The sequence below is a fragment of the Pleurodeles waltl genome, chromosome 10 (genome assembly GCF_031143425.1).
Source record: "Pleurodeles waltl isolate 20211129_DDA chromosome 10, aPleWal1.hap1.20221129, whole genome shotgun sequence".
Taxonomy (NCBI): domain Eukaryota; kingdom Metazoa; phylum Chordata; class Amphibia; order Caudata; family Salamandridae; genus Pleurodeles; species Pleurodeles waltl.
The window spans coordinates 26,209,360-27,259,903 of NC_090449.1; the positions used below are offsets into that span (position 1 = coordinate 26,209,360).

The 1,050,544-nt window shown below is 47.6% G+C and overlaps 2 protein-coding genes across 3 annotated transcripts; one reads left to right on the forward strand and one right to left on the reverse strand.

The window, feature by feature from the left end:
• Positions 1-470,298: 470,298 nt before the first annotated feature.
• Positions 470,299-955,843, reverse strand: GRIPAP1 (GRIP1 associated protein 1). Of its 2 annotated transcripts, XM_069209507.1 has the most exons (28): positions 955,466-955,843; positions 922,214-922,280; positions 918,999-919,060; positions 891,653-891,679; positions 888,072-888,179; positions 886,797-886,947; positions 880,154-880,338; positions 878,848-878,896; positions 864,013-864,083; positions 846,052-846,099; positions 845,518-845,549; positions 843,153-843,200; positions 840,138-840,237; positions 831,849-831,926; positions 831,312-831,404; positions 821,099-821,233; positions 818,669-818,764; positions 769,950-770,162; positions 766,780-766,893; positions 760,068-760,145; positions 759,042-759,137; positions 758,406-758,462; positions 716,602-716,701; positions 652,740-652,867; positions 644,981-645,103; positions 607,768-607,861; positions 515,170-515,324; positions 470,299-472,719 (listed from the first exon to the last, which is right to left on the reverse strand). In XM_069209507.1, exons 1-28 carry the CDS (start codon positions 955,505-955,507, stop codon positions 472,627-472,629), a joined length of 2,643 nt encoding a protein of 880 aa, XP_069065608.1. In that variant the 5' UTR covers positions 955,508-955,843; the 3' UTR covers positions 470,299-472,626. The 2 variants fall into 2 exon arrangements, with proteins under 2 accessions (XP_069065608.1, XP_069065610.1); XM_069209509.1 differs by lacking the exon at positions 831,312-831,404 and having other exon boundaries at positions 955,466-955,635.
• Positions 955,844-1,024,110: 68,267 nt separating this feature from the next.
• Positions 1,024,111-1,025,992, forward strand: LOC138262298 (fibrous sheath CABYR-binding protein-like). The gene is made up of 2 exons (XM_069212198.1): positions 1,024,111-1,024,123; positions 1,025,109-1,025,992. The coding sequence occupies exons 1-2, from the start codon at positions 1,024,111-1,024,113 to the stop codon at positions 1,025,990-1,025,992; spliced, it is 897 nt and encodes a 298-aa protein (XP_069068299.1).
• Positions 1,025,993-1,050,544: the final 24,552 nt, after the last annotated feature.

Here is a 1,050,544-nt window from a genome sequence, read left to right on the forward strand (position 1 = left end):
TTACTGGGGTCAGTAGCCATGAGAGGTTGGGGTAACCAGAGTCACCTGCAAATATCGAGGGACAACTGTTAGACACACACTAACCCTTAGGGACAACCCCATACCCAGACACCTCCTTATACTGGGTGGGGACCTTGGGCACACCTAGTAGCCACACCGGGTGCCTCTGGAGTTGGCCCATCACATATGGGATGCTGCTATTCCTCAAGATAGAGGCGCCATGCACAGAGCCAGGATGCTTGGCATTCACATGGGAGATGTACTGGTCTGCCAAACACAACATCTGTACATTCATAGAGTGATACCTTTTCTATTCCTGAAAACGTGTTCATTTCTCCGCGGGGGACAAATGCCACATGTGTACCATCAATGGCACCAATGATGTTGGGGATATGTCCCAGGGCATAAAAGTCAGCTTTCACTGAGGCCAAATCCTCCACCTTGGGGAATACGATGTAGCTGCGCATGTGTTTCAGCAGGGCTGACAACACTGTGGTCAACACGTTGGAGAACATTGGCTGAGACATCCATGATGCCATGGCTACTGTAGTTTGGAGGGAACCACTTGCCAGGAAATGGAGCACTGACAGGACCTGCACTAGAGGGGGGATACCTGTGGGCTGGCGGATAGCCGACATCTGGTCTGGCTCCAATTGGGCACACAGTTCTTGGATTGTGGCCCGATCAAGTCTGTATGTTATGATAATGTGTCTGTCCTCCATTGTCGCTAGGTTCACCAGGGGTCTGTAGACCAATGGATGTCGCCATCTCATATTCAGCCGCAGCGGTTGAAGTCTATGGAAGAAAACGGTGATCAGAGGGTCATTTTCACACATCGATTGCACTAATGATGCATATTTTCCTTTAAAGATCCAGTATGTGAATTCGAGAGTCAGTTGCTGTGCCAATGTCTGCGGTGACGCAGTTAGGTGCCATGCCTTGTGCCCCCCTGAAATGGCGGCAGCCTAACCTGTGAGGAGGGACAAGTGGAAATGAGGTAATTCCGCTGGCGTTGTGTGCTGATACGGTAAGCGGTCGATGACCACCACGCAACTTCGCATTGGTTATCATTAGGCCTATGGGTTCCAGGAGCCAATGGCGATGCATGCCGGCGGAGACAGTACGCACTGCCGCAGACGTGACCGCCATTTTCTATCTGTTCACCCACTTGCTACCTGACCTTCAACAGGAGAGGAACTACACTGCAAGTGCTCCTGTGACCTGTGCCTGGAAGCGACAATGGCTCAAGTGTCTGGGGAAAGGGCCCCTGCCTTCACTGCGGAGGAGATGGAGAAACTGGTGGATGGGGTCCTACCCTAGTACACGTTACTCTGCGGTCCTCCAGACAAACAGGTGAGTACACTGTGAGCATGATGTGTGGGCCATGAATGTATGGAGTGCTGTGTGTGTAAGCCACATGTAGGGGGGGCTGAGGTGTCCTTGCATGAGTGCTGCATGTATGGGGGTCAATGTATGTGCGTCAGGGGATGGGAGGGATCTGATGGGTCATGATTGTGACAGTCCTGGACGTTTGACTAATTCCCTTTTCTGCTGTCTTTTCCATGCAGGTCAGCGCGACCATAAAAAGGGTATTTGGCGTGCCATCACCAAGGAGGTGTTGACCCTGGGGGTCTTTGACAGGCGGAGCACCCACTGCCGCAAATGGTGGAAGGACCTGCGCCTCTGGGCAAAGAAGACGGTGGAGGCCCAGCTAGGGCTGGCCTCCCAACGAGGAAGGGGTGCCCATCGTACCCTGACCCCCCGATGTTCTGCATCCTTGCGGTGGCCTATCCAGAGTTGGATGGGCGCTTGAAGGCATCACAGCAGCCACAAGGGGGTGAGTACAGATTCAGAATCATGACTGTGCATGCGTTAAGGTTTACCTGGATGGGGGATGTGGGCTGTGGGTGCCCCTAGGCCAGGGCGAACATGGCAGGGTAGGTTCTTTTTGGGCAGGCTCTGAAGCACTCCTATCCCAATAGTGTTAGTGGGCATCTACTACTGGGCACGGTCCTGTGTGTTTCAGGTGCGCAGCTAATGGCGGTAGGCATTGTACTCCATGGGCTGGTGACTATCTTAGTAACTGGTAGAGCATGACCTAGGGCATAGGGCTGCTCCCTGTGTGTTGTGTATGCCAATGGTGGTGGTGTTGCTGGCATTGACCAAGTGTATCCTCTGTCTTTCCCCCCCTTTTTGTTTTGTCACCTTGTCCTTGTGTGCATTAGCATCATCTGGCGGAAGAGAAGAGGCACCGGCGACGGAGGGGGCTGCATCCCACATGGGCCTGGAGGCCGAATCCACTGACAGTGAGGGCACCAGTGGGACGGAGGGGAGCACCACGACGGGGACAGGAGGGGAGACCACATACAGCGACTCCTCCTCCGATGGAAACTCCCTGGCGGTGGCAGACACCTCTGTGCCCACCCCAACAACAGGTACAGCCGCCACCCCCCCTACCAGCACCGCCCTCCTAGCAGCTCCTCAGCGTGTTTCCCGGGCCCGCTCACCCAGGAGGGTGGGCATCTCCTTCGCCCCAGGCACCTCAGGCCCTGCCCCAGTCAGCCCTGCTGCCCTCAGTGAGGAGGCTATTGACCTCCTGAGATCCCTCACTGTTGGGCAGTCAACCATTCTGAATGCCATCCAGGGTGTCGAGAGGCATTTGCAACAAACACATGCATACCTGGAGGGCATTCACTCTGGAGTGGCGGCCCAATAGAGAGCATTTCAGGCTCTGGCCTCTTCCCTGATGGCAGCCCTTGTCCCTGTCTCAAGCCTCCCCCCTCCAACCTCCTCTACCCAATCCCCTCAACCCCAGCCTATCCCAAGCACACCTTCAGACCAGCATTCACCCAAATCAACACACAAAAGTGGTTACCTTCAGACCAGCATTCACCCAAATCAACACACAAAAGTGGTTCAGGCAAACACAAGCACCAGACTTCATCTCACAGGCAGTCACACAAGCACCATCCCCATGCAGACACACCAACATCCACTGCCTCCACTGTGTCCCCCTCCTCCTCGTCATCCACCTCCCTCCCAGTAGCGTCTCCACTCACACCTGCACGCACTACATCCTCATCCACTACCTCCATCACCAGTACGCCCATCACAACACAACCTTCACTGGCAGTCACCACCCCCACATCCATGCACACGTCCCCTGTGTCCCCTCCCAGCAAGCTACCACCCACCCAACAGCCATCCACCTCCCAACAGCATCCAGCCCATGCACCTACACCCAAACTCAGCAGACAGACACCTCCTACAACCACTCCCTCTTCCTCCACTCCCAACCCCTCTCCCTCTTCCCGCCCCAGTGTCTCTAAGAAGCTTTTCCTGGCAAACATTGACCTCTTCCCTACCCCTCCACCCCCCGTCCTTCCCTCGTGCCAGGGTGGCCAGACCCCAGGCCAGCACCTCAGCCACCAAGTCGATGTCCGCTGTGGTTCCTGTAGCTAAAAGAGGCTCAAAGGGGGCATCTGTAAGCCCAGCCAGTGATCCACCAACCCCTGCCAAGTACAAAACCATTCCGCCACCTGCCAAGGTGAAGAGGGGGATAGCATGCAGCAAGGGGAAGGAGCACCAATCACCCAGCAAGGCCACCTCAAAGACTCCAGCTGCCAGACCCAAGGTCACACCACCATCTGCCCAGATGAGGAAGAGGCACAAAACACCAGCCTGGTGGCTACCAGCACAACCGCCAGCATCGCCACCTGCACAGCGGGCAGCAGTGAAAGCAGCCCCGCCGCTAGCACCGCCGCAAGCACCACTACTGTCAGCAGCAGCCACCCCAGTGGGCAGCCGTCCGAGGCTGCAGGAGAAGGGCTGGGGCCTCCCCCCACCACTGCCAGCACTGCACCGCCGCTAGCACCGCCGCAGGACCTGCCGCAAGCACCGCCACCTGCACCGCTAACAGTAGTACCACTACCAGCAGCTGCAGCCCCAGTGGGCAGCTGGCCAAGGCTGCAGGAGAAGGGCTGGAGCCTCCCAGGGCCACTGGCAGCACCCCCACCAGCACCGGCACTACCACCATTTTGCAGCCTCAGCCGCCACAGGATGAAGTCTAGCCCTGCCTCCATGGACTATCATGCAACCTGGTCCCTGCAACCCTCGTGCCTCAGACACCCAGGTGAGGGACTGTGAACTGCCACACCCCAAGTGTCGCATCACTGGGCACAAGGCCCCCACCAGAGCCAGTGGAGAAAGGCATCCACTCACCCCATCCTTGGCAGGATGAAGCACACTGGGCACAAAGCCCCATCCAGAACCAGTGGAGAAAGGCATCCCCTCACCCTATCCTTGGCAGGATGAAGCAGACTGGGCACAAAGCCCCCTCCAGAACCAGTGGAGAAAGGCATCCCCTCATCCTATCCTTGGCAGGATGAAGCAGACTGGACAAAAAGCCCCCTCCCGAAGCAGTGGAGAAAGGCATCCCCTCACCCTATCCTTGGCAGGATGAAGCAGACTGGGCACAAAGCCCCGTCCAGAACCAGTGGAGAAAGGCATCCCCTCACCCTATCCTTGGCAGAATGAAGCAGACTGGGCACAAAGCCTCCTCCAGAACCAGTGGAGAAAGGAATCCACTCAACCCCTCTATGGCAGGATGAAGCAGACTGGGCACAAAGCCCTCTCCAGAACCAGAGGAGAAAGGCATCCACTCACCCTATCCTTGGCAGAATGAAGCACACTGGGTACAAAGCCTCCTCCAGAACCAGTGGAAGAAGGCATCCACTAGAGAGACTGTGGCTTTGCACTCCCCAGGACCAAGCAGTGGGCAAACCACCCACTTGAGAGACTGTGGCCTTGCACTCCCCAGGACCAAGCAGTGGGCAAACCACCCAATTGAGAGACTTGAGAGACTGTGGCTTTGCACTCCCCTGGACCAAGCAGTGGAGAAGCCACCCACTTGAGATACTTGAGAGAATGCGGCCTTGCACTCCCCAGGACATCGCTGTGGGCATGGAGCCCCCTCGAGGAGCAGTGGCATAGTCCCATCTTCCGGCTGAGGTGCCCCCCCTTCCCCGTCCCCCTGAGGTGCCTGTGTGTTTTCGACCTGATGCCCCTGCAGTGTTCTCTCCGTATTGAGGCAGGATTCAAGTGTGGGCTTGGCCCATGATTTTTGGCCCAGTGGCTCACGAACATTTTGAATGGACAATGCACTGCCTTATGTACATATTGTATATTTTTGTAAATACTGTTATTCTATTTATTACGTACATCTGCCTATTTCTAAAATATCACCGATTTAACTCTATTCCTTTTGTCCTTGCGTTCTTCCAGTGGGTTACGGGGTGTAAATGTAATGTTGATGCATGTGTTTGTGTGGATGGTGTTGTGGGTGAGGGTGGGGGTGGGGGTGTTGCGTGTTGCATGTGTGTGTCACTCTCTTTTTCCTCCCTCCCTCTCCTGTGTACTAGGTGCAGTACTCACCGTGGTCGTCGCCGCCACCTTTTGTATTCCTGGTAGATGAGGAGGTAGACCAGGATGGGCAGGACCTGCAGCTCGGGCTCCATGGCGTCCTGGTTCTTCGTTTGTGTCGAGCAGTGAGTGGTTTCCCTTCCAAGTCCTGTTTCTGCTGTGCTTTTGATGGCTTTGGTACTGCTCTGGAAAAGCTGGCAGATAGGCGGGTTGTGATGGGGTGGGCGGTACATTGTCTTCCGCATGTCTGTTGGCGGTTACTGCTGCGGTGTTTGTTGCTACCGCCGTGGCGGTCGGAGTGTTATAGTGGCTGGCTGTGTTGGCGGTTTCCGCCGTGGTCATGATCCCATTTTTTTTACCGCCGGCCTGTTGACGGTATTACCGCCGCTTTAACACCGACCGCCAGGGTTGTAATGAGGGCCATAGTGTGCACAGAGTCCAGGGGTTCCACAAGATGCTTGATAGAGGCAATAATAGATAATACTAATGCTCTATTTGTGGTGGTGTGGTCGAGCAGTTAGGCTTATCAGTGGGTAGTGTTAAGCATTTGTTGTACACATACAAGCAATAAGTGAAAACACACACTCAATGACTTAACTCCAGACCAATAGGTTTTTATATAGAAAAATATACTTTTGTTAGTTTATTTCTAGAACCACAAGATTCATTTAGCAGGTAAGTATATTAAATGAAAGGTACTTTGCACAGTAATACTTAGAACTTTGAATGGAATCAAGAATGTACACAGTTTTCTGTAACATGGCAAAAAGCTATTTTAAAATTGGACACTACAATTTTCAACAGTTCCTGGGGGAGGTAAGTAAAGTATAGTTTTGAGGTAAATAACAAACTTACGGGTTCAATCTCCGGGGCATAGGTAGCCCACCGTTGGGGGCTCAAGATAACCCCAAACTCCATGCACCAGCAAAACAGTGCCGGTTAGGTGCAGAGGTCAAACAGGAGCCAAAATAACGTGGGCCCCTATGGAGACAGGGGATACTCCAGTTCTGGTCTGCTTGCAGGTAAGTACCTGCGTCATCGGAGGGCAGACCAGGGGGGTTTGGAGGAGTACTGGAGGGGCCCCAAGTAGGCACAAAAACCACACCCTCAGTGGCACTGGGGCGGCCAGGTGCAGTGTGCAAACAGTGCGTCGGGTTCTTAATAGAACTCTATGGAGGGACCTGGGGGTCACTTAGGCGCTGCAGGCAGGGCACAGAGGGGCCTCTCAGGCAAGCCACCGACTGGGCAAGGGCAAGGGCCGCCTGCTGGTCGTTGCTGCACCAGTGGTCAGTTTCTCTCGGGCCTGGGGGCTGCGGGTGAAGTGCTTCTCCAAGCGACTAATCTCTTCGTCCCAGGCAGTCGCGGTCAGGGGGGTCCTTGGGATTCCCCCTGCAGGCGTCATCGTGGTGGTGTAGAGAGTTCAGCCCAGGGTGGACATGTAGTCAGAGTCTCTTGGGGATCCTCTCTGGCTAGTTGGTTTCTCTGGACACGGTCTGGGGGCGTTGGGTGCAGAGTAGTTGGACTCACGCTTCTGGAGTGAGGTGAGAGTCCCTTTAAAGATGGTTTCTTTGTCTTCTTTTTGGACAGGTCCGCTGTCCACAGGAGTTTCTTGGTCCTCGGTTGTGCAGGCAGTCCCCTGGAAGCTTGTCAGTGGTCGCCGGTCCTGCAGAACCCGTTGCTTAATTTCTTGCAGCTTTTTGAAGCAGTAGGGCTAGGGCCAAGTCACTTGTTGTCTCCTTTTCTTCTCTGCGGGATTTTCAGCTCAGCAGTCCTTCTTCTTTCTTGAAGCTGAGGTTGTCAGGAATCTGAAGAGCTGGGTTCAGGGTCGCCCCTAAATACTAAATTTAGGGGTGTGTTAGGGTCAGAGGGCAGTAGCCAATGGCTACTGTCCCTAAGGGTGGCTACACCCTCTTTGTGCCCACTCCCTCTGGGAGGGGGCACATCCCTATCCCTATTGGTCCTAATCCTCCAAAGCAAGATGGAGGATTTCTCAAGGAGGGGGTCACTTCAGTTCTGGACACCTTAGGGGTGGTCCTGGCTGAGAGGGTGACTCCTCCTTGTTTTTCTCATTATCCCTCTGGACTTGCTGGCAAAAGGGGGGGCTTGTCCGGGGGCGGGCATTTCCACTGGCTAGAGTGCCCTGGGGCACTGTAAAACCAGGCTTGAGCCTCTGAGGCTCACCCCCAGGTGTTACTGTTCCTGCAGGGGTAGGTGTGAAGCACCTCCACCCAGGACAGGCTTTGTTTCTGACCACAGGGTGCCCAAAGGCACTCACCCATGTTGTCAGAAACGCGTCTGGAAGTGGCAGGCTGGCATAAACCGGTCAGCCTTACACTAGCAGGTGGATTAACATACAGGGGGCATCTCTAAGATGCCCTCAGTGTGCATTTTTCAATAAATCCCACACTGGTATCAGTGTGGGTTTATTGTGCTGAGAAGTTTGATACCAAACTTCCCAGTAATCACTGTAGCCATTATGGTGATGTAGAGTTCGTAATGACAAACCCCCGGACCATATACTCAGTATTTCTACCCTGCACTTACAATGCCTAAGAATTGACTTAGACACTGTAGGGGATAGTGCTCATGCAACTATACCCTCATCTGTGGTATTGTGCACCCTGCCTAAGGGCTGTAAGGCCTCCTAGAGGGGGTGACTTACCTATGCCACAGGCAGTGGTTGGCGAGCATGGCACTTTGAGGGGAGGGCCATGTCAACTTTGTCTTTTCTCCCCACTAGTACACACAAGCTGCAAAGCAGTGTGCATGTACTGAGTGAGGGGTCCCTGAGGGTAGAATAATACATGCTGCAGCCCTTGGGGACCTTCCCTGGCCACAGGGCCCTTGGTACCAGGGGTACCTTTTACAAGGGACTTAACTGTGTGCCAGTGCTGTGCCAAATGTGGAAACAAAGGTACAGGTTTATGGAAAGAACACTGGTTCGCAGAGTTCTCAGACCTGGTTAGCAGGGTCCCAGCACACTTCCAATCAAAGCTGGCATCAGCACTAGGCAAAAAGTGGGGGGTGACCATGCCAACAGTGGCATTTTCCTACAATGTAATTCGGCCTATATCAGAAAGAGGGTTAACTGCAGAAGCAGATCCATAACTACAAGCAGGCCAGAGAGTAGTACATGTATCAAACTTGCATTTAGATAGGAGGTACATCCTAGGCATTACCAAAAAGTATAACCATGATGAGAGAGTATTAAGTATAAACATTACAAACCAGGAATAAAGAAAACATAGGGTATTAACAAGAAAACTGCACGTTTGGGCTTTAAGCAGTCTAATGGTGAAAAGAAGGTGTAGTTGGACGGTGCGTGAGGGGTGTCTCAACTGAACAACTCAGAGTGCTAAGGCTGGCACCTCAGGATGCTCTCATATTTGACAGAGGTGAAGAGCTCTCGTTCGGGTGGGGCAGGAGAAAAGGGGAGTCCTCTCGACAAATACTGTACCAAGGGTCCCCATACCTGGTGACAGTCCCACAAGTCACCCCATTCTGAATTCCCCTAGGTGATTAGTTTAAAAAAATAAATAGGTTTGCTAGGTTTCCCTAGGAACCAGGTGAGCAAGAGGCCAAAGACCACAGCTAGGCTCTTTGCAAAAAACAGGTTAGTTTTCTTTGGGAAAATGTGATGTGTCCATGTTGTGTTTTGGGGCACTTCCTGTTGCAGGCAATAGGCCTACCCACACAAATGAGGTACCATTTTTATCAGGAGACTTGTGGGAATGCTGGGTGGAAGGAAGTTTCTGGCTCCTCTCAGATTCCAGATCTTTGCAGCACCGAAATCTGAGGGAATAGTGTTTTTTTGCCAAATTTGGCGGTTTGCAAAGGATTCTGGGTAACAGAACCTGGTGAGAGCCCCACAAGTCATCCCATCCTGGATTCCCCTAGGTGTATAGTTTTCAAACACGCACAGGTCTGGTAGGTTTCCCTAGGTGCCGGCTGAGCTAGAGGCCAAAATCCACAGCTAGGCACTTTTAAAAAAACACAGCAGACTTCAATGTAAAAATGTGATGTGTCCATGTTGCGTTTCCTGTTGCGGGCATTAGGCCTACCCATACAAGTGAGGTACCATTTTTATCGGAAGACTTGGGGGAACACAGAATAGCAGAACAAGTGTTACTACCCCTTGTCTTTCTCTACAGTTTCTCCTTCCAAATGTAAGACAGTCTGTAAAAAAGACATCTATTTGAGAAATGCCCTGTAATTCACATGCTGGTATGGGTACCCCAGAATTCAGGGATGTGCAAATATTCACTGCTTCTCAACACCTTATCTTGTGCCCATTGTGGAAATACAATGGTTTCCCTGATACCTATTTTTTACTCTTTATATTTCACCAAATAAATTGCTGTACACCTGGTATACAATGAAAATCCATTGCAAGGTGCAGCTCCTTTATTGGCTCTGGGTAGCTAGGGTTCTTAATGAACCTACAAGCCCTATATACACCCGCAACCAGAAGAGTCCAGCAGAGGCAACGGTATATTGCCTTTGAAAATATTACATTGCAGGAAAAAGTTACAGAGTAAAACGTGGTGAAAAATGGATGCTTTTTTCACCTCAATTTCAATATTTGTTTTATTTCAGCTGTTATTTTCTATAGGAAACTCTTGTAGGATCTACACAAATGACCCCTTGCTGAATTCAGAATGTTGTCTACTTTTCAGAAATGTTTAGCTGTCCTGGATCCAGCATTGCTTTTACACCCATTTCTGTCACTAACTGGAAGGAAGCTAAAAAAGGGGCATGTCCCAGTAAAATGCCAAAACTGTGTTGAAAAATGTGGTTTTCTGATTTAAGTCTGCCTGTTCCTGAAACCACGGAAGATGGTGATTCTAGCACCACAAACCCTTTGTTGATGCCATTTTCAGGGAAAAAAACACACGTTTTCTTCTGCAGCCCTTTTTTTCCCATTTTCCTAAAAAAAAAAAAAAAAAAATCCTGTATTTTGACTAGGTTCTTGGTCTCCTCCAGGGGAACCCACAAATTCTGGGTACCTTTAAATTCCCTAGGATGTTGTAAAAAAATGATGCTAATTTGGCATGGATAGCTTATGTGGACAAAAAGTTATGAAAGCCTAAGAGCGAACTACCCCAAATATCCAAAAAAATGCCCCAGCAGCTAAGGGGTTAATCGATGAAAATTGCAAACCTGCTTTTTGCGAGGTGAAGGAGGTAGGGTAGTATGACATCCTCCTGACCCAGAATTGGATTGGAGCCATTCTGGATACACCACATGTAGAATCTTTTTCCACTTGAATGAATAAGAATGCCGTGTTGAAGGCCTTTTGGACTCCTTTAGAATGTTCATGCATTCCTGCGAGAGACCTAGATGACCATATTGCAGGAATTTAGGAGCCATGCTGTCAAACTCAGAGAGGGAATGTTGGAAGAAATACCTTCCCCTCTAGTTTGTGGAGAAGATCCGGTCTGCACGGAAGCCTCCTGTGAGGCTTTTCTGATAGGTGGAGGAGATCCATGTACCACCACTGGCGAGGCCATTCTGGGGCTATTAGTGTCATCCTGGTTTTGGCCCTGTAGAATTTGTTGATAACTGTGGGAATTAGGGGAATGGGTGGAAAAGCATAGAGAAACGTCTCTGACCAGTCTATCAACAAGGCATTCCCTTTTATCCCTGGTCGGTAAAATTTGGATGCAAAGCTTTGGCATTTTTAGTTGTTTTCGTCGGCAAACAGGTCCATTTGAGGATACCCCATTGTTGAAAAATGTCTCTTACAACGTGATTGTGAAGCTCTTAGTCATGTGAGTCTGAGAAACTCCGGATAGGGAGTCCACTTGTGTGTTCTGGACTCCTGGGAGGTGAACCGCTGTGATTGACAACCTCCTTGCTAGCAGCCAATGCCAGATGGTCTGCAACTCTTGAGATACAGGGCGAGAGCGTGTGCCCTCCTGCTTGTTCATATAGTACATTGTGGTCATGTTGTCTGTTTGGACTAAGATGGAGTTGTCCTTGATGGATGGGCCAAAGGACTTGAGGGCTAGATGAACTGCCCTCAATGTGGTATTGCTGCACTTTGCCCCACCATAGGCCTTGAACTTGGAGAGAGCCCATGTTAGCACCCCAGCCCTGAAGCGGTGCATCTGTTACAAACATTTGAGTAGGAGTGCTCTGCTGAAACGGGACTCCTAGTAACAGATGCTGTCGGTGAGTCCACCATCGTAGTGAGATTTTCGCCGCTGGTGACAGAATTACTCTGTCATCCCATTAGTCAGCAAACTGACTCCACTGACCCTCCAGATTCTCTTGGAGAGGTCTCATGTGTAACCTGGTATTCGGAACAAAATCCAGGAGGCCATGGAACCTATGATGCTACTTGTCTGGCCGTTGGTCGTAGAGTGTGAAGGATGCTGTGACACTTCTGCACTATTGATAATAGTCTCTCCTCTGAAGGATACACTTTTGCAAGGTTTGTATCCAGTGTTGCTCCTATTAGTAGAGCCTCTGGTTGGAGTCTCTATAGACTTTTATAGATTTACTTGAAGACTGAGATTCTTGAAGGTATTTAAGCTGATCTTGAGATGGTGCATCGTCTGAATTGAAGTGCTGCTTTCCAGTAGCCAATCATTGAGGTATGAGGAAATAAATACCTTTTTCTTCCTCAGGTGTGCTGCTGCTACTGCTACACACTTCGAAAATGTGCGGGAGGCTGACTTTAGACCAAAGGATAGTACCCTGTATTGATAGTGGTGGGATGCAACTACAAAGTGTAGAAATTTGCAGTGTTTCACTGCCACTGAGATGTGAAACTATGCATCCAGTAGATCTATGGAACACATCAAGTACCCTTGATGGAGTTGGGGGAAGATTTGATGAAGGGCAAGCATTTTGAATTTTTCTTTGCGAATGTACTTGTTGAGATGTCTCAGATCTAAATTGGGTCTGAAGTTTCTGTTTGGGCCTTTTTTCTGTACCAGGAAATAGCAGGAGTACTCCTCTTTTCCTTCTTCAATAGCTCTTATTCGTAGCAGAGTGAGAACCTCGTTTTGCAGGAGAGGTTGTTCATGACAAGCTGTTTTTGTTGGTTGTACTGGAGGAGGAGGTGATTTAAAACGTAGAGAATACCCATTTTCGACAATATTTAGAACCCATTTGTCTTTGGTTATGGAGCGCCACTCACTTATATAATTTGTAATACTTCCCCCCACTGGAAAGGGTGACAGGACCAGGGGAAGCAATTCCTCATTGTTTCCCTGATGTTTTAGCTGCAGACTTATTTTGTCTGTTTGCCCCTCGTTTCCTTGTTTGTTTTTGAGACTGGTAGAAAGGTCTTCCTTGCCTTGGGGTGCAGTGAGACGGTTTGAACCCTCTGCCGGTATGGACGTCTGTCGTAAGGTCTGTATCTTCTGCTGTATTCTTGTGCTTTTCTAGGCCCACGGCTTTGAGTGTGTCCAGTTCAAACTTCATTTTGGCCATTTCTTTATCTGTGTGGGAGCCAAATATAGAATTTCCAGTGAATGTGAGCTTCATGATGCAATGCTGTGCCTCTGGCTTGAGGTCTGTTAGGTGAAGCCAACAGGATCGTCTTGCACCTATACCATGAGCATACCCATATGCAGCTAGATCTGAGCTGTATACAGCTGCACTAATTACTTGATTGGCTACTAGATCTCCTTCCTGTAGGATTTCTTGGAAATCCTGTCTGTCTTCTCTACCACAGTTAGTCAACACATCTGGTTAGCGAATCCCAGAGAGATCGGTTGTATCTTCCTAAAAGTGCAGATGCACTAGGTACCTTCATAAAGGAAGCAGAGGTACCACACATTTTTCTCCACAATGTGTCCAGATATTTGCTATCCTTATCTGGAGAAACTGTTGATGAGGAAGTCACTGAATGGGTTTTCCTGGCTGCAACTAGAATGACAGAGTCTGGCGGAGGATCGATCTGAGAAATAATGGGTCCTGATATGGGGCCTTATATTTCTTTAAAATTCTTGCCGGTGCTGCATGTAGGCTTGCTAGTGTGAGGAATGTATCCATTACTGGCTGTAGTCCTAGAACCTGTCTTGAAGAAGAGCGATGGTGCAATGTTTCAAATATTACAGATGATGATGCTGCAGGTTCAGGGAGGTCTATATTAAGCTTATGAGCTCCTCTGACCAACACTTCATTGAAGGTGCTTATGTCATCCACTGGAGAGACCCTCGCCGGAGGAGTGTTTGTTAACATGGGTGAATAGTTTTTAATAGAAGACGTAGATGCAGTAGACCAGGAAGGTAATCTGCGTCTTTGGTGATGGGATCGAGAGCTTCGAGATCTCCTGGAAAACGAAGGTGATCTTGGTCTGGATGTTTGAGGCGATCTACTCCTTGTGCATGACCGAGGAGTCCTGTGTCTTTTTTGCAGTGTGGGGTGACTTACAGAAGATGATGCTGTCGCCCGCTTGCTTGGAGGCATTGGTGATGACATCCTTGGAATGGATCTTGAGGGAGAATACATCCAAGAGTATTGTGATTCCGGAGATTGATGGACCAGGTCCTTGTTAAGACTCTCCAAACATCTTGGTGACAGATTTCTAGGTGATGCCAGAGATGACCTGCTTGGTATGGTTGTTGTAGGGTCATGTATTTGAGGCACCGATGTCGTTAAAGAACCAGTAGGTGAAGTTGTCTTTGCCGGTGGATGATATACAGCCGTTGATCGATGGTGTGGAGAACGTGAATGGTCTCGTTTTGACGTCAAAGTTTGTTTCGACGTTGACCTAATAGGTGACGTGTGTCTTGATGTCAAACGACGGTGCACTGTCGTCGGCGGAGAACGCTTACACCTCAACGTCGAATGCCTTGACGCCGACTGTTGTCTTGACGATGAGTGTGATGCCACCAGTGGGGTGTGTCTAAGCTTTGAGCGGCGCTTCGTTACCACAAACGGAGAAACAGATCTTTGCCTTGATGTCGATTTGTGTGAATGTTGTGGCCTTCGATGTTGACTGTTTCGATGTCAATGGGTCATGGTGTGCCCTCGACGGAGTATCAGGACTCCGGTGATGGCTCGACGTCGAGCGGTGGGTGACCGCCGACAGAGACTTATCTTTTGAAGGCGATTGTGTGGTTTTTGACATCATGTCCCTTGACGTCGCGTGTTTTGCCGTTGACGGAGGAGTACTCCTCAACATCAGTGGGCACCCTTGATGCGACGACAACGGAACTGTGTTGACTCTGACGGCTAACAAACAAGTATTTTCCTACCTGCTGAGGTAGATCTTTCTCCCCATTTTTCCGTTGCACTTTTTTCTCTGGAGACTTTCTTATGAAGAGAGATGGATGTTGCCTTCTCCCTCTCTTGTAGGCCATGAAGCTGAATCCTTTCTCTGTCTTTCAATGTTCTTGTTGAAAGATTCTGGCAGTGATTGCAGGTTTCTGGGACAGTGACTTTGAGGCAGGCACACTACGCAGACTGAGTGTGGACCAGTCTGAGCCTTCTTTTTGCCACAAGCAGGGCATTTGACAAAAGGGGATGGTATTTTGTGATGGTATTTTACTCAGATAATGAAAAAGACGTTGAGTCAAATGTAGAAAGATGAGTATGAGCAGAATTTCTCAGGTAAAAAAGCTCAAACCTCCAGGATCCTAACAGAAGGAGCCAGAGAAAAGAACTGGCCTAACTGTAGCCCAACTGTTCCCTCACTCTCATCTCTGAGGCATGGTAGGATACTGGTGGTTCTCAGGGCCTTAAAGGCACGGTGAAAGTTTTTTGGTTCTGCTATGTTAATTTGCATCAAGCCTATTGGCTAATAATGTCTTTGTATTTTCACTGCAGTTTTCCTCTCTATAAGAGATTGATAATACTTTCTATGCTCGCTTCTCTGATTATAGAAATGTTTTATCTCTAGTTGAAGAGTTTTATTTAAAAAAGCTTTACAAAAATAGGGCATTTTTAGCCTGTTTGTCAACATAAACTGCATGATTGCTTACACATGTGTAGGATATATATGTACTAAAATTCTATACACAATTTTTACTCTTACATATACATTTAAGGCATATACATATGTGTTTATATGTGCTCTGGGGTCCCTGCATGTGGGCAGAAATATTCAGTGCTTTTGTTTATTGATGACGATCCCTTGGAAGAAAACTCAGTGTTTCAATTGGGCATAGTGATAAGCCTCTGAGGCAGGTCGGTTGAAATCACGGCAGCAATTCTTGAATGTTAAGATGTCCCATCCATAGAACAGGTCTGAGATGGTAAGGCATCCCCTTTGCCGCCATCTGTTTAAAGGGCCGGGGTCCAGCGCAGGTATAAAAACTGGAATGAAGTGTATGGGCATGAAGGGGAGGGGAAGATTGCTAACTCATTTGTCTTAGTGATAATGTTCCAGATCTTCAGTGTTGTGGCTCTTGGAGTGCTTAAGCAGGCACCCCGTGGGCGGTCGGCTTTAGGTTTCCACGGGACATCCCAGATACCCAATGCCACTCAGTCCATATGAAGCCAATGTTTGTCTGACTCTGTCACTGACCATTCAGATATAACTCAAAGCTGGGCTGCTATATAGTAAGTCAAAACTTCTGGCAGTCACAGATCTCTTGCTTCTCTAGGAAGTGTTAGGAGGCGGTAGCTCAATCGGGCCTTTTTGTTGTGCCAAAAAATGTTTGTAATCATGGAGTGGATAGTGATAAAGAATTCCCTGTCAATTCTTAATTGGGAGCCCCTGAAACAAGTAGACTACACGGGGAGCACTGTCATTCTACTTGCGTTTAAGCAACCCAACCAGGTTAAATACAAAAGAGCACATTGTTTCAGATCAATTTAATGTTGTCTCAATATAGGAGGTTAATTTGCTTTGTACAGGTCAGTGACTATGGATGTGAGTTTTATCCCTAAATATGTGATATCCTTCTTAGTTAGATAGAAGGAGAAGGCAGATGTCAGGTCCGCTGTTTCTGCAGGGGGACAGTTAAATTGAGCATAAAGGATTTATGAAGGTTAATGTGGAATCCTGCCACCGCTTCATATATTTGAAGTTCAATTTGTAATGCCTGGAGGGAGGACCGGGGGTAGGTAAGGGAGAGCATTATGTCATCACCCAAAAGCGAGAGTTTATGTTAGTCTTTGCCAAGGGGGATCCCTTGAATAGAGGACATAGGCCTTATCTTTGCAGCCAAAGGTTCAATGCTGAGGGAAAAAAGTAAAGGGGAGATGGGGCACCCTTGTTGCGTGCCTTGAGTAAGAGTAAAGAAGTCAGAGGCTGCCCCATTTACCAGAAATCTAGAGCGAGGGCAGCTATAGTTAGCTTGTATTATAGCGATAAAGCAGTCATGGAACCCCAACTGATGGAGCGTGCGGGATAGGAAGGTCCAGTTTACCTTATCGAAAGCCTTCTTGGCATCCAACATTAGTATGATGGCTGGGATGGATCTCTTCGTAAATGTTTCTACCAAATGAATGTCTTGCCATAAGTTGTCATGGGTTGGGCATCCAGCGATAAAGCCGGACTGGTCCGAGTGGATCAATTCTGGCATTATTTAAACCGCAAGAGGGAGAGTTCAGCTCTGTTGGCATAAATATCTATAATTTTCACCTGGAGGGCCGTGACTGTCCTCTGTAGCTTTAAGGTGAGTGTGGCCTTTTGTGCTTTTTCAGCAGTCAAGAGCTCGGTTTCAAGCATTTTCATGTCCCCGCCCTCTGCTTAGTCAGTGTAGACCAAAGAGATATACATTTCCCCCGAAGGACGGCTTAAAAGGAATCCCAGAAAAGGGAAGGGGCAGTGTCTTGAGTCTTGTTTAGCTGAAAATATTCTCTAATCAATTTGCAGATCTCCGTACAAGGAGGGGATCTCTCAAAAGTATGTTGGGAAAGTACCATCTATGGAAGGATTTTCTCAGAGTGCTCCAACCTAGAACAGTTTCCAGCAGGGCATGGCCCGAGATGGTAACAGGATGGATGGTGGTGACCAAGATAGAGTGCTCTAAGTGTTGTCTTATGAACTTGTGGTCTAACTATGAGTGGGTTCTGTGGGAGGAGAAGGTGCAATCGCACGAGGTGGGATTCACTGCTCTCCAGGCATCTACCAGCCCTAACTGGTGTAGATTTGTTTTAATGGCTTTAGTGAAGAGCCCAGCATGGGACCTTTGTGGGTGTGTACTGTCCAGATTGGGATCCCATATTAAGTTGAAGCTTCCCAGTAATATCATATCCACTTCCACAAAGCCTCCGAGCATGGTAAGGGAGAAGCGAAGGAACTCCTACTGACCGGAGTTAGGAGCATAGATTGTAGCAATGGTACAGCCCTCAACGGGCCCTTTAAGCATCAATAGCCTTCCTTCTTTATCTGATTTACTACTTGTACGTTTGAAGCTGACCTTGGAATGGAAAAGGATTGCAACCCCATTATGTTTAGTATTAGCAGAGGAGGTGTAAATAAGGTGATAGGATCTATGTTGTAGTCTATATGCTTTCATCAGTCCAAGATGGGTTTCCTGGAGTGCAGTAATTTCAAGGTGTCTATCAAGGATACATTTCCTTAGTTGGGAACGCTTTTTGGGGGAGATTAGCCCCTTAACATTCCATGTTAGAACATTTAACACCATCTAGATATATCAGATTTTGGACATCCAGCCATATACCCTTGAGAAGTTCGAATCTTGTTCTTAAAGCCAATAGCTATGGCCCTTGCGCCACATCCTCTCCCTACCTATCCTACCATAGGCTGGCTTTTATTTGCTTACTTCATATTCATGTCCAAGCTTGTCAATCTTGTGTTTGTCTCTCCCATAGAGCAGCGCCTCTTTACCATGTGTGTTTTTGACCAGTGTCTGGTCTCAAAGTTAGGGAACTACTGTTTTTCTTTTTGTGTAGCACTCGCAGAGTTTGCAAGTCTTTCCGAACCGTCACCCTTGTCTACTTGGCTTCCCCACGTACTGCTCCCTGTCATTATGCGCTTCTACCCTTCCCCTCCTGTTGTACTCACCCATGCTCTTCTTCAGGGTTGTTGTGCAGCGTGGTTAACAACTATCTGTCAACAGATCACAAAGGCAGAATCTTTTGACTTTGCCAATGCTTGTTGATTCTCTAAGCCAAAAACGTAAAGCTGCAGCAGAAGGAGTGATGTAGCCAGGGGAGGAGCTGGTAATGAAGAGGACAGGTTGCACCAGCATCCCAAAGTTCAGTACACTTACTGCAGCAGCCTGTTCATTCTGACAGGCTTGACAGCAGGAGAGAGTGCAATCATTATTTGAGAATAAACCACGTAAGATACCTTTGTGAATAGCAAACAATTGTAAACTTACACAAAAGTGTAAGTTTACATTTGTGAATTGGGCCCTATACCTGTATGTGATGAGCAGGATCTCACCACAAGCCCATGAAAACATTATTTTGAGGAAAAAAGAAAATAGTTTAAAATCAACTTTGCTATTAGTAGGTTGCTGCTTAAATAATGACATCTGTATTACAACAAACAGGAGCAACTCGTATGCTAGTGGGGAATTGGGTATATAATTATGTAAGAACAGTGGTTCACCTGAAAGTCCTTTAAAAATAACTCATATTTGGCATGAAAATGACTGCGTGTATTCAGTGTCTAGGAAGGATTAATCTGTATAGCCTTTGAGATGGAAATGAATTTATTCAACAAGCAGGAATAACAGATCATAGCCATAAACTACTGACCAGTTTACAGGTGAAAATAGATATAAGGAGAAAACACAACAGACGAGTGCATCGTGTCCCACTGAAAGCATATGAAGAGGAAGGTGGCGAACATGTACTGAAAGCTTAGTATGTGTTCATATAGAGCACACAACTTTATCTTAATGGTTCATATATGATTAAATTCTTTAAATACAACCAATCGATAAGTTTGGGTGCAGCATTTTGTCATCAGTATTTCAACCTCATTTGCTGTAGAGATCTCATTAGGACAGGTGATAATGGGACACCTAGATTTAGGTATCACAGGGACACTAATGTTAGTGAAAAATGTCAGTGAAAAAGGAATATGTCTTACCTGTAACTCCAGGTCTCTCGTAGGGGTATTTCCATGATAGTCTAGATCCTTGACAATGTGCAGGAGAACAGGTGGCTGCAGGAGGGACAGTATCAAGGGATCAGAGAGGACTTGCAGGCCATTAACACCACACTGATCTCCATAGCAGGGGTGCTGGCAGACATGGCCAACATCATGAGGGAGGCAACAGCACACCAGCGGGTCCCTACCACTAGCCAGTCCATTGACCAGCCCTCCACTTCCGCTGCAGCTAGTGGGCAGGAGGCCCCACCACAGGACTCACAGGCCACCAGCACACCTTCCCCTGAAGAAGGTGAACCACCCCGCAAACGTTCCCTGCGACCCAGACAATAGCCAGAGACACTTGCCAAGACCCCCACCAGGAAATTAAACTCTCCTGATTGTCCCCCTTGTGTCCCACTCAGTCACCCTGTCCATTTTGAACTTGCAGTTGCTCACCTTCTAATGGCCCCTTGGACACTGGACCTGTGCTACAAACAGACTGGAACAATACCCTGGACTTTCCTCCATCATCACCCCATTCCATTGCACATTCCCCTCAAATTATTACCACTACAATAAACACCCTTGAACACAACTTGCCTACTAGTATTTTATGTTTTGAAAATGTGTATTTATGGAAACAGTCACATCCATTGCAAATGAACTGAACACTGTGAGAACATAGAAATAATGACGTGTAGCTGGCTGTAGTCAGTACATCAGTACACAGTTGTTATATCATCAACATCTGTAAAATGACAAACCATAGGTGACAGTAAGTTGAGATAAAAGGAAGTTAATGCCATCATGCTACAGCAACACAGAATACACAGCATACACCAATAGCTATAGAAATGTGCAGTTGCACTGTCTCACCTGTGTGTCATTGGGAGTACTGACGGATAACTGATGTTCTGTTGTCCTCATCCTCTGCCTCTTCATCCTCACTGTCATCAGGGTCTACTGCTGCCACTAGGGCATCTCTAGTCTCCTCCTCCTGCAGAAAAGGTACATGGCATCTGAGGGCCAGGAGTGAAACATGCAGCATGCCACTACTGTCTGGCAGACCTTCTCGGTGAGTAGCACAGGGACCTGTCAGATGGAGGCACCTGAACCTGGCCTTCAGGAGGCCGAAGGTCCTGTCGATGATCTGTCTTGTTCACCAATGTGTGTCATTGTAACGTTCCTCAGACCCTGTTCTTGCAGTCCTCACAGGGGTTAGCAGCCACAAAAGGTTTGGGTAGCCAGAGTCACCTGCAAGTATTGAGGGAGCACATTTAGCCTCACACAATCCTATGGGGTTAACACCAGAAGGCATACACTAACATACAGTGGGTGGGGACCAAGGCCCACCTATTACCCACACCCTGTGCCTCTGTAGTTGGGCCATCACATTTGGGATGCTGCTATTCCTCAGAACAAAGGCATCATGCACCGACCCAGGATACTTAGCATTGACGTGGGAGATGTACTGGTCCACCAGGCACACCATCTGCACATTCAGTGAGTGGAAACCCTTAAGATTCTGGAACACCGGTTCCTTCTTGCAGGGTGGGAGGGAGGTGGGGGGGGACAAATAAATATGTGTCCCGTCAACCGCCCCAATAATATTGGGGATATGTCCCATTGCATAGAACTAAGCCTTCACTGTGGCCAAATCTTCCACCTGGGTTAAAGAAATGTAGCTGCACATGTGTTTTACCAGGGCCGACAAGACTCTTGCCAGCACGACTGAGAACATTGGCTGTGACATTCCTGATGCCAAGCCCACTGTCACTTGGAAAAAACCAGTTGTGGTGGTGTACATGGTGTGCACTGGGTGATGTGTCTGTCAATGGAGATGGAAATGGGTATGGTGAGCCATTTGTGTGACAGGCTAGACTGTTTGTTTAATGGTGTCCGCCTGTCTGTATTGCCTCTGCAGGTCAGCACCCATCAAAAGAAGGGAATATGGCGTGCCATTGCCAAGGTTGTGCAGATCCTGGGGGTCTATGGCAGGCGGAGCACCCAACGAGGCAGGTGTGCCCGTCGCACCATGACCCCCATAATGTCCCGCATTCTGGCAGTGGCCTACCCTGCGCTTGATGGGCGCTTCAGGGAATCACAGCAGCTACAAGGGGGTGAGTACAGTGGGTATCACTACATATTTTGGCAGGTGAGGTGGGATCCGGGTGATGGATCTGTGTTAGTGGGTGCCCCTGAGGCCAAGCTAGACATTGCAACGTGGGTCATCTCAAGGGTAATGGGTGTATGGCAAATACAGGTAACCTAGCTTCTTAGCAGTCCATTTCAGACAGGGCATTGTGGGTCCTAGGAGTGCTGCAGTTGGCGGTGTGTGGCCCTCATCTTGCCTTAGTAACTAGCCATATCACTGGTAGTGCAAGCATAGTGCTTAAGCCTGTTCCCTATGTGTGACGGTGATGTGTATGTCAATAGTGGTGTTGGTGCAGTCATTGACCCAGTGTATCCTTTGTCTCTCTCCCCCCTTTCTTGTTTTGTCATCCTGTTCTTGTGTGCATTAGCATCATCTGGCGAAGGGATCTGCATCCCACAGGGCCCAGAAGGCAGAGTCCCCTGATGCCGAGGGAACCAGTGGGACGGAGGGCGAGGGGAGCACCACGGCGGAGACTAGAGGTGACAACACAGACTCAGATACCTCCTCTAATGGGTGCTCCCTGGTGATGGCGGACACCTCTGTGACTACCTCCGCTGCAGGTACAGCTGCCACCCCCGTACCAGCACCGCCCTCCTAGCAGCCCCTCAGCGAGTTGTCCGTGCCCGCTCACCCAGGAGAGTGGGCATCTCCTTTGCCCCAAGCACCTCAGGCCCTGCACCAGTGAGCCCTGCTGCCCTGAGTGAGGAGGCTAATGACCTCCTGAGATCCATCTCTGTAGGGCAATCAACCATTGTGAATGCCATCCGGGGGCTGGCATCCCAGATGCAGCAATGCATTCCTGGGGGCATTCACGGTGGATTGGCGGCCCAACACAGATCAATTCAGGCTCTGGCCTCCTCTCTGATGGCAGCCATTGTCCCTGTTTCTACTGTCCCCCCTCCAACTACCACTTCCCAGTCCCATTCTCCTCAACCCCAACCCATCCCAGGCACACATACAGACGAACATGCACACAAGACAACACCCAAGAGTGGCACAGGCAAACACAAGCATCACACTTCATCACACGAACACCATACAGTTGCAGACACAATAACATCCACTGCCTTCACAGTCTCCCCCATCCTCTTCCTCCTCCAACTCCCTCCCAGTCATGTCCACACTGACACCTGCATGCACTGCATCAACATCCACCACCAGCATCACCACACCAAGCAGCACACACACCTCACTAGTAAACACCTCCACAACAGCCAGGCACCAGTCCCCTATGTCCTCTCCGACGCTGTCTGTCCCCCCCCTTCTAAAGGACACAAACGCAAGCACTCACACACCCAACAGCCATCCACCTCGCATCAGCATACAGCCCATACACCTGCACCCAAATCCAGCAGACATACACCTCCTACAACCTCTCCCTCTACCTCCACTCACATCACTCCTCCCTCCTCCCGCCCCACAGTCCCTAAAAAGCTTTTCCTTGCCCAACTTGACCTCTTCCCTCCCCATTCCCCTCCCCCCCGTCCTGCCCATCAGAGAAGGGTACCAAAGAATCAGCCCAGCACCTCAGCCAAACAGTCCACGGGGACAGTGGTGGCACCACCTACTCGGGGTTGGAAGGATACCACACCTAAGGGCAAGAAGGGAAGGAGCCTGCACCTCCATCCAAGAAGGGGAAGGAGCCTGCACCTCCATCCAAGAAGGGTAAGGAGCCTGCACCTCCATCCAACAAAGGGAAGGAGCCTGCACCTCCATCCAAGAAGGGGAAGAAGCCATCCACCCCTGCCAGGAAAGGTAAGGAATCCACGCCCCATGTAATGGAGGAGACAAAGCCCTCTACTCCAGTGGAGGCTGTCAGGGTGACACCTCCACCACCACCAGTGGTCACAGGGCCCCCAATGCCAGCTGAGGAAGTGCAGCCATCACCACCTGCAGAGGCTGCCCAAGAGGCACCTACATACACCCCCACACTGCAGCCATCACCACCTGCAGAGGCTGCCCAGGAGGCACCTCCATCCACCACCACACTGCAGCCATCACCACCTGCAGAGGCTGCCCAGGAGGCACCTCCATCCACCACCACACTGCAGCCATCACCACCTGCAGAGGCTGCCTAGGAGGCACCTTCATCCGCCACTATAATGCAGCCATCACCACCAGTGGACGCCATGTAGGCCACTCTCCAGGGACTGCTGTACGAAATGCCCCCTCCAGAACCAGTGGGGAAGTACCACCTGACAGACTATGGCCTTGCACTCCCCAGGACAGAGCAATGGGCATGCTCCCCCCTCCAGAACCAGTGGGAAGTCACCCACCTGAGAGACTGTGGCCTTGCACTCCCCAGGACAGAGCAATGGGCATGTTGCCCCCCCCCCAAGAACCAGTGGGCAAGTCAGCTACTTGAGTGGGCTTGTTCCTGCATCAGGCTGAGGGCCCCCCTATCCCCCTTAGGTGCCTGCCCACTTGCAAACTGATGCCCCTGCAGAGTTCTATCCGGATGAAGTCAGGATTCGAGTTCGGCCGTAGACTGTGCCCTGTGGCCATGTGGGCCCTTTGAACATTGGACTGGGCAGTGTCCCTTTGTGTACATGTGCACATATCTGTTTCATTGGAAAATCAATAATTTTTTAGATGTTGATTTGAATACAATCGCTTTTGTGCATTCCTGTTGTCCTTGCATTATTCTGCTGTGTATCGGGTGCAAATTGTTTTTCGTGTGCAGCTGGTTGTGTGTATGGTGTGTTTATGTCGGATGTGTGTTGTGCTTGTGTGTGTGTCCCTCTCCTTTTCCTCCCTCTATCCATTGTGTGCTAGGTGGCTGTACTCACCGTCGTCGTCTTTGTCGGCGTTGGTGTTCCAGGTGGAGCATAACGTAGAAGATCATCAGGAAAACTTGCAGTTCGGGTTCCATGGCGGTGTGGTTCTTCCCTGTGTCTCCAATGGTGAGTTCTTTCCCTTTTGTGCTCTGTGTCTGCCAGGCTTTTGCTGGCGTTGGTACCACCCTGGAAAAGGTGGCGGTTTGTTGGGTCTTAATATGGTGGGCGGAACTTTGTCTCCCGCCTGGCTGTTGGCGGCAACCGTCGTGGTGAGTGTTCTTTCCCCCCTGGGGGTTGGTGTGGTACATTGGCTTTCTATGGGAGTAATCACCGCCATGGTCATAATTTGGCGGTAATTACCACCAGCCTGTTGGTGGTATTACCACCTCCTTGTCACTCACCGCCAGGGTCGTAATGAGGGCCTTAGTTTTGTCTAAGTAAAATTTTAAAACCCTCTTCACATATAAAGAGTGAAGTGTTCTCTCTGCAGGAGTAGATGGGTTTTGAAAGAAAGTTGGTAAAGAAATAGTCTGGTTTACATGAAAGTCAGAGATAACTTTGGGTGGGAACTTTGGATGTGTTCTCATTACAACCTTGGAGGAATGGAAAACCGTTCCTGGGCCTAGATCTCACTAACCTTGCAAGCTGATGTATTTGCTACAAGGAAGGCAGTTTTCCAAGTGAGGTGTTGGAGAGATGCCTATTGTATGGGCTCAAAAGGATGCTGCATTAGACGTGAAAGAACTACATTAAGCTCCTATAGTGGAGATGGATGCCTAGTAGGAGGAGAAGCTTTCTTTAGCACTTCTAGGAAGTCTTTAATGACTGGAATTTTAAAGAAAGAGGTTTGTGAAGGACTTTTCCTGTATGCAGTAAGGGCTGCCAGGTGTACTTTGATGGACGAGAATTGCTAGCCAGATTTTGCTAGCTGCAATAGGTATGGAAGAATAACATCTTCTCCGCATGCTGTGGGATCTATGTTCTTATTCAAACATCAAATGCAGAATCTTTTCCATTTTAAGGCATATGCTGATCTGGTAGATGGTCACTTTGCCTCTCTTAGAACGTCCATGCAGTCTTGTGGAAGGTTAAGGTGCCCATACTGCAACCATGCTACCAAATTCAACGACAAGAGGTTGGGATATCTCATCTGACCTGCGAATTTCATCAGATGGTCTGGCCTGCATGGCAGCCTGAGATGTGGATGGAGTGATCAGTGAAGAAGGTCCGGAAACCACCATTGCTGCGGCCATTCCGTAGCGATGAGGATCACCCTCATTTTGGAGCTGGACAGTTTGATCAGGACTGCCGTGATCAGGAAAAGTGGCAGAAAGAAATTTGCCTGACCAGTCAATCCATAGGGCATTCCCCAATGTCCCTTGATGGTAATACCTGGAGGCGAAGTTTAGGCATTTTTTGTTGTCTGCTGTTGCGAACAGATCTATAGAAGGGGTGCCCCACATGGAGAAGATGCATTGTACGACGTCGTTGTGTGGCACCCACTTGTGGTTTTCGTCTAGCGCTCTGCTGAGAGTGTCTACCTGAACGTTCGCTATGCCAGGAAGGTGAGTCGCTGTTATTGTTAGGTTCCTGGCCAGAAGCCAGTTCCAGATTGTCTGTGCCTCCAGAGATAGAGTTCTGGATCTGGTGCCTCCCTGCTTGTTTAGGTGGTACATGGTGGCTGTGTTGTCTGTCTCAACAAGTAGAGTATTCGTGGTGAATGCAGGGAAAAAGGCTTTGAGTGCCAGATAAACATCACATAGCTCTGGAAGACTGATGTGATACGATCTCTCCTTCTGAGACCAAGAGTCTTGAATCTGTAGTTGATCCATATGGGCACCCCATCCCAGCAACGATGAATCCATGACTATCGTCTGCATGGGGACTTTCTGGTGGAAAGGCCACCCTTTCAGAAGATTGTTCAGAGAACACCACCACTTGAAGGATCGTGTTGCATGTGGGGAGAGAGTAATCCTGTCCTCCCAATTTTTTATCAGCTGATTCTATTGATTTTCTAGACACTCCTGCAAGCGTCTCATGTGGAGGCGAGATTGGGAGTGAGGTATATGCAAGAAGCCATGGATCCTAGGAGAGATGAGACTATTCTTGCCATTGAATGAGGTGCTTTCTTGAGAGCTTGACATTTAAGAAGGATCAATAAACGTTGCTCCTCTGAAGGAAACACCTTTGCTTGAATGGTGTCGATGGTGGCACTTAAGTAGTGCAACCTCTGGACAGGTGATAACGATGACTTGATGGGGTTGACCTGGAGGCCTAATTGTTGAAGAAGTTGGTAAGCCCAATTGAAATGTAGTTGAGACTCTTGAGATGTGGATGCCTTTATGAGCCAATCGTCTGGATGAGGATAGACAAAGGTTCGGTGCTTTCTTAGATGGGCTGCCACCACATCCATGCATTTGGAGAACGTTCTGGGTGCTGATTTGAGGCCGGATGGGAGCACTGCAAATTCGTAATGGTCTTGTCCCACAAGAAACCTTAGAAACTTCCGATGCTTCCTGGCAATGGGAATGTGGAAGTATGCATTGTGAAGAGCGATGGAACAGAGCCAATCTCCCTGATGAAACTGGGGATATATCTGATGTAAAGCCAGCATTCTGAACTTTTCCTTTCAAACCCATTTGTTGGCTATTCTTAGATCAAGAATAGGTCTGAATTTGTGCTTGTCATTCTTTGGTACTAGGAACTACCTTGAGTAAATCCCTTTTCCATGTTGATCGGTGGGAACTTGTTCTATCGCCTTCTTTTGTAATAGGGTGTTGACCTCTGCCCTAAGAGAATTGAGATGGGACATGGAGGGCTTCGGTGGAATAAAAGGCGGAGGGTTTGTAAACCTCAGACAATAACCATTTTGCACAATATTCAGAACCCAGGCGTCTGATGTGATGCGTTGCCACTCTGTCAGGTAATGCGAGATTCTACCCCCTACCGGAGTGGGTAACGGAAGAGGGGGAAGGAAGGGCTCAGTGCTTAGAAGCAGATGGTTGTTGTTCTCCTTGGGCAGTTTGCTGAGTGGAAAGACCTTACATTTGCTTGCGCTGAGGTTGGTATGATCTCTGGTGTTGTTGCTGTTGATGAGATCTAGGTGGCACCCATTGCGGAGTTTGAACTCTGTGAGAAAAACCTGCGGTGGTAAGGACGGAACAACTTACGCTGCTGTCTAGGTTTTTCAATGCCTACAGCTTTAAGAGTGTCTAGTTCTTATTTCATTCTAGACATCTCATCATCAGCATGAGAACCAGACAGAGTAGAACCTGTAAATGGAAGGTTCTGTATTCTTTGCTGTGCTTCCGGATTCAGAGAAGTAAGACCGAGCCATGAGTGCCTTCTCAGGGATATTCCATGGCAATATCCATGCACCGCTAATATAGACGAATCCACAGTTGCGCTTATAATCTGGTTAGAAACCATAGCACCTTTGTTAATGATTTCAAATAAATCTTCTTTTATATCTTTGGGAAGATGATCGGCAAATTGGAGGATGGAGTCCCAAAGAGCACGGTCATATCCGCCCAAGAGGGCCGTGGCACTGGCTGTCTTCATCAAAATGGCAGATGTTGAGCAAACTTTGCAACCTGCCATGTCTAGCATTTTGCTCTCCTTGGAGAGGAGGATGGAGTAGAAGTAAAATGTAATTTCTTAGCAGATACAATAACCACAGAATCTGGTGCTGGGTCTGCCCTTAGAAATAAAAGGTCCTGCTGTGGAGGACAATATTTCTTTTGGAGCCTAGAAGGTGCAAGTCTGGCTATGGCTGGTGTCAGGAATAAGTCGATCGGCGGTTCTAGGACACCTGGGACAAGCGGAAGCAAGGGCCTTGCAGAAGAACATTGGTGTAAGGTCTCAAAAATTACTGATGTTGACGGCATAGGTACCGCCATAGGAATAATAAGTTTTGCAGCACCTCGGACAAGGACTTCTTGAAAGGTGTTTACGTCGCCATTCGGAGGGACTCAAGGTGTTGGACAGTCAGACAGAGATGGAGAATAGTCTCTGGTAAATGACGAGGAATGGCATTGATGGGACCGAGATCTTGATCTATTGTTAGAATCATGACGGTGGGGATATCTGGATCTAGAAAAGTGTTTAGATGATTGATGGTGCAAATGTCTTGAGAAGGGTACAGGAGCTGTAGGAGCCAGTTCAGAAGGTTGTACCAGAGGAGGTGCTACAGGAGCAAGAGGAGCTGGTGGAGGCAGTGAAAGCGGTGAAGGCATTGTCGTATGTGGAGGAGGAGATGGTTGAGGAGAATTTGATGGTATGTAAGCTCTTCACATCGAAGAGTGACGAGATGTCGAGCGATGTTGCTTCCTCACAGTCGAACTTGTTCTCAATGGTGAACATGTAGGTGCTGTTTCTTGCCTCAACGTCGATGTCCTCGACATTGACCGGGACCTGGGTCGTTTCTGTCCAGAACTGTGCTTCTGGGACGTTCCACGTCCTCGGGCCGATGAGTGAAAGCGTTGGTGGAACAGTGACCTTCTCCTCGTTCTAAGGTACTACCGGTAGGCTGCTTTCTACTTCTGCTGTCCTCTCAGGCCTGGCGGCGAATTTTCTCTCTGTCACGCAGAGTGCACCTGGAGACGTTTTTACATATGTCACAGGCATCAGGTACATGTGAAGACGGATGGCAGATAATACAGAACTCGTGTGGGTCTGTTTTGGCCTTCTTCCTGCCACAGCAAGGACACTTGTCAAAAAGGTAAGGCATCTGGATGGAAAAATACTTTAACCTTCTGTCAGAATTTTTCATAAAATGCCAGAAATAGTCAGGCAAGATGAAAAACGTAGAGTGAAAGTGTAATCAAAAGTATTTGACTAGAATTTTTTGTGAAAAAACCTCTAAATCGGTGGAGCTCAATGCTTCAGGGTCCTGTCAGCAGGAGCCTGAAAAAAGAACTGAGGTAACTGCCTCTTGCTAAGCATGATGGGATATGGGGGGAACCATCTGCTCTTAAAGGCACAACTTTATTTTTTATTCTGTATAACGGCAGCCTATGGGTTACACTGCCCTGCATTCCTTCATCCTTATGTAACATTAGAAAAAGGTTTGTGAAAGTTTTTTTCTGTGAAATCTTCAAAATATTCATGCGTTTGAATGATATCTACCTCAAAGGACCCTTTTTCAACCAAACAGGATGACAAATTTAGGCCTCTGTAGCCTTTAGGCTGCATAATAACATTCTTAAGTGACTTTGCAGGCCTTCATGAAGCAAGGCATACATCAACACTTAAGAAGACATTTTCAGAAAAGTGCTCCACGGTCCCCGCAGGCAGGCGGAACTCTTCAGCGCATATGACTATACATGGAAATCAAAAACAACAAGTGATGGACGGAATGCTGAACATTGTCAAACATTCACCCCCAGTACAGTGATCTGGGCCTAAATCCATCGTTTTTTTGCTGCCCATGCCATTCCAGTTTGGACCCAGCCATATGCAAATCAGTCTTGACCCTGTTCCCCATGGGAACAGTCCAGCCCGAACTGCTAGGCCAGGTCTTCCCTGGACTGGAAACAAGCATCCTGGGACCGGTTTCGGGGTTTCACCCCTCATCAGCCAGGCTAGATTGAATCCAGTGGCATGGGAAGCACGGGACCCACGTCTGGGCATACCCTTCCCACTTAGGGTGACAAAGCAAAAACAACAAGTGATGGACGGAATGCTGAACATTGTCAAACATTCACCCCCAGTACAGTGATCTGGGCCTAAATCCATAGTTTTTTTGCTGCCCATGCCATTCCAGTTTGAACCCAGCCATATGCAAATCAGTCTTGACCCTGTTCCCCATGGGAACAGTCCAGCCCGAACTGCTAGGCCAGGTCTTCCCTGGACTGGAAACAAGCATCCTGGGACCGGTTTCGGGGTTTCACCCCTCATCAGCCAGGCTAGCTTGAATCCAGTGGCATGGGAAGCACGGGACCCACGTCTGAGCATACCCTTCCCACTTAGGGCGACAAAGCAAAAACAACAAGTGATGGACGGAATGCTGAACATTGTCAAACATTCACCCCCAGTACAGTGATCTGGGCCTAAATCCATCGTTTTTTTGCTGCCCATGCCATTCCAGTTTGGACCCAGCCATATGCAAATCAGTCTTGACCCTGTTCCCCATGGGAACAGTCCAGCACGAACTGCTAGGCCAGGTCTTCCCTGGACTGGAAACAAGCATCCTGGGACTGGTTTCGGGGTTTCACCCCTCATCAGCCAGGCTAGCTTGAATCCAGTGGCATGGGAAGCACGGGACCCACGTCTGGGCATACCCTTCCCACTTAGGGCGACAAAGCAAAAACAACAAGTGATGGACGGAATGCATCAACAAAACATTGCTTGACGGCAGCACCTTGAATGCAAATTTGAATTTAACTGCTGAAACGGCCCGTGTACTACTTACACCTAAATGTCTATTTATGAACATGTGGTCTTTCTTCAAACTCCACTATCTATTTTTTTCTGTGTGAGCTCTTTCATTCTTAATTCTGAGACAATTAGGCCCTCATTACAACCCTGGCGGTCAGTGATAAAGTGGCGGTAATACCGCCAACAGGCCGGCGGTAAATACCACCAAATTATGAGTACGGTGGAAACAGCTCAGACACAGTCACTTTAACACACCGATCACCAGGGCGGAAACAACAGGCACCATGGCGGTAACCGCCTACAGCCAGGCGGAAGACAATGTTCCGCCCACTGTTTTAAGACATGCAATCCGCCACCTTTTCCAGGGCGGTACCAACGACATCAAAAGCCTGGCGGAAGCACTGCACAGAAGGGAAACGACTCACCTGTGGAGACTCAGGGAAGAACCACGCCGCCATGGAGCCTGAGTTGCATGTCTTCTCCATGCTCTTCTATGCGCTGCTCTACTACGAACACCAACAACGGCGAAGACAACCACGGTGAGTACAGCCTCCTAGCACACAGGGCGGGGGAGGAAAAAGAAAGTGACACACACATGCAACATGCAACACCCCCACACCCAACACCATACACACAAGCAGATGCAGTAACATGACATATTGACCCCGTACCCCTCAGGAATAATGCAAGGACAACACCAATAGATTAAAGGGAGTGTAATAAGATAAATATAGTAGGAATACGTGCATCCAAATAAAAAAGTATATACATATTTACATATCAAGGGACACTGCCCAGTCCTCAATGTTCGTCGGCCACCTCAGCCGGAAGATGGTACAACGCCACTGGTCCTGGAGGGGGCAACATGCCCATTGCTATGTCCTGGGGAGTGCAAGGCCACAGTCTCTCAATTGGGTCACTTGCCCACTGGCTCTGGAGGGGGCAACATGACCATTGCTCTGTCCTGGGGAGTGCAAGGCCACAGTCTCTCAAGTGGATGGTTTCTCCACTGGTTCTGGAAGGGCCATCGTGCCCAGTGAGCTTCATCCTAGGGAGGATGGGATGAGTGGATGGCTTCTCCACTGGTTCTGGAGGGGGCATCATGCCCAGTGATGCAGATCTTGGGAAGTGCAAGGTCATAGTCTTTCAGCTGGGTGTCATAACCCCCAGGATTTGCAGGGGCCAGGCCTCACAATAGTCCATGGACGCAGGACTACACACTGTCCGCCGGCGGAGACGGCTGTTCAGTGGTGGCAGTGGTGGGGCTGCTAGTGCTGCTGGTAGTGGTGGGGGGAGGCTACAGCCCATCACCTGACACTGCCCATTGGGGCTGCTGGTGGTGGTGCTGGTGGCGGTGCTGGTGGCAGTGCTGGTGGTGGTGGTGGGGGGAGGCTCCAGCCCATCCTCTGCAGCCTCAGACGGCTGCCCACTGTGGCTGGTGGTGGTGGCGGTGCTGCTTGGTGGTGGTGGGGGGAGGCTCCAGCCCATCTCCTGCAGCCTCCGACAGCTGCACCACCATGGTTGGTGGTGTGGGCTCTGACTGAGTCCCAGTACCAGGCCCCTTGTCCTTACTGACTGCTGGTGCAGGCCCCTTTCCCTTCCTGCCAGCAGCTGGGGATGGCTACTTGCCCTTCCTTCCTGCAGCTCGGGCTGGCTCCTTGCCCTTCCTTCCTGCAGGTGGGGCTGGCTGCTTGCCCTTCCTTGAAGCTCTTGGGGCAGGCACCCTTTCTGTCTTGCTGACTGGTGGCCGGGATCCTTTCCCACCTAGAGTTGCTAGGGACACTACTGTGCTCGTGGACTGGGTTTTGAACACCCTGGCCTGACGTGATGGACAGGGGGGAGGGGTAGGGAAGAGGTCAATGGTGGAGAGGAAAAGCTTCTTACTGACATTAGTGCGGGAAGAGGAAGATGGTTTGGGAGTGGTTGTAGGAGGTGTCAGTCTGCCGTATTTGGGTGCAGGTGCATGGGCTGGATGCTGTTGTCAGGTGGATGGCTGTTGGGTGTATGAGTGTTTGCATTTGTGTACTTTGGGAGGAGGGGCACAGCCACAGTGGGAGAGGACACAGGGGACGTGTGCATGGATGTGGGGGTGGTGACTGCCACTGAGGGGGGTGTACTGATAGGTGTGCTGGTGATGGCGGTAATGGATGAGGATGTAGTGCGTGCAGGTGTGAGTGGAGACGCTACTGGGAGGGTGGTGGACGAGAAGGATGAGGGGGCCACAGTGGAAGCAATGGATGTTGGTATGTCTGCATCTGGATGGTGTTTGTGTGAGTGCCTGTGGGATGAAGTGTGGTGCTTGTGTTTGCCGTGTCCACTCTTGTGTGTTGTCCTGGGTGCCTGCTCGTCTGCCTGTGTGCTTGGGATGGGTTGGGGTTGAGGGGAATGGAATTGGGTGGAGTAAGTTGGAGGGGGAGGGTGGAAACAGGGACAATGGCTGCCATCAGAGAAGAGGCCAGAACCTGGATTGATCTCTGTTGGGCCGCCAAGCCAGTGTGAATGCCCTCCAGAAATGCATTGGTCTGTTGCATTTGGGCTGCCAGCCCCTGGATGGCATTCACAATGGCTGACTGCCCAACAGAGATGGATTGCAGGAGGTCAATATCCTCCTCACTCAGGGCAGCAGGGCTGACTGGGGCAGGGCCTACGGTGCCTGGGGCGAAGGAGATGCCCACCCTCCTGGGTGAGCGGGCACGGGAAACTCGGTGAGGGGCTGCTGGGAGGGCGGTGATGGTACGGGGGTGGCGGCTGTACCTGTAGCTGGGGTGGGCACTGAGGTGTCTGCCACCACCAGGGAGCTTCCATCAGAGGAGGTATCCGTGTCCAAACTGTCCACTCCAGTCTCCGCCGTGTTGCTCCCCTCGCCCTCTGTCCCACTGGTGCCCTCACCGTTGGTGGATTCGGCCTCCTGGGTCCTGTGGGATGCAGCTCCCTCCGTCGCCGGTGCCTCTGGTCCTCCACCAGATGATGCTAATGCACATAAGGGCAGGGCGTCAAAACAAAAAGGTTGGGGAAGAGACAAAGGATACACTTGGTCAATGGCGGCACCAACACCACTGTTGGCATAAACAACACACAGGGAACAGCCCTACGCTCTAGGAAATGTACTACCAGTCACAATGCTATGCACATGGATAGGGACACCTAATGCCAATTGCAACACACCTGAGAACCACAGACCCCTGCCCAGTGGTGGATGCCTACTAGCTTGGTTGAGGACCTTCATATCAGAACACTTCCCAACATGGGACCTATTCTGCAATGTCAGCCTGGCCTGGGGGCACCCACAAGAACCACCCCCCATCCAGATACCATCCCACCAGGCGTAATTTGTAATGAAGGGCACTGTACTCACCCCCTTGTTGCTCCTGTGATGCCCCCAAGCACCCATCTAGCTCCGGATAGGCCATCGGCAGTATGCAGGCCGTCAGGGTGGGTCAGAGTTCGACCGACACGCCTTCCTCGTTGGGAGGCCATCCCCAGCTGGGCCTCCGCCATCTTCCGTGCCCAGCGTCTCAGGTCCTCCCACCTTTTCTGACAGTGGGTGCTCCGTCTGTCGTAGACCCCCAGGGTCCGCACGTCCTTGAAGATGGCACGCCATATATCCTTCTTTTGATGGGCACTGACCTGCAGGGAAATACACACAGGGAAAGGTATTAGTCCGACCGTCCTGGCTGTTAAATTTATGACCCACCATGCCCCTTCCCATCCCCATTAGCACAGTCATGGCCCAGCATACATGCTGCACGCTGCCCATGACCCATCCACCAACCCCCCCCCTACACGAGGCCTTCACACACAGCACTCAATGCATTAATGGCCCATGCATCGTACTCACGGTGTACTCGCCTGTTGGTCTGGAGGTCCATACAGCAATCGGTACTGGGGTAGGACCGCATCCACCAGTAGGGCAGGGGCCCTTTCCCCAGTTACACGAGCCATGGTCGGTTCCAGACACAGGTCACAGCAGCACATGCAGTGTGGGTCCTCTCCTGTTGAAGGTCAGGTAGTAAGTGAGTGAACAGATAGAAAATGGCGGTCACTTCCCCGGCGGTGTGTACCGTCACCACCGGCGTACATCACCATTGCCCACTGTACCCCATAGGGCCCAATGACAACCAATGAGGAGTTGCACGGTGGTTCTCAACCGCCTCCCGCAACGGCGCACGTCAGCGGAATGACCTCACTTCCACCTGTCCTCCATACTGGGTAGGCAGACGCCATTTCAGGGGTGGGTGCAGGCCATGGATCCTAACTGCGTCACAGTACACAAATTCACATTTTGGACCTATCACGCCTAAATAATGTAACAATCACAATATGCATAGAACTGTAGTGGTTGCAATGTACAGATAATGACCAGCTGCTTACTCTTTTGCCACATAGATTGCAACCGCTGCAGATGAATAGGAGATGGAGACATCCCCCGTGTACAGACCCCTGGTGGACTTGGCAACAACGGAGGACAGGCACATTATCCTCACCTATAGACTTGACAGGGCCGCAATCACGGAGCTGTGTGCCCAACTAGAGCCTGACCTAATATCTGCTATCTGTCACCCCACTGGGATCCCCCCTTTTGTGCAAGTGCTATCTGTGCTCCATTTCCTGGCAACTGGCTCTTTCCAAGTGACAGTGGGCTTGGCAGCAGGAATGTCACAGCCAATGTTCTCGATAGTGCTCACCAGAATGTTGGCTGCCCTGATTAAACACATGTGCAGCTACATTGTTTTCCCCCAGGTGTTGTAGTTTAGCAGCGATTAGATTAAGCATTAGCAGAAGACATCTTGTATTTAGTAACTATTGTGAACATTTCGCGGAATCCATTTTGTATTCATGGCAGCCATTTTCTCTGCCACATGCTGCCATGTGCTCACCATGTGCTCTGTCCTACCTTTCTGTTAACTACTCTTGAAATCTGCCTAGTGACAAGTTATATTTAGCATCTCCCACTTTCGCACATGCTCAGTAAGGTCTGCAGCTGTTAGTCCATGAAAACTGTTAGCTCCTCCTACCTGTCGACTGTGCATTTTCCACATGACCTTACATGTATGCAAGTCTTGCTTCTATAATTGTACCACCTCCTTTTAGCCCCTGCGTGGGTATAAAAGGACCATGCTCTCTCAGTTCAGTGTGCTACTTCAGACATTACCTAAGGGTGCTGTTTGAACTGTAGTACCACCTCATGAGGTTAATAAACTTTTGTCTTTTATTTCAGTTTCTGTGCCAACTTCTTCCTACATGGTCTGAGGACTTTGTGCAGAGAAAGGTGAACCCTTTGCACTAGTAGGCTTTGCTGAGGCTTACTTCAACACAGGTGGAGGATTTGGCCATAGTGAAAGCTGACTTCTATGCAATGGGACATATCCCCAACATCATTGGGGCAATTGATGGAACACATATTGCATTTGTCCCTCCCCAGCAGAATGAACAGGTGTTCAGAAATCAAAAGAGTTTTCACTCCATGAATGTCCAGATAGTGTGCCTGGCGGACCAGTACATCTCCCACGTCAATGCAAAGTATCCTGGGTGTGTGCATGATGCCTCTATCCTGAGGAACAGCAGCATCCCAAATGTGATTGCCCAACTACAGAGGCACAGGGTGTGGCTAATAGGTGAGCCCTGGTTCCAATCCAGTGGATGTTGGTGTATGGGTATGTTTTGGGCCCTAAGGGTGAGTGTATGACTAACAGTTGCCCCTCAATATTTGCAGGTGGCTCGTTACCCCAACCTCTCATGGCTACTGACCCCTGTGAGGAATCCCAGGACAAGGGCAGAGAAACGTTACAATGAGGCAAATGGGCGAACAAGAAGGATAATAGAAAGGACAGTCGGACTCCTGAAGGCCAGGTTTTGTTGCCTCCATCTAACTGGTGGATCCCTGTGCTACTCACCCAAGAAGGTCTGCCAGATCATTGTGGCATGTTGTATGCTGCACAATCTTGCCTTGCGCCGCCACGTGCCTTTTCTGTAGGAGGAAGAGGCTGGAGATGGCCCTGTGGCAGTAGATGACCCTGTGGACAGTGACGATGAGGAGGCAGAGGATGAGGATGATGACAACAGAAGTGCAGCCATTCGTTAATACTTCTAATGAAACACAGGTAAGACAGTGTTATTTCACATTTCAATTACAGTTTGATGTGTAACATTGTCACTGGCAGGCTGTGAATTCCTACTTCTATGCCCACTCACTGTGCCCTTTGGCATCTCTGTTTACAGATGTTGGTGCCCCACTATTGCTTCTAGTGTGTTCAGTGCAGCCAATTACAAGTCTTTCCTATGTAAACATTACTGTACAGTTGAATTGCACTGTTTGAACCTTGTTAAACGTATACATTTTGAAATCATTTGACATACACCATACTTGTATTTTTTCTAAGTGTGTTTATTGCAGTGCTCTGAAGAAGAGGGGGTAGTGCAATGGGCTGGGTTGATGATCGAGGAAAGTCCAGGGTAGAGTCCATTCTATTTGTATCACAGGTGCAGTGTCCAAGGGGACATAGGAAGGGGAGCAATGGCAGTTCAAGGTGGACAGGGTGACAGAGTGGGACACAAGGGTGACAATCAGGAGACTCTTATTTCCTGGCGGGGTCTCGGCAATAGTCTCTGGCTTCTGCCTGGATCGCATGGAACGTTTGCGGGGTAGTTCACCTTCTTCAGCGGGCGGAGTGCTGGTGGCCTGTTGGTCCTGTGGCGGGGCTTCCTGTCCACTAGTGGCAGCGGAGGTGGAGGGCTGTTCAGTAGTCAGGCTAGCGTCAGTGGCCCGGTGGTGTGCCACTGCCTCCCTCATACTGTAGGCCATGTCTGCCAGCACTCCTGCAACGGAGACCAGGGTGGTGTTAATGGACTTCAAGTCCTCCCTGATCCCCAGGTATTGTCCCTCCTGCATTCGCTTGTTCTCCTGCATCTTGTCCAGAATCTGGCTTAGCGTTTCCTGGGAATGTTGGTAGGCTTCCAGGATTGCAGTGAGTGCCTCCTGGAGTGTCGGTTCCCTTGGCCTGTCCTCCCCCTGTCGCACAGCAGTCCTACCAGCTTCCCTGTTGTCCTGTGCCTCTGTCCCCTAAACTGGGTGACCACTGCCACTGACCCCAGGTCCCTGATTGTCCTGGGTTTGTGGTGTGCCCTCGGGTCCCTGTAGTGGTGGACACACTGCTGACTGACGTGTCCTGGGGACAGAGGGCTGCTGGGTGGGTGCTGTGGTGGTGTTTCCTGAGGGGGCAGGCTCTGTGGTGGTGTGAGGCTGTGCCTGGGTAATCGACTGTCCGGAGGTCCCTGATGGGCCATGTTGGTCATCCAGATCCGGGCGAGCAGAGCTGCTGTTATCACTGTGGGCCTCTTCTGTGGGGGGGACTGGATGTTGCTGGCACCTCTTCTCCGGTGACATCGGCTGGGATACCTGTGGGGATGTAAATGCAGTGTTATTGTTTCTGTGTGTGACATCTTGTGCATGGGTGGGTTGCCCTCTTTGGTTGTTATTGCCCTTGCAGCTTTGCCTTGTTTAAGTTGTTATTTGGTGGGCTAGCTGATTCTCTCTAGTGTGCATGCTTTAGTGGCAGGTGTCCATGCAGGGCTGTGTGTGATGTCCATGTATTGGTACAGCATGCTGGGCTTGGCACTGGAATAAGTGAGATGTGATGGTGGGGTGTGTGGGAAGTGGTGGAGTGATGGGAGTGGGGGTGAGGGTGGGGGTATGTGATGGCATGAAGGTGGGGGGTAGTAGTAGTAGTATAGAGTTGACTTACCATAGTCCAGTCCTCCTGCTACTCCTGCCAGGCCCTCAGGATGCATGATTGCCAAGACTTGCTCCTCCCATGTTGTTAATTGTGGGGGTGGGGGTCCACTGCCAGTCCTCTGTACAGCGAGTTGGTGTCTTGCTGCAATGGAACGTACCTTCCCCCGTAGGTCGTTCAACCTCTTCCTGATATAGGGGGTCATTCTGAACCTGGCGGTCGGCGGTGAAGCGGCGGTAAGACCGCCAACAGGCTGGCGGTCTTTTTTCATGTATTCTGACCATGGCGGTTACCGCCATGGTCAGCCGCCGCTTCACCGTTCCGACCGCCACGGCGGTAACGACCGCCGGGCTGGAGACCTGGGTCTCCAGGCCGGCGGTCGTCACATACCGCCGGCGGTATTCCAACCCGCCTGACCCCGGCTTACCGCCATGGATTTCATGCGGTTGGGGACCGCCATGCAATCCATGGCGGTAAGCACTATCAGTGCCAGGGAATCCCTTCCCTGGCACTGATAGGGGTCTCCCCCACCCCCAACCCCCACCCCGACTCCCTCCCCTACCCCCCCACCACCCCTGCCACCCCCAAAAGGTTGCAGGACCCCCCTCCCCCACCCCGATCCCCAACATATACACACACATACACACACCCCCCCGCATTCATGCACGCATCCATGCACATACACACACCCCCCCGCATTCATGCACGCATCCATGCACATACACACCCCCCGCATTCATGCACGCATTCACACGCCCCCTCAATATACACACACCCCCATGCACGCACACAACTCACAACACCCCCCCACCCCCCTTCCCTAGCGGACGATCACCTTACCTGTTCCTGGTGATCCTCCGGGAGGGAACGGGCAGCTCCGCCGACACCGACACGCCAACAGAACACCGCCACAGTGAATCACAGGTCGTGATTCGCTGGGCGATGTTCTGTTGGCGTGGAGGTGCAGCTACCTCCACTTCCCCGCCTGCCGCCAGTATGGCTGTTGGCGGCTCTTCGTCCGGAAACGGGCAGAGCGCTGCCAACAGTCAGAATGGCCCATGCGGAAGACCGCCAGCACTGGCAGTCTTCCGTACGGCGGTCCCTCGGCGGTCTATTGAAAAGACCGCTGAGGTCGGAATGACCCCCAAAATCCCTTGTTCTGGGGTGCTGTCCCACGGCGTTGACCCTGTCCACGATTCTCCGCCATAGCTCTATCTTCCTAGCAATGGATATCTGCAGCACCTGTGATCCAAATAGCTGTGGCTCTGCCCGTATGATTTCCTTCACCATGACCCTTAGCTCCTCCTCAGAGAATATGGGGTGTTGTTGTGGTGCCATGAGTGTAGTGTGAGTGGTGTGTGTGAGGATGTGTAGGGTGGTGTGCTGGGGTGTGTGTTGTAAGGTGTGTGGGTGGTGTAAAGGTGATGGTGGTGTGAGGGTCTGGTCTTGTCTGTAGTCGTGATGTCAGTCTGTTGGCAATGCTTTGTAGTCGTAAAGGGTTGTGGGTAATGTGGGTATGTGTTTTATAGTGGTTTGGGTGTGTGGGTGTGGTGTGTGTATGGGTGTCAGGTGTGTGTAGTTTGAATTGCCCAATGTGGTGCTGTATTAGTTGTGTGTGTATTTTGAGCGCAGCAGTATGTACCACCAATGGTTTACCGCCACTGATTGTCCGCCCTGGTGATTCGTGGATCATAATGTGATGGGCGTTGTTCTGTTGGCATAATGGTGTTGGTTTTGCTACCACCACTTTATCACTGACCTTTGGGCTGGCGGATTTGTGTGTGTGTCTGCATAGTGACACATTGGTGTGTGTGTGTCATATTATGGTTAGCAGATATCCGCCGCAGCTGCGGTATGTTGGCGGCAGTTGGCATGGCGGTAAGTGGAATTTACCGCCAATGTCATAATGAGGGCCTTAGTCTGTAATAACTCTTCAGCCTTAATTGGTATTTAAAATGTATTTGAATTGGGTTACCCATGTATGTGATTCCTATGTGAATGTGCATGCATTCAAAGCCTCTTTCTCAGAGGCAGCCATTTTTTCTGTCTTCCCAAACACAGACACTCAGGATTCATACCGAGAGATAGTTACATTTGCAATGTTCTCCTATGTGTTCTGCAAGAGAAGTAGCATGCTTGTCTACACATTTAATGCTCTAGCTACCTGCATCACCCTGAACTGATGGGTTACTGTGAGACAATGCTGGTCCACTGTCACTTTTTCTTAATAGATTGAAGGTTTCATCCAAATAGGTGCCAGTGGCTTCGAACTCTCCAACTCCAGTGCAACGATACATTACTTGACATACTAAGGTTTGATCACTTAATGGATGAGTAGCATTAACAGTTAATAAAGTGTCACAATCGTTACTGGCACTGCCAATATAATAATTTCAATACTTTACTGAAAGGTCATTCATGACTCATTGAAGTAAGTAATATTTTTCCTTCTTTCCACCTAGACACACGAAAAAATTAGCTTGAATGATGTACAGTGATTCATGCAACACATGCTTAAAAGCCCTGTAGCGGGTTCTTTATCTCTGAGTATGAAAGATATTGGAATAATTTGATAGGCGCAGTTTGAGGGGGATGAATGATTTATTTATTCGTTATCAAGGTTGGGTTTTCTTTTATCTCTGTTTGTTCCGCAGGTTAACTTCCTGTTATGTTCAACCAGTATCCCTTTCTCCTTCTCAGGCTCCGTTCGTGGTCCCGCTGTGGTCCGGTCCTGATTTGAAGGGATTCCTGTCTGGTCTCGAGTGGAAGTAGCAGAGTGTCTCCCAAAATAAAAACAGAATGGAAAATAGGTAAGTGTAGAGGTAAGTATGGTCTATAGCGGGTTAGTAGGGGTGAGGGTAGGTACATGTGGGTTGGGGTGAGGTAACTTTCATTCACTCGTGTGCATCACCTTCCCGTGAGGTGCCTAGGTTTCTCTCTCCTTTCGAGCGGTGTCTTCTCTGCTCTCTCTCTTTTCTCTTTTCGGGCTTTTTTGTGAGGTTAAGTGGGGTGGGGGGTTACTGCGGCTGTCCCCGGATCACAGGGTTTCCCCTTCCTTACAGGACTTTCCTTCTACCCTCCCGGTATTCCCCCTTTTAGCCCCTGTCCCCCGTAACCACTGAGGCAGGAATTCCCAGTTTTGGTACGAACTTACCTGTAGGGGCCACGTCCCTCCGGGGACGTGGCCGGCTGTCTCGCGGTCTCCCGACTTTGCTTCGACAGGGGAGGGAGGCGCCCTGGGGGTTTTCTCCGTCCCTCGCGGTTCTCCTTCCGTGTCGGACTTCGTTTCCGTGTTCGTCGGCTCTTGGCTTTTTCTTTCTCTCCGTCCGGTTCCCTCTAGTTCCTCCGTCTCTTGACTTCCTGCTCTTCTTAGTCCGTCATTCCTTTCTAGTTTTTCAATACGGCTTCCACCGTCTGATGTCACGCCTCCGAGGCATTCGCTCGTGCCCCGGGGTATGGCCATTCGATCCCTGTAGCCGTACTGGGACCTGCGTCGGCGGACGCCCGGCTACACATCCCCTCCCTTGAATGGGGCTGTTCGAGACCTAGAGGGCCCGGGAACCTGGACAAATAATCCGCCTGATCCATAAAATCCCCAGGGAGATGGCAAACCTGAAAGGAGAAAGGTTGAAGCTCCATGAACCATCTCAGAATTTGAACGTTGGTATCTTTATACCTCGAGAGCCAGGTAAGAGGAGCGTGGTCCGTATATAACAAAAAAGATCTTCCTAGGAGGTAGTATTGTAAGCTTTCGATCGCCCACTTGATGGCGAGACACTCACGTTCAATTATGGGATATTTCTGTTCTCGGGGAAAAAGCTTTCGACTAATAAAGACTATCGGGTGACTTACGCCGTCCTTATCTTTCTGGAAAAGTACAGCCCCCAGTCCCACGTCCGAGGCATCCGTTTGTAGATGAAACGGGAGATCAAATTTAGGACACTTTAAAACAGGTTGGGTAGTAAGACACCGTTGTAGGGTATGGTAACTATGGGACTGCGCTGGGTTGAGACCCGCGATGTTTTTAGGCTGCCCTTTCTTCAATAGGTCTGTCAGGTTAGCTGCTAAGGTGGAGTAGTGTGGTATAAATCTCCGATAGTACCCCACTAGGCCTAGGAACGAACGGATCTCTTTCTTTGTAGTGGGGGTGTTTATGCGTAAGATGGCCTCTATTTTATTCATTTGTGGTTTAATGATACCTCTCCCTATATGATATCCCAGGTAGGAGATCTCATTAAACGCCAGCCGGCTTTTGGATGGGTTGGCTGTCAGTCCTGCTTTCTGTAGGGCTGTAAGTATTTTATCGAAATGCGACAAATGGTCACTCCAAGTTTCGCTATAAATGACGATGTCATCCAGATAGGTGGCTGCATATCCGGTATGAGGTCATAAGATGGTATCTATGAGTCGCTGGAAGGTGGCGGGCGCCCCATGTAACCCGAAAGGGAGAACATTAAAATGATACAGGCCTGAGGAGATAGAGAAGGCCGTTTTTTCTTTATCTGCCTGTGCTAAAGGAATTTGCCAGTAGCCTTTAGTCAAATCAAGGGTAGACATGTATTAGGCCTTCCCTAATTTCTCTAGGAGTTCGTCTACCCTTGGAAGGGGATACGTGTCGAATTGAGATACTGCATTGACTTGTCTGAAATCAATACAAAAGCGTATAGATCCGTCCGGTTTCGGCACTAACACCACCGGAGAACACCAGAGACTTTGGGAAGGCTCGATAATACCCAGATCTAACATCTTCTCTATTTCCTTCTCTACCAGAACCTTTCTAGCTTCGGGGATACGATAGGGCGGCAACCGAACTACCTTCCCAGGTTGAGTTATAATTTGATGTTGTACTAGGGTGGTTTTACCCGGGGTCGGTGAAAACAAATGACTGTTGAGGAGTAGGGTTAATTGTCTGTTCTGTTGAGACATGATTTCTGTATTCCTATGGGGTTCCTCGGTCTCAGAGGGCCGGTCAGTGGGACACCATCCTATTTCTAGTTCCTTGACCGTATTAACTAAACATCCTGTGATCTGGCCTACTATAGGTTCCTCCCATTTTTTCAGCAGATTGACATGAAAGATATGTGACCTTTTGGGATTGGTCGAGAGTTGGACATTGTAGGTAACAGGAGTTACCACTCCTATCACCTGATAGGGCCCCTGCCATTTTGCCAACAGTTTGTTATCTAAACTGGGGAGAAGTACCAATACTCTGTCTCCTTCGTTAAAGGTTCGCAATTGCGTGTTTCTATCGTAATATCGCTTTTGTTTAACCTGGGCCCTCTCCATATGTTCCCTAAAGTTTTCCCATACGGTTTGTAATCGGGATTTTAAGTCGCTGGTGTATTCTAAAAGGGCTTTTTCCCCGTCCTCTTCCTCCTCCCACTGCTCTGCTGCCATGTCCAATAACGTCCTAGGTTGTCGCCCGAACAACAATTCGAACGGACTATGTCCCGTAGAGGCTTGTTCATGTGTCCTGATGGCGTACAATACTAACGGGAGCTTCCTATCCCAATCTTTACCTGATTCTGAAATTGATTTCTTTAGGAGAGTTTTCAAGGTGCGGTTATATCTCTCGACCAACCCGTCCGTTTGCGGATGATAAACCGCCGTCCTCAACTGTTTAATCCCCAGCAGTTGACAAACCTGTGCCATTAAATTGGACATGGACTGGGTACCTTGGTCGGTTACAATTTCTCGGGGAAATCCTATACGGGAAAAGAATCCTATCATGGCATTAGTAACACTCTTGGTGTTAATACTGGTGATGGGGATGGCCTCGGGGTATCTGGTGGCGTAGTCTACCAATACTAGTATATAACGGTATCCTTTAGAAGAAGGGAGAAGAGGACCTACGATGTCCATTCCTATTCTTGAAAAGGGCACGTCAATAATGGGAAGGGGTTGCAACGGGGCTCTTCTCTTTGGGCCGGGATCGACCAATTGACATTTAGGGCACTGTTGACAGAATTTTCTGATCTGAGAGAAGACCCCAGGCCAGTAGAACCTTCTTAACAGGTATTCTTCTGTCTTTTCCCTCCCATAGTGACCACCCCCTGGTTGACAGTGGGCCAGGTGTAGTATCTGCAGCCTATAAGGTTCGGGTACTAGTAGCTGTTTCTTTTCCCGCCTGTTAGGGCCAGTGATTCGATATAACAGATTTTTATCTATTGTAAAAGATGGACCCTTATCGTTGGGACTTCTGGGTCTGGCAGTTTTCCAGGCATTGATCAAACTCGGATCTTCCCTTTGACAACTACGGAAGGAGGGAAGACCGGTAAGGGTATGGACCCGTGTAATTACCCCATCGTGGCTCGAATCCCCTTGCGCATAGGATTTCCTTGTTTCTCGTTTTTCTCTTCTCGTGGGTTTGTATCGTACAACCGGAGGTTGAATTGGTAGGTTAAAGAAGGGAGCGTTCCTCCACCAGGTACTCATGTCTTCTTTATTCCGTGTACTGTCCAAAAGTATTGAGAAGTCGTTAAAATCTGTTCCTATGATGGCTTCTTCAACCAGTCGTTCAACCACACCCATCCGTATGGGGGTCTCTTTTTCTTCCCATGAAAGGGTGGCCCAGACTAGCGGATATTCTCTTGTTTCCCCATATATGCAACAAATGGATACAGTGAGTCCCGGAGTGAAGGCATGACTGTCTATTAAATCGGCTCTAATTACGGACTGACTGCAGCCTGAGTCGATGAGGGCCACTGTTAACCTCCCATTGATTAATAATTCTTTCTTGTACTGGGTTTCTTTTCCCCCTGTGAAGAAGACCCTTCCTCTGGTAACCCCTATCTCCATAGGTTCAGGTTTTTCAGTTTTTAGAGGACAAACCTGGGCGATATGACCCCACTCTCCGCAACTAAAACATTGAGGTTGCTGTATGTACGGTCTCTCAGTCGCTCAAGGTTTTCCTAGGTCTTCTACCGATCTTCGCCCTAGGGACGAGGTTTGTCCAGGATTCTGTCGGATGGGAGTGGGTGGTGTACGCGGGAGGGGCGTCTTGAACTCGAGGGAGCGGTGGAAGGCACAGGCTAACTCAATGGTAGTGTTCGTATCAGGGCTCGGGTGTTGCTTGATCCAGTTGTGGGTATTGGTGGGGAGGGCATCTAGATATTGCTCTAAAAGGACAACCTCAATGATATCTTCCCTATTAGTCCCAATGGGTCCTAACCATTTGAGACCCAAATCCTTAATCCGAAAGTATAATGCCCTGGGATTCTCGGAGGGTCCCCACTTGGCTTTCCTAAACCTGACCCGGTAATGTTCTGTGTCAAAGCCCACCCGCTCCAGGATACCCTTTTTAATGTCCTGATAGGGTGTTGTGCCACCCGGGTTTACCGCTTGGTACGCGGCTTGGAGTGTCCCCGTCAGTAAAGGAGCGATGTACTGTCCCCATCGATCCTGAGGCCAGGTGGCGGAAGTGGCAACGCGTTCAAAGTTGGTAAAGAAGGCGTCCGGGTCTTCGCCTTCCTGATACCTCTGTAAGACTGAGCTGGGTACGTTCGGATGTACTCGAGTGGCCACAATGGTATCCGTGAGGCTTTTTAGTGCATTCTCATGTACCAACTGGTTGTTGGCCATGATTGTGGCCTGACTTTTAAGGGCGTTTTGTAGGGCTTCTCGTTCCACTTTCGCTTCTTTCTGCTGCTCCTCCCACACGATTTGCAGGTGTCTTTGTCCCTCAGCTAATTGCTGCATCATGTCGGCTATTGTAGGGGTACCCTCCATGGTCTCTATCGATTCTTTCGCCTATTCCAATATCCCACTTCTGACACCACTGTAGCGGGTTCTTTATCTCCGAGTATGAAAGATATTGGAATAATTCGATAGGCGCAGTTTGAGGGGGATGAATGATTTATTTATTCGTTATCAAGGTTGGGTTTTCTTTTATCTCTGTTTGTTCCGCAGGTTAACTTCCTGTTATGTTCACCCAGTATCCCTTTCTCCTTCTCAGGCTCCGTTCGTGGTCCCGCTGTGGTCCGGTCCTGATTTGAAGGGATTCCTGTCTGGTCTCGAGTGGAAGTAGCAGAGTGTCTCCCAAAATAAAAACAGAACGGAAAATAGGTAAGTGATGAGGTAAGTATGGTCTATAGCGGGTTAGTAGGGGTGAGGGTAGGTACATGTGGGTTGGGGTGAGGTAACTTTCATTCACTCGGTGTGCATTACCTTCCCGTGAGGTGCCTAGGTTTCTTCTCCTTTCGAGCGGTGTCTTCTCTGCTCTCTCTCTTTTCTCTTTTTGGGCTTTTTTGTGAGGTTAAGAGGGGGGGGTTACTGCGGCTGTCCCCGGATCACAGGGTTTCCCCTTCCTTACAGGACCTTCCTTCTACCCTCCCGGTATTCCCCTTTTTAGCCCCTGTCCCCCGTAACCACTGAGGCAGGAATTCCCAGTTTTGGTACGAACGTACCTGTAGGGACCACGTCCCCGGCTGTCTCGCGGTCTCCCGACTTTGCTTCGGCAGGGGAGGGAGGCGCCCTGGGGGTTTTCTCCGTCCCTCGCGGTTCTCCTTCCGTGTCAGACTTCGTTTCCGTGTTCGTCGGCTCTCGGCTTTTTCTTTCTCTCTGTCCCGTTCCTTCTAGTTCCTCCGTCTCTTGACTTCCTGCTCTTCTTAGTCCGTCATTCCTTTCTAGTTTTTCAATACGGCTTCCTCCGTCTGATGTCACGCCCCCGAGGCTTTCGCTCGTGCCCCGGGGGTATGGCCATTCGATCCCTGTAGCCGTACTGGGACCTGCGTCGGCAGACGCCCGGCTACAAGCCCTAAACTGATGATACATCCAAACGACTATCCATAAGACTGTAAAGGTCCACATGAATCTCAGGCTACTAGACAAGTTTGGATACTATATATTGCCAATTGTAATTCAACATACTGTGCGTACCTCATGTGTTTGTTCCAAACAATACATTAGATCCTCTGTTATGAAAGCAAGTGGAGATAGTAGGAATATCTTAGAATGATTAGGTATAGACAGAAGATACCCCTTGGCTGCCCATTTAAATTCCACACAGAAAATGAATAGCTTAAGGAATATTGGGTTGCCAGATATCCGTCAAATTAAAAGCATGAGAAGATGTGTCAATAGAGAGCAAGTATTAGGAACTAGGGAGCTCTGGTGGATTGAGACAATGGGGAGCATGAAAGAGGGCATACATCACAACAGTGAATTTCATGCTTTGCTTTAACAGTCCACCTTTAATAATATTTTAATTATGCTGTCCATCGTTCACTGTTATGACCAACCCTTGAATTATGCACATGCAGGGGCCCACAACTTGCAGTCTGACATTCTCCTTTTTTGCTTGTGATGTAATAAATGCAGCACAGTATACTTCTATCAAGCGTGGTGCTTGCTTGATACGACAGGTAACCCTGATGGCTAATAGGATGACTAGTGGCTTATGGCTTTCTTATAGTGCATAGCTCTATTTGGTTAGCTCTTTAACCATACTGACCATATTCGCTGACCAGGTCATCAGGCAGATTAAAATTTGGTGGACAAAGGACTTCTCATATCACTTCAAACATGTGATGATTATAGCATTGGCACATTCAGAGGTAGCTATAATTTTATGAAGATTCTTTATAGAAGCATGATCAGGGCTTTTTTTTCTAAAGTGTGAAGTAATATATCAGTGGCATTGATGTAGGTTATGATGCTTTGGAATCAGATAATGTAGTATTTAAACTGGCATCCGGGTTCTGTGAATATTGTTTTTTTGTTAGATTAATTTCTTTGAATATTAGTTTTTAAAAATAAACTCTTGACTATATTAGGCTTAATTGTACCTATTTGACACTGCACTGGTGTTATGTCTCTGATAAGTATCTCATGCTAAAGGTCAGATTATGAACGAAATAGCTAACCAGAGCCCTTGATGCTTAGATAACATGTAACAGTTTCAATGAACCTAATGGAGCTATGGTGGTTAATGCTTATGCTTACTTTCTGAACAAAGAATAGAATGAGGAGTCAAAAATGGGACCAGAAAGATAGGTTTTTATGCTTTTTTTCTTTGCATCCCCTTTACTTTAAGTAAATGTGCTTTTTTATTTAGAAATGGAAGGCATCACACAACTTAGTGTAGCTGAGTACTTCCTTCTTGTGTTTTTATTTTCAGTGTATCTTTCTGCATTTTTTTTAACTAGGCAATAGTTCTTTTCTGATGCTGTTAAGAGTTGGCATTGAGAAAGAGTGGTAAAAGGTACACGTTTTTGAACTCAGTGACATCAGAATCCATTCAAATAAAGCATTATATTTATAAACTGTCATTTTAAAATGCCATCCGTTATAGTTTTGAATGTCATATATACAGGACAAGCGCTCCTGGTTACCTCTTAGAATGAGGGTTAGTATACTGAGGTACTCCTCTAGATTTTCGATACAAGGTTAAAAATCAGTTGATGGTGTTTTGGTAACAGAAGTTACTGCAACTTCAATGCATTGGGCATTTTACGTACTTTTAGTGAGAGTTTGTGGGCTACAACCCTCCAAACAATGGTGGCTTCTGACCCATTATGGCCTAATAATATGGTGTTTGCATTTCATGACCTTTTAAGATTGTAATTTCAATTTGTTTACTTTTTTGTCCGTCATACACACCACGTTTTGAGTAATAGGATCATATTGATTTCAATGGATGTCTGATGTTGATATGTATTTCATAGGTGTATGCTAAAGGTGAACTCTATCACAGACCATGAAATGACATGTGAATGTTTTAAGAGAATCTACCACATATATCTGCTATAGCATTTCATAAGCGATATGGATTATAAGAGCTATTACTTCCTTCTAAAGGTTTCAGAGTGGGAAGACTGTACACACCGGTTTCAAAAAGTCGCTTGTCACTTTTTGATATGTTCTTATAGCGCACTTTGTCTCCCATTTTTATACAGTGACTGAATCATGTGCCGTTCTACTGTAGCCCTAGGATGGAGTGACAATACATAAGTTAGAAAACTTCCACAGTGAAGGTATCTTGATTTTCTTATGATGGAAATGTTCTTGTTAGAATCCTTGTTCTTTTATGTGAACAGTTACTAACTAAGTTTTCAATCATTAGTATGTATGCCAAGACTATATTTTCCATGGGCTGAAAAGATAGGCCTCTAGTGTTATAATTTACTATGCACTATCTATGACCTAAGATATTCATAATTCCAACAGCATACCTTAGGGCTGACAAGCTTGCTGCAAACTGTAACTCCCACCTCGCCAGATGTACAGATGAAGCACAATGTAGATATGTATTGACTATTACTTATACTGGATTATTTGTATATGTGTGTTTTCATGAATATAGAATACTGGGGTCATTCTGACCCCGGCGGTCATGGACCGCCGGGGCCAGGGTTGGCGGGTGCACCGCCAACAGGCTGGTGGTGCCCCGCAGGGCATTCTGACCGCGGCGGTTTGGCCGCGGTCAGAAGAGGAAAACCGGCGGTCTCCCGCCGGTTTTCCACTGCTCAAAAGAATCCTCCATGGCGGCGCAGCTCGCTGCGCCGCCATGGGGATTCTGACACCCCATACCGCCATCCTGTTCCTGGCGGCTCTGCCGCCAGGAACAGGATGGCGGTATGGGGTGTCGTGGGGCCCCTGGGGGCCCCTGCAGTGCCCATGCCAATGGCATGGGCACTGCAGGGGCCCCCGTAAGAGGGCCCCACTTTGAATTTCATTGTCTGCATTGCAGACAGTGAAATTCGCGACGGGTGCAACTGCACCCGTCGCACCTTCCCACTCCGCCGGCTCCATTCAGAGCCGGCGTCCTCGTGGGAAGGTTGTTTTCCACTGGGCTGGCGGGCGGTCGCCCGCCAGCCCAGTGGAAAACCCAGAATCACCGCAGCGGTCTTACAACCGCGGTGTGGTATTCTGGAGGGGGGAACTCTGGCGGGCGGCCTCCGCAGCCCGCCAGAGTTAGAATGACCCCCACTGTGTATGCTTTTTCTTTTGTTCCTGAATGTATACCTACTACTTATAATGGACTATTTGTATATGTGCGTTTTCATGAATGTAGGATACTGTGCATGTTTTTTTTCCTTTTTTTCTCAATGTATACCTTCTGCTTATAATGGACTATCTGTATATGTGCGTTTTCATGAATGTGGAATACTGTGTATGTTTTTCTTTTTTTCTCAATGTATACCTACTACTTATAATGGACTATTTGTATATGTGCGTTTTCATGAATGTAGAATACTGTGTATGTTTTTTCTTTTTTTCTCAATGTATACCTACTACTTACAAAGGACTATTTGTTTATGTGCGTTTTCATGAATGTAGAATACTGTGTATGTTTTTTCTTTTTTTCTCAATGTATAACTTTATTGATGATTGAACGTGTGCCTTAATGTAGTTTTGCCCGGATTGTGTAAGTATGTATGACCCTGAAGAAGTGTTATCTCAGGAACGGTGAAACATGTCTTGGATATTTTGTTTGGAAAACGTTTCCTTTACGGTGAATCAGAACCCGGAAACAGTGATGGACTGTCAAAATAAACACAGCAATTTTGGATGCAGCATCAGTTAAGGATACAAGCATGTGGTGTTGCGTGTATCATTCTTGCTGGTTCGTGCTGAAAATAGCAATGATGTCATTTGTGATATTTTATTTTTGTCAATCCCATCGACATGAGTGAAAATTAAGCTCTCCACAAATCTATAGGCTGATACCTACCTGTACTTGTGTTATAACCACCAGAATATTCTCAAGGTATGTAGGTGCAAAAATAATGTCTACAATACACATAAGCAGGCACAAAGATATAGAGAGAGATAAGGGAAGTGGTAAGCCAAGTGTTGCCTTCAAAATCTGGTCGTATGCGGAAAGACCTAATCGTTTTTCCCATGAACAGGAAAGGTCCCCAATCAATACTTAGGATAAGACCATGTTGATTTATCATACAAAGTCTGCAAACAAAACGAAACCACACCGAAGCACTCAAATGATTTATCAGGGAACAGTAAGACAAAAGGATGCCATCCACTTACGACCCAGAAAGAAATGAAGAAACTGGAGGCTAAAAGTGGTCAGGTGTCTGCTTTACTGTTAAGAGATATAAAGCACACTATCTTTTCAAAGATATCCTGTAACAACCACTGGGATTACTGGCTGCAGGAGATGGCAGAAAGTCCAGTTAATTTAGTACCTTTCACATCCCTTTTATCAGAAAATAAGTAGAGGTGAGGGAGCATCTTCATTCAACCCACCTGCACCCTAGACTTTAACATGTAAAATATTGGAGCTAGCTTCTCTTGAACATCTACACATAAAAAGTTTAGTTTAGGTATAAATTAAACTCCGGCAAACACACTCACAAGTATTCAGGAAAATACTCACATTGAGACTGACATATATTAACTCCATCCATACCGAGATGACTTTTACATCTGTGTCGAGAAATGTCCAGTGGTGTCATCTGTGCCAAGAGCTTACCAGACTTTATAAACACCGAGAAGAATGAGGGCTCCTTGCGATCTCACAGCATAATTTTGGGCATCATACCAAGCATGTAGTTAAGCGTCCAAGCCCAGTAGAACGCACTGGTGCTTCAGCGCTCATGGTCACCCAGAGGGAGTTCCACAAGCTGCATTGAGCAATGACATGAAGTGGTGGCAGGACTGCAGAATTCAGTGTTGGCTAAAGGATGTCAAACTTGGCTACATCCTGTGCCCAATGGACGTCGTAAATTTCAGGAAAGGGTCCTATTTGAGCCATATAATCTGCTGTTTACAAGATGATGGTCAAGCCATAAAATGCTACTTTAAGATCAGAATCCAAAATGAAGTAGAACCTTTTCCTGGGATATCAGTTTGAATTACAGATAATGCATGCATTTACAAGTTATGATGCATTCCAATGCATTTGTTCCAATATTTTTTGGGGGACAGTGTTTGTGGTAAAGAACATTGCCCTTGCCCATGAAACAGGGAGTTCAGTGGCACTACTTCAGTAGCTCTTGCAGTATAGCCCTGTCAGACCGAATGTGGCGGTATTCAAGCAAGTAGCGGCTGGGCCTCAGCTGTGGAAGCTGGGGTCAGTTGCTTCCAGTGCTTTAAATGGAAAAACAGAAGTGCAGGTACTCTGTAATAGAGTACCTGCTTGTTTATGAGAAGTGCTGGTACTCTCCAATTAAAAGTATAACGTTTTTCTTGAGATGTGCCGGTACTCTCCCTCTCAAAATAAAAAAGTGCCGGTACTCAGTACCGGAGAGTACCGGCCCATTTAAAGCACTGGTTGCTTCTGATGTGTTGAATCCATCTAAGTATAACTCTGCAAGCTGGACCAAGTACAAACACTTCAATACTTGACTCTTGGTGGTAACAATGGAGAGGGCTGTCTTCTCAGTGAGGTAGTGTGGAGGTGCATCACGCTCAGAACTCAATAATCACCCAGCAGCGTAACAAATGATTGGCAAATGTAGTACATGTCTTACATGAAAAAGAAAGTACTTTAATACACTCAAAACGAAGTAATACGCACTGCAACATTTAAGCATGAAATCCACTGGTGTGTGACCATTGTAGCCAGGGATCTCTTTCTCCCACTTTCAGCCTTCTGCCTTATACACGGTATGGAATGTGGTATGGCAGGTTTCAGGAACAGGTGCAATGTTTGATCCCCTTGATTAAAGTCTGTGCACTCAGTTACCAGTCTTAGTACCACTGGTCAAATTTCACCAGCGTAAATCCTTCTGCACCAGTGGTCCTCGTCGGGACCCACATCACACATCTGATTTTCTTTCCCTCTTCTGTGAGATGTGCCGGCTGCAAGCGCAATAGAAGAAAATGATGATCAAGATGATCAGGAGCAAGATGATCAGCAACGAGCTCACCACAATTTTCAGCACATCCATCACCACCGCCAGCTTCCCCTAAGAATGGAAACACGCTAAAGTCAAATCCCTTCTCAAGAAACGGTCCGCCGACCCCAGCGTACTCAAGAACTACTGTCCCATCTCGCTGCTCCCCTTTCCCACCAAAGTTGTTGAGAAGGCCATCAACAGCATCCTCATGGAACACCTGGAGAACAACACTCTTCTGGACTCCTCAAAATCCAGATTCCACCAAGTCAAAGTACTGAAACCACCCTGAATGCTGCTACCGATGACATCAGAGCCCTCCTTGACTGGGGAGAAATGGCAGCCCTGATCCTCCTCACCCTCTCAGCAGCATTCAGCACCATATCCCACACCATTATCAAGAGGCTTCATTACATTGGGATACAAGCAGACACCCTCAAATGGAATGCTTCTTTCCTCACCAAAAAACCCCATAGAATCCGCCTTCCACCATTCACCTTGGAACCCAAGAACATCATCTGCGGTGTCCCTAAGGCTCATCCCTAAACTGTTCAACAACTACAAGACCCCCTTGGCCAACATCGTCAGAATCCATGGACAAAACATCATATCCTACACAGAAGACACACAGCTCATCCTTTTGCTACCAAAAGACCCCATCCACCACAATGGGCAACTTCTACAGATGCATGACTAGCATCACTGACTGGATTAAAAACTCAACACAACACAGACAAAACAGAGGTGCTGTGAAACCATTTATGGTGGCCTTCTGAACTAGGACCCTCCCCACTCCGACGGACCATGCCTGCAACCTTGCTATTGTCTTGGACAGCAAGCTCACCAATAAGAGCCACAGCAAAACAGTAGCTTCCGCCTGCTTCCTCCCTCTTCACATGCTCCGTAAGATCTTCAAATGCCTCCCAGTCAGCACCAGATGAACCATTAGTCAAGCGCCAGTCATCAGCCGGCTGGACTACAGCAATGCACTCTACATAGGAATCACCACGCTCCTGCTGATGACACCGCAGACCAAACAGAACTCAGTGGCCTGACTCACCTTCGATCTTCCCAAACTGATCTACATCACCCCACACCTCAAGAAGCTACACTGGCTCCCCATTCAGACAAGATGTCGATTCAAAATGTTGATCAACACTTACAAAGCCGTCCACAAGCAAGAACCAGCAAATATCAACCACTGCCTCTATCTCCCTCTCACACCCCCATGCATCCACCGAAGCAACAGTGGAGGAAGCTCCTTATTCTACCTCACTGTGAAGTGCTGGAACGATCTCCCCTTCACCTCTGGACTTCACCCTCTCGTCTGGAATTTAGGAAGGGACTCAAGACCTGGCTGTTCAATTGAACCCTTACAACGCAGCAAGTATCCCAATGCCTGGAAACCCTTGCAAGTGATTAGCTGTGCTCTACAAATCCTGCTTGGCTGGCTGATTCAAATCCAGCCCTCTGAAGCAGCAATGGAGGACGCTACCCATTGTCTGTACTGGGGGAGGCTCCAGAAGTCATTGAGGGTCACTGGCTCACTCCAGGGTGATAAGTTGTGTGGGGGAGGGGGATCGAAAGGACACAGGAGCTGTCACAGGCACTTCTTAGCAGCAATGAAGCTCTGGCACAGCTAATGCTGATGAGACAGCAGCATAATCCATACAGGTCTGGTAACTCGTTGCGGTGGAGCAGTCAGTTTCAGCCACAGCTTCCACACTTGCAGCTGTACAGTCCACTGGGGCACAACCTTCAAATTCACAGTGGGGCAGTCTGATTGGACATACTTGTGCAAGAGATTCTGTACTCCATTTTTGGGAGTCCACAGGTCACTCTGACTAGAGTCTGTCTGGATGGATGGACCCTCAGTTCCAGGATCAGCTGCTTCAGTGGACCCTGCTTAATAACCTTTCCTGGAGGGCTGGCACACTCCTTCCTTTTTCTCAGGCAGAACAGCCTCCAGGCACTTAAGATAGGAGAACATCTCTTCCTGCCAGGTCAGACTGTCAAGAATGTCCCCTCACCGCTGGCAAACTGGCTGTCAGGCAGGCACCATCTCTAGTTGCACATCAGTCTACTGAGTACTCCTTGGAGCACTCCCTTCTTTGGTCAAAAAGAGCCTGGAGCTGGAACAACCACTTAATACATATAAAGCAGACATAGGATGTGGATACTCTATCTGCACTCTTGGAACAGGTATGGGTCCGTTCTTCTTTCAGGTGTTCTTTCAAAGCTGTCTTCACTAAGATTGATGCTCCTCACAGCAGGGGCATACCCAGTTTGGACCTCTCACAACCAAGGCACAATGAGATGTGATCATTCTGCAACTAAAGGCTGGCTTCTCCTAAATCACTCATCGTCTGAACAACAAAGGCTGCTGATGCTCCCTTCACCCCCACCGCCTACCAAAAGGCAGTGCTGTGGAAGGCGGGGATCCTGAATATAAACTTCTGAATATCATGGGACACTAATATCGTATACAGAATGTTGAGGGACAAAATATTGAAAGGTAAGTATGTACAGATGTACTATACTTAACTCCACATCTATGTACCTTGACAATATATATGTATCATCAGGGTACCATAAATATGGAATTAGGAAAGGTAAATCTATACTTCTCTACATGCACCTATCTTTAGATATTTTGTCCCTCAATATTTTGTCCACGATAATAGTTCTACGATATTCCTCCACTCCAGAGTACAATCACACAGGACGACTAATTAGCAGCTTCTTCCAGAAAAAGAACCAAATCAATTTCCTAAAAGGAGGCTTTTTTCTTATTCCATACTTTGGTGTCTTTGGGCCTGATCTGGAGTTTTGCTGAAGGGGTTACTCAGTCAAAAATTTTGAGGAAATCCTGTTCGCCGTAATACAATTCCATTTTATCCTTACGGCAGACATGATATCCGTCACGTTTGTGAGGGAGTAACCCCTCCGCCAAACTCTAAATCAGGCCCTAAGTCTCCTCCCTCCAGTCCCAGGAACAAAAGTAATCCAGTTTGATTGGCTAGAAAACCAACCTCCATTTCATCTTGCACACATGAACACGCTTCGGGCTTCCAAGGAGGAACCCACATGCCACCATTACTCTGGTTTACATGTACACACCATGCATGCACAAGATAGTCTGCACACATACATATGTGCATAACATGTACTGGGATGGTAGTGCTAGGATCTGGGTTACTGTACCAAAGCAGGAGTTTACACAAGTGGGCCTGTAAAGTTTCGCTCCTGTGACACAGACAAAAAGGTCGGTCACAACTACTGACTCACAAACACATTGCCACCATCGCTCTACACACTAAAATTATGCCAGGGACGATAGTTCACTGCCAAACAAATGAGGTCAGGCTAGTTTGCCCCTCCAGGTCCAGGACCTCACTTGAGTCAAGGGACAGGCCTAGGCCTTTTGTACTCACACTAGATTAAGGTGAGACTGGGGCCAAAATCCAAAACCAGTATGCCCCATACTCACAGTTAGGCCCAGGGCAGGGGGACATGACTAGACTATGCAGGGACATTCCCATACCAAGAAGCTTACTCAAAAGATGCGTTTAAGTCCCTCAACTAGGTTTGTCCCTTTTCTCCTTTTTGAAATGCTGGCTACAGTACCAATCTGTTCTTGGTGCAAAGTTCATGAAGTCCCTTTGGGTAGGCAGCACCTGCGGGCATCACTGATTAGTGGGGACAGCAGGCCAACTAGTGGTGTGCATGCGACATGGCTCACTGATTAGGGATACTGCATTCCGGGGCACAGCCAACAGGGTCATGAAGAAAGCATTAGCATCTGCAACCTCAGGTAAGTTGTGCCAGCACCAGTCAAAAGGTGGTTGCACTGGGGTTGTGTTGCTCATGGCCCTGGGATCTTGCTGGGTGGGTTTTACTGGGGCCCAATCACAATGCCTGCCACTCAAACAAGCTTGAGGCTTGAGGAGGCTGGCCTGGTGTGTGGTGGATGCCAAAGGTACTTACACCTTATACCAGGTCCAGGTATCCCTTATTAGTATAGTGTAGTCAGTATCTAGAAGCCAGGATCTCTAGAGGTAGCTGTGGCTGTAGCCAAGGCTTATCTAGGAGGCATGCAAAGTTCATGCAATACCACTGTAGTCACACACAGTACTTACACACATGAAAGAAAACACTCAGTGTTACAAAAGTAAAGGTACTTTATTTTGGTGACATAAACACCAAAAATACCATACAGGCTATACTCCCTTAGGAGGTAAGCAATACACAAATTATATACACTAGTATGCAGAAATAGGCATAAAAACAGTAAGAAAACAGTGCAATATAGTGAAAATCACAATAGAGAATAATGGCCCTAAGGGGAGCACAAACCATATACTAAAAAATGGAATGCGAGAGCCGGTCCCCCACCTAGGTAAGTGGAGTCTGTAGAAGGTAGCTGGCTGTACTAGGAAAGCTCAAAGGTAAGTACCACAACACCCCCCAGCGACCAGGAAAGCAGGAGTAAATCACTGTACATTCCCCAGAACACCCATTTAGAAGAGAAGAAGAATAATGCAAAGCCAAGAAGAGACTGCAAAACACCAACAGTGGATTCCTTGACAGGAGGACCTGTGGAAGAAGGGGACCAAGTCCAACAAACACAGCAGATTCCAGGAAGGGCAGGAGCCCCTATTCACCAGACTAAAAGTGCAAGAGATGACTCGACGGTGAGGAAGGAGAGTCAGCACTGCATCCTAGAAGATGGAGTTGAGTTCTTGCAGGATGTAGGTGATGTCCCAAGCCGGAAGGAGGATTGCAGTTGGGTTTGCATCTTCGGATTCCACCAACAGGCCTTGGCACACACCAAACTCGCAGCTGGCAGAAAGTGGTGTTGCCTGGGACCAGGAAAGACCAGGTGGACTCCACCCGGGAGGGGGAGTCAGAGGGGACCCTTTGCGACACAGAAAGTGCACAGAAGCACAAGCAGCACTCACAGGATAGGGGACACAAAAGTCGAAGGAGCCCACGCAGCACTTCGAAAAGGAGTCCCACGCTGCCAGAGAACCACTCAGGGAGCTGTGCATCGCAGGATAGAGTGCTGGGGGCTGGAGCTTCAAGATGCCTGAAAATCCCTTGGAGAGGATGCCAACAAGCCTTGCCAGCTGCAAATGACGAGGTGCACGGGGGTACTGTCCTGGGTGGGAAGGCAAGGGCTTATCTCCACCCAAGTTGGACAGCTGGAAGAGAGGACCGTCAGGACCACTTCAGCCCACCACCTGTGTTGCAGGATCCACGCGGCTCAGCAGGAGAGGGGATCAACGCAGCCAGTCGTTATTGCAGTTGGTGCCTGCAGATGCAGAGGAGTAACTCCTTCACTCCAAGGGAAATTCCTTCTTATTTCTTGTGCAGGCTGAAGAGGGGCTGTCCTCAGAGGATGCACAACCGGGGAAATGTTGCAGTTGCTGCAAGGAGCCGTGGATACAATGATGCACGCAGATTCTTGCTTCTTTGTTGCAGTTTGTCGGGTCCTGGAGAGTCCAGATGCAGTTTCTTCGGTCAGAAGTCGAAGTGGAGGTTGCAGAGGAATCCTGCTGCAGTCTTGCAAGCCGAATCTCCAAGAGAGAGACGAAATAGCCCAGAAAGGGGAATTGGTCACCGAGCTGGGTAACCACCTATCAGGATGGGGCTCTGATGCCACCTGCCTGCACTGGCCACTCAGATGCTCCCAGAGTTCCCTGCCAACCTTGAATCCAAGATGGCAAAACCCAGGGACCCTCTGGAGGAGCTCTGATCACCACCCCAAGGGTGGAGATGAACAGGGGAGTGGTCACTCCCCTTTATTTTGTCCACTTTCACGTCAGAGCAGGGACTGGGGGCCCATGAAAGGGTGTACACTGGTTTATGCAAGGAGGGCACCAAATTTGCCCTTCAAAGCATTATCAGCGGCTTGGGGAGGCTACCCCTCCCAAGCCTGTTACACCTATTTCCAAAGGGAGAGGGTGTAACACCCCCTCCCAAAGGAAATCCTTTGTTCTGCCTTCCTGGGCTTGAGCTGCTCAAGCAACAGGAGGGCAGAAACCTGTCTGTGAGGTGGCAGCAGCTTGGGCTGCCCGGAAAACCTCAGAAGGCTGCAGGAGCAATGCTGGGGGTCCTCTAAGGAGCCCCCAGAGTGCATGGAATCATACAATCAATGCTTGCAAAAGCATTGGGGTATGATTCCAACATGTTTGATACCAAACATGCCTATGTTAGGAGCTACCATTATGTAGCTGCACATAGGTATTGAGCTATGTCCAGTAACGCGTAAAATGGTGTCTCCACACTCATGAAGTCTGGGAAAATGGGCCTGGTGTTCGTGGGGGCACCTCTGCTAGTGCCGGGGTGCCCTCACACTCAGGTATTTGCACCTTGCCCTCTGGGCTAGACGGCTTGCCATAGGGGTGACTTGTAAGTGACCTTGTGAAATGAGAAGTGGCCGTGAAAGGGTGCTTGCACCTTTTCACGCAGGCTGCAAAGGCAGTCCTGCAGAACCCTTTGCTTGTGCCCCCTATGGGTGGCAAAATATATGCTGCAGCCCTTAGGGATCCCCTAGAACTTCAACACCCTGGGTAACTAGATATCATATACTAGGGACTTACAGTGGGGGACCAGTTTGCCAGTTGTGGGATGAAATAGGTTCCAGCAACCAAGCTTTAAAGGACAGAGCAAAATCACTGGGGTCCTGGTTAGGAGGACCCCAGTAAACACAGTCAAACACAATGACAAACAGGCCAAACGTGGGGGTAACCAAGCTAAAAAGAAGCTACTTTCCTACAGGTACCCATTGGGGGTTCACACAGATGAACACGTTGTGTAGGTGCAGTCTCCTTTGTTGCTGTCAATCTTCTTTTGCCACTTGTAAGATCTTTGTGAACTGCCCTGGGAAGTAAACTAAATTTCTGTAGTATTTTAGATGCTTCTTGGCACTAGATGACTGAGGGGAACTCACGCCCTGTCAAGTTAGACAACACCCTCAGTGCCACATGTAAGTGAAACTGTCATTGTTGTGGGGACACTCCTCCTTTAGAGAAGCATAGTTTTCGTACAAGGCACCAATGCTCCTTGAAGGACCAGCAGTCAGCTCTCTTCCTCAATGCAGGTTCCGAGTAGCCACTCCTGGAAGACTAGTCAAGTTTTATCTAAGGAGAGTTGGCAGTAGTAACACCAACCCTGGTGCTCAAAGGAATCTCCATGTTGTCACTGGTGTAGGACACCCGCCTTATGGTCAGGAGATTTTGGCACATTACCTGGGAGTTTCTGCTGCCTGTTTATACCAAGTTGCAGACAGTCTACGTGTATTTCAGCAGTTCAGTTATTCAACAGTTCTGCACACGTCTGCTATTGTGCTTTTTCCATGAGGACTGGCCTAGCCATGATCTTTGTTACCAGTAAATGGGAAGGCAGGGGACATGGATGTCTCTACTCAGAAGCAAACCTAAATGAGAGCAAAAAAGTATGGCATACTGACCGACTAAACAACCTGTTAGCCTGTGTGTGCAAACCATTCCAAAGAGCAATGTGCCATGAAAAAGAAGGAAGGAAGCCGCAGGGAACTCTTAGCTTTAAATAGTCCTTCTGTCTTCCTTCATTAGCATTTCCTTGTCTGACACACTACAAGGATCCATGCAAATTTCAGCAAAGTCCTCCAATTCTTATCTGCTGGCTGGGATCTCTTTAACCCTCCATCTAGCAGCACAAAATGGACCTAAGTCAATCAATCAAATATGATTTGCAAAAGGGGACTATCACCCTCGAGGGTATCCAAGCGCTTGAAGTTCTCAGCAGCTAATTCAAATTGCCAGATCTTGAGGGCTCTACGGAATTCCGGATGAGAGGTGATGGTCTGGAGATGCATGGGGAGCCTGTTCCAGGTTTTTGCTACTATGTGGGAGAAGTCATGTCCTCCACTTCTACTTCGGTAGATGCTTGGACTGTGGGCAAGCGACAGGGAGGTGTCTTCTTGACAGTTTGTGGAAATTCAGGTGGTGGTTAATGTAGGTGGGTCCTTGGTTGTGTAGAGCTTTATGTGTGTAGTCAGCAGCCTGAATATGCACCTCTTCTGTATGGGGAGACAGTGGAATTAAGTGAGGTGTGCTGTGATGTGGGATCGTTGGGTAAGGTGGAGGATGAGTCTGATTGCAGCGTTCTATATGGTCTGAAGTCTTTGTAGGAGTTGCGAGGCAATTCCTACAATGAGGGCATTGCCACAGTCTAGTCGACTGGTGATGAGGGCCTGTGTCATGGTGCATCTTATGTGCAGCGGTAGCCACTTGAAGATCTTACATAGCATGCACTCAGTGATGAAGCAGAAGAAAGAGACACTGTTGATCTGTGATTCCATGATGAACCTGTTGTCAATGATGGTTCTGAGGTTATGGCATGTTTGGAGGGAGTGGGTGCAGGTCCTAGTTCAGAAGGCCACCAGGAGTTGTTCCATGTGTTGCTGCTCTTGCTGAAGATCAGAACTGTAGTCTTGTCTGTATTTAGCTGCAGGCAGTTTTCCTTCATACAGTCAGCGACACTTGCCAAGCATCTGTGCAAGATGGTTTTTGGTGGTGTCGTCTGTGAGCTAGAGGATGAGTTAGGTGTCGTCTGGATAGGAGATTATGTTGAGGCTGTGAGAGCTCACAATTTTGGCTAGCCGGGTCATTTAAGTATTAAAAAGTGTGGGGCTGAGGGATGATCCTTGGGGAACCCGCAGGTGATGTCTTTTGGTTTGGAGGTGAAAGGAGGTAGTTGAATCTCTGGGTTCCTCCAGTGAGGAAGGAGGTGATCCATCTGAGTGTGTCCCCTTAGATGCCGATGTGGTGGTGTCTTTTGATCAGCATGTGGTGGGATATGGTATCGAAGGCTGCCAAGAGGTCAAGGAGGATCAGAGTTGCTGTTTCTCCTCGGTTAAGGAGGGTACGGATGTCGTCCGTTGCTTCGATCTGGGCAGTCTTGGTGCTGTGATTGCTGCAGAAGCTGGATTGGGAGGCGTTGAGTAGCTGGTCTACTCCAGGTAGGTCATGAGATGCTTGTTGATGATGTTTGTCCTGTACCTTAGCTTGGAAAGGGAGCAGGGACATTGGTTGGTAGTTTTTGAGTATGCTCGGGTCTGCACTGGATTATTTGAGTAGTGGATTGACTTTTGGCGTGCTTCCAAGAATCGGGGAAGGGTGCAGTGGTGATAGAGGTGTTAAGTAAGGTAGTGAGTTCTTGGCCGATCCTTTGGGTTCTGAGATTGAAGACATGGCGCGGGCAGGGATCTGTTGGGACTCCTGAGTGGATGAATTTCATGGTGGAGGTGGTGTCCTCGGGGGAGAGAAGGTTCCAGGTGGTTAGTCTGTGGTTGGTGTTGGTTGTGGTGGTGGCGACTGTCAAAGTCCGTAGGTTAGGTTGGGGTTCAAAGTTCCTGTACATAATGCAGTCTTGTTGTAAAAGAAATCCAGCAAAGTTGTTGCACAGCTCCCGGAGGTTGTGATGTTTTCACTAGCCGCCAGGTTGGAGAATTCCTTAACGATGTTAAAGAATTCCTTGGTGTTGTTGCTGCTGGTTTCAATATGAGTGGGGTCGGTATGCTAGGATACCTCTTGTCATCCGTGCAGTGCTTGAAGTTAAGATGATCCATGGGGGTGGAAGCGTTGTTGGGGGAGGTGGTGCACTGTATGATTTCTTTGTGGACTATGGCTGTTTTTTCTCCCTGGCTTGCGGGTGCAGTCTTTGTGAGTGATTTTACATCCATCAGGGATTGCTGTTACAATGTCTGAGGTGCACATGGGTTTGAGCCACGTTTCAGTGAGGGACGAGGATGTCGGGTGTGAGGGTAGTGATGAGGTCCCATAGTTTGGTGGAGTGTTTGCACTTCGAGTGTGTGTTGAGGATCAGGGGGTGGAGTTGGTGTGTTGCTTCTGGAGTGTTTTGTTGAGAGTTCGACATAGTGCTGTGTGGCGTGACAGTGGTTGTGCAGTAGAAGGTGCATCTGGTGCCGGGGAACGCTCCTATTGTTGAATGCAGTGTGGCATTGCAGCAGAGTTCACTGGGTTATCCGGAGTTTAGGACATGGAGAGTTACGGCATCGTACCTGTGAGTGGGCCTAAAGTACAAACACAGCTTGCCCCTTGTTGGTTGGTTAAGGACTCCGTTGCAGGTGGTAGGCAGACAAAAAAAAAACACAGTGGAAACTGGTAGCCCCCCTTCCTAGCAGGGGGCATGTAAAAAGGCCTGTTCAGCTACTAAATTCGAGACTGGGATTACTGTTTGTCAGTACTCTACAGCCCACTCGGCTGACAGTAGTCAAAGTCCTGCAAAGGAAGGTTCACAGGATCTGTGTGCGCACACATTGATCCTCATGAGTGTAGAGGCAGAGGTCAAAAACCTGGAGCTTGCTATGGCAAATCTAGAGCGGGGTGGGGTGGGGAAGGCTCTTCAGAGTAATGCCACTAGCTTTTCTCCATCCAACACCCTTGTTTAGTTATTTTCTATTACCTGATGGAGAGGTGTCTTGCTAATAACTACAGTATTCATCTTCATCTTCAACAAAGAGATACAAGATTGGCAAGGTGATTTTTGACACCTGTCTTCTTTTTTACGTTCTCTGGGGCTCTCGTAAGGTAATATATTTGTATGTACTATGTAGTGCAGGGTGGAACTGTGGCTACTGGGAGGAGTTGTATTTTCCTCTGCAATCAAGAAGGTAACTCAACAGCCTTCTCAACATCCACTCCTTGCAGACTGTGATGCTATTGACTCCTTAGGTTTGATTATGTTGTGGACCCTTCCCAGGACCTAGCACAGTAGTTAAAACAATTATGTTATGAGAATTTGCTCTTAAATGAAGAACTTGGTATTATGGTAGGGTGACCAGATGTTGGCGGGACAGTCCCGGTTTTTGAGCATCTGTCCCGGCAGATTTCACCACACACACACAGGAGTTACATAATCCAATTACAGGGAGATGCTGCCCCACCTCTGCCACCATTGTGCTTGAGCCCGCTGCCTATGCTCTCGAGTCTTGTGTCTTGTGTGGTGAACTGGAGCTCATGTGGGAGTCGGATCCATGTTACTGTGCTTTGGGTATGGCGAGTGTTGCTGCAAAGCGGAGCCACAGTTATTGCAGGAGGAGCTGGAGCAACCGGAGTGGAAACTGCTGCCATTATTAGTGTTGCCTGGTGAGTCGTGGAGACCGGCGGCAGGGGGAAGAGAGGGGGGAACGCGTGGCCCCGATTGAACTGAACTCTTGGATCTTGTGTTCATGCGGGCAGACACAGGGAGTGGCGAGGAGGTTGGCACGCAGATCTGCAGTTGGCCTGAGAGTGGTCTTTATGGACCGGGGCCGTGCTCTGCGATTACATTCTCAAAACTGATTACAACAGATTGCAAAAATCGGCAAGGCCAATGAGATTCTCATCTGCCGGCTTGGAGACGGAGCAATAAACTTATGAAATCAATGGAACTCACGAAACACATGACATAAAATTCAATATTTTGGTGCCCTAACTTGCTGCCCATGCAGATAGGATCCATATGTGTGCACCCTGTGGGTTTAGGAGTCTTGGGAACGCTGGAGTAAGTGTGCTCCTGTTACTACACCTCCCCTGGTGTGCTCCTGGGGCACTCGCTGTCGGACGTTACCATGCTCAGTCCCCATGGGGAGCTGTGGGTGTTAGGGGGAGAGGTACAGCAGTGCGAGGGCGTAGGAGTCACGGGGGTGTAGAAGAAGAATTAAGGAGAAGCACTAACGAGCATTAGTACCCATTTACACAACGTTATTGCCTCTGAGGCCATATAGATACACTATGCCCCTGTGTAAAGCATGGGCAAGTTGGGGCAGGGGGAGAGGGTGAAGAAGGGATTAAAAGACTTTGCACGAAAAAGGGCAATTCCAGGGAATGTCAATGCATCTGGAACATCACTACCAGCTCAGAAGATAACAGGACTCTAGGCTTGCAGTGCACGGATGTTCCAGTGGTTATTAGGGATGAAGTGGGTGCAACGCCGCTGGGTCAATCAATTAAAGAATTTGTGGGGAAGTATTTTAAAAGGAATGTTGATGTATCCCAGGACAAGGTAATGGAAAAGCCCTTGAGCGTCAGGCAGAGGGAGGAAGAAAGGACTGGAAAGACTGGAAAAAGTGATTCTATCATTTTGGAGATTCTGCAGAATGGGCACCTATCTTCCGGGGATGTGATGGATAGGAACATGGGTGGGTGGGGTGACGGTCCTTACCAGAACCTAGGCTTTCTTAATCTCCCCGCCTCTTCCTCCTCACAGTGAATAATCTTACGGGTGGACGGATCACATTTTGTGCAACAACTGAGAGGGACAGGTTAAGAGAGGAAGGTAGGGATGTCCCCACTTTGCATGCCTCCCCTCCTGTTGCCTTGCTGTCTTCATTAGGCATAGAAAGCACCACAACCCCTGCAGCCTCTTTATTAGAGGTAATGTTTTAAGGCAATTTTGGAAGCACTGACTGTGAGTAATGGGTTGGGTAAGTCTCATGAAATTACATTTGAAGGGATAATGGAAGTGCTAAAACAATTTAACAGCTTAGCTGTATGCTAGGCATAGTGCGGCCAGTGCCAGAGAAAAAGGACCAGGGCGTGGGCATGCCTGGAGGAAGTGGAGAAGGAGGGGCTATAGAAACATAAAATTTGCCACCAGTATATATTCCAAAAGCAACCTATGCAGGTGATAAAAAGGGGCACCATAGGAGAACAAGGGGCTATATATCCTATCAGAATTTAGTAGGAAGAAAACAGAGGAAATCCAAAAAGAAAAGGCCTATGAAAAGAGCAGGGAGGACAGGTCAGCATATGACCCTAGGAGTAGACCTCCCCGTTAGAGGTATGAAAAGAGCATCAGTGAGAGAGAGTGTGACCCTGAGGGGGCGGGGGCATAGAGTGTTAGATAAAGGGGACAGGCGGTTAGTGAAGGACTATAGGTACCCCCGAGTGGTTGTAATGGAGGAGAGTAAGAAAGCTGTTAGTACAAAAAAGAAGGATTGAAGCCAAAAGGGTATGATAATTGGTTCAAAATAAAGGGTGGAGGTGGGCACTGAACAGCTGGGGAAGGGTGATTCTTCATTCCTGGTTAGAGACTACAGAAGTATGAGGAATGTAAAAGGCCATATGGAAGGGAGAGTCAGTTGGTATATTTGGAACTCTGGGGAAGGAAGATTGGTAGGAAGCTTCAGAAGAAGCTTAACCCGTTGAATCGTTCGCACCTATTACAAACTATGAGTAAATGTCCTAGTTTGTGTAAGAGTGGTTCAAGTGATATAAGGCAAACAGGATTTACAATAAACCTCAAAGGGAAGGAGGTGACAAAAGCCCTTTTTTATTCAGGATGTGTAAAACAAATGGTGCTGAGGGACGAGAAGGAATTAGAGAAAGAGGGCTTAAGACTGGTTTAGTTGAGTGAGTTGGGAAAAGATGGGAGAAGTCATTAAGTCATAAATTGTCATGCAGGACTGCTCCCAGATCAAGTACAATACAGCCTATCAAGTGTCCAAAACAGACGTACATGTCTTGATAGAAGTAAGGCTAGCCTAGGTATAACAATGGAAACTCAGTTTAGAGGCCCGACGCTGAGGAATCGTTTTGAGCCCTTGTGAAATTCCTATGAGGTTTATAGTGGGGGGCAACTGAGTGATCTGGACTAGGGATCAAAGTCTTCGCATAGCCTCTTGGCTTTTTCATGGAACTTAAGAGAATATAAGAAGCATCTAAATCAAGATAAATTCAATGAGATGCTAGGAAGATATGATACTGTCTGTTTTAAGGAAACTTGGCTGTGTGAATAACCTGAACCCGTAGATGGGTTTCCAAAGGCTTTTTAAGGATGCTGGGCTCCTTCAGGTGGTTTAATCCCCCTAGTCTCTACAACAATAGCTGACAGATTTACTAAGACAATGATAAAAGGCTATTGGCTGGCCTGGTAGACCTTTACAATGGCAGGAGAGGAACAAGACAAATTATTGTTATTAGTATTTATATCCGTCCAGGGAAGATAACAGATTATGAGACATAGTTGGGTTGGTTAGAGGAGGATCTGGAGACAAAATGTATGAATAAAGCAGATCAGTTGGTATTGATATTAGGAGATTTTAATCATAAAGTAGACCCAGTGTATAAATAGTTGCTGCCTGCTGCGCAAGTACCACAGGCCATTTTTCTAAGATTGGAGGTTACAGCACATGGCAGGACCTTAGTAAAAATCTTAGGCTGTGTAGGTCTGTTTTGTGTTGTTAGACGGGCAGATACAGATCGCCCTGCAAGGCGGACATTACGCATAGGTAATCAGGTCTGTCCAATTGACTATGCCTTTGCAAAGTTATGGCACTTTGAGAAGGTGGAGAAGTATGAAGTATTGCATTTAGAGAGCACTCACCACTGGTCCCTACAGTTAAGACTTAGGGCAGCGAATCAAAATCTAAGAATGGTTTCCCAACAGGTTGAGTTCCCGTGCCGTATATCCACCTGTATAACAGAGGACAGTTTAAAGGTGCTTAATGACCCAATGATAAATTACAGGTTGTTTAGGTTGGCTGAGGATCAGAATAATGCGTTTCTGAGATATGAAATAGTAATCAAACAGGTGGTAGATTGTCTGAAAGGAAAGCTCAAACAACTGCCAGTAAATAAAGAAGACACGCTACAGGAGACTATAGGAATAATTGGTTGAATCATGAATGTAGGGTCTTGAAATTAAAGGTAAGGAAACAGGAAGGGGAGTTTAGGAAAGAGTGTGATATGGGTACCAAACAGAAGCTTCAATTCACTAAACAAGAATATAAAAATATGTGGAGTTAAAGTTAAATGGAGTATATAAATATGATTGGAAAACTATGCTAGATGTGATAGAAACCAATAATGTTACAAAGTTCTGGCAGTTGGTGAGAGAGGGGAGGACTCCTAGGGATATGCGGTGTTTAGTTGGGGAAGATGAATGAATTAAGCATTTGGGCAATCTATACAGGGCAAAGGATGAAGAGACAAACTTGAAGAATAAGATTGAGATAAGTACTGATATATGGTCACATTTTTATCTACAGAAGATATAGGAAATAATGATGGTTCTTAAGTTAACTAAAGCAGCCGGCCTGATAACCTTCTGGCGGTTATAATAAAAAATTATGTTTATTGGTGGGCAAGTCTTTTTTATAATACCTTCCATAAAATTCTGGAGTCAGGCAGAGTTCCCGAGAGTTGGAAAGATGCAATAGTCTGGCCAATTTATAAGAAGGATGATGCTATGAAACCAAAAAAGTATTGCTTAATTAGCCTAATGGATGTGGGGGAGAAAGTATTTGCCAAAGTATTATTGGGGCCAATGAAGTCCTGGGTGGAATCAAATAATCTAATTTCAATACTGCAGGGTAGCTTTAAGGAAGGCCATTCGACGATAGACCATTGTTTCAGTCTATGGACAATGGCAAGGAAGTCAATATAGATAAACGGTCACACATTTTGTTGCTTTGTGGATTCTCAGGCCACTTTGACCTGGTGGACTGGAGTCTGTTGTTGGATATGCTGAGGTGGCTCTGCCTCAACAGAGTATTACTTTCACTCTCCATGTATTATACTTGGAAAATTGGGCTCGAGTGATTTTGGACACCCACTGGACCTTATCAAAGAGAATCCCAATAATGAATGGCCTGGGGTAGGGTTGTGTTTCAGCTTCCTATTGTTTGCTATATTCCTGTCTGACCTGCACAATATATTAAATGGGGTTGTGGGGTTATGCCTAAAAATGGATGGAATCCGTATTTCCTGCCTATTAGACACTGATGATTTAGTGATAGTCAATATGACAGAGCTGGGGTTTCAAAGGAAATTAAATGTCTTTCATGATTATTGTTTAAAGAAAAAGCGTATGGTTAATTTGGATAAAACAAAAATAATGGTACTGGGGAAAAGGAATAGGGCATTTACGTGGCACTAGAGAGGGGAAAGAGTAGAAATAGTGGATAAGAAATAAGTTACTTACCTGTAACTGAAGTTCTCCAGTATTGGAAACTTTCATAGATTCACATGCTTGAATCCTTCCCCGTCGTCAAGATGGGAATCCCCGGTGTAATACAAAAGCTATGCCCAATGGAATATAAACATTACATGCATTAGGCCTCTAACTTAGAAACATATGACAGTCATTTTGTAAAAACGGACCAAACCCTAAAGACAACCAATCAGATTACACCATACTCTAGAACCCTCCTGTGAGGAGCTGCCTTCCCTCAGATTTTCCAAACATTAATGCTGTAATATAGTTATTACTTAGAGAATTAAGGTGAGCACCCCGGGGGAGGCAGGTGGGTCGCATGTGAATCTATTAAAGTTTCCAATACTGGAGAACTACAGTTACAGGTAAGTAACTTATGTCTTGCTGGTTGTCTTTAAAGTTTGGTCCTTTTTTGAATCAGAATAGCAAGCAGTGAGTAGCACATTTTCTACGTGTACAATATCCACATACTGTTATATATGAGACAGCGTGAAAAGTTCTTACAGCTTTTGTTTGTAGTTTAGAGTCTGGAGAACGGAAAGTTATTACGCTATAGAAAATGTGACATGAAACAGTGCAAGTGGACAGAGGGAACAACAAATGGCTCACCTTTATTGGAACAGATGGCTAAGGACTGCTTGTCCAACCGCTGCATCTTGGAGCATCTGTGTCCAGGAAATAGTGCTGTGTGAAAGTATGTGCTGTCTTCCACGTTGTAGCACAACAGATGTCTGGTATCGATAGACTTGAGAACAATGCACAGGGCATGGATACAGCTCTGGTGGAATGTGCACACACCCTTGTATCCAATGGTCGACCAGCTTTCTGGTGGCAAAAGAGAATTGCATTTTTAATCAATCGATAAATAATCTGTTTAGTTACAGGGTATCCTTTGCTAGGGGCACTAAAGGCTATGAACAGCTCGTTTGTTCTTCTAACGGATTTCGTCCTGTCCAAATAAAACTTGATGCATCTCTTTAGATGAACTGAATGCAGAGATCTCTTTGCAGCAGTCTGGGGGTTTGGGAAGAATGACTTCAGTACTACAGGTTGATTTATTAAAGTCCGAAGGCACCTTCGGGATGAATTTAGGATTGGTGCGTAGAATAACTCTGTCATTTTTTAATTGTAAGAAGGCTTCCTGTATTGTAAAAGCCTGTATTTCGCTGACCTTATGTGCGGAAGAGCGAGGAGGAGCGCCACCTTCCAGGTGAGGTTCTTGATGTCCGCCCTATGTATGGATTCGAAGGGCTCCTTCACCAGCTAGCCTAGGAGACTGTATTAAGTTGCCATGCTGGGGGAGGGGCTTTCACCGGATGAAAGGATCTGAAAAGACCTTTCAAGAATTGTTTATCAGCCTTTGAGAACATAGAGAGGGGTTCCCAGACATTCTCCTATATCGAGAAATAGCTTCCAGATGATGGGCAAGCCCTGACCATGCCAGCTGTAAGAAGTATGGTAAGATTTTTTCCGGGGCGGAGGAGAGAGGGTGTATATCCATGGACTCGCACCACAAACAAAATCGTTTACACTCTAGGCGGTATGTTATATTTGTGCTTTTTCACCCATGCTTAGTGCCTCAGTGTCCATGTTTTCTAAGTGGGTGAGCGCTACCTTCTAGGTCATTCTGGCCCCCTCGGTCAATGTCATTCTGACCCCTAGGTTACAGTCCAACTTCTATTTTTTTTTAATATCCTTGTTTTTGGATTTACAAATATGGTCACCCTAAATTATGGTCTACAGATATCCCAATAGTTCATTCAAGTGTTCACATTTTTCTAGGGGAATCATAGACGCTAAGTGAATTTCTAGATTCTTTTGAAGTGCATTGTACCTTTTGCGTAGCATAGTGTATTTGAGCTTGAGTAAAAGTTGGCCACCTGACTGGTTGCATTAGTGGATCAGCATTGGTTTGGCACACCTTACTACATTTGAATTCAGATGCCTGTTTGTAGACATATATTGCTTTTTTCCTAGCATGTAAGCAGATGTTTTGAACATCCTGATTTTGAGTTTTTTGCTAAAGAAGCATTGTGTGATTTTCAACAAAATGGAACTGATGTACTGACTTATGTGATGACAAGTCACAGCCAAAACTACTTATGTTGAAATAACTCAAATGAGTCTTTTCAGATGTAGTTTGAAAAAAGAAATTAAGGAAAGATTGGTCTGTTCGCAACGTCCTTCTTCATTTTTCTAACTTATTGAATGAGTGGCGCCTCAGGAATATATATTGATAAGGATCAGGACACTAAAAATAGAATACCTAAGAAAATTAAGAAGACTCCTGAAGTGATTTGAACTGATGATGAATCACCATGAGCTTTAAATCAGATACAAGAGGCTTTTTCTCCATTTCAAGCCTCATGTGGGGATTGTACAGAAGTGTTATCTTTGAGCTTGAATGCCTCCCCCACCCCCTATTATGATGTATGTCTTTGAATTCCTTGGTGAAAGGGGTATAATCCATTCAGCAACTAGTGTACTCAAACAATATGTCACCACAGTTTTGTCATGATCATTGTTGTGCTTCAGGAAGTTACTGGTCACCAAGTAACAACATAAAAAAACTCTACATCTAAATTATCAGTGGATAATCTTTCTACAGGGGCACTTCACTGCCATGCTTTTTACTCCTGTTTTTGCTAAGCCTAAATGTCGTTGACTTACACCTCATAGGTAATAGGGAATAAGATTGTGCCACACACTGGGACACCTGGGGACAGGGACTACACGTCTTAGACTTCGGCTGCCGGTCTGGGAGGCGGGGCCAGGAGCACTGAGCTGGCAGACATATTCAGCTCTTCAAACCTGCAGCGTGGAAGATGCAAAAAGACACCTGGGGGGCAGGGACTACACGTCCCAGACTTCTGCTGCTGGCTCAGGAGGCAGGGCATGGAGAGCTGAGCGAATGCATATGTCCCTTCAAGCCCACAGTGCGGGAGACTCACAGAGACACCTGGAGAAGGGACAACACATCCCAGACTTCTTCTGCTGGCCCAGTAGGAAGGGTCTGGAGTGCAGAGTGGGCACATAAATTCAGCCCTAAAAGCCCACAGCATGGGACGCGCCGGAGCGTGTGCCCGGGAGCAGACCAGGCTAAGAGCAGGCCTGTATGCACCCGTCAGAGCCCAGAAAAGACTGGGTCATCCCTCTTGGCCTTGATATTTACATCTACAGTGGGAAAAGAAAGGCCATATCTTTAAATAAGAGAAAAGGAGATTCACCTGTTCAAAACACCTCTATCTCTAATAATTACTCTACTACCGTAATGGAGGTGATATAGTTCTGAACTTGAAAATTTGGAGGAAAGGATTGACGATGCACAGTAGCAATCCCAGAACCTCCCTTTGGAACCAAAGACCACTCTACTTAATAGTGAGGAGAACTTTCAGAATCCCTAGAAAAGTGCTGAGAGTGCTGTTCTTGGGGCAAAGTTGGGGACAAAATGTTTAAAGAGTCTAGACCCTCTACCTCATGTATTACACTGGAAAATGAGGATGATCCTGGGGACAGTATTTCAATCCTAGCAAGCCCATCTCTTTTAAAAAAGGATAGAAGGGAGGATAATGCAGGAGTGCCCATAAAGTCAGCACCCATAAAATGCCTGCTTTTTATGGCTGCAATGAATCCAAGCCTTTATGGAAAAATAATCGAGTGAATGCAGGGTTCTTTCCGCAGTAGTTTGGGGGTTTGGGAAGAATGACTTCAGTACTACTGGCTTTTTAATATGAAAATTCAAAGGCACCTTAGGGATGAATTTAGGATTGGTGTGCAGAATAACTCTATCATTTTTTAATTGTAAGAAAGGTTCCTGTATTGTGAAAGCCTGGATTTCACTTACCCTTCCTGCAGAAGTAAAGGCGAGGAGGAGAGCCACCTTCCATGTGAGGTACCTGATGTCTGCCCTGTGAATGGGTTCAAAGGGCTCCTTCATGAGCTGGCCGAGGACAATGTTAAGTTGCCATGCTGGAGGTGGGGGTTTCACCCGAGGAAAGGATCTGAAGAGACCTTTCAAGAATTGCTTTATTAACTTCAGCAAACAGAAAGATGGTTTGCCTGGTATTCTCCTATTTTGAGAAATAGCTGCCAGATGGACGCTGATAGACGCATGGGCAAGCCCTGAGCGTGCCAGCTTTAAGAAAGAAGTATGGTAAAACTCTTGCTGGGGCGGAGGAGAGAGGGTGTATATTCATGGCTTCGCACCACAAACAAAATTGCTTCCACTTCAGGCGGTATGTTTTATTTGTGCTATCTGCCTGTGCTTTAGATAGTATGTCCTTGCAATCACTTGGTATGTCTAAGCGAATTTGTTGAATTCAGGAGCCATACCGATAAGCTCTAAGACTGGGGATCTGGGTTTCTTACTTGCCCCTGATTGATGGTGAGCAGCTCCGGAATTGGTTTCATCCTGATGGGTAGACATGAGGATATTAGAAGTAACTCTGTGTACCAAGGTTGATGTGGCCACGCTGGAGCTATCAGAATTATCTGGCAGGGTTCTGACTCCCACTCGTGAGGAGACATTGTCAACCTGCTCAATGAATCCGCAATGGTATTTTGAAGGCCTGGGACGTGCTCCGCTGTTCTGTGCACTGAGTGTTGAATACATGAACTCCAAATGGTCTGCGCTTCTTGAAATAGTAGGTGGGAACACGTTCCTCTTTGTTTGTTGAGATAGTGCATTGTGGTGGTATTGTCCGTCCTGACAAGTTCTGTCAATCCTCGAATTCTTGGGAGGAAGGCTTGCAAAGCATAATACACTGCTCTCAGCTCAAGAAGGTTGATGTGAAAGAGATGGTGAGAGGGGGGCCATTTGCTGCTCACCCGAAGGTCCTGCGGGCATGCACCCCATCCAGTCATTGACGCGTCCGTTGGTACAGTTAGTTGAGGGATCTGTGGTAAGAAGTGCAGACCTTGTGAAATGTTTTCGGGAACCGTCCACCAATCGAAAGAAGCTATCATGAGCGGAGTGATGCTGATCCTCAAAGGATCCTTGTGTCTGCTTCCATTGCTTGTCTAGTTCCTCTTGAATCGGACGCATGTGAAGTCGACGGTGGGGAATGAGGCTTATACAAGATAACATCATCCCTAGTAAGGATTTGTACTGCCGAACTGAAAGAGACTTTTTTCTGTGGATTTGCTTTGCTAGGGAGATTAGCTTGTTCTGCCTGTCCAGTGTTGGGTAGGCTTTGGTTTGTTGCGTGTCCAATATAGCCCCCAGCAAGGCTATCCGAGTCGAAGGTTGGAGTAGTGATTTTTCCCGGTTGAGAGCGAGGCCCAAGTCCTCGTAAAGGTGTAGGGTCGCCTTGACAGACTTGCGCGCTGACTGGACGTCAGGAGCTTTCACTAGCCAGTCGTCTAGATAAGGAAAAATCTGGTGTTTCTTTCTTCTCAGGTAGGCTGCGACTGGAGCCAAACATTTGGCGATGATTCGTGGTGCCGATCGTAGTCCAAAGGGAAGGACCTTGAATTGAAAGTCGCAAATCTTAAGAACTTTCTGTGTAGTGGGTGAATGGGAATATGGAAGTACACATCTTGAAGGTCCAAGGAAGCCATATAGTCTGCTCTGTTTAGAAGTTGCAGGACGTCTTGTAAGGTGACCATCCAGAATGTTTGTTTTTTGAGGTATTTGTTTAGCTCTCGCAAGTCTAGGAATGGCCTCCATAAGAAAGATTTTTTTTCGAATGAGAAAGAAGCGGGAGTAGAAACCTTTCCCACTCTGTAAATATGGTACAACTTCTATGGCTCCTTTGCACAACATGGTTTCCAATTCTAAGCTGAGCAGAAAAAGATGTCTTTGTCGAACCTGGGGTGGAGGGGTTAGTGGGGGGAATCTGAATGAACTCTAAGAGGTGTCCAAATTGAATTACATCTAGCACCTATTTGTCTTTGGTTATTTGCTGCCAGCGCTGAATATGATGTTTTCATATTCTGTGAAAGACTGTAGGGGAAGAGTGGGAGAGAACCGACTGAAGGTAGTCATTGTATACGGGCAGTTTCCTTGGATTGTCGTTGAGGCATGCCTTTGTGATAGGGTTTGGCTTAAGCTGCTGGGAGCAGCTGTCTCTGCTGATACAGGAGTCTAAAAGTGTGGAAAGTAGTGGAGTACGATGGAAAGCTGTAGTGCTGATATCCTCCTCGAAATGAAGGTTGTTTCCTGCCCCTTCCACGACAAGGCACTTTCCTATACTGCAGAGTGCCTAACAATCTGGCTGTCTCAGTGTCTGACTTTATAGCCTGACATGCGTCATCGACATGCTTCCCAAAGAGCGCCTTTCCGACGTAGGGAAGATCTAAACTTTTCGTCTGAACTTCAGGTAAAAAATTAGTGGCTTTGAGCCACCCCTGACGTCTTAAAACAGCCGATCCAGCAAGCAGCTTAAAGCCCATGGCGGCGATGTCAAGTGCGCAGTAGATGATTTCCGCCGAAGAACGTTGTCCCTCCATGAGCACCTGTTTTGACTCCATCTTGGAACCCTCTGAGAGTTCTTCCAAACAGTGAGACATGTCTGACCAGAGTTGTCTGTCATATCTGCCATGGAGCGCTAGAGAATTGGCAGCCCGTACCAAAATGGCAGACATTGAAGAATAACACTTTCCAATGTTATCCAGACGTCTCCCCTCTTTATCTGGCCGTGTGGTTAATGGTGTAGAAGAATTCCTGGAATGCTGTTGCACTGCCTGTGAGATGACAGAGTCCAGTTTTAGGTGGCCTGTGAGGTAAGCAGGAGCATCATCTGTGGACTTATATTTTTTGTCTAACCTAGGCAGCACTGCAGGTACCGTTGCAGGGTTCTGCATTATCTTCAAACCCTGGCTCCAAACATGGTCAATTACTGGGATAGCCCTCAACATTTTTCTCTGAGGTTCCTTGAAATCGTACAGGAAACAATCCTGCTGAGTCGCAGGCATCGGTAGATCAAATTGTGTGGCTGCTCTTTCTAGCAGGTTGTGAAAGCCACCGATGTCCTCCGGAGGAGATTCCACAATAGGTGTCGCAGGAGAGGCAGGTGCTAGAATTATATAGTCATCCCATTCACCATTTAGTGTATGGATCTCTCCTTCCTCACCATCTTCATCCGAAGAGGCTTGCTCCTGCACAGGTATAGATTGAGGAGAAGCTTGAGGCCTAGGAGGAGTTATAACCTGTGGTTGTTGAAACTGCTGAGGGGTTGGTGGTATAGCGGGAATCGTCGGCTGATGCACCGATGTAGGCATTGGCAGAAAATGCTCCCTATAATCCGCTAACATTGCTTGCAAGTCCGACACCAAGCCGGGAGAGAGACGTACCAGCCCCTGTTGTTGCTGTTTGTAATATTGCTGGTCATAGTAAGAGTCATCATCATCCAAATACTCCTGACATTTGACCCATAATTTAGAGAGACTGCTGGCAACACCATGGAGGCCATCCTCCTCTGAGTTGTCTTCATCCAAAAGGTGCGAAGGTAGTAGGCTCGACACCTTACCAGGAGATGTAGTTGAGGGGGTCAAGTGATGCTTTTAGACCTTTCTTTGACTAACCTGCTCCATTGACGAGAACAGAGCTAAGGTCTCTGTCTGTTTGCTGTTATCTTGATCGTCAACAAGAGGTGAGATGTCGTCGACAGTGGCGGTGTCGACAAAGTGATCGTCAAAGGAGGCATCGTCGACGAGAGTGTCGTCGACATAAGCGCCCTCAACGGTGGGAGCATCGATGGTTGAAGCGTCGCCGATGAGACCGTCGTCGGTAAGGTCACAGTCGTCGGTGGAGGCACCGGAAGCGTCGACAGGAGGATCGTTGACAAGACGAGCAGTGTCGACGAAGACTGCAGTGATGGTGAGGAAATGGGGCGCGCCGTCGACGAGGATGATCAGACTGTAGACGAGGGTTCAGAGGTAGCTGCCGTCGACAGACATTGTGACGACGGTAGATGTCGTCGTTGAGGCATGGGCCTTCGATGGAGATACTGACGATGATCGTCCCGTCGACAGTGCAGAAGCTGGCTTTTTGAAGGTATGTTTTATTCTGAAAGGTGGCGTTGGGGGCTCAGATATGGTTTTCTTTCCAGATTTTATGTAATCTGAACCCTTTGAGTTCCCCTTCTTTGATGGCCTACCTATTTTTGAGGAAGTCTTGGATGACTTTTTTGAAGCTTTTTTAGGTGGTTCGTGAGTGGCTGACATTTTCTCAGCATGTCTTTTCATGGGTGTCTTGACGACAGACACAGAAGAGGGGGCACTGTCCTCATCAGATACCGGATTGTCTCTGGATTTTAATTTTTGTAGCCAAATGAGAAGACAACCCTCTCTGTCCTTTAGGGTCTTAGTTGAGAATGTCCTACATACCTTGCAGTCTCTGGTTTTATGGTTAGAATAGAGACAGTATATGCAGTCCTTATGCTGGTCATCCACATGCAGCCTCTTCCTCATGCAGGTAGCACAGACTCTAAAAAGCTCTTTCTTAGGCGTCTCTGACATGGTTGTCAGTTTGAAGCATTCAAATGTAAGAATTTCTGAAGAGAAAAGATAATCCAAATTTCCTCAGAAAAGAATATCTGGGAGAAAAACTGAGCAGAGCTTAGAGGAGACTCCTAAGCACGATGTGCGGTGGAAAATCTGAGGGAACTCATAGGAGGGTTCTAGAGGGTGGTGTGACCTGATTGGTTAACATTAGAGTTTGGTCCTTTTTTACAAAACGACTGTGATATGTTTCTAATTTTATGGCCTAATGCACTTAATCTTTATATGCACTTGAGCATAACTTCTGTACTACACCAGGGTCTCCCATCTCGACGACGGGGAATGTTTCAAGTATGTGAATCTATGAAAGTTCCAATACTGGAATACATTTTATTTATAGAGAAGGCCCTTAAAATTTGGGGTGAAATTCGCAGAGTTGTTAGACAGTGTGTTTTTCATGAGACTGTTTAGTTGAAAGATTACAAGAAGCATATCTGTTGGGAGTTTATAGTGATAAAGCATTTTTGTCCCACTGATTTGCTTTTAGTGAACACCTAGATTTTAGAACACAAAAAGAAGCATATAGAAAGGACGAAAGACGATTTTAATTATAATAGAAACCGTTTTTTGGTGATATGATACTAAATTTAGAAATTATGGGGAGTTCTAGAGTGATGTAAACCTGTGAAAAATGCTGATCCTTTGCTAAGATTTGAGAGAAAAAGTATTTTCTCTCATGAAAATTATGGAAGGTTCTCTAGAAAGCCAAAATGAAGACATACTTTCTATGAATTCAGAAATATCTTCTTCTGTCATATCAGATAATACCTCTGATATGCTGAGTAAACAGGTACTTAGAAAAGCAGCAGCAGGCTGTCAATTGATTTCTCTGTAGCCTACTATGGCTTCAACACAGAGCTCCAATTAGTATAGAATAGAATGTTAACATTCTATATTAATGAAAATGTGAGGCACACTTAAACATCATGGTATAGGAACAGGAGCTGTAGAACTGAAATCTAGCCTCCAGTAATTGAACAAAATGAGGGGTTTCATTTTGTCAAGGAGATTATAGCCAGTGATCTAGGCAGCTTAAGATGGACACATTTTCTATTAATTCTCAAATATCTTCCTCATCTATGTCTGAAATAAAGTCAGGCATGCTGAGTGAAGCATGGAATTTCAAAAGCAGCATCAGCCTGTCACTTCCCAGTGGTCTACTATGACTTCACCATGGAGTTTTAATGAAGAACTAGAGTGCTAACACGTAATATTCAAGATAGTGAGGCACTCTTAAATGCAATTTCGCTGGAACAGGAGCTGTTGAATGTAAAGCTTTAATGGGCAGGCTGAAGTAAATGAGCACCTATGTTCTAATGCAGATATGAAACCAGATGGCTAAAAAATGTGAGTGGAAATATGGATTATGAGTCATTATGGCATAATATATTTAAAGACAGCTAAAAGGAGTTAATGAGAGAGATGCCTACCTAAGTCCAGCAACCCCTTTCAACATCTGTTTACTCAAACTATCCATCCACTTTGTTGCATTATATATCCCCATATTCAAAACAGTTACATTTTGGTAGCTATCAAAGATTTGTTAACATTTTTCATTTTGATGTATGGAAATAGAGTTTTTAAAGTTACATGAAGCTATTTGAAATTATTACATCTGTGTTCCAGCGGGTAGTGATACCCTCTGAAGGAGTTGCTATTTTGACCTTTACGTTTCTCCTTTTAGGTTTTTCCCATTTCCCCTGCCTGTAGTTGCCTCTGCCTGCACAACTGTGCACTGATTCAAAACAGTTTTGATTCTGAACTAACTATAAGGAAGGGTAAAAATATAGAATCAGTGTCTATAACATATGTTGCTTTGTGTAACTCATAAATGGCAATTCAAGGTTGATCAAAACATTTTAAAACAAGTAACATTGTTTAATCAGATAAGAAAATAAGGCTTCTAGTCTAAAATACATAGAATAATGTTATGAATTGTAAAATTTTCACAGACATGGAACAATTTAAATATGTAATACAAACAAATAAAAAGGAATGTTTTCAGGGGCACGTTTATTCAGTAACTTATAGTAGCAGAGATAAGACACACTTCTATATTTTCAGGTTTCTGCATTCCACAGTAAATGATTCAAAAGCTGTCTTCTCCAGCAGCATGTCCCACTGTGTAGGCACTTTCTGTAAGCTAGGTGAACATTCTATTTCCATAATAGAACTGTGATGTTCACATGCAGCTCTTAGGGGAAGAAGGTGTAGTGATATGTGGGTTGCATCTGTAATGAGGTTTGTCCCAGGTACCATCTTTGAACCTCCTGAGTAGGTATGACCAGCTAAGAGTCAGACAAAATGCAGCATATTTGGTAGTGTACAGCTGCCTGATTACCAATTATGCATAACTGCTTCATTTAAGGGAGCATTTTCACGCATGCTTGTTCTTCTTCTGCTATCATCGTTTGTGTTTCAGCACTTCAAAGTGACTTCTGGGCACGATTAGGGACACATGGATCTTTCCTAAACACTCACTACATTTTCCATCTCTTCTGGTCTAGTGGTGTCTTGTTTGGCTCATGGTGCCGTTGTTAATGTCCACATTGTAGAGTTACTTCTACCTTTTGTTCTTACATTGGCTTTGGTACTTTCCTGGGTACTATTCATTTAGGTGTGGTCCTACTGACCTTCTGAGACTGGGGTTTTGCCTTGCCAGAGGTGTATAAAGGTGATATCAGATATTCTGCCATTTCTACAGCACATTGCAGCCATACTCCATTGTTTGCTGGGTAGGATCTTACTTTGTTCCTTTGTCACTTGCTAGTGAATGCTGGACTTGCTGTATGGTGTGTTTGCTTCTCTTCTTCTGGGTCCTGAACATGATACTGTTGGTCCATGTAACTCATGTCTTGCTTTGGAATTGGTGCCACAGCCATGTTTTGTTTTGTTTCTTTGGTACATGCTTACTTTGAAAGGAATCAAATGAGGATTAAGAGACGTTTCAGTATTGTCTGGATTACCTCAGCTAATGTTCATTTTGCCATACTTTCTTCTTCCACTCTGGGCTTCCCACTTTCCCTTCAGGAGAGTGGAGTTATTCATAGGTCTACTAGTATTAAAATACATACTGTTTTAAAAACAAAAATGACTGAAATTTACCAGTTATATGTAACTGATTTAAGTATAATTTGAACTACCAAAGATTTCATGTAATCAGTGATGATATAGGATTAGCTAGTACCAACCACACTGAGATGAAAAATAACAAAAGCTTTTACCACTACAGGCACAATATCACAGCTTTGGATTTGGTAAAATAAAATGTAGGCCAACCTGGCATGAATAACAGCAACCCCTCATGAGTGTTTTAATCTAAAAAGAGAGAATCAGAGAAGTATAGCTTTGCCCAAACACAAGGAAGCACCCAGTATAAGTCAAGACATTACGCTTTCAGGCTTAGAGTACTGCATGAATTATGCAAAGAAAGAAAGCAGGAACCTCTGGGTAGCTTGTGGGTTAAGGTGGAGGGCAGCTCATTTATATGGTGGCATAGCATGGCCAGCAGCCAGGCCCTGCGTCCAACTCTTCCCCACCCCCCCAGACAGCTAACCCCATGCTGCACCCGGTCTTTGGCTGTGAACAGTATGGGCTTGGCCACAGGGTCCGTCGTGCAGCCAAATCCTGAGGCCAATCCCCAACATGCTGCCAACCCCAGGCCGAGCATTGTCTTTGGTGTACCCGGTGTAGGGTTGACCTTCAGCCCACGGGGACCCCATCCCCAGGGGCACTTTTTGTTTAAAGGGGAGGGAGCGTTTGGAAGTAGGTGTGGGTGCACGCCCCTCTTCCTTGAGCCAACAGTAGCACAGGGATCTTGTTCCCTCGGACCAAAACGTAAACATTAAGGGAAGGGGGCATGCAAGGGGCCTTAAAATGACCCAGGAATCCCATCCACCTGGGGTGAATTCCACGCAGCCCTCCTCCCTTTTGCAGTTTACTTCAGCTCTGGTTGCTGGGGTCTTCTGGGGCCTTTTAAATCTTGGGGCGGGGAGGCCGCATGGCCTGGCTCGGGGAAGGAGGGCCACGAACTCCCCTCGACCACAATAAATATTCATCGTCCACCCCCACGAACCCTCTCTCCCCGGCTCTGGCTTGCCCCAGGGGGCGTTGTAAAAACAATTTTGGGAGACCACACTTTTTAAAAATGTTGCTGCTGATTTTCTGCAAAATTGGAAAAATGTAAAAATAAATGTTTTTGGTCCCAGGCAGGTTCCCTCTGGGACCTCACCACCATGCCTAGGGGATTAGCTAACCTGCCCGCTCTGTCTTTTTTTTTTCCTTTTAGGACTCAGAACTGAGTCCCAAGTTCTAAGATGGCTGCCACCATTTCCATTTTGATGTGGTGGCAACCAATCAGATCTCTCCAGAAGATCGGTCGTTAAGTGAATCCTCTGTGGTGTGAAATATACAATTTTCTAAGTATTAATTGCTCAAAAACTATAGAACAGATTTACACCAAATCACAAAATGCACTCTTTCTTGACCAAGGTCTACCTTTCTGCCAAATCTGGAGTAAATCTGTTCAGCCGTTTGGGCTGTAGCTGTACCCACATTTCCTATGAGATGAGAAAATTAATGGGGAAACAGGTTTTGGGACCCCCCCTCATTTATCTCAGGCCCAGCTTGACACATTATCCCAAAAATTTCCATGAGCAAACTATTCAGAAAGTCACAGTTTTTTGGAAAGTTTTGTGGAGATTCGGCAAACTAGGGCAATGATATAAGCAAACCAAAAATGCATTTCTATGGGATCACAATCCTAACTGTACCTACCCAGTGGCCGTCTACACCCAATTATGCATTTATGCTATGGGAGTGAAAATAAATGTAGCCAAATAACAAGTTGTCACCACAATGCAGCAAAGGGCCAGAAAACACTTTTTTATTTCCTTATAGATTACATGTAACAATTAATTTATACACAGAAAGAACTCTGCAAAAAGTGTTAAGGGGTATTCAGTATGATTTTACCTTATTGCACAAATTGAACCCCTTGCATTCTTGCTTTTATTTAATACATTTTGTTGAATCAAATGCAAACGGAAAATTACATGGCATCTACTATGGGCCTCATTATGACTTTGGCTGTCTTTTTGGAAGCCCGCTGCAGTGGCGGCTGCCAACAGACCGCCATGTTGGTGGTAATCCGACCGCGGTATTATGACTCACACGTGAAGACTGCCAAAAACAGCCACAAATCTGACACAGCCACAAGACAGGAGGGTGGGAAAGAGGCAGTCCTACCAACAACAACGCCAGCCCGACACAATTCCACCCACCATATTACAAGCCACAAATCACCACAGCGGTTCTTTCATGGCAGAAAACCATTGGCGGTGCGAACCGCAGGGCTCAGAACCCACCACTGTCAGAACACAACACCACATAACCCACACCTGGCACACATACACACACCAGACACACCTGCAGTCACTACACCAACATTCACTGATCCAGCCACAACTCCTATCTTACTCACAGTCCGCACAATATCAGACCCGCAGACATCCACCCCAGTCACCACATCCGCAGACACCACAACCACCGACACACTCACATGCACCACAACTTCCATACCTGCAGACACCACCCCAAAAGTCACCCATCTAGCATGGCATCTCCCTGCACCTCCTCCCCACTCCTCCTAACACACATAAACTCCTGCACTCACCCACCCAACAGACACCCAGCAACCACAAGCATTCCTCACATGCACATGCACTCAAGACATCCACCAAGACACCTCCTACAATCACTCCCTCTACCTCCACTCCCAAACCTTTTTGCCATGACCACCCCGTGTGTCTAAGAAGGTGTTTCTCTCTGAGTTTTTCCTGTTCCAAGTCCAAGCCCAAAGTCCCCCCTCCCAAGCCCAAGCCCAGAGACCCCCCCTCCTAACCCACCCCCTCCGCCCCCCCCACCAAAATCCCTGAGGTGCCTGCCCCCTTGATGCCCCTACCCTGTGGAGTTATCTAGCAGTCAGGAGTCATGTGGGGGCACACAGAAGTGCTGTTTGTGCCTTGTGCACTTTGAACTGGCCAATGGCCTTCTGTTTGTACATAGTTATTTATTTATTGCCATTTATGTATATTTCTATTAATTATATCTGGGCCAACCATTTGCTGGTTCGACAGTAACATACTGGTCCTGTCTTTCTTTCCACATGGCTGTTTTGGTCTTGACTGCTTTGGTTTGTTTGTGAGTGACATGGGTGTGTGTGTTGGTTGTGCTAGTTGTAGTGGCTAGGCAGCATGTGTGGGTGTGGCCCTGCCATGTGTCCCACTGTGATGGCTGTGTGTTGTGTGTGGGATATGTTTGTGTTTGGAACATGCATGTATGTTGATATATTGTGTATTGTTTGTGTTGACATGTGTAATGGTAGTGCTATGTGCCCTTATGTGGTTTTTGTGTGTGAATGGGTGTGTGTGGTGATGGGTATGTCAGAAGCGTTGTGTGTTGTGTTAGTGTGGTATGACGTATGCCTCACTGTATGGCTGTGTGATAGTGTATATTGGTTGTCATGTGTTTCAACGTGTTGCTGTATGTATGTAGTGTCAGGTGGAGGTGTGTAATGTGTTAGCTTGCCATACCGTTTGTGTTGTTGCGGCAGTGGTGTTAGTTGTGTGAATCGGTGGTGTTGTGTACTGTTGTGTTGGACTGTGCCGGTGCTGTGTGTGCGCGCAGGGTGGTGTGTGTATTATACGTATGTTGTGTAGTATTGGTGTGCATGTGTGTATGTTAGTGTGTGGTTATGTGTGCCGTCCCGGATGAGTATGTTGTGTGTGCGTGTGCGTGTGTACTTTAGGTTTTCCCTATAGTGTCAGGTAGGTGTTGTCGTCGTCGCTGGTTCCGGAGTCGCTGTGCGAGCAGGAGCAGTGGGAGGAAATGCAGTTCAGGTTCTATGGTGGCTCCACACAGGTATCTGTTGCAGAAGGTGAGTGTCTCATTTTATAGTGTTGGTTTCCACCAGGGTTTTCGTGGTGGTGCGACTGCGGCAGAAACCTTTGCGGTGTGCAGCTTCATAATCTGTCCGGCGGGAACATGGTGTCCCCTGACCTGAAGGTGGCTTCTGCCGTCCGTGGAAGCATGACCACACTGGCGGCACAGGCGGTGGTTTGGATGTCTTCTGTTGGGAAGACCACCAAGGGCATAATTTGGCGGTCTTTTCTGCTGGCCTGTCGGCAGTGCAGCTGCCGCCAACATAGCAGTCCTGGTACCGTCAAACTCGTAATGACACCCTATATCTGCAATGGCATATCTGATTTACTAATAAGCCCTTAGTATAGTGCAGCAGGTGCACTGTAAATCAAATGCTACTAGTGGGCCTGCAACCCTGATTGTTCCACCTATTCAGTAGCCCTTTAACCATGGCTCAGGCCTGCCATTGCAGTGTTTGTGAGTGCAGTTGTAAACTGCAATTTGGACCTGGCAAGTGCACCCACTTGCCAGGCCCACATCTTCCCTTTCATTACATGTAAGGCACTCCTAAAGTAAGTCCAAGGCAGACCTATGAGCAGGATGCAGCATATTTAAAAGGTTGGACATGTACTGGTGTGTTTACATGTCCTGATAGTGAACTACTACTAAATTAGTTTTTCACTATTTCAAGGACTACCTCTCCCATAGGACAACACGGGGAAATTATCTTGAAGTATCGTTTAAGTGTAATTTCCCATTGGAAGCTGATAGAGATATGGAGTTTGAGGTCTCCGAACTCACAATTTAAAAATACATCCTTTGGTGTCATTGGTTTTGGAATTGTGAGTTTGAAAATGTCACTTTTAGAAAGTGTGCATTTTCTTGCTTAACTATTCTGTGCCTCTGCCTGTCTGCTGCATACTCATGTAGGTCAGGATAACAGTTGGGTTATTTGTGCATTCACTTTAGACAGTCACACAAAGGGAGCTGAGGTGTGCCCTGCATATCCTAATGGGTCTTCCTGGGCTAGAGTGGTGGGAGACCTGACACTTGCAGCTGAATAGGGCTGTGCCTGTCCTCACACAAAGCAGTCTCCAACCCCCTGGAGTGTGTCTGGGGCTAGGGCAGGGAAAGGCAGGATCTTGTGCACTACAAAGATCTCTCTGGAAATTCGTCCAGCAAGTAGAGCTGCATGCTGTAGTGTCCCTCTGCCTGTTGCTTTGTTGTATTGGTCTGCTGCTTGCTGCTTCTATCCTGGGAGGGAAATGACTCGACTTGGCTTTCTACATACTGCTTCCAAAGATTCTCCAAGGGCTTGGACTGAGCTTGCCTCCTGTTAAGAAGACTCAGGGACATAAAAGAATTCACCTGCCAGCACTTGGGTTCCCTTTCTGAGAGTCCTGACTTGCCAAATGGTGCCAAATCCAGTCCCTGGGCCCTCGGGAGTGAGTTCTAGTGCAACAAGGAAGAAACTAGTCCATCGACTTCCAGAACGACTTTGGAACCAACGCCGCTCTCTGATCCCACACTGCTGCCTGCTCCGGAGCAGTGGTCCCCACTGAGTGCAACGACCATGACCCACAATGCAGGCCCGATGCCAACAGAGCACCGCCGAAGTTCCGCCTCAGCGTGACTCCAGAGTGCTGTGTCACTGAAGTCAGTAGAACCCGAGTCCGCCACAGCACCCATGGCCCTGTGGTGTGATCACGACACCGCGAAGACAACGCCTTGCGTCTTGACCTGCTGGATTCATCGACCTCACCTTGTTGTAAGGAACAGAAGCCTCGCTGCCAACGCCGCATCACCTCCTCTGCAACCGCAAGGAACCAACGCCTCATCTCCCCTGTCTAGCCATATGGAACCGATGCCGCACTGGCTCCAGTTACGCCTCATCTCCCCGACTCTGTGCATCATCTTTATTTCTTCCAAGGTACAGTAACCAGGGTCTACACGCCTCTGTGGCTGGCCGCTAATTACCCCACAAAATTATGGCACTCATAAGATCAATGCAATATTTGCAGTAAAATTTCCAATGAAAAAACTGTGCATGGTGGGGGCGCGAGTTATAGTTACTTTAGGGTACGAGTTATAGTTACTTGAGGTAATTCTAACTATAACTGGTGAATTTAAATGGTCTTGCACATTTAAAATGTGAGCCTAACTAACGGTCTCTGTAACCTTTGGTTTTTAAGGGAACTTCTGAAATTCACCAGCTATAGTTAACTGAAGCGAATATAACTTGTGACTCCGCCATGAACAGTGTTGTCATCAATGATGCCATTTCAGATGTCACCAGTGCTGTTATCAATGATGTTGTTTGACATGTCATAAGTGATGTAATACATGATTCATAAGTAGTGCATGGCGAGGGCTCAAGTTAAATTACTTTAGTTACCTATATCTAGTGAATTTTAGTGGTTTACGTACTTAAATGTTATATTTAAACTGAGATTTTCACCTAACTATAATGTCACTTTCAACTTTGTTTTTTTCAGTAACTTTCTGAGGCTGTTTTTAATGTAAAGTGAGTTATTATTACCATACCTAACTATAACACCACTTTAACCTTTGTTTATTTTTTCAGTGAATTTCTGAGGTGTTTTAACTTAAAGTAACAATGAGAAGGATGTCATTTTAAAAGAGACTGACCTAATACCTTTGACAAAGGATCAGAAGAACTAAATAAAAAAGTCAGGCCTATTAGCTTTATCAGAAGGTCAGCATATCAACATATATAAAGAATACCTATTGGTTTTGTAAATAAAGAACCAAAATAATTTAGCAATAACTATAATCCAATGTATTGTATGGGGTAATGACTTTTAATAATTACTGTCACAAAAATATTTTAAATAAAGCATCTTTATTTGAAAAAAAAACTCCATTAAATTATCGTTGAATCTTTCTTTAATATTCTTCAGGCCACAAAGTGCAGGCACAGGACCAGCCACAAGAGGTCCCCACACACCAGCGAAAGAGCATGCAGCTTCAGCTTGTAGTACTTTGAAAATGTTGGTAAGTTCTCCTGAGGTAGTGTATTGTATGATTCTGGAGAAGTATAACAAGTTTTTGTTAAATAAAAACATTTTGGGGGGATTGCTGTGCTCCCTGCAGCCCCCCCCACCAACTTAAATTATTTGCTCTGCCCTTGCCCTTCCTTGGGGCACAACAAGGATTTGAAAATACAATCAGTAGGCCCTCGCAGGGCAGTGTGTGGCGCTCTTCTATGAAGAAGTGAATATTTAATGAGGGACGGCTTAGCCCCTCTCCTGTATTATTTGGGTCATGCATTTGTTTAATGTCTTCCTACTTTGCATTTTAATATTGTAGGTGCCCCAGTCCCATGCACTGCTACCACACCTATTGCTTGGGCCATGGGGAGGGGTGAACACCCAAGGCCGCTATGGCCCCACCAGCTCCCTTTCCCTTGTCGGTAGGGAAGTCGATTACACTTTTTTGCTGAATTTTTTTTTTTTTGAGTGGGTGCCCAGCTCTCACCTGTGGCATACACAATATTGGCATACATTGTGGCCCATGAGGGTGTGTGGGGGAGGAACATCCCCCCCTCCCCTTGGCTGCCCCACTGGCTCCATGTACGGGAGCCAGATACTGTATTTCTGTTTTTTTGGTTGCTGCCCCAGACCCACCACAACACTGGAGGTATCCACATAACTGCGGCCTGAGTGGGAGGCCGAAGGTCCCCGTGACCCCATTGGTTCTACAGCAAGCACCCATCATTGATGCTAGTCACAGCCAGCCACAGTGAATATGCTCCCTCAGCTGAAGCAGCCTTAATTTCTGCTCCAGTAAAGGAAGCCATTCACAGCAAAAATGCAGGCAGGGGCATAATTTACTTATCCTGCCCTGGGCGGAAACAATCATTGGTGCTTCTACACTGGGGGTGCTGGGGGGGGGGATCCCCGGGGGCAACATCTGACTCAGGGAGGCGGCTCACCAAACACACCCTCACCATATTTAAAAACATAATGAATAAAGAGACCCACTGGGCACTGACCCACATTTATTAGCATTACCACAAGGCCAAACTATTATTTTTTTTACTTTGGGCCTGTGGGTCTTTCTGGGATCGCTTACAAGGCATAGGAGGTCAGAGTATCCCCACCATGCCCTCATGTATGCTATTTGTATTTCAGGATACGGGGACTGACTCCCCAAGCCTTAAAATGGCTGCCACAACATCTTTGTTGATGTTGGTGGCAGTCAATCATATCTTATCTTTTGACCTGCTGGCCCTGTGGTCCTACCTCCACCTGCAATATCAATACATTGTTAACCTTCATTTCTTAAAAAGAAAGGATTTACACCATAAGCTCACTTTCTGGGTGATGATCGAGCTTTATGCTAAATTTAGTGTAATTCCGTTCATCAGTTTTTTTCTGTAGCACTGTGCCTTCAGCACAACAGTTTGGTGGTTGCCCTGAAAGCAGAATAGTATGCCAAACAAGCACCATGTTTGTTTGGCCCCGCTTAGCATACTTTATTGCTTTTCTAAAACAATCTCCCGAATAGATAAGTTCACAAACAAAGCTACAGCCCTAATGCACTGAGATTTTCTTCCCTGGATGTCAAAGCCATTGATTGGTTTCCCTTCCCAGAACATCATGGTTAGCACAGATTTCTGTTTCACTGGATACCTTAAAGTACTTGGTGTTTCATATGTGCCTTCATTAATCTAAGCAAAAGAAGCACACACCTGAATGAGAGCTCTGTCCCTTTAGCAGAGTGTTCACTTCTGAATAAGACAACAACTGATGGATGGAATGCTTGAATTACTCTCTGCCACTGGCCATTGCTTGGGCCATACTCCAGGCAATTGGTCTTAACCCAACATATCACCTCAGTTTGGACCTAGCCATATGCAAATCAGCCTAGGTCATCCTCCAACAGGAACACCCGATCCAAAACTGCCAGACAGGGTCCTCCCTGATTCATAACACAAGAAACCCAAGACTGGATCCACCCTGATTGGGACTCTTCAGTTGGTGTAGCTTGAGTTCAGTGGCATAATGAGCACGGGATCCACGCCTAGGCATACCTGTCACACTTATGGTGACAACTGCAAAACGGTAATGGATGGAATACTTGAATAATCTCAGCCACTGGCAATCATTCAGGCCGCACTTTAGTCCATCTTTTTTTGCCCACCATAGCACCTCAGTTTAGACCCAGCCAAATGCAAATCAATCTTGAGCAAGCCAAATGCAAATCAATCTTGACCCTGTCCCAATAGGAACAGTCCAGCTCAAACTGGCTTCTGAATGAGAATGCAGGCTGGTCAAAAGGAGGGTACACATCTGGATAGAAGCACAAGCTACTCTAAGTGAGTGCTAGCTGCTCAAAGAGAGTGAAGACAACATAAAGTGATCGGCTTCAGAGAGAGAAAGCACATACTTCTGGATGAGTGAACAAGGTGCTCAACGATAGCACATACTTCTGGAGAAAACTGCAGGCTGCCTAAGGGAGTGCACACATCAGGATGAGATGGTAGTTTAATCAAAGAGAGCGCAAGCCGCTTAATGACAGTTCTGGCTACTTGAAGAGAGTGCATACATTTGGATGAGAGCACGTGCTGGTCAGAGACCGTGCAGGTTCATCAGAGCGCATCTGTCTCAATGAGTCACATGTTGCTCAAAGAAAACACACACTTACAGACGAGAGTGCAGACTACTCGAAAAGAGTGGACGCTGCTCAAAGCATAGGCAAAGAGTGACCAGAGACAGCATGTGCTGCTCTAAGAGTATATGCACTCCTATTATAATTAGTAACCGGTGTCTGTGAAGCTCTAAGCAATCTAAACCAGAATGCTCACATGTGTATTATAACCTGTAGACGGTCATTTTATAGTGTTGGTGCAGCAAGACAGTCTTAAATTGCTGAGGGCCTCATTATGACTAACATAATCTAAATTGGGTAACGGTACAAGTTAGAGGTGAATTGTGATTACCAGATCTAGGATTACACCTGATGAAATGAGGAAAACATGATAACTTACTGCAAAAGTCCAGACTGGAGTTACCAATGTCACTGGTACTCGTGATTTCTCGGAGGATCCTTAGAGTGCCAATTGCAATGCTTTGTAACTATATCCTGGGTTACCTCAAAGTTACCAATCAATCAATCAATCAATTTGTAAAGCGCGCTACATACCCGTGAGGGTTTCAAGGCGCTGGGGGGGGGAGGGGTGCTGCTACTGCTCGAAGAGCCAAGTCTTGAGGAGTTTTCTGAAGGAAAGAAGGTCCTGGGTCTGTCGTAGATCCGGAGGGAGAGTGTTCCAGGTCTTGGCGGCGAGGTACGAGAATGATCTGCCGCCGGAAGATTTGCGTCGGATGCGGGGGATGGAGGCAAGGGCGAGGTTAGCGGAGCGGAGATGCCAGCTGGGGGTGTAGAAGCTGAGTCTGTTGTTCAGGTATGATGGTCCGGTATTGTGGAGTGCCTTGTGTGCGTGGGTGAGGAGCTTGAAGGTGATCCTCTTGTTGATGGGGAGCCAGTGAAGGTCTCTTAGGTGGGGGGTGATGTGGCAGTGGCGAGGGATGTTGAGGATGAGTCGGGCGGAGGTGTTTTGGATGCGTTGGAGGCGTTGGAGGAGTTTGGATGAGATACCGGTGTAGAGGGCATTGCCGTAGTCGAGTCTGCTGCTGACGAGGGCCTGGGTTACTGTTTTTCTTGTTTCTGTTGGGATCCATTTTAAACTCTGCGAAGCATGGGAGGGTGTTGTAGCAGGAGGAGGAGATGGCGCAGACCTGCTTTGACATGGAGAGTGAGGAGTCGAGGGTGAAACCAAGGTTTTGTGTGCTGTCGGTGGGTGTCGGTGGGGGACCCAGCGTGGACGGCCACCATGAGTTGCCCCAGGTGGAGGGGGTGCGCCCAAGGATGAGGACCTCTGTTTTGTCCGAGTTCAGTTTTAGGCGTCTGTCTCTCATCCAGTCGGCAATGCCTTTTAGTCCCTCGTGGAGGTTGGTTTTGGCGGTGTGCGGGTCCTTGGTGAAGGAGAGGATGAGTTGGGTGTCGTCGGAGTAGGAGATGATGTTGAGGTTGTGCTGGCGGGCCACTTGTGCGAGGGGGGCCATGTAGATGTTGAACAGCGTCGGTCTGAGGGATGAGCCCTGGGGTACGCCGCATATGATGTTGAAGGCTTTGGATTGGTACGGGGGAGGGGGACTCTTTAGGTTCTGCCGGCGACAAAGGATGCGGTCCATTCGAGGGCCTGGTCCTGGATTCCTGCTGCGTGGAGCTGGGATTTTAGGGTGTGGTGACAGACGGTGTCAAAGGCGGCTGATAGGTCTAGGAGGATGCGGGCTGATGTTTCTCCATTGTCGTGGTGGCTTCTGATGTCGTCTGTGGCGGCGAGGAGGGCGGTTTCGGTGCTGTGGTTGCGTCTGAAGCCGGACTGGGAGGGGTCGAGGATATTGTTGTCTTCGAGGTACAGAGTGAGCTGAGTGTTGACGATTTTCTCGATGACCTTTGCCGGGAAAGGGAGCAAGGAGATGGGCCGGAAGTTTTTCAGGGGCCTTTGGTTTCTTGAGAAGGGCATTGATTTCGGCGTGTTTCCAGCTTTCCGGGAATCTTGCAGTTTCAAAGGAGATGTTGATGGCTTTCCGTAGGTGTGGTGCGATGGCTGTGTCTGCTTTGTTGAAGATGTGGTGTGGGCAGGGGTCTGATGGTGATCCGGAGTGGATGGAGTTCATGGTCTTGCGGGTTTCGTCGTCGCTGATGTTGGTCCAGGAGGTCAGTCGGCTGGAGCGGGTGGAGTTTGTGGTGGGTGGGGTAGGAGCGTCCGGAGTGTGAGGGGAGTTGAAGCTGTCGTGGATGTCTGTGATTTTTTGGTGGAAGGCGGTTGCTAGGGCGTCGCATAGTTCTTGGGAGGGGGTGATGTCGTTGACAGTGGCGTTTGGGTTGGAGAGTTCTTTTACGATGCTGAAAAGTTCTTTGCAGTCGTGGGAGTTGTTTTCTAGGCGGGTTTTGAAGGAGGATCTTTTAGCTAGCCTGATGAGTTGATGGTGTTTGCGTGTGGCATCCTTGAGTGCCGTGTGGTTGTCTAGAGTGCGTTCGAGTGGCATATTTGCTTGAGTTTTCGGCAGTGGCGTTTGGAGGCTTGGAGGTCGTCGGTGAACCAGGTGGATTTTTTGTTGATGTGGTTGTTGGAGGGTTTTCTGAGTGGAGCAAGGCGGTCGGCCCAGTCGTTGATCCATATCTTGAGGTTGTGTGCCGCGATGTCGGGGTCGGTGGGGTTGACGGGTGGTTTCTGGGCTAGGGCGTTGGTTAGTTGAAATTCGGTGACTTTGCCCCATCGACGGCGTGGTGGTTGTTCGGTGAGGTGGTGTTCTGTCTGTTTCTTGAAGGTGAAGTGGATGCAGTGGTGGTCGGTCCAGTAGAGTTCGGTGGTATGGTTGAAGGTGACGTGGTTGCTTGTGAAGAAGATGGGGTCAAGGGTGTGACCGGCTGTGTGGGTGGGTGTGTTGACGAGCTGTGTGAAGCCGAGGTTGGCGAGGTTTTCGGTCACGGTGGTGGAGTTGGTGTCATTGTTGTTTTCGAGGTGAAAGTTCAGGTCCCCGAGGAGGATGTAGTCCATGGAGGCGAGTGCGTGGGTGCTGGCCAGGTCGGCGATGGTGTTGCTGAAAGGTGCCCTGGGGGTCTATAGAGGAGTGTTCCTCTGAGCGTGGTGTTGGGGTCGGTGCGGACTTGGAAGTGAAGGAGTTTGGCGGCGCTGAAGGAGTCGTCCAGGGTGGTTTTGACTTCGAGGGTGGCTTTGTGGACGATGGCTATGCCTCCTCCGGTTCTGTTGGTGCGGTCTCGGCACACGATTTTGTATCCGTTCGGGATGGCTATGGCGATGCCGGGTGCTGAGGAGTCGTTCCACCAAGTTTCGGTTAGACAGGCCACGTCCGGGGAGGTGGAGTCGAGCAGGTCCCAGACTTCGATGGTGTGCTTGCGTGCTGAGCGGGTGTTGAGGAGTATGCAACAGAGGTGGTTGGTCTTGATCCTAGGAGGTATGTGGGCTCTGTTGCAGGTGAAGCTGCAGTTGTGGCAGGAGAAGGGTTTGTGCGTGCTCTTTGGAGAGGCCTGGAAGCAGGTGGTGTCTCAGGTGGTGTTGAGTGTGCGGAGGGTGTCGGCGTTGTAGCGAATGCTGACGGGCTGGCTGTTGCCAGGGCCAGGGGTTCTGGCACTGGGCGCGGTCCAGGCGCGGACGGGCGCAGACGGGCTTGCTTTTGGCACGCCGCGGCTGCCATAAGAGGAGGGGAGGGTGGGAGTGGCAGCTGGGAGGCGGGAGGGCCTGGCGAATGAGAGGGCTGGGGGTGGGGCCTCAGGGGACACAGCGGCGGGAAAAAGGAAAAAGGAGGCAGCAAGGAACAGTGAGAAGGAGGGGGAAGGTGGGAGGGGCCGCAGGGGACGCAGTGGCGGGAAAAAGGAAAAAAGGAGGCAGCAAGGAACGGTGAGGAGGAGGGGGAGGCGGGAGGGGCCGCAGGGGACGCAGCAGCGGGATAAAGGAGGCAACAAAGGAAACGGGATGGGGGTGGCGCGGAAGGCGGAGCGGGGAGCAACCTGCCTGCAGAAGCAGGGTCAAAGGTTGCTCCTGCATCCTGTTATTGTTAACTCCAGGAAGCAGAATTGTCGATAGAGATAAAGGTGTCCTACTAATAATAGCTTAGAAATGCTGCTAACTACACCAGGTAGTATAAATTGGCACAAATAATACCCACCAAATTGAGCTATTAATGTAGCACACAGTGTGAGATGGAACGCCTCTAGGTTTTTGTCCATTAGTGCCTTTTAAAGGCTGCAGCTTGAGGATGAGGGAGGTTGCTTTCATGAGCAGGAATGGAGCTGAGGCTCTATTTGAAAAGTATTGTACTTATAATTCAATTGAAAAAATAGAAGCATTTTTGGCTTAAAATTACTGTGTGGCACTGATTGCTCGTGGAAGATGCCAGAAAGCACTTTACAGTAAACACCTTTCTGGCTGACTCTGCATTTAAAGCAATTTGACAGGCAAGCTCCTGTCTCAAAACGTTAATATTAGTCACCAGCAAAGGCACCACAGTGCAAGCTTCCTCCCACACTGAACAGGCACAGCAAGTTCAGTGGCAATGCAGACATTCTGTCACGTAAATGAATAGCAGGTATAGCAGAGGTCCGCCCAATGTGAAGGTATCAGCTGTGTAGACTTAACACAGACACACAACAGTAAGTACTTTATGCGTAGCTGCGGGGATCAACTGTAATGTCGTGAGACTATGGCCCTAATTATGACATTGGCGGTAAATCCACTTACTGCCACGCTGACAGCCGCCAACATACCGCCGCCGCGGCGGATATCCGTTCACCATATTATGACACACAAACACCAATCCGTCACTATTCAGCCACATACATAACTCCGCCACACCAAAGGTCAGTGATAAACTGGAGGTATCCAAACCCACACTGTTACGCCAACAGAACAATGCCCATCACATTATGACCCACGAATCACCACAGCAGACTTTCAATGGCGGTAAATCATTGGCGGTACATACCGCCACGCTCAAAATACACACACTCAAACAAAACAACACCACATTGGACAATTCAAACTACACACACCTGACACACATACACACACCACACCCACACCACTATAAAACACACACACACATTACCCACAAACCTTTACGATTACAAACCATTGGCACGAGACAGACACCTCAACCACAGACAAGACCAGAGCCACACACCACCATCACCTATATACCACCCACGCACCCCACATCACACACCCCAACACATCACCCTACACACCGTCACCCACACAACTCACACAACACCCATGGCACCACAAAGACACCCCTGATTCTCAGAGGAGGAGCTAATGGCCATGGTGGAGGAAATCATCAGGGTAGAGCCACAGTTATTTGGAGCACAGGTGCAGCAGATATCCATTGCAAGGAAGATGGAGCTATGGCGGAGGATCGTGGACAGGGTCAACTCCGTGGGACAGCACCCAAGAACCAGGGATGACATCAGAAAGAGGTGGAACGACCTACGGGGGAAGGTACGTTCCACTGCAGCAAGACACCAACTCGCTGTACAGAGGACTGGCGGTGGACCCCCACCTCCTCCCCTACAACTAACAACATGGGAGGAGCAAGTCTTGGCAATCATGCATCCTGAGGGCCTGGCCGGAGTAGCAGGTGGACTGGACTCTGGTAAGTCAACTCTATACTACTATAACCCCCTACCTGCATGCCATTACATACCCTCACCCTCACTCCCATCACTCCACCACTTCCCACACCCCCCACCATCACATTCCACTCATCCCAAGCCCTGTATGCCATACCAATGCATGGACAACACTCACAGCCTGCATGTACACCTATCACCAAAGCATGCACACTAGAGAGAATCAGCCAGCCCACCACATACCAACTTACACAAGTGAAAGCTGCCAGGGCAAATCCAACCAAAGAGGGCAAGCCACTGATGCACAATATGTCACATACAGAAACAATAACACTGCATTTACATCCCCAGAGGTACCATAGCCCATGTCAGCGGCGAAGAGGTGCCAGCACTATCCAGTCCCCTAACAGAAGAGGCCCACAGTGATGACAGCAACTCTGGTCGCCTGGATCTGGATGATCAACCTGGCCCATCAGGGACCTCTGGACAGTCAGTTACCCAGGCACAGTCAAACACCACCACAGAGCCTCCCCCCTCAGGAAACACCACCACAGCACCCACCCACCGCACCCATACCTCTGTCCCCAGGACATGTCAATCAGCAGTGTGTCCACCACTACAGGGACCCCACTGCACACCTCGCCCCCAAGACAATCAGGGACCTGGGCTCAGTGGCAGTGGGCACACAGTTCAGGGGACAGAGGCACAGGACAACAAGGAAACTGGGAGGAGTGCTGTGCGCCAGGGGGAGGACAGGCCCAGGGAACCGACCCTCCAGGAGGCACTCACTGAGATCCTGGGAGCATACCAGCATTCCCAGGATACGCTGGGCCAGATCCTGGTGAACGTGCAGGAGAACAGGTGGCTGAAGGAGGGACAGTACCAGGGGTTCAGGGAGGACTTGCGGGCCATTAAAACCATCCTGGTCTTCATAGCACGGGTGCTGGCAGACACGGCCAACATTATGAGGAAGGCAGCCTCACAACAGCAGCCCCTGCCACTAGCCAGACATCTGAACTGCCTTCCACCTCCGCTGCCGAAAGTGGACAGGAGGCCCTGCCACAGGACCAACAGGCCACCAGCACCCCTCCTGCAGAAGGAGAACCACTCCGCAAACGTTCCCTGTGAACCAGGCAGAAGCCAGAGACTATTGCGTAAGACCCCCACCAGGAAATGAGACTCTCTTGATTGTCACCCTGTCCACCTTGAACTGCCATTGCTCCCCTTCCTATGTCCCCTTGGACAATGCACCTGTGCAACAAATAGACTGGAACAATACCCTGGACTTTCCTCCATCATCACCCCATCCCAATGCACTGGCCCCTCTACTTCTTAGCACTTAAATAAACACCCTTGAAAAAATAGGAGTATGTCAAACCTATTTAAGTATGTATTCGTTTAACCATGTGCAAACATTGCAACTCAAATATACAGTAATGTTCAAATCGGAAAGACCTGCAGTTGGCTGCAGTGATCACATCAGGAGTGATAGTGGGGCACAAACACCTGCAAAATGAGTTGCCAAAGGGTACAGTAAGTGGGCATAGAAGTGGGAAATAACAGCATGCCAGTGTCAAAGGTATACAAATAATTGCCAATAAAATGTGAAGTAACACTGTCTTACCTGTGTGTCATTGGAAGTATTGTCGAATCACTGCAGTTCTGTTGTCCTCATCCTCTGCCTCCTCATCCTCACTATCCACAGGGTCCACTGCTGCCACACGGCCATCTCCAGCCTCCTCCTCCTGCAGAAAAGGCACATGGCGTCTCAGGGCCAGGTTGTGCAACATGCAGCATGCCACGATTATCAGGCAGACCTTCTTGGGTGAGTAGCACAGGGATCCACCTGTTAGATGGAGGCACCAGAACCCGGCCTTCAGGAGGCCAAAGGTACGTTCGATAATCCTTCTTGTTCGCCCATGTGCCTCATTGTAACGTTCTTCTGCCCTTATCCTGGGATTCCTCACAGGGGTCAGTAGCCATGATATGTTTGGGTAACTAGAGTCACCTGCAAATATCGAGGGACAACATTTAGCCACACACTATCCCAAAAGGCCCACACCATATCCATACACCAACATCTATTGGGTGGGAACCAGGGCTCACCTACTAGCCACACCCTGTGCCTCTGTAGTTGGGCCATCACATTTGGGATGCTGCTATTCCTCAGGATAAAGGTATCATGCACCGACCCAGGATACTTAGCATTGACATGGGAGATGTACTGGTCCGCAAAGCACACCATCTGGACATTCAATGAGTGAATACTCTTTCGATTTCTGAACACCTGTTCATTTTGCCAGGGGAGGGGGGGAACAAATGCAATATGTGTACCATCAATTGCCCCAATGATGTTGGGGATATGTCCCACTGCATAGAAGTCAGCTTTCACTGTGGCCAAATCCTCCACCTGGGGGAAAACAATGTGGTGGCACATGTGTTTAATCAGGGCAGACAACACTCTGGTCAGCACTATTGAGAACATTGGCTGTGACATTCCTGCTGCCAAGCCCACTGTCACTTGGAAAGAATCTGTTGCCAAGAAATGGAGCACAGATAGGACTTGCACAAGAGGGGGGATCCCAGTAGGGTGATGGATTGCAGATATTAGGTCAGGCTCCAATTGGGCACACAGCTCTGTGATTGTGGCCCTGTAAAGTCTATAGGTGAGGATTATGTGCCTGTCCTCCATTGTTGCCAAGTCCACCTGGGGTCTGTACATGGAGGTATGTCTCCATCTCCTATTCATCTGCAGCGGTACCAATATGGGGCAAAAGAGTGAAGGGGCCGTTCACAAACTGCACATCATAACCACAACAGTACAATGCATGTTGTTAAATTTTAATGCATAAGTGGCATTTATCCTTTATGTCCAATTTTTAACTGTGACGCAGTTATTATCCAGTCCCCCCCCCCCTGAAATGGCGTCCACCTGTCTTGTGTGCAGGGACAGGTGGAAGTGAGGTAATTCCGCTGATGTTGTGTGCCGTTGCGGTAGGCGGTCGGGATACACTGTGAAATTTCTCATTGGTTATTATTGGTCCATATGTGGTACAGTGGCCAATGGTGATGTACGCCGGCGGTGACGGTATGCACCGCCGCGGGCGTAACCGCCATTTTCTATCTGATCACTCACTTGCTACCTTACCTTCAAAAGGAGAGGACCTACACAACATGTGCTGATGTGACCTGTGTCTGGAACCTACCATGGCTCGTGTGACTGTGGAAAGGGCCCCTGCCTTCACCTCAGTTGAGTTGGAGCGACTGGTGGATGGGGTCCTACCCCAGTACGGACTGCTGTATGGGCCTCCAGACCAACAGGTGAGTACACTGTGAGCACGATGCATGGGGCATGAATGCATGGAGTGGTGTGTGTGAAGGCCTCGTGTGGGGGGGGGTTGGTGGATGTCCCCTGGGCGGCATACAGGTTGTGTGCTGGGCCCTGTGTGTGCAAATGGTGATGTGAAGGGGTATGGTGGACCATAAGTGTAACAGGCAGGACGGTCTGGCTTATACCTTTTCCTGTGTGTATTTCTCTGCAGGTCAGCGCCCATCAAAAAAAGGGTATATGGCGTGCCATTGCCAAGGACGTGCGGACCCTGGGGGTCTATGGCAGGCGGAGCACCTACTGTCAGAAACAGTGGGAGGACCTGAGACGCTGGGCACAGAAGATGACGGAGGCACAGCTGGGGATGGCCTCCCAACGAGGAAGGGGTGCCCGTCGAACCCTGACCCCCGATGGCCCACATACTGGTGGTGGCCTACCTGGAGCTGGATGGGCGCTTGAGGGAATCACAGCAGCCACAAGGGGGTGAGTACAGTGCCCATCATTACAACTTACGCATGGTAGGGGGGTTCCCTGGTGGGGTATGTGTGTCAGTGGGTGTCCCCAGGCCAGGCCTGACATTGCAGAGTAGGTCCCATGCTGGGCAGGGTTCTGAAGTGATAATCCTGCTACCTAGCTTGTAGGCATCCACTACTGGTCAGGGCTGTGTGGGTCTGCAGGTCTGCTGCAGTTGGCGGTATATGCTCCTCCCCATGCCCTGGTGGCTAGCATTATTACTGGTGGTGCATTGCATAGTGCATAGGGCTGTTCCTCGTGTGTGGCGGTGGTGTGTACGCCAACGGTGGTGCTGGTGCAGCCATTGACCCAGTGTATCCTTTGTCTCTCTCCCCACCCTTTTTGTTTTGTCATCCTGTCCTTATGTGCATTAGCTTCATCTGGCAGAGGCGCAGAGGCACCGGCGACGGAGGGAGCTGCATCCCACAGGACCTAAGACCAACGACGGAGAGGGCACCAGTGCGATGGAGGGTGAGGGGAGCACCACGGTGGAGACTGGAGGGGACAGTTCGGACACAGATACCTCCTCCGATGGAAGCTCCCTGGTGGTGGCAGACACTTCTGTGACCATCCCAGCTACAGGTACAGCTGCTACCCTCCGTACCAGCACCGCCATCTTAGCAGCCCCTCATCGAGTTGCCCATGCCCGCTCACCCAGGAGGGTAGGCATCTACTTCGCCCCAGGCACCTCAGGCCCTGCCCCAGTGAGCCCTTCTGCCCTGAGTGAGGAGGCTATTGACCTCCTGAGATCCATCTCTGTTGGGCAGTCAACCATTGAGAATGCCATGCACGGGCTGGCAGCCCAAATGTAACAGACAAATGCATTCCTGGAGGGCATTCACACTGGCTTGGAGGCCCAACAGAGATCAATCCAGGCTCTGGCCTCCTCTCTCATGGCAGTCATTGTCCCTGTTTCCCCCCTCCCCCCCTCCAACTTCCTCTTCCCAATCCCATTCCTCTCAACTCCAACCAATTCCAAGCACACAAGCAGACAAGCATGCACACAGGACAACACACAAAAGTGGCACAAGCAAACACAAGCACCACACATCATCCCACAAGCACTCACACAAACACCATCCCGAAGTAGACATACCAACATCCACTGCCTTCACTGTGTCCCCCTCTTCCTCCTCCTCCACCTTCCTCCCAGTTGCGTCTACACTCACACCTGCATGCACTACATCCTCATCCACTACCACCATCACCACCACACCTATCAGAACACACACCTCACTGGCGGACACCACCACAACAGCCATGCACACATCCCATGCGTCCTCTCCCACTGTGTCTGCCCCCACTCCCAAGGTACACAACGCAAGCACTCAGACACCCAACAGCCATCCACCTCACAACAGCATCCAGCCCATGCACCTGCACCCAAACACAGCAGACAGCCACCTCCCACAACCACTCCCTCTTCCTCGACTCCCAAACCTTCTCCCTCTTCCTGCCCCAATGTCCCTAAGAAGCTTTTCCTCTCCACCATTGACCTCTTCCCTACTCCTACCCCCGTCCTTCACGTCTGGCCAGGGTGCCAAAAACCCAGGCAAGCACCTCAGCCACCCAGTCCACGGGACCAGTAGTCTCCACACCCACTCGTGGTGGGAAAGGATCCAGGGCACCAGGCAGTCTCAAGGAAAGGGTGCCTTCCCCTATTGCTGCCAGGAAGGCAAGGAGCCTGCCCTTAGTGCTGCCAGAAAGGGCAAGGAGCCTGCCCCTAGTGCTGCCAGGAAAGGCAAGGAGCCTGCCCCTAGTGCTTCCAGGAAGACAGGAAGGACAAGGGGCCTGGTGCAGGACCTCAGTCGGAGCCCCCACCACCAACCATGGTTGTGCAGCCGAACGAGGCTGCAGGGGATGGGCTGGAGCTTCTCCCCACAACCACCAGCAGCTGCACCACCACCACCAGCAGTGGGCAGATGTCCGAGGCTGTAGGGGATGGGCTGGAGCTTCCCCCCACAACCACCAGCCGCATCAGCAGCACCACCACTGAGCAGCCGTCACCGCCGGTGGACGGTCTGTAGTCCTGCCTCCATGGGCTGCTGTGCGGCCTGCCCCCTGCAAATCCTGTGGGAATGACACCCAGGTGAGAGACTGTGACCTTGCACTCCCCAGGATCCGAAGCATAGGGCACAATGCCCCCTCCAGAACCATTGGGTATGACACCAACTCACCCCTTCCTCCCCAGGATCAGAAGCACAGGGAATGATGCCCCCTCCAGAATCAGTGGTTATCACACCCACTCACCCCATCCTCCCCAGGATCCAAAGCACAGGGACGATGTCCCCTCCAGAACCAGTGGGTATGACACCCACTCACCCCATCCTCCCCAGAATCAGAAGCACAGGGCATGTTGGCCCCTCCAGAGCCAGTGGGCAAGTCACCTACTTGAGAGACTGTGGTCTTGCACTCCCCAGGACCAAGCACAGGGCATGTTGTCCCACTCCAGAGCGAGTGAGCACGTCACCCACTTAACAGACTGTGGCTTTGCACTCCCCAGGACCAAGCACAGGGCATGCTGGCCCCTCCAGAGCCAGTGGGCAAGTCACCCACTTGAGAGACTGTGGCCTTGCACTCCCAAGGACCAAGCACAGGGCATGTTGCCCCCTCCTGGACCAGTGGTGCTGTTCCATCTGCCGGCTGAGGTGCCCCCCCATTCCCCGTCCCCCTGAGGTGCCTGCCTATTTTCCAACTGATGCCCCTGCAGTGTGCTCTCCGTGTTGCTGCAGGTGACAAGTGGGGCCTTGGGCCTTGGACTTTGGCCTGTGGCCCACACACATTGAGGACTGGGCTGTGTCCCTTGAACTGTACATATGTATATACCATTAGACTGACTTTTTGTATTTCTACTATATTTATATTATTACACTCACTTCCATTGATTCCTGTTGTCCTTGCATTATTCCTGAGAGGTACAGGATAAAAATGTTTTATTACTGCATCTGATTATGTGTATGGTGTTGGGGGTGGGGGTGTGTGTTGTGCATGTGTGTATCCCCCTCTTTTTCCTCCCCCCTTCCCTTGTGTGCTAGGCGACTGTGTTCACTGTGGCCGTCTTCGCTGTCGTTGGTGTTCGTGGTGGAGCAGGACGTGGAAAATCATTGGGAAGATCTGAAGTTCAGGCTCCATTGTGGGGTGGTTGTTCCCTGTGTCTCCAAAGGTGAGTCCTTTCCCTTCTGTGTTCTGCTTCCGCCAAGCTTTTGATGTCGTTGGTACCGCCCCGGAAAAGGTGGCAGATTCGTGTCTCTTAAAATGGTGGACGGAACATTGACTGTGGCTGTTGTTTCCGCCCTGGCGGTCGGTGTGGTAAAGTGGCTGTCTATCTGAGTTCTCACCACCATGGTCATAATTTGGCAGTAGTTACCGCCAGCCTGTTATCCGTATTACCGCCACTTTATCACTGACCGCCAGGGTTGTAATGAGGGTCTATGTACGCTAGGACCCTTGCGGTTCTGGGCGGACTCAACAGAAGAATTACGTGACCTGCTGGGAGGTGTTAAGGTGCGGTTATTTGATTATGACATAATCAGAGGAGAGTGTGTGATCGTATGCTGAGAAATAAAGATGTCTGTTACAGAGGTCCGTGTGTGATGTGTTCATTTGCATGCTCCCAAGCTAGGGAGGACGCTACAACTGGCGATGAGTTGGGGATATATGCCTTGAAGAAACAAGACTGCTCGCCCTGAGAATTTGCAATGATACAACAAACTGCTGATGCATCCCACATGCACCCAAATCAATGAGAAGCAGCTCGAAGTTGGTGTGTCTGTGGAGACGGAGCCCCGCTGTAGCCCATAAACGGCCCTAGCAGGAGTTGAAGGCCCTGCGGAGGAGTGCATTCAAAAACCCCACCAGAATCTGTTGGTAAGGCTGAAAGAAGAAATGCTGCAGAGCGCCATAACGCAGAGCCATCATCCATGCAAAACAAAATGATAAAGGCATTGATAACCAAGTACGAAAGTACAAACATACTTACCAACACAATCAAGGGAGTGTGTCACGACCTCAAATCGGGTGTAATAACCCAGGCCCAGTTGGGGGACTGATGCGTGCACAGGAGAGAGTGGGATCCAGTGAAACGAAAGCCATTGGAACAGTGAATATTTTCAAAGGCTGCAGAACAAAGCACAAAGTACAATGAAGTTATGTTTGTGAAACCATCGCCATCATTTGACACCCCCAAGAACAAAATAATGGCACCAGGTGGACTGCATGGATCGAGTCATTCAGTGCCTTCACAGATGCCCTCAACGAAGTAGATGATAAGAAAATCATTAAGTATTTAAGGAACCTTGAAGTTGATGGAATAAAAGAAGTGCAGAACAAAATCATGCAGACTGATGCAATATCGTACCATCAGATCAAAGAAGTATTGGGTACCAAGTTCAATCCGATTCCGAATGTCGACTATGTAAGGTACATTTTCAATCAAGCAAGACAGCAAGCAGGTGAAACTTGATGAGCTTATCAAACACTGCAAGTTTGGTGAATTTAATGAAGAAGAAGCCATATGACTCAGAGTCATCAATGGCTGTCTTTTAGACTCTTTCAGAAGACGCATGTTGAGAGAGACGCTCAATTTAGAGAAAATAATAATGGCTGCAAAGGCTGATGGAAGAGTAGATCGACAAGCTCCTGATACTGATGCTGGAACAGAGAAAAATGAATCAGTGTTGGTCATGAAAAGCAAGCAAAATTACAAGGTAGATGCACGCAAGTCGACATCTTCAAAGAAGAAACGGTTGTGTTTCTAATGTGAGTTTTCATTTCCCCATGAAGGTAAATGTCCAGCCAAAGGACAGACATGCAAAGATTGTGGGAAAGGAAACCACTTAATACCGGTTTGCGAAGTGAAAGAGAAACCAAATACATCATAGCAAGAAGAGAAAATGGACGCCAGAAGGTTACAGAAGCATTCTCGTCACGCCCACAAAGCCACAAAGCAACATCATTTTTGACAAGTAGAAACCAGACAAAGTGAAGCGTCATCAAGCTCATCCTGCAAAGACTCTTCAACGTTATTATCAAGTGCCAGTGAAGAAGATGAATGTGCTTTGATGGTATCGACCAAGGAACAACAGGCGCATGTCGGTTTGGCTGCTTGCAAGAAAGTACAAAAGGCAAAAGCAAACCATCAAACAAAACAATCAAATTCATTTGGATACTGCCCCAACATTACAATAAAGTTCAACGGTTGCCCCATAACCTTTATCATAGACCGTGGTGCATTGATTAACATTATGCCAGCCAAGAAGTTCAATAGCTTGTTTCCTGTGCCACGCCTCAACCTGTCAACATGAAGGTATACATGTGGGCTGCTTCAAAATCCTTGTAGGGTCAAGGGTCATTCAGAATGACAATGCAACATAATTCAGTATCAGTGTAAGTACCAATTCACGTTCTTCAAGGAACTTCATCCAGTGCATGCCTACTCGGTTTTGCCACTGCTGCTGACTTGGGACTGATAGCTCCTAATTACAACCTCTACACTGAATCTGAAATTGTGAGTCAGTTTCCATTTTCGTTTCATGGCCTAGGAAGGCTCAAGATAATGAAACTGCAACTTTACATTAATGAGGACATTCGCCTGTTGCCCACTGGCACCACAGAGTCGCTTTTCACTTGCAAGAAGCCGTTGAGAAAGAACCAGAAACGCTGTTGAAGCATGACATAATTGAACGCTCTACCGGTCCTATGCCGTGGGTTTCGCCCATAGTGATAGTGCCAAAAAAGGACAGTGGTGGTGCAAAGCGCATTTGGTATGTGCAAGGCCAACAAAACAAGAGAGAAAGACATCCTGGTCCACACAGCAGACATGATGTGCAACTGAACGGTGCCAAAATCTTCTCCCGTATTGATCTCAACAAGAGATGCCTTCAACTCGAGTTGGAAGAGAACTGTAGGTACATCACTACTTGTCTGACTCACGTTGGTTTGTTTAGATACAAAAGGTTGAGTTTTGGAATGTCATCAGCTGCAGAAATATTTCAGGATGTTATACATTGAATAATTCAGCCTGTGTTAATTACAGTGATTACATTTTTGGAGCAACGCAAATGGAACATGGCAAGGCTGCCGGTTACTTGCTGATGCAGGTCTCACTCTGAATGCAGCGAAGTGTGAGTTTAACAACACCAAACTTAAATTCTTTGAGCACATATTCTTTGATGGAGGAATGATTTCTGACCCAGATAAAGTGCAAGCACTTTCAGCTACTTTCCCTCCCACAAGATGTCTCCATGCTGTGATCCTTCTTAGGCATGGGCAGTTATTGCTCAAGGTACATTTGTGATTTTGCTACAGTAAGTGCCCCACTGAGAGACGTGACAAAAGGAAATGTCCCTTTCCAGTAGTCTGCTGAATGTGATCAAAACTTCAAAAGAATAAAACAGGCGATGGAGAATGCAACTGATATGGCCTATTTTGACACCTAGTTACATACTGAGATCAAAGTAGATGCAAGCCCGGTAGGGCTGGGGGCAATTCTCGCTCAACATAATGGTCATAAGAATGCTCAGAGACACATTACAATACGAAAAACATTTAACTTTTATTACAGACCACCAAGCGCTCACTATTTTTGAAAACCCAAAATCTAAGATGCCTGCTCGCACTGAGAGGTAAAGGGTTGCGACTGCAAAAGTACAACTGTGTAATTGTACACAAGCCGGGTAAAGATCCGAACCTTGTTGATTACTTTTCATGAGGACCATTACATCGTCACAGTGCAACATCCTAAACGGTTGAGAAGTACATTTATTTCACTGTGAGGTCCAGCATGCCAGCAACACTATCCATTGAACAGATTATTGCTGTTACTAATGCTGATAAGAACATGGTTATCCTTAAAGGCATCATTTCAATTCAATTGTGGAAGAGGAGCACTCAACCTTTTGCTGATGATGTTGAATTTCGAAAATGCTAAAATGTACAGGATGAACTGTCCATGACCAGGGAAGGTATTGTATTGAGAGGCCTGAGACTCATCATACCTGAGAGCCTAAGACAGTAAGTCATTGAACTAGCCCCAGAAGGACTTTATGGTATTGTAGGCACCAAAACAGCCATAAGCGACTGAGTGTAGTTCCCGCTCTTAAATGACTGAGTTGAGAGGGAACTAAAAGAGTGCGGTCTTTGCAACTGCCTTTCACCCAAAGTGACACAGCATCCATTGACAGTGTCTGACTTTCCTGCACAGGTTTGGTAAATTGTTGATTTCTTTGGGCCCTTAGGAAACCAACATCATCTCATGGTAGTCACTGATGAGTATTCACACTTTCCTTTAGTAGAGGAGCTATTATCAACAAACCATTACAAGGTCATCAAGTGGCTGGATGACATCTTTGCAGCGTGGGGTATCTCCCCATTCTCAAATCTGACAATGATCCACCATTCAATAGCAAAGAATTCAATGAGTTTCTAGTCAGACAAGCATCAAAAGAATAAACGTCTGCGGCCCCAAGCCAATGGTGTTCTGGAACAATTCATGGGTACCCTCAAAAGGGTAATTCAACGAGCATCGACAGAGGGAGGAGAATTAAACCAAGCTCTGTGTCAAGCCCTCCGTGCTTATAGTTCAACTCCTCACTCCACAACTGGTAGGAGTCCTGCCACCTTGCTATTAGGGAGAGCCATCAAAACCAAACTGACACAGTGGACCAATCCTTGAATGCTGATAAGGTTTGTGTCTTGAAAGTACAAAATGAAAACATATGCCGATCGGCGTCAACGAGCTCAGAAAACAGTCTTCGATGAAAGTGATTGGTTCCTGGTGAAGCAGAAATGAAAGCGGAAAACAGACACTGTTTGATGGTAATCCTCTGAGAGCTATGATGTGCAAAGGACACATGGTGACGGCGCAAATTCCCAGAAAGTCCATCACACGGGACTCATCACACTTTAAGCACCTACCTCGGCACTCAATCAATCAATCAATCAATAATTTATAAAGCGCGCTATGTACCCGTTGCCAGCTCCTGCAATTATGAATGAGCCGATCCCGCCTAACAGTCCAGATCAAGCATCAGAACCTGTGCCATCAGTGTACAACCAGAGTGCATCTCCACCACCTCATACCACTCGATCTGAACGACTAGTGCGAGCGCATCGATGACTTATTGAAGAAATATAATGAGACTGTTGTTTATACTTTTTATTTAACAAAGGGGGATAGGTAGATGTCGTGAGACTAGGTGCCCGAGTCACAAAGGTAAACTTACACCAAAAGCCTAAGTTTAGACCTAAAGAACAAGTTACTTACCTTCGGTAGCGCTTTTTCTGGTGGATACAATAGCTGCCTGTGGATTCCTCACCTTATGAATTCACCATTGCGCCAGCATCCGATGGAAAATCTTCTTCCCAGCTCTCCACGGCAACGAGGACGTCACAATTGCACGGCTCCACGCGACTCCGTCTGACGTCACCGTGCCAATAAGAGGTCCTCGCCGGTGTGCTGACGTCAGTTTCACCAATTTTTTACGTGCCTTTGAGGCGAACAGGTGAGAACCGACTCCACAATGACTCCAGTAAATACATATATACATAAAGCCTTCATGATGCAACATAATCAAAACCATCATTTATATATATATATACACGAAAAGTATCAATATATACAAACATTTATACAACCACAAATCGAAGTGCAATCAGACAGGCAACGGGGAGGCGGGTGGGACTTTGAGGAATCCACAGGTAGCTTTTGTATCCACCAGAAAAAACGCTACAGAAGGTAAGTAACTTGTTCTTCTGATACAAACTACCTGTGGACTCCTCACCTTATGAATAGAGTCCCAAAGCAGTACCGCACTCGGAGGTGGGTGCCTGTCTGATTACACCAAGAAATCCTGCAAAACAGATCGTGCAAAATGGCCGTCCCTCCGAACCTCAGAGTCCAAGCAGTAATGCTTTGCAAAGGTATGGAGGGGCGCCCAAGTTGCCGCCTTGCAAATATCGACCACCGGAAACCCCCTTGTCAGGGCCGAAGTATCAGACTCAGCCCTGGTGGAGTGGGCTCTGATACCTTCAGGGGGAACCTTTTTTGCCAATGAGTAGCAGATCTTGATACAAAGGATAACCCACCTGGAGATAGTTCTTTTATGGACTGCTCTGCCCTTCCTCTGTCCAACGTACCCCACGAACAGCTGATCTTCCAGGCGAAAGTCCTTCGTCCTTTCAATGTAAAAACTAAGCGCCCTTCTAGGGTCCAACCGGTGAAGCCTTTCTTCCTCCTTCGAGGGGTGAGGAGGAGGGTAGAAAGATGGAACGGTAATAGTCTGCCCTATATGAAAAGGAGTGACAACTTTTGGCAGGAAAGCCGCCCTGGTTTTCAACACCACTTTATCTGGGAAAAACAAGGTAAAGGGGGGTTTAACAGAAAGAGCTTGGAGCTCACTAACCCGCCTAGCTGAGGTTATGGCAACAAGAAAAACTGTCTTAAGCACTAAAAACCTTAATGGGAAAGAGTGCATGGGCTCAAAAGGTGACCCCATTAAAAAGGTCAAAACAAGATTTAGGTCCCACTGAAGCACATGAAAAGGAGTGGGAGGAAATGTATTAAGTAAACCCTTAAGAAACCTAACTACAATAGGTGATTTAAACAATGAGGGCTGATCCGGGAGGCAAACAAAGGCTGACAGAGCACCTAAATAACTCTTAACCGTAGCCACTGTACAACCCTTCTTTGCTAAGTCAAAAGCAAATAATAAAATATCAGAAAGGTGGGCCTTCAAAGGGTCAATTTGCTTTTCTCCACACCAAGCCACGAATTTTGCCCACCTACCCGCATATACGGTTTTAGTGGAGTGTCGCCTGGCCGATAAAATAACATCCACTACATCTGGTGGGAGAGAAAAGGAACTCAGGTTGTCCCGTTCAATCTCCAGGCATGAAGGTGCAGGCGCTGGAGGTGGGGGTGTAGAACCTGCCCCTGCGACTGCGAGAGGAGGTCTGCCCTGAGAGGGAGACGGAGCGGAGGGCACAGCGAGAGTTGGAGAAGGTCTGTGTACCACACCCTTCTTGGCCAATCCGGGGCTATTAAAATGACCTGAACCCGATCTTGGCGAATCTTCCTCAGAACTCGAGGAATCAAGGGTATGGGGGGAAACGCGTAAAGCAACTGGTTGCACCAAGAGATCTGAAACGCATCCCCCAAAGCTCCTTGCACTGGATACTGGAGGCTGCAGAATGACGGGCAGTGCGCGTTCTCCCGAGTGGCAAACAGATCTATCACCGGAGTACCCCACATCTGAAAAATGTGCAGGACCAGATCCGGATGGAGATGCCACTCGTGATCGGCCGAATGGAGCCGACTGAGAGAGTCCGCATGCACGTTAAGCACCCCGGCCAGATGATTTGCTATCAATCAAATCTGATGATCCTGAAGCCAGGACCAGAGACGCAGAGCTTCTCTGCAGAGAAGATACGACCCTACTCCTCCCTGCTTGTTTGTATACTGCCGCGTTGGCTCTCATTATCCTAAATGAGACTACTGGATTTCTAGGTAGCAGGATCATTCACGGTGTGGGGGACTGAGTCTGACCCACTTGGAAGGACCTCTGTCACCCTAAACCCGGTTTTGCTCCGGCTAACTAGCAGTGCCTCATCTCTCCCAAGGGGAAGGGATGATTGGGCAGCCGAGCGCATGACATCTTTGGAACTTCTCAGGGAAGTCGTGGTCACTCAGATCCAAACCAGCTCTCTCATTTACAGTATGATCTCATATACAAATGACAAAGGCAGTTGAAGTTTTATATATTGTTTTAATAAAACAACTGCATTTTAGATATTAAGGCGTGAGCCGCAATAACCAGAACCATACAACACAGTAGGATTGAAATAGTCACGAGGAGAGTGAAACATAAGAATAACGCTATCATGGTGTTAACAATTTCTACTCTCTCTCTCAGCTAGTTCTATTTCGAGCACAGCATGTTAAACTTCTAACTTGCCTTTCAGATTCCCTGGGAAGCCATCAACCCTCATACCTGAGCAAAGGCCTGTGATCTGGTTCAGCATCTGCAACGAGGCAGTCAGCGTCTAGTTGTGGTTCCCTGGTCGGAATCTCCCTCTTGCGTGTATTGGGACAAGGAAGTGTTTTTATAACTAACATGTCAGCGTGATCACAAAATGTCCCTACGCAAGAACACCAAAGACTAAACTCCTACCACGTCTATCGGCAATGTACCAGACTGTGGGCCTCATTACGACCCTGGCGGTCATAGACCGCCAGGGTGGAGGCCGGAGGTAGCACCGCAAACAGGCTGGCGGTGCTACATCACAGCCGCGGTCGCCCAGCCGGGTCCGGCGGTTTTCCGCCGGATTTCCCCCGGCTGGGGGAATCCTCCATGGCGGCGCTGCATGCAGCGCCGCCATGGGGATTCCGACCCCCTTCCCGCAAGCCTGTTCCTGGCGGTTTACACCGCCAGGAAGAGGCTGGCGGGAACGGGTGTCGTGGGGCCCCCTAACAGGGCCCCATTAAGATTTTCAGTGTCTGCTTAGCAGACACTGAAAATCACGACGGGTGCAACTGCACCCGTCGCACCCCAGCAAATCCGCCGGCTCCATTCGGAGCCGGCTTCATCTTTGCTGGGGCTTTCCCGTTGGGCCGGCGGGCGATCTTTTGAAGATCGCCCGCCGGCCCAGCGGGAATGTTAGAATGGTCCCCGCGGTCATTTGACCGCGGGGCGGTGTTTGGGCGGTTTCCGCCCGGCGGGCGGCGCCCGCCGGGGTCGGAATGACCCCCTGTATCCTTGACTGAAGCACAGAGTGAACAGAAATGTGTTATTGAGAACTCCAGTGCTGAAGTAGGCTAAACAGTGTGATATAAAAAATAAAACAAGACCGTAGAACTGGTTATTTGAAAAATAACAGTACGAAGCCGAATAAAAAGCATTTAGAGCAAAGTGCACAGAGGCTCTAAGCTGCGAGCAAAGGAATAAAATACATCCAGGGTAAAGTGCACAAAGGCCTAAAGCCTGAAACTAATGCGCAAAGGATACATAAAACTGACCACACTACACCCTCCCCTTGTCGGTAACAAGTGGTTCTAATAATATAAAAATATGCCCCAAATACAAAAAATACATCAAATATATTTCGACAAGGTCAGAGGACAGCAAAGCAGAAAACTAATTTTAAATTGGGAAGCATGTGACGGTAAAGCCAAATTCGATATAATGTCAATTTAACGGAAAAAAAAAAAAATCCAATTCTTAGAGAGAAACCACGGAAAGCAGGAAATCCTCCACTTCGACAGATGTCAACATCGGAAAATCCACGCCAAAAACTATCATGGAGCAGGTGTGTTCCAAAGCCCCAGAACCATCGAGGGCGGCACCCCGTGCAGGGCCTATGAATGAGACAATACCATCTTCCTCCAGGAAGGGAATCTCATAAACTGCTTCACGAATCAAACGCAACCGTAGTGCACAAGTCTCGGAATGAGCCCTAATCGGGAACATCAACAGATCAGTATCGACCACTGGGGGGCGCTGCAGTGAGAGACAGAGAGCCAGTGCATGTTCAAACGAGCACCAGAGGCATCGAAACACGGGTTGCACACAATCCAAAACGGGTCGAAATGACAGAGACCAGTCACACTCCAACTGTCCCAGGAGTGTTGCTCCAAAATGCTGCATCATGCGTTCATGACACAGCTGCGCTGACGGGAGCACTAATATGGGATCTCGTCGCAGTGGGACAGCCATTGCGGAAGAACAGCAGCAACAGCAAAACCCCAGCCAACAAAGCCAAAGTAATCGGAAATCCCCCAAAAATGCTTCCGAAAATAGAATGAATAGCCGAAGGTATTAAACCGAATATGGAAGAGAAGGTATGAGCAAAACCAACACCAACGGTTTTGAAAAAATGTGCAATTCCAGCAGTGCTGGACGCATTAAATATACGTCCCACGAGTTCACCAAAGTGACTCAGAAAGTTAGTATTTAAAAGGGACTATATTTCCGCTGATGACCTCACCACCTGAAGTGCGTAGGTCTCGCTAGCAGATGTAAGGGCCACATGCTTTTGAAACAATAGAGCTTTCAGTCGACTCAACTTGTCGAAATTCACCTTGGAAGTAGCAATATGAGGCCAGATGTCCGCTACCTCCCTAATTTTAGTGGGGGGAAACAACACATTCCCGCAGCACGTAACGGCCTTGGTGACAATGACTACGTAAACTATTCCGGCACGCATGCCACAACAGGGTTCACTGTTAAGAAGGACGTAACTGCCGTTTGAAAGCACCTGGAAAGTGTTTTTAATTACCGTGACTGGAACTCCCTTAAGATAACAAGCTAAGTTAGCAATCGAGGCATTACACGCCCCGTGCAAAGACAGCTGTTTACAAACCATTGAATGGCTGACAGAAGTTTCGCATTCGCTACCGCTAAGAAAAACCTCCCTCAAACCATTAATACATCTGTATAGAAAGGGAAGCTCCCACACCTTGTGTATGTAACTGTCTCCCAACCGTTCATATCTACCCACCGGAATGTGCTTTAAACAAGAAGTAAATTGCAGAGTGGAGATAGGCAAATTAATAACCCCGTGAATCAACCACTCAGCTGACGGAATCTCAGCCACAGTAAAAGGCAATTTCCCCAACTTTTCAATATTTAACATAACATATGTCGCTTCCTTCTTAGCCATCAGCTGTTGTTGACGAGTCAAATTAAAGGAAATAAATATCTCCCTGGCACGAATGTGCTGCCACGGAACGCGACCTGCCTTCAAGGTCTGTAGAGTCCAACCCAACTACATGACGGACCGCGTTTGACTCTGCCCATGATATAAAGAAGACATATCAGATTTAATAATGTCTATAGCAGAGGAAACAATGTTGTCAATTGTGTATACACGGTCTGAAAGGGTATGCACCCCATTATCCACAACAGACAAGGCCTGTATCAAATTTTCCTGATCAATTTGCCTCAACCGGGCCACTGCCTCTTGTTGTGAAAGCTTCCAAATCTCATTATATACTTCATACAAAAAACGTTTCTTCCGCGGTATTCTTGGTCCTGACAAAAAATCTTGCAAGTCAGTATCATTAGACAGTAACGTAAGATGTGTCTTAACTGCATCCAGCGTGGATGACTTCAACCATTGTTGACAAAGTTTCCCCACGCTGTATGTAGTAATGACATCAGCATGTTCTGGTGATATGTAGCGAGGGTCTGCCCTACTAGTCCTGAACCCCCCGAAGAGGTGACAAAACGCTGATGACACCCATTAGTGTCTATGGGCCACAATAACCACCCGCCCGGACGTATCAATGAAGTATTAAGCGTACCATTCTGGACCCAGTCTGTAAGCTCACTAAACGTGGCATTAATATATTGCTGCCAATTGTTCAATTTGGAAGGGACAGGTATGCTAGGCAAATTCAAATCTCTAATCGTTGCTAAGCCCAAACAACTAATCTGTTGTAGAGTGTCATTTAGGAAAATCATTTGAACAGGAATAATACATGCCCTAAACAATGTGTCCGTACCCCGCATTTGCCAATTTTTTGTTCCCCAGACACTTTTCAAATCAACAGTTTTGGACCAGTATTCATACCCCTCAACTGAAAGTTTGGATACAAACAAATTTGAATACAGTAATTTAGTATCAGTCAATAACATTTGCTTATTAGCATGCAGAGTAACCTTAAAGTAGTAAGACTTAGCACTCTGTTGATTATGCCCAGAAAAATAAGCAAATTTATCAGAATACATTTTAGAGCTCCCCTGTGGAGGAGTCGGGCAATGTTCCCATTGCATATATTCAAATATCGAATTAGGGCTATTAGCTTTATGAATAAAGTGGTGTCCATAATAATTGTAGCAAAACATGTCACCATAATTATCTCTAAATAGGTAAGCATCTTCATTTTCATAGACAGTATAATATTGCAATTCCGTCAACATAGAATCCACTGTCTTTACATCCCAATCATCAGAAACAATGCCTGGTATAACAATATCATTAATTGATAATTTGAGAACATACGGTATTTGAATTATTTCAGTGGGACCATATATATCAAACATCACTCTATCCCACACAATCCCATCCGGAATCGGCACTGCAGAAATGTTCACAAAGGACAAGTCCCTTCGAACCATATGTGACGAAAAATGTGGTTTCAACACCGTCTCCACATGCTCAATGTCAGATCGTTCAGGAAGAAAATGACCATGTATCACCAGAAAAAAGGTAACCACAAACCCCAGCCATAAGAAAAGAGTCATCACAGTCATAAAAAGCCACAGATAGTTCCAAGGAACAACAAAATATGTGTTTTTGAGCCAACACAGCAGCCTACGTGGACCCCGGGCTGGTGTTGAAGAGGACGAGGAGTCCGACACGGTATCATCAGTGGTGTTGAAGCAGCCAGAGGCAGTTCTCGCAAAAGGTGCAATCGTAAACAAAGAAGCAGATGGTGTCTCTTGCCTTGGCACGCTATAAACCACATGTTCAGCAATATCAGTAGAACGTACAGCAACTTGATCAAAAGATTCCAAATTATTCGCCGTCTGTGGAACAATCGCAAGATCAGCTTCCACCCTCCCCAAGCTCGGAGAGGAAATAGCGTCGGTGCAAATCACCTGCAGCGGAACATCTTCCCCAGTAGTGAGAGGGATTCCAGAACTACTGGGTGTCCCTCTTGGTCTGCTGTGCAGAATCGGCCACATGTTATAACTTGACATTGTCAATAAAAACAAAGCGATTTCCTTTGGCCCCTTGCAACGGTGGCAAAGTTACAGTTCTTGTGCCTTGGATCCCTAGCACAGGGACAGGCACCCGATAGGAAGGACCAAACTCTTTTTTCACTGCGACCTTTTCACGCACAAGATCCCCAATCCTGGGAATCCAACCAGTAGGCGTTACTGGTTCATCCTTAATTCCTGTGGAGGCAGCACTGTCAGAAGAGTTATCTTGACAGAATTGTTGTCTATCCTGCAAAACAGTGACACGATCATTTATGTCAAAGGGCGTATCTGCCGTCTCCACACCAGGACCATCTAGATCAGGAACATACATTCGTGTTCCAAACAGGCACTCATATGAAGTACGACCCCTCAGGGATCTTCTAGGCAAGTTATTAAGTGCTCTCTGTACTCCATATAGGTGGGCTAGCCAACTACGACCCGTACCTATAACTCTGGCCGTTAAGGATTGCTTTAAATCGCAATTTAAACGCTCCACAACAGAATTTCCCTCAGGATGAAATGGAGACGAGAACTGGAGCTGGACCCCCAACGAAGCCATGGTGTCCCTGAATGCCTTAGAGGCAAAAGCAGGGCCCTGGTCCGAATGAAAAGCCACAACTGCATATGTATCGACAAAGATGTGCAAATCTTTAATAACAGTTTGAGCGTCAGCCGAGCGCTGTGGCCAGGCCCACACAAATCTGGAGCACGAATCTACAGCAACCAATATATATTTGTATGCACTATCAGGTGTCAGCGGACCACAATGATCCAAATACACACACTGCAAAGGTTTATTTGATATTAGAAGGGGCGTCTGCTGCGGGCGTCTAGCCGTGGAAACTTTAATTTGTTGGCAGACATCACAACAAAGGACATACTGCTTCGTCTCTTTATAGAGACCAGGACACCAATAACGAGCCTGCAACAGTGAAATGGTGGCAGCCACGCCAGCATGTGCAGATGCAGCCCCCTCATGTGCTGCAGAAATCAATCGAGGTCGCTCATTTTTATTGGGCATTTCACGTACACCAACGCCTGGTATTTTAACTACAGCGTTTAGCATACCACCCATGCAATAACTATATTTAGAAGGGAATCCTTTCGGAAATGGCGTGCCATCAGCCGTAGCCTTTATGGCAGCCAAAATCTCTGTGTCTGGTTTGGAACTCGAACAAGTTACTGCGGCCACAGTGGCAACTGCCACTGCCGATTTCGCGGCTTCATCAGCCAAAGTGTTACCAGCAACGTGTATTCCAACGCGCTGGTGTCCAAGTGTATGCACAACATGGACTTTAGAAAGCGTTTCCTTCAGATCCGCAACCTTCCCCCACAGCAATTTGTGTTTAATGGTGTTACCTTTGGAATCTCTGAACCCATTCAACCTCCAGTAGTGTAAATATTCATTGAAAGACTGAACACAGTAATAGGAATCACAAACCAGCAATGTAAATATTGCCGGATCCGCATGTTCCAAGGCTAACAACAGAGCTTTCAGCTCAGCCAACTGTGCCGTACAGTCTCCCAAGCTCTGTGTATAAGTATGTTGGGGGCAGAACTCTTTCCCCTCCATATAGCCGCTCACCACCGCACATGCAGCAGAATACTGTTGTTTAGTCCCAACCGCTGGTTGCGCAGAGCCATCGGTATACATGACCACCTGATATTGGTCAATAGGCAATGTGCCAGCGGGCACTGGGTACTCCATTTCATATTGAAGAAATTCTTGAGTCTGCAGTTTAGGGTCAAATATGTAATCTACATCAGTGGCTGTCAAAGACGTTGCCCATTGTATCCATTCCATCGCGGGTGTAAAGCTTTCGAATTAGGAACACTTGCTTTTGTAACAGCCTCTAAGGCTGGAATCGGGGAAACTACAATGATGCGTTGGCCCTGGGCAAGAGGTCGTTCTTTAATCACAGCCATCTGTACAGCAGTGAGAATTTTCTCAGTTTGTGCAAAACGTTGTTCTGCAGCAGAATACAAGTGCGACTTGTATGCTATCGGGACTGTCTCACACTCATTAAAGGTGACATATGTAAACCCAATGGCACCAGGTATAACCCTGATGACCAGATGCGTTTTATTGTCCCGAGTGTGTAAATGCTTTACTGCTAAGAGATCAGTTTGCAAATCTCGAAGAATATGTGTATGCTCATTCGTCCAAAATTTACTCGAAAAATTTGGGCGAATCAACTCGTATAATGGTTTTATATGTGTAGCGTAATCAGGAATGTAAGTTCTGCCAAAATTTAGAAACCCCAATAACGACTGGAGTTTCCAAACCGTATTAGGAGGTTGCAACTGAGCACATTTCTCCAAAAACTGTGGCGCTAAGCTCTTGCCCTCATTCGACAACTCATATCCCAGGAAAATGACTCTGAGGAAGGCAATCTTTGATTTTTTTAAATTAAATTTGTAGCCAATTTCAGCAAATCCCACAACAATGTGTGCTACCCGCCTTAGATGTTGCAGTAACTCATCGTCCGTCAGATATATATCATCAACATATGGTAAAGCTTCAGTGTCCAACTCGTGCAGAATTTCAGTTACACGAGCCGAAAATAGTCCTGGGCTATTCTTATACCACTGAGACAGACAACAAAACTTTTTTTGAGAGCCAAACGCACTAAAGCTCGTATAGTCCCTACTTTCGGGCGCTATATTTTGGCAGAAGAATCCATTCGAGATATCTAATGTGGTTTTGTATTTCTTACGCACTATATTATTCATGAGCGCTGCGCTGTGTGAATTTTGTATTGCATACGTGCGTGTATGTCCATTTAAATGTCTGTAATCCACTACTATCCTATAAGAATGGTCTGGTTTAGCTACTGGAAATAAGGGATTATTCATCTGCGAGACAAAGGATTCAATTACTCCCTGGTACTCCAATTGTGTAAGTATTTTCCTTACCAATGCCCTCGCTTCAAATTTTATAGGATATTGCGGTTGCAGCTGGGGTTCGCCCTTTATCGGAATTACATGATAAGGTGAATCCCTATCCCACCCCACATTATTTCTATATAAGGCGGAAGCCTGTGCCAGAGCCCATGTTTTACTATAGGACTCTGCTAGTTCTCCCGGAACAAGTGGTGAGAATGAAGGTGTAATAACCTCCTCCCCAACTGGACAGTCACGAACAAAGGGGGCCAATCCTGTTCGGCCAGCAGAATGTCATACAATTTGACCACACTGTCCCAAAAGATGGTGTGATAGTGCGCTCAATGTCCCCTTCTAATTGTAAAGTTACTGTATAAACTCTATCAGGATCAGAGACACGCATATCTGCTGTTTCGACTTGTATGAAGTCATCAGTTGCTTTCACCTCCAGATGCTCTAGAAGATTCCGGCGAACTATTGTGACCTCTGCCGCGCTGTCTAACAGTGCTAACGCCCATGTCTTGTTCTTCAAGAGAACTCTCTTCTTGAGTGGCATGTCTAACTGAGACTGCCGCCACCTTCTTTTTTTTAAATTGCTGCTTTTGTTGGATCGGTTTCTCTTCTTTCTTGACAGAAACCTCCGTTGAGCGTTGTGATTCCTGTCTCGGTTTCACGTACTCTGTTCTCCGCTCTGACCGCCCACCTCTCTCATTTCTCTTTTCCGATGAGTCCTGAAAGGAACGAGATTGGCGTGTATCAGTATATTGATATCTATCAGGCGTCTTCAAATTATCCCTATTTCTGAGATTATACCTAGTCTGCGGGGTCTCCGGTTGCGGAGATTCTCCCCTTTCTTTTTTAGGTGTTTGTTGTTTTTTCTCCCAGCGCTTTTTAGTACCCTCAGGTTGCTGCTGTTTAGTAGTAGTATCCTTACTATTCTTACTCTGAAACTGAGGTTTCTGTGGTCTAGCCCCTAGGCTATCACGACCGATACTCGAATATGTTTCCGCTATTATTCTCGGCAGCTCCCGCTCCTGATCGAGTTGCGGGACGTCACGAAGACGCATACGCACCGCTAGTGCCACCGCCTCCCCTTTTAGATTACTCAGTATGATGGAAGAAACCGTGGCAAAATTGCCAATCAGTTGCATCCCTAGATCTAAGGCTGGGGCAGCCCCATATTCATCTTGAATTTGTTTAAGCACTTCCGGTAAATTAGCCAATGTCGGTGTACCGTGTGCTGTAGTGTAGAGTGCGGCAAACACTGTGCCCCATGTATTACAATGGTCCACCGTAGGAACCATACCAAACGGTAAACACATCGTCAATATTCTATGTTTATCCTGAGGTCCCGTATGGGGAAATACTGCTTCCAGCGTATAAATTTTTTGCGCCAGACAAAATTTAGTTTCCTCTCGTTTTGCCGGTACTTTACCCATAACTGAGTGTACAGTGGCCGGATTGATACCCGGAACCACTGCATGTAGTTGCGCCGGAGCAGCACGCACTGGGTTTGTGTTCAGTGCCTGCATCACAAATTGAACTAAACGTCTATATGTAGCCGTTAATTCCGTATATAAGCGACAAACTTCAACCACTGCCAATTGAGCAACCGCAGGATGTGGTGTATATGTAGCCAATAAAGGCCAGGTAGGACCATCATTACTCAGTGGACCTAACCTAACTTGTGCTATGGTGTGTGGGAGGGCGCCATCAAGCCAATTATGGGTTCTTGATAAGATATAGGTATCTCTTAGTATGCATATGCCCTGTATTGTCCAGGGACATTTGCAAGAGTGTAATCGTGAAATGTGTGTGCATTCCCATCAACTGCCGGAAATACTACCCAAGAATAAAAAAGTTCTGTTCTATAGGCTGCATGGGCGTCCACCACAAATGTGACTGGACCCCCCTGGTTCGTTAGACTATGTGCTAACAGGTGCCCCATGAGCGGTTGTCGCACATTAACTGCAATGTTCATTACTTGGGGATTCGCCATTATGAAAACAGCGCTGGGTCAGAGAAGACACACCAATATCGGGGTTTTCCTTTCAAAGTTCAAGCTTGAACAACCGACCACTAAGTAATAGGATGCACCTATCTCGTGGTGGCGGAAATCCTCAGCCCCACGGACGTCTCCGTTAACGGAACCGAGTAGTCAATATATATATGAGACCGAGAGAGTCAGCCGGACCCGAAAATTAAAGCCAGACCAATCGTTGGCGGCACAATGTCGCGTTGGCTCTCATTATCCTAAATGAGACTACTGGATTTCTAGGTAGCAGGATCGTTCACGGTGTGGGGGACTGAGTCTGACCCACTTGGAAGGACCTCTGTCACCCTAAACCCGGTTTTGCTCCGGCTAACTAGCAGTGCCTCATCTCTCCCAAGGGGAAGGGATGATTGGGCAGCCAAGCGCATTACATCTTTGGAACTTCTCAAGGAAGTCGTGGTCACTCAGATCCAAACCAGCTCTCTCATTTACAGTATGATCTCATATACAAATGACAAAGGCAGATGAAGTTTTATATATTGTTTTAATAAAACAACTGCATTTTAGATATTAAGGCGTGAGCCGCAATAACCAGAACCATACAACACAGTAGGATTGAAATAGTCACGAGGAGAGTGAAACATAAGAATAACGCTATCATGGTGTTAACAATTTCTACTCTCTCTTAGCTAGTTCTATTTCGAGCACAGCATGTTAAACTTCTAACTTGCCTTTCAGATTCCCTGGGAAGCCATCAACCCTCATACCTGAGCAAAGGCCTGTGATCTGGTTCAGCATCTGCAACGAGGCAGTCAGCGTCTAGTTGTGGTTCCCTGGTCGGAATCTCCCTCTTACCTGTATTGGGCCAAGGAAGTGTTTTTATAACTAACATGTCAGCGTGATCACAAAATGTCCCTACGCAAGAACGCCAAAGACTAAACTCCTACCATGTCTATCGGCAATGTACCAGACTGTATCCTTGACTGAAGCACAGAGTGAACAGGAATGTGTTATTGAGAACTCCAGTGCTGAAGTAGGCTAAACAGTGTGATATAAAAAATAAAACAAGACCGTAGAACTGGTTATTTGAAAAATAACAGTACGAAGCCGAATAAAAAGCATTTAGAGCAAAGTTCACAGAGGCTCTAAGCTGCGAGCAAAGGAATAAAATACATCCAGGGCAAAGTGCACAAAGGCCTAAAGCCTGAAGCTAATGCGCAAAGGATACATAAAAGTGACCACACTACAATACCACATCGCAGTAGTGTTGTCCGTCAAGACCTGAACTGACAGACAGCGAAGGGACGGGAGGAAGGCCTTGAGAGCCAAGCGTATCGCCAGCAATTCCAACAAATTGATATGAAAAGTCTGTTCCAGTGGAGACCAATGACCTTTGATCTCCAGGTCCCCCAGATGAGCTGCCCACCCTAGAGTGGAAGCATCTGTCATGACCGTGACAATGGCAGTGAAAATGGCCTTCCTTGCGAAAGGTTGCCGTCCACAGCCCACCATCGCAAATCCGCTGCAGCGTCTCTGGAGACCGTTATCGTCTCCTGGAGATCCCCTTTGTGTTGAAACCACTGCCTACGGAGGCACCATTGGAGAGCCCTCATGTGCCAATGTGCATGAGTGACCAACAGAATGCAAGAAGCGAACAGACCGAGCAGGCGTAAGACCTTGAGGACTGGGACAACCGCTCTGTTTTGAAACATTGGAATCAACCCCTGAATATCCTGGAGCTGCTGAGGCGGCGGATAGGCCCGATTCAATGTTGTGTCCAGCACTGCCCCTATGAACAGGAGGCGTTGAGAGGGCTCCAGGTGAGATTTGGGTACATTGATGGAAAAACACAGTCTGAACAACAACTGACTTGTCATCCGCAAGTGACTTAACACAAGCTCTGGAGACTTGGCTTTTGTCCAGGTAAGGGACTACCGATATAACTTCTCTTCTGAGACTTGCTGCCACCACTGCCATCGCTTTGTGAAGACTCGAGGTGCTGAAGTAAGACCAAACGGGAGAACCGCAAACTGGTAGTGTTGCAACCCCACCACAAACCGGAGATACTTCCTGTGTGACTTGAGTTATGAATATGAAAGTACGCATCCTGCAAGTCGACAGACACCATCCAATCCTCTTTGTTCAACGGCAGAAGTACCTGCGCTAGAGTCAGCATCTTGAATTCCTCCTGTTTAAGGAACCAATTCAAAATCCTCAGGTCTAGAATTGGTCTCAAACGACCGTCCTTCTTGGGGATGAGGAAGTATCTTGAATAACAACCTTGACCACTTTCCTGCTCTGGAACCAACTCCGCCGCACCTTTTGACAACAGGGTCTGAACTTCCTGTTGCAACAACAGGAGATGGTCTTCTGAACAAAACGAGGGATGGGGAGGGATGGGAGGATGAAACTCCTGAAAAGGGAGAGCTTATCCTTTTCTCACAATGTTTAGCACCCATGAGTCTGATGTAACTAACTCCCACTTGTGGAGAAAAAGACGTAATCTTCCCCCTACAGGAGAAGTATGGTCAACAAAGGGGAGAAAACTAGGGCTGCTTCCCTTGCTGTTGTCCTCAAGAGGAAGAGGATGACGTAGGGTGCTGCTGGGTGGCCCCTCTCGTTCTAACCCCACCCGCCCTCTAAAGGACCGATATGGGAGGCTGGTAGGCTACCCAGCCCACAGGTAGCATTTGCAGCCTTGAGAGCCATGCTGCAACAAGAAAAAGTCTTCTTTGCGGATTGCTCCATCCGCTTGGATTCCCTGTCAGATGGAATCACAGGGAAAGAGCCAGGAGCAGACCTTGTAGAGCAAGAGGCCTGGACCACCAAACTCTCCGGGGTAGGATGTTGCGATAAAAACCCCAGATCACCAGGCGCCACTCTATATTTTCTTGCCTACAGCTCTATTCACCGCAGGCGACGAAACCGGCTTCCTCCAAAGTTCTAAAATGGGTTCACTAAGAGCCTCATTGAAAGAAAGCAAAGGGTCTGCAGAAGCCGAAGAAGGATGCAGCACTTCCCTTAATATGTTCGTTTTAACTTCCGCAGCAGGCAATGGAAGTTCTAAAAAGTTCGCTGCCTTCCTGATTACCGTGTGAAATGAAGCTGCCCCCTCTGTAAAGTCCCCCGGTGAAGACAAGTCCTATTCTAGGGAAGTATCCAGCCCACTGGCCGACTCCAAGCCCTGATACTCTCCCAAGGGCTCAACAATCTCTCCTTCCTCCAACTGCCTTTGATATTCTTCCTCTTCCAAGAGACTCAAGGCCTTCCTGCGTGACCTCAATCAAGCCTTCAACCTCGGCATCGACATGGAATTTACTGACATCGAAGACACCGGCTTCAACAACTGACGAGGCACCGGAGAAGAGGGTTGAGTCTGCTGGAATCCATCTCCCGGGTCCGGCGCCAGCACGGATCCTAATGGCGCCGAAGATGCATGTGACTCCACCATCGGTGCTGGCTGATGGGGTGATGATATCGGCACCATAGATCTAGAGGGCGACGTCATGGGATTCACAGGACCTCAAAGCAATGATTTTGGCGCCGGGCCGGTACCCTCAGCCGGATAGAATGTCATAAACTGCGCCACCTTGTACGGAGCCAGGGAGCCCAATGAAAATGCCAATGGACCCGTGGGACCAGCTGGTGCACCAGCAGGGGCCATGGCGTTGGACATAGTAAACATGGCATTAAAGAATTCTGCCGGATCCCCTCCTGGAGCCGGTAAGGCAGGATACGGCTGGTCTCCCTGTTGCACCTGTGCTTGCTGACCATCTGACTCCTGAGCAGCAGGCAAAAATTGAGGACTGTCCTGAGGTGCCACAACTTCAAAGACGGACGGCGCCGGAGAAGCCTCAGGACTCTGGGGTTGCGGAGTCACCATCGGACTCACCTCCCACATCGATCTTGATCGGCTACGAGCCGAACGTCGCTGAGAGTCATGACGGCACCGTTTCTTGTGCTTCTTCGAAGAAGTGTGGGAAGAGGATCTTCTAAGGCTCCTATGACCCTTCTTCGCCTTGGCCAAAAAGAGTTTGGCCTCCCTTTCCTTTAAAGCCTTAGGATTCATGCTCTGGCAAGACGCACACTCCTTGACGTCATGCTCAGATAAGGCAGCAAAGACAATCGTCATGAGGGTCAGTGACCGACATGCGACCGCCACACTCTCTGCAAGGCTTGAAACCGGACTTCCTCGGGGAAGACATTGTAATTACAAAGAACAACAAGATGAAACCTCCAACAGAAGCGAGGGCTAGGAGAAAACCGTTAACGTCGAAGGCACGGAAAAAAGGGAACTGACGTCAGCACGCAGACGAGGACCTCTTATTGGCACGTTGACGTCAGACGGAGTCACGTGGAGCCGTGCAATTGTGACGTCCTCATCGAAGTGGAGAGCTGGGAAGAAGATTTTCCGTTGGATGCTGGCGCAAGGGTGAATTCATAAGGTGAGGAATCCACAGGTAGTTTGTATCCATCAGAAATCTAACTTTAATCATAGTAAAGTTAGACTTTTAGTCTAAGATTAGACGCTTGGTCTAAACTTAGACCAAAAGTCTAACTTTACTACGACTAAAGTTCGACTTTAGGTCTAAACTTAGACTTTTGGTCTAAGTTTACCTTGTGAATCGGGCCCCATGTGTGCTAGGACCCATGCAGTTCTGGGCGTTCTCAACAGAGTAATTACATAACCTGCTGGGAGGTGTTACGGCATGGTTATTAACAGTTACAACATTATCAGAGTGGCGTGTGTGATTGTATGCTGAGGAATAAAGAGGTCTGTTGCAGCGCTCCATGTGTGGCTTTCATTTGGATGCTCCTGGGCTAGAGAGGACACTACAACAATGTTTATCACAAATACGTCATTGCTCACTGCCGTTTGTTCATGCCCTGAACATGAGGTGCTTGTAGCTCAAGCCAGGCTTTTTTTTTTATTGAAAATTGCGTTTTAGTTGTTTTCTATGTTTTCTTGTAGAGACAAATGGGTGCTTGGCTCTTTGCTTTTATTTATCATTTTAATAAATGTTATTTGGCACTTGTATTCCTTTTAGACAATTTTGAATTGCTTGACGTGCATAGAGGAAGGCAGGCATTTTCTCTCCTCACAACTGGGCCCAGAGCATGATTTGCAACTAGAAAAGGTAATCTTTTGTTAGACACGTAGTGGAAGCGTGCAGCAAATGCACCACTGGTACACCTAGGGCAAGCCCTTATGTATTTGCTCGGGGCATGCCGCCCTGCTGGTTCTATATCACACTGACTTTATTCAGGGGCGTTATTAATTACCTTATTTTTTTATCTAAGAATTCAAATACTTCATAATCAACAATGAGGGTAGAAAACCTAGTTTATTCTATTCTGCTATGTAAAGTCTTCTTCTGATGCCATCCATTTAAATCCAACAGCTATACTTAGTTGCACTGTCTTTCAACTGGGCTAATTAATACATGCTTAGCAGAAAATAATGACATTCCGATAAAGAATGATCCATGGAACATCATCTGCATGCCTTATTCGTTTACTGAAAACCAGGGTTCGGGGGATTGCGCCTCCATTTCAGGATATGTTACCTTGAGATTTTCAAATCATACAAGATCATCATTTTAATAAAAAGAGAAAGAAGTTTTGCAGTACATTTTATGATTAATAATTTTCTATTTTGCACTGATAAAAAAAAGAAATCTTGATAGTTTCCTTGTAGCAGAACAATTCTTTTAAAATTGGCATTGTTCTTCCTTACCACCCATCCTCTCTTCTTAGATGTTCTTACCATGCCACTTGATTGGGGAAATTGATGTCACTTGGTTATTTCCTTTAATGGACCAAGAATAGATTTAATGAAACAGTCTCTGGACTTGTTGGCAATTAGGAATCATAATCATATCCAAGCTGCTATCAGCCCTTCCAAAATGCAGGCCACAAATCTGACCTTCTATTTAGCACCTTTGTCACTCACAGGTAATATCATCATCTGATCATTTTTAAAATGATCGAGTATCAGGAAAAGAAAAAGGTGAACGAGTCATCTTCTTGAAGTAAAATTCGATCATGGAACAAGATTCCAAGCCCAGACTTTGTAGTCTGTTTCGAAAATTAGACATGACAATTATGTGCCAACAGTGGCCCAGCCATTCAAGGACAACTACTATTTGTATGTACTTGTCTTCACTATGGACATTCAAGAGCAGGAGGAAGGGACCAAAGCATGAGCAAACATGTTGCACAAGTCCAACAAAAATGCTTCCTCTTAATTCCCCTGCCTGTAAAGCCTGCTGGTAAAGATGTGGCATTTTTTGTTCTCCCATGTCATAGATAGATGCAGCTGGGACTGACCACATTTGCGAAATAGTTGAGGAACTTTGGTGTCACATAGTTCCCACTACTGACATTCTGAGAGGGTTCAACTGAGAACATCTGCCTGGACATTGTGAAGCCCAGCAATTGTTTCTGCTGTCAGCTCGATGTTGTGGGGCAGCTGTTGGACTTCTGAAAGAATGTGTGCCCTCCTTCTGCCTTGTTTGACCATGTAATATATTAATGTTGTATTGCCCAACCAAAACAGAACTTAAGTGTTGTGCAGGCATGGAAGGAAAGTTTGTAAACCCAAATAAATAGCACAAGCTCTAAGATGCTTTAAATCAATTGCCTTTTGTCATAGGTTCCTGCAAGCAAACTCCACATTCATCCACTGGTTGATGTGTCAGTTGTCATTCGAAATTGAGGATGCTGAAAGTGAGGATGCTGAAAGAGAAGAGAAGGCCTTTCAAAAGATTGTTACATTCTCCACCGCAACATTGGATGGACATTGGATGTTTTAGCCACTGGGTAATATTCATCTGGTCTTCCCATGAATTCTCTGCCAACCACCATTGATGTAAGTAGTATCTTAATCCTGGATGACTCACTTCAGAAGCCTGCAAAGAGGGCATCAGTGGAACAAATGATGACATTATTGCTAGCAGCCACTCGTGCTGCCTGACTGGAATCAAGCTGTGGCTGAAAATGGTTGTGGGTGGCTCTGGCTGTCAATTTCACCACGTGCACTGGGAAAGCAGGGCCAGGGTATGCTCCGATGAAGGCAAGGATAGTGTTCGATGATACACAGGATTTTGGCTCAGTTCAGAGTGACCACTAAACAATGGAAGACTGCCAGATAGGTGTTTTTTGAGTCTTGTGTTTTCTTTGCTGTCAAACCTTTTATCAGCCAATCATCAAAGTATGACATGCTCTTTTACGCCACACTTTACATACCCTAGCATTCGCTCAGAGACAACCCATGGAAGGATATGACAAGGGGAGCCTTGTAGTCATACACCGTAGTAAGCCAAAAGTTTTCTGAGAAAGAAATATGCCACAAAAAATGGTGGAGAAACTGCACTGCTATGGTATGCACTTACTTCATCCAAGGTCTCACCCTGCCACCTCACCTAGACCTCATGCCGCATCACACCGCTCTTACCTTCCAGTATCAAAAAAAGTAGTTAAACATACTGTACGATGGATGTAACTTGCTCTGGTCTCGGCGGTCACCGATAAAAACAAACCCTACATCGCTGATTTTAAAGGTGCGCCTGAAAGGGTAACCTTAAAGCACGTTTGACTACTACGGCATGATGGTGATTCTATTGTTTATTCCCAAATACTTTTGTGGCTTTGGTGTTCCCTGGATATTTGATATTACTTTGGCAGCATGCTTCCTGCCTCCTAGTTATACCACCACACCTGCTTCCCTTTAACTTTTAATGCGCTCTTTGTTTTAAAGATAGAGGCAATGAAGAGCTGTGGGCATGCTTCTCACCTCCCTGTCACAGGACCTCAACTGTTTCTCCTTACCTTAACCACTTGTAATTTTCACGTGTTTCATTATTGATTTAAATATTAGAGGCACCTACTCTCTTTTCAGCATCTATGTCCTCCCACAACTACACCAGCCCACATTTCAAGACCTGGCCCAATTGATAGCAACACTACCACACTGTACACTGATCTTCGGAGGCAACTTCAATGCAGTGGCTGATCTGGTCTCCGATGTTTCCAACCTAGTTACTCGCAATCGCCATACCCACTCCCGTTCCTTTTCTCACTGGCTGTCCTCACTCGGGCTGTGCGATGCCTGGAGAGTCTGGAATCCCCAAACCACTGCTTACACGCACACTTCAGCATGGACACGCTCTATGTCCCGTACTGACTTCATTCTTCTTCCAGCTACTGACCTTCCAGCTATATCTAGGTCCTCCATGCTTCTTTGCAGCATATTGGATTACTCCCCACAAACTCTCTGTCTGCGTCTTTAGATGCACCCCTTACAAATGAGGAAATTCAAGCAGTTATTCAGGACTTAAAACCTGGTAAGACCCCATGCCCGGACGGATTTCCACTTGAATATTACTACAGCTTTTGTGACATCTTATCCCCACACCTACCCCAGCTCTATAATGAGGCTATACAAACTGGGTCCTTGGGCTTAGCGACCATAGTTGTTATCCCTAAGAAAGATCAGCCGTCAACTGATTGTGGAGCATATCGCCCCCATCTCTCTCTTATGTTAAGATTTATGCTAAAGTCCTGGCAACCCAGCTCTATGCGGTTGTGGATTCCCTAGTCCACCTGGACCAATGTGGCTTTATGCCAAACAGTAGTACAAGGCACTGTATTCAGAGCTTATAGGTTGCCCTTGTCCACACAGACGACCTTCTTGTATGAATGGCCCTCCTACTGGTTGATTTTGAAAAATCATTTGACACGGTTGACTGGGGCTACCTAAAAATTGAGTTAACCCAGATGGGATTTGGTGGCCAATTTTGAACCACAGTGTCCCTTCTTTATTCCCACCCAATGTGCAGGTTATGAGCAACAGGGTGCTATACGACACGTTTCCGATTGAACAGGACACTCATCAGAGATGCACCCTCTCCCTACTTCTCTTTGCTCTTGTCATTGAGCCTTCGGCTCGATTAATCAGATATGATTTGCAGATGTGGGGTTAGCAGTGAATGGAGGCCCTGAGGATAGAACTGCGTTATATGTGGATGATGTCCATATCTGTCTTGCAGACCCCAGTACCCCTTGGAACATGCACCCTTGAACTCCTCCACCTCTTAGAGGAAGCCTCTGGCCTCTTCCTTAACAAGGAGAAGTCCTTACATGTCCCGTTGTGGGGGGACAATGCCTCACATGCTTAGCGAGACAGTATCCCCATTCATCATCTTAGTATCAAATACCTAGGGATCCACATTGCAACAATACATGAACTCCCCATACAATCAATCTGACACCTCTCATTAAAACCACTAGAAAAAGCCTCTCAGCATGGCAAAATCTTCCTCAAAATCTTTTAGGCAGAGTAGCTTTCATCAAAATGAAAAATTTGCATACTCTGCAGAATTTCCTGCTTCGTATTGCTTATAATGGTTCAGTGATGTGGCGGCACTGCTGCGTTCTTTTCTTTGGCGTGGTTGACCTCCTTGAATCTTGCATGCCAAATTTCGAAGCTCAGCTGATGACGACAGTATTGCAGCTGTGGACATCCATCTATATCACTGGGCATCACATCTCCTGGTGATAAATGAGTGGCTGACAGTGGCTGGGACAGCCCGACATACCACCGGGAACTCAACGGAACAGGGTCGAGACAGGGCGATTGACTTCCTCTATGGTAGACTAATACCCCTTACAATCTCGGAGGTCACTAGAATGATATTCCTGGTATGGAGAAGAGCTATTTACTTAGACTGGGATAGACGCCTGACCCGCCAAGACCCCCCCTTGAAGGGGACAGTGGTTAGAGCAGAGGTTGCACCTGGAGAGTTTTAGTAAAAAGGGACTTGTTGGAGAACACTACATTAGCATATATTTGGCACGGCTCCACCATATTTTCATTTGCCAACCTCCAGACTCATTTCTCCCTCTCTCACACTCAATTTCATAAGTATCTCCAAATACGTCATGCCGTCGGAGGATACCATGAGCATCTCTAAGACCTCCCACAGTTTGATCTGCTTCAAGCGAAGCTGTTGATGGGAAAGATGGGGTGTTGTGGTAACTCTCAACTTCATCACACTTTAGAGAATGGAGACTCTGGAATGACTTCATCAGAGATGGAAGGAGTGGGTTGGGTTTAGCGCTCTTGTATGGACTGGTGTGCAGGAGAAGAGGAAACAATCTATAGGGCCCTCAAAAATTCCTGAAGAGTTGGGGTAAATGGTGGGAATACTACAGTTTATCTGCCAAATTGGATCATGTACCTGCTAATGATGATTGATGTAATGGAGTTGGAGGGCGTGGGAACGGACACGGGAATTTACTGCAAACCATCCTCTCTTTTTGTACTTTCTTCAGTATGGTATCATGCCTTCTTTGTTTCAGTCTTGAAAATCTGGATAAAATTTGTTTAGCAAAAAAAAAGTTAGAGACAATGAAGTACTTCTAGCAAGAATTACTCTGCGGGGCCCCACATGTGGGAGCTTTTGTCTAACATCCTATGCCTTTGTGTTTCTTCTCCTGCACAGACTAAAGATTCTACCTAATAATGCTGGGGGTAGGCATAAAGCTTGAATTCCTTAAACGCAATATATATTTATCAATAATATCCTTTTCTGTAACTTTCCCTCTGCCCTACTATTGGCTCATTGGTGATATCTAGCCTCACAATGGGCTCCTTGGTGATATGGTGTTCTTTTCTCACAACTACCACACTCTCCTTACAAAACTTCTGAGCTGTAATAAAAAATCAACCACTTTTTCATGCTGGTGGGCTATGGCGTAATAAGTTTAACAAAATGCATACACTAAAGGTGAATACTACTATGGATATATTATATAACTTCGTACTTACCTGCTCATAATTTGATATGAATGACATGATTGATCTTACGTCTAAAGATATCTAATTTAAAATATGTTTGTTGTTCTCTTTTTATCTTGTCTGTGTGAAACATCTGTCTTTTTTGCGTTGTTTAATTTTGTGTTGATTTTCTAATTTTGACACCACATGAGTGTTTTTGGTTATAATAAATATGTTCGTATTATTTGTGATGTCTCAATGTTACGGAATATATCAGCGTTGACAAAACCGCAAGTGTGCCTGGCACAAGTAACCTTGACGATTAAAATAAAATATCACATCTAACAGGAGGACGCTTGGACGTTAAAGTTCAATTTCTATTTCGGAATTAAAAATTCATTGTATAAGGGCACAACCTATTTCCAACTACTTTATCTTTATGGCATTGTGCATGTTCGGGGTTAATCCCAATAGGTTAATGCGTCTGGAATACATAAATTGGGTGTTGTCATAGTTGGTGTAAACCCCTGGAACTACACCCCTATTTTCTAAAGGACACTTTAAAAAGCATGACAGACCAGCATATGATAACAACACGTGTAATTATATTTAAAGCAAACAATGAAAATGAATGAATATGAAATTGTCAATAAGAAACATGTTTTGTCTACAAAATGTATGTTTATAGATGGTGGATGCCCATTTTTACCTAGCTTGTACGCGGCTGTAGAGAGCAGTTTAATAACATTCTTGCAACACAAACTGTACCAAGGTGTGAACTTCGCAAACAGAGTAAATCACTTGAAATCAGCTAAAGAATAAGTTATATTCTCAACATCATCAAGATCAAATGTATCTTTTAAAATCCCTTTAAATTTTCCATCGACTCGTCCTTGTTTGCATTTCTTACTTTTTAAAGCTGCCAAGTGGTCTGCTTTATGCACTACACCTTCAGCCCCTTAAACCAGCATACCTGCTTTCCGTGGCTTGCAATCCAGCTTTGAGAGTACAAGTTTGGGTTTAGAAATGTCAGCATGCCACGGACTGGACACATGGCAGCTGTAGGTGTACACCTATGTCCTGTGTGTTTGTATGTGTGCGCCCATGTGCTGTAAGTGTACTTGGGTGCTTGTAACGAGAATTCCTCAAGCGAGTTCAATGTTCTGTACGAATCACAAGAAAACAGTTTTTGGTGCACAAACCCAAAATTAATAAATAAGTGTGTGGAGGAGGACATGTATGTTTGTGCTTTTGTGTACGTGTATCTGTACCTATTTTGGTGTCTGTGGTCATAGAAACGTGTAACTGTCTTGCACTATTTGCATAAAGGCATGTGAAAGTGCCTATGCCCCTTTTTCCCGTATCTCTTTGTAAATGCACTATATAAAGCCCAAACTTACTGTCCTAACCAGTGCTACTTGCCTGTAGACCAGCTGATCCTCTTAGAGTTTGCTAAGTTTATATACAATGTCACCTTCATCTCAACGCACAGAAGATTTTCACTGAAAAACGCAAAACTGGGCCTTTTGGTTCTGTCAAGACTTATTTCTCAGGGTGTTTTTTGCGTGTGCTGAGACACTGTGCCCAAATGAATATATCTAACAACACCACAGCAATTCCACACTTCGCTGTCCTACCAAAATGAACATAAGATTTAATAACAAAACCGACGTGGTCCGTGAAAAAGAGAGGGTATGAAAAGTAGGCACAGGAAAAAATGGAGCGAAATGCTTTTTTTCTCTCAGCTCAGACAGCCTCGCTGTTACTTGCACTTCTACTTAGGAAACAAGAATTTATGGAAGCAATCTATCTTTGACATATGTGAGAACACGGGAAATAAAACAATTTTTGCCAGCACATTCCATTACTTTTATGTCTCTCAGCTCCTTTAGCTGAAACAAAAAGAAAGTGAGGGAGCTGCCCCCGCCTTTGCCAATCTTGCCTTTTATTATTATTTTGTGTCTAAATTACAGTCTTGAAGGTGACAAATCGATTATAGGTTTTGTAAGCATCTTACAGACGTCTGACAAGGCCACAAGAGAGAAAGATAAAAAAAGAAATGGACTAATATAACATTAATTATCATAATAATGAAATCGTTTTTTTCTTGAGGCTGGGCATTTTCTTCACGAGCGTGGTTATGCTATAACCATACCTCCTCGGCCTATGTGCAGATTCCCAGAACACACGTTCAATAGAGATAAATCTCTCCTTCATACATGTCGTAAGAAAGCTATTGGAATGAGTCTCTTTTTTCTGTAAAAGGCATTTCGTAGTTTATATAAATCTACAAACATACTGCAGTTTCAAATGCTTCTACCAACCCTATTTTAAAAGTAATAAAATAGTGAGAATGAAACTAGTTCGTTGAAAAACCTAAAATAAGAAAAACGAAGGTGCAACTTCAAAGCATCCAGTCATCCTCTGTAACCCACGAGATGCAACTGGCTGTCAATTAGGAGATTAGCTTGAGGAATAACTCTCATGTATTCCCCTAGAAAACAGTTCCTGGTTTCTAAGGGGAGGGAGAAGGATTAGCATGAATTCGATGTCGAGTCTCACAATGGAGAAATAAGATTATGTAACTTTTCTTTGACACCTTAAAACGATCAATATTGGCGAGTGCGGAAAAGAAGCCTTAAAAAGAACGGTAAACAAGAAATGTCAAAACAGAAGACAAGCAAAAAAACATAGAGAGAACTATGCAAAAAGGTACATCTCACAACCTACAGCAGACTTCTCTGCCACAGGTCCATAGGTTTTGGTCACCCGCATCCAATTTTACAAATCACCACTGAATACATAAATAACTCTTCTCAGATTAATTCCTAGTATTACCTAACATGAATATCCGGAAACTATGGAATGGGCCTAGACCTTCTAAGACTACATCGGACACCCTGGGACTAAAGCCTCTTCTCTAGAATCAAAATCAAAGCAGTCGTGGTGCTCCAGTTCGGAGAGGCCGATGCCGCATCTTATCCACATGGTCTGGGAGTGACCTACACTAGGCCTTTCTGATTTCGTTTGTTTTTTAGGTAATAGCATAACGCCTGTGGGCGGCATCTTCGCAACGGTGGCGGAGTGTTTTCCCCTTGGCTAAGAGCCAGGAACTGTAAAATAAAACAATATTTTATTATCGTTTTATTTTACAGCTGCTGGCTCAGCCATCAGCAGTGCAGGAAGGGGCAGGTCTGGGCCACAGGAGGGGAGAGCAGGGGGAGGGGGAGGAGAGAGTGCATCTAAGTGTGCATTTGTGTTTGGCGGGCCATGTTAGGCCTGCCAAACACACATGCGCATTTAGGTTTCTCCAACCCAGCTGTGTTGCACAGCAGGGCTGGAGAAACTGCACAGACCCCAGGACAGTATCTGAGCAGCAGTACAAGCCACTCAGACCGATCCTGACTCAGCTTTCATGCTAGGTGTAGCATTAAAGCAGCACCAGGATTGCTGGGGAGTCTGTGCTGGTGTCCCAGTGAATGCTGGGACACCAGAAGAGAAGATGAGCGCAAGGTGTCCGGAGGCGACCGTGAATGCAAGTTTTTTTAATATTATTTTTCCCCCTCTGTCCCCATCCACTACTCCTCCCCTTGGGATTACAGCCGCCACCACTCACAACACCCACATTGTATTTGACACGTGATGAGATTCTCAAGAAAAGGAAAAAAAAGAAAACAAGTTACTTACCTGTAATTACAGTTATCCAGTATTGGTATCTTTCATAAATTCACATCCTTGAATCATCCACGTCGTCAAAGTGGGAGTCCCATGGTACCTTAGAAAAGCAGTATGTAAGAATATCCATAGATACAATGCTAGCAATCTTAAACATATAGCCTATCCATGTCCTTGGGAAAAAAAGAACCAAACTTGACCTATGACCTATAACCAATCTGGCGTCAGCACCCTCTAGAATATTCCCAAGAGAGGCCCCTTCCCTCAGATTTTCTAGCAAAAGAGTGAAGAATATAATACTGAAAAAAGGAAGGTGAGCCTCACAGGGGAGGAGGGTGGGTCGCACGTGTATTTGTGAAAGATACCAATACTGGATAACTGTAGTTACAGGTAAGTAACTTGTTTTCTTATCCAGTATTGGATCTTTCATAAATTCACATGCTTGAATCTGAATAGCCAGCAGTACTCACTGTTATGCCCATAGTGGATGGATGGTGGGTGTGAGCATTTCAATATATATATATATATATATATATATATACAGTGGTTCCCAACCTTTTGACTTCTGTGGACCCCTACTTTATGATTACTGGAACCCCCCCAATGACTCGTTCTTGGAGTCCGGGGACCCCCCACTAAGTCATTACTGAAAGCTGGGGACCTAATCTTTTAATATTTTTTAATTATCTAAGGAGTCGCGGACCCCCTGAGGAGGCTTTGCGGACCCCCAGGGGTCCCCGGACCACAGGTTGGGAACCAAAAATACACAGGCAATAATTGCGTAGTGATTAGAAGGAATTGTATATTAAATTAAACACACACATATATATATATATATATACACATAAATATATATATATATAAATATTATTATACAAGCCAGAAGTCATGGTAAGTTAAATTCAAATGAGGCTCACCTTAATGAGATAGATGCCGTAGAACAGCCTGTCCCACAACAGAATTGCTTTATTGTGCCGATTCCAAACAGTTATGCTACGCAAAAGATTGTGTAGTCTTCTATGTTGCAGCTCTGCATACCTTGTCTAAGATGATGCCTTGAAACAGAGCAACTGATGTTGAGATTGCTCTTGTGGAGTGTGCTTTAGGCTGGTTGGTTAGTGGTTTCCCAGCCTTTGTATGACAAAACTGAATGGTGGATGCAATCCATCGGTCTATCTTTGCTTTAGTGACCCCTGTACCCTGACGACCTTGGCCATAAGACACTAGTAGTTGGTCTGTCTTACGTAACTGTTTGGTACACTGAAGGTAGAATTTCAAACATTGTTTAATATCCAGCGTGTGGAGAGTTCTTTCAGCCACAGCTAATGATTGGTTAGGGAAGAAAGTTCTCAATATCACCGGTTCGTTTAGGTGAAAAGATGAAGGCATCTTAGGAATGGATCTTGGGTTTGTTCTGAGGAGAACAAAGTCATTTGAGGAAGTGAGAAATGGCTCCTTGGTGGTAAATGCCTGTATGTCACTGACTCCCCCAGTGGAAGTAAGTGAAAGGAGAGTTACCACCTTCCATATGAGATACTTCAGATTCGCTCTATGTATGGGCTAGAACGGCGCTTTCATTAATTGCAAAAGGACTATGTTTAGATGCCATTGAGTAGGGGGTGGTCGCACCGGAGGAAAAGTGCAAAACAAACCTTTCATAAGTTGTTTTATGAGCCTGGATAAACATAGCGAGGGTGCATTTGTACAACGTCTCTATGAGGATATTGCTGCCAGGTGAACCTTAACTGAGGCATGTCGGAGCCCCGTCTTGGATAGAGCAAGGAGGTATGATATAATTTGCTCTTGTAGAGCCTCCAACGGATGCACATTGTTTTGCTGGCACCAAATAAGTCTTGTTTGAAAATGCACATAAATCTGTTGGAACTCTCAGATCGTGCCCTAGAAAGAATTACTCTGCATTCTTGATCAATGTTCATGCCCTGGAACTCATGGAACTCAGGAGCCTTGCGTGCAATTGGAGGGAGGCTGGTTCTGGATGAATTATCTGCCCTTGGTTCCTCGTTAGTATGTTGTGTTTGCTGGGAAGACGTATGGGATTGGTCACCAACAGGAGAATGAGTTCCGTGTACCAATATTGTCTGGGCCACCTGGGTGCTATGAGTATGAGCCTGCAGCCCTCTGATTTCATCTTCTTGAGAAGTCTGGGGATCAATGGGAAGGAGGGAAAAGCGTATGCAAAGATCCTGTACCATCGCATCGAAAGAGCATTCCCCCACAATTCCAGGAGTAGTAATCGGCTGGTGTGAAACTGGCATTTGGTGTTCTCGTTGGTGGCAAAGAGATCCAAGGTTGGCCGTCCCCAGCACTGAAAGATCTTGTCTACTTCTTTCTGACTGAGCTCCCATTCATGGCAACTGTTGTTCGTTCTGCTGAGAGAGTCTAAAAGGGCATTGTTGATACCCCATATGTGCTCTGCTCTCAGAGAAATTTTGTGGAGAGTGAGCCATTCCCAGAGAGCTTGCACTTCTTTTGAGAGGGATAGAGATCGCGTTCCTCCCTGTTTGTTGACATAATGCATGCTTTTTGTGTTATCTGTACGGGTCAACACTGAGGATCCTGAAATCTGAGGAAGGATCGCTTTCAGAGTAAGAGATATCGCTTTTAACTCCAACAGATTTATGTGCTTTTTTTTCTGAGAATCGACCATTTCCCCTGAATGCACATCTTGCAAATGACCTCCCCAGCCTTCCAGAGAAGCGTCCGTTGTTATTATGAAATCTGGAATTGTAGTTAGGAAACACAACCCCTGAGGGATATGACTGGTTTGAGACCACCACCGCAGTGTCTCCACCATTTTTGGTGTGATTTTGATTAAGTCTTCGAAGGACCCTTGAGACTGGATCCATTGCAGTTGCAATTCCTCTTGTAATGGCCTCATTTTTAGTCTTGCCAGACAGACTGAGTTGATTGATGAGGAAACATTCCTAGAAGCGACTTGAATGTTCTCACTGAAACTGACATTATTTTTGAGATGGAGAGAGCCATGTTGGACAGCTTTTGTTGTCTTCCTATTAAAAGGTAAGCCTTGCTTTTGTCTGTGTCAAGTTTTGCACCCAAAAAGACCATCTTGCGCATTGGAAGAGTAGATGATTTTTGGTGATTTACAGTCAGACCGAGAATGTGAAATAAGGCTAGACAGGCGTGGTGGCCTTGGAGGCCTGCTGCGGAGTTGGGGCCTTTATTAACCAATTGTCTAAATACAAGAAAATTTGAAAGCCTTCCTTGTGGAGGATAGCCGCCACAGGCGCGTGACACTTCGTGAAAATTCTTGGCGCTGGCTTTAATCCAAACAGGAGAACCTTGAATTGATAATGGGTACCAGCTATGGTGAAGCAGAGGTTTTTGTGATGCCTGGAGTGTATGGGGATGTGGAAGTAGGCATCCTGGAGATCCAACGATGTAATGTAATCTCCACTGTTGAGAAGATGGAGGATATCCAACAGGGTGATCATACAGAAGGATTGTTTCCTCAGAAATGTGTTTAGCCGTCTGAGGTCTAGGATTGGTCTCCATTCTCCTGTCTTCTTTCTTATGAGAAAGAACCAAGAATAAATACCCTGGCCCCTCTGATGAATAAGGACCTCTTCTATCGCACCCTTGGAGAGCATTTGGAACACTTCTCGCTTTAGTAAGTGAAGATGAAGTGAATGCGCTTTCACAGGAGGGTGGTTTGGTGGTTTCTGTACGAATTCTAACGTATGACCGTGAGTCACTATATCCAACCCCCATTTGTCTGATGTTATCCTTTCCCAAATTTGTCGATAATTTGAGATGTTTGCGCCCACTGGATTGATTTGTGGAAAGCACTGAACTGCAGCCGGCACCCGATGAGGATCATTGTTTATGGCTTTGTTTCCAAGCTTGTGGGGCCTGTTTTCTTTTCCGCCTTGTCTGATGTGGGCTGCTGTAGATGGCTGCTGATAAGACTGCTGATATGTTGGCCTGTACTGGGACTGTTGTTACTATGGTAGGTACCCCAAAAAGACGAGAAACCTCTACCTCTGACTCCCCGAAAGGGCTGCTTTTTGTATTGTATGGTACCCAGAGAATGAGCAGTCTCTACATCCGTCTTGATGGCTACTAAGGCGTCATCTATGTGTTTCCCAAAAAGGGTCTCGCCATCATAGGCCGTGTCTAGTATTCTGGATTGGACCTCAGGTCTGAATGAGGTCGCCTCTAACCATCCTAGGCGGCACAAAACTGCTGCTTCTGCTAATAGTTGGAAGTTTGTGGAGGCTGTGTCCAGAGCACAATTGATCACTTCTGCAATTGTGCGCTCCCCTACCTGCATAGCGACCTAAAATAGCCAGGGAGTTGGCAGCACACACAGTAATGGCTGTCATTGATAAAAACCTCTTGCCCATGTTATTCAAACGTCTGTCCTCCTTATCTAGTGGGGCTGAAATGGGAAAACGTCTTTGGGCAGCCTGAGATCTGACAGAATCTGGTTTTGGGTGCCCTGTTAAACAGGCTGGAGAGTCGTTCATAGCCTTATATTTTTTGTCCGGTTTAGGTGGCACTGGCAGGGCTGTGGCTGGATTTTTCATAATCTTTAAGCCTTCCCTCCAGATGAAATCTATGATGGGGATTGCCCTCACCGATTTGCTTGCCTGCATCTTAAAATCATGGAGGAAACATTCTGAATGCCAGACAGATGCTGGTAAGTGGGAACGTGTAGCAGCTCTATCCATTAGAATATGAAAACCTTCTATATCCTCCGGAGGAGAATCTGATGGATGGGGAGGTGGCGGTGATGGTGTAGGGGCTAAATAATCATCCCATTCATCGCTAGGATGTTGAGGAGTAAGAATCTCTCCTTCTTCCCTTTCATCTACTGAGGAGGAGATGTTCTCTGGGGGGAGCAACTATTGCAGACACAGGTATGAACCTGGGTGTTGCTAAAGGTGGAGGTATTTTCCTCGGTGTAGCCAGGGAGGAAGGTTGTTGCGGCTGAAGCAGGCATTTGCACTGTGCCGTTGAAGGTCTCATCTACAGTGTTGTCATCGATGGTGTCTTCATCAATTGAATTGCTTTCGTCGACGATGTCCTCGTCAACAAGGCCTTTGTTGATGAAGGCTTTTCTGATACTGTCTTTGTCGACGATTGGGTCATTGGCGGTGCAGGAGATCTCGCCGATGGCTCTGTCAATGAATGTTTTTCCTCACTCACCCGTGCTGATGAGAATGGAGCTTTCAGAACCGACGTAGACGTTGTGATAGTCAATAGAGGTCTAGTCCACGAGACGGTGGCAACGGTAACTGTGGTAGTTGTCGTTGTTACGACCCTCAACAGTATTGTCGTCGTTGACTTCCATTTAAGTGTACCTTTTTAGACATTGATGGCTCTGAGGAAGGAGAACGGGGATGGGGCTCCTTCTTGCAACATGGAGAGGATGGCTGGGAGAAAGGCTGACCCTGATAAGGTTTTATAGGAATCTTTATGGTGTGCTTTGTGGTGTTTCCTGCCTTCCTCACCCTGTCAGAAGATCTAGACCTGTTTTGAGGCTTCGGATCTAAGTCACTCTCCTCACCTGAAGTACAGGATTTTGCCTGTAACCATATTGGATGTCTTCCTTCTCTGTCTCTCAGAGTTTTAGCAGAAAAGTTGCAGCATATTTTGCAGTCTTTTACCTGATGTTTGGGATACAGGCAGTACAGACCGTCTTTATGTGGCTCATCCACATGGAGCCTTTTCTTGCCACAGGTTTTACAAGGGTGAAAAGGGCTTTTCTTGGCAGTATCAGACAACTTCTGAGACAGAAAGTTGTTCTGACAGGAAAAAATCGAGCAGAGCCCAGGGAGACTGTCTTCACACGACGCACAGTAGAAAATCTCAGTAGAAAATCTGAGGGAAGGAGTCTCTCTTGGGAATATTTTAGAGGGTGGTGGCGCCTGATTAGTCATAGGTCAAGTTTGGTTCTTTTTTCAAAAGGCCATCGATAGGCTATATGGTTAAGTTTGCTAGCATTATAGCCTATGGATATTCTTACTTACTGATTTTCTAAGGTACCGTGGGACTCCCACCTCGACGACGGGGATGATTCAAGCATGTGAATTTATGAAAGATCCAATAGTGGATAAAGAAATCTTCTAAATCAAACAAAATTCTGTAATAAACTTAGGATGCAGTGTAAGCGCTGAGAGACTTTGTTGTTTTGGAAAACTGTGTAACACTCTGCTAAGACTTGCACATTGCATAGGCACAGGATTACACATAGAGGTCAAATCTCTTGGAAACTTCGGGAAATGGGGTGATGGAAACTGGAAATGCACAGAAACTAGACCTCACAAGACAGCATTACCTTAATAGACTCACATCAAGGAAAAACAGTGTGCTTCTAGGTAAGATTAGGCAGAGAAAGTGATTAAGGCCAAAGCAAAATTTAGCAGATTTCTGGCAATCTGTTGTTTGTTTGTTGTGCCTTTTCGCTTAGCCCAGTTTGCACCAAACCATTACATTCCCCAACTTTGTTATTTTTTCCTTTCCAGGTTCCCTCAAGGTTGGGGCTTTCCTTGAGTCCCCTCACCATGTTTGTGTTTATTATGTATATGTGTCTATCTTTTGCCTTCTCAGCTGTGGTCCGGCTGGTATGCAGGTTTGTAGACTGCTCAAGATAGCGACTCCAGCTGGTAAGACTGGTAAGTTTGATTCAACATATTACACAATACTGTACTCACTCTGGTGGGTAGATGGCATTTGGTTTATGTGCAACTATTTCTTTTACTTCTTGTAGGTCATCCTACCAGTGTTATCCACCAGTGCCCTAGTCAAATCCATGGTCAGTGAAGCTCAATTACGTATCCTGGCGTGTGACAAATTAACTGGAGCAAGATTTCTGTCTAGTGCTTCTCTCTTACTTTTTTCTATGTCTTACACTGGGTCGTATGGTGCACAAATTGCTACATTGAAAGAGCTCCCTAGGTATTCTGGGATGACACTGGTGTTCAATGGGCCCCTCCACTTGGAACCTATTAGTTTGCCAGATCTGTCTGAAGGCTCCTCTTAGGTGATGGCACAAGTAATACCAAAATACAACACAACCCACCTGAAGAAATATGGAGGTGATTGTTTCAGTCATTTACAGCTAAATGTCACTTACATTTTCTGAGTAAGGTGCATCATTTTGCGCAAGATACAACAACAATAGCTTTTGACTTTCACCAAACTAAAGATGGCCTATCTGGGCTACAACCTTTATTGTGAATGGAAGCCCTTCACTTTGTTTTGGGACCAATTTCTTAACCAGTTCTGTGCTATTGTTTTTTTTAGAAGTCATTCCACACATACTAGATTATTGACTCATAAACTGTGAAACAAGGCATTGGTTAGCCATAGCAGTCCTTTCCAACAAAGATGCATTATGCTTGGTTGCAAACAACCCCACTTACTCCATTGGTCTTAATTCATTTAGATTGGCAAATTGATGCACACAACAGAAAGAATGTCCTTGGATCCCTAATGACCCCAAATGAATGGCATCAACTCTGTGCTCCTATTTCCCAGAATAAAATAATTTACTTACCTATAACTGCAGTTCTCCAGTATTGGTATCTTTCATAAACTCACATGCTTGAATAATTCCCCGTTGTTGAAGTGGGAGTCACACGGTACCATGATAAAGCAGTATATATCACTACCATAGGGTATAATGGCAATGAAAAAGTCAGTTTAATAGCTTATCTATATCCTTTTTTTAAAATTACCAGACTAGAGCTATAACCAATCAGGCAACAGCACCCTCTAGAATACTCCCAACAGAGGCTGAGTCCCTCAGATTTTCTACTGCACATTGTGTGAAGGGAGTTTCCTTAAGCTCTGTTCAGTTTCTTCAGCTATTACTTCTTTTGGTCATCCGAGATTATATTTCATGTTTCATTTCTCTGACCCTGGGACTAATATGTCAGACTAGCAGAAAATAATGTAAAGGCCTACAAAATATGTCTAGCCTTTTCCTCAAAAACTCTCATGATCTGAGAGATGAGACTTTTATTGGGACTACAGTAACTTAAATCTGTCACTTATGATGAGTATAGTGAGGGTTTCTTCTCCTCACAGGAGAGGTCAAAGGGGAAGTCACACTAAGGCTCCCTAGAAGGCACACAGAAAAGCCATAAAAAAGACTTACCATGAGTCTTCATAGAAACTCCTTACAGAGAGACAAAATTAGTAAAAACGTCCTCAGAGGCAGACCCTCAACTCCCTCTTCAACCCAGACCCTACACCAGGGAGATACTCATAATCTGACAATGAGGTGTTTATGGCAAAACCGCTGTCAAAATCATCGTTAAAAACAATTACAATTACAATGTCGATGACCACAACCGTGTCAACTATTATTGCCTCACCTATGACAGCCTTGTCTATGATGGCGTCGTCTACAACAACCATGTTTACAACAGTCTTGTCTACGATGGCTCTGTCTACGATGGCTCATCTACAATGGCTTGGCCTCTTCTGCGACGGGCCCCATCCACAATGGCCTCATTTACGGAGGACTTTGTCAAAGAATGGCCTCATCTACAAATGGCCTCATCAACGATGGCACTGTCTATGACGGCCTCTTCTATAGAGGACATCGTCTACGACGTCATTGTCTATGACCGGGAAAGATGGCATTTTAGATCTGGCACTCTCTTTGTGGACCTTTCACATCCCTCAGAAGCAGATGAAAGAACCCTAGTAGAGGAGTGGCCCTCTCCTCACTTTGAGGTCTCACCTTGAGACTGGACTTGTTGTCGGCGTCGTTCTTCCATGCCATGAAGGCGAATATTTTCTCTTGGCGTGAAAACTTCTTGCAGTGTTGACACAGCTCTGGAAGATGATTAAGGGGAAGACAAATAACACAGACAGCGTGAGTGTCTAATTTAGCTTTCTCCCACAGGTAGTGTACTTTAACAGAGAAGGCATTATAAATGAAAAAAATGCCTCATTTTTCAGTCAGAAAAGGCCTTTAAAGGTGAACGAGTGATGTAAAACATCGAATAAAACATATTGAAACAAAATTCCCAGGTGAATTTTGAAGAATAAAAGCCTAAAAGGCAGACTTCAGTGCTCCAGGATCCTGTCACCAGATACCTGAAAAAAGAACTGAAGCAACTGCCACCTGCCAAGTATGATGGGATACTGGTGGTCTCTACATATTTAACATGGGGGCTACCTTTAAATCTGATTAAAGTGTAGATTCCCTTTGGGAGCGGATAGACATGTGGAGTTTAGGGTCTCTGAGCTCACAATTTAAAAATACATCTTTTAGTAAAGTTGATTTTAAGATTGTATGTTTGAAAGTGAGCATTTTCTTGCTTAAACCATTTCTGTGACTCTGCCTGTTTGTGGATTCCCTGTGTGGGTCAGTTTGACAGTTGGGCTGGTTGCACCTCTCACTAGACAGTGACACAAAGGGAGCTAGGGTGTAGTCTGCATTTCCTGATGAGCCATCTGTGCTGGGAGGGAGGGGGGGAGTGGAAGCTGTGCCTGCCCTCACACAATGCAGTCTCCAACCCCCTGGTGTGTGTCTGGGGCTTGGCCTGGGCAAGGCAGGATTTCACAAACAAGAGAGACTTTTCTTTGAAGTAAGCTTGCTTCAAAGGGCAAAATGGATATAAGAAGGGCACCCAAAACCACAGACTTTAGAACACTTCTGGAAGCCAAGAGGAACCTCTGCCTGGAGAAGAGCTGAAGAGCTGAGGAAGAAGAGCTACCCTGTCTGCGTCTGTGCTTTGTGGAGCCCTCCTGCAGTTGCTGCTTCTGCCTGTGCTAGAGGACAAAGAATGGACTTTGTGTTGCCTTCCTTCTTGAGAAAAACTCTCCAAGGGCTTGATTTAGAGCTTGCCTCCTGTTATTGACGTCTCAGGGACAGCAAAGACTTCTTTCTGCCAGCACCTGAAGCCTCTGCTGAGACTCCTACTCTGCCAAGTGGTGCCCATCCAGTTCCTAGGACCCTGAAAGGAGAAGCTGGCAGGACAAGAGGGAGAAATCCACGCACAGACCACCGTGCGGGCGAAAGATTGATGCAACTCCGATCTGCGCCTGAAAAATCAATGTGCTGCTGGCTGCGCAGCAGAAAATTGACGCACGCCTGCAACGCGGCCGGAAGATTGACGCCCACAGCTGGAGAAACGATGCGCAGCATCGCTGACGTAGACTGGTGAGATCGCAACCCGCGCTGCGTGGTTTTCAGATCAATGTACGGCTGGATTTCCAACGCAACCACCGCTGGGCGTGTAAAAACTATGCTATGCCTGCCCGGACCTGAGAGTGCTGACCGGATCGACGCATCGCTCTCCTGCTGTGAGAAAAAACGGCACACGCCGACCCGACTAAAGGGGAAATGACGCAAGGTCTCGCTCGTGAGTGATAGCAACGCATTGCAAGCCCTTTTTGACCCACAGTTGCCCGTGCAGGGTTATTTTTGACGTACCCAAGATACATTTTCACGCTAACAGCGTTGGCGTTCTGTTTAAAATTACATGAAGACTCTTTTTGCATTTTTAGTGATAACTTGACTTGTGTATTGTGGATTTTTGTCGTTTTGGTCTTGTTTTGTTTATATAAATATTTTCTATTTTCCTAAACCTGTGTTGTGTCACTTTGTAGTGTTTTCATTAGGTTACTGTGTGTGTTGGTACAAATACTTTACACCTAGCACTCTGAAGTTAAGCCGGGGTTACCTGAGGGTGATTCTCTTTTACCCTGACTAGAGTGAGGGTCCTTGCTTGGATAGGGGGTAACCTGACTGCCCACCAAAGACCCCATTACTAACATTGGTGATCAGCAGATGGGATTGGACGTGTATTTGTACTTGACATACAGTATTTAAGTGTACACTACTGTTTTGAGTTCAGACCACTACGTGACCACATACTACTTGACTTGTGATTTTTGCTTTTCTCTCTGGGACTTCTTTTTGTTCTATTTCTCGCTGATCCCTTGACTGACTTTTTTTAAACTTCATTTGGGAACTTGTTTTTCTGCCTTTGCACTTGTTTTTGACTCTTCATCATGTCGCAATCTGGAGATGCATCAGCTAGAGCTGCTTTTGACAGAGAAATTGGACACAGTAGCTCAGTTGAAGCAGCTCTGTAAGGATTTGGCCTGCCCCATTAACAGCTCATCCAAGAAGGAGGAACTGCAAAAGGTGCTGATGGCCTGGGTGGCAGCCAAAGAAGTTGAGGGGCACACAGAGGAGGAAGAGGAGGAGGAGGAGGAGGTGCAATCCACCCATAATGGTATAGTGGGTGGGCCTGTTATGTCCAAGGAGAGAGTCTCCAGGGCAGGTAGCAGTGTGTCATCCAAGGGTCTGACTCCTGAAGAGTTACAGGACAGACAGGAAGAGAGAGAGTATTAATTGGAGCTGGAGAAGCTCAAGATGGAGAGTGGAAAGGGAGGACAGGAGAATGGCCATTGAGGAAAGGAAGATACTACTGGGTCATGAACTTGGCTTAAAGGAGTTAGATCAGAGGAGCCAGTCTAGTAGACATGGTAGTAGCAACAGCACAGTGCAGCCTGAAAGAAGGGTACACATCATAAAAGACCTAGTAAAGGATTACAAAAAGGAGGATGACATATACTTGTGGTTTAAGGGGTATGAGTCTGCTCTCCACATGAATCTAGTCCCTGAAGCTCATTGGGGGCCGGTCTGTGGAAGCATTTTGAGGTAGAGGGGAGGGATTCACTGACAGCCTTAGGGGATGCTCAGAATCTCACCTACACTATCATGAAGGATGCCCTACTCAGAAGATATGGTCTCACCCCTGAGCAGTATAAGGACAAGTTTAGGTCCTATAAGAAGAAGGAATCCCAAACATGGTTGGAATGTGTTGATTCTTATTGCATGTTACTGGATGGTTGGGTGAAGGGCAGTAAGGTAACTACATATTGAGGGGCTTTACAATCTGATTGCTTGGGAGCACTTGTACAGTTTATGTTTTCCAGAGCTGCACCAGCACCTGATTGACAGCAAGCTGACTGATCCCAGGAAACTTGAGCAGGAAGCGGACCGCTGTGAAAGCACCGAGGTCCAAAAGAGGTATGGGGGAGACCACGCCAAGGGTGGGCACGGTCCCTCTCAGAAGAAAGGGGGGGTAAGGGTAAATAGGGGGAGTTCTCTAAAGGGCCCCAAACTGATTCCCAGGGTAAGGATTCTCAACCCCCCAGTGAGAATAAGCCATGGTCCTCCAAAGGGAAGCCAGCGGCAGGGGGACCCCCAAGTAAGTGTTATGCATGTGACCTAGTGAGTCATGTGAGGGGGGGACCCCAAATGTCCCAAGAGTACACCAGCACTCACTGGTGCGCCATCCCAGGGTTTGGCTAGTGTAGCGTTTGGAGAGGAGTTGGTTCCAGGTGGGTGGGAGCCAGCTGAAATGACACTTGTCTCACTAGGGGACAGTGAGATGGTCCAGGGAATCCTTGTGCCTGAGAACACTAAAAAGTACAGGCAGTGGGTGACCTTCAATGGACAGAGGGTGGAGGCTCTGAGAGACACAGGAGCCAGTGTGACTACAGTGAGGAGTCAGCTGGTGTCTGAAGAGCAGATTGATCCCGGTACTTCACCAAGTAGTTGCAGTGGACAACTCAGAGTGCCTGTGCAGAGTGGCGCAGGTTCCCTTTCGAATTGGGTGGGGGGGGGCTCAGGTTCCTTGAAGGTAGCTTTAAGTCCAACCATGCCTGTAGATTGTTTGCTAGGCAATGACCTGGAGGATTCCCCTTGGAAGGAGGTAGAATACAGGTCTCACTTAGAGATGTTGGGTGTGCCTGGGTGGGTATGCGTATCCACCCGGTCAATGGCAGCCCGTCAGGGTGGTCAAGAGCCCCTGGAGACTGAAAGAAGAGAAGAGAAAGGGCAGGGGGCATGGGAAACCGGCCTCAGAAGTTCCAACGATCCAGGAGGAGGCGGAGCCTGAGTGTGGCGCCTCGTAGCCTACAAGGGAACAGGTGGCTGAACTGGGTGAAGTCCCTGAGCTGTTGCAGTGGCAGCAGGAAGGGAAGCCCACCAGGGAAGCATTCTCTGCAGCACAGAAGACATGCCCTACTCTGGAGGGTTTGCGGCAGCAGGCTGCAGACCAGGCGGCTGGCAAGGAGCCAGGATCGCACCTGATCTATTGGGAGGATTACCTCCTGTAGAGTTAGCCTACGGTTCCTGAGCCTGGGTCAGCCCTTGTTCTGGTGGTACCCCAGTGCTTCAGGGCCTTCCTACTGGGGTTGGCTCATGGTGGGCCTTTAGTTGGACACTTGGGGCAGGACAAGACCTTTGAGAGGTCTGTCACCCACTTTTACTGGCCCCTAATGCGCAGGCACTCAGATGCACATTGTAGGTCTTGCCAAAATTGTCAGGCAAGTGACAAGAGTAGGGGGTAATGTAAGGCTCCCCTCCAACCTTTACCTATTGTTAGTACTCCCTTTGAGATGGTAGGTATTGACATTGTGGGGCCTCTGGATCCCAAGACAGCCATTGGCACCAGGTTCATCCTGGTCTTGGTGGACCATGCCACCCTGTACCCAGAAGCCATTCCTCTGAGATCAATCACTTCCCCTTGTCGCGTAGGCTCTCATTATTCTAATGAGACTACTGGATTTTGAGTGGCAGAATCGCCTGCGGTGTGGGAGACTGAGTCTGACCCACTACGGGTGACACCTGTCGCTCAACTTCGGGTTTTGCTCCGGCTAACTAGCAGTGCCTCATCTCTACCCAAGGATAGGGATGACTGGGCAGCCGAGCGCATGACATACTTGGTTTCTCAGGGAAGTCATGGTCACTCAGGTCTCATCCGTTTCTCTCATTTACAATTCAGTCTCATATATGACAAATAGAAGCAGTATATGTTTTAATAATGAGTTTAATAAGAGACTGCATCGTAGATAGCAAAGCGTGAGCTGCAATAACCAGGACGACACATGACAGTATTAAAATTGCGACGAGAAGAGTGAAGCATAAAAACAACGCTTTCATGTTGTCACTATAATCAATGGACTAGCTCCTACCTAGGCTATGATAGAGCACAGCATGTTAAGCTCTAATTCTGCCCTTCAGGTTCCCCTGGGAAGACATCAACCCCATACCTGAGCAGAGGCCTGCGGTCTGCGTTAGCATCTGCAGCGAAGCATTCAGCAATCAGCATACAGTCGTGGTTCCCTGACTGGAATCTCCCTCTAACGTGTAAGGGACAAGGAAGCGTTTTTATAATAACACAGCTGATGTTCTGAGAAAATGTCCCTACGTAAGGATGTGTGTTTTCTATGAATATTGGAGACTACACTTCTACCACGTTCACCGGCAATGTACCGGGGTGTAGGCTTGGAAGAAGAACTGGGTGCTGGCCTAGGCCAGGGTTCTGCAAAGTCGGTCCTGGAGAGCCGGGTCCATGCCAGGTTTTTAGCATATCCGCATTTAGAAAAAAGATGTTTCAGAAATCTACTTTTTTCTAAATGTGGATATGCTAAAAATCTGGCATGGACCCGGCTCTCCAGGACCAACTTTGCAGAACCCTGGCCTAGGCAAAAGCAGTTAGATAAACGGGAAATAAAACAAGACCATAAAAATGGTGGCTGAACTGGGTGAAGTCCCTGAGCTGTTGCAGTGGCAGCAGGAAGGGGAGCCCACCAGGGGAGCATTCTCTGCAGCACAGAAGACATGCCCTACTCTGGAGGGTTTGCGGCAGCAGGCTGCAGACCAGGTGGCTGGCAAGGAGCCAGGATCGCACCTGATCTATTGGGAGGATTACCTCCTGTAGAGTTAGCCTAAGGTTCCTGAGCCTGGGTCAGCCCTTGTTCTGGTGGTACCCCAGTGCTTCAGGGCCTTCCTACCGGGGTTGGCTCATGGTGGGCCTTTAGCTGGACACTTGGGGCAGGACAAGACCTTTGAGAGGTCTGTCACCCACTTTTACTGGCCCCTAATGCGCAGGCACTCAGATGCACATTGTAGGTCTTGCCAAAATTGTCAGGCAAGTGGCAAGAGTAGGGGGTAATGTAAGGCTCCCCTCCAACCTTTACCTATTGTTAGTACTCCCTTTGAGAGGGTAGGTATTGACATTGTGGGGCCTCTGGATCCCAAGACAGCCATTGGCACCAGGTTCATCCTGGTCTTGGTGGACCATGCCACCCTGTACCCAGAAGCCATTCCTCTGAGATCAATCACTTCCCCTTGTCGCGTAGGCTCTCATTATTCTAATGAGACTACTGGATTTTGAGTGGCAGAATCGCCTGCGGTGTGGGAGACTGAGTCTGACCCACTACGGGTGACACCTGTCGCTCAACTCCGGGTTTTGCTCCGGCTAACTAGCAGTGCCTCATCTCTACCCAAGGATAGGGATGACTGGGCAGCCGAGCGCATGACATACTTGGTTTCTCAGGGAAGTCATGGTCACTCAGGTCTCATCCGTTTCTCTCATTTACAATTCAGTCTCATATATGACAAATAGAAGCAGTATATGTTTTAATAATGAGTTTAATAAGAGACTGCATCTTAGATAGCAAAGCGTGAGCTGCAATAACCAGGACGACACAACATGACAGTATTAAAATTGCGACGAGAAGAGTGAAGCATAAAAACAACGCTTTCATGTTGTCACTATAATCAATGGACTAGCTCCTACCTAGGCTATGATAGAGCACAGCATGTTAAGCTCTAATTCTGCCCTTCAGGTTCCCCTGGGAAGACATCAACCCCATACCTGAGCAGAGGCCTGCGGTCTGCATTAGCATCTGCAGCGAAGCATTCAGCAATCAGCATACAGTCGTGGTTCCCTGACTGGAATCTCCCTCTAACGTGTAAGGGACAAGGAAGCGTTTTTATAATAACACAGCTGATGTTCTGAGAAAATGTCCCTACGTAAGGATGTGTGTTTTCTATGAATATTGGAGACTACACTTCTACCACGTTCACCGGCAATGTACCGGGGTGTAGGCTTGGAAGAAGAACTGGGTGCTGGTCTAGGCCAGGGTTCTGCAAAGTCGGTCCTGGAGAGCCGGGTCCATGCCAGGTTTTTAGCATATCCGCATTTAGAAAAAAGATGTTTCAGAAATCTACTTTTTTCTAAATGTGGATATGCTAAAAATCTGGCATGGACCCGGCTCTCCAGGACCAACTTTGCAGAACCCTGGCCTAGGCAAAAGCAGTTAGATAAACGGGAAATAAAACAAGACCATAAAAATGGTGGCTGAACTGGGTGAAGTCCCTGAGCTGTTGCAGTGGCAGCAGGAAGGGGAGCCCACCAGGGGAGCATTCTCTGCAGCACAGAAGACATGCCCTACTCTGGAGGGTTTGCGGCAGCAGGCTGCAGACCAGGTGGCTGGCAAGGAGCCAGGATCGCACCTGATCTATTGGGAGGATTACCTCCTGTAGAGTTAGCCTAAGGTTCCTGAGCCTGGGTCAGCCCTTGTTCTGGTGGTACCCCAGTGCTTCAGGGCCTTCCTACTGGGGTTGGCTCATGGTGGGCCTTTAGCTGGACACTTGGGGCAGGACAAGACCTTTGAGAGGTCAGTCACCCACTTTTACTGGCCCCTAATGCGCAGGCACTCAGATGCACATTGTAGGTCTTGCCAAAATTGTCAGGCAAGTGGCAAGAGTAGGGGGTAATGTAAGGCTCCCCTCCAACCTTTACCTATTGTTAGTACTCCCTTTGAGAGGGTAGGTATTGACATTGTGGGGCCTCTGGATCCCAAGACAGCCATTGGCACCAGGTTCATCCTGGTCTTGGTGGACCATGCCACCCTGTACCCAGAAGCCATTCCTCTGAGATCAATCACTTCCCCTTGTCGCGTAGGCTCTCATTATTCTAATGAGACTACTGGATTTTGAGTGGCAGAATCGCCTGCGGTGTGGGAGACTGAGTCTGACCCACTACGGGTGACACCTGTCGCTCAACTCCGGGTTTTGCTCCGGCTAACTAGCAGTGCCTCATCTCTACCCAAGGATAGGGATGACTGGGCAGCCGAGCGCATGACATACTTGGTTTCTCAGGGAAGTCATGGTCACTCAGGTCTCATCCGTTTCTCTCATTTACAATTCAGTCTCATATATGACAAATAGAAGCAGTATATGTTTTAATAATGAGTTTAATAAGAGACTGCATCTTAGATAGCAAAGCGTGAGCTGCAATAACCAGGACGACACAACATGACAGTATTAAAATTGCGACGAGAAGAGTGAAGCATAAAAACAACGCTTTCATGTTGTCACTATAATCAATGGACTAGCTCCTACCTAGGCTATGATAGAGCACAGCATGTTAAGCTCTAATTCTGCCCTTCAGGTTCCCCTGGGAAGACATCAACCCCATACCTGAGCAGAGGCCTGCGGTCTGCATTAGCATCTGCAGCGAAGCATTCAGCAATCAGCATACAGTCGTGGTTCCCTGACTGGAATCTCCCTCTAACGTGTAAGGGACAAGGAAGCGTTTTTATAATAACACAGCTGATGTTCTGAGAAAATGTCCCTACGTAAGGATGTGTGTTTTCTATGAATATTGGAGACTACACTTCTACCACGTTCACCGGCAATGTACCGGGGTGTAGGCTTGGAAGAAGAACTGGGTGCTGGCCTAGGCCAGGGTTCTGCCAAGTCGGTCCTGGAGAGCCGGGTCCTTGCCAGGTTTTTAGCATATCCGCATTTAGAAAAAAGATGTTTCAGAAATCTACTTTTTTCTAAATGTGGATATGCTAAAAATCTGGCATGGACCCGGCTCTCCAGGACCAACTTTGCAGAACCCTGGCCTAGGCAAAAGCAGTTAGATAAACGGGAAATAAAACAAGACCATAAAAATGGTTATTGTAACAATAATAAGATGAAGCTGAATAAAATATATCTAGGTTAAAGTGGACAGCGGCCTAGTGTGTTAAAATAACGTGCATGGAGCTATAACTAAAATGGCTACAAAACACCCTGTGGTGGGTCGTGCTTTGATGGTGGTTTTTACCCGCATGGGGTTCCCCAAGGAAGTGGTATCTGATAGGGGTACCAACTTCATATTCACATATATGAAGTCTCTGTGGAAGGAGTGTGGGGTAACCTACAAGTTCATCACCTCTTACCACCCTAAGTAATGGTCTGGTTGAGAGATTCTACCGCACCTTGAAAAGCATGATCATGGGTCTGTCAGAGCCCTTGAGGCGGAAGTGGGATGTCCTCTTGCCATGCCTTCTGTTCGCTTACAGGGAGCTGCCTCAAAAGGGACTTGGGTTTAGTCCCTTTGAGCTCATCTATGGCCACCCTGTGAGAGGACCTCTGAGTCTGGTGAAGGAAGCTTTGGAGAAAGCTCCTAGTAAACCCCCCACGATGTATATAGCTACATGCTGGCTTTGAGAAACCAGACTGCCCGCTTCAGGAGTCTCGCACAGGAGAACATAGAAGCAAGCCACGAAGACATGAAACGCTGGTATGACTAGAATGCCACTCTGGTCGAGTTTCAACCTGGTCAGAAAGTGTGGGTGATGGCGCCAGTGGAGCCTAGGGCACTCCAGTATAAGTGGACTGGGCCATTAGAGGTGGTGGAGCGCAAGAGTGAAGTCACCTACCTGGTGGACTTACAGTCTCCAAAGAACCCTTTAATGGTCCTGCATGTCAACCGCCTCAAGCCACACTTTGAGCGGACTGAACTGTCCATGCTCCTTGCAACAGATGATGGGGTGGAGGAGGAGGGTGAGCCTCTTCCTGACCTCCTGTCTGCAGGAGAGAAAGATGGGTCTGTGGAGGGAGTGAGACTCGTCCCCTCCCTGACTGAAGAGCAGCAGAGTGACTGTTGCCACGTGTTGGGACAGTTCGCCTCACTGTTTTCCCTGATCCCAGGGGTCACACACTTGTGCACACATGATGTGGACACTGGAGACAGTCCACCCATTAAACAGAAAGTTTACAGGGTGACTGACATGGTCAGGGCTAGCACTAAGAATGAGGTATCCAAAAGGTTAACCCTAGGGGTTATTGAGCACTCCAGCAGTCCTTGGGCCAGCCTAGTGGTATTGGTCCCAAAGGCTGCTGCACCTGGTGCCACTCCAGAATTCCGGTTCTGTGTGGACTACCGGGGACTCAATGCAGTCAGTAAGAATGACGAACACCCCATCCCTTGAGCTGATGAGCTCATTGGCCGGTTGGGAGCTGCCCAGTACCTTAGTACGTTTGACTTAACGTCTGGTTACTGGCAGATTGCCTTAACTGAGAGGGCCAAGGAGAGGTCAGCATTTTCTACCCCCGATGGACACTTTCAATTTAAAGTGATGACATTTGGGATGAAAAATGCCCCTGCCACCTTTCAGAGGTTGGTCAACCAGGTGTTGGCTGGGCTGGATGAGTTCAGTGCTGCCTACCTGGATGACATTGCTGTGTTTAGCTCCACATGGGAGGAACACCTGCAACACCTCTGGAGAGTGTTTGAGGCCCTGCAGAAGGCAGGCCTCACTATTAAGGCGAGCGAGTGCCAAATAGGGCAGTGTTCTGTGGTGTACTTGGGACACCAGGTAGGGAGTGACCGGGTGGCACCTCTACAGCCGAAAATTGACACCAGTCTGGCTTGGGAGCCTCCCAAAACCCAGACTGAGGTGAGAGCCTTTTTAGGTCTCACTGGCTACTACAGGAGGTTTGTCAAGGGATATGGTACCACTGTTACTCCCTTGACTGAGTTGACTTCTAAGAAGCAACCCAAAAAGGTGATCTGTACAGAGGCTTGCCAGAACACTTTTGGTGCCCTGAAGGCTGCCATGTACACAGCACCTGTGCTGAAGGCACCTGACTACTCCAAGGAGTTTGTTGTGCAAACAGACGCCTCAGAGCAGGGTTTGGAGAATTACTCTCACAGCTTAATGAAGAGGGCCTAGATCAACCCGTAGCCTTCATTAGCAGGAGGTTACTTCCCAGGGAACGTAGGTGGAGTGCCATAGACAGTGAAGCGTTTGCTGTGGTCTGGCCGCTGAAGAAGCTAAGGCCCTACTTGTTTGGGACTCACTTCTGGGTTCAGACCGACCACAGGCCCCTCAGATGGTTAATGCAGATGAGGGGTGAGAATCCAAAACTGTTAAGGTGTTCTATTTCCCAGGGAATGGACGTTACGGTGGAACACCGCCCTGGTACAGAACACACCAAAGCTGTTGGTCTGTCCAGGTTCTTTCACCTTAGTGATGAGAACTCCCATGAGGTTGGGTAGTTGCTCCCCACTTTCGGATTGGGGGGACGCATGTTAGACTTTTCATCATTGGTGTGGTTTCCCCTAACTTTGTGCCTCTGTTTCCCAGGTTGTTGATGTGTGCTGGACTCTGTTTTTGCGGTTTTTATTACTCTGGGCACTTTACCACTGCTAACCAGTGCTAAAGTGTAGGTGCTCCTATACAAGATATGTATTGATTTGGTGTATTGATGATTGGCATATTTGATTTACTAGTAAGTCCCTAGTAAAGTGCACTAGAGGTGCTCAGGGCCTGTAAATCAATTACTACTAGTGGGTCTGCAGCACTGGTTGTGCCACTCACATAAGTAGTTCTGAATTCATGTCTCAGACCTGCCACTGCAGTGTCTGTGTGTGCAGTTTTAACAGTAAATTCGACTTGCCAAGTGTACCCACTTGCCAGGCCTAAACCTTCCCTTTTCTTACATACAAGACACCCCTAAGGTGGGCCCTAGTTAGCCCCAAGGGCAGGGTGAAGTGTATGGTTAAGGTAGGACATATAGGTGGTCATTCTGACCTCGGCGGTAAAAGGCGCCTACCGCCGGTCAGAAATCCTCCATAATTCCGCCGCGGTCGCGGTAACCCGCCACGGTCATTCTGACCCGCAGCAGCCAAACCTCCGAAAATCCGACAGCCACAACAGACCGCCAGACCAGCGGTCGGCGGAAAAGTGGAGGTGACCAAACCTCCACCGTCACGCCAACAGAAATACGCCCATGCCATTACGACCCACGAATCCACGCGGCGGTCATTCAAACGCGGTTTTCCATTGGCGGTACACACCGCCGCGGTCAGAATACACACAAACGAACAAAACTCAGCCACATTGGCCGATTTGAATTCCACACACCTGATACACATACACACACCACTCCCACACACACAATACAATATAAAACACACACCCACATCACCCACAAAACCCTACGACAAAAAATTCCGAAAGAAGCACTGAGAGACACATCAGCGATCACAGAATACCATCACACAGAGGCACACTACACCATCACCCACACAATATCCACACACAAAACAACACACACCACCACACTCAACACACTTAACTACACATACTCCACCCCACACATCATACACACCACTCCATGGCACCCCAAAGACAGCCCCGCTTCTCAGACGAAGAACTCAGGGTCATGGTGGAGGAAATCGTTCGGGTAGAGCCCCAGCTCTTCGGCACACAGGTCCAATACACCAGCATTGCCCGGAGGACGGAGCTATGGCAGAGGATTGTCGACAGGGTCAACGCTGTGGGACAGCACCCCAGAAATCGGGAAGACATCAGGAAGCGATGGAACGACCTACGGGGGAAGGTGCGTTCCATGGTATCCAGGCACAACATCGCCGTGCAGAAGACTGGCGGAGGACCCCCACCTCAACCCCCACAATTTACAACATGGGAGGAGGAAGTCTTGAACATCCTGCATCCTGACGGCCTCGCAGGAGTCGGCGGAGGAATGGACACTGGTAAGTTGAAGCTTCACTACTGCTTCCCCCCCACCTGCATGCCAAATCATACCCCAACCCTCACCCCCATCCTCGAACCCCACCCTCACCCCCACCCCCATCCTCACCCCCACCCTCACCCCCACCACCATCCTCACCCCCACCACCATCCTCACCCCCACCACCATCCTCACCCCCACCCCCAGCACACCTATTCCCTGCCAATGTCTCACCATCACAACCCACACATCCCAAAACCTAGGCCTGCATGCGTCCACTAAGCATGGACACCCATCACCAAAGCATGCCCAATGCATATACACATCCCCCCCACAAGCCACCCTCACCAAAGCCCCCCACACACGAATGCCAGCACTTGGGGACACGGGAACCCACAGATACACCCATATGGCACACATTGAAACTATAACCATACCTCTATACCCCTGCAGGACCCGACCGCCAACACACCGCCACGGAGGGCCCAGAATTCTCCACACCCCCCACCCAAGAGGCCGTCAGCGATGACAGCAGCTCTGTCGACCTGGACACCGATGACCAGCCCGGACCATCGGGGACCTCTGGACAGTCGGTTCCCCTCAGACAGCCACAGGCCACTACAGACCCAAACCCCTCTGGGAACACCAGCACAGCTCCCACCCAGCGGGCCCATGCCTCTGTCTCCAGGGCGCGTCAATCTGCGGTGTGTCTACCACTACAGGGCACCCAGGATAACCCACCACCCCAACAACAACAGGGACCTGGGGGCAGTGGTAGTGGGCACACCGGCCAGGGGGCAGAGGCCCAGGGAAACAGGGCAACTCGGAGGGCAGCTGTGCGACAGGGGGGGGACGGGCCCAGGGAACCCACTCTCCACGAGGTCCTCACCACCATCATGGGAGCATACAACCGCTCCCAGGAGACGATGGCGACGGTATTGGCCCGGTTCCAGGAGATCCAGGTACTGCAGGAGGAACACTATCGGGGGTACAGGGAGGACATCAGAGCCCTCACCTCCACCCTGGTTACCATGGTTGGGCTGCTGCAGGACCTCATCAACACCAGGACGGACACTCAACAACAACAAAGGGCCCCTGCCACTAGCCTGGACCAAGAACAGCCAACCACCTCCGCCGGCGCTAGTGGTCAGGAGGCCCCCGCACAACAGCAGCCCACCAGACCCCCACCTCCTGCAGGAGAAGAACCACCCCGCAAGAGGGCCCTGAGATCTCGCAAGAAGACAGAGTAGGATGTCAAGACCCCCGCCAGCAAAGGATACCACCTGATGTCATCCCACTGTCCCACATTGTCACCCTGTCCATCCTTGAACTGCCCATGCTCCATCTCTCCACAGGCCTCTGGACAATGCACCTGTGTGACTGTTACTCTGGACTCTGCCATGGACATTCCTTCACCATAGCCCCCACCCACTTGAAACCACCCATCCCATTTTGAGCACTGAAATAAACACCCATTTAGCACAAAACTATCTGGAGTCTGGCTGTGATTTCAAAATATTGTAATTGACATGACAGTGCAAATATGTCCTTTTACATAGTGAAGTCAACAAACAGCTGCCACAAAGCTGTAGTCCATGGGGAAACGAAGCACAGGACTCGTAGTGGGGACCCCAGATCTGAAATAGGGAGGGAAAAGCCACAACTCAGTCATCATACACTGGGGCAAATAGACAGGCAGCAGAGATGCAGGAGAGTAGTTCACATTCACTAAATTATGTTTGAATTGTTACCTGTGTCCTATTGGAAGTACTGTTCAATGATTCTGTCCCTGTTGTCTGTTTCAGCCCCGTCGTCTTCCTCCTCGTCACTCTCCACAGGTTCCACAGCTGCCACTACACCACCGTCTCGACCATCCTCCTGCAGGAAAGGCACCTGGCGGCGCAATGCCAGGTTGTGAAGCATGCAGCAGGCCACGATGATGTGACACACCTTCTTAGGTCAGTACATTAGGGATCCACCTGTCATATGCAGGCACCTAAACCTGGCCTTTAGGAGGCCAAAGGTGCGTTCGATCACCCTCCTAGTACGCCCATGGGCCTCATTGTACCGTTCCTCTGCCCTGGTCCGGGGATTCCTTACTGGGGTCAGTAGCCACGACAGGTTGGGGTACCCAGAGTCCCCCAATAGCCATACACGGTGTCTCTCTAGCTGTTCCATCACGTAAGGGATGCTGCTATTCCTCAGGATGTAGGCGTCATGCACTGACCCAGGGAACTTGGCATTTACATGCGAGATGTACTGGTCAGCCAAACACACCACCTGGATGTTCATGGAATGGTAACTTTTTCTGTTCCTGTACACCTGCTCCCTGTCTCTTGGGGGAACCAAAGCCACATGGGTCCCATCAATGGCACCAATGACGTTGGGAATATGTCCAAGGGCGTAGAAATCACCCTTCACTGTAGCCAATTCGCCCACCTCAGGGAAAATGATGTAGCTCCTCACGTATTTCATCAGGGCAGACAACACTCTGGATAACACCTTCGAAAACATGGGCTGAGACATCCCAGAAGCAATTCCCACTGTTGTCTGAAATGACCCACTTGCCAGGAAATGGAGTACTGACAGGACCTGCACCAGAGGGGGAATCCCTGTGGGTTGGCGGATGGGGGACATCAGGTCGGGCTCCAGCTGGGCACACAGTTCATGTATAGTGGCACGGTCAAGCCGGTAGGTCAGGATAATGTGGCGTTCTTCCATTGTCGACAGGTCCACCAGCGGTCGGTACACGCGAGGATTCATCCGTCTCCTTGCCAAACCCAGCGGACGGTGCCTAGGAAGGACAACATGGAGCACAGAGTCAAGCAACCCACAGGTACGTACTCACAGCTTGCACAGTAAACGATTCTCTATGCAGTGAATGGCGTGTCTGAGTGGCTATGCAAGGCCTAGGCCTGTGTGACGCAGTTGAAATTGAGCCATGTGGACCCTCGAAATGGCGGCTGCCTGACCTGTGAAGTGTGACAATGGGATGTGAGGTCAATGCGCTGGCGTGGCACACCGCGGCGGTCGGCGGGCGAAGACCGCGGCGCGAAGCCGCATTGGTTAACATTGAAGCCTATGGGTTTCAGGAGCCAATGGCGAAGGGCGCCGGCGGTGGCGGTACGCCCCGCCGCAGACGTGACCGCCATTTCCTATCTACTTATCCACTTGCGACTTGAACTTTCACAGGAGAGGACCTATACTGCAAGTGTTGCTGTGACCTCGGTCTGGAAGGGACAATGGCTGCTGCGACTGGGGAAAGGGCCCCTGCCTTCACTGGAGAGGAGTTGGAGAAACTTGTGGATGGGGTCCTCCCCCAGTATGCGCTACTCTATGGTCCTCCAGACCAACAAGTGAGTTTAATTCAATATGGATTTGGGGCCACTGGCTGGCTTGGGGGCCTGGCGGGGGGCCTGGAGGGGATGGGGGGCATGTTGGGCCTGGCGGGGGGCCTGGCGGGGGGCCTGGCGGGGATGGGGGGCATGTTGGGCCTGGCGGGGGGCCTGGCGGGGATGGGGGGCATGTTGGGCCTGGCGGGGGGCCTGGCGGGGATGGGGGGCATGTTGGGCCTGGCGGGGGGCCTGGCGGGGATGGGGGGCGTTGGGCCACTGGCAACGAAAATGTAGACAAACTTGAACGTGGTATTTCTCCCTCCCTGTACGTGTCACATAGGTCCGCGCCCATGAGAAGATCGGGATTTGGCGTGCCATCGCCAAGGAAGTCCGGACCCTGGGGGTCCACCATCGACGGGGCACCCACTGCCGCAAGAGGTGGGAGGACATCCGCCGCGGGACCAAGAAGACCGCTGAGTCAACTGACCCCCCTGATGTTCCGGATCCTGGCGGTGGCCTACCCTGATTTGGATGGGCGCGTGAGGGCAGCACAGCAGACACAAGGGGGTGAGTACAAGCATCATCTACTCTGTTGTCGCGCAGTGGAGGTGTCTGGGTGGGGGAGGAGGGCTGTGGGTCCCCCTAGGCCAGGGCGATATCTGTAGGCTGGGCACCCCCGTAAGCCCCTGTGTCCCCAGCCACCACCCTCAGTAGTGTGTCAGTACAGCCATCCCTGGGCCGTGTCATCCATGGGTGCAGTTGTCAACTCTAGGCGTGTAGGGCATGTTCCACGGAATGCGTAGTGGACCCCAAGTGCGCAACTTAGCGCAGGGGGCATCTGTGTCTGTCATGTCCGCTAACTGTACCGGTGATCCATGTACTCAAAATCTCTTTATTTCTCTCTCCCCCCCCCCTTTTTGTTTGTCTTTCTGTGCTTGTGTGCATCAGCATCATCAGGCGGAGGAGAAGTGGCATCGGGGCAGGAGGGAGCTGCCTCTCACATGGCCCAGGAGGGCCATGCCACAGAGTCTGACTGGACCAGTGAGACGGAGGGCGAGGGGAGCTCCACAACGGGGACGACTGGACCCTGCAGCGACACGGACACGTCCTCGGAAGGGAGCTCCCTTGCGGGGGTGGCACCATCCGTGCCCCCCGCAATTACAGGTACAGCCGCCACCCAGCGCACCATCTCCGCCCTCCCAGCAGCCCCTCAGCGTTCGCCCCGTGCCCGCTCTGCCAGGAAGCCGGGCATCTCCTTCGCCCCAGGCACCTCAGGCCCTGCCCCTGTTACCCCCGCTGCCCTCAGTGAGGAGGTCATTGACCTCCTCCGAACGCTCATTGTTGGGCAGACTACCCTTTTGAATGCCATCCAGGGGGTGGAGAGGGAGGTTCATCGCAGCAATGCGTACCTGGAGGGCATTCATTCGGGTCAGGCTGCCCATCAGCGATCGTTCCAGGCTCTGGCCTCAGCACTGACGGCAGCCATTGTCCCTGTCTCCTGCCTCCCTCTACTAACTCCCTCCTCCCAGTCTCCTGTTCCTCTGCCTGTCCCACCCACACCATCAGACCAGCCTGCACACACCTCAACACCCAAGAGCAGCTCATCCAAACATAAGCACCACAGATCACGCAGACATTCACACAAGCAACATTCCGATGCAGACATGCCAACAGTCACTACCACCTCTGTGACCCCCACCTCCTCGTCTCCCTCCTCCCTCCCTGTGACGTCTACACTCACACCTTCATTCACCTCACCATCAGCCAGTGTTTCCATCACCAGCATACCCTCCACTCCAGTCCGCACACGTGCAGTCACCACCCCCACTGCCATTTACACGTCCCCTGTGTCCTCTCCCACTGTGTCTGTCACCCCCTCTTCCACACCACACAAACGCAGCCACCCACCCACCCAACAGCCATCCACCTCACGACAGCCTCCCGCTCCTGCACCTGCACCCAAAGACAGCAAACTTGTCTCGCCTACAACCACATCCTCTCCCTCCACTCCCATACCCACTGTACCTACCACTCTCCATTGTCCCAAGAAAATCTATCTCTCTACTGCTACCTTCTTTCCTGACCCTGAGCCCCCCCCTCCTTCTCGTCGGGGTAAAAAGAGCACCTCAGCCACCACCAGCCCTGCAGCCCCCTTGACAAGGGTGCAGGGGTATTGGAGCCCACCAGCCCGCAGGTCTGGATCTTCGCCCAGCAGCAAGGGGACAGCCAGCCCACCCCCTGGGAAGAGGAGCAGAAGGCGGAAGGGCCGCCGCCGGAGCCCGGATTCGATATCCCCCCAGGACACTAGCCAGCCACCGTCAACAGCCACAACTCCAAAGGGAGGAAAGGGCCACAGACTCCCGACTAAGGAGGGCAAGGGCAGCAAGGCGGAGAAGTCAGGCAGCAGGCCTGCTGCCCATGGAGGACCCGTCACAGCTGCCCAGGAGGAGCCCGCAACCCCCATAGCCGCTGCCCCGGGAGGAACCGGCACAGCTGCCCCGGGAGAGCCCACCACCCCCATAGCCGCTGCCCAGGGAGGACCCAGCCCAGCTGGCCAGGAGGGCCCCACCACCCACAGCCCAGGTGGGCATTGAAGGAGCACCATCCCCGCTGCCCAGGAGGGCACCACCAGGCAATGAGCAGTTGGCCATAGAATGGCCGCCGTCTCCAGCACCGCTCCGCTGGGGACCGCCGTCTCAAGAACCGCTGAACTTGGCCCTTCAAGGCAAGAACCGCTGAACTGGGCCCTTCAAGGCAAGAACCACTGAACTGGGCCCTTCAAGGCAAGAACCGCTGAACTGGGCCCTTCAAGGCAAGAACCACTGAACTGGGCCCTTCAAGGCAAGAACCGCTGAACTGGGCCCTTCAAGGCAAGAACCGCTGAACTGGGCCCTTCAAGGCAAGAACCGCTGAACTGGGCCCGCCGTCTCCAGCACCGCTCCGCTGGGGACCGCCGTCTCAAGAACCGCTGAACTGGGCCCTTCAAGGCAAGAACCGCTGAACTGGGCCCTTCAAGGCAAGAACCACTGAACTGGGCCCTTCAAGGCAAGAACCGCTGAACTGGGCCCTTCAAGGCAAGAACCGCTGAACTGGGCCCTTCAAGGCAAGAACCACTGAACTGGGCCCTTCAAGGCAAGAACCGCTGAACTGGGCCCTTCAAGGCAAGAACCGCTGAACTGGGCCCCGCCGTCTCCAGCACCGCTCCGCTGGGGACCGCCTTCTCAAGAACCGCTGAACTGGGCCCTTCAAGGCAAGAACCGCTGAACTGGGCCCTTCAAGGCAAGAACCGCTGAACTGGGCCCTTTAAGGCAAGAACCGCTGAACTGGGCCCCGCCGTCTCCAGCACCGCTCCGCTGGGGACCGCCGTCTCAAGAACCGCTGAACTGGGCCCTTCAAGGCAAGAACCGCTGAACTGGGCCCTTCAAGGCAAGAACCGCTGAACTGGGCCCCGCCGTCTCCAGCACCGCTCTGCTGGGGACCGCCTTCTCAAGAACCGCTGAACTGGGCCCTTCAAGGCAAGAACCGCTGAACTGGGCCCTTCAAGGCAAGAACCGCTGAACTGGGCCCTTCAAGGCAAGAACCGCTGAACTGGGCCCCGCCGTCTCCAGCACCGCTCCGCTGGGGACCGCCGTCTCAAGAACCGCTGAACTGGGCCCTTCAAGGCAAGAACCGCTGAACTGGGCCCTTCCAGGCAGGAACCGCTGGCCCTTTGGCAGACGTGGCAGGGCAGGATCTGTCTCGGGCAGGGCTGCAGGATGTCCTCTGGCCAACATGCCTCCTCCAGTGGCAGTGGAGTCTGTTATGGACTGTTTGGACTGTGGCTTTGCTCTCCCCAGGATGGCCCAGTGGGCAGGCCACCCACTGTATGGACTGTTTGGACTGTGGCTTTGCTCTCCCCAGGATGGCCCAGTGGGCAGGCCACCCACTGTATGGACTGTTTGGACTGTGGCTTGGCTCTCCCCAGGATGGCCCAGTGGGCAGGCCACCCACTGTATGGACTGTTTGGACTGTGGCTTGGCTCTCCCCAGGATGGCCCAGTGGGCAGGCCACCCACTGTATGGACTGTTTGGACTGTGGCTTGGCTCTCCCCAGGATGGCCCAGTGGGCAGGCCACCCACTGTATGGACTGTTTGGACTGTGGCTTTGCTCTCCCCAGGATGGGCCAGTGGTCATGGAGTCCCCTCGTGGATCTGGCGTCGTGTACTCAAGTGGCTGAGGTGCCCCACCTTCCCTTCCCCCTGAGGTGCCTGTCCTTTTTTCTTTCTGATGCCCCTGCAGTGTTCTCTCCGTGGAGTTCTTGTCGTGGGACTGGGCCTTGCCCCTTTGCTCAGGACCCCTGTGGTCCACGGACAGTGGTTGGACTACATTTAGTAGCTGTATATATTTTGTACATAGTTTATTTATTTATTTGGATTACTGCTGTCCATTTTTCAATATATCTGCCCGTTTGAGATCTCTTCTTTTGGTCTTTGCATTATTTCGGAAGGGGGGGGTTTGTGGGTTGTGACAGTGATCTGTGGGAATGCATTGATGTGTGTGTTGTAGTGGGTGTGGGTGGGTGGGTGTGTGCCGGTAATCTTTTCCCTCCCCTGTGTCGTAGGTGCAGTACTCACCGATGTCTTCCGCGCCGCCGGGCGTGCTCCTGGTACAGGAGCAGGTATAGGAGTGCGGGGATGACCTGCAACTCGGGTTCCATAATGCCGGAATCTCGCGTGGTGTATGTGGAGGTGAGCGTTTTCCCGTTCGTAGTCTGTTTCCGCCGTGTTTTTATCGGCGGTGCTCCCGCCCCGGAAAAGGTGGCGGATTGGTGGGTCGTGATAGGGTGGGCGGTACATTGTCTGCCGCCTGGCTGTTGGCGGGGACCGCCGCGCTGTTTGTTTGTTCCGCCGTGGCGGGCGGAGTGTTAATGCGGCGGGCTGTGTTGGCGGTTCCCGCCAGGGTCAGAATTGCATATTTGGGACCACCGGCCTGTTGGCGGGTTGGCCGCCGCTTTATCACCGACCGCCAGGGTCAGAATGAGGGCCATAGTAATGTGTTTTATATGTCCTTACAGTGAAATATTACTAAATTAGTTGTTCACTGTTGCAAGGCCTGTCCCTCTCATAGGTTAACATGGGGACTACCTTTAAATCTGATTCAAGTGTAGATTCCCTTTGGGAGCAGATAGACAAGTAGAGTTTGGGGTCTCTGAGCTCACAATTTAAAAATACATCTTTTAGTAAAGTTGATTTTAAGATTGTATGTTTGAAAATGCCACTTTTAGAAAGTGAGCATTTTCTTGCTTAAACCATTTCTGTGACTCTGCCTGTTTGTGGATTCCCTGTCTGTGTCAGTTTGACAGTTGGGCTGGCTGCACCTCTCACTAGACAGTGAGACAAAGGGAGCTGGGATGTAGTCTGCATTTCCTGATGAGCCATCTGTGCTAGGAGGGAGGGGAGGAGTGGTCACTCACACCTAAAAGGGCTGTGTCTGCCCTCACACAATGCAGTCTCCAACCCCCTCGTGTGTGTCCAGGGCAAGGCAGGATTTCACAAACAAGAGAGACTTTTCTTTGAAGTAAGCCTACTTCAAAGGGCAAAATGGGTATAAGAAGGGCACCCAAAACCACAGACTTTAGAACACTTCTGGAAACCAAGAGGAACCTGTGCCTGGAGAAGGGCTGAGGAAGAAGAGCTGCCCTGCCTGTGACTGTGCTTTGTGGAGTCCTCCTGCAGTTGCTTCTTCTGCCTGTGCTAGAGGACAAAGACTGGACTTTGTGTTGCCTTTCTTCTTGAGAAGAACTCTCCAAGGGCTTGATTTAGAGCTTGCCTCTTGTTATTGAAGTCTCAGGGACAGCAAAAACTTCTCTCTGCCAGCACCTGGAGCCTCTGCTGAGACTCCTACTCTGCCAAGTGGTGCCAATCCAGTTCCTGGGACCCTAAAAGAAGAAGCTGGCAGGACAAGAGTGAGAAATCCATGCACAGTCCACCGTGTGGGGAAAAGATTGACGAAACTCAGATCTGCAGCTGGAGAAACGACGCGCAGCATCGCTGACGGTGGCTGGTGAGATCGCAACCCGCGCTGCGTGGTTTTCGGATCATCGTGCGTCTGGATTTCCGACGCAACCACCGCTGGGTGTGGAAAAACGACGCAAGGCCTGCCCGGATCGAAGAGTGCTGACCAGATCGATGCATCGCTCTCCTGCGGAGAGACAAAACTACACACGCCGACCCGATTAAAGGGGAAATGACACAAGGTCTCACTCGTGAGTAATATTGACACATCGCAAGCCCTTTTTGACGCACACTCACTCATGCAGGGTAATTTTTGATGCACCCAAGGTACATTTTCACGCTAACAGCGTTAGCGCTGTGTTTAAAATTACATGAAGACTCTTTTTGCAGTTTTAGTGATAACTTGACTTATGTATTGTGGATTTTCGTCGTTTTGGTCTGGTTTTGTTTAGATAAATGGTTTCTATTTTTCTAAACCTGTGTTGTGTCACTTTGTAGTGTTTTCATTAAGTTTCTGTGTGTGTTGGTACAAATACTTTACACCTAGCGCTCTGAAGTTAAGCCTACTGCTCGTGCCAAGCTACCAAGGGGGTAAGCAGGGGTTAGCTGAGGATGATTGTCTTTTACCCTGACTAAAGTGAGGGTCCTTGCTTGGACAGGAGGTAACCTGACTGCCAACCAAAGACCCCATTTCTAACAAGGATGAAGAAAGCAAAGACTAGTCATTTCACTCCCTGGACAGAAGCAGCAAGCAGCAGGCCAGCACTGCATCAGGCAGAGTGGCAGTCCCTCCTGCAACATTCAGCTCTTTCTCAGTCTAGAAGGATTCTAACTTTGTGGTCTCAGAGGTCCAGTACTTATACCCATTTCTTTCTTTGAAGTAGGCATACTTCAAAGAGAAGTCTTTCTAGTGCACAAGACCCTGTCTTTTCCTGCCCTGGCTCCAGACACACTCAGGGGGGTAGGAGACTGCTTTGTGTAAGGACAGGCACAGCCCTATTCAGGTGCAAGTGTCAGCTCCTCCTACCACTCTAGCTCATGAAGACCCATCAGGAAATGCAGGGCACTCATTAGCTCCCTTTGTGTAACTGTCTAGCGTGAATTCAGAAGCAGACCAACTGTCTTTCTGACCCAGACATGTATTTCACAGACAGGCAGAGGCACAGAATGGTTACGCGAGAAAATGCCCACTTTCTAAACGTGGCATTTTCAAAATTACAATTCAAAAACGCAACTTCATCAAAAGCTGTATTTTTAATTTTTGAGCACAGAGACCCCAAACTCCACATGCCTATCTGCTCTCAATGGAAAATTACACATAATAGTTATTTCAAGGCAATCCCCATATTACCCTATGGGAGAGACAGTCCTTGCAATAGTGAAAACCAAAATTAGTAGTATTTCACTACCAAGACATGTAAACCACACCAGTACATGTCCTACCTTTCAAATACACTGCACTTTTCTCATGGGGTTGCTTTGGGAGTACCTTAGTGGGGACTTACATGTAGTAAAAGGGAAGGTTTAGGCCTGGCAAGTGGGGCACTTGCCAGGTCGAAATGGCAATTTAAAACTGCCCACACAAACATTGCAATGATAGGTCTAAGACATGTTTACAGGGCTACTCATGTGGGGGCACAATCAGTGCTTAAGGCCCACTAGTAGCATTTGATTTACAGGCCCTGAGCACACATGATGCACTAGTCTAGGGACTTACTAGTAAATCAAATATGGCAATCATGGATAAGCCAATCACCAATACATTTGTGACACAGTATATGCACTTTAGCACTGGTTAGCAGTGGCAAAGTGCCTAGAGACTTAAAGCTAGCACAAACGGGTCAGATAAAATAGGAGGAAGAAGGCAAAATGTTTGGGGCTAACCCTGCAAAAAGGGCCAGGTCCCACAACCTTCTGGACAGTCCAAGGCAGCAGAGCCATTGGACAACCACTTTACAACTATGCACTGAGTCAAGTGAGGTACTGGAGTGTAGGATGAAGACCAGCCACTGGATAATCCAAGCTGAAAAGAGTGATTCTGGTGTCACTAGACAGATTGCACTAAAAGGTGTACATATAGAAACAAATTTCACAGTTCTTCAAGGTACACTGAGAATTATGTCAGCAAAGAGGCCACTATTTGGTCCCCAGAAAAGACGTTTCATCAGTTAAAACGTTTGTTGCTTGCAATTAAGAGACATATGTGAACGCAGCTAAATTTCAGAACTATGCTGACATTCATCTCTTTGATAGAGGAAAGACTTGAGAGACTCGAAAACAGCATGTGAGCTGCCAATCTCAGAGTCATCATGAGGATAGGGTCAGAGAGTAAATCTGACTTGATAGTAGCCTTTTTAAGTATGTTATCCACCTGAAACGGTCACCATTGCTTTGTTCAACAAAAAAGTTATAAGATGGCCAGTGAGAAGTGATTGTGAAACCAAAGGGTGACCAAATACAGTGTTTGTGACTAACATGAATTGGTTTTGAGGTGAGAAACAAAGGAAAGAGAAGTCTTCAGGGACCAGTGAATCTTTTTCTTTCCCAATGTACAACTCAATGGCTGTTGTAAAGGGGAAGACCCAGCAGAGCTTAAATAAGATTTTGTTGGAACTGGTACCCTAGCCCTTGTGTCAAACAGCAAGTGACTATGAGCAACAAAATCTTCCTATTCAAGCAGCCAAAATGTGCCTCCGCATATCTGGAAAGCCTGAGCGATCGATTTAAGGAGTTGGATTCTTAAGAGGGATATAATGAGTTTTCTTTCCTTTTCATTTTATTCTGCTTCTTTGTTCCTGCTGTTACTACCCATTTCTGTTTCATATTACTAAATGGCCTGTGCTTTTTATGTGGCATCTTTACACTTAGGGGGTCATTACAACATTGGCGGTAAAAGCCGCTTACCGCCGTGCAGAAGACCACCAACATACCGCCCGGCCGCGGAATTCCGCCACAGCTATTATGACCCACATCTCGAAATCCGACAAAATTCAGACACCCACACAAGTCCGCCACACCAAAGGTCAGTGACAAACTGGCAAAAACAAAACCACCACCGTCACGCCAACAGAAATACGCCCACGCTATCACGACACACGAATCCACGCAGCGGTCTTTCAACCGCGGTATTCCATTGGCGGTATACACCGCAGCGCTCAAAATACACACACATTTACAAAACACAACCACATTGGACAGTTCGAAATACACACACCTGATACACATACACACACCACTCCCACACACCCAATACAATATAAAACACACACCCACATCACCCACAAACCCCTACGACAACAAATCTTGAAAGAAGGCTTGAGAGAGTCACCACCATCCACAAACTAGCATCCACAGGCACTCAACACCATCACCCACACAACTTCCATGCACAAAACACCACACACCACTACATATCACCCCACTTATCACCACACACACCAACCCACACATCACCTACACCACCCCATGGCACGGCAAAGACACCCCAGGTTGTCGGAGGAGGAGCTCAGGGTCATGGTGGAGGAAATCGTCCGGGTAGAGCCACAGCTATTTGGATCCCAGGTGCAGCACACCTCAATTGCAAGGAAGATGGAGCTATGGAGAAGAATAGTCGACAGGGTCAATGCAGTGGGACAGCACCCAAGAAATCGGGACGACATCAGGAAGAGGTGGAACGACCTATGGGGGAAGGTGCGTTCCGTGGTCTCAAGACACCACCTGGCGGTTCAGCGGACTGGCGGCGGACCCCCACCTCCTCACCCACAACTAACAACATGGGAGGAGAAGGTCTTGGCGATTCTGCATCCTGAGGGCCTCGCAGGAGTCGGTGGAGGAATGGACTCTGGTAAGTCAAATCTTTACTACTATATCCCCCACCCTTCCTGCATGCCATCACAAACTCCTACCCGTACCCTCACCCTCATCACTCCACCACCACACATATACCCCACTATCACAAACCACCCATCCCAACACCACGCCCTGCATGCAACACCAACGCATGGACACCCATCACTAAAGCATGCCCACTGCACATACCCATACACCCCCCTAAACCATCATCACACAAGTTCCCACATAGGAATGCAAGCACTGTGGTACACGGTCACCCACCCATTGCACACCATGACACACACAGATGCAATAATTAAGCTTTTACACCCCTGCAGGACCACTACCCAACATCACCAGACAGGAGGGTCCAGACATCTCCACCCCACCCGCAGAAGAGGCCCACAGTGATGACAGCAGCTCAGTCCAACTGGATCCAGATGACCAGCCCGGACCATCGTGGGCCTCGGGACAGTTGGTTCCCCTCACACAGGCACAGGCCACCACAGACCTTCCACCCTCTGGTAACACCAGCACAGCACCCACCCAGCGGGCCATACCTCCGTCCCCAGGACACTTCAATCAGCTGTGAGTCCACCACTACAGGGAAACCCAGGATAACCCACCACCCCAACAACAACAGGGACCTGGGGCAGTGGCAGTGGGCACACGGTCCAGGGGACGGAGGCACAGGAACACAGGGGAACTGAGAGGGCTGCTGTGTGACAGGGGGCGGACAGGCCAAGGGAACCCACTCTCCACGAGGCCCTCTCCTCCATCATGGGAGCATACCACAACTCACAGGAGACGATGGCAACGGTACTGGCCAAGTTTCAGGAGACCCAGCGCATGCAGGAGGAACAGTATTTGGGCTTCAGGGAGGAACTCAGAACCATCAGCTCCGCCCTGGGCACCATCGTAGGGGTGCTGAAGGAAATACTCAACACCAGGAAGGACACTGTGGCACTCCAAGGGGCCCCTGACACTAGCATGGACGATGAACTGCCCACCACCTCCGCCGGCGCTAGTGGACAGGAGGCACCGCCACAGGACCACCACACCAGCACCCCACCCCCTGCAGATGGAGAACCACCCCGCAAGCGGTCCCTGAGATCCAGGAACAAGACAGAGCACTATGCCAAGACCCCCGCCAAGAAATGAGACCACCCTGATTGTCAACCCACTGTCCCACTTTGTCACCCTGTCCATATTGGAACTGCCCCAGCTCCACTTCCTATGCCCATATGGGCAATGCACCTATGAGACAAATAGACTGGACTCTGGCATGGACACTCCTCCGCCATCACCCCTCCCCATTTAACTTCCCCTTCAAATAATTAGTATGTAAATAAACACACCTAAAGCACCAAAATATCTGGAGTCTGTCTGTGATTTTGAAATAGTGTATTTACAATTACAGTGACAAAATTTCCAGGAAATGGTAATGTCAAAATACGTATGTCACACAGCTCTAGTCCATGAGGAATCTAAGCAAATGACACACGTTGGAACCCACACCTGTGAAACCGTAAGGGAAAGTGACAACTCAGTGACCATACACTGGGTGAAATCGACAGACAGGATAGAGGTAGAAGTGAAAAAGTACCTGTAGTAGGCAGGAATGTATTCTCACCTGTGTTTCACTGGAAATATTGCTGGATGACTGAATCCCTGTTGTCAATGTCTTCTTCCTCTGCTTCCTCCTCATCACTGTCCACAGGCTCCACAGCTGCCACAACACCGCCATCTGGACTATCCTCCTGCAGAAAAGGCACCTGTCGTTGCAAAGCCAAATTATGAACCATGCAGCAGGCCACAATGATCTGACACACCTTCTTTGGTGAGTAGAATAGGGATCCACCTGTCATATGGAGGCACCTAAACCTGGCCTTCAGGAGGCCGAAGGTGCGTTCGATCACCCTCCTAGTCCTCCTGTGGGCCTGATTGTAGCGTTCCTTTGCCCTGGTCCTGGGATTCCTCACTGGGGTCAGTAGCCATGACAGGTTGGGGTAACCAGAGTCCCCTAATAGCCACACCCGGTGCCTCTGTAGTTGACCCATCACATACGGGATGCTGCTATTCCGCATGATGTAGGCGTCATGCACTGAGCCAGGGAACATGGCATTCACATGGGAGATGTACTGGTCTGCCAAACATACCATCTGCACATTCATGGAATGATAACTCTTTCGGTTCCTGTACACCTGTTCACTCATGTGGGGGGGGGGGGGACCAAAGCCACATGGGTCTCATCAATGGCACCTATGATGTTGGGGATATGTCCAAGGGCATAGAAGTCACCTTTCACTGTAGGCAAATCCTCCACCTGAGGGAAAACGATGTAGCTCCGCATGTGTTTCAGCAGGGCAGACAAGACTCTGGACAACACGTTGGAAAACATAGGCTGGGACATCCCTGATGCCATGGCCACAGTTGTTTGAAAAGACCCACTTGCAAGGAAATGGAGCACTGATGGCACCTGCACCTGAGGGGGGATTCCAGTGGGATGGTGGATTGCAGACATCAGGTCTGGCTCCAACTCGGTACATAGTTCCTGGATTGTGGCACGGTCAAACCTGTAGGTGATGATCAAATGTCTTTCCTCCATTGTCGACAGGTCCACCAGCGGTCGGTACACCGGAGGATTCCGCCATCTCCTCACATGTCCCAGCGGACGGTGCCTAGGAAGGACAACAGCGAGCACAGAGTCAAACAACTCAGAGGTATGTACCCACAGTCTACACAGAACATCATACACAAAATCTGGCCTGTATGTGTGTTGAGAGTAGGCCTAGGTATGTGTGACGCAGTTGGTAATTAGGCCATGTGGGCCCCTAAAATGGCGGCTGCCTGACCTCTAAAGCGGGACAATGGGATGTGAGGTAACTGCGCTGGCGTTGTACACCGTCGCGGTAGGCGGTCGAAGACCGCGGCGCAATGCTGCATTGGTTAACATGGGACCCTATGGGTCCCAGGAGCCAATGACGATGTACGCCGGCGGTGATGGTACGCACCGAAGCGGATGTGACCGCCATTTTCTAACTGTTTAATCACTCGATACCTGATCTTCCACAGGAGAGGACCTACACTGCAAGTGTTGCAGTGACCTCGGTCTGGAAGAGACAATTGCTCGTGCGTCTGGGGAAAGGGCCCCTGCCTTCACTGCAGAGGAGTTGGAGAAGCTCGTCGACGGGGTCCTCCCCCAGTACACGCTACTCTACGGTCCTCCAGACCAACAGGTAACTACACAGGGAGCATGTTGTATGGGCTATGTCTGTGTGGAGAGGGCTGGTTGTAAGAAGGAAGGGGGCAGAGTTCTGCGTGCATGAAAGACGGTGAATGCATGTGCCACATGGCAAGGGTAGGGATGTGGGCCACTCACTTTGACGGTGCAGTTGGTAATTACTTCTCTTCTTCCCCTGTACATTTCATGTAGGTCAGCGCCCACCATAAGAAGGATATTTGGCATGCCATCGCCAAGGACGTCTGGACCGTGGGGGTCCACCACAGACGGTGCACCCACTGCCGGAAGAGATGGGAGGACATTCGCCGCTGGAGCAAGAATACGGCGGAGGCTCAGCTGGGGGTGGCCTCCCAACGTGGGAGGGGTGCCCGTTGAACCATGACCCCCTTGATGTTCCGGATCCTGGCGGTGGCCTACCCTGAGTTGGATGGGCGCTTGAGGGCATCACAGCAGACACAAGGGGGTGAGTACACTATCATTCAGCTGACTTTGCGCACAGTTAAGGTGTCTGGGTGGGGGAGGAGGACTGTGGGTTCCCCTAGGCCAGAGCGAGTTCCGTAGGCTAGGCCCATTCGTAAGGCATGGCCCTGTGGCCCCCCACCCCACCTCTGTAGAGTGCCAAGTACAGCAATTCATGCCCCAGGGTCATCTATGTGTGCAGATGTCGTCCATAGCCTTGTAGGCCATTTCCCAGGAATTGCACTGTAGAGCCCAACAGCGCGACGTAGTGCAGGGGGCTGCTGTGTCTGTATTGTCCGCCAACGGTAGCGGTAAGCCATGCACTCAACCTGTCTTTCTTCTGTTCCCCCCCCCCTTTTTTGCGGTCTCCCTGTTCTTGTGTGCATTAGCATCATCAGGCGGCGATACAGTGGCACCAGAGCACGAGGGAGCTGCATCCCACATGGGCATGGAGGCCCACACTACGGACTCTGAATACACCAGTGGGACGGAGGGCGAGGGGAGCACCATGGCGGTCACAGGATCTGCAACCAGCGACACAGACTCGTCCTCCGATGGGAGCTCCCTTGTGGTGGCGGCAACATCTGTGCCCCTCACTTCAACAGGTACAGCCGCCACCCCCCCTACCAGCACCGCCCTCCCAGCAGCTCCTCAGCCTTTGCCCCGTGCCCGGTCACCCAGGAGGGTGGGCATCACCTTTGCCCAGGCACCTCAGCCCCTGCCCGTGTCACCTCTGCTGCCCTCAGTGAGGAGGCCATTGACCTCCTCAGGTCCCTCACTGTTGGGCAGTCTACCATTTTGAATGCCATCCAGGGTGTAGAAAGGGAGTTGCACCACACAAATGCATTCCTGGAGGGCATTAATTCTGGTTAGGCTGCCCTTCATCGAACCCTTCAAACTCTGGCCTCAGCACTGATGGCAGCCATTGTCCATGTGTCTAGCCTCCCCCCTCCAACTTCCTCCACCCAGACCCAATCCCTGTACCTCTGCCTATCCCGAGCACACCTACAGACCAGCCTGCACACACCTCACCACACAAGGGATGCTCAGGCAAACATAAGCACCACACATCCCACAGGCACTCACGCAAGCATCACACACATACAGACACACCAACATCCACTGCCTCCACTGTGTCCCCCTCCTCGTCGTCTCCCTCCTCCCTCCCAGTCTCGTCTACACTCACACCTGCATGAACTACCACTACAGCCACTACGTCCCGCACCAGCACACCTACCACCACACCCCGCTCACGTGCAGTCACCACCCCCACTACCATTTGCACGTCCCCTGTGTCCTCTCCCAGTTTGTCTGTGACGCCCCCTCCGAAGATACACAAACGCAGGCACACACCCACCAAACAGCCATCCACCTCACAACAGCCTCCAGCGCATGCACCTGCACCCAAATCCACAAAAGTTACACCTCCTACAACCACCACCTCTTCCTCCACTCCCAAACCCCCTCCAGCTACCCGTCCCAGTGTGTCCAAACAACTTTTCCTGTCCACCCTTAACCTATTTCCCACCACCCCCCCCCTCCAACCCATAGGTCCCGTACTAGCACCTCAGCCAAAAAATCTCCGGGACCAATGGTGCCTGTTGTTACAGGTATGTGGAGTGCACCGGCCACCAGGCCAACCAGTCTGTCACGGAGCCACAGCACAGCCAGTCCCCCCCCCCCCCTGTGAAGCACCAGAAGTTGGACAGTGCCCAGCGGGAGAGGGGGAAGACTCCAGACAGCCAAGCCGCTCACAGGGGTCCCAGGGGGAGTGTGGACTCAGCTGTGACTCCTCCCAAGGCGGGGAAGGGGCAGAAGAAACCTGCTAAGTCAGTGAGGAGCAGCACGGCGGAGAAGACCGCCATCATCCCCGCTGGCCAGGAGGCCATCGCCAGCCCCAAAGTCACTGCCCAGGAGGCCACCGCCAGCCACATCGTCGCTGCCCAGGAGGGCCCCACAAGCCACAGTCCAGCTGCCCAGGAGGGCCCCACAAGCCACAGCCCAGCTCCCCAGGAGGGCCCCACAAGCCACAGCCCAGCTGCCCAGGAGGGCCCCGCAAGACACAGCCCAGCTGTCCAGGAGGGCCCGCAAGACACAGCCCAGCTGTCCAGGAGGGCCCACAAGACACAGTCCAGCTGCCCAGGAGGGCCCCACAAGACACAGCCCAGCTGCTCAGGAGGGCCCCGCAAGACACAGACCAGCTGTCCAGGAGGGCCCCGCAAGACACAGCCCAGCTGACCCATGAAGGACTGCCAGCCACAGCCCAGCTGGGCAATGACGGACCGCCAGGGCAAGGACCGCTGAACAGAGCAAGCACCGCAATGGCAAGCACCGCTGAACAGGGCAAGCACCGCTGAACAGGGCAAAGTCTGGCATGGCAAGCACCGCTGAACAGGGCAAGCACCGCTGAACAGGTCAGAGACTGCCAACTCATCACCGCTGAACAGGGCAAGCACCGCTGAACAGGGCAAGCACCGCCATGGCAAGCACAGCTGAATAGGGCAAGCACCGCTGAACAGGGGAAAGACCGCCATGGCAAGCACCGCTGAACAGGGCAAGCACCACTGAACAGGTCAGAGACTGCCAACTCAAGCACCGCTCATCAGGGCAAGGACCGCTGAACAGGGCAAGCACCGCCATGGCAAGCACCACTGAACAGAGCAAGCACTGCTGAACAGGGCAAAGACCACCATGGCAAGCACCGCTGAAAAGGTCAGAGACTGCCAACTCAAGCATCAATGAAAAGGCCAAGGACCGCTGAACAGGGCAAGCGCCGCCATGGCAAGCACCGCTGAACAGGGCAAGCACCACTGAACAGGGCAAAGACCTCCATGGCAAGCACCGCTGAACAGGGCAAGCACCGCTGAACAGGTCAGAGACTGCCAACTCAAGCACCGCTGAACAGGGCAAGGACCGCTGAACAGGGCAAGCACCGCCATGGCAAGCACAGCTGAACAGGGCAAGCACCGCTGAACAGGGCAAAGACCACCATTGCAAGCACCGCTGAACAGGGCAAACACCGCTGAACAGATCAAAGACTGCCAACTCAAGCACCGCTGAACAGGGCAAGGACTGCTTAAAAGGGCAAAGACCGCCATGGCAAGAACCGCTGAACAGGGCAAGCACAGCTGAACAGGTCAGAGACTGCCAACTCAAGCACCGCTGAAGAGGGCAAGCACCGCTGAACATGGCAAGCACCGCTAGCCCTTTTGCGGCAGGGGCAGTGAAGCAACTGGGACCGTCACGGGGTTAGTGCTGCACTTTGGGCACCAGTCCTCCTCCAGAACCAGTGGAGACTGTTATCCACTTGAGAGACTGTGGATTTGCACTCCCCAGGATGATACTGTGGGCAACCCACCCACTGTAGAGACTTGAGAGACTGTGGCTTTGCACTCCCCAGGATGGTACAGTGGGCAACCCACCCACTGTAGAGACTTGAGAGACTGTGGCTTTGCACTACCCAGGATTGGTCAGTGGGCATGGAACCCCCTGGTGGATCTGGCGTTGTGCACTCATCCGGCTGAGGTGCCCCCCCTTCCCTTCTCCCTGAGGTGCCTGTTGTATTTCTATCTGATGCCCCTGCAGTGTTCTCTCTGTCATGTTCGGGTATCTTGTGTGGGCCTCGCCCATGCATTTTGGGCCCAGTGGTCCACGGACTATGAATGATGCAAAACCTGGACTACTAATCGTGGTATATATTTTGTTTATAGTGTGTGTATATATATATATATATATATATATATATATATATATATATATATATATATATATATTTGCATACTGATTTTTGATATATTACAATAGTTACACTCATTTCCTTTTGTCTTTGCATTCTTCCGGGGGGGTTGGGGGGTGTTACTGTAATGTATAGATATGCATTGGTGTGTGTCTGTGTTGTAGTGGGTGAGGGTCGGGGTGGGGGTTGGGGTGTTGAGTGTGTGTGTCCCTGTTTTTTGGCTCCCCCCTCCCCTATGTCGTAGGTGCAGAACTCACCGTGGTCTTCGCCGCCGGCGTTGGTGCTCCTCGTAGAAGAGCAGGAAGACTAGCGCTGGGAGAATAAGAAGTTCCGGCTCCATGCTGTCCTCCTTCCTCGTGGAGTGTGTAGAGGTGAGCGTTTTTCATTCAAAATGCCTGTTTCCGCTGTGTTTTTATCCGCGGTGAATCCGCCCCGGAAAAGGTGGCGGATTGGCCTGTCATAATAGTGTGGGCGGTACATTGTCTCCCGCCTGTCTGTTGGCGGTGACCGCCGCGCTGTTTGTCTGTACCGCCGTGGCGGTCGGAGTGTTAAAGTGGCTGTCTTTGTTGGCGGTTTCCGCCACGGTCTTAATTGAATTTTTTTTTACTGCCTGCCTGTTGGCGGTCCTACCGCCACTTTAACACCGTCCGCCAGGGCTGTAATGACCCCCTTAGTGTGTTAGCTAGTGACATTGGTGCTCACGCCTAACTATCTATATCCTGCCTGTGGTGTCTATGTTCTGTAGTATTTAATGTTCTGTTCTTGTTGTTCTTTTTAAATTATATCTCTGGCCCAGCTCTCTGGTTAATGGTTTATTGGTATATCAACATGTTGGGGCATATACCCTTGTTATTTAAGATACCTCCTATTTGAACAACCCACTAAAATTTATATAAAATTATAAAAGGTAAACTATGACCTCAGCAGTCTCTGACTGGTCTCAAACTCCTGTTTTGTGACAAACAGTAAGAAGAACTTTATAGACATCAAATGTAAACCCATCTATCGAAACCCTACTGAGTGCTCATCAATCTGGCTACAGACTGATGTGCAGTACTGAGAATATAAATCTATAGGTGCTAGATGAGACCCTCTGGGTTTGTTCACAAAGGTAAACTTAGACTTGTAGTGTAAGTTTAGACCTCAAGTCTAAAATTAGCCTTCAAGTCTAAACTTAGACGTCAGGTATAACTTACACGTCAGGTCTACAGTTAGACTTCAGGCGTAACTTAGGCTTCAGGTCTAAAATTTTATTTCAGGTCTAATCTTAGACTTCAGGTGTAACTTAGACTTTGGGGGTCATTCCGACCCCGGCGGGCGGCGGGCGCCGCCCACTGGGCAGAGACCGCCAAAAGACCGTACCGCGGCACCCGTCGCGATTTTCAGTGTCTGCTTTGCAGACACTGAAAATCTTAATGGGGCCCTGTTAGGGGGCCCCACGACACCCGTTCCCGCCAGCCTCTTCCTGGCGGTGTAAACCGCCAGGAACAGGCTGGCGGGAAGGGGGTCGGAATCCCCATGGCGGCGCTGCTTGCAGCTCCGCCGTGGAGGATTCCCTGGGGCAGGGGAAAACCGGCGGGAATCCGCTGGTTTCCCTTTTCTGACCGCGGCTTTACCGCCGCGGTCAGAATTGCCCCTGAAGCACCGCCAGCCTGTTGGCGGTGCTTCCTCCGTCCCGGGCCCTGGCGGTCATGCGGAATGACCCCCTATATGTCTAAAGTTAGACTTCAGGTCTTAACATAGACTTCAGGTCTATAGTTAGACTACAAGTCTAACGTTAGACTTCAAGTGGAGAGTTAGACTCCAGGTGGAAAGTTAAACTTTGGATCTAAAGTTAGACACCAGGGCGGTCATTACAACATTGGCGGTAAAAGCCGCTTACCGCCGTGCAGAAGACCGCCAACACACCGCCGCGGCTGCGGAATTCCGCCACAGCTATTATGACCCAGATCTCAGAATCCGACAAAATTCAGACACCCACACAAGTCCGCCACACCAAAGGTCAGTGATAAACTGGCGAAAACAAATCCTCCACCGTCACGCCAACAGAAATACGCCCACCCTATCACGACCCACGAATCCACGCAGCGGTCTTTCAACCGCAGTATTCCATTGGCGGTACACACCGCTGCGCTCAAAATACACACACATATACAAAACACCGCCACATTGGACAATTCAAAATACACACACCTGATACACATACACACACCACTCCCACACACCCAATACAATATAAAACACACACCACATCACCCACAAACCCCTACGACCGCCATTACAGAGAGAAGGCCAGAGAGAGACATCACCATCCACAAACTAGCATCCACAGGCACACAACACCATCACCCATACAACTTCCACTCACAAAAGACCACACACCACTACATATCACCACACACACCACCCCACACATCACCTACACCACCCCATGGCACGGCAAAGACACCCCAGGTTCTCTGAGGAGGAGCTCAGGGTCATGGTGGAGGAAATCGTCCGGGTAGAGCCACAGCTATTTGGATCACAGGTGCAGTACACCTGAATTGCAAGGAAGATGGAGCTATGGCGAAGAATAGTCGACAGGGTCAACGCAGTGGGACAACACCCAAGAAATCGGGAGGACATCAGGAAGAGGTGGAATGACCTACGGGGGAAGGTACGTTCCGTGGTCTCAAGACACCACCAGGCGGTTCAGCGGACTGGCGGTGGACCCCCACCTCCTCACCCACAACTAACAACATGGGAGGAGCAGGTCTTTGCGATTCTGCATCCTGAGGGCCTTGCAGGAGTCGGTGGAGCATTGGACTTTGGTAAGTCAAACCTTTACCATATCCCCCACCCTACCTGCATGCTATCACATACCCCCATCCTCGCCCCCACCCCTATCAATCCAACTCCTCACAAATGTACCAATATCACAAACCACCCATCCCAACACCAAGCCCTGCATGCAACACCAACGCATGGACACCCATCACTAAAGCATGCCCACTGCACATACCCATAAACCCCCCTAAACCATCATCACACAAGCCCCCACACAGGAATACCAGCACTGGGGTACACGGTCACCCACCCATTGCACACCATTACACACACAGATGCAATAATCATACCTTTCCACCCCAGCAGGACCAGTACCTAACGTCACCAGACAGGAGGGTCCAGACATCTCCACTCCACCCACAGAAGAGGCCCACAGTGATGACAGAACCTCTGTCCACCTGGATCTAGATGACCAGCCCGGTCCATCGTGGGCCTCGGGACAGTCGGTTCCCCTCACACAGGCACAGGCCACCACAGACCTTCCCCCCTCTGGAAACACCAGCACAGCACCCACCCAGCGGGCCCATACCTCCGTCCCCAGGACACGTCAATCAGCTGTGTGTCCACCACTACAGGGAACCCAGGAAAACCCACCACCCCAACAACAGGGAACTGGGGGAAGTGGCAGTGGGCACACGGTCCAGGGGACGGAGGCCCAAGAACACAGGGGAACCGGGAGGGCTGCTGTGCGACAGGGGGCAGACAGGCCAAGGGAACCCACTCTCCACGAGGCCCTCTCCTCCATCATGGGAGCATACCACCACTCCCAGGCGACAATGGCAATGGTCCTGGCCAAGTTTTAGGAGACCCAGCGCATGCAGGAGGAACAGTATTTGGGGTTCAGGGAGGAACTCAGAACCATCAGCTCCACCCTGGGCACCATCGTAGGGGTGCTGAAGGAAGTACTCAACACCAGGAGGGACACTGTGGCACTACAAGGGGCCCCTGACATTAGCATGGACGATGAACTGCCCACCACCTCTGCCGGCACTGGTGGACAGGAGGCCCCGCCACAGGACCACCACACCAGCACCCCACCCCCGGCAGACGGAGAACCACCTCGCAAACGGTCCCTGAGATCCAGGAACAAGACAGAGCACGATGCCAAGACCCCCGCCAAGAAATGAGACCACCCTGATTGTCATCCCACTGTCCCACTTTGTCACCCTGTCCATATTGAAACTGCCCCAGCTCCACTTCCTATGCCCATATGGGCAATGCACCTGTGAGACTAACAGACTGGACTCTGCCATGGACACTCCTTCGCCATCACCCCTCACCATTTAACTTCCCCCTCCAATATTTTGTATTTAAATAAACACACCTAAACCACCAAAAGATCTGGAGTCCGTCTGTGATTTCGAAATAGTGTATTTGCAATTACAGTGACAAAATGTTCAGGAAATAGTAATGTCAAAATACTTATGTCACACAGCTCTAGTCCCTGAGGAATCTAAGCAGATGACACACGTTGGGACCCACACCTGTGAAACCGTAAGGGAAAAAGACAACTCAGTGACCATACACTGGGTGAAATCGACAGACAGGATAGAGGTAGAAGTGTAAAAGTACATGTAGTAGGCAGGAATGTATTCTCACCTGTGTTTCACTGGAAATATTGCTGGATGACTGAGTACCTGTTCTGCATGTCTTCTTCCTCTGCTTCCTCCTCATCACTGTCCACAGGCTCCACAGCTGCCACAACACCGCCATGTGGACCATCCTCCTGCAGAAAAGGCACCTGGCATCGCAAAACCAAGTTGTGAAGCATACAGCAGGCCACGATGATCTGGCACACCTTCTTTGGTGAGTAGAATAGAGATCCACCTGTCATAAGGAGGCACCTGAACCTGGCCTTCAGGAGGCCGAAGGTCCGCTCGATCACCCTCCTAGTTCACCCATGGGCATCATTGTAGCGTTCCTCTGCCCTTGTCCTAGGATTCCTCACTGGGGTCAGTAGCCATGACAGGTTGGGGTAACCAGAGTCACCTAATAGCCACACACGGGTGCCTCTGGAGTTGACCCATCACATAAGGGATGCTGCTATTCCGCAGGATGTAGGTGTCATGCACTAAGCCAGGGAACATGGCATTCACATGGGAGATGTACTGGTCTGCCAAACATACCATCTGTACATTCATGGAATGATAACTCTTCCGGTTCCTGTACACCTGTCCACTCCTGTGGGGGGGGGCCAAAGCCACATGGGTCCCATCAATGGCACCTATGATGTTGGGGATATGTCCAAGGGCATAGAAGTCACCTTTTACTGTAGGCAAATCCTCCACCTGAGGGAAAACTATGTAGCTCTGCATGTGTTTCAGCAGGGCAGACAACACTCTGGACAATACGTTGGAAAACATAGGCTGGGACATCCCTGATGCCATGGCCACAGTTGTTTGAAAAGACCCACCTGAAAGGAAATGGAGCACTGATAGCACCTGCACTTGAGGGGGGATTCCTGTGGGATGGCGGATTGCTGACATCAGGTCAGGCTCCAACTGTGTACACAGTTCCTGGATTGTGGCACGGTCAAACCTGTAGATGATAATCAAATTTCTTTCCTCCATTGTCGAGAGGTCCACCAGCGGTCGGTTCACCAGAGGATTCCGCCATCTCCTCACATGTCCCAGCAGACGGTGCCTATGAAGGACAACAGCGAGCACAGAGTCAAACAACTCAGAGGTATGTACCCACAGTCTACACGGAACACCATTCATACACAAAATGTGGCCTGTATGTGTGTTGAGAGTAGGCCTAGGTATGTGTGACGCAGTTGGTAATTAGGCCATGTGGGCCCCTGAAATGGCGGCTGCCTGACCTGTAAAGTGGGACAATGGGATGTGAGGTAACTGCGCTGGCGTTGTACACCGTTGCGGTAGGCGGTCGAAGACCGCGGCGCAATGCTGCATTGGTTAACATTGGACCCTATGGGTCCCAGGAGCCAATGACGATGTACGCCGGCGGTGATGGTACGCACCGCCGCGGACGTGACCGCCATTTTCTATCTGTTGAATCACTCGATACCTGATCTTCGACAGGAGAGGACCTACACTGCAAGTGCTGCTCTGACCTCGGTCTGGAAGGGAAAATGGCTTGTGCGTCTGGGGAAAGGGCACCTGCCTTCACATCGGAGGAGTTGGAGAAGCTCGACGATGGGGTCCTCCCCCAGTACACGCTACTCTACGGTCCTCCAGACCAACAGGTAAGTACACATGGAGCATGTTGTATGGGCTATGCCTGTGTGGAGAGGGCTGGTTGTAAGAGGGAAGGGGGGAGAGTTCTGAGTGCATGAAAGACGGTGGGTGCATGTGCCACATGGCAAGGGTAGGGATGGGGGCCACTCACTTTGACGGCGCAGTTGGTAATGACTTCTCTTCTTCTCCTGTACATTTCATGTAGGTCAGCGCCCACCAGAAGAAGGATATTTGGCGTGCCATCGCCAAGGACGTCCGGACCCTGGGGGTCCACCACAGACGGAGCACCCACTGCCGGAAAAGATGGGAGGACATTCGCCGCTGGAGCAAGAAGACGGCAGAGGCTCAGCTGGGGATGGCCTCCCAAGGTGGGAGGGTTGCCCGTCGAACCATGACCCCCCTGATATTCCGGATCCTGGTGGTGGCCTACCCGGAGTTGGATGGGTGCTTGAGGGCATCACAGCAGACACAAGGGGGTGAGTACACTCTCATTCAGCTGACTTTGTGCGCAGTGGAGGGGTCTGGGTGGGGAGGAGGGCTGTGGGTTTCCCTAGGCCAGGGCGAGTTCCGTAGGCTAGGCCCCTTCGGAATGCATGGCCCTGTGGCCTCACACCCCACCTCTGTAGAGTGCCAAGTACAGCTATTCATGCACCTGTGTCATCTATGTGTACATATGTCATCCATAGCCTTGTAGGCTATTTCCCAGGAATTGCACTGTAGAGCCCAACAGCGCGACGTAGTGCAGGGGGCTTCTGTGTCTGTCTTGTCTGCCAACGATAGCGGTAAGCCATGCACTCAACATGTCTTTCTTCTGTTTCCCCCCCCCCTTTTTTGCGGTCTCCCTGTTCTTGTGTGCATTAGCATTATCAGGCGGAGGAGCAGTGGCACCGGAGCACGAGGGAGCTGCATCCCACATGGCCATGGAGGGTCACACTACGGACTCTGAATACACCAGTGGGACGGAGGGCGAGGGGAGCACCACGGCGGTGACAGGAGCTGAAACTAGCGACACGGACTCATCCTCCGATGGGAGCTCCCTTGTGGTGGCGGCAACATCTGTGCCCCCCACTACTACAGGTACAGCCGCCACCCCCCCACCAGCCCGCCCTCCCAGCAGCCCCTCAGCCTTCGCCCTGTGCCCGCTTACCCAGGAGGGTGGGCATCACCTTCGCCCCAGGCACCTCAGCCCCTGCCCCTGTCACCTCTGCTGCCCTCAGTGAGGAGGCCATTGACCTCCTCAGGTCCCTCACTGTTAGACAGTCTACCATTTTGAATGCCATCCAGGGTGTAGAAAGGGAGTTGCACCACACAAATGTATTCCTGGAGGGCATTCATTCTGGTCAGGCGGCCCTTCACCAAACCTTTCAAACTCTGGCCTCAGCACTGATGCAGCCATTGTCCCTGTGTCTAGCCTCCCCCCTCCAACTTCCTCCACCCAGACCCAATCCCCTGTACCTCTGCCTATCCCAAGCACACCATCAGACCAGCCTGCACACACCTCACCACACAAGGGAAGCTCAGGCAAACATAAGCACCACACATCCCACAGGCACTCACACAAGCATCACACACATACAGACACACCAACATCCACTGCCTCCACTGTGTCCCCCTCCTCGTCGTCTCCCTCCTCCCTCCCAGTCTCGTCTACACTCACACCTGCATGCACTACCTCTACAGCCACTACCTCCCGCACCAGCACACCCACCGCCACACCCCGCTCACGTGCACTCACCACCCCCACTACCATTCACACGTCCCCTGTGTCCTCTCCCAGTGTGTCTGTGACGCCCCCTCCGAAGATACACAAATGCAGGCACACACCCACCCAACATAGATCCACCTCACAACAGCCTCCAGCGCATGCACCTGCACCCAAAGCCACAAAACTTACACCTCCTACAACCACCACCTCTTCCTCCACTCCCAAACCCCCTCCAGCTACCCGTCCCAGTGTCTCCAAACAACTTTTCCTGTCCACTCTTAACCTATTTCCCACCACCCCCATCCAACTCATAGGTCCCGAACTAGCACCTCAGCCACAAAATCTCTGGGACCAGTGGCGCCTGTTGTCACAGGTATGTGGAGTGCACCGGCCACCAGGACAGCCAGTGTGTCACGGAGCCACAGCACAGCCAGTCCACCCCCTGTGAAGCACCAGAAGTTGGCCAGTGCCAGGCGGGAGAGGGGGAAGACTCCAGCCACCCAAGCTGCTCCCAGGGATCCCGGGGGGAGTGTGGACTCAGCTGTGACTCCTCCCAAGGTGGGGAAGGGCCAGAAGAAACCCGGCAAGTCTGGGAGGAGCAGCACGGCGGAGAAGACCGCCATCATCCCCGCTGGCCAGGAGGGCCCCGCCAGCCCCATCGTCGCTGCCCAGGAGGCCACCGCCAGCCCCATCGTCACTGCCCAGGAGGCCACCGCCAGCCTCATCGTCACTGCCCAGGAGGACACCGCCAGCCCCATTATCACTGCCCAGGAGGACACTGCCAGCCCCATCGTCGCTGCACAGGAGGATCCCGCCAGCCACAGCCCAGCTGCCCAGGAGGGCCCCGCCAGCCACAGCCCAGCTGCCCAGGAGGGCCCCGCCAGCCACAGCCCAGCTGACCAATGAAGGACCGCCAGCCCCAGCCTAGCTGGGCAATGAAGGACCGCCAAGTCAAGCACCGCTGAACAGGGCAAGCACTGCTGAACAGGGCAAGGACCGCCAAGTCAAGCACAGCTGAACAGGGCAAGGACCGCCAAGGCAAGCACCGCTGAACAGGGCAAGCACTGCTGAACAGGGCAAGCACCGCCAAGTCAAGCACCGCTGAACAGGGCAAGTACCGCTGAACAGGGCAAGGACCGCCAAGTCAAGCACCGTTGAACAGGGCAAGCACCGCTGAACAGGGCAAGGACCGCCAAGTCAAGCACTGCTGAACAGGGCAAGCACCGCCAAGTCAAGCACCGCTGAACATGGCAAGCACCTCTGAACAGGGCAAGCACCGCCTAGTCAAGCACCGCTGAACAGGGCAAGGTCCGCCAAGTCAAGCACCGCTAGCCCATGAGCAGCAGGGGCACTGACGCAACAGGGACTGTCACGGGGTGAGTGATGCACTCTGGGCACCAGTCCCCCTCCAGCACCGCTGAACAGGGCAAGGACCGCCAAGTCAAGCACCGCTGAACAGGGCAAGCACCGCTGAACAGGGCAAGGACCGCCAAGTCAAGCACCGCTGAACAGGGCAAGGGCAAGCACCGCTGAACAGGGCAAGGACCGCCAAGTCAAGCACCGCTGAACAGGGCAAGCACCGCCAAGTCAAGCACCGCTGAACATGGCAAGCACCGCTGAACAGGGCAAGCACCGCCAAGTCAAGCACCGCTGAACAGGGCAAGCACCGCTGAACAGGGCAAGGACCGCCAAGGCAAGCACCGCTGAACAGGGCAAGGACCGCCAAGTCAAGCACCAGTAGCCCATGAGCAGCAGGGGCACTGACGCAACAGGGACTGTCAATGGGTGAGTGATGCACTCTGGGCACCAGTCCCCCTCCAGAACCAGTGGAGACATGCATCCACTCCGTCTGTCCTTGGCAGGATGAAGCACTCTGGGCACTAGTCCCCCTGCAGAACCAGTGGAGATATGCATCCACTACATCTGTCCTTCACAGGATGAAGCACTCTGGGCACCAGTCCCCCTCCAGAACCAGTGGAGACATGCATCCACTCCGTCTGTCCTTCACAGGATGAAGCACTCTGGGCACCACTCCCCCTCCAGAACCAGTGGAGACATGCATCCACTCCGTCTGTCCTTGGCTGGATGAAGCACTCTGGGCACCAAGCCCCCCCCCCAGAACCAGTGGAGACTGTTATCCACTTGAGAGACTGTGGCTTTGCACTCCCCAGGATATGGCAGTGGGCAACCCACCCACTGTAGAGACTTGAGAGACTGTGGCTCTGCACTCCCCAGGATATGGCAGTGGGCAAACCACCCACTGGAGAGACTTGAGAGACTGTGGCTTTGCACTCCCCAGGATATGGCTGTGGGCAACCCACCCACCGGAGAGACTTGAGAGACTGTGGCTTTGCACTACCCAGGATATGGCAGTGGGCAAACCACCCACTGCAGAGACTTGAGAGACTGTGGCTTTGCACTCCCCAGGATAGCGCAGTGGGCAAACCACCCTCTGGAGAGACTTGAGAGACTGTGGCTTTGCACTCCCCAGGATGCAGCAGTGGGCAAAGCACCCACTGTAGAGACTTGAGAGACTGTGGCTTTGCACTCCCCAGGATATGGCAGTGGGCAAACCACCCACTGTAGAGACTTGAGAGACTGTGGCTTTGCACTCCCCAGGATGCAGCAGTGGGCAACCCACCCACTGTAGAGACTTGAGAGACTGTGGCTTTGCACTCCCCAGGATACATCAATGAGCATGGAGCCCCCTTGTGGATCTGGCGTCGTGCACTCATCCGGCTGAGGTGCCCCCCTTCCCTTCCCCCTGAGGTGCCTGTTGTATTTCTATCTGATGCCCCTGCATTGTTCTCTCTGTTTTGATCTGGTATCGTGTGTGGGCCTCACCCATGCATTTTAGGCCCAATGGTCCACGGACTATGAATTGTGCAATACCTGGACTACTAATCTTGGTGTATATTTTGTTAATAGTGTATATATGTATATATTTGCTTACTGAATTTTGATATATTACAATGGTTACACTCATTTCCTTTTGTCTTTGCATTCTTCCGTGGGGGTTGGGGGGGTGTAACTGTAATGTTTAGATATGCATTGGTGTGTGTGTTGTAGTGGGTGAGGGTGGGGGTGGGGGTGTTGCGTGTGTGTCCCTGTTTTTTGCCTCCCCCCTCCCCTGTGTCGTAGGTGCAGAACTCACCGTGGTCTTTGCCGCCGGCGTTGGTGCTCCTGGTACAGGAGCAGGAAGACTATCGCAGGGAGAATATGGAGTTCCGGCTCCATGGTGTCCTCCTTCCTCGTGGAGTGTGTAGAGGTGAGCGTTTTTCCTTTGAAATTCCTGTTTCCGCCGTGTTTTTATCCGTGGTGAATCCGCCCCGGAAAAGGTGGCGGATTGGCCTGTCATTATAGTGTGGGCGGTACATTGTTCTCCGCCTGTCTGTTGGCGGTGACTGCCAAGCTGTTTGTTTGTACCGCCTTGGCGGTCGGAGTGTTAAAGTGGCTGTCTTTGTTTGGCGGTTTCCGCCACGGTCGTAATTCCAATATTTTTACCGCCCGCCTGTTGGCGGTCTTACCGCCGCTTTAACACCGTCCGCCATGGTTGTAATGACCCCCCAGGTCTAAAGTTAGATTTCAGGTCTAAACTTAGACTTTGGATCTAAGTTTATCTTTGTGCATCAGTCCCTTTGAGTCTTGGATCCTGGTGAAGCAGTGTTTATTTTGAGCCAATGGTTGCCGGTGGGGTGCACCAGCACTTATTTTTAGGGACCAGCACTTTTTTTCTGCATTAGATATTTCCGAAGCCCAAGAAAGGGAAAAATGCACCCATCAGAAAGAAAAAGAAAGTGAATGACAGCAAACCCGCTCAAAGGGAGAAATCAGGAAAATGCAAGAGTGAGAAAAAGGAGCAGAGGGTGTCTGTAGTGGATTAAAGAAGCAGGAGGTGGATTAAAGACTACCAGCCTTGGTATGCAGTGTGCCAACATTAAATTGTACGGTACGATGGCTTCTGAGCAGAGCTTCGGACACCAGCACACTTTGTTTCACAAATTAAGCACTGTGGTGAAGTATGCCTGGTTGTCCTGTTTGATCTCTCAGCAGTAATTCATACCAGTGTAGACCATGGGGTCTTGCTCTCTACTTTCTCAGCCAGAATGTGATGCTGTGCGTTCTTTCTGAGTTAGTTTTCTACACTCCTAAGTAATAGATCCCCATTTGAGAATGTAGAATTCTCCAATGACTCACTGACTCCTCTCCAGCAGAGCAGTAGAGGACCCTGCTTTGTATCCATTGGCTGTAGCAAAACATGGAGATGATTGTGGTCCCGCCTGATGAATCGGAAAATCACCAATATGGCCACAAAACAGCTGTATTTTAAAGTTTTGTTGGATGACTGAAGTTTGAAAATACAAGCCCTGCTTGACAACTTGGAATGTGTCTGAAATTAAAAACACAACAGGTTTTTCCTCTTGCGCTGCTGTGCAACATGGCCTCAAATGGAGTGGGGGAGTGCTCAATAGACCATCCAAAATAAACAGCGAAGCCTTGTTATTTGGACTGAGCACTCACCATAGACAAGACAAAGAAAAACTTCAAATGGATGGTTAAAGCAGTGCCATATGCAGTGATGGCAACATGGTTAACAGAACGACATCAGCCTCCGAATACACTTCGACTGAATTCAATCAACGTTTTTTCCAAAAAATATGTGATCATTATCCTATCTACCATCCTGCAATCTCACAGAAAGAAGAGGGGGCTTTGAGGAAAATTCAATCTTTGATTCTACAATAAGCTCTAAATTTAGAGGTTCCCCCCAAAGTACCTGTTAAAGAATTCCCTGCACAACCACATGCCACATGCCAATCTTAAAGCACATGAGACAATATTAGGAAACTCCAGTGGAATCATCCAACGACTCTCACCACGAAAAAACAAGTCTGAAATGTGTCAGGGGCAGACTGTGAACAATGGTGACATTGTGGCTTGATACACAGATATTTCAGCAGCGCTTCAAGAAGCCCAAGAGAAAAAAAATTCCGAAGCCACAATCTTGTCATTAATACAAACTAAGATAGACAATATCTGCAACCAAACAGAAATCTACTTCAGGGGTGAGTCACATCTCTATCAAATGAAAGACAGTCAAGCTCTATCTCAAACTCAAACTTGTTTACTTACAAATGAGGAATCCAGTGTTAGATTAACACTGGAAGACCTTGAAAATTAAAGATTTGTACCATCAGGGCACCTAAGGGGACAGAAGATGGGCAGAATGACTGCTTTTGTCACAAATCTCATCACAAAGCGTGCAATTTCTGATGCTCCTGAAGCCACAATTATAACAAGGGCCATTGGTTTTCTTTCTTTTCAGTCCAAAAACAGACACTCAACCATGCACCATCAGGGATGTGGAATTCCTATTGCCTGATGCCCATATTGTTTGGGATCAAGTGTAACAAGTTTTCATGTTTATTTTGTCCTGGGGACAAGTAGGCCCAGCCCCCTGCAGCACAAACCCTTTGGCTGCCAGTTTACAAAGAAGGGATCTGTCTACAGTGGAGGTAATGTGTGTCCATATGCTAATGCTGTTCAAACTTATATTTATGGTTCATTAATTAAAAGGCTTCATTATTAGGGTGAGCGCCGTAAATAAATGTTTTAAGGTCACACTGCACTACTGACAGTAGTTCCAGTAAAAAAAAAAAAGTGTACAAACGTTTGAAAAGTTTAACAATATGACGCTAAGTATAGTACTCCCAAAAAGCTGTCTGATTTATATGCAAATGTTTACAGAAACTTGTAAGCAAGAGTGATGATTCTTTGCTTTCAAAATAAAAGGTTAAGAAAAAAATGCAAGTAGGAAAAAAAGCGCTTCGCTACAATGAAATTTTAGGTGCTATTTCTTTGAAGCGTCATTTATTAAACTGTGTAGATGCGCTCTAGTATTTTAACAAAATATTCCTAATGGGAATTCAATGTAACCATTTTCAACAAGATTATGGCAGGCATGAAAATAAACAGGCACTGGCAAAGCCAACCGATCTGACATTTTTTGTGAGTCTTTTGGTTTCGTCAATGCGTGTCTTGTTTCGACACGGCTTTTGTAACACTTTGTTGTTGTGAGAGCTGCCAGGCCCTCACCATTGTATCAAACACTGGCAAAAAGAGAAAAAAAAACGTTTTTGGCCTAAAAAAAAGCACACAATGCAACCAGTAGTGTAACAAAGGCCCGCAGCCCCCTCCAGGGGGCCCTTTCAGCACAGCACCTGCCCTAAGTGAGTCTGGAGGGCGGAAGGCCTCTGTGTTCTTTGCAGGGAGGCCCCTCCAGTTTCATTACCCCACAGTAGTTGCGGGCACTGAACAAAACTACTTTGTGTGCCAATATTCTTTTGGTGGAAGAGCAGAATGCGATCACTAACAGTAAAGCCAGCCGATAGAGAAATAAAAGTTTAATTAAAAAAATAAATCTTTGTAAACGCCAGACCTAATTATGGACCCAATTCTTAAAGAAAGTCACAAAAGGGCACCCATGGTATAAGTCTTTGAATTAGTGGCTTTCATGAATTCAAAAGAGCTTACAGAAGTAGACCAGGAAATAAAACTCCTAGAAAATATTTGTGAACTGTATTTTAGCACGAACAAATATACATGTGTAGATTTGCTCACATGAAAAACAATTGAGCGCTTACAAGTTCACTTTCCCTCCATCCACTTTTTTCCCACCCTGGAAGAACTTCTACTTCTACCATTGTCAGGAGTACATTTCAAACCTTTCTCATTATGGGAAAAAATCAGAGAAGAGCTGGTGAAAACCCTTAAAACATGCAGGTTAGTAGGTTTGCAGACTCAAAGGCAATCCAGCCCTGGAACTATTGCTTACTGCTTCCTCCAGCCCCAGTATATAGATCTGCGGAAAGGTGGCAAAATAAGGAAAGCGCTATAGTAGGGATTGAAACTGCAAGTATGCAAGTCCTACTATAAAAGTAGCTGTGGCATAACCAGAGTATTATCAGAGCTCTTGCACAAGGAGATTGCTGCCATAATTTGTTGACGTAAGGCATGGCACCAAAGGGGCAAGTAGATTTGTTTACAAGACAAGTAGATTTAAGAAGCAAACTGTCCCATGCACAAGTAGATGTTTTATTAAATTCCACATCCCTGACCATTCTTATTACCTTCAAAGCTTCTACGATTAAAAAATCAATCTTCATTAAAGCCATTTGGGAAAAAAATGATTCAGGTTGACGATGAGTACTGTTCCACAGTCTATTACTATACTTCCTACGAAACAATACATCCAGAAGAAAATGGGTGCCCAATTAGAAGGATCAAGGCAGACAGACACTTCTTCTGCAACCAGCCAAACTTAAGGTAGTATACGCAAATCGGTTTCATAACTTTCCTCTACCCAAAACGTGCTTGCTGAAATTGAACAGGTCAATGCTTCATTTAGGAAGCATCAAAAGTACTAACATACACTCACAGATAGGCAAGCTTTTTATATGCATGCGCTTTTTTTGTTTTTTTTTATGTCTGTCGAACAATATTAGGTGGATCTGCCTCTTGGTAGGGCTTGGTCCCTTGCATAGGTGCAACATTAGAGCACCTAAAGGTGATATGGTGGAGTGGCATTTGGATCACAGGAATTGTCGCATAGCCTGAGCAGTAGAATTGTCTCTTTTCTTTTGGGATATAAGTGGTGGATGTTTGGACTCAAGTGGGGTGGGTGGTTTCCCCACAACTAAGGGGTGTTAGTGGGGTTAAAAAAGAGGAAAAATGTGAGCTCAGAACTTTCTTATACATTTCATATGGTTGTACTGCTTGTTTTTTTTTCTTCTCCAATCAGATAATTTGGGGTACTCCAAATTGATAGACTCAATGTGAAAGGCCTAAATAATAAGGACAAGAGCACAGCAATTTCTGAATGGATAAACATTTGCATACCCGCCTTGATAGACCTCTCAAATACTCACTTAGGGGGTCATTCTGACCCCGGCGGGCGGCGGGAGCCGCCCGCCTGGAGGGAACCGCCAGAATACCGCTGCGCGGTCAAAAGACCGCCGCGGGTATTCTGGGTTTCCCACTGGGCTGGCGGGCGACCGCCAAAAGGCCGCCCGCCAGCCCAGTGGGAAACACCCCTCCATGAGGATGCCGGCTCCGAATGGAGCCGGCGGAGTGGAGGATGTGCGACGGGTGCAGTGGCACCCGTCGCGTATTTCAGTGTCTGCAAAGCAGACACTGAAATACAAAGTGGGGCCCTCTTACGGGGGCCCCTGCAGTGCCCATGCCATTGGCATGGGCACTGCAGGGGCCCCCAGGGGCCCCACGACACCCCTCACCGCCATCCTGTTCCTGGCGGGCGGAACCGCCAGGAACAGGATGGCGGTGAGGGGGTCGGAATCCCCATGGCGGCGCAGCAAGCTGCGCCGCCATGGCGGATTCCCATGGGCAGCGGAAAGTCTGCGGTACACCGCCGGCTTTCCGCTTCTGGCCGCGGCTGTACCGCCGCGGTCAGAATGCCCGGCGGAGCACCGCCAGCCTGTTGGCGGTGCTACCGCCGACCCCGGCCCCGGCGGTTTTTACCGCCGGGGTCAGAATGACCCCCACTGTGTCTTATTTTGGTCTTGCATCTGATGAACTTCTCTCTAAGGGGGTTAGGTTTGACAACTAGCACAGCTACCTGGCTGGGTTTGTATAGTAGGAGTATTAAACCTGTGAGCCTCAGGGTGCCTAACTCTTCATTTTTACGGATCCCGCTTTTGTTTGCCCTCGGACTCTGTGCACTTTGCCACTGTTAACCAGCAGTGAAGTGCAATTATTCCCTCCCTAAAACGTGGTAACATTGGCTTACTCCCAATTGGCACATTTAATAAACGTATAAGTCCCCGGTACAGTGGAACTACCTGTACCCAAGGCTTGTAGAAATACTACTAGTAGGCCTGAAGCAGTGACTGTGCCACCCATTAGAGTAGCCTATCAAACTTGTCTCTGGCCTGCCATTGCAGCCTGTGTGTGCAGTTTTAAATGACCATTTCAACGTGGCAAAATAAACATTTTTCCAGGCCTAAACCTTCCTTTTGGTACATGTAAGTCACCCCCAAGATAGCCTTTACACTCTCCAGAGGGTTGGGTGCAGTGTATTTAAGAAGTTGGTCATGTACGCTTATGTTTTACATGTCCTTGAAGTGAGAAACTCCTCAAATTCTTTTTCAATACTGCAAGGCCTACCTCTTTGATGGGATGACACTGACTTACCTTATTACAATTAATAAGAGATAACTTTGAATTGGGAGAAGGTACCAATTTTGGGTTTGGTATCCAAATAATTGGAATTTAAAACCCTCTTTACTGGTAAAGTTAGATTTTAAGTCAGAATTCTGAAAATACCACGTTTAGAAAGTTGCAATTTTCTTGTCCCAGTCATGTGGTGCCTGAAGCATATATCCTGGGTCACATGACTAGGAGTAGCTGGCAGTTGACCTTTGGGTATTGCTCCCAGACAGGGAGACAAAATGGGGATAGTTGTTGGCAGGATGGTCCATCTCTGACTTTGACAGGGAAGAGGAACTGTCACCTACCACACTTGCATAAACATCACAAAGGCTCTGACTCAGCACACTCATAACAGGTTCCACACTAGTCTTCTGTGCCCCCAGACAAACTGGGGCCAATGTAGGGAGGCATACAAATCCAAACACCTCTGGGGTGGAAACCTCAAGAACCTTCTCCTATTTCAAAACTTGCACCAAGTATAAATATTGGACCCTCAGACCTAACTCTTCAGTACACCTCTGGACCTGTGAAAGGCTAGAAGGAGGGCTGCTCTGCTGCAGGAGAGAATTCTACTCTGCTGCCCTCCTACTCTGAAGCCCTGCTGCCTGGGAAGGGCTAGACCTGCATCTTCAACCCAGGACCACCAGAGTAACTCCAAGGACTATTGGACTGGCCTCCTGAGGAGAGCCTTCAACTGCCCTGAATCCCGCTCCTGGACTATGTCTGCTGTGCGCCTTGCACCCCCCCAAGTGGTGCCAACCCAGTCCTGGACCCTTGGAAGTGGGCCTGGCGGTGACAGCCCAGCTGTGGTCTTGAGCAGAACCAGTGCAGCACAACAAATCTCCTTGCAGCTTTGCTTCCAAACCGCAGCTGCACTAAACATCCCTGACACTTGCAGCTCTTCTGAACAGCAGTTGTGCAACGCATTCTCGACGTCGGACCTCGCCATGCAGCCCTGCAGCTCCTTGGAACAGCCGATGTATGACGTATCATTGATGCAGGACCTTGCATCACAGAGCTGAAGCTCCTCAGAACTGCCACTGAGCAACACTTCCTCAAAGCAGGAGTCAGCATCGCACTGCGCAGTTCCTAGGAACACGGCTGCGCAACACATCTTCAACATGGGACCTTGCAATGCTCTGCAACCAGGATTTAAGGTACTTTGTATAGGGGTCCAATTTTGGTCCCTGAATCCATCTCACACTCCACCACAGTCAGCCTGAACTTGTGACTTTGTCTCAGTCCAGCATGATCAGATTACCACAGTTGGCGCTTTGTGTTTTTAACCACTAGTTTTATCTAAATCTTTAAAATTGCATATCTCGAGTTCTACTGACTGGATTTTTGTCGTTTTGGTGTCAAATAATTTATTACACTTTACTGTATTTACTAAATTGATGTGTGATTTTTCTTGTTCTATGTTTTCATTTTATTTCTGTTGATGGGCTGCATAAACACTTTACATTTTGCCGCTTAGTTAAACCTGACTGCTTTTGTCCAAAGCTAACAAAGGGTTAAGCAGAGGTTAATTTGTGTTTTGCTCGTGTTCTACCCTGACAAGAATTGTGGTTGCTGCTTTAGTAGGGTTTCACCCCCTCAACCAGTAACCCAATTTCTTACAAGGGGGCTTTAATTTACTTCCAAATATTGTACCTGATTCTGCTAGTCCTGGGCATGTTTGATCTAAAGGTAAGACTACAGATGCTACAGATCTTTATGATTTTTCTGGGCATGTTGGGACCCTGGAGTAGAGACCACCTTAACAAGCGGTTTTATTCCAGTTTTTCCATTAGGTTTAAAGCTGCCTTCCACACTGACCATATTTTAGTTTCTTCGTTACAACCTGGAGCTCTCCTACTGCCTTTTCTGACCACTCTCTTGTATCACTCCAATTCGAACATTATTCCAGCACATTTAGTTACTTGAGAAGTCCTTTGTCTTAAACCTGAAAAGCAAGATTATGACATAAGATAATAACAACACAACTGATCCCCTCTATCCTGCGGGATGCATTCAAAGCAACAATGCTGGTGCATTTAATTGCACAAAAAGCATCTGATATTCTGGATATCCTGTCTGTACATCAAGAGAATCAAAGCTTCCTCTGCCACTCCCCTGGCTGAACTAGATTCTATTATGACATCTTTAAAAGAATATTTAATTCAAAAAGACCTAATAAATAATCAAATATTTAATAACAAAAAGCACAAGTCTAACTAACAGCCAGTAAAAACACAGTAACATCAGTTTAACCAACAAGATACTAAGACTATGACCCATGATCAAGAAACATTTTATTTCTTCATTTTTTATTCACTACCAGTCAATTTATGAAAAGGACTAACCCCTGCTCAAAGAGGGGTATAATTCATTTTTATCTCATTTCCCATTACCAATACTTTCCTCCTCCAGCCCTACACAATTGCACTAATCCTACAAGGGAAGATGAGGACCGCTATACATTGCAATTGGTTAGCAAAAAAAAGCCCCTGGGGAAGACAGTTTAGTATTAAGTGTGATAAAATGTTTGCTTCTGAGCTTATCCCTTCTCTTACAACCCTTACAAATCGTTTATTCTTTGGTGGCAATGGTGCTGATTATATAATTCTGGCTTAAGTCATCACTAATCGATTACTACAGTTAGCCCCCTACTTCAATCCACAGTGATTAAAGTGGTTTCCTGCCTAGACACAATATTGCAGCAAAAAAACATACCTTTCTGCTGAAGCTTTAGATCTCTTCCACCCCAACTGTGGTTGTTCTGCTACATTCAGAGTAGCCTTTTGACCCGGTAAGCTGGGAATTTTTATTTCTAATTCTTTTGACATCCAAATTTCCTGTGTGCCAAATTATATTGTTTTTCAAACCCTTGGCATTCAGTATATCCACCACATTCTGACCTTTCATGAGGCAGCAGGACCTGACAAAATTGGTCCACATTGTCTTCAGACAGTATACTAGGTTTGGGGGTTGAAGGGTGAGGGGTGGAGTACTGCCTTAATGAGTCCAAAACTGAAGTACTATTATTTAATTAATACTTCAACAAAACAGACTCCTTCTGTAACACGGAATCATTGTAATTCTGGCCCTAAGGTATACAAGGGAATATTATCTGGAAGATCTCCAAGACTTTTATGATAATATTTATGTCCCACTCACGGTTAAGACAAAAAGGCTGTTGAAATGCTATTTTTAAATGGTACAGGCTTCCATTGTCTATAATTGGCTGCATCTCCTTGACTAAAATGTCAGTCTTACCACAGATTTTGTTTTTATTTTTTACTTTTACTTGTTATTAAACAAATATGTTGTTTACCAAAATTTACAGTCTTTTTAAAGTTTTATTTGGGCCAACAAAAAACAAAAATTTCAATGAAAATTCTCAAACTTACTAAAGATCATAGGGCCTCCCTTATGTTTGTTTATATTAACAGGCTTCTGTGGCAATCCAAATCAGGTTTCAGATGAATGCTGACCTCAATGGCAGTGTCACTATATCACATACATTTAAAAAAAATTGTATATTCAATCTTTGTTCAACCAGTTAGGGAAAGTACCCAAAAGGTATGTAATAGGGCTCCTAACATTTTCAGTGAGAATAAAATTCAGCTCAACACAGCGCTCCACATTCCTAATATTTATGCAAGACTCCCCTAAATGTATATTGATTTAATTCTAGCTGGTAGCAATACCCAAGTCAGTTCAATGCTGGGCCCCTTTGGGTGTTGGGAAAATAGGAAACCTGTTTTTCAACAATTCCGTGAGTCATTTTGGTTTTCCAACAACTTGAGACATTGGAGGCTTCATTTTTAGCCTTAGTTAAACACCTTTCATTTCCCCAGGTTATACAAACTACGATCCGACTCGCTAGTTATGGGATATTGGTACAAAAACTGTCAGCTGATCTCATTTCTGAAGTTACCACATTCAGATAAAATGGTTCAATTCAATGGGAAAAATCCTTAAAGATGCTGATTGGCCTAAAATAACGCATTTACTTACATTACACTTTAAAGTCCTAATTTCCCTTGAATGGTATTTGTTAACAAATTGATGCTGTATCACTGGTCTCTGAAACTTAATAAATTCTCTTCCCAGCGTTCTTTAGTCTCCCTGAAATGTTAATAATTCCATAGGGAATTGGAAGCACATTCTGTGCGAATGCCCAAATTATGGGATATCATTTTCTGTTTCTTAAGTATGAAACTTGAAGTTCATAATACACTGTCTTCAAAGCAATTTTTCATTGTCTTGCAAAAGAAGAAAATATGCTAACAACATGGACAAATTATGTTTTATTACTTATTATGTATTGTGGCAAATTATGTTTTATTAATGCACCTTTGCTTGCCAGCTCTTTAACAACCACCCAATGGAAATTCCGTACACTGTCCACTTTTGGACAATGACAAATAAAATGGCTAAGATTAGTAAATTAGGGTTGTGGTCGACAAGTTGGCAGGCTAGTCGTGCCTGAGCTGAGCTCCTGTCTCAATTCTGACCCTTAGTCCCATCACCCCACAATTTCTGTCTATTTTACTCCAGAAAGGTAACCAACCCCACAGGGGGAAGACTCTGAGGCCCTACAGAGGCGAAAATCAGTCTGAAGCATCGCGGATTGATAAAGATGGCACTTGCCTGAGCCGGCGCCCATCTATAAGCTACTGAGCTGGCGTCAGCTAGCCTGGGGTCGGCAGAAAACTGAGCAAAACTGGTGGATTGAGGACTGCGCGCCCTATGTTCCTCCGGCCCAAACTGGAGCAGAGGCACAGTTACACAGCCAACCAACGCCCACCTGTGTGGAGACACGGCGGGGAAGAACACATCAGAGTGCAGAGAGTGCTGACCTGGTGGCTCCTGAACCACACCATATGATAGAAGGCTTGTGCATGGTCAGACACAGTCACAGCAGGACTTGGTGAGCGGAGGGACTGGTTAAGACCCCTAAATAATGCGGTGAGTTCTGGGGCATCTCAGGACGGTGCAGGGCCTAAGCGGCTGATCTGACCAAGACCGCTGGGACACACAGCAGATACTCTGAGACATCTTTGGGGGGGCAATTCAACCAGTGTCAAACCCCTGCCCCTTTCTCACCCCTGTTTACTGCTTGGGACCTGCTGCGATGCGCAGTGACACGCCAGAGCCCGGACTGCCTGGGAGGAGTACCCCTGCATGTTGAGGCTTGCACTGAACATTGAGGGCAATCGAAACTGAACGGTCAGTGCACAAAGGATATGAACATATCAAAACCAGCAGGCAACATCTCCCGTGGAGGATTTGTTGGGTGGGAGGTTATATATTGCTGATGGCAGGACCGCAGTAGGCGTTTCCATCCGGTGGACCCCTCTCTCCTGCCATCTCACCATCACGGACCTAAGTAACCTGGTGCTGGGATCCTGGGCTGATGCCCAAGCCTACCACGTCATCGAGTACGGGTGGTGGTGGGCGAAGGGGCAGGGGGATCGCCATAGCTGCCACCTACACCATGGCCAAGGATAAGGACCCCAAATCCCCCAGACAGGGTAAGACTGTTAGATAAACCAAGGCTATAGAGGTCCCCACCTCAGAAGACACAGAAGACGCAGGAGATGCATCGTCAGACAATACAGCATTACTGGCAGCAATCCAGGATAGCCCTAGAAACTAAAGAGAGGGAAGTAGCAGCAGAAATCTAATTGTTGAGACAAGATCTCCAGACTGTAGAGGACAGAGTGACGGCAACAGAAGATAGGATCTCGGAACTAGAGGACACCACTCACTCACAGGGGAAAGACTTGACAACCATAAGATCAATTACTAAACATCTACTTTGGAGGATAGATGACACTGAAAATTGTGCAAGGCGCAACAACATACGATTCGTAGGCTTCCCTGAAGGAGTGGAGGCATCCAGTACACCTGAAATCCTAGACAAATAGCTCCGTGACCACTTTATCGCTATTAACTTTTCCACCTGCTTTGTAATATGGGGCCCATAGGGCATTAACAACAAACTACCTCCGGGCGCTCCCCGAGAGCCTTCATTGCACAATTTCTAAACTTTCATGATTGCAATGGGATTCTTAAAAAAGCTGGCCAACTTGACACGCTTAAGTATGACTCCTCATCTATTATGCTCTGCCCTGACTATTTCCGAGAGATACACAAGCAGCGCCGCACTTTTGATGCTGCCAAGGTAACACTCCAGGCACTGCAGCTCCAATATATGCTTCTCTTTCCTGCCAAATAGAAGGCGATCTTCCAGAACAAAACCTATTTCTTCGAAACAGAATATAGATAACTGGCGACTAATGAAGCATGCACCCTTCTTTTGGTCACGCATCACCTTTATGATACAGGTGATAAGGGAGGTAAGTTGTTAGCATGGTTGAGCCGACAAGAGAGGAAGCGTCATAGATGCACCAAATAAAAGGGCGGGATGGAAATATTTATACAACACATAAAGAGATAACAGAGGAATTTGCATGTTTCTGTGAGGCCCTTTATACAGACCACTCACTTGGCAGGTCAACACCAAATTGAGGGATACTTGAGTGCAATAGTCCTGCCAACCATCTCTGCTGCAGACAGACTGACCCTGAAAGATGAGATCTCTCTCACTGAAGTGCGGGCGGCAATGGCCAAATTGAACCCAGACAAGACCACCTGCCCTTTAGTCTCCAAAATGAATGTTTAAAAAAAAACAGATAGACTTGTTGGCGCCCTATATGCATAAACTCTACGTGACAACCCTACAAGAAGGCACCCTTCCACCTGATCTGCATAAACCACAACAGTGGTGATAAATAAAGCAGGAAAACTACCCACCAGTGCAGATCTTACTGTCCAATCTCACTCCTTAATATTGAAACCCAGGTCTTGGCCACTGTTCTTGCCACCAGACTCACCGGAGTCATTTCCCCCCCATCCATAATGATCAGTCTGGTTTTGTGCTAAAGCACTCTACTAGGGGTAATCTCTGCAGACTTAATAATTGGATAACAGAGGTCGAGTTCCATCCAGACCTTACATGTTTGTCTACCTAGATGTAGAAAAGGCCTTTGATGCTGTTCATTGGCCTTTTATGATGCAAGCCCTGAGGAAGACGGGCTTTGGGCAGAGGTTTCTGGCTTTGGTAGAGTTGCTATACTAAGACCCCACTGCGGCAATACAAGTTAATGGGGTGCAATTAGCAGAGGTTCTCATTATGAGGGGAACCCGATAAGGTTACCCACACTTGCCCCTCCTGTTTGCCCTAATATTAGAACCCCTACTATGTCTAGTCCGTGCCCATCCGGTCAAAGTAGGATTTGAGAAGGTGGGTCCAAGATTGCAGAAGAAATAATGTCACTATATGCAGACAACATCCTCCTATATCTTGCCCACTCATGGGACTCCATTCCTGCAAAGCTTCGGACATTTAAAAGCTATAGTGCTCATTCTGGGCATGCCATTAACTGGGACAAATTGGTCCTGCTCAAAAGCTAACCACACTGATATGATGGGACTTGCTCTGAGGCTAAGAATGACTGGAGAGGGCTTCTGGTCATTAGTTATCAGTGCAACATCAGACCCTGGAAGAAGCATAGAACTAAATGCTGACAGTTTCATGCAGATACTACTCGATGGAGAGCCTTACCCCTCACAATACTTTGTAGGGCAGCTATGTTTAAGATGGTTACCCTACAGATTTTGAAATATGCCCTTCAGAATTCTTACTATAGAGTACAGCATGAGGTTTTCTCCAAAATTGACAGTGAACTCCGGAAAAAGTTATGGAATGAGGCACACCCTAGAATAGTCCTATGCAACAAAACATCAATAATAGAGGAATAGTGCTTCTGGATGTTTAGGGTCTATTACTGTGCCTCCCATTTGATTGCAATGAATGATTGGAGACATGCAGAGAGGGATCACCTGACCTATGCTTTGGAGAGAACACAGTTCTTGAATCAAACTTATCTCCGCTATCTTTATGGTGGTAAGGGAAGGATAAGTTACTTACCTGTAAATCCTAGTTCTCTTCCAGGGGTATCCTCATCAAAGTCATAAACATTGAATATTCCCGCCCTTGTGCGGGGACCCCGGAGCATATATAAAATACACACATATTATACATGTGTAAAACAGCAATGCAGGCTATAATGTTAAAACAGGCTAAAATGCTTTATTTCTATGAAGTTTTTTTTTTTTTTTTTTTTTTTTTATATTATAAAACTACCATAGAGAATAAATATCTACGCAAGCCCCCAAAACTGGGCTTAGGGAAGCAAGCAGCAGTAAACTCTAGAGAAAAAGAGAAAAAACTGCATTGAAAAACAATGGAGCATTCTTAGCCAATAGGCTGCATGCAGGTTAACACAGGAGAACCATAAAAACTTTGGCACCGTGCCTTTAAGACCCTGAGCACCTCCAGTATCCCACCATGCCTCAGGGGTGAAGGAAAGGTGACAGTTGGTTCACAGTTAGGTCAGTTCTTTTTACGGTGACAATCTGTGTAACTGATTCAAAATACAGTCTGTCCTGCACTTCTAGGAGACGTGCGTCCGGGGAGGAGGGTGGGTTGTTTATGACTTTGATGAGGATACCCCTGGAAGAGAACTAGGATTTACAGGTAAGTAACTTATCCTTCTCTTCCAGGGGATCCTCATCAATAGTCATAAACATTGAATAGATTAGCAAGCCTATCCCTAAATCCAGCGGACTGTCCGATAGAAGTGCAGGAATAGATAGGTATTACGCAAATAGATTTCTTAGAGAGGCCTGCCCCACTTGGGCATCCGCTCTTGCATCTGAGTCTAAACAGTAATGTCTAGTAAACGTATGGACAGACTTCCATGTAGCAGCCTTACAAATCTCAGATATCGGAACATTGTTAAGGAGGGCAGTAGTAGCCGCTTTTCCCCTTGTGGAATGCGCTCTAGGCCGCGCTAGTAATTGTTTATTAGCTAGCTGGTAAGTATTAACAATACAAGAAACTATCCATCTTGATATTGTTCGTTTAGATGCTGCCTCTTCTGTCCTCAAATGACCATAGTTTATAAACAAGCGGTTAGAGTGTCTAATCGATTTTGTCTTATCCAGATAAAATTTCAGCACTCTTTTCAAGTCTAAGGAGTGCAATGCTTTCTCTGCCGGAGTCTCCGGATTGGGAAAGAAAGTCGGTAAAGATATGGTCTGATTGATATGGAATTCTGACACCACCTTCGGAAGGAAAGATGGGTGAGTTCGTAGAACCACTCTATTGTCATGAAAAACCGTGTACGGTTCTTTGGAAGACAAGGCCTGGATTTCACTGACCCTCCTCGCTGAAGTAATGGCCACTAGAAAAGCCGTCTTCCATGTAAGGTGTTGTAAAGAGGCCTTATGTATAGGCTCAAAAGGAGGGCCCATAAGTTTTGCCAAGACTATGTTCAGTTCCCATGGAGGAGAAGGTCTCCGAATGGGCGGAAAAACTTTCTTCAAACCTTCTAAGAAATCCTTGACTACAGGTTTCGTAAAGAAGGATTCCTGAGAAGGTGACTTGCGATAGGCTGTAATAGCAGACAAATGTACCTTAATAGATGATACCTGCAGACCGGACTTCGCTAGATGAAGCAAATAGGACAGTATGACATCCTCCTGAGCCCGTATGGGATTATGACCTTGCTGACAGCACCATATGTAGAATCTCTTCCACTTAAAAGCGTAAGAACGCCGCGTGGAAGGCCGTTTGGACTCTTTCAAGATGTTCATGCACTCCTGTGAGAGCCCTAGGTGCCCATACTGCAGGAATTCAGGAGCCATGCTGTTAAGCTCAGAGAGGGTAGGTTGGGATGTAGAATTCTGCCCTCTATTCTGCTCAGAAGATCCGGTCTGCACGGCAGCCTCCTGTGAGGTTTTTCCGACAGGTTGAGGAGATCTGTGTACCAGAATTGACGGGGCCATTGTGGCGCTATAAGAATCATTCTGGTCCTGGATCTGTAAAGTTTGCTGATCACTGCCGGAATGAGGGGAATCGGCGGAAAAGCGTAGAGAAATATCCCTGACCAGTCGATCAACAGGGCATTCCTTCGAGATCCCGGACGGTAGAACCTGGATGCGAAGTCTGGGCATTTCTTGTTTACTTCGTCTGCGAAGAGATCCAGTTGAGGCCGACCCCATTGCGCGAAGATGTATTCTGCGACTTCGCCGTGTAGGACCCAATCGTGAGCGTCCTCTAGGTGTCTGCTCAGAAAATCTGCTTCCACGTTCTGCTGACCTGGCAGGTGCACCGCTGTAATTGACATTCCTCTGGCCAGGACCCAATGCCATATCGCTTGGGACTCTCGCGATAGGGGTAGGGATCTCGTTCCCCCTTGTTTATTCAAGTAATACATCGTGGTTGTATTGTCCGTCTGTATTAAGAGCGTTTTCCCCTGAAATAGTGGTATGAAAGACTTGAGAGCCAGATGGACCGCTCTGAGTTCCAGCAGATTGATGTGGTAATGCTTTTCCTTGTCTGACCACAGACCCTGCGCTTGAAAAGGACCCAGATGAGCCCCCCATCCCTGAAGAGACGCATCCGTTACTAGGGTGTCGGATGGAAACACCTGGTGAAACGGAGCACCCACTGACAGGTGAGGTTTGTGCATCCACCATCTCAATGACTGAAGTGCTACCGCCGGTAACTGCACCGTGTCCTCCCAGCGACCTGTCCTTTGGCTCCAGTTGGTCTCCAATGCCTCTTGGAGGGGTCTCATGTGGAGTCTGGCATTTGGGACAATAAAAATGCATGATGCCATGGAGCCCAGCAGCGATGTCACCTGACGTGCCGTAGGTGCGTTGGCTCTCAACAGGTCCTGACACTTCCTGCCTATTGAGGATAGTCGTTCCTCCGAAGGATACACTTTTTGGAGTTCTGTGTTTATGATAGCTCCCAGGTAGTGAAGATTCTGTGTTGGAATCAAGGTTGACTTTTGGTAATTGACCTGAAGACCTAGAGCTTCGCAAACTCCGAGTACAATGTCCCGATGGCTTCTCGCCTGCTCCGGAGAAGAAGCCTTCAGTAGCCAGTCGTCTAGGTATGGATATATGTATATCCTTTGTTTTCGAAGATGCGCCGCCACCACTGCCATACATTTCGAGAAAACTCTTGGGGCAGATTTCAGGCCAAAGGGTAGAACTCTGAACTGGTAATGCTGTAACGCTACTCGGAAGCGCAGGAATTTTCGATGTTTGGGAGCTATTGGGATGTGAAAGTAAGCATCCTGCAGGTCGATGGAGCACATCCAGTCTCCCTGATGTAGTTGAGAGAAAATCTGGTGAAGCGCTAGCATCCTGAACTTCTGTTTCCTTATGTATTTGTTCAGCAGCCGTAGGTCCAGAATTGGCCTGAAAACGCCCTCTCGACCCTTCTTCGCCACCAGAAAGTAACGGGAGTAGACCCCCTGTCCTCTGCGTGCAGGTGGAACCTTTTCTATGGCATTCTTTTTTAGGAGGGCGAGAGCCTCCTTGCGTAGCAAGCTGAGATGAGATGGATTGTCTTTGGTTGGTGGCAAGTGTGGTGGAGGCTGTTTGAAAAGAAGAGAATAGCCATGTTCGACAATATTGAGCACCCATTTGTCTCTTGTGATAGAGTGCCACTCGTGAAGATAAGCTGTAATACTTCCCCCCACCGGAGTGGTGTACAGTGTCGAGGGAAGCGAGATTTCATTGCTTGGTGGGTGCTTTCGGAGTGGACTGTTGAGGTCTACTTGACCCTCGCTCCCTTGTGTTTCTCCGTTGAAAAAGAGGGCGTCCCTGTCGTTGCTGTGACCTTTGAGACAAATGAGGGGTTTGAACCCTCTGCTGGAAAGGGCGCCTGTCATACGGCCTGTACCTCCGCCTGAAATCTTTCTTTCTTTCCAGGCCCACTGCCCTCATGGTATCCACCTCGGTCTTCATGCGGGCCATTTCTTCGTCTGCATGGGCACCGAATAGAGAGTTCCCGGCGAATGGGAGATTCAGGATGTGTTGTTGTGCTTCCTGTTTCAAACCAGTGAGTCTCAGCCAGGAAGATCTCCTTGCACAGATTCCATGTGCGTACCCATGAGCAGCTAAATCCGCCCCATCTGCTGCCGCGCTGATAACCTGGTTGGATACCAGGCATCCTTCTTGCAGTATCTCCTGGAAATCTTGTCTGACCTCTCTGGGCAATTTTTCTGTGAATCTACTGAGAGAGTCCCACAGAGAACGATCATACCTGCCCAGGAGCGCAGAAGCACTGGAGACTTTCATTGCCGAAGCCGCCGTCCCGCATATCTTTCTCCCCAGAGAGTCTAGATGCCTGCTCTCTTTATCCGGGGGTACCGTGGATGAAGATGCCACCGAGTGGGTCTTTCGGGCGGCAGCTATTATAACCGAGTCCGGTGGCGGATCCTTCCTGAGGAACAAAGGGTCCTGTTCGGGAGCCTTGTATTTTTTGAGAATCCTAGCCGGGGCAGATTTAAGCGAGGCTGGGGCCAGAAAAGTGTCCATGGTTGGCTGCAACAAACCAGGCACTAGAGGCAGCAGCTTTTTTGATGCTGATCTCTGTTGTAGAGTCTCAAAGATGACTGATGAGGAGGTAGATGGCTCTGGAACCTCTATGTTGAGTTTCTGCGCTCCTCTTAGCAGCACCTCGTTAAACGTGGTAATGTCATCCACCGGTGAGACTCTAGCAGGTGGTGAATCTGTTAGGGTGGGTGAGTAACGCCCCACAGATGAACCTGATGAAGACCAAGAGGGTGATCTTCTTCTTGAACGAGACCTGGATCTTCGTTGAGAACGAGACCTGCTGCGAGACGCTGTAGCAGAGCGCCTAGGCCTCGCGGCCGGTTGGCGAGGAGCAGAACGAGTCCGTCCTGCCCTGGCTGTCGGTGATGGCGTTCTTGGCAGGGAGGCAGTAGGTGAATACATTCGCAATATTGCGAATCTGGGGAGGCCGCTGGTCTGTTAAGGCTCTCCAGCCATCTCGGAGATAGATTGATGGGCGAGACATGCCCAGATGATGCCCCTCTTGACCGAGAAGAGTCGCTCGGTATGGAGACCACTGGAGATGGCGCGGCCTTGTCTGGCGTGGGGCGATGTTCTGCTCCCTGTGGGACAGGTAAAACCTGTGTCGACGTCGATGGCTGTGTCGACGTCGAAGGGCGCCCAGCCGGTTGCTCTTGTCTCGACGTTGAGTGCCTCGACGCAGAGTGCCTTGACGTCGAACGGCGATCCTTGGACCTCGACCTGCTCGCCGTCGTGTGCCTCGACGTGGAGCGGTGGGAGGTCGACGGCGGATGTCTCTCATGCCATCGTGGTGATTTCGACGTCGTGTGTCCTGACGTCGGGGGGCGCACAGCCTTTGGCGGCGACCGGGCACGCCGGCGATGGCTCGACGTCGATCGGCGGGCTGCCGTCGACGGAGACCTGCCCCTGCGATGATGTTCCCTCGACGCCGTTTCCTTCGACGTCGGATGTGTCGCCGTCTACGGCGATCTATGCCGGTGAGACGGTGGTAGCGACGACGTCGACGGGGAACAAACAGGTACTTTCCTACCTGCTGACGTCGACCGAGCCATTCTCTCCTGAGAATGGCCTGCTGGTTGTCTGGGAAGTGAGGAGGACGAAGTTCTTTGCCTCTCCTGAAGCCCATGTAGCCGGATCTTCTCTCTGTCTTTCAGAGTCCTCTTAGACATATTCTTGCAGTACTTACAAGTGTCAGGGCAGTGACTCTGAGGCAGGCACACTATACACAGAGAGTGGGGATCTGACTGGGCCTTCTTCTTCCCACAAGCAGGGCATTTGACAAAAAGTGAAGGCATTTTTCTGTCAGGAAAAAACTGCCTAGCTCAGACAAAGATGTTATTTGTCGAATGAAAAGTGAAAAAACGCTTTTTTAAAGAATTTTTCTGAGAAAAACTCAGAAAAACTGAGAGCTCAATGCTCCAGGATCCTCTCAGAAGAAGCCGGAAAAAAGAACTGACCTAACTGTGAACCAACTGTCACCTTTCCTTCACCCCTGAGGCATGGTGGGATACTGGAGGTGCTCAGGGTCTTAAAGGCACGGTGCCAACGTTTTTATGGTTCTCCTGTGTTAACCTGCATGCAGCCTATTGGCTAAGAATGCTCCATTGTTTTTCAATGCAGTTTTTTCTCTTTTTCTCTAGAGTTTACTGCTGCTTGCTTCCCTAAGCCCAGTTTTGGGGGCTTGCGTAGATATTTATTCTCTATGGTAGTTTTATAATATAAAAAAAAAACAACAAAAAAAACTTCATAGAAATAAAGCATTTTAGCCTGTTTTAACATTATAGCCTGCATTGCTGTTTTACACCTGTATAATATGTGTGTATTTTATATATGCTCCGGGGTCCCCGCACAAGGGCGGGAATATTCAATGTTTATGACTATTGATGAGGATCCCCTGGAAGAGAAAGGGGAGTTTCCTGCCTGCAACCTACGTGAATGATGAATAAATGCCTAGGATGGGCGAAGAAAATCACCCAAGAAACTCCACTCTGGATAGGGAACAGCCTCAAGGAGATTGGAAAGTTGAAGAGGTTTACTGAGTGGGACCGCATTGGTATCTCTAAGCTGTGTGGTTTACTGTAAGGGGGTTCCCTCATGTTGTTTGCCTCCCTCCAGAGTGAACATTAACTTCAATAAACACAATATTTTAAATACCTTCAATTTAAACATGCCTGTAAAGCGGAGTCGATAGCCACAGACCTCCCAGAGTATGCACCTCTGGAGGTTAAACTCTTGATGGGGAGATAACAGAGAAAGCGGGCTTGTGTGTAGAACCGTAAATAATAATATGCCTGAAACTCTAAAGAAAATAGGACTCACGTGGGAGGCTGAAATAGGTGAACTGGAAGACACAGACTGGGAGGCCACCTTAATGTTCCCCAGGGAAGTAGTGATTAAGTCTAGACTGAGACTTATTCAACTCAAGGTCCTTCACCGGATCCTTTACGACACAGCATGCTTGTATTTGATGGGGAAAGCGGCGTCTTATGATTGCCTGAAATTCAGGAGACAACGGGGAGATTTCTTTCATACAATTTGGACCTGCTTGGTCATACACTCCATTTGGCAAAAATTATTAACCGAACTGGGCAAGAGAGAAGAAGCAACACTACCGGAAGATCCCAAATACAGGGAGTGCAGAATTATTAGGCAAGTTGTATTTTTGAGGATTAATTTTATTATTGAACAACAACCATGTTCTCAATGAACCCAAAAAACTCATTAATATCAAAGCTGAATATTTTTGGAAGTAGTTTTTAGTTTGTTTTTAGTTTTAGCTATGTTAGGGGGATATCTGTGTGTGCAGGTGACTATTACTGTGCATAATTATTAGGCAACTTAACAAAAAAAAATATATACCCATTTCAATGATTTATTATTACCAGTGAAACCAATATAACATCTCAACATTCACAAATATACATTTCTGACATTCAAAAACAAAACAAAAACAAATCAGTGACCAATATAGCCACCTTTCTTTGCAAGGACACTCAAAAGCCTGCCATCCATGGATTCTGTCAGTGTTTTGATCTGTTCACCATCAACATTGCGTGCAGCAGCAACCACAGCCTCCCAGACACTGTTCAGAGAGGTGTACTGTTTTCCCTCCTTGTAAATCTCACATTTGATGATGGACCACAGGTTCTCAATGGGGTTCAGATCAGGTGAACAAGGAGGCCATGTCATTAGATTTCCTTCTTTTATACCCTTTCTTGCCAGCCACGCTGTGGAGTACTTGGACGCGTGTGATGGAGCATTATCCTGCATGAAAATCATGTTTTTCTTGAAGGATGCAGACTTCTTCCTGTACCACTGCTTGAAGAAGGTGTCTTTCAGGAACTGGCAGTAGGACTGGGAGTTGAGCTTGACTCCATCCTCAACCCGAAAAGGCCCAACAAGCTCATCTTTGATGATACCAGCCCAAACCAGTACTCCACCTCCACCTTGCTGGCGTCTGAGTCGGACTGGAGCTCTTTGCCCTTTACCAATCCAGCCACGGGCCCATCCATCTGGCCCATCAAGACTCACTCTCATTTCATCAGTCCATAAAACCTTAGAAAAATCAGTCTTGAGATATTTCTTGGCCCAGTCTTGACGTTTCAGCTTGTGTGTCTTGTTCAGTGGTGGTCGTCTTTCAGCCTTTCTTACCTTGGCCATGTCTCTGAGTATTGCACACCTTGTGCTTTTGGGCACTCCAGTGACATTGCAGCTCTGAAATATGGCCAAACTGGTGGCAAGTGGCATCGTGGCAGCTGCACGCTTGACTTTTCTCAGTTCATGGGCAGTTATTTTGCGCCTTGGTTTTTCCACACGCTTCTTGCGACCCTGTTGACTATTTTGAATGAAACGCTTGATTGTTCGATGATCACGCTTCAGAAGCTTTGCAATTTTAAGAGTGCTGCATCCCCCTGCAAGATATCTCACTATTTTTGACTTTTCTGAGCCTGTCAAGTCCTTCTTTTGACCCATTTTGCCAAAGGAAAGGAAGTTGCCTAATAATTATGCACACCTGATATAGGGTGTTGATGTCATTAGACCACACCCCTTCTCATTACAGAGATGCACATCACCTAATATGCTTAATTGGTAGTAGGCTTTCGAGCCTATACAGCTTGGAGTCAGACAACATGCATAAAGAGGATGATGTGGTCAAAATACTCATTTGCCTAATAATTCTGCACTCCCTGTATATCCTTTTGGATATCCCCAGAGATGTGGATCGCCCCAAAGCAAAACTGTTGTTTTGTAATCTGGGCTTGATGATTGCAAAAAAAGGATCTGGCCAAGTACTGGGGAGCCTTCTGAGTCACCAACTATAAGATAATGGAAGATGGTGATGGACATGTACATGGCAGCAGAACTGGTCACGTATAAAACAAAGTAGAGGTTGTTTGTGTAAATTTCAAAAGATATGGGTGCCTGGATTGCATACCCCAAACTAGATACTAAAGATGATGCAACTGCAGTGCTGCCCGCTCAGAACTAATACGCCTAAATATGTAACTGACTGTGCTTGCCCAGTTGCTTTTAATTCTCAATGTACATTCAGATCGGCATTATTGTATTCTGTGCTGATAACTGGTGAATTGATCCCCTTCTGCACTGTCTTCTGTTATGTTATAGACTTTTACTTATGTCAGCTGGGTACTGAATTTCAAAAACCAATGAAAATATTAGAGAAAAAAAAGATTTGTAAATTAGAATATGCTTTGTTTTGCCATAATCATTAGGAGTATTTATGCAACAGAATACGGAGTATTCATTATTAAGATGTTTTGTTTCTGTCTCTTGTTTCTAAAAGTATTACAATAGCTTTTCATTTGATTAGGTCGGTGCAACTCCATAAACGTTCCTTAACTTTACCCTCAAAATCGTCCCTACTGCCAGGTCCTTTGATTTCTTTCTAGAGTCGCACCCACACCTTCATATTGTTAAAATAATGAAAGCTGTTTTCCAATGCAAAGCAAAATTACTGATACAAACTAAAAAGGTTAAAATGTGGTGCAACCCTTAGTTCTATCTCATACACGGAGTGACAAAACCCTTAAAAGCAGACCTAATTTGCCCCCACTAAATTTATATTCCAAACAGAAGTATAACTAGAGCAAAAAAATAAAAGCTGACCACATAACTCCTATCCTCAAGGGTCTTCATCCAGTCTCACTAGATAATTGGGTAACTTTCTGGAGAAATGTTTAAACTTTCAAAGCCTTCAGCCAAGAACAACTTACTTGTCTCTACACTAATCTCAGTATCGTCGGAGTTCTCACTCTGGAGTTCTTCATAAGTAAAAAGAGGAAAACATTAAATACTCATGCTCTGCTTTTATCCTAAGACTCTGGGAGTCTCTCACAGAATACATCTGAAAAGAACAGAAGCCAAGCACATGACACAAATCTAAGATGACCTGCCCCTTCAGTTCTCGTTTTCAATGCTACCCTTCTTTGATTTATGTTTAGACTTGTAAGTCTCACTGGTTCATCTCAACCTTTACCCAGTTAGCCCCAATGTTATTACTGTGATTTAATATATTAAAGTTATCTGGAAGGGGCTGCCCTGCCACTATACCTAGATCTATCCTACAAAATACTTGTATAAATGAATAATCACCTAGTGGGTGGTTACTGCAAGCATCAGTGTGATGCTGATCTGGAAGCAGACCTCTTGAAGGTCTATGAAGCATAGCCAGCCTTCTCCTTCCTTTGACCCCAAAAGAGGTGTAGGGCGAGCAGCCAAACTCCTTTTTACTAATTTGTACTGTTGACTGTGTCCGTTCTTTTTCAGCCGGACGTAGCACAAGCAGAGTTGCTTACTTCTGTGATGCTTTGTATCAGGACGTACAAGTGGTGGTGCCTCTTTCAACCTAGCTTGGTTTGAGTGCAATGAAATAATACCTTGAGGCCATCCACACTGAATGCCTTTCAGCAAAGAAAAGGCTGGTTGTCATTTTGGAGTGAGAAGGTTGCCTGGATTCAGGCAGTGCATGCATTAGGTACGCGTCATGAAGAACAGAACCAGCAGTGAACTATGTTTCCCACTGGAGCACGGATGCAAGCGCACCTATAGAGGTGATGGCACCTTGGAAATTCAACAAAATCTTTCATTATGATGCTTGACATTCTTGTTATGAGTTGTGCTACAATGTTTCTGCAGCAAGACCTCACTACACAGATGATAGTTTTACAGAGGATTCTGAAGTTGTTCTTTATGCAAAGGGTAGAAATCTAAAGACTTGAGTTCTGTGCTCTGTAAAGAGATTCTGTGACAGGACAGCACAGATTCTTAGGAAGACATTTCAAACGTACATAGTGTATAATATTCGTACATAGTGTATAATATTATATTTCCAATCTGAGCATTTATCACAAAGAGCCTCATTACGAGTCTGGCAGTCTACTGACCGCCAGACATGTGGTGGCGGTCCGAACGCCAACGGGCCGGCGGTGGAACTGCCATATTACGACCATGGCGGAGCCGCCACGGTTGGACCTCTGACACCACCAGGTTGGTCCCGGGGGTTTATCTGCAAGGGCAGAACTGCAAGCAGCGATGCCCTGGGGATTACGAGTCCCCATACCAACAGGCTTTCCATGGTGGTTACACTGGCATGGAAAGGCTGGTGGAATGTGGGTGTCGGGGGGTCCCTGGACTGCCCATGCACTTGGCATGGGCAGTGAAGGGGCCCCCATGTGCAGCCCAGTCACGCATTCCACTGCCCGAATTACGGGCAATGGAATGCACAACGGGTGCTACTGCACCTGCCACATTGCCGCCGGCTCGATTACGAGCCAGCTGCAATGTGAAAGCCCTGTTCACTGCAGGGCAGGTGAACCTGTAATAGGGCCGGCGGTGTTCTGCTCACACCAAGGCCGCCCGCCAAACCCGTAATGAGGGCCTATCTGTGTGGAATGACATGCTGGAAATGATGTTCCTTATTTTGCAGATCTACAGAAGTAGATACTATACTAAACTTCCACAAAAAAAGTTGTATAGTGACACAGCTTGAGGCAGTTATACAAAAATTGGGGGAATTTGTAAGTATATCTGTATTTAACAAGACATGTATGTTTAACATTTTAGGAAAATCCAGTTACCTGTCTAACCATTTACAGTTGCTTGCAGAGAGATTTGTCTAAGTTATACCACTTCTCAATTAAAAGTAATATTCAGAGTTACAAGGATAGGTTACTTAAGGCATATCTGTGTCTTGTAGAGACCCACAACAACATGCACACCTTCTTGACCCTTAGTGAGGCAGAGTGTGGATTCCTGTGTGTCTTTTCTGTTGTATTTCATTCCCATTTCCCCACTCTACCACTGGCTCTGTTGTCTTAGTGCATGTAGCCATTAGTGGGTATGATGAGAGATGGAAAAGAACATTGCTTCTAATAATGGTGCACACTAGGTTAGTGCTAGCCTGATAGTTTTGTATACTTGGCCACTTTGTCTTGAAACACACACGCCGTTTGTTCCAGGTGAAGAGATTACAGCATGCTTGCAAAGAAATGTATGAGGAGAACTCTTAAATTTACTTGAAAGCAGAACTGGTTGTGAGATATTGCGCATTTAGTTGTTTCTTCTAGTTTCTCTCTGTTGCAAATGGAGTGAAATATTACTCCACCGTGGTGCTCTTCCGAAAGGAGAATAGGATGTATGTCACTGTTTTAAACTTAAATGGACAGTCCCTACCAATACCTTTCTTCGGAAAGGGGGACCTTTCTGGAATATGAGGTTCTGGTTTTTCCTAAGTACGAATAGGGTTTGAACTTGTAGGCTTAGAAACCTGCTAAAACAAATCATGACAAGCGGTGCAGATTCATTATTTTCTGCTCTCTGCTCAGACTTGGTATCCGTACAGCCTGTTTACCACCAACATGTGACCCTGACAGCAAGAAGTCTGTGCAAGACAGATACAGAATGTTTAATTCAGGTTTGTCATAAAGTTAAGAGGATGTTCAAATCATGTGATAGCTGTTTGTATTTGTAGGCACAGAAAAAGAAGTGCCACGTTTCCCTCTTGACCTCAGAAATAATGAGCATATTGAAGGGTATTTGTGTAATAACAGAGAGTCACAGGCGCTGCATTTCTTCTCTTGGATGTCCCTAAGTGGTTTTGCAGGTGCTGGTTTACAAGGCTGCCTTTAGTTAGCAGTCTCACGTCCAGAGGCACCAAAGGTAATGGACTATCTCTGGCCTAAAGAGTCTAAAAAAATCATGTGCATCTCTTATTGCTGAAAGATCGCGGTAAGGCAAAGCATAAGAATAAGAAAGGGTCCAGAGAGCTGATATACACAAAATAAACCAGTGAAGTATTTATTTCGGGTGACTGTGTGAGACATGGGAAAAGAGTATCTCGGTTTGAAAAAGGTTTTTAAAATTAAGTGATTCATTGGCATGGTCTGTGAGAGCTAGAGCCTCAGTCAACAATTTTAACATCGAAACCCTTGTCAGAGCAGTTGACGGTGAAAGATACTCCAATATACTTCACAGTGTCAACCCCTTCAATATTGAGAAGCATCTCAAGACACATCAGAACTAAGTATGGAGCAGAATGTCTGATAATCATTGATGTTAAAGTGCTAGCGATCCAAAGTCAATTGGTGACAGATAGAAATTCCTTTTCGGAGAGTCCCATTTGGGTACCTGAAGGCATTTCCCCCCTGGGCATTTTGGACACCTGAGTCTCAGCATGTGAAGGGCCTGGCCATCTTAATGTGCATGTCAGCTTCCATAGGCGTCATGTTTACCATAAATACCAGCAGGAGGACATGAAAAAGAAAAAAAATGAAAAACAAACAGGGAATGAAAAAAGAGAAAAACACTTTCTTTAAGTAGAAACTTCGAGTGGACAGATAATCCTTTAAAGGATGTCAAATGAGGAACACGTACTTTCTAAATAGAAATTACAAGCCCAAGAAGCCTACAGGCAAAGAAAAGAGTTGAAAGATCACTTATTTAGAGAGCAGAAAAATAAAGTGAGGTGTTAAATGACACTGCAATCTAGGATCCAGAGGAACGCTGGCTTTTTTAAAGTTGTAGCTCGAAGACACCTTATTTTATGCTAACGTGACCTATATAACTATTCTCGATTTTATTTCCTTTCTTATTAAAATAGGGTTAGTGACTTGTTTTTAAACTGCAGCATAGGTTTTCTAAACGATTATAAAATAATTATTGACCATTATAAAAGGCAATTAGTGCCTTATAGGCTACTTGTATTAGGTTTGAAATTAGATTCTTCTTTATTGAAAAGTGGCCAGAGTTCTTGTGCAAAGGCGAAAAGGCGGAGATATTAAGTGCTCTTGAAAATCAATAACGATTGCCCTCATATAAAATAGAAGTGACCAATGCCTGGTTTGTTCATTTCTGTCACAGAGGCGGTCCATTCTCCTCACCTATTTTTTTCGTGATGGGCAAGTGCACTGCAAGCATCTATGATGATGGGTCGGGGAACTCAGTCCCATCCTGAATTCATAGAGCTCGGCTCTGTGAGGGCCTGTACTAAGCAGCACAGTCCACTGTGCTGTATTGGCTGTGTGACATCATAAACACACTAGCCGGTGTGCGCTTGTCACATTTTCTTCCTTTGAGTGATACCGGTGACCAAACTCTGCTAGCTCCATATTTTAGGTGCTAAGTAAAAATATCTCAGAGCTCTTGCCTTGTCAAAGAGCAAGTTAGAAAAAGTACTTTATTAGGATTAATCGGTCATCCAGAGGTAAATCCTTTCATTCAATACTACAAACGGGGCTTTAATTGGTCTCTCTAGCGGTTATTTGTTAATACCTGGGATACATACAGAAGTCTAGAGTACAGTAAGAAATACTCGAATGCACGGGGTGAGGGAGAGGGGGAGTGGCCCAACACTGCTATAGCTATGGATGATCTCACAGAAGAGAGCAAAACACTTTTCCAAGTCTTCTTCATTAACCTATAAGCAGTGTGGGGTGGTGTCAAAATGTATTCAGATGGAGGAGCTGGGTTGTGCAAAGAGAAGAAAACCACAAAAAACAATGTGAAAATAATGAAGTCTGCAAGCTAAAAAAAAAAGTTTAATAAAAAGTAACATTATTCGCTAATCCCCACAAAACAAAATGGGAAAGTGAAACTGTTGAAAAATAGGTTTAACTGTTGAAATGGTAGATATCTTTAAAATACAAGCCTATGGGAGTCAGTGTTATCAAATCAGAAAAAGACTGAATGCAAGTGTCCGAAGAGTTGGAGTTTGCAGCAAACATCTCCAGGTAAGATGGTGCCTTTCCGCCATGGATGCTCGATGCAAGGTCATTGGACCCTACTGCAGCCTCCATCTTCTTGTGTCAGTTTTCTAAAGCACACTCAGGGTGACCGAGTGATGATGGAGGGATAGAACCAAATGGCTTCATCCCTCCAGATGTGACTGGAGAACTTGCACTGGAGGGACTTTTCAGACTTTAAATTTTAGCAGCACAAGTCAGGTTGGTCAGCTAGGCTATGTTTTTGCAGAGATTAGCTGGAGTTCAAGTGCTCCCATCGTCCTTCAGACTTCTTATGGCAAGTTCAGATATTTCTCATATGAGGTTTTGTCAACCTTGTGTCCTCAAATTACAGAGGACTTGTCAGGTCAAACATTTACACACACTTCGAGCATAGGGAGCAGACGGGATGTTTTCCTGTGCTGGCAAGGACCAGCAAAATGACAGGAATGAAGAAATGAGTCGTCTACTCTTGCAGTAGCATCATTTTGTGCAAGAGTTCTGGCTCTTATGCCGAAGCGAAAATCATTATGCACACTTTTGAGCTAAGCAGTGTTACTACACAGAGACCTGCAGACTTGTGTAGCAACACTATTGGTGTCAGTTATCCCTACCCTTGCAGAGAGAGTGGGAAGAACGTCACCATGAGGCAGTCCAGTACTCAATAGAGGTTATGAGGGGACTGATACATGAATACATAAAATCCTTACAAATGCTGTCCCTGCACTATGTTTGGATCACCACGGAATTAAAAAAAAAAACTTCAAGGTTTATATTATTAGTGAGTATGTTCTTGTAATCCAAGTCCTTCATTTTGTTCCCCACCCAAATTCTCCCCGTATAATCAGTCCCTTGGAAGGGGAAGGATCGGAATCCTGACATATAAACTGTTCACTCTTCAAGATACCAAGTCACTCCCATAAGAATTAGAAAGACACCACTCTAGATGTCATCAAGTGACTCCCTGAAATGTGTGGACATGCATCTTTGTTTCAGCCAGTCTCTCTCGCGCGCATGCCATCAAGCCTGTCCATACAGGACACTAGGCCAATCCCCCTACCTAGAGCACACCTTTCCCAAGGTGTACGTGTGCAAGCCACATTCCCTCCTTGGATTTCAACAAGTTACATATGTCATCATATGTAACATTTACCTTCTGCAAAAAGAGGAATGCCCTACTGACATGAAAGGAAAGTGGTCAAATGCCTGCTGACATTCTGGGAGAATGGCCTGTTGATATAAGAGAGTAGTCGTGGGTGCTAGAGGAATAGGCTACTGGCGTGCAGAAAGCCGGACCCACTGATATGCCAGTGAAGAAACCTTCTGGAATACAGCAAGGAAATGTTGCTTTCTGAGATCTGAGGATTTGATTGTGAGTTATCAGCTGAAAGGCCTGGTTGAATGCAGGGAGATATGCTGTTCCTAATAACATGCAGCAGGCCTCTAAAGAAAGGGCTTGCTCATATAGCATTCCGCTTACATGCACTGATAGAATCTGCCTGCTGACATATTGGGATAGAGGATGTCAGAAATGCAGGTACCGTGCCCTGCTGACATGCTGGGAAACGAGCTTTCTGATGTGCCTGGAGAAGAGCCTGGTGATAAGCAGGAAGATGAATCTGCTGATATGCAGGGAAAGGAGTCTGCTGACATGCAGGGAGAGAGAGGTGTCTGCTGACATGCAGGGAGAGAGAGGTGTCTGCTGACATGCAGGGAGAGAGAGGTGTCTGCTGACATGCAGGCATAGTGTCCTGCCGATATTCTGGTAGAGGGAGCCTGCTGATATTTTGTGAGTGTGGTGTGCTGACATGCCAGTACCGAGGGGTCTGCTGACATGCTTGGTGAATGATATTTGTCTACAAAGGCAAAGTGGCCTGCTGACATCCACGACGAGCCGTCGGCAAACATGGAGGCAGAACGCCCGGCTGATAGCCTGAGACAGTGGCCCTTGGTTGACAGGCAGCGAACGTGACTGGCAGGTGAGTCGTCTGCATGGGTGCAGGTAAATATGTCTGCGGATGTGCAGCGGGGACAGTGGTCCGCTGACACGCGGAGAGTGTCTTGTCCTCGTGCAGGGAGTGTTTCTTAGTTGTACAGCTGTCGCCTGTAGCACATAGCCCCTTCTGGTTCAACTTCACCATAGCACCCACCAGTGCTTTCGTCCCTAGGCAACACCTCCTGCCCGTTTTCTATTGCTCGATTTAGATATGGGCTGCGCCCACGGAAAGGTCCCCGCACAAAGGGTTGAGGACTTCGAAGGCTTGTGCTGTGAGTCAGCGCGGGGATAGCCGTGATTATAAAAAGAAACAGGGCGCGCCCCGATCCACGTACTGCGCACAACGCTGGGCGGCGTTCCTGTAACCCGAAACCCAGTGCATAATGCCCGGTCTGGTCAGAGGGGCCAAGATTTTCCATCTTCTTATTCAGCAGCTGGTGCTGCTGACGGCCCTGCATTAATGACGAGGATGCATAAATGAAGCGCGCAGCATTCCTCCCTGTGCCAGGCACTCTGAACTGGCACCGCTGCATTTCCGTGCCAGGGCATTCTGAACTGGCAGCTCTCAGCACATCAACCATAAACACGCTGTCAGAGCCGGGAAATCCCCTGAGTATCCGAAGCTGCTTCACCTTTTCAAGATGCAGCAAATGCCGAGGCTCTGAAAAAAAATCAAATAAGGGCTCCCAAAAGGAGGAGCACAAACAAAGTCGATTGGATTTGATTGTTTGAAGAAGATGAAGGCTACTAGCAGTGATTTTGGTGAACTTTCTAAAGGGTGTACTGCTTCGAATTAGAGAGCAAGTTCAACGTCCTCCATGATCAGAAGAGTTGGGGGAAAGTGGGTGGAGAGGCCATTTAGCCTATCTGGAATTTCCCTTAGAGGTTGTTTTTGAAGGTCCAGGCCCATTGTCTGTGTAATTCTCGCTTGCAGTTCCCTCTACTCTAAATCACATGCATGTTTGCCTTAATTTATATTACTGTACATCATTTCAAAAGCACACAATAGTTCCCTTCACTTCAAAGGACCCCTTCGGCAATATGTGTTTTTGAGACCAAAACATATTTTTGCTTTCAGACTCCTGAGGGCCCAGCAGCTCCCCCAACAAATAAAAATGTGCCCAAACCATGAATTTATGGGATTTGAAGCAGATGGGTGTGTGGGATGATTGGCTGGGGGGCATAATTCGTTTTCAACATTTTCCTTTCAAAGGGGTGCCGACTGGGCAGTAGGAGAGTAAAGTAAAATGTGTAATTGTGTTGTAGTTTGCCTTATTGTGTTTGCTGAAAGGTAACATATTTTTTTGTCTTGAAGGTTATTTTGCCCATGGTGGGGTTCGGAGATTTGGGACAGCTAAGATGTGATTCCTTTATTGATTCAACTGTTTTCGGTGCTACTGTTGGGCTACGCTCTTGACCTGTACAGTACTGCACTGCATTCTCACTCCTAACTCCTAACACCCACAGAATCCTCGGTGCATTAGCATGTCTACAAGTATCTCTGCATTCTTCCTAGGATAGAGTATTTAAGGAAGAACGTATGGCATCCCTATGGATGACTGTTGCAGGGCCTTAACTAAAATAATGGAGGAGAGTTGAAGCAGATTCTGATCCTGAGGGATAGGATCATGGATCAGAATCTGGAAGTGATTTTTCAGATGGACTTGCATGCATGTGACGATGACTCGTCTTCCGATGATTTAGAAGAAAATTGCCATGGCAGCTGTGATCGCCCCTCTCAACCACAAACTGCACAGCTGACAGATACTGGCAGTGTACTTCAATCTGCAGTGAAGGCAGGTACCACCACATAGTGCACAGGGAGAGTGCTAATTTGGCAGCTATCTAACAGATTTCCTGCACATACTGAAAGTAAAGTGAATACAACATATCTTTTGCCCGTTGACTACTTTCATCGTTTTGTGGACCATGTGTTTTTTGAGGAAATTGTACCCAAAAACAAATAAGAATACGAAACAATTTCTGAGACAGCATGAAGGCACTCTCATTCCAGAGCACAACTGTGGGCTGTCACTTCAAGTGGGGAGATGAAAAAAAGTTCTGGGCTTTACACACCTCATGGGAGTAATGCACAAACCAACAGTACAGTCTTACTGGTATAGCTGCATGGTTTTGACAACACCTACCTTCTAGTTGGTCATGACCATAGATTATACTTTGATTCTGCAGTGTAGTCTGCATTTCAATGATGACTCTGCTGTAGTACCTGGGACCAGCTTAACCATGCTGTTAAAAATTTGGCCTGCCGCAGAACATTTGTCTGCCAAGTTTCCACAAGTATACTACTGGGAAGAATATAGCAGTCGATGAGTCACTGGTCCTATAAAAAAGGGCAGCTGTGTTTGGGCTGTACATATCAAGCAAAATACCTCTTTACAGCATTAAGATGTGCATTATGTGTGAGACCTCCAGTTGGTATGTGTACCTTCTGAGAGTATATACTGGGAAGGGAGCCATACAATGATGGCACTGTGACTTGTGGTACAATTTTGAGTCACTGTAAAACTGCAAATGTTCTCTCAGACCCTTCTTTCAGGAAGCTCCAAAAAGGCCATATGAGTGCGTCTGAACGAACTGCTAACTATTAAATTCCCAGATAGGTGGCAAGTATATATGCTAATTACAATGATGGAGCATTTCTCTGGTCACAGGCGGGTGTCAGGTGGCAGAAGTACACAAGCCCCACTGTACACTTCAGTACAAGTACATGGGTTGACTGAATAAAAATGATCAGATATTTCAACCATATAATGGGAGTTGTAAAACTCACACAGGTTGTCTGTCCATCTGATCCAGTTGACAACATACAAGGCATAAAGGGGGTGATTCAGACCTTGGCGGACGGCGGAGGCCGTCCGCCAAGGTTCCGCCGCCGAATGACCGCACCGCGGTCAAAAGACCGCGGCGGCCATTCAGACATTTCCGCTGGGCCGGCGGGCGCTCTCCAAAAGAGCGCCCGCCGGCCCAGCAGAAATGCCCCTGCAACGAGGACGCCGGCTCAGAATTGAGCCGGCGTAGTTGCAGGGGTGCGACGGGTGCAGTTGCACCCGTCGCGTATTTCAGTGTCTGCAAAGCAGACACTGAAATACTTTGCGGGCCCTCTTACGGGGGCCCCTGCAGTGCCCATGCCATTGGCATGGGCACTGCAGGGGCCCCCAGGGGCCCCGCGGCACCCCCTACCGCCATCCTGTTCATGGCGGGTTTCCCGCCATGAACAGGATGGCGATAGGGGGTGTCTAAATCCCCATGGCGGCGGAGCGCGCTCCGCCGCCATGGAGGATTCATTGGGGCAGCGGTAAACCGGCGGGAGACCGCCGGTTTACCCTTTCTGACCACGGCTGAACCGCCGCGGTCAGAATGCCCTCGGGAGCACCGCCAGCCTGTTGGCGGTGCTCCCGTGGTCGGTGACCCTGGCGGTCACCGGCCGCCAGGGTCAGAATGACCCCCAAATTGTCTATTGTCAGATTACCATGGGAAGACTAATGTGCTTCCTTGACTTTCAGTTGCCCGTTATTGATGGTCTTACTGATGTAGAAGCAGCAGGCTCTACTTCAACTGTTGTGAAGGATGTTGCAAGGCAGCAAGAACAGCGTTTTGCAACAGAGAAAAAGAGTAAACAATATTTCTGATGCAGAGTATCGGATGGGCAAGGAAAGCGGCAGAAATGTTGTCATTACTGTTCCAATCTCAGCCAGGCTTGTCATTTCCAAATTGCTCCACACAAACGTGAAGTTCTGGGAAAGTGACTAAAGGGGAAAAATCAGATAAATAGTTAGTATGTACCTTTAAATTAAATGGCTGCACATGAATCCATACCTTCTATGGCCTATTTAATTGACTGGCTATGCAGCCTTTTAAATTGTTTCGTATAACCTGGAAAATCTTTCTATTAGATATCAACCTAACAAGTACTATAGTCTAAGACTGTTTTTCTTCCTATTTAGATTTAAGACACTGTAGCTTTACTAACTTCAGTAAGCAGATATACATTGGTCATACTGTAGCCTGCTTCCTACCTTCAGCCTGCATCAAAACATGGTAGATGTTCATATTACAAGTGTACTACAGACAATGCACTGCTTGCAATGGTGGATCAGGCATCCGTCAAGTTTTGAAAGAGTACCTTGTCCACTAAACCCTAAGGTCCGTAGTCTTTCTGAAATTGCTCCTTAGAGAAACTACGAGTGTCTGCCTCAGAATATTTACCTCCGTTTAAAATGTACATCACGAAGACTATCAATAACGAGCAACTGTAACTCATATGCGTACACAGTCAGGGAAGAGGGTGGGTTGTTTATAACTTATCTTAAAGCAGTAGTGAGCATGCTAAAAACTTCAACTTTCATTTGCCTTAGAAAAAATGGCTACAAATTAATCTGGTGCAAATTTAAAGTTATACAAGGTTTCACGAGGTATTATGCTCTTGGCAGGTTTTACCAACCCTATAAATTATGATTGATATAATGTAATACTATTCAATAAGGATTAGGTGAAGGACCTTCAACTGTATCCAGGGATTTGTTTATTCCAATATTTGAGTACAGCGCTCTTACTTTTAAAATCCATTTATAGCCCTGTAAACCAAGCAGAGTTCTAATAGAGTATAAGAGGTCATAAGATGAGGCAGACAGTAATGACATTTAAGTGTAATACACAGACTTTCTATGACTAAAACAGTGTAATGTAAGTCCATTGGACAAACTAGCAATGGGAAGACACTACATACTCCTCATTACTTCACCTTTATATTAAATATGTGCCTTATAACAATCACTGCAAAAATAAAGTGTGCTTTATAAACACTGGGAAAAATAAAGCAGTTTTTGTCTATTTTGAAGGTTAGGGAGCAGAATAAACACTGATAAGCACTGATTTTTAAATGTTTGAAAAACGCTGAGAAAACACAAATGAAATCCACAAAAAAACACTGAAAACAGTGCAGTCTATATATTCACCAATGTGCGGGAGGACCTAAGGACCACTGCGTTTCTGCTTTGTGGCAGGCCACTGCATTGCATGTTAACAGGCCACTCTCCTGCATGTCAGCAGGTCAATTCAATGCATGCCAGCAGATAACTCTCGGTGTGTTAGCAGATCTCAATGGATACCACCAGAATACCCCCTTTCGGACTTTGTGTTTCAGCCACCCTCTCTTGCATGTCCGGGGGCTATCTGTTGCATATCAGCAGATTATTACAGGTGTGTCAGCAGATCTTTACTGGGTGACAGCATAACTGTTGAATTCATTCTACTGTGTTTCACCAGGCCGTCTTTTGCATGTCAGCTGTTCAATCTATAGAATGTCACTCCCAGTGTGTAAGGAAATCTCTACTGGGTGCCAGAAGAATCCTTCCCTTCAGTTTCCTGTGTTTAACTGGTTGTATCTTGTCATGTCAGCAGATCACTCCTAGTGTATCACAAGAGCTCTAACGGGTACCACCAAAACCCCCCTTTTAGTCTCCTGTGTTTCAGCATGTCTCTCTCCTGCACGTCAGCAGATCACTCCCAAGGAGTCAGCAGATCTCTGTTGGGTGCCAGCAAAACCATTCCTTTCATGTTACCCCATCGGTCTTCTGTGTTCCAGTCTCTTGCATGTGGGCAGGTCAATCTATCGAATCTCAGCAGATCACTTCAGATATGTCAGCAGATCTTGTGTCAGCACATTAGTAGCCTGTATTTCGGAACGCCCTCTCTTACCTGCCACTAGATAACTCCCCATGCATCAGCAGATCTGTACTGGCTGCCTGCAGAACCTTTCCTTCCAGTCATCTGAGTTCCAGCAGGCCTGCTCTTGTATGTCAGCAGGTCGATCTATTGCACGTCAGCAGATTACTCCTGGTGTATCAGTAGATGCCCTTTGGCTACTACCAAAAAGGATATGTTACTTACCTGTAATCCTAGTTTTCTTCCAGGGGAATCCTCATCAAAGTCATAAGCACTGCATACTCACGCTCACGTGTGGGGATCCCAGAGCACATACAAAACACACATGTATATACATTATTATTATATGTATATGTAAGCATAAAATTCTATCTAGAATTTTAATACAAATATCCATTATAAACACGTGTCTACACATCTATGTAACCTATTTTGAAAATAGGCTAAAATGCCTCACTTTAGTAAAGGTTTTCTCTAATAAACATGAAAACCAGAGTTAAGAATTTCTGTAAAGCAGAAAAGAGAGGCATAAAATGCAAAAGCAATATTTTATTAGAGAGGAAAACTCTAATGAAATGTAAAGGCATTGTTAGCCAATAGGCTGCATCTAAATCAACATAGCAGAACAAATAAACTGGCACAGTGCCTGTAAGGCCTCCAGAACCTCAATATCCCACCATGCCCCAGAGTACTTTTTTACGGTGATAAGAAGAGTAGAAAACCAACAAGTATAAATTGCTGTGTATCAAATTTGTCCGGGGAGGTGGGCGGGCTGTTTATGACTCTGATGAGGATTCTCCTGGAAGAGAACTAGGATTACAGGTAACAAAGTTATCCTTCTCTTTCAGGGAATCCTCATCAATAATCATAACCACTGAATAGATTATTAAGCCCATACCACACCCAGGTAAACAAAACCAGTTGACCAGTTTATTTAAATACATTTCTTAAGGAGGTGTGACCCACTTGAGTGTCGGTCTTAGTATCGAAATCTAGACAATAATGCCTTGTGAAAGTATGCACCGATCTCCATGTTGCGGCTTTGCAGATTTTGGAGATGGGAACATTTTTCACAAGGGCTGTTGTCGCCGCCTTGCCCGTTTTAGAGTGGGTTTTAGGCTTGGCGGACGATTGTTTGTTAGCCAAATGGAGGATAAATACAATACATAAGACTATCCACCTGAAAATGGTTTGTTTTGAGGCAGCTATGCCTGTTCTCATAGGGTCATGGTACACAAACAAAAGATCAGGCTATCTGATATCTTTAGTCTTATTGAGATAAAATGTTAGTACTCTTTTCGGATCTAAAGAATGTAAAGTTCTTTCTGCTGGTGTAGTTGGTTTACGAAAGAGTGTTGGAAGTGAGATAGTCTGGTTAATGTGAAAATCAGATACCACTTTAGGGAGGAAACCAGAGTAGGTCCTCATTACCACCCTATTATCATGGAATACTGTGCAGGGTTCTTTTGCACAGAGAGCCTGAATTTTGTTGACTCTGCATGCTGAGGTGATAGCAACAAGAAAGATGTCTTCCATGTAAGATGTTGCAAAGAGGCCTTATCTGTAGGTTCAAAGGGAGGACCCATGACTTTTGACAAAACCACATTCAATTTCCAAGGAGGGAAAGGTGTACAAACAGGGGAGAAAACTTTTCTTAAGCCCTCTAGAAAATCTTTAAACACAGGCATTCTAAAGAATGATGTCTGAGAGGGTGAATTTCGATAGCTGCAAGATGTACCTTAATCAACAAAAACTGCAAACCTGATTTTGCTAAGTGAAGGAGGTAGGGTAGTATGACATCCTCCTGCCCCAGAATTTGATGCAAGTCATTCCGGATACGCCACATGTAAAATCTTTTACACTTGAATGAATAGGAACGTCATGTTGAAGGTCCTTTAGACTCCTTGAGAATGTTCAAGCATTTCTGTGAGAGATCTAGATGACCATATTGCAGAAATTCAGGAGTCATGCTGTCAAGCTATGTGAGGGAAGGTTGGGATGGAATATCTTCCCGTCAAGCTTGTGAAGAAGATTTGGCCTGCAAGGCAGTCTCCTGTGTGGCTTTTCTGATAGATGGAAAAGATCTGTGTACCACCCTTGACAGGGCCCTTCTGGGGCTATTAGTGTTATTCTGGTACCGGCTCTGTCAGGGGAATGGATGGAAAAGCGTATAGAAATGTCCCTGACAAGTCTAGCAACAGGGCATTCCCCTTTGTTCCTGGACGGCAGGACCTGGATGCAAAGTTTGAGCATTTTTGTTGTCTTCGTTTGGAAACAGGTCTATTTGAGGATACCCCCATTCTTGAAAAATTTCTTGCACAATGTCGTTGTGAAGTACCCAGTGGTGCAAGTTGGAAAATCTTCAGCTGAAAGAGTCCGCTTGTGTGTTCTAGACTCCTGGGAGGTAAATAGCTGTGATTGACAACTCCCTTGCTATTAGACAATGCCAAATGGTCTGTGCTTCCTGAGATAGGGGGCGAGATCGAGTGGGCCCCCTGCTTCTTCAGATAGTACATTGTGGTCATGTTGTCAGTTTGGACCAGGAGAGAGCTGTTCTGTATAGATGAGTAAAAGGACTTGAGGGCTAGATGAACTGCCCGCAGCTCTGGCAAGTTGATGTGGTATTGCTACTCTTTGTCCGACCACAATCCCTGAGTGTAGAGGGAGCCCATTTGAGCCCCCCAGCCCTGAAGAGATGCATCTGTTACAAGAGTGTGAGTATGAATGCCCTGGTGAAAACTGACTCCTATTAACAGATGCTGTTGATGAGCCACCACAGTATTGAGTTCCTTGCTGCTGGTGACCGAGTCAATCTGTCGTCCTACTTGTCTGTGAATTGACTCCATTGATTCTTCAGATTCTCTTAGTGTTCTTATGTGTAATCTGGCACTGGGAACAATGAAGATGCAGGAGGGCATGGAACCCAGAAGTGAGGCTATTTGTCTGGCCGTTGGTTGCAGAGTGTGAAGGATGTCATGAGACTTATGTGCTATAAAAGTCTCTCCTCCGAAGGGTATACTTTTGCGAGATTTGTATCCAATGTTGCTCCTAAGAAATAGAACCAGACTGTATGGACTTTTCTAGATTGACTTGAAGACCGAGATTTTTGAAGGTATTCAGACTGATTTGGGAATTTTGCATTGTCTGAGTTGGCGAGCTGCTTTTCAGTAGTCAATCGTCGAGGTACAGGTAAATGAAGTTCTTTTTCCTCCGCAGGTGTGCTGCCACTACTGCTAGGCACTTGGAGAACATGCAAGAGGCTGACTTCAGACCAAAGGGTACTACTTTGTACTGGTAGTGTTTGGATCAGACCATAAAGAGCAGGAATTTCCGGTGTTTCTCTGCTACTGGGGTGTGAAAGCAGGCATCCTGCAGATCGATGGAACACATAGAGCCCTCTCCGATGGAGCTGGGGTTAGATCTGATGGGAGGGCAAGAATTCTGAATTTTTCCTTGCAAATGTATTTTTCAACGAATTTGGATAGAGAATCTCAGAGATATCTATCTTATCTCCCTAAAAGCACAGATGCGCTAGATATCTTCATGAAGGAAGCTGCAGATGCGCTTGATACCTTCATGAAGGAAGCTGAAGTGCTGCACATTTTTCTCCCCAATGAGTCCAGGTGTTTGCTTTTTTTATCTGGTGGTACCGTTTATGAGGAAGCAACTGAATGAGTCTTCCTGGCGGCAGCTAGGATGACAGAGTCAGGAGGTGGATCGGTTCTTAGAAATTATAGGTTTTGATATGGGGCATTATATTTTTTCAGGATTCTTGTCGGAGCTGCACATATAGATGCTGGTATGAGGAAAGTGTCTATTACTGGTTGTAGGAGTCCTGCAACCAAAGGGAGGAGCTGTCTCGAAGATGACCGATGGTGCAGAGTTAAAAAAATTACAGGTGACGATGTGGGTTCAGGAATGTCAATATTTAAAATGAGCTCCTCTGACCATCTCGTCATTAAAGGTGTTAATGTCATCCACCGAGGACACTCTCGCCGGGGGAGTGTCTATTAGAGTGGACAAATAGTTGTTTATAGATGGCGTAGTATTGGAAGACCAGGAAGATGATCTGCATCTTCAATTACGTAATTGAGAGCTCTAAAATCTCCTGGTAGGAGAGTGTGATCTTGCTCTAGATCTTTGAGGTGTTCTGCTCCTTGTGCGTGACTGAGGAGTCCTGTCTGTTCTTTGTAGTCCAGAATGAACTGTAGAGTCAGGTGTTGTTGTACAACCAGTCTTATGTGTCTGAGGCATTGGGGACAGTGTCCTTGGGGGCGAATGTGTTGGTGAATACATTTGTGAATATTGTGAGTCCAGAATGAGTGGGTCTGGGCCCTTACGAAGGCTTTCTAGCCACCTTGGTGACAGATTAACTGGAGATAACTGTCCTCCTGTGGCTGAATGGGAGGAAGCTCTTGAGGATGCCAGAGAAGATCTACTTTCTATAGTTTTGGGTGCAGGTGAATCATGCCTGGTCGTAGTTTGGGTTACTGACGTCGATAGAGGTCTAGTAGGTGAGTAAGTCCTTGCCGGTGAGCGGTCTCTTGACATCGAACGATGTTGTATTGTCCTTGGCGGAGAATATGAACATCCTTGTCTCCACGTCCAGTGATACCTTGATGTCGAGTGTGATGGCACAGGTGAAGTGTGTCTCGACACTGAACGGCACCTCGTTGCCGTCGACTGAGAAATAGATTTTTGCCTTGATGTCGATGATCGTTGAACCGTGGTTGAAGACGCGGTATTCGTCGCTGAGTGTTGCCTCAACGACAATGGGCAGTGATGCACCCTCGAAGGAGTCTCAGCATGATGGTGCTGTCTCGACATCGAGCGGTGAGTGACTGCCGACGGAGACTTTTCTTGACGTTGATGAACAGCAATGTGCACTCTCTTTTGGCGTTATGTCCCTCTATGTAATGTGTGTCGCCGTTGATGGAGGTGTGTTACTCGACGTCGGCTGATGCGACAATGATGAAACTGTTAAAGTTGATGCTGCTGCAGATGGTGAACAAAGAGATATTTTCCTTCCTGCAGAGGGAGATCTCGTTGACATTTTTCAATTTTGTCTGCGTTTTTATCCTTAAGACATTCTTATGAAGAGAGGTAGATCTGGATACGCCTGATGTTTTTCCCTCTCTTGCAAGCCATGAAGATAAATCCTTTCTATGTCTTTCAAGGTTCGTCTTGAAAGGTTCTGGCAATGTGTGCAGGTCTTAGGACAGTAGCTTTCAGGCAGACACACAATTCAAACTGAGTGAGGGTCACCCTGAGCTTTCTTTTTGTCACAGGCACGGCAGTTGACAAAAAGGGCTGGCATTTTTTTACAGGAATATAATAAAATTCCTGTCAGGAAAATGTCTAATTGTATTCAGAAAGTAGAAAGATGCTGAGTAAAGTCTTGAAAATGTGGTTTAAATTGAGTCTTTCTTGTAAAAAGACCAGAAAATGAGAGCTCAACTAACTGAAGGAGCCGGAAAAAAGGACTGACCTAACTATAACCCAACTATCACCTCACTCTCACCTCTGGTTCACGGTGGGATACTGGAGGTCCTGGAGGCCTTAAAGGCACAGTACCAGTTTATTTGTTCTGCTATGTTAATTTAGATGCAGCCTATTGGCTAACAAAGCCTTCGCATTTCATTACAGTTTTTCTCTCTAATAAAAGATTGCTTTTGCACTTTATGCCTCTCTTTTCTGGTTTACCAGTTTATTAAAGAAAAACGTTACTAAAATAGGGCGTTTTCGCTTATTTTCAACACAGACTGCATAGATGTGTAGACACTTGTATATGATGGATATATGTATTAAAATTCTATATAGAATTGTATGCTTACATATACATATAATAATGTACATGTGTGTTTTGCATGTGCTCCGGAGTCCCCGCACGTGGGCGGGAATATTCAGTGCTTATGACTATTGATGAGGATCCCCTGGAAGAGAACTTCCCTTTCTATTGTGTTTTGGAAGACCCTCTCTTGCACATCAGCAAATCAATTAATTGCATGTCTGCAGATCACTCCTGGAAATTTAGCACATATCTACTGAGTACCACCAGAACCTTCCCTTTCAGTCACCGGTGTTTCGCCAGGATCTTTTGCATGTCTGTCAGTAACTCCTTGTGTGGTAGCAGACCTCTAATTGGTGTCAGCAGAACCTTCACTTCCATGTCAGCATATGGGTCTCCTATATCTCAACAGGTCCTCTCTTCCATGTCACCGAAGTATACAAAAAAGTGATGGATGGAATGCTTGGATGTCCCTAAGGCCTAGCCTGGCAGTTTGGGCTAGACTGTTGCTACTGGAGCAGGGCCAAGGCTGATTTGAGTCCAAAACTAAGGTGGCAAAGAATACAAAATAAGGATGTTCTGAGAAGCGGCCACGACTAATTAGTGGCTGAGATTAATTCAAGCATTCCATTCACCAGTTTTTGTATAATTCAGTGCGACTTGCTGGCATGGCAAGAGTTTTAAACGAGATGTATTAGAGTGGTTTTCACAGAGTTCAGTGTTATGGCCTCTAGGAAACTGGCCTGCTTGGAAAGATTGTGCGGCTGGTTTCGGGGCAAGGAGAACCTATCCGTGAAAAGACAACACTCTACGTCCTTTGTGAGAACTATGTAATACTGTTTCCTAAGGTGCTGACAAGATGCGAGCTCAAGGCACCTTGCGGAGGCAGATGCTTGATTTATACACAATAGATCCCAAGTGCTCTTCCTGCGTCGGCAAAACTCTCTTTTTGTAACCTACAGATAAAAGGAAACGGCCTTCTTCTGCAAACAGTAGTTTAACTCAAAAGTACTGGAACACGAAGAGGTTGCCTAACGTGCACTTCTTGGCTGCAGATAAACAAAGAGTGCTAAACGGAGCTGAAAATAATTTCCATCATCTGAAACCCACACTGGGGAGACGTCGCTGACGGTTGAACTGAAAACACAGGCCTGCAGGTATACAGATTTGTGTTTAACACAGGCATGGTTCTAGCGGGCGGGCCAGGCCCACACAAATATGACCTTTGGCCCTCCCAATTGGCAGAAGTGGACATGGAGAACGCACCTGAGAAATGCTTCCTCCATGTGGACGGCCAAATCCTGTAATACTTTTTCATTTATTTTACGTTAATTATCAGTCATAGCTAGGGCTGACACATTTCCCCCCATAAAAACAGCCATTGTTGTAGTTTTAAGAGTATGCAAAGGCTTGTACATGATACTAAATAGGACTACGAATAAAATAGAATGTACTCATTTGTAACATGATTTTTCTGTCTGTATTTACATTATTTGTCAGGAATATTTGCAGCACTCGAATAATTTTAAAAGTGTTTTACATTTATATTTGCTGTTTAAAGTATGTACAGATAAGGGCTAAAAATGCCATTGTTAGGTGATTTTGCACCATTTGGGTTATTTATTTAAATATTAGTGGTGCCGGAAAAAAACCTGCCAGGTGGCAACCGTAGTCGGTGGTCATTGAGGAACCTCTAGAACACATTTTAAAGTGCCTTGTTATTCTAAATACTTTTTAAGTATATACTGAATAGGGGATAAATGTCTGCTTTAAGTGACTAATTATATTTTGTACTGGTTGAGACATTGAATTAATCATGTTGGAAGAAAGTTGCCTTGTGGCAACTCTAGTTTGTGTCAGAGGCAAGCTACAGTTGTGGGGTGTATAATAGGGGCGTTGTGACAGGGTGTTACCTGCCAAAGGTGCAGTGGCATCAGAGTCCAGGGCTGTGAGGGTCCTTCTGAACCTCAATTATGCCTGTTTCTGTGTGGGATTCTGACAATGTATTTCAAGACTTTGCGCCAGTGAAAAGGCATGTAAAGTGATTCAAACTGCTACAAAGTCTTGATAACCTATATGCCTTCCAGTGCAAAACGTTCTTTACATTACAAAATAACCTCAGTGTAGCACAAATAATCCTTTGTGATGCGTTGTGCTACTTTGTACCAGGTGAGAATGACATGGGTGCTATACGGGCATTCCCACTTTACAGCCTAGGGTTTTTGATGCAAGGTCCTGTCCATAGACAGGGCTTTGCCCCAAAAAATTAACACCTTCTTGAAGCAGGTCTTAGTTTGGAGAAATGTTCTAATTCATTTTAACGTTTTACATGCTGCATGCGTGCTGCACTATACAGCAAACATCCAGGGTGTTAAAAGTTTTAAAGTTACAGACACAGTATTTTGTACTTTGTACTGGAAGGTTAACCATCAAGTGCAAAAGTTATGCTAGGCATCATGCACATACCCTTGCATCACTGTGGAAAGGAATGTGTGCATGCTGCTAGGCAGTCTGTGCAAGAGTGCTAAAGAAAAGAGCATTGTTGGCATATCTTAGTAGATATGGCGCTACAATGCTGTGTTCCCTTTGTGCAGCATTGCAGCTTTGGTTGCTGTGCTGCATGTTGCTATTTTGTTTAGTCAATGTGCCACTAAGTGTCAGCTAGTATGCATTAGTCAATGTAAGGAAATGCCAGCTTGGCATGGTTACCCCCTGACTTTTTGCCTTTGCTGATGCCAAGTTATGATTTGAAAGTGTGCTGGGACCCTGCTAACCAGGCCGCAGCACCAGTGTTCTTTCCCTAAACTGTACCTTTGTCTCCACAATTGGCACAACCATGGCACCCAGGTAAGTCCCTTGTAACTGGTACCCCTGGTACCAAGGGCCCTGATGCCAGGGAAGGTCTCTAAGAGCTGCAGCATGTCTTATGCCACCCTAGGGACCCCTCACTCAGCACATACACACTGCTTCTCAGCTTGTGTGTGCTGGTGGGGAGAAAATGACTAAGTCGACATGGCACTCCCCTCAGATTACCATGCCAACCTCGCACTGCCTGTGGCATAGGTAAGTCACCCCTCTAGCAGGCCTTACAGCCCTAAGGCAGGGTGCACTATACCACAGGTGAGGGAATATGTGCATGAGCACTATGCCCCTACAGTGTCTAAGAAAAACCTTAGACATTGTAAGTGCAGGGTAGCCATAAGAGTATATGGTCTGGGAGTCTGTCAAACACAAACTCCACAGCACCATAATGGCTACAGTGAAAACTGGGAAGTTTGGTATCAAACTTCTCAGCACAATAAATGCACAGTGATGCCAGTGTGCAATGTATTGTAAAATACACCCAGAGGGCATCTTAGAGATGCCTCCTAAAAACATACCTGACTTCCAGTGTGGGCTGACTAGTTTCTGCCAGCCTGCCACACACCAGACATGTTGCTGGCCACATGGGAAGAGTGCCTTTGTCACTCTGTGGCCAGGAACAAAGCCTGTACTGGGTGGAGGTGCTTCTCACCTCCCCCTGCAGGAACTGTAACACCTGGCGGTGAGCCTCAAAGGCTCACCCCCTTTGTTACAGCGCCACAGGGCATCCCAGCTAGTGGAGATGCCTGCCCCTCCGACCCCCTTTGTTACAGCGCCACAGGGCATCCCAGCTAGTGGAGATGCCCACCCCTCCGGCCAGTGCCCCCACTTTTGGCAGCAAGGCTGGAGGAGATAATGAGGAAAACAAGGAGGAGTCACCCCCCAGTCAGGACAGCCCCTAAGGTGTCCTGAGCTGAGGTGACTCTTACCTTTAGAAATCCTCCATCTTGCAGAAGGAGGATTCCCCCAATAGGATTAGGGATGTGCCCCCCTCCCCACAGGGAGGAGGCACAAAAGGGTGTAGCCACCCTCAAGGATAGTAGCCATTGCCTACTGCCCTTCCAGACCTCAACACACCCCTAAATTCAGTATTTAGGCCCCCCCCAGAGCCGAGGAAGACAGATTCCTGCAACCTAACGAAGAAGAAGGACTGCTGACCTGAAGCCCTGCAGTGAAGACGGAGACGACAACTGATTTGGCCCCAGCCCCACCGGCCTGTCTCCCTACTTCGAAGAAAACTGCAACAGCGACACATCCAACACGGCCCTGTTCAAGAAACTGCAACTTTCTGCAACAAAGAAGCAACATTTTGTTGCAGAAAGTTGCAATTTCTTGAACAGGGCTGCTGTTCTCGGGAGCTTCTTGGTCCTTTAGATGCAGGGTAGTCCTCTGAGGCTTCAGAGGTCGCTGGACCCTGTTGGATGCGTCACTGTTGCAGTTTTCTTCGAAGTAGGGAGACTGGCCGGTGGGGCTGGCGCCAAATCAGTTGTTGTCTCCGTCTTCACTGCAGGGCTTCAGGTCAGCAGTCCTTCTTCCTCTTTAAGTTGCAGGAATCTGTCTTCCTTGGTTCTGGGGGCACCTAAATACTGAATTTAGGGGTGTGTTGAGGTCTGGGAGGGCAGTAGCCAATGGCTACTGGCCCTGAGGGTGGCTACACCCTCTTTGTGCCTCCTCCCTATGGGGAGGGGGGCACATCCCTTATCCTATTGGGGGAATCCTCCTTCTGCAAGATGGAGGATTTCTAAAGGTAAGAGTCACCTCAGCTCAGGACACCTTAGGGGCTGTCCTGACAGGGGGGTGACTCCTCCTTGTTTTCCTCATTATCTCCTCCAGCCTTGCTGCCAAAAGTGGGGGCACTGGCCGGAGGGGCGGGCATCTCCACTAGCTGGGATGCCTTGTGGCGCTGTAACAAAGGGGGTGAGCCTTTGAGGCTCACCGCCAGGTGTTACAGTTCCTGCAGGGGGAGGTGAGAAGCACTCCACCCGGTACAGGCTTTGTTCCTGGCCACAGAGTGACAAAGGCACTCTCCCCATGTGGCCAGCAACATGTCTGGTGTGTGGCTGGCTGGCAAAAACTAGTCAGCCCACACTGGATGTCGGGTATGTTTTCAGGGGGTATCTCTAAGATGCCCTCTGGGTGTATTTTACAATAAATTGCACACTGGCATCACTGTGCATTTATTGTGCTGAGAAGTTTGATACCAAACTTCCCAGTTTTCCGTGTAGCCATAATGGTGCTGTGGAGTACGTGTCTGACAGACTCCCAGACCATATACTCTTATGGCTACCCTGCACTTACAATGTCTACGGTTTTGCTTAGACACTGTAGGGGCATAGTGCTCATGCACTTATGCCCTCACCTGTGGTATAGTGCACCCTGCCTTAGGGCTGTAAGGCCTGCTAGAGGGGTGACTTACCTATGCCACAGGCAGTGTGAGGTTGGTATGGCACTCTGAGGGGATTGCCATGCCGATTTAGTCATTTTCTCCGCACCACCACAGACAAGCTGAGAAGCAGTGTGTATGTGCTGAGTGAGGGTCCCTAGGATGGCATAAGACATGCTGCAGCCCTTAGAGACCTTCCCTGGCATCAGGGACCTTGGTACCAGGGGTACCAGTTACAAGGGACTTACCTGGGTGCCAGGGTTTGCCAATTGTGGAGACAAAGGTACAGTTTAGGGAAAGAGCACTGGTGCTGGGGCCTGGTTAGCAGGGTCCCAGCACACTTTCAAATCATAACTTGGCATCAGCAAAGGCAAAAAGTCAGGGGGTAACCATGCCAAGGAGGCATTTCCTTACAGTCAGTGAATGAATATATGAGTGAGAAAGAGTAACTGTGAAAAGTGAAAGTATGCGGGGTGAGAATGAATGAGTACGAGTATGAACTAGAATGAGTGAGAGCGAGTGGCAGAGAGCAGACACAACTTTGAGAATGAATGAGTGCAAGTTAGTGAGAATGACTGAGAGTATGATTGTGAATGAGAGAATATAAAGTGAGCATGAGTTCAAATGTTGTGTTATGCTCCTAAGTTTGCCCTTGACCCTGGCATACTGAAGGTAATTTTTGATTTAGAGTCACCCATGGAAATATTCTGGCGCTGGCATACTGGAGGCAGTTCTTTGTATGACAAGCACCTGTGAAGAAATGCTAGCAAACAAGGGCACACTGGACGTTATATTTAGCATCTGAGGACACCTATGACAAAATGCTGGCATTGGCATACTGGATGTAATTTGTAGCGTTGGTGTAATGTTGGAAAATTGTTGGCATACTGAGGACAATTCTTTGCATAGGGGCCATCTATGTCAAAATGCTGGCACTTTGAAAGTAATTTTTGGCATAAAGGAGGACAACCATGGTATATAGGAAGGGGCAATTATGACAAAGTGCTGGCTCTGACATACTCAAGATCATTTTTGACAACAGGATCACACACAGTTTATGGGTGGCACTAATGGCAAAATTCTGGCAGTGGGATATTGTATGTAATTTGTAAGGGTCACTTATGGCGTATGTGGAGCACTCCTGACAATATGCCGTATCTGGCACAATAGAGGCACTTTTTGTCATATGGGAGCACCTCTACCACATTTTGGAAAAATGGGGTGAATTCTTGGGAGCATCAGGTTAAATTGACCTGGCACATCATGAAAGACTTGAATATTTAACAAGTGCAGACCCTACAGAGTTTTAGCAGATACACCTGAAAACCCTGTTTTAAAATGTAATATCGGTAACATGTTCTCAAAATGTTGATCAGGATAGATCCGTGGAAACCTACCTAGAAGATGTCAGGCTCACTCACTTCACTCTCTACAATTCAGGGCAAGTACTAGGGCTTGGGCTCACCACTTTAAAAAATCACCAGCCATGACCACAAGAACAGCAGGCAAACAGTGTCTTTATAAGCACAGTTTACTCTTTGCAGCTTCCACTGAGACTGTTATTTTACATGTTAGATTTTGTTAATTAATAAATTCAGCAGTGTAGTATGCACTCTTCCTAGTAAATAAATAAAATCTAAAGAATAAACGTTTTAAACAATTTGTTGTGTGGTTTCATTATGTGAATACATGAAAACGTGGGTGTCTGAATAAAACGTTCATCTCTGTGCTTTACATGAGTGATAGAACCTTGCAGGTGATTTTAAATAAAAATGTATTAAGAGTAAAGAATAATTTTGGCCAATTATATAGTTCATATTCAATACATGGTCAAATTTTCATCAATTAAAACACGTGCACAAAACTACTATTGTTTTATTTAAATCAATCTTTTCTCTCCATATGATTTAGCAATACATTTCTCATTGCAGTATACAGTAGGAATACTATCAAATAATTACCGTTTGTGGTATAAAACATGGTTAAGGTCATATGACCTTACTCTGCGTGAAGATTGATGGTCAAAGGTCCGATGTTGTCACTGCCTGTGATGTAATTAAAGTCAAGGATGTGTGACGTCCTTTCCTCTACCCCTGACATTTTGCTGAATCGACATCAAAGTGCTATTCAAAGGATTTTAGGCTACCTCCAGAACTTACATGAATTGGACCGCATTGGCCCACCCAAAGGCACCTTCGGCCCATCCAGATACAAATTCCTAGAACCAGGCCCGGTTTACCATGCCAGAGTTCACCGGTATTTAATGACAGCCATATTTCAAACTATTTTAACTGCCAAGCAAGTGGATTTATAGGTGAGAGAGGTTCCATATATCGGATGGAGAGGGTGGCAATACATCATAATGAGCAGAAAACATCTCACTCGGAGGGAAATGGAGGAGACATTCGGTAAGGGACAGTAGTTCGCACAATTTCACAGGCGAAAGCAACAGAACACTGCCTTCTTCTCGAGCACCATGCCCCGCAACTGTTTTTCTGCATAAACTGGGCAGCGATATCGTGTACAGAAGCATGCAGGACTTAACTTGTGCTGGTGGTTGCAGGTGGGGGGTCACCGGCACTTATTTTTTTGCATCGGGGATTTACAGTGAGTAAAAGACACATATTGGAAAGACTGAATAAGAGAAAGACAGACAAGCGTCACAAATGGAGAAAGCAGAAAGCTGCAAGAGCGAGCTGAAGTTGCAGGGGGTGGCCGTAAATGGATTAAAGAGGCCCGAGGTGGCTTTAGCGTTCCATCGCCTCAGTATTCTGTGCAGCACATTTCATTGAAGCAGCCGCGTGTTTCAACGGAGAGCTTTGGGCACCGGCACCTATTTATTTACAAACTAAGCACTGCAAGCACGGTATAAATCTGAGCTATCTGGTACGATGCCTGGGCCTTTCGTCGGGGTGGTGTCAAACAGAGGTTACAGGGAAGTGTGGGTGGTGTCTTAGGACTCAGGCACCATCGTGCTCCCGAAGGATAATCAAGTACTTTTAATCTCCAAGGGCTCTTCAAGACTTACTGTAGGCGGCGGTAGGAGGGTTGGAGCTGAGTCTGACACAGTAATCACACAGAATAAAATAAAACCAACGGCCAGCCAGAGTTATTCTTCTGAAAAGAAAGGGTCTTTATTTACAGCTAGGAAATGTAGGGCAGATAAAATTAGGCGCGTCAGAGAAACCCAGATGGTCTTAGCACCTGTTCTAGCCCATACCCCACCACAGAAATAAAACCCGTGTACTAACAGTAACATTAGAACCAATTCTACAGGCCATACTGATGCTGATTATTGAAGGATCTTAGCAGTTCATTTTTTGTAATTTTATTGAAACGCTCATACTTGGCATTGTGCAGTCGATGCAATAGCTTGAAGCAACCATGACAATAATCAACGAGACGCAGCCTTAAAGGCGTCGACCACTTGGTCAGCACTAGGAAATCACAAGCGACAGTGTCAAGTGAAAGGGAGTTTTGAGGATAACTATCATAAACTCGAGATTAACACGTGATGAGCCTAGGATTCTGCACCGCGAGAAGGTAGCTGATGCGTGTTCCATGCCAGAAAGTTCCCGCGGTGAAATGCTCGCCAGTCCCTGTATTTACATTTTATGGGGTCCCCCCTCCACCCCCATTGGTCCCCTCAACCACTGTCACTTCATTTTTTTATTTGCCCATCCACCTTTTTAGATCGAAGCCTACCACACAGCACAGCTGTCTAGTTGCAAAGACATTGGGGGGACATGCTGAAAGCTTCCGTAGGAAGGCATTTCGCCCACTGCTAAACATTGGTGTATCAGTAAACTGTATGTCTGTGCAAATATGAAGGGAATTTCAGTTGAAAATGCATCGCTTGTAATGGCAGTGCACTACCACACCATGAGTATGTCCACTCTACATGACTCCACTCTACGACACTCCATGAAATTTTATTCCACTCTATGCAACTCCACTCTACGCCACTCCACTCTATGACACTCTACGCCATTCCAGCCTAAAACACACTACTCCACACTGCGCCACTCCACTCTACGCCACTTTACTCCACTCTATGCCACTCCACTTTACTCCAGTGTTCGCCACTTCACTATGACACTTAACGCCACTCCTCAACACACTACTCCACTCTGCGCCACTCATCCCTTCGCCACGCCACTGTATGACATTACTTCATTCTATGCCACTCCACTCTACTCCTCTCTAAGCAACCCGACTCTACTTCACTCTACAACACTGTACTCCACTTTACGCCACTCCACTCTATCCTTTCTACGACACTCCACAACACTTTATGCCACTCCACTCTACAACACTTTAATCCACTCCACTCTATACCACTCTACTCCATGACACCCTATGCCACTCAACTCTACAAAAATACTAGGTAATGGACTTTGGGAAACACCACTGGCTGCTGCAGCGACATGCTGGTAACTACTTGTGGGCAGGAGGAGAAGTGAGCATAGTACCTGAACATGAATAGGTATTGCCTGGCTTTGTAAAATGTCTTCTTCTTTGGGAGTAGTTCATTAATGAGGTCCATATTTACCAGGCTACCAATTCTATACTCAGCATAAATCTCCTTCTCTGTCTTTTGAGAGTGTAATTTCAACAATAAAATCATTTCCTATCTCTTTTTCCTCTTCTGCAGTCCAACCTCTACCTGCATCCCCCTTTGTCAACATATACAAAGTTGCCATTGTGGGGTACTCAGATGATTTCTAGAGCAATTTACCACTTGGTGATGAGCTGCATGTGTTAAATGGCCACCTGCAACAGGTCACTGTTAGAATTTCGGCGAAGGCTTCCCTATCAACTAAATAAACTAACTCTGGTAAGGTCAAAACACACTTCTGAGAGAATTTTTGTTCAACCTCTTGTAGTACTGCACAAGCAGAATGTAGTCCCTAGAGAACTGCATGCTAAGTTCCGGCACTATCAGCAATTTTAAAGTACAAAACACAACAAAATAAAATTATCAAAGCAATTTAAATAAATAGAATAAAGACACCAAGATCATCAAAATAGCTTTATGACCAAAAGTGCCAAGAAAAAGTAATGCGCCAATCAAAAATCTCAGTTCATGGATGACCGGGACCTAGGCACAACTAAGTCACTTTTTTAAAGTCAAAATACTCCAGCAAGGTAAGGCTGTAACCTGTAGCATGGCAGGGCTCCATGACGCCAAATACCTATGCAGCAAGTTCTTGATGAACCAATTGTCAGATTGGCAGAAGTTCTGAGCGAATAAACCTGGATTTCTTGTTTACTGGGGTACATTTCAGCACCTCATCCCAGTCCTCCGGAGGTAAGAAAAAAAAATGACTGAGGAACTTATTACTAGTTTAGGTGTTATATATTGTCCCTGATAAATAACAATACCATGGGGTATGTTATTTATCGGGTGCAATAAATAACATCTATTAAGAGTTACAGGGGGATAATGTATGAATTTTGGTGTTTTATGGACTAAAATCTGCATGATACAGTAAATACAAAAATTGATAATTATTGGCTGTTAAATACCTTCAAACATGTAATTCTGACCCATGAATAAACAGGGGATTACGCACAGGTTGCAATATAACAAGCAACTCGTAATCAGGGTCTAAGGGGGTCATTCTGACCCCGGCAGTCATGGACCGCCGCGGCCAGGGTTGGCGGGAGCACCGCCAACAGGCTGGCGGTGCCCCGCAGGGCATTCTGACCGCGGCGGTTTGGCCGCGGTCAGAAGTGGAAAACCGGCGGTCTCCCGCCGGTTTTCCGCTGCCCAAAAGAATTCGCCATGGCGGCGCAGCTCGCTGCGCCGCCATGGGGATTCTGACACCCCATTACGCCATCCTGTTCCTGGCGGCTCTGCCGCCAGGAACAGGATGGCGGTATGGGGTGTCGTGGGGCCCCTGGGGGCCCCTGCTGTGCCCATGCCAATGGCATGGGCACTGCAGGGGCCCCCGTAAGAGGGCCCCACTTTGAATTTCACTGTCTGCATTGCAGACAGTGAAATTCGCGACGGGTGCAACTGCACCCGTCGCACCTTCCCACTCCGCCGGCTCCATTCAGAGCCGGCGTCCTCGTGGGAAGGTTGTTTTCCACTGGGCTGGCGGGTGGCCTTTTGGCGGTCGCCCGCCAGCCCAGTGGAAAACCCAGAATCACCGCAGCGGTCTGACGACCGCGGTGCGGTGTTCTGGCGGGGGTACTTTGGCGGGCGGCCTCCGCCACCCGCCAAGGTAAGAATCACCCCCTAAGTGTCTTATTTAGCAGTATGGTGGTTGGGATACCTAATCAAAATGTGGCGGATATCTTGTTCACCATGTTATAACTAGCACAGACTATAATGCGCTTGTAGAACAGTAGATGGGACATGTGCCTATTTGTGACAGAGGTGGTCATTACAACCCTGGCGGTCGGTGTTAAAGCGGCGGTAAGACCGCCAACAGGCCGGTGGTAACAATTTTGCAATTACGACCGTGGAGGAAACCGCCAACAAAGACAGCCACTTTAACACTCTGGCCGCCACGGCGGTACAAACAAACAGCGCGGCGGTCACCGCCAACAGACAGGTGGGAGACTAAGTACCATCCACAGTATCACAACCTACCAATCCGCCACCTTTTCCGGGGCGGATTCACCGCGGATAAAACCACGGCGGAAACAAGATTCCGAAGGGAAAACGCTCACCTCTACACACCCCACGAGGAACGAGGACACCATGGATCCGGAACTCCAAATTCTCTCTGCGATAGTCTTCCTGCTCCTCTACTAGGAGCACGAACGCCGGCGGTGAAGACCACGGTGAGTACTGCACCTACGACACAGGGGAGGGAAAAAACAGGGACACACACACGCAACACCCCCACCCCCTCCCTCACCCACTACAACACACACTCTAATACAGCATGATACATCACAGTTACACCCCCAACCACCCCGGAAGAATGCAAAGACCAAAGGAAATGAGTGTAACCATTGTAATATATTAAAAGCAAGTACACAAAAATATATATATACACCATTAACAAAATATACACCAAGCATAGTAGTCCAGGTAGTGCTCCAATTAAGTCCGTGGAACACTGGGCCCACACGGTATGGGCGAGGCCCACACAAGATCCCCGACCATGACGGAGAGAACACTGCAGGGGCATCAGAGAGCAACAAAACAGGCACCTCAGGGGGAGGGAAAGGGGGGGCACCTCAGCCGCTTGAGTGCACGACGCCAAATCCACGAGGGGGCCACATGCCCACTGTTCAATCCTGGGGAGTGCAAAGCCACAGTCTTCCAAGTCTCTACAGTGGGTAGGTTGCCCACTGTTCCATCCTGGGGAGTGCAAAGCCACAGTCTCTCAAGTCTCTACAGTGGGTGGGTTGCCCACTGCCATATCCTGGGGAGTGAAAAGCCACAGTCTCTCATGTCTCTACAGTGGGTGGGTTGCCCACTGTTCAATCCTGGGGAGTGCAAAGCCACAGTCTCTCAAGTCTATACAGTGGGTGGGTTGCCCACTGCTTTATCCTGGGGAGTGCAAAGCCACAGTCTATCAAGTGGATGTATCTCTCCACTGGTTCTGGAGGGGGCCTTGTGCCCAGAGTGCTTCATCCTCCTAAGGACAGAGGTAGTGGATGGATCTCTCCACTGGTTCTGGAGGGGGCATTGTGCCCAGAGTGCTTCATCCTGCTAAGGACAAAGGTAGTGGATGGATCTCACCACTGGTTCTGGAGGGGGCATGGTGCCCAGAGTGCTTCATCCTGCTAAGGACAGAGGTAGTGGATGGATCTCTCCACTGGTTCTGGAGGGGGCATGGTGCCCAGAGTGCTTCATCATGCCCGTGACGGACTCAGTAGCGTCAGTGCCCTTGGCGCTCATGGGCCAGCGTTGCTTGAGACGGCAGTGGCCAGTTCAGCGGTGCTTGAGACGGTAGTGCCCAGTTCAGCGGTGCTTGAGACGGCGGTGCCCAGTTCAGCGGTGCTTGAGACGGCGGTGCCCAGTTCGGCGGTGCCCTGTTCAGCGGTGCTTGAGACGGCGATGCCCTGTTCAGTGGTGCTTGAGATGGCGGTGCCCTGTTCAGCGGTGCTTGAGACGGCAGTGCCCAGTTCAGCGGTGCTTGAGACGGCGGTGCCCTGTTCAGCGGTGCTTGAGACGGCGGTGCCCTGTTCAGCGGTGCTTGGAGCGGCGGGCTCCTTTGCAGTGACTCAGCTGCTGGCGGGCCTTCCTGGCCCAGCGGGGCTTGTGCTGGCGGTTCTCTCTGGCCCAGCACGGCTTGTGCTGGCGATCCTCTCTGGCCTAGCGGGGCTTGTGCTGGCGGTCCTTCATGGCCCAGTGGGGCTTGTGCTGGCGGTCCTCTCTGGCCCAGCGGGGATGATGGCGGTCACCTCCTGGGCAGCAGGGCTGGTGGCGGTGGCCTCCTGGGCAGCAGGGCTGGTGCTGGCGATGGCCTCCTGGGCAGCAGGGCTGGTGCTGGCGGTGGCCTCCTGGGCAGCTGTGCTGGTGGCCTCCTGGGAAGCAGGGCTGGTGCTGGCGGTGGCCTCCTGGGAAGCAGGGCTGGTGCTGGCGGTGGCCTCCTGGGCAGCTGGGCTGGTGGCGGTGGCCTCCTGGGCAGCAGGGCTGGTGCTGGTGGTGGCCTCCTGGGCAGCAGGGCTGGTGGCGGTGGGCTCCTGGGCAGTGGGGATGATGGTGGTCTTCTCCGCCGTGCTGCTCTTCCCAGACTTGCTGAGTTTCTTGTGCCCCTTCCCCACCTTGGAAGGTGTCGCAGCTGACTCCACACTCCCACCTGGACCCCTGGGAGCGGCTTTGGTGGCTGGAGTCTTCCCCCTCTCCCGCCGGGCACTGGCCAACTTCTGATGCCTCACAGGTGGGGGACTGTCTGTGCTGTGGCTCCGTGCCACACTGGCTGCCCTGGTGGCCGGTGCACTCCAGATTCCGGTGACTACAGGCACCACTGGTCCCGGAGATGTTGTGGCTGAGGTGCTAGTTCAGGACCTAGGAGACGGACGGGGTGTGGGAGGTGTGGGAAAGAGGTCAAGGTTAGACAGGAAAAGTTTCTTGGAGACACTGGGACGGGTAGCTGGAGGGGGTTTGGGAGTGGAGGAAGAGGTTGTGGTTGTAGGAGGTATTCGTTTGCTGACTTTGGGTGAAGGTGCATGCCCTGGAGGCTGTCGTGAGGTGGATGGCTGTTGGGTGGGTGGGTGCCTGCGTTTGTGAATCTTGGGAGGGGGCGTCACAGACACACTGGGAGAGGACACAGGGGACGTGTGAATGGTAGTGGGGGTGGTGACTGCACGTGAGCGGGGTGTGGTGGTGGGTGTGCTGGTGATGGTAGTAGTGGCTGTAGAGGTAGTGCATGCAGGTGTGAGTGTAGACGAGACTGGGAGGGAGGAGAGAGACGAGGAGGAGGGGGACACAGTGGAGGCAGTGGATGTTGGTGTGTCTGCATGTGTCTAATGCTTGCGTGAGTGCCTGTGGGATGTGTGGTGCTTCTGTTTGCCAGAGCTTCCCTTGTGTGTTGACGTGTGTGCATGCTGGTCTAGAGGTGTGCTTGGGATAGGCTGGGGTACAGGGGATTGGGTCTGGGTGGAGGAAGTTGGAGGGGGGAGGCTAGAGACAGGGACAATTGCTGCCATCAGTGCTGAGGCCAGAGTCTGAAAAGCTCGCTGAAGGGCACCCTGACCAGAATGAATGCCCTCCAGGAATGCATTTGTTTGTTGCAACTGCCTTTCTACACCCTGGATGGCATTCAAAATGGTAGACTGCCCAACAGTGAGGGACCTGAGGAGGTCAATGGCCTCCTCACTGAGGGCAGCAGGGGTGACTGAGGCAGGGCCTGAGGTGCCTGGGGCGAAGGTGATGCCCACCCTCCCGGGTGAGCGGGCATGGGGCAAAGGCTGAGGGGCTGCTGGGAGGGCGGTGCTGGAAGGGGGGGTGGCGGCTGTACCTGTAGATGGGGGGGGGGGGCACAGATGTTGCCGCCACCACAAGGGAGCTCCCATCAGAGGACGAGTCCGTGTCACTGGTCTCAGCTCCTGTCCCCGCCGTGGAGCTCCCCTCGCCCTCCGTCCCACTGGTGAAGTCCGATTCCGTAGTGTGGCCCTCCATGGCCATGTGGGATGCAGCCCCCTCGTGCTCCAGTGCCACTGCTCCTCCGCCTCAGGGAGACCACAAAAAGGGGGGGGACGACAGAAGAAAGACATGTTGAGTGCAATCATTACCGCTACCGTTGGCGGACACTACAGACACAGAAGCCCCCTGCACTGCGCCGCACTCTTGGGCTCTACTGTTCAATTCCTGGGAAATGGCCTACTAGGCTATGGACGACATCTGCACACATGGATGACACAGGGGCATGACTAGGTGTACTTGGCACTCTACAGAGGTGCGGTGGGGTGCCACATGGACTGCCTTACGGAGGGACCTTGCCTACGGAACTCGCCCTGGCCTAGGGAAACCCACAGCCCACCTCCCCCACCCAGACCCCTCCACTGCGAGCAAATTCAGCTGAATGAGAGTGTACTCACCCCCTTGTGGCTGCTGTTATGCCCTCAAGTGCCCATCCAACTCCGGGTACGCCACCGCCAGGATCCTGAACATCAGGGGGGTCATGGTGCGACGGGCACACCTCCCACGTTGGGAGGCCATCTCCAGCTGAGCCTCCGCCGTCTTCTTGCTCCAGCGGCGAATGTCCTCCCATCTTTTCCGGCAGTGGGTGCTCCGTCTGTGGTAGATCCCCAGGGTCCGGACGTCCTTGGCGATGGCACGCCAAATATATTTTTTCTGGTGGGCGCTGACGTACATGAGTTGTACAGGGGGAAGAGAAACTTATTACCAACTGCACAGTGAAAGTGATTGGCCCCCATCCCTACCCTTGCCATGTGGCACTTGCACTCACCGTCGTTTCATGCATGCCGCACTCTCCCCCCTTCCTTCTTACATCCACCCCTCTCCACACAGGCATAGCCCATACAGCATGCTCCCAGTGTACTTACCTGTTTGTCTGGAGGACCGTAGAGTAGCGTGTACTGGGGGAGGACCCCATCCACGAGTTTCTCCAACTCCTCCGATGTGAAGGCAGGGGCCCTTTCCCCAGTCGCACGAGCCATTGTCTCTTCCAGACCGAGGTTACAGCAGCACATGCAGTGTAGGTCCTCTCCTGTCGAAGATCAGGTATCGAGTGATTGAACAGATAGAGAATGGCGGTCACGTCCGCGGCGGTGCGTACCATCACCGCTGGCGTACATCGTCATTGGCTCCTGGGACCCATAGGGTCCAATGTTAACCAATGCAGCATTGCGCCGCGGTCTTCGACCGCCTACCGCAATGGTGTACAACGCCAGCGCAGTTACCTCACATCCCATTGTCCCACTTTAGAGGTCAGGCAGCCGCCATTTCAGGGACCCACATGGCTTCATTTTTTACTACGTCACACATACCTAGGCCTAGACTCAACACACATACAGGCCACTTTTTAGATTATGATTGGTGTTCTGTGTAAGCTGTGGGTATGTACCTCTGAGTTGTTTGACTCTGTGCTCGTTGTTGTCCTTCATAGGCACTGTCCGCTGGGACATGTGAGGAGATGGCAGCATCCTCCGGTGTACCGACCGTTGGTGGACCTGTCGACAATGGAGGAAAGACGTGATCATCACATACAGGCTTGACCGTGCCACAATCAAGGAACTGTGTACCCAGTTGGAGCCAGACCTGATGTCAGCTATCCGCCATCCCACAGGAATCCCCCCTCAAGTGCAGGTGCTGTTAGTACTCCATTTCCTTGCAAGTGGGTCATTTCAAACAACAGTGGCCATAGCATCAGGGATGTCCCTGCCCATGTTTTCCAACGTGTTGTCCAGAGTGTTGTCTGCCCTGCTGAAACACATGCGCAGCTACATCGTTTTCCCTCAGGTGGAGGATTTGCCTACAGCGAAAGGTGATTTCTATGCCCTGGGACATATCCCCAACATCATAGGTGCCATTGATGGGACCCATGTGGCTTTGGACCCCCCCCACAGGAGTGAACAGGTGTACAGAAACCGGAAGAGTTATCATTCGATGAATATACAGATGGTATTGTTTGGCCGACCAGTACATCTCCCATGTGAATGCCAAGTTCCCTGGCTCAGTGCATGACGCCTACATCCTGCGGAATAGCAGCATCCCTTATGTGAGGGGTCAACTCCAGAGGCACCTTGTGTGGCTATTAGGTGAGCACCTGGAAGCTAGTCAGTGGGAATGGTTGTCTGGGTCTGGGGATATCCCTCCAGGTTAGTGTGTGTCTAACAGTTGTCCCTCGCCATTTGCAGGTGACTATGGTTACCCCAACCTGTCATGGCTACTGACCCCAGTGAGGAATCCCAGGACAAGGGCAGAGGAACGCTACAATGAGGCCCATGGGCGAACTAGGAGGGTGATCAAGCGGACCTTCGGCCTCCTGAAGGCCAGGTTCAGGTGCCTCCATATGACAGGTGGATCCCTATTCTACTCACCAAAGAAGGTGTGCCAGATAATCGTGGCCTGCTGTATGCTTCACAACTTGGCTTTGCGACGACAGGTGCCTTTTCTGCAGGAGGATGGTCCAGATGGCGGTGTTGTTGCAGCTGTGGAGCCTGTGGACAGTGAAGACGAGGAAGCAGAAGAAGAAGACATGGACAACAGGGACTCAGTGATCCAGCAATATTTCCAGTGAAACACAGGTAAGAATACAAACCTGCCTACTACATGTACTTAAACACTACTACCTCTCTACTGTCTGTCGTTTTCACCCAGTGTATGGTCACTGAGTTGTCACTTTCCCTTACGATTTCACAGATCTGGGTCCCACAGTGTGACATCTGCTTTGATTCCTCATGGACTAGAGCTGTGTGACATAGGTATGTTGACATTACAAGTGAAAGAGCTTTTTGCCACAGTAATTGCTAATACAGTATTCCGAAATCACAGACTGACTCCAGATTGTTTTGTGCTTTAAGAGTGTTTATTTTAGTGCTCAAAATTGGAGGGGGTAGCAACATGGTGAGGGGTAATGGCGGAGGAATGTCCATAGCAGAGTCCAGTCTATTAGTCTCACAGGTGCATTGCCCAAATTGGCATAGGAAGTGGAGCTGGGGCAGTTTAAGTATGGACAGGGTGACAAAGTGGGACAGTAGGATGACAATCAGGGTGGTCTCATTTCTTGGCGGGGGTCTTGGCATCGTTCTCTGTCTTGTTCCTGGATCTCAGGGACCGTTTGCGAGGTGGTTCTCCCTCTGCAGGGGGTGGGGTGCTGGTGTGGTGGTCCTGTGGCGGTGCCTCCTGTCCACTAGCACCGGCGGAGGTGGTGGGCAGTTCATCGTCCATGCTAGTGTCAGGGGCCCCTTGTAGTGATACAGTGTCCCTCCTGGTGTTGAGTACTTCCTCCAGCACCCCTACGATGATGCCCAGGGTGGAATTGATGGTTCTGAGTTCCTCCCTGAAGCCCATATACTGTTCCTCCTGCAGGCGCTGGGTCTCCTGAAACTTGGCCAGTTCCGTTGCCATCGTCTCCTGGGAGTGGTGGTAGGCTCCCATGATGGAGGAGAGGGCCTCGTGGAGAGTGGGTTCCCTGGGCCTGTCCGCCCCCTGTCACACAGCAGCCATCCCAGTTCCCCTGTGTTCCTGGGCCTCCGTCCCCTGGACCGTGTGCCCACTACCACTGCCCCCAGGTCCCTGTTGTTGTTGGGGTGGTGGGTTAGCCTGGGTTCCCTGTAGTGGTGGACACACTGCTGATCGACGAGTCCTGGGGACGTAGGTATAGGCCCGCTGGGTGGGTTCTGTGCTGGTGTTTCCAGAGGGGGGAAGCTCTGTGGTGGCCTGTGACTGTCCAGATGTCCCCGATGGGCCGGGCTGTCATCTAGATCCAGTTGGACAGAGGTGCTGTCATCACTGTGGGCCTCTTTGTTGGTGGTGTGGACATGTGTGGACCCTCCTGTCCGGTGACGTTGGGTAGGGGTCCTGCAGGGGTATAAAAGGATGTTTATTGCATCTGTGTGTGCCATGGTGTGCAATGGGTGGGTGACCGTGTACCCCAGTGCTTGCATTCCTGTGTGGGACCTTGTGTGATGATGGTTTAGGGGGGTGTACAGGGAGTGCAGAATTATTAGGTAAATGAGTATTTTGACCACATCATCCTCTTTATGCATGTTGTCTTACTCCAAGCTGTATAGGCTCGAAAGCCTACTACCAATTAAGCATATTAGGTGATGTGCATCTCTGTAATGAGAAGGGGTGTGGTCTAATGACATCAACACCCTATATCAGGTGTGCATAATTATTAGGCAACTTCCTTTCCTTTGGCAAAATGGGTCAAAAGAAGGACTTGACAGGCTCAGAAAAGTCAAAAATAGTGAGATATCTTGCAGAGGGATGCAGCACTCTTAAAATTGCAAAGCTTCTGAAGCGTGATCATTGAACAATCAAGCGTTTCATTCAAAATAGTCAACAGGGTCGCAAGAAGCGTGTGAAAAAACCAAGGCGCAAAATAACTGCCCATGAACTGAGAAAAGTCAAGCGTGCAGCTGCCACGATGCCACTTGCCACCAGTTTGGCCATATTTCAGAGCTGCAACATCACTGGAGTGCCCAAAAGCACAAGGTGTGCAATACTCAGAGACATGGCCAAGGTAAGAAAGGCTGAAAGACGACCACCACTGAACAAGACACACAAGCTGAAACGTCAAGACTGGGCCAAGAAATATCTCAAGACTGATTTTTCTAAGGTTTTATGGACTGATGAAATGAGAGTGAGTCTTGATGGGCCAGATGGATGGGCCCGTGGCTGGATTGGTAAAGGGCAGAGAGCTCCAGTCCGACTCAGACGCCAGCAAGGTGGAGGTGGAGTACTGGTTTGGGCTGGTATCATCAAAGATGAGCTTGTGGGGCCTTTTCGGGTTGAGGATGGAGTCAAGCCCAACTCCCAGTCCTTCTGCCAGTTCCTGGAAGACACCTTCTTCAAGCAGTGGTACAGGAAGAAGTCTGCATCCTTCAAGAAAAACATGATTTTCATGCAGGACAATGCTCCATCACACGCGTCCAAGTACTCCACAGCGTGGCTGGCAAGAAAGGGTATAAAAGAAGGAAATCTAATGACATGGCCTCCTTGTTCACCTGATCTGAACCCCATTGAGAACCTGTGGTCCATCATCAAATGTGAGATTTACAAGGAGGGAAAACAGTACACCTCTCTGAACAGTGTCTGGGAGGCTGTGGTTGCTGCTGCACGCAATGTTGATGGTGAACAGATCAAAACACTGACAGAATCCATGGATGGCAGGCTTTTGAGTGTCCTTGCAAAGAAAGGTGGCTATATTGGTCACTGATTTGTTTTTGTTTTGTTTTTGAATGTCAGAAATGTATATTTCTGAATGTTGAGATGTTATATTGGTTTCACTGGTAATAATAAATAATTGAAATGGGTATATATTTTTTTTTGTTAAGTTGCCTAATAATTATGCACAGTAATAGTCACCTGCACACACAGATATCCCCCTAACATAGCTAAAACTAAAAACAAACTAAAAACTACTTCCAAATATATTCAGCTTTGATATTAATGAGTTTTTTGGGTTCATTGAGAACATGGTTGTTGTTCAATAATAAAATTAATCCTCAAAAATACAACTTGCCTAATAATTCTGCACTCCCTGTATGGGTATGTGCAGTGGCCATGCTTTAGTGATGTGTGTCCATGCGTTGTTGTTGCATGCAGGGCTTGGTGTTGGGATGGGTGGGTTGTGATGTAGGGACTGTGTATGTGCTGGCATGCAGGTAGGGTGGGGGATGTAATAGTTAAGATTTGACTTACCAGAGTCCATTCCTCCACCTACTCCTGCGAGGACCTCAGGATGCAGAATCGCCAAGACCTGCTCCTCCCATGTTGTTAGTTGTGGGGGAGGAGGTGGGGGTCCGCCGCCAGTCTGCTGAACCGCAAGGTGGTGTCTTGAGACCACGGAACGCACCTTCCCCCGTAGGTCGTTCCACCTCTTCCTGACGTCCTCCCAATTTTTCTTGGGTGCTGTCCCACTGCGTTGACCCTATCCACTATTCTTCGCCATAGCTCCATCTTCCTAGCAATTGAGGTGTGCTGCACCTGTGATCCGAATAGCTGTGGCTCTACCCGGACGATTTCCTCCACCATGACCTTGAGCTCCTCCTCCGAGAACCTGGGGTGTCTTTGCCGTGCCATGAGGTGATGTAGGTGATGTGTGGGGCGATAAGTGTGCTGATATGTAGTGGTGTGTAGTGTGAGGTGCGTGGAAGTTATGTGGGTGATGGTGTTGTGTGCCTGTGGATGCTAGTCTTGTTAATGGTGGTGTCTCTCTCTGGCCTTCGTTCGTGAATTTTGGTCGTAGGGGTTTGTGGGTGATGTGGGTGTGTGTTATATATTGTAATGGGTGTGTGGGAGTGGTGTGTGTATGTGTATCAGGTGTGTGTATTTCGAATTGTCCAATGTGGCTGTGTTTTGTAAGAGTGTGTGTATTTTGAGCGCGGCGGTGTGTACCGCAAAGTGGATTCGTGGGTCGTGATAGTGTGGGCGTATTTCTGTTGGCGTGACGGATGGAGGTTTTGTTTTCGCCAGTTTATCACTGACCTTTGGTGTGGCGGACTTGTGTGGGTGTCTGAATTTTGGCGGATTCCGTGCTGTGGGTCATAATAGCTGTGGCGGTTTTCCGCGGCGGTGTGTTGGCGGTCTTCTGCACGGCGGTAAGCGGCTTTTACCGCCAATGTTGTAATGACCGCCAGAGTATCTTATCTTCTAAATCCTAATCACAACTTTTTCAGAGTTCTGGGAAAGTTCCTCCTAATCAGTGTGCAGCACTAGAACCCCAGGGCAGGCTTCAAGACACAAAGGCCCTCATTACAACCCTGGTGGTAAATGCCGCCGACCACTGTGCTGACGGCCGCCAACATACCTTGACTGTGGCGGTATACCGTTACGGGTATTATGACCCACACGGTGAAATCCACCACTGTACAGACACCCTCACAAGTCCGCCAGACCAAAGGTCAGTGATAAACTGGCGGTACCAAAACTCACACCGTTACGCCAACAGAAATATGCCCACAGCATCATGGCCCACGAATCACCGCCGTGGCCATTCAACTGCGATAAACCGTTGGCGGCACACACCGCCACACTCAAAATACACACACACTAACAAAACTACACCACATTGGACAATCCAAGCCATACACACCTGACACACATACACACACCACACCTACACACCGAATCCAATATAAAACACACACCCACATTACCCACAACCCCTTACAATTAAAAAAATATTGCCAACTGAGAGAGAGACAAACCAGGAGCACCCCCTAAATCAGAGCCACATAACACCATCACCCATACACCATCCACGCACCTCACACCACACACCCCAACACATCACCCCACACACCCTCACACATACCACTCACACTACACCCATGGCACCACAAAGACACCCCAGGTTCTCAGAGGAGTAGCTAAGGGTCATGGTGGAGGAAATCATCCGGGTAGAGCCACAGCTATTCGGATCACAGGTGCAACAGACATCCATTGCAAGGAAGATGGAGATATGGCGAGAGTCGTGGACAGGGTCAACACCGTGGGACAGCACCCCAGAACAAGGGATGACATCAGGAAGAGGTGGACCGACCTACGGGAGAAGGTGCGTTCCGTGGTTGCAAGACACCAGGTAGCCGTACAGAGGACTGGTGGTGGACCCCCACCTCCTCCCCAACAACTAACAACATGTAAGTCAAATCTTTACTACTGTATCTCCCACCATACGTGCATGCAATCACAAACTCCTACCCCTAACCTCACGCCCATCACTCCACCACCTCACATATACCCCACTATCACAACCCACCCATCGCAATACCAAGCCCTGCATGCAACACCAATGCATAGACACCCATCACAGACCTGCATGGACACCCATCACCACAGCATGCACACTAGTGACAATCACTTAGCCAAACCAATAACATCTCACACAACCCAAACATGCCTTGCTAATAACAACCATAGAGGGAAACATATCCACGCACAAGATGGCATACGCAGATACAATAACACTGCATTTACATCCCCACAGGACCCCCACTCAACGTCACCGTGGAGGAGGTGCCACCAACATCCAGCCCCCCCCCCAGAAGAGGCCCACAGTGATGACAGCAGCTCTGCACGCCTGGATCACGATGACCAACCTGGCCCACCAAGGACCTCTGGACAGTCGGTTACCCTGCCACAGCCCCAACCCACCACAGAGCCTCCCCCCTCAGGAAACACCAGCACAGCACCCACCCAGCGGGCCCATCCCTCTGTTCCCAGGACACGTCAATCAGCAGTGTGTCCACCACTACAGGGACCCCAGGCAACCCCACAAACCCAAGACAATCAGACACCTGGGGTCAGTGGCAGGGGGCACACGGTTCAGGGGACAGAGGCACAGGACAACGGGGAAGCTGGGAGGACTGCTGTGCGACAGGGGGAGGAAAGGCCCAGGGAACCCACTCTCCACGAGGCACTTGCAGGGATCCTGGGAGCATACCACCATTCCCAGAAGACCTTGGGCCAGATACTGTACAAGTTGCAGGAGACCCAGCGGCTGCAGGAGGGACAGTACCTGGGGATCAGGGAGGACCTCAAACACATCCACACCATCCTGGTCACATTGCAGGGGTGCTGGCTGATATGGCCAACACCATGAGGGAGGCAGTGGCACACCAACGGCCTCTGACACTAGCCACACTGAAGAACAGCCCTCCACCAGCGCTAGTGGACAGGAGGCCCCACCACAGGACCAACAGGCCACCAGCACACCACCCCCTGCAGAAGGAGAACCACCCCGCAAACGGTCCCTGCGATCCAGGCAGAAGCCATAGAACATTGCCAAGACCCCCGCCAGGAATTAAGACTCACCTGAATGTCACCCTTATGTCCCACCGTCACCCTGTCCACCTTGAACTGCCATTGCTCCACTTCCTATGCCCCCTTGGACATTGCACCTGTGATACAAATAGAGTGGACTCTACCCTGGACATTCCTCCACCATCACCCCAGCCCATTGCACACCCCCAACTACTTATTACCATTTAAATAAACACCCTTGGAACAAAAACAAGTATGGAGTCTGTCAAATGATTGAAATATGTATTAGTATAACAAGCTGTAGACTTTGCAATTCATATGTACAGTTATATATACATAGGTATGACCTGTAGTGGGCAGCAATAAACACACCAAGAGCCAGAGGGGGGAACAGAGATCTGAAAATAGAGATGCCAAAGGGTAAAGTAAGTGGCCATACACATAGGGAAATCAGGCTGCCATGTCCAATGTGTAACACAAAACTGCAATGGAAAGTGGAGTTACAGTGTCTTGCCTGTGTGTCACTGGAAGTACTGTTGAATGAGTGAACTTCTGTTGTCCACATCTTATTCCTCTGCCTCCTCTTCCTCACTGTCCACAGGCTCCACTGCTGCCACAAGACCATCTCCAGGCTCATCCTCCTGTAGAAAAGGCACCTGGCGTCTTAAGGCCAGGTTACGCAACATGCAACATGCAACGATGATCTGGCACACCTTCATGGGTGAGTAGTACAGGGATCCACCTGTCAGATGGAGGCACCAGAATCTGGCCTTCAGGAGGCCAAAGGTTCTTTCAATTATCCTCCTTGTTCTCCCATGTGCCTCATTGTAACGTTCCTCTGCCCTTGTCCTGGCATTCCTCACTGGGGTCAGTAGCCATGCGAGGTTGGGGTAACCAGAGTCACCTGCAAATATCGAGGGGTACCTGTTAGACACACACTCACCCTTAGGGACAACCCCACACCCATATACCTAAATCAACTGGGTGGGGACCACGGGCTCACCTATTAGCCACACCCGGTGCCTTTGGAGTTGAGACATCACATATGGAATGCTGCTATTCCTCAAGATAAAGGCATCATGCACAGAGTCAGGATACTTGGCATTCACATGGGAGATGTACTGGTCCGCCGAACACACCATCTGCACATTCAGAGAGTGAAAGCTTTTTCTATTCCTGAACACTTGTTCATTTTTTCAAGGGGGGGGGGGCAAATGCTACATGTGTACCATTAATGGCACCAATGATGTTGGGGATATGTCCCAGGGCATAAAAGTCAGACTTCACTGTAGCCAAATCCTCCACCTGGGGAAATACAATGTAGCTACACATGTGTTTCAGCAGGCAAGACAACACTCTGGTCAACAGGTTGGAGAACATTGACTGAGACATCCCTAATGCCATGGCCACTGTTGCTTGAAAGGAACCACTTGGCAGGAAATGGAGCACTGACAGGACCTGCACTGGAGGGGGGATACGTGTGGGCTGGCAGGCAGCCGAAATCAGGCCTGGCTCCAATTGGGCACACAGTTCTTGGATTGTGGCCCTATCAAGTCTGTAGGTAAGGATAATGTGCCTGTCCTCCCTTGTCGTCAGGTCCACCAGGGGTCTGTACACGGGGGGATGTCGCCATCTCCTATTCATCCTCAGCAGTTGAACTCTAGGGTGGAAAACAGTGAGCAGAGGGTCATATTCACACATATGTGAAAATAAAAATGCATTTCTTCATTTACAGAAACAGTATAAGAATACGAAAGTCAGTTGATGTGCCAATGTCTGCTGTGAGGCAGTTAGGTGCCATGGCCTGTGCCCCCCTGAAATGGCGGCTGCCTGACCTGTGAGGAGAGACAAGTGGAAATTAGGTAATTCCGCTGGCGTTGTGTGCCGTTGCTGTCGGCGGTTGACGGCCACTGCGCAACTTCGCATTGGTTATCATTGGGCCCTATCGGTTCCAGGAGCCAATGCCGATGTACGCCGGCGGTGACGGTACGCACCGCCGCAGACGTGACTGCCATTTTCTATCTGTTCACTCACTTGCTACCTGACCTTCAACAGGAGAGGACCTACACTGCAAGTGCTGCTATGACCTGTGTCTGGAAGTGACAATGGATCAAGTGTCTGGGGAAAGGGTCCCCGCCTTCACTTCGTAGGAGTTCGAGAGACTGGTGGATGAGGTCCTACCCCAGTACACTTTACTCTATGGTCCTCCAGACAAACAGGTGAGTACACTGTGAGCATGATGCGTGGGCCTTGAATGTATGGATTGCTTTTTGTGTAAGCCTCGTGTAGGGGGGTTGAGGGGTGCTGGGCAGAGTGCTGCATGTCTGGTGGTCAATGTCTGTGCGTAAGGGGATGGGAGGGATATTGTTGGCCATGAGTGTAACAGTCCGGACGGTATGACTAATCCCTTTTTTCTATGCATATTTTCCTGCAGGTCAGCTCCCATCAGAAAAAGGGTATTTGGCGTACCATCACCAAGGAGGTGCGAACCCTGGGGGTCTTGGACAGGCGGAACACCCACTGCCACAAACGGTGGGAGGACCTGCGCTGCTGGGCAAGGAAGACGGCGGAGGCCCAGCTGGGGCTGGCCTCCCAACGAGGAAGGGGTGCCCGTCGTACCTTGACCCCCCTGATGTTCCGCATCCTGGCGGTTGCCTATCCGGAGTTGGATGGGCGCTTGAAGGCATCACAGCAGCCACAAGGAGGTGAGTACAGATACTGAATCATGACTTTGCACGCGTTAAGGTTGTACCTGGGTGGGGGATGTGGGCTGTGGGTGCCCCTAGGCCAGGGCGAACTGGCAGGGTAGGTCCCTTCTTGGGCAGGCTCTGAAGCACTCCAACCCCAATAGTGTTAGTGAGCATCTACTACTGGGCAGGGTCCTGTTGGTTTCAGGTGTGCAGCCAATGGCATTGGGCAATGTACCCCATGGGCTGGTGGCTAGCTTTGTAACTGGTAGTGCTTGGCCTAGTGCATAGGGCTGATCCCTGTGTGTTGTGTACCCCAACAGTAGTGTTGTTGCTGGCATTGGCCAAGTGTATCCTCTGTCTCTCCTCCCTTTTCTTGTTTTGTCACCCTGCCCTTGTGTGCATTAGCATCATCTGGCGGAGGAGCAGAGACACCAGTGACGGAGGGAGCTGCATCCCACATAGGCCTGGAGGCCGAATCCACCAACGGTGAGGGCACCAGTGGGACGGAGGGCGAGGGGCGCACCACGACAGAGGGGACACTACAGAGCGTGACTCCTCTGATGGAAGCTCCTGGCGATAGCGGACAACTCTGTGCCCACCCCAGCAATAGGTACAGCCACCACCCACGTACCAGCACCACCCTCCCAGCAGCCCCTCAGTTTCCCATGCCCGCTCACCCAGGTGGGTGGCATCTCCTTTGCTCCACGCACCTCAGGCCCTGCCCCAGTCAGCCCTGCTGCCCTCAGTGAGGAGGCTATTGACCTCCTGAGATCCCTCACTGTTGTGCAGTCAACCATACTGAATGCCATCCAGGGTGTCGAAAGGCATTTGCAGCAAACAAATGCATACCTGGAGGGCATTCACTCTGGCGTGGTGGCCCAACAGAGAGCATTTCAGGCTCTGGACTTCGCACTGATGGCAGCCATTGTCCCTGAATCCAGCCTCCCCCCTCCAACTTCCTCTACCCAGTCTCAATCCCCTCAATCCCAACCTATCCCAAGCACACCTTCAGACCAGCATTCACCCAAATCAACACACAGAGGTGGCTCAGGCAAACACAAGCACCACACTTCATCTCACAGGCACTCACACAAGCACCATCCCCATGCAGACACACCAACATCCACTGCCTCTACTGTGTCCCTCTCCTCCTCCTCGTCCACCTCCCCTCCACTCACACCTGCATGCACTACATCCTCATTCACTACCTCCATCACCAGCACGCCTATCACTACACACCCCTCACTGGCAGTCACCACCCCCACATCCATGCACATGTCCCCTGTGTCCTCTCCCACTGTGTCTGTGACCCCTCCTCCCAAAGTACACAAATGCAAGCACACACCCACCCAACAGCCATCCATCTCACAACAGCATCCAGCTCATGCACCGGCACCCAAACACAGCAAACTGACACCTCCTACAACCACTCCCTCTTCCTCCACTCCCAAACCTTCACCCTCTTCCCACCCCAATGTCACTAAAAAGCTTTTCCTAGCCAACATTGACCTCTTCCCTACCCCTCCCCCCCGTCCTTCACCTCAGGCTAGGGTGGCCAGAACCCAGCCCAGCACCTCAGCCACCAAGTCCACGTCCGCTGTGGTTTCTGCAGCTCTAAGAGGCTCTAAGGAGGCACCTGTCAGCCCAGCCAGTGTGCCACCAACACCTGCCAAGGCCAAGAAGGTTCCGCCACCTGGCAAGGGCAAAAAGGGGACAGCATCCAGCAAGGAGAAGGAGGCACAACCAGCCAGCAAGGCCAAGGCAAAGACGCCAGCTGGCAGAAGCAAGGAGGCATCACGATCTGCCAAGGGCAGGAAGGGGCACAGAACACCAGCCAGGGCACTTCAGCCGTCCGAGGCTGCAGGGGAAGGGCTGGAGCCTCCCCCCACCACTGGCAGCACCGACACCTGCCCAGCGCCCAGCACCACCACCTGCACCGCCGCAAGCAGCACCACTGCCAGCAGCAGCAGCCCCAGTGGGCAGCCGTCCGAGGCTGCAAGGGAAGGGCTGGAGCCTCCCCCACCACTGGCAGCACCGACACCTGCAACGCGGGCAGCACCGCCACCTTTACCGCCGCAAGCACCGCCACCTGCACCGCCGCAAGCAGCACCACTGCCAGCAGCAGCAGCCCCAGTGGGCAGCCATCCAAGGCTGCAGGGGAAGGGCTGGAGCCTCCCCCCACCACTGATGCCTCTACAGTGTTCTCTCCGTATTGAGGCAGGAGTAAAGTGTGGGCTTGGCCTATGTGTTTTGGCCCAGTGGGCCACGGACATTTTGAGTGGTCATTGTCCTGCCTTTTGTATATATTGTATATATTAGAAATACGTTCACAAATCAAAAACAGTATTTACAACTATTTCTAATATTACACTCATTTGACTCTATTCCTTTTGTCCATGCGTTATTCCTGAGGGTTACGGGGTGTATATGTAATGTTGCATGTGTTTGTGTGTATGGTGTTGGGGGTGAGGGTGGGGTGGGGGTGTTGTATGTTGCATGTGTGTGTGTCACTCTCTTTTCCTCCCCCCATCCCCTGTGTGCTAGGTGCAGTGCTCACCGTGGTAGTCGTCGCCGGCATTGGTGCTCCTGGTGTATGAGCAGATACACCAGCATGGGGAAGACCTGCAGCTCGGGCTCCATGGCATCCTGGTTCTTCCTTGAGTGTCGAGAGGTGAGTTGGAAAACTGTGGCTTTGCACTCACCAGGACCAAGCAGTGGGCAAACCACCCACTAGAGAGACTTGTGAGATAGTGGCTTTGCACTCCCCAGGACCAAGCAGTGGGCAAACCACCCACTAGAGAGACTTGTGAGACTGTGGCTTTGCACTCCCCAGGACCAAGCAGTGGGAAATGCACCCACTTGAGAGACTTGTGAGACTGTGGCTTTGCACTCCCCAGGACCAAGCAGTGCGCATGGATCCCCCTCGAGGAGCAGTGGCGTTATTTCATCTTCCAGCACCACCCTCCCAGCAGCCCCTCAGCCTGTTTCCCATGCCCGCTCACCCAGGTGGGTGGGCATCTCCTTTGCTCCAGGCACCTCAGGCCCTGCCCCAGTCAGCCCTGCTGCCCTCAGTGAGGAGGCTATTGAGATCCCTCACTGTTGGGCAGTCAACCATACTGAATGCCATCCAGGGTGTCGAAAGGCATTTGCAACAAATAAATGCATACCTGGAGGGCATTCACTCTGGCGTGGTGGCCCAACAGAGAGCATTTCAGGCTCTGGCCTTCGCACTGATGGCAGCCATTGTCCCTGTATCCAGCCTCCCCCCTCCAACGTCCTCTACCCAGTCCCAATCCCCTCAACCCCAACCTATCCCAAGCACACCTTCAGACCAGCATTCACCCAAATCAACACACAGAAGTGGCTCAGGCAAACACAAGCACCACACTTCATCTCACAGGCACTCACACAAGCACCATCCCAATGCAGACACACCAACATCCACTGCCTCTACTGTGTCCCTCTCCTCCTTGTCATCCACATCCCTTCCACTCACACCTGCATACACTACATCCTCATTCACTACCTCCATCACCAGCACGCCTATCACTACACGCCCCTCACTGTCAGTCACCACCCCCATATCCATGAACATGTCCCCTCTTTCCTCTCCCACTGTGTCTGTGACCCCTCCTCCCAAAGTACACAAACGCAAGCACACACCCACACAACGGCCATCCACCTCACAACAGCATCCAGCTCATGCACCTGCACCCAAACACAGCAGACTGACACCTCCTACAACCACTCCCTCTTCCTCCACTCCCAAACCTTCACCCTCTTCCCACCCCAATGTCACTAAAAAGCTTTTCCTAGCCAACATTGACCTCTTCCCTACTCACCCCCGTCCTTCACCTCTGGCTAGGGTGGCCAGAACCTAGCCCAGCACCTCAGCCACCAAGTCCACGTCCGCTGTGGTTTCTGCAGCTCTGAGATGCTCTAAGGAGGCACCCGGCAGCCCAGCCAGTGTGCCTCCAACACCTGCCAAGGCCAAGAAGGTTCCGCCACCTGGCAAGGGCAAAAAGGGGACAGCATCCAGCAAGGAGAAGGAGGCACAACCAGCCAGCAAGGCCAAGGCAAAGACGCCAGCTGGCAGAAGCAAAGAGGCACCACAATCTGCCAAGGGCAGGAAGAGGCACAGAACACCAGCCAGGGCACTTCAGCCATCCAGGGCGGCAGGGGAAGGGCTGGAGCCTCCCCCCACCACTGGCAGCACCGATACCTGCACCGCACCCAGCACTGCCACCTGCACCGCCACAAGCACCACCACCTGCACCGCCGCAAGCAGCACCACTGCCAGCAGCAGTAGCCCCAGTGGGCAGCCGTCCGAGGCTGCAGGGGAAGGGCTGGAGCCTCCCCCCACCACTGGCAGCAACAACACCTGCACCGAGGCCAGCACCGACTCCTGTACCGCTGCAAGCACCGCCACCTGCACCGCCGCAAGCTAAACCACTGCCAGCAGCAGCAACCCCAGCGGGCAGCCATCCGAGGCTGAAGGGGAAGGGCTGGCGCCTCCCCCCACCACTGGCAGCACCGACACCTGCACAGCAGCCAGCACCGCCATTTGCATCACCGCAAGCACCGCCACCTGCACCGCCGCAAGCAGCACCACTGCCAGCAGCAGCAGCCCCAGTGGGCAGCCGTCCGAGGCTGCAGGGGAAGGGCTGGAGCCTCCCCCCACCACTGGCAGCACCGACAACTGCACCGGCACTGCAACCACTATCCAGCCGTCCCCGCCGGCGGATGGACTATAGTCCTGCCTCCATGGTGTGTCATGCATCCTGCCCACAGAAAATCGTGTGGGTCTGACACCCTTGCACCCCCCATGTGCTGCATCAATGGGCACAAAGCCCCCTTCAGAACCAGTGGAAGAAGGCATGCACTCATCCTATCCTTGGCTGGATGAAGCACACTGGGCACAAAGCCCCCTCCAGAACCAGTTGAAGAAGGCATCCACTCACCCTATCCTTGGCAGGATGAAGCACACTGGGCACAAAGCCCCCTCCAGAACCAGTGGAAGAAGGAATCCACTTGAGAGACTGTGGCCTTGCACTCCCCAGGACAAAAGCAGTGGGCAACCACCCACTTCAGAGACTGTGGCTTTGCACTCCCCAGGACCAAGCAGTGGGCAAAGCACCCACTTGAGAGACTGTGGCCTTGCACTCCCCAGGACCAAGCAGTCGGCATGGAGCCCCCTCCAGGAGCAGTGGCGTTGTACCATCTTCCGGCTGAGGTGCTCCCCCCTTCCCTGTCCCCCTGAGGTGCCTGTGTGTTTTCGACCTGATGCCCCTACAGTGTCCTCTCTGTATTGGGGCAGGAGTAAAGTGTGGGCTTGGCCTATGTGTTCTGGCCCAGTGTGCCACGGACATTTTGAGTGGGCATTGTCCCGCCTTTTGTATATATTGTAAATACCGTTTTTGATTTGTGAATGTATTTCTAACTATTTCTAATATTACACTAATTTGACTCTATTCCTTTTGTTCATGCATTATTCCTGAGGGTTACGGAGTGTATATGTAATGTTGTTGCATGTGTTTGTGTGTATGGTGTTGGGGGTGAGGGTGGGGGTTGGGGTGTTGTATGTTGCGTGTGTGTGTCACTCTCTTTTCCTCCCCCCCCTCCCCTGTGTGCTAGGTGCAGTACTCACTGTGGTGGTCGTCGCCGGCGTTGGTGCTCCTGGTGTATGAGCAGATACACCAGCATGGGGAAGACCTGCATCTCGGGCTCCATGGCATCCTGGTTCTTCCTTGAGTATCGAGAGGTGAGTTGGAAAACTGTGGCTTTGCACTCCCCAGGACCAAGCAGTGGGCAACCCACCCGCTAGAGAGACTTGTGAGACTGTGGATTTGCTCTCCCCAGGACCAAGCAGTGGGCAAACCACCCACTAGAGAGACTTTTGAGACTGTGGCTTTGCACTCCCCAGGACCAAGCAGTGGGCAATGCACCCACTTGAGAGACTGGTGAGACTGTGGCTTTGCACTCCCCAGGACCAAGCAGTGCACATGGATCCCCCTCGAGGAGCAGTGGCGTTATTCCATCTTCCGGCTGAGGTGCCCCCCCTTCCCCATCCCCCCGAGGTGCCTGTGTGTTTTAGACCTGATGCCCCTGCAGTGTTCTCTCCGTATTGAGGCAGGAGTCAAGTGTGGGCTTGGCCCCTGATTTTTGGCCCAGTGGCCCACGGACATTTAGAATGGACAATGTACCGTCTTATGTACATATTATATATTTTTGTAAATTCTGCTTTTCTATTTATTACGTATATCTGCCTATTTAAAAAATATCACTGTTTAAATCAATTCCTTTTGTTCTTGCGTTCTTCCAGGGGGTTACGGGGTGTAAATGTAATTTTGATGCATGTGTTTGTGTGTATGGTGTTGTGGGTAAGGGTGGGGGTGGGGGGGTGGGGTGTTGCGTGTGTGTGTCACTCTCTTTTTCCTCCCCCCCTCCCCTGTGTACTAGGTGCAGTACTCACCGTGGTCGTCACCGCGCCTTCCGTATTCCTGGTAGATGAGGACGTAGACCAGCATGGGCAGGACCTACAGCTCTGGCTCCATAGCGTCCTGGTTCTTCGTTGAGTGTCGAGAGGTGAGTGGTTTCCCTTCCAAGTCCCGTTTCTGCCGTGCTTTTGATGGCGTTGGTACTGCCCCGGAAAAGCTGGCGGATTGGCGGGTTGCGCTGGGCGGTACATTGTCTTCTGCCTAGCTGTTGGCGGTTACCGCTGCGGTGTTTGTTGCTACCGCCGTGGCGGTCGGAGTGTTAAAGTGGCTGTTTGTGTTGGCGGTCTCAGCCGTGGTCATGATTCCCTTTTTGTTTACCGCCGGCCTGTTGACGGTGTTACCGCCGCTTTAACACCGACCGCCAGGGTTCTAATGAGGGCCAAAGTCTACTGAAGGGTCCAGTCCTCAGTGGTCAGCGGTACCTTCGTGAGATCAGTTGTCTTTCTAAAGTTCATGTGCCTGAAGCAGGAAAACAGAACACAATCCACTTGACCATTAAAGTGCAATTCCATCCCTGTGCATCAGCAGGAGTTACGGGTCCTTGAGTCCTCTTTTTTCCAGGAGTCGGTGCCACCTTCCAACAGTGCCACCTTCTTCAGATGTAGTCTTCCCAGGTCCAGGACTATTTTGAGTAGGTTTTGGTGGAAATGTCATATTTATCCTTTGCACTAGCTAGGGACTGGAGAAGTCTCCACCAAATCGTATTTTCTCGCAGCCCACCTAGTTCCTTTTGCAGGATTTTCTCTCTGCCTCACTAAAATACTCTGGGGCCACTGTTTCAAGATGGAGACACACAGTTTCCAGTATACAGGCATGTTCAGCTCGTAAGAAAGTCCCCATTTTAGGTGAGACCTCCTCCCACCTACAGAGGCAAAACCTGTTTTCCCTCCTACTTTGACTGGGGCCTTGCTGCCTAGATGTGGCCTGGGAATGAACAGGACAAACCATCCTTGGCAGCCCCATGCCAGCGGAGGAAATTCTAAAGATGTTCTTTGTTCTGCCACCTGTCCTTGTCCAATCCCAAATAGCTAATTCCTTCTAAGTGGTCAGCAGGTAACATCCACTGGCCCCTCTGGGGCTCAGAGGCAGGCCACAGTTGTCTGATCCAGGGTCATCAATTCTTTCAGCCAATGATGTATATTCCAGTTCTGGAAGAGTGATGAGTGGTAAAACTGGTCTATGCCAGTTCTGGCTTATGCACACTAAAGAACATTTTTATAAAGTTACTTTTCTGCTTACATTATCAAAAATCTGGTTTCACTATTAAATCAAATTTTGAAAATTAAGCAGGAAATATCTCAGTGATGCTCCTGAGAGACATGTTGTGCCATATATGAAAGTGGTGTAAATGCAGCCTACATATGACATTTAACTCTGCATACAATAGGTGCACTTTAGGATTGATTACAATGGACTTATAGGGAAGTAAAGAGGTAAAACAGAGACTTTCAATGTGCAGCACATATTTTAGAGGGAAAGCACAGGCATTTTACTACTGTTTAGTTGTGGTAGCGTGTACACAGTCCTAGGGCTAGCAAAAAGAGGGTCCAGAAAAAGGTCAACATTCTTTGGTGACCATGCAGTAAAGGCTGATTTGCTACACAGGCCATTTCCAGATGAGAACTAGGGTAGACTAATAAAATGATTGATTACCCTGCTCATGTGATAGAAAAAGGTCAATATGCAACCTCTGCAGCGGTACTTCTCTATTCCATGAACCTCAGGACCCACTAGTACCACTCTGTCAAAATCTACCATAGCAACTAATCTTATCCAAGGGAACACTTCTCCTTACTTGCAGCCCCGCCTGTAATATGACTAACCATAGTCTACTAATTGAGACATCCCAGTATGCTAGCCCATTCTGCATCCTGGGTCAGATCTTTATCCCCAACCAATGGTCAGCTCAGCCCACTAAGACAGTCAACAGGCAGAAACAACTAACACCTATAATGTTATCAGCCACTCCACCGGATCACTGGCCATTCACTCCGATCACACCCTTTCATCACACTCATGATGAACCATACGTCCGCGTGCCAAGCCCTCCAGGCCAAAGTTAGGCAGAGGACCTAAGATGCCCTGTTGACCTGTCACCACCTGGCCCACACAAGGGTCCTTGGCAGTTTCTGGGGAGGGCATTGTAGGCAACCTCTGACATTGTTCTTGTTTGGCAAACACTTCCACTCATAAGTCACTGGCACATGAACTTCCCTGAAGAATCTCAGACCTCCTACAGCTTTCAGAGCGAGGGTTACAACTTCAGGCTGCAGGCACCATCCTACAACTCTCACAGCCACAATCTGAGACTAGCCCTTCAGGTCAGTGTCTGTACCCTGCGATGGCACACTTACCTGGCAGTCCATGACGTGTAGTGCAGACACCCAGATCACATCAATGGTGACACACTGTTTTTGCCACACGCATGTCTAATCCGTCCAGGCTTCCTATCGCCTGTCTCAGTGACAGTACATGCAGCACCTTCAGGCAGAAGTGGCCTCACAAGACCAGTCTTCGGGTCCTCTCCTGGGAAATAACAACTGACTCACTGGTCATCCCACTGTGGATGGCACTTGCCGCCTTTCTTTTACTTTCTTCTTGGTTCTCTGTACCCTAAAACTAGTGCCACTAGGGTCTGACAATTACTTGTATCACGTAGAACAGCAACAGCAACACCATTCTTTGTGAGCCAGTGGAATTAAGTCCTAGAACTTTCTGACATTAAAACGTAATCTTTTGGGTTCACCTCACAACAAAAGGACACCAGGGCTTGCTTTATCTTCTACTGGAAATTCACCTCTCCTTAGTGTTACACTAGCTGCCTTCTGAAGAGTTCCCATTAGTAAATGCCTCCTATAGCATGAGAAATCTACCTTCTTGTGTCCTGACTAATGTCTCTCAAAGGACATCATTTTCCCGGGGTTCCCGCCTTACTGCTTACCTGAATTAGGTAGCGACTCTTTTCCCTTGTCGGAAGTTTGGGGCCCTACAGTATTCCCATTTTTAACCTTTTGCAAACGATATTACTTGGAAGTGAGACCAAAGATGAGAATAAGAGCAGCCTTCATGGTTTGGTATCAAACCTGCTCTGCTGCCTCTAGGGCCAACCATGTGCCCTAACTATGAGGGCTTCTGCTGCTTGTTTCTCCTCCGCAGCCAAGGGAGCAGCTGACATCTTGGTCTCAGGTGCCAGCCACAGCAATCACTGTCTTCCTCTCCTCAACAGTCAGGTCATCTAGGCTTTTTTTCTCCTGAAGTGCACAATTATCCTTCTTCACATTAGTAGGCAAAGTAGCTTCCACCCTTTTCTCCTCTACGTCCAAGGCAGCCCTTTTCTTATATGCGGCAAGGATGGGCAATTTAGATTTTAAAATCCTTTTAGCATTCCTGTCCTCAAGCTCTGATGGGAACAAACTGCAAGAGGACACACTACTCCAAGTGCTCGACAACACAGGTGATGATGCTCCTTCAGGAATGGTCTGTTCTGTTTAGGTGGTGGTGAAAGTGCCATATTTATCCTGTGCACAAGCCAGTGATTGGAGAAATTCTACTAACCATCCAAACGATATTCTTGCATTCACCCACTCTAGTTTTGCAGCACTTTGCCTTTCTATAAGAATACTGAGAAGCCCATGTTGAAGATAGCGACACCCAGCTGACATCAGGTAGGCATGTCTTCAGTTCCTAAGCCATTACCCTAGTTAGGTGAGCTCTCCTCCCAACATAGAGAGGGGAAACTGTCTTCCCTCCTACTGTGACTGGGGTTCGCTGTCTGGAGGGTTCCTGGGAATGAACAGGAAAAGCCACATTGGCATCTTCAAGTAAAAGAGGTAAAGCTTTGCTTTGTTCTGCCACCCGTGCTTGTAGGTAGTCAGCAATTAACACCTATTAGCTTTTCAGGAGCTCAGGAGGAAGGCGACTGTTGTCTGATCCAGGGTATTCAACTTGTCAAGCCAAGGATGTATATTCATGCTCTAGAAGTGTGATAAGGTTTCAAATTAGTTCTGGCTCAGGGAGCATAAAGTATATTTTCTAAAGTTACTTTTCTGCATAAGGTTCTGCTGAAGGTATAAAAAATCTGATTTCACTATTAAATCAGATTTTTAAATCTAAGCAGGCAATAACTTTGAAACATTTTTGTAGTTTTTTAAAGGCAGAGATAAGACAATTTAGGACCTGGTTTAGATGCTGGTGGAATCAGTCCCTCCATCAGTTTTCAGTTGAGAAATCTGTCCGCCGCCTTGCCGGTCCACCCGCTCTATTTAGATGTCAGCGGGACCATAGACGAAATACCGCCTCAGTCCCACTGACTCCACCAGGAATCTAAACCCACGTTGACGGCACCACTGGAAATAGCGGCTGGCGGCAGGATTTCAACCAGTCGTCCTGCCAAGCCAATCGCAACGTGCCTTCCCACCAAGGCAACTGTGGCAGGGAAACCGCCACACCTGAATTGGCAGATTGGTAGGGAAATAAGGTAAAAACCTATCTTTTATCCTGTTTCCACTCGAACCTGACAGAATAAGTCCTGCCGTTGCTGCTTTCACTTGCCCACAAAGAAAAACAACCCCATCATCGCCAGACTCTAAGGTAAGCAGTCCATAGTACCAGTTAGAATTGACTTGTCACTAAAACAGTAGTTTGAGACCCGTGCATTGACATACATACGTCTTACAACAAAAATTAAAAAGACTTGTGTACTGCATATGTGTTTGCACTAGATGTGTCAGTAAGTTATTGTCACACAGCTGTGCAAATACCTATTGTTGATCCATTTTTTTGGAGGGGGAGTGTAAGTATTCACAACTGTCAGCAATGTCAACGTCTTTACTTTGCAATGCGACATGTCAGTGAGATGTTGTATTTCCAATAAAGGATGTCAGTCAGAATATGTCTCTCACTGTTGCATTACTTACAATCCATTGACACATTAAACTGTACAGGAATGAGCAATGTAGAACAAACTTTGTGAAAGTTGCACTCAAGTATCCCTCCATGTACTACTTCTCTCAATGTACACTATTCTGGCAATGTGTGACATATGTGTCAGTGAACAATGTTGTGTAGATACACTTTCTCCTGCATTTAATGCCCTTCACATATCTCCTGCCTATTGTCCTGTGGTAGCTTCCTCCTGAGGAAGGGGACTCTATTGGGCACAGCTCAGGCACCTGATGGCTTTTAATTGGGAGGAGTGGGAGCACGTGTGGAAGGAGTGAAGGCAAGCTAGCCTTAGAATTGGATAGGTGAAGTAAGGGTAAGAGGGGTGTGAGTGGATTTGGTGGTTGAGGCAGAGGGAGCTTGAGGGGGTGATGTGTTTGTGTCTGTATGCGTGCCACTTGTATGTGGGTCTGGTGGTTGTTGTGTATGTTTGGGTGTGTGATGTGCTGTGTGCAACATTCAGGCGGGTGTGGTTGTTTAGTTCTGGTTGTTGTGATGTGTGTAGGTGTGCTTTTGTGCATGTTTGTGTAGATGAGTGGGCAATTGTGTTGGTAGTTATGGTTATGTTGTATGAGGGTGTAGTATCAATAGTGTATGTTGTATTTAGGATGTATGGCATTGTACGATTTCTGCATGTAAATGCTGTGTTGTGGTGGAATGGCAAAGGTTCATAGTGTGTATGTAGTGTGTAGTGTGTTTTCTACAGTCTCATATTGCAAATCCTTAGTACGTTTAAATAGCAATGCCTTATTTGGAAATATAAAATAAAGAATTACTATTCTGAGCTGGTAAATTATGGATTCAGTATTTATGTGTATCACAAAAAGACTTCCACATGGACTTTTGTACATAGATAAAGGCATTTTAGCAGTTTTCAACTAGAATGCAACTGTTTATAGATTCACTAATCTTTCTAGCTTGAGGGCCTCATTGGTTCATTGGGTAAAATGGCATGGGTCTCATCTGTTTATTAAAAAAATTACAACAAAGGCTGTAGGCCTGACATGTTTTTCAGAATAAATATTTTAAAGAAAATAGGTCTTAAACCTCTATACTACAGAGGAAAGTGGGAATGAAAGCCCACCATACTACCAGGGATAAAAAGTGAGGAAAAAGAAAAAGAAATGGAGGTGGGGGTACTAGACGAGCTTGTCATCGGTCTCCAGCACCAGGTACCAGACAATATTTCTGCTCCTAACCCCCCTAGAACTGCATCTGAAATCATTCCAATTTCCTCTCACTAGTCATGGTGAATGACTACACTAATTGGGCTATGTGTCAGCTGGCCACCACTGAACCTTTCCAACCCTGGGGATTTCTGAAACCTAGGAGAATCCAGGGTGGTGAGGCTTTAGTGGATTTCAGAAAGCTGTCTTATGTCTTATCCAGAATGCTCTGCAAACATCAAAGTAAGGGCAAACAAATGGCTATTTTTCCCATGTAATGTCACTAAAAACTCAAATACTTCCACACAATGGCCGAAATTTTAAGTCTTGGCATTCCCAGACTTCTCTCAATTAAATTGGTACCCTCTTGTGTGGGTAGACCTAACACATCATTGGACTATATCACAACTATATCCATGTGAAGACCTCACTGACACCACATTGACATTGCATGGTCCAAGCTTTGACCAGTTGCAGTCATGGGCAATAACCCCAGCCACACTACAGGGGTACCATTTTTATCAGGAAAGGTGTGGATATGCTAAATGGTAGGAATTGTGTGTCTCCTCACAGATTCGGGAACCTTCTCTCACAGAAATGTGAGGAAAAGCCATGATTTTAGCCAATTTTTTGACGTCTGCAGATCATTTTGGATAAGGGAACATAGCAGATTCTAAGGAAGTCACAACACACTGGACCCCCATGTGTGCTTATTTTTCAGAAATGTCTGGGGTTGGTATGTTTCCCAGGGTGACGCCCAAGCCCAGACACAAATACCCCAGGTACCCACATCAACAGAATGGGTCAATTTGAAAGGCAGGTATGGGATGATTTCCTCGTTGCGTTGTGGGGCCTTCCCTACAGTAGGCACTAGCCCTAGTCACACAAGTGGGAGACTATTTTAATCGGGAGAAGTGTGAAAACCCATAATGATAGAACTATTTTTATCTATTATATTGCTCTCCAGTTTTATCTTCCAAATATAAGACAGTATACAATAAAGAACACATTTTTTGCAAAATGACCTCTGAATTACGATTGTGTGGGTAACACCAAATTGAGAGTTGAGCGAATAAGCATTATTCTAAACTGATTACTTTGGGCACATTTAAAAAATGCAAAAGTTTCCTTCATACTCATTTTTCATTCACTAGATTTTACCATATGAATGGATGCATAGTCGGTACACAATAAAAAAATTAACTTTGTAAGTTGCAGCTCAATTGTTGGCTCTGGGTGTTGCTTATCTTTGGATAAACCACAATACTACACAACCCATCAAGCAGAACAGTCTGACCGATGCAACCATAAAATGGGAGTTTGATGTTTTGGGACCCCAATTTTTCTTGGTCCTCACTGGGTGGGCAGAGACCTCAGTATGGTAGTGAAAAGGAGACCTCCGCATGGAAGTAAACAGGAAACTTACATACATCTGAAAACAATTTGACACAGCAGGCACACATTCCCTTACAACCACATAAATACTGCCCACACCGAACGATCTGCTTATGCCTCTTTGTTGTCATCTGAATCCTCCAGCCCACCACCTTCAGGCAGTACCATGCAGACCATCAGTCACTACAACATACAAATCAACATTTTAGAACAGGAAAGTGGGAGATTTTGTAAAAAATAAAAAAGGGTGAACGTACTTTTCACATTCACTTGTTCTGAAGCAGGGGCAATTTTAGACAGAGAATAGCTAAAATAAAGCCATTTTGTCTTAAAAAACTGTGAATCTTCCTGAATCGGGTCTGTTGGCATTCAGGCCACAAGAGAAAGAGAAATGTTACTGAGAAGGAGACAGCCCTTGTAGTATGTGTTGTGGTAAAATACTACAAACAACTACATGGTCTGCCTCCATTCACCCTCAGTGGAACTCAGAAGGCAGCCTTATGGAAGGAGGTCAGAGATTTAGTGAATGCATTGTGGGATATCAAAAGAAATGACGGGGCAAGGGAAGGCATGTGATAGAGAATTTCTACAAGATGCAACTGGGTGAAGTTATTCCTGCAGGTCTATTTGGATTGCCCCCCCCCCAACAAGGCTTTCATCTCAACAATCCATCCCTCCTGCTATATGGGCTATCTCTTCCAGACAACACGAATGTGAAGCCAGGTAACAATATTATCTTCCTCAATAATCTCTATCGCTCTAAACCCAGACTTGAAAGCACTTATCTATAACTTTCCTTCACCCATGATGGATTCTTTGAACGTCAGATATACACACCTCCTAAACGAACATGTTACTTACCTTCGGTAACGCTTTCTTCTGGTGGATACACTAGCTAGCTACCTGAGGATTCCTCACCTTATGAATTCTCCCAATGCGCCAGAATTCGACAGAATTTTTTTCTTCCCAGCTCTCTATGTCGACGAGGACGTCACAATTCCCGACTCCCACGCTACTCTGTCTGATGTCATTGTGGCAATAAGAGGTCCTCGTCGGCGTACTGACGGCAGTTTTCAAACAAATTTACGTGCCTTTGAGGCGAACAGGTGATTACTGACATCACATACTCAACATAAATACATTAATCAAATATATTACATAATATTTATTCAAATATAAATAGTAAAAACAAATATATATCATATATATAATAATAATAATATATACATATTCACCCAAAGAAAACTTGGTATGACCAGACAGGGAACGGGGAGGCGGGTGGGACCTTGAGGAATCCACAGTTAGTTAGTATATCCACCAGAAAAAGCATTACTGAAGGTAAGTAACCTGTTCTTCTGATGGATACAACTACCTGTGGATTCCTCACCTTATGGATAGAGTCCCAAAGCAGTACCGCACTCGGAGGTGGGTGCCTGAGTGGTCACACCAAGAAAACCTGCAGCACCGACCGTGCAAAATGGCCACCCCCCAACCTCCACATCCAAGCAATAATGCTTAGCGAAAGTATGGAGGGAAGCCCAAGTTGCGGCCTTACAAATGTCAGCCACTGGAACACCCCTGGCCAAGGCTGAAGTGGCAGACTTAGCCCTGGTGGAATGGGTCCTGATTCCAACAGGAGGATCCTTGTTTGCCAAAGAATAACATATTTTAATACAAAGAATGACCCACCTGGAGAGCGTTCTTTCATGGACGGCCTTGCCTTTCCTCTTCCCCACATAGCCAATGAAGAGTTCATCGTCCACTCGAAATTCTCTGGTCCTTTCAATATAAAAGCTTAAAGCCCTCCTTGGGTGAGGCCGATGCAGTCTCTCCTCCTTTTTCGATGGATGGGGACGAGGGTAAAAGGACGAGAGTGTGATGGATTGCCCCATATGAAAGGGAGTAACTACCTTTGGTAGGAGAGCCGCCCTGGTTCTCAGCACCACCTTGTCTGCATGAAAAGATGTGAAAGGGGGTTTAACACTAACAGCCTGAAGCTCACTCACACGCCTAGCAGACGTGATGGCTGTGAGGAACACTGTCTTTAAAACCAAAAGACTGTAAAGGTTCAAACAGTGAAAACATCAGAAAAGTGAGAACCAAATTCAAATCCACTGAGGCATAACAAAAGGAGTGGGAGAAACCTATTAGTCAGTCCTTTTAAGAACCTTACAACTATAGTGGACGTAAACAAGGAAGGTTGGTCAGGAAGGCACAGAAAGGGCCGACAGTGTAGATAAATAGCCCGGTCTTTGTGAATCTTCCTCAGAAACTGAGGAATCAAGGGTATGGGGGGAAACGAGTAAAGCAACTGGCCGTTCCAGGACATCTGAAACGCGCTCCCCAAATCTCCTTGCACCAGATACTGGAGGCTGCAGAACGACAGCCAGTGCACGTTCTCCCGAGTGGCAAACAGGTCTACCTGAGGAAACCCTCACATCTGAAAGATGTAACGGATCAGGTCTGGATGGAGCCGCCACCCGTGATCGGCCGAGAAACGCCGACTGAGACTGTCCGCGCGCACGTTCAGAACTCCGGCCAGATGGTTTGCTACTAAGCAAATCCGATGGTCCTGAGCCCAGGACCAGAGCAACAAAGCCTCTCTGCAGAGAAGGCACGACCCTACTCCTCCCTGCTTGTTTATATACCACATCACGGTAGTGTTGTTGGTCAGGACTTGGACCGACTGACCACGAAGGGAAGGGAGGAAGGCCTTGAGAGCCAGATATATCGCCCGCAATTCCAAGAGATTGATATGAAACATCTGTTCCAATGTAGACCAACGACCTTTGACCTCCAGGTCCCCCAGATGAGCTCCCCACCCCAGAGTGGAGGCATCTGTTATAACCGTGGCCTCTGGAGGCGGTAGTGAAAACGGCCTTCCTTGGAAAAGGTTGCCGTTCACAGCCCACCATTGCAGGTCTGCTGCATTGTCTCTGGAGATCGTTATCGACTCCTCGAGATCCCCTTTGTGCTGAAACCACTGCCTGCGGAGGCACCACTGAAGAGCCCTCATATGCCAGCGTGCATGAGTGACCAACAGAATGCAAGAAGCGAACAGACCAAGCAGATGTAGGACCTTGAGGACTGGAACAACCGCTCCATTTCGAAACATTGGAATCAATGCCTGAATGTCCTGAATACGCTGAGGCGGAGGAAAGGCCCGATCCAACGTTGTGTCCAGTACTCCCCCTATGAACAAGAGGCGCTGAGAGGGCTCCAGGTGAGATTTGGGCACATTTACGAAAAGCCCATATCAAACAACAACTGGGTTGTCATCCGCAGGTGATGCAACACGAGCTCTGGAGACTTGGCTTTGATCAACCAATCGTCCAGGTAAGGGAATACAGCTATTGCCTTCCTCCTGAGACTTGCTGCAACCACCGCCATCACCTTTGTGAAGACTTGAGGTGCTGAAGTAAGACCAAATGGAAGGACTGCAAACTGGTAGTGTTGCGACCCCACCACAAACCGGAGATACTCCCTGTGCGACTTGAGAATAGGGATATGAAAGTAAGCATCCTGCAAGTCGACCGACACCATCCAATCCTCTTTGTTCAACGCCTGAAGCACCTGCGCTAGGGTCAACATTTTGAATTTCTCCTGTTTGAGGAACCAATTCAAAACCCTCAGGTCCAGGATAGGCCTCAAACAGCCATCCTTCTTGGGGTTCAGGAAATATTTTGAATAACAACCCTGACCCCTTTCCTGCTCTGGAACCAACTCCACTGTACCTTTTGGTAAAAGGACTAGAACTTCCTGCTGTAACAAAACAGGAGATGATCTTCTGTGCAAAAGGATGGTCAGGGAGGGATGGGAGGGGGAAACTCCCGAAAAGGAAGGGCATAGCCTTTCCCCACACTACTGAGGACCCAGGAGTCCGATGTGATTAACGCCCACGTGCGGAGAAAATGAAATAACCTTCCCCCTACAGGAGAAACATGAGACGTAATGGGCGGAGAACTAAGGCTGCTTTCCTTGCTGCACCCCCTACCCCCCCTGGAGGAAGAGGATGAGGCGAAGTGCTGCTGGGTGACCCCTCTTGTTCTGACTCTAACCAGCCCTCTATAGGATCTATAGGGCAGACTTGAAGGTTGCTGGCCTGCCGGTTGGGGTCTCCCAGGAAAGGAAGCTCCTCATCTGAACCCCCTAAACCTCCTAAAGGCTCTGAATAGGGTGGCAGTGGAAGCCTGCAGGCCAGAGGACTTGGCAGTAGCCCTACTCTCTTTAAAGCGCTCTAATGCAGAGTCAGCTTTAGCCCCAAACAATTTGTCCCCATCAAAGGGCAGGTCCAAGAGGGTCCTCTGGACATCCGTCGAGAACCCAGACGACCTCAACCAAGCATGTCTTCTGGTGACAATGGAAGTGCCCATCGCTCTGGCCACAGAGTCTGTGGTGTCCAGATCCGACTGAATAACTTGCGTAGCAGCAGCCTGAGCATGCAACAGGAGTCCCTGCATCTCCAAAGGCAGATCAGGCAGCACAGCCTTGGCCGCGTCCATCAGAGCATGTATGTATCTGCCCAAAACACAAGTCGCATTGGCAGATTTGAGGGCCATGCTACATGAAGAAAAGGTCTTTTTGCAGACTGTTCCATCCTCTTGGATTCCCTGTCTGAAGGCGTGCCAGGGAAGGAACCAGGAGCCGAATGAGACGAGCATGAAGCCTGTACCACCAAACTCTCCGGATCTAGTCCACTTGCAGAGTCCAAACCCTGATAGTCCCCCAGGGGCTCAGCAATTTCTCCTTCCTCCAGGAGTTGCCTCTGATACTCTTGCTCCTCTAAAAGTCTGAGAGCTTTTTTTCTTGACCTTAACCAGGCCTCTATTCTCGGCATCGACATGGAATTCACCAACGTCGAAGATCTCAGCTGACGTGGACCAGGAGACATACCCCGCTCTACGGATCCATCCGATGCCGGAACCGAATCCATCGGCACCAAGGGCACACGGGCCCGCTACACCGGCGTCGAATGAGTATGGGGCGACATCATCGGCACCATTGGTCTCGCAGGTGATGTCACCGGCGTCAAAGGTCTTCCGGTCGACACCAACGGTATCGTCGCTGGACCAACACCCTCCGCAGGGCAAAAGGGCATAAACGGTGCCGGTCCATATGGAGCCAAGCGCCTACTGAAAAGGCCAAAGGACCTGTGGGACCAGCCGGTGCACCACCAGGGGCCACAGAATTGAAGGCGTTGATCATGGCATTTAAAAATGCCGCCGTGTCTGCGCCCTGAGCCGGGAAGGCTGGATACCCCTGTTCCTCCTATGGCGCCGGAGCCGGATCCGGACCGCCCGACTGCGCTCCAGGCGAAAAGCGAGGACTCTCCTGAGGCTCAACCACCTCGAAGACTGAAGGCGCCAGAGAAGCTTGAGGACTCTGAGGGGACACTTTGGGGGTGATTCTAAGTCTGGCGGGCGGCGGAGGCCACCCGCCAGACTTCCCCCTCCAAAATACCGCTCTGCGGTCGGAAGACCGCTGAGGGTATTCTGGGTTTTGCACTGGGCTGGCGGGCGACTGCCAAAAGGCCGCCCGCCAGCCCAGTGCAAAACTACCTTCGCACGAGGACGCCGGCTCCGAATGGAGCCGGCGGAGTGAGAAGGTGCGACGGGTGCAGTGGCACCCGTCGCGAATTTCACTGTCTGCAATGCAGACAGTGAAATTCTTTGTGGGGCCCCCAGGGGCCCCACGACAACCCATACCGCCATCCTGTTCCTGGCGGACGAACCGCCAGGAACAGGATGGCGGTATGGGCTGTCAGAATCCCCATGGCGGTGCAGCGAGCTACGCCGCCATGGAGGATTCAAATGGGCAGCGGAAAACCGGCGGGAGACCGCCGGTTTTCCACTTCTGACTGCGGTCAAACCGCCGCGGTCAGAATGCCCAGCGGGGCACCGCCAGCCTGTTGGCGGTGCCCCCGTCATTTTAGCCCTGGCGTTCTTGGACCGCCAGGGTTAGAATGACCCCCTTTATTTGTGGATTTTGGTCCTGCTAGGAAAGGGGAAAAGCCTTTTACTGCTGCCTTCAAATCCAATGTAAAACTCCTGATTTGATGTGTTGTCAGACTAGTACACATTCACTACTTATTCACCAGATTTATTTACTTATTTTAATTTCAATAATACTGTGGCAGTCACACTTCAATTATCTGAAACTCAACAGCACTGCACACAATACACCTAAATGGAGCAAATGTTTAGTGAAACCAATTCTTATATTTCTCTTCAGAAAGAGAAAAAATAGCTCGCCTTCTGAAAAGGAGACGAATTAGACCAAACATCTCTCTTAAAATGTTTCAGTCAACCCATAAATGGATTGAACTTTGGAAGGCTACTATTACAAAAAATGCTAGAAGGTGCAGAAATACCAATGCAGAATTGTGTGTTAAAAGTGTTGAATCAATCACAAACCAAAGTAGCAATTGAGAGCAAGTTGAATATCTCTTTGAGTTTTGTGCTCCTAATTCTATTGATACAGCCTGTTTTACTCTTTTTGAGTATTTCCTTCCAGAGACAGACAGCATTTATTGTACTACCACAACTGAACAGATGAAGGGCTTTATTCTTGGAGTCAGATCATCAGGAGCAATGGGAACAAATAAAATTCCTATTTCTGGTATAAAAAGAGAAACGTCGCTCTGGTCCACATTTTTATGTCCCCTGTTTAAATATTGCTATGTAAAAGGAGTATTTACAAATCTTCGACCAAGAGCATTGTCGTTCTAATGCATAAAAGGGCTCTTGAAGTCTTCCAAAAATTACAGACAGATAACCTTACTGGGCTTCAGTTAGGACAGTGTTTGCTAAAAGTATCTCGGAGCAGCTCTGAAGCTGGGTAGTTTACAAATGAGATAATTCCTAATAACCAAACAGGTTTTAAGGTCAATAGCTCAACATTGGAATACATTGCCATGCTTCAAATAACTTTGAAAAAATAAGTTTCCATCTATAAAAAATTGGATTATGCAGCTTTTAGTAGTCAGATCAACATGATCGAACAAAAATGCAAAGCTTAGGAATGCTTTATAACTTATTCCAGTAAGTTGCACTCTTCAACCTGGTGTCATGTCCTTTTAGCCAGATAAATTAGACTTTCAACCAGAATTCCTGCTAAAAATGAAAGCAAGGGTGCTTGATTGCTCCTCTATTGTTTTCATTATATCCATAATTTGCCATTGGCTTTTCTACATAAGAGGGCAATGCTCCAAGAATATGGTGTCAAAATATTGCTTTTCTGGTATACACAGACAATCTTGTAATTTTAGATCTCACATTAAAGGGCCAACAAAAACATCTGAAAAGCTTTCAAAAATATGCAGAAAGGCATTTCTTAAAGATAAACATGAGAAAAACTAAAGTCTTGATGTTTACGGGCACAAGATTTAAAAAAAATATATGTATTTGTATTTTGTATTTGTATTTGGTATGCATAAAGCGCATTCCGGCCGTGGCACCGAAGCGCTAAGTACGAGAAGAGTAAGTGACTGAGAGCCAAAAAGAAACTCAAGAAAAAAGAAGCTTGGTGAGGGAAGAGACAAGGTTTTACTAACCCCCTGAAGGTCAAAAAATGTTGTTCCTTCTTTATGGACACAGGTCAGCCGGATACCGGGAAAGGTAATCAGCATTGCCAAGAAGAGAGCCAAGCGAGTGCCAAACCTGAAAGGAAAAGGATTGCATGGATAAAAACTAATGGAGAACCCGAGCATTAGAGTCTTTATGTCTCACCAACCAGGTCAAGGGAGAATGGTCGGTAAACAAGGTAAAGGTCCGACCCGCCAAATAGTAAAGCAAGGACTCAATGGCCCACTTAATCGCTAAGCATTCCTTTTCCAAGGTAGGGTAATGCTGCTCCCGGGGCAAGAGTTTACGGCTCAGGAATACTATAGTGTGGAGGAGCCCATGGTCATCAGCTTGGGAAAGAACAGCCCGAGGCCTTGGTCCGAGGCATCAGTCTGTACCTGGAAAGGCTGCTGAAAATCAGGACACCTGAACACAGGCTTGATAGTGAGGAGATGTTTCAAGAGCTCGAAGCGGGCTTTCTCTATCTCAGGCAGATGAGTGATTTGGTTGGGTTTGTTTTTCGCTAACAGCGCGGTGAGGGGAGCTGAAATTTGGAAAAATGAGGGATGAACCTTCGGTAGTATCCAACCATCCCCAAGAAGGCCCTGACATCCTTTTTTTTCTGGGAAATGGAATCTGGGTGATGGCCTGCACTTTTTCCAGCTGGGCTTTAACTGTTCCTTGACCTATTACATAGCCCAGGTAATTAATGGAGTCATATCCAAGTTTACATTTATCTGGGTGCGCCGTAAGGCCTGCATCTCTAAGGGCAGATAAGATATTGGTCAAGTGGGATATGTGTTCTTTCCATGATCCATGATTCACTATAGATGATGATGTCATCTAAGTAGGCTGCATATGTTTGAAAGGGTCGAAGTACCAAATCTATCAACAGTTGGAAGGTTGCTGGGGCGCCATGGAGACCAAAAGGAAGGACTTTAAAGTGATAAAGACCTGAGGTGGGTGGAAAATGCTTTTTTTCTTTGTCTTCTTCTTTTAAGGGTATTTGCCAAAACCCTTTTGTAAGGTCCAATGTGGTCATGTACTTGGCTTTCCCTAGGCGTTCTAACAAATCATCAATTCTGGGCATTGGGTAAGTGTCGAAGTGAGAAAGAGCATTTACTTGGTGAAAGTCAATGCAGAATCTAACCGTACCATCTGGTTTTGGCACTAGTACAATGGGAGAGCACCAAGGACTGGAGGATCGCTCAATGATAACTGCCTGCAACATCTCTTCTACTTCTTGTTCTATGTTCCGTCCAGCCTCAGGTATCCGATACGGCTTTGTCTAGCTATCTTGTCCCCTATTGTTCGTATGTGGTGATATATTAAATGGGTTTTCCCTGGGATTTTTGAAAAAACGTCTAAGTTGTTATCTACTAACTTTGTTAAGTGTGTTCTCTGCAGAAGGGAAAGACATGTACCTATTTGGGGTCTTCCTTTTGTTTTTTCTTGTGTTCCCAAGGGGTACAGGCGTAGATCGTCTACAGATCCGGTACTGACTAAGAATATACGGCAGGTATCATCTGCTTCATGCCACAGTTTAAGGAGGTTAAGGTGGTATATCTGCTCTCTCCCATTGGGAATTTCTAGCTTATAAGTAACAGGAGTGACCTGTTCCAGGACCGTAAAGGGACCTTGCCACTGGGCTAGTAGCTTATTCTCTGTGCTTGGTAATAATACCAAGACCTTCTGCCCTACATCTAGGGTTCTGGATCGACAGGTTTTGTCAAAATACCTCTTTTGGGTTTCTTGAGCATTTTTTAGACATGTGTGAGCAGCTTCCCATACATTGTGTAGTGTTTCTTTTAATTCTTTCGCATAACTGAGCACATCCTTGCTTTCTTCGTCTACTTCTTCCCACTGCTCCATAAGCATATCTATCAAGGTGCGCGGTTGACGTCCAAAGAGGAGCTCAAATGGACTATGCCCTGTGGACGACTGGATATGGGTACGGAGGGCATAGAGAACGAAGGGCAATTTTTTCTCCCAGTTCTTCCCTGACTCATTAATGGACTTCCGTAGGAGGTTTTTAATTGTTTAGTTATACCGCTCTACTAAACCATCAGTCTGGGGATGATATACAGATGTTCGAATCTGCTAGATTCCCAATATCTGACATACCTCTGCCATTAAGTGGGACATAAACGGGGTCCCTTGATCTGTCAATATTTCTTTTGGAAACCCCACTCTAGAGAAGAATTCTATCGTAGCCTGGGCTATTGTTTTGGTGGTCATACAAGCAATGGGAATAGCCTTAGGATAACAGGTGGCATAATCAACCAAAACAAGTAAGTACTGATGGTCATTTACTGAGGGGGTTAAGGGACCTACTAGGTCCACACCAACTCGTGTAAACGGTACCTCGATAATCGGCAAAGGATGGAGGGGGGCCTTATAATCGTAGGATGGATTAATGAGTTGGCATCGGGGACAGGCCTAGCAATGTTTCCTAATATCCCCATATATCCCCAGCCAATAGAATCTTTTTGTGATAGATTCTTCAGTTTTTTCTCTCCCTAGATGTCCCTCACCGTTATCCCCATGTGCTAATGCAATACCTGATCCCGAAATGGCTGATGGACCACCTACTGGGCATCGGAGTTCAGACATTGTCTACACAGCAAGTCGTTTTTAAGTTGGAATGTAGGACCTACTGACTGGTTTGCAGGAGTTAGGGCTACCTTCCAGGCGTTTCTCAGAGTTGGGTCTTCTTTTTGAGATTGTCGAAACTGACTGGTCACAGATAGGACGGATTTCGGGGATTCAGCAGGAGAGGATGTCATCATGTATCGTTTACTAATCTCTCTTTTTTGTGATTTTGTGAGCTTTTCTCTGGGCTGAGTCCCTTTTATTCTGTCTGATACGAAGGGTGCTTCTTTCCAACAGTTCTCTGTGGGGTTCTGTGGCTTGAGGCTTTCTAAGAGCTCTGGGAAAGCTACATAATCTGTCCCAATGATCAGATCTTCTCCTAAATCGGGTATTACCCCTACAGTGAGGTGCTCCTCTTGGCCTCTCCAATTAATATTTACAATAGCTACTGGATAAAGCTTTTCATCTCCGTGGACGCAAGTTATTAAGACAATCGCTCCTTTGTCCCACTGTTCAGGTTGGATGTATGTTTTGTTGACTACACTCTGATTACATCCTGAATCCACAAGTATGACCCTTCTTTCATTATAAACTCTTATGGGTATAGTATATTTCACTTTTCCTGAGCCAGCCCATAGGACTCGTCCCTTTGCCAGACCTATTTCCATCGACTCTTCTGGTTCTTTCTTAAGGGTGCAGTGTCTGGCTATATGGCCCCACTCAGCGCAGTGAAAGCATTGGGGTCCCGCACTAAAGTCTCTTGGTGGGCCACGGAAACCACTAGGTCTTTCCGAGCTAGGGCTTGGGTTTTACGAACAGTGGTTTAGGGTTGGAACCCTTGCTGGCGGGAGGAGTAAACTTGGTGGTAGTACTCCTGAATTCTGGGGCTCGATCAAAATCGCATGCTAACTCAACAGCAGTTGTGTTAGTGAGATTTGGATGCTGTCAAATCCAGTTTCTAGTGGATGGAGGAAGGGCACCTAAATACTGTTCTAACACTACGGTATCAAACATAGGCAGTCATTATGAACATAGCGGGAAAGACTGCCGTGGCGGCAGCGAATGGAAACCTGCCATATAATGATCGAAAAACCCAACCGCGCCAAAAATTCCCAGACCACCATTCCCCGCCAGAAGCCTGTCGGCGGGAATCGTCCCCCCCCCCCACCAAGCACACCCACATCCCGCCCTCCAAATAATGATGCACAAATCACCTTGGCGGACAGTGGAGGCCGGACAACCATTGGTGGCTGCGCCCGCCACGGGCGGCAAGTGGGCCCAGCAGCAACCAGTGCACACATTGGCTAGGCTTAGCACCCACACACCTGACACACATCCAGAACACTATAAAACACCCCCAGACACACCCCACAATCCCTTGCAACAAAACCAGGACCAGAAGACGGAGAGCACCAGAGCCAGACAGAGAACGCCAGCAGACAGGACACGCATAGCGACCCACACAGGAGCACCCAAACCCCATCCCCAGTCCAGACGTCATCCATCACCCTCACCATGTCCCCCTTAAAAAATCCACACTTCACCGAAAGGGAGCTAAGGACCATGATGGACGAGATCCTAAAAGTGGAGCCACAAATATTCGGGTCCGAGGTGCAGCACACACCCATCGCCCGGAAAATGGAGCTGTGGCAGACCATTGTGAACAGGGTGAATGCAGTGGGACACAATCCATGCACCAGGGACGACATCCGTAAGAGATGGAACGACCTGCGGGGGAAGGTCCGGGCCATGGTATCCAGGCACCACATCGCAGTGCAGAAGACTGGGGGAGGACTGCCACCCACACCACCCGACTACACCAACTGGGAGGAGAAGGTACTCGCCATCCTGCACCCAGAGGGACTCACTGGAGGAATGGACTCGGGTAAGTCATCTACAATTACCCTATATACACCATACCTGTAATACATGCACCACCCCACCCCACCCACACCCCATCCAGCCATTACCCACCACATCCACCACCCTGCATCCCCCACAACTCACTACCAGGCCCACATCACTCCCGCTGTGCACAGCCAGCCACCCACCCCTGCAAGTACCCACAATGGAATAATAACCCCCACCACAATATAACCCCACCACTGCCACTAAATGCAATGTCCACGTCACAAAGGCACCCCGGAAGGCCAATGAAAGGCACACCAGCACAAAATTGCACAGTTCAGTACACCTCAAACCCTCATGCCTATGTAACATACATTTCTATGTCCCCCAACAGACACCACCACCCATGCAACCCTAAGGAGGGGACAAGGAGTGCCACAGCACTCCAGTGAGACAGAGGCACATTACTGGACACTGGTGAAGGATACCTGGACACTGATGAGCAGGCTGGCCCCTCACACAGCCCTGGGTGCTCACCATGCAGCAGCCCCACCCAGGAAAGCACTGTCACCCCTAACACCCAGTCAAGACCAGCAGGCCAAGGGAGGCGTACCCACACCAGTAGACCTAGGGCACAAACAGGTGGAACACAGCTACAGAGGCCACAGTCTCCCACCCCCAACATGCAGGAAGATGAGGGCCCCAGTACTAGTGGCACGTCTAGACCTGCGCAGGGGACACATGCACAGGGGCCCAGGGCAAGGTCAAGGGCCCCAGTGGGTCAGGGGGTAGGGCACCGGATAGATGCAGCAGCCCAGGACGTCATTGCAGAGGTATTGGGGGCCTACCAACATACCCAAGACAGGTTGGCTCAGATTGTATCCACCCTGGAGCAAAGTCAGAGGATGCAGCTGGAACAACACCAACAGGCCATGGAGCAGTGGAAAGAACACAATGCCACAATGGCCATCATTGCTGGAGCACTGCTGCAGTTGGTCAACAAACACTCAGACACCCACACCGGGCAAGAGGCCCCCACAACAGCCCTGGACAACCAGCAACAGATGACCCAAGCAGCTGAAACAGCACAGGAAATACCCTCCAAGGAATCACAAGGCCCAACCATGCCACTCCAAGAGCTCCACAGCAGGCACCCAAACGTAGTCTCAGGCCAAGATATAGCACTGGAAACCCAGCTAAGAACAAGCCCCCCTCCAACAATTGACACTGCTACTACTGCCAAGCAACCATCCCACCCATTCACCAACTGCACTTAGCTGAGGGCTAAAGTACTAAACTACAAATAGGACCCACCTATGACATCAAACAGGCCTGCCACCAAGTCGGTTTGGAGAACACCCAACCATTACGACTTCCATCACTGTACATAGCACATTTCACTGTATTCCACCAATAAACAACATATCTCACCTGTAACACTGTCCCGTCTTCAATGTTGAACAAAGTGGAGTATGGATGCAACAGGCAGGGATCAATTTTATTGTCAATTTGTGCATGGTGGTGGTAATGTGTGTTTGAAATTAGTCAAGAAGGGAATGCATATATTGTATGTCAGTACCATGCTGAAGAGGTCCGTGTCTTGCCTATCATGACCAATTCCTCCTACATGACATGGCACACTTACAGTATCAGTCACTAACCACATTTACAGGCTGAAGTCCTACACAGTTATTGGAAGTAGAGTTGTATCAGTTGGTTCCTGGAATTGACAGCTTCCCCTTCCTCATCTTCATCATCACTCTCCTCACCTCTCTGAGGTAACTGATCAGGACCTGGAGCACCCTCCACCTCCAAAAGGGGGACTGAATGTCTCACGGCCACGTTGTGCAGCATGCAGCAGGCCACGACTACTCTACACACCTTATCAGGCCCATAGGCCAGGGAACCCCCAGAGATATATAGGCACCGGAATCTAGCCTTCAGGAGACCTATAGTACGCTCTATCACCCTCCTAGTACGTCCATGAGCCTCATTGTATTTCCTCTCTTCATCCGTCCTGGGATTCCTCACTGGTGTCAGGAGCCAACGCAAGTTTGGATTGCCAGAATCACCTAGAGAAATGGTCAATACAGATTCGTCATTGTAATGTCCTTAGTCAGACAGGCTGGTTTTCTGCAATGTGTCAGTTAGTGACAGGCAAACTTACCTATGATCCACCCTCTGTCCTCTTGTAGTTGTTCCATCTTCTGTGGCACACTACTGTTCCTCAAAACAAATGAATCACGGACAGAACCCGGAAACATGGCATTCACATGGGATATGTACTGGTCTGCAATACATACCAATTGGATGTTCATGGAGTGAAAGTTCTTCCTGTTTCTGTACACCTCTTCACTCACTCTTGGGGGCATGATGGGTATGTGGGTGCCATCGATGGCACCAATAACATAGTGAATGTTTGCAAAGGCATAGAAGTCAGACTTGATGGCAGGTAGGTCAGCACTTTGGGGGAATCGCACATAGGATTGCAGATGTTGTACAAATGCATTCAGAAATCTTGTCAGTACTTGACTGAACATTGGCTGTGAGAAACCAGCACCCATGCCCACTGTCACTTGAAAAGAGCCTGTGGCCAGGAAATGGAGTGCGGAGAGCACCTGCACCTCAGTTGGAATGGCATGCTGATTACGATTTCCGGGAGTCAGTGCAGGATACAGTAATACACATAGGTCCTGAATAGTTGCAAATGTGAGTCTGTAGGTGATTATGATCTGACGCTCCACCATGGTCCCCATATCCACAAGTGGTCTGTACACTGATAGTGCCCTTCCTCGCCACAAGGGTCGGTACCTGTGAGGGGTAAGAAAAAGGAGTCATGTGCACACATACACAGTCATATTTGCTACATACATTCACTGCATTCTTCAAAGTAGTGTCTGTACAATAACTGCAACCTGATAGATGTATATGTACATCACTAAGAGGGAACGGAGTAAATCATGTGTGATTATATACTCAATGGATAGAGCCCTAGGTGCTTCATATGGCTAGTAGGCCCAGCATTGTGAGTATTATGAATTTCAAGATGCGTAGGTGATGGCAAAATGTCTGCTCAATGTAGTTCTGCCCTTTCGTTGTGGAAGGGACCAACGCTAGCGGTTGACGTCACAGCGTACGGCGGTGTTGACCGCTGTTCGCACCCTCATTGGATAACATGGATGCCAATGGGGAATCCTGGCATATCATGATCCCCGCCGGCGGTGACGGTGCATACCGCTGCGGAATGTATGCGCGTTTGTCATCGTTTATCACTTGACTCCCTGATCCTGTGCAGACAAGTACTCCACTCTGTGTACTTCTGTGGCCTGCCTCTGGCTATGGATGTTCCACGTGGTGCAGGGGAAAGGGCCCCGGCCTTCACCCAGGAAGAACTGGAGAAACTGGTGGAAGGGGTCCTGCCCCTGTACGGCAGACTCTACGGCCGGCCAGAGGTACAGGTGAGTCCGGATTTGGGGGGCACTGTGTGAGTGATGGATGGAGTGGATTGCTCAGATGTGGGCTCCTGTGAGCCAGGATGGGGCTTGGTGTATGGAATGCTGCGTGCCACTGTCCTGCATGTCTGGGAGTACTGTCTGTCCCATGTCTGACAATCTGCCAGCTGTTGCCATTGTGCAGGTGCCTGACCTCTGTGTTCCATTTCTGTGTCTCCCTACTAGGTCAACACCCATCAGAAGAGGGCACATTGGCATGCCATCGCCAAGGAGGTACGGACCCTGGTGGTCTACAACCGGCGGAGCACCCACTGTCGAAAGAGGTGGGAGGACCTGCGGCGCTGGGCGCGGAAGGTCACTGAGGCCCAGCTGGGGAAGCCCTCCCAACGTGGAGGGGGTGCCCGCAGGCACTGACCCCCCTCATGCGAAGGATCCTGGTGGCGGCGTACCCAGACCAGGATGGGCGCTTGAAGGCTGCACAGCAGTCACAAGGGGGTGAGTACTCACAGCCCATACTTCAGCCTGGAAGGATGAGTGTGTGTGCGATAGGGCTCAGGGTGCTTAGAGCAGGGATTTTGACTGTTGTCCAGCTACTGTCACCTCCCCAAAGAGTGTAGGGGTGTCCCTGTCAGGTTTCACCTACCTCAGCTCCAATACAATTACAGGATATGAGTGTAGGTCAGTATACTGCTCAGTAGTCAGGGACATGGTCATGGGCCTAGTGCACAGTGCTGCCTGTTGGGTGTGTCTGCTGGGTAGGTGTATGTCTGGGCATTGTGTATCAGCATTCAGCTACTTACAAGTGTCTCTCCTGTTTTGTCTCCCCATCCCTGTTCTCTTGTGTTTGTCTGCTACAGCATCAACATCAGGCGAGGGAGCTGAGGCACCGGCAAGTGCGGAGGCAGTGGCCCACGACTCCTCCGAGGCAGAGACAACGGACGCCCAGGGGACCAGTGGGTGGGAGGGCGAGGGGACTTCCACCGAGGAGACTACTACCACAGGAAGTAGGGACTCTGAAACCTCCTCCGATGGGGGTCCTCCGGCGGTGGCGGACACTAGTGTACAAACCACGACCGTGAGATCTTCCGCCACCCCCCATACCATCAGCGCCCTCCCTTCTGCTCCCCACCGAGTTGCCCGTGCCAGCCCACCCAGAAAGGTGGGAGTCTCCTTCGCCCCCGGCACCTCCTCCCCTGCCCTAGTCAGCCCTGCTGAGGAGGCTATTGACCTCCTGAGAACCATCTCTGTAGGGCAGACAACCATTGCCAATGCCATCCAGGGGCTAGCATCAGAGGTGAAGCAGACAAATGCCTATTTGGATGGCATTCACAGTGCCGTGTCTGCCCTACAGAGATCTTTTCAGGCTCTGGCCTCCTCTTTGACAGCAGCCAGTTTCCCTGGCCATTCCGTCCCACCTCCAACCTCCTCTACCCCTTCCAGCACCCCACTCCCTTCACCCATCCAAAGCACACAATCAGACCCGCTTACAGGCACATCAACACACAAGAAGCACACTTCCAAACACAAGCACCACACATCATACCACAAGCATTCACACAGCCAACAGACACCTGCACACACAACAACGCCCACTTCCCCCAGTGTTCCTGCCTCTTCTGCCTCCGTCTGTCCCCTCTACATCCACACCCTCATGCACTGCACCTTCACTCACTGTTACTGCTCCTCTTCCTGCACTCACCACAATAGCAGACAGCCATATATGCACCCCATACACCACACCACCTCCACTGTAGTTGACACATGCAGCACACTCACCCGACTTGCAGACACCCACCCAACATACATCCACACTAGCTGTCTGTCTTCTCCCACTGTGTCCACCTCCCAAAACACTCAAATGCAACAAGACACCCACCCATCAGACATCCACCACACCACAGCATACTGATCAGTCACCGGCACCCACTACATGCACACCTACACCCCATACATCAACTCCCTCTGCCTCCACTCCCATGCCCTCATCCACGGCCACCCCAATTGCTCCCAAGAAACTTTTCCTCTCCCGTGCAGACCTGTTCGAACCCACTGGCCCACCCCGTCTTGTCCCGAAACGTGCCCACCTCCTTGCCCTTTCCGCTCCTTCAACATCGCAGCCCACCCCGGTCCAGCCTTCCCATTCCCGTGCCCCTTCTCTAGTGAGGAAGAAGGCCCGCTCAGAGCCTAAGGCATCCTGCTCCGCCTGAGCCAAATACCCCCCACCCCCTTCAAAGGAGAAGCCCGCCCATCCTCCAACCTCCTCACGCAAGTCTAAGTCCCACCCAGTCGTAAATCCCCACCCCCCCCTTCCGTGAGGTGCCTGGATCCCTATATGGTGCCCTGTTCAGTGGAGTACCCAGCACTTGTGGGAGTCAGGTGTGGCCAGTTGTGGCCAAGGACAATTGACTTTTTATAGACTGGCCATTGGCCATTGACCCTGTTGGCATCATTTAGCTCACTGAGCTATATAATAAAGTTTCAGTGTGGCCTGTGTTTGGGCTGCACGCAGTTCCACCCTGGTGTTTGTTTAAATATTTTATGGGCATGGGGCTATTGTATATACTATGGCCAAGTTGCAGTGGCCTCGGTCGGGTACGTCCCTCTTGGTGTGGGGTGTCTGACTTGTGCTGCTAGGAAGGGTTGGGGGGCTTTGCGGGGTGGGTGGAGTGGGTGGGTGTGTAAGTTTGCTCTTTCCTCCATTGTGTCGTAGGTTGCGGTACTTACCGTCGTCGTCTTCGTCGGCAGTCTCGGTCGTGTAGATATATGGCAAGGAGCAAATCTGGCATGATTTGCAACTGTCTGTCCATGGCTGCTGCTGCACGTTTTGTGGAACTCTGGTGAGTGTTTCCTTCTATTTGTTTCTTTTCCGCCTGGCTTTGGGTGGCGGTGGTTCATAATTTGATGGGTGGGTTGGGTCTTTCCAACGGCCTATGGGCGGACTCTGCCGTCGTCAGCGGGACTTCTTTCCTGGCAGTGGGTGGTGCGCGGGATGCGTGAGTTTCGTTTGATTCATTATTTGGCGGTCCGGACCGCTCCTCTGTTGGCGGTTCCTACCGCCACCGCCAGAGGTGCGGAACGGACCGCCATGTTCATAACGAGGGCCATAGTGTCTTTAGATGTTTCTGTTGGATTGAGCCATTTTCCCGCTGCATGTTGTACTCTGTAGTACAATGTACGAGGGTTCTCTTGAGAGGCCCACTTGATTTGTCTGAACCGAACCCGATAGCTTTCTTGATCTAATTCAATTCTTTCCAGGATGGTATTTTTGATTTTTGAATTATTCTCGTATTTTTAACTATTTCTAATAAAACATTTGACTCAGTTACTTTTGCCCTTGCGTTATTCCTGAGGGTTACGGGGTGTATATGTAATGTTGTTGCATGTGTTTGTGTGTATGGTGTTGGGGGAGGGGGTGTTGCGTGTGTGTGTCACTCTCTTTTTTCTCCACCCCTCCGCTATGTGCTAGGTGCAGTACTCACTGTGTCCGTCATCGCTGCCTTGGTACTCCTGGTATATGAGCAGATACATCAGCATGGGGAGGACCTGCAGCTCGGGTTCCATGGCGTCCTGCTTCTTCATTGAGTGTCGAGAGGTGAGTGGTTTCCCTTCAAAGTACGGTTTCCGCCGTGCTTTTGATAGCGTTGGTACCGCCCCGGAAAAGCTGGCAGATGGGCAGGTTGTAATGGGGTTGGCGGTACATTGTCTTCCGCCTGGCTGTTGGCGGTTACCGCTGCGGTGTTTGTTGCTACCGCCGTGGTGGTCGGAGTGTTAAAGTGGCTGTATCTGTTGGCGGTTTCCGCCGTGGTCATGATTCCATTTTTGTTACCGCTGGCCTGTTGGTGGTATAACTGCCGCTTTAACACCGACCGCCAGGGTTGTAATGAGGGCCTAAATATCTTTACAAATCTTGACACAGGCAACAAAGCATTAATAGGATGCCTTGCTCCTCTTAACAACCCAGAATGATGCAGTCTGTGAGCAGATGTGATAACAATTTAGCTTGTAATACACATGAGCTCTTTACATAAAACCACTGTGTGAATAACAAGCATTTTACAGACTTCATTCTCTTCTCCCTTACATCATAACTATTGTTTTAATTTTAATGTCTTTATTACTTGTAAAGCACATAGGTGCTTCTCTTTAGATACCACAATCAGCCTGGCCTATGTTTGGAGTGTGGCTATTAGAAGGATTCTCGTTCTCCAACAAGAGCTGACAAATGACATTGACAAAAATGTAAACCTGTTTTAGGAACAAAGAAAATGATGCCGTTGGTGTGTACACTGACACCCTCTGGACATTACAGTCTACAATCCAGTCACAGCCTGGGGCAGGTGGAAAGGCAGGTTTCTTCTCTTTCCCCAAGATGTTACAATAGACTTTAGGATTGTTTCTCAGGAGACATGATTGCAAAATGAGAAATGTTTAATTCTACTGACAACATTATATGTTTTGTGCTTGTCAGGCCAGACAGAAGTTAACAACTTGAAAAAATAGTGATCTTTAAAAAATGCCTTTATCGCAAGGTCTAAACCCCCCACTCCATCAAATTACATTTCAATCTTGTCCAGATGTTTCTAAATTCACCTTTATTTTTTTACAGGAGCCACAGAAAGATATGCAGCAAGCTGGGCAAGAGAACAGTGTTCTAATTCATCACAATGCCCAGCCATGATGCAGCAGTGACAGGGAGATAGCAGAGGCAAAGGATCTCTTTGAGGTCATCTACATGAACTGCATGACAAATGGCAAAAGGATAACAGAACATCAGGTCAAATGTGACTGCCAGTGAATGTCTGCAGGCAAATTTGAAACAAATGTTTTTTTTCTTTATGTTAATGCAGATCATTAATAGGGGCTGAGCATCCTCGTTTCCAATGACCTATTAAGCTGAATTGGTACACAAAGAGTAATTCAAGTGTAACATATTTTCTCAAATGCAGAACTCCGCTATCCGGTTGCTGCCGTTCACGCATGATGCTCCCTGCCAGTTGCAGCTGTCTTCTTCTGAGCACTTGCAATCTCTGGTAAGCTTTCACTGTGGATGTGATAACTATCTTTGGTACCCTAAACTCCTCTCCAAGTTCTGTTTAGCACCAGTTCATTCAGCGGTATCTCAAGCCTCAGAATCCCATTTTTAAGGATCAGCAGTTCCAAACATTCAACATATACATGTTATACAGATTTGTAGAGTTCACTATTACTCGGTACGGTATCTTGGTGCAGAGCAAGTGCGAGTCTAGACCCAACTAGGGCCTACTGGGACTACAAGAAAAGCCAGGAGGTCTTCAGCTTCTTGTGGAATTCAAGAAGTGAGGAGGAGGCTCATGGGTAGAGGCAGGTTGATCCATGCTTTAGGAGAGATGTAGGAGAAGGCTCAACTGCTGGATCTGGTTTTCTGTAAATGTGGGATTTGCGCAAGTAGGAATACAGATGAGTGGAGGTGTCTGGAAGGTTTGTTAAAGTAGATGCAATTGTTGAAGTATGCTGGGCCAGTGTTATGTAGTACCTTAAATGTGTGGGTGAGGAGTTTGAATTGTGCTCATTTGTGATTTTTTTTTCCATGTGCTGGTTGAAAGCTGTTTGAAAATCTTCCTCAGCATCTTCAGGGTATGGAATCATGAGGCAGTGATGACATTGATTTGGGAGGTCATATTAAGTTTCCTATTGATGATGGTCCAAGGGTTTTGGGCACTGTCAGCCCTAGCTCTGTTGGCCAACAACGGGAGTCCCACTGAGATATGATCTTCATGAAGCTCAAGATTTTGATCTTGTTGACGTTCAGCTTTAGACAGCTGGTCTTCGTCCAGTGGGTTGTTTCAGTCATGCATGCATTAAACTTGATCTGGGTACAGGGTGTCTTGTTTGTGTGGTAGAGAATGAGTAGTGTCTCACTGGTGGTTTCTTCCAGGGTGATGACGGGCCAAATGGTTAATACTGGTTCTTTGGATGAAATTGGTTGGGTCCAGATGCAAGCTGAAGTTGATGTAAACATCGGTGATTTTGTTGCTGAAGAATTGAGATTGTTGCAGAGGCCCTGCAACAAGGTAAAGGCAGCTGACGGTGAGGTGAAATCTTTCACAATGGCTTTGGGCATCATGGACAACTATTTTCCACATGTACAGTGGTGAAGTATTCCTCAGAAAATAATTCTCATCACTGGTATCTAATTATATAACCAATAACTAAAATTACTTTTTAACAAGAGACACAGAATTTCCAACTAGTGTTTGTTAATTTGAACTCATCCTGCTCAAGTTCTAGCTCCCAATTCAAAATACTGGTATCAGTGTTACCAAACCTATGAATTTTGTTGACAATAAAATGGTGAAGGGCCAACTTGGTCCAGCAGGGATGCAAACCCATACTTGACATCTTATACATAGATGTGTGCAGACAAGCTAAGCTGTTGAGAATTTAAACAGGACAGGAACTTGTTACTTGCAGTCTACAAGTGGAACTCTTGTAGATGTCACATGAGCCACAATGGGAAGGGTAAACTGGATTGTGAAGGCATAGTAACATGTTGAGCTATCTGTGCTGGCACAACATTTGCAGATCCCACAAAGACACCTCTGATCAGCCAGCATTGGGATTGGAACTGGCCGCAGATATATAAGATCACATATCTCACTTACTGGTGTAGCAAAGTGCACCATATAGGCTGCACACATATGTGCATCAAGTGGAGAAGACTGGCTTAATTTCATATCGTGAAAGAAACATGTAACCTTCTAGTTATCATTTCTGCAACAGGTGTATAAACACAAAAGCAATGATAACTGAAACATTAACTAGCGTGTTACAAAGTTTTCAGCAGAGGCTCAATCCTCCTGAGCTATCTAATTGTGCATGAAGCATGTTACAGTTTTCAGGAGCATATGACAAACTTGTTGATGTTATATAACTAAATTAAAATACCCTCTTTGTACAATAAAAAAGAGTGAGATAGGTTTACATAGCTTACAAGGCTGTTTGCCCTTTTATGAACACATTCTCAACTGCTTGAAAAAGAACATGAGGTATAATTGAGAAACAATATTTATACCTTATTGTATGTGTACTGCCGTTAGAGGTCTTAATAGTAGGCATTATTACTACTATTCTACATTAAGGTACTAATTTAGATCTCATAATAATGAAAGGATGGAGGGGGTGGCAGACAGACGTGGTGGACCTTTCTGTATTATACATTTATATCTGTGAACCATTTTTAGGAGGATTGTATGTATACTCATGTATGTGTAATATTTATGTGTGATGTGCTTTTATTATCTCAGAGATCGAAAAATAAAGTCGGGCCAACGTTTTTAGTCAAAATGTTGGCCTTGGCTCATAAAACATACCAGAGACACTCTTAGGCCCTAGCCCTCAGTATATGGATTGTGCTGCATGTCCTTCAGAAGACTGGTGTGGAGATGTGTAGGCCTTTTTCCAGAGGTGTGCTATAAGGCCTATGAACAATGTGCGAGGATTCATTGAATTGGGGGGGGGGGGTGAGAGGGACCAAGAGTCTGTGGTGTAATGCAGTGAACATGGGTCCTTCTTCAAAATTAAATGAGGGGACACAGAATGCACACTTAGGATGGCAGCAAAATCACACATGGTTTCCGCTGGGACTGCCCAGGCTCTCTACCATGGACTTCATTTAAGGGTCGCTACAGGTCACAGTTGCACCCCTGCATTGCATGTGACTAAAATGAGCGCCAGGTACACAGGGGAAGCTAGTCCTTATGAACGTCTGTGTGGCTCCACTGTCCTCATTGTCTATTGATTTTGTTATTACCTAAATAGTGAATAACTGTATTCAATATTTGTGTAATTAAAAAATGAGTGCAATTAAATGTAATATGACCCCATCTGGCAACTAAGTTAAGTAAAAATGGCTTTAAACGTTGGTTGTACGCATGCTTGCCGGTAAGAGTTTGTTTAAGAGAGAGATTGGGAATGCTATGTGTAAGCGTGTGCGTGAGTCAAAGTAAAATGGCGTGTGATGTCACTTCCGCTTCCCCTGGCATTCTAGTGAACTGACGCACATGCCCTCCACTGGAACACCAAAACCAAAGGCTCCCTTAATGACTGCGCTGGGTCCACACGGAGGGCCCGGCTGCGAGGGGCCTTCCCGGCGCAGAATGACCTGGAGTTTTCCCCTAAGCGCCATCGTCCGTGTCAGCCGCACTTCCAGGATCCCCTGTGGCACAGAAGTGAGGTTCACGGGCCTCGACAGGTGTAGTACGCGCTATAGACATTAACTTTACATTTTGCACAGTGCCCCTACCTTCCGTCCTGCGTCCACGGACGCGCCTGAAGTGTCGACACTCCTCGCACGATCCGCCCCCTCGCCGACCTAGGCAGCGTTCTATTGGTGGATCGGCCCGTGAATGACAGGCGGAAAGTCCAAACCGGCCTCTGTGGGGTGCCACGCGCGGGCTCGGGTTCCCAACTCCGCCCCTTGCGCATGTGCAGTAAAAATGGCGGCAATCTGACGGCGTTTTTTTTTTTCACCGTGTGGTAATTCTGTGTGGAGAAGCGGTTTTGTTCAACAAACTGTCCGGATCAGCTGGTGGGCACATACGCAACATTTATAAATTACCCATGGCACTAAAAGACTCAATATGCAGTTCATGGTTCACATTGCATGTACCGTGGCTCCCCAAAGGTCAGACCTCGGCCACAGCAGGCCTCTGGCAAAAGATGACCAATAGCTCTTGTGCTGGGGAAAGAGAACACAAAGGGCGAGCAAAGACAATTGATAAGAAAAATGACGAAAGACAAGATTAGTAGAGGCTTTGGAAAAGATAATAGGAAAGTAAATTGAGCAAAGGAGGGGGAAAATAAACATGAAGGAAGAACAGGAAAGGAGGAGAGGATGAATCAGCGAAGGCAAAAGTAATTAAACGAAAAGCAAAAAAGGGAGGTAAGGAAGCATGAGGATAGAGGTGAAAGAAACCAAGAAAGAAGGAAGAAACTGTATAAGTAGAAGAATTCAGTTATGAGTAGGATTGCCACCTTTCAAGGCAAACAATACCGGCTGTTTGTTGTTCTTTTAAGAGCTTGCAGAGGTTCGAAGGTGATACTAAATAGGACTGTAAACAAAATTTTGTGTATTCATCTGTGACATGACCTTTCTTTCTTTACTTTAATTGTTAGTCATGGATTATTAACACAGATCTAAAACACAATTAAAAGCACTTCCTATGTATATCTGCTTATGTCCTATTTCTATTTATATCTACTGCTTGAAGTGTGGAAAGATAAAAGGTAAAACTACCGGCTGTAGATGATTTTGCTTATTTTTGTACCAGCCGGGACATCAAAATACCACTGGTGCCACTGGAAAACCGGTAATATGGCAACCCTAGTTATGACACAGGTAAAGATGACATGAAAAAAGACAAACAGCATTGACAAAGCCAGTAGTCCTTGCCTTTTGTGTAGTAAAATATTTCCCCAAGCTGCGCTAACACACACAGTGCCACAGCATGGGCAGTTTCAGGTTACCCTTCTTTACACACACAACAGGTACATCACGTGCAGCAGAAGGTGTGCAGGATTCCACTGTACTCACAGAAGAGGGACAGATCATGAGCCGCTGTGCATCATTGAATTTAATTTTCTTATTAAAAAATGGCCTCCCAGTGGATCAATAGCCTGGAAGATTTCTTGGAGTGCAAGCAGAATTTTGAGAGGAGAAGGAATAGATATAACTTGCAACAAAAGAAGGTCACTGTACAGTATAAACATCACTGACAAGGCATTATCTGGCATATTGTCTCCAGTTCCCAAGGCTGTATCTGAAGGGCGCTAGCCAGTTGTGAAGGCTGTCTTTAATATTTTCTGAAGACTGCTTTGTTAAGTACTTTATGCTGCATTTAGTGTGTTCAATCCACAGCCCTTCTCTTGTGTGTTGAGTCTGTTTTTATATGCATTATCTGGAAAATTGTGTCCCTATCTGGAGGCCGCATCTGGTGTATTGTGTTCATTTCTGGAGACCACATCTGGAGCATAGTGTGTAATTCTGGAGGCTACGTCCGGAGTATTGTGTCCATTTATGATGGTCCCATCTAAAGTACTGTACCCAGTTATGGTGGCCCTTGTGGATTATTGTGCCCATTTTTCAAAGACTCATGAGAATGATTGTGCCCAGTTCTGTTGATCTTTGGCAATTTCTAGAGGCCTTATCTGGATAGTTATGCTAAGTACCAGAAGTCCCATCAAGAGTATTGTTTCTGTTTGCCATTTTCTCACTTATAGTATTGCTGCTACTTTTAAAGGTTACTTATGGCATATTGTGTCCTGTGTTAGAGGTCATTGATTGATTATTGTGTACAGCTCTGAGGTGTTCTCTAGAGTTTTTGTTTAAAAACCCAATCCAAAGCACCCTAGACATATGACTAAATTATAGGGACTTCAAACTGAGGTTCATTTAAATATATTAGGAAGTCTCTAAATTCTACAGGCTCTGTGAGCTGCGCTCTCGTGGCCTGTTGGAAATGGCCCTTTTTGCAGGGTTATCCGCAAACTTTTTGCCTTCTTCCTCCTATTTTTTCAGGTCTGTTTTTGCTGGTTTATTGTGTCTGCACACTTTACCACTGCTAATCAGTGCTAAAGTGCAACTGCTCCCTATAGAAATTGTACTGTTGATTGATTTATCCATGATTGGTATATTTGATTTACTGGTAAGCCCCTAGTAAAGTGCACTAGAGGTGCCTAGGGCCTGTAAATCAAATGCTACTAGTGGGCCTGCAGCACTGGTTGTGCCACCCACATAAGTAGCTCTGTAATCATATCTCAGATCTGCCACTGCAGTGTCTGTGTGTGCAGTTTTGACTGTAACTTCGACTTGGCAAGTGTACCCACTTGCCAGGCCTAAACCTTACCTTTTCTTACATGTAAGGCACCCCTAAGGTAGGCCCTAGGAAGCCCCAAGGGCAGGGTGCAGTGTATGGTTAAGGTAGGACATATAGTAATGTGTTTTATATGTCATGACAGTGAAATATTGCTAAATTCGTTTTTCACTGTTGCAAGGCCTGTCCCTCTCATAGATTAACATGGGGGCAACCTTTTAAATCTGATTAAAGTGTAGATTCCCTTTGGGAGCGGATGGACATGTGGGAGTTTGGGGTCTCTGAGCTCACAATTTAAAAATACATCTTTTAGTAAAGTTGATTTTAAGATTGTGCATTTGAAAATGGCACTTTTAGAAAGTAGGCATTTTCTTGCTTAATCCATTCTGTGACTCTGCCTGTTTGTGGATTCCCTGTATGGGTCAGTTTGACAGTTGGGCTGTTCACACCTCTCCTCTAGACAGTGACACAAAGGGGGCTGGGGTGTAGCCTGCATATCTTGATTAGCCATCTGTGCTGGAGGAGAGGGGAAGAGTGGTCACTCACACCTGAAAGGACTGTGCCTGCCCTCACACAGTGCTGTCTCCGACCCCCTGGTGAGTGTCAGGGGCCTGGCCTGGACAAGGAAGGATTTTGAAAACACTTGAGACTTTGCTTTGAAGTTTGGAAACTTCAAATGCAGTACTGGGTATAAGAAGCAGACCCAAAACCCCAGACTTTTAGAATCTTTCTGGAATCAAGAGGAACCTCTGCCCAAGAGAAGAGCTGAAGACCTGAAGGAGGAATACTGTTCCTTTGCTGTGTTGCTTTGTGGACTGGCATGCAGTTGCTGCTTCTGCCTGAAAAGAGTGCAAAGGGTGAACTTTGCTGTGTGTCCGGCTTGAGAAAATTCTCCAAGGGCTTGGAGTAGAGCTTACCTCCTATTGGAAGTCTCCGGGACACTAAAGACTTTAGTTTCCTCGACCTGCAGCACTGGGAACAGTGTGTTTTGTGCTGTTCAAGAGGAGAAAGCACTGTGACGCCACCAACGACACCGCTGGCCTGCACCGTGACCTGCCGACGCCACACGGAGTCGCATTGTCTTGCTTCGCACCGCAACCCTGGTCTCCCCGACGCCATCATTGGACGACTTCACGGAGCCGCTGCTCGCACCGCGACCTGTGGGCCCCGCACTCCGGCATCGCCTGATCATACCGCAGCCTGGGCATCCCCGACGACGCCGCTCCTGCTGACACCAGCGCCGCTGCCTGCACCGTGGCCTGTGGACACCACTCGTGAGGTACACAAAGCACCGTCCCGCGCCGCAGCCCCGGTCCACCGACGCCAGCACCATCGGCTACAGTGTCGTCACCAGGCATCCTTGCCCGCACCATGGCCTGTGGACACCGCTCGTGAGGGTCACGAAGCACCGTCCTGTCCCGCACCGCTGGGTTGGGCTTACCGATGACAGCGATTCTGCAATGACAACGCCGCTGCCTGCACCGTGACCTGTGGACACCGCAATTGCACCACCCTGCTTCACACCGCAGCCCTGGTCTCACTGACGCCGCTGGATGCCGTCACCGAGCCGCTGCTTGCACCGTGACCAGTGGGCACCGCACTTCGCATCGTCCCGCTTCGCACCACAGCCCTGACGCCATCCACGCCAGCGCACCTGATTTCATCAGCCCGGAGTTCGATCCCCGAGGTGCGTGACTTCAAGGGCCCGACGACTCCTGCACCGACTCCGGAACCGACACCAGCGACGCCGCTCTCCGGAGCTCACCGCGAGGATCACGACGCCCTGCGAATCCAAGGTACTGTTTGTGGGTCTTCCCGACACCGCAGCTGGCCCGCGACGCCGAGGCAAGCCTGAACTTTTGGTTTTGTTGTTCACGACGCCATGATAGCCCCAGGTGGAGTTATCGACTTCAAGGAACTGTATTAAGTACATCTTGCAGCATTCATATTTTTATTACTGTATGTTGGATTTATTTTATCGTATTTGGTCTTGTTTTCTATAGATAAATATTGGCTATTTTTCTAAAACTGGTGTGGTGTCCTTTTGTAGTGTTTTTACTTATTACTGTGTGTTATGTGCGAATGCTTTACACATTGCTTCTGAGATAAGCCTGACTGCTTGTTCCAAGCTACCAAGGGGGTGAGCAGGGGTTATCTGAGAGGGTATCTCCCTTATCCTGATTAGAGTGAGGGTCCCTACTTGGACAGGGTGCAAACCGACTGCCAACTAGAGACCCCATTTTTAACATGGCCAAATAGTCTATTGGTTAATTTCGAGTGAACTCAACATCAACTGTCTGATTTATCAAGAGAAAAGTCATGTTTGAGACTGTTTTCCAATACATTTGATTTTTTTTAAGGAAGTTGTGTTTACAGACACCATTAATTAAGCCATGTTTTGTTTTTATAAACCACAGTAGCCAGCTCAGAACCCCAAACTGTACTTCTTTCACTATTCATGTTAGACTGTACTGAGGTAGTAAAATGGCTGCAGGCTCAACATTTAAAGTCTGGTGCACTTTTTGTCTCTAAAGTTGAAATTGAAATTCACTCTAAAGTGAAATCATTAGGACAATAGACACACTATATTTTCCTTAAGAAATCCAAAATGGAGTGACCTTTAATATAATGGACATATTTTTCTTTACATAGTTTATTTTAGGCTTCATCGAACTACTAAAATGTGGCAAGTTACTTTCAGCTGGCTCTGATGAATTTCTGGTTTAACATCCTAATCCAATACTTATATCAGCATCTTTTGACCGGTACCACGCACCACTGTATGATGGCTTTGTGAAAAAAATACATGCTCTTAACTGAACAAACAAAAGATAAACTTGTGTTTCTGCGAGACTAGGCACTACAATATCTTGATATAATTTAACATGATTAAATCCATCCTAATGGGTATTCAATATGATCCTTTCTGCCTGCAATAAGATACATATACATCTTATCATGGCCGGTGGCCGATATTGATGTTATATGCCTTTTTAAGTATACATTTTGCAATTTCAAGGTAATATAAAACATTTATATTTTACACTAATAAGAGAATTGGTTCTCCGTATTTCTGCACTGGCTACCTAATCACAAGTTTATTATCCAGACCTAAGAGCATTATAATGGTACACTTTCCATAGTTCTCGACCCATCGAAATAGTTAGATTATACCTAAGATAACTCCTCATGCAATTGTGCATTTTTAAACGTTCATAAACACAAAACAGATCCTGAATATGAATATTAATTAGATGACCCATGATTTGATACCTACTCTGGCCTTCATGTATGACTTTTAGCATATTCATTTTAAATGGTACCTTAAAAATGTATTGATTGGGTCAACTACTCGAGACAGAAAATAATATGATGTGACATATTCTTGTGATTGTAAATTATGAATGTATATTGCTGACAGGTTAGTGAAAGATAATAGAACTATTTCAACAACCATTAGAAGTGTCATTCATGATGGCCTTGCATAGCCCAGAAAAAGGGAGTAACACCTTCAAACGTGTTGGATGTGCTCTATGTAAAATATAACTGATTTGAAAGAAACATTTTGACTCCATATAAAAAAAAAAATTAAGGAAAGGACAGAGGAATTAAAATAATCTTAAAAGAACAAAAGCTTAAGCAAATAGATTAAACTATAAATCTTGCTAAATCCTTTCTTCTTGAAGAATTCTTGCAACAGCCACTATTGGAAACATGTAAGTGCCACACAGACTTGTGGCCTCATTCAGAGTTGTTCAAAATGTCCCTCAAATTATGTTGCTTCATTCAGATACATATATTCAGATGGTTGAGTCGTTGTAGGCTCTGCCATTGTGAAAACCTTTATGCAGCCTCAATGAACATGTTAATGGCATCAAAGTGACCACCTTTCTTTGGGTTATCTGCCACGCCCTTCGACACTATAAGTTCTAGTGTTGTTTCTGTCCCAATCCCCATCACGATCCTGGCCATCCTAAAAAGAAAAAGTATACAAATATTCCCTACATGCTTGAGAAAAAACACTACTGATACATAAGGGTCATTTGTTATATTTTCAGAAGAGGCACCCGCGCTTCGGGAGTCTAGCTTAAAAAAAAAAAAAAAAAACAGCAGACCTTGGTGGTCAGCCAACGTATTGTTATTCCTCCCTCGCCTATCGTCTCAGGGCATGGAAACCAGAGTCCAATGGTGGGAGGAGTGTAGGCCACAACTTAGCAGGAAAATGTAAAGTTAGCATCCCAGCACTAAAATGGGGATGCACAAAACTGGAAATTATGCTCTTTAAGGGATTAAGAGTTGCGTATGGAGGGGGCTTTATTCCCCACCCCACCCTGTTGTCACCTTAACCCATTTCACACAAGTCGTTTTGAAGTTCTCAAATGAGTTATTGTGAGTATGAATTGTATTCAAGTGCTACCGTGTGGTAAATGGAAACATAGCGTGGGCAGAGCCAATGAAATCAGGATCAAGATTGACATGTGACCGACTCATCACCACTCCTACATGTCTTTGGTGACACTAGTTTGTGCAGACGTTTTCAGATTTCCTTTTAGGGCTGCACGCCTCAATCAAAATTTTACCATCAGCTTGTTGGATCTTTAGAGATGTGCATAAGTTTAACTAAGACTCAAAAGACTCCATAAAAGAAAATGCACTCCGAAATATCTCATACTGAAATCCTTTAGGAATTAAATCTGCACTGTTATTTATTAATTTAGCAGACTGCAAAACTGTCCAGAAAGAGCATCTCTGCAAATTCAGAGATTATAAAAAGGCATTCTTAGGGACAGAGTTCATTTTTGACAACAACAAGGCTCGTTTTGTTTTAGGGGGTGTGGGGTCTATCAGTTGTTCCTAATGAAAAATATTCCTACTGCCCCTTATTGGCTTGGCAGCGTCCCCAGTGGCAGAATTCATTGATTAAATAACAATATTACTATGGATCTTTTCTAAAACAGCGCGTACTAAAATGTCCCCTGGCTCGCTTAGGTAATATATGATTTTATCACTCAACAATATTCACTTTAGTGAACTTGGAGAAAAGAAGACTGCGTCGGCTCTGCCTGCCCTCAAACCCGTGATCTGCGGATTCGGCGCACATCTTTCCTGCAGGCCCTCCGCTCACCGAGCTATTTAATCAGTTCGCTGCTCTATAAATGACTTTTTTTGCATGATTTATATTGGCTTAATAAAGAATATCTCAATTTAACATCCGGCAGAATTCTCACTAGGCTAAACTCGGCGGCCAGCGCCCCCCTTCCGCCAGAAACCCTCTGCATGATGAATTCCTGCAGCACATCTGAGGGATGCGCAGTGCTCCGCCGTACCAGGCAGGCATGCAATTTATCCGCTTAACCTCGATGAAATCCTAGGCAGCCTTGTTCCGGAAAGTCTGCTGGTGGTGTATCTTGCTGCTAATTTAAGAACACGATTATCAATCAGTAAACACGGGATAAAAATACCCCGTGGCTAACCTGGATCTGTTTCACAGTGGCAGGGAGCATCACTTCATCTTCCAAGTCCCACGGCTGGGGGAGGTGAAAGGATCGATACTCGCCATTCCCTTTCGCCTTGGTCATTTGTTCCCGTTTTCCGTGGCCATAAAATCACCTGAGAAATGATGACATTGGAAGTGCTTCAGGCAGTTATAAAAGCGGAGAAGGAGGAAACCATGCTTGTCCGTACACAGAACCTGCTTAGGGAGCTAGGTTCTGTGGGAGAACGCATTCTAAGGATAGCAGGGAGGGCTTTTCTGAGGGAGGAAGTATATGCTTCATAATGGTGGCGGTAGTAGTGAAATTAGCACCACTCAGAGACTTGTTATATTATAATTGCCTAAAAACGGCCCCTGAAGTCCCCATTTGACATCCTTATTTAGGGTCCCCAGGTCCCCTGCTGGTCTGGCTCCCGGTGGCACTGCACCTGGTGCACCGTGGACAGGTACACCAATTTGCGGCCAAATAGCCAAGTCTTAAGGAGTTTCCTTGAACTGGACAAAGAGGTATCAGTGAACAGTGACGGGGCAGCCTCTCAGGAGCCTGCTGAACTATGGAGATAAGGGTGCTGGCCCTGGGTGCTTTAAGTAGAGTTCTATAAACGGGGCAGTTCATCCCTCCTGTTGTAAGCCGTCCAGATTCACAAACCTTGGATAGGCAGAGAGGTTTTGAGGCAACAGGCAAAGTGGACCCTGGCCTAGGGCTCCAGTCTTTCTGGAGGCCCCTGATAGAGCCAGATCTATTCTGCAGTCTTAAGCTGATGACCTTCAATAATTCTTAACAAATTGTTTTAAATACCATTTCCTTTAACTTATTTTTAATGTCGTTGATGTATGAGAGCCTTATACAGACATCTTGCAGATACTTTTTTTACGCACAATACAACATACATGAAGTTTTATTAGATGGAACCCAGGCCTCACAAATGAGAAATGGTAAGGTGTCAAGGATTACGTGCAATCATATCAGCGAGCTGCTGCTGTTACAGTATTGAAAATACAAGTCACTATCCCTGAATATTAGATGTAAATGCATTTAGAATTTAGCCAAGCGTGCCTGTGCACTGTCAGTTTCCTGCCCAATGAGGGCATGAAAGAGCTGAAACTGGCTCATAATTAATTCAAAGCAGCGCTGAACAGGGCTCCCAAATTACGTTTGCCCCAGGGCCCCTGAAAACCTTAAGATGTCCCTGTCGATAGGCGGCCCTCCCAGTGACATTGACACCCTTAATAAACCAGAACCAGTGTGCAGCCATAGATGTACGTTCTCAAGTTGCTGAGTCCTATACCAGCTGTGATCTGTGTAAAAGTTTGACCAGAGCCGCCCAGTGTGCGGTGGTCATCCAGGGGATTGAAGCATCTGCTCCTAGATCTGTGCTGGACGAGCTCCTGTCAACAGGGTAAATTCAAGCACGGCCTTTCTGATGGCAGATGTTGGCCAAGGACCTCGTCTAATAAAATAATAATGAGAGCTATTAAGATTGTAAATTCCTAACAGGACTTTTCTTGCCACATAGTTTGAAATGAAAAGTAAAACAGTTGACATAAGCAAGCCGATTCAAAGCGCCATGGCTGCCATGAGCATGAGTGCAAAGGAGAGACACAAAAGGAAAAAGAAGTTCGCTCTCAGTCTTACCAATTGGCAAACGTGCAAGTATCCATGAAACAGGGTTGGTGTCCAAGGCAGTAACAAAATTGCCCTAAGGAGGGACAAATGTAAATCATTTACCAATTATAACAAAGGATTTTTGAAAGGCAAGCCCACGAACAAGTGAAAGTGGTGGGTGTGGTTAAAAGCCCACACAGATACCAACAAGTCGGAAAAGCAGCGCTTACACGCTGCTATACTCAACCTAAAAAAAGGCCTTACATGGCCTGACTTTAATGTGCTCTTGCAGGCAAACATCTCTTGTATACGTCTTTGTTTGTGTGACCACGTTAAAGCCAACACAGACATGCACAAATTATGCATGCATGCAATCTTACATTAAAGCCAGTCCTTCCGGTTTTGCCACAACCTTCAATTGCAAAGCATGCTACAACAGGATGGATTCTCCTCGCCTATGAAGCTGACTGAGGTACCACTCTTGAGTGCCATTGCTTACAAACACAAGGGAGATGAGTTAACAGCTTGCAGAGACTGCTGGATTTAGAACTGGGAAGCCTTGGTACCTTTAGTACTGGGACACTCCATACACCTGCCCACAATTCTGAGATGTCAGAAATTGATATTGCATCATTTGTATAGTGCTTACTAATGCAGTGTGGGGCATCGTAGTGCTTACCCACACGCATCTCAAGCTACACTGTGTAGGGTGCGTGGCAGGAAGGGTGTAATTTTGGTTTGAGCCTATGTGGGAAATGTTGATATGCCCTGCGTTAACACCACTTGGGTGCTATTCATGATATGAGATGCATACCTTGCGGTGTGATGTGTGAGGCTGTGCACAAACTATAATTGCAGTAAGGATTTTTCGACAATGAGGCTGGCATATAATGTTAGAATACATTATATGACAAGCAGGGTGCATGGTTGGGGAGAGGAATGCCGATTAGTTGGAGTACTAACAGAGAAAACACAATGGCCCTCATCACGACTTTGGCGGTCTTTTCCAATGACCCCTGAAGCCGCCAGCACCAAAATACCGCCAGTGCTGGCAGTCTTAAGACCGCCCTAATACGACTGATTTCCAAATTCCACCCAAAATCAGGTGGAATTCCGAGACCAGTCGTGTTGGCAGTCGGCGGTGCAGAGGCGGTACCGCCACCGGTACTGCCACACCAAAAAGAGACCGCACACCGTATTACAACCCGTAATACGGTGTGGCAGAGTCCAGGTGACTTGGCACTGCCAGTGGTGGAAGCGCCAGGATCCATCCCCTCTCGGACGATCTCCTCGACAGACGAGGTAAGTGGCTCGTCCGACAGGGGTGTGTGCGTGTGTGAGTGCGTGTGTGAATGTCAAGAATGCAGGGGAGGAGGGGTGTTTGTCGGTGCATGTCTGTGTGTGTGAGTGATTGTGGACGGGGAGGGATGTGTGTGAGTGTTTGTGGCTGGGGAGGGGGGTGAGTGCATGAGTGCGTGTGTGGGTGTGAGCGATTGAGGGCGATTGAGCAGATGGAAGGGGTGAGTGCGTGTATGCGTGTGCATGTGTATGTAAGTGAATTGGGAGGGGGTGCGTGTTTGTGTTAGTGAACGGAGGACGGGGGAGCGTGTCTGTGTGAGTGAATGGGGAGGTGGGTACCTGATTGTGTGAGTGAACGGGGAGAGCGGGCTCATGTGTGTCAGTGGACGGGGAGAGCGGGTAAGCCTATGTATGCGGTGTAGGGGTGTGTTTGTGTGTGAATGTATGCCCATGGGGGAGTGAATGCGTGCATGTAGGTGGTGTTTGTGTTTGTCAGTGTGAATGGGTGTATGTCGCGTTTGCATGGGTGAGTGGGGGTGTGTTTGAATGTAGAAGTGTGTGAGTGCATGTGTGTGGGTATGTAGATGTGTGTGCAAGACCGCCAGCTTTTTCTGGCGGTGTGACAGGCGGAAAAATTATTGCGGTCTCCTGCCTTGTGATACCACTAGCGGTATCACGCCTTTCGCCGTGCTGGAGGTGCTCATGTGGCAGTGCAGGCTCAGCGGTTTGGCTATGGCCAAACTGCCAAACTCCAAATTTGGCAGTATTCACTGCTGGCCTGTCGGCGGTGACACCGCCACACCCGTGATGAGGACTAATATTTTGTAAAATAACCAATATTTTTTGAGGACTTTCAAAACAGAGGGATAATGTGTGTGTTTCTGTCTGTGTGTATGTAAAAATTCCTGGTGACATCAGACTGACATCTCACTGTTGATCAGAAAACACATTTATTAGGGCGTGTAACACTCTCCCCCACAGCCTGCAGCTATGCCCCTGAATGGTGTTTGTGTGCGCAACAAAAAATGCGAGTAATTGAACAAGGCCCATCTCAAGCTCCCATGAGCACGAGTGGTGCACCTTAGTCCGATCGTGGGCCCGGCCACAAGAGACTGAGGTGAAAAAGAGAGAGAGAGAGAATGACAACGGACGGCCTGGTGAAATGTATTTTACCATGTTCACAGTGTTAGAGTTAATCTATTTGGATGCAAAGAGACCCACTGCAAGCACTTAAGTGTAAGGTGCCCCAAGCTTATACAATACCCCCGTGGTTGATAGTCACTACCCCCTTAGTCTACCTCGTGTATTTTCAACCCTTACCGACAGGAAACCGTTTAGAATAATTGTGAGTATATTGTGCAGCCATAATTCTTATAAAAATGATTTCACCTATTCAACAGATCATGAATAACAAATTCTGATCATTCTTTTCAGAATCGTGAAGGCCAAAGCGCTCTCCTTCACAGCCCTGATTCAAAGCCACAAGTGTTAGTTACGTTTTGACAGATGATCAATTCTTTGTGAGTTTATGCTTTGTAATTTCATGTGCTTCTGTGACATTCAGTTCAGTTCCCTTACTAATGCGAAAATTACATCTTAAACCTGGGAATGAAAAGTGTTTTCTTCGAAGTGCCAATATGTATCAGCCATAAAGATGGTCTTTAGACTAGGTGAGGTTTATTTTGAGTAATTAATGCCTAAACATTGACATAATTTGTGTTCCACAGCAAGTAGCGACCCCTTTGAAGGAATTTAGTGGCCAATTACGCCTTTGGCGGACACACCGCCAGCCCGCAGCAGCCGGGAGCATGGCACCAAGCTGGAAGCATCCCAACCACCACATTACAACATTCCCTCGGAGCTGACGGTGTGTCGGCGGCGCAGTCAAGGCGGCTGCATGTTTCGGCTCTAGGAGAGAGCCTGAAGCCAATGCCGGCTACACTGCTGCGCCTCCAGAACAGTAGGGTGCACTGTTTCCATGCACCATGTCATGCATGGCAAACAGTGCGCACACCAACATTGCAGGCATAGGCAAGAACAACATGGGCCCTGGCCACAATTCACCTGAGATTTTTCACCCTGAGGCCCTTTTTGTGGCCCTTTCCTGTCTTTCCCCCGACCTTTTCATGGCAGTCTCCCCGCCATTAAAAGGTTAGCGGAAAGGCAGGTCATAATACACACAGCGGTGCCAATGCTGGCACAGCCGCCATTGACTGCAGCTTTCCCTACCGCAGCGGCAGCTCCAATGTCGGCTATGGCAGTGGTCTTGTGCCGGTCTGACTACACAGATCATAATTGGGTGGTCAGACCACCGAGGAGGCGGCGATCGGACTACCAAAGACGGTATGATGGTCCCAAGACTGCCGAAGCCGTAATCAGGCCATAATTGTGTGGTCATTTAGCAGGAAGCTCTGGTCTTCCTCAGCTAGCAGAGGTGTCAATCAGCGAAGGGTGACTCTCAGACAGAAAAGTCTAAAGCACTCTTTTTCAAGGAGTAGCTCGTGAGCTACTGGTAACTCTCCAGCTACCTATAAGTAGCTCTCCGGTGTGCAGCACAGCATGCTAAATTAGAAGCCTTTTTTGTCTGAATTAATATATATGTATATCAAATCTGAAAAGTGTGCATTTGAGATGAAAATATGTGTGTTTTCATAATTTATAAGCTGATATTTGAGAAAACATGAATACATTTCACAAATATACTTAACTTTGATTTTTGAATGATAACTCATTTGGTGTTGAAGAGACTTATTACTAATATTATTACTTTGGTTTCAGGGGTACTGTTATCTATTAGAGGCATTCTGCATTGACAAAGCCTTTTTTTAATATTATGGCTAGCAACCAGGCCTTTTGAGTAGCTGATAATCATGCACATGGTTGCCACTAAATGTACTCTTGTCTGTTGTGGTCACTAATACAACACTAATATTATTAGTAACCTAGGATCATTTTTATTCAACATAAGTAGCTCGTCCTACAGAAAAGGTTGGGGACCCCTGGTCTAAAGTATTGGGTGCTCCCTATTTCCATACATGTTTCTATGTTTTTCTTGAACCGATTTACCCAGTTTCTGACTTTATGGGTCCAAATAGGTATTTGTGAGCCAGGAGCTGAAAGTCGCTTATTGGTGTCAGGATTTTTTCACGGACCAGTGGCTGCCCAATTTGACTAAAGAGTTATCAAGTGCTCAAATTGAAGTCTCATTATTCTGTTGCAAAGCGTTGCACATTTAAATAGATACAAAGTGTTGGATTTCCTTGGGACTGATGTCTGGTCCTGCCCTTTCCCCATTCACTGGTGTCAACCATTCACTGTGTTGCATTGTCTTTGCTGTTCTGTAAAGGTTACAGAGATGACGTTTATCAGATGACAGACTGCCATAGCTATCTTCTTTTACACCTCTTACCTCCTAATCTTTATTCGTTCCTATGTTATGTCCACTCTTTTCTCTGTTCCTTATTTATTCTGTTGTCTGTCACGCTCTTTTACTTTCTGGATTTCTGACATAAGTTACACGGAGTGTGTTTTTATCTTTTCAACGTTTTGCTCACTAGCGCTCCTCTTCCAAACTGTGCCCCATGCCCCATGTGTTGTTAATTAATTCGTGGCCTTAGAAAATCTTAAACGTCTTTTTCTTCTTCTAACTTTCTCCGATTAGATTTTCCCAAAATGTTTTGGAACAAATGCCACCTCTTTAGTCGAATATATTTTCTTTCTTTCTCTCTTCTGTCAAGGGGTGGACGTGGAGGATTCTCTGCCGTGCTAAGGCGGGCTGTATTGAAGAAAAAGAAGTGAAGGTAGCAAAAATGTAGTTTCAGACCGGAGGTGACAATGCGTGGACCTCCCGAGCTTACCCAAGTAGCCCTACTTCTTTGTTTATTACCTGGGAGGAACCCCTGTAGGACAACATACGCAGTGCACTTCCTGCAGAAGCCAATTATACCCATCCTCTCTCTCTTTCAACCAATTAGACGAGGGAGGGAGGGTAGGCAAAGAATAGGAAGAATAAAAAATGGAGGAAAAGTAATCAGGATTACTAAAAGTAATCCACACATTACCTCTACTTTCTTTCCTTTTTCCTCGTACTATTCCTTAACCCCTCGACTACAAAGGGAATCCCCCATGGTGCTGACCTATTTTTTTGTTGTGCTTAGGCATTTATAATGTTTTTCCACAAAAAGGTGTCCATGCGAAATCTGTCTCCTTTTTTGTCCACATCTCCAGGATTCTAAAGTGACTTGGGGTTTGTGATTTCCTCAGGAAGAAACCAAGAAAATAGACAAACTAAAGAAAAATCGTATTTTTGTGTCAGAAATATGAAAAAAAAATGCAACACAAGAAAGCATATTTGTTTTCTAAAAATGGTATCAACAAAATTTTTGCTATGCAAAGATCACCATCTTACCTGCTTTCAGGAACAAGCAGAGTTGTAAAAGAAAACCACTTTTTTATCACATTTTTTGTATTTTTCTAACTAGTAGTCTATTTTTCTTATTATTTTGTGGTTTCCACCTACTTGCAATTTGTGATGGAAACAGGTGGGAAACCCACGGGTGAACCTGCAAAGCTGTGAATTTCTGAAAAGTAGACAAGTCTGCATGTGTTAATTTGTGTAGATCACTCAAGACTTCCCAAAGAAACGAATTGGCAGCATAAAAAAATTATTACTATCAGTGGGAAAAAAATAGCAATTGGTAATCATTTTTCATTTGTAATTTTTTGCCCCGGTTGCCAATTTACAAAAGTTTTATACAGCTACACCCAGGAAACCTTTCTAGTGGCAGGGACACACAATGTTTGCTGATTTTCCAAAAACACGCAATACCCAGACCTAAAAACTGTGCTGCATCTTGTGCGCTAAACATGCAGCTAATCATATGGTAAAATACAATCAGTCAAAATGGGCATGAAAGGAACCTACATATTTTTTAAACGCTCACAAGATACTAAGTTTAGAAATAGTGGGGATTTGTACAGCTCTGAATTTGGAGTTACCAATAACATCGTGATTCAGAAAGCAATATGCAGAATGTGTTGCTTCTTGCACACTGCCTTAAATTTGGAAACCAAAAATGGGGAAATATCCATTGGTAATAATAAATGTTCTACTATTCTGTGTTCCCACACTTCTCCCATTAAAAATTGTACCACATTTGTGTAGATGGGCCTGTCGTCCACAACAGGAAAGGCCCCAAAGCACAACTTGACGATTTAACATTTTAGACATAAAAAAACGAACTATTCTTGGCAATGTAGGTAGCTGTGGAATTTAGGTTTGGGTGTCACAGGGGGAATCCTTCTAAACCCAGATGTTTCTGGAAACTAGACACCCAGAGGAGTCCAGTGTGATGTGACTTGGATGGATACAACTACATTTTTTATCCAAACAAACTTTGGCTAAAATCACACATTTCCTCATAAACAGAAAGTTCTGGAATCTAAGGAGATCCACAAAATTCCTACCATCCAGCATTCTCACATGTCTCTTGATGAAAACAGTACCCCACTTGTATAACTGGGCCTAGTGTCCGCAACAGGAAAGCCTCCAAAAAGCAACATGGAGGCATTCATTGTTTGACATGAAAAACATCCAGTTTTGGTGATGTGGGTAGCTATGAAATTTAGGCCTGGGTTCAACCGCTAACCAGGGAAGCCTACCAACCCCAAACACTTCTGAACAATAGGTACCCAGGGAGGTCCAGGGTGGTGTGACTTAGGTGGATCCCACTACATTTTTGTACCCATAATTCTCTGCAAACCTCAAATTTTGGCTAAAATCACACTCAGGGAAATCTCTTCCTCAGCAGCCTGAACTGAAGAAGTAAAAAAGGGAGTGTAGGAAAGTACCATCTTGCCTGGCATGTTACCCCCATTTTTCACTGTATATATGTTGTTTTAGTTGTATGTGTCACTGGGACCCTGCTAGTCAGGGCCCCAGTGCTCATAAGTGTGCCTGAATGTGTTACCTGTGTTATGACTAACTGTCTCACTGAGGCTCTGCTAATCAGAACCTCAGTGGTTATGCTCTGTCATTTCTTTCAAATTGTTACTAACAGGCTAGTGACCAATTTTACCAATTTACATTGGCTTACTGGAACACCCTTATAATTCCCTAGTATATGGTACTGAGGTACCCAGGGTATTGGGGTTCCAGGAGATCCCTATGGGCTGCAGCATTTCTTTTGCCACCCATAGGGAGCTCTGACAATTCTTACACAGGCCTGCCACTGCAGCCTGAGTGAAATAACGTCCACGTTATTTCACAGCCATTTTACACTGCACTTAAGTAACTTATAAGTCACCTATATGTCTAACCTTTACCTGGTAAAGGTTGGGTGCTAAGTTACTTAGTGTGAGGGCACCCTGGCACTAGCCAAGGTGCCCCCACATTGTTCAGGGCCAATTCCCCGGACTTTGTGAGTGCGGGGACACCATTACACGCGTGCACTACATATAGGTCACTACCTATATGTAGCTTCACAATGGTAACTCCGAATATGGCCATGTAATATGTCTATGATCATGGAATTGCCCCCTCTATACCATCCTGGCATAGTTGGCACAATACCATGATCCCAGTGGTCTGTAGCACAGACCCTGGTACTGCCAAACTGCCTTTCCCGGGGTTTCACTGCAGCTGCTGCTGCTGCCAACCCCTCAGACAGGCATCTGCCCTCCTGGGGTCCAGCCAGGCCTGGCCCAGGATGGCAGAACAAAGGACTTCCTGTGAGAGAGGGTGTTACATCCTCTCCCTTTGGAAAATGGTGTGAAGGCAGGGGAGGAGTAGCCTCCCCCAGCCTCTGGAAATGCTTTCATGGGCACATTTGGTGCCCATTTCTGCATAAGCCAGTCTACACCGGTTCAGGGACCCCTTAGCCCTGCTCTGGCGCGAAACTGGACAAAGGAAAGGGGAGTGACCACTCCCCTGACCTGTACCTCCCCTGGGAGGTGCCCAGAGCTCCTCCAGTGTGCTCCAGACCTCTGCCATCTTGGAAACAGAGGTGCTGCTGGCACACTGGACTGCTCTGAGTGGCCAGTGCCACCAGGTGACGTCAGAGACTCCTTGTGATAGGCTCCTTCAGGTGTTGCTAGCCTATCCTCTCTCCTAGGTAGCCAAACCCTCTTTTCTGGCTATTTAGGGTCTCTGTCTCTTGGGATTCCTTAGATAACGAATGCAAGAGCTCATCCGAGTTCCTCTGCATCTCTCTCTTCACCTTCTGCCAAGGAATCGACTGCTGACCGCGCTGGAAGCCTGCAAAACTGCAACATAGTAGCAAAGACGACTACTGCAACTCTGTAACGCTGATCCTGCCGCCTTCTCGACTGTTTTCCTGGTGGTGCATGCTGTGGGGGTAGTCTGCCTCCTCTCTGCACTAGAAGCTCCGAAGAAATCTCCAGTGGGTCGACGGAATCGTCCCCCTGCAACCGCAGGCACCAAAGAACTGCATCACCAGTACCTTGGGTCTCCTCTCAGCACGACGAGCGAGGTCCCTTGAATCCAGCAACTCTGTCCAAGTGACTCCCACAGTCCAGTGACTCTTCAGTCCAAGATTGGTGGAGGTAAGTCCTTGCCTCCCCACGCCAGACTGCATTGCTGGAAACCGCGACTTTTGCAGCTACTCCGGCCTCCGTGCACTTCCGGCGGAAATCCTTTGTGCACAGTCCAGCCTGGGTCCACGGCACTCTAACCTGCATTGCACGACCTCCTAAGTTGTTCTCCGGCGACGTGGGACTCCTTTGTGCGACTTCGGGTGAGCACCGTTTCATGCATCCTCGTAGTGCCTGTTTCTGGCACTTCTGCGGGTGCTGCCTGCTGCTGAGAGGGCTCCTTGTCTTGCTCGACGTCCCCTCTGTCCCCTGACGCAATTTGCGACATCCTGGTCCCTCCTGGACCACAGCAGCATCCAAAAACCCTTACCGCACGATTTGCAGCTAGCAAGGCTTGTTGGCGGTCTTTTGGCGGGAAAATACTTCTGCACGACTCTCCACAGCGTGAGGGATCCGTCTTCCAAAGGGGAAGTCTCTAGCCCTTGTCGTTCTTGCAGAAACCTACGCTTCTACTGTCCAGTAGCAGCATCTTTGCACCCACAGCTGGCATTTCCTGGGCATCTGCCCATCTCCGACTTGCTTGTGACTTTTGGACTTGGTCCCCTTGTTCCACAGGTACCCTCAACTGGAAATCCATCGTTGTTGCATTGTTGGTTTGTGTCTTTCCTGCAGAATTCCCCTATCACGACTTCTAAGTCCTTTGGGGAACTTTAGTGCACTTTGCACTCACTTTTCAGGGTCTTGGGGTGGGCTACTTTTCTAACCCTACTATTTTCTAATAGTCCCAGCGACCCTCTACAAGGTCACATAGGTTTGGGGTCCATTCGTGGTTCGCATTCCACTTTTGGAGTATATGGTTTGTGTTGCCCCTATCCCTATGTGTCTCCATTGCATCCTATTGTAACTATACATTGTTTGCACTGTTTTCTAATACTATTACTGCATATTTTGGTATTGTGTACATATATCTTGTGTATATTTGCTATCCTCATACTGAGGGTACTCACTGAGATACTTTTGGCATATTGTCATAAAAATAAAGTACCTTTATTTTTAGTATATCTGTGTATTGTGTTTTCTTATGATATTGTGCATATGACACTAAGTGGTACTGTAGGAGCTTCACTAGTCTCCTAGTTCAGCCTAAGCTGCTCTGCTAAGCTACCTTTATCTATCAGCCTATGCTGCTAGACACCCTATACACTAATAAGGGATAACTGGGCCTGGTGCAAGGTGCAAGTACCCCTAGGTACTCACTACAAGCCAGTCCAGCATCCTACAGGGAGTCCCTGTAGTGGGATGACCTCAATATCCACAGTGCCCAATGTATTTTGTTGTGGACGTGGAGCTCACATCAGTAGCGGTGGAGAGGTTAATATTGAGCACATATCCTAGCTCACAAGTTGAAGAAGCAAATACAGAAGTGCAGTGCAAACCCAGGGTATATCACTAAAGACTCAGCAATGAAAAATCTTATGATAATGAATGAGAAATGTAAAAGAAGAGGGCCAAGTTGCCACTCTAAAAAGATCTAGGAAAGGAATCCAAGGGCCTGTGGCCCATGAAGTAGCCTCCCCATGTGGCTTCACCTTGCTCAAATGGAGGTAAAGGAATTTTTGAGATCTATTAAGCCTGAATGATCAATGAGTGTGTCTGTCTGCTAAGAGAAGCTGTAGCTAGCTTCATTGGTGTTTTCCTTGTTCCAAAAGTGAAAAAGAAGGAATCACATTTCCAAAACACAGCAGTTAATTTTAAATTTTACAGAGCACTATTACATACACCTAAAGTATGCAAACATATATACTAATTTCCTTTATTTGAATATCCAGAATAACTACTTTCTGTCCCAATTGGCAAAATACAATATTTGTGGAAGTAAATTAGGGCCAGATTAAACAATTAAAGATGTAGGTAGAATTCTGACATAAATGTGGGAGAATAACTAGGGATCCCAAAAACCCTAACCATCATAAAGATTTGATGGCCACCAGAAATAAAACTTCCAAGGTCTATTGATAAAGATGAAAGGGCTTCAAATGGTAGATTCTGCAGAACCCTCAACATGAGAGGCAAATCCTGTGGAGAAAAGAAAGCTCTCTGAGGTGGATTTAACAAAATGGTAGCTTTCAAAACCATATAAGCCAAAAGAACAAGTTATTTACCTTTAGTAATACCCTTTATGATAGAGACCCTATCTGGCCGCAGATTCTTCACATTTTGAATATTAACCAGGCATCAGACTAGACCTGGAAACTTTCAGGAGCACCTCTGCGTACTGCAAGGTGGAGCCTTGCAGCTCCACACTGGCACAGTTCCCCTCCAAATATGAGATTCGGTGTCTATATAGGTAGCACTGCCACATGCTGACATCAGTTGCTTTCAGGACTATCTACGCCCCCAGATGCAGAGCCTCAAATGCAAATTTGTAAGATTCCTGGACTTGGGATCTTGTTAGGGGATAAAGTCTAGCCACAGAACGGGAAAGATGGGAGGGTCGGTGAGGAATCTGAAGCTAGACAGAGTCTCTACCAGAAAGAGCAGTACCCAGTTTAAGGAACTTGTTCTTATGCTAGAGACTTCTAGCTGCAGATTCCTCACCTTTTGAATAAATACCAAAGCAATACTCTTTTGGAGTTGGGTCTCTGGATAGACTCAAACCAGAAAGTCCTGCAGGACGAAGCTGGCGAAATTCCCTACTTGGTTAACTTGACTATCCAGGCAAAAATGCATCTTGAACATATGGAGGGATGCCCATGTAGCTACCTGTCAAATTTCTCGGACAGGGACTCTGAGTGTCAATGCAGTGGTAGCAACTTTGCCCTTGGTAAAATGAGCATGGGGGGCTGCTTCTTTGCCATTGTGTAGCAGTTCGTAATACAGAGCACGATTCAGAAGGAGATTGTTATCTTCGGAAGTGCCTTGCCTTTTATTCACATCAATGAACCCCATAAAAAGCTGATGGTCTTCCCAGTGGTCTTTGGTACGATCTATGTAGAAGCTCAACACTCTCTTAGGTTTCAACGGATGAAGACTCTCCTTCTTCTTAGAGTGGTGAGGTGGAGCATAGAAAGCCAGCAGAGTGATGGTTTGACCGACATAGAATGGCATAATTACTTTTGTCAGGAAGGACGCTGGGGTCCGCAGAACCAGTTTGTCTGGAAAGAAGGAAATATATGGCAGATTGACCCAAAGAGCCTGAAGCTCACTCTCAGGCTCTTCTGAGGTGATGGCAATAAGGGGCACAGTCTTGACAGTAAGGAGCTGTAAAAGACAGCTGTTAATTTACTCAAACAGAGCACAGTCAGATAAGCCAGGACCAGATGATGGTCATGACAAAGGGGGAAGAGGGAAATGTGTTGCCACCCTCTTAAAAATCGCATCACAACTTGAGACCTAAAGGACAAGGGCTGATTTGGCAATCTTAAGATGGCCAAAAGTGCAGAAACAAAACCATTAACGATGCCGAAAGCAACTCCTTGCTTTGCAAGATCCAGATCAAATAACACTATGTCAGATAACTTGGCCTTGAGAGTGGTCAATCTGTCATGTGCTTCACAGAGCCACAACTTTGTCCCACTGACAGAAGTGTATTCTTTTTGTTGAGGGATGCCTCGCTGCCAAGGTGACATCAACCAACTCTGGAGGTGTTCAGCTGTTGGTGCTCAATCTCCATGCATGAAGGTGGAGATTGTGAAGGCCCAGATGCAAAACCCTGCCCTGTTGCTGCAACAGCAGGTCCTCCCAGAGAGGCAGCCTGTTCGGAGGACATATGCTCAAGCCTAGGATTTCTGAATACCACACTCTCCTTGCCCAATCCAGAGTGAATAGGATGACTTGGGTCCAGTCTGTCCTGATCTTCTTGAGGACACCAGGCAGGAGTGGTATTGGAGGAAAGGTTTCACTTGAGGCAGAACTCGTTTTTGAGAGAGAAAGAGAGAGAGAGAAAGAGAGAGAGAGAGAGAGAGAGAGAAGCCTTGGAAACTCCAACATGCACAACTGCTGGTATTGCGAATTCTCTGTGGTGGCGAACAGACTGAGCCAAGGTTCTCCCCTCCCCCATTCACAGAATCAACCTTGTGCCACCTCTGGGTAGAGGTGCCATTCTTGATCCGCTAGGCATCAAAGGCTGAGCTTGTCTTCCCTGGAATTCAATTATCCTGTCAACGGCTCCCAGCACAGGATCCGTGATTCCACGCCATTCTGTTTGGTGCAATACCACATGGAGGTAGTGTTGCTTGTAAACACCTGTACCAGCCTTCCCTTGATGGACTGCAGGAAGGCTTTCAATGCCAAGTGGATAGGCCTGTGCTCCAAAAGGTTGACGTGGAGCTGGGTCTCTGCCAGAGATCAAAGGACTCTGACCTCAACCTCCCCAAGATGGTCACCCAAACCCAGAAGCGATGCATCATTCACCAATGTCATCTCTGGGTAGGGAGGTTGAGGGGTCTGCAACTGACCCAATCACAGTCCCATAACCACCTCTGCAGGATTTTTGTGGTTTGTTCCAAAATCTGAATGTGGTCAGAGAGGTTCCCCTGATGTTAAGCCCACTGGGACATCAGACACCACTGCAGAGCCTGCATATGCTACCTAGTGTGCTCGACCTGCAGGATGCAGGAGGCCATCAGCTGAGCAGCCTCAGAGTCTACCTCACTGAACTCCAGGCCCAAGGATGAAAGATCGTGAGCACAGCCTTAATGTCTTTGACTCTCTTTCTTAGGTGAAAGGCACAAAACCGAACTGTGTCCAGAATGGCTGTGAATAAGGAGAGCATCTGAAAAGGAGTCTCAGCATGTTGATGGGGAACACCAAAGATGACAGGAGTCTTGCTTAGGGGTGAGTTTGAATTCAACAACCAATCATCGAGGTAGGGAAAGACAGGCACATGACCTCTGAAGGTGTTCTGCCGCCATAGCCATCATTTTCTTGAGCACCCAAGGTGCACTACTCAGACCAAAGGGAAGCACAGCAAACTGAAACTGTTCATCCCTCACCACGAATGGCAGGTAGTGCCAATGAGCCAGCAGAATGGGAATATGGAAATAAGCATCCCGCAGGTTCAACACTATCATCCACTGTCCAGCGTCAAGGGCAGCAGAGACCTGGGCAGGGTAAGCATTTCAAATTTCTCCTTCCAGGGGAAGGCATTCAGAAGTTGCAGCTCTAAAATAAGCCAACGGGCTCTGTCCTTCCTGGGCTCCTGGGAGTAGCAACCACATCCTACTTCTGGCATTGGTACCCACTTGTCAACTCCTTTGGCAAAAAGGGCTTACACTTGCTGCCGCAATATGGACAGGTACTTCTCCATCAATCACTAAAGGGACGGTGGAAAATGCAGTGCAGAAGAAAGAAAGATCAAGGCATATCCGTTGCAAACTATCTGTACGACCCACCTTTATGACGTGATCACTTGCCAGCCTGGTAAGAATCAGTGGATACTGCCTCCTACTGGGTTGCTATGCCCCTGCAAAAGCACGCTAAGGAGGTTCGGCAGGTGGGGGTCAGTGGAGGCAGTATTCTAGGCAGCATGCTGACATATGCCATGGTGGCAGTGCAAAGCTGCTGGGTTCCCTTTTGGGGTGGGATGGGTTGTTGGGAGTAAGAGATGCTTTGGCTAAAGCTGAGAAAGGAGCGGTGGAACAGTTGTGGTTGGGGAGGTTCAGCAGAAAGGCCCAGGTAGCGAGCGGTAGCCCTGGTCTGCAGAAAGTGCTCATGAGTGGAATCAGCTTTTTCCTTTGACAGGTGAGACCCCTCAAAAGGCCTGTCCATCAGGGAGGACTGGGCATTGCTGGAGAACGCAGTCAACTGCAGCCACGCATGGTGGTCAATAGCCAGCTCAAAGCAATCAGTGGTGTCCATGCCCAATAAATCGTGAACTTGGCAGCATCACAACTATTCTGAATTGCCTGAGATAGTCCATGGCAAAGTCTTCGGCACACCAGTTAGGGCTTGTGCAACAGAATCCCAAAGGACGTGTGAGCAGCGTCTCAACAAACAGCTGGTACTAATCTATCGGAGGGCCGATCTGGTGAAGAAAAAATACGTTTGGTGAATGTTTCCACTCTCCTAGAGAGGGGGGTGGTGGGAAATATGTTTGGATTAGAGCAGCTGGTGGAAGCTTGCACCAATAGGCTTTTTTGCCGAGGGGTGTTGCAAGAGAAAAGCCAAGTCGCCAGGGGCCGGGGCGGTGGCACCTGGCAATTTGTTTAATGACTGGGAGGCCAGAGCAAGATTTGGCCCAAGCCCACAATAAGGCCCCATTAAAGGGAAGAAGGAGCTCAGAAGGCGTTTGCCTGGGTTGGAGGACTTGTGTCAGAACTTTGGCAGCCCTACTCATTACCATGGCATTAGAAGTGGATTCTTCTGTGGCTGGTTAAGGGGTAAAAAAAACTTTTTCCGGGGAGGTATTGAGTCCACTAACCTCCTGTAAGTCATGGTATCAGCTGCCATCTAAATAGGGCTGAGCAAACTCATCACACAATCATTATCTGAATCAGTCCCAAAAAGGAAATGAGAAGACTGTTGTCGAGCCTGTTGAAATTCAGGTGGGGAAAGCGTCCCCTTGGGTGGATTTGCATGTGATGTTGGGCGAGGTCGGACAGTATTGGAGAGGACAATCTGAGATGCTTCTTCAGATGGTGAATTCTGCATTGGCGTTGATGTGCCTAGTGGTGCCATGCGTTATGATGATGGCAATGGAGTCAGAGAAAAGTCAAGTGCAGAGGGTCCAACTGGTGCTGAGGTCAAACCACAGGTTGTATCCCAAGTAGAAACTTCTTGGCTTCTTTGGGGCCCAAATGCACCCCTGAGGGAGTCAGTAGGGATCTAAAAAGCCAGAGCATGGCTGGGTGTAATTCTTTGATCTGATGTGGTGTTGCTGAATGCCCCAGAAAACTCGGGTTGTACGAGAACTAGTTGCAGGATCAGCTCAACTCAGCCAGCTTATGAACGAGGTTGAGAAAGGTGGCACCACCCCGTCTTGCTCATGCGAATGTGAGTGGCGAGAAAGAGCGGAATACTGTTTTGAGTTCTAGAGTTTCTTACACTTACTTGAGGACTTGGAGTGTGATGAATACTAACAACTGGTGCGGCTTTATCGACTCCAGGAAGGAGACTGAGAGCAGAGCAGGTCTTGGGCGCAGAGTGGGACTCGAAATAGTCCTGGCATGGAGTCTTCTTATGCTTGCAACTTAAAATGTTGCCTTGTGTTCCCTGACGGCCTTCGGGTTTATCAACATGCAGTCCTTGGAGTCGTGACTCAATTCCACACACTACAGGCACACCTGATGAGGATCTGTTAGAGACATTTGTTTGCGACAGTCCCTGCAGGGCTTGAAACCTATTGTTTTAGGTGGTGACGTCCCTTGCACACTGTAGAAATTTCATGTTAAGTATTGAGGTAAATGTCTCATAGAGAAGAGAGGGAGGTCTGGATCTGCCTCTTGGGGTGCAGAAAGGAAGGAGTAGTGGAAGTAGCACCTATCTAGGACCCACAGATCATTTCCAGAGCGGAAGTGAGTCAGTGAGGAGCTGCAATGCACCACCTATCATTTACGCAGAAGTACTGCTGAATAGTTTCCAGATCCAGTCTGACGCCTGGGAAATATACAATAGATGGGAATTTGCGGCTAGAAGTCTCTATCAGAAAGGAATTGTTATTCAAATTTCCACCAGGCTCTCTGAATGGTGTAATTGCAGACTACTGTACCTTTAAAGTGTCCTCTGATAAACCTAAACCAAAACTGTACCTTTAAAGTGTCCTCTGATAAACCTAAACCAAAACCCTCCAAAAGTAACCCTAGGACCTTTAGAGGAGGGCAAGATAAAGGATGTAGTCCATGAGAGGAATTCTAGGATGGAAGAGAACACCATTAAAGAATAAATCCTCTCCAAGTAGAAGTCCTTTTAAACTAGTGGATTGTCTCAGGAACTTCTGAAGTTCGACCAAATTCTTGTAGGTGTGACCGTTCAGTTACCAAACCACTAAGAGGGGACGTGACAATGTCAGATAAGAAAACAAATGACTGCAACGGGAAGGATCTAGAGGAAACATCCACGGTGTGCTTACAGATAAGTCCATCAAAGTAGGAAGCATACGTGATGAGGCAATTAAGGCGCCACAAGAAGAACCTTTGCCTTTTCAAGTCCAATCTTGAGAACTACTTTTGGTAGTGCAGAAGTTGAAAAAGACCACAGAAAACCTCTGGGCCACGTAAATAAAAAAGACCTCTACCGGAAGCCATACCATCTGAGAAATGTGAACAGAATCTGAGAACTATTTAGCTGTCTCTTGTTGAAAAGAGATCTGTGCATCGAGTCCCACACTTCCTGCAGATATAGTATTTTTGTTCCGAAATGCTCATGTCTTATGAGGATTGAAATATCCTACTGAAACAATCCACTCTCAGATTTTGTACACAGGCGAGCAACGCGCATTGGGTTAAAAGGGCTTCAGTCTCCCGCCCCATCCTGTGCTTGTAGCCCGGACTGCCGCTTCTCAGGTAAATCCTGGGCAGGTCACTGCTTGGGAAGCTGGCTTGGGAGAAAACAGTTTCTTTTTTAAGAGCGACACGTTCTGCTTTTCTTCCTGCTGGAAAGTGCCTTGAAAGGAGAGGTGGTGGTCAGCTGTTATTTATAAAATGCTAGTTCACAGAGCCCATGGTGAGGGCTTTCACTGCACATGCCTTGTGCTTTAGCATTCCTCATTGAGACAAAGATTACATATTGACATTGTGATGAGAGACGCAGCGTTTGCACTTGGAAGGCGATCTTTGTCCTGTTCCCAGCCTGAATGTTAACCTGAGTGTTTGCAAGAAGTGAAGGTACAAAGAACAACTTATATTGTTTGTGAGGTTACTGGAATTATGTGATTGTATGGCCAGTAGCACTTTTCACATGACCATAGATTTACCGCTTTTGCCACATAATCAATTGTCTGCTGCATAATCTGCAGATTTAAGCAAAAAAATTATTTCTAGCCCAAACGCTACAAAAGTTACTAAATACGCAGCAACACGTTACTGGGGACTGGAAGACCCCTTGCAAAGCTTTACTGGCCACCTCCCTGTAGCTTATGGCTTTATTTGGGCGTTACGCTGGTATTAATGAGGTGCAACTAATGGCTTCACAATGATAGTGTAAAAAAAGACAAACTAATGAAGTAATAGTGTCACAAAATGTGCCACATTACGCTGCATAATTTGGCTTTTCCTGTCTGATAATTTACTCAACCCTGCCACATAATTTACTCTCCCATGTTGTATAATTCCAGTGACCCTGTTTGTATGTAATTGAATTTATATAGCCCTTACTACCCTTGACAAGGGCAGCAAGCGCGATATACATTCAAAAAAAGGAGAACATTATTTTCTTTTTAAAATGGTATTGCAGTGATTCAGTGTCCGTCAGGCAGTCCAGAATTTTTTACCAACAGCATCAACTTGGTTCCAGCGAAAACAGTTCACAATAGAACACGTGAGGGACTCTCCGAGGCTCAGGGTGAATGACATCTGGGCGAATGCGCTAAACCAGCCCCATCCCCCATTCAATGAGGTAGCCTGAGGCCACAACACTTGGTTTTGAGAATTAAACATTCTCTGGCCATATTTATTTTCCTAAAGACACATAAATAAAATGTCTTGATATTGGCACACTTCAAAATATGTATGCAATGCATATTGAACATCCATATCTATAGAAGGCGAGACATAACATTTTCTGTCTGAAATAAAATTCTCAAAATGATTGTTATCCACCGGGCTGGCTTTTCCAGCACCATCCCCAAGGAAAGTGATTTGATACCCCAAACTTTGCACTATAACCCTCACTTAGTACTGGGGAAGGAGAACTTAGCCACTCCCTCATACCAGGGGAGCCGCGGTAGGATAACCAGTAAGTTAGACCCTAAATCTTTCCAGAGTGACCCAGAATTGGATGCCCTTGACACCCTTTGGAAAATGGACCTGGGTAACCTGGCCAAATCTTGGTTCCCTGGTGCTAGAGCATCTCCGAAATCACCCCTAGGCATTGTTAAAAAGCACCTATTGGCCAAAATATAGCTACTATTGCTACTGTAGCATCCAAACTGCAGCTACCTGCAGACCGCTGCTCTACTACCTCTCCATAGGGTAATAATTGGAGCCAAATCTGGAACTCACCTGACCTTTCAGGGGTACTATTTTCACAGCCTTTGTTGCTCGCTCTTTGGCATTGCTGAAAGTTTAAATTTTTACACATGATGGCAAGAACTGCCATTGAGCACCACCACCTTCCTCCAGCCGGCCCTTGCTTAAATGCTAGTGGCTGCAACACGGAGCCCCCTTTGTTCATATTAGTTAATATTAGTTCTGCCTATGTCTGCCTTTTCTTTCCTGTGTACTGCAGTGCATTTTGACTTTTATTGTCAATAGGCAGTTACCTGGGCTTCCGGATTGTTCATACTTTCATAATACTCTCTGTCCCTGTCGCCACGCGCTCCGTATACCACTTTTTTTTTTCCTACTCCCAGTACCCAAAACTGTAGTCAGTTGCACTTCTAGAGATGAGCCGGAATACCTAGAAAACATGAGTGAGTTCCTGCACAGATAAAGTTAGTTCCTGCACATGCAGAGAGATTAGGAATTTATAATAAACAGACACCGTCCTCTTTAAGAGTAGCGCTTATTCACAGATAGAGTTTACCTTTTTTTTCATACTTTTATATAGCACAAACTCAACCTGAAAGTAATGGAGTGCTTTACAGGAGAGCCAGTGGCATTACACATGGTCACATTCATTTTTTTGGCATGGGCAGATTAAGGGATTGGCCCAGAATCTGGGGATGTTGGGCTGACGCCGAGACTCAAACCTGGTTTCTCAGTTCTAAAGTTGGCAGCCCTGGCCGTAACACTACAGCTGAGTCCCTGCATACATAGTTCTGAACCCCTGCACAGATACTGCACAATTTATGCAACTTTGAAGCTGAGCTTCTCCAGATATAATGCTGAGTTTTTTTGTAGACAGTTACTTTCTTCCACTGAAGCAGAGCAGAGTCCCTGTATACACATAGCTGAGCCTCTGCACACAAAATGTTGAGTTGATTCATAGATTATGTTGAGCCAGTTCACAAGCAGATATCAGCTCTTTCAGCATTTATTGCAGCAATGTGAAACTTGAGCTTCTGTAAGGACTGAGACACAAGTCACCAGTTGTCGGAATTATTAGCAGCTGACATAGCCTCTCTCTGATAGGGAGTCAGGAGGAGAAGGTAGGAGGGAAGATGAGAGCGAGAGGGAAGGGACTGAGGACATAAATTGTGAAAAAAGAGTGACAGAAAGACAAGATTGAAAATAGTAACAAAGAAGAGAAGGAACATAGAGAATAAGAAGGGATGAAAGAGAGGAACAAAAATTAAAGGAGAATGTGGCTGAGATGGGAAGAGAAGAGAAAACGGGTGAAATGGGATTTGGCAGAGTGAGTGACATGTGAACAGGCAGAATTAAATTATGTGAAGTCAAGCGTTACTCCACATTTCACCTATTACTTTTGTTCCCTTCTTCACCAGAAATCTGACTATAACTGATGGCACTGCTAGTTGTGGACGGTGCAGGTGCCAGGAAACATTTTGGCAAACAGCACTTATGTTTTTTTTTAACAAACCAAGCACTGCGGGGGTGAAGCTGTGCACGTATAATATACTGTCAGTTTCTGCTGCTTTCACTCTGAGTACTGCTGTCAGTGGGTATAACTCATGCTAGTGCCCTGCTTCTTCAGGCTATCATGCACAGTGCTGTCATTCGCTGGTGATCCAGTTGTCAGTCCTTCTGTTACCAGCTCTTCGGGTTTGATTGCAGTAGGCAAACCCCAAATTGAGTGGATGGATATGTGAAGCATAAAGCCTATGAGAATAGGTCAATTGGAATGGCACAGGAGGAGGGATTTCCTTCAGCAGCCTCAGGCTCCAATCATGGTACAGCAGGCAAAAGGTCTGAGCACTCGCATAGACTCTGTGAGCGAGTCTGGCCTTATTTAGTCTCTGATAATATATTTATAAGGAGACGCGTTAGAGGTTCGATGGACCTTTTGACTACGCCTAGAGTGATTCCACCATGCATAAATCTTTACCCATATTTTAACCAGCAACAACACAACATGTTCAACAAATCAGTTACCAGAAACGTTGAGTCATTAATCTTCAAACACAATGACCCATGTGGCCAGGAATAACCACACCTTTTAGTAAAATTAGAAAGTTTATTTCCCTAGATTAACAATGCGAATATCATGTAAATTCATCTTAAAACCAAATGATAGACATATACAAACAACACAGGCGGGCCAAAGAGGCGAAAGAATCTCAATCTAACCAAAGCATTTATCACTAAAGATTCAAGGGTTACAATACAAATCAATAGGAACAGTAACTGTACAATAGAGATAGCATACATCTAGATTCAACAGGTAAAGAAAATCAATTCTTTGTTAATAACGTTTGTTAAGACGTGGCATACTAACTAACCCTCCAATTAGAATAGCATGTTTGGGCTCCTTGCAAAAGTCATTTTAGTCAAAAGTTCATTTGGAAAATATCTAACTAGGGCTCTATCAAAGTAGAAGTTGGTACATAAAAGGAAACAAAAAATAAAATCTATAACAGAAACAATAGCATTTTGTCATACCTCTCCTGAATGAATCAGCAAGCTGTGTTTTCTTCATCAGTTGGACATCTGTCTGGCCAGCTTCAGCAAAGGACAGTGAAAGGAATTGGTTCAGCCACGGTTGGGCTCTAAGTTAACTGAACCAACTAAGAAAGGGCATCAAGCTGAGAAACAACACCAATAGCGTTTACAATTAAGCCATAAGCTAAAGTAAGGAGGAAAACATCAGGAACTGGTATGCTCCTCGCACGGGACCAGAACAAGACTAACTAACTCCTTCTCCAACGAAGGTGGTGTAAAACTAAAAATCCATAAAGCACTTTCTCATGTCACCATTGGTCAGAATATTGTATGTTCACATTAGAACCAATAAACATTAATCTCTAAATCTATGATATAACTAGACAGTCTTTCACACGTCGACTGTTGGCTCCTCTTCTCCAGTTCCCATCACCAGTTTCATCAAGTAACTTTTTGTTGCAATCGTAGCTCCAGTCAGTGAAGTCTTTGTTAAGGCCTGGGATCATTGGTTTCTCATGCATCAAGGTAACAATTGTATCCATATGTAGTATCCTACATTTCAGCAGACAGTTATCACAAGAAAGTTTAAGACGTCTACTTGTTTAACATTGCAAGGTTACAAATCTATTTGGTCAGCTCTGCATGAACAATGAACAAGTGTTAATTCTCTGCGAAATGTATTTTATGGCATGAAGCTAAACACGAGGCCCTGTCGACTAGGCCCAAAATCTCATTATTACTCTGTGCTTAATGTATTTGAGCAAATACATATCATTAATACATTGGTATGATCCATTAATCAGTTCATTCTATATGTGCACATTATTAAAACTATAAATTCAAATTCTTTATTAATGTTGTACAGAAAATGATGGCCACTCAAGTGGGCACCTTTTCCAAGACACACTATTTTCACTGTGTTAGTCTAATTCATGTAAATTCTTAACTATTAATCAATGCAAATGTATTAGTAATGAATTCAGCTTTAACAACTGCTAGCTATTCCTTCATCTTCCTGTGAAAGCTCATCAGCATCAGTACGGATGGAAGAACATGAGGTCGTCACTGGCAGGGAGTGCAGGTGCTCCATCATCTGGAGCAACAGCATCCCAGTGAGAGGGGGTAGCGGGTTCACGGGTATGCTAACACCTTCCTACACACAAGGGTCTATGCCCAGGTCTCAGGTTGGTTATTATCATATCACTCACACTAATCCTGCAGCAGTGAGTCTTGTGCTGTTGATGCTCCATAACATGATTTAATCTAATTTTTACACAGTTTCCGCTTCTTCATAAGCATGGCTGACCACATTATTTAGCATAATGAATTTCTGGTGCAGCATACACACATTTAAATTTTGGCATCTTTAGCCAACCCTCTTTCATTCAGAGAAAAAGAAAGTGAGACTAAGGGCAAATTTGGCCTTGGCAGGTACCTGTATTTTCATGAAAGATATTTAACCTGCAACTCTCAAACAGAAACTGGCTTTATAGTTGTAATTTGCAATATTTGTGCTTTCCTCATACAGCAGGGTATAGCTATTTCTAGAAAGGATTGTAGTGCCAAAGACTGGAAAAATATTAATCAACCCTTTCATACCATTTTAAATGATAGAAAAATGTTACTCATCATTTGGCCCATGTTCCACCCTGATGGGTACAAAGGAGATGCATCACTAATAAAAAATCATTACACTGCATAGATCTACATAAATATTTGTTATATATCACATTATACTTTAAGCCTGAGTGCATATGCACATAGACATAACTGAACCTTAAATGAGAGACATCGTAATCAAGGTGTGATCACTGTATAATAACTACGTACCACAATAATTTGCATTCAGTCTACTCACTAGACATCATGTGGAACACAACATAACGCCATGGGAAAATATCAAAAGAATATAGGTGTTCACAAGGTTTGGTGAAAGTGAACCTTGAGAGCATTTTAAAACCTTAACCTTTTTTGAATATTTTATTACATCAACTAAGGAAGAAGATGTGGTGTAGTGACTAAGGCGGACATTACGACTTTGACGGCCTCGCCACGGGACAGCCAAAGCCGCAGGAATGTTGCTGCCAGCGCCCTCACCCCCTGTCATATTACAGTGTTCCCACTGGGCTGACCGGTGGGAACATTGTATTACAACGTTCCCGCCAGGCTGACTATAGTATTGGCCTTGGCTCCCTTAAGGGAGCTGAGGCCAATACCATAGTACAACAGCACCCTCGAAATGCGCACTGTCGGCACAGGCTACAGTGCGTTCTTTTCTATGTAAAAGAAATGTACACATGCACAAGACACGCTTGCTGACAACCATCTTCCAGACACTGGATGCTCGCTGGTGTCGTGAATGCTCTTGAAGCTCCAGAAGTGCTTAGTGTCTGAGTGGAAATTATTGGCAAAGCCAATAGATCTAGCTGTAATGTGCTGAAGCATGAAAATACAGGCATGCAGAAATGCTGTTTGCCAATATGTCTAGGTTTAATGTGTGCTCTCTTATTGGTGCTGAGGATGTCCCTATCCAGATTGCGTGACTTGGTAGCCCCGCCACTGTGGCTTGAAGTACTAAACCCCCCCTTCTAACTCCCAACTGAAGTTTGGGTCTAGCTGTGCCCCTGTTTGTACACCACTGTCAAAATAGTAAGGTGTTTATCTGCCCACTGAAAGATATTAACTGCCACCACACTCAATGCCCATGGTTTAATGCTTCCTCGTCCATCTGTTGATATACACTTTAGCCACAGTGTTGGCTGCATGTGCCACTGCATCTCTGCATTAGCAGAGAAAAAGCTGGAAACCCCTTCTAAATTACTTATAGATCCCTCCAGTTGGGGCAGAGGTCTTCAATCTGGGGGTCGCGACCCCCAGGGGGGCCGTGGAGTCCTGGAAAGGGGGTCGCGCATGCCCCCAGCCGATCCTCAAAAAGCCTCCGCTGAACTTTGAGTCTCCTGTGCTGTGAAAGCCGCACAGACAGCTAAGGAGGCCTTCCCAGGGCGTCTGCTTCCTGAATAAATTGCAAATGTGCTCTACGAGCTCATCTGTAAATGTAAAGGGTGCTTGGGAGCAGCTTTAAATGATCGAATCACTCAAAGCTTTGCGACGACAAATATTTATTCTTTTTGAGGGTAGTGCAAAGAGTTAACAACTGTGCTGTGAAGTGCGTGCTTTTAATTGTCATTGTATTTCCACAGTGCTTACTTCACCTGGAGGTGTTGAAGGGACAGCTATTTAAAAAAAAGGTATTGCATATGCTCTGATATTACTTAAATCTACATTTTGGAACCACAGTTTTAGCATAAACCTTTTTGTAGTGGCCTATCTTATACTGAGTGTAATGCAAGTATAAAATAATGCCCTACATATTCACAGTGCTTTCTGACACAGGCTGTGACCTCGTGACACTAAAAATACAGAAGTCACTATTCTCCACTGCACTAACCAAGATTTAGTTCTGTCGCTCTCTGGTTACACGCAGACCTCTGCAGTGCATTAACTAATAGAAGTTTCATAATGCACTACAGTGCATTTACCAATGAGTAACAACTTTCTTTTATTTATTTTTCATTTAAGCTGGCTGTTATTTTATATGTAACTACCTGACAGTGAAAGACCTAAAAAAAACTTAGAGAATATTTTGGGTTTGTTTATGAGAGGCTTGCGCTGCTGGAACATCACTTTTTTGGATGCTCCAGTGGCACAAGCCTCTCAATCATACCTATGAGGTGACGCAAAGCCTCCCTGAGTGGCTTTGAATGGCCTTGTAGATATGGAGAAAGGCAAAGCAGCGCAAGCTGCTGCATTGCCTTACTTTGCGTCGAGGAGGCGTTCCATGGGAGTAGTGGTGGGTGTTCCCATGCAACACGCATGGATTTTGACGCTGCCCCAGATTTACAAAATCACATAAACTGGAGCAGTGCCAAAACCTTACGCCTCCCCAGAGCAGGCATAATGAGGAGAAATGTTTTCATTTCTCCTTGTTTTTTCCTCTTTCCATGTGTGTTGCGTTCTGCCGCACATATAGAAAGAGGTACAATGTCTCTCTGGGTTGTTTTTGTGCAGGAAGGTGCCCCTTCCTGCACAAATACTATCCTGCCTATATTGGCGCTAGGCAATAATTGTGCGCCAGCGCATGGGGAAAGGACAGGAATGCACTGTGTTTCATAAATATGGTGCATTCCTGCCCTTTTGTATTGGCGTGGGGCCGTGTAGCAAGAAGACTTGTGGCACTGTCCTATGCCAAATCCTCATAAATGAGTACCTTTGATTTTAGCCACACCATTGACCACACCCACTGACCTGTGGTTTGCTAAACACTGTTTAATATTATTTCCTCACAGTAAAAATGATTTGCTGTGGGAAAGGGGGACGTTGACGTTTATTATTGTTGTTGATGATGAGGAGTACCAGGTTTTAGAAATTGTTATCAGAAGGGGGTCCTTACACCTAAAAATGTTTAAGAGGGGGTCCCGGCATCAAAAAGTTTGAAGACCTCTGAGTTAGAGGAACATAGAGAATCTGCTTTGGTTCATCAGCCTTGGTCTTCTTGAGAGGCTTAAGAGGCACCCCATCTCAATGTGCTGGCATCTGTTGTCAGCATTAAATGTGCTGGAAAAGCTAGCTATATTCCCTTTTGTAAAATGGATGTGCAGAATTTCCAGTGAAGCTGTAACTGACGACAGGCTAGTAGATGCAACTGCATCTTGTATTGTTTTGTAATTGGATCCTTAATGCTTCAAGAGGTGATGGAGTGATGGCTTCAAATGATGAATGCCCATAATACCAGAATCATTGTAGATGCCATGTGCCCTAGCACTTTTGGCCATGACCAGACTGGAGCCAGATTGCAACCAAGAAGGAAACAAAGTGAACAATGTATTACTTGCCTCCTTCTCTAAGGTATTTTCACAGATCTGTCCTGTAAAGTGTTCTTGTGAACTCCAAAGTTTGTGTTGGAATCAACTTTGACGTCTTAGAATTGATCATCAGACTAAAGATTGATGCAAATTCTCCTTGCCACTTCTTTAGCCTGATACGGTGACAAGGGGTCAATCTGTCAGTCGTCGGTGTACAAGAAGACATCCTGACCCTCGTGATGTAGTTTATCCTGTATAGAGGCCACTGTTTTGGTGAATAAACAAGGAGTAGTTTTAAATCAAATGGCAATTCCTCTACTTGAAAGTGGTGATCGTACTTTGTGAATCAGGGATATTTCCAGGCTCTTGGATGGAGAGGGATATAGGACTGGGTGTCCTGGAGATGCTGAGATGATAGAAAATCTTCTGGACAAATCATTAAGATTATTTGTTGAAGGAAAGTCATTCTAAATGGTACGTGTAATACCCAGTGATTCAAGAGTTTCAGGTTGATGACAGATCTGAACTCTCCTTTCTGAGTGAACCATTGAATAAACACCTTAGTATTTCTCTGTTGGTAGTAATGAGTATGGTGGAAACGAAATGAAATCTATAAAACAACATTGGTATGGTGGAATTTAAATGAAATCTAGAAAATAACATTTGGAATAATATTCTTTATACCATAGGTTTAAATTTTAAAACTTGAAATTGAAAACAACAACAAAAATGTTTCACCAGCATTAGAAATATGTAACATCAAGGCTCTGTATTCTGGAGATATGTCAAGGAGTCTAGCGGTGGTTGAACAAACGTTTTCAACCTTTATTAAATCTTCCACAGAGCGCTCCTCATTTACCCGTTAACTGACCTAGGCATGTATCCTATCAATTATTCAGCAGCTTGTGGGTCATGTTTAGTTTGTGTCTTTACGAATGCAACAAAAGAGATCAAACTCACAGACACATTTACTTGGTAACAAACAGCCCACACGAACTGCAGTACAAGAAACTGTCTATATGTGGTCACATGTCCCTGTAATAAGAGGTATATGAGGATTACAACAACACCAGTCAAAACATGAATCATGGAACACCGGAGTAACATCTGGTGTAAAAGAACAACCACCAAGATGTGTACTCACTTTGTGACTGAGGGACATTCCCCTGATGATGTCCGGTGGACGATCTTGAAGGCACACATACATATTAACCAGGACACCCTATTCAGAAGGGAGCAGAATTTAATTTTTCGTCTATCAACTCAATTGAGTGGGTTGAATGATGACACTACAGGTTCCTTATAAAGCATGTCCCCTATTTAAGCACCGTAATGTTTGACACTGTATTTCTCCTTTTTCAGCCAGATTTCAGCCACTGTGTAGATTAGGGCAATATTGGTCATGAAAATGTGCCAACTGATCATTATTGACTTATTTGAGGCAAGAAACATGTTGACTTTTAAATATCTATCATAGATCATAGCATCTGGTGATAGCCATCATGCTTTTAACTTGACGAGTGGAGACACCTATTAATAAAACCACAGTAAGAGGACTGAGCTCTCGACAAGGCTCTCGACTGGATTTTGTCATTTCTCGCCAGCAGAACACAGAGAATCTGCCTTCCACCATTCTTGTCCGAAGCCTCCAAGATCATCTGTGGCGTCCCCCAAGGATCCTCCCTCAGCCCAACGCTGTTCAACGTCTACATGGCCCCACTCGCCAACATCGCACGAACCCACCACATCAACATAGTATCCTACGCAGACGACACCCAGCTGATCCTCTCCCTCACGAAAGACCCTACAACTGCCAAAACCAACCTCCACAATGGACTTCACGCCATCGCCAGTTGGATGGAATCAAGCTGCCTCAAGTTAAACACAGATAAAACAGAGATCCTCATCTTCGGCACTGACCCCTCAGCATGGAACGACTCCTGGTGGCCCACCTCCCTAGGAACCGCACCCTCGCCCACCACCCATGCACGCAACCTTGGATTCATCCTGGACTCTACACTCATCATGACTCAGCAGGTTAACACAATCTCCTCCTCCTGCTACAACACTCTTCGCATGCTCTGTAAGGTATTCAAGTGGATTCCTGTGGAAACAAGGAAAACGGTCACCCACACCCTGGTCAGCAGCCGTTTGGACTACAGAAACGCACTATATGCTGGAACAACGACCAAACTCCAGACGAAGCTGCAACGAATCCAAAACGCATCTGCCCACCTCATTCTGGACGTCCCACGCCGCAACCACATCTCACCCCACCTCAGAGACCTACACTGGCTACCCGTATCGAAGAGGATCACCTTCAATCTCCTCACCCACGCACACAAAGCCCTCCACAACACAGACCCAGCCTACCTCAACGACAGACTCACCTTCCACACTCCCACCCGCCATCTTTGCTCCGCCAGCCTCGCCCTCGCCTCCGTCCCACGCATCCGCCGCACCACTGCCGGAGGAAGATCCTTTTCTCACCTCGCCGCCAAGACCTGGAACTCCCTACCGCTCCACCTACGCCAGACCCAGGACCTCCTGACATTCAGGAAACGCCTCAAGACCTGGCTCTTCGACCAGTAGCTCCCCCCCCAGCGCCTTGAGACCCTAACAGGTGAGTAGTGCGCTCTATAAATCTCATGATTGATTGAAATCTCATGATTGACTAAGCCAATTTTAGATCATGCTTATTTTCACATTTTCACTGACGCACCAATCTAAGCAACAGGCCCTACACTCATACTTCACATACGACATTGGAAAAAAGATCTCCGACAAAGAGCCCCCTTGAGGGTGGCCTTCAAGCATTGCAGTGCCGGTCTGACAAGGAAGCATGACACCCATTTGGATGTGTGAGGGCTCAATTTCCTATAGTTATGGACTCTCATCTGTTCCTGTGGTGCTTACCCAATCTCCCTTTTTTATCCCCCCCCTTTCTGTCTGGTAGGAACTGCATACTCAGGTTATATATAAAACACTTTTGTACTGGCGCAGACTGTTGCTGAGGAGTTATGTCTTTGCAGGCAAACCCTTGAGGAAATGTTGCCCTTAAACCATTATGCAAAACTCTCATGGATAGCTTATTTCAAAGGTATGCTATATAGTACAGGCCTAGATGCTTTGTGGCAGTCCCCAGCAGATGCTCATTGCGTGTCCAAGTCTACAATCAAAGGAAAATACAAGCTTTCTCTATGGGAGGAAAGCTGATGATATGCAGCTCTTGTACCCTGACAGATACATTTCATGATTATCTGTTTTAAGGATAATTTATCCATGAAACATTCCATGCACATACACACATAATATACTTTTTGTATAGTTTTGTGTGTTATTATTTTGTTTGTTTTAAGATATTAATGTTATTATCAGTTGCATGTATATTGTTATTTTGATTTTTTTCATTATTGGTGGGTTGTTGGGTTTGTAGCGGAGTATAGTGGGAAAATATTTCAATACATATGTTAAAATGTTTAGCCTTTGTTTTACAATTTGTTAAATGCAATTGGTTATTTAAGGCAGTAATTGTGCCAATTATTTAAATATTCTATTATTTAGTTTATATCTTTTTAATTGTTGTTAAATTTTGTTTTCAATTGGTTAATTGAATTGTTATTAGTTATGTATTTGTATTTGATTAATTTAATGTTTTTTGTAAATGGCTATCTTTTATTTTAATTGGTTAGTTGCATTGTAAATTATGTATTTTTTATTAAATGTAATTGTTTTTCTTTATTTTAATGGGTTTTTGTTTTTTTAAAGATTTGCTCTCTTCTTTTTTTTAAATTTGTTGTGATTAATTTATTTCTTTAAGCATCATTTCATATTTTTGCCGGTTGTTGGAATGGTATGGGAGTAGGATCTTAAGTGTTTTACCTTAATTCTTTTAGTGTTTTTAACCAGTAAATAATGTTTAAATTGGTAATGTTTTTAATAAGTACATTTGTTGTAATGTATTTGTTTTAGCAAATTATAAGATTATTTTTATATATAAATTAGTGTAGTTTAAAAAAACATATATTGATTTGATATTTTCTATAAATTCTAATGGTGTTTAATAAAATATTTTATAATAGTTTTTATAATTTTTTTCCAACACTTTCCCTAATGTTGGTTTAGTTTCCAAAATGAAACGCTTCCCCTACTGTTTCTTAGGTTAAACATTAAATCTGACGTCTCCAAAGTCAAATGCTTTCCCTACTGTTGTTTCTGTTAGAGTGGGAATAGTAAGTGGTTTGGGATCTAGCACTTTCACCAATGTTGCTTAGATTGGATATGGAATAGTAAATCTGACTGTTCCAAAGTCCAAAGCTTTCCATACTGTTTCTTACGTTGGAGTGAGAATAGTCATGCCCTTTCCATACTAGTGCTTAAGTTGGAGTAGGAATAGTAAATCCAACCCCTACAAAGTCTATTGTTTTTTTCTCCACTGTTGCTTAGGTTGGACAGAGAATAGTAAATCGGACCCCTCCAAAGTCTAAGACCTTCCCTACTATTGTTTAGGCTGGAGTGGGACTAGTAAACCTGACCCATCCAAGTAGACCAATGTTTTCCCTACTATTGGTTAGGTTGGAGTGAGAATAGTTAATCTCACCTCTCCAAAGTCCAATACTTTCATCAATATTACTTAGGAAAAAATAACTGCTAGAGTGGCAGTTTTCTTAGCATCAAAGGGCAGTAATGGAATAATGTTCTGTCATGAGGCAAAGAATACAAAGAATTGATGCTTGGGAGCCTCAGAAAGTAGTTAGAAATTAGTGATAAGCAAAATAAAAAGAAAAGGTTTTTCCTCAAAATAATGCCCAGGTTTCTAACTTTGTTTACCGACTCAGTGGTGCTCCAAAAGAAATTGTATTATGTATAAGAGGACAACCCAATATTCCCTTGTGGGTTTGGGTATTTAACTATTACTAAGGTAATCTGCCAACAAGGTAATCAATCAAATAAAACAAAATAACATTTAAGTCAGTTAAGGATGTTTTTAGGTGACATTGTACATGAATTACTGATATTAATCTGATAAAACAACATGATGAGTAATTACTTAGACAGGAGTATATGCTTATAAATGCAGCAAAATATATTAAACTTAATTGAAGGTAAATGATGGGGATCAATGATAGTGAAATTGTATAATAAGTGTGTTGTCCAATAAAGCTTCACACTGCTGCTCCTTTTCGTTTTTTATTGTACCAGAGGTCCACTCTCTAGAGAAATGGGCTGCTTGTCGACTTTTCGATCTCACACGGTGTAAATCCACAAGACTATCTTCAGGACCACAATAATTAATGGAGATACACAAAAGACACCACTCTTGAAGACAGACAACTTCATGAAACAAACTAATTTACCTCGTAGTGACAGTCACTAGCCACAAGGAAATTAAAACAGCACGCTCCACTACCGTAAAAAAAGGCCAATAATTTATACTGTGGCCACTCAGTGAATTAATCAGACAATGTGACACTGTGCCCATGATGTGCCTCATTTGTTACCAACTAGCAATGCCCTCTACCCCAGAAAAAGCCCACACCTTCTCATTAAAGGTGCACTGTTTCAGACAGTGCTTTAAGATTAATGAAAAGGAAGGAACTCCCAAAGAGATCCACATTGTTATTTATTTTGCGGAGTGGCCTAAAGCATTGAGCGTGACATAAGAAGCATCATTTTCTAACAATCCACCAGCAGAATGCCACACCCCATCACTTCACTACCTGCCGCACCACTCTCTGCCTTCCAGAGTTCTGAACTGTTGAGATGTCCTCACATCTGACATAAAAGTGTAGGTCTTACGTAAACTTTATGCTGAAATGTATTGAATTGACGGGATAATTTGGAGACTCATAACAAGAGAAATCAACATACAGAGAAAATCTCACGTTTCGCCAATAAAGTCATACCCACAACACCATTACCCCATTACCATACAGCCACTATTTTGGTGGAGGGGAATGGGGCTTGCTGTGACTAGAGGAGGAATATGTTGAGAAAGGTGACTGTGGAAGGTTGTGCATGCAATCGAAAAACTGTTGTGACAAAAAAAAAATGGAGTTGTAGTAATGGGTGCTTAGCAATGGGGTAGTGGTAATGGTTTATGGGTTGTGGAATTTGAGATTGTCACATAGATCCAGGTAAACAGCCACTGCAGGTCACACTCACACTTTATAAAAAAAAAAACACACCACAGAAAGTCTGCTAAGCATTTCGCATATTTTTATTCAAAAAGGGCCTCCTTGCGGCTGTAACCCACTGCTCTGCCCCTTTATGTTGATACCAAAAAGATACGAGACTAGGAAAAGGGAGGTTGCCCAAAGGACTGAGTGGACCATGACACCCTATCGCACCTTTCTCACAATACAACATCCTCCTCCACCACACCAGATCCTTCCAGAGGGGATAAGGCTAGACATTAACGAGGGCGAGAACTGAGTGCTTGGTCCTCGGACAGGCTGGCAGTTGGATTACCACTTTGGTTTAAAGCTGACTCTGGACTTCAAGTGCCACACTACCAAACGTCCACCCAGGCCTTGGCAGCACAGTATATGCCTGTGAATAGGCACAAATAAGTATGTGTAGTTTTGCTTTATACGTATATTACTACAGACGTGCTGTTTTGAAACGTTGGACATTGGAAATAATTGTATTAAAGTCAACAGTATGTCTGAGCGAAATTGAATTTGCACTGGCGCAATCTTAAGTAATTCACAGTATTTCTTCTTACGCTTGTTAGAATAAAAATGATTTTGACACAACATGGGAACCAAACAGAGCACAAGCAGATGCTGCGAGTTTGCGCATTTTTAGCATAAAATGCGCCCTTGCGACTAAAAATGAACCCACGGTTGCATTTCTCTCAAAAAATTGTGCAAAAAGCTGGATCGTGTTTTTGCGTAAATTATGGGGAATGTATTATTATGTCCGCAAACGAAATGGATTACATGAAGTTTGCTTTAGAGTCATGCTAACTAACTTCCTGTTATTTCTATTGCTTGCCCTTTGTGAGTGAATGGGAGGGGAGGCTGTTGTACTTGGACAAGAGGTCAAGCAACGAAGTCATCGAAAGTCAAAGTGCATAGAATAGCATGGCAACCCGGGTACGACATTGGCTAGTCTTCCGTGTTTGATGCAAATCCATGGCACGGATGGGTGGGGGCTGCTGACCCTGCTGAGTGTGCCTATGTGCTTCTGCGGGGCCCCGAGCGGTATGCATTCCCGTGCGCTTGTATTAACGAGCTGGGTGCGGTACGTTTGGGGGTCTTGCTTGCCACATTCTGTTTCGCGGGGCCGGAAGTCGAAGCTTGAAGACGAGGCTGTGTGCACGCATGCACCGGGGCGCACGAGCACGTGATGGGCTGTCCGCACATATGCAAGTGGAGGCTGTAGTCCGTGCCCTCTGCGTTCTGCTGATCCTTCGCTTTCAGATAATGGCCGAGGAAGTTATCGATTTCGGTCGAGTGAGAGCAGGAGGTCTCTGCATGCTGAGCAGGCCTCGGTGATCCACGCGCTTCCCTCGTGGCCGGTGGGGGATCCTCGGCTCGCCCCCCGGCTTTGGGAGTCCCTTGTGTACGCAGAGCACTTTGTTTACCACGATTACGACAGGCAGCTCATCCATCCTTCCGTCTTCTCCGAACCGGGTTGATGGGAAGGGCTATTAGGCCGCCTGGTTTCTCTCAGCTGCACGGGTCTGTTGTTCCCAGCAGAGATGAGCAGGGCAGGCCGGCCCCTGGCCCCTGTTAGGGAAGCTGACAGTAATGAGACCACGTGCCACGCTCTCAGGATCTCTCACCGCTATTTCAGCGCTCAGACAAGACCCATGGACAACTTTAACAAAATATCACAGTGAAGACTTCCAGCACCCGTGCAGTGCCTGTGGTACACCCACACTGCGGGTATCCAGTGGCCCACACTCTATCACTGAGAGGACCCATGGGTACTTCTCTCATTCCCCTGCAGGTCTTGGAGTAGGCCCGCATGTAGCTCAGTAGGTGACCCACACCCACTGGAATCCATACACTGAGACAGGCCACATAGGTACATTTTGCATCCCCTGCTGTTCCTGCAGAAGGCCCACACGCAAGTCAGCCAGTGTCCCGCACCCGCTGTTATGCTACCACTAAGACGTGAACCATACGTTCTAGTAGCATCCCCTGCTGTCCCTGCAATTATCCCACGCACAGGTCCGAGTGTGGATCCCCTCCAAAGCCGGAAGGACAGTCACCCAGGCCCTTGTCAGCAGCCGCCTCGACTACGGCAGTGCACTCTACACCAGAACCACCGCCAAGACCCAGGAAAAGACTACAACGCATCCAGAACGCCTCTGCCCGTCTCATCAAAGGCGCCCCACAACACAGCCACACCTCTGCCCTTCTATGAGAGCTACACTAGCTACCTATGGACAAGAGAATCACCTTCAAGCTCCTGGCCCACGCCTACAAGGCCCTACACAACGACGGACCATCCTACCTCAACCACAGATTCTCCTTCTACACTCCTGCCAGACAACTCCGCTCTGCCGACCAGGCCCTCGCCAATGTCCCCCACATCTGGAAATCCACAGCCAGAGGAAGATCCTTCTCCCACATGGCCGCTAAGACCTAGAACATCAACCTCAGGCAATCTCCCACCTTGTCACAGTTCAGGAAGGACCTCAAGACCTGGCTCTTCGACTGATCCTCAGCACCCCCACTGCTTCCCCCAGCACCTTAAGACCCTCACAGGTGAGTAGCCGTGCTTTACAAATCCCTGAGTGATTGATTGATTGCCAGTGTCCCGCAGTAGCTCTTATGCCATCATGAAGTGAGGATCCATATATACTTCTCGCATCACTTGCTGTGCCTGCTCTAAACCCACACACCACTCTGCCAGTGCACTACAATGCTGACTGTCAGCACCTGCTGCTATTCTAGGACACATACACATCCGGCCCCTCCAAACAAATCTTCTAAGGAAACCTAATCCTGACCTCCAGAACCTGCTGTTCCAGCAGTGCGACCCACACTCAGCTCTGACAAGGCGTCTTATTCCTGACCTGCAGGGCTATTGCGATGAAAATATGTTTAGGGGGCATGACTCCCAATAATTACAAAGTGTATGGAGTGGTATTATAGTGGGCTTACGAGTCTGTCTCCAGCTGTGCCGAATGCAGGTGCTGCTGAATACTAAGGCAGCCTATTTTTTAATCCACTTTACGCCTTTCTTCCACCCTTCTACACTTCTTGTCTCTTTAGCTCACTTTTGCTAATCGTCACTTATTTCTCTTCTGTTCGGACGGAAAATTCCTCTGCATAGGAAGAGATTTGTACCTCTTACCTGATTTCCCAACTGTACTTTTGTTTGGATCCCTAATGCCATTTTTTTGTCTTAGTTGAAGACTGATCATGTGTGTGCACCGTGTCATAGGCCTGTTCAGTGGCGGCCCGTCGTTTAGGGCGGAGGGGCCACGCCCCCCCACCCCATGAAGAGTGTCTGTCAGGCTGAACAAAGGTCAGCCTGACAGACACTCTTCATGTTCAGGTCAGGCAGCCAGGAGCAGACATGTGCGATTTGCGCAGACTCCTGGCTGCCTGAGCTGAACTTTGCTGGGCTGAGGAGATCACAGCTCCTATGGGCATGACCTCCTCGGCCCAGCAAAGGTGCCTCGAGGCCCTCCCCTGGGTGACGAGGAAAGCGTCACCAATTGACACTCTCCCTGGGCGCTTCAGTTTAAGCCCTGAAGCGCCCAGGCCGAGTGTCAATCAGTGACACTTCGTCACAGAGTGGGGTGGGGTCAGCAGTCTCACTGACCCCATCCCACTCTGTGAGGAGGCTGGGACTGCTGCCTTCCCTCACTAGCTGACCTCAGGTCAGCCAATGAGGGAAGGCAGCAGTCCCAACCCTCCTGGGACCTGGAGGCTAAAGGTAAGTGTGTGTGTGTATGTATGTGTGTTATGTTTTACATTGAATGTTAGGTGCGTGTGTGCATGTTTGAGTGTTATGAGTGTTCTTAATGGATGTGCGTGCGTGCATGTGTGTGTGTGAAAGAATGAATGTGTGTGATCTTGTAAAATTAATGTTTGGTGCGTGCGTGCATGTTTGAATGGAATGAGTGTTGTTAATGGATGTGCGTGCGTGTGTGTGAAAGAATGAATGTGTGTGATTTTGTAAAATGAATGGTGCGTGCGTGCATGTTTGAATGGAATGAGTGTTGTTAATGGATGTGCGTGCGTGCGTGTGTGAAAGAATGAATGTGTGTGATCTTGTAAAATGAATGTTTGGTGCGTGCGTGCATGTTTGAATGGAATGAGTGTTGTTAATGGATGAGCGTGCGTGTCTGTGTGTGAAAGAATGAGTCTGTGTGTTTGTGTGTGTTTGTGTGTGTGTGCCCCGCCCGCCCCCCTCCCAAAGCTGCCGGCCGCCACTGGGCCTGTCCCACGGATTGCATTCTTGGAAGGGGCGCACAAAGTGCTACATAATAGTGTTAATTACCGGGAGTTAAGGATGGAGCAGTACTGTGCAGTACATGTATGGTTAGTGAGAGGAATAAATTACCCCAGAGATGTAGTGTTGTGTCGTGCGTGGCCAGGGACAGCACGTGCTGGGTGCATGCATGCCTGCGTGAAGTACAATATATGAAGGGTGAAGTGTTCAGCAGCATGCAATTGGTGAGTGTGTGTGCTGATAATGTACATGTTTTGAAATAAAACACTGTTTATAGATTGAAAAGTTTCAGTGCTGAAGGAGTGCATACAGATTGAACATGTGTACTGAATGCATGTGTACACATGAGGCTACATGCATAGCAGTATTAGTGCTAAACAGAAAGTGTGCTATGAATATACAAAGAGTGAGTACGCCTGCAGCCTGGGCCTTCCAGTTGATGACACGAGAAGGCGAGAAATACCCCCAGGAACATTTGTATATTGTTGCATTCCTGTGATTGGGGTGTGGGGTCACACCGAGGGAAAAGGAAGAGACTTAATTTACATTTCCAAAGACTGCTCTATGATTCAGTGATAGATCACACTGAAGGGCCCCGTACACATCTCAGGAAGGGAAATTAGACTGAAAAGGGAATCATAAGAAGTAGGGCTGGGGGTCTGCAATTAACCTTTTGTTGCACTTATCACTGTGGCTGACATCCAGGTGTGAACTCTGGTCACTCCCATGAATTGTGTGGCGGGACAATCACCTTTGGAGTTGTGCCTGCTGTGGCAGACCTCTTTCAGGAAGAAAGATGACAAGGAAAAGTGCCCACTTCAAAAGAAGCAGAACCCCAACATAAATCTTTCAAGACCCAGACCCTAAATCACATTAGTTGTCTATAAAAGAACTATAGGAATGGGAGGTTGAGGCTCCAAAAATGTGTTGTCTGCCAAGCAGCCTGACAGGCTTTTTGAGGAGAGGAAGTTCTGCAAGAATTCCGCCTGTTACCATGAAAGGAGGTGTTTGTGTGTGTGTGGGGGGGGGTGGTCAAGGTCTCCTTGCCCCCTTGTTGAGTGAGGGGACATCACACAATGAAACCAAGATCACCTGGCCTGGAGTCTGAATCACCATCGCTTGCCTGCTTGCCAAGACCACAGTGCCCTGTGAGGAGGAAGAGAGTGTTGGAGGGAGCAAGATTCAGTATGGAGACTTACCAAGAGGAATCCTTGAGCAAAGTGTGAGGAGAGGAGGAAAGTGGCTGTACACTGATCAGGTCGTTGTCTGTGTGCAGGAACAGTTGGACGAGCCCCGTATGCCAGGAGAGGGACATCATGATCTCAGCTGTGTGATGCACACAGTGCGGGAAGCACCAGGCTTGCACTGACTCCGTGTGCTGGAAGGGGCCACTAATGAACTTAATCAGACCGCAGTGTGAAACGTTTGTACTCCATATTAAGGGCGCTCGCACAGAAGAGTTTGTGCCCAATAGTGAGCAATGCAGCAACCCTGTATGCCAAAAGGGGCTGGCAATATCATAGTGGCCAGATGTTCAGGTTGTAGCCCGGATGAGAGGATTACTGCCATGACCAGTGAGCCTAGCCTGCCAACTGCACTTGGCTCATTCCCTGTGGATCGCAGGTCGCTGCTAAGGATATTGCACCCTTGCCAGAGCTTCAGTTGGGAGTCAGAACCCCCTCCCCCCCCCCCCACACCCTTTGTTAGGGAAAGAGCAACTACCTTTTGTACCTGCTAAGTGGGAGCAGGTACAGTCACAGGAAACTGACCGCCAGTGCTGCTTGCCAGGGAGAGCCTGCACCACTGGGTGATGCTGTTTCAATTGTGAGCAGCCCAACCTCATCATACAGGATCCGGACTTCAGAGCGCGCAAGGAGAGAGCTCTTGCTGCACTGTATAACACAGGCATACTACCGGAGTGGGTAAGACTGAAACCAGGCCTTTGGGGCCTCTGGGGACTTGAGACTAACAGTGCTGTGGCACCATAGACACTTCTAACTAATTTCTAAAGATTAAAAGGGAGAACTCTTGAGTATGGCCTAATGGTTTGCATTCCCTGGATGTGGCCACCATTGAATGGTGAATAACACCAAAAATGTTACACAAAGGAGGGTGGTACAGAGATTTACCAGATAACTACTAGTGGCCCAACCTCAAGGGGGTATTGTGTTGTTGCTTCTGAATGTTGTACTTTATTGCATATGTACAGTTGGAAATCAAACACTAATTTTCTTATAAAAGCAAATATTTCGCTGGACATCGCTTTATTGTTTGTACTGTTTGCACTTTGAGTTATGAGTCGTCAAGTGACCTTTATCTACATCCAGCCCCCCCATGGAGCCATGACTGCTTGACCACAGCCACGACTGAGTGTCATGTGCAGATGGGGTCCTTGGCCAGCTGAGCATAATCCATAGTAGGTCGGGCCCCAGGACATCAGGAGTAAAAGGCCTCAACCACCACAGTTGGGCCGAGTAACCTCTGCATGCCCTTGACCCCCCTGAAATGTGTTCTGACATCTTTTTTATTTCCTGTCATTAGGTTTCTCCTCCTTTGTTTCTTTTCTGCCTTTTTATTATTTTCCAGGTGAAATTATGGTGATGAAATTTAAGTCCGCAGCAAGTCTGCGAGGGTTGGGCTTCTCTTCTGAGTGCAGGATGAGGTGTTCTTTGAAACATGTATCATAAGTTCAGAATTAAAAGAAGATGGCGCAAGTCCATTTCAGGAAATTGTTACTGGAGCTAATACCAACACAGGTCATTGACAACAGAGGCTTTGTCATCTCCAGGGAATTGTTACCATAGCAGGAACTGGCACTGTATGAGCTCTCTCAAACAACTCAAGACTAGTGTAGGAAGGAAAGAAAGCCTTGATGAATGTGCATAACTGTGAATGGCATAGGAACAATAGCTCTGTTGCAAGGATACAGCGAGACCGGCACACACATAAAAGCTCTGCTAGGTGGGCATGCAGTGTGTTGCCACAGGAATCAATGCTTTGCTGGTGGGTATTGCTGGGACCGGTGTTTGCTGAATGAACATAGAGACAAGGGCTGTCCTTGGAGTCATCACCGGAGGGAGGGCAGCTGGGGTGTTTCGCCCGTGCTCCGTACCTTCTGAAGCCCTACTCAGCTGTACAAAATATATTTAAACAATAAAACCAGACCTGACCTGATGATCCGACACGACTATCCCACTGGGTGGTGACAACAGCTGTGTTTTCTGTTTCCCAGGCATATGTTTATCTTCTAATTATGAGGTGCTCCTTGAATTACAAGACAAACTTGCACCCACAAATGTTTTTGCTTTAGGCTTCACAAAAGCTTCAGACAGGCCTTTTTTCAGGCACTAACATCCAATCACGAGAACCGCTTAAAACAATCACGAAACACAACCCTTAAACTACTGTTCTCTTCCAAGAGCTTCATTTGTGCCAGAGATTATCACTGGGACCCACCAGCACTTAATATTGATGACCAGGACTTATGTTTTACCTTCAGACTTTGGCATAAAGCAAGAGAGCAAAGCAGAAGAAGGAGAAGGAGAAAAAAAAACAAAAAACAGTGATCTGGATAGAAAGGACCCCCACGAGCGAGAGGCAGTAAGTGTAGGGTAGTGGAAGAAAGTGGCACGAGGTGGAGTCAAGCACAGCCAGCCTTGGTATTCAGCAGCTCTGGTTTTAGCAGGGTTGGAGGTTGGGCTCCGAAGAAAAACTTCAGGATTCTGTAAGTTGTATTTCTTTTTTTCCCATTAATTTAGCACTGTGCCTTCCCCTTAGATGGCCTCCCATGGCAGCCTTTAGTGTCCTTACTTCCTCATTCCCGTCCTCAAAGTACTCTAAAAGTGACTCTAATGCTGTATTCACCTTCTATCACGTTGGACACAAAGTTATTTCTCGAGTGTACTCCGAAAAGCAGGATTTGTCACTAATTATCCGAATATATTAGGGATAGATCCCACTATAGTTTCACCTTCTACATTGTTAGTTGCTGTCGTGCCTTCTTCAAAAACATACATTCCAGGCTACGGACATGGACTAAAGCCTGGATGCTGCTAAGGATTCCGGAGATAGGATGCTTACATGGCTGCATCTTCATCAAAGCTTGAGGTTCTAAAGCCGGGTAGCATCTATTAACCCCTTGTGTGTCACCTGCTTCCTAGCTTATTTTTAAACTTAAATAGAGCTTTGTATTAATTGAGTCGACTCTTCTTTTGCTAGAAATTGTGCACACTATGCTAGATTGTGTATCACACCCGGGTGATCACTTCCTGAACTGCGAGTAGGGTTCTCACACTTCCCAGCAACGAGGAGACCTGGAGCTCTGGACCGAAGATCCAATAGGCCCCCGCAAGGAGTCATCTGTCCTCCCCTCACTGTCACAGACTGGGAGACTCGTACCACTGGGAAGCGGGCATTAATAGTGGTAGAGCTACTGCTGCAGGGATCTGTGTGTAATCTGCAAATCGGCAGAAACAGCACCTGCACTTTAGCACTTGTTAATCTGTCTTTTTTTGTTGTTATTAGTAGCACTATTGTTACTACTAGTATTGTTGTTACGCCAGTCTGTCTTGCCCAAGCAGAAAACCTTATTTATTTAGAGATCTTTTACGTTGTCCTTTCTTTATTTCAGATCTAGGTAGGAGGGGAAGCCAAGGTCTTAAAGGATCATATATAGATTCTCTAAATTCACAAAACTTTAACACAGTTCAGCAAAGATTCTGGTCAGTTCAACAGGAGCCATCCCAGTAACTTGTACCAAACGCCGAAAGGACCAGACTAGGTTGCAGCAGATTCTCTTAACTTCGTACTGTTCTTCTGTAGGAAAGGTTGCAAAATCATACTGGTCGGAATCTATTCTCTGGTTCATTGGCCCCGTACAAGAAACGGCGACGAGCCTCTCTGGTGTTATAAGCCATCTTGTATCAGTTCACTAGAGTCCACATCTTTGGATGGCCTTTAATGTATAATGCCCCAAGACCAAGGTGGTGCTGTATTAATTTCTGTCTTGTTATTAGGATAGAGTAGTACACAATGAACCTTTGTATTGAAGAGTCGACAGAAGCTTGATTCCATATGGCTACAAATATAACCTGCCCGATACGTCATCCTTTATCGAACACACCAACTTCTTCCAACTACAATGAGATTGTTAAACATTATAACAGTACGCCTGGGTCCACTATAGAAGAGGTAACTCCAGTGAGTGACCAAAATTTCAATACCCATATGTTGGGAACGGCATATCCCTTGCTTGGTTTACAGTCATTTCCCCCCGCCCTGAGTGCCCAACTGCGAGTATCTGGTATCCTGGTGTGGTCGAATCTACCAGTCAATGCACACTGTCTGTTTGCAAAACTCCTTTAGTCAGCTTACCAATATTTTACAGTGGGCTTAAAGCCTGTCCATTGGTTAGCATTATTGTCACGCTTATTACATGCTTCTCATTTGATAATTTGGCTTGCCCACCTTGTGTTTGTTCCTCCCCTGGGCATTTACTCTTTACTTGTGTCCTTCTACTGGTCACTTTTAGGGAACTGATTTTTCTTTTTGATTAGGACCTCTACTCAAGTACGTGTTTTCCAGCTGTCTCCCATGTTTGGTTCTCTCCCTCCTCCCTTTCCTTCTTCAATCCATGTGCTTCTCTCCCCTACTCCACGGTCTGTGTTGCTCTCCCTTTCTTGTCCATGTGCTTTTGTGTTTTTTAATGTTTCCACTTATGTTTTTCCACTTCGCCTTCTGTTTGCTGCTTTTCCCCTGCATCCCCCAACCTGCTCTTCCGTTGCCCCACTCCCCTCCAAAAGCTGCTGTCTTTTTTTTTAATTAAGCTTTTGCACAAAAACATATTTTTTTAATTTTAATTGCACGAATGCATGCATCAGTGGGATGACGTGGTCGCCACTGCACATTTTAAAAATATATATTTTGACAATGCTGTTCAGCAATTGGCAAAGCGAATAAGGTCCAAAGGTGCAGCCAATTGGCTTTGCCAATGGTTGTGTTTATTTTGGTTCCAGCCTCGCGCTGGTCTTGTCTCTGTCCGAAGGCCTAGGCCTGTCCCTTGGCATGAATGAAATCCTATGACCAGCAGGGGCGCACAAGGAGTGCCCTCGATTGACTGAGAGTGGGCTACTGTCCCTGTCTTGGATTTAGGATTCTGCTAATGGTAGCTCTCAGTCATTACTTTGTGCACCTTTCCGACAATGTAATTACTTTACAGTAACTTTAGAATGTGCGTCGTTACTTTGGATTGGTAAGTATTCAGGTTTAAGTTTTGTGGTAAGGAGTTTTTAGGGTTCGGAATGGGTTGTGTTAAGAAGCTGTAATGTTTTTTTAGGGTTCAGGAATAGTTTGGGGTAAGAGGTTGTAAATGTCTTTTTATGGTCATCAGTAATGGGTTTTTCGGGTTCAGGAATGGGATAGAACAAGGGACTGTAAGTGTTTTATAGGTCTCAGAAATGGGTTGAGGTACCGAGCTCTACGGGGTTTTTAGGGTTCGGGGATGGGTTAGGGTAGGGGACCATAAAGGTTTTTTAGGGTTCAGGGATAGGTCGTGGAAGGGGTTGTAAGGGGTTTTTATGGTTCAAGGATGGGTTTGGGTAAGAAGTTTTAAGGGTTTTTATAGAGTACAGAGAAAGGGGGTGGGAAGGGACTGAAAGGATGTTTTTAGGGTTCAAGGATGGATTGGGTAAGGGCCACCTATGCTGGGTGGGTATTTTTGGGGGTGTGGGTATTTATTTGTTTAAACATTTTTAATGTAGTGCTGTAAGTTTTAGGGGAGGGATTGAAGGGTTGTATGGGCCCAGTATTTGTTGGGGCTGACACGCTTTTTTTATGTGCTTGGGTATTTTTTTTATAGGATGGGTATTTATTTTTTTTAGTTTTTTTTTTTATTTGGTGCAGCTGGAACCAAGCTTCACCTGACTGAAGAGGCACATCATGCCGAAACCAGGTTGTTTGTGTTCCGATTCAGGGACAACCTGGCTTGGCAGTTTGAGCTGGACTCTTCCTATGGGAGGAGGACCAAGACCGAGCTGCATATTGCTAGGTCTGCTCTGAGGTGACATGGTAAGCAAAAGAAAATGGTTTGGAATGCTACCCAGAGCAATATTAAGAGACTTTTTAAATTATGTGTACATTTTTAATAACAATAAATAACAACTGTTTTTCCCCAACAGGCTTTCGTTGAATCCTGTAAAAAAAAAAGTATTTTTTTATTGGTGCTATTTTTTCTGTTTCCTAGTTGCCACGTATGTTTCTTAAAGTGGAACAATGTGGTCAAGGTGAGAGGTATTGTGCAGCGTCGGAGAGGTAAGAAACTTGGTGCCTGGTTTAAATTTTGGTGAATGGGTACTTTCTCACAAATATGAAGGATATCCGTCAGCCATGTAACAAGTGTATTATATGCAATATGGCAGGCAGGAAATCCTTCACGTTTGTAACTGAGTACTTGTCCACCAAACTCTCAGTCATATCCTTACTTTCTAACTAGTTTCTAACTATTTCTAGAGCTTTTGGGTACTTTCATTGTTAGGGAAGGGTTAAAGAGGTCATCTTAGATATTATTAATTGTTGTAGTATGGTAGGTTTTGTTATATTCATTGTTTTCACTATACAGGTTGTTGGAAAAAGTGCCAACTGGACCAAGGGTTTTTTCTTTTCTCTGGGAGAACTAGCCAAACCCAAAGCCAGCAACATAGACCCTTCACACACACACCCCTATGTGACGCCCTCTCCAACCACTTCCACCACAAAATCCTGGACATCCACAACAGCTTCATACCACACCCACCCACCACACCCACCCCTCACTCACCCAACTCAACCCCCACTCATGATCCCCCACCACACTCACCACCTGGACCCCCACCACACATGAAGAAACCGAAAAAACCATGAACTCCATCCGCTCCGGATCCCCCTCCGACCCCTGCCCACATCGCACCTACAACAAAGCCAGCCCAACCAACACCCCCATACTCCGCGACATAATCAACTCCTCCTTTGACTCCGCCACCTACCCAGACCCCTGGAAGCACGCGGAAATCACCGCTCTCCTAAAAAAAAACAAAGCCGACCCAGAGATCCTCTCCAACTATCGCCCCATCTCCCTCCTCCCCTTCCCCGCCAAGGTTGCAGAGAAACTAGTCAACACCTGCCTATCCCACTACCTCGAAGAAAACAACACTCTTGACCCCTCTCAGTCTGGGTTCCTCAAGAACCACAGCACGGAAACCGCCCTCATCTCATGCACTGACGACATTAGGACCAAAGTCGACAAAGGCGAGACCGTCGCACTCATCCTCCTAGACCTCTCCGCAGCCTTTGATACTGTCTGCCACCACACATTCCGCACACATCTCCACAGCATAGGAATTCGCCACAAAGCCTTAGACTGGCTCACCTCCTTCCTCACTGACCGGACCCAGAGAGTCCGCCTCCCACCTTTCCACTCCACCACCACCAAGATCATCTGCGGAGTCCCCCAAGGGTCCTCTCTCAGCCCCACACTCTTCAACATTTACATGATCCCCCTAGCTAACATCCTCCGATCACACGGAATCAGTATCCTCTCCTACGCAGATGACACCCAACTCATCCTCTCCCTCACCCGCAACCCCACCACCGCCAAAACCAACCTACACGCAGCTCTCCTCGACACGCCAACTGGATGACAACAAACCACCTCAAGCTTAACTCCAACAAAACCGAGATCATCATCTTCGGCCCCAACAAAACCATATGGGACAACTCCTGGTGGCCCACCGCCCTAGGACCCGCACCCACCTCCGCAAACCACTCACGCAACCTCTGCATCATCCTGGACCCCTCCCTCTCCATGACACAGCAAATCAATGCTCTTACCTCCTCCTGCTTCCTCACACTCTGCACTCTAAAAAAATCCTTCAAATGGATTCCCCCAGAGACCAGGAAGACAGTCACCCATGCACTCATCAGCAGCAGACTAGACTACGGTAACGCCCTCTACGCCGGCACCACACTCAAACTCACATGCAAACTCCAGAGAATCCAGAACACAGCTGCGCGCCTCGTCCTTGGTCTCCCCCTCCACGAAGGAATCTCACCACACCTCAAAACCCTTCATTGGCTCCCCATAAACAAGAGAATCACATTCAAGATCCTCACCCACGCACACAAATATCTCCACAACACCGGCCCTACATACCTCAACGAAAGAGTGAACTTTCACACTCCCACCTGCAACCTCCGATCAGCCAACCTCACCCTAGCCACAGCCTCCCGCATCCAACACACCACCACAGGAGGCAGGTCCTTCTCCTTCCTCGCCCCTAAAACCTGAAACTCCCTCCCCACCAACCTCCGAAAAACCAAAGACCTCCTGCTCTTCAGAAAGAACCTCAAAACATGGCTGTTCGAACAGTGACCCTCCTGCCCCCTCACCCCCCCCAAGCGCCTTGAGACCCTCACAGGTGAGTAGAGCGTTTTATAAATTTTTTTGATTGATTTGATTGATAGGAACTTTCTTTTTAAAGAAACAAAATAGTAATAGACTAGAGAGATAAACTACTGTATTCTTCGACTAATTTATTATTGTTTTTGATCTCGAATATGTTTGTCCCATTGGCTATTGCAAGATGTTTTACACTCTGGCATTGGCGTGTAGGAGGGGGCAGGGTTTAAAATCTGACTCGATTTCCCCTATCTCCATGTCTCCATTTGTAATGGAGCTTTTTTTTTTTAATCTATTGATTTACTAGACTTTATATTGGGTTTTGGCAGCCTCCACCCTGTCAATGGATTGGAGACACTTAAAAAATGATGTAAGCTTGTTTTCAATTTTAACTGAAACAGGCACTCTGTTTATCATGTTTCCCTTTTTGGCTTTTTTCTGGGTTGTTTTTTATATTGATTGGATATTGTATAATTTTTTGAATTTTGGAATGGATTGCTCTGAGGATATTGGTCAATTTGATAACTCTGGAGTAGAGGTGATAACAAAACAAAATGCTAGGAGGTTTGGGGATGTGAAGGGATTGTTTGCTAGTTATGGTCACAGGGCAAGGCAGGTGAGTAAGGAAAATGTTAGTCTGTCCTTAGTAATGTGCTAAATAAGCAATATTTTCTAGGCAGCCTGCACCTCCAAACATGCCGAATTATAAACCTTTTAAAGTAGATTTTCATTCATTTCTTTAAATTGTTTGCTTACTCTGGCTTGAAAACTGCCTAAAAAGATTGTGCTGTTGTTTTTTCTTTTGGAAACATTGTTCCTTTTTCAGAATTTCCAGGAAATGATTATAACCTCTGTGAGTTTTTCCAAAAGAGGAAGAAAAAGAGTTAAGCCACCTCTCTGCGGCATTATAAATTTTTGCTCCACCGCCTAAACAGGCCGGGTAGCAGTTCCATCAATCTATATGGACTATTGACACTCTTATGTGACCCATCCTGTTTAAATGGCCAATCTGTGTTTCTTCAAAATAATTTAATAAAGGTGCCTTGTTTTCTTCAGTTTTAGAAAACATTTAGATGGGATAATTGCTGTGTAAAATGATCTACTTGTTCAGGGGGAACAAAAACAAATGCAATTTTTTGTTAAATTTTGAACTGTAGTTTATTGTCAGATATATAGTTTTCCTTCGTTTTCTGTATATTTCTCTAGATTGCCTGGGTAAAATGGAAGGAAAATCCCTGACTTTGGGTGTAAGGATAGACTTTTTTTTTACTGTAATCGTTGCTAATTCAAAGTGAATTATTCCTTTTTCATTTTGTTGTTTTTCCCCTTGATGTCACTCAATAATCTGTTATTTGTATAAGATTATTTTAGGGTGAACTGTAAACATGGGGAACATTAGTGTTATTAATTTTACTAAATGTGGGTGAATGGATCAGCTAGATTTTCAAACGTACCATCCACCATCCGAATGTAGCTATTTTCTAGTGTTATTATGTTATGAAGACTGCTAAATGTCAGAATGTGTTTCGGAGGGTGGTTATTGTTGTACAGTAAAAACTGTTCTGATGGATAAACCTACCTGTGGATTCCTCACCTAAAGAATTCTCCCCCTCGCACCAGCTTCGACGGAAATTTTCTTCTAGCTCTGCACGTCGACGATGACGTCACAGTTGCCCGAGTCCACGTGACGCCGTATGACGTCATCCAGGCAATAAGAAGCCCTCGTCGACGAGCAGACGTCAGTTCCCTTTTTTCCGTGCCTTCGAGTAACGGTTTTTCTTCGAGGCTAACAGGGAGCTACAGTTGCACTTTGGTGTTACTATGTCACAGCCAAGGAAATCTGGCTTTAAGCCTTGTAACCAGTGTGGGGGTCGGATGTCGGTCACTGACCCCCATGAAAATTGTTTATGGTGCCTTAGTTCCGACCATGAGGTTGAGTCATGCAGTTCGTGTCAACGCATGAACCCTAAGGCACTTAAGGAGAGAGAGGCAAAATTATTCTTAGCCTGTTCTAAGAAAAGGAAAGAAAGGCGTAATCGTAGAGAGTCTTCTTCGAAATCTTCAAAGACTCATTGTCGCCATGGGGACTCTCGGCGTAGTCACGACTCTCGCCGCCGATCGAGCAGGGACTGGTCCAGATCCAGATCTCCATCAGTTCGGCGCCGTCCGACGTGGGAGGTTAGCCCGACCATCACTCCTCCGCCTCCAACGACTCCAGCTTCTCCGACTTCACCCTTGTCGGTGTTTGAAGTCGAGCCTCAACAGGAACCGGCGGCTTCTCCGGAGCAGGAGATGCCTGGTCCATCATCGGCCTCTATGCCGGCGCCAGCTCCGCCAGCTTATCCTGCTTTCCCGGCACCGGGTATGGATCTTGCGGCTTTTTTAAATGCTATGTTCAATATCTTTTCCACCATGGCACCTGGTGGAGGACATGCGTGTCCGTCAGGCCCTTTGGCTTTTAACTTAGGTGCTTCGGCTTCTTACAAGCCAACACCCTTAATGCCATTTCTGCCCTCTGTAGCCGCTTCGGCACCGATGCCTTTGGCGTCACCCAGGAGGCCTGTGACGCCTACAATGTCTGCCGCCCCGGCGCCGGTGGATTCTCCACAGATCCAGTCTGCAGTCAAGTTGCCTGTGGCGCCGGAGGGTCCGGCGTCGGATGGATCCGAATAGCGGCGCCGGCGAAGATCTTCGGCGTCGGCCGACGCCTTATCGACGCCGGGACTCGAATTCAGGCTCCGATCCCGGAGATTAGCATTACACCTCCTGGAGGGAGAGGAATACAGCAGGCAGCATTTGGAGGAAGGCGAAATCTTGGAGCCTTCAGGTGATTTCCAAGGCTTGGACACAGCAAGTGGCATTGACACTTTCCCTGAATGGGATTTAGCTTCCCCAGGGGAGTATACGGAAGAAGCTGCATCTTTTCATGTGGTAATAAGGAAGGTTGCAGACTTTTTGGATCTTCCTCTTCCTGCTGCAGAGATGAAAAGAAACCTTCTGACTGAAGTGCTGTATCTGGCTTCGTAGTGACGGAGCCTCTCTTGCCCTTCAATGAGGCTCTCTTGGACTCCATTAAAGATATTTGGAGGAAGCCAGTGACTTCTACAGCTGTCAACAGGGCGGTAGCGAGACGCTATTGTGCGGCTCCAGGTGACCCAGACTTTCTCTCCAAACATCCAACTCCGGAGAGTTTGGTTGTTCAGGCATCGTGCTCCTCCCGGTCAGCTCCTGGTTCGTTCCTCGGGACCCCTGTGGACAGGGAGTCTAAGAAAATAGACCAGGTAGCAAAGAAGGCCTTTTCTTCGTGCAGCATGGCCTTGAAATCGACCAATGCAACTTGCATTTTGGGGCGTTACATTCATGCCCTTATGGAGGAGGCAAAGGGTCATCCTGAATTACCACAAGAGGTGTTGCATCTATTAACGGACGCTCAGGCGGCGGCCACCCAGGTGATACAGTCTGGGTTGGACACCTCGGACTCCATGGCAAGAGCTACGGGTACATCCATAGTGTTGAGGCGTCAGGCTTGGCTGCGTTCATCAGGTTTCTCCCCGGATGTGCAAGCTACACTCCTGGACCTGCCTTTTGACGGAGAAAAGCTCTTTGGGACAAAAGCAGATTCTGCCCTTGAGCGTTTCAAAGAGAGCAGAGCGGCAGCAAAGTCGTTGGGACTTCAGGCAGCCACTTCCTCTACTTTCAGATCCTATAGGAAGTTTAGGGGTTTTGGCCGTGGCTCCTCCTTTCGTGGAAGGTTCCAGGCGCCACAGCAATCTGCAAGATCTCTGCCTTACGGATCCTTCAGGGGCAGGGGTAGAGTACGTACGAGAGGGGCCACCCAGCAGCACTCTAACTCTTCCTCTTCCTCAGGAGGGGTGCAGCAAGGAAAGCAGCCTTAGTCCTCCACCACTCCCTGTTCACGTGTCTCCGGTAGGGGGGAGACTTGCCCAATTTCTTCCCATGTGGGAGTTTATAACATCAGACTCCTGGGTCATCGACATTGTGAAGAAGGGGTAGGCTCTTCCCTTTCGGGAGTTCCCTCCTCCCTTCCCTCCCCGCCCATCCTTCTGTTCGGAAGACCATCTTCTGTTACTGCAACTGGAGGTGTTATCCCTATTGTCAAAGGGCGCAGTGGAGTTGGTCCCGGAGCAGGAGAGGGGTCAGGGCTGTTATTCAAGATACTTCCTGATCCCCAAAAAAGATGGTCGGTTGAGACCAATCTTGGACCTGAGGATTTTGAATTGGTTCCTCAAGCAGGAAAAGTTCAAGATGCTGACCCTATCACAGGTTCTTTTGGCGTTGAACGAAGGAGATTGGATGGTGTCTGTCGATTTGCAGGATGCGTACTTCCATATTCCGATCCTTAAATCGCACAGGAAGTATCTCCGGTTTGTGGTGGGGTCGCAGCATTATCAGTTTGCGGTCCTCCCGTTTGGTCTTACTTCAGCACCTCGAGTCTTCACAAAGGTGATGGCAGTGGTTGCGGCAGAGCTCAGAAGAAGAGGGATAGCGGTGTTTCCCTATCTGGACGATTGGTTGATCAATGCCAAGACTCCAGGGCTCGTGCGGCTTCACCTGCAGTCGACAACTCAGTTGTTGTTTGACCTGGGATTTTCGATCAATGTGCCCAAATCTCACCTGGAGCCCTCGTAACGCCTCCTGTTCATAGGGGCAGTACTGGACACAACATTGAATCGGGCCTTTCCTCCGCCCCCGCGGGTTCAGGGCATTCAGGCGTTGATTCCAATGTTTCGAAATGGAGGGGTAGTTCCAGTCCTCAAGGTCCTACGTCTGCTCGGTCTTTTTGCTTCTTGCATACTGCTGGTCACCTAATGCACGCTGGCACATGAGGGCTATTCAGTGGTGCGTCCGCAGGCAGTGGTTTCAGCACAAAGGAAATCTTGAGGATTCGATCAGGATCTCCAGAGACACTGCAGTGGATCTTCAGTGGTGGGCTGCAGTCGGCAACCTGTCGCAAGGAAGGCCGTTCTCGCTGCCTCCGCCAGTGGCCACAGTTGTAACGGATGCTTCCACTCTAGGGTGGGGAGCTCATCTGGGGGACCTGGAGATCAAAGGCCTTTGGTCTCCAGTAGAACAGAGGTTTCACATCAATCTGTTAGAGTTGCGGGCTGTACGTCTGGCACTCAAGGCCTTTCTCCCTTCCCTTCGCAGTCAGTCAGTCCAGGTTCTGACGGACAACACTACCGCGATGTGGTATATAAACAAGCAGGGAGGAGTGGGGTTGTATCTTCTCTGCAGAGAAGCTCTTCAACTCTGGTCCTGGCTTTAGGATCACCAGATTTGCTTGGTAGTAAGTAATTTGGCCGGAGTTCTGAATGTACGTGCGGATGTTCTCAGTCACCGCATTTCGGTTGACCACGAGTGGCGTCTTCATCCGGATCTGTTTCTTTACATCTTCCAGATGTGGGGGTGTCTGAGGATAGATCTGTTTGCTACTCAGGAGAACGCGCAGTGCCCATTGTTTTGCAGCCTCCAGTATTCGGTGCAAGGAGCTTTGGGGGATGCGTTTCAGATATCCTGGAAGGGTCAGTTGCTTTGCGCGTTTTCTCCCATACCCATAATTCCTCGAGTTCTGAGTAAGATCCGACAAGACGGGGCTCAGGTCATCTTGATAGCCCCGGCTTGGCCGAGAAGGGTGTGGTATTCGGACCTTCTCCAACTCTCTCTGTGCCCTCCGCTCCGTCTCCCTTACAGGGTAGACCTCCTCTCACAGTCGCAGGGGCAGATTCTACACCCCCACCTCCAGAGTCTGCACCTTCATGCCTGGAGATTGAACCGGGCAATCTGAGTGCTTTTTCTCTCCCGCCGGAAGTGGTGGATGTTATTTTATCGGCAAGGCGACACTCCACCAAATCTATCTATGCAAGTAGGTGGGCTAGATTTGTACGTTTGTGTGGAGAGAATCAAATTAATCCTTTAAAGGCTCGCTTGTCTGATATATTATTATTTGCTCTTTCCTTGGCACAGAAGGGTTGTGCAGTTGCCACAGTTAAGGGCTATTTATCAGCACTGTTGGCTTTTCTGTGCCTCCCAGTTCAACCCTTCTAGTTTAAATCTCCACTTGTTTTGAGGTTCGTTAAGGGTCTCACTAATAGGTTTCCGCCCACTCCGTTTGTTATGCCACAGTGGGATCTTAACTTGGTATTAACATTTCTAATGCGTTCGCCATTTGAGCCAATGCACTCTTGTTCTTTGCGTTTGCTGGTCTTTAAGACTGTATTTCTGGTAGCCATAACATCGGCCAGAAGAGTAAGTGAGCTTCAGGCTCTTAGTGTAGAGTCTCCATACCTTTCCTTCTTTAGAGACAAAGTGGTGTTAAGGATCAAGGCGGCTTTCCTCCCGAAGGTTGTTCCACGCTTTCACTTGGGGCAGTCTACTATTCTCTCTTCCTTTTACCCTCCGCCTCATCCATCCAAGGAGGAAGAGAGGCTCCACCGACTGGATCCACGAAGAGCATTGAGCTTCTTTGTCGACAGTACGAGGGAGTTCAGGCAAGATGATCAGCTCTTCGTTGGATACGTGGGGAAGAGGAAAGGCAGAGCAGTCCACAAGAGAACGCTATCCAGGTGGGTCATTCTCTGTATCAAGCTTTGTTATTCCTTAGCGAAGAAAGAACCACCTGTGGGGCTTCGTGCTCATTCCACCAGGGCTAAGGCTGCTTCTTCGGCTTTAGCTAGAGGTGTTCCTGTGGTTGACATCTGCAAGGGGGCAACTTGGGCATCCCTTCATACTTTTGTCAAACATTATTGTTTGGATTCTGAGGTTAGGAGGGATGGCCATTTTGCACGCTCAGTGCTGCAGGATTTCTTGGTTTGACCATTCAGGCACCCACCTCCGGAGGTAGTACTGCTTTGGGACTCTATTCTTTAGGTGAGGAATCCACAGGTAGGTTTATCCATCAGAAGAATAAGTTACTTACCTTCGGTAACGCTTTTTCTGGTGGATACATTAACTACCTCTGGATTCCTCACGGTCCCACCGCCTCCCCGTTGCCTGACTGGTCGTACCACAAAATCCATGGGTGAGCACCGTTGTCTTGTATATATGTATATGCTTAGATCATGTATATAGTTATGGCATGTATATATGCATTTCTGTCTCTGGTTTAGATAATTCAAGGAAACATGATTGAACTTGACTGACATATTTGTTTCCATATGGAACAGTTATTGCCGTTAGTTTCTTTTTATTTTTATTGTAATAAATGTTGCGTTTTCACTTCATTTGATGTGATTATGTTCTCTTCAAGGTCAATGTTCACCTGTTTGCCTCAAAGGCACGTAAAACAATGGTGATAACTGACGTCTGCACGTCGACGAGGGCTTCTTATTGCCTGGATGACATCATACGGCGTCGCGTGGAGTCGGGCAATTGTGACGTCATCGTCGATGTGCAGAGCTAGAAGAAAATTTCCGTCGAAGCTGGCGCGAGGGGGAGAATTCTTTAGGTGAGGAATCCACAGGTAGTTAATGTATCCACCAGAAAAAGCGTTACCGAAGGTAAGTAACTTATTCTTTAGGATTACAAATTTGCCAGTTCCTCAGGTATTGTTATGTCAGTAAAAGGTTTGGGTTGAAGGGAGGTCTTTGCTTGCCTCTCTTTTTCTATTAATGACTCTCTTCAAATTTGCAATTACAGGCATGTATTTCTCCAGCAACCTGCTTAGGGATATTTTGAGTAACATCTTTTAACAATCCATCCTTAGCCTCATCTGAAGAGCTGGTCAGTGCCTTGATGTGTGATAAAGTTTCTCTAACTGCTATTTAAGTTGCAGATCAGTGGTTTTGTTCTGAGGTTCTTTCAACAAAGTCCCCCAGTGTAACCATCTTCCCCTGTAGGAGATGGACATACTTCTAAAGAGCCCTTTCAGTATGCCTTTCTGTACAACAAAGGTGAACCATTACCCCACATCATACATGTCTATGTCACTAGCGTGTGCACCGACAAGATTTTCACCCATGCATGACATCTCTACATTCCAGGGTGTGCTTCCAAAGGGAAATTCCACCGTTTGTCACCATGGAGTCATTTCAACCTTGATCAACTCCAAGGCAACTCTTGCTTTTGTTTACTGGACTTGCAGAACCTGCTGAGAAAAAATCCTCTCTTCAACCACAACCAAAATGGCAACTTTGTGACTACTAAATAAGTATACGCCTTCTGTTCAAGAACCAGTGTATTTGAGAAAATATCCTAAATCTGAATTGGGCCTCAGGAAGAGACATGCATCTGCCTTAGACATATCAGTGCCATAGGGTTGAGAGAGTTAACAAATTAAGGCCGTATTGTTTGTGTTTTTGCAGCTCCTGCACTAAAAACGGCTAGTGCCACTGTCCTTCTAGGGTGTTATGACAGCCTTATGTGAGACCCTGGCCACCTTCCCAGATAAGCTCCCAAGAGGCCAGGGACAGGACCTTTTAGATCTTATACAGGAGGAACAATTAGTTTTAAACCCAAAAATCATTGCTTCTACTGAGTCTAGAGATCTAGCCTTCACCAAATGTTGTCATGACATTTCACTCCGGCGTACATCTTGGCTACTTCTAACATATCTGAATCTTGATGCTGTATTAAAGATCATGAACTTCTCACTCATTCACCAAGTCCATTCTCTCTTTTTCTTATGTGGATGATGAAGCAGAAAAAATGTAAAAGGAGGCAAACATTTAGAAAGCAGTAGACTTGGAGGAGAAAAATAAATTCTTCAGATCTCAGTAAAGGTGCAGGGATCACAGTTACCATCAGAAGTAGAGGATTTAATCTCCCCACTAGTCCTGCCAGCCACAGCCACAACAACAACAACCATCATGCCATTGATGACTTGGCAGAGGTACAGGTCAACAACAACAGTGTACCACCTCTTTTGGAAAATCCCATTTTCATTCCAGGCAATGACTCCCCCCAAATCCTGTTCTTTGTTCACCATTCCAGTAGAAGGGAGTGTTTCAAATCAAAAGCTAACAACTGACAGTTGGGTCCCACGAATGGTTACTTGTTTCAATTCAAATCCCCTTTCTCCATCAGTCACTCCAAACCTTAAGCCAAAACATCAGCCCGGTACTGAGAATGAAAGCTACATCTCTTAAAAATGTAGACTACAGCCTGTTCCTCAGGCTTACTCTGTTCTACTCAGAGGAAAAGTAATCTATTCACAGTAGTTTTTGGTTCCCAAAAAAGTCACAAAAAGGAATTCAGACTGATTCTGGATCTGAGATAAGCCAACAAATGGATCAAAAACAATAATAAAGTTAGCTCTGTACCACATATACCCGCACCTCAGGAAAAAGGGCTGGAGGTGCTCTGTGGACTTTTAAGAGGCTTATGTCCACATTCCAGTGGTGAAAAAGAATAGTAAATTCCTTAGGTTCGCAGTAGGCAAATCTCATTACCTGTACATAGGCCCTCATTACGAGACTGGCAGTCATGAGGCCGTGGGGGGCCTACCGCCGCGAAGCTGGCGGTATGGACTGCCACATTGCGAGTTGTGGGGCTTGGCAGATGCCAAGCCTCCAGAGCCCGCCTGGCCCGGCGGTGCAGTCACACAGCTGTGGCTGGCGGGGAGCACCTCAAACCCGGCGGCAGGCCTCAGCCTGCCGTTCGGGTTATGAGGTTCCACACCGCCAGGGTTTCCGTGGTGGTCACCCCGCCACGAAAACCCTGGTGGTTACGCACCCGGTGACAAGAATCCTCTTCATTCCTGTCACCGGCACACACAAACACACACACGTCCCCACACATGCACACACCACCCCACCCGTCCACACACTCACAAGAACCCCCCCACCCCTTCACGCATGCATGCATTCACATACACACCCAGTCAGCATACGCATACATGCACTCAGACACCCCCACTCACATTCATCAACACAGACACCCCCACTCACTCGCATTCATCCATACAGACACCCCCATACACGCACACATACATACACATACACTGGCAGACACGCACACATTCAGCACCCCCTCCGCAAACATGCACACATGCACCCAAACACACCACAGACTCCCACCCCCTTTCGAACGCCCACTTATCTCTTCCATTGAGGAGGATGTCCAGGAGGGATGGGTCCTGGCGGTCTTCCCTCACCACCATCACCACGCCAGCAGGACTCCGCCAAGCCGTATTACGGCTCGTAATATGGTGGGCGGAGTCCTGCTGGCATGGCGGTGCCGGCGAGGGAACCGCCTCTGCAGTGCAGACCGCCAGCACGACTGCTGGCTGCTTTCTCCCTCAATAATGACAAAAAGCAGCCAGCACTCGTAATTTGGCGATCTTCTGACAGCCAGCACTGGCGGTCTGCTGGCTGCAGCGGCTTCGCCGGTCTGTCAAAAGATAAGACCTCTAATAGTAGCCTCTCTGATTATGCCAGGGTTCACAGTATTGCAGGTTTTGGATGCTAGCAATTCCCTTATTTTGCCACCTTTTTTGCAGATTTAAATACTAGGATGGAACTAGCGGGAAGTGGTAGTTCCATGTTTGGAATGACGTTTTATGCTTTTTTGTGTCTGTGCAAACCTACAAACTTGCATGTTCGAGGGTTTTCACCAGCTCTTCTCTAATCTGATCTAATCTGACAAAGGTTAGAAATGTTCTGACAAGGGCAAAAGTAAAACTTCTTACAGGGTGGCGAAAAAGGGGTTGGAGGGAAAGTGAAATTGCAAACGCTGAGCAAATCTACATATGCATATTAGCTCAAGCTAAATATCATAAATAGTTTTAAGGAGTATGATTTCTAGTCCCTCTTCTGGAAATTATTGTGAATTCATGAAAGTTGTAAATCTGCACTAATGCAAGGACATACACCTTGGATGCACTTTTGTGACTTTTCTATAAGAACTGGGGCCCTAGTTAGGTTAGGCATTAACCAAGACCTTTTGTTTTCATTAATAATCTATCTATCTATCTATCTATCTATCTATCTATCTATCTATCTATCTATCTATCTATCTCTCTATCTATCTATCTATCTATCTATCTATCTATCTATCTATCTATCTATCTATCTATCTATCTATCTAATCTAGGGTCTGACAGCTCCCACAACAATAAGCCATGTCAAAACAAAACATGCATTGACAAAACCAAAAGGCTGATCACCATTGCCAGACCTTTTGACTTTACCAGTGTTTATTTTCATGTTTCCCATAATCTTGTCGAAACTCATTTTACACTGATTTTCCCTAATGAATACTTTTTGGAAATACTAGGAAGAATCAAACAAGTTTCACTTAATGATGCTTCAAGTAAAGGTACTTACAATTCCACAGCAGTTTAGCAATTTTTTTTATAGTTGCATTTTTTGTTAACATTTTATTTTTAAAGCAAAGACTATTCAGTCTAGCTTTTAGCATATGCAACTATTTGCATATAATGAGAGAGCATTATCAGAGCATTATACATAGCCCCTTATTGTTAATTTTGCAAACATGTGCACACATTTTTATAATTTAACCACTATCAGTAGTGCAGTCCAAGCCTACAGCATTTCCTAACAGTACTCATCCTAACAATAAAGGATTTGTATTAATGAACCTGAACAGCATGAACTTATCACTACAGATCTTAACATAACTGCAGGCAATGCCCTGTCACAGATCCATACTGTAGTACTGTAAACAGGCTGCCAAAGAGATTGTGCTGCAGGGGTTTGAGCCTACTTGGCCCAACAGATAAAATAAAAATGAAAACTTGTTGTCCTTGACCCTAAACAATAAGTCCTGGGTATCAGGCTATAGGAATTCCTCACCCCTGACTGGAGTAACCTGAGGTAGACCTGTTTATAACCAGGTTCCAAAAACTGGGATCGATGGGCAATGCCCTTTTGACGAACTGGTCCAACACATTTCTCCGTGCCTTTCCTCTGATCCTGCTGATCCCATTAGTCTTAATGATGATTAAATGCCAAACACAACAGTGATGCACATTGCCCTAGAGTGTTTGAGACAGTGGTTGTTTCCAGAGCTTCACCATATGTCCATGAGAACTCAAAGGAACCTACCATGCAAACCAAACCTGTTGTCCAGGACGCACGGGAAACTACATTCCCTCAATTTGCAATCCTTGAATGTGACTGCATTAGTTTCTGAAGTTGTGCAGTACGGACATCTGAACTTACTAGGATTGTATTAACATTCCAAATGATGCCATATGTCTCTCTACCTGAAATTCATAAGCCATTAAATTGAAAAGATTTATTATTCGATGCCTTAAAAATCTTCACAGCCTGATTTCCTATCAAAATGATGCAGCCATTCCTTACCTCCTTCACCAGCCTAGATCAAACCTTCAGTTTTCATTTATAAAGGTTAATTGGTATACTCAAATATCCTCCTGCACAACTCTTGTAATAAAGGACTTTTTGGGGGGTTTAAAGAAGACATTCCTTCTGAGACTGCAGACTTCTCCTTCACTGAAACTTAATTTGGTTCTTTCTAAATTGATGCCTCCTCTTTTTGATATTAAGACCTAAATGCAGTACTTTACCCAGAAAGTAGCTTTCTTAGTAGCAGCTACATCTTCCAGGAGATTTAACAAGCTTCAAGCTCTTTCGACATTAGAACATTACACATGTTTTCTTCAATATGGGGTACATTGTACATTTAAGGACTCTTTCTTCGTTTCTTCCTAAAGTATTCACATCAATCTATCTCTCTGCTGATGTTCTTCAATAATCCCCCCTCCAGTAGAAAAATCTCTCCACTCTCCTGATGCCAGAAGAGTCTTGAGATTTTATTTAGAAAAGACAAGAGACTTACCTAAAAACCACCTACTATTTGTCACTTATGGTCTTCGCCATATTAGCATGGCATCCTCCAAGCAATCCTTTGTAAGATGGAAAGTCTCATGTATTGCCTGTTATTATCAATCAGTCAACAAGCACCTCCATGGCAAACGCAGAGCTCATTTTACATGAGGGAAGGTGGCTGCCACTGCCTGGTTAAGGAATGCCTCTTCATCATAAATATGTAAGGCACTTATTTAGAATCTATTCATACTTTCACTAAGCATTTCTCTTTGGGTGGAGGTTTTATAGGTGATGCTTTAGTCTAAAAAGCAGCGTTACAAAGCTCTGTGACTGAAGCTGTTGCTCCCAGAGTTTACTACAACCTTTGTTGTGTTTTGCTGTTGATTATTGATAATCACTGGTTAAGGTATAAGCTTGGTTTTCAAATCTACATTTTTGGATATTAGTGAGGATCATTTGATGTAGTAGGAAATATTACTGGGATTCCTAGCTCTGTATTGTAGGTATCCTCACTGCATAAAAAAACACCCGCCCTTGCTATTAGTTATTCCAACAGCTGGTTGCACTTCTTGTACTGCACACTTTGGGGGTCATTCCGACCCCGGCGGTCAAGGACCGCCGGGGATGCGGGAGCACCGCCAACAGGCTGGCGGTGCCCCGCAGGGCATTCTGACCGCGGCGGTTTGGCCGCGGTCAGACCAGGAAAACCGGCGGTCTCCCGTCGGTTTTCCGCTGCCCTGGGAATCCCCCATGGCGGCGCAGCTTGCTGCGCCGCCATGGGGGATTCCGACCCCCTCACCGCCATCCTGTTCCTGGCGGTTCTGACCGCCAGGAACAGGATGGCGGTGAGGGGTGTTGTGGGGCCCCTGGGGGCCCCTGCAGTGCCCATGCCACTGGCATGGGCACTGCAGGGGCCCTCATAAGAGGGCCCCACTTTGTATTTAAGTGTCTGCTTTGCAGACACTGATATACGCGACGGGTGCCACTGCACCCGTCGCACCTACCCACTCCGCCGGCTCCATTCGGAGCCGGCTTCCTCGTGGGGAGGGGTTTCCCGCTGGGCTGGGCGGGCGGCCTTCTGGCGGTCGCCCGCCAGCCCAGCGGGAAAGCCAGAATGGCGGCTCCCTCCAGGCGGGCGGCTCCCGCCGCCCGCGGGGGTCAGAATGACCCCCTTTGTCTTCAAAGACAACAAAAGCGGTAAAAACAATGTCAGTAAAAAGCTCGAACCTCTGCTTTGAACATGATTCACGTTCTCAAGCCATCTTGCAGAGTAGCTTGGTTCTGGATTGATATATTATTATTCAAGAGATTAACCGGCACTAAACCATCAAGTCCCTGTTCTAAATGAAATACACCTAATCCTAGAAAGAAAAGTCTTGATCTTGGACAAAGAGAGTGCAGGCAAGGTAGAGGGAACTCACAAATCGTAGAGGAGTTTAGGGCTGTTCTGGAGGAACATAGGAATATAAAGCTCTTCTTAAAGAGTCAAAACACTTCCTTTATTCTACATTGGGTGGTGGAGAATCCATATATACCCAGAGGTTTATTTAGAATTATCAATCAATCAATACATTTCTAAAGCGCGCTACGTACCCGTTAGGGTTTCAAGGCGCTGAGGGGAGGGGGGTTAGCTGCTATTGGTCGAAGAGCCAGGTCTTGAGGAGTCTCCTGAAGGTGAGGAGGTCCCGGGTCTGGTGCAGGGGGGTCGGGAGGGAGTTCCAGGTCTTGGCGGCGAGGTAGGAGAAGGATCTGCCGCCGGAGGTCTTGCGTTGGAATCGGGGAACGATGGCGAGGGAGAGGTTGGCAGAGCGGAGTTGGCGGGAGGGGACGTAGAAGTTGAGTCTGTTGTTCAGGTAGGCGGGTCCGGCGTTGTGGAGTGCTTTGTGCGCGTGGGTGAGGAGTTTAAAGGTGATCCTCTTGTCCACGGGGAGCCAGTGGAGGTCCTTCAGGTGGTGGGAGATATGGCATCAGCGGGGTACGTCGAGGATCAAGCTGGCGGAGGCGTTCTGGATGCGTTGGAGTCGTTGGATGTCTTTTGCTGGGATGCCTGTGTAGAGTGCATTGCCGTAGTCAAGTCTGCTACTGACGAGGGCCTGGGTCACTGTTTTTCTGGTTTCCGTCAGGATCCACTTGTAGATTCTACGGAGCATGCGGAGGGTGTTGAAGCAGGAGGAGGAGACTGCGTTGACCTGTTTGGACATGGTGAGAGCGGAGTCGAGGATGAAGCCGAGGTTGCGTGCGTGGTTGGCTGGTGTAGGGGGGGCTCCCAGCGCGGTGGGCCACCAGGAGTCGTCCCAGGCCGAGGGGGTGCGTCCGAGGATGAGGACCTCCGTCTTGTCGGAGTTTAATTTCAGGCGGCTGTTTCTCATCCACTCGGCGATGATTGGCTGCTGTCATACTGTACTACAGTACTGCTACAGATGTCTCCGCCTGATGAAGGGTACAGGCCGGATGGCTCTCGTTGACGGAAGTCTAGTACACAACAACAGTTGCGTTCGTATGGGTCACAGGGATTTAGCAGGTGCTCCTAGTCTGGATGCTGCTCACTGAGAGGAACGGACGGGAAGAACGTGCAGCCGCCGCAGCAGGGATACTACAGACTCATTGCCTGAGGTGGGCTCTTGGCCCCACTCTGCATCGCGCCAGGAGGCGCCGTCAACAAAGGGGAGGAGACCTGCACTGCGCGCCATAAAGCGCTGTTTGTCCACCCACGGTGTGGGACGCTACAGACCCCTTGCCTGAGGGGCACTCTTGACCCCACACTGCATCGTGCCAGGAGGCGCCGTCAACAAGGGGGAGGAGACCTGCACTGCGTGCCATAAACCGCCACCTGTCCACCCGCGGCGCGGGACGCTACAGACTGCACTGCACGGCATAAAGCGACGATAGTCCACACGCGGCGCAGGACGCTACAGACTCGTTGCCTGACAGGGACTCTTGGCCCCACACTGCATCGCGCCAGGAGGCGCCGTCAACAAGGGGGAGGAGACCTGCACTGCGCGCCATAAAGCGCTGCTTGTCTACCCGTGGCGCGGGACAGGTCCAGACGAAGCCGGGCCAAGGGCAGGCCCATCTGCTCCCATCAGTGCCAGGAAGAGGCAGGGCAGGGCCCTCCCTCTTGGTTTTTACTCCCGACTGCCCTCTCTTCCCCCTTGAGTTGCAACGCTTTACAACCAGAGCTTAAAGTTCCCTTGGTAACTTCATTAAAAATCTCTCCACAGTCTGTTGAAGTCTTTAGAAGCTGCAGGGCTCCAGGTAAATCTAGAAGGGATGGTTAAGAGGAAAGCTTGTGATAAAACCTCAGGGCTGGGAGGGGCTAGAAAATTCCCCAGACACTCCACGGAGAACTGTACTATGGCCCAAATTGACGATCTAATTGAGGAAGTAGAAAGCTTGCTAGCTCCAAAGGCGAAAGATCATGGTGAGGGGGGGGGAGTTGGATTGAGCCATTTGGAAAAGACATTAAGTCCTACCTTAAAAAAGCTGACAAACGAAACCAGGTTCCTAAAGACATCAAGGGAAACCAACCAGGGGGCCACACAGAGGAGGGCCCTGCTACAGCAATCCCCTTGACCTTCTTTCAACCTGTCCAGGAAAGACTGCTGTCTTCAACAGAGTTCTCCGTAGAGTGTTCCCTTCGCTTTGCACCTCTAGAGGACTCTGGAAGGGACTCTTGCAAATCTGTTAAAATGATTGAGGCCAATAAAGATGGGGGACAAAGGGTGACGCCTCCATCAGGGCGCAGGTAGACCATTTGAGGGGGTAAATCAAGGACTTGCGCGATCATATGAGCACCCTAGGAAAAATGTTGAATGAGAAATTGGATTGATTGATAGCTACAGTAGAGAAGCTAGAAAGATCATCCCCCCTTGTTAGATCTTGCACAGACATCTGCACCCTCCACCCAATCTTACAATAAACATGGCAACATAGAATGTGGAAAGGGGCTTGCAAATACAGCTAACATTAGTACACCCGGGGAACAGTACCCTATGAGACATCCAACATTAGTAATGTCAAAATTACCTTGCCTCAATTTAGCAGGAAAGAAAGAACAGATTGTTGGAGGTAGCACAAGGTGCAGGGTCTTTGAGGAAAAAAATAGGGAGACCCTTTCAGCTCCACAAAGTGGGAAGGCAGTACGATCTGTACCTGACAAACATCCCAAAATTAATCCCTGGTTATAGAGAATCCCGGGATTCACTCATAAACAAAGTAATTAATTGGATCAGGAAGACAAGGGAATGTAGATCTGTGATAAGAGAGGACACAAGGTACGCTGCAAGGATTAAAGGCACAGATTTAGGGCAGGACTGCATAGGGTTGAAACAAGCAAATCAAGAGATAGTAGATGGTCTATTATCTCTTGAGCAAAGATGTAGGCCCCAAATGGTGCCACAGAAAAGGGTTAAATTAAACATCCCTCCAGTGCCTACAGTCTGCAGAGACATGCTTAATGACAGAAGTCCCCCCCCCACAAATTCCTAATTGTGCTAACCTGAGATCACTGGGGTCACATCAGATGTTGATTGACAAGGGGTGTAACAGCTAGCCATGGTAGGAAATCATTTGGCCAGCAGTAATAACCTGGTTAATCCTACACCTGTCTGGCCTTCAGTGAACAGAAAGGAAGGGGGGAACCAAACTGTCAAGAGCTCCTCGATGAATATTGGGTCATGGAAGAGAGACTATACAGTACCATTCCACACAAGGGGGTGGGATTGGAAACAAGTGATGGTGATTCAAACAAGTTCCTTTCATGGAATGTGGCGGGCCTAAGAACAAAGTTAAGTGACCCAGAATGGTGCAACTTTATAGACCAGCACCTCATAATCCTGATGCAGGGAACCTGGGCACTACAGGCAGTACATAGAGTGGGGTACCTGACTTTTTACAAGTTAGCACACCCCTCTTCGTCAGGACGTGCATCAGGAGGCTTAGCAATTTGGCTAAAGCAGGACTTATTTCCAAAGGTATAGGTAATTACCAGCAATAGCAGACCTGCCCCCCCTAAGCATCCAAATCCCCATGGTGGATTAGATTGCAGACACGTTGTCACAGCTGCCCGGGAGAACACGAATAATGGTGGCTGGGGATTGCAATACCCAATTGAAATACAATGAAGATCACCCATTGTTGACACATTGCTACGCAGAACCGCTGGGTAGATTAGGACCAGTGCAGGTGGGACACGTAGACTCATGGGGGTTGCGGCCCAATTGGAGAACTTAATTATTAGTATGGCGTTAAGGCAGGTAAATAGGAACACAAGATCAGACGCTCCGGCTGCACCCACGTTTAAAAATGAAACCTTCTTGAGTCACCTAGATAACATTTTTTTAGACCAAATGCTCTGGCCATCATTTATCGACATGACCGTGATCCCGAGAGCCGACAGCGACCATTAAGCCCTTTGCGCAGTCTTTGCAGAATCTCTATTTAAAAACAATGGATTGTCTCCTTGGGTAATGGCCAGTAACAACAAGGTAACCAATTACAAGAAGAACCTAAGGTGGGCAGCGGTGGTAAACGATACGAAGGTCCAGACCAAAATTTATTCTAGGGTTATAGAGAGTTTATCCCTCCTGGTCTTATTCTTCATTGGTTAACTTTGTCCAGCTGCATTGCAGTTTGATGGATCGATTGAGACCTCTATTTATGGTAGCAAGCCGTAGAGGGACAGCCACTTATAAACCTCTGAGGTGGTTCTCAAAGACATGTCAGCTGGCAAAGTCCCAGCTTATGGGAGCGTTGGATAAGAGGAATACAGTAGAGATAAAGGTTGCGAGAGGCCTTTATAGAAAAACACTAAGAGATGCCAAGAAAAGGTGGGAAAGCGACCAAAGGGACAGTCTAACTACAGCCCTTTGAGAAAACAATTTTGAGAGCTGGTGACAGATAGGAAAGATTCCCCTAACTCTGAGAGTGATCCAGCCATTCAGCCTGAAAGATGGGTGAACCATTTTGAAGAGCATTATAGGGAAAGATATAGCGACAAGGCACTTCCATTAACATTCAAGGGCACCACTAGTAATCTTCTGGACAACAAACTTGGCCCCTTTGGCTTTGATCTGGCTAGCCCTACCCTGGAGGAAACTACCCAGGCACTGAAAACATTACATAAGGGAAAGGCCCTGGGCCCAGATGGCATACTGGTTGACCTGTACCTCTCACAACTCGAGGTCTGGCCACTATATTTAAAAACCTTAAGTAATGCCATTCTGAGGGGAGAAAAGTATCCCCCTACGTGGCGGGGATAGTCCCAATCTCCAAAAAGGGGGACAGAGACTCTCCAAGGAACTATAGACCAATAAGCTTAATTCACATCAGTCAAAATGTTTTTTGTAAACAGGTCTTGACCAGGTTGCACTTGTGGATTGACCACCACCAGATACTTGTTGATTGGCAGGCTGGATTCAAGAAATGGGTTAGTACAGTGGATCAAGTGATCAGGTTTAAATCACTATGCTGGAAGTATCTAACGCTAAAACAAGACCATCTTTATGTCGCCTTCATTGACCTGAGGGCGGCATTTGACCTAGTCCCATAGGAGTTTCTTTGGAGAGTCTTCGACTCCTATTGATTGGATAGTGACCTCCTAAGGCTAACGAGATATCTGCATGAGGACACCTATTCAAGAGTCAGGTGGACCCAGGGGGGTGACCTTACTACCCCAATCCCTATTGCGAGGGGGGTTAGACAGGGGTGTGTTTTGGCCCCTACTTTGTTTCGCCTTTATATTAATGGTGCAGTGGACCAGCTGGCTCAGTGCAACCATGACGCTCCCAAGCTAAAGGGAATACCTGTACCTATACTCATGTTCACTGATGACACTTTGCTCATATCAAGAACTCCGATGGGACTACACAGCAAATTAGATTCATTTGCTGCATTTTGTGAAGAGAGGGGGCTAGTAATTAACCCAGGGAAATCAAAGTTCGTGGCTATAAATCCGCATAAATCCTTTAGAGGAAAAATGCTATTGGGCGTGTCTCTATTGAACAGGTTAGGCAATTTGATTACTTGGGCATAAGATTAACAGATAATCTACTTTGGACTCCGCAAACAGAAAAAAGCTCCGCCATCCTTCAGCAGCTGTCAGTGCTAATTGGAAGGAAAATCAAGAACTCAAAAGGAGGGTCTCTCTCCCCAGCCCTTATGGTGTATAGGGCTGCAGCAGTGAAAGCTGCAATCTATGGTGCAGAGCTTTTGGGCCATTACAACTCACACAGGCTAACTCTGACTGAAAACAAATTCTTACGCTCTTTGTTACACCTACCTGTTAGCACACTCCTTATTCCACTCAGATGTGATTTGGCTTTAAATCAAATACACTGTGTAATCGCCCTGAAACTGCTTTTATATTGGGTGCGACTTTGGTCTTCTGAGCACTTGGGTCCCTATAGAGCAACCATGTCAGAGTTATTATCTATCGACAAAACGGTATCAACTCCATGGCTTAAATATATCAAGAATTTGTGCCACTGGATCAAAATAGAGGAGGTATGGAGGTGTCCACAAAGTATAACAAGAGGTACGGGCACTGCGCATTAAGCGACTTTACTGGGAGCCGGTACTAACTCAGATTTGGCCAGCCCAGACAACAGGCAGTAGAACAGAGCAATTTCTATTCAAGGGCTCACCCAAGTTTGAATATTACATGGACAGCAAATACCCGGCACAGGCCAAAAACCTGCTTATTAAATTTAGACTAGGAACTTTGCCATTGAACTCTGTTACCTCTAGATGGAAAAAAGGTAGCTGTGCGACTAGTTCTTGCCCTTATTGCCCAACGGAAATAGAGTCCCTGGCACATTTTGTTTTTTTCTGTCCAAGGTACTCAAAGCCCAGGAGGAAATAGATTATTCCCCTATGTAGGCTCCTTTGCACTTTGAACTGCAGGGAGACACTTCGTATACTAACAAGTGATACCAGTGAAAAGGTAGTGTTTGCAGGAGCCAAGTATCTATGTTGTGCTTGGATTGTGAGATCTAACAAGACTTTTCATCCTGCTGATAGCAATTCCTGCACTGCGGTTGCAAAATACTGTTTATACTAGCATAGTAGCAGCCCCAGACCTACAGCAAGTGCACAATCACTATAGTTGGTACCTAGAAGAGGCACTTTGCCTGAAAAAGAATGGGTACTGCTGCCAAGAACCTACATTTATAAAATGAACTGCTAGTGATTATACCCATGGGGTATTTTAAAAATCTATCTAGTGATCCCTATGAGTTGCGATTTATTTATTCATGATTTTATGAGTTGTAAATATGTTCTTTTTAGGATAATATGTATTTTTGCCATTTTAATGTATGTAGGTTGCTTTTATGGCTTACAGCCGAAATAAAGCTTAATGTATTACTCTGCCGCTCAGGAACACTGCAACAAGTAGTGGAGATGTCCTTCTGTAATACTGCGAACATAAATGATGATCTTATGATATAGGAGCTTGAAAGGGCCCATTACTCTAATCAGGTAAATAAACAGGCTATGGTGGATGCCCACCCTCTCATGTCTTTCTGAAAGCTCAGCCATTCAACAGCTTATTTTATTAAACCATGCAATTTAAAAATACGTTCTGATGTCAATGTAATCTTGCTTTACAGATGATCAATGCCCCAGCAAGGTTTTTGAGGAACCTTTCCCTGCGATGGAAACTCATATCCTCAGTGCTTTTAGCACAACGTTGAAGTCAGTGTTGGTTCCAGAACTTAAACATGGGACAGTGAAACCCCTGTTAAAATGACAAGGTCTTAACATTAAGGAACTTAAACTTTAGGGCCATAACTTTACTACTGTTAATGTCTGAAGGGGTTGAGAAGTATCTGGCGATCTGACTTACCAATTTCCTAAATAAGAGACACATTCTTGACAAGCATCATGAAAGGTTCAGGAGGAACCATGTGACTGATGTGATGTTAGCTGGGGTTTGGGAGCAGCTCAGGGCATGGCAAGATAACGGCATCTGCAGAGAGATTCTGTTGTTAGACGTCTTCGCAGCTCTTTACACAGATAATCATGACCTATTGCTTTACTTGTTGGGCACAATTGGATCTAAATAGCAGGCACTTTCTTAGTTTACTTCTTGTTTTCATTCTCCTATAAACTATTCTATCCTATGGTCTGCCCCAGGATAAGCTTTAAGTCCCAGCCTGTGTAAGTTCTACATACAAACCTTTTGTAGCCTAGTAAGATACTATAGTTTTAACAGCTCATATGTTGACACCGCTCAGCTTTTGCTGAATTCTGACCAACCGCCCAATAATTCCATCAGCAGGCTCAAAGACTTCCTTCTGGGAATTCAGGATTGCATGCTGTGTCATTTCTGGAGTACTTTACACAGATTGTGACTGCATGTTTTAAGATTCCACAAGGATACACGGGAGGGGTAGGCGGTTGGGTGAAGAAGAAAAGGAGAAATCATTCAAGTTAATAAGTAAATAATTTAATACATTTCTGCCAGTCATTAAGCCTCGGCATAATGTTGGGGCTTTTTGTCTCGTTACTCTTCTGAGTTGCAATATAAAGGCCAACTTCTCTTTCCCTCCAGGTATTCCAAGTTGAACTGAACACGGAGGCTTCCACACTCTGAAGAGCAAGGCCGAGGTATTAGGTTAGTAGATTCCCCTTTCTCTATCTTTCTTCCCCTGTCCTCTTCATATAAACGTCTCTTAGGTCTTACTGGTATTCTTCTCAACCTTGCTAGCATCTCTGCTCTAGACCCTTATTTTCACAGCCCCTTATATTGCCTTCCTTCCAACAATGAGGAATAGTGTTTCAAGTTCTCTGTCTCTCTCTCTCTCTCTCTCTCTCCCACTGTCTCTCTCTGTCTCTCTCTCTCTCTCTCTCTCGTTAATGATTTTATCCACATTTTTTCTTGCCCTTTGCCTCTCCCTGCCGCTCCACGAGAGTCTACGACTTCAGGTTAGTTGTAAAATAAACAAAAAATAAAAATAAAGAAAAAAGTACTTGAATACTGGTTGCTTTCTTGAGACTACTTTACATCCTTGATTCCCAAGGAAGGCCTGTTTAGCGCACACTCCAGTTTCCTTTTCTGTCACTTTTGTGGGGTGTTTTCTTAATAGTCCTCCTCTCCCCCTTTACAAGGTTTGTGTGCTCTTCTGCTCAACCACCATGGCTGTCAATCTGGGGTCGCCAGAGTCACAGCTGCGACCTCTGGCTTGCCCCATGCGACCCCTGGCACTGCCTTTGCAACACCTGGCAGCTTCACTTGCCTTGTTTTCTGTCAATTTTTCATTACACTAATAGTGAATCATTTTGTATTAGTTAATATTAGTGTAACAAAGAATGAATTACGATTTGCTGTAATATCACCCTCCCTGGAAGTCCGAGGTAAGTAAAAAATATTTTTAATGTATGTTATGTGTGTGCTTGCGGGTGAGAGGGTGTTTATGTGAGAGTGAGTGTGTGTATGTGTGTGAATGTGTGTGTAGGTGTAAGCATGCATGTGTGAGTGAAAATAAAGGTTAAATTGCCTGTGATGTCACCCCTGCTACCCGTGGCATTTTGTTGAATTGACGTTCATGGCTACCACCCGCGGATCCTGGCACTCACCTGGATAAGCCTCGCTCCCCCTGAATTGTGGCGGGAGCTAAATGCGGGTTTGACCCTTTCCTGGACTGGGAGACATTCAGCTGTCCGGGTTTTTCTCCCTTGGATGCACAGACTCTTGCAGGTTCAAGGCTGTGCAAGATACTTCTCTTGCCTCCAATTACTGATCCATTCTCCATACATGCTATGGTGGGATACGTCATGGATGTGGAATGGGTAAATATCAAAATGCCTACCTGTACTAGTCCTGTCCTTGAGTGCAGCCGCTGCTCTCTGTATGAAATTATATCCTACCTTCTGTTGTTTGAAAATATCGCCAAACGACAAACCTTTTCTCCTGCTAGATCTGCACGCACAGGCCTGTTGATGTCTTGGGGGTGTACCTCTAATAGAAGTGCCTCTAAGCCAAAATAAAACTTGTATTGATCTCCTCTATCACGGGTAGAGACAGTCTGAATGGGACGCCACCACCCCTAAGATTTGCCAAGCCCCACTAGCCATTACAAACTTGATGTCACTCATCTTGCCTTTTGTGAAAAGGGGCTTTTTTGTGAGCACTATGACAACTGGAGTGTCTTTGTGGGCCAAAGTGAATGTGACATTGTTGTAGAGACTACACATCACAAGGCAATGATCTTAGAATACCATCTTCCCTTAATCATGATGTTTAACAAGCATCAACGTCAAGAAGGGTAGGTTCATTTTTACAGTGGCAAGAGAGCCTGGCTGCCTCGAGATTGAGCTGCAGTCTGTTACTCTGGCTATACTGTTGCCTGAGTCAGGCAATATGCAGTTTATCCTCTCCAGCGGCAGCAGGGGTGCCACAGGGCCTCTGTAATGAACAGCTCTGCATCGTAGGTTTGAAACTGATAGCTATGAACATAGAATAATTCCTGCCTCTGTGCAGGGACCCCGAAACACTTCTGTCAGATCAATTCAAAGATATACGCTGTGAATGGAGGTGGATATATTCAGTAAATCCAATAAATGTGTCATCTTCATATAATAAAGCAAGTGGAATTTACTGTGTTTTCCTCTGTCTGAGATACCATTGCAAAGTCTACATTGCAGTATCTATCTGAAAAATGATGCAGGACCTCAAAGGATGGTACTTTAAACTGTCCATTATAGTAGAGATAAAATGAAGGGAGATGGCGTTTGCTGGGTTAAGAGTCTGAGGTCAAAATAAGTATACTGCTGTTTTAGACAGTCAGGAGCTTTCAGAAGCCATGTACTAGCACTTTGTCTCACGTTCTCAGTTAATATTTTCTCATTTTTTAAGGTTTGACTCCTCAAATCTTCACGTTTTTATTCAGTATTTTATATGTCGTTTCACAATTTGTATCATCTGTTTTTGTAAAACTTCTTTTTATATGTCTTCACTTGAATGGTCCCTCCTGTGGGAGGCAGACAGCTGCCACAGACCCACATTCTGTATGTGTGGTCTGTTTATTACCTACCCACTCAGTAACCAGAAAATGACAAAAACTAAAATTAAGGACCGAGAAGGGATTTGCCCGAGAGGACAGTTGGAGGACCTGAAATATCAACTAGAGAGCTAAAACAGCAACAGCAGTAAGGAGATGAGGGTTCCATTACTGTGCTTGTGCATTCACCTAGCAAAGACTCAAGAGAAGGTAGATCCAGTTGAAAAGGCAACGTAAACATTGCCACCTTCATTCCAGGCTCTCCTGACGATCATGGGAGCTATGTTGACATTGATACAAGCATCGGAACTGACTTGGTCAAGGTCTTCGATGTTGAAGAGACACATAACAATGGTGGAGACGTCGACATCAGGACTATTGACATCAAGGCCCATATTTATACTTTTTTAGCGCCGCATGTGCGTCGTTTTTTGACGCAAAATCGGCGCAAACGTACAAAATACAATTGTGTTTTGCAAGTTTGCGCCGATTTTGCGTCAGAAAATAACACAAATGCAGCGCTAAAAAAAGTATAAATATGGGCCCAAATGTATAGATGCCAAGAATATTGTTACCGAGGGTTGCCCTTTATGAAGAGGCAAAATGAACAAGGTTCCCTCTACTCGGGAAGCACTCATTATTCCCCTCGTAAAACAGAGGAATCCCGCTACGGATATTACAGCTTATCGTCCACTTTTGATGCCGAGTATGGATTATAAAATAATTAGCAGGATCTTAGCCACCCGCCTGCTCTGACACATTCCTTCCTTGGTCCATTGTGATCAGGCAGGGTTTATACCAGGCCGCAATACGGCTATCAATATCCGTAGATTATTCTCGATTCTGGAGGCAACCACCTGTGATAAGAACAGCGTGGTGATCCTTGCTGTAGATTTTGAAAAAGCTTTTGATAGCTTAGAATGGGTTTATCTCTACAAAATACTACTTCACTTTGGGCTACGAGAGAACTTTGTGGCTTGGAACCAGTGGTTTTATACAGCACTGCGGGTGGGAGTCCGCACGGGCAGGATCATCTCTGAAAGTTTTGTAGTGGAAAGGGGAACATGGCAGGGCTGCCTGTTATCACCCCTTCTTTTTTCTCTCGCCATAGAGCCTCTCGCTTGTCATGCCTGCACGGGCGAGGCTTATGCACTGGGAGCATGACCAATATATTGCACTCTATGTAGATGATCTCCTTTTGTTCCTAGGGGACATAGATGGAGCTCTGCGAGGGGTGAGGAGTCTGTAGACCAATTTGGTTCTCTTTCAGGACTCAAAGGGAATTGACAAAAGTCTAGCCTGTTCCCTACTGAGGCCAAAAGATTGGCCCCCTCTGATATTGGCACTCTGCAATGGGAACCACATCACATTATTTGGGATTGCACATATACCATGACTCCCTGGACCTTCTGGAGGGAAACGTGAGATGGACCTTGCGGTGACTTGGCAGTAGTATGGCCTTTTGAAGCTCACTACCCTTATCTATGACTGGCTGGGGAGCTCTATTGAAAATGATAGCCTTGCCACTTCTTCACTATTTTTTTTCATCACCCTCCCGCACTGAATCTCTGAAGCGTTTTTCAGAGAACTGAGGGGCATATTAATACTTTGTTTGCGCCGAATTTGCGTCAAAATCTTTGACGCAAATTTGTCGCAAACCTAACACCATATTTATACTTTGACGCCCGACCCTGCGAACGTCAGAATTCAGCAGTGGGCGTCATTTTCTGGATGCGTGAAACCGCCTTGCGTTAATGACATGCAAGGTAGGCGTTCCCGCCCAAAAAATGACTTTAAGGCATGTGCACCTTATTTATACTCCTGTGTCATTCTGACGCACAAGAGGGGGTGGGCCTAAAAAATGGCGCACAGCCTGATTTGTGCCATTTTTTAACGCCTGGGTGAGGGCAGGCGTTAAGGGACCTGTGGGCTCATTTCCATGGTCTCTGACCATGGAAGCTGTCCACAGGTGCCCTTCCCTGCCCCCAGAGACACCCCCCTGCCACCCTCGCCCACCCCTGGAGGACACCCATGAATGGGGGGACCCATCCCAGGTAAGTACAGGTAAGTAGAGGTAAGTCATTTCTTGTTTTTTTTAAGAGGCATAGTGGGGCCTAACTTGGGCCCCCCTACATGCCGCTGTGCCCAATGACAGAAGTCCCCTGGGCATGGCCATTGGGCAGGGGGGCATGACTCCTGTCTTTCCTAACACAGGAGTAATTTCATTGGGGGTTGTGCGTCAAAAAATTCGCAAGTCCGGTTAGAGCCATGATTTTTTACTCTAACCTGACTTGCACCATTTTTTGACGCACAGCCCCCATTCTTCCCAGCGCCTGCGTTGCCCGGTTAGAGTTATTTTTTTTTTACTCTAACCAGGCCGCAGCGCCAGCTAACATCAATTCATAAATACGGTGCCAGCCTGTGCGTTGGAATGGCGTTAGCCGGCGGTAAATTTGTTGACGCAAACCAGCACTGGTTTGCGTCAAAAAGTAAAAATGTGGGCCTGAATTCTTTGATTATAGGCTTTTTGTGGGGCTCTGTTTGATTAAGAATGGCCTTGAGCACACTTCAGCAACCAATAACGGATGGCGGAATGGCCATCCCTGACTTTGAGTCCTACTATCTGTGGGACAACTACAGTGGTTGACTCAGCGGATAGTATACCGAATGACACCTGGCAGGGAGGTGGGCCCCTTCACTCAGGACCTCCCTGCCCAGATAAAAAAATTACTCCCCTTCAATCCCCTCCCACCACTGGCTCTGCAGAACTGAACGTGCTGTGCCACTGCTGGCTGCGGTGAATCCCTTGGTCTGGATGATCAATATCCTATTCTCTGGATATCCTGCATCATTTTTTAGCGGAATTACCCAATGGGGAAGATTGGAGAGGGATCTTGGACTGAATGGAGGTGGGAGCAACCAATATAGGAGCTCTATATGAGGCAGATGCCTTCCTACCTTTTGAGGACTTTTGCGCAAGCTACAGATTCCCCCAAGCCCATTTTCTGTTGCATGGGGTGGTTAAAAGGGCGGTCAGTAAACACTGGAAACAGGGGCAGACAGACCCGCTTAAATCTGGTGTGTGTCAATATCTGACGAGCACAACATGCACTTACAAAGTGTTAACCTGTCTTTACAAGAGAATATGGGGAGAATTTATACCACCCCTGGCACCATTTAGGTAAAAATGTGAGGATGATTGGAGATCCCAATCACTGGCAAGGCATGGGAAGGCATATTTGTACGCACACCCAAAGTATCCAGGAATGCTAGATTTAAATGTATTTACTTCTATGTGCTCCATAGGGCATAACTTACCCAGGGAAACTCTGTTGCCATTTTGGACTGGTAGATGCCAAATGCCCGAGATGCAGGGAAGGGCTGTGGATTTTTTTCACATGCACTGGAGTTGTGCATACTTAACGGAATACTGGGGACCAATTACAGAACGCTAACTGAGGTGATTGAATGAGACATACCCTGTGAACCTAGGTATTGCCTGCTGAGTTGGTACCCTCACACGGCCAAGACAAAAATCTCTAATAAGTTTCACGACGTAGCATTCCTCCTAGCCAAAAGGGAAATCAACTGAAATTGGAAGGCCACGAGACCCCCAAATACATGACCTGGGGATAGGAACTGCTGAAGTGGGAGAGAAATGAGGGCATAGTGAAATATCGCAATGCCAAGCGCAGCTAGGGCACTGTTGAGGGAGCGAGGGCCTGGGATACCCTGCTACAATCTCTAGAGAACACAGACAACCCCTGCCCCCAGGCACTGAACCTCCTACCCAGTAACTAAGACACAAGTGGGTTCCTACAAGCAAGAGCAGAGGGCTCCCCACGCAATATGATACCCGGGCACACAATGGGAGAAAGACAGAATATGCCTGAATGATCCACTAGGGTCACTCCTTCCAACACTAGGCTGAGAACCGACACCGTAACGGTTGATAGATACAAGGTGCCAGAACAGGAGGGTGAGCAGGGGAATTTGTTAGGAGTAACACAGTTTTTGTATTGTATTGATCAACCGAGAAAGTTAAACGATGACATACATGACCAGCTGCCCTGGATATTACCATAGCTCAGTTTTATTCTCATATATGTTCATGCCAATCTAGGTCCTTGGACAATGCACATTCTACCATGTTGATATGACAAATACTGATGTTAATTCGGAGTGGGTCTCTCAACTTGTTGATTTGCATGAATGATAAAATTCAATAAAAAGTGTTTAAATAAAGAATATTGTTAGCAGGGATGTGACCATTGATATTGATTTGAACACTGCCGTAGAGATGCTTGACATCAAAGAGATTGCCTTCAGGACATTCCAGGTAGACGTCGATATACAGTCCTTCAGTAAAATCAACTGCAAGACATGTTTCTGTCACTCTTCTGTCAAGATCTCCTTCAGCACAATTGTCTTTTTGTTCCCCAGCATCCCCACTGCCTCCCAACATTCCCAAAATGACTACTTTTGCATCTGATCCTTTACAAGAACCACCTTCTAACATCCCTCCAAAGCCAGTGGTGGTACAGAGGAATACATCTGTGTTACCACTTCAAGACATACCTGTACCTGTGACATTCACTGAGTCACCCAGCAGTCCTTTAAATACATCTCAGGAAAAAGTAACACAGGAGAACACTAGTCTGTTACTCACTATCACCAGATTCTCCTTCGTAGCATAATTGTTCTGGCTCTTGTTACACCTAAACTCCAATGTCTCCACCGACTTCACCTTTACACACCTCGCTTGTGGATGATATAACCACATTCTGTGATGTGCTTACTAGAGGTGCTAGTAAGTTCAGTCTGGGGCTGGCCAAACACACATGCGCACAGGATTCTCTCCAGCCCAGCAACCTAGTTGCTGGGCTGAAGAGAGCCTGCACAGGCTCCCAGTCTGCCTGAAAGCACCCTGGCTGGGCACTCCCAGCCAATCCTGATGCTGCTTTGAGCAGCGTCAGGTTCGGCCGGAGGGCAGACTGAGAGCCTGTGCCTTCCTGCAGCCTGCGACGAAGGAGCAGAGCGAATGGAGCGGCACAGGAAAAAAGGTAAGGTTCATTTTTATTTTAGTTTATTTTTTTGTGCACCCTCACCGCTACGTGCCGCGCTGCCCCGCCCCTTTTTCCTCCCGCGAGCCGCGACTACTAGCTAGTGTCAAATCACGTAATCAATGCTTCCATTGATTATGTGGATTTAGCGGACACTCAGTTTTGTCACTGAGTTTTAGTGAGATGTGCTTCCTGGATGAGACTGACATCTGACATCGTTCAACCCAGATGCACAGTCAAAGATTTTAAATCTTCAATTTTCTGGTTCTTTCCTCTTTCATTCCCTAACCAATGAGTAAATGGAAGAAGTGAAGGAGGAAGCAGAGACCTCAAAAGCAGTTGACTAGGAAGAAAGGACGAGATTCTACAGATCCCAATATATTTGCTGTGATTACATGCACTAGAAAAGATCAAGGGGTTAACCCCCTCAGTGGGGCAGAAACCGCCACCCATTGTGCTATGATTTCTAATTAGGCAGAATCCACATCAGTGGACTCCAAGAAACTCTTTAGCACTCCATGTTTGGGGGTCAGTAACTGACAACTTCTCTTATGCAGGTTCGGGATCAAGAACAGGTCATTTTCTAGATGTTATTATTACATCTCTAGATACTGCTTTACTAGCCCTCCGTTACCGTTGAGCTGGTTGGATACTTTTCTGATCCCGTTTAGCGTGCCACTTTCTCCAAGACCTAACTTTCTAGCTCTCGGACCACAAAATAAGTGGAAAAGACCTTAGCATAATTTTACTAAAGAAATTCACTTCTGCCTTACATACTACGTACCGATTGGGACTTTACCGTGTCTTTATTCCAAGATGTATTGACATCTAATGATTAGCTATCTACTTTAGATAAAATGGCTCCATTCCAAAACATTACATCCTATAGAGCCAAACCCTCGGCCCCATGGTATTCAGTAGAATGTAAGGTGATGAAACTATGCTGCAAAGCTCTTGAACGTCAATGGACGACAGACAGCAGACCGGTCCTAAGTAGTAGACCATAAGGCTGTTACTAACTAGCATCATAATATTTGAAACTCCTGGGTAGGGTTGAACATGCCAATAATCCCTCAAGAGTGGTGTTCTCCATTTTGAAGAGCTTCTTATCTCCAGCCGTCTCTTCCACTTCCAAAATTAATTCCCAAGAACTCTGTAATACGTTGACAGGATTCTTTAAGGATAAAATAGTAAACATATAGACCTCTTTTCAGTCAGATATTGATAACGGTAGTCCTCATGGTTTAAGCACAACTTCTGCATTTAGCCCAGAGCTGTCAGAGTTCTCCCCACTCACTTTAGAAAGTCTTGATTCTCGGCTGTCCTGAATTAAATCAGGTTAGCTAATCGACCCATGTCCTCCATGGGTTGTGGCCCTAGTAAAGGACTAAGTGGCACTCAACCTAGTCAAAATGTGTAATAAACTTTGGCCACTGCTTCCCTTCCTTCTTGCTGGAAGCATGCTTTCATAGTACTTTTGCCTAAAAAGCCATCTATATACTTGGCCATTTTGGAGAACTATAGGCATATATCTTTGCTCACATCTTTAACTTAACTAATTGGAAGCCATGTCAATCTTCAACTCACCTACTATATGGAAAGGAACTAGCTACTTGACGAAGCTAAATCCAGGCTCACACCTATCAATAGTACAGAGACTGCCCTCCTTCCACTAGCAGAGGACCAGGGAGGATCTGCGCCCTTGGTCCTACTGGACCTCTCCACTGCATTTAATACTGTTGCTCAGCCAATACTTTTAGAAAGGTTAGGGAACATCTGAATATCAAGTCTGGCATTAGACTGGATTACGTCCTTTCTGGGTGGAAGATCGAACTGTGTTTTATTTTCCTACTTTAAATCAGACTTTCACCATAGGGTGTGTTGATAAAATCCTTTGGCTTTTTTTGCATGACATACGCGGACAATATTGGGTTACTTTCTCCATCTCTAAACAGGAAATGCAGGACAGCTCTTTCTGCCTTCAAGCTAGCCATCGTAGAAAGGATGAACCACAGCTCCCTGAAGCTAATGCTGGAAAAACTGAAATCTTACTTCATGGAGCTAACTGTCCCACTTGGAACCTAAAGTTGTGGCCGGATGAGTTGGGTTCATTACCATCTTCCCTTCCCGAACCAGAAACCTGGAAGTGGCATTTGATACTGATCTCCTACTTGCACCTCGTATCACATCAGTTGCCACCAAGTGTTTTGCGATGCTTCATGCATTACACAAAATGTTGCCATACCTGCCCACCTCAGCCTGGAAAACTATGGTCCAGGCTCTTATTTAATCTCGACTAGACTATGTCAGTTCTCTTTACGTGGGCCCTCTTTTCTCTTGGACAGGCCTCAGCTGGTTAAGAATGCAGCAGCACGGGTCATCCTAAATCTTTCCCAAAGGATCTTGGTAAAACCTTTTCTACCTTCTCTTCATTGCCTCTGTATCCAGCAGAGATCCACTTTTATGGCTCTTTGCCTAACGTTTAAAGTGATAAAAGGAAAGGGTCCGATCTATCTCTCGAGGAAGATTTGCCTTTACTCCTCAGCTGGCACTGTGCATTTTTACAGCACTAGAAAACTTTAGGCATCTAAATTTAGACGCTGTCATACCCGGGTACACTCTTTTTTTCTGCACAGCTAAGATCTGAAAATCCGTGCCAGTTGGACTTAGGTTGATTCCTGATTACTGTGCTTCTTTAAAAACTTGGCTGTTTAAACAGTTGTAGCACACGTGCCATATGATAATTATCATAGTGAGAGGACACCCCTTTCTTGGCATAAAAGCACGCTTTAAAAATGCTGTCCAGTCATTCATGCCTTGAGGGATGGAGCTGACTGAATGCTGAAGAGAGGTGCTGGAGGTACTCTTGCGTAAAGAAGAGTTGACCTAGAAAAGGAGAATTGCTCAGTGCTGTGTCAAGAGCAATAGTAGGGTCTCCACTGCCATGGAATTGTGATCACATTTTGGCCATGATTTGAAAAGGAGCCGAAGGATGGTGCTAAATCAAGGCTGCACGCTGCAGTAGGTGGTTACATCGACCTCCATTGGATCATCGCTGCGAACCGGGAAATGCTCTTCACTTTGATTTAGTGGTGGGTTTGTGTTTCGCCCTAGAGAAGATCCTAAGTGGTGTCAGCAGAGAGTGTCCATTTCAGCTGTCTGCACACCATTCTGCCTCATCATCCAAAGCAGTTTCTGCATGCAAGGTGTTGAGCTAGAGCCAGAAGCAGCTACGGCCAGTCTGCGGCCAAGTCAGAGTGACCATTGCTGATGGCTGTAGCATACCGCATACCACTGGGAGCTGCACAGCCCTTCCCTCAGCTGCTAGAAACAAGCCGACCTACCATGGACTGAAAAAATAAGGTAGCGTTCAAATATCAGCGCTCTGGGAGGACGGTGACTTCAGGGACCATTAGGCGCCACCACAAATCTAGCCATATTTCCTGTGGTGGGGGTGGGCGGGCTGAAGACCTGTGTCAGTCATTTTCCCAGGAAGGCAATAGGCCCTAGCTTGCACAGACTTACATTTCACAGCATGTTAGGAAGAGACTAGCAGCCACTAATATTAGCTAGTCCTGTCACACGGTGGTTGTTACCATGACAACTCTGCGCTGCACATTTGCCCTCTGACCTTTTGAGTACAGCATTGCTTTGTGTGCCCGGAAGTAAAGTAATTTTTCTTTTATGTTAAAGTACTGGCTTTGCAGTGATTTTAATCACTGTCATGGCTCTTAAGTACTGAACTTCTACGCCCACGCCCCATCCCTGAGTAACCCTGTTGGACTTCGCCACCGTCAGGGACAAGTGCTAAAGAGGTGTACTTGGTACTGAGTGAAGGGTCCGGCAGTAGCTAAAGTAACAGAAAAACAGTGATAGAAGACTCTCATTGTTACAGTGGGAGCTCAATAACAGGTGTCTGCCCCGAAACCCCTCCTGGTTGACAGGCGGCGCTAGGACGTACTTGGCTCCTGGTTAGCAGGTTGTGAAGCTTGGCTCGCCACTGATAGGCAGGGCAAGCCTTGGTCCATGATTAACCGGCAGTTGGATTTTTGGCTCCTAGTTACCAGGTAGGGTTGAGCCATGAGTGCTGATCAGCAAGCAGGGTGAGACTTGGCTCCTAGTTAGGAGACAGGGTTGCGCTTAGCTCATGGTTTGCAGGCAGAAAGAGGATTGTCTTCTGATTACCAGACAGACAGCTAATCTTTTGGGGGATTTTAGATGCTAACCTGTTGGAGGTAATCAGTTTGCTTGACTTAGCAGCAGGTGGCTGGGGAAACCTGCAGAACAGCCCAGGTGTAAAGGTTCAATGCAGGGTTAAACTGTGTATGTTTTCTGCCTAATAATCCTTACTGATAGTGCTTGGATACCTGTTGAGGTTGCTGCATGGCATACAATGCTCTTCGTCCATTCATTCATTCATTCATTGGCGTTTAAAATATTTATCAGTTGAATTACTGAATATTGACACCAACAATATTGTGGTACAAGGATATCAAAGACAGACTATCAAAGGACAACGTATCAAAAGGTAACTGCATGTAGGGAGGTATAAATGTAGTATTCCTAACTCTGCATCTCTGTCCCTTGAAGATATATATACACCAGGGACATATGTGTGGAGTTCCTTATAGGAAGTCCAGAATTACTTAACTGTCAATATGTTGTCCTACATATTGTGCCCCATCGATGTTGTTTCGATATTCAAAAGCCACACCTGTTTATCAACGTTTGCTAAACTAATATATTCTGCGTTCTGCATCCATGGGTGCATGTTTTATTCTGTGCATTCTATTAGCCAATCAGAATATTAGGCTGGGGTAGTGATAGGCCACAGTATTAATGTGAACTATGACTTGTCTACCACAGAGTTAGCCTGGTTTCTGTAATTAATCTTTGTTTCATCCTTAGTAGATTGGCCAAAGCAGCAGGGCCTTGCTCAGTGAAAGTGTGTGTACTGTGAGTGCAAACCCTGCTCACAAAATGAAGTATAAACAAATGAAAGGTCTAAAGCAACTCAGATAAATGGTAAAAGTTTATTAAGGCAAGTCGAGTCACAGAAAATGGGAAAATATACAAATGCAGCCAGATTGATATTGTAAAAATATCACAAATAATCCAGAATAAAAAATTGGCTAAAACAAAATAATCTAGAGTTGTAGTTGAGTTGGTGGGTTGAACTCTGTTTCACCCACTGAAATGATGTTGAGTTTGTGGATTTGAAAATGCACGTTCCAGCTTTGGCACAAAGAAATTGAATAGCTGGTTAAAATGTTTGGAGACATTTGGTAGGAAACAAGAGCATATAATTTTGTGTTTGACTCAAAGCAGCTTGGATGCAGTCAAGCTCTGGCAAAGTAGTCTCAAACAGTAAGGCAGTGAGGGACGGCTGGTTAAGATGTGACTTATTACGGTTGCAGGCAACGTAGGGCTCTTAGCATTTCTGTCCCTAAATCTCTAACTGGGTGCATTTCCTCTTGTGGCTCAGTGGCAGTTCCTTGTGCTGGGCCTTTCTTGGATACTGGCTCAATATGGATGGCCTCTGCAGTTCAAAAAAGTGTAAGGAGCTGATTTAGATCTTGGCGGAGGGAATACTCTGTTACAAATTTGACAGCTATCCGGTCCGCCATATTACGATCTCTATAGGATAGAATGGGATTGTAATACGGTGGATAGGATATCCGTCACATTTGTGACAGAGTATTCTCCTCCACTGAGATCTAAATCAGCACCTCTGTCTTCAGGGTCGCTTGCACAAGTCACAAATGTCTTCATCAATTGTTCCACTGAATGAAACCCCGTTTTGTAGTCTCTTTCAATGTCTCCCTCTGTGCTTTTGCTCTTCTCAGCTCCATCAGCCCATGGGCTCCTCAGAGCAAGTTTCTGTCAGGCTTGGCAGCAACTTAAAGCTGGCAAGCTCACCACACAGGCTTCATCGAGCAAGCTCCTCAACCAGAGAGGCTGCTCTCAGAAGATCTGAACAATGTCCATATAGAGCGTAAGACAAGAAATTGCTGCTAACAATTCTGGAAAAGCGTGTTCAGAGAGAGTTGCGCAGGCAGGAAAGGATTCTTCTGTGAAGCAAGTACGAGCGAAGGAAGTTAGTCAGATAAGCACACATTTAACATTCTTAAACCATGGGATGCTACATATTAGATGTTAGATGTTGCCATAGTAGGGCTCCAACTTTAGGCCCACTCAAATACATACGCAAAAAACTAAGGGCCAGATTTACTAAGCCCTTATATTGCCCTTATTTCACGCATGGCAGCGGTGCCGCGACCTCCTCCTACTGCGGGACCGTGACCTCCGCGGAGTCGCGCCGACCGAAGACGAATGTCGGGCCGCAAGAAGCTTAAGGGATCTCTCCCTCAAGGCCTTCGGCGCCATGGCCCGACAATCGGAGCACGAGGTGGAATCGTGGTCCTTGTCCAAGCACCAAAGACAAACTCGGTGCGGATCCATCACCGACATGGTGCGATGACACGCACCACACGGCTTGAATCATGTCTTTCTCGAAGACATGACTCCAAACAGTCAAAAAAGCGTCGACAAACCGCCGAAGCAGGGTAGCTCTTTCCGAAACTGCGCTTAACCGGCGCGGAAGGAAAAGAACTGACGTACGCACGCCGAGACGGCGTCTATATAGACAACCGTGACGTCATAGACGACTCCAACGACGCTGACGACGCACGCGGAGCTGGTCGACGCACGCGGATCCGAACGACGCCGTCCGACGGCGCGCGCGCAGGGTACTGCTCACAAAAAACTCCGGATTCTAAGCTGACGCCAGGGAATTCTAAGGTAAGGAAGCTGCAGCTAGAAGTCTCTATCAGATTGATATTTATTAAGCCATGCAATCCACCTTGCGTGACCCTGCATTGCTTAGTAAATCCAGAGTAATGGAAAGTAGCGCAAATTACTACTTTGTCTTACTCTGTGTTAGGAAGGAGTTCCATGGGTGTAGCATAGGTGTTCCAATGCATCCACTTATAGATTTTGAAAGGATTCTGAATTTAATATGGGTAGTAAACCTTAGATTGTGTCAAAATAGTGCACCTCCCAGCTGGGACATAACGAGGAGAAATATATTAATTTATCCTCGCTATTTCCTGTTTCTATATGGGGTGCATCGTGTAGCACACATAGAAAGAGGAACATGCCTCTAAGGGTTATTTTTGTGCTAAAAGGTGTCCAAAGACAATCCTGCCAGTAATGCAGACACCCTTGCACTGTGGAGCAAGAGTGCCTGTGTTGATGCTAGGCAGCACTCAGTGCACCAGCTCAGGGAGAGAGCAGAAATGCATCGTATCTTAGTAGATGTGTGCATTCCTTATTTCTCCCTGTCACGCAGTGCAGTGAAGCAAGTTGTCATGCTGTGTTGCATTGTGTGATACTTTGATACATCTGCTCTTTAGGGTTTCAGATGAAAATGTGAGGGAACATCTTTGTGGCACAGTTGTAAAATAAGGAGGACCAGTGAGGTCCTGATAGGCACATTTACCCTTCTCAAGAAGTTGCTTTTCAACACTAACAATGCTCTGCAATTATGTTTTCCACGTAGCTGCGACCGTGGTGTATAGATAAGAGTGTCTGTGCTCTTTAGTTCTCTTGTGTCTCAGTAGCTGCATTCAGTCAAATTCTTTGTTGACACCAGGGATTGCTCCACACTGCCTGCTGCATACGTTTTGCTCACATAAGTAATAGATCATATCAACCATGTCCAGGTGTTTTACAGCATTCTTGAAAATGGGAATATTAGGTCATAATAGGTTAATCATCATAACCATGGTTTTGTGCAGGTTAATATCAATAAGCAGACTTTTCATTGTGCACAAATCCCCAGACTCCTTTTAAAGAATGAGTTCATAGAACAGTAATCTCCTCCCGGACCTTTTAGGAGCACCACCATCTGCCACAGCCCCCAGTGGTAAACAAAGTGGTGTTAGAAGGCACTATCATTGAACACCATGCTCCATGGGAAAATCCTCAGCACATTCTTCCTACTTCAGGGACATCACCACAGGAAAATAGTCTTGGTTCATCAACACAGTCACCTTAACCATTCTTTGATCTACCCCATGCTTTTCCAGGATTTCTCATAACCAACCGGCGGCCAGCGCAAATCTCAAGGGAAGGGGCGGGAGAAATAAACAAAAATAATAAAAAATAAATAAACGTACCTTTTTCTGATGCTGCTGGCCGTGTTGCTCCTCTTCTTATGGTTTGGTGTCCCAGCAGTCCCTGGACACCAGCACAGGCTCCCCACAGAATCCTGGTGCTGCACTTATGCTATAGGTAGCATGAGAGCAGCGCCAGGATTGGTCTGTGCAGCTAGTTCTGCTGTTCAGACACTGCGTGGGAGTCTGTGTAGTTTCTCCAACCCAGCTGTGCAACACAGCTGGGTTGGCAAAACCTAAGTGCGCATGTCAGTTTGGCCGGCTTGAGACGGCTGGCCAAACTGACATGTGCACTTAGTGCCCTGACTCCACTCCGCTCCTCTCTCTCCCATGGACCAGTCCCTCCCCTCCCTCACCCGCTAGCTGAGCCAGCAGCAGAAAAATAAGATCACAAACCATTGCTTTATTTTTTTGCTGCTGGCTCTTAGCCAGAGGGGCGATGCTTCTTCGCCATTGTGAAGAAGTCGCCCCTGCTCATAACTTCCCTCGATCAGCCTTGTTTTAGGCTGTTAGAAGATCAACATACATCTTACACAAGACAGGCAGATTAGGTCTTAGGTCTTCAGGGAAGTAGTAAACCAATGCTTTATATAGAATATTATCCAGTAATTCTCTGCTTTAATTTGAGTAACTTGACTCTTCATTAAGAGAACAGAAAGAGGATCTTTATTGATTGTAGTATCTCTATTTTCTTTTATGCTTGAACAAATAAAAGCGCTAACACATATTTCGCCATATCAAAGTGCCTTCGTCAGGGCCAATACATTATCTAATCATCAAAATTTCATAAAATGTGTACTTCACATATGTATTACTACCCATATCAGGAATATCAGTTTACAGGAGGAACCTATTTCATTAGTTTGTTTAAACAGTTAAAGGCCCATATGTGCTCAGTTTAATAAATCATCTTCATGGATTTACATCGGCATAGTAACTATCCCTCTTGTCCACTTCAAGTGTTACAGGCAAATCTTGATAAAGGACCTAGTGTGCCTATGTTGCATATATTTGTGAGTGCCAAGGGGAAGGCACCGCATAACTCTGAGGTCTGTTCTGTCTGATTGTTTGAGCCTTTTCCCCCTTCCTGCCCTTAGCATACATTTACCACAACAGGGCCCGTAGGTCACCACATGCTTCAAGATGATGATCTAGAGGCACAAATCCGGCTCAACCCTACCTTTGCAGCTCTTGAGACCTGATGGCAGGTGTGAAATAATGCAACTGTTCTCCATAGGAGTCCAATCAGCGTAGCATCTGGGTCCCCATGAGTTTTGGCAGGCTGTTGCGTCTTCAGTTTTTAGCACATTTCTGTTCTTCTTTTTGAAGGGATAATTTCAGCCCCAAGGCGTAAGGTAGAAGCCACCCCATGAGCAAAAATAAATTGACTAATTTGAAAATGTATAAATCCCAAAGTTCTGTTTTAATCCTGAAACGGTCCGCTGGCGCTCTGTAGAGGCCTGGTGCTTTCCTCAAATCAAAAATATCTTTATTCGGCCAATTCTAGTCAGAAAAGAAAACAGATAACAACAACACATTACAACGACACACTGAGTTTTAAACAGGTATGAAATATGGTAAAAACAAACCATCATATATTTTAGCAGCGGCCTATGTATTGGCTTAATCATTACAACAATATATGGGTTGAAGAAACATTTTTAAAAATAATCAGGACCAGCAACAATTATTCCATTTAAGATGCACAAAGAATTAATAGTATCTCTTTATCATGCCTGTGTGCATTTACAGAGCAAAGTGCATTGTGCTTCTTTCAACACAAAGCCTGAATCATGTGTCTTACACTATTTGGGCCATATGTACAAACACATTTTCCCATAGACACAGAATGGGTAAAACCCTTTGCTACATCTGGCCCTTAGTTCCGTTGGCCGCCTAGCTGATCAATTACCTGGATGACCATACACACACAAAAAGGCACATTATAAGAGCAGAATTGGGTTACAAAAATACTTATTACAGTTAAAATATTCAAGACAATTTAAAAGGGTGCACTGCAGACAGATAATTTCAAAATCTTAACAGCAGCCTGGATAAATGACTGAATGATGCAGCAATAAAGGGTGAAAGGAGCATCGCTAAAAAGATCAGGGCCAAGCGGCACTACGGCAGGTTGGCCACCCAGAGGATTGGTAATAAGTATCTCTTCCTCTGGCCTGTATAAAGTTTACAAATTAAAGTGCAATGTGCTTCGAGGTGTGATTTTATTGCAACAATATGGAGTACCCACTTTGTGCTTGAATCGAGTCAGGGAAACCCTTGCTTAGGTAATCATCATATACCTAAGGTAAGGTTCGATGACACAAGGGGTTGAAATAATAGCGTGTGACAAGACTGTTGACTTACTGGACCCCAACAATCCCGCCACACATTTTCCTCAAATGTTTTAGTTTGTCAGAACTTCCATGTCCTCAACCAAAGTTCACAAATCCACACTCATCATTAAATATTCAATATTTCTTGACACTGCCTGCATCCTATAGGTAAGTTTTGGTGGTGTGTCTGTTCACCTTCCTAGAATACTCTCAGCCCAAGGGCCTTCATGGTCATGAGTAAAAGAGTGAAACTAATGCAACTCTGAGGCTGAGGTAGTATGGGAGGGGTTTAGGGAAGAACAATACTCTTCTTCACAGGCAGTGCATTTGCAATCGTACCTTGGATGATTTAAATTGTATGTATGTATATGCATGCATACATGTCACACAAACCTAGCCAAAAGGCAGCCTAGTGCAATACATGGTGAAAGCAAGCTTAAAGTCAGCAAGTCATAGTAGAGGAAGCCAAGATGTGGACGGTTAATGCATTGTGATGTAGTGCTCTTTAAAGACACAGGTCTTCTACTCTTTCTCAAAATGGAGCAGTGCGGGAGCAGTCTTTGGGGTGGTATTCCAGATCCTGAATGCACAGATGGACAAGGCCTGTTGTCTTTTTCTTTTTTTTTTACACTTCGTAGTCTGCAGTCTAATGGTGACCTGGTTGTGTGTGCTGAGAACCACCAGAGATGGGGAGCTTACCTGCAATATAAAAGTCAATGCTTGTTTTGGTTGCTTTGCAATGGGTGCAGCTGGTTTTGAAGATGGCGTGGGCGGCAGGTGGAGCCCATGCAGATTTACCGGAATAGGGGAGATGAGATTGTGTTTGTGCTGATCCTGGATGAGGCTGCTTCAGTGTGTAGGATGCCCTGAAGGAGTTCCAGTGTGGAGTCATTGAGGCCATGGAGTAGGGAATTACATCCATCCAGATGCGATGATACAAGGCCTTGAACAGCAGTTCTTGATTTCTGAAGCACCTGTGTTAAGCTCAGCTCCACATATATATCCCAGCAGTCCCTAAATCAGGCCCACAGTCACAAACAGCCATGCACTGACCTGTCTTAGCAGCCCGTCAGCCACTGCCAGATTGACCTATAGGCCAGTCCGACTCTGCTGCCCAGACACTTGAGAGTAGATGCATAGGACTGTCTGGGAAGAGCCATAAAGCGATTTCCAAATCTGAAATAAACAAATGCATAGTTGTGCCCACTGCCTCCTTACATCCTATGCAATTGTTATGTTCGGATTCTTTTGCCTTCAGCCAGGTTCATTATGAAAGAATTCAAGTCCACTAAAAGTGATGCTCCGAGGAAAACCTTTCCTGTCATTAGGCCGTTAAGCAAATGTATTCCTCTCAGATCCAATTTATCACCTTAAATATCCCACAAATCATGCCATGTCCTGGAGGCCGAGGGAGGGGGTTCCTCGCGCACTGCCCTATTTACATGCGCTGATTACTGGGACGTGGACGGCAGGGAAGAGCCGAGTCTCCCAAGGCCTCCCTTGGAAGTGTTCCTCCAGCGGGCCCACACTGTTCCACGCGATGTCGCCTCCCCATCATCAGAACACACAAGCAATTATTTGCTCTATCAACGTAACAAGCTTAATTTCTTTCAAGCGCCGCGCAGCCCTGCGGGTCCCGCATGAAGCCGCTCTGCTGTTTGATGCCTCGCTCTGAAAAGCCGATCCAATGAAATTAATTTTCTTCTGCACATATCGCGACGGAACCTCCACAAATGGCTCTGCCGCGTGGTGCGAGGACAGAAATCCTGCTTGTGAGCCCAGTTATGCAAGGCCATCTCCTCCCTGCCGGACTCAGGCTGGGACTCCCTCCCTTTACTGTGTAGAGGGGACATAACCAGGGCTTAATTTGTGCTTGTTGTTTCCGGTGCTGAGCACCGGCACTTAATTGTGAGGGCCGGGGCTTATTTTTCAGCCTCAAGCATTTGCTGCGAGCAAAAGACACATGTGTGAAAGAAGGGAAAACTAAAAAGCGTCATAAAGGGAGAAAGTAGAAAGTTGCAGGATGAGCTGAAGGGGCAGGGGTGGCCGTAAATGGATTGAAGAGGCCCGAGGTGACTTCAGGATTACGCTGCCTCAGTATTCAGTGTTGGCAGATTTAATTAAAGCAGTCTCGTGTTTAACAGAAGGGCTTTGAGCACCGGCACCTCTTTATTTACAAATTAAGCACTGGACTTAACACGTGGGTTCGGTCCGGTTGTGGCCTCCCTTCATACCCAAGTGAATGCAGTCACCAAAAATATGTTCCATCGTCATCGTCTGCTATGTGGGGCCCGTCCTTTAATACAGCTATCTAATAGACTCACTTCCTGTTCATGATCTCCTTGGGAGATGCTACGCTGCCTGCAGTGACCTCCCAACAATGACTATCCAATCTTGAAGGATCATGTCACCTGGCTCATCTTTGACTTTTATTTCATTTACCACTCTTATCGTTTTTATTGTATCCTTCCCACCCCAAAGCCCCCACATCGGCGTATTAAAATCAGAGTTTCAGAGTCTGTATTAAGCACACAGGATACCTTTCAAAAGTCTTTCATTCCCACAGACTGGAGTTTTCTCTGACATTCTCCTCTCCATCCTTCCCACCTGGTTGAGAATAGCGATTCTCAAAATGTCAAGAGAATCGGAATTTCATTAAGGACACGGAGACTGACATTATGCATAAGTCCTTTTAATGCCACTCCCGGAGCACTCAATAGTACATCCAGAACAGCACCATACCAACAGAGAAAGGGCCCAGGCATGGAACAATCATCCTCTTTTGAATTCTGTGACGTCAGAGGTAACTTGGAGCTTTTATAGGTAAATATCAAACTTGTTCTTCAAAGAGGCTGCTCATGAACTTCATTCCATTACTGATTATCTGAAAAAATGGTAGACTATGACATGAGAGTTTTGGCGCGGAATAACACCATAAAATGTTAACAATTATATTAAACATGTATCAATGAACTAAAATCATATATATCTTTTCCCTTTTCCCTTTTTTAAAACTTTTTATGGGGAGGAGAGGGAGGGATAGTGTCAGCCTCCGTGTCCTTAATGAAATTCAGATTCTCTTGACATTAAAACTTTGAGAATCGCTATTTCATTACAAGACCGGAGGCCTCCATTATGCATGTTGGTAGTTCTCGAACACAGCGTTCGGCTTGTGTTCAATAGGTTTTCAGGAAAACCTGGCAAAATTAGAAGCATTAGCCCAATCAGCTGCTTTCATGATATCCTCAAGTCTTGCACCTTTCAATAGGGCTTGACCGGCCATTGCCCCTCTTTAGGAATGGGCTTGGAATATTTGTAAATCCACACCTGCCACCTGCATAATACACTTCACCCGTCTAGCAATAGTAGTAGTAGTAATCACATGGAATGGTTTGACAAATGAGATTAATAGCTGGGTGACGCCAACGGGCCTAAATTGAAGCATACGAGAATCAAGATACAATGCGAGAAATACGAGAAAATAGAATACGATAGAATACGAGAAACAATGCATAACTTTTTGTATGCAGTGAATCTTGGATAGAAAATTGTGTCAGACATAGTCTTTGTTCTTCTAGTGATATCAAATGGGACCCAAAAAGGATTGTAAATTCTATTACTCAACTCCAATGCCTTTAAATCGGAAACTCTGCAACAAGAAATTAAACATAATAGGCAGGCCAGTTTCATAGAAAGTTTTTTAGTCTCTAGATACCTGTTAGTTCGCCAGTTTGAGAGTAGGAAAGAGTACCAGATTAACATCCAAAAGGGTTTGATATCTTGCTCTGGGGGGGCCTTCTTAGTCTAATGCTTTTTAGAAACGACATTCCCTATTTTTGGTGGTGCTCTCCTCTCCCCTCACAACCTTGGGAAGCATTCATCTTCCACGAGGTTGACGCTCTAGTCGGGCACTCAGGAGACAGGGTCTGGTCTAATCACTCCTTATGTGCAGGCCTGCAGACGTGACTGCTGGACACTACACATTACCCTGTATTTGACTGCATGCGCTCCATGCTAAGCACTATGCACTTTTCTAAATGCTGATAAAATTAGTGAATTAATCACATAGCAATTGGTGCCATTTAAAAAAAATCTTGTATGGCTGTGTTGTGAATTTGTTAAATGCTGCTAAAACAAACTAATTAATCCACATAGTAATTGCCGCCATTTTTAAAGTTGTATTGCTGTGTCTGTGAAATTTACTTAAACTGCTGAACATTTTTAAAACAGGACACCTTTTTTTGCGACCTGGGGGAATTGTGTGTGTGTGTGTGTAGGCAGCTGGCTTTTTATGTAGTGGGCCAATGTAAGGACACACCATGCAAAAATGTCCAGACGACCCCTATTTGGTTTACAGGGCTTACTTTAATAATCCCAAGTTCTCTGTTTGTGGTAGTGTGGTCGAGCACCTTAGGCTTATTAGAGGGGAGTGTTAAGCATTTGTTGCATACAGAGTCAATAAATGGTACACACACTCAAAAAGAAATCCTAGACCAATTTATAAAAACACCACAAATTTTTATATAATTTTAGTCACCAAGATCATCAGAATTAGGTAAGTGTAGGAAGTTGGCTCTGTATATACTATCTCAAAGTGAGAGATAGTGTGCACAGAGTCCAAGGATTCCCCTTAGAGGTTGATAGTGGCAAAATTAGATAATTCTAATGCTCTATTTTGTGGTAGTGTGGTCGAGCAGTAGGCTTATCAGAGGGTAGTGTTAAGCATTTGTTGTACACACACAGGCAATAAATGGGAACACACACTCAGAGACAAATCCAGGCCAATAGGTTTTTATATAGAAAAATATTATTTTCTTAATTTATTTTACAACCACAAGATTAAGAATTCAAGTAAACACATAAATTGTAAGGTACTTGGCATAGGTAAATATGGAACTTTGAATTAAAACAGTAATGTACACAGTTTTGGCAAAAATGGCAATAAGCTATTTTAAAGGTGGAAATTGCAAAAATCAACAGTTCTTGGGGGAGGTAAGTACAAGTTAGTTTAGCAGGTAAGTAAGGCACTTACAAGTTCAGTCTCAGGGGCATTGGCAGCCCACCGTTGGGGGTTCAAGTCAACTCCAAACACCCAGCATCAGCAACAGAGGGACGGTCAGGTGCAAAGGTCAAAGTAGGGCCCAAATAACATAGGTGCCTATGGAGACCAGGGGTGCTCCGGTTCCGGTCTGCTGGCAAGTAAGTACCTACGTCCTCGGGGAGCAGACCAGGTGGGTTTGGTAAAGCACTGGGGGGAGGTCACAAACAGGCACACAAAACACACCCTCAGCAGCACCGGGGCGGCCGGGTGCAGTGTGCAAAGTAGGTGTCGGTTTTTAGATAGAAAACAATTAGGGGAGACCCGGGGGTCACTCTGGCGATGCCAGCAGGGCACAGGGGGACTTCTCGGGCCAGCCACTGACTAGGCAATGATGAGGGCCGCCTGCTGGTCACTCCTGCACCAGTAGTTGGTTTCTCTCGGGCTTGGGGGCTGCGGGTGCAGTGCTTCTTCCAGGCATCGGGTTCTTTGTTACCTGGCAGTCGCGGTCATAGGGAGCCTCTGGACTCTGTCTGCAGGCATCGCTGTGGGGGTGCAGGGAGGTCTCCAAAGCAAGATGGAGGATTTTCTAAGGCAGGGGTCACCTCAGCTCAGGACACCTTAGGGGCTGCCTTGGCTGGAAGGTGACTCCTACTTGTTTTTCTCATTAACTCCTCCGGACTTGTCACCAAAAGTGGGGGCTGTGTCCGGGGGGCAGGCATCTCCACTAGCTGGAGTGCCTTGGGGCGCTGTAACACCAGGCTTGAGCCTTTGAGGCTCACCGCCAAGTATTACAGTTCCTGCAGGGGGAGGTGTGAAGCACCTCCACCCAGTACAGGCTTTGTTCCTGGTCACAGAGTGCACAAAGGTAATCACCCCATGTGGCCAGAAACCCTTCTGGATGTTGCAGAATGGCAGAAACTGGTCAGCCTAGCACTAGTGGTTGGGCTGGTATACAGGGGGCATCTCTAAGATGCCCTCTGTGTGCATTTCTCAATAAATCCCACACTGGCAGCAGTGTGGATTTATTGTGCTGAGAAGTTTGATACCAAACTTCCCAGAATTCAGTGTAGCCATTATGGAACTGTGGAGTTCGTGTTTGACAAACTCCCAGACCATATACTCTTTATGGCTATCCTGCACTTACAATGTCTAAGAATTGGCTTAGACACTGCAGGGGCATAGTGATCATGCAGCTATGCCCTCACCTGTAGTATAGTGCACCCTGCCTTAGGGCTGTAAGGCCTGCTAGAGGGGTGACTTACCTATGCCACAGGCAGCGGGTTGTGGGCATGGCACTCTGAGGGGAGTGCCATGTCGATGTAGTCTCTTTCTCCCCACCAGCACACACAAGCTGTGAGGCAGTGTGCATGTGTTGAGTGAGAGGTCCCCAGGGTGGCATATGACATGCTGCAGCCCTTAGAGACCTTCCCTGGCCACAGGGCCCTTGGTACCAGGGTTACCATTTACAAGGGACATACCTGTGTGCCAGGGGTGTGCCAATTGTGGAGACAAAGGTACAGTTTAGGGAAAGAACATTGGTGCTGGGGCCTGGTTAGCAGGATCCCAGCACACTTTCAATCATAACTAGCATCAACAAAAGGCAAAAAGTTAGGGGGTAACCATGCCAACAGTGGCATTTTCCTACAGTAAGTACTTTTGGAGATGTTAAGTTTAGAATGAAAGCAAAAATACTTTGAATAACAGTTTTGAAACAGGAGCCTCAAACTCTACAATGTTAAGCTATGGGTGGAAAATCACATGTAGCAAAACATAAATGGTTCAGTTCCAAAACAAGGTAAGGAGTCAGTCTGTCCTTCCATCCGGACTTAATGCTTGAGGCATATCATGGCTTCTACTATCACACTGTTACCTTGTCGGGCTCGGCTTGTATTCCTTACCTTGTTTTAGAACTAAACCATACATGTAAGGCACAATACGGCCTCCATTACCACATGGGGATTGGTCGGTTATTAGTAATGTCCTAGACTTTTTGCCTTTATTCTAGTATAGAGTACTGCAAGAATATAGGTTTGTACATCGATATGTAAGCCTTGAAAAAGGCTTGTTGTCGAAACACCATGTCAGCTGCTGTTTCGTAGATAAGGTTAGCAAGGTAGAGTTCTTGCTTCACAATGCCTGCTGCCGGAACCAGCAGCCAAGCTGAAAGGCAGGTCAGGTTTCATAGCATGCTTAAAGCAACAAACTGAAGATTGCTTTTATTTCTTCTGCTCTATTTTAATAGCTTACAGTAACAACTTTCATAGATTCACAGGCTTGAACCATTCCCCGTTGTTGAGATGGGAGTACCTTAGAAAAGTTAATGTCTCCATAGACATAAACATAGAGGCCTAATGCCTTATTCTTAAGTAATCTATCCAAGCCATTATGTAGAAAAGGACTAAACATTAGAGTCCACCAATCAGAAGACCCCACCATCTAGAACCCTCCTGAGTAAAAGCCCCAGTCCCTCAGATTTTCTACTACACGCCCTGCTAGGGAGTCTCCAATGATCTCTGCTCACTTTTTTCCAGTTTGGAATAGATTTTACCACTACAGATCATACATACACAATTGTCCTAGAGTGTTTTGACGCTCAGAATACCTCTGGACTGACCTTATCTTCATAATGTCTGACAAAGAGAGAAAAAGTCTCTTCAGAGCCTTCAAATCTTGTGGAAAAAAAGACTTCACTCTGAAGACCCACATAGAGACTGCATATACTGCCTCTATCCTGATCATTCTGCTAAAGAATGTAAGGTATGTTTTTCTTCCAAAACACTGAAGGATGGAGAGGGAAGACTACTAATATGGCTGCAGGAGCTTAAAACTAGAAAAAAGCCTGTCTCAGATTTGGACAGTGAGGAGTCTTCTTGGTCTTCCAAAAGGTCTCAAAAGAGAGAAAGATCCCCTCATTCCGAGAAGGGTTCAGAACAGCCTTCTAAAAATTTTTAAAAGACCACTCAGGGGTCTAGTAAAGGCCGCGGCCTTTCAACATCACCTCATGGAGGGAAGCCTTCCTCTTCAAAATCAGAAAGAAAAGACCGGCCTTTTACTTCAAAAAAGGTTTCTCAGTTTTGTTTAGAACGATCGACACCGCCACCAAAGGTAATTTATCCATTTAAAAAACCTTCTTTAGCTCCTCCAGCTGACAGACCATCGACTGCAATTCCACAGTCGACTAGGTAATCGTCGTCGACACCATCGTCGACAAAGACATATATGGCGATTTCATTAGCGACGACAATATCCAATGTTTCCAGCCTCTCAACTATTGCCTCTTGCTCGACGACGAAGTCTACATCAACAGTATCCGAAACTAGACCATCGACGCTTGAAGGTAAGATTGACGTCGACGACGACAGCACTGATGACACCATCGTCGATGATCATCCCATTGACGACGACATCATCGACGACACCGTCACTGACGACCAATGTCGACCCTTTACATACAAGGACAACTTTGTCAATGACTTTGCTGATGGCACCGTCGACTAGAAGAAAAAATCAGTCTTCAAACAGAAGTGATGAGTTAACACCACACAACACGTCTCCAAGTTAGATCACACCCTTACTCCTAGCCCATCTCTTGAAAGAAGATTCGGATGAAGCTGGGCCATTTGCAGTGGCTCATAGTCCTTCGCAGCTCCAGGTCAAATATCAGGAAGAAAAAGAGGAATATGACCAAGAGTATGATCGACAATATTATACTCCTCAGCGATACCAACAAGAGGATGTGGTGGGTATTCCAAGTTCCCTTGTTACTGACCTCCAAATTGTGTTGTCAGATTACAAAAGGAAGTTTCCGTTAACACCACAGTTGGAAACAATTCCAAAGGAACCTCCACCGCCCCCACCTCATCCTTCCACTCCAGCACCAAGACCTACCTCTTTACCCAGATCAGCCAGGAGTACCCCGCAGAAAACATTTCCACAGGAAACAGATTCCTCTGAGGAGGAGAGAGAGGAAAGAGAACTTCAGGACACACAGAAAGAATGGGATAACTACCTAATCCCAACCCCACAAACTCCATCCCCTACTCCTGTGGATTCACCCCCAGCAGACATTGGGGGTTTCCATAATTTGCTTGAAAAAGCGGCAAAGAGATTTGCGCTCCACATGCCAACTAAACAAATGGATTGTTTCCTCTGTGTTTTAAGGAGCCTTTTCAAAAGTGTGTACAATCCATGTCTATAGTGAGTTACATCTGGGAAGAAGGTTTAAAGGTGATGAAGAAACCGGCCACAGTAACTGCCGTCTTGCCAAGACTAGACAAGAAGTATAAAGCCCCAGAAGACGTTGTAGCATGTCTAATTGGCCATCTGAAACCGGATACAGTAATAACTCGGGGCACAGAGACGTTCAAAGGATCCGTCAACACCAATTGCAGCACCTCCAGACAAGGAAGGAAGAAGGCTAGACAACATTGGAAAAATATTTTCCTCCATATCTGAGCTTATGGTGAGAGCAGCAAACTCCTTAGCTGTCTTGGGTAGGTATGAGAGACAATTATGAGCGGATATTGCTCCATATGTGGACCAGCTTCAGGAAGACTCAAAGGCGGAAGCAAAAAAGATCTTGTTAAAAGGAGAGCACACCTCGGCGGAGATCATTGACTGCACAGTGGATATTGCTCCCACCGCTTTTAGACAACCAGCAGGTGCAGTGGTCCTCCGTAGACAAAGCTGGCTTAAAGCTACTATTTTTCGACCAGAGGTGCAGATTAAGATATTGGACCTTCCATTTGATGGTGAGGCTGTCTTTGGCATACACATAGATGAAGCCCTACAAGTGATTAAAACTAACACAGACATGACCAGATCAATGGGTACCCTTCAGTTTAAAAATGTGGCTTTTCGTGGTTCCAGAGGGCGAGGACTATCCCCTTATAGAGGGGGTTTTAAACACCCTCATTAACCCTCCTACGCAACTCAGCAGTTCTGTATGCAATATTCACAAAGGCAACCACCCCAATTGGCCTACGCAAGGCCTCCTTCTAGGTGTAGAGCACGTCAATGGGAAATAGACAGGTTGTCGCCAATGACAATGGGAAATAGACAGGTTGTCACCAATGACCAGTTTCAGGCTCCAGCGACCTCCTCACCACCAATTCTAAAAATAGGGGGAAGAATGTCCCACTTCTTTAAAAAATGGCAAGAAATAACATCGGACTAGTGGGTATTAAAAATAATTCAATTCGGCCACACCTTAGAGTTCACCCAGATTCCATCACACCCTCCACATACATCTATTAAAAAACAGCTCAAGCTTGAGGTCAAGACCATGCTAAGGAAGGGAGCAATAGAAAAAGTCCCTTCTTCAGAAAAAGGGAGAGGATTCTACTCCTGTTTCTTTCTAATGCACATGAACTGAAAAGAATGGCGTCCCATCCTCGACCGCAGAGATCCCAACAAATACCTCAAGCGTCAAACCTTTCGCATGGTCACGTTGCAGGACATTCTCCTTCATCTGAATCACAGAGACTTTATGGCAACTCTGGATCGACAGGACGCATACTTTCATATCCCAATCTCGCCTGCCCAAAGAAAATTCCTTCAGTTTACAGTAGCCGGCAGCAATTTCCAGTTCAGGGTTCTTCCTTTCGGCCTGAAATCAGCCCCCAGAATATTCACGAAGTGTCTGGCTCTGGTAGCAGCTTGGTTGAGGAAGCAAAAGTACCAAATATTTCCATATTTAGATGAGTGCCTTGTAAAAGCACAATTGAGCCGGGCAGCTCAAAACTCAGCAAAAGCTGGCATGGAATTATTCGACGAGCTGGGTCTCATTCTAAATTGGAACAAATCAAAGATCTTGCCAGAAAGACTAACCACTTTCTTAGGAGCGACATAGACACAATCAAAGACAAGGCCTTTCCCACACTGAAAAGACAAACCAAACTCATGCCCTTAGCAACCTGGGTTCAAAGAAAACAGTTTCTTGCAGTATGCAGTTACAAGTCTCTATTGGGGATGATGCCATCTTGCATTCAGCTAATTCCATTTTGCCCTTTAAGAATGCGCCCCCTACAGGAGGAATTAGGCCTCCAATGGATACAAAAGAGAAGGTCATTCAACGACATTATCATAGTGACTCCACACATGATCGAAGCACTCCACTGGTGAACAAAACAATCAAACATTGCGAAAGGCCTTCCTTTTCTACTTCAATGATCCCCACTGGTCATTACCACGGACGCCTCTCTGGAAGGGAGGGGGCATATCTACAAGACCTACAGGTCAGCGGAAGGTGGAAAAGCTCTCTTAAAAAATGTCACATCAACTTCTTAGAGCTCAAAGCAGTATTTCTGGCTCTACAAGCTTTCCTCCCCAGAATAAAACAATCTGCTGTTCTCATAAGGACAGAGAATACAACAACAATGCATTACTTGAACAAGCAGGGAGGAACAAAGTCTCTTCTCCTATCTTGAGAATCTCAAAATATTTGGAATTGGGCCATTCAAAATGGGGTGAGTTTAAGTGCAGAACGCCTACCAGGAAGACAGAATGAGACAGCAGACACCCTCAGCAGACTAACATCATCCTGCCACGAGTGGGAACCGAATCAAGAAGCTCTTGACCAAGTCTCCGAAAAATGGGGCAAACCCAACCCAGATCTCTTCGCAACCCCGCAGAACACCAAATGCCACTTCTGCGCAAGCTGGAATCGCCATCCAGGGTCATGGGAGAATGCATTTTCAAGGGCATGGTGCAGAATATTTGCCTACGCTTTTCCAGCTATTCCCCTGATTTCAAGAGTGCTTGCGAAAATCAAGAGAGAACGTTTCAGACTAATCCTGATAGCCCCATATTGGCTTCGCCAGCATTGGTTCTCAGAACTGCATATCTGCTAGCGATGAACGAGGGTCAAGACCTACATCCGGACCCCAAATCACTGAAATTATCACCTTGGCTCCTGAACACAATGAGTTTGCCCACTTAAATATTCACCCAGAATGTAGAAAAATACTCTCAAACGCCAGGGCTGATAGCACAAACAAGACTTACTCTTTGAAGTGGAAGAGGTTTTGTTCATGGTGTCAGAAAGAACAGATAAACTCACTATTGTCAGCACCAGAAGAGATATTGCCCCATTTCCTGCATCTGGCATCTTCAGGATTAGCTCATGCATTTATTAGAGAGCATCTGGTGGCCATATCTTGTTTCAGACGTTCCCCAACATCTCCTTTTTTATGGACCTCCAGGTTAATAAAACAGTTTTTCAAATGATTGCTTAGTTTTCCCGTCAGTAAGACCTCCCACGCCTTCTTGGCAAATCAACATGGTACTTTCTCAGCTCATGAGACATCTATTCGAATTGTGAGATGTTTAGAATATTTGCCTACTGTCTGATTGAAAATGAAAATGAAAATCACAATAAAATATGGATAAAAAGAAATGAGACATTTATTCGAACCATTCACAAAGCAGAATTGAAACACTTATGATGGAAAGTTGCTCTTCTGGTGGCTCTTACTTCTGGTAGACGCATCAGCGAGATCCAGGACCTTATGATTCCAGAGCCTTTCCTTCAATTTAAAGATGAGAGGGTAACCCGTTGCACAAACCCAAAGTTTGTTCCCACAGTACCATCAGACTTCCACATTAATGAGCCTTTGATCTTGAAACTTTCTTCCCAAATCCATCATCTCCAGCAGAAAGGGCTCTTCACTCGTTGGACATAAAAAGATGTATTAAGTTTTATTTGGAGAACACAAAACACTTTTGCAAGTCGAAACAATTATTTGTTGCTTATAGCGCTCCTTGAAAAGTCCAACCCATTTTGGAACAAGGCATAGCAAGATGGATAGTAGCTGCTATAAAATGTTGTCACCGGGCAGCTGGCAGACCTTTACAAACTTCAGTACGTGCCCATTCAACAAGATCTGTCTCAACATCGATTGCATTATTCGCAGGTGTACCTCTACAAGACATTTGCAGACCGGCTATCTGGAAGAGTACGCACACGTTTACAAGACATTACTCTCTGGATGCGATACCTCAAGGTGGTGTGGCTGTATGCCAGGCGGTCCTGCAGCATCTTTTCCAATAAAGGTGGGTTAACTCTAACTTCCTTGTTTTCTGGTTCTGCACATTGCATATTTTGATGGTTTGCTTTACTTTCATCTTTTTAAATGTATGTATAATTGTTTACAGAGATAAATAATTGTACAGATGTATTTATAAGTGAGAGCATTTTTACGTTAGAATACTTAAGTACTCTATCAGATGAAATAGGTATCTTCCAACAATTCTCCTAATTTACTGACAATGCAGTGTGCCATGAATACTTCTTCGCAGTCTGAATAAAGCATGTGAATCTATGAAAGTTCTAATACTGGAATAAGAAAATAAGTTACTTATCTGTAACTGTAGTTCTCCAGTAGTGGAATCTTTCATAGATTCACATGCAACTCACCCGCCTCCCCAGAGAAGCTCACCTTACCTCTCAATAATTTATTTTAATGATACACACTAGATCTTAGAATATCTGAGGGGCTGGAGCTTCTCTCAGGAGGGTTCTAGAGGGTGGGGTCTTCTGATTGGTGGACTCTAAAGTTTAGTCCTTTTTTTACATAGTGACTTGGATAGATTACTTAAGAATAAGACATTAGGCCTCTATGATTGTCTCTGGAGACATTGAGGGTCATTCTGACCCTGGCGGCCGGTGGCCGCCAGGGCCACCGACCACGGGAGCACCGCCAACAGGCTGGCGGTGCTCCAATGAGCATTCTGACCGCGGCGGTTCAGCCGCGGTCAGAAGCGGAAAGTCAGCGGTCTCCCGCTGACTTTCCGCTGCTCTTTGGAATCCTCCATGGCTGCGGAGCGCGCTCCGCAGCCATGAGGATTCTGACCCCCCCTACCGCCATCCAGTTCATGGCGGGAAAGCCGCCATGAACAGGATGGCGGTAGGGGGGGTCGCGGGGCCCCTGGGGGCCCCTGCCGTGCCCATGCCAATGGCATGGGCACGGCAGGGGCCCCCGTAAGAGGGCCCCGAAAAGTATTTCAGTGTCTGCCTTGCAGACACTGAAATACGCGACGGGTGCCACTGCACCCGTCGCACCTTCCCACTCCGCCGGCTCGATTACGAGCCGGCATCCTCGTGGGAAGGTCGTTTTCCCCTGGGCTGGCGGGCGGTTTTACTGGAACCGCCCGCCAGCCCAGGGGAAAACTCGTAATACCCGCCGCGGTCTTTTGACCGCGGCGCGGTAATTTGGAGGGCGGGATCCTGGCGGGCGGCCTCCGCCGCCCGCCAGGGTCATAATGAGGCCCATTATCTTTTCTAAGGTACAGGGGACTCCCATCTTGATGACGGGGAATGAATCAAGCATGTGAATCTATGAAAGATTCAAATACTGGAGAACTATAGTTACTGGTAATTAACTTATTTTCATTTGTTGCACTCCTTAGACAGAGAAATCTACATACTCGCTCTTTCATATGAAAGAGCAATGCACCAAAGTTTTAAGTGTTTTGTGGGAAAGCTGATAGTGTGACCATGTATTTTTGGGATATAGTACACTCTGGCATACAGGATATGGATATTGCAAGTCACCTCAGAGTTCCATAACCTTATGAAGGAACTCGGCCTTCAGCCTCATTCCTCTATACGGTTATCATGTGTGTACGTCTGCATGGCTGGACATTGCTCCTTTTATTTTTCCATTTTTTGTCTTTTGTCCTTTTTGTCCATGCTGCACATCTTTTGCCGGAGCTGTACAATATCGACAAAAGGCAATGGCAAAGCCAAAAGGTCTGAAAGGCTTGACGTATTGGCTTTGCTAATACTTGTTTATTATATAACACACATATGTTAAAGACAGTTAATCCTTATTGAGGGGGTTATTTTTGTACTAAGCTAAAGCCAGACATCGAGATTTTTTTTTTTTTTTTTTTTTAGATTAAATGTCGCTTAAAATCTTTGTAGGAAATAATTATTGGTGTTGATTACCCTCGTTGACAAACCCTAGGGGTAGAAGATTTGCACTGTAATAATTCTTGCTACAATTTCTTAAGATGGCTTGACAGGCTTTGCTGTCAACCTTGATCTTCGAATAAAAAAATCATAAACAATACATACATCCTTATAGATAGAGGGTGATTTGGTCTGTCATTAACACTCTGCTTTGATCAATGACAATGTAATGCACATGGTAACAGTTCCGTCCACATCCTCCTTTGGTTGCTTTGCCCTGTTAATTATTGCATTTTGTGATCACATGTGCGCAACTATCTGAAAATGTATGTGTTTCAATGTCAGGGCTGGTTGGCCTGTCTTTTAGATTTCCATGTCCTTGGTTTATAGTTCCTCTTTTATTTCTTTGCTTCTCCTAATTTTTCTTAAGTGCATACAACAGCTATCCTTGCTTGCAGCTCATTTAATCTACAGTGCGCTGCATCCCCCTTGGTCACTTCCTCTAAACCAGGTGACCATTATGGAATGCTGTTGTCCATGGTGTATTATTGTTTTACCGTTTCAAGATGGCTAACACATTGGTTCTAAACATGGCGGCCATGCTGGAACTTCCAAATAACGATACGGTCTGTACAATACCACTACAAAATGGACAACAACCGTAATGTTTAGTTTTGTTATTGCAAGTATATTACTGCTGTGTTTAGACCTCAGCATGTTTTCATATTCTACTTTTATTCTTGTAATTTATCTTGCATACATATTGAGTTTGTGTATGTTTTACTGAGGTGTCAGAAGGAGAATGCAAGAATGAGTCAGTGGATTGATGGATGGATGCAAAGAAGAGCGAATGAGCACGTGTATGATGACATATTGAGGACCTGAACAAATTAGTGACACATGAAGGCACCTTCATTTATAAGCCACACCAGTTGGCATTACCAATGCTTGTTATATTGAGTCTTCTCGACCCTTTTAATTTCCACTGCCTGCAGTGTCACTAACTGTAATGTCCTTGTAGTAGAAGTCATGTGACATCACTTTATGTTAAATCACTTCTGTGGTGCCGGCCAGGCATCTGGTAAAAAAAAAAAATGTAACTACTTAAAAAGGTTAAACACCCCTGGCCTACATAAATCTATTGATCCTAAGAACATCTGTAATCACAGTACTATGCCTGTATGCTTTGTTTTCAGTTATTTCATATCACAGTCCTAGTTTCAGTCTCAGTTCTGGAAAACCTTTCATGGGCTTCTGAATGTGCAGCGCCACTTTCTCTGCACCCCTTGGCACCCCCCTACTGCCACCATGTGTGTGCCGTATTTAAAATATGGCGCACCACGGCGCAGGGTAGGAGGCAATAGTGACGTTTTTTATGACACTCTTGATGTTCTCTGCAGGAGTAGCGGCAAAATATTTGCGCTACTCCTGCAGAGTACATAGGGGCCCATTCTAAAGAATGGAAGCCCCCTTTTAATGCCTATTCTTGAGCAGGAATAAGAAGTACCGTAATAAATGGCGCTAGGGAATCTCATAGATTTCCTTGTACCTTTTATCAGCTCCCCTAACGGGGGAACTCACCCTTTGCATTCATTATGCCTGGCGCAGGCAAAATGTAGCGCAAAGGGTTATACATAGGCCCCTAAGAGTGAGGGTCAGTCAGCATGTGGATACCAGTGCTTTGAGTAACATTTTTGGTGTTACTGTTCTCATGAAACTGGTTGGTTGGATTTTCTAACTAGAACTCTACCTAATAAAAATGGTTTTCTTTCTGTTATCAAGATGTGTACGTTTATTAGTCATGCAAATTATTTGCCCAGAAATCCACCATTTCTATAACATGATCTACCATGGTTCCAGTATTTTATTCACAAATTAGCCCCCATGCAGATCACTTTCACATGTCTACATGCCACCCTCCTAAGAGCCGAATGAGATATGAAGTGATACACTGATAGGCAGAGACCGACCTGTGAACTCCCTTGGCGATTTAAGGCTTCGTTTCGAGGTTGGCGTTAATTGGGTAGGCTCCAAAAACTGGCAGGCGCATCACCCACCTCATGTAGGATGATGCGGAGAGCAGTTTTCTGGACCGTGGAGCTATCTTCGTCTCTGCCATCGAGGAATCCCTCAAAGTTGGATATCTAGTGACAGATAAAATGTTGAAAGACCCTCTCTAGTTTGGGAAGGTCTTCTGAAGCCATGTCATTTGTGGTTTCCCTGACCTTGCCCACCAAAGCTTATTGTCCCTGAGCACGAAAAAATAATCATTGCCCTTAATGTTATGGGAAAAACTCCCAGTGCAGGAGGGACATTGATTTTTCATTTTTGAATCTCAACCCACCGCTTTGGGAGATAATTGGGGTTGTTTTGCAAAAATTAAAAAAAAGTGCATTCAAACATTGTCACCTTGCATGAATCGAGCTCCCGCAGCGGTGAAAAAGACACCTTTCACGAAAAGGTGTGCTTAAAAGTGACAAGCTCAGAATGATATGGGGGAGCTTACCCATTAGTTTCTCTTAGACAAAAAGTCTGAAAAAGGGCTGAGAAGCGGTGATCACAGTCGGGGGCTGAAGGAGTTGGGGTTACGCTGTTTGGAACCTCCACTCAGCCAGACCTTGAACAGCAAAAGCCAGACTAACCCATCTCCTTAGAAATGGGGAGCAGGGCCTCTCTACTCTGGAGGGATACAGGGATATGGCGCTGTAGTGAAGATCGGGCTTCCTCCATTGATGTCATTGCATGCACCGTGTGTCTCATGTGCCATTAGAAGATAGTGTTTTTTCCCAAGAAAGTCATCATCATATTCATCTTCCTCATTATTAAACACTGTTATTACAATAGAAAGGTAAGTACATCAACTACATAAAAAGTCGGCCCAAAAAGTTAAAAGGGTAATAAAAGCAATGCCTTGTATACAACATTCACTTTTTGGAATAAATGGAACTAATTAATACAGGTTGTGGCGATAGCCATGTTATTCTTGGACGTTGGCTACACAGGATATAACAGGATGCCATGCACCAAGGTTTCAAGAAACTGTGTTTTCATCAAATATGTGGCCTCTGGCTTGGGATTAGACTTAAATCAAGCCTTCCCCTTTGCACAGAGATGGGAAAGGCTCAGGAATCCCACACCTACCCCATGGGCCCTCCTCAACCCTCCCCACTCTGACTTCATATACAACCATTCCAATAAAGGGGGCATTATATCTAGGCAGTGCTCACAACTCCACTTCACACCCATGCTCTAATAAGCAGATCCCAGTTTGAAAGAAGCAGCCCCTTTACACATGATCTCCCCTGCCTCCCCAGCACACTTTTTTAGGTCGCAGCCTACCAGACAGCACAGCTGTCTGCTTTGCTAAAGACAACTCGCGGACTTTCACAGAGTTGACCTACGAATCCATGGCACTTGTTGATTACCATTGGCTTTGTGTTTTATAACTTACACTGTCTGGATTTCCATTTGCTGGCTTTTTTTGCTTTAGGATCTCCAGGTTCCGTTTGTCCCTCTCATTGTCTAAGCAGTGTTTTTTGTATCTTTCTACAAACTCACTTTCTGTTAACAGGCCTTTAAATCTTGTTCTTATCTTGTCACATTTGCTGTGCATGCAAAGACAGAGGTCAAATGTTGGGCGATATCTTCCAAAAGCGCTTGTTTACTTTTCTTTCCCCAACTTCAAAGTGAGAGGATTTATGTGACAATCTTGCTGGATACTGAGGGGGAGTAAAGAGTATTTTTCTGGCACACAACAAAGTTTAAATGAAATGTGTAAGTATTTCAGAATATATAAGAATAATGAATGCACAAATAAAGCATGTTTTTCTGAAGTGTGTTGGAGACAAATACTTTAATATGATCAAAACAAATCATTAAACTAGGTGATGCGATTTCCACATTTTGGTCGTGCACTGTGTAGTTTTATTAGTAAAACAACATCTGTGCAACTATAAATGCTGTTTCAATTGAGAATGTGTTGTCTGTAATGGCAGTGTGCTACCACACCATGAATACTCCACTCTACACCACTCCACACTACTGCACTCTACTCTGCACCATTCCACACCACTGCACTCTGCACCACTCCACTCTATGCCACTGCATACCACTTCACACTACACCTCTCTTCTCTACTCTGTAGCACTCTGCTCTACACCACTCCAGTCTAGGCCACACCATACTACTCTGCACAACTCCACTCATCATCAATGCTCTCTACTCCACTCTACAACACAGCACTATACGCCAATTCACTTTACCCAGTAACACTCAACTGTATGCCCGCACTCTATGCCAAACGACTGTATGCCACTCTAATCGACTCTGCACCGCTGCAGTTTATGCCACTGCACTCTACACCACTTTACTCTTTGCCATTACAGTCTAGCCACTTTACACAACTGCATGCTACCTAGCACCACTCCACTCTGTGCCATTTCACTCTACTCTGAATCAGTCTACTCTATGCCACTGCAGTCTACGCCAGTCAGCTCTTAACCACTGCAGTATACGCCAAGGCACTCTACACAACTGCTCTCTACTTTGCATCACTGTACTCTACACACTGCTCTCTACGCCACTCAACTCCAATCTACACCACCTGCACTCTGACCCTCTACTCTGCATCACTGCACTCTCTGCTACTGAACCCTATCCCACTCTACTCTGGACTACTCCACTGTACGCCACTGCACTCTATGGCACTATTCTCTACTCTGCACCACTTTATGCTGCTGAACTCTACGTCAATCGACTCTACTCTGCCACTCCCCTCTATACTACTCCATGGCACTGCACTCTACTCTATGTCACTCTACTCTATGCCACTCCACTTTACTATGAACCACGCTAATCTGTCACTGCATTCTACGACACTGCATTGTACGCTGCTGAATTCAATGCCACTGCACTCAGTACACTCTATGCCACTATACTGTGCAACAATCTATGCTAATGCACTTTACACAAGTCCACTCTACTCTATGCCACTCCAGTGTATGCCACCCTATGCTACTCCAAAGTATGCCACTCCAATACAAGACACTCTCTGCCACTCCACTCTTCACCATTCCACTCTACAACACTCCAAGCCACTTTCCTCTATGCCACTAACGTTTAGCCAAGCTGAACAGCAGCCACTCAGGTGAACATGCCCTAAACACATTGGCAAAGCCAATACTTGTAAAGGTGAGACTTATTGACTTTGCCAATGCTTGTTTAGTACAGCCACTTCTCTCCTCAATCAGTGGCATAACATAGTCCAGATATGCCCTTGTTCTCAAATCCAAAATGTGGATGCTATATACTTAAAAAACAGCAGGTTATGTCCCTGGAAAAGGTAAGCACCGCCACAAGATATGTTTGGAAGAACAAAATATGTGGGGTAAGAAAGAATGAAACTCAAAGCAAAAGTGTTAAATGGCTTCCTGTAAATTGACACTGTGGGCCACCAATTACACCCAAATAGGATTAGCAGCCTGCCTTGATGTAGGTGAAGGAGGCTCTGCTACAATGTATTCGCTTTCAAAATTGGGCAAAGAAATGTGACTTGCCACAATTCCATCACATGTATCCCGCTGCTACCCACTGTCTTGATACACTGTCAAAGCAATGATTAAGCCTCAAAATGCACCAACTGTATCAGCAGCAGGAATTTAGATCTAACAGATAATTACCCCATTAAAGACCATGGCCCATATTGAGCATAGTGTTGCCTTGCCCTACGCAAGGATGACGCAACACTAAGTTCACATTTGTCAAGCCACGCAAGACCACCTTGACTGGTCCTGCATGGCTTGATAAATCTAGAGTAACGCAAGGCAGTGGGAGCCACTGCCTTGCGTTACTCTGCCCCAGGGGTGTGTCCCATGGGTAGAGTGTGGGTGTTCCCAGTCTTCCAACCATGGATTTTGGCGCATTCCCAGATTTACCATTAGCGGTAGACATGGGTATGCATCAAAATGCTACGCCTCTCCAAGGGAGGCGAACATGGAGAAATATTCTTTATTTCTCCCTATTACTTCCTCTTTCTATGTGTGCTGCATCCTGCGGCACGTATAGAAAGAGGAAAATGCCTCTCAGGATTGTTTTTGTGCAGGAAGGCGTCCCTTCCTGCACAAAAACAATCCTGTTTACTCCGCAGGCACCCTTGCACGTGGTGCAGGAGTGCCTGCGTTAGCGCTAGGTAGACAGAAATGTGCCAGCACAAGGAAAGGACAGGAATGCACTTCATGATGTTAAATACGGCGCATCCCTGCCCCTTCGTGCAGCAAGGTAGTTTGCTGCGTTACGCCGTATGGACGTATGACAAAATATGCCCCCAGGTTTTCTACACCCAAAACCAAGGTGATGAAAGGATTAGCTTTCTCCTAGAACCATACCGGGGTACCTCGGACCCATCACCACTACCTTTTTTTGCACAGCTAATAACCATGACCTCCAAAGTCAGCAAAGGTGCCTGAGAGCACCTGGAGAGCATTTTAAGTCCAGCTAAGAGGACTGTGTCGTCAGCAAAGAGCAATGGCCCATTCTCTTTAGGTCTTCGCCATGCTGTATGGACTGCACTACTTTTTCTCCAGTATGGGGTTTCCTCTGAGCGTGGGTTGCCACAGGCTGTGGCTTGCAGTTTTTGCAGTCACTGCTAGTCTGTGGTTTCTATGTCCTGCACCATGGGATGAGAAGTGCTTCATATTTAATTTAATTTGTGGTTTAGTCTGGTCTGTAGCTGAAGTAGTCTAATATGTGGTCTGTAGGTAATGCAATTAGTGCTATAATCTATGGTCACGACCACTGGAAGTATGTGGCAAGGGAGGCCCAAATTAAGCGGCAGGAAAACGAAACCTATGCGGTGTAATTCGGCACATTTTGTGATAATATTGCTTCATTGTTTTGTGCTGCCTTTTAGTAACGTTTGAACTGCTTGTGCTACAAACATTTTTGTAATTAAAATCTGCAGATTATGTGGCAGGTGATGGAATATGTGGCAAATCTGTAATTATGCGAAAATCGCTTCGGCCGCACAACCGCATAATTCCAGTGGCTGTGGTCTGTAGTCGATGCACTTACTGACATCGTATGCCGTTGGTGTGTAGTTGACACACTCGATGCGCTCCTCTGTGGTTTGCATGTGCTGTGTGCTGTGATGTGCACTCCATGCAGCCTGTGGGCCTTCCTGTGTCTGGTGCACAGATGATGCTGTCGCTGCTGTTGTCATGAGCTGCGGAGCATCGCTCGCTCCTCCTTCATGTGACCCGCGGGTTCCTCGTGCTCGGTGGTTGATGGAGTCTGTGCTGTCGGTCGTCTGCAGCCGAGGCTCTCGCCGCTCTGATCTGTGCTTCCCGGGCCGCGTGCACGTGCTAAGCGTGCAATATTGCATTTCGTGTAATAAATGCACGCTGCTGTGGCTCTGGTGTTGTAAACAATTCTCGCCGGGTATGTTGCATGCCCCCACCCCGGGGGAAGCCCGCGTGTTCTGCTGCTTGTAATCAGGCTTCGCGGGTTTTATGGAACTGTTTATTTGCGCGCCTCTCCATCCGCACCTTCGCCGACAGGACGTGTTCCTGTGGCAGCGCGTTCTTCTGCATTGATTTTTATGGTACAGCACTAGGAGCTGGGACGTGGATATTTTTTACAAATACGCCGTTCACGAAAGCTAAGACTGGGTGAAAAACGCCGCAGAGGCGGCTGCGGCCGCTACATGTAGGACCCGTCCATACATAACCATCCGGGGGACTTCCGTCGTCCCGCAGGTTCGCAGTAATTATCGACATCTTCCGGTGAAAACGCAGCAGCGCCCGACTTGTAATCAATGACACCTTCTGTGGGGAATCCATAGTGCTGACATTAGGCCCGAAGTAATCAGCGTTGTATCTGTCTATATAATTGCACGCTATTTGTCACAGAAACAGTGCTGTGTTGTATCTGAGGCATGCACTTCTGCTGCCCATGCTTGACTTGCTCTGCACGTGAGTGGCACATGCACTGCCTGCGCTGCCCTGTCCTCCGTCTGAGTGATGCTTGCACTGTTGCTTCCCGTGCTTTACCTGTTCTGCATGTGAGTCACACCTGCAGTGCCGCTGCCTGTGCTGCCCTGTCCTCCGTCTGAGTAATGCTTGCACTGTTGCTTCCCATGCATTACCTGTTCTGCATCTGAGTGACACCTGCACTGCCTGCCTCTTCTGACCTGTTCTGCGTCTGAGTAATGCTTGCACTGTTGCTTCCCGTGCTTTACCTGTTCTGCATGTGAGTGACACCTGCAGTGCCTGCCCGTGCTGACTAATTCTGCATCTGAGTAATGCTTGCACTGTTGCTTCCCATGCATTACCCATTCTGCATGTGAGTGACACCTGCACTGCCTGCCCGTGCTGACTAATTCTGCATCTGATTAATGCTTGCACTGTTGCTTCCCATGCATTACCTGTTCTGCATCTGAGTGACACCTGCACTGCCTGCCTCTTCTGACCTGTTCTGCGTCTGAGTAATGCTTGCACCGTTGCTTCCCGTGCTTTACCTGTTCTGCATCTGAGTGACACCTGCACTGCCTGCCTCTTCTGACCTGTTCTGCGTCTGAGTGATGCTTGCACTGTTGCTTCCCGTGCTTTACCTGTTCTGCATGTGAGTGACACCTGCACTGCCTGCCTGTGCTGACCTGTTCTGCGTCTGAGTAATGCTTGCACTGTTGCTTCCCATGCATTACCCATTCTGCATGTGAGTGACACCTGCAGTGCCTGCCCGTGCTGACTAATTCTGTATCTGAGTAATGCTTGCACTGTTGCTTCCCATGCATTACCCATTCTGCATGTGAGTGACACCTGCACTGCCTGCCCGTGCTGACTAATTCTGCATCTGAGTAATGCTTGCACTGTTGCTTCCCATGCATTACCTGTTCTGCATCTGAGTGACACCTGCACTGCCTGCCTCTTCTGACCTGTTCTGCGTCTGAGTAATGCTTGCACCGTTGCTTCCCGTGCTTTACCTCTTCTGCATGTGAGTGACACCTGCAGTGCCTGCCCGTGCTGACTAATTCTGCGTCTGAGTAATGCTTGCACTGTTGCTTCCCATGCATTACCTGTTCTGCATGTGAGTCACACCTGCAGTGCCGCTGCCTGTGCTGACCTGTTCTGCGTCTGAGTGGTGCTTGCACTGTTGCTTCCCGTGCTTTACCTGTTCTGCTTGTGAGAAACACAGTGCTGCTGCCTGTGCAGACCGATCCTGCGTCTGAGTGATGCTTGCACTGTTGCTTCCCATGCTTTATTTGTTCTGCATGTGCTGAACTATTCTGCGACTGAGTGATGCTTGCACTGTTGCTTACGATGCTTTACTTCTTCTGCATGTGAGTGCCACACACACTGCCTGCCTGTGCTGACCTATTCTCCACTGGAGTGAAGCTTGCACTGTTGCTTCCCATGCTTTACCTTTTCTGCAGGTGAGGGACACATTGCAGCTGCATGTGCCGGCTTGGTCTGCAGGTGAGCGACTACTGCCGGTGCTTCACCTATTCTGCATGATCCTTACACTGCTGCTGGCATGCTTTACTTTTTCTGCATGTGATTATTTGAGAGAGACTTCTAGCTGCAGATTCCTTACCTTAGAATTATCCCCAGGCGTCAGACTAGATGTACAAGATACTTACCTTTGGTAACGATATATCTGGAAGAGACATATTCTAGTTGCAGATTCCTTACCTTTTGAATTCCCCCAGGCGTCAGACTGGATCTGGAGATTTTTTCTTCGAGCATTACCTCTGCGCGCTGATAGGTGGCATCGGTTGACTCAGCGGGCGTCAGTGGCATCGTGTTCGCCGTGATGATGTCGCGGTCGTATATAGGCGCCACCCCGGTGTGCTGACGTCAGTTTCTTTTCATGACTTTCCACGGCAGAAGTGCGGAGCCATGAAGAACAGCGATAGTGGTGCGCCAAAGCTGGGGCCCTTTAAGTAAAGTTCCTGCCCCTAGTAATCAGTTCGCAGAGCTGGGAGGATTGGCGGGTCGGTAAGGAATCTGCAATTAGAATATGTCTCTACCAGATATATAATTACTGAAAGTATGTAACTTGTACAACTGATAGAGACTTCTAGTTGCAGATTCCTTACCTTTTGAATAGATACCCGAGAAATACCATCCCTGGAGGTGGGCTGCGAACCAAGATCACACCAGGAATTCCTTTAGGTCTGAATTACCAAAGTAGCCGTCCCTACAGACCTGACTGTCCAGGCAGTAGTGCTTGGTGAACGTGTGCGAGGATACCCACTTGGTAGCCTGATAGATAACCAGGACTGGAACGTCTCGTGCTAATGCTGTAGTAGCTGCAGTTGCTCTAGTTCAGTGAGCTCGCAAGCCCTCAGGAGGTTGCTTCTTTGCCAAAGCGTAGCACATTTTGATGCATAGGAGGACCTATCGTGAAATGGTTCTCTTTTGCACCGCCTTCCCTTTCTTCACCCCCACATATCCCACAAAGAGTTGATCAATCACCCGGAAGTCTTTAGTACGATCAAGTTAGAACACCAACGCTCTTTTTGGATTCAGGCGGTAGAGTCTCTCCTCCTCATGTGAGGGATGTGGGGGTGGGTAAAGAGTAGGCAAGGTGATAGATTGACCTACATGGAAGGGTGTTACCTCTTTAGGGAGAAAAGAAGCCCTAGTGCGGAGTACCACTTTGTCAGGGTGTTCTGCCAGAAAAGGTGGTTTAGGTGATAGAACTTGTAGCTCAATTACCCTGCGAGCAGAGGTAATGGCAAACAAGAAGGCAGTCTTGATGGTTAGGAGCCGTAAAGGGCAGCTACAAAGCAGCTCAAATGGAGTGCACATCAGATATGTGAGGACTAAATTAAAATCCTGTTGGGGCATGATAAATGGGATAGGTGGGAAGAGATGTGTGAGGCCTTTAAGAAACCTCCCTACAGTGGGAGATTTGAATAAAGAAAGTTGGTCAGGTAGTCTCCGGCAGGCAGCGATAGCAGAAAGATAGCCCTTGGGGTGCCCAAGGTAGAGCCCTGTTGAGCAAGAGAGAGAACAAAGAGCAGAACTTCAGAAAGAGGTGCAGAGAGAGGACCAACAGATTTGTTGAAACACCATGCCACAAACTTTTTCCAACGACAGGCGTGTACTGTTTTGGTGGAGGACGCCTGGCTGCCATGATGACGTTACAGACTTCAGGTTGAAGGTCAAAAGCCATCAACTGTCGCCGCTCAATCTCCACGCAGGGAGGCAGAGAGTGGACAGGTTTGGGTGGATGACCCTCTCCTGCTGCTGCAACAGAAGATCCTCCCGAATGGGCAGCCTTATCGGAGGAGCTACGGCCATGCTCAAGAGCTAGGGATACCAGAATATTCATGCCCAGTCCAGTGCCACCGGAACACCTTGGGCTCAGTCTTGCCTGATCTTCTTCAGAACTCTGGGTAGAAGTGGTACGGGCGGAAAGGTGTACAGGAGGCTTGAGCTCCACTTGAGACGCATCTGTCACTACTGTGAGGTCTGTGTTGGGGAAAGGAGAGGGATCTTCCCTTGATCCAATCTTGATTCGTTAGCCACCACTGAAGATCTTTCACAGTTCCTTCCGAGATTTGGACTTTGTCGGAGAGTCTCCCCTGATGCTGTGCCCACTTGAACTTCAGTTCCCACTGCAGAGCCCGCATATGCCATCTGGCCTTTGGAACCAGCAGGATGCAGGAGGCCATGAGGCCCAGGAGCCTCAGTCATTCTCACCAAAATCCAGGACAAAGGCTGAAACATCGGTATCATAGCCTGAATATCCTGGACTCGCTTTTCAGGAGGATAAGCCCAAAACTGCACTGTGTCCAGAACAGCTCCTATGAAAGGGAGCTCCTGAGAAGGAGCCAGGTGTGACTTCGACATGTTTATAGTGAACCCCAGCGAATGCAAGAGGTTCGCCGTAGTCTGGAGGTGGGAGATGACTTTCTGGGGTGTATCTGCGTTCAACAGCCATTTGTCGAGGTAGGGGAAGGCTGGGACCTCTAACCTGTGCAGATGAGCTGCAACTACTACCATCACCTTTGTGAACACCTGAGGGACGCAGGTAAGGCCAAAGGGGAGCACAGTTAACTGAAAGTGCTTGTGGCCTACCACAAATCTTAGGTAACGTCTGTTGGCTGGCAAGACGGGGATGTAGAAGTATGCGTCCTGCAAGTCCAACGATACTATTCAGTCTCCTGGGTCCAGGGCAGATAAGACCTGAGCCAATGTCAGTATCTTGAACTTCTCCTTTTTGAGCAAAAGATTGAAGGACCGAAGAGCTAAGATAGGATGAAAGCCCTTGTCCTTCTTTGGCACCAGAAAGTAGTGGGAACAACAACCATGACCTACTTCTGATGCAGGGACCCTCTCTTTAGCTCCTTTGGCCAAAAGAGCTTTGACTTCCTCACGGAGAAGTGCCATGTGATCCTCGGATATGTGGTCGAATGAAGGTGGCATGGCTGGAGGAGAAGACTCGAAAGGGAGGGAGTAGCCTGGCGCGGAAAGAAAAGAACTGGGGTGGTGCCTATATACAACCACAACATCATCACGGCAAACAAAATGCCACCGACGCACTAGAGTTCACCGATGCCACCTGACTGCGTGCAGAGGGCACTGCTTGAAGAAAAAGTCTCCGGATTCAGTCTGACGCCTGGGGGAATTCAAAAGGTAAGTAATCTGCAACTAGAAGTCTCTTATCAGATTTGGAAATTTTTAGTGAGCAGTGCCCCTGCATTCCGGTAGATGGCGTTGTTCGCCTCCGTGTGGTGTCATCAGCATCATCTGTGCCGGAAGTGATGTACGTGTTGCTTATATAGGCACCACCCCAGTATGCCGACGTCAGTTCTTTTCCTTCTGCACCAGGTATCGCAGATCCAGAGAGAGCTACACCAGTCATTTTTTGACCTTTTTTTTTTTTTGGGTCAAAGCCTTTTTTGAGATGATCTGGTGTGGCAGGATGCCAACTAGAAAGGCTGGCTGTAAACCCTGTGGCACCTGTCACCAACAGATGCCAGTAACAGAACAGCAGTTTGTTTGCCTCTGGTGCCTCGAGTGCAACCACAATGCGAAGGCCTGCACCAACTGCCCTGCCTGTCGAGATGGGGCCACTCTCCTGAAGAGCAGGATGTCTGCAGGGGCGATGGTATGCTCCCGACCTCCTGGAACACCTCTCGGCACTTCCTGGTGGACACAGAAACCCTGGCAGGTGTCCCAAAAGGAAAGGGGGAGTGGAAGAGAAAGAGACAAAACACTGCCACATCTTGCCGGTCCAGCCAGGCACCCGGTATCCTTGGGGGGGGGGGGCAGGTCGTTGTTGACAGAGTGAAAGTAGAGTTAGTGCACTTCCTTGAAACTGAATCTCTCTTTCAGATATGGGCACGGGAGTGGTAGAAGAACATCGGGATGCTCCAGCACTTTTCTTGGATAATAATAACTGTTGGCACAATTACTAACTGCATTACCAAAAACCCAAACTGCGTACCATAACAATAAGTACTGCGACACTAGGGCTCGCTTCACAGAGATTCACTGTTGCACACTACAATTAGAACTGTGGTTGCACTTATCATGCACAAGAAAGACAAACAAGGGCATTAATTATATCACATATAACTTTCCTGCATGCATAGGGTTAAACTAAAAGGAACAAAAACAATCCAAGAAATACAAATGTCCACTCTGGGTTCAAACAGTTAGGGTGGCACAGTTCGGTTTGATTTCACTACGTGTGAAAAACCCTTCAAAAAGCAAATTCCTCAGACCAGAAACACAGGCATGAATGACACAATTTAAATACAAGAGTTATGCTATTAGAGAAAGAAAAGTCATGTAAATGCTCTTTTAAAATTGCACTGTCACTTTTTGTAGTAATTGAGCTCAAACAGATTTGCTGAAGCACATTTAGGCAAATAACTACAATAATAACGTAGAATGTTCAGAAATGCATTTGTCTCTTCAAGATAAGCTCTCTGCCAAAATATGAGGTCTGAAATACACCAGCTGTTCTACGAAAGCGCAGCGCTCAAAGAACAAACTCCCTGGAGAATACTAGTCACTTAGCTGCAGTCTTTTCCGGTGTGCTGGAGAAATGCCTGGAGTCAGCTGGTACAGGAACGAAGAAAATAATTGTCTCAAAAGTCCTGAATACGAGGATGACAGCAGGGGATGGACTGCCAAGTCAGATGCTGAGATCAGGAAGTAAAACAGCCAAGCAGGGAGGCATGCTTTACTCTGCTATTTATAGCAAATCAGGAAAGCAGTTAAGCAGGTAAGATGAGTCACCACGCCCAATTAGAAGCACATGTCTACACCTGCTCACATTAGCAAACAAGCATTGATAAAACCAATTGTGTAACACAGCACATTATGTTTACTTAGAAACATGAAGGTTTAACCAAGAACAGAGATAAGATTTAACTGTAATCCCTGGGGATGCTGACAGATAACGTAGGAGGCACCTAGGGATTCCTGACACTGCAGTGCACCCCAAGGCCTTGAGGGAGCGCCTCCTCAAGCTCTTTGCAGCTCAATAGTCTCCATCCCAGCCTAGAGGAAAGGCCCTAGGATTGACTGCAGAGCCCAAGATCCTCATCGCATTCAAAGACTGTCCCACAAGAAAAAGAAAAAACGAAGTTGAAAGGTTCCTAGTTTACGGGAGCTGGAGTGAGCCCCCACCCAACTTCATGAGTTCTCTGAGGCCATGCACCTCATATTTAGGTGGCTGATTCCCGTTGGTGCACCTTCGGGCCCCATAGGTTCGACAGGGGCCCCCACTGGTTCTCTGCCAGCAGTTCCGTCCCTGGATCCAGTCAGGGCCCTTGGATCCACAGATGGATCCGGACGGCACCGGTTATACCACTGTAACCTTTACCTTCCCCGGTGCAGGTCCTGAGGCTCCCAGCCATCCTCGTTCTCATCCCTGACTCCAACAGGGACCCAGAGGGGCATCATTAGATGCCAGCTCCGGCGACTACTAGAGCAATGCCGTCCAGTTCCGAATCCTATTCTTATGGACTGGGACTCAGAGAGGATTGGGAGGGGTCGCTGGACCCTGAAGAATACCAGCCCCTAGACCTTAGCATGGACTGGTGTGAGGAATTAGCAGACGCCAGTGGACCTGACACTTCACAAGATACTGGCATGGTCTCTCCTCCTACCGCGGCTATGGTGGAAGGAGCCTCTTTTGCTATGGTGGTGAGGACAGCATAGGTCCTGGACCTTAGCCTACCCTCAACGGCGGTCAAGACTAAAGTCTTGATAGAGTTGCTTCAGTCGTGAGTAACTCCCTCGAAACCATTTCTCCCATTTAATGAAGCCCTCATGGACGTCCTGCTTGGGACTTAGTCCAAACCCTGCACAGGGGCTCCTGTGAACAAGATGATTCCCCACCATCCCACTCCACCCTGCACCATCCCAAGGGACTCAAGTTTCCTCACACAAGATCCTACCCCATAGAGGCTGGTGGTCCAAGCCTCTACCTTCTGTGTAAATCCTAGTGCATTCCCTACCACTTCAATGGATAGAGAATACAAGAGGCTGGGCACTTGAGAAAAGAAAATGTTTCCTTCCAAAGGCCTGGCACTGCAATACCTGAACACCTTTTTGGCTGTTACTCGCATGCTTTGTGGGATTCAGTTGCGCAAGTGCTGCCCATGGTCCTGGATGAGGCCCAGGCCATACTTTCCCAAGCTCGCACAAACAGGAGAGATGCAGCCAAGTTCACAATCCAATGTGGGCTGGACACAATTGACTTGCTAGGCAGGGAGTTTTCTTTGTTGATGGCCTTATGACGCCACGCTTGGCTGAGAACAACTGCCTTTTCTGGGGATGTCCATGCGTCGCTTATGGACATGCACTTTAATGGCTCTTGTGTCTTTTGAGACAAGGCGGACTCAGGGCTGGAGCGCTTTAAGGATAGCAGGGCTATGGCCAGGTCCATAGGTCTTTCCACGGCCCTTAGCTAAATCTAGTCTGCCTTTCACCCCTTTCGTGGACACAGGAGGAGCTTCCAGCCACGTCTTTACCCACCCAGCCACCACAGCGCACAAGCTTCCCAGCCTGTGTGTGACAGAGGACGTGATACCCACAGACCCCATGAGTCAGGCAGCCAGATGTCAGGCCAGTCCACCACCCCCTGGCAGCCACAGCCTCCAAACCCCTTTAACTTGCCCTCTTACCATCATGGGCACCCAGTGGGAGGAAGAATACACCAGTACCTGCCCCACTGGAGGTCAATAACATCAGACAAGTCCTGTCTGCCCTAGACCAGGAGACTCAATGGTAGCATTCGATTTTCAGGATGCATACTTCCACATTCCCGTTCTGCCCACCCATAGGTGTTACCTCCTGTTCACGGTACGCCACGAGCACTTTCAGTTTGACGTGCTCCCTTTTGGCCTTACCTTCGCTCCTCGGTTTTCAACAAGGTGATGGTGGTAGTTGCAGTACATCGGCAGAGATTGGGGTGACAGTCTTCCCCATTCTCAGCGACTGGCTGTTGAAGGCAGGCTTGCCCCAGGCTCTTCCATCTTCAGTCTATGGCAGACCTTCTGCACTCACTGGGGTTCACTATCAACATGCCAAAGTCACACCTCACTCCCTCTCAGATGCTGCATTTCATTGGAGCTGTTCTGGACAGAGTGCGGTTTCTGGCCTATCCGCCGGTAAAGGTGAGTCTAGAATATTCAGGCTATGATAGCAATGTTTCAGCCTTCATTTTGGAGTTCGTTTAGACTGGCCTTCTGCTTGTGACACATGCTCACTGGCATATGTGGGCTCTGCAGTGGGACCTGAAATTCCAGTGGGTTCCGCATCAGAGGAATCTCTTCAGTATAATCCAGTTCTCAGAGGGAACTGCAGAAGATCTGCATTGGTGGTTCATGAACCACGTTTGGGTCAACGGCAAACTTCCCCAACTAGATATGACAGTGGTGATAGATGCATCAGTCCTGGGATGGGGTGGCCATCTGGGAGAGGTGGAGATCAGACGCCTCTGGTCTCCAGAAGAATCCTGACTCCACGTCAGCTTTCTGGAGCTCTGGGCAATCTGAGTGGCATTAAAAGCTTTTCTACCCTCCAGCAAAGAAAGACTAGTGCAGGCGATTACAGACAAATCACACCATGTGGTACTGCAACAAACAAGACAGGATGGGGTCGTGGACTCTTTTCTCTGGAGGAGTGTGGAACATCAGGGTATATCCCTGGTGGTTCACCACCTGGTGGGCTCTCTGAACGCCAGGGTGGATGAACTCAGCTGAAGATGCCTAGCAGATCATAAATGGTGTCTCCATCCAGGGGTGGTGCAAGGTCTCTTTCAGCAGTGGAGAGAGCCTTGGTTAGATCTGTTTGCCGCAGCGGAGAATGTGCAATGTCAGCAGTTCAGCACTCCAGAGTTTCCAAAGCAGCTCTCACTCAGAGATGCTTTTTGTCACAAGTGGAGCTCAGGCCCCCTGCGTGCCTTTCCACCCATGCTCCCCTGCCCAGAGTTCTCAAGAAGATCAGAAATGACCGGGCCCAAATTATCTGCCTGTGGTGACATATTCTGCGTCTGAATGATGCTTACCTGTGCTCTACTTGTTCTGCATCTTAGTGACACATGCACTGCCTGCCTGTGCTGACCTATCCTGCGTCTGAGTGATGCTTGCACTGTTGCTGCCCATGCTTTACCTGTTCTGCTTGTGAGTGATAGTTGCACTGCTGCTGCCTGTGCTGACTTGTTTTGTATGTGACACTTTCACTGCTGCTGAAGATGCTTTGCCTATTCTGCATGTGACCCTTGCATTGCTGCTGTCCATGCTTTTATTTATTCTGCATGTGATTGACTCTTGCACTGCTGCTGGCTGTGCTGACAAATTCTGCGTAATAGTGATAGTTGTACTGCTGCTGCTCATGCTTTACCTGTCTGAATACAAATGATGCAGTGGTGCTGCTGCTGCTGTGCTGACCTGCTCTACATGAGAGTGATGCTTGCACTGCTGCTGTCTGTGTTGACCTGTTCTGTGAGTGAGGAAAGATTGCACTGCTGCGGAATGGTTTACAGAAAAATCCAGAAATTTGCTGAAAAAAACAAAAGTTAAAGTGATGTTATAATTAGGTTTTGAAAAAAGATAAGAACTAATGTTTAAAAATTGAAAAATACTTCAAATTTGCCAGTTATAGCTTAGTGCAGTAACAGTCACTTGTGCCCCCACCATCCACTGCTTATGACCTCACATATTGCATCACTTATGACGTTAAATATATCACTGGTGGCAACTTGCATAAAATAATTGATGACATCACTGATAACATAATAGTCATATACAGCACAGGGTTACTGTGTGCACTCATATGCGTGCATAGAAAAGGAATAGCGTAAGCTCTGGAGGCACGTGTGGTTTTGCATGGCTAAAGCTATTTGGTCCACAATTTACAAACCAGTAAAGTTTGCGGAACAAATAGTATTCCATGTTAAACAAATTAGAGGCTGAGTGCACCTGATTTGGGTTGCAAAGGCATTTTTCAAAATAAGTTGTGGCTTAAAGCAGATGACTGTTGCAAAAAATCTGTGAGAAAAGCCAAAACACCTGTTTACAATAGATTATCCACTAGTGGATGTCTAAGTGACTGCACATTAATTAGTTGAAATACAGTGCTGTGCACAAATTCTGTCTAACAAGGACCTTGCTAAGGTGTGGATGTTTATTTCTAGAACTTTGATGAAGATTTTATGGCATTACAAACTGTTGAATAATGCACAATGTTGGGGTGGGCACTTACTGGTGGTTTAACTTACACTGGGATTGTTAGCTTGATTCTAAAGTTGTGTGCTATTGTGCTCATCTCAGGAATGTGTGTAGTGTGTTTTAGCAAACTACAGAAAGTTGTCCAGATGGCCTGGCATAACTTGTCTTATCAGTGCTAAATGCATACCTGCCAACCTCTTGACTTACAATTACAGGTTATTTGAAGTTTTGTAAGATGGTTATGACATTAAGGTGACTAGAGTAGGTACTTGTCTTTGGAGGGTGTTCAACGTTTAAAAGGGGGTTAACCCCATTAGTCTATGAAGACATTTTGTTTGTTAGGCGGGTGAATACCATTAACAGAAGATAACAGCCACCAAATATGGACAACTTGACAAATATGCTATTGTCAAACATGTGGCAGATTATGACCATTATCACTTGACTGGTGATGGATTGATGAAGGAAATCAAATAAATCCCGTCCCCTGCTCAGTTGTTTTGGTCTCCATCACTTAACTCCTAATCCTGCACCATCAACCAATCTGGAGTCACCTTTGTAGCAAATCTACTCTTGTACAGGATTCTCCATCTGTATCTGGTGTTTCCATACCTGATCACCCTCTCTCTTGCTCTGGTCTGAATGATCTTAACTTTACTTATCTGCTCATAGATTGTATTCCTTGCTGACAAGGTATCCTTTGTTTGTTGCCCCCCCCCCCCCAGCAGGGCCAGCATTGTTGGGCCTCTATCTCAAGTCTGGTTTTCCCACATCCCAAGGCTCTCTTCAATTGGCAATGCGTCCTGATCAAAGAAGTAGACTTTTGCTTAGTATATTACTTTCAGATTAGCAAAGAAAATTAATGTATTCAAGTCCAAAGGCTCTCAGCTTCTGTTTCACCTGGTCATAGGTTTTCTGTTGCTTCTTTAATGCTTTCATGTAGTCTGAAAATATTACTACTTTGTTTGACTTGAAGCGTACTTCTCCTTTTAGTCTTGATTCTCGGAGTATCGTATCTCTAACCTAGTGGTTAAGAAATCAAGCAATCATTGGCCTTGTGGGGACGTTCCAAGGCAGTCGCACCACCACCGCTCTAAGTGCCCTTTCTATGATAAAGCAGAGGGAGAAGTTGTTTTCCCCCATACCAGAGACCAGCCAGTTTTTCAGCAACTCTATAGGATCTCTTCCTCCACTCTCTCTGGAAATCCGATGAAACGGAGGTTGGTTCTTCGGGAACATCCTTTTGCATCATCCGGTTGGAGTGTCAGGTCTCTGGAGGCCTGTATCAGCTAAGTTACTGTATTACTAAGTTCCTGAACATTATCTTCCAGCTTGGTTATTTGCTCCTCTCTGCCTGTCAGTTTCTCTGCCACATTTTGAGCTCTTGATATAGAAGCATCAAGTCCAAGGACAGCTTTAGAGTTAGAGGGGCCTGGTGCGACAATCTTTTTTTGGCACCCCTACCCCTATTAACCTTCATCTCCATGGATTCCCTCACTACCACCTTCCTATATTGCCACCTATCTTCGCACAGTCCCTTTCTCACATTCATTTCTTTTGTTTTATTTTGCTGCTCATACCAACACTAGGGGGTCAGAGCGCTTTACATCACCCACAAATTATACGGAGGCAATGAATCTTGCATGTGTAAATCATCCCATTGAAAATGGTACACAAAACAATGAGGAATACCGTTTTGTGATCTGCATGGTACATATTCTTTGCAGCAGGCATATTAACCCTTTGTGCAACTTCCACTAGATAAAACTTCATCTCACCAGCAGAAACATTATTCACCTGCATTATCTTGACATTTTTATTGTTGCCTGAAAACTGCTGGACACAAGGAAACAGCAAGTGCTTTTAAAAACAAAAGTTATTTCTAAATACAGCACCTCTCCTGAGGTCCACGCCAGGAGCGGCTGCACCAATCGGACCACCCTGAAGCCGGCCCTGATCACATCCGAACCTACTTTCCCATTCCTGCCCTCAAGTGCTTCTTTTAGATACCCCACCCCACCCCCTGCCTCCATGACAACTTCTGAGATATGCGCCACTGTTTTGGTAAGTTTGACAATTTTCCGATGTTTAGAAGATTGTCTGTCCTTGCCCATGAGACTAACTATAGGTAACTATAGGTGTTACAAGCACACAAACATGGCCTCTTGGGTTTCAGTGCTTACCAGTCCTTTTTTCCTGCGTTATATATCATGGCACCATGCATGTGATTCTTGATGGGTGGTCATCCCTGTCTGAAGCTAAAACTGCCAACACCTCAGGATCACGACGAGCCATGCTGACCCATGCTGCCGGTCGTTTTGTCAATCTGTCACCAGGCATCAACTTTCAGTTTCTGTCTCTGTCATCCATGGATCCCTGCAACAGGCAAGGGCCAAAAAAAACTAAACTCAATGCGGAGACATAAACATTTCATATCAAAAGCCTTACATGATTTGGCAGTGGGGGTTGCTGCAGTATTTGGGCCCAGTGGCCACCCAGGGAAACATACCAAGATATTTCTGTAAACTAGACATCGATTGATGGCTCAAGATCGGTGGTCTCCTTCTCCTTGATGTCATATGGGTTCTCACCAATGAACCAGCATTCCTCACAGCGAGCAAGTTGGTACTCCTCAGTTTCCTCAACGTCAAGTGGAGACATTTGTGGCTGTGTTGGCAGGGGGAGCACTAGCCCATTGCCAAGAGGGCTGTTCCTCCCCTTACAAAGTAACTCCCTAGGGTCTAGTGGGCTTTCTACCCCCACCCAGCGATACACTGAGGTAAACACCTCTTGGCTGCCCCCAGAAAGGGCTAAAAGACAGTTATAGGTAATTTGTGAAGTGGAGGATCAGCCTGATACTTAGGCGGGCCGACCCCATCTCCTCTCCTTTCCCTCCCTGTTTTAAAATTTAAAAAACACCCAACACCCTGGGATCTAGTGGGCTTCCTGCCTGCTCCCATGAGGGGCAGACTGGAGGAAATAACCTCCTATCTGCCCCCAGGTGTGCCCAAATAATTTTGGGTTGGGAAGTACTAGTCCATTGCCAAAGCAGTCACTTCTTCCTCTCCAAAACTATGGGCTGGTGTTTAGTAGTTGAGTCCCTGCTTGAGGATCGCTCTCCTACAGCAATCCCCAAGCCGGGATCCACTAGGAGAGATACTGTTGGAAAGGAGAGATTCTCCTCTTACCAACACTATCTCCCCCATGTAAATCTGTGCTTGGAGGGCTGATATTTGTTTCTGAGCACCAATGCAAAGAAAGTGAAATGAGTAATTTCTCTTTCACTTCCAATGTAATGACCTACCTGGGAGGAAAAGGAACAGAGAAATTAGGAATGTTTTGGATGAAAAGTAGTCTGTGCCTTGGAATACTGACTAGAAGGAAGCCTATAGCCTGGCTGGTACTGACTAGGTTGAGTTCAGTGATTTAGGTTTCACAGCCAGTCATCACCTAGACATACTGAAACATCTCATCCCTCAAATGGTTGCAAATCAAAATGCTTCAGACACATCTGGCATCTCACGTAGAGTCAAATATTGTGAAGAGATCAATACCAATTTGTACCGCAGACATGAACATGATCCGTTTGACATCCCCATTAGTGAGATTCATTTTAATTCTGTATTCCTCGTATAAGTGGTACCACAGCAAGGTGGAAGAATGGTACTGTTTATGCCATAGCTATAACCCATAGCTACCCAGGGTGCATCAGAATATAGCTGTCTTAGTCAGCCGAGGACCTAACCTACATGCCTATGTTGTAGGACACCCATTTACAGTTCAAGGCACTATCACACCCACTGATTGAGTTGTAGGGCACTTGGATGTAACCTAGGGTCACAATTACACGTGAGCATCTTTAGTCATAGACTTGGGCAAGGGTATCTTCCTTGTCTTCTGAGCTTGTTTCAGAACTTGCACTGTATGAAACAGTGAGTTCAGTTCGGGTGGGGACCAAAGCCAGCAGAACATGGAAGGCCTCTTTTTACGTTGGGGGCCAGAGTTTCTATGGAAGGACCAGAAAGGACTCTTTAAAACGGTATAAATACTTCCTCGTGATTCTCTTGCCATCTGAATTTGTACTGATGTCCAATTCTGAATCGGTAAAACTACCCTCTTTTGGGTAGAGGTTCCCTCATAAAAATGTCCACTGTGGTCCCTCAGGGTAGAGGGACCCCGCCAGACCACAAGGAGAATGTTGAACTCCCTGACTTGAGTTGAACGAACCACCCTGTGGTCCGATGGTTCTGGAGTTTGACTGTCAATGATAGAAGGATCGCACACGAGATTCCATTACTGATTATGCCTATGGAGATGACAGCCTTATGAGGTTGCTGCATATTCTGGTCCCAAAACTACTGGGAGAAGCACTCGTGCCCTCCTGGAATGGTCAGGGACCAGAGCAAGTATTTCAAAGCTACCTTCCTTGAGGCATAGGAAGGAACTGACAACCATCTAGCTGTCGTAGCACTCTATAATCACGACTTGAGAACTGTGCTGCTGCTTCTTTTGTGCTTCCTGGATACTAGCAAGCATCCAATTCTCTTCAGATTTGTTCTGTTGGGGGGGGGGGTCATGTCTGCAACATGGTAGTGTCTCATCTACTCAGGTGTCTAGCTGGAACAGGTCTGTTATGGGGTGAAAGGTGGAAATAGGACTCTGACTTCACCCTGCCTGAGGTTACGTACAACAGTGGCATGTGCCTTCGATAGATGATCTTCATGTTGTAAGAGATAGCTCCCTGGATGCCAGCTCTTAGCACAGGACTGGGGTTGTTTGGTACCACTCCTCGCCTCAGTGCTTCATCTGTACCTCTTGCGCTGACCCCAGAACACCTTCTTCAACATATCTTTAGATTTTATAAAATGTCTTAATAATGTTCATCACTGGAATCATTTTGTTGCAGCGTAGACTATCAGTGATATATTTTTCCTTGAAATGCTGTTGCAGAGTAATAGTGAGAAAAATGTATTTTTAAGATCTGCAACACATTGTTATAGTGCCTCCAGCTATGTCCAGCAAAACATAGGCAGCAGGAGAGAAAAAACAGTCTGATAGGATGATACTGAAAGTTTGAACATAAGGCCTGTACCTTTAATAGCCCTTGAGAGACCCCTTCCCAGAATACACTGCAGTGACAGTTTACCTGAGAAAGTCAGTTTCTTTCCCAGCTCCTTCAAGCATGATCTCTGAACACTTCAGGTGATTTTTTTTTTCACTATCTGTGAGACAAAAATGTCTCTGCGCTTTTAACTTGACATTTCTACACTTGTTCTGTCACGTAGAACAATTTTACCCTTTTTTCCTGTTTGTGGAAGATAATTTTCTAGTCAAGATGACAGCTCTCTTCACAAAGTACCCTTTGTGTGGCAGGAAAAAAGCATCTTCAGGTGCCCACAATGTGTGTGTGGTATGTTTATCACCTCAACATATCACTAAGGGCTGTGACGTCTGTATAAAAACAAAAAAAAAGTCAGAAATAATTCTCAGAGACGGTATCAGACTGTGTGGCTGGATGGAAGACATGAAAGAAGAACAAGAGAGGAAGAAAAGGAAGACAATGGAGAGAATTTAATCACATCTCTCTCCTCAGAAGAAGCAAAAAGCAGCTAGACTCCCCCAAAAGGAGATCTGCTTCCAAAAGCTCTCCCTTCCAACACTGCCACCACGAATATTCTCATTGACGGCATGCTTCAAAGTCAAAACCTTCGCTTTTGCCAAAAAAAAAGGTTTGCCACCATTCTGTTCGCCTTCCAGACAAGGCTCAACATCAATGGGACACCAATGCCCTCACTGTTTGATGTCAAGATTGGCAGCGGGACTCACCTTAACGCCGAGAACCCTCACGGTGGCACTTGCACAATCGCGATCAACGTCAAGATCTCATGGACTGCAATTGATTGCCATTGATAACACTATTGTCAACATCAAAATCTCACAGTTCAACGCAATACTTGATGTCTAATCCTGATACCCACTCGACTTTGAAGAGACATATGTCACCGCCTAGAGGTATAGCTATGCCTAAAAGATCTTGAAATCAATGACACCTCAATCGACGTTGAACGTTTTTTCATAAAGAAATGTCTTTGTCCTCATCTCACTGGTCAAGCTCCTCACAACGCTCTGATTCTCCATCACCTGAACAAGATGTAAGCCTGCCTCAGATACATCCCATAATACCACCGGAGGACCCTCTACAGGTTCATGTAGAACTGCTAGATCTCTCTCCGGTAAGACAATGTACCAAAGCTACCTTTATGTCCCCAAACAGAAAATGGAAGGCGACATCACCAGTCAAAGCAACACTTGCAAGATCTACTTGTCATCCCCAAGGTCCAGATCACCCGAATCTAGTACTACCTCTTATACCTTGACTTCTCCAGCACAGTCTCCAAGTAGGGTTTTACCGGTGGATGACATCCTAACGTTTCAAGATGCTCTACTAAGGGGAGCCTTTAAATTAAATGTTCAAATGGACACCCCTCAACCATCCTTGTCGGTCATATTAGAGACTCTGCAACCCAGCACTTTGACCTCTTCAGATGCTACCAGGTCTCATCGACATATCCCAGGAAAAATTATTAAATTTGGCTACAGTTAAGCCAGCAACTCTGAGGCTACTTAAAATATATATATCTCCCTCAACAGGATCCAGACTTCCTCAAGTGAGATCTGAAACCGGATTCAGTAATTGTGAAGGCTGTAAAAAGAAGACATGCATCTGCTCTGGAAACAACAGCCCCACCAGACCGCAAGAGTAAAAGGATGGGTGCCATTAAAAACAAAATGTGTGGCACAGAGGCCACCTTCCTATGCAATGCTAATTCCACAGCCTTAATGGGAAGGTACTGTTGAGAAATTTAGGAGAGTATAAAATCATTCATGGATGATCTACCTACCCATCGTCAACCTGATTATTTTGAGATGATCAGAGAGGGCTTTCTAATATCTAATCAATATATCAGCGCTGCAGTGGATTTGGTGGAGCTATCCACCCCTGAGTTCTCTTATGGGATTTCTCTTCAACGCAGATCTTGGCTAAGACTCTCATCGTTAAAAACTGATGCGCAATTAAAAATCGCAGACTTACCATTCTCTGGATCCTCCCTATTCGGTCAACACACAAAGGAGGAAATGCTCTGCATGATAAATGAGGTAGAAACACTCAAGGCTGTCAGTTTAGTAGAACAAAATAAGGTTTTGTAGCAATTTAAATACAGAGAAAACTGTGCTTACTATCGTAGGGTTTAAACCCCTAGATGGCCGTACCATTACCAACCACAAAGGCAACTGCAAAGATCATTCCAAAGCAGATACTAGAGGAAAAAATCTCCTCCACATACGTTTTCACGCACCAAAGGCAAGGATTCTCAGTCAAAACAATGAGAAGTCTCCATCCCCTCCACTGTAACCCATTCCTGTGGGGGGAGCGGTGCAATCTTTCCTGGAAGAGTGGAGAAGAATAACAACAGACAAATGGGTATTTGCCATCATTCGGCAGGGCTATGGTCTTTGCTTTTCAAATACTCCACCACCAGTCCCTTCAAAACAAGTCACTACAACCCGTTTGCACATACTCAAACAAGCAACATCTCTTTTATTGGAGAAAAAGACAACAGAAAGTTCATCAACATCAAAGGAATTTAGGAGTATACTCAACATATTGTCTATTTCAAAATAAACATCAACCCAATTTCGGCCTAAACTAGATCTCAGATTGCTCAACAAATTTATAAAAATGTGTCTCTGTATAGCCATTTATGGACAACTGGCTAATATGGGCAAGCTCTTTACACAAAGCAAAACAAGCCTACACCCTGACAACATCTCTCCTAGCATCACTAGGTGTACAAGCCAAATCAGAGAAACCAATATCAACACCGGTACAGTATCTCAATTTTCTGGGGGCAGCATTGGACACCCAACAGGATAGGTGTTTCCTTCTGAAAAAAGAGTGTTATCTATACAAACGAAGTGTGAACATCTCCTAATTCAGTTCAAACTGAAGGTAAGACAAGTAGCGTCTTTGCTGGGGTCAATGGCATCATGAATTTCAATAGTCCCAAATGCATGTCTGTTTATGAGACCTCTTCAAATCTGCGTGGAAGATCAGTGGTCACAACAAACAGGCCTCTGGGAAGATCGAATTATTCTGACGTCCAGCGGTCCTCAGTCTCTCAAATGGTGGACCAACTTGTACAATGTCCTAGCGGGAGTTCCTTTCCAGAAGCCAATACCAACTCAAACAATTGTCACAGACACCCCTTTGACAGGCTGGGGCGCTCATATGAAACATCTGATGATCCAAGAGCCTGGTCTTGAAAAGAAAAAAAAAATCACATCAATTTGTTGGAACTGAAAGCTGTTCACTTAGCTCTCAAAACCTTCCTTCCAGCCTTCCTATATAAAGACCTCCTGATTCAGACAGACATCACTTCAATGTTCTATATAAACAAACAAGGTCAAGACAACTTTCACTTAAAGCCCAAATGATGTGGCACTGGGCCCTGGCAAGAGTACTTTCCATCACCGCTTTCACATACATGGAGTACAAAATTTAGAAGCGGATTTTCTCAGCCATCACCACAACGACAACAAATGGGTCCTCAACGACGAGGTGGTAGAAAGCATCTTCAAAGACTGGGGCATGCCAACATTAGACTTGTTCGCCACCGCACAAAACAAAAAATGCTGAGACTACACATCCAGGTCTGTGGAATCAAAGTCTCTGGGTAATGCCCTTTTGATAAACTGGTCAACTCCATTTGTGTACACCTTTCCACCAATTCTGCTGATTCCGACAGTAATCCAGGTACTAATCACATCTTGCATCACAATGATTCTGATAGCTCCAGATTGGCTGGGGCAGTGGTGTTACACAGATCTCCTTCAGTTATCCATAGTCCATCGCAAACGGCTACCACTCAGACCAGACCTCCTCTCCAAATGCCAGGGCAAGATTCTACATCCAATGATCCAGATATTAAATTTGGCAGCATGGTTCCTAAGATCACCCAGTACTGTCATCTGAATCTCCCTACAGAATGCATGAACATTTTGAAAAAAGATAAACGTCCATCCACAAGAGCATGCTATGCATTTAAATGGAAATGTTTCTGCTTAAGGTGTAGAGATAGAAACTATAATCCCATTACTGTACAGGAGAATATCATTCTATCATATTTATAACATTTAGCCAAATCAGGCTATCGATTCTCCTAAATTAAGGTTCATCTAGCAGCTATTGCGGCCTGTAGAAACAGTCCACCATAACAATTTTTCTTCAAGATTCCAGTAGTCAAAGATCTCCTAGAAGGACTCAAGAAGGTCTTCCCACCAAGCAAAAGACCTTCACATTCTTGGGAACTGAATGTAGTATCATCAAAGCTAATGGGTCATCCCTTTGAACCTATCCATAAGGCAACTCTATAACACTTGTCATGTGTGATAGGGTTGCCACGGAGGACACAGTATTCTAGGATTCTACTGTAGACTCAGTCCGGTCAGGTGGGTGGTAAAAGTAAATAACCTATATAGTCTGTTAATTTCACAGGGATTCAAACATAAATGTCTGTGGTCTGTCCATTCTGTAGTTCTTTCCTTGATTTGTACTTTTCTAATTTGGTGTCTTCTCTTCTCCAGGGTCTTCTTACACCCTCAGCAATGTCTGGCACATGGGCTCAGGGAGAATAAGAAGACAAAGGATGTGGTCAGGTAAGTGTTCCTTTTTTAAATTCTCGTTGTGCATGCAAAAAGGGAAGAGTTTTGTGTGTGAGAGGATTCTTTGTGCGTCACCAAATATAGACTGTCACCACACTTGTGTCCTGGTTCTCAAGCCACACTGTATTCACCCAAACGACACCTTTGTGAGCATAGGGGGGTCCCCGTGAGTTAGTGTGTACTATGAGGTTAGGGTTGACCTCCTAGCCTAGTCCGGCAGGCCCCTGATCCCTGCACCTTCCCTCCTCCAATATCAGAGATATTCGACCACGTAAGCGGTCACGTACCTGGACAAGCCACGTCCCTCCTGGGACACGGAGGGCCCCTTCACGTCTCCTGAGGTTTCCCATTTCGGTGCGTCCTTCTTCTTCCGCTGTTTCTCTTGCTCGTCTTTATTGTCGTGCTTGCCAGTGAAGTCTTCCCTTCGTCATCTCTTTGGCACTGGCTTCCTCCTTTGCTGTGCCTTCTTCCTTCCGGTATGCTTGAGCTGACATCCTCCCTCCCCTGGTGCTCCTCCTCTGTCTTCTTTTCACCTTCTCCCACGTAGGTACGCTCCCTGATGCATACTGATGTGATTCTCTCACTCGGCCCTGTGGGGGACAGGACAGATGGGAAGGGCTCTTCAGCCTGTTTAGCTCCGCAACCCAAGATGACTCCCTGTCACATTCGCTCATCCCAGTGAGTGGCTGATTCAGCCAATTGTGTACTGGATACCTCGAGAGGAAATCAGCATTGGCCAGCGTGATAACAGGCGTGTGACGTACCTGAAACACAAATGGGTGGAGGGATAAAAACCACTATAGCACTCTCTGGTTGGTATCCTTATGACGGGCCAGCCAAGTCCAAGGGGCGTGATCCGTAAGTAACGTGAAGGGTCAGCACAGCAGGTAATATTGTAGGGCTTCGACAGCCCACTTTATGGCCAGGCATTCTTTTTCCAGGGTTGCATAGTTCTCCTGAGGTAGTAGTTTTCTGCTGATGTATACTATGGGTTGTGATGGTGGTCCTTCCTCATCGTTCTGTGAAGGGATGGCACCTAATCCTTGATCGGAGGGATCGGTCTGTAGAAGGAATTGAAGTCGGGGCATCGTAAAACAGGATTGGTGACCAATAACTCTTTTAGTCTTTGATAGCTGTTGTATTGGGGCCCTGTCAAGCTGGCTAGCTTATTTGGTTGATTGTTCTCTAGTAGGTCTATTAGTGGGGCTGCCTGGGTAGAATAATGTGGAATAAACCGCCTATAGAATCCCACTATAAACAAGAACGATTGTATGTCGCCTTTTATTTTGGGTGTTGGTATCTTTCTGATAGCCTCAGCTTTATCCATTTGGGGCCATCTATGGCCCTTCTCTATAAGGTACCCTAGATAGTTAATTGAACTCCTGGCAATGCTACATTTTTGCGGGTTAGCTGTTAGGCCTGCTTCCTTTAGGGATTGTAGAACCGAAGACAATTGTTCTAGGTGTTGGTTCCAGGTCCAACTGTAGATGACAATATCATCAAGGTAGGCCGCTGTGTACTCCCGATGGGGCCTTAGTATTACGTCCGTGAGGCGCTGAAAGGTGGCTGGGGCCCGTGCAACCCAAAAGGCAACACCGTGAACTGATAAAGACCTGAAGGTGTAGAAAACACTGTTTTCTCTTTGTCCATGGGATTCAGGTGTATTTGCCATTAACCCTTGGTGAGGTCTAAGGTAGAGAGATACAGTGCTTCACCTAGTCGTTTGATGAGCTCTTCCACATGGGGCATTGGATACGTGTCAAAACAGGATATACCATTTAGTTGGCAAAAGTCTATATAGAACCGATTAGACCCGTTTGGTTTTGGTACTTAGACTATCGGGGAACACTAGGGGCTATTTGATGGTTCTATTATACCGGCCTTCAACATTTCCTGTACTTCTTTTTCTACCAACTGTCTCCTGGCCTCTTGGATACAATATTGTTTTTGATGTACCGTTTTCCCTCCCTCCGTTTTGACGTGATGTTGTATTAAAGTGGTTTTCCTTGGGGACTTTGAGAAGACTCCTTTGAGTCTCGTGATAAGATTTATTATTTGTGTTCTCTTTTTCTCTGACAGATCGGGGCCTAATTTGGGTAAGATCGCTTCCTCTTCTCCAGGAAAGGGAAGCAGAAGTATTTCTAAGGGTTTTGTCTTGATTATGAGGAGGATTGAGCTATCCCCAGATGGTAGGGATTCATCCTCCTCCCAGACTTTGAGGAGATTGACATGATAGATCTTGCTTTTCCTGGGGGTGTGTGGGATTTTGATCCGGGGTAACTTTTTCTACAACCTCTACATGGGCTCTGCCACTTAGCTAGCAGCTTGTTTTCCGGGGATAATAACTGAACCAGGACCTTACTACCTATCTGATTATCTTTTTTTTTTTCCTACATCATAACGTTTCGTCTGTTTTTCTTGTTTTCCTTCTAAGTTTACCCTCACATCCTCCCATGTCGTATGTGGGTTCTCTCTCAACTGTTGGGTGTAGTCAAGGATAGCTCAGGCTTCCTCCTCCTTTTCCTCCCATTGCTCTGCTGCCATATCTAGGAGAGTCCTTGGTTGTCTGCTGAAGACTAGCTCGAAAGGACAGTGTCTGGTTGATGGCTGAACACTTGTTCTAATGGCATACAAAACCAGCTATAGTTTTTTCTCCCAGTACCTTCCTGATTCTGATATTGTCTTTTTTAGCAGGGTTTTGATGGTTTTGTTGTACCTCTCAACCAGTCCGTCAGTTTAGGGGTCGTAGACTGAAGTAAAAATGCATCATAAAGAAGGTGCAAAAGGCGTACAGGGCTCAATTTCATCTGAGCCATCCTCTCCTTGACGAAAGGAGTCATCTCACCGTTCTCCTTCATCTGAGCCTTCTACCTCTAGAAAGGTGTCTATCAAAATCAAGTCGACATCAACACCAACGTCGACGACAGTGACGACGATGACGGTGTTCACATCTACCGTCTCCACCACCTCGTTGACGAGACCGTCGTCGGCTATGACTACGTCGACGTCCGTGGTAAAGGCTCCTATTACTTCCATTAAAGCACCGTCGACGAAGCCTCCAGAAAATACTTTGTCGCTCAAGTCAACGTTGACTCCTTCGTCGACAAGAACATCGTTGTTGACATCGTCTACGAAAGTCCCGTCGACTGCAACACCACCGACGAGAGCTCCGTCGGCTACATCACCGTCGACGAGGACACCGTCAACGAGGCCGTCGTCGATGAGACCACCGTTGTTGATAGAAAAATCATCCACAATATCAGTGCCGTCGACGGGACCATTGTCGTCGACACCATTGACGATGCCAATGGTGGCTGTGAGTCAAATGGATGTTATTCCTAGTTCTTCTGGGTCTCCTGATCTTCGAGCCACAGTTAAAATCACAGCAATGGCCAGATCGACGATCTATCCTCGGGATACTTCACCAAGTAAGGTGACAACTTTGCTACCTAGTCATCTGCTGGACTGGGAAGAGTCAGATGAGGGTCCATTTGGGGATGCACACAGCCCATCCCAGTTGCACGTCAAATATCAGGAAGACGATGATGAGTATGATCAATATCAGCCTTACTACTCTCATCAGGGGCGCTATTATCAACCTCCGCCTTAACCAAGAGACACTCTCCAGATGCCTGCCTCCTTGATTCAGGACTTGCAGACAATGTTGCAGGATTATAGGAGGAGGTTCCCAGCTGCAGCGGAGGAACAACCGCTGCCTCCAACTTCTCCTGTTACACCAAGGACTGTACCTCCACCTCCAGCTACTCCTAGGATGACTCCGCAATCTGTGTTAGCCGCTCCCCCTAGAGATGAGGTTTCAACATCTGGGGAAGAAGAGGAAGAAGGTGAAATATCAACGCCACAACATCTTAATGAGGAATGGGATGACTATCTAGCCCCTACTCCATCTCCACCACCTCCTCGTCCTTCAGATTCTCCACCGGAGGATATAGGTGGTTTTCACAATTTAATGGATAGGGCGGTCACGTGTTTCCACTTGCCAACATCGGTCTCGCAATCTGAATGCTTCCTCCATGACTTTAAGGAACAAGAAAGGAAGTCTGTGAGGGCCATCCCTATCATTGACTTAATATGGAGCGAGGGGATCAAGATCATGCAGAACCCGGCAACAGTTCCACCAGTGCCACAGAAGCTCGAAAAGAAATATAGGGCAACTCAGGATTCTCCGGCATGTTTGACTGGCCATCCAAAACCAGACTCTGTCATCTCTCAAGCGGCTCAAAGGTATTCTAAGAACCTGTCAGCACCTATATCTACTGCTCCTGATAGAGAAGGAAGGAGATTAGAAAATGTGGGCAAAAGATTCTCGTCCATGTCGGCCATAACTGTTCGAGCAGCAAATTCCCTAGCGATTTTGGGTTGATATGATCGACAAATGTGGTCGGATATGCAGGCTTTCATGGACCTCATTCCGGAGAGCAAACAAGCAGAGGCACAGAAGATCCCTCAAGAAGAAGAGCGTATGTCTGAAGAGATAATTGACTGCACCCTGGATATACCCTCCACCGGCTTTCGCCAATTGGCGGGAGCTGCGGTCTTACGCCACCAAGGTTGGTTGAAAGCCACCTCTTTCGGACCAGAGGTACAGTCCAGAATTCTTGACATGCCGTACGACGGAGAATCTCTCTTCGGCAAGCACATAGACGACGCATTGCAGGCCATCAAGGCTGACACAGATACTGCTCGGTCCCTGGGTACTTTGTAGTACCGGAAGCAGCTCTTTCGGGGTGCAAGGGGAAGAGGGTTTACGACATTTCGAGGTTCCTACCACAGGCAGTATCAACAGCCTGAATATAGACCGGCCTATCAGCAACAGTATAGGCAACCATCCACCGCCTCATACGCCAGACAGGGAGGAAGGAGAAAACAGAGTTCCCACACCCGTGATCAACCTCGAAAACAATGATTCTTATCAGGCACCAGCTACCCTTCCCCGCTATTTACTGAACCATCAAGTGGGAGCGAACATCTCCAATTACCTCTAGAATTGGAAAAGCATAACATAGGACAAACGGGTGCTGGATATAGTGGCTCGAGGTCATATGTTGGAATTTATACAAAAACCACCACACCATCAGCCAGGAAAATCCAAACCACTCCATCTTCGTCTGCTTCAGCAGGAGGTGTTCCTGATGCTCGCCAAGGGAGCGATAGAGGAGGTTCTGGCTCAGCAGAGAGGACTCGGGTTCTAGTCTTGGTTCTTTCTCATAAGGAAGAGGTCAGGGGAATGGAGACCTATCCTAGATCTCAGAAAGCTGAACAAGTTCCTATGGAAACAATCCTTTCGTATGATCACGCTGTCGGATATCCTACACCTTTTGAACCCTGGAGACTATGGGGGTCATTCTGACCCTGGCGGCCACCGACCACGGGAGCACCGCCAACAGGCTGGCGGTGCTCCCACGAGCATTCTGACCGCGGCGGTTCAGCCGCGGTCAGAAGCGGCAAGTCGGCGGGCTCCCGCCGACTTACCGCTGCTCGGGGGAATCCTTCATGGCGGCGGAGCGCGCTCCGCCGCCATGAGGATTCTGACCCCCCCTACCGCCATCCTGTTCATGGCGGGAAAGCCGCCATGAACAGGATGGCGGTAGGGGGGGTCGCGGGGCCCCTGCTGTGCCCATGCCAATGGCATGGGCACGGCAGGGGCCCCCGTAAGAGGGCCCCGCAAAGTATTTCAGTGTCTGCCTTGCAGACACTGAAATACGCGACGGGTGCCACTGCACCCGTCGCACCTTCCCACTCCGCCGGCTCGATTACGAGCCGGCATCCTCGTGGGAAGGGAGTTTTTCCCTGGGCTGGCGGGCGGTCTTTTGGAGACCGCCCGCCAGCCCAGGGAAAAACTCATAATACCCTCCGCGGTCTTCTGACCGCGGAGCGGTATAATGGGGGCGGAATTCAGAATCACCCCCTATATGACAACAATGGATATGTAGACACAATTCTATATGCAATAGTCTATAGTTGCTATGCAATATGATATCAATACATCGTTATATGTATATATGTATATTTGTTTTATCCTCATAATACAAGTTTTATAAGCTTGTTATTTGGTAATATGTTTAAGAGGATTTCTATGCTTCACCCACCATCCACGGCGGGCATGACGTTTATTAAGAGTACTGCTGGCTATTCAGATTCAAGCATGTGAATTTATGAAAGATCCAATACTGGGTAAGAAAACAAGTTACTTACCTGTAACTACAGTTATCCAGTATTGGTATATTTCATAAATTCACATGCGCCCCACCCTCCTCCCCTTAGACGCTTGCATTTCCTTTGCAGGTCACAGTCGTCACTCTTGTGCTAGAAAATCTGAGGGAAAGAGCCTCTCTGGAGAGTATTCTAGAGGGTGCTGGTGCCTGATTGGCCAGCAGCCAGGTTTGGGTCCTTTTCACAAAAGGACTAAGCTAGGCTATAAGAGTGATTTGGGTTACCATTACAGCCTATGGACATTTTTTGGGGTGATTACTGCTTTTCATGTAACATGGACTCCCACTTCGACGACAGGGATGATTCAAGCATGTGAATTTATTAAAGATACCAATACTGAATAACTGTAGTTGCAGGTAAGTAACTTGTTTTCTTCTGTAGTCCTTCCCTTGTTTCGTGCTTTTCTAATTTGGTATCTTCTCTTCTCCATGGTCTTCTTACGCCCTCAGCAACGTCCGGCACGTGGGCTCAGGGAGAGTAAGAAGACAAAGGACGAGGTCAGTTTAGTGTTCCTTTTTTTAATGCTCGTGCATGCAAAGAGGAAGGGGCTTTGTGTGTGAGGGGGTTCTTTGTGCACCACCAAATGTAGACTGTCACCAGACTTGTGTCCTGGCTCTCAAGCCACACCATATTCACCAAAACAACAAGTTTGTGAGCATCTGGGGGTCCCCGTGAGTTAGTGTGTACTACGAGGTTAGGGTTGACCTTGCCTAGTCCAGCGTGCCCCTGATTCCCAGCACCTTCCACCCTCCAATCCCTACTCTCCTTAATATCGGAGATATTCTACTGCGTAAGCTGTCACGTACCTGGACAAGCCATGTCCCTCCGCGGATGCGGCAGGCCCCTTCATACCTCCAGAGTTTTCCTGTTTCGGTGCATCCTTCTCCTTCTGTTCCGCTGTTTCTCATGCTCATCTGTCGTCCCACTTGCTGGTGAAGTTTTCCCTTCGTCATCTCGTTGGCGCTAGCTTCCTCCTTTGCTGTGCTGTCTTCCTTCCAGTACGCTTGAGCCGGCGCCCGGTCTCCCCCAGTACTCCTCGTCCGTCTTCTTTTCACCTTTTCCCACGTCGGTACACTCCCTGATGCGTACCAACGTGATTCCCTTGCTCCTCCCCCTTGGGAACAGGACAGACGAGTTGGGGATCCCCAGCCCGTTTAGCTCCGCAACCCAAGGTGACTCCCTGTCACATCATGGAAAACGGCTTTTCTAGTTGCAGTCACCTCAGCTCAAAGAGTTAGTGAATTGCAGGCTCTCTCTTCAGTAGAACCCATCACAGTTTTTCACCATAACAGGGTAGTAGTTCTTTTTTTATACCCAAAGTAGAATCAGAGTTCCATCTCAATGAGCCTGTCAGACTACCTACCTTTTTTACCAAATCTCACATCTACTGCAGAGAGAGCACTACATTCCCTAGTTCTTAAAAGAGCCCTACGGTTTTATTTAGACACAACAAAATCCATGAGGAACTCTACTCACCTATTTATAAACTATAGCTCTATAAGAAAAGGTACCAAATAAGCCTAAAGCCCACTCAACTAGAGGAAAAGCCGCCACCATGGCTTGGATGAGAGAGACACTGACCCTATACAGGCAGCTACTTGGAGGTCTTTACACACATTCACAAAACACTGCTGCCTAGACACTAATGCTCTAGCTGATTTTTGAGTTGGACAAGAAAGACTAAAAACCTCTTCAAATAATCTATCTTGTCCTCCTACATACAAGTTGTAGTTTTTTTCATCATTTGTTCACAAGTCATTAATTTGCGGACTCATAGTATATAATTACTGACAGCCGCGTCAGGAGGTTCTATGTTAGATTGCTATTCCACTCTAAGTTTATGACTGTCAATGTAGATCCTACGAAGCAGAAGGAAAAGTTACATACCTAAAGCCACAATTCTGCATTGTAGGAATCTTCATTGAAGTCATAAACACACTCCCTCCTCCCCGGCTGTCAGACAAATCAATATCCTATGGATCCCTTAAAAAAGAACTGACTCTCTCAGGCAAACTGACACTTCAGTACATTCAGGGAAGAGGTCTCTCAAGGACCGTTAAAGGTACAGACCTTTTTTCAAGCTTTCAGTATCAACCTATCAGATGTTTTTTTCCCTCTCATGCTACCTATGTCAGGGACAGCCTTTTTTTCTTTGACAATGTGTTGCAGATCTTAAAAAGGCCTTTTTTCTCGCTATTACTTGTACTTCACTGCTACTGCATTTCAAAGAAAAATACATCACTGATAGTCTACACTACAACTATGAAGAAAATGAGCCAAGTGATGAACACTTAAAACATTTATTAAAATCTAAAGATATGTTGAAGAAGGTGTCCTTGGGTCCGCACAGGCAGCACAAAATTATTCTAAGCTTATGACTTCAATGAAGAATCCTACAATTCAGAACTATGGCTAAAGTTATATAACTTTCTGCTCAGAGTTCAGGCTGAACGGATAGCAGCATAAAAAAAGAACCATCAGTACGTGTGTGGGTCGGCTGTTAGAAACTGTTTGGCACCACACGTATGAATTGACCCAAAAATAATTTGGCAAAAGCTGATTGGGCTAGAAAGGTAAAGAGAAAGAAGAAAAAAGGTAACACAAAAAGCATGTTGGCTTAGAAGCTCATTTTAAAGGCTGGTTTTGAGAGAACCACATCCAGGCACATAAACTGAACTAGTGGGAGTGTGCAGTTGTGAGAAAAAGGAGGCGTGGCTGTGTACTGTGTGTACATAATTGCATTGAAGTCACTGCATATGTCTTTAACTGCTTTGAGAAGCTGATTAGAGACCTGTATTTACATTCCCAGTGATAGAGAATAAGAGGTCTATTATGTAGATGTACCTCCTTTGTCTGGTTTATGAAGTGTGTGAATTTTGGGACTAGGGTGTTTGCATTTCTGAGGTGGGGGAGGGTGTAACCAGGTGAAATGACATCAAGAAAGGGACCTAAATGGCAGTGGCAGAGAGATGTGTGAAGGCAAAGTTTAGGAACCGTGCTTGCTGGGGTGTGCATTGATCCAATTAAGACTTTCTAGGGGTGAAAACATGAGGTCTTCTGTTTGATGTCTTGGACAATGATGTTTTATTGATAATGAAAACAGTTTATTGCAGACTGCTTGGAATATATTGCCCACAGAGAAAGCTGAAGAACAAGAGAGGCAGTCCTACACAGTTTCCTAGTGTGTTTAATTTGTTTTTTGATTTCTGAAGATAAATGTCCCCCACAGTGTGCAGACAGGTTTATTGTCCTACCCTTTCATTCATCTTTCTGGCTAGACCTATTTTCTATTAGTATGGTTACCATACATTACAAGACAAAACTGATGGTTGGTGGAAGATGAGATGTGTAAAATGGTCAAGGCACTTTTTCTAAATTCTCTCACAACTGGACCCTACAACTCCCCCTGCGTTTGTGGTGTGTGTTGGGACATTTGGCATGCAAGTTGCGCACCCTAAAAGCTGTGAAGTGAAGGTGGAGAAGAGCCCAAAATGAGAGATTGGGATACTGAAGGGGGTGCAGATTCACCAGAAAGTGTAACAGAGATGCCACTGCCATGCATTTGAAGATCATGGTTCATGACTAGGGATATCCTAGCGCTCCAACAACGAAGTGCCTTCTGGCATAAGACCCAGAATCCCATTTCGCCCTGATTGTTGAAGTACCACAAAGCGGAGGTGTTATCTTTGAGAACCTGAACCAGCCTCCTATGCTAGACGACTAGCCCGCAACTTCAACAGGTTGGTGTGAAGACAATTCTCTGCAAGAGACCACAGTCCTTTGTCCTCGCAAAGGATACCTCCATTGATAATCATATACACTTAATAGTCATGCCCACATATGGGGACCCCCAGAGCACATTTTTCAAAGTTGCATTTTTCTAGTACCTTTTGGCCTGGGTTTTTGGTTCTCAGAGGAAGGCCAGTAGTTAGATGAACTGGTTGACATAAAATTGTGATACTACACTGGGTAGAACTGTAGGTTTGTTCTTAGCATTACCTTGTCCTTGTGGATCTGAAGGTAAAGTTCAAGGGTAGTGAGTTCTTGCAGCTCGCTCACCTGCGCAGTGATGTGATCCCCACTAGGAAGGCAGTTTTGAGGGTTAGAAACTTCAGTTCTGCCTTGTGCATAGGTTCAAATGGTCCTGCCATCAGGTGTGTGAGTATTATGTTCAAGTTCCACATTTGTGTTGGTGCTGCTCTTGGTAGTGCCACCTTCTTTGATCTTTCCAGGAATCTTTTTACCACAGGTAATGTGAAGAAGCTGTTTCCCGTTCCTCTAGTGTAGGTAACCGGCGGACAAATGGACCTTCAGTGAAGCACAAGTCAGGCCATTGTCCAGCAAGTGGGTGAGATATGGTAATACCTTGCAGTGCTCTGTCCTTGTTTTTAGTTTCTCATGGTCCCTGCACCAATGGATATATCTGATCCAATCGGCAGTATAACACTTCTGTGTCCCTGTTCTTCTTGCTTCCCTAAGGAATTCCATTGTCCTAGGGGGAAGTTGAAGGTGGCCGAATTCAAGAGCTATACAGCCAAATTGAGTTTGGCTGGTTCCGAGGGCGCATAAATCATAAATCCTTCAATGCCCTTAAGGGTGTGACCAGTCACCTGGACGTCTCTGGTAATTCTGAATATCATGTCTGTCTGGCCCATTGTTGAGCGATGAGTATGAGTGGCATCCTAGATTTTTTGAATTGTCCAGTACTCTTGGGATCAGGGCAGTTGGTGGAAAGGCGCATGCAAATCTCCCTGACCAGTTTATCAACAGGGCATTCCCTTTGGACTGATGGTGTGGACATCTGGACACACCACCTTGCCATTTTTACATTCTGTGGTATTATCTATGCTTGGAGTGCCCCACTGTCTGACAGTGTCATACAGTACCTTGTTTTATTTCCCACTCACGGTAGAAGTTTGCCGGTCTGCTTAGTTTGTCTGCTTCTGTGTTTTAGTCTCCTTGGAAATATATCGCCACCTGAGTCGTGTTTCATTGGGAATGCTCACTTCCATTTTCCTGTGCTGATTTTGATAGTAGGAAAGCCTTGGTTACCCCCATTTGTTGAGCTAGAACATTGTTGTTGTGTCCTCCATCTGGAACACCCACTGTCCATTCTTTTACATATTCTTCAATTCTAAGAAAGCCGTCTTGAGTGCCAGTAGGTTTGTGTTTCACTGTGTCCACTGAGCTCTAGAAGCCCCGGACCTTTAGGTTGTCAATGTGTGCTCCTCAGCCCTTGTGGGATGCATTTGTTGTCATGGTCACAGTGGGAGCTGGTAGTTTGAAAGCTTTTCCCATTGTCACATTCCTTGTGTTCTACCATTCCACGTGTTCCCAAACCTTTACAGTGACAACCACTAAATCTCCCCAGCTTCCCGTGACCTGTGACCATCTGTTGCAGAGCCATTCCTGTATAGGTTGCATATGCAGTTTTACATGTGGTATGCATAGGATGGACAATGCCATCATGTTCAACAATTTCATAATAGTCCTCACTGTCAGAGACTGACCCTTCCGGTGAGTCTGCTCTGTATTGCCTTTGCTCTCCTTGTATTGGGCGTGCGTGTTCTGTCCTCGAGTTTCATGTTGTCCCCCAGGAGCACCTTCTCCTGCTCTGGCGTGGAGATGATTTTTAGTGGTTTATGGTGAGGCCTAGCTGTTGCAGCATGGAGATGACAGTTTGTGTGACTTGACACTTTTGCCATGTTCTTACTTTCACTAGACAGATGTCCAGGGTAAGGGTAGACATGTATACCCAGTCTGCTCAGATGTGTGGCTACGGCTGCCAGGCACTTTGTGAATACTCTTGGAGCTGATTTTATTCTGAAGGGTAGAACTCTGAACTGATAGTGTACCTTGTCTAAGATGAATCTGACATACAATTTGTGCCTTTGTTTTATTGATATGTGCAAATAGGCCCCCTTTATGTCTATGGTGGCTATGTAATCTCGCCTCTTTAGGAGTGGGAATACCTCTTGTATCACTATCAACTTGAAGTGCTGTGTTTGTATGAACTTGTTTATATATTGGAGGTCTTGTTTTAGTCTCTGTATTAGATCTTATTTGGGTACTAGTAAGTATGGCAAGTAGATACCTCATCCTGTCTCCTACAGAGGGACTTTTTCTGTGGCTCTGTCTTTGATGCGCTCGGACTTCCTACTGTAGATGTATGAGTTCTTGTTTCCTTAATAGTCTTTTCTTTGGGGGAACGGATGGCGGTGTTTTGATGAGTTCTATGCAGTAACCGTTCTTTTTTATGTTTAATATCCAGTTGTGAGAGGAGGTTTCCCTCCACTTCTACAGGAACCTGCCAATTCTCCACTCCAATGTTGTAATGTTGTGCACAAAGAGAGTCACTTATTTGCTTGGACCAACAACTCTTGAGGGCTCCCTCTTGGTTTCCTGTGAAAGGGTTGGCTCTACAGGTGTTGCCACTGTTGTGAGAGCTGGTGTGCAACTAGCTGTCTGTGTTGTTGTGAGGCTGGTGGGAATCCTCCCCTGCCTGCTGGTCTCCTAGTGGGCATCCCTTCTTTCCTGAAGGAGTTCCCTGAACCGCAATTATCCTATTGCTTTGGCACCATCGTTATCCTTCTTTATTTGCTGTAGCACCTCGTCCACAGCTGTTCTGAAGAGGGCTTTCCCAGTGAGAAGCATGCTGATTACGGATGCCTACACCCAGAGACCCTTAATCATGCATATCTTCTGAGGGTGGTACCTGTTTACATCTGCTTGCTGGCAATGTCTTCTGCATCCAACACTGACTTGAGGCAGGAGTTGGCAATGTTTTTGCCCTCCTCGATCACTGCCTTGTCCCTCTTTTTAAACCCTTCCCGAATACCATCATGAGGTCCTCCATCTCCTCCCACTGTTGGTGGCCATAGCAGTTGAGAAGTGAGTTTGAATTTGCAGTTATCCAGTACTGGATCTTTCATAAATTCACATGCCTGAATCATCCCCGCCGTCGAAGTCGGAATCCCACGGTACATGAAAAGCAATAAACACCAAAACAAAATTCCATAGGCTATAATGCTAATCCAATGACTCATATAACCTATCTGTGTCCTTTTGTGAAAGGACCCAAACTTGGCTCCTAGCCAATCAGACACCAGCACCCTCTAGAATACTCTCCAGAGAGGCTCTTTCCCTCAGATATTCTACCACACGTTCTTTGAAGGGACTCTCCCTGAACTCTGCTCAGTTTGTCCATTTATTCAGAAAGATTTTCTCTCAGAATACTTCAGAAAATGTCAGATTCTTCTAGGAAAGGCCTTTTCTGCCCTTGTAAGACCTGTGGCAAGAAAAGGCTGCATGTGGATGATCCACATAAAAACTGCGTATATACAGAACACCAGGTGAAAGACTGCAAGATATGCCACACTTTCTCTGCAAAAACTCTTAGAGACAGAGAGGGTAGGCTTTTGACATGGTTACAGGCAAAATCCTGTACTTCAGGTGAGGAGAGTGAGTCAGAAAGGCCACATGAAAGGTCCAGATCTGAGGACCTGGGACAGGCTAAAAGATCCAGGAAGCGTCAGAAAATGCATCATAAAGAAGGTGCTAAAGGCGTACAAGGCTCAATTTCATCTGAGCCATCCTCTCCTCGTCGAAAGAAGGAGTCATCACACCGTTCTCCTTCATCTGAGCATTCCACCTCTAGAAGGGTATCTATCAACCTAAAGTCGACGACGACACCACTGTCGACGACAGTGACGACAACGGTTTTCACATCTACTGTCTCCACCACCTCGTCGACGAGACCGTCGTCGACTATGACTACGTTGACGTCCGTGGTCAAAGCTCTGATTCCTTCATTTAGACCACCATCGAGGAAGGCTCCAGAAAAGACTTCGCCTCTGAAGGTAACGTTGACACCATCGTCGACGAGAACATCGTCGTTGACGACATCATCGATGAAAATACCGTTGACTGCAACAGCATCGACGAGAGTACCGTCGGCGGCATCACAGTCGACGAGGACACTGTCGGCGAAACCACCGTTGACGAGGCCAACATTGATGACACCACCGACGACGAGATCGTTGTTGATGGAAAAATCGTCCCTGACATCAGTTCCGTCGACGGGACCATCGTCGTCGACACCATCGACGATGCCAACGGTAGCTGTGAGCCAGGATGTCATTCCTATTTCTTCTGGTTCTCCTGATCTTCGCGCTACAGTTAAGATCACAGTAATGTCTAAGTCTACGATATATCCTCAGGATACTTCACCAACCTTGCTGCCTAGTCATCTGCTGGACCGGGAAAAGTCAGATGAGGGCCCATTTAGTGATGCATGCAGCCCATCCCAGTTGCATGTTAAGTGTCAGGAGGAAGATGATGAATACGATCAATACCAGCCCTATTACTCTCATAAGGGATGCTATTACGAACCTCCGCCTCAGCCAAGAGACACTGTACAGATGCCTGCCTCCTTGATCCAGGACTTGCAGTCAATGTTGCAGGATTATAAGAGGAGGTTCCCAGCTGCAGCGAAGGTGCAACTGCCTCTTCCAACCTCTCCTGTTACACCAAGGAATATACCTCCACCTCCAGCAACTCCTAGGATGACTCCACATTCTACATTAGCTGCTCCCCCTAGAGATGAGGTTTCGACGTCTGGGGATGAAGAAGAAGGTGAAATGTCAACACCACAGCATCCTAGTGAGGAATGGGACGAATATCAACCCACCACCTCCTTGTCCTTCAGATTCTCCACCGGAGGATATAGGTGGGTTTCACAACTTGATGGATAGGGCGGCCACAAGTTTTCACTTGCCAACGTCGGTCTCCCTGGCTTCAAGGAGCAAGCAAGAAAGTCTGAGGGCCATTCCTATCATAGACTTCATTTGGAGTAAGGGTATCAAGATCATGCAGAACCCGGCGACTGTTCCACCAGTTCCACAGAAGCTTGACAAAGTATAAAGCGACACAGGACTCTTCGGCGTGTTTGACAGGGCATCCAAGACCAGACTCCGTCATCTCCCAGGCTGCCCAAAGGCGTCCTAAGAACCAGTCAACGCCTATATCTACTCCTCCTGATAGGAAAGGATGAAGACTGGATAATGTGGGCAAAAGATTCTCGTCCATGTTGGCCATAACTGTTCGGGCAGCCAATTCCCTGGCGATTTTGGGTCGCTACGATCGCCAGATGTGGTCAGATATGAATGCCTTCATGGATCTCATTCCGGGGAGCAAGGCACGAAAGATCCTTCAGGAAGGAGAGCGTACGTCTGAAGAAATAATTGACTGCGTCCTGGATATAGCTTCCATGGGTTATCGCCAGCTGGCGGGAGCAGCTGTGTTACGCCGCCAAGCTTGGTTAAAGGCGACCTCTTTGAGACCAGAGGTAGAGTCCAGAATTCTAGACATGCCGTACGACGGAGAGTCTCTCTTTGGTAAACATGTAGACGACGCATTACAGGCCATCAAGGCTGACACGGACACTGCTCCGTCCCTTGGTACTTTGCAGTACCGAAAGCAGCCCTTTTCGGGGTGCAAGGGGTAGGGGGTTTTCAGCATTTTGAGGCTCCTATCACAGGCAGTATCAACATCCTCGATATAGACCAACCTATCAACAGCAATATAGACAACCATCCACCGCCTCCTACGTTAGACAGGGAGGAAGGAGAAAGCAGAGTTCCCAAACCCGGGATCAGCCTCCAAAGCAATGATTCTTGTCCCACACCGGCTAAGCTTCCACAGTATTCACAGGAACATCAAGTGGGAGCGAACATCTCCAATTACCTCCAGAATTGGAAAAGCATAACTTCGGACAAATGGGTGCTGGATATAGTGGCTCGAGGTCATACGCTGGAATGTATACCCAAACCACCACACCATCCGCCAGGAAAATCCAAACCACTCCATCTTCACTTGCTTCAGCAGGAGGTTTTCCTGATGCTCACCAAAGGAGCGATAGAGGAGTTTCCGGTGCAGCACAGAGTGCTCGGGTTCTATTCCTGGTTCTTTCCAATCTCCGCTTCACTGTGGCCGGTGCCCATTATCAATTCAAGGTCCTCCCATTCGGCTTGAAGTCAGTGCCACAAATTTTTACAAAATGTCTTGCCCCAGTGGCAGGCTTTCTCCACAACAGGGGTTTTCAAGTCTTGCCATGCCTGGACGACTGGCTGATCACAGCTCTTACATCGCAGCTAGCGTCCAAGGCTACCAACGTCTGCCTAGAACTATTTCGCAGTTTGGGGCTAACAGTGAATTTCCAGAAATCAGTCACTCTTCCCACACGCAGGATAATCTTTTTGGGTGCATAACTCGACACCATTGAGAGCAAAGCGTACCTCACACAGGCATGGCAGCAGAAACTAGCCAACTTGGCTGTCAGAATCTCAAGAAGAAGGTCCGTTTCATTACAACTGTTCAAGTCGCTCCTAGGCATACCAATATTGGATAACTGTAGTTACAGGTAAGTAACTTGTTTTCTTCTCCATTGCGTGGCCGCTTCTCTTTCAATCTTTCTTCCAACCGATCCATTTTCTTGCGCTCCTTTTCTGGTTGGGGCCCAGTACATGTGGGTGCATTGTTCCTTTTCCTGGCTGTTGCCACTATAATTGAGTCTACTGGTACCTTTCCCTTGATGTGCTAGGAGTCTTGTGTGGAATGTTTGTATTTCTTCTCCACCCACGGGGTAACAGTCCTTGCTGGGGCTGGCTCCTGGAACACCTCTTTACCTTGGTCCAGGATGATAAGCAGGTAGAGGCTTACCTTCTGGGATAACATCAGTGTTTTGAGTCCATTGTACATTTACAGGTCGCTTGGAGGCAAGGACATCGGGGGTAGTTGTCCACGCCCTCTTTAGAGGATTCAGTGTTGAGATTCTGTCACATACTGCCAAGCAGCCCCTAGCCTTTGAGTGTTTCAGATTCTTACTTTATGTAGTCAAAGAGTTCCTCCTGTTCCTCTTTCCAGGGTTGAGTGCGCCTCAATATCTGGCTGATCGTTTCCCAAATGACTTGACTCAACGGGTCTCAAAGGGTTGTGGAATCCTTTCAAGCAGTCATCATACTCCTTTCATAGCAGGAGAGCTACCATCTCACTTCAAGCAGGCGTTTCTTCTGCTTGACCTCAAACAATTTTTTGGCCTCTGAGGTCGTAATAGCCTTCCTCTTGAAGAATGCCTGCTATTTGGGCTTTTGCTCTCTATCCTTCTCCTTCATCCCTACTCTTGTGCTAGATGGGGACCAGGTTGGCTCGAAGGGTCACCCCCATTGGTGCTGTTTGTTCTGGTTCCATGCAGCTCTTTAGGTTTGTGATGATCTTCGGTTGTCAACTGTTATAATACTGAGGTAGTTATCGAGGGTGTAGAGTCAATGCTTTTTGACTCCTTGGTTAGCTTCTGCCGTTTGGCCTTCTTGCCGTCTCTTGCTTCTCTCCTCGAAGCCTTCATACTTTTGTCGTTGATGACATTCTCTTCGGTCTCTGACTCCTGCCATCTGCTGCCTCAGCCTCCTTGACATTCCCCTCATCTTCCCTGGAGACCTAACTCCTTTAGGGACTCCTGGTTCCTCTTGTGCGCCAATCACTGTTTTCAGTCTTGCTTTTAAGGTCTTTAGCACACATTTTTTGCTGGCTTTGGCGCTGTGGTTCTTGGAGAGGCACGTTTTGCACAACTTGTGGGGGTCCCTGTGTGTGAACTTCTGATGGCAGTTGGAGCAAAATTAAAATTTAAAGGGGGTGTGCTCCATGCCTCTGCATCCTCAGACCATGTTGCACTGACCAGCAGGGCCCCCGATGGGCTCAAAAAGGCTTCCCTTCTTCATCCATTGACTGATATGGTTCCTGGTGATCTTTACTGTTTCTCAGTGGTAACAACTTCTAAAGAAATTCTTCAGAGCTCCTCCATACCAAATGGTGGAAAAAAGATTCTGAAGATGGCGACCATGCACAGGAACTTCCAGGTGCATGTCTGATGTCACACAGGGAATGAGTTGCCACCAAAAGGTAGTCAACGATGCCCAAAAGTAAGGAAAAAAAAAAGAAGAGAGACAAAACAAGATTCCCAGCCCAACCATTAGATGGGGGAACAGATGCACTGCCTGTGAAACCAGAAAAGGATTCATGCTGCAAAACTGGAATCCTGGACATCAAATGTGTGCTGTGACCACTGCTAACACCTTCATGAACAACCAAGGAGCACTGGTGAGGATGAAGACAACCAGAGCAAATTGAAAATGCTCCTGGACAAGCTTGAAGTGCAAGTAGGGCCCACAGGGCTGCTGGAAAGTAGGCATCCTACAGGTCCAAAACCACCATCTAGTCACCTAAATCGATGTAAGCATCTTGTATTTGTCCTTCCACAAGAAGGCATTCAAAGGGTGGAGATATAAAATAGGATGCAAGCCTCCGTTTGGCACGAGGAAATGGTAAGAGTAACCACCAGCCCCTGTTTCTTGGATTAGGACCCTCTCTATGGCTCCTATGGTCAAAGGAGCCTGCACGTCTTGGAGCAAGATGGACAGGTGCCCCTCTGAATGATATTCTGACATGGGTGGAAGATGCAGCAGGAAAAAAGGAATGTGGCAAGGCATAACCTTGTTGAACGATCTGAAAGACCCAAGTGTTGGATGTTATATTTTGCCACTCTTGGAGGAAATATCTGAATCTCCAGTATTGGGGTATCTTTCATAGATTCACATGCGCAAATCATTCCCCGTCGTCGAAGGGGAGTCCCATGGTACATAGAAAGCAGTAAAAAAGAAATTGTCTTTTTTCTCTTTTTTTTCCTTTTCATTGTAGTCAATGGCAAAAATACACCCACTTTCCTAGCTTATTAGCTTCATTAGGAAAGGCCCAAAGTTCAGCCAGTCAGGCGAGACCACCCCTTTAGAACACTCAGCACAGAGGCTGTCTCTCAGATTTTCTACCGCACGTCGTGTGTAAAGAAGTCTCCCTGAGCTCTGCTCAGTTTACTTTCTCTTCAGGAGATATTATTCAGCTTTTTCATTCCAAGGTTGGCTGTAGTTCTTTCTCCGTCATGTCTGCAGCTAAAAAAGGTTTATTTAGACCTTGCGCTACCTGTGGGAAATTAAGGCTTCATTGTGAAGACCCTCACAAGGACTGTATCTACTGTCTCCATCCTGAACATAAAGTGAAGGATTGCAAGTGAAGGATTGCAAGATCTGCAGAACATTTCCCAGTAAGACTCTCAGAGACAGAGAAGCCAGGCTCCTGCTTTGGCTACAAAAGCGGAAGTCCAGAGAGTCTTTGTCTGAGGAGAAGGAAAGTGATGCTTCAGTGGCCTCAAGAAAAAGGAAGAGGTCTGTGGAGAGCTCCTCCCCCAAAACCAGTTAGTCAGCCAAGAAGCTGCATGTGTTCAAGGAGAGAGCTGAGGAACATCCCTCAACTTCCAGGGAACATGGTAGTAAGGTTCGTTCTGAGCCATCTACTCCAGCTACCACATCAAAGAAGTTAAAAAAATCTTCAAGTTCCCTACCACCATTGACATCCATGATTTCCACACCGTCGACGGCCGCATCGTGGACGAAAGGCTTTGCTTCATCGACGGCCACATTTACAGCTCCGTCGTCGCCAATGATTATGACTTCTTTGCCGTTGTCAGCTTCTATAACGTCGGTGAGTTTAAAGTACGGTCCCTCACCTGCTTAGACCATCAAGATTTCAAAGAGACCGTCGACAGGGAAGAAGGTGAGGTCTCTATCGTTGATGCACACACCGTCGACATCAACGAGTAAGCTGCAAAGCTCATCGTCGATGATTCCACTGACGGTTGCATCGACGACGGCACGAAGATCTACTATGCTGTCGACAACATCTCCGATGACCCCAGCTCCGTTGACAACACCATCGACGGCAGCTCCGTTGACGCCCGCACCGTCGACGGCAGCTCCGTTGACGGCTCAAATTTCGGAGTCTTCAAACAAACAATATGGAGGATCTCCTTTCTTACCTCTAAGAAGTAAATCTACTCACCTTTTGCCTTCTCATACATCACCTAGTAAGGTATTGCCAGCACCCCCACATCTGTTTGCTGATGATGAGGAAGAGGACGAATCATATTCAGATGATGGGCTTTTCCTGGTGGCACGTAGCCCTTCAGACTTGCCCATTAAAAGTCAGGAGGAAGATGATGAGGAGGAGAGTGAACAACTCTATTTAGGACAACAGGGGCAGAGTCACACAGAACCTCAGGAGTTGCAACAGGAACAAACTATCCAGATGCCTGTCTCCTTGATTGCCAACCTTCAGCACAGGATGCAAGATTATTATACTAGATTTCCTCCACCTGGCTCGACTACTCCGGTGAACCTCCTCCCACACCGCTGAGCAATCCCAATCAGCCATCGGATTCTATGTGACCCATCCCAGACCCGTCATCTGGCCAGGCTATTGATCCACCTTCGTCGGATGACAAACAAGAGGAAGGCAAAATGCAAGACTCGGACTCACTGATCCAGGAATAGGATGAATATCAGATTCAGACGCCATCCCCTTCTACGCCACCACCGGTCAACTCTCCACCGCAAGACATTGGTGGTTTCCACAGTGTAATGGAGAGAGCAGCAAAAAGATTTCAACTGCCAATAACATCCAAGCAGTCAGACTGTTTCCTCTATGATTTCAAGGAGGACACTAGAAAGTCAGCGAGAGCAATACCTATTGTTGACTTTATTTGGGAAGAAGGGCTTAAGGTCATGCAGACCCCGTCTTCAATACCAGCGGTGCTACTAAGGCTCGAAAAGAAATACAAGGCACCAGATAACTCACCAGCCTGCTTGGTTAGTCACCCTAAGCCGGACTCCGTGATATCCCAGGCAGTTCAGCGAAGGTCCAGGAATCCGTCTTCACCTTTGACTGCGCCCCCAGACAAGGAGGGGCGGCTGTTAGATTCAATTGGCAAGAAATGTTTGACTATGGCGGCCACCATGATCAGAGCAGCGAATTCCCTGGCAATCCTGGGAAGATACAACTGTCAAATGTGGTCAGACATATCACAGTTTATAGACCTACTGCCTGAGGATAGTAGAGCGGAGGCGCGCAAGATATTACAGGAGGGTGAGAAGATCTCAGCTGAGATTATAGATTGTGCCATCGATGTCTTGTCTACGGGTTTTCGCCAGTTAGCCGGGGCTGCTGTACTCAGACGTAAGGGGTGGCGGAAGGCTACATCGTTTCGCCCAGAGGTGCAGTTAAAGATCTTAGACATGCCCTATGATGGTGAACTATTATTCGGTAAGCATGTTGATGATGATTTGCAGTCCATTAAAACAGACACCGAAACAGCCAGATCCCCGGGTACATTACAATTAAGAAAACAGCCCTTTCGAAGAGCGAGAGGAAGAGGGCTCTATTCTTACAGATGCGGCTCGCACCAGTACAGTCATTATTCATCCTACTAAGGCCAATTTTGTTCCACCATTGGTCAACAGCAGCCGCATACTTATTGACAACCACCATCTACATACTTCCGGCAAACTTCAAGAGGAAAATCTGCTTACAAGGCCAAAGAAGCAGCAAGAAAACACAGACCTTCATCAGTTGCCTGCACCCAAATCCTATCCCAATACTCTGATAGGGGGCAGAATTTCCAATTTCCTTCACCAGTGGTCCCAGATTACATCAGACAAATGGGTCCTCGATATTGTCAGCAAGGGACACACACTAGAATTCAATCAGCCTCCCCCTCACGCACCACCAAAAGGACCCCCACCTGCCCATCTAAAGGAACTCCTAGCGCAGATTGCCATCTTGATAGACAAGGGAGCAATAGCGATCGTACCAAGAATCAGAGGGGAGAAGGCTTCTACTCTCGTTTCATCCTTATACAGAAAAAGACAGGAGACTGGAGACCTATTTTAGACCTTCGCTCTCTGAACAAATACCTGAAAAAGCAATCATTTTGCATGATCTCCCTTCAAGATGTCCTACGCTTTCTCAACCAAGGAGATTTCATGGCGTCCTTGGATCTCCAGGACGTGTATTTCCACATCCCCATTCACCCCAGTCACAGGAAATTCTTACGGTTCAAGGTTGCAGGCACCCATTATCAGTTCAGAGTGTTACCCTTTGGCCTCATATCGGCCCCAAGAGTTTTCACCAAGGTCTTGGCACCAGTTGCAGCCTACTTCAGGCAGCGAGGGATTCAGGTGTTCGCATATTTAGATAACTGGCTAATAAAAGCGCGAACAGTGTTAAAAGCGGCTAGGGACACAAGGACACGCTTATCTCTCTTCAAGACATCAGTCAATTACCCAAAGTCTCGTCTAGACCCTCCGCAGAACATCACCTTTCTAGGAGCCGTCTTGGACACGGAGCAAGCGAGAGCTTTTGTTCGCACGACAGACGGAAAAGACTTCAAGATCTAGTGACCAGTCTCAGTAGAAGAAAGTCCACTTCTGTCCAGACTTACAAGTCTTTTCTGGGGATGCTTTCTTCGTGCATTCCGTTGATAGCAAACTGTTGCCTCCACATGAGAACACTTCAGCAACAATTGGACATTCAATGGAAGCAAATAGAAGGATCTTTCGACGATGTCGTTCACGTAACTCCACCAGCGAGGCAAGCCCTAAAGTGGTGGAAGGACACACCTCTCATCTCGGAAGGTCTGTCCTTCCTGAAAGACAAACCAGTACACATTATAACAACGGATGCGTCCTTGGCGGGATGGGGCGCACATTTACAGGACCTATCAGTGAAAGGAAGATGGCCCACACAGGAATCAGCTCTCCACACAAACATATTAGAATTAAAAGCAGTTTCCTTGGCGCTCAAGGCCTTCCTCATCAAGATCAAAGGTTCCTCGGTGTTGATAAAAACCAACAACACCGCAGTCATGCATTACCTCAACAAGCAGGGGAGTACAAGATCACGGGCGCTGTCTCTACAGGCACAGGAACTATGGCATTGGGTTCTTCGGCATCAGATATCAATCAGAGCGGAACATCTTCTGAGCGTTTCCAATACTTGGCCTGATGCCTTAAGCAGAACTCGAACCACCTGTCACAAATGGGAACTCAACCAGACAATTCTCGACCGCCTCTTTCATCGTTGGAGCAAACCCAGTCTGGATCGGTTTGCGACAAGAGAGAACAAAAAATGCCAACACTTTGCAAGCTGGCAACCGCAGAGAGGGACAAAGGGGAATGCGTTTTTGATCAAATGGTCCGGGATTTATGCCTACGCTTTTCCCCCGCTCATCCCGAGACTTCTGCAGAAGATGAAGAGGGAACCATGCCGACTTCTATTGATCGCTCCCAAATGGCTGTGCCAGTTTTGCTTCACTGAGCTTCTACTACTCCCTGAACAGCCTCACATGCAGCTCAGACCAACACCAGACTTGCTAACGACGAATAAGGGGCAGGTACGTCATACCCACCCAACTTTACTTCGATTATCGGCCTGGTTCCTGAATTCTGTCAGTTTGACGGCATAGATATATTCCTTCAGACTGTCGAGAAGTGCTTGCCTGTGCCAGAGCCCAGTCTACAAATAAGACGTACAAACTCAAGTGGAAGAGATTCTGCATATGGTGCTTAACTTCTAATGTTCATCCTCTGAAGTCTTCTCCAGAACAGATTCTTCCATACCTTTTACACTTAGCGAACTCAGGTCTCTCCCATTCGTCTATCAAGGTCCACCTAGCTGCCATATCTCGTTTCCGCCGGACGGCAGTATTACCATCTTTATGGTCATCCAGGATAATAAAACAATTTCTAAAAGGCTTGTTCTCAGGATGTTTTCTCCGATTCAGCGTCCTCCACCTTCCTGGCATCTGAATATTGTGCTGTCCCAATTGATGAAGCATCCATTTGAGCCTATTCACAAAGCAGACCTGAAATACATCTCTTGGAAAACGGCTCTCCTTCTGGCTCTCACCTCCACGAAGAGGGTTAGCGACATTCAAGCATTCACAGTCTCACCACCCTTTCTGCAATTTAAATCAGGTATGGTAATTCTGAGAACTAACCCAAACTTCATTCCCAAGGTTCCTTCGAACTTTCATTTGAATGAGTCAGTGGTTTTGAAAACGTTTTTTCCGAATCCTCGCACTCCAGCAGAGCGAGCATTACATTCCCTAGACATTAAACGATGTCTGAAATTCTACATACAAAGGACTACCAGCTTTCGTAAAGCTGATCAGCTGTTTATTAGCTATGGCCTAGTCACTAATGGCAATGCTGTTTCCAAACAAACCATAGCACGCGGGATCTCTTCTGCCATACAATTCTGTCATCAGCTAGCGGGAAGACTGCTATCAACCAATGTCAAGCCACATTCCACTAGAGCGGTGTCTACGTCAGCAGCTCTCTTCGCAGGAGTGCCTCTGAACCAGATTTGCAGAGCGGCAACGTGGACGCGCGCCCACACCTTTACTCAACACTACTGCCTGGATGCTGTTGACAGGATGGATGCCGCGGTAGGACAAGCAGTGTTGCGTAATTTATTTGCATAAGGTGAGCCAATAATCTTCTTTACCCACCATCCTCGAATGCTATTTCCACACTGATATTTATCTTATATATAGATAAAGTAGATGTATGTGTATGTTTTTAGGTATTGAATAGGATATCCAACTACCTATATAAGTTACTATATAAAGAAATGTAAAGAAAGATGTTTTCTGATAGTTGCAGAACTTAACATCTTCTTGTACTGCTGACTATTCTGATTCAAGCCTGTGAATCTATGAAAGATACCTCAATATTGGAGAAGAAAATAAGTTACTTACCTGTAATTGTGGTTCTCCAGTATTGGTATCTTTCATAGATTCACATGCGACCCACCCTCCTCCCCATGGAGGCTCACCTCTCGTCTCTCTTGAAGTCACTAGTGTGGGAAAATCTGAGAGACTGAGTCTCTGTGCTGAGGGTTCTAAAGGGGTGGTCTCGCCTGATTGGCTGAACTTTGGGCCTTTCCTAATGAAGCTAATAAGCTAGGAAAGTGGATGTATTTTGCCACTGAATACAATGAAAAAAATTAAAAAAACAGACAGAAAAAAGACAATTTCTTTTTTACTGCTTTCTATGTACTGTGGGACTCCCATTTCAACGACGGGGAATGATTCAAGCGCGTGAATCTATGAAAGATACCAATACTGGAGAACCACAGTTACAGGTAAGTAACTTATTTTCTTCTGCCTCCAACAGGGAGGTTATGTAACTTAAAGGCAAACTAAAGTGGCTTGAAGGCTGATGCTGCAAGTGTGAAGGACTGGAAAGTTTGCTGCTCCTGGTGGCTTTGGTGTTGTATTCTTGATTTCTAACTCTGAGCCCAAAAGGACTTGAGTAGCTGTTGCAGAGGCAGGTCATCAACCCTCTGGATTAGCCTCAAAATGGGAAGCACTGTTGAGGATACTGGCTTGCAGGGGTAGAAAGTCCTAGGGAATGAGCCATTTGCTCAGCTTTCTTTAAAACGTTCCAATGCTGAATCGGCTTTCTCACCAAACAGACCATCAAAAACCATGTCCATTAAAAAGGCTTTCATATCCCTAAAGGAGCCTGTGGATCTCATCTACGTGTCCCAATGATGCACCACTCTAGTGCCAACTGCTCCGCCCAAGCAGCCTGTAGTATCCAGTCTGGAGTGGATGATGTACTTTGAGGTGTCCTGCCTATTATGGATGGTTTGAGCCAAATTGGCTCAAAGATCCTCGGGAACTGCAGTCAAGATCTTGCCAAACATGTCTAATGGAGCATGGGTATATCTCTCCAGCAAGCAGGTGGCACTGACTGACTGGAGAGCAGCTTACCAAATGTTTCAAACTTTTCGACTCCATCAGGAGTAGTGAAGAGTGAATGGGATTCACCCTTCTGATGAAAGCTTGAACCACAATTTCTCTGTTGTAGGTTGCTGCATTAGGAAATCAGGTTCGCTCAGCACCAGCCTGTGGCATTTGACAACCTCCCTGTTCACTTTTGGACAGGAATAGGGCTTACACCAGGTGCTTGTAAGGGTGCCAGTCAGTGTTTCATTAAATGGAAGTAATGCTTCAAATGAAGTTTGCCCCAGGTGCAAAACTTCTGTTAGTATGTTGGTTTTAACTTCGATAATTGGCAGTTGTAAACTGAAGAACTCCGCTGCGTGTCTCAGTACCATGGCTAAGGAGGCACTCTCTCCTGATGGTGGTCCAGGGGAAGAGCACAACCCAGTGGATGGGCAAGTGTGCAAACCACTGTCCTCCGGCAAATCGATATATAATCATCATAATATTGGAGGAAATAATTCCCCTCATCAACATTGTCATTCTTAAAGGCTAGTTGGCTCTGATAAGAGTATGAAATGAGAAGTTGTTAGAACACTGGGTGGCTCTTAGGCAAAGGCATGGTTCTGTCTTGAGTCTGATTGAACTTGGGCTGGGTTTGTCCATATGGTGTTGAGACGCAACCTCCGTTGGGGTCGAGATGGATTTCTGCTCGGACTCAGAGAGGGGTATATGAACAGAGCCGTCCTCTGGCAGAGGTAGTGTTAGCATCAATGTTGCAAGGACTGTCATGGATTTTGCTACTGCAATAGAAGTCAGTACTGGCGTCTTAGTAAAGCCTGAGGTGGGTTGTGGAAGTGCAGATGGCCTAGAGGCAGAACAGCTGGTAGGAACCCGACTGGAGGCCTCCAAGAATTCTTGGCACTATAAGGCTTGCAGGTAGGATGCAGAAAATTCACAAGATGGCCTCTAAATGCCTCAATCTGTTGCAACATCGAGGAGTATTCAGAAACTCAGGGTGCTCTGGGATCAGTTGCGGCACCTGCTCCGTGACCGGGGGACTGACGGTGAGACCAGTAGGCACCCTGTTGTCTTTGCAACTTTCCAGAGAGAGTGACACAACTGAGATGAATTCTGCTTCTGTCAGCTAATTTCCTTCTAAAGGAGGCTGGACAGTGTTGTTCGAAGGCTTTTGACACCCTATATCCTCTCCTTCACCGCCAAAGCTGTGTGCTCCCATAGGAAAGACAGTGAGGGGTTGTGTATAAAGGGAATGAAATGTGTCTGAGCCGGTCAGCCCCACTGGTACCGCAGCTGATGCCGTCTGGTACTGTTGTGGTGTCGTTTCGGCATCTGAAAGAGTAATGGGTTTGCCATTGATCATGCCACTGATGTCAGTGGCTGACCAGACTCCGACGTCGCAGGTTGGAGTCCCGAAGGTCTGTGCACTGTCATCGGTACAGATCCGATAACAGATCCAGAGGGCCTAACTGAAACTGAGGGCGAACTCGCTGGCGCAGATTCATTTAGGACACCTCTAGTCTCCTTGGGACTACAAAGCGCACCAGAGAGAGGCTGTGGCCCAGAGATTTCATGGAGGGATGTATAATAATCCGTTATCTGGGCCAGAGTTGACCAGGCTCCAGAGAATTCAAGGAGGCGTGGGTTGAACTCTTTTGTAGTCTTCGCAACCAAACGCTGGGAGAGAGAATCAGAGACGCCTGACTTACGCAATGGTTTAGATAATTTTTGCCTTGGAGTCTCCTTTGATGTCAAGGGGGACCGACAACGGTGTATGACCTCTGCTAGTCTCACCACCAGAATTTTCATTTGATGGTCTCTCTATGCCTTGGGAACCACAATCCTTGGATTTGTGGTGTTCTCCAGGCACCACATACAAATAGTACATGGATCTGTGACCAACATCTGCCTGCCACAAGATCCACAGGGCTTAAATCCTGAAGACATTTCATGAAAAAATGCACACTGTGTCCTCGACGAAACGTCGAGATGGGCCTAAAACACAGTCTCCTAATGTCTCCGGATCCAGGTTGTAAGCGTGGAAAAGAAGGAACTAACATTGGCGGATCATTGAAGGGGCTATCCGCAACGCTCTCTACCGCCATGTAGACGTGCTGTGGAAAAGGGTTTCCAGATCTAGTCTGGCAGCTGGGAAGGATTCTAAAGTAAGGAATTTGTGGCTAGATGTCTGTATCAGATACTTTGATTTCAAAAGTTTTGGGAGCGAGCTTCAGATCTGCCTACAAATGCGCAGCAAGAAAGGAACTGACAACAGCACACAGGGGTAGCACTTGTATGCTGCTCCTTTCGTCACTTCTGGAGCAAAATTAACTTGACGTGGAGCTGCATGACACTACCTGTTACGTGGGAGCAATGCTGTTTAAAACCTCCAGATCTAGTCTGGCATCTGGGAATATTCTAAAGGTGAGGAAGTTGCAGTTAGAAGTATCCATCTGAACTGCTCGGGCTTGAGGAAGAGGAACAAACCCTAACAGAGTGTAATGGATTTCTGAGAGTTCTCTGCAGTAGGAGTACTGAAGAATTGTTCTCTGAGGCCCACTACACTGCAAACTTTGGCCCTCCACTGTGGCTTTCCACCACAAATGGCTGGCATCTGTGGTGAGCATTAATTGAACAAGAGGGGCTAGAGGAATAACCCTCTCTAGGTGTTCAATAATCCATCCCACTAAGTCATGGAAATTGCAAGAATTCCTCAAATTAGTCTCCTGTGATTCTAGTCCCCAATGAGGTAGGAGGTGAACCACCACAGGCTTCAGGTGTAACTGAGCTCAGAGAACTACAGCAGTTGTTGCTCACATGAGACCTTGTATTTGCAGCGTGTCCCTGGTGTATGCTTAGGAAGGTTCAATATTGTGACAGTTGAATAAAGTGATCAAAAAATGACCAAAGGAGGATCTGCGCTGTTGGCGTGGAAAGTAAGGAACTGATGTGTGTGTTGGGATGGGCCTATATGGTCACGAAGCATGCCACTTCTGAAGTGGCTGACCCAAAGCTGATCGACGCCACCTACTGGCATACAGAGGTACTGGTCAAGATTTTCCAGATCCAGTCTGACGCCTGGGAAATATTCTAAGGTGAGGAATTTGTGATTAGAAGTGTCTATCAGAAATATTTCTAGCAGCAGTCCTTCCAAGGCTTAAAACATGTTTTGGGAATAACATGTCTCTTTCCCACTGTAAAACAAATTTATTTTTTTGATTAAGGCAAGAGTCTCGAAGAAACAAGAAGTAGCTCCGGATCCGCATCTGGTAGTGCAGAAAGAAAGGAACTGACATCAGATTGCGGAAGTGTCAATACGCACTGCATGCCATTTCTGGACCAGAACACCATCAATGCTGAGCCCTATGATGCCACATACCGGCACACAGAGGTACCGCTGGAAAGTGTCCAGATTCAGTCTGATGCCTGGGGAATATTAAAAAAGGTGGGCAATATTCAGCTAGAAGTATTTATCAGAAGGAATTGGCATCAATGTTGGGGTTCTGGGGACCGGTGTGGCACTTCAGATGGAGGCAGAATGGGAGCTAGAGGAAGCCCAGTGGTGAATATGAAGGGTCGAACTGGCGCCAAGAGAAAACTTGCAACTGATACCACAGATGGAGGGCCTTTCCGCTCCTTGGGGAATGAAGACACACCAGAGGGATTTGGAAAGGATCTGAAGTTAGAGCATAGCCTTGCAGAACTTTTCAATCTGTCTCAGAAGCTCGGGTTGAGCCAAGACAAGTTGCTGGATAGGCTCTCTTGTCTATCGACTTCGAGAGTGAGATCGAGAGACATGGTGATGCCCCTGTGCCTCCTCAGAAGAATGTGAGTGGCAGGAAAGGGCAGAGTCCTGCTTGGGTTTTTTAATTTTTTTCTACGACATACACAAAAACTTGAAGCACAACAATGACTGACCTCTAGAATGCCTCCTGTGACTTCTTGACTGGGAACAGGTCCAACCCTTCGTTTTAGACCGGTGTCAAAGGTGCATGGCTACATAGAATTTCCACCTCACTGTCTTGTATGGCATTCAGGTTCACTGACGCACAGTCACTGTAGGTCATAAGAGTTTGCGGCTTGACCCTAAGCATCACAGGCAAAACTGATGAGGATCTATTACAAGCATTTGTCCTTACAAGGTTTACAAAGGAGGTGACATGTCCATTGCACTGTGTAAAACAAATTTTCTGATGGAGTTTAGGTCCTGAAACAGACAAGAGGTAGCTCCGAATCCTCATCTGGTGCTGCAGAAAGAAAGGAACTGCCGTAAACACATGGGAGTGATGCCTATATGGGCCTCACACTTCATTTACAGAAAGGAATGTCAGTGTTGAGCCATACAGCACAACCTATAGGCACGCAGAGGTACTGCTGAAATATTTCCGGATCAATTCTGACGCCTGGGGGAGTATTCAAAAAGTCAGGAATCTGCTGTTAAAACTCTATCAGAACTGTGGTTTCTGTACAGTTTCCACATTAGAAACTGAACTTTCTTTTTATTGACCATTGAAAGACAGAGTCAGCCTGCAGGATAAGATTCTGTGTAGGCACCAGAACTGAACACTGAGCGCTGCATTAATCTCTTTAGCACACATGAAAGACACAGAGACGCAGGCCTGAGTTCATTGTAATCAGTTCAATAATTGTACATACATCATTATTACAATACACGGTTATATTAAATATAGTCCTCGGGGACCGAACCGTTGCTTTACCTCACCCGCTAGCCCACCCACCCACCGGAGGAACGGAGACCCTCACATCATAACTTACAAATTCATGGGAGGGGCACTTACGAGTGCAAAAAGCATTGAGCTTTTAAGTCCAGAGAAACCAATCTGCAAAAAACAAAATCTCTCCCTCGATATCCTCTGGTGTCCCCGGGCCCCAGCCCCTGCGCGGACCAGTTATAAATATTATTATGAAGTTACTGCTTTTTTGTCACACCGAAGACAGCTGCCCCCACCCCCTGGTTATTACATATGTACATACAGACCCGCGGGGCTGGGTTCTTGTCGAAGGTCAGACATCGGAGGGCTGCGAGTAGAGGCCTGGGATTTGTGGTCAGACATCGAAGCAAATTCACGACTGTGGGGGTACTTGTAAAGGAGGAGGTCCTCCCCTCTCCTGGGGGCACTGGCAGGCAGTGATAAGGCGCAACACGTAGGAGGGGGAGGGACCCATGTAACAGAAAACACTCAAAGCAAGCTTGTGTCGCCTAGTAGCTCCGAAGCTGCCCATAGCCTGCGGATGTTTCTCCCTAGTGCCCGGCTCCCTCTTCGGATGGAGGCTAACTTATAGTTTGGTCTTCATACTGGCGCCCAGTGTCCAGGCTCACCCCGGGGTGGCAGACATTTCGCCTCACATGTGCAGGCACGGAGTGACTGATGGTAAAGTGAGCTGGTACTCAAATAAAAGAATGGAGCATCATAGGGTGACCAGACGTCCCGGATTTGCCTGGACAGTCCAGGTTTTCAGAGGACTGTCCTGGTGTCCCGACGCTTTTGTTCATTTTCAATAAATGTCCCGGTTTTTGGGGCAAAGCTCTAGCTGCAGATTCGTTACCTTTGAATTCCCTGGCATCAGCTTCGAATCCGGAATGTTTTACTGAGCACTTCCCTGCGTGCGCCGTCGGGTGGTGTAATTCGGATCAGCGTGCTAGGGAATTCAATGGTATGGAATCTGCAGCTAGAAGTCTCTATCAGATCTCAAAAGAACAGAAAGAAGCAAACCTTGTCAGCGCCCCCTAGACAGGGATACAGTGTCCCGTCGGCAGTCTGTCGGAAGCCTGTGCCGCCGCAGTGTGTCTGACATGTCTCACAGACCTCTGACGGGCCCCTGGGGGACAGCATTGTTCTCCGGGGACTCTGAGGTCTGAATAATCGTCCTTATGTTGTGCCCACATGCTATAGGCGTGTGCTCAGGTAAAGTACCAGTAGCACGACATGAAGAGAGGGCGAACAGCAAGGATCGCTGCACCAACTGTCCAGTCTTGGAGGGTCTTCAGAACCTGGTCCTTAAGCCACGCTTCTAGTCGAGTACGGGAATGAACCTCGTGTTACATTCATCTCACTCCTGGCTGTACAGCCAACAGTCCTGCCGAATAGCAAGGGGTTTCTACAGGCTTCAGGTGCCAATCAAGGGGAGGAAACTACATTGGCTTAGGTAGAGTCAGCGGTGGGGAAAGCAAGCAAGGCACGTGCAACTGGGGTTTGTTGATGACGTCACGGAAAGGACCTCTATGTGATGTCACGCAGGTGATGCAAATAACGTATGGATGCTCTCATCAAGGGAATGCAAACCATTCACTGCTGACCCCGGAGGAATGGAAGCCATTTATCACGGATGACAGAAGTAATGGATGAGGTTATCAATGACGTCAGAAAGAATGGAAACTACTCGCTGATGACGTCTTATTACTCGCTGATGACGTCCATCAATGATGTCACACAGGGAGTGGAAACTATTGATGTCACTCAGGGAAGGGACACCATTTACTGGATATGTCAATACAGGCAGTGCAAACCAGTGGTGTGATTTAGGGAAAGCAAAGCACGTATGGACTACATCTCTTGGGGAATGACACCTGTGCATCATTGTTGTCATAAAGGGCACGGAAACCATGGACTATAGGGAACCAAAACTATGTTAGTTATCTCCTGGAGGGAATGTTAATGCTTTGAAAGTAATAGGTTTTGTGAAAAGAAAGTCACCCATTCATTCAACAGCTTTTCGGTGATGCCATAGAGGGAGAGGACTATTTCATGGAGACGTCAGAAGGAATGTTATGTATGGCTCTCACAGAGGCACAAGCGAGAATGTGAGAATGGTTAGTCACTGGCATGAGATAGCAAGTGTCTGTTCTGACAGGCCTCTTTAGGAACCTGGCAGCACAGCAACAGCTCTGTGCTTTGAGGGTAAGGAGCAGATACAGCTGAGGAAGGGCATGAGATGGCACAGAAGGTGGTGGGTGTAGCTGGCGGCGAGTTATTCTTTCGCTTTACAATTGGGACAAGCAGGAGAGACTGCCACGCATGGCTATCCAAGTACTCCGATGACCATTGAAAGCAGGAAGAGATGATGCGGGGGAAAAGGGGAGGGGGGGGCACGTGTAGCAAAATTATGCAAGTGAGTAACAAAGTTGTTTTTCACCTCAAGGCTCTGGGTGACAGCACAGGACCCCTCAATGAGAAACATCCCTGTAATTCGCTGTTATCGATTTGTAATTCTATGTTTTGTGTTGTCATGTCGGGAACAGAGACAGTTTCTAGGTGAAGTCAGAGTAATGGAACCACTTCTCAGTGATGCTGTACATAGAAGGAACATTTATTGGTGATATTGTGCAAGGAATATAAGCCATTCAGTTGTCGGACAATGATAACCTTTTCAGGGCTGCCCAATAATTTGCTTGTGATGTCATACATGAACTAGCATGATTTCTAAAAGATATCGTTCAGGAAATTTCCCTGTACCATTTCACGGAGTAATCATTTTCTTTGCTTGCAGAACGTATTCAAAGAACTGTTCCAATTGTCTGTACGACATAATTGAAAAACTGTTTCATTCTCCATAAAACATAGCCAAGATTTGCTTCTACTCTTTATATTATACTCTTTACATGTCTAAACCTAAAAACAGTTTACACGCTCCGGACAACATAACAGAACTGTTTCCATTCTATGTATGTCATAACTGATTAACTGTTTCCATTCTATGTACGTCATAACTGAAGAACTGTTCCCATTCGATGTAAGTAATAACTGAAGAACTGTTTCCATTCTATGTACATCATAACTGAAGAACTGTTTCTTTTTCTTATGACTTAATCAGAGATGTCTCCATTCTCCGTGTGGCAAAACAGAAAAACTACTTCTGCCTCTGTGCAGCTTAAGCGAAGACGGCTTCCATTGTGTGTACAGCTTACAGTAAAAACGGTTTCCAATCTTTATGTCGTAACCAGTGCTGCTTCCCTTAGGAGTACTAAATAATTAAATTAAAGTCTCTGTTTCCTGTACAACGTAAAATAATTGATTACATTATTTTTACAATGCAGAGAACTGTTTCCATTGTCTTTGCTGCACATCAGGAGAGCTGTTTCCATTATCTTTGAGGCACCCTGGAATAACTGTTTCCATTGTCTTTGTGGCAGAGCAGAAGAACGATTCCCATTGTCTTTGAGGCACCCCAGAAGCACTGTTTCCATTCGCTACATGACATAACAGAACCTTTTCCAGTTTTTGTATGACAGTAGAAGACCCTCCACCTTCTCTGAACGAACTGAAGCGTTTCCATTTTTACAACATTCTGAAGAACACAAAAATCTGTCTCCATTCCCTGATCATCTAAACAAATAAGTGTCTCCAAGTATCTAGAACAAGAATTATTTACATTCACCACACAACATTACCAAAACACAGTTCTGTTGCCTGTAAAACAACACATCGCGTGCGATGCCATGCAGGGCCTAGAGACTGATTCTTTGGAACATCACTCAGCTAACGCAAACAACTTGTTGGTGATATGAGATAGGAAATGAAAGGTAGAAAACGGTTTTGTGGCAAAACCTCAGAGAACAGAGGCCATTGTGTGAAAATAAATGGTTGATGTGATGTGGACGGTAGAGTTGATTTTATGCAAGACCCAAAATTGCAAAAAAGAAAACCAGCTGATGACTCAGCTTTCCACCCCGCAGAGAGGAGACTTCCACAGGGTACAGTTGAACCGAAGCAGAGGCAGCTCATTAGATGGGAAATGGGTCCCAGAGGTGAAGCAAACATCTGCCACTGTTGGAGCTGAAGATGCAATGTCTGCGATCCTCCCAAGGCCTTGTGCATCGGCCACAATTCAAAAATGTAAAAAGGATCTCACCTCCTAATCTACTGCAACAGTCTATCTGGTGGCCTGACACCCTGCCCCAGTGCAGTGGGAGCGACCTGGGATCACAAGAAGTGGACATGAAGTGATTCTGCTTGACTAACAAGTCGGTGCCATGCATTTGCTCGCCTCCTGCCTAAACCCATGTGCTCCTAAGAAAGGCACATGAAGCAGCTTTACTTGAGTAACGAATCAGTGTTCTGCATTTGCCCACTTCTTGGCAAAGACCAGGAACTCTCAAGATCTGGATGTCCTGGCCAACACTAGCTGTCAAGAACATGAGGTGACTGTGCTTGGAAAAACAAGGTGGTGTCATGCATTTGTCCATCACTTGGGAAAGATGTGGAGGGTTGCAAGAGCTGTGGATTGGAAGTCAGATTGGCCAGTGAGCTCAGTAGCCGGGATCACACATGCCCACAAACAGACGCCACACACTCAACATCAAACAATGGCTGAATCTGGAAATCGACCTAGAAGAAAGAACCTGGAAATCCCACACGTACAATCACAGCAGATACACACCAATAAAATAACAGGCTAGATACTCCAAAATATATTCTTGGCAGCACATACAAACTAGCAGCAGAGGCACCCATGCCAAATGACTCAACTCATTGTGATCTGAACTCGATTCCGGCAGCTCCAGATCAGAACGCAGCATGCACTGCAACTGGCATGTTCTCACACAAGCCCTGGAGATGCTCTCATTGACGCACATGCTTGTCACAAGCTCAGGAATATGGGTGCTGTCTGGTCAGCCTCAGGCCGTGTTTGATGACTCTTATCTGGTCCGTTAGATGCAGGAATTCAAGGAAAATACAAGGTACAGAGTCTTGCTAAATATGATGCATGCGGTTAACTATGTGTGATGCATGTAACAAGGGTAGGATCAATGAACGCAATGGTGGAGGTATGATGCATGTAAGGAGGAAAGGTCAGTGCATCTGCTCTGGTCTGATGCTTGTATTGAGGACAGGATCAACCGTGGCAATTGGTTCAGGTATGATGCATGTAATGCATACAATCAAGTCATATACAATGCATGTAATGAAGGTACAGCAGGAAAGATGCTTGCAGTCAGGTAAGGTCTGATACATAGGGTCAGACCTCATGCCTGTAGTCAGGCCAGGTACAAATCACGTAATAAGACCAGGTATGATGCATGTAACTGGGAGAAGCATGATGCAATCAACCAGGCAAAGTTTGAGGCACATAATCAGGCCAGGTAGGCTGCACGTAATTAGACCAAGGCAAGTAACATGCATGCAGTTAGATCAGCTACAGCGTGCATTTTGCGATTTAATATGATACATGCAACCAGGCCAGCGTGTAATCAGGCAAGCAATACAATGATTTGTGTATTTAGGACAAAGACGGTGCATTTTCAGGCTTGAAATGTACCCCGGCCGGAGTGGGTAAAACACATGCAACCAGACTAGGCACAAGGCAAGTAATGAGGACATGGACGATGCATGCACTCAGGTGATGAAAGAAGGGACTGCTTTGTATATAACGATCTGAACTCTGCAGCGCCACCGAGCTAATTTCTGCAACATATCATTCCATTATTTAATGGGTGTGTGGGCTTTTGACAATTCTCCACTTTCATCGTGACATCACAAACAGATTAAGCCTTAATCACCAGACCACAGCCACACAAACCCCTCCCCATGAAGCAGAGACCGAGCGGTAATCACAGGAGAAATCTCCAAGTAACTAGGCACTCGTACGCTGCACCAAGCATCACCTACGCAACACGTGTAGGCAACTGGCCACAGGCATCGCCAGAAATATACACCCATTCACTGACCCGCCAATCACACAGTTCGCTACAAGCGCACACACACTGTCTGACACTTGCAGCAATCCCCAGGCTCAAAATACATCCTTTATAACCCTAGTCTAAAACATACTAGAAGACGCATACAAGTGACACTACGGAAAAAACAGATGATCCACTGAAATAAATCCAGTCTCTCGCACACACAAGATAAGCACACACATAAATGCAGTCACGCAGAAACACAAACAGAACCCCCAAAACAATCAGGCAAACCAACCCAGCCTCAGAGACAGCAAAAAACAAAACAACTATACAGCGACCAGGGTGTCCGGAACCGCAGTAAAACATCCGTCACAGACAGGTCCCACTTGACAATGTGAAACAAAGAAAATCTGAAGCACAGAGCACAGACACCCAAAGACATCACATGCAACCTAAACAAATAGAAGCAGCGTGACTGCTACCGGCACAGAACCCGCAGAAGCACACTGATGCAAGAGCAGGCGCTCCCCATCCTAAGTGATAATACACAGCATTTGTAGGTAAGACGCCGGGGCAGTGACACACAAGCGCCCAGCTAAAAACCCAGACATTCAATAAAAGGCAGGAGGGCATACAACCGGCCACAGGTAGAACCTGAAACGTGAACCCACTGAGCGGGTGTTCCACGCGCACCCAAACCCCCACACACACACTAACCCGCCATGGCGAACCCAGACACACCACACTCCTGCTTCATCTCCACCTGCAGCCGGGCGGACAGAGCGAGCTGCCATGAATCCAACCTGCAGCTCAGAGGCAGTGAAGTTAACCAGAAGTGTCTCACATCCTGAAGAGAAGCTTTTTATGCAGAAGAGAAGCATAGAGGCCCAGGCCACGTTGTGGCCGAACACCTCCCCTGTGTGGTTCCACAGCACTGCTAGGCCCATGCGGTGGATTCCCTAGAGAAATAACTTAGGGAGTTATTACAACTTTGGAGGAGGTGTTAATCCGTCCCAAAAGTGACGGTAAAATGACGGATATACCACCAGCCGTATTACAGGTCCATTATATCCTATGGAACTCGTAATACGGCTGGTGGTATATCCGTCACTTTACCGTCACTTTTGGGACGGATTAACACCTCCTCCAAAGTTGTAATAACCCCCTTAGTTCTCAGCGTGCCTAGGGACGCATTGCCAGCGGGGAGTCTCGTACAGAAACCTTTTCCTATGTGAATTTGTTGTGGGCGTTCAGGTGACTGCCCTGGGCATTAAAGGGAGATCTACAGAAGCACGGGTAAGATTAAGAACATTAAACGAGCCCGTCCCCACAGTCCGTGCATGGAACAGCCCAGGTACCACCGGAGACATACTGCAGCTGCCCTAGGAGAAGCACGCCCTCACGGCTCACAAGCCTTTGGTCCAAAGTCTTCAGTAACGGGTCCCATCTTATAAAAACAGTAGCCAGCTCGTGCCCTCCTCCAGCTCAAGCTGCCATGACTGAGGGCACAGGTGGCAGGAGCAGAAGTACACGGCGTGCCCACAAACCCCCCAGCGACTTCTACGTTCACCCACAAGGCCCCAGTAGGTGGACAGGAGCCTCCACCATGCAGAAAGAGATGCCCCATGGGGTGGCCAGGCGGGGGCGTGGAGCAGGATGAGAGAGGGGGCTATGTCCTCTCACTGGCCACAAACACTAGGCAGAAGAGAAGAAGCAGCGTCCGGAGTGGGCAGGGCCGCTGGTGCCACCGATGGAACCTGGATGGAAAGGGAGCCACTGACACCATGCCCTGCCATGAACACCAAGAGTTCAACTCGGCCTCCAGGTCAAGGATGGAGAACCTCAGCTGCTGGTGGCGGGGCCCGGGCCGCTCTCAGGACTGGGCACACACTCCTTGCTGAGCCGCACGATCTCCTGGGAAAGCACCTCGAGGTCCTGCAACGAAAGAGGAGACAAACATCAGCATACCAACCGGAAGGGACCACACAGGCATAAACTGTGACCAGCAAAATGATGTAAACACCTCGCAATGCGCAGTCTGCCACAATTCCATATTATCAGGAGCAAAACATGAGCTACTCACGTCTTCCCAGAACAGACACTGCACACCGAACAGATCTGTTTCTTCCCGCGGCAACAAACAAGCTACTTACCTTCAGTAATGCCTTGTCCAGTAGAGACAATTTCTAGCCACAGATTTCTTACCTTTGAATTTTCCCAGGTGTCAGACTGGATCAGGAATATTATTAGTGAGCAGTACCCTGTGTGCCAGTAGGAGGTATCAATCGGTTCCACGCGGCATCGCCAGCATAGTCTACGGATGTGTCATGCCACAACCGTGCTGAAAGAAGCACATTACCTAGATGCAACACAGAATGGGGTTGTAGGTTTCAGGCCACCTTGGCACGCTGATGTCATTTACTGTTCACGACTTTCGACGCCTGGACATCGGAGCCAAGAAGTGCACTGACACTGGTGTGTCCAAACAAGAGCCCTGAAAGGGGTCATCCCTAACCCTAGAAATGCGTCCACAGAGCTGGAAGGACGGGTTGGTCGGTAAAGTATCCACTGCTAGATTTTGGCCATCATTATGACCCTGGCGGTCCACGGTGGCGGTCTCACCGTTGGTCTCTGCCAACCCGCCACATCCCCGCCAGGGCGGTTGGACCCACGGGGCCTGAGGTTAGTATCTCCGATCCGGCGGTCCAATGAAGACCACCACTGGTATTAGGAGTCAGCTTTCCACCAGGGTTTCCGCGGCAGTAGCTCCGCAACAAAAACCCTGGCAGAAAGGCTACTGGTGACAGGAAATGTCATTCCTGTCAGAGGCAGATGACTCCCCCACCCCTGCAAGCCCAATACCCCTCCCAACCCCCCTCCATACCAAAACCCCCAAACCCCCTACCAGAACAGCACCCCCCTACCAGTACAGCACCCTCCCCCCCCCCACCAGTACAGCATTCTCCTTCCCCCACCCCGCATACAGACACCCACAGGCACCCCGCTCATTCACCAACACTTACATACACACATACACTCACAAGCATCCATACATGCATTCACTCACAAGCATCCATATAAGCACTCACTCACAAGCATCCTTACACGCACTCACTTCAACAATCATACACACATACACACACCCATACACACTTACATTCACACATGCAGACAACACCCTCACACGCACCCACCACACCTCCCTCCCCTGTCGGACGATCGACTTACCTTGTCCGGCGAGGAGGTCATCAAGCAGAGAACAGCTTCCACCGCCGGCAGCGCCCCGCCATTAGGACACACCCAGGCCTTATTACAGGTCATAATACGGCTGGTGGAGTCCTTCTGGCGGGTCGGGGCCACTGGTGGAACCGCCCATGCGCCTCCGACCGCCAGCACGATCACTGGAGGATTTCCGCCCAAAATGTGACGGAAATCCTGCAGTACTTGTAATATGGTGGTCGGAAGACCGCCAGCACTGGTGGTCTTCTGGCGCCCGCGCTTTGGGGGTCTTGTATAAAGACCGCCAAAGTCGTAATGAGGGCCATTGTCTCTACAAGATAAGGTATTACTGAAGGTAAGTAACTGGTTTATTGGATAGAGACTTCTAGACACAGATTCCTTACCTCTGAATAGATATCCAAGTAGTACAGTCCCCAATTGAGGGACTGCTGACAAATTTAAACTAGGAAGTACTGCAGGACCGACGGGCAAAATGCCATTCCCTGCAGACCTGACTGTGCAGGCAGTAGTGTTTGGTGAACATATGCAGGGAAGCCCATGTTGCTATCTGGCAGATGTCCGGGACTGGAACTCCACGTGATAACGCAGTGGTCGCAGCTTTGGCTCTGGTGGAATGAGCTCCCAAGCCCTCAGGGGTTTGCTCCTTGGCCAATGTGTAGCTGATTTTGATGCAGAGGATGACCCATCAAGAGATGGTTCATTTTTGCACTGCCTGACCTTTCGTCGCCCCAACAAACCACACGAAAAGTTGGTCGTCCACCCGGATCTCTTGTGTGCGGTATAGAATGACAATGCTCTTTTTGGGTTCAGACTGTGGAGTCACTCCTCTTCTCTTAGGGTTGTGGAGGAGTGTAAAAAGTGAGCAGGGGGACATATTTGCCCACATGAAATGGTGTTACTACTTTTGGGAGGAAAGAGGCCCTAGTGCGAAACACCAGTTTGTCTCGAAAAATGGCGGCTTGGATGATAAAAACTGCAGCTCACTCACACTTCGGGCAGATGTAATTGCCACAAGAAATGCTATTTTGATCATGAGCAGCCAGAGGGGACAATATTGAAGAAGCTCGAAAGGAGCAGACATCAAAAATGAGAGGACCAAATTAAGGTTCTAATGAGGCATAATGAAAGGAGGAGGAAACATGTACAAGACCCTTCAGAAATCTACTTACAATAAGGGATTTAAATAAAAAGAGTTGGTCAGGCAGCCACAGGAAGGCAGACAGGGCAGAAATATAACCCTTCAGAGTACCCAAAGCAGAGCCCTGCTGGGCAGGGGTAAGAATAAAAAGGAGATCTGAAAGGGAAGTAGAAAGCGAGCCAATAGACATTTCTGTACAATATAATACAAATTCCTTCCATTGGCAGGTGTATACGTTTTGATGGAGAGACATCTGGCTGCCAGAATAACATTGCAGACTTCGGAAGGAAGGTTTAAAGCTGTCAGCTGTCGCCCCTCAATCGCCACGCAAGAAGGCAGAGTGTTGACAGGTTTGTCCCCTAATGCTGCAACAGACGATCCTCTCGAAGGGGCAGCCTGATCGGAGAATCACTGCTAATGTTCAGAAGCTTGGGATAACTGACTCTCCATGCCCCGTCCGGAGCCACTAGTATGACTTGGGCCCCTTTGTTCCTGATCTTCTTGAGAACTCTGGGCAGGAGTGGTATGGGTGGAAAGGCGTACAGGCCTGAGCCACTGAAGATGAAAGCATCTCCAAGCAAAAGCTGCCTTGGAAACTCCAGCGCACAAAACTGCTGACATTGCGCATTGTATGTGGAGGCAAACAGATCTAACCAAGGCTCTCCCACTGCTGAAAGAGACCTTGGGCCACTTCTGGATGGAGACAGCACTCGTGATCTGCTGGGCTTCTGCGGCTGAGTCCTTCTGCTCTGGTATTCAGGGATCCTGCCAGATGTTGAACCACAAGGGATATCCCGTGCTGTTCCAGCCATGTCCAGAGACACAGGGCCTCTTAACTAAGGGTCCACGACCTCACGCAGCCCTGTTTGTTGTAGTACCACATGGCGGTTGTGTCGTTCGTGAACAATGGCAATAGCTTTCCCTTGATGGAGGGTAGAAAGGCTTTCAATGCCAGTGGGATCGCCTGGAGCATTAACAAGTTGATATGGAGTCCGGATTCGGCCGAGACCTGTGATCTCCACCTCTCCCAGATGGCCACCCTATCCCAGAGTGATTTATCTGTCACTACTGTGAGATCTGGTTGGGGAAGGGAGGGGGTCTGCTTCTGACCCAATTGCAGTTCGTCAACCACCACTGCAGATCCCTTGTAGTTCCCTCTGAGATCTGGGCCACGTCAGAGAGATTCCCCTGATGCTACTGAAGAGACTGTTGCCATCAAAAGGCATGTCCATGAGGGAAGCCTGGACATCCCGAGCCAGGCGTGGTGTCTGCCTAAAGAGTTGGTCATGTTTAAACCACAGCAAATAGTGAACTTTGCCAAGTTTCTCCCGTCCTTAACTGTTTGCGAGATAATGGCCCGGGCCTGCTCCGGAACCTGTGGGAGCACCTGCGCAACAGTGTCCCAGAGTGCGTAGGAACAGTGGCCCAATAAACATGCGGTGTTCAATGACCACGACGCAAGGTGGAAGAAAACATGTTCTTTCCAAAGCTATCCAGCCTCTTGGATTCCCTGTCTGGGGGTGCGGCAGGGAACACGCTATGGGAGGTAGAAGCAAACTCTCTGGGGTGGGGTGTTCAGTAGGGAAGTTTGAGCCTTCGGGTGCTGGGCGATGGCAGCGAACAATCGTCCTATTCACAGGAGCCCCTGTGCTGGGCTTAGACCAGGTTCCCAGAAGGAACCGTCAGTGCTTCATTGAAAGGGAGCAGGGGTTCTCCTGGCTTTAGCACTTCTGTCAAGAGGTTAGTCTTGACTGCCACCGAGGGTATCTCGAGGTCCAGGTCTTCAGCCACCCTTTTCACCACCATAGCATATGCAGCTCCCTCCCCCACAGCCACGGTAGGGGAAGAAAGCATGCCGACATCTGGAGATGTGTCCAGGCCACTGGCATCATCCAGCTCCTCACATCAGTCCAAATCCTGAACTTCTGACTGGTACTTTAAAGGGTCCAGTGACCCCTCTCATTCTTCCCTGAGGCCTTCAGAATAAAGCTGAGACACCAACTTTGGACACATGGCTCCTTCCTGCACTGGAATTTGTCTCAGTCGACTCTGTTCTGGCTCATTTCAGATTCAGGGATTCAAATGGGGCTGGTACCAGAGGCGTTGGGAACATCGGCTTCAGCGAAGGTCAAATTGGCATGACCGGCGCCGGTCCGAATCCATGATCGGATCCATGGAGGCCCATCTGAGGTTTGGAGCCGTTGGTGCGGAACCAGATGGCCCTCCCCTCACCCAGTGGGGCCCGAAGGTGCTCCAGAGGGGTTGGCTAGCAAAAGGGAGAAGTGCATGGCCTCGTATAACTCCTTGAGTTGAACACAGGTTACTCTGGCTCCAAGAAAAGCGGGGAGGTTCGGAGTCAACCCTGGAGTAGGCTCGGAAGAGCTGTGCCTCGAATGCTGATGTTCCTTCGTCGCGCCAGCTGACGCACGAGGAGAAGTTGAAGCACACTTTGATTTCTTCTGTTTTTTTTGTGCCTCTTACCAGAGTGTCCCAAAGATTTTGAGTGGGATGAAGACGACCTGGGGCTCCTGGAGTGGTCCTGGTACCTTCCTCTCGACCGGGACTGAGACCTCAGAAGAATTGCGTGACGCAGACTCACCTGCTGGCTGCTAGCAGATTTAGGGATTGCTCCCTCAAAGCCTTCGGTGCCATGGCCCGGCAGTCAGAGCACAACTTAGAATTGTGGTCACTCTCCAGACACCACAGACACATGAGGTGCTGATCCGTAACAGACATTAAACAGTGACACGTGCCACACATTTTAAAACTTGTCTTCATCGAAGACCTCAAACAAAACTTCGAAAAAAAAAAAAGAAAAAAAAAGACAGAGGGGTAAGCTCTTCTACGGATCAAAACTGAGTGGTTCGGAAAGAAAAGAACTGATGTCAGCGCGCCAAGATGCCGCATGGAGCCGATCGACGCCACCTATTGCCGTGCACGGGTACTGCTCACGAAAAATCCTCCATATCCAATCTGACACCTGGGGAAATTCAAAGGTAAGGTAAGTTTAAGCAATACAGGATGCGTCATGCCACAACCATGCTGAAAGAAGCACATTACCTAGATGCAACACAGACTGGGGCTGTAGGTTTCAGGCCAGTGCTGAAGGCAGCACATTTGTAGTGTGTGGCACATGGTTTTAGAGAGTTGACAATCTGATACAGACAGGGGGCGAATGTCCCACCATGAGTACAACACAGTCTGATAAACAGAAACATCAGGCCACATCACAGGTTGAAAGTTGCACAGTGCCCGGAGCTTTGCAACATTTTGCGTTACATACCAAAAGGAATTAATAATACTATTAATAACAATAGTAAATCTCAACTTACCAATATATACTTACTTTTGCGACACAGTGGTGCTCAATATACTGCACACATTATTGTGGCAGTTCATTATAGATGTAGAATAGTGTCTGTTTTGGCATGGTTAACCCCACTTTAGCCTGATATTGATACTGACTTGACTTAGTGTGTGCTGGGATCCTGCTATCCGGGCCCCAGCACCAGTATTCTTTCCCTAAGCTAGTCCATTGTTTCCATAATTGGCAGACAGCCAAGACCCTAGTAAAAAGTACCAGCTGTACCAAGGGCTCTGTGGGCAGGGATGGTCCCTAAGGGCTGTGGCATGTATTATGCCAACCTAAGGGACCCCTCACCAAGCACACGCACACTGTCATTGCACCTTGTGTGTGCTGGTGGGGAGCAAAAGGTAAATTTGACATGGCATCCCTCTCTGGGTGCCATGCCTACCAACCACTGCCTGTGGCATAGGTAAGTCACCCCTCTAGCAGGACTTACAGCCTTAAGCCTTTGGTTTTCCTGGACCTACCACCCGGATGCAGCCTGCAGCATCTATGTGATCCCCAATGTTCCGCCATTGAAAAGCATTGGGTGCCCGACGCTGTGTTTGCACCCTGCACCCGGCCGCCTCTGTGCCAGTGAAGATGTGTGTTTGGTGCTGACCTGCGGCTCCCCAACGCTCATCTAAATCCCCCAGGTCTCTGCCCTGAAGTCGTGGGTACTTACCTGCAACCTGCTTCTTTCCAAGTGCCCCCAGTCCTCATAGGATTCCATTGAAAACCTGACACCAACTTTGACCTCTGCACCCGGCCAGCCCTGTGTTGCTGGTGGTGCACTTTTGCAGTCAACTTGAACTTTGACCTGTAAACATCCTAACCTCCGAAGATTGGGATCGTAAGTCGAGTACTTACCTGTTTACTGTGCTAACACTTTTTCTCCTCTAGGGCTGCATTGGTTCCTATGAGAAATTGCAGTGTCTTTTTTGAAATTGAAAAGTGTTACTTACTTGTAAACGGTTTTATCTGCAAAAACCTAAGCAAAGTACATTTGATATATAAGCTTGATACAAACTTACAACTGTACTTACCTGCAACAAAGATCCTTTGAGTTCTAGAAATAAAGTTAACAAAATATATTTTTGCTATATAAAAACATTGGCCTGGAGTTTGTCATTGAGTGTGTGCCTCATTTCTTGAATGTATGTGTAAAACAAATGCTTTCACTACCCTCTGATAATCCTAACTGCTTGACCACAGTACCACAAAAGAGAGCATTAGTATGATCTACTTTAGCCTCTGTTGAGCCTACAATGGACTCTGTGCACACTATACCTCCTTTTGATATAGTATATACAGAGGTAGCTTCCTACAATAGAGACTCAGAATTGTTGTGGAACATCTAATGAATCGGTTTGTTGTCATGAACATTCAACATAGAACATAGAAAAAGTGTTACTTATTGTCCATTCTGCTTAGAATCATGGACACATTAAAGGTGATGAATGCCAGTCATTCACATCAGATGTATACAGTGATTAGGGCTATAGCTACTCATTTAACCCATAGCAAGGCAAGTAATGTGGTAACTGACACTCATTCTTTGTTAATTTTTAGTCACTCACCATACAAGTTCTCAGTCAATGCTGTAATTGCTTTTTCCAGGGGATACCTTATTTAACAGTAGATTCCTTGCTTTGGAATATTTCTCAGGCAATAGACTGGATCCGAAAATTAAAATAGCAGTGCTCTCACGGACCCCTAGGTGACATTATGTGGTTCCATGCTGGCCTAGTTTCACCCCAAAGTGATGGGGCAGAGCAGCAATATGTACGCTCCCCCACTGCATGCAGATGTCAGTTTCTTACTTCACTCTTTCTGCACTCTTGGACATAGAGCACAAACCAATCAGAGGTGCCAGTGTGCAGATCTCTAAATTGGAACTTTTTTAAATGAAAGAAACTATGCCACAGAAGATGGTAATGGGGCGCAGTGACAAATCTTAAGTTAGATAGTTAGTAACCACCAGCAATAGGGTTACCAAAGGTACCCAACTTGTTCTTCTGAACTTATAACCCTGGATTCGTCTCCTTTAGAATAGACGGGAAAGCAGTGCCTCCCCAAGGTGGAGGATGTGTGGAGTAGGCTCAGAACAAAAGGTCAGGCAAAATGCCCTTCCTGTCAGAACAACAGTCAAGGCAGTAGGGCTTGGTGAACATATGCACGGACACCTACATTGAGGCTTGGCAGGTGTCAAGACCAGGTATTCCACACACCAATACAATGGTAGAAGCCTTGCTCTCAGCCCTTTCCAAGGCTTCTTCTTGGCCAATTGCTTAGCAGGTCTAAGTGTTGAGGACTATCCTCTGTGACCGAGTCCTTTTTTGCACCACCTTTCCTTTCTTTGGTCCACAGAATCCCACAAGGAGCTGATTGTCTACTTGATGGACCTTGTTGCGATTAATATAAATGCTTAGAGCTCTCCTAGGATCCAGTCAGTGCAGTCTCTCCTGCTCTTTCGAAGGGGTGCGTTAGAGCAAAGATTATTAGGAGGGTGGTGGATTGCCCAATGGAAACGGAGCCACAACTTTCAGCAAGAAGGCCATCCTGGTGCTCGTCATCAGCGTGTCTGAGGAAAACGGTGGTGCAGGGTAGCTGCATGGATAGAGCCTGGAGCTCACTCACAGGTTGAGCTGAAATGATCGCAAGGAGAAAGACTTGAGCGTGAGAAGCCACAGCAGGCGGCTGTGTATGGGTTTGAAGGGCGTACACATAAAAGTCAGGACCAAACTATGAGCCAACTGTGGCATCACAAATGGTTCAGAAGAGAACACATGTCAAATCTTTAATAAACCACATAACAATAGGTGATTTAAATAAGGGCGGTTAGTCTTGAAAATGCAAAAAAGTGGAAAGGGCTGACAGACTTCAAGAGTGCCCACTGCAATATATTGCTGAGTGAAGAACAAAACAAACAGTAGTAGATCTGACAGTTTGGCTTGTGAACACCACAACAAGACACTGCATCTAGCAAGGATGGACTTTGTAGCAGGACACCTGGATGTGAGGGTGACATCCACAAACACCACAACCACAGGGGGGCACATCTAATGCAATCAACTGTCACCACTCAATTCCCACTCCTGGAGAGGTTGATTGCACAGGTTTGGGGTCAGAGCCCTGTCTTGCTGCTGCGACAGACAATGCTTCCAAAAAGGTAGCCTGATTGGAGGACAAATGCTCATGCCTATAGGTTCTGGTTACCTCACTCTCCTGGACCAAACTGGAGCCAGTAGGATGACTTAGGCCCAGTCTTTCTTCAACCTCTTGAGAAATCAGGCGTGCAGGAGCCTCCTGATCCAGTTTAGCTTAAATGCAACTCTTAACAAGAGCATTCTTGGTAACTCCAGCACGCAGAAGTCTTGACATTGAATGTTCTTGACAGTGGCAAAAAGATCCAGTCAAAGCTCTCCCCACTGTCAGAAGATTTCCTGCTCTACCTCTGGATGTAACTGCCATTCATAATCCAGCAACTGCCATCGGCTGAGCTTGTCAGCCCAGGTGTTCAAAGATCCTGTCAGATAGTTCACAATCAGAAAAATGCCCCAACACTCCAGCCAGCTTAAGGAGGTGCAATTCCCCTTGGCACAGGCCTGCACTCTGCCCTGCTTGTTGTAGTACCACATAGTGGTGGTGTCTGTGACAGCCTGAACCGGCCTTACCTTTTTCGACAGTTGCAAGGCATTCAACACCAGGTAAATGGTCTACGCTCCAATAAAAGTATGTGGAGCCGGGTTTCTGCCAGAGTACTTGGATTTTCTATTCTCCTAGATAACCCCCACAGTCCAGCAGAGATGCATCCATCACCATGTCAGCTCTGGGAGGGCAAGGGAGAGGGGTTTGCCGCTGGTCAGGTTGCAGTAGAGCAGACACCACTGCAGATCTTGTGAGGTCTCCTCTGAAACCTGAATGCCATCATGCCCACTGAAATATCAGACCCCTCTGAAGAACCAGCATATTCTGCCTGGCAAATTGGACACGTAGGATGCTTAAGAGCAGCATGCGCAGAAGTGTCAGAGTTGCTCATGGAGACATCCTGAACCTAGGCTGATATGTTTGTTGCAACAAAGCAACAACCCCCTTTATAAAAGGAAGCCTTTGCGAAGTAGTCAGGTAGTCAGGTGTGACTTTGTCTCGTTGATTAAGAAACCCAACACTTCCAAGCAATTCGTAGTTGTCTGGAGGTGGTCCACGAATGATTGTGGCAAGCCCATCTTCATCAGCCAGTCGTCAAGATAGTGGCAAACTGGTATCCCAAAGATGGGCAGTGATCACTGCCATTACATTTGTGAACACCCAAGGCCAAAGGAGAGCATGGCAAACAAATTGCTCCTGGCCGCAGGTAACGTTTGCATGACTACAGGCCAGGCACATGAAAGTACAAATCCTGTAGGTCCAAGGCAATCCGGTAGACCGGATCCAGGGCAAACAGAAAGTGAGCCAGAGTCAGCATTTCAAATTTGTTTCTCCAGAGTAAGCATTCAGAGGGTGAAGGTCCAAAATAGAATGAGAGCCTCTGCCCTTCTATGGCACTCGGAAAAGACAAACTAATGTCCTCTGCCACCATGGAAGAAAATATCTGATTCTGCCTCCCATCGCCTGGCCCAAGCAGTTACTAGTATCCAGGCCAGCTCTAAATACATACTTGGCTGCATCATGACCGTCCTCAATGGTTTTAGCCAAAAGACCCAAAACGTCTCCAGAACCGTCAGCAATACCTTACTACTCAAGTCCCAAAGAGTGTGTGCATAGTGGCCTAATAGGCATACGGAGGAGAAAAACATCTGCTCACCAAACGCCTCAAACCATTTCAACTCCCTATCTGGGGGTGAGGGTTGGGGTGGGGTGGGTCATAGGAAATGCATTATGGTTAACTTTGCAGGTGGACGCCTTCACTACCAAACTCTCCAGAGTCAGTTGCAGTGTAAAATTCTGGATCGCCCAGTGCTGGTCTGCAATGTCTGGTCACCTGCCGATTCACTGATGGCCAAAAGCAGGCCTTCTCCCAGGTACCTATAAGGGTGTCAGTCAGGGCTTTATTAATGGAAGTAAGGGCTAAAATGAAGCTAGTCCCAGCTGCAAAAACTCCATATGGCCAGTTGTCTTGACTTCCACTCAAGAGAGATGTAGGCCCAATATTGCAACTGCATGCTTAATCAAGAGAGCAAAGGATGCTCTCTCTTCTGTAGATGGCCCACAGGATGACTCCAACCTTGTGTCCGGGTAGGTATCCAGACCATTGCTCTCCTGCAGGTTAATGTAAATGTTATCATCATGGTGTGGGGGTAAGCCATTCCCATCATCATTGTCCAGTTCAACAGAGTCCGAACCACAAAGTTGATGAAGCCTCTAATGAAGGCCTTGTGGCAAGGGAAGAGATTTGTCAGAATCACTGTGTACTGGAATTGGGTATGCTTGAGTGGAGTGCCCCCACGGTCAGCGTTGAAGCAGATTGGGCTTGAGGTCAGACTGCGGAGTCAGCAGCGGCTTGACCTCCAGCGCAGGTAATGTTAGGACTGACATCAGTGGAGATGGGACCAGAATAGATAGTGGAGCTGGAAAAGATGCCAGCCCCGGAGTTGGTGTGATACCCAAAGAAGGTTCAGCACAGGAGTTGGTACGGAATCCGAGGCGGGTTCGAGGGAGACAGACAGTGCTGAGGATGGATCTGCCATCAGGAAACCAAGTGGATTCCGCTGCAGGTCCTTGGGACCGGAAGGCATGTCAGCAGAATTCGAACAGTGCCAAAAATACAACACATGCCCTCCATAAAGGCCTAGACCTCCTGAAGTGTTGCCGATGGCCCAGGAAATTCAGGGTGAAACAAGAAAAGTTGGGGAATCAGCTCTGCGATGTGGAGCAGGATCAGTTTGAACACTGACATTCTCCTGACTTCTCTGTGGACTGAGTGGTGGAATGGGGTTGAGCTCCACTCTGACTTCTTAAACTACTGGATGAGTTCGATGAGCACATGTTGTGGGAGAGGCCTTGAGAGCGGGAAGGATTCCACGTCTTCGACCTGGGAATGGGACCTGCATGAAGGCTGGGACTTCTTTTGATGCTCGACGCCGTACAGCATTGCTCCACAATCCCAGATCTCCTTTGAGTACATAAGGGCCCATTTCTCACACAACTTGGAGTCCTGCCCGAGCAGAAATACAAGAGACATGCATCATGTGGGTCCATCTCCAACATCTGCACCTGACAGACAAGTCATAGTTTGAATGTAGTGCTCGTGGGGACATTGTTCTGTTGTGCACTGAAAAGAATTGAAAAAAGAATCAGGCATTGACAATAGCGATCGGTGTTCCGGATCTGGATATGAAGGTGCAGAAAGAAAGGAAACAACATCAGAACGTAGAGGTAGTGCTTAGAAGTAGCCCGCTGCGACACTTCAGAGCGGAAGAAGGCCAACGTGGAGCTGCACATGACGAGCAGCATGTGGGAGCAAGGTTATTAAAACTTCTGGATGCGGTTCGAAGCCTGGGGAATATTCCATGGGCGAGGAATCTGTGATTACAAGTATCCAACAGTTTACAGTGTTTGCTATTCATTCACGCTGGAGGGACAAAATGAATGCAGTCACTGCTATTCATTCATCTCAGAGGGACAAACTGAACGTAGTCATTGCTGCTCATTCACCTTAAAGGGACAAAGTGAACGCAGTCATTGCTATTCATTCACCTTAGTGACACAATGAATGTAGTTCTCTGCGTTCATTCACTTGGAGGGACAAAGTGAATGTAGTCATTGACATTCATTCGCCACTGAGGGACACTTAATGTAGTCATTACTATTCATGGACAAACTGAACGTAATAGTGATTGCAATTCATTCACCTTAGAGGGGCACAGTGAAATGCATTCAATTCACATAGAGTGAATGTAGCAATCATTCTCTTTTTTGTAGAAGGTGAGAGCTCTGCTGGACAATCCTTTTCACCGCCACAGTCCATGTATGGGAAAGAGAAATAAGGCTAAAAGTCTGGGAAGAAGGAAAGTATGCCAGGCTCGGTACCCTCTGGGCATGCTTTATTTAAGGCTCTGCTCGCAGATGGACACTCAGCCTAGATGCCCACAGGCAGGCTCTGTTTGCAGAGCTCTTTCCTCTGACAGAAGCCTCTCTAGCGCCTAATTTCGCCTCTCTGCCCGGTATCGCTGTCCACGTCAACTTCAGCTTAAAGCAGCTCAGAGTTCTGCAGGCTGAGAGCTGGTATTCGCTGTGTGACCCTCGTCTTGTCCAAGATGGCTTACTCAAGTGCAGTAAACCGAGGCAACAGTTCTCCCTCCTCCAGCTCTCCTCCGCCCCTGTGTTTCTATCGCAGCTATCCAGTTTAACCCCGCTGTGGAATGAATTCAACAGTGGTCGCGCCACCCGCGCTTCCACATGGAGCAGTGTAGCTGGTTGCCTCCACCTCAAAGAGGTGCTATCTCCACCTGCTTTCCAAATGGGAATCCACTGCAGTGGTAGAACTAAGTCTAGGAGTCAAAGGTTTAACTCTGCCTATCCAGAGATTGAATTTTGTAGCTATCCAGCCACATCTGTGTCTCTGCACATGCAGGGGCGTAGCTTCAGAGGGGGTGTTACACCCCGCCCCTCCCAATAAGTGTATTTTCTGAAGAATAGTTGGACAAGAATAGTCGGGTATGGTGAGGTGTCTGTCGGATTTCACATGGGATTTTTGCATACACACACACACACAGAGGAAAAAAACGCACATACACACTCCTCTGTTTTGAATGCTCTAAAAATGTTGATTATTTTACAAAATATTGTGTTTCTCTCACTTAGTACTCCTACCAATCCACATTCTTCCCCCTTCCCACTGCCTTTTAAGCCCCTCGCATGCGCCCTGCTTGTTGTATAATATATTTTAACATTATATGCCAGCCTGATTGTTGGGAAATCTGAAGCTCACATCCCCTCAATCTTACTGACCATGCTAGGCCCCTAGGCACATGCTAGGAGCATTTCGGTCCACCCCATTCAAGTTCATGTGCTTCGCTACAGGTGGGCTCCGCCGGTTCCTTCATTTTCTCTAACTGGACTAATTGATGAGAACTCAAGGGGGGTCTAACTATTGAGATAAAGAGTCATATTCTTTTAAAGCTGTTACCAGTTTAATGGGCCGGCCTATAATTTACTGGAGCGGCCTTGGTTTGCCCCATTCCCAGAAGTGGATACTCGGGGTACAGTGTGAGAAACAACTTCCTGAACCTACACACAATTTTTATTTGACCTCAGTTCAGACCTTTGGCTCAGGTCATTACTCTCCAGCTGTGCTCATCGCTAGAAGGCCCTACCCATTCAGGACAAGTGGTTTCAGTGCCCCCACCGGACCTTCCTGTTCGATATTTAACCACAGCAGGACAACAGGTCATGGTTAACTGGTGAGCAGTATCAGGCCTTACATACAGAGGAACAGCAGTCCTAGTCTGATCTCACCGAAATATGTGTGGGGGTTCTCCGCGGATCAAACTTTGGAAATAAACCCAAGACCTTGCTGCATAGACCGAAACATGAGTACTGGGCTCCTCTCCGGAGGTTCTATCCACTGCAGGGTAATGAGTACACAAAGGATTTGTTGCAAGGAATTGACCTGCCTGGATTCAAGGACATAGGTTAATGGATTATAGTGGTAAGTACTGGTGCTGCTTGCAAATGCACTGCAGGTGTAGTGTTATGGTGCAAGGCTGCCTAAAGGAGAGGCGGTGGAATGGCCTCCAGGGTATGGCATACAGGATAAGTGAATGACTAAAAAATGGCGACGTGACCTGGCTTCAGTAGCCAGAGGAGAAGGCCTGTACAATGGCAGCAGGGCACGGGATAGGGTGTTCCACGAGAAAGCCGCTGGTAAGAAGGCTCGCTTTATTGCTTTCCTCTTGTATTTGTAAATCTCCAAATCATAACTCTAAATTCTGGCAAGGCTAGCTCAGCTTTCGAGCAAGTTTGGTGTACTGAATAGCATTAAATTATGTAATAGTAACACCTTATCTCAATAACATATAACTCGAATACTGTTGTAGGAAGTGCTACATGAAAATACATTCATTGCCAGTGTAAAACAGAAGTGGAGTGCCATAAAAGGGAAAGAAGTGGAAGAGGATACAGGTGAGCCCCCTAGAGAATGCTGGATAGAAAGGGGACAAACAGAAGGCATCAAAAGCCCCAAACACATTCTGTTTTACCAATAATCCACTGACTCCAATCCCATTTGTACCAACACAAGCATGAGAGACACCATGCAGGGGACTGCACGTGGAGTATATGGTAGGGGGTTCCAGGAGCAGAGGTAATCATAGCTCACCAAAATGTTGGACGCCGCCTTCCCACAACAGCAGCCTGACCTAGCAGGGGAACGAGACTGAATACTGTATTGTAGAGCGCTTACTAACCATATGTGGGGCACTGAAGCACTTACCTACATGAGTAGCACGCTACACCATGTAGGATGTGTGGTTGGAAGTGTGTTGTCTTTGTTTTGAACCTTTGTGGGAAGTGAGAAGACAGGTTGACAAGGAGCAGCCAGTAGGATAAGCCCAGTCAGGATCAACACTGAGGCCAGCCTTTTTCTCAATTTGTGACTGGGAAAGAGGGGAGCTGAAGAGAGGTGAGAAAAAACAGCATTATTTTCTCCCTTCTCATCTTGTGCATGAATGTACTTGGTAGATCCCTGAGGCTAGTGGCTCCTTTCCATTTAAGACCTACTGTTCTAGACCCACCAGATGTCAGAGGAACCCAAAATCTCTCTTCAGCAAAAGGCGATTGGAGGGGTTAACTGGCCTAGTAGAAGTAAGGTAACTCCAGTGTTGTTAGTTCAAGTAAAGAAAACAGGGTGTCCTGAAAAATGGGGAACTCACTCATTGCTGAAAATAGCTTCTATAAAAAAGAAAAAAAGCAGTGATGGACAACTCGTTCAGCTTAAATATTCTGCATCCTAGGAATACATCCAGTGAGTGCATTACAAAGCAGGGGGTGAAGATGCAAAGAAAAGTTGCAATACGTCCAGGTTCTCAAAGAGCAAAGTAATAAGCATGTTTAACTGATAAGGATGCTACTACAAGTACTAAAGCTACTGAGGGATGTACTCGGCCACGCATAAAGTCAAAAGGTGGGTACCTCAAGCCTAGTAATCAGAGGTGCGTTAAAGGTGGGATGGAGCATCACAATAAGTCTTGACTAGAAATGCCCAGTTTTGTTTGGTTGACAAGGGTGGTAAATGCTGGATAGCATTATAAATGTCAGAAATATTAGCAGGTTCAATGATCCCTCGCTTGTTATACGAGAAGAAATTTGTAGGAAAGTACCCTCTTTTTGGCATGGTTACCCCCACTTTTTGCCTGCTGTCAGTGTGCTTTGACTGCTAACCAGGACCCCAGTGATTGTGCTCTCTCTCTCTCTAAATGTGGTTGCCTAGGACTTTGCACACTGCACAATTGGCATACTGGTGCCCCCATATAAGTCTATGGTATATGGTACCTAGGTACCCAGGGTATTGGGGCACCAGGGCTTCCCCATGGGCTGCAGCATGTATTGTGCCACCCATGGGAGCCCATGCAAAATGTGTCTGCAGGCCTGCCATTGCAGTCTGCGTGAAAAGGTGCATGCACCCTTTTCACTACAGGTCACTGCACCTGGTCACTGTAAGTCACCCCAATGGCAGGCCCTCGTAGCCCAGAGGGCAGGGTGAAGGTACCTGTGTGTGAGGGCACCCCCTGCTTGAGCAGAGGTGCCCCTACGAACTCCAGATCCATTGTACTGGACTTTGTAAGTGCAGGGAAGCCATTTACCCGTTTACTGGACACAGGACCTATGTCCAGTTACATAATGGTAACTCTGAACCCAGGCATGTTTGGTATCAAACATGTCAGATTCATACCCCAATACTGTTACCAGTATTGGTTGTATGATTCCATGCACTTTGGGGGACTGCTTAGAGGACCCCCAATATTGTTCCCACCAGTCTTCAGGGGGTTTCCAGGCAACCTACGCTGCACCCACCCCACAGACAGGGTTCTGCCCTCCTGCTTCTTGACCAGCTCAAGCAGGGGAAGGCAGAACAAAGGATTTCCTTTGGAGGAGGGAGGTAACACCCTCTCCCTTTGGAAATAGGTGTGACTGGCTTGGGAGGGGTAGCCTCCTCAAGCCACTGGCTTTGCTTTGAAGGGCACATTTTGTGCCCGCCTTGCATAAACTGGTTTGCACCAGTCCAGGGACCCTCTGTCCCTGCTCTGACGCGAAACTGGACAAAGGAAAGGGGAGTGACCACTCCCCTGTCCATCACCACCCCAGGGGTGGCGCCCAGTGCTCCTTCATGTGGCCACTTGGTTCTGCCATCTTGAATCCAAGATGTGAAGAAGCCCCTGGGAGCATCTGAGTAGCCAGATGAGGTACGTGACGTCACAGCACCCTCCCAATAGGTGGTCACCCTGGTAGGTGACCAATCCCCCTTCCTGGACTATTTAGGGTCTCCCTCTTGGGTGGGTCCTCAGATTTGATGTGCAAGATTCCAGCAGGACTCTTCTGCAACATTTAGTTCATCTGCTGGCCACTGTAACCGCAACTGGACTCTACAGGAACCAACAATCTACAAGTTCAGCGACAACTCTGCTTTGCAACATTGTTTCTCCAGCTCCTTCCAGAAACTGCAACATTTCCCCAGCTGTGCATCCTCTGAGGTCAATGATCCCTCGCTTGTTATACGAGAAGAAATTTGTAGGAAAGTACCCTCTTTTTGGCATGGTTACCCCCACTTTTTGCCTGCTGTCAGTGTGCTTTGACTGCTAACCAGGACCCCAGTGATTGTGCTCTCTCTCTCTCTAAATGTGGTTGCCTAGGACTTTGCACACTGCACAATTGGCATACTGGTGCCCCCATATAAGTCTATGGTATATGGTACCTAGGTACCCAGGGTATTGGGGCACCAGGGCTTCCCCATGGGCTGCAGCATGTATTGTGCCACCCATGGGAGCCCATGCAAAATGTGTCTGCAGGCCTGCCATTGCAGTCTGCGTGAAAAGGTGCATGCACCCTTTTCACTACAGGTCACTGCACCTGGTCACTGTAAGTCACCCCAATGGCAGGCCCTCGTAGCCCAGAGGGCAGGGTGAAGGTACCTGTGTGTGAGGGCACCCCCTGCTTGAGCAGAGGTGCCCCTACGAACTCCAGATCCATTGTACTGGACTTTGTAAGTGCAGGGAAGCCATTTACCCGTTTACTGGACACAGGACCTATGTCCAGTTACATAATGGTAACTCTGAACCCAGGCATGTTTGGTATCAAACATGTCAGATTCATACCCCAATACTGTTACCAGTATTGGTTGTATGATTCCATGCACTTTGGGGGACTGCTTAGAGGACCCCCAATATTGTTCCCACCAGTCTTCAGGGGGTTTCCAGGCAACCTACGCTGCACCCACCCCACAGACAGGGTTCTGCCCTCCTGCTTCTTGACCAGCTCAAGCAGGGGAAGGCAGAACAAAGGATTTCCTTTGGAGGAGGGAGGTAACACCCTCTCCCTTTGGAAATAGGTGTGACTGGCTTGGGAGGGGTAGCCTCCTCAAGCCACTGGCTTTGCTTTGAAGGGCACATTTTGTGCCCGCCTTGCATAAACTGGTTTGCACCAGTCCAGGGACCCTCTGTCCCTGCTCTGACGCGAAACTGGACAAAGGAAAGGGGAGTGACCACTCCCCTGTCCATCACCACCCCAGGGGTGGCGCCCAGTGCTCCTTCATGTGGCCACTTGGTTCTGCCATCTTGAATCCAAGATGTGAAGAAGCCCCTGGGAGCATCTGAGTAGCCAGATGAGGTACGTGACGTCACAGCACCCTCCCAATAGGTGGTCACCCTGGTAGGTGACCAATCCCCCTTCCTGGACTATTTAGGGTCTCCCTCTTGGGTGGGTCCTCAGATTTGATGTGCAAGATTCCAGCAGGACTCTTCTGCAACATTTAGTTCATCTGCTGGCCACTGTAACCGCAACTGGACTCTACAGGAACCAACAATCTACAAGTTCAGCGACAACTCTGCTTTGCAACATTGTTTCTCCAGCTCCTTCCAGAAACTGCAACATCTCCCCAGCTGTGCATCCTCTGAGGTCGACGAGACTTCAGCCTGCACCAAGAAGTAAGAAGGAATCTCCTTTGGAATGAAGGAGTCACTTCCCAGCATCTGCAGGCACCAACTGCAACAACGACCGGCTGCGTGGATCTGATCTCCTCCGGAACTGCGTGGATCCTGCATCACAAGTGGTAGTCTGGGGTCCTCTCTGCCAGCTGTTCAACTTGGGAGACGGTAAGCCATTGCCTCTCTTTCCAGGACAGCACCCCTGTGCACCATGACTCTTGCAGCTACTAAGGCTTGTTTGCTCCTGCTCCAAGAGATCGTCAGGCTTTGTGTAGCCCCGGCCCCAGGCACTTCTCCCTGCCAAGCACAGTCTCCTCTCTGCTGCTTCAGCGACATGGGACTCATCTTCAAGTGTGCTGAGTGAGCCTCACTGCAACTGCTGTGCCTGCTGCCAGTGGGATGCCTGTCGGGGCTACAACCTCTTCTTGTGACTCTCCCCACTGCTGAGAGTCACCCCAGAATCCCCTCCTTGGGTCGAGTCCCCTGGGCCTTGCTGGTCCTCTTCAGCCTTGCAACTCGTCTTATTCTTACAAAACTGACCCGTAAACCTCTCCTGTGCTGAATAGCAAGGCCTTGCGCCCACCGTTGTGCACAAAATCTAGCCCGTGCTACTACAGTGTAAGATGTAAATGTGTTTCATTTGTTTAATAAAAATAAATAACTGCCAGGGTCCTCGTCAGGAGGCCACTGTACCTTGCACCACCCACTGTCCCTGTCAGCGCTGCCAGTAACAGCACTAACACACCTACAAGTGTGACAATTCAGGCTATTGCAGGACCAAAAAAATATAAGAATGGCTTGTTCATTCTTAATGTATATTTAATTATTAACTGTTGTGTTCCTATTTTAATTAGACAGTAATCGCCACTGTGTGTCAGAACGTCATAAGTGCTAATGTTGATAATTAATGCCAGTGCCCAGCACCTGAAAGCACTGGCTCAAAATAAGCACTATGTAGCGGGCAGTAACAACGTGACTTTTAGAGGGCTTCCCAATGGCAGGAGCACAAACAGCTGTGCTTATCGCAGGCAGGCGATCCATCGTCTTGCCTAAAACATCTGCGGTGGGAATATAGAGGGGCCATCTGAGGCCACACAATTGGGAAGCCGTCAGCCAGCACTATCAAAAGGGGACAGAAATCCCAAATTAGGTGCACGAGTGAGCAGAAAAGATGACAAACACAGTCTGCTCAAAGAGTCTTCCTAACGAGTGAGATGCAACCAGTGGTAATAACAAACCAGGAATTTCACTTGCCTGACAATTTAAATGCAAGGGTAGAATCTCTTGCAAACTGGCTTTCAATGCTTTATTTCTGATAGAAACCCTGCCCAGAATGAATCCCCTGTAAAATTGAAAAGTAACTGCCTTCTAGACCAATTTTAGACATGCTGCAGGTCTGCTCTGAAATTGTACGTTCCCTGCAACCAAAATCGTAAGCAATCTTTAAATTCAGAGCACATGTATGTGATATAGTCATATGGGGATTTGCTTTCCCACGTGTGCAATGAAAATTTCTCGTCAGACTGCACTCGTCTACCCGTTGGTACGGGGTGGCACACTTGTGCGAGGGGTACTACGGGGCACAACATATCCTTGTCAACAGTATCAGGGACCTTCTTGATCCTGGATCTTCCCAAGAAGGATCCACACTCCTGACCCGGCAGGGTGCACGCCTCAGAAAGGACAGAATGTAAGAAAGGCAACCACAGCTCACCGGACCCCTGGCTACAGCACCCACAGGGGCACTTGTGTATGGGCCCTACTCTTTCAGTGCCAGTGGCTAAGCCACACTGGCTGGGCATCTGCTCACCTTAGTCCAGCATGGGCAAAGGGGCCCCATCTCTCTCTACCGTCCACGTACAACACGTAATCGAGGTGCTAGCTCAATAGGCAAAAACGAAACCTGCGAGCTGGTGGGGGCGCCACCTTCCAATCCACGACACAACGCTTTACACCACGTGCCCAGGATCTGACACTGGACTGGTACCCTTTGCACTACAGACTCCCTCCGCACCACCGTCCTACTGTCCCCCAAGAAACTCTGCCTGACAACTCTGTGCATCTTTTCTCTTTGCATAGAGAGCGTCCAGTCCTTAGACCCCCCCCCCCCCCCAGACATGCTGGGAGCCATGCACCACCAGCGTCCAGTCCTTAGATCCCCCCCCAGACATGCTGGGAGCCGTGCACCACCAGCGTCCAGTCCTTAGATCCCCCCCCAGACGTGCTGGGAGCCATGCACCACCAGCGTCCAGTCCTTAGACCCCCCCCCAGACGTGCTGGGAGCCATGCACCACCAGCGTCCAGTCCTTAGACCCCCCCCAGACGTGCTGGGAGCCATGCACCACCAGCGTCCAGTCCTTAGACCCCCCCCCCCCCCCAGACATGCTGGGAGCCGTGCACCACCAGCGTCCAGTCCTTAGATCCCCCCCCAGACATGCTGGGAGCCGTGCACCACCAGCGTCCAGTCCTTAGATCCCCCCCCAGACCTGCTGGGAGCCATGCACCACCAGCGTCCAGTCCTTAGATCCCCCACCAGACATGCTGGGAGCAGTGCACCACCAGCGTCCAGTCCTTAGACCCCCCCCCCCCAGACATGCTGGGAGCCATGCACCACCAAGGGACTTTCCTTTAGTGATGAAAGCTTGCTGCTGCCCGTGGAGGGGAGGGCAGGGCAGATGCTGCACACAGCTGCCCGTGGGCGGCGCCCTAGACTGCTCTTTAGCAATGTTCAGAGACCATCTGAAGTTAACTTCAATTGGAAGGAACACATGGTCAGTCAATCAAAGGACAGGGGTGCCACCCGCCACCCAAGTGCCCATTACTCCATCCACTCATGCATCACCCTTTCTCCCCGGAGGATGCAACGCTGACTTCCACCTGAGCACCAAACACATAGCATGGGCGGTGCTAAGCTAAGAGTAGGCCTGCTGCAGACCTCTGGTCCCACAGGCACACCCACACACACCTGCAGGAAAGCTAGTGCTTAAAACACAGATCTCCACAATTACCCCGAGGCTCCAGCAGCAGCAGTCACCGTTTTATGGTTTATTTATTATTACTGAAAAATGAAACACTGTCTCCCACTGAAGACATGAAAGAAAACGAAAATATTCCTTTATAATAGGTCACACTGCTAAAAATGCATTAAAATACTACAATTCATAGCGCGTATGTTGCACAGCCGGATGGGTTTAAACATCCACTATAGATACCATAAAGATTTCTTTACAAAATTGGCCTAGCATATGTATGACTCAACAAACCTAACTAGTCAATAAAACATGAGCTACATCCTGGACACCTTTCCTACAAAGATTACAATTCTGTTTTTTCCACTAATGCCGTTTGTGGAATGTCAATAATTTACCTAGTTTGAATTTTAAAAATACTCATGTGTAACCTTCACAAATGAGATATAAATATTTATGAATATATCATGTCGCTGCATTTCTTGCTCCCAATGCGCACCTAGGAATATTCATACAATGAAGACTGTCCTTTGCAAAATTGTGTACTATTTTAATTAGATAAAATGCCTTATTCAGTATTATTTTAGAGGTAAATCCTAATAACTCCTCTTTGGATAACTTTATTCATCCCAGGTAGAAACATTAGGTGTTATAATATTGAAGCGGTTAAACATAGCTTGTTTTAGGGAAAGACAAATGCAATTCACTTCGAAGTGGGTGAGGTTACAAAAACGTGCTACCAATATTTCAACAAGCATTGGCCAAAGCCAATAGGTTTTACATATATGAGACCTATTTGATTTGGCAATGCCTTTAAGCCATGTTGTGTTGGATGGCTAAAAGTCTGAAAAAGCGTTATGACGCCGCCAGCACTGGGTGTGTCTTAACGCTTTTTTTTTTCTTGAGATGGGCAACATGGACAACTTAGGGAACGTTCTTCACCCACAGGAGGGAAAGAATGGGATGGTAAAAAAAAAAAGCGCTATGAAGCGGATGTCGGGAACGAGAGCAAGCCCTTTGCTTCAAACAAAAATGTTACTCCTTCGACGTCACACAACTGGGCTTCAGCTTCTTAAGTTGTGCAATAGCAAACTTCGTCTCATGTTCACCGATGGCCGCCTTGTTCATCTTGGTGCACCACAAACACAACTTCGAAATGTGGTGGACTCCAGGACACGAGAAGGCAAGCGCTGTGTGGATCAGTAAGGACATCTGCTTGGTACAGGCCAAGCACGGTTTTTTAGGTTGCATCTCTGCACACTTATGAGAAAATGATATTCAGTTAAATTGTAATCGGTCAACTGACGATTGAAGCTCTGGATCTGCGTCGGTTGGTGCGGAAAGAAAGGATCTGATGCTAGAGTGAGCAGCCGGTGTATATTTACTGGCCTTGATAGTACATCCGCTGGGATGGAGCACCAAAGGAAGACCGACTACCTGTTGCGCGAGGGAGAATTGCTAGCCAAAGGTTTCTAAAACCAGTCTAACGCCTGGGGATATTTAAAAGGTGAGGAATCGGTAGTTAAAAGCCTTTATCTGTAGCTTTTTATTCTTCTGGTGGGTGGGGGCAACACAGGGAAAGGGGAGGTGAAAGGGATAGATCTACACGGACAACAGGCCCGTGAAAGGGATAGAACCTACACGGACAACAGCCGGGTGGAAGGGATAGAATCTACACGGACAACAGGCGGGTGGAAGGGCTAGAATCTACACGGACAACAGGCGGGTGGAAGGGCTAGAATCTACACGGATAACAGGCGGGTGGAAGGGCTAGAATCTACACCGACAACAGGCAGGTGGCAGGGCTAGAATCTACAAGGACAAGAGGCGGGTGGCAGGGCTAGAATCTACAAGGACAACAGGCGGGTGGAAGGGCTAGAATCTACAAGGACAACAGGCGGGTGGAAGGGCTAGAATCTACACGGACAACAGGCAGGTGGCAGGGCTAGAATCTACAAGGACAACAGGCGGGTGGAAGGGCTAGAATCTACAAGGACAACAGGCGGGTGGAAGGGCTAGAATCTACAAGGACAACAGGAAGGTGGCAGGGCTAGAATCTACAAGGACAACAGGCAGGTGGCAGGGCTAGAATCTACAAGGACAACAGGCAGGTGGCAGGGCTAGAATCTACAAGGACAACAGGAAGGTGGCAGGGCTAGAATCTACAAGGACAACAGGCGGGTGGAAGGGCTAGAATCTACACGGACAACAGGCGGGTGGAAGGGCTAGAATCTACACGGACAACAGGCGGGTGGAAGGGCTAGAATCTATTCGGACAAGGGACAGGTGGGTGGGAAGAAGCACCACGGACAATGAGTGGGTGGGAAGTGATGCTACTGAGAGGAAGACAGTGATACAACGTATCCAGAGCATTTGTTTAACACATGAAGAGCTCTCCCACCTTTGAACTTAGTGATTTGTCTTTCTCGCACAGACTTAAGGTCTCTTAAGAGAGATCTTATTTTTTGAGAGCACACTCCAGAAAGTCTACTAATTGTTTTTTTTACATAGCTCATTAGATACATTCGGCACAAACAAGGTGCCCCCGAGCCTTCGCTGGCAATATATTTCATTTATCCAAGCCTTGGACAGACAGTGCACAAGTCCAGGTTGCCCCTTTTTCTTGTTCTGTCTTGATGAAGAACCGCATATAAGGTTCTAATTGCCTCTCCCTCTTTTGGGTTGAAACATCGACAACCTCTTTATTTCAGCCTGTACTGAACCAATACCCTCAGAGAGGAAGCATAGTGACTCAAGCACCCACCTCTACTCTTTGGATGATCATTTGTTTATTTACATTGACTACAGTCAGGCTTTATGCAATTGTCTGCAAGAACTGCTAATAGAACTTTAATGGTTTATTGATGGTATTTTCTCAACCTCCCATCACTTTTGCACAAACACCTTTTCCATCACTTTTTGGCACATAATGGAGCAATCATTGTATTCTATGTATATATTACTGATCTTTAATAAAATCTGAATTGTTTTGCATATATTCTGCCTCCTTTGTTGTATTGTTTCTTACTCTCTCTCCTCCCCATCCCCCCTCCTTCATCTTTTTGTTGATCACCTTGTAGGATCGCAATAGTATCACTGAATTGTATACTGTGTGGGAATTAGTTTTTCCTCCTTTTGATTTCCCGTTAGGAACATTTGGTTGTTTGTACCGCATTGTACCCAGGACCTACGGCCTTTTTGGGTTGCTCCATTATTTTGTAATAGCTCTAAACATAAAGCTACAACTGGGAAACTGCAGGGCTTAGTCAGATATGTTTTACATAGAAAGCCTTCTATATAATTAATGAAGATAAATGGTAAACATTTTAACCTACTTCCAAAACCACAGAAATTTTAGTTTCATACATTTTCTTTTGTGCTCCTATATTTTCTTTGATAATGTTGGCAAAGAAAGACAGTCCTTTTCCCAATGCCAAAGTATTGAATTTATTCTTTCAGCAAGTGTTTTCCACATTAAGTTGGAAATAAAATAATCGCCCAATGACAGTGGCATAACATAGACCTCTGCGTTACTCACAGCAACCCCTGCCGACAGGACGCCAGGCAGCTGGTCAGAAACATACAGTTATTAAAACTGAGGGCACCAAACGTTGGGAGGAAGCCAGGACCACGCTTTATTTAAGGCTAAAGGTTTTCTTTCCTTGGTTTCCAACTTGAGGGTGAGAAGTTTATGCCATGGGTGTTTGGCATTTCAGAGACCCTTCAACAATATTTACATGGGAGACGAATCATTCTGTATTGGGCCACTCACAGAAAGAGAAGCAATCTTCCAATAAGATTCACAGCTCTATTTGAGAGAGCGGTATGGGTTACAAAGCTGTGCACTGCCACCATTACCTTAAACCTGGCAGGCAAATTACAGAACCCAGCTGGTCAATCTAAGAAGGTCCAGTACTTATTACCTTGTGGCCCAGCAGTCATTACACAGAGGACAACCAGTTGTTCTACAAAGGGCTTTTGGGCATCATGAGGAGGCCCAGTGGGCATAACGAACAAGTTACTTACCTTCGGTAAAGAATTATCTGGTAGAAACTATCTACCTGCAGATTCCTTACCTTAGAATTCCCTGACGTCAGCTTTGAATCCTGAATTTTTCTGCTGAGCAGTACCCTGCGCGCGCCGTCTGGTGGCATCGTCAGCGTCGTTGGAGCCGTCTGTGACGTAACTGTCTTCTATATGGGCACTACCCCGGCTTGCATACCTCAGTTCTTTTCCACAATTTCCCACGCCAGAAGCGCAGGGTTATGGAAGAACCAACTTTCTATGTTTGTCTGTGCGAAATGACAAGCCCTTCAAAAAGAAAAAAAAAGTTAATATCTAAACTACATAATATATCCGCAGAGCGGGGAGGCATAGGTGGGTGTAAGGAAGCTGCAGCTAGATAGAGTCTCTACCAGATAATTCATTACCAAAGGTAAGTAACTTGTTCATCTGATAGAGACTTCTAGCTGCAGATTCCTTACCTTAGAATAGATATCCAAGCCATAATCTCATGGCGGTGGGCTGCGGACATATACTTTATACAAGAAAGTCCTGTAGGACCAAGCAAGCAAAATGCCTATCTCTCCTCACTTGGCTATCCAGGCAGCAGTGTTTTGCAAATGTGTGCAAGGAGGCCCACGTTGCCGCCTGACAGATATCTAGGACCGGTACGCCTCGAGCTAACGCCGTGGTAGCAGCTTTTCCTCTTGTAGAGTGAGCTCTTAAGCCCTCAGGAGGCTGCTTCTTAGCCAATGCGTAGCAGATCTTGATGCAGAGAACGACCCAGCGCGAAATGGTTAGTTTCCGAACTGCCCGACCCTTCTTTGCACCAATGTACCCCACAAAGAGTTGGTCATCCACCCGGAACGCTTTTGTGCTGTCAAGGTAGAACAACAATGCTCTTTTTGGGTCCAGATGGTGGAGTCGCTCCTCTTCCTTAGAGGGATGGGGTGGAGCAAAGAAGGTGGGCAGGGTGATGTTCTGACTCAGATGGAAAGGGGTCACCACCTTGGGGTGGAAAGAGGCACGAGTTCTGAGAACCACCTTATCAGGATATGCCGTGAGATACTGCAGTTTTGATGATAAAGCCTGCATCTCACCTACCCTCCTGGCAGATGTGATCGTCACCAAGAAGGCTGTCTTGATAGTGTGCCGTCGGAGATGACAATTATATAAAGGATCAAGAGGAGCATACATGAGAAATGTAAGCACCAGATTAAGGTCTCACTGGGGCATAACAAAGGGCGTAGATAGAAACATATGTACAAGCCCTTTTAGGAATCTTGGTACAATAGGAGATTTAAACAAAGATTGTTGATCAGGCAACTGAAGAAAAGACAATAAATAAGGCAGAAAGATAGCCCTTCAGAGTCCCTAAGGTGGAACCCTGTTGAGAGAGTGTCAGAATAAAAAGAAGGATATTAGAGAGAGAAGAAGAAAGAGGATCAATAGACCTCCAACGGCAGGCGTAACCATCGTGGTAGAGGGACGCCTGGCTGCCACAATGACATTACAGACTTCGGGAGAGAGGTCACAAACCATCAACTGCTGCTGCTCAATCTCCACCCATGAAGTCGCAGAGTTGACAGGTTCGGGTGAAGAACCTTCCCCTGCTGTTGCAACAGAAGATCCTCTCTAAGGGGCAACCTGACTGGAGGATTGATGCTCATTTTTAGAAGCTCTGGATACCAGACTCTCTGTGCCTAATCCGGAGCCACTAAGATGACTTGGGCCCAGTCGTTCTTGATCTTCTTGAGAACTCTGGGCAGAAGTGGTATGGGCGGAAAGGCGTACAGGAGGCCTGAACTCCACTTGCGACAAAAAGCATTGCCTGCGATAGCTGCCTTGGAAACTCCAACGCGCAATTCTGATGACATTGCGCGTTCTCTTCTGAGACAAACAGATCTAACCAAGGCTCTCCCCACTCCTGAAAGAGTCCACCTCCGGATGGAGATACCATTTGCGATAAGCTAGGCATCGCCGACTGAGTTTGTCTGCCCTCGCATTCAGAAATCCTGCCAAGTGTTGAATCACCAGGGCTATGCCCTGCTGTTCCAGTCATGTCCAGAGACGCAGAGCCTCTTGATAAAGGTTCCACGACCCCACACTACCCTGCTTGTTGCAGTACCACCTTGTGGTAGTGTTGTCCGTGAACACCTGCAATATCTTCCCTTTCACAACAGGAAGAAATGCCTTCAATGCCAGTCGGATTGCTCGGAGCTCCAATATTTTTATATGGAGACCTGCTTCTGCCAGAAACCGTATACCTCTGATCTCTGCCTCTCCCAGATGGCTGCCCCATCCCAGGAGTGATGCAACTGCCACTACTGTGAGATCTGGTTGGGGAAAGGAGAGGAGTCTGCCTTTGACCCAATCGCAGTTCAGTAACCACCACTGCAGATCTTTTGCAGTTCCCGCCGATATCTGAACCGTGTCTGTAAGATTTCCCTGATACTGTGCACATTGGAACTTCAGGTCACAGTGCAGAGCCCTCATATGCCATTTGGCATGTCTGACTAATAGGATGCAGGAAGCCATGAGTCCCAACAGCCTCAGAGTCTGTCACACCGAAACCCAGGACAGAGGCCAAAACATCGGTCTCATAATCTGAATATCCTGGACTTGTTGCTCTGGGGGATAAACCTGAAACTGCACTGTATCCTGTTCAGCTCAGATGAAAGGGAGCTTCTGAGAGGGAGTCAGGTGTGACATCGGCACATTTATAGTGAACATAGCGAATGCAGGAGGTCCGCCGTCGTCTGGAGATGGGTGACGAGAGCCTGGGGCGTTGGAGCCTTCAACAGCCAGTCGTCTAGGTAGGTAAGACTGAAATCCCTAACTTGCGCAGATGAGCTGCCACCACCACAATCACCTTGGTGAACACCCGAGGGGCACTGGTGAGACAGAAGGGGAGCACGGTAAACTGAAAGTGCTCATGGCCCAACTTAACCGCAAGTAATGCCTGTGGGCTGGCAGGATGGGGATGTGAAAATACGCATCCTGCAAGTCCAACGCTACCATCCAGTCTCCTTGGTCCAGGGCAGACAAGACCTAAGCAAGAGTGAGCATCTTGAATTTCTCCTTTTTGAGGAAGGGATTGACATCCCTTAAATCCAGAATAGGGAGAAGGCCCTTGTTCTCTTTTGGGATCAGAAAGTAGCGGGAATAACAACCACTGCCTACTTCTGACATTGGGACCCATTCTATAGCTCCCTTGGCCAAGAGAGCAGTAACTTCCTCGCGGAGTAAGCTCAAATGATCCTCAATCAGCCGTTCTTTTACCGGAGGGATAGAGGGAGGGAAAGACTGGAATTATCTGCAAGACCCATTTGTCCGATGTTATGGACTGCCAGTGAGGGAGATGAAATGTAATCCTCCCTCCAACTGGGTGGACATGGTCTTGCACAGCCATAATAGGTGGGGTTGGGCGTTGCTGAAGAAGGGGGGATGAGTGGTGGACGACCTCTGGCTAGACCCTCTGGGTCTGAAGGTACCACAACCTTGTCCTCTCACGGGATGCTGTGAAGCCGCAGGACAGTGGCTAACCTGAGGTTGCCGTAGTACCGCGCCCCTCCCGAAGCCACGAAAGGGGCGATAGGCAGACTGCTGGCAAACCGGCGTTGAGACGCCCAAGGATCTGGCCGTAGCTCGAAAATCCTTGAACCTCTCAAGCGCAGTCTGCCTTCTCACCAAAAAGGTGTGAGCCATCGAAAGGCATGTCCATTAAGTTCGACTGGACATCCCCCGGTAGGGGAAGAGGAGGAGAGGTGAGTGAGAGGACAGGCAGGGGAAGAGGAGGAAAGGTGAGGTAGGGGAAGAGGAGGAGATGTAGGGGAAGAGGAGGACAGGTAGGGGAAGAGGAGGAGAGGTAAGTGAGAGGACAGGTAAGGGAAGAGGAGGTGGTGAGGTAGGAGGAGAGGAGGAGAGGTGAGGTAGGGGAAGAGGAGGATATGTAGGGGAAGAGGGGAAGAGGTAGGGGGACAGGTAAGAGGAGAGGTGAGGTAGGGGAATGAGAGGTGAGGTAGGGGAATAGGAGGAGAGGGAGGGGGACAGGTAGGGGAAGAGGAGGAGAGAAGTGGTGGGGGGAGGAGGAGGAGGAAAGGTAATGGAGGGGGAGGAGAGGAAGAGAGTTAGGGGGAGAGGAGGAGAGGTAGGGGAAGAGGAGGAAATGTAGGGGAGAGGACAGGTAGGGGAAGAGGAGGAGAGGTATGGGAAGAGGAAGAGAAGTAGGGGAAGAGGAGGCAAGGTAGGGGAGAGGAGAGGTAGGGGGAGGGGAGAGGTGGGGGAAGAGTGGAGAGGTAGGGGAGGAGGGAAGAGGTAGGGGAAGAGGAGAGGAAGGCAAGGAGGAGCAGGGGAATAGAAGGAGAGGTATTTAGAGGGAAAATGAAACAGGCAGGGAGAAGATTAATGTAAAAGGAGGAGGCAAATAGGAAGGAAAGTCCAAGGAGAAGAGGCAGAAGACGAGAGGCAGGGATGCGGAAATGGAGTGGAAAAAAGCTTGAAGAGGAACAGGACGTCAAGGGAGGAAGGGTAGAGTTTGGTGGGGCAGAGGAGGAAAAAGGATGGGATGTGTGGCAGGATGAAGGAAGAGGAAAAGAGACAGGTAGAAAGAGAGATTAGGAGAGGAGAAGGAGAAGGGAAGTAGAAGGAAAACGAGGAAAGAAAGATAGAGGGACAAGAGAAGATGCAGGTCTCTTGGTGGGACTCGAGTGTACTTCATGTCTACATGCTGGACACGGCGAGTCCTCCAAGGACTTCCTGGGGGATGCATCTTGGTCGGACTCTCGAGTGTACTTTATTTCTACACGCTGGACACAGTGAGGCCTTCAAGGACTTCCTGGAGGATGTCCACGACTCCACCTAGAGCAGGAGTGATTTCCAGCAAGTACGACCTAGATATAAGATAATGCGTCTGCTTCGTAGAATAGCTCATTCACGTCCTTCTATCATATCTGTACACTGCTCAGAGGTCTGCAGGGACCGTACACATTGATATGATTGTGGGATAAGATGTGGAAAATTGTCCATGAACTGACATACTAAGCCGTCTCTGTAGATTTGCTGACTGCTGTGAAGTGATCCTGGTTTTTCTGGCCTAGGTTCAGAGCATCCTTAGGGCTTTGCACTCCGAGTTGTAATCTGAGAACAAAGGACAAAAATGTGCCGACTACTTACAGTGTTGTCGTATAAACTGTTTTAAATAATTATTTGCTTTTATAAACTTTAGTTTTAATGTTTGGACATTTTTAGATTGATGCTTTTTTCTATCGCTATTTTAGGACTTACTGTGCACACTTGTATCAATTTTAAGTAATTGACACAAATAAAGTTTACCACTGTTGCTCTGAGTTGCAGGCAGAGCAGAGGATAACGCGCTGCAATTATCTAAGCAGGAGCCCCCAGCAGCGCCCACCACCAAAGCCTGATGGGGGCGCAGAGTAGTATATGAGTGTCTGGAGCTTGTTCATTCGGCCTATAACCGCTCTGGTCAGGTGTGTGAGCAGCATATTTGCTTCTAAAATCACTCTCGATGTTTGATCGTTTCTACTGTCATATTTTGTTAAACAAAAAGAGCTGGGGAGATATCCCTCTCAGCTTCACTTTTTTTTGTTTCCAGCTACAGAGCTAATGAACTGCAGGGCTGGGCTGTCCTGTGATTCCGATGGGCGTTTCCCTAGGGGGTTGGAGTCCTTGCGGACCCGTTTTAAATGCCCAGGTCTGCTCCGGGTGCCGCTTTCATTGTGCCCAGCTACCAAGCATGCCCGCAGCAGGCACAGGAGGCAGCTTCAAGAGAGAGACAGAGTGAGGGGCAGGTGGGGATACACTACACAGCGCCTGATTTAGATTTTAGCGGATATCGCGTACCCCGAAACATAAATCCCATTATTTCCTATATATAAATCAGGCCCAGAGTGTGATCAGAGAGCATGAAAGAGTAGACAGAAGGAGAGAATGGATGGATGGAAAGCGAGAGGTAGCCCGAGGAGACAAAGGGAGAAGGGCTGGTTTCATAATTTCTGCCAGGGCAGCTTTTGGTTCCCCAGTCCGAACTGCATGAACTGCAAAATATTCTGGCTGGTCCGGAAACAGGCTTGCTGAATGCCTTTCTGATGTGCTGTCACTGAGTCAGCATAGGACTGTGTGGGCACCGACTGGCATTAAAAGCTTGTGAAGAGTGGGGCCAGGTACATGTTAGACCGCACGAGGGCAAGGGAGCGGCCACGAGGAACCCCACAGGAAGGGGAGCCCTCTTGTGACTCTGGGACGTCGCATTAACCCTCCGTGTCCTATGTGATACTAAGGAACACAAGCAGGCTGACTGTGCCACGGAGCCATCCCACCTGAAACCACGGGATGGAGGGCAAGGCAGCAGAGAGATGCCACATCGCCAGGAGAGAGTTCACGCACTGACTGCATCACCCCAAAGCCCCAGGGGGCAGCCTTGGTTCCGGAAGGAAGGAGCCCTGACTATTTTGAGTTTGCATAGTGATTACCCTTCCAGAAACCCCTGAAGAAAATGCCCAACATCTCCTTCAGAATCTTTGCCAACACGGAAAGCAGGGAGATCAGTTTAAAGTTAAACGAGCAGTTTAAAGATAAAGGAGCAGGGCTCGAGGTGGGTTTTTGAGAAGGGAAAGCTGCCGCTTTAAAGCATTAAAGAAGCGGAACTCTCGCAAAAGGACAGGTCGGTAGGTTTACAAAAGGCGCGAAGATGCTGAAGAGGGCTTTAGCAACCATCCTGGAGATGGGTCATTAGGAGAGCCCGAAGGTGCTCAACACACTCCCAGCGCCCGCCACTGACAGTGCTAAGTGAGGAGGAAGACGGGCAGAAGAGGGCTAGTGCCCGGAAGGAGGAAAGGTAGGAGCTACATGCAGGGGGGGGAGGGGAAGACCTGTGAAGGAACCGTACGGGGGCAGGAGAGGTAGAAGCAGAGGGGCTGCTGGGGGGAGAGAAGAGGAGGGAAGGGGCAGGTGGTGGTTTGGGTAGAAGGCGACGTAGGGGGATATGGTAGAAAGGCAGGTGGGGCAGATGGGGAGGCAGGGAGTGGAAGATGAGGAGGGGCTTGCAGGTGGGGCAAGAGCTGGGACAAGTGGGGGAAGAGGCGGGGCAAGTGGGGGAAGAGGCGGGGCAGGTGGGGCAAGAGGCGGGGCAGGTGGGGGAAGAGGCGGGGCAGGTGGGGCAAGAGGCGGGGACAGCTGGGGGAAAAGGCGGGGAGGCAGGGAAGCAACAGATGCAGGTAGGAGAATGAGCAGAAGGAGGGAAAGGAGATGCATCTGGGGAGAGCTGGGCAGAGACGGAAAGGGCGGCTAAGGAGGGCAGGTGGGAGGAAGAGGAGAAGCACCTGGGGAGAGAGGTAGAGCCAGGAATGAGGAATAGCGCAGTGGCAGGGAAGGCGGGGTGATGAGGAGTGGCAAGAGGGGAGGCCGCGATAGGGAAAGGAAGGTGGGTAAAGGTCTGAGAACTAGAAGAGGAAGGAAGGGAGAAGCAGGGAAAACGGGGACGAGGGGAAGAGGAGGAAAGGCCGACAGGCGGAAGGGGAGGAACAAGAAGAAGGGAGTGGTTCATGCAGGTGAGGAAGATGGGGAGAAGAGAGGCAAATAGGGAAAAAAGGAGAGAGGGGGTCGAAAGGGAAAGACAAGAAGCATGAGGGCGAGGGGAGAGCAAGGATGAATGGGGACATGAGGAGAGAGACGAGGGTGCTAAGGGGAGGGGAAGGTAGAGGTTGAGGAGAAGCAAACAGAAGACGAAGAGAGGCAGGCAGAGGGAACAGGAGGTGCAGAAAAGAGAGGTCAGGGAACGAAGGGTAACAAATAGGCTGAGTGAGAGAGATAGAGTGCAAGAGACAGTGCATATCAAAGGACAGAAAACAGGTAGGGGAGAGGGGAGGGACGGGGATATGGGAATAGTAGAAGAAAGTAGACAGGGCATGTGCCCTCACAGAACAGCCCCATGTGTTATGGTGCCACTGGCCTAGCAAGGCCTAGGGAATGTGCCGGTGTTAAGCCACCAGGACCCGGGCAAGGCTCCAGACTGACTGTGGGCCTGGATGTTGGAGCGTCAAAGTCCTGGGGTATCTGATCCAACTTGGCCATGCAGTGACCGGTCACGAGGCAACACCACTCAAGTCTGGGCCACGTGCTGACCAGCCACAGCAGCGCGGGGTTTTGTGTCCTGTTGCGTCAGAGAGATGGCTGGACCTGGTCCATCAGCAGTGGTATCACAGACCTCCCTGCACTGCAGTCCATGTGCTGGGGTCTCAGTAGCCTAACAAGAGCCTACAACAGGGCGTCAGAGACCCAGCTGGCCGTGCGCCAGGTTTCACTGACCCAGCTGGTCACCGTCCATGTCCTAGGGTGTCATAAAGCCAGCTGTCCCACGTGCCCCCGGGTCAGACAGCCAGCCTGGCCCATGCAATATACGAAATGTCAATCTCTGTGTGTAACATCAACAACCTTTTGTCCAAAATCAATTTCAACCTACTGACTCCCTTTTGGAGTAGGACCAACCTGGCTGATAAAAAAAAGGTGCAATGATTTCCGTGCCCCTTTTCTATAGAATCGTAAATTGTCCCCTTATGGAGTGGTTTATCAAATTACAAGGGGAACAGTCATTCCCTTATTAAGAACTTGCCCAGCCCAAAGTGTTCCTACTGGCCCGTTACTAATCTTGGCATTGGAGCCAAGAGTGGTTTCCAATATTCCAAGCCTTTCTTGATCAGAGTAAGTGGTAAATGTTGTTCTGTTGAGGCTGAAGCCCTGCCATGGTGCGGTGGCAGTGTGACACAATCTACTTGACACATGTTCATACTGGAGATTCTGCATAGGTCCTTTTGGGCCTCTCTACCTTGCTTGCCAATCAACAATTTCACAAGACTCAAACATCTGCAGAAGATGCTAAAGTCTGATCGGACTCTTTACGCCAATTTAGCATTTGTTGACACCGATAACGAGGCATGTTTCACCGTCTAGTGTTGGTCACTCCCCTTCGTGGGACAGATCAACACCTGTCATGATCTGTCAGACAGGCCGAGGGTTTGACATATGATTTAATAGCTACTTCTCAATACATGAAACACCAAAGAGTCAATACAAACAGCAGATCTCCAACTGACAGCAGCAGGACTTTCAGGGTGCTGACTTGGAAAAGCACCTAACCTACATGTCACTCATGCCCTATGTACTATGACAGAGGGAAGCTTACTTTGTTACTGCCATATTGTCCTGTTCTGCGAGGATGTAAAGCTTGCGATGCTTGATCTGTACCTGTTCTGTGATGGGAAATATTTGTACTGATGTTACCTCGCTGAACCTTTCCGCAAAAATTGGGAAGCTTGCACTATTTCTGGCAAGGTGCACCTGTTCTATCAAAAGGTGTGTTTCCAATGCTGGTACTCTCGCTTATAAAAACACAAAGAATATTTTGAATACAGTTGCATAACATGCACAGATCAGTAATAAGCTTTGGTTGGACCCAGTGAAAACACACTACTTGCGGCGCCCTGACCAACTCTGATTTCAATCCCAGCTTCCGAAGCTTGTCCAAACTGTGACCGCAGGCAATTATCTTTCTTCCCTCTGTCTACTTTTCCGTGATCATCACATTTGAGAGCACCCTGAAGTAGTTCAGTTCAGGAATTGCACTGTACAAAACCAGGTATATGGTATAGTAGACCATAATGTTCCTTCACTAATAATAACAACAAAGGCCTTGTATAGGTTGCTCTAGACAACCGACTTGCCTCTTGCTTCCAGAGCCGGGACGTTTCTTTGTAAAGTATCTGTGAGCACAACAAAATGTAATTCATTTCCTAATACAGTTGTCATTAGGGCAGAAGGGGAAAGGATGTGATACTCATCCATGATTGAAACCGCAAAATGTCTAATGAGGAAACCTAGTTTCAGTCCTGGCTTCCAGGCTTGACCAAACAGAGTGACCCTTGCCTCTTGAATCGTAAATTAAACTGTCACAACAGAAAGGGTGTGATTAACTAATTGCAATACAGGCCACTCAGTACAGCAATGCCTTCTAAGTGGCTAATGTGAAACAATCCAATATACACTTATGAATAATTTCACACCTCAACTATAAACAAAGTGGCTGTTGGCGATTCTTGCACAATGTTAGGAGGTCCAGGATGAGTTAAGAGCTGCTTTCCTTAGCCTCCACTGCGCTGGTTTTTCAGACAGGATGTAACACAGATGAGGCTGCTCAGAATGATGGGACCTGGCTGTCACTGCCTTAGTATAACTCCCCTAGTGGTACAGGTAGCAAGGCAGGAGATGCTTTGGTGTTAGACACGGAGTTCACACTCTCAATGCCTATCCACTCTTGCTTCCCATGCCCAGTTAGCCTGCAAGTGTGGTTTGGCAGCATAGGCATGAGCCGTTTCATAGCGCAGGTTACAACTACAGTGACTCATCCTGTGAAACATGCTGCACAATCGGACAGCCTCGCCAAAAGCACATTGTGAGGCCTAAGGAAATCTGGCCCATCGCCCGCCTCACCCTCTCTCTGAGGCTGGTGAACATGCCATATGAAGCAGGGACTATTTCACAATACTTGAGGTGAGATACCTATATTCCAGGTGAAGACACCTGGCTCCACAGGGGCAATATTCGAGTACCATAACATGTAGATGGAAAAAAGAAGTAAGGTTTGTTGGCTGCCCTCCGGTCTTTAATCTTGTGGCAGGGAAACAAAGGTAAGCAACATTTTAGCTCACCAACATACATATGTAATATAAGTCTAACAGTGCAACAAAGGGAGAACAAAAATGTCAACATAAGTGGCATAACCACACCCAAACTAGGGAACCCATAGCTAGGAAACTGTACAAACAGCGAACAGTAGTTTTTGTGAATGCTTCCCAGTGTACGATACGGAACCCACTGATGAAGAGTATCACACTGGGTAAGTGAGCGTTTATCATCCCATGAGAACATGAATTTACGTTCATTTCATTAGAGGTTTGGCTGTTTCTTCTGGGAGTTTTGTACAGCCTGTATATTTCTGGAAATTGTACAGCAGCCCTCACTCTTTAGTGTTTTAGCTACTTGTGTAGTACCTGGTCTGTATGTGTAAGAGAATCGAGTCATGTCCTACTGCCACATGTCCTTTACTTATTCTTTATGTTAGAGAAAGTTGTGCTGCTGCTATCCATGTTGCACCTTTATTGTGTTGAAAAGCTACACAAAAAAAAAAAATGACACATATTGCCAATGCTTGTTTTAATGCATGATGTGAATGCAAGAGCGCACCATCACAAAATGTCAACAAGCATTATTTTTTAAATGGAGTAGGTATGAGATTTGACATTTTATAAACTGCCATTGCAGTTATGTTGTTCATGTGATTAAATGCAAATGTAAAAAAAATATATAGTTGGGAAGCACCACACGGGTACGGGTGCCGATACAGGAACATTAAAGAGCTCGCCTAAATAATGATGCGACCTATCCACTTTTAACACACACGTGTACACAATGCCAACAAGACCGGTCTTGACTTTCATTGCACTGATATTGGTAGAGTGGACCGAAGAAGTGGGGATAGGGATCTTCGTTTAAGGCAACTTGAAGCCATATGGATTTGTAAATTAAGAGCAGTTGAACTGAGGCTCACTATAGACAAATAATTACGTTATTTTGTGGAGTAATGTATCATTTCCATCATTAACATGTTTAGTTCTTCTATTATATGCTTGTTTTCCAAGTGACCATAAGGTTGGGGTAAACTGTAAACAACTGATATGTTATGTCAGCGGTACAAAAAGTGAAAAAAGATACAAGAGGGGCCTTGATTGCATTCATGATTGATATAATTAAGATAGTTGTACTCCTACAGCAGAGATTATTATCACAGACTGTAATTTGTTCAAAGTCTGTTTTTATAATAACTATAGGTCCTGTCCATGGGAGCGACACAGACAGTATAGGATTGTTTGTCCTTTTAAATATAAAATATTGCTCAAATATTACCAGAAGCTAATTAATGAAAGTTTAGAATGATAGAACAATTGAATGTTTCTGCTTTCAGACATCGGATATTGAAAATTAAATTCTAGGACGATAGCCTGAACTAATGTTATTATGGCATCATGTTTTATTCTAATCAGCACAACCTGACATTATAACATGGCGCCTGTTGTGGAAGAAAAAGTTACGAATATTTAGCAACAGTATGATGTTTTCCATCTAGAACAAAATGCTTATAACTATCCTTAGTGAACTGATAAGTCATTGGAAATTTATTTGCAATGCACCTATTTGGCAATTCAAACGAGGACCCGCGGGCTAGACTCCGTACACGGGTACGTAAACTTTAGTCTATTTATGATTGTGGTTATTCTTTTTATGCTGTATTTTCAAGTTAGAACTTATGAGTAAGACCTCAGTCACGGTTATGTGAACTTTAACGGCAAACTGAAAATGCAGGTGGCTATTGTGAACCGCAGGTCACGTCTATGCGCAGGCAGGGCAGTGATATGCTATTATTTGTCCTGCAAGCCCAGTGCTACCATCCAGTCTCCTGAGTCCAGGGCAGACAGAACCTGTGCATTTTGAATTTCTTCTTCCTGAGGAAATAGTTAAGGGGTCAGAGATCTAGAATAGGACGAAGACCTCCATCCTTCTTCCGCACCAGAAAGTAGCGGGAATAGCAACAACGACCTATTTCTATTGTCAGGACCCTCATTATGACTCCCTTGGCCAAGAGAGACACAACTTCCTTGCAGAGAAGAGAAACAAGATCCTCCATCAGCCTATCCTGAGATGGTGGCATGGAGGGAGCAGTAGATAGGAAGGGGAGGGAGTAGCCCTTTCAGGCCATTTGGAAAACCCACCTGTCTGATGTTATAGACTGTCAGTAGGACAGATGATGACAGATCCTGCCATAAACTGGGAGCCTGTGATGATATAAGGGGAGTGCCATGTCGACTTGGTCATTTTCTCCCCACCAGCACACACAAGCTGTGAGGCAGTGTGCATGTGCTGAGTGAGGGGTCTCCAGGGTGGCATAAGACATGCTGCAGCCCTTAGAGACCTTCCCTGGCATCAGGGCCCTTGGTACCAGCGGTACCATTTACCAGGGACTTATCTGTGTGCCAGGGCTGTGCAAATGTACAGTTTAGGGAAAGAACACTGGTGCTGGGGCCTGGTTAGCAGGGTCCCAGCACACTTTCAATCATAACTGGCATCAACACAAGGCAAAACGTCAGGGGGTAACCATGCCAAGGAGGCATTTCCTTACAATGTGCACATATAATACAGCGACATACCGTGGGCAGTGTGCATGTGCACATATAATACAGTGAAATACTATGGACAGCGTGCTCACCACTACATCCAAGCACCCTGGAAAGCGTGGATGTGCATATGTAATACAGTGAAATACCGTGGACAGAGTGCACGTGCACATGTAATACAGTGAAATACCATGGACACCGTGAATGTGCACATGTAATACAGTGAAATACTGTGGACAGTGTGCACAGCACTACATCCAAGCACCATGGACAGCATGAATGCTCACGTAATACAGTGAAATACTGTGGACAGCATGAATGTGCACATATAATACAGTGAAACAAGGTCACCGAAGACCAACTTGTCGCGACCCTCTCCCGGGAACCCACCCATCTACACCACCGACACTGATGCAGCTGCCAGCAACTTCAGGCAATGTGTCAACACCTGTGCCAATTCTCTCGCCCCAATCAAGAATCCCTCCAACAGACGCACCAACAGAAAGGACTTCTTGTTTACCACCGGCCTCCACGGATCTAAGCAAATCTGCAGAAGACTCGAAAGAAAGTGGCGCCAAGATCAGACTCTGTACAACCACACAGCCTTCAAAAACACCATCCGCAGACACCACAAACTCATCCGAGCTGCCAAGAGAACCGCCTTCAAAGACCGAATCAACAGCAACGCACTCAGCCACAAGGAGCTCTTCAACCTCATGAAGGAACTCTCCAACCCCAGCTCCAACGCCAACGACATCCCGCCATCCAAAGACCTCTGCGACTCCCTAGCCTCCTACTTCCACTGCAAGACTGCAGACATCCATGACTGCTTCAGCACCCAGACCCCGCCGGCAACCACCATCACCACAGATTCACCTCCGACCAACCTTCTGCTCTCCTGGACCCCACTCAACGACGACACCATCGAAATCATGAATACCATCCACTCCGGCTCTCCATCTGACCCCTGCCCTTACCACATCCTCAACAAAGCAAGCTCCGTCATCGCACACCAACTACGGAAGATCATCAACAGGTCCTTCGAGTCCGCCACCTCCCGCAGAGCTGGAAACGCGCCAAGATCAACGCCCTCCTCAAAAAAACAAAGGCAGACCCAAAGGACCTCAAGAACTTCCGGCCTATCTCTCTGCTCCCCTTCCCGGCAAAAGTCATTGAAAAAGCTGTCAACACACAACTAACCAGCTTCCTCAAGGAGAACTGCACCCTGGACCCTTCCCAATCTGGACTCCGCAGCAACCACAGTACCGAAACCACCCTCATCGCCGCCACCAACGACATCAGAATCATACTAGACAACGGCGAAACCGCGGCCCTCATCCTCCTGGAGCTCTCGGCCGTGTTTGACACCGTCTGCCACCACATCCTATGCTCACGCCTCAGAAATGCAGGAATTCGCGACAGAGCCCTGGACTGGGTCACCTCCTATCTCACCGGCAGAACCCAGAGTCCGCCTTCCCCCATTCTGCTCAGAGGCCACCGAAATCATATGCAGCGTACCCCAGGATTCGTCCCTCAGCCCGACCCTCTTCAACGCCTACATGGCCCCGCTCGCTAACATCGCCCGATCCCACAACCTCAACATCATATCATACGCCGACGACACCCAACTGATCATCTCCCTCACCAAGGACTCCGCAAAGACCTACCTCCATGAAGAAATGAAGGCCTCAAACTCAATTCCGACAAGACGGAAGTCCTCATCTTCGGCTCCACCCCCTCTGCAGGGGATGACTCCTGGTGGCCTGCCACTCTCCGAGCCGCTCCAACTCCCACCAACCACGCACACAACCTAGGATTCATCTTGGATGCCTCATTATCCATGACCCAGCAAGCCAACGCCATCTCCTCCTCCTGCTTCAACACCCTCCACATACTCTGAAAGATCTACAAATGGATACCCACCGAAACCAGAAGAACAGTCACCCAAGCCCCCGTAAGCAGCAAACTGGTCTACGGCAATGCCCTCTACGCAGGAACCACAGCCAAACTCCAGAAGAGGCTGCAACGCATCCAGAACGCCTCCGCACACATCATCCTGGACATCCCCCGCCACTGCCACATCACAGACCACCTGGGAAACCTGCACTGGCTCCCAGTCAACAAGAGAATCACCTTCAAAACTCCTCACCCACGCTCACAAAGCACTGCACAACACCGGACCAGAATAACTCAGACGACTCTCCTTCTACACCCTGACCCGGCATCTCCGCTCCACCGACCTCGCAACCGTCCCACCCGTCCGCAGAACTACAACCGGCGGTAGATCATTCTCGCACCTCGCCGCCAAAATGTGGAACACTCTTCCCACCCTCCTGCACCAGACCAAACCCTCCTTACCTTCAGGAAACTCCTGAAGACCTGGCTGTTCGAGCAGAAGCAGCACCTCCCCCCACTTCTCACCCCCCCCCTCAGCATCTTGAGACCCTCACAGGTGAGTAGTGGGCTTTACAAATTCCTGATTGATTGAAATATCGTGGACAGTGTGCACACCACTACATCCAAGCACCATGGAGAGCGCACATGTAATACAGTGAAATACCGTGGACAGTGTCAGACTGCACATGTAAATACAGTGAAATATCGTGGACAGCGTGCATGTGCACATATAATACAGTGAAGCACAATGGACAGTGTGCATGTGCACACATAATACAGTGAAGCACCATGGGCAGCGTGCACACCACTACATCTATGCACCATGGACAGCGCACATGTAATACATCCAAGCACAATGGGCACAAAATACATCGTGGCTTCATGGGCAGAGCACAGCTTCTCTTTGCTGTCCGTCAGTGTACCAGGCAGTGCTTGCATGTTTGTTTCACATCACCAAGGTTAGGGACACATGTTGTTAGCAATGTTAAATACCTAATACAATGCATCGGTTGCTTCCAGCTCGTCTCACAATGAGCCAAGGGCGAGCAAACATCTACAGTTCAGCTGTTGTGCTTGAGCGCTATTTGTCATCTATTCCATGAATTCCTCTCTTTCTGATAATTCTGCCTCCTTTGTGGTAACCAGGCAACGAGGCCAAAACATTAAAGTGTCAAGATCCACACGTGGAATCCACTGGCAAAGCGTGTGTGCAATCTGAGGAGCTCAAGCTTTGAGTGAGCACAATTAGACACTTTTACTTGCAATGGAAAACACTGCACCAAATCAGTCCCTGCTCTGTACCAGGATTCAGGGTAGCCTCCGTTAGGTGGCCTTGGACCCGTCTTCGGGCACGGATGCTGCAGGCACCTCCATCCAGTGGTGGGCCGATGCCCCAATAGCTCCTTACCTTCTGCAGGTGCATGTTCTTGGTCAGCTGTTCCTCCAGCATGTTCTGCAACTTCTTGTTCATCTCCCGCAGGTTCTCATCACCAGGCTTGACTAGGTCTCGGAGGACGCTGCCGATGCTGCTGCGGTCCACCTGGCCATGCATCGCCGTGACATCTAAGTGAATGAGAGGGGGATGGAGTGAGACACTGAAGACCTAGGACTGTATACACCACAGATTGCAAAGCTGCAATAGCACGATGCCATATGCCTGCCGGGAACCAGCTTTATGGGAGTACGTCCCATTTCACCCGCATAGCTTTCCTCCCTCTTTTAAAGTATAGCTAGACACGACTCACTTAGCCCGTGTACCTCGTTCGCATGCTACATATCTCCTGTGCATTCGGACTTTACCCAATGTCACCACCACATGGATCAAAGCTACACCCCAGCACCCTCAGGACCTTTTGCCCTGAATTCCCCTAGATATCCCATGCAGCAGGGACCAGGAAAGTGTGCGGATGCCCAATGAGGCCAGACATTCGCAAATAAAACGTATCTGTAAATGAGCAAAGTATAAGGCACTTCAAGGTGAGCAGCTTGAAGAAGAGCCAAGGTGGATATGAAGAATCTGATTGAATAATATTCCAATCCACAGATCAAGAAGACAGCAAGATTCCCCTTGCAGTCCTAACAAAGATGGATGAACGAATATGAGGAGTTTCCAAAGAAACCAAACCAAAGTAAAGATCTTGGCCAGAAACTGGACTCAACGGCTGTGTATGTAGAAAGGGACATATCCATGCGTCTGTGAGTAGCTTGTGAGCTTCCTATAAGTACCTCTCCTGTGTGCAGCCCAGCCTATTAATTTAGAAGCTTTTGCTTCATTGAAATAACATACATGTACCAAAACTGAAATTATGTATTTGAAATGAAAATGTGTTTATTTTCAGAACTCATACGCTGATATGTGAAGAATAATGGCTGAATTTCCATAATATATGGTTGGTATTACATTGGTGCCAGAGGCATTACAGCTATGACTTATGTATAACTCACAAGAGGCAGTCGATACGGACAAAACCTTTATTGTATTACTGCTTGCAACCATGCCTGAGGCACTGCGGTGATTGCTGGTAGTAACCTTGCATATAGTGGTCACTAATGTCATCTTGTCGGATGTGGATTGTTTACAACACTAATAGTATTAGTAGCTCTCAATCAGTTTAATAGAACATAATTAGCTCTCGTTATAGAAGGGGTTGGAGATCCGTGGGAATCACTGATGAATGCCAGAAGCAACACCCTTTGGAGTAAAGGACCATTTCTATGCATCCCATTTGGGGACATACAACAGTCCCCTCAGGATCTGGCTATGCTACTGAGGCAGGGAATACACCATCACAGACCACAAAACAATGATTGTTTATGCTAGACTTGTATATCTGCATGTTGTCTATACCCTCGGTTTCTTTCTGATTTCTGTCCGTGCCATTAGATGCGGGGCCATTGGAAATCAGATTGTACTAGTGCGCCGATCTCTAGATTGGAATCTTATTAACACGGACTAGATGAATCCATGTCACAGAACAAAGAGGAGCGTTGGTCAGTGAGGAATCTGCAGTTAGACAGAGTCCACCAGAAAGAGTGTCACGGAAAGTAACTTTTTCTTCGGAAGGATTCTTCTAACCTCAGATTCCTCACCAAGCAGTACCTCCCCAGGTGGTGGGGCTGTGGAATGGTTCAGACCAGGAAATCTTGTAGTACAGAACAGGCAAATTGCATCCTTCTGCTGGACTTGGCTTTCTAGGCGGCAGTGTTTCACGAGCATGAGAACTGACACCCATTTAGCTGTCTGGAAGATATCCAAGACTGCCACACTGCAATCAGTGCAGTGGTAATAGCCTTTGCACTTGTGGAATGAGCGCCAACACCTTCTGTAGGCTGCTTCTTAGCTAGCCCATAACAGATCCTAATGCATAAGACTATCTTTCTGGAGGTAGTTCTCGTCTACACAGTTTTACAGTTTTTCCCCCACAAGAAACCCACAAAGATCTGATTGCCCACTTGATATTCCTTGGTGCAATCGATATAAAAGCTCAGGGCTCTCTGAGGACCAAGGCGACTGAGTCTTTCTTCCTCTTTAGATGGCTGAGGTGGGGCGAGGAAAGTTGGTGTGACAACCTTTGGTAAGAATGATGCCTTTGTCCTTTAGACCCACTTATCTGGGAGGAAGGTGATCTATGGTAGCTGGATAGGCAGCGCTTGTAGCTCACTCGTGATGTGATTGCTACGTGGAAGATGGCTTTCAGGGAGAGGAGGTAGAAGGAACAGATTTGAAGTGGCTCAATCAGGGCACACATGAGATAAGTGAGAACCAAATTAAGGTCCAGTTGAGGCATCACAAAATGTGTTGGACGGAACATATGAATTAGCGCTTTCAAGACAAAACAACAGTATGTCAGGCTAACTGTGCCTGTAAAGGCTGGATGTGGTGGGAGATACGTCATTCAACAATCTTCTCCCTGTGTCCTGCTGACAAGCATTCACAAATAAGCCTGAAGAACAAGAGCACATCTGTGCTGTCCGCATCGACCTGGACAGGTCTTTTTCGGATTCCACTGATGTTCCACGATGTACAACTTGTCCTAATGGTCCCAGGTGGCTTTCAGGTTAACCTTGCACATTTGTTGCATGATAACGGCTTGTGATTGGAGCCCAGACACCAGAGACAGACATTGTGAGGATCAGTCACCGTTATCAGTTTGTGGCACTCTGCGCAGTTTGAACCCAGTAGTTTTAGAAATGGATATGTCCTAGCACATTGGAAAAAACATTTTGATAGATAAATTCTGTACATTTTTGACAGAACTCAACAGAGCGAGCACCAGATCTGTGTTGGAAGATGCAGAAAGAAAGGAACTTATGTCAGAGGATGGAGGTGGTGGTTATGAAGGGGTGCCGACTTGACATCCGGGGTGGGACGGACCTGACTTGGAGCCACACCCCACCTAACGATGCGCAGTGGAACTGGTGAGAAAAAATCCCCAGAACCATTCTGGCATCTACAGGGTATTCACAAGGTGTTCTATCTGTGGTTAGACATATCCATAAGAAGCACTATATAAATGCAACGACAACTAACTACTACAAAGCGTCTAAATAAAATCAAGATATGCAAACTGAAGACAGATGGCTTCAATCTAAGAGTAACTGTTAACATGGACATTTATGGAATCCATTTTTTCCAGTAAGAAACTGAGAGTCAAAAATATATTTAAGAGTCATTATGCACCTCCTGAGTATTTCCACAACACAGCCAATCAATATTAAAGTACACATGGTTAAATGGATGGGCTTGGCAATTTAACAGAGAGAACAAAGTTATCCTCAGACTTCAAAATTTTCCAGCAGCTCACTACTCTTTAGTGACGGATACCTCAAGGAAAACACGTTGTGCACGAGTTACTGGTGCAGGAAATGCAGAAACCAAAAATCCCTGAATGTGTTAGAGTGCTTGTAAAGACCACAGAGGTAATATCTTTTCTGGATGAAATGCTGGAACATCTTCCTGGTTTCTCTGATGACCTCTTGAAGTTCTTGGCAAGTAATGGTTTACTGCAGGAGGTGCTGGACGGCCTTCCTCATCCTCGAAGAAGTACTGCTGCTGGCGTCCTCGGGATATGCAGATCTGGCAGAGTTTTTCAGACAGGTTGGTTTATGATCAAGGCACACCCCCACGACAGTGCTGGTGGAAGGCAGTGTCTCGTACGTCTGCTATCCACCACTAGACACAGTGGTCAGTGCAAGACGATCTGAACCACCTCATCATATCCACTCTGGAAACATACCAACAGATGGAGTCTTCTCTGTGTAAGAGCCTGGACCAGCCACGTCCTTATTCAAAGGCTCTATGTGTTCTCTGATACCTGTTAGGAGGGCATGCCAATAGCTAACTGAACAAATTACTCACTAACCCTACAGACCAAGTATTATTATTCAACAGGAAGGCCCTCAGCCACATGTTGGTATGAGGGAACCAGCCTGGTCACAACCGGCGGATCCTCAAAATTATTTTCAGGGCAGAACCGGCCATCATTGATGAGCCAGCCCATGAAGGGCGCCACTCAGGATTCAGTATAAAGTATGTGACAAGAGCCAAGCCATCAAAAGCGTAAGTGAGGAGCTGGGTCAAGAAGGCATCAGTGTCAGTCAGAGCTGAACAACGAAAAGGGTATGTGAGGAGCAAGGGCAGGCATATGTGACAAGGAGGACATCAATAATAAGCCAAGCGAGGACAGACATCAGTGACAAGAAGGGACCCAGTGACAAGCCGAGCCAGAAGCAACATCAGTGACAAGATGCACACCAGAGACAAGCTGAGCCAGAAACAACATCAATGACAGGAAGGGCCTCAATGACCAGCCAAGTCAGTACAGACATCAATGACAAGGGCAGCACTGACACACCATCAGTGACAAGACAAGCACCAATGAAAAAACAGTTAAGGACATCAGTGACAAGAAAGGCATCAGTGACAAGCCAGAACAGACAACAGTGACAATAAGAGCACCAGTGACAGACCAGGACAGGCATCAGTGAGAAGAAGAGCAGTAGTCACAAACTGCACAGGTACCAGTGACAATTCGAGCACCAATGACAAGCCAGGCTGGGACAGACATCAGTGACAAGAAAGGTGTCAATCACCAGCCAAGCCAGCACAGACAGTGACAAGAAGGGCATTAGTGACAGGTCAGTACAGACATCAGTGAAAAGGAGGGCATTAGTGACAGGCCAGGACAGCTACCTTTGACAAGAAGAGCTTCAATGATAGGCCAGGACAGACATCAGTGACAAGAAGGGCATCAGTGACAGGCCAGGACCGACACCAGTGACAAGAAGAGCACCAGTGACAAGCAACTACAGACATTTGTGACAAGAAGGGCACCAGTGACAAGCAAGTACAGACATTTGTGACAAGAAGGGCACCAGTGACAAGCCAGGCTGGGACAGACATCAGTAACAAGCCAGAACAAACATGAGTGACAAGACGAGCAGCAATGTAAAACCAGTAAGGACATCAGTGACAAGATCAGCAGTGACAAGTCAGTACAGACATCAGTGACAAGAAGATCAGCAGTGACGAGTCAGTACAGACATCAGTGACAAGTCATTACAGACATCGGTGACAAGAAAGGCATCAGTGACAGGCCAGTACACACATCAGTGACAGGAAAGACATCAGTGACAAGAAGAGCACAAGTGACAAGTCAATACAGACATCAGTCACAAGAAGGGCATCAGTGGAAAACCAGGCTGGGGCAGACAACAGTGAAAAGCCAGGACAGACATCAGTGACAAGAAGAGCACCAGTGACTGGAAAGACATCAGTGACAAGACAGGCATCAGTGACAGGCCAGTATAGACATCAGGCAAGAAGGGCGACAGTGACAGGCAGGACAGACGTCAGTGACAAGAAGGGTATCAGTGAAATGCCAGGACAGACATCAGGGACAAAAAAGGCATCAGTGACGAGCCAAGCTAGGACAGGCGTTAGTGACTAGTCAGGAGGCAGACATTAAGTGCGTAAGTGGGAAATCAAAGCCAGGAAGAGTGACGGAGACAAGTCAGTGTCAAGCCAGGAAGGGAGTCAGTGGATAGCTAGGATAGACATTAGTATCTAGCCATTAGATGAATCATAATGGGCCTCAGTGAGAAGTCAGTGCAGGACTGACATCAGTGGCAAGTCGGGCTGAATCATGTGGAGCGACATTAAGGAGAAGGACAGGCCTCAGTGGTAAGTCACTCATGAAGCGCAGTAGTGATAAGCTGCGCCAGGCATCAGTCACAAGCCAGAGCCGAGCCATGAAAGGCATCAGGGTGGGGCTGGACCAGGACAGGCAGCAGTGACATGGAGGTCCTCAGTGTACAGCTGAGCCATGAAAGGCATCAGGGTGAGGCTGGACCAGGACAGGCAGAGGTGACATGAAGGTCCTCAGTGTAGATCCGAGCCATGAAAGGCATCAGTGTGGGGCTGGACCAGGACAGGCAGCGGTGACATGGAGGTCCTCAGTGTAGAGCCGAGCCATGAAAGGCATCAGTGTGGGGCTGGACCAGGACAGTCAGCGGTGACATGGAGGTCCTCAGTGTAGAGCCGAGCCATGAAAGGTATCATGTGGGGCTGGACCAGGACAGGCAGCGGTGACATGGAGGTCCTCAGTGTAGAGCCGAGCCATGAAAGGCATCAGTGTGGGGTTGGACCAGGACAGGCAGCGGTGACATGGAGGTCCTCAGTGTAGAGCCGAGCCATGAAAGGCATCAGTGTGGGGCTGGACCAGGACAGGCAGCGGTGACATGGAGGTCCTCAGTGTAGAGCCGAGCCATGAAAGGCATCAGTGTGGGGCTGGACCAGGACAGTCAGCGGTGACATGGAGGTCCTCAGTGTAGAGACGAGCCATGAAAGGCATCAGTGTGGGGCTGGACCAGGACAGTCAGCGGTGACATGGAGGTCCTCAGTGTACAGCTGAGCCATGAAAGGCATCAGTGTGGGGCTGGACCAGGACAGGCAGCGGTGACATGGAGGTCCTCAGTGTAGAGCCGAGCCATGAAAGGCATCAGTGAGGAGCTGGGCTAGGATAGATATCCGTGACCAGCCGTGATGAGGGCCACTGAGCAGCCTGGCTAGGACTGATATCCGTGACATAAGAGGCATTAGTGGCGAGTAGCTTCAGGAGCCATGACGAGTGTCTGTGAAGAAACAGCACAGGCACGAGTGACCGGTCAGAGTGAGAAGACTGGAAAGACACAAGTTAGATCTTTGTGGTTAGATGGACTGATGTGGGCTCAGACAGACATCTGATGAGCCAGAGCTAGGCCAGATGACCTCCACGGTGAAAGGGAGCCATCTCCCCTGCGGTAGCTCAGGTGGTTTTTGCCTGGGTGTGCTCTGCCTACACCTCTGGCCATTCAGAACTAGACCACAGTGGACACCATGTGAGAGGGTTTCTTACATTAGCCTATGGGCATTAGCTGCAGTCAGCAGACTGTTTCTCCACTGCCAACCATTCCTACAAGACCCAAAGTGCATGCAGTTTTGTGGCAACCCAAACTCCACGGGAGCACACCAAGGTTTCATAGTGGCCCCTGTGCAAAGCATGGACTGAACGTGCCAGTGAATGTGAGATACTAGTGCGTCAGTGACTTCAGTGTCCGTTGTCCACACACACTGTCCTATCTGAGGATCCGCCAATATAAGCGTAGCCAGCGCACAGGTACTACACGGTCTACTCCTCGACACATGGGGGTGTCCACAAACACAACCTCAGCTGAGGAAGAGGGCCCACCAGTAACCGGCCATCCAGTGATATCACACATTCACGCAGGACCCAGGGCCGAAGTGGGCAGGATGGGAGGGGCACAATATGCCCCCATGTTTTTAATTTATGAAAAACAGTTCCCCCACTTTTTTTTTTAAAGAAAACCATCCCGAGACTGTCAATCCCCATATTAAATTGCTTCTGCTAGAGTGTCATTCAGGGAGTCTCCTGTGCTGTGAAAGCGAAGGCGAACAGACAGCTGAACAGTACACAAGCCTTCTTGCCAGTGTGCCTACTGCCTGAAACAAATGCAAATGTGAGCAACTGATTAATCTGCAAAGCTAAAGAGTGCTGTAGTCTCAGCACTGGCTTTAACTGATGGAATCCTTTGCCGCTTTGGGATGACAAAGATTTACACTTTAGGAGTGGTGGTGGAAGGGAGTTACCAGCTGAGCTGTGAAGTGTGTTCTTTTAAGGGACAGCTATATAAAAAATGCATCATGTGCTGTCTGGGTATTACCAAAAACAATATTTTGGAAGTAACATTTTTGTGCATTTTGTGGCAGTCCATCTTACACTGTGTGTAATGCAATTTTAAAATAATAACTTACATATTCACAGGGCTGTCTGACACAGGCTGAGAACTTGTAGCACTAAAAATACACAAGTCTCTATTCTCCACTGTACTAACCAAGATTTAAATCTGTGTCTCTCTGGTTACACACAGACCTCTGCAGTGCATGAACTAATAGAGGTTTCATAATGTACCATAGTGCACTTTCCTCTGATTAACTTTACTTCTTTTTAAATGTATTTCTCATTTAAGCCATGCGCTATTTTATATGTAGCTACCTGAAGGTGAAAGACCAAAAAAACGTACATAATATTTTATTTTTTTTGTCACACCTTTGACCATGGTCACTGACCCCCATCCCCACTGCATGCAGCATCACAGTTCCATACTTTTTTTTTTTAATGCACTTCGACCACAGGACCCCACACTATCCGCCTCGGAGGATTCGCCAACACAAACAGAAATCCCATGTGCGACACTCTTACTACACCCTCAAGTTGTGGGCACACACTACCCCAAAGGGGGGCAGAGACGTTTTAAGGCATGGGGAAAGTGGGCTCTGGGCCACGGCCCCAGCCTTTCAAGGGGGCCCTGATAGTGCCAGCTCCGTTCTGCAGGGATTCCTGCCCTAATCACCTCGAATAATTCTTAAACAGATTGTTTTAAATACTGTTTCACATGAATTTATTTTTTATGTGGGTGATGTGAGAGAGCCTATTACAGACATTCTGGAGAGAAATGTTTCTATATTTTAAGCAACATCCACAAAAAAGTTACTTTTAGATCAAGACAGGATCTCACATATGAGAAGTGGAAGGGCGTCACCATGATTCTACTGCAGTGATTTCAGTGAGCTGCTGCGGTGTTACAATATTGAAAACACACCTCACTAGCCCTGAATGCTAGATGTGAACACTTTTAGAATTTGGACCAGTGTGCCTGTGAGCTGTCAGTGACCGGGGCAAAGGGAGCATGAAGAGCTGACATTGGATCAAATTGAAAGTTGTCCCGAAGAGAGGCCCCCAGAATACGTTTGGCCCAGGGTCCCCCAAATCCTTAAGATGTCCTTGACACACACAAGCTCGGCTGAGGAAGTCCTGTTATCCAGTGACATCCCACCGTGGGGGTGTCCCAGCACAACCCCTGCCAGGGACACCAGCGGGCCCCCGACATCTGAGGCACGGGAGGCCTCCGGCACCACTCGACAGGCAGGGCAGGATGTGTTCAGCGGCTGTCAGCACATTTAGGGGGGGAGGGGCGGGGGAGTGACCACAAGGTGTAAATAATTCAGGTGAGAGAAAGTTCCACCATGTTTTATTAACAAGGGTAACGGCGGAGCAGCCCGCGGGGCGCATGCGCGAGGGAAGGAGGCCGCAGAGAGATGGTGTGATGGGTGAGACCGGCGGGAGGGAAAGGACAGGGGGGTACGGAGGGAAGGTAACAGGTACAGTGGGGGAGCTGGGAGACAGAGCCGACGGAACAGCAGATGGGGAGAAGAGAGGGCTGACAAAATAGGGGGCAGTGAGAAGAGGGGCGCTGGAATGTAGAGAGAAGGTCAGAGGAAATAGCCATGAGAAGGCGAGAGGAAGGATCAGAGGAGGGGAAGGAATGGCGGGGGGGGGGGGGGGTGGGGAGAAAAAAAGAGGGGTTAAAGAAAAGAGAGGAAACCAAGGCAAAGAGACTGGAGAAAAGGCGGGAGGCGCGTGTGCAAAGCCCTCCCACTTTCCGAAGACTTTAACGAGACAGTCCATGAGATGGATGTTCAGAGAGTGAGAACCAAAGGAACACGAAGAGTCAGAGAAATATCAAGAATAGAGACTGAGTGCGAACGTTTGCATAAAGGGAATGACACGTCAGAGTTGTTTCGTAAATAAAAACAAAACGCGAAATCATAACAATGGAATTGTACTCTGTATACAGAAAAGTCCTAATACAGCCCTAAGAAAGGAAGCAGGGCCGGCTTTTGGGCGGTGCGAGCGGTGCGACTGCACCGGGCGCTGACCTCAGGGGGGCGTCGAGTTTAGTAATAACTTCCGAAACTTGCGGTTTAAAAGAACCTGCTGAAAAGTTCCTTGTGCGTTCAGCCTTCAGAAACAATTAAAATGTCAAGATACCTCTTGTGATTAATGTTCCTGCTAGGGAGAGAGATGGAGTTTTGTCTAGTGGCAGCTTTGACTCAACATAAAGTAGTGTAGAGGGTTAATATGCTGCAAAAGAACTATGGGGCATATTTCAGAAAAGTGGCGCTGCACACAGTGCAGCGCCACTTTTCTTGCACCCCTTAATGCACCCACAACGCCACCATGTGTGAGTCATATTTAAAATTTGGTGCACCATGGCGGTAGTTAGGGGACTAGCGTCAGAATTTTTTACGCCTGTCCAGCGCTTTGCAGAATTAGCATAAAAAATGTTGATGCTAATCTTGCAAAGCACCCAGAGGCCCATTGTAACCAAGGGAAGCCTCCTTTTAATGCCTGCTCTGAGCAGGCTTTAAAAGTGCCCCAAAAAAAATAAGCAAAGAAATCTGACAGATTTGTTTGCGTCATTTTTTTGGCCCCCTCTAACGGGGGGATGCCCCCTTTGCATACATTATGCCTGGCGCAGGCATAATGTAGCGCAAAGGGTTACAAAGTGGCACAATGCATGCATTGCGCATCTTTGTAAATATGGTGCAGCGTTTTTGGCCTTCTAATGCCACCTAGGCAAGTGTAGTGTGTAGAGGGCCGCTGGGAGTACTAGAAAAAAACAAAGGTAAGTACTAGAACCCACCTCAGTGCCCAGGAAAGCAGGAGTAAAAAAACAGTAACTTTCCCATAAAACACAGAAACACGAGAAAGAAGATTATGCAAGAACCAGAAGAGACTGCAAGACACCAACAGTGCATTCCTGGACCTGAAGACCTGTGGAAGAAGGGGGCCAAGTCCAAGAAGCACAGATGAGTCCAGGGAGAACAGGAGCGCCTGCTAACCTGGATGAAGGTGCAAAAGAACCACCGGTGAAGAATAACAGTCAATGCTGCATCCAAGAAGACGGAGTCGGGTTCCTGGTTGGTGCGGATAATGTCCCACGCTGGATGGAGGATTGCAGTATGGTTTGCATCGCTGGAGTCTGCCAACAAGCCTCGGCACACACAAAGCTCGCGGTTAGTGGAAAACGGCGCTGCCCAGGACCAGGAGGGACTTGGTCGACTCTACCCAGAGGGGGAGCCAGAGGGGGCTCTAAGCAACTCAGAGAGCCCACAGAAGACCAGGCAGCGTGCACAGGAGTCCCACAGCACAGGGACAAAGGAGGTGCAAGAAGAGGCCCACGCAGCACTACGACAAAGTCTCCCAGGCCACTGGAGAACCACTCACGAAGATGTGCATCGCATAATAGAGTGCTGGGGGCCAGAGCTGCAAGATGCACGGAGAACTTTGTGGAAAGATGCCAACAAGCCCTGGCAACTGCAAAACACGCGGTGCACGGGGGTACTGTCTTACGTGGGGAGGCAAGCTCTTACCTCCACCAAAGTTGGACAATAGGACATCAGGACCACTTCAGTCCACCACCCGTGATGCAGGATCCACGCAGCTCAGCAGGAGAGGAGATCCACACAGCTGGTGGTCATTGCAGTAGGTGCCTGCTGAAGCAGGGGAGTGACTCCTTCACCCAAGAGAGATTCCTTTGCTCTTCTGGTGCAGGCTGAACACAGGCTGTCCTCTGAGGATGCACGACCAGGAAACAGTTGCAGTTGCTGGCAGGAGCTGAAGATACAATGTTGCAGAAGTCATCTTTGCTTCTTTGTTGCAGTTTGTAGAGTTCCTGGAGGGTCCAGGTGCAGTTTCTTCGGCGATAAATTGAAGTGGAGGATGCAGAGGATTCCTGCTGGAGTCTTGCAATCCGAATCCGAAGAACCACCCAAAGGAGAGACCCTAGATAGCCCTGAAAAGGGGATTAGTCACCTAAACAGGTAAGTATCTATCAGGGGAGGGCTCCGACTTCACCTGCTGGCACTGGCCACTCAGATGCTCCTAGAGTTCCCTGCCAACTTGGAATCCAAGATGGCAAAACCCAGGGACCCTCTGGAGGAGCTCTGAGCACCATCCCTGGAGTGGTCACTCCCCTTTCCTTTGTCCAGTTTCGAGTCAGAGCAGGGAATGGGGGTCCCTGAACCGGTGTAGACTGGATTATGGAAGGAGGGCACCAAATGTGCCCTTCAAAGCATTTCCAGTGGCTTGGGGAGGCTACCCCTCCCAAGCCTGTAACAGCTATTTCCAAAGGAAGAGGGTATAGGACCCCTCTCCCAAAGTAAATCCTTTGTTCTGCCTTCCTGGGCTCGAGCTTTTCAAGCAACAGGAGGGCAGAACCCTGTCTCTGAGGTGGCAGCAGCTTGGGCTGCCTGGAAAACCTAAGAAGGCTGTAATGGCAATTCTGGGGGTCCTCTAAGGAGCCCCCACAGTGCATGGAATCATACAACCAATGCTTGCAAAAGCTTTGGGGTATGATTCCAACATGTTTGATACCAAACATGCCCAGGTACAGAGTTACCATTATGTAGCTGGACATAGGTAGTGACCTATGCCAGGACATGCGTAAATCAGTGGACACAGTCAAACACACTGACAAACAGGCCAAAGTGGGGGTAACCAGGCTAGAAAAAGGCTACTTTTCTACAGTCCTGGGCTAATTGTAGAGAGCCCGCTTTCAACAGCAAGGTAAGGGAGGACTTGAAAACCCAACCTCTGAAGATGGGCAGTGACCACCACCCTCTCCTTCATGAACACCCGAAGGGCACTGGTGAGCCTGAAAGAGAGCATGGCAAATTTAAAGTGTTTGTGGACCATCTTGAACCAGAGATGGCATCTGTTGGCCTGCAGAATGAGGATGTGAAAACAGGAAACCATCAAGGTAGAGCATGCTGGGACAGGAAGGTGAGCTGTTTGCAAGGCTGGGGTGCATAACACACCTACCAGGGCAGTGGAGGGACAAGTAAAAGGGAAGTTGTTATCAGGGCACAGCAGGACCCAGGAAGATAAGCTGGGTACGGGTATGATGTACCCAGATCACCCTTCTTGAAGGGTATTGCTTGCAGGGAAGGCTTCTTCAGCAGCCACAGCCTGGTTGTGCTGTGTCCATAACTAAGATGAATACAGCACTTCGAAGGACAACGTGCAGACAGAACCAAGACCAGGGCTAAGGTGCTCACAGAGCATGTTGGGGAAACAGAGAAGGGGAGTTGTGTGCTAAGCAGAGGCACTTATGACACATCGAACAGGAGTGCAGAGATCAGAGGTGGTGGACTGTGTGTTTCTGGGAGGTGCATAAGGCATCTTCAAGGCCAATTCAGATACTGGTGAAGCCAACCAGTGTGGAGGGCTCAGGTACCCATAGGGCAGGGCAACTGAGAAACGTGGAGTTGTTACTAGGCTGTAGGATTCACGACGCCTAGCAGGAGGAGTGCAGGGATCAGAGTCAATCACCCATGTGCTGGCCAGAGGTACACTAGACACTTCTTTTGGAAATGCAGGGACCGGGGAATGATGAACCATTTGTAGGACTGAGGAGTATAAGTTATCCCCAGCATGGTGCAGGTGCTCAGAGAAAGTCAGTGTGCAGATGTGAGGATGTGTGTACAAGGAGCTAGGGTTGAGCAAGGCTTGGGCACAGTAGGGCCTAGGGGAGCAGTGGTGTGGAAAGCTGATGTGCAAAAGACACCTTAGGGCTATGCTGAGCCTACGTGAGGTGAGCCGTGAACTTTTTTGGCGTGCAAAACACACTTGCTGGGCAGTGCAGAGACAAGGGAAGGTGAAAGATTTGCAAGGCTGAAGTGTGCAAGGCATCACAGGGGCAGTGCCTAGCAGAGGCCATGTGAATAGTTCCAGGGTTGTAGAATTTTATAAAGGATCTACCTGTACAAAGGATGGGATGCTTCAAAAATCTACTTGCCCTGTAAAAAAAAAAGCCACTTGTTCCTTTTGGTGTCATGCAGTGAGGTGACAAATTATGTCAAATATCATCAATGTTTTGATAATAGCCTCTCGGATTATGCCAGGCCTCATTACACCAGGGACAGATCCTAACAAGATCTGACCAACTTTCAGCAAACCTACTTACTGACGGCGGGAGGGGAGATATTTAGGGAGGAAGACTTGTTCCCAGGTATCTCAATCTCTCCACCTCCACAAACAAACATGTTTAAGGGTATTCACCAGCTCATCTTCAATCTCTTCGGTCACTGGAAAATGTTGGAAATGTAATCCTGACAGAGCAGGAGTAACATGTTTTCCAATATGGGAGAGAAGGGCATATAGGGAAAGTGACATTTCAATGCTCAGCAGATTTTTCATGAGCAAATGTACGTACATATATTTCCTTCTGCAAAAATGAAATTCCCAAAATATTTGATGGGAGTAAGGATTCCATGCCTACATTTGAAAAAACTTCTGTATTTCGGACAACTGTAAATATGCACAATTACACATACGAACATGTGCATTTGCCCTAATTTATTCGCATGTTGCCAATAATGAATTACCACTGAGTCTCCGTGATTACAATTTTATTTAAAATATTGGCCTGCATCAAATATGTTTTACTAAATAATGCCTCAGAGAAATGATATTCAAAGTTGCAAAACATTTTTTTCCAAGTTGCAATTTTTCTATGCACTTTAGGTCTGGACTGGTACAGCATAGCAGCCAACCAGGATTTTTGCTAACAATGTAAGCAATAATAAAATGGCATTTGGGTCCACCCTTTTCAACCATTGGCTTACCTCCTTCAGCCACTGGCTTGAGACTTTGTCAATCAGGCACTGATGCAGCCCGGTAGGGCATCCATTTCTCACCCATGCTACCTGGGTGTATCCTCTATCTCCACTCCAGTACTTGCATTGAACTGAATGAGGGACTACTTCGCAACTACAGCCCGTCTCGCCTGCTCCTTCTGGCTCCCTCCATGTGTCTAATTCTAATGTGCTAACACATGCAAATTAAATCTAGCCCATTGCCTGGGCTAATGCTTGCTTTATTTTGAAACCAAACAATTGCCAGTCCTGCTCTTGTGCTTATGCATGTATTTATATATATAATAATAGGGAAGCATTAAAGCCTCAAATTGTTACGTTTTGTAAACATGTACACACTTACCTGTCACTGGAAAAACAGGTGCACTGGCACTAATGCTCAGGAATGTGAGAGAACAACTTCACCCTACTTATGCCTGTCTTTTACTATTCAAGGGAGGACAGGAAGCCCCGGTTTCCTAGAGCACATGACATCTTTGCTGTGGCACTGGGGATGTTAATGCAGCATACACACTGCCGACGCCAGGCTCTGAGGCGCTGGTGTCACAGCCAGACGATGCCTTTCTTAGATTTCTTTTAAATGCTTGGCCAGCTGAAAGTAATCCAATCTTCTACTCTTCTTTCTAAACTTAATGCAGTTTCGAACCATGCAAGCGATACTCAAACTCTCTGGCCACGCTCATGCAGTGGAGCCGTAAGTGTGGGCTAGAGGGAGGCTTGCTCAAAAGAATATCAGAGTACACTTCCTGACGCGTGATCCCACTGCACAATACAGGAAAGAAACTGCAGAAGGAAGGTCAACACCTCTATTAGTGGCAACCTATACAAACCACCACCCCAACACATGAAGGACTTCCACTGGTGGACAACAGAAGACCCAAGCCAGGTGCATTGTCGCCATCTTTATGCTTTCTGGTCATGATGGTGCTTTGGCCAGTGCTTTAAGCGGGGAGTAATAGTTCTGACTTTCTGTCTCTTTAAGATGAAAGTCTGCCAAACAAGTACTTTAAAACAGGAGGAGGAGATGTGGCCCAACTGGCAGTGCTGCCAACTTTAGAATGTGGAGCCAGGTTTAAGTCCCTGCGTCGGCTCAACATCCTGTGACTCTGGGCAACTCACATAACCCCTCATGCCAAAACAAAAACTGACCTTGGGTTATGTTATCCGGTGCTCATGTAAAGCACTCCAGTGCACTCGGGCCTAGTTCGGAGACCCACTGCAGGAGAGGTACTGCTTTGGTATTTATTCTAAGGTGAGGAACCTGTGATTAGAAGTATGTATCAGAAGAACAAGTTACTTACCATTGGAAACGTTTTTTCTGGTAGAGATTGTATGTAACCGCAGAGTCCTCACCGACCCTCCCATCCTCCCCATTGTGCGAACTGGGCTCTGCATGTAAAAGATCGCGATAGATACTGCACATTCGTCAAACGTCCATTGGGACGTGGCTCTGTGTTTTTGGTGCAGAAACAGTCACAAAAGAAACTAATGTCAGCACTTCCGACATCTGTGCAGAGCTGACCGACGCCACCTACCAGCGTGCAGACCTACTGCTTAAGATTTCCAGTTGACGCCTGGGACCTTTTTAAGGTGAAGAATCAGCGGTTAGAAGCCACCATCAGAATGGGACATGCTATGCACATACCTCCCCTTTTCACATCACCAATAGGGAAGGTCTCTCTATTGATATAGCGAGAGGTGAGGCTCTGAGATCTAAGGTTCATTAAGAGATGTGTATGTGAATGGCAGAGGCTGGTTCTAAAGGAAGTGACAGCAGAAAGACGCCAGGATGTGATTCCAGATGGTACAGCAGTGACAGCAGGTCTGAGTGAGAGCAGGACGACAGCAGGTGGAATATCACCTAAATTAGGATGGTATCAGAACTGGAGTATGTACTCTCTCATAATATATATATTAATCTGCGAGTTAAGCACCCACTCTAGAGAGCTCCTTGTAACCTAAATGTTGCACATGCCTTAAACGTACATTGTCTGTGAGCAATTAAATTAAGTTCTAGTCTTCCAAGTTGAATCTGATCTGCAAGGAATGGAAAATTGCACCTGCTGCCTTTTGTGTGAGAGAGAAGTTTACTTTGCTGCTGCCTGATGTGTACGTGCCCTGTGACTGGAAAAGCTTGCACAGCTGCTGCTCTAGAAGTAAATGTCTTCTCAAGGAGGAAGCTTGCACTATCTTTAACAAAGCTGTAGATGTTCTATGAGGAAGGGTTATTTCCACTGCTCTTGCTCCATTTGATGGAAAATAAAGGTTGTATTGAATGTACTTGCATGACATGCCCTATGAATCAGGGACCTTTCATATCTGATGTGAGATACCTAGGATGTGTACTCCTGAGGAAGGCTCTGACCCTATATTGGAAGTATTCAAGCACTGTGAGATGTTGATGGAAAATAGAAACAGGGTCTGCTGCTCAACTCTCATTTTTAATCTTATAAGTGGGGCACCAGTAAAACCATTTTTAGCTCATGCACACACTTTTAATGTAGGCCTGATAGTTTACAAATGAGGAACATCAATCTTGATTAACAAGTTACTTACCTTCGGTAACGTACTATCTGGTAGAGACAACATCTTGCTGCAGATTCCTTACCTTTGAATTTCCCAGGTGTCATACTGGATCCAAAAGATTACCCCTGAGCGCCATCGGGTGGCTTTGTTTGGTTCCGCGTGTCGTCGCTGTCGGCGCCAGAAGTGACGTTGTGGTCACCTATACAGGCGCCACCCAGGTGCACGGACGTCAGTTACTTTTCACAACTTTACACCCCAGAAGTGCAGAGCCATGACGTGGACTGACATTTTATTTGTGTCCAAGCTAGGGCCCTTAATAGGATCAGCCCTAACCCTAGAAATCTGTCCACAGAGCAGGGAGGAATGGGTGGGTCTGGGAGGAATCTGCACCTAGATATTGTCTCTACCAGATAATAAGTTACTGAAGGTAAGTAACTTGTTCATGTGATAGAGACTTTTAACTGCTGATTCCTTGTCTTTGAATAGATACCCAAGCAATAACATCCCGCTGGTGGGCTGCGGACAAATTGTAAACTAAGAAGTCCTGTAGGACAGAAAAGGCGAAACGCCTGTCTTTGCAGACCTGATTGTCCAGGCAGTAGTGTTTGGCTAACGTGTAAGGACATCCTTGTTGCTGCTTGACAGCTGTCCAGGGCTTGGACTCAATGTGCCAATGCTGTGGTCGAGCCTTTCCTCTGGTGGGATGGGCCCGTAAGCCCTCTGGAGGCTGTTTCTTGGCCAGGGTGTAGCAAATTTTAATACAGAGAACTTCCCAGCGTGAAATGGTTTGCGTCTGCACTGCCTGACATACCCCACGAAGAGCTGATCGTCCACCCAGAACTCTTTTGTACGGTCAAGGTAGAACGACAATGCTCTTTTTGGATCCAGACACTGGAGTCGCTCCTCTTCTTTAAAAGGATGTGGAGAAATGTAAAAGGTGGGCAGGGTAACATTATCCCAAATGGAATGGGTACACCACTTTTGGAAGGAAAGAGGCCCTCAAAACACAGACAAATAGGGAAGCTTGTATGGTAAAGCCAGCAGCTCACTCAACCTCGGGGCAGATGTTACTGACACTAGAAAAGCTGTCTTGACGGCATGCAGCCAGAGGGGACAATTGTGCAGTGGCTCAAAAGGAGCACGCATGAGGTATGTGAGAACTAAATTAAGGTCCCACTGGGGCACGATAAAGGGCAAAGGGAGAAACAGATGTACAAGCTTTTTGAGAAACATATTTACAATAGGGGACTTGAATAAAGAGGGTTGGTCAGGTAGCCACAGGAAGGCAAACGGAGCAGAAAGATAACCCTGAAGAGTACCCAGAGCAAAGCCATGCTGGGCAAGGATAAGAATAAATAGAAGAATATCAGAGAGACACAAAGAGGATTGATAGACTTTTCCGTACAAAAATTTACAAATGTTTGCCATCAGCCGGTGTATACTGTGGCGGTGGAGGAATGCCTGGCTGCCAGAATAACATTACAGACTTCAGGAGGAAGGTCAAATTCTGTCAACTGCTGCCGCTCAATCTCCATGCAAGAAGGCGGAGAGTTGACAGGTTTGGGTGGAGGACCCTCCCCTGCTGCTGCAACGGAAGATCCTCCCGAAGTGGCAGCATGATCAGAGGATGGATGCGCATTTTCACGAGCTCGGGATACCAGAATCTGTGTGCCCAGTCTGGTGCCACAAGAATGACTTGGGCCCATTTGTTCCTGATCTTCTTGAAAACCCTGGGCAGAAGTGGTATGGGCAGAAAGGCATACAAGAGACCTTATTTCCACTCAGGACGAAAAGTGTTTCTGAGCGATAGCCGACTTGGAAACTCCAACATGCAAAACTGCTGACACTGCGTGTTCTTTTCGGAGGCGAACAGATCTAACCAAGGTTCTCCTCACTGCTGAGTCCTTGTACCACCTCTGAAATGAGACACCACTTATGATCCGTTAAAATCCACGGCTTAGTATGTCCGCCCTTACGTACAAAGAATCTGCCAGGGGTTGAACCACCAGGGTTATGCCTTGCTATTCCAGCCATGACCAGAGACACAGGGCCTCTTGACAAACAGTCCATGACCCCACCCAGCTCTGCTTCTTGCAGTACCACATGGCAGTAGTATTGTCTATGAACACCAGCACTAACCTCCCTTGATAGAAGGTAGAAATGCTTTCAATGCTAGTCGAATCACACAGAGCTCCAGCAAAGTGATGCAGAGTCTGGATTCTGCCAGAGACAGGAGTGAGGCATCTGTCACTACTGTCAGATCTGGTAGGGGAAGTGAAAGGAGGCTGCCTTTTGCCCCAATCACAGTTTGTCAACCACCACTGCAAGTGTTTTGCAGTTCCCTCCGAGATCTGGACCATATCGGAGAGATTCCCCCGATGCTGTGCCCACTGGAACTTCAGGGTCACACTGCAGTGCCCGCATATCCCATCTGGCATGATTCCCCAACAGGATGCAGGAGGCCATGAGGCCCAGCATCCACAGAGTCATTCTCACAGAAATCCAGGACAGAGGCTGAAACATCAGTATCATAGCCTGAATATCCTGGACTCGCTGATTTGGAAGATCTATCCGAAACTGCACTGTGTCCAGAACTGCTCCAATGAAAGGGAGCATCTGATGCTTCACAAGTGACTTCGGCATGTTTATAGTGAACACCAGAAAAATGCAGGAGGTCCGCTGTAGTCTGAAGGTAGGAGACAAGTCTGGAGCGAGCCTGCCTTGAAGAGCCAGTCATCGAGATAGGGGTAGACCGATACCCCTAATCTTTGCATAGGAGCTGCAACCACCGCCATCACCTTGGTGAACAACCATGGTGCACTGGCAAGGCCAAAAGGGAGCAATGTAGACTGAAATGGCTTGTGGCCTACCTTGAACTGCGGTTAACGCCTATGGGAACGCAGGATGAGGATATGGAAATATGCATTTTGCAAGTCCAATGCTACCAGCCAATCTCCTTTGTCTAGGAGAATCAGAAAGTATCAGGAATAACAACCACTGCCTACTTCTGATAATGGAATCCTCTGCAGATCACTTGGCCAAGAAAGCTGTAACTTCCTCCCAGAGTAAAGACAGATGATCTTCTGTCAGCCATTCTTGTCTTGGCAGTATAGGGGGAAGAGAAGATTCGAAGGGGAGGGAGTAGCCCCTCCGAATGATCTGAAAGATCCATTTGTACAATGTAATGGACCGCCAGTAGAGAAGATGACATTGAATTCTCCCTCCAACTGGGCACTCATGGTCTTGCAGAATCAGATTAGGAGGGCTTAAAGGCTGCAGCTGCCGGTGGGCTGGTGGCATCTGATTTCTGGCTACCTGACCCATTAGGTCGGAATGCACTGGGTCCACGTCCTTGCACAGCTTGGTAGGCCTGAACAGGACGGTGGCTTGCATAGGGATGGCGCGGTGGCACGCCCCTTCCATACCCACGAAAGGCAGACTCGGGATAAGAGGACACTGAGAGGCCCAAGGACGTGTCCGTAGCCCACAAGTCCTTGATGCACTCTAGCACAGTCTGCCTTCTCTCCGAAGAGACAAGTCTCATCAAAGGGCATGTCCATGAGGTTGGCCTGGACATCCCTCGAAAAGCCAAATGTCCTCAACCATGCGTGGTGTCTAAGAGACACTGTCAACACAACTGCTCTGCCCAGTGAATCAGTTGTGTCCAATCCACACTTAATGGTGAACTTTACGGCATTTCTCTCTATCTTTTACTGTTTGGGAAATAACGGCCCAGGTCTCCTCCGGAACCTGTGGAAGCACTTTCACAACCGTATCCCACAGAGTGTGGGAATAATGTCCCAAAAGACATGTAGGTTTAATTGAAAGCAAAGTTAGGCTGGCGGAAGAAAACATTTTCTTTCCCAAAGTATCCAGCCTTTTATATTCCCTGCCTGGGGGAGCAGCAGGAAATGCAACATGGGAAGCCAAGACCTAGACTACGAGGCTCTGGGAGGTGGGGAGTTGGCTGAGGGAACTTGGGTTACATGGGGTGGGGCAATGGCAGTTGGAAATTGTCCTGTTCACAGGAGCCCCTGTACTGAGCTTGGACCAGGTTCCCAGCAGTACCTTCGTCAGTGATTCATTTAAAGGGAGCAGGGGTTCTGAAGAGGAAGCTCCAGGTTGAAGCACTTCCGTCAAGAGGTTAGTCTTGACCACCACAGAGGGAAGTTCAGGTCGGGGACCTCCACTGCATTACATGTTCCCTCCTCCATAGCCGCGGTAGTGGGAGAAAGCAAACCTGTATCTGGAGGTGTGTCCAGTCCACTGGCATTTCCAAGTTCCACATACCAGTCCAAAGATGTTCCCAACTGGTATTCTAAAGGGTCCAGTGACACCTTCCATTCTCCTCCTAAGCCTGGCTGCTCAGAATAATGTTCAAGCAACAACCTAAGACTAATGGGCCCTGTCTGAGCCAGAGTCAGTGTTGAGTGACACCCTTCCAACTCCGAGTCATCAAGGATGAGAATAGGGCTGGTTTAGCCAGTGGGCTCCAGCAGCGACGGGAGCATCAGGACAGGTACCGGAGAAGGTCACACTGGCATGACCAGTGCAGTTGCCAGCGTGGAACCTGATGGGGTCCCCTCTGACTCCAGGGGGACCAAAGGCGTGTCGGTAGGGCCGGCCCACTCAAATACATGGCTTATAGTCTTGACAAACACTCTTACCTGAGCGGGGGTTGCTTCTGCTCCTGGAAATGGAGGGAGGCTCGAAGTCTGACCTGGCAATGGATGGCTCTGCAGAACCCTACCTGAAACATGGATGTTCCAAAGTCATTGTGTCAACTGAAGGATGCACGCTTCAACTTCTTGTGCTTCTTCTGCCTCTTACCCGAGTGTCCCGATGACCTGCAGTGAGATGAAGAGAAGCTGGGGCTCCTGCAACCTTCTCATTGTTCATGATCTCAGAGGAGTCCCGTTACGTGGTGTAGACTGACTGATCGCAAGCATCTTTAGGGACCACTCTCTCAGAGTATTCGGTACCATGGCCCGGCAGTTCAAGCATGACTTACAAGTTGTGGTCAAGCTTGAGGCACAACAGACAGACCAGATGAGGGTCTGTAAATGACATGTCACAGCAACAGCTGCCTCACTGTTAAAAACCTGCCTTCTTTGAAGACATACTTCGACACTCGAAAAATACTCGACTAAATGTTTGAAAAACCTGTCAAAAAGAGACAGAGGGTAGCTCTCCTCCAGATCAGCACTAACTGGCATGGAAAGAAAAGAACTGATGTCCAGGGGCCGAGGCAGCTTATAGAGAGATGACCATGACGTCACTTTCGGCGCCAACTACGCTTCGCGGAACCGAATGAAGCCGTCTGACGGCATGCAAGGGTACTGCTACCACAAAAATCTTCAGGATCCAGTCTAATGCCTGAAAAATTCAAAGGTAAGTAATCTGCAGCTAGAAGATTAATTTGTTTTGTATCACTCGAGCATGTTGTCCTTTGCACATTTAATCACAACGGGAGTCTAAATGTGCCAAATACTTTATTATTGTTCAGTTAGGCTCAAGGTGGTTTGTTGACTGCTGGAATGTCTCTAACACCTAGTTTCAGGAGGGGTGACCTCTGCACTTTCTGTACTACAGTTAGACTCATCAATGATAACTATGCGTGGACAGGATGAGAAAAATTGAATATGTCCAAGAGATTTCAGGCTTGCAGCCATTGGTTGACCATGCTTTTGATGCATTTAGTCACTGCAGAGGAGTGTCACCTGTTCTTGGATGCTGGATTCCAACACTACAGTAGGTGCTTTATCCAGGCACTGAGATGCAGATATGCATGAAGAACCAGCACAATGTACAATGCCATGCTGCTAATGAAGCAGTGCCTGGGATTGGCTGATATATAAAACTGCTGTAGTACTAGGGTAACATGCACGTAAAGCTGGGTACCAGTGTCAGCACCTAGGACAACTTGACCTTCAAGTATGTAAAATAATACACAAGCACACTGGTGCTTCTGAGAAAAATAAAGATTGTTGTAGTCATAGCTGATGAAGTTACTAATTTTAAAGAAATACAATTTATGATGCATGCTCCACTTCCTTGGCAGTATCTTTATTTTAGAAACATCCAGAGCAATCAAGACTGAAACTAAGAAGGCTCTCAACTTCTACAGGGGTGGCAACAGGTACGCCAGACAATAAACCAAGTTTTTCCCAACCATATGCACCACCAAATGTGCATGACATGCTCAAGTTATGAAGGTCAAAAAGGATAAAGAAAATTGAAGGATTCACCATTTGGGGAGAGGGTCTGTGTGACTTGCTACTTTCTGGCAGGTTTACCATCTTGTGAGATATGCACTGGATTGTGAAATCTAATCCTATTCCGTGTGTACTAAAGACTGCAAACAATAAACGTTCCACCCTGAGCTTGAGTGGCCCTGTGCACTTCCAGGATCAGGGGCTGCACCATTTTTACTGTTATTGATTTACGTGGACGCTCAATAAATGCTGGCAGCTTGATAGACTGATTGATGTGAAACTCGGAAAGCACTTTAAGTAGGAAAGATACTTAATGCAAAGAACAACCTCATCTTTAGTCAAAAATGCATACGGCACATTATCGATAATGCATGTAGAACAATCACATGGCAAGCAGAAGTAATGGCCTCTAAAAAGGTCATTACCCAAGTCAGAGACATAAAAATAAAACTATGGCATGGCTGGCAGGGAAACCCCAACAAATAGAGCAGCACAAATGAAGTCTTACTCTTGAGTAAAGCAATTTAACAGAGGGAGATTAGCTTCAAAGCTCTTCAGATATTGCTGAACCATGGTTTAGTGAAGTAAGAAGCACAGTAGTAGAGTTATAATGACACACTGCAAAGAGCACTGCCTGAAATGGCTGCATTACAAGCATACTTACTCCTCCCAAAAGGAGACTACCGCACACAACTGCACACTTACAGTGAGCACTTCTGTTATCTGTAATCAATCTCTAGTTTCTCATACTTGCTGGAGTATGTTTTTTATGGAGTTCAAAGGCTTGCCCCACTGACAAACTTCACTCCCCCAATACTTTGTCCATGCACAAACTCCATCATGGGCAGGAAGTAGCCAAAAACAGAACTTCCTACCCTTATACAAAATATGAACTGTCAATGCCAATAGGTTTGGCTTCTGAATGAAAGTGCCTTTTCTGTCATTTATTTGTTAATGCATTCAATAAGTCATCATACTTGCAGTCATTCACTCCCTTGCACTTGTGCATCCATTCATCCATCTGCTGACTTGTTTTTGCATTCATCATCTTACACAACAGCAAAAAACACACAATAATCAACATACGCACAATAAATTAAAAGAATTTGGGTAGCAAAAAAGAACATGCAATTTTGCATAAACGCAGTGGGCATATGCTTGCAATACCAAGATATAATAAAGCAGCGGATGTTCGTCTTGGAGAGATATTGTACATAGTCTAATATTGTTTCAAAGTTCCAGCATGACAGCCATGTTTACAATCGTGTTGGTGAATCTGGAATGGTAAAACAATTATACACTATGGGCAACAGCATTCCATAATGGCCACTTGGTTTACAGGAAGTGGCCATATGGGATGGGCGCACAGCAGATGAAATGAGTAGAAAGCCAGCGTCCTATCAGTACTGCCTAGGCAGCTGTAGTATCCACTTAATAAAAATTAAAATGAGAAGAGGAGAAGCAAAGAAATAAAAGGGATAAAAACTGAAAACTAAAGGACTGGCCAACAAGCCCTGATACTGAAGGGCATTAATTTCCAGCAAGACGGACCAGAAACAGCCATTATTCACAGGGTAATATAGCCAAGGACTGATGTTGAGAGAACCATTATCCCAGGCAGTACACACTGTCATGGATGGATCACAGTGTAAATGACACTCAGATGGGCCAATGGCAGAAGGAGGATGACTCCAAGGCCCTGCTATGTATCCATATAGATCTACATCAGTTGTTGAAGCGAGGATTCATTTTGTTCTAAATAAATAGCCAAAATTAGTCCTCGCATCAAAAATTGATGCAAGGACACATTCTGCACTAAAACATAGTACTGAATGACAGATTTGGATTTCAGGTAATCTTCCTGACATTTTGTATAAGTTTATAGACACAACTTACGTACATATTGCACAGCCCACAGAATACCTCCCTACATCCTTAAAAGCCTACTGCCTTTCACACATGCTGTTAACAATAAGTAAGTCTGGCCTACTTGGCTTGTTTTAACTTTTCATTATAAACAAATCACTCCTAATGGATCCGATAGAACCTTCCCCAGTGAACTGATAAGGCCTACAGCGTTTACTATTGGTGTGACACTATAACCAACACATGCGCACTGAAGTGTGCATAAACTGGCAATCATCATGCACACAGTGATAAAATTACAAATATATACAGAGTTACTGTTGGCAAAACTATACACAGGCCCAGAATCATCACAGAGAAAATGTTCTCCCAGAGTTTGTCCGAGTGGGTGACCAACATCAAAACCCTTGCCTACTATAGCAAGGAACAATCCACTATAAGAGGCCTAATGGTTTTATGCTGTTCACAATGAACAAGCCAGACCTACCGCCTTTTTCATAACTTTCCATAACAAATAGATCAGACCTATGGCATCTGGAATAACCTTTCCCTGCACATCAATCAGGCTTAGATGTGTTATCAGTGGCTTATCACCACAACCAACTCAGGCCTTCTGGGCTTAGCATAAGCTTTCCAATAAGGGAAAAATCAGGATTGTCATACAATTACCAATATATGCAAAATTACAATACTACAAAGTGCTACCTATCCCAACGGGGAATAAGAAAGATTCTCACAATGCAAATCTGTACCCACAGTAAGTTTGTCAGGGGGAGGGAGGCGTAACCAACAACAAAACCCTTGTATACTACATTAATCTGTGACATGCTATGTAACAAAATTCTTATCAGTATACTTTAATTCACAGAAATATCAATGCACTCTTTAATGATTATTGGCTTTAACATATGCTTTTCACAATGAACACAGCAGGCATACTGCCCTTTTCATAACATTTCATTATAAAAATATCAGGCCTATAACAATGAACTTTGAATTTTCACCATAACCAACTCAGTCCTTCTCCATTGAGCATAAGTTTTGCTACAAGCCAAAACGTGCAATACAAGCACTTTATTGTATTGGAAGCGCAAAATGTTTACCCAACCAAATCCTCTCCTCAGGGTAGCCAACATTTGAGTGGAGCCAAAGCCCTCACCCAGTAGTATTCTGAACAATAGGTTGCTTACTTTCGGTCATGCACTTTCTGGTGGATACTCTAACTGCAGATTCCTCGTTTTGTAAATAACCATAGGTGCGTGCCATACTGGATCCACAAAATTTAGAGCACTGCAATGTGTGACTTCACAACAATGCCATTGCGCTCGGATGTGTCAAACAGAGCCACAAATAAGCACCATGCATGCACACTCAGGTAAGTTTCTTTCATTAATCTTTCTGTGCCCTTAGTTGCGGAGCGGACTGACCAACTGAAAAATCAGTATGCAGATTCCTAAATTGAGATCTTTTTAGATGGAAAAGACCATACCACACATTGAGGAGGCAAAAACCCTTTGAAGAAAATGCAGTTAAATAGAGTATCCACCAGAAAAAGAGTTACCAAAGGTAAGTAACTTGTTCTCCTGGTGGTTACTTCTAATCACAGATTCTTAACCAAGTAAAGAGATACCAAAGCAGTACCTCCCATGATCGTGGGTCCGTGGAATGGGTCAAACTAAAAAAAAAGTCCAGCAAGACCAAGAGGGCAAAATACCCATCTTGAAAGACCTGCTTATTGAGGCAAAAGTGCTATGGTAACATGTGCACCGGTGCCTAAACAGCTATTAAACAAACATCCAGGACAGGGACTCTGCATACGATCGCAATGGTAGTAGCCTTACCTCTGGTATAGTGAGCCCGCAAACGTTCTGGAGGCTGTTTCTTGGACAATGGGAAGCAGATCTCGATATAGTGAAGGATCAATCATGAGATGGTCCATTTCTCTACTCCTTGCCCTTCTCTGCTCTAGAGAAAACCATAAAGAGCAGATCGTCCAGCCGATGTTCCTTGATACGATCAATGTAAAAGCTGAGAGCTCTCTGGGGGTCCAAACAATAAAGCCTCACTTCCTCTTTTAAAGGATGGGATGGAGCAAAGTAGAAGGAAGGTCCTGAATACTTCTGTCACCGTGGCCTCCTCCCCAGAGGTCTGGAAAACGTTGTAGTGAGGCCCCTTCTGAAAAAAAGATCCAAGCCAAATTAAAGAACTACAGCCCATCTCTCTGCTCCTCTATCCAGCAAAAGTTCTTGAGAAAGCAACCAACGAGCAATTCACCCAACACCTAGAAGACCACAACCTCATGGACCCTTCCCAATCTGGATTTCGAGCTAACAACAGCACCAAGACAGCCCTGATTGCAGGCACAGATGACATAAGAGACTTCCTCGACTGTGGGAAACAGCAGCCCTCATCTTCCTGGACCTGTTGGGCGCGTCTGACACCATCTCCCACCACATTCCGATCAACAGACTCCACCACATTGGGATTCAAGGAAATGCCATCAAAAGGATCACCTTGTACTTCACTGGTAGCACCCAAAGGATCAGTCTCCAACCGTTCACCTCAGAGCCCAAGAAGATCATCTGTGGAGTCCCCCAAGGATCGTCCCTCAGCCCGACCCTCTTCAACACCTACATGAACACCCCCGCTGGCCGTCATGGTCAGATCACACAGACTCAACATCATCTCCTATGCTGACGACACGCAGCTCATCCTCTCACTGTCCGAAGGTCCCTGCACTACAAAAGCTAACTTCAACAAATGCATGATGAACGTAGCGGACTGGATGAAGGACAACTCTCTCAAACTCAACACTGAAAATATGGAAGCCGTCATCTTTGGATACAACACCTCGCCATGGACTGAAGCATGGAGGCCCACAGAGCTCAGCACACCCCCACCCCAACAGACCATGCGCGCAACCTCGCCATCATCTTGGATAGCCAGCTATCCATGAAGAAACAAGTCAACGCAGTCTCATGCTCCTGCTTCCACACCCTTTGCATGCTCCGCAAGATCTTCAGGTGACTCCAAGCAGACACCAGAAGGACCGTCACTCAGGCCCTCATCACCAGCAGACTGGACAAAAGAAACACACTCTTCGTAGGAATCACAGCACGCCTTCCGAAGAGACTCAAGACTATACAGAACTCAGCGGCAAGCCTCATTATCAACCTCGCCAGAAAGACCCACATCACACCCATCTCAAAAAACCTACACTGGCTCTAGATTCAGAATAGATGCTAGTTCAAGATTCTGACCCACAAGACCCTGCACAATGAAGGACCAACATATATCAACAAACACCTGACCTTCCCCCAACTGACCGGACACCTCAGATCAGCTTCCCTCTTCCTAGCAGACACCCCACGAATCAGTCGAGCCAACAGCGGAGGACGCTCCTTCTCGCACCTGCCAGTCAAGGCTTGGAACAACCTCCCCGCTGCACCTAAGGACTGCACCGTCACTCCAGCGATTCAGAAGACAACTAAAGACCTGGATGTTCGAAAGATCATTCCTCCATGCAGCAGCATACAGCTCCAGCGCCTCGAGACCCTCACCGGTGATTTGCTGTGCTCTATAAATGTTTGATTGATTGATTGAAGCAGATCAGAAGAGTGATGGCTTGTCTGCCGTAAGGAAGTGCAACGTCCTTCAGCAGGAACACCACTTGGTTCCCTAACACCAGTTTGTCTGGAGAAAGGTGGTATAATGAGGCTGGACCGAGAAGGCCCAAAGTCCACTCACCTGGCATGCGGATGTTATCATCACCACGAAGACCATTTAAGGTGAGGAGATGCAATGAACTGTGCATTAGTTCATAAGGTGTACAGAAAGGTGAAGACTAAACTTAAGTCCCACTGTGGCCTGGCATTTCAAAGCGTGTTGGTGAAAACATATGTTATAAACCTTTTAGAAAACGAATCACAACTGGTTATATGAACAAGGATGGTGGTCTATCAAATGCAAAAAGGCTGAAAAAGTAGACAAGTAACATTCAACTGTGCCCAGAGCAAGGTCTAGCTGAGCCAAAAATAAAGCAGCAACAACCAATCCAGCAATTCTGCAGGCAGCAGGTCTAACTGCCGCCTAACGCATCATGCCACAAACTTGTCCTAGCGCCCTGCATATACATATTTTGAGGAAGGACGTTTGGCTCTAGGATGATATCAACAAATCTGGGAGGTAGATGAAAAGGACTCAACAGCCACTGCTTAATCACCATGCATGGAGGTGCAGACTGTGCTTTTGCACCCTGCTGCTGCAAGAGAAATTCCTCCTGCAGAGGTAGCCCAATCAGAGGGCAGATAGTCATGCCTAGAAGTTCTTGGTACCAAACTCTCCAGGCCTAATAAAGAGCCACAAGAATCATATGGGCCCAGTTATTCCTGATCATCTTCAGAGGTCGGGCAGAAGAGGTAGCAGCGGAAAGGCGTACAGGAGACCAGTGCCCCACTCTAACCTTAATGAAGCTCCTAGAAAGAGCTTTCTTGGGAGCTGCATCATGCAGTGGTTTCAATACTGCACATTTTCAATGGCGGCAAAATGATCTAAGCAGGGTTCACTCGGTCTGTGGAATTACCCCTGTGCCACCTCAAGATGTAGTCACCATTTGTGATCCGTCACATGCTGTCTGCTGAGTTTGTTCACCCTGGCATTTAAAGATCTTGCCAGGCAGTTCACAACCACAGTTATGCCTTGATATCCCAACCAACTAAGGAGGTGCAGACCCTCTTGGCACAGGACCTAAGACCCCACCCGCCATGCTTCCATCAATAAAACATGGCAGTGATGTGTGCCAGAAACTGCACCAGCCTCCCCTAGATGGATAGCAGGAAAGCCTTTAAATTCCAGACAGATGGCCCGCAACTCCTGCAAAACTGATGTGGAGTCTGGTTTCTACCGGAGACCAGAGTCCTCTAATTACCACCTCTTCTGTATGACCTCTCCAACCATGCAGTGGCATACCTTACGATTGAGACAAGGAAAGGGTTCTGCCGCTAGTCCAACTGGGGTTCAGCAGCCACAACAGCAGATTTCTTACAGCCTCCTCTAAAACCTGGATGGGATCTGACAGTTTCCCCTGGTGCCTCACCAATTGAGACTGCAGAGTTCGCATGTGCCACCTTCTCAGAGCCAGGGCTGAGGCTGAAACATCAGGATCATAGCCCAAACGTCCTTGCCTTGCTTCAACAGAGGTAAGGCCTTGGACAGCACCCTATTCAGGACAGCACTTTTTAAAGGAGGCCTCTACAAAGGACTGACTTGTGCACATTGATCATGCACATCATGAGATGTAAGAAGAGTCGCCGTCGATAGGTGTTGATCTGCGACTGTGGCGAGCCCTTCTTCAACAGTCTTTAGTCAAGGTAGGGGAAACCAGCTATTCCCTAGGTTCCAAAAAATGTGTAGCGACCCAAGGGCTACTGCTACGGCTTAAAGGGAGCACAGCAAATTGGGACTGTTTCAGGCCTTGAACAACATGTAAGGACTGTGGGACTGCACAATAGGCATAAGGCTACAATATGTATCCAGAGCAGACAGATCCTGGGCCAATGCGAGCATCTTGAGTTTGTCCTTTCGCAGAAAGGCATTCAGAGGTCAAATATCTAAAATAGGTTAAATAAAAAACTCCATCCATCTTTGGCGCCAGGAAATAGCACAAAAATATCCGGCCCTATTTCCGAGGCAGGCACCCACTCTATGGCCTCTTTGGACAAAAAGGCCTGCACTCCCTGCAGTAAGACAGCCAGGGGATTATTTTGAAGCTGCACTGATGAAGGTGGAAGATGCAGTGGGTCAAAAAGGAATTAAATGGTGTAGCCCACTGGACAATTTGCAGGACTAATTTGTCTGATCTACTCTGGTGCTATCCCTGGGGATCCAGCCTCCCACAGGCTGGTCGTGAACTACTAAGGGAAAGGTAAAGTGGCTTGGATGCTGCTACCACAGGTCCGGGGGACAGAGACGATTGGTCTTCCCATTGACCAGCACGCTGCAATCCTTATCCCCGTGCCCTACCCTGAAGGGACTGGAGTGCTTGCTGTTACGGTGGGTGGGCCCGGCATTGTCTGGATGCCAATACTATGTAGACTCCTCTAAAGGGGTGGGTCTGCTAAGGAAATTGCCTGGTAGGAGCCGAAAGGCCCAAGGAACGTGCCATGGCTTGGCTTTCATTAAAGCATTCCAGGGCAGAATCCGCTTTTTCACCAAACAGGTGAGAGCAGTCAAATGGCATATCAGAGGCCTGGACATCCCCAGACAACTGGATAATCTTATCCACCCATGGCTACAGAGAACCACACGGGTACCGACTTCTTGGCAAAGGGGACAGGATACCGGGTGAGGTATGTAGCTGCATCAGGGCCACCCTGAATGGTTTGTGCCAGGTAGGCTAGAAGGTCTTCAGGGAATGGCAGCAAAATCTCACTGACTGTGTCCGGAAGGCCGTGCGTATATCGGCCAAGCAAACAACCGGTGCTGACCCACCTCAGAGTTAGGCTGGCTCATGAGAACATCAGTCCCCAATGCCTGAATCCTTTTTGACTCTGTTCAGGGCGGTTGAAGGAAAAGAGTTGGAATTCACCTTGCTGGTAAAGGTTTGAACCACTAGACCCAGGAGTGGGATGATGAATCAGGAAATTAGGGTCACCTAGCAACGACCAGTCTCATCCAACAACCTGCCTGTTTACCGGTGGGTATGAAGAAGGCTTTGCTCATGTGCCCATCAATGTATCAGTCAGGGCTTCATTAAAGGACAACAGGAGCTCAGAGGTGGCCTGCCCAGGTTGCAGGACTTCTGTAAGGACATTAGTTTTGACCTCCACAGAGGGAAATCGTAGGTCCAAGACCTTTGCTGCATGTCTAATGACCATAGCAAATAAAGTTGATTTTTCAGGGGGAGGAATCAAAAGATGTATCAATCGCACTGGCCTCCTGCCAAGCCCGTACACAAACTGTTGTTATCGTATTGTGGAGGTAACATATCAACATCATCAGCACTGTCATCTCAAAATGGTGGCAGAGTCTGATTAGAGTCTGAACCAAAAAGCTGGTAGAGCACCTGCGGATGCTTTGCAACAGCGGTAATGTTCTATCAGAATCAGATTGAATGGGGACTGAGCACGTCAATGTGTATTCCAGACATGGCCTCTGTTGAGGCCGAGACAAGTTAGGCTCAGAGTCAGACATCAAAATCAGGATAAAGTCCTTCTTGAGCATCAAGCATCAATATTGATTTGGGTGGCGCAGATTTTGGAGCCACAGTGGCATGGACGCAAGTGCAGAACCCAAAGCAGGTAAGTGGAGCACAGAGAGCACAGAGTATGGATCCACTGGCCTGTAACCTGGAGGCACCTGCGTATCCCGGAGCCCTGAAGGAGTGCCAGAGGGAGATGGGAGAGGGTCATAGATTCACCACATGGCCTCTCCAAAGCCCTTGATCTGCTGTGACATCGCTTATGAAGCAAGGAATTTGGGGTGCCTGAAGACTAATATGGAATAATAAGGACACTTTAATAGCCCTACTCACAACAACCTTAAGGGTGGCTAAACTGCCCAACTGGTGCCCCTGGGCTCTGACGAAGCAGTGCAGGTGGTACTTCATGCTCTGTGGCGGCTGGTTAACTGCTGGATAGCAGCAAATTCGACCTTCTGGGCTTCCTGGTAACCTCACTCTTGAAATTCCATTATGAGGTCTGGGGAAAGTCAGGGGGTGCCTCACCCAGCCCCAACAAGGAAGAAACGAGCCAGAGGCAACAATCCAACAGGGCAAATCATGCCCATCACGTCATCTACAGAGCGGCCCTTAATAAACCTCACGGGCCTAAGGGCTGAGGCCAAAGAGAGGTGCCAGGTAGCAGTCCTTTTTCATCAAGGTTAACCCCCACAGGGGCTATCTGCAACAAATTATCTCTATGCACAAAGCATCCGAAAATATACACAAAGTTCAGCTTCTTGAAGGACGCGGGCTCTGCCCTTTTTTCAAGCAATGAAGGACTTGCGGGCCTTCAGACTCCCCTAGTACCTATGCCACCAGCGGGGTCAACTAGCACCACAGTTGCAATCCCATGGCAGCTCCATCAGTCTTTAGGCCCTGCATCACAGCAAAAACTTCCCTTTAAGTGTACAATAATAACTGGCCCAGGTGGGTCTCTGGTGCCGCTCATGGGCTCGCCACATCTAGCCATCTCAGTGTCCTCATCTGACAGCTTCAGGGACATCAGCAAGAATTCTAGCTGCGGGAGTATTCCCTATGCCCAAGCACACAGCAGGGTGGGCCCATCTTTTCTAATTAAGGCGCCCCAGACTCGACCCAGTGAGTCGCCTAAGTGGGTGGCTCGCCTGACTGATCCCACTAGTGCAGGCAATTTTGTCAGTAAACTAAGCACCCCCACAAACCCATGGCCTTTGGTGACCAGGCCTCTACAGCTCACAGAAATTAGATCTGATTCCTCTTCCTCCTTCAACTCCAACTGGTGATTTTATTTTACATTAGTTAATGTCTGTCTCACAATTTCTACAGTTGGGTGATTTCAAAATCTGAGCTGATCAACTAATCACCCGGACTACTCTATTATCCTGGTCTCAGACACCTTGCTTGATCTTTACTGACCTGTTCCTGGCATTACCCAATTTGCCAGACATATTCACAACCTTATCTTCTCCAATAATAATGGTATCTCTATCCTTCCTCCCTATGGCCTTCTCTAGACAGACCACTTCACCCTTGCACTGAATCTATTTCACTCTTCTACAAAGGCACCATCTCAGTTTGTCGCAAAACATAGACCACTGGTTCCAACTTAATAAGAACCATAATCGAAATTTATGAATAGACAAATCATTTCTGTTTATGTTGTGTATATGAGCTGGTTTACGGCGATTAACTTGTCCACGTCCTTCTGCATGCTTTGTTTTAATCAGAGAAAAAGCTGGATTTAACTGAGAGGCAACACTCCACCATGACAGCATTTTGGCACCCAAGTTATGATAACGTTTGGTGACACGTGTACGTGAGGATTCTTGATTTATGTAAAGGCTGTACGTGTTCTAAAAAATAGTCATAAGCAATAAGGCAACTTTGGACCTCGGATAGTTTCAACATAACATCCGAGATTTGATCAGCACTGATACAATTGCACCATGAGATCACAAGAATTCGGTATTGGTGCACCCCCTTGTCGTACAAAAAGAATTAACGGGTCAACCCACCTTCATTTATGAATGAAAGGCTCTTACTGGTAGTCATACATTGAACTCATAAGTTAATTGTAAGCTGTATTTACTGAACTCTAGAGAATTTAGAACTTTTTATAAGGAATGAGAGCTATGTACTGTTATAGTCACAGGAGTTTTATTTCCCATCTACTACTATTTAAATAGAGAAACTATTGTGTGTTTCTTTTTTGAAAGATTTTCTGCTCCCAGAAAACAGAGTGTGTGACTACAGGAGAGGTGCACCCCAGTTATGACGATAGGGCAAAATAATATCCCAGACGATGGTAAGTCATTAACAACTAAAGGTATGTGTGAGAATCTTGTCTTGCTGGTTTGGCATGACATGTGTGTCTTACAACGTTACAAAATAAGCACTACATAAGCACCTTGTCTGCTTGCAGTAACCACAAGTGCATATCATGCAGTTTGGCATGGGAAAAAAAACATAATTAAGCACAGTCGTTTTTTCTTGAAATTCAATTAATTGGTCTAATTACTGAATTGCTATGTTTCTTTTTCTGCTGGGTTTCCACAAACGACCACACAAGACAGGCATGAGAGCCTTACGCCTCATTGTTGTGCATGGAGTGTATGCAGTAGACAGGCAGGGAAGAGCCACTCCCTGAAGAAGACCGTGGACCAGATAGGCTTAGGACACAGGTCGAAACATGCTGGAATGAAACAGGACTGGTGAACCATTGTACTTCACCGTAAACCTTCTTAGGATACATTTTCAATCATATCAAGGGTATCCACTAATAAAAATATTTGTTTGAGTTTACTCTTAGATATTTTTAATAACGAATCCCCACTCATGTCCAGAAAAATAATCATATAAGAACTTTCAATTAGGCTGAGTCCGCCAGAGTGGTACTTATCTACTCTGGTGCAGAAAAGACATCTGTGACGAAGTATGCTACAATAAGTTGTGGGTGAGGCATCTTCTCCAATATCTTTTACATACCTAGAATTTATAGTGAGCACTATAAACAGCACATGACAGTTATCTAGTGTGACTCTGTAGATCCAAGAGCCTGTTGTGATTTTATCTCTTCTAACCAAACATTTCTTCTAAACACTGCTGAACTAAACTCTCTTTATTTACTCATACGCTATCCTCTTCTACCCCCTACATTTTCGGTCTTCCTTCCCGAGGTTGTTAATCAAGTAAATTATTGGATCTAAATCACTTTGGATTTCATTCTCTCCATTACTACCTCGAAACATTTTCGCCGAAACCCTTCGGAGTCTTGGTATTCTCAGGAACTTAAAACAGAGAAGTTAATTTGCAGACCTGCCAACTCACACTGTATCACTGCATGCCACATGGTATTGGCTCCCTTCAGAGGGTCACCCAGTGAGAAGCCAAAATCACACAGTGGCAGAGAGGACAAGCTGGGAACCACTGCAATGACTGGGTTTCCAGCTCCTCTTCCGAGGCTCTGATCCTACAATGCCCTTTTAAGGGATGTGAAAACACCTCCACGACATCGGTTACATAGAGTTTCCACAAGAAAAGGCATTACTGTAGCTAAGTAATTTGTTCTTCTTGAAGAGACTTCTAATTGTAGATTCCTTTCCTTAGGCTAGATACCACAACAATAACCTTTCCGGAGGAGGGGCTACGAAATACCTTAACCAAAAAGGCCTGCAGGACCGAGCAGGCAAAATGCCCATCTCCATCGACCTGACTGTTCAAACAATAGTGTTTCATGAACGTATGGAGGAACGCCTACATAGCTGCCCAGCAGGTGTTGCGATTGCATGCCAACAGAGTCATCGCAGCCTTGGCTCTGGTGGAGTGAGCCCTCAAGCCTTCCAGAGGCTGCATGTTTGCTAATGTTTAGCAGATTGTTATGCAGAGAATGAACCATCAAGTGAAGGACCTCTTTTGCACAGCCTTGCCCTACTTTGCTTCGGTGAATCCAATGAAAAGCTGATTTTCAAGTCTGCGTTTGCTGGTATGACTGATGTAAACATTAAGTCCTCTCTTTGGATCCAAACAATGGAGCCTCTCCTCCTCCTTAGGGGGAAAGAGGGTGAGCAAAGAACGTCGGAAGGGTGATTGTCTGACCGAAGTGAAATGGGGTCACCACCTTAGGTAGAAAAGAGGCACGTGCTCAGAGAACATGTGTGTCCTGGTAGAACGTAGTATACAGTGGGTGAACCAAGAGGGCATGAAGCTCACTCATCCTCTGGGCTGATGTAACAGCCACCAAGAAGACAGTCGTAAGAGTCAAAAGTGTGAGAGTGCAATTATGCGTGGGTTCAAAGGGAGAACATGTCAGATAGGTCAAAACCAAATTCAAGTCCCACTGGGGCATAATGAAAGGGAAAGCGATACTGATACTCCACTGATGGGAGTTGGATATCAAGGGCCTGAGCTGCCCTCCTCATGAGCATGACAAATGATGCACTCTCCTTAGTGGCCTGGCCAGGTGGGGCGACCAAATCGGAGTAACAATTCTCCTCACTAAAAGACGGAGATATGTCATCCTTGGGTTCAAAAGCCCCATACTCTGCTTTATACTCAAACTCAGGACCACAAAATCATAGAGGCACCATACTCGAGCCTGAAGGCTGCCATGACTGGTGCGGCGCCAGTCCCAACTTCGAACAGAGCTATTGTGGCACATCTCAGAATCTGACAGATCAATAGGGTTGCTTTTGTCGTGCAGCAACTCCAGTAACAGCATTGAGGGACTGAACTTTAGCAAGGGTGATGGTGCCAGAATAAGGCTCCAGACCGAAGTCGATTTGGAGCCAGGAATAGATCCAGAGGGTCCAGCCTGCATCAGGAAATGACCCGCCGAGAGCAATCAGAATGGAAACCTAGCAAATCCTTGAGGCCAGAAGGCTTGCCTGAGGGAGTCAGTTGCTCTAAGAGGCAGGCCATTGCCTCACAAAACGTCTGAAGTTGGGTACAAGTCGCTCCAGCACTAGGAAACACCGGGAGGTGCGAAAAGTAGTCGACGTAGCTCCACAGTTGGGGTGTAAATGAGGCACCTAGAAACCCCCTGAACGAGGACAAGGAAAGTCCTTTGCCCCTTCCAGGGACTTGGAAGGGGGCGGTGAAGTTGAGTGGGGATTCAAATTCTGCTTCTTCATTGACTTATTTAATGACAACTTTGCATTTGTGGACGATTGGTCACAGAAATGGCTCAGAGAGAGGCCTAAGATCGTCCACGGGACAGAGACGATGTTGCTGTGGAGCCGTCAGCACCACTTACTGGCACATAGCGAAGAGGTACAGCTCAAAATGTTCCCGATCCAGTGTGATGCCACTGGAAAATTCTAAGTTAAGGAATCTGCGGTTAGAAGTCTCTTCCAGAAACTTACTGTAGACCCCAAAGCTACCTGCAACATTCACCCTATTTTGCTCCTCATTAAACTCCTAAAAAAGGAGATTAGTGAATAACTCTCACACTGTATTAAGGTAAAATCCTTGACCCTTGCCAGACCGGATTTAATCCACAACATGGTATTGAGTCTGTCCTATTCTCTATGCCTGATGACCTTTGACTGCTTATTGAACAAGGAGGCTCTTCTGCTCTGATTCTCCTTGATCAGTGAGCTACCTTCGATCCGGTCTCACACTCAATTCTCTTAGATCACAATCAAGAGTTGGACATTAGATAAACTGCCTTGAAATGGATAGCTAACTTTCTGAGAGGCCGTAAAGACTCTGTTTATATGCCCCCTTTTGCTTCATCCTCCTTGAAGGTTCTTCAGGAGTACCTCAGGGTTCCTCTAGCCTCACCAAATGTAATGCCTATGTCAACCCTCTTATCTGTCTCGTTTGTTCTTTTGAGCTAAGCGTCTTTCCCTGTACGGGGGACACTCAGATTCTCTTTAGTCTTGATGACTCCAACATTGCCAGTTTGCAACTATTTTTGGCTTTGGTTACCTTCTAGATCACAAACAATATTCTCAAGAGCAACACTGATACAAAAGTATATTTTAATCTCAGGGAAAACCTTGTTCAATTCTGATCCATCCATTTGGAGGCCTTCTGACCTTGGCATCTGTTGTCTTCTTCAAACCCAACTTGAAGCACCTAGGCTTAGTTTTACCCTTCCCTAAACGCTCTTAAATTTCCCAGTATCTCCTCGAGCTTCATTAACTTTGTTGTCCTGTGTGGCTTATGTCTAAACCCATGTGTATCACAGGGAGAGCCTTTAATAAGAATGTCTCTTTTTTGCAAGCAAAACCCACTCCTTACTGTCCATCTCGACATCTCTGCTCTTCCACCTTCTTTGTCTCATCTGTAACTAAATGAGACATTCCCAAATGGTGATCCTTCCTTCTCCTAGAGGGCAACTACATTTCAGAATTCATTTCCATGCAGCATTAGTCTTAGGTATGATCATCTTAATTTTTTTTAAACTTCAACATTTTTTTTTCACCTATCAAAAATGTGTGTGATGAAAAAGCCAAAAAGCTGGGTAAAAGTAAATATGGATAAATACAGATAGCAATTTACAAAAATAACTACCGTAAAAGTGGGACCCGGAACTGTCATGGAGGTATGCTGTGCCATGAGGCGGATGCTAGGTGAACTACAGGGAGAGGACCCTCACTGCCCACTGAGCGAACAAGGAAGGATCGACCCTATCCATACTCATGAGGGTGCCTCCTCGCTCTCCAGTGGTCACAACCCCTGTCTGAAACCAGTGCCAATTACACATCAGAAGATTGGCAGCCCTTATTTACTGCAAATAAACTAAAAGATTATTGCTCGTTTCAGGAAGACTTGGGGGGCTGTGGAGAGGGGCTACTGAGGAGCATATTGGTGTGGGGGAAGGAGTGAGGGAAGAGTGGGGAATAGCAGAGAGAGCAGGGAAGCGGATGAGCATGGGAGGAGAGGAAGAGATGAGTAAAGAGAGAGAAACAGAGGAGAATGTTCAAAAAAGCAAAGTGAGAGTGAGAAGAGAAAAAGGACGGTGTGCTCTGTTGTGTGTGTGGGTGCACATGCAGGTGACTGTGCAAGGCGAGAGGGGTGCGTGGAGCACACCAGCTTTAAGTCTCTGCGAAGCGGTGGTTACCGGGACCCTGCGTTTGTGTTCTGGTGGATCAAAGAACCAGTACTCTTTCTTCCCTAGTCCCTGCCCCTGGTGTAATTATGCGGTGGACTCATGGGGAAGCCATGTCTGTTTCCCTCCACTGCACCCGACGCTCGCCTTTCCTCTGTTATCAGCAGAACCAAGCAACGAAGGGACGTAGCTGGGGATATCTGGGGACTATCCGGGACTGTGGTCAGATTATCACCGATGAGAATATCACCGGACATAAACACTGTGGCCTAAATATGATTTACAATAACATTGTCCCCTTGGGTGTAGAGTTTCTATTGCTAACTCCAACACGACAATATTTCTGTCAGACAGAGTTGTGGTTACAGTATTCTGGTACACAAAGCATATTAATGAACTGGGACCAGTCCTTCCTCTGCCTCTCTACACAGAATGATGAAAAATGTTTGATTTCAAAGAAAGACTGTACTTAGATGTCTATGGATTCGCTAGGACAGTGGTTCCCAACCTGTGGTCCGGGGACCCCTGGGGGTCCGCGAAGCCTCCTCAGGGGGTCCGCGAAGCCTCCTCAGGGGGTCCTCAACTGCTTAGAAAATTAAATCATATTAATAGATTAGGTCCCCAGCTTTCAGTAATGACTCAATGGGGGGTCCCCAGCTTCCAATAATTATTCAGGGGGGTCCCTGGGTTCCAGTAATGATAAAGGGGTGGTCCACAGAAATCAAAAGGCTGGGAACCACTGCTCCAGGACCTTACTGGCAGTGGCTCTGCCTCCAGGAAAGGACTGACCCTGATTTCTGGAACACATCATGCTGCCACACCTTGACCTGGAAGATCAGGAAAGTGAGCTGCTGATTTGAAAGGCAAAAGTAAACTTCACCTTACGCCCAGGGTAATCCGAAACCAGGGCAGACATATATGAAATGTGATGCACGGTCTATCTATGTTTGGCACATTTGTCCCGCGTTTTTGCACTTGTATTGTGGTCTCCTATTTCCTTATATCCCTTAATGGCCACTGCACCTATTCTAACTGTAGATGATTGACAACGGGTAGCTCCAATTGGGCGATGAGCTCATTGCTTATTATTTTCTGTTCCCCACCCTCCTCCACCTCCTGCGGCGAGGTTTGTCTGCAAATTTGCAGCCCTTGGGGGATTCACTGCCCAAAGAGATTTTCTTGGTTGTGCAACGTGGCTAAGGAGTGTTCAAGAGTACATGTGGCCTGGGGACAGCAGTGGTACCTCTAATGAACACTGACATGTAAACACTGACTGCCTGAGGGCACAGAGGAAGGTCTCGCACGAGGGAAGAGGACAGTGACCTGAGAAAAGCCAGGGGAGGGGGGCAACCATGAGGGAGCTGCTGGGTGAAGAAACACGAGAGCACAGAAGAACATGGGGGAAGGAACAAGAGAAGGAAGAAGAGAAAGAGGGGAGGAAGGGAAAATAGAAAGATATCTGAGAGGGAGGTGAGATATAGGAAGAGGGGAGAATTAGTATGGGGAGAGTTCTTAAAGTGAAGAGTAGAGGAACGGGTCTGGAGCAAGAAGAGAGAGAAGAAGGGCTTAGAAAAGAAGTGAGGTTTGCACAGGAGGAAGGAAGGGGAGAGAGAACCTGAGAGGAAAGTCAGAGGTATGAAACAGATCACCTCAGCCCCCCTTCCTTATTACACTACAATGGTTGTAGAAGTAGGTGCTGCAGTTAGCACTGAGCACCGGCACAGAGTAAGTGTGGGCAAATGCTGTTAGGAGGAGGCTGAACAGAGCGCCTGCTCGGAAACCAACACCAGCCCTGCTGGGATGTTACTTCATTCTGAGCCTAAGTGCAGCCACAAACCTAACTCAAAGTCCCAACAGCGGCCACAAAACGAACTCAAAGTTGTAAGAGCAACCACAAGCCTAACTCAAAGTCCTGAAAGCAGCCGCAAACCTAACTCAAAGCCTTGAAGGCAGCCACAAACCTAACTCAGAGCCCTAAGAGCAGCCACAAACCTAACTCAAAGTCCTGAAAGCAGCCACCAACCTAACTCAAAGTCCCAACAGCAGCCACAAAACTAACTCAAAGCCCTGAAAGCAGCCACAAACCTAACTCAAAGTCCTGAAAGCAGCCACAAACCTAACTCAAAGTCCTGAAAGCAGCCACAAACCTAACTCACAGCCCTGAAGGCAGCCGCAAACCTAACACAAAGCCTTGAATGAAGCCCAAACCTAACTCAGAGCCCTAAGAGCAGCCACAAACCCTAACTCAAAGTCCTGAAAGCAGCCACCAACCTAACTCAAAGTCCCAACAGCAGCCACCAACCTAACTCAAAGCCCTGAAAGCAGCCACAAACCTAACTCAAAGTCCTGAAAGCAGCCACAAACCTAACTCAAAGTCCTGAAAGCAGCCACAAACCTAACTCAAAGCCCTGAAAGCAGCCACAAACCTAACTCAAAGCCCTAAGAGCAGCCACAAACCTAACTCAAAGCCCTGAAAGCAGCCACAAACCTAACTCAAAGCCCTGAAAGCAGTCACAAACCTAACTCAAAGCTCTGAAAGCAACCACAAACCTAACTAAAAATCCTAAGAGCAACCACAAACCTAACTCAACCCCCTGAAAACAGCCACAAACCTAACTCAAAGTCCTAACAGCAGCCATGAGCCTAACTCAAAGTCCTAAGAAAGCAGCCACCCACTTTACTCAAACCACTGAGAGCAGACACAAACCTACCTCAAAGTCCTAAGAGCAGCCAGAAACCTAACTCAAACCCCTGAAAACAGCCACAAACCTACCTGAAAGTCCTAGGAGCATCCACAAACCTAACTCAGAGTTCTAAGAGTAGCCAGAAATCTAATTCAAAGTGTTCGATGCGAAATCTAACTGAAAGATCCAAGAGCAGCCACAATCCTGAGAGCAGCAGGAGGGTTAGAATCAGCTGAAGCGCAGGCTCTTGCAGCAAATACATGATCCCCAGCATGTCTCAATGCCTGGTTGAAAACGCCATAAGGCAGCCTGAAGACACCTCACAGATGGCTCACACTGATCGCAGCCTCGTGCATGGGCGGGCATCCCCGCTAGAGCTGAGACTGTGGGGCTAGTGTAGCACGGCCACGGGTTCAAGGGTTACTGGTGGTCCCTGGTTTCACGCTATCGCCTTGGCTGGATGGAAGTTCCGCATAGGTCTATCCTTGAGGGTTCCCAGCCCTTCAAGGGCATCACCGCCCCTTTCCTCGGAATGCCGGCAGCTACATGCACCCTTTGCTGTGGTCCACTCACCACGCTGACTGGAGGGGAGCTGGGAAGCAAGGTGATAGGGCGTTGTACAGTGGCGCCCCCATATCGAATCCCTGGACAGTCCGGAAAGGCGCATTGTAGACAACTGGGCATGCATGTGGGGTTCTTGTGGGCTTTTGGCTCCTCGTGGTTTGTGGGGCTGTGGACCCCTCTGAATCGGGACCTCTTGCTTCTGTCCTTGCACTACGGATTTGTAAAGCTGTCGCTATTCCTACGGAAGGAGAGGCGTGGCTGGGAAGAGGGCCCATGGAGGAGAACATACGCCGGATGAAGATCTTTTCTGCAAGGAAAGCCTCATTGAAATTACAGCAAAATCTGCAATTAATTCATTAAATGTGCGTTCGTTTTAATTGAATGTAAAGTAATGTAGTCAGCTGAGCCATTTAATGGGCCCCCAGTAGAGCCTTGTTTGCTTTTTTATTGCTGCTAATGCGTCAGGGTTGGTTAAAAAGGAGAATATGTTTTGGTTTCTCCCTCGCATTGTTTGTTTGTTAGAGATCCTACACTTTGAGCCAGACTGTTCACTGAGGTAGCTCCCTACCTTCTAAGCGCTATAAATATTAAATAAGAACTACGCCTTCATTCATGTAAAGGGTCTCTGTACTTTATGTTCTTTGAGCAATGCGTCTGCTTTTACAGTTTTTTTTACAGTTTTTTTTTAACCTGGCGCATACAGGCGCTTCTGAAGATAGCTTGTATTTTTCAGGGTCTGTTATCACCTTGAGTAATAATTGTTGAATAAGACACTGGTGTTTTCGCTGTATCCGCCACACGCCACTGAAATGTTTAGTGATAAGGCATTCTGGGGGCCTGGGGGTGGACCTGTTTATTTTCCTGTGCGCATGTTAAAGCCTTGTAAGTAACCCTTTCAGCCTAGGTGCTCAGCCTTTACTCCTTACTTCCGGGGAAATGATACTTGCACCTTCCTGTGGTATCCTGTAGGGGCGGCAGACCCTCTGGGTGAGCTCTCTCTAAATCTGGGGTTTCCAATGTTTCCTGTAATAAGAGCTATTTATGTTCAATGACAATTATCCTGAGCTACTAATTGGACGGTGGACGCGTTTGACTGTTTCTCCTCGCATTAGCGGCTAAAACTGTAACATGGAATAGTTGTTGTGTTATGGTTGTTCAGGACATCCTTTGAGGTTCAATATGTATCTTTATGCCTTGAGAAAGCTCAGGTGAATGCACCCCTTTGGGCGAAACACGTGTCGGCTGGTTGAATGTTTATTCTGTCCTATGATTTAATTAATCAAGCACAATATGGAATTGATCTTTCTCTTCTGAATAAATTTCAATCTGGATAACTCTTGGAGAAATTTCTTTGAATATTTCAAGGGACTCTCAAGAATAATTGGCAATTGGTTGCTTTAATGTTATTGTTACAAGTGGGAACCTACCATATATCAGCCCATTTGTACAGACTGTGTAGGCAACATGTCTTAAGTGCCACGTATCACACGGAGCTGTTACTACCAAGAGTCATGTCTGCACACTTCGTGCACGTGTAGAGTTGGCGTGTGTGGGGGGGGAGGGGGGAAAGGTGTTGGTCCTGGTGGAAGGAGACCGCTGTGTGTCGACTCCATTAGTAGTGGGAAGTGAGGGAATATTCTGTGGGGTTGGCACTAAGAAACAAGCGCTGGCAAAGCCAATAGGTCTCGCCTATGGAACCTACTGGCTTTTTCAATGATATTTAGCCATGTTGTACAGCAGTGCGGCAGCTGTGCAGCGTGGTTCATATACATATATATTTCGTATATGGCAAAGTTGCCATTTGCTGGCAACGCGCCGCAAACCAGCAGTGTAGGGCTTCCAACCCACTTGAGAATGTGCAGGGAACCGGCCGAGATTCTATCCCAACAATCCAAGAGGCCGGATCTGTACATGACATAGGTTACCGCCATCCAGTGCTTAATTTGTAAATAAAAATGTGCCGTTGCCCAAAGCCCTCCTCTTAAACACGCAGCTGTTGCTTTTAAATGTAGGAGCACAGAATACTGAGGCAGCGTAATCCTGAAGCCATCTCGGGCCTCTTTAATCCATTTACAGCCACTCCCTGCCCCTTCAACTCACTCTTGCAGCTTTATGATTTCCCCAATTGTGACGCTTTTCGTTTTTCTATTCTTCCGTTTTTCCCATATGTGTCTTTTGCTGCGATAAACGCTTGAGGCACAAATATAAGTGCCCTGCTCCGCACCGGAAACAACAAGCACAAATTAAGCACTGCCGCCATCGCTAATTGTAGGAGGCTGGACTGGCTTGTAGTGAGTACCAAGGGGTACTTGCACCTTGCACCAGGCCCAGTTATCCCTTATTAGTGTATAGGGTGTCTAGCAGCTTAGGCTGATAGATAATGGTAGCTTAGCAAAGCAGCTCAGGCTGAACTAGGAGACGTGTGAAGCTACTACAGTACCACCTAGTGTCATATGCACAATATCATAAGAAAACACAATACACAGTTATACTAAAAATAAAGGTACTTTATTTTTATGACAATATGCCAAAGTATCTTAGAGTGTACCCTCAGTGAGAGGATAGGAAATATACACAAGATATATATACACAATAGTAAAAATATGCAGTATAGTCTTAGAAAACAGTGCAAACAATGTATAGTTACAATAGGATGCAATGGGGAAACATAGGGATAGGGGCAACACAAACCATATACTCCAGAAGTGGAATGCGAACCACGAATGGACCCCAAACCTATGTGACCTTGTAGAGGGTCGCTGGGACTATTAGAAAATAGTGAGAGTTAGCAAAATAACCCTCCCCAAGACCCTGAAAAGTGAGTGCAAAGTGCACTAAAGTTCCCCTAAGGACAAAAGAGTTGTGTTAGAGGGAAAATGCAAGGAAAACACAAATCAGCAATACAACAACGATGGATTCCTGACTGAGGGTACCTGTGGAACAAGGGGACCAAGTCCAAAAGTCACAAGCAGCTCGGAGATGGGCAGATGCCCAAGAAATGCCAGCGGTTGGTGCAAAGAAGCTCTTACTAGGCTGAAGAACTGTGAATACTGCAGGAACGACAAGGGCTAGAGACTTCCCCTTTGGAGGATGGATCCCCCACGCCTTGGAGAGTCGTGCAGAAGTGTTTTCCTGCCGGATGGACGCCAACAAGCCTTGCTACACGCAAATCGTGCGTTTGGCGTTTTTGGACGCTGCTGGGGCCCAGGAGGGACCAGGAGGTCGCAAATTGGACCTGCAGAGAGAGGGGACGTCGAGCAAGACAAAGAGCCCTCACTGAAGCAGGTAGCACCCGGAGAAGTGCCAGAAACAGGCACTACGAGGATGCGTGAAACGGTGCTCGCCGAAGTTGCACAAAGGAGTCCCACGTCGCCGGAGACCAACTTAGAAAGTCGTGCAATGCAGGTTAGAGTGCCGTGGACCCAGGCTTGGCTGTGCACGAAGGATTTCCGCCGGAAGTGCACAGGGGCCGGAGTAGCTTGCAAAGTCGCGGTTCCCAGCAATGCAGCCCAGCGAGGTGAGGCAAGGACTTACCTCCACCAAACTCGGGCTGAAGAGTCACTGGACTGTGGGAGTCACTTGGACGGTGTCGCTGGATTCGAGGGACCTCGCTCGTCGTGCTGAGAGGAGACCCAAGGGACCGGAGATGCAGCTTTTTGGTGCCTGCGGTTGCAGGGGGAAGATTCCGTCGACCCACGGGAGATTTCTTCGGAGCTTCTGGTGCAGAGAGGAGGCAGACTACCCCCACAGCATGCACAAGCAGGAAAACAGTCGAGAAGGCGGCAGGATCAGCGTTACAGAGTTGCAGTAGTCGTCTTTGCTACTATGTTGCAGGTTTGCAGGCTTCCAGCGCGGTCAGCGGTCGATTCCTTATCAGAAGGTGAAGAGGGAGATGCAGAGGAACTCGGCTGAGCTCATGCATTCGTTATCTAAAGTTTCCCCAGAGACAGAGACCCTAAATAGCCAGAAAAGAGGGTTTGGCTACCTAGGAGAGAGGAAAGGCTACTAACACCTGAAGGAGCCTATCACAAGGAGTCTCTGACGTCACCTGGTGGCACTGGCCACTCAGAGCAGTCCAGTGTGCCAGCAGCACCTCTGTTTCCAAGATGGCAGAGGTCTGGAGCACACTGGAGGAGCTCTGGACACCTCCCAGGGGAGGTGCAGGTCAGGGGAGTGGTCACTCCCCTTTCCTTTGTCCAGTTTCGCGCCAGAGCAGGGGCTAAGGGGTCCCTGAACCGGTGTAGACTGGCTTATGCAGAATTGGGCACATCTGTGCCCAACAAAGCATTTCCAGAGGCTGGGGGAGGCTACTCCTCCCCTGCCTTCACACCATTTTCCAAAGGGAGAGGGTGTCACACCCTCTCTCAGAGGAAGTTCTTTGTTCTGCCATCCTGGGCCAGGCCTGGCTGGACCCCAGGAGGGCAGCTGCCTGTCTGAGGGGTTGGCAGCAGCAGCAGCTGCAGAGAAACCCCAGGAAGGGCAGTCTGGCAGTACCAGGGTCTGTGCTACAGACCACTGGGATCATGGAATTGTACCAACAATGCCAGGATGGCATAGAGGGGGCAATTCCATGATCATAGACATGTTACATGGCCATATTCGGAGTTACCATGGTGAAGCTACATATAGGTAGTGACCTATATGTAGTGCACGCGTGTAATGGTGTCCCTGCACTCACAAAGTTCAGTGAATTGGCTCTGAACAATGTGGGGGCACCTTGGCTAGTGCCAGGGTGCCCTCACACTAAGTAACTTTGCACCTAACCTTTACCAGGTAAAGGTTAGACATATAGGTGACTTATAAGTTACTTAAGTGCAGTGTAAAATGGCTGTGAAATAACGTGGACGTTATTTCACTCAGGCTGCAGTGGCAGGCCTGTGTAAGAATTGTCAGAGCTCCCTATGGGTGGCAAAAGCAATGCTGCAGTCCATAGGGATCTCCTGGAACCCCAATACCCTGGGTACCTCAGTACCATATACTAGGGAATTATAAGGGTGTTCCAGTAAGCCAATGTAAATTGGTAAAAAATGGTCACTAGCCTGTCAGTGACAATTTGAAAGTAATGAGAGAGCATAACCACTGAGGTTCTGGTTAGCAGAGCCTCAGTGAGACAGTTAGGCACCACACAGGGAACATATACATGCACACCTATGAGCACTGGGGTCCTGTGTGACAGGGTCCCAGTGACACATACATATAGGCCACAAACTTATGAGCACTGGGGTCCTGACCAGCAGGATCCCAGTGACACATAACAAACATACTGAAAACATAGTGTTTTCACTATGAGCACTGAGGCCTGGCTATCAGGATCCCAGTGAGACAGTGAAAACAGTGACAAAACCCTGACATACACTCACAAACAGGCCAAAAGTGGGGGTAACAAGGCTAGAAAGAGGCTACCTTCTCACACAACCCCCCCCCAAACGAAGGACAATAAGGCTAACCTTGGCCAGTTGAGACTTTATTGTCTAAGTGGTGATAAGTAGAGAGTAGCCCTGCAATAGACTGGTTACTCCCTTTATCATCCACTATATGGTTACTTCCCTGTGGGGATGTAAACCACCCTGTTTGAAGTTTTTTAGCTAAGCAACAATGTGAAGATGTATTTTCAGAGTTTCTATCAGTAAGTTTTAGTTTAGAGCAGTGGGAATTATCCACTGAACCTATTTGTAGTGATGGAAATGCCAGACAGGGATGCTGTCTCAGTAAAGCCATAGCTGGGCAAAAACTTTGTCCATGTGGCTGGATGAGAGAACAGGGATGCTGTTTCTCTTGGGTTGGAGCAGGGCAGGGATGCTGTCCTATCAGCTCCACACTAGGGCAGGGATGCTGTCCTAAGTGTTGTGAGGCAGTGCAGAGTTTCTGCACTAAAGTTTCTCTGGGAGGGTTGGAGGGATGCTCCATGTTAACTAAAATGGTGCTCTTTTTCTCACCAATGTTAGTTATCCCACAGAGAGGTACTTCCACCTCAGGGAGTACAGTTTTGCCAACTGATGATTCCCTTGGAACAGGTGCCACCCCAGGAGAGGTTTCTCCCACCACAGGAATGGTATCCTGAATGGTAGGGTGGTTAGGGGATACTGTGATACCCTTTTTACCTGTTGATGGAGAGGGATCCTGAGTTTTCAGGCCTTCTCTCCTTTGCTTTTTCATTTCACTTGAAAGGAGAGGGAACAATTCCTCAGGGATGCCCAGCATGGCTGCATGGGCATAAAACTCTACATCAGCCCAACCTGAGGCCTCTAGGTCATTACCTAAGAGACAGTCTACAGGTAAGCTAGGTGATACCACCACCTGCTTAGGGCCAGTAACTCCACCCCAACTAAACTGAATTATAGCTAAGGGAAGAAACTTAGTGGAGTTATGGACATCAATAATCTTATACTGTTGTCCAATGATGTGTTGATCAGGGTGCACTAGGTTTTCAGTCACCAAAGTGAAACTGGCACCTGTGTCCCTGTAGGCCAAGGCCTCAACACCATTTATTGAAACTGTCTGCCTGTACTTATCCATTGTAAGGGGACAAGCAGCCAGTGTGGCAAGGCCAATGCCACTAGGTGTGACAGAAACTGTCTTGGGACTGATTACATCAGTTTCCACTATGGACCCATAAGTGAACCCAACTACACCCTTTGCTTGACTGTTGCCAGCAGTCCCACCACTAGTACCACTACTGCTAGGGGCACTAGAGCTTGATGTATTAGTGGTGGTAGGCTCAGGGGGTTTACCTGGACAGAACTTATCCCCTGGCCTATGGCCTCTATTTTTACACACAAAGCACCAAGGCTTTTTAATGTGTGCAGGTTGGGAAGAAGAGGAAGAATTTGTTTTATCCCCACCCTCTGAAGAGTGTTTAAGATTTGAAGTGGGATCTTTGGTTTTACCCTTATCCCCATGCTTATCTTGAGATTTTTCACCATCTTTCTTCTTATTGCCATCTTTGTCACCCCCTGTATGAACTTTTCTGTTCACCCTTGTTCTGACCCATTTGTCTGCCTTCTTTCCCAATTCTTGGGGAGAGGTCAGATCAGAGTCTACCAGGTACTGGTGCAACAAATCAGACACACAATTATTAAGTATATGCTCTCTCAGGATTGTGTTATACAGGCTTTCATAATCAGTAACTTTACTGCCATGTAACCACCCCTCCAAGGCCTTCACTGAATGGTCAATAAAATCAACCCAGTCTTGTGAAGACTCCTTTTTGGTCTCTCTGAACTTCATCCTGTACTGTTCAGTGGTTAAGCCATAACCATCCAGGAGTGCATTCTTAAGAACTTGGAAATTATTGGCATCATTTTCTTTTACAGTAAGGAGCCTATCCCTACCTTTTCCACTAAATGATAGCCATAGGATAGCAGCCCACTGCTTTTGAGGGACATCCTGTACAGCACAGGCCCTCTCAAGTGCAGCAAACCACTTGTTAATGTCATCCCCCTCCTTATAAGGGGGAACTATCTTGTGCAGATTCCTGGAATCATGCTCTTTTGCAGGATGACTATGGGGAATACTGCTGCTGCCACCATGGGTATCTAAACCCAACTTCTGTCTTTCCTTCTCTAATTCTAAAGACTGTCTATCCAAATCCAGCTGTTGCTTCTTGAGCTTCAGTCTGGTTTGTTCCACTCTCAATCTATTGAGCTCCCTTTCTAACAATCTGTCATCAGGGTGGGTGGGAGGGACATTTCTAGATACAGAGGTATGATGGGAATGAACAGAAGGAGACCTGTCCCTTACAGAGGGCACCCTAACAGCTTGGCTACCAGTATAATGTGAGAGCACACCATCAGTATGGTGTGATTCAACCTCTGTACCAACTATGCTAGACTGTCTAGTAATGGGCAGGCTGAGAAGTTTCTTTCCTGAACCTTTTCCTGGGGGAGTCCCTGGATCAGATTGAGAACCATTAGCTACTTTTTCTACAGATTGGGCACTTATGGCCTTATCCTGTACTCTAAGCATATTAATTAACAGTTCTAAGGAAGGATTCTTCCCTACACTCAAACCTCTCTCTATGCAGAGACTCCTTGCTCCTTTCCAGCTAAGGTGATCATATGCAAGTTTGGACAGTTCAACTTTTTGGCCTGTGCCAGACATTTTTTAGAGAGAGTTAAAGTGATAGTAAAAGATAAAAAAAAATTCAGAACTTTTTGGAAAGACAGAAAAAAAAACTTTTTAAACTTTTTAAGAACTTTTTGAAAGTTTAGAAGTACTTTTCAGCACTTAGAAAAGAGTGAAAAGAGGAAATGCAAAACTTTTTGGCTATGTGTATATACACTGACCTTGTTTTGTATATTTTTCTCTTATGAAAAGTACAATGACAAGAGTGGTAAGTAGTCTCAAAGCACTTATCCCACCGCTGCACAACCAATGTAGGAGGCTGGACTGGCTTGTAGTGAGTACCAAGGGGTACTTGCACCTTGCACCAGGCCCAGTTATCCCTTATTAGTGTATAGGGTGTCTAGCAGCTTAGGCTGATAGATAATGGTAGCTTAGCAAAGCAGCTCAGGCTGAACTAGGAGACGTGTGAAGCTACTACAGTACCACCTAGTGTCATATGCACAATATCATAAGAAAACACAATACACAGTTATACTAAAAATAAAGGTACTTTATTTTTATGACAATATGCCAAAGTATCTTAGAGTGTACCCTCAGTGAGAGGATAGGAAATATACACAAGATATATATACACAATAGTAAAAATATGCAGTATAGTCTTAGAAAACAGTGCAAACAATGTATAGTTACAATAGGATGCAATGGGGAAACATAGGGATAGGGGCAACACAAACCATATACTCCAGAAGTGGAATGCGAACCACGAATGGACCCCAAACCTATGTGACCTTGTAGAGGGTCGCTGGGACTATTAGAAAATAGTGAGAGTTAGCAAAATAACCCTCCCCAAGACCCTGAAAAGTGAGTGCAAAGTGCACTAAAGTTCCCCTAAGGACAAAAGAGTTGTGTTAGAGGGAAAATGCAAGGAAAACACAAATCAGCAATGCAACAACGATGGATTCCTGACTGAGGGTACCTGTGGAACAAGGGGACCAAGTCCAAAAGTCACAAGCAGCTCGGAGATGGGGAGATGCCCAAGAAATGCCAGCGGTTGGTGCAAAGAAGCTCTTACTAGGCTGAAGAACTGTGAATACTGCAGGAACGACAAGGGCTAGAGACTTCCCCTTTGGAGGATGGATCCCCCACGCCTTGGAGAGTCGTGCAGAAGTGTTTTCCTGCCGGATGGACGCCAACAAGCCTTGCTACACGCAAATCGTGCGTTTGGCGTTTTTGGACGCTGCTGGGGCTCAGGAGGGACCAGGAGGTCGCAAATTGGACCTGCAGAGAGAGAGGACGTCGAGCAAGACAAAGAGCCCTCACTGAAGCAGGTAGCACCCGGAGAAGTGCCAGAAACAGGCACTACGAGGATGCGTGAAACGGTGCTCGCCGAAGTTGCACAAAGGAGTCCCACGTCGCCGGAGACCAACTTAGAAAGTCGTGCAATGCAGGTTAGAGTGCCGTGGACCCAGGCTTGGCTGTGCACGAAGGATTTCCGCCGGAAGTGCACAGGGGCCGGAGTAGCTTGCAAAGTCGCGGTTCCCAGCAATGCAGCCCAGCGAGGTGAGGCAAGGACTTACCTCCACCAAACTCGGGCTGAAGAGTCACTGGACTGTGGGAGTCACTTGGACGGTGTCGCTGGATTCGAGGGACCTCGCTCGTCGTGCTGAGAGGAGACCCAAGGGACCGGAGATGCAGCTTTTTGGTGCCTGCGGTTGCAGGGGGAAGATTCCGTCGACCCACGGGAGATTTCTTCGGAGCTTCTGGTGCAGAGAGGAGGCAGACTACCCCCACAGCATGCACAAGCAGGAAAACAGTCGAGAAGGCGGCAGGATCAGCGTTACAGAGTTGCAGTAGTCGTCTTTGCTACTATGTTGCAGGTTTGCAGGCTTCCAGCGCGGTCAGCGGTCGATTCCTTATCAGAAGGTGAAGAGGGAGATGCAGAGGAACTCGGCTGAGCTCATGCATTCGTTATCTAAAGTTTCCCCAGAGACAGAGACCCTAAATAGCCAGAAAAGAGGGTTTGGCTACCTAGGAGAGAGGAAAGGCTACTAACACCTGAAGGAGCCTATCACAAGGAGTCTCTGACGTCACCTGGTGGCACTGGCCACTCAGAGCAGTCCAGTGTGCCAGCAGCACCTCTGTTTCCAAGATGGCAGAGGTCTGGAGCACACTGGAGGAGCTCTGGACACCTCCCAGGGGAGGTGCAGGTCAGGGGAGTGGTCACTCCCCTTTCCTTTGTCCAGTTTCGCGCCAGAGCAGGGGCTAAGGGGTCCCTGAACCGGTGTAGACTGGCTTATGCAGAATTGGGCACATCTGTGCCCAACAAAGCATTTCCAGAGGCTGGGGGAGGCTACTCCTCCCCTGCCTTCACACCATTTTCCAAAGGGAGAGGGTGTCACACCCTCTCTCAGAGGAAGTTCTTTGTTCTGCCATCCTGGGCCAGGCCTGGCTGGACCCCAGGAGGGCAGCTGCCTGTCTGAGGGGTTGGCAGCAGCAGCAGCTGCAGAGAAACCCCAGGAAGGGCAGTCTGGCAGTACCAGGGTCTGTGCTACAGACCACTGGGATCATGGAATTGTACCAACAATGCCAGGATGGCATAGAGGGGGCAATTCCATGATCATAGACATGTTACATGGCCATATTCGGAGTTACCATGGTGAAGCTACATATAGGTAGTGACCTATATGTAGTGCACGCGTGTAATGGTGTCCCTGCACTCACAAAGTTCAGTGAATTGGCTCTGAACAATGTGGGGGCACCTTGGCTAGTGCCAGGGTGCCCTCACACTAAGTAACTTTGCACCTAACCTTTACCAGGTAAAGGTTAGACATATAGGTGACTTATAAGTTACTTAAGTGCAGTGTAAAATGGCTGTGAAATAACGTGGACGTTATTTCACTCAGGCTGCAGTGGCAGGCCTGTGTAAGAATTGTCAGAGCTCCCTATGGGTGGCAAAAGCAATGCTGCAGTCCATAGGGATCTCCTGGAACCCCAATACCCTGGGTACCTCAGTACCATATACTAGGGAATTATAAGGGTGTTCCAGTAAGCCAATGTAAATTGGTAAAAAATGGTCACTAGCCTGTCAGTGACAATTTGAAAGTAATGAGAGAGCATAACCACTGAGGTTCTGGTTAGCAGAGCCTCAGTGAGACAGTTAGGCACCACACAGGGAACATATACATGCACACCTATGAGCACTGGGGTCCTGTGTGACAGGGTCCCAGTGACACATACATATAGGCCACAAACTTATGAGCACTGGGGTCCTGACCAGCAGGATCCCAGTGACACATAACAAACATACTGAAAACATAGTGTTTTCACTATGAGCACTGAGGCCTGGCTATCAGGATCCCAGTGAGACAGTGAAAACAGTGACAAAACCCTGACATACACTCACAAACAGGCCAAAAGTGGGGGTAACAAGGCTAGAAAGAGGCTACCTTCTCACACAACCCCCCCCCAAACGAAGGACAATAAGGCTAACCTTGGCCAGTTGAGACTTTATTGTCTAAGTGGTGATAAGTAGAGAGTAGCTCTGCAATAGACTGGTTACTCCCTTTATCATCCACTATATGGTTACTTCCCTGTGGGGATGTAAACCACCCTGTTTGAAGTTTTTTAGCTAAGCAACAATGTGAAGATGTATTTTCAGAGTTTCTATCAGTAAGTTTTAGTTTAGAGCAGTGGGAATTATCCACTGAACCTATTTGTAGTGATGGAAATGCCAGACAGGGATGCTGTCTCAGTAAAGCCATAGCTGGGCAAAAACTTTGTCCATGTGGCTGGATGAGAGAACAGGGATGCTGTTTCTCTTGGGTTGGAGCAGGGCAGGGATGCTGTCCTATCAGCTCCACACTAGGGCAGGGATGCTGTCCTAAGTGTTGTGAGGCAGTGCAGAGTTTCTGCACTAAAGTTTCTCTGGGAGGGTTGGAGGGATGCTCCATGTTAACTAAAATGGTGCTCTTTTTCTCACCAATGTTAGTTATCCCACAGAGAGGTACTTCCACCTCAGGGAGTACAGTTTTGCCAACTGATGATTCCCTTGGAACAGGTGCCACCCCAGGAGAGGTTTCTCCCACCACAGGAATGGTATCCTGAATGGTAGGGTGGTTAGGGGATACTGTGATACCCTTTTTACCTGTTGATGGAGAGGGATCCTGAGTTTTCAGGCCTTCTCTCCTTTGCTTTTTCATTTCACTTGAAAGGAGAGGGAACAATTCCTCAGGGATGCCCAGCATGGCTGCATGGGCATAAAACTCTACATCAGCCCAACCTGAGGCCTCTAGGTCATTACCTAAGAGACAGTCTACAGGTAAGCTAGGTGATACCACCACCTGCTTAGGGCCAGTAACTCCACCCCAACTAAACTGAATTATAGCTAAGGGAAGAAACTTAGTGGAGTTATGGACATCAATAATCTTATACTGTTGTCCAATGATGTGTTGATCAGGGTGCACTAGGTTTTCAGTCACCAAAGTGAAACTGGCACCTGTGTCCCTGTAGGCCAAGGCCTCAACACCATTTATTGAAACTGTCTGCCTGTACTTATCCATTGTAAGGGGACAAGCAGCCAGTGTGGCAAGGCCAATGCCACTAGGTGTGACAGAAACTGTCTTGGGACTGATTACATCAGTTTCCACTATGGACCCATAAGTGAACCCAACTACACCCTTTGCTTGACTGTTGCCAGCAGTCCCACCACTAGTACCACTACTGCTAGGGGCACTAGAGCTTGATGTATTAGTGGTGGTAGGCTCAGGGGGTTTACCTGGACAGGACTTATCCCCTGGCCTATGGCCTCTATTTTTACACACAAAGCACCAAGGCTTTTTAATGTGTGCAGGTTGGGAAGAAGAGGAAGAATTTGTTTTATCCCCACCCTCTGAAGAGTGTTTAAGATTTGAAGTGGGATCTTTGGTTTTACCCTTATCCCCATGCTTATCTTGAGATTTTTCACCATCTTTCTTCTTATTGCCATCTTTGTCACCCCCTGTATGAACTTTTCTGTTCACCCTTGTTCTGACCCATTTGTCTGCCTTCTTTCCCAATTCTTGGGGAGAGGTCAGATCAGAGTCTACCAGGTACTGGTGCAACAAATCAGACACACAATTATTAAGTATATGCTCTCTCAGGATTGTGTTATACAGGCTTTCATAATCAGTAACTTTACTGCCATGTAACCACCCCTCCAAGGCCTTCACTGAATGGTCAATAAAATCAACCCAGTCTTGTGAAGACTCCTTTTTGGTCTCTCTGAACTTCATCCTGTACTGTTCAGTGGTTAAGCCATAACCATCCAGGAGTGCATTCTTAAGAACTTGGAAATTATTGGCATCATTTTCTTTTACAGTAAGGAGCCTATCCCTACCTTTTCCACTAAATGATAGCCATAGGATAGCAGCCCACTGCTTTTGAGGGACATCCTGTACAGCACAGGCCCTCTCAAGTGCAGCAAACCACTTGTTAATGTCATCCCCCTCCTTATAAGGGGGAACTATCTTGTGCAGATTCCTGGAATCATGCTCTTTTGCAGGATGACTATGGGGAATACTGCTGCTGCCACCATGGGTATCTAAACCCAACTTCTGTCTTTCCTTCTCTAATTCTAAAGACTGTCTATCCAAATCCAGCTGTTGCTTCTTGAGCTTCAGTCTGGTTTGTTCCACTCTCAATCTATTGAGCTCCCTTTCTAACAATCTGTCATCAGGGTGGGTGGGAGGGACATTTCTAGATACAGAGGTATGATGGGAATGAACAGAAGGAGACCTGTCCCTTACAGAGGGCACCCTAACAGCTTGGCTACCAGTATAATGTGAGAGCACACCATCAGTATGGTGTGATTCAACCTCTGTACCAACTATGCTAGACTGTCTAGTAATGGGCAGGCTGAGAAGTTTCTTTCCTGAACCTTTTCCTGGGGGAGTCCCTGGATCAGATTGAGAACCATTAGCTACTTTTTCTACAGATTGGGCACTTATGGCCTTATCCTGTACTCTAAGCATATTAATTAACAGTTCTAAGGAAGGATTCTTCCCTACACTCAAACCTCTCTCTATGCAGAGACTCCTTGCTCCTTTCCAGCTAAGGTGATCATATGCAAGTTTGGACAGTTCAACTTTTTGGCCTGTGCCAGACATTTTTTAGAGAGAGTTAAAGTGATAGTAAAAGATAAAAAAAAATTCAGAACTTTTTGGAAAGACAGAAAAAAAAACTTTTTAAACTTTTTAAGAACTTTTTGAAAGTTTAGAAGTACTTTTCAGCACTTAGAAAAGAGTGAAAAGAGGAAATGCAAAACTTTTTGGCTATGTGTATATACACTGACCTTGTTTTGTATATTTTTCTCTTATGAAAAGTACAATGACAAGAGTGGTAAGTAGTCTCAAAGCACTTATCCCACCGCTGCACAACCAATGTAGGAGGCTGGACTGGCTTGTAGTGAGTACCAAGGGGTACTTGCACCTTGCACCAGGCCCAGTTATCCCTTATTAGTGTATAGGGTGTCTAGCAGCTTAGGCTGATAGATAATGGTAGCTTAGCAAAGCAGCTCAGGCTGAACTAGGAGACGTGTGAAGCTACTACAGTACCACCTAGTGTCATATGCACAATATCATAAGAAAACACAATACACAGTTATACTAAAAATAAAGGTACTTTATTTTTATGACAATATGCCAAAGTATCTTAGAGTGTACCCTCAGTGAGAGGATAGGAAATATACACAAGATATATATACACAATAGTAAAAATATGCAGTATAGTCTTAGAAAACAGTGCAAACAATGTATAGTTACAATAGGATGCAATGGGGAAACATAGGGATAGGGGCAACACAAACCATATACTCCAGAAGTGGAATGCGAACCACGAATGGACCCCAAACCTATGTGACCTTGTAGAGGGTCGCTGGGACTATTAGAAAATAGTGAGAGTTAGCAAAATAACCCTCCCCAAGACCCTGAAAAGTGAGTGCAAAGTGCACTAAAGTTCCCCTAAGGACAAAAGAGTTGTGTTAGAGGGAAAATGCAAGGAAAACACAAATCAGCAATGCAACAACGATGGATTCCTGACTGAGGGTACCTGTGGAACAAGGGGACCAAGTCCAAAAGTCACAAGCAGCTCGGAGATGGGGAGATGCCCAAGAAATGCCAGCGGTTGGTGCAAAGAAGCTCTTACTAGGCTGAAGAACTGTGAATACTGCAGGAACGACAAGGGCTAGAGACTTCCCCTTTGGAGGATGGATCCCCCACGCCTTGGAGAGTCGTGCAGAAGTGTTTTCCTGCCGGATGGACGCCAACAAGCCTTGCTACACGCAAATCGTGCGTTTGGCGTTTTTGGACGCTGCTGGGGCTCAGGAGGGACCAGGAGGTCGCAAATTGGACCTGCAGAGAGAGAGGACGTCGAGCAAGACAAAGAGCCCTCACTGAAGCAGGTAGCACCCGGAGAAGTGCCAGAAACAGGCACTACGAGGATGCGTGAAACGGTGCTCGCCGAAGTTGCACAAAGGAGTCCCACGTCGCCGGAGACCAACTTAGAAAGTCGTGCAATGCAGGTTAGAGTGCCGTGGACCCAGGCTTGGCTGTGCACGAAGGATTTCCGCCGGAAGTGCACAGGGGCCGGAGTAGCTTGCAAAGTCGCGGTTCCCAGCAATGCAGCCCAGCGAGGTGAGGCAAGGACTTACCTCCACCAAACTCGGGCTGAAGAGTCACTGGACTGTGGGAGTCACTTGGACGGTGTCGCTGGATTCGAGGGACCTCGCTCGTCGTGCTGAGAGGAGACCCAAGGGACCGGAGATGCAGCTTTTTGGTGCCTGCGGTTGCAGGGGGAAGATTCCGTCGACCCACGGGAGATTTCTTCGGAGCTTCTGGTGCAGAGAGGAGGCAGACTACCCCCACAGCATGCACAAGCAGGAAAACAGTCGAGAAGGCGGCAGGATCAGCGTTACAGAGTTGCAGTAGTCGTCTTTGCTACTATGTTGCAGGTTTGCAGGCTTCCAGCGCGGTCAGCGGTCGATTCCTTATCAGAAGGTGAAGAGGGAGATGCAGAGGAACTCGGCTGAGCTCATGCATTCGTTATCTAAAGTTTCCCCAGAGACAGAGACCCTAAATAGCCAGAAAAGAGGGTTTGGCTACCTAGGAGAGAGGAAAGGCTACTAACACCTGAAGGAGCCTATCACAAGGAGTCTCTGACGTCACCTGGTGGCACTGGCCACTCAGAGCAGTCCAGTGTGCCAGCAGCACCTCTGTTTCCAAGATGGCAGAGGTCTGGAGCACACTGGAGGAGCTCTGGACACCTCCCAGGGGAGGTGCAGGTCAGGGGAGTGGTCACTCCCCTTTCCTTTGTCCAGTTTCGCGCCAGAGCAGGGGCTAAGGGGTCCCTGAACCGGTGTAGACTGGCTTATGCAGAATTGGGCACATCTGTGCCCAACAAAGCATTTCCAGAGGCTGGGGGAGGCTACTCCTCCCCTGCCTTCACACCATTTTCCAAAGGGAGAGGGTGTCACACCCTCTCTCAGAGGAAGTTCTTTGTTCTGCCATCCTGGGCCAGGCCTGGCTGGACCCCAGGAGGGCAGCTGCCTGTCTGAGGGGTTGGCAGCAGCAGCAGCTGCAGAGAAACCCCAGGAAGGGCAGTCTGGCAGTACCAGGGTCTGTGCTACAGACCACTGGGATCATGGAATTGTACCAACAATGCCAGGATGGCATAGAGGGGGCAATTCCATGATCATAGACATGTTACATGGCCATATTCGGAGTTACCATGGTGAAGCTACATATAGGTAGTGACCTATATGTAGTGCACGCGTGTAATGGTGTCCCTGCACTCACAAAGTTCAGTGAATTGGCTCTGAACAATGTGGGGGCACCTTGGCTAGTGCCAGGGTGCCCTCACACTAAGTAACTTTGCACCTAACCTTTACCAGGTAAAGGTTAGACATATAGGTGACTTATAAGTTACTTAAGTGCAGTGTAAAATGGCTGTGAAATAACGTGGACGTTATTTCACTCAGGCTGCAGTGGCAGGCCTGTGTAAGAATTGTCAGAGCTCCCTATGGGTGGCAAAAGCAATGCTGCAGTCCATAGGGATCTCCTGGAACCCCAATACCCTGGGTACCTCAGTACCATATACTAGGGAATTATAAGGGTGTTCCAGTAAGCCAATGTAAATTGGTAAAAAATGGTCACTAGCCTGTCAGTGACAATTTGAAAGTAATGAGAGAGCATAACCACTGAGGTTCTGGTTAGCAGAGCCTCAGTGAGACAGTTAGGCACCACACAGGGAACACATACATGCACACCTATGAGCACTGGGGTCCTGTGTGACAGGGTCCCAGTGACACATACATATAGGCCACAACCTTATGAGCACTGGGGTCCTGACCAGCAGGATCCCAGTGACACATAACAAACATACTGAAAACATAGTGTTTTCACTATGAGCACTGAGGCCTGGCTATCAGGATCCCAGTGAGACAGTGAAAACAGTGACAAAACCCTGACATACACTCACAAACAGGCCAAAAGTGGGGGTAGCAAGGCTAGAAAGAGGCGACCTTCTCACACTAATGCTCTGGTTTCTGGCCAGGAGCTCCAGGGCTTAACCAATACTAGGACGGAACCGGGGAGGCACTAACTGCCCCACACAGTTGTGGAGTGGGCATCGACAGAGTGATGTGACGGCCCGACTGTTCGATGAGACCCTGTCTAGGTCAGGTGGGGGCCTCTAGGGCGGAGTGAACACTGAACCCCAACATGATCCAGTGATATTCTATTTACTGACTCCAAGATGAGTGGCTGTGCAATAGAAGCCATATAGGGCAGCACGAGGCTCCCCTCCAGGATCCGCCGATACCCCAGTTACAGACCTCCACTCTGCCCACCACCATGGATGGCTTTGGAGGGAGCGCTAAGGTCTCTGCACTGATATTCCGTGTACAGATCTCCATCCTGCACCCCCCACCACCCCTGATGGGGGGGTTCGGATGGAGCACGACACTGTTTGCACTGATATTCCGTGTACGGACCTCCATCCTGCCCTCCCTCCACCCCCTCCTATGGGTGGGTGGGTTTGGAAGCAGCACTACGGTCTCAGCACCAATATTCTGTGTACAGACCTCCATCCTACCCCTCCCCCCTCCCACCGACCCCCCCCACTCCCCGGCCCATGGGTGACTTTGGAAGGAGCACGGCGCCCTCTGTAGTGATATTCCGTGTACAGACCTCCATCATCCCCCCCCCCCCACGGGTGGCTTTGGAGGCAGCACTGAGCTCCCTGCACCCCGCCAGGCCCACTGCCATTCCGTGCACAGCTCCGGGCAGCCGGGGTGTGTTTATGTCAGTCACGGGCAGGTTTTGCCCGCTCAGCAGCTTCCTCACTTTACTACGTGGCTTCGCCTGATGCTGGCGACGGCGCCTGACTGCGCGCACTGGACTGGCCCTGAGAGCACGGGCCGGGGGGGGGGGGGGGTTGGGGGGGGCGGGGGTTTGCACGTCACTGACTGAGGGCCTGGGGGGGTCACATCACTGACTTTGGGCCGGGGGGTGGGGGCACGTCACTGACTGAGGGCCTGGGGGGGGGGGTGTCACATCACTGACTTTGGACCTGGGGGAGGGGATGCACGTCACTGACTGAGGGCCTGGGGGGGCACGTCACTGACTGAGAGGACTCCCCCCAGTCTGCTACACTGTACCGGACTCCGAGACAGCACGTCAAAGCGTGCACTGATGACGGCACCGGGGCGGCTGCTGCCAGCACTGGCACCTCAAGGCGCTTGGCCATAACCGTGGGGACTCTTGAACGGCTGCCCCAGGGCTCAGGTGATGGCACCGTGGGTTTGAGGCGCTGCTTCTGCTGCACACGAGCTAACAGACAGTGGGGTCCGTCGTGGGCCTGGGAGGATACTCTAAGGTACAACGAATCTTAATGAACTCACTCACATAGTCAGTGGTTACCCCCACATGGCATATGTCTGGCCTTCTTGGACCTCTCTTGGATTCCCTCGGAGTGTCCGCTTTCAGGGGCTGCGCCCGCTGTGTGCGCGACGAGCAGCGCCGGCCACGTTTACAAACACAGCCACCAGGCCACGAAAGATGGAGGGTCCCGGGACAGCAGTGCACGAGGAGGTACCGGAGAGTGCACGAGGAGGTACCGGAGAAGATAGGCTCTATCATGAACGGTCTCAGGATAAGGACGGAAGAGGTGGCGCTGGAGAGGACAGAGGCTCTACGATGGAAGGTCTCAGGATAAGAATGCAAGAAGTGGTACCGCAGGAGACACAGGCTCTACGATGGAAGGTCTCAGGATAAGAATGCAAGAAGTGGTACCGCAGGAGACAGAGGGTCTACGATGGAAGGTCTCAGGATAGGAATGCAAGAAGTGGTACCGCAGGAGAAACAGGGTCTACGGTGGAAGGTCACAGGATAAGAATGCAAGAAGTGGTACCGCAGGAGACACAGGGTCTACGATGGAAGGTCTCAGGATAAGAATGCACGAAGTGGTACCGCAGGAGAAACAGGGTCTACGGTGGAAGGTCTCAGGATAAGAATGCAAGAAGTGGTACCGCAGGAGACAGAGGGTCTACGATGGAAGGTCTCAGGATAAGAATGCAAGAAGTGGTACCGCAGGAGACAGAGGGTCTACGATGGAAGGTCTCAGGATAAGAATGCAAGTGGTGCTGGAGAAGACAGAGGGTCTACCATGGAAGTTCTTAATATAACAGTGCAAGAGGTGGTGCCGGAGAAGATAGGCTCTACCATGAACGACTCAGGGTAACAGTGCAAGAGGTGGTGCTGGAGAGGACAGAGGGTCTTCGATGGGAGGTCTCAGGATAAGAAGGCACGAAGTGGTACCGCAGGAGACAGAGGGTCTACGGTGGAAGGTCTCAGGATAAGAATGCAAGAAGTGGTACCGCAGGAGACAGAGGGTGTACGATGGAAGGTCTCAGGATAAGAATGGAAGAGGTGGTACCGCAGGAGACAGAGGGTCTACGATGGAAGGTCTCAGGATAAGAACGGAAGAGGTGGTACCGCAGGAGACAGAGGGTCTACGATGGAAGGTCTCAGGATAAGAATGGAAGAGGTGGTACCGCAGGAGACAGAGGGTCTACGATGGAAGGTCTCAGGATAAGAACGGAAGAGGTGGTACCGCAGGAGACAGAGGGTCTACGATGGAAGGTCTCAGGATAAGAATGGAAGAGGTGGTACCGCAGGAGACAGAGGGTCTACGATGGAAGGTCTCAGGATAAGAACGGAAGAGGTGGTACCGCAGGAGACAGAGGGTCTACGATGGGAGGTCTCAGGATAAGAATGGAAGAGGTGGTACCGCAGGAGACAGAGGGTCTACGATGGGAGGTCTCAGGATAAGAATGGAAGAGGTGGTACCGCAGGAGACAGAGGCTCTACGATGGAAGGTCTCAGGATAAGAATAGAAGAGGTGGTACCGCAGGAGACAGAGGGTCTACGATGGAAGGTCTCAGGATAAGAACGGAAGAGGTGGTGCTGAAGAGGACAGAGGGTCTTCGATGGGAGGTCTCAGGATAAGAACGGAAGAGGTGGTACCGCAGGAGACAGAGGGTCTATGATGGGAGGTCTCAGGATAAGAACGGAAGAGGTGGTACCGCAGGAGACAGAGGTTCTTCGATGGGAGGTCTCAGGATAAGAACGGAAGAGGTGGTGCTGAGGAGGACAGAGGGTCTTCGATGGGAGGTCTCAGGATAAGAACGGAAGAGGTGGTACCGCAGGCGACAGAGGCTCTACGATGGAAGGTCTCAGGATAAGAATGGAAGAGGTGGTGCTGGAGAGGACAGAGGGTCTACGATGGAAGGTCTCAGGATAAGAATGCAAGAAGTGGTACCGCAGGAGACTGAGGTCTACGATGGAAGGTCTCAGGATAAGAATGGAAGAGGTGGTACCGCAGGAGACAAAGGGTCTACGATGGAAGGTCTCAGGATAAGAACGGAAGAGGTGGTACCGCAGGAGACAGAGGGTCTACGATGGGAGGTCTCAGGATAAGAATGGAAGAGGTGGTACCGCAGGAGACAGAGGGTCTACGATGGAAGGTCTCAGGATAAGAATAGAAGAGGTGGTACCGCAGGAGACAGAGGGTCTACGATGGAAGGTCTCAGGATAAGAATGGAAGAGGTGGTACTGAAGAGGACAGAGGGTCTACGATGGAAGGTCTCAGGATAAGAACGGAAGAGGTGGTGCTGAAGAGGACAGAGGGTCTTCGATGGGAGGTCTCAGGATAAGAACGGAAGAGGTGGTACCGCAGGAGACAGAGGGTCTATGATGGGAGGTCTCAGGATAAGAACGGAAGAGGTGGTACCGCAGGAGACAGAGGTTCTTCGATGGGAGGTCTCAGGATAAGAACGGAAGAGGTGGTGCTGAGGAGGACAGAGGGTCTTCGATGGGAGGTCTCAGGATAAGAACGGAAGAGGTGGTACCGCAGGCGACAGAGGCTCTACGATGGAAGGTCTCAGGATAAGAATGGAAGAGGTGGTGCTGGAGAGGACAGAGGGTCTACGATGGAAGGTCTCAGGATAAGAATGCAAGAAGTGGTACCGCAGGAGACTGAGGTCTACGACGGAAGTTCCTGAGATAACAGTGCAAGAGACGGTGCAGCCGAAGGTCTCAGGATAAGAGTGAAGTTCTTTCTCGCAAACGGCCTCCAGGTGGAGAACAAGCCCTCCGCCTTGACTTCGACCCTGTCTACTTGTTCACCTTGGCACATGACGAACATGACGTCAAGATGTCTCCAGAGCCAAGTCACCACAAAATGACTTAATTAGGATTTGTAAGACATTTGTCGGTAACAAGCCATACACTGTTTAAAACCTGATGACTTAGGTGACATTCTGCATACAAAAATGCAACATCTATAAGAAATCTGTCAAAAAACAAACAACAGGTGAAGCTCCAGATCTGCTCGAGCGCAAGCAGCTGACGTATCTATATGAGAACCAACGTCACGGCCGCGCGAGGAACCATGACGTTGCACGCTGCCTCTGTGACGCTGGAGGATGCTGCGGTGGAAAAGTTTCCAGTCTTACGCCTCAAAGTATTCAGAAGGTCAAGAAGGTGCAGTTAGAAGACACTGTCAGAAAAATGATGCTTTACTGATATCTCTTCTCGTCCTACCTATTCACTAACTGATATCCACACCCAGCTGCTCAGCCCACTAGCTGCTATCACCTCTCTTGCTATCTATTCAAGATGATATCAACACGATTTACTGACTGATATCACCTCCTGTCCTACCCACGCACTGACTGATCTCACCTCCTATCCTACTTAATCGCTCACTAATCTCATCACATGTCCCACCCCATTCAGTGACTGATATCAACACACAGCTGCATCTTTCACTGACAGATATCACCTGCCAACCTACTCATTCACTGACCGCTCTCACATCCTGCAGTGCCCATTCATTGACTGATATCAATATCCGACCTCCAGGTTCACTGACTGGTATCAACTCCCATCCTGGCCATTCACTGACTGATTTCAGCCCCATCTTACCCGCTCACTGATTGATTTTATCTCTCATCATAACCATTCCCTGACTGGTTTCAGTCCCCATCTTACCCATTCACTGACTGATTTCAGCCCCCATCTTACCCATTCATTGACTGATTTCATCTCCCGTCTTAACCATTCACTGACTGATTTCACCTCCCATCCTATCCCATTTAATGAACGATATCACGTCCGAAGCTTATGTCATTCAGGAGTGATGTCCGAGACTTGCTTTCTGAGCCCTGCCGGGCAAGCGCCCTCATAATTCAATCCCTTTGGGTTCCTAAACTTCACACAAATAACTTTTCAAATTCATAAACACGGACACAGCCAAGCAAGAAGCTTTAATTCCCCCAACGCGCTGCGACCACGACATAAACCGCAGATTAAGCAGGTCCCTGCGAGGATGAAGGGCGGTGCAGCTTGGTTTCTGCAAGAGCTCAGTTTATATGTGTATTCCATGCTCAGTCCCCTCTCCTCTCCTCCCTAAACATCAACTCAACCACAACCGAAAGTGAGGCTCTCTTCTCGGTTACCTTGTCTGGCGGCTTCCAGCCAACCAGGGCCATGTTACAAGAGCGACACTAATTGTAAATACTGACAACAGTAATAAGGATTATCAAATCATATGACCTTTGAACTTAAGATGCACCCAAAGGTGCTTCATCGATAATCGGTGATATCACCAGACTCAACTGCATACAGGTTATCGACGTTGGAATACTGAAAGCCTGTGTCGTCCCTGTAGTAATTTCAGGCTGTGGGTACGAGGCAGATCGCTGCAGCGAGCACAGAGGTGACTGAGCTACCGTCAGTAATTGCTGGAGCGCCAAAAGCCACCAGTCGTGAGACAGATGAGTTGGTGACCACCCTGCACGCGCGAGGGGGCGATTGCTTTTCTGGGACAGAAAAAGCGCTGCAGGTGGAGGCCGCGTGCTCCACCATCCAGCCCACAGGAAAGGCCGATCCTGATGGAAATGCAGAAACATTCTGAAAGACAGCCCGACTGTCTCCATCCGCAGGCTCTAGGTGAGGAGGAACAGGCCCAGCCCACCCAACCTTGCCTGCTTTCTAAAGCACTCATTCCAGAAAGAGGATGATAAACCATCTACTTCCTTAGTCTGACTCCTTTTGGGGGCAGATATGCCTCACAAGGCGATGTCATGTGTTTGCTAACAGGCGATCGCTTCTCCAGCCCAGGACCAGCCGCATGTATGCATGGACACGTGTGTTATGTGTACAGAGTCAACGACAGTCAACACGTGACAGGCAGGGCCACTGGAATTACACGATTGTGCGGACGCGGGGATTTCCTCAGAATGATAGATTTGACGCATTTGTCATAAAATACATCATCTGCCACATAATCTGTAGATTTTAACAAAAAAAACTTGTTGCTAGCTCAAGCGGTTTAAACGTTACTAAACATGTAGACGTGTTGCCCCGCATTGGAAGGTCCTTTAGAAAGCTGGACTGGTCACCTTTCACTTGCTTACTGCTATATTTGAGTGTAGAGTTGGTACTAATGATGTGCAACCAATATCCTGATAGTTACCAAGTTGAAAAATGATTAAATAATGAATACGATTACAAAATCTGCCACTTCGTGCCGCATAATTTGGCCCTCTCCTGCCGTATAATTACAGTGGCCCTCGTGATAGGAGAGGATGCTGGGGTGTGGGCGAGGAATGCACTGATGTGGTGTTCTTTGGAGAGGTGAGTCTTCGACTCTTTTCAAACCTGGAGCTGCATTGGGGGGGGGGGGGGCTCTGATCTGTACGGGTAGTTGTTCCAGATCCTGGGGGCAGAGATGAAACTGCGTTCTTACTTGCACTGCTTAGTCACCAGCTTGGTGGTGTCCTGGGCTGCAGGTGTACCGAGAGCCACCAGACATGGCTTCTCTCCAACATGACACAGTGGGTGCTGGCCATGGCGGTGCGGGCCTGCAACGACAGCCAGTGATGGATGGGGCGGATGCAATCCTTTTCTTCAGGCTCTGGATGAGACGTGCTGTGGTACCTAGGATTCCTTTGAGGGTGCAGGTGGGATGCCTGAAAGGCTAGAAGCATGGGGTTGCTACCATCCAGATGCAAAAGTTAGAGGGCTTAAACAGCAACCCTTAAATTGCTTTCTGGATTGAATAGTTCAACTTTCTTTGGAAGAGAGAGGTGGGTCTTTGTTTTTATTCCTTGAAGCTGAAAGTTGGTGGCCGAGGTCTATGTCAAAGGTGAATCCAAGTGGCTTGGCATTTGGCAAAAGTTGGAGGTCAAGGATGTAAAGTTTCACTTCAATGAAGGAGGTTTGTACCATTTCTTATTCTTTGTTGTAGGCAAATTACAGGAATTCTGCATGAATGTGCACTGGGAGAGATGCCTGATGATTGCGTAGACTGCTTATGCGGCACTATCACGCGAAACATATGTGAATAAGTTACTTACCTTCGGTAATGCATTATCTGGTAAAGACAGGATCTAGCTGCAGATTCCTTACCTTTGAATTCTTCCCCAGGTGCCAGACTGGAGCTGGAATTTTTTTCCCCCAGTACGTCTGCGTGTCGGAAGAAGGCTCTGCGCGACTCCATACCAACGTCGTCTAATGGATGTGACATCAACGGAGTCCATACAATCCCTTCTCCGACACACTGATGTCAGTATCTTCCGTGACTATTTTCCGTGCCAAAAACGCGAAACCAATCAGACTCTGCTTTGTGGAAATAGTGTGCCCAAAAAAAGACATCTTTGTGTTAGATAATTACAAAATCCCAATGAAGGAATAATAATGTCAAGAAACGAATCTTTGAAATAAAAGGAGAACCCAGCTCCCAGGTCCATATAATCCCTTCTCCGACACATCAATGTCAGTTTCTTCCGTGTTTTTTTTCCATGCCAAAACGCAAAACCAATCATAGAAACTGTCTATGGAAGCAGTGTGCACAAAAAAAAGAGACATTTTTGTGTCAAATAATTATGAAATCCCAATGAAGGCGTACTAATGGCAAGAAATAAATCTTTGAAATAAAAGGAGAACCCAGCTCGCAGAGCGAGGAAGATGGGAGGGCTTGCTAAGAATATGGGGATAGATCCTGTCTCTACCAGAGAATGCTTTACCGAAGTAACTTGTTCATCTGATAGAGACATCTAGCCACAGACTCCCTACCTTTAAAGTAATACTTTTCGCAAAGGTGGGTCTCCAAACTGATTCCCCTAAAGCCCCTAAAACAAGCTTGTCTAGAACAAGAGAAAACAGACCGGATGCTCTTAAGAATTTATGAGTAATAACATACTCTACACCATAAGAACTGTTGGAAGGACCACAGGCGAGTAAAGTCATACACGCATAGAAACGCATGGGAATAGCATTACCCATGGCAGTGAGACAAAAATGTGTTAAAAGACAACCGATAATATGAACAGAAAAACTACTTGCTTCCAAGGGTTCTGAACTCATATTCAGCCGGTAACTGGGGAATCAGAGTCAACAGGCAGTGCCACCGAGCATAGCTTCTTTGCCGTAAAAAGCCATATTCTAGCCGAACCTGCTCTGTAAACACTCCAAGAAAATGTGTAATCCAAGAACACATCTTGACGACAACAACAATTATTGGTATAGATCAACTTCTTGGCCTAAGAAAAGATTGCTAGAAATAATATGAACACATCTGGGATCATCTATAATGTATAATAATGCACACAGGAGGAAAAGAAAAATGAATTGCCTATGTACCGACAAAATAAAATACCTATATATATTGTAGCCAGAGGCCGTCACTATGAGGATGTGAACCCAAAAAATAATATATATATATATATATTTATTTATAAGGACCAAGCCGAGTAATCAGCAAGATAGTGCTAACATAAGAGGATTGAAAGTGTGGAGGACATCACACACCACAGTGAAGTAAAGGCAGCCAAAGCATTTAAACCAATGCTAACGGACTGAGTAGCCCACACTCAGGTCACTGATATCGTAAGTGTAAAAGAAGTCAGCAGGTGTGAAAAAACCTTGCTAGAATAGAAAAAACAAGACCATGACTTGGACCTATAAGAAGATACAGGTGAAATAAAGGCCAACACACAGAAGGCCTAGAACATGTAGTCAGCATCAACATCCAACAGTAAGTGATGTCAGCCAGAAGAGGACATGGTGGAAGTACGAAATGAAAAATACACAGTCCTCCAGGGACGGAAGTCCTCATCTTCAGCAAACAGGAAGGCCTCATCTTCGGCAAAAACACAGCCCTCAGGAATGACTCCTGGTGGCATTCAGAACTGGGACCCACCCCTGCCCCAAAAGACCACGCCCACAACCTCAGCATAATCGACAGTGAACTATCCATGAAATTCCAAATCAACGCAATCACCTCAGCCTGCTTCCACACGCTGCACAAGATCTTCAAGTGGCTGCATACCAGCACCAGGAAGACGGCAACGCAGACCCTCTTCACCAGCCGACTCGACTACAGCAACACAATGCATGCAGCACCTCCATCGAACTCATGAAGACTCCAAACGATTCAGAATACAGTGGCCAGACTCGTTCTCAACCTGCCCGAAAGAACACACATCGCCCAGCACCGGAGAGACCTCCACAGAAGACTTCAAACTCCTGACTCGTGTCTACAAAGCCCTCCACTACCTTGGAGTCCCCTACATGAACCAATGCCTGCACTTCCACCAACCACCCAGGAGCCTCCGCTCCGCACACGAGCCCTGGCAGAAGTACCTTGTGTTTGCCTTAGCCACACCGGTGTGCAATCTTTCTCTCATCTCTCCACCAAAGCCCAGAACACCCTCCACCTCTATCTCCACCTCCGCACTGATCTCTTGCTCACCATCTTCAGAAAAGGGCTCAAGACCTGGCTTTTCAACTGAGACCGGCAGTAAAGGCCTGGATACCCTCGTGGATGACTAGCTGAGCTATATAAGGGAGCCTTGATTGATTGATTCATTGACGAAGTGTAAGCCTGCAAACTAAAAACAACATAGTAAAAGCTACATCAACGAAAGGAGTTGTAACGTATAAAAGAGCAACAATTGGTCATTACAGGAAATAATGTTCCAACAGGAAATAAGAGACATTAAAATCACCAGAAATTAAAAGACAAAGCATGTTTACTGCCTTCACTATACCAATGCATATGGGCATCTTCCTAAGGGTGAGAGAGATACACAGCAAAAAGTGAATATTTCCTTATAATTACGGAAACTTAATATGAACGCAGAAGCATTATAACTAAACCCAGAGGGGTAGAAATATTATGACACTCTGTAAAATAGAGAGAAAGCAACCGACAAGAGAGACTATGTCTGAATGGAGTACCCAATCCCAGTACGCCATAATCCCAAGAAAGACAGAACCACATTGTATAAGTAACCTGTGTAAACCACCAGGTGTCTGTCTTAAAATAGCAGTAAGGCATTGATACAGAAAATGACTATATGCCAGTGCCTTAAAAAGGAATATGTAGATATCTTGCCGCCCTGGGTGATTTCTGTACTCTTGTATAAGAGATGCATGTAACAGCAAGGCTACAGAACCTTGCTCTAAGCAATAAGTAAGTACCAAACATCTCCTTACTATAAAGAGCCCAGGTAATGACAAGATCAGTGGCACAAGAGAAGTGCCATGAGCATGATCCACACAGACTATGCATGTAGGCCTCATGAGCATGACCCACACATACTATGAATGTAGGCCTCATGAGCATGATCCACACAGACTATGAATGTAGGCCTCATGAGCATGATCCACACAGACTATGAATGTAGGCCTCATGAGCATGACCCACACAGACTATGAATGTAGGCCTCATGAGCATGACCCACACAGACTATGAATGTAGGCCTCATGAGCATGACCCACACAGACTATGAATGTAGGCCGGATGCAACCATCAAGAAATACCAGCAGAATACAAGAATGAAGAAAAAATCCCCTTCTATAGAAAATACAATAAGGAATTTTAACCCGTGTACCACCGGTGCCATGCGAGGCCAGCGCAGGACCCCATTCCATTGGGGTACAGTGAGATCAGATGGCTAAAGAAGTATTAGGACGCACGGATGAAGAAAGGCATTACCACTTGCTCCACTTCTCTGTATGAGAAATTAAGAGCCTCTCGGAAGGAGACCTTAACAGAAGCAGCATAAGCAATGCTCCAAAGAGTACAGCAAGGGAAACAAAAGGTTCACTGTGATTAAATTATTGTGCAAAGACCTGAACCATATTTAAAGGCTCACAGGAAGTTATAATAATACGCCCCCTATACAAGGGATACTAAAATCCCACAAATGTAGTTAAATTATCGTAAGAACAACAAAGCACCTGAAAGGAGACTTGAACCCTGGACCTTCAGAATTAATGTCTGATGCTCTACCAACTGAGCTATCCAGACTCAATCCTTAGTAATACCCTTCAGGCATACGGAAGATAGTCTACGCAGAGCAGGTAAATATCTCTTGAGCACAAGTCCCTTCTTCAGAGAAAAAGAGAAACGTGTTCCATCAGATATTAAACCCACTTAGGGCTACAAAGAAAATACCTCCAAGATTGGGGGAATGTAAATCTGACAACGACGACGACGACAACAAAAACAACAACAACAACAGTAATAATAATAATAATAATAATACCACCTGCACAAGGCAGAAACACTACACCCGGTGCCACCAGAAGGTATAGGACTCCACCTTGGTATGAGTCTATTTATAAGAAAAATAAAATATAAAATATATATGTCCCCTTAACTACCTGAAAAAAGTGGGAGCGAAGGAGCCTGATAGTACTCCAAAACACAACTTTAAGAGTCTTTTCCACCCAGACCATCCCTAAAGAGTTGTAATGCAGAATCAGCATGTGTGCGGAACAGGCGGACGCCATCGAAAGGCATGTCCTCCCGAGTGGTCTGGACAGTTCCTGAAAGACCAGATTGTTGTAGCGGGACTTGACGGTGCAGGCACTACTGACTATGCATGGCTCAACCCACTAAGTCTGTGGTATCATACCACATTTTGTTGCAAATGTAGCTGCTTCTCACCCATCCTATAGTGTCTGGATGAGTCCGCTCCAGGCCTCCTCTAGAAGTGAAGTTAGCAGGCGTGCCACGGAATCCCACAACTCATTGGAAAAACGACCCAGAACACATGCAGTGTTTAAGGATCGCAAGGCTGAGCTGACTGAAGAGAAACTATTTCTGCCACAAGTTTCCAGCCATCTGGACTCCCTGTCTGGTGGTATGCTAGGAAAGACCCTGAGGTCAGAGGAAGCCATAGCGGCCTGCACTACAAAACATCTTGGAGTTGGGTGCCGGAAGAGACAGGCCAGGTCCCCTGGGGCAGGCCGGTGGCTATGGGCTATGGACTGGTCCAAAAGGGCCCATGTAACAGGCTTAACCCAGGCACCCTAATAAGAGGTCATATAGTGCTTCACACTCCTGTTTGGCCCTGGTGAAGCGCTATTATGAAGGAGTCAGAGGTCACCTCCACAGAGGGGAGCTGCAAATCTAGGACCACAGCTGCCCTCCTCCTCACCTCAGCAAAAGATGAGCTCCCCTCTGTAGCAATGCCCGGGGGTGAAAGGAGGTCTGAAGCTAGCAAGGATTCAAGGCCACTAGCCTCAACCAGCTCTGTCAGCCAATCCCCTTAGAGAAGGCTGGACAGTCTCGTCCATGGGCTTCCTAAACCCTAAATCTTCTCCTTCACCTTCAGAAGTCTGTCACCCCGTGACCCCGGGAAAAACAGCAAGGGGCTACGTAGGAACATGAGGGAAGGAACCCGAACAGATCGGCGTCACTGGCTCTGCGCCCAACGCCGCTGTCTTGGCGTGCGAGAGGGTGATAGGTTTGGAGTTGCCCACGTCACTGTTAGCGGTGGCTGATCAGACTCCGGCATCACAGGTGGGAACCCCGAAGCTTTGTGTACCTTAGCCGACATGGATCTAAGTACGGATCCAGACGGCTTGACGCCAAGGGCGAACCTTCCCCGTGGATTCAGTTAGGGCACCTCTCACCTCCTTGGGTCTGGAAAGCGCACCAGAGGATGGTAGGGGCCCAAAGAATGCATGCAAGCAATCATAATAATCCTGCATCTGGGCCAGAGTTGCCCTTGCTCCAGGGAAATCAGGGAGTCACGGGGTGAACTCCTGCGATAGCTGTGCAGCCGAAGGTGGGGAGATGGCGCCGGAGATGCAGGACTTACGTGATGCTTTCGACCGTTTGCATTTCGAGGTCTTCTCCTTCGACGTCAAAGGCAACGGATACTCACGAGAATGGCGCATGGATAGGTCCTGCGATCGTCCCGGGACCTTGAATAAGATCAACGACAATGCAGGGCCTTCGTCAGTTTCGCTGCCAGTATCTTTATGTGACATTCTCTCGACACTTGGGTCCAAGGCAGGAGCCACACTCCTCAGAGTCGTGGTGCTTCCTCAAGCACCACATACAGATAGTATGCGGGTCTGTGACTGATATCTGCATGCCACAGGGCTTAAACCCCGAAGACATATGAAAAAAAGGAACACTGTTCCTTCGATAAAAATGTAGAGATAGGCCAAAAACGGCCTGACAACCGCCTGGTTCCACGTTGGAAGTGCGGAAATGAAGGAACTGACGTCGGTGCGTAGGAGAGGGGATTATATGGACTCTGCCGATGCCACATCTGGTGGACAACACTGGTATGGAGTCGAGCAGCGCTCTCTTCCGACGCGCAGGTGTACAGGGGAAGACATCTTATGGATCCAGTCTGGCGCCTGGGGAAGAATTCAAAGTTAAGGAATCTGGGGCTAGATGTCTCTATCAGATTTAGTACTTACAAAGGTGCAGGGCTGCTTAACCAGCTGATCATGTAAATTTATTTTTCATTATTTTAGCAAGTGCCCAGCAAATACACACTTCTATCTGGTCACTCACCTCTGAAATTAAACACAGAGTCCTCAGGGATACTTTACAGCAGTTTGCCACCTTAAAATTAAGAATAAAATATAACAAAATAAATCTTCACAAGATGGCTGCCACGCATGAGCAAGCATGTGCCATTGATCATCTTGGTAAGGTTTTTGTTATACTTTGAAGAAAAAAATAAAATAAAAAAATGGCCGCCTGTGGATGCATTGGCAGGCATCTTTAAACTATTAAAAAAGCATTGTCGGATGGCTGCCTTCCATGAGCATGCATCATTGCCCATCTGCGGAAAAAACTCATTGACAAAACTATAAGCTCTTCGCCCACAATGGAAAGGTTAGACCCTTTGGCTTTGCTAGTGCTCGTTAGCAACGTCTCCTCTACACCATCATAACGCTCACACCTATGAGTAATATGGGCAGGAAATCCCACCTTCTGTGTAAGAGGGGCTATCTGGAAGACAAGGGTCTTTGCCTCAACATATGTTGCCCTTGGTGGTATCCTTGCCACTAGTAAGGTGTGCTCCTTGCCCTAAGCTCAACAGCTGTAACATCTGCCCCAAGCGTGGGAGGTGTCAAAGACTGCTACTTGTTCTTACAGGGGCTCCCAGAGCACACATCTCTTTTTTTGTATCTCACTTCTTTATTGATTTTTTCTCAAATAAAACAGATAATGATCAATAGTCAGATAACAGTATATAAATATAAAGTATTGGTGATACATAATAATATAGCAGAACAGTAACAAAAGAGTAGCAAACTATTTTTCCCCAAATACCAGTTTCATACACAAGTAATCAGATGCCTCCACAATATGTAAATAAATGCAACAACATTGGAAAAAAGGAGAATTAGATTGCAAGTAAACTTGAAACTTAAGATAAATATACACCCTTCAATAATAATATGTACCAAAAGAACAGTTTGTCAAGAACCCAAACAGGAGCCCAAAATATAATCAAAATGAAGTTGTAAGTTGTCGTTCAATTTATAAATGTTTTTTTCAAATGTATCCACTTCAAACATATCTTCCAGAGCACCGACCTCAATCATACTCTAATAAATTCATTTCTCGCCCGCTTTCTCTGTCTCCACCTTCCTCCATTCCTGTTCCATGCCCTCCTTTTCTTCTCCCCCTCTTTACTGCTTCACCCCTTCACCCTGGCTTCCTTTCTCTTCAGCAGATAGCCCTGCTGCAGTCATCTCCTTCTAATGAGATTTAACCAGCAATTTAATTTGGAAACATTATGTCAGGTTAACGAGAGCTCTTCGCGCTGCAGTCAGCGGCCTTGACTAATTGGTTGAGACCCTGGCAGGGCAGGCAGTGCTGCGTTCACCAGGATAAGGAGGGCACTGTGAGCAGGAACAGCGGAGGGGGCGTGATGAGGGTGGCAGTGAAACGTCATCAAGGGAGGTGGGGCCCAGACCTGCCTGAGCTGGCGGCATGAGAGGCAGGTTCCACAAAATATTGGTGGGGTCAAAATGGTGGGAGCGGCTTATTGTTACAAGGAGTGCATGCATGTGCATGTATCGCCTGTTGGGGGTTGTTGAGCATGGTCTGCTGATCTGATTTATTTTTTTGCAGTTTTATACGGCGCGGCCCAACCCGAAGGTATTGGAACACTTAGCATTGCTACCCCTAGCGTTGAAGGATGTGAGGGTAAAGGTAACCTTACAACGCCATGCACAAGACACAATAAATGACACTAAAAACGTCTTTGTGGATAAAATTGTGTCGCAAGTTTATTGATTACACAGGATGGGTTGGTTATAAGAACGATCCAGGTGTCAGTAGTGAGTTGATTGTACAGCTAACACCCATCCTGAGAAAGCTGGAGCTGTCCTTTTGGTGGTATCAGCACCAATGCACATCAATTATTTACAGCCCATTCACTTAACATGGGTTGCCACCCAATTATTTTCTTTTGCGTCATGCTCCTCACAAGTCAGAGCGAGACCCTGGCCAGTCTCCACAGTTGCTCAGGATTTCAATCAACTGTTCCTTGAGGGATGAAGAAGCGCAGTTGTGTCATCAAAGGCCTCGCCTGATCCACTATCTGATGTAGTTGTATCAAGCTTTAGGATCACGCTATAACTCCGCCAAGCTTCGGGGATGGCACCTCACGATAGCCAGGACCCCCACCTGTGCTGCCTCCTTTCTATCTACTAGGCACCTGCAGCCACTTTCAAGGCTTCCCCACTACTGAGAAGGAAAATGTCTTCCCAACATCAGATAAATGAACGCCATGTGGTGCTGAATTTCCACTCGGCTGTCTATTTATGGAACTTTGTGTAATGAAGCCAAAACTGGATTGTCAGGTTTATCTTCCTCTTTGACTATTCAACTGCAGGGGGCTACTTTGAACCCTCTGACACCATTGCTACATGAGATGATTTCTGAGCAACTTGTTTTGCAGTGGCCCTATGGCATTCTTCTGACCCAACTGCGGTCCAGTAGCCACCACTGCAGATCTTTTGCAGTCTCCTCTGAAATCTGGATACCATCCGAAAGATTCCTCTGATGCTGTAACCACTGGAACTTGAGGTCAAACTACAGAGCCCACATGTATACTTGGTATGTGTGATCAGCAGGATGCAGGAGGCCATCAACCCCAGCAGTTTCAGGGCCATCCGCACTGAGATCCAGAAACACAGCTGAAACATCAGGATCATACCCTCAATGGACTAGGTTCGCCTAGATTCTCTTCTCTGGGGGAAGGGCATATAGTTGTACCACATCCACAATAGCTCAGATCAAGCACAGTGTCTGCAACGAAGGTAGGCGTGACTTTGGCACATTAATAGTTAACCACAATGAAGGGAGGAGGTTCACCGTTGTCAACTGTCTTAGTTGAGCCAACCTCCAGCAACCAGTCAAAGAGGTAGGGGAAGACCGATACCGCTGACCTCTGAAGGTGTGCTGCAACCACTACCAACACTTTCATGATCACCCAAGGAGCAGTGGTGAGGCCAAAATATAGCACAGCAAACTGAAAATGCTCCAGGCCCACTGTGAAACGTCAGTAGCGCCCGTGGGCCTGCAGAATGGGGATATGGAAATAAGCGTCCTGCAGGCCCAACAACACCATCGAGTCTCCGCGATCTATGGCAGACAGACCCTGGGTAGCATGAGCATCTTGAATTTGTCCATCCACAGGAAGGCGTTGAGAGGATGAAGATCTAAAATAGTACAAAGGCCCCCGTTCTTCTTCGGCACCAGGAAGTAGTGGAAATAACACACAGATCCTAATTCCCAGGCATGAATCCTCTCAATGGCCCAAAATGCCTACACTTTCTACTGCAAGACAGGCAGATGATCCTTTGTCAGCCACCCTGATGTTGATGGACGGTACAGTAAGGTACAAAGAAATGGCAGGGTGTACCACAATGTATAATTTGAAGTACCCACTTGTGTGAAGTCATAACCTGCCACACCTGGAGAAAATATTGAATCCTTCCTGCAGTTGGGTCGCTGTATGCCAGTGAGGACATACTATAGCGGTTTAGGAGCTGATGAAGCAGGAGGGGCAAGGGACTGAGCAGCATGTTGGCCCTGCTTTCTTGGCAATTGTGTCTGAGAGCTGTGGACTCAGGAATGAAAGGGATGGTGGAGGAGTCTGAAACTGGCAAAACTGAAAACCACAGTCACAGAGCAGGCCAGAATTGCTGATTGAACTGTCTGGAAGGGGCAGAAAGACCCAAAGAACTTGCTGTGGCCCTATTCTCCTTAAACTGCACCAGGGCTGAATTCTCTTTCTTGTCAAAAAGACGACAACTGTAATATGACATATTCATCAGAGACGCTTGGACATTCTCAGGGAGGCCCATTGACTTCATTCACATGTGGCACCGAAGTACCACACTGGTGCCCATCACTTGACCTAAGCAATCAGCTGTGTCCAAGCCAGAGAGTGTCAGGAATTTTGCTACTCTGTGATCATCCTGAATAGCTTAAGTGATGGCAGAAGTTCATCCAGAACAGCAGGAAAGCTTGTGTCACTGTGTCCGAGAGGGAGTAGGGGCATAGAAGGCAGCAGGCATTCATGGACTTCAAAGCAATGTATGCAGAGGAGAAAAAACATTTGTCAAATATCTCTATTTTTTGCGATTCATGATGAGGCAGAGTGGTAAGAAAAGCTCTGAATGTTGTTTAAGAAAGGCTGGGTCATCTGGTGCAGGGCGATGAGCAACCTTCTTTTAACAGGCAGGTCCTGAACACAGTTTGGCCCAAGAGGGTACCAAGGAGGACCTCATAAAAATGGCAATAGAGGCTCTGTAATGGGCAGACCAAGTTGAAGCACTTCAGTCAACATATTACTTTTTACTTCCACAGTGGGTAGCTGTAGGTCTAAGACTTATTCACCCTTTGCAGCACAACTGCGAAGAAGACGCCTTCCTCTGTAGCAGGACCCGAGGAGACACAAGGCCAGTATCTGAAGAAGTATCTATTTCACTGGTGTCTTGCTGTACTTCATACCAGTTTTCCTCATCATACTGTGGGAAGTAATCGACCACTTTATTGTAATTGTCACTGTCCAAATAAGTGCCGAAAAAATGTTTGAGGTTTAGGCCTTACAATGTGGTAAAGTCAAGGTGTCAGATTCTGAAGGGGTGCCTGCTGGCTGCATGCTAGTCAGGGTTGGGGGTGATCTCAATCAAGTTTGTGGTGGAGACTGCTTGGAGGCAGATAGCACAATGGCCTGCAAACCCTCCTCTAGCATTGATGAAAAGGAAACCAGCACAAGAGAAGAGAGAAGGCACTAGAACCAAAGTTGGCACCAGAGTTGGTGCTGAACCTGATACAGATTCAAGAGGCACAAACAGCACCAACGGTGGACCTGCCAGTGGAAGTCCGACTGGAGGCCCCGGCGGATACTTGGGTCCAAAAGGCGCAACAGAGGCAACCATTAAAGTGCCAAAAACATACAGCACGGCCTCACTGAAGGTCTCTAATTGCTGCAACATCACAGATGGGCCTGGAAAATTTGGATGCCCTGGGACCAGACTCAAAATCGTCTCCAATGGAGATTGGGAGCCAGACCGAGAGGCACTGTGACACCCGTGCGCCCTCTCTGGACTTTGAGAGGTAGCAGGAAGGGGCAGATTCCAGCTTTGACCTCTTAGGCTTTTTATCATGGACTTAACTGAAGACTTCAACCAAGACAAAGATCTGCAGCTGGAACGGGAACCTTCTTCTTGACTTCGACCGGTTACATTGTAGAGTCTTCTTCAGTTTGGCGAGGTAAAGTTTGGCAGCATGGTCCCATATTGGCTTCAGATTCATCTGGGCGCAATCACAAGACCTGGTTTTGATCCTAGGCACCAAAGACACTTTTCATGAGGGTCCGTTACAGATATCTCTTTGGGACAGTCCATTCACGGTTTGAACCCTGTTATTTTAGGGGGAGACATTTTCCCTTGTACACTGGTAATGAAAATGTCACTTACCCAGTGTACATCTGTTCGTGGCATCAGTCGCTGTAGATTCGCATGTTTTGCATAGCTCGCCATCTGGTGTTGGGCCGGAGTGTTACAAGTTGTTTTTCTTCGAAGAAGTCTTTCGAGTCACGGGACCGAGTGACTCCTCCTTTTGTCTCCATTGCGCATGGGCGTCGACTCCATCTTCGATTGTTTTTCCCCGCAGAGGGTGAGGTAGGAGTTGAATTGTAGTAATCGTGCCCATGCAATGGAGTGACTAAGTATGTACCTATTTAAGGTTGAGATGATACATATACAAATAGTTGAAGGTAACTTCCAAACTGCTACAGGCTCCCGGGGAGGCGGGTGGGCACATGCGAATCTACAGCGACTGATGCCACGAACAGATGTACACTGGGTAAGTGACATTTTCCGCTCGGTGGCATCTGTCGCTGTAGATACGCATGTTTTGCATAGACTAGTAAGCAGTTATCTCCCCAAAAGCGGTGGCTCAGCCTGTAGGAGTGGAAGTAGTTTGAAATAATGTTCTTAATACGGCTTGACCTACTGTGGCTTGTTGTGCGGATAACACGTCTACACAGTAGTGCTTGGTGAATGTGTGAGGCGTAGACCATGTGGCTGCCTTACATATTTCTTGCATTGGGATGTTTCCTAGAAAGGCCATGGTAGCACCTTTCTTTCTGGTTGAGTGTGCCCTTGGTGTAATGGGCAGCTGTCGTTTAGCTTTAAGGTAGCAGATTTGGATGCATTTAACTATCCATCTGGCTATACCTTGTTTTGATATTGGGTTTCCTGCATGAGGTTTTTGAAATGCAATAAATAGTTGTTTAGTCTTTCTGATGTTCTTTGTTCTGTCAATATAATACATTAATGCTCTTTTGACATCTAATGTATGTAGTGCCCTTTCAGCTACGGTATCTGGTTGTGGAAAGAACACTGGAAGTTCCACTGTTTGATTTAGATGGAACGGTGAAATAACCTTTGGCAAAAATTTAGGATTAGTCCTTAGGACGACCTTATTCTTGTGTAGTTGTATAAAAGGTTCTTGTATTGTAAACGCCTGAATCTCGCTTACTCTTCTTAGGGAAGTAATGGCGATGAGAAATGCAACCTTCCAGGTTAGGAACTGTATTTCGCAGGAGTGCATGGGTTCAAAAGGTGGACCCATAAGTCTAGTTAGGACAACATTTAGGTTCCATGAAGGAACAGGTGGTGTTCTTGGTGGTATAATTCTCCTAAGGCCCTCCATGAATGCTTTAATGACTGGTATCTTATATAGGGAAGTTGAATAGGTAGTCTGCAGGTATGCAGATATTGCTGCAAGGTGTATTTTAATGGAAGAGAAAGCCAGGTTAGATTTTTGTAAGTGAAGCAAGTAACCCACTACATGTTCTGGAGTTGTGTGTAATGGTTGTATTTGATTAATATGGCAGTAGCAAACAAACCTCTTCCATTTACTTGCATAGCAGTGCCTGGTGGATGGCCTTCTGGCTTGCTTTATGACTTCCATACATTCTTGGGTAAGTTGTAAGAGCCCGAATTCTAGGATTTCAGGAGCCAGATTGCTAGATTCAGCGATGCTGGATCTGGGTGTCTGATCTTTTGGTTGTGTTGTGTCAACAGATCTGGCCTGTTGGGCAATTTGATGTGGGGTACTACTGATAGGTCTAGCAGCGTTGTGTACCAAGGTTGCCTTGCCCAAGTTGGTGCTATTAATATGAGTTTGAGTTTGGTTTGACTGAGTTTGTTTACCAGGTAAGGAAGGAGAGGGAGAGGAGGAAAAGCGTAAGCAAATATCCCTGACCAGTTCATCCATAGGGCATTGCCTTGGGACTGTTTGTGTGGGTATCTGGATGCGAAGTTTTGGCATTTTGCGTTCTCCTTCGTCGCAAACAAGTCTATTTGAGGTGTTCCCCAGAGTTTGAAATAGGTGTTCAGAATTTGGGGGTGAATTTCCCATTCGTGGACCTGTTGGTGATCTCGAGAGAGATTGTCTGCGAGTTGATTTTGGATCCCTGGTATAAATTGTGCTATTAGGCGAATTTGGTTGTGAATTGCCCAACGCCAAATTTTTTGTGCTAGCAGGCTTAACTGCGTGGAGTGCGTCCCCCCTTGCTTGTTTAGATAATACATTGTTGTCATGTTGTCTGTCTTGACGAGAATGTATTTATGAACTATTATTGGTTGGAAAGCTTTTAGTGCTTGAAAAACTGCTAGAAGTTCTAGGTGATTTATATGCAGTTTTGTTTGATGTACGTTCCATTGTCCTTGTATGCTGTGTTGATCGAGGTGTGCTCCCCACCCTGTCATGGAAGCATCTGTTGTTATTATGTATTGTGGCACTGGGTCTTGGAAAGGCCGCCCTTTGTTTAAATTTATGTTGTTCCACCACAGAAGCGAGAGGTAAGTTTGGTGGTCTATTAACACCAGATCTAGAAGATGACCCTGTGCTTGAGACCACTGTGATGCTAGGCACTGTTGTAAGGGCCTCATGTGCAGTCTTGCGTTTGGGACAATGGCTATGCATGAAGACATCATGCCTAGGAGTTGTAATATCATCTTTGCTTGTATCTTTTGTGTTGGATACATGCGTTGTATGATGGTGTTGAAATTTTGAATTCTTTGGGGACTTGGAGTGGCTACTCCTTTTGTTGTGTCTATTATGGCTCCTAGGTATTGTTGTACCTTGCACGGCAGAATGTTGGATTTCGTGAAGTTGACGGTGAACCCTAGTTTGAAGAGGGTTTGTATGATCTGATTTGTGTGATTTGAGCACTCTATTAACGAATGGGCCTTGATTAGCCAGTCGTCTAGATATGGGAACACATGTATTTGCTGCCTTCTGATGTGTGCAGCGACTACTGCTAGACATTTGGTAAAGACTCTTGGTGCGGTTGTTAATCCGAAAGGCAGTACCTTGAATTGGTAATGTATTCCTTTGAATACAAACCTTAGGTATTTCCTGTGCGATGGGTGTATTGGTATATGGAAATACGCGTCCTTGAGGTCTAAAGTTGTCACGTAGTCGTGTAGTTTTAGCAATGGTAATACTTCTTGTAGTGTGACCATGTGAAAGTGGTCTGATTTGATGAATGTGTTCACTATTCTGAGGTCTAGGATTGGTCTCAGCGTTTTGTCCTTCTTTGGTATCAGAAAGTACAGTGAGTAAACTCCTGTGTTTATTTGTGTGTTTGGCACTAATTCGATTGCATTCTTTTGCAATAGTGCCTGCACTTCTATCTCCAGGAGATTGGAATGATGTTTTGTCAAATTTTGTGCTTTTGGTGGTATGTTTGGAGGGAATTGTAGAAATTCTATGCAATAACCATGTTGGATAATTGCTAGAACCCAAGTGTCTGTAGTGATTTCCTCCCATGCTTTGTAATAATGACTTATTCTTCCCCCCACTGGTGTTGTGTGGAGGGGGTGAGTGACATGTGAGTTACTGCTTAGTAGTAGGGGTTTTGGGGCTTTGAAATTTTCCTCTATTCCTAGGGAATTGCCCTCCTCTATATTGTCCCCGAAAACCTCCTCTGTACTGTCCCTGGTAACTGGACGGTGTTGCCTGTGAGGTGCTGGCTTGTGTGCTCTGACCCCGAAACCCCCCTCTAAAGGGTGTTTTACGGAATGTGCTGTAATTCCCTCTGCTCTGCGGGGAGTAGAGTGCGCCCATGGCTTTAGCAGTGTCCGTGTCTTTTTTGAGTTTCTCAATCGCTGTGTCCACTTCTGGACCGAACAGTTCTTTTTCGTTAAAAGGCATATTGAGAACTGCTTGCTGAATCTCTGGTTTAAATCCAAACGTTCGGAGCCATGCATGCCTTCTGATAGTTACAGATGTATTAATTGTCCGTGCAGCTGTATCTGCAGCGTCCATGGAGGAGCGGATTTGGTTGTTGGAAATGGTCTGTCCCTCCTCAACCACTTGTTTTGCCCTATTTTGTAGGTCCTTGGGCAGATGGTCAATGAGATGTTGCATCTCATCCCAATGGGCTCTGTCATAGCGCGTAAGTAGTGCCTGGGAGTTAGCGATGCGCCACTGGTTTGCAGCTTGTGCTGCGACTCTCTTACCAGCTGCATCGAACTTGCGGCTTTCTTTATCTGGGGGTGGTGCATCTCCAGATGTGTGGGAGTTGGCCCTTTTCCTAGCTGCTCCTACAACGACAGAGTCTGGTGGCAGCTGTGTAGTGATGAAAGCCGGGTCTGTAGGAGGCGCCTTATACTTTTTTTCCACTCTTGGTGTGATTGCCCTACTTTTGACCGGCTCCTTAAAGATTTCTTTTGCGTGCCGGAGCATACCAGGGAGCATAGGCAGGCTTTGGTAGGAGCTGTGGGTGGAGGAGAGAGTGTTGAATAAAAAGTCATCCTCGACCTGTTCTGAGTGGAGGCTTACATTGTGAAATTGTGCTGCTCTAGCCACCACTTGAGAATACGCAGTGCTGTCCTCTGGTGGAGATGGCTTCGTAGGGTATGCCTCCGGACTGTTATCTGACACTGGGGCATCGTATAAGTCCCATGCGTCTTGATCTTGGTCACCCTGGCTCATGGTGGTGTGAGCTGGGGAATGTGATGGAGTTTGTGCTGGTGAGACGTTAATCACAGGTGGAGGAGAGGGTGGTGGGGTAACTTTTTTCACCACTTTTGTTTGTGGTGTTTGTTCAGTTTGGAACTCCAATCTTCTCTTTCTTCTAATAGGGGGAAGGGTGCTTATTTTTCCTGTCCCCTGCTGTATGAAAATACGCTTTTGCGTATGGTCTACATCAGTTGAGTGTAGCTCTTCCTCAAACCTATGCTTTTGCATTTGGGAGGTTAGCGAGTGCTCTTCTGTATAAGAGCCTGAAACTGGGTCGGTTGCAGTTTGTTTTGGCACCGAAACCCTGTCTGCATCTTTTTTCGGCTCCGAGGTGACTTTTTTCTTTTTCGGGGCCGAAACCTCTCGGCGTCGATCTTCTTCGGTGCCGTTGTCTCTGCGTCGAGCCGTGTCTACACCGGTATCTCGGTGTCGATGCTTGTCTCCAGCACTTTCTCGGTCCCGAGAAGGCTGCGTGCCGGTGTCTCGACCGGAGTCGGACGATCTCGGCACTGTTTGGGCCTTTTTCGGTGCCGACGGTCGGTCACCGAATTTATGGGTCGAGCCATGGCCTGGTGGCAGTGGCATCCCCTGGGCCTTGTAAATCTTCTTCTGAGTGCTTTTCGACGTCTTACTCACGGTTTGTGTATCGTCGAATCCTTCGGAGTCCGATTCTTGGATCGAAAAGGTTCCCTCCTCTTCTTGTTCCTCGAACTCCCGGTGGGCTGTCGGCGCGGACGCCATCTGAAGTCTTCTGGCTCGACGGTCTCGGAGTGTTTTTCGGGACCGGAACGCACGACAGGCCTCGCAGGTGTCTTCACTGTGCTCAGGTGACAGGCACAGGTTGCAGACCAAGTGTTGGTCTGTATAGGGGTATTTATTGTGGCCTTAGGGACAGAAACGGAACGGGGTCCGTTCCATCGGCGTTCTTCTGCACGCGGTCGGGCCGACCAGGCCCCGACGGGGGATCGAAAAAATTACCCAGAAGGGCACCGGAGCTCTTCGATCTTAGACGCGGTGTTGAATCTAACTACGCCGATCCCGAACGCAACAATACCGACGAAAATCTTCCGAAATTAGCTATCTTTCCGTTCCGAAACTCGGAGCGACAGGAACACGTCCGAACCCGATGGCGGAAAAAAAACAATCGAAGATGGAGTCGACGCCCATGCGCAATGGAGACAAAAGGAGGAGTCACTCGGTCCCGTGACTCGAAAGACTTCTTCGAAGAAAAACAACTTGTAACACTCCGGCCCAACACCAGATGGCGAGCTATGCAAAACATGCGTATCTACAGCGACAGATGCCATCGAACATGTTGTTATAAAAATCGGTCTTGAGACCATGGAGAAGTCCCAGATCCACGTCTGAAGGCGTGGAAAGAAAAGAACTGAGGCCAGCGTGCATGGGTGGCTCTTATAGACGGCACCGCTCATTATTCCCGGAGTACAATGGTGTTGGTACAGAGCCGCACAATGCCACTTACCGGCACGCAGGAGTAGTGCTTTAACATTTCTGGGTCTAGTCTAGTCTGATACTTGGGCAATATTCACAAGGTGAGGAATCTGTGGTTAGAAATATTCATCAGAAATATGGTTTCAAGGCAAGCAAGCTTTGAAAGTAATCTAGTCTTTATCAAATTCCTTTGCAGGAAGAGACAGCCATAAATACATATACACTCAAGTTATATGGGTTGACACTTTGAAAATTACCCTCTAGAACAACAAAATATCTTGTGTGGCAGTGGCAATTTGAGTCTTGGCGAGTACAGTTCTAGACACCCCAAGTGCCACATCCCATGCGGAAATAAAGCAAATAGATGTAAGAGTGACATCGCAAATAAAGCCAATTCTCCTTTGCATTGTCCTGCTTTTGCCTATAAGGCTGCCAGTGAGTAAGGCTCATGCAGGGTGGCTGGAGTCTATCAAAGGCCCCTGGTTCCAACACTGGTCAGGATGCGCTGTGCCCAGAAGTTTCCACACTGATCAGTACACATCACAAAGGGGGGATAGAGTCGATCTGAACAGTGGTTAGAGTCTGGTGAAGCCTCGAGCTCCCCACTATGGTTAACACAGATTGTGAAGGACGATAATGGCTTCATGGAGTCAGAAGTTCCCGTACTTGTCAAACAAGTTACTTACCTTTGGTAACTAATTATCTGGTGGAGACAATATCTAGCTTCAGATTCCTTACCTTTGAACTTCGCAGGAGTCAGACTGGATCCAGAAGATTTTCGCATGAGCAGTCCCCTAGTGTGCCATTGGGTGGCTTCGTTCAGTTCCACGCAGCATCGTTGGTGCCAGAAGTGACGTCGCGGTCACTTGTATATGCACCAGCTTGACTCGCAGACGTCAGTTACTTTTCACACCTACCACGCCAGGAGCGCAGAGCCATGAAGAGCACTGATACTGATGTGTCAAAATTAGGACCCTGAAAGAGATCAGCCCCAACCCTAGAATCTGTCTGCAGAGCGGTGAGGAATGGCTGGGTCTGTAAGGAATCTGCAGGTAGATATTGTCTCTACCAAATAATTAATTACTGAAGGTAGGTAACTTGTTCCTCTGGTAGAGACATCCAGATGCAGATTCCTTACCTCTGAGTAGATACCCAAGCAATACTAAACCCGGCAGCGGGCTGCGGACAAATTTACTAAACTATAAAGTCCTCCAGGACTGAACGGGCAAAATGCCCATCTCTGCGGACTTGACTGTCAGGCAGTAGTGTTAGGCAAATGCGTGCAGGGATGCCACGTTGCTACCAGGCAAATGTCCAGGACTGGGACTCCACGTACCAACGCCTTGGTCACAGCCTTTCCTCTTGTGGAGTGGGCCCTTAAGTCCTCAGGACGTTGTTGTTTGGGCAAGGCGTAGCAGATGTTAATACAGAGAACAACCCAGCTTCTATACTGCCCGATCTTTCTTTGCTCCAACAACCCCCACAAACAGCTGGTCATTCACCCAGAACTCTTTCATGCGGTCAAGGTAGAACGACAACGTTCTTTTTGGGTCCAGACGGTGGAGTTTATACTCTTCATTAGAGGGATGCGGAGGAGCATAAAAGGTGGGCAGGGTGACTGTAACAAATGAAATGGGGTCACCACTTTTGAAAGGAAAGAGGCCCTAGAGCGAACCACCACTTTGTATAGAAACACCGTCAAATAGAGAGGCTTGGATGACAAAGCATGCAGCTCGCTCATCCTCCAGGCAGATGTTATTACCACTAAAAGGCTTTTTTGATGATAAGCAGCCAGAGGGGACAATTGTGCAGAGGATCGAAGAGAGCAGACATGAGGTAAGTGAGAACCAAATTAAGGTTCCACTGAGGCATGATAAACAGGAAAGGGGGAAAACATATGTCCGAGCCCTTTTAGAAACCTATTTACAATAGGGGACTTAACGAGCGTTGGTCAGGCAGTCGCAAGAAGACGGACATAGCAGTGAGATAGCCCTTAAAGGTATCCAGAGCACAGCCCTGCTGGCCAAGGGTAAGAATGAAGAGAAGGATATCAGAAAGAGAGGCAGAAAGAGGGTTGATAGATTTTTCTGTACAATACAAACTTTTGCCAATGGCAGACGTACACCATCTTGGTGGAGGGACGTCTGGCAGCCAGAAAAACATTGCAAACTTCGGGAGGAAGGTCAAAGAATGTCAACTGGTGCCGCACAATCTCCATGCAAGTTTGGGGAGAGGACCCTCCTCTGCTGCTGCAACAGAAGATCCTCTCGAAGAGGCAGCCTGATTGGAGGATCGATGTTCATTCTCAGAAGCTCAGGATACCAGACTTTCCATGCCAACCCCGGTGCCACAAGAATGACTTAGCTCCGGTCGTTCCTGACCTTCTTGAGAACCACAGGCAACGCCTGTGGACAGGCAGGATGGAGGTGTGGAAATATGCATCCTGCAAGTCCAATGCTACCAACCAGTCTCCTTAGTCTAGGGAAGACAAGACCTGAGCTAAAGTGAGCATCTTGAATTTCTCCTTCTTGAGGAAGAGATTGATGGTTTGGAGGTCTAGAACAGGTTGAAGATCTTTGTTCTTTCTGGGGATCAGAAATAGTGGAAATAACAACCATGCCTAATTCTGATGTCAGAACCCTCTCTATGGTTCCCTTGGCCAAGAGAGCTGTAAATTCCTCTGGAGGTAAGGATAGATGATCCTCTTACAGCTCTTCTTGTGTTGGTGGTATATGTGGAGGGGAAGAGTCGCAGAGGAGGGAGTAGCCCCTTTGATTGATCTGCAGGACCCACCTGTCTGATGTAATGAACTGCCACTGGAGGAGATGATGATGTATTCTCCCACCAACTGGACAACCATGATCCCTTAATAGGAGAAAAGGAGGGCTTAGAGGCTGCTGGGGTTTGGCAGTGGAAGACTTCTGGCTACTTGACCCACAGGGTCGGAATGCACTGTGTCCACATCCACGCAAAGCTTCGGGAGCTTGCGCAGGTGGCTGGCATAGGGTTGGTGCAGTTGCACGCAACTTTCATAGCCACAAAGGGGCAAAAGGCAGACTAGGGACGTGGGGTCATTGAGAGGCCCAAGGTCTTGGCCACAGTCCGAGAGTCCTTAAAGTGCCCAAGCACAGAATCTGGCTTCTCTCTGAAGAGATGCATTGCATCGATGGACGTGTCCATGAGGTTGGCCTGGACATCCCCCGAAAGGCCAGATGTTCTCAACCTGGCATGGCGCCTAAGAGCCACTGTCAACGAAACCACTCTGCCCAGCGAGTCTGTCATATCCAATTCACACCTGATGGTGAAGTTTGCTGCTTCTCTCCAGTGCTATAATGATTGGGATAGGATGGCCCAGGCCTCCTCCGGAACCTGTAGCAGCACTTGTGCAACCGTATCCCACAATGTGTGGGAATAACGCCCCAAAAGGAATGCAGTATTCACTGACTGCAACGCTAGGCTGTTGGAACAAAACATTTTCTTTCCCATGGTGTCCAGCCTTTTGGATTCCCTGTCCGGGGGAGCGGCAAGGAACACGCCATGGGAAGTTGAGGCTTGGACTACCAAGCTCTCAGGGGTGGGGTGTTGGGTGAAGAAACTCAGGTCACCTGAGGCGGCGCGATGGCGGGCAACTGTCCTTTTCACAGGACCCCCTGTGCTGGGCTTGGACCAGGTTCCCAGCAGGACATCAGTCAGTGCTTTGTTGAAGGGGAGCAGGGGTCCTGATGAGGAAGCCCCAGGCTGAAGCACTTCTGTCAAGAGGTTAGTCTTGAGCGCCACAGAGGGAAGTCTGAGGTCGAGAACCTCTGCTGCTTTCTTCACCACCATTGCATATGATGTTCCCTACTCCTCCGCCACGGTAAAGGGAGAAAGCAAACCAGTATCCGGAGAGGTGTCCGGTCCACTGGCATCCCCAAGTTCCTCATACCAGTCCATAAATGTCTCCAACTGGTATTTTAAAGGGTCCAGTGACCCCTCCCTTTTCTCTTCCCCTATCCTGGATGCTCAGGAAAATGCTAGGACCAATGGGGCCTGTCGGTGCCAGAGTTGGTGTCTAGCAAAGCCGTTACGACTCTGAGTCGTTGGAGATTAGAATGGACCTGGCACTGCTGGTGGGCGCCTGGGCATCAGGACTGGTGCCGGAGAAGGTTGCATTGGCACAACCGGTGCCGGTCCGAATCCTAGCTCAGATCCATGAGACCCAATTAGACCAGAGCCATCTGCGTGGAACCTTATGGGGCCACCTCTGACCAAGCAGGGCCTAAAGGTGGTCCGGAGAGGTCGGCCCACTCAAATATACATCACATGGAATTCTCTCACCTGAGTGGCGGTAGCTCCGGCTCACAGAAATGCAAGAAGGTGCAGAATCGGGCCTGGCAACGGCTCAGCGGGACCTTGCCTGGAACACCAAAGTTCCAAAGTCCTTGTGTCGGCTGATGGACGAGGAGTCTTCTTGTGCTTCTTATGCCTCATTACCGAGTTTCCCGATGACTTGGGGCTCTTGGAGCGGTCCTACGACCTTCTCCTCGGATCAGAACCAAGACCTACGATGAGTCACGCTAAGTGGCGTTGACTGCTGGGATGCAAGCAACTTTAGGGATCACTCCCTCAAAACCTTCGGTGCCATGGCCCAGCAGTCCGAGCATGACTGAGTTGTGGTCGAGTTTGAGGCATCAGAAACAGACCAGATGGGGGTATGAAACTGACATGGCATGGACACAGGTGCCACACGGCTTGAATCCTGTTTTCCTTGAAGACATTCCTCATCAAACTTGAAAAAATATTCGATAAAACATTGAAAAACCATGCAAAATGTGACCGAGCTTAGCTCTTACTCCAGATCCGCGCTAACTGGCACAGAAAGAAAAGAACAGATGTCCGCACGCCTAGGTGGCGCATATATAGGTGACTGCAATGTCACTTCTGGCGCCAATGCCGCCCCGCGCATAACCGTAAGAAACCACCTGTTGGAGCACAAGGGTTCTGCTCACGCAAAAATCCTACGGATCCAGTCTGACGCCTGGGAAATTCGAAGGTACGGAATCTGCAGCTAGAATTCTCTATCAGATATTACAGATCACGAAGGGTGAATAGAGTTGATCTGCACAGTGGATAGGGTCTGGTCTGGTCAGGACAGATTGTGAAGGGTGGATAGTGTAAGCCTGGGGTCCAATGCTCCCACATCGGTGCGTACAGATCTTGAAGGATGGATAGGGTAAGCGGGGGTCTGAGACTCACATGCTGGTTTATACAGATTGTGAAGGTTGGATAGGGTCTGCTGGGGACTTGAGGCTCCCATGCTGGTCAGTATTATAGCAAGGATGCCGTGGGCCCTGGAGCAAAGCAAAGAAAATAGCCCCTTTGAATGCAGTTGGGGGGGTTAAATACAGCAGTCATCAAGGTTCTGTGGGCCCCAATGCCACTGCACCTGCAGCACCTATTGGAGCTACTCCTTTGATGCTGGTCAGTACACATTGTGAAGGACTGAGAGGGTCTACTATGGACCAGAGGCTCCCATGCTGGTCAGTACACATGGTGAAGGGTGGATATGGTATGCTGGGGGCGTAAGGCACTGACATTGGTTAATACCGATCATGAAGGGTGGATATAATACACTAGGGGCAGGGGCTCTGAGACTGGTCAGTGCTGGCCATGGAATGTGGATAGGGTCAGCTGGGGGCCCCAGTCTCATACAATGGTCAGTACACAGCGTGAAGGGTAGATAGGGTCTTCTGAGGGACCTAAGGTTCTAAACTGATCAGTACAAGTCATGAGGTATGGATAGGGTCTGCTGGGGGACACAATGCTTCCACATTGGTCAGTACAGATCTTTAAGGATGGATAGGGTCTGCTGGAGGCACGAGGCTCCCACACTGATCAGCAGATGGTGTGAAGTCTGGGATCTGCTGGGGGTCCACAGCTTTGACACTGGTTAAGACAGATCATACACGATCAGTAGGGGCTGTAGATATGACACTGGTCAGAATAGATCATGAAGGATGGACACATCATGCAGGGAGTGTTCAAGGGTTTCGCTGTGGCTTAGACATTGTGCTGTAAATAGTACCTTCGCAGCTCGACCCAGTTAAACCTCTTTCTGCCAAGCTTTGATTTTGCAACACCGTCTTCAAGGAGTCCCTAGTTAAGTATGGATGGAATTTAGGTGCATTAAACTCAAACTTTCAGAGACCACCCCAATGTCTTAGTGGTGAGGTCTAAGTGGGTCCAAGATCAGCCTGCTAGATAAATCACATCCCACATTGTGGGTCAGAGGTATGGACGGAGACGGGCTGGAGCTATGAACCACTCACAGCATCCAGTCCTGGCTTTGATGGGGCGACTGAGGAACTCCCCATCTTTTAGTGTGTCATGGAAGACATTCATGTCCACATCTATTCTTTTCTCATCATATTGTTACTTACCAATATCTATTTTTGGTGTGAAAATGAAGTTGTAAATGGAGCATTCCCACTTGTATTTAATGCATGAAGATGCAATCAGTGTCTCTAGGGTTTTAATGCCATATGCACTCACTCGAAAACAGTGGCACAGTGGAATTTGTAGGTCTCTACCACGCAAGCCTTTTTTAGATTTTATTTTTTAGAAAAACTATCAATTGTTTAAATAATATGCTGTCATTGAGCTCAACTATTTGCCTGACAGTCATGACAGACTGCATGGAGAGAGGCTAGAAGAAGAGTGTATGCCTTTATTTTTTGCCACTTTAAAAAAATCAAAACATAAGGGGAAACAGCTTATTTCCTTTTTGTATTTTTATGTGAAAATAGGCAAAAAAATGAAAACTGGAAACTTAATAAGAAACTGCAATGGTGAATGCCTGTACCTGAAGGTGTCTTCATAAACCCAGCTGCCACACACAGGCATTCTCGCCCTGAGACTCACCGATCCGGCTGTCAAAGACGTAGGTCTCGATGATGGCGCTCTTCCGACACAGGTCATCAGCCATCGAAGCGCTGCTCACCTCTAGGTGCTTCACCTGCGTAAGAATGAGCCAGTCAGGACTCTCCAGTTCAAAATAACTCCGGAAGGGGGGTTGGATCGCACATTTTCAAGGCGCATACAGCAATGTACAGGTCTGCACAATACTAGGCCTTAGAGGCTGTGGCGCCACCCTTTCACTGAGACTGGATTCAGATCACCACATTTAACTTGTACTTACATCCCTTGGATGGATAACTTCCCCTGGAAAATCACTCTGTATATTAGACTAGTGGTTTCCAACCTTTTGACTTGTGTGGACCCCCATTTTATCATTACTAGAACCCGGGGACCCCCAAAGAATCATTATTGGAATCCGGGGACCCCCCAGTGAGTTATTACTGAAAGCTGAGGACCTAATCTGTTGATATTATTTAATTTTCTAAGCAGTCGCAGACCTCCTGAGAAGGCTTCGCAGACCCCCAGGGGTCCCCGGACCACAGGTTGGGAACCACTGTATTAGACTGCAGGCAGTGCAGGAATTGGAAGAAATTTACTCCAGAAACCCATACACGGGGGTCAAGGTGTGTCTGAGGAAAGGGGCTGGAGTCACGAGGGAGCGACCCAGAAAGGCGGAGTCCAACAGTCAATTTATACACACACAACAAAAACACATGTGACAGCAAATCTCTTCTGGCTTAATTGGTCACAAAGAGGCTGCATTTTCAAATATCATAGAAGATTAAGACACCTGCTACAAAGATCCCCGTGTGCCCAGTAATTGTGAGGGGACTTTATTAAGTGTAAAACTGGTTGGTAATGTAGCAGTGGGAGAGTTGTGGCTTTTGCCCAAAGCTGACTTATAAAGTAGCATAGAATTAATGCACCTGCTGCAAAGCACATTGTGAAACAAGAAGATCTCAGGTTTGCATCTTATATGGTCAGGTAAGGGGGCTACTGCTTTTGACTGAGATCCTTTTGTTACTTCAAGTTCTTAAGTTGCAATCCTCCTAATATTGTAGCACAGTGAGCTATGATCTTACATCAAGGAGCTGCATGCAAACTGCAAGTAATGGGTTTAGATCCTTGTTTTTTTTCTCAATCTGTTGTACGTTTGAAAAGAAGGGCTCCTTTGGGTGGCAAGAATAAATAAAGTATAACATTAAAGTCCTGTTAGTACAGACAACCCCAATCACTGTTACATTTTAAATCCTGACTTTTTTTCTCCGGACCATGCACTCAACATATAATATCTACAAGCATGAACGATATGTGACCCTAACACCTCATAACCCTCATTATTTTTTGTAACATTTCATGTACACTGATTTATACACACATATTATTTATTGTCTCCCTGTGTGTGATGGGGGCACTCCGACACCCTACAGTGAGATGAGTAGCGTTCTAAAAGAGTTAAATGAAAAATACATTAGTAAGTGCCTTTTAAATTGTTTCTCGTGTAATTACTCATACACACCTGTGTATCTGGCATTTTTGCAGTGCATGCTCATCTCTTACATGGGGGGTAAGCAAAGCACAAAACAAAAAATCTGCCTCCAAATCATGCCTGTGTGCACTTGTTTCCCTCCGTTCATGCCATGTAGGTGTTAGGCTCCAGATAGCTCCCAGTCAGGGTGATACTCGAACAAAAGATAAGCTTGCGGCTCTTTAAATCAGGCCTTTGTTTTGGGGCCACCTGTGAGTGACAATAAGAAAGCCCTATCGCCGCCTGCAGGCTGCTGCTCTAACAAGAAAGCAGACACCTTGCAGACGCTGCTGGATTGTCTACCAGTGTCAGAAAATTACATCAGGAAAAATTCAGCAGATTTTACTGGGTCAGCGGGATCCCAGATCCAAGATCCAGCCCAGAAACAGCTGCCAGAACTGAGATTTGGCGGGATCCCCCTCATTTCCTCTGCCGACTGCAGGCCTTACCCACGAGGCCAGGGTCGCCCAAACTGTGGGTTCTGAGACGATTTTTGGAGGGCTGCGAAAGTTTAAGCAATAAATAAAGATGTATTTAAATGTCTCGTTTCAAGGACCGAGATCAAATGCTAGGCTGTCTTCTGACAAATGGCTCCCTACTGTTTTTAACACGGGAAATGGTGTTTGCAGACTCCTCTCACTGCAGTCCGAGAGAACAAACTGAGTTATGTGACAGTCTTGAATGGGTGCAATGAGTGTGAAAGGAAATGCGTTAATTCTTTGCAACACACAACAGAATATAAACACCGGTAAATGAATTGCACACATTCAGCAGATTAGAAAGCAAAAACAATGCATATTTTGTTGTGATTATTAAGTGTGGTGGAAACAAGGATTTTAATAGAATCAGTACAAATCAAGACTCTTTACTTGGTGATGCGCACACGGTAAACATGCACTGAAATCCTGTTTCAATGAAAAATGTGTACCCTGTAAATGACAGTGCGCGACAACATAACGCTTCAGTAACATAAAAACACTCACTCATGTACATTAAAGCTAGGTGAGTAACACAAGTTTATAGTTCGGTAAACTGGGTCGTGGGTCTAAAAAGTTTGGGAATACTGTAGAAGGAAATCTGACCTGAACAGACCAGAGAAACCAGCAGAAAGCCCCAGATCTCCAGCAGAAAGGGAAACCAATCCTCTCTCAAACATTCTTTCTCTTGCAACGCTCTACTTTCCCAGTATACAACAGCCAGGCCCCATCTCTCTCCACCTTCAAGCAGCATTTTGTTAAAGATCTACACAAGGAGTAACCTTTGCCTGAGCTACACTGTCCACAAATATTCGCCCACTTCTACTAACGCAGTGGAAAGCCTGTTGATATTTCATGTGCTTTAACTCCAGCTATGCTCTGGGTCTACTTTTGCAAAGCGCGTGAACCAGTGCCCAGGCTCATGAGGCACTGGTTCAGGAACTGAAAAAGATAACTCGCCCAGATCAAGTGGGGTTGGGCTCAGGGACAAAGACAGTTTAGCACATTCCCAATCTGCAATGCTTACCCTTTTTCAAAAGTGCAAACCTGCGACTGCACTACTGCACAATTCATCAGATTCATCAAGCTTCAAAGAGCAAGGTGTGAATGTCAACTTATGACCATGCCCAACTCATGACCATGCCCAACTCATGACCACGCCCAACTCATGACCCCCCCAACTCATGACCACGCCCAACTCATGACCACGCCCAACTCATGACCACGCCCAACTCATGACCACGCCCAACTCATGACCACGCCCAACAGTCTCAGATGCCCAACAGTCTCAGATGCCCAACTCATGACCATGCCCAACAGTCTCAGATGCCTATATATGCACCTTCCAGTGGCTGAGCACCCAGGACAGGGTCGTTGTGTCACCAACGCAAACATTACACAAATAACTTACTTTCTTCGCTAAAACATTTAAACAAAAGGCAAAAGGCCTTTCTCTTTACAGAACATCTGGGTTGTTTTTGGCTAAGTGCAAGCACCTGGACACCAGATAGTTTTGACGCTGTATGTTTTAGGCTGGAATGGAGAATCTGCAACTTTTCACTTCCCTACACTCTAGCTCAGAAAAAACGGGCCCCCTGCCTGCTAAAATTTCTTCCACGCAGCATTTTGTGTTTATTTACATATTACTCTTCCATGAATTCTTAATAATGAATGAACACATCATGACATTTTTCAGGCATCTGTGGTGTTGGTAGCACACAGCCCCTGCACATCCATTGCGACCACTGACAATGACTGGGGCACATTCATCGGGTGCTAGTCCTGGATATGTAAGAGATGGATTGATTTTATTTCCTCTCGTACAAAGATAAACTTTGCAAGTAGCTTGGTCCACCCTTCCTGATGATGACCCTATCATAAGTGGGACTCCTTAGGTTTGAAACGTCAACTCTACTCTTATTCGACAGATTATACTTTATGATATTGTATTTAGTTCACAAATAACTTTTCTTCAACAACAAACATTTTGGGGTGTTTCTAAGACATGATATACACAGGGCCACTGGAATTATGCAGCAGGGTTGATTAAATTATGCAGCATATTTTTTCATAGTATTACTTCAATATTTTGCAATCTTTAAGAATGCTTATATTGTCTGGTCAAAAATGTCACTTCGTTAGCACCGGTTTAAAAACCAAATACAGAAATTAAGCATCTGAAAGATTACCAGATAACGTTTTGCGAAGGGCCTTCCATTGCAGTGTGAACACATCGCCAAGTTTTTAGGAGCTATTGATTCATTTGGGCCCATGTGTTCTCCACTTCATTTGCTGGTTTGACCTCTTTCTTTGAAACAGACTGTAGGAAAATGCCACTGTTGGCATGGTTACCCCCCAACTTTTTGCCTAGTGTTGATGCCAGCTTTGATTGGAAGTGTGCTGGGACCCTGCTAAACAGGCCCCAGTACCAGTGTTCTTTCCCTAAAACTGTAGCTTTGTTCCCACAATTGGCACAGCCCTGGCACACAGTTAAGCCCCTTGTAAAAGGTACCCATGGTACCAAGGGCCCTGTGGCCAGGGAAGGTCTCTAAGGGCCGCAGCAAGTATTATGCCACCCTGGGGACCCCTCACTCAGCACATGCACACTGCCTCACAGCTTGTGTGTGCTGGTGGGGAGAAAATGACTAAGTCGACATGGCACCCCTCTCAGGGTCCATGCCCACAAACCACTGCCTGAGGCATAGGTAAGTCACCCCTCTAGCAGGCCTTACAGCCCTAAGGAAGGGTGCACTATACCACAGGTGAGGGCATAGCTGCATGAGCAATTTGCCCCTACAGAGTCTAAGAAGATTCTTAGACATTGTAAGTGCAGTGTAGCAATATTAAGTATATGGTCTGAGAGTTTGTCATTGCGAACTCCACAGCACCCTAATGGCTCCACTGAATACTGGGAAGTTTGGTATCAAACCTCTCAGCACAATAAACCCACACTGATGCCAGTGTGGGATTTATTGAAAAATGCACACAGAGGGCATCTTAGAGATGCCCCTTGTATGTTAGCCCAACTGCTAGTGTAAGTCTGACCGGTCTGTGCCAGTCTGCCACTGTCAGACGAGTTTCTGACACATGGGGTGAGTGCCTTTTTGCACTCTGTGGTCAGAAACAAAGCCGGTCCTGGGTGGAGGTGCTTCACACCTCCCCTTGCAGGAACTGTAACACCTGGCGGTGAGCCTCAAAGGCTCAAGCCTCAGATTACAGTGCCCACAGGGCACTCCAGCTAGTGGAGATTCCCGTCTCCCCGACACAGCCCCACTGTTGGCGGCAAGTCCGTCAGGAAAATTAAGAAAACAGGGAGGAGTGACCACCTCAGCCAGGACCACCCCTAAGGGGTCCAGAGCTGAGGTGACCCCCTCCCTGCAGAATCCTCCATCTTGGTTTGGAGGACAGGGACCAATAGGGATAGGAATGTGACCCCTTCCCCAAAGGGAGTGGGCACAAGGAGGGTGTAGCCACCCTCCAGGACAGTAGCCATTGGCTACTGCCCCCTGACACTAACACGCCCCTAAATTTAGAATTTAAGGGCCTCCCTGAAACAGGCTCACCAGATTCCTGATGACTTCACAAGAAGGACGACTACTGAGCTGAAAACCCCGCAGAAAAGAGGAGACAACAACTGACTCGGCCCCAGCCCTACCAGCCTGTTTCCTGCTTCAAAAAGCTGCTAAAGAAGAGCGACGCGTTCTGCAGGTCTAGCAACCCCCGAAAAGCCTCCAGGGGACTGCATGCATCACAGAGGACCAAGAAACTCCAGTGGACAGCGGACCTGTCCAACAAGAAAGAAGAAGAAACTGCTTCTAAAGGACTCCCACCTCACTCCAGAAGCCTGAGTCCTAAACCACTCTGCACCCGTCACCCACGGCCTGTGTCCAGGTGGACCAGCTAGCCAGAGGGGACCCCCAGACAAATCCGACGAGTGTCCACCCTGGGCTGACCTCTCCATCCGTCCACGACACAGCCTGCAGAGGAAATCCAGAAGACCCCCCTAACCGCGACTGCCCGGGATGAAGATATCCGACGCCTGGAGAAGCACTGCACCCGCAGCCCCCAGACTTGAGAGAAACCGACCACCAGTGCAGCTATGACCAGCAGGCGACCCTCCTCCCTATCCAGTTGGTGGCTTGCCCGAGAAGCCCCCCTGTGCTGTGCCTGCTGCGCCTAAGTGACCCCTGGGTCCCCCCTCATAGAGTTCCATTGGAAACTCGACGCCCTGTATGCACTCTGCCTCTGCTGAGGTTGTGGAATTGGTGCCTACTTGGGGCCCCCCCAGTGCTCCTCTAAACTCCCCTGGTCTGCCCTCCGACAACGTGGGTACTTACCTGCAAGCAGACCAGAACCGGAGTACCCCCTGTCTCCATTAGGGCCCATCCAATTTTGGCTCTTGTTTGATCTCTGCACCTAACTGGGTCTGTGTTGCTGGGTGCTTGGGGTTATCTTGAACCTTCAACGGTGGGCTACCTGTGCCCCGTAGACTAAACCTGTAAGTTTGTTACTTACCTCAGAAACTGTACTTTACTTACCTCCCCCAGGAACTGTTGAAAACTGCACTGTGTCCACTTTTAAAATAGCCTTTTGCCATTTTAGAGAAAACTGTGTGTATTGTCGATTTGATTAAAAGTCCTGAACTTACCTATACAAAGTACCTTTCATTAAAAGTCCTTACCTGCAAACTGAATCTAGTGATTCTAGAAATAAATTAACAAAAGATCTTTTTCTATATAAAAACCTATTGGTCTGGAGTTAAGTCATTGAGTGTGTGTTTCTTCTATTGCTTGTGTGTACAACAAATGCTTAACACTACTCTCAGATGAGCCCATCTGCTCCACCATACTACCAAAATAGAGCATTAGTATTATCTATTATTGCCTCTGTCAAGCCTCTGGGGAACCCCTGGACTCTGTGCATACTATATCTCATATTGATATAGTATGTACAGTGCCAGCGTCCTACACAGACCCATTCATGTCTGCCAAGCCAGTCAACACCCAAAGCAATCAGCACTTGTGGAGTCCCTCAGGGCTCCAGTAATGTGACACCAGTGATATGTAACAGGAAAAGTCAGTAACTGAGAGAAACCAGGAAGAGCATCACTTATGTGAACTATCCTTTGCTGCATACTGGACTTCCCCAAGATGGCTCATGAAACTGGAACATACCTGTCTCTGATGTTGTCTCTTCACCAATGGGCTTTGCCTCAACATGTTCCAGACTGAGTTGCTCATATTAGGCCTTTCACCCAACAATTTTGTGATATTATCTACCTAAAGTGTAGCTAGTCTGAGCACATGGCTAGTCCCTTTCGTCTGGCGGAATTCTCTGTGGCTTGCAGAGAACTGCAGTATTTCACAACTTATTATCTTTGAAGTGGTTTTGCCAACTGCAAAACTTCAAACACTGGGAGCCGACCAGAGCTAAAAAAATGTCTGTTCCTCCCTTCCTATGCCTCTTTTCCTAGTCAATGGCAGCAGTGACTATCGTTGTTAGTGAAGCCTTTCCCATCTTGAGCGGGAAGGCAGAAGTATTGATCCTCTAGAGGCCGGAGTGGGTTGAATTAGGCAGAGATTTAAGAAAGCTGAAAATAACGTGTCAGGAAAGCTAAGAATTGTATTTTGTTGGCTGCAGCACAAAACCTTATTGGCTTACCTTTAGAGTAAAACAACTATGTGATTAAGGGACTGGATCACACTAGTAAAAGGCACTCGAGGTGCAAAATATTGAATTCAATTTGCTTCAGCGTTGTTGTGAATGCCAAGGTCACATTGTGAAACGAATGCAATACCACTATAAAAATGGAAATCTATAGAGACAAAAGTAAGTATGACTACCTACTGTTTTCTGCAACAGTTCTGATCTGCCTGGTAAAGGGCGGTGGAGAGGAGGTCTCCAGTTTTACACTGAGTCTCTGGACCTGCAAGGCTGCTCCAATGGCTAAAAAAACAGGTATCTTGCTGACCCAAAAGGACAAAGGGATTTCAAGCCCTGGCCACTGGACATGTCTGCCTGGTGGAACATCTGCTCTGGTGCTAAGTGTAGAAGGGGTCTTGGAGACTGAGAAAGCTCTGCCACCAGAAAGAAAAACTGGAGAATACAAAACAGTGATGGATGAAATGTTTGAATTAATCTCAGCCACTGGTAAATACTCAAGGTTGGATCTCAGTCCATCGTCATTTTGCACACCGTGCCACCTCAGTTTGGACACAGATATATGCAAATCAGGCTTGACTCTGCTCCAAAGGAAACAGTCAAGCCTGAACTGCCAGAAACACAAGCACCCCCGACCGGTTTCACTTTTATTAGGGCTCATTTAGTGGGGTATAGCTTGGAAGAAAATCAGCAAACCAAAAGAAACTGGAAATTCTGCTGTAGCCCTGACTGGGAGTTGTGTGCTACACGTGGTGTGGTGTTCAAGACGGTCCTTTTGATTGGGGCATCAGAAAAAATGTTTAATACTATTTTTCTACAGGTAAGGAGGGCTATGCTATGTGGTGAAGATTACCTAAGAAGAAGGGACCTCATCAACTACATTTTTTTGGTGTGTGCCACTCATAGGTTTGCAGCAATCGCTGGACCACGCTAATGAAGTATCCAGCCTTGTGGTCCCCAGTAAGGCTACTACTTCAAGGGTTATCAAGTAAAGAATTCCAACCTCTAGAAAAAGTATCTAAGTATCTAAGTTTGAAGCTAAAACATTTGGCATGAACAGCCAACCCCTGGATGACCATGTTACATCGCCGCAAAGGATCGCTAGGTCCTGGTTGCCCATAATTTCTGACCAGGTAGGTCAGCCTGAATCGGACTATTGTGGGTTGGCCTTTAAGCATGTCCAGGTCCTAGTCAACTGCTTCCCATCGACTTAAATTGATTTGCTCTTTCTATTCTTTCCTAATAAACAGGTTACTTACCTTCAGTAATGTATTATCTGGTAGAGACAGGATCTAGTCACAGATTCCTTACTTAAGGATATTCCCCGGGCGCTACTCTGGATCTGGAAACTTTTCTCCATAGCATGTCTGCATGTCGGAAGACACGCTATTCCGTTGTCAACCGGCTGTGACGTCAGTGGAGTTCATTTAACCCTCTCGCTGACATCAGTTTCTTCAGTGACTATTATCCATGCTCAAAACGTGAAGCCACATACAGAAACTGCCTATTGAAACAGTGTGCTAGCATAAAAGACCTCCTGTGTCAAATACTCACTGAGTATTTAATTCAAGGTGTTGATTTCCATAACAAATTCTTCTAAGACTAAAGAGGACTCACCTCGCGAGAGCGGGAGGATGGGAGGGTCGTTAATGAACTAGACCCTGGCTCCACCAGATAATGTGGTCTCAAAGGTAAGTAGCTTGTTCATCTGATAGAGACATCAAGCCGCAGGTGGCTTACTTTGGAATCAGAGACCATAGTCATAGTAACCCAGAGGAGGGACTGTGACCTGAGACCTCTCAAAAATGTCTGTAAGTATCATAAAACCGGTTAAGAACAAGAGAAAAAGATCGGACAATCATAATAATTAAGGTGAGTAATAATATACTCATGACATACAAACTTGTGGAAGGAACCATAGGTAAATAAAACCTTAAGACATGAAGAACATGGGAACAGGCTCATCCATGTTAGTTTGTCAAATGTGCGTCCGAAGTGACCCAACAACATTGAAAGTCTCTAACCAAATGAAAACTGGTCTAGTACAAGAGAAATAGACAATGCATTCAAAAGAATATCTATGAGGAAAGACATCCTCGTTAGTACAAGACCTGTGTAAAGAACCACAGCAATAAAAAGACATAAAAACGTCATGATCGCCACCACTAAAAATATGTTCTTGGAACAAAACCAGTCAAAAAGAATTTAAAAAGACTGGCCATTCATAAGAATGTAGGTGAGCTCTAACATATTTCACGATGTAAAACTCATGGAGGACCCACGTATAAGGAGTCGGAAACATTCAAAACATGGAATAAAGAAAATCCATGTTAATATGACCAATCGGTGTCAGAGGCGAGCAAAATTAATAATAAGCTACTTGCTCCCACAATGGGATGTGACCCCATCCAAGAACATCCCATCAATACTGTGAAAAGGACCACAGCAATGACATCATAAAGACAAAGAAAACATGGGTAAGAAATACTACGCACGACCGCAGGACAGTATCGCCAGATGAGACAGTGAAGATAATCTATCCGTTCTGATATGTAGCTCGAAACTGCATGTTCTACTCTATTGAACCACAGAGCAACATAGCATGCCTTTGAGCAATACCCCTTACCATGTAAAAGTATATTCTACCCGACCTAAACTGTAAGACATGCATATAATGTTTATCTCTTGCAGAGAAAACATACAATTGCCCTATTTAAGAAAAAGTTGAAGACAACAATAGCAACCAGCTCGCCTATAAATGTAGTTTTCCCCAGGAAAAGCAGTAGCTATAGATGATAAAAATATCAAGATACTCTCAATACTTGCTGACATAGGAGTATAACAAACAAACGCCTGTGCAGTAACCAACAAAATATATATATTTATCTATTTTTTATTGTTCTCATTTATTTATTTTTAAAAGGCTGAATATATCAGCAAATATGAAACAGAGCTTGGTAGTGGGGCAGAAACCAAGGTGAGTATGTGATTCCTATAATGAATAAGACTCATCTACAGATAAAATAGAAAATGTGTCAATGACGCAAAAACAGATTTTTTCAAGATTATGCAATAAAAAGAATCCATCCAATTTTGTATATTCAGTCTTATGCCAACACTTCTCAAATTGTGAACCCAACCTACAACAACTAGAGTCAGGTAAACGATGAATACAGTTGTACCTAAACGAGGTATTAACATATAACCTCCTCTAGCACAACAGATATAAGTATCTTCATAGAGAAGTACCACCCCTGAAGAGGGAAAAACCCTTCCGAAAAGAAGGAAGTCTTGAATGCAAAAGCGCAGAACTCCTAAAAAGTCAATAATAATAATTATTCTATACAACAGACAATAGAATCTACAGAGAGAGACACACCTCAACGAAGGCCCATGATAAACTGATATGAGCAAGGAAAAGAAAAGAATAATATTCAAAGAACATGTCGATATCATACCAATGCCTACACCACAGTGCAGAAAATCTGCCAAATTGTGATGGCTCTCTAATGTAAACCTTCAAGGCCAAACAAGAAAAGTCTTTAAGGCCCCAATGAGATACTTTCTGGCTTCTAAAGTATCCCATCGACCAAAAGTAGAGAAACTGATACTATCATATCACAGGTAAAAGTAGACCTACATTATAAATGATGTAGATCAACAGCTATCTTATTTGACAGTACAAAAAGGACTTAGAAAACAAACACCCTTAGTGCTGCAGAATCTTTATAAAGAAATCTCTTTGAACAGAGGTTAAACAATATATTGACATCCCCAAGAAACTATTAATATTACAAGTTCCCTATAAGGGATACTAATATAGTTCCATACTCTCACAAGTAATAAAAAACAACTCTCTGCCGAGGGAGGAACTCTGTACCCTCAAATGAAAGTGTAATAGCCCTCAAGTTAAGACCGACTGTAAAGATATATGCAAATGCTCAACTGCATAAAAGCAAATAATCCACTTAGAGCATGGTATATACCAGGAGGGTAACAACTCTTAAGCAGAAGCTTTTCTTCAAAGTAAAAAAAATTATATCACCTTTATATCAAGTGCATTAAAAGCAATAACTCTCTAAGAGGCTGTTACTGACAAACGAAGTGGAAAGTCATCACTTTACCCAAGTAGTGAAAGTAGCCTTCAACATCAGGAATGAAAACCTCCATAGGGTTCCAGGACACTATACACCCCAGAACAATTTAAGGAAAAACACACCTGCAGAAAGCAGGAACACCACCAGTGCCACAATTAGGTTGTAACAGTTAAATAACTGAAAAGGCCTCACAGCCCTGCCGAAGCATGGCCCTTCTGTGGAATAAGAAAGCCCAAAGAACCCCTTACTAGTCAGTACAGGAATTATGAACTAGGCCAAAAGGTAGAGAGGAACCAAGCTAATTTGCTGCTCCAACGCCTTGAAGCTGAAAACGCCTTAAAGCTGAGTCTGCCTGTGCACCAAATAAAAGGGCACCATCAAACGGCATGTCAAGCAGTGTGGCTAGGGCTGGCTCTGAAAACCCTGAGGTACATAACCAGGCACTGCGACGTAGCACAACTGAGGAAGCCATAGCTGGATCCACAGTCAGTAGTATCCCTGCCACAACGAGTGAATGGCTTAGATGCTTGCTGGCTGTTTTGAATCACAGTGCCCTGTTTATAGTGCTCCTGTTTTCTTCGGAAGTGTAGGCAAGATGTTCGCTCATGAGTCCCATAAAGAATGAGAGATGTCCAGGAACACAAGTAGTATTCACAGAACGTAGAACAGAACTTGTAGAGGAATAAACATGCCTGCCACAGATGTCTAGACTCCTGGACTATGTGAGAGAAACTCAATATCATGAGAGGCCAAAGCGGCCTGTGCTACCAAACTTCGAGGAGTGAGACTGTCCAGTCAATAGGGGCCCCTGTATCAGGCTTAGCCCAGGCCTCCAACAAGATGTCATGTAGGGCTTCGCAGTGAGGAATCACTGCTTCAACCCCTGGTTGGCTTTAATGGAGGACATCAATTGGGGATCTGAAGTTAATTCCACTGGAGGAAGTGTTAGATTCAACACTACCGCAACCCTTTTCAGCATGCCTCCCAAAGTGGAGCTCGCCTCCGTAGCAAGTCCAGGGGGTGAAAGGAGACTTGAGGATGGAGAAGAATCCAAATCACAAGCCATAGCTAGGTCAGTTAACCAGCTGTCCTCTCTATGAGGTTTCAACTCCTCTACCGCCTCTCCACCATCTCCCTCAGTAGGATAAACATGCCGGAATTTTGTGGAGGAAGATAAGGGATGAAAGGCATTAGTTGAACCGTTCCTGACATCGAGAAGCTGATTCCTCAATGTTGATTTCGACTTCAGACGGATAGAGGGATTTGGCTTCGACTGGCACCGCCAGCACAGTCGCTGAAGTCGGCTGATCGTGTACCGGTGCTGAACGTGGGAACATTGAAGGGCTGTGCACCAGCACCGTAACGGCTTTGTCAACTGACGCTGAAGGCCTAACTGAAGCTGAGGGGGAACCCTCCGGCGTACTCATAGTCAAGGCACTTCACACTGTAGGAAAGTTACTCTTTTTGGATGGTTACCCCCTTTTTGCCTGCTATCAGTGTGCTTAGACTGTTTTCACTGGGATCCTGCTAACTAGGACCCCAGTGATTGTGTTCTCTCCGTCTAAATTTGGTTCCCTAGGATTGTGCACACCCCACAATTGGCATACTGGTGCCCCCTTATAAGTCCCTAGTATATGGTACTTAGGAACCCAGGGCACTGGGGCACCAGGGGTTATGTATTGTGTCACCCATGGGAGCCCCTGCAAAATGTGTCTGCAGGCCTGCCATTGCAGCCTCTGTGCGTGCACTCTTTCACCACAGGTCACTGCACCAGGTCACTGTAAGTCACCCCTGCGGTAGGCCCTCTTAGTCCAGAGGGGAGGGTGAAGATCACTGTGTGTGCGGGCACCCCTCCATCGACTTCGTAAGTGCGGGGAAGCCATTTTACCTGTGTACTGGACCCATAATGGTAACTCTGAACCTGGGCATGTTTGGTATCAAACATGTTGGCATCATACCCCAATACTGTTGCCAGTATTGGTTATATGATTCCATGAACCCTGGGGGCTCCTTACAGGCCACTCCAGTATTGCTCCTACCTGTCTTCTAGGTTTTTCTAGGCAGCCCGCACTGCTGCCACCCTTCAGGTAGTGTTCTGCCCTCTTACTGCTTGACCAGCTCAGGCCGGGGAAGGCAGAACAAAGGATTTGCTGTGGGAGAGGGAGGCAACACCCTCTTCCTTGGAAATGGGTGTTAAAAGGATTGGGAGGGGTAGCCTCTCCATTGCACTGGTTTGCTTTGAAGGGCACATTTGGTGTCCTCCTTGCATAAACAGTATGCACCAGTCCAGGGACCCCGGGTCCCTGCTCTGGCGCGAAACTGGGCAAAGCAAAGGGGAGTGTCCATCACAACCCCAGGGGTGGTACCCAGAGCTCCTCCAGGGGGCCACTTGATTCTGCCATCTTGAAACCAAGATGTGCAGAGGCCCCTGGGAGCATCTGAGTGACCAGGTCAGGCAGGTGACATCACAGCCCCCCCTGATAGGTGGTCACCTTACTAGGTGACCAAACCCCCTTTTAGGGCTATTTAGGGACTCCCTTGAGGATGGGTCCCCAGATTCGATGTACAAGATTTCACTAGGACTCCTCTGCATCATTTACTTTATCTTCTGGCCACTGGAACAGCAACTGAAGTCTTCAGGAACCAACAAAGATGCAACTGCGGCGACGACGTCGCTTTGCAAAATTGGTTCTCCAGCTCCTTCCAGCAACTGCAACATTTCCCTGGCTGTGCATCCTCTGGGGTCAATGAGACTTCAGTCTACACCAAGAAGCAAGAAGGAATCTCCCTTGGAGTTAGTGCCTGCTCTGACTTCAACGTCATCCTGCTGTGTGGATCTGCTCTCCTCTGGAACTGCGTTTGTTCATCACAGGTGATAGTCTGGGGTGGTCCCCTTGGTCCTCTCTGCCCGCTGTCTACTTGGGAGACAATAAGCCCTTGCCTCTCCTTGCAGGACAGCACCCCTGTGCACCACGACTCTTGCAGCTACCAAGACTTGTTTGCTCCTCCTTCAAGGGATCTTCAGGCTCTGAGTTGCTCCACCCCCCAGCATTTCTTCCTGCAAAGCACAGTCTCCTCTCTGCTGCTCCTGCAACTTCTCATCAGGGGTGTTGACTGGGCCTCACTGCGACTTACTGTGCCTGCTCCCAGTGGGTTGCCTGTGAGGACTACAACTGCTTCTGTTGGCTCACCTGACTGCGGAGGGTCACCTCGCACTCCCCTCCAAGGGTCGAGTCCCCTGGGATTTGCTGGTCCTCTTCAGTCTTGCAACACTTCTTGTGTTCCTCTTGCATTTGGCAAGACTTTCTGGTGGTTTTCCTGCACCACTGACCATCTGCGACCAGACAACCAACGTGTGACCCTATTGCCACTGCTCCGAGGACTCCTATTTGGCTCCTGGGCTCCAGAGATGGTCTTCTTCTCCCCTCACTGACCTGGTTCTGCATCCACAGAAGGGTGGGTAGTGGCTCCTGCTCACACTGGACACTCCATCGTGGACCTCTTCTACCGGAATCCACCTTTGGTTTCTTCTTATCTGGTCCTGTTCTTGTACAGTCCTTTTCCAAGTCTTCCTGTTAGTCCTTGAGAAGACCAGGTACTTACCTCTGCACTCCTGGTCTTTGGGGGTCACTCAGGTACTCACCTCTTGGGGTCCCTAGTTCTTCCAGCTCCTCTCTAACATCCTTGAGTGGGGGACTACATCTCGCATTCCACTTTCTTAGTATATGGTTTTGCCCACCCCCAGGGCCCTTGCTATCTTTACTAAGTATTGCCAATGCCTGTAGTTTTTATGTTATTTTCTGATTACTATTGTGTATATATAATGTGTGTACTTACTTCCACTTGGGGAGAACTGCCTATCAGTATTTTTGTGTTGTGTTACTATAATAAAGTGCCGTATAGCAATTTCAGCCATATTTTAGACACGTTATTTTAGAAAACTAGGCCTGCCGTTGCGCACTTTAGCCCAGTTACATTTTATTCAGCATCGCTTTATTTTTCTAGCATTAGCCACATTTTCGGTGTTGTTTTATTTTTCTTTATCTAGTTGTTCTTTCGCCTAGGAAAGCATTATGGCCCTCATTCCAACATTGACGGGCGGCGGAGGCCGCCCGTCAATGTTGCGCGTCAGGAATACCGCTCCGCGGTCCAGAGACCGCAGAGGGTATTCCAAGTTTTCCCCTGGCCTGGCGGGCGGCCGCCGAAAGGCCGCCCGCCAGCCCAGGGGAAAACAACCTTCCCACCATGAAGCCGGCTCGTAATCGAGCCGGCGGAGTGGGAAGGTGCGACGGGTGCTACTGCACCCGTCGCGTATTTCACTGTCTGCTATGCAGACAGTGAAATACAAGCGGGCCCCTCTTACGGGGGCCCCTGCAGTGCCCATGCCATTGGCATGGGCACTGCAGGGGCCCCCAGGGGCCCCGCGACACCCCCTACCGCCATCCTGTTCCTGGCGGGCGAACCGCCAGGAACAGGATGGCGGTTGGAGGATTCATTTGGGCAGAGGGAAACTGGCGGGAGCCCGCCAGTTGTCCCGGTCCGACCGCGGCGTTACCGCCGCAGTAGGAATGCCCAAGGGAGCACCGCCGGCCTGTCGGCGGTGCTCCCGCCCCCGTTGGCCCTGGCGGTTCTGTACCGCCAGGGTCATAATGAGGCCCTATGTTCTTAGCCGTCAGCTAGGGTTGCTGGCAAAAGTAGTACGCTGTGTCTCCAACATTCACAGAAACACACATATTCCTACGTGGGAACCCTTTCTTAGAATGTCAATTGTTTTATTATAAAAGCACTCCTTTCTCCCATACACGTTAAGGGGAGATTCCAGCCAGATGACCACAACTGCATGCTGATTGATGATCGCCTTCACTACAGCTGCTTGCTTAGACTGCCGAACCCCTGGCCTACACGGGGACGATGTCTCTCTAGACTACAGGTTGCCTTGCTCAGGTATGGGAGATGATGTCTTCCCAGGGGGGAAACCTGAGGGGCAGATTAGGCTTATTATGCTGTGCTCTAACGTAGTTTAGATAGGAAAGATATATATCACTCCTAGTGACAGTATGGTGGGACTGTTTTTATGTTTCACACTCCTTGTCACCCTTTTTCTTTTAGTGTGTTTTAACCTCCCAGTTATTGCAATACATGACATTTTAACTAAGATGCAGTTACTTCAATAAATCCTTACTGAACTATATTCTGCCTCTGATGTCTTTGCATGTGAGACTAATGTACCCTGGGAGAAAGGGGTGAGATCTGATCGACGATTTCCCTGAGGAGTCCTTCTTGTCATGTGCCCGGTTGCCACAATCATCCCTGCTCTTGGGGAGAGATGAGGTGCTGCTAGTTAGCTAAAAACCCGGATTAGGCCGACAGTTATCACATGTTGTGGACTTGTACTGATATCGCCACAATTCAGGTGATTCTGCCACCCAAATCCAGTAGCCTCATTAGGATAGTGAGAACCTACGCAACAAAAGTACCTTTATTTTTACAACACTGTGTGGTTCTTTCATGTGTCATAAATTGCTGTGTACTTTAGTGGTATTGCATAAGCTTTTCATGACTCCCAGATGGTTCTTGGCAGCTCATCCACAGCTACCTCTAGAGAGCCCTGGCTTCCTAGACACTGCCTACACTTCACTAATAGGGGATACCTGGACCTAGTATAGGGTGACAACACCATAGTTGTCCACCGCACACCAGGTCAGCTTCCTATATACCCCTCCTTGGTACCCACAGGTGCTCCAGAGGGAGGAGATTCACCAAAGGCAGGGTGAAGGGAAGTGTAATATTCACGCATCTGGACAAGAGTCACCCCATCTCCTGGAAAGGGAGTGAGACGCAGGGTAGACTCTGACCTCACCTCATCGACTGAAGAATAGTGGAAGGTCGTACGCGGTTAAGTAGGAAACGTCCGTACCTTCGACCACTTGAGTCAAGACTTACCTCTTGATGTCCATGGAGAATGGCGTCCACAAGAACAACTCATTGAATAGCCCCACAAACGGATGTCAGTCTGAGAAGGAGACCTTGTTGATGGCTCTGACATCCACACCACCAGAAGCTTCATGCAACACTCCCGCAGATCCTTTGGCTGAAGTTGAAGACAGGAGTCACACTCTTGAGCATCATGGTGCCTGCTTAGGGGACCACAGATGTCGTCCACAGGACCCACCTGGTTTAAACTCCAAAGACACGGAAAAAGCATACTGTTCCAGTACGCCGAAAACATCGAAGTAGGCAGCAAACAGCCAGACTAACCGTCACCGGATCCACCTTGCAAGTGTGGAAAAGAAGAAACTGACATTGGCGAGGGTGTTATAAGGACTCCAGTGGACGGCAATACAGAGTCACATGACTTGCAGACGTTCTATGGGGGGAAATGTTTCTGGATCCAGGCTCGCGCCTGGGGAAGATTCTAAAGTAAGAAATCTGTGGCTAGATTTCTCTAGCAAATGTCTATTTTTAATTAACACCCGATCGCTGCATATGCTTTTCTTCATTTTGTGTGTGTTTTTTAATCCTTAAATTATGTTCTCTTTAACTACATTAGTTTAGGATTTTCAACTACTATTTCCAAACTTTACTGATGTTTGGGAGTTACCGTAGATGGGCCACTTGTACTTTTCGATTAGAAAGGCCTTGATTCTTATGCCAAGTTTCAAAGGAAAAGTCAGGCACAGAGGAGGAACTGTCACAAAATCATAAATCAACCAAAACTCGATTACTGTTGCTCTGCCATGGAATCTACAACTTCCCACATTCATAATGTCTTGTGGTCTTCCGTCACTTTAGAGCTTGACTCTCTTGCCCAGTGCACAAGTGCCATTGATAGGGTACCAATTTTAGAAAGATGCCGCCTAGGATTCCATGGATTGTCCACAATGCTCTGCACTGAAAACAAAGAAAGTACATTTCACGCTGCAGGAAAGGGCCCTCTTTCTTGGCATGGTTACCCCCATTTTCTGCCTTTTGTCAGTGTGTTTGACTGTGTCTACTGGGATCCTGCTAACCAGGACCCCTGTAGTTATGCTCTCTCCTGTAAACTGTAAATTTTTCTTCCCACAATTGGCATGATAGTTCCCCCATGTAAGTACCTAGTATATGGTACCTAGGTACCCAGGGCATAGGGGTTCCAGGGGATCGCTACGAGCTACAGTAGCTATTCTGCCACACATGGGGAGCCCCTGCAAAGGGTTCTGCAGGCCTGCCATTGCAGTCTGCATGAAACTGGTGCATACACTCGTTTTCACTACAGGTCAATGTAAGTCACCCCTAAGGTAGGTCCTCTCAACCCAGAGGACAGGGTGCAGGTACCTGTGTATGAGGGCACCCCTGCACTAGCAGAGGTGCCCCCACAAACTCCAGAACCATTTTCCTGGACTTAGTGAGTGCAGGGATGGCATTTTATGTGTGTACTGGACATAGGTACATAATGGTAGCTCCAAGCCTGGGCATGTTTGGTATCAAACATGTCGGACTCATACCCCAATACTGTTGCAAGTATTAGAAGTGTGATTCCATGCACTCTTGGGGCTCCTTAGTGGACCCCCAGCATTGCTACCACTAGTCTTACAGGGTTTTCCGGGCAGCCCAAGCTGCTTCCACCCCTCAGACAGGTTTCTGCCCTCCTGCTGCTTGATCTAATCAAGCCCAGGAAAGCAGAACAAAGGATTCCCTTTGGGAGAGGGAGATAACACCCTCTCCCTTTGGACATAGTGACTGGCTAGGGAGGGGTAGGCTCCCCAAGCCACTGGAATGCTTTAAAGAGCACATTTGGTGCCCTCTGTGCATAACCCGGTCCACACTAGTTTAGGGACCCACTGCCCCTGCTCTGGTGCGAAATTGGACAATGGAAAGGGGAGTGACCACTCCCTTGTCCATCACAACCCCAGGGGTAGTGCTCAGAGCTCCTCCAGAGGGTCCCTGGGTTCTGCCATCTTGTTTCCAAGGTTGGCAGGGAACTCTGGGAGCATCTGAGTGGCCAGTCCAGGTAGGTGACATCAGAGCCCCCGCCTGATATGTGCTTACCTGGTTAGGTGACCAATCCTCCTTTCAGGGCTATTTAGGGTCTCTCTCTGGGGTAGGTTCTCGGATTCCGCTTGCAAGACTCCAGAAGAATTCCTCTGCAACCTCCACTTCTGGTCACTAGAACTGTGACTGGACCCTCCAGGAACCGACAACGCTGCAATCAACAAAGAAGACTCTTCTGCAACATTGTTTCCACAACTCCTGCCAGCTTTGCAACATTTCCCTGGCTATGCATCCTCAGAAGACAGCAACTCTTCAGCATGCACAAGAAGAAGATGGAATCGCCCTTGGAGTGAAGGAGTCACTCCCCTGCATCTGCAGGCACCTGTGGCAAAATACGACCGGCTGCGTGGATCTCCCCTCATCTTGGGCTGCGTGGATCCTGCATCACAGGTGGTGGGCCGGAGTAGTCCACTTGGTCCTCTCTGCCAGCTGTCCAATTTTGGTGGAGGTAAGCCTTTGACTTCCCACGCAGGACAGGACCCCCGTGCACCGCAACGTTTGCAGCTGTCAAGGCTTGTTGGCATCAACTCCAAGGGCTCTTCAGGTTACATGCAGCTCCAGTCCCCAGCACTCCTTACTGCGACGCACAGCACTCTGCATGGTTCTCCTGCGGCGTGGGGTCCCTTCCTGTGGTGCTATGTGGGCTCCTGCGACTCCTGTGTTCTCGTCCTGTGAGACTCCTGTGGGTACTGCCTCAGCTCCTGTGGTCTCCCTGTGACACTGAGGGTCTCTCCCTCCTGGGTTAGTACTCCTGGACCTTGCTGATCCCTCGCAGCACCACTTTTCCACTAACCGCGAGTTTGCCTTTGCAAAGGCTTGTTGGTGGAATTCCTGCAGCAACACCCTCCTGCAATCTTCACTCCAGCGTGGGACATCTTCTGCATCCATCAGGAACTCTAGTAGCTCCTACTCCTACTGGATTTCACTTTGTCTCTTGGACTTGGTCCCCTCTCTCAACAGGTCTTCTTTCATCCGGAATCCACTGATGGTTTTCTTGCAGTCTTGTGTGGGTGTACTCTTTTTCTTCTTTTCCACCGCTTGGGTGGTCTTGGGAAAATACATTGATTTGCTCCTGCTTTCCTGATCGCTGGGGGAGTACTGTGTTAATTACCTCTGTGGTTTTCTAGTACTCCTGTGGAATCACATCTTTCTGGAATCCATTTTGGTTCCTGCAAGGCCCTTTGATACCCAATGATAAGAAAGGCCTGTTTGGTTTAACAACTAATAACTAACAAAGGACCTTTATTTTTGTACAACTGAGTGTTTTCTTTCATGTGTGTAAGTGGTGTGTGATTACAGTGGTATTGCATGAACTTTGCATGTCTCCTAGATAAACCTTGGCTGCTCATCCACAGCCACCTTTAGAGAGCCTAGCTTTTAGACACAGCCTACACTTCACTAAGAGTGGATAACTGGACCTGGTATAAGGTGTAAGTACCTTAGGTACCCATCATACACATGCCAATTTCCTACACACGCCTCATCACTTCTCATCAGATAGGAAGAGCGCTATGTTCAACTAACATGAACGGTAGTCCCCTTCTCTGTGGCATACATTTTTCAGTTACAGATCCTATACTCTGGAAAGCCTCCCCCTCAATATCTAAAGGAATATTTTTACCCTTTATGTCTCTCAAGACACCTACCTATAGACCGGGCTTTTCAATTAACTTATGTATTTACCTATAACAATTGCCTTTCTTGTTTCAGCCCTTTTTTTCTCCAAGACCCACAACTCGTCTTCCTTCTCTGTCAGGCATCTTTAAGACGGTTATAATACATCTTCACCATTTTATGACTCAAAATACATAAAAGAAACAAGTGTGACTATTCCCCAATTATGCAGGTTAGAGTGTGGTGACAACAAGTTACTTACCTTCGGTAAAACATTATCTGGTACAGACTATATCTAGCTGCAGATTCCTATTATTGGAATCTGGGGACCCCCCACTGAGTCATTACTGAAAGCTGGGGACGTAATCTGTTAAAATGTTTACATTTTCTAAGCAGTCACGGACCCGCTGAGAAGGCTTCGCGGACCCCCAGGGGTCTCCGGACCACAGGTTGGGAACCACTGCCCTATTGTAAATGGGTTTCTAAAAGGGCTCGCACATATGTTTCCCCCTTTCCCCTTAATTATACCTGATTGGGACCTAAATCTGGTTCTCACATACCTCATGTGTGCTCCGTTTGACCCACTTCAGAACTGCCCCCTCATGCTGCTCACCATCAAAACAGCCTTTCTCATGGACATAACATCTGCCCGGAGGGTGAGTGAACTGCAAGCCTTGTCATCCAAGCCTCCATTTCTCACAGTGTTTCCTGACAAAGTGGTGCTTTGTACCCCTGCCTCTTTTCTACAAAAGGTAGTGCCCCATTTCATTTGGGATAGACTGTCATCCTGCCCACCTTCTTTGCTCCTCCGCATCCCTCCAAGGAAGAGGAGCAACTCCACCAGCTGGACCCAAAAAGAGCATTTGTGGTTCTGGGTGGATGACCAACTCTTTTTGAGATATGTGGGACCAAAGAAAAGTCAGGCAGTACAGAAATGAAGCGTATTCTCTTTATAAAAATCTGCTATGCTGTGGCTAAAAAGCAACCTCCTGAGGGCTTACAAGCCCAATCCACCAGAGGAAAAGCTGCAACTATTGTGTTACCTCATGGAGTCCCAGTCCTGGACAGCTGTCAGGCAGCAACGTAGGCATCCCTGCACACATCTGCCAAACACCACTGCCTGGACAGAAGAATGTCAGAAAGAGAAGCAGAAAGAGGGTTAACAGACCTTTCTGTACAATAATATACAAAACGTTTCAAACGGCAGGCATATACCGTCTTAGTGGAGGGACGCCGGGCTGCCAAAATAATCTTGCAGACTTTGGGAAGAAGGTCAAAAGCCATCAACTGCCGCCGCTTGATCTCCATGTATGAAGGCGCAGAGTTGACAGGTTCGGGTGGAGAACCCTCCCCTGCTGCTGCAACAGAAGATCCTCTCGAAGGGGCATTTTGAGTAGCTCAGGATACCAGACTCTCCAATCCGGAGCCAATAAGAAGACTTGGGCCCGGTCGTTCATCTTCTTGAGAACTCTGATAGAAGCGGTATGGGCGGAAATGTGTTTAGGAGGCCTGAATTCCACTTGTGACGAAAAGTGTCGCCGAGCAATTGCCGCCTTGGAAAACTCAAACGTGCAATACTGCTGACATTGCACGTTCTCCTTAGAGGTGAACAGATCTAACCAAGGCTCTCCCCACTGATGGAAGAGTCCTTGTGCCACCTCCGGATAGAGATACCATTTGTGATCCGCTAGCAATCAATGGCTGAGTTTGTCCGCCCTGGCGTTCAGAGAACCTGCCAGGTGTTGAACGACCAGGGTTATGCCCTGCTGTTCCAGCCATGTCCAGAGACGCAGAGCCTCTTGACAAAGGGTGCACGACCCCACACTGCCCTCCTTGTTGCAGTACCACATTGCGGTAGTGTTGACCTTGAACATCTGCACTAATTTCCCTTTCACAACAGGAGGAAATGTTTCAATGCTAGCCGGATCGCCCAGAGCTCAAATACGTTGATATGGAGCCCGGATTCTGCCGGAGACCAGAGGCCCCTGATCTCCGCCTCTCCCAGGTGGCCACCCCATCCCAGAAGTGACACATCTGTCACTACTGTAAGATCTTGTTGGGGAAGGGAGAGGAGTCTGCCTTTGACCCAATCGCAGGTCGCTAACCACCACCACAAGTCTTTTGCAGTTCTCTCTTAGATCTCCACTGTGTCGGTAAGATTTCCCTGATGGGTGCCCACTGGAACTTCACGTCCCACTGTAGAGCCCTCAACTTTGACTAACAGGATGCAGGAAGCCATGAGTCCAACAGCCTCAGAGTCTGTCTCACCGAAATCCAAGAGAGAGGCAGAAACATTGGTATCATAACCTGAATATACTGGACTCGCTGCTCGGGAGGTTAAACCTGAAAATGCAGTGTGTCCAGAACAGCTCCGATGAAAGGGAGCTTCGGAGAGGAAAGTCAGGTGTGACTTCAGCACGTTTATGGTGAACCCCAGTGAATGCAGGAGGTCCGCTGTAGTCTGAAGGTGAGTGAAGAGAGCATGGGGCATAGGAGCCTTCAACAGCCAGTTGTCGAGGTAGGGGAAGACTGAAATCCCTAACCTGCGCAGATGAGCTGCCACCACCCCTATCACTTTGGTGATCACCCGACGGGCACTGGTAAGACCGAAGGGGAGCAAAGTAAACTGAAAGTGCTCATGGCCCACCTTGAACCGCAAGTAACGCCTGGGGCAGACAGGATGGGAATGTAAAAATACGCATCCTGCAAGTCCAACGCTACCATCCAGTCTCCTTGGTCTAGGGCAGATTAGACCTGAGCTAGAATGAGCATCTTGAATTTCTCCTTTTTGAGGAAGAGATTGAAGTCCCTTAAATCCAAAATAGGGTGAAGACCCTTGTTCTTTTTGTGAATCAGAAAGTAACGGGAATAACAACCACTGCCTACTTCTGATATCGGGACACTTTCTATGGCTCCCTTGGCCAAGAGAGCCGTAACTTCCTCGTGGAGCAAGATCAAATGATCCTCCATCAGCCATTCTTTTACCGCAGGGACACAGGGAGGGAAAGACAGGAAGTGGAGGGAACAGCCCTTCTGTATGATCTGTAAGACCCATTTGTCCGATGTAATGGATCGCCAGTGAGGGAGATGAGATTGAATCCTCCCTCCAACTGGACAGACATGGTCTTGCTGAACCATACTATGAGGGCTTGGGTGTTGTGGAAGAGGGGGGGCTGGGTGGTGGCCGACCTCTGGCTAGACCCTCTGGGTCTGAAAGTACAACGACCTTGTCCTCGCACAGATTTGTGAAGCCGGAGGACAGTGGCTAACATGTTGTTGGCGTGGTACCGCGCCCCTCCCGAAGTCTCGAAAGGGGCTTTAGACAGACTGCTGGTGAACAAGCGCTGAGAGCCCCAGAGATCTGGCCATAGCTCGAGAATCCTTGAATCTCTCAAGCGCAGAGTCTGCCTTTTCACCAAAAAGGCGTGTGCCATCAAAAGGCATGTCCATCAAGTTCGACTGGACATCCCCGAGAAGCCAGTGGTGGCGTCGGAGGGCCACTGTTGAAGAAATTGCCCTGCCCAGTGAGCCAGTTGTGTCCAAGCCACACCCGATGGTAAACTTGGCTGCATCTCTCCGATCCTTGACAGCCTGGGTGAGAGTGTCCGGAATGCCCTCCAGGACCTGGGGCAGCACTTGTGCCACAGTATCCTATTAAGTATAGTAAAAACGGCCCAAAAGGCAAGAGGTTTTTACTGACCTCAATACCGGGCTGGAGGAAGAAATTATCTTCTTCCCAAGTTGGTCCAGCCTCTTGGATTCCCTATCCGGGGACAGCGTAAAGCAAGGCACCAACAGAAGTAGAGGCTTGGACCACGAAGCTCTCCGGGGTGGGGTGTTGGGTGAGGAAACTAAAGTCGTTTGGAGCTGGTCTATGGCGGCGGCCGATTGTCCTATTCACAGGAGCCCTTGTGCTGGGTTTGGACCACATTCCCAGAAGGACATCTGTAAAGGCTTTATTGAAGGGTAACATCGGCTCTGATGTAGCAACCCCTTGCTGAAGCACCTCCGTCAGGAGATTAGTCCTGACTGGCACTGATAGCAATTCTAGGTGCAAGACCTCAGCTGCCCTACGCACCACCATAGCATAAGATGCCCCCCTCCTCCATAGCCACAGAAGGAGGTGAGAGCATGCCAGCATCTGGAGAAGTATCCAGTCCACTGGCTTCCCCTAGATCCTCATACCAGTCCTGTTCATGCTCCAATCCGTATTCTAAAGGGTCCTCAGACCCCTTCTACTCCTCACCTGTGCCTGGCTGTTCAGAATAAGCCTTTGGCACTGATCTAGGCCTAATCGGCACCGTCAAAGTAGGAAACAACGTTGTTCTGGCTCCGGACCATCAGGAATGAGGATGGGGCCACCACCACCACCAGTAGGCGCCGGTGGGGAAGAAGCGTTGATGTCAGGCTCGGCACCAGAGGAGGGCGACTGTAAGAACCTGGCGCTGGTCCAGATCCGCTATCGGATCCTGGGGTCCCCAACTGCGCCGAGGCCGAATCCGCTGGCGTCGAATCTGATGGGGCCGCTGCTTACCACCTGGGCCTGAAGACCCCCCGAGGGGGCAGCCCACTCAAAATCAAGGCACACTGCCTCATGAAATTCTTTTAATTGAGTGGGGGTTGCTCCGGCTCCTGGACAGGGGGAGGAAACGCAAAGTCAGCCCTGGCAACAGCTCTGCAGAACTGTGCTTGGAACGTCGACATTCCACTTGGACTTCTTCTTCTTCTTGTGCCTCTTTCCTAAGTGCCCGAGGACCTTGAGTGGGACGAAGAGGACGTGGGGCTCCTAGAGCGGTTCTGCGACCTCCTCCTTGAGCGGGACCATGACCTCCTGGGAGTCGCACCGACCCAAGTCGACTGCCAGGCCGCCATGAGCTTTAGGGACCACTCCCTCGAAGCTTTCCGGGCCAAGGACCGGAAGTTGGAACACAACTTCAAATCGTGGCCCCTGTCAAGGGGCCAGAGACATCCCTTGTGGGGGTCCATCACCGACAGCGCGCGATGGCAGGTGCTGCACAGCTTTAACCCCGTTTTCCTAGAGGACACAGCCCTCACACAGATGTAAAAAATCCTCGACAAAATGCCAAAAAAAGGCTTGTCAAAAAAGGCAAAGGGTAGCTCTATCCCAGACCTGCGCTTAACCTGCGCGGAAGCAAAATAACTGACGTACACGCGCCGAAGTGGTGTCTATAAAGATGACTGAGATGTCATAGACGGCTCCAACGATGCTGACAAAGCCATTCGGAGCCGTACGACAGAGGCGGATCCGAACGATGTCACCCGTCGGCAAGTGCAGGGTATTGCTCAGAAAAAAGATTCAGGATTTCAAGCGGATGCCAGGGAATTCAAAGGTAAGGAATCTGCAGCTAGAAGTCTCTATCAGATTGTAGTTAGAACCAAATGGCATAAAATACAATTAGCGAGGAAACAAAGTAATTCAAACAAATGACTTGAAATGCTCGAACAGAATCAAATGACTAACCCCCCTGCCTTGTTTAAATCTACTAATATCAGAAGTACTAAGGGCTAACTGAATATACAGGGAGTGCAGAATTATTAGGCAAATGAGTATTTTGACCACATCATCCTCTTTATGCATGTTGTCTTACTCCAAGCTGTATAGGCTCGAAAGCCTACTACCAATTAAGCATATTAGGTGATGTGCATCTCTGTAATGAGAAGGGGTGTGGTCTAATGACATCAACACCCTATATCAGGTGTGCATAATTATTAGGCAACTTCCTTTCCTTTGGCAAAATGGGTCAAAAGAAGGACTTGACAGGCTCCGAAAAGTCAAAAATAGTGAGATATCTTGCAGAGGGATGCAGCACTCTTAAAATTGCAAAGCTTCTGAAGCGTGATCATCGAACAATCAAGCGTTTCATTCAAAATAGTCAACAGGGTCGCAAGAAGCGTGTGGAAAAACCAAGGCGCAAAATAACTGCCCATGAACTGAGAAAAGTCAAGCGTGCAGCTGCCACGATGCCACTTGCCACCAGTTTGGCCATATTTCAGAGCTGCAACATCACTGGAGTGCCCAAAAGCACAAGGTGTGCAATACTCAGAGACATGGCCAAGGTAAGAAAGGCTGAAAGACGACCACCACTGAACAAGACACACAAGCTGAAACGTCAAGACTGGGCCAATAAATATCTCAAGACTGATTTTTCTAAGGTTTTATGGACTGATGAAATGAGAGTGAGTCTTGATGGGCCAGATGGATGGGCCCGTGGCTGGATTGGTAAAGGGCAGAGAACTCCAGTCCGACTCAGACGCCAGCAAGGTGGAGGTGGAGTACTGGTTTGGGCTGGTATCATCAAAGATGAGCTTGTGGGGCCTTTTCGGGTTGAGGATGGAGTCAAGCTCAACTCCCAGTCCTACTGCCAGTTCCTGGAAGACACCTTCTTCAAGCAGTGGTACAGGAAGAAGTCTGCATCCTTCAAGAAAAACATGATTTTCATGCAGGACAATGCTCCATCACACGCGTCCAAGTACTCCACAGCGTGGCTGGCAAGAAAGGGTATCAAAGAAGGAAATCTAATGACATGGCCTCCTTGTTCACCTGATCTGAACCCCATTGAGAACCTGTGGTCCATCATCAAATGTGAGATTTACAAGGAGGGAAAACAGTACACCTCTCTGAACAGTGTCTGGGAGGCTGTGGTTGCTGCTGCACGCAATGTTGATGGTGAACAGATCAAAACACTGACAGAATCCATGGATGGCAGGCTTTTGAGTGTCCTTGCAAAGAAAGGTGGCTATATTGGTCACTGATTTGTTTTTGTTTTGTTTTTGAATGTCAGAAATGTATATTTCTGAATGTTGAGATGTTATATTGGTTTCACTGGTAATAATAAATACTTGAAATGGGTATATTTTTTTTTTTTGTTAAGTTGCCTAATAATTATGCACAGTAATAGTCACCTGCACACACAGATATCCCCCTAACATAGCTAAAACTAAAAACAAACTAAAAACTACTTCCAAAAATATTCAGCTTTGATATTAATGAGTTTTTTGGGTTCATTGAGAACATGGTTGTTGTTCAATAATAACATTAATCCTCAAAAATACAACTTGCCTAATAATTCTGCACTCCCTGTATACTGCCCTCTGTCCAGCTTGTTTGTGATAAGAGTCTGAGACATCAGAAACTGATTAGGCCTAGAGAGCGATCCTCTCAAGTCTTCACCACGGAAATGCATCTATATGAGGGTGGCTGAATTGTATTGTGGCAGGGACTGAAGCTACATAGGCTGCACAAGTTGTTGATCCAATAATGACTTCCTTTTGCCAGGGATGCCGGAGCACAGTGCCTAAAGTAAACCACAAGTGCTTGTATTTAGAAGGATCTTATTGGACTTTTAGCCATATTTACAAGCAACTACGCTGGCACAGAAGGTGCTTCACAGCCCACCTCTCCTATATCAGTGAACACAGTGTGTGCTGGGGAGCCACAGTGGATAAAAGCAATAGAATAAGCATTATGGTGGACGACCATCTGCAGTGGATATGCCGGCACTACGATGTAATGCACTCTGCAAGCTGCCTACATGCCAAGGCTGTACTGCAAATCAAGAACAGAATAACAAAGAGCTGTTCACCTTTAAGAGGCACTTATGGGTCTGCAGCCATGGAGGAGGAGAGGAAGCCTTACAGCCATCACTGACACCTGCTTTAGAGTGGGCATCACAGAATGCCAGGCGAGATGCCAGGTTTCAGCACTATATTAAAATAAAAACATTCACAACCCAACCACACATCTAGCCTCCAGGCTTCCTAAATAAATGATTATAAAACCAAGTTCTGTGAGGCAAACAGTCAGATTATGTGCCAAAACTCCATACATCCACACTAGATTAATATAAAACCAAGCACTATGAGGTTAGCAGAGCCCATCCATGCACTGATTCTTTAAATTTGCACAGACACTGTGTCACAGGGAGGCTACCAGTGGCAGCCATGCTTCAAGCCTCTAGAATCTCTACACTGATCCCTTGAGAGGCCACTGATATGTTAAAAGCCTTGACGGTCAACCTGCAGAGACGTCAACAGTCTACAGAGACCTATTTAGCCTCCAGGAGAGGGCATTGACATTCTATTCTATTCTGGTGATTTATGTAGTGCATGGCTACCCAACGGGCCTCCCAGCGTTGGTAAAGCTCTGCTGTTAGTGTTAGTGCTGGCTAAATAGATAGGTTTTGAGTTTTTTCCTGAAGCTAACTTCAGAAGTGTCTAGCCTGATGTGGACAGGAAGTGTATTCCATAGTTTGGAGGCTCGAAATCTGAAGGAACGTCCTCCACCTCTTGCTTTCTAGACCTAAGGGACAAGGAGTAGTTTTTGACCTTCTGATCGCAAGTTACGCTTCGGCACATAGGGGGTTACAAGACATTGGCTAAACTAGGGGCCTATTTTATGCATGGCACGACAGACCAAACCGAGAGAGCTGAATTGTATTCTCTTTTGGATTGGTAGCCAATGAAGTGCTAAAGGCGCTGATGCTCGTTTGGGTCTATTGTGCCGAATTCAGCAAAGCATCGAACCACCACAAGTCTGCATAGACACCCCATCTATACTGCTGCCTCTGGAGCCCAGCCACGATGCAACCCTTCAGAAGCCTGTAAAAACACCATGTCGTCAGTAAGACCACTTGCATCCGGCCATGGTCCATGCCTCTGAACGTCTGCACAGGCTACCCCTCTCTACTGAAGCAACAAGTATACAGCCCACTTTGGGACCCAAGGAATCACATGTCCATATTGTCAGAACTGGAATCGTGGCTATGCTCCATGCCTACCAGTCTGTACATACACCTAGTGTTGCCACAGCTGTTCATCCCTGTTCTGAGCCTCAAGAAGTTGCCAGCAAAGCAAAGCCACAGGGTGTCTAGCTAGACCCAACCCACCCATATTGTGGCCACAGGTATCCAGCCAGACTCTGCCCTCTGAATTTGCACAGATGCAACCCATGCATATGTGCACCCAAGTGTCCAAACAGACTCTGCCTTCTGAAGCTGCAAAGACACACCCCATCCATAATGTGTCCACAGATGTCCAGCCAGACTCTGCCCTCTTATCTGAACAGACACAACCCATCCATATTGTAACCACAGGTGTCCAGTCATACTCTACTGTCATTATCTGCACAGACACAACCCATCCATATTGTGACCACAGATGTTCAGCCAGACTCTGCCTTTTGACTCTGCACAGAGGCAACCCATCCATACTGTGGATACAGGTGTCCAGCCAGACCCTGCCCTCTGAATCTGCACAATCACAACTCATCCATATTTTGGCCTCAGGTGTTCAGCAATGCCCCTGCCTTCATGATCTGCACAGACACTCCATCCATAGTGACAACCAAAGCCAACTATGTCCAGCTAGATTCCAAAATGATACAATCTACACAGGTGCACACCTCCCAGTGTGCTACCACTGGTGTTCAGCTAGGCTCTGTCTCCTGCAGTCAGCAGAGCAAACTTTCATCTATGGTGTTGCCACAGGACCCTAAGCATGCTCTAAGCCTGTATGATCTACAAAGACACTCTATACAAACCACGGACACTGGTGCCCAGCCGAGCTCTGACACTTCTGAGTATGAGGGAGATCGCCTGTGTCTATTCAAGCTCCAAGTCTCCAGGAGCAGGCAGGCCCATCCCATCCTCGAGAAGCCATCAAAGTCCAGCTACTACCTCTGTCTCCTTGAGTCTGTGGACACCCATTCATTGAGCAACCACTAGTATCGAGCAAGGTTCTGAATCACTAATATCTAGCAAGGTTTTGAATCTTCAGGATCAGCACAGGCGCACACCATCCACAATGAAGCTACTGCATTCTAATCATGCTCTGCGTCTCCAGAGTCTGCAAAGATACTCTCAGTCCGTAACATGGCCACAGGAGTCAAGCCACTCTCAGAGCTTTGAGGAGTCTACACGATGACTTTGAGTTCGTAATGACTAGTGCAGCCAACACATGATGAGAGACGAGGGCTCTACACATCAACAGCATCTATGCCTTGACACCCTGGCCTCAGGACCTAGCTGGTGGCTTATTACAGGTTTGGGACGCATTAGCATAAACCAAGGGTAGTTTCCAATCGCTCGGCATGTAAGTTCAGCCCAGCGATCTCTGGCAAAAGGGCACTTCTGAGTGAATTTGTTTTTCAACAAAAGTTAACATCCATGATCATGATCTACATTGGCTTTACAATGCTGATCACAAGTATCACAGTAAGTGAGGACGGAAGAATGATTTTAATTCCATTAAGTGCACCTGTAGCTGATGTGACCCTCAGATGATCCCAAATATCTCTTTGCATGAAGGCTAGGACGATGCTCCATGTTGCTCCTGATTCCTTCCTGCACTCTCTGGACCTAGGGCCTATCTAGAGGACAACACAATTGTCTTTAAAAGCAGACCCCTGGGGAATATACTTGCCTGGTGTCACAAAGGTACTAGCCTATATATTGCATATTGCCGCAGAGGAGGGGCCCCAAGAGGTCTGATGTAGGGATGACATGTATGCTGCCTGCTAGATGGGGCTGAGGAGAGTGGTAGGCCAAGCCCCCTTGAGAAGCCAATTTCCTGAACTAATGAGGAAACTGTCTGGAAGGGTTGAAATGTTCAGACTGCATGTTGTGGCTGTACTTTCCTTAAAGACTTGTAAAGTAGATAGCCATCAAAACACATATCCATAACGGAGGCCAGTATGTCTTTTAAGAAACCTGTGGATTGCATCCAGGTATGCTTGCCCCAGACCATCACTTGTATCAAAGCCAGCATGAATTACATATTTGGTCACATCTTGACCATCTTCTCGGGACGCTGGTAAACTTTTGCTAGCCATGTCTGAGAGTGCACACATATACTGGCCCAATACACAAACAGCATTGTCTGGCTTCAGTGCTTGGCTAGCTGACAAAGAACATTGGTTTTCCAAAGGCGTCAATCCTCTTCGACACCCTGTCTGGGGAGTAGGATGCTGTGTAAGGCAATCAGGGGCATCAGGAGCTGGTCTATGGCATCTAGCCACCAGGCTATTGTCCGGCGGGCATAAGCAGGGCTTGGACGAAATCCCCAGTAGAGTGTCAGTAAGACCTTCAATGAAAAGAAGCAAAGGTTCAGATGAGCCTGGCCAAGGTTGTTAAACGTATGTAAGAACATTTGTCTTGACTTCAAGTGACGGCATTTGTAGGTCCAGGAACTCAGTCGCTCATCTAATTTCCACAACAAATTAAACACTTTATCGCTGGGGGCCCAGGAGGCGGTTACAGCCCTATATCAGGTGAAGTATCAAGATAACTGGCTTCCTGTAAGTCTGTGTAAAGACTGACATCATCAACATCATAATGGAGGACTATATCATGCCCACCATCATCATGTCTGGGTGGTGGTCTGTTGTAGGTGAAGCACTGGATCATAATCAGTTTGGATGAGGACTGGCCGGTGCCAGTTCAGGGTTGGACTTTGGAGTTATTATTGGATTTTCTTCTGGCATCGGCACTAGCATTGATGAGGTAGGGACTGATGTGGATCTTGCAGCCAGAGTGGAGGGCTTTACTGGAGTCCCTGCTGAGCAAGTGACAGGTGCAAGGGGTTCAGATCATGTTAAAGGTTGATCCACTGGTGGTAATGCTACTTGATGGCTCAATTGGATCCTTGGTGTCAGAAGGCGTACAAGAGGGAGCTGGAAGAGTGACAAAGATATGTAGCATGGCCTCCTCAAAGCTATGACCTGCTGTGGCGTTATCGATGCCCAGGGCAACTCGGGGCACATCTGGATTACCTGGCACCTGGCAGATTCACTGGCACCTTTACAACTTTGTGACCTTTCTTTTATAGTGAGTGGCAGGATAGGTTTGAACCCTGCTTCACCTTCTTGTGTTCCTGCTTAGACTTTGAATAACTAGATGACTTTGACCTCTGCTTGGCGACGTACAACTTCACTTTGAAGTCCTTGATCACCTTTGGGTGCATTCATTGCAGAATTTGGAGTTGTGCCACAAACCCAAACACCAAAGATACACCACATGCTGCTTTGTGCCAACATTTATTTTCTGCACTCATGGCATGTTTTGAAGCCTGTAGTTTTAGGAGGGGACATTGTTTCCTTGCACACTGGACTTTGTTTTGGGAGACAGTGAAAGACTGATGTAAGTATAAGCGTATCTCAGGGTGAAGACACGAACAGAAAGGAACTGAAGTTGACGCACAGGGCCGGCTCTTACATGTGGCTTCATTCTATGGTGGAAAGAAACCTATGCATAGTCGTAAAGCACCACTTAGATGCACGGAGAAGCACTGCTATAAGAAGTTTCCTCATCCAGTCAGCACCTGAGGAATATTGTAAGGTGAAGAATCTGCAGTTAGAAGTATCCCGCAGAAAAAAATACATTTTGCATATGTGAGCAGGTCCACCGCACTTCATCTCCATCCTTCAAGTCACACTGAACACAGATGCAAGTTAGTTGGGTGGTGCCAAGCAATCTGTCCACATCCCCTCAAACTCAAACAGTTGCACTTACTGCCAGGAAACAGACAACAAGGTCCAACGTCAATGCAATAATCCACCAAACCCTCCATGCAGCAGGACTAACATCAAAAGGACAAGTTACTTACCTTTGTTAACATTCTTTCTGGTACATACTCTACCCAAGGGTCTCCCGGTTATAAGAAGAGACTCCGCACCACATCCGAAGGCAACTGCCATTTGTGACCAACTAGACATTGGAGGCTTAGTTTGTCCGCCTTGGTGTTTAGCCATCCCGCCAGTTCCAGCAATTCCCAGAGGCATAGGGTCTCCTGGCATAGGGTCTATAATCTCACCCGCCCTGTTTGTTGCAGTACCACATGGCAGTGCTGTTGTACAGAAGCACCTACACCTCTGATCTCCACCTCTCTCAAGTGGCTGCTTTAACTCAGAAGCAACACAACAGTCACCACTGCTAGTTCTTGGTGGGGTAGGGAGAGGGGTCTGCCACTGACCCAATCACGGTCCAACAACCACCACTGCAGGTCGTGATTGGAGAGGTCCACCTGATGTACCTACTGGGACTTCAGAACCCATGCATGGTCCCTATAAGCAACTTGGCTTGGTTCAGCAACAGGATGCAAGAGGCCATCATTCTCTGCAGCCTCCAAATCATCTTCTCTGAGATCCAGAACAGAGGGTGAAACATCAGAATCAAAGGCCGCATATCATGGACTCTCCGTTCTGGGGTGGAAGACACAAAACTGCACATGTCCACAATGATTCCAATGACATGCAACGTCTAGGGTCTCTAGTGAGGACAAAGGGGAGCACAGTGAAATGAAAAGGCTTTGGCCCCACTATGAATCACAGACAGCGCATGTGGGCCATCAGGGCAGGTATGTGAAAATAAGCTTCCAAGAAGGTCCAAACTACCATCCAGTCTCCAAGGTTGAGGACAGACCAGACCTGGACCAGGGTGAGCATTTTGAATTTCCTTTTCCGCATGAATGCATTGAGAAGATGAAGATCTAAATTAGGACATTTACTCCTATTATTCTTCGGCACCAGAAATGATCAGGAGTAACAACCAAGGCCTACTTCTGATGTTGAGACCCTCTCTTTGGCTCCTGTGGACAAAAGGTCCTGCATTTGCTGCTGAAAGAGGGACAGATGTTCTTCTGTCAGCTGTTCTGAGGATGATGGACGGCACGGTGAAGTGACAAGAAATGGCAGGGCGTATTCCAGCTGGACAATCTGTAGGACCCACTTGTCCGAAGGTTATCGCCTTCCATCCTGGCAGAAAATGTTGGACACTGCCTCAGACACAGTTACTGTGTACCTCAAAGGATACAGGGTTTGAAGCTGTAGAAGCAGGAGAGGTGGAAGACAATGATGACCCTTGGCCCACGTGGTCTAAAGGTAACGTGGCCTCGGCCATGAAATGTTTGAAGGGTTTGCTGGGCAGGCTGAACTTGCTGGCAATTCTGAAAGCCCCTAAGACAGCATGGCAAAGGCAATACTTTTGGTGTGGCTGAAATGGCAGGGAAGATAGGTCCAAGCAGCACACCATGGCTCGTCTATCCTTAATGCGCTCAAAGGCCAAGTCTGCCTTCTCACCAAAAAGGAGAGAGCAATCAAAAGGCCAGGCCTTTTTGAAAAAAATATTTTTAACTTTTGTTAAATTCACATTACAGTAATGAACATTTTGCAATCTTGTACTGGCTATGCAATCTAATCAAGAGAGTGATATTTAGCAAATGTCAGAAACCACTTATGTAGAACACAGTTAAAGCAAACAGTTCAGTACATTAAACATTGTGATTGGACCACTTGTATGATAACATTAGCTACATCACTGAAGGGAAAAGCACAGCACAAGAGAATCTAAACGCATGACACTGCTTTATGTAGCTGTGGTTGGAGAACAACAGTAGAACAATAGAAAAACATGGTCACTGAGTGAGAGTGGGAGATGTGCAAAATGTGAAGTTATAGGAAACCTTCACCCCAGGATGGGACAATAACCAGTGTGGCAATAATTGGATGTGATTGTGTCTCAGCAGTGTGTGTCCAGGAACCTAAAAAGCACAATGAGGATTACAAGCAGGTAAGTCAAACAAGAAAAGAGAATGACTAAATGAAAGGTTGTGTAGAGTGCGTGATGAGAAAACAGAGAATTGCTTGCGCTGAATCATTATGGGAGATGGTTGGTACCCCCGCAGGACACACTAGAGTGGGGATAATGCCCCCACGACACCGTTACACATCTATTGAAGTAAAGTGTAGTCTTTGACTTGGCAGCGAAAGGTTTCGATGATCTCATCTCTTCATCAGAGGGTATTTCCAGAGACCTGTAGTCTTCTTGTGGCAAAGGAGAGGCTCTCGGCCTCCGTCCAGAATACGACCACTTGCAATCACTGATGGTGGCGCTGCAGCTTTCCAAATGTGTGCTGGATCTCAGCGCTACGGTCAGTGCTAAAACGAGGAAATAGGACATAGCCACGCGGCTTTCAGAGCACGTGTAGAGACCAGGGACAGTGATGTCTCAACTAAGGTGGTTAGTGTGCCACAACAGCGGCTGTAGGTGATCTATAACTGTAGCCCAGTAGGACATTAGTGCAGAGCAGGTCCTGAGCATACGCTGCATATCAATGCCACTGTCTTGCAGCAGGTACAACAGGAGTCCGCTCCCGGAAAGAGGTCATTGATCTGTACGGACGTCGAACAGGCCCTAGGTAGATTGTAACATTTTGTGAGCTTCAGGCGGACATTCCTAGATACCATATGGGAGTGGGTGAGGGTGTGCTCCCATTCAGCATCATTAAGCCTCCTAGTGAGGTCCTCCTCCAACTTAGCACATAATGCATCTAAGGGGTGTTGCCTGTGTGCCAGCCGCCTTATGAGAGGTCGCACGGGCCCAGGGTGTGGAGCGACTGCAGCAGTTTGTGAGTGGGAGTTTCTGCTATTGCTGTCTCTGGTTTTGTATCTGCAGCAGTGCATTACAGATTCAAAAGTGACCCTCAGACACACCGTGCAGTTCCTAGAGCTCTTCCAAGGGGAGAAGTGAGCCCTCATTAATCATTACTTTTGGAGTCCACTCCGAGGTCCCTGCAGCACTGCTCCTTCCATCAGTCGGCTCCAGCCCCTAACCTCACAGGCAAAACCCTGTCCCTGCCGTGCAGCCCACCCTTGCAGCGAACAGGCTCTTGTCACATCTGGCCCACCACAGCCCAGGGACCCCACTCTCCGAGACACAGCTCTTCCCATCAGATCGCAGCCAGCCCTCCCTCTGACCGCCCTTGGACATGGCTCCTTCCATCACACCCCAGGTTACCTTCTCTTCCAGCATCCACTTCTCCTGCTGGATCTCGGCCAGCCTCTGGAAAAGCTCGCAGATCTCATCGTCCGACAGGTCAGCAGGGCGCTGCGGCTGGGCTTGGGGGCTCCCAGTGTTGGACTGAAATCGAGAAAGGAGAACAGAGAGAAATGATGCAGATAGAGGCGCGTATGTATGTGTGTTAGTAGCGCACAGGGATCTCCATCCTCTTCTGTGATAAGAGCTCCTTATGGCCCACAAAAACCATGCCAAGCTACTAGTGCTAATTAAGTAATAGGACCACACCAGAGAGGACACCATTACTGGCTAGTTTATGCACGACTATCAGCAGCCATCACCTCAGTGCATCGGGCTTGGATGCCAGCAGTCATCTCAACAATGCTTGGTTAATGTGACATGCCTCTACCTATGTGAAGCATGACAGCCATAGCAGCAATGCCCCAGGACCAAGTTAAATATATTAGTGATAGTATCCCCCTGTTCGTTTGATCTGTCTCACTCAAATATCAGCTTTCAATATATTTTGAAAGTTCAACCACTTTTCTCCAAGCATCAGCTTTTGAATCCTGAAAATGCACTTTTTCATCTTTATTTAGGGACAGATATATTAACTCAACCAAGCAAAACTGTTTAATTTAGTTGACTGGGCTGCACACAGGAAGCTGGAGAGCTACTCCTTAGAGAAGCCTGGTATAGCACGAACCTGGTCATAAGGCTGCGGAGCACTGCGCATGCTCACAGGAAAGGATATTAGCAGGTGAAGTCTCTGATGGTGACAGACACAGGCAAAAGGTATTGGATGGTGACAACTGACAAGCGAAAAAAACTAGGACTGCAAATAATACAGGAGAGTGGCATCTTTTCCAAATGGCACCGCTGACAGGTCTCGGGAATGGCATAAAAAACAGGAGCATGGGCTGGAAAAAGATCACGCAAGGGGTCTTTGACTGTGCCATCTCCGAGCAACAAACCCTTAATTCTCCCGTCGTCACCTCTTCTGCAAAGTCCTATATTTATCCTTCGATCCATTATTGCGACAGGATTAGTCATTATGATCTCGACATCGTCACAAATGCCTTTCAGTGCTATTTTTTTTATTAAACTGAAATAAATAATGCACCTCAGCCCTAATGTAACTAGTATCATTACGCCCAACTTCTAATATTGCTACATTAATTTAAAGCAATTCATTTTAAATGAATGTTCTTGTCCCTAACAAATTAACCCACAAATTCACATAACAATGTTATTAATTACATTAATTTAAATGACATTAAATTAAGGAGCTTAAGAAATAAACATAATCCTGACACTAACCTTAACTGTGAATAGTGTTAAATCTTTAGTAATTGAAATTACATTAAATGAATTAAAATGCATTTTAGACAGTCTGGCACTCCTTACTCTAACCCTAGTGCTAATCCCATCCCTAACACAACAGTTACCTAATATTTAATTGCCCGAATAAAATGCAATTAATTTGCTTTTCAAAACCCATACAGCCGCTCTAGTATTGTTCCTAACAAACCCCAACAATGTTACAATAGTACACATTCATTTTTACTGCACTTATTTATAAATGCATTTTTTACATTTAAAATGGATACAATACACTTACTTTAGGCCTAATGCTAATCATAACCCTAAACCCGAAAAACCCTAACATTTTTATGATTTCATTGTAAAGGCAGTTTGGTAGACTTGACTTTAAATATATTTAATTACACCAACCTAAATGAAATCAGAGTAGATATGTATTTTAAAAAAATATTGTAATTGAATTACGCAATGAGGCACAACGTAATAGATGAGGCAATGGTGTTGCAGAAGTCAGTGTGTTGAGGGAATTGTGCGAGCAGATGTTGTCTTATAAGAGAGGTAGCTTAGGTCCTGCAACATCCCTCTCACCTCTGGAGGTAAACCAGAGCGGCGCCAGCAATACAACTGAGTACCAACAACAAGCGGTGCGGCATGGGTCCAACTCACCAGCGAAAGAGTGAGTGTGTGTAAGAGTGAGAGAGTGTGAGAAGGAGTGTGGGAGAGAGTGTGTGTGTGTGTCTCTCTCTCTCCTGAGAAACCAGACCATACACAGCTGCATACCTGAGGATGCTGGACAGCCCTCTACTTGGGTAGGAGGGTGATCGCCTGCCACATCTCAGGTTCACACCCAGGTCCAGCTGGTACTGGGCAGGGCACACATCCGTGAACATCAGCAGGTACACTTTTTCAGCAGTTACCGCTGGGGAGGCGACGATCTGATGGGCATAGAGGTTGGACTCTCCACCCACAGAGCACAGACATTGACTTGTCATGGCAAATACGCCGGCGTAATTCCCCTAGTAAGCGAGGTCACTGAAGCCAGCTTTAGCTTCAGAAGGTGACTCCTCAACATTTAGATCCTTGACCTTCTGGTCTTCATGTCCCTGATGGGCACTATGGCTTCCTTGTGCTGCCTGAGACCATGACTAGAGAGAGATGGTGCCACATATGCCCATGGCGGCCGCTGTGGACAGTAAATGAAAATGACCTTGACTGTCTACCCCCAAACATCCACCATGAAATAAGTTCCTCAAATAGTCCCTCTTCCTCCCCAGTGCAGAACACAGCAGGGGTGGGGGGTGTAAGGGACCGAATCAGTCGAAGGATGGTTCAGGAGCACATTTACCGCAAGGTGGCAGCTTTGAATAAATACTTCATGTGCACTCATCACCGCCCCTCCAGCCCTCACTGAGAACAGCAGCCAAGGAAAAGACTCCCAAGCTGAAAATGTGCAGTAGGGCCAACCTGGTGTCATCTTGGCCATGACAATCAAGTCAGCGGTAAGTAGCAAAGGTATTGCGCGGACACCATGTGCCGCTCTGCAGATTTCCTGCACTGCGCAAAAGCAGCAGTTGCCATCTGACCACAAGTGGAACAAGGCACCCGTCTGACAAGTGTAAACCAGGCAGAGTGACACAAGTTACTGTCGATTCCAAAGAGATTGCACCAAAGGATTGTGCAAAACAAAATTACACCCTGTAAAGTGTTTTTGTGAGTGCAATACATTTCCTTTACTCCGCAAGATACATACACATCTCCAGACGACATGTACAGATATTTACCGTTCTGTGCATTTCATAGTGGCTTGCCTAACTAAAATGTAAACATACATCTAGTCAGTTAAAAATTCTTATGGAAAAGGTCAGTACTTTAAAAAAGCAGAGAAAATATGACTGGGAAAGGGTTAACAGAGTGAGAGAACATGAACTCCTTACTTCTCATCAACTAGGTTCTTGGGATGGAATTTTTCAATGAGTTCAACATATTTTATCCAGACTGTGTGGTGTGCGCCAAATTGTGTCCACCGCTTTTTTCTATTTCATAACTAATTTATTTGTAATTATATAAAACTGTAAAAGCTAACAAAGAGTCAGACGTGAAACACAAGAATCTTTACAAGCAGCTCTAAAAATTGCATTGATTGATTCACAATCCTTGAAGGCTACTGTTTTGCATACAGGCCAGTGTAATTCCCCAAGCAAAGGCTCTAGATCAATATTATTTAATAGCATTCGAGGCTGTCAATAAGCATTCTTTGTCAAACTCCTTGCTATTGTGGGGCCTCCTGTTTCCTAGCAATGCTAGCATTTTGAGTCTCAATTCCAAGCACTGACTTAATACTGCTGACCCATTCTTTCCACACCACTGACCTCAGGATTGAAGCCCCTTCCTGGCGGCCACTGTGCCTGCCAAGGCAACAGCTGAAACTCTCAGCTTTCAGATGAGCATCTCCCAAGCCCCTGGCCCCAGCCGGGGAAGGGTTACGAAAATTATTTCTGCCCTTCCTTATTCTATAAAAACTTGTATGGCACTCTTGCATCAGACAGACGCCTTTACTTCGGTGGCAGACATTTCTCTGCAGGGCAAAGCGGTTCCACCAGGCACATGGATTTCTGATGGGTATACAAATGTTTTCCCGACTAAAGAAGAATTGCGTGGCACTCTATAATGTATTGCAGTATATCATGAGTGGTCCTTCAACACAAAATCCCAAATACATAATGATTCAGTCAAGATGTGCCAAATTGGGCTTCGTGAATGCATTATTCAGGACAGCCGTGTCCATGGGAGCGAAGCCCGCCAGGTTTTCAGGAAGTCCACATAAGGTAAATGTGCATGGAAAGAAATTCAAGGGAAACCCTTAAGAGAGGCAGAAAAACGTGAATCGTCTGGGCCGACTGCACCCACAAAGGACATGTCCATCGCTTTTTTCTTCGAGGGTGAAACGGGGAATCAGATCCCAGGGTGCCTGAGGCTCTCATGCATGCCTCAACCCCCCCAGATCAGCAGACCCCTCCCTGTGTCAGTCTTTGGTAAATATGAGATAGAGGGCGTGCCCCGTATTACAAAGGGGATCGAGGCCAAAAAACAAAGGAAGAAGGCACAATTAAAAAAATACAAATACATTGTTGGGAGGCAAAGCTGGTGTAATTTATTTAGCATTTATATGCAAATGTGCAGCAAAATATGAAAACGGCCTGGGTTAAACTGGCACTAAAGGGGTGAATACGGAAAGAAAAGACAGCGCTTTTTGGAGAATGCACAAACGATGAAAAAACAGAAAGGAAAGGGGAGCGGTGAGGTAGGACGGGGGGAGTCTTGGGGGGCTGTGAGGGTCAGCGTACATGTCCACACAGTAGGAAACCCTTAGTGTTATGGTGCCTTGAGCCCAGGGGTTCATCGTCGCCCCCCCAGAGCCCACAGATGCATCATCTAACTCTAGTGCACGGCTCCCTTTACCTAGTAGCTCTGCTCCAGGGCTGGAGTTTGATTTTGTAAGTCGTGGAAGACTTTGTTGAAAGCAATAATAGTTTAATGAACTGTTGACAGCCTGTAAAAAACAGAACCTAAATGTTCATTTATGTTAATAAATGTGCTCTTGGTGCATATGTTTTCAATGGTAAACTGCTGTTTTCAACGCATTTTTCATCGCCAGACAGTTGCGCGTGTGCTTCGATGCTCCCAGATCAGTGGATGGATATCAGACTGAAATGTTTGTCTTGGTGCCAACCCCGGGGAGGCTTCCGAAGAACCCAGCTTATTAATTAGTCAAGGAGGCCGTCATCTTCGCAAACAAACTGACTGCTAAGAAAGCAATCAAACTCCGCAGCTAACATTTTACGGCTGCTCTTCGCATACAATTATGGAAATAATAAATAGACACACCATCATTAACGCGAATTATGTGGTTTCAAAGCGCTGCCTCAAAAAAGAGCCTCATCTGGCGTACAGATTGCATGTTTGTCTATTGTCACTTCACTAACAGCAGAGCTTTGAAAAAAGAAATGGTGAGAGAAAAACGAAAAGTATTGACAGGGAAGCCACAAAAAGTAAACGAGTCTGACATTGTTTCCCACATTGTGTTGATTCACAAGAGGCTGCTCTAGCACACAAACCCGAGCTTCCGATCCGAACCCTTTTTTTAAACAATTTTAAAGCAGCTTTGCTGGGACCATTTGCAGTAAGCAGATAGGCCTGTAGATGAAGCCTTGTGCTGAGCTGGGACTTAGAGCTGGGTGCATTGTTGTCAGGCCCGAGTCTACCACAGTTGCACAAATGAGCACTTGTACTTAAGGTCATTTATTCTGTAAGTATCTGTTCGTAGCGTGTAGTGCTGTAGATTCACCTTCTTTGCTTTTTCCTGCTATCTTCTTTTCGCTCTGGACATTTCAGGTTGTTTTTGTACTAAGAAGTTTTTTATTAAGGAGGAGTGGAGTGAGTCCTCCCTTAGTGCACAATGTGCATGGGCTTGGGTCCACTCTTAGATTGGTTTCATCCGCCATCGGGCTCGGACGTAAAAATGAATGGCTCCGATACTCTTGTGTCTCTGCATGGAAGTGTCAGGTCTGGTATTGTCTCGTAAGCCTCAGGAAAAAAATGCATCAAACCCATATATCGTGCCTTCAATCAAATGACTAAAAGTTTCATTAAGATCTCACCCATGATATGGTTGGAGGTAAGGCACACAAGGCGTTTAGATTGGGGCACGCATGAAGGTACTGTCAAGAAGCAGAAAGAGGAAAGACAGGGTAAAATCTTCCAGATGTGCCCTTCGTTTCCACTTCTGGGCCTGCTGCTTAGAGTCCTTTAAGTTTGAAGCAGCTAAGAAATGTTTCTTGTCCTGGGGTGTAGCTTTATAGCAATACCAGCCTCATTACAAGTGAATCTTCTCTGGGGCGGGAAGAACACGATTACTATCTCTTTAATACTTTCCTGCACATTTGTCCAGTGCTGCAAAATAACTCCATTTATTCACGACTTTGGGACAGCAGTCATTTTTTTTCAAGATAGGAATCTAGATCTCGCGATACAGTTTTCATGCAGAGATGGAGCCCACAGAACACTAACGCAGGGCCTTGGTCGCCAACGGTGTTAATATCTCCCAGTGTTCAAACTACAGCGACCATGACAGTGGCCACAGTGGGCACTGAGCGCGTGACCCCCAGAGGTCTGAGGCTGAAGAAGCCCCCACTAGCACTAGAATAAGGAAGGAGACGATGTTAGGGTAACACCGCTCTACTTCATGGTAAGGGGCTCATTTACGTCAACTTACAAATGTGGCCCATGGTCACGAGCCAATAAGCATAACACCGAATGAAGATCGCTGGGATAACACTTGCACATCTGTACAGGTGTTCTGAGATGCTAGTGTGTGTAGCTAATCCGAATAAAAGAGACAAGTGATCATCTTTGCTTGCCTGTGATGCAGATGTAGTGACGTAGCTGGCGCTAAACAGCTCCACAGGGTGAAAATGCCCTGGCACGTGACACTCCTGGGTATACATGTTTAAGGGTATGGTCTGAGGACTTTGGCTATTTGGGAAGGAATGGAATCTGCGAGCTGGGGCCTCAGGTCTTAACATCTTTACTGCGGCTGAAAAAAGAAACCTGAGTTGGACCCCACGGGATGCACATCTGCTGCAGTGAAGATGGAAGTCGTGAAGACCTTACCTCGTCACCTGACCTCCATGGAACACACCACGTCCTCCCTCTGGCAGACGTAGACAGCCATTGAAGAATACTGGCTTTCGCAAGTTTATTCTCCAACTGGTGCCTTCTACAGCTGAGTTTGCAGTCACTGGTGAGATCTTTGGGTCTTTCAGACACGCTCTATGTACAGGACTGGGGTGGAGAGGGTCATGCTTCAGGCAGAGGGGTTCAAGGTTTACCACCTGGGTTGTCATTATCATATCCAGGATCAACCAACCGAGCCCTGAAGAGAAACCAGAGAGGACACCTCTATGCAAATCATGAACAATGCTTCGCCTTGGGGAAGAAGGCCTGGCTGTGGTCAGACTCTCCGGCTCCTGTAAAGAAAGAGCTCTGGCTGCTCAAACTGTGGTTTCTGTAGTATGGGCGTCCATGCCTTCATAATGCAGAGGTCTGTGTAGCTCCAACAGCACCAAGATAAGCTCTCACCTCGCAGGAGCATCCTGAGAAGAAGACGTTGTTTGGTATCAACGACTCTCTTGGGGGCGCTGTAAGGTGACATCTGTCCCTGGCTGTAAGCTGACATCTGTCCCTGGCTGTAAGCTGACATCTGTCCCTGGCTGTAAGCTGACATCTGTCCCTGGCAGCAGACACGGCAGAGGCATGTTGTAGACGGTTGGGTGTATCTGTGCTCTGTATGGCCAGCAGAAGGCCAGCCAAGAAAGATAACTCCTTCCCTCTACCTTCCCACCTCTTCTACCAGGGCCAAGGGTTCACTCTAGCTTACCTTGTTGCTGCTGGGCGCCGGGCTCTCTTTCATCAGCTCCCGGTAGCTGAAGGAGGAGACGCTACTGCTGTCGCCGGTCTGCGTGCGACTCGGAGAGCTGATGTCTGCGAGAACCAAGTCTTCAATCCCTGGAAGACGAGAAAGATGCAAGATCAGAGGCTGATCAAGAACATGCAGGAAGAGGTCAGATTCAGACTATCAGGACAAAGTTCAGGCAGCAATGTGAAAACGAGGTGATGGGACTGCACGCATGCAACACTGCATGCCACAGATGGCCTGGTCAACGCTAAGGCGTAAAGAGACCCCAAGTCAGTCAAAAACTAAATAACGATCTGGGTGACTAGGATTACCCGCAGTCTGGGAACCTCAGTGACATGCTGAGGTCCTGAAACTACATTATTTAACAACAAAACTCATAGAAGGGCTCGACTACAGGGCACACTGTTCTAATGCAACTCACTGCAGTCCATTCAATTCATGAGCTGTCACTGGTGAATCTTCCTTCAGCTTTAATTGTGCAGCCAGCAGGAGGGATTGCAGCAGCTAAAAGCCAAACCCCACCTTCCACAGCACGGTGAGACCCCGAGGCAAAACCTGTGCAATTCTACTCACCTTGACAGGGATGCAGTCTATGGCAATGTCACTGGTAAACCTGTGGTGGCATGGGGAGCTTGAGCCTTTCAAAGTCCAAGTCCAAGACCACACCCTAGTGCACAGTGAGCAGTGGAGCCCACGTTCCATTCCAACTCCTCCCAGTGAGGTGGAAGGTTGTAGGGAGGTCATGGCATGGGAGGGAACTTAGCCCATCAGGCAGCAGCCACGTGTTCCACCCAGCCAGTCTCACACGGATGCATCTACTCATACCCGAATGAACTCACACTTCACCCACCTTTACACTGTGGCATCTACTCACACAGTAGTCCATGGTCTCACACAAGCACCCATCCACTCCCTCTCACACCGATGCATCTGTTCGTACACCAGTCCATGCACTCACACATGCAGACACCCAGTCACCCTTACACTGATGCATCTACTGACAAACGTGTCCATGCTCTCACACAAGCACACATCCACTCACTCCCACACGATGCATCTATTCGTACACCAGTCCATGCACTCCCACGTGCAGACACCCAGCCACCCTTACACTGATGCATCTACTGACACACGTGTCCATGCTCTCACACAAGCACCCATCCACTCGCTCTCACACCGATGCATCTGTTCGTACACCAGTCCATGCACTCCCACGTGCAGACACCCAGCCACCCTTACACTGATGCATCTACTGACACATTAGTCAATGCTCTCACATGCAGCGGTGGCTCCTCCACTATGGCGGAGCAGAAACCGCTGCAAATCCTTTCATTGTGAAAGGGGCAGGGCATTGGGGGTGACTAGCAGAGGGGAGTGCACAGTGCACTCCCTCAAAGCACATGTGTGTTTGGCCGGCCGGCCGGACACACATGCGTAGTAGGCTTTCTCCAGCCCAGCAACACAGTCGTCAGGCTGAAGAGAGCCTGGACAGGCTCCCAGTCTGCCTGGAAGCACCCTGGCTGAGCGCTCTCAGCCAATCCTGACGCTGCTCAGAGCAGCGTCAGAATTGGCCGCAGCACAGGCTGGGAGCCTGTGTCTGCCTGGCCCGGAGATGATGCAGGATCGGCGGCACAGAGGTACTTTTTTTATTTTTATGTTATTAATCCCCCCGCCTAGCCCACAGTAATACCCGTGAGCCACGACTGCTCACAAGTACACATCCACTCACTCACACCAACGCACCTACTAGTACACCAGTCCATGCATTCACAAATGCACACATCCATAAACAATTACACTGATGCATCTACTCATACAGAAGTCCATGCACTCACACACCCATCAACTCCAACTGGTGCATCTACTTGTATACGAGGCCAAGCACACACACACTCAATCTCACACCAGTAAATCCACTCATACACTAGCCCATGCACTTGCACACACCCACCTGCACACCGATGCATCTACTCACATATCAGCCCATGCACTCAGACACTCGTACATCCATCCTATTTCTCCCCAATGCATTAAATTGTACATCAGTTAATACGCATGCACGCTCACCCACTCTCACACCAATATTACCTATTTGTACACCAATACCTGCACTCACTACACATCCATTCACCCTTCACCGATGCATCTACTTGTACAACAGTGCGTGAACTCACAGGCACAGACCACTCCTCCCACACCACTGTATCTACTCACACACCAGTCCATGCACTCACATGCACACATCCACCCATCCTCACACTCATGCATCTACTCACACACCAGTCCATGCATATGCACATATCCACTCATTCCACCACAATGCATCTATTCGTACACCAGTCCATGCACTCACGTGCACACATCCTTACACTGATGCATTAATCACACACCTGTCCATGCATATGTACACATCCACTCATTCCACACCAATGCATCTATTTGTACACCAGTACATGCATTCACACACACACACTCCACACCAATGCATCTACTTGTACACCAGTGTATTAACTCATACGCACAGACCCACACACATCCTTACACTGATGCATTAATCACACACCTGTCCATGCAAACATACACATCCACTCATTCCACACCAATGCATCTATTTGTACAGTACACCAGTACATGCACTCACACTCCACACCGATGCATCTACTTGTACACAAGTGTATCAACTCACACGCACAGACCCACTCTCACACGGATGCATTTACTTGTACACCAGTCCATGCATACGCACACATCCACCCATGCTCACACTGCTGCAACTACTTGCACATCAGTCCATGCACTCACATGTTGTTCTTTAAGTCCTACTCTGTTTAATCTGTATGTTGCCCCGTTGGCAAATATCATCCGATCCTTAGGATTTATCCCGACCTCCTATGCCGATGACACTCAGCTCATCATCCCAATTAATAAGCCCTGGGAGGAGGTTGCAGATCGGTTCAATAACTGCATGCAAGAAGTTAGTAATTGGATGATGACCAACTGGTTGAAAATGAATGCCACCAAAACCGAAATCCTCTGTTTTGGGTCGGCAAAAGAGTCATGGAATCCCCGCTGGTGCCCTTCAGACTGTGGTATTCTTCCTGTTCCCACCACTATCAGTAGGAATTTGGGCATTCTCTTTGATGATCATTTATCTTTTTAAAGTCAGGTAAATCATACTTTAAAGATTTGCCTCTGGCTTATTAAAATGCTTAGGAAAATGTTTCCTTATCTCCAGTATGAATGGACAGTCTCTGCTATTTTAGCATTGGTTATGTCTAAAGTTAATTATTGTAATGCCTTATTCCTTAATTTGGACAAGGCTCTGGTTAGTAAGTTGCAACTGCTCCAGAATTCAGCTGCTAGAGCGGTTCGTAAACTCTTGCGGTGGGCATCAGTTAGTGGGAGCCTTAAACGACTACACAGGCTTCCGGTGGCTCAGCGTATTATTTTCAAATCACTCTGCCTGACTCACAAAGCAACTCACGGGATTGGTCTTTGCTACCTTACCACCAGGCTCTGTTGGCATGTTCCTAAGAGAAATCTGAGGTCTTCCAAGGCCTACAGAATCCAGGTCCCCCGTACTTACAAAGCCAAATGGGGCGACAAAGCCTTCACTGTGGCTACTGCAAAATGCTGGAACTCGCTGCCTTTAAACATCCGGCAAGAATCCTGTTATTTAAGGTTCAGGAAACTTGTTAAAACTTGGCTCTTCCCCAGATAGCCTTTGTTTGGCTCCCGGTTCGCTCTTCCACGCAAGTTTTCTTATCTCCTTCGGTCTGTCCATCTGGGGGGCTTCTTTGGTTTTGGTTCCCTCCCTTTTTCCCTCACCTTCTACACCAGCGTTTCAATGCTCTTTGTGAGTCGGAATGCACTTTATAAATACGCCATACATACATACATCCACCCACTCCCAGACCAATGCATCTACTTGTACACCAACCATGCACTCTTACCAATGGATCCGCTCATTCACTAGTCCATGCACTCACTCACACAAACACTCACCCTCACCCTCACACCAATGCATCCAGTGGCATAACAGCCCATGCTCTCACATACATCCACCCACCCACTCACACCAATGCATCCAGTGGCATAACAGCCCATGCTCTCACATCCACCCACCCACCCACTCACACCAATGCATCTACTTTTACACCAGTCCATGCACTTGTAAACCCACCCACTCTCATTTCAATACATCTACTCACACATGCCCCCATGTACTCATGCACATAAGCACCCATCTTCACACTGACGCATCTTCACATACACCACTCCCTTCCCATGCACACAAACCCATGTACTCACGCACACATCCACTCACTAGCCCAACTATGCATGGACTCATACACCAGTTTTTGCACCCACACAAGCATGCATCCACTCACTCTTGCACTAATGCATCTACTCGTACACCAAGCTATGCGCTCACATACATCCACCCGTTCATACCAGCGCATTTACTTGTCCACCAGGCCATGCATGCATCAACCGACTCGTACACCAGTTAATGAACTCACAAATGCACACACCCACTATCATGCCACTCCGTCCACGAACACACCAACACATCCATGCACTATGGCGATTCATTCACTGACACACTCATTATGCGCTCATGCCAGTCCATCCAGTGACACACCGAAACATCCATCCACTCGCACTAAATCATCCATCAGCACACAGCCCCACCCAAGCACTTCTACGCCAATCCATCCCTTCACTCCTACGGCCATCCACTCAGTGTCACACACACGCACTGACACCGATTCATACGCTGACACATCCACCCATCGACTCAAACTTCCAGGTCCAGGCAGATATTGGAGTCCCCCGATGGAACGTTTTGCAACCTTACTCACTTCCTGCTTTTTTCGAAAGTTGCTTGGGCACAGATGCCACCACTACAGGCACAGTGCGGCTGGAACTGAAAGCGAGGGGAGGTGCAAGCACTTTAGCAGTTAAGCGGTAAATAAAGATGAATTATACATCTGCCCTGGAAGGTCCGGGGATGGAGCGGGGCTTAGGAGCCGGGCCACTAGGCCTGGCAGCCAAGCGAGAGCTGGCTCAGCCCTCTTCATACCTTGACAAGGCTTGCCTGGCAGCCAGAGCTTCCTCTCCTGATCCATCAGGCCATCAAATATTAATGCGCTTCTCTGGAAATGGCCTCCTCTAATGCCAAACCTCCAGGGAGGGAAAAGGGACGCGGCCAGCTAAACCGACCTGAAGAGGAAAGAAGAAGCATGGGGGCAGCAGCCCAGGGGAGGCACAGCTGGCCCAGTTAATGTGGGAGCATTCAAGGCCCAGTACAGGAGGGAGAGGAGTACTCGCCCAGCAGGTGTCATCCATAGGGACCACTGCACGGTTACCCATAATTCCTGCAACACGCGACGAGACCTTCAGAATCACCCCAGCCCTGATTCAATCAGCAGATCAAGCCTCACTGCAATCACTTCATCCTCAAGGGAGCACGAGCAATGTGGCTGATGCACTGCACCTTAAGGCCCTCAAGGCATAAATGTATCACACCATGAGGCCCAGAAGGAGGAGCTGCACTGCACAGTGAGGCCCAGAAGGAGGAGCTGCACTGCACAGTGAGGCCCAGAATGAGGAGCTGCACTGCACAGTGAGGCCCAGAAGGCAGAGCTGCACTGCACAATGAGGCCCAGAAGGCAGAGCTGCACTGCACAATGAGGCCCAGAAGGAGGAGCTGCACTGCACCATGAGGCCCAGAAGGCAGAGCTGCACTGCACAGTGAGGCCCAGAAGGAGGAGCTGCACTGCACAGTGAGGCCCAGAAGGCAGAGCTGCACTGCACAGTGAGGCCCAGAAGGCAGAGCTGCACTGCACAGTGAGGCCCAGAAGGCAGAGCTGCACTGCACAGTGAGGCCCAGAAGGCAGAGCTGCACTGCACAGTGAGGCCCAGAAGGCAGAACTGCACTGCACCATGAGGCCCAGAAGGCAGAGCTGCACTGCACAGTGAGGCCCAGAAGGCAGAGCTGCACTGCACAGTGAGGCCCAGAAGGCAGAGCTGCACTGCACAGTGAGGCCCAGAAGGAGGAGCTGCACTGCACAGTGAGGCCCAGAAGGAAGAGCTGCACTGCACAGTGAGGCCCAGAAGGCGGAGCTGCACTGCACAGTGAGGCCCAGAAGGCGGAGCTGCACTGCACAGTGAGGCCCAGAAGGCGGAGCTGCACTGCACAGTGAGGCCCAGAAGGCGGAGCTGCACTGCACAATGAGGCCCAGAAGGCAGAGCTGCACTGCACCGTGAGGCCCAGAAGGGGGAGCTGCACTGCACAGTGAGGCCCAGAAGGCAGAGCTGCACTGCACCGTGAGGCCCAGAAGGCAGAGCTGCACTGCACAGTGAGGCCCAGAAGGCAGAGCTGCACTGCACAATGAGGCCCAGAAGGCGGAGCTGCACTGCACAATGAGGCCCAGAAGGCGGAGCTGCACTGCACAGTGAGTCCCAGAAGGCAGAGCTGCACTGCACAGTGAGTCCCAGAAGGCAGAGCTGCACTGCACAGTGAGTCCCAGAAGGCAGAGCTGCACTGCACAGTGAGTCCCAGAAGGCAGAGCTGCACTGCACAGTGAGTCCCAGAAGGCAGAGCTGCACTGCACAGTGAGTCCCAGAAGGCAGAGCTGCACTGCACAATGAGTCCCAGAAGGAGGAGCTGCACTGCACAATGAGGCCCAGAAGGAGGAGCTGCACTGCACAGTGAGGCCCAGAAGGCAGAGCTGCACTGCACAGTGAGGCCCAGAAGGCAGAGCTGCACTGCACAGTGAGGCCCAGAAGGCAGAGCTGCACTGCACAATGAGGCCCAGAAGGCAGAGCTGCACTGCACAATGAGGCCCAGAAGGCAGAGCTGCACTGCACAATGAGGCCCAGAAGGCGGAGCTGCACTGCACAGTGAGTCCCAGAAGGCAGAGCTGCACTGCACAGTGAGTCCCAGAAGGCAGAGCTGCACTGCACAGTGAGTCCCAGAAGGCAGAGCTGCACTGCACAATGAGTCCCAGAAGGAGGAGCTGCACTGCACAGTGAGGCCCAGAAGGAGGAGCTGCACTGCACAGTGAGGCCCAGAAGGCAGAGCTGCACTGCACAGTGAGGCCCAGAAGGCAGAGCTGCACTGCACAGTGAGGCCCAGAAGGCAGAGCTGCACTGCACAGTGAGGCCCAGAAGGCAGAGCTGCACTGCACAGTGAGGCCCAGAAGGCAGAGCTGCACTGCACCGTGAGGCCCAGAAGGCAGAGCTGCACTGCACAGTGAGGCCCAGAAGGAGGAGCTGCACTGCACCGTGAGGCCCAGAAGGCAGAGCTGCACTGCACAGTGAGGCCCAGAAGGCAGAGCTGCACTGCACAGTGAGGCCCAGAAGGCAGAGCTGCACTGCACCATGAGGCCCAGAAGGAGGAGCTGCACTGCACAGTGAGGCCCAGAAGGAGGAGCTGCACTGCACAGTGAGGCCCAGAAGGCAGAGCTGCACTGCACAGTGAGGCCCAGAAGGCAGAGCTGCACTGCACAGTGAGGCCCAGAAGGCAGAACTGCACTGCACCATGAGGCCCAGAAGGCAGAGCTGCACTGCACAATGAGGCCCAGAAGGCAGAGCTGCACTGCACAGTGAGGCCCAGAAGGCAGAGCTGCACTGCACAGTGAGGCCCAGAAGGAGGAGCTGCACTGCACAGTGAGGCCCAGAAGGCAGAGCTGCACTGCACAGTGAGGCCCAGAAGGCAGAGCTGCACTGCACAGTGAGGCCCAGAAGGCGGAGCTGCACTGCACAGTGAGGCCCAGAAGGCAGAGCTGCACTGCACAGTGAGGCCCAGAAGGCGGAGCTGCACTGCACAATGAGGCCCAGAAGGCAGAGCTGCACTGCACCATGAGGCCCAGAAGGGGGAGCTGCACTGCACAGTGAGGCCCAGAAGGCAGAGCTGCACTGCACCATGAGGCCCAGAAGGCAGAGCTGCACTGCACAGTGAGGCCCAGAAGGCGGAGCTGCACTGCATCATGATGCCCAGAAGGCAGAGCTGCACTGCACAGTGAGGCCCAGAAGGCGGAGCTGCACTGCATCATGATGCCCAGAAGGCAGAGCTGCACTGCACAGTGAGGCCCAGAAGGAGGAGCTGCACTGCACAGTGAGGCCCAGAAGGCAGAGCTGCACTGCACAGTGAGGCCCAGAAGGCAGAGCTGCACTGCACAATGAGGCCCAGAAGGCAGAGCTGCACTGCACAATGAGGCCCAGAAGGCGGAGCTGCACTGCACAGTGAGTCCCAGAAGGCAGAGCTGCACAGCACAGTGAGTCCCAGAAGGCAGAGCTGCACTGCACAGTGAGTCCCAGAAGGCAGAGCTGCACTGCACAATGAGTCCCAGAAGGAGGAGCTGCACTGCACAATGAGGCCCAGAAGGAGGAGCTGCACTGCACAGTGAGGCCCAGAAGGCAGAGCTGCACTGCACAGTGAGGCCCAGAAGGCAGAGCTGCACTGCACAGTGAGGCCCAGAAGGCAGAGCTGCACTGCACAGTGAGGCCCAGAAGGCAGAGCTGCACTGCACCATGAGGCCCAGAAGGCAGAGCTGCACTGCACAGTGAGGCCCAGAAGGAGGAGCTGCACTGCACAGTGAGGCCCAGAAGGCAGAGCTGCACTGCACAGTGAGGCCCAGAAGGCAGAGCTGCACTGCACAATGAGGCCCAGAAGGCAGAGCTGCACTGCACCATGAGGCCCAGAAGGAGGAGCTGCACTGCACAGTGAGGCCCAGAAGGAGGAGCTGCACTGCACAGTGAGGCCCAGAAGGCAGAGCTGCACTGCACAGTGAGGCCCAGAAGGCAGAGCTGCACTGCACAGTGAGGCCCAGAAGGCAGAGCTGCACTGCACAATAAAGCCCAGAAGGAGGAGCTGCACTGCACTGCACAGTGAGGCCCAGAAGGCAGAGCTGCACTGCACAATGAGGCCCAGAAGGCAGAGCTGCACTGCACAGTGAGGCCCAGAAGGAGGAGCTGCACTGCACAGTGAGGCCCAGAAGGAGGAGCTGCACTGCACAGTGAGGCACAGAAGGCAGAGCTGCACTGCACCGTGAGGCCCAGAAGGCAGAGCTGCACTGCACAGTGAGGCCCAGAAGGCAGAGCTGCACTGCACAGTGAGGCCCAGAAGGCAGAGCTGCACTGCACAGTGAGGCCCAGAAGGCAGAGCTGCACTGCACAGTGAGGCCCAGAAGGCAGAGCTGCACTGCACAATAAAGCCCAGATACTTCACCTCCCGGCTTCGGCCTGCTACCTGTAGTGTCCCAGAAGGCTCAATCCTATCCCTTTCACTCTTCAACCTCTACATGGAAGCCTTAAGCCAACTACTGGAAAACGCAGGTATCACACTACGTCACTGCGGACGGCATGCACCTCCACCTAGAATTCTCCCCACACAACGACATCTCATCCATCAAGGGAGGCTTGGAAAAGATTTACACTTGGCTGGCAGACAACTCCCTGAAACTCAACTCTAAGAAAACCGAATTCCTGCTAATATCCAGCTAATCCTACACAAACACTGAACCAACCCTAATTGTAATGCTGGCAGAGTGTGGCTGCACATCCCTGTGACTACTGCAGGATCTCTTGGATGTCTCATTGACAGCACCTCTCATTCCAACCACACATCAATAAACTATCCCTATCTGCCAATTTCCACTTGCACCACTGGAAAAGAATTAAGCATCTACACCCTAAGAATCAATTACACACTGTTGCTCATGCACTTGTGACCTAGTCTATCTTAGGTGTGGACAACGCCACCCTAGCTGGACTCTTTAGTAACTCACCACTTCCCCTAAATGCAGTCCTTTATTCCAGTTTGTCTGATCTTGGACAAAAGAGAATTCAACCACATCTCCTCAATACTGGACAAATCCAAAGAACCCCTCCAAGGGCTGGATTAAATTCACACTATGCTGCATTACAAGTGAAGCGTTTCGCGTAGGCAGGCCTAGTTACCCATCTGATCCAGTGACAGTTTCCTGTGGATCAAGAACCATAGCCAGGCTGATCTCTTGCTCGAACCTCCTGTATTCAGAACATCGCGAACTGAAAGACAAGCGTTCTCTGGATCTGCCCACACCACCTACAATACACTCCCAATTCAGGTAAGAATGGCTCCAGACATCCTCTCCTTCCAAGGATTCAAGACTCTTCTGGTCACGTGATACCTGCAGGATGGACACGCTGCACAGCTTTGATGCCCCCCAGAAGCCAGTGCAATGTAGTCTCATCTACACTCCAAGCATCCCCATCCCGTCCTCTGGCTCTTAAGTCTGCTTGTTTCACAAAATATTAACGCATTGTTCTTGTCTCTCTTTGCATTGCCCTGTTCCTTACTCCTGAGGCTTTCCTGCCTCCTCCTCCTAAGCCTGCCCTTTGTTTGAATGCTCTCTAGTTTGACATGCTCGCCTGTGTAGTTCATAGTTCTCTGTACAGCGCCGGTATGCCCTTTTGGTGAAATGGCGCTATAGAAATACACACATAAATAAATGCCTTCACGTCTTTAGTCTGCACGAGTGCATGTGGTCGGTCTGGGTTCCTATTCCAATTTAGGAGACTTCGCATTCATTCTTTATGTGTAGTTTAGGTGGAAATGCCTGAGACATGACTGGCAGAGGGGCGAATAAATTCAAATGAAAGTAGGAATCCCTGTTGAAATTCAGTTCAGAGTTGTAGTGGACTCTAGCACGTCAAGGAAATGCAGGAAATAAAACGTAAAGATGTAAAAGCTTAACTTTCTAAGGTTCTCGCAGAACAATGTTAAAAGGAAATGTATGTTTAAAGTGATGTGTTAATGTGTTTAAGAAGGACCTCCCTGATAAGAAGGCCCAGAATTAGAGTCTAAAATAGAGCAGGGACATTCTGACTCCGCACCAGAACACATCCCATAACCACAAACTTCACCTGATGCATCTTAAGTGTAGTGAAGTCTGACTATCAACTGAGCGCCTGACGGGGATGTACAGAGAAGAATGAACTTCATCTTTCAAAACAAAATAAATCATATTCATTTTGACACTACTAGGAACATGTCTTCCGCTTGAGAGCAAAGGATGGCCTAACAGAGTCCCAGAGGATCCACGGCTGTTCTCTGGGCGCGAAAACTGAAGAGAAGTCATCAGTTCCTAGCGCTCTGGAGCTATCCCAACTGTTGGGACTGATCATGTGGGCGCCTGTCCTGGTGCAGGGTGGGCACACGACCGCTCTCACAATGCAATGATCATTGGAGGAGTCAATGACATCAGAAGAAGTTATGGGATTTAAACCAGTTGAGCACTGACACCCCTAGAGCGCCAGGAACATTTAAGGATTTTGGGGGCCTTGGGCCAAGCGTATTTTAGGGGTCTCTATTCGGAACAGCTTTGAATTTATGAACCTATTTCAGCTCTTTCTTGCCCTGTTCGGCCAGGTCACTGACGGTGCACAGACACACTCGGCCAAATTCTAAATGTGTTTGCAGTTAGTGACTTGTGCTTGCGATATTGTAACTTAGCAGCAGCTCATGAATATTACTGGCAATAATCTCTGTGAGACCCCCCCCCCCCCCCCCCACACACAATTTCTCATATGTGGGGTCCTGTTTTGATCTAAAAGAACTTTTGTATGAATGCTGCATGAAACAAACAACATTTCTTCACTAAATGTCTGTAATACTCTCTCCCACATCACCCACATTAATAGTAACTAAAAGAAACCGGTATTTAAAACAATCTGTTTCAGAAGTATTCGAGTCCGTCATGGAAGGACTCTCTGCAGAACAGAGCTGGCTATCAGGGGCCTCCGAGAGCCCACTGTGTCCACACCTTAGAACGTCGCTGTACAGCGCCAACATAACTGGGAACCAAGAGAGCGCTGTGCGCACTTGAGAGCCATAAAGACCGATTCAATATTACTATGTACATAAGGTATAATGCAAGCTTGTGTACATAAATGGAGAGGGAGGGTTCAAGAATGCATACGTTATGGGTAGTGGGGACCCACTGAAGAGCGTGTGCATACCAGGGCAGAAGAAGCAATTCAAGGCTGCACATAAGAGGGAGTGATTCACGGTTGTGCACAGAGCTGGGGGGGAACTGAGAAGGAATAGAGGATCGCAGGTTAAGGTTTTTACTGCATCAGTCCTCTCTGACTTGCACAATTGCTGCAAAGTGGACCTGTTAGGGCCCATCTCGGCCATCACGGTGGGAGAGACGATGATATTGGTGGAGGGACTCCATTTTATACGTTTATTTGGATCAAGTTTATCATAAAATGGAATTCTGAAATGTGATGCATTGGTTCTAGGACTGTATGTTCAAAATAAGAAACCAAACGTTGTGTGATGAGGGGAAGAATGAATGTTAACGAATGGTCGTTAAAGGTATCAACAAAAATACAGTTTCCTTACAAAAGACTGAAACCCATATTTTATTTTACAGGTTGTTTCACAAGATGAACTAATACATTCGCTTTTGGTTGTTTTTTTTCCATAAAATTGGAGGGAGAAGTATTCTCAAACCACCGTCCAAGAGAGGCATAGTTTATTTAAACCAAAACTTCCAGAATATCACTATTCTACCTGGCATTAAGTTTTTGTGTGTAACCAAATTCACCTCGGTTAATTTTGAAGTGTTGATGTTTTGTGTCCTTTTTGTTTCATTGCTTTTTGTTCACTTTTATTTTTTTACCAAACCCTATGGTTTTAAGTTTGTATTTGTTTTTTTGCATTACTGATTATTTAAAAATACTGTTTACTAACGCCTTTCTCTTCTACTGTGTGCTTGTTTATTCCGTTTTTTGTAAATTTAAAAGCATAATTTAGTTTCAAGTAGCTCTATGTATATATTTGTCTCACTTCAGGTGTGCTGCATACTTCGAACGTCAAGCACTGTGGTGCCGGGGTTTCCTGCGCTCCTGCCACATAGAAAGGTCTGCCCTGCTTCCGGTTTCTGTCTTTGCACAGTTAGGGGGCAGCTCGCGGACCCATCATGCCGCCCGGTGCCCGCAGAGCTCCCCGGCCCCTGCACTGCCCACCTCCCCGTGAACGGCCCTGGACGCAGTGGCCGGGGTTGTTCCGCGTTATCAGTGGCTGTGCCTCATTAGCACCCCAGTGGACTCTGCGACACGTTTAAGGGTTCCTACATCTCGCCTGTTCATTAGCAGCTCTGGTCCCCTTCCTCGCCCTCTGCCGGGCTCCTTTTCGGGTGCACCCGGGGCCTCCGTGCCACGCTATCCCACGAGGGGCGCTTTAAAAGATGCGCGGCCTGGCTTCTTGGCATTAATAATAGAGCGGGGAGAAGTTGCCTTTTCTTATATCCTGGTAATGGACAGCTCCGGTGCTTCCTGCCAGCATCTCCTCTCGGAGTGACGGCTGCCCCCTCCCTCGCCCCCCAGGGCCGCTGCACTATCTGTGTCACTTCATATTACTCGGATAATTACAGGCACCTGGCCTCGCCTGTGCCCTCGCTGCAGGCAGGGAGGGGGCTTTTACAGACTAGCTTTTAGGGGCTGTGAGGGGGGATGCCAGCCGAACCTGGCACGGGCATCAGTGCCGGGGACCCACGGGGGTGTGCGGCGAGGCCAGCTCTGGCACTGAGACAATACATGCGGGCACTCTACCTGTCTTCAAGTTTCAGCTCATTCACTCTTACAGGACTCTGCTCGGACATTTATGTATTTAATGCGGAGGTTTAAAAAAAAAAACTAAATGTATGGGACATGGGCTGTCCGTAAAGAAAAACACACATAAAAAACAAAGCTTATTCCGGTCCTACCCACCAGCCTCCCGTCCTTGTACTGCGCCAAGAAGCCTCCACCTCTGACCGCCCTGCAAAATGTAAATTACTGCACCTGCTTCTGCTATCTGTCTTTTTAGACAATTAACGTATCTCTGCCACAGGTCACAGGTGCCATATCTCAAAGGATGGGCATTATACTCCTGCCACCTGTCACAGGTGGCCCATATCAAAGGTTGGACAGTGCCCCCATGCCATCCATCACAAGTGCCCTATCTCAATGGATGGGCTCTGCACTCATGCCACCCGTCACTGGTGCCCTATCTCAGGCAGTGGCATGAGGAGTGTAAGACAGAGGGGTGAGTGTCACTGCCAGGCAGTGGCCTAAGGAGTGGAAGACAGAGAAGCGAGTGTCACTGCCAGGCAGTGACCTAAGGAGTGTAAGACAGAGAAGCGAGTGTCACTGCCAGGCAGTGGAATGAGTGTAAGACAGAGGGGCGAGTGTCACTGCCAGGCAGTGGCATGAGTGTAACACAGAGGGGTGAGGGGCAATGCCATGCAGTGACATAAGGAGTGTAAGACAGAGGGGCGAGTGTCAGCCAGGCAGTTGCATAAGGAGTGTAAGACAGAGGAGCGAGTGTCCTGCCAGGCAGTGGCATATGGAGTGTAAGGCAGAGGAGTGAGTGTCACTGCCAAGCAGTGGCATAAGGAGTGAAAGACAGAGAAGCGAGTGTCACTGCCAGGCAGTGGCATGAATGTTAGACAGAGGGGCGAGTGTCACTGCCAGGGAGTGGCCTAAGGAGTGTAAGACAGAGGGGCGAGTGTCTCTGCCAGGCATTGGCATGAGGAGTGTAAGACAGAGGGGGTGAGTGTCTCTGCCAGGCATTGGCATGAGGAGTGTAAGACAGAGGGGGTGAGTGTCTCTGCCAGACAGTGGGCTAAGGAGTGTAAGACTGAGGGGCGAGTGTCACTGCCAGGCAGTGGGCTAATGAGTGTAAGACAGAGGGGGTGAGAGTCACCGCCAGGCAGCGGACTGAGTGTAAGACAGAGGGGTAAATGTCACTGCCAGGCAGTGGCATAAGGAGTGTAAGACAGAGGGGTGTCAGCCAGGCAGTGGCATAAGGAGTGTAAGAGGGGTGAGTGTCACTGCCAGACAGTGTCTAAAGGAGTGTAAGACAGAGGGGTGAGTGTCACTGCCAGGCAGTGGCATAAGGAGTGTAAGAGGGGTGAGTGTCACTGGCAGGCAGTGGCATAAGGAGTGTAAGACAGAGGGGTGAGTGTCACTGCCAGGCAGTGGCATAAGGAGTGTAAGAGGGGTGAGTGTCACTGGCAGGCAGTGGCATAAGGAGTGTAAGACAGAGGGGTGTCAGCCAGGCAGTGACATAAGGAGTGTAAGAGGGGTGAGTGTCACTGCCAGACAGTGTCTAAAGGAGTGTAAGACAGAGGGGCGAGTGTCACTGCCAGGCAGTGGCATAAGGAGTGTAAGAGGGGTGAGTGTCACTGGCAGGCAGTGACATAAGGAGTGTAAGAGGGGTGAGTGTCACTGCCAGGCAGTGGCATAAGGAGTGTAAGAGGGGTGAGTGTCACTGCCAGGCAGTGTCTAAAGGAGTGTAAGACAGAGGGGTGAGTGTCACTGCCAGGCAGTGGCATAAGGAGTGTAAGAGGGGTGAGTGTCACTGCCAGGCAGTGGCATAAGGAGTGTAAGAGGGGTGAGTGTCACTGCCAGACAGTGTCTAAAGGAGTGTAAGACAGAGGGGTGAGTGTCACTGCCAGGCAGTGGCATAAGGAGTGTAAGAGGGATGAGTGTCACTGGCAGGCAGTGGCATAAGGAGTGTAGGACAGAGGGGTGAGTGTCACTGCCAGGCAGTGGCATAAGGAGTGTAAGAGGGGTGAGTGTCACTGGCAGGCAATGGCATAAGGAGTGTAGGACAGAGGGACGAGAGTCACTTCATCACCCCCAGCAGTGTTAGCGGCTGTGCAATACCCAGGGTCTAGTCTCACTGCACACTGCCTGTGCTCCGGGGGCAGGCACACCACTACTGTTCCAGGTTTAATGCAGAACACCATGGCCTGATTACTTATTGAAAAGATATTCACCGCCCGATAAATAAGGATACCCCGGGGTATGTTATTTATCCGGTAGATACATAACACCTATCATGAGTTTATAGGGAATAACATGCAGATGTTCGTGTTTACAACAAAATCATTATGACACGGTAAATACAGTATGCTTTCCCTTGTAAAATTTCGGCAGATTTGACCCGTGGAAATTTAACGAATGTTGGGGTATTTATCGCATCCGATAATAAAACCAAACTCATAATTATGTCCCGTGTGCACTGCGAGGGAATTAACCGCCCAAGTTGTAACCAGGCCGTACATTCCGTACCTGAGAGATGCAGGACCCCTGGCGAGGGCCTCACTGCGCCGTCTGAACCCCGGCACTCTCTTTCTAGGGGTGCAGGACTTCCGCGGTGAGTATCACTACAATCTGCCAGGCTGTGCATGCGGGGTGCACCAGAAGGCAAGCCTCACTGCAAGGCAGTGCTCAAGAGCACTGCCAGCCACTGAGGAGTGAGTCCCACTGCACAGCCCCAGGCTGTGTCCAGGAAGTGTGTACTACACTGAGGAGTCACCTCGCGGCACACCCCCAGGGTGTGTCCATGAAGGGTGTACCACACCGAGGAGTGATCTCACTGCACACCCCCAGGCTGTGTTCAGAAGGAGTGTACCACACCTAGGGGTTCCTCACTGTACACCCCAGGCTGTGACATTGAGGGATGTACCACACTGAGGAGTGACCTCGCTGCACACCCCCAGGATGTATCCAGGAAGTGTGTACTACACTGAGGAGTGACCTCGCTGCACACCCCCCAGACTGTGCTCACGAGGAGTGTACCATCCTGAGGAGTGACCTCGCTGCACACCCCCAGGCTGTGTTTATGAAGGGTGTACCACACGAGGAGTGACCTCACTGCACACCACCAGGCTGTGACAATGAGGGGTGTACCACACCGAGTGACCTCGCTGCACACTCCCAGGCTGTGTCCATGAAGGGTGTACCACACCGAGGAGTCACCTCGCTGCACCCAGGCTGTGTTCATGAAGGTTGTAACACACTGAGGGGTGACCTCACTGCACACCCCCAGGATGTATCCAGGAAGTGTGTACTACACTGAGGAGTGACCTCGCTGCACCCCCCCCAGACTGTGCTCACGAGGAGTGTACCATCCTGAGGAGTGACCTCGCTGCACACCCCCAGGCTGTGTTTATGAAGGGTGTACCACACGAGGAGTGACCTCACTGCACACCACCAGGCTGTGACAATGAGGTGTGTACCACACCGAGTGACCTCGCTGCACACTCCCAGGCTGTGTCCATGAAGGGTGTACCACACCGAGGAGTCACCTCGCTGCACCCAGGCTGTGTTCATGAAGGTTGTACCACACTGAGGGGTGACCTCACTGCACACCCCGAGGCTGCATTCACGAGGAGTGTACCACACCGAGGTGGCACCTCACTGCACACCCCCAGGCTGTGTCCATGAAGGGGGTACCACACTGAGGAGTGACCTCGCTGCACACCACCAGGCTGTGTCCTTGAAGGGTGTACCACACAAGGAGTGACCTCGCTGCACCCCACCAGGGCTGTGTTCACGAGGGGTGTACCATGCCAAGGGCCAACCTCCCTACACACACGCGGTCTGTGTTCACGAGGGGTGTACCACACCGAGGAGTGACCTCACAGCACAAACCCCCAGGCTGTGTTAATGAGGAGTGTACTACACCGAGGGGTGACCTCGCTGCACACCCCCAGGCTGTGTTCATGAGAAGTGTACCACACTGAGAGACCTCACTGAACACCCCCAAGCTGTGTTCACGAGGAGGGTACGACACAGAGATCTTAGCACGCCCCCAGGGTGTGTTCAGGAGGAGTGTGGGACACCGGAGGCTGAGTCTAAGCGACATGCAACTTACGAGCCCCAATCAGGGTGAAACTCGTTTTGGGTGCACGTGGTCCGGTTCAGAGAGGTCTTTGGCTTGATGTTTCGGGCCGGCCTGTTCCACTAGAGTAGGGCCAGTGCTCTAAAAATGCATGTACTGCCCAGTACTCAATACCTGCGCCTCCTCAATTTGAAAGAGAGAGTACCTGCACTTCTCAGCACTGCTGCAATACATTTAATGGGAGAGTACCGGCACTTCTCAGCACTGCTGCAGTACATTTAATGGGAGAGTACCTGCACTTCTCAGCAATGCTGCAGTACATTTAAAGTGAGAGTACCTGCACTTCTCAGCACTGCTGCAGTACATTTAATGGGAGAGTACCTGGACTTCTCAGCACTGCTGCAATACATTTAATGGGAGAGTACCGGCACTTCTCAGCACTGCTGTAGTACATTTAATGGGCGAGTACCAGCACTTCTCAGTACTGCTGCAGTACATTTTATGGGAGAGTACCTGCACTTCTCAGCACTGCTGCAGTACATTTAATGGGAGAGTACCGGCACTGCCTGTCAGACAGTCATCACTCCGCTCTGTCAGTGCACCTCAATCCGTCCTCCACCCACCTCTGTCAGACAGTCATCACCCAGCTCTGTCAATGCACCTCAATTCTTTTACCACCCAGCTCTGTCATCGCCCAGCTCTGTCAGTGCACCTCAGTCCTTCCTCCACCCAGCTCTGTCTCTCAGACAGCCATCACCCAGCTCTGTCAATGCACCTCAGTCCTTCCTCCACCCAGCTCTGTCTGTCAGACAGTCATCACCCAGCTCTGTCAATGCACCTCAGTCCGTCACCACTTGACTATCAGTGTGCCTCAGTCCTTCCTCCACCCAGCTGTGTGTGTCCGTCACCACTCATCTGTCAGTGCACCTCAGTCCTTTCCCCAGACATCGCTGTCAGTCATCACCCAGCTCTATCAATGCACCTCAGTCCTTCCTCCACCCAGCTGTCTTTCAGACATTCATCACCCAGCTCTGTCAATGCACCTCAGTCCTTCCTCCAGCCATCACCCAGCTCTGTCAATGCACCTCTGTAATTTCTCCACCCAGCTGTGTCTGTCAGTCATCACCAGCTCTGTCAATGCACTTTAGTCCTTCCTCCAGCCATCACCCAGCTCTGTCAATGCACCTCTGTCATTTCTCCACCCAGCTGTGTCTGTCAGTCATCACCAGCTCTGTCAATGCACCTCAGTCCTTCCTCCACCCAGCTCTGTCTGTCAGACAGTCATCACCCAGCTCTGTCAATGCCCCTCAATCCTTTCGCCACCCAGCTCTGTCTGTCAGTCATCACCCATCTCTGTCAGTGCACCTCAGTCTTTCCTCCACCCAGCTCTGTGTGTGGGACAGTCTTCGCACAGCTCTGTCAGTGCACCTCAGTCCTCCTCCACACAGCTCTGTCAGTGCACCTCAGTTCTTCCTCCGCTCAGCTCCTCCACACAGCTCTGTGTGTCAGACACTCACAGTATTCAAGTAGTCTCCTTTACAGACCTCCACCTAACAACTCCACTTTCCCAGATGCTTTTCTAGACACAGTCTCAAACCTTATTACACTATACTCCAATCTATGCATTCTTGGGGATCTAAACATTTGGTTTGACAAACCCAATATGCCCCATCCAAAAGCTATCACCACTGGCCTACTCGCATTGAACCTACATCAGATTGTACACAATCCCACACACATCGCTGGTCACATCCTAGATGTCATTTTTGCTAAGCCTGAACTAGTTACTATTCATAGCATCACGCCAATCACCTGGTCAGACCACCATATGATAACTTTCCGACATACAACTCCACAAATCAACACACCCCACAATTAATTACATACATACACCTATCGACCATGGAGCAAACTCAATTTGGATCTCTTAGAAACACAACTAACAGCAAACACAGATGTAGATACAATTAATTCTGTACCAAAACTTTATGAGTGGCTACAGGAAGCTTTTGATGTCCTAATACCACTCAGAAAAACTAAACACAACAAAAGAAAACCAACACCTTGGAGAAACACAGAACTTAAAAAGATAAAGCAACAAATCAGAAAGTTGCAGCGGACCTGGCTCAAAACAAACAACAGTCAAGACAAACAGCAGCTACACAAACTTAACAGGATATACAAATCATCAATCAAAAAAGCTAAAAAAAGATACTACTCAGACAGAATTCAAAATGCTCAATCTACAACCGAGGAATTTTATAAAATTCTCAATGAATTTCGAAAACCTACATGCATGGAAGGAAGTCATCCCACTACTCAAGATTTCACAAACAAATTAGCAAATCACTACACAACCAAGGCAGACACATTGGACTCCTATTTAAAATAGAAGAAAAACATCAGCACCAACCCCTTTCCTAAAATACCCTTTAAGAATAAACCATCCCAACCTCTACAGTCCTTCAAACAAATATCCCAGGATGAATTTATGGATTTGGTCAAAGCAAGCAGACCTTCTGGTTGCCCTTCTGACCCTTGCCCTCCACAAATCTTCAAGAACATCCTTCTATCTACTTCTGCTGCCACACCTGTAAGAAGAATCATCAACAACTCTTTAACTTCAGGGACTTTTCCTGCAGACCTGAAAAAGGCATACATACGACCTTTATTAAAGAAAACAAACCTAGACCCGCAAGACCCCGACAACTACAGGCCTATCACAAATGGACCTTTCCTGGGCAAATTGATAGAAAGAGCAGCATTCGCCCAGATGTCTCAATTCATTGAAGACAATTCTATACTTTCAGACTTCCAAACTGGATTCCGCCCAGGAAGAAGCACTGAATCGGCACTCATGGCAATCTGGGATGATCTTAAAAACACAGTCGACCGAAATGGAGTTGCTGCACTACTTCTCTTGGACCTCTTAGCTGCCTTTGATACGGTTGACCATGACACCCTAACTCAAAGACTCCACGAAGCCGGCATACAAGGGATTGCTCTCGACTGGATTACTTCCTATCTTCAAAAAAGATCAAATATCATCCACTCGCCCCCCTTCTCGTCCGAACCCTACCTCACAAAAGCAGGGGTCCCCCAAGGGTCAATCATCTCACCTTTGCTTTTCAACATCTACATGATATCTTTACCAGAACTGATCAATGATTTCCATCTCACATGCTACAACTATGCAGATGACACACAAATACTACTTAAATTAGAAGGCCCCAAAAACATTGAAAACTCACAAATCTTCAGTTGCCTCAGAGCCGTTGATCAGTGGATGACCTGGAGCCATCTCAAACTAAATACCTCCAAAACAGAAATACTCATATGTGGTGACTGGAAAAATTATGACCCTCTGTGCGTCTGGCCTGACGATCTCGGACCACCTCCTCAATTATCCAAGGAAGTTAAAAACCTAGGAATCACCATGGATTCCAAGTTAACTATGAATGCCCAAGTAGACAAATTAGCACGCACAAGCTTTATCACCTTAAAGCCTTTACAACGCATCTTCTCCCACCTAGGATTTCCACACAAGGTGCAAGCTACTATCTCGCTTGTACTGTCCAAACTGGATTATGCCAATAGCCTCTACCATGGATCATCTCTATCTGTTATGAAAAAACTACAACGTATTGTAGGAGGCTGGACTGGCTTGTAGTGAGTACCAAGGGGTACTTACAACCTTGCACCAGGCCCAGGTATCCCTTATTAGTGTATAGGGTGTCTAGCAGCTTAGGCTGATAGATAATGGTAGCTTAGCAGAGCAGCTTAGGCTGAACTAGGAGACGTGTGAAGCTACTACAGTACCACAAGTGTCACTTGCACAATATCATAAGAAAACACAATACACAGTTATACTAAAAATAAAGGTACTTTATTTTTATGACAATATGCCAAAGTATCTCAGAGTGTACCCTCAGAGTGAGGATAGCAAATATACACAAGTTATATGTACACAGTACTAAAAATATGCAGTATAGTCTTAGAAAACAGTGCAAACAATGTATAGTTACAATAGGATGCAATGGAGACACATAGGGATAGGGGCAACACAAACCATATACTCCAAAAGTGTAATGCGAACCACGAATGGACCCCAAACCTATGTGACCTTGTAGAGGGTCGCTGGGACTATTAGAAAATAGTGAGGGTTAGAAAAATAGCCCAACCCAAGACCCTGAAAAGTGAGTGCAAAGTGCACTAAAGTTCCCCCAAGGACAAAGAAGTCGTGATAGAGGAATAATGCAGGAAAGACACAAACCAACAATGCAACGACGATGGATTTCCAATCTAGGGTACCTGTGGAACAAGGGGACCAAGTCCAAAAGTCACAAGCAAGTCAGAGATGGGCAGATGCCAAGGAAATGCCAGCTGTGGGTGCAAAGAAGCTTCTCCTGGACAGAAGAAGCTGAGGATTCTGCAGGAACGAAAAGGGCTAGAGACTTCCCCTTTGGTGGACGGATCCCTCTCGCCGTGGAGAGTCGTGCAGAAGTGTTTTCCCGCCGAAAGAACGGCAACAAGCCTTGCTAGCTGCAAATCGTGCGGTTAGCGTTTTTGGATGCTGCTATGGCCCAGGAGGGACCAGGAGGTCGCAAATTGGACCAGGAGGTAGAGGGGACGTCGAGCAAGACAAGGAGCCCTCTCAGCAGCAGGTAGCACCCGGAGAAGTGCCAGAAACAGGCACTACTAGGATGCGTGAAACGGTGCTCACCCGAAGTTACACAAAGGAGTCCCACGTCGCCGGAGACCAACTTAGAAAGTCGTGCAATGCAGGTTAGAGTGCCGTGGACCCAGGCTTGGCTGTGCACAAAGGATTTCCGCCGGAAGTGCACAGGGGCCGGAGTAGTTGCAAAAGACGCGGTTTCCAACAATGCAGTCTGGCATGGGGAGGCAAGGACTTACCTCCACCAAACTTGGACTGAAGAGTCACTGGACTGTGGGAGTCACTTGGACAGAGTTGCTGGATTCAAGGGACCTCGCTCGTCGTGCTGAGAGGAGACCCAAGGGACCGGTAATGCAGCTTTTTGGTGCCTGCGGTTGCAGGGGGAAGATTCCGTCGACCCACGGGAGATTTCTTCGGAGCTTCTAGTGCAGAGAGGAGGCAGACTACCCCCACAGCATGCACCACCAGGAAAACAGTCGAGAAGGCGGCAGGATCAGCGTTACAGAGTTGCAGTAGTCGTCTTTGCTACTATGTTGCAGTTTTGCAGGCTTCCAGCGCGGTCAGCAGTCGATTCCTTGGCAGAAGGTGAAGAGAGAGATGCAGAGGAACTCTGATGAGCTCTTGCATTCGTTATCTAAAGTTTCCCCAGAGACAGAGACCCTAAATAGCCAGAAAAGAGGGTTTGGCTACCTAGGAGAGAGGATAGGCTACTAACCCCTGAAGGAGCCTATCAGAAGGAGTCTCTGACGTCACCTGGTGGCACTGGCCACTCAGAGCAGTCCAGGGTGCCAGCAGCACCTCTGTTTCCAAGATGGCAGAGGTCTGGAGCACACTGGAGGAGCTCTGGACACCTCCCAGGGTAGGTGCAGGTCAGGGGAGTGGTCACTCCCCTTTCCTTTGTCCAGTTTTCGCGCCAGAGCAGGGCTAAGGGGTCCCTGAACCGGTGTAGACTGGCTTATGCAGAATTGGGCACATCTTTGCCCAAGAAAGCATTTCCAGAGGCTGGGGGAGGCTACTCCTCCCCTGCCTTCACACCATTTTCCAAAGGGAGAGGGTGTAACACCCTCTCTCAGAGGAAGTCCTTTGTTCTGCCATCCTGGGACAAGCCTGGCTTGACCCCAGGGGGGCAGAAACCTGTCTGAGGGGTTGGCAGCAGCAGCTGCTGCAGTGAAACCCCTGAAAAGGCAGTTTGGCAGTACCAGGGTCTGTGCTACAGACCACTGGGATCATGGGATTGTGCCAACTATGCCAGGATGGCATAGAGGGGGCAATTCCATGATCATAGACATGTTACATGGCCATATTCGGAGTTACCATTGTGAAGCTACATATAGGTAGTGACCTATATGTCGTGTACGCGTGTAATGGTGTCCCTGCACTCACAAAGTCTGGGGAATTTGCCCTGAACAATGTGGGGGCACCTTGGCTAGTGCCAGGGTGCCCTCACACTAAGTAACTTTGCACCTAACCTTTACCAGGTAAAGGTTAGACATATAGGTGACTCATAAGTTACTTAAGTGCAGTGAAAAATGGCTGTGAAATAAAGTGGACGTTATTTCACTCAGGCTGCAGTGGCAGGCCTGTGTAAGAATTGTCAGAGCTCCCTATGGGTGGCAAAAGAAATGCTGCAGCTCATAGGGATCTCCTGGAACCCCAATACCCTGGGTACCTCAGTACTATATACTAGGGAATTATAAGGGTGCTCCAGAAAGCCAATGTAAATTGGTAAAATTGGTCACTAGCCTGTTAGTGACAATTTGAAAGAAATGAGAGAGCATAACCACTGAGGTTCTGGTTAGCAGAGCCTCAGTGAGACAGTTAGGCACCACACAGGGAACACATACATATAGGCCACAAACCTATGAGCACTGGGGTCCTGACTAGCAGGGTCCCAGTGACACATAACAAACATACTGAAAACATAGGGTTTTCACTATGAGCACCGGGCCCTGGCCAGCAGGATCCCAGTGAGACAGTGAAAACCCCCTGACATACAATCACAAACAGGCCAAAAGTGGGGGTAACAAGGCTAGAAAGAGGCTACTTTCTCACACGTATCCAGAATTCTGCAGCCAGGCTACTATTACATATAAATCCACAAGCCCACATCTCCCCTGCCTTGAGAGCACTACACTGGTTACCCGTTGCCAGAAGATGCACTTTCAAGCTGCTTTGTATCACCCACAAAGCTATACATGGAACAGGACCGCTTTTTATCAGAAAGAAAATTACCAAGTACATCCAACAAAGAACCCTCCGCTCAAGATTGGCACCCCGCCTTAGAACACCACCATACAAGAAAAAGACTATAGGTGGTACATCCTTCTCCGTCCAAGAAGCCAAACTATGGAATTCATTACCCCCAACTATAAGAGCCACAGATAACTTTCTTGTCTTCAGAAAGGCTCTTTCCTTCATAACACTTTATTCAAACAACTATGAACTGCATATGCCTATGTCGATAAATATTTTTTCAGATTATATGTATATTTCTATTTATTTATAGTTTCTTTAGAAAATATGTATTGATACTATGTCATAACAATAAAATACACACACACTCTTTAAACCTGTTTGACTAAGTATTTTTTTACCCATGGTTCTAATTATGTATTGTATGTGCATATGTGTGTGTATGTATGTGTATATGTTGTTTTTCTGTGCTTGGCATGTTCGTGGATCATTGCATGGCTCCTGGGTGGGTTGTTATACTAGATAACTATGAATTCCTGCTCTCATCTTATCACACTTATCTACCCATCATCATATGTCATGTCTCTATCAAACTATCCTCCATTCTCACTCTGACTCATCCCAAATCCCTTCTACCACTTTCATCTCCTAAATATCTCTGCCTAAGCTCTTCCCTCCGCTTCCACATCTAACTCACCAAACCTCACTCTACTACTGTGACCTCCCACACGACCCTACTAAATTCTCCTGCATTTATCTCACCCTGCTACTATGCTCTCCCTAACCCTTCCACATACTCTTCCCCCTCCGCCCCCCTTTACTCATCCCAAGCCTTTGGGTTGAGTAAATGAAGGATATGCTCCCAATTAACATTTCTGGATTTCTTTCCTCCTCCACCCCTCCATTACTCCAGTCAATCTAACTAACAAACTCTCATATCCGCGGCTCAAATTCCCAAAATACTAAAACTGTACTCATTATTTAACAATACTAATCCATCACTAATTGTTGTTGGGTTCCAGAGTAGCGTGCTACTCATCGAAAAGCGCTATGACGCCTCGTCAGGGGTAGTAAGCGCTATATAAATACAATTACAATACAATACAATACAATGTAAAGTTTGCTGGTGGTCCCTCCGGGCCATTATTGCAGATATTCTGAACACAGCTCAGGCAATGCACCTCGTTCCAGCCGCCCACTTCCGCCTGCGGCGATCGCGTTCACAGGTGAAGGTCAGTAATGGGCTCTTCGGCACGTCACCTAAGTGCGTTAATTAGTCTTTTGCTAAAGAAGCCATTTGGGAGGAATGTGCGGGAAGATGAGAGATGAACAGGAGGCCAAAGGGACTGGAATCCTGAAGCGAGGATGAGGAGGTGGGGAGAGCTCTTTCATTCTGCCACCCACAGAATGCCAAGGCTGGGGCAGAACGACACAAGAGCTTCTGGGAGGACTCCAGCTCGACCAAAACAACACACACAAATAACGCGACTACACCGGGGGAAATGGAGGAGGAAGAGGGGGCGGGAGAGACAATGAAGTGAGGGATGGGTGAGAACAGATGGGGGAGAGATGATGTAGAAGGACAGGGGATGGAAAAGAAGGGGTGAAGAGGAGATGATGGAATAGGGGATGAAGAAGTGATGAGAAGCAATAGATGATGAGACGAAGGGATTAGCAAGATGTCATGGAGAAGAATAGGAATGGGGAAGACAAAAAAGGTGATGAAGTACAGGGGGCATGGAAGAAGGGATGAGAAAGGCGGGATAGAATAGGAGAAAGAGGTATGAGGAGGAATGGGAGATGAGAAGAACGAAAGGTGAAGAGGTGATGGAAGATGAGAAGAAGGGAAGGGGAGAGGTGATGGAGAAGGGACAGGAGATGAGAAGAAGGGAAGGTGAAGAGGTGATGGAGAAGAGACGGGAGATGAGAAGAAGGGAAGGTGAAGAGGTGATGGAGAAGGGATAAATATGAGAAGAAGGGAAGATGGAGAGGGATGGAAGATGAGAAGAAGGGAAGGTGGAGAGGTGATGGAGAAGGGATGGAAGATGAGAAGAAGGAAAGCTGAAGAGGTGATGGAGAAGGGATGGAAGATGAGAAGAAGGGAAGGTGAAGAGGTGATGGAGAAGGGCTGGGAGATGAGAAGAAGGGAAGGTGAAGAGGTGATGGAGAAGGGCTGGGAGAGGAGAAGAAGGGAAGGTAAAGAGGTGATGGAGAAGGGATGGAAGATGAGAAGAAGGGAAGGTGGAGAGGTGATGGAGAAGGGATGGAAGATGAGAAGAAGGGAAGGTGGAGAGGCGATGGAGAAGGGATGGGAGATGAGAAGAAGGAAAGGTGAAGAGGTGATGGAGAAGGGATGGAAGATGAGAAGAAGGGAAGGTGGAGAGGTGATGGAGAAGGGATGGGAGATAAGAAGGGAAGGTGAAGAGGTGATGGAGAAGGGATAAAGATGAGAAGAAGGGAAGGTGAAGAGGTGATGGAGAAGGGATGGAAGATGATAAGGGAAGGTCGAGAGGTGATGAAGAAGGGATGGGAGATGAGAAGGGAGGATGAAGAGGTGATGGAGAAGGGATGGGAGATGAGAAGAAGGGAAGGTGAAGAGGTGATAGAGAAGGGATGGAAGACGAGAAGAAGGGAAGCTGAAGAGGTGATGGAGAAGGGATGGAAGATGAGAAGAAGGAAAGCTGAAGAGGTGATGGAGAAGGGATGGAAGATGAGAAGAAGGGAAGGTGAAGAGGTGATGGAGAAGGGCTGGGAGATGAGAAGAAGGGAAGGTGAAGAGGTGATGGTGAAGGGATGGGAGATGAGAAGAAGGGAAGGTAAAGAGGTGATGGAGAAGGGATAAATATGAGAAGAAGGGAAGATGGAGAGGGGATGGAAGATGAGAAGAAGGGAAGGTGGAGAGGTGATGGAGAAGGGATGGAAGATGAGAAGAAGGAAAGCTGAAGAGGTGATGGAGAAGGGATGGAAGATGAGAAGAAGGGAAGGTGAAGAGGTGATGGAGAAGGGCTGGGAGATGAGAAGAAGGGAAGGTGAAGAGGTGATGGAGAAGGGCTGGGAGATGAGAAGAAGGGAAGGTAAAGAGGTGATGGAGAAGGGATGGAAGATGAGAAGAAGGGAAGGTGGAGAGGTGATGGAGAAGGGATGGAAGATGACAAGAAGGGAAGGTGGAGAGGCGATGGAGAAGGGATGGGAGATGAGAAGAAGGAAAGGAGAAGAGGTGATGGAGAAGGGATGGAAGATGAGAAGAAGGGAAGGTGGAGAGGTGATGGAGAAGGGATGGAAGATGAGAAGAAGGGAAGCTGAAGAGGTGATGGAGAAGGGATGGGAGATAAGAAGGGAAGGTGAAGAGGTGATGGAGAAGGGATAAAGATGAGAAGAAGGGAAGGTGAAGAGGTGATGGAGAAGGGATGGAAGATAAGGGAAGGTGGAGAGGTGATGAAGAAGGGATGGGAGATGAGAAGGGAGGATGAAGAGGTGATGGAGAAGGGATGGGAGATGAGAAGAAGGGAAGGTGAAGAGGTGATAGAGAAGGGATGGAAGACGAGAAGAAGGGAAGGTGGAAAGGTGATTGAGAAGGGATGGAAGATGAGAAGAAGGAAAGCTGAAGAGGTGATGGAGAAGGGATGGAAGATGAGAAGAAGGGAAGGTGAAGAGGTGATGGAGAAGGGCTGGGAGATGAGAAGAAGGGAAGGTGAAGAGGTGATGGAGAAGGGCTGGGAGATGAGAAGGGAAGGTAAAGAGGTGATGGAGAAGGGATAAATATGAGAAGAAGGGAAGATGGAGAGGGGATGGAAGATGAGAAGAAGGGAAGGTGGAGAGGTGATGGAGAAGGGATGGAAGATGAGAAGAAGGAAAGCTGAAGAGGTGATGGAGAAGGGATGGAAGATGAGAAGAAGGGAAGGTGAAGAGGTGATGGAGAAGGGCTGGGAGATGAGAAGAAGGGAAGGTGAAGAGGTGATGGAGAAGGGCTGGGAGATGAGAAGAAGGGAAGGTAAAGAGGTGATGGAGAAGGGATGGAAGATGAGAAGAAGGGAAGGTGGAGAGGTGATGGAGAAGGGATGGAAGATGAGAAGAAGGGAAGGTGGAGAGGCGATGGAGAAGGGATGGGAGATGAGAAGAAGGAAAGGCGAAGAGGTGATGGAGAAGGGATGGAAGATGAGAAGAAGGGAAGGTGGAGAGGTGATGGAGAAGGGATGGAAGATGAGAAGAAGGGAAGCTGAAGAGGTGATGGAGAAGGGATGGGAGATAAGAAGGGAAGGTGAAGAGGTGATGGAGAAGGGATAAAGATGAGAAGAAGGGAAGGTGAAGAGGTGATGGAGAAGGGATGGAAGATGATAAGGGAAGGTGGAGAGGTGATGAAGAAGGGATGGGAGATGAGAAGGGAGGATGAAGAGGTGATGGAGAAGGGATTGGAGATGAGAAGAAGGGAAGGTGAAGAGGTGATAGAGAAGGGATGGAAGATGAGAAGAAGGGAAGGTGGAGAGGTGATGGAGAAGGGATGGAAGATGAGAAGAAGGGAAGCTGAAGAGGTGATGGAGAAGGGATGGGAGATAAGAAGGGAAGGTGAAGAGGTGATGGAGAAGGGATAAAGATGAGAAGAAGGGAAGGTGAAGAGGTGATGGAGAAGGGATGGAAGATGATAAGGGAAGGTGGAGAGGTGATGAAGAAGGGATGGGAGATGAGAAGGGAGGATGAAGAGGTGATGGAGAAGGGATGGGAGATGAGAAGAAGGGAAGGTGAAGAGGTGAGAGAAGGGATGGAAGACGAGAAGAAGGGAAGGTGGAAAGGTGATTGAGAAGGGATGGAAGATGAGAAGAAGGGAAGGTGGAAAGGTGATTGAGAAGGGATGGGAGATGAGAAGAAGGGAAGGTGAAGAGGTGATGGAGAAGGGATGGAAGATGAGAAGGGAAGATGAAGAGGTGATGGAGAGGTAATGGAGAAGGGACAGGAGATGAAAAGAAGGGAAGGTGAAGAGTTGATGAGAAGGGATGGAAGATGAGAAGAAGGGAAGGTGGAGAGGTGATGGGACATGAGAAGAAGGGAAGAAGGGAAGGTGGAGAGGTGACTGAGAAGGGAAGGTAAAGAGGTGATGGAGAAGGGCTGGGAGATGAGAAGGGAAGGTGGAGAGGTGATGTAGAAGGGATAAATATGAGAAGAAGGGAAGGTGGAGTGGTAACGGAGAAGGGATGGAAGATGAGAAGAAGGGAAGATGAAGAGGTGATGGAGAAGGGACAGGAGATGAGAAGAAGGGAAGGTGAAGAGGTGATGGAGAAGGGCTGGGAGATGAGAAGAAGGGAAGGTGAAGAGATGATGGAGAAGGGCTGGGAGATGAGAAGAAGGGAAGGTGAAGAGGTGATGGAGAAGGGCTGGGAGATGAGAAGAAGGGAAGGTGAAGAGGTGATGGAGAAGGGATGGGGTAGAAAAGAAGGGATGAGGAAGAGATGATGGAAAAGAGGTGACAGAAAAACATGGGATAGAGTAGAAGGGATGAAGAGGTGAGGAGGAAGGAACCGGGGATGGAGAAGAAGTGAGGAAGAGGCGACGGATAAGGGAATGGAGATGAAGGCACGGGGAAAAGGTGATGGAGCTAGAACAGAGGGTGGAAAGGGATGAGGAAGAGGTGATGGAGGGGTGAGTAGAGGAGGTCGAGGAAAAGGTTTCAAGCAGTACAACATAGCAGCTGGGTCCTACAATCGCAACCCCCACGCTGCCCCTCAGTCTTGAATCTGGTGCACAGTCTATATGGTACCAGCTGCCGCAGACACTTCTGCTAAGCAGCTGAACATGTGACGACAATACCAGTGGTGCTCCCAGAATAATAAAACACTAAGTCCAACAGTGTTAGTCAGAATTCCTGTATCCTCTTTATTTCATTGGAGAACTTCTTTTCTTTCCATGTAAACCCAATAACAGTCAAGTTTTGTTCAAAAGGGAACTTCTCCAGGGTGTCTCAATTCAAATGAAATATGAATCTTCTGCGCATCCAAGGAGAGAGACAAGTTATGTCTAGCACAATCACATGCTTTTTTTTCCACATCTCAAGTTCCTATTTGTTCACCAGGGGTCTAACCTTTAAAGCAGCATCATCTGCAGCAGTATCAGACAGGACAAGCAGTGCTCCCCACCTCAATCCCCACAATTGGGATTTTACATATCCCATGTTGACACCAGAATCCGTGCCCCTTGCCCTGGCAGGCACTCTGCGTTTTACTGAATGGAGAAGACCATGTGGCGAGCACAAAAGAGGGAACCGAAGAGTAGCTGGCCAAGGAAGGACCACAGAAGCAAGCTTAATGGGGCATGCCAAACACACAAAACAAAGCAAAGAGCACCAAACAACACCTTTCAGAGGAAGAGGCCACGTCAGCCACACAAAACCAGGACTCCAGGGGCAGAAGGGAAGGACCACACAAGCATAACAGGACAACAAGCCAGTCCAACCACATGTTAACAAAACTGACAATAGCAAGAAACTACCCCAAGAGCCTAAAACACCAGCTACCAGAACTGGAGCCCTCATCCAGAGTTCAACAGACTCCGCAGACGAGAAGGGAAGGCCATGCTCATAGTAAAACTGTCTCGCAGAGCAGGAGACAATAGAGAGCACAAAACAAACCCGATTCAACACATTAAGGACAAGAAAAGTCCTCTTGGAGAGTAAAATAATACAGGGAGCACAAACAAGGAGCACAGAACAGGCTTAACAGGGCGACAAGCCAGGCCTTCAGCACAGACGATCAGTCATCAGCACTAAACAAGGCTTATCAGTGCAAACAACCAATAATCAGCACAAAACAAGCCTAATCTGAGTAAACAACCAATCATCAGCATAAAACAAGGCTAATCAGAGTAAATAACCAATCATCAGCGCAAAACAAGGCTACTCAGCGCAAACAACCAATCATCAGCGCAAAACAAGGATAATCAGAGCAGACAACCAACACTCAGCACAAAACAAGGCTATTCAGAACAGACGACCAATCACCTGCACAAAACAAGGATAATTACAGCAGACAACCAATCATCAGCACAAAACAAGACTAATCAGAATAGATAACCAATCATCAATACAAGGATAAACAGAGCAGACAACCAATCCTCAGCACAAAACAACCCTAATCAAAACAGATGACTAATCATCAGTACAAAACAAAGATAATCGGAGCAGACAACCAATCATCGCCGCAAAACAAGGATAATCAGAACAGACAACCAATCATCAACACAAAACAAGGTTAATCAGAGCAGATGACGGACAAGGTGAAGTCAAAGTCCGCTTAGACATTTTTCTTCTTCTTGTGCCTCTTCCCTGAGTGCCCAGAGAACCTTATGTGGGAGGAAGAGGATTTGGGGTTCCTGGAGCGGTCCTGCGACCATCTGCTCCATAGGGACCATAACCTCCTAGGAGTCACACCAGATGGTGTCGACGTCCAGGCCGCATGCATCTTCAGGGACTGCTCACTCAAAGCCTTCTGTGCCATAGCCTGGCAGTCCAAGCATAACTTTAAGTAGTGGTCGTGTTCGAGATACCAAAGGCGACAAGGTGAAGGTCCGTGACCGACATGGCTCGGTGACAGGCACCACATGGCTTGAACCATATCTTTCTAGATGTTATTGTGTCACACTTTTCAAAAATACTTGATAAAATGTCGAAATCATCTTAACAAAAAACGATAGCGGGGTTTGCTCTCTCTGGATCAGCACTATGTGGTGCAGAAAGAAGAGAACTGATGTCCACACGCCTCTGTGTTACCTATATAGGTGAGCGCGATATCACATCCAGTGCCAACGACACCGACCATACCATGCGGAACCAAATGGAGCCACCCAAAGGCGCGTGCAGAGGTATTGCTCAAGCAAAAGTTTCTGGATCCAGTCTGATATCTGGAAAATTCAAAGGTTAGGGATCTGCAGATAGAAGTCTCTATCAGATACAGGATAATCACAGCAGATAAGCAATCATCAGCTCAAAACAAGGATAATCAGAGCATACAACCAACCCTCTGCACAAAACAATGTTAATCAGAGCAGACGACCAATCATAAGTCCAAAACATGGATAATCGGAGCAGACGGGCCAATCATCAGTACAAAACAAAGATAATCACAGCAGACAACCAATCATCAGCGCAAAACTAAGCTAATCACACCAGACAACCAATTACCACCTCAAAACAAGGATAATCAGAGCAGACAACCAACCAACAGCACAAAAAAGGGATAATTAGAACAGACAACCAATCATCAGCGCAAAACGAGGATGATCAGTGCTGACAACCAATCATCAGCACAATACAAATATAATCAGAGGAGACAACCAATCAACAGCACAAAACAGGGATAATTAGAGCAGACAACCAATCAGCAGTAAAGAAAAAAGAAAAAAAAAAGATAATAAGGATAATAAGAACAGATGACCAGTCATCAGCACAAAACAAGTATAACCTGAGAAGAAAATCAATCATTAGCGCAAAACAAGGCTAATAAGTGTAACCAAACAGTCATTATCACAAAATAAGGCTAATAGGACCAGGGGACCAGTCATCCACACAAAACAAGGACCAGTCATCAGCATCAAACAAGTTAATAAGAGCAACCAATTGGGCATCAGGACAAAACAAGGCTAGTCAGAGCAGACAACCAATCAGCATAAAATAAGGATATTCAGAGCACAGGACCGCTCACCATCACACAAGGGCAATCAGAGCAGTAGTAAATCAGTCGCCAGCACCCTGTGGGCAGTGCTGGTACAGCATGGGCTGAGGTCACAGTGGGTGCAGACAGTGTGGCAGGGACACCTAGTGGGAGGTCAGAGTATTACACCGGCTGAGGTCAGTGAAGAAGGTGTCAGTTTGGTAGTGACGTTCAGTGACTGTAATGGGAGGGCACTGGCTGAGGCCAGGGAGGAAGCTGACAGTGGCAGTGACACCTTGTGGATAGAGTAGGGCACTCGGTTATGTCACAGAGAGAGCAAGTAGTGTGCCAGTGACACCCGTGGGCAGAGAAGGGCACTGGCTGACGTCACAGAGGGAGCAGGCAGTGCTACCCAGTGGGCACAGTAGGGCATGGGCTGAAGTCAGAGGGAGCAGGCAGTATGGCAGTGACACCCGGTGGGCAAAGTAAGGCACTGAGTGACATCAGAGGGGGAGCAGACAGTGTGGCAGTGACACCTCGTGGGCAGAGTAAGGCACTCGCTGACGTCAGAGAGGGAGCAGGATGTGTGCCATGTGACACCAAGTTGGCAGAGTATGGCACGGTCTGACGTCATAAAGGGAGCAGGCAGTGTGCAAGTGGCACCCAGGGGGCAAAGTAGGGCATAGGCTGACCTCTCAGAAGAAGCATGCAGTGAACACTATGGGCACAGTAGGGCACTGACTGACGTCACAGGGAGCGGGCAGTGAACACCATGGGCACAGTAGGGTAGTGACTGACGTCACAGGGAGTGAACACCATGGGCAGAGTAGGGCACTGACCGACGTCACAGGGGGAGCAGGCAGTGAATACCATGGGCACAGCAGGGCAGTGACTGACGTCAAAGGGTGCGGGCAGTGAACACCATGGGCAGAGTAAGGCACTGACTGACGTCACAGTGAGCAGGTAGGGTAGTGACTGACGTCACAGGGGGAGCAGGCAGTAAACACCAGGAGCACAGTAGGGTAGTGACTGACGTCACAGGGAGCAGGCAGTGAACACCATGGGCACAGTAGGGCAGTGACCGACTTCACAGGGAGAGCAGGCAGTGAACACTATGGGCACAGAAGGGCACTCGTCACAGGGGGAGCAGGCAATAAACACCATGCGCACAGTAGGGCAGTGACTGACGTCACAGGGAGCGGGCAGTGAACACCATGGGCAGAGTAGGGTAGTGACTGATGTCACAGGGAGTGCACACCATGGGCAGATGAGGGCATTGACTGACATGACAGGGTGCGGGCAGTGAACACCATGAGCACAGTAGGGCCCTGGCTGACGTCACAGGGTGCAGGCAGTGAACACCATGGGCAGAGTAGGGCAGTGACTGACGTCACAGGGAGCGGGCAGTGAACAGCATGATCACAGTAGGGTAGTGACTGACGTCACAGGGAGCGGGCAGTAAACACCATGGGCACAGTGGGGTAGTGACTGACGTCACAGGGAGCGGGCAGTAAACACCATGGGCACAGTAGGGTAGTGACTGACGTCACAGGGAGCAGGCAGTAAACACCATGGGCACAGCAGGGCAGTGACTGACGTCACATGGTGCAGGGAGTGAACACCATGGGCAGAGGAGGGTCCTGACTGACGTCACAGGGAGCAGGAAGTGAACACCATGGGCACAGTAGGGCCCTGACTGACGTCACAGGGGGAGTAGGCAGTGAACACCATGGGCAGAGTAAGGCACTGACTGACGTCACAGTGAGCAGGTAGGGTAGTGACTGACGTCACAGGGGGAGCAGGCAGTAAACACTATGAGCACAGTAGGGCAGTGACTGACGTCACAGGGTGCGGGCAGTGAACACCATGGGCAGAGTAGGGCAGTGACTGACGTCACAGGGGGAGCAGGCAGTAAACACTATGAGCACAGTAGGGCAGTGACTGACGTCACAGGGAGCAGGCAGTGAACACCATGGGCACAGTAGGGTAGTGACTGACGTCACAGGGTGCAGGCAGCCCAGTAGGGCAGTGACTGACGTCACAGGGTGCAGGCAGTGAACACCATGGGCACAGTAGGGTAGTGACTGACGTCACAGGGTGCAGGCAGTGAACACCATGGGCACAGTAGGGCAGTGACCGACTTCACAGGGAGAGCAGGCAGTGAACACTATGGGCACAGAAGGGCACTCGTCACAGGGGGAGCAGGCAATAAACACCATGCGCACAGTAGGGCAGTGACTGACGTCACAGGGAGCGGGCAGTGAACACCATGGGCAGAGTAGGGTAGTGACTGATGTCACAGGGAGTGCACACCATGGGCAGATGAGGGCATTGACTGACATGACAGGGTGCGGGCAGTGAACACCATGAGCACAGTAGGGCCCTGGCTGACGTCACAGGGTGCAGGCAGTGAACACCATGGGCAGAGTAGGGCAGTGACTGACGTCACAGGGAGCGGGCAGTGAACAGCATGATCACAGTAGGGTAGTGACTGACGTCACAGGGAGCGGGCAGTAAACACCATGGGCACAGTGGGGTAGTGACTGACGTCACAGGGAGCGGGCAGTAAACACCATGGGCACAGTAGGGTAGTGACTGACGTCACAGGGAGCAGGCAGTAAACACCATGGGCACAGCAGGGCAGTGACTGACGTCACATGGTGCAGGGAGTGAACACCATGGGCAGAGGAGGGTCCTGACTGACGTCACAGGGAGCAGGAAGTGAACACCATGGGCACAGTAGGGCCCTGACTGACGTCACAGGGGGAGTAGGCAGTGAACACCATGGGCAGAGTAAGGCACTGACTGACGTCACAGTGAGCAGGTAGGGTAGTGACTGACGTCACAGGGGGAGCAGGCAGTAAACACTATGAGCACAGTAGGGCAGTGACTGACGTCACAGGGTGCGGGCAGTGAACACCATGGGCAGAGTAAGGCACTGACTGACGTCACAGTGAGCAGGTAGGGTAGTGACTGACGTCACAGGGGGAGCAGGCAGTAAACACCAGGAGCACAGTAGGGTAGTGACTGACGTCACAGGGAGCAGGCAGTGAACACCATGGGCACAGTAGGGCAGTGACCGACTTCACAGGGAGAGCAGGCAGTGAACACTATGGGCACAGAAGGGCACTCGTCACAGGGGGAGCAGGCAATAAACACCATGCGCACAGTAGGGCAGTGACTGACGTCACAGGGAGCGGGCAGTGAACACCATGGGCAGAGTAGGGTAGTGACTGATGTCACAGGGAGTGCACACCATGGGCAGATGAGGGCATTGACTGACATGACAGGGTGCGGGCAGTGAACACCATGAGCACAGTAGGGCCCTGGCTGACGTCACAGGGTGCAGGCAGTGAACACCATGGGCAGAGTAGGGCAGTGACTGACGTCACAGGGAGCGGGCAGTGAACAGCATGATCACAGTAGGGTAGTGACTGACGTCACAGGGAGCGGGCAGTAAACACCATGGGCACAGTGGGGTAGTGACTGACGTCACAGGGAGCGGGCAGTAAACACCATGGGCACAGTAGGGTAGTGACTGACGTCACAGGGAGCAGGCAGCCCAGTAGGGCAGTGACTGACGTCACAGGGTGCAGGCAGTGAACACCATGGGCACAGTAGGGTAGTGACTGACGTCACAGGGAGCAGGGAGTGAACACCATGGGCAGAGTAGGGCAGTGACTGACGTCACAGGGTGCAGGCAGTGAACACCATGAGCACAGTAGGGCCCTGACTGACGTCACAGGGAGCAGGGAGTGAACACCATGGGCACAGTAGGGCAGTGACTGACGTCACAGGGTGCAGGCAGTGTGCCAGTGACACCCAGTGGGCAGACCGAGCGCTGCACCGCCTCGGGCTCCGGAGGAGCAGGCAGTGAACGGTGATAGATGCCGGGGACATGCGGTGGTCTCTGGGCCCAGGGGACAGGTCAGTAAATAAGAGCCATGCTGCAGCAAACACCCTCCCCCACCCCCGACCCCCATTCCAATAAAAGAATAATGGAGTCGGAGAGCCATAAAGCCGGCGCTCACGCACCGCGGAGTCAGGACGCTCCCTCACTGCACGCTGCCCGAGGAGGGGCTGCAAATTTATATCAAGTAATTTACGGGCCCCAGTGTTATGTAAATCTGTCTCACGGCCTCCCCTCTGCTTTACAGGAAGAGCAGCGACACTCGGGATCAGGCGGGAGTGAGACCCTGCCAGCCTGGAGCACAGCATCTGAGAGAGAGTGCACTGCACTCAGGGTCTGGGGAGAGAAATCCTCCTGCCAGCCTGGAGCACGGCACCTCAGAGAGAGTGCACTGGAGAAGGGTCTGGGGAGAGACACCCTTCTGCCAGCCTGGAGCACAGCATCTGAGAGAGAGTGAACTGCACTCAGGGTCTGGGGAGAGACATCCTCCTGCCAGCCTGGAGCACAGCACCTCAGAGAGAGTGCACTGGAGAAGGGTCTGGGGAGAGACATCCTTCTGCCAGCCTGGAGCACAGCATCTGAGAGACAGTGCACTGCACTCAGGGTCTGGGGAGAGACATCCTCCTGCCAGCCTGGAGTACAGCATCTGAGAGAGATTGCTCTGTACTGAGTCAGGTGAGAGAAATCCACCTGCCACCCTAGAGCACAGCATCTCGGAGAGAGTGCACTGTATTCGGGGTCAGGAGAGAGACATCCTCTTGCCAGCCTGGAGCACTGCACACAGGGTCAGGTGAGAGACATCCTCCTGGCAGCATGGAGCACAGCATCTGAGAGAGAGTGCACTGCACTCAGGGTCAGGGGAGAGACATCCTCCTGGCAGCCTGGAGCACAGCATCTGAGAGAGAGTGCACTGCGCTCAGGGGAGAGACATCCTTCTGCCAGCCTGGAGCACAGCATCTGAGAGAGAGTGCACAGCACTCAGGGTCAGCGAAGAGACATCCCTCCTGTCAGCCTGGAGCACAGCATCTCAGAGAGATTGCTCTGTACTGAGGTCAGGTGAGAGATATCCTCCTGCCAGCCTGGAGCACTACACTCAGGGTCAGGTGAGAGACATCCTCCTACCAGCCTGAAGCACAGCACCTCAGAGAGTGCACTACAGTCAGGTTCAGGGGAGAGACATCCTCCTGTCAGCCTGGAGCACAGCATCTCAGAGCGATTGCTCTGTACTGAGGTCAGGTGAGAGATATCCTCCTGCCAGCCTGGAGCACTACACTCAGGGTCAGGTGAGAGACATCCCCCTACCAGCCTGGAGCACAGCATCTCTGAGAGAGTGCACTGCAGTCAGGTTCAGAGTAGGGACATCCTCCTATCTGCCTGGAGCACATCATCTGAGAGAGAGTGCACTGCGCGCAGGGTCAGGTAAGAGACATCCTCCTGCCAGCCTGGAGCACAGCATCTGAGAGAAAGTGCACTGCACTCCGGGTCATTGGAGAGACATCCTCCTGTGAGCCTGGAGCACAGCATCTCAGAGAGATTACTCTGTACTGAGGTCAGGTGAGAGACATCCTCCTACCTGCCAGGAGCACGGCATCTCAGAGAGTGCACTGAATTCAGGGACAGGAGAGAGACATCCTCCTGCCAGCCTGAAACACAGCATCTAAGAGAGAGTGCACTGCACCCAGGGTCAGGTCAGAGACATCCTCCTGCCAGCCTGGAGCACTGCACTCAGGGTCAGGTGAGAGACATCCTCCTACCAGCCTGGAGCACAGCACCTCAGAGAGAGTGCACTGCAGCCAGGTTCAGGGGAGAGACATCCTCCGGTCAGCCTGGAGCACAGCATCTGAGCAAGTGCACTGCACTCAGGGTCAGGTGAGAGACATCCTCCTGCCAGCCTGCAGCACAGCATTTGAGAGTAAGTGCACTGCACTCAGGGTCAGGGGAGAGACATCCTCCTGCCAGCTTGGAGCACAGCATCTCAGAGAGATTGCTCTGTACTGAGGTCAGGTGAGAGACATCCTCCTACCAACCCGGAGCACAGCATCTGAGAGAGAGTGTTCTGCACTTAGGGTCAGAGGAGAGACATCCTCCTGCCTGCCTGCAGAACAACATCTCCGAGAGATTGCTCTGTACTGAGGTCAGGTGAGAGACATCCTCCTACAAGACAGGAGCACACCATCTGAGAGAGCGTGCGCTGCACTCAGGGTCAGGAGACAGACATCCTCCTGCCTGTATGGAGCACAGCATCTGAGAGAGAGTGTACCACACTCAGGGCCAGGTGAGAAACATCCTCCTGCCAGCCTAGAACACAGCATATGAGAGAGAGAGTGCACTGCACTCAGGGTCAGGTGAGAGCCATTCTCCTGCCAGCCTGGAGTACTGCACTCAGGGTCAGGTGAGAGACATCCTCCTATCAGCCTGGAGCAAGGCATCTGAGAGAGAGTGCACTGCACTCAGGGTCAGGAGAGAGACATCCTCCTGTCAACCTGGAGCACAGCATCTCAGGTAGAGTGCACTGCACTCAGAGTCAGGTAAGAGACATCCTCATTCCAGCCAATCCTGGAGCACAGCATCTCAGAGAGAGTGCACTGAACTCGGGGTCAGGGGAGAAACATTCTCCTGTCAGCCTGCAGCACAGCATCTCAGAGAGAGTGCATTGCACTCAGGGTCAGGGGAGAGACATCCATCCGTCTGCCTGCAGCACATCATCTCAGAGAAAGTGCAATACGCTGAGGCTCAGGTGAGAGACATCCTCCTGCCCGCCAAGCATGGAGTATAGCATCTCAGAGAGAGTACACTGCTCTCGGGTCAGGTGAGAGACACCCTCCTGCCAGCCTTGAGCATAGCATCTCAGAGAGAGTGCACTGCACTCATGGTCAGGTGAGAGGCACCCACCTGCCAGCCTGGTGCACAGCATCTAAGAGAGCGTGCACTGCACTCAGGGTCAGGTGAGAGACATCCTCCTGCCAGCCTGGAGCACAGCATCTCAGAGAGAGTACACTGCACTGTCTGCACTCAGGTCAGGGGAGACATCCTCCTACCAGTCTGGAGCACAGCAGCTCAGAGAAAGTGCACTGCACTCTGGGTCAGGTGAGAGACATTCTCCTGCCAGCATGGAGCTGTGTCAGCATCTCAGAGAGAGTACACTGCACTGTCTGCACTCATGTCATGGGAGAGACATCATCATGCCACCCTAGAGCACACCACTCTCAAGGTCAGGTGAGAGACATCCTCCTGCCAGCCTGGAGCAAAGCATCTTAGAGAGAGTACACTGCACTGAGGGTCAGATGAGAGACATCCTCCTGCCAGCCTGGAGCACATCAGCTCAGAGAATGTGTCTCATCATCTCAACAGACAAAAAGAAAAAAGAGAAGGGGTCACAAATAAATAAAAGAAAGATGGAAAGAAAGAACGAGAAAATGAAAACAACTAAGAGAAGAGATAGAGCAAACATGTGAGACAAAAGAAAAAGGGAAGGAAGCTAGCGAGCGAAAAATAAAGAGGAAAAAATAATCAAAGAGATGGTGAGAGAAACAAGCAGCAAAAGAACCAGGGCATGCACGTACTGATATTTCCCACAGACACAGAATAGGAAAACCATTTTGACACTTCTGGTCCCGACAAGTAACTTGTGGCTTCCACATATAGAAGGGGAAAAGAAGAATTTATAGTAAAACGTGAATTGACAGATAAAGATAAGAAAAACACCAGAGAAAGTAAGGAAGAAAGATAACAAAATAAAAAAAATAAAAAAGAGAAAGGATGCATACACAGTCAAAGGAAAGAGCAAATGAAAAAAACAAAGAAAGGGAAAAGAAAAAAATAGTGAATGAATGAACGCCTGATGAAGAAAAAAGAGAGGAACAAACAAGGAAAGAAAAAAATAAGTTACTTACATATAACTGTAGTTCTCCAGTATTGGAAGATGTCATAGATTCACACGCTTGAATACTTTCCCGTCGTTGAGATGGGAGTCCCCGGTGGAATTTAAAACTAGGCCTGAAAATGTATGCACAAAATACATGGACTAGGCCTCAATAGAATAACCCATCATAGTTGTTTTGTAAATGGACCCAAACTCAAACCTGAACCAATCAGATTGCCTCACCCCTTTAGAACCTCCTGTGAGGAGCTGCCTTCCCTCAGATTTTCCGAGCCTAAGTGCTGAAATAACCCAGAACACTGAGAGGAGAGAAGGTGAGCTCCCCCGGGGAGGCGGGAGGGCCGCATGTGAATCTATGAAAGCTTCCAATACTGGAGAACTACAGTTACAGGTAAGTAACTTATTTCTTACTCCACTATTGGAACTTTCATAGATTCACATGCTTGAATAAGAGTAGCAAGCAGTAGATAGAACATTGTCACTAGACAGATACATGCAAAGGAATAAAATTAAACTTTAAGATATACATGAATATGCAAGAAAGGTACGTTAATAATTAACAGAAAATGTGATGTGATATATCAGAAGCGGATGGTGGGAAACAATCAGCTCACCTTATCTGAACAAATGTCTAAGAACTGCTTGACCCACCGCAGCATCCCGGAGCATCTCAGCATCAAGGCAATAATGCTTCGTAAAGGCGTGCATTGTCCTCCACGTGGCTGCTCAACAGATGTCTGGAAGGGATACCCCAGAGAAAAGTGCACAAGAAGTGGACACTGCTCAGGTAGAATGTGCACAAACCTTAGTGTCCAAGGGTCGGCCAGCCTTCTGATGGCAAAAGGCTATGAATGCCACAAGCAGTTGATTGGTCTTTCTGATCGAGGATGTTCGCTGCAAATAAAATTTAAGGCATCGTTTGACGTCCAAGGAATGCAGCGATCTTTCTGCCCCAGTCTGAGGCCGCGGAAAGAAAGTCTTTAGCACTACTGGCTCGTTGATGTGGAAATCAGTCGGCACTTTGGGAATCAATTTTGGGTTTGTCCGTAGGATGATTTTATCCTCTGTAAACCTCATGAAAGGCTCTTGGATGGTAAAGGCTTGGATCTCGCTTACTCTGCGAGCGGATGTTAACACTAAGAGGAGCGCTACCTTCCAGGTACGATGCTTAATGTCTGATTTATGAATAGGCTCCAATGGTTCCTTCATCAACTAACCCAGGACTGTATTCAGGTGCCAAGATGGAGGCGGTCGTTTGGCTGAAGGAAAGGATCGAAACAACCCATTCATAAACTGCTTGACAAGCTGATGAGACCAGAGGGACGTTCCTTTGAATAGTCGTCTATACCTGGAGATGGCAGCTAAGTGAACCTTAATGAATGCATGCGCGAGACCAGACCTCGCCAGGTGGGGAAGGTACGGCAAGACCTGCCCTGGAGCAGATGTAAGCAGATGAATGTTACTCGTAGTACACCATAAACAAAACCACTTCCATTTTAAGGTATACGTCTTATTGGTACTATTTGCACGTGCTTTGGCCAAAACTGTTTGACAGTCAACGGGAATATCTAGATGGCCGAATTCATTGAACTCAGGAGCCATGCACATAATCTGAGATGCTTGGGATCCGGATGCCTCACTTGGCCCTGGCTGATGGTGAGCAGGTCCGGTATGGGTGCTAACCTGATGGGAGGACAAGAAGACAGCAACAGAAGCTCTGTGTACCACAGCTGACGTGGCCAGGCTGGAGCAATTAGAATTATCTGTCAGGGCTCCGATTTGATCTTCCTGATGACCCGTGGAAGAAGGGGTATCGGAGGAAACGCTTAAGCAATAAATCCCTGACCATGCTATCGAAAGGGCATTGCCCCACGACCCTGGTTGGGGATGCCAGCTTGCATAAAACCGGCATTTTGCGGTTTGAGTCGTAGCGAAGAGGTCCAGGTCCGGTGTTCCCCACTTGCAAAATACTCCCTCCAGCGTTGTCTGCTTCAGCTCCCACTTGTGTGAAGATGTGCTGAGCCTGCTTAGTGAGTCTGCTGTGGTGTTGCTGACTCCCGGAAGATGTTCTGCCCATATGTGCACCGAATTCTGAATGCACCAGGTCCCGATGACTTGAGCTTCTGTGGAAAGCACGTGAGACCGAGTTCCGTCTTGCTTGTTTATATAGGGCATGGGGGTCATATTGCCTGTCCGGACAAGCACCAATGAACCTCAGATTCTCAGCAGAAAAGCTTGTAGTGCAAGGAACACAGCTCTGAGTTCGAGGAGGTTTATGTGCAGCGTCGCATGAGAATGGGGCCACCTGCCACTGACTTGCAGATCTTGGAGACGTGCTCCCCTCCCCTCCATTGAAGCCTCCGTCGTGATCGTAAATGGAGGGATCTGATTCAGGAACTCCAGACCTTCTGAGATGTTTGCAGGTGTTGACCACCAATGGAGAGAGTCGACCATCCTTGTTGTTATCTGAATGTTGTCCCCGAAGGACCCTTGTGTCTGCTTCCACTGTTTGTCGAGCTCTTCCTGAAGAGGGCGCATCCGAAGGCGACAGTGCAGGACTAGGTTGATACAGGAGGACATCATCCCCAGTAATGACTTGAACCTCTGAACTGAAAGAGACTTATTTCTTCGAACTGAGTCTGCCAGGGTCAGAAGCTTGAGTTGACGTTCTTCAGCAGGGGAGGCTTTTACAAGAGTTGTGTCCAATATAACACCCAGAAACACTATCCTTCTGGTAGGTTGAAGCTGTGACTTGTCTCTGTTGAGAGTGAGACCTAGTTGCTGGAAGAGACGTAACATGGTCCTGAGAGAGCGGTGTAGGGTAGAGATGTTTGGAGCCTTTAGCAACCAATCATCCAGATATGGGAATATCTTGTGTTTGAGGAATCTCAGATATGCACCAACTGGGGCTAAGCATTTTGTGAAAATCCGGGGGGCAGATTTGAGTCCGAAGGGTAACACTTTGAATTGAAAGTGCTGGCCGGCTACCTTGAATCTCAAAAAATGTCTGTGTTTGGGGTGAATGGGTACATGGAAATACACATTCTGCAGATTTAGGGAAGCCATGAAATCATCTCTGTTGAGAAGCTGTAGGACATCCTTCAAAGTTACCATACGAAAGGATTGCCTCTTGAGATATTTGTTGAGCTGCCTCAGATCCAGGATGGGCCTCCACAAACGGGACTTCTTTCTGATGAGGAAGAATCGAGAATAAAAGCCGCTTCCTTGTTGCGAAGAGGGGACTACCTCTATCGCTCCTTTGGATAACATGCCCTCTTATCTCTAGAAGGAGAAGATGTAGATGTTGTTGATGGTCCAGGGAAGGTGGAGTTTCAGGAGGCCTGCAAGTGAACTCTAGCAGGTGACCATAAGTTATGATATCCAGAACCCATTTGTCGCTTGTGATCTGCCTCCAACGTTGCAGGTGACGAGTCAAGGAGGGAGGGGTAGCCGGCCCCTGGAGGTTGTCATTGCTTACGTGAGGCGTCCTTGGACTGTCGTCCCGATCTTCCTCTAGGAGGAGGTCTGCTGTATGCCACTGCCGGAGGCTGTCTTTGATGGTACTGGGGTCTGGATGACTGATACTGGGAGGAGTAGGTTGGATATTGAAAAGACTGGTAGCCACCTCGAAAGGAGGAGTGGCCTCTACCCCAGGCTCCCCAAAAGGGAGTGCGCTTGTAATGTAGGGATCCCAAAGACTTGGTAGTATCAGTATCAGCCTTAATCGCCTGAAGAGCATCGTCGACATGCTTGCCGAACAGGTCTTTGCCATTGTGCGGGAGGTCCAGGATCTTTGTTTGGACATCCGGCCTGAAATTTGTGGCTTTAAGCCATCCCTGGTGCCTCAAGATGGCTGAACCAGCCAGAAGCCGAAATCCCATGGATGCAACGTCCAGGGCGCAGTCAATCAACTCTGCAGAGGTTTGCTGACCCTTCATAAGGATCTTTTTAGCTTCTGACTTGCTGGAATCTGGAAGATCATCCACAGAGTGCGAGATGTCGGACCACAGCTGCCTGTCGTACCAGCCCAATAATGCCAAGGAATTTGCAGCACAGAATACAATTGCCGACATAGAAGAGAACCTCTTCCCGATATTGTCCAGGCGCCTTCCATCCTTGTCAGGAGGAGCCGATAAAGGCGCTGAAGGGTTCTTGGAGAGTCTCTGGGCAGCCTGGGAAACCACGGAGTCTGGTTTTGGGTGACCCACCAGGCACGCAGGAGCGTCCTCTGTCGTCTTATACTTTCTGTCTAGCTTTGGTAACACCGCTGGCACTGTTGCTGGGTTCTTCATTATCTTAAGCCCTTGATTCCAAACATGGTCAATAATCGATATAGCCCTGACTGATTTTATGTGTGGCTTTTTGAAATCATATAGAAAGCAGTCCTGCTGTGTAGATGGCACCTGCAGCTCAAACCTCGTCGTAGCTTTTTCCAAGAGGTTATTGAAAGAGCCAATATCCTCAGGAGGAGATTCAACTGCTAATGGCTCCGGGGAAGGGGGTGCTGGGAGTACATACTCATCCTATTCGTCCTGGTTTGAGAGAACCTCCCCTTCCTCTGCCGCTTCACCCGAAGAGGCCTGAACCTGTGGAGCCTGAAGAGGAATTTGTGGCGTCGCAGGAAAAACTGGCAGAGGTGCCGGAGTAGCTGGTGCAGTGACTACTGGCGTGGGGTCCTTCCCCAGCTGAGGGTAGAATCGCTCTCCAATCTGCCAGCATAGCCTGGAGCTCGGACACAAGACTGGAGGGCAACGATACTGCTCCCTGTTGTTGTGGTACTGGGTCATAATACTGCTGGTCATAATACGAATCGTCATTCGAGTACTCCTGGCATTCTAGGGGCAGCTGCGAAGAACTTCTTGCTACTCCAAACATTGCATCCTGATCTGAGTCATCATCATCGCCATCCAAAAACCTAGATGGCAAAAGCCTTGAAACTTTGCTTTGTGACATGACAGAAGGTGTCAAACGAGCCTTTGAGAGCCTTTTAAGCAGAGTATGTTGCGCAGATTGACTCAAAGGCAACGTAGATGGTCTTTGCCTCTTCGCTGGAAACATTCTTGGCGTTGAAGACAAGAAACCAGCTGTTGTGGACGAAGGCGTCGGCGATATCGTCGTTGCTGGAAACATTGTAGCCGACGACGGTTGAACCGCCGAGAGCGTCGTTGACGGAGGCGTTGTCGGAATCATCGTCGACGAGGGCATTGTCGACGGGGGTGTCGTCGACAGAAGTGTGGTAAGATCAATAGTCGCTGGAAGTTTCGTCGGCGAGAAAAGCGTCGACAAGATGGGGCGCCCCGTCGACGAGGATCCTGCAGCCGCTGCCGTTGAGATGGAGATAGTTACCACCACCGGCGTCACCGATGAAACAGTCGTCGACAAGGGTATCAACAATGATGGCATAGTCGACAGTACTGAGCTAAGCTTCTTAAACTTGTGATGAACTTTAGGAGGAGGAGGAGCTGGCTCTGAAGCAGTTTTCTTTGTTTTCTTGAAGGATTCTGCACCCACTTTCTTCTTCTGCAGAGAGCCATGATCCCTTGCTGTCTTTTGTGCCATTTTTCTAGGTGGCTCTTGAACCTCAGAACTTTCCTGTTTTCTTTTCACAGGTGTTTTAAGGACAGAAATAGAAGAAGAGGCACTGTCCTCATCTGAGGCAGAGTGTTCAGTCTTACCTCTTTGAAGCCACAACAGAAGGCGACCCTCCCTGTCCTTCAGGATCTTTGTAGAAACTTTTCTGCAGATTTTGCAGTCCTTAGTCTTGTGGCTGGGGTACAGGCAGTAAATACACTCCTAATGTGTATCCTCCACATATAACCTTTTCTTTATACATGGCACAGGATCTGAAAAGGCCTTACTTTAGTGTCTCTGACATGGCAGCCAGTTTGAATCACCAGAGTAGACAGAAATGTCCAAAAGCTGTAGAAACAGATCTTCTGAAAGAAAATCTTTAGCAGAGCTCAAAGGAGACTCCTCAGCACAACGTGCGCTGGAAATTCTGAGGGAAGGCAGCTCCTCGCAGGAGGTTCTAGAGGGGTGAGGCAATCTGATTGGTTCAGGTTTGAGTTTGGGTCTATTTTACAAAACGACTATGATGGGTTATTCTATTGAGGCCCAGTCCATGTATTGTGTGCATACATTTTCAGGCCTAGTTTTTATATTCCACCGGGGACTCCCATCTCGACGACGAGGAAGTATTCAAGCATGTGAATCAATGAAAATTCCAATACTGGAGTAACAACCAAGGTCTTGTGAGTTTGAAAAGGAGGTTGCAAGAGAAAGAGAGAAATAAAACAAGCATTTGCAATGCAACGGGTCTCGTGTTTGCTCGTGTTAGAGCTGACAGCGTTGTAAACTCCTAACCCGACTTTTCACTGGTAATGAAACCTATCGGCAAAAGTGCATTTATGTACTAACCGGAAAAGTGCAATTAACTGTGTCACAGGGTCGATATTATGGAAAGCGCTCAACTTCTGCCAAGCGAGATCACGCTGGGAAAAGAAAGAAAAAGGAGTCCAAGGGCCGGACAGAAAACAGCGAGCCTCGCATGTTTTCTGTACTTGGTTGATGCGCTCGAGGAGGGCTATCCACCGAAAAAGGCATGACGTATGCATGCCTTCCACTAATGAAATCAAGCAGATTCTAACAGGCAAGCCCATGAACCAATGACGTGAGGTGGATGGGGCTCCGAGCCCTTTTTAGTAACTAAAGCGTCTCGCTTTGCGACGCAGGCTCGACCCTAAAAAAGGAAGATGAGTAGAAATAAACAGTAGAAAGAAAGAGCAAAACTGTTAATGTGTGGATTTTAAGAGCTGGAAAGAGAAAAGTGGGGGAGGAAGAAAACATTGAGAGTAAACAGAGTAAAGGAAAGAACAGACTGAGATTGTTGAAACAGACTCTCCTAAATAAAGCTGGCAGCTAAGATTAGATTTAATTGGCTCCCCCATGTCCTCAAACAGAAGTCAGTGTGGAACAGCAGGGGGCGCTGCAGAGCAGCAGGAGGTGTATTAGCAGAGTTGTATGTGAAGCCAAATGCAGCAATATTGGGGCCCTTCAGATCAGGATTGAGGGTATAGGCAGAGCTAGTTCCCAGCCCCGTGCTGGAATACCAGGGGGCCTCCATGTTAACACTCGGCAACACTGGCACGCCAATACTAGGCTCCACACATAGCCCCATTAACATACCTCACTTCTGACCTTGTGTGCCCGTTACTATTCCAGTACTGCAGCCCACATACATCTCTGCACCTCAAACCTAACCTGCAGTGCCCCATTATTCCAATACCAGGAATTACACAGCTCTCGCTGGCTTTCTGTGAGGTCCACATACAGAGGATATCAGTGCAGAAGCATGTACGGAGGTCCACATACAGAGGATACTAGTGCAGGGGCTTGTATTGAGGTCCATATGCAGAAGATATTAGTGCAGGAGCGTGCATAGCGGTACTTATACAGAGCATACTGGTGCCGGAGTGTGTACTGAGCGTCACACACAGAGGATACTAGTGCAGGAGCATGTACGGAGGTCCACATATAGAGAATACTAGTGCAAAAGTGTGTACAGAGGTCTCTAGTGCAGGAGCATGCATTGAAGGACATATACTAGTGCAGGAGCGTGTATAGAGGTCCGTATAGAGAGAATACTTCTGCAGGAGCTTGTCCTGAAGTTCACACACAGAGGATATTGGTGCAGGAGCGTGTATTGAAGTCCATTTACAGAATATACTAGTGCAGGAGAGCGCATTGAAGTCGATATACTGAGGATACTCATGCAGGAGCGTGTATACAGGTCCATATACAGAGGATACTCGTGCAGGAGTTTATAAGAAACTGGCAACCTTGTGGAAACTGCCAGTCTTCAGAGAAGGCAGCTTATAAGAGACTGGTAGTCTTCTGGGGAACAGGCACCCTTTAGAGGTGGGCAACTTATAAGAGACTGACAAACCCTGTGAGATTGACAGCTTATTAAAAACTGGGAAACCTCTGGGGGACTAGCAGGATTCAATAGGCCGCTAACATCAAGACAGAACCTCTAGAAGGACAGCAGCCTATCTGTTGCTTTCGTGGAAGGGCCGTTCCTTAGGGCATACATTTTGCTCTGGTGAAGAGGATGTTCTTGTAGGGGATCACAATTATTTGATATGAGCCTGCTGTTTCGTGGGTTAGTCAACACAACACTGCTGCTGGTCTGACATTAAAGGTATGCTTTTTTAGGAAGCACAGAGCCTGACCTACCGTAGTGACATGTTTCATCATCGGGCTGTGCTCCTCGCTGGGTGGGTGCTGCAATGCTCAGTGGGTCCCTTCAAGGGGGCTCATTGTCAGTGATCTTTTTCTCTAACTGTTCAATTTTAAACAGATGAGTATTGTCCTGTGCATAGCTCTGAGAGAGAAGTGGTAGATTGGGATGTGAGATTCAATGGGTAAACAGATGTCAGTGCCTATTATTCAGAGAAATCCCATGCCAAGAATAAAAACAAGACTAAGAACCACTAAAGGGAATAAGGGATCTTTGGTTCTTAAAGCAGGGTCTACACGTTTCGTGCCTTATCTGTCCCTGCGAGTCAATGGCACTTCATCAGGACCTTGTTTAAGGGCCTAATCTAACCTGGGAGTTCGGACTTGTGTGTTTCGTCAAGTATTCCTGTGATGTATCCTCGCTATTACAGTGGTTCAGTGAAAAACGTGAAAAGTACAAAAATATAAATAAGTGGCCTCATATGGGCAATCAGGAATCTGTCTGACTCACTGCTAAAAGTTGATAGGCCCTTCACAAGCTTGCAAACTTCAATATGGGGAAGCGCTGTGGAGTACCTACCCACTCGACTGCACCCCGAAAAGGGGAACCGGCCAATGCTTCCTCTATAAGGGATCCGGCTGCTTCAATAGGGATGTTAATGGGATCTAGATTAAGGGAGTTCTCCAGAGAACATAAGACAGTCAGTCTCTACTTCTGCAGAACATGCTGATAGTACTGCAGTCTTCCATCCCTTTGACTCCTTACCATTTCCTCTCTACACCAAGCTGATACTGATCTAAAGTGAAAGCATCCAGTGAGATCTACAGCATTAACCTCGAGCGTCCATGGTTTGTCAAACAGCACCTCCTAGTGGAGGCTGGTAGCACAGTGCACAGAAAGGTCAGACTGTGGCAAGATCAATCTCCCCTTGCAAAGGAAGAATGGAATTCTTTGTCTATCACCCGGACACAAAAGCAATCTACCTCTCTACCAACTGCAGGATGTCTCAGTTGTCTACTGGCAAGATGGTTCGGTGAGTTCAAAGCTCGACACTGAAACATACAGTAATCTGCAAGTTGCAAGACTGCATCCTGGCAAGGCCCACTCACTCTTCCAAACGTCAGTGGCCAGAAACAGGAGTACCATTAAGCTGGGTAATAGTAACAGAGGCAATTTGCAGCCCTTAGAAACAGAAGAATCTCCATATCTAACCCCTTTGTAACCACCATCCATGCACGTGCCTACAGAATGATGGAAGCTATTTTTTAAATTTACTGAGATGGATCAGTTAAATGATAAATATATAAGTAGCAGCAAAAAATCTTTTTGAAGCACGGTGGGGATAGCTGCAAGGAGAGTGCAGGTGAAGGAGTAGCAAAACAGAAGGCCTGGGTCTGGAAACAACACAGAGGGAACCGGTTGGGGCGGGGGGAGCAAAATGGGCGGGATCAACAACAAGGATGTGGGTGGGAGGCAAAGCACTGGGGAGGGGTGGAAGGCGAGAGTGCAGGAGAGCATGGGGGAATTTCTGTGGGGGAATAAGAGGATAAGCACTGGGGGACTGAGATAGAGGGCGCAGGTGGGGGGAAGCAACCAGAAGGGTGGAGTTGGAGACGCAAAGGGAAAAAGAGCAACATGAAGTGGGCAGAGGAGAAGCACACAGGTGAGAAAGCAACAAGGTAAAGTACATGAGACCAAGTATAAAATGGAGGGGCAGGCATACGCACAGAGGCAGTAGAGAGCACACAAGTACACGAGGTAGAGAGAAGGAAAACACATGCACTCTTATGGAGTGCTTAAGACAAAAGGAAAAAGTAGTGCTTGAAAAGCAAGCAATGGAAGCACTGGAGCCAGCCTATCAGAAGAGTTGGTAAAGAGGCTATGCTCCATGGAAGGAACAAACACATGCCTGGCAAGCTGGGCCATGACTGAGAAGCAGGCAAATGAGTGACAGGAAAGCCAACCAATGCTAAGCAATGGGCAGGCTCAAACCTCCTGAATGTTCTTGGTAAGCCCATAGTATGTTTTTCGCACCCAGTTATCTGTGTGGTCTTGCAGGCTCACTGTAATGACACTACTTAAGTGCTCCTCTCCTACACTCATAAGCTATGTACCAAAAGCGAACACATCTCATGGCTTAATACCCCCTACCACAGGAAACCGCAGACACTCCCCGCCTACACTTGTACTGTGAAGAACTTGCTACTGGACACCTCCTGTTTCCCTCACCTTCCCCAAGATCGACTCCCTTTCTACTACTACAGGGTGAAACTTTCCTACCAGTTCAGTACTAAGCTGGCCACCAGTCCCTTTGCCTTTCAATTAAGTAAAAAGTGGCCCCTGTAACACTACGAGTGGTCCTACAGACCCAAATAACGTCATAGATAGGTTTCCATGGCAGTTCATGACAATGCTGTCCGAATACTGTTACCATTTGATATACTTGACTAATCCACTGACTTGTGGCCTATTTAATATACTGCCTAATTTACACAGGACCCAAAACATCCTGCTTGCCATAAACTGAACTCTGAGACCAAAGTCTTAGGCACTTCCTTTTTTTAAAGTACAATGATGCGAAAAAGCAAGTAGAGATTTACATTTTAATAGATATCTGATGTCCATCTAATCCTAACTACAGATGGGTATAATGTACCGAGATACACCACACAGACAAATGTAAGTTTATTAATTTGATTATACCAAAAACAATAGGTAGGTGTGCCCTCACTGCTTCCATACTAAGAGTAACAGAATCATCAGATGCTGCTAACAAGAGCACATGTGTGCTTCACCATCAGGAAATGCTACCAGCTGCCAGTGTGTTCTGCAGATGTTATGTTGAAGTTTATTGTAGACAAGATGCTTTACTCAAATGAATGGGCAGTGCCACAGGAAATTCAGCCCTAGTAAAGATTCTGATATATATGCAAATAACTGAATGCATGGAGTGAGTGGTAGACTGAAATTTCTAACCCAGAATTTTAATAGCTTAGGGAATAGGATCAATAGAATGGTTGAAGTAAAGAGGTTGCTATGACATAAGCCTGACACCATATTACAGGAAACCTTTCTGGCTGACACCAAATTAACTAGTTAGCTACTTTCGATAATGTATTATCTGGTAAAGACAGGGTCTAGCCGCAGAGTCCTTCCTTTAGAATCTTCCCAGGGCGCAAGACTGAATCAGGAAACCTTTTTCCCCAGCACGTCTGCACATCAGAAGAGGGCGTCGCATGACTCCACACTGACACTGTCCACTGGATGCGAAGTCAACGGAGTCCATGTAACCTCCTCTCAGATGTCATTCTTCTGTGATTGTTTTTACATGCTCAAAACGTGGAGCAACATATAGAAAATGCCTATTGAAACAGAGTGCTAAAATAAAAGACACCCTTGTATCAAATAGTAACTGAATTCTCAATTCAGAATATGAATTTCCATAATGAAATATTTGAGACAAAAAAGGACTAATTTCGCAAAGCCAGGAGGATGGGAGGGTTGTTAAGGAATCTATGGCTAGACCCTGTATCTACCAGATAACTGCGTTACTGAAGGTAAGTAACTCTGATAGAGACATCTGGCAGATTACTTACTTTAAAATCAGATACCAAAGTCATACTGCCTCCAGAGGAGGGACTGCGAACTGAGACCATTAAAAAGTTCCTAAGTATACCCAAACTGGTCAAGAACAAGAGAAAAAGACTGGACATACGTAATAAATTAGGGGAGAAGTAACATAGTCTACAACATAACACCCTGTGGAAGGAACCACAGGTGAATAGAGTCATAAGACATTTAAAAAAACAGGAATTATCCATGTTAATATGACAAATGTGTGTCAGAAACTACCCAATCAATATGAATATAAAACTACTTGCTCCCTTAATGAGATCCGAACCCATGCATGCTCACCCCCATAACATAACATGAGTATTTGTAAAGCGCACGTTCACTCATAGGCCTCTTGGCGCTGAATAACAGATGTTTATTGTTACTCAACTCAATGGTACTCATTTTATCCACCTCAGAATTATGGATGAAAGGCTGAGTGGGCCTGCCGGGATTTAAACCTGTGACCATGAGGTCAAACACAGGCCCCTACAGTGGATGCATTAGTCCACTAAGCCACCAGACCCAGCCATAAGAACTGGATAAAAGACGACAGTATTAAAAAAATCACAAAGATATCGAAAGCAAGGGGATAACGTTACCCATAACAGTAGGACAATTTTGACAAATTACCCTATGAAATGAATTCATTTGCTCGTATGCATGTTCGATACTTGTGAAATATACATCATCAGGCTGTGCCACTGAACAATACCTCATTGCCATATTAAATTCTATCCTAGCCAGACCTCTTCTATAAAAAAAATAAAGTGAAAGGTCCATCTTCCATGGATGAAGCATCTAAAAAGGCCTCTTAAAAAGCTGAATACAACAATAGCAACTATTAGTGTAGGAAACTTAACTATAGATTATACAAATACCTCTAGGACAAAAACAATCAAACATCTCTGTGCTAATAAAAGTAAGTTATTAATTATAGATACAAAAATGAAGTTGAGCAATCAGTCAGACCAGACTGATACAATAGTATGGAACCTATGGTGGACACAATACCACTTACGAAAGCGACAGCCATCCAAACTGACAAAGTAATACAAACTGCCTGTACACTGCCATCAAGCAATAGCATATTAAAATATATTTACACCTTAATAGTAGTATAAGGTTGAACAAGATAATATGTTTGGAAAAGAACCTTGATAACCCGGTGTAAACCAAGGTTAGTACCTGCTACTAAATGAATAAAGACCTTACTACAGATAATCTAGAAAAGGTCTCCTATATTTAACCCAGAGAATTTAAAGGGTTCAATAACAAAAGGAATCCAACTAAGGTTGTAAATTCCATCTATGTACAACACTCCTTCAAGTGTAAACCCAAACTAACAACAACCAGAATTAGTTGAATAACGACAATTTCTAGCAAAAATGTAGAGCCTTGCGACCCTCGCAGGTGATTTGCAGCGCTTTACAAATACTGGATTTATTCATTTGTCACACAGAGGAGCACTGATTCTTTAATATAGTAATAAAAGTCTTCTAGAAAAAGTAAAAGTTATGCGGCAAACACCTACTCCCCTCATGTACAAACTTATATGAACATCTCCGCAGAGAAGAAAAGGTACACCATTAAAGGGACATTTTCTTCTGAAAAGCAGGATATCTTAAGTAACATGCAAAAGCGCTTTAACGGTCCCTACAGAGTCCAGAATATTAAGCACTCTTCACAACAGAATAAATAAAATCGATCGAGAGACTACGTCTCCTTGTAGACATATAAAAGCGTGACATAATCCTAGGAAAATGAAACAATAATGTTTGAACAACATGCATAAACCAACAATGCCTACACGAAGGTATATTACAGCCACCAAATTGTAATGGCTATATGACAGAACCCCAAAAACAAGAACAAAAACACATAGTGTCTTAAGGCTCACAAGACAATAACCTTCTGGTGTACAATGTACTAAATCCAGCAAATTTAGAGAACTTTTACTATGAATGATAAGTAATGTCATGCATCACTCAAACATAATATACATAGCAAGGGTAAAAATAGACCTTTTAAACGAATAACGAAGTTCACAATCAACCTTCTTAGAAAACACAAGAAGCTCTTTTTGAGACAGAAATCATCAATGGGGTATAATCCCATCAATGGAATATCATTCTGCTAATGAACGTCACACAAATACAACATAGAAGTAAAAGAAACTCTTCTACACAATAACCATGATTAATACCAGGTGTATTTAAATACACTCCCTTGTCAGAAGGTTAATAATAATACTGAGACTTCCCTGGAGCGCATATATATATATATATATATATATATATATATATATATATATATATATATATATATACACCTGTATGTCAGGTATCATTTAAAAAAAAAAAAAAAAAGAAAATCCCACTGAAGAGCTGTCCCCAACAAGCCTGGAGTGGAAATCTACCACTTCTGTCCCACCTATTGTAAAACGGGGACCAAAGCAACAGTGCATCCGCACAATGCTATCAAAACACCACTAAGAAAGTTGCTGGGAAGCATCAGGCATGAAAACCCCCAGAGGGTCCTAAGCAATATACGCCCCCAGTGAGGCTAAAAAAAAACACAATAACCTGTCATTGACACTATAAGAACGAATAATTCCTGCACAAGGCAGGAACACCCCACTGGGTGCTATCAGTGTCTCACACATAAACCAGTATGGGAGGAAATGGCTAGGCAAAGTATATTGATGAATATGGCTATTTTGCTGTTCCACTCCAACTGTCGCTAAAACATCTCAAAGCACAGTCAGCATGTGCGCCGAATAAATGGGCACCATCAAAGGGTATGTCAATCAAAGGTGCTTGAACAGCCTCTGAAAATCCAGCACGGTGAAGCAATGTAATGCTACTGAAGAGTCAATGGCCTGACACACAGAATAAGTGGTATCTATATATAAATGAGTAATTTAGCTGCCTGCTGGCCATCTCGGAACAAAGGGGCAAGATTAGTCCGGGTATCATCTGGTAACGATGGCAAGAAGCAATCTAATGAGTCCCAAAGTGAATGGGAAAAACGTCTAAGAATGCAAGACGTATTAAGAGAGCACAGATCAGAACTAGTGGAGGAGAAAATACAAGTGTCAAGTTTTCTGCAATCTCTATCAGATGGAACATGAGGGAGAGAGTCGATATCAAGTGTTGTGGAAACAGCCTGCACTTCCAAACTGCGAGGAGTAGGATGTCACAGAAGGTGGGCCGGATCACCAGGGGCTGGGCGGTGCCTATGAGATACAGACCAATCACCAGGGGCCCCTTTATCAGGCTGCGTCCAATCCCCTTACAAAATTTTATGTAGGGCTTCACTGTAAGGCATTACTGCCTCAACCCGTTTGTCCGTGACGGGGGACACCTATCAGAGGATCAGTAGCCAATTCCACAGAGGGACGTGTCAGATCTATAACTTCAGCAACTCTCCTTAACATTTCACCTAGAGAGTAACTCGCCTCCGTAGCAAGGCCAGGTGGGGAAAAGAGGCCCAAGACTGGAGATGAGTCCAGGCCACTAGCTGCTCCTAAATGAGCCAACCAACAGGCCTCCTTAGCAGGCTGAGCACCATGTGAATACCCCAACTCTTTCACAGCACCTTCAAAACCATGTTCCTCGGAAGGACAAACATGAGGCGACTCCCTAGAAAACAGAGAGAGTATGACTGGTATAAACGAGCCGCACCTGATGTCGGAAGGGGAGAGGGGCACAACTTCATTCAGCTTTGCCAAAGTTAGCTGATCGGACACCAGTGCCGAAGGTGGGAACCCCCGAAGGGCTGTGCACCGGTGCCGTATCGGCTTCAGAAGCTGAAGCCAAATCCCTAACTGAAGCTGAGGGCGAAGCTGTTGGCGGGGACACAGTCGAGGCATCTTGAATTTCCTTTGAGCCCAGAGGCAGTCCGGGGGAAGGTGATTTCCCAAAGATAGCGAGAAGTTATTCATAAAATTCACGCATCTGGGACAGTCACCCCTTGACAGGAAGGGAAACGCGGTGTAGACTCCATCCTTGACTCCTCATCTGAGGAATGGTAGGAGGCCGTACGCAGTGAAGTTGGCAACTGCTGTGACTTCGACTGCTTGCGTTGTGACTTACTGCATGAAGCCGAAGGAGAATGACATCCACAAGAACGACTCCTTGAACGGGCCCGGGAACGGATCTTAGTACAAGGAGGAGAATGAGGTTGATGAGAAGTCTGAGACGGCTCAGACAGCCACGCCGCCATAAGCTTCATATGATGTTCCTGCAGTGCCTTTGGCCGAAGTTGACAACAGGAGTCGCACTCTACGGAGTCGTGGTGCTCATCCAGGCACCACATACAAACTGAGTGGGGGTCCGTGGCCAATGTGTGTCGTTGACAGGACCCACAGGGTTTAAACCCTGAAGACATCGACAGAGAAAAGCAACTGTTCAGTTGACAAAGACATCGAAGTAGGCCAAAAACGGCCTAATAAACCGTGACTGGATCCAAATTGCAAGCACGGAGAAGAAGGAACTGACATCAGAAAGGAGGTTAAATGGACTCCGTTGACATCGCCTCCGATGGACAACGTGCAGACGGGCTGGGGAAAAAATGCTTCCAGATCCAATCTCACTCCCTAGGAAGATTTTAAAGTAAGGAATCTGCAGCTAGATGTCTATATCAGATGTAACTTTATTAGACAATGAAAATGTAGACTTGTAATCCATGCTGGTTTCACTACAGGTTCCAGAGGTGTTGTAACATCGATTTGAAAATCTGTTCCCTTTCAGGTACAGCACACTTTGTTGAATACATTGGGTTCCCATGCAGCTGTGGTGGGCACGTGGGATGGAAAACAGGTGGTGGTACTGTCTGTTTACTAACCGTCTAGACTTAAGGCAACTACCCCCAGACAGGCTGGGTGCAATATTAATGCATATGTAGCAGATGACTCTGATCATAGGGTGGGATTTTAATTTGACAATGATCCTGAAGGTAGATGGGAGTGCAAGTCAGAAGCATTTCTAAGGGGCTTTGGCTTGGCAGACCTCTGGAAGGATTCACAGACAGAGGACACAGAATATTGTCTTTGATCAAATGCTAACTACTCACTTTCTAGGCTGGATTATCTGTTCATTCCCCATGTGCATAGCCCTAGATAAGGGGATACTTTGTGTCTGAAAAAGGAGTATTTTGGAACAATCAACCCAGATGTCAATACTAAGTTCAGGGTATGGTGGGAGCCAGTAGATGGATGTAGGAGGTGTGGGAACAGGCTCTGGAATTGGCTGTGGCAGTGGTTGAAATACAAAAGGCAACTACACAGATAACTTATAGGGGGAGAGTCAGTGCCCACATACGTTTCTCGAAAAGATACAGAAGTGATTCTCTAATAAGCTGTTGGAGTGTATCGTGCATATGTTTGAGGAGACTAGTTTGCTGAGGTATCTGATGGCATATCTTGACAAGGCTACCATAACAGTGATTCATAAGGACGGGAAACTATCTGAGGAATCTGCAGTTAGGCCTACATCCCTTCTAAATTTCAAGGCAAAAAGTTTACAAAGTTGTTAGCAACTGAATGCATGAGGAGGCCAGAGGACGGATCCATCAAATCAGTCCTGATTCATGCAACGTAGATTAACAAAACACAACTGATGTAGACTACAATGTCTGGAACGTGGCATGACAGTAAAGGAATTGATAATCCTGTTATATCTTGATGCCAAAAAGGAATTTGATTTGGTCAAATTGTCCTTTATGTTTGCGATATTTAGGCAGAAGGAACTGAAGTTTTCCTCATGAGTAACACTTCTATACTGGGCCCTAAGGGTCAGTGTGAAGGTTAATGGCAAGTTATTCCCACTATTCAACCAGGGAGATGCGAGGCAGAGCAAGGGTGTCCTTTGTCCCCGTTGCTCTTTGCTCTAACACTGGAACTGATAGCACATTGGGTGATAAAATATACACTGGTTAGGGGACCGTGGTGCGATGGGATGGCAGGTGTATCTTATATGTGGACAATCTTTTGCTGTATGTGGCAGATCCTCACTCCTGAACCCCCAGCGTTACTGCTTATAGTCTTATTAAATTGAGACAACCCTCTCTCTTTCCTTCCCTTTTTTATAGTGCCTGTGTAATATCAGGCATTTCAGAGCACTGAGTGTTATTTCTGAATTCTTGCATGAAAAACGATGCCACTGAAATCTCTGTGTGTGTTATTTGTCACACAAGTTTAGGTTTATTAGCTCTTAGGGCAACAGGAAGGTCAGATATGGCTTAAAAGGTAAAACCATAGAGTCATAGGAGGACATACTTTATTTTTACATCAATGTACGTAAGTCAAAACATCGAACAACAACAGCTCGCATCTGGTATAGCACCACACTTATGCATCTTCTAAGCACATGGGACTTTCGCAGAGTGGCTCTCATTGACTTAGGTTTCATTTTTGCCTATTCAGGGCACTAGGCCAAGTCACACAAGTGGGGAAGAATGTTTATCAGGACAAGTGGGCAAAGTGGTAGGAATTTTGGGCCTGATTTAGTGTTTGGTGGACAGGTTACTACGTGACAAATGTGACGGATATCCTGTCCGTCGTATTAAAATCTCCATAGGCTATTAAGTGATCGTAATACAGTGGATGGGATATCAGTCACATTTGTGACGGAATAACCCCCTCTGTCAAACTTTAAATCAGGCCCTTAGAGTGTAAGAAAATGTGAGGTGATCCACACAAAGCACACCATCTTGGACTCCCCATGTGTTTAGTTTTCAGAAATACCTAGATTTGGTTGATTACCCCAAGTGGCAGCTCAACCAAATCCAAAAAGTGCAGCCACTAAGCATAGAAGTAGAACGATATTAGGACTTAGCCCAACTCTGCTACCCATATGTGAATACAAGAAAAAAATCCCAAATCAATATTTCCCTTCTTCCCAAACAGAGGGAATGCTTTACTCCTCAGGGGGACTGAACGACTGTTGGGGTCATATTGGAGGTGGAGGGTAGGCCAGATTGTAACAAAACTAACTCCCTGGAGGATTTCTGCCCCTACCACTGGGGCAGACTAGAGTTAAAGAAGGGAAGGGGGCAAGGAGGGCTGTCATTCGAAGGAACTGTTGTGGGTCATTTGAGGGGTGGAGTTAGCGCAATGCCTCAGAGGGCTGCCCCAATCAATTTCTTCACAAAAAAACCCTAGTGTCCTGTGGGCTTTCTGCCCTCCCAGGAACAGACTGGAGGTAACAACCTCCAATCTGCCCAGGCAAAAGGTGTAGGTGTGGAGGTTGGGGTGGTGCACAGAGACTTTTGAGCCTGTGGGGAACATTAGCCTATTGTCAGGGGGTGCTCCCCCTCCAAATACACTGTCTGATGGTCTACCTGGCTTTGTGCTTCACCACCAAGGGCAGATTGGAGGAAAACACCTACCTGCCCCTGACGGGGGAGGGGGATAAAAAGACTGCTGTGGGTTGTTTGGGTAGGTTGGGTCTAGGCCAAAAACCTGGGAGGGCCACCCTACCTATTTTGCCATAAACCAAAAAAAAATCCCTGGTGTCTAGTGAGCTTTCTACCCCCTTTGGGGGTGCAGATTCGACGTAAGAACCTCAAGTCTGTCCCCACGGGGAAGGGGCAGAAAGACTTTTGGGCCTGGGTAGAGGAGGCGCACTAGCCCACTGTGGGTGGAGGGGTCAATCCCCCCCTCAAAAAGATAGTCCCTGGTGTCTAGTGGGTGGATCCCTGCTCTCCTGTGGTGATTCCAAGCACAGATCCACTAAGGAAAGGTACCACCGGAAAGAGGGGATTCTCTCCTTCCAACAATACCTCTGCATCAGTACTGGGGGGGGGGGCTTAAAAATGCCCCTGAGCACCGATGCAGTGAAAGTGAAATGAGCTGATCGGCTCATTCACTTTCTCTGAAATTACTCCAGTGCGTCAGGTCAGCAGGGGTATCTGCTTCACCAGCTCCAGAGGCTGCAATAAACGAAAGGAAATCTCTTTGGTGCTCGCACCAGAGAGATGTCCTGCCCTGAGTGCCAGAACGTGTTGGAGCTGTGCTAAGAAGTTAAGTTTGGCAATATTCAGCAAGTCTTAGAGACCTTCACTGTCATTCTTCTTTGGGCTTGGTGCATTTATGATTGCACCAACCACCCAAGCTTTAGGATTGTTTCAGGTTTCTGAAAAGACAACACACAGATGTCAAACTTCCACCACTCCTAACTGACCCATTTTATTGCCATTCCACAGTCCTTCAGACCCATTACTTCACACAGAACCTCAAACTGTTCTTTGCAATTTCCCTGTTGATCAAACAGTCAATGCTAAAAGCACAATACAATACTAATGTCCTTAAATATACTTTGCACAAATTTCTAAAACACAGCTGCAGTTGATGTCAACCCAAAAGTCATTTTATAAAAGCAGTAGCTTCTCAGTAGTGTAAGAATATGTATTAAAACTTCAACTCAACTTAGTACATTCAATACCTGCCCGTTACAATCAGGGACTGACACTATTCTCTAAAGTCACCCTCATCAAATGTCATTCCAGACTTCCTCTATGTAACACAGATACAGCTTTTGTACTTTATCTATGCTGGGACTAAAACACTTGAAAAGACATAATGCTTGAGAACAGATGCTCGATGGGTAATTGGAATTTATTGTACCCGTTAAATCATGATACCACTAGGTTGTGAATTTAATAGGTACAATAAATTCCGCTTTTCCATAGTTTTGCCATGATAATGGACATAACATGCAAATTCTACTGCTTACAGTACCAAATTCCCAATGGACTGGTACTTATTAGACCTTTCCACCCCATAAGTGCCATTAGGTTTGATCTGCTTACATTTAATGGGGGATGCAATCTTTATCACACCCAGTAATTACCTGATGTGATAAATAATGGACCATGATTAACTGTGGAACCTGCACAAATAGGTCTTGTGCAAGGATCACAATTTTCCAGTCCACTCGTAACCAAGACCAGTGACTGTAAAAAGGCCTTGGGGAATTCGACAAAAATGTATATTCTTGTGGTGACCGTCCCATTATCATGACAGAGTTGAGAGCACTGGGATCTAGTTGAAATTGAGATCTTTTTAGTATTATAAGACCAAGACATCTGGCTATACTTTACCTTCAATTCTCTCTCCCTTAAATTCAATATTCATTCCTTTCTTTCAAAAAGGTCACTAAATGGTCTACAACACAAATCTGTGTATAGTTCAGTAGGGATCAATTCTTCCATTTTTCCGTTCAGACCTTTACTAAAGGGTTCTCTCTCAACCAGTGTGTAAGCATTGATGGAAATCATGAACACTGGGACCATCCCCCCATTTATTTTAACACTGCAGTGCCACTTAATTAAATGTCTGGGGAATTCCACTTGTGACAGCACATCGTCAATGTTCCTACATATGTGTCTGACTTACTTCAAACCCCTGATATCTTTTCCTGTGCATGCTCATGGAAAATGTCCTTTTCTTGCAAATGTTCTACAGAATGTATTTAATTCTTCAAAAGACCATGCTGCTACAAGCTCTACATTTATGTAATCCCACCTGTAACATTTCCCTTCGCAGTTACCTACCAGACCTATCTGGCTACCACTATTACCGCTTTCTCTCCCTTTGCTATGACCCAGGTTTTCTGTTTAACTCTCTCTACACTGGCTCACAATTCTCACCTTTCAAAGAATGCTGCTAATATCTACATTATTATGAGGCCCAGGATTAGCGTCACTCCTTACCAATTCATCCCTCATTAACAAATCAGTTAGAGCACCACACTCACATTAAACTCTGCACAAGGTATCCCCACCACTTGCCATCTTGTCCTTAGACCCACATAAAAATGTGTCTTTCCCAAACATTCAACTTTGAGTGGTAAATGCTTCTAAAGGACCTCCAATGACGACTCTTTTACATCTGCAGGGTCCCACTGCCCATCACCCACTTGTATCCTAAGTAGTTCTTCATAAGCCAGCCTGCATTCAACCCCTAAATTACATAAGACAGCAACATGCTTCCAAAGACTGCAAACCCTTTCCCCTTCCTAGAGCTATTAAATAAGTCATAAATATTTTTTCCTTGGCTTCCAATGCATGGTTTCATCCCCACGTAGCATTTGTGGTCAAGATACAATTTGAGCAGCCATAACACATCAAAACCATAACAAAGTAACAATATAAAGTAATAAAATACATGAAAACAATCACTTTAAAATACTTCAGTACCCAGTACAACCACTTCAACAACTATAGATGTTGTCGGCCAATCTTTGGATCTGTGAAAACCACAACAACAGTATGTCCTATACAGAAATAGTTCCTGTGTCCTGTTGGATATAGGATATTGATAAAATTCCACGTCAGCCATTAGGCGTGGGTTAAAGGCGGCGTTGCCTCTTCCTCCAGCACTAACAATGCCTTTTCCATAACCAGACCTGAATAGACAATGTGGCTGCATATTAGTCATAGCTCTATTTAGACAACCAAGGCTTCTCACAATAAGACGTGAATCATAGCAGAGTTAAATGTAGGAGAACCTGTGCCGCAGGCCCCAGGCACAGTCCTTCAGTGCTGGTAAGCATTCCCTGGGGGTACTAGTTGCAGGGCACACAACGTGCCAACACATCATTACTACATAAAGAACACAGTTAATTTTGCAGACAAAATCAAATCAAAAGTCTCCAGGCTGGAATGATTAATGATCATGTTCAGCTTGTATCTGAGCTAGAAACCCAAGTTTATGCAGGTGGTTCGGCATCCCTGATTTCAATTACTGCAGTATGAATGACTGATGATGCTTTGTAGAGCGCATGGCTACTCCTGGGGGTGTCCCAGCGCTGAGGTATGAACCTCTTTGATAGCTATGAGCAGGTGTTTCATCCACACCATGGGGAACTGTAATGCAACCTACTACTCTATCTACTCTACCTACTAAAGCACATGGTAAAGCTTGCTTGACTGATCATTCGAGCTACACCTGGAAACAGAAGCTGTGTTTAGGAGAGAGAACTGCTACATTGGCCCACATACCTGTGCGTGTCTTGCTGTTCGTCAGGATCTCCTGCAGGCGCTCCTGAAGCTTATCAGCTCGCTTGCGCTCCAGCTGCAGCTGCCGCTTCAGGTCCTTCAGCTGAAAATCCAATTGAGAAGACAGTGAGTGAGGGAGGAGGACTTCCCACCTTAAGAGATCAGGACCAGCCTGCTCCGACATGCTCGAACATCCCATAGGTCTGGATGAATGACTGACAAGACATTGCTTCATGGCATCATGCAGGAGTCTGTCATGGGGGAAGCATTAAAGTTTTTAATGGCTGTCAATGACTAAACGTTCGATTCATTACAGTCTAGCTTATATCAAAATGTCAATATCCGACAATGCAATCGTTGCAACTAACGAAAGCCTTGACATGTCTTCTTGTTCTTATTGAGTGTTGCGGAGCTTATTCATATTCCTAACGTGAAGCCTGCAGTATAAGCCCATTTCATTGCAATCAGTTTTCCATTTCATTAGTGGTCTGTATACGGCGATGGGGGCACAGTTGCACCTGGATGGAAGCTGTCAAAGCTGGATCCTGACCCTACAAACTTCTTCCTTGAATGAGGAGGTTCCTTTGCTACCTGTGTCTGGGGAGAGTCCTTGCTATCTTTCCAAACTAGGGAAGGTTCTTGCTACCCTGGCCTGGGAGAGCTTTGAGTCACACTAACACCACAGGACCTGGGTTACATGTAAGGAACACTGAAAGGGAATAATTTGTAGGAAGGTTATGTAGCAACCAGATAAATCGTTAATGGTTAAGTAATTTTTTCTCCTGAGGAATACATCTTCCACCAAATTCCTCAGCTTATTTAGGAGTCTTAAAGCAATACGTTCTGGAGGTGGGAATTATTAGTGCTGGTTAAGCAATAAATTCATGCAATTAAGGTTGGGCAAATTACCCATCAGTGTATGCCTGATATGTGAAGCAAACACACAAGGTTGATCACGTAGCCGCCCCCTGCAGATGTTGGGAACCAGAAGAACCGTGTAGAGTTTGATCAGCAAGACACATATGAAAGTAAACAAGGTATACAGATTGCTGCTAATCGTAGCTACAACCAGACCCTTTTGTAGAAGGGACAATGAAAAGTGCAAGATGTCAGAAATTAGAGATTTTGGGGGGTGTTTGAGGCTTTCAAGCAATCCACAAAGATTGATTTGATAGCAGGTTTACAGCCTGCCAGCATGAGGTCTACTTGAAAAGACAAAAAAGATTCTAATTTGTACTTCTCAAACTCCACGCGTTCAGCGTGCAGAATTTTAGGATTTGGGTAGTGTATCGGACCATCCTGCTGCAATAGCAGGTTTGCTTTTGTGCAGTGGTAATACAGCGGCTATCAGATCCTCCTCACCCAATATGAAGCAACCAGAATGAGCTATAAATAGCCTTTTATGTAGTGTGGCATGAGACAGGTGGCATTAGCAGTGAGAAATCCCAAGCCCCAGAAGTGAATACTTTCCTGCCCAAAGAATCATGTATATTTAACTCTATCAAGAGGTGCAGTGGGAAAGGCATGTGGGCTTTTCTTTGAGAAGGGAGTTTGAGCTGCTAGACTTTCCATAACTGGTGAGAAGACCAAAAGTAAGTGTTCTACTCATGCTATCTGCACCTGAAAAGGGGCTTACTTACTCATCAACCACACAAGATCTAAGACAGCCTCAATCAGTGGGTACAAGGGCACCACTACTGAAGAAGAGGGTTGCAAAACCTTAGTCAAAATATTAGACTTCGTCTCTACAGAAGATTGGGTGAATTTTATGGCTTTAGCTGCCTCTCATACCACAGCTGTAAATCATGATTTATTTCTGAACAGGGGTAAAGTTTGCTCCCCCCTAGTGAAGTGTTAATGCCACTCAAATTTTTTAAGTCCTGATACAGGCCAGCATCTCTATTAGAAGGAGGTTATCAGCATCCAAATCATTGTATTCTGTGCAGTCCTAGTTCGCATCAAGCACTGCAAGGGCGTTGGAGTGGGAGCTGAACTCCTCCTTCATGTGGGCGAAACTCTGGGCCCTAGGAAGGTGCTCTGCTAGGGGAACATCACTAAAGTTCACCTTAATCTTATCTCTCACAAATAATGACTTCTGATAGAAGCACCATAGTCAGCTCTGTGGGTGACAACTGCATCTGCGCTGAATGAGATTGAACCGGGGGTCAGGGCCTTGGCAGGCCTGAACTTCTTGGGTGTCAGGGCCACAACCAATGGAGGAACAGCTTTGGTGCCAGGCCCGCAGAAAAGTGCTACTCCTTGGGTGGTGGCCTAGATGGTAGAGAGGCAGTCTTGAACAGATCCAGCATTGCTATCCAGAAAGCCTCAATCTGCACAGCGTCAGCCGATGGGCCTGAAAACCTTGGTCTCATCTTTTTCAGAAGAATCCAACTTTGAGGAACTCATTGGGATTCTGAAAGGCCTGAAAGCAGGATAATTTTCTCCAAGAAGAAAAGGACATCTCCTTCCTATGGTCTTTTTTGTACCTTTTGTAGTAAGATATTTTAGGAGATGTTTCCCATCCAGGGGACGTACCTGGGGGCAAAGAGAATAGATTTCACATCTTACTCAGAGTCTTAGGCAAAAAGAACTTGACTTTCCCATCCCAAACAGCATAAGAATCGCTGGCCACTATGTTGTCGTCCTATCCCAGAAATCATATGCAGGTATAATGTGGATTTGAAAGGAAAAGCATCTTGTGGCACCTGCAACAAGAGTTAAAGCCTGACATTTTTGGAAAAAACATCCAACATAGTTGCTGTTGAAATGAGCGCTAAACCCATGTCGATGAGGCAAAGCTAAACAGGAACTACAGCCAGCATCCCGGCAGGTTCATACTATAGTTTGGTGCTGAATGTGCCAAGACTTGGAGCAACGGCTGGAGACACATGGCAGTGCTGCAGAGAATGCTGGGGAAAAGTTTTCCCCGGATCAGTATGAATCCTAGAACGATAATTCATAAAGTGAAGAGTCTGCAGGAAAATGTAAGTATTAGAAAGTCTGTCCTGACATATGCTTCTCCCCCAAGAAAAAGCGGGTCACAAATATAACAATGTGCACGGCCAGGGTCATTAAATCAACATGGGAAAATGCATGTGGTGTGCAGAGACAGAGGTGTACAGAACCTGGACTGAGGAGGCATCTTTCTGCCCTCAGCAGCTATGCAAACAGGGGGAGCCATTACCTATGCTCTAAGTGACATATAAAGGCCTTAAGAAGATACAGATTAATTATTTTTAATTAAGATCTTTGACTTCACTTTACATCCCCCGCAGGTCTCTTAGATCTTTATAGCTCCCGGTGGGGAGGTCGTTCTATGATCTAACTGGCACCTAAACTATGGAACAGTTTACCGTTAGAGCTACGCCAACTTGACCAGGAAGTGTCCTTTCTCAAAGCTTTGAAAACCTGGTTGTTTAGGACCTAGTCCTTTCGGTGTGGCTGGTGACCTGCAATGTCTGTGTAGTGCTGGGAGGCCTTTTGGTATCTATGTGCTAAGTAAGAATGTGTGAATTGAATTTTGCAAGCACCTATGCACTTGCAATGTGCCTCAAAGCACCTTCTAGCAACCAGTAACTTCTCCCACAAGAGTAAAACCACTATCACCCATGGGTCCTGAGTGTCATGGTCAGAGGACCTCTTCATGGGGAATAAGCAGGGCAACATGGTTCCTTCAGTCACTGTCTTGCGGGTGGGCCCGTCTTTCCTCCCGCTTAACCTAACCATGAGGGTCGGGATCCAGTAAACCCACATCCAGTACACTATACACTCAGAAGGAGTGCGTAGAGAGATCTGCCAACAAGCCTCAGACTGCTCAATATTAGGTTAGTGGAATGCTAACAAAACATCTGGCACAGCATGAAACTGCTTCCTTCAGCTTTCTGCTGGCCTGCAAATTACTTCATTGCTAGTTATGACCTGGTAACATGATGAGCTTGGCGAGGTAGACGTAGTGCAGCTGTCAAGTGGTTTCAGCTTCATTGTCTCTCTTCTGTCTGCCGTGACCACTCCATAGAATCACTTCATGTTGGCCTGCAATACCACAACACCCCACTGCAGTACCACAGATATCTCTTAATCAGACACTCTTCAAAGTAAAACCTTGCAGACTCACTCCAAGCTACCAAGAAAGAAGAAAAGGACCATGTTACCAACAGTAGAAAGCTAAAACAAGCTACCAACAGAGGTGAGATGCACCAAGTCACCAACAAACCCAAGATGAAGCATGCTAACAACAAAGGCATACCACATGATAGACTACTACAATACACACTAAACTACTCATTAATCCTGGATGCACCATAAAACCATAGGTGATGTACACACCATACTACAAAAGTGAAATGCATCATGCTACTAACAATAGTGAGATGCAGGATGCTTCAACGGAGAGATGAAGCAGGCTACCAACAAAGTTCAGATGTATCAACTTACCAACAAAGGAGAGATACACCATAATACCAACGAAGTTCAAATGCATCATCCTACCAACAAAGGTGGAGATTCAGCAAGAAGTCCAAAACGCATCATGCTGCCACCAAGTGCAATGTGAAGGATGCCACCAACAGAGGAGTGGTGGATCGATATTGCCCCGGTTGGGTGGCATGAGGGCTCTCCCCCCTCTCTGGAGGTGGGGCTGGGCAGGACAAGCGACATGGGGCCTTGCGGTGGCGCGCCGGTGTGCTTCGATTGAATGACTGAGCGTAGATGTAATGGTTATGGGAGGAGAAGGGTGGAGTGGGTGACCGGGGATCAGGCTCTAGCCAAAGTTCTTGGTATGTTGAAATTTACGCTGAATCTTAACTTCTTTATTATGCGATGTGCGACAGCCACCTATTGAAAAGATGCAATGATATATTCTCTTTCTCACACTGATAACTGCCCCATAAACTGGCGGCATGTAATACATCGCAATCCTACTATACCATCACCTCAGCCCTGATACCATATCCTAACTGCTAATAGAGATTGGTATTACAACCAACCAAAAGGACTGAAAGGCAAAGGAACACAGAAATAATACGCCGCGGATGTTGTAACTCTAACCCCCATACAGTAACTGACGTACATGAAATGTATTAGTATTTTCTCTTTGAAAATGAAATAAAAAGATTAAAGCAAAAAAACAAAAAAAATGAAGCATGCTACCAACAGTCGAGATATAGCACATGAAGAACCTCAGCAAGATGCGCCACACTACTAATAAAGGGTGGATGCAACATGCTACCAACAAAGATGGGTTACCGCACACTACCGTCAATTGTGAACCGTACCACAGTACAAACAATGGTCAGATGAACAATACTACCAAAGGAGCAATGCACCACACAACTAACAAAGGAGAAATGCATCAGGCTACCATCAAAGAAGCAATGTACCACACTATTAATAAACTCTGAATGCACTATGCTACCAACAAAGATGGCATATGTCACACTACCATTGAAGGTGAATTAATCACACTACTAACAATGGTGAGATGCACCACAAAATAGGGTTTGTGAAGGTTTTAAAGGAGGGCTGACCACTTATAATAAAATCTCCAGATGTAACACAAGAGCCTCAGGCTGATCAAGAAACAGGATTGGTCACAAATGTGGAGGAGGCTGACAATCTCCAGTGCACTGTCCTTAAAGAATAGATAAATCAGGATGCCTTCCTTTAGGAGGGTCTAAGAAGACCAGATGTCTCAAGCTACCAAAAAAGGAGAGCTGCATCACACAACTAATAAAGGCGAGATGCACGGTGCCATCAACAAAGTTGAGATCCATTGTGATACCAACAATATAAAGATACACCCCAATGATGTTGGATTAATATGAAAAACTAATTTCCATTCAATAAAAGTTTACTTTTTTAAACTAGTTTTTCAGCTAAAATGGAAATGCAAATACATTTTCTGCAACTGAGGCGGGAAATGTATAACATACAATAGAGATTTTACTTCATAAATTATAACAACACACAAGTGAGGGCTAGGAATGTCAAAGAAGGAATATTTTAATATAAATTTAGCACTGACTGAGCCCACAAAGTTGCACATGAAGCATACCACAATGTTTTCCTTTTTTAATGCAGAAAATAATTACGGTTTCTTAGGAATTATGCATGTAGAATCAGAAGGCACTATGTGTAATAATTTCAAACTTGGAAAGGCAAGTCCTCCTTGCTTAGCCAGTGAGGATCTGTCCCAGGTATATATAACGACAATACAGAGACGCAATAATACCATAGACTGCTTTTCCCTGTGAAAGACACTGAGTCCAATTCTAATATCACTAGTTAGCTTTACAAAGAGGCACAGTGAGAGCGTTTCTCAAAGGTCTGCTTCAGTTTTGTTCAATAGGGCAAGAAAGATAATGAACCTCTTAAGCAGCATTAGATATACCTTCCCCCCTACCACCTCCAACTTGTACCATTTAAGAAAATGACATGTAATGCAGAGGATATGTTTTTGAAATCTATTAGAAATGAAGGCAGATGTGATGAGATACTAGCAAATGTACGGAAAGAGAAGCATATTTAACTGGTGGTTATAAAAAAATAGGGGTTGTGAAGGTTTTAAAGGAGGGCTGATCATTTATAACAAAAAGTCAAGATGTAGCAGAAGGCTGAGCGAGAAGCAGTATTGGTCACAAATGCTGGAGAGGTTGACAATCCTCAGTGCACCGTCCTTAAAGAATGGGTGAATCAGGGTGCCTACCTTTAGGAGGGTCTAATAAAAGTAGTAAGGGGTATTGATTCACTCCCAAGGAGCTCAAGCAGACCATTCAGTGAGTGATGATAATTAGCCACTGCTGCTCTTAGTAAAGAAACCCAATGATCCCTCCTTGAGTAGCATAACTCAGTACTGAAGGTTCACTGCTCTTAAGACCATGCAGTTATTAGGAATGTGTGTCCAACAGTCAACATTCAGTGTTGGAAAGCATTCTACCTAAACATCTCCCACAGTTGCTCAACAGGAATTTAACTATGGTTGCTAGCATAACTACATTCAAGAAGGTCACTATGGAGGAAGCGATTGGTAAACTGACCCTTAAATGGGCAGGGGCAGCAGCTAATTTGAAGGACTTATCTTTGTGAGTAGACAGAATTAGATTATTTTCTGAGTATGCAGGACAGACGTTTGATTTTTTGAGACAATCTGTGTGAATCAGTTTAAAGCTATATTCCTAACAATGTTTCTCCTACATAAACTGAATAAAATTGTTTTAACTCTGAATATGTACATAATCAGCGCTTTGGTTCACATCAGATTATAGCAGGCCAAAAGCTAACTTTCAGAAAAGCATCAAATCACTAAATAAATCCTTGATTAATGAAAGCTATAAGCATACAGTGATCCAAAGATTTAGGGAATCTTGGGTCTGCACTGCTACCACACAAAATAATAAAAAAAGGATCAGCAGAGGGTGTACTTACTGGATGCAGTTAAAACCAACAACAATACACAATTTTGGAACCCGGTAGCCAGCTTGGATGGTAAAATCCAAAGGGATTTGAGAGTTAGCCGAAGAAACCACACTTGCAATCTATGCAGCCACATGACAGAGGAACCCCCTGTTCTGAGCTGGCAACCTGACAAAAGGAAACTGGTTAGAGGTGTGAATGAAATTAGAGTACCTGTCCCAGTGGACCACACTGCGAGAATGCATGAATCATGGATATTGTTTTAGACGTAAAATCACAGACTGGAAGTAGGAAGGCACCTACAGCTCCAGCGTCTAATGGAATAGTTAGAAATATGAACAAATCTAAAACTCCAGGTCTAGTGGAATAGATTGTAATTATGAATGCATCAAGAGCTTCTAGTCCTAATGAAAAGGACTGTAAGTAGGAATGCATCTAGAGAGCCCAGCCCCAATGGAATGGTTTGAGAGTGTGAATGCATCTAGAGAGCCTAGCTCCAATGGAATGGTTTGAGAGTGTGAATGCATCTACAGAGCCTAACCCCAGTGGAATGGTTTGGGGGGTGTGAATGCATCTAGAGAGCCTAGCCCCAGTGGAATGGTTTGAGAGTGTGAATGCAGCTAGAGAGCCTAGCCCCAGTGGAATGGTTTGAGAGTGTGAATGCATCTACAGAGCCTAACCCCAGTGGAATGGTTTGGGGGTGTGAATGCATCTAGAGAGCCTAGCCCCAGTGGAATGGTTTGAGAGTGTGAATGCAGCTAGAGAGCCTAGCCCCAGTGGAATGGTTTGAGAGTGTGAATGCATCTAGAGAGACTCGCCCCAGTGGAATGGTTTGAGAGTGTGAATGCATCTAGAGAGCCCAGCCCCAATGGAATGGTTTGAGAGTGTGAATGCATCTAGAGAGCCTAGCCCCAATGGAATGGTTTGAGAGTGTGAATGCATCTACAGAGCCTAACCCCAGTGGAATGGTTTGGGGGTGTGAATGCATCTAGAGAGCCTAGCCCCAGTGGAATGGTTTGAGAGTGTGAATGCAGCTAGAGAGCCTAGCCCCAGTGGAATGGTTTGAGAGTGTGAATGCATCTACAGAGCCTAACCCCAGTGGAATGGTTTGGGGGTGTGAATGCATCTAGAGAGCCTAGCCCCAGTGGAATGGTTTGAGAGTGTGAATGCAGCTAGAGAGCCTAGCCCCAGTGGAATGGTTTGAGAGTGTGAATGCATCTAGAGAGACTCGCCCCAGTGGAATGGTTTGAGAGTGTGAATGCATCTAGAGAGTCTCGCCCCAGTGGAATGGTTTGAGAGTGTGAATGCATTTAGAGAGCCTAGCCCCAGTGGAATGGTTTGAGAGTATGAATGCATCTAGAGGGCCTAGCCCCAGTGGAATGGTTTGAGAGTGTGAATGCATCTAGAGAGCCTAACCCCAGTGGAATGGTTTGAGAGTATGAATGCATCTAGAGGGCCTAGCCCCAGTGGAATGGTTTGAGAGTGTGAATGCATCTAGAGAGCCTAGCCCCAGTGGAATGGTTTGGGGGTGTGAATGCATCTAGAGAGCCTAGCTCCAGTGGAATGGTTTGAGAGTGTGAATGCATCTACAGAGGCTAGCCCCAGTGGAATGGTTTGAGAGTGTGAATGCATCTAGAGAGTCTAGCCCCAGTGGAATGGTTTGAGAGTGTGAATGCATCTGGAGAGCCTCGTCCCAGTGGAATGGTTTGAGAGTGTGAATGCATCTGGAGAGCCTAGCCCCAGTGGAATGGTTTGAGAGTGTGAATGCATCTGGAGAGCCTCGTCCCAGTGGAATGGTTTGAGAGTGTGAATGCATCAAGAGCTTCTAGTCCTAATGAAAAGGACTGTAAGTAGGAATGCATCTAGAGAGCCCAGCCCCAATGGAATGGTTTGAGAGTGTGAATGCATCTAGAGAGCCTAGCCCCAATGGAATGGTTTGAGAGTGTGAATGCATCTACAGAGCCTAACCCCAGTGGAATGGTTTGGGGGTGTGAATGCATCTAGAGAGCCTAGCCCCAGAGGAATGGTTTGAGAGTGTGAATGCAGCTAGAGAGCCTAGCCCCAGTGGAATGGTTTGAGAGTGTGAATGCATCTACAGAGCCTAACCCCAGTGGAATGGTTTGGGGGTGTGTATGCATCTAGAGAGCCTAGCCCCAGTGGAATGGTTTGAGAGTGTGAATGCAGCTAGAGAGCCTAGCCCCAGTGGAATTGTTTGAGAGTGTGAATGCATCTAGAGAGACTCGCCCCAGTGGAATGGTTTGAGAGTGTGAATGCATCTAGAGAGTCTCGCCCCAGTGGAATGGTTTGAGAGTGTGAATGCATTTAGAGAGCCTAGCCCCAGTGGAATGGTTTGAGAGTATGAATGCATCTAGAGGGCCTAGCCCCAGTGGAATGGTTTGAGAGTGTGAATGCATCTAGAGAGCCTAACCCCAGTGGAATGGTTTGAGAGTATGAATGCATCTAGAGGGCCTAGCCCCAGTGTAATGGTTTGAGAGTGTGAATGCATCTAGAGAGCCTAGCCCCAGTGGAATGGTTTGGGGGTGTGAATGCATCTAGAGAGCCTAGCTCCAGTGGAATGGTTTGAGAGTGTGAATGCATCTACAGAGGCTAGCCCCAGTGGAATGGTTTGAGAGTGTGAATGCATCTAGAGAGTCTAGCCCCAGTGGAATGGTTTGAGAGTGTGAATGCATCTGGAGAGCCTCGTCCCAGTGGAATGGTTTGAGAGTGTGAATGCATCTGGAGAGCCTAGCCCCAGTGGAATGGTTTGAGAGTGTGAATGCATCTGGAGAGCCTCGTCCCAGTGGAATGGTTTGAGAGTGTGAATGCATCTAGAGAGCCTAGCCCCAGTGGAATGGTTTGAGAGTGTGAATGCATCTAGAGAGCCTAGCCCCAGTGGAATGGTTTGGGAGTGTGAATGCATCTAGAGAGCCTAGCCCCAGTGGAATGGTTTCAGAGTGTGAATGCATCTAGAGAGCCTAGCCCCAGTGGAATGGTTTGAGAGTGTGAATGCATCTGGAGAGCCTCGCCCCAGTGGAATGGTTTGAGAGTGTGAATGCATCTGGAGAGCCTCGTCCCAGTGGAATGGTTTGAGAGTGTGAATGCATCTGGAGAGCCCCAGTGGAATGGTTTGAGAGTGTGAATGCATCTAGAGAGCCTAATCCCAGTGGAATGGTTTGAGAGTGTGAATGCATCTAGAGAGCCTAGCCCCAGTGGAATTGTTTGAGAGTGTGAATGCATCTAGAGAGACTCGCCCCAGTGGAATGGTTTGAGAGTGTGAATGCATCTAGAGAGTCTCGCCCCAGTGGAATGGTTTGAGAGTGTGAATGCATTTAGAGAGCCTAGCCCCAGTGGAATGGTTTGAGAGTATGAATGCATCTAGAGGGCCTAGCCCCAGTGGAATGGTTTGAGAGTGTGAATGCATCTAGAGAGCCTAACCCCAGTGGAATGGTTTGAGAGTATGAATGCATCTAGAGGGCCTAGCCCCAGTGTAATGGTTTGAGAGTGTGAATGCATCTAGAGAGCCTAGCCCCAGTGGAATGGTTTGGGGGTGTGAATGCATCTAGAGAGCCTAGCTCCAGTGGAATGGTTTGAGAGTGTGAATGCATCTACAGAGGCTAGCCCCAGTGGAATGGTTTGAGAGTGTGAATGCATCTAGAGAGTCTAGCCCCAGTGGAATGGTTTGAGAGTGTGAATGCATCTGGAGAGCCTCGTCCCAGTGGAATGGTTTGAGAGTGTGAATGCATCTGGAGAGCCTAGCCCCAGTGGAATGGTTTGAGAGTGTGAATGCATCTGGAGAGCCTCGTCCCAGTGGAATGGTTTGAGAGTGTGAATGCATCTAGAGAGCCTAGCCCCAGTGGAATGGTTTGAGAGTGTGAATGCATCTAGAGAGCCTAGCCCCAGTGGAATGGTTTGGGAGTGTGAATGCATCTAGAGAGCCTAGCCCCAGTGGAATGGTTTCAGAGTGTGAATGCATCTAGAGAGCCTAGCCCCAGTGGAATGGTTTGAGAGTGTGAATGCATCTGGAGAGCCTCGCCCCAGTGGAATGGTTTGAGAGTGTGAATGCATCTGGAGAGCCTCGTCCCAGTGGAATGGTTTGAGAGTGTGAATGCATCTGGAGAGCCCCAGTGGAATGGTTTGAGAGTGTGAATGCATCTAGAGAGCCTAATCCCAGTGGAATGGTTTGAGAGTGTGAATGCATCTATAGAGACTCGCCCAAGTGGAATGGTTTGAGAGTGTGAATGCAGCTAGAGAGCCTAGCCCCAGTGAAATGGTTTGTGAGTGTGAATGCATCTAAAGAGCCTAGCCCCAGTGGAATGGTTTGAGAGTGTGAATGCATCTAGAGAGCCTAGCCCCAGTGGAATGGTTTGAGAGTGTGAATGCATCTAGAGAGCCTAGCCCCAGTGGAATGGTTTTAGAGTGTGAATGCATCTGGAGAGCCTAGCCCCAGTGGAATGGTTTGGGGGTGTGAATGCATCTAGAGAGCCTAGCTCCAGTGGAATGGTTTGAGAGTGTGAATGCATCTGGAGAGCCTTGTCCCAGTGGAATGGTTTGAGAGTGTGAATGCATCTGGAGAGCCTAGCTCCAGTGGAATGGTTTGAGAGTGTGAATGCATCTAGAGGGCCTAGCCCCAGTGGAATGGTTTGAGAGTGTGAATGCATCTGGAGAGCCTAGCCCCAGTGGAATGGTTTTAGAGTGTGAATGCATCTAGAGAGCCTAGCCCCAGTGGAATGGTTTTAGAGTGTGAATGCATCTGGAGAGCCTAGCCCCAGTGGAATGGTTTGGGGGTGTGAATGCATCTACAGAGCCTAGCCCCAGTGGAATGGTTTGAGAGTGTGAATGCATCTAGAGAGCCTAGCCCCAGTGGAATGGTTTGAGAGTGTGAATGCATCTAGAGAGCCTAGCCCCAGTGGAATGGTTTGGGGGTGTGAATGCATCTAGAGAGCCTAGCTCCAGTGGAATGGTTTGAGAGTGTGAATGCATCTGGAGAGCCTCGTCCCAGTGGAATGGTTTGAGAGTGTGAATGCATCTGGAGAGCCTAGCTCCAGTGGAATGGTTTGAGAGTGTGAATGCATCTAGAGGGCCTAGCCCCAGTGGAATGGTTTGAGAGTGTGAATGCATCTAGAGGGCCTAGCCCCAGTGGAATGGTTTGAGAGTGTGAATGCATCTGGAGAGCCTAGCCTCAGTGGAATGGTTTGAGAGTGTGAATGCATCTAGAGAGCCTAGCCCCAGTGGAATGGTTTTAGAGTGTGAATGCATCTAGAGAGTCTAGCCCCAGTGGAATGGTTTGGGGGTGTGAATGCATCTGGAGAGCCTAGCCCCAGTGGAATGGTTTGAGAGTGCGAATGCATCTAGAGAGCCTAGCCCCAGTGGAATGGTTTGAGAGTGTGAATGCATCTAGAGAGCCTAGCCCCAGTGGAATGGTTTGGGGGTGTCAATGCATCTAGAGAGCCTAGCTCCAGTGGAATGGTTTGAGAGTGTGAATGCATCTGGAGAGCCTCGTCCCAGTGGAATGGTTTGAGAGTGTGAATGCATCTGGAGAGCCTAGCTCCAGTGGAATGGTTTGAGAGTGTGAATGCATCTAGAGGGCCTAGCCCCAGTGGAATGGTTTGAGAGTGTGAATGCATCTGGAGAGCCTAGCCCCAGTGGAATGGTTTGAGAGTGTGAATGCATCTAGAGAGCCTAGCCCCAGTGGAATGGTTGGAGAGTGTGAATGCATCTAGAGAGCCTAGCCCCAGTGGAATGGTTTTAGAGTGTGAATGCATCTGGAGAGCCTAGCCCCAGTGGAATGGTTTGGGGGTGTGAATGCATCTACAGAGCCTAGCCCCAGTGGAATGGTTTGAGAGTGTGAATGCATCTAGAGAGCCTAGCCCCAGTGGAATGGTTTGAGAGTGTGAATGCATCTAGAGAGCGTAGCCCCAGTTGAATGGTTTGAGAGTGTGAATGCATCTAGAGAGCCTAGCCCCAGTGGAATGGTTTGGGGGTGTGAATGCATCTAGAGAGCCTAGCCCCAGTGGAATGGTTTGAGAGTGTGAATGCATCTAGAGAGCCTAGCTCCAGTGGAATGGTTTGAGAGTGTGAATGCATCTGGAGAGCCTCGTCCCAGTGGAATGGTTTGGGGGTGTGAATGCATCTAGAGAGCCTAGCTCCAGTGGAATGGTTTTAGAGTGTGAATGCATCTGGAGAGCCTAGCCCCAGTGGAATGGTTTGGGGGTGTGAATGCATCTAAAGAGCCTAGCCCCAGTGGAATGGTTTGAGAGTGTGAAGGCATCTAGAGAGCCTAGCCCCAGTGGAATGGTTTGAGAGTGTGAATGCATCTAGAGAGCCTAGCCCCAGTGGACTGGTTTGAGAGTGTGAATGCATCTAGAGAGCGTAGCCCCAGTTGAATGGTTTGAGAGTGTGAATGCATCTAGAGAGCCTAGCCCCAGTGGAATGGTTTGGGGGTGTGAATGCATCTGGAGAGCCTAGCCCCAGTGGAATGGTTTGAGAGTGTGAATGCATCTAGAGAGCCCTGCCCCGGTGGAATGGTTTGAGAGTATGAATGCATCTAGAGAGCCTAGCCCCAGCGGAATGGTTTGAGGGTGTGAATGCATCTGGAGAGCCTAGCCCCAGTGGAATGGTTTGAGAGTGTGAATGCATCTAGAGAGCCTAGCCCCAGTGGAATGGTTTGAGAGTGTGAATGCATCTACAGAGCCTAGCCCCAATGGAATGGTTTGAGAGTGTGAATGCATCTAGAGAGCCTAGCCCCAGTGGAATGGTTTGAGAGTGTGAATGCATCTAGAGAGCCTAGCCCCAGTGGAATGGTTTGAGAGTGTGAATGCATCTGGAGAGCCTCGTCCCAGTGGAATGGTTTGAGAGTGTGAATGCATCTGGAGAGCCTCGTCCCAGTGGAATGGTTTGAGAGTGTGAATGCATCTGGAGAGTCTCGTCCCAGTGGAATGGTTTGAGAGTGTGAATGCATCTGGAGAGCCCCAGTGGAATGGTTTGAGAGTGTGAATGCACCTGGAGAGCCTAGCTCCAGAGGAATGGTTTGGGGGTGTGAATGCATCTGGAGAGCCTCGCCCCAGTGGAATGGTTTGAGAGTGTGAATGCATCTACAGAGCCTACCTCCAGTGGAATGGTTTGAGAGTGTGAATGCATCTAGAGAGCCTAGCCCCAGTGGAATGGTTTGGGGGTGTGAATGCATCTGGAGAGCCTCGTCCCAGTGGAATGGTTTGAGAGTGTGAATGCATCTAGAGGGCCTAGCCCCAGTGGAATGGTTTGAGAGTATGAATGCATCTAGAGGGCCTAGCTCCAGTGGAATGGTTTGAGAGTGTGAATGCATCTAGAGAGCCTAGCCCCAGCGGAATGGTTTGAGAGTGTGAATGCATCTAGAGAGCCTAGCCCCAGTGGAATGGTTTGGGGGTGTGAATGCATCTAGAGAGCCTAGCCCCAGTGGAATGGTTTGAGAGTGTGAATGCATCTGGAGAGCCCCGGTGGAATGGTTTGAGAGTGTGAATGCATCTGGAGAGCCCCGGTGGAATGGTTTGAGAGTGTGAATGCATCTAGAGAGCCCCAGCGGAATGGTTTGAGAGTGTGAATGCATCTAAAATTCCTAGCCCTAAAATAACTGACTAAGGGCCTGATTTAGATCTTGGCGGAGGGAATACTCTGTCACAAACCTGAGGTTATCCCATCCACCATATTACAATCTCCATAGGATTTAATGGGATCGTAATACGGCGGACGGGATATCGGTCAGGTTTGTGATGGAGTATTCCCTTGTGCCCACAACTAAGGAACAAAGTATTAATTTATCTAGAGCGCTTAGTCCTAAAATAAGGAGGTTTTAAGTATGAATGAATCTATTCCTAATGGAATAGATAGTAAGTATGATTGCATTCAGAGCTTCGAGTCCAAATGAAAGAGACTGGAAGTATGAATGCATATAGAGCTCCAGGTCCAACACAGTAAGTATAAAATAATCTAGACTCCTAATGGAAGCCCGGAGGTGGTCTAACTCTCTGTTCTAGGCAAAGGCACTTTACCTGTATTTAGGTGAGACTTTCAGAAGGGTGACGTGCTAAAATCTTGGCGTGTGACAAACTTGTACACAACATATACCAGAGCACACCAAAGTAAAGTCCCAAAAATAAATGGCACAGTCCATAAAGCATACTTCTTCTTCCAAGGAATACACTTTAATTCTGATGAAAATGAGAATAACAGAACAGCCAACATGTGTTTTGTCCAAAGGACTTTTTCCATGCGAATTTGACTGTACGAGGATGAAATCAAACGCATAAAAGTAGATAAATCAAAATCCAGCTAAGAAAAGGTGCCGTTTGGAAGTAGTAATGAACCAGCATAAGACTGAAGCGTGATTTCACGAGCAGATGCTCAGGGCATCAATATATGAAAAACATAATCAAAAGTAGAAGTTCATGATAAGCCCATAAAGAGCGTTATGATGCAAGTACGTCTGAGTGCTTCGATAGTTACGCGGTTAACTATCGAAGCACTCAGACGTACTTGCATCATAACACTCTTTGATTATGTTTTTCATATATTGATGCCCTGAGCATCCTCTCGTGAAATCACGCTTCAGTCTTATGCTGGTTCATTACTACTTCCAAACGCCACCTTTTCTTTTCTGGATTTTGATTTATCTACTTTTATGCGTTTGACTTCATCCTCATACAGTCAAATTCGCCTTGAAAAAGTCCTTTGGACGAAACACGTGTTGGCTGTTCTGTTATTCTCATTTTCATCAGAATTAAAGTTTATTCCTTGGAAGAAGAAGACGTATTTCTTTATGGACTGTGCCATTTATTTTTTGGACTTTACCTGGTGTGCTCTGGCACATATTGTGTTCAATGTATTCTTCAGCACAGCTCATAATTTTGTTAAGAGCAGTGCATTGGACACCTAGGTGGTTGGGTGTCATACCGGATTTAGCACCCTAATACTATATTTGTGGACTAACTAGCCTTTCATTATATCTATGGGTGGGCAGACCTAATAGCATCAACCACCTTTCTTTCATTGTTCTTAAAGTGTGATAAACTTGTGTTCATTCATAAAGTGGGTGCTGAAAGAGGCAAAAAACTATCCTGGGATGGCTTTACTTGATATAGGAAGGAAGATCTTCTTGGACAAACAATTCTTGCATTTAATAATGAAATGTGGTAATAGGAAAGGTGTGCTTCCAGGCACACACGTGCTTTAGGGAAGGGGTGAGTAGCTAGAATAGTGGTAACGAACAAGATGAAAAATTCAGCCAAGCAGGAGGTTATGTAGTTGTGAAACTGACTCTACTAGCACCTTTCATATGACAGAGAGCGGAAGACTGGCATATATTAGCTCAGCTCAACTCTGTCCAGAAGCTTTTATTGCTTCAAGACCTTACACAAGGGCCCCTGGGTACAGCCTGAAATGAATAATTAAGGTGGTGTTTCTGACAGGATATCCGCTCAAAATACTTTAAAAACAGGGTTGTAAACCTGGTGCCCTAACCTACTTAATTTTTACCTCCCTGAATTACCTTATTCTCACATCTCCATAAAGCTGGACAAAAGCTAGGACATTAGGTTTCTGTTTTGGAATACACTTATGATCTTGTATTGATGAGCACTATTCCTAGTGGATAACAGCTTATGCTGAACTCTAATTTACTTCACCAAGAATCCACAAAAAGACAAGAGGAATATATTATTTAGTTTTTGGAACACTTTGTAGTGGATACTCAACAGGCAGATCACTCACCTGTAGAATATCCCTAGATGCCATACTGGAGCTGGAAATATTTTCAACATAGCCCCTGCACGCAGGCTGGTGGCATGATGCAGCTCTACATTGACTTTGCTCAGCTCTTGAAGTGACAAATGGTGCAGCATACAGATGCCACCCAACCACACTGATGTCAGTTTCTTTTTGTACATTGTCCGTGCTTTCGGACACTGAGCCCAAAAGCGAACTGTTCTTGCCAGTGTGCAGATCTCTAACTTGGGATCTTTTTAGATGGAAAAGAGTGTATTCCACAGAACGGGGACGCGTGAGGGCAGTGAGGAGTCTGTGGTTAAATAGAGTACACACCAGAAATAGTGTTATTGAAGCTAAGTTCTTTTGATGGACCCTTAACCTCAGATTCCTCATCTGTAGAATACATACCAAAGCAGTGCCTCCACCGGTGGTGGGTCCGTGGAATGACTAAGACCAAAAAGTCCTGCAAGACCAAACAACCAAAAGCTCCTTACCGTCAGACCTGGTTGTCAAGGTAGAAGTGCTCCATGAACGTATGCACTGATGCCCACGTTGCAGCATGACAAATTCTGATAACAGCCACTCTGCATGTTAATACAGTATTAGCAGCCTTGGCCCTGTGGAATGGGCACTGAACCTTTCCGGAGGCTGCTTTTTCGCCATCATGTCACAGATCTTAATGCAGAAGACTATCTGGACAAGGGACATTCCTCCTCCACTTTGCCACGGAGAACCCCACAGAAAACTGATCCATCACACTATGGTCCTTGGTTTGATTGATGTAGAAGCTTGTCTCTCTTTTGGGAATCCAAATGATGGAGTCTCTCCTCCCCTTTAGAGGGTTCAGCTGTGGTAAAGAATGCAATGAAAGTCTGCCGGACACTGAATAGAGTCACAAATTTCTGGAGGAAGGCCACTCCATTATGTCTCAAATGGACTGGCCGAGCTTGACGCGTACTAATGTGACATGCTGAGGTTATAGAGAAAGACTGCCTCCAGTGTCAGGAGACAACTCTGCAACAGCTGAAAAGGAGTAGACACAAGGAGAGTAAGGACCACACTGAGGTGTCACTGTGGCATCACAAAAGGTGTAGCAGGAAACATGTGGAAAAACCCTTTGAGAAAATGCATCACAACAGGTGATTTGATCAAGAACAGTTGGTGCAGTAAACTCAAAAGGACCAAAAGGGCAGACAAAAAATCTTTAAGTGCCCACAGCAAGTCCTAGCTGAGCCAAACGTAAACTAAACTGTTGGATCTCTTACTGTTTGCTGTGTAACAGGTTAAAGAAAAACACAAAGCCACAATATTGTCCCAGCATCCAACGTAAACATAATTTGTAGAAGGACACCCGTTCACCGGGAAGGCTTTCATTATTTCGGAGAGAGATCAATGCAGTCAACTGCCGCCATTTGATCTCCATGCATGTAGGTATAGAGCAGGGCAGGGTGAAAGACCTTGCTCTGCTCCCATGACAAAAGGTCCTCTTACAGTAGCAGGCTGATCGGAGGTCAAATTGTCATGATTAAAAGTTCCTGGTACCACACTCTCCTGGCCCAATCCAGAGCCGTTAGGATGCCTGGGATCCGGTCATACTTGACCTTCTTCAGAACTTGAGGCAGGAGAGGCAGCCATGGGAAGGCATACAGGGGTCCTACCATGCTCCATTCTAGACAGACTGAATCTCCAAAAAGAACCTTCTTGAAACTGTACCACGCAAAAGTGTTGACAATGCATGTTCTCAGCAGTGGCAAGGAGATTAAGCAGGGACTCTCCCCAATGCTGGAAGGTGACCTATGCCACCTCCAGGTGCAGCTGCCATTTGTGATCTGCTTGGCACTGCCACTTAAGTTTGTCATCCCTGCAATTTAAAGTTCATGCTAGGTGCAGTATGATCAGGAAGATGCCCCGGTAATTAAGCACACAGCCACATCCAGAACCCCACACTCCTTTCTGCTTGTTGCAATACTATGTGCTGTCCATTAGGACCTTAAGCACGCTCTCATTGATGTAAGGCAGGAGGGCTTTCAACGAGAACCAACGGGCTGCAACAGGCTGATGTGGAGTTGTGTCTCTGCAACAGATAAAGACCACAGATGTCCACCTGTAGACAGCATGAGACGAGACAGTCTCTGCAATTCTTTGGCTTTTTAAGCACTTCCAGGACCAGAGGTATTCACTCAATCAGAACAGCTTAAAATGCTGCTGATAAATGGTATGGAAGGTGCAGCAATAAAAAACACTGACAGACAGCAAGGGCTTAGAAGGTTTACTTTTGCATGGCATCAAAACCACGGGGTCTTACAACAAGAGTGGGAATCTGCTCTGGCATCCAAGCATGGAGTAATGCAGAAGGACCATGTGTTGGAGGTGGCACGTTCTGGTTGGCTGAGGCAAGGTCCTAGATAGCCAGAACCCGCCACTCCTGTCAAGGGTGGGTGATTACACTCACTGTATAACCTGTGCTCACCCTTGGGTAGTTTGGCAACAAAGGCAATGTGTAAAACAAAGACACAGCACTTCCCCGCTACAACCACGCTGAGTGGCACAAATGAGACTATACACACAGTGTATGTATAAAAAGATTGTATTCAACAGACACATTGTCAACACAGCAGGAGTATAATGTAACTCTGGGCCTATAAAGCAATTGGCAATAGAAGTCACAATATGAGGCCCAATTGTGTTAGACACAAGCTACTGTAAGTACACATGAGAAAACACTACATTCCCTCCGCACACCCACATAAGGTGCCAAACGTGTCCGCACGAGACCACACCCTTGAATTCCCCACAATCAATGTAACACACAAATTCAGGGTGCACCCCGGTTCCCAACATTGACAGCAAAATGTACATGCAAGGTTTACAACACTTTGACATAACACTGAGGCCTAGGTCGCACTAGTATGACATAACGCCAACTGTAAATACTCCCTCACAGGATAAATGTGACCAGCAGCACCATGGTTCTGCCTTCACATGCACCCGCACTCAGGCACATCTACTCTGCATAGTCGTGCAGTGCCACGGGTATCAGTTGGTGCATGCACCAAGTCACTCGCACACACTCACTCACTCACAGCACCCTAATGTGGTGCCCTGATATCTGGATAGTGGATGCCACTGTGTCTGCAAGTACATTGGGTTCCCAACTAACTTCCAACCACCAACCCTCTTCAGTTCTCCTGCCCCACCACGAACCAAAGAGTGCATCAACCTTTCTCTAGTTATTAGGCCACTCGCAGCTAAGTCACACTTCGCAGGGTTCTGGGGTTAAGGTGGGGGAAAAGGAAAGACAACAGCCGGTAAACAATTTGTAAGGAGATGTTCGGGCTCCCCACAGGAGGTTAACTCAGAGCTGTTAGACACCGAGATGCCCAGCCCAGCCAGACAGTCCGATGTTATTTAATAGTTACCAATCTCAGCACCTCTGGAACAGAGAGGCGCCATCAGGTCTTGTTGACTTGAGTCACCCACAACACTTCCAGTTGCATACGACAAATTACTAGGCCCACACCTCCTGTACCAGGAGATGCTGCGTCAGGGGCAGGAAGACTCAAGTGACGCCAGGAGGATATGAACCCACGTGAAATGTGCTCAGTGCCGGACCTCCACAGAAAGGAGGCACAACATCAGGGGTCCGATGAGCTGAGTTGCCCTGACCGTACGTTCATTCACAAGGCAACTCCCAAGATAGTATCTCATCCGAAAGAGGCACCAGTCTGATCCGTGATAACTTGAACTACTCAGACAATCCCGGACTTTTCCACGAAGGGTGTAAATCCCACACCCCTCTGGAAGGCACAACATCTAGCACACGATGACCTGAGTTGCACTAGATCATCCAGTCATACTCAGAACTTGGTTTCCATACCTGCCTGATATGAGGCACACTGTGTAGTATGCAATAACGTTAGTCACACCAGACTCCCAGGTCACACACTTCAACACTAGTTCAGCCGTGTCGTAGGAGGCCAAGTACAGCACAACTCAGGTTGCCCCCCTCCCCGAGGGTCGCAAACAATGAACAGGGTACTTCACGTAATGAGCGTGCAGCTGAGGCTCACAGAAAGAGAAATGCGACACACTCGACAATAGCGGTCTCATGGGGCCCTGCATAGGGTGATCCTGTTCACACCACCAAGATGTTTCAGCATGCAGTGGCCCCCATGATGAAGAGGCACTCACCTGAAGTGCTGGCAGTCCTTGGCAAGCTCCGCACCAGGCAATTCCGGTCTCCAGACACAATACTTAGGCCATTCTATTGCCACTGCAGCCAGATGAAGCCCAGCATATGATGTAGGCGCAGCACGGTCGTCAATGTAAGCTCCTCTCGGGAGGTCTTGGATGTTCCTGAGACCTTCTCAGAGAACGGGGCAAGCCAACCTTCCCTTGGAGAGTACACTTCAGGATGCTACACAGCAGCAGACAATTAGCCCCAGGCCAGTCTTTAAGCAGGAAGGGAGCGTGGATAATAGTTATCCTCCTTGGCACAACAGATTCCTCTGGCAGTGTGCCCACGTGGCCCAGCAGCACCGGTCCCTCATCCCTGTAAATGTTACTCTGCCTTGAAGACGTTGAGTACCCTTAGTTATACTGGATGGTTCCTTTCAAGTTGGGGTGGTTCAAAGGGTTCTGCTTGGAACCACAAATGCCTCCCCTAAATTTCCTCCCTGTCCACACTGATGCTCTGCAATGCAGATCTTTATCTTTAGTGGGGCCATGCTCTGGCTCGGAGAGGCCAAGTGTCAAAAACCTCTCCCACCAACCTATCTATCTACGCCCCAAATGGCAGGGACCTGTCGTTCTGGATGCCCAAGTTTTATAGCGGGCACCTGAGGAATGCACAGATGTGCTCTTCCCCTGTGACCAGTGGAATGAAGCCTAATTTACAAGACACCAGAACCCTTTCAGAACCTAGAAATGCCCACTTCCTAGAAGTGGCATTTCTAGGGCATCGATGACAAAACCACCGTTACCATAAGAAGGGGTTTGCCATTCTGAATCCAATGATACTAAACATCATGAGGCTGCTCCCCTGCAATCTGCTATTGAAAGCAGACTTAATAAGATCCATTCTCCCAAGTTACCTAATGGGCAGAGCAGCTCTCATAGGTAGCGCAAACACACATGAGTATTTGGCACTCCCTGGGGCACGTATGCCCTGGTGTACACCCACGCCTGCCAGGCGGGACACTTTTATTAATGCGACCGTGTAAGTGCGCAAGTACTGGCCTGATCTACCAGGTTCAGTTCCAATATTAGAATACCCTGGCAAGAGAGGCCAGCTTCATTACCTATAGAGGAAAACCACCCGGGGCAAGTATGCACTCCCGGGCCAGTGATGCTTCCAGGTGGATGGAAGGATGGCAACAGTACTTTCACACTGTACTTCCTGTCAGAAAGTGCCCAAGACCAGTGGGCCCTTTGTGAGATCCAGCAAAACATCCTAGAGAAAGGGGAAATACTTTGGGAGAATCACTACCTCCACATATCAGGTCTAACACCAAAGATTCCTGAAATTTGCCAAGCATTAAACATTTAGGTCTCAGAGACTCAACCCTGTGGAACTACTTCTACTAGTGCTCAGAACCACTTAAGGTGCTTCCTTTTCTTTGTATTCCTCTCAGGGATCAGGAGAGGCGGGAGAATCCCTCTTCTCATCATTCTTGAAATATAGTTTGAAATTGCACTTAGGTTAGCATTCCTTCTCCTCTGAGTTTCAGCATGCATTTGGTACTATGATGAACGGGTCTTGGAATCGCGGTGAGTCCTAGACACGACAAACATCTATCATGTGAAGTAGTTGCTATGGAAGGGACTGTGGGAGAATTGTGGAAATTCCAAGATGGCAGCCACAAGTTCCCGTCAAAATAGGGAGTGTGCAGCAGTAGACTTCAATCAGCACGTTGGAATCCGACCAGGGAAGTTGCTGCCCACACGGAATACAAAGTCAGGGGAGGACTAGGAGAGCAGCGTGACGGCGAGGACAGCGGAGATAAGGTGACATGTGAAGAGGTAGAGCACAACACGGGCTGACGGCTTGGCTGTCTTCTTTGGAGACGACTGAGGGGAGTTAGCACGGAGTGATCAAGAGTGGAGTGGAACTGACGAGAACGGATGACAGGTTCAACCCTGTGCACCCGTTGACCTGAGGGAAGAAGGTACTGTGGTCCCGACCGTTGCGGCCCAGGTTCGGGGCCATGGCACCAGGTAAGTGATGCTTTACTCAATTACAGAATGGCATCAAAGGGCTTATGGTGACGCTATGTGGTAGGAAGGGCTTTGTAAGAGCTCAAGAGGTCTGGTTTGGGGTCACCAGGTGGGCTGGGAGACACAGACTTCCCAAAAATGTTGTCCCGAGCACTGCACTAGCAGTTGGCAAAGGGGAGATGAGTAAAAATTAGACTTGATTCTCAGTCTGTTCTATTTTCATAAGGGTCGTCGGTGGTACACAGAGAAGACTTGAGAGCAAGGGAGACGAGGAGAAAGAAAATCTCCAGAGTGACAAACGAGAAGACAGCAGTGATACAACTCTGTGAAGAGTCGTGATTGGTTTCGATAGCTTATGTTTCACAAACGTCAGCCCCTTATACTATAATATCGGGTGCCCAATAAAGAAAATAGACACCACCATTATTTGACTTGTGTTCAGTCTTGTAATTCCTGTTACAGTTACCAACATCCCACTTCTGCATTTGACACTTTGCCTGAAACCAAAATTAGGCTGCATTATTTAACAGATGCAAAAAAAGAAAAACGAACGAGTTACTTACCTTCGGTAACGACTTTTCTGGTGGATACATTAGCTACCTGTGGATTCCTCACCTAATGAATACTCCCATGGCGCCAGCATTCGACGGAAATCTTCTTACTAGTCTCTGCACGTCGACGAGGACGTCACTCTAGCCCACGTGACGCCGTCTGACGTCATACAGGCAATAAGAAGTCCTCGACGACGTGCCGACGTCAGTACCAATCATTTTTTACGTGCATGAGAACAACCAGGCAATGCAATGAAAGAGCAAGGCAACATCCCATAACATTGTAAAAATACACAACATTGCATGAATAACTGTAAATCTTTTATATATATATAACTCTCTCTCTTTAAAATATATATACACATCAAGTATATACACAAAGATATATACATATATACATATATAAATATATTATATACAACATCTATTGCACCCTCGAAGACCAAGAGGAGCGTACTCAAGGATTACTTGGTAAGACCAGAAAGGCAACGGGGAGGCGGGTGGGACCGTGAGGAATCCACAGGTAGCTAATGTATCCACCAGAAAAGTCGTTACCGAAGGTAAGTAACTCGTTCTTCTGATGGATACAACTACCTGTGGATTCCTCAGCTAATGAATAGAGTCCCAAAGCAGTACCACGCCCGGCGGTGGGTGCCTAAATGGTCAAACCAAGAAATCCTGCAGCACTGACCGTGCAAAATGGCCGTCCCTTCTAACCTCAGAATCCAAACAGTAATGTTTTGCAAAAGTGTGAAGGGACGACCAAGTTGCGGCCTTGCAGATGTCGACCACAGGAACACCTCTGGCCAAGGCCGAAGTGGCCGACTTAGCTCTGGTGGAATGAGCTCTAATGCCCTCAGGAGGATCCTTCTTTGCCAAAGAGTAACAGATTTTAATGCAAAGAACAACCCACCTGGATAGTGTTCTCTTGTGGACTGCCTTTCCTCTCCTCTTGCCCACGTATCCAATAAACAGCTGATCCTCCAGCCTGAAATCCTTTGTTCTATCAATAAAAAAGCTCAACGCCCTCTTTGGGTCCAGACGGTGCAGTCTTTCTTCCTCTTTGGAAGGATGAGGCGGAGGATAGAACGTGGACAAAGTAATTGCCTGAGCCAAATGGAAAGGTGAAACAACCTTCGGGAGGAAAGCAGCCTTGGTCCTCAACACCACCTTATCCCCATAAAAAGTTGTATAAGGGGGCTTTACTGATAAGGCCTGCAACTCACTCACTCTCCTTGCTGATGTTATAGCTATCAGGAAGACTGTTTTTAAAACCAAATACCTTAAGGGGCAAGAATGCATAGGTTCAAAAGGGGACCCCATAAGGAAAGTCAGGACCAAGGACAAATCCCATTGCGGCATAACGAATGGCTTTGGAGGATATTTATTTAGAAGACCTTTCAAGAATCTGATAACAATAGGGGATTTAAATAAAGATGGTTGGTCTGGAAGACATATGAAGGCTGACAAGGCCGATAAATAACCCTTAATGGTAGCCACTGCACAACCTTTCTGCGCTAGAGACAGAGCAAAAGACAAAACGTCCGATAGATGAGCATGCAAAGGATCAATCTGCCTCTCTCCACACCACGCAACAAATTTAGACCATCTATTAGCGTAGATAGATTTAGTGGAGTGTCGCCTGGCCGCTAATATAACATCCACTACCTCAGGCGGGAGAGAGAAGGAACTCAGGTTGCCCCGTTCAATCTCCAGGCATGTAGGTGCAGACTCTGGAGGTTGGGGTGTAAAACCTGCCCCTGCGACTGCGAGAGGAGGTCTGCCCTGAAAGGGAGACGGAGCGGAGGGCACATTGAGAGTTGGAGAAGGTCGGAGTACCATACCCTCCTTGGCCAATCCGGAGCTATTAGGATGACTAGAGCCCGGTCCTGGCGAATCTTCCTCAATACTCGAGGAATCAAGGGTATGGGAGGAAACGCGTAAAGCAACTGGCCGCACCAGGTTATTTGAAACGCGTCCCCCAACGCTCCCTGCATCGGATACTGGAGGCTGCAGAATAACGGACAATGCGCGTTCTCTCGAGTGGCAAACAGATCTACCCGAGGAAACCCCCACCTCTGGAAGATTAAACGGACTTGATCTGGATGGAGACGCCACTCGTGGTCTGCCGAGAATTGGCGACTGAGACTGTCCGCACGCACGTTCAAGACTCCGGCCAGATGGTTTGCTATCAAGCAAATCTGATGGTACTTTGCCCAGGACCATAGTCGAAGAGCTTCTCTGCAGAGAAGGTACGACCCCACTCCTCCCTGCTTGTTTATGTACCACATCGTGGTAGTATTGTCCGTTAGGACCTGTACCGACTGACCACGAAGGGAAGGGAGGAAGGCCTTGAGAGCCAGACGTACAGCCCGTAACTCTAACAGATTGATGTGAAACATCTGTTCCTCTGGAGACCAAAGGCCTTTGATCTCCAGATCCCCCAGATGAGCTCCCCACCCTAGAGTGGAAGCATCCGTTATGACTGTTGCCACTTGTGGCGACTGCTGGAACGGCTTTCCTTGTGAAAGATTGTTGCTTGCAATCCACCACTTCAAATCCACAGCAGCATCTCTGGAGATCTTGACAGTACTCTCTAGATCCCCTTTGTGTTGAGACCACTGCCTTCGGAGGCACCACTGAAGAGCCCTTATGTGCCAGCGAGCATGCGTGACCAACAGAATGCAGGAGGCAAACAGACCGAGCAGACGAAGGACCTTGAGGACTGGAACTACCGCTCCATTTCGAAACATTGGAACCAAATCCTGAATATCTTGAATCCGCTGAGGCGGAGGAAAGGCCCGACCCAATGTTGTATCCAGTACTGCCCCTATGAACAGGAGGCGCTGAGAGGGCTCTAGGTGAGATTTGGGCTCGTTCACCGAAAAACCCAGGTCGAACAACAACTGGGTTGTTGACTGCAGATGATGCGACACAAGCTCCGGGGACTTGGCTTTGATCAACCAGTCGTCCAAGTAAGGGAATACTGCTATCCCCTTCCTTCTGAGCTCTGCCGCAACCACCGACATCACCTTCGTGAAGACTCGAGGTGCTGAAGTAAGACCAAACGGAAGGACCGCAAACTGATAGTGCTGCGATCCCACCACAAACCGGAGATACTTCCTGTGTGACTTGAGTATCGGGATATGAAAGTAAGCATCCTGCAAGTCGACAGACACCATCCAGTCTTCCTTGTTCAACGCCAAAAGCACCTGTGCTAGGGTCAGCATCTTGAACTTTTCCTGCTTGAGGAACCAATTCAAGATCCTCAGGTCCAGGATTGGTCTCAAACGACCATCCTTCTTGGGAATCAGGAAATACCTTGAATAACATCCTCGACCCCTTTCCTGCTCTGGGACCAACTCCACCGCGCCCTTTGAAAGGAGGGCTTGTACCTCCTGTTCTAGCAACAGGAGGTGTTCTTCTGAACAATAAGAAGGGCGGGGCGGGAACTCCCGAAAGGGAAGGGTGTAGCCTTTTCCCACAATACTGAGAACCCAAGTGTCCGTTGTAACAGTCTTCCATTTGGTGAGAAAATGCTGTAATCTTCCCCCTACAGGAGAGGAGTGAGTGGGAAATGGTGGAAGCCTAAGGCTGCTTCCCCTGCTGCACCCCGCCAGAGGATGAGGAAGAGGCAGAGTGCTGCTGAGAGGCTCCTCTGGTGCGGACCCTACCTCTCCCTCTAAAAGATCTATAGGGATGGGAAGAGGCAGGTTGCTGATATCTTCCCCGAAAGGAAGAGGAGGAAGAGCCACGCCCAAATCCACGAAACCTCCTGAAAAATCTGGAAGAGGCCGTGGAAGAAGGAGCTTGGAGCCCTAACGACTTAGCCGTGGCCCTGCTCTCCTTAAAACGTTCCAAGGCCGAATCAGCCTTGGCTCCAAACAGTTTGTCCCCATCAAACGGGAGATCCAACAATGTGGACTGTACATCCGCAGAAAAGCCCGAGTTACGGAGCCAGGCCTGCCTCCTTGCCACCACAGTTGTGCCCATTGCTCTGGCTACCGAGTCGGTCGTATCCAGTCCAGTCTGGATAATCTGGGTCGCAGCAGCCTGGGCATTTGAAACAACATCCAAAAGACCCTGGGGAAGCTCTGTAAACGATGAGGAAATGTCATCCATCAGAGCATGAATATACCTCCCCAGGATACAGGTTGCGTTGGTGGCCTTCAACGCCAGACTGCAGGACGAAAAAATCTTCTTGGACTGCGCCTCCAGTTTCTTTGAATCTCTGTCCCCAGGCACCGTCGGGAAAGAACCAGGCGCTGACTTGGATGAACAGGAGGCCTGCACCACCAAGCTCTCCGGCGTAGGGTGCCTAGACAGAAAACCAGGGTCAGTTGGAGCCGCCCGATACCTCCTGGCCACGGCTCTGTGAACTGCTGGGGAAGATGCCGGCCTCTTCCACACCTCTAACACCGGATCCAGCAGAGTGTCATTAAATGGCAAAAGAGGCTCCGCCGCAGCTGAGGCCGGATGTAGCACCTCTGTTAGAAGGTTTTGTTTAGCCTCCACCACCGGCAAAGGCAGGTCCAAAAAACTAGCTGCCTTCCGTACCACTGCGTGAAAGGAAGCAGCCTCCTCAGTATATTCTCCCGGGGACGAAAGGTCACACTCAGGGGAAGTGTCCAGCCCACTGGCCGACTCCAGACCACGCAGCCCATCACCCGAGTCCTCTAGCTCTCCTTCCTCCAGGGCTCGTTGGTACTCCTGCTCCTCTAATACACGGAGAGCACGTCTCCTCGAATGAAGCCGTTGTTCAATACGCGGAGTCGACAATGCCTCCGCCGAAGTCGAAGATCGGCGCCGATCTACAGAAGCCACTGACGCCGCGTCCGGCGCCACAGGTAACTTCGGCGCCGACGAAAGAGCAGTCGAAGCAGATGGACCCACCGGAGTCACAGGCCGAAATCCCGACGTCGACGGGATGGAAATCCCCGGGGCCAATCCCTCTGAAGCCACCGGAGCGGCCACCGGCGCCGACACCGGCGCCGAGCCCACGTTCCCAAAAGGGAGAAAGGGCATAAAGGGTGCCGGCCGAAGAGGCGCAGGATCACCCAATGAAAAGGCCAAAGGCCCAGCCGGAGCACCCCCTGGAGCCATCTGCTGGAAGATGGCATACATCGCATTCAAGAATGCGGAACTATCGGCTCCAGGGGTGGGAAAATCCGGATACTGGGGTGCCTGTCTCGGAGGCGACGCCGGCCTCGATGTCTGCGACGCCGGAGATAACACCTGAGGCTCCAATACCTCAATCACCGACGCCTGTCCAGGTGGAGTCGGAGACACCGGAGAGGGCAACGGCGTCGAAGGATGCGGCGTAACCGTGGGACTGATCTCCCATGTCCTTCGGCGCTGATCCGAAGACCTGGAACGAGTCTCCTTTGAATGACGCCGAGATTCTCTACGGCGCCGGGAGTCTCGATGACGCCGATGTCTTGGCGAAGAAGACTTCTTGTGATGCTTCTCCTTCGATTTCGCCATAAACAGCTTCGCCTCACGTTCCTTGAGGGCCTTTGGATTCATGTGCTGGCATGAATCACAAGTCGAGACGTCGTGGTCGGAGCTCAAACACCAAAGGCAGTCGGAATGAGGATCCGTCACTGACATCTTGCCTCCACACTCACGACAAGGCTTGAATCCAGACTTTCTCTGCGACATTATTACCACAGCGAAAGACTACGCAGCGAAAATACACTGTAACCACAAAAGTAACAGTTGCTCCCTTGAAGATAACCGTTTCGAATGCACGGAAAAAAGGGAACTGACGTCGGCACGTCGTCGAGGACTTCTTATTGCCTGTATGACGTCAGACGGCGTCGCGTGGGCTAGAGTGACGTCCTCGTCGACGTGCAGAGACTAGTAAGAAGATTTCCGTCGAATGCTGGCGCCATGGGAGTATTCATTAGGTGAGGAATCCACAGGTAGTTGTATCCATCAGAAACTAGAATTACTGCCAAATACTGAAGAAAAAAAAGGACAGAATGGGACGACTGTTGGATCCTAGCATCAGTAGCACAACTAACACCAACGGCATTGGGTGGAGCCATATAATCCCATTGGTGATGTGCTAGTGCAATCAGAATTAACCTGGATGTCAGACCAGGGGCCTTGAAGACAGTACAATGGGATACCTCCTCTAGTTTCCTCGGAAAGCTGCCTTTAGTCCCCCAGCTAATCCCACTGCTACCACCCCACCTGGAAATTAAATAAAAATGCTTCAAAAAGTGAGGTATGCAAAGAGAAAAGTTAACTGCCTCTACAGATTTTATTTTTGAAGTGACTGAGGGCCACTTGAAATAAGAGAGATCAGTCCAAGGAACTGGTTTATCTCAGTTCTTTTTCCCCATTCAGAGCAGGACCTGGAACTAGGCCTAGTGTAAAGGCTTTAACATCCAGTCTGCCACCTGAGGATATTTCAGGAAATGGCTCATGTGTAAACAAAGCTTCCCTTAGGGCAGTAGATCACTTGAATGCTGGCAAGCCCATGAAGGAGCATGCTGGCAGAGGATGATGAAGGCACAGAAATGCTCTGGAGGGGGGATGTTTGTGGTGTGCACACAGATCATCATGTGTCACATTGTTCCCTGTCTAGTTCTTTTCTACTGCACTGGGGACTATTCCCTCAGTGGTGGGAAAGCTGCAATTAGTATGCTGTGCAGTCCTGCACCCTAGGGAGCAATACAGGAGAGGCGGCCTAGCTGCAATAAATATAGGGCCTGGCGGTGGCAATACATCACACGCAGCAGCCGCAGTGGAGAGTCCTCATTTCACTGTACGACTCTTCCAGTAATGGGGCCATCTTTCTCAGCTGATGCAGAGTCGCAGAATTAGCGGACATGAACCACGAGACATGCAGCCTGAGTGGAGAGCCAGAGATCAGTTGTAAGCACACGAAAGAACACCGGACTGAAACAGAACTCTAGGGAGCAGTGCAACGCCTTCCTGCGCATGTGCAGAACACATCTTTTTGTCTGTGCAGTTACTACTGCACCACTTGTCCTGGTACCTAACTTCATCAAAGGTGGTCAGGCTTATCCTTCAATCAGAAAACGTGTGAATTATTTAACACACGTCAGAGGCTCTCACATCAGACAACACGACCATCTGTAAGGGGAATGCTGCGACTCACAGACAGGAGAGTTGTTGTTACTATAGCACAAGATGAGGGCTTTCTTCCTAGCAAGGACAGCAATCACTCAGGTTACATATTGTAACTCAGTCAAGGCAGCAGAACTAACTCTCAGGATATATAACCTTCAGAATATATGTGCGTTGGCTCTCAGACGGCAGCATTAACGCTGAGGGTATGCACATTTTAAGCTCTGAGGCAACAGCGATATCCCTCAGGGTAAAGGATTTGTGAATCTCCTCTTATGTACATGATATGAGCTCAAAGTGAATCATCTGCTTTCAATAACATATGAAGTGCACAATTACAGCTCATTCTGGGAATGTATAACGCACATTAGAGCCTGCTGCTTGGAGTGCAATACCCGGGCACACAGAGCTGATGGCACTAACCCGAGCTTCTCCAGCAGAGTCTGCAGGGAGGAGGCCGTTGTCACTGTTATTGAGTCATAATGCAGGCCTAGCTTGAGTACCGTGTTACACCACTTCCACACCTCTGGCACATGTTCACTACCGTACAAAGTGAAATCAGGAGCACAGGAGGCAAGCCTTGTTGTGGGAGCGCTGCGTGTTTTTATTATGTCTACGTTTCGCTCCTGCAGCTTTTGTTCTCCACATTCCCTTCAGCCAACCCGAAATACCCCTAACCTTTCACAAAGCGCTAACCTTATTTTTCACTTAACTTAATTCCATTAAATTCCATTATTACCAGCCCCTACCATTAACCTAGGATGAATCAAATTGTAGTTTTAATTAAAATAGGATACTTTGTACCTGTACTATTCCCAACTTCTTCCCACCCCAAACTTAGATTAAATTATTATTTTTATTAAAGCTTAATTCTAACTTTAATCCTAAACCTACTTTATATTGATTTTATTAAATTAAACTATTGTCTGGATGGAGACTCGACATCTCACTTTGGGTCATTGGCAAGAAGTAAGAGTCACCTCAAGCGCAAGCTTTCTTCGACATTCAAACCTTCTCCACTCAGAAGGCCCGCTTCTATTCAGGCCTGCCATGGAGGCATAAAGAGTAAGACAGGTACTACGCTAAGCCCAGAAATTCTATTTCACCTTAGGGGAGGTAAGGACGGGTCAGATTTTACATGGGATGGCCCAAATGAACCGTTCACTCTAGCAATTCAATTAAAAGATTTGTACTCCAGTAATACCAACTAGCTGCCACCACCTTGCAACCATCAAGCACCTCTAATGGACTGAGACACTGCCAGGTTCCCTGGGAAGAAAAGTACAGCAGACCGGGCTATCAAGGGGACCAATTCAGGTAGGCTTAGGGAGCTAACGGTAACACTGGAACAATATAAAAGACAATCACAGCTTCCAATTTCTGAATCTGATATACTGGTAACAGATTGTTTTGCTCTTACAGCACAGATGGGAGAGTCACAGACATGGAACCGGCACCATGTGAGGATGGGGTGTGCTGCACAGGAATGGGGAGTGGGCACTGGGTCACTGGTGCAAGCAGACTATGCTAACCAAGCAGGTCACATCTCCAGGGTGCTCACTACAACTTGTTGTGGTGACCTGGTCAGCCTGATCAGGTGGGCGCAGGGCTGATCCTAATTTTTAGGGATAGCTTGGGGGCAAAAAAAATTCCGAGTTTGTTCTGGTTGGTGCTGACAACCTCCATGTGCAGTGGATGCGTTTCTAATCTGCAGACAAACACTATAGAGCAATAAGCACTTCTGATCAGGGTCAATGCAAACCCACATGATTTTGCAGCTTAGGCACAGTTGTTGTTGGGCTTGTTAGCTCCAAACGCCAGAAAACACTCTTCAAGTTCAGCTCAACAGAAGTATTGAACAGGTTACTTACCTACGGTAACACCTTAACTGGTAGAGACTACACCTAGCCACAAATTCTTTACCTTTGAATTTCCCAGACGTCAGACTGGATCCAGAAGAGTTTTCAGGAGCAGTACCCCTGCGCAGCGGCAGGTGGCGTCAATTGGCTCCGTGTGCGTCGCTGGCGTTGTCTGTTCCGGAAGTGATGCCCCAGTACCTTTACAGGTGCCACCTGGGTGCGCTGACATCAGTTCTTTTCTTTTCACACCGGCCAGCACTGAACCAGAGAAAAGCTACCTCCTCACTTTTTGACTGGATTTTTAAAAACATTTTGTCAAACGTTTTTGAGTATTTCCTCCTGGTCTGATGGGAATATGTCATCTCGAAAGACAGGATTCAAGCCTTGCGGAGCCTGTCATCAGCCGATGTCAATCAATACCCATCAGGCCCACTGATGAAAAACTTCCCTTGATGAGAACTAATTCCAACTGAATTCATCCCTACTTTCTACAGACAATCCACAGTAGGAGCCAGCATGTGGCAATGAAGTTTGCAGTTACTCCAGAAGACTGACAATTGTCTATAGGAATTTGTTTTCTTTCACACTCCATCTTCTTTATGAGTCATGAAATAAAGATCAGAGGTAATACTCCTGCAGACTCAATATCAGTTGATTCTCCACTCTTCCTGGCTGCCTTTTACTCTCTCTTGGTTAACAATGACTTTTTTGCATTCCTAGAACGTTGCACCTGAATTGACGCAAAGGCCATCTGCTTTGGTTAGCACCTAGGGCAATGTCTGACCATTTACATGTTAGTGCACACTGAAGAGACGTCTGCAGTTAACCGGGCTACATCTGAGGTTGTTTGAGCCTCAGCAGAGGAGAAAAACCCCATTTCACCCAGGGGTAAGGAACAGCTCAGAAGGATGCTTCTGCCAGCTCTGCAAGTCCCTACAATGGCTCCCAGAGGGTAGTAGCAGTGGATATTTCCATGTCATTTACTTCCCAAAAAAGGCTTACCTTTTCTTCAAAACTGGGAGCGTGTTTTGGATTGGCTGGATCGTTTCCTACCGCACACTTATAATCACTGTGCTAACCCATCACAATCACCTATGAGTCAGCTTGAGTGTTCAAGATACGGCTAGTGACGAATCTGCTAAAATGTCTAAGCAAAAAAGTAACACAAGCAGCCGGCCTTCAGACAGATGGCATAAGTTCTGCATTCCTACCCTCATAAGGCGAGCTTCCATGCATCCACAAAACAAGTCAGTTACTTTTACAGATTGTGCATCAGTGCCTTCCTCCCCTCCTAACCATATTCTGAAAGAATATTTAAAATCAATTTTGTGTTTCCCTATGCCCTTTAAATTTTCTTTTCAACCTGTACATGGGACTTCCACCTGACGCCCCCCTCACCCACTAAACAGGCTGCAAAGCCTCTGATAAGGAGAAGAGTATTTGATGTACATGTATGGCTAGTGCAGTGTTATCACAGTATGGGTGAGTGTGGCACAGCGTTAACAAATGCCCAGCTTTGTGACTGGATGGTGCGGGTCACCTAGCATTATGAACAAACGAGGATCCCTGGATCTGGAGTATAACTCCACACCTCTTTTACAGAGTCTCAGGCATAGTTACAAAGGCACTGTACCATTTCTATGCTGCAGAGGGGCACCAGGTGCTGGACCAACAATTGGATCCCTGATCACTCAGGGAAACAAAATCCATCTTACCAAACAAGGTGACACGCCTGATGGGAGTGGGGGGCAGGAGGGGTGCAGTAGTTGGTGGCTTGTGTGTTTTGTTTCATATACAAATACATAAGGGGCCATAGGATCCTGAATAACATCACACAGATGCAAGAAGTGCAGGAAACAACAGGAAGCTACTCATGAGCTAAGGTTGCTAGGGAAGATGCTATCATGCTCTAACGCTATGGAGCCACCTACATGAAAAATCAGACTCAATACCGGCGACTATAAATCTCGAAAAACCTAACGACAAATATGTTCTATTCCATTCTTATGCATAACGGGCTCCACTCACAGATTGGCAAAGTACACCCTATATAAATATTGAAAGTAAAAAATAAAAACCTTCTGGATTTTACTACTTGGGGAAAGACTGGCCATATCAATGAAATGATGTGCACCAGTTTGTTTCTTTGTTTATGTATGTATGTACAGCTTTTTTAATACGGTCGGAACCCCTTTTTGATGAGCCAAGGGTCAAGCAGATGCTACTGGTCCCCACTGTGGGGGTTGAGGCCTTTTATGCTTGATGCCACTGGACCAATCCTACTAGGAATTCTGAGCAACTGGTCAGAGTACCCCTTCAGTACTTGATTTTCAGAAGTAGCATTGGTCAAGCAGTTCAAGGCATCTTGGGGGAGGTAGACTGCAGGGGGTGAACACAGGCTCACAACTCAAAATATGTTCAACAGTAGCATTAAACAATTATCCAGCCAAATACTTGCTTTTATGAAAAAGGATTATTTATGTATGAACACAAAGTAAAATATAGCACACACAAACAATACACAGTACAATGGTGCAAGACAGGAAAATCCCTAAATCCACTTCTCTCGCTCCATTGGTAGTGGTTATTCCTCATTCATGATAGGTGACATTCAGATTAGGACCCACCAGAAGTCCGAATGTAAGGAGTTCCCTTTGGAATCTTCTAAAGTCATAAGTGTTCCAGCGCCCACAGTGCTATGAGGCAGAACAAGTTCCCCATGGCTCTTCGACCCCATGATCAGTTGTGCCTGCTCATGCCAGGCTTGCTCCATCGGAATCCCCGGGAGTGTTCCGTGCTTAGATGTCACAGAGGTCTACAGAGGCTGCTGGCGGCTAGTAGCACTCTCAGCTTTGTAGGGGCAGAAGCTGGTCATCTATGGCGCTCTCTCCGATGATGCAATAAGTTCCTCTAATCTCTCGCACATGTAGGAGAGCAATTGCTCAGATTCCGATGCTTCAGTTGCTGCTCGGGCACTCACAGGTCACCACAGCGGCCCTCCCTCTCGGCATCAGCAGAACCAGGTGATGACCTTTGCTCTTCACTGCGGTCCACCCTGTGGCACCCGGAGTCGCCAACTTATTCCACACAAGGTCAATCACCACAACAGTGATGCACTCCTCAAGATGGCCCCTCTGGCATACAGGGTCGCAGACTTTACTCCGTACTTGGGCTACAGCCTGATCAGCACAGCAGTCATGCACTCTATGGCATCAATGGGTTATCAAAGGGCCCCAGCCCTACTCTTTAGGATTTCCTTAGCTGCCCCATTGCCTTCCTGAGATGTGCCCAGGCCCCTTTACAGTGTCCTATCCGTGAACCAAAGAGCACCCTTTCAAGTGACAGAAAAGACAGACTGTTCTTCCTCCAGTGTGTGCCCCACCCAGCTCACAGAAATGCAGCAATTCTCCAGTCAGGTCTGGGCCTCCAAAAATGGAACCTAAAGTCTTCCATGTCGTGTACCACACACAGGAACACATACACCTAGCACATACATGCAACCGCATGCATGCTGCGCAGTGCTACATACTAACTTGGTACAGGGCTACGGTGAGTTAAGAACAGAGCAGCAGAACCACAGATGAGTAGGCCTGTAGGACTCGCTCCAGTGACACTGGTAAAAAGGCCCCACTGATCACTACACGGGATGCTGCCTCCAATGCGACTGTGCTATTTAACTTCTGGCGAATGCAGTAGCCTTTCACCACCATGAGGGTAGAGATGTGGGTGCCCCTCCCAGTCCAACAAGATGCAATCTGTGCGCCAGGCCATTGACATGCCACACACACATGATCCATGTTCTCCTATGACTCAAAATATCAGCACCAGTGAGCCAGATACCATTGCGGCTGGGACACTCAGGGCAAGGGTGCACGTACTTCATCATGTGAGGGACTTTCCCATCCCAACAGATACTTCCTAATCATGATATCTTACAAAGTATCAAAACACCCAGTGCCTTCAAAGACACTTTCAGTTTGAGATGATTGTCTTGGTGTTGGACGTGTCTCTCCTGAGAAAGAAATCCTGAAACTTTTAGCTTTTTTTCCCCCTGACTGTGCTGTCTCGCCGTGTTGGGCCTCAGGATTCTGGACACATCACCATTTTCTAACACAGGAGACACGTGTCCCCCACCCTACCTGTAGGAGGAAGAGGTGGTGGAGGGAGAAGAATGGGGCAGGCACCGCACTCGTTAACCCTGCAGGACTGGTATACTAGATACATGGGAGGAGGGTGGGTGACCCTGGTAGCGAGAAGTATGGGCACCTACACTTCCCCTGTTGGCAACACTTGTAACCTCATCCGTGGCCTGATAGAGAAGGCCTGCAGGCACTGCGCTCAGGATGAGTACCCCTCGAAGGGGAGCCACCCCTGAGAGGGCCCTACCTCATCCCCAGAGGGACCCGATAGAGAGGTCTGAGGGTGAGGTTGAGCCAGACAGGTACATCCCAGAGGATGTGCCCAGGTAGGGGAGGCCTCCTAAAAGAGGGTCCCTTATTGGAGGGAAGCCGGCCGGTACCCCAAGGGGGCAGCCAGATCCTGGATATGTGGCTGCAGGGCTCGACCCCCTGTGTGGGCGTGGGGGGGCCAAGCGCAGGTGCTCCCCAAATGCGGAGACCGCGCTTACGTATGGGGGCCTGGTACCCTTCTAGCCCTGATAAGGCATTCAACTGTGTCTTTGAAATCCGGCGCGGGGGGGGAGGGGAGAGAGACTCCCTGAAGCACAGGGGTGGAGAGTTTGAGATGGAGGCCCAGTCGATGCATAAAGCTGCATCGGGGCACCATACGTTCAGGAGCCTAGGACTCAGAGTCCTTCCATCTCGCAATGCAGAGTGAAAGGGCACACGCCATCCATACAGATTGACACTGGCCCTGATGCCTAGGTACGAGGTTAGCGTACCCGGGCGGCGCCAGGTATGGATGGGGGTTAGCCTCTCTGTACCCTGGGCTTGCCTGATCACGGCCCAGCAGAATGGTTCCGATAGGAGGGTGCACATGGCCACTGTGACCATGGTGCTCACATTCACGCTTGGGTATTTCCTAATAGGAGCAGAGCATGTGGTGCAGAAGCAGCATGTTGACGGCCCTAGCCAAATGTCACCTGTGTTAGCAGGAGGATGCGTGTGCCAGGGCATGCATGCCTGGGAAGTGCCGAACACCCATGAGTGTTCACACTACCCATGTAGTTGCTCTACCCATATAGTGCTATGGGAAGCTGAGGCTTTTTAAGTCCAGCTGTACTAATGGATTGCAGGGGAGCAACCTCATACGGTTTGGCATTGTTGAACTTGGGATGACAAACCCGCACCCTTGTTATCAGTAGTTTTGTCATCACTGCCCAAGAAGTGCCACTTCGGGGAAGTAGCCATTTCTAGGACAGGACTGGGTCTGGTGCCCTGTAAATTAGGGCTCATTCCATCAGGCCCAGGGGAAGAGCACATCTACGCATTACCCAGATGACTGCTATAAAAACTCTGGCATCCAGAATAACAGATCCCTGCCATTTGTGGCCAGGTCATATAGATGGGGGAAGAGGTTGGGACATTTGGCCTCCTGGAACCAGAGCCTGGCACCCATAAAGATACAGATCTGCATTCTAAGACACCAGGGCCGACAGGGATGAAATTTAGGGGAGACATCTGTGGTTCAAAGGAATACCGTATAGCCCACCCCTACGTCAAAGCATTTACCTAATATAAAAAGGGGTACTCAACGTCTGCAACTCCCCGAGTACAACCTATGGATACGCGGTACACCTCTGCGGCTGGACTGTGTCAGCAAACTGGGGTTGGAATCTGGGTGCCCAGGAGGATAACTGTCCAAGGAAGGGATCCTCGCATCATTCCAGAATAATAGACTGGCCTATGGCTGATTGCTTGCTGCAGTGTGGCACACTGAGAGTGGCTTTCCAAGGGCAGGTTGGTTTGCCCCCTGTTTTCGGCAGAGGTGTCTAGGACAGTAAAGACCTCTGGAGGAAGACTTATATTGTAATTGGTAATATCTGAAGAGCGGTGTCCTCTGCTGTGTGTACACTGTGCCGGATTCCACCTAGCAAGAGAAGTGTGCATGTGGTCTAAGGAGGAAGTCTGGAGACTGGGCGCATGAGTTGCGGGGTAGCAAAGCACTACATGCACAACTGGGGTGTGGCCCTCGAAAGTGAGGAGCACTGCACCCAGAGATGGCTTGTGAAGTGAACAGATCAGTATTGTGGAACCCTGCTGGGGCTTCGCGGAGGTCGAGTGGGAAGCATTGCTCTTGTGTGAAACCTCGACTGAATGCTCATTGTATGCTCTGCCTGTTCACAGGCTGGGTCCCTGAGAGGCCTGGGTACACCTGAGGAGTGTTGCATGTGGCCCAGTGCAGCCCAGCGAAACTTGCATCTAGTGTGTTTGTCCAGAGTGAGAGTCCAGTACGGCTAAGGTCACAGTGTACTGGACGGAGTACCTTAATCCAGAGGGGTACGGGAAATCAGGAGTTGGTTGGAACCACCATGTGCCTCAGAAAACCCCCGGTCATCGTATCCCTGAGTAGTGCCCTCTCTTGTGTGGGGACATGGCACTGAGCACTTTCTACATTGGATCAAATCTGTCTGGGGGGGGCAATGGAGGTTCCTGGGTAACAGAGAAGGTGTCTCCAGTCCGGAGGCACGGACCTGGTAACTTGTGTACAATCTGAACTGTCTGGGGCGCCCTAAGAGAGTCTCCCCATTAGAAGGTGTTGGACTCTGTTACTATTTTGTACCATTAGATCGTCTGGAGGGGCTGGGTGCTTCAGAGTCTGGTGGTGAGCCCAGGGACCCTCCCCCCTTGCTTTGTAGAACTCTGAGCGAACCTCCTGGCTGGAGTCTGAACGTCTCCGCCTTGTTTGTCCACTGGCCTTTGTTTTGCCTGTCTCCCACGTTAATGCTAACACCTGGGGAGTGTGAGCCGGGCCGGAGGGGCTTGGTATCCAGGGGAAAGTACAATATTCTGGGGGTTGCGGCGGGTTGAGGGCAACTGGAGTGCTGGGTGGTAGGTGGAGGGCGGATTGGGACACAGAGTCTGAAAGCGGAAAGGCATCCACTCGCTAGTTATCAGGCATGGCATTAGGGTGCAAGAAGCAAGTGAATACGAGAATGTGTGCACCTGTGCCAACTGATACCCAGGCCCTGTGCCTAGGCATGGGGTTGATGTGAGCGAGTGAGAACGAGTGAGTGCCGGGGCAGCGCCGTGGTATTGCTGGGTACTCTGGTTCGGGCAGGGATGTCCTAGGATTGATGTGTCACTTTACCTGCGCAGCGGAGGCCATGGGTCTTGGTGGGAGAGCGTGAGTATTGTGATATACATTTTTTCCTGTTATTGCCAGCCCGAGGGACACCCCGATTTACACGTGTTACATTGATTATGGGGGACGTGAGGTTGGGCACAGTGCTGACAGCGGGTGGGCACCTTATGGGGGTGCGGGAGGAAAGGTGTGTTTACTCCAAATGTACATACAGTGATTAATGTTTAAGGCAGTGGAGCCTATTATCATGTGTCGCTTGGTTCATGGAGATTCACTCCTATGCTTACAGTGTCTATTATTATGCACCGTATGCTCACTGACCTATAGGCGGAGATCACATTGTAAATTAACTGTGTTGATCATGTGTGTGTGTGTGTTAAATACAAGTTTTCTATAAATACAACCTGTGTGAAGTCTCTTTTTGGGGGCATGAGCTGGGGTACTGTGGGAATGAGCTGTGCTGTTGCTTTACACACTGCCTCTGGGATAAGCCTGACTGCTATGTGCCAAGCTACCCAAGGGTGGGCACAGGTGAGCTAGCGGGTATACATGACCATGCCAGACAGGAGTAGCCCGCTCCACCTGGCCGGGCCAACGCCTTAGCCAGCAGAACTGAGCTGCCTCCAACATTTCGTTGCTGGAATATGTAGACAGATGTAAAGGATCCAGAAGGTTCCAAGGATTCATTAATGGATGGTGTTACGGAGGGTTCCAGCTCGTATATCTTTTTTCAAATTCAGCCCAGTCACTGTGGGGAAACTCCTTGTAATCTGTCAATCAATTATACTCAAGGAATGCGCATCAAAAGTTAAGACATCTCAAAACAATATGGTTTTGCAAGAAACCCGTTTTCCAAATCTGGGACATTTCTCTCAAACCAACTCAGACAAGAGCTGAACCTTTCCAGCACCAGACACTGCTGATTTTGTTCATAATGCTTCCCAGCTAGGCACTGACAGGGTATACTGCTTTTCAGAGATCTCTGCTAGTGGACTCAGAAACACAAGTGGAGAAATAGTCTAACTTGTTACATCGTCCAGTCACTTCTGGCATCTGGGCAAAGTCTTTGAAGATGACGCATAGTGCTACCGATATAGTTAAGTGCAAATTACAATACTACAGGAATAAACATGTCTTATATAAAGCCTGGCAAAGAGACAAACCTTGACTGGTTGGTACAACCAGCAGCTTTTCAGCCCCAGATGCCAGGACTTGGCTGTAGCCAGAGTGCCTATATTTTCAACACAAATAAAAATTCAATACATTTTCATCTGCCTACATAGGTGTCTGGATAGGAACCTAACTGCGTTTGTTGCTACTACCATGACTGCACTGAAGGAAGAGCATATCAAGGGTCTGCTACTCTCCAGAATGATGGTGGCAAGACTGCTCATAGCAGCAGCTGGTACAGCAGTAAGACAACTACTGAGTCTTTAATCCATGTCTCGGTTTATAGTAACTTTTTTCATGATCTATCGTTAACTAAACTCTTTGCTTACCAGGTTCACCTCTTTTTTTGTATTTGTAATATGTCATGCTGTATGGATACATGCAAACCTTGTCTATTTATGTATTGTCAATGTAACTTATCTTAGGATATCTCTTTGGATGATTTACTTGAATAAAACATAAAAAAACGTAACAAATGCCACAGAACCCCCTTACTCACTGCAGCGCTGCCTTTTTTTTCAAGAATCCTCTGACCATCAACTGTGTCCTTTATTTCCTGAAAACAAGAAAAAATGGTATTTGTGGCGAAGTTGTGTATCCTGTTATCACTTAGTTTCTGTAAGAGGAATATTTATAGGAGAGCTGGCTTCACAAAATCCCTTGCCCCTGCCCAGGGAACATAACCCACACCCATCCCAATGAAGCAGGGAACATTGTGCCTTAGCTGCTGCGGTTATAACAATCTGGTGAAGCTGCTACATTACTTTTGGACATCAGGCTGAAGGATGCAATGTGCTTGGGCTTCCTCTAGTGGCTCTACTTACAACTGCAGTGGTTGTAAATGCCCCTCCCCCACCACAGCCAATCTGTTCTATGTTCAGAAACCCAACAATAATTCAGATGCACAATGAAGCAGGAGCTCCACTCTACAAAAAAAGCAGCAAATGCACTGAAGTTTAGAAACATCTATCCATGCATCCAACCATCACAATGCAGGAACGTCTACGGCTGGAGAAGGAAGGGGCTGCATATCCACAGTGCCCATAACTGAGCTTTCTAAAGTGAGTTGTGATCATGTTGTCTTTTGCCATCAAACAAGGGGTGTGCATGAGATGCTGTGGTGCTCCAGCCTCACCTGACGCAGGCGGTTCATCGTCTCCTGGTGCTCATCATTCTGTCGCTGCGCCTCTGCCAACTGCATCTTTACGCTCTCGATATCCTGATCCTTTCTCTGCAGCACAAGAGGGAAAGAAGGGGTGAAAATTACTTGAGTTTCACCACGCTCTAGTCCCTTGGTCTTCTTTCTCTTAAATGTCATCACTCCACACACCAGGCAGAGCGGAGCTCAGCACTGAAGCCACTGCGGGTCCTGCTGTAGCGGTAATCCTACGATATACAGACAGTGTAGGTGAACAGAAGTAACTGTCTCAAATGTGCTCTGGAGGAGACTGAAGTACCTGTCCTTGAGTGCTTCAGAAATAACTAAGTAGATTCTTTGTTAATGGTTACAATGTGCTGAATTACTGAAGGAATGAAAGTAGCAACTGGAGACGACTTCTCCTACACTAGAGGCTAGAGCTGGTGTCTGCGTTGGGAACTAGTGCCCCAAACTGCAGCCCAGGGATGAAGAGTGGGACAGTTTTGAGAGCAATGTGTTCTACACCATAGGACAGGACTGTGGGGATTGCTGCCTAGAGTATTATTGTGCCTGCAAGGGCTAGTGGGATTGAGTTCTTGGAGCGCTGTGGTGTTGTACACAACAGGTCCAGCTAGAATTATAGTCGTCTTTGAGGGCTACGGTGACATCAGGTACAACATGTCATTTTCTGGAGGTTTTCCCCGCCTTCAGGACAACAGTGTTCTGCACTACATGCCAGGGCTGGGGGATTTAAGTGTCATTGTGTTTTACACTACAGGCTACGGCTAGAGAAATCCTGATTTAGAATGCTAGGGTGTCCAACACTAAAGGCCAGGGCTGGAGTTCTTTTTCTGATGTTAGGATATTGTGCACAAGACCACAGCTGAGGTGGTTAAGACAGGAAGAAACAGGGGCCTACTGAGTTGTCCCAGAAAGATGCTCATTACCTGCTTACAAACACACTGCCACAAAGCAGTACTCCCACCCACAGATTCCAGTCCATGTCACTGAGACGGACTTTACCTGCAAGTCCAGCGTGTGCAGATCCTTGATGTGTTGGACGTTTTCTGCGTGCTCACCCTGGTTCTTCTCAATTGTTTCCTGCGGAGAGAAAAAGAGAAGGGCGAGTGTTAGATAATCTTAGCAGTTGATTTTAATGATGGAAGTCATATGGAAAGATGGGAGGGCTAAGGAAGTAGGCCTGATAGCTTGAGGTGCCCTCTCCAAATCTTCCTCTACGGTAGGCTGTATATGAATATCTACACAGTGGAAGGGGCACACCCAGGGACACTTTCTATCTAGAGGGACAACAGCCCTCACAGAACATGCTGAGCTTGGGTTTATTCTGGTAAGGCTGTCCAGAGGGCAACAGACCTCTCGCGAGATGCACAGTTAGGTAGTTTAAGGTGGCTTGGCCCGTTCTGGTGTACAAACATCTACAAAGGAGATGCAAAGCTTGGAAGTAACCCTGTAGGGGTTGGTTTTGGGAGACGGCAGCATAGGCAGAAAAAAGAAAGCTCAGTTTAAAGAAGCATGGTTTGGGTCAGACGTTGTAGGGACTCACCACGGGAGTCATCAGACTACGCAGGAAATGGAGTTGTAAAGACTCATTTTAGGTTGTAGGAATCCACTCAGTAGATAGAGCCTAAGATGGGACAGGTTCATTTTGAGGTACAACAGTCTTCCAAGTAGATGCCGGTGTATATGGCATTGAGTTCTTCATAGGGGCAAACAGTCTCCATGGGAGATAATACTTGGGTCTAAGGAGGTAGGTTCCAGGTTTTGCAGAATTGATGGAGAAATTCTGAGCAACAATAGGAGTTGGGGGTGGCAGTAGTAGTAAACCTACGGAAAATTTGCACAGTAAAATGTTTGCAAATTCATGGCCCCACGAACAGAGGCTTAAAAAGGTTATATAAAAGTGTCTCTAAAATGACCAGAACATTAACATTCCAATAGCTTTTGAAATACAGCTTCAAACATGTTTACAAATTTCCCTGTCAACGTCATTGAGTTGTCACTGAAACTGAAGATAGAGCTTTCTTTGGATTACGCCCTCCGACTGTGATAAATTCACGATCCAGCCAGCATCTTCTCTCTTCGAACAAGGCTGAACATAGGCAAGCCAATGTGTGAGACAGCCTCTTGAGTCCCTGAACACACAAACTACAGGTGTCACTGTTAAGATCCATATAACTATGAAATTGTTAAAATGCCAGTAACTGAAACTGCGTGAATCTCATAAAGACAAAACTACTAATAGTTGTGTGTCTGAGAATGGTTCGTAGCGTAAGGATTCAGGACAAATTCAGGATACTTCCTTTCACTAAGGTACAATAGTTCTGCACTGCATGACATTTATTTTACAGTGTTTCTTTGAAACTTGATTAAGTAGTGGTAAAATCACATTCCCAAAACAAACACAGAATATACATTGCCTTGCCTATGTATCAAGACCATGAATTTTGTGACTCGTCTTTGCATGTTGATATTCACATATCAGGTTTTTCTGTGAACTTCTCTGTTCCTCTGTAACTCTGAAGTCGAATTTTTATTGAAACATATTTCCAAATAATTATAAAAAGGAGAAAGAGAGATGGGTCCAGTAGTCATACACAAAGAGGAAAACTCCCTCCATCTTAGATCACCACTTTCGTGCGCCAGCTTGCTGGCTCCACATCAACTGTGACTTGATGCAAGTGCGCAGAAGCCGATGAGTGCGCCGTGGCTCCGCCTAGCTACTGCTTGCTACTTTGGTGTTCAATGGGCTGACTACCATTTGTTACAAATAATGTCATTTTCTAAAGCCTTCTATGAGTGTTGAAGGACAACCATTGTGCTATCGAATATAATGATGAAATGAGCATACTGCAGAGCCCCTACATGCTGTGCATCAGTTTTGGAGTGAAAGGGACCAGCTCTTTAAAGCTTCCACCAAAGCTGCCAAACACAAAACTGAACAACCCCTCAAGAAATGGTTCTTAAACCAGGTGTGTTTTAACCAAAACTCAGATGCTCTTCAAAGTAGGGGGCGAAAGGGATGTGAAATAGACAAATAATCCTCAAAGGTTAACTAACATGAGGTTTGTGGAATGGCCTTTAAGCTCCAGTCCCAAAAAAGGAAAAAATAGATACTAACCCAGGCACTGACCGGTCCAAAGCATCAGTCACACAAGTAACATTTCGGGCCAATGTACAACCCACATCGCTTATATAAAACAGCCAGAATTATCTTAGCTCACGCAGGGTAAGAAAGTCTTGCAGTTAGGCTTCACAGGAGGGATTACAACAACCAACTAAAATCATCTTCAGAAAGCCTCTCGATATCTTTCACAAGAGCGGGTCTTATCAAGTAGAAGAGATTGTTGAATAAACTTATTTTATTATTGGGGTGGGTGAATACAATAAAGGGACTCACCAATTTGGTAGCAGATAGTATAGCTTAAACACCTAGATATTCATATGACAAATATTGAGCCTTGGAATCAGTATATTTTCCAGTAAATAACAGCTAGCCTGCCCCTGGTGCCTTCAAATCTCACAAAGGGTGGACAGCCACCTGGTTACAAAATATCTAGGTCAGGGGCAGAGCGATCAGCTAACTACGTCTCTACCCTAAATTATATTCTGCAGCAGGATCAGCTTTTTCAGGTGAATGAGGGACAGTTCAAACATTTAAGTTGCCGCTCACAAGTTCTTCCAACCTGCTGTGCAGAGTCCAAGGATTCCCCTGCACCCCCTCTTAAGGTAACAAGTAAATAGAAAACGTAGCCACGTGAACAGGAAAATCCTGTTCATTCATGTCCAAAACAGAAAAATAAAGTACTTTGTGAGGTTCCAAACTATGGGTAAGATATGCCTGCAGGTCGAATGGCACATGTGCAGTGATGCCAAGTTATGTCAGGCCACTGACATAGTTTACAGACAACAAAGTCAAACTTACCCTGATGTCTGGTGTCAACTTTTGATCAGCTGCAGGCCATCTACACGGGAACAGACTGCTGTGCTAACTGAAGTTCCTAAACTACCCATGGGCAGCAGAACCTCACACTCTTATGTGCAATAAACAGCTCTCTTCATCAATAAACCTTAGCAGCGCATCAAGGCAGGCCCTCTCAGCAACACCTCTGTGCCCAATCCACATGCTGTGGTACCAGCACAATCAAGCGTGGAGTGCAATGCAGGTTCGGTAACTTTAATATTATCAGATAAAAAGTGCTCCAAAGCACCTTCTGAGTGCGCTTTGACGGGTAAGCAGTGCTCATTTTAGCCATTCCCCAAGGCAATAGAAAAAAATGTTAAAGGGGCAATCGATAATTACTCTCATTCCATGCCAGACACTCTGAAGCGAAACCATTCCTCCCACAGGTGTCCAGTATTTTGCCTGCCAGGGTGAACTGAAGGGAAGGTCTTAGCTGACAACGTCTTGATGGCTCACAAGATGTAATTGTCTGTTTACTGTAAAGGCCAGACCCTGATGCACTTCCACCATCTCAGTCAGACAGAACTCTCCAAATCCTGTCCAGAGGTGGTGCACACCTTTTGCAAGAGCAGCAGGATCTGATATTAAAGCTACAGGAATTTGTAAGCTGTGTAACCTTTCCCAGAGTAAAACAAGATAGGACACAAAGGAAACATGGAAATGAAGCCGTAAGAATTAACAGAGACAACCGGTAGTCCATGGCTTGCATTGTCAAAATACCTCTAGGTTGAAAAAGGGATGGTTTTCGCACATCAAAGAGCGGATAAGTGATGTTATGGCACACTGAGGTTGAAAGTGCCTGCTGCTGAACCCCCCAGTGTTTATGGCTGAAGACTTACACTTTGATGTGGTTTGTCCTGCTTGTCCAGCTGCCACCTTGTGCCCGCCAAGCATGAAGTAATCTTCCAATACAAATATGATAATATTATGTGCAATGAGATCTACAGATCTGTCACAACCAAAGCAGGTACAGGAGGAGGCCAGTTGCTCCAAAGTTCCTACCTAATCACCAGAGGTCTTAATCTCTTTATCCAGACTTTATGAGGGAGCAGCTGCAGCCCTTCACCCTGTCCAAGGAAAGATGCAAAAACAAACACAGCCTGATCCAGTTCCTTAACAAAGGAATCAAAATATCTATGAAAAACATGTATGTCTACTGAGAATCTCCATGTTTACATGGTCTGTGACCCTAAACCTTAGCTTTGAGGTTAGGGGGGGGGGGGCAACATGCATAGTGCACCCCTATTTCACACAGAGCGGCTACTGACCTCTCTACCAAGGCGGTGGTAGACTGACAGTGGTGGCAGCAATAAATCTAAAGTCAGGGATACCTGTGTCCTTGTACCCTTGGTGGGGGGGAGAGGAGGGTATGATGGGAGGGGGGGGGAGTACTAGCCACCCTCCTGATCAAGTCTGTGCAGTCTGCTTTGCCTGTGGTCCTGTTGCCTTTGTCTACCTGGGTTGTGTGTTTGAGAGCCAGTAGGTTCCCTAGGTGTGAATGGTGAGGTGCGCTATTGTGTTTAATTTGAGTTGAGCTGTTCTGCTTGACAATCCAATTCCAGCTCCCCCGTGCCCCTCCAGATTCCTTGGAGAAGCTTGTTGGGCTGGGGTAGACACTTGCTCTTATCTGTGTTTAGTTGCAGTAACTGCTAGGAGGGACCCTCTCTTTATTTTTTCAGTAATGGTCAGTGCCTCCTGGTCTGGAGTTAATGAAAATTCCTCTCTGAGGAATAACCCAGGCTGATTCCAAGAGCCCATCCTGAAGCCCAGTAACTCATCCTATATATGTATTATACATGCAGTCATCATGACAGAGATAGGCCTCATGATTGGAGGGGCACCCAGGATTCAAACACAGCAGACCCTCTGATTGGATCAGCCTATCATGCAGAGCTGATAAAAGTCTGGTCTGCATGGTCAGTGGTTGTTCAAGACTGGTCTTCGGTTGTAACAAGCGTTTACAGAAGTCAGCTGTGGGCCCGCAGTGCAAAGGCAAGGAAGCTTCCTCACCGCGTCTGAACTTGAGAGTTTTCTCTGTGATGGATGGATTCTACTGTGAAGGGATATGCCAGCTGTGAAAGAGCAAAAAGATCGATCAACAGCCTGAATGCAGAAGCAGGGGTCCAGCTGTTTGTGAGGAGTGTCAAGCACATCAGCATCGGCTTGTAAGACAAGGAAATTGCAAACAGCTGCTCAAGATAACGAAGCTTGCAGCACATCAACAGAGAAAGAGGGACAGGGGGAAGCTTGATTCCACCAATACTTTGAAGGTGAGATAACTTTGCCCAGACCCCTCCCCCATGCGGTTGGAGCCTGTAATACTTACAGTTACAATCTGTAGCTGGGGAAGGGTGTCCTGTGGTACAGGCCCCCTACCTTTCTCTTTGTGATACATGGGGGTACAAGAGTGTACTGGCACTTTGGCCAGCTAATACCCTCCTACAGCTAGCCAGTGGCTACTGGTCTAGTGGGACTCCTGTAAACTGTGCCAAGACATCAGGCACCTATGATCAGATCCCTGACGCCACTGGAGCGGTGTACTTGCTAAGGATGGGAGGGCACATCTGTTCTGTAGGTGGTGGGTTCTGGGGCTAATCTGGAACATTTGACTTCACATCAAATGCTGAAACTACACCATTGCCATACAAGGATTGGTATCATGGCTCTAGCGAACAACAGCAATCCTGTGCAACATGGTCTGTAATATGCAATGCTAATTGTGTGTCTACATGCTAATTGTGTTTGTACAGTGTTTAGCGTCTAGGAGCTATATTACTGTTTGAGGGCAGAACTCTAGCCCAGAGGGTTGTGGAGATGTCTGGTTTTCACTGTTTATCCTAGTTTTATGTGTAGTATATTTCTCTTATGTGTATTAAAGTACTTTTCTTTTTAAAAAGTAAAGCACTGACTAGAAATTGATCTTATTAGCTTGTAGTACAGTGTACCCTGTATTTTGAATGTCTAAACCCACCTCAGCTCCTTGAGTAAGCCGTGGACTGCTCTGTTCATTATCCTGAGACAGCAAGTGCTGGAGAGGGGTACTTGGTTAACTAGATTTGGGTCTACCCTGAGGCCCCAGGGCACCAGTAGGGGACACTCCAGTTGATGCGATTGGAGCAGGGTGGCCCCTGAGTGCCCTGGTGCACAGGAAACTGGATCTAACACCATACATGTTCTTAAAACTACTAGACTCAAAGTATATTTCGAGCTCCCTAACTGGAAAGTGTTTTATAAATATTCTGCACCCCTTCACTCAATGCATCCAACAGATGCCACAAACAAAATTCAGAGAAAATGAAAAACACTTGGCTCCCGCTACTGCATCAGTTTAAGCAAGATACCATGAATGACATCTCTTTAGAGGAGACCTAATACTTGAAATTATTTGTCATTTCTTGTGAGCACCCGAGACCTAAAATAGCAAATTGTCATCTAGGTGAACTTACATTACACAGAGCTCAGACCATCAGTTTACTGAAGTTTAACACTCTGAAATGATCCTACAAAATCCAAAAGCAAGTAGCCACGATCATAACGCTGGGATCATATCACTTGAAAAAAAAGAAATGACTGATTATAATGCCCCATATTCACCAACAAGCAAATGTACTGCAGATTAAGCAATGTAACATAATGGTTATAAATCCTGCTTACCAGACATCAGAAGAGTAAGGAGTGTGTCAGATTGTTAGAAGAGAACCAGGTAAAGAACATTTAAAGCACACATCTGGCTATCAAGGGAAGATGGCCCACCTCTGCCTCCCGAAGCCGCCGCTCAAACCATCCCTTGGCACCCTCCAGAGACTGAATCTGCAGACGGAGCTCCTCCACCGTCTGCTGTAGGCTCTCCAACTCTCGGCTACGTGCCTGCAATAAAGTAATGGAAGGGAAGATAAAAGTCAGGCAACCGTCTTAGCAGACAATGCAGCAACCTATTTTAGGATCTGGGTGCAGTGTTAAGTGAAAAGTGTCATGATGTTAAGTCGAGAACTCTATGGTGTAAAACATTCCCAGAGCTTTTGCAGCAGGGTCAGCAGTAGAGCATGATGCCCCACACCAACTCCACCAGCCCAGCTGGTGCTTTAGAACCGTCCCTTCTGCAGTGGCCTCCCATACTTTCCATGCACCTTCAATCCTGATGGCACAGTGATGCTCACCTCGAGATGGAGTGGCACCAGCAGCTCAATTTAGAGTCTAAGCCAACAGTTACTGGACAAAGCTTCCCAGTGCCCATTGCCTCCACTTGCCCACCCCCTTGAGTTGCCCCTTACCTATTGCACCGTACCAGTGCTACATTCTTAACCAGGCCCTTGCTTTCCCCTCACTGTACCTTCTCACTTTACAGCTGGCCTTCAATCGTTTTCCGTTTACCTTCTCAGCATTCAGCTGGCCCTCTGTCGCTTTGAATTGGTCAGTCTGTGCTCCCTGTACTTTCTCCCCCTGCTTTAGTTCTCGTTCTTCATTCCACATGCTTTCTTACTTGAACTTTATTACAGTTTCTCCTCTCCAGACATTCTAACACCAGGCTATCTGATAACATCTCTTACCTGTGTAATATCAACCAGATATCAGCACCTTGTCTCTCCACCGTGCTCTCTAACTGATCTGGCCCCACACTATCTCTTTCCTGCACGTTTTCTCTTTGACTTGGGCCATTAGCATCTTGTCCCTGTTCTCTCCAACCTTGAGCTGCTCCTCAGTTTCTCCACTAGGTCCCTGCATCCTCTCACACTGAGCTGACCCCTCGCGCTCTCCTCCATACACCTTTTCATCCTGAGCTGTGACTCCCTCTATCATGACCCAGCTGCACCATCCAATCCTGGCTTATGTCTGAATCCATCCTCCCTGCACTATGAGCGGGGCCCTGATTCTCCTCCACATCCCATCACCTTCTCACTGTGAGCTGCCCCCTCAGGTTTCCTCCTTGTACTTTCTTTCTTGCCCTCCAGCTGACCCCAAATCTTTCCTTCCTGTACCTTATCATAATCTGGACTGTCCCCCCTTTCCTACACGTCCCTCCTCTGAGCTGCCACACGACCCAGCACCACCTCATCCTAACCTATCCCTTTGTTTATCCTCCATGCATTCTCACCCTGAGCTTGTCCCTCAGACCATCTTCTATCCACCTTCTCTAACCAAACTACCCCATAGTCTCTGCTTCCCGTACCCCCACTTGCCCCTCAGTTGAACCCTTGTCTGTCAGACCCATACTTTCTAACTCTGAGCCATCCACTCAGTTTCTCTTCCCAGCAACATTTCACTCTGATCGCCACAAAGCCCTGGACTGGCTCACCTCCTTCCTCTCCGAAAGAACCCAAAGAGTTTGCCTCCCTCCTTTCCGGTCTACAGCCACCAAGATCATCTGTGGGGTCCCCCAAGGATCCTCCCTCAGCCCCACCCTCTTCAACATCTACATGGCTCCTCTCGTCAACATCCTCCGCCCCCACGGCATCACCATCATTTCATACGCTGACGACACCCAGCTCATCATCTCCCTCACTAGGAACACAGCCTCCGCCAAGAACCACCTGCATGCCGGACTCCTCGACATCACCAAATGGACGACAGCAAGCCACCTCAAATTGAACTCAGACAAAACAGAGATCATCATCTTTGGCCCCAACAAGACAGCTTGGAACGACTCCTGGTGGCCCACCACCCTCAGACCACCCTCAGCACCCACTACCCATGCACGCAACCATGGCATCATACTGGACTCGTCTCTCTCCATGACCCAGCAAATCAACACCATATCATCCTCCTGCTTCAACACCCTTCGCATGCTACGCAAGACTTTCAAATGGATCCCTTTAGAAACAAGAAAAACAGTCACCCACGCCCTCATAAGCAGCAGACTGGACTACGGCAATGCCCTCTATGCAGGGACCACAGCCAAACTTCAAAGAAAACTCCAGCGAACCCAGAACGCAGCCACACGTCTCACCCTCAACCTCCCTCACCACGAACACATATCCACCCACCTCAGATCCCTACACTGGCTGCCCATCAACAAAAGGATAATTTTCAAAATCCTCGTCCACACTCACAAAGCCCTCCACGACACTGGACCGGCCTACTTCAACAAATGAGACAACTTCCACATACCAACTCGGCAGCACCGCCGACCTCGCCTTAGCTACAGTCCCCCGCATCCAACGCACCACCTCCGGTGGCAGATCCTTCTCCCACCTCACCGCCAAGACCTGGAACTCCCTCCCCACCAACCTATGCAAGACCCAGGACCTCCTAACCTTCAGAAGGCACCTAAAAACATGGCTTTTCGAACAGTAACCGCCCTCCCCCTGTGCCTTGAGACCCTACCAGGTGAGTAGTGCTCTTAAGAAATGATTTGATTGATTGATTGATTGATCTGGGCCCTCAGCTTGTGCTCTCTGCACATTTTTATGCATCTGCAGGTCCTTCAGTCTTTCAATCCCACGTCTTTTCACAATCATCTAGGCCTGCAATCTCCTCCATAGAAAGTTTGACCCTCATCTGACCCCTGCCTTCCATGCTAACCTATCCATAAATCTTTCCTTCATGTACCTCTTCACCATGAGCTGCCGCTCAAAGTTTTCTCTCAGCACCTTCTCTCCCTCTGACATTTCCTGTCAGCCTATCCTCTTGGCATCTTCTCACTCCGAGCTTCCCTTTGAATTCTTCCACATCTCTGCACCTTCTCGTCCTGCGCTGGCACCCTCGAGTCCCTCCTTATTGATCCTTCTCACCCTTAGCTGCCCCCTCTCACTGTACCTTCTCGCCAACCAGTTGGATTTCTGGTATCACCTTCCCACACTTTTTCATTCTGAGCTTACCTGTTAAGTCTCTTTGTCACCTTGTACATTCCCATCCTGAGTGTACCATCTATCGCTGCGCTCCCTGTACTTCATAATGTTCAGCTGACTCCTCAGACTTCCACATACCTTCTCGTCCCTCAGCTGGCCCCTCAGGTCCTCTTCACCGCGGTTCTTCTCCTCATGCAGCTCGCGCAGCTCCTTCTCGTACTTGGCACGGATTCCCAGCACCTCTTTCTCGTGATGCAGCTTCACGTTACCCAAGTCCTCCTTGTGTCTCGTCTTTTCCTGCTGCATCTCAATGGCCATCTCATCCAGCATAGCCTTCCGCTTATCCGCACTCTTGAGCAAGAAGAGGGAACTATTAGGACACTTTTATGTAGTGCTTTTGACCACATATGTGTGTATATTTATAAGGTATTTCTTTATCACTAACCTAACTAGAAGCAGCGGAGTGCAATACCTTGCCAGAGGCAAAAAAGGATTTAAAGAGTGAGCTTCTGCAGGGCACAGCAAAGGGGCACTATTGACCCCTGAAAGCTACAAGCCCACATAATGTGTCATTGTATTACGTTATACACTATGTGAATGTACTTACAATAGTGACCTCAAAAAAGATAAGAAGTTGGACTGGCCAAACAGGAATCTAATCCTGTCTTGCAAAATTCATCCAGAGCTCTACAGCAGATGCACTGACCAACCAAGCTACCTATCAGGGAAGGCAGACTCAAGGAGAGGAAGCCTGGAGAAACTGCTTTCATAGACATAAAATAACCCTTGATGCAGTCCTAATATTGCCCAGTTAATATTATCTTCTTAAACAACCTCTAAGTACTTGATTTCCAGAAAGTAAAAAGTTACTTATCTCTAAAGCCAATTCTTCAGCCTACGTATCTTTCATACATTCACATGTTCAAAAAGTCCCCATCGTCAGGCTGAGAATCTTTGGTAACTAATGTTCAATAGCAGTATACTTGTACACAAACCATACACATATATAACCAATTCACCTCCTTATATGAGCTGATCAGAGGTACAGGAACCCATATCTGCTCACCTCAAACACCCTAATTGCCAGATGTGTCTAAGCTTGCTAAGCTCGTCGACCTTTGGAAATCGATATGTCAGTCTTATTAAGCAGAAGGGGAGGGGGAGGGTGGCATGTGAATTTAGGAAAGATACCAATGCTGAAGATTTGGAGTAAACTGTAAGTATTGTTATATATTCTTCAGCATTGGATCTTTCATAGATTCACATGCTTGAATCTAGCCTCCAAATGCAGTACACGTTACGAACAAACACCTACGAAGGAGTGAATAAAGCCCACCTTCTGCCAACAACTACTGTCTCACTGTTGTTTCCGCTTTTGACTTGCTCTCAGTGTAGCAATGTCTGGAAAATACATGGTTTGACTTTCACTCATAGCATCACATATGTTCCTAAGCAAACAAAGGCACGTTACCCACCATTCTTCTAGCAGGACACACTCGGATTCTACCACTGATAGGTCTGTTCACTGTCAGACGAGCTAGCATAATAAACAAAAAAAACATTTTGCAAGTCCTTGTTTCGTTAACTGGCTTCCTCTATTAATATGACAAAAGGCTACGACGAGTTCTTCAGTCTTCTGAAAATGCTCAGTCCGCTGATTATAAAATTTCAAGTATCTCTTGATAGCTAGGGAATGTAATAACCTCCCAACCACCTTTATAGGATTTAGAAAAAAAGGTTAGTAGTGCCATCTCTTTATTCATATGAAAAGAAGAAGGTAACTTTGGGAAGAATCCAAGGTTAGTTCTGAGAACTATTTTGTCTCTGTAAAAATGTAATGAAAATGTCACTTACCCAGTGTACATCTGTTCGTGGCATCAGTCGCAGTAGATTCGCATGTTTTGCAATAGCTCGCCATCTGGTGTTGGGCCGGAGTGTTACAAGTTGTTTTTCTTCGAAGAAGTCTTTCGAGTCACGGGACCGAGTGACTCCTCCTTTTGTCTCCATTGCGCATGGGCGTCGACTCCATCTTCGATTGTTTTTCCCCGCAGAGGGTGAGGTAGGAGTTGAATTGTAGTAATAGTGCCCATGCAATGGAGTGACTAAGTATGCACCTATTTAAGGTTGAGATGATACATATATAAATAATTGAAGGTAACTTCCAAACTGCTACAGGCTCCCGGGGAGGCGGGTGGGCACATGCGAATCTACTGCGACTGATGCCACGAACAGATGTACACTGGGTAAGTGACATTTTCAGTTCAATGGCATCTGTCGCTGTAGATACGCATGTTTTGCATAGACTAGTAAGCAGTTATCTCCCCAAAAGCGGTGGATCAGCCTGTAGGAGTGGAAGTAGTCTGAAATAATGTTCTTAATACGGCTTGACCTACTGTGGCTTGTTGTGCGGATAACACGTCTACACAGTAGTGCTTGGTGAATGTGTGAGGCGTAGACCATGTGGCTGCCTTACATATTTCTTGCATTGGGATGTTTCCTAGAAAGGCCATGGTAGCACCTTTCTTTCTGGTTGAGTGTGCCCTTGGTGTAATGGGCAGCTGTCGTTTAGCTTTAAGGTAGCAGATTTGGATGCATTTAACTATCCATCTGGCTATACCTTGTTTTGATATTGGGTTTCCTGCATGAGGTTTTTGAAATGCAATAAATAGTTGTTTAGTCTTTCTGATGTTTTTTGTTCTGTCAATGTAATACATTAATGCTCTTTTGACATCTAATGTATGTAGTGCCCTTTCAGCTACGGTATCTGGCTGTGGAAAGAACACTGGAAGTTCCACTGTTTGATTTAGATGGAACGGTGAAATAACCTTTGGCAAAAATTTAGGATTGGTCCTTAGGACGACCTTATTCTTGTGTACTTGTATAAAAGGTTCCTGTATTGTAAACGCTTGAATCTCGCTTACTCTTCTTAGGGAAGTAATGGCGATGAGAAATGCCACCTTCCATGTTAGGAACTGTATTTCGCAGGAGTGCATGGGTTCAAAAGGTGGACCCATAAGTCTAGTTAGGACAACATTTAGGTTCCATGAAGGAACAGGAGGTGTTCTTGGTGGTATAATTCTCCTAAGGCCCTCCATGAATGCTTTAATGACTGGTATCTTATATAGGGAAGTTGAATAGGTAGTCTGCAGGTATGCAGATATTGCTGCAAGGTGTATTTTAATGGAAGAGAAAGCCAGGTTAGATTTTTGTAAGTGAAGCAAGTAACCCACTACATGTTCTGGAGTTGTGTGTAATGGTTGTATTTGATTAATATGGCAGTAGCAAACAAACCTCTTCCATTTACTTGCATAGCAGTGCCTGGTGGATGGCCTTCTGGCTTGTTTTATGACTTCCATACATTCTTGGGTAAGTTGTAAGTGCCCGAATTCTAGGATTTCAGGAGCCAGATTGCTAGATTCAGCGATGCTGGATCTGGGTGTCTGATCTTTTGGTTGTGCTGTGTCAACAGATCTGGCCTGTTGGGCAATTTGATGCAGGGTACTACTGATAGGTCTAGCAGCGTTGTGTACCAGGGTTGCCTTGCCCAAGTTGGTGCTATCAATATGAGTTTGAGTTTGTTTTGACTGAGTTTGTTTACCAGGTAAGGAAGGAGAGGGAGAGGAGGAAAAGCGTAAGCAAATATCCCTGACCAGTTCATCCATAGGGCATTGCCTTGGGACTGTTTGTGTGGGTATCTGGATGCGAAGTTTTGGCATTTTGCGTTCTCCCTTGTCGCAAACAAGTCTATCTGAGGTGTTCCCCAGAGTTTGAAATAAGTGTTCAGGATTTGGGGGTGAATTTCCCATTCGTGGACCTGTTGGTGATCTCGAGAGAGATTGTCTGCGAGTTGATTTTGGATCCCTGGTATAAATTGTGCTATTAGGCGAATTTGGTTGTGAATTGCCCAACGCCAAATCTTTTGTGCTAGCAGGCTTAACTGCGTGGAGTGCGTCCCCCCTTGCTTGTTTAGATAATACATTGTTGTCATGTTGTCTGTTTTGACGAGAATGTATTTGTGAACTATCATTGGTTGGAAAGCTTTTAGTGCTTGAAAAACTGCTAGAAGTTCTAGGTGATTTATATGCAGTTTTGTTTGATGTACGTTCCATTGTCCTTGTATGCTGTGTTGATCGAGGTGTGCTCCCCACCCTGTCATGGAAGCATCTGTTGTTATTACGTATTGTGGCACTGGGTCTTGGAAAGGCCGCCCTTTGTTTAAATTTATGTTGTTCCACCACAGAAGCGAGAGGTAAGTTTGGCGGTCTATTAACACCAGATCTAGAAGGTGACCCTGTGCTTGTGACCATTGTGATGCTAGGCACTGTTGTAAGGGCCTCATGTGCAGTCTTGCGTTTGGGACAATGGCTATGCATGAAGACATCATGCCTAGGAGTTGTAGTACCATCTTTGCGTGTATCCTTTCTGTGGGATACATGCGTTGTATGATGGTGTTGAAATTTTGAATTCTTTGGGGACTTGGAGTGGCTACTCCTTTTGATGCGTCTATTATGGCTCCTAGGTATTGTTGTACCTTGCGCGGCAGAATTTTGGATTTTGTGAAATTGACGGTGAACCCTAGTATGAAGAGGGTTTGTATGATATGATTTGTGTGATTTGAGCACTGTATTAACGAATGGGCCTTGATTAGCCAGTCGTCTAGATATGGGAACACATGTATTTGCTGCCTTCTTATGTGTGCAGCGACTACCGCTAGACACTTGGTAAAGACTCTTGGTGCGGTTGTTAATCCGAAAGGCAGTACCTTGAATTGGTAATGTATTCCCTTGAATACAAACCTTAGGTATTTCCTGTGCGATGGGTGTATTGGTATATGGAAATAAGCATCCTTGAGGTCTAAAGTTGCCATGTAGTCGTGTAGTTTTAGCAATGGCAATACTTCTTGTAGTGTGACCATGTGAAAGTGGTCTGATTTGATGAAAGTGTTCACTACTCTGAGGTCTAGGATTGGTCTCAGCGTTTTGTCCTTCTTTGGTATCAGAAAGTACAGTGAGTAAACTCCTGTGTTTATTTGTGTGTTTGGCACTAATTCGATTGCATTCTTTTGCAATAGTGCCTGCACTTCTATCTCCAGGAGATTGGAATGGTGTGTTGTCAAATTTTGTGCTTTTGGTGGTATGTTTGGAGGGAAATTGTAGAAATTCTATGCAATAACCATGTTGGATAATTGCTAGAACCCAAGTGTCTGTAGTGATTTCCTCCCATGCTTTGTAATAATGACTTATTCTTCCCCCCACTGGTGTTGTGTGGAGGGGGTGAGTGACATGTGAGTCACTGTTTAGTAGTAGGGGTTTTGGGGCTCTGAAATCTTCCTCTATTTCTAGGGAATTGCCCTCCTCTATATTGTCCCCGAAAACCTCCTCTATACTGTCCCTGGTAACTGGACGGTGTTGCTTGTGAGGTGCTGGCTTGTGTGCTCTGACCCCGAAAACCCCCTCGAAAGGGTGTTTTACGGAATGTGCTGTAATTCCCTCTGCTCTGCGGGGAGTAGAGTGCGCCCATGGCTTTGGCAGTGTCCGTATCTTTTTTGAGTTTCTCAATCGCTGTGTCCACTTCTGGACCGAACAGTTCTTTTTCATTAAAAGGCATATTGAGAACTGCTTGTTGAATCTCTGGTTTAAATCCAGACGTTCGGAGCCATGCATGCCTTCTGATAGTTACAGATGTATTAATTGTCCGTGCAGCTGTATCTGCAGCGTCCATGGAGGAGCGGATCTGGTTGTTGGAAATGGTCTGTCCCTCCTCAACCACTTGTTTTGCCCTATTTTGTAAGTCCTTGGGCAGATGTTCAATGAGATGTTGCATCTCGTCCCAGTGGGCTCTGTCATAGCGCGCAAGTAGTGCCTGGGAGTTCGCGATGCGCCACTGGTTTGCAGCTTGTGCTGCGACTCTTACCAGCTGCATCGAACTTGCGGCTTTCTTTATCTGGGGGTGGTGCATCTCCAGATGTGTGAGAGTTGGCCCTTTTCCTAGCTGTTCCTACAACGACAGAGTCTGGTGGCAGCTGTGTAGTGATGAAAACCGGGTCTGTAGGAGGCGCCTTATACTTTTTTTCCACCCTTGGTGTTTGGGGCAGAAACGGAACAGGGACCGTTCCATCGGCGTTCTTCAGCACGCGGTCGGGCCGACCAGGCCCCGACGGGGGATCGAAAAACTACCCCGAAGGGCACCGGAGCTCTTCGATCTTCGATGCGGTGTTGAATCTAAGTACGTCGATCCCGAACGCAACAATACCGACGAAAATCTTCCGAAATTAGCTAATTTTCCGTTCCAAAACTCGGAGCGACAGGAACACGTCCGAACCCGATGGCGGAAAAAAAACAATCGAAGATGGAGTCGACGCCCATGCGCAATGGAGACAAAAGGAGGAGTCACTCGGTCCAGTGACTCGAAAGACTTCTTCGAAGAAAAACAACTTGTAACACTCCCGCCCAACACCAGATGGCGAGCTATTGCAAAACATGCGTATCTACAGCGACAGATGCCATCGAACATATGGTTCTCTTCTGGACAGCATGAACCTCACCAACTCATCCTGCCAAAGTAATAGGCATTAAAAAGGCCATCTTGCAGGAAAAGGCTGAGCTGTACATGTAGGTAAGATCAAATGGAGGCTTCATTAATGTCTCCAGAATTGTATTTATTTCCCATGAAAGTGAAATTCTAGTCATGGGCAGGAAATATCTAAAAAGGCATTTCATGATTTTTAACCCGCTTGTTGAAAATAGAGAACGCATGTCTGGTCTTCTAAAATAGCGTGAGACAGCTATCAAATGTACTCTAATTGTTCATTAATGCAGTCTTGATTTTTTTAGAGGCAGAAAATGACAAAAAATGGTGAACAGACTGGTAATGGATCTATATTCTTGGAAAGAGTCCAGCTGTGTAACCTTTTTCATTTAATTCTATAGGATTTCGGAGTGGGAGGTGCGCACACTGCCTGTAATATCTCCCATCACTCCTTCGGAATGTCCACAACACTTGATTCTAATGCTTAAAGATCCTAGTTGTGAGGTGTGAGGAACGAAGATTAAGATCTGAACTCAGAGCATTGTGCTCTGCCAGAGGAAGGTTTGTCTTGAACTGCAACAGAGTCTTGATAGGCGTTTTCCAAAGTTCTGAGGAATAGTGTTGCTTTGGTCACCCTGGAGCACCTATTAAGAATTTACATGATAATAGCCTAACTTTGCAGAGAACTCAGGCCACTAAGGGATTTGGAAGGAAGCAGCAGATCAATTTGCCCTTCCAACTCATTGAGAATGCTTTCCCTTTAAAACCTGGACAAGGCCATCCAAAAACGGACATCTGTGTAGGAAAGTACCATCTTGCCTGGCATGTTACCCCCATTTTTCACTGTATATATGTTGTTTTAGTTCTATGTGTCACTGGGACCCTGGTAACCCAGGGCCCCAGTGCTCATAAGTGTGCCTGAATGTGTTACCTGTGTAGTGACTAACTGTCTCACTGAGGCTCTGCTAATCAGAACCTCAGTGGTTATGCTCTCTCATTTCTTTCCAAATTGTCACTGACAGGCTAGTGACCATTTTTACCAATTTACATTGGCTTACTGGAACACCCTTATAATTCCCTAGTATATGGTACTGAGGTACCCAGGGTATTGGGGTTCCAGGAGATCCCTATGGGCTGCAGCATTTCTTTTGCCACCCATAGGGAGCTCTGACAATTCTTACACAGGCCTGCCACTGCAGCCTGAGTGAAATAACGTCCACGTTATTTCACAGCCATTTTACACTGCACTTAAGTAACTTATAAGTCACCTATATGTCTAACCTTTACCTGGTAAAGGTTAGGTGCAAAGTTACTTAGTGTGAGGGCACCCTGGCACTAGCCAAGGTGCCCCCACATTGTTCAGAGCCAATTCCCTGAACTTTGTGAGTGCGGGGACACCATTACACGCATGCACTACATATAGGTCACTACCTATATGTAGCTTCACCATGGTAACTCCGAATATGGCCATGTAACATGTCTATGATCATGGAATTGCCCCCTCTATACCATCCTGGCATAGTTGGCACAATCCCATGATCCCAGTGGTCTGTAGCACAGACCCTGGTACTGCCAAACTGCCCTTCCTGGGGTTTCACTGCAGCTGCTGCTGCTGCCAACCCCTCAGACAGGCAGCTGCCCTCCTGGGGTCCAGCCAGGCCTGGCCCAGGATGGCAGAACAAAGAACTTCCTCTGAGAGAGGGTGTGACACCCTCTCCCTTTGGAAAATGGTGTGAAGGCAGGGGAGGAGAAGCCTCCCCCAGCCTCTGGAAATGCTTTCTTGGGCACAGATGTGCCCAATTCTGCATCAGCCAGTCTACACCGGTTCAGGGACCCCTTAGCCCCTGCTCTGGCGCGAAACTGGACAAAGGAGAGGGGAGTGACCACTCCCCTGACCTGCACCTCCCCTGGGAGGTGTCCAGAGCTCCTCCAGTGTGCTCCAGACCTCTGCCATCTTGGAAACAGAGGTGCTGCTGGCACACTGGACTGCTCTGAGTGGCCAGTGCCACCAGGTGACGTCAGAGACTCCTGCTGATAGGCTCCTTCAGGTGTTAGTAGCCTATCCTCTCTCCTAGGTAGCCAAACCCTCTTTTCTGGCTATTTAGGGTCTCTGTCTCTGGGGAAACTTTAGATAACGAATGCAAGAGCTCATCCGAGTTCCTCTGCATCTCCCTCTTCACCTTCTGATAAGGAAACGACCGCTGACCACGCTGGAAGCCTGCAAACCTGCAACATAGTAGCAAAGACGACTACTGCAACTCTGTAACGCTGATCCTGCCGCCTTCTCGACTGTTTTCCTGCTTGTGCATGCTGTGGGGGTAGCCTGCCTCCTCTCTGCACCAGAAGCTCCGAAGAAATCTCCCGTGGGTCGACGGAATCTTCCCCCTGCAACCGCAGGCACCAAAAAGCTGCATTACCGGTCCCTTGGGTCTCCTCTCAGCACGACGAGCGAGGTCCCTCGAATCCAGCGACTCAGTCCAAGTGACCCCCACAGTCCAGTGACTCTTCAGCCCAAGTTTGGTGGAGGTAAGTCCTTGCCTCACCTCGCTGGGCTGCATTGCTGGGAACCGCGACTTTGCAAGCTACTCCGGCCCCTGTGCACTTCCGGCGGAAATCCTTTGTGCACAGCCAAGCCTGGGTCCACGGCACTCTAACCTGCATTGCACGACTTTCTAAGTTGGTCTCCGGCGACGTGGGACTCCTTGGTGCAACTTCGGCGAGCACCGTTTCACGCATCCCCGTAGTGCCTGTTTCTGGCACTTCTCCGGGTGCTACCTGCTTCAGTGAGGGCTCTTTGTCTTGCTCGACGTCCCCTCTCTCTTCAGGTCCAATTTGCGACCTCCTGGTCCCTCCTGGGCCCCAGCAGCGTCCAAAAACGCCAAACGCACGATTTGCACCTAGCAAGGCTTGTTGGCGTCCTTTCGGCGGGAAAACACTTCTGCACGACTCTCCAAGGCGAGAGGGATCCGTCCACCAAAGGGGAAGTCTCTAGCCCTTTTCGTTCCTGCAGAAACCTCAGCTTCTTCTGTCCAGTCGAAGCTTCTTTGCACCCGCAGCTGGCATTTCCTGGGAATCTGCCCATCTCCGACTTGCTTGTGACTTTTGGACTTGGTCCCCTTGTTCCACAGGTACCCTAGATTGGAAATCCACAGTTGTTGCATTGCTGGTTTGTGTCTTTCCTGCATTATTCCTCTAACACGACTTCTTTGTCCTTAGGGGAACTTTAGTGCACTTTGCACTCACTTTTCAGGGTCTTGGGGAGGGTTATTTTTCTAACTCTCACTATTTTCTAATAGTCCCAGCGACCCTCTACAAGGTCACATAGGTTTGGGGTCCATTCGTGGTTCGCATTCCACTTTTGGAGTATATGGTTTGTGTTGCCCCTATCCCTATGTTTCCCCATTGCATCCTATTGTAACTATACATTGTTTGCACTGTTTTCTAAGACTATACTGCATATTTTTGCTATTGTGTATATATATCTTGTGTATATTTCCATCCTCTCACTGAGGGTACACTCTAAGATACTTTGGCATATTGTCATAAAAATAAAGTACCTTTATTTTTAGTATAACTGTATATTGTGTTTTCTTATGATATTGTGCATATGACACTAAGTGGTACTGTAGTAGCTTCACACGTCTCCTAGTTCAGCCTAAGCTGCTCTGCTAAGCTACCATTATCTATCAGCCTAAGCTGCTAGACACCCTATACACTAATAAGGGATAACTGGGCCTGGTGCAAGGTGCAAGTACCCCTTGGTACTCACTACAAGCCAGTCCAGCCTCCTACATTGGTTGTGCAGTGGTGGGATAAGTGCTTGAGACTACTTACCACTCTTGTCATTGTACTTTTCATAAGAGAAAAATATACAAAACAAGGTCAGTGTATATACACATAGCCAAAAAGTTTTGCATTTCCTCTTTTCACTCTTTTCTAAGTGCTGAAAAGTACTCCTAAACTTTCAAAAAGTTCTTAAAAGTTTAAAAAGTTTTTTTTCTGTCTTTCCAAAAAGTTCTGAAAACTTTTGTCTCTTTCTCTATCACTTTAACTCTCTCTAAAAAATGTCTGGCACAGGCCAAAGTGTTGATCTGTCCAAACTTGCATATGACAACCTTAGCTGGAAAAGAGCAAGGAGTCTCTGTATAGAGAGAGGTTTGAGTGTAGGGAAGAATCCTTCCTTGGAACTGTTACTTAACATGCTTAGAGAACAGAATAAGGCCATAGGTGCCCCAACTGTTGAAAAAGTACCTAATAGTTCCCAATCTGATTCAGGGACTCCACCAGGAAAAGATTCAGGAAAGAAACTTCCTAGCCTGCCCATTACTAGACAATCTAGCATAGATGGTAATGATGATGAGCCACACCAAATAAATAGTGTTGTCTCACATCACAGCAAAAGCATTTATTCTCACCATACTGGTAGTAATGTGTCTGTAAACCAAGCTGTTAGGGTGCCTTCTGTAAGGGACAGGTCTCCTTCTGTTCATTCCCATCATAGCTCTGTTTCTAGAAATGTCCCTCCCACCAACCCTGATGACAGAATGTTAGAGAGGGAACTCAATAAGTTGAGGGTGGAACAAACCAGACTGAAGCTTAAAAAGCAACAGCTGGATTTGGATAGACAGTCTTTTGAATTAGAGAAGGAAAGACAGAAGTTGGGTTTAGATACCCATGGTGGCAGCAGCAGTATTCCCCATAGTCATCCTGCAAAAGAGCATGATTCCAGGAATCTGCACAAGATAGTTCCCCCTTATAAGGAGGGGGATGACATTAACAAGTGGTTTGCTGCACTTGAGAGGGCCTGTGTTGTACAGGATGTCCCTCAAAGGCAGTGGGCTGCTATCCTATGGCTATCATTTAGTGGAAAAGGTAGGGATAGGCTCCTTACTGTGAAAGAAAATGATGCCAATAATTTCCAAGTTCTTAAGAATGCACTCCTGGATGGTTATGGCTTAACCACTGAACAGTACAGGATAAAGTTCAGAGAGACCAAAAAGGAGTCTTCACAAGACTGGGTTGATTTCATTGACCAGGCAGTGAAGGCCTTGGAGGGGTGGTTACATGGCAGTAAAGTTACTGATTATGACAGCCTGTATAACTTAATCCTGAGAGAGCATATTCTTAATAATTGTGTGTCTGATTTGTTGCACCAGTACTTGGTGGACTCTGATCTGACCTCTCCCCAAGAATTGGGAAAGAAGGCAGACAAATGGGTCAGAACAAGAGTGAACAGAAAAGTTCATACAGGGGGTGACAAAGATGGCAACAAAAAGAAGGATGGTAAGTCTTCTGACAAGGGTGGGGACAAATCTAAAAATGAGTCTTCATCAGGCCCACAAAAACACTCTGGTGGGGGTGGTGGGTCCAAATCCTCCTTTAATCAGAACAAGGAAAAGAAACCATGGTGCTATTTATGTAAAATAAAAGGCCATTGGACAACAGATCCCAGTTGTCCAAAGAAAGGCACCACAGCTCCTACCACTACAACCCCTACTGCTACACCTAGTGTCCCTACTAATAGCAGTGGTGGTGGGAGCAAACCTACTAATAGCCAATCCAAGGGAGTAGCTGGGCTCACTTTTGGTAATTTAGTTGGGGTTGGTCTGATTAGGGAGACCACAGAGGCTACTTTAGTCTCTGAAGGGGCTATTGATTTAGCCACTTTGGTTGCTTGCCCCCATAACTTGGAGAAGTACAAGCAACTAACCCTAATAAATGGTGTTGAGGTCCAGGCCTACAGGGACACAGGTGCCAGTGTCACAATGGTGATTGAGAAACTGGTGCACCCTGAACAACACATACTTGGACACCAGTACCAAGTAACCGATGCTCACAACATAACACAAAGCCACCCCATGGCTGTTGTAAATCTCAACTGGGGGGGGGTAACTGGTCCAAAGAAAGTTGTGGTAGCTTCAGATTTACCTGTAGACTGTCTATTAGGGAATGATTTGGAGACATCAGCTTGGTCAGATGTGGAGTTGGAGGCCCATGCAGCAATGCTGGGCATCCCAGGGCATATTTTTGCTTTGACAAGGGCTCAGGCCAAAAAGCAAAAAGGACAGGGAAACTTGGATCCTGGAACAATGGACCAAGTGCTCCCTAAAGCTAGGGCTAGTAGAAGCAAAACACTTCCTACTATCCCTCCCTCTACAGTGGATTCTACTTCTGAGGAAGAAGAATTCCCTCCCTGTGCAGAACCTACACCAGAGGAGCTGGAAGCAGACACTGCTGAGCTTTTGGGTGAAGGGGGGCCTGCCAGAGAGGAGCTGAGTGTGGCACAGCAAACCTGTCCCACATTAGAGGGTCTCAGACAGCAAGCTGTCAAACAGGCTAATGGGGATGTCAGTGACTCTCACAGAGTTTACTGGGAGGACAACCTCTTGTACACTGAGCATAGGGATCCTAAACCTGGAGCTGCCAGGAGATTAGTGATTCCTCAGGAGTACAGAAAGTTCCTCCTAACACTGGCACATGACATTCCCCTAGCTGGGCACCTGGGTCAAATGAAAACTTGGGACAGATTGGTACCATTGTTTCATTGGCCTAGGATGTCTGAGGACACAAAGGAATTTTGTAAGTCCTGTGAAACCTGTCAAGCCAGTGGCAAGACAGGTGGCACTCCAAAGGCACCCCTTATCCCACTGCCTGTGGTTGGGGTTCCCTTTGAAAGGGTAGGGGTTGACATAGTTGGCCCCCTTGACCCTCCTACTGCTTCAGGCAATAGGTTTATCTTAGTGGTAGTGGACCATGCCACAAGATATCCTGAAGCAATTCCTTTAAGGACCACTACAGCTCCTGCAGTGGCAAAGGCCCTCCTGGGAATATTTTCCAGGGTGGGCTTCCCAAAGGAAGTAGTATCAGACAGAGGAAGCAATTTCATGTCTGCATACTTAAAGGCCATGTGGAAGGAGTGTGGTGTAACTTACAAGTTCACAACACCCTATCATCCACAAACAAATGGACTGGTGGAGAGATTTAATAAAACTCTCAAAGGCATGATTATGGGTCTCCCTGAAAAACTCCGCAGGAGATGGGATATCCTTCTACCATGCCTCCTTTTTGCCTACAGGGAGGTACCCCAGAAAGGAGTGGGCTTCAGCCCCTTTGAACTTCTTTTTGGACACCCTGTTAGGGGTCCACTCACACTTGTAAAGGAGGGTTGGGAACAACCTTTAAAAGCTCCTAAGCAGGATATTGTGGATTATGTACTTGGCCTCAGATCAAGGATGGCTGAGTACATGAAAAAGGCCAGTAAAAACCTTCAGGCCAGCCAAGAGCTCCAGAAGCAATGGCATGATCAGAAGGCTGTTTTGGTTCAGTACCAACCAGGGCAGAAAGTGTGGGTCTTGGAGCCTGTGGCCCCAAGAGCACTCCAAGATAAATGGAGTGGACCCCACACAATTGTTGAAAAGAAGGGTGAAGTCACCTACTTGGTTGACTTAGGCACTGCCAGGAGTCCCCTTAGGGTGCTCCATGTCAACCGCCTGAAACCCTACTATGACAGGGCTGATCTCACCCTGCTCATGGCAACTGATGAGGGACAGGAAGAAGACAGTGATCCTCTACCTGATCTCTTCTCTTCCACAGAACAAGATGCTCTTGTGGAAGGTGTAGTTTTGGCTGATTGTCTTACTGCTGAGCAGAAAGACAATTGCATAAATCTCCTAGGACAATTCTCTGAACTCTTCTCTACTGTGCCAGGTACCACTTCTTGGTGTGAGCACACTATAGATACTGGAGACAGTTTACCTGTCAAAAGTAAGATCTATAGGCAGCCTGACCATGTCAGGGACTGCATAAAGCAAGAAGTTCAGAAAATGTTGGAACTAGGAGTGGTTGAGCACTCTGACAGTCCATGGGCTTCTCCTGTGGTACTGGTACCAAAACCCAATTCTAAAGATGGAAAGAAGGAAATGAGGTTTTGTGTAGACTATAGAGGTCTCAACTTGGTAACCAAAACTGATGCTCACCCTATACCCAGGGCAGATGAGCTCATAGATACACTGGCATCTGCCAAGTATCTAAGCACTTTTGATTTGACTGCAGGGTATTGGCAGATCAAATTGTCAGAAGATGCTAAACCTAAGACTGCATTTTCTACCATTGGAGGACATTACCAGTTTACTGTAATGCCTTTTGGTTTGAAAAATGCACCTGCCACTTTTCAGAGGTTGGTGAACACAGTCCTGCAAGGGCTGGAAGCTTTCAGTGCAGCATATTTGGACGATATAGCTGTCTTTAGCTCCAGCTGGGATGATCACCTGGTCCACCTATGGAAAGTTTTGGAGACTCTGCAAAAGGCAGGCCTCACTATCAAGGCTTCAAAGTGCCAGATAGGGCAGGGTAAGGTGGTTTATCTGGGACACCTTGTTGGTGGGGAACAGATTGCACCACTTCAGGGGAAAATCCAAACTATTATTGATTGGGTTCCCCCTACCACTCAGACTCAGGTGAGAGCCTTCCTAGGCCTCACTGGGTATTACAGGAGGTTCATTAAGAACTATGGCTCCATTGCAGCCCCTCTTAATGACCTCACATCCAAGAAAATGCCTAAAAAGGTATTATGGACAGCAAGCTGTCAGAAAGCTTTTGAGGAGCTGAAGCAGGCCATGTGCTCTGCACCTGTCCTGAAAAGCCCTTGTTACTCTAAAAAATTCTATGTCCAAACTGATGCATCTGAATTAGGAGTAGGGGCAGTCCTATCACAACTTAATTCTGAGGGCCAGGATCAACCTGTTGCTTTTATTAGTAGAAGGTTGACCCCTAGAGAAAAGCGTTGGTCTGCCATTGAGAGGGAGGCCTTTGCTGTGGTCTGGGCTCTGAAGAAGTTAAGGCCATACCTGTTTGGCACTCACTTCATTGTTCAGACAGACCACAAACCTCTACTTTGGCTAAAACAAATGAAAGGTGAAAATCCTAAATTGTTGAGGTGGTCCATATCCCTACAGGGAATGGACTATACAGTGGAACATAGACCTGGGAGTAGCCACTCCAATGCAGATGGACTCTCCAGATATTTCCACTTAGACAATGAAGACTCATCAGGTCATGGCTAGTCTTATTGTCCTTCGTTTGGGGGGGGGGGGGGTTGTGTAGGAAAGTACCATCTTGCCTGGCATGTTACCCCCATTTTTCACTGTATATATGTTGTTTTAGTTCTATGTGTCACTGGGACCCTGGTAACCCAGGGCCCCAGTGTTCATAAGTGTGCCTGAATGTGTTACCTGTGTAGTGACTAACTGTCTCACTGAGGCTCTGCTAATCAGAACCTCAGTGGTTATGCTCTCTCATTTCTTTCCAAATTGTCACTGACAGGCTAGTGACCATTTTTACCAATTTACATTGGCTTACTGGAACACCCTTATAATTCCCTAGTATATGGTACTGAGGTACCCAGGGTATTGGGGTTCCAGGAGATCCCTATGGGCTGCAGCATTTCTTTTGCCACCCATAGGGAGCTCTGACAATTCTTACACAGGCCTGCCACTGCAGCCTGAGTGAAATAACGTCCACGTTATTTCACAGCCATTTTACACTGCACTTAAGTAACTTATAAGTCACCTATATGTCTAACCTTTACCTGGTAAAGGTTAGGTGCAAAGTCACTTAGGGTGAGGGCACCCTGGCACTAGCCAAGGTGCCCCCACATTGTTCAGAGCCAATTCCCTGAACTTTGTGAGTGCGGGGACACCATTACACGCGTGCACTACATATAGGTCACTACCTATATGTAGCTTCACCATGGTAACTCCGAATATGGCCATGTAACATGTCTATGGTCATGGAATTGCCCCCTCTATACCATCCTGGCATAGTTGGCACAATCCCATGATCCCAGTGGTCTGTAGCACAGACCCTGGTACTGCCAAACTGCCCTTCCTGGGGTTTCACTGCAGCTGCTGCTGCTGCCAACCCCTCAGACAGGCAGCTGCCCTCCTGGGGTCCAGCCAGGCCTGGCCCAGGATGGCAGAACAAAGAACTTCCTCTGAGAGAGGGTGTGACACCCTCTCCCTTTGGAAAATGGTGTGAAGGCAGGGGAGGAGTAGCCTCCCCCAGCCTCTGGAAATGCTTTCTTGGGCACAGATGTGCCCAATTCTGCATAAGCCAGTCTACACCGGTTCAGGGACCCCTTAGCCCCTGCTCTGGCGCGAAACTGGACAAAGGAAAGGGGAGTGACCACTCCCCTGACCTGCACCTCCCCTGGGAGGTGTCCAGAGCTCCTCCAGTGTGCTCCAGACCTCTGCCATCTTGGAAACAGAGGTGCTGCTGGCACACTGGACTGCTCTGAGTGGCCAGTGCCACCAGGTGACGTCAGAGACTCCTGCTGATAGGCTCCTTCAGGTGTTAGTAGCCTATCCTCTCTCCTAGGTAGCCAAACCCTCTTTTCTGGCTATTTAGGGTCTCTGTCTCTGGGGAAACTTTAGATAACGAATGCAAGAGCTCATCCGAGTTCCTCTGCATCTCCCTCTTCACCTTCTGATAAGGAAACGACCGCTGACCACGCTGGAAGCCTGCAAACCTGCAACATAGTAGCAAAGACGACTACTGCAACTCTGTAACGCTGATCCTGCCGCCTTCTCGACTGTTTTCCTGCTTGTGCATGCTGTGGGGGTAGCCTGCCTCCTCTCTGCACCAGAAGCTCCGAAGAAATCTCCCGTGGGTCGACGGAATCTTCCCCCTGCAACCGCAGGCACCAAAAAGCTGCATTACCGGTCCCTTGGGTCTCCTCTCAGCACGACGAGCGAGGTCCCTCGAATCCAGCGACTCAGTCCAAGTGACCCCCACAGTCCAGTGACTCTTCAGCCCAAGTTTGGTGGAGGTAAGTCCTTGCCTCACCTCGCTGGGCTGCATTGCTGGGAACCGCGACTTTGCAAGCTACTCCGGCCCCTGTGCACTTCCGGCGGAAATCCTTTGTGCACAGCCAAGCCTGGGTCCACGGCACTCTAACCTGCATTGCACGACTTTCTAAGTTGGTCTCCGGCGACGTGGGACTCCTTGGTGCAACTTCGGCGAGCACCGTTTCACGCATCCCCGTAGTGCCTGTTTCTGGCACTTCTCCGGGTGCTACCTGCTTCAGTGAGGGCTCTTTGTCTTGCTCGACGTCCCCTCTCTCTTCAGGTCCAATTTGCGACCTCCTGGTCCCTCCTGGGCCCCAGCAGCGTCCAAAAACGCCAAACGCACGATTTGCACCTAGCAAGGCTTGTTGGCGTCCTTTCGGCGGGAAAACACTTCTGCACGACTCTCCAAGGCGAGAGGGATCCGTCCACCAAAGGGGAAGTCTCTAGCCCTTTTCGTTCCTGCAGAAACCTCAGCTTCTTCTGTCCAGTCGAAGCTTCTTTGCACCCGCAGCTGGCATTTCCTGGGAATCTGCCCATCTCCGACTTGCTTGTGACTTTTGGACTTGGTCCCCTTGTTCCACAGGTACCCTAGATTGGAAATCCACAGTTGTTGCATTGCTGGTTTGTGTCTTTCCTGCATTATTCCTCTAACACGACTTCTTTGTCCTTAGGGGAACTTTAGTGCACTTTGCACTCACTTTTCAGGGTCTTGGGGAGGGTTATTTTTCTAACTCTCACTATTTTCTAATAGTCCCAGCGACCCTCTACAAGGTCACATAGGTTTGGGGTCCATTCGTGGTTCGCATTCCACTTTTGGAGTATATGGTTTGTGTTGCCCCTATCCCTATGTTTCCCCATTGCATCCTATTGTAACTATACATTGTTTGCACTGTTTTCTAAGACTATACTGCATATTTTTGCTATTGTGTATATATATCTTGTGTATATTTCCATCCTCTCACTGAGGGTACACTCTAAGATACTTTGGCATATTGTCATAAAAATAAAGTACCTTTATTTTTAGTATAACTGTATATTGTGTTTTCTTATGATATTGTGCATATGACACTAAGTGGTACTGTAGTAGCTTCACACGTCTCCTAGTTCAGCCTAAGCTGCTCTGCTAAGCTACCATTATCTATCAGCCTAAGCTGCTAGACACCCTATACACTAATAAGGGATAACTGGGCCTGGTGCAAGGTGCAAGTACCCCTTGGTACTCACTACAAGCCAGTCCAGCCTCCTACATTGGTTGTGCAGTGGTGGGATAAGTGCTTGAGACTACTTACCACTCTTGTCATTGTACTTTTCATAAGAGAAAAATATACAAAACAAGGTCAGTGTATATACACATAGCCAAAAAGTTTTGCATTTCCTCTTTTCACTCTTTTCTAAGTGCTGAAAAGTACTCCTAAACTTTCAAAAAGTTCTTAAAAGTTTAAAAAGTTTTTTTTCTGTCTTTCCAAAAAGTTCTGAAAACTTTTGTCTCTTTCTCTATCACTTTAACTCTCTCTAAAAAATGTCTGGCACAGGCCAAAGTGTTGATCTGTCCAAACTTGCATATGACAACCTTAGCTGGAAAAGAGCAAGGAGTCTCTGTATAGAGAGAGGTTTGAGTGTAGGGAAGAATCCTTCCTTGGAACTGTTACTTAACATGCTTAGAGAACAGAATAAGGCCATAGGTGCCCCAACTGTTGAAAAAGTACCTAATAGTTCCCAATCTGATTCAGGGACTCCACCAGGAAAAGATTCAGGAAAGAAACTTCCTAGCCTGCCCATTACTAGACAATCTAGCATAGATGGTAATGATGATGAGCCACACCAAATAAATAGTGTTGTCTCACATCACAGCAAAAGCATTTATTCTCACCATACTGGTAGTAATGTGTCTGTAAACCAAGCTGTTAGGGTGCCTTCTGTAAGGGACAGGTCTCCTTCTGTTCATTCCCATCATAGCTCTGTTTCTAGAAATGTCCCTCCCACCAACCCTGATGACAGAATGTTAGAGAGGGAACTCAATAAGTTGAGGGTGGAACAAACCAGACTGAAGCTTAAAAAGCAACAGCTGGATTTGGATAGACAGTCTTTTGAATTAGAGAAGGAAAGACAGAAGTTGGGTTTAGATACCCATGGTGGCAGCAGCAGTATTCCCCATAGTCATCCTGCAAAAGAGCATGATTCCAGGAATCTGCACAAGATAGTTCCCCCTTATAAGGAGGGGGATGACATTAACAAGTGGTTTGCTGCACTTGAGAGGGCCTGTGTTGTACAGGATGTCCCTCAAAGGCAGTGGGCTGCTATCCTATGGCTATCATTTAGTGGAAAAGGTAGGGATAGGCTCCTTACTGTGAAAGAAAATGATGCCAATAATTTCCAAGTTCTTAAGAATGCACTCCTGGATGGTTATGGCTTAACCACTGAACAGTACAGGATAAAGTTCAGAGAGACCAAAAAGGAGTCTTCACAAGACTGGGTTGATTTCATTGACCAGGCAGTGAAGGCCTTGGAGGGGTGGTTACATGGCAGTAAAGTTACTGATTATGACAGCCTGTATAACTTAATCCTGAGAGAGCATATTCTTAATAATTGTGTGTCTGATTTGTTGCACCAGTACTTGGTGGACTCTGATCTGACCTCTCCCCAAGAATTGGGAAAGAAGGCAGACAAATGGGTCAGAACAAGAGTGAACAGAAAAGTTCATACAGGGGGTGACAAAGATGGCAACAAAAAGAAGGATGGTAAGTCTTCTGACAAGGGTGGGGACAAATCTAAAAATGAGTCTTCATCAGGCCCACAAAAACACTCTGGTGGGGGTGGTGGGTCCAAATCCTCCTTTAATCAGAACAAGGAAAAGAAACCATGGTGCTATTTATGTAAAATAAAAGGCCATTGGACAACAGATCCCAGTTGTCCAAAGAAAGGCACCACAGCTCCTACCACTACAACCCCTACTGCTACACCTAGTGTCCCTACTAATAGCAGTGGTGGTGGGAGCAAACCTACTAATAGCCAATCCAAGGGAGTAGCTGGGCTCACTTTTGGTAATTTAGTTGGGGTTGGTCTGATTAGGGAGACCACAGAGGCTACTTTAGTCTCTGAAGGGGCTATTGATTTAGCCACTTTGGTTGCTTGCCCCCATAACTTGGAGAAGTACAAGCAACTAACCCTAATAAATGGTGTTGAGGTCCAGGCCTACAGGGACACAGGTGCCAGTGTCACAATGGTGATTGAGAAACTGGTGCACCCTGAACAACACATACTTGGACACCAGTACCAAGTAACCGATGCTCACAACATAACACAAAGCCACCCCATGGCTGTTGTAAATCTCAACTGGGGGGGGGTAACTGGTCCAAAGAAAGTTGTGGTAGCTTCAGATTTACCTGTAGACTGTCTATTAGGGAATGATTTGGAGACATCAGCTTGGTCAGATGTGGAGTTGGAGGCCCATGCAGCAATGCTGGGCATCCCAGGGCATATTTTTGCTTTGACAAGGGCTCAGGCCAAAAAGCAAAAAGGACAGGGAAACTTGGATCCTGGAACAATGGACCAAGTGCTCCCTAAAGCTAGGGCTAGTAGAAGCAAAACACTTCCTACTATCCCTCCCTCTACAGTGGATTCTACTTCTGAGGAAGAAGAATTCCCTCCCTGTGCAGAACCTACACCAGAGGAGCTGGAAGCAGACACTGCTGAGCTTTTGGGTGAAGGGGGGCCTGCCAGAGAGGAGCTGAGTGTGGCACAGCAAACCTGTCCCACATTAGAGGGTCTCAGACAGCAAGCTGTCAAACAGGCTAATGGGGATGTCAGTGACTCTCACAGAGTTTACTGGGAGGACAACCTCTTGTACACTGAGCATAGGGATCCTAAACCTGGAGCTGCCAGGAGATTAGTGATTCCTCAGGAGTACAGAAAGTTCCTCCTAACACTGGCACATGACATTCCCCTAGCTGGGCACCTGGGTCAAATGAAAACTTGGGACAGATTGGTACCATTGTTTCATTGGCCTAGGATGTCTGAGGACACAAAGGAATTTTGTAAGTCCTGTGAAACCTGTCAAGCCAGTGGCAAGACAGGTGGCACTCCAAAGGCACCCCTTATCCCACTGCCTGTGGTTGGGGTTCCCTTTGAAAGGGTAGGGGTTGACATAGTTGGCCCCCTTGACCCTCCTACTGCTTCAGGCAATAGGTTTATCTTAGTGGTAGTGGACCATGCCACAAGATATCCTGAAGCAATTCCTTTAAGGACCACTACAGCTCCTGCAGTGGCAAAGGCCCTCCTGGGAATATTTTCCAGGGTGGGCTTCCCAAAGGAAGTAGTATCAGACAGAGGAAGCAATTTCATGTCTGCATACTTAAAGGCCATGTGGAAGGAGTGTGGTGTAACTTACAAGTTCACAACACCCTATCATCCACAAACAAATGGACTGGTGGAGAGATTTAATAAAACTCTCAAAGGCATGATTATGGGTCTCCCTGAAAAACTCCGCAGGAGATGGGATATCCTTCTACCATGCCTCCTTTTTGCCTACAGGGAGGTACCCCAGAAAGGAGTGGGCTTCAGCCCCTTTGAACTTCTTTTTGGACACCCTGTTAGGGGTCCACTCACACTTGTAAAGGAGGGTTGGGAACAACCTTTAAAAGCTCCTAAGCAGGATATTGTGGATTATGTACTTGGCCTCAGATCAAGGATGGCTGAGTACATGAAAAAGGCCAGTAAAAACCTTCAGGCCAGCCAAGAGCTCCAGAAGCAATGGCATGATCAGAAGGCTGTTTTGGTTCAGTACCAACCAGGGCAGAAAGTGTGGGTCTTGGAGCCTGTGGCCCCAAGAGCACTCCAAGATAAATGGAGTGGACCCCACACAATTGTTGAAAAGAAGGGTGAAGTCACCTACTTGGTTGACTTAGGCACTGCCAGGAGTCCCCTTAGGGTGCTCCATGTCAACCGCCTGAAACCCTACTATGACAGGGCTGATCTCACCCTGCTCATGGCAACTGATGAGGGACAGGAAGAAGACAGTGATCCTCTACCTGATCTCTTCTCTTCCACAGAACAAGATGCTCTTGTGGAAGGTGTAGTTTTGGCTGATTGTCTTACTGCTGAGCAGAAAGACAATTGCATAAATCTCCTAGGACAATTCTCTGAACTCTTCTCTACTGTGCCAGGTACCACTTCTTGGTGTGAGCACACTATAGATACTGGAGACAGTTTACCTGTCAAAAGTAAGATCTATAGGCAGCCTGACCATGTCAGGGACTGCATAAAGCAAGAAGTTCAGAAAATGTTGGAACTAGGAGTGGTTGAGCACTCTGACAGTCCATGGGCTTCTCCTGTGGTACTGGTACCAAAACCCAATTCTAAAGATGGAAAGAAGGAAATGAGGTTTTGTGTAGACTATAGAGGTCTCAACTTGGTAACCAAAACTGATGCTCACCCTATACCCAGGGCAGATGAGCTCATAGATACACTGGCATCTGCCAAGTATCTAAGCACTTTTGATTTGACTGCAGGGTATTGGCAGATCAAATTGTCAGAAGATGCTAAACCTAAGACTGCATTTTCTACCATTGGAGGACATTACCAGTTTACTGTAATGCCTTTTGGTTTGAAAAATGCACCTGCCACTTTTCAGAGGTTGGTGAACACAGTCCTGCAAGGGCTGGAAGCTTTCAGTGCAGCATATTTGGACGATATAGCTGTCTTTAGCTCCAGCTGGGATGATCACCTGGTCCACCTATGGAAAGTTTTGGAGACTCTGCAAAAGGCAGGCCTCACTATCAAGGCTTCAAAGTGCCAGATAGGGCAGGGTAAGGTGGTTTATCTGGGACACCTTGTTGGTGGGGAACAGATTGCACCACTTCAGGGGAAAATCCAAACTATTATTGATTGGGTTCCCCCTACCACTCAGACTCAGGTGAGAGCCTTCCTAGGCCTCACTGGGTATTACAGGAGGTTCATTAAGAACTATGGCTCCATTGCAGCCCCTCTTAATGACCTCACATCCAAGAAAATGCCTAAAAAGGTATTATGGACAGCAAGCTGTCAGAAAGCTTTTGAGGAGCTGAAGCAGGCCATGTGCTCTGCACCTGTCCTGAAAAGCCCTTGTTACTCTAAAAAATTCTATGTCCAAACTGATGCATCTGAATTAGGAGTAGGGGCAGTCCTATCACAACTTAATTCTGAGGGCCAGGATCAACCTGTTGCTTTTATTAGTAGAAGGTTGACCCCTAGAGAAAAGCGTTGGTCTGCCATTGAGAGGGAGGCCTTTGCTGTGGTCTGGGCTCTGAAGAAGTTAAGGCCATACCTGTTTGGCACTCACTTCATTGTTCAGACAGACCACAAACCTCTACTTTGGCTAAAACAAATGAAAGGTGAAAATCCTAAATTGTTGAGGTGGTCCATATCCCTACAGGGAATGGACTATACAGTGGAACATAGACCTGGGAGTAGCCACTCCAATGCAGATGGACTCTCCAGATATTTCCACTTAGACAATGAAGACTCATCAGGTCATGGCTAGTCTTATTGTCCTTCGTTTGGGGGGGGGGGGGGTTGTGTAGGAAAGTACCATCTTGCCTGGCATGTTACCCCCATTTTTCACTGTATATATGTTGTTTTAGTTCTATGTGTCACTGGGACCCTGGTAACCCAGGGCCCCAGTGTTCATAAGTGTGCCTGAATGTGTTACCTGTGTAGTGACTAACTGTCTCACTGAGGCTCTGCTAATCAGAACCTCAGTGGTTATGCTCTCTCATTTCTTTCCAAATTGTCACTGACAGGCTAGTGACCATTTTTACCAATTTACATTGGCTTACTGGAACACCCTTATAATTCCCTAGTATATGGTACTGAGGTACCCAGGGTATTGGGGTTCCAGGAGATCCCTATGGGCTGCAGCATTTCTTTTGCCACCCATAGGGAGCTCTGACAATTCTTACACAGGCCTGCCACTGCAGCCTGAGTGAAATAACGTCCACGTTATTTCACAGCCATTTTACACTGCACTTAAGTAACTTATAAGTCACCTATATGTCTAACCTTTACCTGGTAAAGGTTAGGTGCAAAGTCACTTAGGGTGAGGGCACCCTGGCACTAGCCAAGGTGCCCCCACATTGTTCAGAGCCAATTCCCTGAACTTTGTGAGTGCGGGGACACCATTACACGCGTGCACTACATATAGGTCACTACCTATATGTAGCTTCACCATGGTAACTCCGAATATGGCCATGTAACATGTCTATGGTCATGGAATTGCCCCCTCTATACCATCCTGGCATAGTTGGCACAATCCCATGATCCCAGTGGTCTGTAGCACAGACCCTGGTACTGCCAAACTGCCCTTCCTGGGGTTTCACTGCAGCTGCTGCTGCTGCCAACCCCTCAGACAGGCAGCTGCCCTCCTGGGGTCCAGCCAGGCCTGGCCCAGGATGGCAGAACAAAGAACTTCCTCTGAGAGAGGGTGTGACACCCTCTCCCTTTGGAAAATGGTGTGAAGGCAGGGGAGGAGTAGCCTCCCCCAGCCTCTGGAAATGCTTTCTTGGGCACAGATGTGCCCAATTCTGCATAAGCCAGTCTACACCGGTTCAGGGACCCCTTAGCCCCTGCTCTGGCGCGAAACTGGACAAAGGAAAGGGGAGTGACCACTCCCCTGACCTGCACCTCCCCTGGGAGGTGTCCAGAGCTCCTCCAGTGTGCTCCAGACCTCTGCCATCTTGGAAACAGAGGTGCTGCTGGCACACTGGACTGCTCTGAGTGGCCAGTGCCACCAGGTGACGTCAGAGACTCCTGCTGATAGGCTCCTTCAGGTGTTAGTAGCCTATCCTCTCTCCTAGGTAGCCAAACCCTCTTTTCTGGCTATTTAGGGTCTCTGTCTCTGGGGAAACTTTAGATAACGAATGCAAGAGCTCATCCGAGTTCCTCTGCATCTCCCTCTTCACCTTCTGATAAGGAAACGACCGCTGACCACGCTGGAAGCCTGCAAACCTGCAACATAGTAGCAAAGACGACTACTGCAACTCTGTAACGCTGATCCTGCCGCCTTCTCGACTGTTTTCCTGCTTGTGCATGCTGTGGGGGTAGCCTGCCTCCTCTCTGCACCAGAAGCTCCGAAGAAATCTCCCGTGGGTCGACGGAATCTTCCCCCTGCAACCGCAGGCACCAAAAAGCTGCATTACCGGTCCCTTGGGTCTCCTCTCAGCACGACGAGCGAGGTCCCTCGAATCCAGCGACTCAGTCCAAGTGACCCCCACAGTCCAGTGACTCTTCAGCCCAAGTTTGGTGGAGGTAAGTCCTTGCCTCACCTCGCTGGGCTGCATTGCTGGGAACCGCGACTTTGCAAGCTACTCCGGCCCCTGTGCACTTCCGGCGGAAATCCTTTGTGCACAGCCAAGCCTGGGTCCACGGCACTCTAACCTGCATTGCACGACTTTCTAAGTTGGTCTCCGGCGACGTGGGACTCCTTGGTGCAACTTCGGCGAGCACCGTTTCACGCATCCCCGTAGTGCCTGTTTCTGGCACTTCTCCGGGTGCTACCTGCTTCAGTGAGGGCTCTTTGTCTTGCTCGACGTCCCCTCTCTCTTCAGGTCCAATTTGCGACCTCCTGGTCCCTCCTGGGCCCCAGCAGCGTCCAAAAACGCCAAACGCACGATTTGCACCTAGCAAGGCTTGTTGGCGTCCTTTCGGCGGGAAAACACTTCTGCACGACTCTCCAAGGCGAGAGGGATCCGTCCACCAAAGGGGAAGTCTCTAGCCCTTTTCGTTCCTGCAGAAACCTCAGCTTCTTCTGTCCAGTCGAAGCTTCTTTGCACCCGCAGCTGGCATTTCCTGGGAATCTGCCCATCTCCGACTTGCTTGTGACTTTTGGACTTGGTCCCCTTGTTCCACAGGTACCCTAGATTGGAAATCCACAGTTGTTGCATTGCTGGTTTGTGTCTTTCCTGCATTATTCCTCTAACACGACTTCTTTGTCCTTAGGGGAACTTTAGTGCACTTTGCACTCACTTTTCAGGGTCTTGGGGAGGGTTATTTTTCTAACTCTCACTATTTTCTAATAGTCCCAGCGACCCTCTACAAGGTCACATAGGTTTGGGGTCCATTCGTGGTTCGCATTCCACTTTTGGAGTATATGGTTTGTGTTGCCCCTATCCCTATGTTTCCCCATTGCATCCTATTGTAACTATACATTGTTTGCACTGTTTTCTAAGACTATACTGCATATTTTTGCTATTGTGTATATATATCTTGTGTATATTTCCATCCTCTCACTGAGGGTACACTCTAAGATACTTTGGCATATTGTCATAAAAATAAAGTACCTTTATTTTTAGTATAACTGTATATTGTGTTTTCTTATGATATTGTGCATATGACACTAAGTGGTACTGTAGTAGCTTCACACGTCTCCTAGTTCAGCCTAAGCTGCTCTGCTAAGCTACCATTATCTATCAGCCTAAGCTGCTAGACACCCTATACACTAATAAGGGATAACTGGGCCTGGTGCAAGGTGCAAGTACCCCTTGGTACTCACTACAAGCCAGTCCAGCCTCCTACATTGGTTGTGCAGTGGTGGGATAAGTGCTTGAGACTACTTACCACTCTTGTCATTGTACTTTTCATAAGAGAAAAATATACAAAACAAGGTCAGTGTATATACACATAGCCAAAAAGTTTTGCATTTCCTCTTTTCACTCTTTTCTAAGTGCTGAAAAGTACTCCTAAACTTTCAAAAAGTTCTTAAAAGTTTAAAAAGTTTTTTTTCTGTCTTTCCAAAAAGTTCTGAAAACTTTTGTCTCTTTCTCTATCACTTTAACTATCTCTAAAAAATGTCTGGCACAGGCCAAAGTGTTGATCTGTCCAAACTTGCATATGACAACCTTAGCTGGAAAAGAGCAAGGAGTCTCTGTATAGAGAGAGGTTTGAGTGTAGGGAAGAATCCTTCCTTGGAACTGTTACTTAACATGCTTAGAGAACAGAATAAGGCCATAGGTGCCCCAACTGTTGAAAAAGTACCTAATAGTTCCCAATCTGATTCAGGGACTCCACCAGGAAAAGATTCAGGAAAGAAACTTCCTAGCCTGCCCATTACTAGACAATCTAGCATAGATGGTAATGATGATGAGCCACACCAAATAAATAGTGTTGTCTCACATCACAGCAAAAGCATTTATTCTCACCATACTGGTAGTAATGTGTCTGTAAACCAAGCTGTTAGGGTGCCTTCTGTAAGGGACAGGTCTCCTTCTGTTCATTCCCATCATAGCTCTGTTTCTAGAAATGTCCCTCCCACCAACCCTGATGACAGAATGTTAGAGAGGGAACTCAATAAGTTGAGGGTGGAACAAACCAGACTGAAGCTTAAAAAGCAACAGCTGGATTTGGATAGACAGTCTTTTGAATTAGAGAAGGAAAGACAGAAGTTGGGTTTAGATACCCATGGTGGCAGCAGCAGTATTCCCCATAGTCATCCTGCAAAAGAGCATGATTCCAGGAATCTGCACAAGATAGTTCCCCCTTATAAGGAGGGGGATGACATTAACAAGTGGTTTGCTGCACTTGAGAGGGCCTGTGTTGTACAGGATGTCCCTCAAAGGCAGTGGGCTGCTATCCTATGGCTATCATTTAGTGGAAAAGGTAGGGATAGGCTCCTTACTGTGAAAGAAAATGATGCCAATAATTTCCAAGTTCTTAAGAATGCACTCCTGGATGGTTATGGCTTAACCACTGAACAGTACAGGATAAAGTTCAGAGAGACCAAAAAGGAGTCTTCACAAGACTGGGTTGATTTCATTGACCAGGCAGTGAAGGCCTTGGAGGGGTGGTTACATGGCAGTAAAGTTACTGATTATGACAGCCTGTATAACTTAATCCTGAGAGAGCATATTCTTAATAATTGTGTGTCTGATTTGTTGCACCAGTACTTGGTGGACTCTGATCTGACCTCTCCCCAAGAATTGGGAAAGAAGGCAGACAAATGGGTCAGAACAAGAGTGAACAGAAAAGTTCATACAGGGGGTGACAAAGATGGCAACAAAAAGAAGGATGGTAAGTCTTCTGACAAGGGTGGGGACAAATCTAAAAATGAGTCTTCATCAGGCCCACAAAAACACTCTGGTGGGGGTGGTGGGTCCAAATCCTCCTTTAATCAGAACAAGGAAAAGAAACCATGGTGCTATTTATGTAAAATAAAAGGCCATTGGACAACAGATCCCAGTTGTCCAAAGAAAGGCACCACAGCTCCTACCACTACAACCCCTACTGCTACACCTAGTGTCCCTACTAATAGCAGTGGTGGTGGGAGCAAACCTACTAATAGCCAATCCAAGGGAGTAGCTGGGCTCACTTTTGGTAATTTAGTTGGGGTTGGTCTGATTAGGGAGACCACAGAGGCTACTTTAGTCTCTGAAGGGGCTATTGATTTAGCCACTTTGGTTGCTTGCCCCCATAACTTGGAGAAGTACAAGCAACTAACCCTAATAAATGGTGTTGAGGTCCAGGCCTACAGGGACACAGGTGCCAGTGTCACAATGGTGATTGAGAAACTGGTGCACCCTGAACAACACATACTTGGACACCAGTACCAAGTAACCGATGCTCACAACATAACACAAAGCCACCCCATGGCTGTTGTAAATCTCAACTGGGGGGGGGTAACTGGTCCAAAGAAAGTTGTGGTAGCTTCAGATTTACCTGTAGACTGTCTATTAGGGAATGATTTGGAGACATCAGCTTGGTCAGATGTGGAGTTGGAGGCCCATGCAGCAATGCTGGGCATCCCAGGGCATATTTTTGCTTTGACAAGGGCTCAGGCCAAAAAGCAAAAAGGACAGGGAAACTTGGATCCTGGAACAATGGACCAAGTGCTCCCTAAAGCTAGGGCTAGTAGAAGCAAAACACTTCCTACTATCCCTCCCTCTACAGTGGATTCTACTTCTGAGGAAGAAGAATTCCCTCCCTGTGCAGAACCTACACCAGAGGAGCTGGAAGCAGACACTGCTGAGCTTTTGGGTGAAGGGGGGCCTGCCAGAGAGGAGCTGAGTGTGGCACAGCAAACCTGTCCCACATTAGAGGGTCTCAGACAGCAAGCTGTCAAACAGGCTAATGGGGATGTCAGTGACTCTCACAGAGTTTACTGGGAGGACAACCTCTTGTACACTGAGCATAGGGATCCTAAACCTGGAGCTGCCAGGAGATTAGTGATTCCTCAGGAGTACAGAAAGTTCCTCCTAACACTGGCACATGACATTCCCCTAGCTGGGCACCTGGGTCAAATGAAAACTTGGGACAGATTGGTACCATTGTTTCATTGGCCTAGGATGTCTGAGGACACAAAGGAATTTTGTAAGTCCTGTGAAACCTGTCAAGCCAGTGGCAAGACAGGTGGCACTCCAAAGGCACCCCTTATCCCACTGCCTGTGGTTGGGGTTCCCTTTGAAAGGGTAGGGGTTGACATAGTTGGCCCCCTTGACCCTCCTACTGCTTCAGGCAATAGGTTTATCTTAGTGGTAGTGGACCATGCCACAAGATATCCTGAAGCAATTCCTTTAAGGACCACTACAGCTCCTGCAGTGGCAAAGGCCCTCCTGGGAATATTTTCCAGGGTGGGCTTCCCAAAGGAAGTAGTATCAGACAGAGGAAGCAATTTCATGTCTGCATACTTAAAGGCCATGTGGAAGGAGTGTGGTGTAACTTACAAGTTCACAACACCCTATCATCCACAAACAAATGGACTGGTGGAGAGATTTAATAAAACTCTCAAAGGCATGATTATGGGTCTCCCTGAAAAACTCCGCAGGAGATGGGATATCCTTCTACCATGCCTCCTTTTTGCCTACAGGGAGGTACCCCAGAAAGGAGTGGGCTTCAGCCCCTTTGAACTTCTTTTTGGACACCCTGTTAGGGGTCCACTCACACTTGTAAAGGAGGGTTGGGAACAACCTTTAAAAGCTCCTAAGCAGGATATTGTGGATTATGTACTTGGCCTCAGATCAAGGATGGCTGAGTACATGAAAAAGGCCAGTAAAAACCTTCAGGCCAGCCAAGAGCTCCAGAAGCAATGGCATGATCAGAAGGCTGTTTTGGTTCAGTACCAACCAGGGCAGAAAGTGTGGGTCTTGGAGCCTGTGGCCCCAAGAGCACTCCAAGATAAATGGAGTGGACCCCACACAATTGTTGAAAAGAAGGGTGAAGTCACCTACTTGGTTGACTTAGGCACTGCCAGGAGTCCCCTTAGGGTGCTCCATGTCAACCGCCTGAAACCCTACTATGACAGGGCTGATCTCACCCTGCTCATGGCAACTGATGAGGGACAGGAAGAAGACAGTGATCCTCTACCTGATCTCTTCTCTTCCACAGAACAAGATGCTCTTGTGGAAGGTGTAGTTTTGGCTGATTGTCTTACTGCTGAGCAGAAAGACAATTGCATAAATCTCCTAGGACAATTCTCTGAACTCTTCTCTACTGTGCCAGGTACCACTTCTTGGTGTGAGCACACTATAGATACTGGAGACAGTTTACCTGTCAAAAGTAAGATCTATAGGCAGCCTGACCATGTCAGGGACTGCATAAAGCAAGAAGTTCAGAAAATGTTGGAACTAGGAGTGGTTGAGCACTCTGACAGTCCATGGGCTTCTCCTGTGGTACTGGTACCAAAACCCAATTCTAAAGATGGAAAGAAGGAAATGAGGTTTTGTGTAGACTATAGAGGTCTCAACTTGGTAACCAAAACTGATGCTCACCCTATACCCAGGGCAGATGAGCTCATAGATACACTGGCATCTGCCAAGTATCTAAGCACTTTTGATTTGACTGCAGGGTATTGGCAGATCAAATTGTCAGAAGATGCTAAACCTAAGACTGCATTTTCTACCATTGGAGGACATTACCAGTTTACTGTAATGCCTTTTGGTTTGAAAAATGCACCTGCCACTTTTCAGAGGTTGGTGAACACAGTCCTGCAAGGGCTGGAAGCTTTCAGTGCAGCATATTTGGACGATATAGCTGTCTTTAGCTCCAGCTGGGATGATCACCTGGTCCACCTATGGAAAGTTTTGGAGACTCTGCAAAAGGCAGGCCTCACTATCAAGGCTTCAAAGTGCCAGATAGGGCAGGGTAAGGTGGTTTATCTGGGACACCTTGTTGGTGGGGAACAGATTGCACCACTTCAGGGGAAAATCCAAACTATTATTGATTGGGTTCCCCCTACCACTCAGACTCAGGTGAGAGCCTTCCTAGGCCTCACTGGGTATTACAGGAGGTTCATTAAGAACTATGGCTCCATTGCAGCCCCTCTTAATGACCTCACATCCAAGAAAATGCCTAAAAAGGTATTATGGACAGCAAGCTGTCAGAAAGCTTTTGAGGAGCTGAAGCAGGCCATGTGCTCTGCACCTGTCCTGAAAAGCCCTTGTTACTCTAAAAAATTCTATGTCCAAACTGATGCATCTGAATTAGGAGTAGGGGCAGTCCTATCACAACTTAATTCTGAGGGCCAGGATCAACCTGTTGCTTTTATTAGTAGAAGGTTGACCCCTAGAGAAAAGCGTTGGTCTGCCATTGAGAGGGAGGCCTTTGCTGTGGTCTGGGCTCTGAAGAAGTTAAGGCCATACCTGTTTGGCACTCACTTCATTGTTCAGACAGACCACAAACCTCTACTTTGGCTAAAACAAATGAAAGGTGAAAATCCTAAATTGTTGAGGTGGTCCATATCCCTACAGGGAATGGACTATACAGTGGAACATAGACCTGGGAGTAGCCACTCCAATGCAGATGGACTCTCCAGATATTTCCACTTAGACAATGAAGACTCATCAGGTCATGGCTAGTCTTATTGTCCTTCGTTTGGGGGGGGGGGGGTTGTGTAGGAAAGTACCATCTTGCCTGGCATGTTACCCCCATTTTTCACTGTATATATGTTGTTTTAGTTCTATGTGTCACTGGGACCCTGGTAACCCAGGGCCCCAGTGTTCATAAGTGTGCCTGAATGTGTTACCTGTGTAGTGACTAACTGTCTCACTGAGGCTCTGCTAATCAGAACCTCAGTGGTTATGCTCTCTCATTTCTTTCCAAATTGTCACTGACAGGCTAGTGACCATTTTTACCAATTTACATTGGCTTACTGGAACACCCTTATAATTCCCTAGTATATGGTACTGAGGTACCCAGGGTATTGGGGTTCCAGGAGATCCCTATGGGCTGCAGCATTTCTTTTGCCACCCATAGGGAGCTCTGACAATTCTTACACAGGCCTGCCACTGCAGCCTGAGTGAAATAACGTCCACGTTATTTCACAGCCATTTTACACTGCACTTAAGTAACTTATAAGTCACCTATATGTCTAACCTTTACCTGGTAAAGGTTAGGTGCAAAGTCACTTAGGGTGAGGGCACCCTGGCACTAGCCAAGGTGCCCCCACATTGTTCAGAGCCAATTCCCTGAACTTTGTGAGTGCGGGGACACCATTACACGCGTGCACTACATATAGGTCACTACCTATATGTAGCTTCACCATGGTAACTCCGAATATGGCCATGTAACATGTCTATGGTCATGGAATTGCCCCCTCTATACCATCCTGGCATAGTTGGCACAATCCCATGATCCCAGTGGTCTGTAGCACAGACCCTGGTACTGCCAAACTGCCCTTCCTGGGGTTTCACTGCAGCTGCTGCTGCTGCCAACCCCTCAGACAGGCAGCTGCCCTCCTGGGGTCCAGCCAGGCCTGGCCCAGGATGGCAGAACAAAGAACTTCCTCTGAGAGAGGGTGTGACACCCTCTCCCTTTGGAAAATGGTGTGAAGGCAGGGGAGGAGTAGCCTCCCCCAGCCTCTGGAAATGCTTTCTTGGGCACAGATGTGCCCAATTCTGCATAAGCCAGTCTACACCGGTTCAGGGACCCCTTAGCCCCTGCTCTGGCGCGAAACTGGACAAAGGAAAGGGGAGTGACCACTCCCCTGACCTGCACCTCCCCTGGGAGGTGTCCAGAGCTCCTCCAGTGTGCTCCAGACCTCTGCCATCTTGGAAACAGAGGTGCTGCTGGCACACTGGACTGCTCTGAGTGGCCAGTGCCACCAGGTGACGTCAGAGACTCCTGCTGATAGGCTCCTTCAGGTGTTAGTAGCCTATCCTCTCTCCTAGGTAGCCAAACCCTCTTTTCTGGCTATTTAGGGTCTCTGTCTCTGGGGAAACTTTAGATAACGAATGCAAGAGCTCATCCGAGTTCCTCTGCATCTCCCTCTTCACCTTCTGATAAGGAAACGACCGCTGACCGCGCTGGAAGCCTGCAAACCTGCAACATAGTAGCAAAGACGACTACTGCAACTCTGTAACGCTGATCCTGCCGCCTTCTCGACTGTTTTCCTGCTTGTGCATGCTGTGGGGGTAGCCTGCCTCCTCTCTGCACCAGAAGCTCCGAAGAAATCTCCCGTGGGTCGACGGAATCTTCCCCCTGCAACCGCAGGCACCAAAAAGCTGCATTACCGGTCCCTTGGGTCTCCTCTCAGCACGACGAGCGAGGTCCCTCGAATCCAGCGACTCAGTCCAAGTGACCCCCACAGTCCAGTGACTCTTCAGCCCAAGTTTGGTGGAGGTAAGTCCTTGCCTCACCTCGCTGGGCTGCATTGCTGGGAACCGCGACTTTGCAAGCTACTCCGGCCCCTGTGCACTTCCGGCGGAAATCCTTTGTGCACAGCCAAGCCTGGGTCCACGGCACTCTAACCTGCATTGCACGACTTTCTAAGTTGGTCTCCGGCGACGTGGGACTCCTTGGTGCAACTTCGGCGAGCACCGTTTCACGCATCCTCGTAGTGCCTGTTTCTGGCACTTCTCCGGGTGCTACCTGCTTCAGTGAGGGCTCTTTGTCTTGCTCGACGTCCCCTCTCTCTTCAGGTCCAATTTGCGACCTCCTGGTCCCTCCTGGGCCCCAGCAGCGTCCAAAAACGCCAAACGCACGATTTGCGCCTAGCAAGGCTTGTTGGCGTCCTTTCGGCGGGAAAACACTTCTGCACGACTCTCCAAGGCGAGAGGGATCCGTCCACCAAAGGGGAAGTCTCTAGCCCTTTTCGTTCCTGCAGAAACCTCAGCTTCTTCTGTCCAGTCGAAGCTTCTTTGCACCCGCAGCTGGCATTTCCTGGGCATCTGCCCATCTCCGACTTGCTTGTGACTTTTGGACTTGGTCCCCTTGTTCCACAGGTACCCTAGATTGGAAATCCACAGTTGTTGCATTGCTGGTTTGTGTCTTTCCTGCATTATTCCTCTAACACAACTCTTTTGTCCTTAGGGGAACTTTAGTGCACTTTGCACTCACTTTTCAGGGTCTTGGGGAGGGTTATTTTTCTAACTCTCACTATTTTCTAATAGTCCCAGCGACCCTCTACAAGGTCACATAGGTTTGGGGTCCATTCGTGGTTCGCATTCCACTTTTGGAGTATATGGTTTGTGTTGCCCTATCCCTATGTTTCCCCATTGCATCCTATTGTAACTATACATTGTTTGCACTGTTTTCTAAGACTATACTGCATATTTTTGCTATTGTGTATATATATCTTGTGTATATTTCCTATCCTCTCACTGAGGGTACACTCTAAGATACTTTGGCATATTGTCATAAAAATAAAGTACCTTTATTTTTAGTATAACTGTATATTGTGTTTTCTTATGGATATTGTGCATATGACACTAAGTGGTACTGTAGTAGCTTCACACGTCTCCTAGTTCAGCCTAAGCTGCTCTGCTAAGCTACCATTATCTATCAGCCTAAGCTGCTAGACACCCTATACACTAATAAGGGATAACTGGGCCTGGTGCAAGGTGCAAGTACCCCTTGGTACTCACTACAAGCCAGTCCAGCCTCCTACAATCTGCTGTTGCGATGAGTTGCAAATACGACCCAATCAAGAGGTCCCCCGTCAATTGAAGATAAGATACAGCTTCACACTGTCCAATTCCCATTTGTGAGTGCCTAACATCAGAGAACATCTGCACACACATTCTCCAGGCCTGGCACATACTCTGCCTGTGGATCTACATTGTTTTCCTATGACCCAAAACCAGAGTTACTGGGTTTAACAGGAATCATCTTGCCCGTTTCAACATTTACAGATGTAGTACATCGTTTGGTGTTGTCTATTCGTATTAACACTCAAGAGTCTCTCACATGGAAGAGAAAGGCATTAAGAACTCATCTCACTGCCCTGTGCTTAAATAGACTGAAGTAAAGTCTGGATTCCAATAGAAACCATCTTCTGCTTACATGCCAGTTGCTGAAATGAGCCCCTTTTGCAAGGTGAGAGACATCTTTTGGCAAGAATATTAAACATCTGACTGAATTAGCAGCTGACCATCTAATATATTGTCCTTCTTTGCCCACCAACTTTGTGAATCTGCATTATTTTTGTTATGTTGATTTTATCGACCCAATCTCCTCCTTCCGGCATCACTGTTCATTTAGTTCCTCTAGAATTGGGCTCCTCTGTAGAAAGCATTGAGGAATCAACAGAATGAATGACAACATGCAACCCAATAACATCTTTAGTTTTCTCACATTCACTATGTCTTGTGTATGGGCAGAAAAGCTATTTGTTGGTGTTTGACATCTCTACTTTGTTGGAAACCCCTTCCCCTTCATCCAATGTGTGACTATTTCTGTTTGGATGAAAACTAAATTGTTCAATGGGAACAGAGTTGATTTCTTTATACTTGTTGCAAGACCTAGTGCAGCATTGAGTGACGCTGCGTTCTGAACAGCTTTGCAGTCATGAACATAAGAAGGAGTTTTGACGAGCCAATCCTCAAAGTTAGGTTAAGATGACAGATACAGACGCCAATCTACAAACTTTCTAACACCATAAGAAAAATCTTAAATAAAATCATTGCTGTCTCTGACCCTTTGTTATGAAATCTATAGCTCCTTTGGAAAATAATTGTATTGCTTCTCTATACCTCTAAGAGAAAGTTGTGAATCTCTTTTTACAGTGGATGATCTGCATAGATTCTGAATTTGTCCCATCTTTACTATGTCCAGAACCCATTTGCCAGATGTAATTACCTGTCAGGCTTCTTAAATAAACTGCAACCTCCCCCCAGCAGGGAGGGTCAACCAGGTGGGTGAAAGTCTGAAGAAGTCAGGTTATTTGTTGAGATTCTGGCAAGAAAAGTAGCCTCCTGTGTGTCTCTGGTTCAACCTACAAGGTGGCCTCTGAGTTGCAGATGAAACTGGTAGTAATCCTGTAGAGGACCAGATCGCCTTGTTTGATAAAAGTTGTTATAAAGAAAAAATATTTGATAACATTTCCTGTAGCCTGAGTATGGCCACTTCAATGCACCCTATGACCTTGCAGTGCCTGTATTTGTACTGATGGTTTGAAGCACTATCAACCACTTTCTTGTCAAAGACAAAGTTACCATTAAATGCCATGTCTATAATACAGGCCAGCACTTTAGGCCTGAAGAGCTCAAACATCCGTATTGCTTCATAACAGTAGTACCATCCATCTGTTTAAAAACAACTTTAGATGAATCCATTGCAGTATCACGAGACAGAGGGTGTCATCTTCTTTTTTTCACTTTAGTAGGACCTTAGTTAGGCGCTAGTCTTCCTCTGACAAATGTTTGACGAACAGCCCCATCGCAAACTCTAATTGGCGGCTATACATGTACAAAAATGCTGATGCATTGGGATCCTCATAAAACTGTCAGCCAGCACACAGACTCTCTCACCCATGGAAACCTACTTTTACACTTCATACGGTGGATATGTGCATAGCGCAGGTGGACAAGCATAACGTCTTCGGTAAAGGCGCTAACACTGCAGAATCTGTTTTCACTTGGTGTAAAAAGGATGATTGCAAATTGTCAAGGATTTACACTGTCCCCTTTGGAACTCCTCTGAAATTACACAAGGGGAATACCTGTCACTCTTGTATTTCTTCCTTTCACCACATTTGTCACATCTCTTGGAAAGAGATACTTTTGATGTTCTTTCTGTCACAGTTGATACATAATGAGCAACTGTAGGAGGCTGGACTGGCTTGTAGTGAGTACCAAGGGGTACTTGCACCTTGCACCATGCCCAGTTATCCCTTATTAGTGTATAGGGTGTCTAGCAACTTAGGCTGATAGATAATGGTAGCTTAGCAGAGCAGCTTAGGCTGAACTAGGAGACGTGTGAAGCTACTACAGTACCACTTAGTGTCATATGCACAATATCATAAGAAAACACAATACACAGTTATACTAAAAATAAAGGTACTTTATTTTTATGACAGTATGCCAAAGTATCTTAGAGTGTACCCTCAGTGAGAGGATAGGAAATATACACAAGATATATATACACAATAGCAAAAATATGCAGTATAGTCTTAGAAAAAGTGCAAACAATGTATAGTTACAATAGGATGCAATGGGGGAACATAGGGATAGGGGCAACACAAACCATATACTCCAAAAGTGGAATGCGAACCACGAATGGACCCCAAACCTATGTGACCTTGTAGAGGGTCGCTGGGACTATTAGAAAATAGTGAGAGTTAGAAAAATAACCCTCCCCAAGACCCTGAAAAGTGAGTGCAAAGTGCACTAAAGTTCCCCTAAGGACAAAAGAGTTGTGTTAGAGGAATAATGCAGGAAAGACACAAACCAGCAATGCAACAACTGTGGATTTCCAATCTAGGGTACCTGTGGAACAAGGGGACCAAGTCCAAAAGTCACAAGCAAGTCGGAGATGGGCAGATGCCCAGGAAATGCCAGCTGCGGGTGCAAAGAAGCTTCGACTGGACAGAATAAGCTGAGGTTTCTGCAGGAACGAAAAGGGCTAGAGACTTCCCCTTTGGTGGACGGATCCCTCTCGCCTTGGAGAGTCGTGCAGAAGTGTTTTCCCGCCGGAAGGACGCCAACAAGCCTTGCTACACGCAAATCGTGCGTTTGGCGTTTTTGGACGCTGCTGGGGCCCAGGAGGGACCAGGAGGTCGCAAATTGGACCTGAAGAGAGAAGGGACGTCGAGCAAGACAAAGAGCCCTCACTGAAGCAGGTAGCACCCGGAGAAGTGCCAGAAACAGGCACTACGAAGATGTGTGAAACAGTGCTCGCCGAAGTTGCACAAAGGAGTCCCACGTCGCCGGAGACCAACTTAGAAAGTCGTGCAATGCAGGTTAGAGTGCCATGGACCCAGGCTTGGCTGTGCACAAAGGATTTCCGCCGGAAGTGCACAGGGGCCGGAGTAGCTGCAAAGTCGCGGTTCCCAGCAATGCAGCCCAGCGAGGTGAGGCAAGGACTTACCTCCACCAAACTTGGGCTGAAGAGTCACTGGACTGTGGGGGTCACTTGGACAGAGTCGCTGGATTCGAGGGACCTCGCTCGTCGTGCTGAGAGGAGACCCAAGGGACCGGTAATGCAGCTTTTTGGTGCCTGCGGTTGCAGGGGGAAGATTCCGTCGACCCACGGGAGATTTCTTCGGAGCTTCTGGTGCAGAGAGGAGGCAGGCTACCCCCACAGCATGCACAAGCCGGAAAACAGTCGAGAAGGCGGCAGGATCAGCGTTACAGAGTTGCAGTAGTCGTCTTTGCTACTATGTTGCAGGTTTGCAGGCTTCCAGCGCGGTCAGCAGTCGTTTCCTTATCAGAAGGTGAAGAGAGAGATGCAGAGGAACTCGGATGAGCTCTTGCATTCGTTATCTAAAGTTTCCCCAGAGACAGAGACCCTAAATAGCCAGAAAAGAGGGTTTGGCTACCTAGGAGAGAGGATAGGCTACTAACACCTGAAGGAGCCTATCAGCAGGAGTCTCTGACGTCACCTGGTGGCACTGGCCACTCAGAGCAGTCCAGTGTGCCAGCAGCACCTCTGTTTCCAAGATGGCAGAGGTCTGGAGCACACTGGAGGAGCTCTGGACACCTCCCAGGGGAGGTGCAGGTCAGGGGAGTGGTCACTCCCCTTTCCTTTGTCCAGTTTCGCGCCAGAGCAGGGGCTAAGGGGTCCCTGAACCGGTGTAGACTGGCTTATGCAGAATTGGGCACCTCTGTGCCCAACAAAGCATTTCCAGAGGCTGGGGGAGGCTACTCCTCCCCTGCCTTCACACCATTTTCCAAAGGGAGAGGGTGTCACACCCTCTCTCAGAGGAAGTTCTTTGTTCTGCCATCCTGGGCCAGGCCTGGCTGGACCCCAGGAGGGAAGATGCCTGTCTGAGGGGTTGGCAGCAGCAGCAGCTGCAGTGAAACCCCAGGAAGGGCAGTTTGGCAGTACCAGGGTCTGTTCTACAGACCACTGGGATCATGGGATTGTGCCAACTATGCTAGGATGGCATAGAGGGGGCAATTCCATGATCATAGACATGTTACATGACCATATTCGGAGTTACCATTGTGAAGCTACATATAGGTAGTGACCTATATGTAGTGCACGCATGTAATGGTGTCCCCGCACTCACAAAGTTCAGTGAATTGGCTCTGAACAATGTGGGGGCACCTTGACTAGTGCCAGGGTGCCCACACACTAAGTAACTTTGCCCCTAACCTTTACCAGGTAAAGGTTAGACATATAGGTGACTTATAAGTTACTTATGTGCAGTGTAAAATGGCTGTGAAATAACGTGGACGTTATTTCACTGAGGCTGCAGTGGCAGGCCTGTGTAAGAATTGTCAGAGCTCCCTATGGGTGGCAAAAGAAATGCTGCAGCCCATAGGGATCTCCTGGAACCCCAATACCCTGGGTACCTCAGTACCATATACTAGGGAATTATAAGGGTGTTCCAGTAAGCCAATGTAAATTGGTAAAAATGGTCACTAGCCTGTTAGTGACAATTTGAAAGTAATGAGAGAGCATAACCACTGAGGTTCTGGTTAGCAGAGCCTCAGTGAGACAGTTAGGCACCACACAGGGAACACATACATGCACACCTATGAGCACTGGGGTCCTGTGTGACAGGGTCCCAGTGACACATACATATAGGCCACAACCTTATGAGCACTGGGGTCCTGACTAGCAGGATCCCAGTGACACATAACAAACATACTGAAAACATAGTGTTTTCACTATGAGCACTGAGGCCTGGCTATCAGGATCCCAGTGAGACAGTGAAAACAGTGACAAACACCCTGACATACACTCACAAACAGGCCAAAAGTGGGGGTAACAAGGCTAGAAAGAGGCTACCTTCTCACACAACCCCCCCCCAAACGAAGGACAATAAGGCTAACCTTGGCCAGTTGAGACTTTATTGTCTAAGTGGTGATAAGTAGAGAGTAGCTCTGCAATAGACTGGTTACTCCCTTTATCATCCACTATATGGTTACTTCCCTGTGGGGATGTAAACCACCCTGTTAGAAGTTTTTTAGCTAAGCAACAATGTGAAGATGTATTTTCAGAGTTTCTATCAGTAAGTTTTAGTTTAGAGCAGTGGGAATTGTCCACTGAACCTATTTGTAGTGATGGAAATGCCAGACAGGGATGCTGTCTCAGAAAAGCCATAGCTGGGCAAAAACTTTGTCCATCTGGCTGGAAGAGAGAACAGGGATGCTGTTTCTCTTGAGTTGGAGCAGGGCAGGGATGCTGTCCTATGAGCTCCACACTAGGGCAGGGATGCTGTCCTAAGTGTTGTGAGGTAGTGCAGGGTTTCTGCACTAAAGTTTCTCTGGGAGGGTTGGAGGGATGCTCCATGTTAACTAAAATGGTGCTGTTTTTCTCACCAATGTTAGTTATCCCACAGAGAGGTACTTCCACCTCAGGGAGTCCAGCTTTGCCAGCTGATGATTCCCTTGGAACAGGTGCCACCCCAGGAGAGGTTTCTCCCACCACAGGAATAGTATCCTGAATGGTAGGGTGGTTAGGGGATACTGTGATACCCTTTTTACCTGTTGATGGAGAGGGATCCTGAGTTTTCAGGCATTCTCTCCTTTGCTTTTTCATTTCACTTGAAATGAGAGGGAACAATTCCTCAGGGATGCCCAGCATGGCTGCATGGGCATAAAACTCTACATCAGCCCAACCTGAGGCCTCTAGGTCATTACCTAAGAGACAGTCTACAGGTAAGCTAGGTGATACCACCACCTGCTTAGGGCCAGTAACTCCACCCCAACTAAACTGAATTATAGCTAAGGGAAGAAACTTAGTGGAGTTATGGACATCAATAATCTTATACTGTTGTCCAATGATGTGTTGTTCAGGAGGCACTAGGTTTTCAGTCACCAAAGTGAAACTGGCACCTGTGTCCCTGTAGGCCAAGGCCTCAACACCATTTATTGAAACTGTCTGCCTGTACTTATCCATTGTAAGGGGACAAGCAGCCAGTGTGGCAAGGCCAATGCCACTAGGTGTGACAGAAACTGTCTTGGGACTGATGACATCAGTTTCCACTATGGACCCATAAGTGAACCCAACTACACCCTTTGCTTGACTGTTGCCAGCAGTCCCACCACTAGTACCACTACTGCTAGGAGCACTAGAGCTTGATGTATTAGTGGTGGTAGGCTCAGGGGGTTTACCTGGACAGGACTTATCCCCTGGCCTATGGCCTCTGTTTTTACACACAAAGCACCAAGGCTTTTTAATGTGTGCAGGTTGGGAAGAAGAGGAAGAATTTGTTTTATCCCCACCCTCTGAAGAGTGTTTAAGATTTGAAGTGGGATCTTTGGTTTTACCCTTATCCCCATGCTTATCTTGAGATTTTTCACCATCTTTCTTCTTATTGCCATCTTTGTCACCCCCTGTATGAACTTTTCTGTTCACCCTTGTTCTGACCCATTTGTCTGCCTTCTTTCCCAATTCTTGGGGAGAGGTCAGATCAGAGTCTACCAGGTACTGGTGCAACAAATCAGACACACAATTATTAAGTATATGCTCTCTCAGGATTGTGTTATACAGGCTTTCATAATCAGTAACTTTACTGCCATGTAACCACCCCTCCAAGGCCTTCACTGAATGGTCAATTAAATCAACCCAGTCTTGTGAAGACTCCTTTTTGGTCTCTCTGAACTTTATCCTGTACTGTTCAGTGGTTAAGCCATAACCATCCAGGAGTGCATTCTTAAGAACTGTAAAATTATTGGCATCATTTTCTTTCACAGTAAGGAGCCTATCCCTACCTTTTCCACTAAATGATAGCCATAGGATAGCAGCCCACTGCCTTTGAGGGACATCCTGTACAACACAGGCCCTCTCAAGTGCAGCAAACCACTTGTTAATGTCATCCCCCTCCTTATAAGGGGGAACTATCTTGTGCAGATTCCTGGAATCATGCTCTTTTGCAGGATGACTATGGGGAATACTGCTGCTGCCACCATGGGTATCTAAACCCAACTTCTGTCTTTCCTTCTCTAATTCAAAAGACTGTCTATCCAAATCCAGCTGTTGCTTTTTAAGCTTCAGTCTGGTTTGTTCCACCCTCAACTTATTGAGTTCCCTCTCTAACATTCTGTCATCAGGGTTGGTGGGAGGGACATTTCTAGAAACAGAGCTATGATGGGAATGAACAGAAGGAGACCTGTCCCTTACAGAAGCCAACTTAACAGCTTGGTTTACAGAAACATTACTACCAGTATGGTGAGAATAAATGCTTTTGCTATGATGTGAGACAACACTATTTCTTTGGTGTGGCTCATCATCATTACCATCTATGCTAGATTGTCTAGTAATGGGCAGGCTAGGAAGTTTCTTTCCTGAATCTTTTCCTGGGGGAGTCCCTGAATCAGATTGGGTACTATTAGGTACTTTTTCAACAGATGGGCCACCTCTGGCCTTATCCTGTTCTCTAAGCATGTTAATTAACAGTTCCAAGGCAGGATTCTTCCCTACACTCAAACCTCTCTCTATACAGAGACTCCTTGCTCTTTTCCAGCTAAGGTTGTCATATGCAAGTTTGGACAGATCAACACTTTGGCCTGTGCCAGACATTTTTTAGAGAGAGTTAAAGTGATAGAGAAAGAGACAAAAGTTTTCAGAACTTTTTGGAAAGACAGAAAAAAAACTTTTTTAAACTTTTAAGAACTTTTTGAAAGTTTTTAGAAGTACTTTTCAGCACTTAGAAAAGAGTGAAAAGAGGAAAATGCAAAACTTTTTGGCTATGTGTATATACACTGACCTTGTTTTGTATATTTTTCTCTTATGAAAAGTACAATGACAAGAGTGGTAAGTAGTCTCAAGCACTTATCCCACCACTGCACAACCAATGTAGGAGGCTGGACTGGCTTGTAGTGAGTACCAAGGGGTACTTGCACCTTGCACCATGCCCAGTTATCCCTTACTAGTGTATAGGGTGTCTAGCAACTTAGGCTGATAGATAATGGTAGCTTAGCAGAGCAGCTTAGGCTGAACTAGGAGACGTGTGAAGCTACTACAGTACCACTTAGTGTCATATGCACAATATCATAAGAAAACACAATACACAGTTATACTAAAAATAAAGGTACTTTATTTTTATGACAGTATGCCAAAGTATCTTAGAGTGTACCCTCAGTGAGAGGATAGGAAATATACACAAGATATATATACACAATAGCAAAAATATGCAGTATAGTCTTAGAAAAAGTGCAAACAATGTATAGTTACAATAGGATGCAATGGGGGAACATAGGGATAGGGGCAACACAAACCATATACTCCAAAAGTGGAATGCGAACCACGAATGGACCCCAAACCTATGTGACCTTGTAGAGGGTCGCTGGGACTATTAGAAAATAGTGAGAGTTAGAAAAATAACCCTCCCCAAGACCCTGAAAAGTGAGTGCAAAGTGCACTAAAGTTCCCCTAAGGACAAAAGAGTCGTGTTAGAGGAATAATGCAGGAAAGACACAAACCAGCAATGCAACAACTGTGGATTTCCAATCTAGGGTACCTGTGGAACAAGGGGACCAAGTCCAAAAGTCACAAGCAAGTCGGAGATGGGCAGATGCCCAGGAAATGCCAGCTGCGGGTGCAAAGAAGCTTCGACTGGACAGAATAAGCTGAGGTTTCTGCAGGAACGAAAAGGGCTAGAGACTTCCCCTTTGGTGGACGGATCCCTCTCGCCTTGGAGAGTCGTGCAGAAGTGTTTTCCCGCCGGAAGGACGCCAACAAGCCTTGCTACACGCAAATCGTGCGTTTGGCGTTTTTGGACACTGCTGGGGCCCAGGAGGGACCAGGAGGTCGCAAATTGGACCTGAAGAGAGAAGGGACGTCGAGCAAGACAAAGAGCCCTCACTGAAGCAGGTAGCACCCGGAGAAGTGCCAGAAACAGGCACTACGAAGATGTGTGAAACAGTGCTCGCCGAAGTTGCACAAAGGAGTCCCACGTCGCCGGAGACCAACTTAGAAAGTCGTGCAATGCAGGTTAGAGTGCCATGGACCCAGGCTTGGCTGTGCACAAAGGATTTCCGCCGGAAGTGCACAGGGGCCGGAGTAGCTGCAAAGTCGCGGTTCCCAGCAATGCAGCCCAGCGAGGTGAGGCAAGGACTTACCTCCACCAAACTTGGACTGAAGAGTCACTGGACTGTGGGGGTCACTTGGACAGAGTCGCTGGATTCGAGGGACCTCGCTCGTCGTGCTGAGAGGAGACCCAAGGGACCGGTAATGCAGCTTTTTGGTGCCTGCGGTTGCAGGGGGAAGATTCCGTCGACCCACGGGAGATTTCTTCGGAGCTTCTGGTGCAGAGAGGAGGCAGGCTACCCCCACAGCATGCACAAGCCGGAAAACAGTCGAGAAGGCGGCAGGATCAGCGTTACAGAGTTGCAGTAGTCGTCTTTGCTACTATGTTGCAGGTTTGCAGGCTTCCAGCGCGGTCAGCAGTCGTTTCCTTATCAGAAGGTGAAGAGAGAGATGCAGAGGAACTCGGATGAGCTCTTGCATTCGTTATCTAAAGTTTCCCCAGAGACAGAGACCCTAAATAGCCAGAAAAGAGGGTTTGGCTACCTAGGAGAGAGGATAGGCTACTAACACCTGAAGGAGCCTATCAGCAGGAGTCTCTGACGTCACCTGGTGGCACTGGCCACTCAGAGCAGTCCAGTGTGCCAGCAGCACCTCTGTTTCCAAGATGGCAGAGGTCTGGAGCACACTGGAGGAGCTCTGGACACCTCCCAGGGGAGGTGCAGGTCAGGGGAGTGGTCACTCCCCTTTCCTTTGTCCAGTTTCGCGCCAGAGCAGGGGCTAAGGGGTCCCTGAACCGGTGTAGACTGGCTTATGCAGAATTGGGCACCTCTGTGCCCAACAAAGCATTTCCAGAGGCTGGGGGAGGCTACTCCTCCCCTGCCTTCACACCATTTTCCAAAGGGAGAGGGTGTCACACCCTCTCTCAGAGGAAGTTCTTTGTTCTGCCATCCTGGGCCAGGCCTGGCTGGACCCCAGGAGGGCAGATGCCTGTCTGAGGGGTTGGCAGCAGCAGCAGCAGCTGCAGTGAAACCCCAGGAAGGGCAGTTTGGCAGTACCAGGGTCTGTTCTACAGACCACTGGGATCATGGGATTGTGCCAACTATGCTAGGATGGCATAGAGGGGGCAATTCCATGATCATAGACATGTTACATGGCCATATTCGGAGTTACCATTGTGAAGCTACATATAGGTAGTGACCTATATGTAGTGCACGCGTGTAATGGTGTCCCCGCACTCACAAAGTTCAGTGAATTGGCTCTGAACAATGTGGGGGCACCTTGGCTAGTGCCAGGGTGCCCACACACTAAGTAACTTTGCCCCTAACCTTTACCAGGTAAAGGTTAGACATATAGGTGACTTATAAGTTACTTATGTGCAGTGTAAAATGGCTGTGAAATAACGTGGACGTTATTTCACTGAGGCTGCAGTGGCAGGCCTGTGTAAGAATTGTCAGAGCTCCCTATGGGTGGCAAAATAAATGCTGCAGCCCATAGGGATCTCCTGGAACCCCAATACCCTGGGTACCTCAGTACCATATACTAGGGAATTATAAGGGTGTTCCAGTAAGCCAATGTAAATTGGTAAAAATGGTCACTAGCCTGTTAGTGACAATTTGAAAGTAATGAGAGAGCATAACCACTGAGGTTCTGGTTAGCAGAGCCTCAGTGAGACAGTTAGGCACCACACAGGGAACACATACATGCACACCTATGAGCACTGGGGTCCTGTGTGACAGGGTCCCAGTGACACATACATATAGGCCACAACCTTATGAGCACTGGGGTCCTGACTAGCAGGATCCCAGTGACACATAACAAACATACTGAAAACATAGTGTTTTCACTATGAGCACTGAGGCCTGGCTATCAGGATCCCAGTGAGACAGTGAAAACAGTGACAAACACCCTGACATACACTCACAAACAGGCCAAAAGTGGGGGTAACAAGGCTAGAAAGAGGCTACCTTCTCACAGCAACATCAATGTATAAACTCCTTTTCTGAAAGTACTAAAAAAGTCTTTCCCAAGGAAAGTGGAGCAGAGCTCTTGAGCGTTCTGTTCATGGAGATGCTCTGTAAAATATATGGCAGCTGCAGCCTATGAGGGGAGTAGAGAAGGGAGCCCATCCCTCTTATTGGCCAGAGTTCTGTTCAGACAGGGAAGTGAGCAGGTGATCTAAGGTTTTTCCAATGTTGTTTTCTATACAGGTACACTGCTACTGAACATTGGTCACCACGGGGTCCTAGCACAACATGAAATATTCAACCACGTGAGTATATATAAAGATCCAATGTTGAAGAATAGAAAGATATCAATCAACATAATATTTGCAGTTAGAAATCAACATATACACAACCAAATATGAATCACTCTGTAACAATAAATGTGTGCAACTTTTTGTTTAAAAGTAATAGTCAATGTATTGTCATACACAGCACAGAGTAACTTTCACAACTGAAATAGCAGGATTGTTTGCCAAGCAACAATGTGATCAGCTACTTGTTCATCTCAGTGCCAGAAAAGCAGGGGGTGTTGCAGGTCAGAATAAAGTTACGCTGACATAGGTGGGTGGGTGTTTCAGTGCTGAAAATGCATGAAAGGCTGCAGGACTGGATGGAGGGATGGTTTCAGTGCTAGGTCTGGATTTTAAAAAAAGGACCTGCAGTGGATGCTATAGATCACGTGAACAGGCAGCACTATATAAGTACTGCAACATATGGGGGTGCTGCAGTTAGGTGTGAGGTGCATTATCAGAGAGACTTGTTGAGTTTTTCAGCTAGTCCGAGACACACTCAAGAAAAGGCGAATGATGCAAAAACCTGGATAACACACCATTTTGTATGTGCTCACACTGAAGTACTCATGTGTCAAGCACACGTTTGCACACACACACAGTGATGTATGCATGTTTGCACACTAGTTCACAAGATCTAAAACTGCTGGTTTTCGTAAGCTTGAAACACTGCAGGATGCTGCAGTCCTGCGTGCTATTTTTCATTGATGTCTCACACATTTCTTTGCAAGGGATCTTGGATCTAAATGCTCAAGCAAGTTTCCCGGAACTTGCAGCAAGGATTCCATGGACTCACAATTAGGTTGGTACAGGACCGCAGACACATTTTCCCAGGTGGGTCTCTAGGAGTTCACACACACGTGTCTATGGACTCAGATTCCACAAGCTCACACCCCAGTTTGTATGGACTCACCTGTGGGATTCCAGGTCAAGTGCGGCCAAAACAAATACTTTTCAGCCCACCGATTCAAGCTTCTTTGTCTCTATCGGGAGACGCAATGTGGAAGGCATTAGTTATCTGCTTCAAGGAGGGCATTTCAACGACCAGATTTCCAGTGATGAGAGAGACAACTAACAGTGGGAGTCACCCGGAGAAGGCCATTTGTTGCCTGGCAACCTGTCTGCCAACTGCTGGCCCAAAAAGCAATTTCTCCTATGCAGCCATGGCAGAGTGCAAGAGAGGACTTATAGAATGGAAGCATTCTGCTACTGATGAGGTGGCTTGCAAGATCTCAACCTGCAGAGGGCAAGGCTAATTTCACCTTCTTCATGCACTAAAGTCATAAATGAGGAGACTGTCTCTGGGATGTGGCCAGAAGGGAAAGGGATGTCCCCTTCTGGAGCAGTGTCCAGAAAAAGTTTTCCAAGTCTAAATATAAGCCAACGTCAGTGTTATCATTCGGAAGGAGGTTATCAGCTTCCAAATCACATCCCCTGTGTGGCCATAATCCTTGTCAGGCACTGGCAGAGCCAATTTTCCACAAATACAAGTCCTGAGAAAAACCAATGTGGCATTCAGGAGTTGGGTAAGGGACATAAATGGCCTCAATTTGGGTGGTTAGGAGTGGTGCAGTATCATATTGGAAAGTGTTTGCTGCTGCTCCCCAGCTTCAAGTGAAGTATGGTCACTTCTTGGTGATGTTTGCTAGATTGAGAGTAACAATCTCATGGCTCCTGCGTGAGCCCATATTTTGTGCTATTTACTGTGTCTTACTAGATCTGAGTTCTTAACCCCTACCAATTACCACAGAAACAATGGCTGCTCGGCTTCACTACTTTTGGAGAGCCAAGTGCCTTTAAGGGAGTAAAACTTGGTTACTGAATTCGAGTGCACCATTTTGTGGGCCTGGGATGCTAGTAGTGAACAACAGTACCTTTCTAGCCTCATCCAAATCCTGTAGCAGCCGCTCCTTCTCCTGCCCGAGCTCCTGCAGCTGCTCCGAGAGACGAGTGTTTGCTCGAAGAGACTCCTGCAGAAAGAGAAGACAGAAGTTAAAGAAAATGAGACCACAATGGCCAAACACACAAGAGGGACCCCAAAAGTACTTGAAAGAAAGAGGTCCTTCCACTGGCAGTAACAAGGAAGGTAAATTTGACTGTCACTAATTTGGTCAATTTATGGATTGATCTGGTATGATTACTAATCTGTAGACATAAAATTAATGTTGTCTTCAACCTTTGGAAGAAGATGGCTAAAGGTCCCAGGGATTTCCTCTCAATCCCCACTTATATTGCCCCTGCCTATTACTCCACCCCCAAGACTGCGGCCTAGCTGAACCCAGCAGAAGCCCTGGGCTGGTGTATTTTTGTCCAATGCTGCATATGTTTCAGTTCAAAAGACAGATTTCTTCACTGCAGTCAGGCACATTATTAATACCAGTGGGCGACCCCCGTATCGCAAACTTGATGTGTACAGCAGAGGAACTTCTCCTTTAAACCCCCGAAGAAAGGGTGCCTCACCATCATATAATGAGTTAGAAGCTACTATGAGCTTCTGAAAGGCTACCACAGATCTTTAAAAAGAGTTAGACAGTAACAAAGCTACAGAGCTACAACGTGTCTTTGTTTTGTGTGGCCAGGGCTCCAACGTAGGGCCTACAGGCCCAATTAAAACATTACCTCAAATAAATATAAACATGTATTCACAAATATTCATAACTTGCAAACGAAACATCTAAAAGCGAGTTTGTAAACTTAATTTATCAGCATCCGTGAGTTTTGTCGATTAGCTTAGTGGGAAAAGTGTTAAGGATGTCCCATTCCCCTTGGAGGTTCTGCAAGAGGCTCGGCCTTCTGTGTCTCAGAGGAGAGGTCACTGTTCCTCAAAAGGGCAGGATTAGGCAGAGAAGCTAAAGAGAGACATAGTACAATTAACATCTTTCCTGGCTTTTTCCAGACCGCCAAGTAGAAGATCATTGGAGCCAAGAAACAACATTAGTGCTTTCTCCAAAGTAAAATGCTTATTTCAAAAACTGGCATGCAGGCAAGGATGGAGTATAGGTTACCAAGGGAAGGGCACTCCGATAGCCATTATCAGCCATTTCTCTTGCACCAGCAGAAGTCCAGTGTTGCTTTTTCACGGATACTTTGGACGTTCTCTAGATATTTATGTGGTTCTGTACATGTACTTCATGGTGTTCCAAGTATGAGAGGACAACTCATGCTTCTGATAAGACCGTAGCTCAATTCTATTGTCAATCTCATATGACACCAAAGCTTAGTCAGTTTTCAGGGGTCCAGAAATTCCCCCACAGCCCCATGTTAACCTCCTTCTAATACTGACAATCAATAAGAGCCTAACTGTTACAGTCCAAAGCTCTCACAGAAGCAGTGAATCCTGCTCAACAAGTCAAAGCACTAAATATCAACTCTGAAGTACTCCAGTGCTGGGCACTGCATCAGCAGGTCCACGCAAAGAAAGAGACAGACAGGCCTCAGCGGGTCAGTTATTCCCGCCCTTCTCTGGGCAACAATAGATGCCACAGTGGAAAATGCATGTCCTCAGTGGTCCACGTACTGCCACGTTAAGCTCCACTCCAACACTGCACACTAAATGCGTTAATGACGACAATCGACAATGATTGCCCTTGATTCACAAACCCTGCGTTCCAATCTCAAGTGCTAAAAACTGATGTAAATACAAAAACAGACTGCCCAGGTGGGCCATGGCAAACAGGCCTTGCAGCCCTGGACCCCTGTCTCCGGGATACCACCCAGCATTTCATTGGGAGATTCAGATGTCCGAGTTCTTGGCCTTCCTTACAAAGGGCATCTCTAGCAGCTTGATAACACCCAACACATCACGGCTGAGAACACCAGGGGGTGAGGGGGGTTTACATTTCTAGCCAGAGGCCCATTGTACTTGCAGAAGCAAATGATATACTGTTAATACAGGCTCATCAACCTTGAATGAAGTGTTTAAGGGTGTGCTTAGAAGTCTGTTCCAGAAACCTGCCTAGTAGCATAAGGTATTGCAATGGAATCCTCTTTGAGATAACCAACTTGTTTATAATACTGCCATGAGGTGTGGCTCTCACAAAACGGTGCTGTTCCAACCACATTGAAATTCAAATGTTCCAGGCCTCTAAAGAGTTGTGATTTACAATTCTCTTGGATGTCAGTCTTTATTCTATCATTAAAAAATATTCATAAAAGAACAATAAAGTACAGAATTCATTATTATACAATTATATGATTGAAATAGCATTCTAATAAGCAACAACTTAAGACGTAGGATCTGGCACGAGTCAGGCAATTATTCCAGGCACACTAATCTAGGACACTTCTATGACTCCATCAGATACCTGGAGCTGTGTGTTCAGATCATCCCGCTGAGCCATCAGGGCCTCATGGTCAGCCTGCCGCTGCTGCAGCTCTGCGGTCAGTGACATGCCCTGCTCCCGGAGAAGATTCATCTCCTGAGTCTTTGAAGTCTGGATCTAAAGACAGATGGATAAAGAAAATAGGAAACTATAATCAAAAACACATAAAACATAAACTCACACGATTTAATATCTAACCACGTGATACACGTATGCATGTCTTACCCATAGAACCTTGCGCTCAAATTACATGACGAGCTGATTATCAAACTCAGACATAAGACATCAGTAGTTTTCTAAAAACACTGTATTGAAGGGGTTAAAGAAAGGGCCAGATGCTTTTTCCAGGGTACAGCAGAACAAAGGACTCTCCCCAAGCCCTCTGCCTACAAAATGAATGATGAGCTCTGTTATGCTCCACAACTTGCCATATACAAGATACTGAAAAGACAAGAGGGAATGTCAGATCATTTCTGAACACGCCCCTAGACTTAAACAGACATTTTAAAAAAAAAAAACACCTAGCCTGACTCCCTTTCCTGATGTAATCTCTCTATGGCCTGTACAGCAGGGTAAGGATAGACAACTCTGTCCCAGGAGCGTAACTTCTGTGTGGTTGTCATTCGCACTCCAGGCTGGTCTTTAGTCTGGACATGCCCTGAGCAGTGAGACTATGCCACCCAGCAGTCCACGAGATACTCAACTGGGGTTGAGGAACCGCAGTACTGCCCATTGTTGATGTAATGGTGATCCTGCAATGTCCACCACCTAGGTCAGACACAAAGGATGTCCATATCTGCTGATCCAAGTCTAAAAAGGAATGTATTCATCCTTCATAACTATATCTTGGTAGCTAAATATACTGGAAGAGGTTGCCAAGGGTGGTTTAAACAATCCTTTTTGACTTATAGTCCTGGAGGTATCACAGGTGGTTCTTCTTTGGTGTGACAACTTTTTGGGTTACAAGGTTCTTGGAGTGATTTGTTTTCCTCTGACCTTGAGGTCGCTGTGGTACTCACGTCTGGCTCAGAATAGAGTTTGGCCCAGTGTCCCTCCATCTTCATCACTTGATCACTTTTTAAATTCCTTTACTGGAAATCAGTTGGACTATGGACATGATCATTATCAAAAGTCGGCCCAAATCAAGCCCCAGAGGGAAGCAATGCCCTTAGAGCCAAAGTTTTCTGAAACATAACTCCTAACCATAGGCTGACTCATGTGTAACTACAGAACAGCACTTTCTAGCTCATGTGTAGGACAGATTTATGAGTACTTAAGAGTGACCATCAGATGCACAAATATATTAACATGCAACAATTAAGACACTCCACATCAGGGGTGGTTACAAATCCAAATACAGAGATCTCTGGACTAAATACTCCAAGACAGGAAGAGGCACTTGCTTTCACAATTTCTACACATATTAAAGCATGCTTGGTATTTCTGTACCTGTTATTTAAATGGGACAGGCACATCTCTATGCCTCTCCCTTTAAACAGCGGGCAAGCATTCAATTAGCTGCTGATATCAGCATCTGTGATTGAAGGGGGAAACTAAAGGCATCTAAAATCAGTGCTGTTCTATCACCTTTGTAGGTCTAGCACAGACAACATATTTCAGCAGGTTTAGCTTGGATTTCTTGACCTCAATGACACTTACAGATACCAAGAGAGTTCCTGTATCCTCTGCTAGTATTTCAACCCCTTATGCCACTTTGGGACAGCACAAGCAAAATCGGCACCCCTCAAACACAGCCCTGAACCAGTAGGGGTTGGTATTATCCTCTGGGAAGGGGAACTTGGCATTGGGAGTTAGCTACAGTAATCATACTGGTCAAAATCCAGTGAAAAGGGGACCATCAACCAGAGGCTTGTGCAGACATTTCCATTTCTTGCCTGCGCACAGGAATTTCATGTTTCCCATAGTCCTTTTGAAACTTGCCAGCTTGATTTTCCATTATGAATATTTTGGGGAAATACTGGCATGCATCAACACATTTTACTTAACGATGCTTCACAGAAATGGCACCTAAAGTTTCACAGTAGTTTAGCAAACATTTTGTTTTAGTTGCATTTTTTGTGAACAATTTATTTTGAAAGCAAAGAATCATGAATCCTGCCTTCACAATTCTGCTAATATGTGCATTTAATCAGAGTGCATTATGGGAGCACTATACGTAGTCTCATATTGTTAAACTTTGCAAACGTATGCATACATTTTTATACTAGAACCACTATCAGCAGTGCAGTCTGAAACTTAAAACACTTCCTTAGAGAGCTCACCCTAATAGTATAGGATTTGCATTAATGAGCCATAAAGATGTTTGAACAGCATTAACATATGGCACAGATATTACCTTAACTGCTGGCAATGCCCTTCTCTGACCCATAATGTGGTACTCTGAACTGGCAGCAAAAGAGGTTTGTGCTGGAGGGGGTTGAGCTCACTTGTCCCAAGGACAAAATAGACATGAAAACTTGTTGTCCTTGACCCCAAACAATATGTTCTGGGCGTTGGTATCCAACATATTCCTTTAATTCAGGTCAAAGTTTTCACAGCACAATGAGACAAGGAGAATCTTACAAAGGTTCACCCAAAACATGGGTGCAATCATCTTGCGCTTGGGTTCTGTTCATCTTTGGGAGTAGCGTCTCTGGGACAGACAACAGGGCCAGCCCTGCCGGGATGACTCAGTGTGCACAAGAAAGAAGACCATTCTTTCTACCGTCCCACCCCCTCCACGAAGCCCTAAGGCGGTGCTCTGAGAGAGAAAATTCAGACCACTGCTCAATAGCTAAAGCAGCCCCATATTCTTCCTTCCACGCTTTACTGTTGGATACTAAACACAAACCGGTACACCCACCAGCCTGGACAGGATGTGCTTCCGCCTGTATAATGCTTTTCCAGGTGTGATCTTCAATGGATGCAATGCCTCAGTCACACACTTGCATTCAACATGGAGTGGCAATACCCATTACCAAGTACACTCCCTCTGCAGACAAGCCTTACTCATGCCAACGAAGGGTCTGGGCATATGGTAGCAGCAATTTACCTGATGGGGGCCAGTAGGCATCTCACTCTTCAAGTACAGGAAAAGGCCTGTCCTGTATTACAAGTCAGGAAAACAGCATTCTGCCACCACTGATCCATGGTTACCTCCTGGGACCTAGACAGCAGTCCCATGCTTTGGGAAATGTGCTTGGTGAGTCCCTGTAGATGATAGAGCCAAGCTCTGGATCTCAAAAACATTTACACAGCCTGGGCGTCAGAGTGCACATGACTGATGTGTATGCTGGCTAAATATTTTAAAAAGCAAATCAAATCAAGATCCTAGCGTAGACTAACGTTGTGTTTACTCCAGGTACGAATGCACGTCTATAAAACTGTGCAGTGGACATTCCAATTCTAACAGTGGAACATGACAACAGAGGCATAAACCTTATGAGCAGATCCGAGTGGACACATGAGAGTAATGAACACATGGGTCACTGTCGAAGGTTTCTAGAAAAAAGTGATGTGTTCCCATGGCTGCGCCTTAGTGCGTGGAATGGATTTAGGGGCGAGTGTTGGAGAAGCGGAAATAGGTTTCTTAAGCTTTGTGTAATTTCTGATTTTGCGTGGTAACTGTTATTTAAATGTATGTGGTATTTTGTGCTTCGTGTTAGTATGTTACAAGCTATTGCCCGAACACTGAATGCAACCAAAAAGCTTCTTCTGAAAGCTGCTCCAAGAAGATGGGGAGAAGGACTGAAGTGATGTAGAAGTAGAGAAAGAGGGGGACCACTCCCAGATGCATGAAGGGAGATATTTATTGTTGCCCTGGCTGCAGTTGGTTGCAAATGTCCTAATATGTTTTAATTAAAATTAATTATGTTAAAATGAAGAACAACATCACTAATACAATGATGAATACAAAACGAAGAACTAATAATGACAGTTTTTTCATGTTACATTAGGCTCACAATAATGACAAACCCATAATTAATAATGTCTGGTTACCATAAATGTGACGTTAATCCTGACCCCAACCCTTACTACAATATTAACCCACACCACTGATATTACCCTGACACTAACACCATCATTAACCCGAAGACCAATTTTATAGCCCGTAATCGAACCCTGGTATTAACCCTTCACACCTTTTTAAATCGATGTAATGAAATAATGTCAAATGTTTTTTTTTTTTTTTAGATTTTTGAAAAAGTACATTGTTTAAAAGTTCTTTGTCCTTTTTTCTTACATAATGAAGTGAGGCACACCTTTCATCGTTTTGTATTTGTTCCTGTGGTATCTTAATATTCACACAATTTAATTACAGGACCGTAGGCTACCATTATGCATAACTCCTGTTAATGCCTCTCCTATGCAGCACATGAAAGTACATCACATCACAACTGCTAAACAATGTAGAACAACACCATCGCAGCTAGTAAAAGGCCCATGCTTGGAACAAACATCCTCTTCTGAACGCTGCTCCTCGACCAGATAAGCAGCACTGTTTCTTTCTCTGCATTATTACAACTCGAGTCCTCTTTGTACCCTCTTGATATGCTATTTCTACCTCTAATCTATGGAGACGTGTACAACAAACCATGGCGCTTCGAGCACCTGTAACTTCTTCAAAATTAATGCTGGAACCACCGCATACCCCTCGACATGATCGTGGGAGTCCGCAAACAACAGTCAGTGCTAAAACGAGCATATTTTTAGGAGTCACCCCTCTGCACGGGCGCTCTTTGCAATCTGCCCCCCGGTAGACGCGGCCCTGTTCTCCCTAGTTATCGCGAAAACAGCGGCCATCTCGGATTGGGATCAAGACCATTTTATTCAATGCGAGTATGGTAGTGCGGACTGACACCGTCACAACTGACAGATGCAGTTTGCTTCGTCTCAGCTGATCGGAGAGCACAAGACAGTAAGGCTCAGAGAGCCTGCATTGCTGGGCGTTCATAATTTATTTTAAATTTCAGATATTTTGCCTCTACATATTTTGAGCTCAGCTCTCTTCTGCCTCTCAAATATCTCTTAACAAGGAAGCTCCAAAATACAACTTAAATATTAGATATTTCATATTTACGTTGCTATTATTATTAAATTATCTACATTTAATATAAAAAGGTAAAAAGAGGAGAAAAATGAAACACTTGAACAAAGAGCTTTTACCCTCTACTGTGATGGAAGGTCTAAACACCTTCGGTAAGATTGAAGGTCCAAGCTCCTCACAAAGGAGTGGTGACCTTCGCGGCACCAAAAGATTGGGTGACCCTTGCGGCACAGAACAGATTGGAACCCTAGACCTAGAGTTTGGGGATCAGGACCCTGATGAGAACACGTATGAAGAATACATTTTTGATTTGGATCAAGAATATTGGATACTGATGGTATTTTTAACAAGCCATCATCCCCATCTAGCAAAAAAAAATATATATATATATATAAAATTAAAAACCCAATGGGAGAGGAGATGCTCTCCAGAAAACATAAGACATCCGTGGAGCTCTGACTGGTGGCCCATGGAACATGTGGGCAATTCTATTTCAAAAAGTGGATTAAGAACCCACTAGATAAAGAGGGACGCAATCTGCTTGCAACCGAATGCGTACGTTTGGTGATTGATGAAAAAGTTTGCCTTACATCAAATCATGATCCTGAGCTGATCACATTTCTCTTCATAATGGGACTAGACCCAAGGACAGGCCTTGAGAGGTCCCTTAACTCTGCCAAGATCCTCTACTGGACTTTGTAGGTCCGTTGTCAAGGATAATCGGTATGTCAGAGGAAGCCTACCCTAAAGGACTTCCGGTAGACCTGGATCTCCTGCGTGGTTGGAGTCAACGAGCCATGGCCCTGGTGGGAAATGCCAATGCTGCCCTTAACGTCGAAAGGTGCAAGGCAGTGCTTCTCAAGATTAATACAAAACTCAGAGACATGGCAGAGAAGAAAAGCTCAGAAAATCCTAAGAGTTTACTCTTTGGTGAGAACATGGTCAAGAACTTAGAAAAATATGTGGCCACGTTCATGGCGCTAGATAAAGCCTAGTCTAACATGCACAAGGTATTTGACCCAATTTTTGGCAGAGCCGGCAGAAGGGGACTTTCTGCCAGCCGATACCCACAAAGGTCACATTTTAATTTGTCCAGAACAAGAGGAGGATATGGCAGGTGATACCAAACCAGCATCCAACCAAACTTCTTCCTACAGAAAGGACGATTTCACAGAGGTAGAGAAGGCAAAGGTTGTGGACAAACTCCCCCTCTCCAAGGTGCGTGTCTTCAAGCCTCTTCTTTCTCTTCCCAAGAAAGTGGGGGGACGCCTCACATTTTTCCAAAAAAACTGGGGATCAATCGCTTAGGACCCATGGGTGTTACAAACTATCCAAGGTTTCAAAATAGAATTTTGGGAGACTCCCCATCAACCATTCAATGTGAGGGAGCTGGAAGTCCAGAAAGATCAACAGGTTATTGTAGAAAAGTGGCGTCCATGTTTTTAAAAGGGGCCGTTCAAGAGGTCAACCTAGAAAACAGGCTTTTCTCTAGTTTCTGTTTTTGGTAGAAAAGAAAGACAAGGGATGGAGACGGGTGCTAAATCTAAGGTAATAAACAGGTTCTTAGTCTACAGGCACTTCAAAATGGAGGGTGTCCATCTCCTATGGGATTTATTACTCAAAGACGGCTGAATGGTAGGGTGACCAGATTTTGAGGAGCAAAAACCGGGACAGGTCAGACATAAAAGAAGGACTTTAGACTTTACTCTAACTTTTATATCTGGCCTGTCCCGTTTTGTTTGGCGTAGCTTTGTGAATGTGTGCCTATACATATGTGTGTCTGCTGGGAGCAGACAGGGGACTGTTTTGCCTGACAGTAACAGAAACATTACTTTAATTATTTCATACTTTGTAGGCGTCTTTAACTTATGCTTCCCTAGATAATCTGACCTTTGTCCCAAAAACCGGGACATTTATTTAATGATCTGACCTTTGTCCTAAAAACCAGGACATTTATTTAAAATTAAGAGAAGCGTCGGGACACCGGGACAGTCCTCTAAAAACCCAGGGAAATCCGGGACGTCTGGTCACCCTACTGGATGGTGAATTTAGACCTAAAAGAAGCATCCTTCACTATTCCCATGGCATTGGAATCCCAGCCCTACCTTCAGCTCATTTGGCAAACCGTCTATCAGTTTTGTCCTCTGCCATTCGGACTGTCTTCATCTCCTTGGTGCCATACCAAAGTAGAGACCAGTGACCTCCTATCTAAGGGAGAGGGGCGTCCGAATGATCATCTACCTAAACAGCATTCATTTTGATATTACCCCAAAGCTATGGACAGACATTAAAAGACTTGAACTTGGTCATATCCCTAGCGGAGAATTTGGGATTTATAGTAAACAAGCTCCTAGGCTTTACTATAAACACTGTAAAAGTCATTCTTCTCCTTCCCCCAAAAAAGGTCAGGAAGATCAGGAAAAAAATAAGATATATGTCCTCAGTTGGGACTCCTTAAACCAAACCTAAGAGTACTGGCAAGGCTTTGGGGATATTGTGTTCATCCAAGCTATCTTACCAGGTCCGCTGAACTACAGTGCATTACAGTGGATAAAAAGGAAAGCCCTCCGTTCAGACCTTTGGTACGGGGACCAGGTTTCTCTAGCTCAGGCAGCGAGAGAGGACTTGAACTGCTGGCTGAAGAATTTGGATGCTTGGAATGGCCCGGCAATTTTTGGTTGTTCACCAGACTTGGTGCTGGAATCGGATGCAAGTATGACTGGCTGGAGTGCAAGTCTGGGTTCTCACCGGACTGGTGGATTATGGTCAAACTCAGAAGGCTAAATCATATAAATTATTTAGAATTGACTGTGGGACATTAGGCTCTAATGAGTTTCAAAAATTATTTACAATGCAGAGCAGTGCTTTTGAAAATGGACAATGTCTCTGCAGTAGCTTACATCAATCCATTGGGAGGTACCAGATCCATGGATCTAGCTTATTGTAGCAAATAATCTTTGGCTTTTTTTGTATGGAGCACAAGATCACTCTAAGAGCAGAATATCTGCCTGGGAAAACGAATGTTCCTGTGGATCAGAATTCAAGGTTCTTAAAAGACTACAGTGATTGGAAACTAAAAAAGCATGCTTCGAGGAAATATCGCGCATTTGGGGTCTGCTAGAGATAGCTCTCTTTGCCAGCAGACTAACATTTCATCTGGACAGGTATTACAGTTGGATGTCGGACTCAGGTGCGCTGGCAGTCAATGCATTCCTTCAGACTTGGAAAGGGATGAAAGGTTACGCTTTCCCTCCTTTCACAATGATTCAGAGGGTCATTCAGAAGGTGAGGTTAGAGAGCTGCTCCCTTATTCTGATAACTTCATTTTGGAGCTCACAAGCGTGGTTCCCGATGACTCTGGAACTCGCTTGCGACATTCCATTCCTTCTCCCTTCCATGGAGGATCTACTAAAAGACGTAGATGGAAGAAAACATCCTTTAGTTCAGACGAGGACTTTGAACCTTCTTGCCTGGAAAGTGTCAGGCGATCTGGGGAGATGTCAGGCCTTTCGGGAAGAGCTGCAGAGCTCCTCGAAGAGTCTTGGGCTAAAGGAACTATATACAGATATAAAGGAATCTGGAAAATCTGGGTTCGTTGGTGCCTGGAAAGGGACTTTGGTCCAGTTGAGGCTACTATAACCAAAGTGGTTAATTTTCTAGCAATTCAATTTGATAAGGGTCTAGGTTGCGGAACAATTAACTGTTACAGATCCACAATGTCTGCCGGCCAAAGTTTGGTTAATTAAGAGCGTGGGGAAAATGTTTTTGGTTTGCAGTGTACTCAAGAGCATTAGATTAAGAAGACTCTTTGGGATGTAAACTTAGTACTCTCGTTGTTTTCATGCAGGCCAGTTAATAGGTATCTGGAAGCTAAAATCCTTTCTATGAAACTGGCATGTTTATTATGTTTAATTTCTTGTCACAGGATCTCAGATGTCAAGGCTTTAGAGGTGAGTAATAGAATTTACGTCCCTTTCAGGGGTCATCTTTGACGTCTCCGAAAGAACAAAGGCAATGTCCGAACCAATCTCCTACCAAACGTTTAACACACACGAAATGTTGTGGGTTGTTGAGTGTATGAAGGAATATGATGCTCGTATGTTGGAGTTTACACATGAAGGTGTCCATCAGTTGCTAATTTTGTTTGTTAAACCGTTTCATGCAGTTTCAACAGCCACTATTGCACGATGGGCGAAATGTATCATGCAAGAGGCTGGTGTGGATTTACAAAAATTTAAAGCACATTCCTTCAGGGACGCTATGTCCAGTCAAGCCTTCTACAAGGGTGCGAGACTTGAGGATATTATGAAAGTGACTGATTAGGGCAACGTTGCTACTTTCGCAAAACAATACTTTAATCCTACAGAGCACATGTCTAAAGCTGTGTTGGAGAACTACCAACATTCATAATGGTAGCCTACGGTCATGTAATAAAATAGCGGTTCTCAAAATTTCAATGAAAAAATAATCTGAATTTCATTAAGGACATGGGGACTAACATTATCCCTTCTCCTCATCCCTTTGTACCAAAAAGAAAAACAGAAGGAGGAGGTGTGCAAAATTATTATTCATAAATGAATCAAACAATTATAGAGATTTGATATTTATTCATTTGTAAGAAGTTATTTTAGGCTGACAAAGTGTATTCTGTATATATTTTTTCTGCCTGATATCCTGTTTTGATTATTTCCTTTGTTTACAGACAATTCTCAGTAAAGCCATCCTCATGAGCATTTTGATGCCCAGTCTGATGTTCATGCTTATCTTTACCAACAGAAGATTTCAAGTTGCCGGCCACGTCACGCATTATAAAGAGGATGTTTGTTCAAAGCAAGGACCTTTTATTAGTGGCTATGGTGTCATTCTAGATTGTTTAGGTTTTGTGATGTAATGTACTTTCAAGTGTTGCATAGGAGTAGCATTAAAAGGATTTACGCATGTTAGCCTCTGTGTCCTTAATGAAATTCAGATTGTCTTGACATTGAAACTTTGAGAATCGCTAGTCCTTTTCGAACACCTGAAGGGATCAACATGCCAAACAACGTGATTGGCAGACCCCCAGCCACAGTACTGTTCACACACATCTATAGGAGGCCTCTGCTCTCCCCGCCATCCCAACAGACCCTGCATCCACCTAGGTACCAGTACCTGTTCTAAAGCTGCCAGGTTCGTGCGCAGGGCATCATTTTCAGAGAGGATGCTCTCCACCTGTTCTTGGCTCACAGCACTTTGACAAGCTACCTGCTCCGGGGCACAGAGGCCAAGTCGAGAAGGAAGGTTTGGAAGAAAAAAAAAAAAAACAGGGAGGGAGAAAACAGAAAAATATAAAAAAAATAAGAGAAAGAGAGAAGCAGACATAGAAATAGAAAATCCATGTTTGGAAAGAAGGAAAGGGAAGAAGAAGTATTCAGCACAGACATGCTGGGCTAGAAATGTATATTCTCAAATAATGAACTGTCCGGGTGAGATTATGCAATGAGATGGAAAAAGATCTACTATAAGGGAAGGCAATGGCCAGGGATGGGTAGTATGGAGACAGATTTGGAGTAGTGTTGCTCCCTGCAGCCTCTAAGATTCATAAGAAAACATGCAGATAGTGTGGTGATTGTGTACGTGAAGGAGGGGAATGAATGAGCAGGTGACGCGTGAAGCCCCATTCCTGCACTATGTGTGAGGGGTCCTTACCTGCTCCTGCAGAGCCTGCTGGGCGACCTCATGCTCCTTCCTCTGGTTCTGCAACTGCCCCTTCAGGTCAGCAACATCCTGTGAAGAATACAAGATGAAAGAATGTTTCTCAGGCTGATGGACCTTTACCTTCTGCTGTGACTCAGAAGCTCCAGCCACAAAGCACCTACGTACAACTGCGCCAACCCATTCCTGTGCTCAAAAGCAGAAAATCCAGTCCAAAGTCAGGACCTCAAAGAGCGTCCATCCACTGTGCATGCTGCCTCCAATGCAATCGCCAATCCATAATGAAAATGTCACTTACCCAGTGTACATCTGTTCGTGGCATCAGTCGCTGTAGATTCGCATGTTTTGCATAGCTCGCCATCTGGTGTTGGGTCGGAGTGTTACAAGTTGTTTTTCTTCGAAGAAGTCTTTCGAGTCACGGGACCGAGTGACTCCTCCTTTTGTCTCCATTGCGCATGGGCGTCGACTCCATCTTCGATTGTTTTTCCCCGCAGAGGGTGAGGTAGGAGTTGTATTTTAGTAATAGTGCCCATGCAATGGAGTGACTAAGTATGTACCTATTGAAGGTTAAAAATGATATATATACAAATAGTTGAAGGTAACTTCCGAACTGCTACAGGCTCCCGGGGAGGCGGGTGGGCACATGCGAATCTACAGCGACTGATGCCACGAACAGATGTACACTGGGTAAGTGACATTTTCAGTTCGATGGCATCTGTCGCTGTAGATACGCATGTTTTGCATAGACTAGTAAGCAGTTATCTCCCCAAAAGCGGTGGCTCAGCCCGTAGGAGTGGAAGTAGTCTGAAACAATGTTCTCAATACGGCTTGACCTACTGTGGCTTGTTGTGCGGATAGCACGTCTACACAGTAGTGCTTGGTGAATGTGTGAGGCGTAGACCATGTGGCTGCCTTACATATTTCTTGCATTGGGATGTTTCCTAGAAAGGCCATGGTAGCACCTTTCTTTCTGGTTGAGTGTGCCCTTGGTGTAATGGGCAGCTGTCGTTTAGCTTTAAGGTAGCAGATTTGGATGCATTTAACTATCCATCTGGCTATACCTTGTTTTGATATTGGGTTTCCTGCATGAGGTTTTTGAAATGCAATAAATAGTTGCTTAGTCTTTCTGATGTTCTTTGTTCTGTCAATGTAATACATTAATGCTCTTTTGACATCTAATGTATGTAGTGCCCTCTCAGCTACGGAATCTGGCTGTGGGAAGAACACTGGAAGTTCCACTGTTTGATTTAGATGGAACGGTGAAATAACCTTTGGTAAAAATTTAGGATTAGTCCTTAGGACGACCTTATTTTTGTGTAGTTGTATAAAAGGTTCTTGTATTGTAAACACCTGAATCTCGCTTACTCTTCTTAGAGAAGTAATGGCGATGAGAAATGCAACCTTCCAGGTTAGGAACTGTATTTCGCAGGAGTGCATGGGTTCAAAAGGTGGACCCATAAGTCTAGTTAAGACCACATTTAGGTTCCATGAAGGAACAGGTGGTGATCTTGGAGGTATAATTCTTTTAAGGCCCTCCATGAATGTTTTAATGACTGGTATCCTATATAGGGAAGTTGAATAAGTAGTCTGCAGGTATGCAGATATTGCTGCAAGGTGTATTTTAATGGAAGAGAAAGCTAGGTGAGATTTTTGTAAGTGAAGCAAGTAACCCACTACGTCTTTTGGAGTTGCGTGTAATGGTTGGATTTGATTAATATGGCAGTAGCAAACAAACCTCTTCCATTTACTTGCATAGCAGTGCCTGGTGGATGGTCTTCTGGCTTGCTTTATGACTTCCATACACTCTTGGGTAAGTTGTAAGTGTCCGAATTCTAGGATTTCAGGAGCCAGATTGCTAGATTCAGCGATGCTGGATCTGGGTGTCTGATCTGTTGGTTGTGTTGTGTTAACAGATCCGGCCTGTTGGGCAATTTGATGTGGGGTACTACTGATAGATCTAGCAGCGTTGTGTACCAGGGTTGCCTTGCCCAAGTTGGTGCTATTAATATGAGTTTGAGTTTGTTTTGACTGAGTTTGTTTACCAGATAAGGAAGGAGAGGGAGAGGAGGAAAAGCGTAAGCAAATATCCCTGACCAGTTCATCCATAGGGCATTGCCCTGGGACTGCTTGTGTGGGTATCTGGATGCGAAGTTTTGGCATTTTGCGTTCTCTTTTGTCGCAAACAAGTCTATTTGAGGTGTTCCCCAGAGCTTGAAGTAAGTGTTTAGAATTTGGGGGTGAATTTCCCATTTGTGGACCTGTTGGTGATCTCGAGAGAGATTGTCTGCGAGTTGATTCTGAATCCCTGGGATAAATTGTGCTATTAGGCGAATTTGGTTGTGAATTGCCCAATGCCATATTTTTTGTGCCAGCAGGCTCAACTGCGTTGAGTGTGTCCCCCCTTGCTTGTTTAGATAATACATTGTTGTCATGTTGTCTGTTTTGACGAGAATGTATTTGTGAACTATTATTGGTTGGAAAGCTTTTAGTGCTTGAAAAACTGCTAGCAGTTCTAGGTGATTTATATGCAGTTTTGTTTGATGTACGTTCCATTGTCCTTGTATGCTGTGTTGATCGAGGTGTGCTCCCCACCCTGTCATGGAAGCATCTGTTGTTATTACGTATTGTGGCACTGGGTCTTGGAAAGGCCGCCCTTTGTTTAAATTTATATTGTTCCACCATAGAAGCGAGAGGTAAGTTTGGCGGTCTATTAACACCAGATCTAGAAGGTGACCCTGTGCTTGTGACCACTGTGATGCTAGGCACTGTTGTAAGGGCCTCATGTGCAGTCTTGCGTTTGGGACAATGGCTATGCATGAAGACATCATGCCTAGGAGTTGTAATATCATCTTTGCTTGTATTTTTTGTGTTGGATACATGCGTTGTATGATGTTGTTGAGATTTTGAATTCTTTGTGGACTTGGAGTGGCTACTCCGTTTGTTGTGTTTATTATGGCTCCTAGGTATTGTTGTACCTTGCACGGCAGAATGTTGGATTTTGCGAAGTTGACGGTGAACCCTAGTTTGTAGAGGGTTTTTATGATTTGATTTGTGTGGTGTGAGCACTTTGTTAACGAATGGGTTTTGATTAGCCAGTCGTCTAGATACGGGAATACATGTATTTGCTGCCTTCTGATGTGTGCAGCCACTACTGCTAGACATTTGGTAAAGACTCTTGGTGCGGTTGTTAAACCGAAAGGCAGTACCTTGAATTGGTAATGTATTCCTTTGAATACAAACCTTAGGTATTTCCTGTGCGATGGATGTATTGGTATATGGAAATACGCGTCTTTGAGGTCTAAGGTTGTCATGTAGTCGTGTAGTTTGAGCAATGGTAACACTTCTTGTAGTGTGACCATGTGAAAGTGGTCTGATTTGATGTATGTATTTAGTATTCTGAGGTCGAGGATTGGTCTCAGCGTCTTGTCCTTCTTTGGTATCAAGAAGTACAGTGAATAAACTCCTGTGTTTATTTGTGTGTTTGGTACTAACTCGATTGCATTCTTTTGCAATAGTGCTTGAACTTCTATCTCCAGGAGCTCGGAATGCTGTTTTGATAAATTTTGTGCTCTTGGTGGTATGTTTGGAGGGAATTGTAGAAATTCTATGCAATAACCATGTTGGATAATTGCTAGAACCCAAGTGTCTGTAGTGATTTCCTGCCATGCTTTGTAATAGTGACTTATTCTTCCCCCCACTGGTGTTGTATGGAGGGGGTGAGTGACATGTGAGTCACTGCTTAGTTGTAGGGGTTTTGGGGCTTTGAAATTTTCCCCTATTCCTAGGGAATTGCCCTCCTCTATATTGACCCCGAAAGCCTCCCCTGTACTGTCCCTGGTAACTGGACGGTGTTGCCTGTGAGGTGCTGGCTTGTGTGGCCTGACCCCGAAACCCCCCTCTAAAGGGTGTTTTGCAGAAGGTGCTGTAATTTCCTCTGCTCTGCGGGGAGTAGAGTGTGCCCATGGCTTTAGCAGTGTCTGTGTCTTTTTAAAGTTTCTCAATCGCCGTGTCCACTTCTGGACCGAACAGTTCTTTTTCGTTGAATGGCATATTGAGAACTGCCTGCTGAATCTCTGGTTTAAACCCAGACGTACGTAGCCATGCATGCCTTCTGATGGTCACAGATGTATTAATTGTTCTTGCAGCTGTGTCTGCTGCGTCCATGGAGGAGCGTATTTGGTTGTTTGAAATGTTCTGTCCTTCCTCAACCACTTGCTTTGCCCTCTTCTGCAGGTCTTTGGGTAGATGTTCAATGAGGTGTTGCATCTCATCCCAATGGGCTCTGTCGTAGCGCGCAAGTAGTGCCTGGGAGTTAGCGATGCGCCACTGGTTTGCAGCTTGTGCTGCGACTCTCTTTCCAGCTGCATCGAACTTGCGGCTTTCCTTATCTGGGGGTGGTGCATCCCCAGATGTGTGGGAGTTGGCCCTTTTCCTAGCTGCTCCTACAACGACCGAATCTGGGGGCAGCTGTGAAGTGATGAAAACAGGGTCCGTAGGAGGCGCCTTATACTTTTTTTCCACCCTTGGTGTGATTTCCCTACTTTTGACCGGCTCCTTAAAGATGTCTTTTGCGTGCCGAAGCATACCAGGGAGCATAGGTAGGCTTTGGTAGGAGCTGTGGGTGGAGGAGAGGGTGTTGAATAGAAAGTCATCCTCGACTTGTTCTGAGTGGAGGCTTACATTGTGGAATTGTGCTGCTCTAGCCACCACCTGAGAATATGCAGTGCTGTCTTCTGGTGGTGATGGCTTTGTAGGGTATGCCTCCGGACTGTTATCTGACACAGGGGCATCGTATAAGTCCCATGCGTCCTGATCCTGGTCACCCTGGCTCATGGTGGTGTGAGCCGGGGAATGTGATGGAGTTTGTGCTGGTGAGACGTGAATTACAGGTGGAGGAGAGGGTGGCGGAGTAACCTTTTTCACCACTTTTGTTTGTGGTGTTTGGTCAGTTTGAAATTCCAGTCTTCTCTTTCTCCTAATAGGGGGAAGGGTGCTTATCTTTCCTGTCCCCTGCTGTATAAAAATACGTTTCTGCGTATGGTCTACATCGGTGGATTGCAGCTCTTCCTCAAACCTATGCTTTCGCATTTGGGAGGTCAGTGATTGCTCTTCTGTATAAGAGCCTAAAACTGGGTCGGTTGCAGGTTGTTTTGGCACTGAAACCCTATCTGCATCTTTTTTCGGCTCCGAGGTGACTTTTTTCTTTTTCGGAGTCGAAACCTCTCGGCGTCGATCTTCGTCGGTGCCGCTGTCTCGGCGTCGAGCCGTGTCTACACCACTATCTCGGTGTCGATGCTTGTCTCCAGCACTTTCTCGGTCCCGAGAAGGCTGCGTGCCGGTGTCTCGACCGGAGTCGGACGGTCTCGGCACTGTTTGGGCCTTTTTCGGTGCCGACGGTCGGTCACCGAATTTATGGGTCGAGCCATGGCCTGATGGCAGTGGCGTCCCCTGGGCCTTGTCAATCTTCTTCTGAATGGTTTTCGACGTCTTACTCACGGTTCGTGGATCGTCGAATTCCTCGGAGTCCGATTCGTGGATCGAAAAGGTTCCTTCCTCTTCTTGTTCCTCGAACTCTCGGTGGGCTGTCGGTGTGGACGCCATTTGAAGTCTTCTGGCTCGACGGTCTCGGAGTGTTTTTCGGGACCGGAAAGCACGACAGGCCTCACAAGTGTCTTCACTGTGCTCAGGTGACAGGCACAGGTTACAGACCAAGTGTTGGTCTGTATAGGGGTATTTGTTGTGGCATTTGGGACAGAAACGGAACGGGGTCCGTTCCATCGGCGTTCTTCTACACGCGGTCGGGCCGACCAGGCCCCGACGGGGGATCGAAAACTACCCCGAAGGGCACCGGAGCTCTTCGATCTTCGATACGGTGTTGAATCTAACTACGCCGATCCCGAATGCAACAATACCGATGAAAATCTTCCGAAATTTAGGTATCTTTCCGTTCCGAAACTCGGAGCGACAGGAACACGTCCGAACCCGATGGCAGAAAAAAAACAATCGAAGATGGAGTCGACGCCCATGCGCAATGGAGACAAAAGGAGGAGTCACTCGGTCCCGTGACTCGAAAGACTTCTTCGAAGAAAAACAACTTGTAACACTCCGAACCAACACCAGATGGCGAGCTATGCAAAACATGCGTATCTACAGCGACAGATGCCATCGAACCCTTTATTACTGCCACACACTTTGCAGAGTGCTCAACATAGAAACCCGAAACACAGCCCTGACACCAAGCAAATGCCTCCACCAAGCTGCAGAATGACCTAACCAGCAGCCACACCCCAGAGATCACACCCAACCTATATGGTGCTCAAAAACAGGTCAGTCAAATGCCATCCCTTTAACTAGCTCCCACCCTTCCTGAACTGCACTCATCATGCTATAACTCAACTCTACCAGTATGTGGCTCGTAATAGATTCTGAACCTCAGTGTCTGATCACTGCCTGGTGCTCACCAGAATATCCGATTCCCCTGACCTGGACGATGCGCCTTGCTCTTAAACCCAACTAATCCTATCTCAGTACACCCAGCATGAAAACAACCTACCCCCCCCCCCCCCACAAATGCTCCCTATCACCCCAATCTGTAATGCATGCCATGAAAACGTTAAGGTCCTTGTGCCTCTGTCCCTCCAAAACTGCTCCAGTCTGAATCCATCTGAACATCTCCCAGCTCAGAATTTCACAATCCCAAGGCAACCGTAAGATCACCGACAATTCTCAGACTGTGCTCTGGTCTAGAAGCATTACAAAAACCCCAGACCAGAAGAGTCAAGAGCAAGCTGTTATCTCATTTCCCTGAGGGGAAACGGAAGGTGAGTTTGTGACGTGTCCATTGCTGAGGAGATAGGGAGGTGCAGAAGTGGTGAGATGTGGAATCTGCGTGGTCCCCTGGTGGGGAGAAGGACAGGGAGGAATGGCGAGAGGGTCCACAAAGGGAGGGCTAGAAGTGGTGAGATGATGTGTCTGCGGAGCGCCTAGTACTGAGAAGGGAGGGGCAGAAGCAGTGAAATGGGGTATCGAAGAACGGGATGGATGCAGAAAGATGGTGTATCTGCAGCATCACCTAGGACTGAGAACGGGTGGGGGATTGTAAGTGTGGGACAGTGAATCAAAGGAAGGGGTGGACGCAGGGAGATCGTTTATCTGCAGAGTGCCCTAGGACTGAGAAGGGAGGAGTGGAAGTGTTGAGATGGTGTGTGTGCAGATTCCCCTCTAGTATCGAGAAGTGAGGGTTCGATGTGGTGAGAAGCGGTGTCCGCGGAGCCCCCTAGTACAAAGAAGGGAGGCGTAGAAGTGGTGAGATGGTGTAGCAGAGGGAGGCGTAGAAGCAGTGAAAGGGTGTATCCGTAGAGTCTCCTAGTGTTAAGAAAAGAGGGGTAGAAGCTGCATAAAGATGTCCCTGGCACTGAAAAGAGAGGTAGACATACATACAGTCTCCTGGCTCAGAGAAATGAATGGCAATAAAGCAATGGTGTGCTGGAGGTAAAAACAAATAAGAAGTGGTGAGATGGTGTGCCTGCTCCCTGGCACTCACATGACTGTACTGGAAGTGGGTGGGTGCTCCTCACATCTCTTTCAGCTAAAAGTGAGAGTGGCAACAGAGGAGGGGTGTGCATGGGTAGTGTCCCACCCGGAGGAGGGAACAGAAGTGGAGGACTCCATAAACAATAACTAGAGAAAAGTGGCAGTGGGTGTTGTTTCTTGGGAGATGTGGAGGGGGGGGGGGGGGGGGTCAGAACTGCTTCCAGATGGGAAAGAGTGTATTTCTATGGGCGTTTCCCTACACCAAGTAGAGTTGTAGAGGAGCAGGGTCGTGCTCAAGGAAGTTATCTCACAGTGAGCAAAGACTGGCAAAATTGGAGCTGGGTGTTCTACACAGAGAGGATAGAGTCGCAGAAGTGAAGATCTGTGCCTCAGGTAGTCATCAGCACTGAGCATAGACTGGCAGAAGAACATAACTGCATCTGAGGAATCTTCAGCACTGATTTTAGAGGGGTAAAAGTTGGCCAATATGTCTTGGAAGTTTCTCCACATTATGTACAAGTTCAATGAACAACAAGGCTCTTTGCAACAAGTCCGCAGCCCTGATTAAAGATCTGGAAAACATTGCTGTGTGCCTTGGGATATCCCCTGTCACACAGTCGACCGTAAAAGACAAAAGATTTTGAGCAGTTTATGTGAAGGCCACACTGTAAAGCGAAACCTTGCATTGCTTCCTTCAGCATGCTTGCATATCCCAACCGTATGAGGAAGGACACGCAGACCAGCACTAACCTGGTGAACAGCCTGCAGATCTTGCTGAAGTTTCTGATTTCTGAGGTTCAAGGACTTTACTTCCTCCTCTTTCCGCTGCTGAATCTCATCAATTTTAGTCCTAGAACAAAGGGTGCAAAGCATAAACAGGCCATGAAAGGTTTGCCAGTTACAAATGCACAGGATACCCCAGGACAGAATGTAGTTGCTTTTACATGGCCCTGCACTGAAATTAATTAGGGGAGCTCTCGAGGACAGACAATCATACGGCAAAGGCACACAAGGTCCAGCAGAAAAGAGGATAGTACGCTCAGCTCTGGAAGGTCATTTTACTGGTTTTCAGTTGTCATCACTGGCACATGGGTCTATGTTAAGTGTGCAGGGGTGTGGAATTTAATAAAATTTGAACTTGTCCATAGGACATGTTCCTTCATAAATCTACTAGTCCAGTAAAAAAAAATCTACTTGTCCCTTTGGTGACATGCAGAGTGGCAGCACATTATGGCGGCAATCTCATTATACAAGAGCTCTGATAGCAGCCTCTCTGATTATCCAAGGGATAATACTATATTAGGGCTTGAATACTAGCAATTTCCTTATTTCGCCACCTTTCTGCAGATCTACATACTGGGTCTGGAGTCAGCGGTTAGCAAAAGCTCTAGGGTTGGAATTCCCTTTTGAGTTGGTGCAAACCTACTACCTTGCATGTTTTATGGGTATTTACAAAACCTTCCCTAATCTGTTCCCATACTGGGAAAGGTTGGAAATGTACTCCCGTCAAGGGCAGAGGTAAAACGTATTCCAGCGTTGGGCAAAAAGTGGTTGGAGGCAGCGCTTTAACTGGAAAGATGGAAGTGCAGGTACTCATTGTCTAGAGCACCTGTTTGCTTCTGAGAAGTGCTGGTACTCTCCCATTACATATATTGCAGCTTTGTATAGAAGTGCAGCTACTCTCCCGTTCACTTTGGAGAAGTGCAGGTTCTCACTACCGGACAGTACCTCCCCATTTAAAGCACTGGTTGGAGAGGAAGTGATCTTGCAAACACTCAACATATTTTTGCATGAGCAAATCTAAAATGCAGGTCACAAATATTTCCTAGGAGTACGATTTTCTGGTCTACTTTCGCAAATTTTTGTAAATTCATGAAGTATGTAAATCTGCAGTAATACAAAGACGTATACCATTGGTGCACTTAGATGACTTTAACAATTGGTCCCCTAATTACATCTGGCATTAACCAAGCCCTTTTGTTTTTAATTTAAAAAAAATCCATCTTTCTCTCTATTCATCTACTGGCTGGCTTCACTGTGAATGATAGCAATCTGCTCTTTCACAAAGAGCATATCTGCACACAACGCAGTTTTGTTCGATGCCACAAACAACCAAGGCAATGTGTGCTTTTTGAGACCAAAAAATATTCTTGCTTTTTGCCAATGTTTGTTACAATGGTGAGTGTCAGACAGCTCCCTCAACAATAACATTTTACAAAAACCATTTCAAAATAAGTCGCGCATTGACAAAACCAAAAGACTGACCACCAAATGGCTTTGCCAGTGCTTGTTTATTTTCATGCTTCTCATAATCATGTTGAAATTGGTTTCACTTATTTTCCGTTATGAATATTTTTGGAAATACTAGCATGCATCAAAACCTTTCACTGAATGATGCTTCAAAGAAACGGTACCTAAAATTTCACAGCAATTTAGCAAAACCTTTGTTTTCCTAGTTGTATTTTTTTGTGATCGATATATTTTGTAAGCAAACAATTTTCAATCTTGCTTTCAGGCTTCTGCAAATATTAACATCTAATCAGAGAGCATTCTGGGAGCATTACACGTAACCTCATACTGCTAAACTTTGCAAATGTGTATACCCATTTTTTACTCAGACAGTTCTACAGTCCAAGCTTCCATCAAGTATTTAGCGCACTTATCCTAATAATTAAGGCTTTGCATTAATGAACCATAAACACAAACTTGACCAGTATTAGCATACAGAGACAACTATTACTTCAACTGCAGACAGTTCCCTTCCCTGCTCCATAACGTAGTACTGTAAACTGTCAGCCAAAGGGTTTGTGCTGCAGGGGGTTGGGCCTACTTGTCCCAAGGACAAAATAAACATGAAACTTGTTGTCCTTGACCCCAAACAATATGTGCATTTTGTTTGGGGTCAAGGACAACGGGCTTTTATGTTTATTTGTGTTTGCAAGTTCACTTTCCCTCCAACCAGTGCTTTAAATGGGCAGGAACTGTCCGGTACCGAGTACCAGCACTTCTCCAAGGTGAAAAGGAGAGTATCTGCCCGTCTATGCAAAGCTAGAATATATTTAATGGAAGAGTACCAGCACTTCTCAGGAGCAAATAGGAACTCTAAACAGTGAGTACCTGCACTTCCATATTTCCATCTAAAGCACTGCCTACAACCACTTTTTTCCACAACCCTGGAATATGTTTTACCTCTGCCCTTGTCAGGAGTAAATTTCCAGCCTTTCCCAATATGGGAAAAGATTAGGGAAGAGCTTGTGAAAACCCATAGAACGTGCAAGTCAGTAGGTTTGCATAGACTCAAAAGGGCATTCCAACCCTGGAACTTGTGCTTACTGCTGCCTTCAGACCCAGTATGTAGATCTGCAGAAAGGCGGCAAAATAAGGAAATTGCTGGTATTCAAGCCCTACTATAGTATTATCCTTGGCATAATCAGAGAGGCTATCAGAACTCATATATTGAGATTGTCACTCTACATGTCACCAAAGGGACAGATAGATTTTTTTACAGGACTAGTAGATTTATGAAGGAACATGTCCTGTGGACAAGTAGATATTTTATTAAATTCCACACCCTTGAAAGATCACTGTGGCATACAAATCCAAGACCACTGATACATTGACTTACCTGTTCTTCTATTTTCTAAACTGGTTGAGGTTGATAACAGCCACACTGTCCCCAAGTACACATGGATTCAAACATTATAATTTAAAACATGCAATTGGACACTGGCATAATGCATGAGCTGTTGGATCATCCATTCTTACCGGCTGTCATTGTAGAGAGTCTCCTTTTCAGTCTGTAATCGCAGAAAGCTGCAGGAAGGGTGGCAGAGACAAGATGCAAAAAAGAAAATGATGATTTTTCAGGATGCAAGCAAATCACAGTCACACATTCTACAGCAGCTGTGCACAAGTGAGGTCAGGAAGTCTAGATTCAAGAGATCCAACCTTCTCATCTGTTTATCACAAGCTCTCCATATGTTAGGCCACATTATCTTCTCATTTTATCAGAGACAATAGAAAACATGTCAGTCTGCTATCAGATTACACCAAGCTCCATACAAAACATGCAGATTTTCTAGTCAGGTTTTCACACGCTCTGTTTGAGATAAGCCAACTTGTCATTTGACTATAATGAGTTCTTCCTAACGTATGCACCTTCTCAAGTGATTACCACAACCTTGTACCCTCTTCCTCATCTGTTGACAGTGCTTTGTGTAAGAAGTGCCATCTTCTTATATGATGAATAGAATCTAATTATGAGACTTGTCGCCTTCTTATCCAGTTACCACAGTCTCTATATTAGATGCGACTCCTTCTCAGTTGTTTTTAATTAACCCTACAGAAAAGGTGCCCCATTGCTATGTTTATAAAACTTCCTAATACGATGGGGCATCTTCTCATCCAATTACTAACCCTATTTTAGAGGTGCCACATTCTCATTTTTCTGTAGAGCTCCAATAGCAGCTGTTACCTTCTGAACTGGTAACAAACTCTAAGAGGTGCCACTTGCTCGTCTATTTAGAGCTGGTAAAAATTTGCAGCGAGCTTGCCTCCTTATAATTATTTCTGGAAGATCTACATTCTAGCATCTGACTGTGACAAGATGTTTGCAAGACAAGCCACCTTATTTTCAGCCGCCTTCGCATCGGTGTCAGTGGAGCTCTTTACAAGATGTGCAGACAAAGCGTTTTACAAGATGTGCCACCTTCTAATTTTGAGATGTGCCAACATCTCATCTACTTCGCTAGAGCTCTTTCTAAGACTTGTTTAATCTTTTTATCACAGACTACTCTAGGTATGTGGGACTATGTCATCTGTTTATAATAAGCTCAAAAAAGATGAAGTACTGTCACACTTAATTATAACGAGCACCAAGATGTGCCAAGGTTGCATCTGTTTATAAAGAGCTCTAGTAAGATCTGCTCCCAGCTTACTGACTTTTTACAATCTCCAAGGGTACCACCTGTATATCTCTTTATAAAGAGCTCTAATAAAGATGTGCCAAATGGCCATCAGATTATGATCTCTACTAAAGATGTGCCCCTGTCTCACCCGTGTTTTAAACAAACTCAGTTAAGAAGTGCCACCTATTCATCAAGAGTATTGTTCCTGACGGAAAACATCCCCCCCTCCGGACAAGGTGGCACATCTTACCCTATAATATATGTGCTTCTGTTTTTGGCTAAGAAGATAACTGGGAGTAGCTTTTATGTCTCATCCAGAGTCAAACACTTTACCAGGGGTGTCCAACGAGTAGCTAGTGAGTTACTATTAGCTCTCGAGCTATTCATAAGTAGCTCACCTGTGTGTAGCCCAGCCTCCAAAACTGAAACATTTATATTTAAAACAAAACATATAAACTTGACTGATGTGGTCAGCAATAAAATTCTAATATTCGTAGCTCTGGATGATTTTCGTCAACATAAGTAGCTTTTACTACAAAAAAAGGTTGGAGACCCCTCTCTAATGCTCCCTTGAATGGCTGCCGTTCTGCACAGATGGATCCCAAGACTCAGGGAGGCATGTTGTACAGTGCTGGGCACACATTTAGGGATCGAGGAACCCGAGTTTCATGTCCAGATACCCTTATAAAACACTTGCCACATCTCAGATATTGAAATTTCAGAACCCCAAATTTGTGCATCTAGCTGGAAACCTTTGAGCTGTAGGGTTGACGAGCAGTGGTCCGGTGAATGCAGGTGTAACGAAAAGAACACAAAAGAGACAGATAACAACTATACCTCTGCACAAGATACCTCCAAGTACAATTACCAGGTTACTGGGCTCAGATTCACACTCAGTAAGTACTGCTCCATTTCTACTCACAAACTCTATTCTGATGACTGCAAGTACAATTTATGACTTGAAACCAGCCCAGATTTCAAGAAAACACATGGGGAAGGGATCAGTAATTCTGTGACCCGCATGTTCCTTCCCCTTATGGGCCTAAAAAGTTATAATTCCTCAGTATAGGAGCATGATCACCAGGAATGCTAATGCTGGACCTAGCACCTCAGCGCCATCTGTACCAGGCGTTTTGGAATCAGTCCCAGAATGTTTCCTTTCGACGGCCACAGAGTCATTCCCTCTGCCACCACCGTGCCCCTCGAGAACCAAAGACACCCACCTTTCCTGCTTCTTCCGCAGCTTCTCACCAACCTGTGGGGATAAAACAAAACAATGACGCTGGGGTTTCAGAGTTACGGCTCTACGGCAGGTGCACCTGGCTCTAGTGCTAAGAACGCCTCCATTGCAACAGTACGTGAAGCCCCCTAGCCCCTTACTAGTACCCCGCTAGCCACAATACTGCCTCGCTTCCCTGATGCTCAGGTGCACATGCCGGCTCTTCCCAAGATATTTCTCCAAAATCAGACTAACACTGCTGTAGGCCGGTCCAGTTACAGGCTTCTCTAGTAAAAGTGCTGGACTTGAGCATAAATGATTTTCCAATACAAGATGGATACCAATAACAAAGAGATTGAGTAACTCCTACGTTCCAATTTTAACAGGAGAAAGAAACAGGAGTGGCAGCAGAACAAGATTTTTAAGGCAGCTTAGTCAAATGTGCAGCAGCCTCCTTGTCACTGTGTGTTAAAGGCCTGCTACCGACTGTTCCCACCACTTAACTTCATTGTGATCCCAGGGCACAAAACCCCCTTACCCTGGTCAGCTCTTCCTGGAGACGACTCAAGTCAAATTGTTTTGAACTCTAGAAAGAAAGAGAGAAAAAAATCAACTGGAATCTACATGGAAACCAAGCAATTGTATAAAACAAGAGGGGGAGAAGCCTCCATGACGATGCCAGAGGTGGGCTGAGCCATCACGGAGGATGAGCTCCATGTCCTGGGGTTCAATTCAGAGAGATGACGGACAGCGGTGCCCAGATGAAGGTAACGGGTGCTGTTTCTCACTAGACGTCAACAGAAGAATAAACCTTAAGTGACAACTGGACGGCAGTGGTTTCTGAACGGAAATGTTTTGGTTGGGTAGAAGGGTAATAAGCTCCATTTAAAGATCACACGAGGCATAACTGAACTCTATGGGATGCTGTTGACCACAAGGAGAACATAGAAATATAAAAGCCCTTGTGCATGGTTTGGTGTCTACATAAGACAGAAATAGAGGAATCATTCCTCAGTGGTGTGAGAAAGGAGGGCCTGGTAATTCTCTGTAGAAAGTGAAACTCGTCGTACAGGAGCACAAGGAGACTGGGATCTCGTACGTGGCTCTGAACCTGTGCCATCGCTGCCATCTGTAAGGTTGCAGTTCAGAGTGAAAGATCTGCAGATGGATGATATGGTTTTGAAGGGTTGCAGCAGGCGTTCTGTGGGGTATTACCCATCATGGCTGGTTGGCGCACTGGTTGGATAGTTCATCCTGATTAACCTCAAGTTCTTCTCAGAATTTGGAGAAGATATCATATATGTTTTTGGGAGGAGAAGGTCCTATTCATGATTAAGGAGCGCAGGAAATTGCAAAAGGGACAAGAACATTTCAATAAAGTGATTTTACGACGGAGAAAGGTACTGTGGCTCTGACATGGTAACTGGCTTCTATGGAATTGCTGATGCTTAAGAGAACTAATGTTCAGGGGTTCGAATGAGTGTTGGGGCTGTCAAGAATGGTGGGGAAATATGAATTGGAGTGCGGCAGTCAATGAGGCTTGTGTCTCATCCAGTGGTGTTCCTTTTAATGGTTAATGGTGTTGGTTTATCTTTGTACTAAGAGGGGATCTTGGCAGTGAGTTGATGACGTACTGGCCACTTTCAGAAGCGCCTTGGACAAGCCAGAGATGCAATATCTATGAAAAGATTTAGGGCCGGATAAAGAACTCGGCGAACGGGTTACTCTGTGACAACGGGGACGGACATTCCACCCGCCAAAATCTGAATCCCATTATATGCTATGGGGTTTAAATTTCGGCAGATGGGCTATCAGTCACCATTATGATGGAGTAACTTGTCCGCCAAGTTCTAAATCGGGCCCTCAGTCTTGATCATGTTATGTTTCTCTCTTGTGCAGACTATTTTCAGTGTATTACAGAGTTGTTTTTGTGGGAGGGGTGGGATAGGTTTTCCGCCATATCTTTTATTTACAAATAACTGATTATTTGGCATCCAAATCATCAGTGTGCTAGGATGTGCATGGCTTGTGTTTGAGGATTTTGGTACAGGGTGATGCCTGAAGGTCACCTTTGGGAAGGTCAGTTACGTGAAGTGTGTTTAGCAGGGTGTTGGTGTCAGATGTGGAGGGGGCTGTGAATGCAATGAGTGTGTGTCATACAGTGTTCAAGGGGGCTTTTCTGACTATTCTAGAAGAGGATTGTGTTACCTCTGACTGACGTGAGTGGAGCACCATGTCAACCAGGATGGTATAGTGGTAGGTCCAGGCTACACAGATTGGGTCTAGCCATTTTAATCAAGGGGCAGCAGAGGTGATGCTCAATTATGGTATTAGTTATGGTACATGTAAGTGGCTCATGTTCCGGAGATGCCTTCTGTGTCTATTGGCAAAGGTGGTGAAAGACGCACCTTTAGTGAAATCGCTGTGGATGTAGTCATCCATGGGTAGTCGGTAGATGAAGTGTTCAATGGTAGTCTTGGTTGTGTAAGAGTTATGAGGTGAGCTGAGATACAGTAGAGTGCTGTGTTGGATGGGATGAGGAGAAGAGGTGCTTCAGGACATCCGTAAATAAGAAATGTAACAGATTCTACAAAACACTCAGATAATAAATCGAATTGTAAATACATGCAATTAATTCAATATTTACTTCGATTTTCAAGTATTTAATTACAATTAATGCATTCAATATTAGTTTTTGCAATAGATCAAGACAGAGCTAATTCCTATTTTAAATGTGAACTAGATCGAACATTATTATTACATGACAGTGAGGGTTATTAAAATGGCAAACTGAAAGGGACCCAGAATCTTAAAAGGAGTCTCATGTTTACGGTTCCGCTCTTGCAAGTGATGGTGACTTCTACTTCAAAATGGTTACATTTGGGACTCTACCATGTTTCAATATGAGGTAGTATTGAATTAATACAATCTTGAGCAGTACACAAGTGCTGCTGAAGCCCTTGACTGTCTGCGGCTGATTTGACAATGTTCAATTTGATTATACTGTCTTTAGAAACTAAATTGTGGCCCCTCTAACATATATCCATTGAGTGGTACATACTACTAATTCAAACCCCAGCTGTTTCAAAGGTGCACATATTTCATGTGCAAAACGTGTCTTGAGTGGGCATACAAAATTTGATTTGAAATACATCACCTCTTCCCTTAAAAGCTGCGCCTTGCTTTCTTGGGGCGGTTTATGGTACAAAAATTCTAGTATAAGTTAAATATGTCTTTTTAGATTAGTAGCAATTATAATTTTCAGACATATCAGAATAGAGGGATGTATTTTAGAATAGCTATTCAAGCTGCATTCATTCAACATGTGGCCCTTTTGAATCCGGAGAGATTGTGTTTTTTTCTTCTATTTTGTCATTATCCCCCATATGGTAAGAAGAACCTTCCATTACGACTGATCTATCCGTTCTCTACAAAGATTCCCCAATTTTACCACTGACATCACCATCCCTTGCCAAGAAGAGTCATCCCCCTATAGGCTGCAAAATGGAGAAACTGCATAAAAAAATGGCTAGGGGCTGATGCAAAATCCCACCACACTCCAAAGTGATAAAGAAAGGTTAGGGATGAAGAAGAAATATAGTACCGCAAAATAATTGGTCAAGATGTACTATTACTTTAGCTGGGGCACCTCTGGGGGAAGTAAGCTCAATAGATTACCTGGGTGTGAGGATTTCTAATAAACTGCTCTCGGATGAACAGATTAACAAGAGTGTGTCCCTTCTTCAACATAGATCGGGGGCTATTATGCGCTTTTATAAGAGTATAACTACAAAAGTGGTTTCCCCGGCTATAAAGATTTATTTAGCTAATGCACAGAATGCCGCTATTTGTGGCGCTACAGTGTGGGGCTCTTATAAGACTTTTAAATTAGCGGGGTGAGAACAATTTTGCCAGAGCATTACTTGCGTGCCCAGGTAGCACTCCCTTGATCCCTATCTTTTTAGATCTTGGTTTTAATCGTATCTCTGATATGATAGCTTTAAAACCATTACTCTTTTGGGTAAGAATTTGGACGACCCCCCAGCTCGTTGTTTACAGTGACTCTCGCCTTGATCTTTTAAAAAGATCCAATGTAACATCAATCCCATGGTTCAGACATGTTTTTAAGTGGTTTTGTATCCTGGGGCTCGGGAACTATTGGGAGAATCCACAGGATTTAGAGAAGGCCCATAAATTGTCCTTGAAACAAGTATATTGGTCCTATGTTAGGAACAATTACCTTCTTGGCTCATCATACGGACGATTGACCAATACTTTTCTTGGTCTTAAATGGTATCCTGAGTTTGAGCCTTTTTTAGATCTCATCCCTAATATTTTGGGGAAGAGCTTGTACGTTCGCTTTCGTTATGGGTGTTTACCACTATTGTCTTTTGTTAATAGTCGGAGGCCATCGCCGACACTTAGACTATGTCCATGCTGTAAAACTGCTTTCGAAACAGCTGAACATTTTATGTTCTTCTGTACAGCGTATACCCTTCCCCATCGTAAGTGGATTCGTCCAGTTTGTCAGATGTTGGGATCTAAGCAATTGCTACAGCCCTTATGATCTTAAAGAGCGATACTTCTGTTATTCTGATCCATACAGTTAGTACGTTTCTTGAGGCTGCATGGTATATACAAATTCATTTTTTAAAACTGTTGTAGTTTATAATTAGGCACGCTTTGGGATATGCACTGACAGATTTTATTGGTTTTACTGTTAATAATGAATGATGTTCTTATTGCTTGCTATTTATTTCTTTTTTTATTGAATTTTATTGTATATGTAATTATATGAACAACGTTTTGTCTTTTTTGCTTTGATGGTTTATGACCGAATAAAGCTTGTGTTATATTGAATTAGAAAGACATAATCTGCCAGAGTTGAAACAGAAAAGTGTCAGTTAGCAGTGTTCTTGAAATACAAGAATTTCTAACAAGGGACTGCACTATTGACAGTGCCATAACAATTCAAGAAATGGGTCAGTGTTTTTAACACTCCACTGGGACAAGAAATAGAAAATGTGATGCTGCCGACTGTGATAAGAGTGGTTGTGGGAGCCTTGAAGAATACAGCCTGCCTAAGAAAAAAATGACCTATTTAAATAAAAACTGATCTTAGTAGAGTGTCGCAGACTAGAGTGGAGTTAAGTGGCATGGAGTAGCTTGAAGGATTTGCGTACAGCGTCAAGAGTGGGGTAGTGTTGTAGAAGGTAGTGTTGTAGAGTGGAGTGTTGTAGAGTGGGGTGGCGTAGAGTACAGTGTCATCGAGTGGAGTAGAGTTTAACGGAAAAGAGCGTCAGAGTGGAATACCGTGGAGTGGAGTGATGCAGAGTCTAGTGGCATGCAGTGAAGTGCCATAGAATGTCAGTGGAGCGGAGTGACGTAGAGAGGAGTAGTGGTGTGGAGCAGTGTGCAGTAATGTGTCGAAGGATAGAGTGAAGTAGCGTTGCTTGCAGCGCTATAGAGTTTTGTAGAGTGCAGGGGCACAGAGTGGTGCAGAGCAGAGTGTGGAGAGTTCAGTGTTGCAGAGTAGGGTAGTGGAGAGTGCAGTAGCATAGAGAGTCATGGCATAGAGTGGTGCAGACTAAAGTGACGCAGAGTGTAAAGGTGTAGAGTGCAGTGGAGTAAAGTGTTGAAGAGTAGAGTATAGTGGAGCAGATTACATTGGTTTAGAGCGTATTGGCAAAGAGTGCAGTGCCGCAGAGTGGGTTAGAGTGGATTGGTGTAGAGTGCATTGGGTACAGCAGAGCTATTTAGAGTAGTGCCCTACATTGCAGTGGTGCAGAATGTAGGTGAATGGTGCGGAGTAGAGTGCAGTGGTGCTGAGTAGGGTGGTGCAGAGTAGAGTGCAGTGGCACAGAGTAGAGTAGTGCAGCATGCAGGGGCGCAGAGTGCATTATAGAGGGAGGCAGAGTGTATTGGCATGGAGTGTAGTGGTGTAGAGTGGTACAGAGTAGAATGGCATACAGAGCAGTGGCCTAGGGTACAGTGGTGCAGAGCAGAAGAGAGGCATAGAGTGCAGTGATGTAGAGTAAACTGGCGTAGCGTGCATGGTGTAAAGTGCTGCAGAGTAGAGTATAGTGGCATAGAGTGCAGTGATGCAGAGTAGATTGGCGTAGAGTGCATTGGCATGCAGTGCTGAGTAGACGGCAGTGGCGCAGAGTTGAGTGAACTGTCGCTGAGTGAAGTGGCGCAGAGTAGATTCTTTCAGAGTGGAGTGGTGCACAGTAGAGAATCGTGGCGTAGAGCGCAGAACAGATCAGAGTGGACTGGCATATAGAGCACTGGCCTAGAGTGAAGTGGTACGGAGCAGTGTGTATTGGGGGAGAGTGCAGTAACGAAGAGTGCAGTGATGCACAGTAGAGTGGCATTTAGTGGAAAGGCGCAGAGTGCAGTGACACACAGTGGTGTAGGGTAGAGTGCATTAGCGTAGAATAGAGGGGTGTGAAGTGGTGTAGAGTGGCGTGGTGCTGAGCACAGTGACGCAGTGTGGAGTGGTGCAGAGTACAGTGCAGTGACAGTGTGGAGTGGTGCAGAGTAGAGTGCAGTGACACACAGTGGTGTAGGGTAGAGTGCATCAGCATAGAATAGAGGGGTGTGAAGTGGTGTAGAGTGGCGTGGTGTAGAGTACAGTGCAGTGACGCAGTGTGGAGTGGTGCAGAGTACAGTGGCATTTAGTGGAATGGCGCAGAGTGCAGTGACGCACAGTAGAGTAGTGTAGGGTAGAGTGCATCAGCATAGAATAGAGGGGTGTGAAGTGGTGTAGAGTGGCGTGGTGTAGAGTACAGTGCAGTGCGGAGTGCTGCAGAGTACAGTGGCATTTAGTGGAATGGCGCAGAGTGCAGTGACGCACAGTAGAGTAGTGTAGGGTAGAGTGCATCAGCATAGAATAGAGGGGTGTGAAGTGGTGTAGAGTGGGGTGGTGCAGAGTACAGTGCAGTGTCGCAGTGTAGAGTGGTGCAAGTAGAGTGGCATTTAGTGGAATGGCGCAGAGTGCAGTGACGCACAGTAGAGTAGTGTAGAGTAGAGTGCATTAGCATAGAATAGAGGGGTGGGAAGTGGTGTAGAGTGGCGTGGTGCAGAGTACAGTGCAGAGTAGAGTGGCATTTAGTGGAATGGCGCAGAGTGCAGTGACGCACAGTAGAGTAGTGTAGGGTAGAGTGCATTAGCATAGAATAGAGGGGTGTAAAGTGGTGTAGAGTGGCTTGGTGCAGAGTACAGTGCAGTGACGCCGTGTGTATTGGTGCAGAGTACAGTGCAGTGACGCAGTGTGGAGTGGTGCAGAGTACAGTGCAGTGACGCAGTGTGGAGTGGTGCAGAGTAGAGTGGCATTTAGAGGAATGGCACAGAGTGCAGTGACCCATAGTAGAGTAGTGTAGGGTAGAGTGCATTAGCTTAGAATTGGTGTGTGAAGTGGTGTAGAGTGGAGTGGTGCAGAGTGCAGTGCAGTGACGCCGTGTGTATTGGTGCAGAGTGCAGTGCAGTGACGCCGTGTGTATTGGTGCAGAGTACAGTGCAGTGACGCAGTGTGGAGTGGTGCAGAGTAGAGTGCAGTGACGCAGTGTGGAGTGGTGCAGAGTAGAGTGCAGTGACGCAGTGTGGAGTGGTGCAGAGTAGAGTGGCATTTAGAGGAATGGCACAGAGTGCAGTGACGCATAGTAGAGTAGTGTAGGGTAGAGTGCATTAGCTTAGAATAGAGGGGTGTGAAGTGGTGTAGAGTAGCGTGGTGCAGAGTACAGTGCAGTGACGTCATGTGGAGTGGTACGAGTACAGTGCAGTGACGCAGTGTAGAGTGGTGTAGAGTGGCATTTAGTGGAATGGCGCAGAGTGCAGTGACGCACAGTACAGTAGTGTAGGGTAGAGTGCTTTAGCATAGAATAGAGGGGTGTGAAGTGGTGTAGAGTGGCGTGGTGCAGAGTTCCGTGCAGTGACGCAGTGTGGAGTGGTGCAGAGTAGAGTGCAGTGACGCAGTGTGGAGTGGTGCAGAGTAGAGTGGCATTTAGAGGAATGGCACAGAGTGCAGTGACGCATAGTAGAGTAGTGTAGGGTAGAGTGCATTAGCTTAGAATAGAGGGGTGTGAAGTGGTGTAGAGTGGCGTGGTGCAGAGTACAGTGCAGTGACGCCGTGTGGAGTTGTACGAGTACAGTGCAGTGACGCAGTGTAGAGTGGCATTTAGTGGAATGGCGCAGAGTGCAGTGACGCACAGTACAGTAGTGTAGGGTAGAGTGCATTAGCATAGAATAGAGGGGTGTGAAGTGGTGTAGAGTGGCGTGGTGCAGAGTTCCGTGCAGTGACGCAGTGTGGAGTGGTGCAGAGTAGAGTGCAGTGATGCAGTGTGGAGTGGTGCAGAGTAGAGTGGCATTTAGAGGAATGGCACAGAGTGCAGTGACGCATAGTAGAGTAGAGTAGGGTAGAGTGCATTAGCTTAGAATAGAGGGGTGTGAAGTGGTGTAGAGTGGCGTGGTGCAGAGTACAGTGCAGTGACGCCGTGTGGAGTGGTACGAGTACAGTGCAGTGACGCAGTGTAGAGTGGTGTAGAGTGACATTTAGTGGAATGGCGCAGAGTGCAGTGACGCACAGTACAGTAGTGTAGGGTAGAGTGCATTAGCATAGAATAGAGGGGTGTGAAGTGGTGTAGAGTGGCGTGGTGCAGAGTTCCGTGCAGTGACGCAGTGTGGAGTGGTGCAGAGTAGAGTGTAGTGACGCAGTGTGGAGTGGTGCAGAGTAGAGTGGCATTTAGAGGAATGGCACAGAGTGCAGTGACGCATAGTAGAGTAGAGTAGGGTAGAGTGCATTAGCTTAGAATAGAGGGGTGTGAAGTGGTGTAGAGTGGCGTGGTGCAGAGTACAGTGCAGTGACGCAGTGTGGAGTGGTGCAGAGTAGAGTGTAGTGACGCAGTGTGGAGTGGTGCAGAGTAGAGTGGCATTTAGAGGAATGGCACAGAGTGCAGTGACGCATAGTAGAGTAGAGTAGGGTAGAGTGCATTAGCTTAGAATAGAGGGGTGTGAAGTGGTGTAGAGTGGCGTGGTGCAGAGTTCCGTGCAGTGACGCAGTGTGGAGTGGTGCAGAGTAGAGTGCAGTGACGCAGTGTGGAGTGGTGCAGAGTAGAGTGGCATTTAGAGGAATGGCACAGAGTGCAGTGACGCATAGTAGAGTAGTGTAGGGTAGAGTGCATTAGCTTAGAATAGAGGGGTGTGAAGTGGTGTAGAGTGGCGTGGTGCAGAGTACAGTGCAGTGACGCCGTGTGGAGTGGTACGAGTACAGTGCAGTGACGCAGTGTAGAGTGGTGTAGAGTGACATTTAGTGGAATGGCGCAGAGTGCAGTGACGCACAGTACAGTAGTGTAGAGTAGAGTGCATTAGCATAGAATAGAGGGGTGTGAAGTGGTGTAGAGTGGCGTGGTGCAGAGTTCCGTGCAGTGACGCAGTGTGGAGTGGTGCAGAGTACATTCAAGTGACGCAGTGTAGAGTGGTGCAGAGTAGAGCGGAGAGGGGTAAAATGGAGTATGCATGGTGTGACCACGCACATCTTCCGCTGAAATGGCACAGACACAGTTTTACTGATAAAGGTACACAGCACACAAAAGATAACGTGTGGACTTTATGTAAACATTATCCATAGTAAACGTTCAGTCCTGTCTAGCTCAGCTCCAGTGTTTCCTATTTGCCGCAGCATAAGCCTTGGTTAGTGTCATAATTGGGGCCCCCTAAATACACGCACAGCACTAGCAGACAGAAACACACAAGCTCTGAGCAGCGAAGGTGAACCACCACACAAGGGGCCGCCCCTCTGACTGCTCAGACATCCCCATCACTGAAGTAGGAGGCAGGCGCACGTCGGTGTTACACGTCTCGTGACTCGAGCTCTAAAGGTTGAGCCCCATTTAAAGTTTGGCTTGGAGGAACGAGACGTCCCCTCCCTCTCAGTGAGCAGAAGAAAAAATATCACATGGAAAAAAAACACATTACTGTGTCCACAGCACTGCAGGCGCTTTGAGCAAGCACAGAAGTCTCCGCTGCGGTCCTCCAGACGTGTGTAATTTACCATGCCATTTCTGAGCGCCTGTGGGGGGGTCTCCGAGCAGGCTCCGTTAGGAAAGGAATCCGCATTCCTCTTCCCTGTAAAGTAAACACCAAACTCCCTGGAAGACACAGCTGGACAGCTGACCTCTGTCTTTAAATGCCCACAAACGTGACAAGATAAGAAACAAGATTTAAAGGCCTATTTACAGAAAACAAGTTTGTACAAGGATCCAGAAAACGCTATTTCGGCAAAGGGAGGGAGGAACTGAACCTGGAGAGACTAAAGTAAATAAAGGCAACCAATAGAAATCAAGAAAACCAGAGTTACAAACCACAAAGCCAATGGCAACATTCGGGGGAATGCAAGTCTCCTGGCACATTTTCATATTTTTAAGACCTGCCACTGCTTCTTGGTAATTTTCTACTAACTCTTGTTTGAGTTGATGTTTTCCAAGGGGCCACATCCAGGGGTTCAACCAATTAAAAACAAGCTGGTCCCTACTGCTTATTAATATGAGGTCTCAAAAGGATTTTAACATCTTTCTGTTGCCAATACCTCGGTTTCAAATCTGTTTCTCAACACCAATGACTCCCAATACTGTTTAGTAACCACTTACAAACTTAGGGCTTACGTTTTCAATGTCTATAGGGAGCATGATGTCAGAAGGGGTTCCAAAGCCCAACCAGACGCCACTAAACAAATGGAGGTTCTGGAATCCTAATCCAAAGCAGGTGCCATCCAGCAAACAGGCTTGCTGGAAAACAAAACCCAATCAGGTTCCATGGACATTCCAGGACACAAAAAATAACTAGACATGGAACAAAGGAACATTTTGGTGAGCCAACAGATATCAAGCATCTTCAGCGATCCAAAATCCAGCACAAAAAAATGGGGCATTTTGGGATCCAAAACCAACTCAGCCATCAACAAAGGCATTCCATAATCCAAACTACTGGCATATTCCAATCAGATGGAATTTTGGCATCCAAAACCTACTAAGAGATCAAACAAAGAAACATTCTGGAATCCAAAACCCACTCGGGCATCTCCAAGAAGACATTCCAAAATGCAAAACTCAGCGGTATAAAACAAGCAAATACAAACTCTTGAATTCAAAACCTGCTCAAGCACTATCAAATGATTGTAGAAAGGAAAACTCCACCCTGGACCTTAAAAAAATGGACAGTGTGAAATACAAGACTCCTTCAGGCCCCATCAAATCAAAAGAACGCTCAGCAATCTAAAACACAGCCAGTGACTCTCAAACAAAGGGACATTCTGGAGGGCAAGAACCACCAGGCACCATCAAATAAAGCGACATTCAGGAACCCTTATTGTTGTTGATGCTGGACTGGGTAAAGAAGTGCATTTCTCGGTTCATTGACTGGACTCTTCAACACCCCCATCACACCCTCCTTCCCGGATATATTTCAGTGCCAGCAAAGTTTTCCAATTTCTCGCCTGCTCCTGCTCCCATCCAGGCTGTTCGTGCATTGCTTGTACACTACTCTCACAATCGCTCTATTTTTCAATCCCCTTCTGCTGTAATCTCTTAGAGACAAATCTTCTACCCCGCGATCTGCTCTCAATAGTTAGCGGACTCCGAAATCAACATCCCATAATCAATCCCTCTTTGTTCCCCTGTGCATATGCTCTGTCGTTGTTCTAAGTTTGCAATGTTTTCTGTATTCAATAACACATCAATTCAGTTTGTTCTGTCTCTTTATTAAAGTAAATAAATGCTTTTATTTTCCTGAAAGCCAAGCTTCTTTTCTTCTCAAGGGGGAGGGATACATATTAAGGCCACAGAACATGGAGGGCTAAGCATCTGTCATTATCCAAGTGCAACAACTCATCGTTTCTATGAATTTAAATAGCTGCATTTTTCCAGGAGAGAAGCTGGAAATGGTCCAACTATGTGATTCAATTAAAGTTTGATGAGAATGTGAACAAAAGGTGACATTCAATTGCAACTTTAATGAGGCTAGGCATCGCTGCAAACCTCCACTCTAACCTGCGCTCCAAGAGCTTCTATTCAGCTCATCTCAAGCTTCAAGGTTCTGAGAGCGGCATTCAGAGGAGCGGTACTTGTCTTTCCAAAGTAATCAGTCAAATGATTCTATCATTCAATTAAAGAGTTGCTTCCATGGCCATATGAGTTACATCATTCCAGCAAAGGCAAAGCTTTGTAAAATGTCTTCAATGCTTATCATAGCCTCGTTCATGTTCCCCCTTCGCCTGCTGCTACTTCTCGAGCGGTGGGGCAGCAGGGCAGCGGGGCAGCAGTCCAAGGCTGCTATGATTAGCGGCTTGGTTTACAGAATTTCCATCCAAAGCATGCCTCATCTGTCGTATTTTGAGTTCTCTGCAAGGATGGGAGAGGTTTGTCCGCTGCTGGGAGCACAATAGTGCCAAAATCTTTTTGCTGACATCTACAAATGACAGTCACTGCTGAGAGAATTTTCACCACTATGTGGGAGTCCTGGAAATATGCCTTAGACAGTAGTAAATGTACTCTAATTCAGGCCTGGAGTAAGTCCAGTACCACACATGGCCAACCACTGGTACCTCAACAACCTCCCATATTAAACAATGGAGGCAGGGATGTGTAAAGTTATCAATGTGAATAGGCCCCACTGCCTTTAACTGTGTCCACTGCAAAACCTTGGTGGACCAATGAAAGCATAAAGCACAACACATCAGGAGGATCTGCCTTGTGAAGGTCAATACTCTCATTCACACACCAGGCAGAAAAAGGGTTCCACCTTCATCAGGCTTGATGGATATGGAGGGGAGACACCAAAAGGGATGCACTGATCGCCTCTGGCAGAAAATGAAAAGAACTCTTCTCCCCCTTGCCCCTCCTCTTCTAGTCTCCACGCACAACGTGGAAGACCTGGAGGCTGAGATGTGGGACCTGCCCTGCTGACTGCGAGAAGATGTTGGCTCTATGTAGGAGCTGAGGTGTGGGGACACAGGGAATGTCTTCAAAGGTTTGCAGAGAACATCTTTCTCGGCCAATCCAGAGCAACCAGAATCTCTTATGCCCTATCTCGGAGTAGCTTGCTCAGCATTTAAATAATGAAGGGTATAGGCATAAACGCACAGTGCAGTGGAAAATTCCACATAAACAAACATCACCACAGAAAACTGCAGGGCACATAACAATGGGCATCTATGCTCTTGTGTCTGGTGAGAAGATCCACCTGAGGGTTTCCTGTAGGAAAATGGCTCCTTGTTGCAGTTACCTCCCCACCTTTTGCCTGATATTGATGCTGACGTGACTGAGAAGTGTGCTGGGATCCTGCTAACTAGGCCCCAGCACCAGTGTTCTTTCACAAAAAATGTACCATTGTTTCCACAATTGACACACCCCTGGCACACAGATAAGTCCCCTGTAAAAAGTACCAGTGGTACCAAGGGCCCTGTGACCAGGGAAGGTCCCTAAGGGCTGCAGCATATGTTGTGCCACCCTAAGGGACCCCTCACCTAACACATGCACACTGCCATTGCAGATTGTGTGTGTTGGGGGGAGAAAAAGGCAAAGTCGACATGGCATCCCCCTCAGGATGCCATGCACACAAAATGCTGCCTGTGGCATAGGTAAGTCACCCCTCTAGCACGCCTTACAGCCCTAAGGTAGGGTGCACTATACCACAGGTGAGGGCATTGCTGCATGAGCACTATGTCCCTACAATGTCTAAGTCCATTCTTAGACATTGTAAGTAGTGTGGCCATATTAAGTATATGGTCTGGTAGTTTGTCAAAACGAACTACACAGCTCCATAATGGCTACACGGAATACTGGGAAGTTTGGTATCAAACTTCTCAGAATAATAAACCCACACTGATACCAGTGCTGCATTTATTACAAAATGCACACAGAGGGCATCTTAGAGATGTCCCCTGTATTTTACCCAATCCTTCAGTGAAGGACTGACTGGTCTGTGCCAGCCTGCCACTGAGGGACGAGTTTCTGACCTTCTGGGGTGAGAGCCTTTGTGTTCTCTGGGGCCAGAAACAAAGCCTGCTCTGGGTGGAGGTGCTTCACACCTCCCCCCTGCAGGAACTGTAACACCTAGAAGTGAGCCTCAAAGGCTCAGGCTTCTTGTTACAATGCCCCAGGTCACTCCAGCTAGTGGAGATGCCTGCCCCCGGGCACAACCCCCACAAGTCCGGAGGAGATAATGAGAAAAACAAGGAGGAGTCACCCCCTCAGCCAGGTCCACCCCTAAGGAGACCAGAGCTTAAGTGACCCCCTCTTTGGAAAATCCTCCATCTTGTTTTGGAGGATTCCCCCAAAAGGAATAGGGATGTGCCCCCCTCCCCAAAGGGAGGAGGCACAAGGAGGGTGTAGCTACCCTCAAGGACAGTAGCCATTGGCTACTGCCCTCCAGCCCCAACACATCCCTAAATTCAGTATTTACCCAGGACTTTAGATTCCTGACGACCTGAAACAACAAGAAGGACTGCTGACCTGAAAGCCCTGCAGAGACGACAGAGAAAACAACTGACTATGCCCTAGCCTTACCGGCCTGTCTTCACACTCAAAGAACCTGCAACAGCGACGTATCCAGCAGGACGAGTGACCTCTGCCGACTCAAAGGACTTCCCTGCAACCCTAAGGACCAAGAAACTCCAGAGGACAGCAGCTCTGTCCAAACAACCAAGAAGAAACCAACTTTAAAGGGACTCCAGCCTCACTCCGGAAGCGTGAGTCCCCAACACTCTGCACCCGACACCCCCGGCTTGTGTCCAGAAGAACCAACACTGCAGAGTGCACCCCTAGGCGGCTCCAACGATGTGGACACCCGGAGACGACCTCCCTACACCCCCAGTGATGCCTGCAGAGAGAATCCAGAGGTTCCCCTTGACCGCGACTGCCCAGTAATAAAGAACCCGACGCCTGGAAGAAGCGCTGCACCCGCAGCCCCCAGGCCCGAGAGAAACCAACTACCAGTGCAGGAGTGACCAACAGGCGGCCCTCATCGTTGCCAAGCCGGTGGCTGGCCTAAGATGCCCCCCTGTGCCCTGCTTGCATTGCTAGAGTGACCCCCGGGTCTCTCCACAGATTTCAATCTAAAACCCAACCCTTACTTTGCACACTGCACCTGGCTGCCCCTGTGCCGCGGAGGGTGTATTTTGTGTGCCTGTTGATGACCCCACCCAAGTACTTTACAAACTCCCCCTGGTCTGCTCCCCGAGGAAGCAGATACTTACCTGCTAGCAGACTGGAACCGGAGCACCTCTAGTCTCCATAGGTGCCTATGTTATTTGGGCCCTACTCTGACCTCTGCACCTGAACGGCCCTGTGTTGCTGGTACTGGGTGTTTGGGGATGACTTGAAACCCCCACCACCACCCCCGCCCCCAAAACGGTGGGCTGCCTATGCCCCGGAGACTGTACTTGCAAGTGCTTTACTTACCTGCTAAACTAACTTGTACCTACCTCCCCCATGAACTGTTGATTTTTGCAGTGTCCACTTTTAAAATAGCTTATTGCCATTTTTGACAAAACTGTGTACATTACTGTTTTAATTCAAAGTTCCATACTTACCTATGCCCAGTACCTTACAATTTATGTATTTACTTGAAGTCTGAATCTTGTGGTTCAAACATAAATTAAGCAAATAATATTTTTCTATATAAAAACCTATTGGCCTGGAGTTAAGTCTTTGAGTGTGTGTTCCTCATTTACTGCCTGTGTGTGTACAACAAATGCTTAACACTACCATGTGATAAGCCTACTGCTCGTCCACACTACCACAAAATAGAGCATTATAATGATCTTATTTTGCCACTATCAACCTCTCACGGGAACCCTTGGACTCTGTGCATGCTATCTCTCTCTTTGAGATAGTATGTACAGAGCCAACTTCCTACAGTCCCCACTCAGCAAAAAGATGTCCTGACCCACCTCTTGGTGGAGATACCAATACAGGTCGAAAGTTGACATGAACTCAAGTTGTTGGTTCTTGTGTTTAAGGAACCTGGCCTCATATCTGAACCCAGACCCACGGGATCCAAGCTTCTCAAAAAAGATTATGAGAACCTAAGCCTCCCTGTGTTTTCACACACAACATCACGGATATGTTGTCTGTCAGATCAAGCGTGAAAAGAGGGCAGGAAGGCATTCAGTGGAGGTGCACACAATTCGAATAAACTGGTGTGTAATCTTTGTTTGTCTGAAGATCAGAGGCCTTTGATTCCCAGTTCCTCTAAATATGCACCCCATACTAAAGTGGAGGCATTTGTCACCACAGTAGTGAATGTTGATGGTGGGCAAAGGGACTACCTACGTGAAAGGCTCTCCATTTCCTGAATCCTAACGATTGCATTGTAATGTTCTTGCCGAAATGCCAATAAAGAGATGTATTAAAAAAAAAGAGGCGAGTTATAGACCCCATCTATAGAATGAAGTAGGTTTGTATTTTGTGGGAAGCCTGGCTCGTAGATAAAAGGAAATTTGCCCAAGGACAGAATATAAGATGTGGAAAGAACATGGCCTCAGCTAACCAGCGGAGTAGGGGGCTTCCAGGGAAGGATTTAACAATGCCCAAAGAAGTTAATATTATGACTCGTCTGAAGAAGGAAGTGAGTCTCATTTGAAGAGGAAATACTCTCATCTAAAGAGGGATGTATTTATGTTCTCCTAAATGCAATATGTCTCATCAAGAACACTGTAAAATATAGCTCTTCTTTTTACAAGATATAGAACTTATGATTTAATCCTCTATGTCCTAGAATAATGCTGGGGTCATTCTGCAGCACTGAAATTGTAATCTTCTGGTTTTCTGTACTGTTTCTCATTTTAACAGGCCAACATTTCCTTCATGAAAGATGCTAACTCAAAGCAACAGCCACTGCTTTAAATGTGCAGGTACAGTCCAGTACTGACTATCTGCACTTCTATAATTTAACAGGGAGAGTAACTGCACTCCTCAGCACTGCTGCAGTACATTTAATGGGAGAGTACCTGCACTTCTAAGCACTGCTGCACTACATTTAGTGGGAGAGTACCAGCACTTCTCAGCACTGCTGCAGTACATTTAATGGGAGAGTACCTGCACTTCTAAGCACTGCTGCACTACATTTAGTGGGAGAGTACCAACACTTCTCAGCACTGCTGCAGTACATCTAATGGGAGAGTACCTGCACTTCTCAGCACTGTTGCAATACATTTAATGGGAAAGTACCTGCACTTCTCAGAACCAAGCAGGTACTCTTACACCTCTGTGTTTCTATTCAAAGCATAGGTAACAGATGATTGTGGTAACTGGGTCTACTGTCTGTGATTATTTTGTTTTCCCTTATTAGGGCTTAAATAAGCTATTGTCACAATTGACATAATGGCTCGCTGTCTTCTTGGATGAATAAACAAGATACTTGCATTTGGAAAGTGCTATTTCTGGCAGAGGTGCCCACGCAATCCTCATCTTTCAGTCTTCCTGTTTACCACACTTTCATTAAGTAGTTTATTCTGAAATTACTCCTTTTTGCAATTCTCAGAGAGGGATCTGTTACTGAAGTCTTCATTGTAGATGCACACCAGCGTCACAGCCATGTGTAAAGATATCAATATTGAAATACTGAATGTCTTGTCACAGACATTTTGTCCTAAACATGCAGCATTGGTAGCGGCGATGGTGTCATCTCACCTCCAAACAGCGTAAAGTCATCCTCTGGCTAGAGTTGCTGGCTTTCAATCATGTGAGGCAGCTGTACACACTGGCCACTTCCATGCCCACAAGGGAGGAACCAAATCCCAACATAGAAATGTGCATCATACCTTGAGGAGGGGCAGAAGGGTATGGGAAGGAGATGGGTGGAAGGAGAGGGGATTGTACATTTCTGTAAAACTATAATAAGTGCTGAAGTGGTCTCGGAGTGTTTGAGATATGCTAGTCACCATAAGAAAATCAGTTTCTCAAGAAAAATATGGAGAAAACACAGCTGGAAATCTGCAAAAACAAACCCATGCGTCTGTGGTGCATGGAAAAGGGAATTGGAGGTCTAGGCACAGGTGGCACCTACATCGATGCACCAAGTCATTTTGATGACACCAAGCGCAACAGTAACTGAAGCCAACAAATGGGGCTACTGAGAATGTTTGTGGATCTAGGGCCAGATGTATCAAAGGGTTTTACCCATTCTGTGTCTATGGGAAAATGTGTTCGTTCATATGGCCCCTAGTTTGATGACTTGGGAGGGTTCAAAGTGGATGAATCTGCAGCAAGAAATATCCAGGATAACCATACAACCTAAGGATTCAAGGAATAGGAGTCCCTGTCTACAGCTAGAAAGGCAAATCAAAGATCCCAGTGCAGTGTCAAAGAGCCATCCACTGATGTGCAGAGATCACAGTCTTGTCACATAACATTCAGTTCAGCAAAACACCTCACAGATGCTGCAAAAGGACACGGAATTAAATGAATGCAAAGCTTTTGATCACACGTGCATGCCCAAACCTTACCTCCAGTGTCTGCAACTGTTCCTTCAGCAATCTCTTCTCTTCTTTTTCCATCTCCCATTTCAGTCGGACTTCTACACAAAAAGCAAATACAGGGAAACAGACATTGTGGTTAAATGAACAAGTTACTTGCTTTCAGTAATGCTCTTTCTAGTAAATCCTCTAACAGCAGAATCCCCACTTTTAGAATGTCCCCAGGCACCAGAAAGGATCCTGAGGATTTTTCAGCGTAGCTCCTGCATGCCGGTAGGTGGCGTCATGCACCTTTGCACTGACCCCACCTTCTCCCCTGAAGTTACAGGTGGAGTGGCACATAGACTGTACTGTCAGTCCTGACAGAGCTTGAAGCTCACTCAAAGGATGAGCTGGAGGTATCACAATGGGAAAGACCACCTTCAGGGTCAGGAAACAGAGGACAGCTATGCAACGGCTGGAAAGGGGTACAAATGAGAAAAGTAAGGACCAAATTAAAGTCCCGTGGAGGCATCACACAAGGTCTGAGAAGGAAATACGTAGCTTAAACCTTTGAGTTTAGTTGCATCACAACAGGTGATCTGAAGAAAGATGGTTGGTCCAGTAAACACAAAGCAAAAAGGTCATACTGAAAACCTTTAACTGTGCCCACTGCAACTCCGTCCTGGAACAAAGAAAAAAACACACAACACCACGTGGCATTTTGGCCTCCAACAGGTCCATATTATTGGTGTCACAAACGTTTCCTGGTGTCCTGCATGCACAGACTGTGTAGACAGGACATCCGGCAACAAGGATGACATCTGTTACTTTTTTTTTGGTATACGCAAAGACTTCAGTTATACCCTGCTGTGTACACACCATCTGATCCCAGGTAACGTGGACTCCCCTGTCCCACCCCCTCTCCCACTCCCCTCCATTGGAGGGCTATGCGTTTTGTTAAGGAGGAGCGTGGTGAGCAATCTACTAGCCCAGTTTCCCTCCATGTGGGCCCACTGTCTGTGGCTTGAGGGACAAATGTATTTAAATTGTCCCAAGTCTCTAGGAGCTCTCGCTAACACTCTTTCCTTTCAGGCAACCTCTGTGGCTTTTCAATCATACACTCCTCCAGGTCTCTATGTTTCCTTTCCAAAACATCCAGGAACCGGGACAGCTGTTGTTTCACACCTTACAAAACTTTCATACATTCTCCATGCAGCACCACCGACATCCGTTACTTCAGAAGGGAGATCAAATGCAGTCGACTGTTGCTGCTTAATCACAACGTATAGATGTGTAGAATGTGTAGGCCCAGGTGCAAGACCCCGACCTGCTGATGAAACATAACATCCCCTCAAAGCCAGAGCCTGATCATAGGACAGATGTTCATGCCCAGATGTTTTAGGTACCAAACTCCCAATCCAGAGCCACTAAGATGACTTGGGCCCAATCATTCACAATCTTCTTCAGAAAATGGGGCAGGAGAGTTAGTGGCAAGAAGGCATACTGAAGTCCTGTGGTCCTAGAGAGAATATTCTGGGAAACTCAAACGCACAGAAGTGATGATAGTGCTCGTTCTCAATGGTGGCAAAGAGGCTGGGCCAGGGATTCCCCATTGCTGGAAGAAACAACGTGTCACTTACAGATGTAATTGTCACTTGAAATTTGCTAGGCATAGATGGCTGAGTTAATCTGCGCTCGTAGTTAAGATCCTGCCAGGTGGTGCACAGTTATTAAAATGTCCTGAAGATTCAGCCAGTTCCAAATGCACAAGGCCTTCTGGATCGAGGCCAAGGACCCAGTTCACCCTGCTTGTTTGTTGGAATACCACATGGTGGCGGTTAGGGCCTGAACAAGCACCCCCACCTGCCGATGGACGGCAGAAAGGCTTTCAACACCAAGCAAATGGCTTGAAACTCCAACAGGCTGATGTGGAAGCAGGTTTCTGCCTGAGACTAAAGTCCTCTGATCTTCACCTTTCCAATCCAGTGACGTGCCTGTAATCACCTTCAGTTGAGTGGGGTAGGAAAAGGGATCTGCTACTGGCCCAAAGGCAGTCAAGCAGCCACCACTGCAGATCTTTTGCAGTCTCCTCAAAAACCTGGCTGGAATATGACAGAGTCCCCTGGTGTCGGGCCCACTGAGACTTCAGACCCCATTACAGAGCCCCATATGCCACCTGGCACGATCAATGAGGAGTAAGCAAGAGGCCAATTTTCCATGAAGCCTCAGAGCCAACCTCACTGACACAAAAGACCGAGACAAAAACATGGGGATCATATCCTGAATGTCCTGGACTCTGTCCCAGAGGGAAGGCAGGTAATGCACTGTATTCAGAATGCCTCTGATGAAAGGGAACCTCCGCGGAGCAGTCAGGTGTTACTTTGACCCGTTAAATATAAACCCAATGATATAAAGAGGTTTGCTGTCTCCTGGAGGTGGTCTACAACTGACTGTGGTGAGTCTGCCTTCAACCTCCAGTTGTCGAGGTGGGGGGGGGAAGACTCGAACACCCGACCTCTGACCAACGTCATCACCTTCGGGAAAACCTGAGGTGCACTGAGGAGGCCAAAAGGAAGCAGAGCCAACTGAAAATGCTTGTAGCCCACCTTGAACCGCAAGTACTGCCTTTAGGCCTGCAGGACGGGAACATGGAAATAGGCGAACTGCGGGTCCAACGCTACGATCCATTCTCCTTGAATCAGGGCAGATAGAATGTGAGCATTGTGAATTTGCCCTTTGGCAGGGAGAAACTGAGAAGTTGGAGAACTGAAATAGGACAAGGCTTCCACCCTATTTCGGCAGTAAGAAATAACAGGAAACACACAGTTCTGTTCTCCAATGCTGGGACACTTTATAATTCCTTTCGCCAAAACGGCCAGAGCTTCCTGTAGGAAAAGGGTCAAATGGAACTCCAAAAGCTGCTCCGGTGTAGACGGTGGAACAGAAAGGAATGGCCAGGCGTAGCCTGCTGGACTATTTGTAGGATCCACTTGTTGGATGTTATGGCTTGCCGCTCCTGGAGAAAATGAGTGAATTTGCCTTCCACAGGGTGGTCATATGCCACTAGGGGCAAACTAAAGAAGCTTGGAGGCTGCTGTTGGAGGGGCTAGAGACTTAGAAGTTCACTGTTTATAAGGGTCTTAACGCAGCCTTAAAGCTATTCGCAGGATACCAGACCCCAAAAGGATTGGGGTGCCCCTTCTTGGGTTGGTGGGACCTGATAATGACTGTAAGTACAACACGTAGAAATGCCTCCGAAGGGGCACAATTGTTGAGTAGACTGCCTTGCGTGTGTTGAGAGACAGAAGGAGTGTGCAGTGGCTTTATTCTCTTTAACGCACTCAAGGTCAGTGTTTGCCTTTTCGCCAAATAGGCGAGGCCTGTCAAAAGACATACTCACTGTTGGAAACCATCGGAGCACCACACTAGTTCTGACTGCTCTGCCTACACAGTTGGTCAGGCCCAAGCCTAACTGTATGACATATTTGGCCGCATCCTGACCATCCTGAAAGGTCTGCACCATGTTCACACAGAATTCCTCTGGGACTGCTGGCAAGATTACTGGGACCTTGTCCTGTAATGAATGGGAGTATCTACCCAGGAAACAGGTGTTGTTGTTGACGAAAGAGTGAGGCTACCCTCTTTCCGAATGTCTCAATTTGTTTCAACTCTTTGCCTGGGGCATCTAGGGAAAATATCTGGATTAATCCCACTAGTGGATGTCTAACTACCAGGCTCTCAGTAGTAGGCTGTTGCATGAGGGAGGCAGGGTCACCTAGAGCTGGTCTGTGGCGACGTGCCACCTGTCTTTTCACAAGTGGGCTGGGGCAAGGTTTAGCCAAATACCCATGAAGGTGTCAGTCAGGCTTCATTGAACGGCAGCAAAGGTTAGGCGAGGTCTACCAGGTTGTAAAACTTCAGTGACGATGTTGGTTTTTACCTCAACAGATGGTAATTGCAAGTCCAGGCCTTCAGCCTCTTGTCTGATGACTGGTGAATGGGGTGGGCTCCTCCGTTGAAGGGGACAGGTGGAGAACCCAGCCCCATAACAGGCAAAGTGCCAAATTCACTGGCCTCCTGTAGATCCCAAAAAATTGTCATTCAAGCTTTTTTCAGTCATAAACCATCAAAGCATACAGCTATAAAAATTACAAAAATAGATCATGTGAATAAAACAGTTAAAATCATCGTAGAATTCTAAAACAATATAAATACTCGATTCTCCAAGACCAAGCCCTAGAACATCCATAATTAACACCATTAATCAAACATGCATATATAAAAGGTATATAGTACTAGTTTTTTTTAAAGTGGGTACGTATGTGCCATGCAGCCACATATTGTGGAGGAAATTCACCCCCATCACCACCAAAAGCTGGTTGACTTTTCGCAGAGTCGGATCTGAAAGTTGTTGGAGACTGGAGGCTGGGTCCTAGGCAAAGCACAGTTTAATCAGAGTCAGAATGTCCAGGGGTCGACAGCATCGGAACTGTGCTGGGGAGCGACTTCGGCCAAGGTCAAAATAGACTTGGTTCAGAGTCAGACAGGAGAACAGTACTGGTATCCACCTCTGGTGTCAGAGGAGTCAGGGCTGGCGCTGATGTGCAGGAACGGGTGTGTATTGTGTGCCACACGTGAAGTCAGCTGGAGAATCAGAGTGGAACTGAAACGGGTTCAGGAGGCATATACAGCACTTAGGTTGAGCCCGTTGATGGTAACCCAAACTGGAGACCTCTGTAGATCAGCGGATCCCAAAAGCACCACAGGCAGTGGGAAGGTGTCAAAGATTCATTGCATGACTTTCTCAAATGCCTCAATTTGTTGCCAGCAGCTCTGGAAATTTGGGGTGCATCAGGATCAGCGGCCTAGTTGGTTCCTCACTGGAGAACATGAACTAGAGGTGCCCTGATATCCTCACAACTTCACTTCTCAGAAAAAGAGTGGGGAGGCTGAGATGAGGCCCGCTTGGACCTCCTAAGTTTCTTTTTATACTATTACTTATCCAAAGACTTGGACCTTGAACGGCCTGGGAGCAGGAACGTGCCCATGCCATTGACTGCAAAAGGGACTCAAGCAGTGTTCGGCAACGTACAGCTTGGCTTTTTGCTCCTGGATCACCTTACGATGCATAAATGCACACTCCTCACACAACTTGGATTTCTGGCTCAAACCAAAACACTTGAGACACATCTTGTGTTGATCTGTCAGAGACATCTGCGTGCGACAGTCCCTTCAAGGTAGAAACTCTGTAGGGTTTTAGAAGAGGACATGTTCCCTTGTGCAGTCAAAAGATATTTTGTGAGAAAAATACTCAACAACTGAACAGAAAAAGTTACAAACTAGCTCCGGATTCAGATATATAATGCTGCGGAAAGAAAGAACATGACATTAGGGTGCTTGGGTGGCTTATACCCATGCCTCCAGCTGTCACTTGCCGGGCAGAGAGGAGTCTATGCTCAAAAGTCATGTAGATCCAGATAGACGCCAGAGGATAGTCTAAAGGTGAAGAATCTGTGATTAGGCATATACATCAGAAATCTTTAGCAACAAAACCTGCACACATAATGGGAGTACCACTTGCCAAGCAAACCACAAGCTAGTGAAATCTTTTCGTCACATGGGCTCTAATTTGCAAGAAGGATTGCTAAAACACAAAAAAAAGCACTAGGGATTTTTGCGACTGTTTGTAGCCCTGCAACAATTATGAGTTGAGCTTAACATCTGCTTACTAATGTTTAACCAAATAAAAGCTCATGATAAAACAGATGACTAAATGCTGAAATGTAGTAACAACAAGCACAAATACAATTGCATCTATTATTTCTGATTCTGTTGTAAAAGGGTAACTGGTGAGTTTCTGCAGGTACATTTAGCCATGGGGTTATATTTGCCTCCAAAGTGGAGGCTGAGGGCTCCAAAGCCCCCAGAGGGCTGGGGAAACCTAGTCCGAATAAACAAAATGTCCCAGACACCTCAACCCATTCATAAATGCTCAGTTTGGGTACACAAAGGGTAGGATGTCACTAGTTCACACTTTGTGCAACACACAAGCACACTGGGTCTGAATGAAACCCACCCTTCACCAGCTCACTCACGAACAACAAATCACACACACACACACAACATCCATTATTCTTATGTGTTCCAGAAATGACCAATCAATCAATCAAGTACTTGTAAAGCGCGGCTATTCACCCATTAGGGTCTCAAGGCGCTGGGCTGAGGAGGGGGGGGAGAGGTAAGTGAAAGTCAGAGGGGATCAGGTGAAGAGCCAAGTTTTGAGATCCTTTTTGAATCGTGAAAGGGTGGGGGATCTTCTGAGGTAGATAGGGAGGGAGTTCCAGGTCTTGGCGGCGTGGTGGGAGAAAGACCTTCCTCCGGCTGTGACCTTCCTGATGCATTAGCGAGGTCCGAGGAGTGGAGGTGCCTGGTAGGCGTGTAGAAGTGGAGTCTGTGGTTGAGGTATTCTGGTCCGGCGTTGTGGAGGACTTTGTATTTGTGCGTGAGAAGTCTGAATGTAATTCTCTTGTCTACTGGGAGCCAGTGCAGGTCCCTCAGTAGGGCGGAGGTGTGGCTGTGTTTGGGGGCGTTCTTGAGACGGGCAGAGGCGTTCTAGATGCGTTTGTACCTTGGTGGTGGTTTCGGAGTAGAGTGCGTTGCCGTAGTTCAAGAGGCTGCTGACGAGGGCCTTTTGGTTTCGGTAGAGATCCATTTGAAGATCTTCCGAAGCATGCACATGGTGTTGAAACAGGTGGAGGAGACTGCGCTGACTTGACAGTTCATCGAGAGTGATGAGTCCAGGATGAATCCAAGGTTGCGGGTGTGGTCAGTGGGGGCCGGAGCGCTTCTGAGGGCCGTGGGCCACCATGAGATGTCCTACGCTGAGGGGTTGTTGCCGATGATGAGGACTTCTGTTTCGGTTTTTAGCTTGAGGCAGCTATCCTTCATCCAGGAGGCAACTGCCTTCATTCCGTTGTGGTAGTTGGCTTTGGTTGTGTGCGGGTCGTTGGTGAGGGAGATGGTTAGCTGTGTGTCGTCTGCGTATGAGATGATGTTGAGTGTGTGGTGTCTGGCGATGGTATCTAGGGGGGGGACCATGTAGAGGTTAAAGAGAGTGGGGCTCAGTGGGATGCCGCAGATGATCTTGGTGGCCTCTGAGTAGAGCGAGGGATGAGAATTGGACTTTTTGGGTTCTGTTGGAGAGGAAGGAGGTGATCCATTCTAGTGCCTTGTCTCAGATGCCGGCGTAGAAGGCGGCGGACAGGTTGAGGAGGATGAGAGCTGCAGCCTCACCCGTCTAGGAGGATGCGAATGGCGAGGAGAGCGGTCTCGGTGCAGTGGTTGGACCGGAAGCCAGACTGAGAGGGGTCAAGGATGCTGTAGAGTTCGATGTGTTTGGTGAGTTGTCTGTTGAAAGCCTTTTTGATGACCTTGGCTGGGAAGGGGAGTAGAGAGATGGACCGGAAGTTCTTGAGGTGGTCTGGGTCTGCGGTTGGTTTCTTCAGTAAGGGCTTGATTTTGCTGTGTTTCCAGATTTCTGGGAAGGTCGCGGTTTCGAAGGAGCTGTTGATGAGGTGCCAGAGCTTGGGTGCAATGGTGCTACTTGCTTTGTTGAAGATGTGGTGGGGGCAGGGATCGGAGGGAAAGCCAGAGTGGATGGAGTTCATGATGTTGAGGGTTTCCTCATGGAAGATGTTGGCCCAACAGAGTAGGTGGTGGGGTTCGGTGGAGCTTCGGTGGAGGCTATAATGGTGTTGGGCGTGGGATGGTCCTGGGTTGGAAGACTGTCTGCTATCTTGCGGTGGAAGTAGGTGGAGAGGTTGTTGCAGAGTTATGGTGATGGGAGGATGTCCGTGGAGTTCGCTCTGGGGTTGGTCAGTTCGCTGATGATCGTGAAGAGTTCTTTGCTGTTGTGTGCGTTGTTGTTGATGCGTTCCTAGAAAGCATTTCTCTTGGTGGCCCTGATGAGTCGGTGGCGTGTGTTTAAGGCTTTTTTGAAGGCTTCGTGGTTGGTGGGGGACTTGTTGGTGCGCCATTTCCTTTTCAGGCGTCTGAAGTTTTGTTTGGACTCCTTGAGGGCTGGGGTGAACCATCTTTCCTAGATGAGCGTCTGTTGGTGGGTTTATTGATGGGGGCTAAGGTGTTGGCGCAGTCTGAGATCCAGCTGATGAGGTCCTGGGCAGCTGTGTTACTGTTGAGGTTGTCTGTAGAGGGGGGACGGGGGGGTGAATTATTGAGGCTGGTGACTAGCTGGTCCTTGGTAATCTTGTTCCAGCTCCTGCGGGGTCGTAGGTGAGCGGGATGTCAGTCAGGGGGATTTGCTGATGGTAAAGTGGATAGAGTGGTGGTCGGTCCATTGGAGTTCGTGATGTGACTAATGGAGATGTGGATGCTGGCAGTGAAGATGTGGTAGAGTGTGTGTGGGGCAGAGTGGGTGGGCGAGGTGATGAGTTGCTTGAGTTGCGAGGTTGGCGAGGTTTTCGAACAGCGTTGTGGAGTTGTTGTCACTGGCGTTCTCCAGGTGGAAGTTGAGGTCCCCGAGGATTATGTAGTCCTTGGAAGCAAGCACGTGGGTGGTGGCGATGTTAGTGAAGGTGTCCCAGAACGGGGGCGTGAGCATGTAGATGAGGGTGGCTCGCAGAGTGGTGTTAGGGTTGGTTCTAATCTGGAAGTGAAGGAGTTCCATGTTGGTTGTGGAGTCTTCGGTGCTGGTGGAGAGGCGTAGGGAGTCTTTGTGGACGATGGCGATGCCTCCCCCAGGGAAGTTTGTGCGGTTTTTGCGGATGATCTTGTAGCCGTCTGGGATGGCGATGTCTGGAGCTGAAGAGGGTTTAAGCCAGGTTTCTGTGAGGAAGGCGACGTCTGGGGATGTGGTGTCAATGAGGTTCCAGAGTTCAAAGGCATGCCTGTAAATGGAGCGAGTGTTGATCAGGATACATCTGAGGTTGTGTTCTGTTTTGTGGGTCTTCAGGGGAGGGCTTGAGTGACGGAGGCTGGTGAATTTGCAGTGGCGACAGGTGAAGGGTCTCTTGATGTTGCCTGGTGATTCTTGCTTGCAGTTGTTGTTGTGTTCTGGGTTGAGTGCTGCAGACGAGTGGTGGTGGGTGGGAGGACCAGGGGTCCTTGCCTTAGGTGCGCCAGTGGCGCGTCTGCCATTAAGTAGGGGGAGAGGAGAGGACAGCTGGGAGGCAGGAGCAGGAAACAGCACAAAAAATGGAAGCAGGGCCGCAGGACAGCAGAGGCAGGCAGAGAGAATGAGAGAGAGGAGGGGGAGGGTCCACGGGGGCAGCAGAGGCAGGGAGAGAGAATAAGAGGAGAGAGAGAAGAAGCAAGAGACAACAGAAACGAGGAAAAGACAGAAGGAAGCAGAAAGCGAAAGGCACACAAAAACAGAACACAAAGGAAAAAAGACGAAAAAAGAAAAAAAGAGGCAGAGGGCAGTCCAGCAGAAGAGCAGAGCTCTCCCACTAGACCCCAGGGATGAGGCGCAGGCAGAAGCCTGCGGATGGAGGAGGTCCTCGAACTACTGACAGAGGTCAGAGTTCAGGGACAGAGGGGCTTCAATTACCGGTGGAGCTAAGTGGTGGCAAAGCAGCTCACTGACCTGCACGGGACCCTAACTATGGGGCCTAAACTGACCTTTTCGGGGAAGATCCAGTAGGCAGGTTCCTCACAGAGGTACGGACAAACAGTTTGCACCCCTGCACTAGAATTTCTCTGCAACCACAGTTATTTATGACGATGCCTGGGTTGGGAGGGTAGTAATCACTTCCACTTAGAGGAAAGCCTATGCTTTGGGCACCCTCTGACATCACAGCACATCTCTGGGGTTTAGACATAACTGCTGCGTTCACTGGAAGACAAACACAGGCTGAACCAAAAAGAATACAAAAAAACCCTTATAGAGAGCGTTCATCTGCCTGGGATGGTATTTGAAGCCACTGAAGGTCCACCCACTTTACCAGTGTCTTACCAAGAACTGAAGGCAATATTTTGCTAAGAGAGTTTTTTAAGCCATGGTCTTCTCCAATTGTTCATCCTCAGATTTTCCACATCAATGGGCGATAGACATTTAGGGTCTGATTGGATCCCGGCAGATGGAATACCCTGTGACAAACGTGACGGGTATCTCGTCTGCCATATTACGATCTCCATAGGATATAATGGGACCGTAATACGGCAGACGGTATACCTGTCACGTTTGTGACGGAGTGTTCCCCTCCACGAAATCTAGATCAGGCCCTTAATTGCTTTGGTTTAATCCTTAAATTGGAACCTTATGACCAGAAGCTACAGAGAAGTTATCTGGAATTAACAGCTGCAGCTGCACGACTGCAAAGACGTTAGACATTACTCAAGGTCTGACGGCAAGCAAGGTTTCCTTCTCCATGAAAACTCGAACGTTATACCGATTCTCTCTATCACAATGAAGGAAAAAAACTGTTGTCTTGGCTGGCCTTAGTATTAGGAAATCCAGTATCTGTGAAGATAATGACAATAAGGCCTGATGTTTCCAAGACCTGCAGCCAATTTAATCTGGTTCTATGTTCTCTTCCTAATTTCAATGCATAAGGTCTAGGAAAGGCACTTGTGCAGATCATCAATATGAAAACAAGTTGTTAAATGTTTGCTCTATGAAAGGTTATTCTTTTCAATGTCAGCAGGTGACTGCAGTGTTTCTTAAGGAGGTCCTGATGTACCAGCCGCACAACACCACACATATGTAATGCTATCTGTATGTAACCACCGATTCCATCTTGACCACTGACTCCATTTTGTGCTTAGCTTCAAATGCAGTCACATCGGTGGCGCAGGTATTTTTACATGCTCAGCTTGTTTTCTACATTGAACGTGTTTTTGCACTTCTCACCAGAGATGGGAACATATCATGGGGGATGCAACAATGATAAGAGTGAACAAGCATGAGAATGTTTATAGCAGAGAAGGGTATGGCTCTGTCTTGGAAATGCACCCTGGGATCTGGCCAGTTCTTTTGTGTGTTTTTAACACGGACCAAGTACATCCAGCGCTTGAATTTCACAACTTACTCAAATGGAGGGGGAAGGTTGCCAGAACCTTCCCCTTGGGTTTATTTAATGTATATAAGGCAGGAACACTTGGCACTGATGCAGAGGGAACTCATTTTGAGGGTGAACGCACTGCTTGAAAAAAATCAGAGTCCCATTGGGTAATATTTCTCCTGTCTCAGCTGTCCAGGGTTTCACAGCTTGACGTTGGCAAGGACAAGGATGATGTTGGATTCAATCCCCATGGTGATGCATTTTTATTTCTCAATTACCTAGTTTTGCTGTGTGCATGCATAACTATAGAAAATGTTACTTACCCAGTAGATATCTGTTGGTGGCATGTAGTGCTGTAGATTCACATGCGCCCTCCCTTCTCCCCGGAAGCCTGTGGCTGTTGTAGTATTTTATTTGTAAATATGTATATACATTGCATGGACATCTTTTCTCTTCACTACATACATATGTACATATACATTTCAACAATCCTTACTTCACCCTCCTGCAGGAAAATAATCTAACGAAGGACTCAATGCCCATATGCACTATCACCGAGAGGAGGAGTCACTCGATCTCGTGACTCGAAAACCTTCTTATAAGAAAAACAACTTTTAACACTCTGAGCCCAACACTGGATGGCTGCCTTATGCAAAGCATGTGTATCTACAGCTACACATGCCATCGAACATATATATTCACTCATACATATTAATTGTAAATATATTGCACTTTTTTCTGCGTATTATTATTCAACTGCTGTGATCATTTTTGTATCGGCACGTGTTTTGCTGCATTCAAGTTAAATGCTCATGTTAATATTTTTGAATACTTTTGTTTGAGACCTGGAAAGTGCCTTAATAACTTCACTACTCAGACTAAGAGTGCTGCATTCTTTGCACTCTTTAGCCTTGTTTCCTCTTAGTTTGAAGTGAAGCAGAACAACCTACAGACATGAAAAAGTAAATGGTCCAAATCCAATGAGCATTTCTATGTACAGGCTACTGACAGGCGGAGGCTAACATAGCTAATACAGCCCACAAGCATGGGCGACCTCCAAGCAAATTTCTGAAAAAGCTGTGACAGGAGATAGGTACAACTTTACTTACAGCACTTTAGAACTACAAACCTGTGCAGTAATGAATGCTCTAACACAGTTTTAATGTTATTAACATTGTGGTGCCCATTAAATAGTTGGGAGCAACACTAGGTTGGAAATCCGCTTGAAATCCACCTGTGCTTGTGATTAGAAGAAGATGCCTGTGTACAGAAGCTGTCCGCTTACCAGCAAGATGTCAGCCAGACCCAACTGCCTGAAGTACAGAGGAGAACACTTCGAGGAACTGACTGAGCCACCAATGAAACTCTATGAAATCTTGACGCTCAGCAAGCTACATTCAACCAGAAACCTGAGAAAGATGCAGGAAATCTTACAGAACCCATGAAAGCAGTAAGACAGCACTGTCCCAAACCTGTCCTGGACCAATACAACTTAAGGGTCACCTTACTGTTCACTGAAGCTCAAGAGAAACGTGGGAGATTTTCCCCTTCCAGCTGTCTAGGTTCCAGCATGATTCCCTTGGCTCGGAATTGGTCGTCTGGTTTATCACATCTCACCAGCACTTAAAGGCATATTGGACCCTAACACTAAGTCAAGTTAACTACTGCCACTTCTACATCATTAGTGTACAAGTACAAGAGGGTTTCTCTAGTGAAATTTCTAGGTAACCCCAGCCATTAATGAGATTTTAGCCTCTAAAGGTGAGAAGCCCAGAGCAGTTTTTATTCAGGGAGCTCACATCCCTCATTTATTACTGAGTCTTCCTGCATCTAACCTTTGACCACTTGGAGCCATAACTACTCCCCTTCCACTGACTAGAAGCAGAGCATCAGACCAAGCTATCAGAAACCTGGTAGCCCTATTCATTTAAAACCCATTCTTTTGAGATCCTGACCTACTTTGGAACTTAGAACTAAGGCAGGAGGCTAACAAATCAAATTTAAATTTGACACATGATATTTCTAGCCTCACCTCGGCACCACTGACTGGCAGGACAAAATACTGGATTCATGTCTAGGTTTCAGACGGTACTAGCAACGTCTGTGGATTTGGTGTACATTTTAATTTTACCTATTCTATATTACTTACATGTAAACTAAGATCTATCCTTCTTAGGCAAGCTAGACCTGACATTCAGGTTTATTCTTATTCATTTATTGTTAATCCTAAGGTATCTTAATTTCTAACTACTGTCTCCACATTGAGGAAACGTTGGCTATACAACTTCAATTTCCCTGAAGAATCTAGTTGCCCAAAGCGAGGTGGCACACTAGTTGTAAATGACATTATCTCCAACCGATATTGCCCATTAAACTCAGACGGTCGCATGAGCCCAAACAAGGGGCTTGTATTCTGCTTGTGTTGGATTGCTCTTTGATAACGCTTTTTAGCAGTTTAACTACTTCATCCTACATTTGATTATTATAGATCACCATCAATACACACATACAAGCTGTTCACAAAAAAAGATCAAAATGCATATATTTATTCCCAATTTCTCTTGCTGGCTCTGTCAGACCAACAATCCTGTGTCATTTTTCAAAAGATACCTCTGTGCAGCTGCACCAATAACCAATCAAGGGACCAGGCGACCCCCCTACAGTACAGTGGTCTGAATTTCATTTCTGTAGGAGGCCGGAGATCTTTAAGCTTGCTCGTGTGAAGCACATACTCAATATGCCTCAATGAAAACTTTCAAAAATGAAGATACACCTGTCAACAACATCATGTCATCATATTGTAAACGCCATGAGTCTTTTTAATATTGTCCATGCAGTAGAATCATTCTGAACACTTTTTTTGATGGATTCTTTCTAAATCTATAATTCTTTAAAATATCTGCCTACGTCTTTATCCTCTAATCCCTTTCACTCACACTGGGGTTATCCTTACCTCAATGGTGATAAACTTCCAGACATGAACGCTAGCTTTGAGATCTTCCACTGGTTGTGTTGAGCTATGTCTCATTACATCCCTGTCTGCCAGGGGATGGAAGGTTTCAGAGTCAGTTATGAGGCCTACGACAGAAGACTGCATCAACACAAAGATCTGAGCTGAGGCACAAATTGCCTTGGAAGGGGTAGCGGGGACGCAACAAATGTTTCCCCATTCTTATGGAAGCAAACACACTGACACAGCCTCTTAGGCTGTCATTATCTAATCATTCAACCTGACGACTTCCTTCAACTTGGAGAGTCTATGGTTGGCACAACAAGGCACTGCTGGGCGCCATCAGCACCGTGATCAGGTGGAAGTCACTAGGTACACCCACTGTACATGTCCGAGCTTTTCACCTTTCTTGAGGCATCATTTCAAACCTCAAAACTGAATCTGTTCTACCCAAATTAAAAAAATAAAAAAAACTAGAAAGAGCCAATATTAACAAACATTAAATATAATTCCTACCTCTATTCATTGTGATCCCTTAAATAAAATCCATAGTGTACCATAAGACAGAATTTAACAACTGACTGAAAAAAAGCAATCTAAGCAATTTTCAGAAGTGGCTGTGAAGGCAGGTTAAAACAGTCCCCGAATGACACTGTTACCAACAGGGGTTTGGGGATTTCTGATTACCTCTACTGATGACACTGACAAGCTAGAGGTAGAGGAATGCTAACAGGTGAACCTTTTATGCTGCAAAAATTGAATTTCTTACAGGCTTCTGAAAGATCACCTGTCATCTAAAGGTGCAGTACCTTCATTTCTTCAGTTAGCCACACTTGATGAATCCTTCTGACACAGTACTTTCACTCTCTGATTTACTGTCACTTACTCAAAGTTTCAGAAAACTGCACTCACCTTCCAATTCCTTCAACCTCTGCTCTGACTGCAGACGTCCATGCTCTTCCTAGAAGAACAAAAAAATATTTCAGTGCTGGACTTTTTCAAAATAAACAGGCTGAAATATGAACTTAAGGCCATGTTGTGAGCTCAGTGTCTTCTCAGGCAGCATCCCACATAATAAATGTTCCTAAATGTTATCCCCTTGTGACGTAAGACAAAGGATTGAATAGTCGGTGGACCATCGTCTACATTCTCTTTACCTCTGTGCAGCTGCAATAAAAACCAATCATGGAACCAGATGTACCCCACAATATTGTTCTCTGTATTTCATTTCTGGAGGAGGCCCAGAGACCCCAATGCTTGCTCATGTGAAGATCATTCCCTAAATGGCTCATGGAAATGTTTCAACAATGATACAGCAAACACCAAATACGTACTACGGGGTTCATGTGTTTCCACCCTGAAAGAGCCATGAAAGCAGTTTTGCGGCCATTTGGATACACCTGTGAACAACATCGGGTGAAGTGGCCTGTAAAAGCCATGAGGCTTTTCAACATTGTCCATGCAGTAGAATCGTACTGGACAATGTTTTTAGGGATTCCTTCTCAATCTTCAATTATTTATAACACCTGACTACCCCATAATCCTCTAATGCCTTTCACTCACACTGGGGTTATGCATCCCTCAATGGTGATAAGCTTCCAGACATGAAAACTGGCTTTGACGTCTTCCACTGGTTGTGATGAGCTATGTCTCGTTACATTCCCGTCAGCCAGGGGGTGGAAGGTTTCAGAGTCAGTCAGCACAGTCATGAGGCCAACGACACCTATTAGACCAACAGCTACTCACAGAAGACTTCATCAAGTTCTGAGCTAAGGCACAAATTGCTTTGGAAGGGGTAGCAGTGACGCAACAAATGTTTCACCACCTGACTCATGGTAATAGATGCTGAACTTCATTCCTACTTCCTTAGAGGCAAAAGAACACCAGGGGATGAATACTAATAACTATTTCCCTCTTAGCTGGAATTCCCACAGGGAGGTCGAAGACTGACTGGGGATAGAGTACAAAAATGGGGAAAGAGATGTCCTTTTTCCGCACATATTAAGTACACAGTAGGGTGGACTCAGTGCCCCTCACATGATAACCAGGGGAGTTGGCCAAGAAAGAAGAACCATGACACGAGCCGGTAGATAATGAATGAGAAGGAAGATCTCTGGCCTACTCTTGTATTCAAGTCCAATAAATCCTGGCTATAACAATTATTATTAAGTGAATGACATTGTCAGAAAGAATAAGCCCTCAGAAGCAGATACCTTACCAGATTCTTTTCAGACGTGCTCAACTCCAGCGGGCAACCATCTTCCTGAGTCTCTGCATCTCCAATAATATGGCCATCCAGCGTCATGTCACTGAGGACATCGCTAAGGGATGACCTATGTCCGTTTGATTTCCCCTCCACTTGCTTTCGAGCAGCCATTTCTTTCTCGCACCGCTCCTGCAGCGCTATGAACACAGGAGACAAACATAAAATAAAACAGTGAGATTGTGATTCCAAATAAAACACTCTCACTGCTAAAATGCATATAGTATTGAATCTAAAGAGTATGGGCACAATGCAAGAGAGCCCACAGACAAAGAGGCAGTGAACCTAAAACTAGACCCCTCTTTTGTTTACAGACTGTGCTAATAGGGTCCAGCACACACAGCACCACAACATGTATCTGGATAAAATCTGTCACACGTTCATATTCTTCTGTAAGACGCAGCTGTTCAAGAGGACTACAACAGCCGACCATTAAAGGAGTCCAACAAAAGTGGCGTTAGACCGCTCAACGATGAAGTGTCCAAGAAAGGTTACGCTTTCTTCCAAGATGCAATGAATACATGAATATCACTCTTGAACAAGCCATGTCAGGGTTTTGTTTTGCATTGCTTGTAGCAGACACATTATTTACTTGAAACTATTATTCTTTGGCATAGGTACCTTTCACGAATTCATAGTATTGGTTGGACGCACCCATGATGTCTGTGAGAACCCCACAGCAAGAAAGAAACAAGTTACTTACCTGTATCATTGGTTTTGCAGCATGAACTTTTCATAGATTTGAAATCCCATGTTTAGTGTTTGGGCTCAGAATACCATCTTGTTTGCTTAAATTTCATAACTATGGTAATTTAATACAGCAGGCCTTGAAAAATCATAAAAATGTTACTAGACCTTCAGGTCAAGTAACTTAAATAATCTACTCGACCTAACTGTAACGTACTTGACCTGTAAACGGGTCTCAAATTGTGTGATCCTAGGCAAATAGTTTATAGAGTCACCTTTTTCTTAATTCTCACATATTATTGCACCTTCAAATATGTGAGCTCAGCAATTCTGCAGTACAAAAAAAAACCTCTTTTGTTTGCTAAGGTAGACTAAAGTTCGCTGCATGCATCACAAGAGTCTGGCCCACATACACATCAGGTCTAGCCCACATAACCTAGGACTTCGTTTAGTTTACTAACAACATTGCCATCAGGGCAGGAGTATTTCTCAGTTTGTTTAAACACTCCATTTTAATAAATGTATTACTAAACCATGATGTGGTAACATATTGTCAACAACACACAGTAACTTTCCCAAAAAATGTCCAAAAACCTCTCCACTAACTTGCAGTTTCACTGATAAAACTATATAGTGTATTAACAATCTGTGAAAATTGGGTTTCACAAAACATATCCTTTGAACATCAACATGTAAAGTATTCTGATTTGTTTTCATCCTATTAAAAATATTTTTTCATCACACAAAAATATGAAAAAGGGCTTTCACAACTACTGAAATATATTTTGAAATGTTTGCACAGTTGACTTAGTCATTTAAATGTTGTGTGTTAGGAAAAACCTGACACCCTATATACTTGTATTTTACATTCTAAGCAGCAGGTCACACAGTTCATTTTACAAAGTCCTGGAACTCTACTGTCAGAAGGAAAATTAATTGTAAGAAAAACTGTCTTTTGACTTCTGTCTGTGAATACAGAACAATTGTGACATAAGAACAAGATTTAAAGGCATCTTTTATTGCCCCTCCACTTTTCGACTGAACAGAACACCCGTTCAGTGTCAACTCGCCAGAAGGGACCAGTAAGTATTAAAAATAGCTCGGCCTGATCAAATAACACTTTTACGAGCCCTGTACAGGCAGACCTGGAATGCACAGCAGCCCACACCTTGGATACACATCTAAAAAGTATTTTTCCCCTGACACAGAACGAACTGTTTGGTTATGAGTGTATTATTAAGAACAACTATAGAAACAATCTTGTTTGCTACCCTTCCTCTTCAAGGAGGTGGGAAGAGGGTTGTCAATGAATCTGTACTAATTTCAAGCTGCAAAATCATTGACAAAGGTAACTTGCTTCTATGGCAAACAGCTTACTTATATTAACCTGCTGTGCACCAGTAGCAAAGCAGTGTTTTATGTATTATCGACATGGCTGCTACGCTGGACTAGATAACACTGTCTCAGGATTCTCTGGCTTACTACTATTTCTCTGAATATCTTTGACTCCAGAAAGTGTGCGCCAACACTCATGTATCTTCCAGTGAAATGCTTCAAGAGGTAGTATTGAGTGAACAAATGTGGGCCAGCAAATGTCGGAATATTAACACATGCTGGAATCTAAACTAAAACACCAGCAGTCATGCATGCAATCTTAAAACCAAGCCTGTGGCTTGCTATAAATGTACAAGAAGCAGGGAGAGATGCTTAAAAAAACAATCTTTCCCTGCTGCATATTTATGATATTCTCTCAAAAAGGACAAGAAAAATATCTTGTATGGAGACCAGACTAGTTCAACATCTATGTGTAGAAAAAACGGCCCTCACCCACAATTTGTGGCATGCTTCATGATAGGGCCCTGCTAACACACTACGAGAAATGTATCCCCTTCGGAGTGGAGCAGTAAGGGTGGGGAAACATAAAAGCACATCAGACAAAACCAACAATAACGGCACAGGGACCAGAGACGAACAACAGAAAACAAACAGAAAACTGACTCAGACTAATCACTCGTCCTATTTTATTCTAGTGTAGCCTGGACAGGATTAAAATATGTCATTGGTGGTGTCTTCAGGAATTAATTACCTGTACACCCCAATATCTGAGGAGGGTCATATTTATGATAGCCAACGTCTTATGCTTGTTAGGTAGGCAATGTATAAAGGCTCAACTTGGGCACCTATATCTATTCAGGAGCACTGATGAATTAGTAATGCACCATGCACTACCTCAGGCCCAACCTTCCTCTCCACAGCATCTCTCCTCTTAATCTCTTCACTAGGCAATGTGCCTAGTAATGTAGGGTTAAACGAGCTCTTCCTAGCAATTGCAACAATCACAGATTCTGGTTCTGCATGGCCTCTCTGATGCTCTGAATTCTGTACGGCAAGTTTGCCTTTAAGCGCTCTGCTTGGCCTCTGCGTTTCAGTAAAGTTATCTTTACTCATTTGCAGCACCTCAGGTAACATAGTCAAGAAATGAAATGTCTTTCCACTGTGACAAAGAAGCAATAGTCTCCTTCCTCAAGATGAGCAGCCACTTTTATCAAGTTCATAGTAGGTGCTAGCCACATATTGTGGTAATATCCTCCCTTTTGTGATCCACCTTAAGTCATATGTACCTCAAAAAGGGTGCTCCATTAACCAATCACTCTTAACAACCCGACACTGTCAGTCGGATGAAGTGAGGAAATCCAGCATTCATCCTCAGGCCGGATCGCATGGAAATACTTCAAAGCGTCACGCCATGGCTGATGACTGAATGAAGAACTGAGAGGCCACTGCAACGCCGGTGCTTGGACCATGTTACTCCGATTAACTAACAACCCAGAATGTGCTACATCACAGAATCTGTCAACTGCTCATAAGATATGTGTTTGACGTAGCATGCTGAGTCGGGGATCTTCCTGGTCTTTCTCAATGAAATTGTTTGAGAGAAAAAAAAATAGACCGCATTAGCTAGAGTGCAAAAAATATTACATCTATTTAAGACGACATGCCTCACTGGAAGAAGCCACTGAAAGGCAAGGTGCTGGGCCAGGGGCATCCCAGGAACTCTTTCTCCTAACCTTTAACATACAGTCAGTTCTGTTCCTTCGCCTCCTATCCAGGGAACAGATCCTTCAAAACTCTCTTGGAAACATCTGATCCCCGGTGGTATCCAATCAATACCTCAGTTTTGTCAGTATAAAAATGAATCTATAGAGCACAATCTTCCAGCACATATTCCTGCAAAGAAACTCAAACTCAGCCACCTCTTTGTGCATGGAGGGGCCAAATAAATCATCGGTGTCAAGTGATTCTTGAGCACTGGCAGGATTCAAGTGACTGATGGAGCATGCCTTTGATATATCCCTCTAGGTCAAAGATCTGTTGACAGCAGCAAGTTTCTAAAAATGAATTGCAAAGTCTTAGAGCTGGCCCGTCTCTGATACTGCATGGACTGATTCACCCTTAGAAGCTGAAATGAAGTCCGATAGCGCACTGACATGCACAATTTCTCCTGGTTTCAGAGAGCTGAACAATCTTTCTTTTCTTTCGAAAGGCCATCTCGTATAATACCCCTCATTATAACAGACGTGAACCAACAAGCCTACGTTTCACACCATGCTTGATCTTGAATGCCTTTGAAATTTGAATGAAAAAGCTTACTATCACGGAGTCAAGCATTCAAGAAAAAATAATGCTGGATGACCGACTTTGCAGAATGTAACAACGCATCGGATGCAATGTTTCAATAAATCTCAGGTACTAGAACTTTCTTGGGGTTGCGTCCTAGTTCATTGATTCTTCCCCCATCATGCCACCTCAGATTAGACCCAGCTTTTGGCAAATCAGCCATGGTTTTGCTCCAGCAGGAACAGTCCACCCCGAGCTGCCAAGCCAGGTCCTCTCTGAACAAGAACACAAGCAACCTGACAGTTTTGGCCTCTTTGGAGCTCTTCAGTGAGGTGCGGCTTACTTCCAGGGGCACAGTGAGCATGGGACTCCTGTATGTGCATACCTGTCACACTCAGGAAGTCGCAACAAAGTATACAAGAAAGTGGCAGGTCGGAAACTTGACCCAGGTCAAATCATAGTCCACTGTTTTATTGCCCACCATGCCCTTTCAGACTAGTCTCAGAAACATGCAAAGAAGTTTGGTCTTTCTCCAATAGGAAGCTTCCAGCCCAAGCTGCTAAATTGGTCGTAACAAGCCTGAGGTTGCTTACGTTTCCATCTGGAGTGGACCTGGCCTAGTAATTAGGGCTGGACTGTTCCTAACGGAGCAGGACATGACTGATTTGCATAAGGCGGGTCTCTGTCTAGAGTGGCACAGTCAGCGAAAAAAGATTGTCTGGAATGGGGCTCGAAAGACAGCCAGTGACTGAGATCAATTCAAGCATTCCTACCATCAGCTTGTTTCTTTTGCTGCAGATGTCCCAATTGCAATGGGTATGCCCGGACATGGGTACCATCCTTACTGTGCCATAAGTCTCAAGCTACGGCTCACTGAAGAGACTTAGACAGGTGAAAGCTGGTCTGGAGTTGCTTGTGCTGCTATCTGGAAGGAACCTCACCTGCTAGTTCAGGGTCAATGTATATTTTTGGTGCAGGACCAAGACTGACTGGCATAAGGCCGGTCTCGGTTTAGATTGGCACAGAGGGCAAGAAATGATTGCCTGGAACCTAACCAGGTGCAAGTGGCTGAGATTAATTTAAGCATTCCTTCCATCACAATTGTTGTTTTCTTGGAAAAAAGACTATGGTGTAAAGGTGCTCTGTGGTGGTGAAGTTTGGAGGCAGTAAGACCCAACAAAGATCACTGTTAAAAGAAAACACCCCTGCCCAGATGTGCGCTTCATGTGTTTACTTTGGATGCAACCATTTTGAGTGTACATATTTTCATTCAGTAGTGAGGGTCTTTTTTACAGTGTTGAGTTTTTTTGACTTATTTTTCATTATTTTCAGTCACTTGTTATTGTTTTCTGGACCTAGGTCAATGTTGCATCTTTTTGAGAACATTCAATTAGTGCCGTTCATTTTATTTCAGGGTAATCCCCGCTGAACCCAAACCTAGCCTTATAAATGGTATAAATTGTATTATCACATGACTTTCTCTCCTTAGAATTGCCCTCCATCCCCAAGATCCATTTCCCAAATGGGAGGGGGAGGATCCTACAGTCATTCCTACGTCCATCATCTTGGTGTTTCCATTCTAAGCCTCCCTCGGCCCTCAGTGTGCATTGTTGTCGATGCGGAAATACAGTTAAGAGACCGAGTTCAGAGTAAAACACACTGTGCAGACCTCTCTACTGCCCGGCACACCTGGCTGGAGGTAGTGTGACAAATGGCCAGAAAAGAGATGTCAGCAGAAAGGGTGATAAAACAGTTGAGAGACTTGGAATCCTGGACCCTCAGTTGGGCTGTGCACTGTCTCTGTTATTTATCGTCATCTTCTAATATCTTTGCACACACATGGAAAGCTACTAACCGATCAGTGCTCTATGCTTCACGTAATATTGTCTGCTGATTTTTTAATGACTACTGCACCCCTTCATTCATGTCCATACATACACATGTGACCCCAGGATTGTGCATCCAGCAGTTTTCGCATATAGGATCTATTTCACCCGGAACGAGGGGCGTTCTGTGAAGCGCATGAATCCAATGATGATACAATGAGTTTATTTGAAACTTAATGTATCCAGTTACCCTTTTAAAGTGGCTTGTGAGTTTTAATTGCTGGCTAGAGCCCAGAGATGAAAAATGCAGACAGTGGTTCTGAACAGAGACAGCAAGATACAGGATTGGACTTTCCTATCATTCTTTGCACCAGGAGGTTTGGCCTGTGTTACAGCATGGGCTGGAGCAGAACCACTCAAGAACCAAAAGAGCACAATTCTTCCTTGGAGACACCAGGCCGGCTTACCTGCCATGTTCTTCTGCAGGGCGGTGTTCTCGGCTTGAAGGCGCAGGAGCTCTCCATCCACAGGGCTTCCCACGGAGGGCGCACAAGGCACCGGCAGACCCTCTTTCATCCGTTGGTTTTCCATTTCCAGCTGTTCAATTTGGGAGCACAGCTGCACCGTGAAGGAATACAGGCATATTATGGAAATAAAATGAAGAGATCAAATCAAACACTTAACCCCAACTCCTGGCAGTCACTGCTAAATCTGGGTCAACAGACCTGTGGACAGATCTGTCATTGAGAAAGAGGGGAAATAAATGGGATAATGGAAGTCTCTGAAAGGTCACCGTCTGCCCACCACTGAGAGATGGGCTTTCTCTAACCCTCCTAAGGAACATACCTACAGTACACCAAGATATAAAACTTACCGATCAGATGAATTTATGCCGACAGCAAAAAACGCCTGCTAGTGACCACAAAACATATACACTGACAGCAAGTGTCACCTTATAATGATGATATCAACATTTCTACTCTGATGGAAAGAGAGGTTCCACACCTAGAGATGATTGCAAAAGCACAGACTCCAAAACTGCAAGAGGAAGGAAAGACAACGTATCCAATACCATTTCCTCTTGCACAGTGACCTTAATAAAGGTAAAACAAACTTCAAACATTTTTGGAGGCAGATCCTGAAGAATGTTAACGCACGTGAGCAGGAACCAGACATGAGCAATGACACAGTTTTAAGAGATCAACTCCTTGAAACAGATTGGTTTAACGAATGTCATCTATGCAGAGACAGGGTGTTTTGTGATGCCTTCAGCAATGAGACAGGGTGTTGAACAGAGGTCTTCCAGAGACAGTGTTTCTTGATGTCTCCAGCAGTGATCAAAGTTTCAGTATGTGATGTCATCAACACAGAATGTGTTTTGTGATGTCACCAGCAATGACACACGGGTGTTGTTTGAGTACATTCTTTTCGGCATAAATTCATTGAAGAATCGTGGTCATGTTACCATACAGTCAGCCCTTAGCGAGCAAAACCACATGAAAAAATGGGAGCAAGTAATGCAGTGTAACCACATATGTGGCCCGAGAGGGTGTGGTCCATTACACATTTTTAAAGCTAACAGGCATATTGCAATGATATTACAAACAAGGCCCATAAAACATAATTACATACAGATGACATGGCCTTAGTCAGTCACAGTGAGGCGGGGCTTCTGTTCACAGCGCACATCTCCTCGCATCGTGGATGAATCCCGGGACCCATAGGAGTGACTGCTGCCCTACCTTGGAAAGCTCCTGCATGAGCGTGCTGTTCTGGAGCCGGAAGTCCTCCTCTTGGCTGTGCAGCTTCCCCTGGAGCATCTCATTCTCGCTCAGGAGGGCGTCGACTTCCTGTGGGAGAAAGGAGGATTACAACCAAAGGGAAAGTCCAACCTGCTGTACCCGTACATATCCTGCACAGCTGCAAGCACTCCAGTGTCCAATATCATCAAAAGTTATGTTATATTTATTTTTATAGCGCACTAATCACCCAAGAGGGTATCCAGGAGCTTGGGCAGGTGCGGTTCCCCAAGGTGCTCATCTGAAGAGCCAGGCCTTCAGCTTCTTGCAGAACTCAAGTAAGGAGGTGGCTCTGATGTGTAGAGGGAGGACGTCCCATGTCTTAGGAGCGAAGTAAGAGGAAAAGGAAGAGAGGTGCCCTACTCCCCGCTGGTCTAAACTCCCAGGCGAGGGGTGGAGACACTGCAAGCCAGTCATTTCATAAGCAGTCCTTCCCCGGCAGTCACTGCAGACTCCTGGGTTGTCATCTATGGACAGGCTGCCGCTGTGTCTCCAGCTCAAGCCTGTGAACTTCCCACCACTGTGAATGTGCAAAGTAAGGCAATGACCACTTTCAGTCCCCCCACCAATCACTGGACAGAGCTATGTCACTCCTTGTGATGGCTAAATGCCTTCAGTGCCAGGCTTCAATCCCACATCAACAATGTTGTGCTGTGTCAGGAGTGAATGTGTGATTGCAACACCCTTGGTGTGATCCACGCCACTCTTCAAGGTATGTGTCTGTGACAGGCTTGGGAGAGGCTCCCAACAGCGGAGTCCATCCTCTCTCACTCCCTACAAGTGCTAGGGCCTGCTCTCCTCTAATTGCTCCTACGTGGACTGTACATCAGTGCTCTCAGGATACAGTGGTCTCTCCACTCCCTACAAAAGGTAAGATCTGCTCTCTTCTAACTATGCCTACATTTAATGCGTGACAGTGATCTCAGGGTACATGGAACCTTGTCACTCCCTCCAAGAGCTAGGATCTGCTCTCTTCCACCTGCATCTACATGGAATGTGAAACAGTGCTCTGAGGATACACGGGCCTCTCCCACTCCCCGCAAGTGCTAGGGCCTGCTCTCTTCTAACTATGCCTACATTTACTGTGTGGCGTGTTCTCAGGATACATAGGACTCACTCACCCCCTACAAGTGCTAGGGCCTGCTCTCTTCTAACTATGCCTACATTTACTGTGTGGCGTGTTCTCAGGATACATAGGACTCACTCACCCCCTACAAGTGCTAGGGCCTGCTCTCTTCTAACTATGCCTACATTTACTGTGTGGCGTGTTCTCAGGATACATAGGACTCACTCACCCCCTACAAGTGCTAGGGCCTGCTCTCTTCTAACTATGCCTACATTTACTGTGTGGCGTGTTCTCAGGAAACATAGGACTCACTCACCCCCTACAAGTGCTAGGGCCTGCTCTCTTCTAACTATGCCTACATTTACTGTGTGGCGTGTTCTCAGGATACATAGGACTCACTCACACCCTACAAGTGCTAGGGCCTGCTCTCTTCTAACTATGCCTACATTTACTGTGTGGCGTGTTCTCAGGATACATAGGACTCACTCACCCCCTACAAGTGCTAGGGCCTGCTCTCTTCTAACTATGCCTACATTTACTGTGTGGCGTGTTCTCAGGATACATAGGACTCACTCACCCCCTACAAGTGCTAGGGCCTGCTCTCTTCTAACTATGCCTACATTTACTGTGTGGCGTGTTCTCAGGATACATAGGACTCACTCACCCCCTACAAGTGCTAGGGCCTGCTCTCTTCTAACTATGCCTACATTTACTGTGTGGCGTGTTCTCAGGATACATAGGACTCACTCACACCCTACAAGTGCTAGGGCCTGCTCTCTTCTAACTATGCCTACATTTACTGTGTGGCGTGTTCTCAGGATACATAGGACTCACTCACACCCTACAAGTGCTAGGGCCTGCTCTCTTCTAACTATGCCTACATTTACTGTGTGGCGTGTTCTCAGGATACATAGGACTCACTCACACCCTACAAGTGCTAGGGCCTGCTCTCTTCTAACTATGCCTACATTTACTGTGTGGCGTGTTCTCAGGATACATAGGACTCACTCACCCCCTACAAGTGCTAGGGCCTGCTCTCTTCTAACTATGCCTACATTTACTGTGTGGCGTGTTCTCAGGATACATAGGACTCACTCACACCCTACAAGTGCTAGGGCCTGCTCTCTTCTAACTATGCCTACATTTACTGTGTGGCGTGTTCTCAGGATACATAGGACTCACTCACCCCCTACAAGTGCTAGGGCCTGCTCTCTTCTAACTATGCCTACATTTACTGTGTGGCGTGTTCTCAGGATACATAGGACTCACTCACCCCCTACAAGTGCTAGGGCCTGCTCTCTTCTAACTATGCCTACATTTACTGTGTGGCGTGTTCTCAGGATACATAGGACTCACTCACCCCCTACAAGTGCTAGGGCCTGCTCTCTTCTAACTATGCCTACATTTACTGTGTGGCGTGTTCTCAGGATACATAGGACTCACTCACACCCTACAAGTGCTAGGGCCTGCTCTCTTCTAACTATGCCTACATTTACTGTGTGGCGTGTTCTCAGGATACATAGGACTCACTCACCCCCTACAAGTGCTAGGGCCTGCTCTCTTCTAACTATGCCTACATTTACTGTGTGGCGTGTTCTCAGGATACATAGGACTCACTCACACCCTACAAGTGCTAGGGCCTGCTCTCTTCTAACTATGCCTACATTTACTGTGTGGCGTGTTCTCAGGATACATAGGACTCACTCACCCCCTACAAGTGCTAGGGCCTGCTCTCTTCTAACTATGCCTACATTTACTGTGTGGCGTGTTCTCAGGATACATAGGACTCACTCACCCCCTACAAGTGCTAGGGCCTGCTCTCTTCTAACTATGCCTACATTTACTGTGTGGCGTGTTCTCAGGATACATAGGACTCACTCACCCCCTACAAGTGCTAGGGCCTGCTCTCTTCTAACTATGCCTACATTTACTGTGTGGCGTGTTCTCAGGATACATAGGACTCACTCACCCCCTACAAGTGCTAGGGCCTGCTCTCTTCTAACTATGCCTACATTTACTGTGTGGCGTGTTCTCAGGATACATAGGACTCACTCACCCCCTACAAGTGCTAGGGCCTGCTCTCTTCTAACTATGCCTACATTTACTGTGTGGCGTGTTCTCAGGATACATAGGACTCACTCACACCCTACAAGTGCTAGGGCCTGCTCTCTTCTAACTATGCCTACATTTACTGTGTGGCGTGTTCTCAGGATACATAGGACTCACTCACACCCTACAAGTGCTAGGGCCTGCTCTCTACTAATCGCACCTACAACATGGATTGTGTGACAGTGATCTCAGGATACACAGGACTCGCTCACTCCCTACAAGTGCTAGGGCCTGCTCTCTTCCAACCATGCTGGCATGGACTCTGACAGTGCTCTCAGGATACCTGGGACCCTGCAAACTCTGGATCAGTCAGCACACCGCTACATTGAAATGTTCACAGACTTCTTACCTGGGCTTTCTTGCTTTTACTCAGAGCCTGGAAGAGAAAAGAGAGCACAGTTTGTCACACAATTGAGAAGCAGCAAAAGCATCTAATGAGAGGCGCCCACATTAAATCCATCTAAATGCCTTGTGCGTCTTTACTGCAGAGAGCAATCCCTGCAAAGCCAGACGATGAACCTTGTTCACTTCTGCACCTCTTCAGGTGAGTCTTGGCAACAGTGACACCCGGTGAGACAGATGAGGATGGAGCCCGCCCTCAAGCTAGACCGCAGCATCACCCGCCCACTGCAAATGACCTTAACCAAACTGTGTCAAGGACGGCGGACTAAAGCAAAGGTGCCCACCTTCAGGCTGCCCAAGCGCGTGGTATCAGATGGGCACTGCGGATCTCACGTCTGTCCTGGTAGCAGTAAATTCTGCCCATTCTCCCCCCAGCAGCCATCCGAAAATGATGGCCAACTTAAGACGTCACGTGCACGGGGTATAGAAGGGTTATGAGGGATGGGTCTTCTGTGCTCTGTAGTGCACTAAAGATGCCAACGTGGACTGATGCAGATGAAGTGGGCTCCTCCCCCAGGGCACGAGCAAAGAAATACTCAGAAGGAGACAGTGAGCCTGGGTGAGGCTCTGGGCAGCTGCAGGAGCTCAGCATCTGGAGCGCAAGCTTCACTTCTCATTCCTCGCTACCCCAAGGCACTATACCTACTCAACACACGCACCGCTCCTGCTTTACTCTGCCCCAAGGCACTATACCTACTCATCACACGCACCACTCCTGCCTCAAGGCACTACACCTACTCATCACACGCACCGCTCCTGCCTCAAGGCACTACACCTACTCATCACATGCACCGCTCCTGCTTTACTCTGCCCCAAGGCACTATACCTACTCATCACACGCACCACTCCTGCCTCAAGGCACTACACCTACTCATCACATGCACCGCTCCTGCTTTACTCTGCTTCAAGGCACTACACCTCCTCAACACAAACACCACTCCTCCTTTACTCTGTCCCAAGGCACTACACCTCCTCAACTCACGCACCGCTCCTGCTTTACTCTGCCCCAAGGCACTACACCTCCTCCACACACACACCACTCCTGTTTTACTCTGCCCCAAGGCACTACACCTCCTCAACACAAACACACACCACTCCTCCTTTACTCTGTCCCAAGGCACTACACCTCCTCAACACAAACACACACCACTCCTCCTTTACTCTGCCCCAAGGCACTATACCTACTCATCACACCCACCACTCCTGCTTTACTCTGCTTCAAGGCACTACACCTCCTCAACACAAACACCACTCATCCTTTACTCTGTCCCAAGGCACTACACCTCAACTCACGCACCGCTCCTGCTTTACTCTGTCCCAAGGCACTACACCTACTCAACACACACACACACACACACCACTCCTCCTTTACTCTGTCCCAAGGCACTACACCTCCTCAACACACGCACCGCTCCTTCTTTACTCTGTCCCAAGGCACTACACCTACTCAACACACACACCACTCCTGCTTTACTCTGCCCTAAGGCACTACACCTTCTTAACACAAGTACCACTCATCTTTTACTCTGTCCCAAGGCGCTACACCTCCTCCACACACACACCACTCCTGTTTTACTCTGCCCTAAGGCACTACACCTCCTCAACACACACACCACTCATCCTTTACTCTGTCCCAAGGCAGTACACCTCCTCAACACACGCACCGCTCCTTCTTTACTCTGTCCCATGGCACTACACCTCCTCCACACACACACCACTCCTGTTTTACTCTGCCCTAAGGCACTACACCTCCTCAACACACACCACTCATCCTTTACTCTGTCCCAAGGCAGTACACCTCCTCAACACACGCACCACTCCTTTACTCTGTCCCATGGCACTACACCTCAACACACAGAAAACACTCCAGCTTTACTCTGCCCCATGGCACACCACCTCCTCAACACACGCACCACTCCTTCTTTACTCTGTCCCATGGCACTACACCTCAACACACAGAAAACACTCCTCCTTTACTCTGCCCCATGGCACACCACCTCCTCAACACACACGACTCCTTTTTCATGGCACTATACCTCCTCGACACATACACCAATCCCGCCATCCTGTTGCCCTTGCACCAAGAGCTGGACTAACAAACACGGCTAATGCCAGGGTGTCTTTTTCTCAGCGAGGGACGGGCACAAAGTGTGGGCAGGACGGCCCTGTATTTATACAGGAATAGAAGTGTGGGCGACCGTGTGTGAGAACGGAGCTGATGACTTTGGACTAGGTTTGAGGCCCTGTGATTCTGGGTAAGGCACAATCTCCCCCACCTAACAAAAACATAGGAATCTAACCTTGTGCAATGTAATCTGGTGCTCATGTAAAGTGCTTCAATGACCCCTACAATTACAGACCAAAGGCTGTCAAAGGCCGGTCAAAGGAAGGTGGTCTAGAGGTATATTTTAGAGGGGTGGGGAGTGGGTGCCCTAGATTTTGCACTGCCTATCATTCATAAATGACACCATCCTCAACACACCAACCTCGTCAGCCACTATCATGAATCAAACACGGCAGAGACCCCTGACAGATTCTCAATAAGGAGTGTTCGTTTTCTCCGTCCAAATACCAACTCTCTTGGAAAATCAGCTACTGGGAGTATTATAGAAGTGCCCTGGGGGGCAACAGGAGTTTGTGCCCGCTTTGTGCACCCTGGGAGCACTTTGATATTAAAGAAGGGGGCCCAAGCGCTTCTGTCCCTTCTGTAATACAGATAGCGCTGACGCACATGTATCACCAGCTCTATCATTAGAGGGTGTGCCCTAATTTGCTTGGGGGTGTGGCCCCAGGCAAATGAGGGAATTTCTCTGCCTCTGCGCCAGCGCCATATTACCGACGTGAGCACAGAGACAAACATGCCTTTAGGAGGCGCACTTTCAGTGCACCACAAAATGAATGTGCTGCCCTGGGGGCAGTGCGACTCCGCGGCTGCCCTGGGGGCACTGTGACTCCACGGATGCCCTGGGGGCAGTGTAACTCCGCGGCTGCCCTGGGGGCAGCACATCAAACATAATATGGCGCACTGTCCCTGTTTGCACCTGGTTAAAGTTGCGCTGTGGCGCAAACAGGAAAAGCGCGCCCTATCTGTAATAGGGACCGTGCTTGGATGGACATCTTGTAGACAGGGAGAGAGGTCAGGAAAGGATGCAGAGGTCTCCAGGTTATAAACCCTCCACGTCACGAGGATGGAGGACCCTTGCTCCACACCCACACATCTCCCTCCTTTATAATGCAGTGCCCCCCTCTAACACCGTGCAGGGTCAGGGGTCTGCAGCGCTCAGGGCCCCTCCACTGGGCCCCTGACACCAGAGAAGCGCGGCAGCCTGGTAGCTAGAGCTGCTGGTCGGCCTTGGGTCCTCTTGTTTTCACCGGGGGGGGGGGGGGGGGGGTAGGGGGGGGGGGCTCGGTCACCCTACAAATTCGGCAGATTTGCCAAATGGCTGCCGTGCCCGGGTGCTCCAATAAACTGGCATTTTGACTTCCCTGGTGGGTTTGTGGTTCTAGCGCACAGTATCTGGGCAGTGCAAGCAAATGTTTTGCTATAACCTCAGCCCTGCCTGGCCTTTCAGGCTGCTCCTGGCTCTATGCACCGGCCCGTTCCCTCGACCTCACGCCCAGCTCCCCCGGTCCCACGCCTTCGAGTTGCCTTTTATCCCGATATTTCACTTGCGGAAGCCCCCGGGTGGCACAACTCTCAGAACCTCCTCCTGCAGTTACCCAAGTGTGTGCCCGGCTCAGGCCTCCTTGCCCCTCCAGGTGTGTGATGCGGTATCCCTGCCCCACAGCTCAGACAGGGGTGTGACAGCGGTGCCCGGAGGCACCTGGCGTGGCTGTCAAGAGTCACTAGAAGTATCTGCATATTACACCTTCTCTAAGAAGCAGCCTGGTATAAAAAGGAACAGAAGTGGGCGCCATCTAGAGGCCGCTGCAGCGCACTGCACTAACCAATTAACTTTATTGTCAATTATGTTAGGTTAAAGGCCCATACTTCAGCTTTTTCACCGAGGACAGGGCAGCGCAGTGGCCTAATTAGGAGTTATGTTGAACTTTAACTCCGCCCAGCTCTCTCAACTGCTTTCTGGGCGCGATTAAAAAAACAGCAATAAATTACATTTACATTTTATTTGAATTTTTCTACACTACACGCTTCGAGCTGCACTATTTTTATATATTTAAACGACAGCCCCCTTAGGCCCTCTCGCCTCGGAAACGAAAGGCGAGGTAAAGGTCCTTGGGCACAATGGCTACCATCTGGATAGGGCGTGGCTTGGTCAGTATGGGGTGGGGCAGCTTGTTAAAACATATTTTATGAGAAGCAGGACATGAGTGGGGCTTAAGGGACAGTAGAAAGCGAGGAGCCTGGGTTTTTAGGGTACTTGAAACACAATATTTTCAAACTAATCACCATTTTTTAAGGCCTTCAAAGCACAGCCCAGAGCAAGCCTGTGTTTTTGTCAGTGTGTGCAGGAAAAAAATCCTGGTGAAATACGACAGACACCTCACCATACCCAACTGAAAGCACTTGTACTCAACTATTTACAGCATTTTTTAGGGGGGAGTAACACTCCAAACACCACCCCTGGAGTTAGGGCTATGCGTACTGACGTACAGGTTGGTGTCTTCAAAGAGTCTGACCGGGGAGGCCTCGCTGCCCTCTTGCAGGGCCATGTTTTGGAAATGCAGATCAGTTTGCGCGATCTCCCGCACCAGGCGCTGGAAAGGCAGTTTGTGTGGACCTCTGGCGGCGGCGGATCCCGCAGGGAGCCACGGTACCGGGCCGGCAGCGGTGAAACTTCCCAACTCCGCCGGTGAAACAAGCGCTCTTCTGGGTAGCCAGCTGCTGTTAGGCGCTTTCCCGCCGGAGGACCTGCGGGCAGTCTGCTTGGTACGGGACATAACGAGAGCGTGAACTGTCTCTTACTACCGAACTCAATGGAACTCATTTTACCGACCTTAGAAGGATGACGATCTGATTCAGTGCTGAAGGAATTCAAACCGAAGGCTGCTATCACTATACAGTTTTGGGGTGACCACTAGAGCCCCCTTTCCTATTTTAATCATATGACTTTGCAAACCAGAGCCATTTTGCGCTTTGTATGAAAACTGAACGTAAGGAGGGTGACAGATACTGCCAGAGACACGACAGGGTTTCCCCAACACCTACCCTCGTCCTTATCTCCCTTGCCCCACGGACTGCCTGTAAAGCATCATACAACGTCTTTATACCCCACAGCGCACTCGCTTGGTGTCAGGAAGGCATCAGTCCTACAAGGACAAGGCTACTCTAACCATAGAGCTCTGGGAAGAGGAGAGGCCTCTCCCAACCATGGGCGTCATTTAGGGGTCGCAGATGCGACCCCTGGCCTCAGAGGTGACAATAGAAGTGCCAGGAGCACAGGGGCAGCTCATGCTTATGAGGTTGGTCGAGGCCCCCCTTTCCTCATTTTCTCTTAATTTATTACACTAATAATGAATAATATTTTATTATTCCGTATTAGTGTAATAAACAGTGGAGTACAGTTAGCTGGAATATGATCCTCCCTGGCAGCTGAAGTGAGTAAAAATTGCTTTTAAATGCAGGTTGTGTGTGAAAGTGTTTTAATGTGAGTGTGTGTGTGTGAGCATGTGCAAGCACGCATGTGTGACTAAAAAGCGAAGAGGAAATGGCGCGTGAAGTCACTTCCGCTACCCCTGACATTTTGGTGAATTGAGGTTCATGGTCACCAGCTGGCAAAAGGCAAAACAGTTCTCTCCATCCCTCTCCAGAGATGAGAGAAAGGCCGCCCAAGATCACACTACAAGTGTGAGTGAGCTAAGTGATGGCACTGCCTCCTATGCACGTCTGATTGTTGCAGCTTTGTGGAACTCCCTCTCACCTTGCCCGAGGCCTGCTACCCCCTCGCCCCTATTTGGTGTGTGTCTCGAGCACATTCATTGCCCTGACTTCTGGAAGAAGTGCTGTAGACCTGGTAAAAATATTCAAACCAGCCCCACTCCTTTCCTCACCCATCTCTTTTGATCTATATTGAAAATGTCACTTACCCAGTGTACATCTGTTCGTGGCATCAGTCGCAGTAGATTCGCATGTTCTGCAATAGCTCGCCATCTGGTGTTGGGCCGGAGTGTTACAAGTTGTTTTTCTTCGAAGAAGTCTTTCGAGTCACGGGACCGAGTGACTCCTCCTTTTGTCTCCATTGCGCATGGGCGTCGACTCCATCTTCGATTGTTTTTCCCCGCAGAGGGTGAGGTAGGAGTTGAATTGTAGTAATAGTGCCCATGCAATGGAGTGACTAAGTATGCACTTATTTAAGGTTGAGATGATACATATATAAATAATTGAAGGTAACTTCCAAACTGCTACAGGCTCCCGGGGAGGCGGGTGGGCACATGCGAATCTACTGCGACTGATGCCACGAACAGATGTACACTGGGTAAGTGACATTTTCAGTTCGATGGCATCTGTCGCTGTAGATACGCATGTTCTGCAATAGACTAGTAAGCAGTTATTTCCCCAAAAGCGGTGGATCAGCCTGTAGGAGTGGAAGTAGTCTGAAATAATGTCCTTAATACAGCTTGACCTACTGTGGCTTGTTGTGCGGATAACACGTCTACACAGTAATGCTTGGTGAATGTGTGAGGCGTAGACCATGTGGCTGCCTTACATATTTCTTGCATTGGGATGTTTCCTAGAAAGGCCATGGTAGCACCTTTCTTTCTGGTTGAGTGTGCCCTTGGTGTAATGGGCAGCTGTCGTTTAGCTTTAAGGTAGCAGATTTGGATGCATTTAACTATCCATCTGGCTATACCTTGTTTTGAAATTGGGTTTCCTGCATGAGGTTTTTGAAATGCAATAAAGAGTTGTTTAGTCTTTCTGATGTTCTTTGTTCTGTCAATGTAATACATTAATGCTCTTTTGACATCTAATGTATGTAGTGCCCTTTCAGCTACGGTATCTGGCTGTGGAAAGAACACCGGAAGTTCCACTGTTTGATTTAGATGGAACGGTGAAATAACCTTTGGCAAAAATTTAGGATTGGTCCTTAGGACGACTTTATTTTTGTGTAGTTGTATAAAAGGTTCCTGTATAGTAAACGCCTGAATCTCGCTTACTCTTCTCAGGGAAGTAATGGCGATGAGAAATGCCACCTTCCAGGTTAGGAACTGTATGTCGCAGGAGTGCATGGGTTCAAAAGGTGGACCCATAAGTCTAGTTAGGACAACATTTAGGTTCCATGAAGGAACAGGTAGTGTTCTTGGTGGTATAATTCTCCTAAGGCCCTCCATGAATGCTTTAATGACTGGTATTTTATATAGGGAAGTTGAATAGGTAGTCTGCAGGTATGCAGATATTGCTGCAAGGTGAATCTTAATGGAAGAGAAAGCTAGGTTAGATTTTTGTAAGTGAAGCAAGTAACCCACTACATGTTCTGGAGTTGTGTGTAATGGTTGTATTTGATTAATATGGCAGTAGCAAACAAACCTCTTCCATTTACTTGCATAGCAGTGCCTGGTGGATGGCCTTCTTGCTTGTTTTATGACTTCCATACATTCTTGGGTAAGTTGTAAGTGCCCGAATTCTAGGATTTCAGGAGCCAGATTGCTAGATTCAGCGATCCTGGATCTGGGTGTCTGATCTTTTGGTTGTGCTGTGTCAACAGATCTGGCCTGTTGGGCAATTTGATGCAGGGTACCACTGATAGGTCTAGCAGCGTTGTGTACCAGGGTTGCCTTGCCCAAGTTGGTGCTATCAATATGAGTTTGAGTTTGCTTTGACTGAGTTTGTTTACCAGGTAAGGAAGGAGAGGGAGAGGAGGAAAAGCGTAAGCAAATATCCCTGACCAGTTCATCCATAGGGCATTGCCTTGGGATTGTTTGTGTGGGTATCTGGATGCGAAGTTTTGGCATTTTGCGTTCTCCCTTGTCGCAAACAAGTCTATCTGAGGTGTTCCCCAGAGTTTGAAATAAGTGTTCAGTATTTGGGGGTGAATTTCCCATTCGTGGACCTGTTGGTGATCTCGAGAGAGATTGTCTGCGAGTTGATTTTGTATCCCTGGTATAAACTGTGCAATTAGGCGAATTTGGTTGTGAATTGCCCAATGCCAAATTTTTTGTGCTAACAGGCTTAACTGCGTGGAGTGCGTCCCTCCCTGCTTGTTTAGATAATACATTGTTGTCATGTTGTCTGTTTTGACGAGAATGTATTTGTGAACTATTATTGGTTGGAAAGCTTTTAGTGCTTGAAAAACTGCAAGAAGTTCTAGGTGATTGATATGCAGTTTTGTTTGATGTACGTTCCATTGTCCTTGTATGCTGTGTTGATCGAGGTGTGCTCCCCACCCTGTCATGGAAGCATCTGTTGTTATTACGTATTGTGGCACTGGGTCTTGGAAAGGCCGCCCCTTGTTTAAATTTATGTTGTTCCACCACAGAAGCGAGAGGTAAGTTTGGCGGTCTATTAACACCAGATCTAGAAGGTGACCCTGTGCTTGAGACCACTGTGATGCTAGGCATTGTTGTAAGGGCCTCATGTGCAGTCTTGCGTTTGGGACAATGGCTATGCATGATGACATCATGCCTAGGAGTTGTAATACCATCTTTGCTTGTATCTTTTGTGTTGGATACATGCGTTGTATGATGGTGTTGAAATTTTGAATTCTTTGTGGACTTGGAGTGGCTACTCCTTTTGATGTGTCTATTATGGCTCCCAGGTATTGTTGTACCTTGCGTGGCAGAATTTTGGATTTTGTGAAATTGACGGTGAACCCTAGTTTGAAGAGGGTTTGTATGATATGATTTGTGTGATTTGAGCACTCTATTAACGAATGGGCCTTGATTAGCCAGTCGTCTAGATATGGGAACACATGTATTTGCTGTCTTCTGATGTGTGCAGCGACTACCGCTAGACATTTGGTAAAGACTCTTGGTGCGGTTGTTAATCCGAAAGGCAGTACCTTGAATTGGTAATGTATTCCTTTGAATACAAACCTTAGGTATTTCCTGTGCGATGGGTGTATTGGTATATGGAAATAAGCATCCTTGAGGTCTAGAGTTGCCATGTAGTCGTGCAGCTTTAGCAATGGCAATACTTCTTGTAGTGTGACCATGTGGAAGTGGTCTGATTTGATGAAAGTGTTCACTACTCTGAGGTCTAGGATTGGTCTCAGCGTTTTGTCCTTCTTTGGTATCAGAAAGTACAGTGAGTAAACTCCTGTGTTTATTTGTGTGTTTGGCACTAATTCGATTGCATTCTTTTGCAATAGTGCCTGCACTTCTATCTCTAGGAGATTGGAATGGTGTGTTGTTAAATTTTGTGCTTTTGGTGGTATGTTTGGAGGGAACTGTAGAAATTCTATGCAGTAACCATGTTGGATAATTGCTAGAACCCAAGTGTCTGTAGTGATTTTCTCCCATGCTCTGTAATATTGACCTATTCGTCCCCCCACTGGTGTTGTGTGGAGGGGGTGAGTGACATGTGAGTCACTGTTTAGTAGTAGGGGTTTTGGGGCTTTGGAATCTTCCTCTATTTCTAGGGAATTGCCCTCCTCTATATTGTCCCCGAAAACCTCCTCTATACTGTCCTTGGTAACTGGACGGTGTGGCTTGTGAGGTGCTGGCTTGTGTGCTTTGACCCCGAAACCCCCCTCGAAAGGGCGTTTTACGGAATGAGCTGTAATTCCCTCTGCTCTGCGGGGAGTAGAGTGCGCCCATGGCTTTGGCAGTGTCCGTATCTTTTTTGAGTTTCTCAATCGCTGTGTCCACTTCTGGACCGAACAGTTCTTTTTCATTAAAAGGCATATTGAGAACTGCTTGTTGAATCTCTGGTTTAAATCCAGACGTTCGGAGCCATGCATGCCTTCTGATAGTTATAGATGTATTAATTGTCCGTGCAGCTGTATCTGCAGCGTCCATGGAGGAGCGGATCTGGTTGTTGGAGATGGCCTGTCCCTCCTCAACCACTTGTTTTGCCCTATTTTGGAAGTCTTTGGGCAGATGTTCAATGAGATGTTGCATCTCGTCCCAGTGGGCTCTGTCATAGCGCGCAAGTAGTGCCTGGGAGTTCGCGATGCGCCACTGGTTTGCAGCTTGTGCTGCGACTCTCTTACCAGCTGCATCAAACTTGCGGCTTTCTTTATCTGGGGGTGGTGCATCTCCAGATGTGTGAGAGTTGGCCCTTTTTCTAGCTGCTCCTACAACAACAGAGTCTGGTGGCAGCTGTGTTGTGATGAAAGCCGGGTCCGTAGGAGGCGGCTTATACTTTTTTTCCACCCTTGGTGTGATTGCCCTACTTTTGACCGGGTCCTTAAATATGTCTTTTGCGTGCCGGAGCATATCAGGGAGCATAGGCAGGCTTTGGTAGGAGCTGTGGGTGGAGGAGAGTGTGTTGAACAAGAAATCATCCTCGACCTGTTCTGAGTGGAGGCTTACGTTGTGAAATTGTGCTGCTCTAGCCACCACCTGAGAGTACGCGGTGCTGTCTTCTGGTGGAGATGGTTTTGTAGGGTATGCCTCTGGGCTGTTATCTGACACTGGGGCGTCGTATAGGTCCCATGCGTCCTGGTCTTGGTCACCCTGGCTCATGGTGGTGTGAGCTGGGGAGTGTGATGGCGTTTGTGCTGGTGAAACGTTAATCACGGGCGGAGGAGAGGGTGGTGGTGTAACTCTTTTCACCACTTTTGGTTGTGGTGCTTGTTCCGTCTGGAACTCCAACCTTCTCTTTCTCCTAATGGGGGGAAGGGTGCTTATTTTTCCTGTCCCCTGCTGAATGAAGATACGCTTTTGCGTATGGTCCGCATCAGTTGCTTGTAGCTCTTCCTCAAACCTATGCTTCTGCATTTGGGAGGTTAGCGAGTGCTCTTCTGTATAAGAGCCTGAAGCTGGGTCGCTTGCAGTTTGTTTCGGCATCGAAACTTTGTCTGCGTGTTTTTTCGGCTCCGAGGTGACTTTTTTCCTTTTCGGGGCCGAAACCTCTCGGCGTCGATCTGTTTCGGTGCCGCTGTCTCGGCGTCGAGCCGTGTCCACACCGGCATCTCGGTGTCGAGGCTTGTCTCCAGCACTTTCTCGGTCCCGAGAAGGCTGCGTGCCGGTGTCTCGACCGGAGTCGGACGATCTCGGCACCGTTTGGGCCTTTTTCGGTGCCGACGGTCGGTCACCGATTTTATGGGTTGAGCCATGGCCTGGTGGCAGTGGCGTCCCCTGGGCCTTGTAAATGTTTCTTTGTGTGGTTTTCGACGTCTTACTCACGGTTTGTGTATCGTCGAATCCTTCGGAGTCTGAGTCTTGGATCGAGAAGGTACCTTCCTCTTCCTGTTCCTCGAACTCCCGTCGGGCTGTCGGTGCGGACGCCATTTGAAGTCTTCTGGCTCGACGGTCTCGGAGTGTTTTTCGGGACCGGAACGCACGACAGGCCTCGCAGGTGTCTTCGCTGTGCTCAGTGTAGGGGTATTTATTGTGGCATTTGGGGCAGAAACGGAAAGGGGTCCGTTCCATCGGCGTTCCTCAGCACGCGGTCGGGCCGACCAGGCCCCGACGGAGGATCGAAAAACTACCCCGAAGGGCACCGGAGCTCTTCGATCTTCGATGCGGTGTTGAATGTAAGTACGCCGATCCCGAACGCAACAATACCGACGAAAATCTTCCGAAATTAACTATTTTTTCTGTTCCGAAACTCGGAGCGACAGGAACACGTCCGAACCCGATGGCGGAAAAAAAACAATCGAAGATGGAGTCGACGCCCATGCGCAATGGAGACAAAAGGAGGAGTCACTCGGTCCCGTGACTCGAAAGACTTCTTCGAAGAAAAACAACTTGTAACACTCCGGCCCAACACCAGATGGCGAGCTATTGCAGAACATGCGTATCTACAGCGACAGATGCCATCGAACATATATATATCTCTCTATATCTCTGCTGTGCTTGTTGCAATGAACCCCAGGGCGCGGGGGAGAATAACAGACTCATGCCCTAAGGTTCAGATCCCCTGGCGAAATGCCTGAAGAGTTAAATGGCCACTCCAGCTCTGCCCGAGCCGCACTTGGTGCTCCCCTGACCCAGCTGGAAACTGAAGATGTCCAGCCCCTGCCTGCTGTGCTTGCTAGCTGGAGCGAGAGCTCAGATGATCCTGTGCATGGTCGTTGTATGTGTCCTTTACCTTAAGGCGTTCAAAAAGCCCAATTTCCATGAGGGTCAGAACTCTATCTGCCCCTCTTCAGTACCAAGATGGAGCCAGTGAGCAGGCCTCACTAACATCTTTGGGTAGCGAGAGATCCAACTTTTAAATTACAGAGAAACTCCTACACCAGGATTTAAAAACAGAGACCATTGGAAATATCGAGTTAATATCTTGCTCAACTATGTTGAGTACTTGATCACAGTTTTAGTAGTGATCAAAGTGAATATGGCCATTTTTGTCACACACACAAAAATTGACCGGAGGAATGCTTGCTATAAGTCTAACCACTGGCAATCCGCATTCCAACCAACGGTTCTTTTACCACCCATGCCACCTCAGTTGTGACGTAGCCATATTCAAATCAATCTTGACCCTGCTCCAACAGGAACACTCCACAGTGAACTGCCAGGCCTGGTCCTCTCTTAACCTGAACACATGCAAACCAAGCCCAGCTTCGCCCTGAATGGGGCTCTTCAGTCAGGTGTCACGTGGTTCCAGTGGCACAGGGAGCACAGAACCCACGTCTGAGCATACAGTTGGCCTCTTAGGGCATTACATCAAACACATAAAAGGTAATGTCAGGAACGCTTGGAATACGTCTAACCACTGGCAGTCACTCGGGGTACCATTCCAACCCTTTGTTCTATTGCCCACCATGCCACCTCAGTTTGGATCTATCCATATGCAAATTAGTCTTGACCCTGCTTTAATAGGAACAGTCCAGCCCGAACTGCCTAGCCAGGCCCTCCATGAACCAGGTCACAAGCACCCAGAGACTGGTTTTGTTCTGGTCTGGAATAAGGCCCAGAGCAAGTGGCTGCGGTTAATTCAAGTATTTCTTCCATCACCCTACTGTTTTTGTAGTACACACCATAAGTGCGATGGGTATGTCCAGACGTGGGCCGTGGGCTCACGTGCAATATGACTCAAGCTACACCTTACTGATGAGACCTAAGTAAGTTCAAACCAGTCTGCAGTTGCCAGTGTTCCTGTCGTGCAGGCTCTCATTATTCTAATGAGACTACTGGATTTGAGCTGCAGAATCACCTGCGGTGTGTAGGAATGAGTCTAACCCACTACAGGTGACACCTGTCGGCCTAATCCGGGGTTTGCTCAGGCTAACTAGCAGTGACTCATCTCCACCCAAGAGCAGGGATGTTTGGGCAGCTGAGCGCATGACACAATTGACTCCTCAGGGAAATCATGGTCACTCAGATCGCATTCGTTTCTCTCAGTTACATTAGTCTCACATATACAAGGACAATATATGTTTCAATAAGGCAGAATATGTTTCAATAAGGTTTTAATGAAGCAACTGCATCTTAGATAATAAAGCATGTACTGCAATAACCAGAACGATGAAGCATGACAGGATTAAAATTGTGACAAGGAGAGTAAAGCATAAAATAACGCTACCATATTGTCACTAGAATCATTAAAGTAATTCCTACCTAGGCTATATTAGAGCACAGCATGTTAAGCTCTAGTTCTGCCCTTCAGGTTCCCCTGGGAAGACATCATCCCTCATACGTGAGCAAGAGGCCTGTAGCCTACAGAAGCAGCTGTAGCGAAGCGTTCAGCAATCAGCATACAGTCGTGGTCATCTGGCTGGAATCTCCCTCTAACGTGTATGGGACACAGAAGTGTTTTTATAATAAAACAGCTGATGTTCTGAGAAAATGTCCCTACGTAAGGATGTGTGTGTTTCTATTAACACTAGAGACAAAGCGTTATCACGTTTAACGGGAACCTAACTTACTGCAGCCTTGAGAAAAGCAGAGTGAAAGAAATGTCTTGTTTAAGGACGCAGTGCAGACCTAGGCAAAGAACAGCTAGATATAGAAAATAAAACAAGACCGCAAATGTGACTATTGTTAAAATAATAAACAAAGCTGAATAAAATATATCCAGGTTAAAGTGCACAGCTGCAGACCTAGTTTGCTAAAATAACGTATATGGAGCTATAACTAAAATGGCTATACAACATTCCTATTTAGAGAGTAAGCACAGGTTGAACTGTTCCTACTGGCGCAGGACTAAGAGTGATTTGCAAACTATGGGCGGTCATTACCACTCCAGCGGTCTGTGATAATGTGGCAGTAGTACCCCCAACAGGCCGGCGGTACATACCGCCACATTATGACATTGGCGGGTTGGCTGCAGCCAACCCGCCAATGGACCACTCCGACTGCCATGGCGGTAGCAGTCGCCGGGCCGGAGACAACGATCTCCAGCCCGGCGGCTGCTACTGTACCGCCGGCAGGATAATGACCCCGCCTACCGCCATGGTTTTCGTGGCATTCACAACGCCACGAAAACCATGGCGGTAGGCCCTCCCTACCAGTGACAGTGAATTCCTTCCCTGTCACTGGTAGGAGGCACACCAACCCCCCCAAACACTCCCTAGACAAGCCCCCTCCTCCATCCACGCACCCTCCTTCCATTCCCCCACCCCCCCTTCACGCACACTCACAGACACGCACCACGCATACACACAGTCACTCACACAGGCATACACGCATTAATTCACGCGCGCATCCGTTCATTCTTGCACACATCTGTACACACATTCACACTGCCACACAGACATGCATTCACATTACCATTCATACACGCATTCTCATGCATGCATACACACACGCAAAAAACACTACACACACATCCGCATTCACGCACACACTCACACATTCATGCACACCCCTCCCAACACCCCCACCCACCTCCCCTGTCGCAAACCCAACTTACCTGCATCCAGGGGGTCTTCCGACAGGGGACGGGGCGCTGCTACCGCCAGCAGAACACCGCCAGGCCGTATCATATGTCATGAAACAGCTGGCGGCGGTCTACTGGCGTGGCGCTGCTGGTGGTAGCAGCGCCACCTTAACACCATCTGCCAGCATGGCCACAGCCGATTTCCACACTTCTTGTGGCGGAAATCCGGCTGTGGTCGTAATTTGGCGGATGGCTGTTAGCCACGGCGACGATCTTTTGACGGCCGTCGCCGCAGTGGTAGGCGGCATTTACCCTCTGTCTAGAATGGCACACTGGGCAAAAATGATGGTTTGTAATGTGCTCCAGAGCAAACACCTGTGACTGAGATTAATTCAAGCTTTACTTCCATCACCTTGTTGTTTTTGGGATAATGTTTGGGCAGAGGATTGCAAGTTAAATCCCTCCCATTACACACCACTGGTCTCCGTTTCTTATAAGAAAGGACCACAAGCTTTGTAATTGTGAGCACATCATTACTAACATTAAAGTGATCGTTAACACTGCAACAATTGTGAACAATATGTTTTGACTGCACTGTGGGAACCCAGCGTTGCAACTTTGCACTCAATTTTAACACTTTGTGCGTTTATGATTTCCTACTCTTTGTCTTACTTTTTCTATGCATTTGTTTTTCAAGTGGTGTTGTATTTAAATAAATGACAGCTTATGAAGATCGGTCTCCAGAGTGCACTTGGTCCTTTCACACAAGGCGTTTACCTGGTTTGTACAGCCATACCACCTTTGAGGACCAAATCAGGATGCTCCTCACCAGCTACACCCAGAGACACACAAAACTCGCCTTCCATGGCAGCTGTCTCCAACCTTCTCACAATATACATAACAACCATTATCACCACCCAGCTCACTAGTGTTCATTTATTAACCTTCAAAAGATGAAGTCAAGTTGGCCACAGTCAGATTTCAACCAGTGTTCTTCAAGTTGCTTTTAGATTTATTGTAAAGGGACATAAAACCACTAAGCTATTTTAGAGCCTATGTTTGCAGGCACAGAGCAATAAGTTAATGTGCCTGCCACCGAGCACTTTGTCTCATCTGCAGGTCACAGGCCGAAAACTTAGAGCCTTATTTAGAGTTTGGCAGATGGAATACTCCATCACAAACATGGTGGATGTCCCTTCCACTGTATTGCTAGTGCACAATAGCCTATGACACTTGTAATGCGGCAGGTGTGAGATCCATACATTTTGATGGAGCTTTTGTTTACCAAACTCTAAATAAGACTGTTACTAAGAGAGGTCACATTTCAGGGTGTAATCTGCAGGTATATTGTGGGCGGCGTTTGCAGTGGTCACCAGGGGCGTTTACCCTTCCAAACAATCCAATATTTTGAGAACCCTCCTTGCACACTTACATAAGTTAGAATGATACTTATGCAAACTGGAGACCCAGTGCATGGAGTCTCAAGACCCCAAGCTACAGGATGTTATCCAAGATAAAATGACAGAATACGAAGATATAGGGGACAGGAATGCAGCGGCGAGAGTCTGCACCCGGGCTAAGCCTTAGCACACCTCCACCCTCCATGGGCCACGAGTGGCATCCTACAATAACAGCAAGGGACAGCAGTATATTCCACGGCTCGGAGGACACTGTGCAAGACCTACTCATGACCCTGCTGAAGCAAGGGATATCTTGCGACTTATCCGGATCCTACTGGCCCTTGTCCCCCGTTAATATGGACAGGAAAATTCTCGCCAGGGCCTTGGCTAAGTTACTACTCCCACCGCTGCACAGTATGGTCCTCTTTGACCAACTGGGATTCATCCTGGCAAGATTTATACTGAATCTTCCCTTCTGCACCAGCTGCACCCACACATTAGCGCAGTGGCAGCATATTTAGAGGCTACTAAGGAATCTGATACATACCCTAGAATGAAGCTTTGTTTTTGTGAGACTTGAGGGGATGGGGACAGCAGGAGAGTTCCGGGCTGGATCAGGCTTCTCTATGCTTGCCCAACAGCCCAGATCAGGATATTATCTGCACCCATTAAAATCTCTAAGGGTACTACGCAGGGTTGCCCATTCTCCCCCCTATTCTTTCTGCTACTGCACTGGAACCATTCAGATAGGGGGCTCCAGATTAGTTCACGCCAGCTGCTCGTTCAGCTGTATGCAGACATTTTGTTATTTCGCAGAGAGCCAGGATCTAGTCGCTCGCCTAAGGTGTAGTTTTCTACATAGGACCTGTCCAATTACTGGAGTAAATCTTAGATCTTCCGTTTGACATCTGGTACCAAAATGTGCAATTTAGACTTCCCGGGGGTATGCGGCGACAGCTCTATTAAGTACCTGGCGATAGGGATTTGTCAGGGTATCTCTTACATTTTTCAGCAGAACTATAGAGTGGGCATTTCGAAAATACAAGAGCAGCTGATCACTGGATGCAGGATCTTCTCGTGTTGGCAGGACATGCAGCTCTGAGGACGCAGCCCACCTCATTCACTCAGGCGTGGTAACGAGTTAAGGCATACTGCAATGATAAACAAGAGACACCCTACTCCCCTCGGAATGAGAGGGGATACAGGACTCGTGAGGTGTGCGCACATGCTGAGCTAGGCCGGGGTGCAGACAGCTTCATCTACCCCGATACATTGTTACCCACTGTTAGATCTGCTCTATTATATGTAAGATGTGTTGGGAATTCCTTGACTATATCTTAACTGCACTTTATTTGGTTTTCTCTACTGGACGCTGCCTGTTATAATCTAAAGCTAATGTACAAATAAATATGCAGGGTTTACTGTCATAAATTCTAACAAAAAAAAGAGCATCAACACCTATAGGTTCCAGTCTCACAAGGTGAAAAAAAAGATATGACTAAGAGATGATTACAGGTAAGACATCACAGAATCGGAAGCCTCTAGTTTCTTCCAGGGACAGGGTACTTAATGAACTCCAATATCATTTGTGGACAACATTATGCAGGTCTTCAGAGATAAAGATGCTGCAATGCAGTTTTGAGAAAAGGGTTTTACATTTTGGACAATTAAAAATAGGAAAAATTGACCTCCGATAGGCTTTGGAGCTATGTTTTAACACGCTGAACTCATCCCCATCTCTGAAATATATGTTCGGATTTAAAGTACTACTGGGTCCCCACAAGAAGCAGGGAATTAGCCTAATGTTTATGACTATCAAAGAAGATCCTACGTGCAGAAATCAAAATGTTACCCAGTAAGCATCTGTCTGTAGCATGTAGTGCTGTATATTCACATGCTCAGCATACTCCTGCCATCTAGTGTTGGGTTTGGAGTGTTGCAGATTGTTTTTCTTTAAAGAAGCATTTTTGAGTTACAGGATCATGCAAGTCCTCCTTCTTGGTGATACTGCCCATGGGCATCAACTCCTTTGTTAGATTGTTTTACCGCAGGCAGGTGAGAAAAGGAGTGTAGAGGAAGTATAAAGAAAGGTGTCAATGCAAATGTAATTATATATGTACAACTACATACAATTATAAAAGTAACTGAAACAGCCACAGGCGTACGGGGATGAGGGTGAATGTGAATCTACAGCACTGCATGCCACGAACAGATGCTTACTGGGCAAGTAACTTTTTTCGTCCAATGGCATGTGTGGCTGTAGATACATATGCGTAGATACCTGTGCTCTACATGGACAGTAAAGCAGTCTCTCCATGAAAGCAGTGGCTAGCCTATGGGAGTTGCAGTTGACTGGAAAAGTGTTCTTCGTATTGCTTGGTCTCCACTGGCTTGCAAGTTCGTCCACACAATAATGTTTTGTAAATGTATGTGGTGTAGACTATGTAGCTGCCTCACAAATGTGAGCTTATGGGTAAGTTTCCAAGGAAAGCCACAGTGGCTCCCTTCTTCCTCGTACAGTGTGCCCTGGGAGTGACAGGAAGTTGTATTTTTGCCTTGGCATAACAAGTTTGTAAACATTTCACTATCCATCTAGCTATGCTGTTTTTGGATACTGGATTGCCTTTGTGAGGTATAGAATAAACTACAAAGAGCAGTTTGGTTTTCCTAAAGTCTTTACTTCTGTCAATGTAAAACGTCAATGCACATTTAACATTCAAAGTGGGGAGAGCTCTTCCTGCAACTGAGTCAGGCTGCGGATAGAAGACTGGTAGTTCAATAGTCTGGTTGATATGGAATTGAGAAACCACTTGAGGAAGGAACTTGGGGTTTGTGCGAAGGACCACCTTGTCTCTATGAATTTGGAAGAAAAATTCTTCCAAGGTGAGGGCCTGGAGCTCCCTAAAACATCGGAGTGATGTGATAGCAACTAAGAACGCCACTTCCAAGAAAGATACTGAAGAGGGCATGAATGAAGTGGTTCAAAAGGAAGGCCAATGAGCCTGGTAAGCACAATATTGAGGTTCCAGGATGGTACAGAAGACACTCTGGGTCGAATAACCGTTTTAAGGCCTTCTATGAAAGCTTTGATGACTGGGATTCTGAACAAGAAAGTATGTTATCCGTTCTGTAGATATGCAGCTATAGCTGCAAGATGTAAGCAAATGGAAATGTAAGCTACATTTGATTTTTGTAAGTGGAAAAAGTAACAACCAGTGTCTTGGACATCAGCTTTAATGGGATTAATATTTTCAGGTTGGCAGTAGCATGCAAAACGTTTTTATGTTGCAGTATAACATGCTCTGGCTGCGAGTCTACAAGCTTCCCTGAGAATGTTCAGACATTCCGCAGGCAACCCTAAGTAACCAAACTCTTTGACTTCTGGATCCATATCGTAAGGTTGAGTGACTTGGGGTCTGGATGTCTGATCTGTCCTTGATTTTGAGTGAGAAGGTCCGGCTTGTTGGGGAGCTTCTCATGAGTAACTACTGAGAGGTTCAGACATGTGGTGAACCATGGCTGACGCTCCCAAGTGGGAGCTATAAGGATCATGATGTGAGATGTTTGCCTGATCCTCCGAACCAGAAATGGAATGAGAGGGAGAGGAGGAAAAGCATGTTCAGATATGCCTGTCCAGTTCATCCATAGAGTGTTGCCCTTGGATAGTGTGTGAGCACCTGGAGGCAAAGCTTGGGCAGTTTGCGTTTTCTGGTATGGTGAAAAGGTGTATCTGAGGGTTCCCCATTTCAGGAAGCATTTTGGAAGGACTTGCGGGTGAAGCTCCCATTCGTAGACTTGTTGCTGCATCCTTCTGCAGGTCTGCAAAGTCGCCGTCTGTCTCTGGGAGATACTCTGCCACCAGGTGAATGTGGTTGTGGAGAGCCTACTTCCATATTGTCGGAGAGAGGTGTGACAATTGGGACGATCGTGTCCCCCCTGTTTCTGTAGATAGTACACGACTGTCATGTTGCCCATGCGGACTAAGACCACCTTGTGAGAGAGGTGGTGAAGGGTCCTTTCAGGGCTAAAAACACTGCCTAAAGCTCGAGGTAACTGATACGTAGGGATTGGAAAGTGAGACCGCAAAATGCCCTGTACTGTGAGGTCTTGAAGGTGAGCTCCCCAAACCGTCAGTGATGCATCTGTGCTCAAAATGGCCTGAGGCAAAGGGTCCAGAAAAGGCCGCCCTTTGAACAGGTTGGTGGTGTTCCACCATTGCAGAGAGCGGGGAGTATGCTGGTCTGACACTAGATCTTCCAGGTGACCCTGTGACTGGGACCATTGACGGAACAGACGCATGTGGAGTCTGGCATGGGGGACAACGGAAATGCAGGAGGCCATCATCCCTAACAGGTGCAGAACAGTCCAGACTGTGTGTATATACAATTCTCTCGAAACAGGGGAAGAAGAGACAGACAATTGTGAACCCAAGCGAGATTAGGGTTTGCTATCCCTAATTCTGCATTGAGAGTAGCTGCTAGGTAGGGTTGTATTTGAAGAGGTGGGGTTTGGGAATGTGAGTGTGAATCCCAACGTGTGCAAAAGGTCCACTGTCATCCGAGTGTGACGTTGGCATTGTAGTAATGTGCTGGCTTTGATAAGCCAATCGTCTAGGTAAGGGAACACATGCACGTTGTGTCTCCTGAGATGTGCTGTTGCTACTGCTAGGCTCTTTGTGAAGACCCTAGGAGCTGTGGTGACTCCGAAAGGGAGGACCCTGAACTAGTAGTGTTTGCCTGCATTTATGAATCTTAGGTATTTGCAATGTACAGGGTGGATGGGGATATGGTAGTAGGTGTCCTTTAGATCGAGGGCCGCCATAAAGTCGCCCTGTTGCAGGAGGGGACTAACGTCTTGAAGAGTGATCATGTGAACATGTTCTGATAGAATGCAGTGGTTTAAGGGTCTGAAATTCAGAATAGGCCTGTGAGGGACATCCTTTGTGGGGAGGAGGAAGAATAGGGAGCACACTCCTGTTCCCTGGCGTTGTAATGAAACAGGCTCAATGGACCCTTTGAGAAGAAGAGACTGTAACTCATGTTTCAGAAGAGTGAGGTGTTCGTGGGATAGCCTCTGACAGCGAGGGGGTGTTTGGACGGGGGAAAATGAGCTCCTGACTGCAACCATGTTGGTAAATGAAAAGGACCCATTGGTCCGAGATGATGTTGACCCATTCTATATGAAAATGTGAAGTCGTGCTCCGACAGGTGTGGAGATGTAGGTAGTCACTGTTTTGATGTAGAGGTAGCGATACGGGTGGTGGTGCTCTTACCTCTGCCTCGGTTGTTATTGACTCTATAGGCTTCACTGAAGAAACCTCGAGAATATGAAGTTGAAGGCTGTCTGGGCTGGGGGGTAAAGGCCTCTGAGGTTGTTGATTTGTAACCTACTCTAAATGTGGAGTGAGGAAAAGTGCCTCTTTCTGAGGGGGACTGAAGAACACCCATGGGTTTTGCGGTGTCTGTGTCTTTTTTCAATTTCTCAAGGGTGAAGTCCACTTGAGGGATGAAAAGATGCTCTTTGTCAAAGGGCATACTGAGCACTGCTTGCTGGAACTCCGCTCTGAAGCCAGAACATCGAAGGCAGGTGTGTCTCCTTACTACTATACTGGTGTTTATTCTATGTGCAGCTGTGCCTGCAGCATCCAGGGCACAACGCTGAAATTATTCGTGATTGTTTGCTCCTCTGCAGCAGTCTCTTGTCCTCTTTTGCGGTGCTATATTGCGAAGATATTGGATGAGCTTTTCCATTTCATCTCAAATAGCCCGGTCGTATTTTGCTAGCAATACCTGTGAACTGGTCATGCATCAATGATTTGCTGCCTCTGCAGCCTCCCTTTTGCCGGCAGCATCCAGCTTTTTGCTCTCCTTGTCTGGTAAAGGAGAATCCCCTGTGGCCTGACTATTGGCCCGTTTTCATGAAGTGGTGGCCACTATGGAATCTGGCGGGACCTGGGATCTGATATATAGTGGATCAGAGAGAGCAGGTTTATACTTTTTGTCTACTCTAGGAGTGATAAACTTGGAGCGGATCGGTTCTTTAAAAATTTCATCTGCAAGACGAAGCATGCCAGGGAGCAAGGGAGGAACTGGATTTCCTTATGTGTGGACGTTAGGGTATCGAAAAGGAAGTCCAGCTCAATGGGGTCCCTATGCAGCTCAACATTGTGGAAGGCGGCTGCCTGAGCTGCTACCTGCTGGTAGATGTAGTATCCACTGGTGGGGAGGCTCGAACAGGGTACAAATCTGAGTCTGTTCTTGCCATGGGATTGGCATCATATGTGTCCTTTGGATCTGGGTCTTGCTGTGTCCCACCCAAATCCTCCCTGATAAATAAAGGGAAACCCTGAGGTGTCAGATCTCCTGCAGTAGGAGAGGCAGGTGAATGAGGACCAGAGGGGAGTGGAAGTGGTGCAGAAGGTGGATCAGGAGGGGGAAGAGGAGAAGGCTTGAGAGAAGTGGTGGCAGCCTTGTCCTTAGTGACTTTCTTTGGCGGTGGGGAAGTGTCCGAAGCCTCCTTGTAGGACAGTTTCCTCTTGAATGTGATTGGGGGGTGGTGGGTGGAAGCAATAATGCGCCAGGTACACTCCTGGCTATGGAGGCAGCGCTGTTGAGCATCCATAGCCACCAAAATAGGCTCAACTGGTGACAGCATGGCTGAAGAGTGGCTGGAGTCTTTGTGCTCCAAAGGAGCTGGCTCCCTTGTTTTTGGCACCAATGGGTTTGGTCGGTCTCCTTTGTTGGCACCGAAGCAGAAGTGGAAACTGGAAGGCTCGGAGTCGAAATACTCTGCGCCGAAGTCCGGATTGCGGTCGTTTGGACAGAGGATGTGGAGTCAATGCTGAAGACGGTATTGTGGTCTTGGATTTTTTCGGAGCCGAGCCTGAGGGCGGGGCAGCCACAGCAGTTTTTTGGGCAACCTCAATAAGGGGCCTTTAGGAGGACAGGGTGGACAGGAGGGAGCACAGTACTCGTGGGCTGCTCGGATGTCACCTCGTGGCTTTCGATGTTCAACTGGATATTAGAGTCGGAGTCCGGGATGGAGAAGGCCTCCTCTTGTTAAGGCTCCTCCTGGGCGTGCTCCCCACAAAACAGGTCTGGAGTGTCCTCCAGAGTCTTGTGCGCCATCTCCAACCAACGCGATCTTTGGTCACAAAGGGTCTTCTTCGACAGGAAGGATTTGCAGGCGTTGCATGAAGCTTTCTGGTGATCGGGGGAGAGGCAAACGTTACACACCAGATGTTGGTCGTGTGGGGGAATTCTGCGTGGCACCTAGGACAGAAACAAAATGGTGTCCATTCCAACAGCTTAGCATATTCCTCCGTGCCGAATGGTGCAGTAGGCCTGAAACAGGTGAGGTCACCCCGAAGGATGCGCGGTCGGTGCCTGGACTGACAAGTGGAGATGAATGCGAACATGGAAATAAGCGATAGAGAATAAAATACTGTTGATAAAGGGAAGACAGAAAGAAAGTTTCAAACCAGAGCAGGTCAAAACACGGAGCGAAGACACACACATCTAAACCCGATGGCACAGAGAAAATAATGTAACAAAGGAGTCAATGCCCATGCGCACGATCACCGAAGAGGAGTCAATCGATCCCATGATTTGAAAATGCCTCTTCGAAGAAAAACAACTTGCAACACTCCGAACCCAACACTAGATGGTAGGAGTATGCAGAGCATGTATATCTACAGCCACACATGCCATTGAACGTTTAGTTTCCAGTGCAGGCAAAGTCGTACTCATTTGCAGAATGGTTGAACATTTTTCTATGATAAGGACATAGGTGTATTTACTTTGCCACTGGCGTAAATAGGTCACAATTACGGTTTGGTCTTGTCAAAGGAGGTGATTATACTCATGTCGCACTTTGTGCTGCTTGAGGGTGTTGTGAAGTCGTATACCACCTTTTTTAAATTTACCGTGGGACTACCAGCTCAATGAAGGCAAACAATGAAAGCATATAAATCTATGGAAGGTCCAATGCTAGAGAATCGCAGATCGCACTGTTGCATGGTGCACTGCTAGAAATACATGATTTGCTGACCATCTCAGAATCTTCAAGGGCCTGAGGTTTGGTTCCCCTATACGCTAGGAAAGTACTTAATATTCTGATGTTCTAAACTTCCCCATAGGCCTTGATTATGAATAGGTCTGAATATGTGGATGTTATTTACCACACCCTTGTCAGAACCATTACTCTGGGGGGTATACATTGGTTGTGAAAAATTAATCATATTACTAATCTGCCATACCAATATGAAACATAACATGCAGAATCAGTGTACATTGTCTTCCACGTGTTTTCCAACACCCCCCTGCCCCCCCTCCCCATCACAAATAGATTTTTCAGGGGTTTTCCTGGTGGATTAGGATAAAACTCCAGATTTTGGGATTGTGTAATTACAGCACAGAGAAAATACCCTTCGCTGGCGTAAATACTCCATGTAGTAATAACCGCTCATCTCAAAAGTACTATTCCAACATAACTGCTGTTTGCGCGGACTGGAATTGTCACACTACGCATAACCAGACACTAAGAAGCGCAGGTTTCCCGGGTCCACTGAGGTAGCAAACAAGACAGGTGAGGAGCATGGAATGACATACAGGGAGCGCAGAGCACACGCAGGGGAACACAGTCCCAAGACGCGCACCAGAGTAACAACACCGGCGAGCCTGATCAGACTGAGCAGTAAGGCCCAAGAGAGCCTGCGACTGAACTCTGTAGCACACTTTCGTATAATTGTAGCCTTGCTGACAGGTTGCTCACACTTATCACCTCGAAGAATCGCTCAAGATACAGGGCGAGTAGGGAATTACGAGTCCCTAACAGCGTTTAGCCCTGTCCATGTACTTGCGATACACGACTGATCATGCAAAGGTCCAAGCCCATGTGACAGATGGTTGCTCGTGAAGTCCTGACAGCTGCTGAGGAGCCGGACAAGGGCTCAGAGAATGCTATTCAGGTGGTCAAATAGGCCATGTTCAGTTGAGAATAATTATGTGTACATAGATATAAACACACACACTTTTATGTGTTCATTTACCAAACTCTATCATAAGATTTGATTACTGAATTATTGAAGAAACCATCAGTGATTCCTAATGCTCAATGGCCGTTCTTCTAGCGCATGGAGGGAACGTGGTTCTGAGAGCGGTTTGTATTGTTGCATTGTGATTTGTAGTCCTGGTTTCTAATGTCAGAAATATTTTTTTTTTTTTAGTTATACCATCATAAACTAAGGGTCTTTTTTATTTCATTCACTGTGTTAACATGGTCATCTAATTGCCATACACACTTTTAGTGTATGTCTGTTACTCTGGTGCTCTACCAACTTTCAAACTTTGGGCCGTACAATCCTTAAAACTATAAATAATTCTATTCAATGCTATGTACTGGACTATTCCTACACAAATCTACATATTCATTCAATTACAGTCTATCAACATCCCTACCAAACGTCACCTGGCATCATTATTCCCTTACAGCACCCAGCTCACTACATCCTACAAACATTCATGATCATTTTTTTTTTTTTTTTTATCCCAGGGGTATGTTTATTTTTCATCATTTACACTTCTACCCTTGGACATATTTCGAAGTTGATCATGCATGTGTGTCCTACAGGCATTTCCATCTTACTAAGTATGTAGAACGAGGAATGTGTTTTGCCCTGCATAAGTCTCAGTCTGTCCCAATCAGCCTTCTTAGCTCTCTCCAACAGACAGATTTAGCGAGAGCTGCTGTCACCACACAACACACATTACAACACAACATACACATATAAAAGAGGGCCTTTTGGACAGTCCCTTTCAGCCACTGGTTGATTTAGGAGGTGTAGGTATCACTTATAAGGATGCCCATCAATGCTGGCTTCAGCTCACAGCATTTCTTGGATGTGAACACTGACATTGGCATTAATAGCTTTCTTTGCATTTTGTTTTTTTATTAGGAGCGCCCCAGCATCCCAAGTTCTCCCTACATGCATCAACCACCCCACCCTCTCATCCATGACTACCGGATGGTTTTTTTCTCCATTTCACCAACCGCGTTTTTATTTCTTTTTTTAGGCTCGTGCAGCAGCAAAGCCCAGGATGCTTTTCTGTGCTCCTGGGCATGCTATTTATTTATTAATTTTATTTCTGACAAGGTGATAAATCATGTTAGAACAGCAAACTAAAAAAAAAAAGCAAAAATGGCCACCGCTGCTTTGCAACACATCAGCACGGCAGCCACCTTGGATTTATTCAATTTAAAGATGGCCACCATGTGCGTACATGCGAGCGCGTGCCTTGCGCTGTAGAGGAGGCCAATTTCACTTGTCTCCTGTCCCGTTCCAGCACAGCCAACAGACACGTCAGAATGATACGATCATATAAAGTGTGTCAAGAGTGCAAAAGGCCAGTGATTGGCCACTAGAACCTTGCAGCTTCCAGGTCCTCATAATAAATAGAACATTAAATCACTCACAAAGGCAATACATCCGCGCTCACCACATACTGCCTTTGCCAATGCTTGTCGCATTTGTTTTTTTGTTTCTATGGTTAAAGTTTGCATTGACAAAACAAACCTGCCTCATTCGTTTTCGATGCAGAAACAGTATTTCGTCTGCTTACCTGCTAACCAGACAAGTGCAAAGGTACAAGAACTATTCACAAGTTATTTGCTCTTGAACATTTAGGCTGCTTTACATTGCGTTCCTGTACATTACTTTGAAAAGATCACATTTCAGTGCTGATCTGACTTACAAACCTATGATTCATGTTTTCGTGGGAAGCCGAAGGCTAGGAAAGGACCGCCATTTAGATATTAGTTATAGCCAACCAAATCGTCATTTACATGAATGACTACATTACTCCACTCTTTACATTACGCATTTATCCTATGGATGTGAGAACTACCTTTGTTGCACCTGGACAACCAAGAACACGTTAAAAACCTTAATTATGAGGGAGATCTCACAACAGAGCCCTCTCTGCCACCTTCAGGTGGGGCGACCATCTTACCTTCTGGGCTTTCGTTGATTCCTTCTCCACAGAGGCCAGCCTCTGGCGAAGGGTATTCAGTTCTGAAAGGAGAAATGGCTCAACGTTACTACTCAACTTGCAGCATCTTCTATCAGCAGGGCCCTGGTAGCCAAACTGTGACCCGGGGCACCTACTGGCAGGCTCTGGCCCATAGGGATCCAGCTGGCGAGACAAGGTCACCTCGTCTAAGATGTCCATTTTGTGAATTCTATAAGATGCCCGGCTTGTTTTGTAACACAGACTGCAACATTAAACACTGGTGAGAGGTTAAGGTACTTAGAGTAACTCATTCAGGAGGTAGCATCATGGAGATCCCCTTTCTGATGGCGATGATTTCTTCCCCATTAGCCTTTGTCCTGAGGACTGACTGCACTGAGAGGTCATCCGACGAGACAGTGAAGGTCCACTTCACCTCCTCCTGGACCCTTTGTTGTTCAGAGGGACTGAGCTGGCTTGAACCACAGACCTCACCCAGATTACCACCGAGACCAGTGGAACCACCTGTCGTGTGAAACACTCCCCAACAAATCAGCCTTGGTCCTGCTCCAATGGAATAGTCCAGCTTAAATCCTACGCCAGGTTCCCTCTGAACGGGAGCCCAGATTGGTTTAAGCCTTGTTGGGCCTCATCCGTGACAGGCAACTTGAGTCCTGTGACACGGTGAGCAGGACCCAAGTCTCAGTATACTTTTAATGCTGTATACAGAACACAGGGCCCATCACACACAAAGCACAGGACGTGGGGCATGCTTTTTAAAGGGCAAGAGTGTTCACAGACAGGATATGGGGTTCGGTGCATACAAGGAAGAACAGGGCTGATTGCACGTAGGACACGGATTGCACTACATACACAACACAGGCTCACCACATGACAGATTCAGAACATGGGGCTCAGCTTCTAGTTGCGAGAGGATCTTCATACACCGGATATGGCGCTCACCATTCACATGACATTGGGCTCATGAGCACAGGGATAATCAGACCCAGCACACAAGGCACACAGAGCACAGGCGCGCGGAGCACAGTGAACACACTTCAGGGGGCTTCAAACTCAACACAGAGTCCTAGCACTTGCAAGCAGTCCCAGAGCAAATACAACACAACACAGCATGTGTGCCATAGCTCACATTTACCGCTCTTTGGACTCGCTCTGTTCTTCACCCACACTCTTTACACTTGTGGTTGCCTTCCTCCACCTGAAGATCCCACTCACACCCTCTCCCCCCTCAGAGCTTCTCACTTGGTTCCCTTTTACCCTTCCAGTACCCAATCCTCTCCATTACCACCATACACTCTCTCCTTCCACATCCTCACTGGCACCTTCATCTCTCTATCACCAAGCTCTACATCTCAGGCTCCTCTTTCAGTCTCCCAAAATCACTCTAAGCATTTATAATCATTCCCTACTCACTCAATTTTTCATAGCTCCTCCCAAGCACCGCCCACGTTCTCATAATAGTTTTTAAAACCCTCAATTCCTAGCTTCTCCACCTCCTCTCACAGCCTCCCCACCTCTCCACCTCCTCTCTCAGCCTCCCCACCTCTCCACCTCCTCCCCACTTCTTCTCACAGCCTCCCCACCTCCTCTCACAGCCTCCCCACCTCCTCTCACAGCCTCCCCACCTCTCCACCTCCTTTCACAGCCTCCCCACCTCTCCACCTCCTCTCACAGCTTCCCCACATCTCCACCTCCTCTCACAGCCTCCCCACCTCCTCTCACAGCCTCCCCACCTCCTCTCACAGCCTCCCCACCTCCTCTCACAGCCTCCCCACCTCCTCACACAGCCTCCCCACCTCCTCACACAGCCTCCCCACCTCCTCACACAGCCTCCCCACAGCCTCCCCACCTCTTCACCTCCTCTCACAGCCTCCCCACCTCCTCACACAGCCTCCCCACCTCCTCACACAGCCTCCCCACCTCCTCACACAGCCTCCCCACCTCCTCACAGCCTCCCCACCTCTTCACCTCCTCTCACAGCCTCCTCACCTCCCCACCTCCTCTCACAGCCTCTCCACCTCCTCTCACAGCCTCCCCACCTCCTCTCACAGCCTCCCCACCTCCTCTCACAGCCTCCCCACCTTACGCCACCCTTGACCTATCACGCGCTCATCTCTGTTGCTATCACAAACGCTCATCCTCTCTCATCCCCATACTCCCCTATCGCCCCACACACGATTGCACTCCACTATCACTCCTGGTCTCAGGCTCTCCTCATTTCAGAGTCACCTCCTCACATCTCTCCTCATGCACGCCCCAAAGAGACACACCACACCTACTCTGCAACCATCACTACTAGCTCTTCATTAGTTCTAACCCACCTGGAGCCTCATTCCACCCTTCTCTCCTGGTCTCTTTTCACTATCCAGCAAATCCCTCTGCTGGAGGGACACAGGGATGGGGAACTGCTTGAAGAAGAGACATGCACTGAAAAAGGGGCATCTGGGGTGAGAAGGTCCACCGCCTCCTACTGTGGCTGCAATCGTGAACCAGTCCAGGCCCTTCCTGGCACATAATGGTTGCCAGGACAGAATCCACACCTGTTGGTGCAGCACTCCTCCTGCCTCGGCTCCAAGTGCCATCAGCCACTCCTCCTCAGAAATGGCCCTGGGCTATACACAGAACACATATGACCCCAGGCCCATCAAATACACCTTGGGGGCATCTGTATATGCAGATGTACACAAACACAGGGCGACCATACAAATAACACAGAGGTCAAACATGCAATCTCACATTCACAAAAGAATGATCCCACCATATTTAACACAAATTCCTCTGCAGCCAGAACGGAAGGCTCCCCACACACAGGGCACAATGTACGCAGGATACACAGCTCACTGATGCACAGAAAACAGATCCCATCAACAACAAGGCACCAGCCGGACTGAGCACTGGACCAAGAGGCCACAAGTCATGCTCTATTAAGGAAACTGGTCCGGCAGCACACAAGGCGCAGAACGCACTGTACTGTACATAGACAGATGTCAACTGGTACACAGCACTCAGGCTTCACTGTAGACACACAGCTCATCGAAAACAGGGGAATCAGTCCTATTTAGAGAATGGGTCCAATCACACACACACAGAAAAAATTAAACCCACTAAGTAAACAACACAGGCGTGAAGTTAAAGAGGCCCCCAAAACTTTCAAGCCCCCTTTGCTGCGGTTCCCTATGGACCACAGGTTTCCTTACCAGCTCCATTCTTGCGCAGGGTATCAGAGAGCTGGTAGTTATGTGTCCGGAGCTCCAAGAGCTGAGCCTAGCAAGGAAGAAGGAAAGAAAGTCAGTAAAGAGACAAAGTTCAATTAACAAACATTTCAATTCCACAAAAACAGATAGCAGAAGCAGAATCCTTCCTCAGGAATACTCTCATTGGAACGGAGAGGTGCCACCCATTTCTATCTATCACTCAACCAGAGTTAACTTGCCTTCCCTTCTAGTCAGCATTCAGCATCACAACATGTAGTGGAATATGTGCCCATAGACATCAGCTCTTCCTCCTCGCAGTATGGCTGAAGGACAGCAGGTCACACCTGCCGTGGAATCGTATAACGCGCTATATGTGCGTGTTCTGGAAGGATATGATCAACCGCAAACTGATGAGAATAATTTAAGATCCGAGACCCAACAAAGAAGCTTCTAGTACCAGGATTTGCCGAAAGACCCAAGACGGAGGTGGGCAGTGCTCAGGAAGACCATATATTAGCACCTAGAAGCATACACCTCTAGGACAGCAAAAAGGAGGACCCTGCAGGCTGCGTGAACAAAGCATGCATGCTGTACGCTAGAGAAATTAGCCCACCCAAAACTAGCTGGAAGGGCTTTGGATTAAGAGGTCACGGGTAGGTGAAGAGATTGGCCTACCAAAGAAGCAGGTCTAGTAGGAAGTGCTACTGAAATTGTTCCAAGGTACAAGAAAGCGCATTGTTGAAATTAGAGAGTACAAATGGAGACGCTAAATTTCTTGACTTTGTGTTTGTGGGGGTGGGGGGGGGGGGGGAGACATGAAAGTTAATGCATTTAATACAGGATAGTAAAAGAACCACCCTTGATGGGAATGTAATACCCTTCTATAAGAATGTTGCCACGTCCTAATAAAAGTGCATAGAAAACAGTATTGTGAGAGGGATGCAATTCCCAACTCAATGACTGAAGACTGATCTAATTCAGTTCCCTAGCACTGATGGTCTTCTGAAATTAGGCAAGAAGTCTGCTTGATGAAGAGCAGTCAGTCACTGCACTTGTTGTAGCAAGCACGCTCTTGTAGGTTTCAAGCTGTAACTTCAGAAGGCAATTAAACGTGTGATGGAGGAGGGTCAGGTCACTGCTGAGCCCGGAAGGGTGCGTAACATAGGACTACAGGTGAGATGGCAGAGGGATGCTTTCCCGGCCACCCTTGGCAACGCCTGTGGTAACTAAGCCACTGACAGGGATCACTTACCCTACCAAGGACATCGAATCACCAGAGTGTGCAGGGCAGCTTTTCACTTAGCAACATCGTTCTAAGAGAGTCAGACATGTCCTGCACCTTAAATAATCATGGAAAAAAACAAAGAGAAGACCAGTCCAGTAGTGAAGAGCACGACACCCAGGAGTGTCAAAATGCTTCAGAAACAGGCGTACAGAAGAGGGCAAGCACCTTACCGCAGTCAACTCTGCCATCACAGACATTGGCATTTACAAGTTCATCAATATCTAGCCTGCAAAAGGCTGGCTCCAACTGATACCTTGGGCAGCTGATCCGAAGAGCGCCCCTAAGTATATGTGCAGACGGCCACATCTGGCCAGATGCCAGCTGAAGGAAACCTCTTGATGGCACCAGTCGAGGCTGGGCTACTCTTGATAACATAAACACTCCATCACTTTATACTGTGTACTGAATCTCTCAGTCTATGAATAGACGGCGTGTGATGGATTGAGGGCTTCGCCACTCGTGCCTCATTTCGCGCACGAGCTGCACAACATTCTGTGCTTCTCCACACTACAGAATCTGCAAAATAATCTCCTCTCCTCACACATAATACAGTTACTTTATCTAGGGATCCAGGGATGATAAAGTGTCGAGTACCACAAGGTAATTTAAAAAACAGAGGTTGTAGCTGAATACAGATCACAGTAGCATTTCTGTACAGGAGGGCAGACTCTTAAGCAGGGAACACGACTGTCAGGTACCAAAAGTGGAGGATTAAAATGCACAGTTACCACCAAGCTACCCTGAAAAGAGGTTTCTCAGCGTCAGCAGAGACTGAGGTGCCTGGCCACAAACAATTAATTCACTCTGAATCACAGTGTTTCAGCAGCAGGTCCTGGCAGTCACAGCAGAAATTCAAGCGTAACCTAAATAATTTGTCAATCTGTCCAACTGGGCTCTCCAAAGCCCAATGCACAGGTCCAACAAGAAACCTTCAATTCTAATTGTTAGAACAACTGAAGGCAGGTGCGTCTTTCCAAAGACTGCCTGTTTATTTCTTCACGATGGTCTGCAGTGCCTTGTCGCATGCGTTAGTTACTAAGGGTGGCTGCCTGAGCTCACAACAAGTCTATAGAAGGAAACTCCACTTGAGGATCACAAGCCTGCATACGACAGGGCTGGAGAAGAGTCTGAGGTCATCAGTGAGCCCCAAAGCACATTAAAGACACACATTCATCGATGCATGCATTTCCCCGAGAGAGCGGGCATGTTCCAGACTCTGGAGACCACGGCGTCCCAAATGACTATCATTGCACATCCTTCTCCCCCTCATCGTGGACGGTCTCATTCGCTCAGATCCATTGATAGGGGAACGATTAAAAGTAAAAAGAATCATAAAACTCAAGCACACAAACGTGGTCTTTGGCATTCATGATCAGTCATGAAGACCTATACATTATCCAGCCGTCAAAGCCGCAGATCCGCCCGACCTAATGAAAAAACAAAACGACTGATCGCTCGACTTTTCCTGTGATAGTCAACTAGCTTCCATCTCCATTCTGGCCACAGAAACTCACATGTATGGAAAATAAGAGCTTGCATGCCAGCTCGCTGCCCACTTACTTTGGATTTGTGACACCAGACACTACAAGGTGTCAAGCTGTTTCCTTGCAGGAGTTTCAAAAACATTTTTTAGACTAAAAGCCTTGGGATTGGTCAGACCAGGAGTAAGACACAGAGAGCAGGAGCTCCATTGGAAACTACTGCAGACTGGAATCCAGGGTGCACGGCCGCGAGTCACTCCTTGGCCCGTGCCACGCACCACGGTAGGGACACGTCCAGGTGATGGTGCAGAACACAGACTCCTAGGGGAAGGGACTCACTGATGCAGTCACTCTACCAGTCATTTTCAAACCCAAATACAGAAGGAATACAAATGGGTAGCCCAGGTGGTGATGGGAGTGTGGGGGCACCGTGGGAAGGGGAGAACCAGACAGGCAACATGTTGGATCATCCCGAAGGAAGGAAAAGACTCTTAATTGCTCTTGAGGTTGAACACCATATCAGGAAAAGTAACCCTAAATCCACCCGTCACTGAAGACCGTGAATAATGTGCGCAGCCTGGATATGTTGAAGGTCCACTAACCTGAAACACAAAATGAAATTTCCCTGCAGTGCCAAATGAAGTGGACAAGAGGTTCCAACTGAGCGCCTTCAGTACCAAGGTGGGTATGCCTAAAAAGAACTTGTTGAAGTAGCGCCCACGCGGCTGAGGAGAGAGAGCTAAACTAAAAGCAGGAGTTTAGGACTCAACAGGAAAAGGTCTCCAACAAGAGGATACAGCCAGTAAGCGTGTGGCGTTTGAAACAAGGAAGAGATTCCCTTGAATCATGGATGTTTGTTATGGAAACTAAACTGACCTTAATGGAAGGTAGAAACAGCGACAACAGGAAGGATTAGCCGTGTGCGGCAGACTATATTATCCAAAGAGAGCAAAGTTGAGGTTGTGGAGAATGTAAAGTGAGGCGCTCTCAGAGTTTCTGAGGATTCCAAAAGAGAAAGGATATGAGCTGAAGGAGTAAATGGAAAACTTCATAAAGAGACGTCTAAATCCTGACGCCAGCCTAATACCTCACTTCTGAAAACGGTAACTGGACTGACACAACAGCCGGATGATAACCTGAGACAGATGTACGATTCTCAGGCTGGCCACCACAAAGAGAAACATTAAACATGAAGACTGTAAAATAGTGGTGTTTCCTAACTTACACACTCGAGTCCATGTAGAGTAAGTAAGGGGGCGTCTGGGGCTTTTGAGAGAACTGTCATTATTAGGGATCATCAACAGAATGCATCACTGAATGAAGGTCTGTTTGTTTACCCAAGTAGAGGCAGCTAAAACAATGTGTTTCTAATGCTAAATGATGATACCTACAGGGAGACATGGAAACCTCTGTGCTATGGCTGTGGGCATGTCCTAACAATGTGACTTTAGACATACGCCTCATGGGTAGTGCACTCTACGCATACATTGGGACTATTCATGCATCTCACCTCTTAATAACTAGTGATCATGGTATACTGACCACTACACTGAAGAACAACACTCGCCCCTTGGCCTTTCCAAGGATGCATACGTGACCCGCTGTGAGCCTTTTACGCCAAACACAGGGTATTCTAATACTTGCAGGAGTGATATGTATGTCCAGCATTTAGAACAGAGCTAGTCATTTTTTAGGTATATTCAGAAAAAACTAATAAAAGACTGAAGTAAAATGATTTTTGTCCAAGGCTCTCTCTTAGCTGTTGACAATGCGTCAACACTCTTTACATACACACTCTATATAAGCTCACCACGAAAAGACCAGAGCACTTTCAAAACCTCATTGCGACATCCAGAACAGACTACATTATAAAGCCACGTCTACAAGGTGCATCCTTTGATGTGGCATCAGTGACATGTTGGCGTGCTGTAAATCAGCTGAATAAATCTACCAGTCATGCAAAACTAATGGGGTGGCCACTTTCTCTACAATCCTGAACGCGCTGCGGAACCTCGACAGGAGCATAAAGTGCTATAGAAGTTCCGCCACACAGTACAATTCTACCCTGCTGCGCGGCAGGATACACACAAGTAATGTCCAGACAGGACCCCTCTCCCTGCACAGCAGCACAGTCTACAAATACAGCAGGCTGGGAAGAGTGCTGAAGTTACAAACTCTCCTCCAGAGTCACAGTAAAGACCAACTCCAGGATGGAGACAAACAATTACTATATGAACAGGTACAAGTCTTGAGCGAAGAAGTTATTACTTCTCTGAAGTCCTCCAGTCTCGCGCCCCATTGACTTTTACTTGTGCCTATCAGTGTAGATCCAGGGATAACACTGACAGTGGAGAATGTGCATCTATCAGCATCCACTGCTTTCTTTGTTTCTCACATGTTTATGGCAATCTGAATCATGTCTCTCATCCTGAATACCTTACAAAGGCTCTTCTGAATCCTTCAGCTGATCCAGGAGACACCTCCAAGCTGATGGCAGGTCTGCACCAAAGACATACACACTTCAAACATGACTTAAAACTTTAACCCCAAGAACCCCTTGCTGGTCTGGGGTTCCCTCAAAAATTCCTATTCAGTGCACACAGTACTAAATGCACTTGCCAAACAACTGGAAGTACAGAAATCAAAGGGACTGAATTTAGGGAGAGCTCTTTGTTCAGTAAATAACCTACTCCTGGAATAGAGGCTTCTTGGACAAATGGGGTTTAAGGATCCGTGTCTAAAAGGAAGACAGTGAACCGGAGTCAGGCATTCTGACTCGACGAATGTGTCTTACTTCTACAAGTTCCGTTCCTCCTGGAAAGCAGGAGGAAAGCACCAGTGAACACAGAAGAGGCTCTGTGAATCCCTTCCAGGGTGGCAGCTGTGAAACAGTACTCGGTTGTTCCACGCCTAGGTTTGCCACTGGTTAATGTTTACATCTTTTGCTAATTGTTTAATATGTGCGAGCTGAGCCTGTGGCCAAGGGCCTTAGTAATAGACAATAATTAACATACATTTTCCTCAAATGGAAACTGCAGCTCATTCTCCACAATGAGCAGAATTTAGGGTGCACCAATCAAATGAATCTCATCTTGAGCTCTCAATACATTTTGGCTGGAAAGACCATCAATGACAAATGTCAAAAATACAATTGGAACTCCACAGTTCCACCCACCAGTCATCAGGTCCACCAGGGACCACTAGATAGCAACTGTGGAGTAAGAGAGGTGTACTTCCGCCCAAGAGCGTGTCCTTGCTGCTCTGTTATGGGGACATCCGCCTCTTGGTTTCTGTGCTCGCCGACCCTCTAAGAGTTTGTTGAGGGTGGGCAGACTCAGAGCCTATGCACAGGCTCCGTCTGATGTGAGGAAATAATAAAGGAGACCCTCAAGGACTTATGGGGATACCAAAAACATGGGCACAGAACAGATGTACTGTATAGTAGCCGAGAACGGTGAAGGTCGCAGTATATGTATCACCCTCTGATGCAGACAGTGGCAGAACTAAAGTATTCAAATCGTGCAATGTCCACACAAGCTACTGCTCGCCTTCTGGAGCATGCTCAGTGCCCCCCTCTCCTGTGCTTAGAAGAACTTGAAGGCAAACATGAGTTTTCCCCTCTGTGTACCTGCTCAGGCAGATGGCAGAGACACCCAGAAGAAAAATGGAGATGAGCTGATCTGACAATACAGGATGGTGTGTAGGGCATCAGACGTTTTGCAATATGTGCGCTATACAGGCGTCCTGAACCTTAAAACCATAGTTAGATGTGAGTGGCGAGATAGCTACGCGCTGTCAGAAGATGAAGGATGGTTATAGCCTGAATCTGACGGAAAGAAAAAATAGAGAGTTGAAAATTAAAGTTCATCAGGGAACTATAAACTGTGAATTCCAGTATTTCCTTGCATCCAAAACAATTCATTAACAGCAGCTCACACTAGGGAGCAACCGCGACCTGGATTACGAATGAAGGTCTAATGTTGGACCTAAGACTCCCTTCTTGGCTGTGAATCCTGGATGCACCATGATGAAGCTGATGAGACGAAGGCTCGAGGCAGTGGTGGTGCAGTTTGAGTAGCTAGCAGTAGTATTTTAGTGTAGTGCAGCAAAGGGAACATGTGTGTTCCCTCACAGATTTAAAGCACTGGAAAGCCTGAAGAAGTCAATAGTTTTGAGATGGGTTTGAAGGGTGTTAAAGACAGAAGGAAGTTATCCCTGGTAAACACTTACTCGCCATCAGCAACTCCTCTACACTTACAAATAAAACTGGAACTCGTCAGCGGATGAGTAGTTCTGACTCCCAGCTTCAGAAACCTGGACATACGCTGCAAAGGCGGGGAACAGAGACTATGCCCCGGTAGAGCACAAGTCATATATAAAGACACGAAGAACAGGACTTCAGGTTCTCGAAAACTCCATTTCAACGAAAGAAGAGTCGGGTAGAGGTTGTCATCCAGCAAACTAGGACAGGAATATACCCAAGACTATACATTAAAGATCTCCTTCTCCAGAATCTTGGGCAGATGACCATCCTCACTGCCACTGGGACTAAAGCACACACCGCCCCAAGTTCCAATCAAAAGTAAAGAACATTCCATCCTCACAGACCACATACCATCCTCACTGCCACTCGGACTAAACCAGGTACCAACCCTGCCGTGACTGAGACAGCTGCACATACCAACCCGCTTCAACTAAAACATGTCTATAAAAGTGTTTTTCAGAAGAGGCACAGTCAGGGATGAGCTGAGAGTCAACTAAAAACAAATTCAGAACCACCAGATAGGCGCCTTGCAGCTGTTTTAGCTGGCATAACGCAAGCAGGGTAAGTCTCTTCACCACATTGTCTTTACCTGCAATGTCATTCAGTACTAATAATGGAAGTGGAAGTTGTTCTGGCAGGAAATTCTAGCAGGTCAGGAGGCTGCCTCACTTTGTAAAGTAGAACAAGAGTCTCTGGGATCCAAGAAAAGAGGGGTGGGGACAGCAGGGTAACACAAGGCAATTGACTCTCAATGTCAGAGCAGCAGCCTCTCAAGCGTTTGTCACTCACCCCCAAACTGTAGGAGGTCCATCTAAGCTGTTGTCAGAGCTACAAATAAACTAGGGCTTGCCCGACTGGTGCTCATCTGCCTCCAAGAGCCCAAGAGGGGCTTTGGGCGTGAACCTCTGTTCAAAATATCGGCTTCCTTCAGCCTAACAGGAGTAGGTGGTATCTGAGCCTTTCAAAGATTGTGTAGTTTCCGCTAAGGTTGCCAGCCTTGATTGCTCTTTCCCATCTTTTCTCCTTCATGGGATGTATTTGTTAAGCAGTAGACAGTGTCCTGGACTTTTAAAAATAAATAAATAAAATGAAATGGGCATGGTTACTGGTGAGGACCAATTCCCATCCGTGCCATTTTGGTATTCTTTTACTCATTCAACAGCAGCTCTGTCTGGCGCATGTTGCTGTATGTAATAATGGGCCTTCTCGGATTACCCTCCCTTTTGGTGTACAGACACACAGCATCCCACTGCCCCTGTGGCTAAAATGGATTGTAATGATAATTTGCATGTCGGTCTCTCACATACCCTCACCCATTCCACCCCCAGGAGCTGCATCCTGTAACACGATAACCGCACCTTGGTGGTGATCACGCACAACCATTTATCACTTCCCGTATGGCATGGATACTCAAAGTATGCCCGTGGCCCGCATGAGGCCCCCCTGACCTTTACATACGCCCCCTGGCAACAGGCGCACTGGGTAGCTGTTTACTCAACTCCGTACTGATAATAAAAAAGAAATATATGAAATAGACAGGCAATCATTTATTTCAAGAGTAATTGGTGTTAAAGAAAGGAAGTAACTAGGGAGCCCTGCACTTCACTTTAGAAACACCTTAATTTTAAAACACATCTTGCAGCAAAGTGTAAAAAAGAAGTGTAGTTCATGTGCAGAGCCTTTTCACCTTAGTGCAATTTGCTACATCAGTGCACTGAGACGTATTCATTTAAAAGTGATAGTTTTCATACATGAATATAGAAACATTAATTTCTCCCCCTACCCTGACAACAATGCCAATAGTAAATTAAAAAGTCAAGTTAGTTGTTATGTGCACTTTATGAGTGGCCTGGGTTCCTATTATACACGAACAGCATATAGTTTATTAAATCAAACACAGGAGCAGCTGTTGTACAGCGGACACCATAAAATCATGTATTTCGAGGTCCTCTTACACGTGCTACTGAAGAAAAAGGAGGGAAAGTGAAATTAAACAATTGTCCAGGATCACACAATTTGAAAAAGTGGGAAAGCCGGGATTAATCCTAGATTTTCGGATTTCACATTCTTCAGTTCAGCCACTAGATGTATAACCCTCGCCTACACTTACCGCCAATTCCCCCGGCCACCGGGCGGCATCATTGCAGCTCTTAGGCACATCACAGACCAAACTATTGGTCCCTGGGAAAATATTTGCGATTACCCATGCCATACAGGCTCAAATAAATACCACCCTCACCACACAACACACTTGGGGCCAGATGGATCAAAGGGTTTTACCCATTCTGTGTCAATGGGAAAGTGCTTTGGTACAAATGGCCCTTGGTGTAGCGCGCTATCCAAGCGCCTCTCATAAGGATGGTTGGCGCTATTCAATGCTACGATCCGCCACCGCTCAAACTAAACACAAACCACATCCGCTGTCACTCAGAGTAATGCAGCGACCAGAGGCGACGGGTACCCTTGCGCTAGGACAAATCACAAAGCATTTGAGCAACCACACAGCGAAGCTCCAACACATCACACTGCGCGCAAATGGCTATACACTGGATCCGGCACATGTCGCACCGCCACAAAATGGCATCTCAGGGGTCCTTCCCAAATTACCAGTCCTAACCCAAAGGGTGGGCCACACGAAATAGACAGATTGTTAACAATCTGTTGGAAAATGGCATCTTCTCAGCGTTTGCACCTATATGAACCACGTCCACTTGCAAAAAAAAGCCTAAAATAAATTTGAAAAATAATAAATGTTGAAACAAAGAACGCGGATGAAGCATTCAGAAGCTTAAGATCATAAGGACAAAGAGCTGATGACATCTTTCCTTATGAAACAACCAAAATGGTGGATGTGACAAAAACTAACAGTACGAAGCCAGATGGAGGCAGAACACAGTGTTACTGCTCGTGGGAGGGGGCGATGCAGCACTTGGTAACTCTCCCATGGAGATATCTTCAGCATGAGATGAATGCACATAGCCTGATGCCAAACATGCAGATGGTGCACAGTCAGAGACCCTTGGCATCACATGCACACACTTCTGGACATGACAAGAGATGAAAGTGTGACTGTGCCCCTGTCCTGCAAAGATCGATCCCTGCATCCTGCCTTCTGGTTAACAGAGACTTGTGTTGAGTGTTGTGGGTCGTGGACCCCCTTGTATCCTTGTAAACAATGCCCTGTGTCCAGCTTCAATCAGTCCCCCTGCATCCTGGTCAGCAGTGCACTGTGTCCAGCTTCAATCAGTCCCCCTGCATCCTGGTCAACAGTGCCCTGTGTCCAGCTTCAATCAGTCCCCCTGTATCCTGGTCAGCAATGAACTGTGTCCAGCTTCAATCAGTCCACCCTGCATCCTTGTCAACAGTGCCTTGTGTCCAGCTTCAATCAGTCCCCGTGCATCCTGGTCAGCAGTGCCCTGTGTCCAGCTTCAATCAGTCCCCCTGCATCCAGCTTAACAGTCCCCCATGTCCAGCTCTGAGGGAATCAGCTACCAATGCATCCTGCTTAACGGTGCCTCATGTCCAGCTTCCATCAGCCCCCCCTGTATCCTAGTTAACAGTGCCCTGTGTCCAGCTTCAATCAGCTTCAATCAGTCCCCTCTGCATCCTGGTTAACAGTGCCCCGTATCCAGCTTCAATCAGTCCCCCCCCTGCATCCTGGTTAACTGTGCCCTGTGTCCAGCTTCAATCAGTCCCCTCTGCATCCTGGTTAACAATGCCCCATGACCCGCTTCAATCAGTCCCCCTGCATCCTGATTAACAGTGCCCCATGTCCAGCTTCAATCAGTCCCCCCTGCATCCTGGTTAACAGTGCCCTGTGTCCAGCTTCAATCAGTCCCCTCAGCATCCTGGTTAACAGTGCCCCGTGTCCAGCTTCAAACAGCCCCCCCTGCATCCTGGTTAACTGTGCCCGTATCCAGCTTCAATCAGTCCCTCTGCATCCTGGTCAACAGTGCCCCGTTTCCAGCTTCAATCAGTCCCCCCTGCATCCTGGTTAACAGTGCCTGTGTCCTGCTTCAATCAGTCCCCCTGCATCCTGGTTAACAGGGGCCCGTGTCCAGCTTCAATCAGTCCCCCTGCATCCTGGTTAATATTGCCCTGTGTCCCGCTTCAATCAGTCCCCCTGCATCCTGGTTAACAGTGCCCTGTGTCCAGCTTTAATCAGTCCTCCTGCATCCTGGTTACCTGTGTCCCGCTTCAATCAGCCCCCCTGCATCCTGGTTAACAGTGCACTGTGTCCAGCTTTAATCAGTCCCCCCCTGCATCCTGCCCAACAGTGCCATGTGTCCAGCTTCAATCAGTCCCCTCTGCATCCTGGTTAACAGTGCCCTGTGTCCAGCTTCAATCAGTCCCCCCCTGCATCCTGGTTAACAGTGCCCTGTGCCCACCTTCGATCAGTCCCCCTGCATCCTGGTTAACAGTGCCCTGTGTCCAGCTTCAATCAGTCCCCCCTGCATTCTAGTTAACAGTGCCCTGTGTCCAGCTTCAATCTGTCCCTCCTGCATCCTAGTTAAGAGTGCCCCGTGTATGCATCATGCATATCTTTCCCCTGCTCGTATTAATAAAATATATCCAGGAGCTAATTCCATATGCCCAAGATGTGCTACCCCTGCAGCCACCTTTTACCATATGGTTTGGGAATGTCACGTGATCAATACTGGCTGGAATCAAATAGTCGCTACATCTGCAGACATAGTAGGCCATCCACTGTCCCCTACTCCAGAATCCTGTCTGCTTAATGTGCGGCATCGTACAAAAAATGATAAACATAAGCATAGGTTCATAGATTTAGCATTCGTGACATATAAACGTCTGATAGCTACACATTGGAAGGCCCCAAACGCCCCCTCCCAGTCCCTCTGGATACGAGACTTATATGATTATGCACTGGCGGAATCTCGAACATTAAGGCAATTACAGCACAGAGGTCAGGCACAGAGCAGGATTGACAGTTGGGACCTCTTTATAGTTGGAATTGAATCCAAAAACGACAAGTACCCACCTTGAAGCAATCTCTTTAAAATTCTAAAGATACGTTAATACTAAAAGCCATCCATAGCAGTCGAGATTGCCGTAAATTACCTTATGCCAATGTAATATCAGGTCTAACCCATTATAAATCTGCTAAGCGGCTACACTTTGTTAATGCGACTCTCTGATACCAATGTACATACACAAAAAAAAAAGAAAAAAAAAAAGAGGAGTATCTATGACCTATACAGATCCCTGCTTTCACTATAATAATTGACGCCAATATACATATATTTTAGAACAGTAATCCTCATATAATGTGTTATTAGTTATATAATGTTTATGAAAATCAGTACACTCAGATACAGCTTTGTTGTGCAGTATAATGTACAAATGTCAAAAACTAAAAAAGATACAAATGGAGAAGTACTGGATACTCTCCCTACAATATATACGTAATGTACTGATACTTTTGCATTCTGTTTTGTATTAAGTTTAATAAACAGATTTAAAAAAAAAAAAAAAAAAAAGTGCCCCGTGTACAGCTTCCAGCAGCCCCCTGCATCCTGGTTAGCAGTGCCCTGTGTCCAGCTTCAATCAGTCCACCTGCATACTGGTTAACTGTGCCCCGTGTCCATCTTTGAGGGAATCAGTTCCCCCTGAATCCTGGTTAGTCCAGCTTCCACCAGACCCCCCTTTATCCTAGTTAACTGTGCCCTGGGTCCAGCTTCAATCAGTCCCCATAGCATCCCGGTTAACAGGGCCCTGTGTTCAGCTTCAATCAGTCCGCCTGCATCCAGCTTAACAGTCCCCCATGTCCAGCTCTGAGGGAATCAGCAACCCCTGCATCCTGGTTAACAGTGCCTCATGTCCAGCTTCCATCAGCCCCCCCTGTATCCTAGTTAACAGTGCCCTGTGTCCTGCTTCAAATCAGTCCTCCTACATCCTGGTTAAAAGTGCCCTGTGTCCAGCTTCCATCAGCTCCCCCTGTATCCAGCTTAAATTAGTCCTGCCTGTATCCTGGTTAACTGTGCCATGTGTCCCGCTTCAATCAGTCTTCCTGCATCCTGGTTAACAGTGCCCTGTGTCCAGCTTCAATCAGTCCCCTTGCATCCTGGTTACCAGTACCCTGTGTCCAGCTTCCATCAGTTCCCCCTGTATCCAGCTTAAAGTAGTCCTGCCTGTATCCTGGTTAACTGTGCCATGTGTCCCGCTTCAATCAGTCTTCCTGCATGCTGGTTAACAGTGCCCTGTGTCCAGCTTCAATCAGTCCCCCTGCATCCTGGTTAACAGTACCCTGTGTCCAGCTTCAATCAGTTCTCCCTGTATTCAGCTTGAATCAGTCCTGCCTGCATCCTGGTTAACTGTGCCATGTGTCTCGCTTCAATCAGTCCTCCTGCATCCTGGTTAACAGTACCTTATGTCCAGCTTCAATCAGTCCCCCTGCATCCAGGTTAACAGTCCCCGAAGTCTAGCTCTGAGGGAATCAGCTACCCCTGTATCCTGGTTAACAGTGCCCCGTGTCCATCTTTGAGGGAATCAGTCCCCCCTGCGTCCTGGTTAACAGTGCCCCATGTACAGCTTTAATGGTATCCCTCCTCTGCATCCTGGTTAACGGTGCCCTGGGTCCAGCATCAACCAGTCCCTTCTGCATCCTTTTAAACATCCTGTATCCTTGCTTTAGGGACTCGTTCCGTCTTTCATGTTCATTAACTGCGTCCTGTGCCCTAGCCTGGTGAAGGGAGGGGGGGGGGGGGGGGGGGAAGTGGTGGCAGTCCCCACTGCATCTGCTTAACAGTGCCCTGTGTCCAGCTAGGAGGGAATTGGTCGGCCTTGCATCCCAGTTATAATCCAGGCTCCTTTGTGCCTCCGACAGCACAGTCTCCTATGTGCTCACATCAGGAAAGGGTCCTGTGTGTCAGTGTCAGCACAGGCTCCAGGGTGTCTGCATCAGCACAGGCTCCAATGAGCCTGTGTGGAGTAGAGGCGCATATGTGCCTGTGTGAAGCCGAGGCTCCTGTGTGCCAGTGTGAAGCCGAGGCTCCCTGTGTGCCCGTGTGAAGCCGAGGCTCCCTGTGTGCCCGTGTGAAGCCGAGGCTCCCTGTGTGCCCGTGTGAAGCCGAGGCTCCCTGTGTGCCCGTGTGAAGCCGAGGCTCCCTGTGTGCCCGTGTGAAGCCGAGGCTCCCTGTGTGCCCGTGTGAAGCCGAGGCTCTCGTGTGCCCGTGTGTAGCCAAGGCTCCCTGTGTGCCCGTGTGAAGACGAGGCTCCCGGGTGAATCCGAGGCTCCAGTGTGAAGCCGAGGCTCCCGTGTGCCTGTGTGAAGCAGAGGCTCCCGTGTGCCTGTGTGAAGCAGAGGCTCCCGTGTGCCTGTGTGAAGCAGAGGCTCCCGTGTGCCTGTGTGAAGCAGAGGCTCCCGTGTGCCTGTGTGAAGCAGAGGCTCCCGTGTGCCTGTGTGAAGCCGAGGCTCCCGTGTGCCTGTGTGAAGCCGAGGCTCCCGTGTGCCTGTGTGAAGCCGAGGCTCCTGTGTGCCTGTGTGAAGCCGAGGCTCCCGTGTGCCTGTGTGAAGCAGAGGCTCCCGTGTGAAGCCGAGGCTCCCGTGTGCCTGTGTGAAGCTGAAGCTCCCGTGTGCCTGTGTGAAGCCGAGGCTCTTGTGTGCCTGTGTGAAGCCGAGGCTCCCGTTTGCCCGTGTGAAGCCGAGGCTCCCGTGTGCCCGTGTGAAGCCAAGGCTCCCGTGTGCCCGTGTGAAGCCAAGGCTCCCGTGTGCCCGTGTGAAGCCAAGGCTCCCGTGTGAAGGTGAGGCTCCCGTGTGCCCGTGTGAAGCAGAGGCTCCCGTGTGAAGCAGAGGCTCCCGTGTGAAGCAGAGGCTCCCGTGTGAAGCAGAGGCTCCCGTGTGCCCCTGTGAAGCAGAGGCTCCCGTGTGCCCCTGTGAAGCAGAGGCTCCCGTGTGCCCCTGTGAAGCAGGGGCTCCCATGTGAAGCAGGGGCTCCTGTGTGCCCGTGTGAAGCAGGGGCTCCTGTGTGCCCGTGTGAAGCAGGGGCTCCCCGTGTGCCCGTGTGAAGCAGGGGCTCCCCGTGTGCCCGTGTGAAGCAGGGGCTCCCTGTGTGCCTGTGTGAAGCAGGGGCTCCCTGTGTGCCTGGGTGCATCAGAAGCTCCATGTGCCTGGGTGCATCAGAGGCTCCATGTGCCTGGGTGCATCAGAGGCTCTCTGTGCCCGTGTGAAGCAGAGGCGCCCGTTTGAAGCAGAGGCCCCCTGTGCCCGTGTGAAGCAGAGGCTCTCTGTGCCCGTGTGAAGCAGGGGCTCCCCGTGTGCCCGTGTGAAGCAGGGGCTCCCCGTGTGCCCGTGTGAAGCAGGGGCTCCCCGTGTGCCCGTGTGAAGCAGGGGCTCCCCTGTGCCCGTGTGAAGCAGGGGCTCCCCGTGTGCCAGTGTGAAGCAGGGGCTCCCCGTGTGCCAGTGTGAAGCAGGGGCTCCCCGTGTGCCAGTGTGAAGCAGGGGCTCCCCGTGTGCCCGTGTGAAGCAGGGGCTCCCCGTGTGCCCGTGTGAAGCAGGGGCTCCCCGTGTGCCCGTGTGAAGCAGGGGGCCCTGTGCCCATGTGAAGCATGGGCTCCCGTGTGCCCGTGTGAAGCAGGGGTGCACTGTGCCCGTGTGAAGCAGGGGCTCCCCGTGTGAAGCAGGGGCTCCCCGTGTGCCCGTGTGAAGCAGGGGCTCCTGTGTGCCCGTGTGAAGCAGGGGCTCCCCTGTGCCCGTGTGAAGCAGGGGCTCCCCTGTGCCCGTGTGAAGCAGGGGCTCCCCTGTGCGAAGCAGGGGCTCCCCTGTACCCGTGTGATGCAGGGGCTCCCTGTGTGCCCGTGTGAAGCAGGGGCTCCCCGTGTGCCCGTGTGAAGCAGGGGCTCCCCGTGTGCCTGTATGAAGCAGGGGCTCCCCGTGTGCCCGTGTGAAGCAGGGGCTCCCTGTGTGCCCGTGTGAAGCAGGGGCTCCCTGTGCCCGTGTGAAGCAGGGGCTCCCCGTGTGCCAGTGTGAAGCAGGGGCTCCCCGTGTGAAGCAGGGGCTCCCCGTGTGCCCGTGTGAAGCAGGGGCTCCCAGTGTGCCCGTGTGAAGCAGGGGCTCCCAGTGTGCCCGTGTGAAGCAGGGGCTCCCAGTGTGCCCGTGTGAAGCAGGGGGCCCTGTGCCCGTGTGAAGCATGGGCTCCCGTGTGCCCGTGTGAAGCAGGGGCGCACTGTGCCCGTGTGAAGCAGGGGCTCCCCGTGTGAAGCAGGGGCTCCCCGTGTGCCCGTGTGAAGCAGGGGCTCCTGTGTGCCCGTGTGAAGCAGGGGCTCCCCTGTGCGAAGCAGGGGCTCCCCTGTGCCCGTGTGATGCAGGGGCTCCCTGTGTGCCCGTGTGATGCAGGGGCTCCCCGTGTGCCCGTGTGAAGCAGGGGCTCCCCGTGTGCCCGTGTGAAGCAGGGGCTCCCCGTGTGCCCGTGTGAAGCAGGGGCTCCCCGTGTGCCCGTGTGAAGCAGGGGCTCCCTGTGCCCGTGTGAAGCAGGGGCTCCCATGTGAAGCAGGGGCTCCCGTGTGCCCGTGTGAAGCAGGGGCTCTCTGTGCCCGTGTGAAGCAGGGGCTCCCCGTGTGCCCGTGTGAAGCAGGGGCTCCCATGTGAAGCAGGGGCTCCCGTGTGCCCGTGTGAAGCAGGGGCTCTCTGTGCCCGTGTGAAGCAGGGGCTCCCCGTGTGCCCGTGTGAAGCAGGGGCTCCCCGTGTGCCAGTGTGAAGCAGGGGCTCCCCGTGTGCCCGTGTGAAGCAGGGGCTCCCAGTGTGCCCGTGTGAAGCAGGGGCTCCCAGTGTGCCCGTGTGAAGCAGGGGCTCCCCGTGTGCCCGTGTGAAGCAGGGGGCCCTGTGCCCGTGTGAAGCAGGGGGCCCTGTGCCCGTGTGAAGCATGGGCTCCCGTGTGCCCGTGTGAAGCATGGGCTCCCTGTGTGCCCGTGTGAAGCAGGGGCTCCCTGTGTGCCCGTGTGAAGCAGGGGCTCCCCTGTGCCCGTGTGAAGCAGGGGCTCCCTGTGCCTGTGTGAAGCAGGGGCTCCCCTGTGCGAAGCAGGGGCTCCCCTGTGCCCGTGTGAAGCATGGGCTCCCGTGTGCCCGTGTGAAGCAGGGGCGCACTGTGCCCGTGTGAAGCAGGGGCTCCCCGTGTGAAGCAGGGGCTCCCCGTGTGCCCGTGTGAAGCAGGGGCTCCTGTGTGCCCGTGTGAAGCAGGGGCTCCCCTGTGCGAAGCAGGGGCTCCCCTGTGCCCGTGTGATGCAGGGGCTCCCTGTGTGCCCGTGTGAAGCAGGGGCTCCCCGTGTGCCCGTGTGAAGCAGGGGCTCCCCGTGTGCCTGTGTGAAGCAGGGGCTCCCCGTGTGCCCGTGTGAAGCAGGGGCTCCCCGTGTGCCCGTGTGAAGCAGGGGCTCCCCGTGTGCCCGTGTGAAGCAGGGGCTCCCTGTGTGCCCGTGTGAAGCAGGGGCTCCCTGTGCCCGTGTGAAGCAGGGGCTCCCATGTGAAGCAGGGGCTCCCGTGTGCCCGTGTGAAGCAGGGGCTCTCTGTGCCCGTGTGAAGCAGGGGCTCCCAGTGTGCCCGTGTGAAGCAGGGGCTCCCAGTGTGCCCGTGTGAAGCAGGGGGCCCTGTGCCCGTGTGAAGCAGGGGGCCCTGTGCCCGTGTGAAGCATGGGCTCCCGTGTGCCCGTGTGAAGCATGGGCTCCCTGTGTGTCCGTGTGAAGCAGGGGCTCCCTGTGTGCCCGTGTGAAGCAGGGGCTCCCTGTGTGCCCGTGTGAAGCAGGGGCTCCCTGTGCCCGTGTGAAGCAGGGGCTCCCCGTGTGCCCGTGTGAAGCAGGGGCTCCCCGTGTGCCCGTGTGAAGCAGGGGCTCCCCGTGTGCCCGTGTGAAGCAGGGGCTCCCTGTGCCCGTGTGAAGCAGGGGCTCCCATGTGAAGCAGGGGCTCCCGTGTGCCCGTGTGAAGCAGGGGCTCTCTGTGCCCGTGTGAAGCAGGGGCTCCCAGTGTGCCCGTGTGAAGCAGGGGCTCCCAGTGTGCCCGTGTGAAGCAGGGGGCCCTGTGCCCGTGTGAAGCAGGGGGCCCTGTGCCCGTGTGAAGCATGGGCTCCCGTGTGCCCGTGTGAAGCATGGGCTCCCTGTGTGCCCGTGTGAAGCAGGGGCTCCCTGTGTGCCCGTGTGAAGCAGGGGCTCCCTGTGTGCCCGTGTGAAGCAGGGGCTCCCTGTGCCCGTGTGAAGCAGGGGCTCCCCTGTGCCCGTGTGAAGCAGGGGCTCCCCTGTGCCCGTGTGAAGCAGGGGCTCCCTGTGCCTGTGTGAAGCATGGGCTCCCCTGTGCCTGTGTGAAGCATGGGCTCCCCTGTGCGAAGCAGGGGCTCCCCTGTGCCCGTGAGAAGCAGGGGCGCTCTGTGCCCGTGAGAAGCAGGGGCTCCCCGTGTGCCCGTGTGAAGCAGGGGCTCCCCGTGTGCCCGTGTGAAGCAGGGGCTCCCCGTGTGCCCGTGTGAAGCAGGGGCTCCCCGTGTGCCCGTGTGAAGCATGGGCTCCCCTGTGCGAAGCAGGGGCTCCCCTGTGCCCGTGAGAAGCAGGGGCTCCCCGTGTGCCCGTGTGAAGCAGGGGCTCCCCGTGTGCCCGTGTGAAGCAGGGGCTCCCCGTGTGCCCGTGTGAAGCAGGGGCTCCCTGTGTGCCCGTGAGAAGCAGGGGCTCCCTGTGTGCCCGTGAGAAGCAGGGGCTCCCTGTGTGCCCGTGAGAAGCAGGGGCTCCCTGTGTGCCCGTGTGAAGCAGGGGCTCCCTGTGCCCGTGTGAAGCAGGGGCTCCCTGTGCCCGTGTGAAGCAGGGGCTCCCTGTGCCCGTGTGAAGCAGGGGCTCCCTGTGTGCCTGTGTGAAGCAGGGGCTCCCTGTGTGCCTGTGTGAAGCAGATGTTCCCTGTGTGCCTGTGTGAAGCAGGGGCTCCCTTTGCCTGGGTACATCAGAGGCTCCATGTGCCCGTGTGAAGCAGAGGCTCTCTGTGCCCGTGTGAAGCAGAGGCTCCCTGTGCCCGTGTGAAGCAGAGGCTCCCTGTGCCCGTGTGAAGCAGAGGCTCCCTGTGCCCGTGTGGAGCAGGGGCTCCCTGTGCCCGTGTGGAGCAGGGGCTCCCGTGTGAAGCGGAGGCTCCATGTGTGCCCGTGTGAAGCAGGGGCTCCCTGTGCCCGTGTGAAGCAGGAGCGCTCTGTGCCTGTGTGAAGCAGGGGCTCCCTGTGTGCCTGTGTGAAGCAGAGGTTCCCTGTGTGCCTGTGTGAAGCAGGGGCTCCCTGTGCCTGGGTACATCAGAGGCTCCCTGTGCCCGTGTGAAGCAGAGGCTCCCTGTGCCCGTGTGAAGCAGAGGCTCCCTGTGCCCGTGTGAAGCAGAGGCTCCCTGTGCCCGTGTGAAGCAGAGGCTCCCTGTGCCCGTGTGAAGCAGAGGCTCCTGTGTGAAGCAGAGGCTCCTGTGTGAAGCAGAGGCTCCCTGTGTGCCTGTGTGAAGCGGAGGCTCCCTGTGTGCCTGTGTGAAGCGGAGGCTCCCTGTGTGAAGCGGAGGCTCCCTGTGTGCCAGTGTGAAGCGGAGGCTCCCTGTGTGCCCGTGTGAAGCGGAGGCTCCCTGTGTGCCCGTGTGAAGCGGAGGCTCCCTGTGCCCGTGTGAAGCGGAGGCTCCCTGTGCCCGTGTGAAGCGGAGGCTCTCTGTGCCCGTGTGAAGCAGAGGCTCCTGTGTGAAGCAGAGGCTCCCGTGTGAAGCAGGGGCTCTCGTGTGCCCGTGTGAAGCAGAGGCTCCCTGTGCCCGTGTGAAGCGGAGGCTCCCTGGGCCCGTGTGAAGCGGAGGCTCCCTGGGCCCGTGTGAAGCGGAGGCTCCCTGGGCCCGTGTGAAGCGGAGGCTCCCTGGGCCCGTGTGAAGCGGAGGCTCCCTGGGCCCGTGTGAAGCGGAGGCTCCCTGTGCCCGTGTGAAGCGGAGGCTCCCTGTGCCCGTGTGAAGCGGAGGCTCCCTGTGCCCGTGTGAAGCAGGGGCTCCCTGTGCCCGTGTGAAGCAGAGGCTCCCGTGTGAAGCAGAGGCTCCCGTGTGAAGCAGAGGCTCCCGTGTGAAGCAGAGGCTCCCGTGTGAAGCAGGGGCTCTCGTGTGAAGCAGGGGCTCTCGTGTGAAGCAGGGGCTCTCGTGTGCCTGTGTGAAGCGGAGGCTCTCGTGTGCCTGTGTGAAGCGGAGGCTCTCGTGTGCCTGTGTGAAGCGGAGGCTCTCGTGTGCCCGTGTGAAGCAGGGGCTCCCGTGTGCCTGTGTGAAGCAGGGGCTCCTTGTGCCCGTGTGAAGCAGGGGCTCCCTGTGCCCGTGTGAAGCAGGGGCTCCCTGTGCCCGTGTGAAGCAGGGGCTCCCTGTGCCCGTGTCAGTGATGCTAACAGCCATCAGGAGCTCTGGGTATCAGCTTGCGGCATTCGCTGTACCTACCCTGAAAGTTCACTCTTATTTACTTTTTTGATGGATCTGACTAAAGTTCACTCGTCATGTATATTGGTTTTGGGGGGGGAGGGGTTTGGGGGAGTCAGTATTACCCTCAGAGGGATGGACGGAGAGTAGCAAGGGATCAGTGCATATCTGAGGCTGCTCCTTAAAGTTCACTATTTTAATGCTGTGCATGGAGATCACTTCCATCTTTGTGTAATTTACCTATGTTTAAATATCCAGCCAGCAGAATCGTGTACATCACAGTTTTATGGGGGGAAGCCAATCTCTTTGGGAAGGTGGCAATGCAGCCATGATCGATGTATACCATGGCTGTGATAAGACGGGTGAGACTTGACGGTACAGTTTCAACAAGGTCTTGGCTGCATCTGTGAGTTTGATGCACCCTGTTTATGAGTGGACCACAGCCAATGTGCTTTGTATTCTGAAATTCAATTGTACAGATGATTTTGTGTCACAATGGGGGCATCTCAAAAACTATATAAAAGAGTTAGTTTCTCAAACTTGCTTGAGAGGCATGGGTGTTATAAACTACTGTGATCAAGTTGAGAATGTCAAGGTTTGTGTCTGAAAATAAGCCAGTGTTGATCAATTCAACAGTGGGTTTAGTTTCTGCCTGGAGGTTTGGATTGCACAGGTCCCTGCATGGTTACCTCTCTGAGATAAGAATATGGCACATGGTCCTTCGATGGGGCATGATCTGGAAGGCAATGTAGTCATGGCTGTATTGTTATATATCAGCTTTCTTATTGAGATTTTGTTGTCCTGAGCTTTGATTATTGGTAGTCAGGGTGTTTTTTTCCAGGAGGTGCTGTGGCTAAGTTGTGCTTTAATTAGATCTGAAGGTGTTGTGGAATTCAGGGGTTTGCTGGGAGGTAGGTGGAGCTTGGAATGGCTGTACTGGTAAAGTTTGTGCTTTATGTTATTGTCATTTCTGCATCTTGGAGCTTTCTGAGTTTTATGATGGACGGTGCAGAGTTGTATGTTTCCTACCAATCTTATCCTTGCTCAAGAAGGACCTGGCCTGACAGTTCGGCTGGACTGTTCCCATCAGGAGCAGGATCAAGGCTGATTTACATATGGCTGGGTCCAAACTGATGGTGGGTGAAAAATGATGGATTGGGTGCGATCCTGTGCAAGTGCCAGTAGCTGAGATTAATTCAAACGTTCCCTCAGTCACTTTGCTTTTTGATGTACTCCATCCATGTGTCACACGTAGCTTCATTTACAGAGTTTCTCACTGGTAGTCTTTATCAGACACACATGTTTCATAAGTTTAACATTTCAGCTCTGTTCAGAAGCTTTCCAAAAGTGATCGCTTGGTTTAACCGACTAATTGTTGTTTTTATTTGAAGCAACACATGTCTGTGGAGCTACAGGGAGTCAGGGCTCATTGGGGACTCCTGTGCTAGGATAAAAGAAACTGTGTTTATCGGCTGTCTCCAGCTGTGTATATGTTTTTATTAGAACAAGGGGTATATATTTTGGATTTATCCATTGTAATCCTCATATGGAGATAGGTAATGGATATCAGATTGCAAAGCTTCACATTTGGTTTCGGTTGTTTAGTTTTTAAGACTCTTTGGAAGTGTGGCTCCAAGAGTGACCACACAGTCTGGAGAAGGCTAGAACAAGGGCTTCCTACTCGCGTCTCCTTGTGGTAGCTCTGAGTTTGCTGCTTTAGCAATGCTATCTACACTTCAGCTCCCTGCATGACCTCCTCTTCCATTCCCATTTTTGTTCCATGCTCCTTTTCTAGCTTTTTGTGTGTGCTGGCTACCTCAGTCATATCTAGCTTTCTTTCATGGTCAAACTCCTGTGTTCCTCAATCACTTCCAATGGCAGTCTCACATTCGCTCTCATTTTCATTTTTTTTTTTTTTTTTTTTTTTTTTTTTTACTTTTTACCCTTGCCAACTTTACCAAACTTCCTTGTTCTTGGTTCCTCTCTGCTTCAAGCCTTTCCCAGTGACCTAAATGCCTGTTCTTTAGGTTGGATCGTTAACCGTGTCCTTCCGAACCTCCTTTCCATCTTATTTGGCTAGTACAACCACTGACACTACAGCTCAGCTTTCCTCTAGCTTCACACACTCTTTCTCTCTCACACACACACTTTGTCTACTAAGCCTATACAAAAACCTGCATTCCTATGCCTGGAACAAATGTGCAGACATGTGTCTGTAAAAGACTGTACCTGTGTAATCAAAGAAATTAGCACGGTTTGAGCGGCAATTCGATCACAAAAAACAGAAATTGCACCACGTACTGTCTCTTGAGGTGAACTATGTACGTGGATAACATTGACTAACACAACGCATCACGAAGATACACCACACAGACCGTCCAACAGACCACATGATACAAAAAACGTCAGACAGCCATTCACCATGTGACCTGTACACACCAACCACGCCCGAGACATCTGCATTACAAACACAAGCTGACCTTAGAAAGAGCACTGCACGTGCACACATGCCATAGACTCTAAGAGCAAGTTCTGCAGAACACTCCTTGCCAGGCCATATAGCCAGCAACACCACATCTAGGTTATATCTACCAGGGGCCATAGGCAAGTTACAGGTAAGCACTGATACAGTTCTCCAGACTCAACTTTCTCTAAACAAAGTGATACACTCAGGAACCACCAAACCAATTTAAAGGCGAACTAGAACACATCATCAAAGCCTTATCACCACCCAGTCTATGGTGGCAAACTTGGAAACGTGGAAGCAATGCAATGACCGTCAACGCTGCAAGGCTAGAATAATAGCAGCCTGTATTAACTACCAGTAGCATAACACAGCATTAACACCAATGCCACACACAAATACAGTTCATTGACATTTAAGATAATATTATAACCTTAGGTACAGATACAATGCATAAACAGTAATGTGAGGATAGGAAAACACTCCTAAATTTATTTTCAGCTTTAACTGATGGTCAAACAGTCAACAATCTGTACCCATCTGCCAGCTCTCTTCTGCCCTTGCGTTCTACAGTTATCGATGGAAAGAGAACACGGCAATAGCAGAAGGTCCAAACACCAAAGTGACGAGCGTTCTACTACAGCATCATTATCATACATGGTTTCAGTGTTTGAGTCTATGACTTGCTGGAGCTTTCTTCTACACAACTAGCAGTGCAGCCTTCAAGACACCACCACCGGGGCCTGAAGTCACTGCTAGAGAATGAACTATCAAGGAGGCTTTCCACAGCGATGAAACACTGCAAAAGGACTACTGTGTACTACATGCGGAGGACTAGAAGGGGCTTGTGAACAAGTACTGTGATACAAGCTCCCGCCCCTTGGGGAGTCAGGGTACAGCATACTGGGCCTACTCAAACTGACCAACAGGCCATGCTCCCCAACAGGACGCTTGACTTTCTGATGAGTTCACAAGAACAAAAACACTAGTGTCAAAAGGCTGTACAATAGTGACTTCCCAACAAGACTCAAGAGACAACATAGGCTGTGTGGACTACCCTGGATTGCAATGATCATGATGCGTTGCCTGCAGAGGTCTTGAACAGTATGCAACTCCACCTTCTGATAGAGAGCAAAATATACCAGACCAAGGGTTTAATTAACTTTCTACACAACTCAATCTCCCTGGAGTAAAGGAATTACTTGAGTGTCAGGTTTTCCATGGATTTATCATTACGGTACCAGACACACTGTGAGGGCCTGTGCCACGCCACTAGAAACTAACCATAGCAGCAGGTGCCCCCCAGGCAGAGGCTATAGTTTATTGTGGTTTGTCACATTTAGGACCAACATGTGGTCCATTCTGGAATGGATACACTATGGACAAGAGCAACCCATAATGATCTGTCTTAGTTCAGAAGATGTGGCCACCTGGGATGCAGGACACTTCACAGACCCCCTTAGGGTTTTGTAGTCTTGGATGGTAAATTTTGCATTACAAAATGCTAAAATTGTGGTCCCAATCTCCAAACTTTGAGGTATTTCTTCAACAGGCAGAAAATGTGCTTGTCATAAAAATACTGATTGGTCTTTGGTATGTCACTCTTGGACACGCTGCCTAGTCACAGTCTGTGAACTTGCAGCGTGGCAGCAGCACCGCGCCTCGGAGTAGGAGATGGGCTGGTACCAGGGTTGGAAGCTCTGTCCACTGTGGCATCTGACAAGCCCCATTCCAAAGGTGCACAGTTTAGCAGGGGGTGAATGGGAAGGGCAGAGGAGACTTGTGAGGGGGGGCACGATGGGGGAAAGATGAGTGGCCTGGGATTAGAGGAGGAGATGAGGGAGGAGGGTTTGAAGTTGACCACAGGAGCCACAAGATAAAGGAGCACATGAGGGTGTCAAGGGACAGCAGGGTCGCAGTGGGCCTGACACCAAGGGCAGAGGAGAAGCTTGGGGCCTGGGGAGATGTGCAGGGAGCCAGAATGCACCTTGCTAGTATGGGAGGAGGACCTGCTGCATCTGTGAGTTGGTAAAAGGCAGGCAACTGAGGAACTGAGCACCTCTGCAGCCAGCTGGCCTAATGCTCATCCTACTTTTATTGGCTTTGCACTTAGACAGTTATAAGGAAGATCAGACTTCTTTTATGACATTTTCTTAAATTTTTGCTACACTTCTGTAAAAATCATAAGAATTTTACATACGTGCAGATTTTACAATGTATTTGTATATTGCAAAATGGTGATGAAGTCTAACTATAGATTAAATGAGCAGCAGGCATCTAAAGGCTACAAGACTGACCAACCAGCCTGAACATGAATGTGTACTCATTTTCCTGTGGATATGCAAGTGACCGCAACATGCCATCATTCACAGGGCGAGACAGCCAATCCCTGTTGTCGACTGAACGATTATCCCATGCAGTTTGCTATCATATGGTGGAAGCATTCTAGCAAGAATCGTCGCAGAGCAAATCTTCTTCCCATACAGCTTGGGAGGCAGTAGCCAACACCAAGATCCTGTCCCTATAAAGATAATGTGTGAGATTTCATGTAAAGAAATACCTCACTGTAGGCTTTAATAGAGAGTGATAACAGCCCACCCCTAAATGTCTGTTGCCCTTTAAGGGTGTGGGTACATATGCTTTTACCAATTGATTTGTCAAGGTTACTGCCTTTATAGTAACCTTTCCTAACAGACTAGGCCTAAGGCATCTGAAATATATTTTCCTACTGAACCAATCAGGCCAGCAGCTGTCATCATTAGTTTGCCACCATAACTTACTCGGGACTCCAGTATTGAATTTAAGCTTTTCCACGAGGCAGCCATCAGCTATATAGTAAAAATAAAATTACAAATATGTACTACCATGGTGCAAATCTTCTGTCCCCATGGTTTGTTCGGAAGGGTCATGAACACCAAAACTCTTGCCTGCTACAGTAATCTGTAAGATTATTTATAATAAAATACCTGCCTACAGGCTTTAAGCAAAGTGTGATAAGAATCCAACCTTAAAGTCTATTGCCCTTAAACACACTTTTCATAATCAGTACGACAGGCTTACTTACTCTGTCATAATTTCTCATTAGGAACAGTTCACAGACAAGGAACCTGACATAAAACTTTTCTCATTGAACCGATATGAACTATATCTTTTAACAGTGGCTTGACATTATATCCAATACAGGACTACTGAAATGATCAGAGGGTAGGCTGGTAACCATAAGGCATACAGTAATAAAATTCCAAGTAGGTACAAAATTACAGTTGGCAAAACAACCCATCTCAATAGCGCCTAGCTAGAATCATCACTGTGAAATTTTACTACCAGGGTTCGTCAAAGTGGGTGACCAACTCCAAAACTCTTCCCTACTTCGGTAATCTGTGAGATTACATGTAACAAAAATGTAAATAGCCTGTAACATAGTGTGATAAGAGTCCAATGTTAAAGACTTACTGACTTTCACAAAGGCTTTTCACAATAAATAATCCAGGCCTACTACCTTTGTCATAACTTTTCATAATATACAGATGGCACCTGACAGCTAGTACAACGTTTCCCTGCACACCATTTAAGCCTGCAGCTCTTAACATTGGCTTGTCACCATAACACACTCAGGCCTACTGTCCCGAGCATAAGCTTTCCCACAAGGCATCCATCAGACCTGCAGTTATAAAATTGCAAATGCATACAAAATAATTATAAATCCCTCTTAGGGGAGACAGTATTTTGCTTTGCAAACTGTAAAGAAAAATACTATCTCCCCAAAGAGTGATTTATACCGATTGTCACAGTCTAAATCTCCTATGCCCATGGTTAGAGGGGGTAATCCAAGCGAAAACCCCTTGCATACTAAGGTAATCTGTGAGATTCCAAGTAACAAATTACCTACCTGTAGGTTTTGACATAGAGTAATTATAATTCACGATTAGAAGCCCATGGCCTTAAACATACTTTTCATAGTCACTATATCAAGCCTAAGGCCTTTATTAAAAGTTCTCATAATAAACAATCATCATGCCCAAAGAGTTGATCAATGGCTTGTCATCATGACCAACAGAGACCAACTGTGTTGGTCAAAAGCCTTCCCACAAGACAAACATCGCATATACAATAATAACATAAAAAATATGTACAAAATTACAGCTGGCAAAATTAATAAAAAATACCTCCTGTTTGTGCCTAGTAAGGATTGTCAAAGTGAAGTGTGCATAAACTGGCAATCATCATGCAAACAGTAATTAAATATCATATTTGCAGAATTACAGATGGCAAAACAATATACAACCCCTCTCAACATGGGTTAATAATAGTCAACACAGTGAAAATCTTCTAATTCAAGGGTTTGTAATAGTGGGGTGACCAAAACCCTTGCTTACTATAGTAATGTGTGAGACTGCATGTAACAAAATACCTCTCCACAGCTTGTAACATAGAGGGATAACAATTCACTGAGCGAGGCTGACTGGGTTTAACATATGGTCTTCACAAAAAAAGTCAGGCCTACTGCCTTTGGGTTAACTTTTCATAATAAAAAGACAAAACCGATGGCTGCTGGCATAATTTTCCTTGTGCACCAATCAGGTCTACAGCTGTTATCATTAGCTTATCACCATGACCAACTTGGTCGTATTGTACTGAAACCGTCGGGCATGCAATCATCAAATTACACAAGTACACAAAATTATAGCTGGAAAAGCAAAATAATTCCTCTCCTAAAACAGCCTGGTAAAGATTATCATTTTATACATCTTCTGTCCCTAAGGTTTGTTCCGGTGGGTCACGAATACAGCAAGACTTGCCTACTACCGTAATCTGTGAGAGTCCATGTAACAAAATACCTGCCTGCAGGCTTTAGCACAGCATAGTGCAATACCAATCGATCCTTAAAAGCCTACTGCCTTTAACACATGTTTTTCACAATACTTAAGTCAGACTTACTGGCTTTGCCATAATGTTTTTTTAATAAACAGATCAGCCCTATGAAGTCTAGCATGAATTTTCCCAATGAACCGATAAGGCCTATAGCTTTAATCCTAGGCCTTACATCTTACCCAACACAGGCCTATTTAAGTATACAAAACTAACAACCATCATGCACACAATTTTAAAATTACAAACGTGTATATAAAAATACAGTTTGCAAAAAATAAACAACCACTCTTAACAGGGTCTCACAGGAATCACCACAGCAAAACCCTTAGGTTTATCAGAGTAGGTGCTCAACAGCATAAACTTTCCCTATTACAGTAATCTCGGAGATGACATAACAAATTACCTGGGCACAATGTGTGAGAAAATACCAGGGGCCGTATTACAAAAAGTACGCAGGAGGCGCAACAGGGCTTTGGTATTACAGAAAGGGCTGCAGACGCTTGTGAGGCCCCATCTGTAATGCAGATGGCACTGGTGCACATATAACCCCAGTGCAGTCATTCGAACGTGCTCCCTAAATTGCATGGTGGCGTGCCCAATGAAAACGACGGGATCCCTTTGCCTCTGCACCTGCACCTGCACCGTGATCTGTGTTACAACGGCAGTCTGGCGAGTGTGGGTTCAGAATAGGTAGAATCAGTGGGCACAGGAAGCGGACAGGGAGGAGCTGCCTACTACCATCATGGACAAGAAGGTCATTATAATTCCACGGCCCACTGCCTAGAACAATAAGCACATTACAGACAAGAAAAATGCTGGAAATAGCATTTTATGAGAGGGTGTGGGTGGTGCTATTTGACTAAATGTATTTTGTATCTGACATATTAAGGTAACAAAATGAGGTTTGAGAAATATATGACTAATTTTCATTTACCAATTACTTTTTCTTTGTGTCATTGCGGGTGGTTCATACATCTGTCTAAACATTTAAGGAGATACTTTAAGGATATAATTAATGCTGCCTGAACATTTTCAGCCAACACAACAGTATGTATTCCCACTGCTCAGTCTCACTCCGGCACTCAACCTTTGACATCAAATAATATACACAGCGCCTCCTCCCACACACATAAACGGTCTGGAATGAGTGTGCTAGACGTTCATTACATTGCTAACATAAGATATAGCTTTGTCTAAAGCCTTGTGCTGGCCCATTAAAAGGCCAGCAGGACTGATCCGAAGCCTCTCCACACTGTTCTTGGGGACATTCTGAAAGCTGACCTAAGAATGCATTGTGTCCATTGCTTACCATTTGCACTCTGGTTTGTAACTTACATTTGCTCTCTTTCTATTTGCTAGATTTATTTATTTTAGGCTGCCCAGTATGTCTCTATCACTCCTGTGGAGAACAGCCTGTTTACCGTTTCTTTCACGAGAGCTTGCTTCCTGTAAAACAGGCCTTTAAATGCTGTTCTTCGCTTGTCACATTTGCTCTGCATTCAAAGACAGAAGTCAAATATAAGGCTCTTTCTTCTGAGGGAATTTGGTGTTTACTTTTCTTTCTCTGACTTCAAAGGAAGAGAATTTATCTGACAATCGGGGTGTGAAAGGAAAGGGTTTTTCCTAGCACACAACACAATTTAAATGCCTGTAAATAAACTGTGCAAATATTTCAGATTATATCGGAATTAAGAAAGCACAAATGAAGCACATCTTTTGTAAGTCTGAAGTGTGCTGGAATTTTTTTTTTTTTTAATATGATCAAAACAAATCAATACACTAGGTGATGCAATTTTCACACCCTTGCTTTTGTGCAACGCAAACAACACTTGCATAGGCAAAATCAATTGGGTTTGCCATTGCTTGTTTCTAAATGTACGGCAATTCAGATGTGAAGTGCTGGTACTCCTGCATCACAAGTGCTTCAGAGCTACTGGAAAGTCCCGGCACAGTCCATTACTGCAGAAGTAACAGCGACTATGAGCTATATGTGGTTCTTGGCAGCAATTGTCTCCACAAATTTCCCCATCTAGAAACTAGTTCTGCAGGTGCGGATGCTCGTCTGAGGAAGGGGTGCAGATTGGCAGTTTGGGGTGGGGCTAAGACTGACCCGTACGTAGCTGGTCCCTTTCCCTGTCCAGGTAGAAGAAATTAACTCTGGTTTAGTGGAATTCTCGGTGGATTGGAAGTGCAGGTTCAGTCAGGCCTTTCCACCCGTCGCTACATCTACCTTCCAATATGCACCAAACGCTGACTGAACTGCCTGCATTTTCAGAGAAGCGCTTGTTGTTGGCCCTTCTCTATTGGGGCACAGCCATGATAAAACGATGGAATGGAATGTTCCCCAGAGGAATTCCTACTTGTGAGGAAGTGTTGGCTTAGTCATTCCCATCCACCACTTTTTTGCCTTCCAAGGAAGAGGAATCGGATCTAAAGATTTTATGGGTTTTTTTGAGGAATCCTTTATAGGATAGTCTCGTGTGACTGCCTGGGACTTTACAGTACCTCAGGGGCACATCACAGAGGCGCCTTGCTTCTATTCACAGGATTCCTTGTTCATATTTTTTTTTAATAAAAAGCACATTAGTGCATCCTAGCTATTTTCTCAGAAGGTCTTCAATGAACTAGCGTGTAAACGGCGCCATGTGTGTGCGCATGGAGAAGCGGACATTTTGAACGTGGATTGCTCTTCTAAGACCCACCAGCTTGCTGACCACAGTGGGAGCCCTGTGGTGACCGCAGCAACAATCCATCAGGAGGCCAAGGCATTCATCTCCTCTCCCAGGCAAGCGGTAAGCCACCAGCTTCTGTCGGCGCATGCCGCCATACCTGGAAATTAACTCATCTCAGGCCTCAAAAGACTAACACCAAAAAGTTACTGGTAACTTCTGGGGTACACATTCACTGTAAGCATCAGTGCCACTCCAGCGTCTCCAGGGGGCTGCAATGGAAGGTTACCCAAAGAAACACCAGACAAACAGAACCAACTCCTCCAGTCCAAGAACACAGCAAGCAGCAGACCGAGATAGAGTTCACTCATGGCAGTCAGACGGGGACCCGAGGACTGCATCTCACAAACACTCTAAGTGAAACTTCAGACCTGGGAAGACCCTGGAAGTGTTGGAGCAAAATCCACTTTCTATCGGACACCACTATAGGAAGAATTCTCCCAACAGATTATAGATTACTGCTGCAGGCCTGGGATCCAAAAGCAGCACATGCTCTGCCCTATAGATATAGTCAGGCCAAAAAAATGCATGATGAACCGCAACTAGTTAGTCTGGTTTCCTGATGTAAGAGAATCGACGAGGAATTTACATGGTGAGATCAAAAAACACATACCCGAGCCCTCCAGAAGAAAACCGGAACTCACTGTCTTAGCTGACGACAGAGAAGAGGAATGCACTAGATTTCTGCATATCACGGAGGGGCGTATGGGGATGAGGTACAGATCAGCAACTCAAGAGCGGACGAGGGGAAGAACTGAGACAATATATGTAGGAGCTGTAATCCTGGTGCACTCATGAAGGTGTGTTAGTGCAGAGCTCATGGTGTAATGTTATGGTGATGTGCTGTGGTCTTAGTGCACTCATTAAGATGTGCTTTGCTAGTGGCGGGGAGATTTAAAGCTCATGGTGTAATGTTATGGTGGTGTGCAGGTGCTGTGATCCTGGTGCACTCATTAAAATGTGCTTTGCTAGTGGCGGGGAGATTTAAAGCACATGGTGTAATGTTATGGTGATGTGCAGGTGCTTTGATCCTGGTGCACTCATGAAGAGGTGCAGGTGTGGTGATGTAATGCTCATAGTACAATTGTATCACGGTGCGCAGGAGCTGTGATCCTGTTGCACACATGAAGGTGTGTTAGTGCTGTGCTTGTGGTCTGGTGCTGTAATTCTCACAGTGTAATGTTATGGTGATGTGCAGGTGCTGTGATCCTGATGCACTCATGAAGATGTGCTGTGCTCGTGGTGCGGTGGTGTAATGCACATGGTGTAATATTAGGGTGATGTGCAGGTGCAGTGATCCTGATGCACTAATTAAGTTGTGCTGGTGCGGTGCTCGTGGTGTGATGTAATGCTCATGCGGTAATGATGTAGTGCTGTGCTGGTGCTATGATCCTAGTGCACTCATGGAGCTGTGCTCGTGGTGGGGAGATGCAATGCTCATGGTGTAATGCTCTTGTGAGCTGCAGGGGCTGCGATCTTGGTGCACCCATGCTGTGCTCGTGGAGTGGAGATGTAATGCTCATGGTGTAATACTCTTGTGAGCTGCAGGGGCTGCGATCCTGGTGCACTCATGCTGTGCTCGTGGTGTGATGTAATGGACATGCGGCAATGCTGTAGTGCTATGCTGGTGGTATGATCCTAGTGCACTAATGGAGCTGTGCTCGTGGTGGGGAGATGCAATGCTCATGGTGTAATGCTCTTGTGAGCTGCACGGGCTGTGATCCTGGTGCACTCATGCTGTGCTCGTGGTGTGGTGATGTAATGCTCATGCGGTCATGCTGTAGTGCTGTGCTGGTGCTACGATCCTACTGCACTCATGGAGCTGTGCTTGTGGTGGGGAGATGTAATGCTCATGGTGTAATGCTCTTGTGAGCTGCAGGGGCTGCGATCCTGGTGCACTCATGCTGTGCTCGTGGTGTGATGTAATGGACATGCGGTAATGCTGTAGTGCTGTGCTGGTGTTATGATCCTAGTGCACTCATGGAGATGTGCTCGTGGTGGGGAGATGTAATGCTCATGGTGTAATGTTATGGTGATGTGCAGGTGCTGTGATACTGATGCATTTATGCTGTGCTCGTGGTGTGGTGATGTAATGCTCATGCAGTAATGCTGTAAAGCTGGTGCTATGATCCTAGTGCACTCATGGAGCTGTGCTCGTGGTGTGGAGATGCAATGCTCATGATGAAATGCTCTTGTGAGCTGCAGGGGCTGTGATCCTGGTGCACTCATGCTGTGCTCGTGGTGTGGTGATGTAATGCTCATGCGGTAATGCTGTAGTGCTGTGCTGGTGTTACGATCCTAGTGCACTCATGGAGCTGTGCTCGTGGGGGGGGGGGGGGAGATGTAATGCTCATGGTGTAATGCTCTTGTGAGCTGCAGGGGCTGTGATCCTGGTGCACCCATGCTGTGCTCGTGGAGTGGAGATGTAATGCTCATGGTGTAATGCTCTTGTGAGCTGCAGGGGCTGTGATCCTGGTGCACCCATGCTGTGCTCGTGGTGGGGTGATGTAATGATGCTCTTGTGAGCTGCAGGGGGTGCGGTCCTGAAGGTGTTAGTGGGGTGCCCGTGGTGATGCGGTTCTCATGCTGCATAATAACGTGGGGTGCAGCGGGCCGGTGACTCGGGTGCACGGACGGTGGGGTGCTACGCTCACGGAGGATGCTATCCTCATTGCGTGCTAAACTCAGGGTACAGTGAGGTAATGCTCATGACGTAATGCAGCTATGACGTGAGCCTTTATGACGTCGTACTGACACTACTGCCGGCCCCTCTCACCTGCATCCGGTGGAACTCCTCCTCCGACAGAGCCTGCGCCATCTTCAGGCAGGGTCCGGGCAGTACCACTGCGAGCGGAGGGGGTGCTGGGCCACCCCGGGCACAGGTCAGGTGAGGGCACGGGCCAGGGGCACTGGGCTGTACCACCCGGGGCGCTCACAATGGGACGTTCCGCGCAACACCACTGGGCTAGCGGACTGTACCACTCGGAGCAGGGGGGTACATTTACAGGGACGAGCCGGGGAAGCGAACACCTGCACACCGACAGTCGGAGAAGGGAACACTCTCTCTCAGGGAAAGGTGTATGTGTAAACGAGGAGGGGGAAGTCCCCGTAGGCTCCGTAACACTTCCGGGATGTACCACCCCTTTCCTAGTTTACAGAATGTAGGGCCCCCTGCTTTCGGATTGTACCACTAGTGACAGCAGGGGGGTGCAGGGCAAACTCATGCCTGCTCCTGCTCAATCTCCGCTGCAGCGGATGCGGAGGGACCCGAATATGGTGGCTTATTTAAACAGTAACTTGCGGCTTTGGGTATGAGGAGGCGTCAGGCTCACCGGGTCGTGCTCGTTACCCTCACATGAGCTACTAATCCCCCCACTTCCAATAAGCCGCCTTAAGCGATCCAAAACAAACCACTGAATAGAGCAAGAAGAAACACTCCTGCTGCAGGAATACGGCGCCATTTTGGGAAGGGAACGCGCCCAAGAGAAGAAAGACGCGCTCTGAAGGTAGGCGGCTTGCACCGCCATCTTGGAAAGGGTAACTGCACATCCTCTACCTGCAAAACAGGTAGAAGACTGGCCCTGGTCCAAAACTTGGAGCTTGCAAGGCTGATAATTTTGGAAAAGCAGAGCTACAAGTCTGAGTACTGCATGCGTTTGTGTACATCGAGTTAAAAGCTTAAATAAAACTTTCTAAACGCCTCGACCTCAGATAAACACAGTTAGACATGTTATATGACAAATATTTGCTTGTACAAAAGTTTGTGGGGCCCAAAGTAAAAAAAAAAAAAAAAGATGCGGACAAGAAGTCTCTGGTCTATGTGTGATTAGATCATCTGTTCCAGGTTTGGCGTTACATTCTGGAACTTTTAGTCTTTAAACTATAATGAAGTAAACTTGACTACAAATATTCAAATGACTTGGAAACATCAGGAATGGGCGTTGTCGTGTTTTGACCCGAGAATAGGGCTGATACCTTACCAATGTATTAGTGATTATATTGGTGCTTACATGTCAAAATTACTTTAAAAAAACGGAGAAAAGTATTTTTCCTCTTTAAAACGAACTTAAAACAACAAATGCAATAAGAAATAATTTTCAAAACAGCCCAGTAAATTTCCACACTTCAGGAGTTATGAAACATTTAAATGCTAGTGTTTAAATACCCCTGTAAAATGCTAAGTCACGCATATTTGAAGGTCATGCGTGAATTGCGATGAGGTGGTGCAGCTTTGAGGAACAGAACTCTAGCAGCTTGCTTCGCTGCCCCAGGCAGAGTTGTTGGAGTTGGAGCCAGGCCCAGGTTGAAGGGAGGTGAGCTGCTTTGGATATCACATCCCAGGCTTGTTTACTTTGTCTGGGGCACATTTATTGTATACCCAGTGACAGAAGAGAGGAGCTGCCGCAGGCCCTCCTCATCTGCATTCCTGCTCCGTTCCAAAAACCTGCCTAGAATCTCTCAGATCAACATTTCTTAGAAGTGCAAACAAAATGTAGTGTTCAGGTGATGTTATTGATTGGGCGGTCCAGTTTGTGCAATGTTTAATGACAGTTTTATTTCACTTGCCTGTATAACTAACAGCTAAGAGTTGGGAAACGTACCATGAGGTACTTCCTTGGCAGAGACCCACACACCCACCACCGCCAAAATAAGATTAAATCAGAGAGCAGAGGGCAAAGAAAATGAGATGTGTGGAGATAGGAAACAGAAGTGATGGGCAAATGAGAAAACACAATGAAACACTAGAAGTTGGTGAGGTTTGGGAGACCAGAAGACTAGGCCTCCTGCACATGACTAGTTCAAAGGGGACAATTGCTGCATGTCACTGGCCAGATTATTGAAAACGTTTCTGGTCAGTGATAGTAGTTCGAGAGCTCTGCAGCAATACACTTTCACTTCATGTCCCAGAAGAAGCTACCACTCCAGTCATGGAAATGCATTTTAGTTCAGAGGACTAAACCAACGTGTGTTCTGAAGTCTTTGAGATTGTTTATCTCTTCTGGCATGGCAGGTGTTTCTACACCACCCTACGATCATGGTGCAGTCCATAGCTGGTTGTGTGGCTACTAGTACTGCAGAGTGCATCAGGCAGCGAGTGTGGCATGTTATTCTGCATGGAATTATTTTCTTTCTGATTGCCTCACTTGGGACACACAGTGGGGCTGGGTGTCACTACCTGCCAATGAATTCCAGACTCATAGAATGGGTGTGATCACAGTCTGTCCAACTATACTGATGCCTTTCAGTTTACATGCAGCTCTATGATGCCGGTGCAAAACCCAGTGAGCTATACTTCAAGGATTATAACTTGTGACCTGCAGGTAACACATGACTCTCTGCAGCAAAAGCAGCAACAAGATGAGCGGTCAGCACAAAATACAAATCTGTGATTTGTGCTTTGCTACAGGCATATTAAACATCTATGATATTTTATGATGATTAAAACCTGTAATCAGACTGCACACAGGTTTCTCCCACAAGTACATTAACTATCAATTAAATTTGTGACCTTTCATTTCAAAAGATTTGGAGCATGCCAATACCCCTTTAGAACTTTTCATTCCTCAAAAATAGTAGTTTCTGATATTTATGTTTTTACATGGACTTTATTGCTTGATTTTACTGGCGAGAAAGTGTCACTCATCATGTCACACATTTGTGCAGTAGTAGTACTCGACGTACGATCACAGTCTTTGGGGGTTAAGGTGGCCACAGGGCAAAGTTTAGGAAGGCTCCAAGGGTGCACCACCACCAACACGGGCCTGGCCGGGTACAGAGGTCAAAGTCGGGCACCCAATGGATTCCTATGGAAACAGGGGGCGCTCAGAAAGAAACAGATTGCAGGTAGGTACCTGTGAATTCAGGGCACAGACCTGGGGGGTTTAAATCAGCACCAGAAGGGGCACAGGTCAGCACCAAACAGACACCCTCAGCTGCACAGGGGTGACCAGGTGCAGGGTGCAAACATAGCCTTGGGCACCCAATGCTTTTCAGTCAGGGAACCCCGGGGGTCACAAATAGGCTGAAGCTATTGTCCAGGTAGTTCGACTGAAGAAAACTAACTTCTGTATGTTGCTGGACCGTCAGTTGGGTTTCCCAAGGCCAGGGGGCTCAGGGTGCAGGGGTACCTTTAGGAATCGGAAAATCTTCACCAGAGCCTGTCACGGTCAGGGGGGTCCTCTGGATTCAGGCTGAAGGCATCATCATGTTGGTCAGAAGGGGTCAACTGAGGGTGGAATCAAGGTCCAAATTGTTTGGGTACCTTCTCTGGACCAGTGGGCCACCTGGACACAGGCTATGGGCGTCAGGTGCAGAGCGGGCAGGATTCATGGATCCAGGGTGGTTCTGGAGTCCTTCTTGGAGGTTTCTTTGTGAGCAGGGCTGCTGTCCTCTGGAGATCTTGGTCCTAGGGTAAGCAGGCATTCCTCTGGGGATTTGTAGATGTCGCTGGTCCCGCAGGACGAGTCGTCTTCTTGTAGCAGGAGTCTTGAAGCTGCAGACAGGCAGAAAGGGCTGCTGCCAAGTCAGTTGTCCACTGGAATCATAGAATGGGTGTGGTCACAGTCTGTCCAACTACACTGGTGCCTTTCAGTTTACATGCAGCTCTATGATGCAGGTGCATAATCCTGTGAGCTAAATTTCAAGGATTACAACTTGTGGCCTGCAGGTAACACATGACTCTCTACAGCAAAAGCAGCAACAAGATGAGCGGTCAGCACAAAATACAAATCTGTGACTTGTGCTTTGCAACAGGCACATTAAACCTCTATGATATTTTATGATGATTCAAACATATAATCAGACTACACACAGGTTTCTTCCACAAGTACATTAACTAATTATTAAATTAACAACATTTCATTTCAGAGAATTTGGAGCTTGCCAATACCCCTTTAGAGCTTTTCATTCCTCAAAAAGTGTAATTTCTGATATTTATGTCTTCACATGGACTTTATTGCTTGATATTACTGGCGAGAAAGTGTCACTCATCATGTCACACATTTGTGCAGTAGAATGTCACTCACAAGTACGATGAAACCATGGGAATGTCATACATAAGAAATCTGATAAACAGACAGCTTTGTCCAAAGTATTACCATCTGCCTGCTTCGTATTTTTCTCTGACAAGGACTGCAACCCAGCCTAGAAAACGTGAGACCCCTGGAACATCTCTCTTTTTTTAGTGCTTCCACCCATTCAATTGTCTTTCCCACTGTGTTATGTAGACCTGCCAAGAGTGGATTTCTGAGATTAGTGGCAGCATGCTTCCTTGACCCGATTCCGTAATTTGGCTGCTTTTGTGAATGATGAACTTAAATAGAGAGTGTGCCTGGGGGCACCTGCAAGGTCACCTGCAGATCTACTTGTAAAGTTGATACATACCAACACTACTGATTCAGGTGGAAGCCTCTAAATTGACACTAGACAACATCTCCGCCTGAACAACCGTACAAAGGAGCCACGAATTTCCAGTCACATTAAATGTCCTTGTTAAGAACATTTTTGAAATCTACAGAATGGTAGGCACACATGGCCGAAGGATGCTCCAGAAAACAAAAGATTACTCTCAGCCTTTAGGGCCGCAACCATCAAAGGTTCTTCCCATAGAAAATGCCTGTCCTAACACGTGTTTGAAGGGTCTGCTGAAAGGAAAGAGGAAAAAGCAGGTACTGTCACAAGGGAGCAGTATTTACCCTCATTTGGTGACAAAGGCAAGAAGTCTGGGACAATTAAATTGCAATTTCATTTGAAAGTTCAAAATCTTCATCCACTTCAAATGAATAACCTCTTGGTCTTTGTCCTTGCAGACCTTCTGTGGAAGGTGTCAGAGATCAGAATATGTACCCAGAATAGACTAGAGCAGCCAGAGAAGCCCCATTGACAACCAAAAGCCCACTACACAAAAATAAGGGGAGGGGAGTTTAAATGAGGTAAGTGGGCAATTGTGCTAGTAATGGACCTGTCCATCATGTAAATACATTTTCCTGGAGAGACCCTGAACAAGGGAACAAATAGGCTGTCAAGTCTGCCTTGGACAATGGACACCTTCTGTTCAGGTTGATCACAGGTATAATATGCATACATCTACACACATATCTCACACAATGATGGGTTAAAGACTCCAGCTATAGGGGCTGGATGGCACTTTATAGGGGAGGGTGAGTATGCAGCCTTCCCACCGATATTAGGGAGGGGTAAGTAAAAAGCTCTGTACCCCTGAACAATACTCCTCTGCCATCACCACCTGGGATCTCAAAGCTTTGTTAGAGATGGCAGTAGCTGCCCCCTCTCTGGTTGGAAGTTCACTTTGGGTGATCTAGGACCTGTTGTTGAATGTCTCGGCGACTGAAGAAGACCTCCGTCCAGCTTGTAAGATGTAAAGTTCAACAACTGACAAAGTTGGACATAAGAGCCAGACCAGGCAGATCAGTAGATCTTTACAAAGGTATGCAGAGGACTTCTGTCCCACTAACACATGTTTAGAATAACAGTTGGAATGACACGGATCACGCTGGCGAAAATCCGCAGTTCTTTGAGCAAACGCTTGGGAAGTTATCACCCTAAACATCTGCAACTGTTATCCTCAGGAAATCAGCCAAAAACACTTGTTTGCCTGTTGGGAGGGCTAGCAAGAGACTGATGAAGACTTTCTAGAGTTTGCTGCGCTGGGGACAAGCAATCCGGGCCAGCCTAAAGAATGTCAAGGCATACTGGGGAAACATTAAATCAGAATATTTCGGAAATCACTGGTTTTGTAGGACAATAAACCTATTTCACCAGAGAGTCCACCAGGCACATGGTTAATTTTAAAATGTGGCACAACACTTTCTCGTTTGTTCTGAATCATATTGTGTTGATTACAAAAAAATAACGAAGTAAACCCTGTTCATTCATTTAAATTTGATTCATTCATTTATAAAACTGATTTTTTTCAGCCTATGAATATTTGTAAAATTTGCGGTGTGGCCCTCTTACTAAAAAGTTTGGAGACCCCTGCTCCAGGGGGCAAAGGTAGCTAGAATAACCAAAGAGAGCCGAGAAAGGCTTGAAGTCTTTGGAACCTGAGTGCCTTAGTTAGCACTGTTCACGGCCCACCAGGCTAAGGATGAACTTTATGTCCTTGCCCAGTACAATAGCCTCCAGATGTGGATAGACAGGATTTCTTTGAAATGAGTGACAATGTTCTATTTTATTGTTCTATTTTATTGGTAAAGGGAGAGCAAGCCCACAAAGCAGGGTCACTCATGGTCTTTGACTCACCTGTGCTTCAGATGGAGATAAAGTCTCTTTTGAACCACTTGACTGACTCCTGCTCTGAGATCTTCCCTTATTCATCAGGCAGGAAACTCAGTTTCTGTTGTGGAATAGGCAGGCAGCCTTCAACTCTATGTCGATCGAGAGTCTCCTTCGCTTATAAAGCTTCTTGGACAAAACTAGCGGACGGACTCCTTGTGCTGCGCTCGGTCCCAGTTGGGCAGGAACAGGTCGTACAGGATATATTCCATCCCGAGGAGTACAGTACTGTTCACGCAGAGCAAGCTGACGTCCTTAGCATCCTCCAGAACTCGATCAAGCGGATATCCGTAGCTTCCTTCACAGCTGGGCCCAAAGACCTAATACTGGTCCAGTTTCTGGGATGTGGATACAAGTCCACCAATCAGGGGTGGTAGTCCTTTCAAACACCTTGGCTGAAGCCAATCAGGAAAAAGCGGCTTTTGCAGTCTTTTCCTTTAAGGTTGACAACCAGGACTGGCTCCGTCTGTAGTTGGCTGACTGGGGGCTGTAGGGGAAGGAAGCTGGAACCTACAGTTGAGAAGAAACTCCTTTATTTGAGTATTAGCACAACAGAGCTGTGCCTCAGCGAAGTACTGCTGCCAACCACCAGTACACATTCTAACATATACATTCTATGTACAGATCCAACTAGAAACATTCCAGTTCCAGACATAGTAACCGTGTCCAAAGCATTACAACACCTCTCACTCCTGAACTGTACAGAAAAGTTGGTACAGACATAACTCTAAGGCCCTTTATCTCCCTCAAAAGCCCTTACTCAGTGCCAACCTCACCCCTAACCGTGACCCCACATCTTCTAAAAGTACAAATGTTGTTCCCTGAAAGTTTAGATGTACCCCCATTCCTTGCCTGGACATTTTCCTTTAATTCCCGCCTCCTTCCTTATTTTTCTGTACTTTCACTCCATGCTTGGCATCAAACATTGTTTCATTTTATTGTGTATCTCAGTTGTTGTCCTCTGGGGATAAAGGCTCAGGTACTTGCACCTTACATCTGCTGTCTACCTGGCTTACGTTTGATCCATCCGAGACAAAGACTCTTTTGACACAAAACTCGCCCAAGTTATCAGGTTAGGGGATGTTGGCCACCGGTCTGGGCCCCTGTCCGGAGTCAGCTGTGGCAGCGAAAGATCTGTCCCCTTTCAAAATCTGTTCTTTTCAGCTCAGGTTATGAAGGAGAATTTAGCTTTTTTTTAAAAACATTGCTAAATCTGTTTTTAGTGGTTAATGAATTTCTCTACTCACCCCTTGGTTACTGAATTGAAGTCTAGGTGAGCTTGATGTCAAACAGTTGTCATGCTCATCTGGAGATTTGTTTCCAGGCAGACAGTTTACAGGTGATCGAGTCACTCCTCACCTCCCCAGAGGTGTCATGAAAACAGGCTGCACCAGTGAACAGAAAGAGCTGCCCAGCACAAAGGCCCCCTTTACCAAGCTGCAATCCTCTCAACACATGTTCGGTTGGAAGCCATGAAGCTGAGATGACAGATGTGGAAGATCAGAGGAAGAAAATAAAATATATAACATATGTTCCTTCCCCAACCCCACTTACCTTGCCAGTAAAGTCCCAAAGAGGAAAGAAGAGAAGATGAAAGACAGCCATTCAAGGGAACAACAACACATGTTAGGTAGTTCCTTTCCCTAATCTAAGTGTCTTATGAGCCTAAGCCTCAAACACAGGACTGTTCAAGATACACTTACTAAAAACCCTTAATAAAAATACATCCAAATAGTTGAATGCACTAGCCAGATACAGAACATCAGGTAGAAAAATAGAAGAAGGACTAAACCAGCAGGAGAGAAGCAGAGAAGGCCTGAACAACAGGAGCAATCCAGGAATCCCACTAGACGTGGAGAGTCAGAATACAATCACCAAACTCAACTAAACAGTTGTGAGCCATGGTACTCCCTCTTCAATTCCTCCACATAGTAAGGGTCATACTAAAGTCATATGCAGGAGGTAAGGCCAGGAAGTGATGTCACGAGGAAAAGGTAGGACTGAATTGCAACTCAACGCCAATGCAGCTGAGCGCGGGCCCTATTACTTGGAACGCACCAACAGATAAGAGTGGTACGCTCTGCAAGCCTCTCCTCTACTGGGGCAAGAGAGTGGGAATCTGCTGCAATCGCGGTCTCCATACATCACCAGAACCTCAAGGTGTTAATGGCGAGTAGGATATGGGCACGGGACAGGTCAGTACAGCAGAGAGCAGTGCTGCAGGGAGCAGTCTGCTGTCGCTCAGCTACACATGGGTCTGCCAAACGTAGTGCCCGATTCAGGTTTCGGCGGAGGGGTTACTCAGTCGCAACGGTGACGGATATCCCGTCCACTGAAATATAAATCCCACAGGGAACAATGTTGTGATGGAGTAACCCATCTTCTGAAACCTAAATCAGTCCCTTAGACACAATGATGCACCATGGGCAGCGACGCCGTAAAACTGAATGCTTCTGTTGATGAGGTTGAGAGGTGGCGCTGCAAACAGCTGAGTGACCCCGCCCTAACAATACCCTCCACAACGCCAGCATCTTCAAAATACACCTGTTTCATTTGTCCTGCAGCAGAAGTCAGATTCTTTTTACAGTATTATTAAGATTCCTGAATGGCGACATATGAACATAAATTTTATGGCGTTTCTTCTACACATACAGCAGACCTTTTCCATCTGTGCACCCAGCATCTGTAACAACATCCTTGTATCCATCAGGACACGCAACACTGCTGTAATTTAGGAAAAAGTTGAAGATTCACCTCTTTAAAGAACACTACACAACAAAGCATTCACCGTCTACAGCTCAGCCTCCTCCACTGCCTTTAGGCTAGGTTCGCAATATAGAAATACCATAAACTTAGATAATGCATCTGAACTTCCACATCTAGAGACCAGGGGCCAGATGTAGGTAAGTAAAAAATTGCGACTTGCAATTTGCGAGTCATAGCGACTCGCAAATTGCAACTCGCAATACGAGATGCAGAAAGGTGTCTCAGACACCTTCTGCGACTCGCTATGGGGTCTAGGCACTCACAGGGATGGTGGCCTGCTGGAGACAGCAGACCACCATGTCCGTGACTGCTTTTTGAATAAAGCAGTTTTTTTTTTTTTTTTGCAGCCCGTTTTCCTTAAAGGAAAACGTGCTGCAAAAAGAAAAAATACCGAAACCATTTAGTTTCGGTTTTTTCAGAGTAGGCAGTGGTCCATAGGACCACTGCCTGCTCTGAAAAATATTTTTTTTGGCATCCACAAAGGGGAAGGGGTCCCATGGGACCCCTTCCCTTTTGCGAATAAGTTACCATCCACTTCAAGTGGATGGTAACTGCGAGTTGGTTTGCGACCGCATTCGCGGTCCCAAAGCAACTCTGCATGGCGATGCAGTCGCAAATAGGAAGGGAACACCCCTTCCTATTTGCGAGTCGCAGCCACAAATTGCGAGTCGGTACCGACTCGCAATTTGCGGTTGTGCATCGCGTTTGGCCTTTTGCACCTCCCAAACTGCGTTTTTCGCAGTTTGCGAGGCACTAAAAGCTTGCTACATCTGGCCCCAGATCCTTTAATTACTTGCCTACTGCATGAATTAGTTCAGGCCACCCAGAATATTTTTGTTGTTCCTAAATTTAAATGATCTAAATGGGATGACAGAGGTATTGAACATTCATCCGAAGGAGTCTGCAACCACCTGCTGGGGTCGCTGTGGGCCTGCTTGACAGAGGGTTCAGCCTGGCCTGCTGTGAGACCGATGCTGGAGGTCTCCCTTCAGGGAAGGGTCAGCTGTCCAGAGGGGTCCAGCCATAGCTGTCTGGAGCGGTGCTTCCCAGAGGAGGTGCACTGAGTGACTCATCTTGGGGACATCAAACCTAGTATGACAGCGGCACTGTCTGGTGTCTGCGGTGGGCTCTTCTGCCGGAGGGTGCCACTGATGGCCCCTGGAAAATTATCTTGGTCCCCTCCCTGGCCTTAGGGTGTCGGGGACCTAGCCTTGGGGGTGACTGGTGGCATTGCTGTAGAGACATCCTAAGGATTTCAGGGGCCCTGGGCCAGAAGTAAATTGTGGGTCCCTGTTTGAAACAGCTTTGAATTTATGATCCAATTTGAGTCCTTTCGTGGCCTAGCTGAAAGTACACAGGCACCCTGGTCCAAATTCTAAATGTTGTTGCATCTAATATTCAGGGATCTTGATGTGTGGTTTCAATATTATAATACAGCAGCAGCTCGCTAATATTATTGCAAATATTGCAAATAATCTTTGTGACCCCACTTACTTTTTCATATGAGGTCCTGTTTTGATCTAAAAGAAACTTTGTTTATGGATGTTGTGTGGTGTTGAAAAACATAAACATTTCTCTGCAAAATTATTTTTATAGACTTCCACACACAACCCAAATAAAAAAAAGACAAGGAAAGCATTATTTAAAACAATCTGTTAAGAATTATTCAAAATTATCAGACAAAGACTCCCACTGGCTCTATCGGGGGCCCCTGAAAGGCTGGGGCCCTGGGCCTGCGCCCACTTTGCCCGTGCCTTAAAACACCTGTGGGTTGCTGGAGAAAGAACCAAATGGCACCAATAAGAGTGAGCCAGAAGCAGGTTCAGTATGTCCTGGCGCACTGCACCCCTTCAAGAACACATCTCCCTGTTACAAATAATCTGCTTGTGATTGTATGATGGACATTCGGAATGCAGGGCTGAAGAAAGTGAAACCACATCCCATGGTTGAGAAGAATTGAGCTCAGAGTGCGTTTCTGGTCCGAGCGACCCAAAGGACTGCCTGATGCTGGAGCTCTTTGAGCACTGCAAAGACCCTGTGACCCCCATTACCCTGCCTGGGGACTTAAGAGCACCAGTTGAAGCCTCAGCAGTAGTTCTCCTATGGAATCCCATGGATGGGCTGTGTTCCTTGCTTGGGTCTGGCTTGACAGTGCAACTGGCACCCCAGAATTATGTGAATATCACTCAAGAGGAGCTTTGGCTCAGGCCACATGTTGGGAGCCAGTAGCGCCTGTTTTGACTGGGCCTAAGTTGTGTGCTTCCACAAAAAAGTGCTTGCCCTCCACAGCTGTGATCATTTTGTTTATTTATCCAGCTCCCCGATGTTCTCTGGCAGCCGCTTAGATGGGAGGAGGGCTGTCATTAACCTACATGGATTTTTAGGTCTGGCTTGAGTGTGCATTCACGAGCCAGACCTATTGGCATTGCCAGTGCTTGTTTTTCTTTGGGTCTGACAAGCACCTTGATAGCTCCCCTGCCCCAATGCAGTCTTTCTGCAGAGCGAGACATCTGGAGGTGGCGGGAATGGGACAGAGCAGACTGCCTGTGTACTGCAGGTAATTTCGGCTCCCTCACAACTCAAGCCCTCATATGGGGCAGAGAACTGTCACAGACTAAATTCATGGGCAACCAAGTAACATGGCACATTACAAAGACTGTCTGGGAGTTCCACTGAGCTTCAAGAAACCACTCCCTTTACATACCACGACCAGCACCTGTCTAGATTTTATCCTGTACTGCATATTTCCTTTAGTCCCATATATTAGCATATTAGTAGTGTTCTAGCATTTCAATGTTTTATATATTTCTGTAGTATTTAGTTATGGTAAATTAAAGTATTTTATTTTGACAATTAAAAGCACAGGCTGGGTGCTGATTGATTGGATAGTACTGGGTTGATTGGTGAGTTCTGGTTCGTTGCTTGAGAAATTTGCGCAATTTTCCTTTATGCAAAATTTAAAAAAAAATATGTGAAGTTACGTAAAATGCTCATATGGCATTTTTTAGTTTTAAAAAAGTGCTAAAATACACAATTGCTGCAAACAACAGCCGTTCACAATCTTTTAGTTACTGTTGTTCTCGTACCACAATAGGAATTCTACTTGGATGGACTAGAAATTACTCTGGGTGGCATAACAGCATAATTTCAGGAATTGCGTGCAACAATTATAACACAGTTTGCCGGGAATTACACGAGAACATACAGCACCTTATTTGTAAAATTCTAAGTGCCTGTGCTCAAAGGCTGCTCAGACACCTGCGGTTGGCGCTATAAAATGTCAGAGCACAAACAGCAAGGGTGCGCGGGCCTGACTCCACTTCACTGGAGCCACACTCTGCTCAGGTATCGCACTCGTACAGGTGTCTGCATTCTCCCTTGGCAACGCATTTTCTGTATTTCTCTTCCTCTGTGTTTTTTGTTTTGTTTGTTTTTCCCCACATCAGTCTCGGGAAATGTCTTATGGGCAGAAATTAGTGCTGGCCTACAAAAATAAGTGCCGGTGCCACCGACCGGCAACCACCCGCTCAAATTAAGCACTGAGAGCATGTCAGCATAAGAAGCATTTTGCCTGGGTCTCGTTCGGTGGAACACTACCAAAGGCTTCAATACAGCAATGACAATCTGGAGTGGCAAGTAATCGGAAAGGTCCCACTCAGTCCCCGAGGAGGGAACAAAGCCAGCCTACTTTGCAAAGGAGAACTGTTTTGGATGGACAAATGTGGCACAATTACAGATGGTTTAATTACGGATTACAGATGGTTTAAATACGCTTGAAGCAGTGCTTAATTTGTAAATAAAAGCATGCCGGTGCCCAAAACCCTCCTCTTAAACATGTGGCTGCTGCAACTAAATGTGCGAGCACGGAATACTGAGACAGCGTAATCCCGAAGCCATCTTGTGCTTCTTTAATCCATTTACAGCCACTCCCTGCCCCTTCAGCTCACTCATGCAGCTTTCTGCTTTCTCCCTTTGTGACACTTTTTCGTTTTTCTCTTCCTCCGTCTTCCCCATGTGTCTTTTGCTCGCTGTAAATACTTGAGGCAGAAAAATAAGTGCTGGCCCTCAAAAATAAGTGCCGGTACCCCGCACGAGAAACAACAAGCACAAATTAAGCACTGGCTTGAAGACTGGAGGCAAGCTGCATCCTTGTGAACACAGTAATGCTGCTATTGCTTTCTAATTACTGATCAAGGCTAGGAGTAGAAAGAGACTCTTTTTTACAAGATTTATTGGGGTGGATGATTACAAGTAGCCCTCATACGGACAATCTGTACTGACATTTGTTGCACCAAATTTGTAACATGTTTGTTTCCAATGATTGGTCCACATATTAGCGCAATCATTGGTAAAGTATCCTGTGATCATATTGAGAAATAGGATTTATATGCGTATTATACACATTCTAATCCTTTTGTCTTTCATGTAATTGTAAAATATTAGGTACGAGTGCCTGCGACTCATGCGGTGTCGTAAATGCCATCTTTCCTGGAGTTCTTTTCAATAGAGTTGCACAATATGTCTCGCACATCCTTGAGGTCTCCCAAGCCTTTTAGTATTTCTTCTCTGTTGTTGAGGTACTTAAGTACCCCTAGTATTTGTTTCTATTTGTTTCATTTAAAGGATTCCATAAGCATTTCTTTTCCGAAGTTTTTTTGAACCTACTTATGTAATTAGTTTCTTGCAGGGTGTTTGTTTTATGTTGCGTGCAGTTCGGATGCAGTTACTTGGCCCTGTGTTACTGCAAGCAGCCGCTGGGTGGCACACCGCGCGCACCTTACGCGCACTCCTCCAGAGATAAAAGCGCGCACATCGCTACGCCTCTGGTCCGAGCATCCTCTGGTCCTTGCTTCGAAGTGAGTGACATCCTCGCGGGTCCCACTGCGGCGAAAGGCGCTTTGAATAGTGACATTTTCTGACCGTGTTTCTCTGTTCGACTGATGGATATTCCAAAGCCTAGGATTCTGCAGATTTCCCAGGCCTCTCCGGGTTTCCGGGCAGTGACCGGGGCCTCCTTGGTTGAATTTATCAGCGGGTCTTGCTTGATTAACCAGGCTACAGGAACAGTGTAATTAGAAGCAATGATGGCTCACCTTGCACGGTTAAGGAAAAGTGCTTTGTTGCCGGAACTGTATTCGTTTTGCCTTCATTTTATTTCATATTCACCTTACAATAGCACATCAGGAATGAGTTTTGTGCTTCCTATAAGACCATGTCCTGGTGATGGCCCGTTTCTAATTAATTTTAAGTTTTGGATCGAAACGTCGACAGAATGGAAAGTGTGGACTGTTTGTTAAATTGACTGGGGATTTTCGACACTCCTATCGTGGGTGCTGCACTTAAGATCACAAGATCCTGATCAGTCACGTCACAGCAGTGCTTTAAATGGGCCGGTACTCTCCGGTACTGAGTACCGGCACTTTTTAATTTTGAGAGGGAGAGTACTGGCACATCTCAAGAAAAACGCAATACTTTTAATAGGAGAGTACCGGCACTTTAATTTTTCCAGTTCAAGCACTGGTCACGTGTATATATTTGTAAATATCGCTGGCGCACTTTAACCTCACCTAGCTCACTTTCACTGCGCCGTCACTTATTAGGAGCACCTACATGATGAGTATATGAATTACCTGTTTAGAAAATTAAGTAAGCATTGTTTGATGAAAATTTGAGTTTGTTTACTTTTAAATAAAGGGTATGAACCACAGAATAAACCTTACCTACGAGAAGGGTTTTATTGAACTTCTGCCGCGGAAGTCAAGGGTTATACTTCCCCCGCAGGGAGCATCCTTTTGAATATAGAAGGGTCAAGTTCTGAGCTGTTGCCCCACAAGCACCCCCTCCCTGAGTTTACCTTTGAGTGATTGCCCTCGCTGCCGTGAGAGTCGAGTGCTAAAGGGGTGTACTTGGGGCTAGGGCGTTCGTGTGCATCGTAGGCCAAGTCCTGAGACATCAGTGATAAACAGACAATCCCCTCATTTGAGGCCCAGTGACCCCTCTAAGGCCCCGGACCCCAAACAGGGTCTGACCCTTTTTCTGGTTTTTTCTTACTGTACTGTAACAATATCTTTCCATAATCAACTTTTGGTCCAGTGATGTCTGTTGCTATTTTTTAGCTTGCGGTATATGCCAGCTTCACCGACTGCAGCAGTGGAATCCTCTTCCTAATCACCTGGAGCCATATTATGCAAGGTGCCCCGGGGGGGGGGGGGGGCACACCGGGCATGTGCGCCCGCTTTGTGCACCCACAGGGCACTCTGGTATTACAGAAAAAGTCACAGACATTCGTATGGCCCTTTCTGTATTACAGATAGAGCTGGTGCACATATAGTACCAGTGGGGTGTTCCCTAATTTGCATGGGCGCCTGGCCCCATGCAAATGAGGGAATCCCTTTGCCTCTGCACCCGTGCCGCATTATAGAGGCAAAGTAGCTGTCAGGAGGCAGAGTGACAGTGCACCACCTAAAAGGTGTGTCAGTGCGCTCCCTTTATGGCAGCCCTTTGGAGGGGGGGAAGGGGTCTATGGACCCCCCAGACATCCCCTTGCAGTCACTCACTGCACCCACCTGCAAGGGGATCTCTAATCCCTCATAAAAGTGCAGGTGGGTTCCCGCCTGCACGGTGAAACATGGAGCGGCTGCATCACAGTTGCTCCATTTTTCATGTGCAACGCGCTGTTCACGGCTACCATTGGGGCAGCAGGTTCAATGTAATAGGGTGCACTTTCTCTGTTTGCACACGCGCACCTGTTTTGAGGAGCTCCATGGCGAAAAAATAGAAAGTGCACTCTGTGTAATAGTGCCCGGTGTCCTTTCTACAAGCCATGTAATATTTTTACCATATCCTTCTTATCTGTTTTTAGCCCTGGCCACCAATAATGTTCACTTACCTTCTGTATGATCAAACTCTTTGAAGGGATGCGCATGTTCTTTATCCTTCTCAATTATTCTCGGCACTGAAGTGAACAGGTGCTTTATTACATTTAGGTAGGGTCGGTAAATATGCGATTCTGCGGCTGCAGCTTCTTTTGCATGGTTAAGGATTTGCCTCATTTGCCACAAAATCTATTATCTGCTGCATATTCTGCAGATTTGAACCAAAATAAATGTTTTTCTAGGTCAATCTAATAAAAAGTTACAAAAAATTTGTCAATAAGTGTTTGCATGCAGTGGAAGGCCCTTTGCAAAGTTTAACTGGTCATCTTTCAGTAGCTTATTTCTGTATTTGATTGATAAACTTGTACTAATGCTGTGAAATCTTTGCCCAGACAGTATCACCATGTGTAAGAATCACAAAATAATGAAAAAATAGCATCCAAAAATGTACCGCATTGTGCCACATAATTGTGCTACATAATTTATCTTTTCTTGCCATACAATTTAGTCAATCGTGCTGCATAATTTGGTGCTCCCCTGCTGCATAATTCCAGAGGCCGTACATGTAGGACCAGATTGCTGCCTACCTAGGGAGTCCTTGAAGGTGAACATGGAGCCAGGTATTCACAAGTTGTCGCTGCAGAGCTGTCCCAGCAGCTTGAACTTACATCTGTATTCTCATGACTGCCAAATATCTTCATGTCATCCGTGACACCTGCAGCAACTCCCTGCTTTTTAGCCAGCAGCGCTTTGCATTCTGGGAACTGTAGTTTCCTTGTTACAGTGTGTTTGTGTATGTGTATATATATATATATATATATATATATATATATATATCAATCAATCCATTTATAAAGCGCACTACATACCCGTGAGGGTCTCAAGGCGCTGCGGAAAGAAAAAAGGGGGGGGTGCTGCTACTGCTCGAAGAGCCAGGTCTTGAGGTGTCTTCTGAAGATGAGCAGGTCCTGGATCTGTCTTAGGTCAGACGGGAGGGTATTCTAGGTCTTGGCGGCGAGGTAGGAGAAAGATCTGCCGCCGGAGGATTTGCGTCGGATGCGGGGGATGGAGGCGAGGTTGGAAGAGCGGAGTTGTCGGGTGGGGGTGTAGAAGCTGAGTCTGTTGTTAAGGTAGGCTGGTCCGGTGTTGTGGAGTGCTTTGTGTGCGTGGGTGAGTAGTTTGAAGGTGATCCTCTTGTCGACGGGGAGCCAGTGCAGGTCTCTCAGGTGGGGGGTGATGTGGCTGCGGCGGGGAATGTTAAGGATGAGTCGGGCGGAGGCGTTTTGGAGGCGTTGCAGGTGTTTGGACGGGATGCCTGCGTAGAGTACGTTGCCGTAGTCGAGCCTGCTGCTGACGAGGGCCTGTGTTACTGTTTTTCTAGTTTTGGTTGGGATCCATTTGTAGATCCTGCGAAGCATGCAGAGGGTGTTGTAGCAGGAGGAGAAGATGGCGTTGACCTGCTTTGACATGGAGAGGGATGAGTCGAGGATGAAGCCAAGGTTGCGTGCGTGGTCAGTTGGTGTTGGTGGGGTTCCCAGCGAGGCTGGCCACCACGAGTCGTCCCAGGTGGAGGGGGTGGGCCCAAGGATGAGGACCTCCGTTTTGTCCGAGTTCAGTTTCAGCCGGCTGCCTCTCATCCAGTCGGCGATGGCCTTCATGCCCTCGTGGAGGTTGGTTTTGGCAGTGTGTGGGTCCTTGGTGAGGGAGAGGATGAGTTGCGTGTCGTCGGCGTAGGAGATGATGTTGAGGTTGTGTTGGCGGGCCACTTGTGCGAGGGTGGCCATGTAGATGTTGAACAGCGTCGGGCTGAGGGATGAGCCCTGGGGTACGCCGCAGATGATGTTGGTGGCTTCGGATTGGAAAGGGGGGAGGCGGACTCTCTGGGTTCTGCCAGAGACGAAGGATGTGGTCCAGTGGAGGGCTTTCTCTTGGATCCCTGCTTTATGGAGGCGGATTTTCAGAGTGTGGTGGCAGACTGTGTCGAAGGCGGCTGACAGGTCTAGGAGGATGAGGGCTGACGTTTCTCCATTGTCGAGTTGGTTTCTGATGTCGTCTGTGGCGGCGAGGAGAGCGGTCTTGGTGCTGTGGTTCCCTCTGAATCCGGACTGGGAGGGGTCGAGGATGTTGTTGTCTTCGAGGTATTGGGTAAGTTGTGTGTTGACGATTTTCTCAATGACCTTCGCCGGGAATGGGAGCAGGGAGATGGGCCGGAAGTTCTTAAGGTCTTTGGGGTCCGCCTTTGGTTTTTTCAGTAGAGCGTTGATTTCGGCATGTTTCCAGCTCTCTGGGAACCTTGCTGTTTTGAAGGAGATGTTGATGACCTTCCATAGGTGTGGTGCGATGGCTGTGTCTGCTTTGTTGTATATGTGGTGTGGCCACGGGTCTGACGGTGATCCGGAGTGGATGGAATTCATGGTCTTGCGAGTCTCGTCGTCGCTGATGCTGGTCCGGGAGGTCAGGCGGTTGGTGCGGGTGGAGTTCGTGGAGGGGGAGACTGGCGTGTTTGAGGTAGTAGGGGTGTTGAAGCTGTCATGGATGTCAGCGATCTTTCGGTGGAAGGCAGTGGCTAGGGCGTCGCACAGTTCTTGGGAGGGAGGGATGTCGTTGACGGTGGCGCTGGGGTTGGAGAGCTCCTTCACTATGTTGAAGAGTTCTTTGCAGTCGTGGGCGTTGTTTTCTAGGCGGGTTTTGAAGGAGGATCTCTTTGCTAGCCTGAGGAGTGGGTGATGACTACGTGTGGCATTCTTGAGTGCTGTGTGGCTGTCGGGTGTGCGTTCGTGGAGCCATTTTTTCTTGAGTTTACGGCAGTTGCGTTTGGAGGCTTGGAGGTCGTTGGTGAACCAGGTGGCTTTCTTGTTGGTTTCGTTGTTGGTGGGTTTTTTGAGTGGTGCGAGGCGGTTGGCGCAGTCGTCGATCCATAGCCTGAGGTTGTGGGCGGCGATGTCAGGGTCGGTGGGCGGTTTCTGGGCTAGGGCGTTGGTCAACTGGTCTTCAGTGACTTTGCTCAAACATCGACGGGGTGGTCGCTCAGTGTGGTGGTGTTTGGTTTGTTTCTTGAAGGTGAAGTGGATGCAGTGGTGGTCGGTCCAGTAGAGTTCGGTGGTGCGGTTGAAGGTGATGTGGTTGCTTGTGGAGAAGATGGGGTCTAGAGTGTGACCGGCGGCATGGGTGGTTGTGTTGAAAAGTTGTCTGAGGCCGAGGTTGGCGAGGTTGTCAATCAGGGTGGTGGAGTTGACGTCGTTATTGTTTTTGAGGTGGAAGTTCAGGTCCCCGAGGAGGATGTAGTCCATGGAGGCAAGTGCGTGGGTGCTGGCAAGGTCGGCTATGGCGTTGCTGAACAGTGCCCTGGGTCCAGGAGGTCTGGAGACGTGCGTTCCTCTGAGGGTGGTGTTGGGGTCGGTGTGGATTTGAAAGTGTAGGAGTTCGGCAGAGTTGAGGGAGTCGTCCAGGTGGGTGTGGACTTCGAGGGTGGCCTTGCGGACGATGGCTATGCCTCCTCCGGTTCTGTTGATGCGGTCTCTGCGGGAGATCTTGTACCCGTCCGGGATGGCTATGGCGATGTCAGGCGCTGATGAGTCGTTCCGCCAGGTTTCGGTCAGGAAGACTACGTCGGGGGCAGTGGTGTTGAGCAGGTCCCAGAGCTCGATGGTGTGCTTACGTGCGGAGCGAGTGTTGAGGAGTATGCAGTGGAGGTGGTTGGTCTTGGTCCTGGGAGGTTTATAGGCTCTGACGCAGGTGAAGCTGCAGTTGCGGCAGGAGAAGGGTCCGTGTGTGCTTTTCGGAGTGGCCTGGAAGCAGGTGGTGTCTCGACCGATGTTGAGTGCGAAGAGGGTGCTGGCGTCGTAGCGGAGGCTGGCGGTGTGGCTGTTGCGGGGTTCAGGGGTCCTGGCGCTGGGCGCGGTCCAGACGGGCGCAGACAGGCTTGCGTCTGGCGCGCCCGCTGCCCGCCAGTGGCACGCCCGCTGTGCAGTTGTGCAGCGACCGCCATTAAGAAGTGAGGGGGGAGGGAGGAGCAGCTGGGAGGCGGGAGGCGCGGGCGAATGGTGGTGCGGGGGGAGCAAAGGGAGAGTGGGAAAAGGAGCAAAATGGGGGGGCAGAAAAAGAGAGAAAGTAGAAAAAAAGAGAAAAAGCAGAAAAAGTGAAAAAAGTAGAAAAAAGAGCAAAAGCAGAAAAAGTGAAAAAGCAGAAGCAACCAGAACAAGAAATGCAAAAGAGATGGACAGAGAGACAAAGAAGATGAGAAGCGCTCTAGCGCTTACCAGGCACCAGGGCGGATCGGGTCCAGGAGGGCCTCGATCCCTTGGAGCAGCGAGGGTGGGGAGGGGGAGACACAGGCACAGCTCCGTGGTGCTGTGCGCGCGGGGAGTGTTTCACCTGGCCAAAACATATATATATAATTTATATGGGCATTCTAATTATTAAAGCTGCTAAACCAAACCAAAACCATGGTCCTTAATGCTCAGTGTTCATGAGTCACTCCTGAGAATGTTTAGCATTGTAATGTTTACCATAATAAAAGGTGCATGTGGCAGCTCCTCTTTAATACATAACCCTGCGAACATTTAACACACCTCTGCAAATTAACCTCCTCCTATTCTTTTCAGAGACTCCTCTCCCATCAGACTGCAGCTCTTATATACTAAACTTTCTCCAAGACCATACTCTTACCTTAATATGTAAATTTCATTCCTTTGACCCACCACAAACAGAGCTGCCTTCAGTCACTTTAACAGTCTTAAATGTTCATTCGATCGACCTTGGAAAGATGAAAGGCTGAGTGTGCCCTGGCTAGTTTATCAAATGTGACCAGCAGGCTACAAACCAGCCTGTCCAGCAGTTGATAAACCCACTAATCTTTATGGTCAGCAACTCCCCTTCTGAATGTGATGTGTTAAACCCGTCCCAGCAGCTGGTGTGTTCGATCACTCTCTCCACAGTAACTCATTCTTGCTTGCAGTGCATCACTCCTTCCCTGGTCCTAAAAGCTGGATATGTCATAACATTCCTGTGTTTCCCTTCTTGTTAAGTGAAAAAGTAAGGCTAGTTTACGAAGACTGGCTGTGGTGGCTGTGGGGCAAATAGAGGGGTCCCACAAATGTGGCAGAACTATTCATATAATCTGCAGAGGGTCAGATGTTCAAAGCAATTTTGCAATCGCAAATCCTGCGATTCTCAAAATCACAGGGTATTCGGCTGCAACATGTCTATTTCTATTGTGCAAAACCCATTTTACGAGTCTGAATTTTTTTTCTGACTAATAAAATGGGTTTTGCGCCCCATACTGAATACAGGTTTGGTACTGGAGTTTCTGCCACACTGAATCACAATTTGGAAGGGTGTGTTCTTTTTACACTGCGGTTTGATAAAGTAAGTATCAATGGTTTGTGACCACAGTTCCAGCTGCAAACCACAGACCAGTTACCGACCCCTCAAAGGTGGTTGTAACTGATTCACAAAAGGCAAATAAGTCTCCTTGGCACCCCTTCTGCTCTGGGAATCACACTGACCGCCTCAGGGTGTGTGGGGGAACGGTCCACTGGTGTTTTCCCAAACAGGAAGCCTTTATGTTTTTTTAAAGCCATAGTGGTTTCTTTAAGGAACTGGAGAAACATTAAAATAAACATTTTGTTTGGGAATGCCAACACAGGGCTGGTGGTCTGCTGCCCCTTGCAGACAGTGCTTAATTTGAACTGGTGGTTTCCGGGGGCACATATTTTTGGGGGGTGACACTTATTTTTCGGCCTCAAGCATTTACTCTGAGCAAAAGACACATTTGGAAAGACAACGAAAGAGAAACACGAAAAAGCTTCACAAGAGGAGAAAGGAGAAAGCTGCAAGAGTGAGCTGAAGGGGCAGGGAGTGACTGTAAATGGATTGAAGAGGCCCGACATGGCTTCAGGATTTTGCAGCACCTGCGTGTTTCAGAGAAGGGCTTTGGGAACTGTTATGTTTGGTCATGGGCCCACCCATGATGCTCACTGTCGAAGGGAGATAAAGCTAATCTCCCCTAAAGTGGATTATTAAAGTGGTTTGGCCAGTGACGTAACCGGAGTTAATAAAACGGACCAGGGAGTTCTCCCTCGCGTCCAGTAACTACAGAGGAGTGTCCCAGACTGGTTAATTGTTGCATACATATCGTTTGAGTCATGAAGCGGCCTAGCTCGCGACTCAACAAATTGGCGACGAGCAGAGGAGATCCTATTTTCCGGCACCCCTTGCGCCCTCACCTGCTGGCGTGCGCTGCCTGTGGCCGTTGTTAGGCTCTCCGCGGCCCCTGCCTGTTCTGTGGCCACGTGTGTGCCTTGACGCTCCTTTTGTCAGTGAGCACCGGCTCGATAGTGGTGTCGGCTGTGCTACTTGAATACATGCGTGCGAGGCGCATCCCCGGCTGTTGCTGGAGCAACCAGCCTCCAGGAGGAAATTCCTGAGGTGAGCGGCGCTAGGGGCGTGGGAGCCTCCCTGTTTCATTCTGTGCACGCGTTCATCGTGCAAAAGACAAGACGCTACCCAGACGGACTCTGGTACAGCTGGTGTGCCTGATCTGTATCAGCACACTGTAGTCTACAGCAGTGGTTCCCAACCTGTGGTCCAGGGACCCCTGGGGGTCCGCGAGAGCCTAGAAAATTAAAAGATATTAACAAATATTGACAAATTAGGTTCCCAGCTTCCAGTAATGACTCAGGCGGGGGTCCCCGGATTCCCATGATGATTCATTGGGGGTCCCTGGGTTCCATTAATGTTAAAGTGGGGGTCCACAGAAATCAAAAGGTTGGGAACCACTGGTCTACAGGATCTTTGGAACCCTGCTAACAAACAAAAGGGGAGGACAATAAAAAAAAATCAATAAAAGGAAACAAAATACATTACAAACAGCAACATCGTTTCTGGGAGGACACAGACTTGTCTGCAGACACACGGGTGGCGTGGTCCACATCAGTGTCTCAATGTCACATAAGCACCATTCACAGATGTATATGGCCTGAAGTTGCAAGGAACGCCACGCACATGCAGATCTACAAGGGAGCTCGCTGTGCATTGTTGTGGATGTAACAGAAAGCCTTCCAACTGCAGGAGACGACGTCTAGGCGATCCAGTCACGCGCACACCACAGGTGGAAGAGTGTTATTACGTCACAGGCCCGCATTGAAGTCATGTTGTCAGTCCCGGCTTTGGAACCTTTTGTCATGGAGGGTCCTCCTTCCGCTCAAGCAGCTCTGTGGAAGGAGTGGGTGGACAGGTTGGAAACCTACTTTGCGGCAACGGCACTGGACAATGAGAGGCGCCGCCCCATGCTCCTACACTTAGGAGGTGCAGCTATTCATAAACTTGGACGGTCGGTGGTAGAAGAGGGTCCACCTTTTACCTACCAGTCATTAAAACAGGCGCTGACAGCTCATTTCGAACCTTTAGCGATTCCGAACTATGAGCGTTTCTTGCTAAGGCAGGCCAGACAACTCCCAAATGAATCAGTTGACACCTTTTATGCCAGGTTAAAAGAACTGGCCCGCACCTGTATGTTGTTGGATGTGGAAGATGAGATCTGTGCGCAATTCATACAGGGATGTGCATCTGTAAAACTGAGGGAGAACATATTGCAGGTACCTGGCATGTCAATGGCAAACATCCTCACGATGGGCAGATCCAAGGAGCTGTCTAAAGTACGTGCGACTCATATGGAAGCAGCGTTGCAAACCCAGGACAAAGTTGAGCCAGTGAATGCCATCACCACAACAGCCACGGAAAGAAAGAAAAACCGGCAAAAGGTTACCGCATCTTCACAAACCTGTTTTTCCTGCGGGGGTCCATTCCCGCATCAAGGCATGTGTCCTGTGGAAGGCAAGAAATGTTCAAGCGGCAATAAATTGAATAATTTTGCCAAGGTATGCCAGTCAGCTGTACGACCAAAGTCACAGAAGTCCAAAGCCATCAACTTAGTGCAACCACCCGTTGTAACAGGAGAAGATGATGATCTGGATAACAATGAAGAAAAAGAAGGGACTGTCCACGTGATACATGCTCTGCAACCTGGTGGGCATCCTCGGAAGCGTGTACCACAGTGTCCTGTTTTTCATGCATGCCAAAAGATTGATGCGCTGATTGACACTGGTGCTTCCATTAATATACTGGTGCAATCATTGTTGAAAGGTCTTCCCATTCAACCTAAGTTGCGACTCAGGTGTATGCCTTTGGGTCGTCGCAGCCACTGCCTTTGGCAGGTGTTTTCACCACTACACTGTCTCATGAGGAGAATGCTGTGTAAACCAGAGTGTTTGTAAAAAAATGGGATCTGACATGCTACTGAGCTGCCAGAAGGCAGAGCAACTCAGTCTCATTTCTTTTGCTTTCAGTGTCCACCTCGAAACCGTAGAGAGTCTGTTAACTGAGTTTGGGCAGTTATTCGAAGGGATTGGTTGTCTGAAGGACCGCATGCTATGTCTGCACATCGATAAGTCCATACAGCCTGTAGCATTAAAACATCGCCGAGTTGCCTTCCATCTGCGACCAAAGCGGGAGGAAGAGCTCAGAAAGCTTGAGCAGGCTGACGTAACAGAGAAGGTCTACGGTCCCACTCCGTGGGTGTCACCCATTGTGATTGCCAGGAAACCCAAACAACCAGGAGAGGTGAGGATCTGTGTCGACATGCGCCTGCCGAATGTCACCATTAAGCGGAACGTCATCTAACACCTACTGTGGATGACATAGTTGCGGAGGTTGCAGGGTCAAGGTGGTTCTCGAAGTTGGACCTGCGGGCTGGATACCATCAGCTCATGTTACATCCTGACTCCAGAGGCATAACAACTTTCTCCACTCATGTGGGTCTCAGAAGGTATAAGCGTTTGAGCTTTGGGATCTCCAGCGCCGCAGAGGTGTTTCAGGACACCATTCGTGGGGTGCTTGCTGGTCTACCTGGAGTCATCAATGTCAGCGATGACACACTTGTGCATGCTCCGATCATAGAGTCGCATCTTCTTCAGCTCAGAGTGACCTTCCATAGACTTTAAGAACATGGCCTAACTCTTCACAGAGACAAGTGTTCCTTTTTGCAGACGGAAGTGGCATATTTTGGTTATCGATTCTCGGGGAAGGAGTCATGCCTGATCCTGCCAAAGTAAAAGACATTCAGGGGGTCATTACGACCCTGGCGGCCGGCGGTAAGCTGACGGTAACACCGCCAACAGGCTGGTGGTGTTCCGCCAGCTATTATGACCGTGGTGCAATAGCCACGGCCATACCGCCGGCCCCTCCAACATACCACCAGGCTTCTGCCTGGCGGTCATAAAGCCCTGGGGATTATGAGTCCCAGACCGCCAGCCTGTCCGTGGCGGTAAACACCGCCATGGAAAGGCTGGCGGTAAGGGGACTTAGGTGCCCCTGGGGGCCCCTGCACTGCCCATGCACTTGGCATGGTCAGTGCAGGGGCCCCCAGGCATAGCCCCGTCGCGCATTTCACTGCCCGAATTTCGGGCAGTGAAATGCGTGACGGGTGCTACTGCACCCGCTGCACATCAGCATTGCCGCCGGCTCTATTACGAGCAGGCAGCAATGTTGATGTGACTTTTCCGCTGGGCCAGCGAACGGTAACACTGTTACCGTCCGCTGGCCCAGCGGAAAAGTCATAATAGGGAGCCAGCAATACCGCCGGCAATGGCGGTATTCTGGCTCCCGCAGCCTCGGCGGTCTTTTTGAAAGACCGCCGAGGTTGTAATGAGGCCCTCAGTCTGCTACGGCTCCCACCAATGTGTCTGGTGTTTGTAGCTATTTGGGCAAGATAAATTACTGTGGGCGTTTTATCAAAAACCTGACAGCCGTTACGGCTCCTCTTAGAGACCTCATAAAGGCCAATGCGGTATGGGAGTGGGGACCTGAACAAGATGCTGCATTCCAAGCTACCAAGTCAGCATTGTCTGAACACACCACTCTGGTATATTTCGCTCCTCAGAAGGAGTCGGAGCTATCCGTTGATGCTAGCCCCACTGGGTTGGGAGCAGTTTGGCACAAAAACAACTGGATGGGGAATGGGCTCCTGTGGCCTTTGCCAGCCGTGCTTCGACAGAGACTGAGCAACATTATTCTCAAATTGAGAAGGAGGCCATTGCGGTGCACTGGGGCTGCAGGCACTTTCACCTCTATCTGTATGGTCAGCCGTTTGTAGTGCACCCTGATCATAAACCCCTGATACCTTTGTTTAATGGATCCCCTTCCAAACCCCCGCCACGAATAGAAAAGTGAAATTTTGCAATTGCAAGATTATCGTTTTCAGGTGGTATATCGACCTGGCTCTTTGAATCCTGCTGACTACTTGTCACGACATGCCCGACCTGCTACTCCTCGAGAGGTCACAGATGCAGACGAGGTAGAGGAGTACGTAAGATTGATCATGGAAAGCTCTCGACCGCTGCCTCTTTTACTTGACGAAATCAAGGTAGCCACGGATGGCGATGAGTGTCTGCAGTTGGTGATGTCGGCCGTCGTTTCCGGCCAATGGCATCATGTGCTTCAAAATGTGACTTTCAGGATAGCAGAGGCCCAGATGATGCTATCCTCGTTGCACAAGGTCAGACAAGAGCTGGCTGTATCTCCCGAAAGACGTCTGCTCAGAGGACACCGGCTGGTGATTCCGATCTCATTACAAAATCCAGTAGTGGAGCTGGCCCATGCCTCCCACCAAGGAATGGTTAAGACAAAGCCCAGATTGAGAAGTAAGGTGTGGCTTCCAGAACTTGATGACCACGTCGAAAGAGTAGTGCGTCAATGTAGGATGTGTCAAGCGGTTGGTCCAGCCGAATATCCCTCACCAATTCTTACCGAGCCTATCCATCCTATCCCGTGGTTTCAAGCCAGTGCTGATTTCGGGAGTCTGCCAGACGGGCGTCACACATTTGTAGTGATAGACGATTTCTCAAAGTATCGCGAGGTTGACATTGTGGAATCCACCACAGCTTCTCAGATCATTCTTTGTCTCGAGAAGATTATGGCCACCCATGGGTTATTACAGGAGATACGCACTGATAATGGACCCCTGTTTTTGAGCCAAGAGTTTGCTGAGTACCTGCAGTCTCGAGGAATTGTTCATAAAAAGATCGCCCCTCATTGGCCTCAGGCTAATGGAGAAGTGGAACGCGTCATGAGGACTCTCAACAAAGTGCTACGGATCGCCGTCGCTGGTGGTCACAATGTGGACTGTGCTGTATATGCCTTCTTGCGGGAGTATCGACTTACTCCTCATGCCACCACTGGTGAGAATAGTTCTCTATGCATAAATCGAAGTGTACGAGATAACATTGCTCATGTTCAGGAACAATCCGAACTCCATAATCGTGTGGGGAAGGCGCCGTCACAAAGGAAGGACGGGAATGACAAGATGTCAAGAAAAAGGAGAGCAAAGAAGCGAGTTATCCACATAGGGGATCTGGTTCTTGTAAGAAGCAGGAGAGGGGGAAGCAAATTTGTGCTACCTTTCGAGAAGGATCCATGGGTGGTTAGTGGCATAAAAGGCACCATGATCACTGCCCGGAGGAACCACGAGACTGGCATGAGGAACATTTCGTTTTTCAAAGTGGTTCGTATGCCCGACTGTGGTGTGACAAGGACTGGAGAGGTATCATCAGCCGGTTCAGACGATGGAGGAAGTGTAGATCATGGTGAAGGTGATTCCACATCTCAGAGTCAAGGGTTAGCTGCCGGTAACCTTTTATCCTTTGGTCCACAGAGCACAGATGTGCAGAACTCCGAGCGTCACCAAGTCTCAGAGCCTGAGGTACCTGACCTGGTACCAGTTGGCTCAACAACATCAAGGTAAGGGTTAGATCGTTCTAGTTTACAGCTACACCCGTCACGTTCCACAAGGTTGAAAGGATTTGTGGTAGACTGATCATATAAAGAATGTCTTCTATATGTCACGTTCTGGATGAACACTGTGTTATCATTATAAGTCATTTAAAAATGTGTTTTGTGGTTTCTTTTGTTTTGGGTAAAGGAGGAATGTTATGTTTGGTCATGGGCCCACCCATGACCCCCCACTATTGAAGGGAGATGAAGCTAATCTCCCCTGCAGTGGATTATTAAAGTGGTTTGTCCGGTGACGCAACCGGAGTTTATTTAAAGGGTCCGGGGAGTTCTCTCTCGCATCCAGTAACTACGCAGGAGTGTCCCAGACTGGTTAATTGTTGCAGACATATCGTTTGAGACACGAAGCGGCCTAGCTCGCGACTCAACAGGCACTGGCACTTTTTTATTTACAAATCAAGCACTGCCTGCAGACCTCTGTCCCCCTGTGTTTATAGCCAACCCCACATTGATTAGGAAGGTCGATCTTGGACGATTCTGTGAGTTGACTTTACAGCTCATAGGACAGTTTTCAAACTCAGATGTTGGGCACATAATCCACTGCACAATTTGCCGTCACTTTTTTCGAGCATTATTAGTAACTCTGGGCCAGAGTTCTTTAACATCTGCCAATCAGACCTGTTGGGGTTGAGCTTAGGGAGCTCTTTCCGAGTGCCCCGGAAATGACGCAGCAGTACTGCTTGGGGACTTATTGTTCCCCCACAGCTCGGGTTTAAAGCATCAGTATGAGTTTTAGATGAGCACAGGCTCACCTGCTCAGAGCGTGCCTAAAAGAAATGGCCCAAACGTGCGGCGACACCGCCACCTAATGGTTAAAATCTGAGCAGCGCAAATGTCATGAAAAAAACTGCATCATGTAGGACGACTTTCGGAAAACAAGTGTGACAAATAAATAGTGCGTCTCTGCTGATTGCACTGAATCCCCTGAGGCGGGACATTTGCACAAGAGCACACTGTAATGTGGGGCCCTAGGCCCTCATGCTGGTAAAATGAGGTGACGCAGACACGGTGGTAGGGTGGTATTAGACTGGCCTCAGGCACGTGCGCCCGGCCCCTTTTATTGGCAGGGTCACCTGACTGGTGACGCCTGTGTTGGGTGGGTGTGTGTTACATATGTAAGACCAGCCCTCAGCAGAGTGGCTGGCAGAAAGACTAGAATGAGTCCAGCTGGACTCTACATCCCTCCCAAACTTTATTGAGGAACCAAACAAAAGTCCAACCTGTAAAAGAAACAATAACAAAGCACCACAATCAGTCTCTCGGCCTCGAAAAGGCAGACTGCAGAATTGCAGTGGACATGGTGCAGCTGGGAGCACCCGGACACCTCCACACGAGTCCATAATTTAACCAGGTACAGCTGGGCACGAACACGGTGTGTATGAAGTCCAGATACTTCAGTTGCTTGTCCACGACCTCACAGTTCGCTGGATATTGTTGATCGGGTCCTGCCTGGGCTCATGTGGTCAAAGTCTATTTACAGTTTCTGATGCGGGTGCATCTGGAGCAGTGGGGAGTCCACTGTACACAGTTCTGGACGGCATTCTGACTCTGGAGATTGTCTACCTCCTAAGACTGCAGATGACGTGACGGACTGGGGCGCCTGGGAGTCCAGCGGCAGAGCAGCGGCAGTCTTCCCTCTCGTGCCAGACCTCCATCAAGCAGGAGTCTCCTCGAGGCCCTTTTGCGGGCTTCCACAGGACTGTGTGGACTGTGCTTGCCTATCTCAGGCCCAGCAAAGACGTCTCAGAGGAACAGCCTACAGGACCACATCCTAGTCTCGCATGGAGCCACAAGGGTTGTTGATGCAGGGTCCGCTTGCTCGAGCCAGCCGGATTTAGGTGCTCTGGCCACGGTGCAAAGTCTTCAGGTGACCAGTCTCTCGATATGAGACCTCCGTGCTTCCGGATGCCTGACGTGGAGCTGTCTCAGATGCATTCTCTCTCAGCGAGTTTCCGCTCTCACAGGAATTCGTTGGAGGCCCTTGTCCCTGGATTGCGGCGGGACTGCGTGGGCTGTGCGGGCCAACGTCGACCACGCCAAAGGAGTCTCTCTGAACTCCCAACAGGGCCACGACCTAGTCTTGTGCAACCCCAAGGGTGGATGGTCCAAATGATCTGGTCTGCTCTCACCGGCAGGCGTCTGGTTCACGGAGCTCATGGCAAGTGTTCAGGTGATAAGTTTCTACGTTGCCAGACATGCCTTGTCAGCATCGGTTCTTGTTGCTGACTGTCTCCACTCAGGTGGTGCTGTGCTCCTCCTTCGATGATTGGGCGATGCACCTCATCATGATGATGATGTTTTTTTTTTTCATCGTTTTGCAGATCAAACAGGTGGTGGCGGCTTTGTCAGCGGAAGGACCACTTGATGGACATAGTGGCCACGGCGGGTCTTGTGTGGCCTGTGCAGTCGGCGTCAGGGATGCCATCACAGCCAAGCAGCCGGTGACAGGTGACAGGACGGTCGTACTGGGAAGCGTGGGGGACCACCGCATCGCTATCTTCAGTGACGTCTGCTCACCCCGGTGACTGTCTTGTACTGATGGGTGCCTCCTCATCTGCTCGCACGAGTCCTCAGTTGTGTCACTCTACTTCCTTCCACTTTCACACCTGCGATGGAGTTGATCTGTGGTGTGACCGCTCTGTCACACTCCTCTCCTCATTTCTTGTTGGCTTCGTGCCACTCTCTCTTCTCCTTGGTGTGGCGTCGTGCCACAGGTCACATGTTGCGGCACATGGACCTTGCGCTGCACCTCTGCTGGTACATCTTCCTCTTTGTCCTCGACGTGGCGTTGTGCCACAGGTTGCATGCTGCGTCACATGGACCTATCACTGCACCTCCTCTGGTGCATCTTGCTCGGTCGCAGCCTCTCACAGGCTGAGTCCTGCGGGTAGGACATGATCTGCTCTTCAGGCAGACCTCTCCCGGTCTGGTCCGTTCCCGGATCCTCTTGGTGGACCTCTCTCTGGCAGGAGGGTCCCCGGTCTCTTCCTCCTTCTCTTCACTCGAGGGCGCCACTCTTGCTCCTCGAGGCTGCGCTGTTTCGGCGCTCACTCCTGCCATCTGCTCTGGCAGGGTCGGTCAGTTCAGATGACCTGCTCACTGATGGGCCAACAGTGTCCATCTTCCGTCGCTGTGCGGCCAGCTGACATGGCCTCTTGTCCCGTGCGTTACGTCACGCTCTCGGGTACTCTCTCCATCTTCACGGACTTTACCCATGTCGTCACATTCTCTGGCGCAGCTCTCTGTGCACGCTGCGCACGTGTCAGTCTCTTTTTTTTTCTGGGTGTCCTGTGGCAACGCCTGGCATGTCCCTTTCTTGTCCTGCGGTGATGTCCATCATTGCTGGGGCATGTGGTGTTCTTTCGGCGGTGGCGGCGGACGGCCGCCAGGGGCTGCGCAGACCATGCGCGCTCTCTTCGTACCTCACGTGGCACTTACGTCCGTTTCTCACTGTTGCAGCTTGACTGGGACAGCTGCAGTCTTCTTCTTCCCTTTTCCAGCGTCGCCCGTGCCGCTTCCTTCTTCCTCGGCGTTTCCGTCTTCTGCGCCGTTTCTGTCCATGGGCGCACTCTTGGTTTGGAGCAGTCACTTTCTGAAGGTGCTGCTGTAAACTTGCCTTCATCCAAGCTTGTTTTCCCTTTAAAACAGAAATAGGGTGCAATACCAACTCTGGCCACTGGACGCCAGTATTGCACTTTTTTTTCTAGCTTCAAGACAGTCTTTCCTGTTACCGGCGTCGTTTATTTCAAGAGATGCCGGTGAGGAGGGCGTGCTGCCGGGAGGACTCCGTCATGCTGGTGGGGGCTGCAGGCAAGTGCAATTTTATCTTTTTCTATCTTCTCTCCCTTTTCTCTTCTCTATGTTTTTTTTTCCTTTCTTTCCAATTTTTTTTTTCAACCTGCACAGCCTCGTTTGAAGAGGCATGCAGATGGCACCAATGTCAGTGAGGGGGGCGTGGGGGCGCTCCGGGCACTGTTTTTTTTCCATAGCTGCGTGTGAGCACCTCACTTCTTTACAGGTTTGTTGGGAGGTGGGGGCGCGGCCCTGGGCATCTGGTGCGTGTCTGCACCATGTTATTTCAGTGTTTTCGGTGCGTGTCTGCACCAATGCACTTTCAGTTTCGTTTTTGGCCGGGGCAGCCTTCCTTTGTGCTGTGGGCCGTCTTGGTGGCATTTTTCGGGGTGGGGGTGGCCCTGGGCATATTTTCTTCGTTGTGCGAGGGCACCCCGAATTAAAATTAAAAGGGGCGACAGCCCGGCACAATTGGGCACCTCTTCTCTTCACTGTGCACGGCGCGCGACAGCGCCACTTTACATGGAAAAGAAAAAAAGAAAACGGCCCCTTTTCTTTATGCTCGGTGCCCGATGGCCTTTTGGCAGCGCTGCGGGAAGCTGTGATCGACAGCACTCACCCCCTTCTTTGGCACCAATGGAGCTGGGGCTGCGACGGCCTCACTTCTCCTCTTCATCGAGTTGCTGTTGAGTCCATGTCTGCGACCACGTGGGGTTTCAGATCCCACCCTCGTCGCCAATGTAATGTGGGGCCCTAGGCCCTCATGCTGGTAAAATGAGGTGACGCAGACACGGTGGTAGGGTGGTATTAGACTGGCCTCAGGCACGTGCGCCCGGCCCCTTTTATTGGCAGGGTCACCTGACTGGTGACGCCTGTGTTGGGTGGGTGTGTGTTACATATGTAAGACCAGCCCTCAGCAGAGTGGCTGGCAGAAAGACTAGAATGAGTCCAGCTGGACTCTACATCCCTCCCAAACTTTATTGAGGAACCAAACAAAAGTCCAACCTGTAAAAGAAACAATAACAAAGCACCACAATCAGTCTCTCGGCCTCGAAAAGGCAGACTGCAGAATTGCAGTGGACATGGTGCAGCTGGGAGCACCCGGACACCTCCACACGAGTCCATAATTTAACCAGGTACAGCTGGGCACGAACACGGTGTGTATGAAGTCCAGATACTTCAGTTGCTTGTCCACGACCTCACAGTTCGCTGGATATTGTTGATCGGGTCCTGCCTGGGCTCATGTGGTCAAAGTCTATTTACAGTTTCTGATGCGGGTGCATCTGGAGCAGTGGGGAGTCCACTGTACACAGTTCTGGACGGCATTCTGACTCTGGAGATTGTCTACCTCCTAAGACTGCAGATGACGTGACGGACTGGGGCGCCTGGGAGTCCAGCGGCAGAGCAGCGGCAGTCTTCCCTCTCGTGCCAGACCTCCATCAAGCAGGAGTCTCCTCGAGGCCCTTTTGCGGGCTTCCACAGGACTGTGTGGACTGTGCTTGCCTATCTCAGGCCCAGCAAAGACGTCTCAGAGGAACAGCCTACAGGACCACATCCTAGTCTCGCATGGAGCCACAAGGGTTGTTGATGCAGGGTCCGCTTGCTCGAGCCAGCCGGATTTAGGTGCTCTGGCCACGGTGCAAAGTCTTCAGGTGACCAGTCTCTCGATATGAGACCTCCGTGCTTCCGGATGCCTGACGTGGAGCTGTCTCAGATGCATTCTCTCTCAGCGAGTTTCCGCTCTCACAGGAATTCGTTGGAGGCCCTTGTCCCTGGATTGCGGCGGGACTGCGTGGGCTGTGCGGGCCAACGTCGGCCACGCCAAAGGAGTCTCTCTGAACTCCCAACAGGGCCACGACCTAGTCTTGTGCAACCCCAAGGGTGGATGGTCCAAATGATCTGGTCTGCTCTCACCGGCAGGCGTCTGGTTCACGGAGCTCATGGCAAGTGTTCAGGTGATAAGTTTCTACGTTGCCAGACATGCCTTGTCAGCATCGGTTCTTGTTGCTGACTGTCTCCACTCAGGTGGTGCTGTGCTCCTCCTTCGATGATTGGGCGATGCACCTCATCATGATGATGATGTTTTTTTTTTTTCATCGTTTTGCAGATCAAACAGGTGGTGGCGGCTTTGTCAGCGGAAGGACCACTTGATGGACATAGTGGCCACGGCGGGTCTTGTGTGGCCTGTGCAGTCGGCGTCAGGGATGCCATCACAGCCAAGCAGCCGGTGACAGGTGACAGGACGGTCGTACTGGGAAGCGTGGGGGACCACCGCATCGCTGTCTTCAGTGACGTCTGCTCACCCCGGTGACTGTCTTGTACTGATGGGTGCCTCCTCATCTGCTCGCACGAGTCCTCAGTTGTGTCACTCTACTTCCTTCCACTTTCACACCTGCGATGGAGTTGATCTGTGGTGTGACCGGTCTGTCACACTCCTCTCCTCATTTCTTGTTGGCTTCGTGCCACTCTCTCTTCTCCTTGGTGTGGCGTCATGCCACAGGTCACATGTTGCGGCACATGGACCTTGCGATGCACCTCTGCTGGTACATCTTCCTCTTTGTCCTCGACGTGGCGTTGTGCCACAGGTTGCATGCTGCGTCACATGGACCTATCACTGCACCTCCTCTGGTGCATCTTGCTCGGTCGCAGCCTCTCACAGGCTGAGTCCTGCGGGTAGGACATGATCTGCTCTTCAGGCAGACCTCTCCCGGTCTGGTCCGTTCCCGGATCCTCTTGGTGGACCTCTCTCTGGCAGGAGGGTCCCCGCTCTCTTCCTCCTTCTCTTCACTCGAGGGCGCCACTCTTGCTCCTCGAGGCTGCGCTGTTTCGGCGCTCACTCCTGCCATCTGCTCTGGCAGGGTCGGTCAGTTCAGATGACCTGCTCACTGATGGGCCAACAGTGTCCATCTTCCGTCGCTGTGCGGCCAGCTGACATGGCCTCTTGTCCCGTGCGTTACGTCACGCTCTCGGGTACTCTCTCCATCTTCACAGACTTTACCCATGTCGTCACATTCTCTGGCGCAGCTCTCTGTGCACGCTGCGCACGTGTCAGTCTCTTTTTTTTTCTGGGCGTCCTGTGGCAACGCCTGGCATGTCCCTTTCTTGTCCTGCGGTGATGTCCATCATTGCTGGGGCATGTGGCGTTCTTTCGGCGGTGGCGGCGGACGGCCGCCAGGGGCTGCGCAGACCATGCGCGCTCTCTTCGTACCTCACGTGGCACTTACGTCCGTTTCTCACTGTTGCAGCTTGACTGGGACAGCTGCAGTCTTCTTCTTCCCTTTTCCAGCGTCGCCCGTGCCGCTTCCTTTTTCCTCGGCGTTTCTGTCTTCTGCGCCGTTTCTGTCCATGGGCGCACTCTTGGTTTGGAGCAGTCACTTTCTGAAGGTGCTGCTGTAAACTTGCCTTCACCCAAGCTTGTTTTCCCTTTAAAACAGAAATAGGGTGCAATACCAACTCTGGCCACTGGATGCCAGTATTGCACTTTTTTTTCTAGCTTCAAGACAGTCTTTCCTGTTACCGGCGTCGTTTATTTCAACAGATGCCGGTGAGGAGGGCGTGCTGCCGGGAGGACTCCGTCATGCTCGTGGGGGCTGCAGGTAAGTGCAATTTTATCTTTTTCTATCTTCTCTCCCTTTTCTCTTCTCTATGTTTTTTTTTCCTTTCTTTCCAATTTTTTTTTTCAACCTGCACAGCCTCGTTTGAAGAGGCATGCAGATGGCACCAATGTCAGTGAGGGGGGCGTGGGGGCGCTCCGGGCACTGTTTTTTTTCCATAGCTGCGTGTGAGCACCTCACTTCTTTACTGGTTTGTTGGGAGGTGGGGGTGCGGCCCTGGGCATCTGGTGCGTGTCTGCACCATGTTATTTCAGTGTTTTCGGTGCGTGTCTGCACCGATGCACTTTCAGTTTCGTTTTTGGCCGGGGCAGCCTTCCTTTGTGCTGTGGGCCGTCTTGGTGGCATTTTTCGGGGTGGGGGTGGCCCTGGGCATATTTTCTTCGTTGTGCGAGGGCACCCCGAATTAAAATTAAAAGGGGCGACAGCCCGGCACAATTGGGCACCTCTTCTCTTCACTGTGCACGGCGCGCGACAGCGCCACTTTACATGGAAAAGAAAAAAAGAAAACGGCCCCTTTTCTTTATGCTCGGTGCCCGATGGCCTTTTGGCAGCGCTGCGGGAAGCTGTGATCGACAGCACTCACCCCCTTCTTTGGCACCAATGGAGCTGGGGCTGCGACGGCCTCACTTCTCCTCTTCATCGAGTTGCTGTTGAGTCCATGTCTGCGACCACGTGGGGTTTCAGATCCCACCCTCGTCGCCAATGTAATGTGGGGCCCTAGGCCCTCATGCTGGTAAAATGAGGTGACGCAGACACGGTGGTAGGGTGGTATTAGACTGGCCTCAGGCACGTGCGCCCGGCCCCTTTTATTGGCAGGGTCACCTGACTGGTGACGCCTGTGTTGGGTGGGTGTGTGTTACATATGTAAGACCAGCCCTCAGCAGAGTGGCTGGCAGAAAGACTAGAATGAGTCCAGCTGGACTCTACACACACCACAGAATACCAGCTCCGCAATGCACATGCGTTAACTCACTCATCTTGCGTGGTGTCACCTTCCTTGGAAGAGGAGCACATTTTTACGCCATTTTAAGTACAGTACATAGCTGCCAAAGTTTCAGTTTCCTATGTGTGACATTTTCATAATTTCAGTGTAATTATGAGTAATATTTCACCGACTATTAGTGACACTTTCTCCCGAGCAAAACGTAGCTGACCCTTTTTCATATTGCTTTTCTGTGACATTTGCACGGTTTCAGTGTACTTATGAGTGACACTGTACAGCCAAATCTGTGGCAGTTCGAGTGACACATACTGCTTGTAATGCAATTTTAAAATGGGAACTTTCATATTTGTAGTGCCTTCTCAGCTGCAGGCTGGGACATCATAGCACTATGAATATACAAGTAACTATTCCTCAGTGTGCAAATCAGGATTCAGTTCTGTTGCTCTTCATTTATACATGGCCAAGCTAACCCTCGCTGTCAGCGGATTAGCACCTGTCCTCAATGTTGCACATACCTTGTCAGAGGTAGTAAGCGCTATGTAGATGCTATTACAATTACCTAGCATGAGCTTGGCAGATGCACCTCAGTGCACGGGTACTCTCCTTGGCCATGTGGATGATCTGGCACTCGGGGTGGGTCTCGGGGGATACAGAAGTCATGGTACTCAATAACAGCGAGTAGAGATCTATTAACAGACAAATCGTAGACTGAACACTTCACAAGACCACAAAGGCCTAAATGGTGCCCCTAGAAATAACATCAGTGGGGCCCAAATGCCAAGTGACTACAAAATCAAAATCAACAAGCATATGCAATACAATGGGTCTCTCCCTTGCTCAAGGTAGAGCTATTAACATTGTAAATTCCTAACTGGACTTTTCTTGCTACATAAATTGAAAATAAAAAGTAAAATAGTTGACATAAGAAAGCCAATTCAAAGCGTCACGGCCGCCATGAGCGTGAGCGCAAAGGAGAGACACAAAAGGAAAAAGAAGTTTGCTTGCAGTCAAACATATCAGCAAACGTGCAATTATCAATGTAACAGGGTCGATGGCCAAGGCGTTAACAACATCGCCCCAAGGAGGGACAAATGTAAAGCATTTACCAATGATGCTAAAGGATTTTTGAAAGACAAGCCCATGAACGAGTGATAGTGATGGGCTTGCAGTGGGCATGGTTAAAAGCTCACAGATAACTTACAACACGTCAGAGCACTTGCGTGCTCCACCTACAAATAGAGTTGCACAGAGTGAGTTTTGTTTAGGAATGTTAGGCTGTGATCAGTAGAAATCTTTATCTATTTAACATTGAAGAAATGGTGAATTCTGTCTGGTGCCACTATATGGCAGTGCCTAATTCTAAACTGTGAAAAATATCATTAAAATGGTGCGGCGTCGCGGGCGTCGGTTCTAGAGGTCGGTGCGGGGGTCGTCGGGCCCTTGAACTCACACGCGTTGCAGATCGAACTCCAGGCTGATGACAAAGTCAGGAGCGCTGGCGTTGATGGCGTCAGGGCTGCGGTGCGAAGTGGGACAGTGTGACATACGGTGCCCACAGGTCACGGTGCAGGCATCCGCCAACTGACGGCATCCTGCCACGTTGGTGAGACCATGGTTGCTATGTGAAGCAGGGCGGTGCGACGTGCAGTGTCTCCAGATCACTTTGCAGGCAGCAGCGTCGTTGTCGCTGAAGCGCTGTCGTCGGTAGGCGGTGGTATGACGTGGCGCGTGCTCCGTGTGGCATCCACGGGTCATGGTGCAGACAGGGACATCTGTTGACGATATTGGAATTGATGGCGCTGGCGTCGGTGGACCGTGGCTGCGGTGCGGGACAGTGCTTCGTGTACCTCACGAGTGGTGTCCACAGGCCATGGTGCAGGCAGCGGCGTCAGTGTCAGTGTGAAGCAGCGTCATCAGGGATGTCAAGGCTGTGGTTTGAGCAAGGTGATGCGAAGTGCGGGGCCCACAAGTCATGGTGCAAGCAGTGGCTCGGTGCATCAGGTGGCGGCATCGGTCAGACCAGGGTTACAGTGCGACATGGGGCATGGCTCTGTGTGGCGTTGTCAGGTCATTGTGCAGTCAGCGGCATTGTTGAAGGTGTTGCAGTGGTTTTTCTTCTGTTGTAGCTCAAAACAAAGTTTCCAGTGCTGTAGGCAGATGAAACTGAAGTCTTTGATATCCCCTGAGACTTCCAACAGGAGGCAATCTCTACTCCAAGCCCTTGGAGAAACTTCACAAGCAGGATACACAGCAAAGTCCAGTCTTTGCTCTCTTTAAAGCAGAAGCTGTTACTGTAGCCCTACCCAGCAAAGCACACACAGCGAAGGGACAGTACTACTCTTCAGCTCTTCTCCTTGGCAGAGGTTCCTCTTGATCCAGAAGTGTTCTAAAAGTCTGGGGTTTGGGGTCCACTATTTATACCTTTTCTGACTTTAAAGTAGGCAGACTTCAAAGGAAAGTCTCTGTTGTTCACAAGATCCTGCCTCGCCCAGGCCTGGCTCCAGGCACACTCCAGGGGGTCGGAGACTGCATTGTGTGAAGACAGACACAGACCGTTCAGGTTAAAGTGTCAGCTCCTCCTTCCCCTTTCTAGCCCAGGAGACTCATCAGGATATGCAGGACACACCTCAGCTCCCTTTGTGTGCCTACCTAGAGGGAATTCACAACAGCCCAACTGTCAGTCTGACCCAGACGTGGAATACACAAGCAGGCAGAGGCATGGAATGGTTTAAGCAAGAAAATGCCCCCTTTCTAAAAGTGGCACTTTCAAACTGACAACTTTATCAAAAGGTGTATTTTTAAATTGTGAGTTCAGAGACCCCAAACTCCACATCTCTATCTGCTCTCAATGGGAAACTGCACTTAAAATATATTTAGAGACAGCTCCCATGTTGACCTATGGGAGGGGTATGCCTTGCAACAGTGAAAACTGAATTTGGCAGTATTTCATTCAGGACATGTAAAACACATCAGTACATGTCCTACCTTTAACATACACTCCACCCTGCCCATGGTGCTACCTAGGGCCTATCTTAGGGGTGTCTCACATATAGTAAAAGTAAAGGTTTGGGCCTGGCAAGTGGGTACACTTGCAGGTCGAATTGACAGTGCAGGCCTGCACACACAGACCCTGCAGAGCAGGTCTGAGACATGTTTACAGGACTACTCATGTCGGTGGCCCAATCAGTGCTGCAGGCCCACTAGTAGCATTTGATTTACAGGCCCTGGGCACACATAGTGTACTTTACTAGGGACTTGTTAGTAAATCAGAAAGGCCAATCATGGATAAACCAATCACCAATACAATTTACATAAGGAGCACTGATCTGCAGTGGTAAAGTGGGCAGAGACAATTAACCAGCAAAAACAAATCAGAAGAAATAGGAGTAAGAAGGCAAAAAGTTTGGGCATAACTCTTCAAAAAGGGCCATTTCCAAAAGTGCTCAGTTTAGTGACTGGATTGGCATCTCTTGGAAGTGGAGAGATTCTAGTGCCACACCCAGGGCTTAAAGTTGGATGAAAAAAATGCTAATTCTCTCAAAGGGGTGTGGCCAATGTAATTAAGGGTGTGGTTTAAAAACACATAAGCTGAAATTCTGTGCTTAGCATAGTGTGCCGCCGGCTGGTATTTTGCTGCTTCTGTCATTGCACCCAGATATATCACGCAACAAGTAACATTGGAAAGCTCAGTCTAAAGTGGCCACTTGGCACTGCGTCTGCGTCTGCGTCTTTTAAATGCCCAAAATAAAAGCTATGCGTCTTTTAAACGCCCAAAATCAATGAATACCATGCCATAGTGCATCAGGAGATTGACCTGAAATACAGCTTGGAGGTGCGCCATGAAAAGATGCCTAGTGATGTAATACTATTGACCTATATGCTTTTATTTTTCAAATTATCCAGAACACGATGTGTGTTGTCCTACCTAAACAAAATTGACATTACCATTTTCATACATTTTCTTTTGTGTTAGTTCTATTCTTTCATGTTGATGGTCACAAAAATTCCCGTATATTTCTCAGTCTGTTATTAGTATTTTTTTTTTTATTGTTCACGCAGCAGGGCCTTGCTCCCTTCTCTAGCCATGTACGTTAGTTTCAGTATTTCCACAAGCAAAAACTATTTAGTAAGGTATTTTCTTTCTAGCTGAAGTAACCGTGTTCCGTCTTTGTAGAAACGTAATTTTTTTATTGCATTGAAAAGTGTATAATCATGCAAACGCGCTATGCATTTATATTTACTCCCCAGTCATTTTACGATTTACACAAATGAGTTCCCATTTGTTGCAACTGAAATAAACCTCTCTATATCAACACGCGTTTTGGGGACGCTGTCTGTTCTCTATTTTCATGTCGATACCAGGAAGCAGCGGGCAGACCTTCAGACCAGAACTGTCACCTTCTTATATTAAGAACCAAAAGGTGAGGGCAAAAGTGGAAAGTCCGATAGAGACCCGTCTCAGTGCCTGCTTTTTAGAACTGCTGATGCTGAGCACCAGCAGGACCCGGCCCACTTAAAGTCCTGGCGGCATCAATTTAAGGTTGCACAGTGCTTGAAATGGAAATATAGAAGTACAGGTACTCCTTGTCCCACAAACAGGAAGTCGCAATTTGCAAGTCGCAAACCATATGAAAAAGCCAGTCGCAAATTGCAATTAGTCGCAAAAAGCCCATTTTGCACATCCAGATTTCCACTGATTCAGAGCAGGTGGTAACCAGAACCAAAGTATAAAAGGAGACCCAGAAGGCACCTGGGTTACTCAAAATGGCTGAACTGTATGTGATAGCATGGAGGAGGAGAGTCCACGCCGCCCAGCAGAGGAGGAGGAGGCAGAGACAGAAGAGGATATACCGAACCAGGCAGACACTATTCCAACAAACTGAGGAGGAGATTTATGAGAAATACAGACTGAGCAGTGCTGCAATCTTAGATTTAATAGAACTACTCAATCCGCAGCTTCAACGCCAGACTGTGCGCGGCAGCGCCATCCCCACACATGTGCAAGTGCTATGCTCACTGCACCTCTTGGCCTCGGGTAGCTATAAGGGGGTGATTGCCGTGGCAGGTGGGGTATCCCACAGTGCACTCTCACGATTCTTCAGATGTTTCCTAGATGCCATACTCACACACATGTCCAGATACATATACCTACCCAGGAAAGAGGCAGAAATCAACAGCACCAAGTTGGAATTCTACAGGATTGCCAACTTCCCCCATGTAATAGGGGGTGTAGACGGGACACATATACAAATATGCCCTCCTGCAAATCTGGAATATGTGTTCCGCACTCAGAAGTGTACCCACTCACTGAACATCCAGGTGGCATGTGATGCCCATAATGTCATTACAGACATTGTAGCTAAATTTCCAGGGAGTACACATGACTCATACATATTCAGGCACAGTGGGATACACCAACGCCTAGAACGTGGGGAGTTTGGAGATGGATATCTATTAGGTATTGGTGAATACACCCTGAAGCCATACACACAGGTCACTGTAGAAACCATCCATGCCCTGCTAACATTGCCTATTTTTGCAAACAGGTGACAGTGCATATGCTCTAAGACCATGGATACTCACCCCCTACCTAACACCTGGCAATCAGAACGAGAGGCAATATAACAGTGCACATCGGCGGACCAGAACTGTCATCGAGAGGACCTTTGGATTGTTAAAGGCAAGATTCAGGTGCCTCCACAAAAGTGGAGGTGCGCTCCAGTATGCCCCAGAAACAGCATTCAAGATTGTTGCCGCCTGCGCAATCCTACACAACATTGCCACCAGACGTGGGCTACATCTCACCCCCGAAGACACAGATTAGGAGGATGAGGAGCAAGAGCTACCACACCGACAGCCTGGGGATAGAAGGATCGCAAATCAAGGCAGACAGAGACGGGACCACATTGCAACCCAATTACCTTGGCAGGTACGTGGCAACTGTCACCACACTCACTGATGTCAGACAAACAGAGCCCAGTTGTGTAGTGGAACACACAAAACCTTTTTATTAGTAAACTAAATGATGAAGGAAAAGTGCTGTCCGTTGAAGTCTGTACATGTCCAAATCTAATGAGGAAACATTAACATCATGTGCCTCATGACTCATGCTGTCTGATGGCTTACACCCTCCTCCTTGTGCGCCCAGCATGGCTCATCCCAGGTGGGTCAGCAGACCCCCGCCGTGCACTTGCACTTCTTAGCACACGTGAGTCACTGGCAGACACACTACTTATTGTGGACCCCTCCTCACTGTCCTGAGGGGTCTCACCTGTGCCCCTTGCCACCTGCCTGGCTTCCATCAAGTCCACCGCATGGCTGATGCAGCCAAGTCCACATGCCACATCCCCCTCAAAGTGGCCAAGTTCCGCCTGTAAACTCACTGTCCGTCTAGACAGGCCAGTAGTGTTTGTTGCAAGACGCCCAATTGAAGCTGCCATGCGGTCGAAGCGTGCCACTGTGTGGCGCTCCCTGCGCCTTGCGCTCTGTCTGTCTGCCACCAGTTCCGTCACAAGTTGGCAGATGGCCTGGGTGAGATCCCCCACATTTTTATTCAGTCTAGTAAACTGCGTGTTCACTTCAGCCAGGCCAGTGGTCATGTTGCTCTCCATCCTGTGCAATGTACTTGAGATTGACCTCAATTGTCTGTTTTGCAGGCGCTGACCGTTAAGGAGGGATGCCTCTATTCCTGCAATTCCTGCCTCCCCTATCTCCTCCTGGGGCACTGCCAGTACTCTGCGTCTGTGTCTGCGCCTTTGTCGTGCTGCGGCTCTGGACGACTTGCTGAGGGGCTAGGGCCAGGGGTCGTATCAGCTTCCCCCATTTCCTGCTCTTGTTCCTGAGAGGACTCTGGTGGTGTCCTGCTGGGCCCAGGAATTTCTGCTGCGGCCTCCTGCACTGTCTCTGGCCTGTTGTCTCCTCCCTGCCTGTTGTCGCTGCTGGAGGTGTCTTGTGGGAGACCTGTGTGACATACGGAATACACTGTCAGTCTCTCACATCTGTTTTATGCCTCATAATAAACATTTGCCTATATGCTGACTACTGTACTACATTGCCCATAATGCAACATTCTAGTGGTTGCTAGACTGGAATAGAGCTAGTCTGGTTGTGCCTGCTGCTGTGTACTGGGAGAGTGTGGGTACTGCATTTGTAGGTGTGAATGCATATCTCATAGTACTCACTTTTGGATGTCCCTGGCGCAGAACTGTCCACCTCTCCCATTCCGAGTACGGCCTCAGGCTCCAGGGTCTGCTCCACCATTGCTTCCATGGCTGTGGGTGGTGGGACGGTGGATGGGCCTCCTCCGGTGCCCCTCATTTCTCTCAGCCGCTCTGCTACCCACTCCTTTGTCCTGGAGCGCAGGTCATACCACCTTTTCTTGATTTCATCCAGGGTGCGGTGGCTCACCCCTATGGCATTAATCCGGTCCTGGATTTGCTGCCAAATCTTTTTTTCTGTGTCTGGGACACTCAGGGCTGCTTTCCCAAACAGTTTGTCATGGTGCTGGCAGCATTCCTCTGTGAGCACCTCCAGTTCTTTGTCAGAAAACTTCAGTTTTCTTCTTCTCCCAGCAGTGCCTGTTTCCTCCATTGTAGCAGCAGGTCCTCTCTCCTGGGTGTTGCACAGCAGTTTGAAAAGGGTGTGGTCCTCCCTCCTCCCAGGTGTATTTGATGACTTCCTGGTTCTGATGTCATCACCAAGAGCCAGGAAGTGAATTTCCAAACTATTGTGCTGCACCTGCAGGCAATTTGCGGGCCAGTTGCAATTTGCAACACCCTACTTGCAAATTGCGACCTCTCTAGAAGCGAACTCGCAAAATGCGGTGCGACATCATTTGCGAGTCGCAAATTGGTGTCACACTTTTTTCTTGGATCCCATTTTGCGAGTCGGAAATTACGATTCGCATTGAATTGCAATTTCCGACTCGCTATTTTTTTCCTACCTACATCTGGCCCTAAATCACTACGTTGAGAGGCATTTATTTAAAATATAAATTTTTAAACATCAACTTAAAAACATTGATACCTACCCTCAATCATGACGATAAAGCCACTAGTGAACTAAGAGGCAATTCAATTGTAATATATAGTCTACATGTGGCCTAAATTATTATTATACATTGAGCAGCATTATTGTCTGTTAAATCAAACATAAGAGGTATTTGTACAGGTCACAGCCTGAGCTCACATATTTGAAGGTGCTCTCACATGAGAAAATAAAGATAAAGGAGTCTCAGTGAAATAAAATATTTGTTGAGGATCACACAGTTTTGTCAAGCAAGGAAGCTGGGATTGATCCCAGGTTTTCTGGTTTCACATTGTGCAGTTCAGCCACTAGATGGGTTTCTCTTTCACTCTCCCATTTTTATAATCAGAGATCGCTGCCTTGTTTTTACTTCTTTGTGCACAGGGTTAGAGCATAGGGATAGACAGAAGGCATGTGAAAGCTCCAGTATGTTGTGGGCTGGAAGGTTCAAGAGGACCTGGAGCTAAGCCACCTCCAATGGGATCCCTCACTTACAGTTCACCCACCTCCAATGGGATCCCTCACTGACAGCTCACCCACCGCCAATGGGATCCCTCACTTACGGTTCACCCACCTCCAATGGGATCCCTCACTGACAGCTCACCCACCTCCAATGGGATCCCTCACTTACAGTTCACCCACCTCCAATGGGATCCCTCACTGACAGCTCACCCACCGCCAATGGGATCCCTCACTTACGGTTCACCCACCTCCACTGGGATCCCTCACTGACAGCTCACCCACCTCCAATGGGATCCCTCACTTACAGTTCACCCACCTCCAATGGGATCCCTCACTGACAGCTCACCCACCGCCAATGGGATCCCTCACTGACAGCTCACCCACCGCCAATGGGATCCCTCACTTACAGCTCACCCACCTCCAATGGGATCCCTCACTTTCAGTTCACCCACCTCCTATGGGATCCCTCACTGACGGCTCACCCACCGCCAATGGGATCCCTCACTTACGGTTCACCCACCTCCAATGGGATCCCTCACTGACAGCTCACCCCCCTCCAATGGGATCCCTCACTGACAGCTCACCCACCTCCAATGGGATCCCTCACTTACAGTTCACCCACCTCCAATGGGATCCCTCACTTACAGTTCACCCACCTCCAATGGGATCCCTCACTGACGGCTCACCCACCTCCAATGGGATCCCTCACTGACGGCTCACCCACCGCCAATGGGATCCCTCACTGACGGCTCACCCACCTCCAATGGGATCCCTCACTTACAGTTCACCCATCTCCAATGGGATCCCTCACTGACGGCTCACCCACCTCCAATGGGATCCCTCACTGACAGCTCACCCACCTCCAATGGGATCCCTCACTTACAGTTCACCCACCTCCAATGGGATCCCTTACTTACAGTTCACCCACCTCCAATGGGATCCCTCACTGACGGCTCACCCACCTCCAATGGGATCCCTCACTGACGGCTCACCCACCGCCAATGGGATCCCTCACTGACGGCTCACCCACCTCCAATGGGATCCCTCACTGACAGCTCACCCCCCTCCAATGGGATCCCTCACTGACAGCTCACCCACCTCCAATGGGATCCCTCACTTACAGTTCACCCACCTCCAATGGGATCCCTCACTTACAGTTCACCCACCTCCAATGGGATCCCTCACTGACGGCTCACCCACCTCCAATGGGATCCCTCACTGACGGCTCACCCACCGCCAATGGGATCCCTCACTGACGGCTCACCCACCTCCAATGGGATCCCTCACTTACAGTTCACCCATCTCCAATGGGATCCCTCACTGACAGCTCACCCACCTCCAATGGGATCCATCACTGACGCCTCACCCACCTCCAATGGGATCCCTCACTGACAGCTCACCCACCGCCAATGGGATCCCTCACTTACAGTTCACCCACCTCCAATGGGATCCCTCACTGACGGCTCACCCACCTCCAATGGGATCCCTCACTGACGGCTCACCCACCTCCAATGGGATCCCTCACTTACAGTTCACCCACCGCCAATGGGATCCCTCACTGACGGCTCACCCACCTCTAATGGGATCCCTCACTGACAGCTCACCCACCTCCAATGGGATCCCTCACTTACAGCTCACCCACCTCCAATGGGATCCCTCACTTACAGCTCACCCACCTCCAATGGGATCCCTCACTGACGGCTCACCCACCGCCAATGGGATCCCTCACTGACGGCTCACCCACCGCCAATGGGATCCCTCACTTACACTCTTACACTCTTTTCCTTACACATGTGGCCAGAGCGGATTTGTACATCACCACCTGGCTGAAAATTGCTCTGGCACTGCTGGTCCTGTGGGCAGTGATGTGCTGCCTAGGTCTACTTTTATTGATTCAAGTCATTTTCAAGCAATTGAGGATGGAGCGCATAGCAGCCTCAATCACAAATCCTCTCCATCTGTTTATGCTGCGGAAAAGCAGAGGGGTTGCAGTCAACCAACTATTTCCCTTATAGCACAGCAAATGTTGCCTCCTTCACCCCTACATTTCATCCCAAGCCACAGAGCACAGTCTAGTCTTCATTGATGGGACTCACAGCCCTGGTCTGCAGTGGGCGTGGGCGGGAGATATACACCTGCGCAAACATTAGTAAGCCGTCACCAGATCTGTACTTTTTGCCTTCCAATTGTAGGAACAGTGCCCTGGTGATCCAAATGCTGTGAAAATGTGTGGGGGTTCTTGAAAGAACCACAAAGCAAACTGAAAACACTGCCACCTACCCTGGACTTATCGCCCGCTCACAGCAGGGCCGGGCTGGTCATATGGGACACAGGGAAAGCCCTGGTAGATGAGAAGAAGGGGGCTTTTTGTAGTGGTGGTGGGGCTGTACAGTCCGGCAAACAATCCTGAGGGAACAAGCACTCTCAGGGCTGGGCTTAGGGCAGTGCAACCAGTGCGGCCGCACTGGGTGCTGACCTGGAGGGAGGGGACTGACCTTCGGGGGGCACTGTCTTTAGCAATAACTTACAATTTAAAATCACCTGCTGCAGAGTTCCTTGTGTGTCCAGCTTTCAGGCAGCAATAAAAATGTCAAGATAACTCTTGTGAATAATGTTCCTGCTAGAGAGAGATCAATCTAGTGGCTGTTCTTACTATACATCAAAGTAGTGCAAAGGGTTAATACGCCTGCTGCAAAGAACAGGTCTGTATTTTATGTGCATAGATGAGTGGATCAGTAAAGCCAGCCTTCACCAGTGCTTTAAACCAAATGAAAATGTATGTGAGACAGGGTCAATGGAGAGATGAGGGGCAGTTTTGCCAGGTGGGAGTGATGGAGGAGGAGGTCATGAGGGAGGGCCCCAAAAAAGATTGCCACACCGGGCACCACCAGCGCTAAGGCCGGCCCTGAGCACACTTTTCTTGTACACATTGTATATCGGTTGTGCTCTCACATCCTCTTGGAGACGGCCGGACTCACTCGCTATACTCACTCGTCACTAGTAGACTGGTAGGGACACAGTTTCAGGCCTGTTTTCTACTTCCCAGTCCAGCCCCAGTACACATGGCAGGCAGCTGACACATGAAGGCGGAAATGAGGTGCCCTTCGTGACCAAATGCGGAAGTGAAAGCTCAGTGCAGGCACTTTCCATTCGCTGAAGAGACACAAGTTTAGAAAATCTCACCACAGACAAGCACAAACTCATGGACAACTCACTGTGGTGGTGTGTAGGGATGGCACAGTAGGGATTTCTCAACAGTCGCATAACCTGCTGGCCAGCTGACCATGAGCAACAGATATCACAAGATGGCCGAAATATTGGAGGCTCTTTGCATCACATACAAGGCCTTACACTTGGATTTTTCAAAATATGAGCCACATATATTTACCATGTCCAGAGAAAGCAGAGGTACAAGAGTGGAGGACTACCTATGCCTGGACCTTCCCATCAACAAGAACAAAATCAACCTGAAATGCATCTTTTCAGGCAAACTCAAGAAAAACCTGGAAGTTGCTCCAAATGAACATAACATGGCTGCCGCTTTTTCATTGTTCAAGACTATTCTAAACAAACACTTGGGCCAGAATTTATCATAAGATTGTGTTGCCCTTGCATCCCACAGGGTGACGCAAGGGCAACGCATTCCTTTAGTCAGATGTATCAAGCCACGCACGGTCACCTTGCGTTCCCCTGCATGCCTTGGTAAATGTGGAGTAACACAAGGCGGTTCAAGTCCCTGCCTTGAGTTACTGCACCCTGGGAAGGCGTTACATGGATGGAGAGTGGGGGTTCCCACACATCCACCCATGGATTTTAAAGCAATCCCAGATTTTCCAAGACAGGTAAACCTGGGAATGCTTTAAAGTGCTCCGCCTTCCCAATGGAGGCAGAACCAGGGGAAATATCTTTATAGCTCCTCATTTTTCCTCTTTCTAAGTGTGTTTCATTCTGCAGCACACATAGAAAGAGCAAGACGCCTCGAAGGACAGTTTTTGTGCAGGAAGATGCCCCTTCCTGCACAAAAATGATCCTGCCCACCACGCAGACGTCCTTGCACCATGACGGAATGGTGCCTGGGCGCGCCAGCACAGAGGGAGGGGAGGAATGCGCCATGTTAGTATATTGCATATTTCTGCTCTCTTCGTTTGATGCAGGGCAGCATGTTGGTGCTTGCTTTGTGCTGCGTCAAATTATGATAACTCTGGCCCTTGGTGGCTACCGTTTGATTTAAGCTCAGGCTAACCTGAATGTTACCTCCCCTCTATGGAGAATAGACAACACTTGACCTGCTGCCTGATGTATGTACCTGCTTTCTATGGTATATCACATGTAAGGGCAAATTTGTGAAACACTCTGGCTTTGCTTCTGAGGGTGAAAATTACGCTGCTAAAACTTTATAAAAAATAAATAATATTGAATATAGAAACACGTTCATATGAAACACACAACTGAATTACCTAGATTCAGAAACAGAAGTAGAGACCGCTAGATTTTAGCTAAACTTTTAAGAATTTTTTTGAAATCAATGATTAATGTATATTACTGTGAATAAATGTGGGCAAAGGCTGGCCCTCACAGAAGTGTGAGATTTGTTTGCTTAGCTTTGGTACATCTTGAAACAGAGAATATGATGGCTTTGCTCATTGTTGTAAAGGATTTTTACTTCACAGCACCTGGTTCAAAACTAGGTTTTTGCATGTATATGTACCAATGGCAGAAATATTAAAAACCCCTCTGAAAACACAAATATTCTAAATTTTACATCCTAATTCGCAAAATTGTAAATGTCTCGTATGGTAAAACATAATCTGCGAGGATAGTGGATTTTCCATTCTTAGTCTTATGTGGGGGGCAGGAATACTACCAGAGGTTAGGAAGTGGCTATGCATAATGCATGGCATGCCCATTCGTTCCTTGACCTCTCCATGAAGGAATCATCTCTAGTCAGTAATGGTGCAAGCCTGGGCCGAACTTAGTGCTTGGTCTTCATCTCTTTCTTAGACGCTCTGCTGAAAGGGTGAAGCCTTCTAGGAGACACACTGCCTGTCCCGGGTGACAGAGAGGATGACTTCTGTAGAGTAGCGCCTGACAGCACCAGGAGGAAAACATCTCAAAAGTAGGAAAACCTCCAGGCTGTGGTCTCAGTTGTAGGACAGTTCTTGTAGGGCTGAAGTTTAGGAGGGACCTGGAGGCCTCAGCTCTGTGTGAGGAGGAAGAGGGGGCTCTCAGCACTTTAGAGAGCCCTCAGGATGCCAGCCAGCCCCCCCAGGAGTCGCAGGATCCGGGGACAAAGGAGGTGCAAAATGCGGTTGATGCAGCACAACAAAAGAAGGTCCCACACCGCCGGAGAACAACTCAGTGAGTTGAGTATCACAGGATGGAGTGCTTGGGACCTGGGCCAGGCTGTGCACGAAGGAATTTTGCAAAGAGTGCACAGAGGCCTCAGGAGGTGAAGAAGACGCAGTACACAGGGGTACCGTCACTCTCAGGGAAGGCAAGGTCTTACCTCTTCCAACCTGCATCAGCAGGACCTCAGGAGAGTCTATGTTGATGATGTCTACCCTCTGTGCCCTTAGGAGCACGCTCGTCACTGTGAAAGGAGTCCCAGGGTACTGGTCATCGTCTTGGAAGGTGCCTGCTCTGTCACTCCACTGGAGATTTCTTTGGTCCTTCTGGTGCAGGATGGAGAGAGGGAGTCCCCAGAGCATGCACAGTGTAGAAACCGTTGCAGTTGCTGACTTGGAGCTGAGGTTGCTGAAGAAAAGTGTCTCTTGTAGACACTTTGTTGCAGTTACAGCGTTTCTTGGAGCAGGCTGTGGTTGATCCGAGGTCAGAAGAGTCAGAAGTTGTTGCAGAGGATTCCTTAAGGAAACTTGCAAGCAGAATCTGAAGAAAACCCACAGGAGAGACCCTAAATAGCCCTGAGAGGGGGATTGGCTACCTTATCAGCTTAGGACCTATCAGGAGGGGTCTCTGACATCACCTGCTGGCACTGGCCACTCAGAGGCCTCCAGAGTGCCCCCACACCTTGCAAAGCAAGATGGCTGAAGTCTAGGACACACTGGAGGAGCTCTGGGCACCACCGGGGTGGTGATGGACAGGGGAGTGGTCACTCCCCTTTCCTTTGTCCAGTTTCACGCCAGAGCTTGGACTGGGGGTTCCTTATACCGATGTAGACTGGCTTATGCAAGGACGCCACAATCTGTGCCCTTCAAAGCATTTCCAGAGGCTGGGAGAGGCTACCCCTCCCCAGCCTTTAACACCTATTTCCAAAGAGAGAGGGTGTAACACCCTGCTCTCAGAGGAAATGCTTTGTTCTGCCTTCCTGGGACTGGGCTGCCCAGACCCCAGGGGGGCAGAAACCTGTCTGTGGGGTGGCAGCAGCGGTAGCTGCAGAGAAATCCCCAGAGAGCTGGTTTGGCAGTACCCAGGGTCCATAGTGGAGCCCCGGGGATGCATGGAATTGGCTCCCCAATACCAGATTTGGAATGGTGGGACAATTCCATGATCCTAGACATGTTACATGGTCATATTCGGAGCTACCATTGTGAAGCTACATATAGGTATTGACCTATATGTAGTGCACACGTGTAATGGTGTCCCCGCACTCACAAAGTCCGGGGAAATGGCCCTGAACTATATGGGGGCACCTTTGCTAGTGCAAGGGTGCCCTCACATTCAGTAACTTTGCACCTAACCTTCAGCTTGTGACGGTTAGACATATAGGTGACTTATAAGTTACTTAAGTGCATTGAAAATGGCTGTGAAATAACGTGTGCGTTATTTCATGCAGGCTGCAGTGGCAGGCCTGTGTAAGGGTTTGTCTGAGCTCCCTATGGGTGGCAAAAGAAATGCTGCAGCCCATATGGATCTCCTGGAACCCCAATGCCCTGGGTTATTAGGTACCATATACTAGGGACTTATAAGGGGGGTCCAGTGTGCCAATTGAAATTGGTAAATAAAGTCACTGGCCTACAGTGACAAATTTAAAAGCAGAGAGAGCATAAGCACTGAGGTTCTGATTAGCAGAGCCTCAGTGACACAGTTAGGCAGTACACAGGCATACACATTAGGCCACAAACTACAAGCACTGGGGTCCTGGCTAGCAGGATCCCAGTGAGACAGGCAAAACACACTGACATATAGGTTTTTATTTATAAGCACTGGGGGTCCTGGCTAGCAGGATCCCAGTGACACAGTAAAAACACACTGACACACACTCACAAACAGGCCAAAAGTGGGGGTAAGCATACTAGAAAGAGGCTACTTTCTCACACTTGGCAGCTATGAGCATGCCCTCACATTTCTTGCACCGTCCACTGTAGGCCACAGACCATCTTCAGGCCCAACCCTCAGGGGCTCAGGTGTTCATCTGTTGGTCCCTGGAACAGATGCCCTGGCTTCAAGCAACACAACATATGGGCCAGGAGGTGTGGGTGTTCCACTGGACTGGGCAGAGAGTTTCCATACCAGGATCCGTTCTTTGTCTCACTGCTCACAGAGGCCACATGGCAAACACACACTCTTCCACCCATAGTATATGCATGTAGGAAATGCTTCCTGTCCATAAAGGGACTTTGGTGTCTCACCAAGTATTTGAAGTGCTATGTAAGTGTAAGCACAATGCAGTACAATGGTGAATGGAGGGCAAGCTCGGGCCTCTCATAGGTTGAGCAGGTAACCCTCAAAGGTAAGGTGAAGATTACACATAGGCAGACTGAGGGAGTGGCCTGACTCTATGTACTTCTCCGCAGACGGCACACAAACACTACCAGGCCAGTCAAGGGAACCTCTCAGTTGTTTGTAAGCAGGTAGGCCTGTCGATAACTGCAAAGATTTCAGGACAAAATGAGGATTCTGAGAGGCCAAAAGGTCTGGGCAGAGTCAGTCACAGCAACTGGAAACTGGAGAGACTTTAGAACAAGACTAGGGTCGCTGACACCTAGTAGGGCTGGGGAACAGTCAATCCATGAGTTACTCTGGTTTGCAAAATGAGACATTTCAGAATATGATGGAGCATGCACAAGAGTCAAGCAGAGTAGCTATTGCACTCCTCCTCAGGGGTAATTTGCTTCACTCCTCCCAGGATGAAGAAGTGATAATAACCGCAATAACTCCTGACTCGCTGTTTTAAAAAAAAAATGTATGACGCTAGTCCACCTGTATTGCGGAGTGATGGCGAGCGGATACACCAGGTTGGTGTATCTGACCTGCGCTTCATCACAATCAGCATCAAATGGCTCGTAGGTGCTGCTCTTCCGCAACTATTGACTATTATTGACACTTTGTGCTTCTTGGCGCGATTTCTACTGTAAAAATTCAGATCTCCGGTTCACCGCTTTGGATTTTTGACATTTTGGTGTCATTTTGTTTATTAACATTTACTCTATTGTATTTTTCTAATCTGTGTTTGGATTTTGATTGCTTTGCATTTCACCTTTATTACTATTTCAGTGCTACAGAAATACCTTACACAATTCCCTAAGTTAAGCATGTCTGCTCCGTGCCTGAGCTGCCAGAGGGTTGAACTCCGGCTAATTTGGTGACTTGGATAGCTCACCGTGACAAGGATTGTGATTATTACTTGAGGTGGGTGTTCACTCCTCGCAACTAATACTCATATTTCCTATATTAGTGTTCAGCAGTGGTATGCAGGACTAGTGTTTTGCAGTACCAGTCAGTGATTTGAGTTAAAACCCCAAATCCCTTTCTGTAATCTGACATCAAAATCCACTTTAGATTTTGTTAAATTCTATTTTTATTTTTAATTGGTCTCTCAGTTCAGTGATGCTGGTGGCAGCGACATTGAAGTGCCTACGAAAGGTGAAAGAGTCTATGGGCCTGATTCTGACCTTGGCGGTCTTTTCGCAAGACCGCCGAGTTACCGCCGCGGTAAAGACCGCCGACCGCGGCGGTATGCCGCTGCGCGTATTCCGACCGCTGGGAGCGTTCCGCCGGAATACCGCCAGCAGCCACACTGGCGGTCGGCGGGAAAGTGGAGACTGGTCAACCTCCACCGCCACGCCAGCAGAACACCGCCCCCAGAATTACGACCCACATTTCTGTGTGGCGGTCTTCTGTTGGCGGTCTTCTGTTGGCGGTCACGTCCCTATGGCTCCCGTCGCCTCCCGGAGGACCAACGCACAAGGTAAGTTGATCGTCCGTGAGGGGAGGGGGTGGGGGGGTGTTGTGTGATGTGTGCGTGCATGGGGGTGTGTAGAGGGGGTGTGTGAGTGCGTGCATGCGGGCGGGGGGTGCTGCTGTGCCTTTGGGCAATGTGTGTAGTTCGGCGGGTGCGCATGTCGGCATGTATGTGTGCGGGTATGTGCCCCGTTGTGTATGTGTGTGTGTAGGGGGTGTGCATATGTGCATGTTGGGGGTGCGTGCATGTCGGGGTGCGTGTATGTGCATGTCGGGGTGGGGGGGCAGGGGGTTCGTACCACCTCTGGGGGGTGGCAGGGGGGTGGAGGGTGTGGGGGGAGGACTCGTGGGGGGCAGTGGGGGGTGGGGGAGACCCCTATCAGTGCCAGGGAAGGAATTCCCTGGCCCCGATAGTGCCTACCGCCATGGTTCGCATGGCGGTTCCCGACTGCCAAAAACCGCGGCGGTAAGCAGGGTCATGATACGGTTGGCGGTCTTGGGTCGACCGCCGGGCCGGAGTGTGCGAACTCCAGCCCGTCGGTCATGACCGCCGTGGCGGTCGGAGTGGGGAAGTGGCGGTCGATCGCGGCGGTGACCGCCGCGGTCAGAATGCCATTTTTTGGACCGCCGGTCTGTTTGCGGTCCGACCGCCTCCTCTCCGCCGACCGCCAAGGTAAGAATCAGGCCCTATATCCCCAAGGACCTGGTGCCTATTTTTTGGGTGAGAGATGACATAGACAAGTGGCTTGAAGCATATGAGCACCAGAGTGTCCAAAACTGTATCTGGGACTGACCCCAAGAAGGGTGGTTAAGGGTCCCTTTAGCAGGTCCAGGACAATACAGAGAAGTTCCTCACAGAGCTTCTAAAGAGTTTGAAGGCACAGGATTTCCATCCATGACAAGAAATCTATCAGCAGATGACTAGATGAAGCAAAACTCTGTTAAATGTATGCTAAAACATGTGGGGCAGATTTACTAATGTTTCACACAGTGTAGTATCCAAATTTGCATCGCTACGCAAAGGGGAGAATACAGCACAGAGCACATGTGTAGTGTATACTGCAGTACACATGCAATGTGTGTGTTTTTTATGAAAATGGTTCCCCATGTTAATGCCTGCTTCAAGGATGTATTATTTTGTGATGCAAAGCACAATCAAGCTTAGCAGCTCCAAAAGTGCGCAAATCCATCCAAGTAACACGCAGTAATGCCTCCCAGATGCAAAGTGTCACAAAGCAGTCCAAAGTGCTTTTTTGTGGTGAGAAGGGGGCACCTTTACAGTGCAAATCACGTTTTGTGCTGGAAAGTAAATACCAGCGCATCACTGTGCATCACTTTGTGACTGCACAGTCTTACCAAATCCAGGCCCATGTGTATCGGCACAAGAGCCTTCACCGAACATAAAACTCAATGCATCGACTCGACCGACACTGATAAATTCCCCGGCTGCCAATTCGCCTTAGGGACATTCCTCCACCAGGCCTTTCAGTTTAACCATTTAGGTCAGAAGTCCCAGCTATCGCATCTGCCTTCACTGGGGCCCTCATCTGCTATCCATTTCCTACAGTGTCCAAGGTGTCATCAAACCAGACATTGGCTGTTTACACTCATCCAAATGTATCTACTTTGCTCATTTTATCATCAAATTGGTTACATCTCCTTGTACCAACACATCGTGCCTGATTACCTGGGCACATCACAAAAGCCACTCCTTACGACCATTCAACAGAGGCCAGGCCAGGCAATTAATTAAATATATATTTCCGGGCCTCATAAACAATGTAAATGTGGAATAGGAAGGAATAATGTCATCTAATTATTTCTTTTACTTTTTTTCTAGCATGGATATTATCCCAAGAGATGTCAGAGCACTATGCATGGAAAAACATTTGTACATTGTCTAGGCTACATTAGGAGTATAACACGTATTATCAATTTCAAAAGCATGTGAAAATGTAGGCATCAAATTTTGCAACAACTCCAATTTGTTTATAATAGGGTATAGCTGTTCAGTTTCAGGTATTTCTGAAGCCCCAGGGAGCAAACACATTTTATTATTTGGGTACTTTTTTCCACAAACGAGATAATTTTGAATCAATTTGTTGTAGATGGTGCCCCCTTGTGGCTTCTTATAGTGGTGCCATAAGGCAGCTGGCTGCAGTGGCCTTTTTGTTGCACAAGATGGCGCAGGCCTGCCTATTCCTCATGAAGTAAAAAATGTGGCAAGCGAGAGTCAGATTCTGTGTAATGAAGACTACTGGTAAGTAATCTTTCAGGAAGCCGGATGTGCTAATCATGATTTAGAAAGGATGTAGGATGTGATGATAACAATTGTAAATTGCTGTGTAGTAGGGGGAATAGCTCTGCAAATGTGTTTTTTTAATGATGCTTTTTAATGAGTTTTTTTTTTCAAAGAGGAGATCTTCAATGACAATATGCAGAGTATTTAGTTACAGCTCAGTGAGGACATGGCTAGGACCTTAGAATAACTGGCAGGAAGATGCCGTTTCAACAAACAATAGAGGGAGCGGAAATCGCTTCACTTTTTCTTTCACCCCCCCGATGACATCAATAGATTGACCCTTGAACTACTCTTTACTACCAAACAGCCTATTTGCTGCCAGGGGTTAGAGGAATGGCAAGAAAGGTAAAGTGCAAAAAGTAAAGGGGACTCATGGAGTCCTGCACACTTTGGGCCATTTTTATGGCCCCGGTTGCATCACTCTTGCATCACGCAATGTGGTGCAAGCGCGACGCAACGCTTAAGACAGATTTATGAATTCACGCAAGACCACCTTAAGGTGGAGAAACACAATGCAGCACAAATTGCAAACCAGGGAATGTGCCAAACTACTGTGCCTTCCTGGTACTGCATAACGATGAGAAATAGCTTCATTTCTCCTTGTTTTTCCTCTTTCCATGTGTGCTGCATTTTGCAGCACACATAGGAAGAGGAAAACGCCTCTTGGGATTGTTTTTAGAAGGAAGGTGCACTTTCCTGCACAAAAACAATCCTGCATGCAACGCAGGTACCCTTGCACCATGGTGGAAGGGTGCCTGCATTGGTGCCAGGCAGCAAATTGTGCAGCAGCGCAGGAAGAAAGGACAGAAATGCACCATATTTCGTAAATACGGTGCATTCCTGCCCTTTCGCATTAGCGTAGGGCAGACCAGCAAGATGATATGCCCCTTTAGGTCCCTGTCCCTTCCGTTTGATGAGTGAGTCATCGGATAGCATGGGCAGCGCCAGCCTCGCGGCAGCACCAAACCATAAACCAGGGGTAGCGTCTTCTATTCCTATCTACTCCTAACTGAAGTTGATGCCTCCATTCATCTCTCAGGGACATGCTGAGGTTTATTATTATAGGTATAGGTATTATACCTATTTAGGTACCCTCTTTGCGCTTCCAGACATGTGCCTTTCATGGCCTTCTGCATGGGGTCCTTCACTGACTCACTTGTCTCCTGTCGACTACTCTTAAGAAACTTCATACAAGTATTCGAGGCTGGCGCAAAGGTGCTCTCTTGATCCAGTGACATAAGGTGCCCTTTGGCTCATTCCGGTCCACGATGTGCCCTCCTTTGAGTCTGCCACCATGCCCCCCCTCAGAAGGTCCTAAGCTACTCCTACCCACCTCAGTGCGTCATGTTGCCCTGGGGGTGTTTGTGAGAAGATGTGAAGCGAGCATGTTCTCAGAAGTCTCTCAATCCTGTTTCCAATACCTAATCCAGCTTATTCCAGGATGAATCTCAGTGGATTCCCAAAGTTGAGCAGTTTCTGTGGAGTGTGCTATGTCTCACCTGCAATTAACGCAAGTTGGATTCCAGGTAGCAACAGCACTTGGGTTTGACGTTCAGGGCATCGATTCTTGGCTTGGAGTTTAATGCCACCAGTGTAAGAACTTGGAATGAGCAACTAGCGCCTTCATCTCAATATTCCACTGTTATCACTGCCCCCAAATTTAGACCGTGTGTCTTCTCAAGCTATATATCGAGTATCTTCTCCAGCCTCTCTAAAGTGTTCACGACTCTTCATCACAGCAGCATACAGCTCGTTCACCAGTCCCCTATATGTTACTCTGATGTCTAGCACTTCAAGTATATTTGGGCACCAGTTCCTTTGACAAAGTCCCTTCTCTACTGTGCTGGAAATTGGAGAGGTCTCCATTATTGTAGGATTTCAAGCTTAATTTGACCTGTCTCCCAACAAAAGGCAACATATCTGGCTCTGATATTGGGTCCTGTATTATTCTCAATCAGGATCTCCCACAACTATAAGAAACCTTCCCGTCCAGACCAGACAGGCGCTCTGGGTTGCCTTGTAGCGCTGGTAGAAGGATGCTTCAAGTTGCTTAAGATAGATGAAAAATAGAATTTGCTGCCAAAGTATCGCTGATGTAAGTAAGCAGTAAAAAGAAATTTAAGATGTACAATGGGAGAAGTGTTGAAAAGGCAGCAAATTTAATTACAATTGGCTGTAAGCCTGCAAATGGGAGAAGGATTGGCAAAGCCAATATTTCTGACTTGCATTTTGAGTCTTGACTAAAAGATCAAAGAAATGTTTTTTGCAGGTAAAAATAAAAAAAACATTCACATTAGGTAACCATTTGAATTCGTCCCTCTTCCGTTTTAAAGAATTCACTCTGTATGAGGTAGGAAGATACCTCAAATAGCCTATATCATGATGCAAGAGAGAATTACATGTCTGGGTGGAGCCAAAGCTTGCTATATGTATATTTTGTAGGGGAGGGTAGTGAACTCCGCTCCCCTCGCAGAGTTTTTCCCACTCCGCTTAGAGCGTGGAGTTCCGAAAAGCTCCGCATACTGAGATTTTTTCCTCATTCGCGATCGCTTAACGTTGACGGACGCGAGCAAGGAAAATCTTACTCAGACCACCTCCCAGCGGGATTTCTCAACACGGGTGGTCGCAGATGGTCGCTACCACTTGCATTGAGAAACTTTCCATTCGCATTGAGGAAGGTGCCGCTCGAGTAGAAAATCTACTTGAGCACCAGAAAAGAAGCAGCGTCCTCTTGCGCTGCGCGTGGTGCAGTTTGCACTGATTATTCAGCGCGGGACAAACATCCGGTGCTAAAAATTAGCGCAAACAGAGTGACTTACCGCAATCCCCTGCTTGCAGAACTCCACGTAGTGCAGCAGAGTCTTTCGGTCACTTCGTGGAGTGTCTCGGAGCCCCGCAAACTCCACCCAGACCTAATATTTTGCAGAATTGTTAGTCTAAAAAAGTTGAAAAGAGACAGTTAGAGCCTCTTAGGATGGAAAAAATATAGCAAAATATCTAACGGGTGATCGAGAGAAACACTGAAATTCCTACGGTTTTCATTCAATTGTAAATACCTGAAAATTAGCATTCCATCCTCTAGAGTATTTACAGAGCTCAAGGACACAGTAAAAGGAAATGTTTCTCTCCAAGACATGGGTGTGGGACTGCCTTCTCCACAGTGAAGAGGCTCGTGCGTTGTCTGTTGCCATGGTTACACCGCAGAGCTATTCTGGGACTGTCAGTCTGTGTCCTGCATGTTCTGTCTCAGCCTTGTCTCACTATGTTTTTACCTGCTTCCTTCCTTCATTTACAGACTTAGGCCAGTGTCTCTTAAGTCACCACCAGTCTCTCCGCGACTGCAATATATTTCAGGACCTTTCACGTCTTTACCATCAATCCAAGCTCATTTCCTGATAATTCTGCTATGATTAAGGCACTGGGGTCATAACCATTTACTTACTATTTTCAACTCACTTCTGGGTCCTAACTAGAGTGTGTCCATGCTCCAGCCGTCCAGTGGGCCGCTCTGCATATCTCTTCCTGGCTCGGCTGTGTTCATATCACAAAAATGTTGACAGACCTGCAGGTCTAGTGATTTAAAGAATCTTATCAACCTAACTGTAATGCTCTTAAACTGCTTGCACATGATGTAAATCTTGGCACATAATTTAATTCACTGAGCCGCCCATTTTCTTCATTATCACATATGACAGCACCTCTAAGTATGTTAGTGCAGCATGACTGCTGTACAAAAACACTCTTGCTTAATGGACTAAATGTTTGCTCCATATATAATACAAATCTAGCCACATACAGGATGCACACGACCCTTGACTTCCTCTTAGTTCATTAACAGCATTGTCGTGGTGGGGGGCAAGAATGTTTCTCTAATCATGGTTCAAAACTAGCCACAAAATGCCCAAGTGATGTGCAATTTTCCTGATAAAGCTACATGGTTTACAAAGACTAATGTTTGGAAATCGAGTTTCTGCAAATATTTGTCAATTGCACATCACCAAGTAAAGTGTTCTGATTTGTTTTGCTCCTATTTAAATCTTTGTATCACACTTCTGAATTACAAAAAAGTGCATTTGTAATTCCTAATATATTTTTTAATATATTATTAATATTATTTACTATTTATTTACGAGCTATTTAAATGTTGTGTTAGAAAAAAATGACAGCCTTTACTTTCACAATGATTGTCGGGCAGCTCACTTTACAAAATCCTCTAACTGTAGCAAAAGAAAAAAGTAAACACTAATTTTCAGGGTAAGATAAGCAGCACTTAGTAAAAAGACAAACTGCCATTTGACCTCTGTCCCTGAACAGACAGCAAATGTGTCAAGATAAAACAATATTTAAATGCATCTTTATTGCTTATTCATTTTCTGAATGAAAAGAACACCTGTTCCTTTCCAGCTCAAGTTGCTCACCAGAAGGGACCAGTTGGTCCTAAAAATAGTTCAACCTGATAAAATCTTCCGCCATAGGAGTGTACAATTAGATTTTTCGAGGCCTGCTCAGACAGACTGTGAACAGAGACCCAAAGGCGCTGTTCACATCTCCTGACACACTATCTCTTATTCCCAATATAGTATATACAAGGCGACTAAAAGTATGCGATTGTGCAACGATTTTTGCATAATTACCACATATGCCACATAATTAACCATCTGCTGCATAATCTGTAGACTTTAACAAACACAATTTACTTCTAGCTCAAAAGGTTCAAAAGTTACTAAAATGCAGCAACACAACACAAGTTTCTGCAAAGTGAAGGCCCTTTGCAAAGGTTGTTTTGTCACTGTTCTGTATCTTATTGCTATATTTGGGTGTTAAACTGGTACTAATGTGGTGCAACTAATACCCAGACATAATGAAGTAACACTATCACAAAATGTGCTGCATAATGCCGCATATTTTGCCTTTTCTTGTTGCATAATTTACTTAACACTGCTGCATACTTTGTTGCTCCCCTGGCGCATAATTCCAGTGGACCTGAGTATATGTCAATAAACCCATTATTGCACTCTAATACAGTTCAATAAATGCTCAATGTGTGAAGCTGTAACAATGGAACCAATTGTGGGAACTGAAGTGTCTGTGCTGAAGGCACTAGCACTGAATGGGCAGTGCAGAGATCAGGGAATTGAGGGGATAGGGCTCAAACTCAGCCAGACTGAAGGTGGAGGAGAGTGACTCCAGAAACCACATCACACAGAAGAGGCTTATGTCACCCTCAAAGAGGAGGAGGATAGACTCCAGGAACCACAGCACACAGAAGAGGCTTATGTATCATCCTCAAAGAGATGGAGGAGAGAGGCTCCAGGAACCACAGCACACAGAAGAGGCTTATGTCTCATCCTCAAAGAGGTGGAGGCGAGAGACTCCGGGAACCACAGCACACAGAAGAGCCTTATGTCTCACCCTCAAAGAGGAGTAAAGACTACAGGAACCACAGCACACAGAAGAGGCTTATGTCTCATCCTCAAAGAGGTGGAGGAGAGAGCCTCCAGGATCCACAGCACACAGAAGAGGCTTATGTCTCACCCTTAAAGAGGAGTATAGACTCCAGGAACCACAGCACACAGAAGAGGCTTATGTCACCCTCAAAGAGGAGTAGGATAGACTCCAGGAAACACAGCACACAGAAGAGGCTTATCTCTCACCCTCACAGAGGTGGAAGAAAGAGACTCCGGGCACCACAGCATACAGAAGAGACTTATGTCTCACTCTCAAAGAGGTGGAGGAGAGACACTCCGGGAACCACAGCACACAGAAGAGACATATGTCTCACCCTCACCCTCAAAGAGGTGGAGAGGAGAGATTCTGGGAACCACAGCACACAGAATAGGCTTATGTCTCATCCTCAAACAGATGGAGGAGAGAGGCTCCAGGAACCACAGCACACAGAAGAGGCTTATGTCTCATCCTCGAAGAGGTGGAGGCGAGAGACTCCGGGAACCACAGCACACAGAAGAGCCTTATGTCTCACCCTCAAAGAGGAGTATAGACTCCAGGAACCACAGCACACAGAAGAGGCTTATGTCTCATCCTCAAAGAGGTGGAGGAGAGAGCCTCCAGGATCCACAGCACACAGAAGAGGCTTATGTCTCACCCTTAAAGAGGAGTATAGACTCCAGGAACCACAGCACACAGAAGAGGCTTATGTCACCCTCAAAGAGGAGTAGGATAGACTCCAGGAACCACAGCACACAGAAGAGGCTTATCTCTCACCCTCACAGAGGTGGACGAAAGAGACTCCGGGCACCACAGCATACAGAAGAGACTTATGTCTCACTCTCAAAGAGGTGGAGGAGAGAGACTCCGGGAACCACAGCACACAGAAGAGACATATGTCTCACCCTCACCCTCAAAGAGGTGGAGAGGAGAGATTCTGGGAACCACAGCACACAGAATAGGCTTATGTCTCACCCTCAAAGAGGTGGAGGAGGGAGACTCCAGGAACCACAGGACTCAGAAGAAGCTTATGTCTCACCCTCAAAGAGGTGGAGGGGAGAGACTCCAGGAACCACAGCACACAGAAGAGGCATATGTCTCACCCTCAAAGAGGTGGAGGAGAGAGACTTCAGGAACCACAATACACAGAAGAGGCTCATGTCTCACCCTCACCCTCAAAGAGGTGGAGGGGAGAGATTCCGGGAACCACAGCACACAGAATAGGCTTATGTCTCACCCTCAAAGGGGTGGAGGAGAGAGACTCTGGGAACCACAGCAAATAGGAGAGGCTTGTGGCTCACCCGCAAAGAGGTGAAGGAGAGACTCCAGGAACCACAGCACACCGAAGAGGCTTATGTCTCACCCTCAAAGAGGAGGAGGATAGACTACAGGAACCACAGCACACAGAAGAGGCTTATGTCACCCTCAAAGAGGAGGAGGATAGACTCCAGGAACCACAGCACACAGAAGAGGCTTATCTCTCACCCTCACAGAGGTGGAAGAAAGAGACTCCGGGCACCACAGCACACAGAAGAGGCATATGTCTCACCCTCAAAGAGGTGGAGGAGAGAGACTTCAGGAACCACAATACACAGAAGAGGCTCATGTCTCACCCTCAAAGGCGTGGAGGAGAGAGACTCTGGGAACCACAACAAACAGGAGAGGCTTGTAGCTTGCCCGCAAAGAGGTGGAGGATAGACTCCAGGAACCTCAGCACACAGAAGAAGCTTATGTCTCACCCTGAAAGAGATGAAGGGTAGGGACTCCAGGAACCACCGCACACAAAAAAGAAGCTTATGTCTCACCCTCAAAGAGGAGGAGGATAGACTCCAGGAACCATATCACACAGAAGAGGCTTATGTTTCAGCCTTAAAGAGGTGGAGGGGAGAGACTCTAGGAACCACAGCACATCAAAGAGGCTTCTGACTCACTCTCAAAGGGGTGGAGGAGAGAGACTCTGGGAACCACACTGGGAACCACAGCAAACAGGAGAGGCTTGTGGCTCACCCGCAAAGAGGAGGAGGATTGACTCCAGGAACCATATCACACAGAAGAGGCTTATGTCTCACCTTCAAAGAGGTGGAGGGGAGAGACTCCAGGAACCACAGGACACAGAAGAAGCTTACGTCTCACCCTCAAAGAGGTGGAGGAGAGAGACTCCGGGAACCACAGCACACAGAAGAGGCTTATGTCTCACCCTCAAAGATGTGGAGGGGAGAGACTCCAGGAACCACAGCACACAGAAGAGGCATATGTCTCACCATCACCCTCAAAGAGGAGGAGGATAGACTCCAGGAACCATGTTACACAGCAGAGGCTTATGTCTCACCTTCAATCAATCAATCAATCAATCATTGAATTTCTAAAGCGCGCTACGTACCCGTTAGGGTTTCAAGGCGCTGAGGGGAGGGGGGGGGGGGGTAGCTGCTATTGGTCGAAGAGCCAGGTCTTGAGGAGTCTCCTGAAGGTGAGGAGATCCTGGGTCTGGCGCAGGGGGGTCGGGAGGGAGTTCCAGGTCTTGGCAGCGAGATAGGAGAAGGATCTGCCGCCGGAGGTCTTGCGTTGGAATCGGGGAACGATGGCGAGGGAGAGGTTGGCAGAGCGGAGTTGGCGGGATGGGACGTAGAAGTTGAGTCTGTTGTTCAGGTAGGCGGGTCCGGCGTTGTGTAGTGCTTTGTGCGTGTGGGTGAGGAGTTTAAAGGTGATCCTCTTGTCCACAGGGAGCCAGTGGAGGTCCTTCAGGTGGTGGGAGATGTGGCATCGGCGGGGTACGTCGAGGATCAAGCGGGCGGAGGCGTTCTGGATGCGTTGGAGTCGTTGGATGTCTTTTGCTGGGATGCCTGTGTAGAGTGCATTGCAGTAGTCAAGTCTGCTACTGAGGAGGTCCTGGGTCACTGTTTTTCTGGTTTCCGTCGGGATCCATTTGTAGATTCTGCGGAGCATGCGGAGGGTGTTGAAGCAGGAGGAGGAGACTGCGTTGACCTGTTTGGACATGGTGAGGACGGAGTCGAGGATGAAGCCGAGGTTGCGTGCGTGGTTGGCTGGAGTAGGGGAGGGGGTCCCAGCGCGGTGGGCCACCAGGAGTCATCCCAGGCCGAGGGGTTGCGTCCGAGGATGAGGACTTCCGTCTTGTCGGAGTTTAATTTCAGGCGGCTTCAAAGAGTTAGAGTGGACGGACTCCAGGAACCACAGGACTGCAGAGAGGCTTATGTCTCACCCTCAAAGAGGTGGAGGAGAGAGACTCCAGGAACCATAGGACACAGGAGAGGCTTATGTCTCACCCTCAAAGAGGAGGAGGATAGACTCCAGGAACCATATCACACAGAAGAGGCTTATGTCTCACCCTCAAAGAGGTGGAGGATAGACTCCAGGAACCACAGCACACAGAAGAGGCTTATGTTTCAGCCTTAAAGAGGTGGAGGGGAGAGACTAGGAACCACAGCACACCAAAGGGGCTTCTGACTCACCCTCAAAGGGGTGGAGGAGAGAGACTCTGGGAACCACACTGGGAACCACAGCAAACAGGAAAGGCTTGTGGCTCACCCGCAAAGAGGTGAAGGATAGACTCCAGGAACCACAGCACACGAAAGAGGCTTATGCCTCACCCTCAGAGAGGAGGAGGATAGAGTCCAGGAACCACAGCACACAGAAGAGGCTTATGTCTCACCTTCAAAGAGGTAGAGTGGACAGACTCCAGGAACCACAGGACTGCAGAGAGGCTTATGTCTCACCCTCAAAGAGGTAGGGGGAGAGACTCCAGGAACCACAACACCCAGAACAGGCTTATGTCTCACCCTCAAAGAGGTGGAGGAGAGAGACTCCAGGAACCACAGGACACAGGAGAGGCTTATGTCTCACCCTCACCCTCAAAGAGGTGGAGGATAGACTCCAGGAACCACAGCACACAGAAGAGGCTTATGTTTCACCTTCAAAGAGGTGGAGCGGAGAGACTCCAGGAACCACAGGACACAGAAGAGGCTTATGTCTCACCCTCAAGGAGGAGGAGGATAGACTCCAGGAACCATGTCACACAGCAGAGGCTTATGTCTCACCTTCAGATGGGTAGAGTGGACAGACTCCAGGAACCACAGGACTGCAGAGAGGCTTATGTCTCACCATCAAAGAGGAGGAGGATAGACTCAAGGAACCATATCACACAGAAGAGGCTTATGTCTCACCCTCAAAGGGGTGGAAGAGAGAGACTCTGGGAACCACAGCAAATAGAAGAGGCTTGCAGCTCACCCGCAAAGAGGTGGAGGATAGACTCCAGGAACCACAGCACACAGAAGAGGCTTATGTCTCACCCTCAAAGATGTGGGGGGAGACTCCAGGAACCACAGCACACAGAAGAGGCTTATGTCTCACCCTCAAAGCGGTAGAGGAGAGAGACTCCAAGAACCACAGGACACAGAAGAGACTTATGCCTCACCCTCAAGGAGGTGGAGTAGAAAGACTCCAGAAGCCACAGCACACAGAAGAGGTTTATGACTCACCCTCAAAGGGGTGGAGGAGAGAGACCCCAGGAACCAGAGGACACAGAAGTGGTTTATGTCTCACTTTCATAGAGGTGGAGGGAAAGACTCTGGGAACCACAGCACACAGAAGAGGCTTATGTCTCACCCTCAAAGAGGTGGAGGGGATAGACTCCAGGAACAACAGCACACAGAAAAGAGGCTTATGTCTCACCCTGAAAGAGGTGGAGGAGAGTGACTCCAGGAACCACAGCAAATAGAAGAGGCTTATGTCTCACCCCCAAAGAGGTGGAGGGGAGAGACTCTGGGAACCACAGTACACAGAAGAGGCTTATGTCTCACCCTCAAAGAGGTTCAGGAGAGAGACTGTAGGAACCAAAGCACCTTGAAGTGGCTTGTGTCTTAGCCTCAAAGAGGAGGAGGAGAGAGACTCCAGGAACCACAGCACACAAAAGAAGCGTAAATCTCAGCAAGGTGGGGCATCACAGTATCAAAGTTTTATTATCTACCCACACTTATCTCGACTCCACAATATCGACTACCACTGCATTTTTAGATGCTGAGTTAGAACAGTAAATCTATACTTCTCTATGCATGCGTACCTTGACAAAATAGTGATACTGTGAAGTCGATGTATGTGCAGGTCCATAGTATTGAGCTTGATACTGTGACATACAAACCTCAGCAAATGGAGTGTTTCTTGTAAATGGAGAGTCTGAGCGACGGAGCATGTGACTGGCTGGCAAACAGATGACGTCATGATACTGGACGTGGGATTACGATGGAAGGAAGAATACGTAAAAGTTACCATGTGGTTTTGCTTGTATTTTATGAAAGATATCTGCTTCCAATATGTCAGTGGAGCTGCCAGATAAGTGCTAGTGCAGGTGTATTAATACAAATTATTAATGAGTGTTCATGTATTCTGAATAAATAGTTTGTGTAGAAAATATAATAAAGTGGAAAAATAATACACGTATTTAAAAATGTGATTACGATGAGTGGCCACCAACATTCACAAAGTGTACTTTACTAGTAGTTAATATTGTGAAATGTTGAATATATGTTTGACTAATGTAGTAATATGTCATAATAAAGGTTATGCATTAAATCCTAGCTTTATTAATTGTAAGCCTTAACTTAGCAGAAGTCTTGGCCTACTTGCCAGGCCTCATGTCAAAGCTGTATTTCTTAATGTTTAATAAATGGCTGTCCTAGAGAATTAAACAGTGATATTCCACTTTGCATTGTTTAAAACTTGCTCATAACTGAAGGTTCTCATGAGAACTGACTGATAGAAGATGCTGTTCTTGCTAATGTAGCATTTTGTGTGTAATGTGTGTGAGACTGACTTTCTGAGGAGGAGAACAATGGAGATATTGACTGGAGTGGAAGCTGCAACAATACTGTTATCAGACAAGCCGAATGACGAGGACATTGCAGGACAAGCAATCAATGACATGTGAACGGAGTAATGGTAGAATTCATAGATTTAGAATTCTAGTTTTATTGGACAAAGTGTGAACATGCAATTAACTGACCAATAGGGATTTGAGATATAGTTTAGTAGTTTTGATTTAACAACACTGCACAGAGAGAAGACACCGTCATTGCCCATTTTCTTGCGGGCAAAAAGGTCAATGCTCCTTGTGCTTCCTGACAAGAGAAGTGCTTAACTTTACTGCTTAAAGACTTTGCATTTTCTGAACTTTGATGCGGAATCCTGATGCCTTGATGATCGACTGATGTCCTGAGGGCGAAGACTGACTCTGCTTGCTGATTCACACTGAGGATAGGTATAATGAATTAGACTGTTGACTGTTATGCATATTTGCTTTTCCTTTCTAGGCACCAACTGCATGGTTTTGATAGAGCCATAGTTAGATGTTTTTCCAAATTGGTGTTACTAAATTGTTTTGCATGAAGCCCAACATGCTGATGCTAATCTGATGTTAGGTAAGGATCCTCACTAGTCTGCTAATATAGAATAATGTTTGATGATTTTCTCTGCTGACTTCGAATGTATGTAATCACTTTGACGAGGTTGACTATGTTATTAATTTGTACCGTAACCTTAGAATGTGTTGTAGTTCAAGCTTTCCACCGCTTTGGACAACCAGTGTTGTTTCTGTATGTGTTTCATTTGATTTTGAAATTAATCTACATGACTTTAGCATTGTTAATATAGAGAAATAAATATTCTAACTTTTACTAAAAGGTGTGGTTATTCATGACTGAAAGGTCATGGTGCGTGACAATTACTGACTCCATTGATTATAACTGTTATTGATCGTTGTTGATTATTGATGTTGTGCACTGGTTATTGATTATCGATCCGCATGTGCTGGAGCTATGGTAAGAACATCTTAATTGTGAGTCAAAAGTCTCATCGACCAGTTCACGTCCCCTTGTAAGTTTACTTATTAAGGTCAGACGTGCTAACATGAGCACAGAGAGTGAGTGCTTGCAGGGACAGATGGCTGGGTGGTCTCCGGCTGCGAGGTATAGGGTATACCGGTCACTAGAAGATTCAGGAAGGGAAGAGAAGATCACTCTGACCCGGGGAGATGTCCACAGAGCACAGCATGAAGAGTAGACACCTTGGTCCCCAAAGTGAGCCCATGGGAAGCAGGCCTTCTTCCAGCCAAGTGAAGCTGGGGACAAGACGGATGGAACAAAGAGAGATACTAGTCTGGGTAGCAGAGGACGGGCCGCAGAAGATGGGCCACCAAGGGTCAGCACTGGTGGACACTCCAAGGAGAGTGTGGGCATGTGCAAGGAGCAATAGATATTGAATCTCCAGAAGGAACAGACCCAATAGCCAGCAGTGAAGGATATTGAATCACCGGGAGCAGCAGAAGAGAAATCGCCTGGAGCGGAGGATCGTGAAACGCCTGGAGCAGAAGAACTAGATTTGTATGCATCATGAGGAGCCGCAATAGATAGCCAATCAATCAATCAGGGAATTTGTAAAGAGCACTACTCACCCGGCAGGGTCTCAAGACGCTGGGGGGGAGGGGGCTGCTACTGCTCGAACAGCCAAGTCTTGAGATGTCTCCTGAAGGTAAGTAGGTTCTGTGTATGACGCAGGTGGGTGGAAAGAGTGTTCCACGTCTTGGCGGCGAGGTGCGAGAATGGGTGAGGAGTTTGAAGGTGATTCTCTTGTTGACAGGGAGCCAGTGCAGGTCTCTCAGGTGGGCTGTGATGTGGCAGTGGCGGGGGACGTCCAGGATGAGGCGTGCGGAGGCATTCTGGATGTGTTGCAGTCTTTTCTGGAGTTTGGTCGTGGTTCATCAGGGGCAAGAGCAGCTTAATTGCCAGGTGCACCAGAAGCTGGATCATTAGTGGCAAGAGAATTTGAAACAGCATAAGCAGTGGACATTGAGTTACTAGGGGCAGCCGAAAGTGAATCACTTAAAGCAACCTAAGTTGCATCATCAGAAGCAGTGGACATTGAATCACCAGGAGCAGCAGAAGCAGTGGACATTGAATCACTGGGTGCAGCAGACGATGACTCAGCAGAAGCGGTGGACATTGGATCACCAGGAGCAGCAGAAGCTGAATCAGCAGAAGCAGTGGTTATTGAATCACCGGAAGTAGCAGAAGCTGAATCCGCAGAAGCGATGGACATTGGATCACCAGGAGCAGCAGAAGCTGAATCAGCAGAAGCAATGGTTATTGAATCACCGGAAGTAGCAGAAGCTGAATCAGCAGAAGCGATGGACATTGGATCACCAGGAGCAGCAGAAGCTGAATCAGCAGAAGCAATGGTTATTGAATCACCGGAAGTAGCAGAAGCTGAATCGGCAGAAGCAGCGGTTATTGAATCACCGGATGTAGCAGAAGCTGAATCAGCAGAAGCGGTGGACATTGGATCACCAGGAGCAGCAGAAGCTGAATCAGCAGAAGCAGTGGTTATTGAATCACTGGAAGTAGCAGAAGCTGAATCAGCAGGAGCAGTGGTTATTGAATCACAGTATGTAGCAGAAGCTGAATCAGCAGAAGCAGTGGACATTGGATCACCAGGAGCAGCAGAAGCTGAATCAGCAGAAGCAGTGGTTATTGAATCGCCGGAAGTAGCAGAAGCTGAATCAGAAGAAGCAGTGGATTTTGAATTGACAGGAGCAAAAGAAGCTGAATCAACTGAAGCAGCAAACACAGAATCAGCAGAAGCAACAGAAGATGAATCAGGAGGAACCACAGACATTGAATCACTAGGAGAAGGAGAAGCTGAATCAACAGAAGTTGAATTGCCTGGAACAAAAGAAACAGAGTCAGCAGGAACAGCAGGAGCTGAATCCCATGCAGCAACAGAAGCTGAATGAGCAGAAGCAGCAAAATCTGAATCAGCAGGAGCAGTGGACATTTAATCACCAGGAGCTGCGGAAGATGATTTGCTGGGAGGAAAATATATTTCAAGAAGCAGCGGAAGCAGAGAACTTGGAAAGGAAGAAGCTGAATCAGCTGTAGCAGTGGACAATGAATCAGTATGGAAAGCAGAAGCTGAATATCCTTGAACAGCAGACGCTGAATCCCTTGCAGCAGCAGTGGCTGAATCAGCAGAAGCAAAAAGAACAGTTGATTAATGGAATGTAGACTAAATCAAACATTCAGCCCCAGTCACAGATCTGGGTTTAATCCATCAGTTTTTTTGCTCACCATGCCACCCCAGTTTGGACCCAGCCATATGCAAATCAGTCTTGACCCTGTTCCCCTTGGGAGCAGTCCAACCCGAACTGCCAGGCCAGGTCCTCCCTGGACCAGAAACAAGCATCCTGGGACCAGTTTCAGGGTATCACCCCTCATCAGCCAGGCTAGCTTGAATCTGGTGGCATAGTGAGCACGGGACCCACGTCTGGGCATACCCTTCCCACTTGGGGCGACAAATGCAAAAAGAACAGTTGATGGACGGAATGTAGACTAAATCAAACATTCACCCCAGTCACAGATCTGGGTTTAATCAATCAGTGGCAGATTTAAGAGCCCCTAGCGCCTCCTTGCTCCACATTAGCATCATTTCTTTTTAAGCTAATGTGGCCCAACAAGGCCAAAATCGCAGCACCAAATTTACAAACTGATGCAACGCATGCATTGCACCACTTTGTAACCCTTTGCGCTACATTATCCCTCAGCCAGGCATAATGCATTGAAAGGGGGCGTTCCCCCTTAGAGGAGCCAAAACAATGGCGCAAATAAATTTATTTGCGTCATTTTTTCGGCACTTTAAACCCCTGCTCCGACCAGGCATTAAAAGGAGGCACACCGTTGTTTACAATGGGCCTCAATGGGCTTTGAGGGCTAGAGCCAATATTTCTTTCGCTAATCCTGCAAAGCTCTGAAATAGCACCAACAAATTTGATGTTACCTCCCTAACTACAGCCATGGTGCGCCGTATCTTAGATACAGCGCGCACATGGTGGCTTTAGGTTGGGCGCACGAAAAGTGTTGCTGCACTGGATGCAGTGATACTTTTCTTAAATCTTTAAATCTGGCCCTGAGTCTGTAGGAGCAGCGGAAGCTGTGGACATTGAATCACTGAGAACAGCAGGAGCTGAATCAGCAGGAGCAGTGGACATTGAATCTCTGTGAGCAACAAAAGCTGAATCAGCAGAAATGGTGGAGATTTAATCAATAATGTAGGAAAGTACCCTCTTTTTGTTATGGTTACCCTCACTCTTTGCCTGCTGTCAGTGTGTTTTGCTTGTGTTCACTGGGATCCTGCAAACCAGGACCCCGGTGACTGTGCTCTCTCCCTCTAAATTTAGTTGTCCCTGACTTCGCACACCCCACAATTGGCATACTGGTGCCCCAATGTAAGTCTCTAGTATATGGTATCCAGGGCATTGGGGTACCAGGGGTTCCCCATGGGATACAGCATGTATTATGCCACCCATGGGAGCCCATGCAAAATGTGCCTGCAGGCCTGCACCCTTTCACTACAGGTCACGGCACCAGGTCACTGTAAGTCACCCCTATTGCAGGCCCTCCTAGCCCAGACGGCAGGGTGCAAGTACCTGTGAGTAAGGGCACCCCTGCATGAGCAGAGGTGCCCCCACAAACTCCAGCTCCATTTTCCTGGACTTTCTGAGTACGGGGAAGCTATTTTAGCCGTGTACTAACATAGGTCACTATCTATGTCCAGCTACTTAATGGTAACTCCGAACCTAGGCATGTTTGGTATCAAACATATCAGAATCATACCCCAATACTGTAGCCAGTATTGGTTGTATGATTCCCTGGACTCTGGGGGCTCCTTAGAGGGCCACCAGCTTTGCTCCTATCAGTTTGCAGGGTTTTCCTGGGCAGCCCGCACTGCTACCATCCTACAGACGGGTTTCTGCCCTCCTGCTCCTTGAACACCTAAAGCCCAGGAAGGCAGAACAAAGGATTTCCTTTGGGAGAGGGAGGCAACACCCTCTCCCTTTGGAAATAGATGTTACATGGCTTGAAAGGGGTAGCCTTCCCAAGGCACTGCTGTGCTTTGAAGGGCACATTTGGTGCACTCCTTGCATAAACCAGTGTGCACCAGTTCAGGGATCTCCAGACCCTGCTCTGTTGCGAAATTGGACAATGGAAAGGGGAGTAACCACTCCCCTTTCCAGCACCACCCCAGGGGTGGTGCCCAGAGCTTCTCCAGGTGCCCACTTGATTCTGTCATCTTGAATCCAAGATATGCAGAGGCCTCTGGGAGCATCTGAGTGTCCAGGTCAGGCAGGTGATGTTACAGCCCCCTCCTGATAGGTGGTTACCCTGCTAGGTGACTAACCCCCATTTAGGGCTATGTGGTGTCTCCCTCTTGGGTGGGTCCTCAGATTCGACATGGAAGAGTCCAGCAGGACTCCTCTGCAAAGGTTACTTCAAGTTCTGGCCACTGGAACCGCAACTGGACTTCACAGGAACCTACAATCTGCAGCTCCAGCAATGACTCCGCTCTGCAACATTGTTTCTCCGGCTCCTTCCAGCAACTGCAACATTTCCTCAGTTGTGCATCCTCTGAGGGTGGCAAGTCTTCAGTCTGCACTAAGAAGCAAGAAGGAATCTCCCTTGGAGTGAAGGAGTCACTCCCTGCATCCTCAGGCACCAACTGCAGCGACGACCAGCTGCGTGGGTCCTCTCTCCTGCAACTCTGCATGGATCCAGCAACACAGGTGGTGGTCTTGAGTGGTCCCCTTGGTCCCCTCTACCAGCTCTTCAACTTTGGCAGTGGTGAGTCTTTGCCTCTCCTTGCAGAATGGTACCCCTGTGCACCGCGACTCTTGCAGCTACCAAGGCTGGTTGGCGTTCCTTCCAAGGGATCTTCAGGCTCCGTGTAGCCCCAGCCTCCAGCACTCTTCCCTGCAATGTGTGGTCTCCTGCCTGCTGCTCCAGCGACGTGGGACTCCTTTCCAAGTGTGCTGAGTGGGCCTCACTGCGACTCCTGTACCTGCTGCCTGTGAGTTGCCTGTGGGGGCTGCATCCACGACTTCTTGCTCTCCTGACTTCTGGGGGTTGCCTGGGACTCCCCTCCTTGGGTTGAGTCCCTTCAGACCTTCCTGGTCCCCAGTAATTCTGCCACATCTCTTCTGCAACTCTTGTCTTTGCCAAGGCTTGTTGGTGGTGTTTCCAATTAATCAATCAATCATAGTATTTGTAAAGCACACTACTCACCCATGAGGGTCTCAAGGCGCTGAAGGGGGGGTGCTGCTACTGCTCGAACAGCCAGGTCTTGAGGTGTCTCCTGAAGGTTAGCAGGTCCTGTGTCAGTCGCAGGTGGATAGGAAGAGTGTTCCACGTCTTGGCAGCGAGGTCAGAGAACGATCTGCCACCGGCGGTTGTTCTGTGGATGCGTGGAACGGTGGCGAGGGCAAGGTCAGCGCAGCAAAGCTGGCGGGTCGGTGTCAACATCAGGACAGTGCGCGCTCTACGGGCGACATAAATGCAAAAACCCAGTCCTTCTGCAAGGGCATATTTCATACATTGTGTTTATAAGCAGTATGTTAACCTTTTGCATTGCAGAGCTTTTACCTTGAAAGGTCATTAATGCTGTTTGTAGTTCATTGTTCATTTGCAAGGCTTGTTTGCAGGACTACACAGTGTGGTCCTTTATTCTAAGACTTTCTAGAAGCCTTTCTTGCAGCATGGTTGGGTGTGGCTCGTGGGCGGGGCTTGGCTCTATATAAGGGAGCCAGCCCAGCTCCACATGCTCACTATTCAGAGGTCCCGGTGCAGAGCAGCAGCATTATCCAGAGTTTCTGTCCCAGAGGCCTATCCAGTCAATTCCAGGCCTGCCCTCGTTTATTTGGTGATCTTCAAGCAGGGCGGTAAGACGGAGGACAGGTTAGGCCCCGACTCTGTTTTCCAGTGACATTTGAGTTTTGGGCCTAAATTTGAAATCGCATGTGCGATTGTTTTCATGGCATTTGTATCGTGAATTCCGAATCGGCAACAGTGTAAGCGATTCATTCCTGGCATTACCTTCTTGGCATTTAGATCGGCAGTGTGTGCGATCATTTCATGACATTTGGATCATATATTCCGAATCGGCAACAGTGTGGGCGATTCATTCCTGGCATTTATTTCTTGGCATTCAGATCGGCAGTGCGCGCGATCATTTCATGGCATTTGTATCGTGAAGTCAGAATCGGGAACAGTGTGCGCAATTCTTTCCTGGCATTTACTTCTTGGCATTCAGATCGGCAGTGTGGGCGATCATTTCATGGCATTTGGTTCTTGATAATCGAAACAGCAACATTGTGCGCAATTCATTCCAGACATTCAACTCTTGAATTACAGATCGGCAGTGCGCGCAATCGTTTCATTGCATTTGACTCTAGATGCTCGAATCGGCAACAGTGTGCGCGATTCATTCCTGGTGTTTAACTTGTGAAATACAGATCGGCAGAGTGTGCGATCATTTCTAGACATTGAAGTCCAGATTTGCAGTTTTGATTAAGGTGCATAATATTTCCTGAACATTTGAGTCTTGGAACTATTAATCAGAGAGTGACGTAGCCGTGTTATTCATGGTTCTAGTACAGTTCATTCATGTAGCGAAAAAAACATGTGCTCTTTGATTCTTATTACAATGCAGTGATTATTATAATAACTATTTGGAGAGCGTTCATTGTTCAAAATATGATTGTTAATTCTGGAATGCTCATAGTATTCTTGAAACTCAGATTCAATAGAGTGTTATCCAATGTTCATAGTATTCTTGAATCCCAGATTCAACAGTGTTATTCAATGTTCATATTATTCTTGAAACCCCGATCCAACAGAGTGTTATTCAGTGTTCAGAGCATAAGATGTTATTCTAAAAAAACGCTCCTATGACAGTTTGCATAATCCTTCTTGATTTCCAGATACCCAGATTTCTGAGGCCTAGTTATAGTGAAGCTTTAGGCCATTCATGTTTTCAGTATAAGTGTTATTTGAAACAAAGCTTATTTAAAGTCATTGTGATTAATCTTGCAATTGTGTTGTTTAACTCTTGCTTCCACAGGTCTCCTTCCCCGCTGTTCCCAACCCAAAACCCATTCCCCCACTTGGCCATTCTTTAACTCTGTGTTATATAATTAGTGGAGTTTGGAGCTACCAAGAGATGGACATGTTGGGAACATGCGCAAGCCCCGAGGATCTGGTCTCCTTGACAGTCGGGGTGTAGAAGGAGAGTTGTCTGTTGAGGTATTCTGGTCCGGTATTGTGCAGTGCTTTGTGAGTGTGGGTGAGGAGCTTGAACGGGATTCTCTTGTTGATGGGGAGCCAGTGCAGGTCTCTCAGGTGGGCTGTGATGTGGCTGTGGCGGGGGATGTTCAGGATGAGGCGTGCGGAGGCGTTCTGTATGCGTTGCAGTCTTTTCTGGAGCTTGGCCGTGGTTCCTGTGTAGAGGGCGTTGCCGTAGTCCATTCTGCTGCATACGAGGGCTTGGGTGACAGTCCTTCTGGTTCCGGTGGAGATCCATTTGTAGATCTTTCGAAGCATGCGGAGGGTGTTGAAGCAGGAGGAAGAGACAGCGTTGACTTGCTGGGTCATTGATAGCGATGCATCCAGGATGAACCCCAGGTTGCGTGCGTGGTTGGTAGGTGCTGGTGCGGTTCCCAGTGTGGCAGGCCACCAGAAGTCATCCTAGACGGAGGGGGTGGAGCCGAGGATGAGGACCTCGGTTTTGTCAGAATTCAGTTTCAGGCAGCTGTTCTGCATCTATTCGGCGATGGCCTTCATTCCTTCGTGGAGGTTGGTTTTGTCGGTGGCGGGGTTCTTGGTGAGGGAGAGGATCAGCTGGGTGTCATCGGCGTATGAGACGATGTTGAGGTTGTGTGATCAGACGATGTTTGCGAGCGGAGCCATGTAAATGTTAAAGAGGGTCGGGCTGAGGTACGATTCCTGGGGTACGCCACCGATGATCTTGGTAGCTTCAGAGCAGAATGGAGGGAGGCGGACCCTCTGGGTTCTGCTGGTGAGGAAGGCAGTGATCCAGTCCAGGGCTCTGTTGCAGATCCCTGCAACGTTGAGGCGTGTGTGTAGGGGGTAGTGGCAGATGGTGTCGAAGGCGGCTAAGAGGTCCAGGAGGATGAGGGCCGTGGTTTCGCCATTGTCAAGTAGGGTCCTGATGTCGTCGGTGGCGATGATGAGGGCGGTTTCGGTGCTGTGGTTGCTGCGGAATCCGGATTGGGACGAGTCCAGAGTGTTGTTCTCCTCGAGGAAGCGGGTCAGTTGTTTGTTGACAATTTTCTCGATTACTTTTGCTGGGAAGGGGAGCAGGGAGATAGGCCGTTGTCAAGTAGGGTCCTGATGTCGTCGGTGGCGACGATGAGGGCGGTTTCGGTGCTGCGGTTGCTGCGGAATCCGGATTGGGACGAGTCCAGAGTGTTCTCCTCGAGGAAGCAGGTCAGTTGTTTGTTGACAATTTTCTCGATGACTTTTGCTGGGAAGGGGAGCAGGGAGATAGGCCGTTGTCAAGTAGGGTCCTGATGTCATCGGTGGCGACGATGAGGGCGGTTTTGGTGCTGCAGTTGCTGCGGAATCCGGATTGGGACGAGTCCGGAGTGGTGTTCTCCTCGAGGAAGCGGGTCAGTTGTTTGTTGACAATTTTCTCGATTACTTTCGCCTGGAAGGGGAGCAGGGAGATGGGCCGGAAGTTCTTGAGGTCCTTTGGGTCCGCCTTGGGTTTCTTGAGGAGGGCGTTGATCTCGGCGTGTTTCCAGCCCTCCGGGAAGGTGGCGGTCTTGAAGGAGCTGTTGATGATCTTCCGGAGTTGTGGTGCGATGACAGAGCTCGCTTTGTTGAAGATGTGGTGAGGGCAGGGGTCGGATAGTGAGCCAGAGTGGATGGTGTTCATTATTTTGATGGTGTTGTCGTCGTTGCCGTGGGTCCAGGAGAGCAGGAGTGGCTGGGTGGTGGTGAGTCTGTGGTGTTGGTGGTTGACGGAGGATCTGGGTATTGATGCTGTCATGGATGTCTACGATCTTGCGGTAGAAAAAGATGGCTAGGGAGTCGCAGAGGTCTTGCGATGGCGGGATGTCATTGACGTTGGAACCTGGGTTGGAGAGTTCCTTCACGATGTTGAAGAGCTTCTTGTAGCTGTGTGCGTTGTTGTCAATGCGTTTTTTGAGAGTGGTTCTTTTGGCGGTTCAGATGGATGTGGTGTCTGTGGATGGCATTCTTGAAGGCTGTGTGGTTATCCGGTATCTGTTCTTGGCACCACTTTTTCTCGAGTCTTCGGCATGTTTGCTTGGATTCTTGGAGGTCGGCGGTGAACCAGAAGGCCTTTCTGTTGGTGCGTCCGTTTGAAGGTTTCTTGATTGGGGGGAGAGTGTTGGCACAGTCGTCGATCAATTGCCTGAGGTTGCGGGCGGCTGTGTCGGTGGTGTCGATTGTTGGGTTCCGGGAGAGGGTGGTGATCAGCTGGTATTCGGTGACCTTGTTCCATCTGCGGTGGGGAATATGCTGCCGGTGGTGATGCGTTGTGGGTTTCTTGAAGGTGAAGTGGATGCAGCAGTGGTCGGTCCAGTGGCTGAAGGAGATGTGTTTACTGGCGGAGAAGATGGGGTCAAGCGTGTGTCCTGCGGAGTGGGTGGGTGTCGTGATGAGCTGCTTGAGGCAGAGCTTGGCGAGGTTGTCGATCAAGGTGGTGGAGTTGTTGTCGTTGTTGTTCTCGAGGTGGAAGTTCAGGTCCCTGAGGAGAATGTAGTCTGTGGATGCGAGTGCGTGCGTGCTGACGATGTAGGAGATGGAGTCGCTGAACTGCTGTTGAGATCTGGGGGGCCTGTAAACAAGGGACCCTCAAATGGTGGTGTTTGGACGGTGTGGATCTGGAAGTGCAGGTGTTCGGTGGCTCTGAGGGTGTTTTCGGTGCTGGTCGTGATTCTAAGGGTATTCCTGTGGACGATGGCGACGCCTCCTCCTGGTCTGTTGGTGCGGTCCCTATGGGTGATCTTGTAGCCATCTGGGATGGCTATGGCGACGTCGAGCGCTAAGAGGGATTCATCCAGGTCTCGGTCAGGAAGGCGACGTCTGGGGAGGCTGAGTCAAGTAGGTTCCAGAGTTCGATGGCGTGTTTGTGGATGGAGCGGGTGTTGAGTAGGATGCATCTGAGATGGTTGCATCCTGCCTTGGCAGGTGGGTCGCTGGTGTGGAGGCTGGTGAAGGTGCAGTTCCGGCAGGAGGAGGGTCCGTGGGTGATGGACTGCAACTCTTCTTCTGATGTGGGACATCAACTGCATCACTCCTAGTCTCCACTGTCAACCTGGTCCTGCACGTCCAGAAGGGTAGATAGTGGCTCCTGCCCTACCGGACACTATACTGAAACTGGACATGGTCCCCTTCATTTGCAGGTCCTCTTCTGTCTGATCCATCTTCTGTTTTTTTCCAGTCTTGCGGGGGTCTTGCACAGTCCTTTTAGAAAATTTATCTGTGAGTTTGGGAAAAAACAGGTACTTACCTCTTCTCTCCTGGGGGGCACTCTGGTACTTACCTTTTGGGGTTCCTAGTTCCTCTAGCTTCCCTCTACAGATTTCACTTACCTGGGTGGGGGTCTGACTTTCGCGTTCCATTTTTTTATTATATGGTTTGGTCTCCCCCTAGGTTCTCTATTATTTACTGCTATTTCATTGTTTTCTATTGCTTTCTATGCCCATTCCTGATTACTAATGTGTATATAATAGTGTGTTTACTCACCTGCTAGTAGAGTTTTGCCTATATAGTATTTTAGTATTTGTGTCACTAAAATAAAGTACCTTTATTTTTGTAACGCTGTGTGGTTCTTTCATGTGTGTAAGTGCTGTGTGACTACAGTGGTATTGCACGAGCTTTGCATGTCTCCTAAATAAGTCTTGGCTGCTCATCCACAGATACCTCTAGAGAGCCTGGCTTCTAGACACTGACTGCACCTCACTAATAGGGGAGACCTGGACCTGGTATGAGGTGGTAACACCATAGGTGCTCGCCACACACCAGGCCAGCTTCCTACAACTAGTAGCAGCCAAAGGTGAATCACTGAAAGCAATAGATATTGTATCTTAAGGTATAGCGGAAGATGAATTACTTCGAGCAGCAGAAGATAAATTGTCACTACCTATAAAAAGCATTGCATCCACCACTGAAGCCCTTATGATTTCATGCACCATTTTGGGTTATGAGCCAGGAGTATGCCAGCTTCGAGGAGATGGTAGTTGCTTCGCCTTCCCTATGTCTTCATGTTGGAGACACAGAGGTTCTACCGTAGCACAATTTTAGAAAAGGAAAGGTTTGGCAGGTGTCAGGCTGTTGGGGTGGGGGTGGGGGGGGGTTCAAGAGATTTTTGACTAGGCGTGTTATGCCGGCTCATGCAGGTGTCAACATCAGCACCATGGGCAAGGGTAGGATTAATAAGAAAGAAGACGTCAGATCGACCACACCCAACCCTACTCTTCCCTCCCAGGTACCTCCTAAAGTTGCCTAACTTTTATTTACTTTCCCTGTGATGCAGTGAGAAGGCCTGCAAGGAAACTCTCCTGGGGAAACACCTAAAGGTCACTTGGGTGAACCTGTGGTGTGATCGCCCCAACCTCAACTAACCTTATTTATATAAAGTATTTCCTCTCAACACAACATGGCTTTTGTTTTGTTACCGTCAAGCGTGTTGTAGGTGAACACACATTGCAACTTACAAAGCACTTACCATTTTTACAGGAACTCGACGCGCCCATTTAGGATATGATGAGAAAGCTCCTGGCTGACAGAGCTTGGCTTCTTGGTTTTGAGGTAGGACCCTTTGGGCCTCATTTACAAAGCCAGTTGTGCAAGTGCCTTGTGGTGCCGCCCTGCGCCACTGGGAAAGGACAGAAACGTGGCATATCTACACGATACGGTGTATTTCAATCCTCTCCCCCAACACTGGCGCACAAATTGCTTCCATGTGCCAACGCATGCCCCCTTGCACCATTGGGCAAGGGTGCTTGCATTATGGGGATGCATGATTTTGTGCAGGAAGGGGGACCTTCCTGCATGAAATCAATCCCAAGAGGTGTTTTCCTCTTTTTATGTGTGCTGCAGATTAGAGCACACATAGAAAGAGTAAACAAGCATTTGCAATGCACTAGGGTCTCGCATTTGTCCGAGTTACGGCTATTACCAGTTGTAAACTCCCAAACGGATTTTTCTTGCCACTTTTAAAGAAAAAAACAGCGCGATCGCTCTGCTACAGTTCACTCGTAATTAAACCTATCGGCAAAAGTGGAATTATGTATGTAACCGGCAAAAGTGCAATTAACTGTGTAACAGGGTCGATATTATGCAAAGCGCTCGACTTCTGCCAAGCGAGATCGCGCTACGAAAATAGAGAAAAAGTAGTCCACAAACCTAACGGGAAACAGCGAGCCTCGCATGTTTTCTGTACTTGGTCGCTGCGCTCGAGGAGGGCTAACCACCGGAAAAGGCATGACATATGTGTGCCTTCCATTATTGAAAGCAAGCAGATTCTAACAGGCAAGCCCACGAACCAGTGAAAGACACTGACGTGACGTGGACAAGGCTCGGAGCCCTTTTCTAATTCCTAAAGCGTCTTGCTAGCGATACGCATGCGCAAGCGCATGCGACGCAGGCTCGTCCCTAAAAATGGGGAGAAATAAAGACATTTCCTCCTGTTGCGTCACTCTTACACCACCCCTGAGATGGCATAGGATTCTTGTATATTCCCAGACTTGTAAATCTGGGAATGCATCAGATTCCTCCAGGTTCCAGGGTGTTGCATTGGAACACCTCAAGCATCACGCAGTGTTAAAGGGGTCCATACTGACAAGGCCATGAAAAGCCACGCAAGGTGGCTTCGCTGTGGCCTTGTAAACATGGGCTGGCACACTGCGTCACTGGAGCGTCAATGACGCTCTGTGGCGCAATGTGCCGAGAGGTCCTAGTAAATGAGGCCCTTCTTTTCTTTATTCATGTACTTTCTCGGCAGGCCCTGGCCCGGTTTGAGTGCTGTGACGTGGAATCCCACCGGTGGCCTCAAGTCATGGCAGCGGGAGGCAGGGGACATTGGCCAGCCTGGGTCTGGCCAAAGCTTGTGAGGTCAGCCTGATCAGGCTCCTGGAGTACACAGCCAAGGCTCACCAAAGAGTGAGAGCTGGGGCCCAGAACCGCTGCTGGGCGGGGGAGAAGGGATGCCCCTCCGTGGGGAAGCAGCGTCCTCCGGAGGGTAGCCAAGGAAGGACAACAGGAACACGGTGATGTTGGTGTAATTTGAACTGCATCCTTCCAGTTCTTTCAGAGCTTTTAGTAGTAGCTTCATAGTTTGTTAAAAACCCTGCTGTGTCCTAATCTGTCCAAAGAAGCCCGGATGCTCAGGCCCCGTGAGCGCAGGGCACTGGATACCTTCTCTTCCCAGCGGTGACCCATCGCAGCCAGAGCAGAGCACCCCGAACTGTGAGCGAGGAAACAGGGGGGTACCCAGGGCGAAGCAGGGTTCCTCGCCAGGCTGATGCAAACCGGCAGGATCTAGAGGCAGGAAGGACAAGCTGTGGAAACCACCGACACTTCCGGAGGACACTTTACTGCAGGAGGAGCGACGTTCACAAAAGCATCTGCGAGTACCTAGAGTATTACTGCGGGAGTACTCCTTCAAACACTCTTGCATGCCTTGGTGACTCAGCTCCGAAACGTCCAACTCCCAGAGGGTGGAAGGGCGAAAAATGCACAGTCTTTTCCATTAGTCTTATTTGTAGGTGAATAATCCCTGAGATCCCTTGTCGTAATCTCATTACAGATGCCGTGGGGCCACCCACAAGAGAATACCTGCGGGTACAGGAGTACGGAAGAGAGTGCCACAGCATTGACACTTTACATACTCCTTTTTAAACAAGGGTGGGGACTGGGAGATTATTGGTCCAGTGCACTGTCTCCCAAATGAACCTGTCATATCTATATAGGTACACTGTTCCAAAAGAAAAAAGACAAAAGACAAAAAAACTTTTTAAGTCCTATTCAGCAAGAGCGAGTCTATGCTGGATGTTTAGGAGAGCCCTCAAGCACCCAATAGGGTGACAGGTATCATCATTGGGCTTACTCCTCGTCAGACCGGTGCTGCAATGTCTGGCGGGCCACCCAAGATTCAGGGTGGCGCTCAACCGTTGTTAAATTGCCAAAAAGAGGTCTGGGATGAAAACTGACTAAGAAGAAGAACGGAGAGTATAGAAAGAGACAAAACTCTAAAATTGTCTCTGAACCAAAACCATCATTTTAATGAGTCAGAAATAAGGTACAGGCCAAGATTAAAACAAGGGTGTAAAGAGTGTTGATGGAAATAATGTACCACTGCACTCTATAACTAGGGAAGGTAGTTTACCTAATCCTAAATGGTCAACATGTTTCGCGTCCTCGGTTGGTCACAAGGTGATCCTATGACGCTTCTTCAGGACCCAAAAAAAGGAATTGTTATTAAACTACTTCTCCTGTATATCAACAATTAATCAAGTGCTAAAAAGTCACTTACAAGTAGAAGACAAAGTAGGTCTAAGTCAGTTGGTCAGTAAGGTCGCCCATCCCATATTAGAGATTGGCCATTTAGGATTGACCACAACATATGTAATAAGTCCGGTTCATCTGCCTGGCATCTAGGGCAGGAGGATGAAACTGTGGGGAATATCTTATGTAGCTTGCATGGTGTCAGATAGGCCCTGCGTAATAGTGAAAATTGTATGAATTTAAGTTGTGTGTTCCAGGGTATCAATATAGGGTACTCTATGGCGTGATAGAGGTCTGTCTCCCATTGTGTCCTCAGTGGAAGTAGTGAGGTATGTAATGAGCACGCTGTCCCTTCTATAACCACTTAACCAGATATCTGCCGGTACCCATTTCATAGAGAGCTTCAACTAATACATGTGCCTTAGGCTCAGAGCCCATCGCTGGCCGATGCATTTGGACATTGTGTAGAATATTAGCATGTTTAAGGAATAGGGCGGGCCCCTGCGAGCTCTTGTTGTTGTATAAATTCTTGATGCATTATCAGCATCGCATCACTAGGCAGGTTTTCCACTGTGGTGATCCCCACAGTTTCCCAGGGTAATAGTCTAGTAGATGGCAGTGTGCCCACCAGAGTAGGCAGACCACTCTGAGGGATATGAGGGGCCTAGTCCGTGGGGGTGCATGTGTAACAGAGTGCCATCTTCCAGTATGTGAAAGCATTACTTAGCAATAAGGGGAGTCCTGGGGGTGCATAACTCCAGGCAGTAACAATTTTTGTAATTTGCCTGACTCCAATGCACACAGCGAATAGCTAGTTTCTTGCAGGGGGATCCCAGCTAGCCAATAAAGTAACCACTGCAGCTGGCCCGCAAGGCAGTAGGATTTAAAGTTGGGTGCCTGCAGCCCACCCTCATCCAGTGGGAGCTGCAGATTAAGTAGAACAACGCATCATCTCCAGGAGGCCCAAATTAGATCCAGAAATATGGAGTTCATTGTCTTGAAAACAGCCCGGGGAACTACGTTTGGCAGATTCACAAACTAGTATAATAATTTTGGTAGCATCACCATTTTAGAGAGCGCCAATCGACCTGTTACAGGTAGAGGCAATGTGATCCAGAATTTCACCTGTGCTTTCAAGGCGCTAATGGCCCTGAACAGGTTCCCGTCCACTAGGTCTGGAGATGATCTGTAGACCTGCATGCCCAAATATCGAAATGTGTGGTGTACAACTAGTATGGTCTGTGAATCTAAGGACACCCAATCTTGGGTGACAGGCCCCCAGAATTATAATGCATGTGATTTGGGTTGATTGACCTGGAAGCCTGATAAAAAAAAAAGGATTGAAGTATAGTAGAATTTGGTGGGAGATCCAGGCTCAGGGCCGACTATATACTACCATGTCGTCTGCATTGAATGAAACAGCATGGAGCTGGGGTCCTCGTGGGATACCCCAACCCACAGCCTCTTGTGTGTGTTTCTGTGCCAGGAGTTCTAATGCTAGGACAAACAGGAGGGGGGAGAGTGGGCATCCCTATCTCGTCCCCCGGGAAATCAGGTATTGTAAGGAGATATGTGCCCCTGTTTAGGCTCTCGCTGTGGCATTAGTATAGAGGAGTGTAACCCAGGGATGAAGGTGGATGGAATCTTAAATTTCTAAGGTACCAACCACATTTAGTCCCAATCTAGTGAGTCAAATGCCTGTTGAAGGTCTAAAGAACGGCAGCCCGCGTTTGGGTAAGTGTTGTGACATTACTCGATACAATCTGTTAAGGAAGTACTCTTGCGTGGAAGAAAACCACATTGACCAATGTAGATTAAGTCAGGTAGGAAAGGGAGTAGACGGTACGAGCACTTTACAGAGTATTTTCTACTCCGAGGTCAGCAGGGAGAGCGGCCTATTGGAAGAAAGGTTTGTGGGGACACAGCTGGGTTTAACTAGGGAGGTGACCAGGGCCTGACGAGTAGTGGGTGGCAATGAGTCTGAGTCTAACGAGGCTTTGTACAATTTCTTCAGGTGGAGGACCAAGCGGGGTGCAAACGTAGAGTAGAATTCAGTGGGTAACCGATCCGTTACCGGCATTTTGTTATGCGCCATGTTGCTAATAGCTCGGCGTATTTTAACTTACATCAGCTTGGCTTCCAGTTCGGCACGAGTTACTGCTGAGTCCCATGGTAACCTCAGATCACACAGGAAAGCGTCCACCCCTGTGGAGGGCTGGGAGGGGCTGATCGCATACAGCTGGGTGTAATGCTCCCTAAAAGCTTCATTTATCTCCAGCTATGCATTGCCATACGTATTTGAAGGCGTTACTAGGGATAGAATCGGTGTGGGTGACAGTGTCAGATGATTTGACAAGAAACTCTCCCCTCCAGGCTTCTTGTAACAGAGACGAAAAAGAGTAGATGCAATGAAAATACATTTAAAATAAGTAATCCCAAGGCAGACACTCCAGGCCGTTGTGTTGTATGTGACGATAGTCATGAGTTGGCAGGGAGAATCACCAGGCCCAAGTGGGACAGGCAGGAGTGTAGCTTCAGGTGGGTGTCTTTGGGGCTGTGACACCATCCAAATGCGTTCTTGGCTTGGTAATTGGGTCTGCTGACCCTGAGCTGGCTTGCTATGACTCCCTTGATGTTGCTCTTTTTTAATCTTTCTAGTTTTGCTAAAAGCTTTTAAATTGTTCCTATCTTGGAGGGAAAATTTAAATCTATATATTGACTGGTTTATCAAAAAAGAAGTACTCCTTGAATGGGTGCAAATTCAGTACTTTTTGGAGTTTACAAACATTGGCAATGGTAGGCCTGGAAGGCTCCGCCAGTCTCACGTTTCCAGGCACACCACTCTCCATCAAACACCCAAAAGGTGACAGGAGGAATGCTAGCAAATAGTCCAACCTTGGGCGTACTCGCCTAGTTACGCGACCCCCAACAGCTGGAGACGCGGTTATTGATATATACATAACACAAGCAACATTAATCGGGCATAGCTAAGTGTATGGATACATATTGAAGTGTCTCAGAATATTGGGTTGTCTAAATAGTTGGATAGACAATCTAAGTCTATTTGGAAGGAGGTCCTGAAGAAATCCAGGGGCACTCCCCGGATGAAACAGGTGTTGACGGACAAGCAAGTGAAGACATTTTTTGAATGAAATAATTTTGGATATTACATATGGGAATAAGTTTGGATTACCAAGAGAAATTTTAAATGATTTGAAATTCTTGGATCAGAGATTGTTTGAATTGGGACATTATTTTCACGAGAATACATGTATGGATCTTTGGACTGTTAAATCTCATTTGGAATAAATTGTGTTTCGGAATTCAAGAAAGGACATTATTTTGGATACAATATTATAATTTTTTTCATTTTTTTCATTATTTGGTGACTGATGTACTGTTTCATTGCAATTTGTACACGTGTGCAATTACACTTTGTTAGTTTTGCTAAAAGCTTTTAAATTGTTCGTTTCTTGGAGGGAAAATTTAAATCTATATATTGACTGGTTTATCAAAAAAGAAGCACTCCTTGTATGGGTGCAAATTCAGTACTTTTTGGAGTTTACAAACATTGGCAATGGTAGGCCTGGAAGGCTCCGCCAGTCTCAGGTTTCCAGGCACACCACTCTCCATCAAACGTCAAAAAGGTGACAGGAGGAATGCTAGCAAATAGTCCAACCAGAAGCTGTCGCACAAAGTAGCATTCCATTCCATTGCGTTTCTCCCACTGTGCCACTGTCGACAGAAGCTCACCTACGGCCAGATGTACAATGCTTTTTCCTGGTCGCAAATGGCCTGATTCGCACAATCGCAGTGTTTGCAACCCTGAAAAAGCATTTCTGGATATACAGACCCCATTTTGCAATTCAGTATATTTTTACTGAATTGCAAAATGTTTTTGTAAGTCGCTATTAGAAAGGGGCGTGCCAAGGGTGTCCCATCCTAATAGCAAGTCGCAGTGTAAGATTGTTTTGCGACCGTGAATGCAATCGCAAAACCTCACAGTTACCACCAAAGTCATGTTGGTGATAACCCATTCGCAAACTGGAAGGACTTCCCACAGGACCCCTTTCCCTTTGTGAATACAAGCGAAAATATTTTTTATATTGCGATCTACCTCATCAATATTGATGAGGTAGGTCTTTGCAACTCCATTGGGAATTGCTAAATGTGTCTGAGACACATCTGCACATTTCATTTTGTGAGTCTCTAATTGCGGCTCACGAAAAGTTGTAATTAGAGACTTGCAAATTGAAATGGTCATACATCTGGTCCCTAGTGCATATCAGTACTAGCCCGGCTCCTCATCGGAACAGTCCATCCCAAATTGGTCATTTCACCACTCAACCGTGCAGCCCAATGCTTGTTTAGTTGTAATATTTGAGATTCACCCCCTCCCCTCAAATCTCACTGACTAAGCTACGCTCCCATATAAACCCAGAACTGAGAAGAAGTTTCCTCTGTGGAGCACTCCGTGGCTGCCTTTTTGCTCTGAAAAGTGTATTCTTGTCTATGTGATGTCCAATGACAACGGGGAAGACTGTGACGTAAAACACTTGCAACATGCTCCCCTTGTTATTATAAAATGGGCTCCTCCATCCCAAATCCCAGACACTACAGTAGGATGGTTTCCTGGTGCTGGTATGAGGTCAGAGCAGTGCTGGTGTCTGGTAATTGCAGCAGCGGTTTCTTCTCGAGAGCAGGGAGGAGTCACCCTTGCCCATCTTGCTGCGAGCCCCACAGGGAAAATTAAAATGGCAATTAAAAGATCTTATTGCCATTATATTTTTACTGGCGCAGTGCGCGCAGCAGCAGCACCAGTCCTGAGCCCAGAAACATGCTGGGTGTGTCCTCTGTTGCCGATTGGCATCAGAGGACAGAAGCAGGGCTGACTTGACGCTCCAAAGTGCGCATGTCACTTTGGCCGGCTGTTTGCGCAGGCCAAAGTGACATGCCCACTTTGAAGCTCTCCATTTAGCTGTTTCAAACAGCTGGGTGGAGATCAAGCACAGGCCTCTAGGGCTTGAAGGGGCATCCTGCCAGGCCGCTCCATCGAATCCAGGTGCTTCCAGTGGCGGTTTCTCTTTGAGGGCGGCTGCTGTAAATGGGTAGTGTAGGACCCCCGCCTGCTGTAAATGTTCAGTGCACGTAAGTGTAGTGTTTGTGTTTAAGTTAGTGTTATTTGGGCTTTTGGTGGGAGGGGTGGTTTACTTTAGGGTTGTAGAGGGAGGGGTAGTTTTTTGTGTTTTTTTTGTGAAGTGGTGGAGCACTTCACTCGCCTAACCACTTTTAGAGGGTACAGGCCGCCGCTGGGTGCTTCTCTCATGATGGCTGACAGCATGAGAGCAGTGTCTTGATTGGTTAGGGGATCTCTCCCTCTATCAGACAGCAGAGACAGCAGAAGAACACAGAGGAGGACACGCGGCCCATGGGGAAGTGCAGTTTTATTTTATTTTATTTCAGATGTGTAATGCATGTAAGTGTAGTGGTTGTGTTTATTTTGTAGTGTTATGTTTTTATTTGGGCTTTTGGAGGGATGTGGTATTTTATTTTGGGCTTTTGGAGGGAGGGGTTGTTTAATTTTTTTTGGGGGGGGAGTGGGGAGCCACTTCACTCATCCCACCACATTCAAAGGGTATGAACCGCCTTTAGGTAGTTGTTCTCAGGGCTGGCTTTAGGGTGGTGCGAGCGGTGCACCCACACCGGGTGCTGACCTGGATTGGGGGGGCGCTGACCTCAGAGGGGCGCTGTGTTTAGCAATTACTTACAAAACTTGCGATTTAAAAGCACCTGCTGAAAAGTTCCTTGTGCGTCCAGCCTTCATAAAACAATTACAAAATTAAGATACCTCTTGTGATTAATGTTCCTGCAAGGGAGAGAGCAGCTTAGACTCACCATAAAGTAGCGCAGAGGGTGAATATGCCTGCTGCAAAGAACGGAACTATATTTTATGTGGATAGCTGAGTGAATTACAAAAGCCAGCCTTTAAAAGCGCTTTAAAACAATTGAATATATGTGAAAGGGGGTCTATGGAAAGATGAGGGCATTTTTGCTGGGTGGTAGTGAGTGAAACCGAGGAGGTGGTCATGGAGATGGGTGGGGGGGCAAAAAAGACTGTTGCACAGGGCGCTACCAGCGCTAAAGCCGGCCCTGGTTGTATTGCTCTGGTGTCACCGTTGTGACGACACAACAGCTGTGACGTCATAACTGTGACCTGATATTGATCGGTTCCCTTTAGCTGGGCCGAGCCCAGGGTGTATCAGCCCCTAGGGTCAGTGCCGGATTAAACCCTGTGGAGGGCCCTAGGCAGTTTAAATTTTGGGGGCCCCTCGCAAATTATCTCCTAATACGTTTTTAATTTTACCAACCAACAATTTTTTCTAAACCAGTTTTATTACACAAAACTAAACATTACACGTATGTAGTTTGCACCAAACGTTTTTTACAAACTGACAGCTGACGGAAGATGAGCTTTTACGAGACAAACTGTTCTGTGAATCTGATGTCTAAGGTTTGTGTACTTTAAGTTGTTAATGGGTGCATTACATTAATACAGTATTTTTGCTGTAGAGTCTTTAATGTAAAGTGTTCGTTTCTTTGAGTTGATTCATTTCTTTCTATCTTTTGGAAACAATGTATGATAGTTTGATTGTAATTTTCTTTCAGATTAAATCAATATTACTTTGATCAGTTGTCGTGGGGCCCCTGAAAGGAGTGGGGCCCACAGGCCGGGGACTACTTTGCCTGTTTGGTAATCCGGGCCCGCCGTAAGTGTCCTGTGATGACCCGGTTGCTTTTAGCCGGGCCTCTGACATCAGTCACGGACTGATGCTGGGGTTGGGGGGTGGGGGCTGCCCACTGCAGCTCTCCCTCCAGACGCGTGAGCCGATCCGCAGGCTGGTGTGGAATGTCACACCCGGACTCTGATGTGTGCGTGACACTGGCGGCGCGCGTGCCCTCTCCGCGCTGGAATGTGTACATCGGACTGCTCGACTTCAGCGCTCCGAGGCCCCGCTGGGGCTGCTGCCGCCTGCGAGGCGCTACTGCTGTTGTCATGTATTGTGCACACAGAATGCGGAGTTCATGGACTGGGGTCTGGTGCCGGTGCTGCGACCGTCCGAGCTCCCTGTCTGTCTGTGCACCCCCAAGGGGATGTATTTCTCTGTCTCGCCTAAGAGAAGTGGCATTCAGGGAGAGGAGGGGTGCACAGAGCCGCTCCCCCCCCTCCGTTCACACGTAACCAACCCACCAGTGCTTCCACGTAGTGTCAATAGGTGATAGTGCCCAGTTCTGGGAGCTACACCTGGAGTAATGCAGTACCTTCTGCAGAACTCCTAGCGAGTAACACTGTCAGTTCCGGGGCCATATTTGGAGCATAATTCCCAGTTCTGCAGGCCACATTTGGAGAAAATTCCCAGTTTTGGGGGGCATATTTACAGCATAATTTCCCAGTTCTGGAGGCCACGTTTGGAGTATAATTCCCAGTTCTGGAGACCATATCTTGAGTATAATTCCCAGTTCTGGAGACCATATCTGGAGTATAATTCCCAGTTTTGGAGGCCATATTTGCAGCCTAATTTGCCAGTTCTGGGGCCGGCCCATCACTGCTCCAAGAAGGCAGTGCCACCGGCCGGAGCGCCTATCCTGCTTGCCGCCCCGGCTTGACCCGTGGCGTTGGCTGAACATGTAAAGCAGCCCCCACACTGGTGGGAGAGGCAGCCGCACCCCACTGCGGGGTCCGATGCGCGGTCCCCGGAGGAGGACTCCCCGTGCTGGGGCAGCGCTCTGGGGCGCCCCGCGCTCCCAGAGTCCAATGTCGGTGCCGCCGCGTGGGGTGGAGTTGGTGAGAGGCGCGGCTAGCTGCCCATCACGGGCCTGGGGGGCCGCGGTGGAGGTGCTCTGGAGCGGGGGAGCACCCCGAAACCTTCCCGCGGCCCTCTACCCCGCAGCTACCCAGCAGGCCTCGGAAGGGGGTAGGCCAGGAGGACAGATGCCAGCACGCGGTGCCCAATGAGTGGAATACGAAATGCTTGCCTACCTATAGGCCTGCCCTGACTACCTCTAGACTGCCTACTGCGCCCAGGGCCACCATCTTGCATGGCGCCATACTAATACCACTGCGCACAGTACAGCGACGCCCCATTCACAAGCGGGGGCCTCACTACTGAGTTCCACCGTTTGGCAGAGTCATGGCTCCCAGGGCCAGATGTACCAAAGGGTTTTTCCCATTCTGTGTCAATAGGAAAATGTGTTCGTACATATGGCCCCCAGTTACCAGTGATTCACCACATAACTGCGACACACCCACGACAAGACGGGCAAGACTGACACAAGGCAATAGCACCTCACATTTGATTCCCCAAAATCATCACACTTAACAGCACCGCCAACTCCTCCGTTCCCTGCAGGGGGGAGAAGGGGACTGCCCCCCCCCCAGTTGAAGAGCTACAGCCCATTCTCCCAGAAGTGCGCACCGGTCTTGCTCCCAGTGGCTCCCAGTTGGACTCCCTGACCAGGTGCATGGGAGACAGAATAGACAAACACCAGACGCCCCTTAATGACGCTCAACAGCGCATCTCAGACGTCGAGGATATACACGTGCAGCAAGGAAAAACACTGTAAGAGAGGCAAATTGATTTGCGCAAAGTACACCTTAAAAATGAAGATTTGGAAGCCAGATCTAGGAGGAACAATGTACGCATATTAGGTTTTCCGGAATCTTCATCGATGGGGCGCACTGAAGTCTATATCAAGAATCTGCTCCTAAAACTCTTTTGTGCTGCGAAATTCCCCCAAACTGTGCTGTGGAGAGGGCGTATAGATCTTTAGCTTCTCGGCTGATCCCGGGCGCTCCTCCCAGGCCCCTTATTGGGAGGTTCCTTAACCATAGAAACAGAGATCAGGTGCTCCACCTGGCAACGGGAAGTCCGGCATGAAGGAATGCATCTAGCTTTTCTCCCTGACTTTATACAAATTGTGCAAGATGCTCATCAAAAGTATCACCCTGTCAAAAAGAAGCTACGGGAGCGAGACATTCCCTACGCCATGCTTTATCCAGCGAGACTGCGATTCACGTGGAATGGCAAACTAAAGATCTTTGCAGATTCTTCGGCAGCACCCATCTTCCTACAGAAGCATCCTCCGCAGAAGGGTGCCTCAACTCCGCGTGATCTTTGGAGAGTTTGAATAACTAGTCTTCAGACTTAAAGATGGTACCCAAGAAGCCTCAGGTCAGAGGTGTTGGTCACCTGAGCAGTAATTCATCCACGGTCTTACTGCCTTGATTCAGAGCCTTGATTTGAACTATAGACTTTACCTAATATAATAGGCTTCACTGGCTTGTTTCTTGTGCTTGAAAGATGATATCCACTGACATCTACCTCTCAAATAATCTGAAGTAAGAACTATTTGACTGGTTGTCTCTTCCTTATCAGAGCTCTGAACGCCTCCGGCTTATGGCATGTTATCTGTTGTGCTACTCGATGTTAATATCAGTTTTTGTTCTTTTAGACGAATAGCCTTTTCAAAATATCTGGGGGTTCACTTGGAGATTGGGTCCTAGTGTGGGAGGATAGAGTTGGGGTGAATGGGAATGTTTGCTCTGTTTTCTAAGTGGGTGAATCATTGTGGCAACTGGCTGAGCACTTGGACACACGATCTTACACAACTAGCATTTATGCTTCTGGATGGGAGATACACCTACCGCTGAGGGACTGGCATTAACATTGATCACTTGGAATATTCGGGGGTCTAAATAACCCTCGTAAATGCCGCCAGGTCCTTGCTTATATTGATCACCAGAAAGCAGACGTCATTTATTTGCAAGAAATCTGTCTAATGACAGGGAGAGGATTGACTCTTTCCAGGTCATGGGGCCCCTAACAATACTTTGCTTCTTATTCGTCCTACGCTGGGTGGGTGGGCATCATCATTCGCAAGCGGGTGCCATTCCGCCATCTCTGGACAATAGCAGATCCGGATGGGCGGTATTTAATAATTCAAGTACCTATTGGACACACACTGGTCACATTGCTTGACACGTATGGTCCTAATGTATATTCCCTGGACTTTTTCCCCATGGTCGTCAAGCAATGCCTAACAGTAGACCTGGGTACCATCATCTGGGGGGGGCAGACTATGACTTAGTACTGAATACAGACCTAGACTGCTCTACCTGGCCTGAGTGAAGCTTGACCAGGGCCCGTACAGCATTTTTAGATATCATGGCACAGTTTCCTATGTTGGACATCTGGCGTGAATTACTTGACACGACCTGGGAATATAAGTTTCACTCTTCTGTGCTTGACACCTCCTCGCACCCCCACCTTTTGGTTGACTTACGGGATGCGGTGGGGTGGACTTGAGATGTGCAGCACCTACCTAGAACTTTATAGCTCTACTTCTCATCTTGCCCAATACTTGGAGACAAAGGCCGCTCTGGAGGCTCCAACCCTAGAAGCTACTCGATGCAGCATTTAGAGAAGAAATTCGCTCATCGATTCCATCCTGTGTCGCTTCAAACAAAGGCTCCGTCACTGCAGTGGCGACTGTCTGGACGGCATTCAAGGCCGGTATCAGGTGGGAACGTATGGCTAAGGGACATGGCATCCTACAATCCATCAGAGGATGGCTCGCCAGACTAGAAAAGGAACTCCATTCTCTGGCGCTCCGGTATGATGAGACCAACGATCAAAACCTACGAGACCCAATAAAAACACTTCTAATGGATTTCCGCACAGAGAGGCGGATAGAGAAGTGAAGTTCCTAAGCAAATACACAAAGGCTAGGAAATACGGTGAGGGAGACAGGTCAAGGCACACACTTGCTATGCTACTCAAACCCCAGCAGTCTGCCAATTATATTCATACAGTTGACACTTCTGATGGGCACTCTCAACACACCCCCAAGAAAATAATGTGGGAATTTGTTGCCTTCTATGGAAGACTATACACTTTATGCATGCATGCCACTCCAGAAGAGGTGGAAACTTATTTACAGTGGGTTGAGTTGGCATTTATGGATCAGACATGCAGGGAGGCTCTATGTCGACCCCTAACGGTCAGGGACATTAAACAGGTTTTTGTACAATTTACGAAGGGGAAAGCCCCTGGGAGTGACAGACTTCCGGTAGAGTTCCATAAAACATATTCTGACGAGCTGGCACCCATGTTACCTAATGTATATTCCGAGGCGTTCTAGGAGGATGTACTCCCATGGTCTATGAGAGAATCTATTGTAATCACACTCCTTAAGCCACACAAGCCCCTGCATAAATGTGATTCATACCACCCTCCAAATAAACTTCAATAGTAAGATACTGGCCAAACTACCGGCAAACCGTTTTTGCCCTTGATGCCCAACTTAATTTGTCCGGATCAGTCTGGTTTCATACCGAGCCGCTCCACGGCAGATAATCTTCGTTCCCTATTTGCCCTTACCCACCAGCTGGACCCTGCGTTGCTGGTAATTGTGACATTTTTAGACACCGCTAAGGCGTTTGATACTGAAGAGTGGCCCTTCCTACTGTCTGTACTCACTAGAATGGGGCTCGGTAAATCATTTATGGAATGGGTGGAGCTACTCTATACGGTTCCGTCGGCTAGATTGAGTTTGAATGGCCACTTGTCTGAGCCCTTTCAAATTGGTAGGGGATGTGACAGGGTTGCGCCTTGTCGCCCCCGACTTTTTGCCCTTACCGTAGAACCTATGGCTTGTGCCTTAGGTGAATTTCATCATAAATGGGGGATAAACTTGGGGTTCCACTACACATTACTATCCAGGTATGCTGACCACGCAATGCTGGTGATTAGGGATCCAGATGTTAATTTCAACCCTATTATCCAAGCGATAATCAATTTTGGCCGCTGGTCTGGACTCCAGATAAATTGAACTAAGTCAATAATGTTCCCATTAACGGCTGCCGCCACTAAACTCATCACTTCATTTTGGTAGCAGTGGCA

Excerpts from the sequence above, each read along its gene's own strand:
- GRIPAP1 (XM_069209507.1), bottom strand. The coding sequence starts at position 955,507 with ATGGCGCAGGCTCTGTCGGAGGAGGAGTTCCACCGGATGCAG. Across the intron at positions 840,238-843,152 it reads ACTCTCTACAATGACAGCCG|GACTAAAATTGATGAGATTC; the intron begins GTAAGAATGGAT and ends CCTTTGTTCTAG. Across the intron at positions 716,702-758,405 it reads AAAAAAAAGGCAGCGCTGCA|CTGAAGGACCTGAAGCGGCA; the intron begins GTGAGTAAGGGG and ends TTGGATTTTCAG.